This window comes from Melopsittacus undulatus, chromosome 1 (assembly GCF_012275295.1).
Source record: "Melopsittacus undulatus isolate bMelUnd1 chromosome 1, bMelUnd1.mat.Z, whole genome shotgun sequence".
NCBI lineage: Eukaryota > Metazoa > Chordata > Aves > Psittaciformes > Psittaculidae > Melopsittacus > Melopsittacus undulatus.
The window spans coordinates 131,971,362-133,124,794 of record NC_047527.1 but is presented as its reverse complement, the minus strand read 5'-3'; the positions used below and the strand labels follow the sequence as shown (position 1 = coordinate 133,124,794).

Genomic DNA, 1,153,433 nt, shown 5'->3' with positions numbered 1-1,153,433 from the left:
TGATTTGTTTCCCATTACACATTCTCTCCTTCCAAATAAGCAGGAGACTCTGCCAGAGACTTCTTATTTCTCTGCAGAGATGTGGACCCTAAACAGTGCTACTCAGCTGAAATTTGCCTCAGTCTATTGATTCATCTAGTAACAGGTCTATGTGAAAGACTTAATGCAAAGCCTGTCTTAAAAACCATCAGTAGTTTTCAACTAATACATGTAATACACTCCCAAAACATAACAATGAAAGGTACACTTAACTAGGAAGTATCTTCTATAAAACTGGAGGAGCTGCAGTAGCAATTACTTTTTTTTAAAGGAGGTTGCAGTTTCCATAGAAAATATTTAAAGGTCTGTGAATTAGAAAATGTGCCCACCTCCTGCTATAGAGAACCCCTGAAAGGCAGAGGTGGACAGTCTCCTAAGGAGAGGGGCACAGCAATGTCTATTAAATTTTGATTCAATACTTGACTTACCATAGCCTGTTAGTTTTGGAAATTCTAATTTTATAGAGCTTGGGAACAGTTATAAAAGAATGAGAGGTGGAAGTGATGTTTGTAACAAGAACCACTAAAAATCTTCTTAAAGCAATGCTGTTATAAAAAAGATTATGTACAAGCATTAGGCATAGACGAGCTGCTGTTGAGGCAATCTGCTTTAGAGCACACAGAGAGGCATTTGAACAGTGGCAGCTCAGGAAAAGTTTCATAATTACATCAACTTTGCAGGCTGGACAGTTACTGCCATTCACAGGAAAATAAACCAGTGACTAAACAAAAAAATTATGTCAAGGTTTCCCCCATCATATTTCTCAATACCAATGAGAACAGCCCTTCCCTAGTTGTGACTTCCATGAAGTCTGAGACAGAGATTCACTGGGGCTGAAATGTTTAGATCCTGTGTTTCCTCACAAAGCCTTTTCACTATGCCTCTGTCCCTCCACAGCCCTCAGGATCATATCTCCCAGTGTCCCAGCTACACCTTTCCTGCTTCTTATTTTTCAGTGTGGGCACGTCTGTGGTATAGGCATCCTTGCTATTGACTTGAGCAGTTCTGCACCAACATCAGTCCTTCCCATTACCCAGGCTCAAACCCACTTCCCACTTTCCTAGGGGTGCTCTGGATACGCATCCTGCAGCACCATGAGCTGCACCTTACACATGTCCCCCATTGCACAGTGACAGCCAGGGTGGCTGCATGCTGAAACAGATCCTAAGATCACCCCACAGATACTGGTACCCAGGAACTGCCCCATTAGGCTCTCAGTGCTCCATCTCCAGGGAGCTACTAGGTGCTGGTTTATCTAGCAGTGGTTTCCTGCAGGCAGCACTGGAGTACAGAGTATACAACAGCTTTTTATGGTCTCCACACTTTAAACTTCCACTGGAGGAAGAAGCAAAGCAGGTGGTGCCTGGGCTGGGAGCAACCCATCTCTGATATCTTCAGAAAGCACAGCCTGGCCAAAGTCCGCTACTGTGCTAAACCCGAGCACCCACATATCTGTCCTTTGCTGCTATTATTGTGTCTCTTCTTACACTGGTAATGTCAGGAGGGGTATACTACCAGTGCTGACACTCTGGAGCTGAATATGCGTAATATTAGAAAGTGATTATGTTACATCCTGGTGGATAAGCACAGAAATAGTCTTGAGTTTGTCTAAGTTAACCTGGCTTGGCTACCAAATATACCTTCTTATCAATGAAACAGGGATAGATCTTACTAAACATTCCATTTACAGCTACAGATGTTTTTCAGAAGTGATGCCAGTGATGGAAGTTAGAGTGCAGCATTTATTGTCTTAAACTTGATCGTGCAATTTACTTGCAAGGAAAAAAACCACAAGTTTTATTTTCCTACCTTCTTCTTAGCCCCTACAGGCTGTGATACTGTATGTGAAAATTCAAATTAACACTTCTCCCATCTGGAGTCCTGTATATTTAAATTGAAGGCTTGAAATAACGTTTTTCTTTTTAGAATAAATGCTTCTGGGAACCTACCATGTTTGCAGAGCAATGGCTTTAGCGGCTGACCACGGCAGTGCCTGACTAGGAAAACCACAGCCAGCTCTGAAACTACTTTGTCAAGTTTTTTCACATTCAGACTTCAGAGCCCCAGCAGAGATTGGTATCTTTGTAGGCAGGGCACGTGTAGTGTAGCTGATAAGGACGTAACAAAGCTGCAGAAAAACATTTATCTTTGCCATAGGCATGACCTAACTCTTACCTTTTCCCTTTTTTTGGCCAGTTCCCTGTGCAGCCAGGCACTGGCATCTTTCAGCAGCTTCACCTCCTGTCTCTGGAGCACTCCATCCCATGGGGGAGCATGGTGGCTGCTCCAGTTGCTCAATACTCAAATCTCCTCATGAGGCAGGAGGGCAGGGTGGGTACAAAGCCATGGCTGCCTCAGGGCTGAGGGGAAAAGCAAAACCCAAAGAAGAAACCTTCTAGAATGATCACTGCATCCGTAACCAGGGCAGAGCATCACCCAGGGCCTGGGCTGTATTGTTGAGCGGATGTCCTTGTGAGAACAGGCACTCCACTCTGCCTGCCCTCTTCACCCTGGCCAACAGGTCTGAGCCTATGTGAGAGTATGTGAGCTGCCTGCACACAGGCTATGGCTGTGAAATCCTCAAAACCAAAAGTGTCAGTAGGCAGTACCAGCCTGTTTCTCTCTGCCTGCTTTTGGTTTGCAGCTTCTGCCAGCTTATCCTCGCCCTGCAGCAGGGAAGGAATCCAAGAGCAAAATACCCCACCATTCCCAAGCAGATGCTCTCCCAAAAAATCAACAAACAGAATCAGCTGCTCTTCAGCCTCCTCCTAACTCTCACAGGTGTATTGGGGAGGCCCCTCTGCACAGGAAAATGGGGAGGAAGCATCCCCTGGGCTCCATCTCCTGTGTCCTCATCCTTCTCCCCACAGATACCAGCTAAAGGGTTAGGAGGCAGCAGTTACTGAGCTCACTTTGGCTGGCTCAGAGGAAGAAAAGCCTCAGAAATTAACTGGCATAGCTTGAAAGCAAATCCTATCCCCCTGCCCACCCCAGAAGCCCTCCAGATTAAAAATACCTGTCCCCAGACCCAAGAAGCCCCACAGCATTAAGCTGAGATTACTCTTCCTCCAGTTCAGCTGCTGGCAGCCCCACAGTGGAGCCCTGGCCTGCCCACCCAAGCCCAAGGGGAGAGCTGGGCTTCCTGCGACTGTCCTGAAACACAGACGTGAGGAGCTGGAGAAAATGCTGCTGCTTGTGCTGGGGTGGTCAGCATGGGCATGCTGCAGCTTCAGCAGGAGGCTAGGGGGAATGGGATGGCTGTGTTTGCTGACATGATCACAGTGTTCTAAAACAAGCACATGCTGCAAAACCCAAGATATCTCAGATGACACTTTTCAGCATGCTGCTGGCTGGTGCAGCAGCTCCCAACAAGCGCAGTTCAGAGCAGCTCCACAGGAAGCCACACAAGCACCAGAGAGCAGCTAGAAACCCAGGGCATGATGCTGCACCCCTCAGCCCCGAAGGCAAAGCTGTAAGTGATGGGGCAGTCAGCAGGATGAACCCACAGGTTTCCAAGGACTTTCCCTTCCTCCATTCCCCCCTACAGCAGCCCTGCACACTTCACTTCCATCTTGCAGTGGTAGCTTGCTATGAGCTAAAGCTCATCCCTGACCAGAACTGGTGCCAGGTACTAACCTAAAGCCGTGCCATCATGCCGTGCCATCATGCCATCATGCCAGTGTGAATCTAGTCTCACCTCCCCAGTGTAGACTAAATCAGATCCTGTGTCTATAGATGGCTGCTGTTCTTCTTACTCCCAGTACGTCTGGAGAGGCTCCCTCTCCTGTCTCTCATTGGCCAGGCTGTCACACATTTCACATGTCCCCTGGACAGCCATACGTACAGGGCAGTGGGCTATCACTGAGCAGAGCAAACCCTCCAGCAGCTCTTTCCTCATGCTGGGTCTCAACTGCAGCCACCCATCTGCAGGATGAAGACCCCAGGGTCTTGCCTACTTGTGTACAATTAGGAAACTAATATGGATGCCACATACGGCAGAAGAGGAAGGACCCTTTTCATACTAGTACTACCACCTGTACAATATAGGTTCCAATGGGTTTCTAGAAATTACACAAGTAGTGTTTTTCCCCCAAAACCAAGGTCCCCAAAGAAGCTGATCAGTTTCTGTCTCAAGTGGTGATCCCCATTCCTACCACCCCCTGCTGCTCCCTTTCCCTGCTCCTTTCCCCCACAAACTGACAGCTGGTCTTGGTGTTCACATGGCCCCTAATTCACTCAGCTGATGGGGAATCAGCCATGTTATTTTCCTGTGGCTGTTCACATAATCATGATTTAGTCTGTTAATATTCTACAGAGTTGAATCACAGTGGAGTCTGAGGGGCTGACTGGGCATGTGGAGAAAAGTAGGAATGAGGGCAAGGGAACAGGACATCTTCCTGTTGATGGCGGAGATTATTTGGTTCACCTTGTTTCCTCTAATAAAAGATATGTTATTTTAGAGAAGCAACTTTGTTACTCTTTTTTTCTTCCCTCTATAATTTCATGTTTTCAGATGAGAAGATCAGCTTACCAGACACTTTGCCACTCTTCCTTCAGATTTGATGCTTTCCTTTGAAAACATTCTTGCTCAACAAGAAAAGCTAGGCTTGATGATGGAGTGACTAAAGAAATCCTATTGCTTGTGCTGCACAGAAGCCAGGTTAGAGGCATTAGGTGGTTATTACAAGTTTAGCCAACCAAGGGCTCCACGCATAACTTTTTATGGCATAACTCTTCCAAATGTGTTAAATGCTTTGCCAAAGCCAGACCTTGGTGTCCTGCTCATGGCCCACTGCACACTCTTGGGGCCAGCAGAAGTGTTTGCCATTTTTCCTGGATTCAAATATCTTTCTCTAATTACTCAAGATATCATGGACCTCTTGAAGGATGTGCCATTACAAGCCCTCCAGAGGTGTATCTAATCTAGCAGGCTCCTGCCTCTGATTCAGGCTACCATTTTTGTCAAGGGGAGTTGAGACACCCAATATTGGGCACTGACATTGCTTATCATGCATGGTTACTGTGCTTTGTACTTTGGCAAGCCTGGGGTTAAAAACACCCAGCAGCACACTTAAAAAGACCCAAAACAATCAAGCCCATCAACAATTTATCTACCTGTTTGTTAACACAATTGAACTTGATCCAAAATAGGGTACAGTGAAAGGACCATATGTATTCAAAAGAGTTTCTTTGGACCACACACATAAATGTCAGATGATTCAATTATAGGAGTTGAGATTCTGCACTTAAATTTATTCCTGGCCTACTGCAGGTCACATCACATGCAAAGGTTCAGGTTTTTTCTGGGGACAAAGGGAAAGGTTTTTGCTGTGTCATTCTATCCCCTATGTCCTTAAGCAAGTTGAAGAATCCTGTAGCTTTGCTGGGGCTTTGAATCAGGTTGCGTGAATCTGCTGATCTGATTGGACAAATAGGGTGTTGCAACAATTTAAAATACCTAATAAAGTTGCCTCTTTTTGTCTTGCTGCCATCGAGTGCTGTTCATATGGTACATTATGACACATATAATGCTCATGTCTGACCTGACAGCTCTTGGCTGTAGATGTAGCATTGTTTGGCTCTAGGGAAGGCAACTGCAGTGCATTCAGGAGCAGGGAACCCATAGCAAAGGTAGCTGAAAAACAAGCACAGAGGTGGGGAGGATCAAGTTTATGGCATAAGTGAATACTCTACAAATCATCAAGAGACTAACTGGATGGCCACAAAGAGATTTTTTGTCAAGGGTTTTATACAGCTAAAATCAATTCATTCACTTCATCTGTTTTGAACATACTTGGGATGCAGCTAAAGATGTCACAAATGGTTAGAGTTGCCTGGAAACCTTCAAGGTGTCAATTGACCACATTTCTAGGCTCAGGAATGTTACATGGACACTCCACAATTTCACCAGTCATTTCTTTAAAAAACGAATGGAGTCAGAAATCTACAAGGGAATAAAAATACCAGGAGAGTGAAGCTGAGTTGAAGCAGGGTAACTCAAAATCAATATTTTGCTTTTAAACTCTTAAGGGGAGGCCCAGGAGGGCTGCACTCACTTTGTCCTCCTTCCTTATTGTCCTGGGAGGATTGGCTGAGAAGTGACAAGGCTGCTCTGTACTTACTGCAGGACATTCCTCACTAACAAGCCACTTGTTAGAGTATTCGGCTGCTGCCTCCCTGCCCAGCACCAGGCTTTCACTGAACAGCATCAGACAACGGTCAAGCCAAACTTTAAACCAGAAGTGGAGAAAGGGCTCCTTTCCTTTTGCCATACGTATGCATCAAATGCTCCTCTGCCTATAAGATCAGCTCTGTACATGAAAAGAGGTCATCGAATCCCCAGCATCCCCAGCACAACCCCTAGGATTTGTATCCAGGGAGAAATTCAAGCTGAGGTTGTTCTAAAGACCAAACCAGTGGTGAGGGAAAGAACTGGCCACATAACCATATCTTTTTATGTTTTAACCAAATAAGCCTTTTACTTGTGGTTATTCAGCTGTGGCTTTGCCTAATACAACTGGGAAAAAAAGAGCCAAAGCCTTGTGGGTGTTTTTCTAAGCAGAGGTGGGCAAAAGGCCAAGAAACTTCTGGGGTTCCATTTTCTGTAGTTGTTTACAGTGAAGAAGAATTTGGTCACAGAAGGTTATAAAGACCTCAGGGTCTTGATTCCCAAAATGGCTTCTTAGGGTCACATGCTTCCAGATAAAATTGAGCCACCCTGGGGTGTGGTTTCCCCCAGGATAGAGGTACAGACAGTTCTCAGTGGTCTAACACAGACTTTGGTCAAGCCAAAGATGCTGCACTGCAGCATCAGAATCCATGCCCTCATGTGGTTGTTTGCTGGACTCAACCAGCCAAGAGTGAGGTACCCATCCCTGCACAAGGGTGAATGAAACAGGAGCAGAGTTTTATTTTCTCTTTAAATAAGGAGTACTTTAGAGGCCAGGTGAAATTATAGATGGGTTGTTACAGGCTCCAGTGTGCCAGTATAAGCCTGTGCACTCCCCTCACCTCTGCAAGACACAAGTGGCTTGTGGTATTGCAAACTCTGATCTTGGCGCCGAAAAGGGGCTATATCACGTCTTTGCCTCTTCCCTGACTTGTGAAGCAGCAAACACACCATGAACAGCACTGCTGAGGATAACAGGAGGATGACAGCAGGATAACAGAGCACATAAATCCACAAAGTGACCCAGCATCAAACTTCAAAAAACATTTTGTCCAAATCCTAAGGTGATGAGAGCTAAGGGCCTCAGGACTTTCAAAGCTCTGAACCTAAATCCATATTAAAAAGTGGAGTAAGCCCTCAACCACTACTCTGGGCTCTTTGCAAGCCAATAAATCAGAATCAGCACAAGAGCAGGGTAGAAGAGTCATGGTCCTTGACCCTGCTTTGCTTGGTCCATAGGTATTCAGGTCAGTAGGAGCTCTGCTCTGGGTTCAAGATAACCTCTTGGGGAAATATCTCCAGATACATCTGTTGCAGAAGGTACAAGCATTTGTAGACCTTGGGCCTTGAGACCAACACCAGAGCAGGGTGTGGAGGCTGGGCAGCATCTTGGAGAAGCCAAGTTTCTCATTTCCTTGCCCTGCAGGACAAAGACAGTTACAGATTAAGCCACCAGATTGAGTTCCTACAGACCTTCAGGCAGTGTGTAAACTTCTTGGTACACCTGAAGCACAGAGCTATGCAGTCTTTGCCCATCCAAACCCTCCCCAGCTGTGTGTAGCTCAGTTGCCCTGCTGACAAGCCAGGCTGGGTTGCATAATGCAGCAGTCATTTCTCATTTGCCATGTCCTGGGGATGGAAGGATGCCATGGGAGCTAGATCCTGTTTGCAACAAAGAAAATTCAACTCAGAGTGAGGAATTATGCTTCTCTAAAATAAGTCCTCCCTCAGCAGTGCTGCCCACTGGAGATCTTCAAAGGGCCAGCCCTTTGAGGTCTGACCAGAGCTGCCAGCATCAGTGTCTGCAGGAGGACCTCACTGCTGCCTGGCAGAAAACTTGCACCAGCACCCTGCTCTGAGCAGCACAGTTTTCAGTCTTGCCCTGCTCTTTGTTCTCTTCCATGCACATTCCCACTCATTTCCTAAATGCTGCTTCTTCCCCTGGCTGCATACATTTGCAAAACACCAAATAACCAAGTGCTACATAAAGCTTTGTTTTATTCCAGTTTTATGCCTCTGCCAGAGACACTAAAATGGGCAATGCATTGGACTTCAGATATCCCAGAGAGGACAGATGGGTGCACCAGTGCCACCTCATTAAGTCGTTTGTTTAAGGCTCCCCAAACAATCCACATCCATGCAGATGGAAATCCCAGCCTCCCTGTTTTCACTTAGATGTGGATTCTCCCCCGGCAGATACGTGTTGATTTGCTCAGTTCAAAAACTTCAAACACCTAAAATCCTGGTCTTTGACCCTACCCTAAAAACTAATTTCAGCTATTGTCAGCTGATCTAGAGATGAAGGAGGTGTCTTTTAACTGGAAATACCTTATCTTTAGACAAGTAATCGCTGTTAATTAGACTAGTTAAGAGACATTAACCTTTGCTTACTCAAATTTTAGTCGCTGGATTAACAGGCAATCCACGATGTCCTTTTAAATGGGGATGTTCTCAGGGAACTGGACACTCCCAGCACCCATATCTTTTTCCTGTGAGATCTGAAAAATAAACCTTGCAGCATCGGCTGAGAATAAGCGCTCCTGCACAAAGCACACATTTCTAAAGCTTACTTTCTCTCTGCAAAACAGACGTACAGCTCCTACAATTAAAAAAAAAATTAATTAATAATTAACAGTAATGGAACAAAAATCTCTAAGCAGTTGCTAATACAGGAGTTACCATCTGGAAACAGAAAGGGGTTGTCTTTGTACATGGAGCCTTCCCGCACCGGCTCTCCTGATTCATAACAACGTGGAGATGCTGCAATAGTAACAGTGAGAGCTTGATAGAAAACAGAAAAGAAGCAGGCACAAAATTTAATAGCGCAAGAAAATCATATTTATGTTAAAATATTTTACACTGTCTAAAGCCCTCAGCTGCCCCACTGCTCACTTGTGGAAAGACAACGGTAAGTGTGATAATTGCAAAAATGGTGATAATGCTCTGAGATAAATTGCTGGGGAGGTGGGAAATGGCTTGGAACGGCCCAGGTGAAATACACCCAGATAGGGCTGCCAAACACATTCATGCTACATAGGGGGTCCTTGAAGCACTCCTTGCTTGCAGTGTGGTGGGTATGCCGCTGCCAAAGAGAGGATGGATGGACCTATGGACTGATCCAGCAAAGTGTACATACATGTACCCGTATAAAAAGTATTTAATGAGGTCTGAATCCACCAAATCATGGGTCTTTGTTAGTCCACCATAGCTTCTCTATATTTAAAATTGCCATCCCCATGTCAAATGGTTCATTTTTAAATTTTGTGAAACATGGAAAAAAAACCCCAATCTGTCTGCACAGAGAATTTTTCCTCCTCAACCACTTTTCCTTTGTAATGAAGAAACAATGCATCATAGGTCAAGTAAAGCTGAAAATTTACTACTTTATAGAAGTTAGCAAACTTGTTTGGAGCTCTTCCCATCAAGTTTTTTTTTCCCATCAAGCTATTTCACAAACAGTATCAGTCTTTTTTTCATTCTCCTCTCTCTCTCCTATGCACACACAATTCCTGTGATTAAATCAAGTCAGCAGAAGTACAGTATATTTTCTATGCCATAAATTAGATTTTAAAAGTGGGTTTTAAATTTCACATATAGCAAAAAACCTGAATGGTATGACTCCCCAGTTACGGTGTACTGTTCAAGAGCAGTCTGTGATTTGAGTTACTAAGGAAAAGCAAAGATTAAGAGCACATAAAAAGATAAAAGATTTTGTTTTCCTCTGACATTAAACCTCTTCTGTGTTCCTAGTAATGTTGCTACTGACTTTGAATGTCCCATCCTAGGTTCGCTAGAAGAAAGCTATCAAAGGTCTTTTTCTTCCCATTTACCACTGTGGCTACTTTGGGTGGTCATGCTTAGGGGATGTCTGGGGAGGGAAAATCAGAGGGGGGGAAATCAAAGCTTTAAAGTGCACAGACTGGCAGCTGCAGTCGAGACCTTGACCTGTCACATCACGCAGCTCCAGTCAGACAAGATGTGACAAGGAGATTGCACAGCACCCTTGAAGTGGGCACCTGCACCCAGGATCAGCCTTTCACTCTACTTAGTAGCCACTGCAGCATCAGGATGAGAGCTGGGGCACAATCTCAGCCCCCCAGATCCATCAGGTTCATACAGAAGAGAGGCATGTTGGCATTTAAAGGGGATCTGAAGCACATTTGTTGGTTTTACATGTTTGGCTCCAATTATGATATCCTCACTTATAACAAGCAATACATTACTCCAGGGGAAACCTCTTTGATTTTTAATTTCACTTAAGTTGTCACATAGGTGTAAGACACCAACAGGCAGAAGTTCCTGGAGAGTTAGTACTGGCATTTGCAATTGAATCTCAGCTGCTGGCTCCAAGTATGACAGAAGAGGGAGGGAGCACAGTCTCCCCTCTTCTTCCTACTTACACTTCGTGTGTATTTCATTTTAGCAAGAAAACTAATTCTGGAAGAAGAACAAATGCTGGGGTAGGTCCCAATGTTGTAAAGGCTGTTACATTAAAAAATAGCTTCAAATGTTTTCAGATTTTCTTTTTTTAATTCACGAATTTACTTCTTCCACTGAAAGACTTTAAAGAAGTGTAGTTATGATTTGTCATGAGTTACAGAACAGAATCCAGATAGTTTCTGTGTCTATCAGCCAAAGTTCCTGCAGAGCCATTCAGTTTTACCATTTTAGCAAGTACAACTTCATATTACAGATAGGAACTGAGGGCATATACAAAGTCTCACATCAGTCTGTATCAGTCAGCACCAACATCCAGAAGTCTGCCCTCACTCTGCTTCCTGCTCCACCCAACAGAGCCTTGGATGAAGAGAGAAGTTTTTGCTTTTTAAGTTCAGCACAAACCCTCAATTTTCTGTTTTAGTTCCAGCACTATGTGCTTTTGCTCTATCTTGCTGCATGTCCTGCATTCACCCCTTCCCTACCTGGGTGTCCCTGCACATGCACTGTTCATACTTCCTGCTATCCAGACGCCCAGCCAGTGACCTGGCTGCAGTGGAGCTGTACATGGCTGGGGTGGGTGCCTGTCCTGCTGCCACTGCTGCTTTGTGTCCCCCACATTCGCTGTGGTGGCTCTGCAGACTGAATACAAAGCAGAGAACAAGGAAATTAGTGCAAATACTGGAGACGAGCATGATTGCACAAATGTTTAACAGAGTGTGCTTGAATTTGGTGGTGGCCAAGTGGCCACCAAAGGAAGAGGGAGAACAGGTAAACTCTAACCACACTGCATCACAGGCTGTAATAGCTACAGATAAGAGTGATTTATATTCCAGTTTTTTCAGAAGGTAGTAAGGATTCACCTGTTTGAAAAGAGATAAGCAGGCTGGACCTTTAACTTTCCCATTTGAGAGCATTACTGTTTAAAGTGAGATGTTTATTGGCCTTAATGAGGTTAATGCAAAAGGGTGTTGCGTATTTCCATACCAATTTCTGAATCTCCAAAAAAAAGGTACTGGTGTCTGAAAGCACAGAATGACACCCAGCAGCAGGTCTCTGGTTTTATCAGATGCTTTTTTTAAATTAAAGAGCAAGGAAACTGTCAAAGAAATTAAGAAGGAAATAACTTTAAAAGCTTTTAAGTGTTAAAATATTTTTCTAGGGTTCTCTCCTACAACCTACCATTAAAAAAGAATTAGACCTTTACATGGTGGCAGGCAGTGTGAGTGCTTTCTTTCTTAGACAGTAAGATATACCAGGACAAAAACACTTTGACATTACAGCATAAACAACTCTGTAAATGATTAGCCAAAAAAACAAATCTGATCAATTGTTTGACTGTTCCTTAACCATCTACTGCAAAGTATACACAGCTATTGTCTCCTGCTACCAGAGCAGGGTGGTACAATAACAATAATAAAGCTAACAGACACAAGATGCACTGTGCTATGTGGATTGTGCACTTGGTCTTGCAAATCAATTTATGCATACCTTGAGTCGTTTGCAAGTGATATAAGGAAGGTGAAGACACAAAATAACACACATCTAAAATAAATGGAATTAATCCAGAAAATAGGCTCAATTCCATTTTCTGATCCAGTGCTTGCCTAAGAAAAAAATGGCTTGGGGTCACAGTACAAATCTTAATGTATTACATTTGTCTTCACACACATGCAAATGACTTGGGTTCAGTTAAGCACATGGCCAGCTTTAGACCTGCACTTAGGTCCCATTTATCACAACTAAACACCACTTACAATACTTTGCTGAATCAGGGGCTGGGTTCAGTGTTCCCATGGATAGGCAGCCATATGCCATGAGTGCTCTGGTATACAATGCTTAATATCCCAGGGGAAAACAAATCTTGCAGAAATAGTTCTTCATCAAGCCTTTTATTAGACACTGCTAGATCTGAGCCCCAGGAGAGCACGATTTTCTTGGCTGCAATGGCATGTACACTCCTAGAAAATACAGAAACTGGCCAGGCACACTAAGTACCAGAACTGGTACCAATCCCAACAGCCAGCTAGACCCTTGCTTGCATGTTTATTAACAAACAATGAGGAAAAATACAAATACAAACAGCACGGGTCAACCTTGCTGTGCCACAAACTCGCTCTTCCTAACTGCCCACCAGCCCCTTCCTTTCCTGGCCATAGTTGTCTCCATGTGTTGGGATGTTGCATAAGAAGCATCAGCTTGCTGCCCAAGTGGGTCTAGCTCCAGTGCCATACTGAGAACAGACTCATGCCACCACCTTTCCCTCCCCTGCACACCCCAACCTCTCAGCACATATACTGATCACTCGTGAATGTCTCCATGAGCTGAAGGCAAACTGGCATGGCCCTGAGGTGGAGAAAGTGGAGCCCACACCATACTGCTGCCAGAGCAGGTAAGCAGCAGAGCACATGAAGGGGATATGCTGCCAGCATCGTTGGAGCAGGCTCAAAAAGATGCTTCTGGGTGGGTCACCAGGTAATTAGTGGGAGGAATAACAGCTTTGGCTGATCAGGGAACCCACCCAAGCAACCCAGAAGGAAGGCTCCTGGGAAGGAAAACTGCTGCACTTTGATGTTTCCTCTCTTGCCAGATTTGCTTCCCTCCCTCTTTCACCTCTTTCAGATATGTTCTTAATGTTTTGGTGTCTGAAGAAACCAAGGACAAATTAAAATACATCTAATTGATATACCAACTAATTTTCTGAACAACTTCCTTACTCTCCACCCTGGGAACAGTATAATCCTGTCTAGGCATTACTATTACTATTTTACACAAGGAACAACCAAGCTTACTCTTAAAAGATGTTGTCCATAGTCTGCTTTCCTTGAAATGCCACACACTTCCAAAAGCACTGTTTGCTTACCACTGGTAAACAAGCAGCTGCTGCTAATGTAGGAAATACTGGACAGAAAATTTGCTGACTGCTGAGACCCAGGTGCTTGTTCCCCCTCAGCATCACCTTTTTCTTTTTTTCCCACCTTCTGTAATACATATGCAGCAAGAGTTTTTGATCCAAGATTTTTCTTGTCATATTCCTCTGTATCAGCTGTGCTGGGTCCTGATGACACACGTGCACCGGTGCCCTGTGTTCCCAGAGACAAAATAGAAACTAGTTTAGTCCATGATGGTTTATTTCTTATCCTAATGTTTAAGAAATTATTTGTTTTCCTGCTTTACACCTTCCCTTGACTTATCTTTTGCTCCACACAACAGAGTCCCTCTCGCACATCGCGAAGGAGGTCAATGTATTGGACACAATAGTTTTCTTGCCCCGATATCTAAATGTTTCTAAACTAAGACATTATAAAATATGAGACTGCTTTATCTCTATAAAACCAGTTTCCTTCAAAATGGCAGAAAAGACTTTGCAAAAGAGTAACACAAATACTGCAGGAATTTATCAATCTGCATCACTAAGGGCGAAGACTAAGACAAGCTGTCTATGTCTAACATGCTATAGTGAGAGAATTGTTGTTGTCTTTGGGTTCTTTTATAAATAAAAAAATATAAAAAGACAAGCAATTTTCTCACCTAATTTTCTCGTAGAACTGATAATTAAGTGTTGTTGGATGCATCACCAGCACACATTTGCAATAGTTGATATAGTGTCTCTGCATATTTAGAAGCTAAAAATCTTCTTTCACTGAGTAAAGATACCTTTTTCATGGCCTTTCCTCTCCTTCAACAAAGAGGCCAGCTTTTACTTTTGAAAACTTGTCATCAATCAAAGGTCTTCCTTTTTTGAATCTTTCATGTACCTAGGACCTTACTGAAAAGCAATTATTGTGTATATTGTAGAATGAGCCTAAATATATTAACAGAGCTGTACAATGCTACTGCATGTACTTTTAAAATATACATTACAAAAACTGGTTCTAATACAGGGTCAAAGTTTGGAAGGAAAAAACTTCTTGGGGCAGAAGTCCTTATTTCAGCTGTTGGCTTTACCTTCACTGTGTGATGTTTTACACATCCATTAATTTATCTTCTTACATGCAACATGATGAAAATACAGCTAAGACTAAACTGGACATGGAAAAAAATCATCACACATGAGGGAAGTATTTGTGGCTTTCCTCACAAGTATCTACACCCTCTAAGTGCAGTACATTCTTCACACAGAGGCTCGGCAATATAGTATCACAGAGCCAGAATTTCATGGCCAAGAACTATGCAAAAGGAAAATGAACAGATTAGATACAGAAATGAGGAGACCTCATTTAAGATGCTCAAGTTGGAGATAAATAGTTGGAATCTTTGACTAAAAGCTTTTGAAAACCTTAGAAGTTCAGTGTAGCTAAGTGAACTCTTCTGCTCTTGGCTCTTCCTCTCTCACTGGCCACAGCACTGGTTCCTGAGAACAAATCCCTCACACTGTGATGTTATGGTGTGTCTGGGACTCATCTCTGATCACACTGACTGACAGGCATAAACAAAAAAACCCCACATCTCTGGAAATCAAGGGCCCCAGTACCTGTGTCAGGGTGTCAAGTGCACTGCTTGCAGGCCCACACCTTTCACTTTGTTTCTCTTATTTTGGTAAAAAAACCCAAAACCCAACCCTCCCAAGAGGTGACATTAAAATAAACAGTGCTTAAAGTGAAACCACATAATTGTACAATTTTCTCCAGTATGAAACTTGTTTTAAGTTAAACCATTGAAAGTTCCCTGAGTACACGAGACTTTGAAGAGTGAGCATTTACTACCCCTGACACTGCGAATTTCCCATGATGGTAACTCCCACTTCAGCTTCCATATCATGTGCACAGTGGCACAGCATTAGCAGAATTGCTGTTGTTTACCACAGTCATCATGTCTAATCAAAACCTGCACACACATACAAAGCTGTGGCTGATGCTGATGTCATGCCACAAAGTGGTTTTTGCCACCCTGAGTTAGCAAGAGACATTAGAAAAGACATTAGAAGAGGCTCCCTTGAAATTGCCATGTGAAAATAGGGTTTTCTTAGTAAAATGAACAACAAGGTGGGATCGAATTCCTATGTTAACTCTTCTAACAGGATCAATGCTGCTTCTGCAAACTCTGGTGTCTGCCTACTGCACCATAAATCCTTGAGAACCTGTTAGCTCCTGCAAGTCCCTCTTGGGTGATTTAGAAGCTTTGTTGTTGTCTGCCTTTGTATGGAAGCATTAGAAGAGGTGGGAACAGTGGGCAAAACTTTGTCACCACAATCTGAAGTCTGGAAAATTAAATTGCTATTGAGCCTGCCTTACTTTAATATTCCTGCCTATAGTCAATGATATTTTGAGTAATCCAGCAATAACATACACATATATATGGTTTTCATTTTGGCAATTAAATGTCAGGGACTGTGAATGGAAGCCCACATCTTCCAACAAGGACAGAATCTATTTTGCCAGCAGTGACCTGCATGGGCTGAGCGTGGGAGCACCTTCCTGTTTGCCCAGCCTTTACCTGTCTCTTGCCTGTTTTCCACACAGCCTGAGCGTCACTGTGTGCAAAGCCCTGGTAGCAAACCGATACACACCAGCAATGCATCAAACCCCAGTATTTTCAGGACCAACCATGCCTTCTTTTAAATTCCAGATAACATTTTAAAAGCCATATCTAATGAAAGGCTCGTTATTTTCCCAAGCACTGACAGGCAGCCCCAGCTTTCCCCTTTCTGCATTTTCCCTTTTTCCTCATCACTGTTGTGTAACAACCCACAAGATAGATGACATTTATCACAACAGTTCTCATCCATTCACCTGACAATTAGAAATGCCCAGTGGTTGGGCTGTAGGCCATATATTTGTGTTTGTATTTTTGAGTTTCATCATTTCTGTAACCCTTCGTTACCACTGGTATAGCCAAAAGTCAGATGTTACTCTCACACAAGACACATCCATGTCAATAAAATACATGATCTTCTCAACAGATTGAAAAAGGAGCTTGGGCATGGAGTGTCCTTTGTGTGAGGAAGTGCCTCCACCAGTGTTTTGAGCTCAACTGTTTCATTACAACCAGTAGCACTTACCACCAGGAAAGGTTTATCAACATCTGCTTCCTCTTGGAAGACAGACATCAGTTGTGGGACAGTGATGAAACCTACTGGTTTTTTTGCCTATGGACACCTAAGGCCAGACCTTGCTTGTAGCAACACCAGATTGAACTACTGTTTACGAAAACACATACTGACTCCACTTCTAAACAAATTATAATGCTCTAGCTTTATTCATACATGCATAATCTTACTGATTACAACACCATCCATTGGTATTTGCACATTACCATCACATCTTCTGAGTTACATTGCACGGGCACACCATGCTCAGCTAAATCAGGATAACCAGAATTTAATTAAAAAGTTATTTAAGGCAGAATAAAAATGAAATTACATAAATGATGATGGGTTTGTGTCCAGACCTAGTGCCAGCAGAACTACCTGAATTTATTTGCAGAATAAATAATTAAAAGAAAAGCAAGTTCTGACTTGCTTAGACATTTCTGCAAATAAAGAAACATCATTAATAGTGCAGGAAACTTGTTATTTTTCAGTGCATTTAATTTTTGAATACCAAGCTTTGTTTCTTGCTTCAGTCTCCATAGCTCTGCCATCACCACTAGTTGCAAGAGAGGAGGTTTCGCAGGCAGTGGCATTCCCCTGCAGAGGCTGTAACACCATGCTGCCTGGAGACATGGCATGTTGATTGAAGCATGGTCTCTATGTGTCATGTGTCAAGGATGATATGTCACCAAATCATTCTTGCATCTCTACACAAGGTGTTGAGATAACACTATCAAATCATGGTCTCATGATTGTTTTTTAGTATCTAATATAATAAATCACTGTAAACTCACTCTGGATTAACATCTGTGTCATGAATGTGTTTACTAATGCATAACAAAGCTGGGATCAATGCAAGGAAAGCATTTCAAGCATAAATTTACAATGAAGTTGAAACAGAGCTGACTTTCCCCCTCCAGCACAAATTACAAGCGAGTTTACACTGCATTGTGTAGAGGCAGAGAGCAATATTTATGATACATTATTAAGAAAGCAGAACTTCTCTTTCTTTTTTCTATTAAGGAACAACTTAATGTTGACTATATTGGTTTGTTACTTAAAACTGTTGGATAAATCACACTGTGAGCAAATGTGACTTCTGGCTTGTCAGTGGACTGGTTACCACATGTACTTACAACTCACACTGGCTGAGCTGGTATCATCCAATTGGACATCTTAAGTTATCACTCCTCATGTTCCATGATTGAGCATTCTCAGACTCTTTGAGATGTCCATGACAGTGCCCAGTGCTAGTGCAGCAGATAGAGCAGTGTGTCACCATCCGTGCTCACAGTAATTCCTACCCTTTCCCACCAGCTTCACGCAGCTGGTGTTTCACGGGGGCCCATGGTTCAGAAAGTCAATAGCAAATGATGCAATCTGAGGGCAGCATGCTGTTACTTTCAGTTTTGATGCTTTTTGCCATTGCTGCTTTGAGTAGCTTTGTGAGCTTAATAAAATGCTTTTCTTCATCAAATAGCGATATTTACTTTTAAAAACGGGTTTGGGGTAGATAGGTTAAAGGGTGATTCCCCCCAGTTTTAATTCCTGCTTCCTGGAGAGAAGGATATGACACTTACTTCTGCAATGGTACCTTACATCTGCATGGGTCATTCCTGATCTGCTGGACATCACAACCCACTGCACAGGGTCTTCATCCCACTCCTCAACAGGCAGTATCATTGTGGGGTGTTTCGTGGGACCAAGGCATACAAGAGACAAAAGCCTGACGCAATCTCCTTCCTTCTTCATGCACCCTCTCTGCAGTTGGACAGTACATGCTTTTGTACTGCCATGTGCTGGAACTGACCCGAAGTCCCTGGTATCCTCCTGTCCAGGAGCATTTGTTGGCAAGATGGCCATACACCATGTCAGGCTGCACACACGTGAGCCAGTGCCTAAGCCTCACACATGTGTTTAAGAAGGTGAGCATTTACGTCTCACTTCAGCCTCATCACGGATATGTGTTTGTGCACATGTGCCTTTTCACAGCCTCACACACAAACAAAAAGTATGGTTATTTCAAGCAGTGATAGTCTCACAAGAAAGTGATAGACCTGGGACATCAACACTGCAGCTTCAGTTCAACAATTGGCCTGGGACATCCCCCTCCCTTTGCATCCATCTGATCTTGGCAAGCACATCCCGCTCTCCTCTTTGGTCCTGACAGTTGCAGCAAGGTCAGGACAACATACGTAAGCTGGACTGCTGGGAATTATGGCATGCTGGAGGTTGAAGGTGTTATGCCTCTGCCTTTCTGCCCTGACCCCAAAAGCAGGCAGCAGGATGCTGGTGTGCACCTCATCAGCTCCCTGGTTACAGCCACCAAGGGCAGAGAAAACCAGCCTGCAGAAAAGGAGTGTGAGCTGTGGGTGCAGATGCTGGTCTCCACCTAGAGCTGCTGTGGCCAAGGAGCTACCCAGAGCAGCAGAGCAGGGCAGCAGCAGCCTGGGAGATTTCGCACATGGCTGCAGGCAGCTCTCCAAGCCGCTGTCTCTCAGCCAAGTGCCGTAGCTGGGTTTGGAGCAAGCTTCAGACTGGTTTAAAGCAAGACAATGCAGCAACAACTGAAGGTCCTAGCTAGCAGGGCAGCTACACATTACTCTAAGCTGTTGCCCATCTTGACCAGGTTTCCTCACCTGTTGCTGAATGATACGTGGTTGCTCCTACCACAGCCCACCACCTTGACATCCCCATCTGCAACCCAGAGACCACAAGACTTCCCTTCCCTCACAAGGCACTGCAAAATGTTTGGACACAAAACTCTAAGACCCAGCATTGTTGCTGTTCAGCCGACAAGGCTGAAAGAAAAATGGCAACAGCTTGGGATTTGCAGGAAGGACAGAAGAAAAAGAAGAAAATGTTTTCATGTGATCCCACAGAAGAGCAGCACAGACGAATGCATAAATGAAAAAGATCTTCATTTGGGAAGGGTGGGTGCACAGAGGCCAGCAGAGGCAAAGCAGAGGAACTGAGCTGTGACCAGCACTGGCAGCCACAACTTCCCCACTGACAGCAAAGCATTGATTATTGAGAGAAGCCAGCTGCTAAATGGTCTCTGAAGAATCCAAGAAACAACTGAGTTTCTACCCAACTGCCTTTGCCACCAGCCTGTGCCACAGGAGCAGCCAATGGCTGATGGGCCCTGGTGTTGGATGCTTTTGCACTGAGCAAAGGGGATGCAGTGCAGAGCCCTGGTCTGTGGGAATCTCCATGATTAGGAATGGCTGCTTGTCCCAGGGACTAAGATAACCACTTTAGCTGCTCCTCTCTGATATATCATGGGAGCAAACCAAGCACAGAGAGCACCAGAGGCTGTGTGATGTTTTTATCTGTTAATCTGTCTCTGGATAAATCAGAGAGAGCAACTAACCTTTTGATTTCCAACATAACCAGCAGCTTGTGAACCAAGACTGCCTGAATTGGAAGAGTACAAAACTTTAGCTTCAATTCCCCCCCCCTTTAATTTCCTTCAGCAATTTATCACCTCTTTGCAGCTCACACATACAGAACAAGCAGGAAAATTTCTTAACACCCCTTTGGCAAGCCACATGGAAGCAACTGCCACAGTATTTTTTATTAGTGTTTTCAGGGCCCACGGCAAAGCAGATCTAAAAAAACCACCATCACCCAAAACCAAACTAAACAAGGGAAAAAAATAAAGTACCTACCTTCCACAGGCAAGACACATGCAAAGAGCGTGAGAATCCACATGAAAGGGCAAATTAGTTTTTCTTCCAAATAGAATTACGCTGGAAAACATATTGAGAACAGTGTAATATCCAGATATCTATTTACACTACCTACGTACCCACCCGTGTTTGTACAGGTATATATTATATATTTATGCAAATTATTTTAAACACATTAGAGCACAGTGTTGCCCGAAGTTTCACATAGGGGCAGGAAAATGGGAAGTAAAATTCACTCCCTGCTCCAAATCCACTGGCATTGCATATATATTTAATAATTTTTCTATTCTATTGCTCTCCTTTTCCATTAAACTGACAGCCAACCTGTATAATTCTAGCAAAGATGGATTTACCCTTGTTATTTCCCATTCCTACAGCAACTGATTCTCTAGTAAGTGAATACTTGGGGCTAGGCATTTTGTTGCTCCATTCTTCACTTTACAGTGGTGCGAAGTGGTGGTAAAATGTTGCCTTACTAATTGCTAGTATTTTACACCCGCTAACCAAACTCTTGGAAGGCGTGTTGATGACTGCACAGAGTGCAAAAGCAGAAGAATCAGAGCTTAGGGGTTTCACGACCAGGAGAGGTAAAAGCAAGCATAGCTTGCTAGCCTTGCAGTGCTGCAGCCTTACATTGCAGGAGTTTGTGCAGCTCATTTAGTGCTCTATGTGACCTGCTTGCAACCACGTGGACATACAGCTTTCTTCATAATTGGGCTGTAGCTATAACTTCTCTAATTTGCAATTTCATTGGCAGATTCCATGGCCAGAGTTTTATATAAGGCAATGGCTGTTATTCAAGTATCATCTTCCCTCCCCATGCCCAGCACAAGGGCACATTAAATACCAGAGACACATCCAGACCAGATGTGAGACCACCACACGACAAGCATGTTATTGCCTGCCCTGGGTCTTGTAACCCTTTCACTGCTGAGATTCATGCCTTTCATTCCACATGAGTGTGACCAGGCTAATTAAACCCCCAGAATTCACCCTTACCATTCTTAACTTTGTGCTTTGATGAGATGCATTTCCACAAAGCTACAGCAAAGTGCAACGATTTCATTTCCAACCCATAGGTGAGTAGGCAGCTGAGCACTGAGCAGAAATGCCCTACCGTTTCTGACTGATTGGTGCACCCAGGTCTCCATTCAGAGCTTCTTGTGCTGCTGTAAGACTGAATTCTCCAAGGTGACGAGTGTCTTTCTGTGAGCTGGACATAGATGAATTGTTATCTTCAGACAGAGAGCATGTAGAAAAAGAGAATTCTGGCCAAATCCTTCCAATTGGTCTTCTCTGAAGTGTTTTATTACACTACATTTCACATGGGGCAGGTAACTGTCTCTTTTTTTTTCATGCAACATGTCTGCTGCAGAGGAGAAAAGCATTTTGTGTAGCTGCATTTGCTCTCTCGGTAGGAGGCAAAATCCTCTCACTTCTTATCTCTGTCCTTGATGGACTTGCAAAGCCCACTGAGAAGAGGCTGACATGCAACCCACTAAGTGCCAGCATTGCAGTTCCCTGCTGTGCCCTGTCTTCTGCATGTGCAATAGATATTTGCCTACTTACAGGCAGCAGTGTATTGACACTGGGGTATCAGCTTGCCCTTTTGGAAACAGGAAATATAATGGTCTGGTTATATTTCTTCCTGGGACTGACTACCTATTGGTAGTCCTACAGCATCATTAGTGCAGGATCTAAACACTGACAAATTTGCTTACAGAAGAGTTTTATGCCCCATATGCTTCACACCAGATATGTTTGAGTTTCTATTGCTAATACCAGAGATAGTTACATAAATAGAATCATGATGCTTGCATAGTAAACCCTATGTAACCAATAACCGAATATGGTATCAGTCATCATGTCTCTCTTGATTTTTCTTTTTCTTATACTACCTAACAGTATACTTCCAGAAGGAGTTCTTCTATTACACACAGGATTTCCATGGAGAAGGAGGAGGATTCATCTATTTGATGTTAGGTATCTTAATGAGACTTCTAATCTTTCTTCACAGCCATGGGAGAAAGGTGAGGTTTCACCCCATCATGAGAAACATGATTGCTCTCCACTGACTGCAGAGACACTCTGAGGTACTTGTCTTTCACTTATCTCTAAACGTCTAAGACGCAGCTTGATGCTGGAAGCTGAGCTGATACAGGAGATGCCAAAACTCCTGCCCCATTCACCCTGTGCAAGGCACCTACCAATCCTGTGGCTGCTGGGGACCCCATCCAGTGCATTCATGTGGGACAGGTTGCAGAAAAGAGGCCTTACCTTTCAGCAGTACCCCACAAATAGAGGTAAGGACAAACTGTGTCCTAGCACTTAGACAGAAGTAATTTTACCTTTACTTCTACTTTCCTACTCTATGTAATTATTCTGAAATATCCTTAAGAACTGCTTCTTCTCTCCGTTCTCTTCTCCTGTCTCTAGCCTATTCCTTTATTTCCCCCTTCTCTTCCTATTTTTCTGCAGTTTTATTTCCCTCAACTTACAGCAGTGTATTAGGAAGACAGACACATAAACATTCTTACATGTGGGATAGGGCATAGCTCTTAATCACACATCTCCTTGGAAATGGTCTCACAGCAAACTTTTACCTATACTGAACTCTAAAGTCCAACTAGAATTTAAATGAATCAGAAAGCAGTTGGCTATGCTATGGCTGAAAGCAGAGAACTGCCTTACTGGGATAAACAAAAAATGTTTAAACTTTCAAAAGTGTTTTTAATTTGAATATTATAAAAGGAGACTCTGATCCAATTTTTGGACCATTTCTGAGCAACACTATGCCCATTCCAAAACAAATACCAAGGCCCTGCACTGGGCTTAGGGAGGGGGCTGAAACACAGTTTGTTGAGATTGAGGAAGTCCTTTGGGAAAGGATCAATACTGGCTTTCCCTGGTCTCATATCCTTTCCCTAGGCATCTGCTGCTGGGAAGAAGGGAAAGTGGCCTGGATGGAGCTTTGGTCTGATGCAGAGGGTGTAGCATGTTAGCAGCACTTCCAAGAAACACCTACACCAGAATCCCCATCAGCATCTACCGTGAGTGAAAAAGTTGTTCTTTGATGAAATAAAATAATGGAAAATTCAGCATAATGAGTATTTTTTTGCAGCTAAGACTATGTGGAAAATGCTAAATGAAATGATTTAACCAAGTCAGTAATCCGCACCATTATTCTAATTCAAATAATCATGTAACTCAGAAATCAGGTCATAGGCCCTTATTTATTTAATAAAGAACTCTTGATTTTGTTTACTTTGGTCTTCACTCCAGCCTGATCTCAGAATAACTGTTACACCTGAGTTTAGAGTGAAAAATTAAGCAATGAAATTTGCTGCAAGGCAAACTGAGAGTAAATAACCCCTTCCTAGTGAGGGATTTGTTCCTATCTGCCCAGGGAAGATGGATGCTGCCGTGTGGCCAAGTGGCAGTGATCATAAGCCGAGGTATGGGGAGCCAGGCAGCAGTCCTCAACACCTCCCTGCGCTGAAACCATACGCATCCCTTGTACTGGCAGGGAGGGCCACGGGGACTGACACCACTTTGGGAACAGACAACTCCTTACAGCCACCCATGGAGATTCATGCAAAAATGCCTTATAATGGAAAATTCAGTAGTCCTGTAAAGAGTGGATAAATCCATGCTGGAAGAAGCAACCCAGGCAACACTGGCCAGAGTACCTGTGTCCCCCATGTGAAGAGCTGCGCTGCCTACAGTACTAGGCTTTTGACAGTGCAGTTTACACACATACCCCATACTAATCAAGCTATGCTGGTCAAAGCTTTTACTTTTCCCTCAGTGTAACTGCATACACGAAGGATTTTTGGTAGTATAGAAATGCTCTTAAAAAAAAAATCACACTTCTAATCAAGAGTATTTTTCTGGTAAGAGTTACTGAAGTGTGATCTTAAAGCACTTTACACTTGTGATTCTCCTCTGTCATGCTCTTACCACACCACAGCACTGCAGGAATCAGGAGCACTCACACAACATCAGTAGGCAATCTTCTCTGGTCACAGCATGTGCCCAAAGTGTATATTAAATACCCATCAGTATTTGGCACGGGAAACTATTCACCATCCCACTGTCAACCCAAGACGTTTCAGCCTTAAAGCTGTACCTGTACAGCTTTAAATTAAACCTGCACCTGTACAACTTTAAGTTAAACCTGCCAGGGACTGCTCTTGGCCACTGAGGCCAGCCAGCACAGTACAGCCTCCATCTATGCTACCGGCCACTCTTCCAAAACCATGTGGCTGCCTCCGGTCTGGTCACTGGGAACAGCCCACGCTGGTTCCCAGGCACTGCCTGCAACCCACTGGGAGGGCTGCTTCCTGCTTGGACCAGGTACCAGCACAAATGACTAAGTTCCCGTCCCAGGGATTTTCCCTGCCGCTGTGTTTTGACTCAGATGGACACAGACAAGGCGTCTGCACAGAGTGCGACATGCACTGAAGATCTTTGCTTAGCTTATTGCACAGAAGGATTCAGAGTTTATAGGCTTGGCTGAATGACAGCTGTCTTTGCAAAGAACATTTTGTAAAAGCAATTGCACATATTCTTAGCTATAAATCAGCTGAAAAGGTGATAAGCAAGCCGTTTCTGTCCTTCACCATAGCAGAGTGTAAGGCCAGTAGAAAATGCAGGTCTTCAGGATGCCTCCAGCAGCCTTGCACCACGTGAGTGGTACATGTCATGGTGTCCACATGGCATATAAACAAAACCTGCTCCACTTTGACAATGAAGATGGTGGCCCTGCAGGTTTGTCATACTCCTCCACTGACTTGACATATCTCCCAGTGACTTGGTAACTGGGAATGGAGAATGAGAAAATGGAGGAACCACTGAAGAATAGAACAACAGCAGCTTCTGTGATCAAGGATGGTTATGCATAGCTGAGTTGTGATTTTTACTAGACCAATTATGACAGCTGTCAATAACAGACTTAAAAATAATTAAAAATAAAAGACATATCCAAAAGTTTATCTGCTGTTTTTTTTTCTGAGTACCTTTTAAGCCTAGTAACAGGTATTGCCTCCTCCTTTCTGTTTTCCTTACACCAGTCTAGCCACTACTGTTAAAATTACTTTTGCTTTCTGCAGAGTGAATCACCTAAAAGAACCAAACCTGCTGCTTCTAGACATGATGTAAACTTCTTCATAGCACTGTTAGAGCAATCTGCCTACCTTTCCATGGTGTAATCCCTGAAACCAGAAACTGAGGACTAACCAGCACAAAAAGCTATCAAAAGACACATGGCTAAAGTAAGGAGTAACTTCCTAAGCCATTGTGTGAGCATCATGTCTGTGGTTAGCATAACAAAGTCCTACTGGTTGGAAAGACACAAGATTACATTAGATCAGATCAAATCAGATTTGATTAGATCACAATTAATTCAAAATGGGTGCCTTATCTCTTGACAGGGGTCTTGCTCTCATACTGGGATTTTAGGAAGCCCTGAAACATCTTGAATGGTTGGAAAATATAAATACATTTGTGTTTTGTCCACAGTTTGTGATTTTGTTATTGTTAAAGACTTAAGGGGTAACTGAAGTGTGAAATCAAATTACAATCCTGTTCAGGACAGATGTACTGTGTTACCAACACTATTGGAAGTGCTAAATGACAATGTCACATGGACAATTTTTAGCTAAGAAGGAGAGATGAAGCTTTAAAGGATAAATAAACACTGCATGTTTAAAGATTCTCACAGTAAAAAAAAATAAATGCCGTCTGTACAATTCCTTTCTCAGGATATGGATACCTGTTTGCACCACACAAAACCAACAGCAGCATCATGTTCCCAACCCAAAATAGCTGCTACGCTTCTGTTCTGAAGGCTGTTAGACATGATTTTTGCACACCCTAGAAGTCTGAATGCACCAGTGAATGCACAGCTGACTTCCCCTGCGTTTAGCATTGTGCAGGGTAAGAGCTGAGTTCTTACTTACTCAGTAATGGTATTGCTCACCCTCCTTTTGCCATTGTCTTCTGCTGAAATAAGGTCTTCAGTACAGTCACCTGAGGTTCTTAGGAGGCCTGAAGGCTCTCACACCCCTCTGTGCATGTGAGGGGAAATATCACCCTTCTGGTTTTTGCATGGGAACATTCAATGGAATATTGAGGGAAATGGCAAACTGAACACGTTTCTTCTCATTAGGGGAAGTAGGAATACTGAGGTTTCTCAAGAAAGTTTGCTTTACATACTTACATAACTGGAAAGTTTGAATTGCTATATATGCACATGTAATAGCTTCATTCTTGAGTTCTCCGTATCTCCTAATCCTTCTAAAGTTTTTCCAGAGTTAAAAAGGAATGATTTCAAGGCTCATTCACAAACCATGTCTTGTACCAGGGGAGGTGAAGTGGCCATCAGATGCCTCTACAGAAAAGTGGAACGAAGGACAGGGCTGGAAGGTCTCTCAAAGTTTTTCAGGATCCCCACGGTCCACACTGTGAAAGGATATCACAAAATCAGCTTAGGCGTGACTCAAAAGGTAAAGCAAAATATATTGTCCAAACGTCACTGATGTACAGTGATGGAGCTACTTAATCAAGTCATCAGTGGCCTCAGGTTTATCCTGAAGGCACATCAGATTCAATCAGCTTCCTAACTGCTTTGCTTTTTACAGATTTCTTATAGGAATCAGAGGAATTAGGCCATGATGATGCTGAGACTTTTCTTTAGGGAGGTGCCTCTCCCATTGTTTGAAAAGTTAACTGCATGGAACACAATGTTTCTCTGTGTTCTTGGAAACCCATGGTCACAACCACAGATTTAACTGAGTTTTATATGCAAAGGCACATTGCATTTTTGTGCTAAGAATAATCAGATTTAATAACAGAAAAAAAATGAGCCAAATTTAAGGTATTTCTGGGTTTGTTTCTGTACTTTGTTTTACTGTTTGCAGTGATCTATCATTTATTAATATTGGAGTGGATAAGGCAGACTGCATCATTACTCAGCAACATTTGAGAGGAGAAACCACTACTGGGTTGGCACACCTGAAAACATCCATCCTTGCCTTTTCAAGCCCAGTGCAGAACCACAGTGGTGGCTTTTGTACCATCCATGAAAAAGATATGGAAGAGGTATGTGAAGGCTAACACTATTCAGGACACTCCCTTATTGGGCTAGTAAGTGATGTCAAGAAGCTTCATTTGGACTCCCTCCCCATAACCTCCTGGCCTGCACATCTTCATTCACGTCCATCAGACACCTAAATAGAGCTCTGTCATCCATGCCTCATCTTTACTGATGCTAGTAATTTTGAGGAATTGTGTATTTAATACCATTTCCATGGACTTAGCTTTGTTTGCAACTCTCACATTGTCTTGGATAACAAGATAAATATCTCTTGAGATGCATTTGGCTGTTTCTGCATGTCCTGGTGAAATACTGTTGTCACATTCTCCCCTCTATCTCTCCTGTGTACAATCCCAGGAGCACTGAAGAACAGCAGCAATGACAGAAGTACAGATACTGGCAAAGGCTCTGACCGCAGCACCCGAGTCTTGGAAGGCGGACGCAGGGACTGTGAAAACCTAGACCTTGGGCCCACTGTACATGAGGATCTGGTTCGAGACCATCTTAAGAACCTGAATGTACACAAGTCCATGGGACCTGATGAAATCCATCCGCGGGTCCTGAAGGAGCTGGCGAATGAAGCTGTTAAGCCACTGGCCATCATATTTGAAAAATCATGGCAGTCAGGTGAAGTTCCTCATGACTGGAAAAAGGGAAATATAACCCTCATTTTCAAGAAGGGGAAAACGGATGACCTGGGGAATTACAGACTAGTCAGTGTCACCTCTGTGCCTGGCAAAATCGGGGAGCAGATTCTCTTGGAAGGCATGCTAGGGCACATGAAAAACAACAAGGTGCTTGGTGACAGCCAGCATGGCTTTACTAGGGGAAAATCCTGCCTGACCAATTTGGTGGCCTTCTATGATGGGGGTACAAAAGTGATGGACAGGGTTGGAGGAGTTGACGTCATCTACCTGGACTTGTGCAAAGCGTTCGACACTGTCCCACACAACAGCCTTGTCTCTAAATTGGAGTGTCATCAATTTGATAGGTGGACCAGTCGGTGGATAAAGAACTGGCTGGATGGTCACACTCAAAGAGTTGTGGTCAATGGTTCAATGTCCGGTTGGAGATCAGTAACGAGTGGTGTCCCTCAGGGATCGGTGTTGGGACCGGTCTTGTTTAACATCTTTGTTGCTGACATGGACAATGGAATTGAGTGTCCCCTCAGCAAGTCTGCTGATGACACCAAGCTGTGTGGTTCTGTTGATATGCTAGAGGGAAGGAATGCCATTCAGAGGGACCTTGACACACTTGTGAGGTGGGCTGATGCCAACCTCATGAAGTTTAACCATGACAAGTGCAAGGTCCTACACCTGGGCCAGAGGAATCCTAGGCACAGCTACAGGTTGGGCAAAAAGGAAATTCATGGTAGTCCTGTGGAGAAGGACTTGGGGGTGTTGGTCAATGAGAAAATGAACATGAGCCAGCAGTGTGTACTCACAGCCCAGAAAGCCAACCGTATCCTAGTCTGCATCAAAAGGAGTGTGACCAGCAGGTCAAAGGAGGTGATCCTGCCCCTCTACTCTGCTCTCCTGAGACCTCACTTGGAGTATTGTGTGCAGTTCTGGTGTCCTCAACATAAAAAGGACATGGAACTGTTAGAACAAGTCCAGAGGAGGGCCACGAGGATGATCAGGGGACTGGAGCACCTCCCGTATGAAAACAGGCTGAGAAAGTTGGGGCTGTTCAGCCTGGGGAAGAGAAGGCTGCATGGAGACCTCATAGCAGCCTTCCAGTATCTGAAGGGGGCCTACAGGGATGCTGGGGAGGGACTCTTCATTAGGGACTGTAGTGATAGGACAAGGAGTAATGGGTTGAAACTTAAACAGGGGAAGTTTAGATTGGATATAAGAAAGAAACTCTTTACTGTTAGGGTGGTGAGGTACTGGAATGTGTTGCCCAGGGAGGCTGTGAATGCTCCATCCCTGGCAGTGTTCAAGACCAGGTTGGATGAAGCCTTGAGTGATATGGTTTAGTGTGAGGTGTCCCTGCCCATGGCAGGGGGGTTGGAACTAGATGATCTTGAGGTCCTTTCCAATCCTAACTATTCTATGATTCTATGAAAGAAAGATACAGAGATGAAATATGGTCATCTCAAAATCTGGCATAACTATTGTCTATTGAAACCACAGAGGTTGCTTCCAATGAGTGTGCAGAGGATTTCAGATATGACATTTTAAAAGCACAAGTGAGAAGCTTTAAACTATAATGTGTTACTAACACAGCTAAAGCAGTCTGACAGCCCCCAGCAGACATGAGGCAGCCTAGGTGCTCCAGCTCAGGTGCTTTCCTTGGTCTCTGCCCTGACAGCTGCAGCCCATGAGCCTCGATAGATACAGACAGCTTCTCTGGGGAGATGTTACTGGTAATGTTTTTCTTACTTTTATCTCTGCTTTAAGATAAAAGCTTTGCTTTAAGCATTTATGTTGGTAGAAGGCAGGTTTCCCTTTATTTTGCCTTAGGTGAGGATACCAACTGCTACATTTCAGAGGCAGAGGATCGATGACCTGGGTCACCACAACAGCGCTGGTTTAAGGCTATTTTGTCATGCCTGTGCTTCTAAACTCCAGTGGCATAGCTGAAGCCCAAGATGCACAGAAGCCTGGCCTTAAGTAAATGAAGAGACTATGAAAGGCAAATTCATTGCCCACTGGCACTGGCAAGCTGGAATAAGGCCACAGCAAAGCTAAACTCTAAATTGATAGTGTTACTTTAGGTGGTTCATGTTTAAGAAATTACATCCTGAAACTGATGCTGTGCTGTGCTCTATTTACTTTTAATAGAAGTTATTTCACATCTCTTTCAAGCCTTTCTGTTACAAGGATGCACCTAGGAAAAAGGAAAGCAAAATCCAACAGAAAAATGGCCAGGATCTAGAGACAGATGTGACATGTAAATTAGCAGTTGGTTCCAACACACCAGGTCTTCTCTCAATTGCTCTGAACCTTGGTCTAAACCTGGAAGTGGTAAACATGCGAGAGAGGAGCCTTGTTTTTTATAGGTGAATATATCAGGAAGATCTAATTTGCAAATGATATAAATTCACCTTACACCGCAAATATTATTTCCTCTCCTCAAATGTAGTCACTAAAAACTTTTAAAGCCTGTATTCTGACCTGAGTCTCAGCAAGGAGGCATATTACTTTAGCTATGCAAATTGACCTTATTATACTCGATACATTCCAGCAGCTTGATCACCTTGTCAACTAGATTTTTAGCAGCAGAGGGCTCTTTAATTTAGTTTGCAAATGCGTGACATGATGCTACAGCTGAGGGAAGGTGCTTTTGGAAAATACCCACTGAACAAGACTGGATTAGCAATGTCCACTTTCACAGTATGCTTCATTTCCAAATGTATCACAGTTTTAGAGCCCTTTGGCCATGTGCTCCCCTCTATCCACTGCCTGGAGTTGGAGGTGGAGCATGAGGTCTAAATCAGATCTATCCATGAAGGAGGTTTCCACGCCAGGCTCAGCTGGGCTAGGGGAGACAAATCCCACTGCTGCAGCAGAAGTTTCTGCTCCCTTGGTTGTGTCAAATCCTGCTTCAACCCATGTGCTAACTGAGGAGGTAGAAACCATTAGTGAAAGACTGGGAGAAGGGATACTTAAGTCAGATTTTGGTTTTGCTTTTTTTTTCCAAGCAATAGGCAAAATTGGTGGCTTTAATTCAGTCTAGGCACACAATCTTTACAATAGGGAAGGTAATGAACTGAAAACATACTCAGTTTTTCTTCTCAAAGCTTTAAATCAAGAACATACCTGAAAGATGCGCACAAGTTCAAACAGATATTAGGAGCTTCTGCAAATTAATATTGTTCTGAGGTACCATTTTAATGTAAGGGGAACTTGTGGGTATGGGGAAACCTTACTTCTCTCTCTGATGCTAAACCAGTTTCTGCAACATTGAAGATGTGTGTTGATGAAGCATTGAGAAAAACAACTGTGAATTTCCATCCTAAATCCCTGGTACTGAACATGAAGTGCGATGAGCCTAATGCTGCTGTAACTTGCTCCTTCAGAAGAAACCAGACAGCTGAACTTGTCCCACTTTAGATGCCTCTCAGCCACTCTGAACTAATTTCTGAATTTGATCTCTAACCCCAAGCTGAAGTGTTTGAAGACTGGATAAGATTACCTGCAGAGAGTTCAGAAACTGAACTACCCCAGCAGTGTGTGTGGGGTGGCATGGAGAGGTGTTCATACAGCAGGATGTTTCACAGGTTATGTTACTGGTTTCAGTTAAAAGGTTATGAGTGGGTGTAGAACTTAGATTTGAGAAAGCTTGTCTTGTTCCTTTTCTTTCGTTATTCAGCAATAACCAGTAGGAATATATTGCTTTATAGAAGATTCTGAAACTTGTAAGAACTTTACATCTGTAAAGGAGTAGTGATGGAAAAAGACCAGTAATGGAGGGGAAAAAAAGGACATATTTCTGCCCTCCTTTCTCTTTAAGATAATTCTCATTGGGCTCTACTCTGGCTCACACTTCCCTGGGTAGGTCCCAGCCATTCTCCTTGGTTCATTCCCACTTTCCCCTCTCAACCTCTGAGCTCTCTTACAAAATAAAGCACTTTCTGATGACATCAAGCACAGTGATGGGTTTCCACAATAGTAAGCATTTAGTTATTTCAGACCCAAATTTCCAGGTCCCATGACTTCTCCACATTGAGCTGCTTAGTAGATGTTTCCTCAGTTATGTTTCAAAAGGTTGCTTTTGTGTCAAAGTGATGCTTTCAAAAGAAAACAAAGCTTTAATGGCATTGCAAAGGCTCGTCAGAGTTATGGATATCTTCAATCACCAGTCCCTCATCAAAGATACAAAGATGCTCAGAAAGCATATCCAGGCAAAATGAATCATGATGACAGACTGAAAGGACAGCAGGACTAGCATTAAACTAGAATCTGGATTATTCAAAACTCTGGGTTAGAAACTAGCTGTTCACAGAAGCTTTCAGAGTCAAACGGCAGTGAAACCAGTAAAGGACTTGCCTTGGAAAACAGAAACACAACATCAAAATTATTGCAGTCTATTGAAGCCCACATATTGAGGAAAATTCGCAAAATTTGGGGTTTGGTGTCTTTTTTTTTGTTTTTCGATCCACGCTTAAACCAGAATCAAAACCACAGAGAAAAAAAATCAGTTTGAAAGTGATTTCAGCTTCCAGAAGCTTCAGAACATGACCCAAACAAATGTGGAAGCAGAATTAAACCAGTAAAAAAACCCCATTGTCAGTCTTTTTAACTTAAATTTATCCCTTGCCTAAAGGAGTCTAAACCAAAGTAGATATTTAATACTCCTAAAATTTGAAAGTTTCCAAACCAGTTTGCCACTTTCTCATAGAGACAATGAGGTTCAGAGCACTGCTTCTTTTTTGTCTCTGACCAGTTAAAAGACAGACCTTGCCAGAAATTTGACTTTTTCCACAAAATTAGCAACAAAAATCTCCGCAGATTTTTAAAGTAGATTTAAAGCAATTACATTTTGTTGTTATCACCTAAAACAGAAGATTATCAGTAATAGCATCACATGTTTTTTCCCCTAAATCTATTCCACTTTATTACCATTTATATATATTTTGGCTTTCTGTATGTAAAGAAAGGAAAGAAAAAAGGGCTATTTGGCCTCACATCTCAGATTCTTTCAAACTACAGGATCACTGAGAAATGAATGGAAGCAGATACCCACACAAGCCAAAGGGCTTTATGGTTCTTTTGTGAATAAGAATTGACATGAGAACATTATAAAGCCTGTCCTGGGTTAGACTGTATTTAGCCAATATCACAGACAGTTAGGAAAGTGCATAAGAAGAGGAAAAGCATGCAGTAATATTTCCTAAGACTATTCTCCCAGCGATCTGAAGTTCAGGGAATTTGTAAGCCAGAAGATGGGGCTTTCTCTTTAACAGAGATGTGCATTTGCTGGTTTCCCTTTCAAACTCATGTGAAAAAGAACATGTCCCCAGGATTGCATGCAACGAAGTCTGATCAGTAATATGAACACACACTTACTATGTTCACACAACAGTCTCATCACTGAGTTATGACAAAATAGAATGCAATATGGGAGTGCAGGTTAACAGCATTCAAAACACATTTCTCTAAACCCTGAGACTAGAAAATTTTTATTCATCACAGGAGGCACAGGTGAAGGGAGACACCCAATTCCTGCAAAACAAGACCTTAATTAGAAAGTCTACAGTCTACCATGTTTTTACTTTTAATACTTATATATGTTTAATGCTAGATTAACACTTTGGAGAAGGGATATCTTCCTTAGAAATGCACCAGCCTTAACACTTTAAAGTGACAGAGATCACCATAAAACATGCTTTTAAGTAATGTAATGTGAAGTAAAGTAATGTACTTAATTAAGTAAAGTAATAACAGAGCATTCTCAGCCTTTCTCCAGAGAAAGAGGCAATGAGAAAATAGGGAAAACTGAAAGTCATCTTAATGTGTCCTACAGCAGTGACACAGAAAGTTCAAGTAGCTCAGATCTTCACAGCAAATTTTAATAGGCTGGAGATTAGCACAAAGACAAAACAAGAAGTATTGAACTCTACAGCAGGAAAACGAAGTTCAAAAGAAATTTCTAAGTGCTGCAGATGATGGGTATCCAGTTTAAATGTGGTCTTTGCAACCAGGTGACCTGAACAGCACCACTCAGATTAAGAGAGTGGTACCTAAGAGCCCCTTTGACTGGTTGTTCAGCAATGCTCCTCATGCTTTTCATAGAGGGGAAAAGCCACAGCAGCTGGGTGCATGGCAGAGCTGTACTGTTCTGTGCCATACAGGCAAGGCAAAACCAAGGTGAAAGAGGAGGGAGGGAGGAAAATCATTAACCCAAAATATAAACCATTTACACAATAATATGTTCAAAATCCTGGTGTTAAAAAAAGCTGACAGAAACCACATCTCTTTCGACTGGCAGCATATCAAAATGTTTTTAAAACTAATCGGAGAAGTGCAAACCACAAAGGAGACCCTGCTGCTTGCAAACTGGAAAGGAGCTCATACTTCTCAGGATGTGACTGATTTCAACCTTCTTGCATGTGAGCACACTTCCCACGATAGGAATCTGCCAACTAATACAGCCAGGACCAGTCCCTACAATTGCCTGATTGCAAATGCAAAGTGAGCTTTCAACCATGTGGTGCCCAGTGGCTCTCCTCCTAGTCAGTGATGAGGTGATGTTCAGAAGATGTAGGTTTTAGGCCATCAGTGGTGACCTCATCACTGCTCACACTTCAGGCAGGGCTGGAGCTCCCCATGGACACACAACAGGATGATGTGGTCCCACAGCAGGCCCAGTGCACACCATTTCAGCTATATGGAAGTGTTGGCTTTTTCCATGGCTTTTTGCTTCCTTAAAGTTGCTCCCAGCAGGAGTATGTAAACCCAGGGATGTGCAGTCTGCTGTAAAGGCTCAGCACTGACAGGTGACCCAGAGCTGGGTCTCAGCTTCACATAGCACAGCTATGATTTCATGGTATAGAATCACAGAATGGTTAGGGCTGGAATGAACCATAAGGTCATCTAGTTCCACCCCCTCTGCCATGTGCAGGTCTGATGTGTTTGGTGGCAATGCTGGGGTGGTGAGCTGCAGCCTCCCTGGTCTGCTGCTCCTCTGCCACCCTCGCAGCTCCTGGGGCAACTGGAACTCGTCTGCAGGGCTGGCAGCGTCCTCCCCTGCCCTTCCCTAGTGACCACACAGCAAGGTGGTTGGGGGGAAGGAGCAAGCCGCAGCTGCAGAGCCGCATTTTGGCAGACAGTGTGGCCAAGGCTGGCCATCACCACAACTCCCATCAGTCCAGACTTTAACTGCTGATCTTTGGATGTGCTCATCAAAGGGACCCATGGCCAGATCGACCTTCCTCTGCAGGTTCCCACGCACACTAGCAAAGCTGATGAACAACAGAGGATGCTCTGCTAGGGCTGTCAGAAACAAACAGCACAATTATCCTCTGCCAGATTGCTTCAAATTGCAAACAAAAGACGACAAACAAAACACACAACAGATCCCCCTCCAGGCCCGCAGGGCAATCAAGAGGAGGCTGACAATGGCAGGGCCCCTCCAACTCTGTACCAAGGACACTCACCCCTAAGGACAAGCACACTCTGCTGCTTCGAAGAGCCTCTGGCTACCGGCCAGCCCTTTTGTCTAGCACGTATGGAGCCCATCCATGCCTGCAGACCACGATGGCTATGCCAAAACTGCATCTACCACCAGCCTTCTTGCCAAGAGTTCAGGGCCTCTTCCCACTGCAGTCTAAACCCTCCAGTACCAGCTCCTGCCTGTGTACCTCCTCCTTCCCCGGGAATAGAAACGCCTGAGCTGGATGTGACACCACGTTAGCACCTGGCACCCAGAAATGAGTCAGCAAGTCCCTTGCCCCCTGCTGTCACCGCCTGGTTGCCAGAAATGCTGAGCGTTTCCAGATCACCCAGCAAAAATGTGACTCTGATCCTCAAGAGTGGAAAAGCACACAGCTAAAGGCAGCACTGCGCTCCCCAGGGCAAGGCTTCACAGGGAGAGGATGGAACCTGAGATCACTTTCTATCCAACACCAATTTGACCACCAAAGCTCTTCAGTGGGATGCTGTATGTCCATGCAATTACTGACAGTCATTCACTGTAAGCTATTGCCATAAACTGCCCTGCAGCACCTCTTTTTCCTAAAAAAACCCACACAAAGCAGAAGCACAAGTTTTTGACTTAATAGCAAAAGCACTGCTCTTCTCACACCTAAATATGAAGATGTGGTGGCCAGGGCTGATAGGATTAGGAGATTAAGGTTGGTCTGGCTGAGTACTGGGGCACTTGAGGACTTCTCCAAATGGATAACCTAATCCCTCAAAGCTTCTAAGCAGCACATGAAGACCAAAGAAGAGAACACAATTTCTGTAAGATACTGCTGTGAGAGAGGCAGGAAACTACAGAAGAACAGGCTTTCTCTGCATACATCAACATGTCCACTTCCATACCATGAGGAAGTCCTCCACAGAAAGGCTTTAAGTTGAAATGTTCCATCAGTACACAACAGTTCATCAACATTTATAGGACTTCAAGGAACACAGCTAATGGCCCCTGTAATATGGGTTTACCAAAGGAGCGACACTTTTTCACTTCATTATGAGGAGATAGAAACAAATGTTCACCTTACTATAATTTCCCAGGAATCTAAGCACTGTTTTAGAGACAAATGCAAATATAAGTACTCTGATAAAGAACCTAAAGTTTGAAATGAGCATTTTGGTCCATTAGCATCTACATATTATAATCAATGCGTGCTGACTTGAAGCACTGTCAGCCTGCACAGATTATCATAAGTCTCACAAATGTGGCACTTCTGAAGCTCTACATCCTAAAATCATGTCACTTGATAACAAGCTCAGGGTTTTGGGAAAAAAAAAGCAAATCAAGCAGATCCACATTCACCCATGCTAATTAAACAGCCCACCCAGAATGTCTGTAGCATAGCAAAAAGCACTGTATTTCTCTGTGTAATTTCTTTACTGATTTTTTAAATTATTTTCTTTTGGTTGATGAATTCTTTTCTTCACCATTTCTCCCAGCTTCCTCTCATTCCAAGAACTAGTCACCCACATTGCAACTGGTCCTTCATCTAACTTAACCTGTTTTACAGCCATTTAGATTTAAATTCTGCTTATTAAAACTGATTCCAAATGATAATTTTCATTTTGGCTCACACATTCACATAAATTTAATTTCTGCAACATTAATTTCAAGCAGTCCCTGTTTGTAGCTTATGAGTAATTCTTAATTTACTTTTACAACCAGTAGAAAAAAAAAAGCCCTCTAGTTTATTCAACTAAGTCTCCATTAGTCATCATGAGCCATGTAAGTAACCAACATGGTTTTCATTTCACATACTCATTGGCTGCCACAGTGAGGGTGGAGGTATGTGAGCTACAAGTGGGAGAAAAGAGGTTACTGAGGTTAAAAAGAGGAACCTATGACTGTGTACGCCCCTGGTACCTCTGCAGCTTATTCCCTCTTTGCTTTGCATCTTACACTGGTAGGCACACAGCCAGCACTCTCACTCAAAGATCAGTTGCTTAAGTAGCATGTTTTAGCTAATGGATGTGGTTGTACATGTGGTTTTGTTCCAATATGTGCAAGTCCAATGCAACAAAATTTGGCATATGCCTGTATTTTACCCACAATATTTACCTAACACACTTAGCTGTATTATATGGGATGTGTGTTACCAGAGGTTTCAATTTGTGTTGAATTCATTTATGCCTAACATACATGCGCAAAGGCAAACACATCCAAACACATGCATATAATATATAAAATATATTAAAGATGTGGATCTCCTCCCCATGTTCTCCCCTGAGCACTATCTGTATGGAGAGCTCCGCATGGCTGAGAAGTCACACTGACACCAGAGGCTTAACGCCCTGGCCTGTCTGAGCTCTGCACAGTCTGAGAACCAGCAAACAAAAGCAAGGCAATTCAGGGCATGCTCAAAGTCATCCTGCCAGTTCTGTCATCTTCCTACAATAAGTTGGTCACAGTTTTCAATATGCTGTGTGTCTCTGCTGCTGTCCCAAAGCATGGGTCTCGCTTCTGCAGAATATCTCTGGGCAAGTTACTCATTGCCCTCCTGCAACCTCAGTGTCACCCTCCGGAGATTCTCCAGTTGTCACTGGGGATACTATAATTTGAATTCATTGCTTTCTTCAGAGCCTTGCATGGTGTGGCTCCATGTGATGGTGACCTGCTCCTTTTTGATAGGCAGATCAGATGGTGGCTGCAACTGCATCAGCCAAGAGAGGTGCCAGTCAAGGCTGTCAACCAACTTGTGTAGGTTGGAAGGACGGTTTTATTCCAAGATCAGCTGACATATTCACCCAGTACTAGCTCTAACAGCACTGACAGCTGCCTTCAAGCCCCGTCCCACCCCAAAATACACAAACAGCAATGCCTACACAAAGTCAGCCCAGAGACTAGTCAGCACTCCCACAGAAACCTGTGGGAGGCACTCAGCTGGAAGGGCTGCCCCCATGGAAATCTCCACCTACACTGGAAAGAAGGGGAAGAGGCTGTCTTTTCCTTTTTTTCCCCCTTCCTCATAGTTTTTCAGCTCAGCTCTGGTGACCTTTGTTCTTTCCCTATTTATAATTAGGGAGTGGAAAGCACTTAGTGCCTTCCTGGTTATTCATACTCTAAAGCAACACTTCAAGAACAGAGCTGAAATGCAGGCCATTTCAAAACCAAATTAACCAGCAGCCCTTTTTACTGCACCTGTCCCTGAATCCCCCCTAATAATGTTTGTGGTTTTGCATCACTTTTTCCTATGTTAAAAAAGATAATATTAAAATTATATCTTTTGTTGCCAGTTGAACAACCGCAAACAAATGGGCAAATCTGACTAAGTGGTTAAGCAGAGAAAACAATGGAAATGTGTATGCACCAAAGACTGTCAACAGGCAGACAGAAAGAATTGGAAAGACAGAAAAAAATTCTTTAAGCTCTTGTAACAACAAAATGTCAAAAAACAAACAAATAACAGAAATGGGAGCTAAGTGTTGAACATTCCTCGTTAAGAGTTTAGCAAACAAAGAACTCGGACTATCCTGTGGCTTCCAGAGAGTTTGCCCCTACAAGCCCCCCAGCATCAAAACTGTGATGGATTTCAGAGATCTCCTGAAAGAGTTGCTGCTCTTCATAAAAGCAAATAGTGACAGGACAAGGGGGTAATGGCTTTAAAAAAAGAGGGGAGGTTTAGATTAGATCTTAAGTAGAAATTCTTCCCCTTGAGGGTGCTGAGGAGCTGGCACAGGGTGCCCAGAGAAGCTGTGGCTGCCCCATCCCTGGCAGTGTTCAAGGACATGCTGGATGGGGCTCGGAGCAACCTGCTCTAGTGGAAGGTGTCCCTGCCCACGGCAGAGGAGTTGGAACTGGATGAGCTTTAAGGTCCTTTCCAACCCAAACCATTCCATGATTTTGGGATGGCTATCAGGTACCATTCCTCCTGCCCTTCTTCTCCAACCATTGTTAATACCTCCTCCAATTACTTTTAATACAATTTGACTGAAATTCTGTCCTGACATTCACATGCTGGTATATGTAGTGCCTTTTTTTTTTTTTTTAATCCCCTTTTTTATGTTTTTATGATCTAACCTAGAATAAGTTATGAACTTCCTGGCTTCTGTGCGTTAGATAGGAAACTCAATGTTTCTATTTTGGTGTAGAATGCAGTCATTTTTGTGGTCATACTTATCATAGCTGAGCTAAACTCAACAGGAAATGGCATTTCTATTTGCCAAGTGGCTCAGAATACATATTCCACAACTACAGTGTAGAAATAACTGGTCGACTGATGGGAAACTCGTGGAGGCCAATTTAAACAGAAAGAATTGGCAGGTAATATGTCAGTGGTACAGGTACAAACCATACCAAGAAAATACACTGCTGCCTTGTATTCAGACATTTGTACAACGTCAGGACCAGCTACAAAGTCCTGGTTACCAAACTGTTTTATGCCTAGGGAGGGAGGCTTCAGAAGGGAGACCTCCGTAAGGAAGCTTAGAGCTTGCCCTCTCATTTATTTCTTCTCAAGCAGCTGTCACAGATGACACTTATTTGTCATGGTCATTCTAAGATTAAGATATAGTTACTGAAAATCCAACCTAAGGAGTCAGAAAATGCCTGTTTATACATTCACTTATTTTCTAGGAAAACTCACATGTCCACATGCAGCAAGGGTACTGTGGGACTGCTGCAGCTTGGAACTTGGAAAGAACAGAAGACTGCAGGTAGCACAATAGGTGCCTTCTGTCCCTCAGTCCAGGAAACTGTGGCAAGGATACTAGAAATTAGATATGGTTTGGGTGGGTACAGAGCCGGGTCTTGAGCTGCAACATTTTGAGGGGAATGTGTGGGAAATGGTTCTGCCCACCTTGCACTGCCCCCAGTGAGGTACTGGCCTCACCTTGCCGCTTTTAAAAGGGAACAATTCTCTGAGCTTGTCGTCTATGGTCTCTAGCATTATGATTAAACTCAAATATAATCTGATAATGACTATACCACTGGAGGTTTATCTCATTCTTCGTCTGTTCAACCACACTCATTCTTTCTCGGATATGCTACAGTTCTGGAACCTCAGGAACTGCCTGTGCCTCCTTGCTTTAGTAGGCAGGGAATGCAAGGGGCACCTGGGGCTGTAGTAGAATAATGCTCCTCATTTGTCCCTTTCTGAGCTAAAACTCCCTTTTCTGAACTTGGAAATCTTGTTCAGTATGAGGATCTTGGGAAGCTCTGTGCAGGTTTTCAGGTTTTATCTGGGTTGATACCTTGCATTAAGGTCAAAGGACTTGACAGGCTTGAAAGTTGAACCCCACTTTCTACCAGGCAAGTCTTTATTCATAGCAATAAAAGGTAACACTGAATATTAGCCTCAGCAGGGGAGACTGTTAGAAGAAAGGTTTCCATTTGTGTGTGCCGTGCATCTGGCAGCACTTCATGTACCGTCAATTTCAAGTTCCCCCACCCCAGCCGCTCTGTCAGCTTTGCCCACCATTCATGTGGCTTCACACAGCAACAGGGGAGAGAAAAATGTATTAAAAACAGGAAAATGTGACTGCTAACATCCCAACCTTGAAAGGAGAAAATCAGAGGGTAACATATCTCCAGTACTACATAACTTAATTTTGCAATGACAGTCTTCTAAATCTTCCTTTTCCCCCATACAATCCCTCTGTTAAAGGAAACCTGCGGTCTCCCAGGGGTGTTTCATGTCCTAACCAATTAGTGCAATTTGATTGCCACACCATAACCACAGTTAAGAGGACCCCCAGGGAACAGATTCCTCTCCAAGAATGATGACAGGCACTGGGCAGCAAATTTAACTTGCATAGCCAGGGCCAGTTTTGTTTGCAATAGCACACTCTACATTAGTGTTTGCTGATCTCAAAATACAGCCATCTGATTCACTTATGAACTAGCTTCTGAAGGACCATTTTGGCCTATCAGAGCACATCAGCTTTTTTCAGCCTTAATGTACTGGTGGCACTGCAGCTAGCTGATGAAAAGCAGATATTCCTGGGTAGACGATTAAACAGAGAGCCATAGAATACTTTGGGTTGCAAGAAAACTTTAAAGGTCATCTCACCCACCCTCCCTGCAATGAGCAGGGACATCTTCAATTAGACAGGTTGCTCATCTGAACTGACCTTGAACATCTCCAGGGATGGGCATCTACCATCTCTGTGGGCAATCTGTGCCAGTGTTTTGCCACCCTCATGTAAAAAAATTTCATCCTTACATCCAGAACAAATCTCCCTTCTTTTAGTTTAAAACCATTACCCCTTGTCCTATTGCAACAGGCTCTGCTAAAGTGTTTTTCCCCATTTTTCTTATAAGCCCCTACTGAGAGGTTGCAGTAAGGTCTCCCTAAAGCCCTCAAGTCCAGAGAAAGGCCATGAGGATGATCAGGGGGCTGCAGCATCTCCCAGACAAAGACAGGCTGAGGAAAGTGAGGCTGTTCAGCCTGGAGAAGGCTGCATGGAGACCTCATAGCAGCCTTCCAGTATCTGAAGGGGGCATTCGCTGGTGAGGGACTATTCATTAGGGACTGTAGTGATAGGACAAGGGGCAATGGGTTCAGACTTAAACAGGGGAAGTTCAGGTTAGATACAAGGAAGAAGTTCCTTACTGTGAGGGTAGTAAGGCACTGGAACAGGCTGCCCAAGAAGTGGTAAATGCTCCATCCCTGGCAGTGTTCAAGGCCAGATTGGACAGAGCCTTGGGCAACATGGTCTAGGGTAAGGTGTCCCTGTCCATGGCAGGAGGTTGAAAGTAGATGATCTTAAGGTCTTTTCCAGCTCTTAACTATTCTATGATTCTCTTCTCCAGGATGAACAGCCCCAGCTCTCTCAGCCTTTCCTTGTAGAAGAGATGTTCCACCCCTCTGTTCATTTTTGTGGCCCTCATCTGGACCCTCTCCAGCAGGTCCTTGTCTTTCCCATGTGGAGGGCTCCAGAGCTGGATGCAGTACCACAGGTTGGGTCTCACCAGAACAAAGCAAAGAGGCAGAATTGCCTCCCTCAACCTGCTGGCCATGCTTATTTTAACATAGCCCCAAGATACAGTTGGCTTCCTGGGCTGCAATTGCACACTTCTGGGTCATATCCAGCTTTTTATCTACCAGTACCCTCCAGTCCTCCTTGGCAGGCTGCTCTCAATCCTTTCGTTCCCCCAGCCTGTATTAATACCAGGCATTGCTCCAACTCAGGCACACTTGCCATATTAAGCCTCATGATGTTCTCACAGGCCCACTTCCTGAGCTGATGCAAATCTCTCTGGATTGCGTCCCTCAGGTGTGTCAACTGCATCACTCAGCTTGGTGCTATCTTCAGACTTACTGGGGTACACTCAATCCCACTGTCCATGTCATTGATGAAGGTACTTAACAGTACTGGTCCCAGTACGGACTCCTGAGGGACTCCACTTGTCGCTGATCTCCACCTAGACACTGAGCCACTGACCACTACCTTCTGGATGCGACCATCCAACCAGTTCTTCAACAGTCCAGCCATCAAACATGTGTGTGATCAGTTTAGAGAAAAGGATGCTGTAGGGGACTGTACAAAAGGCGCTACAACAAATATCCACTAGAAATGCAAATACGTGTCTACAAGAAGTAATTGCTTTAGGCAAAGTCTAGAAGCTCAGAAATATAACTCCATAACTCTCCTCAACCACCTGACCTGACATACTGTTTGTATGGCAACGTGATAAACCAGATGGGAAAACTGACCCCTCGGGACAAAAAACAACAAACTATATTGACTGTACTGGGACTTTGTTCCAGGTAATTGTGTTCCTGTGCTCAAAACCATACCAGGACAATCCCAAGAACAGCATGGGAGTAGCAATGAGGTGTTGGAAGTAGGGACAGCTTTGATGTCCCTGTTGCTGAAGGTGCAGGCTGCCCTTGGTTACACTATTAGACACTGCAGCAGCTTCACTGCGACTTGAAGCAGTGTAAATGGATCAGAAAATACATAATCATTTTAAAATCCAGAAAACAGCTGGTCAGGAATTATTTTAGGCAATGCCTCATATCACAGGCTGCCAATTTGTGGACACTAAACTTTTCATGGAGATATGGGTTGGTGAAACTACTTACTCTTCCATTGCTCAAAAGTCTTCACCATTTTCTATTACAAGCAGCTATATATCCATTAGCTGTAGATTAAATTAAGCAGATTCTGCTTGACTTGTTGAGAGAATCAATATTATTACCATTATTGTAACTTCTCTTTTCCATTTGACCTTAGTGGTGGCCACTGTGGAAAAGTTATTGTTACGTTGGTGATTTTAAGTCTTTGATATCTTTTTTTGTATGAAGAAAGAAATCCATCTGCCCTTTTTGATCCTGAGCTTACCTTTGTTTCTCACATTTCCTGTCTTGGTAAATCTGCTTATTACACTTTCATTATATTGCTTTATATTCAACACTGTCTCAGTCGCACTTCTGCTGAAAGTCTTATTCACACTTTTGCCTTCTCCAGACTTGATTATTGTAATTTTCCATCTCCATGGCCTCTGCCAGGAGTTTGCTTTCTTTAGAAAGCACAAAGAAGATAATAAAATAAGACCAACTCACACTTTGTGTTGTAGAGAACAGGAAGAATAAGATGATAAAGAAGTTACAAATGCAAGTTCTCAGCTTGCTTTAAGGGCCTGTACCATAAGCTCCTCAAAGCACAGCAGTGGGCAGTGCTGCAGCGAAAATAAACAGAGTACTTTCACTTTTACTTTGAGCTATTCCCTGGAAACAAAGTTTGCCTGTTTCTCACTGCCCAGCTCAAGCACCCAACCCTTATTCATCATTACACACCATTTGTGTTGAAGACCATAGTGCAGATGAAACTGAAGTATTTTGATCTGCAAAGTTTCTGTCTCAGAGACAGACTAGAGTTCCAAATCTGCCAATAGGATGTCAGAAGCCAGATACCAGATACATAGCATCCTGAGAAATACAGTGCCTATGGGGATGTGGGTCCACATATAGCTGTGTATACTGTGATGCCCCAGGTTATAGGCATGTTCCTGTTGAAGTACAAGGTAATTCCCACGCATCATTATGAGCAAAACAACCAAGAATAGGTCTGTACACTGTCACAGCAAATTGTAATACACTTGACAAACAGATTAAATGTGGATTTCCACGTCTACCGTAATATTAATAGGGTCTTCAAATAGTCACAGCCACACAAACAGGATCATAATAAATCTCATTCTTTTGCCAGCCAGAGTTGTTCCAGCATTTCAAGTCTCAATGCAGTAGATTAGACTTAGCTGTGGCAGAGCTGCAAAGGGGCATGGGCCAAATCCCATGCTGAAGTAAACGTATTCATGAGATCTTTTAACACAGATGTAACCAAAATGGTTTCCATCTGTCTACACATAGTCCTATACTTTGCAAAGGATGGTATGAGGCTATTCGTCTAGCTGACAAGTATTTGAAATAGATTATTTATTGATTTTAAGGCTATCATATCACACAAATTTACTTTTTGTATAACATTGCTCAGAGTCTCACAGTGTTACACCTAAATTAACTCCAGGAACATTCATTTGACTAAACAAATCTTCTAAAGAGACATTTGCACTTGGTATGAAGACACGAAGAAAATGGAAGTCCACAGCTGCTGCTGGTGGGTTCCACTAATCTTTTATTCTCTTCACAATCCAACCAAACAATGCATTTTATTTCTAGAGTAAATGTACTTGGCTTTCCTTTTCAGTCACTGCACCTTTGTACTTGTCCCCATCAATGCAGGGATACCCCTGATATGAGCTTAACTATGTTTTGGTGTTTCCAGCTAGCCATGACACTCAAGAGCTTAAAGCTTGCTTTTGCTTTCCCCACTTGAGTTAGCAACCTGCTCACTTTGCAGCAAAGCTGCCTGGTAGCCCACTGGAATGCTAACAGTCCTCAGCATGTTCCTAGGATTTTTCCCTGTGAGTCAACACCAGACATGTTTTCCAGCAGTTTGCTAGCAAAGTCTCCCAAAGCAGAGCAAACCAGGTTCCTGCAGGGCCAGGGAGCCTGGGACAGGCCCCACAGGACCAAACAGGTGTCTTGTAATACCAAGGAGAACTGAATTGTTTGTCTGGCCTTTGTAGTGGGATTGCTCATATATGAACAAAGTTGAGCCCACTGCCCAGATTAAGGTCACAGCAGCCCATGGTTAGTGCCACTAGGAACTCCCACACTTGGGAAAATTGGGAGATTGCACATACATAAATGAAAAGCTTATTGTTTATAGATATTACCTAGAATCTGGAAAAGGGTTCTCAGTTACTATTACTAGTAAATTACATCTGCTAAGGATGCTCTTAAAGATGTAGTATCAAAGAGGCATTCAAAGAGCTAGTTCTTTTTAGCCTCTATTGAAATAAAATTATAGGCTGCATGAAGTGCTGTTGCCTGAAAGGATTAAGAACAGTAAAAAAGTCATTGAAGCTAACATTTTTTAGCCCACCTCTTGTTCTGTAGTATTAACATAGAAATGATATGCTGTCTTATTGGATACTGTTCTGATCATCAGTATTTGTTAGAAATCTTAATAAAAGAGAAATTTCTGTGTATTAAACATGAAAATGGAACTGTGTTGGAATTGTGCTATTTCACTAGCACAATTGTACTCTCGTCTTAGGTAACAGCTACTCTTGTTAAAAACATATGGCAAGTATACTGGGTACTGCCCAATGTTCACTCTTCTGCTTTTCCTTACACAGTTCACCTTTCCAATAAACAAACTTACAATGTTTTATGTCTTCCTCATCATGATTTTTCTCCATTTACAAAGAGATTCCCTAATTAATGTAATTATTTCCTTAGAGAGCTAATGCCTTATTTTATTTTGCATAGGGATCTTACACAACAATGGAACCAGTCTGGTGGAAGATCAACACTACATCAAGGGCTACACTAAGATAAAATATTCTAAGACCTGGGGTTTTTTCTTTCTTTTCCTGTAGTGGTCACATGCCACTGAAAGCAATTCATGTGTACCCACAGTGATTCAAGAACCATCTTTAACACTTAGTTCAAAAATGCTACAGAGTGAAAATGAAACGAAATGTTTTTAATAGCAGGTAGACTGTAGTTTAGTTAAAACTATCGTAAGAAAAACAAACAAGAAATGAGAGTTATCAACACTAGGCTACCTTGAAACCAGGAGAGCTCTACAGAATACTGCGGAGGTGTGAGACAGTGCACAGAACACAGCTTCACTTCTTTTTTCCCCCCCCTCCCCATATTGGTAATGTCAGGTAAAATCCTCTCTTTCTCACTGTTACATTTTCCCTGCCACACTATTTTTGTTAATGTTTAATGAATTTTAAAGCAGCTTCACACAATCAACAACACGTTTATAATTCCTAGCCTGTAACAGAATATTTTAGGATTCATGGTGGAGGGGAGTGTGAAAAAAAAATTTTTAGGTCTTTTCCTTCAGTTGTCCAGACAGCTGAGTTCAGAATGTCTTTTAGTTGGGATTTAACAAATAACAGTGATTTAAACTATCAAAAAGGAAATAATACCATCAATGTCTAAGGCAAGATTATGACATTTAATATCACTACTGTATGGCAAAGAATGTTTCTGAGGAAGAAAGAATCATACAATGAAAGATTAAATGGTACAGCAAAGTACTCACACAATTTCAGGCATCAAACTGAGGTTCTTTTTATGTTCAATGGAGAGATACATGTTCCTCCAGTGCTGGTGATTTAGACGTTACAAGAAATGATTCCTTCTATCATCCACAGGGGGTCCTTACTGCAACTAAGCTTTTTAATCTTTTGTCTAAAGTTAAGTAAGCCAAATGTAAAACAAGCCAAAAAAAAAGTGAGCAAGCAAGTAATGCTTTGAAAGGGAAGGTGGGGAAAGCTAGGCTCTGGTTTTATGTCAATTTCCCAGATAATCTGAGTTTGAATGCAAGCTGCGCTTCACTTCCACCTGTTCATTAAGGAAGGGTGTTGCTTTTCCTTTTTACACCTTAACAGGTGTTGTATGGCTAAGCTGCAGCTATTACAATGATAAGGCTTGTATTTGTCTAGAAATAACTGATCCCAGGAGTGAATAAGCATAAATGAGCTATCCATTGCAAAAACTGTATATATTTACTGACCAGTTTGTAATTACATTGCCTCCTATGTTTCCCCATCTGTTTCAGGACAGATCCCTTTCTGTGGAAGTTCTCCATTTTCATGAGAGACTTTGTACTGAGAGCTTGGGAGAATCAAACCATCAAGCTATTACTGGATAATCAAAAGCAGATCTATTGCCAGAATTCTACAAAAGCATGTACAAATTGATAAAATCTCTCTAAAGATGTTAGGATGTATTATTTATAAAGTAATTTTGTTATGTGTAACTAGTACACATAGGTAAAGAGACTTCAGTCCAGATGAAGTCTTCCACTCTTTTGTATAAGGAGACAACTGAAGTACAAAGATGTGACTTGCCCAAAGACAAGAAACCTCTGAGATATCAAGAAAGCGAACCCAGATCTTCTGAGCTGGTCTTTGTTGAGTGTTATAACCACTTCACATCTTGTTGCTCCCCACCTTGTTGCTCAGTTTAGTTTCTCTTTTATTTCTTTGCTAATTTAGTCATTCCCTCTCTTTTACAAGAAATAATCATTTTAAAAATAAGGTGCAAAGATGTTTCTCCTGCCCAGATTGTACCTCTGCCCTCAATAAACCATATGACCATGATCACCTACTTCTTGATTATATTCTATACCATAAAAGATGCATCTTAAATTCCTTTTCTCTGCTTTATACTTTTATGCTTTTCCTGCTTTGTTATTAGATTATAAGCTAACATGATAGTCTGAATGTTCCTGAAACAGCTTTTCTTACCAAATTAGTTTAAGAATGGGGAATGGCAATTCCCCAAGAGAGAAGCAATTCCTTAAAGATCACTTACACAGTGGAAACTTTTTTCATAGCGATTTTAATCTTTAATTCAATGAAGGTTGTGCACACAACTGAAATCTAAAGAATACTAGAGCCTTTCCTCAGTGTTTAGGGACCTGACTGTAACTCTTAGTCATACCGATGAATACTGAATCACCCAAAGGACCCCTTCTAGTCAAACAAGATATTACTCACACAGATGCTCCCCAGCATGAGTAAGGACTGGAAAGTTATACCTTAAGTGTTAATGGCTAGGAACTAGTCTAAGCATGGTTTTACCATACTTCAGTCCTAAAATCCCTCATATATGAAACTCTTATTTCAAAGTGCTTGTTCTTTTTAACTTACTTTCTTTCAAAGTCAGTGGTTTTAAGTGAAAAATGTATGCAAGTAATAAGAAAAATCCTTCTTGATTATTCCTTAACAACTGCTGTTGTAGGTGAATTCCAACTTATATGACAGCAACTAACCAAAGAAAACAAGTTTCTTGGCTTGTCTGGGCCTTTTTCTGTTTGCTTTATGCTTGCTATAAACTGCTGTCACTGAACTGCTTTACTTTTTATGTCCAGCAGGTAAAAATACACCTTACAGTGCAAAGAAAACTGCACTGTGTATGGAGGTGAGCCTGAAGGAACATTTTCAAGTAGGAAAATAAAAGAATGCACTTCAGCTAAGCTCATTTCAGCAATGCAGTTACCCCACTGCTCAGTTCAAAGGAGAGTTATGTCAGTGGCACATGTTAAAAGCTTTCACAGCTGTGCCTGTGGATGCCTGTGTGCTTGATTGCTTAAAGCTCCAGCCCATGGTCAGTCACTGTGAGCTGGAAAAATGGAAGATATGACTATAACACCACAATAATAGCTAGCCTATTAGCAGATTTTCTTTTGGGTTTGTTTGACATTTTCCTTATGGGAAGAGAAAAATGGGATAACCCAGTCAAGAGGCAATTTTCCACTGTAAGAAACCAGCTACATACAAGATAATTTGTATTTGAAACTTGGTCTGTGTACAGTGTCAGAGGGATTAGTGGTCCCTGTATATAATCTCATATATCTGCTTCACTCTTCCTTTTTCTACTTCTCTCCCCTAAAAATATTCTTAGTAACTGATGCTATTTGGTTTCTGTGTTAGCACAGCCAAGAGACAAGCTGACAATTAGATTGAATAGAATTACTTTCTGTTTACGCTAGATAAACTAGCCAGTGCTAACAACAGGTGGCCACAGTACCTGTAGATGGGGAAAAACTCGTGCTGGAGCACAGCCCCAGAAAGCTGTGCTACACACCATTGTTTCAAACATGCAGGAGCTGGCATGGTCGAATTTGCCTTAGCCAAATGTAACAAACCTCAGTGGCTGCAGGGTTTGACTGTTCACCTGGGATAGTCACCCTGACACAAAATGTAAGAATGGTCTTACCAGCTCAGACCCAAGTCCACTGAGCCCACTGTCGCAGCTCCAGTGGTGGTTACCTAAGGCAGAGTATAAACATCACAAAACAACCATCCTTTCCCCAGCAATGTGAAGTGAAGGGACTCTCTGAGCCAGAGGGCCTATGTTTGAATTTAAGCAAAGTGCCATTTGCAGGTAGAGGTAATGCAGTACACCTATTTGAATGCAAACTAAACAGTTTGGAGATGCAAGCAGTGAAAAGAGCAAGCTGTTTTTTTAAAAAGCTAGTATTATCATATTCAGCTTCTTTCAGACAGCATCCAGATGCTAGCTTAGATGTGTTGTTCTGTAGAAATGCAGATAGGCTATCCAGAAAGAGAGCACTTCTGGGACAAGCAAAGTAAGTGGGGATTGTAAGAGATCTTATCTGTCCATCTGGTTATTTAAAGGCAACTAATGAATTTCAGTCTCCTAAACTGTCTACCTAGGCATTTGTTACACACTGACATTGATGGTATCTGACTGCAATTCAGGGAATTCACAGTGCAGCTACAGTACAGGTGTTAAGGGCCTGGCACTTTCCTTGCTCAACACATCTTTTTCCCTCTCCACCTTAGGTCCCAGGACTGCTTGGCACAGTTCAGTACTCACAGGGAACTGCTTCAGACTGCTCCTACAAATCCCCATAGCTGGGGACTGACTAGGGCTGAGCTCCCCAACTTTGTGCTGCTTGCTATCGGTTCATGCTCAGAGTAGCAGGATTATTTTCTCCCTCACACTTTGGTGACACTTGGGTAGCTTGTGTGCCAATAAAGCCTCATTTTAACTGAGCCAAAATCACAAGATGCAAAAAAAATCACAAGATGCAAAAAAAAAAAAAAAAACCACAAGATGCAGAGGAAGAGGTTAAAAGTACCTATAGAAACGAGTCTTCAGAAGGAAAGACAGAAGAAGAAATTCACTCGTCAAAATTATACATCACTCTTAATTGCATGAAAATGTTAACTAATATTTCTTACAGGGGTACTGCTGTGATCCCAATGACAAGCATTATGTGGGTATGAATCAACATGGGATAAAACAAAACTAGATCTATATAACAAGTATGAAAAAAACCCAACCCAGTAGAAAAGAGATAAAGACTACAAGCATGGCTAAATCCAGCTGTGGACCACCACATTTGACCTGTGATTCCAGTATTTAGACAGCTTGCGTTTGAAACCTGCTCCTCCATGAAGACATGCCAGGGCTTGTAGCCTGATTAAATATGTTAGGTACAGGTTTCTGATATGATAATCAACAACAAAACAGCATTTAAACTGTCTTAATGAGGTGTTAGAACCGAAGCTCTTTGAGGTGAATGGGGAAAGTTTATACACCCTGCTATTGTTCCAGCCCAGTCTGGCTCTCCTCCCGAAACAAAAGTGCATTTTACCGGTGATTACCTTAACAGCCAGGTGGATAAGTAGTTGAATTCCTGAGCTGGTGTTTTTTCTTTACACCCGCCTAGTTTTCAAATGCTAGGAAATAAATAGACAACGAGAAAAAAATTTCTGACATTGGAGGTACGGAGAGAGGGAAAAAACACTCCTTCAATCACCATTTTATGAACCTTTGGGTTTGGCTACAGGTTATTTGAAGCTCCAGTCTATTCAGATGGGCGAGTAAATGGATAGCGTGTTTTTAATAGTTCTTCATTACCGTTGTTTTGGGGGTTTTGTAGAGAACAAAACGCTTTCCTTTCGAAACGATGGCCTATCAGGCACTCATCAGTGTGATTAATCGGCTCGTATTTGCACGAGACTTTGAAGACAGAGGAGGCTGTAGAAGTGCTGCGGGTTATTAGTGCCAAGGTAAAACTCCCTGAATTCCACTTCCTCACTAAGCCAGTCTTGCAAACAACCGGCTCCAAACAAACAATTGAAGACGTGAGTACATCACTTCATTCCCCTCAGAGAAATATTAACTTCAAAGCCAAGTTAGGACGATTTAAATGCAAGTAACTCTAAAAGGAGCAGGAGGCTGAGCGGGAAACAATGGTGTAGTCCCACCCGAAGGGACTGCTGTACACAAGCATCAGCCTAAGCTGTTTTTCCACCAGCAGCACAGAAAGCAGACTTATCTTGTCATGCAATTGCACAGTGCTATACATGAGGAAGGTTTCAGAGAGATAAAGACTCCCCTTTTTTTTCCCATGAGACCATCTCATGCTACTCTGAGAGGCAGATGTCCAACCCCCTTTAAGGTGAAGCGCACTGTTCTCCAGCTGTTCTCATGCATCACTTCTCTTGTAGCCAAGGACCAACATCTCCAACCAAAGACTTTTAACTGTCTAGCAAATTTGGGGCCCCACCTGTAGTCCATAGAAGGTTCTGAACAGCTTTATTTGCAGTCTAAGTAGAACAGACCTTCTTTCTGTTGTGCAATCAGTTTAATTGTGCTGTTAATCTCTTTGTGGGACAATTTGCCCTTAATAAAAACACAAAGGACAATTCTGGTGTACGGCTAGCCCTCCCAGAGAAACGAATGCTTTGATGTTAGGCATATATTTTGTTGAGCATTAGTAAAAAATATTTACTGGTGTCCTTTGCCCAGACACTGTGTAGGTGGAAAATGTTAAGGGTATCTCCCAGAATAATTTTTCCCTTTGGTGTGCTGTTGTTTGGGTTTTCGTTTCGATTAAAATTGACTGACTTGAAGCAAGCAGGTGAGTACCATAAAAGGTCTTAAATGCTGTCCTTAGAAAGGAAGAAAAGGAGCTTATATTGATTAATTAGATCACAGAAGGCCTCAATAAAAGACTCCCTGTTTTGTGCAAGCAAGAGACCAGGTGATTCAGAAGCTTACCTGTATTCTTTGAAATTGCTCCTGGAGGAAGTTTTGCTGAAGCCTTTTGTCCTTATCTTATGTTTAATATTATGAAAACAGATCTCTGTATGCATATGTGGTCTAATTGAAGTAATCAAGATTGTACTTTTGTCAGATACAGACAACTCTGATACAATTTCAGTGCAAAGATTTCCTCTGTCATCTAACCCTAATGTTATTTCTCTCTACAGTCACCCATCCTGCAAGACTCAAATGAAGACAATAGTACTGGGACTAAATCCTTCAGAAAGGTCTCCAGGGGAGTTGGAGTACTGGTTAATTCCTGAAAATACAGATTTAATTTTCAGGCCCTGGTGAAAATACTGAGAACCAGCACTGCACAATTACTTGAGCAGGTTTGGTACTAATATAATTGTACTGTGCCTGACTTGCCAGACAGAAAGTGGGAGAGATTAGGCTCATTTTTGTAAGCAGATGTATTTCATATGACAAGTGTGGGGGAAAAAAAGAAGGAAGAAACAAGAATAATTGAGGTAATGTAGACAGTGAATAGTTTTACAATTGCTAATGACAGTTATATATCTTTGATTGAGAAGGTATTTCAAAAGCATTTTCCTCTCTGATTTTCCTACCAGATAGGAATTCAATTTATTGGGCTGGAGCCACAGCCCTACCAAGAAACAGAAGCTGAATGCTTCCCAAAGTAAAACTACCAGTGAGACCCCATGAAGGCACCTGAGTGAGTACCTCCTCAAGTAACTTGATGTGATTGACTGGAAGGAGAGGGGAAATGCTTGCTCATGCCTCCTGGGGCAGAGGTGCTGTGCCTCTGTGGCAGTTCTGCACCACAGTTTCTTCTGCTGCCTGGCAGGACAATGAGGTGCCAGTCCCAGTTGCTGCTAACAACAGTTGTTCCATAGGAAGGGTTTCCTGAAGCTAAGAACATGTGCACAGCTAAGAACATGTTGCAAGCCAGCTATGAGGTTTGACAGGCCTTTGAAAGGACAACATCCATGTCTTTGCACCTTCACCATGTCCTCCCTCCTTGTCATTTTCCATTTTGACCTCTAAGGCAAAGAAAAATCTGTCATGAAGTCAACTAGACGGCCATCTGTCTAGCCCAAGCAATCATAGAAGACTCCAGAAGCTGAGAATGAGGAAAATTAAAACAAGAGAAAGGGAAGAAAAGCTATTTTCTTCAACTTCGCAGAATTTTTTTTTTCCTTTGGCTAATTTTGAAGACTGTGGAAGGAAGACGATGGACGTTTTGCTTGTTTGTTTCAATGTGATGAAGTATTCCCTCGTTTTTTTACCTATTACTAGGAGAAAATGAGTGGTTAGCTCATTACTCTGACACCAGAGACAATATTTTTGGTCTAATGATTTATAGCTTCCATCTTTTCTTATTTACAGTCCCTTGCTTCTAAAATGTTCTGGCTGAGGATGTAGCTATGGCCCTTTACATCACCTGATGTAAAGCTTTAGACACAAAGTGTTTGCAGCTAGCAAGCACAGGACCTGAAGCAAAAGTGTACTTGCTTGTATTCCCACTCACCTGTATATCCATCCACTGGTTGAGGATGTTCAGTTAAGAGAAGCATGCTTACCTAAGGAAAACATGTATTTTAACACCATTATGGAAGCCAGTGTTGATGCTGTCAGAAGTGATAGGAGCAGTGAGTAATTTTCATGCTGTCAAAAATACCCCAAATCCAGGTGTCAACCACCTTCAGCTACCACTGAAGGGAGCTGCCGAGGAGTGCTGCTGAGACAAAGAGGGAGAATGTGGGAGTTTGTTCAGTTTTGACAAAGGTGGGCTTGAATTACCCTGGAAATCGTGACTCAGATGTTTTTGTGGCCCCAGCTTGCATTACTCTGAGGAAACTCTCTGATGCTGAAGTCACAGTTTAGTTACATCAGTGACTCAGAAGTGTGAAGATTCATATTTTAGCACTTGGCAATCAGAGGCAGCATTAAACCATTTAAACATGAATGCTGATGAAATGAAGAACTTACAGGTGCTGCTGATCATGGGTGTGCATTAGGATCCTAAACTGAGATGAATGACTTTATTGTTCCCTGTCACTTATTTTGGTTAGTAGTTCAGGGATAAAATGAGTCTAGTGCTGTTAGAAAGGTACTTGTTTAATCCTGTCTGGAGAACCTACATTAATTTTCACTTTGCCTTATGTGCTAGTGTACAACTGAAAGAAAAATCTTGTCTGTACCCTGGGCTGCCTTTAGCTAATAGAGAACTTCCACTTTTCTTTAAATGATGCCAAAGATAGCATTTTCTATCTCTTGTAGGAGAATCTTTTAAAGCAGCAACAGCCCTCTTCTATAATTGATAGCATCCAGCACAAATGAGGTCTGTCCTGATTGCCTTTCAAAATGAAAATGTAAAAATTATTTGTATTACCAGATTTGCCAAACCTTACAGTTTTATCATAGCTCTAGTATTATTGGTTATTTGTTACGTAGTGATTTCTCAGGTCTTGTGATTGAATGGAGATTGTGGTCCTATTTTACTCTTTTCAGTGAAATAATTTTTCTAACTTTTGCAAGGATATCTAGAAAAGGTGAATGTGAAAAGCTTAAAAAGGCCAAGGGAAACCTCCTCCTAGGTTTGTAAATATGTGTCTGTATTTATGTGTGTGGGTGGGAATATGTCTGCTTATGTATTTTCAAAATGTTGTAATTTTTAACTGAATATCCTCCTTTGTTGATTATTTGTAACTGATTGAAATCATCAAATGGCAATCAAGAATATTTTAACAGTTTCTTCAGTTGCTCATTAGTGTGAACGAGGTTAAAGCAAACGTATTTATGCAGAAATACCCATTTACCTGGTGCCTTGAAGTGGATAAAGCATGATCCATAAGGTTCATCTTTTTTGGCCTGAGGTATTAAGGTTAATGCATTTTATTAACTGAGAGAATGTAGCACAGAGTGGTGAAAGGCTTTTTAACCAGGATGATTTATGGTGACACACTCCAAAGGAGTGCAGAAAACTTCAGGTTTCTCTGTGACTGTTGTAGCTTTTTAAAATTAGGAAGCTGAATGGAATAAACCCCTCTCTAATTTACAGTGACAGAAGCAAGATAAATTCTTAGTAAAGATGGTGATATTAAACAAGAACAACGAACCCAGTTGTTCCACTGATGGCTGTGCTGGAGTGAGACATGAAAGAAGAACCAAGCTTTCCTTTCTCTAAAATGGGGACAGTTTCCATTATTCCCTCCTAATTCTACAGGTCCTATTAGAGATTAAAATCTCTGTACAAGCAAAACACTGGCAGCTTGTTCAGAACTGCTCAGCATTGTGTTTTGATTTAGTTTTGGCAAGACAAAATACACTAAGATCAATGAGGAAGCAAGTGCAATGTGCAAGATCCTGCTTTACCGTCTTCACTTACTGCACTCAGCCTGCTCTCTAGTTTTTATTGTGCTATGTGGCACCACAAGTGATGAGACAATCCATGAGCATAAACTAAGCTGCAGTCTCACTGGCAAGGATGTATTTTGCCATTTCCTTCAAGAGCTGCCTGCATGAGGCATGGGGAGATGTGGGTGACCTTTGCCTAGGGAGCAGGCCAGAGGAACCATGCCTGCTTCTGGGTACTTGGGTACCAGGGCAGTGAAAGCCACTAAGTGAGCATCCAAGTGTCAGAGAGGGTGAGCAAACAAAGCTCCCCTCATCAGAGGTTGTGGTGGGGGCCAAGGGCTGAAGCCTGGCAAGGCCATAACATGCATGTTTGCCTAATGGTGCTGATGGAGCTGCCTGACCCTGCTCCTGCCTTCCTGCTTCCCTACACTGGCTGGGGCATCTGGGGAGCCATGTGGGGTGAATGGCTGGGGTCAGAATGACTAGAAGTGTCCCTGCTTCTGGTATTGCACTGTGCCAGAGAGATACCCCTCTGTCTCCTATGAAAATCTCCCTGGAGCATGGGAAGATGCCGAGCGACATGCATCAGTGGCTGGGGCAGTGATGTTTTTCCTGGTCCCTTACTTTCCACCAGTCACTACAAGAGATAGAAGTCCCAGCCATGGGCTCATCTGTGTCTACATGCATGAGTAACTGTTTCAGATCCCACATTTTTCAGTGTGAGGATTTGTGCAGTAACTTCGACATAGGCAATACCTGAAGCTGGGCTGCAACCCTGTGAGACAGCAGTGACCCTGCTGTGGCCATAGCAGAAGCACCATTGTTTCTACTGGAAGTGATGCTGTGAGCTTGGCAAAAGGTCTAGCAGCCTGTGAGTCCTTGAATTCACAAAAAGAGCATAAAGGAGCAAGAGATCCAAGGTCCAGTTTCTCTGATTGAGTAAAATGGGTTTGCAGATGGGGATGGCTAAGCAAGGCACTCCTGTGCAGTAGTTTCCAGAGCCAGGATTGCAAGCCCATGTCAAGAAGATCATGGCAGGGTTTGCAGTGACAGGCTTTCCCCAGTACCGAGCACTTTCACAAGACTCTGCCTCCAACGCAGAGCTGGTGGAAGATGATCCCACTCACATCCAACCCCACTCCTAATGACACATTGCCACCTTAGTGCCCCAGTTCACCACCTATCACACATGTCTTACCACTGTTTAGGAGGCTGTGATGCAAAATAGATCAGTAAAAATCATCCCGACTAAAAATAAAAGTGTTTGGTTTGTTTTTCACCTGGATCCTAAAGAAGTGTGGATAACTGAAGTACAAAGACAGGAACAGGCTATGGCAACCAGAAGGAACTGGAACTTCTAAAACTGGTTGTGCCACCAAAAATAGCATCTTGTGAAACCACACCAGAATCTACACAAAGGTTCTGTATTTGCATCTTTACAAATTTCCACAACATAGGAAAGCCCTTGATGTCAGCTCTGTTATCAGCAATAATGAGTGCTGTGTGCCAGACCTGCATGTGCCACTTCAGAAATGTATGCGTAAGAAGGCAAGTTCTTAATTTGATTATTCAAGTAGGCTTGAGACTGGTTTGCAGTCTCTTGCATCAAAATCCAAAACATCTCCTGTCAGAAAAGATTTCTTCACTTATGCCCCATAGCTACTGCCAACAGGATCAGAAATGCTGGTTTTAATTAAAAATGTTATTTCTAAATACAGTTTGCAGTGTATACGCTTGGTGGGAAGTGCTCCTCACCTTGTGAACTTTCAGACTGCTGTACTACTTATCAAAAGATTGCAAGCCTTTCTCTGATGTTTCTTCTATGCAGGATAAGAAAATGCATTTGGGTTCCACTGAAAGACTTTGCTGGTGTAGTTGTGCTGGATCAGTGTTGAAAAACCCATATTGGTAAAAAGCTGGAAAACAAAAGAGCAGAACTCCCAACCTTTTGCCATCATAGCTTATTTAATTTAATGTGGGCAGCTACAATCACAAAACAACTCTCCTGCAAACATTATCTAGGCTTTATCTATCTTCTGTGTTAGAAAACTGCCAGTCACACCCCACATTCCCAACATCTAGTGTTCTTATAGGAGAAAACAAGTAGCATATAAATGAATGACCTCAGATGATTTGAATTGATCAGGATGGGTCATCACTCAGGCCCCTGGACCAAAATAATTTTTACCGTTCCATGTGTAAGACTGAACTCTTGAAAAAAGGCTGTTTTGTACAAGAACTCTTGCTAATACAGGCTGAGTATCCACTGTGGGTTTTAGTCAAGACTTCTGTCAATTAATGTTTTCCAAGGGTAGACAAGCTCAATGTCTTGTCAAAAGTTGTGGCTTGGACTTTATAAGAGCCAGCCTGGCTTTTCCTTGTCCTGCATCTTGTACAGTCACACCCATGGATTTGAAATGCTACCACATGACAGCAGTCTGGTCTTACACCTTCCTTCATTTACTTGTGATAGATGTAAATAACCATATTTGTTTCAGAACAATAGAGGTTGAGACCCAACATGTTCTGGACTAAACCACATAGATGAGGGTAATTCATTGTACAGTCAGGTTCAAAGTGCTCTTCCCAGTCCAATCAACCAAGGCTTTTCTCTATGAATCTCCCACCATCCTGCAGCTTAAACAGTAACCCACCAACAGAGAAAGTGCATAAATAAAATGCACCTATTTTTTGTCAGGCACACAGCTGCAGAACTAATTCACGCTAATATGGCATATCCCCACCCTCACCTAGAAAGCTACTACCACATTACACCTGGGGTAGTTCAGTCCAGCCTCCTTGGCCTGCATTGGGGTGTGCACTCCACAGTGAAACCCTCAGTGATGGGTTTCTTAACCCCCTCATGTGCAGTGACTGTGAATATGAAACCACTCAATGTGGCCACCAGCCCTCAGACATCTTCTGAGATAGGAAGGAAAGATAAATTCCTTCACAACAGACTAGAATAGGATCACAGAGCACTTCAGTTTACCACATCATAAATTTCAGGGGACAAGTCCTCAGAAGCCCTTGCTATGCACACAGTGCCTGTGCGTGGTTTTGCACTGTGACTGCTCACCCCCTAGAACAGCTTAAGCTCAGATGTTCATCCACATTAATGCTGCAGCAAATCCATTCCCATACTGACAGGCAGTAAGTCAAGAGAGGCAACACTAGTTACACCATCCCTAGCGAGTCTATCTGCCTTCGCTGGGATCAGAGAAGAGCTGCTATGACAGAGGAAAGAAAGGTTTATATACAGAAGGTCTTAGAAAGCAAGCAAAACAAAAATGCAATAGAATCTTATCCACAAGCAGTCAAAATGCCATAATAAAAATGGTTTCAGTGTTTGTGACTTTGCTGCAACACTTGTCACATTTGATCATTTTCTTAAAGGCCACACTCTCAATTTTCTTCTCGAAGAAGCTGAAGGAACAGCTTTCATGTAAAAAGTACAAAAAGTATCCCTGTGGTTGCAGGGCAAACCGTGAGAAAACAACCCACAGCAGTTAGAAAAAACAGAAAGCAAATCACAACAGTACATCGGTGCCCAAAAAAGCCACCCACTATTATAATAGCCTCATGACTTTGAGAGGCAAAACTGAGTGTGTTTTTAGTGCTTGATATGGGTGCTACACTGGTTCCACTTCAACTTTGCTTGACAATGTGAACTTGCCTATGGTCCTTAGTCTGAGCGTGTGTGCCACCAGCACACTTAATACCTGACATTGCCAAACACCTCTTCCTTTTTACACAGTGCTGTTTTCCCTGCCAGCTGGTAACTTCAAGCAGACACTAAGATGCTTAGAAGCACACTGTAGACCTTTCCCAAGAGCAGGCTATCAATTTGCATGAAAACAAAAAAAGCAGCAGGACTCATCAAATTGTCATTGCATCTATACAGAGCTTTAAAAAAATACTGACTTTTTTGTTTGCCTTTTATTTTTCATAAAGGTTTTCCCTGAAGCCTCAGCTCTCATGCACTGTTCAGCTGTTGTTGTGTTTCTGACAGAGGCCCTGTGGATTACAGGGGTCCCTTTCTTGCTGAGCCTCTCTGATACTGCTAAAAAGAAAGCTTCCAAATGTTACTACATGTTGCATTATTTCTCTTTTTCTCATCTCTCATGTGTTTTTGTTTATGTGTGTATGTTGTTGGGTTTTTGAGACTCTTCTGAAAGCTTTCAACTTCTCAAGCTCTTAGTCAAGCGCAGAGCCAAACACTGAACATTGTACAGACTCCCGTTCTGACAGATCCCGGAGAAAAGGGACTCAGCCATTTGTAGCAACTGGGAGCCCACGTATGTGGGCATGCACACAGACACAGGGCTCCAGGAAGCTTTGCAGGAAGAAAGGCTGCAGGATGGACCCACGGAGACTCAACATTTTTGCAAGCGTACAATGCCTTTCCTGCAACTCTGGTTTCACAGTTTGTCACTTCTAATATTAGTAAGTGACCAGAAGAAAACAGAATGGCAACCACCATGCCTGAGAAGAGAATATTTGCATTCCTATGTGCATTTCACAAGGAACTCATCCACATAAATCCCCGTCCTTTCCTATGGGAGAAGGCACTGCTGTCCATCAAATGAACTGCAGTGTACATCTATTGTAGTATCATTGTATTTTTCTGCCAGCAGCCTGTCATTCCTTTGTTTCCTACTTTGCAGATGGCTAGTACAGAAATATGCAATTCAGAGACTGTCCTAGATCCATTCACTGCTGCACTGTTAAATCACACATTTGATGGAAAAAGACAGTCTAAACGTTCAGTTATGAAGACTCAAACATGACATCCAGCTGTTTCCATGCAGCATGTTTTGATAGATGATACAGGCTTCAAATAATAATAATAAAACCGCCTCCAGCTCCCAGTGCTGTGCTGCATTTGACTAGAAACAGTTTTAAAAGCGTAACTTTTTAAGTAGAGACCCAGAACTTTAAAATATGAAACTTGCCTTGTAAGATCTGGGATGTGTCTGCCTCTCTTCTGCAGCCCAAGGAGGAACCACATGTCCCCATCTTCTTTTGTTGCTAGCAGTAGTGTAAGATCTCATCGGAACAGCAGCTTTCATGGAGCGGCTTACACTCCTTAGGGCTACACTGTGTATCTCTAAGGACTATTCTGAAATAAACACTGTGAAAATTACCAGCTCTGTAATCTTTTCTAGAGCTTATTTTCCCAAGTCATAAATGCTTGTTTACCTTTTTCTTCTATCTCAGCCAGCCACAGGAATATTGCAGGTGCAAAGGAAAGTGTTTATACAGGCCTTGCCACTAAACTCTGAGTTTCATCAGGATAAAGCATGGTAAAACAGAATTCCAAATTAGAGCCTTAGTTAACCTTATACATGTTTGATTGGGAATGATTTGCAGGGAGTGTCCAGTTATCAGTTTAGAAATGGCAAAATCTTTACTAGCATTGTTTTCCCCCATTGAGCCAGTTTGGGAAGCCCCTCAAGAGAAAAATTACTGAAACCCTTTTATGAGCAGCATTCCGGAACCTGGCAAGAAAAGCCCAAATGGACGACATGATTTGATCAACTCAGTCATTAAGGGTGTTACTGCCAGCAGGGATATTGCACCCTTGCCTGCCCTGAAAGAATCAATAGCCAAAACAAGCTCTAAGGGAGTGGTCAATGAAACTCCTTATCTTCCTGAGGAGTCAGAAGCCTCAGGTCCTCATTGCTGCTTTGACTCCTAGTTTCCTCTGAGCTTCTCCATTGGGTGGCTTTTAAGCTTCCATTTGCAGCAGCAGCTGCAGGACCAACATGCTCAATAAACTGGCTGGTGAAGCAGCACTCCAACACTGCTGCAGCAGAGGTGAGTCCAAAGAAGCCTGACCCTGCCTGACAGTGAACCCCAGGAGCACTCAGTGCCATAATAAATAATGCAGGGCAAGTATAGAGAAGGCATGAGAAGTGGGAAATGTGATATCTCAGTTCTGAAACCCAGGTGGACCAAGTTGGCAGTCTTGGATAGAAACAGAGTAAGTGTGAGAAATCACTCATCCTTAATAAATACTAGTTTCATAGGCCTTGCTTGTTGTGAGAAGCATTCAGCTTCAGCAAGTCATTGAAAACAAAATGTGCATTTTTTCAGTTCAGAGGATTTAGGATTTGATTAACAGCAAAAGGAGGGGAGCTCAGTGAGTAAAAGGACTAGACTCTCACTTCAGGGAATTCAGGTCGAGCCCTCTGTGAAATGAGTTCATGTCTCAGCTCAGCATCTCCAGCACATACTAGCTCACATCACAAAACCACTGAAAAGGATCTGGCACAGCATGGCACGTCTGAGGATCTCTGCTCAGAAAGGGTGGAGAGAGGAGGCTTAGCCTCTGTTATTACAGGACCATATTGTACCTTAGCTGCAGAAAGCAAGCCTGGGGAGGTCTGGACAGGAAAGGCTTGATCATCTGTAGCCTGGAATCATATCTGCCAAGTGGAGAATATTTGAGTTTTATTTTAAACTTGAAATCAAACCCTTTCGTTTCTCTCTGGAGATGGCAGCACTGAAGAGGAAGATTAGGGTGCCCTGTGCAGGACCCACTCTCAGAGAGGAGGAGAGAAGGTCTACACACAAGGGAAAACAATTCAGCTTGGGTAAATCTGTAGCCACACTGATGTGTTGTGTCCAACTAACCTCCTGCCAATTGTGTCCAGGTTCTCCTGCTGCAGTGTGGCTCAGAGACAGCTCCGCAGCTACCAAATGAGCTCAGGGTGCATAAAACCTAGCCACAGCTGCATGCAGTACTTGGAAAAGGAAAGGCAAATCAACAAAGCCTATATTAAAATACGTAAATAATGTAATTCTGAAGTTCTCAGGAAGAACTAAAGCATAACAGAAAAAAAGCCACTGTATTAGAGTGAGAATGTTTCTTGACTTCTCTCAGCGTCTCTATATAGATGAATCCTAGGTGTATTCATGGGGGACCTGGGCAAGCCGAGCTCCTCCGTTTCTGTCTCAACGGCCATTTTCTCTCTCTCAACCCATTTGCTCCACAGTGAAAATAAGCAAACATCAATTTTTTAATGCAATATGGTTTTCCCCAGACCGTATACCTTGGTCACGTTCAGGTTTTGATATACCATCTGAAGCTTTGCTCATTAATACGTCTCAGCGTGTTCTTCTTTTGAGGACATGAAGCAGAGGGTTGTGTTTAGTAAGAAAAAAATATATTATATACATCAGGCTCTGTACCTTCTAACTTTAGCCGTAAATGCTCCACTCTTGCAGTTGTGAACGGGTTTACATTAGAGCCGTGAGAGTGTGTAGATGCCCTCTAGTGGTATATTTCTTTTCATTTTCTACTGCTGTGCCCTAAAAATGGGAGGCTGTCCCCTCATCTGCAGTGCCCTGCATAAGGGAGCCAAATCACAGTGCAGTCAGAAAAGAGAGAGGATAGCATATAGAACTTCAGCTTCATAAAGCTACACCGAGGCGTGACACTGAATCAGATAGCACTGTTTCAGGCTTGCTGACCTTTCAAATCAGGCCTCATGATATTAAAGGCAACTCCAGCTCAACCGGATGCGATATCATCTCCACATCTCAGAAAAGGATGCATTTTCCTGCCAGTCTCAAGTCTTCCTTGCAAACGTTCACCCTCTTCACCTACCCATTCCATTCCAGTATTGGCCTCTTTCCTCAGACTGGTTCGCCTACAATCTCCAACAGTTAGCTGACAGTGTGTTGACTTTGCCAAGAACAGGGAACAAGGCATTCTGCCCTGTAGAAAAGACAGGTTTTGAGAGATCTTCATACAATACAAACTAGCCTAAACACCATCAGTGAAAAGATGGGATCTTGATGGAAAATTCTCAAGAGGTCCTTGTTACAGGTCAGCCCCTGGGTGGTATTACTGTCTGGCCCTGTTTTTCTATAGCACAGCTGGAAAATGGTATAACCATAGGCAATGTGTTTATCTGCTCCAAGCAGTATTGAACACACTGTAGTGTACTGTATTTACAGTTCCAGCTATACAGGCATTATACCAATCTGATGTGTTCATCCAGAGTTTAACCTATTACCACTTCATGAGAGTGGATAAAAGGCCTAAAATCCCACCTTCTTCATTTCCACTATTTCAGGCAGGTGCCACTCACCAGTGCATGTTCAGGAAGCAGTTTTTCCTCCTTTCACAGGTGAACTACTTCAGGTGCTTGGAACACATTAATTACTAGTTGTAGCAACTGCAGCCAAAAACCAAAGACAAAACCACCTGTCTTTCTGTGGCTGTTTTTGATCCTGTCTTGTCTATCCCCAGTGATGGTGACATGCTCTCTTGCAACTATAGCTGTAGCAGTTTCAGAAGTTACTGTGGATGGAGGTTCCTCTAATGAACCTGGCTTTGCTGGCACTGTGAAACAGAAAAGGAGTGTTAGTGCAACTGCTCATTTAAATTCGGCACAGGGTTTGAATGAAGACATGGGTTGGTGATGCCCTATACTACATGATATTATAAGGTAGCCTTTCAAGAGGACCCTTAACTGTGGCCTTAGACTTTAAACCTTATCAGTTCTTGGAAGATAGAGTCAGATTGGCGGATTAGATTACATTTTTAGCTAAGATTGGTTGTTCCCAATATATTTGAAATAGTTAGACACTGCAATTTTTTTCTCCCAGAACACAATCATTTCTGGAGCACTTACAGTAAAGAGAGCCAATAACACTCCAATCCTGGAATGAAGATCAGTGGTTTGTCCAGCCTAGCATATTGTTACATTATCAGTCAATCAGCCAAGCCATTTAAACTAGGAATGTAAAATCTTTTCTAGATAAGTCCTAAAGGTTTGTGCAGTACCTAGCACAATGACTGGGGCCACTAGAGTTATCAAACTATGAATAAGAATTATAGAAGAGGGGAGTCATGAGACTGTGTGACAAGCAGAGTGCATCTCTGAGGCATTTTTTGGAAGAGTGGTGCTGTAGGATCAAAAAAAAACCCCAATAGAAATATGTTGCAAACGTTTCCATTGAAAACAGCATCCAAGTCCTAATGAGATCTGAAGAAATGCTGTCCTCCAGATATCCTCTAGTCTTAAATGCCACATCCTTGGCGATTTGGTTAGAGCATACCAAAAGAAGATGGATGAAATGAGGAGGGAGTGAAACCTATATGGATTTTAGAGTTGCACTATGTTGCACCAAGGAATGAATCATTACTGATGACCAACACACGGAGGAGGGTGGCCAAGGGCCCCCGAGGTCGTCTGACACTCAAGGAACAGTGTTAAGAAAGCAGACATCTTATAAATAATTATAAAAAATATCTGTTCCATTCTTTCCCATTGATCCCAGATGAGCAAGCCAGCCCCTGAAAGATGCTTTTTCTCTGCTCAGTCAAAAATAGTATGAAAATGAAACATTTTACAAAGAATCTGTGTACATCTGCAAAATACATTTTTCAAGTCCAGCCCAAAGTAGCTGCTTGATAAAGTCTTCGTGTATCTAAGCTTCAAGCCACTTGCCAGAAGATATTACTGTACAGAAAGGTCATTAGTTCTTCTTCTATATTTTGCCTTTTATAACTATTTCTGAAGAATCAGTTTTTGAGAAAGGAGCAGAAGAGAAAACCCTATAGTGCTCATTACAGCAGGGCAAGAAACTTTGCTATTAACACTTTTAACATTAGTTGTGATTTCTGCCAAACAGGCTGTGCCTGTTTGGCACATTGGAGTCTACATTGGAGGATCCAACTTTCAGTGTTTGGGTATAATTAAAAAAAAAAACAACATTTCCTACATCTCTGTCTTACTGCCAAAAAGAGACATCAAGGCTGCACATTATGCAAAGGGATGCACATTCCTTTGGGGAAAATGAGTGTCCCAGTCATTTATTTTCTTGGTGTTAAAAACACCTAATACAAAATTTTATTTTGGTCTTTTGCCTAAAAAAAACCCTTTTCTAAACCTTTTTTTTTTTTCTTCTGCATCTCTAACCTGTCTTCTTCTCGCTACCTCTGCACACCTCTTGTGCTCTTTCCGCATGTATCAGCCTTACTGAATGGAACTGCATCAAGGCTAAGAAATTCTTGTTTCTTCCTGGGTCCCATGCCACTACTTATGGGGCAGTGCTGCATAGCATCTAACAAATAAAAATACAGGATTTGCAACAACAGTGTGCCCTATCTTGAAGTACAAATGAAGCACTGCTCGGCTCTAGCTCCAAGAGGGCAGTCTTCAAATGGTGGCCTCAAGGACACAAGTCATGGCTGGTTAATAGCAAGTAGGATTTTCCCCTGCTTCAGAATAAGCTCTCAGGCCTTGAGAGAAGACACTAAACTTGCAGAAATGCAGTCAAGTTATTTTAAGCAGTTCCTATTCTTTGGTCTCCCACTGGACTTAACTACAAGCAAAATGCAGGGTTATGTAGAGATAACTCAGGCATCAGTAGCTGTGTAAGCACAGCAGCACACAACTCAGTGCAGGGCTAATTTGCCCTCTGCTTGTTTAATGCCAGCTTGTATAATTCCACAGTGGTTTGCAGTAGCCATACCCAATTTCCACATCAGTTACAGCTGGGTATAGCCTTCTCTCCAGTAATTGAGTTACATACCTTCCTTGTGCACTTGAAGCTTTAATGGCTCTGACCTATGGTAATAGCTCAGGCTGGATGGGGAAGGGGATTAAAATTTGTGTTCTTGGGGCAGTCTAGGGACTGCCAATAAGGGAGAGATAAATTGTCAACATTAATTTAATTAGCAGATAAAACTGTTTTATGTCAGTTACTAAAGGGAAGGCCTGTGGTCAATTCTGTGCCAGTATAGATCTATCGCAGTATCCAATCCTGAGAAAAGAGGGGTTTAGACCTGCACTGTGTTGTGTACCACTTCCACACTGGATCAGCAGAAGTCAGGGCATGCAGCAGTCACAGAGCATTTTCTTCCTCTGGCCTTGCTAGCGATTAAATCCTCATCAGGAGACAAATCCTTAAATCTTTCTTGCTTTACTTTCACAGAAAATCCCCAAACAATGCCTTCAACATCCATATCTTTGTCCTGTGTGCAATTTCTCAGAGTTCCTCAGTTAAGAAGGAGCCATAAGAATTGTGCTTTAAGTTACACAGTGAAGGAAAATCCAAAGCAATTCTATCAGACAAGCTCAGGAACACAGCACTGGGAAAAAGCTGTGCCCCTCAGCAGGCTGAGTCTGCTGTTTACAGTATTGCTCTTGCTGCATCCATCTGTAGGAACAGAAAAGGCTGGGAGGGAAGGACAGTATGTCCTAAAGGGAACGGTCACTACAAAAACAATTAAGTGCAAACTTACTGAAAAGTCAAAACAAAGCAGCATTCAGAAGGACAGAGCTACCACAGAGCCACATCAAGCAACTAACACAACCACATGTCAGAGCCAGAGGCAACTCCATGGCCACCAACACAACTGACTGCCTCAGGACTCATACAAGGAGACAGATGCTCTGTCTGGAAATCACTCTTCCACAGCTCGACATCAAGATTCCAGGACTGTCATCTTGAGAAGAGGAAGAGCAAGTACAACATGGTGACATAAAACAAAGGCTGGACTGGACTATATTAGGTTTTGGTTGGTTGATTTTTAATGCGTTGAGTTATAAATAAAACACCTATTTCTGGCATACTTTTGCTTTGCTGCATGACTGGCTTTGCTTATAAAAAGAAAAAATCTATGTCTTCTTTATGAATACCAAGAATGGACCCCAATTACATGTTTCCCAGCACCATTGCCTTAGGCTTGGAAATCCAAGGAAACCATATACTCCTTTGCAAAACAAACACTTGGATCACAAGCTGATTAGGCAAACAAACCCCTCCCTGTCCTGCACAAGATAGGCCAAGGGAAGAAACATTTACCTCACTCTCCACCCTGCACTTCATAGATAAGAGTCTAAGCCATTCTTGATCTCCACAATCAAGAACTCAGCCAATGACAACTGCAAAATCTAACTCAAAGGCAATAGCCATCCTTGGAGGCATATCCATCTGGGAAAAACAAACTTTGAAGTCAAGTAAAAAATGACAACATCTTTACCACCAAACAAAAACACAACAGAATGACCAAAACCAATTCCCCTGCCCTGATATTTTAACAGAATTACAATTGGAATGAGAAAGCTTGGAAATCTGCTTTTGCAAATGACTTGCTTTTTAATTGGCATGTCCCCACAACCTTTTCTGTCTGCCATTGGAAAGTGCACAACACCAGATGCACTCCCCAGGGTGAAGTCTGCATCAAAAGTTAGGAAATTTAAGCCACTGACAATTTAATCTATAGATATCTAAGGTGAGATATTGGGAAGCAGCTGCAGTGTGTTAGCTTCATCTCTGTTGGGTCGTTTTTGCCATGGGAGCTGTGTGCTGCTGTTGATGTGGCTCAGCATTCCAGCACAAGTGAGAAGAAATGCAGGATATTTGCAAGAATGCAGAAGACATCACGTGCCTGGCATTTGGGCAAAATTTTTTCATGTTCCACACCTGTGTTAAAAAGAGTGCTTCCTCAGTAACGGAATGACCTGGCCAACCTTCTTTGTATGAAGTAAAATGTTGCTTTTCCATAATTACACCAAGTATTTTGTTGTTTTGTGGGAAGACATCTGGTGTATATATATATATTATACCAGACTGTAAGCAGAGTTGCACAAAAAGGGATTTGGGGAGATGATACCCTCCAGCATCTCCATCCAGCAGGCGGTACAGCTGGCAGTGGTCTTTGCTCCAAATCCCACAAGAGGAAAAGAGAGATCCTTTCTGTCCAAACCAGAAATATTCATCCTAGAAGCAAAAAGTGCTTTTGCTTTGGTAACCCCACAAGGATCCCCTCAAGTGACTCTGTAGCAGCAGGCTGAATCAGACTAGATCAGAGCTGATGTGGCAGAAGCGACAGCACTACCTGCTCAGTGACTCCCAGAGCTGACCTCCCAGGGCCAGCTGTGGCAGGATGCGTGCTGCCAAGCTGGACTGGTGGCTGCATATTGAAATGGGGGCTGGCATGGTTCAATGTTTTGCACCTGAGCAGACAGACAGAAGGGAAACCTCCCTGACCACTGGATCTGTGGGTGCACCTGAAGGGAGTGCGGATTGACAGATTTTCTAAACTATGACGATGACTAGATGCACAGACTGGTGTCTATGGGAGAGCTCGTATTCCTAATAGACTGACTGGGTTTTGCTCAGATTGTTTTTTGGTCATGTTTATCAATGTTGGTCTACTTTTCCCCCATATCCCTGAGGCTCCTGGCATTCCACATTCTGAAGCCCACCAGGGTACGTCGGGGGTGCGATTCTCCTGAAGAAGAGGCTAAAACTCTTAGCTTTGAATTTCACCAAACCACAGAGCATAGCTTTACATGTAATCTCAAGACATTGTGCCACTTCACATTATGAGAACTTACTTAGGGAAGGTTACACTCACCCACTCCCAATCCTGTATATCTATCTGCCTTTATAGAGAAATAAAGGCTCTTATGTAGAAATGCCTACAACCACTTGGCCCTCTGCACAGACAAAGAAACAGAGACCTTTGCCTGCATTTCTAGTGACAATAATTAATTATACAACATAGTACTTTATAATGCTAATATATAGTATTAATAATAACCTATATTATTAAATATTAGACAAAACTGACTATGTCATTGTCCCTGCTGTTATAATCAAAGTTACTGAAGAGAAGGTAAGCAGCAAGTGAACCTGGGATCAGCAAAAAAATAGGGAAGCTGAATGAAGAGAAAAATCCAGGTGAAAGTTTAGAATAGAAAATTAAGAGGGAATTCCCTGATAGATGATTATTTTGTTGTCATCAGAAAGTGTACAATGATGGAAACACAATGAGTTGAGGCAGGATGTGTGATCCATATTTCTGTATGCTGTATTATTTACAGTAATTGTCAGTGGAGTTAATTCTTGAAACATTTATTCTGTGTGAATGCAGCTACTTTATACTCTTCAGCTACAATTACAAAATAATTCTATTTTCTATAGGTTCAAAAATATTAATTAAATTCTGTACCTAAAGATACAGGAAACTAAGAGATGATAGAAATGCTTTCTGTACTACAGAAAAAAGAACATCATTTGATGTGGTAAGAATAACAAAATAAAAATAACAAGAGTTTTAAAATCCAAAACCAAGAAAACTCAAAAACAATTACAACAGCCAAGTTGAAAAATGTTGAAAAAGAAGCAGTTACTGGCAAATGCTGTGTGCCAATGTATCTCAACGTGGAATCATTTTTATGACTGTAATCACAATAAGAATCACACAGTTAATTATTATCTTTTTTGTTGATATTCCTTGTAATGTCCTTCAAACTAATAGATGCTACAGAGCTCTTGGCATTGCAAACCCACACAATTTACCTCTCCACATCTTAATATGAACCTTTAATGAACCACCCACACAACTCCTTCTGACACACTGAAACTCCACCACCAAATCTGGTTTAAATGTCAAATACAGCTTCGAAAACTCTAGGCAGGTGTTCTGACATTTAGTTTTTTTTTTCTTGTTTCACTCATGACTTTACCCACAGTAAATTCCTATGAAAACAATGGCATCTTTCACTGCGTTCACATCCCTTCATTAATGTGATGCCTTCAGAATATCCATACATGCTATCCATCGTGTAGGAAACACCATAGGTCCTAGGTACATATTCTACATATGCTTCTTCTGTGTGCATTTAAAGAAATTTTAAGAAGGTTTCTCATCCTGAGTTAACCTATCATGTATAGATGAGAACAAATGTGTGTGCATTTCAAACTTATGATACTTTCAATACTGTTTTATGCAGCACCAATCAGGTTTAAAAGGGTCATTTTAGAACAGCAAGGCCAAGAAATCACAGTAATAAACTCTCAATCCTGGAGTGTGGGAAGTATCAAAACACACCCAGTAGAGGGCTGAGAGTAGCAAAGTTAACTGCTTTAACTGTGCTACATTCATTATGTTAAGTACTCATACCTAATGACTCAAATCAGCTTGAATTTTTTTGTATAGGTATCACACAGGGGACTGCATGGATACACCAATCCATAGGTGTAGATTTTGCCTACAACAGCATCCTTTTTCCCCATTATAGATGTGTTGAATGACCTGTGTTTGCAGAGCACTGGGGGAGGAAGAGTGCTCCATCTAAAGGGCAGAGGACCAAACAGTTTTGTCCCCATTTCCAGTGGGTCAGCTATTGCACCCCATTGGCTACCTGCCTCTCCTGTCAGTGGTCACAGCCCACCTTGAAATTTGCACTGCCACTTAAAATAGTGCTGTAATATTTGTGTAATGCACCACTGGTTTTGCTTTAGGTTAACACACCAGGGTGCAAATTAGGCTGAGGAGCAAGGCCTGTTGTGCTCTGGGTCATAATTTCCAGTGGACAGATAGGAAGGCAAAGCTAACAACACTTTTACCCATGACAACTGATTCACCTTGGGGGTATCAATCTCATCCTTTAGCACTATATGAGGAGCCATTTACACCACAGAAGTTTTACTGATAATGACAGTCCATTCAGTTAAGTACCTATGTCAGGTGGGGCAGCAGTTTATAAACTGCTTATCCGGGCCTTGCTTATATTGCTGTATACAAAGATTGACTAACTGGAGTTCTTGTAGCCTTAACACAGTCCAAGTGAGTGTCCACAAAGCAATACCTAGGGTCCGGGGTACCCCTTATTAACTAAGTCCTGCACTCTCAGTTTATTGCTCAATGCTGATGAACACAGAAATATATCCCTTGTACCAAGGCTGCTAAAACATGGTTATATACCTATGCTAGAAATAACTGCACCATGAGCAGACATAGCTCCACTAAACAGCAGAGTATTCAGCAGCAGTGAAGCTGACAATATGCACTGAAGCAGGCATGTTTTCTTTGAGCTTTTCTGTGCAAGTGAGACTGAAGCTAGCATAATGCATACACTAACTCATTCTGCAGTCACATTTCTATTTTCTTTGTAAGCATTTTTCTCAGTAAGCAAGAAGAACCTAAATTATTCCTTCAGATTTTAATCACAGCTCTCCACTTTCAAGAGGTAAATGCTTCTGAGATGTTCTGGTAGTTGGGCAGCTTTCATTAAGATATTTGAAGACCACAACTTGCAGCTCTGAACCCTTCCTTTAATGATCAAGACTCTCAGATTCCCTCAAATACTTTCATATTGAATCAGTCACAAGATATATTTGAAATGTCAATGTAGAGTTCGGTTTAAGACTCCATCATCAGAAGGAATGTGCTTAGCTGAACAGCACAGCAAATACTTACTGAAATACTAAAAATTGCATCTCAACTAGAAGGAAGTGCAACAGGAGGGTCAGGAGATCCCCTTGGATGGATAAGGAGCTGCTGAGAAAAAATCAAGGGAAAAAAGACCTTATAAAAGGTGGAAGCAAGGACAGGCAGCCTGGGATGAATACAGGGATGTTGTCCGGGAAGCTAGGGACCAGGTTAGGAAAGCTAAGGCCCAGTTAGAATTAAACTTGGCTAGGGATGTTAAGGATAACAGGAAGGGATTCTATAGGTATGCAGCAGATAAAAAACAGTGTAGGGACAGACTAGGGACAATGTAGCTCCCCTCCAGAAGCTTTCGGGAGAACTGGCTACACAGGATTTGGAGAAGGCTGAGGTTCTGAATGGCTTCTTTGCTACGGTCTTCACTGGCAAAGGCTCTGACCGCGCCACCCAAGTCTTGGAAGGCAGACGCAGGGACTGTGAAAACCTAGACCTTGGGCCAACGGTACATGAGGATCTGGTTCCAGACCATCTTAAGAACCTGAACATACACAAGTCCATGGGCCCTGATGAAATCCATCCACGGGTCCTGAAGGAGCTGGCGAATGAAGCTGTTAAGCCACTGGCCATCATATTTGAAAAATCATGGCAGTCAGGTGAAGTTCCCAATGACTGGAAAAAGGGAAATATAACCCCCATTTTCAAGAAGGGGAAAATGGATGACCTGGGGAATTACAGACCAGTCAGTCTCACCTCTGTGCCTGGCAAAATCTGGGAGCAGTTTCTCTTGGAAGGCATGCTAGGGCACATGAAAAACAACAAGGTGCTTGGTGACAGCCAGCATGGCTTTACTACGGGGAAATCCTGCCTGACCAATTTGGTGGCCTTCTATGATGGGGCTACAGAACTGATGGACAGGGGTAGAGCAGCTGATGTCATCTACCTGGACTTGTGCAAAGCGTTCGACACTGTCCCACACAACAGCCTTGTCTCTAAATTGTAGAGACATTGATTTGATAGGTGGACCAGTCGGTGGATAAAGAACTGTCTGGATGGCTGCATGCAAAGAGTTGTGGTCAATGGCTCAGTGTCCGGCTGGAGATCAGTAACGAGTGGTGTCCCTCAGGGATCAGTGTTGGGACTGGTCTTGTTCACCATCTTTGTTGGTGACATGGACAATGGAATTGAGTGTGCCCTCAGCAAGTTTGCTGATGACATCAAGCTGTGTGGCTCGGTTGATACGTTGGAGGGAAGGAATGCCATCCAGAGGGACCTTGACATGCTTGTGAGGTGGGCTGATGCCAACCTCATGAAGTTTAACCATGAAAAGTGCAAGGTCCTACACCTGGGTGGGAGCAATCCCAGGCACACCTACAGGTTGGGTAGAGAAGAAATTCAGAGCAGCCCTGCAGGGAAGGACTTGGGGGTGTTGGTCAATGAGAAAATGAACATGAGCCGGCTTCAGTGTGCGCTTGCAGCCCAGAAAGCCAACCGTATTCTGGGCTGCATCAAAAGGAGCGTGACCAGCAGGTCAAAGGAGGTGATCCTGCCCCTCTACTCTGCTCTTGTGAGAACTCACTTGGAGTATTGTGTGCAGTACTGGTGTCCTCAACATAAAAAGGACATGGAACTGTTAGAACATGTCCAGAGGAGGGCCACGAGGATGATCAGGGGACTGCAGCACCTCCCATATGAAGACAGGCTGAGAAAGTTGGGGATGCTCAGCCTGGAGCAGAGAAGGCTGCATGGAGACCTCATAGCAGCCTTCCAGTATCTGAAGAGGGCCTACAGGGATGCTGGGGAGGGACTATTCATTAGGGACTGTAGTGACAGAACAAGGGGTAATGGGTTGAAACTTAAACAGGGGAAGTTTAGATTGGATATAAGAAATAAACTCTTTACTGTAAGGGTGGTGAGGCACTGGAATGTGTTGCCCAGGGAGGTTGTGAATGCTCCATCCCTGTTCAAGGGCAGGTTGGATGAAGCCTTGGGTGATATGGTTTAGTGTGAGGTGTCCCTGCCCATGGCAGGGGGGTTGGAACTAGATGATCTTAAGGTCCTTTCCAACCCTAACTATTCTATGATTCTATGATTCCTTGATTAACAGGACTGGGAACATAAAATTTGCTGCCAATTCATAAATGGTAAAAGGGCTAAATTTAGGACAGTAAATTATTAGGAGTGATAAGTTACAAATTATTTTCGGAAAGCCATTTCTATGAAGTACAAACCATTCAATAATTTTAAGCATCATTGTCAATTTAAAGATACATTTGAATCTTCTCTTTACCCCCTGCTTTGTGTTCCCTTGGTACTTTACCAAAGGTAATTCTACTGTTTTAACAAAGTTCATTTGTACTACCTGTTATGGATTTAATACAAATCCCACTGTACCTGATGTTCCATCTATATATCTAATTCCCATCTATATATTGAATCCCCAATTCCATCTATATATTGAATTCAGCCTGGAGAATTTCACATCTTGACTATTCTTAACTCCTAACAGTCAAAGCTAGAAAATTTTCCTGCTATCACTGGGCTTAATTATGTTACTCATAGGCTGCATCCCTGACTTGTTCCAGAATGTAACATAGCTCTCAAACTCAGCCAAAGGTATTAGATTACATGTTTGAGGTGAGCAGAGGAGAGTTTAGAAAACAAACTTCAGGGAACAGAAGATAGAATAAAGGACAAAAATGAGACAAGTATTTTGTGCAGGAGATGAACTGCCTCTAAACCATGGATTGGTGTTAAATCCTGAACTTTAGTGAGCAGGCGATGAGCTGGGTTCATCTAACACCAACAAACATGATATAGCTACAGGGCATTTCACCCTGGTTAAATACCAGATGAATTAAAGGTTGTTGCCAGCAGCTGTGATGAATGTCACTGGGATGCCATCTGATTGCTCCCTGAGTTTTATGAGTGAAGAATGTTGGCTCTTTCTTTGTTAAGGTCAGCATGTATTTCTAATGGTTCATGTGCAGGGCTTTGCTGAAGGCACCAGTGAGAACACAGGTGCTGGAAAATGTCTCTTCAATGCAGCACAGACTGGAACAAACAGGACTGAGTAGTGTCAGGAGAAACTTTTGCATCAACATGTTTGCAGTGTGGAAACAGGACTCGCAGATCAGGACACAAATTGTCAGGCATTTGTGGACGGGACTACTGGCATTGTAGGTGGAGCAAACTTACTGCCAGACTGGCATTTTTATTTAACTTGCATAGAGAAATAATTTTCCTTATTTACTTCTGAAATTTAGAGAGATTTGCACAATTTTTATGTAAAGATGCTTAAAAAATATTCTCAGCCTGGAAAGGGCCAAAGTTTGCTTGTTTTCACAGTTTGCAAGGTTTTAGCTATTGGGTTTTGAGATAGTAATTCAGAGAAGGGGTTATGAGCTTTGTAACCCTCCTCCACCATTCTGGATGCTCATTTTCCTCTGTTCTTTGTACAGGATAAAGTGAAGCCTGGCTTTCACAGCAATGTGAAATTCCAGGTCACTACTTTCCCATCCATTCTCAGCTCTTCCTCCTTCAGTTTGTCTCTACAGACTACTGGCAGAGGAATAATTCCTAAATTTTTGTTGTGGTCAACAGCTGTATAACAAAATAGGCACCCTATTGTGTCTTATTGTTCCTCAGTGAATAGCTAGATGTGCTCCTCCCCTGGGAACTTTCATTCACTTTTTAAAGAATGATTTCTTAAAGAACATTTGATCATTTTACCAACAAGCCACATCATCTACCTGTCCCAATGCCAGAAAAACATGTTCCATTTAATTTCTCCAACCTCCTCACTAGCTGCATCCTAAACATCTCTTGAGGTAAGAAGATAACTAACATTTTGCCTATACCAAAGGGTAAACTTAATCCTGGATGCTGATAACAAGTACTGAAGCTTGCATTGACTGAATGAACTCACACATACGTGCCAACACCTATCATGACCAGAGTGATAGGAATCTCACCACATCCAGCAGAGACCTACTATGCAAGCTCTGTTCGTTAGCTCATTAAGACTAACACTTTTCCAGATTCACTTGGCTTTCCATGAATCAGTCTTGTTTCATGCATGCATGGACTCTGACACTCTCACTCATACTCTTCATGCTCAGGTCACTCTATTCCACATGTGCTGTGAATCTCCAGTGTCTGAGACATGTTGAAAAGCCACAGATGCTTCTCTGCATGTATGCAGTGATAACTTCTCTGTCCAAGTGATCTAGCAACTGGTTACTGCCGGAAGTGGGCACTAACCTCTTACAGGATGGTTAATGTTGACATTTTAACATTAGAAACATCAACACAAGTCCCTTCACCTTCCTTTCATTTTGGCACTAAGTTTCTCTTATGTCAGGAGATCAAAGGAGGACAGAATGGATGCTCATTTGGAGCCTCTTAAGGCATAGCAAGGTTAACAAAACGCCATTAACTCTTCCTGAGATGAAAGGAAGGTTGACTGTCAGACACTTGGACAATCTCGCCCCCTTTAAAATAATCCAGAGAATTTCAGTGATATCTATTTGAGGACACACTCTTAGGGATTGGTTTTATGAGGCAGGTATGTCTCTGTACCACCTATTCTGCACATCACACCGAGTCTGATGTGAGCCAGTCTAAATCACTAACATGGAAAAAAAAAAAGATAGGGAAAAATCCCAGGACAGTTTTCTATTATTTCAGTGAATTAAATTGGCTCATGTGAGAGCTGATGACTGCTACACCTAGAATAAGAGAAAGAACATGGACTAAGAGAAGTAGTGAGGAAAGAGCAAGGGAGGTCTAGCTACTTTATTGTGGCAGTTTTCTGTGGCTCCAGCATCACAATGAAAAGTACTATAATGAATATGTGGCAGGAGATGACCAGTTCCAACAAAATCAGCACAGTCTGAAGTAACAACACAGAAGGTTGTTGCAAAACCTGTCTAGTCATCTTTCTACCAAACATTTACTCACTAAAAAGAAAAGAAAAGAAAAGAAGAAAAGAAAAAGCTCCAATTATGAACACATTTTGTAAGCTCAAACAAATGAAAAAAATGTGCAATGGAAGATATTCCACCCTAAGCAAATACCTAACTACGGAAACCTTACCACAAGTAGTTTCTCCTACACAATGTCTCTGTAGGTCCCCTTCTTTGTCTCCTTTGTCCCCTTCTCTGTTCTACTTGTCCACCATGAAATACAGGTGAAATATTCACAGCCCTGGCACTTCATCATGCCTTGCATTGCAGTGAAAACAGAACTCAAGGTAAAGACAGACAAGTCTTAATAAAAAAATTACTGACCTTAACCTGCAAGATTCCCAAGTGGCAAATACCACCAGAGTCAATCAAAGTATACTAGGATTTTTGCAGTGATATGAAGCTTGGTGTGCTCCCCAAACAGGACTGTGCTCAAGAAGTTAGTTCCCACCTTCCTAACTCCAGTAAAACTTCCACCAAAACTTAGTGACCAGATAATGGACTATATGTTTCAGGAGGAGATAAAACTCCTACCACTTGACTTGGTTTTGGATGCCCTCTTACAGAACTGTTTCTGTGACAGTTTACAGTCCTGGTGAGATTCTTGCCATGCTTCTACAGCCATAAGGGCCAGAACCAGGGCTGATAGTAACTGCAACAACTGCTCTGCTTCCCAATCACACCACTTGCTCCTTTCTATAATGTTGGCAGTTATGGAATGCAACAGAAACCATCACTGACTTGTTTCCTTACCAGTATAGGCTGATAACACTCCAGCGGATCTGTGTGGGACTGACTCACCTATCTTTAAACCATATTGTGCTGAAGTGAAAGAATAACACTCTGTTGTATGACTTGGCCTTTCATTTAATTCTCTCTGTTAAACTGCTCATTTACACTTTGAAGAATATTGACACTGAATGCCGAGAGAAAATTACTAAGCACACATTTTTCTTCATGTTCACAGCACAAAATTGTTCTATTTCTTTTCTGAGAGAAGTAGGACAGTAATTTAAATTACTTTCCTTCACACCTCTTGCCTGTCTCTCAATCTTCCCCTTTTCTTTCCCATTTGCTCTCTTACAAGAAGATGTGGGCTGGCACTCATCTGCTGAACTGAGGCCCAAGAGAGCTGATGTACAAGCAAGAACTCCTTTCTGTTACCTACAAACTCACCCAAAGAGCAGAATTGGTGTTTGGGTCTATAGCATCTTAAATCACATTAAATAAATCCATTACAGCCCACCTCTCAAAAGGTCTCAATCTTTCCCCCATATCCTCTCTTCCTAACAGCTTCACTGCTTTCAAGTTGTGCTACTTTCAATTTTTGTTCCTTAGTAAAGGCCATCACTAACAGAAAATGCAACCAATTTTTATCTTAAATGCTCATCTAGTTACGATAAGTGAATCTTTTTAGTAGCTTCTGTGACTTGGTAAAGGTTTAATTTCTTTTTCAGTATTTAAAATGTGTTTTTCCAGTTGTCTCTGAAAGCTCACTGAAAAACACGGCATTGTCAAGGTTCACGTTTTCATAAGTGATCTCTAATTTTTGATGCCTACATTTGTGCATGTCCAGATGTGGAAACTGAGACTGGTTTCTCAAAGCTGCTCATGCACTGTAGCTCTGAGAAGAACCATGAGCTACAGAAATCCTGTAATCTGGCATGTCCCACATTCAGTCCTGACATTCACCCAAAACGAAGGTGTAGGTGTAGGCCCCCAGCCTACACATGGATAATATGTTATTAATACACAAATTGATTCTACAAAACAACAACGCGTGCTTCTGATCCAAGAAGCCCTGTCCTTCAAACTCGTGCTGTGGCAAGCTGAGCAGATGCATGCATATTTTGCAATGCAGTACATTCTCAAAGCAGTGCTGTTAAGTGTCTGTTCTTCCTGTCCTTAAGCTGGAGGGACCCCCTAACTGTGAGGTGCACAAACAAAAGGACAGCTCATGGGGCTAACTACAGAGGTAATATGAAGAATCTGAGATTATTTGGGAAGAGGGTATATGTGGTTTGTGAGCTACCAGCCATTTCTTTTAAAATGATCCAGTATAAGAAACTCCAGGCTTGTCTTCCTCCTGTGAGCTCTGTTTTCTACAGAAGTATCCTTGCATTAAAAGCAAACCAATGCTGCAGTGTAAAACTTGTGATCAACGTCCATCATCCTAGCTTTTTATCTATCTTTATTCCTTTGCCTTCAATGTGCAAAAGAGATGAAAAGGAATTACAGAGGGAAAAAAAAAACCAAAACAAAAAGGGAAATGAGACAATGAACTACTACGCAAATATCTGCAAGTACCAAAGTTTTGAATTAGGTGACACCACAGTAAAGTCTAAAGTTAAAACACGTCAAAAACTCTTGAGAAAGCAACAGAGCATTTTGCTTTCCTACAAGATGCCTCACTAGATTCTCTGTAATCAGATGGAAGATTAAGCTTCTCTGAGTCAGGAATCTACATAAGTTAATTTACCAAGCATTATGTCATGCCATAAAAGGGGGCTAAAGCACAAACATGTAATGCAAAAACAGTGGCACTGCAAAGCAGTACAGTGCTGGTGCAAGAGGGGCTGGAAAAGCAAAATACATTCGGAGTGGTGAAAGCAAAGAGGGATATTTCTTTCTGAGCTGAACACTCTCCCCACACTATAACAAGACTTCACTGGTTTTCTCTTCCTGCAAGCAGTCTGCAGCAATGGGGGTGGGAGGAGAGACATGGGAAAACAACAGTGAAAGTACAAAAAGATTGAGTCTTGCAGCATTCCCATTGTTGGTTCAATTTTGTCCCACTGAAGCTAATTACAAATCTTTAGTAATGCGGAAGAGCAAAGCTGTAACCAGACTGCATACTTGTGAAAATTTGATTCTTAAAAGAAATTCAGCTGCAGTAGCAATTCTGCAGGGCAGTAGGAATACTCAACTGAACAGCAAGGAAAACCACCCTCTATTCTTATTGCCAGTGAGGAACTTCTGTTTTCTTACTTCTGAAGAGGAAGTAATGCTCTGAAGTAAGTAATGGCAGTGAATCAGCACATTTGCTAGACAAGGCAAAAAAGAGGTCCTTCACCTTTGCTGTCTGATTTTCTGAGCTCTTGAGACAATTACTGCAGTTTGCTGTTTGTATAGAGAAAGTGTGGCTAGGAAGAAAAAGACTTCCTCTCCTGTTCTGAGAAGCTCTGATAAATTGAATATGCATATTCAAGAAGAGTCACTTGCAAAGTGTTAAGTAAATCACCTAACAAGTAATAAGGGAGGTGGGAAGAGGAAGGATACAAGACAGACAGACTATAGGGTAAATTAACGCATACACAGAATGCCGTAATGAATAGATACAGCAATATTTAAGCTATTTGATTTTTTCCACGTTAAATGTTTTTTGTTCACATTTTCCACAGGAAAGTGGTGATTTTGATTATTTTCCATCCTTTCCTTTGAAATGAGAAAATGCTCTGTCAGCCTAAAACTTAGTTTCTATTTTAACATCAGATCATTTAATTTCCAATCCAAAATGTAAATTTCCCACTTTTTCACATTTGTGACTTTTCAGAATTTGTTCCTTAAATTTCAGCATCTCGTTCTGATTACCTTACATCCATTGCAGGAGTCATTCTAAAATGGCAAGCTTTTCAGTTAAATAAAAATCCAAGTTGTTGAACAGTTCAAATGTTTTTCCAGTGACAACTGCATTTGGTGCCCAAGACCCATGGAGAAGTAGGAATACCCAGAATACAGCCCAGGTTTATTGTATTATCGTAAAAAAACGATGCATACATCTGTGGCTTTGTGACTGATAAGATCATGTGTTGCAATGGAATTTGAGCAGAATTAAAATTAAAAAAAGATTGCTGAAAATATGGCCAAAACTCACTTCTGAGATGCTCTAGTAACTTGGCATCACCTAAAGGGGGACATCTGCTTCCCCCTTGCTCTACCACAACCAGTACATACCTACCCTTTATCACCTTTTCCAGCCTTACTCTCCCACTCTGTGGCAGCAGCTCTGGAGCTAATTTGATTCACAAATTTAGCAGTAAAATATCAATTCATTTGCTGCACAATGTTCTGTTGTTTCAGCACGTTGGTCCACTGCAGCATGGGATCAGAAGACCACCATTGCTGGTGCAGGGTGGAAATGGTGCTAATGGGTTAACTTAAGTGGTGTTATATAACTTAAAAAAGTAGGTGCTATCTTTAACATGGAACCTTAACCTACAATTTTTTACTGTCTTTTATTGTTAGGAGATAACTCAGCCCTAGATGTACTTTTTTTTTGTTCAGTGTACTCCACACCTTCATTTCCCACTAGTCTCAATGGGAGCAGAGGAGAGTCTGTCCTGGCAAGGCTGGGCTCTCCATCATCACACACACACAAAATGTCTGTTCTGACAGCTAATAAGCAAGCTACTAATGGAAGTACACTGCTCCATACCTTCTAAGCTCATCTATGTGTTATTTGTCCCACAATTTTATGTGTCACATTTGCTTATGGTTTAAATAGATAATATCTGTGCTCATCTCAAGCATAGATGTGATTTGTTTTTGTTGGTAACAAGTTTGCACTTTGCTAGGGGAACCTTAGCCCAACTGAGGCTTATTACTGACTACCCTTAAGCATGGCAGGTAGGCCAAACTTTTCACACATAACACCTATATTTAGCACAGATTTGACATGGAGGACTACATGACAGCAGGACTGCACTAGAAACTTTTGCTGGTAAAACAGTATGTAGCACAGAGTTGGTTAGAGGTGTGATTTTACTGCAGCATTGCTAATGTCAGCAAGAGTGCTAGTGCACAGTTAAAAAATACTACTTGCCTGTAAAAGCTTATTTCATCTTGGGAACTGATGCAAAATGTAGCAAAAAAAATGTTTTTTTCTGATAGAAGTTAAGGTGGACATCAATAGTGACCTAAACCAAGGGTGTGCATGGCTGTGATCACAACGTATCACACAGGCAGAAGTCTTGGGCTGATTCTTAGCAGAGGAGAAGGGACTGGAGGGACGAAGCATTGTTAGGCTTGCTGGCAAAGCTACTCCTGGTAAAAGCTGCATTTCCCAGGGGTAGGGCAGATGTAGGACTACAGCAGAACCAGCTTTACATAGGACATGGGCCTCTGGTTGATGTATTGCCATCACCAGAGCTCCACAGAACTCAAGCAGTGGAGCATCTGAGAGAATTTTACACAATTAAATTTGAATATTTTGTGGTAAGTTTTAGGCACCCAAGCCTGATAGATATGTCCTGAATAGCAGGAGTCCTAAGTGTGTCCACAGAGACAGTCTGAGACACTTAAAGATCTTCATGAGATCTCAATAAATAAATATGATGAAGGCAGAACCCTACTTTCTGTGTGTGCAAGACAGAGAGAAAGGAGAAACAGATCCTTTTCCTCATAAGTGTGAAAGAAAGCTACCAACGTACCACTTCACATAAACATCATGTTAAGCCCTACTGCTGTCAGGACTAATTGAAATTTACAGGGTTGGTACTTGCAGTATTAACTCAGGAACTGTCAAGCTTCATTATTTCCAGTGGAGTCTGACAGTCTTGTCTTAACATTACGAAGTGTCAGTCTCCTTTTCCCTTGATGACAAAGAAAGAACATCTGCATTTCCCCACCCTATAAGGCTAAAAGAGTTTGAAAACTACAGTTGTGGCCAGTATTTCAGTGTTTTCAGAATCATGATGATCCAGTCACTGCTATTGTCACAAACACAAAAAGAAAAAAAGTAACTTGTTTACTGTATAATTGCTATTTTTCCCAGATGAGCTAAAGGAATACTACAATTTCTCCTTAGTAGAAATGGTGCTACAGTTAACACTTCTGATTATAGCAGTCTAGGAAATTTATCTAAAATTACAGAAGTAGCAGCTGTATTTTTTCAGTTCAAAATGATGTGTTAAGATTTTGCTCATAAAACCCCTTCACAGATCTGACCCATAGGACAGCCTTTTGAAAGAAGCAAAATTCCACTTCTCACAGGTGAGGCTTGTTACATAGAAAACAAGAGAGTGCAGCAATGTACAGAGTAATAGTCCAAACCTGTTAAGCCGAAATAAATGAAAACCTGCCAAATCTGAACAAGTTGCCATCTACAAACAGTCTGAGACTTGCAGTTTCATCACAGATGTTTCATTCTCTCATTTTTAGTCATCGCAGCTCCTTTCCCCCTAATGTCAATTTGCAGTTGAGTTGGTGAAACTAAAAGCACTTTAGGACTTTGATTCAGACTAATGGAGTCAGGATTGGTTTCAGCAAGCAAGGCTTACCTGTAACTGTGCCACGACAAGGCAGTGCCAGATCCTCACATGAGAAAAGGGGGCCAAGGGACTCAGGCCTATTGTGCTGCTCTGTGCAATAACTATTACAGAATGAACATCATTACCACCTGTGGACTTAAAAACCAGAGATGTGTACCTGCCTATACAGAGAGGGTGGTAAAATACTGGCACAGGTTGCCGAGAGAGGTGGTCATGCACCATCCCTGGAGACATTCAAGGCCAGGCTGGATGTGGTTCTGGGCAACCTGATCTAATTGAAGATGTCTCTGCTCATTGCAGGGCGGTTGGACCAGATGACCTTTGAAGATCCCTTCCAACCCAAACTATTCTATGATTCTGTGATACATGTGTGGAAAACATTATAAACCAGTGCATCAATTTACCATTGTTCCATCAGATCACCTGAGATAGTTGTTAGCAGCTAGATATTCATTTTTATTGTTACTATGCTCAACATTCCAAAGCCTAATTAAAGCATTAATTTGAACGTACACAGACTAGCATCTATTCTCACATTCAATAGATGAGTGGCTAAAAGAATTAAAATCACTTATGTGATCATAAGTACAAGAGACCTCACATCTCTCTTTATAAACACTCAGAACTGGCATGTTTTCAAACACTCAAAACTTTCTGAACAAAAAACGGATAGAGGCTCAATGAGGACAAAAGATTGTAAATAGTTTAATCAGGCTGAGAGGAAAAACATATTTCTTGTTCCTCTCCCATCTCAGTTCTTTTAATTCAGATAAAAGCACAAAAGCAAAGGTCACTGATCACCATTCTCACTGCTATTTACCTAAACTCTCTGTGACTACTAGGCTAATTAATAAAATCCTAAGTCTCTGTTCAAATCACAGATGCAACCATGACACACTCAGCTAATCTATTCATCCTTCTTACCTGCAGAGAGACAATATTCAGAAGTACAGGTGATCAATTTACATTATCTATTTGACATTCAGGTCCTTGTGACTGGAGATATCAGGAAATTATAAAAATGAAAGTGGAAATATAATTAAAAAATGCACATTTCAGGAAAGTTCCGCTCTGCAGGGAAAAGAAGAACACTCATTTACATAGGGAGATAATAAAAATTAAGAACACTCAAGGGAATTTATTTTCCAAACAAGGTCTAGATGGACCTTGTCACAGGAAGCCCAAGAAGCAAGAAGATAAGGAGGTGCAATAGGGGACTTTATTATACGGGTATAAAAAAATACAGATGTATAATTTCAAAATTTCAAAAATCTTGAAGGGATGTTAAACTTTGTCTCCCAAAATTTTAAATGATTTTTAAATTATTTAAATGAGGGTAAGAGACCTTAGTGTCATCCAGTGTCAGGCACAGGATGTTGTGCTCTAACTGTAGGTCTGTTCCAGTAAAGCAATTTTGTATTTCGTATTTGGCGGAAAGATTCAAGCTCATTCACACATTTTCTCATATGTGTATCCTTTCAATAGTCATAAAGTCATTTACAGCACTTGAAAACCATCCGTTAGTCAGGCTTTACTGGCACACACCTAATACCACGTTTGGCATTTGTTGCAAGTATTTTTCAGGATATGAATGATTAATGGTATAATTACAGATTTCATGTTGGCTAATAACTTTAATTCTGGACAGACATTAACATTGTAGATTTAGCAACATTTAGCACTATTTAGCCTTGAAACAGACTGCAGTGTTCTAAGTGTTAGCTAATACTTAATAGTTGTTATGTTCATTGTAAACTGCAGCATTTAATAAACAGGAAAAAAAGAGAAGCAAAACCCATGGTCAAACAGTATTTCCTGAGTATCTTAGAGAATCTCTGTAATGCTTACCTATCAGTTTTGTCTCCTATTTACATGACTTATACGAAGTTATGTATCACAGTAAATGCTGAAATATCAGGAGTTTATAGAAAAAAACCCACATGTTTAAGCTGGCAATTTCATTTTGTGAAAAACAAGAAGTCCAGGCAGAGGATGAAGACTATTTACACTTGAAACAACAGAACAATTGATTTGGAAAACAGAGCTTAATGTGTGAGCTGGCAGCTGTCCAAGCATCCCAGAAAGATGTTCATTTTCTTTGCTCAGATGCTTTCCAATCTCTTCCTGAACTCCTGGTTTAGTGTGACAGCCGAAACCTGCACAATCTAACCTCTCACCAGGTTTGGTGATCCTTTGTAGGAAACAATTTTCACCTGAAGGGCCAGGAATAAGGGAATGTTGTTTTGATTCCACAAAATATAATTCTTGATTTTGGGAATAATTTGGCTGTGAGATATAACTTCACAGACTGTTTTTTGTGTACTCCCTTTCAAATACCGTTCTCCATTTTGCTTTCTTCCTGGTTTTTCCCCTCATTCCAATGCCCACACTCCAATGTGTCCTTGTTCTCTGACGCCTGGTAAGAATTTAAGCCAAACACTGTTTATAGTTTTCCTTAGCAGTGAATCTGATGGATTTCCTAGTGACTGTTCCTATGATTTAGACTTTATTCAATTTGCATGTTATTGACATCCTGAAATACAACCGTTTGTTATACACAAACTCAGGCACTGTCTGTTCACACATCAACCTGCAATACCACACTGGTTTTTGTCCTCTCGTGAAAGCCATGTATTAAACTGAAAAATTAAGAGACAGCTTCATTCTTGTGCAGTTCAGCTCACAGGGAATCAGTTGCCAATAAAAGTAGAGAAAATAACTGCTTGAAAGTGTTAACAATGCTAATTGAGTTCTAGTTAACTTAGCCTGGCTGCAAGCCAGCAAATCTAGTATGGCACTGACAGGGATCAAAGACATATGAGCTATTTATGTACTGCATATGTTTTTCCTACTGACAAAAAAATTACTAGCAGTAGCAATATGCAGTAAGCATTATTTTTCCTGTTAAATCACTTTGCCTAAATTGGTTTTATCCTTCAATGACTATGATTTAAAAGGCAAGAATTAGGTAGAAAAGGATGCATGGTAGGCAAGACTTTGTTGTAGCAGTGGAACTTAAGTACTACTTGCAGTTCCACATCTATAAAAGAGCAAATTTAGAGAAAATATGGAGAATAGCAAAATGTTTAAACTTTAAAACAATTAAACTTTGTGAGATACTGAATGGACTGTGACACCTGAGGTTGGGCAGCAGGTGGGTAAGGACTGAATGTCAAGTTTAAAAGCTCATGATGGCAATGGAAAAGGTGAGTGTTTTTTCAGCAAGTCCCAGGCTATTTGAACTAGGGAACACATAACAAAAAGAGACTCAAGTAAGAAGGATATTTTAAGCACTTACTTTGTTTTTAAACAACAGGAATGAACTCCTGGAATCTATTGACACGGGAGGTTTCAGAGGCAGAATGTATCAACAGGTTCAGAATGTATCAACAGAGATAAACTCATGGACAACAGGTCCTTAAGCAGACATTACAATAAATAGGCAGGGATGGACTTGCTAACATCCCTTAACCAGCAGCTGTGGTTGGTGAGGAAATACAAGAGGAAAGGACCACAGAGAATAGCTAGGGTTGCATCCTATTCCCAAATAGTGTCTGCTGTCACTGAGGACAATACATTTGACAGGGAAAGGAGATCAAAAACTTCCATGTTGGATTAGACCATCACTAACACCATCATCACATCCTATACGCTCCTATATGCTCATCCTATATCCTGATTTCTATATGCTTGTATGATTCCCAGCACAACAGGGATCTCTCTGCACCAAAGACTCAAGGAATCAAAACAAACAATAAGAAGGTAGACACAAATCTGCAGAAGCTACATAACATGATGAAAGCATGATGTAATTCCTCATTATTTGACAACATATTTTTTTTCAATTTCCTCCCCTCTTCACAAAAAAAAGAACATTACATCTAGAACTTCTAATAATTTATGTATTCTACCAATAAGGAATGCCTAGTTAGATGTGATTAGAGGTGATAATGCCCTATTAACCTCAGATTAGACTTAAAAAAGTAAAGCAAATGCATCCCAACAGAAAATCAGTGTTCGTTTAATAACTTCCCCTTATTTTTCTCTGCTGGAAATCAATACATTGCTATGGTAATTCACCTATTTTATCTGCAAACTGTAATAGCATATGGTTACAGATCCAAGGAAAGAAAATTACCCTCTATGTAAAAGTATAAAATTAGCAGCACATGTCCTTACTATGATAATCAGAAGTACTTAAAGTTGACCTCAAAGCAAAAGTAATTGGGTCTGTGCTCTTTTGTGTCTCTTAATTATCTCTGGAGGGGATACAAAAAGTACAAAAATTGTCTTTTGCTTGTTTTCTGCATTAGAAATGCAGATGCCTTCTGCCTTGGAAGACTTGAGACCTGAGAATTCACAAGAGTCAAAAACCTGGAAATGACTTGCAGAAAAAGGAAGGATTCTTGTGTTTCTTTGGCCTTGAATCTCACATAAAACTAAATATACAGAGCACCGAATAAATGGTCATGGGAAAAAGCAGTATGCATGCTTACCACTATATATATGACATGCTTGATATCCATAAGCAACAGATGCATTTCGGGTTGTTCAACCTAGAAATGGGTGAGTTACATTTGTATACATTTATCCTCAGGCAAGCCATGGACTTACCTGCATTCTACAGAGCCCATAGAATTGTTCCAACTCATTTTTGTAGACCTGTCTCCTTAACTAATTCTGCTAATAATGTAAGTATTTTTATTGGCCTTTGTCACCAGATTATGGAATGCGCCACTAGAAGACTTGCTGCTTGATGTACATTCATGTGCACGTGTATTTCTAATGAGCACTCAGCATTCCTCAATGGAAGGAAGAAATGAAAGAAAACCATCTCATACTTTGGAGCAGAGTTGTGCTATAGGAGTGCTACAGGTTAAAAAAGAAAAAGGGATGTGTGTTTTCTGATAGAATTTACATTTAACTCAGGAAGAAATGGATGTCCCCTCTTTTTTTTTCCTCTAGCATAGTCTGCAGTAGTAACAAGCTTGTTGTATTTTTGGTTGGTTGTTAGCTAGAAATTGCTATTATTTTCTGTTTTTTTCTAATAGAAAAATGTAATTTTCTATTATTTTCAATTTTCTTGCAAATAATCGCAACATGGCCACTACATGCTTACACCAGGGCACCATAATACCTTAATGTCATTCTTTCATTAGTGAACATTTCTTCATAACACCTGTGGTTTGTAACAAAATCTATTGAGAAACCTAAAGCTAGACTTATCGAATAAAATAATAGCCAGTATTCAGAAACCAGCTAATTTTTGCAGATAGTTCTTCCCAGGAAAAGCAAAATCCTTTCTTCTCATCCCAAAACCAGGGTAAGAATTAGATCTTTACCCAGCAAAGCATTTCCAGCACAAGTTTAACCTTAAGCATGAATAGCACCTTCTAAAACATACTCTTGAAATTTAACCAAGGAGTTGGTGAGAAACGTAGGCATATTGCTCCTGTACAATTCACATTTTAAAACAATCCTGCTCCTTTCCCACCCTGCTTACATGCCATTTTTCAGTTCCTGTATTAACCTCCAATGAAACATCAGATTACACTAAAACCAGTAACACCTCCAGGCCCAATCCCTTGTCAGCAGAAGATTGTTAAAACATTCCCTGAAAGATCTACTGACACGATGTTCCCTGTCTGCCCAAACATAACACCATGCCGGCACTGCAGCCTTGAGCTAGCAAAAGCTCCCACCAACCAACCTCAGAACAATACTTCTGTCCTATCAGGCAGGAGGCTCTGGGGTGACCGTTGAGTGCACTCTGATTTTACAAACTGTCATATGGCGAGATAGTGGTGGGTTTCAATGCCGTCACCTATTCAGTCAGCCCAGATGAACTAGAATCACCATTTCAGTTATATCATAGCTCAGGGGGAGAACATGTCACCCTCTTTATTTCCAGCTCAGAACAAGCTGCTTAGGCAGATGCTAACTGTGGTCCTCCCTGCCATGTTCTGTAGAGTGGCCTTTGTCTGGGTTAATTGAGCCCCCACTCCATTTAATAGGCTGTTGAAGTCTTATTGAAACAGAGCTAGTGCCGCAGGTTAAATACATTGCAGTGCTCTTGTTAATCCCCTCATTAATGGAGCTGTAAAGCTTGTTGAGAGCTGTGAGTTTGCATATATTATCAGAGAGTTCTCCACTCAAGTGCTATCAATAAAATGACAAAGCCAGTTTGCAAATAGTGAAATCAACAGTGACAGAAAGCTAGATACATTAAAAAAATAAACAAGTTAATAACTGATAAATCTAATTTTCACACTTGAAGCACAAAAAAAAAATCCCAGTTGAAGAATCTCATTTTTATTGGATAAACTTAAATCATGAATTATACAAACATGATTGCTTGCCTTGAGCAGAGAGAACAAGAAAAATACCACTTCTTCAATGGGGGCTTCTGTCTGAGGTTTGGCTGTAGCTGTTTAGAAGTAACTTAATGAGCCATGCACAGACTAAGCACTTAGCAAACCCAAAGAAAACAAATTAATTCATAATACAAAATAAGAAGTGAACTTAGATATAAAATACAATGGAGCATGTTGAGAAAGCCTCATATGGTCTCCAAAGGAAAAGAAAGCAGAGTAGGCCTTGGAAAAAAAGAAGTGGGTGGTTAAGAGGAACATTTAGTAAACCAAGGCTCTCTCACACCTGCCAGGAACAGGGAGCAGGAGAAAGGCCTCCCCCAACACATGCATAGTGAGGTATGGCTGACTGTCAAACAGCAAAGAAATAGGAAGACAGGACTGCTGAATGACGTTCACCAGGACACAAAGAAGGAGTCTGAGCAGGAGAGGCAGCCACCAAAAGCAGATGAGAGCAGAGCTGTCTGAAGGCCCAAGTATCTAGTGCTGATGTCAAAGATGTCAAAGGGCATTTTGCAATGACCTGCTCAGACTAACCAGCAGCCTCTTGAATGCATGTGTTTCCTAAAGCAGATCTGGAGCAAGAATCTCCCTTGTAACAGGGAAGATAGAACTACAAGAAAATCTCTTTTTGTTCATATTTATCTTTATCTTTTATCTGCATTGTAGGTATGATCCTTGGCAGATCAGATTGCTGTAAAGCAGCACATAAGTAAAACTAATGGCTAACACCATCAAAACAGAGCTGTTGTAGCTATGATGCTGACTTAGTGCTGATTTCAACTTCCCCCACTCTATCTGACCAATGAATGCATACGGTTTAGAAAATCCTAGCAGGTAAGTTCAGAAACATGACAGCCACAGTCAATCACTTTACAGTGATTTACTCAGGAGTTCTTTTTCTAAAATGTAACATGAATGTTTCTGTCTGCTCCTTATTTTCCACCTCTCTCTCAGTTCCTGGCCTGTAAGAAAATCTGCTTCCCATTCTTTTCCTAACACCTCTACCTATATAAGTAGTTATAATTCTGATCATGACCCTTTTTTAAACCCTGGGATAAGCATACGCAAAGTTTGCCCATCTATGCTAGACAGTGAGACAATTTTTACCAAGACCTGTAGTGGTAGGAAAAGAGGCAACAGTTTAAACTTAAAGAGGGCACGGTAAGATTGGACATAAGAAAGAAGTGTTTTATGAGGGTGGCGAGGCCCTGGCACAGGCTGCCCAGAGAAGCTGTGGCTGCCTCATCCCTGGCAGTGTTCAAGGCCGTGTTAGACAGGGCTTTGAGCAACCTGGTCTAGTGGAAGGTGTCCCTGCCTATGGCAGGGGATTGGATTAGATGAATTTTAAATGTCCCTTCCAACCCAAACCATTCTATGATTCTGGGGAAATCATACAATATTAGCAAAGGTTGGTCTCTTTGTTTTACCTCAGATCTTATAAAAAGTAATTTTATTTGGTAATATTTTTACTTTAATTATAGTAGTGATAGAAATGGTAATTTTGTCCACCACAATTGGCTTTTTGTTGAAGTTTAACTGCTATCATAAAGGGTTTTTTTAATCTTAAATTTTAGCCTGTAAGTTTTGAGGGACAACCTGAAGCAATTATTACACTTCTGAGAGCAATAATAGATACTATAAATATCTTGTTATGTGTCCCCTGTTCAGCAAGGCCTGGCACCTGACCAAGGTGTCATCAGGCACTTTTTAACATCAAACATATAATGCTTAGATCTTTCACTCCTTTTTTTCATGTAGGTTAAAAGTAGTGGTTGGAGAAAAGGTATCAGCTATGGTCAGGAAGCTCAGTAACAATGCTTGAGAGTTGGCAGGTCTGCAAGTGTATCTTGCAACAAATGATGTTAGGTTTGTGAGTCTATACAATGCTTAAATTCAAGGAAGCTTAAGGTCCTTTCCAACCCTAACTATTCTATGATTCTATTTAACATGTAAACAACAAGTGTGAAATTACTATTCACCTGACTGCGGGTTCAGGTTCAGCACTTCAGCTGTCTCACTCCAAGAATGTGCTGCCTGCCTTGTCGTATTGGAGACTTACTGTCATTTACATGGAGATGCCTTTACTAAGCTTAAGGAGAGTAGAATATATGCACGCCCATGTTCCTGCATAGACTATGGAAAAATCAGCAAACTGCTACTGCAAACTACATTAGTCACTTAGTAATTTCTGTGAGCCTGCAGACAAGAGGATCACTTCAGTACATGGACAGCATACCCACAGTAACTCACAGAGTTTCTGCTATGTTTTCCACAACAAAAGACATTCTGCTTCTCTTCTTCTCTATCAAGTCAGCCTGGCTGACTGTTTTTCACCAGACCTAGCAAAGCACCTTTTGAAATGCTATGATCTTTCACATAAATTTTGATTATTTATCTAAATTAAAAATTTCATATAACCTCCTCCCTGTTCTCTGTCATCTGTAAAGCAAAAAATAAAGGAAGTGATGACCAAAGTGGAGAAAAAGGACCTTCACTGCCTGGCATAGTAGATGGGAGTTGTCAGTTTCCATTCCAACTTATACAACTGCTGTCAGCAGAAGGAACTCCTCTCCTTCCTATGAAATGTACACAATTTAATAGTTTTTCTCTTAGCAATTAAAACCTTTGGGTAGCAACAAGTCACTCCCCAGAACACTCGCCAGAACCTGCAGTTCTTGATCAAAACTGGACTGTTAGTGGATGTAAGCCAACAATTTTTAACAGAATTTCCTCTGCTTCCTCTTCCTATTTGCTTCTCATGAAAATATTCCACCAGAAACATTTTTTACTGGCTCTTTCAAATATTGAACCTGTAGGCAGTCAGTGGCTGAATAAATATTCTACTGCTAGCAAGGGTCCAATGAATGATCGTCCATCTGTACAAAGCTTGCTTTTCTCCCTGTGGATCTAAAATGGCACCTGTTAAGCAACACACAGATGGGTTTTATGTTTGCCAGTTGATCTAAATAGGGATAGTTGTCTTATTGATGGTGATCCTTGGCTGGCCATAATGTTAAAAAAAGGGAAAATCTTGGCATAGAAACTCTGTTAATTTAGTTTTAAAAATATTTATTTAGCTAAATTTGAGTAAAATTAATTTTTGTTAATTTTTTGTTTACTACCAGGCAAGAAAAAATGGGAGTTTATCTGAAGAGGCAAATATATAGCATTAATCAATAACTTAGCTTGTCAGTATTTCAGAAAAATCTCTTCTACCAGCAACCTCCCTCTGAGGCTACAACAATCAAAGAACATTTTCTGTTTGACTTTATCTAACCTATCATGTCTTTCTGTCTAGAGAAGCCCATGTGATATGACACCACTTCAGTGTTATGTTTTCTATTGTCATACACCCGTGTTCAGAATCTACTCTCTCACCCAGTTAACATCCAGTTTTCCATTGCACCCGGTTTCCATAATCTTGCAACATGCAAACATTGTTCTCTCAACTCAGTGCTATGCTTTAGCTAAGCAACAGGGATTTGAAGGCAAAGGTATCATGATCTCTTTTCCTTTCAGCCAGTAAAAAGGAGCCTGTACTAGGAAGAATTTGACTGTCAGAAGTATAAATTATTGATTTCACAGCTTTTTAGTGTGAATTTTTCTAAGTCTTTATTTCACTTACTGTGTAGCATCCCAACTGCTGGCAGCACATTTTCATGGTTATAATGCAGGACATAAGTTTTATGAAGTATCCCTGCTTCATAGTACTAACCCTTATCTCTCATTGCCAAAATCTCTAGTAAATGCTAATGTCCTTGCTTGCTTACAACCGTGTAAATTGCCTTCCACACTTGGGATGAAGCATATGCTGAAGTGTGCTAACTAAAGAATAATCTTTGCAAAAGATAGATATTTTTGGTAAGTTTTTCTTTTTGTTTTGAGATTGTTATAGCTAGGACTCTTTTTATTTCTACACAGTTGAAAGAAAGAGCCACATTAAAACATTTAATCCAGGTAAGGATTATACAGTAATATTAAAGGTAATAAACATTACCTTTCTGTGTAGCCTGGAGTTCCATCTGTGGATGTTCTCCTTCATAGCTCAAGGGGGAGTTGGCCATTTTTGAAGATCATGTGGTCAGAAAAGTGCTCCATATTCTTTTTGTGTGTTCTCCAGGAATACTGAAAAAGCTGAGGTCATGTAAATGAGCTTCAAACAGCTGCTTTTGTACATTAGAAAGATAAGAATTTGCAGTTAATACTGAATTTACATCTATCACACATTCCAAAACCCCCCCAAAACATAGACCAGAAAAAAGAAAGAGCAGGCAAACAGCAATATTTATAGAAAATCACCATGGAATAATGTTCAAATGAACTAGGAAACACTAAAATAAAGCTATTTCAGCATCTTTGTCCATACAGAGGGAAAATAACTCAGTGAACTTTTCAGAACATTGGAACACCACAGTCTCCCTTCTCTTTCCCTGAAGGAAAAAATGTTCTGATGACATTAGCTGCATGTAGACTGCAGTTTTTAAGAAAGTCTTACAAATGATTTAAACAGCTACTTCCCAGTACTTGGGCATTGAATACCTTATGGGCACTTTGAAATTCCCATGCATGATGATGGATAAATTTGCCTAGACAGTCCTCAGGATTAAACGTTTTGCTTCCAAAAGCATTTGAGTTATCTCAGATAACTGAGAAATGAACCACTGCCTCCTATAAGATATGAAAAGCATATGCTTCTAAAAATGTGATTTTCTTATAAAGTCTTTTTCCTCAAAAGCTTAAAGAAGGAAACCTATAAGATAGGTTAGGAAAGCCTTTTTGGCATAAACTCCTCAAGATCTTTCAGAAATGGAGAGAGGAAGCTTACAAGTAGAGTCATTCACTAAGACACTACACTTAGATGAAGGTGAGCCATCTGCTAATATACTGTGCATGCAGATCAAGAATCCTTTGCCAGTCAAAGTCAGCAATGAGATTTCTTTGACTAAATATTTGACTAAATACTGAAAAAAGTACAGCTGGAAAAAGCATGAAGGAAAGTGAATTAATGAAGTACCAGGTCTTCACTTCTGATATACCAGTTGCTGGCTCTGTAATGAAATGTGTGTTGACCACTTGTACAAGAGAAGCTCACTGCAAGTAATTTGTCTTGTCATATACTGTGGGAGGCACAAAATGATCCATATTAGCTGCAGTGCATAAAAGTAGGGGGAATAAAGTTTTAACTGCTCCTAGCCAAGTACTGCTCCAGATCTCAGGGCCCCAGCAGAGCTTGTTGCATCAGCTCAACACAGAACATGACAAGGCCTTGACTCCTCATCTCTCCATTTCACTTGAGCTAATGTGTTAATAGGTCTAATGCCATCTTGTTTTCTCACTTTGGTTCGACAGAAGGTGACCAGATGAGTGTGAGGTCATTTTGGAAAAAGGACTGCTGAGGTAAGGGTCATTGAAGAGGCAAGGTGCAAGAGTTCAGGATCTTGCCTCCTGGGAAAACTAAAGTTTGCAGTCTGATTTCTACATTTTTACAAATTCCTTGTTATGACTTGTATCTCCACTTTTTTAGCCCACTTATCTCCCTTGTTGGAGATCCTCTCTCCCTAGTGTGGGGGACAGGGGGAAATGTCAAGAATTTGCAACAGAACATCTTGTTGTGCTTAGAGAGATGTAGGTGGAACATGCCATCATTACTGCCTGTAATTATTATATATAATTGCAGTGTCTTCTTCAGAGCCAAGTTCACTTTTTTTCTTTGGAATAGGGAGGCTTAAAGTGGCTGTAACTTGTGGTAACTGCTTACAGCAAAGGTAACCAATCCCCAGCTGTCTGCAACAAAGTCTTCCCAGTTTTACTACCTTGTTTTGCTTACTGCACGTTCCTGACGTCTTTGCTCATTCTGAGCTCCAGTATATCAAAGGGTGTGCCCAGAATAGCAAGCATCACAACATCATTTCCAGATGCAGTAGAAAAGTCAAGTTAGATTCTTTCACTGCAGTACTGATGGATACTTGCTTGATCTGAAAAAGGCAGATTGGGTCAGTGTGTGCTACCTGAGCATCCAGGACACTGTTCTAAATGCAAACTGACCTTGCAGAAAAGGAAAGGCTTCTGAGTGCTGTCATCATCCTCCATGTGCAAATACCATCCCAGGAGCAGCAGAATAAGACTGGCCATTTTGTGAGTGTGCCAAAAAGACAGAAGGCCATCTGGTGCTATAGACTAATCTAACAGCACTGAAGTCAGTACAGCCTGGTTGGTATACAGTACACCAAGCTCTCTTAGAGCCAGATCAGTCCCTGTAACTTAAGATAGACTGGACATTACATTATCAGTGCTAGAGAATGTAACACTAACAAGCTGAAAGAGACAAGCAGGAAATGTGGACCTCAGAAAGAGAATAGGAAACTGGTCAGATAGATTTGTCTGGGATTAAGAATTTTGGAAAAGAAAGTGTATGTAAGTATTGGACTCAGCTGCAAATTGGTATGTGTAAATTCCTAGCTGGAATAACTTAAGACTTGTTATCATTTGTACAGGTAGTTTGCAAGAGTGTAAAGTTGTTATGAAGATAATATGGAAGGAAAGGGAGGAAACTGTGAGATTCAAATGGAAAGAGTAAAAGTTTAGTGCCAACACATGCAATCACACCATCATAACCTTATGTCTCAGTGGTTCATTGCATTAAATGTGGTAGTACCGTGTGCTTATATGAGCATACAGTACTGAAAGACAGTACATTTATACACACAATCTATCAGTTTCCTGAATGGGAGAGCAGGATCACTGTCATACTTGAGGGCTGAAGGATGGTCAGTATTTGCACAAGCAGTTATGTAAAAGTATGCGCAGTCATCCTGTGAATTGCAGACCAATAGTTTCCTTTCAATAGCAGGTAAATTATTTGCACTGGTGACTATAAAATACTTAGAATATAATGGGATCTATATACTATAAATTCTGAAAGGAGCTCATCTGTTAAAATTCTTCTAGACAGTCAGTAGTATAGTAGATAAAAGTGAAGGCTGATGCAATTTAGGGAGGTCTCAAAATTCCTTTGTCCAAACCCTTTATAAAGAGTAATTAAAGAAGTTAAGTAAGCAAAGAGGAGGAGACAAAGCAGTTGCACAGATAAAAAATGGTGAAGTAATAAGAAACAAAACGAAAGAAAAATGGTTGCTATGGCATGAGGCTATTCATGGTGTGCCACAAGGTTCCATCCTTGGGCATCTGCTATTTATCAACTATCTGGAAAGTGTTCTGCTGACATTCCAAAATTATTTAAGTTGATCAAGACCAGAGAAACTGTGAAAAACTTTGGAGGCCTTAAGCAAGTTGAGTGAATAGAAAATATGATGGCAGATGAAACCAAATGCTGGCAAATTTCTTTAGCACACTTTAAAGGAAATCACTGGAACTGCTCACTCTCCTGGGCCCTAAACTGACTGTATTGCAGACAAAGACTCAACAAACATGGTACATAGATCAAAAAGACTATTACTCATGAGGAGGTGGTGGTAGAAAGAGCAAGCAGTTACTGGGCTATGCACAAAACATAATGGTAATAGAACAGAAATATAATAATGTATGTCTATGTATTGTAATTCGGTTAATTTAATAGACTACCTGTCATCTGCAACACTGCACAATTTTAAATGCCACTATCAAAAACGGGATAGAAGAATAAACTGAAATAAAAATTAGTAGAAACACACTGAAAGAATCTCCTGTGTTTGCCTTAGACAGAAAGCAAACAAATGGGGGCACAAGAGAAAAATTACAGTAATAAATAACATGTTCACAGTACAAGAATAAGGGAGCATTCACTGAAATGGAAAATTAGTGGCAGTTTCAAAGTGGCAATTGGAAACATTTTTTTATACAAAGCAAAATTATATATAATTATAATGTCAAATATTAAGGATGGAGATTTCATAATTGGTCTAAGCCCCTGTTCCACTGTTTCCCACCCTCCCTATGATCTTATTGTTAGCCTTCTAGAACATACACTTCTTTAATCATCTTTCTGGTTCTTTACTGGATTTGCTCCTTCATGTCACAGAATCACAGCATGGCTGAGGTTGCAAGTGACCTCTGAAGATCACCTGATTCAACAATTCTGCTCAAGCAGGGTGTCCTGGGTTCAGCAGGAGCAGTCATTTTTTCTCCTTCTTAGTAGCTGGTGCAGTGCTGATTTTTTGACTTTCAGCCTGGGAACAGCACTGATAACACCAATGTTTTTAGTTGATGCTCAGTAATGTTTACTCTGACCAAGGACTTTTTGAGTCTCATGCTCTGCCAGGGAGGAGGGGAAGCCAGGAGGAAGCAGAGACAGGACACCTGACCCAAACTAGCCAAAAGGATATTCCATACCACAGCATGTCATGCCCACTATATAAACTGGGGGCAGTTACCTGGAAGGGCTAAATCACTGCTCGGGTTGGGCTGGGTATTGGTCGGCTGGTGGTGAGAGGTTATATTTTCTGCCCTTGTTATTTCCCTTATCATTATTATTATTGGTGGTAGCAGCAGTGGTTTTGTGTTATACCTTAGTTACTGGACTGTTCTTATCTCAACCCGTTGGAGTTACATTCTTTCAATTCTCCTCCCCATCCCTCTGGGAGCGTGGCAGAGAAAGGGGCTGGGAGTGAGCAAGCAGCTGCATGGTTCTGGGTTGCTGGCTGGGCTTAAGCCATTACACAGGGCCACCTAGAGCTGGTTGCCCAGCACTACCTGTTGAATATCTGCAAGAATGGAGACACCACAACCCCTCTGAGTATCCTGTATCAGTGCTCAGCCACACTCACAGCAAAAAAAAAAAAAAGATTGTTAATGTTCAGAGGGACCCTCATGTGTTTCCATGGGTGCCCATTGCCACTTATCCTGTCACTGGCTAGTATTGAAAAGAGCCTAGTTCCATTCTTTTTGCACCTTCCCTTCAGGTACTTGTATACATTGGTAAGATTCCCCATATACATTGGCAAGATGCAAATCATACCAAAATATAGCCCCGCCATATGTCAATATTTTTCTTGTACCACAGTGCCTCAAATAGGACATTGATTTCCAGAAACTATCTCACAGAACTAAATAGTAAGGAACAGTCATTTTCCTCAACCTGCTACCCACAGTTTTGCTAATGCAGTATGTGGTTAGCCTTCATAGCATACCATTGACTCGTGGTTAATGACCAGAATGTCATATGAACACACATATATATAGCCACTAAAGACACTCATAAGATGGTGATGACACCAAAATCTTCCTGTTAGTCCACATACACCTACTGAGAAATTCCCTGGAGCTGTCAGAAAGAGCTAGTACATACGCAGAACACACACATCACACATGCCAATGAATGCCAAATACAATACCTGCATTTTTTCTCTTCTTATCATTGCAGTGGGTGACCTGCGAAAGTGACAATTGTGACTCATGACAAATTCTGGAAAAAGAGCTTGAAAACAGTAGTGCTTTACAATGTGCTACGATGCATTTGAGAAAAACAAAACAAATCCTAACAACAACAAAACCCACAACCACAAATTGGCTGTGGATTAACAGACTAACCAGTGGTATCTTATTTCAGCACTGTGTGGTGTTCCATGTGCTTCCATGAGTGAGATCCAAGCAGTATCAGTCCTTGAGTGACATGCAGGGAGTTAGTTTAGAATGTATTTTGGTCCATAAAGAAGGAAGAAGACAGCTCTGTTGATGGTGCCTTTTAGGAAATCCTCTACAGGTTGAGTGGAGAATCAGGCCTGTAAATCTGCAAGCTGAAGAAGGATAAGCTTGCTGAAGTCACAGAAACAGAGAGACTGAAGCTAAGCCTGCAAGGGAAACAGGTGGTTCCTGTGTGGTCATGCAGAAGGAGAAGGTGGCAAGACTTGTTGATGCTGCAGGAGGAGAGTAAAGGTTCATAATATTTGGGTTTCAGAGCGGAGACTACCAAAAAACTGATGTTCTTCCTGTGACATGTTCATTAAATTGGCTTTATATGTAAATCTGCGCCATGGCAGGAAGGGGGAATGGTGTGACAAAAAAGAAGACACCGCTAAAGCAAATATATAGTGAGCAAATATATCCTATGCTTTGTGCAAGTTTGAAGAGGTATACAAATGAGGCAAGAAGACAAGTTTTTGTTTAGGACATTCCAAATGGTGTGTCATTTTTTGTGCAAACATAAGCCCACAGATGTACACAAAAAATAGGGAATTTAATCTCTGATGTTCTGCTATATTGTTATAGCTATAAAGTCAACAGATACATAACATTTCCTTCCAGTATGAGTTATAAACACTGGCTCTCAGTTCTTTTAATTCTTACCCATAAACAGAAGTGCATACTTCATTATACCTGTGGTAACATCAAGCAATGTATATCACTCTATACCAAACACAAGTAATAGGAACAGATAAAAAAGAACAGCAGAAAACTCAGCAACCTAGTCAAAATGCTTATCTGCATTATTAAGAATAAAACTTCTTCTGTAACTGCTAGCAAACAATGGTCATCAAAATGGGATCCACAAGTGATTAATGTTTTAATTTAAAATAATCTAATTTTAATTTCTTTTTTAATATGTTTTTAACAATATTAGAAAATAAAAACAGAGGTATCCATGTGTTTCCTTCACAGATTTAATACAGTCCAGTGCAGGTCACTTCAAATATGGGCAAAATTCAAGAAGTGAAAAAATGACACATTTAATTAGGACATCAGTGGTGAGGTACACTCCTCTGAAGCTGTTGAGACAAAATCATATGCATTCCATACTTATTTTAAAAGGCTATATTCTGAGCTGGACTGATACAAACCCTGAGCACTCCACTGGTGTTATGCTGGTGTAAACCTGGAGAGGCTGAAATCCACGTCCGTCCCAAAGCATGCCTTTCATTCTGTAATTTTCTGGATGGTAGGTTTCTGAGCATTATACACCGGGATAAAAAGAAAATAACTCCAAACCCATCAGTAGAGTTATTTGCGATATATTTCTACAGGACTGAAACCAGAATCCTGTCCTCAGAATTACAAACAGTCCTGCTGAGTCTCTTTTCTTGGGATGGAAACAGATGGTTGATGCATCAAGGCCAGATTTTAATCTCAGCTGCAATCATGTAAATCTGAAGCTGTTTTGCTCAAGTCTTTGCAGGGGCTTGTTTTCACAATAGAAAGTGCTCAGTAGTTGAAGATATTCCCTGTCCCTGTCTTGTTTTTACTGGTGTGCTGTCCCCTCAAGGATTTGGATTAAAAAAGACAATTAATAAAACATGACTTTTTCAAACTGGATCAATTCCCTGATTTAATCCACAAAACTGACTCCCAGCCACTTGTACCAGCACAACTTGGAAGGTGATGTCCCATGACAAACACCAGAGCAACTGGGACTAGAATACTGTTTTGTCAACAAACACGAAACTGCAGCCTCAGGAGGTTACCAGTGATCATGTGAGAACTAACACAGTGAGGTAAAGTTCTTAGTCAAGCTAGGAAAGGGAAAGAACAAGTTAGAGGTTACTTTGGTAAGTTAGTGGTTTCTAAATTGACGAAACTTGGGTTTCTAACCTGATGAAATTTACTATGGCCTAGAGCTCATAGGAAACTGGATAAAGTAATTTGAAGGCGTTAGCAAGTACATTTTACATCCTCAAGTATACAACAGGTTCTAAGAGACTGGAAACAGGTAATCACCATATTGGCTTGGTCAGGGAGAAAGAGAAGCTGATAATAATTTTAACCCCACTTATGTGTAGGTAGTCAGTGGGCAGGACTGTCATACTTTGTCCCACACATTTGGTCATCTCCCTGCTGTTAGCACTGGCACTTTGCAGCTGTGCAATAAGCCAGATCAAGGAACCAAAATCTCTCCCAGCTGGGTTAATTCTGCTGGATCAAATCCTCAGTTTTACTTGTGTGGCTGTATGGACAACAATGCCACACAAGAAAAAGGAGCAAACAAATTATGTGCAAGGAGGAAAACAGCTCAGTCCAAGCTTATTTTGGTAACATAACCACACAACCAAACCCTGCAGCTGGCCAGCCTAACTCAGCCCAACAAATAATCACTTAAGATATTTTTAAGCCCAGATTTAATAAAGAGAAAAGCAACAGCAAGAATATATTTATTAAGATTAAATCAGGTCAGGTCAACCTAATTTCCACTTATGACAAGTAACAGATCTCTTAGCAAGGATAGAAGTAGCATCTGTGAAATAATTAAACATCACTTAGATTCTGCCACTATTTTCTGTGACAGTTTTGTACATCAGGTAGGGTAACATGGCCTGGACAACTAAGTGCTAGACAGACATGCTTAGATGTAAGTTCCCTGTGATCAAAGCTGGAACACAAAATGATGAATCTAATATGAAATATGAACAAAATCAAATGAAAATGCCACCATACATAGCAGAGAGAACCATTTCAACATTATCATACGGGAGCAATATTTCAATATAGGCAGGAGCTAGAAACAACAGAACTTTTTTTACACTCCTTTCATTTGTGACAGAGACATAGTGACTAACAAACTGATAAAGTTATAATTACTGTGTTTGGCCAATTAGTGTTTCTTTTTTTCTTGGCTTATAATTCAACTGTCTTAGAACAGTGCCATTCCTAGTACTGGTTCCCTGTGACCGGTATTGTATCAATCACATCCCGAAGGAATCCAGCAGGAAAGAACCAAAAAGAGCCAAAGGAGAAACAGGACCTCTGTTTCTTGAACTTAACAACAAACTTAATTAACACATGAACTTAAACTTCAGGTTTTAAGCAGTAACTAAACTGACATATGGGCTGTAGTCTACTTTTAAAGCACCTAGGTAACCTAGGTACTTTATTGTATAGAATAGTACCTACAGTTCATGGTTTAAATAAGACTTTTAAACTATTTTGGTACTTTTAATTATTTCAACACATTTTGGGATTTATACAAATAGGTCTTTTTTTTCTATTTTAATTTAAAAGAGTAATTTTGTGTTTGCTATATTGGTATGGCTGATGGACTTCTCCAAATGGAGATTTGTTTATTTTCATCACATTTCTAAAATATCTGAGGAAATTTGATATGAATTATAATATCATCCACTTAAGCCTAGAATGAGCTTTAAGATTTTTCTAATTACTACATTAGAAAACTTTGTCTCCAGAAATGCAGAATATCTTCCAGAGTTGACATGTATATTCCAACTCTGTGATATGAATTTGATTACTACTGCATTTTATATTTCTCAAAGGAATATCAAAGAATGCCTGTTCTTGTAGCACTTAATTTTCTTTCTCTCATATAATTCCCAGAGTGTTTCCATATCACATAGTTAAAGCACAGTTTATTTTTGTTTGTTTTCTTGTTAAATCTTCACTTAAATTTCAATTTCTTTAACTTGGGATTGGTCAATCAGTCATTTTTGTTCTATATCTTCTTATCTATCTTGAGTATTAGGTTGCATACAGGTCACATTTATCCTACATGTAACCTCAGCACTACTTAAAGCTGTACAGCTATTTGATCTGAATAATTTGTGACTTCACATACATTTAAGCATTTTGCATATGAAATATAGCTACATTTAAAATTGGGGGTTTTAAACATAAATATCCCTAGAGTAACAGTTGAATATTCTGAGCCGCACCATTCATTAAAAACAAGAGAAGATTATCTAAAACTCCCCTATCACACCTAGTTAAATCTGTCAGAAATTCAGTGTTCTAGCTACTTTCCTCTTTGGTTCCTCCAGTAAATGCAGTAACCTGCAAGGCTACTACCATGACACAGAACAGATGTAAGTAGCTATAATTACTGAAGCTAAGAAAAAGATCCCCACAAAGCTTCCTCAAATGGTATAAGGATGAGCAGATCTAATGTAAACTTACATATTAACATCTGAACACATGTATCCCTGTACCATTGTGTTGGATTTGTGTCAGTCTTTCAAGTGGGTCAAGCTACAAGATAACAAATGCAATCTAGCTGAAGAGATTTCCACCAGCTTTGTAAATGTGCTGTTAAATATCTCCCAGATGCATAAAAGCTTTGCAAAATAACATGGGTTTACATTGCACACATGCTATACTGAATGATAGTGTATCCCATTACTCACATGAGATGTATCCAAACTGTTTTCTTTCTAAAACCAGTATGTCTCTGCCAGTTCAACATTTACCAAGCAGCCTTCCCACTGGGGTTGCTTTCTTAGGTCTGAGTCATTTGTTGTGGGTGAAGTTTTGCATATGAAAGTACCTCCAATTTCAGAAAAAACGTCTCCAACGTGAATCCCACAAGAAAGCAACGTGTACCATTGCTTTCAAAATACTCAGTTTTCACTTTTTACTGTGCACACTTCTCTGTGTGATATAAACCACATTAATACAAGGCCTGGCAATTCCACTGTGATTTTGTACTGTGAAATCGTACTCTTTTTCAGTTATACCAGTTATATGAAAATAGCTTTTCTTTACTATTTGATTTTATGCTTGTGTGCAAAAAACCTTTTCTGAGTATTATTTCATATCACTTCTTTCTGTCCTGCACGTACTCATGAGCTGAAACCTAAAAGAAACCGTTTGGAGACCAGAGCAATAGCAGTAACTCTGTGTTTATGTCCACAATACACAGAGCCTGCAACTCCTTCCCATGGCACAGTTGTGAGTATGGTCTGCAAACCCATTCCATTACCAAACCACACAGGAGACCTACAGGGGAGCAAGCTGTGACTTTCTCACAGTACATGAACTCTGTCACAGACACATAGCAGGGAAACTGAAAGACTATGTGTGGAGCTGACACAAGGTGTATGTAGTTTCCAGGTAAAAAGCACAGTTCTGCATTGATTGAATGCTCCCCAGCCAAAGCCACAACAAACCACGATTCTCACAAAGATGCCTAAATGCACTCCCAGTGCATACTTTTAGAAGGGCAAACCTGGTAAAATCTAGCTCCTGCTGAAGTCAGCTGGAGCTTTGGCACCAACTTTAGAGAATCAGCATTTTACCCTAGGACATCACTGTTGCAGGTCACCAAGGATGATCAGGAGATTTAAGCTTTTGTCATCTCTCCAGACTTCATTCAGCAAGAAGTTAGACCCAACCTCATGAAGAACTGCAGCATGCAGCTGGCACTCACACACTGCAATTTCTCACCCCCTTCCACTGACACTCTAAAGAGACCAATTCAGTGAAACATTACTCACCAATTATACTGGTTTCTGAGGAATTTACCTGGGAAACGCACAAACTGCACCACCACTCAGGCAAGCCACTGGCTCTTTTGCTCACAAAGCTCTTTTTCCTTTTACCAGTGTTGCCTCATTTTGTGTTGCATTAGTAAAATAAAAACAATCTTCTGAATAATTTTCTAACCATGAACGTGCCTTGCATCCTTTTGCTTTAACTAATGCTTGCAGAACTGTTTTTTTCCATTTGCCAGGTAATATGAAGTTTACTGATAAACATTTTACTTTAATGTATCACACATCTCCCCTGAAATGGGTGGTTTAGCAGAGCTGTGTTTAAGAATGCCAAGATTTCTTCCCCGCACAGTTTTTTGCCTTTTCACAATGGAGTATTTTTGTTTAATCCTGTGATTTTTGGTGTCTCCTGCAGATGCAGAGTGTGAGCACACTGCTGGTTTTATGTTGCCCAAAGCCACATCAAAATAATTAACAATTATGTTGCACTCAGCAATTATACTACACAGCATACTTTTCAAGGGCTGTGCAAACATTAATTCAGGTTTCATGAATCTCAGTTTTCACAACTTGAATAAGGTCATGCCTGGTTAGTACTCTGAATGGAGACATTCCTTCCTGCCCTCCTTCTGAAGGGAATTATTTGAGAGATCCAATGGATGGTGTGATCCAGAAGGAGAAAAGAGTTTCAGAATGCGAACTTTCAGAAGATTAAAAAGAGTCTCAATTTTATGGAGTTATACTGAGCTTGTTTTTGTCAATATAATTTTTAAAAGCTTCCTGAAACTGTAAGAAAACCATGCTTTTGTGTGGAAAACCAATGACAAACATTAACAAACAAAACACAATTTTGATGAAAACATATGGAAAAGAACCACCCCCCCAAAAAATACCAACCTGGAGAGGAGGGAAGACAATATCCTTAACTGATTATTTTGGTTTTCAATCTATAGTTATTCTTGTAACAGTTCATGATGGCATCACTTCTTGAGTGCCATGATCAAGTTGGAGATACCCGGATACCAGCACCACCAGGTGGTCTCCTTCATGTGAAGTACAAACCCAGCATCTGACCCACTACTGATTTCTCTCTACATATTGAATGGTGGTATCGATGGAAATAGTAACCTTAATTATTAGTGAGTTTTGTTTTCCACCTGAATTCTGCAATTCAAAATGATGCAAACACAAGATGGGAGAAATGAAACACTGCTCCTAAAAATCTACCTACAAACCCAACCCAATGGATATAAAATAATCATCTTTTAAAAGCTACCACAGGAATTCTCAGATTTTGTCTTAATTAGCAACTCAGATTGATGATAATTTATCTCTCCAGTTGCTCAAGTGTACTACATAGAACAACCTGTGCCAATCTTCATACACTTCATGTCATACACTTTGATTAAAAATGAAATGGTTAATGAAGTTGATAGTCAAGTTATTGGCGTTATCTCTCCAATCTGATACTGCATTGAGATTAATGGGATACTTCAGACCTCTCAAAGATGCAATTGCAAGCTTGCAGAGAGGTAAAGGATCTTCATTACAACACTTGGTATTTGGTTTCTGTTTGTGCCTCCATATGACTCTACACATCTCTAGAACTGCACCAGTTTTAAACTGATGAGGACTACATACAAGCTGGAAGAGAAGGGGGTGGAATTTCAGGTTTTTTCTTTGTAACTATACAATCAGGTTCTCAGTTATTCCAAGGAGTTTTAATGTGAATGAGGCTGAAATCCTTACAGCTGATTTTTGCTTTAATGAAAACCTGAATTCTGGAGCACAGATGGCAGCTGAAAAAAAAAAGAAGAAAAAGAAACAGCATGACAACCTACTGTAAGGCAACTCACTCCAGTCCTCGGATACTGTCATTTTCAGTCATTTTACAGTCATACAGTATTTTCCAATGCCACCATATATTACTAACAGTTTCATTGTACCAGGAAATGTGATGAGACTAATAAACAGCTTTTATGTGAAGTGAATACTTTTCAAACTGCCCCTTAGAATGAAGATTTCTATGCAGATGCTATCTGTTATAGTTTCTGGGGTATATTGTATAGCTCATTTAATTCCATCCATATAGTTTTATATTGTCATATATTTTATTTTTTTAAAAACAAAGCTGAGTTAAAATACCAGGCACATTATTTTGCCTCTTTTGAAAATCTGAAGTAAGAGGTGTGAAATTCTGCCATTCTGACTCAGTTGTTACACTTTAAAACTTTCAGAATCCAGCTTTTGCTTTGCTTCAAAAGCCAGACTTGTCTGAATCACTTGCAATCACAAAGTTTTCCAGACACACAGGTTGGAAAACTAAAGTGCTTTTAACAGCTGTGTCCCAAGTTCAGAATGTAGGTCTCTGCGTGCTTTGTTAGCCCTGAGGAGGGAAGCAGGGACTTCAACATTTTGGCTACGTCTTCCACTGTTTGCCTTTTACTGTCACAGCGGCTGCTGCTGCTGCTGTGAAAGATGACATCTGATGTTGACATCAGACATTTGGGAGATAGAAAGGACTTTCAATATCTGCACTCAGTCACTGGGAGAAAAAGTGCTCACAAGAGCCATCACAAAAGGATATAATCTCTTCTTCCTCCACCTTCCATCACCCTCTCCTGCAAATGCCAGAAAGTTTCAGAGGAAGGCAACCTAATGAGTCACCACTGAGCCCCACTTCCAATTCATTTATGCTCTGTCTTAGGGGAGTCTCTTTGAAAACACAACTGATAATGTAAATAAATGATTTCTATTTTGAAAAAAAAGTCATATTTTTTGAAGTAATTCTAAATATTGTAAACAAGCAACCACATGCTGACATTTCTTGTTTGGTGACCAGGGACCACCTTGTGGGTGATGCGATGGGTGGGGGCTGTCTTGGGCATAGCCATCAAGAAATGGTAAGAGTTTTCAATTCTCAGAGCAGTAAGGAGAGGGTTTATCAGAACTGCTCCTTTGGACTTCCAGAGAGCACACTTCAGCCTGTTTAGGAGACTGGTTGTATTTAAAAGACATGTAGATGTAACACTTATGGATGTGGTTTAGTGGTGGACTTGTCAGCGTTAGGTTAATGGTTGGACTCAGTGATCTTAAAGGTCTTTTCCAACATAAACAGTCCAATGATTCTGAGCTACTTTCCAACATTTATCAGTACTCTTGGCTAATTTGGGAGGTCCCAGTAGACTGGAAGTCAGCAAATGTGATGCCCATCTACAGGAGGGGCTAAAAGAAGTATCCAGGGAACTACTAGCCTGTCAGCCTGTGCTGGGGAAGCTTATGGAGCAGATAATCTTGAGTGTCATTACATGGCACGTACAGGACAACCAGATCTAGTCAGTATGGTTTTACGAAAGGCAGGTCCTGCTTGACTAATCTGATCTCCTTCTGTGAGAAAGTGAATCGCTTATTGTATGAGAGGAAAGTCTGCAAACATTGTTTACCTGGAGTGTAATAAAGCCTTTTGACATTGCTTCCCACATCATTCTCCTGGAGAAAATGGCTGCTCATGGCTTGGATGGGCATAATCTTCACTGGGTAAAAAAATATGACTGGATGGCTGGGCCCAAATGGTGTTAAATCCAGTGGGCAGCCAGATAGAAGTCATGTACAGGGCCAGTTCTGTTTAATACCTTTATCAGTGATCTGGATGAGGGGATCAAGTGCACCCTCGGTAAGTTTGCAGATGACACTAAGTTGGGTGACAGTGTAGACCTGTTGGAGGATAGGAAGTCTCTAAGAGTGATCTGGACAGGCTGGATCGATGGGTCAAGGTCAGTGGGATGAGGTTCAATAAGGGTAAGTGTCAGGTTCTGCACTTAGGTCACAACAACCCTGTGCAACACTACAGGCTTGGGGAAGAGTGGCTGGAAAGCTGCTTGGTGGAAAAGGACCTGGGAGTGTTGGTAGACATCTGGCTGAACATGAATCAGCTTTTGCTCATGTGGCCAAGAGGGTCAATAGCATTATAGCCTGTGTCAGGAATAGTGTGGGAAGGACTATGGAAGTAGTAATCCCCCTTTATTTGTGGAGATAAAGTATTTGAGGCCACACCTCAAATCCTGTGTTCAGTTCTGGGCCCTTCACTACAGGAAAGACAGAGGTGTTGGAGCATGCCCAGAGAAGTGCAACGAAGCTGGCGAAGGGTCTAGAGAGCAAGTCTTATGAAAAACAGCTGAGGGAAGTGGTATCATTTAGCCTGGAGAGAAGGAGGCTCAGGGGAGACCTTGTTGCTTTCTACAACTACCTGAAAGGAAGCCATAGTGAGGTGGGTGATGGACAGAACAAGAGGAAATGGCCTCAAGTTGTGCCAGGGGAGGTTTAGATTGGATATTAGGAAATATTTCTTCATCAGAAGGGTTGTCAAGTGTTGTAACAGGCTGCTTAGGAAAGTGGTTGAGTCACCATTCCTGAAGGTATTTGAAAGACGTGTAGATGTGGCACTTACGGATGTGGTTTAGCGGTGAACTTGTCAGTGTTAGGTCAATGGTTGGACTCAGTGATCTTAAAGGCCTTTTCCAACATAAATAATTCAATGATTCTGTGATTCTCATTTTTTTTTGACTGCAAAGTTGCCTACAGCAAAGAAAGAAAACATGAACAGAAAGAGATAATGGTAGGACAGCAACCCACTTCAAGTTTAACAAGTTAAAGGGAGAACTACCATATGATTATGTTTACTGCCTTACACTTGGTATGTGAAAATGCATTGAATACAGGACTTCCTGAGGCACAGAAGTTTTCAGACAGCTTGAGATGCTGCAATCCTTAGGTCTGTAATACAGAATCTACATACATGAGTTACCTACTTGCAATGGGTCAAGTAATTTGTGTCTGTGAGCATCGTCAAACATAGGAGTTGCTAGAGTCTGATAAAGCTTTAATTTCCTAATTATTAAAATTAATCTCTAAAAAAGCAACGACTGTAAAATGGCTGAATTTCCTAATGTTAATTCTTGTTTCAACACCATTCAGTGTTAATATGAGTTGGAAGGCTTCTTAATCCTTCTGTAAAATATGAAACATTAAACACTTCAGCAACATAAAAATGCTTCTTCTAGTAAGAATGAACCAAGTTAGCCACATGAAGGAGTAAGAAAAAGGAGGTTTTGCAGTAGTACATATGATCCATCTTCTCCAAAAAGCCATTGTGCAATCTATGCGGTGGGGCAGGCTGCTGGATTTGGTGTTAATGGCTGTAACAGATTTATTGTCATTCAAATGTCAGCTGCAGCAAAACAAAGAAGTATGTCAGTATTTAAAATTACCCACCTTTTTCCCATTCTCAAAAATTGTTTCTGCACTAGTCTAAGTTGAGTCTTCTGAGGATTTCTAAACCTCTGAATTTATCTATCCCTCTTCAGTACTATACAGGTATTTCCAGTCAGGACAAGTATACAGTTCTGCTGTACATCATTCAGTCTAAAAATTCAACATTTGGTCATAAGCCAAAGAGACTTTTTCTTTCAGAGAGAACTCTGTAGTTTTCTTTTGAGAATAGGAATGAAAGGGGAATCCCAGAAATTCCCCTCCCATTAGCTCTGTGCTTGAAGTATTATTAACACTTTCACTTTCTCACTCCTACTCTCACCATTTGAATCTGGGTCATAACAGCATGCCTACCCCTCAGTACCTTGAGTGGGTGGCTGTTTTGGCTGGCACTAAGGCATACTTGCTTTGTGACACAGAGTGCCCTTATGGTGACACATACTTGTCCTTTTCAGTTGCTTTTTATACTTTCTTTTATCAACCCGTTTATTTCAAAAGATAGCCTACAGAGTGGAATTTGTGTTATTCTGTATTCACATTGTTTTAACAATGTGTGAAAAGAAAACCTACACAATATTTTAGCCTGCTCTTTTCACAACACTGGATTATTCCCTATAGCCTCTTTTCTTCTCCCTTTACAAATACATTTTCCTGATTAAAATACTGTAAAACATGACCTACTGTCAAATAGTACAATGCATGCCTGAAGTCTCAGGTTGGGCTTCTAGTACCACAGTCTTCAAATCCCAAATGAAGAATTTGAAGAGCTAGTACTAAATTATAGTAGAAATTAATTCAGTGCCAGGCTGCCTATCTAAAGAAAGTGTCAAACCTAGAAGAACCCCTGTAGGAAAATAAAGAAGGGATCAAGTGAACATGTAAAAGAAGTCTGATCTTCAAATTTGCCAATTAGCAGAACAACAAAATCAAGAGGCTGGTGCAAAAAAGGTTTATATGATGTGCAGCAGAATAGGAATAACACCTGTAGATTTATGTCTTTCCAAACAAGTGAAATCTCTTACTGACTTTTGTATATCCAGTTGTGATGCTTCTTTCTATCTTCTTTGAGGGGTGGAAAGGGTCTGCAAGGAAATAATTATGGACTTTTAGCAAAGGAGCAGAAAGATGAGGTGCTACCCACAATAAAGCATTCTAAACATCCTTTCCACGCTAAAATTACCTTTCTGAGTATGATTCTAACCAAGATAAATAAGAGACATTACTCTACATGGTTATTATGAAATGGTCATTTACTAATTGACAAATCTCCTAAACAGCTACTATTTCTCTAAAATCAGCTAAAATTTCTCTATAATCAGTACCAATAACCTGTTCAAAGCAGTTCATGCCTGTTTTTTTAACTAACGAACCAAGCAGAGATAAATTATTGCTTGTGCAGTTATTATATACAATATTAAAACATTATACTAAAATTATATAAATATATGTATACAGTTTGATTTTACCACTGTCATCACAAAGTGAATGTAACATTTGCTACCTGGGTAATTAGCACCAGGGCTGTTCTTTCTAAATTGCAAGTGAGTACCTCTATGCCATCCTTTTTCTTTGCATCCAATTAAGGCTAATGCATACTGCCCTACAAGAATTTGCAAGCTGTACCGAGAAATAATGCAGTGTTAGCTTTGTAATTTAGTGCACAGGGCACATTTGTGCTAAAGCGCTGTAAACTGGGCCTGTGGTCAAAAGGAGCAATTAGCACTTTGTTAGTATGCAATGATGTACTAATCTACACAGTCCCCCAAAGCAATTGTCTATTCCTCTTGCTCTCATGTACAAATTTTCTACAGTATGCACCACTCTGCCCCTAAAATAGCCCACCACAGCTCTGTTGCTATAAAACAGGTTTCCTATTATTAGAATCTAAGTACCAATTAGAATTCATTTATTGGCAAAAAAAATCATGTAATACCATCAATTCTTTTTCCTATGCTGAGATAGCCACATTGTTCTCTGAAAGTGTTAAACAACTGTAACTGTTCCATTAAAGAGTAAAAAGGGGGCAAATTTAGGTGACAGAATATTTCTGTCTGAGGCACCTAAAGGTTGCCTCTGTCTAAAAATAGACTGTTGCAAGCCATGATCTCCAGGAAAAAAAGCCTGGTGCTAAAAGTGGCCGGATGGTAAAAATCACAGAAGCTATCAATAACACTGGCAACTATCAGGAACAGTGGACTAAAACCTGTTATTCAGTGAGTATTCCACATCTCCCTCTTGTGGCTGCTATGTAAAGGATTTGAACCTATCACAGGTACCAGATAGATAATTTTTTAATATAGACAGGCTTTGTGATAGTCACTGGAGATGGTCCACAGTAGGTGCTGCAAAAATCAAGAAGGAAAACAAGGCAGCATACTGCCAAGCATCTGGGAGTAACTAGTGCTTCTTGTTGAAGGCCTGGTTTCAAAGGCTATTTTCCAAAAATCAGGCTCATTATAAGGCCTCTCAGCTGGGGCACCAGTCAGCCAAAACACCTTCAGCCACTAACCAGTTTGGAAAACCTTGGAGTGCAATATGTACCTACCCGTTAAAGGTGTATACACTAAGCATACACTAAGCATCCTCTTCCCTGTACCAGCTGCCTAGAAGCAAGCTAGGACTACAGTTTCATATCTACCCAGCAGAACTTAAAAGGCTGATTGTCTAACACAGTGTTACAGTTTCCAAAAGGAGTATGGAAAAGTAGGATGTTAGCTTCCTCAGAAGAAAGCTAAGGCATATCAAGGAGGCATAGCACTTCTGTAATAGCAGAATGCTACAGAATTAGGAAGAATTCAACTTGACTATCCAGCTAGGTAATGTGGAAGTTCCATCCTCAAGTTAAAGGAAAAAATGAAAAAGAAAGCTCTATGAACTAACAGCATAGTCAGTAACTTTATCAGAATGTGGGGACCTCTAAATATTCTTCATAGTCAGTGCCCACATATCTGCCTCTGATCTTGTGCAAAAGAGCTCTTTGGCTTTTCAGACTAGGAGGACAAGAGGCACACTGGGATATGATGGAAAAAAGGGAAAAACAATTGAAAAGGAGGTTTATGTAGTTGTAGGAAACTGACAGTGCTTTTCGCTTTTCTCATTTCTTTGAGCTTCTGGTTTCCAGTTTCCTTTACTTCCTTCCTTCTCTTTGTTTCCAGTGGGAGAGAAAGGAGGAAAAGAGGAATATGAATAAGGAAATGATAAATCAAAAATCTCACTGCAAAAAGAATTTCTATGTTTATTTTTCTGAGAGTAAAAAATAAAAATATTTACATTTTGTGAGAAATTTCTACTGATTCCCTCCTCAAATTCTTTGACCAGTTTAGATTGTCTATTCTCTCAATAAATGTTATAGTCACTTAATGGGGACACAATCAACCATTCTATTTTTTCTGACAAGAGAACTTCACCTCCACAGAACCGGCTCCATGACATTCCTGATAAACCTGTCAATACCACCAAGTCACCAAGTCACAGTCATCTTTAGAATCGTAGGGCACTAGGACAGTATTTCAGGACACCTGGAAGTGTGCTTGTTTCTCCAAATCTGAATGAAACTACTGTACACAAGAACAATGTCTGTGAGAACTATATTTTTCTCTTAATTAGGGGACCTAAATGATAGCTTCTCATTATTTGTCATTTTGGTATCAAAGTAACTTGAAGAAGCATTAAAATATTACATACACTACTACACTGTATAAACTAACATATTCATTCCAATCTTCACTCTCTTTAACAAGTTAGGAGTCACAGTACCCCTCGAGATGTGAGAAAGAAATCAGAGATCATGGTTAAGGAGATCGAGTCTCTTGTGACTTGGGATGAGACTATTTAGATCAACTGTTAATGTATAGAATACTCTATCATATAATTTATTAATGGGTCTGTTATACAGCAATACAGATCTCAGGTTATATCAACTACTTATCCTCCTCATTCACTTCCTTCTGCAAGCAGCAGTACCTGATTCATTTAATTTCCTCCATCTGTCTTTCTGTTTCCCCAGTTCATCTCTCCAGGCTATCACCTTTTGCAAAGAATGCTTTAAATTTGCTCTGGAAAGAAAATATAGTTGCTTGGACGATATCCAATGTGACTAGGCATAGAGAAGATTTCAGAGGTTCTTTGCTTGGTTTGCATTTAAACCTGTATGCAGCTGTCTGAAATATTTGTAACAGTACTGAATTAGTTTTCAGTTAGTTCATTTAGCTTTCATTGTCAATGAGTTTTGTAACAGACCAGTGGTAGGTGAGGAGTAGATAATATGTTAACAAGAAGTCTGTTCCTGTCTCTACTTAGTGTCAGCACCTGCCATATGGGATTCTCTCCAAAATTTGTGTTCTGTTTCTGAGAATATTGAAAAACAGTGAAGAGAGTTACTGGGAGTTCTAGTTTTGCTGGTCTACGCTTGCATTGCTGGACTTAGCAAATTCAGAAAGAAAGCAAAATGAGCATACAGAACTGTAAGTTTCCAGACAGGTTATCCACAGTAGACAGAAAGAAGGCCCTGCCAAAGATTTAGCATTTGAATAGACTGTTTAATATTCATGCAGGAAAATTTAAACTGATTGTATTCCAAAATAATTTTTTAAAAATATGACTTTGCTGAAAATTGTGAATTGCTCAGCTGCCTTTTTTTTTTTAAGACTAAAATAACATGTTTTAATATATGTTGCTATCACGCTGTTATAAATATTGGAAATGATTATCACTGGAGGAGTATTAAAAATTAAACTGTTTCACCATCTGTGCTGTTTGTTTATTTTTCACATTTCATTCAACTTGTTCAGTGAAAATAGATCTGTTTGGTTTTCTCTTTCACTCTCACAGGCTACCATAATGATTCAGTGTTTCTGCTATGAACCATGCAAGGGCATATTTATCTCCAGACTATCATATTCCAAAAATGCTGGTTTCATATAGTTAGAAAAACATACATATAAAACCAAACACAAACATCTTGACTTTATTAAAATACCTACATGTTTGGTCCATTGTTTCAGTTTTTTAATGTTGACTCCTTTTGCCAGCATACCACAGGCATACCTGGGCTCATACAGCTTATGTATCTTTCTGTTATTCTTGACAAAAGCCTTTTGCAAAAAGAGGCTGTCAGCTAACCAGGACAAAGAATGCCTGAAGTGTGATAGTAGGGTACACTTGTCTTTGGTAATGCATTCTGTTATTCTTATGCGATGAATGGAAGACAAGTGTGAATACATTTCTATAGGACCACCTTCATTCAGAATATCTTGATCATTCGACTGTTGCAATATAAAAGCGCTAGACTCTTCAGCTGCAAAATCACTGAAGATGGAACTAAGTTTCAAGATCCAGATTTGCCATGGAACAGAGTGGTTCCAGCTTTGCTATCTTGCTATAATTTTGCTCCTCAGCTGGAATATCTCAGGGGCATATTTTTTCCATGTTGAAATGAAGGAAAATCTGAAACATCCTGAGTTGATGCTCCCCCTCACAAAGAAAGGTCACATCCCACGGCCATTTAATCCCTCAGAATTTGACCAATGAGAAATTCCCTATTGAATCACTTAAATTACAGTATGAAAACCAAGTATGTCTGTTTGATTAGCATGAACAGACACACTTAAGGATGACAAGGAAAAAGAAAGCAAGAAAAAAGTGTGTCTTTGAAGGAACATTTAAAACATTTACAAATGACAACTTTATGAATGTGATAAAGAAGTGAAGAACAAGTATAAACAAATTGGACTTGCCTAAACCAGAAACTTTACCAAATAGACTTGTTTTATCCTTTCACTTGCCCTTGAATTTTGACAGTAATTCCCTTGCATGCCAATTGCCTGGGATTTGAAAGGGCTGACACACAATATTCATGGTAGTCAGCTTCACTAATAGTTCTCCACTCTTGTTTCTCAAGAAAAAAAAATCACACTTTTTGCAGACATCATTTCTTTATTCATTTTCTCAGAGGGGATTAAAATGTTAAGTCCTTTTCTCCTTATCTTTGATGAGTCTGGAATGGATTGTGAATGTGATATTGCAAATTGGCAGAAAGATCTTATTTTGACTGAACTTCTGAATCAGCCTGTCTCTAAGAATCTAATCAAACCTGTCACTCTTATGAAGACTGATGTGGCCAACAAGTGTGCTGCTTGCCAGACTTAGCAACTCCTGCCATAAATGCATTTGAAAATCTGGTTTTTCTATTGATCCCAATTTGGTTTTGCTATACAATGTCTTCTGTAGCTGGACCACATCAATATTTCTTTCAGAAAGGTTACACTGCATGTGTTGATCGTGTCCAATTTACAGAACACTGAAGTGACAATAATGCGGTTACTTGAACATTTACTGTTGAACAGTGAGAAACAATTTATTTGCTGATGTCAAGGAAGGCTCCACACATGCTCAGACACCAGCAAGTGTAGAAACAATACATCTATCCTTCACAAGCCCTTTCTTTCAGAAACTGATATTCAGAAGTAAGCCATACTTTATTACTGTGGAAATTCATACCACAAAATGAGTGAGTTTATTTAATTCCTCTCCATAAGGATGGCTTCCAAACACACCCCTCCTGTTCACTCCTTCCTCTCTGTAAATGTTGCACTTTTCCTGCTGTATTCAGCAGTATAGCTTCCACTCAAACAATAGCTGATGATTTTAGGGCTCTTGGAAGGTTTTGGATCCTTCACCTAAAACTGAAAGTTAGACTTCATAAAGAAAGATGAGAATTAGTTAAGCAGGTGCACTGAGTTCAGGGGCACTTGAACAGCCAACTGGCTTCACAGTACAAACACAAGATTGGAATTTGGGAGATTCTCATTGGGCACCACCCAGTAGGGAGTTTTGCCTCAATGCGTGTGTCAGGACTGGACCTTTACAATATCATCCTTTACCAAATCTGGATGGTATCAGACCTGTTCCAAGGCTTGTTTGCTGCATTATATTTCCTAAATGTAAGTAAGAAAGAACAAAGGAGGCTACATCAAGTGGACAGAATAAACGTGTTCAAAAAGAAGAGTGGCTTAGCAAGTGTCTGTGGATATGAGAGTTATAATAATATTAAATATTTTCAAATCAATCCAGTCACATGCCTATTAAAAAAAATAAAGAAAAAAGAAAAGAAAAAAGAAAAGAGAAAAGAAAGAAAAAATTCATCCCTCTTTTTTTCCTCAGCTGTGGTGGTGCAGCACCTGCCATTAGCTGTGGTGGTTCCTATTTTCATATTGTCTGACAGTAGCAGTTGGACTGAGCCAGAGCCAGTGAGGCTGAGAGGCAGACTCCCTGCTTCCACAAAGCTGAATTTAATAAGATGAGAACAGTATGCCAAGATGGTGAACTCCCTCCCTAGCACTTATCATGACACTAGTCACTCAGCAGGGCCCTTATTGCAGCAGTAATCTGGGTGAGCCTGGCAGAGCGTCCTGCTTACAAGTTCAATATAATAGAACAGCAGGGCACTGGAGGCCTGGCAGAAAAGCTTAGCAAAGTTAAAGCCTATTACGCTATGCTTGAAAAAAATGGCTCTCCAAATATTATATGCCGAGCAAAAACCTGGACATCCCAAGTGCAGTGACTTACTAAGCCTCTTCCATAATGGTGCACTCATTAGTCTATAGACACAAGCAACATGATTTAAAAGTCCATAACTTGAATGGAAATGGTTATGCAAATTTGTCCTTTTCTTCTGCTCAGCTTCTAATTAATAGGCAACATTACATCATGATATATACAGGTACTGAAAACAAAACTTGAATCTGCTCTGAGCTGCATTAAGATGCTGAAGTTAGAATATCACTTCTTTGCATTTTATTTACCTTATATTTTCATAAATAACAAAAATCAGTTGGAAGTAATAACCCATCTCACTGGTATATATTGGTATGTGAACATGAAATCTCAACCTTGACAAGACCTGTGGCAGGGCAGCTGTATCAGACACATCCTTAATACAGCAACATACAACACAAGCACATCAGCATTTAAATTAAAGCAGAATAAAGATTTTGTTGTGAGCTGTCCACAATAATTTCATCAATCAGACTGGTTTTCAATGGATTATTACTTATTTGATTGGACATTTTAAAGTCTATTTTACTCCTGTTCCTATTTTTAGCCTCAGTGGTATCTGTTATAGCATGGACTTGAAATTCATCAAGAATGTGCTGATCCAACCTTGAAACATGGTCCCTAGTTTGAATGCCATTTTGGAAAGAGAATCTTGCTTGTTAGGAGTTACCAGAAAAGTGTTTCTATCTGGTCAAAAGACCATAATGATAAACTCCCCTGAAATTAATTTTAAATGATTAAACAGCTAAAAAGAGATGGGAAAAGAAAAGGTAGGCATATACCCTTCTGCATATACTTCACTTGTGACAGAAGGATCAGTGTGTCCCCTGGCCACTTTGCAAAGTCAAGCAGGCTTTCATTTGCATAAACACAAGCTCTTAAAACCATATGACATACTCTTGTGTTTTCCTTGCAGTCCATATCCATCATTCCAGAAGAACTAGAGCCTCTTTTGGTTTCCACGCCACGTATGTCCCACATGCAATAGAATTGCATATCATTCCAGCTGGAAGTAATCTCAAGAGGCTTCCAGTCCAACACCCTGCTCAAAGGAGGGTCAACATCACAATCAGTTGAGGTTGCTCTAGGCTTTGTCCAACTGAGTTATGAAAACCTTCAAAGATAGATTCTGTATTTTCTTCGGACCCCGGTTCTCATGTTTAATTATCCTTACAGTGAAACATTTTTCCCCTTATTTCCATCTATAATCTACCCTGTTTCTGTTTATGGCTCTTGTTCTTCCACTGTGCTCCTTAGTAAAGAAACTGTCTCTGTCTTCCTAGAAACCTCCTCTTAGGCATCCGAAAGCTGCTACTTGGTTCCCTACACTTCCTCTAAATAACTTTGCTCTCTAAAGAAGCACAGTTCCTTCAGGTTCTCGTGATGGGGCATGTGTTCAAGCTTTCTGACCATCCTGGTAGCTCCCTACCAGCATCTTCCTTGTACTGAGGAGCTCAAAACTGAAGGCAGTATTCTGAATGCAGTCTCACAAGTGGCAAATGCAGGGGAATTATCAGCATTTGATCTATGAGCTGCACTCCTGTTTATACCTCCAGTATGCTTAGTCTACTTCCCACCAAGATCTCCAGAAACCTTTCAGCAAAATCTTCCAGTGCTAGGGTGGTAATCCATAAGAACCAGAGTCAGTGATCTGGTGACTTCCTTGAGTTGCTTAAAGAAGACTTCATCCATTTCCTAATACTGACCACAGGATTTGTAGTACATTCCCACCACAGCACTGCTCTTACCAGCCTCTTCTCTGATTGTGACCCACAAGCCCTCAGTCACCCTATCTTCTGTTCCAAACCAGTTCCATATGTTGAGGATGCTCCCTCACATAGATTCCTTGAATCCCCTTCCTGTTCTTCTTAAAGAGCCTTTACACTCTTTATAACACAGAGCTCCTGCCACACCTCAGTTGTTCTTACGATGTCTTAGCTCTGCACCCATGCATGATGCTCCTTTTTGTTTCCCAGACTCTGTGTATTTATGGCAAACCTTCTTTTAACCTGTCTTATCCTTCCTGAGGGCTCTCATGCTCCTGTCACCCTGTGCTATGTATTTACTGCCCCTATTTCTGTTCCCTCACTTATCTGCAAGCTGTCATCACCACAGGCTGATGTACCTGGTTTAAAGCCTGTTGGCAAAGATCATATGTGTGGATATCTTGGATACTCTAGGGCACCTCAAATGGAAAGTACCTGCATTTAGACAGTTAAATCCTGCCTTTACCATCTGAATCCAAGGCTTAAAACTGTGTCTGTCTGGTCATGTCTATTTCTCATCCCATCCTTTCAATCTGTACCCTTTTACTGATCATGAATGCTCCATCCCTGGCAGTGTTCAAGGCCAGGTTGGACAGTGCCTTGGGTGACATGGTTTAACATGAGGTCTCCCTGTCCATGGCAGGGGGGGCTGGAAATAGATGATCTTAAGGTCCTTTCCAGTCCTAACTATTCTACAATTCTATGATTCAGACAAAGAACTAGACCATTATATTCCTAGGTGTTCTGTATAAGTGCAAAGAAACAAAGTATTTTAGATGTAGATTTTAGGTTTTTTTGAGGAAAAGCTTTCCTGTGTGAAAGAAACTAACTTCTTTAAATTATCATCCAACAGAATCTAAGAAGCACTCAAGCTACAGCACAAACATAACAAAGCCAGCTAAAATATTCCTACCCTAACACAAGGGTCAGCAGTATTGCAGATGTGAAAAAAACAGCAGGTAGTAAATTTAGGTAGCACACAGCACCTAGTCAGGGTGCACTAATAGGCCTTATGGCCCAACCTGCCTCAGCTGGGGTCTCCACCCATACCCAGAGGTGGAGCTTTACTTAAGCTCAGCCCTGCACCTTCCCTTCTTTCCTAAATTATTCTGGAGAAGTAGTGGCTTGCAGCTCAGCTGTGGTGTGGTTTAAACCCAGTCAGCCACACAGTCTCTCTCTCACACCCCCCCCTTATTGCCTCTTCCCCACCCCAGACGGTTTGAGAGGAGAATCTAAAGAATGTAACTCCCATGGGTTGAGATAGGAACAGTCCAGTAACTAAGGTATAACACAAACCACTACTGCTACCACCAATAAGAATAAGGGAAATAACAAGGGAAGAGAATATAACACCTGCCAACCGAGCCCAACCAAGCAGTGAATGCCCTTCCCGGTAATTCCTAGTTACATCCCAGGCATGACAAGATGTGGTATGGAATACCTCTTTGGTTAGTTTGGATCAGGTGTCCTGTCTCTGCTTCCTCCTGGCTTCCCCTCCTCCCTGGCAGAGCATGAGACTCACAAAGTCCTTGGCCAGACTAAATATGAGCAGTAACTAGAAACATCGGTGTTATCAGTGCTGTTCCCAGGCTGAAAGTCAAAAACACAGCACTGCACCAGTTACTAAGAAGGAGAAAAAAAATGACCGCTACTGCGAAACCCAGGACACGTGGTTATGCATTTGTCTGGCAATGTGTCCAGTTGACCCTGGTCTCTATGGATTGCCTTCCCAGCTTGACCTGTGGTCTGCCTTGTAATTGCTGGAGCTGGCTCTGACCTGCAGACTGACTTTCTGGCTTGACCCCAGACCTACTTCATCACCATGAACTTGCAAAGTGATTTTAGCTCCTGGTTGGATGGGGCTACTATCTCTGAACCTGCCCTGCTCAAGGAAGTGTGGGGTGGCCCCTTGCCAATGAAGCCCTCTGGTTATACCCCTTGGCTTCATGTGCCTTAGGGGATCCTCTAGCCCTTGCTACTCCCTGATGAAAACTGTAAAAATAGTTAATTCATGGTACTAGGAGTTAAACATGTTCTTAAAGTACTATGAATACAGCAGAGGCAGCACTTTAAATTTCGCTGCTAAACAGATACTTTAAAGAACATCACCTGTTTCCTGTTCAAGTTTTTCCCTACTGTTCTAGACTGCTGACTAACTTCAATGTGTGCTGATCTATTACTTTAGAAAGCTCCAATTTAAGAGCTAGCTTTCTTGCCTTACACCCTCCCTGCAGTCCCCTGTTCTATTCTGCAATGTTGTTGTGTTAAGCGGTACTCTTCTAATTGAAGAACTTTGATATTGGCAAACTTGATGGGTTTCCCCCTTGGAAAGGGATGCATAGTAGTTTTTGTGGAAAATGTCAATAGCTCACTTAACCTGGAAAATGTATTTTGTAGAGTAAATTACAATCCATCATCATTCCTGTTTTGTGGCACTTCTGTGCTGGCAATGTCCTGTCTCCCCAGTGAGCACAATGGGGAGCTGAGAACATGCATAGTGTCTTATAACCTCTGAACAGCAAAGACCAAACATGATGCATGCCTCTTCCATACCTGCAGTTCATTTGAAAGAACTCCAGGTTTAGCACAAAGTAAAAAGCCAAAACCAAACCAAACAGCTTATGCAACCAACAATCTCAACACTGCCCTGCAGTATGTTTTGGGATAACTATTAGATCAAATTTTTGGGAGTCTGCAGCTATAAATTACATGGAGCTTATTTGTAAAAATATGGAGTTTGGATTTACTCTTTGGATTCCTCACTTTGACATTTGGGAAGATACACAGTTCTGTTGCTCACTAGTAAGTAAGCTTAAACTCCTATATTCTTCTTCTGCATCAGTAAAATCCATGGGAAGTTTTTATTGATTGATAATCCACATTAGCAGAAAATTTCCTGGCTAGGATTGGATAACTTCACGCAAATAAGCACAAGAGCCTTAGAGAACAGCAGTGTCTCTGAACACTTTTCAGGGTCTGTGGGCATAATGTGCATGGACCTGAGCATCTAAGGCTTTAACTTCAAAAATCTCTGAAAAGGCACCGTAAGAAGCCCTTGTTTTGCTTTGTGGTAATGCCTTTGGTGTTAGAAAGCAAGGCTAGCACTGATGTCCTTCTGTGCATACCCAACACTCTGAGCAAGATGCATGAAACAGAGTACAGCTAAATCTTACGAGAGAAGAATTTGTTGCTGGTCTAAGTCTCACTTTAGGTGATTTGATTTAGCTTTATCACTTATCATCTAGTGGTGAAATATTCTGAGGCAAATGGTGTGTTCAGGACAGAGAAATATTAAATGCTCTTGGTAGATTTCAGGTATCTTGTCAATATTAGGTTGGTATTCAACCATTTCAGTGTCATGTGAAGGATAGATAGAGCAGTACTATCTTCAAACCATTTTGTTGCTGAAGCCAAAATTGACAACAGTAAACTTTCTAAATCTTTTATTACAAGACATCAGGGGTACTGCAGAAACCATCAGCAATGCAGTTTTGTGGGAAAAAAGAGATTCCTGTGGGTATTCTAACTGATGGAGCCAATGTACTTGTAGAGAAGGGAGTGAAAGGAACCCTGTAACAGAAAGCACAGTGTAGGCAGTGTTATACAAAGGTGAGTGTGCTGCTTGGCTTGTGCTACAGCAGCTGTTATCTGAAACCATATGGGAATTTCTGAAGACAACTTTTATTCTGAACTTCTGTCTCAGCAGAGACAAATACATAAGAATGAGCATGTGTACTCTTCATGAAATTCCAAGGGAAAGATGTCCCAACATTCTGAAAGCAAAATCTTAATGCTTTCATGTCTTGGTAAACTCTTAACTTAGATTCTTAAGACAAAGCAAATAAATGTTTTATTTCGTGGGACCAGATGGCTAACGCCTCACAGGCTAAAATGCCAGCTGCCAATTTGTTTGTTGGTGTTTGGCTTGAAGTTACTGCATGCACTGGGAGGTAAAGAATAAACTTTTAATTTCCGTCACATTATTTCACAATATGAATTCTAGTTAAACTCACATTCAGCGGAGCAACAACCTGAGGCAAATCCTTGCCTTTTTTCTCTTGGGAGAAATTTTCCTACATGTACTTATGCCACCATTTTGATGTGAAAGATGGGCGGTTATACTGAAAAGATGCAGTTCCCCTTGAGTTTCAAAAACCAACGTCAGATGAGAGCTGATTGTGATTTACTTTTGGAGATGGCTTCTGCTTTTCTTCTGTGGATGTCTATTTAAAGCATCTATTCCAGTCATGTATGCAATACATTGTAATTATCTTCCATATTCCATCAGATAGCTTGGATGACATAAAAGGCCAAAATTCATTATTATTGATTTGTATTTCAATAGTCCAAAGATACTAGGATATAGCCTATGCAAACATCATGCTTAAAGAAATCTCAATGATTTTCTTGTCCTAGAGGAAGTTATGTATATTCTGCTTGAAAAGAATGTTGAAGTATTATGTAATGGACAGACTGGATGTAGTCCAGCTGAGTCCAAACCCCATTTTTCCAGATCTTGTCATTGACAGTTTAAGATATCATCATCTGTACTTGGAGATAATTTGGATATGGGGAATTAATTCATCCTGATGTAATAAATAATTGAAGTGCTTTTTGCATGGCTTGTATAAAAATTAGCTTTTTGGGATACCATATAATTAAAAGCTATTCCAAAGAAATTTTCATATTTTATAGTGTCAGATTAAAATAACTACAGAACTGGTTGCACAAAAAGAATAATCTATACTAAAATAATAGTGTATAATACAATTCTATTAGGTCACCAATAGCGAAATCAGGATAGTCAAAGTCTAATATTATATACCCACAAACCAGATCCTGTTAATCAGGAATAAACTGGTGTGCTGAACCGCAGTGTTAGATAAACAATATGACACAGAAATCCAGTTGTTTGAACCGAGTTTCAAATTTAGAAAACAAGGTGCGTATATATACCCCAAAAGGGATTTTTTTTAAAAATTGTGATCATAGTATCTCTAAATTCCTTTTAAAAATGACAATTCAGAAAAGAAATGACTTCACGATTGGAACATTAACAAACACAGGTTTTTTGGTTTTGATTTTAAAGGAATTAATGAGATATTTACAGACAAAGGGGGTACTTCATTCCTTTGTGGACAGGACTGGTTGTGAACTGTAACTGAGGCCTTTGTAGGACAAATCCAAATTGTAAAGTAGCTACACATCAGAAGTTCTATATTAAATTCTTTTTTTTTTAGGTTCAGTCACTATATTTACTTCAGTAATTGAGAGTTAAGTCGTTAGTGTTAACTCTTCTTCTTCTCTGGGAGACATCATAGAATCGCTTCCATGGCCAGGGACACCTCACACTAAACCATGTCACCCAAGGCTCTGTCCAACCTGGCCTTGAACACTGCCAGGGATGGAGCATTCACAACCTCTCCGGGCAACCCATTCCAGTGCCTCACCACCCTTACAGTAAAGAACTTCCTCCTTATGTCCAATCTAAACTTCCCCTGTGTAAGTTTTAACCCGTTACCCCTTGTCCCGTCACTACAGTCCCTAATGAAGAGTCCCTGACCAACATTCTTATAGCCCCCCTTTAGGTACTGGAAGGCTGCTATGAGGTCTCCACGCAGCCTTCTCTTCTCCAGGCTGAACAGCCCCAACTTTCTCAGCCTGTCTTCATATGGGAGGTGCTCCAGTCCCCTGATCATCCTCGTGGCCCTCCTCTGGACTTGTTCTAACAGTTCCATGTCCTTTTTATGTTGAGGACACCAGAACTGCACACATTACTCCAAGTGAGGTCTCATGAGAGCAGAGTAGAGGGGCAGGATCACCTCCTTCTCCCTGCTGGTCACTCTCCTTTTGATGCAGCCCAGGACACGGTTGGCTTTCTGGGCTGCGAGTGCACACTGAAGCCGGCTCATGTTCATTTTCTCATCGACCAACACCCCCAAGTCCTCCGCAGGGCTGCTCTGAATCTGTTCTCTGCCCAGCCTGTAGTTGTTGTCAATCAATCATCAATCCTATGACTCATAAACATTAAAATAGTTAACAGTAGCCCTATACTATTATATTCCTGTAAACTAAGACATATAAATCTAGCTTTGCCAGTTGTAATCAGACCTGGTAATTTGATTCAAGGGAATTCAATTAGCAGTTTTAAGGTTTTCATTATCCCAAATTATAATATTCAGAACAACACTGAGTATCATTTCTCATAGTAGACTACAAGCAATGCTTATTTTTCAGAATTTAGAATGTACTGAATGCCATTACACGTTTTACCTCTAGCAGGGCTCTCAACAAGAAGCTAGACCACTTCTAGTTCCATCTCCTGTTCTTCCTTTGGTTAGTTGGCTATTTTAAAGTCTTAATTCTGTCTTAGGACTTAAACTAGTCCCTCCAAGTAGGGAAAAGTTTTTCACTGAAAGAGCTACTTAATGTTTGTTTATTCTGTAAATAAAAGGATGACACTAATTGTAAGTGTGCATGTATATTGATTCTAGTGTTTCACAAAGCAGATGGGAAGCAAGAGAAGCGAGCAGTGCTCAAGCATACATATTCTGCTGTCAGGGGGTAGTGAGATGGATCTGGATGGACTTACACAGTTAGTATAAATTACAGCTGATCTGGCCTGCAGTCACTTCCATGCTTGTCTGTGCTTTGTGGTACTGATAAGAAGCTACTTTACTGTTGTAAGCCCTTGACCTTTCACTTGTCTAAAGTGGTAAGTGTGAAATTTGTAACCAGTTATACTCTGATGCAGTTTCAGAGCACATCAAGATCATGGCAGGAGATGGACAAATTGAAGTAGATAGCGTAAGAGCCAATACTACAGACTGAAATTCTAATGTAATATCCTTGGAGAGAGAGGTTCATCTTCATTTTATACAGTATTGATATTGGTTGCTACTATAATAAAATTATACCCATAAAGAGTATTCCACTTCCAAATGTTGCTACTTTACTTTACAAGGAGAACTTAGCAAAAAGCCATTCACCAAATAAAAACAACATACCAATTGATTCTCTCTACAACTTTATGGTCAGGAAGTTAAAATGAGTATGAACTTGTCAGTGAGGGTTTGGCTTTATATATTTACAAAGACATTAAAGTCTGTTTATCTTCATTATTATTATTATTGAAACATCACATGGGGTTGCATCTGTATGCCAGTGTTTTTAGTAAGCAGCACTGCTTTCCCATTTGTTATGATCTAAGGGTAATTCCCTGCCCTTAGTCTACTTCAGTCTCTTGTAACAGCGCTATAAATTTCCTGCTTAGGCTGATGTTTGATCAGAAACATCTATTTTCATTTGCTGTATCCTGAAGCTTACCCATTTACTGGGCATCATACCTGTCCTTTACAGATTCCAGATTCCAATAATGCAACACTCACCCCTGCTCACTTCAGGCCTCCAGTGTTGCTCTCCAGCTATCTTCAAAACCATATGGTCTTCACCAGCCACTGCTGCCTAATAAATCTCCAGGTTTGTAAGCAGCAGCAACGAGACAGGACAAGTACTACTCTACTCTGATGGTGTAGTTATCAGGGTAGATACAACAAGATAAATAGGTGAAAGGGCTGAGTAGCAAATGCAGTCTTGCTCAAGAGAAAGATGTGGCTGACTAAAGGCTTAGGGGAACTTGCCTCCTTTATCTAGTTAGATTTCAGCTCATCTGAAACTGGGAGCTTCATAGTTACATGTGTGTATAGGTGCACTTCATCATGTCAGGGCACTAGTAGGACTTAATGGACCTGACTTCCCTCAGGTGGGACCTCCATTCTCACCTGTGGCCCAGGAGCTCTCTTTAAGCTCATCTTGCAGCCTTCACTTATTGCTTGAGCTTGACTTCAGACCTGCTTTCTCAACATGAGCTTGTCTAGGAGTCTCAGCTCCTAGTTGGACCTGGATATCATTTATGGGTCTGCCATGCTCCATTGCAGAGAGCTCTAAGTAGGCTCTTGGTCTGCAGTGCCCTGGCCACAGCTGTAACCTGACAACTGGAACTTGATATCATCAGAGTTGTAAATCCACAATCAGATTAATGAGTATTTAGTTATTCTAATAGAATTTTTGATTCATTGGATCAGTGGCAGGATTTCTTAATAAATTCTAAGAAGGGAAAACAGGTAGCTATTCCAGTGTTAAAGCTTCATTGAAGACTACTTCTATTCATACTCTTTGAATTTAGGAAATGAAATTTGGCAATGAGGCAATTTGGGAGTTAACTGGGAACTTTATGCTGTATCCTTAAATTACTCTGATAAACATTAAACCTTCAAAATAAATTGCCTATATCCTGCAAAAGGTAGTTTCCCATTCTAACTGGATAGTGTATATGAGTTCTGCAACAAATATAAGTGGAATTATGACCAAGTTATAGCCTTGTTTAGGAGTCTTTTGTTTCAAAGATAATTGGCATGCTCCTAAAAGTGCCTCTAGTATGATAGCTGAGAGATAATCAGGGGTAATCAGAAAGAAAATTTTCAACCTGATGAGTAATATCCTCACTGAAACTGGCAACTATGCACATAAATAAAGGCAAAATATGACTCAAAATTAGGAATCAATACTGTGTTGTCTCTGTAGTGTCTTAGTGTTATGATTCTGACTCAAACAGCCAGTGCCTTAGAATAATGAATGTTCAGAAGTATAATGGACTAATGCAACTGCTTGGACTAACATACTCATTTATTCACTCATCTATATCATGTAAAAAGAACATTTGCATGTAAGCTCAATATAGATGGAAAAGGTTACTTAATTTTCTTCTATATCAGCTCAGTTGTTTCATATACCAACAAGACTGATGAGTATGAAAAGCTTAGCTTTGACAACCTGGAAAAAAACAAGGTTAAATGCAACCCCAAATACAATTTAGCATGGGAATTTATTACAATTGTAAATAATATGCTTTTAAAAGGAAAAATACTGAATATTTAATACTGTAAATAAGTAATATGTAGAATTATGCTCGAGGGCTCTTTTGCTATGTTGAGTGGACTTAATTTAATTTGGAAGGGCTGAAGAAATAGTATACAGTCCACAGTTTTCAGATCTACCAACTTTTTGTTATGGTTGCAGAAGGTGGAAAAAAATCTGTGTAACTAATTTAAAAAACCCTCTCAAATAATTGAAATAGGAGCAGAGTTATACAATGTCAACTTGCGAACAGCATAGCAGATAAAACTGCTATACTGATTATAAAAGGTAATTCACTCACACATCTCTTATGCAAGCAAAAAAAAACATTATCATCAAGCCTGCTCTTAGAATCACAGATTCATAGAATATTTTGGGTTGGAAGACACCTTAAAGAGTGCGACCATCGAGCCAATTCCTTATCCACTGAGCTGTCCATCCTTCAAATCCATGTCTCTGGTTTAGAGACAAGGATGTCGTACAAGACAGTGTCAAATACCTTGCACAAGTCCCAATATACAGTGTCAGTTACTCTTCCCTGACCCACCAATTGGGCTGTAACCCTACCACAGACAGCCACAGAATTTGTCAGGCAAAATTTGCCCTTACTGAAGCCATGCTGGTGTCACCAATCACCCCCTTATTTTCCATGTGCATTAGCATAGTTTCCAGGAGGATCTGCTCCATGAACATGCTGGGCACTTGTCACGGTTTAAGTCCAGCCAGTAATTCAGTACCACACAGTCACTCTCTCACTCCCTACCTTTCCTTCCCCCACAGCTCCCTCAGGGATGGGGAGGAGAATTGAAAGAATATAATTTCCACAGGTTGAGATAAGGACAGTCCAGTAACTAAGGTATAACACAAATCACTGCTGCTACCACCAATAAGAATAATGGTAAGGGAAATAACAAGGAGAGAGAATACAAATGCTCACCACCTGCCAACCGATATTCAGCCCAACCCAAGCAGTTATCAAGCCCCTCTGGGTAACTGCCCCCAGTTCTACATCCTGGGCATTCCATGGTATGGAATACCTCTTTGGTTAGTTTGGGTCAGGTGTCCTGTCTCTGCTTCCTCCTGGCTTCCCCTCCTCCCTGGCAGAGCATAAGGCTCAGAAAGTCCTTGGTCAGAGTAAACATTATGGAGCATCAACTAAAAACATCGGTGTTATCAGTGCTGTTTCCAGGCTGAAAATCAAAAACACAGCACTGCACCAGCAGTGAGAAAAATGACTGCTACTGCTGAACCCAGGACAGCACTGAAATGAGACTATAGTTCCCTTGGTCTTCCCTTTTTTTTGTCATCACAACCAGAAAAAGAAGGGTATTGATTGCTTTCTCTTTTATTTTTTATCCCAGAATTCTTATCAAGGTAATAGAAGCATTTTTTTCCCCCAGCATGCTTTGAAAATTAATTTTTTTAACACTTCAGAAGTTCTAAAATACCTATTATTACAAAAGTATTAATTAGTTAATTTCTTCATCACATCTAACTAGCTATTTGTACTATTACAAAGAAACACCTAAGTCTTGATTCATAAATAAAAGGATTAACACATGCATTAAAGCAGCGAAATGCTGTGTGTATCCTCCTGTTGTGTAGTGTAACCCTTTGGGCATTTTCCCTTATATTCACAGTCAGGTTTTGCTGTAGGAGTGAACTGCATATATGATTCAAATGGGCTCCAGGCAGCTGCTCAGACTTCTCCTGAAAACATATAAAGGCTTCAGGGAAACATCTTCCATTGCTGATCGTAAAAGCACCACTTGCATGTTTTTATATGGAATATCCTTAGAACCTTGTTCAGAAACACAGAGAGAACTGAGAAGCAAAGCTGAGTGGTTCTGGCACCCTAAGGATTTCTGAGATGATAACCATGAGGACAAGGTTGTTGTGTACATAGCAGTGCATTACAAATAATGGGAGACATCTTACTATTCTTGATTGCTTGGCAGTGCTTTGCTCTGGGGTTTTACTCTGCTCTGTTATAAAACCAGGTATTAATTTTGGACTTGTTTTACATTTCCACAATTCAGAATCATCTGTAATTATAAGTTATAAATGTTTTGGGCTAAAAGCTTTTGTTTAGAAACAAAATACTTCATATTTATTTATAAACTAATAGTAATAGTAGGTGTAATGGATGGTAACAATTCTTAATTTGAAACAGTTTGTGGTTTCATAGATGCTTTATGGAAGAAATGCTGTACTTGGTGAAATTATACTAACAAGTTGATCTTATCACATCATAATCACTTATAAATAAAAAACTGGTTTATGTTTTCATTTAGATAATAGTGATGGTAGGCTAAGAGTGGGAGAAAGTCCTTTTAAAATTAGTATCTAAACCCATTAGTAAACGGAGACGCATTCAAGTATTTTCCATCTAGATCCAGGTTCACTGTAACTGGAAGTGATACATTTCTTTGTTTTGCTGAAGTTCAATTGTATTTTATTTATTTGTAACTTTGCAGGGTGTCTCCTATGTAATTTGGTTATACTCAGTCATCTCTTTCTGTCCATCCCCTGGCTTGTTATTTCTTCCAGATTTTGTGATGGGATGTTATTTTGGTTTCCTTATGTTTGTTTTTTCTCCCTCACTGCTTCTATTCTCTTCAGAGGCAGAAACACCAGCCTACTTTCATGTATTCATGTACAAGGTGCTTTACCTGTCAAATACTAGTTTAGAGCCCTAATTCAAGTCTTCATTGAGCTTTCTATCATGTTTGTCCCTGTGTAGTGAAGCAATTTCCATGCCTGTAAATACATTCTAGTACCTGCATCCACCACGATGCACAGGACAGCCATACTCTTGGAATATTACTACTTTTAAAAATGGACTTTCTTTCTCAGATCCCTTGCCTGTGTTGATTATCATGCTTTTTCTATGACTCCTAACTGGATTGCGACACAAGTTCTGTCTTCTGACTTTTTTCTCTTAACCTTTTCTGTAGGTGTGTTACATATCCAATCCTTAATATTATTTCCCCTTGTCTACCCATCTGCTTATTTTAGCTGCTTCTTCCTCTCTGCTGGATTCTGTGCAGACTTCCCATCCCCCGTCCGCTCCTTTAAACTCTCCCCCATAGCTCTGTCTATCCTCTCAGTCGGTGCATTTGTGACCCTTCTGTTCAGATGGAACCCGTCCCACCTATATAGGCTCCATCTGTTCAAAAATGTCCCACAAACCTAAAAGGGGACAGAGGAAGTTCTCCTCTACAGAATTGACGTCACTAGGTGGAATTCTCCTGGGGTTCTGGCCCCGGAGTATCAGGAGCATTTACAAACAATAAAAAAGCTTCTTGCTGAAAGGAATTCCTGAGAAACAATATTACCACAATACCTACCTATTTGTGTGTATACTTCTCAGGATCTGATCCAAAGCCTAAGTCACTGGGGATTTTCCACTGATCTCAGTGGATTTTGGATCAAGCCTTCATTTCACAAATAAGTGCGTTCAAAGAACAGCTTTAAAAAAATAGCAACTTCTGCCCAGACAAGGGTGTTTAATAACTCCAAAGTAATTCTCTTTACTAAAAGAAAAAATCTGGCAACTGAGAAAATAAAATATTACAGAGATATTTCTTTGGGAAACCATTCCTAACAATATCTCTGTATATACTGGGACTTAGTGAAATTAAATCTTGTAGATATGATGCAACCTCCTGTCACTGAAGTGATTTTTTTGGTCATTCTCCAAACGTTGCTCAGTATCTGCAGTATGCAAAGCATTAAAATCTTGTTGAGATCTGCTTCAAGGGACAAGAAAAGCTGGAAGCAGATAAAAGCAAAAAAAAAAAAAAACAACTCACTAAAATGTAACCTGCTTTCAGCGCTGGTAAAATCTTTAGTGATTTTTTTTCTTTATAGCCTAAGGAGAAAAGTTATATTAGTCTATTGCAGGAAGCAAATCTTTTGCTGATCAAAATAAATAAGGACTGAAATCTGAAATTTACGTTTAAACATCCCACCGAATAAATGTAAAAATGGGGAGGCTGAGAGTCATTCTTAGCAATTATTACTCAGTTGCTGAGATGCACTTTAAGACTGCTAAAAGACAAGAACCAGGGCTGCTCTATACTTTATTTTTGAGTAAGGTTCCTTGCAGTGATGGTCTCCCCACTTTTTGCAAGGTACAGTAGCTGCAGCTTTGTTTATCTGGCCCCTACACAATATTGTCAGGATGCATTTCCATTTTCCAAGTGACTGCTGCCACTGTGCCACAATCTGTGCTCATTTCTCGAGCAGCTAAACCCTTTGACACTGTGGTTTTTAATTAAAATTACATTAAACTTAATCAGCCAGAAAGAGGCTGCTGTAGAAGGCAGGTTTGATTGCAACCTGCAAAGGGCGCTGGGGCTGCCAACTTGCTAAAGATGTGCCGGCAGATGCCAAGCTGCTTGTGTGAGCCCCATGGTCACAAAAATGCTATGACAGGTCAGTTCTGTCTTCACTTTTTTCTAGCACTGTCACCAAACTATAATGCGTGACAACTCTTGATAAAGCTCAAGGAAGAGAAAGAAATGCATTGCTAATACAGCTGATGTACTTTTATTCATTTCGCAGATAATTGAGGGTCATGGCAAAGATGTTATTAGACAAATGCTGTTATTTGTTGAATCCTGCAAATGATAGTCCTTTAGGTGTACTTGCGTGGTCAAGAAGCAAAACATGTGAAAGGGGTTGAGAGACTGGGCCTTGTGATATAAATAATTCTTCATCTCCTCAAGATTTTCCCCGGAGTTTATTTTTTGTTCTTGTTTGGCTTTGAATGGAGTAATGAATGAATGAGCAGGCCTAAGAGTGGTAGATTGTCAGAACTTCCTTGTAGAGCTAAGGCCAATTCCACTGCACAAATTAATAGTATTTATCTGAAAATTAAAGTTTGAAGTGGAGTTTTGGAATAGCATTCATAACCTTTTAAAATATTCTTTAATAGCAGTCCAAAGCAACTGTAGAGTTCCTCAGCTTGGTAGGATATTGCTATCTTCTGAACACTTCCCCACATGGTGGGGGAATCACATATATATATATGAGTAGTATTGTTTGTATTATTTTAATACTTAAGAAACTTAAACCATCTCTCTCTGTGATCTTCCCCCCATTCTGTTGTTTAGATCTGAACAAACTCACAATGAACTGGACAGGTACCAGTGAACTAAATGTCTCTCTGAAACCTATTCCCACCTTCAGTTCTGGATTTCGTACTCATAATCTAGAAGGGCATGGTGGTTACAACAATCACATTTCATGCTTGAAACTGTCTAATCTTCAGAGTTCATATTTTTTTGAAATCCCTTCTGCATTCTGTACAGATCAAGGGGGGAAAAATCCCCCACAGGTTTCTTTTGGTTTCTATTATGTTATGAAACCCACTAACAAGCATTTGAAAGCTTTTAGGCAAGATTTTGGTGTTTCACTCTGTTTTATACATTCTCATGTGGGCTATTTTATCTTTCTACCTACAACTAGTGATTCTGGATTCACTTTAATTTTTGTTGTGACAATTTGATTTACTTTGTGTTCTAGGGAACAGATAACTACTGCAATCTCTTAACTATGCAAGCTAACCAGAGTGTAATGCTTCACATCTTTCAGTTGTGTATGCCTGGAAATGTGCTTACTGAAACCTGGAAAATGATGAAAAATTGGTCAAAAAAATCAGAGAAATGGAGAACAGACAGATGGGAGAGGTAATGAAATCAAAGATTCTAACAGATTTATAGTTACCAATGGGTGACATCTGAAAAGAGAAAAATAACAGTAAGAAAGCTTTCCCAGTGACTGAAGTAGTAGAGTAGCAAAGGTATCTTCTTACTACATGATCAGACATATTAATTACAGTGGGTGGAAATTACTGAGTTAAGGTCTATTATAAACTATATCAGAAAATAAATACATTAACACTCATAAATTAGGAATAACTCTAAGTCAACAAACTCAGCCTGTTCTAAGAGAAACAGGATTTTTTTTCTTCAACTCAATGAGAAAACAAAAGAAGGAAGCACTTCCTGCTTGCTAATTACATTTGGTGTGGGAAGCAATAAATATATCAGAAAAATTAAACGTATCTTGTGAGGCACAAGCATAAAGCAGATGGAAGTAAGAAATAGTTGGAAAAACTTGGACTTCTGATAATGGATATAGGGATTTAGGAACAAGTAAACAAGGTAGTTTGATCATACATTTTCAGCGACTGTGAATATTTTCCTCCCTCCCTTCTTCTTGCAGTCTCCACTGTATTTTCAATCTTTCCATGTTATCTTTATGTATACAGTTCTTAGTTTTTTTGCCATGGAAGTATTCCTGTAACTCCAGCTTTGCTAATAATTTCATGTAGTCACAATTCAGTTTTAGCCCTGAAATGAAGAAATGAAATGTGGAAAGCATTACACAGCAAACTTCCCTTTTAATTGTTTGGGTAAAGCAGGTATTAGCAGTAAATATGAATCAGTTTCATGCCTTCCTAAAGGGTGTTTGTTTCACTGCACCAGCTAGACCTTGTAATTCACCAAGTGTGCCCAGAGCAGAGCAAGAAACAGTTATTTTGTATGTGGAGCTTGGCCAGTTACTTAAAAGGATTACACAGTGTGATCTCCATGGTTAGCAGGGTCTGGACTCAGTAGTCAAATATTTCCTTCTAATACAATGTTCTTGACAAGGAAAGATAAAAAAAAGATGAAATAAAATACTCTTTCACATTTTAGGTCATCTTTAAGCTACTTTTTGTAATGAAGTCTACAGTAAAGCTGGAGATAACACTCTACTCATCACCCACACAGCTTTATTTAGAATAGCAAGATATGTTACTTGTACAAAAAAAGTAATGGGTAATTCGTGAGAAGTAGAACTGATGTCTCCTGGTTTGTCTTTGGTTTGTGTTTTATCAGTAACTAAAGCTCCTTCTCTGACAGGTCTTACTAAATACTTCCCCTGTGTGTATTCTCTAGGATCTAATCTTTGTTGAATTTATGCTGCAATCTTTGTCTTGTGGATCATGGTCTATCACACTGCTCTCATGCTTTGTTTCAGGCAACTCGATGAACTTTACAGTTTTGAGACATCTCTGTCAGATTTGGTTGAAGCTGTTCTATAGGTTCAGGGTTCCTGTATATATGTGTATACATATATATATATATATATATATGTACACATATTCCCTGTGAAATTGTGAAAGTCTTGTTTCCTCAGAAAATGAGGCTAAAAGTTATGTAAAATTCAGATCTGAATATTTATCAATTTTATGTTTACCGCATTTCTTCTTGTACAGTTGTGAGTTTGTGTTTTTAGATTTCAAAGGAGTGATGGACAAAGAGCTCTATAGTCAGAGCAAGGTACAGTACATGGGCACAAATTCTTCTGGCCCATGGAATGGCACAAACCTCACTACCAGCAGGAGAAATGAGGGAGTTCAGAATAATGTGTACTATGCGATGGGGCAAAGATGGCATGCATAGCAAAGGGCAATTAGATGTAGGGAATTTCTATCTCTTGTATAACTGAGAAACTTTAAAGGTGTGATTGAATGAAGGCAAGGGTGATGAACACAAAAATGATAGCTTCTTAAACTAATGTGTAGAGAACCCTGCCAGGAATGGTTCATGTCTAGATCTAGTAACCAATGATCAGGCATTAGGAGCAAATTAGAGTTGATCCCCTGGGGGTCAAGTGGCCACAATCTGATTAAATTTATTATAATGCAGAAACCAAAACAAATTAAAACCAGTATAAAAAGTATGACTTCCGACTAGCCTGCTCTGATGCCTTATAGAAGAAAGAAACCTTGGTCGTACATGTACACTGGGGAAGGCATAATCCAGCTCTGGAGCTCAGAGTATGGGAGACAAATCTAGGACTGCTTCTGTTTAAAGCTTGCGATTTCAAAAGGAGAATATTTTCTTTCCTCCTATAAAATACCCACACTACCAGTTACATTTAAAATGGTGTCACCTTCCTAATCAGAAAAAATAAATTTAAATGCAGCACTAATATGCATATTATTAGCAGTCTAAAGACAAGATGCACATGTTTGAGGTTACATTTAATATGAATATTAATATTACAGTATCGTTCATTTGCATTGTCAGTATGTCTCCAAGCCAATGACTACAAACAGCCATATGGCAGGGAACTATGTATCTCATCAACTTGCACTTGTAAAGCAGGATCTTGTAAGCAAAACAGACAGCGAAACACAAGCACAATTATTCACGTGTAGGTGGGATACTGGAATACCCAGTTTTTATTTGCTACCTGTGCTGCATTTTGATGGGCACACATATGCACAGTGTAGCAACTAACCCGCAGCTGGCAAGTACTCAAGCATGGATTCCTCAGTTGTTTCTAGGCTGGCTAAAACCTCTTATGGAGCTATAAGACACCAAAGACATCACAGGCAGGAAACTGGGCAGTATAGCTCCTCCAGGGTTTGGGTAAGTGCAAATTTTCCAACACAGAAAGAATTTCAAGTTCATGCTACTGTTTAGTTTGTGTCCAAGCATATATAAGTCTGAAGTGTACACAGGTGGCACAAGACAGAGAGACCTCTTCTAGAATATCACCTGCCAGATTGACAGCTAATACTTGTAGGAAGCTTCAGCTCAGGTTGCAGGAAACAATGTGGGTGCACAGAATCAGGCTGAGAAGCAGCCTGGTCTAACCTTGGTTAATACAGTGCCATGTGGTCAAATAAGAACTGAATGGTGCTTTGAAAGGATTTTTTAAACGAGAAATTAAAACCCCTCCCATACTATAGAACTGCTGGTGTGCACTGCTGTTTAACACACAGCTCGAGTATCTCTCTTTTCTTCCCTACAATTTTCACTGTTCCTCTTTGAATGCCAATTTACATCTATTATTATACCAGCTCATGCTTAAAGGCCACATGCAAAGCCTACAATATCTAATGACTGCATACCTAAGGAGAACTTTCGCCTTCTAGCTCTGCTTTCTGGCATGACCTGAAGAACCAGCACTTGGCTGTGTTAATAGTTCCAATGGGGAATGCTGGTTTTGATTAAGCCTGTGTGACACATCTCATATCCAAGAGCCAACAGCATAGCTGATGAGTTACTGCTAAGTTTATCAGACTCGATGCCAAACTAAGGAAAAACCTGAAGCAAATTATGAAATGGCAGATGTAATTTTTCATCCATTAAAGCAACAATGTGAGGTGCCTCAAGGCAACTGAGATGGTTTCTGGTGGACAAATAGATGTTATTTGTAGGATACTCATCAAAAACAACACTAGTAGCCATTACACTGTAAAATGTAGATAAATACCTCTATGTCAGTGAAGACAAAACCTTTGTTAAATAACTACAGCTTCCACATGGCTGAGTCTGACACTTACATATCTTCTGACTTGTACCATAATACATGAGTAACCAACCCCAGTAATTTCAGTGAAATTAGACAAGAGGCAAAGTCCTGTGCAATGTAAGAACAAAGAAGATTCAAGTCTTAACTGGGAGGGCAGTACTTACCTCCCAGTACAGACAATTTTGACTTTAAACTTTTAAGACAACAAGAGTGAAGTCTTAAATGACTTCTTCCACACACATAAATTGATACAGATCTTTGTATCTTTTTACCACAGAAAAAAAACATTGATTTAGAAGACAATATCTTGGTGACAGAAATATTCTGCCTCTGCCTGGAAATTAAATGAAAGATGCCATGGAAAAATAGAGAATATTTCTTACAGAACTAAGTTTTTTATGAATTCTAACTTATTATTCATAAATTTACTTGACATAATAGCTTTGATATTTTTCAGTGAAATTTAGCAATATCCATGATGTGAGAATAACTCTGGGAAGGAATTGATCTAGTTATAACTCAGCAAATTTACTCTTCAGGAAACCATCTGGAGAAAACAGTAAAAATCCAATAAAATAAAACCAAAACAAAGCAAAACCAAACAAAGAATAAGCATCAAGTAAATTCCAAAGCAAAATTCCTGAGGTTTTTGTTTTTTTTTTTTTACTTTATATATTGTTCTTATTTTTTTCCTGACTGCTCTTTTTCTTTGTATTTTTCATGTGTTTTTAAGCCACTATAAATGTACTTTTAAAATTTGGTGTTTAACCTGTTAAATCCCTGGAGACATCTTTTCATCCAACAAAGGAGCAGACCTTTAACTCATCTGGACCTATGGCTGTACATTATACATCACCACTGATTAGAAAGCCTGAGGGTCTGTCATACCAGGCATGCCCCTGGCAGCACTGGATCATGGCACTCAATGGGTTAACTGATAGCATTTAATATACTTATCTGGGGGTGAAGAGGTCCAAGGCTGGAAAATACTTCCCCTCATATTACCGCTTGGTCAATTAGCAACCTTTAGGCCAGAGCTATGTGTTCATATTCACTTGTAATCCTGTCAGGACTCTTTACTCATTCACCAGTAATACAGTCCTGTGACTAAAAACCCTTTTTGGCCAGGGTTGCTGAAAGACCAGCTTCTGATTCCTCACAGAAACTCTCCTATAGGCAATAAAACAGCAGTTATATCACAACTGCTCAAATGGCAAATGTGAAGTGACTGCTCGAGTATAAGATGCTGCCTGAAAAAAAAGGAGATGGGGTAGCTCATTTGACAGAGCTGTTCACACTTTTTCTGCACAGCTGAGAGACATTAGCTTGATTTCCCAAAGTTGGTATGTTTTCCAGCACAGCGAGTCAGAAAACACAGCATAAGCTGGGGCTGGTCATACATGTTTCAAAGCTTAGGCACCAAAAGCCACTCCAAAGAAACCTCAAAACTCACAGAAAGCTGAGTATTTTTGCAAGGTCAATAGCTCAAAGAAAGTAAACAGGAAAAGAAGGCTTTAGCAATTGTCTCTAGACAATCTTTCTCTCTCAAATCTCTAGATTGTCTCTAGGCAATCTTTCCCACAATGGTACCTTATCTAGCTCAGGATTCCATACTTTCTTTTGTAGATACTTGGGCAAAATTCATGTCTTTTTGTCAAAAAAGAAGCACTTGTCTGTGTTTACACAGTTCTGAGATGACTGGTAAAAGCTATCCAGTTCAGTGAATTTGGGAAATATGGCAAAGCAGGACACAGTTGACAATGAAGGAGGAAATGCAAAACCTTCTATTTTTAGGTTTGATTCATGTCTAAAGTTATAGACCTGTATTTTATACTGAACCACTCAGTCTGGCAGGCTCATAATCAATACTGCTCATTACAAAGCAGCTTCCATTCACCTTGCATACAATAATCATTACTTCTACAACGCCAAATAATTTATGGATGCCTAAATATGATTGAGAATTTTACCTTGGGTAGCCTTTTTTTTAAATTTGCAGAAAAAGAAGGTATTTTCCCAACCTCATTCTATTGCAGCCATTGATAACCAACATTCCTGTAGAAAAGTATATTTAAAACATTATTTTTAATAGTATCAGAATTATTTTAAAAAGTGTTTTTTATACAGTGCACTTATTGAGTGTATTATATGGAGTTATAGTAGCTCATCCTCAATCAAAGAAAATAGAAGCAGCAGAGGCTTTTTGTCTAGAAAAGATGGAAATCTGCTGATCTTGAGAGTTTGATTTTTGAGATGTGAAAATTTGGGGGTGATTTTTTTTTTCATTCTTCCTGGTAAGCTTCCTCTTTTAATTCATGGTGTGTACCTGGAATGAACTGAGATTTGAACCTAGTATGAACTAATTATTCATTTAGAGTTTAAATTGTTTTCAAGCTTTTATCTCTTTGACCTGAAGCTCTCGTAGAGGAGCAGTTCAATATGTAATAAAGGTAATGTGATTGAAGATGAAAAGGCTTTCCAGAAGTAATTTGAGTTGTTGTCTGTGTATCTGATTGTGGATCTCACTTTTGGTTTCATTTAGGCATGCAGTCTTTGTTATGATATGCCACTCTCCACACTTAGAGGTAGAGGGGTTATGGGTTTTGTTTTGCTTTTTCCAGTACAGACATCTTTACCACTGCTGTTGTAGAAATATGGATGCATTGGAGGCTTGAGGATATTTTGAAATGATCTGTAGGAGCCTAATTATGTTTCATTTGTTTAAAATTCAGATTTATCAAGAGAATCTCATGAACCATAGCAGCACCTTCACCTTCCTTCTTGGATCAAATCTATGTGTGGACTAGAAAGTTATTTTTTAAATTCTCTGAATAAGGAAAGGCTCTGATGATTTCGTAGATATTGTAATCTGAACTCAAAGTTACATGTTGCAGTGAGCTTCGCATTTTTTGCTACTATTTTTCTTATGAACAACAACAAAAGATGTAACCCTTTAAACATACATATATAACCCATTAAGCTATGCAGCATCTGCAAGGAGATACTTGTAGTCTTTGCTTTAACGTTAGAGGAACTGTGTCACAGCGCAAGAATACTCATCTGTCATGGTTTAAACCAAGTCCCCCAACTCCTGGAGAGTTAGGAAGGAGAATCCAAGGAATGTAGCCCCCACGGATTGAGATAAGAACGGTTTAATAGCTAAGGCATAACACAATAATAATGATACAGCCAATAACAAGCGAAAAGAATACAACACCTCACCAGCCACCAACCCATAACTCACTCCACCCTGCCTGGCCAAGCACCGCGTGCTCCCTCCTCCATTTTCCTCTCCAGCTCCACCCTTCCAGCTCTCTCTCTCCCAGTATGCATCCTGGGCGTCACGTGCTATGGTATGGAATACCTCTTTGGCTAGCCTGGGTCAGGTGCCCTGTCTCTCCTTCCTCCCGGCCTCCCCTCCTCCACCTGGCTGAAAAAAAACCCTTGAACAAAAACACCCTCAAAACATGCTCAAACCATGACATCATCATACATAATTCCAAAGATTGATTGTACAAAAACACATGCAACTGAGAACAGGAAGCCGATTTTCATAAAGTTTCTATATCTAAAATAAACTTCTGACCCCACTAAAATTAATGATGGTAGGGCATGGATTTCATCATTAGAGACTCATTATTACATGGATAAAAATAGAGCAACAATATAAATAAATGTTTTTACCTACCTTAGGTAGCTTTGATACCAGTATATTCCAGTTACAGGGGAGCTTGTAATCTCATTTATCTCAGAGCAGAAGAATGGAGAAAGGAGAACTGAAAGGAAAGAGAACAAAGCAACAGTAGTTCCCACCTAAGTAGTACATTCTAATTGCAGACAAACCTCTTCATGTCCATTGAGACACCAGCTGGAGCTGCTTCCAGTTTTGTGTTGCTTTAACAATAGCACTATCTCATTTTCCAACCTCAAACTTTACAATAATATAAAGCTGTATTTGCTTTGAACTACTTCTCCTACTTCTCATTTTAGTTACAATGACAAGCCAGAAATTATACAAGAAAGAAATATCAAGTTAATACAAGATGAGGTAGATCACAACCAAACAGATTTATGTTTCAACATGCCAAATAAAATTAAAGAGATTATGGAGGTATAATTTCCCTCTTTCCTATAAAATCAAAGGCAAAGCAACCAACAGAAGATATTTTTCCTTAACTCTTAAAGTTGTAGATAGCAATGGAGGAAAAAAATACACACCATATTTTTCAGAAAAGCCTTTTCCCTTTTTTCTGCAGAGAGATGCTTGATCCCAAATCCTCAGTATATTTGTACAATGATTCGTTGCATTCATCAAAATGCTAAGGTAGGTTCTTTCTAATTTAGGATGTCTCACAGTTTTACTTACCTTTGTTTCCATCTTCATTAAATACTACCAATAATAATTAATCCCTGATTATTTCAATTTTGGCTTTGACATCCTGACACTTTAATTAATATACATTACCCGTTGTGTTCTATATTAGCTTACAAGATGTATTTTTGTGTCAGACTTGCGACAGAAGTCCTCACCAACAAGTCCTCCAAACTTTTTCACAAGAAAACAGAAGCTGATTAGATACAAAAATGTTCTAAAAGATACGTATGCGAGATATGCAGTGAAAATGTATAAGGAGTCAATATGAGACCTATACTTTGATACATTTCAAGTGCTTGTTTAAAATCTGTGTCTGTGATGGTGAGAAATTCTTTGCCGAATATCAAGACAAAAATCAGAATAACAGTGGTAATCACAGTTGGAAGTAACTTTGAAAAAGAAACAATGAAAAGCTCACTCTCTAAATCAATACAACTGATAATGTAGACCTATACTTTTTCCATATTGACTGAAAGCTTGGAGTAGGCTGACCTAGGTCTGAACCCATTGCCATGCCATCTATATGTATCGTGCTCTGAGAACTAATTGGTTGATGGACTTGCGCATGGAGGCGTGAAAAACTTTGCAATGCTCAGTCACAGCAGGATAAGACCAGAAGGAGACATTAACAGGGACTGAAGAGGAAGATGACAAGAGTGAAATAATTCATGTCCTTATAGACATAAAGAACTAGGAAGATTAGGTAAGCAAGAGCCATTTGACCTTTTTCACTGTCAAGAAACAATCCACATAGATAGTTATCTAGCTTTTGTCAAAACTGGAATCCATTTTTTTATTACATGTAATAGAGAACACAGTAACAGTTCCATGTGATAGAGATTAATGTAGTATAAATACCTGAAGTGTAACCACTTTTCTGTCCACATTTTCTTCAAATTTGCTTGTTTTATATTGGCTAAAGATGGGAGAGAGATTTTTGCTGTTGTTTTAAAGAACCACCAGCATGTTTTACCATGATTTTCACCTTTAAGAACAATAACTTAACTAAATTCTGTTTGCTGTCAGTTAATTTCAGCATGTGCCTGAATTATCTCAAAAAAAATATATCCTTTTATTAAGGTTTTATAGCCATTGCAGCATTTGCTGGTCTTACTACTACTTTGTCCATTACCACAGTTCCTCTCATGCAACTGGGGCATTCAGTTAAGGATGAAGTGGAATGCTTTTGTAGTACATTGATTTTTAGAGACATATTTTTGTAAGTTTTTCTATCATAAAGAAACCACTATCTGTACAACCATATAATTAATGACTTGCATTCTACAGCTGATAAACTTGGTATGTAGTTTAGCAAGCTAACACTGACTTTTCCCATAGCAGTGTTTTGAGCAGTATCTTCAGTTGGCTAGGTGACTTCTTCATTCCGCTAAACCATGATCTGCCCTCCAAAACTGCACTTGCCATGTGGTTGTTTGATTGCTACAGTAATACTATAAACCATGACATAACTGATACAAAACACTGCCATGCATCCTCTTAGGAACTGCATCCCAGGTGCATCAAACCTGTCTTCCACCACTTGTTCTGGTTTGCAATTGAATACCAAATTTGAGGCACTCAGCTGCTGATACAGAGTATCAATATGAAAGATGGCCTAATGCACACAGATAAGATGATTGACAACAATTTTATGCTTGGCTCAGTAGAGCTTTCAACAATCAGGAAAATCTTGTCTGCAAGGAAGATGCAGATTTCGGAGTATTTGTTCACATTGGCACTTATTGAGAAACTACAGGTGATCAGAAACCTCATGTCTGCCTATTCAAGTTAAAAGTAAATACTTTAGAGCTTCCTGATACAACCTTTTCAAAATAAAGCCTATTTACCAAACACAGTGTTGCCTCTCTGAAGCCCAAGAACAAACATGACAGACATTAGTTGTCTGTACAATGCTTTACACAGTGATGGAAGGCACATGGATACAATGGTAAAAGCTATGAAGGAGAGAAAAGAGGAAGAACAGAGAAAGCTCTCTCTGCAAAGGTTAGCTGTGTGTAAAGTACTATTGGTCACTGATATTAAAAGCACTCATTGTTTATGTAAAGCATGTAGTCTCAGTAGTGAACCATTATAAATACTACAGTATAATATACACTACTTTTGCAAAACAAATGTGAATTACTTTGGAAACTGTTAAAATAATAAAAAATTGCAGAAAACACTTTTTTTTAAGTTACATTAAAAAAAGAGAACTATGAGCTAGAATATAGTACAAAATCTAAAAAAATAAGTCAGTAAGACATTATTTGTTAGTGCTTTCCTACAAGTTTTAAACCCTCCCATAAAAACAGTCAATATGGAAGCTCTGGTGGTAATAAATATGGATAGCAGAAACCAGAGAACTTGAACAGTGGCAGCACTGTAAGTCAAGCAGATGGACACTGACGTTCTAGCTGATAGCAATGGTTTGCACATACTGTAGGAACTGCTATTCCCACCTTACATTTTTGCCTGTTAAGGTTGTTTCTTTCACATTTTGATAAACTGTAATGTTAAGTGCACCGCACCACGTGTACTAACTGATGTAATCTTGAGATGGGCTGCAGGACTGCAAATCCTTAGCAACAATGCATATCAGCACAGATGTGGAGGTTTACACAGGCTTAGGGTGGGTCATAGAATCATAGAATAGTTAGGGTTGGAAAGGACCTTAAGATCATCTAGTTCCAACCCCCATGCCATGGGCAGGAACACCTCACAATAAACCATGTCACCCAAGGCTCTGTCCAACCTGGCCTTGAACACTGCCAGGGATGGAGCATTCACAACTTCCCTGGGCAACACATTCCAGTACCTCACCACCCTCACAGTGAAGAACTTCCTCCTTATAGCTAACCTGAACTTCCCCCATTTAAGCTGTAACTCATTATCCCTTGTCCTGTCACTACAGCCCCTAATGAAGAGTACCTCCCCAGCAACACTATAGCCCCCCTTTAGGTACTGGAAGGCTGCTATGAGGTCTCCACGCAGCCTTCTCTTCTCCAGGCTGAACAGCCCCAGCTTTCTCAGCCTGTCTTCATACGGGAGGTGTTCCAGTCCCCTGATCATCCTCGTGGCCCTCCTCTGGACTTGTTCCAACAGTTCTATGTCCTTTTTATGCTGAGGACACCAGAACTGTACACAGTACTCCAGGTGAGGTCTCACGAGAGCAGAGTAGAGGGGCAGGATCACCTCCTTCGACCTCCTGGTCACGCTCCTCTTGATGCAGCCCAGAATACGGTTGGCTTTCTGGGCTGTGAGTGCACACTGAAGCTGGCTCATGTTCATTTTCTCATCGACCAACACCCCCAAGTCCTCCGCAGGGCTGCACTGAATTTCTTCTCTGCCCAACCTGTAGCTGTGCCTGGGATTGCTCTGATCCAGGTGTAGGACCTTGCACTTGTCATGGTTAAACTTCATGAGGTTGGCATCAGCCCACCTCACAAGTGTGTCAAGGTCCCTCTGGATGGCATTCCTTCCCTCCAGCATATCAACCGAACCACACAGCTTGGTGTCATCGGCAAACTTGCTGAGGGCACACTCAATTCCATTTTCCATGTCAGTGACAAAAATATTAAACAAGACCAGTCCCAACACCGATCCCTGAGGGACACCACTCGTTACTGGTCTCCAGCTGGACACTGAACCATTGACCACAACTCTTCCGACATGCTGGTCACTCTCCTTTTGATGCAGGCCAGGATACTGTGCAGCAGTTCCTGAGACTGAGACATTCCTGTCCAAATTCCCTTACACTAAAGAAGACAATGGAGATCATAACAAATAAAGGACGGGAAATATTATGTCCTTAAAATAGCAGAGGTGCTAGAAGGAAATCTTCAGATACTGTTGGTAATGTGGCTGCTTCAATGCTCACAAAGCTCACACTTGAGGGGGAGGGAGATAGGTACCCAAGTGGGAAGGGTAAGAGGCATGCTAAAGGATTTCCCACTGGATATACTATTTCCAGTTTGCAAGATGGTTGTTGGTTTGGGTTTATTTTGGGTTTGGTTTTTATCTGGGGGAGGGAGTTGTGTGTGTGTGTTTGGGTGGGTTTTTTAACACCACAGTTCTGCTGGCAGCCATTTCAACAGCTTGTCTTTGGCTGTGAGCAAGACAGCTTCTTTTTCCACGAGATCAAAAGATATAGAAAGAACAGCCAAACATACTGTAAAAATACAGCTAATACAGTATGTAACCACCAACTAAAATAGAGTGTTGTTAAATCAAAACAGTAACTGATCCCAAGAAAGTTGGGAACCTTTCCTTCCCCTATGTGAAGGATGAATTTCCTTTTGAATTTTGTATCTAGATGCACTACTAGAGAAAGATATTCTCCCAAAGAAGGGGAAAAACCAAATATTTATAGACAGCATATAAATCCTCAATAAGCTTTTTCCTTATTTTGTTGAATGAGAAGGAGGTTGCTAAACATTTTCCTAGTTTTGAAATGCACTTCAGTAGTTCTATCATTATCTTTATTAGCTGCAGAATAGGTTAAGAGAAGATACTTTATTTATTGTTTCTCTTTGTAGTGATGCTGCAAGTTGAGAATTCCATATTTTTTTCACCTAACTACTTCAATATTGTTATTTTTAAAGAGATGTGGTACTGCTATCTAAAACCAGCATGCAGAGCTTTAATTTCACAATATCAAACATAGCTTTCCAAACTAGCAAATACACCTAGCATACCGATATCCATGTAATTTGATATGCTGACATATTTTTATTTCCTGTTTCAGTGATGTCTCATTTCACTAACTCATTGCCACAGGCTACAGACAGCTCTCACTCCCTGAAATGTCATACATAATTAATACATGGTAAATTTTAAAAGAGAAAGTCCTTCAGACCCACTGAACAGGGCATTTCTTTCACTTTCTGTCCTACAATATTGCGTAACTGATGCAAATTATTCTGTTTTCAAAGTAGCCATATTTGGATGGTCAGTGAAAATCTCTATAATTCTATATTTTGAAGCAGTATTTATTGCATTCCTTCAACACCAACTAAAATGCAAAACTCATGTCTAAAAATTCTGCTTTTGTTAGATAAGGATGGTCATCAAACCTGCAGGTGTCTGTAAAATTTATATCATTTTAGTAAGAAAAAGTAGAATGAAGCAGACTAATCTCTGAATACAATTTTATTGTAACACACAAGATACTTAGATATTCTTTATGGCTGGAAAAATTACTCTGTTCCAGTGTACCATTGTAAATCACCAGAAAGAAAAAGGTGGCTAACTAATCTCACACTTTTTGGAGCATTTTATGGGCATGCCCATGTGCTCTTGGTTGCTAGGTTCAAGCTCCCAAAGCCAGTTGTGTTCACAATGTCATCCCACATTCATTCACAACTGATAACTGTTGCATTTGACGCACTTTAACAGGCTTGTTGGGTTCCTCTGCTTTTGCACCCTGCAATGTGAGGCCTTTCCAGCAGTGATTCTTGTGCACTTCAAGTGTCTTATGGTCTCCCAGAACACTGTGTGAGAATCTCTCTGGCTGTCAGTTCTTGATTGGCTCAGTCAGGACTGAATCCCCTGCACAAACAAACTACGTGACAGAGTTGATGAAGAACCAGTTTCCAGAAGTGAAGTATTTTTGGAAGTCATTCATTTCCTTTGACCAATTTCTTCATTGCATACACACATCTGACAATATTTGCTATGTGTTTAGGAGTCCATTTCCAATTACAGAACAAATTATTTGGCATTTTAATTAAAAAAGAAAGCCATTTTTCTGCTTTTAAATTGATAAACGCATTCTGGTTTTGACCTGGGTAAAGATGATGATATAAAATTTCAGTTTGCTTATATGAATGGTTAATAGAAATGAAAATTTTCCCTTCCTTTCTCATAATAAGATTTTTACTCTCTAATAATTCATCTTCGGTCTGGATTGTCTAATAACAGAAGGCCGCTTTGTGCCACATAATCAGTATAAAGCACAAAATTCCCTCTGTAGTAGGGAACATCCCCTGCTGCCTCCTGAAGCAGCTGCCCCATATTTAGTGTAAGTAGAGAAAGATATCAGAGAGGGTCCAGCAATCCTGACAGGGGCAGGTGTGATAATAAGGCAGCACAGTAACCGGGCTCCTTTATGGGACAGGAGCTTTTACAGACCATGCTTTTCCTCCTGGTGGAAACTTGAACAAAAGGCTGTGTATGCTAGGCACTAGCATTCTGTACCAACTCCAACTGCCATTGAGATATAGTGGAGAATGGAGGTCTGTATCACAAGCTTGAAAGTTCTCTGTGTGACAAGCATACAGATGCACTCATTGGTGCCACCACGTTCTATCTATATATTTATTACTGCATCTAGCCAAATATTTCTTTAAAGCCAGTTCAATGTATCTTTTTATTAAGCTTTCTGGTCTTCACCTTTTCAATAGTAAATGTGTGAAAACAAGAATTAACAGAAAGCTTTGTAGTCATCACTGGAGTGTTTGTCTTCAGCAAGCAGGAAGATACAGAAAAGTGCATATTATGGCAAAATAATGGACTTTGGACACACTAACCAGCAAAATCTCTTTTCTAAACATCATGTGCAATGGGTAAGACCATGTTGTCACTAAGATGCATTCCAGTAATCCAACTCAAAACACAAGCAGATCTTTTAACTTAGAAAAAGTTCAGAACTGAGAATAATTATTTTAATATTTGAATGTTAGTTATTGAACAGACTATGTTAGTGGCTGGTTTTTTTCCTCAGATCTCCCTTATGCACCCTTTAGCTCACTATATTGTGATATTCAGTGCATTCACTGTGCACATATCTCCCAGATTCTGTTTCCAGTTAAGTGATGTATTTTACTGAGCTGGCCTTTATCTGGAAAAAAGTCATAAAATGAATAAGCTTGACAGTATTTTCTGCTGAAATTGTTCCTACTAATTTTAGAGTCTGAGGTGATTTGGCACTGGTTTTCCTCAACTAGAGACTGAAAGACCAGCTCACCTGAGCATACAAAAAAATAAGTTTAAGAGACTATTTGAGTCTATGAAGTCTGTGATTTGTAGGAACTGTGGTTATTTAGGTAAATGAACTCAAAGATAAATGAGAAAAATGTGCAATGAGAGCATTTACACAAATTTCCTCTCCTACAGTCAGTAAATATTTGTCTTAAAATGTGATAAAGAAAATTCAAGTGTCCTCTGAAGAGTTACTACATTATTCAGGCACTGAACTCAATCTTTCATGCGTGAAACAAAAGGATTATGATTTTGCTTTCTAAGCAAGTATCAACAGAATTTAATTATGGAATTACTTCTGAGGTTTCACTGATACTGAGAGTGCCATATAAAGTAAAACAAAAGACTGTCTCACAAGTAAAGATTATTAATCTCTCTAGCTTGAATCCAGCACAAAACTACTCATACTGTCTCTTCTGCAGTTGTACCAGTTTGTTAATCTTTATGCAGAAGATACTATCATAATATCTGTGCTATCAAAAACTCAAAACCTGTCAGTTTTATGAGTGATGGTTCAGGACAAAACCTGATACAAGGAAATCATAGATACAAAGAAACACACTCAACATTCTTATTAATTCAGCTTCACAATTCAGTAAATCAAAGTGTAAACTATAATAAATAAACCTGAATCATTGCAGGAGAGATATCAAATTATTTGGGCGTTATCCTGCTATATTTGTTCAGCATTGACACAGAATTTGGGGAATGCTGCACCAAATGACATAAAAGGTCCAATGCCTATCAGCCACACAGGTAGCCTGCTGTGAAAAGTTAGTGCCAAAAGATTACTCTCCTGTGTGTAGGACACTGTGGGTGAATCCTCTATGGCACCAAAAGCTGCTAGCTGGCAATCAAGTTCAAACACCTGATCACTAGATACATGCGTATTTTGCTAGCCCATCTGTGGCACAGAACATGTGCCAGAAGTTTCACTAAAAGCGAGTAAGAAAGAAGCAGTGTAAAGTGTGTTGTATGTTTAAGAAACAGTTCATAAATTGGCACTGTTTTATTATTCACAATCAAAATGCACCATGGGCAGTAAGAGCATCACATCTTCAGTTATGGCCTGAGGGATTTACAGGAAATTATTATTGTATATTGGGGACTACTGCTGTTGTACTGCAATCTTTTCTCCAAGCCCTTAAAATTTCTTATGACAAAAACCTTCTGAAAAAAAAACCCAAAATAAATAATTACCAGATTCATAAACCTGTCAGAACATGTTAAAAAAATCAGATCACTGGTACTAAATACAAACTTCCTGGTACACCTGGGTAAAAGGAGATCTAATGCATGATGGGATGAAGAGTTGCCAGTCTTGTTAAAAAGAGAAATTAGTCTAAACCTCACTGAATTTAATGGAACTTTCCATTAACTTCTACAGTCTTTGGAGCAGGTCCTATAGTTTATTTTTCTCTGTCCTTTTATCTCCTCTCCCTTTCAGATTTGTTTTTCTCCTTTGTGTGTTACAAGAGCAGTACTGGGAGCTGAAATGGACAATGCTTAGCTGGCAGTCATTCTCTGGTAATTAGACTGAGTCTCAAACACCTGACCTGCACATCTATGGATACCAAGCACGTCTGAGTGTCCAATTACTCGGGAGTATTAAGAAATAGGTTTGGAGGATGGGCAAATGATCTGCTTCTTAAACTCTAGTTGACGCTGTACATGCTGCTTCTTTAGCACAGCCTAGAAGACCCAAAGAGAGACTGGAGGTCAAATCCTGTCTGAACCATCACATATTGCGAACAATTTCTTCATACTGTTTAAGATCTTTGACCTTTAGAAAGTCTACAGCGTTCATAATTATATCTAAAGCAGCTCTGATGGTGTCTTCCTCTATAATGGATTCACAGACATGAATAATACTCCTTAAATTTCAAGTATTTCTTTTTCAAATTAATATTTCAAAGAGAAAAACCCTTATCTTGTTAAGAAGAACAGTTTTTAGGGTTGTAGCTCTTGCATAGGATGATACAGTTTGGTGGCCTCTCTTGTTAAAAATGTTCTAGTACCCACCTAATGCCCACTTATTTATGGATTTTAGACTAAAAGCCCTTTTTTGCCAGTTTTCTTCACAAGCACTTATCTCAACATCCTCATTAGATGGTTTTTCTCTTTTCTTTTTATCAAGGCCTATCCATGCCCTTGGTACTTTCTTTTGTTCCATTCTGCAAAAGGAATGGCTTTAAAGGATCTCTCTCCACCAGTTTCAACTTTTTTCCTTTGTAATTAGCCTTATTTGAGGAGCAGAAAAGTAGAAGACCAGAGAGAAATAATAATAATAAAAACCCCTGGTGAACAAAGCAGGTGATGTTCTTTACTTCAATCATATGCTGTATAGCCTGAGTCAAAGAACTTGCACATCCATTTTTTTCTGTTAAATCTGACTCATATGGTACATGTAAGCCAGCTGAGAGAAAATGTTGCAGCTAAAGAAGAGGAATGTTTTATTCAGCTGGTTATTGCTATTCCCTAAAGCTTATTTAAAAGTTATAATTAAAAAAAAAAACACCTGATTTTTGCTTAGGCTGAGAGCAAATTAAGTGATCTATAGAAGGGATTTATATCTTCTCCTTCTCTTAATAATCTCTACTTTGTGTACTGAGAAGAACATAATATGGGTGAAGTTAATTTATTCGTATACTGACAGAATAAGCCCAATTGGATGCAACAAATTTTTTCAAAATCTTATCAGCTACATTGCACAATTAAATTTCATTTAGCATTATGTTGCATAGATTATATATGTTGAATACAAAGCAATTTTAATTTTCTCCTTTTCATTGGTAGGTAATTTACCTATTAGTAGTAACTTATGTTTTAAGGCCAAGTGACCATTTTCACACAGAAAATTCTCCTTCATACTTTTTAAAGCAATCAGATAGAAACAAAAAGCCTAAGAGGATGTTTTCTCAGTCTTAACTTGTACTTATGCATGTGTTATTTAAAATGTTAATGGCAGATCTTGGGAAAGACTTTATTATCAGGGCAGTGTAGCTCTGGAGCAGGCTACTGAGAGGAGCTGCACATCTCAGTCCTTGAATGTTTTCAAGACTTCACAACACTACAGCTGACCTGCTTTAGCATTGAAAATCTTCCCACTTGAACCAAGAGGCTGGACTAGGTGACCTCCGTAGCTTCCTTTCAAACAGCATTTATATCATCCTGTGGTTAAACTGAATGAATCCATACTTCAATTAGGCAGAATCAACTTCTGACTTCATTATTCATTCAGAGAGATCAGTATTAAACTGTTACTTAAACCCCGTAATTTTTATAAAACCTTTCTTCAAATTCCAGAAGCAAAAGCATCACTGACAGTTCTGAATGCCATTTAAACAAAATTACTATGTTTTGTTGCCTGGCCAAATCATTCTTAAACTGCATCTTACCGCCTTTGTTATGGGCTTTCATATTAAGCAGAGAAAGAAACCTGCTCTGTGCTGACAGACCTGAGGAAATTGCCTCAATCCTGCTGTGCAGAACTTGTTCATTTGTGCAAATGTATGTGGTAGGGATCACAAATGTTATGAGTGAACCATTTAGTTAGCTCAGCTGAACTGGGATCCCCAAAACAGAAGATTTGGAAAAAAACAGCCGAGGCAGAATTAGAACTATAATAACTGGTAACATAGGAATCTCAAAAGTGTCTCCCTATGTTACTCACAACTCATGTCCGACTCCTGCTGCTGAAGGCAGCTGGGGCCTGTAATCCTGTTCATGAACTGATGAAATGTTCTCTTCAAACCAACCCAGTTTGCTCTCTCCATTAATATTTTAAAGAGGTTGCTCTGGAACACACTCTTCTTAAAAACCTTTTCATTTCCAGTGGTACACACACCCAGATTCAATCCCATTTCTTGTGCAATCTCAGGTAGCTCTTTTCACACGCTCTTCCTCAGAGATCTACCTGCTACCAAGGGTTGGATGCTCATAAGAAAATTTACTTCTTGACATAAAATGAAAGCAAGTTTACTTTTGTTTGCAAATGAACAAAAAAGTGCTTTGCCATAAGCTCCGTTTATCACATCAAATATCAAAAACACAAAAAAAAAATTGATGGCACCTCTTCAAACCAGTACCAGCACAGTAAGGCTTTGCCCAGCACATCTTTCTTTGGACTTAGTATGTAAACCACAATTGTTGGGAACCATAGAGCAGCAAGAAAGAAAGAAAGAAAGAAACTTCTGAGGTTTGGGTGGATCAGCATCCACAGGATTGAGCCTCAGCCATGCATACTACCTCCCCTGTCATCAACACTAATGTTACAATGGCACTCATAATGCTCAAAGTATTGCAAGTAGCCTGAAACCATACACAGTAAACCTTTTGCAGTGAAGTCTGAGATGAAAGCATCCACTGCCAATCTGTTCTTACCATACGTTGTAAACCTTGCAGTCACCTAAAAGGGTTATCTCAAGTCCTCACAGTAAATAAAATATTCTTTAAAAGGCTTTTGGGGATCCTCAGGGCATTCCAGTATTGCCAGGAAAATGTTTTACCCTACCTAGTAGAAAAATACATAACAATGTGCTTTAAAAATTAAAAATTTAGAAGAATCTGAATAATTGCTTCCTGCCAATTTTCTAGGTTGGCGTCATGCAATTTAAGGGTGAACCATCTCAAAAAACTCATTTGAAAATGTCTATCTAGCCTGTGGAAAAACTACAAAAAACTGTGTACAGAGCACAATACATAATGAAGTTTATACTTGCTTTGGGTTTGTCCTGAGGAACATACAGCAGTTCTGACATGGTATCTGTCAGTGTTACTAGTTACAACATGTAGCCTAGTAGAGGAGTCTATCTGCTGTTCAAAGATGAAAAGGTAAACTGAAATAACAGTTTACAAGTCAATTGCCTCAAAATACTAGCATTTGGTTCTGCTTATAAAGAAACAGGTTTTCTAGTCTGCATTATCAGAATAAATGAAAAACAAAGTTATTACTTAGATATTCAAACTACAGGTCAGGCCAAAAAAAAACCCACAGCTGAATGATGCAGCTGTTTCAATCTGCTTTTTTAGGTGTGCATATACTATAGTCTCAGACCACTCCCTTCTGACCTGATCAGAAGACTCAGTCAAAGACATATTGTTTAAATTCTACATTCCCTACACATATGCACCAACTAAAACATCACCAATCTTGAACAGATTCACACAGAGTAAAACCTCTGAAAATTGCAAAATGCCGTTTGAAAACATTAAGGCAACAGGATTTCTCAGCAAAGCAGCAGTTAAGCAAACAAATATGCAGTGAAAACAACATACTTTTCCTTTTTTTTTCCAGAAAACAGATGGATTTAGTTTTGCAGCTTTTTTAAAAAGCGTTAGCCTCAAAGCAGACTCCAATCAGGAATAATTTCAAACTGTTATGGCTTCCTATATCTGAAAGCTAAAGGATATAAGGCCATCCTAACTGTAGTGGTATTTACACTGTGGCAAGAACAGTGTTCTCAGCACAATAGAACTTAGGCTATGATTGTAATATAAATAACTTTTGTATTAACCTGGATAAATGCTAAATACTAAAGAAGTAATACTGTGCCTAAATACAGTGTAGAAAAGTGAAAAATTACATATTTGAGGAGTACAATTACACATTCCCAAGAGCCAGGCATTCTTGCAGATTCACTTGCTGTTTCCACCAGTGTTGCCAAGGTCTCCTAACTTAGATGGGTAATTAATCTATTATAGATTATACACATATTCCACTAGTTCCATATATTTACATATATATTTTGAAGGATTCATTCTGAATACTGTGGCTGACTTTCTAAGCTTGAAGACAACTATGGTTCCTGTTTGAGCTACAGGATATACAGCAAGAAAAATAAACATTTTGATTGGAAAAGTGACTGATACTGAATTCAGTACTTGGCTTGTTAAACACTGGATCATGCTGCTCATTTTCATTTATCTTGCTTTTGCTTCTAGCCTCTGAATCTTGTAATGTATTTCTCTAATGGGTGCTTACAGCATGAATCATCATGTATTTTCTCCCAACATTCTACTGCATGCTTAGTGAGGACCAATCCTTCTTTTTTCTGATAAGCTAAATATATCAAGGTATTTACTGCTATAAAACAGGCATTGTCAAAGTCAAATATGCATATTACTTTTAAAACACTTTTTCAATTCTTAATATTAAAAAATACTGACACAAACTGTTTTGATTCTCCATCACAATTCTTCTTTGCTCACTTCCTATCTTTGACCCAGCTTCCTGGGTTTTTTTTTCAGCAACGCCATGAACAGCAATGATGCTAACTCTGTACTCAGTATTCCTCTGTGCATGTGCATTATTCAGCTACTAGAATAGCCAACAGTGTTGCACTGAATGGCTGTAGCGAAGAACTGTGGTAGATATCCAGTTAATACATTTCAAAATTATAAAATATATAGAGGATTTAACCAAACACATGTAAGACTTGGAAGATCTTTGCCTTAGCTATTATCCTATTTTCAGTGAAACCAGGAAAATACAACTAAAGGAAATCTTTCCATCCTAGATCTCCAATGTGTTAATGTATTAAATCTCTTGATTTCAAACTTTTATTCTATTTAGCTTCTGCCTGTCAATCCTTCTACCAGAGAATGTGCAGGAGATTCCCCAGAAGTCAGCTGATATCTTACTAGAGGTCAAAACTTCCCCAGAGATATTTATGCTTAATCTGGTTGTGCAATGTATACCTCATTCAGAAGCAATTTTTTTTAGAAGATATTCTACCTTTTAATAAGATTTGACCTAATTTTTCAGAAACAATACTTGTGAATCAGTATGAATATTATGAAGGGGCTATAAACATCCTTAAAATTGTAAGGGTAAAAGGTTTTGGATAAACTGTATTTTTAAACCAATACTCAACTCTTAACTTTGGTATCTTGGATATCACTATCTACATGACACAGATCAGTTTCAGGTAAAGAAAAACTGAAATGAAAAGAAAGAAAACAAAGAGGAAGAGAGAACTTCTTCTCACTGACCAAACCACTTCCCCTTTATCTGCAGGAAGTATGAGAGTACTGTCTTTAGGGGACCAGAGAGGCAAAACATCCTTTTCATCTTTTCCCATTGCTCTCCCAGGGCACAGTGCTCCTGGCTTCAAGGCAACAGCTGCATCACTCAGTTGCAAACCTAGCAAGAACACCCATTAGCTATGACCAAAGCAGTATAATTGAGTCCTTTCTCTAAGTTCCGTGCATTATCGCAATTCGACGTTATAGTTCTGATTATTGATCAAACAAAATATTTCCACTTAAACAGTCCATACAGGAAAGCCAGGAGATTTCCTGCACAGAAGCATGGTCTTTCCATATGGGTAGCCCATATATTGAGGCTCCCTCTGTAGTTTTGTATCCTGACAGCTATGTCACCAGGGCACCTTGTAGTGTGCCTGAAGTACTTCTCTACTATCTATCTACTATTTATCAGCTCTTTACCTCAACACTAGACAACAGCCCCACACTGATCCTCTTCAGCTTGCCAGAGCATTCCCCAGCTGCAAGGTGCCATGAACATGTCTTGGGATAATGGGCTATCTTTAAACATTTCAGAAAAAGCTTCAGAGAAATCATGAACCCTAAATGTACGATTTTCCCCTGGTTTACCTGAATGCTAACTTTAGCCAAGTTTAATGAAAAAAAAAACAAACAAAGAATTACTAAGCAAGTATTAAATTTAGACTTTCAGTTCATTAACAGAAACTCTGAACTCCTACTTATATTCTAAGCCTGACCGCTTAGTTAGTAAGACTCCAGTTGTTGTATCTGTAACCTCTACTTTTTATATTTTGTTGTTAGTTTGGGTACACAAAAGCAAATACCAGCAGTTCTCCAGCACAGTACAGATAATTGTATCAAAGAACTATGGTCCTGCTTATATAGAGAAGACCATCTCTTACAAGGGACGCCTTTTAACCTGGAAACTACATGCATCACCAGCAATGCCAGAAACTGATTAACTGAAATAAAGTAAAAAGTAAATTTATACCAAATGTACTTTTATGGAATACACTATGAAACATAGTCTTAAGTATTCTCTTTGAACAACCTGAAACCTGTTATTTTAATTTGTTTGACATTTGAAATTGCACACAGGGGAAAAAAAGGGGAAAAAAAATGAAGTGATGCTTCTTCCTGAGCTAACATAAAGTGAAGTTGTTCACATCTGATTTTGAACTCTACATTTGTGCTTCAGCAGATCTGAAGGCAGAGCTTCACAAACTGGAGTATTTATCCAGACAAAAATAGCCACTCAGCTGTGCTTTAGTGCCATTTTCTGTCACACCAGCATGACAGCACTAAGTGTTTAGTTCAAATAAGTGGTTCCATGTCCTCTGATAATACAACATGGTTCCAGCATTCTGTTCACTACAATTTCAGCTCCATCAGGGGTGGCACAAGACAGCTCAGTATTCCCAGAGATTTTCAAACTGTGGTGCATGTGTTCTATTATGCACTCAGCCTGTCTGGTCCATTTGGACTGGATTCACCAAGGAATACAATTAGTTGGCCATTTTTATTTACACAACCCAGCCTGCCAATTTGTCTGAAGCTTCAGCTCTTTTTATTTTCCTCTTTCTTGCAGTTTCAAATTATTTCTGATGTGGTAACTATCTGTAGCACAGGTTCTTCTTACACTGGGCTTTAGTGTGCAAGGCAACCAACTGCTGGGGACAGTCAGGATCTTCAAATTTTAAGTACTAGTTATTTCCTCAACAAACTCAAGTACATTGTTATTTTAAGTGAACCACTAAGTAAGACTTCTTCCTAATGTGCTGCCAAACATATCATGGAGAATATGAAGGAACAGCAACAGGAGAGCAAACACACAGCAACAAATTCTGCTGCTTACTGTATGACTGGTCCTGGTTCCAAAGCTGGGTGATATTGTTGCACTGAAGACCAGAATTTGACACAAGCTATTCAATATTTTAGGAAAACAGGCAAATATTCAGAAAATCAGGTGAGAAATGATCTTATCCGAAGGTCACAGAGTTTATATGGTTTCAGCAAGCCTCACAGAACCACCATTGTCCCTGTATTTTGGGCACACTTTCCAAAGTTCAGTTATATATATAACAAGTACTAAACATAAAAAGTCACTCTCATTCAAATGCAGACATCTGAAATGGTAAACCTTAGAAAATATTGTGTGCTTATTCAAACTGGGAGGTTCAGATATTGCTGATTTTATGATGCCAAACATTATTTTCTGCCAATGCCTTCACAAGCTCATAAAATCTGTCCTAAACTGCCCTCTTGCCAAAGTTTTTTCCACAAGCTTTGCTAATTGGCTTCATGTAACTGATTCATTTCTGTAACAATTTGTAACTAAAACTGAATAGGAAGCCCAGCTACTTTGGCCATTAAAGTAAAAAGAATTCAAATTACTAAAAATTCAAGTTATAGCTTACACTGTAAACACAAAATGACTGATGAGATCACATAACACCTCTCATAACAGAAGGCTTCCATCACTTTAAATCTTTCAGTGAGTAGGAACCAGTAAAACTGAAATTATCACCAAATTAAGGTTAAAGGAGCAAAAATTATCAGTGCATTTATGCTGACAGAGAGCCACTGCCTAAATTCACTCATGGAGTGCATGAAATGTTCACTCTCCTTACCAACACAGCATGTTCTTGTTTAAATTAAGAGGTTTGAAAGCAAAACCTAAAATTTTTATCTAAGTATTTATCTCAGGCAACCCTTATTCCTTAGGCTATCCCACTGCCTCCTGCCATGTCTTCCCAAAGCACTGTCGCTTACTACCTTTCTCCACAGGGAAGCAGAAAGTCCGGAAAGCACTTCTCTCCATTTCGCCTATCTGTTTAGTGGACTGACACAGCAGTTAAGAACAAACATTCCTGTTCTCCTTGATGTATATTGGGTTATTTGAACAACTGCGAAGCTACAAGAGAAGAGGGGGACACATTGTCAGGACAAATGGAGCTGTTGCCTGGTCATTCTGGCAAAGCACACTGAGGTGCTGAACTGTGAAGAGGAGGTCTTAAAAGCACTGACAACACCATAATAAAGTCACACATCATTACTTAATACTAGTTTTTGCAACTTCATCAATACACTGGCCTTGGCATGTTCCCGAGTTTCAATTAACTGCTGGTAAACTTTATATATCTAGTGGGGATACTGGATTTCAGGGTTTAGAGGGTTTTTTTTTTTTAAAAAAAAACAAACCTCTAAACATACCATTGCTTTCAGAGAATAAGATATTTCAGCAATAAACAGGAACAGTTCAGCCTACAGAAAAAAAATTAATGCCAATACTCAGATCAGGTATGCAATTATCTGTGTTCTTCCCTCCAGCTGAGTAGGACTAATACACTGCCTTGCTGGAGTGGAATGGGTGGAAAAATCTGTGCTCCCATACCAAAACTGAGAGCAGTGTGGCCACTGTAATTAAACTTGGGGTACAGACTCCACGTTATTTCTTCAGATTGGTAGTGGCCCTTTAACTTACCTCAAGAGTTGTGTGATATCCTGATGAACTTGTAAGTCATTTACTGCACTTTTCATTCCTTGCTGAGCATGCCTCCTGTTTTTCTCTTTCTTATCCTCCAGACTCACAATGTTAAGAATACAGATTTGTATTTTCTGCTGAAGATGGACAATCCCTTGGTGTCATGGTTTAAATCCAGGACCCTTCTCAAGTATAGAACATGTGCATCAGAAAGATAACATTTAAAAAAAAAAAGGGCAGCTATTGTTAAAAGATAACATAGCACAAAAGCAAAATATCTTAAAAACCTGTCTGGAATGTTCCAATCCAGATTTTCAGAAAACTCTGAAATAACAGTTATTTGCCTTTAAGTAACTTGCCCTAGAACAGCTTCATGGATCAAGAACAGTGAGGATTTAAGAACACTTTTCAAAGCCTGTGACTGTGAAGAACAGACCACTGGGTACTGTAGGTCACAGGCATGAGACAAATAAGCCTGACCCTGCTTAAGAACAAAAGAAAGAATATAAAGAAGACAGCTACTAAAAGTGGGCACAGTTTACCCTGCTGTTGGACTTCTTAAGGCAACGATGTTGTCAGAGGTCCTTCCTGAGTAGTATAGAAAGGCAATCAGATTTGAACATAGATTCATACATTTCTAAGCTAAAAGGTTGGCAAGATTCTTCAAAGCTTTCTATTTTTCAGAGAGATTATACAAATCTTAAATAAAACACCATTTAATTCCTACACACCTTAATGCTTTTAGGTATTTCCCCTTGGATGCTTTGGTGATCATTTATCATCATTTTTGCAAGAAAATAACTCAACCTTTCTTAATCTCATTTTTTTTTGCTAAAATAGTCAACACTAAGATTAACATTCCAGGAATGAGACTAATTGTTATAAGATAGTAAAAGAAAAAAAGAAATCCTTTATTGAGTTTTCTGGAAATGCCAAAAGAATAAACCACAACAAACAAAAACCAGACCAAACAATTATAAAAATGAGATTTCTAAACATATTTGAACAATGCTGAGATTTGTTAATTGAAAACAGGACAGCACTTCTGGTTCTCTTGTAATTTTAGTGGTAAAATTACCTAGGTGTGCCCCCATATGACCCTAATACTGCATTCTTTATCACCAATACTAATCTAGATGAGACCTAAACCTCGACATTGACACATAGAATATCTGGTAGTCCAGAAATCAGTAAGAGCAGTGACCTGCTTTCAAATGAAAAGCAGGAAGTATCTCTCCCAAAGGCCCAAATGTCTATATGGCCTTCCAATTAACCTCCAAAATACAAGAAAAACATAGAAGTTGCATACATAACTATGGAATGGACAGAAGTAAAAACCCCAATTGGTTTAAGCATGTATCATTCACGTTTACATACACTACAAGTTTGGTTGGTGTATTGTTTTGGGGCTTTTTGTTTTAATTAGGTTTTTGTGATTTGGGGTTGTGTTTGTTTTATTTACTGCAGAAGTCAGAAGTGGTCTGAAGGGAATGACAGAAACTGAATGAAAAAGTGCTAAGAAAAGTCAATGGCAAAACCACCTTTCCAGAACAGCAGAGCACTTACAGAATTACAGTAATGTGAGATGAGCTAGGAGGGTATTTCTGGTGTACACCAAACACAGTAAAAACTGAACTGAGTCCACAAAGCTCCTTCTCTCTTCTGAAACAGGATATGAATTCAAGTCCATAGAAATGGAACTGGGGTGTGCACATCTTCTTCTAAGCATGGTCTTGAAGATGCTTCGTGTATATATTTTTAATAGTAGCACAATTTCTAACTCCAGTGAGTTAGCAATATGTTAGTGCTTGCTGCTCTGCCTTCACTGCAGACTCTAGCTCCTCCCTGAGTCAAACTGAACACACCTATTTAAAAAAAACTTCTGACAATATGTTCATCCTTTCTAAGGGTTTATTTCCAGAGACCAATTGCTGTTGTGAACTGAGGGATATACCCAAACTGTGCCTAGAATGAAAAACTATCTTTTCTCTCCCTCTCTTCTCTCCCTATTTCAGTAGCAGGTTTTCTCCGTTTTGAATACAAGTTGAGAAGAATTTTTCCTTCACAATAAACCCAAAAGCATCTCATTTTCCAGCATGATTGTTACAAATCAACACTGATTATGACTTCATATTTTACATTAGCATTGTTCTTTAAAGCAAACTTGATAGTTTCTCAGCAGTAGCATCACATTTCTTTAATGCTTATTGACAGGTAGGTCAGCAGCCAGTGACTTTTTTTTAATGACTGTAATCTTTTGTTCTATTTGCAGTACCCACAAGGACTTGAATGACAGAAAGTTCATTTTTCTCCGAATGAACATCTGATTAGAGTAGCCCATGCTTTACCCCCCTTTGGGAGACATGCTGTCAGCCAGCAAAGCCATGGTGGTCGCAGTAACTGTCACTGCATATCCAACAGCTGCTCCGTTACACATTCCCTAACCTGGCAAGAACCAAGCTGCTGAGATTCTGCAGCTTTCCCCCAGCCTGGCTCTGTGCTGCTATAGCCCCGTACCTCCAGCAGGCAGGCTGGCGAGCATCGCTCACTGCAGCTGCTTCCCACCCTCCTACTGCTGGTTCCCCACCAGCAGGAGTCCCTAAGGCACCTTCTGTGGCCTGGACCCTGGAAACTTAGTGTCACCCCTGTCAAGAAACTAGACCTCCTCAGCTAGAACCCTGCAGAAGCTTAACCTCGTATTCAGAATTTGATAGTTGGAATTTGCAGATGGTGATTAGTGCACCACTGGGTTTTTGCTATACCGATGGAATGAAATTAGAAGGAAAAAACTTTCCTGAAACGGACATCTTGAATTTTTCAGGATCAAAGCAGAACATGGTTTGGTGAACAGAAAGACAATAAATTGGGCAAGATATGTCCCCCTGATATCAAAAGACTTATATTTGTGCAGTTGACATGTTCTAGATGAGTGTTAGCTCAGGCAGAACTTGGGCTATGCACGACAGAATTCAATGTAAACTGCATTCAATAGATGGATGTCCTCATCATCACCCAGACAGTCATTTTTCATGTAATGTCAGATTTTTCAAAATGATCTTTTAATTATACAAAGCTAGATATCATAGTATTTTTTTTTTTTTGGAACAAGCCTTTACAGTTCTATCTTTGTTGAAGATGCGATAAGACCATGGATGGAGCTTAAACTACCACCACAACCAATTACACCATCCTAGAGGTGCTTTGCTTGCACTTATGCCAGATGGTCCTGGTTAGGATTATATACTAAGTCTCTAACACATGAGTAGCTCTGTTTTCCACAATGAAAAATACAACTGAAATCAATGTGAGACATTCTTAAACATCATACCATTCTAGAAAATAAAAGATATAGCAAACTGCTTTGATTTTTTTAAACTAATATAAATTCCTGCTTGTGTAATTCATACACAAGCTTAAAAAATACCAAAATTTCCCAATTTTTTTACTAACAATTAGACAAAACTAACAAGGCTTAGTTTCAAGTCAATTCAAAGAAATGAGAGCTGAATTAAAAAGGCATTTATGTACTTTCAGTTACAGTATTCATAGCTACCATAATTTTTAATGGCTTGACATTCCAGGTTATAGATTGCTTTTCATGGTAAAAAGCAAGTTCATACGTAAAGTGCTAAGCAAGAAGCAAACAATTATGAAGGGACTGTAAAAGTACATCTGCAAAAACTCCAGTTCAGCACAAACCTCATATGCATTAGAACATCTGTCAATACTGGTATAGATCAGGTGCCGCTCACCAACAAGATCTGTATACTTAAAAAAGTAAATGAAAACTTTCATGGACAATAAGGAATGGCAAGAAAGACAATTCATATGACAAATGTGGAGATGAACTCTGGTAATAATGGAATGATATCCTCCAGTTCCTGAATACTGGATGACAGCCTAACTGGCATACCAGTGGATTTGGAATTGGAACCATAGCAAGAATACCATTTACCAGAGATAGAAGATAAAGATTTGCAACAGACTGCTTCTTGTCCTGATAAAATTGACAAAAATTTTTGATCCTTCTGCCTTACAAAGGGACAAACTGTCCAACTTGCAATAAAAAGCTAATGAATAATATACGATTTTCTATGCATGAAATAGCAGTGGATCAAAAGATGTAACATTAAGATAATATAATTACAGTATGTATGTCTGGAATGAAAAATCAAGAGGTATAACAAGAAGGTGTATGCTTGTTAAGAACCCAACAAAACATACTGAAAAACAATAAAACAAAATTGTGATTCTCTGAAGGTGTATTTCTCCAACTAACTTGGCTCTCTCATTTTGCTAAGATTTCCTAGCTAAGGAAATAAATACCGAGCTATGAAAATTTCCCCATTTTAAAAACTTCTTTTCTAAACAAGGAGAAAGAACCCTCAGAACTAACAGAACTTTTATTTCTATAGATGCCAGCAACAGTGCAGAGAATAGCCAAGTGAAAAAGACATTCAAATGCAATGTTTTTTAGAACACAGGGGTTAAAATCTTGCTGTTGCCCATAATCTGCTCTTCTATATCAGACAGTGATGAAATTCAGACTTCAGCTTCTCTTTCCACAGCTTATCCCAGCATGAGAATTGATTCATCACACTCTGCAATCAAAATTTGGTACTTAACTGAATACAAATTAAGATACTGAGGGAGATTTACATGTTTGTGTCATAAAACACGATGCTCAGGAAAAAAGATTTGATTTATCCTCTGCAGTGGATTTAGTTAGAAATTCCCATTCAAAGTAAAGCACAGAAAGATTGTGAGGATGGGCATTTTAATTTTTTTCTACTTGTCTATACTAATGTATGCACTTGTTTATTTTAAGAGAATAATTTTCTGTTTGTTTCTAGCTTTTGCCTTACCAGAAATATCAAATTTGTTCTCCCATAATTTTGTAGTAGAAGTTCTGGGAAATCCCAGAGATGTTATAAACCTTACTGAAAGTTGAGAGAACTGACTGTCCTTTCTCTAAAATGTGAATTAGTCACTGAAATTACATAAGAGGTGTTATAAAAAGTGGGGTAAACCAAAACCCAATGAATTTGAAATAGCCTGATCAAAAATCCCTGCTTTTCAGAGCTGATTAACACTTAGCTCAAGCTATGTAAAAACATTACAGAAAGTTAAACCTAAACTTTCTTTTACGGATCACTGTTCAATCTTTGTCTTCTTTGCTGCTACACTCCTTCCCAAATCTATAGGATAAAGAGGAAAGAGAATTAAATACCTATATACATACATATACTACATTCAACATATATTACATACATATAATGATAACAGATATGCAGCAAATATGTTCATAACAAATATGACATTTGTCTTCCTGCTCCTTTTGCTCTTACTCAATTCTGCCTGTTGTGTCAGTGCAATTGCGTATACTATGAGATATATGGAACAGATACAGAGATAATGCCAGAAGAAACAGACCCCAATCCCTGATACTGACAATACACAATGATCAGACTAATGCTGGAGACAGGTAAATAATATAAACATTTTTGTAAAATTTATAATCCCAAATTGCAGCTTGTTAGGAAATGACAAAAAATATAGGACCCACCTTAAACATTTAATTGGAGAGCAAAGAGGTTAACTGTGAAACACTGAACCATAGTACCTGTATTCAACACCCAGTTTCAGTTTCCCCTAACTTCAAATTGGTATCATTGTCACTGAAGTTTCAGAACTGTCTAGCACTCCCTATAGATCTAACAATCAAATACAGTTTGCTTTAGTAACTTTGCCAGGGTTTTCCACTGACTATCCACCTTTGTATCCAGTTTCATTACATTATCTTTAATACATTCATTATCTTCCTACACTTTTCAGTTGTGAATAAAGGTTAAACATTGGTTGCAAAGCAAAGAAGATGGTTAATTAAATGCCCTACAGCAAAAAAAAAAATGAACATAGAAGTCATCAGGTTCTTATGACCTTCTAAACACAACTGGAATCAATGGAATAAAACTTGTGCGTTTTCATTTGGATTGTCTGTATTACATCATGTCACGTTAATCAGTCCAAAATATATCTCTGGATTCTGCAGATGTTTTATGGTTTACCATGTCAACAGCAACTCACCTTTGCCGTACTCCCACCAGAACTGGAATTGCACAAAACCTATATTACTTAAGGATGTAAATATCCCAGTAAGGTAGATAATTAGGAACGTACCAGGAACACACCAGACTGTATTGCAGGAAACTACATGTTGAGAACTGAGTTTTCAAATCAGATCTCCCTTCCCTGCATTCAGTACTCCCTTAACCCTGAAATGAATGCCAGTAGATTAAAGTACATCAGATATAAAACCATACCCAGCAGATGAGAAAGAGAGACAGGAAGAGAAATCAGATTTGCTTGCAGATACAAGGAGAATTTACTTCACAGCTCAAAAATATGTGACATGCTAATTACATTGCCTTCAACAATAACATTCCTGTACTTAGACAAATGCTTAACTGCACAACATAGGTAAGATACTAGTGACTAAGAAGTTGATTTCCAAAACAATAGATGAACAGAAAGAAGCATGTGAGACTTTTTTCCCTTACTGATCTTCAGGTTATAGAGTTTTATGACTGGCAATGCTACCTCTTGATAACATCTGTGTCTCAGTAAGTAAAACCACAGAATCAGTGCTGGTCAGTTGAGGCTCCTTAGCAGAGCAGTGTTAAATTTAAAGTCAGATTTAATTTTCCAGACTGGTGGATATGGAGAAGCTAAGTGTTCAGCATTATTATTGTTGCATCAACTCTCATGCACCTAAAAACTAAAGGGATGGGAGAAGTTTTTACAAAAAAAAAACCCAACATGTTTTGATCATATTTGCTGTGGTAGGAAAAGCATCTTCCTCCTGACATCCTGTTTATCAGTCTTTAAGTGTCAAGTTTGAATTTGAAGCAAGCGAAAGTGTAAGTGAATATATTTAACTATTGTAAGTTTTAAAGAACATAAATCCCAGCAGCTCAGATTGTTTTTTATATTTTATGGAGAAGGAGACAACCAACCACAGACTTCTCAAAAACATAGACTAAAGAGATATGCAAATATCGTAGATAACTATATAACATTATCCTACCATAAGCATGGATAATGATAGCTATGAGGATTTACTGTAAGCTAAACATTGAGAGTTTGATGTACACAAAAAGATGCCATATCCTGACAGGAAGATTTTTTTAGATGGTATCAGGATCAGATTCAGCAATGACATTTTTTTCTCATTCATTTCTGAATCCTTCTCTACATACATCAACGAGTAGCTTTCACTTCATCACCTTTGTCTTCTGCCTGATGACTCAGATTTTATCTTTCCAATTACACAAACCCAAATGTAAAATCATGGATTGTACTTAGCCCTAATTTCTTGAACTATGAGTTACAATCTCATGTCATCTCAATGGACTACAAACTGAGAAGCTTTACCTTCGGATTTCTACCACCAGCATTCCTCCACAACTTCAGGCAAACTGCTTGAGCTCTTTGTGCTGTTGCTTCCCATGTAAAAGGCTTTCCGAGGTTTAGAGCTGAAAGAAGAGAGTTGAACTTCAAGGCAGAATGGTGATCCTGCATTACAGGGTGGCAAGTCCTATAAGAAGCAAACCTTTCCACAACTAAAGAAACAGACAATGATTTTTAAGGAATCAACCAGCAGTTAAGAGAGTTAGCAACTCTAAGCAGGGATTTATTACACAAAAAGACTATGTACAAACAAAACTGGCACTTGACTACAAACAGGACTGACTACAGTAGCATCTTGCAGTTATTAAAAGCATACTCTGTTTCTTTTCCTATACTGGTAATAACTCTTGATACAAAGGATGGAGCTGTAACACCTGTCTTCGTTAAGGAACGTATTAGAACGTACCTTAGAACTTCAGAGCTTGCCTTCACAGAGATGTTCCCTACTGCGCACGAAAAACCCAAACAAATTAAAGCTAGACCAGGCAGTGGTCAAGGAATGTTCAGACTAGTACTAATGGAAAGACAGCAGGAGGCCTGTAGTGCCAACTCACACCCCTGGAGTACAGCACTACACAGTGGTTATTGTGGCCTAGAAGCCACATTGAACAATTTCCTTTTAAACATCTACCTTCAGGGACTTACCCTTCTCTCTATTGCATTAAAAAAATGGAAAAGGATAAAGCAAGAAAATGGCTCAGCAGCTTTTTAAAGAAAATAATGAATGGAAAGAAAATTTATGACTGCACACAGAGCAGCAGAGAGGGAAAACGAAAATCCAAAGTCTGATAATGACTGAAATAAATTTCTAAATAAAACCTTCAGTGCAAGTGAAAGTCACCCTGTATTTGTGAATGGATTCAGCCAAGAAAGCATTCTGATCATAGTGTGAAGGTAATTATCCTCATGAGCAGGGTAAATCAAATGATGAGAGTTTACAGACTGATTTGTTTTGGTGGTAGACCTTCCCTTCTTTGTACATTACTGAACTACTACTATTTGAAAACCTTGACACTTGAAGTCATCTACATCTGGTATACAGTCTGTAACTTTGGAGTACATCTGAATACATTGAGATAAAAGAGGAATTTGTAAGTACACAAAAGCCAGTGAAAGATTGTGCTTCTGTGTGCGAACTTTAGAAAAAGAGGGGAACTGAATTATTTCTCACTCTGCCAATCAGATCTAGTAGTGACTGGCAAACAATTATTATTTGATGCAATTTTTCTACTTGAGCAGATGGCCAGCTCCCCAGATGACATCATTCAATGATGTCTTGCTAGAAAGACAACAAATTATGGTAGCCACCCTGATTAAATGTTTCCAACTCCCCTGACACGAGTGGAAAGGCCAGGCCCACAATGGGAAAGGTTTCATTCTTGGTGAAGCATTAAGAGACAGACCACTGGCCACGTGTCACTTAGTGACTGACACACCAGCTGCAGTTCTTCCAGAGCAAGAAAGAGGCCAAAGCAACAGCAGTAGTGCTTCCATTGTGAAGATACTGCAGAAGACTTATGTTAGCTATGCGAGACTTGACAGGCTGCAGGTTCAGAGTTCTGCATGTTACTAATATTCACTTGTTAGAACAAGCAGAATTACAGATTAACAAAAGAGCACAGAATTATTTCAACATGCCTATTGCTTCCTCTTCCTACAAGAGCAGATTCTGCTGTGAAGACCGTGGATCCTCGAACCTTTAGAAAACAAACATATGGATGGGTTTAATTTTATATGAGGGAATAAGCATAAAATATTGCCACTTGCACAACAAAAAGACACTACAAACTCTGCCATTTTTTCCTTTCTTCTGGAAGACATGTCTTCAGTCATGTGAAAGTCTCAGCTGGAAATTGAAATAAGGCTGTGAACAACTTTGCAGTGGCTTCAGTAAAAGTATGCCCCTGAAGAGTAGAAGGAAATGTTTCTTTGATTCTAAATGTTAATGCTCATTTAAAGCTCTCCCACATCTCTCACCTACGGGTGGCTGACTGTATTTCAGTGGGTAAGCTTAGCAAAGAATCACTGCCTTTTACTGGAAGCAAGGTCAAAAATGTCAACAGCACACATGCTGGAGAGGTGCCATTTGAAAATATCCCTTTGAACTCATGTGACAAAGGCTATTGTTTGGAGAGAAAAAAAACCCAAATCACACCTGTGTGCAGAGGGGTAGGCTCTCTTTATCCGGTAAGAACAAGGTGTGGAATCTCTACTGCTATCTATAGTTTCGTTGTTAACACTGTCTTGGTTGAAGTGTGAAAGTATGTTCACACTTTTGCAAATGGGCAATTAACTAATCAAATGACAATATGAATTTTAGAAACACAGAAATGACTGCAATCCAACACCAGTTATGACTACATTTTTAATTTCATAAAAAAATCATTATCTCAAGCATCCTTCAAGACTATAAGGGAAGTTACCAGAACTTCCCCACTGTAATAATCAGTGCAGAAATTGTGTCTAGAGCACGAGAGTTCACTAGAGCACCCAGTATTTTAAACTTAGGGAGAACCTTTCCTTCAATAGACAAGTTCCAGAAGACTGTGACAAGATGACACAAGCAGCTTCATATAACCAGAAACAGATACTAGTAAGCAGTGGTCACTGTCCCATTAAGGCTTTGTTAAATAGCAATTATGTATATTATTAAGCACTACTGGTCTTACATCGGTACTCCAGGAGATGTCCCAGTGAAACAAGTTTCTTGCATAAGTATGCCAGTTAGATGAAGCACATGGTACTAACTTGTATCAAACTGCTACCCAGAAAAAGCCCCACACCTTTCAGCATAACTTCACAGGGCTACAGAACTTGTGCAAGATTCATAATAAAACCTATCTGACTAAACACAAATTACATACTCCAGATGTCATTCCAAAACTCCCTCCTGGGATAAGATGCAAGCCAGACCTCATGTTTAAGGAAGACCCACTTTGCACTTTTTTACTTCTTATAATGAAACCATACTTTTAAGCTCCTACAGGACAAAGTTCATTAATGTGGAAGGGCATCTTATGTGAAGTAAGTAAATTTATCTTTTCTCTCTGCATAGATTGATGATATTAATAACACCTAGACTGCATATAAAAGCATGCAGAACTTGCATTTACAAAGCATTTAGCTTTTTTATCTATGCTACTAAAATTCTTAATACACCTCAACGCTTCACGTCTCTGACACAGTAACCTGTTTTCTGGTTGTGAAAATTGTTCTGCTTATATTCATTCAAACTGCTGTAAAAAAATAGTTCTCTTGTGTCACTGAGTCAGCCACTGTACAATCTCCTGCAATCACAGCACTGACTCCCAAGTCAGATATGGGCTATTTGTCTTCATTTAAAGCCCTCTGTGGACAGTTTCTGCACTCCTGTCACATGCCATTCCTGCTCTGCATAATGACAGTTTCATTTACTTATCTGTCAAGATAACACTTTCTCTGGTACTTTACAATTTTTAATAATTTCTAATAGCCTCAAATAGCATGAGAGTATTATCAAACCCTCATCTGCACATGCCCTCACTCAAAAACTATTTCTGCCCCTTAAATCTCCAGAGCAAAGTTGCTCTTTTTTTGTTCCTTTGTATTTATTTCCCCAAGATGTGCCTTACTCCCTTGCAGTTCATTGTAGTCTTCATTCTTGCTTGCCAGACCTGCAAATAAGACCTGCAGAAAAATTCCATTTCTGTTTTCTCTGTTATCCTGTTTTCAGTTCTGTTACTGGAGAAGAAGCAGCAGACTACAACTTCAATTACTTACTTACAAAGTTGTTGGACTTTTCTTTTTGCATTTATTGTCTCCATCAAAGGACAGAAATACTGCTTCAAAGCTAAGTACTGTCTAGGCTAGTATCAGGTCCCTGAAAATGATCAAATTAACACAATAATACATAAAGCTGACATGTAAGTTCAAAGGGCTCCATCTTCACAGTTCTGATTCTGCAGGGCATATATAAACACAAGTAGCCAAGAGCTTAAGAACAGCAAAAATTATTAACTTAAATTATTTCCTTAAAAAAAATTAACTTACTGTTGTAAATGCACATTACGTTCTCCTTTTTGGTTCTCATGCTGAAACCTGCTTTTTGTGTCGTTTTCTTTTATTTTCTCACTCAATAGATATAATAGCTCTTCATAGATTGTCTGGTGTATATATATATATATATATATATATATGGTTTTTTTTTAAACACTCTCTTACATTCATCACAGAAATGGCACAGTCCAAAACCCCCTAATGAAACAAATACGAATAAACTGATATGTTGCATTTTCATAGCCCTGTTCAATTAAAATCCTCAAATCAGTGTATAAACATTAACAGAATTGCTATAGGTTAAGGTTACAGAAACAGTGGTGGCATCCACATTTTAACCTAAGGAATGAGATAAAATTTGTGGATTAAGAAACAATAAACAAAAGCATAAAGACACTTAATTGTTTATAACAGAAGTGCTCTAGATCAGTAAGGCCAAAAGCATTCGTGTGGAAGATTTTGCCGACATCACGCTCTACTAATTTCTGTGAACGTATCAGCACGAAGAAGTCGGTGCTTTGTGTGGCCTCCAGTTGAAACAATCCATTTTCAGATAAAGAGACTGAATTTTCATACTGGGAAAATAATGTAAATCTGAGGGGTAACAGTGAACTTGAAACTTTAATGAAAATTCATTTTAAGAATAAATAACATGGTAATTGTGATCAAAATTCCTCATAGAGATTTTTTTTTTCTAGACTGCTTATTGTTATCTTTCAGAGGCTTACAAGGTGTTTGGGGAAGACTCCTGGACTTGCCAGTTCCCTGAGAATGTAATGTTTAAAGCTTATCTTTCCCCTGAACAGGAAGTAACAATGCAAGATAACAGATGAAATGCTATATTTAGAAGATCTTTCCATATTTAGACTTATTTTCCATACCAACTCTCAGTCTAAAATGTTGACGACAGGAAAAAAAGGGTAGGCTCTTTGAAAATTCCATACTGCATTGGTTAAAATAAGTTCTGAGTTTCAGCTATGTCTCCTTGTTTTTCATTTCTCTTAATTTCTGGGGTATCAGGTTCTCATGTTTTTAAATGTATGGTAATTTTTCACAGGTTTTATATTCCATGTTTTGTTTCTGGAATTGGGCAGCCCTGCCTCAAGCCACTAGTAGCTAAAGAAAGACCAGCCATATACTTAAATATACTACAGGCTCATAAATGAAAGATACCACCAGAATTACTCCTTTGCCATTAAACTATACTTCACATATGTCTCAATGCTTACTCACACAGGCAGACCAAAAGCACAGTTAAATTGGCCATTTTTAACAGCATCAAACTTTCAGTCACACTGTCCAAAAAAGTGTATCTTTCTACAGACCCCCTTATTTGTATGTTTTTCAACAGCAACTACACTGTCCTTCAAATTTTGCCTTAGAACTTGTGTCTTTTTAATAACCAAGGAGCTAGTAGCCCTTATTCATACCTCTATAGCACCTTAAAAGCATCTGTTTGACCTTTTGATTGCTATCATTTATTATGCAAAAAGGGACCTACAAAAAAATCTGGAGAGGGACTTTTACAAGAGCATTTAGTGTCAGGACAAGGAGGAATGGCTTTAAGATGACAGAGGGGAGATTTAGACAAGACATTAGGAAGAAAATCTTTCCTGTGAGGGTGCTGAGGCACTGGCACAGGGTGCCCAGAGAAGCTGTGGCTGCCCCATCCCTGGCAGTGCTCAAGGTCAGGTTGGATAGGGTTTGGAGCAATTCAGTCTAGTGTAAGGTGTTCCTGCCTGTGGCAGGGGGCTGGAACTGGATGAGCTTTAAGGTCCCTTCCAACACAAACCATTCTAGGATTCCATAATCATTCTATGTTTTACATGGCAGGATCCTTCTTTTACATATAAAATCATGGGAAAAATCACAGGACACTGATACAGTATCAAATGGAGACACTTGAAACCCCTGATGCTGAGCTGCACAGAGATAAAAAAATGTAAGCTGTAAGTAACTGAGGTTTGTAGTAACCTACCACAAGTTTCTGTAGTAGTATTTTTCCTTAGTTTCCGTTGGGACACAAAATTTCCTGATTCCTCCATTACACCTGTCACAGTAATGTAGTCCTCCTTCCCAGCCACTACACTGGAAAGCTCTTTTTAAAGGACACAAACTAACTAACTCATTGACAAAAATACCCACCAATGTAACTCTCACCTTCCACCCCAAAGGTTCCCTCAGCGACTGTAAGGCTACTGAAGCACTGGCACAGGGTGCCCTGAGAAGCTGTGGCTGCCCCATCCCCGGCAGTGTTCAAGGCCGGGTTGGACGGCGCTCGGAGCAACTTGCTCTAGTGGAAGGTATCCCTACCGATGGCGGGGGGTTAAAACTGGAAGAGCTTAAAGACTCCTAATACAAACTATCCCACCACATGGCTGCCTCCACTCCTATTAAGCCCCACGCCCACTCCCCCAGCACCACTGGCGCATGCGCTTTTCCTCCTCCTTGCCAGCCCAGAGAGGGAAGAAGAGGTGGTGCTCGGTTGTGCCACGCCTGCGCAGTGGTGACCGGGGGGTGGGGTGGGGGGACAGGGCCGTGCGCAGCCGTTTCCGTAGTACGGAGCTGCAGATGGAGCCTCCCCCTGGCGCTGCAGGTAGGGGCGGCTGCCGCACGTGCAGCTGGGCAGGCCGGCGGCAGTCAGCGTCGCGCCCCCTCTTTTTTTCCTCCCTCCTTTCCCCCTTTATCCTCAGCCCGCCTTGCCAGGGCTCTCTGTGGGTAACCCCCATCGCTTTCCGCTGTCCCCTTCACACTAACCAGCGAGGAGAGCCGGCTGGGCTGCGGCGCCAGGAAAGGGCCACTCCGAGGGACTTGGCCCATCCTGTGAGCAGCGCATTCATCTCCGCGTCCTCCCTCCCGCTCTCCCCGCGGCCGCGGCCGTGATCTCCAGTGGCAAGACATGGGTCGCGGCGCCCAGCCTTGCCCGAGCGCCGGGGCGTTGAGGGGTCCGCGGAGCCCGGCCTGCTGAGGCCTTCTGCGCTGTGTAACAAGTAGAGAGGCAAATCACCAAGGTTATCGTAGAAGCAAGGAATACCGTGTTGCAAGGGACCTCAGGGATCTAGGCAAAGCACGACCTAGAGTAGTTGCCCCAGCACTTTGTCCAGGCAAACCTTAAAAGTTGGGGAGTCTACCGGTTCACTGGGGGAGATTATTCCAATGGCTGATTGTTGTCTTTGTGAGCAGTTTTCCTCATGTGTCCAACCGGAATCTCCCTAGGAGTAACCTGTCTTTTAGGTATAGCCTGACAAGCGCAGAGCAGAGTGGAATAAGGACTTACTTATCTCTGCGGGTGATGTGCTTTTCAATGTAGCCCAGCATCTTCTTGTCTTCGTTGCAGCAGATGCACACTCCACTCATGCCGAGTTTCTTGTTCAGCAGGACCCCCAGGGCCCTTTCCACAGAGCTGCTCCCCAGCCTGGTAGACGCCAGCTTATGCTTCATTCTCGGGTTCTGTTTACCCAGGTGTAACACCTTGCACATGTTTTTGTTGAACTTCATGGGGTCTTGTTAGCTCACTCTTGCAGCCTACCTTGGTGTGCCTGCAGGGTCGCTCTCCCTTCCAAAGTGCCCATTTCCCCACTCCATTCAATATCATTAGTTTAATATGTTGCAGCTTAATAGGTTATGAGGTCCTCCTAAGTTTGTGCTATCAAGCTCTTGTCCAGAGGGTTACAGCCATGTATCCCTGTAGTGAATTTAAGCCTGTGCACTTACACCTGCGTGATACTCATGTGCCCTGTTCCTGAGTCAGGTGCATTCAGCTGGGTACATTATAGTTAAAAGGCCAGTCCCCTAGCAGAATGAACCCAGCAAGGTGCTGGTGTGTTTCAGCTAACACAAGGTGTTAAGACACTTGTAGCTAGGAATGAACTGCCGTGGTGCCAACTGTGCATCTTGGTCCATGTGGCTGCTTCTTCAAAAGTCAAAGGGTGCTGGCCAAGTTGAAGCTTTTAATTTGTAATGGTAACCTGTCTTGGATCCAGCTCTGCAGGCCCTGCAGATAAGCCATTTGTCGAGTAATCAAGTTCTGATTTTGTTGATTGTATCATCTCAGCTTTGATCTGTTTAAATTAAGAAAAATGTCATAAAACTTACCACTGCATTTCAAGTGGTGGTTGTTCATCTGTAGTGTAATTTTGCTTCCCAGTTGTCTTTTGGAAAAAGATGTATTTGAATAGTGTTTTATTACATTATTCAAACTATTTAGCACAAAGAAGGGCTCCAAACACTGAAGTTCATAAGAGTTGCCTATTTATGTCTATAATGACATTATATGTCTCTCCTAATCCATGTTGTATGAGAGCTGTGGTAGAAGTACTAACTGTAATACTGTGGTTTAGGTTAGCTGTGGTTTGGGTATGATATGTGACACCAATAGTGAGGTTTATCCACTGAGCAGTGGTATTGCTTACTGGCTCTACCTTGTTATCCAGTATCTTTTGCTTATACCCCCTTTGCTCCCCTTCCCCTCCATCAGTCACTGGCTGTTACAGCTCTGTTAAAAAACTCAGAATGTGACTTAAAAGTGGAGATGTCTAAGTGAGGTTGTAGAGAAATTGGAACAATGTCTCTAAGAGGTGTGAGCTGCCCTAGTCATATCACCAAGGTGTTAACTCGGATACACAGGGTGCGGTAGTTCTTCACATCATCATTGTTAACTGCTTCTTGGTTCACATACGAGAAAAAAGGAGAATCACAGTTTAGTAAATTGATACTGTGACGGTGCTTTGATTTATGGTCACAAAAACTAAAAATATTCTCATGGCTTTCCAACAGGATAGGGTGCAAATATCAGTGAGTCCTCTGAACCTCAGAATTTGGAATCTGTGAATTGTGTAATGATTTATATGGGAGGAGTTTTTTGATAGCCATAGTTTGAAAGAGAACTGTGGCTGTGTCAGTAGGTGATTGCATCCAGAAAATAGGTAGACAAATCCCTTGACAGAATTTCATATTACACTGGCTTGTGTTATCCTTCAGAAGAATGTGCTGCAGCCCAGCACTGAAGTTTGTTTTTTGTATGCAGCACTTCCAAAAGTCTTGTAGGATGCGGTTTTCAGTAGTAGAAGTTACAGGTTACTAGAAAACTCATTTTATTTTTACTGTGCACTTAGTTATAGCTGTCATTTTCAGATGGTGATGTTTGGATTCCTAGTCAAAGATTCACAAATGTATAAAGAAGTAGGGTTATTGACAGTAGCTTGAATACGCAGTACTGGCTTTGGTACACATCCTGGACATTTTTGGGGGTTTTAAAAACAGAGGGGTAGAAGACTGATTTCATAATTTTCCTAAGCTACTTAACATGTTTGTTTCTTAAATCATGTTGCAGCCTAGGCTGTTAGATACAGCAGTAGGATATCAGTGGAAGGAGGATATACTAAAATGGATGAAAATAGGGCTTCAAAAGATAGGAAGAAGTAGTGGGAGATAAAGCAATGTTGAATTTATGGGGCAAAAATATATAAGTAAAAGGAAGAACAGTTTCAGCTTTTAGTTAAACTTTTAGGTAATACGTTTGCCTTTTTATTAAAATTGTATTTGTTATTTACATTGTGTTGCTTTATGTCTTACCACACAGTCCTGAAAATCAGAGAAATATGCAGTGCTGGAGTGACCTATTAGTGGTGTTGGGTGTGGTGGGAAATCGGAGGTGAATAGCATCTCCTCTCATAGTTGTTTGGGGGTTTCACTTGTTCTTAGATTTTCCTGCACCCCTTCTTCATCTGAGTATTTTGCTCTTTCCATGCAGATTTTACCTGTTACTCATCTCTTATTTCTGATGCAAATTGCTGCACAGTTCTTGAGGTCACTGTAGAACTCTATGTAGTCTGTTTGGTTTATATGCTCCAGGTAGATTGTGATTTTTGCAGGGCCTTTCTGTTTCTTACTTCAGGTAGAAGTAAGAAGTGAATTCTTGGGCAACATCCATTGTCAGTTAGAAAGACACAGGAGGAATAGGGTTTGTACATTTGGGACTGATTTGAGACAAGAAGTGCTCAAAAGTTAGGGCTTTGCTTAGAAATGTGGAACTCTGTGTACAGGACTCTGTACTGTTAATATATTTTTGCTGTCCCAGAAAAAAATGCAAAATGTCTATGTGATTGCTGAAATATTGCTTCATGGTGTCTTTGTTTAAATGACAGAAAGTTGTGTTGAGGATTTTACATCAGTTACCAAGTGAAGTATTCAGAATCTTTAAAATGGCGAAATTAAGGCTGTCTGCTATTTTAGTGCTTGGCCAGTCCATGGTACTATTTGTTACTGACTTTGTGTTCTGTGCATTTTGCTGGAATCCTCATCTATAACTGTAAGAAGGGATTTAAGGTGGGTTGGGGTGTTCCCTTAGAGGTAGTGCACACCCCTAACTTTTCCTAACTCGCAGGTTTGTCATACTTGAACAACAGTTCAGGCTAGTTGTTAATGAACATGCATTATTATCAATAGTAAATATTAAGCCCCAATCTGTAATTAATTTTCAGGGCCTGTAACTGACTTTGCTGTGTGATCAAGAGTGTAAAAAAGTCTCCTTGTGTCAAAAATCTTCACAAGCAACTTCAGGCTTGGCCTTAGCTATTACTCACTAGTTGTATGAGCATTTGCAATCCTCATATAATTACTAAGAAGTGTGCTGCTTTTGGTATGCTTTTCCTTTCCTTTCTAGATATTACAGACTTGCTGTAGCATAGCCATTGTTCATTTTTGGCAAACAGGCTTGTCAGTATTCTTGTAATCCAGTACTGCCATACTGCAAGAACATAAGCCCCAAAGCAAAATGTAAGATAACAAATTCAGCCAGTGAAAAAGGTGAAAATTGACTTTGAGGTGACGATAGAATGGTGAGAAGTTAAAGCTTTGGAAATTTTCCCTGGTGTTGTCATCTCTGTGCTCCATCTTAATTTAAAATTATGTCAGTATTAGATAGAAAGATCTCAAAATCTGTAACTTTTTATATCAAAGTTTATTCATATACATTTAAAGAAGAAAAAATGGCTGTGTAGAGAAGCTGCTCTGATCAGCCTCTTTTGCTTTTAAATCAGGGTTCAGGGTAGCATGAATGTTGTTTCTCTTGAATTATAACACTTCTGTCACTTTATGGTGTCCTTCAGTACCTTAAAACCTTACACTATAGCACATATGCAAACACTTGTGTGCAAGTGAAATTACCATTTTCCTTAGCATTTCACATATGCATAAAGGTGTTTGGTCCTGGTCCATCAGGCCGGTTCACATTGGGTGTTTCTAATTGGTGAAATCCTTTAGCAGGATCCTGTATGTTTTTTGTAGGACCTAGGTTACAAAGCAGTATGCTGAAATTATTTGTTACTTTGGCCCCATGAATCTCTTGGCAATAAGAGCACAGGAGCCCCCTCACAGGCTACAGGATTGGGTACTAAAATTACTCATTGCAATACAGAAAATTAATGTTGTAGGAACCCCCCCCACATTTTAGAAACAAGTGTTTTTTTTCCTCCCAAGATTTTAATGGGTCTGTCTCTAAATTATTTTGTTCCAATACATGACTTAGTGTACTCAAGTAGAAGTTTTAAGTAATTGCCAGTATATTCAGTGATACATTTATTTGATAACTGTTTTTATACTACACATACATGCAGATGATTTCACATGACTTAGCATAAGATTGGTAACTTTTATTTAATATAAAGTGGCTAAACTGGGCAGAATAAAGGAGATAAGATTTTTGAGTTGAATGCATTATCTTCCTGGAGGAATAGTAAGTTATAATTATCTTTGCTTATCCAAAACACTGTTCCAGGTACACTAAAATAAATCTGAAATGGGTTTTGAAAAACTTTAGCTTCTAGAGCCAATAGTGTGATTGATGAAAGAAATGTTTGCCAATAACCACGAAATTAACACTGTGCTGCTGCTTCTGTTACTAATGAAAGTGTACTTTTTCAGTGTAGTTTTACAAGTAGCTCACATGTAAGTGTTTTAAACAAAAACTTTGGGATGAAACAAGAGTATTTACAGCATAGAATTTTTTTTTTATCAAGTGATACAAGAAATAACTGGATCCCTCAAATTAATGTACTTACATAGCTTACCTATAAACTTGTTATTCATTCTCCAGCCCAACTTCAAGTGTTGTTTGTACCAGAGGTCAGCATGAGAGAATGGCTGGTGAACTCAAGTTTAGTGGGCTCATCACAGACGAATGCAAGACCTTCCTTCCCTTCCAGGGGAACAGCTGTCTTACACTTCTTTAGGATGGGGATTTAATTTAAACATGGTATGAGTTAACAAATGGGAATTCTGGGCTTATCTTCCTGTTTCTCTTCCCTTTCACTGTAATAACTCTTACTATTTCTGCTGCTGAAGTTTTCATTAATACTTTCTCAAGTTCTAGTTCTTAGCTTAAAAAGCCAAAGTATCTTAGAAATCTGTCCACTGGCGGTTGTTTATCTTTGACCTGGAGTAACGGTTGGACTTGCTGATCTTTTCCAACCTAGTTGATTCTATGATGGCAGCTGATGAAAACATGCAGGAAAAAAAAATAGCAAGGAGGACTAAAAAAAAAAAGTTCCAAAATAATTAAAGTTATTAAAAAAAGTTTACAGTTTGAAGAGTATTAATTTTTTAAATTTGTATTCTTCAAACAAGTGAACTTTCTACAGCATTTTTGCTAGTAAGGTGATACCTAGAAGCTTGTATAACTGGGACTTTAAGAGAAACATAGTTGCTAGTGAAAATGTTGAAACTTGCTAAAACTTTCTCTGTTTATGCTGTGATTCTTACTGAAATAGCTATAGTATTTAAAGTACACATTAGAGCTTTAAATGTGCATAATAAACTGAACCAAGAAAATCCAAATCACAGGTTGGATAACAAGAAATGCATGTTTCAAAAACTGTTGCTGGACTCGACTTGCTTCTTTGCACAAGGTTTGAGGCTTCTGTAAATCTCTGGATAGACAAGTCTTCAGCTTTTTTCCAACTTTTCTGTGTAATTTGTGTCCCTGCTACCTGAAGTCATTAGTGAGATGGAAGCGATAAATTGCTTACGTCCTGCTGTGAACTACCAGCAGAAGTGAGGAAAGGGTAAGTCAGTTACCAACTGTGTTGTATGAAGAAAAGTGATAAGATCTCTAGGACACTCTTCTAGGAGAGCTTTTGTTTTAGTAACCCCTTTTTGTAATAGTCTTCTTATTACTATGACAAGCCACTACAGTCCCTTTCATTATTAGAACTGTAAAGAAGCTTTGTGTTGCATTCTCATCTTCTTAGAGGTCTGCTGCCTACAGCACAGGTAGCACCCTGGTCTCAAGGCCTTCCTCAATCCTGCAGTCAGAGTCTAGGAAGCCAGGAGCATATTCATCATCTGCTTTCCCAGTTTCCATATGGAGTGAAATTGATATATATTCTGGGCTGTTCTGGCTGTGTTCTGCTGTAGCTACTGTGATGCTCTTGTTCATATTGGTATATTTATTTCCTGATTTATTTATTTTTTTTTATTTTTACAGAAATCATGAGAACCATTAAAGCAGATTGCTCTGGTCCTTGGCCTTCCATGGCAATAAACAGCTTTTGCAGCTTGGGGTTTTGATCAATCACAAAAAACTATTACTATTGTAGTCTTTTGCGCTACATATTGTATGCAACCAGAGAACTGCTGCAAGCATTGAGATTTGCCAAACCCCACAGGTTTTATTTGTAGGGAAAAGAAAAAAAAGGAGCGGGTCTTAAATGTGTTCTTAGTATTTTGATGAATAGGGGTATCTCCCAGTTCTGTAATCTCTCTCTCCTTCCTTGAATTCTTTACACTGGGCTTAAGATGTGTGGAAAACAATTTCTCTTTCACAGAGGTATTCCCTTTTCTGTAGTTTTCTCCCCTTCAGTCTTTTTTTCTAGCAACTGCAAGCTTATAAGCTGGATACCTGTTCCTTATCCTCTCCTCTGTTCCTTGTCCCCACAAGGAGCAGCAGCATTTTGTTATGTGCTAATCTCTAAGGAAATAGTAGTTTCACCACACAAATTCCTTTGCTGTGGCATCGTTCACGTTTTCAAGGAGCTGCTGACTTAGATGCTGTAATGCCTGCAAGCACGCATTTGGTTTTAATTCTGGCTTAAATTCTGAATGTATTTTTACAAAATACTTAGTTTTTACTGTTAATTGTATTTAGTCTGCTTTTGTAACATTTACTCAATTAGCTTGTGTTCATCCATCTGTCCCTTGTAAGTGGTATTAGCAAATGTCAATAGAATGTAAGGTAAAGGTAGTATCTCAGAGTATTAAGTTAGTCTAACAAACATGCCAGAGTTTTGGCTGGTAGCGTGAGAAGGAAAAGCTGCTGTTGACATTTGTCTGGCTCTCTGGAAGCTGAGAGGTAACATGTTCTTGTTGGTTCACTTTGTGGTCGGAGGCTGTGATAATCTAAACCAGCCTACTGAGAAGACCAGGCAAAGTGCATGGAGGATGTTGGTGGCAAGGCAGACTGTGGGAAAACATTGTTTCTTGCATGTTGGGGGGCAATTTTATTGATGATTTGAAGATACAATAGTAGTAGTCTATTGTAATGTCTGTTATTCTGTAGGGATTAGTCTGCAGCAAATCTGGTGTTCGAATAAGAATTATCTTAGTGCAGGATAGTGAACTTTCAAAGGAAGAAAAGTATTTATTCTGGAAACTGTAATATAGTTGAAAAAAGGCAAAAGGAATTGGTGGTTTCACATCATGGCTGTCTCATGTTTTTTGATGAAGCCTTGTGTCTGAGGTGTTGTTTCTTTGAAAGTTCTTACCATATATGTTACTGCAGAACTGATTAGATTGGACTGATGATGATGTTGCAAGTGCTTATACATGGATATCAAAAATGCAGCTAGTCTGCACATAAACTAGGTGGCATCTGGTATTGTTTATATTTGTACCTTTTTTTTCTTTACTATTTTGTATAAATGCTAGGGATACCAACTTCACTCAAGTGTTTTACTACCCTTGAAGGAAAATCACTGTAATTTTAATGTAATATATAGTTTGGAGTAAAGGAAGAATATTAAAATACTCAAGATGTTAGAATTGAAACCCATGAGCAGATACAGTACTGCCCAAGCTGAACATCTGTATTTGAGCTATTTGGAGAGACTGTTGCACCCAAACACCTAAACTATGTCCTAGACACTATAAATGATTGAATTACAGGTGCTTTTCATGGCTTAAAAATTGATACTACCAAACTTCCTTTTAAAAACTGTAGTGGTCTTTATTCCTGTTTCCTTTATATAACTGAATAATAACCTTTGGATTACTGTTGTAGCTCTCTTCTGATTCTTTATACTGGACACTGTCCATATTCTGGGTGTGCCCTCTCCTTCCTGCATTCTCAGCCTGTGCAGGTTTGACAACTTGGGACTAAAAAGAGGGAGTTTGCCTGGAGTACCCCTTGGGTTCTGGTTGAGCTGGTGTTAACAGTACAGCTACTTCTTGCTATCAGTCTAATGCCCCTTTCCTTTTGAATAATCAAACAAAAAATTGAGTACTTAAGCTAAGATAAAACATGAAAATCCTTTTTGACTGTTCTAACAGTGAAGCCTTCTCTCTTTCTTGTTTTTTAATTTCTGAGGATGCTCTTGTCCTGTTTCCTTGCTAGCCTTCAATTGCATTACTGTCTGCTTCTCCTCTTTGCCAGTAGTGGCTGGCTGATCTATTCCTTGGAGCCCTGTGCTTTGTTGCGGGAACCTTGGAGGCTTCTCACCACCTCTCCACTGGGGGAAGCCCACCTGCCCTTCCAGAGACCTAGAGACTTCTGTGCTATCTGCTACACTTCCATGTATGCTGGGGTATAAAAGTTAAAAGAAGTAACTATTAGAACCCTGATAAGTACATCTAGTTACTCCAAAGTGTAAGCTAGCTGAGAAGTACTTTTTTTGCATGTATTTGAGTTAGTTTTCTGTCTTGAACTGGTCACTCACTGTGTGCTTAATTGTGTAATAGTGATGATATGGTGACGGTGAATGGGGAACTGTTAAAACTTCCTTTTTGGTGACAGCTAGCAAACCACTTGCTTATCTGTATTCACTTTCATAGATCAGCTTAGTTTCTGCCTACTCTGAGTACTAGTATAACCAATTCAAATTAAAAGCAAAAATAAAAGGGAGTGGGACACTTAGCCTGTAATTTATCCATTTGTGCTTTTGACAGTTTAGTCTTCTTTCTTGTCCTAGCCCCATGCAGTTCCTTCTCATGGGCAATTTACGCAGTTGTATAGTGAAATGGATTGTTTATCTACCTGAAAAATTGCCTGACAATAAATGTATTTCCCACTAAACCAAATTAACTTCCTTTTTCAGTTTAGCACAGGGCTACAGAGCACATCTGAATAGGCAGAGGAGAAAGAGCATCATAGGGATTGGGAGAGGGCAGGATTATTGCAGTACCATCTTGCTGTGACAGGAGTTAGTAGAGCTGAGGCATATACATATCTTGGTACTGCTGTTCCCTGCCATGCCGTTCAGCTGAACTCATTTGTCCTTTTTAAAAAACATGGTTAAAAGTTTTATGACAACTTTGTGTTGTCTGTAACATAAACACTCAGCACAGTAATTGCACTGATACTCTGCAGCAAGTTAAAATGAAGGATATTTAATTGCAATTATCTCAGTCATGAAAATCTGAGCATAAAACCAAATCTAAGTCATGAACTATTTGTGTTTGGTATTTTTGTTGTATTTATAGAAGACACTTTGTTTTCTTTCTTTTGCTGTAGAAATTCCAAGTAAGAAATTTTTGAGGAGAAATGTTTTAGTTCAGATTGTGTATATTGCTCATTGTAATCCTTTGTTTTGTTGCCAGATTCTCCTAATAATAGCACATACTCAATACTGTGTAAGCTCGTAATATAACCTCATAGCATTAGTAAACTTTAAATGATGATGACTTAAAAAAAACTAGAGAAATGTCTGTCTCTGCTTTTTGATTTAGAAGTAACTGCAGATGCTCTGAAGGATAGTATTTGAAATCTGTAGGTAACTAAAATTTTATTTATTTCATAAATTTCAGTACCTTGCACTTCTACTTTCTTAAATAAGCAATTTTAAAATTAAATGATTGTCACTCAAAATAATAGTGTATCTGGCACTATAGTTCTTATAATGTGAGCATCACAGTTGATGCTATTCTGAAGCATAATATCAACATCAAAGGATGAATAAATTGTGTTTAAGGATGAAAACCACATACTTGGTTATAACTGTGTTGGACTATACAAACTTCTGAACAAATGTCCTTCAAATGGTTTTTAACTCAGAAGCTAGGAAGTAAAAAGCCTTGCTTGATAAATTCTCATCCCTTTGTTTTGAAGAAAGTGGATTTGGAAATGCAGTATTTTTTATGTATTATTTAGCTGTTCAAAATCACCAGCTGTACCCAGAGTACCGAATTCTGTTTTGAGACAACTGAAAGTAAACTGCATCTATGCTTTTAAGAGCAGAATACAGGCAGCAGCATATATTCTTTTAAAAGTTGAATTTCTTAATGAAAAACCTCCTAGATCCTTCATTGAAGTGGCTTCTTAAGTGTTTTTTTAAGAGCTGAAGTCTTCCATAGAGCAATACAAATTTCAGGCTGTGCTCTCAATATTCTTAGCGTTGACAGTGAGTAAAAAACCAGTTTGTACAGGTAACATACATAGAAAGATACTAGTAACAGGAAATAAAAGTAATTCTCAAAGTCTATGCAGTCTGTATGCAGACCCTGTGTTTAATAAGGCAGAAATTAGAATGTGTTGCCAGAATGTTCTTTTTTATTTTTGGTTCATTGTGCATGTGAAGCAGAACAGAAGTATTCAGAATAATGCTCATATTTTTGTCTGAGCAATTTTAAATCTTGAACTTTCTTGCCTTTTGATCTGTGTTGTGTTTCCATGGTATTTTCTGCTGCCTGTTTTAGTATACTAGTGTATGTTATGTAAGCAATGCTGTGCTGTTGCTGTAGGTTGACTTTCTCTGATGTGTAGATAGGAAAAAAAAAAACCTTTTTTTGTTTCCACTCTTGCAGAAAATTCTAAGCTGAGACATGTAGAAAAAGATGTTTTGATTCCACAAATAATGAGGGACCGCGCCAAGGAGCGGTGTTCAGATCAAGTGCAAGGTAAGAGTCAGATATTCATTGGGAAATCACATGTATTCACTTTTGTGCCCTGAATATAGTCCTTGCTTTTGGAGTCAAGTAGTCAAAGAATTAATATGGGTGATCTGTATCTTACCTGTTCACTGCAAAACCAGTAGTAAAACATACAAATCTGTCATGTTGGCTTTGGCTGCATATTTTCCACAATGACTTGTTCATGAAGAGTACTGTACAATAACTCTTTAAAGTTGGGTATCATCACTTTTGACACCCAAATATTCATGTATTCCTGGAAGAAAACTTTATGAAGTGCCAGAAAGAGCTACTTACACACATGTTAGCTGAGAATGCTGGTATAAGAGGAATGTAAGAATGGGGAGGGAGAGGGAGGAGAGAAATCAGGCCACAGAATTATTCTATACAAGTGTCATGCCTTCAGTCAAGGGCACTTGCCTCTTGTCATCTGGATCTGTGCTCTCTAAACTTTTTTAATTGCATAACCAATCAGTAAAAAATATCTGAGCATGCAATTCTAATATATGTATATTTATTTATAAATTATATGTGCATACTAGTATGGTATGTACACTATAAGAAATTAAGATGAGATAAAGATGAAATAAAGAGTACTTAAAATAATTTTTGTTCTTTATCAATGGCACAAAAACCTTTTTTGCTCTGAAAGTATGAGTAAAACTCTTTTTATTTAGTGCTATATTATTGAACATACTTAATTGTTTAACACGTAATGGTACAGCAATTCAAAGGCCTGGTTCTAAGTTCAGTTTATTTCTGTACTTTTTTTTAATGGTTGTCAGAGCTAAAAAAAGATACCTTACAAAGATGGGTGGATCCCAGTGGAAGCAGTGCATCATTCCCTGCACTTCCTAAATGATGATACTCATTTTTCAATCCCATCCACAAATTTTGCAAAGTTTTTGCTTGAAACTGAGCTGGTAAATGTCCATCTTCCCTGGTGTCAGTCTCTTGTTCTTCCAAACTGATCGGGAGGTGTTGCATGTGTATGTTTTTTACAAATATGTTGAAAGCCTACTGGAGTTCTCATTTGGAAATTTTTAAAATAGGATAGAAAACTCTGCTACTGTCCTTTGAAAGTGTACAGATACGAGAGGTGTTTGTAGGTGACACACTCACATTGTGCTCAGCAACAAAAAAACAGATACAAACCGACATCAACAGAGGAATAATTCCAAACATCTGTTTCCAATGTGCTCTCTCCATACTTGCATTTCTTTGCAAAGCACTTACTTTCTCAATCACTGTTAAAATGTCACCTTCACCTTGAAGGGACACATTAAGTGTGTTTAATTTTTGGAAATACCTGCTAGGTATCAAGCTGCTCCCAGCCTCCTGTCATCATGTAAAGGTCAGCACGTTTGGTACATTTGTCTCCTTGCAAAGGAGAAATGTGTAAAGTTTGACAACTCTTTTAAACACTTTGCCACAAGGTAACCTGGGAAGTGTTGTGTAATGCAAGAGACTTTCATGCTGCCTCCCCATCTATTTCAGAGTCTGGTAAAGCTACTACTATTTGAAGGGTTTGTTCTTATAATGTTACCTGCATTGATGTCATCCTGTAGGACTTTGTGCACTCCTGGCTCTGATTACTCTGCTGCTATAGCTGACCTGCAAGTGACAGAGTGAAGGAATTTCATGTGAGGGCTGTTTGTAACTTTAGCCTGGATTCCCTTTCTTATTCTAGTTATAGAACAGTTCCATCAGTGGCTACACTTGCACAATTTTTCCATAAAACATTGTTTTTTATTAAAGAAGCCATTTCCTGTGGAAAATATATCTTCTCTGGTACAGCTCTGTTGGTGGCTCACAAAAAGATAAGTTCATCATGCATTTGATTACTGAAATGCAAATGCCGCAAACAGAGAAAAGTTAGAAACTTCTTTACTTTCATACAGCTATGTAGCAAACCTCCCACATTGTGTAACTTGTTCTAATATTTGTATCTTCAAATGCTCATCAGGGTCTGCTATGCATCTTCCAACAGTATTTACTGACAAAGGTGTGCATTTTAGTTTGTTGACATACTGTTTTGCTGGCACTACTTCAGCAGTTTTTGCCACGGAGAAAGAATAATTGTTTCCCTAATGGTATGTGGCTTTCTGTCTTTTGCTGTTACCTAAGAAACTTCAAAGGGGGCTTCTAGATAATTGTCACTAGGTTTAGAGTCAAATCTAGTTAAAGATGACCAGTGTATTTTCAAGCAGGTGCCTTTAGGGGTTCTCCAAAAGACATAAAGCGTAGTGTTGTAATAATTTTGAGATTGAGTGAGTGGGAAAAGAGTTGGGAATATGTATCTGCCAAAGGGAAGTGGCATCACATGACAGATAACTTCCAGTGCTGCCGAACGTATTTAAAATACATTTTTTCTTTCATCTGAACGATAGTTCTGTAATTTTACTTTGAGCTCTGTATATGTTGGGGAGTAGGAAATGAAGAAGAAAAGCAATTAATGTGAGCCATTGAAAGAGGATGTAGTTAAAAATATTTTGAGAGCATGCTAGTTGTGTAATTTCATTTGGGGATAGACTAAAGGATTTGTGTGTGTGTTTTTTTTCTCTGAATTTTCTGTATGTAAGATAAGGACTTGTTTTCAGCATCTTAATTTTCAGTGGCAGCAGCCAATATTGGAGATTCTTGAGCTATAAGTTGTGAACCATTACCTCACAGATTCTCTGTGGTTTTCCCTCCATAAATCTTAAAGCAAAATGCTATCTTTTTGTTGTTGTCTTCCTTCTCCTGAATAGGGTTTACTTGAGTATCTTTAGGAGAATGAGGCTTGTAGATGCATCTGTCTCCCCCTTATCCCTCTGTTACCTACCTGTAAGCCAGCCTTGATCAAATTGTGTGGAAGTTAGAGGTGGAAACTGAATATTTCTGATGCAGTTTTTATGATCAAATAGACAAGCAAAATCCACATTCATATCCCTAATAAAAAAAAAAAAGGTGGTAGTATAAGTTTAGCACTTTTGTACAGCTTTTAAATCTGGATACAGGGGAGAGACCAAACCACAGGAGAATGAGCTTGAGCAGTTTTATGAACAGGAGAGTTTATAATCTCTTAAATCCATTGTGAAAATTTTCTTGTTATGCACACAGATAAGTGTTAATCATAATAAATAGGCTGCAGGTTTTGTGCCGTAAACAATTACAAGCTATGAACGTAAGCTGTGTATTTAGAATTTAAAAGCTGTGTAATTAAGTAATCAAAACTCCTGCAGTCCGGTTGGTGTGCTACAAAATGTACACATGTGCATGAAATTGTGCTGTTTACACGGAGTGACACAGCTACTCATTTAACTTGCTCTCAGTGCTTTAATTTTGGTTGAACAGCTCTTTGTTGATACACTTCTGTTTCATTTCGTCTTTAGGAAATTGTGGTAAATGCATTGGCAGTATAGGAAATGAAGCTTTACAATTTACTTGATCACACTATGTTCATATGTGTCCCTATGGGGAGCCCCTATACTTTCAGTAGTGCTCTGCATGAGCACAGAGGTCCATCTGTATGCAGTTGGTTACCTTAGCCTGCAGCTATACTACCTAGAGCTGTGTGCTTATCAGAGCTAATAATGCAAGTAGTGACAGCCTGTCCAGCACGTGTTCAAGAGCCATCCAGGGAAAAGAAACCCCAAGGGTTAAAAAATAAATAAGAAATAAAGGTTTTGTTAACTCAAGAGGTGATCCTGCTACCCTAGAGCAGTTAAATGGGTGACCCATTGCTGTGCTTGGTTGTTAGCATATCAGAGTAGCTTAGGGATGAAATAACTGTGAAAATGTGTTCATCTAATAATTTTTAAGATCAACTAAGTATTTTATTTAGATTATTTGATTTTACTTTGAACTGTTTTCAGGTTGTTTCAGTATAGTTCTTGTATGTGCTGCGTGTTTCTCAAGACTAGTGCATCTCAGTCGAAGACTGATTTATTTCTAACATTTTCAAGCACTTTTTCAGTGAAAATGGGTATATTAGTAATTTTAAGATGAGAAAGATGCTTTCTGTGAAATACTAGTCAATTTTCCATGACCATTGTGTAAATATGCTTTATTGTGTTAATATCCATGCACATTATGTATGTGAAATTGTGGGCTATTACAGGAGTATCAAAAAACTGAGTTATTACAAAGAGCTATTACAGGAGTATCATAAAAGCCAAACAAACAAAAAAATTGCCAACAACATTGTCATGCAAGGGCTTTTCACTGTATTTTATAGGCTGTAGCAGGAGTTTGTGTGAAATAATATTAAATCCATGTATTTCTTTATTGGTGTGTCCTTGGTGTATGGAAATACTTGCCTTCAAACTGAAGTAGCTAAAAGAATCATTTATTTGCCATTGGCTGATCCATTGCTTTTATGAAACAATTTCTTCAGGAAGCTCCTTTTCCTTCAAAATTGTTAAGGTTTTGGCTGTAATTTACAGTTACAAAAATTAAATTTGAGTAAATTTCTTTAAAGCAAAATTATAGCGAATTTCAGGAACCTGAAGTTAGCATTTTTCATCAGAAAGGTTTTTTTCTTAGCTTATCAGAACTGTGATTTCATCTAGCTGCACCGTGCTGTTCATGACTCCTTTCTCTTCTGAAACTATGGATACTCACTAAAAAAAAGCCCTGCCAGAGCTTGGTTGATCTTGATCATAGCTACAGAACAGTTTATTTAATTTCTTTAGAGCACATGCTCTGCTGTTCAGAGTTACTGAATCTGAAACTTAATTTGATGGGTTTAGGTAGAGAAGAAGTTTTGAGAACAGAAATACCAAGCTTTAAGGTTTGTACATTCAGTTCAGTTTGATTTTGTGTTACTTGGCTTGGAAATAAAAAAAACAGGAACAGGTATCTGAGAGGTTATGGGTCAGTCATGAGATCATAGGTTTGTGTTATATTTGTTGTATTTGTTTTGTGTATTTGTTGTTGTATTTGTAAGGCTCAGGGACTCAAGTAGGAAACTGATCTTTTCACACACTTTTCAGGGTTAATATAGGGATAGATCACATCAGCCTGGTTGTGCCTTTAGGAAGGCAGTGAACTAAGGGAAACAATTTGGATGATCGAAGACCTGATCCAGTTTGTGGCTCCGCACATAAGAATGTGTCCATTTCTTATTTGAAGCTTGTTGCAGGAGACACCCATTTGGCCAAGATGACAGTTCTTCCATCCTTTTTATTTTCGTTTTCCTATGAGAGGGAGGCAAATGGTGCTGAGGTGGGGACCTTCTCTGGGAAAAAAATGTTATGTTGGTTCTGTTGTCCGTAGAAACTGTGTAATTAAGGCAACTGCATTGACATTGCTGAAAAAAACTCTTGATACTTGGCAGGGCTTTAAAAAATGGTTTGGAAAGTGTGGCTGGAAAAGGACATTTCCAAGCAGCCACCCTCCTCCCATTCTCCAGTTTCCCCATTAGCCCTCTCCTCCTCAGGGCTCATGTTGATACTTAGTGAAAATGATGGGATGCAACACTACTGCAGGCTTCTGTACACTTGAGCATGACCAGTGTCAGCGAGAGTTTTGATAATGTGCAGTTACTCCACAGTCCTGTCACTGACATTATCTCTGTCCCCGTAAGGGCCACCTGCTCTAGACCATGACCCTTACACCTGACACATCAAGGCCCATAAAACCAAAGAAATTTCTGATTGAACTGCATGGGATGCTGCACATTTAAATGCCCAAGCACACCTTTAGGTATTCCTTCTTAAAAAAAGAACTCTTACTATGTATGCTTTCCCATCAGAAATGCAGATAATGAAATGTGTGAAACACTTAGCAAATTCCAGCTTGATGTTACTCAGTGGCGTTGCTCACTTCCCTTTGTATTGCAGGCCAAGTTCTGTTAATTGGTGCAAGCCCTTGCTGAATGCTGTGGAGGGGAAGATTAACCTATTGGTACCTGCAGTCATGACTCTGGCATGAAGCTGGCACTGGAAGATGCTAAGACAGTAGTGGGACATTACATGACAGCTCTCACTTAAAAATTTTGATGAGTCTTTTTTTTTCTTGAAGCCAATTAAAATCACTGTTTATACCTGAACTTTGCTTGTCTGCCTCAGTGTGAAAATACAGTCCTTAAATTATTTTTTTTTTAATGCATGTATTGTAGGAGTATCTGGGAATGCAGTGATCTTCTAATTCACCAGAGCAAAAAGATCAAGGAACTGATAAAAAATCACAGAATCATAGAATCAGTGAGTTAACATGACAGCTTCTGGTAATGTTTTTAACTGAGCTGCTGTGACCAGGTATTGATTATATGTGCTTGTGTACATATTGTTTAGTTTGATGGAAAGCTTGAGAGGTTACATGGGAGGAATCATTGATTTTATGACTGGAATAGACTTCTCTTATGAGGATGGAAAAAAAAATGCTGCCTTATTACCCATAACTTCATCTTCATGAGAGGAAGGTGTCTGTAATCAGACAGATGGACCACTCGGTGGATAAGGAGTTGTCTGGGTGGTCTCACTCAGAGTTGTGGTCAATGGCTCGATGTCCAAGGGGAGACCAGCGATGAGTGGCATTCCTCAGGGGTCGGTGTTGGGACTAATCCTGTTCAACATCTTTGTCGGTGACATGGACAGTGGGATTGAGTGCACTCTCAACAAGCTTGCCAATGACACCAAGCTGTGTGATTCGGTTGATACGCTTGAGGGAAGGAATGCCATCCAGAAGGACCTTGACGTACTGGAGAGGTGGCCAGTGCCAACCTCATGAAATACAAAAAGGCCAAAAGCAAGGTCCTACACCTGGGTCGGGGCAATCCCAAGCGCAACTACAGGCTGAAGGAGACTGGATTGTGTGAGAGCAGCCCTGCGGAGAAGGATTTGGGGGTGTTGGTTGATGAGGAACTCAACATGAGCCAGCAGTGTACTTGCAATGAAGTCACCTGTATTCTAGGCTGTATCATGGGTTAGAACTAGATGATCTTTAAGGTCCCTTTTAACCAAAACCATAACCAACGATATTTTGAGAATAGAGTTTCAATCCAGCAACAAAATTTCAGGAGGAGAAGGCGAGAAAAATACTACCTTCTGTTGCTGTGCTTATTATCTGAATATTAAAGTACATTATAGTCATGTTGTGTGTGACCCTATATGACCCTGTATGAAGCTAATGAGATTATTGTTGTACATGTTGGGCAGTTGTCATTTGTTTAAATTATTTTAGATGTTTTGGTAGTGTACAGCTGTATTTATTACTAGTAATAAGGTACTGTGTGTTTTCCCCTGTCTAGTATTTCTCAAGAGTAAGGTGCTGATTTTCTATATGATGTTCTTGTTTGTGCACAACAGCTTTTATTATACATTTTCAGTGAACATGTACTCTCATCGCATCTAACTATGTGAATTAATACAATCTCTAGAGGGATTATGGTATATTGAGCTTTGCTCCAACAAACTGGGCAGAGAGAACAGCTATAGGTAAATTACAGTTTGAAGAAATGAGATCTTAGATCTCATGGTTTTTATTTTTTTGGTGATACTTACAACATTAACTGCTAGTTTAGGAGGTTTTATAAAGGATAAATATAACAAATTGTGTTTCTTGGTAATGACAATTTAAGTATTCTCTCTGGTGTTAGGACTCTGAAGAAAATGTTCAGGAAGGGAACTCAGCCTATTTGATTTTTCTTTTTTTCTTCCCCCCTCAATGTCATTTCAACCCAGCTGATGACAAGAAATGGGTCAGACTGCTAGCTTTACCACTGTAACTTAGTTGTGTGGGGGTTTTATGTTTTTTTATTAGGGAATGGAACAGCTTTTAGAGGGACAAAGAGAAATGAAATCACTTTCAATGAAAGAAAGAGGCCTCATTATAGCCACCAACAGCAGTTATTGACAGCTACACTTCCTATTAACAAGGAGCATTTAAGAGTTTGGCTGTTGGATCTTTGGTCTTGATCTAATTTGCTAGCATTAATTAGTTTCTTTTGAGCACAGACACTTGGTGCTCACAGCTATAGATTTGGAGGACTAATTAGGACAGAAAATTGAACAGAATGGGGTAAGGCATTAACCTTCAACCATTACCAGCTGGGGCTCTGATAAAGACCACAGAGTCCAAATGCTCCTATTCATGCAAAGAGTACTCTAATGAATATCAATTTCAGCCAGGTTGCCATATCCTACAAGCACTGTCTTAATTTTGATTCTCTTACCTGGTATAGATTTTCATGTATGGATATTAAAGTGATATTGGTAGTTTAGACACATAGGTGACAACCTCAGGCGGTTACCTGTGTTTTGTCCAGTCTTTCAATTTGGTTTTCTCAAGTTAAGAGACTTCATTGGTTTCTGCTTAAGATCCTGAATTTCAAGTTGTGTTCCCTGTCCAGCATAATTATATTAACATAGCACGGATAAATTGCATGATGTGAGCAAATGCTGGTTTAAATAGGGGATGCTTGCATGTTTTTGGATTATTGTAGCACATGGTAGTAATATCCATGACCAAGTGCTGACCAAGCTAACTGCTGAAGGTTGAACAACAAGATTGCTTCTTTTACAACTTTTATGATGAGATACAATTATTTTATTGAGGTGTTAACTTGGTGATTCAGTTTTAGGAAGAAAACTGTTCTTTCAGACTGTGGATTGATAGTGTTTTAACATCTTTAGAATGGAAGTACTTTATGTACTGTTGCAGTCTCTCACTAATACCAGGTTTGTATCTTTTCCTAGATGTATATACACTATTTGCTGATTTTCATAGTTTTCCAGTTGACACATGTTGATTTTTCTGTGTCAGTCATTCTTACTGCTAGCAAGTGGGGGCACACTTAGGTGTCTGTAGGGTTTTTTTTTATCCATTGGTGGTGGTGATACCTGCAGGTACTGTAGCTTATGTATTAGAGTATTACAGTATCCTGGTTTTGTCTGGAATAGAGTTAATTCTCTTCCTAGTAGCCGGTGCAGAGCTGTGTTTTGTTTTCAGTCTGAGAACAATGCTGGTAACACACCAATGTTTTAGTTTTTGCTCAGTAGCACTTACCCTGATCAAGGACTTTTCAGTCTCTCATGCTCTGCCAGTGAGGAGGTGCACAACAAGCCAGAACGGAACAGAAACAGGACACCTGATCCAAACTAGGCAAAGAGGTATTCCATACCACAGCACATCATGTCCAGTATATAAATTCGGGGAGTCACCTGGCAGGCCCAGATTGCTGCTGGGGTCAGGCTGGGTATCAGTCAGCAGGTGGTGAACAATTTACTGTGCATCACTGCTGTTTATTTTTTTTTTCTTTCCCCCTTTTAGCTTTACACTCTTTCCCCTTGTAATTTCCCTTATCATTATTCATAGTATTAATGTTATGTTGTACTTTAGTTATTAAACTGTTCTTTTCTCAACCCACGGGTTTTACATTCTTTTGGTGAGCAAGTGCCTGTGTGGTACTTAGTTACCAGCTAGGTTTAAACCATGACAGTATTTTATTACTGTGGCATAGTAGCACATAGCAATGCATTGCTAATGGCAGCATATGTGACTTATGGTAACTTATGTTATTTCAACTGCATGTCCTTAATGATGTATTAAGTAGCTGCTTTGCAATTTTGGATTATAAACCCCTCTTAGATACTACATTCAGCAGTAACACAGTTAGCACTTTGTGTAAATATATCTATTACTTTTAAGAGGTTGTGCTATATTCCCATTGCATGTGTATAAATATTTATACTGCATATGAATTATGAATATTACCCTGGGGTTGCTTTCACACAGAAAATAGGTTATTTTTCAGATGTTGGAGTCAGAATGAGTTGTGCAGATACCATTAGGTTCAGCAGTAGAAAACAGAGCTTAGTTTGGCCAAGAAGCAGCTACTGTGTATTCAGACATACAAAAAATAGTGAACTTTGAAGTAGCCTACAAGCAGTGTATTGACCTTGTAAAGAATGTAGGATATTGAGGGTGAGGTAATAGGGGAAAACTTCTGTCCACCATTCTTTAGAAAACACATGAAGTTGGCAAGTGTATTTGCCAAGAAAAGTGCTCATCCAGAACACAGCAACTGGAAGTATTAATTCCAGTCGAGCTAAGTGGGAATCAGAATAGTGTTGCAGTTTTATCTAATATCCTTTGATTTTATGAGGCAGTGCATTATGAGAGTTGTAGTTTTGATCTATGTTATTTCCTGTAGACTGGAGGCTATACTGTTGTACATATCTGTGTGTGGAATATTACGATTCAGCAGAGCCAGTCACAAAAAATACACAGGAATCACAGGCCTTACTAGGCAATAGGAGAATGCAAGTTAAAGTTGAAATACAGCCTGGCAAATAAGCAGTCTTTCAGCAAGATGTGATGGACTAAGTGTTCTTCGTGCTTGTTGGTGTTCCAGAAACATCAGGGTGTGTTTAACGAAATATCAAATTTTCAGCCTCTTTGAAAACCTTTCAAACAACTTTTTCCATGTGGAACAGTAACTCTAAAGATTGCTTTGCTTAAATTGAGTAGTCCCTCCCACACTTATTCCTTGATATGGAAGTCAATGGATCCTGTGGTAACAATGCTGGCAGTGCACAACTTTTAAAAGTAGAAACAGTGTTGCCTGTTGCTGAATAAAACCACGTTCTTGTATGTTATTGTTCAGGTCCTTTTAATAATGGCAACAGAAAATAATCCTCCCCTTTCCCACCCTCAAATTTTTTTAGTTGCTATTCTAATTGTTTTTCAATAGTTGTCTTTGTGGTGTTGCAGAGGGAAAGAGTAGGTAAATCTGTCCTCTGAAGAATGTTCTACTTACAGGTCTGATGCCTAAATTGGGAATTGAGGCTACAGTAATAAAAGGTCATAAAAAACATTTGTGCTCTGTTTTCATCCCTCTGAATTTTAACAGACTTGCAGAAAGAGCACCCATAATGTTTGCTATGTATGATCAGTGTAGGTGCCCTCGTTTGAAGTGTAAGCATGTGACAGAAGGTGAGAAGTGTTTTGATTGAGGCATCAAGAGCTACAGAGCTGGTCAGAGGATGTGAAGGGGGATGGACTCGGAATACTAGAGCTGTATAGAGCTTTGGAGGTATGGATGAGGCTTTTAAATTGATGATCAGGGAACAAGAAAAACAATTTAGCTGCTGCATGCTTGATTTGAGAGGGATGATAGTAAAGGATTTGAAAGGAATCATATAAGGGCTGAAAGGTAATCATCCTGATGGGATAATGAGTAGGAAAGGAATTTACATTAGGAATTTTGAAGACGATACTGTAGAAGAATAGTGCATTAAAGTTTCCCTTGGATGGAGCAAGCAGATTCTTCTCTTGCTATCCATTGTAGTGGGAAGGAGTTGAAATAGTTGTAGGGAATTTTGGACTTCAATTATGGTATTAAAGGATCTGCCTTCATACCTTTTTCCTAAAATGAATTTAATGAAAGGTTTCTTATAAGTCCTAAATGCCTTTTTTTTTTGTTATTTCTAATACCAAGTTCAGTATTTCCTTGTATGTATTTTATCCCATACAATGTTTTGCACTTTATATACTTCTTTCTTCCTGTGTGTGATCAAGAATCTTTCAAGGAAGTATCTAGTAATTTTTCTATTCCTTTCTCTAAAAATAGAAACTAAATAGACCTTCCAAGCCTCCAGACCAGCAACATATTGTAAGGATATTTAAGCAGTTCTTTTTGAAACACTACATCATACAGTCTGCTTATGTGTATAAACTCATTGTTCCACTTGCATACCTGGCTTGATACAGGTCTTGCTTTGTTTCTTGGTGACAGAAATACGATATACACTTGCTATAATGGGATACTTGTGAAGTTGGTGAAAAAGCACTGCAAAGGTGTGGCTTGAGATGTAATACCACCTGTGGCTGTTGACTGTCAGACCTTCTAAAAGTAAAATTTCATGGAGACACAGCTTCTGAATGTGGGAAATGTATAGGAAGTGCAAGCACATAAGAGAGAGTTGGAAGCAGAACTTCTTGATGCAATCTAGCTGTTCGAACTGTGCTTTAATAGTATTAGCTTCAATTCCATAAAAAGACTGCCAAACGTGAGTGCTCTAGAAAATCACTTCCATCAATCAAGCATAAGAGAAATGAAGGGCTGGAAAGGACTTTTAGAAGACCCTGCACCATCATCTTGTCTTGTGGCCATATCTAGCATGCCTGTCTTTGTCCTGTAGCCCGAATTATGTTGCAGCTTCTATAGACAGGCTGTTCCTATGCTTAGTTATTTTTTACTGTTGAAAGCATGGTGAGTTATTTTTTTCTTGTTTTCTAAGTTTTGGGGTTTTTTTTTTTAATATCTAAACTAACTTTTCTTTGTGTATGAAGTTATTTATATTCTCAGACATCCAGGAGATTCTGAGTAGTGGTCTGACCAAAAGTGGCACTTTGAATGGAAGAAGTACGACAATCTGTTTTATCTAAAAAAGGCAAAAATGGGCAAAAGCAAAGGGAAAATAAAACCCTTGTTCACTAACCATCTTAGAAAGCTGTTTATACCACTGGGTTTCTGAGGTGGCTTAGGGAAGGTGTTGGACCCTGACATTCTAGTGTTGTTTTCAGGAGAATGGAAAATTGAAAATAAAGAAAGAAATAAAACCAGACAGAAACTTAATGTCACAATGTAAAAAATTATGTTTAGAGAGGAACTAACTAGGGAGAAGTAGTGCTTTCAGGTTGAAAAAATGGTCTCTAGTAAAGAAGAATGACTTCAAATACTGTACTTTGTTGCCCATTACTTCTTTTTTTCTCTGCCTTTGGGGTGGTAATAATTTCCTACAGTGAATCTGACAGACCAGTCAAAATAATTCATAAGGCCAATGATGAAAAGTACTCTTTATTTTTTCCAGTGTAAATAATCTTTGTCACTCCTCATCTGTCCTGATTTCCACTGCTTATTTCTTTGTATTTTGAGTGTTCTTTTTTAATCCTCCTTCCTAATGTACATGAACTCTCCAACCTACAGTATCCTTTCTGTTCATTGTTTAAGAAGCATAACAAAAGTAACATTGCTGAAGAATCTGAGCTCCCAAATACAGAAAAAAAAGCATGTATTACAGAATTTGCACAAGTATTAATTTGTCTGTGATACCCACCTTGGTTATGGCTATACAATAGTAACCAGGAGAAGATGGTGCCTGTCTTGTGTACCATCCCATTTCCTACCCCAACAGTGCAGCTTGCATGAAGTTTGGTTGTGTTTCTTTCTTGATTGCAGAGCACATCAGTGAGGGAGATATTTGAAAGCAAAAGTCAGCATGGTTAAAGAAACGTGGCATGCTGAGTGAGACCCAGTGCAGCAGGGCAAGCATGTCAGGATTCAGATGGGAATATTCCTTCTGGCTATGCCCATCTTCATGGTAAAACTCTGAAGTTCAGGGTAAAATTCTGCCAGGCCATAATTTTTACAGGCAGTGCACTGTGTTATGTTAGTGTAGGCTTCAACATATGTCTAGTGAATAAATAGAAACTTACCATTGCCTTCCATAGAATATAGAAAAGAAGAAAATAAACTGTATCCTGCTTATGGTTACATAACCAACAATTTACTTACTAATTAATTAGTAATTAATTAATTAATCTTTAAGAGGATACTAACAGAGCTCAGAGTTTCTGTGGTGTCTTCAGTGACTTCTATCCAGTGTCCTGTATTTAAAATATGTTATCTACATCCAATAATGCTTCATTACCATCAAGTAATAGTGATAATAGTTCAGCTTTCTTTGAGGTGTCTTCATCTTACACTTAGCTGGAAAATTAAAAGCGTATGCATGTATATGTGATGGCTTGGGCTTTTTTCATTGTGTACATTTAAAACAGCTTAAGGAAGTTAAGTCCATTGTGGGGTATAAGAATGGTGTGGAAAAGAATCCTCTTGCTTCAGCAAGGCTATTGAGTAAGTTCATTTTGGTACGCTTCATCCGTTAAGCAACTGAAACTTCAGCAGTTGTTTTAAAACAGAATACTGCTTGGGGAATCTGTCCTCTTCCCTCCTCAATCATATTGATGTAAATAATGGTTACTGACTGACCATAAACTTTTGAGAAACATTTATTGTTGGGCAGAGAACACTTAGTAAATTTCAAGCCCCATAAGTAGATGTTTGCAATTCTGTAGAAGGAAGATGTTTAACAGAGCTGACAACTTTTGCTTTAGCTGGTTTATGCCAGCAGTCCAGTAATTCAGGTGAACTGTTCTGGTTGTCTTGCTGTTTAAGCACCAGTGCAGGAATTTGTTTTTATTTTTTTCTGAAGTTAAATATGCTGGTTCCATTCCGTTGTAGATAACAACTTACATATTCCAGCATGCATTTATGTACCTGAATTTAATTAGTATCCCATTACTGCTGCTGTTAATGAAAGGTAAGATTCCATGTTGGATTTTTAAATGCAAAAATACATTCTTGTCTCTGTGGAAAACTGATGGATAGCCATGACCAGAGAATGAAGTTCTCTTCTAGATGATAACTAGTTGAGCTTAGGAAACAATGCAACATTCCACAGGCAGCAGTTCTATTACTGCAGCCTAGCTCGGATTCCTGGTCTTACCCAAGACTTGTAGTTAACAAAAGTTTATTCATTCTGAGGCATAAGCAGCAGTCTTAGTGCAGAGCTGTTTGTTCCAGAGCTGATACTACTGACCAGCCTTGCCCTAGTGCTTGAGTTGCAATGACCTGACTTGCCTGCAAGCTAATTCAGCTGCTGTAAGGTGGAGGAGGAGATCACCTCTATGAGTGTTAAAAGCACTTGAAGGTAATTTAGTGTTTACATGACCATATTTCAGGTCTGCCTAGGTACGTTTCACATAAAGGCTAAATTGAACCAGTGTCTACAATGGCTTTATGTGAAGCAGGTGAAATTGCCTAGTTTCTAATGTAATACAGTCAGTATCTTAAATTTGATTACAAAGTTTGTGTACTGAAATTCAGGTTCTACCATGTGTTGTAGGCATTCATAAAAGGAGATGCGATAGTAACAAGTGGTTTATGTGTCCAGACTAACAACTGATTGCAACTCTTTAACTTGGACAAGTTTTGTACTAATGGTTCTCCAGTGCTCGAGTCTCTAAGCCTTAGCTAAACTTGTGGCAAAAAGTCAGAATGATCACTTTATTCCAAGCAATCAGTGGGGTTGAATCTGAATAAGAAACAGAGTCTAGTCCTCCTCTTTTTCCTTCTGCAGTCTTTCAAAGCTCCAGTGGGGCAGCAGTTATTTCATACTGTTCTGCAGTGTTCAGAGAGGGGACCCCTGTAAGTGGAGCACTAGCTTTGGAGACGTAGGTAGGTTCCTTGAACTCCTCCTTTATGATTTTTTCTTAAGTCATGTAGGAGGGGGGAGACATTTCATCCCAGTTCTAGTCATCTGAAACTTGTGTCTAGTCTACACCAGTCATCCTATGTAAATCTCTTAGGTGAGCCCTAACTGCATTCTGGAAGTAGCTTGCACTCTGTCTCTCAGTTTTGTGTCAAGGACAACAACGTACTCCCAGAATCAGCTTTAGGTGAGACATGTAAATTTTGGGTAGCTAAAATTAGGTAAAGTGAATTCCACTGGCAGTCATTTTTAGTCTGTTCACACATGTAAATGAGGATAAGATCATATCTGGAAGAGAGCTATCATGGTCACTATATAAGTGGCATCACATTAGTGTGCATAAAGAGAGGAGGACTATGTTATGAATTTTTGTTAGGGCATTTGAGTTCCTGTAGAAGCCATGTAGAAACCCTTGGGCTTTGTGAGCATTTGTGAAGGATTTCCTTGAGCTGTTTTCTTCCTGCCTATCTCAGGTTGCTTCCACATCACTTGAGAGTCCTGTGATTTGTTAGTGCCTCCTCTAATGTTAAACATCAGTGTGTCTGCGGGTCCTATGAGCATGTGGACTGGCAGGTTACAAAGTGCCTTTCAACCCCCACCAAGATTGGGTGGAAAGCAGGGGCAAGGTAGTTGATGCCTGCTGCTTCATTACAAATAGGCTCAGTCGGGTATTGGAGTTAGCAATTTTAAAATCTGGGGGGAACATTTGGAATTAAATGAGGGTTTTTCATTTTCATGGCACAAATTACTTCCTGGTTGTCTGTTGTTTTCTTTGCACCACTAGCAGCAGAGCTGGGCTTCAGTTGAAGACTGAAGCATAAATGAAACTCTCTTCCATGGCTAATTTGACATCTTTTTTCCTGTTTCATCACTTTTTGTTTCTTGTCCTCAAATACTTACATAAGGCTTAAATCATACTTTGTAGAGGAAAACAGGCAAATAATCCCAACAGTATAAATTTAAGTCTGTAAATCTGAGACTTGCAACCAGCCTGCTGTATAAGAAAACAGATGCCATGCAATAAATTAATACTAAGCTGAATAATAAACAAGATGTATTGTTAAAGGTCTTTAATGCAAAGAGAGTGATTTCAGACATTCATATGCTTGTTTTCTGTCTTTGTTTAAATGAGGCCCTTGCATATGTTTTCTTTATTGTTCTCTTTTGCACACATTTGAGCTTTGTTGGGTTGAGAACTCTGTCTCTGGTTGGGCAGTGGTGATTAACTTACACTAAATAGGCAGCAGTAGTGTGATTTGAGAATGAAAAGGATTCATTTCTTTTAAATGAGGGAAAAAAAAACCCAAGGTTGAAGGAAATAGTTTACATAATCTGTAAACTAGTTAAAGAGCTGAATATTTATGCAGGTTGAAATTGAAGCTGAGTTGCCCTCTAGGGGTTTTACATTAATACAGCATATGCTAGCTTTTGGGTGGATTGGGTTTTGGTTTTTTTTTTCAGAATAAAGGTGAGAGAAGTCTTTGGGAAAACTTCCATACTGACAGATCTGTGGTGGTGGAGGCATGTGTACATCTGCATTCAGTGGGTAAAGCTCATTTGGTTCAGAACCCAGAAAAGGGAGGGAAGATTTTTAGCCAGGTTGTGTTCTTGTAATTAAAGTGTACCGGTGTACTTGCTGTCATGCAGTCACAGCACTGAGAGGTCACAAGCTGGAAAGATCCTTATGTAGAAGTCAGGATGCACTCCAAAGAGCTTTCAGTCCTAATCAGACATGAGGCACCAAAAGTTAGACAGGGATGTATGTACTGGTGCTACTGAGGAGGCCACAGTAATTGCAGCATTAAGACCCTCAGTTTCTGCTGGTATCTTTGCCACTGGATGATACTTTGAATTCTTAGCATCCTCAGCTGCCACTGGGTCTTCTGTCACATCTTGCCTTACAGCAGCTTGAGCCCTGTGGCTGAACGTGTTAGAAGCGATCTTTATTTCCTTCTTTAGAAAGCAGTTGACAATACCAGAGCAGTTCTTGTGTGTTTGTGTAGCATACAATATTTTGTATGAAGTATCATATACATGTATATTTTTTCCTCATCTAAACTTTTAATGTCTCCGTTTCCAATAGTTTTTTAGCAGATGCATGCTAATACTTGTTCATATATGTATTTTATATATATAAACACCCTTGTTTGAAGAATCGCTAAATATTTTTTAAAGAGTGGGTTTTTTTTCTAAATATGGAAACCACATATATGTGTTTACTTTTGCTGTTTCTTTTATAACAGTGTTGAGACTGTATTACTCTCAAATCTTCTTGTATCAGAAACAAGATACTTGGAGCAGAGTAGATGCACTTAAACAAGCACCTGCTGCCAAGCTTGAGTACATGTGTACATGTACTCAGTGCATGTACAAGTGCAGCTTGAGGAACACAGTGTAGTCAGCTGTCAGAAGCTAGAACGCTGTCGCCAAGGCTTCGTTACACCAAACTAGGTCTGGATTTGTGCCAGTGAAGTCTTTGGCATTACAGAGATTTTTATGCCATTTGTCCATTAAGCTTTACACTGAAGAACAGTTCTTCCTCTTTGAGAGGCTTTCATAGCTGACAGTTCCTGGTGGATTTTGGTTTGCTTTGTGGATTTGTCAGAAGCTTGTTTGTAAACCCTCTGTCCACAAGTATTTGATTGAACTGTCATCAAAATTAGAACCTTTGCTTTGGATAAATGGCCTCATTTCTTCATTACTCTATTGAATCAGATCTATTATTACACCCCCTTATACAGGTATAATGCTTTGGCCTGGTACTGTTTGGTTCCAACAGGTAGCAGCATAACAGAAGCATTGGCTTGGTTGTATCTGCTGTATGCTTGGGCATGACATCAGGGCTTCAGCCTGGTGTTTCCTTGTCAAAATCAGTGACGTTTATCAGCAGAGGTGTTATGTCCTCAGTTCTGCCTTCTCCCTTCTCTGATAATTGATGTCCATGCCCAAAGTGCTGGTCAGAGAATGATTCATGGGAGCAGTGCATCAGAACAGAAGACGTGGCAGGTTAGAGGAAAGGGGGTTGATCACTTTTAGGACTCCCTTCTAGAAGCAACAGCTGATTGCTGTCTTAGGCAAGCTTTTGGTCCACAACAGAACTGCTCCAAGTAAGGTTGTATGTAATAAGCTGCCAGTCTTGGATTGTTCTGAATAGCCTTGTCATCATCTCCTCAGTTTAATGTCTATGAGAAGGTCTGAAATTTTGATCCTATTCTGTGTGCCCCATCCCACTGCCACTCCCCATCTGGATCCATGAAGACAGTTTCACTTTTACTTAGAGGATGTTCAGAGGAGGGTGAAATACTACTACTACTACTACGTCCAGCTTCGGTATTGGAACTTGGAGTTAAAATCATCCTTTTGGAAATACGGTAAATTGAACTGAGGGGGGAAGAGCTATCCTTGCAGCAAAGAGCTGGTGTGGTGGAATATTCGTGTAATTGCCTCTTCACGAGGTCCGTAAATGACCTGCTCTATCTCCACCGTGTGGCAGAAGGAGGTTACTGCGATTTCTGCCATTCTGTCTCCTGTAAATTGATTTTTTTCTCTTCAGCTTTGGAGTTCAGCTGAGGAGTCAGTCACTGTGGGACACAGGGAGGGGGATGTTGTTTCTTTTGATCATCTGTTATGCTAACTTCTCACTGTCCTTGAGTGGCTCGGCAGGTCCCAGAGGAGGAGAGAGGATGTGCAGCGGTGAGGGTTCTCTGTGCAGCTCAAGTTGGATGCACTTGTTTATATAAAAGCAGGCAGTGACAGACAGTAGCCATGGGGGAACTTGCATTTGTTCCAGTTCTGCCTCTTCCAGTGCCCAGTACAATAACGCTTGATGTCAAGGATACTTACTGCAGGGTGGGAGGAAAATGAAATAAAGGCAGCTATAAAGGAAGCAGTTGTTTAGGAACACTGCAGTTCAAGTAGGTGGCTGTTCTCACTGGGCATGCTTTACCTGAAACCTTACATAGAAGGCAGTACTTGTACTTGACTAGAACATTCCTAAAGCAAGTATCTTCAGTAGACAAATCATGATCTTCCCAAGGAAACTTTCACAGCAATGCACTTACTTTGCTTAAAAGGATATTATTTTTTCTTTGTAATTTCAGTGGGAAGAAAAGGAGCTCTGCTTTTCTTAACAAATCTACTTGACTAACCCAGCACATCTTCATCTCTGAGCACCTAAACCTCCCCTGCCTGACAAAGTACAGTCACTGTAAAGCCTTATACATAATAATTATGCCTTTGCTATTTCTATTCTAGCTTCTGAAGATATAACCCTCCTTGTACTGCTGTGCTTGGAGTGTTGTGCTTAGTCAGAGGCAGGCAGTCTTGTCTCTTAGCCCTGAAAGAGCTGGAACTTGCTTCATAAATGTGACAGTGTACTGTATTTCTGTGTGTTTGGGGCAAAAAAATGCAACTGTGTGTATATGCATATATTTGCAGAGAGGTGTTTATACACACACATACAAAAAAACACTGACAAGTCTGGAAATTCAGGATGGGAGATCAGATCAGGTCAAGCTTGTGCCCTCCAGACTAAAGCTAACAGATATTCCTGTGCATCATCTGTGCCAAAGCTCTGTTTGCTGTTAAAGTCCAAGTTCTGTCAAAATTCTGTGACTAAATGCATATTACTACAAATAATGCCTACCATAGCATTTCATCAGGAAAGGACTATCTGATATTTTGAGATGTACATTTTTTAAGACTCATCTTTCCCAGCTCTGGATTACTTGGGAAAACACTTCCCCAGTCAAAGAGGATTGTGTGCCTTCGAATCTTTATCAGACTGAAAACAAAGATTCATCTTTCTAAGCCTCACCCCCAAAAAGACACTTGCCTCAGATCTCATGTGTGCAGCATGGATACAGAAGCAGAGAATGGGGAAAGGTGACCGGCCCTGCCCAAGCAGCATAACTAAGAGCTGAGAAGCACCTTGAGGTTGCATGTGTGTGTATGTTTTTTTAGAACTCTCTTTTTTAACTCTTAATTACTTTACTCTGCTCCATGATCCTGCTGGGCACTGCAATGAGACTGACTGGCCTGTAGTTCCCTCGGTCTTCCTTTGTTTCCCTTTTTAAAAATGGAGGTTACATTTCCCCCTTTCCACTCAGCAGGAACTTTTCTGCATTTCTCAAATATGGTAATGACTTGGCAACTACATCCACCAGTTCTCTCAAGACCTGCAGATAAACCTTGGCACGTCCCATGGACTTGTGCACTTTCGGATTCCTTAAATGATCTCAAACGTGATGTTTTCCTGCAGTGGATAGTTCTGCATTCTTCCAGTCACTGCCTTTGCCTTCTGTGGCTTGGGCAGTGTGGCTGGAGCTCTTGTTGGTGAAGACTGAGGCAAAGAAAGTCATTGAGTACCTCGGCCTTCTCTATGTCTATGAGCAGCTGAGCAGCAAGTTCTGTTTTGAACTGACTGCTGCTGGAGAATCCCTACATGCCTTACAGGAATGTTCAGAACTGGTATGATACTGTGGTTTCTTAAAAAACCCAACAAACACCACAAATAAATTTAAAAAAAAAAACCAACATTTTTTTCCTATTGCTTTTGAAACCAAGTTTAAGTAAGCAATTGATTTCCTATATTCATTTGAAAAGCCCCTTCTAAGCTGTAATATCAGAAAACAAATGCTCTTGCCAGGTGTGAGCAGTTGACCAAACCCAGAGACATGTAATATCTATGCGGTTTAGATTTGAAAACTTTGAAGACTTGCTTCCAAGTGGCATTTACAGAGCCAGTACCTGGATAGTTCTGAAACCAAAAACCAGCCCCCAAACATTTTTGACCTGTGTGGTGCCTTTCCTCCCCGCTGCTTTGGCCTGTTCCACATCCAGCCGAGGGATATTTGGAGGCCAATTAATTTTTGCAGCAGGATTTTTGAAAACTTGCTAATGAAAAAGGCATCCATGGTATGACACAGATAACCACAGTTGCAGTAGATGGGACTTCAGCAGGACTTAAACTGAAGGGGCTGACAGATGCTGGGGAGATTCGTGTGCCTTTTTGGTACTGGGCTGGTTTTTATCTCTTTCTTCCTCTTCTTCTCTTGGAGGCTTATCAGATAAGACCCATTGTGCAAGGGTTTTGATAGGCAGGTGAGAATTTTATGCTTCAAGGTATAAGCCAAGCTTATAGTTTTTAGGGGTTAGGAAGAAAATGTTCTTCCATAATGTAGACTTTCTGACCCCTCTTTCTGAAGCAGCTATTACTTGCTTCTGAGAAAGATGGTACACAGGACAAACGGGCCCTTGGTCCACTTCAGTGTGTTAATCATCTGTATATGTCCTCTAAAGCAAAGTGTTCAGATTTTTTTCTAGGATATAACTCGTATTCTTTACTCCAAGGAAATGTGTATATAGAAACAGTTCTTGGCTTTTGTGGATACATTCTTCCTCTGCAGATCACAGTTGTGCTATCTGGGCAAGGGGTAATGGCTTGAAACTTAAAAAGGGTAGATGCAGATTAGATATAAGGAAGAAATTCTTCACTGTAAGGGTCTACTGTCCTGGTTTTCAGTGCTGAGTGCACCCTGGAAAAGGTTGCATAGGAAGAGAGATCTTTAACACAGTGAATATCCCTTTCCTAAAATTCCTGGAATTGTCTCTCCTTGTCAGTCCTGTGTTGTGTGCGCCTGCATATTGATCATCTGCCCCAGGACAGATACGGATGCCCCCAGTAGTATGTTGGAGCTACAGAAGCTGAAATGTAGCTGCTTTTTGGGGGTGATGATGGGCAGGAAAAGGGAAAGTATATGATTATTTTTATGTTATAGCAAGTGAATACTTGTGGAGACAAAGTGTTTGATCTGATAACAGAGGTTCACTTCAAAGAATCAAGGTTATTTTATGTCAATTTTCTCTTTGCCCTATATAAGATGCATTTAATTATTTCATGCTATCTCCCTCTGTTCAAATTAATCTTTCTTATATATATTGTTGCTCAAATTAGAATAATTCTTTAATCAGCTGTTATGCATGCCATAGTAGACTAGAATAGGAAAGCTATTCCTGGCTTACTGACTATGCATGTATTTTATTTGTTATTGTAATTTAAAAGTAAAATCAGAAATATTGATTTCTACTTGACTGGAGAGATGATTTAGTTTGAATATCAGACTGATCTTAATCAGGTGAAAATTAATTGAGTTGGAGGTATTAGATATTCAGTGATGTTAACTGAACCATGAGCAATCTACAGAGAAGCTTTCTTTTGTACTGTGTTAGAAATATCAAATAGCTCGCACTCTACAATGTAAAACAAGCTTTTCATGTGCACCCTACTACTTCCTCTGGCTCATTAAATGCACCAGTGATCTGTTCTGTGCATGCTGAGTAACTGCGAAGTAACAAGCTAATAAATCACAACTTAAAATCAAAATTAAAAGTAGAACAACTTCACCATCAAATGTTGCTCATAATGTTCTGTATCACTTTAATATTTATATACATCAACACATGTAGATCTAAAAATCTTGTCCTTGCTTACATTTTAAGGAGAACTATTTCCTCCTCCTTCCACCATCACTCCCCCAAGTCCCCAGTGTTACTGGGGCATCTTTTCTCCAACAAATGGCAGAACTCAAGGAATTACCTAAATGTTGGACAGAACTATTTCCCTTTTTGTTTAAAGGCAAAAAGCCACCTCAGGAATAGAGCACAAGCCTGGTCCGGATCATGATACAAGGGGTTTTTTTATTTTAAGAGTGTGATAGCAGTATCATAAGTGTTGAGAAAATATAAATGGTGAGATAACACCTCTGTAGGACTTTTGTCTTAAGTAGTAAAATTGTAAAGTCTTTAAATAAACTGGAGCCAGACCTGAGAGGATCAATTTATCTTGATAATGGGGAATATTTCATTTGTTTTGTGTACCAGAACGTCTGCAAAATAGATACATAAAGCTACAGTTCTAATATTATAATTGCACAGCACTTTGCAACAGGAATCAATATGAAAGTGCCAAGTATTGTTGTAATCTGAACCTGTAAAAATGAACTTTCAGAAATAGTCTTTGGACTGTCTACAGTTTATACACTGAAAAGAATAACAAGGACCCCTTGGCACTGTTCTATCAACACAGTTCCTGTGCAGCTGGTTATCGGTACCAAACGCTTTTGTTCTTTTCTTGCTTTGCACATGGAGAGACCTTTCTGTTTGCACAAAGAAGTAGTGAAGTATCTAATATTTTTTAAGTATTTAAAGTAAAAAAGAATTAGTTTTAAAAATCCGCTACAAACACAATCTGAGACCAGCCTACCTCTGCTTGGGGTGGAGGGAGGTTGTAGGCTGTGTAGTGTTTTAAATATGGTGCCTTGGTTTTGTTGTCCACTGTTCGTAGGTTTCAGATACTGAGGTTAGGAGTGTTAAATTTAATCTTCTGTAGTGGCTTGAAAGAAAGTCATTACGCAGCAGAGCTATGACTGTGTGTCGTGGTTTAAAACCAAGTCTACACAGCTCATTCACTCACTCCCCCCCTTGCTCCCCCAACTCCTAGAGAGTTAGGAAGGAGAATCCAAAGAATGCAGCCCCCATGGGTTGAGATAAGAACAGTTTAATGGCTAAGGTATAACACAAATCATTACTGCCACTACTACTACAAATAATAATGATAAAGCCAATAACAAGTGAAGAGAATACAACACCTCACCAGCCGCCGACCCATAACTCACCCCACCCTGCCTGACCAAACACCGACCGATACCTCCTCCATCCCCCCAGAGCTTCAGCCCTTCCGGGTCTCTCTCGGTTACATCCTGGGTATGATGTGCTATGGTATGGAATACCTCTTTGGCTAGCCTGGGTCAGGTGTCCTGTCTCTCCTTCCTCCCGGCCTGCCCTCCTCCCTGGCAGAGCATGAGCTCAGAAAGTCCTTGAACAAACCAAACATTTGAGCAGTAACTCAAAACGTACTTACTGTCAGCAACTGTTCTCAGCCCGAAAGTTAAAACACAGCACTGCACCAGCTACCAAGAAGGAGAAAAATGACTGCTACTGCTCAAACCAGGACACTGTGTTATGCTAACTGTTGGTTTGTCCCTTTGAGTCAAAGCCCTACAAGTTTTTATTTTCATCATATAAGAACAAATACTTCTTGAACCTATGACTATGTTCTGAGATGAAAATAAGTAGTATCGTAGCTTTTTATATTCTTGCTTTAAATTAAGAAGTGTATGTACCAGGACATCTGTTGGTGGATACCCTCTATACCATGCAACCTTGTTGTAACTAACTTTCTGGTAGTGTATTTGATCTTTTAAAAACTGATAACCAACACTTTAGTGTGCTGATTACTGCATGTATCTCTGACTGCTTGCATAGGCAAGGGGAATCATCTGTCCAGTCTTCATTCTGAGATAAATGAACTGCTGCCCAGTTTCACTTCAGTTTCCATCTGCTTCTCATGTTGTTCTGTAGTAAAGTCATAAAACAGAGTTGAGGGAAAAGGCTATTAAAAACCCTAAAGAAAAAAATCCTTCTTAGGTACTGATTATTTTTCAGCAGAGATTTATGTAAAGATCTTGGTGAACAGTTCTTTACTGTGTCAACCTTCTAGCTAATTATCAAAGAAGCTCTAAGAAAGCAATTCTTAATCAACCATCAAATACACTAATTAATAATCTGACATTCCAAAATAATTCTTGATGCCTCCAACATGATTTCTATAATTCTGTGTCTGAACAAAGTTATACAAAATCTCTGAATAGGATTTTAATACAAAATAATGATGCATTTCCAGACAGCATCAGAAATAATTTTAGAAGTTTTTTAAAAGCTCTTTCTTCCCTTTTAAAAGCTCTTTCTGTGACCCTGCACATGCCAGGATCTACAAAAGCAGCTGAGTTTCTCTGTGTTCTCCATGTCCTGCTTTCTCAAGTATGTAAGTTGAGATGGAGAGACACAGTGAAATACAGCTTTTGAATCCTGGGCCATTGGGGATCTGGAGGTGCCAAGGACCAAAGTGAGCTGCTCAGGGCCTGAGGTGCTCCCTGCTGAAGAGTCAGTCTGTAGAGGGGTCACTTGTCACTAACCTCAGCTACAAAACTGTCACTGTCCCTGAAAATCATAGGAGCAAAACGGTCTTCCCTCTGTAGAAAGATCACTTACATATGCTTTATATGTGAGAACTGGCAAAGCTGAACTGCTCTGTATTGAAATACGGTTGTTCAGCTTCTGTTCAGTTGAAAACAGACCTTGGTCTTGGCAAAGATACTGTCTGGCTGTATGTACTTCATTGATTTAGAGAAGGTACTAAATAGCTAGCTTGCTTCAGCAGGTAGAATCTCTCTATGTGGCTGTAATGCCATGAAAGTAAGGAGACTTAAAATGCTCAGCAACTGTGCCCAGAACTTTTGGAATTGCCTTGCAACAGAAGCACAAAGCTTTATTTGAGAGAGAGAGGAATAACATGAAACCTGCCCTCAAATCAGCAATGAACTGCTCAGTGAGCTATTTCTGAGCTGCAGCCTTGAGAAGAGCCCTTTGCTCAGTGTGCATCCCCTTAGACACAGCCTGTGGCGTGGCAAGGAGCCTGTGGGGCTAACCTGTGTCAGATAGGATGTCACGAGAGAGGGGTCCGTGGCCAGTTTCCGTGGTAACTGGTAGGCACCTGCAGCTTGCTGACGCAGTACTGGATCTGGCCCTGTCTGTGCACAGAGCACTCAGTGATGGACATATGTGGCTGTCCTGGCAAAGCCTCATCAGGGTTCGTTTTGTGAAGGATGAGCTTTTTCTTATTTTCCCTTTCTAACAAGGTGTTTTCAGTGGTGTTGAGCTCTGTCCCTCCTTTTATTCAGCTTGTATTTGTAAATAGTGGGGATAACTTTGATTGTTTGAAACATTTCTTTCTGTTCTGTTAGTCTGCAGTGAGTTTGCAGACTGGCCTAAATTTACATCTGATTTCACTGATGCCTAAGGTTTTGTTTCAGTAGCTTGCTGCTTGCAAGGAGAAAGAAGACAGTACATTAGTCACAGTCTTGTAAAGTCATGGAAGGCCATTTGCTAAAGATTGGAGGATGCACAAGATTTCTGAAAGATGCAGTCTGCTCTGAAAGAGTAGCTGCTCTCTGTATCATGTGTGGTGCATCATGAAGGAGGTTGGTTTGAGGGTTCCCGAGTGTTCCAATCACTGCTCAGAGCTGCTGAATTGTTAAACTACAGTGGGGTAGTATCAGATCGTCTGTATCTGCTCCTTCTGTGGTGTCTTGCTGTGCACCCTGAAGCTTTGTGCAGGTTTTGCTTGAGTGAGAAATGAGTGGTGATTGTAAAGATTACAGAGATGGAGATTAATTCTTGGTTTGAGATTATACCTGGAACTATTGTGCACTTTTTGTGAGATTGTTCTCCAAACCAGTAGTTCTAACACCCTTTGTGCTGCTCAGCAGTGAGATGTTTTTCATGAAAGGGTTGTGACAGAGCCGAATTAAAAACAAACCAATATTCTCTAGAATGTTTCTGGTAAACGTTTATAGCAAAACCTGTCTTGAACCACACTCCTTACATGGCTGCCAGAGGGATTTTAAAGTGCTGGAAGAGAGAGGAGAGCAGGATAATCAGGCTTTTTGTGCTCATACGAGGATGCCCAGTATCCTTTAACCTGCTCCTATTCTTCCTCTCTGTTGTTAAGAGTCAGTAAGGTTAAAGCTAGAGAGCTGGAAGCAGTTTTATCACTTCAGGGCAGTGCTTGGCTGCATACTGCAGGCAGGGCCACCTGAAGCCATGGGATGTTTGCAATTGCAGTTCGGGTTTTGTTCTGGGGAAATCGCACCTTCAACCAGTCAGACTGGTGAGCTAACGAGTGAGAGGGACCTCCTGCTGGCGTTTCTGACTTCACAGCTTCCCGAAGGGATGGTTAGTACAAACCAGCACAGCACCTAAACAAGTGTCTGTAGAGAACAGAAATCAAACTGGTCATTATGCAAACCATGAGTGTTCAAAGGCTTCCGAGGTTTTCCCCAGGAAAAACAAAGGGCATTGTGAGAAATGTGATCAGAGGTATGATGTTTTCAAAGATGCTGATGTAGGGACGTTCAATGTCAACAGTCCAGGAAAGAACAGAAGAAATGTCAGATTCACCCTTTAAAAGCCAAAGAAATATTTTCATAACCTGATAACACATTTCTTGTATTGTTCAGAGTAAACTTCAGGTAGCCAGAAGTATCCTTGAAGTGTGCATGTGGATTTGGATGACTTGAGGTCTAAAGCTAAAACACATACCAAACAAGATCCTGGAAATTAAAGTGGGGTTGTTAATGCATACCTGTGAGCGCAGGTCACTGGGTCTTCCCAACTGGTAATCGGCTGGTTAATTTAAACCCATTTTTTGCATACTTCAGTCATACATTTTCAGGTAGCATGTGGTTGTGTTAGGTGAGGTGCTGTGTCAAAGCATGTTTTAAGTGTGCCTGAGTAATGTTTGAGGTAGATAAGACATCAGTTCTTTGCAGAGTTTTGCACGTATGTAACTTTGACTGCAGAAGGACACTTAACTGTCATCAACATTTTTAGACAATGCTACTTCTAATTGTAAACTGCTTTAGCAAAATCCCAATACAGCCAAGGATAAGCAGGTGACCCTCACCTAGGGGTTGTATGAAGCTTCCTCCTTAGTGTGAGGAAGCGTGTGGCTCACTTCCTCCTTAGTGTCTTGCCGGTAGTGTCCAGGATACAAGAAGGTGGATTTTTATATGAAAGAGTATACACACAGGTGGAGTTCTTTACCAATGTCATTTTCTAACTTGGTGGGGTTTGGTTTTCTTTTTTTTTCCCTAGCATTTACTAAGTGCTGTCAAGAAACTGGTTTTCTGATGGTGGTGAAGTGTCGGCGGGAGAACACGGCACTGAAAGACTGTCTGGTTGGCTAGTAAGTACCTCATGAGGTTGTGTTCTCTTTTGTTGTTGTTGCCTGGCCTATACTGATCTAGAAATGAGTAGAAATCTTAAATCCTCTCTGAAGGGTTATGTGGGATTAGTGACTTCAGTGTATTTTCTGAAGATTGTATCTTTGCTTCATTATAAACTGTGCAGGTCAGGGCCCTAACTGATGGAGTTATATTGCCTTAGTAAAGCTGCCCTATGGCTATAAAGAGTCCTCTTGATTTAAATGGTGATGGGTGTGGATTTCCTTGATTTAAATGCTGACAGACAGATTTTGAGCCCCGATGACACACAGCACTGTGCTGACTGTGCTGCGTTACCTGTGTGGGATAAGTTTGTTTGGATTTTGCTTCTTGAACTCTTCTAAGGTTTAGTCAGTGCCCTGAAAACGCCCTGCTGTTGTGAACAGCACTGGCAGCAGCAGCAGGGAAATTGTTACATACTAGAGAGAGCAACTTGATGCTGTGATGGATTGAAATGTCTCTTTCCAGAGCCCTAATTTATCCCCAGTGTCGGCAGGCTGGCATGTGGGATTCTTGAATTTCCCAGGGAGAGGGTTGGGGATTCTATGATTTTGACAGGGAGGGGGGAAAGAAAGGTCTTGGTCTGGGGTTTGGTGGAATGTGTGTCCTGCCCTGTTAAAGCAGAGGTTAAGATTAAATGTCTGTGAACTAGTGACAGGTATCCTCAAGTGTTTGGGAATTGATGAAGCAACTCAGGCAGCCAGGCAAGAGTTCAGGCCTGACTGCAGTGAGAACTTAAAGAGTTCATTCAGGTTTTAAAAACTGAAACAACAGCATCCAACCAAAATACTACTGAAAAAAATGCTTAGTGCTTGGATAACTCTACTTGAAATCAAAGCTGCGAGAAAAAAATGGATTGAGTTTAATGTTCAAGGAGCTACATGTCTACTGTTCAAGACATATATTTGAACCTGTTCCCACTAGTTGCTCGGGTGCATAACAAATGTCAGTGGTCTGCATCAGATTAATGTGCTGCAGAAGGTAAATGCAAGTAATAAATTACTTCCCTGAACTGAAATGCCAACTGTCTTCCCCTTTTTCTACCTTTTCTCTTCATGGCTTCACTGTAGAAGCTTAAAAAAGATTATGCCTCGAGAGAGAATGCAGTATCTCAGTATTTAGAGTTTACAAAGGTAACCTTAATGCCTAGGTGCATAATAAAAAAGGTATTTTATCACTGAAGTCAGGACAGTTTCCTTTGGGTGTGAGAAGAAGATCAGTTCCAAGTGTTATTCATACAGTATCTGTTCCATATTCCAAGATGAAAACCCAGCATTATGTATTTGTTTTGTAGCTATGATGATCCATTATTCTATGAAGAATGCAAAACAGAGTATTTGAAGCAGAGAGAAGAATACAGAAGAACTGGAATTAAGAAAAAAAAGCAGAAGGTCACTTCAAATGTATAGTTAAAACTAAAAAATTAACTTTTCAAATTTCATATCCAACTTTGATTTAAAAGGGACTTAAGTCATCTGTACCCTCTGTGTGGAATTTAACTGAAATACACAAAATGGGATGAATGGAGAATAAAGTGAACTTTGACCTTAAAAGTCAATATTTTAATTCCCTGTAGTGAAATCCTTAAGGCAAGCTGTCACAGCTTGCAGGGGAACTTGCAGCACTCTGTTCGTCTGCCTGACTCGAGGCTTTGTTACTCATTCACAAATGGCTGTTGGGAATTTGAAGTGTGTTTAGTTCTGTGTGGCCAGCTATGCGACAGCAAAACCTCAGGGTGAATAACTGAAGTTGTATTAACTGATCACTAATTGGGTATGCATTGAAATTGGTCTGTTTGTCATCTGAAGCTGAGGGTGTTATGAGAGTGCTCTTACTTAGAAGAGAATGGTGGCAAATGCAGAAAAGCCTCTTGTACCAGTTTGATTCATCTTTTTATGAAAATTGTGAATCATACAAGAACCTGACAGCACTTTTGCCTACACTGTGACTCATTTTTAAGAGCGCTGTGTCAGAAGAGCTGCCTGTCCTGTGCCCATGTGCAGCCCAGAATGACTGTTGTGACACTAGAGGGAAAAGTCTTCCTGACCTAAACCTTCCCCAGGAAGGAGAAGGCAAATGACCGAGAGCAGCATCTTCCCCTGCCTTCCTCTTTCACAATGAAGAACTGTTTAAGCTACCACACTTCAGGAGTGGGCAAGTGACCACATTTGCAAAATAATTACGAGTTGAGGTGAGTAGGCAATCAACCCAAGTGTGTAAGATGCAGGTTGCTTCTTGCAGAAACTAAATAGGGACTTGAAAGTCCCTATAAATAGGGACTTGCATAACAAAGGATCTTCTTTATATTGGTATTTGAAGCTGCTGAACTGTAGAACTCTCAAATGCACAAATGGCTTCACTAGAAATAGTCTCCCAAACTTATTATTTATATTATCAGCACTGATAAGCTCTGAAGTTGCATGTGCTGAATTACGGTATCAGCCCTTCATTTCTCTTTACCTACACTGTGTGAAGAAGAACTGGGTTGTTGCAGCTTCTCCTGTGTGGACTGTGGCACACACAGAGCTGGACTTTGCTCCTGGCTCGGGGATCAGCTTCTCTGTAACAAACTCATGGCCTTAATGCAATGTTTCCTTGTTTCAAATTCCTCACTTCACACCTTTCACTTCCCTAATGTCTTGTGCCATATCCTGTATTTTAATTGCATTTACATCTTCTATTTAAAGTTCAAATGAAAGAATGAGTACTGTGAGGTGACAAACTCATACTAGTAAATTGCTTTCAGTTTTGGTTTTGTCGTAGCTGAAACCTCTGCTTCCTACTGGGGTAAACAGGAACCAGCCCTAGATTCTAGTCAATGTAAGAAACATCAGTAGTAAGGTCTTACTACTGTAAGAGTGATTTGACTCCCAGCAGTCTTGCAGGGTGGTGTCTCAGATTGTGCAGCACAGGAGCCCCTTTGCAGGGAGAACTGGGCAAGCACCCCAGACACCCGTGGATTTCACTGCTGTACTCTTCCAGCATATTAAAGCTCTCCTCAAACTCCTGAGACAAGCCCCCTACAAATGCAAGACCTGAAAGGCAGGAGGAAAAAGGTGCCGTATACTTATTTAAAAGGTTTGCCCAAATGAAAACTCAAGAGGAAAAGTGAGTGGCAGTTTGTAATGCACAGGGGTTTCAAAGCAGGGTGGAACTCCCTACAACTGTGGTCTGAGATACCGCTGACAATTAATGGCAGCCAGAAACCCACTCTGCCTCATATTTAGTACAGCCATACTCCTCCAGTAATCCCTGTGATGTCTGTTTACTTTGCTGGTCCAAAAATGGGTTTAGCTTTAGTGCCAGTAATAGAACAGAATATTTTTTTCCATTGTCCTATGTTCATACAATCGCAGGTAGCTCAGTGCTCCACCTAAAGAAAGGGGCAAAAGCCCAACCCCTAAAAAATAACCTCAACAATACCAAAAATCAACCAAAGAAACCCAAATCTCACATGCCCTTTGTATTCAAACTACACAAAGCGAGAGGGAAACACCTTACCACTCTGTGCCCAGTGTTCCTCGCAGGGCTGGGCTGAAGACAGAAGAGAATGCAGGCAAGTCAATCAGGTACTTGCACTTTTCATTCTTCCTTCACCAGGTCATAACATCAGTACTAACACCAGTGTCTGAGCACTGGAGTTTCAAAGTCTGCTGCAAGTTGACTTTGAAATAACATTAAATCTGCTTCACATCACTAGTGTAGTTCATATTGTACTGACGTGGACCTGTGTTACATCACTTGGTGTTGTCTTACTGTATCTCCAACCGTGTGTATCACACTGCTTTCCTCTTTTTCCAGCTGTAAAAATTTGATGGCACATTACAGCTATTTTGGAGTTTGCTGGTCTCAGTACACTTAGTTCACAGAAACTCATCAGTTGTAAACCTGCAAAACCAGCAGGGACACTGAAAATGATGAGATTTTTAAAATATTTTAAATGAACCAAACAGTGGAAGTTTACGTACAAGTCATTAGGTTAGTCCAACTCACCAAATATGTATTCATCAGCTCACTATATGCTCACTTAAACATGTAAAGCAGCAATTCTCTCTTGCCCCAGAAAAGTTGGATTCTGTTTCTGTTAAATGGAATTTAACTGATGGTGCTTTCCCAAATTAAGAACTGTTGGATCAGTGCAGGGGGAAGTTTTAAACTGTTCTGCATTCAAGTTAATGGATTGTGGGTATCATTTAATGTATCTATTTGAGGAGTGTGGTCTGTCCTTTACGCAATTTCATGGGTTTATATTAAGAAATGCACATGTGCACACAAACCACCAGAACTCCTTTACTACAGCTACTTCTGCATGTAATCTGCTGTCATTGTGATGAAAAGATTTCACTTCTGAAAATGAAAAGAGCCGTGTAAGCCACTAGTGGCATGGATTTTAATGACTTTTCCATCTTGAGTCAGAATTTGATTGTATGCTTCGGCCCAACAGATGCTTCAGCAGCCAGCTAGCTCCCAAGTGACCTCAAACCTGGGGACTTCCTTTTCAAATGTTACAGCTTGGGCACAGCAATGAGTGATTGGATTGGAAATGCTGCCTACAGCAAGCTCACCATCAGCCTGCCCTCCTCTCTCCCGCAGCAGCACTTCTGAAGTCCCTTCTCAGCAAACATTGCTGCTCCCTCCTCCATCACAGGAAGCAGCACAGAAGATAAACTGAGTCAAAGGCAAAACAAATTCTCAGACACTGCGCAAAGAAGCTTAAAATTGAGTTCCCTTATCACACAGGCTGATCAGGAACCTTTAGACACAAGGAGTCAGACCATAGGCACACGCTGTAGCTCAAGGTAACTGAAGTCCTTCAGCTTTCAGCATCCAGCTTTTCCCAGAATAGACTGAAGCAGTCCACAAGGATGTTTGGGTTTTTGTTTTTTTTTTCCGAAATAGAAGAGGATGTAGTTGCTTGTATTTGGAATGACATTTATACACAATCAGGAAACTAAAACTGAGTAACTGTTGGGTCCGGTATGGAAAGGAGATTTGTAGTGAAACCAATTTCAAACAAAAATAAATTTATTTCAAATCTTACACAGTAGAATTCCTTCATTGCACAAATCAAAGTATTAATCAGTCATGTTGATGGCTGTTGGATAATACATAATAAAACTCTGTAATGTTGAGGTGGGGAACCTCAAAAGTAAGCTACATGAGAACTAGATACCTTATAGCTTTATGCAGCCACACAAGAAATGGTTTCTGCTGCTTTGTTATTACACAGGTAGTTGGTTCTATCAGCTCAAGCCTAGTGACTTCGATTTGTTTTATGCATATTGGGTTTTGTTCTATTACTTTCCAAGAGATTGTACTCCCCTGAGTCAGCTGTGTTCATTGGTCAGAATAAATTCCAGCATGACACCATTTCCATTAATCACAGACAAGCCAGTAGACATGAGCAAGATAATAGAAAGATAAAAACAATATCTGGTGAGTGGGAAACATGATTTATGTATCCTGCACACTAATATAGTAGAAGGTACCTGGAAGGCATTTTTCAACTTTGAGAGACAAACTGAAAGAGAAGATGATGGGCTTCATATGAAGTACTTACTTCACAGGGAAGAAAGCATCTGGAACCACACAGGTCATGTAGCACCTCAGTGACACTTTTACAGCCCATCATTACTATCGCTGTGCTGCAGTTGTAGCTTCCCTGTGCATCTGCAAGCGATTTAAAGATAATTTGCTACTAAACAGCTGTGACATTAATTTTTATTACGCTGATCTTAAGCTGGACCTCTGAGGTGGAATACTTCACCCAGCCAACCACACATCTGTAAATAACACACTGAGCATGAAGTATCTTCCCGCCCAGTACAAGCTCTGCATCATGGATCTAATACAAACGCATTGAGCAGTCAAGACATTTCACTTAACCATGCTGTAATAAGCCACATATGAAGCAGAACAGGTTTCTTTTTTAAAAAAGGCATAAATTCTATTTGCCTAATAATAGCTCTTGGGCTCAGGAGGAGAAAAAGAACACCAGTACTTAGACATCCATAGTTCTCAGTGTCATACTAAAGATGATACCACAAAAATACTTACTGTGTATTTCAACACTGCAACACCTACTCCTGTTAAATTAAGGCTTTGTTTCTTTAATAAAAAGCAACTTAGTAGCCTTCACCACCACACAAAGTCCTGGTTCCAGTGCTGTGTAAAGGAGGCACAATAAGGATGACTGCACTACGAACAAGGTGGTTCTGTGGCAGGCACTGGGTGTGCAGAATTAGTCACCTTCCTACAGCCCAAACGGAGGAATACGGGCTGAACAGCAGGAGTCAGTCTGCAGCAGCACTACTTACAATCCTTTGTAATTCACAATAAAGCCCCAAACAGTGCCGTCTAAACAGAACAGCCTAGGAGTGGTTTTAGTCTTGTCACTGATATAAATCAAGATGTTGAAGAATAAAATCTCACCTTTCTTGGTTAAAAATTACACAAAAATGCATTTCTAAACCAGAGAAAACAGGAAGTGAATTGAAAGGAAGGAGGGAGAGAAAATCCAATTCTCATTTTGTATCTTACTCTGGAAAATAAACCACTGTCAAAAAAATCAGCTCAGAGCTGCCACAAGATTAACACAGGATACCAAATATTTTCTTGATGACATACAAATAGCAAACAAATACGGAACTGGATTGTTCTGTTTTATTCCAAGAACTCACTTCTCAGCATCATCTTTTGCAAATATATGCCATTTGCAGTACAAGGCTATCCAAGCCCCACGCTCATTCTATTTACATTACGCCAGCACAGCTTTAACTTCAAGGAACTTGTTTCTGATTTACAGCAGAGGAAGACAAGGCTTTCTGTTTCGGAACTAGAACTAAAAAAAAGAAAAGAAGACCATTTCAGGCAGTTTGTTTTCCCCCTTTAAAAGTTCAAGTGTTAAGGTGCCTGTTCAGAACCATTCTAAAAATGCCTTGGTTCATTCTAGAACTTCTTTAACTCTTGTGCAGACAGTTTTGATTACACTGATCTAGGTAATCTGCTGGAGAGTTTAGCAAAGTTGATCTATTTTTCATTTCCCAAAACACATTCTCATTAGGCTTTGGAGGACTTGGGAATACCCAGGAATTATCTTCCAGAGAGCTCTTTCCATACGAATGCTGTTCCTGAAATGTTTTGCCATCCATTGGAATGGGTCTCTCATCTGTCCATGCTTGTAGAATCACCCTTTCAGGTGGGATTTGTCCATCTCTTGGAAGAGGGGGAGACACAGCATTGCAGAGTACTTGATCATTCAGTGAGAGTTTTCTATGGACAACCCCAGATGTCAAATTCAGCTTTGAAATGTTCAAGTCAACACATTGCACTGGTGCAGTAGAGGCAGCTGAACAGAAAAAGATAAAATAGTATTTTAAAATGATATTATCTAATGCATTTTTCATCCTCTCTAAATGTGCTGCAGTACACCAGAGATGTCAGGGTTTTCAAGCTATGTTTCAGACTGTATTCAGTAACTACTTAAAGCATAACCCTTTAGAAGTTCAAGAAAAATAGTATTAACTGAAAATGGACAGAAAATGTAAAAAAATGGCAGAGGCACATTTGTTGAAAATGCCTCCATACATAAAAGACAGCTAAGCAGAATCTGCATGTTAATTGTACTGTTAACAGCACACACACACAGAGCAATTCACACATCTGCTCTGCAGACTTAATGCACCTCTGACAGTGGCAACTATTTGCGTATGGCAAGATAGTACTACAGATATAAGAAGTGCACTTTTAAAGTCAATTCTACCCATATTTTGCATAAGCCAAGTTTTTTCTATAAGCACAGATATGTCTGCATTGCATTCATTAAGTGTGGCTGATGAGCAAGGTAAACAGAAAAACTAAATCCTGGTTTCATTTCTGCCAGACCTGCCCAGTCTTACATACTTGCAAAAAATCACAAAGCCTACAGAGCAAAAAGCCAAACTCCACTGTTTCCCAATCAATCAATAATGCCTTTTATAGCTGTGGATGTAACTGCATTAACAACTGCAGAAAATCAGACTGTTGACCAAGCAGGACAAGAGAAAAATCAGTACTTGGCAGTGGCAAGACAGACAACTCCCAATTAAAAATAAAGACAGAAAGATACTGTGTGATCACATCAAACCTTGACAGGCTTAAGGATTAAAGCCTCATTCAGTTCCCGGTTTCTCTGCTGAAGTTACTTGACAAATGTGTCTTGGAACTGCAGGGCCACACACTCACCTGGGGACAACACGACCGAGTCTACAAAATGTGTTGATAGTTTATCAGCCAAGTACCAGGGAGTGATCATTAGTCACTGCTGGCCACAAAGGCAGTGATTCACCTGGAGGTGAATCCCATCATTACCTCACCTGGTCAAAGCTGGTTAGAAACAAAATGTCTTGATCTTGCAATGGACAGGGGCATCAGAGACTGTCACTAATGTACTGTAACCAAGTTCACCATCTTTCTGCAGTGAGCATAAAACAAAGGAAATAAACACTGCAATAAACAGTGAGACTGACAGTCTGGCCCCACCACAGTAAGAACACACTCTCATAAAGCATTTGGCTTGAGAGGAACATAGGTATGAAAAAGAAGAACTGTCTGATGAACTGCTTACAGCAATTATACATACTTTATGTGGAAATTATTTTCCCCTTAATTATTTGCAGTGTAGCAGCAGAAATAAGGCAGGTTTGTAGCCTCAGTATTTTGACACTAGAAAATGTCATTTTTCATAGCATATTGCTAGAAAAGGGAGCTTCTGTGAACACCAACATAAAAAAATACCCAACCATAAGGGAATTTCAGTCTGTTAAAGCCTGATTTTAAAATACTGCCAAATTAATACTTTATATATTCTATACTAGGAAAATAAGACTGTATTTGCAAAAAAGATTTTTTTCCACCTTAATATGAAGTAGTTGTGGTAAAAGGTCAAATACAAGTAAACTTAACACCTCAGCCTTGTGCACATAAGCAACACTTGACTGAGAAAAAAGCCACAAGGGGAACAGAATACAGTACTGAAGAAAAAACACATCAGCAACACCTTTATGTGTGAAGTTGACCAGTATGAGACAGAAGCAAAAGCAGAAAATGGATAGGCTGGAACCATAATAGTCTAGCTTATCAACTTCAATTGATCAAAGTCTGATAAGATATGATAGCTAGTTTCTTTTAAAAATGGTACAGCCTGAATCAATGGTCTGTAAGGTCTGCGACCGCAAACACTAACTTGCCTTTCTTGGTCGCTGCTGGGTTTGTTTTCAGTGTTCGTAGGACCTCAGCTTGCACATCAGCCACTAGGCGCAAATTGGACATTTCTCTCTTCAGTTCCCAATACGCTTGTTGCACGCTTTCAAAACAAACATTTGTAAGAAGTTAAGTAACTGCCACCTCTAAAATGCTCTCATGCCTATTAACAGCATGTTAATAATGCTTATCCAGCATTAGCTGTTAATGATTTTGCCAGACATACACTACAGATTTTGCTAGAGTACCATAATTCAAAGTTAACTGAGCAGTACTGATGATCATCACAAATGAAGGGATGACTGTTGAACATCACAATATATAATGTATTAACATACTAGATTATAATCATAATTTCCAGTTCCCAAATATGATGCAAATTTGCCAACTGCACTATTGGAAACTACTAGTTTTATCAGAAGATAGTTAATCTCAAAGGAACACTTTAAAAAAATACATTAAATGGACACTAACCAAGGTAGAGTATTAACTCTGAATGGCTTCTGACAAATGACTGCACATGCCATCGTATGGTATGTTCCTGGGAATGTTAATTGATCACAGTTGTAAGTACTGAATCAAAATCAGTGTTTGGGACTTTACAACACTTTTTGTTCAGTGAATTCAGACAAGATACCCAAGATCCAAACTGAGCACCCATACACAGACCAAACTAAAATACAGAACATACTGTTTCAGATTTGAGTCTTCTAATTTATATCAATACACCACCCTGGCAGACAGGATGAAAAATAAGGACCCAAATCATTCTCCGATAAGACACCATAATGTGAGAAATATTTAGCAGCACTGTTCCAACACAGAAGTCTCAGATTAATAGCTGGTAAAAAATAATCATGAACAAAAACAAAATGATCCAAGAGCCATCACCACATGCTTCTTGGTAAAACTTCAGGCAGAGGCTCAGCAAAAGCCACATTTATTTTGACTAATAATTAACTTAGTGTTCAAAGACATAAATATGCAGTTACTGAAACATGAAATGAATGATTTAATTTTTTTTAATGCTTAACATTCTATCAAAACACCTTTATTGAGGACAAGTGCCATGGGTGAGAGCTTTCAGAGCATTTCTTTCTTCCTCACTATATTCACCTAAAAGACATTTATTTGAAAGCAGTTCAGGATCACAAGCTAGTGTTGAGATGACAAAGAACTATTTCAGGTCATACATCAACTTTATTTTCAAACATGCCTATATACAGATTTCTGTCCCTCTAAAACAGCAATCTAGGATCACTCCTACATGAGATTCATCAGACCTGGATGTGTTCAAAAGCAGTCTGAGAAACAGCTGTGATTCTTTTCTGCAAATCAACACTAGAAGAGTTCTCTTAAACCAAAGAAATTAAACTGTCTTCTATGCACTGATGTACTTCCCCAGAATGCAAACATTCAGATTCAAGAACTGTTAAAGAACAGAGGAAATTGACAGGAATCAGCAATTCTGAGAGACAAAGTTAAAACTTTCAGAACCAATACTTCCAGAAGTTCGGCCAACCTTGTGGCTTTTTTACTGCAGAATACATGAGACAATGATTAAATTAAGTTGATGTGGCTATCCTGCTTCATTTATTCATGTGGTTTGGTCTCCAAAATAAGATCAAACAAACTTCAGTTGCATCAAAACAGGTCTGATATTTAATCCAGTAGCGTTAAATTGAAGGACAGCTCAGTATCTGCCACCAACCAGAAGGAAAGTGTTAAGTTTTGTAATGTGTCTTTAATGCTTTTAAAAGCATCTTGTGAAGGGATGCGGGTACCAGAATTCCACTTAAATCACACATAACATTTTAATTGGTTTTATGGATACTGATGTAGAACCCCATTGCAAAGCCTAATTTTCCAGGAATTTGCAACTGAAAACCAAGGACTTCACATGCCTGGAAGTTTCTCCTGTACTGCCTTCTAGCATACAGTATAAACCTGGAATATGATAGCCTATCTACAGCAAAGTAGATTTTAAGAATTTAAAGTCAGATTTGCAGGCTGCTAACAAATGGGAAATAGTATCTTTCCAGAAAGTTAACTAACTGCAAATGCCTCCATCTCCCATGAACAGCAGGACTGCTTGCTACAACAAATGTCTTGCATAGGCGGTTTTTCAAGTATTTTCCTACAGATTTTGGATGTGCTTACATGTTCAGTACATGTTAGACAATCATTATTTATGTCTTATTACAAAAAATACTGTACTGTACGTATGTGAATTCAGATGGTTGCCACCTGAATGTCACTTCGTGGAATAAATCTGCTCTGGAAGATTAAAGAGGTAATTTCTATATACCTTGAGGTAACACCTTTTTCTAGGCGTGTAAGACTGCCTATGAAGCTGCAGCAGAAACCACAAGTGTTTGTGAGCTCGCTATCTACTCACAGTGAAATGTGAAAGTGTAATTTGGCTATAGTGGATACAATATTATCATCATTACACCAGAAAACATATGTAAAAAAATATCTCTACTGTTCTCTTGTCAGTGACTTATTTCCAATCTAATACCTAAGTAAGCAACAAGGTATTGTGCTGAACAATCTGTCATTATGAAGGACTACTCTTCCCTCTTGTGGAAACTCTTGTAAGTACACGAACAGGCATAGCTGGGTGTAGGAAATGCAGTCAGTATTTAATTTCTGCAGGACAGAATATTTGGGAACTTTTGTGCATCCAGGAATTGTTCTTTTGCATCCAAAATTAACGGACATACCTGCTTTTAATGCAGCACACATACTCAAGAAAAGATAATACAGGAGATCATATCTTAAGCACAATTATTACTTGAATGGCTGCAAAATGAGAACAAATGTTTTCTAGTATTTTTCTGGAAACTGCTATTTCTTTTTGCATAGGCCACATAATGGCTGCTCAATATATATGTATATAAAATCCTTTAAAATGTTGTGTAGTAGAAATATTATTGCACTGCTCTAAGTAAGACTGTACTTTCCAATTCCTGAGTAAGAGATTTGAAGCCATCACCTACACAAACACAGAAACTGCCCCGTATGCAGAATGAAGATTTTTTACAGCTGGGATGAGACTTGGAAGTTTATCTACCATGTCCTCAAGTCAACTAATTATTAAAAGGCTGGGGTTTAAATCCAAGATAATTTAACTTTCATTTCTGTACAAGCTGAAGATGTTTTCTTATCATCATCATCTGCCAAACTACCAACATAACAAACAAAAGAAATTTTCAGTGAGCTTGCTAGATCAGTATGCCTAGACTTGAAATTACATTATGTAATTTGAAATAACACATTTGAACAGGCTGCAAGAATATTTATCTATTCAAATAACTGTCCCTCAGTAAACTAAAACATGAAAGCCACTTGATTTTTATACCTTTGGATGTCTTGCCTTCGAAGGACATCTCCATTTAAGGGACTTTCACTTTGGGCCTGGTCCTGTATAACAGAGTGCCCGGAAGACAGAGACAGAACAAATATGTGATTTTAGATCTTCTATCAACAAATACTGCAGTGAAACAACAAGTTTGCTGATACTGAAATTCAAAGTAGGCTTCATTGTAGTGGTTTTCAAAATGGACATCAAGACTTCTAAGAATTTAGCTTAAAAATGCTTAAAACTACCTACTTAAATAGAAGTATTGCACAGCCACTATACTCACCATACTCAACCATACTCCTTTTTAAACAGCTGAGCTCTTGGAATTTGCGATTCTTTGAAAAGTAAGAATCGAGAAAGGCTTTTGACTTCCATTGAAAGAGAGTAATCAATCTTCTCTTGCTCTTTCCCTGCCCATTAATTTGATCATTAAATTAAACCGAACTGTTTCAGTATAGATTTGCTTCTACAAGTTACTTTTATGACAGAACATAATTTATCCCCTGAGTCTGAAAAGCTACTTTAAAATGGTGCATACAAGCAGCTTCACTGAGGTTAACAGGACAGTTTAACAGATCAAACATTGGGCTCGCTTCATTAGTCATGTTTCTGTTACTCTCACCTGTGATAAGTTCCCATTCATTTCCCTTTTCATTCTCACTTCCTGCTACTGTTCCATTCAGCCAAAGCTGTTATGAATTTGAGACTTTTTACTGTGACTTCATGATAGCCTATATGCATTTCAAGCAACTTGTCAATACAACATACATACTTCATCAACTGTAACGCAAAACCTGAATATCTAACAACAGGAAATATGCTTGCCTAAGGTAGAAAATATCTGAAAATGCTAACTGATGCAATTAAAGCCAATAGTAATAAAAATATGAACTGGGTTTGAAACAATGCTGACTTGTCATTCCCATGGATCACATATCCCTGTATTGCACCTGACTGTTTTTTCCCATCCTGAAGCCTTTCCCACCACCAGCCATGAAGGATTCAATTTCATAGCTAAAAAGGCACTATATACTTTTGAATTTCCTATATTAAACAGTTACCAGGATCAAAAAGAAATGGTATTAACAAAAAAAAACCCAAAAAGCTATTCCTTGTTTGTTCTTTGTAACAAAAGCTGCTGGCATAAACATTATTTAAACAGCATCAAAGTCTAGTATTCCTTACAACAGCTATGTTAGTCTGTTCTTCACAGAAACATTCACTCTCACAATGCAATCTTTGATTATTTATATAGCTGTTACTCTATAGAGCTACTGAAGACCCCATAACTGCATACAAGTTATAGTATGCCTTCAGAATTTACAAGTTACCGAAAACACCTAAAAGAATTCTTGATACAAGTGAAAACAAAGCCAACAGTAACAGAAGATTGCAGAACACCTGACATGCCTTTCTGGTCATGTGCTTTATCTCCTCCTAGTGGAAAAAACATAGACTAAACCTTGCATTAGGCAATCAATGCACATAAACCTGTCCACATAAGCTAGGAGAGTGGCTTCACAGCAGCACATCAGTGCAGATGCATCCAGTGCTGACACCCCAACAACACAACTGTATATGCTGCCAGGGAAGCAGGGGAGAAGGATTTGAGGCTAGGTCTAGTCTGATCCCTGAAAGCCCAGGAGAGGTTCAGGTGCATCTTGGTCTCATCCTAAAGGGATCCAGTTTCCCGTATTTTAGACTGCCCCGTGATGCAAGGCACAGGAGGCAGCAGTGATTAGGACACTTCTGAAGTACATTTCTGTAATAATGTAAACGTGCCCAAAAGAAAATGTGCCAAAGAAATATTCTGAAATGAAAACAAATCCTGATTGCAGGCAGATAATGGCCATGAATGATGGATTCTATCTGTGAGTCTTACATACCCTAAAAATTGACTCACTCAAACACTATGTGAATCAAGATCAGAAAATCACGATTGTATAATGACCAAAAGGAGCCTTTTTTGAAGTCTGCCACTTCAAACAGTAACAGTTAGATCTTTCAAATTTATTGCGTAACTTCAATGTGACTGCAGACTCCTAAAGACTGTCACTGCATCTTTCATCAAAGTAAGATGTAAAGTAGTAAGCATGCAGCAGACTTTAACTTATAACTTAATACATTTTATTACTGGTAAGCTATCTTAATTTTACTTTTGAGATCCTAGTAACATCTGCATTACACAACGAGTCCCTCAAAACATACGCCTGCCCCAGAAATGGCAGGGAAGTGCACCAAAAGTGGTACTTTCCTGACAAGTTTCATGCTACTATTCTAAAATTAAGTGCTACAGCTGCTTAAACAAATTTCATGACATCTCTTAATATAAGCACGGTGTTGATTCTGTTGTCTGGTTTTGCCCAGACTTTCTGAGTAGTCCAGCTCAAGACAAATGCTAACACAGAATAACTTTGATGTGAACAGCTGCTTACAAGAAATCATAAAGCTTTATTTTCTATTGTTACATGGGAATAGCTGGCAAATCTCACTGATGTAGAATTACAGGATATTTTGAGTAGGAAAGGACCCATAAGGGTCATTGAGTTCAACCCCTTGCAGGACTATCTAAACCTAACGATTAAGAGCATTGTCTGGATACTCCCTAAATCCTGACAGACTTGGTGCCATGCCCACTTTCCTGGGCAACCTGTTACTATTTCCAAGAAACAAGACAGCCTATGAAGATATTTAAGGTTAATTTTACTAAGATGTTTACCTTTCATTAATATATATACTTTATTCTCTGTTTGCCCTTTATTTTGCTTGAGCGTGAGGTTTAAAATAATCTACTAATACAAAATTCCTTAAAAAATAAGGTACCTTCTGCTTGGAGTTTTGCAACTCCTTTCTGAGACTGTTGTACTCTTGCTTGAGCTTTTCTAGATCCTGTTCCAGACTATGCACTTTCAGGTCACTGTTCAGCTTCTCTATTTCCCAGTTGGAGTGAGTACAATTCAGATTTTTCATCACTGTAAAGAAGACAAACCAGACAATCAGATTTCATGCTCAGTTCAAGGAATGTAACTCACTATATATGAACCAACCAGCCCCTGCCCTACAAAAACATCATCCTGTACATTCTGAAGAATTTGCAGTCTATTCAACAGGGCAACTGGTAAAGTTGTCGGCACAGAAGTGTCTATTTTCTGAGTTTAAAGTATGAAGCCCAGCTTTACAGGAATGTGCTGGAGATTTTACATAAAGAAAAAGGAAGTAACAGCATAAAAAGGCACTAGAAATACAAAAATCAGTTAATGGCAAGCACACGATATAGACACCAACTTAAATACTTCTTACATGATTTGAAAATTCATGCCTATTCCTCTTCAGATTTATATTGTAACATAATTTACTGTAAGTTTTCTGCAAGTTTAGTATTAAGAAGTTTCAAAGACAGCAACTAAAGATAAGCCAAAACAAAAGAAGTTACATACATCTTATTAGTCAGAAGAAATTCACATGTTCACTTATAAGAAGAGACCCAAGAGAATCCTAGCATCAAATCAGTAGTAGGGCATTAGATGGTGAGAAAAGGAAGCATGTGACAGGAAGAAAATCCCCGAGTCTTCAACCACATGGTACTGTCCCACATTTAACAGTTTAAACAAGCTTAAACTTCGCTGACTTTTTTTAATGAGTTACTTGGAGCCCACTTAGGAATAAGACCTCTCCTTATGAACTCTGCACTTCTCACCTCCTTAAACAGTCAAGTCCTCCCCAGTGACACTACTACTACACCCAGTTTGTTCTTCAAGATTTAAAAACTTGTGCGATTGAAATAGTGCAATACATACTTGAGGTCCTCTTGGAAAGAAATCCAAGCACAGAATACTTACAAGTGCCTTTCAAATTACTACATTTGTACAGAATCTGAAGTAGAGTCCGTATCTCTATACTATAGATGTCTTTCTTGTTCTCTTTTCTTGAACTATATTAATATTGATTTTTTTTCTCCCATAGTGTTTTATTTTACATGCCTAACATCTACACAGCACCCTGCAACAGGGGTAACAGAAGCTGGATACGGACTTTTGGAATGGCAAGGGCACATTGTTTCTCCTTCTTTCCACCAGGCTCACTACAACCACCCTTCCTCATCTACCAGCCCTTTAAGTAACTGTGGTTCACTGCAGCTATTGCTATACAACAGCCACTTTTATCTCTCATATCTTAACAGTGGGACAAAGCAATATAGCAGATCATCTGCAGCTACCAGAGGAAGTAGTACTGACTGGATGGTGTTTGATACTTGAACAAGTATGCCCCTGCCCCACTCCGAGGAAAGGGTGGTGGGACTAGCCTATGAACTGTCAGGTTGTGCATATTTCAAGTAACGGAAGAACAGAACAGCCTCAGATCTTCACTGTGGAGCTCCTTGCCTATGATAATCTAACATGCATGTCACATTTACTAGAAAAAAAACCCCATGTGTTCTCGAGTACCTCACTGCAATATATGCCTCTCTTACCTAAGCCACTATATAGGTGAAGCCTCTTCATGCCCCAAGATTGTAACATCACCATTAAGACTAGTCAGTATAGATTAAGATGAAGTAACCAAATGCATACCTTGTTGAGTTTCCACTTCAGTTCTTAGCTGTAACAGCTCTACTTCTTTAGACTGCAACTGTTCATTCAAGGTTTTCAAGGATTCTGAACATTCTTTCGCCTGTTTTCAGGGAAAAGGGACAAAACCATTTGTAAAGCTTTTTAGTATCCTGACAATTCAACTTTTTAAGAAAAAAAAATTCTTTGGAGTATTTAGCATTAACCTAGCCCAGCAATAAAACTGAGATACTTACAACTGTTATCCCTACATAAAATACAGTCATGTACTTTAAAAACCTAAAGGAGTGATAAAACAAACAGCACAGACTTTCAGCAAATAATACTCATTCTACAGTAAACATCTATTAACTCTACAGTACTTTTATATCATGCATGCACGTCACTCCTTAAACAGGTGTACCATTTTATCCAGCTTGCTTTTCAGATTATCTCTGTCAATGCAGGCCTCTCGATAGGCTTGGTATGCCTTATTTACTTGTTCACGTCCAACTGAACTGCATTCCTCTTCCAGTCGGGAACCAAGCAGCTAAAAGTTTAACAGACATGAGAAGTAAGTAGTTTTGTATGTTATACTGAGAAGTGCAGGAGCACAGCCTGCAACATTAAGCTAAGAGCGTTTTAATTTTTGTACAGTAATGCAACACAGGCTGTCTACAAATTCTGCAGTCTCTTAACTGTACTTAATGCTCACTAGGTCACTGCTGTATTTAAAAACCATCAGAAGTCACACTGTCAATCCCTAAATCCCATTTTTCTAGACATATACAAACTGCCTTTTGGAAGAAGAGTTTTGAGCATACTAGGACACCACATACAGAAAATTCAGAGGATACTGAAGATTTTTTAGTGACTCATAACTTATAGATTTTTTTCAGATTACTTATGTGAGAAAAACCAAAGCAGAACTATTTTATGAGTAACTATTAACTTCCAAGTCAGCACCATTCTTAACAATCTTTTTTCCTTATAATTTCAGCATGTTGAACCCAAGAGATTCCTGAATTCTGTCAAATTTGTATATTTGGAACCTCTATAAACACCACAAAGAGGTAGATGAAACACAGTAACAATCCAATGCACTCTAGGTGTCTTTCCAAATCAAAGCTAATGTCTTTGCAGGGCACTACTGCACTGCATCACAGACATGCCCAGTAAGAACCAAAAGTCCCAGCACAATGTAACTAGAGTACCAGAGGAACAAACTATGTTCCAGTCAAGCAAATGAAACAATTTACCAGAACTTAACTTGGAAAAAGTACCTACTTTAAGTACTTAACCATCTGCTCCAGCCAGGAACAAAAAAAACCACACCAGCAGCTGCTAGCAGAAGCTGGTAAACAGGCTTTTTTCTTACCTTCTCTTCTAGAATTCTCACTCTTCTTTTTAAGGAGGAGTTCTCCTTCTCTGTCTCCTTTAGTCTTTTCTTGATATCTTCATATGCAGTGACAAGTGCAAAGTGTGAGGCAACAGATTCGTCTCCGCTATAAGATGAAACAGGAATCTCCCCATCTCTCTTATGAGTGTTGTCTGCTTTTTCATGGTTCAAAATACAGATGTCATCCTCCACCAACTCCTCCATGACAGCTGTTAAAAAGAGAAAGTGCAAAATTTTCAGAGACAAATCCATCAAGAGCCCCAGGTCTGAAAACCTCCCAAATAATACTGCAGGGTGTTTCTGTCTGAGTGTGACACGACTGAAGAATTAGGAAATACTTTAATCTTGCAGAAAATTCCTGAATCCTCTTATACAGTGAAAATACACTGGTTAGAAAAGCAGCATCTTTCACTGTTACAAGATAAAAATATTCCGAGTATGCATCAGATTTATGAACCCCTAAATTCACATTTATTAACATGTAACACCACCCTACAATTTGGCTGGTATCAAACACTTGAACTCCAAAGGAATATCTTATTAAAGTTTTTGCAAGCCAGCACTGAGCAGTAAAAGAGATTATAGTTGCAAGAAACTAAGTGCTGTGGTTCCTGAGCACAAGTGCCAGATTTCCTTCATCCTTGAATGCAATTATTTATACTTTTCCCAAGCTTCAAAATGGAATCTTAAGGTATATTTGCATTAGCCCTCAAGGAGGCTGCATGCGTAGCTATTCTTTACTTGGTCACAGTAGAAAATATCCTGATGAACATGCTTGAGGCATGTTGAGGCAGTAATTCCCAACTGCCTCAACATGCATGGAGAACACTGACAATAATCTGACAATAAGTATTATTCTAAAATACTAGGCAAATCCACCTGACTGACAAATGTACATTAACCATTAAACTGAGTTTTTGTTACAACTCGTGTCATTTAAGCACAGCAAAACATTTGGTAAGAAAATAGCATCTTTAAAAAACTCCATATACATTCCTGAACTCCAGGTCTTAAGGGAAAAGCCCCAACAGCATTTTCCTTAATGTTACTAGTTGTCAGGAGCAAGTACAGGGGTTTGATTTAAAACAAACCATCCCAAAAAAACCCAAACCAATCAAACTAAAAAAGACACAGCTCATTCTTACTTAGGGTCATTTATGTGCAATATTAACCAATGCTATACAGTACCTGATAACATTTCCCCCCCCTCCTTAAACAAACTGCTGATGCTACTTCTACCAAAAGCAGATTTTTATTTTTTTCACACTGAAAAAATCCTTAGGTTCCTGATGAACCAATAGAAATTCTGTAATGAACGTAATTAGTATAGTGTTGGAGAGGGTCTCTTCATCAGGGACTGTAGCAATAGGACAAGGGGTAATGGGTTTAGACTTAAACAGGAAGTTCAGGTTAAGATATAAGGAAGAAATTCTTTACTGTGAGGGTGGTGAGGTACTGGAATGGGTTGCTCAGGGAGGTAGTGAATGCTCCATCCCTGGCAGTGTTCAAGGCCAGGTTGGACAGAGCCCTGGGAGACATGGTGTAATGGAAGGCACCCCTGTCCACAGCAGGGGGGTTGGAACTAGATGATCTTAAGGTCCTTTCCAACCCTAACTATTCTATGATTCTATGAAGACAGTTTGTATTGTAGGAAAGGGTTATTTCAACAGGAAATTGCCCTGATCACAATTTCACAGGAAAGACAGGCATCAGTAGGGCTGCAACCCCACAAACACAACTCCTATCTCTATTGTGTATTTGTTATTTAAATTCTAAAGACAGTCATTTGTTTAGCAACACTAAGAGGTAAAGGGATCAAACTACCCTGGAGCTTATCCATGTGGTCAAACTTCCCTCACCGATAGCACTGGAAAAACCACATGGGCTGCAGCACTATGAAGAGCTGTAGTACAGCTATAGGTGAACAATGGTGTGGTTACCACATTTGTCTCCATTTGCTCCAAGCCAGTTAAGACAACTTGATAAAAAACAATGACAGCTCATTTATACTAAACAGATGGCAATGGAGTTGCAACAGTGAAGAGACAAGAGAAACTACAAACCAAAACTGAAGTCCTTTTAATGGTTGTCTTCAGAAGGCAAACAGATGCTTTGTACACTGATGTATTCTAACAAAACAGGAGGTAGCCTACGCTTCCCTTGCCTGTTGCTCTGCCTCATACTTCAGTAGAAAGCCTTGCAAAAAAAGGTTTGTTTCCTTTTCAGTGCAAGAATATCACTGCTCCATGAACAAAATGACCTTGACCAAAAGCACTAAATCATCATCCAAACTGCATTAACTGAAAGAATTGCCAATTTCATCTTTTAAGATGAGCATAACAGCTTTTCCTCCTACGTTGTACCAAGGGCCCTATGAGTCGTCACACATCTCATCAAATTCCAAGAGCCTGCCTTCTCAAGGCAGCACATCTCCTTTTCTCTGAACTAGACTCAAATGTCATTAAAGAATTGTCAGAGCTTATCATTATCTCTTGAAGAAAGCTGCAGATTGTGTGACATTGTACATAAAATACATCTTCATCCCCACACTTCCCTATAGCTCCTAAACTTCAGCGTCATACGTTCCCCATTTCTTGCACACATCAGTTTCACCAGAAGATGGCAATAAGGGAAAACAGGAGACAACATCGGGACAAGAGCATATTTTTTTCTGTATTTTGTTGAATAAACCTTAACACCTTTATAAGTTTCCAAGACCTTTCAAGTAAGATGCAGCATACACAAGTACTATTAATTCTGGTACACACTTAACCTGCACCTACCAAGAGGGCTTGTTACACTAGCTTTTCTTCACTTGAAAGAACTCGGTTTACAGGATTTGGTTTTCTGATGCTACTCTCTAAACCAGCACTGGATGTTATTTAGAAGATAAGAATATAATTTCACATAATCAAAGGGGCTTGTAACACACATTTTTCAAAATGCAGTGGGTTATTCAGAAGAAGTCATGCTATTTTTAAACTCTCCACTTCAATTATAAAAAAGAAACAAAAAAAAAGTAATGAAACATGCTTGTTTGTAGTGGAAGCTCAACAGCCCATCAAGAAGGGGAAAAAAATAAATCACTTTATCTTTCATTATCTCTATTAACATAAAGTATTGATATTACCCATACACCATACTACAGTGCCACAACCACAAAAAGTGCAGTCGTTTCAGCTTTACAAGAAACACAATTCAAATCACCACTGTCATCCTGCCCAGCAACACAGAAACAAAACTGAGACATCAGACAGACATCACTTCCTAATAAATGGACAGATTTACATAAATTGAAATTTAAATGCCACTGAACACTAACTTACTCGGAATTTTAGAGCATCACATGAAAGGCACATAGAATATTTACATGACTAAGATTAGCATAAAATCACTTCAAAAAGCTATAGCAGAGACAGCAAACAAAAAGCTGTGGGTACTTTGAGATTTACCACTACCTCCTAAAGGACATTTCTGCTTTGGAAAAGAGCACTACTCTTGAAACCAAAAGTACCTTTTCTTTACAAAATAAGCAAGCCACTATGATTTCTAAGAGATTTCCTGATGCTCTTGTCAGTCAATCTGAAAGGAAAAGTCTTCATATATTTCATTCTAAATAGCTCCCCATCTTTGCCATAAGTTATTCTACAAACCCACACAGGTAAATTAAAACAAAAAAACCAAACAAACAATCAAAAAAGCCACACCAAAACTCAAAGCTCTGCAAAATTTTAACAGATTTACAGAAGAGGAAAATAACTACAGAAAAAAATGCATTTAACAAATCTCAGGTATGAGTTGATAAAACTTCAACAGTTATCTCTATTAGTAAACATTCTGTTGCTTGTGCTTACTTTTCGTTTTATTGTATATTTCAAGAAGTTTCCAATCTCTGTCTACAGAACTATAAAACATTTCCTAAGAAAAAAAGAGCTAAGACTTCTGTATTGGATAGGTATACAATGACTCAAAAATAAGTTATATGCACCACTAACTGCAGTATAGATTAGATGAGCATGAAGAAACAGTCACATTAGGTAAATCATAGCATCTTTGCTAAATATACCTAACTGTATATATTATGTTGATATATACTATATCAACACAACCTAAAAACCAAACAAACAAGACCCAAACAGTTTATGCTGCAAAAGATTTTCTGAACTATTTCTGAAGAAAAAGATTAACGCAAAGTTACTTTTCCTGTACCTGCTAAGCCAGTATTAAAAGGCCAATAAAAGATACAAGCTCATACAAGAATAAAACCTGACCATTAAACAGTGTAAGATCAGCAGTTCTATAAAGGTCATAGTGAAATGCACAGTTCACCCAGCTCTTTGTTTTGCTGTCAGGAAAAGGAAAAAGTCAAAACTAGAAAGTATGCTCACAAATACTTCTTTCTCCACAAGAAGCTCTCTCATGATATCAAAGCAATAAACAAACCCTTAGAAGACAAACCCTTACAAAATGGGGCTACATCAGTAAGAAATCCCTGACTGCAGCTGTAGCCTTAGATTTTACTCTTTAAGGACAGGAATTAAAATGTAGTTTCTCCAGTATTAAATTGCATCATTTAACAAATATGAACTGCAAGCAACAACTCAAGAAATGCTTTCTGACACACAAATGAACAGATTATTTAAAAAATTACAGCTTTTCAGATCTGGCAGTCCCAGGCGGTCTGGCAGGATGGCTCACAGAGCCCAAGCACAGACGACTGCCCATGCTCTATTTTGTTTAGCTTGTCCCATTCAAAGCCACACATACGCACTGCTGCAAATGCCCCTGAGCTGTTACTCTGAAGCACTGAAATTTGATCACTCTGGAGTTGTAATTAATGAAACACTGAAATTCATGAAATTCTGTACAAGAATAACCAGTGAAAGATTTCCCACTAAAATGTTAAAAGTAATATACAGACAAGCTAATGGTCTATGAATACAACTGATGTCCACCTTGGCCTACTTAAAGCAAGATTTGCAAGCCCACTTATTACACATTCCATCCCCAAAAAAATGTCTCCTTAACTTTTCCCCATGACAAAGGAACATGTTACATCTGTAGTTTTTATTAGACTGCTCTGCATATGAAAGAGCCTATTTAAAAGGACTTTAACCTTCTAAAAATAAAATAATTAAATTACTATCAGTGTTTGCATTAAATAATTTCTGCTTTTGAAGAAAAAATACAAACAAGGAAATATGCTGTTGACAGGATATAGCATTAAGTTCTGACAGGAGTAATTATCTCCACTGTTTATAAGCATTAGTTTGAAGATATAGTATCATTTACATTTTCTTTAACATACTACAGAAGTATTTCCAGAAACCACTTTCATTGCTCATCAATGTTTAATGTAGGTTACAAACCAGCTTTGATTTAATGTATTAAATATCTTGAGAATGTTTCCCCATTTCTTACTAATGGGAAAACAGATATAGAGCCTTTCTCTTCAGAAACCTTTACAAATATTAGTCATTAACACCATGGGTGGTAGTTAAATATAAAACACATTGTATACAAGAGGAACACAGGATGCAGAGGCTCTAACAGCAATCAGACCCACTGCACAGATTCCTGTAGTTTGAAATGCTAATCTTAGGAGGAGAAACAGTAAAAGCAGGATTACATTACATTTTTCCCACTATTGAGCAGATCCCCATTTTCCCCATCTTTTGACTTGGAAGAGACTAGAATTGTTTTCAGAATATTTCCAAATGAAAATACTGTCTTGAAATCATTGGCATGTGTCCTGATTTTTATTAAGGCTCTGAGAGTGAACCATTTTACTTTGTTTACCTTCCAGATTTAAGGGGTTTGACTTCATGGTGGTAGTATGAACAATCTCCAGTGCTAATAACAAGCGTATCATTTCTGTACTGTTTACACTGCCTTACATAGAAGATTGTATATATGCATGTAGAGATAAAAATTAAGCATTAAAGAAATTCTTTTGAACCACAGGAATCCTGAATGAGTGCACTGAAGTCCTCACCTTCCTTTCAGAAAAGTTTTACTTTTGTAAGACACTCCAGCACAGCAACGAAAAATACAGAATTCCTGCAGCCAGCATCAAAAACTCCACAGTGTATGGAGTATATGACACATAAACCAAGCAAGTCTTCCAGTCTATCTTCACATCTCTCCCTCAAAAATCTCAGTTTCTTTGATTCCAGTTGTGAACAGTCTGTTCTACAGAGAGAAACATGACTTTTTACAGATACCTGATCCATTTCTAGAGCAAAAAAAAAAAAGTCAGCACAAACACATTTCAGTAGCTGCTAGCTTTGGCCACTCCTTATTCTTCCCTATGGACAAAGTCCACAGCTCCAAAGCACTCCCTGAAAGTTCATGCATATAAGGGCACATCCCTACAGCTTCAGTATACTCGATGCTCTTTCAGAAACACGTCAACATATCAGCTAAATCAGACCTCCAAATTGCATTCATTTTGCTGCCTCCAGGAAGTGAAATAACTTGCCTCTAAGCTCAGATGAACTACAGTGAGTAGTTTCTAGTTTGTATTGTGAACATCTGGATAAGCCAGAGCCAAACAAAACCTATTTAGGTATAATAGGCAATTTTTTAAGTCTCAAGCTTTTTACAATAAATAATCTACTCTCACAAGAAATACATTTTATGACAACAGTGCTTGATAAATTTTACTGAACAGTTTCATACTCTAGTACTTCCACTGCGTACTTGCAAACCCTATGCATCCTCAACATAATGTAGTCCATCTGCCTGTCTGTGGATGCTGTCACAACAACCGATTTCCCTCATAACTAGCAGAAAAGGAAAGGAAGGGCTTGGGGGGGAGAAGAGAAAAGCTGGAGTCAAATATTGCCCTCTCAGCACCATACAATCCTGATTATTAAACTACTAAATTTAATCTTGATACTAATTAGAAGCAATATTGCCAAAGACACACAAGTAGGAGCAAGACGGCTCCTGGCTGTTCAACCTTTATAGCACCAAATGTAAGTATTTTCAAAGGCTGCTGAAAACCCCATATGTTCTCATATATGCTAACACTGAATATTATTTTAATAGACACTTTTTTGGTGTTAATTCCTTCCCATTTAAAAATGTTTGTAAAGGACTGCCATTTACAAAAACTAAAGGGAGTTTGGTTTGGGTTATTTTTAAATCTCCTTTTGTAAAACAAACAGTAGGTCTTACCTCAGTCATAAGTTTCCTCCCCTTAAATCCAACTGTCAGATTAATTAATATTCAATAAGCTTACAAGGTTGGTGATATTATTACAGCTCTTAAAAGGCAAGTTGAACTGATTCACACTGATGGCCCCTGGTCATCCTACCAGGACATCTGAATGTTTTCAAGACACAACTGTACAGGGTGCTAGATAATCTCATGCAGGCTCCCTTTCCCACAAAAGACTGGACCAGATGATCTTTTCACGTCCTTCCTAACCTAAGCTGTTCTACAATTCAGGTCTACATCTCATTATTTCAGACAAACCTGGACATTTGAACACAAGTTCTAGTCTAAGTGGATGACTGAAAGTCCAAGTTACTTATGCCTCACTTCCCTTCTCAAACTTCGCTTCTTCTTCCCACATGACCCGTCAACTTTTGGAAGCATTTATGATTTTATACACCAAGAACTCCAGATAAAAATATTACATAATCATGTAAATAATAGTTAATGCAATTAAAGTATAAATATATAATGAAAACATGACAGTGATTGCAAAGCTGACTGTGAATAAATCACGAACATACAGAATCTCTGCAAGTTCCCCTCAGCAGAACCCACCATTGACTTACACCAAGCTAGTTACTACACCAACTCTCGTATTAATCCCATCATCACCATTGTAACAAAATTTGTTAAAATTGGACCCATTTCCACTGCAACTGTTTTACTGAATATTGCCCATCTAGACTTCCTCTGTTTAGAAAATACCTGTGAAAGAATTAAAATGGATATCAAAAAGTACGTCCACACTGCATTTTATCCCACACTTCCTTCTACCTTTTCACTTATTTCCTTCAAAATCTCTTCTTTAGAAGTCAGACACTGATAGCATATGCAGTGACAGGTCTGCACTTTTTTCAGGGTAACTTTCACTTTCATAAGTAGACATCCCACATTTAACATTTTCCAGTCATATACACCACAATCTTCAATTCAAGGTATCTAGTGATATCATGAGAACAAACATTACTGGATTTGCAACTTCATGTACAGTTTTTTTCAACACTGTGAGCTGCAATTATTCTTTCTCCACCCTGACTATACTAAATACAGTCTGCTTTACACTCTCCCCACCTTTTTACTGCCATATATAAAAGGAGACATACTGAAAACCAAATCGGAATATTTGCTGAAATTTAGACAATCTTAAAATTATCTCTATTTTATCACCCATTTCTGCTGCACAAAAATGTCACTTCATCCCCTTTGCTGTGTCAAAGGCCTTTTCACTATTTAACCTTCATTGTAAAACATAACCAAACCAGTATTCCACCAATGCTCACTTCATACTTTTCTGAACTGTAATCTGAGAAAACTCTTGTGTCAGAAGAGCACCTAACCTTTGGCACCCAGTACAGACATGTTACAAAAATAATCTGCCCCTCACTTTGCTTCTTCCAGACCTGGCTTCCACCATGCTGATGTTACTGCACTACACACAGTGCAGGACAGCAGGGAACCTAAAGGATTACCCAAGAAATGCAAAAGCTCCTAAAATCACTCACTGGAACAGTTTATAGCCCAACCCACACTCTCTTGTAAATTGGTGGAGAGCAGGCTTATTTAAGGAGACCAGATTGACTTCCTTACCAGGTGAAACACCAGGATTTATAGCTGTAAATTCTGGAAAGTTGAAGCATTACTAGCACCTAAGACTACATCAACACTCACCTGTACTCCCTACACCTGTACTTCTATGCAACCCAACACAGCCTGCAACACCTGTATTCCTATCCACTCCAGTATTTCATATTTCTGTTTCCACATCTTGTGCCAATAATCCTACTTCGTTCATTTCCTTTGCCAGATTTCCCTGTTCTAACACATAAATTGCTGCTCTAAAAATTCAACCGGTTTTTCAGCTTAATGGGGTGTAGCTTTTTAATTAGTTTTATTTCCTGAGACCCACTCCCAGCTCACTAGCAATACCTTTAAATTATGCTCACCGTCTCTCAACGGGATGCCTCTCTTTAACCTATCCACGCTGCGCCTGCAGAGCACCGGCAGGCAGGGACATCACACCCTACTACCAACTTGCTCCCTCTATTTTAAGAAAAGAATCTAAAGATCGGCCAGAACCGCCCCTGTCCCTAGGGGAACCGCTCCTATTCCACAGGGCAACAGAGCACGAATCTCCCCAGCATCCCTCAGGAGAGGGGCCGGCCGGAGGGCCGCGGCCACACGCCGGCCACCGATGTGTCCCCATCAGCCCCCGTGCCCCAACCGCGGCCCGTTCCCTGCGTCAGGACAAACCTGTCCAGGCCCTGCTCGGGCCGGGCGAGTCAGTGGTGTGCGGTCACCCCGGCGGACAGACACCGCCGGCCGTCGCCGTCTCCGCCCGGGCCCCCTCGGGATCCCATGGCCGCCGAGCCCCACCACACAATCACCCTCCGCCGCCGCCGGGAACTCCCGAAGCCCCGCCTCTGGCCTGTCGAGGAAGTCAACACGTGCCCCACGTGACCCGAGCCCCGGTCCGTCCGGTCCTGCTCCGCTTCCAACGGCCGCTAGCTGCTCCCGGAAGCAGAGAGGCGGCTCTGACATGGCGGACTACGGCTCCCAGCATGCCAGGGGGAGGCAGCCAAGGGGGAGCCACGGGAAGGCCGGTTCCCTCTGCTGCTGCCCGGAAGCGGCCTGGGCCTGCCTGCTTCCCGGGGGGGAGTCCCACGGGGGTGGTGGCTCCGCGAGAGCTGATAGGGAGCCGGCATTTCTGCCTCTAGAATGCTGCCCCGTAAGGTACGAATACCTTCCCGTCAGGTGCTTCACAGAGGGGCATTGCGGTGTAAGAGCCCTTCTGCTCACCTTTCAGAGGTGCACCGAATTCTCCTCACCGATCACATGAAGACATTAGTAAAGCAGTTACTACCCCTGCCTTTTCTTAGGGCCTGCCCCAGCCAAGAGGCGCTTCTCAGCAGCGGGAGCTGCCGCAGCTCCGGGACAGAACGGCCAGCTTTTGATATTTTAATGCTCCAAAGTATCCAGCTGCTTGAGAAGTTCATACACGCTCACAGCTGAAGAGCTGGTGAGCCAGAGTGTAACACTTGACATTCATACTCCTTTTTAATTGCAAAAAGCACAGGTAAGTGGAATGGCAGAGCTGAAAGGCACAAGTGGTCTGTTGTTGCATTGGCGTGACAACGTTACCTGAAGAAAACGGCTTCCCCCCGCCCCCTTACCACCTCAAAAGTGAATCAAGAATAAATCTAAGTCACAGTTCAGGTCTTCTGTTTTAGGGGTAAAACCGAGATGATTCAACAAGCCAAATGCAGATCTACAGGGCACAGCAGCTGTACTGTTCAAGACTGATTTAAAACTAACAGGAGTTTTCAGCTAAAAAAACAAAAACCAGACAAACCCAAAGCAGTTTGCTTTTATTTTTATGGGGCTCCCCAGCTGAGTCCCAAAGGGCCTCTTGCAGCTGTGGCACAAAGTCAGCTGGAGCAATGGAAATGAATTAGCATGCCAAATTGATCTATATATGGAAGAATATTGCAGCATTGTGTACTCCTTAAATGCTTAAAGGCCAAATGGAAACAGGACCTCACCATCTGCTGTGGGTAGGGCATTGTTATTTGGACAAGAACCTCATTTAGAAATGAAACCCACAAGTTCTCCATTAATGATGTTCATAGACCTCAAACCAGCTTTTTAAAGTTTTCATCATTAACAAGTTTAGGTTAGATTAAAAATTGTGGGGTTTTTTTTGGTTGTTTTTTTTTTTTTTTTTTGTGAGCCAAAGTAGCTCAGTGCTCTGTTTTCAGGTGTATTTAAAATCCTTATCAAAAGCAGTGTCCTTCTTTTAAAGTCCAAAAACACAATTTCCAAGTTAACACCTCTTTGTGACAACAAATATGACATAGATGCAAAAGTATTTGCATGTTGTTAAGTTACAGAATAGAGGGTTTATTACAGAAAATAGCATTGATTTGAAATAATGCTAATATGAAATCCAGAAGAAAAGTGTGTAAGCATTTGGGCTATCAAATATGTCCACCATTTTTGTGAATAGCATTCATACACTAATTATCACTTTTTTTAATCCATGTATTTAATTTGTTGTCTTTTTTTCCATTAAAAATCACAATTTGGGTCAGATCTTTAGAGCAATTAGGAAAACCCCAAAACAAACCAACAGCCCCAAACAATGGTCAATATTATAAAACTGGGTGATTTTACATCATACATCTAAAACCAGCTTAAAAAGAGTAATATTAGAATTAATGTCAGAATTTGTTCCCATAGTAGAGAGCTCAATTTTTATCTTGAAACATTTAAGTGGATAACAGTTAATGGTGTCAGCTATTTTTTGTGGGAAAAAAAAAACCCAAACAACCCATACTTTAATTTCTAAAGAGAGAAAAACTAATTTATTATCACTCCTTTTATACAGAAAATACTAGATCAGGGTATACATTAAAATCTAAAGTGTAAAAACTTATATAGTACAGCTGCACATGGGTATACATTTCTGTTGAACAACTACAGAAATAAAAAGAGCTAAGTAAATATAACATTAGACTGGTTGAGTTTTTTTTAAAACACCATCATTCATAGCTCTTTGCAAGCTGTCCAGCCTAGATCTTGTCAGCTACTGAGCATTATTATCTAACTAGGAAGACATTTCTCTCTACTTCAGCTTGACATCCTAGTTCCAGCACACATTAGGCACATACAGTGAAATACATTGCCAGGCACAAGTACAGGCCTGTAGAACCAGAATTCTGGACTTTTAAAACAAAACAAGAAAACCCCACCAAAACCAAACCCCAAATATTTTCCATGTCTTACAAATAATTCAACACAACAAATGTTCACAAGGGTGTGGGGTAGAACATCCCTTGTAAAAAGATGTATCCTTCACTGAGACTAGTAACTTGTCAGTATTAAATGCATTCCAGTTTGATAACCCATCAAAAAAAGTATGACCCTTGAAGAAACTGATTCTACAGCTTGTTTTTCAGATGTACAGAAAGATTTGTGTTTTACTACAAAACAGAAAAGCTAAAAGTGCTACAATGGAAAAAACACATCAGCAATTAAATATGGTTTAGTATCAGCTATATTAAACAAAACCACATCACATTTTTATCTAGAAAACTGTAAATGTAAGATAAAACATTCAGAAATGTTAAGGCCCAGAAGACAGTTAAGTAACTCTGATGCATTAGAAGTATGTGCCTAGAACAGCTTACTCCCTATAGTCTGTTGAATTCTCTTGACTATTTCTATTATGCATGATTTAAATAATGTATAATTAGAATGAGGCAAGAAGTTTATTATGTATTAGAATAAAATAAACTTGATACAAAAATCAGCATGCTATAAAACGATGTTAGATTCACTTTGGCAGATGCAAAAGCTGTTTAAAACATCCCCATCTATTCATTAAATTGTTACTCAACTTCAAATAAATGTGAGTAATCATAGGTATTATTGTCTTCTCATACAGTGCATATCCTTGCAAATGCAAAAATAAGGCATAGTTGTTCTCTTCAGAGCTTTCTTGTACTTGCCATTGTACAGAAGCAGCACAAAGATCATAAAACCTGACTTGCCCAAAGGTAATGCCTTGGCAGTCTTTACACTCTTTGTAATCCCCCTGTACCAGTCAAGGTAGGACACAAAGCTGAGTTACAGTAAAAACTTGGAAGTACTAGATACTAAAACATGCAATTAAAATCCTTGGCCATGTATTTCTCTGGACTGCTGATGAAGCACAAATAACATTTACATACAAAGGGCATTTGCTGAGTTTTACTTATAGGTTAACCCTTCTGTATTACATTAAGCATAAATTCTTCTACAAGAGTCACTAATTTCTTTTTGAGGTTACTTGACTCAAACTGAAGTACTGAATGTAGTTTTCAAAGTTATATCATACTTTTTCTTCAAACATGCATCAGACTGAAGGTATTTCTACAACATTGTTTCATCAACTCATCAAGGCTCCTCACAACAGGATTTGTCACAAATGAAGTAAAGTCTTTCAGAGAGAAATAGCATATACACAGACCTAGGGAAAACAGAATGCCACCCCATTAATCCTTTAAACACCCTTCGAGTAGGAAAGCAGAATCTTCCTATCTTAAGACCATGTCTTACAGAGAGATAGATGAGAACAAAGCTCTATGCTCATTAAGCATGATAAACAGTAAACAGAAACCAGTTTGTGTTTCCGCAAGGATGGTAAGTAGCTGTAGAGATAAAAAACAGGCAGAAAAACCCACTAACACCCAAACCACTTTACAGTGTGATTTCTGCAGTCAATTGTTCTGGATTTCCAATAAAACCAAGGCCTTTGTTATATGTGGGGGAAAAAAAAAAAGAGTTCATGCAGTAATAAAGCCTGGAAAAATCTGGGCTATGCAAAAACACACCCCTTGTCAAAACTGCTAAACTTTATAAGTTGACTAGGCTGGTATTTTTACCTGGCTATCTTGACAGACAGCAGAACATGCTGGAAAATCTCCATGATTTTGATGAGTCAATCAGGCAGGTATAGCTCAGTTTGTCCCAGCTGTTGTTACAGGGCCTCTTCACGAAGGATGTGGAAGAAAGGATTTGATAACACACACACAAAATACAGGTCCCTTTTAGGGAAAAAAAAATGGGATGTGTTTCTACTTTACTACTTTGTTACAGGTTTTGTTAATAACTAAATGCAAAGAGTGAGTGAAGACTAAGAATTTATTAAAAAAACCCCACATTTATTTTCTCATCCAAAGTGGTACATTTCCCACTGTTTATCCAGAAAAAAAAAAAAAAAAAACAAAACAAAACACAAAAACATTCAAGCTCAGTACTGCATGAGGGACAGATATAGGTCACAAAATGACCAAAGCTGTGAATAAAGATGAATAAACACCATAACACTATGGCAAACGTTAACATCACAGTATGTATTAGTGGTTTTATTGCTATTGCAGTAGCAAATAAACTGGGAGAATGATTTCAAAAGGCTTGGGAAGGAAGGACTTGAGGAAGAGGTGTAAAACTGGGTTTTGCTAGGCAGGCCTTGCTGACTCGGGGGCCAGTGGGAGAGGGTCTGAAGACATGTTTCTATATAACAACTGCTTTACCCAGCTGGCAGCGAAGGTGAAGCTCCAGACGTTCGAGAGCTGACAAGCTCCGGGACTGCCACCGGTCCGGACACGTCCCTGCCGCCGCTTGTTCCCCTCACAAGCCGGCAGCGCAGCCCGGCTCCTTCAGCCGCCAGCACCGACGGACGAGCGCAGCCTTGCAGGGGCGGCATTTGGGGGGAAAGCCCGTTAGGGGAGCGAGGCCCCGGGCGGGAGTCACCTCCCCCCCTCAGGCGGGGGTGCCCTGGCTGAGGTGGCAGCGGTGGGACCGGCATCCTCGCTGGCTCCGATGTGGAGAGCTGGAGGCGCAGTTTAGCGGTGCCCGGAGCCGAGCGGGGATTAGCGGTAGGAGGTTACCCCCCTTCTGCTTGAAAAGCCCTGCCGCAAATGTACAAGCCGTGACAGCAAGCTCCTCAGGGGCTCTCCGGGCTGAAGGGTGCTTTTAATCACCAGATACATGTGTCTTGCTTAGTTCTAATGCCGCAGAACCCGTGTGAGTTCAAACAAGGCAGAGAACAGGTGCTTTGGAAAACGAAAAATAAAAGCCTTAGGAAGAAAGTACTTAAAAAAGGCTAAGAGTGTAAAACATTGATGTTTGAACTTTCATCATCATCTATAGCTTAAGTAGTTGGGTGTTTTTGGTTGTAAAAATCAATTACAAACCTACTGAATTCAGCTAAATTTCTTTTATTGTCCCCTTAATGCCTATAGATTTAGAGATATATATTTATATTATAAACATATATGCAAAAATATATAAATAATATATATTTATAGAAATACTACATTGGTTTGTATTTTTTATTGTTTGCATTAAAATTGGAACATTAGTTGTTTGTGCTTAGATGAATATATTTTGCAGACATTTCTAGTTTGTCCCTTCTCTGGTTTTGCGATTTAAAACAAAAGTTAGCCTCTTTGCGTTTGGGAAACTTCATTAACTTTTCCTTTTGTGTAGTTGAAATATATCTGTAGGGCTTATTCTGTGTCTCAAAAGAAAGTGCCACCTGTTTGAAGCTTTGTTCAGTTTTACAGATGACTTGAAAAGATTCTTAGAAGTCATATTTTTATTTTGTTTGATGTTGCAAGGAGGTTAAATATGCAGGTGAATGAGAAAAGAAAGGGAGCAAAAGGAGGTCTGGCCAGAGCTAATTTGGTGGCAAACTCTATGCTTCAGAATAGCCAGTCATTTTTATGAATGCAACACTGTTCTGAAAGAGAATGTAGTCAACAAAATGCATAAACTTCAAGGCACTACAGCATTTCCATTCCATAGATGGAATTTTTACAACCTTTTTTTACAGTTTTTAGGGAAATAGGGTTTGGATTAGAAAGGAATCAGGGATGGGGAGAGAAAGCTCAGAGTATTACCTGAGTTTTGACACATGGAATCAAATAAATTACACATTTATTTATTTATTGAGCTATTTTTACTTTTTTTCTTACCTGTTTCATGTATGCATTCAGTTTTCTTCTGCAGTACCATTAGAGCATGACACAAATTGGCTATGGGAAACACAGATCTTTTCAGTATGATAAACACATGTAATTATTAGTATGATGAAATACATAAGTTGAGTAAGCAATATTTTTATTATCAAGGTAGTAGTTAGCTCTGGCTTGATTTATCTGTCAGATGTCTCCTAAATTGAAGTCATGATTTGTTTACAGTTACCTTCAAGGATTACAGCAGTAGAAGGTGGTAGGAACTGATTGGTACTCTCAGAAAACTCCAGTGTGCTATGACAGCTTCCCATAGCAACTTGTTCTTCTTGTTCATTTGATTCAATGGTTAAAATTTTAATGGCTAATTATGTTTCTTTTCTTTCAGAAATACTTTTACTGTATTCTTCATTTAAATTCCCATATAGGTTAATGATTTACAGGTAAATAGCCTAGCATCTTGCATCATCTTATTCATAAGCTTTCTTATAGTAAGTCTTTACATTGTATGAGTATTATTGTTATTCCCAGTAACAAACTGTTATGCTGCTAAAATGTAAAAATACAAGGTAGAAATATTCAGAACTCATAGCTCTCTAAAAATGTTAAATTGTCTGAATTAGAAAACTACTGTATCTTGAGCCATAAGTGCTGTCTTCACTTGTGGAATGCTCTGAACTAGCTGGTGTGTAATATTTTGTTACTCTTTAGCAGTATAATATAAACAAGGTACCTGAGCCAGAGGCATCTGTTGTCTGTCAGGGCAGTATATGCTGGTACCATTTGAGCTAAGCAAAGAGAGCAGGGTCTGGGGCTGAGCTCACTAATGCATTCTCATTTGTTGCAACAAGTTTGAACTTCCATATGCTCATGTGATAAAAGCAGTTAAAATTCTATTACCCTTTTCTGACTAAGCTTTTACATTTTATATCATTGTTAATCCCAAACTGCTCATCTTTCACTTATGAGTATTTAGTTGGAAATTTAGCCACTATTGTAGATGAAAGTCTTAACAATTTGCTTAAATACAGACTTTCCCACTATTTGGGACTTTCTTACTTGATTTCTTGTACAAATTTTAGTGAAATACATTTAAAAAACACAGGGAAAGTAGAATTTCTGCTTTGTTTAGGGGTGGTTTCCTTTCGTTGGTTGGGGCTTTGTGGAGTTGGTTTGTTTGTTTCTTGTGGTTTCTTTTTGTGCTTGTTTTTTGGTGGATGAAAGAGGTCTTTTGTGCAAGGAAGACTATATGAAGGAAATGTTTGTACTCCTTATTCTCAGAAGTTATTAAGTGATAATGTGATAAATAGCTGATTTGGTACTATAAGAAGAATTAATCCTTTTCTGCTGAGATAGTTATGCTAATTAGAGACTGGCTTAATAAGATTTGAGGTCAGTGATAAGCATACACACTGTAAATGCTTTATATTCTCAAGTCTCCTTTGACCAATGGAACTCTTTTTCAGTGGCTTCAATATTTTAAATACCTTAGCTGATTCAACAAAATTGTGACTTCTCAGCCCAGAAAAATGGAAGGACTTTCTCAGGGCCTTCTGTTGATAACATAAACATCATCCCCTTAGCAGTAGCTAAGGGATAGATATCTTTTGTGAACTAGGAAGGTCACTTGGCATAATTTTCCACTTTTGTTTTATACCATTAAATACTGCTGAACAACTCAAGATCTAAGACAGTTTCAAAACTGTAAGTTGGTTAAGTGTGAAAAGAAATTTATAGAGATGTCCCAGTCTGCTCCTTGATGGACGGATCTGCAGCATGCTCCAGAAGGCCAAGAAGGAGATTTAATTTTGTTAATTCTGGAAGAGTGATCACAGTTCAGGATAGACTGATGTATTCTGAAGAAAAGCAGTGTTTTCCTGTAGGCTTGCTCTTCATCTTTTTTGAACCATGGGAAGAGAGAGAGGTATAATTAGGTATTCTGTCTCATCTTTTTCTTCTCTTTTCTTCAACTGCACTTTTGTATGAGAATGCATTTCTGGATGTCTTTCTTGATAAACTTGAATGCATCTGGTAGAAAAAAAAAATAGAGTCTGGACCAGGCACGTCATCCTGATGTTAGTATACATTGCTGATTTATACTTAACTTTTTTCATGGCATATGTGTACCAACAATATCATATTCTGCACTTAAACCCCTTAAAACAGTCCTGAGTTTAAGATCTGCCCTAATATGCTCTCTAATCAATGCAGTGACCTGGTAATGTGGGCTGCCATACTTGAGATCTCATTTTCAAGCATCAAAGTAAGTAATTTTTAAGAGGTCTTCCTTCCTCTCTTTGTGCAATATTGCTGTTTAACAAAATAAAAAGCAAAAAAATATGTTAAGGTATAGTCATGCTTCTGTGACAAAAGAAAACAGCTGGTTTTGTACATTAAAAAATTAGTGAAAATAGGTGGTTACATTATGATTTCATGGTTGAAATGTAATTAATGTGCATATAATTAATTATGCATGTTAAGCAGCTGATATTCTTTTGGATGTAAGAAGTATGGAGAAATGGAGACCTCAAGAGACTGTATTGACATATACTTTACACAATCTGACTGTTTCTCCATGACATTTCTCTGCCTTTTTTTCCTTCTGTCTTCTTCAGTAGTTTATAGAGAAGTAAGTAGCTGAAGTAGTCTATTACGTGTCCACTGCTGACAGTTTGTTGGTATCCTTGGTGAGTGTTAAGATAAAATGATTTTGTTACAAGATATTGCTTTTAGATCATGAACAGACTTGAATATAACTTTACTGATAAGTAAATCTTCCTTGAAAAACAAAATCTGTTGTACAAGTTTTTATAACTTTGTGAATTTTTCCAATTTAGAATAAATAGTTTGACACTTCTTTTTTTATTAACAAGAATAAATTACTTTCTTATGGCTGAAAGAAATCAAAATTTTATCTAGTTAAAGTGTGGGTTCAGAGCAAAAATTAAAAATTTAAACAGAGACTGTTTTCAAGTGATTATGCAATATAAGTGTATACAAATTAGCTATGGTATTGCAGTGTGGATACTCATCAATGATTCAATAGGTATTTGACTTCTGACAAGCTCTGTAGAAGTGAAAGCACATACCCATTTCCAGAGCTTCCTCCAGGAAGTAGTTCTAGGAAAAGCATGCAGATAGTCAAGATAAGATTGCAGGTGTTATAATCTTAACTTTTTGGTTCTCCTTTCTTGAAACATAGAATCGTAGAATAGTTAAGGTTGGAAAGGACTTTAAGATCATCTAGTTCCAATCCCCCTGTCATGGGCAGAGACACCTTCCACTAAACTGTGTCACCCAAGGCCCTCTCCAACCTGGCCTTGAACACTGCCAGGGATGGAGCATTCACAACTTCCCTGGGCAACCCATTCCAGTGCCTCACCACTGAAAGTGTAAAATACTTCCTTTGTATTATATTCAGAAATAGTTCAGGTGTGCTCTTTTTATTGAGTGTGCTTTAGTATAAAAAAATAGAAAGGAGTTCTAAAAAACCCACTTAAACACTGTTGAATTTGTGCTTGGTTACTGGGATAAAATGATTTATATCTAATTTTCAGCACCAGTGATATTTTTAATTAGATTATACTTCATATTCCCTTTGATACCTATTTTACTGACTGATGTTTTGTAATTAGTCTTTGTTAGGGATTTTAAGATTCCCTTACCAGTTGCTTTTGAGCAAAGATTACTTTTATCATGATCTAAGACTTGGTTTTAGGTCTACAGACACAACAGAAACATGCAAGCCAATCTTATCCATCCAAACAGACCAAAATCTGACCTGACTTCCCCACCCCTGCATTTTCAAATGCTTTCTATTCCTTGGGGCTTTCTATTGATTTTACTTTTTTGGAAACCATACCATTATCTTTCCCACAAATGAATATGTCCGACTCTTACAAACCTTAGTCTGATGCTAACAGATGAGCTGTTCATTTCTCTGGAGAGCCTCATACCAAGCACCACCCTCTCTTATACAGCACCTACAGCACTACTTTTTATAGGGCTCACACTCATATGCCCTGCCTTACAGCTTCCAAGCCTGTTTACATTCATTATAAACAGCTGTGGCACTTCTTGGAGCAAAGGTGAGCTTTTGCTTATCAACTGTAGCACTGACAGAATGCATAGACCTTTGTTGTGGGACAGGAAAGCTTTCTAATTCCCATGGTGAATTTTGCTTTTATAAGAATTTTAAGAATGTAGAAATGACAAAATATGCATCTTGCTTGCTCTTCCAGTGGAAGATCTTTTCATTGGAGTTTTACAACCAGTATTTATTTTGGGGTCAGATGATATGAAGATGATACCTAATTGAGTGAAATTGCACAACTGTGATATTTGTGTTGTAGTACTATTAGATTTTAGTATTGCTTGGTATTTTAAATCCATGGTAAAAGCTTCTGAACATCTATATCTATAAGGACAATCACAATTGGAAACTTGATTTTTGAAGGATCTTCTAAATTTTATGTCTGTATTTTTAAAATTATAATAAGCAAATCTATAAAGTCAAAAAATGAACAGCTACTGTGTCCTGCTACTACAGGATTATAATTTGTTAAATGTGTCAGATTGGACTTGCTCTGTTGATACAAAGGTTTGTCACAGAGTTCAGATGAAGCCAATATGGGTGTTAATGGTTGTTCATCTTTAGAGAACTTTCAAAGTCAGATAAGTACTTGATTTCTTCTTCCTAATGCATTCCATGCAGTAACTGATGGTAACAGAGATATGGAATCATCTCCCAAATAGTCTACCAGAGAAAGCATATTTTCTTTCAGTTACTTTTTAGGGTGGACTTGTATTCTTTTTTTCCAAAGCTGTTAACAAGCAGTGCATGATGTATAATTTAGATGGCTTTGTTTAAAGCTATCATGTTGAATTCCTGGTTAGTTGTGGTTGCACCAAAACATATTAATGGTTATCCCAACTCCTTTAAGGTTGGGAAAATAATTACATTATACACAAATTACTTATATTTTCAGATATGAGTTACTGTATATATTCATGCTTAAAGGCAGTTGGAAATTGATTTTGCATATTACAGAGTGATTAACAGATGAGCAATGTGCTAATAAAGAATTTTGAGATGTTTTGACTGTCGAATCAAAAGTTGAGAAGTTAACCTGTATTTTATAAGTGGATTAAAAGTTTCTATTCAAAAGTAAAATTTAAATATAAAGTAGATTTAAAAATGAAAGTTGCATATACTTTCAGATAGACCATGTGTGTATCTACAGCAGTTCTGTGCCGAACAAGTAGTGTAAGCAAACCTGTAGGTTCCATTTTAAAAAAAGAAGGTGCAGAAATACAATTGAAGTTTCTATGATTGTGAAGGCAGGGAGTAACAGGAAAGGGGAGCTCTTACTTGCCAAATCTTTTTTTGGCCATCTAGTACTGAGACTAGATGGCACTAAGCTAAGGTAGTAGGAGATGAATTTCTAACAGATAAAGCAAGGTGCTGGTTTATGCAGTGGGCATGGAACTTTTGGGATTTACTGGAGACTGTAGAGTCACAGAGTGGAAGTAGGTTCAAAAATGAACTGTTGTAAACAAAATCATGACTTATTAAGAAAAAGAGTGGGCAAGTAAGTGCTTTCTAGCATCCCTAACCCAACATTTGTAGGTGCTATGGGAGTGTGGAGGGAGAAATGGGCTGAACATGTTTGTCCTCCCTAAATAGTATTTGCTTTTGCTGCTCTGAGGTACTGTACTACATGACCCTTTCATCTGATTTAGCAGTTCTTACATAAAAAACTTTCCATTTCCCATCCCCCCCCCAATATTTTTCCACTAGCACTTGCTGGCAACTTCATAGGAGCTTACAACTAATATGAAAAAGGAAGAGCACTTTCTAAGTTACTTGTAATTTTTGGGGGGTATGTGTGTTCATTTTTGCTTTTTATAGACTTGGGCACATCAGTATGCATTTCTTGCTAGCGTATACTAATGAAAATGTCAGATACTTACCATAAACTAAAGCTATCTCATAACTGTTGCTTTGGCTGCTTTTGAGTGCTTGCCAGAGACTAGACTGTGGGTATACTTTTTCTTTAATAACTTCATGTTGAGTAGCCCTGCACTCTAGTTTATCCAGATTTGTGCCAAAACAAATCAAATATGAAATCTGTCTTATTTATTTTGGAATTCTGAATGCAAAATAGCTTGTAGATATTTTAAGAGAGTATGTTCTGTGTGCTGTCATCAACTATAATCCTCTTTTCCTTCTGCTATCGAGTGCATCAGCACTTGCTCCTCAGCAGCATATGTGTTTTTCTGGAAGATACTACTTACATCCCACTTACAGCAATACAAAACAGATAGCTCAGAAGTGCCATCTTTTTCGTTTGACATTATATGAACCATTTTTTCAGGTATTCTTAATATTCAATAAAACAATAATGCATTGCATGCTACTTGCTGTGTTACCCATAGCCAGTGCTTATTTTTTACTGATAGTGTATTTACACAGGAGTCTGTAACTCTCAATATTTACTTATTTGGGCCAGAAACTGTAGAAGTACTGTAATTTTTGAGCATTCAGGCATAGCACAGCTTCATATCTGTAAATATATACCTGTGCATACAAGCATACCAATAAATAGGAATACTGAATGTTGAAATTAAAAGGAAATTGCTTTTAAATAAATAAAAATAATTCTTACAAATGTAATACTTTTGTGCAGAAAGGAGTCTTGGTTCTCTGCAAACTTATTTGTAAATTTACTGACCTAAGTATGAATGTCTTTGTTGGTTTTGATTAGTTTTTAGACTATCATTCTAAGAGGAAAAGTCACAAAAGGGGTATTGGGTTTGTGTGGTAGGGTTTGGGAGGTGGGGGGTACAGGATTGGCTACTGTGAGAAGCTGCTGGAAGTGCTGGAAGCTTCCCTGATGTCTGGTAGAGCCAATGCCACCTGGCTTCAAGATGAACCTCCCACTGACCAAGGCCAAACCTTTCATCAACTGTGATAGTGCCTCTGGGATAACTTATCCTCTGCAGACTGTAGTGCAGATTACAGTGAGGCAGGCTGTGCCTCTGCGGCCCATGTAGGTCCATGGTAAAGCAGATATCCACCTGCAGCCCATGGAGGACCCTATACCAGAGCAGGGGGATATCTAAAGGAGGCTGTGAACCTGTGGAGAGCCCACTCTGGAGAAGGCTTCTGGCAGGACTTGTGGCCCTGTGGAGAGTGGAGCCCAAGGTGGAGCAGGTTTGCTGGCAGGATCTGTGCTGCCAATCCATGCTGGAGCAGTCTGTTCCAGAAGGACTGCACCCTGTGGAAGGAAGCTGCACTGGAGCCGTTCATGAAGAACTGCAGCCTGTAGGAAGGACTCACACTGGAGAAACTTGTGGAGAACTTTCTCCCATAGGCAGGACCCCACACTGGAGCAGGGGAACAGTGTGAGGAGGAAGGAGAGACAGGGATGTGTGATGTCAGTGCCCCCAGTGCTGTTCAGTGCAGGGAGGAAGCAGAGAAAATTTGGAACAAAGTTAATCAGGAAGAAGGGAGGGGTGAGGGAAAGGTGTTTTTTAAGATTTGGTTTTGTTTCTCATTGCCCTACTCTAATTTAATTGTAATAATTTCATTTCCCCAAGTCAAGTCCGTTTTGCCCATGATGTTAATTGGTGGCTGACCTCCCTGCCCATATCTTGACCATTTCACCATATTTCTCTCTCCCTGTCCAGCTGAGCAAGGAAACAAGCAAGGGTTTGGTGGGCACCTGGCACCCAGCTTTGGTCAGCCCACCACAAAAAGCCATCTGTCGTCTCATGTCTCCGAGGAGTGTTTGAATGGTTTCTTTAGGAGAGATAACATGTTGTCATTGATTTTTAGAACCTCCAAGAGATCATTAAAAAGTTAAGGTGTAGAAAGCAAACAGAATTGTCAAGCAGTAATGACAACAGAAACCGTTGGCTGAAATGGCTGAAATAACTTTTTTTTAAGTGTGTGAAGACAAGCTGAACCTTTGGGCTTTATGCTTGACCAAAAGTATTTGTCAGGTGCCTGGTGCTACTTCTGCTTAATTCACCCAACACATTCATATATTTCTTAATACATCCATTCCTGTTATTTTCAGACACTTCCATTCTTTTTTTTCAATCAAGAATTTTTGTCATCAAGAATGGACATTCTTGTAAAGGAAAAAAAATCTTTCTGAAAATTACTGTGCTCTTTCCTTTGGCTGAAGCATATCTCACAGTTAAGATTGCCGGGAAGCTTGCTAAGCCAATCTGCAAGAGAAGCAAGATTGCACCTGAGATAATAGTCCCGTTGACTTCTTTCTTAGACTTTTTCCTAATATCTGTCTGAGAAGGTGATTACCTACAGCACTAACTGGCAGCAAAATTAACTTCGAATGGGTACTGTACATGAGGTCCAAGGAGCATTCCTCCAGAATTCCTCAGAACCATCTGCTAGTGAGAATTCCAAGATAATGTATACTTCAGGACTTTAATTTGTATCTCCATCTGTTCTGATCATCAGACACATGTGATTGCCCTGTTGGAGAGGCTGTCTCTGACTGAGAGGGGTGGGGTGGATGATACTGCTTTATATAGGTGTTCCAGGACTCTGTCCCTTCTCCTTCTTTCCTCCCCTCAAAACTGAGCAAGAGCTGCATCTTTGCAGCTGACACTGATTAGAAATCTGTATTTTAATGAACATAAAGGAGATATTTATTTGCATTCTAGTAGCTCTTTGAGATTGGTATCTAGATTTTCAAGCACATCTGATGCTAGCTTTGCCAAGTGGATGTAAAACTACCAGCAGGACTCAAGTGCAAGTCTCAAGACTGTGCAAGCATTGGTTAGGTCATGGCCTTGCACTAGGCTTGCTATTTAGGAAGTGCAATGGTTTACCTGTAGATAATTTATGACCTAGTGGATAGGAAGTATTCTCAGTTTTTGTTGTCAAATATAAGTCCAAGGAAATTTGACCATAAATAATTTTGTGCTGGATTTGTTTTTGCAAATTTCTGTCAATTCCACTAGTAGTCAGACAGATAACACTGAATTGCATTGTATCATAATGGCTTCTTCTAGTCAAATGTGACAGTAGTGGTATAAATATTTTCTCTCTCTCTCACCAATATCTCCTTTCCATATATCTAATTCAGAAAAGCTTTATGTCATGGTTTAATTCATGCAACACTGAGTATAACTGTACATAAGTAAAGATGCTGTCTGGAAGTTATTATGCTGTACAGCATTATGCTTTGGAGAAAATACTTTTAAGCAAATCACAGAATCATTGGGGTTGGAAGGCACCTCTGGAGATCATCCAGTCCAACCCCTCTACCAAGACAGGGCCATCCAGAGCAGGAGCGCAACCAGGCTGGTTTTGGTCTCAAGAGAGGGAGACTCCACAAACCCCTGGGCAGCCTGTTCCAGGGCTCTGCCACCCTCAGTGTAAAGAATTTCTTCCTCATGTTGAGCTGAGAGTACTCGTGTTTTAGTTTAAGACTATTGCTCTTTGTTCTGTCACTGGGCACCACTGAAAAGAGCCTGTCACCATCCTCCTGGCACCTGCCTTTGAGATATTTACATGCATTAATGAGATCCCCTCAGTCTGCTCTTCTCCAGACCAAACAGGCCCAGCTCCTGCAATCTGGCCTCATGAGAGGGATGCTCCAGACCCCCATTCATCCTTGTGGCCCTCCACTGAACAATGTAGTCTCCCTCGTTCTGTATCTAGTCACATTGTTTATCTATTGTGCTAGATATTTCTCATTTTTCTGAGCCTCTTATGTGAGTACTTCTGTCTTCCCTCTGAGCTTACCTTGTGCCTTTATTAGGAATCTTCTGAAAGGTCTTAGTAATATTTCAGTTCCTGTAATAAAAGTCATTCTGTTACATGACCTCTTCTTATTGCTGAAAATTAGCAGAATCAGAACACACTTTGCCTATGTTGCTGAAAACAGCATTATTGTTCCTTTTTCTTAAAAAAAAGGAATAGGAAGCTTTAATCCTCACATTGCCATATTCCACAAGAAAATATTTCATTCTTGAATAGGAAAGCAGACTTGCAGCTTAAATACCAAAGGAGCATTGTACATGCACCTTTTATTTAGTTAATATTACATTCTTGTAAGTCACTTAAAAAAGAAAAGGTTGACTAATGTAATTTGCAACACTATTGACCTCTTGACATATATGAACATTTTTAAAGCTGTCATGAGCAAAGCTAGTATAATATTGGCTGATCCTAAAAGGCAAGATTCTGCTCTTCTCAGAGGATTATTCACCACTTAAAATAGACTAGACAGCAAATTAGTGTAATTGCAAAAGTCCAGTAGTTCTTCCACTTGCTTGTTTCATTAAGTTCCTCATTTTGCAAATAAATCTTCGGATAAAGACATATGCCTTTCTTCTGAAATCTTTAGGCAGAGACATCTCAGGTATGAGTATGCACTAGATACATTTATGTACTTCATTTATTCCTAAGACTATGAAAAATGAATTTATGCTATTAGTCCCGTTAATATGCTTTACTTATTTTAAATATACTGTATTAACCTGGAAGGAAAGATAATCAGTTTATTTTTAACTAGAAGTGTTGGAAATGCAGAGAATTAAGATTCCATGGGTCCTTGTGTTTGCTAGAACCATACCATATAGATATGCGTTGTAACTCAAATCCAATTCCATTCACAGCTGAGATGGGCTGTGATTTTTTGGTTCAGATTAAGCTCAACATTTAGTCTCTTTTCCTCAGTTATTGCAGTTATATTTAACAGTGCTAATGAAAGCACATCAACTTTAATAATAGAAGAGCATGTGAGTCAACTATTTTTTCTTTCATTGTCAGAACTTGACACTTTAAAACCTGAGGTCTACCTCACCCTCTTAATAAGCCCTCTCCTTAAGGTTTAGGAAAATAACTATGTATATAGTGAGAGTATAAGTAGTGTATACTGATTTTGTTCCACCTGCTTCCCAGCACTGATCATGACCTCAGGGTTTCTGCTTCTAATACTCAAAGCAAAACTGAAGATGCTCTACAGTATTTTTTAAATGCACTTACATAGTGTGATCGCTAGATGTCACACACATATCTGTGAATGTGTAACATGGCTTAACACCACGGATTGCTTTCTTTATCTCTTGTACGGATTGCACACACCACACCCCACACCCCCGCCACCACCACCCGGACTCTAAAACTGTCTTTGGAAAAGCGCTAGTTTCTTAATGGCAAATAATTATGCCTTCAGCTGCCTTTATCGTTTGCTCTCCAATTGCTAACTTGGTAGTCAAAATACTTCTGTTTTGTTATAAACATTTATTTGGGCTGTCTTCACAGCTTTACTATTTTACTTTCTCTTTTAAGTAATAGCTTTTCTATTTTGCTGTTGTTGCAGATGTTTGTTTTTGTAAAGACATAGTTAAACAGGAAATGTAATTAAATAAGAATTTAAAAACACCAAAGCAAACAAAACCAAGACAAAACAAGAAAACCCAAACAAACTCCCAGGAATTCCAGTAGCCGCTGAATTCTTTCTTGGTAGTGGCAAATATCTGAAAGTGCTGTCACCTTGCTAATACTCCTGTTAATATGTTAGCTGTTCAGAGGCCTTTCATTAGTCTGCAGGCTAGGATTAATTTTCTGAACACAGAATTCTATTTCTAAACCATTACTTCTGGAAAAAAAAATCTGATCCACCTCTCCTGGTGGGTCTTTTCTACTGTTATTTTGTCACTTCTGGAACACTTAGCCTGTTTCATACTTGATACTCCATTATAGCGCTCTCCTGTGATTTGTTGTTGGGTTTTTCGTTTGTTTTGGTTTTCCTTTCTTAATCTTGCCTAATATATGAACTTTTGATTTCCTTATTCCAAAATATTCATTTTTCCTGTTTTCATATTCTTCCTCCTAATAACTTGATAGGTTTTCTTTCTGAAAGAGGGTTTGGTGAAACAATAAAGTATATATAACATGAAATTATAACATAAGAATAGTTCTAGTAAAGTCAGACTGTTGGTTAACTTCTTTGATCAGTCATCACAGAATGCCCAGCAAAAAATATATAAACAATGCCAGCTTCTCAAGGATGCTTCCCCAGCCTCCAACAGTTTGTAGGTGTCAGAGCCTTGCTTTACAAGCAAAAGGCTTGGTGGTTTGTGCTTTTCCTTTCCACAAATTGTTCAGTTACTTTTGGACCCATATAAACTTGTACGTAATGTAGCAAGGAGTTCTTCTGTGTAACTACATATTCTATAAAGTATCTTCTGTTATTTTAGAGCCTACAGTGCACCAAAGGTGAACTGAACATGGACTTCTCATGCTAGGAAAGAGAATGGAAATCATTCCTTATTTGCTGCCAATCAAGATTTAGTGGTTCTCAATTTTACCACTTCGTTAGCCATCCGCTTTCTAAACTAAAATATTTTACCTTACATAGTGATACTCAAAAGTCACCCTATACTATGATTCCTTGTTACTTCTTTTTGTCTTTAGGGTTTTTGGGTTTTTTTTTTGTTCTATGTTCTTGTGATTGTGGAACTAAAATGCATGTAGCCTGTAAGAATCACAGTGGCATGGCAATATTTTCCTCTGTTCTGTCTTAAGCCTAATGCTTGATTTATTTTTTTGATTGCTACTGAACATTGAACCAGTGTTTTCACAGAGCTGTCATAACTTCAAGGTCACATTTACATGTCAATTTTCTATTTGGAACCTGTCATATTTGTAAAGTTAAGATTTCTTTCACACATATTCATCATTTCTTGGGTTTAATTTGTGCTGGATTTCCTCTGCCATTTTATTGCCCAGTCAGGACTAGTGAGCTGGATGGGTGGTGGCTTTGGGTTTTTTGGTTGGTTGAGTTTTTTTTCATTTCCTTGTCCTTGTGCCTTTCATCTTTCTGGAACAAGTTAGTATCATCATTGGAGGGTACTTAGAGATTCATCTCAGTGTTTACTTCCTTTTCCAGATAATTTATGAGCATGTTGCACAGCACAGGCCAAGCAGAGACCATTTTGGGATTCCATTAGTGAAATGCCATTACTGAGAAAACAGATCAGATATCCCTTTTTTTTTTTTCATTGGCTTAGCCATATTCCATGGCATTCTTACTTCTCTTCAGAGATTATGGTAAGGAACTAAGTGACTTTTGGAAATCCAAGAATATTATACTAACCTGATTTCTTTGTCCAGATACTTGCAGACTTCTTCAGGGAGTTCGAGTGGAAGTAATAGTCTTTCCGTCTACATTAATTCTCTGCAGTAAGCTGTGATTTAGTATTCACATCAGCTGAAGGATCTCTGAAGGATGGGGGTTCTTCAAAGCAGTGATTCAGCAGCCCTGCACAGCTCCATTTTCTCTGTACTAAACCGTACATTCTAGCACTGCATCCTGAAAGTCATCTGGTGCAATTTTTTGCACTATTACTATGCATGTTTCCTCAGCCTTGACATCTGCCCCAGTTACACAACTCAGTGATAAGAAAAAGCAAGAGAATAGGAAAATTATTCTAAGAAGCTGCAAGTTCTTTGGAAAGGAAAAATGGCACCACTTACCCCATGATGTTATACTGCTGTGGTCTTAGAACTTCAGTCTTCTGCATACAGTGGAAAACTGTCAACCAGCAAATAATCTGAGTAAAAAAGGAAGTTTTTTGTAGATAGATAGTTAGGTGGGAATTTTGTTGGGTTTATTGTTTGCATTTTTTTTGGGTTTTTTTTTTGTGTGTGTAGAATTCCTGAAGGCTCATTTAGCATCAACCCATGTGTACTATTTAATTTCTCCAAAGCTTTCAAAATATCAAACTTCAAGAAATGCATATTCATTACTATGAACACTACTCTCTCTGAATGCAGTGATAATAGAATTAAGGTGTCAGTTTGACTATACTTCAGATGATATGTGGGACTCTTATAGGGTAAAGTTCTAGCCTATTTCCCTGAAAAACTTGGTGGGTAATCTGAAGTCTTTCTACACACTTAACTGGTGCATTGTCATTTGTAATTCTAACTCAGGTTCCTATCTTTGATTGGAATTATTCCAGGTACTATTGCCTTAATTGCAGCTGCACAAATTAAAATATGTAGAGTAGCCATGACAGAGTTAACGTCTCCTCTTTAGCAGTCAGCACCTTAATCAGTAATTCTGCTTAAATATTATGCTTTGTCTTTTCCTTGATACTTTTCTCTGTTTAACTAGAGAATAACGCACATCTTATATTCTGTGCAGCATTTCTGACTGTTACTGTAAAAATGCACAGAGGTCAAAGTTCACTTTGCTCAAGGTAACATTATAGTTGAAGAGATTTACACAGTATGTGGCCACTTCACTCTCAGATATTCTGAAGTAATTGTTTACGAATGCTTTCAAGAACAGTGCCACTGGAGGAGGAATCCCCATCCGCTCCTTTGACTGCTTGTCCTTGCTCTAGCATTTGATAAATGATCAAACAAAACCAAGACTAAAATTAAGCTGGCAAAAAGTGACTTTCCAGTTGGTTATGCCAGTTTACAATAGTTATATTTGGAAACAGGATTTAAGATAAACACCAGTTTCAAATATTTATTTCAGTGGACCTGAGAATGTTAAGGATTTTGTAAGCTCATCATCAGAGGCTGCTGATTCCACAAACAAGAATTCACAGGGGCAACTCTTAACAGTAAATTTTCTTCAACAATATATGCTCAATAATCTCAATTTTCCCATTGACTTGGACTCTTAAGATTGAAAACTCTCTTAATTCACTGTGGCAGGATGTATTGTGTTAAGCACTCCACCCTAGAGTGGCACCTAGATTTTGTTCAGGACCTGAGGGGACAGGTTTTGGGTGATAGCAAACTGTCACAGTTTAGTCTGATAATGCTCTCAGATGGCTTCAATGCAACCTGAATTAGATCCCAACAACTGTGGATCTGGTGCAGTGTGATTAAATTACATTCCACTCAAGGTGAATGTCATGTTGAATAGGAGCTGTCAAGTTATAATGTCATCTAAACATTTTCAAAGTATAAGGGTCGATAGTCTTGAAGTAGTCTTTTCATTAAATTTGAGCAGTGCTTGGTGTCTTCAGATGCAAGTCCTGGTACTGGGTATAGTAAAATCCAAGTGGCTGTGAATGTGCTGAAGATTATCTCTGTTTTCAGGTGTGAAAGTTTGCTTAAGTTTAGAAGCCAAAAGCTTGCTGGCATTCACTTTCTTTTCCTGTCAGAAGGTGGAAAGCGTGATCCCAAACCCCATCTCCTCTGATCCTTCATGGAAGATTTTTTGATCAAGTTACTAGGATTCAGTTCAGTGCTCTTCTGTCATTGCAGAGGCTTTCAGATAAGCTCATTTACAGCTGTGAAACAAGAAATCAAAAAAGGACATGAGATTTGAATGGAAGCCATAACATAGATTTTGAGCCTGTAGATCTTTTATATTTTGTATGTCTGTTCAAGCAGATTACAGGAATAGATCTTATAACTTTTATTAATGCATTGTATTGAAGACATAATGCTTGATAAATGATAGTACTAGGACTTGTGTCCATTTTAGAAATAGTTATTAAAAAGGTTGATTTTAAATTATATTCCATTTTGCACTTAAAATTTTTCAGGTTCATAATCACCAGTTTCAGAAATTGTAGGAAAACAATCAGTGCTCTAGCTTAGGTAATGTCATAGCAAGCAAGTCACCCTACCTGCTAAAGCTTTGTGATTAGTCAGAGGTGTAATGCTGCCCAAATGATTACATTATGTGAGTTGAACAGCATTTGTAGTGGTAGAGAACTACACTGGATTTCCTACAGATGCCCAGAGCATTCACATTTCAGCAACGATATAGAAAACTACAGGAGTGTTCAATTCAATTTGTTTTGATATTTTCAAGTAACAGCTTCTAATCATGTTCAGTATCTGTGAAAGTTTCACTTCTTGATTCATATTATCAACTTTCACACAATATCAAACAACTGTCATCTGGAGGTAGATACTACAAATAGGCAGCTGGGCTCAGTGGTTGCTGCTAGGCTGAAAAAAAGTGAAGGTGAGCCAAAGTTAAAAGTGAAATTAAGAGTAGAATCAAAATGTATACTAAATTGAAGGACAGGGTAAGAGTTTATTTCAAGAAGCAGCAAGCTGGCAGGCAGTCTTGTCAGGAGTGGGAAACAGCATTAAACAAGTATTAACTGGATCTGAGGAACAAGCCATAGGAATTAGTTGCAACCAATCACAAATAACTTGAGAGCTCACTTGAGTGGCATCTCAGGGTTAGGCAATGCCCTCATTCAGGCACACAAGTCAGTCTTTAACTGTTCACACTTACTAGGCCTTGCTGGGAGGTTTAGTATGTTTTCGGTAGATTAAACGGTGTCACCAGAAATAAATATATAACAATACCCTCTTGACTGCTCCTGATAGCTTTGTGAGGAAACTGGTACTACAAGAGAACTCTGCAGGATAATGATAAAAATGTTTTCATTTGTAACAGTAGCGGTAAGAAAACAATGTGAAGAATTTGAATTTTATATTGATATAATAATTTAGTTAGTGATTATCAGCAGTGGTCTCCAGAGTGTGGTATACGCACACCAGAATGCACACAAGATGATCCACATATTAGCAATTCCAGTTATTTTCTATTTAAAAAATAATTAAGTTTTACTAATATTTAATACACAAATTGCTGCTGGTGCCCTCACTCTTACATGCTCTTGCTTAAAGTAGATTTACAGGTTATATTATTTAGTTTTAACTACATTAAGCTCCACAAAATGGACAAGTGGCTTAAAATGATAGCTGCAAAGAAACCATGATTGAAGATATTATTGAGCACAAGCAAGCAACAAGAAAATGGCAGAGCTTACGCTTTTCCTATTCCTTGTATGAGCTGTCAGCCACATGAGATCAAAACCAATGGTGATCTGATTGGATCTGACAATAAGTGGATCAAAACCATTAAAAATTGTCAAGACTGTTTGACATATGGATTGACATTTGCTGTTGTAGAAGCTGAACTTAGCTCTAAGTATATTGTGTCTTGGGATATTAGCTTGTGGGAGTATGAAGCCATTAGAATTATCAGGATGTTTAGAAAGTAAGCATTCAGAACATAAAGACAACCCTTCACAGTTTTTTACAGCAATATTTCAAGTCATGATGATCAGTCCAGTACTTTGCAAAACTTGATGCTAAATATCTAGAAGTTTTTTAGGTAACGGCAAAAGACGACATACCATTGGAAAAACACTTGTTCTTCCTGCCATAATACAAATAGCTGAAACGATAGTGCAAAACAATACAGCAACAAAAATGCACACCTTTTTCAGAAAATACTGTTGGAAGCTGCATAGAAAACACTATGCAAATTTGAAGATACAAGTGTTAGAACAAGTTAAATAGTGTGGGAGGTTTGCTACACAGTTGGATGAAAATACAGAAGCTTCTAACTTTTCTCAGCTTACAGCATTTGTATTTCAATGACCACAGTTCTGAGTCTCCAGTCAATTCCTTATGTACCAAGTCATCAATTAAATCCATGTTTCTCCAGTTCAGAGACAAGGATGTTGTGTGGGACAGTGTCAAATGCCTTGCACAAGTCCAGGTAAATTACTTAAGTTGCTCTTCCCTTATCCACCAGTGCTGTGGCTCCACTGTAGAAGGCAACCAAATTTGTCAGGTGTGATTTGTCCTTAGTGAAGCCGTGTTGGCTGTCACCAATCACTCTCTTATTGCTCTTGTGCCTTAGCATAGTTTCCAGGAGAATCTGCTTCATGATCCTGCCAGGCACCAAGATGCGACAGACTAACATGGGTATTCCTTGTTTCCCTTTTTAAAAATGGGGCTTGTATTTCCCCTTTTCCAGTCAGCAGGAACTTCCCTGCACTGCCATGAGTTCTCAAATATCATATATATTGGTTTGGCGACTACATCCAGTTCCCTCAGGACCTGTGGATGCATCTCATCAGGTCCCATAGTCAGAGCCAGGAGTGCACAAAGTCCTACAGGATGACATCAATGCTGCTAACATTATAAGAACAAACCCTTCAAATAGTAGCAGTTTTACCAGACTTTGAAATAAGTAGGGAGGGACCATGAAAATCTTGCATCACACAGCACTTCGCTGGTTATCTTGTGGCAAAGTGCTTAAAAGAGTTGTCAAACTTTACACATTTCTCCTTTGCAAGGAGACAAATGTACCAAACGTGCTGACCTTTACATGATGACAGGAGGCTGGGAGCAGCTTGGTGCCTAGGAGGTATTTCCAAAAATTAAACACACTTAATGTGTCCCTTCAAGTTGAAGGTGACATTTTAACAGTGATTGAGAAAGTGCTTTGTAAGAGGAATGCATGTATGGAGGGAGCACATTGGAAACAGATGTTTGGGTATGTTCCTTTCATTATATGGGTTTTGTTTTGGTTTTTTTGGTGAACACAATGTGAGTGTGTCACCTATAAACACCTCTCAAAGTCCCTACTCTTTCAAAGAACAGAAACAGAATTTTCTAACCTGTGTAAAAATATTCCAAACAAGAGCTCCAGTAGACTTTGAACCTATTTGTAAACAATATAATAATATTTCAAATTGCTGTATCATAAAGTGTTAAAGATTAAATTAACAATGAAGCATATGAAATGACAGCTCTCACTAGAAATGTTATTTATATGTATAAATGTATAAATATGTATGTGTGCTACAGGACTAATATGTACATTTTAAAGCACACACCAAAGGATGACATAAAGAAAAGCACACAAAAAGATTTGTTATGTTATTTATTAACTGTATGTTATTATTTATTAAAATAATATTAATTGTAACAAAGAACTGATCTGTCCATCTATAAAGGCAGTAATTTGAAGAGCTGACTGAAACTTTATATTGTTTTTTAATGTGACTTAATAAATCAATTGCAACAGCTGTATTAATATTTAAACCAGTAATGAGTACATTTATATCATAAATACTCAATATAACATAATTTTTTTTTTGTCAAAAACATGTGGCTTCTCATTGGTTTTGAAATGTTTTTGGCAGTATGAGAGGATCAAGCAGGTGATAATGATGCTGAAGAGAAGAGTGAGACATCTCATAAAATGTGTTGTAAAATGTACATTTCTAATGTTCTGATTTAAACGGATGATAAGGATGGTGTTAGGTTCATTGTTTTTAATTGCCATACCCATGTTTGTTTGCTGTCAGCACCTTTTAGACTTTGAGCTCTTCAGGTGCTTTGCACAAGCAACTGCAAAAAACCAAGCAACCCAATCTTTATGCCAGAATAGACTAACTTTTTTTTGTCAAAGCATGGCTAGAAGTCTGTAATAATGTGGTTTAAGAGAAGATAAAAACAGTTGTATTTGTAGATATTATTGTAGTTTTGCATTTTTTAAATCTTTTTATTTTTGCATATGTTTTTCAAATTTTTCATATGCCCTTTTGTGTGTATTTATTTGCTGCATTTTAAAGTCACTATTTCAGGTGTACCACTGTAGAACTGTGAGGCACCAGGGGGGCATCTTTGAGGCGGAAGAAAGAAATATTAAGTCTAAAACTTCGCTAGTGTTTTTTGATGTGTTAGAAATAATTCAGGCTTGTTTGGTCACGCATGAATGTGATTTAACAAGTGATATGTAAAATATTTTGTGTGGTTATGCCCAAAGCAAAACTCAACCAACCCTTAAACTATATGTTGCAACCTAATTAAGTTTGTTAGAATTTCTTTAAAATGTTAACAAAACATTTTTTTCTGGTGTCTAATAATCAATCTCCACCAAGTTGTTAGAAAACTAAATCCTTAAGTCACTATTTCATTGCAAAGAATGTGAAAACAAACAGACAAAGTGACACACACTCATTGGTCTCAGAATGGACCTTCAAAGGAGCTGCTCCAGGTGATCAGTATTAGAAGTAAGAGTTTACCATGTACAGCTAAATAGAAATGATATGCTGCAGGATGGTATGTTTCAAGACTCCACAGTTTGTCCAGTTGCTCATGCAAAATGGTGATCTCTAGCCATATTCAAAACTTGAATCAAAGAATTTTGTGTCTACATTGTTGGGTGGGATGGTTTATTTATTTTCTTTTTTAGTGATTTTTTATTTTTTTATTTTAACTAGCTATTTATTTGGAATACTTTTCCTTCTGGAATCAAATCAATGGGTTTACACTCATAATCAGTTGGGCAGCTCTTCAAAACAAGATACTGAGACCCATGCTCTCTTAAAAATCAGGTTACAATTTTTGTCATAGATGCAAGGTGCACAACACATGCTTGGAAGTTTCATCCCACATACAGGAGATTAATTTTTGGACAAAAGCTGGCTGAGTAGTTATGGAATTTTAGACAAATGAGAGTCTGAAGATTCTGTTACTATTAGTAGTGTTTCCAGATATCATAACATTAGTTTGTACAAGTGATACCATTTTAAAATTTATTTATTTACTAATCTGGACTTCCTGGGACATATATTTAAAAAAATATATATCCAAACACAATAAAATATATAACTATTATAAAAATATGGAATAATTTTTAAATACAATATTGAAAAGAACTTTGAAAGTGCTAGTAGATACCCAGTTGTTATGCTGTATGTTATCCTTTTGTCCCTTTACCTGTAACTGCAACTGTACTTTTGTCATAGTTAAAAGCCTTCTGATTTCCAACCTGGAGTGATTGCTGGCAGATTTATAACCATTTTCTTGAAGCATGTGTTATCTTTATGTTTAAACAGCTATATTCATTCTCGGTGTTGCGATTCAACATGTATTTATTCATGAACAATGATCTCCAGTTGCACCATAAATTGGCATTGCTACTCTTACCTCTGCTTCAGGCCCTATTTTCTGTGTGCCAATGCAGGTTTACATGCTAAAAAAAAAAAAGACACATCATCAGGAAACTGATGATTAAATGATTTTTAATGACTGATTGGTTCCTTGGCATAGTTCACTGTACAGCTACATGACTGTTTAGATTTGTAGAAAGGTGCAGGTGATGTTGGAGCAGAAACAAACAATGGTGGAACGGGGGTAAAGGGAAAACAGTAGTGAGACATCACTTTATGCAGGCATAAGTTCATATAAAGCAGGAGATTTTTTCCATTCTCTGATCATCCTAGTAACATTTCCCTGCACTTATCCCAGTTTAAATCCATTTTTTTTTAAATATAACTTGCTAGATTTCTGTATAGCTATATACACAGGGGGTCATTAATGCAATGTAAAATAGCATAAAGACTTTTCTTACTCTAATGATAATTTCTAATTTAAGGTCATGTTTTCCTCATAGACTTGCATCACAGTGGTGGCTCAGTTGTCCTGAGATTGACTAATATGTTATGATCTTAATTTCCCTAATAGGTTTTCAGTGTATTAGTTTCTAAGGAACTGTCACAGAACTAGATTTAGGCACAAATAGCTGTGTATGGTGACAGACCAATGTGTCTGTGAAATTGTCATGGTACGGAATTGCTCCCATAGCTCATCCTTTCTTAGCAACTCAGGGTGCCAACATCACACAAGGATTAACTTCATGTGGCTGCTGCTGTGATGGCTGTGTACTCAGCCCCTTCAGCATACACCTCTACCCCAACTCTGTCAACTCAGCTGCTAGAGGGGATAGCAAAATAGAAAGAAGTCCATTTCAGAATGGACGAGATGAAGATGCATTTAAGGGCTTAAATCTGGCCTCTACTAGCAGGGCTGTGTGAGTTTAGGTTTCATAGCCACGTATTACTGGGACTAGCAAGTTTTGCTTAGTTGTGGCTTTTCTCCTCTTCTCTTCACTTCTCCAGGTTGGAGACAACATTGTCTTCTAGGACAATTTGGCCACTGACAGAGGTTAGTACAGAGCTAACTGTGGGATCTTGGCTATCTGGAAGTTCTTTTGACATGGGATGTGACTGTTTGTCATGGTTTAAGCCCAAACCACACGGCTCTTTCACTCACTCCCCCACCTTTGCTCCCCCAACTCCCGGAGACTTAGGAAGGAGAATCCAAAGAATGTAGCCCCCACGGGTTGAGATAAGAACAATTTAATAGCTAAAGTATAACACAAATCGCTACTGGTACTACTACTAATAATGATAATGATAAAGCAAATAACAAGTAAAGAGAATACAACACCTCACCAGCCGCCGACCCATAACTCACCCCACCCTGCCTGACTGAGCACCGACTGATACCTCCTCCAACGCCCAGAGTCCCAGCCCTTCCGGGTAACTCTCTGTTACATCCTGGGTATGATGTGCTATGGTATGGAATACCTCTTTGGCTAGCCTGGGTCAGGTGTCCTGTCTCTCCTTCCTCCTGACCTCCCTCCTCCCTGACAGAGCATGAGCTCAGAAAGTCCTTGGACAAACCAAACATTTGAGCAGTAACTCAAAACATACTTGCTATCAGCAACTGTTCTCAGCCCAAAAGTCAAAACACAGCACTGCACCAGCTACCAAGAAGGAGAAAAATGACTGCTACTGCTGAAATCAGGACAGTTTCACCTCTCAGGCTCTACCAGCAGTGTTCCATTGTCCTCCTTGGGCAGGGTGCATGGACCCAGCCCTGAGTCAGAGTGGGCAGTGGTTCTGCAGCCATCTGTTATTGGTGGTAGGGATGTTGCTTAGCTTAGCAACACACAGACTTCTCAGGAAAGATGTTCCTGTCCTGGTTCCTCTGTCATCACCATGAAATATAGTTTTGATGCCTCTTCATGCTGAGAAAGTAAGTAATTTTATCCTCTCCTCAAGGGCATCAAAATCCAATTTGGTATACACTGCTAAGAAGCCTTAAGCTCTGAGCCTGTGTCCCAACCTTATACTTTGTATTATTGAATGTCATGACACTTCTATTACTCCAGTCCCCAAGTCACCCAGTTTTTCCTTTATCATAGCTCAGTTCTGTGTACTGACACATTGTTAGGAGGCATTGACATCACTCCTACTTTTTATGCCAGGCTGTTTTAAAAATACTTAATAAGATTGTTCCCAAGGACAATCTTTGAGGAACTTTAGTGCTAACTTCACTCTAGGGCAGAGGTCTAGCACACAGGAGTTGAAATCTCAACAGCCACTATTTCTTCTTACCATTACAGCATTAATCCTGTTTTTATGTAAAACTTCTTTGTAGTGTATTACAGACGTCAAAATAAATCCTATGCTGCTTTTTCCTTGTCCATAAAATTTGTTCTTTTATCAAAGATGTCCAGTCATTCTAACAGGATTGCTTTGGTGGTCATGTCATTATATCTCATTTTCCATTTACCCTCATAGAATCACAGAATAACTTGGGTTGGAAAGGACCTTCAAAGGTCATCTAGTCCAACCCCCTGCAATGAGCAGGACATGTTCAACTAAATCAGGTTGCTCTCATATATTTAATAGTTTATTTTCTTCAGAAGGTGTTTTAGATCTTTTGTACTCTCAGATCAGAGCAATGTGTTTAGATGCATAGATCATTTTTTTTTCTGTTATCGTTTGCTGATAGGGAAATGGTTTAGCAATAGGTAAGTAAGATAACATTAGCTAATGGCATAAGTTAGTCTATTTGTGTAATATTATTTTCAGTTATTGTTGTTTTATTTCAAAAAGAAAACATTATTGAAAATTATCAGAAATAGCTGTAAGAATGCTTGTTGTCTTCTTGTAATATGAGTTATAATGAGAGGCTTATAAAGCTCAATCTGTTCAATATGTTTGCATGAGGATTCAGATGTAATTTGATCAGAGTCCATGAATAGGTGCATGAAAATGAGATTTCTAGTATTTGACAGCCTAAAACCATTAAAGAATTATAATAAGGTCCAGAAGCTTGAAGCTGAATGAAGACAAATTCAGACTAATAAATAAAGTGCCTATATTTTAACAGTAAGAATACCTAACCTTTGGAAGACATGATTTAGGTTGTCATAACTTTTTTAGGCTGTTATGGCTTTTTGAATCTTTACAAAGACATTTAGATTTGATTTAATAGGTGGAGATTCCCTGGCCCATGTAGGAAATGTGGTCATGCTAATTTAGTTACAGTCCCTTTTCTCCTTGAAATTTTTTTACTTTGTTAAAATTCTGAAATATAAAACAAGTCACACCAAAAAGCAAAAGAAAGAAAACAACATTAACCTCTATTTTCAGTTTGCCACATAAAATGCATGTATCTTTATTTCCTCTACTTAGGAGGAAAAGGATTTACAGAATGAAATCTGCTTGCCCTCCTGCTTTGATAATCTGCACATGATGACATTTTAATCATAACTGTTGGAAAGTCATCTTATTTTTATAGTACAACAAAGTTTGTTAATTTAGTCAAGATTATTTGAGCTTGAAATAATTCCTTGGCAGTCAGTTTTCAAAAGAGCATTGCTTTCTTTGTGCTGTGAGAAAAGCAAAAATAAAACAGCATTCATAAAGATATCAGAAGCTACTTAAAAATGCAAAATGTTGCACTTCTGTTGTATGAGTGAATCCAGTTGTAGACTATACAGGGGAGCCAAGTTTTATGAAGACACAAAAATTCACTGAGAAGTACTGGCAGACATAGAGAACAGCAATGCTGCTGTTTTTATCAGCTGTACAAAGTGTGGGAGTAGATGGGCCAGTGCTTGAAGAGACTCCGGTGTGAGGATCTCTATGGGTTTTTAAATTATAAAAAAGTTACATTCTATCCTTTATACTTACTATTCAATGTAAAAAAAGGAAAAATAACATCTTAAAATATCTCATTCTGACTTTTTTTATTCTGTTTTGCCATGCCATCTCACATCACTTGTTTGTGTGAAATTTGAACTATTTAAAAGTTACCATCACTTGAGGAAAAAGAATTATAAAGATTCCTTGACATTGTGCAAAATGTAGAAGTTAGAAGACTGAAATAAATGTGACCTTTTAAGAGAAATCTTAACCTAGATGTGTGAATTAAAGAGGGATAAGCAGCCTTTGGCAGATGGATACATAGATTTGCATCTAGTACACTTAATATCAAAATCGTTTAATTAACACTTTCTTTTGAGAGAAATAGTGACAGTGCCACTAGCAAAAAGGTGAAGCTGATGCAGTGTCATGAATCTGATAAAAAAACTTGAGGATCTAAGAACAGGAAATCAACTGTCTTACAGAATTGCGTAAGGACAACACAGCATTCTTAGTTGATCAGTAACAATTACACTTATTTTTTGCTTGATACCTGATTCAAGAACTTAAAAAAAATAATTATAGAATCTTCCTAGAAAAGCCTTCTTTTGCCTCCTAAGTAATGAAGGTCTATGAATTCTGTGATTTATTTATCTGGGCTCTTTTTGATCCAGAATTCTCGTGATCATTTATTTGAACATAAATGGCATTTAGAAAACCCTAATTTTAGAAATGGGGTGAGGCTAAACATAATAGTATGCCATTACATTATTTCATTCTGTGAGGGCAACATCTGAAGTAGAAAGTACAAAGTTCATCTGGATTTGTCAATTAGAGCAGATGTCCAGACAAATGCTGAAATGATTTCAGTCTTTAAACAGGAGATTTAGAAAGCATAATGTTTTGAGTTGCACTGGAAAGGGCTATAAGAAAGAAATTGATTTTAATGCTGAAGATATGTAAGTGAGCTCTTCTGTATAATTTTCATCATATAACCTTATTTTAAAACTAATACTGTTGCTATTCCCTTCACAGAGGTTTTTATGTGTCATGTTTGATCATGCCAAATTGGTGTTTTTCACAATGATCCACTAGAGGATATACTATGTATTCCATTTTTAAATGTTGAACTTGCTAAATAGTAGCATATTGCTTCAGCGGGTTTTCAGTGTACCTTTTTTGCCTTTTGGAAAAAAGTTTAGGGGCAATTTACAGTAGCAAGGACTAAGGCATCTTATTAACTTAGCATGTAAATTGATCTGTAGTATATTCTCAGTAGAGAAGGTTTAAAAATAACTGGCATATTAGTATCATACTTCTTAGATAAGCTGTTTTTGTGAGAAAAGACAAAATTTCTTCAAACAAACCTTAACCCAAACATAAAATTTTCTGTAGCATTTTCTGCTGCTCTTAAATTAAAAAATGCTCGTCCATCACAGAGAATCATTTTATAAAAATTACTTATTAAACAGAAGTGCAGGACTTACATACTACTGTTTAGGCAGTCAGTCCTCTTTTGCTGGGACTTAGAGTTCAAATCTACTGTGAAAAAAAAGTGTTAAAAAGGCATAAAATTAGTATCATCTTAAGTTAAAATGTTGAAAACATTTAAGTTGTTATTTCTTCAAACTACATGTGAGTTTAAGGTCATTGAATACACTATTACTGGTAAATAAGTGGTTTGCAGGTAGGCTACACTCACGACAGAATCTAATAAGGCAATATTGTAGGACTGAGAATATGGAGAATCGGATAAATGATAATGAGATATAAAGCACACTCTTCTAACTATAAAACTGTTAGTGTTATAAGGAAGGAAAATAATAATTACTGTTCTATCCAGTAATAGCGGTGTGACTGAAGACTTACAATAAACAGACCTGGAGGATAGTAATGCATTTTCATTTGATTGCATTTGTAAATAAAAACTTCAGGAATTCCTGTCCTTCTAGGCGTGTGGAAAACAAGGAAAGACGACTGCTGAATTTCTCTTGTGGGTGACTACAAGTGCGCAAACACATTTTTTACAAGTTAGATAGGATCTGAAATCCATAAGATTTGAGGAATGAGAGAAAAAGTCCTGAGGAAGAAAAAGGAACATTTACTGCTTTATGTACAAGAAAAATGGATGAAACACAATTAAATTAGAAGTTTTCTTAAAACAGAGACTTTCTGAAGATGGGTTAGAGTCAGACCCAATAGGTTTTTATTTGTTTGCACAGAAGTACTCACTCCTAGAAACAGTTACAAAGACAAATCTTAGCTGTGCAGACTGGTTCAAGTTTTGATGTGGGCAGGAACAACTTAAGTTGGCTTCCGTGCACAGACTGACAAATCAAAAAGTAGCTTTATAATTTGCATGTTAGCACAAGCAGCACTTGAAAAGAAAAGCTGTTTATTATTTGGTTGATTTATGCATCTGAACTGATTTTGGATCATAAGTATTTTTTAATGATTACTTATTTACCATGTATTAGAAATGTCACAATAAATGTACCTGGTTTTCCTTAGTGCATACTAATTTAGAATATCGTCATAAATAATAGCATATTTTTATTACATGTATTAAGTGCATCAAAAAACCTACACCATGGGACTCTGAATGAAATGCTTTCCAAATATTTCAAATTCTATATAAATAGAGCTGACAGATAATCAGAAGGAAGATGGAGCCCTAAAGAAATTAAATACATTACCCAATATTTCAGAACAGATCAGTGACAGGGTCAGAGGTGAGACCCACTTCACCAGCGTGGTTAGCCAAATGACCAGAATTTACTGTCCTTACGATATAATGAAACTTCAATAAGCAATTCAAAGGAAAACTGGTGATGAGGAGCAGTTTATTATTTTAGAATCATAGAATATTAATATTAGAAAAGTTTTGTTTCCTTTGGTAATAAGTATAATCTTTTGGTCAGGATTCCATTAATGTGTTTTTCTCTACCTTCCCTTCTGACACCCCTGCCTCCCCGCTATATTTTAGGCAATGTATCAAGTCTAGCATCTTAACTGTTCTAGAAAAACTCTCAAATCTCAACATTTTACACATACATGGTTGGAGTAGCATTTACTTTACTTTTTAATAGGAAAAACTTCTATAATGACAAATTTAAACATAGATTGAAGTTAATTTTCTAGCCAAATTTATTAACATACAATAGAAATTAATAAAGCGTTAAAGCTAATTGTTACTCAAATACCAGAATTTATTTTTACTCTCATAGGGAGAACAAACTCATGAAAGCAGATATGGACTTGGATAAAAGAACACATTGGAGTAGGCTTTTTAAATTGCTTTTATGTAGTCTACTAAACTGTATAAACTAATAACTTTTCATTACTTGATAACACTGTGACTGACATGCAGTATAATTTACAAAGTTATTTCTTCATTCTCAGCTAGTCACTATGTATCCATGTGGATACAGGTATGGTTTTAGTGTATTTCAGTGAGGAGTAAGTAAGGATGAATAGAAATCCTGTTCTGTGATATAACCACTATTTCTTAATAGTAAATTCACAAGGAGGAAGATCCCTTTTGTTACAAGATCCCTATAACAAAGAATTTTGAATGAGAAGACACAGATGTGGTAATAGTTAAAAATTTTAAGGATCCCTAAAATTAAATATCTCTAAAATAAAATAATTTTGTTCAGAAGTTAGAAACACTCTTATGTAAGGATTCCTTTTCCAAATTCACATCTGCTCACCTTGCTAAATAACTTATTGCTACTTCTAATGAGTTAGATTTTCATTGTGATTTTTATCAGGCTTTAATTTTGGTCCAAATTATGCTAAAGAAAACAACAGCAGATGCAGTTCTTGTTGGGTAACAGTATAAACCATTTATACCCTGAAATGTCTCATTTATCAGCGAAATTAGCGAACTTAGGTTAGTTTGTGAGATATTTAGGCAGCAGAGTTTTGTCTCATTGCTCATAGATAGAAAGGCTGTTTTTCAGAATATGGAACTGTGGAAATATTGCCCTGCTAATAAATTGCAGCAGAAATAGCTGAATATGATAATTATTGCTAAATGGTGAAAAGAAAGTCTTTTTTTCACAGTTGATGTCCAGCCACTAACTCTTTTATGAGATGGTACGACTGGAGATCATACTTAAGCTTTTTGAAATCATGGATATTTAATGGCAGTCTTATGGATATTTAATGACATTTCCTAATTGATGCAGTTTTTTTAGAGGAAAGATGTGTGAAAATGCTCTGTTGAAACAGTTGTGGGTATGTAAGATACATAGAAATCTTTTGTTTCTGATGGTTGGTTTATCAGAAATTACTTATATACAAATAGAATACAATACATGTGAAATATTTAACAATTGCTCTAGAAGGAGGAAAAAAGTATTTCAGATAGAGTAACATTTTAGCAGGCAAGTCAAATGTATACTTCAGGCTCAAGAAAAAAGTTTGTATGCTGGTACTTTTTTCTCTCAGCTGTATCATTTGGTCTAAGAAAAGATTTTCTTCTTATAAATATTTTATTTTTAAAAATATCCTCAGATGATCACAACTGTAATGGTACTAGTATTACTATAATACAGGTCGGAGCAATCCCAGGCACAGCTGCAGGTTGGGCAAAAAGGAAATTCAGTGCAGCCCTGCCAAGAAGGACTTGGGGGTGTTGGTCAATGAGAAAATGAACATGAGCCAGCTTCAGTGTGCGCTTGCAGCCCAGAAAGCCAACCGTATCCTGGGCTGCATCAAAAGGAGCGTGACCAGCAGGTCAAAGGAGGTGATCCTGCCCCTCTACTCTGCTCTCGTGAGACCTCACCTGGAGTATTGTGTGCAGTTCTGGTGTCCTCAACATAAGAAGGACATGGAACTGTCAGAACAAGTCCAGAGGAGGCCACGAGGATGATCAGGGGACTGGAGCACCTCCCATATGAAGACAGGCTGAGAAAGTTGGGGCTGTTCAGCCTGGAGAAGAGAAGGCTGCGTGGAGACCTCATAGCAGCCTTCCAGTATCTGAAGGGGGCCTACAGGGATGCTGGTGAGGGACTATTCATTAGGGACTGTAGTGACAGGACAAGGGGTTATGGGTTCAAACTTAAACAGGGGAAGTTTAGATTGGATATAAGGAAGAAATTCTTTATTGTTAGGGTGGTGAGGTACTGGAATGGGTTGCCCAGGGAGGTTGTGAATGCTCCATCCCTGGCAGTGTTCAAGGCCAGGTTTGATGGAGCCTTGGGTGATATGGTTTAGTGTGAGGCGTCCCTGCCCATGGCAGGGGGGTTGGAACTAGATGATCTTAAGGTCCTTTCCAACCCTAACTATTCTATGATTCTATGATTCCATGATTCTATGATATATAAATAGTATAAGAAAAAACCCTCAAAATCCAAGATATCTGTTATTGCCATATCACATTTAACTTCTAATAATTTCAAGATAATGTAAATTACAGAAGCAAATAAACCCCTGATTTTCATCAACCATGTCCTTAGTCTTTCAGTGTAAATAATGTTTTCAGTTTGGCACTGGAGGCAGTGGCAGAACACAGGATGTCTTGCTAGTCTGCTGGCCCACCTCATTGGCTTAATAAGCATGGTGTAATAAAGGATTACAGAATTTATTTGGTTTCAGATTGGATTCAGATTTGTTTAGTTGATATACTTCTGTAGGACTAGTTTCAGTTTAAAACCGGTTGAACCAACCTGACATATAACTAAATTGCATGATTTGGATGTTCCGTAGTAGAGGGCTAGGTTCTGTGGTATTCCTATGCCACGGATTGTTTTGTGCAGCATCTTACAGGATCAGTTAATTTGTTTATAAAATATGTGGAGTGAAAAGGAGCTATGAAATTACAGAGTTTATAATGTAAGTCTGTCGAAAAATTGAGATTGAAATGGCCATGCCATAGTTCCCAGCCAAACTCATCTTCGTATAAACCACAGAGCATTTGCAAAGGATGCAAGAAGGTGAGTAGGATTGAAGGAAGAGAAGCAGGACTTGCTTTGCTTTTAGCAGTAGATATTGTTCTGTATGTTCCCTATGTAGAAGTTAATATAAGTGAGACTTAGGAAACTTGAACCTCATCTATGTTGTTAATAATAACAGCATTTTTGAAATAAACAATAATCATGGAAGTAATGTCAGTATCAGTAAGCAGTTTTCTTTCCCCCTATTTTGAGAAGACGTTCACAAGTTATTTTGCCATAGTGATTCTAAGCGGATTTTCAGCTGTTTATGTGTAAACCTTTTCAATCTCTTATATAATTTTCTTTGGCCAGTTTTGGTTTTGCTAGATATGCCTGTGCTTTCCAGGGAAATAGTCGGCAGACAAAAACAGGAAATTAAAACAGCTGCTTTGACCAAACTCCATTCTCAAAACCACTAAAAATTACTTAAAAGCACTAGACTTCATAACCAGTTTTAGAGCATGTATTTTTGAGGTCAAAAACCTTTTTAGATAAACCTATGAAGTGACTTTGAATTACAGTATGTGAAAGTGTAAGAAAATAAGATTAAGTGAAATAACCCTGCAGTGTAATATTTCCAATATACTAGAGGCTAAATGGCAACTAGTAGTTTTATTTCACTGTTTTCTTGTCTGGCATTCCAAACAGGCCCAGCGCAGTCCAGTTTGAAAAGCCCTTGAAAATACGGACTGCAGTAAATCAGACAAAAAGAAAATGAATTCAGGTCCCCTAAAAGAACACAAGACAAAACATCCTAAAATAATAGAAGAATTCAAAAATCCTTCCCCTTTTGCTTTTCAGATTTCTTGCTGAGCACTCTCAGTAATGACATTGAAAGTGATTAATAGTGCTAAATTTTAGGATATGTAATTGTTGTGTACAACTGTGTTTCCTTAGATACAGCTTTGAGTGACACAGTTTCACAAATATTCATAATACTCTGAACAGCCTGAGTATAGGCAATAATACATGCAAAACAATGAACTTTGGACATTTAATGTATTTTAAAACTATTTCTCTCTGTTACTTCCATGCAACTGTTCTTCTAAACGGGGAATTTTTATCAACAAGAAAGAAATAAATCATACCTAAAATAACTGTTCGGTATTCTGACATCTGAATTTTGCATAAACAGCAAAAAGCTGCTGTAAATTAAATGGCTCCTGCTGATCCACTTCCTTTTAAAACACAGTAATGGGAGCACTAGTTAATGTTAAGGCAAACACAATTATCTGCTGACTACACTGTATTAAGAATAGCAGTAATAATTCTTTGGCTTCTTCCATCATTGCAGGTACATTATAAAATTAGTTAATGTAAATATGTTGGACAGCAGTAAAATACTTCTTACTCATTTCCCATATGGCAATGTGATTCTTGGCCACAGAAGTAATTTCTAGTTGTGAAGAAACTTATCAGCCATGTTTAGTGTAACATGTTTAAAATTACTTCATTTTCAGTGGGCACAGTGGTAAACATGAAATACACCTTTTTTTTTTTTTTTTTTTACATATACACTTACGTTATAAATATTATGTTTTCCTTTATATTTGTCTTGTACCCATGTATGGAAATATGGAAGATGGACATGTACGGTCCTTTGTCCCCAGAATCCTGTTGTCTCCAAGTAGAATTCCTGCAGCTGCCTAATAATATATCTGAGAGAAAGATGGAGGAAAAGTCAAACAAACAAATAATCTAGATCCCTTTCCAGAGAGTTCATCCTCAGGAACTTTATTTTGTGTAGTGGTTTGTAATAATTTTTCCAGAGTGTTCTGTCCAAAAAGGGGAAGACGCCTGTTCTGATTTTGTGCATAAATAAAATGTTTGTGTTAAGTATTTGTTTTTAGTGACATTTCTACTAATGTCTGTTATATTGTTTACCCAATAATTTCATATTCAGACACAATTATTTGAATATTATTAATCTTTTTCAAGTAAGTGAAAACTCTGGCATAAATTATGCCTGAACATAAAGCAAACATAGTTAATCTATGCTCACATCGGTATCAGTGAGATACTGATATTTCTATATGCTTTGATAATGAGAAACCCATTTTGGTAAATGATTTTCTCATTGTTAAAATAATTATATTTTTTACAAATAGTGTCATTCTGAGCCACTATTTAAAATGATAAAATTATATAAATAATACTGCATAAAATAATGTATATTTGAGCTAAATTTTGCTTTCATGTTATCTCTGAGACGGCAATTCTTTTAAAAGATCTGGAACTAATTCTGAAGCGCGTTGCAGAGCTGTTTTAAAACAGGTTGTGAGTCACGTAGAGAGAGAAGGAAGAGATACAGGGAAAAAAGGTACAAAGTTTTTGTACAATTACTTTTATACAATTATTTTTGTACAATTACTTTTGTACACTTTTTTTTTGCTGATAGCTCATGACTAGAGACATTTTTGCTTTTTGGAAGTATATTTATGTATAAATAGAAAATGCAATTTTAAAATCCCTTTGCAATTAATAAAAATTGTTTCTAAAGCCAAGTTATGTTGCCAAGAACTCCAAGCACAACTTTATGATAAATAATTCCTCCTATGAGGAACTCCACATATTTGCAGTGCTAAAATCTGAATCTCTTCTTGTTAGCCTACAGAAATCCTAGGGGTTAGTTCTTCTCATTCTGTAGTAACTTACTTGATCTATCTGTAAAAAAAGAAGACAACTTTTGGCCTGGATTGGTTATTATATATAAACTATATTAGCCAGAACTACTACTCTGTCCACATGTCATTTAAGTAGTTACATTTTATTGTTAGCTCGTTTGATCAGTGAGAATGGATTGACTTTGATCACCGATCAAGTGCAGCATGTTGCAGTTCAGAGTGTTGCAGACCTCTGTTCTTTTTTGAGAAAAACCTTTTCTATTTTTTTGCATCCAATGTATCAAGGAGAGTCAGGTGTGGAAACTCATTTTCACATTTTATTGACGTTTCTGATACTTTTCTCAGACAAGATAGGACGCACATATTGGAATGCTGGTGTGTTTGTTTTCTGTAGCCTTCAAGTGGATCATCACATTTATAATGAAAGCCTTCAGTGTGCTTCTAAGCTCAGATCTTTAGAGAAAAAGTTGGAGTTACTCCTTCTGCCTCATTATGTGCCCAAAAACTGTACCCAAGATCTGCCTTTCTAAGTCTCAACTGGATTCAATACAAGTTATGTGAATATAAAATCAGAACTTGTATCAAATGTTTTCCTATTCACAACAAAACAATTATAACTTATATGTTCTTACTATATATGGTGGATATGGAAATTATGAACTGTAAGAGTCACATGAGAATGACAATCTCACAGGAAACATTTATTTATCAGGCCTGGTGTTCCAATGATAGCTACAAACTTAATGATGAGTAGCAACACACTGGAATTTGAACACAAATACGTTTGAACTGGAAAAGATAAAGACCAAATAGAGTATAACTTCGCGTGTGTGCTTCAACCCTTAGATTGTCATGGAAATTTGCTATTTAATGTTAGGAATCTGTAGGGATGCATATATGTATATATATGCATTGCCTTTCTAAATGCAATTTATTTTTAATTTATTTTAAAGAAAGAAGTTTCCATGCCCTATGAAGATGTCTCAGCCTGTTGAAGCGTATTTTAAAACACAACACTACAACTCAGTATTTGTTATTATTTTTTATTCCACATATGTGGAGACAGTGTTCTCACAGGAAAATGGATAATTGGTACATGAGCTCTGAATAACTCTGAAAGATACAGCAAGGCCATGAGAGGCCCGAGGAAGCTTAAGCAAGCAAGATAAGAAGAAGCTGTAATTCACTGAGTTATGAGAACTGCGGGCTGTTGGCAAGCATTTGAGGTCAAGTTCTCACACCTGTGCTTAATCAATTATATGTTAGTCACTAAGGGTCTTCAAGACAAGTATCCAAACATGATATGTCAAATTGCTGTAGGTGCGTGTAAGCAATAGTATATAAGGAGTTAATACTTTGCACTAAATGGCTTTTTGTCTGATCATATTGATCTCTGACCGAGTCCCTTCTGCAGCACACATATTTCCTTTTATTTGAAAATGGAGTATTTTGGATATTATCAATGGGAAATCAGCTTTTCTTCAGAAGAATTATGCTTGTAATTTGGGACACTTTTTAGACTGTCCTATGCTCTATTTCATTCACAGCCCTTGAAACATTAGTGGTCTGCATTGCCTTTGAACATGAGAGTACATTTCTTTTGCTGTTTCCTCTTGGGAGCACTGTCCCAGGGCTGGTTATATCTTATATTAGGCTGTTTGGTCCCCATTATGCTATTTATTATAGGAAGGCCTTAGAATGCTTTTGACATACTTTAGCTCACTCACTCTTTCTGTTTCTTGTCTTTATTTTCTCATCATGACTCTTTAGGTCACACACAGTAAGGCTATGCTTATATAATCTACATGTATTAGCATTGAAACACATCCTCATGCACACTGCATGTAGAGCCTCTTGAGCATGGTTGGGAAGTTACTTGTTTCACTTGGTTTTGTAGGGGCCATTTTTGAGGCAAAGTATACTACTGTGTGAAAGGGATAGATGCTTCCCAGCCCCCCTGCAAGTGCTATGTTTTCTGCAGATCTACATCTATTTAAAAGATGACTGCGGAGGGCTGTACAATGTTTAAGTATTCTGAATCATCTGAAAGCTATCTTGATTCTTTTGACAAGGTGTTTTTATACATATGGTCAGAGGGAGATCAGGTTGAAATCATTAACTTTTGTATGGCAACGGATCTTAATATTTGCTTTAAGAGAAACATTAGGCTTGTGCATTTTCTACTAGTGCAGTGTACTTTGAGGACAATCATATTGGCCTAAGACATTCCTTTAAATGAAATTTATTATAAATAATTTTCAAAATGCACAAACCAAAAAGTTCTCTTTTGAGATGTCAAATAGTGCATATTTGACTAGTGCATTCTCACATAGTTGAATTAAGTTGTCCTAAAGGCATTTGATCCAAGGCATTATCCAGCACATTGGGATGGAACTCAGGAAAGAAAATCCAGACATGCTTGTCTTTTAGGCTTTACCTATTCATATGGTAGGAGCCAAGTTTATGTTAAGATTCTGAATTTGTGACAGAGGAAAACTAAGAGTGACTGAGTTGTAATAAGCAAAAATCATTGTAGTGGTTTATCCTATGTTAGTAAGGAAGAAGTTTATGTTTCTTCATTATTTCTCAGTATAAATTATTTGTCTCCAAATGTTAAAAGCAAAATGGAGTAAAAAATAACTGTGGTATTTATTAATTATCTTATCCTCTGTGAAAAAAGTTGGTTTCTTCCATTCCAGAAAGGCCTGCTAACAATTAGATTTTCATCAAATTATCTTTGTCTTTTTGGATGCTTTTGCTCTGGTGTTACATTCTTCAGAACATAATCTCCTGATTATTTTCACTCTCAGTTTTTAAAAATAATTCTGGCAAGAATATTTGTACTGTAACTTGTTATTCAAAGATTCTTCACCAGACCTTGACCATTTTTCTTGAAATTAGGGGTAAAATATCTGAAATTTGTTTAGAAAATTGACCTCTCCCAAAAACCCTTCTAAAGAAAGTAGGAAGAGCAACAGTACCTGAAGGGACTGTACTTTTATATTTGGTACCACTTGACCACAGTCCTAATATAATCTTCAGCTAAAAAAGATCTATGTATATATCAGTATATTTTGGGGACCCTCATAAAGCACAGAATGTTGTTCAGTTTCCTGAGTGTGCTGTATTCACAGGGTGTTACCTCTATTATTTCTATGCAGTTTTCAATCTCCCATTCAGGAATATTTTATTTCAACATATGTTTTCTACAGCTCTGCAGTATCAGATCTTTATACATTCAAATGCTTTGAAAGGCTTCTATATTTCAGGAGAGATGCAGGAAAATCTAGCGAAAACTTTGTGCTTTTGTACCATTGTATCATTTTAGCCTTTCCTAGTAGCAACATGATAGGACTATCACAGAATCACAGAACGGTTGAAATTAAAAGGGACCTCTGGAGATCATGTTGTCTAACGTCCCTGCTCAAGCAAGGCCACCTAGAGCCATTTGCCCAGGACAATGTTCAGACAGATTACAAATATCTTCAAAAATGGAGACTCCATAGCCTCCTTGGGCAGCCCATACCAGTGCTCTCTCACCCTCATGATGAAGAAGTGTTTCCTGATGTTCAGAGCAAACCACCAGTATTTCAGTTTGTGCCAACTGCCTCTGGACACCACCAAGGAGAGCCTGGATCTGTCATCTTTGCACCCTCCGTTCAGGTATTTATAAACATTGATGAGATCCCACTTTCAGCCTTCTCTGCTCTAGCATGAACAGTCCCAGCTGTCTTAGCCTTTCCTCATAGGAGAGGTGCTTCAGTTCCTAATCTTCTTTGTGGCCCTTCATTGCACTCTCTCCAGTACTTCTCTCTTGTACTGGGGAGCCTACAACTGGACACAGTACTCCAGTGCTGAGCAGAGGTGAAGGATCACCTCCCTTGACATTCTGGCAGTGCTTTGCCTAATGCACTTCAGGGTACTATTAGCCTAAGTAGTGCTAAAGGCACATTGCTGGCTTATTATCACTAATGAGAAAACATTTTGAAGATGGAGGTGCACCAAATACTGTCTCCTACCAGAGTTCTCTTTGGAAGCATATGCTGTATAAGCAGCTGGTGTTTTACCATCTTCAGAACCATGATACCTTAACTTCAAAGAGTACTCTGTAATCAGGTAATGGAAAAAATACTGTGGAGACAGCCAGTTATATCAGATATAATTAGCCATGTTTGGAAAAACAGTTATTGTGCACAGTCCAGAATAACACCGTAGCCTTTCATGAGATACTTTTCACAAGATTCTTGGTAAATGTGTGTGTTTGTGGGGAGTGTTCCATATAATTTTTTGCATGCTAAGATGGTACCAAAATAGTGACAGAATATAAGAAATGTTGCTTTATTATGCTTATTTTTTTCATAGAATTGTAGAATGGTTTGGGTTGGAAGGAACTTTTAAAGATTATCTGTTCTCCCTCTTCACACAAATACAAAATGATCAATGCAAAAGAATCCTCTAGTCCAGCCCCCTGCCATGGTCAGGGGCACCAAGTTTCTCAAAGCTGGATCTTTTGCATTTACAAGATATCTTGGTACTCAGCCATCAAAGAACCTGTTAAACAATCTGTATCACTGCACTATCACTATTTCCCTGCTACTACTCCCACTACTACCCTCACATATTGTCCACTTTCTCCCAGACTCACTGCTTCTTGGTGAAGTAGAATTGTCTGAACTATTCAAGGGAATAATTATTTTAAGTAACATGACATGATATAATAACTGACAAGGTTGCTTTATGTACAAGGCTGGAAACTGAAGTTCTATTATTTTTCACAGAGAATATTTTATTGAGATTTTACAAAATTTTAGGTAAATGACTGCTCAGATAACTGTTAAAATAAATTCAGACAAGCTTCTCTGATTCTAAACACATCTTCAGTTCTTCGTGCATTCTAGCTAAATGCTGGATGTTTACATTTGGAGCTGATTTGCTCAAATCTTCCAGCAGTTAGAAACTGAATTTCAACTTTACAAGCTTGACTACATTCCTTTTTTCAGTACTAAATAATAATACATTTTCATTGTCCTTTGATCCCTCTACATAATCCCTTTTGGTAAACATTATGTTTAAGTTCAATACCAAAAAAATCAGCTTTGCAAACTCGAAGTTGTCTGTAAGAGTTTTTTCACTTCAAAAAAAAGTATGTTTGTCCAGAGAAGTATTAGCTGCTATACAGCTTTTAGATATGTTAGAGAACACCCAAAGTACGCTCATTTCAAAAAATGATACTTAAAAAAGAAACCCTACACAATATAATAAAGATCAAAGCACATCTCTTTTCTCCCACCCCCAGGAGTAGGAAAGTAAGAGAAAAACATGACAAAGGGGATGAAAATGAAATTAAAAAAGAGGCAGAGAGACAGATAAAACAATAATCAGTGTGAAGGCTTTCACTTTGCTATTCTACAGGATACATGGTCATGACCCCACATGAATTTTTCAATGAAAAGCTTTTTTAAATTATTTGATAGAATTTTTGCAATAATCTAATTCTTGTTGAGACTTTTTAAAAATAGAAGCATTACTGAATTGATTATCAAAAGACTTCTACTTCTGACAACTGTTGTTACTGGGGTTTTCTGAAGTTTCAGATAATTACATATTAATGTTAAGAAATATTATAAGCAAGACATCACCTCATTTAGGCCAGTCATAGCAATTATGGCCTCTAGCGAACATAAGTTATCTTTGAAAATACTTCTTCTTTCCTACATTTTACTTGCAACTAGGAGACAAAAGAACTCAAAGAGGAAAGCAGTAATATAAAATGAGAAAATGAAGTTGCAAATTCTACACATTATTTAAAGTATAAAAATCCTATACATTTGAAAATTATCTAGCACTGTTCCCACATTTTAAAAAGGATTGGAGGATGACTACACATAGCACAGTCTGGAAAACTTCAGTATCAGAAAAACTGACAGAGGATAGTTAAGGACAAAGCAGTGAAACACTTGGATAAATATATGCTGATAAGATCAAACCAACCTGATTGCCACAAGAGTAAATCACGCGTTCTTGACCTGCTAAGTTCCTTGAGTCAACAGTACAACGTATAAAGGGCATCATGAAGAAGTAATTTACTTTGATTTTTCAAAAGGACTTCTGATAAAATCTCTCACAAGAAACTAGTAAGAAAAATAAATTAGGCACAAGGCAAGGCCAAAATTCTAAGAGGGATTAAAAGCGAGTAAGCCAAAATAAACTGTTTTAATAAATAGCTTCTTCACAGACTGGGGAGAAATTTTTAGGAGGCAATACAAAACACTTAAGGTTTTATGGTTTTACCCAATAGCTAATACTTTACTCTGATTTAGTAATTATGCTACCTGGACTGGTGATTTCCAGGAAATCTCTTGTGATTGCCTTTTCATCACAGTTCACTGGTAGAACCACTGATGTGTTTTGGGTATCATTTGATTTTAACCACACAGTTTTCTATTATTGTAGCTTCACAGAATCAAATTGACATTGCTGCGGTTCACTCCTGACTTTGGCGCTTTTTTTTTTGCCAGTGTCACTTGATGCAGCTCAAGTATTTGAGTGGGTGTTTAGTAAATTAGATCAGAAAACCAATCTGGATTGAAGTTAATCCCTTATCCCCTCCAGCAAAGAGTTAGTGCTTTGCCAGGTTACTTTGCTGATTCAGTTACCGTGTAGCCACATAAATACATCTGATGACATAAGAGAAGGGAATAGAGCAAGGGCAGGAATGTGACTGCAGGGGATTCCTTCTTCTGTTAACAGTTCCTGTTTACGCTTGTTTCACGTTATTTTTGAAGTTGTGGCTAACTCTGAATAGAACAGGTAGTGATATCAGTTATATCCAGTTCAAACTTGAACTCCTGTAATTGGTAGTGCAGATGTAAATGGTGAGAGATTTGTGATATATGCAGTGAAGAAAGGTATCTTAAAAGGGCAATAGTAAAGTATGATACCTCTTTGAGCTATACGTTGATTTTCACCAGGCAGCTATACTGGGATCCACTTCACTTTACCTGAGCTTAGCAAACAGTCCAATTTGTAATCATTAAGAAAATTATTAAGAATTATTTGAGCTAGCCAAGTTTTGTCTGCATTGTGATTAAGAATACATAAAAATGTAACCAAAGTTTATAGAATGTTTGAAAGCTTACAAAACAAAATATAAGCATGCATGATGTACTGCATCAAACATGCATATTAATATAACATTTCATGTGTATTAAAACAGATCAATCTTCAGTCTTTAATTTCAACTGGTTAGTAGTAATAGAGACAGAAAAAGCTGATTAATTAGGTTAAATGCCAGCCTGAGTGCTGTCTGTCACACAGAGATCCCACAAAGCAGTAAATCTTTCACCATTCAAAAAAATTAATTTAATAAATAGCTTAAGTAATTTATTTAAATTTTGCTGAAAGAAATGTAGAGGTGAGAAAGATGTGACAGAAAGTTCCTGGTTGTTTGGTATCTTGATTACACCAGAACATTTTGACCAAAGATAGTGAGTAATGGATATTGAAGAGAGCTTTTTGCTATTTAGGTACTCATAACAAGTGAGTGACAGCCAAAGCATTATGAGCAGTCTGGGTGTAGTACCCTTTCTGGGCAGAAGATATATAAAAAGACATACAAGAAGAAGATACACAGCATATCATCTTGTTTCAGCTGGTCCTCAGTGCTGGACAACAGCAGCATGCATAGCAGTATCTTAGCATGCATGGAAGTGGTTTAGGTTGCAGTTAATAGATTGATTATGGCTGGGTAGGGCACAGTTTCTTCAGAGCAGTGGATTTATAAGAAGTCTCTGGCTACATCTACAATCTTCTACTTAAATTTACTAAAACCTGAGTTTGTGAACTTTCTGAGAAAAAGGTAGGAATGATTTTTGTTGATGGGAGAGAGATGCCCATTCCTCAGAATACAATACGCTCCATAAGTAAACAGTGTGATCAGATCAATCTTTAGGGAAAGAGATTTTTTCAGATTGCATGTGGCAGAGAGTCATTGAGAATGCAAGGAAGGAAGCTGCAAAATCTCATAGAAATTGTCTCATTTAACACTATTATTAATAATCTGAAAGAGGGGGTATTTAAAAAAAAACAACTATCAGAGCTGCTGCTAAATCAGGAGGGGCTGCAAATATTAGTGAAAATAAGTAATACAGAAGAGAGAAAGCAGGTTACAAATACAGGAAGGAAATAACTAAAACAAGGAAAGTTTTTCTTAGAAAGTTAAAAGCTAATTATATAGAGGAAAATAAGATGGAAAAAGTTCAGTATTAGAAATATGGAAAGTAGTAACACTAAGGAATCTGCAGGAACAATAATTGAACTGCAAATTGTATAGGAATGTGAACTGGAACATGGAAGAAAACAAGTAATTTGATTTGGGAGGCAAACTCTTTTCTCCAGCTCTCTCATCTGCAGAACACATAAATAAAGTGTATCATCTTTGAGGATAGCGCATCTTGTTCTCTCAGGTTTACACTGCCAATTTTGTGAGCTAGTTGCAAGAGAGGATGTATCACCACACAATGCAGTATTTTTATCATGCACAAAGCTAATGCATGATGCGGCTGCATTGCTATATGCAATGATAATCCCTTGCTGTATCTTTGAGGCCAGAGGTAGATGCAGTACAACTGTTAATGGAAGAGAGGGGGACTGCATCCCATTTTCATTGTTCCAGGTCATTCCCTGCAGACTGGGTCATACAGTGCGGCATGCTGCCAAACAAAGAACTGCAAAGTATATTTTTTGCACTCATATTTTCAGGTGCTGCTCAGCACTGCAGTTTCTCTCCTGCATTGGAGAGCTGCAAAGAAAGTGCAGTGCTCCACTCAAGTCAAGACCGGATAAGTGAGTTGCTGGTGCAATAGTGAAAAATTAGAGGGGAACACTGGAATAATCATACTGTCAGTACTTAATATCATTATTACTTATGAACATATCAGAGTTTTCTTTTCTCTGCAAGGAAGAATTGAAATGAAAAAGCTTTCTGCTACTGGAAAGGTTGGCTTACAGAAAACAGTAAAAAATCTAGGCATATGTTCATGAATATGAGTATGTCTACATTGCACCTTGGGGGCTGGACCACAGAGCTCACTAAAGATGCTGTGAGCCTTGATGTGTCTCAGTGCTTTGCATGGTTAAACACAGGACACTTGTAGCATACCCTACAGGCTTAGAAAGACTTCTGGAGCTCAACCAACCTGTAAGTCCATCTGCCTTTGCATTTCACAACACTGACACCCTCCTAGGAGGATGCACATAGCTGACTTGTCACTGGCCCTGTTATGTCGCTGTAAGACCACTAATGCTTGGCCAATGTACAATTCAAACAGAAGCATATGCTGACTTGCTAGGATTTGGTCTAAGTTTTCAGTCTGCAGTGTGCCCAAAATCTATCTCACTTCAAGTTCAAAATAAACCTATCATCATTAATGTCCAAACAATGTGGGCCTTTAAATACGGGCTTTAAACATACACTCCACAAAAAAAGAGATGAACCCTATGAGCATGTCTAACAGGTAACTGAAAATAACTTAATAAGCATGCTCTAACAAAATACATACTATACAATAAAATGGAAATTGGCCTATGAAAGAGTACCTGTACAGTTTAACATGAGAAGTAGTAAATGAGAAGATGATGTTAAGATGTGCTTAAGAGACCTTGGATATGTACCCTGCCTGCCAAAGCATCCTGAACGTACTGGAAATCTCCATTGCTATTGTCACTAGAATATTCTACAGTTGTGTGTCATTTTGTTGTGCACGTATACCCAAACATAGAAAGTCTACACAGCTACCATCTTCCAAGGGCGCTGCCAGGTTTGAACAGGTTTTCTTATGCTTTGGTTACATTCATCTTTTCTGGCTGCAGGTATCTTAGGAATTGGTGGTTCAGTCTGTCTCCTTAGGCACAGTGTGTCCTTCATACCTTCTTCAGAATTGCACTTGGCATTTCAGTATCCAAAACTTAGTATATATATGTGATATGTCATCTTGATTTCCACACTTGAGTTGCACATCAGGAGAGTTCAATGTTCTTGACCCAAAGAAACAAAATATTTCAAAGGACTGAGTCTTAGAACAATTTTGAAAACAGCAGATATGAGACAGAACAAATAGTTTTAAAACCAGTGCAATATAAATATTTTGTAAAAGGAATACATATGCAGTGCACTATTGATAAGCTTGTCAGACAGACAGCAAGCCTATCACAAACTGAAGTTCTAAAAGAGTAGAAAAATGTTACCAGTTGGACAGCTGTTAGGAAAAAGCCTTATCCAAGTTCTAAACACTAAGCTGCAAAGAAGCAAGGATCTTAATGTATCTGCAGCTGGGAAGCTGAGCATGAACATGAAATTGATGCCAGTGGAATATTCTCTCGGGGCAGGGCCCATTTTATCATTTAAGCACTAACCTGAAGCAGTGTTAGTACAAACGTGGCAAGTGCATGCACCTATTTTTGTCAGCCATTCTCCAGCTAGACTAAGTCAAACTTCTGTTACTCTGAGATTGATTCTGGCAGAAGTGGAAGCTCAGTGCTACTGGCCTCTGACTATTTCCAATGGCACTTCCTTAGACATTTCTTTTTGTCCTACCTGGATGAAAAGCCTTAACTCACACAAAATGGTCTCTAATGTCAAAATTTTTCTTCTTATAAAGCATTAATGCCTACTAATGCTTATACTAATGCCTGACTGCCTGTTAATATCTGATAGTGTTATTACACACACCCCTCCATCTTATATTTTTATGTTTCTTCTTTGGAGTAGGAGTCATCTTTGTTCTCTCTTTTCGTACATCTCCTAGCACTATGGGGCCCTTGTATGAGACTGATTTTCTGGAAGCTGTAGAGGAGATGAATTGGGAGTAGAAGTTTCAGAATAGATCTATTCCACATGAGCTTCTGCGCTTCACTGTGCAACTCTAATATTAAAGACAGGGGCTGATTCAGGAGTAAAATAGTCAGCAAGAAAAAGGGGGCTACATGAGACTTCTGCCAAAAATAAGATCCTCCATCCATAGTCCCGCAGTCTCTGAGACTACCCTGTCATGTTGTGAAATCATGTACCTTGTGCCAGCCTTGATCTGTGTGATGAGAAAACCCAAGGACAGAAGGTTACAACTGTTTTCACCAAAAGAAGCTTCATGCTACAAACATGGAAGTGTCATGCAAAACTCTGATAATCTCTTAAATTATTATTTGATTGACTGAGAAACTGTATCATGTACTCAACAACAGTTCAGTCAAAACCAATACATTTCAAAATATGTGAATCTTGGATTATTCAGTCAGACAATATAAACCGAAAATGAGTATGTGAGACTGAGAAACAATTAACAAGAAATGGAGTTTACCATGATTAACATACTTCTTACATTTAAGTTTTCTTGATTGTAAAAGGAATTTTAAAGCATCCTCTATTAAGGAACTGGGAAGTATTATGGAGTTGCGTACAGTATGTGCTGATAAAGTAGTCCTTTTAGTCTCTGAAAATCTCTTTTCTTTAGTAATTATACTAACTGCCATCCCCCACCACAAGGAAAGCTTAACTGGTCCAGTGACCTGAAAAATGCAGCATTTGTCTGCAGAGGCTAAGCAACATATTATTCTGCATTTATTTTAATGTCTATTTACATGCATATATAATTTGTAAATCCACATACTGTCATACATATAGGCAAATGAACAAAAAGACCTCAGTAAATGATACCGATGATTTAAGATTCCATAATCGCTTTTATCGCCCCTATTAAGTACTACATGCAGCAAAACCAAAAAGGTAAATTTACCATTTTAACCAGGCTTCTTAATCCTGAGAAGTATTTAGTCTTTTTGGAAATGCCTCAGTGGCACATTGCTGATGGCATGCAATAAGGGTAGTTGACCTCTCCCCTGTGGAACAAACCCATACTTGGAAACGCATCCAGTATCACTGCAACAGAAGAAATCTTACAGGTATTTTTTCAGATGCCTTGCAAATGCATACACAAAAAAAATCACAAAAAGCTTTGTTCAGTTCCCAATTTAGCCCTTTTGAAGTATCTCCCACGCCCTTGAAGAATATAAAAGTCAACTCTAGTTAAATCCTGATTTTAAGTTTGCTTTCAAAATTACTCTCATCTTCATCTCTCATTTTGAGAGGAAATAATGTGATCTCCACAATGCTGGCTTTTAGAGGAAATACTGGTATAGTCCAAAACTAAAATAAACATACATTATTGGCAGAAGAAATCTCTGTATTGAAGACATTGTCTTTCCCCACTATTGAGTGTCTTAAGATATAATACAATTCTGCCAAATTTTAAATACTCAAGTTGAAGTTTTCTATGGCAGGTGTCTGCCTCAGGCTGAAATGCATATAGTTCTGCACTTGTGTTGGAAGTCTTAAGCAAGCAGATCTCTGCTTCACAATAGGTTTCATAGGAAAACATTTTTGTCCTTATAAAAAATGTTTACAATTACCAAGGAAACTGTATTATCTTCATGTTCTGGAGCAGCAGCCTCAAATTTGGCATGAGCTATTCTGTGAAAATCTGCCTACATTTGGCTTGCATTTATAACCTGCTGGGAAAATAAAATTAAAATAAATTAAAATAAAATAAAATGTTTGCATGTTTTTAGCTATTAGAGTTTGGCAGGTATTTTCTCCAAAGCTTCATACTTGGGCCTGCTCCTTGCACGGACTGAAGGGGCTGAATGGAACTTTGTGTAATTCTTCCTCTTTGACAAGTATTGTGGTTTGGAGAACAGAGGCTGTAGCAAGAGATTATCTCTCTCTCACAAAGAACCCCTGCTGATGCCACAGCAATAAAAGGAAAATTGCCTAAGTAAGTGTGGCATTAGAAGCTGGATCTGAGTGTTACATGGATGGGGAAAACAAAGGAGCACAGGAGAAAAAAGGGTAACTGAAACTCTTAGCCAGAAGCTGTGAAGACAGAGAAAAGTGGAGTTGTAATGTAAAAATAATAGAGAGAAGTGGGAACAGACTAGATCTCAGAAAGGAATTATGTGACTGGGAAGGCCAGCAGGGAATCTATGACTGTAATATGGATGTACTGGAAATAGCACCACTGGAGGATTTATGTTTGGAAAATGATAGATAGATATTACCTTTGCCTGTCCCCTAGAACTAGTCTTTTGTTCCTGCTAGGAAATAATTCTGCAGGCCAGATGGAATGTTTGTCTCGCCTGCCTCTTGTGGCTGATTCTGAAGACAGACAGCTTTTCACTACTCAAATACTTCTTTAGATTGCATGTTTGAGGTCTGTGCTGCACCTAAAAACTCAAACTAGTTGACTACATGCATGTGATTTAACTTCTGTTATAATTTTTGCTTTTAAAAGCTAGAAAGTTGCACTGAGCTTCCAAATGGAGTCTTACTGTTCTTTAGGCCTTTATATGTAACATACACTTCATTGGAAATTTGTATTGGCAAGTTTTTCACTGAAACCCAGTATGAATTGGTCATTTTTAGAGTACCCTTAGGAGTCCATATGCATTGTGTTTCTGTCATCACATGTCTGAGGAGGGAATCTAAATCAAATTATCCAAGGAAAGAGAATATTTGAGAGATATTCAAGCTCATTGAGCTTTAAACACAGAGGTAAGTGCGTAAGCTCAAAATGAAGCTGCCTGGAAAATGTTCAGTGGTGAGAAATTTGCAAGGGCTAAGGATGGGAAATCAGTAAATTTCTCTCTGGTCATTCAGTAATGTTGGTCAATTTACTTGACTGTAAGCTCTGGAGACAGGCATGGACCCAGTGCGGTGGTCTGTATTTGCAAACTCTGCTTGTGTTGGTAAGCATTGAGGGATTCACTCTGCCTTTGGGCAGTAGCACCAACTGGGCTTTTATGCAACTTTAATGCTTTTATCTTTTTTACAATTTACTATTTGCCATTTCTTTCCAGCTGTCATTCTGAAAAGCACTGATATTTGCTTTGACAGAAAATTGCGAATGATGTTTTGTAATGAAACAGAAAAGCATATTTTAACTACAGTACTGCTAAGCATGCAATGCTTTGTCATGGTAAATGCTCCTCAGCAGTCTTCATCTCTTGGACGTTGTAAATAATGAATAGCCAGTTGTTTACAAATAGGCTATATCATCCTCTGGTAGCTGAAGTCTGTGAAGCTAGATTGTATTTACCTCTTTCTAAAGCCTTCCAATAAAGCTTCTAAAAGGTTTCTCTTTGACTATCTTTTGCCTATAAAAACTGAATCCACTTTAATCCCTTTGGATACTGTATTAGGTACAGTTTTTCTCAGACTGTGAAAAACTTGAAATATCACTGTGAGATTTTTGTTAAATATACTTTAATTGTAAGCCAGTTTAATGTAGCTGCTTTTCCTTTAGCCTTTAATTGTACTCAACAGCTTAATCATCTTTTGCACTTAGGATGAGTATATTTTTCCTAAAAACTTAGAACTATCAGACAACTGTCAAGTTTTCAAGATAGTAAATAATGTTGATTGTGTCCTGGTGATTGGAAACGTTAAATGATGAGAAGTAAATCCAAAGCTGATTACCAATGAGTACCTGAACATGAAGAAAGAACTGCTTTATCTGAATGACGGATTTTAAGAGAATTTTTAAAAACTTCTCTCCTCTTTAAATTTCTTTGTTTTGAAATCTCTATTTTTCTGTGCTGATATTTACTGAAATAAAATTACTTCTGAAGAAGAACAGGAATTTAATTCATTAAACCACCATCAGTTTTGAAGGGTGTGTCCTTTTTTCTGTTGTCCCTATATCAGGATCCTTTCAGTTGCCTCCTGAAGACAAAACATCTTTAGTCAAATACTAGCGAGATAGCACGGAGTTGTATTTTAAGTAGTACAGATAATTTGGTCGCTGTGACAAAAATTCAAGTTTTCATTTTTGAAAATCAAATTACTCCAGGGATTTTTTCCCCCACAGCTCTTAAAATATACACCAGCACTGATTCAGCACCCTTTCCTGCATTCACTTGAAGACCTGAGCTGTGAAATTTCAGCTCAAGAAATTAAGAATTCTTTGTACTATGACAAGTAACACATGGTAAACTTGTTACCCAGAATTGGCCGAGTGAGATCTTCCAATATAACAGCATCTTTTCATCTTTTGAGTGGAATCATTTTAGTGGAACGATTTTAGCTTTCCAGATTTTCTGAATTTCTACGTGTATGGCAAATATTGTCTTACATCCTTTCAATTTATATCTCTTCTGTCTGCTACTCATGAATCAGAAACTTGTTCTTCAGCCAGCCTGTTGTATCCATTTCATTTAAGCTTAGTCTTGGCTCTCTGAACAGGATGCTAACCAGGAAACTGCTTTCATTCCTCATTTGTGTTTGAAGGAAATTTTCCAATTTCCATTGATAAACACACTTTTATCTTCCTTGATAATATTATTTTTTCACAGTGCCATGGTGTTTCTTGCTTGTAAATACTTTTCTAGTTCATCCTGAAACATGGCAGATTGGACTGACTTTTTTTTGCCATCTACCCTCTATCCATCCCATATGGGGGTGTGTGTCTCTAGACTATGGAAATCTATGCTTCATATATGCTTGTGCTTTATATACTGATGTATACCAATACATATAATGCAAAAATGCAGTGCCACATAAATTGATTTTTTTAATAAAACATGGAGATTAGCTTTAATATTTTGTTGTCTTCTTTGTTTTTGTGTACACTGCAGGTATGCTTGAAATATATTAAGTATTTCCTGAACTGAGAATAAGAAAGTTCTCAACTTGGCATTCTTGAAGTTCATTTGTTGAGAAAGAATGGCTGAAAGGCAGTATTATCTGCTTGTACCAATTTAAAGCTTCCATCCCTCTGAATCATGTCCCAGAATACAAGTTGCTTTAGTAGGAGGCATATCTTAAATAAGAGCTCAAATGTTCCACTTAAATAGCTTGTTGTGTTGTTATGACAGGTAAAAAAGAAATAAATCAGCTATTAGATGTCACAGGACTGTAGAATCACCAGATTGTTTAGAACTTCAGTCTGACTGATAGCACTGCACTGGAAGATGCAGCTGTAGAAATCAAAATGCATATATAAACAACAGTGAGTCATTAGCCATGTTGTTTGAAAAAGTCATGTCGGCTGATTTGCGTTTGCTTTGCTGTACCTTATTTTGGATTTTTAAAAAGCTTTGTAAGATTCTTAATTAGACCTTTGTATATGTAAAGAGAACATCAACAGTTACAGGAATTACAGTAAGAAATGGGGTTTACATTGCAGAAAAATTGGTTATACTTTAAAATTAATGACAATGTGCTAGAAATTAAGAAGAAATGTCTAGTACAGAATAGCACTGCATATTTATCCAATGCTTTTACCTACTTATTTTCTTTTGAAGAGCATTTGACACTTGGCACTACCAGGGTATTGCAGCAGAAGGCCTGTTGGTCTTATCAAGGATGTCAATTCCTAATTTTCTTCTAATTTTCTTTAGGAAAACCAGAAGGGTATAATGTAGTAAACACAAAAATAGTTATTCCAGAGCACTTATTGTAGAGTTAGCAAAAGATAACTTGGTATTCTTATAAAATCTGTATAAATATAGCTAAGTGTATAATGTTTGTCATTAGAAAGTAATAGAAATGCAAATTGATTTTATCCAGGGCACACAAGATAGGTTTTGGTTTGGTTTTTTTATTTTGTTTTGTTTTGTTATTGTGAGACAACAGTGTGATAACGCCACAAGAAACAGCAGGCACCTTGCTGTTGCTCAGTTCTAAGAAGACAGGGTTTTTTCCAGTACCAGACCTGCTCAGGTTAATGTACAGCACTATTAGTTCTAATAATAGCTCTTTAGTTCTTTGACTATCTGCAAGACAAAGCTCTTGCATTAAACCAGGAAACATTCACTAGATCTGCTTCACATAGGCTCTGTCTTCATGGACATACCCTCCAGCTCTCAAACTTCAATTCCATTTTTAAGTATACTAAATTCTGCTTTGGTGGACTACCATTCATCTTTTGTTCAGCTGTGAACTGACTTTCATGAGAATACAAAGTAATTTAAGAGCTATTACTGCTCAGGGCTTAAATCCTGACTGCTTTTACATGTCCAGAGAATGACATGAGGACTCAGATTTCACATGTTGGCACAGGGTTCCCAGAGGGCCAGAGCCTAAACTCTGGACCAAACTTCAAACAAGGTGGGTACATGTAGATCAAAAGAAAGTACCTTCTGGAGCTTGAGAATAGATTAAATGACTGATGAAGTAAAAATATAATCTCTCAGGTTGCTATTTTACTCTGATGTCAATTGTTTTCTGCAGCTGAGAGTACTTCTGGTGCTCATATGAAATGAGACAAATAGCTGAATGGATAAGCTCACAGAGTATGAATGAATATGGCTTATTGTATGAAGGATAGCAGTGTCTCTTCGTGTCTCTGAGAGGCAAGTGCAAGATTTAAACTGGACAGTGAACAGCTTGGCAGTCCAGTTCTTCTCCCTAGCAGTTAAATCCCGTGTTTCAGAATCAATGTTCGCGCTAGATAAGTTTTCTCTAGCTCTTGCTGCAATATCCTGTCAAACAGAAATATATAATGAAATGATACATTTTAAAGGCAAATAGGCAGAGCCCAGTGGATCCCAGTGCATTGGGATCCATTGGTCTGGGATAGCTGGGATTGTGCTTATGCAGAATTCAGTGAAGAACCTTGTCTTGGTGATGGGGATGGCACAGGGAGATGTTCACTGCCTAACTTGAGCAACAAACCTGCCCTGATCCAGGAATTTTACCTCTGGTTACATGACTGGCACCACTGTGAAGTTACAGGCATGCCACAAGTACTAGAAGCTATGAACTGTGCTTTCTGGTAGCAAAGGAGTAGTAACATCTCTGAAGTTAACTGACCCCTAACGACTGTTAAAACTATGAACTACTTAATTGTCAATTAAAGGGCACAAGAAAGGAAATAGACAAACAGTCTAACATCTACATGATGTCTGGCATCTTGTTTGTTTGATCTTAAATTGTGTTATCTTTGCTGACATTGTTAGAAATAGATTTGATTGTATCTGCAGCAGTGTATTGGTTTGGTTTTTTTTTTTGCTGAGCACCACTTAGAACCAGATTTTTGAAATATGATGTCTTTTTCAGGTACAATTTTGAGCTCTGCTTTTTCTGCAAGCAAATGATAAAATATACAGATGTGCATACAACAACTGTATTTGCTAACTGAATACAAACTAAGCACAAATGGGCTTTTACAGATGTAAATTGTATTTATCACTCTCACAAGTGACAGTGATAAATAACCACACACCCCAGTGATTTGCATGCACAAAGTGGAAGTTTAGCCTTGAGTGCTTTTTGAGACCTTACATGTCACATCCTGTTGACAGCATATTTGACCTGAGAATATCAGCTTTTTAATCAAAACATTTCCTTACAACTTCAGTTTATTTTCTTTATAGCCATTACCATGTCTATTTATTTTTCATCTGTCATCAAAGCATCTATCTTTGAATGGCTAGGCTGACTGTTGTCTTTTGCTGAGCTATTGCTAATATGCTGGCAGGCATTGCAATTCAAGTACATTTCCCTAATTTTGGGCCTAATCTTACCATTTTGAAATTGCTGGACATCATTCTATTGGCTTTTTGATTGTACACTCCTTGGGGCAGGGATGTGTGTTCCATTGTTTCTTGGGAGTGCAGAACCACTGATGGTGTCCAAGAAATACTAGTAGACAATAACCTATTCTTTCAAGAAACAAAAGGATGGGGGTTTTTTTGAAGCATTCATCTTTCATCTCTCTTGAGTTTGCCATTCAAAGTCAGAAAACTGCTTGCAGGGCTTTTCACTTTCATCAGTTTCCTGGTTTTTTTTTGCATCTTATAGTCTTTTCATGCAGCCTCATTATTTTGCTTCATACTCAGTTGTGCAAATCTCTGGTTTTAAGTCTACAATTGTGGGGGGAAAAATTAAACAAAAATAAATTTCTTCTGTTGTTTTTGGAAAATGTGCCATACCCTACTCTGCAAATGTTTATTTTTTTTTTCTATTTTTATCCCTGTATCATCCTGCAAAAGCAAAACTAGTGAAAATGTAGCCTCTACAACTAAGGGGACATTCCTTCAAAGTATGCATTTGTTACAATTATTTGTTGAATTTAAATTTTTTTTGGAAAAGGGAAGTTCAGGATTTTGTGTTTCTCTTTCATTCCACCTTGTAGTTGTAGCATTGACCTCAAAACAGGTTTATCCTAGACAAAGACAGCAACGTCAGACTCTTTCCCAATGATTAATTGGAGTGGTGAAGACTATACTGTTTAAATACATACCCTGACTCTCTGAATTCAGACAGTAGCAGATTAAGACCTGAACATAGTGGACAAAAGTGTAAAACCCTAAACCCAAATCCCAGCAGTTGAAGAGTAATTGACAATGCACATACTTGTTATCATGTTAGTTTAGTTTTAAGATGTAATGAATTATGTTTATGCTTACACATACTTTGTTACTTTAATTTATGCTTAACATACTTTTTTTTTTACTCTAACAAATTTGGTGAATTTCAGTGGATTTCCAATCTGCAGGAGGAACAAGGAGAGAATGGGGCACATCCCAGCAGGGCCAGCAAGTGAACAGAACTTGGAAGAAGTAGTCAAATTGAGCAGTATGCTTTAATTTCAAGATGAAAAGCAGGAGCATTTTAAGAAAGTGGTTGTGTGCGTATTGTTTACACAGATACTACCAAAGGGATTAGTCATCTATTTTCATCATCAAGAAAATTCTCCAGACTGCAGTTGTGACAGTTTTAAACAAAACCCATCACCCCAGCTCAAATCTCTATTTGCATATGTATATATACCGCCTGCTACAAAAAAAGAAGATGCTGTTAGCACACTGAGCCCTTATGCTTCTCTCTACTATAAGGGACAGAAACAGTGAGAAGAGACTGGGGGAAAAAAAAAAAAGAAAAAAAAAAGCAATGAAGAAATGTTCAGAGCTAAACACCCAACTGTTGTGGGCATTCTCCTTACCCCATGGCATGTTTCAGCTCCCGGGATGTTTCTCTAGGATCCCACTGGGCATATCAGAAATAAAGGCATGTAGGAACACTCCTCAGCATGGAAAATCAGACAGGAGTTAGTGCTCCTAAGACCTGCACTAGCTCCTACACAAATCTCCCCTGCACTTTATACACCAGGTCAGCTGGTAAAGCAAAAGTGCCCAAGGGCTAAACCCATATATATCTTTCTTGTCTCTGTCTCTCCCTCTTTATGGGACTGCGAACCTCAGTGGACCAGTCCTTGCACACTGACCTTTGGCTGCTGCTGGAGATATTCTATCCCTTTTACAGAGCATTTTCATGCCTTTGCTCTTGAAGGTTTTATCTCTCTGGCAATGAAGACTTGGCATCCATTAAGAAATTATATAGGCCAATTATTTTTCCCTTGTTTTAATGCATCTGCCTTTTGTTTATCTGTTTCCAAGAAATTATTACTAAGACAAATTACTTTGTTCCCCATTTTCTAAGTTAAGTGAACTCAGTGGAGTTTTTTCTTTCCAAAAAAGATGAAAACTAGGTCAAATTTTTCAATGTGGCACAGACCCAGGCTTACCCCAGGAACCGAGAAGACTGCAGCATCACCCAGTGAAATACAGATGTTTTCAGACTGTGTGAAACAAACATCTATGTAGCTGAGCTGTCCACCCATTTGCCTCAGAGCTGCATTTCCTTTCTTTGAGTCTGCTAGTTTGGGCCTTCTGTCCACCCAGTGATGTTTTGACTATCCATGAGCCCAGACCAACTCTGAGAAAAGTCAGGAGAAATAGCTGCTTTTTCTGCCTCACAAGTAGAGGAAAATAAAGCCTTTCATACATCCGCAATACAAACACGTAACATGCTCAAACCATGATACTGCTTTGGAAGGTGAGTGCAGGGTCTGCATGGCCATTGCAAGGAAAAATGAAGCTCTGGCTATGGCCAGAATAGATTTTCTTGTTAGTCATGTAGAATATAAGGTACAATGAGCAATGCTCATGTTTAAAAGTCATCAGCCTAACAAATCTATTTCAATGACTTTCTAGAAAAGGAGCTGTAGGAGCTCAGGAGACCTTCCAAGGGTTACAGGATTTTTTTTGTTCCAAAAAAAGGAACGGAGATAAGTCTTTAAAAGGCATAGAAATTATCACTCAAGTCTTGAGTTGTGCAGCCATTTTTTGTGGTTTCAGTACTTGTGAGCAAAAATGTTAGAATGCAGGGGAGAACTGATACCAAATTGTGGGTGGAAAGCTAGAAATCAAGATGCTTTTGAAAATGCAGCTTGTCATGTATCCATTTTCATGTTGGACTGTGTAGAAAATGGTGGAATGCAGACAGTATTTTCAGCTTTTACTATCTAAGAATATCTGCAGCCTGTCTTCATGTCCCTGTGCAACATAATTCTTGTAGGATAGCGTTTACTAAGCATATACAATTATAGACTTCCTGAGACAGAAAATACCTGCATAGAAAGGTCTCGAAAGTTAGAGGAGCCCCCAGGTTACCAAATGTTTGTATACTCACAGTAAAGCACCTTATAGAACCAAAGCAGAGATCGATGGGTGGAAAAATGACTCAATGAACATCAGCATTAGCCACTTTGAAATGTATAGTACAGAATTATCAATAAGCTCATGGTCTTCATGAGAAAGCAACTCTGTTTGCAAGTCTCAAGCAAGAATTGAAATAGACTAAAATGCAAGTTGACAGATGCGGTTTTAAGTGAGCCTCAAGGAACTTGCATTGACAACAAGAAACCTTTGATTTGAATTGTCTAAGGGTGGCAAAAGGTCAAAATTATTCAAATGTTGAGTGCAGCGGGTAAGTGAATCCTGAACCAACAGGTATGTGAGGCAGCAGAAAGCCAAATGCTTAATCTCTTGCTCCATTACAGCTGTGTTTTTATAAAGGTTGTATATATCCCGCTAACTGCTAAAAGCTGGTTTTGAACATTTGACATGCAACATCTTCAGTTTATTGACATTAACATAAACATAAACATACTTGAGAAGGACCTAAAAATATCTTTGAGCAAGAATTGTTGCGTAAGTAAATATCAATACATGATGTAGTTAATCTCTGAGCAGTTATCTTAACGATTCATAAGAAAGTGACAAATTGCTAAATGAAACAAATGACTGAGACTATGAAAAGGGCATAAATGTTCTGTTTAATCTGCCACTGAACTACTTTATGATCTTAAGCAAATAATTTAATTTGTGTATGTCTTCTCACCATTTTTAGCCTTACTAATTAGGAGTACAGAGGATTCCTCTGCCATGTGGCTTGCACAGTATGTTGTGCTATTGTCTGATCATAACCAAGGGTGAGAATGCGAAAATTATACTGGATTCTAGAAGCAATCTTTGACCCCTTCCATCGAATTGTTCCAATTCTCAGCCTTTAATTAAATTCATAGTGTCATCACTCCCTAATTTTTATTTATTTGGGACATGAAGAATGTCATTGGTCTTGGAAGATTTTCCTTTTCATTTTAGAAAGCTGATGTCTCTGGAATCTATTTAGTCACGTACACCTCTTCTACAGTACAACCAATGACTGAAAAATATGAGGGAGCATGGAGCGTGTGTTAATGAGTTGTATAGTATTGATTTCACCAGCAACATGTTAATGCTGTTTCTCTTGAAAAATGAACAATAGATCTAGGCTCAGAAACTCTTAATGCATGTTGTGTATCGTAATAGACAGTCCATATTCAGTAATGTACTTTATTAGTCTATATAGAAGCTATATGCTTTTATATAGACTATATATATATATACACTGTTTTACCATAGTGAACATGAGTGAAGGATCCACACTCATTTTTCTTCAATCTGTCAGCACTTCTGGAAAGCATCCAACACAAAAATGTTGTTTTCTTATGAAAAAGGCCTTCCCCGTGTGGATTGACTTGCCCTTCAGTGAGGCTCCCTGGCTTCTGCTTCTCAACGGGTTGTCTTTGAAGACAGTTGTCATATGATACAGGAGTCTGGGTCACCATTCTTCCACCTCACCTCCAGATACTATTCAGTGGACTTACAATTTGAGTTCCATATATGTTAGTACTGTTAGTTGAGGGTACTGAAATCTTTTCACTGCGCAATCCCCATCAACTGTTCAGCTCTGTGGTCTGTTGCATTATTGTGGTCTGTAGTTCCACTCTTCTCTAAGTGCCTACCAAAAATAATTCAGGGTAAAAGCTCATGTGCTTCTGCGTGGATGTGAGGAACCTGATACTTGTCAGAAGGACCACTCAGGAGACTGGAAGGAGGTCATATTTCTTATCTCCTCAGCCTGCTGGTTCAGATTTCGTTTTCCTGTACAATTTGCTAGTTCTCCTAGATTTGTAGTTCCTGTGCGTATCTTAAAGTATGCTTGGCATGAAGACCATTATTTCTCTCACACAAATTTGTGATGTTTATTCAGATCTGTACCTTAGCCTGACAAAACATGTTCGACTTAGGACTCTTTTGAAATCCATTGAAAACAGCAGCTGGGCAGAAACCTGGTTTGTGCAGAGGACAACTGGGAGCACACTGTTGTGCTGAATTATTTGTAATCATTTTATTGTTGCAATACTATTGTAAATCTTCTGCAGCACAAAAAAAAAAAAAGATGAGGAAAAGAAGGAAAGGGAATTTGGAAATTCAGCAGCCAAATGCAAATCTTTCTACTGACTTTCATATAAACATTCTACAGACTTTCATATAGCCTGCCCTTTTCTTCGTATGTATAATCATGTTCACTCAAGCTATCTAAGAAGTTTCTATTAGTTTGGGAGGTTAAACTCTCTAGGATTAGGAGAGCTTTCCGAGTCAAGGCCCCCACCTCTGGAATTATTTTTCCTTGGTTCTCTGCCAGTGTCCAGCTCCAGTAAGCTTCACAGCACATGGTGAAATATTCGTATTTGGGTTAGCTTTAGTCTATTTTTAGATAGTTTGGGTTTGCTTTGAATTTTACTTTACATATCTGGAGACAGTAGATTAGGAATTATTTTCTAACAGGATTATTTAGTGTTACCCATCACAGGAAGGTTTCTATGTCATTTATCAGTAATTTTCTAAGTAAGTGTGCACTGCAGTGAATGAACATGAATATCAGCAGTATTTTTATTTGCACCTTTATCTTGCCATTTTCCAAACTATAATACTGGAAGTGCTTTGACCCAAACTGGAAAAGCTCTCGAGCACAGAATTCTGTTCCTTGTGTGTTTTGCTGTGTGTATAGGGAGGTGGTGACTGTGCAAGGGGACTGACAGAGGGGCGGCTTGTTGTCTCTCTGGGTTCATTGCTTTTCTGCAGCAAAGTCCATCTTTGATCATGTTCCACAGCACCTGGAATGCAAACAGATCCCTCCAAAAGTGACTATCTGCAATCAGGGCTGTTTTTCACTAGTAAAGCTAGAACTATAAAAGTATCCAGGCTGTTTATATCCTTCCACCCCAAAAAGTAGACTACATTTAAATGATTGTAAATAAATGATTGTGAGTAGTCTAAAGTATCTGTATCTGATTATAAACTTTAATATTCAGGGCTTGATTTTCTTTTTATTTATCTCAATTTTGAGCATGGATGCTGGTAGTTTCAGTAAAAATGCTTCTTATTAGTAGCAAACTGAGAAGACAGCAGGGCCCACAAGTACGTGACATGCTTTGAGAATATTAATAAAGGATCTTTTGAGAGGTGTATTTTAAAAATTGGTGTGTGACAAAGACCTCTTTTTCTCTCTATTGTGAGATTAGTCCTTGCCCTTTGCCCAAATACATTGTTGCAATAAGATCTGTTCAGGTTCCCACAGTAACAATCCTGCTGGGGAGAAGTGGAACCCAAGGTGAGGAATAAAAGGGCATCATGTAATACCTGATAGTCACCAGCTTCCTGAAATACCCCCCCTGAGACAGGCTCTTTCCTGGCATAACATAGACAAGCTCCTGAGGATGTGGCCCAGTATTCCTGTGGAGCAGGTATTTGCTATCAGAGAAGTCAGCACATATATTAAATAAATCAGGTATAGAACAGATATGTATCTTGACACTGTAGGCTCTAGGTAGATGTTTCCAGCTAACTTTCAAAGCAGCTGCTCCTCAGGACAATGTGGTGTTATATTTAGAAGTGTAGACTGGTCACCTGATGGTGTCCTGATTTGAGAGCGATCAAGTCTATACTCTCACCATTCATCTTTTCAAAAGGAAAAGGGGAATAGCTGAAGAGTTGGCTGGGCTCCGATGCCACGGAGGAAATTCTTGTTTTGTTGTAGAACACTCTTAATGAGATTGCATTTTTCCCTACCATGTCCAACTTCAGTCTGACGAGGAAGCTAATGCAAGGCATAAAACAATCGTGTGCCACGACTGATTTAGCAGCTTACACACGATTTCTTTTTTCCCCTTTCTCTTCTTCCATTTGTGTTGATAAAATCGCAGAGCCGGCGGCTGGTACTGATGTAGATTTTCAGCCTGGATTTGCTTTTGTTTTTCTCCTTACTCCAGTTCTCCTTGTGCAGTGCTGCGTGGCGCTGGCAGCCTGAGAGAGAGGGAGCTCCAGTCACACACATGCCCTCAGCCCGCGGAGAGGAGATTAACATCGCGGAGCCCACGTTTGCAATAGCGGGTGGTGCTGGGGGGAGGCGAGGGGAAAATAAAATAAAAGCAGCAATCGGGTAAATGCTCGTCTCTTCTCGCCACCAGCACCTTGCACAGGTCTGAAATCGCTTGTTTTGCTTTGCTGTATTGCGCTTGCCTGGGATGTGGAGAGGGGAGGGGGAGGGGAGGAAGGGGGAGGTTTAACTTTTACTTGACATTACCGGGTTATTGTCACTTCCCCCGTATAAAAACCCGGGGGTTCCCCATCGCCCCCACCCCTGCCCGGGCTCGGCTCCCTCCGGTGAACTTTGTTCACAGAGCCGCAGCCACCACGGCTCGTCCGGGCCTGGGACATCGATAGCGCAAAGTAAATAACCCCCACGGTTAGACCGGGGCCGGGAGTTGATCTTCGGTGGCGAGAGATCTGCTTAGTTAGCGTTTGCCGTTGCGGGGCGATTGAAGGCCGCCGTGCCAAGGGCACGCGCGCACACGCACACACACGCGCGCACACGCACACACACAGGCACACACAGACACACTCTTACACACGCACGCTGGATACAAAAGTCTGGAGGATCTAGGGTAGAATTGCAGCCGCCGGATCGGTGCAGCGGCGGCGGCCAGAGCCATGCGTGTCACGGCCTCCTGAGGGGAAAGGGAAGGAAGGAAAGAAGGAAAGAAGGAAGGAAGGGCGGAAAAAGAATAAAAAAAAAAAAAAAAAAGAAGGACGGAAAAAAAAAGAGGGAGAAAGGAAAGCACAAGGAGGACGCGGGGTGGTGGAAAGTGTTCGCCTGCTTTTGTCTCGCAATACAGTGAACTGGAAGATGGAGATGGATGTTAAGGGAGTTTCTCCGTGCCAGGAGCCCATCCCCCCGGCGGCGGGGTCTGGCGGCTGCCCGCACCAGCGCCCGCACCACCGCGATGGGCAGCCCGCGGAGCCGGCCCCCGCCACCGACAGCGGCCACCCGGAGCGGAGGCACGGCAGCGAGAAAGAGGACAAAAAGGTAGGTCCGCTCCGCCGCCGGCCGGCGCCGCGCCCGCCGGAGGGGCCGGCTGCCCGGGGCCGCGCTCGGCGGGGCGGAGGGTACGGAGGGGGCGGCGGGCCCGCTGCCTCCCGACCGCGGCCACGCCGCCGCGGGCAGCCCCGCGCCGCCCTTTGTCAGCGCGGCGGTGGGAGGCGGGGGGCCGGCGGCGGAGGTTGTCTGAGGACACGGGGTAAGGGGGGAAGAGCGGGGCTGCTGCCGCAGGGCCCGGGACTAGGGGCGGTTTTGTGCCCGCCCTGCGAGAGCGGAGCCGCGGGCGGCGGCCCAGGTGCGGTCACGAAAGTTTACCTCACTTCGAGGGGCCGGCGCCGGCAGGGCCACGGGTCCCCTCCCCTCAGCTCGGCTTTCGCCCAGCGGCCCGTCCCCCCGGGCGCCGTGTCCCTCCGGCCCTGCTGTGTCATTGTGGACCGGGGACGGCTGGCCGCCGCCGAGTGGAAGGAAACCTGTGGGTGAGGGAGTTCAGCGAGAAATGGGTCAGATCGCATCCCTTTGGTGCGGATGTGTCTGCTGCTGGGAGTATCGGAAAGTAGGGAGGATGGGATGGAAAAAGGTTGCCATTAAGATAATGTCAGGGGAGAGCATTGAGCAGTGCTTTTGTCTGTGGGCACTGTCTTTATTTCCATTCATTTTTCTCGGCATGGGTTTACCGAACCGAAGCCGAGGAATTCTGCTGTGTCTGTAGGTCCGTAATAGACAGAGACTGGTAAATGTGCAAGTTTCATCGTAATTGTTGCAAGGAGGGAACAGTGTGTGCCAGCCTGTGAACCCAGTCCGTTTATATTGTATTGAAATCCCAATAATTCACCGGACGGACAGATACCCCAAACCTAGCGTAGATGAAAAAAAGAAATGTTGCCATGTACTGGGTTTGAGCTGTGTTTCTTCAACTAGTTTTACTATAGTTTGGTTTTGTGACAAATGTGTAAGAGAACAGCAACACAATGAAGGAATGCAAGCTAGCAATGGAATAATTTAACCGAAGACCTATGTCACACCACATACTTGCATGACCACAGTTGCAATTATCATGAGAAATACAAGGTATTTTGAAAATGATGGTTCTCGCTAACCGGAGAGCCTATGTTTGTAGTATTTACCTCCCACGCTTGAAGATTTGTTACTGCTTGGTAAAATCTGTGCTATTGTTTAAATTAAAATCAAGCATCAGTGACTGATCATTTGAACAGGGCCTGTGCAGTTTAAAAAGGTGGATGCAAGGGCTTTATTTTTGAACTGATAACTGTTGATTTACATATTGTGACAGATGAACAGAGAATTGCATCTTCCTTGAGTTTATGAATATTTCATTCTGTCGTGACTGCATGTGACTTTACAGCTCCAAATGATTCCTGTGTGTGATTGTTTCTAGGATCCCTTTTCTTGCTTCGTTACTAAAAATGCTATTATTTCAAAATAACTCAAAAGTAGAGTCAAGGTTGCCTTTTACACATGAGCTGCTTGTGCCAGTGCCTTGAGCATTTCAAAACCCTGCCATCAGCAGAAATCCATGCTCAGTAGTTACTTTCTGATGTGCCACACAGTCTATCTAATGCTTTACGAATCATGGACGTGAGGAAGGCAAATAAGGTACAGCTGAAGGTGAATGAACACTAGAGAAGGCCCGATTCTCTGTGGTGTGGCTGATTAACTTGTTTTGATAATTCAGTATTGCACTAGTTTATTCTTTATCTGCCAGCATTTTCTGGACATAGAAACAAAAGTACTACCTTTTTTTTTGTCCTAGTTATAGCCATGCTAAAGTACTGTGATATATTCCTTTATTTTCAAATCCATTATCAGCTTCTCCAGGATTGCCATTGCCAAGGTGGTTGCAATGACTAGCCTGTATTTTTGGGAAGTGCTGCGATATATCAAACCTCCCTAAATGTATGTATCTTTTCTGGATGTTGTCCCAGGATGACCAGTACTACTTATTAATGCAGAAGCGTTTCAGATATCTGGTAAAACAGTGGCACCAGAAATGTGATGAGAAGGGGAAAACCCATTAAAACCACAGCAATCACACTACTGTGGAAAAAAACCCCAACATTCCAACCAGAAAACAAAACCCAAGTATTGCTGGAAACATCATTAAAGAACTTTCTAAAGGGATTGAAATAACAGTACCGTTGTTTATTTGACCCTTACACAAATGTCAGGGGTGCACTGATGCATCCTAGAGGTGTAAGCGCTCTACATAGAAATTGTGAAGGACATTAGAACCTGATTTCCTGACAAGTGCATACTTACAAGTAACTAAAGGTTAAGATTTTACATCTCACAATTCCACTGTCAGGACTTACTTTTTGGGATCATGCTTCAATTACAAAGTCTTATATTGTATCACTGAGCTCCATTTCCTGTGGAGGTAAAAAGTTTTGCTTCCATCTGAATGGAGCGAGGTCAAACTTATGCTCTAATAAAGCTTTTTTTCTTGTCACTGCCTCCAAAAAGAACTTTGCTGAATTAACCAAATAAAGAATTTCCTGAATTCCCTGAAATTTCAGTAGAAGATACTGGTACTGCCGTAGTGTCAATTATGTGGATATCAGAGGGTATTTTTCTGCTGTATGTTCATTTTTTATTTGCCTTTGGACTTCAATAAAATCATGAAATGTGTGCAGAACTTGAAATATATCCCAGTGCCTTCAGCTGGGCTGCTGACATGCTGGAGTGTATGCTTAAGTGCTTTGTTGGAGGAAGACCTAGGTTACCTCCCATATATCTTTCTGTGTTGAAACCATCTCTGAACAATGTATGAGAAGAGAAATTATGAAGATTGACTTTATAATTTATTAAGGATATAGCACTTGGTGCTTTAAAGCATAGCTTCCATTTAGGTGGGAGAAAACTAAGCAGAAATAGCAGAATGTAATATTGAGAAAACAGTTGATACTGTTTTTTCCTCTTAAAGCAAAACACATTAGAAAATGTTTTTCAACACTCCTATAATGTTTGCTGTTATTTTAGTTGAAAGCATGTAGGTCTGACCTTATAGAAAGTAGCGTGTTGACATTCTTGAGCATGGCAAAGTGGGTGATGGGAGGAGAGAACAACATGCAGTATTGGGCATCACAATTTTTTACCAGTTGGAGGTGCAGCGGATGCCCGTGACATGTTGTGCAAGGGGATTATCACACCTTTTTGCCACTCCATGACTTGGTGTAAAGGGACACAGACCCACAGATTTTTACGAGGATTCTTTCCTGTTTATATTGGAATGTTAGCATCTCTGCAAGGATTGGTGTAGGGAGCACTTTGAGAGCTGAAGGCAGCTCTGCAATTCCTTTGCAGGTTGGGAACTGTGGGTGACATTAGTCACAGCTGACATAATGACCGTAATTTTCCCAGGGGTGGTACACCGGCTTAGGACTTCCAAGCCCTTGGCTACAGCCAGTGTGTTACGGTGTTTCCATCTCTGAAGTACTGTGAAGCTCCGAGTCCTCCAAAACTTGGTCCTCGGTGTGGATTTGGTAACATAACATTGCTACCCAAATATTTTGTTTTCTTTCTTTTGTTTTCTGCTGAGGAAAGCCTCTGTATATCTGGGGTTTGCACAAATGATTTAGCACAAATGATTTACAAGCACACCCAGAGCTTTTACTTCAGGCCTACATTCCAGATACAACCCCCTGTATAACAGTTCCAAGGTGAAGAACTTTCTGTGTATTTACATGGAAATGAGCACACCAAGGTTACAGCAAAAACAAGCCTATCTATCTGGGCTGGGTACACCGTATTCTGGTTCAAAATCTACTTGCAAGTGTTTGATGTAAGAGTTCTGAAGTACTTTGTGGGCTTATTTGTGTGTTATTTCCCACAATGCTCACTTGTGATATTGCCATCTGAGAGTGGTAACCAGGTGTGAACTTCTAGGTGGAATTCTGTTCTGCTGTACATGTGATCTGATCTAACTGGTTGTCTCTGAAAGCCTTCTGCTAGTGTATTTACAGGACTACTGCTATCAGCGGTGTGGTGGTTGTTCACTTATCCACCACAAGCAGTAGGTCAGGAAGAGTAAACGACTCCTCAGGGGCAACTGTTTTTAACACTTTCTCTTTTGTAATTAGTTTTGTTTGGTTTGAAAAGCCCTGTGTTACTGTGTGTTTACATTGAGAGGAGGCTTAAGAAATGCAGTTTATGCTTGAAGCAGATTGTGGGAAGTTTCTTTTTGGGGGTGGATCTTACGCAGAACCGTAGGGGGTTCCATTGTGTACAGGAGAGTAGTTGTCAATCAGTATCTTCTTCCTGGAGGTTTAGGTGCGTTTTCAGATAACCTGGATCTAGCCCATTGAGCAACTTGAAACTAAGAACCAAAAGCTTAAACCAAAATCAGGAATGGATGTAAAGAACCAGTCTGGGGTGTGTGGAACAAAGAAAGCAGACACAGGCAATGCCACCAGTTGCTGATGGTAGTAACTTATGCTGATAACCATATAATATGCAACGCCTTGTGTTACCTGGAGTTTCCAAGTAGTGAAGGCTTTGTGCCAGGTGTACTGTGGCCTATGGTCCTGCCAAGATGTAATGCAGGCATGAATAGTCAAGGTCAGGCCATTGTCTGCCTGGATGGACAAATCTGTAGCCACCCAGAGATGGCAGAAGATTTTACTTGTGGCTGTTGCTATTCTGAGTTTGATGTCAGACATAAATTCTAGTATCTCTTTAAAGTGCGTAAAGAATTGGAGGATAATGGGTATTTATCTTGCTGCTAAGAATGTTTCTGGAATCATTCCTCAGCCCAGCAACTCTGTCTTTTTCAGGTCCACCTATTGTTCATTCTTAAGCTGCTCCCTTACTGTGTGGTGGGCTGTCATGGTATTGGTATTGATATGCATAGATCAGTGTCTTCCTGATGAAATGGCCTGAAAAATAAAAGCTTATTCTGTTCAAGGAACCTGTTCTTCCTGAGTTCCCAGGCCTGGTGGCTGCCTGGGTGCTGAGTCTGTCCCAGAGCCACAGACCCAGGACATGCTGGATCCCTCGTATTCAGATGTTTGTCCTGCAGACTCTCAGGTTGCAGCTCCAGGGCAAGCATTAATTTATGCCAGTTTGGAGAGTCTCCCGTACACATCTACCTGGAATGGCTGCCTGGGGACACAGTGGCAGGTGCCTCTGGAAGGAAGATTTTGGTCCTTTGGATTGCTGCTGTGGGCAGCAGAGCTATTAACCATGCCATTAACCCATTCCACTGAGCAAGGCCCAAGGGCCATCTGCTTTGAGGAGAATAAATAAAAAACTCAGGTGAAAAAAAAAATAAAATCAAAAAGAGGAAATTCACTGTGAACTGAAACCCTTGCTTTGCAGGCAGGTCTGATTCTGCATTTCCATGCATTTAATGTACTCTGCCTCTCACAGTTCTCTTGCCTTCTTATGAGAGAATCCTTAGATGAACCCAGGGTTGTGCCTTCATTACAAAAACAAGCAGATGAGAAAAATAGAAAGAAAGAAACTGTGTACCTCAACTGAAGGCAAGGCTAATAAACTCATATTTTATTAGACATCAGAAAATCCATAAGGAGAAGAGATACTGGAATTAGGCCTCATAGTTTTCACAGCTCCGAAATTACTTTTTATCTCATACTCGGAGAATTTCTTTTACTGATATGGGAAAAAAATCTTACCTTGAGTAAAGTAAATACACATTTGAAACGTATTTATTTACATAATTGCATAATGGCATGTTGAGAATATGGAATGTGGAGAATGAGATCCAGCACTGGTTTTGTATTAAAGCATAAAGTTGGAGAGGAAGGAATTGACTTCTGTTCTCTGCCTGTGTCTGTACTAAAACAACATACATGACAGTGCACATGAATGATTCTTTAAAATCTTATCTGATACTGAGACTTCTGAAAGAAGAATATGCCACTTAAAATAGTTCTCCCCTTAAATAAATTGCATGAGAAATGTTTGGGCAAAGAGCAAACAGCTGTTTAAGTTTTTCAACCAAATGATCAATAAGTGGATGAAGCTTGAAAAGCGATCACAGTCTGACTGGTTCCTGGGTTAAACATAGAAAAATTCATTGTAATGCAGAGATTTCATGAAAAGTAAGCGCTACTTAGAGCTATTACAGAGTGAAATCGTGTGCATATGTAGTTGATTAGGTAAAAAATCCAGGGACATAAACAATGAACATCATGGGTGGGAGCTAAACAACACTTGAGTCATCGGAAACACAACCACAAATTTTGTATGCAGAAGACACAGAACTGGCTCTCTGGCTAAAGGCAAATTCATCTTGGCTGCAGAAGGGTTGTGAGGATTCCTACTTGGAGGAAGATGCAGCACTGAAAAGGGCTTTGTTATCTCCTCTTGAGCAGTTGGGACATTGCCTTGACTCAGATGTAGTGGTATGTGCTGAGACTGGAAAGCAGTTTTATTCGGGACTGCACATGACAGCCCAGAGCTTGGCCAATGCATGGCATATCCTTCCCACTTATGTAGAGCTTGTTCCCAAAAGCCCAGTATTCACAGGAATTCCTGTCCAAGGCTTGAGTGCCAGCTTGTAACCAATCTGAGGTTTCAAACAATGGATAATCAATGAAGCTAAAAAAGAACAATACCCGTGTTGTTGCATGCTATTCCCAGTGTTTTGCTAGATGTTCACAGTGTTTTTAGACCATCTCTGTGTGTGGTAAAAGCTTACTGTGCCATACTGCATCTTTAGGGCACAGTAATTCTTACTATACCAAGGTTGAGGTTTATTTAATTGCTCAGGGAAGTATAGTTACTGATGTGTGAAGAGGTTCAGCTTTAGTTTGGTTCCATATTTGGTTGTTCTCTGCCGATCTGTGGCAGTGCTGCTCACACAGTGCCTGGGATTATTTCCCAGCAGCTTGTGCTAGGTGGATTTCTGTACTGACTAGCTGCCAGTATGGGTATAAAAAGTTGCATGCTCTCAGTAAGGTTATTGCTTTCTAACAACCTGTCTCTGAAAATGCCCCAATAGTAAAGAAAATGAGACTGCAGCTGTAAATAGGAAAATATGAAAACAGGAGCCCTGGTAATAATTTCCATAAAAGTAGTGCCCAGATGAGGTTCTAATGTGATGTTTAAACATGTATAAGAAGAAAAGACAGATCTGAAAGTTATTACAGATATTAAGTACTCTACAGGAGCTTATTTCCTTCCTCACTCCTCATCCTTTCTTCATGGTTCTGGAATTCTCCTCCGTCTATGAGGAAAACTTCTGTTTAGTTTCATTTCACCACATTGCATTCTGAGCTGTAAGGGGAATACGAATTATTCCAGGAACTATAGTAACCAGTGCATCTTAACGGGGGTAAAACAAGACACAATTTGACTCATAATATGGACAAGGACAGTCATGTATAAAATTTGTTAGACAGCCTTGATTTACTAGAAATAGAGTAATTCTTCCATGCCTAATGGCTTCTGCCATGTGTTTAAATACAGCTGTTATTTTCATTATACATTCTATTAAGTGAAGACCAATCTTGTTATAGAAGCAGAATGGAAATAGTTTCCTTGACTGAAAAACAGGTGTTGGGTAAATAAAATCACAGACTCAAGACACAAAGGTTGGTTAATATACTTACTGCTCCCAGGCTTCTGAGTTCATTCCATTGAACACCTTAGCATGTAGTTTCAGAGTTTATTCTTTCCAACAAAGACATGCTACACAGGTGTTCAAACTAATAATGTGATCAACAACTGAAAATACTGCAGGGAGATAAAAAGAGTATTTCCTGGTTTAGTTCTAGACTTGCAGAGGGTTGTTATCATTGACTGGAGAATGAGAATAAAATGGTGTGGAACCTCTGCCTGTTCTGTTAGTATAGGTCTGTGTTAATTGATTTCAACAAGTGCCTCAAGCACCATTGACAACTCTTCTTCGCTATTAACTAATGATGCTTGTCTCACTGGGATTAGGTCTGGATGGACACCAGCAACAAGTGGTGTACCTCAGGGGTCTGTAATTGGGACCAGTACTCTCTAATATCTCCATCAGCGAGTTAGACAGTGGGATTGAGTACACCCTCACCAAGTCTGTAGATGACGTGAAGCTGAGTGGTGCAGCTGACACACCCAAGGGATGCCATCAAGACGGACTTAGGCTCAAGAGGTGGGCCCATGTGAAGCTCATGAGGTTCAATGGGGTCAAGTGTAAGGTTCTGTATCTGGGCTGGGGCAACCTCCAGTATCAATACAGGCTGGGGGATGAAGGGATTGGGAGTACACCAGACAAGAAGGACGTGGGGATACTGGTGGATGAAAGATTGGACATGAGCTGGCAATGTAGGCTTGCAGCCCAGAAGGCCATTTGTATCTTGAGCTTCATCCAGAGGAGCTTGGCCAGGAAGTCAAGGGAAATGATTCTGCCCCCCTCTACACTGCTGTGGTGAGACTGTGCCTGGAGTCCTCAGTACAGGGAAGGCATGGACCTGTTGGAGAGAGTCCAGAGGAGGGCCACAAAAGTGGTCAGAGGGATGGAACACCTTTCCTATGAGGAAAGGCTGAGAGAGTTGAAAAGCCTGGAGAAGAGAAGGCTCTGGGGAGGCCTTATTGCAGTGTTTTAGTTCTTGAAAGGGGCCTATAAGAAAGATGGGGAGAGACTTTTTATCAGGACCTGTTGCGATAGGATGAGGGGTTGTGGTTTTAAACTAAAAGAGGAGAGATTCAGGCTGAATGTAGGAAAAAATTCTTTACAATGAGGGTGGTAATATACTGGAATAGGTACCCAGGGAAGTGGTGGATGCGCCATTCCTGGAGACATTCAAGGCCAGGCTGGATGTGGTTCTGGGCAACCTGACCTATTTGAAGACGTCCCTGCTCATTGCAGGGGGGTTGGACCAGATGAACACTGAAGGTCCCTTGCAAGCCATACTATTCTGTGATTCAGTTACTGCATCTATACTCATTTCCAGGAGCCCATGGCAGAGAATCTCTTTTTGGACCCAAACTAACATGCTCAAGATAAGTCTCTGTGGAAAAGGAATCAAAGGACTAGTATCTACCGAATATAATTCTTGCAGTTGTAATATTTAGTAGTAATTTGATATTAGCTATAGTGTAATAAATATGCCTCGTGCTTAGCTGAGAATTCAAAAAGAGTGTGTTATTGTCTTGAGGTAGGTACCATGTGAATCAGACATAACACAGGAATGATATTTGCAAGTTCTCACAGATGGGCAGGTGAGTATGTTATGTACGGGTGGGATGTAAACTTCTGCTCTGAGGCTGAATTAAGAGTGAAAGGCAGTGGCATGGAGGGCAGAGAGGGAGTCCTTCCTGCAAAGGTAATTGAAAGCAGCAACTTCTGAGCAGGACTGTAAGGAAGGAGTTGGTAAGGTTTGCGTTTTGAAATGAAAGAAGTTTATGAAGTGTGTGTTGGGTCCATGTGGAGTTGAGGAAGCACACAACAGAATTTCGCAGAGTTCACGAAATGCTTATCTAGGCTTCACAGACATTATACAGTGCCCTGGTTAGCCTTGTTAACTTTATTGAGTGTGCTTCGGGGATAGGCAGACTTTCAAAGTATGTGAAAGCCACTTCTAATAATTAATTGGCTCACTCCCTCCCACCTATTGCTTCATATCTAATAAAAGGCAACAGCAGGTCCTTGCCAAAGCCAACAGATACAAAATATTTAAGTCAGTTGGATTTGGGATATGACAGGTTAGAAAGGATATCCCCAGAGATCTTAGAAGTGAAACACTCCCCATTTTTTGTCCTGTCTGATTTTTCCCACGACTCTCATATGATGTGCTCTTAGACTAAATGTTCACTGATCTCGTAAGTGATTTCAGGAACATCAGTCCACTTTTTAGAGAACAAGAAGAGTGTGGGTGTGTGTCTGTCTTGAAATGATTTATAACTGGAAGCCTGTTTCGATTTTACTGTGTCAGGGAGACATGCTGAAATGTCCAAGGGCTAAACTGACTTTTGCCTTAAGAGGAGCAGCCACCATCCACACTATCATCTACATCCATGCACATGCAGTGTGACACAGGAAATGACACACCATTATCAGATGGCTGTTAAGATGGATGCAGGGAAATGGTGAGCTTGCTGGCATGACCTCAAAGACATCCACAGATGTTCTGTAGTCACATAAGTGTGTGCAGTTAAAGTGTGTCTCTTGTGCATTTGAGGAAATTTTAGTGTAAACAGAACACCTAAGTTTGGAGGAGACCATTAAGATATTTCTAGAGGGAGAAGAGAGGAAACCAGCAATCTTAAAGGTAAGGAAAGCCATATAGGTTTTCAAGAGATCAAGAGGGGTAAGGCAGTAACAAAGGGTTGAATGTTCATCCCGAACCTGACTTTATCTGTCTCCCACAGCAGGGAGGTGGCTAATGCAGTGGAAGCCTATTGTCACTATAGTGGTTTTATGCAAAGCATAGCCATGTTTAGGCCTTAAAATGGGGACCAAATGTGCCAATTCTTGAACTTGTCAAGAGCACACACCCTGTGCAGAGGATAAATCAGTTCTAAGAGAAGCCGTGTGGAGGCTGAAGAGTCACAGACGTTCAAGGTCAATGTGGCTCAGGGGATGTTTACAAGAAGGGTCATATCACAGGACTGTCATGAGGTAATCAGCCAGACCTATATCAGAACTGGAAACACCCAGTGCTGGGGAATGTTGCTCAGGGCAAGAACAAGGCTCTAGCTTCTCTGTCTGGTCTGTTCTCTGTGGTGCATATTCTGCCTGTTGGTAAGACTCACCAGCTTCCTCTCTTTAGGCAGTGTTCCATGGTCATGTTCTTTAGCATGATGTTGCATGCAGAAGGTTACAAAGGTCTTTCTTACTAGCTGATCAGGAGATGCAGTCACAGTTATACCCAACTGCTATTGTTTTAGAGCTAGAGTTACCTCCTCACAACGGGCTATCTGTTAGATCATGTTATCCCATGGACTGTGGCTTTATTCCTGGTAGCTTGTAACTACCAGGAATAATCTGTAATGTAATGCTATTGTAACATAATGTAATCTGTAATGCCCATGTTGTCTTCACATACAAGCAAAACCCATGAAAAGTTGTCATTCTGCAGCGCCAGTCGGCATTTCTCTAATGCATGTTATCTATGATTATATCATGATACCTCTTAGTCATACATCCACATCTGATGTTAATAACGGGAAGAGAGCAGAAGCCATTAAAATTACATAATCATAGATAACAGATGCTACTGTATGTTATTAAGAACTAGCAGTAGGAAGACACAGTGATATAACAGTTACCAAGTGCCTAAAGAATTACTCTCTTTGCTGATACAGGTGACTTATTTCTCACCTATGCAAAGAAAAATTATAGATGAATCTGTCAAAGGTAGAACTTTCACCATTTTTAAGATGCAGGTCAGAGCACTTGCACATGTTGACACACAGTTTTGTGGTATCAATAGTCTCAGCATGCATTGTGGTCCTCCTTTTGTTTTACATCTACATGTACATTAGTTCCTCACAATGCTGTGGCAGACTGTCACAGCTACCCACAAGACAGTGAGGAGGAGTACAGGACTTCAACAAGCAGGGTCAGGACCTCTGAAAGGTGGTGTGGAGATTGCTGCAGAGAATTTAAAAGGTGGGGTACCAAATGATAAGTACAGAAATGAACTGTGCACCAAGCTGCTCTGTGCACAAAGAGAAGGCCAGGTTGGATGGGGCTTTGTTCAGCCTGGTCTAGTAGAGGTGTCCTACCCATGGCAGGGGGGTTGGAACTAGATAATCTTTAAATTCTCTTCCAACCAGAGACGTTTTATGATTATATGATTCTGTGCAGAGTAAAGACAGTAAATACAAAGCTCTCCTTCAACCCAAGATTTGTTGTGTTGGTGTGTAAAATGATGAGGAAAAAGCATATGTGTAACAGTTAGGTAAGAATCATAAACCTCACATTTAAAAGCCAAAGCAATAGAAAATACATAAATGCCGCAATAAGATCTAGTGATAAATTTTAAGTGCAAAGTTTAGGAAAAGAAGAACGAGGCATTTGTCATCTTCTGCTGTTGTTAGGAAGTGTGAAGGAATGGAATCTGCTTGTATGGCTTTAACTGAAGTATCTGGGAGCACTTTCACCATTATTCTGTCTGTCCAGGTCGTACTGGATGCCAGTACCATCACAAGGGACAAAGTGCCACCTGTAGTCAGTTGCTGTCACTTCTCTTGATATCCTTCCAAACCAGTGCCAGTGTGTGCTGGCAATGCCGCTGTGAACTGGGGAAATGAGGACAGATACCTCACCCTTGACAGGAGTATTACTGTACTTCTCTGACAGCAGCTTTAGTGCTGCAACATCAGTGCAGATGTGCAAGGGTCAAAAGGATTAGTAAGTTAAGAAATGTAAAAAACCCACATCGTTTGGAAAAGTGCTTCAATATGCTAACAACATCTTTTGATGACATCTAATTTTTCAGTTTGTACTAGGTTAAGGACAAATTTTATATCCTACTGGCAAAGGAAGTTCACAGCTTTTTCACAGGCACATTATATTCTATGTTCTTTGATTTATGACCAAGTAAAACTTGTTATGAGTAGAAGCTGTGCAGGAGGCAGTGGGGAGGTACGGACTGTTAAAAATAATCCAGAGGAAGGTGGATTAGTAGGCTCAGATGAGGTAGTCAGATGTGCAGTGTCAGTGCTTTAGCAGTTTAAAGAAATCTAATATTTACATACCTAGGAGAAGGACATGCTATAGCATGAATGGGAAACTGAAACTCACCTCTGTGCATTAAGCTCTTCAAGGTTGTAAGAGAACTGATTTTCCCAGTATAATTCTGGGAGTAAAAGAATAATTTTGGAGAAAAAAGAAGTAACATTGACAGATTGCAATCTGAAATAAATATGGGAGTTTAAACTTTGCTAAAATAACAATTTTACTGAGCATGCATAGTCCAAAGCTTTCTCTATTCCATACAAAAGACAGAAACTCCCTTGATGAGATTTTGTTTGGGATTAGGAATTATCCTGCCTTGGAGCAGGAGAATGCTGCAGATTTTGCACTTTGTTCTTGTATGATTCTGTACTGGAAAATGCTTTGATGTTTTTTAAAACAAAACAGCATCTAGACAGAGTTTTCAGATTCACCCGAACTCTAACAGTTGTTATAAATTACCTGGCAATTGCATAAAACAAATGCAACTGGAAATAAAATTGCTGTCTGCAGTCTCACAATCTGGTGTGTGCACACTTGCAGGATCAGATCTTGCAATGTCCAGCTTTTCAGGGGGAAGTTCCATCTCTCTCTATGTATTTAAACGCTGCTGCTACAATGAAACTTACATCTTTATATATTCATGTGACAGTAAGTATAATATTTTAACAGTGTAAAATTGTATTTCCTACTTTATCAAACCCAGTCTTAGGGCTCAGTACAAGTGTGCTGGGGATGTGATATCTAACCTGAACCTAGTTTTGGTAGTAGATAGTTCATATAAAGTGGTAGCTGAATAACTGAACTATGGTTTGAAGCACCTTAAAAAGAAAATATATTTTACAGTTGAAACCATGACTAGTATTTCATTAGAACATAGTATTTCAGATTCCAAGTAGTGTCTTTTTTCCATGTGGAAGGAATGCATAACAATGTGAGATGTTGCTGTTCATGTGGAGCCATAGCCTGCACAACAGATTTATAAGAGCAGAATGCTTTGTCCTCTCACTTCTGCAGGAGCATCAGTTTGAAGAGTAACACATCTGTAATAGATTCAGGTTGCTTTTATATCAGCATCTGATGGTGACACTCTTACGAAAGGGCTGAATCCTCATACCTACAAATACATTTGTCAACAAAATACGAGCATGTGAGACAACAGTTCAGTCACATCTTGCTTTCATTTTTTCTCTTTTGTGCTAGGGTGTAACTTCCAACTGTCAGCTCTTTCAGCTGAGTGTCAGCCTTTTTGTAATTGCTGCAGTGTGTCAACCCCTTTTAAATTACCATATGTTAGCTGTTTACTATATCGGCTGGAGGCATGCGTGTTTGCTTCTTCCCCTTTGCCTTACCTGGGTTGCTCTTGGTGACGGCCAGGTGACTATTTTAGCTGATAATTCAGCCACTGGCAGGAATGCCCGAGGTGGATTCTATGTGGCTATGCTGAGTCCAAGAAAGTCACTCCGTTGTAGAACCTGACAGTGGGAAGAATGGGGCTGGGTAGTGGATGTGCTTGGCAGGCTGGCTAGTTAGCAAACAGACTTACGGACTTAATCCCTTCCTTCCTTGCCTGAATTTAGACAACCAGGAGACAATTACACTATAGATTGTATATATCTGTGGGAATTTGCTCCTGAGGATACCTGGCTAACAGAAGCAGAAGAATCTGTTTGCCCTAGTGTCTGCCTGAGTTTTTGACTATCACTATAGGATGGTAGCACTTTGCAGATGTTTAAAAATATTGCAATGACTCTGCTTTTCCCCATCCTCATCAATAAAAAGGTGAATGGCAAAGGGCTTGTGGCAAACCTTGTGTTAATGGTAATGTGCCAGTGTGTGTCTGATTTTGGACTGTGTCTGGTGACCGGCTCCTGATTGTGAACCAGAGCTTTTGCTGGAATTTTTCTGTTTCTGACATCCAATTTGGACCTGTACTGTAGAGGGAAACAGTAGTAAGCTAGTAACAGAGTGCCAGATAGTAAGAGGATGACAAGTCTTTTCCAGTTTTGTGTGAATGTTATTGAATGAGCAGTCAGTGTGCTAGGGGCCAGTGAGCCAACAAATATGTTCAGCGTTCCCAGAAAATAGTCTTCAGAATAGTAGGAGGTGTGATTGCGAAGGGGAGGCATTTGAAAGCTATAGATAGTGAAGTTAGGCAGGGAAAGGGAGCTGTCAGGAAGGAGTTTTGAAGCTAAATGGGGGTCTGTGTAAGCCTTTCCCACAGCAGCTCTTCCCATCCAGTTAGTACGCCCCATTGGTGTGGAGCAGCCAAGGGCAGGAGGCTGCTGGCATGTTTCCATATGAGAAAAGAGGAATGAAGGTTATAGAAAGTGTCAAGGGAACATACACCTGGGGTGGATGCAAAGAAGCCTGACAAGGGGCATCTCTGCCAGGAGTGCAGCTTTAGCGGAGACCAGGACTGGCTGTGTGTGTTTGAGCGGCTTTCACTAAGCCTTCGCATAGGGTGAAAGTGAGGTCTCTGAGGCTGAGCTGTCTGCCTTCTCTCCTTTTATATTAGCTGTATTATTTACCAATTTTGAAAATGATTCAGTAGGGGGTAACGAGTGTTCTGAGATCATGATGGCTCTAGTCAGCTTTCCAGAGAGTACAGCAATTACCGTGTGAATAGAGGTGAATGTGACGGACAGGCTGGGTGTCTGCTCTCTCTAGCCTAAGCATTCGTTTCCTTGTGTTTATGTTCACACTGCTTCTCTGTGATTAGCCTCAGTGGAAACACCATCATGAGGGTCCTGTTGGCAGCAACAACTTAATAGGCAAAATGGATGGGGGTAGGTGTTCTGTCTTTTTCATTTTTAATTAAATAAGGCAAAATACACAATAGGTGAAGTCAGATTTGCATGAAAATTTATATGCATGCATAATAGATCTTAATGTTAATGCGGGAAATTACTTTCTTTCAACTCGGTGGCCTGTATGTTTGATTTCTAGAATTATTTGCTTCTTTGTAACTTTCAGTAAGTTTCTATTGCAAAATAGTGCCTCTAAATTCCTTGTGAAATACTCAAGCACTTTGTATTCTCGTAGATAAGGACATTGCATTCTATTGGAAAGTACTTTTTATTAAAATCCATTGGCAGCTTTTCGATAAATTCTGCTTTTTTCCCCCTCTGTGAAATGCACTATTATGAGTACAACAATGAATGCTATCATTAAGAAATACCATGCATTTAATAGCCATAATTTAAAACTCCTATTCCATGAGTAAATGTGTATATATATGTGTGTAAAAGCCAGTTTCCATTGGATTTTTGAATGCAGCCACATCTTGAAATGAGCTAGCAAATATCCTTTGTTTAATCTTAACAATGCTTGCATTAGATATTTTCAGAATTAATTTTTATAGCAGATTTCATTATATCTCTGTTGTGTTCTGGGTACAATAGGGCACCTCACTTGCAGCTGAATTAAAATCCATGGTTTAATAGCAGTTTGACTTGCCTAGGCAATAAACTATCTCCAGTAAATGGAGGTGCTATCAAGATAAAACATGTTAAGTTAATTCTGTAACAAATCCCTGTGTTGCTGATGGAAAATATTCCAGAAGAATTACTCCTGCTACACATGGGGCTTCATGAATTTCAGGATAATGGAGATTACTATCTCTGAGCGCTCTGCTGAAATATACCCTTTTCCAAAGCACTGTCTGAATTCTTCTTAGAAGTCCTTGTGGATCAGAAACTGGCTCTGGCCTAAGTATGCTTTTATTTGCTCTGCTATAACAAAAGGTATGATTTTAACCTGACTTTAGGAATTTGGTGAAAAATCCTGTGTGGATACACTTAATTCAGTTAAACCTAGCTAATACAAATTTAATATGCATGGGTAATTTATAGTTATAAGCTAAGCTAACAGAGTACATTTTTAACTGTTTACCTAAATCAGTTTTTAAACAGAGAAGGAAAAACTTTCATATAGTACAAGATTGAGAAGATTGGGACTGTTTACCTTGGAGAGGAAATGAATCAGATGAATCAGAAGTGAGATGATGAAAGGTTACAGACAATAAAGGCGTAGGCTTTACAGAGCAAGAAATACTATTCTACCATCAGGGAAGAACAAGGAGCATTCACAGAAGCTTAAAAGTGGCAAAGTCAAAAGTAAGCACAAAGAAATGCTCTGCCATGCAGTGAACTAATTCCAGATGGAGCTCATTGTTGCTGGATATCTCTGAGGGCAAGAGTCTAACAGGACTCCAGAGGAATAGAGCTACATGCAGGGTGGGTTTAGGCTTGACTTAACTGAAAGGGGAGGCTTAAGTGAAGGAGAAGGAAAGACCTCTGCAGCTCAGTGGTGCAAGAGCGTGCTGATGCTCTGAAAGATCAGCACTCATGTGGGTACTCTACCTGTTTAAGTAGATAACAGAGGTATCCAATTGCAATGGCAGGGATTAAAAAGCAGAAAAGAATGGCTGAAAAGGTAAATGCCTGCTTGGTTCAAGCTGCTCTGCTGTTAATGACATCAAAAGGACTCTTTTCCCATATCTTTCCTATACAAAGATGGTTATGAAGTCTTTTGGTTGCAGGATTCTGGCTGTGTAGATCTCCAGTAGCAATTTCATGTTCCTATACAGATTACCACGGTTCTTGTTTCCTTCCAAAAGCTCATATGTGTTGTTATGCTTTAAAAGGTACAGCAAGCTCTGCTGCAGTCTCATTAGGAGTTTGAATCACTTATTTCCAGTACTTCTAAGGTGCAAATGCCACAGATTTGTCTGTAAAGGTGATTGTCTCTCCCACACACTTGGATGATAGAAAGTTCCTTTGTGTGGTTACCAGAATATTAAATACAACAGGCCTGGAAAACTTTCAGTGTTGCTTAATGCTTGGTCCTGGGGAAAGGAAGTACATCATAGGACAAAGTGGTTTGTTAATGTCTGTAACTGCTAATCAAGTGAACTGGCCATTTCCCTTTGTAAATAGCCATAGAGAAGCAATGCAGACATAGCAGGAAAATGAAGATGACCTGTTCTCATCCTGCTGTCTCACCCTGGTGACTCTATCTCTTAGTCATACAAAGACACCTCTTGGACACAGTTTTGAGAGTTTAAATGGGGCTATATTTTGATGACCACGGCAGGAGAGCCTGGAATAGGACTCCTGAGTTGGATTTGTAGAGGCAATGGGAATGATTGCAGCGTGGAGTTAGCCAGCACTTCTGGACTGGTCTCAGTTCTGCCTGGAGAGCTATGTGCTGCACAGAAGAGAGGTCTGGAAAGTGACTTCTTTTTCATTTGAGTTCTTGCCTTTTTATTGCTTACTGCTCTGCAGCAGACACTGAGGGTGTCTGTACTGTCTCTTGGCTCTCCTTAGTCAGCAGCTGCTGCTTTGTTATCTGTGGGAGAAGCCTAATCATCTCCCCAGGTAGGCAGCTAGGTTGATCTTGGACCCAGCTGCTACCTGGATCTTCTGTGTTGCTGCTGCAGACTGCACATTGTGGCAGCCCAAGATAGCCACTTTCGCTATTTCCTTTGCCTCACTTGCTCAGCTAACCCCAGCAGGTTGTTTGATCCACACACAGGTTCTCACAGTTTGCTGTTTATGATGGAATGAGGTTATAAGTTGTCTCAGGCCATTTAATCATTCATTTTGTCCCTATCATCTACCTGCACATCCCACTGTCCTTAGTCATGCCTATAGTATCAGTAGACTAGTTGTACTGTATTGCAAAGACCTGACATGCAAATCTGCCATTGCTCATTATCGTGATCTGGTTTGTGTACCAGGTATGCAAACTGTCTCTCATGAACTGTGTACTCCCAGTGTCAGAGGCTGTTTACAATGAGCCAGTCACATTCAAAGGCTGAGAAGTATCATCAGTGTACAGAGGATATGTTTGTGTTTTTTCCCCAGTTTTGTTATTATTCCATTGCTCTTCATTAACATAAATGAGAGTCAGGCATTGGACAAGAGAGAGTCAAAAGTCTGCATTTTCCCTACTACTTTCTTCTCCTCCCTTTCATTTCTTCTAGTCCTTTGTGGATCTCTGAGGACAGAGCTTCATCAGACCTGTCAAAGTGGAGATAGGGTTGATGGGTCGATGGGAAAGGAGAGCTGGTCAAAAGATTTGTTAAAAATATTTCATTGGAAACACTTCAGGTTTGATCTGATTTCAGGAAATCAAAGACAGTTTCTCACATTTGCTTCTGGGCTCACAGCAGTCTGAAGGGGAGCCTACTGTTTGAAGATATTCTTTGCAGAAAAGCCTTGCACTTCCACACTTGGTGGTGGGGAGCCAAGGCTTTGAAAAGTGTGGAAGTCCCAGCACTAAATGGTGCTCACCTCTTAAGTCCTCAGCAAACAGCCTAGATACTTCAGAAAGTATCTAGCTCTGGACTAAAGGGCTGGAAGCTCTGGTTTCCCAGCCCACAGCAGTATGGCTGCTGGGAAGGTGCATGGATCTTCTCCAGCAGCTGCTTGGAAGAAATGAGATTCCGCAGGCGCATGGCTACTGCTAGCACAAATACCAGGTTTCCTCAGCCTCAGAGGAGCAGCCTGCAGAGTGTCTAGCTATATGGTGATGGCAGCTTTAAAAAGTTGATTCTATTTGTTAAAATATTGCTTCAGTCTAAAGGAAAATGAAGGCAAATAGAAAGTAATTCCTAGTGAACATGAACTGCTGTCTTGCAGCTGCCTTCAGAGGGGAGTCTGAGAACAGCTTGCCAGCTGCACTGGGGAGCTACTTCTTTCATTGAAGAGTTTCGCCAATGCAATTCTCTTACATGCTGGCATCCACTGCGGCTCATGTTTATGGCTCTTCCCGCTGGAAGCAGAGCTCTCCAGAGGACTCCTGGCTGATAGCGCAGTCTAATGGAAGAGCCCCTGTGCTGGGTGATTCTGAGAATGGAAGCATGAGCCTTACAGCTTGCGTTAAAAAGGCTTTGTATCTAAAAGCTGTAATGATTCATTTCTTTCATGGACGGACTGTAGACAGGTCTAAGTAACAAGCAGTGATGAGTGCTAGGACGCTAGTAAAACCAATATAAAACAAAACCGTGCCAGTAAAAGGAACACTAAAAAAATGTCAGCAAACAGATAAAACAAATGTGATACATGGCTCATTCTGCAGCCAAGAAGTTTCTGTCAGTCTTTCTTATGGGAATATCAATCCTAATTCTGGGATAAGTAACATTAATACTGAAATAAGGCTTTTGTGCATGTATTACAGGTTTCAGAGGTGGTAGTTTTAGAAACCCTTTTCTGATGCATGCATGTTGCAGCTTTTGACATATTGTTTGTGTGCTGAAATATATTGTAAATATGAGTGTATGTCTTGTGTTTAGATCTAACGTTATGATGGCTATAAAATCACCCATTTAGAATAATATGCAATTGGACTCCATTAATTTTATGTGTTAGCCTAAAATTTCTGCTCTAGCAAGGTTATTTTTATGTAAATAGAGAAGTCTGGATTGTAAAGTAAATAATTTCCATTCCTTGTTCAGCGGCTGAGCTGTATTTCTTTTTGACACTTGCAAAATGAGTTACACAGGATTAGTAAAAAAAAATCACTCACTACACCTTTTATATATGCAATTTCATAGGGCTGTGCTAACTTAAGGAGGCAATACTATGCTAGAAATGCTACATTTTCTTTGTTTGGAGAGGAGGATGTTACCTATGATTTGCTTACTCATGGTTATTGGTTATTGAAAATGCTAACATTTTGGAGCTGAAATTAATAAAGTTGACATCCATTAAGCAGAAAAAAACATGCAAAAGAGGAAAATGTGTGTTCCTGTGAAAAATCCCCTTGCAGGTAATAGTATAGATCTGTGTAATTTTTTAGCTACTGAAATGTAAAATAGGTAATTGGAAAATGCCTACATTTCCCATCTCCCTAGGATACTAACAAGCATACTTCAGGTACAACCACTGCACGTAATGGTTTTACCAACTCAGCCTGCTGCTGATGTGATACCAGTACCATCAAATCGCAGGCCATACCAAACGTAGTTAGGTGCTGTCACAGTAAATTTAACCCTCATCTGTTAGGGAAAAAGTCTAGTTGAAAGGTCATTTCTAGCTTCAAAGTAGGCATTTAATGCTTTTATTTCCTCTAATTGGAAATGATAATCAATGAGAATAATTTATAAATCTTGTCCAGAGCAGTGATTCTCTACTTAAAATGACATCTTCTGCCTAAGGCACTGTAATTGCAATCAGGTTTATCCATATGATCATAATAGTATTCAGAACTTAATGATGTATATGGTTACCTTGTTTGCAGTACATGGCAAATAGACCTGAGTAGGTTATTTCTCTGATAGGAACTTCCTTGTATTTGACCATTTGTTATCCAAGGATTTGAGTAAAGTCTTACCTTTTCTGGAATTAAGTGCTTGAGTAAAACACTTAGTGGGCCTGCTTAACAGTTCTATGCTATGATAGCAATTAATTTTTGTATCAGTAAACTCTCTCTTTTAAAGGTCATTAATTTTCTTTACATGATACAACTTGGAAAGCCTGCTACTAAAATAATTGGGAGCTTCAGGTATTGATTTATGAAGGAGGATTAAAAAGACTAAAATGCTAAAGATTAGCTAAAGTGATGACTAAGAGAGGATGTGATGTAAAATTTCCTCTTAGTGTTTTTATTAGTATCGTGTATCTGTGTGAAGTACTTTACCTTTTGTTTCAGTAGAGTTAAACTACATGTTCTAGTCAACTTTCTTGCTCTCAGAGCTGTACACCCTACTTACCCAGTTCTTTAAAACTTCGGAAGGAACATGGTTCTTTACATGGAGAAATATTTTACCCTACGGATAAACCGACAAGGCCAGTTCTGCTGTAAGACTTGGGGGCATAAAGGATTTTTGGGTGTTGATGCAGCTCCACTAACAGAGTCGTGCCCCTACATTGTTTTACTAGGTCAGAGTGGAGTCTGTGTCAGGAAGTTCTTGTTCTATGCAGAGGCCGCTTTGCAGTGGTGTCACATCACTGTGTTAGGAGATCTCTTTTTGTGCTGATGGAAAATATTCTTAATCCTGGCTCTCGTTTACATCAGTTCTGACTCAGATTGATTTGGGTCTCCTGTGTGGGAGTTACTTTGGTTTTACAGCTGTATTAGGGCAGACTACATTTCATTAATTTTATGAAGATTATGCTAATGTGAAGGCTGTGCTATGTTTGTAGGACTGAAACATTTCTCAGTGATGAGTTTGATTCAAAAGTAATTCCTCTTACGAATCTGTTTTGGATTTGGCTCCTTCAGTTGGCAGCACAATTAGTTCTGTAGCATCTGGAAAATGGTTGTGCATCATACATTACCATCATAAGAATCCTTATTATAGTATATTATTTATCTGTAGCAGTGCCCACTATTTAGTGGGGCTTTCCAAAATGTAAGAAGATCTTTACTCTGAGGTAATCACAAACTAAATAATCAGAAGCTTACCAAAATTTAGAAACTACACCACTGTTGCCAACTAGATCTGTAGAGAATATCTGATGGCAGAGCTCATCGTACGACAATTTAGAATTGCTGATGAGAATCCAACACAGTAAGTAACAAAATTAATGGAAGGGCAAGCAGTGGAGCTTCTTGCAGTATTTCAGTGTTCTAAAGCTCCATTTCTAAATTGGGAAAGTGCTCCTTACCAGACTTTCAGTTTGTTACTGATCCAAAACTGAATGTTGCCCGTTAAACACTATGGGACAGTGTCATCTTTGTGAGGAAACCACACGATGAACTGTGCAGGAGAAAGCAACGTTTTCTTTGGCAATTAAAAAATAGGTATCTGTTTGAACCTGCGCAGAAGCTGAAGTGTGAGAAAGGCAGAGGGAAACTGTGAAAAGTAAAGGAGAATAAATGGAGCTGAGCCTCTGTGAAAATGGGGTGAGGACTCTAATGTCTGCATTTACCTTTGGTAGTCTTGTGGGGCTGAAGCTACTTGTGTGTGTATGTAGACATACTCTGTGCAGTGACTGAGACACTTAATCTGGCATTCTCAAGCAGCAACAATACCTAATAACTTTGCATCATATTTTTGTAGAAGCTGATTAGTACCCTGAATTGTAAGAAAGAAATTCACCAAGGAAAAGGAGCTGCAGAATTCTATTGCTTAACCAATATTTTGCATTATACAGGTTTTCTTTTTTAACTTCTCAGGCAAAGAAGGGTTTAAAGCATCATGTGAGGTGCACCTTCTCTTGGATTTGTTTTAGTTTTGCATAAGATATTTCTGTGAATGAATGTGAATTCTCTTTCCCTTAAGACTTCTGTTGACTGGCAGAAACCATCTGTTTCAATGGTTTTATGTCTGTTTAATTGATAATCAAGACTGAATCCTGTTGTTTAGCAAATCTGATTTGCCTTTTAGTAAACTCTATTTCCACATTAAACTCTGAAGTATAGAGCACACAGAGAAACACATTCGTGACCTGTAATAAAAGTGACAACCTGTACCTTCTGCTAGTAAGTACAGCCTCTTTAATCATGGTCTAATTGAGGCTTTGGTATTAGAAGGGAAGAGGAAACTGTTAGAGCCCGACGTGATGGTTTATCTTAAAATGCCAAGAAAACTTCCAGGGCTCCCTAGCACTCAGAGTAAAGTGAGTTATGTTCACCTGTCGGGGAGGGAAATTCAGCACTTCTGCTAGACTTCCCAGTTCAAATCATGAATCAGGATCCAAATAATGAGTATGGCTTAGGACTGATGAATGATTTATGAATGACTTCTTTTTAGCTTCTGGAGGAATCTTCTTTTCATGCTTTTTCTTATGCTCTGCCCGTCACCTTTCTTTAAAGGAAATTTGCAAGTGTAACAGTATACCTTCATTATTAGAACTGAAGGATTAGGGGGAAAAAACTAAATACTTTAAAAGTAGGAATTTGATCATGAGAGTTAGCAGGAATGTGCCTCAGGCTTTTTTTCTCCTAAGCCTGTGTCTCTAAAGGCTGTGTATAGTGGAAAACTCGCTGTGCTCTCATATATGCCCTCTGTTCTTGTCATGTTCTCAGCCTGCTCCAGGTCTAACTGTATATACTGCTAACTGCATAACTGATGATAACTGCAGTATTGCTTTCTACTGGAAGAAACTGCCAGTCTCCAAATCTTGTGCTTAGTATGCTGGGCAGTAATCAAATTCAGAATTGAAAGTAGGGGAAACACATGTTTTCTTTCTGCAATGGACATGCCCCAGGAGTTGTAGATTGTGAGGCTTCGGGAATTTGAACACACCAGTTTTTTCAGCCTGTCTTTGTATGGGAGGTGCTTCAGCCTGCTTTTCAGCCTCGTGGCTGTCCTCTGGACTTGCTTGCTTCTCGGCCTTTTGGCTAAGATCAAGTGTAGTATCTGTTCTTATCAGTTTAAAGTGATTAGAAAAAGAGATCTATGATCTACTCCACAGTCAGAGCAGTTGTCCTGGAAATGCATCTGTACATAGAACTATGTATGAGAAATTCCTTGCAACTGTAAGCAAAGCTCAAATGATTCCTTGAATTATTTGTTTGAGGTAAGGGGCTCCTTATACTTGCATGCCAACTTACGTGGCAGGTTTCACTCTCTCAGGCTAGGAGCTGTGATAAGTAATCACACAGCTTCTTCTAGTTGTTCTGTTGCAATCACCAAGGTTTAGATTGCAGCTAAATATTATTCTTTCAAGGCTTCATGTTGAAAGACAGGTATTTCCAACCACTCAGCTTAAGTACCAACATTCCTGTTTGAAATGGATTATGTTTGTGCATGTAAGGATTTTATTTATAGCTGTTGTCTGAAGTGTTGCATCTTATGCTGTCTTTACAAACCTGGTTCATGTGCTTTGGGGCTGAAGTGTATACTTGCAAGGGTGAGAATGGTTTTAGTTGCCCGTGAGCACACTGTGTGTCCCTTGGTTATATGAAAGGAGTTTCTGTAAAACACAGCTAGAATTTGAATTTAAGAGTATAGGAGCGCTGTGCCAAATGGGTGGTTCTATCCCTGAAGTGCTTCTGTAGTTCAAATTAGGTGGAAAAAGGGGGCTTTAGTGCAGTGGAAGAGGGCCCAGGTGAGAGTTAATATTGAATAGCTGTAACTTGCTCCTTTCCTGAGCAGATAAACCCTAGCAAAATTTACCGTGTAGCCATCAGGCCAACAGCAACTTTCTTTCTTTGGATTCCTCCTTATATTACAAACCCTTTGTAAATATTTCCTTTGGCTTTAAACACAACATTTCGTAGCATTAGATTTTTTATTTTGTCCCCATAATGTAAATGGAAGCTTTCTTGTAGCTTAAATGGAGCCAGTCATGATGCTGGCTTGTTTGCTTGCTTTGTATAGGTAATCTGGTTTGAGACCTTTTCTTCATTGTGGTGTGTCACTTTTCTAGTATCATTCTGATTTTAGATCTATTTTATTTTTAAGTCAGTGAGCATGAAACCCTGGTAGACCTGATGTGCATTTTTAATACTTAACCCTCAAAGCTCTAGTGTCACTTTTCCCCTGCCTTCATGATTTCAGTCTCAGTTTGGCCCACTGCATAACAAAAAGAAGCTCAAAGGATGCCCTAAGTTATATCGGCATGTGTGCTTCCTTGAGAGATAACGTGCTGCTTCATCCAAGTCGCAGGGTACCCTGACACCCATCTGCCAGGGAACTCCTCATCTGCCTAATGTGGGATTAGATGCTGTATGAAGCACTTGCTTTTTCTTCCTTTTTAATACATTTTATGAATACTAAATATCGCTTTCTACACCCACATAGCTTACCTCTTTCATGTTGTTTTATAATAAGTATCCGCTATTAGCATAATAACTGCTCAAAGTGACATCTTACATTGTACTGTCAAAGATCCATGTATTAATATTTCCACAGTTCTGATGCTATGATACACTATAGTACTGTAATTTTACCAGAGATTATTATTTTTATGTCAAAGATCTGCCTATTCCATTTACATACCGTACAGTGACACCAAAGCTGCTGATAGTGGGCTGTTATGAAGCTTCTGTAAAGGAATGTGTCAAAAAAGCATACCAAACCTCAGAGTGCTTTGATTGTGTCTTGAACTGTTTGAAAAAGGAGAATGAGGAAATTCATTCATGCAGCATTTCTGTCTTGTGTATATATTTGTTTATCTTAAAATTGTTCAGGCCTGTCTTATATCCTGTCTTCTAAGCAATGTGAGTTGGCAAAGGCCAGCATGCCAGTCAGCACTCTATTTTATTATTTATCAAGAAGCCTTTGTATGAAGATTAACTGTGTTTGCTCTCTATTTCTTATTATTTCCCCCCACTGTTCACTAAGTACTCCAAGCAGTTTGATAAGATGAGGGAAAGGTTGTCTGGTTTCATTGTTGCTCCTCTCAGAATCTGTTGTATCCTCTGGCGAAATGTTATCTTGTACTTTGTTACAGTAATAGTCGTCAGTGATTCAAAACAGGTATTCTTTTGTCTCCAACCCTAACAATGCACATAGGGGAGACTGCTCTTTTTCTCCAGCGCTGCTGCTGTTAACAAAAGCAACACTGGATCAGAAGAAAGCTGCCTTTACACCCAGTATCAATAGATCACCCTCCTCCTGCATAATGATAAGCAGAGGGGGGGCCATGAATGAGTGAAATCATTTTGACTCTTTCCTTGCTCTGGAGGCTACAGACTTCCTTTTCCCTCTCTGCTACAAGGCGTGTTTCAGTGTATGGTTAGAGAAGATAACAGCGGTACTCGTGCATACACATGTGGATATGAGGTCTCCTTCTGGAGGTGCCCCAGCTCTTACCATGGTCTGTAAAATCATGTTAAAAATACTTACTTCAGGTCATGATTTCCTCTGACAATAGCATACTTACAAGATTTGCTTGGGTAAAGCTGCCAAATCCATACTCTCTGTTTACACATAACACTTTGAGTCTAGGAAAATATTTCATCAAGCTTTTTCACCATTCTCTGCTTCTTGCAAGTGGTCAGACTGCCATCATGTTTTTCAATGTATAATCAGTGCTGAATCAGTGGATAATCCTGGTTTAGCCCTCTGATTCTTTTTGGGTGGTGGGGAGAAGGGGTTTGGGAGAGGAGTTTGTTTTGGTTTTGTCTGGGAAACTTGGAAGAAAACATTTAAGAAATCACTTGTGTGTAACAAATAGTCTCAGCCCTAAGGTAACTCACTTCATCTTGAGTGTTTCTAAGGAAAACCAAAGGATTGGAGTCACAGATGAGAAGGGGATTGAAGAAAGAAGGTAGCAGTTCTTGTTGCAAGCCACCTCTGGAGATCCAAGAGATGTGATCTGGATTGTGCTTGGCCTTGGCTTAGATCTTCATGTTGTGCAAAACTATCTCCCACCCTGTTTTGGGAATGCTGTCACTACAGAGCTATAGGTTCTCCTGGGATGCTCTTCCATTATGAGAACAATCATGCCAATGGTCACAGAGCCAGAAAGAGAGTGAGAGTGATGTAGAAGTTTCCTGATTTTGTCTTCCATGATTGTTTCTATGTAAAGTGATAGAAGCCCAGGTAGACATAGTGAAGAAAATCTACCTCAGAATAACTTTCAACTTAGTAATTAGGCCTAACTCCTCAGAAATGAAAGCCCTGGGTTAATGTTCCTTTCCTACCTAAAAGCAGCCAACTTAAAATCAGCACACTGTCTTTCAGTTTCTTGTAAACACTACCAACCCATAAGCATGTGATTGTTGCTGTAGAAATCATCTCTTATAAAGACTGTATTCCAAAGTCTTTCAATGTTTGAGGGGTTTGAGTTGTTTTACTGAGCTGTGATTGTTTGCCAAATGTTACCTGTCTTTCTCATGAGCAATATTAAGATCACAGTGAATCTAAAAGGCATGGAGTAAAACTGATGTCCTCATCCTCTAAACAGACTTTGATCTGGTGCTGATTGCAGTCTTGTGAAGAGAGAAAGAAAAAGCATTGAAATGGTGTTTTGGTGCACTGCAGCACCTACACAGTGGAGTTTGCCTTCCCATCCTCTGTTCTAGTCAGGGATGGCAGGTTCTTAGTTTAAGGACTACACAATTCATAGAAAAGAAAACCTAAATAATAGAGAGGAGAGCCAGTGCATTCTGTACTTACTGTAGTGGGCTTTTTTTTTTTTTTTAAGCTTGTTCAGTTAAATTATTTATGGCTTTAAATATTTTGGCGTGATTTCCATCTGTATGGTATTAAATCATTTCAAAGGGTCAATGAAAAGTACATTATCTTCTGTACTTAGTTCCATTCTAACTAATGAGATTTCTTGTGGTATTTAGCTATGCAACAACATACTGCAAGATAGGAAGAGACTGTGTTCATGAAGATCTGGAGGGACCTCCCAGACAGGCAGTTTCTCTAATCTGCCTATTGGTTCCCTGGTTACTCTGATGAGATTTTTGTTGTAATGTGCATTTATGATGAAAATTATAACTTCTGTACATCTGCAGTAACTCTAGCAAACTGCCCTGTTGAGAGTGGCTTGTTCCACAGAATTAAAATGTAAATGAGCTCATTTATTGCTAATAGAATAGGTGTTGTACTCTGCAATTCCCGCAGTACCTGACTGAACTCTTTCTTATACAGAAACAACTCTTATTGATTTCTGCAGAAAGTTTGCTGGAACATCATGGGCTAGGACCATGCATAGAAGTGCTCTTGTACTGACTCACCTGCTGGTGAATACTGACTCACCAATTAACTTCAACAGCAAACAAACACCTTCACATTTTGTTTCTCTGCTCAATAATAAATTCAAAGGGGTGGGCAGGACCAGTGGTAGGTAGGAAAGGACTGTGATACTGATGCTGGCTGTATTTATTAAGACTGTGTTATGGTGTAACATGGTCAATTTATGCTTTGCTTTTAATGTTCTTAAAGTGGTTGGAAACAGTAGGTTCCTGTGTTCTGTTGATGTAAATCTCAGTGGCTTTGGGGAAAACTGCTTCCTTCTCCCTCATCTGTGAAGGTAACTGTTTTGTTTATTTGGGATTCTGGACTTGGAATTGATTTTATGTGCTTTAAGTCCTGTGAAGCACTGACAAACATGTTGATGTCTCGGTAACTGCAGATCTGATTGTCTGAAGTCATTACATTATGTGACCTCTCACTCTCCAAATCCTGAATATTGGTACCTGTTCAAAGAAGGTCTCTACGAGCAGCTCCAAAAGGAATCTAAACTGTCCCCAAACTGAAGTTTTGTGAGAATTTGGGAAAGGCGAAGAATATTAGTTCACTTTTTCCCTAAATGTGTAAATTTAACATTCTTCATTGTACTAGCTAAAATAAAAAGGAGGTTAAAAGGCTCTGTATGCTCTTTCCAACCAGCATTGGGAAACACTGTATTCACTGTGCTGCTTAAGACTTTAACAGAACAAGCTAAAAAGCCATGGAGATCAGCTTGTCTCAGGTTTACTGAAAAATACAATTTAATGAGTATTTTTACTTTAATAATAAATAAGGCTTTTCTCCTTGAGTCACAGTCTAATCAAGTGGCATTTCCAACAATACTGCTCCATTGGGCTTCTGATTAGTAGGAGTCTTAGTTAATGTGAAAGGATACACTGCATCTTCAGATGCTCCACTGCTGTGAAGTACAGGAGAAGTACGTCGGCTTTCGGGCAGTGTTAATCACCTATGCTTTAAGGCCATTTGTGCATGGATTAATGCAGTAAGAGCCAGGGTAGAGCTGGATCATGAAAATACTTAGGCCCAAGTATCTATTTATTAATTCATGCTTATATTGACTGTCGGGGGACTTGATTACACATAGAGGAAGTACCTAAACATGCTGGGGGACCACATTTAGTGTACAGGTGAGAGAGCCCTTAAGGAGCAGTAAAAGAGGAATGGAGCTAAGTTTTCTTCCTGAAATTGTACCTTAGGAAAAATGAGATGTTGAAAGCCACTGCAAGTGAGTTACTGCATTTGCCCCCCTCCTGTCCCCTCTGCAAGTGTCACAATCAGCTCCTGGCTGTCCCTGGGGTGCATCTCTGGAAGGATGCTGTTACAGAGCTTTTTGCAAATGTTTAACACCTTGTTTTTTCAATAGCTTATATAGCTAAAATTTAATATTTTATATAGCTAATATTTAATATTTTTAAAGCCAATTTTATTTAAAGAAAAAAGTACTATGAAGACAGGCTGTAAAGCCAGATCATTTCAGCTGTTCTTCCAGAATTTTCTCTATCTTGTTAGCTCCTTATGATTCTTACGCAAACCTTTAGGTACAAATGCCTCATTAAGTTAGCTCACTGCCTCTCCCCTTGTAGTTTAAATCTACTGAGAATGATCATGTCTCTTCCCTGCTTTAGTTCAGGCTGAAGGAAACCTGAGCAGGATGACTATCAATACTTTTGCAAATGTTTGCTCACACCTGAACATCCTCTTTGCTGGGAGGTGTAGGTTAAAAACCGGGAACGACTGAGCTGAAAAGGGGAAAGCACTCGACTCGCCCTTGAAGTTCCTATGCCCTTCTCTGCAAAGCTGTGAGGACTAAAGCCCAGCCCCTTCTAATACTGTTTGCTTTGGAACGTGGCTGTGGTGGCTTTCAGTCTCAGATGACAGCTCACAGCAGCAGGCAGCTCTTTGCTCTAGCCATGCACCAAGCTCCTTTTCTTTCTGTCTACTCCTTACTAGTCAGCACATCTGCCATATGTGCCCCACATCACAACACTTGGTTTCAAGTTTTCACAATCCTTTTACTTGACCTGCTCTATATTCTGAACCTGGTTCCTCCTCTGGTAAATATTAGTTATATTGAATCTGGAGCAAACCTGTTGTCTCAATGCTGTCTGTATCTCAGGCTGAAATCCTGAGCTTGCTGCTTTAAAATGGAGCCTGTAAACCAGCCATTCTAAAGGTAAAGGAAGTGTTCTGCTTTGGGATTTAATTTTTTTTTCATTTTCTTTTTTATTTCTCAGTTCCTTGAAGTGTTGGTGATGTTGAGTAATCTGTAGCTGCGTAAAACTGCCTTTACATCAGGGTAATTTGCTGCAATAGCCTCAGCTGCTGGCCAATAGATGTGAAGGTGGTACTTTTTAAACCCAGTGGAAATCTTTGGAGTGGTTGTGGCAGCCAACAGATACAACCCAAACACAAATTCCTGTAATCTCAACAGACAGCAGCACTGAATCACTTCCAGCAGTCTCTTGCCAGAGTAGTGCTGTGTTTCAGAGGCGGGGTATCTGCAGCCCCACCAATCCTCATAGTGCTGGGCACTGCTGAATAGCCTGTCATCATGTAAGCCAGGGTCCTGGCCCTTTGGTCCTGATGGAGCAGAAGAAGGAGGTGAATCTCGTCTGCTGCTGCGCAGTGCACTCTTAACAGAAAGCGAGAGGAAACAGAGAGACCTGAGACTGAAAGAAGTAATCCCACTATCAGTGTCGTGAGTGGCAGTTTAGACAAGGAGCCTGATCTTTGTTGACCTGGGCTTTTGTAATGATCTGTGAGAGCAGAGTGAGCCTGTTTCATGCCTGTGCTGCCATAAAATAGCACAGAATAAAGGGCACTGACCAGAAATTCTCGGTGTCCTTCCACTGGCAGCATTTTTCTGTCCGTTTTAGAGACATGCGTGACTGCAAAGCAATGGAAAAAAATTGATTTTACCACACATCATTGTCAATGTCACCTACCTCTGCCCAGGTCTTAGAAAGGAGGAGATGGAGATTTTAAATTTACTTTGGTTTGCTTTGGTTTGTTTTTTTTCCCATAGAGCCTGAAAGATCAATATTTTGTACTGTATATGTTTAGCCACACTCATATTAGTTATTTTGAAAACCTTTCTGAGCTGCAAAGTTTTGCATAAGGTCATGAACTATGACAGTGGTCATCGAGTAGAGAACTTGCAACTACTTTAAATAGTTGCTTTACTGTAGCCTCTGTTTGAAAACTGAAAATCATGTGTTTCAAGGTGATTTCTGTATGAACTTCTGGCTATCATGGACACAGGTTCAGGTGTTAAGCTAACATTCAGTATATTGAAAACATTCAGTTTGTACCTTCTTAACGAATGTCTTGATATGTATCCAACATTTACATATTCTGTTATTTGTTATAGGGAGGTGTCGTGAGTTTCAAGGCAACCAGACTAATGGTAGGATTCATGTATTTAAGACCTGATGGGGTGGAAGTCTTGGTGGTTTCCGCATGATGATTTAGTAGTACTGAATAGAATTGTAATGAGATTTTCTCTTTGTGAGTTATGAACTTTCATTTCAAAGGCAGGAATTGGCAAGTAATACCTTCTAGTCCTGTCTTCAGTGGGCTTTTGCATGCTGAAGGAATACCTTTAGATGTTACTGTGTTTGAGCTGGGGTTGCTGGGCACTTCTGAGAAGTAGGCTACTTTTCCTTCGTTATTTAAAAATAATGGTAGAAAATAAAATGTGTATAATGGTGATTTCAGGAAAAGATGGATTTCAAATGTCTTCACCATGGTTTATATTGCTTAAACCCCAGGAGAGAATTAGTGGTGGGAGGCAGGCACTGCTTGGCTCTCCTTCTGCAAAGGGTCAGGTGCTGGCTGGCTGAACATCTCTGCCCTGACTTTCCAGGGACATTCCTGGGCATCAGTTTTGTGCTTTGTGGGCATCAGTACCAATCCAAGGAAAACAGTTTGTCCTTGTGGAAGAAAGCATTCTTGAGAGGCTCTTTGCTCCATAGGCCTTCATGCTTTTGTTTTGACAGTATCTCTTCTCACACTGTCATGTTCTCAAGTCTTTCTCAGCTTCAAGACTCTTATGTAAGGAGTGTGGAACTGAAATAAATGCAGAGGACCAAACTAATCTCAATTTACCAGTCACAGAAACACATCTTGCAAGGAAGGTTTGTCTCAGAATGACCTTTTTTTGTTTCCCTGGGTAAAGAAATGCATCTCTCTTCAGCAGGGATACAAGGCTGAGTAAGTCCACACCCCCTTTTGTAAACATACTGTCTAGCAGTGCTGGCTGGGAGCAAGAGAAGGCCCCCGGCATATCATCTCCTATGATGAAGTGTCCTGGATACAGAGAAGCAGGAAGACGGATTATTTTGCAAAGGTACGAGCTATTCCGACCCTCTTGGGGCTGGTTGACTTCCCACTGCACTTTCCTTGGGGCTGTGGTGAAATGCCATAGTCTAGCCCACATGCTTTTGCTTGGAAATCTGAACCTCCAGGCGTGAATAACTTACTGGAATTAATCTTCAACTGTTGCCATCCAGTATTCAAGTATTAACGTGGTTGATCAGAGTGAGGCAGTGCAACCGTGGTGGTCTTGCAAAATAGCGCATCGCACAAGTGACATTTCCTAACATAGAATCAATGTTTGCTCTTCTGTAAAAGGCATTCTAACATTTTTCTTCAAACTGCCAGGCTAAAAGGCTTGTGCTGGCCCAACCCCTGTGCAACAAACAGCACGTCTGTGCTGAACAGCAAATATCAAGAAGAAGCTACTGAAGGGGGAAGGAGTAGTAATGGAAATGCAAGAAGATCCCCCTGGAGGTGATCCAACTTCTGAGATATTCCTGGTTTAGCAAGAACTTTCTTTCCCTTTGTCAGCCACGCAACCAGCATAGCAATGGGAAGGAAATAGTGCCGGGGTTTGAATGAAATGATTCTTCCATGAAACAAATGACCTCGTAGTTCTCAGCATGGCAAGTGAGGCCAGGCCATGCTTCTAGATATGTCAGAATTACTTTGTGCTTTGGGCTGGAAAGTTTTGTACAAGGTCATGAACTGCAACAGTGGTCAAGATGTTTTTCAACCCTCTTCCTGAACAGGAAGTGTCACCACAAACTAAACAATCTCGGATCTGGGTTTTTTTTGTTCCCATACAGGTGGCTTGTGCAGCAGGAGCTTATGCCTTCTCTTCTGACTTACCACCCAGGTTGCATGGGGATATGGAGCAAATACATTTCCTTCCTGGGGCTCTGTTTTTCTCATCTGTTATGATGCTTACAGACCTTATTTAGCATACTTTTTAAGTGACTGACAGAAAGTGCCATGCAAGACTTGAAACCGCTGTTTTAAATAAATCCCTGAATGAATCCCAGAACAATGCTGTCTGTGCTTGTTCATGGGAAGGAATGCTGTCCTAAGTCAATGAGGCTTCTTAGATCAGCTTTTACCTCCGTGTTCAAGCGATCATTTTGTATGCTATTAGGATTAAAAATCTCTTTGAGGGGAAGGAGGCTATACTGTTAAATATGGCCATAACTATTTCTCAAGCATGTAAAATATCCCTTTTCTCATCTCCTCCACAGTACAAGGACTTTATGCAAGGACAACATGCATATTTCCCAGCAAGTGAAAGGCAACAGAACTTCCTGACTCTCTCGGAGCTTGCGGGTAGATGGGTACAGGGTGAGGTATCAAGGAGATAGGTTCAGCTGTAGGTAACCAAATCTAATCTCTTCTACATGACTGGAGCAGGGGATGTAAGAGGCACAAGGAAAGAAGTAGCTCCCTGCCAGCTCACTTTTCACAGAAACAAAATTAATGATAAAGTATGAACTGTGTACCACTGTGAGTTTTTGGATGGACTGCAGCTCTTCCTGTCCACCACATCAAGCAGGACCACTTGGGTTAGTGCAGTAACTGGTGACCACCAAGCATCTTTCCCACAGGATGGCATGCAGGAGCATCAGTCTGCTTTACAATTAATTTCACAGGTACTTGGCAGAAGTCTCAATTTTTGGCTCAGCCACACAAAGTCCTCTGATTAAAGATTGTCTTCTGATCCGTCTCTGCTTGGACTTTGGTATTTGCTGCCATGTTTGTTTCCACTGAACCTCAGGCCTGAGCTCCTTTCCTGTTATACCTTGGCCAATTGGTACCCCTTGAACATAGTTTCAGAATTTCTTCTGCATCCAAGATCATCAGAGCTCTCTCTCTGTGGCTCTCACCCACTTTCCCACACCATATTGACTCCTTGCCATGATTTTCTTTGCCAAATTTCAGTGCCAGACTTGTGCATGATCGCTGTCTTCCTATCTCTCACATCCTATTTCTCACCCATTCCTATTTCAGCCTCTCCAGGCCAGTCATTAGGAGCTTAGGGAGACATTTCCCCAGCTACATACTTTGTCCCCCTCTATTACTCACTAAAATTTGCAAGCCCAACACTTTTGTCCTGACTACATTTGGTTCTGAAAACTTTCTTTTTCGTGTTCCCAGGACCAAACAGTGGATGTTGGCTGGGAAAAAGCTGGTGGGGGAAGAGGGTGTCCCCAGTTTTGTTTTAGAGGTCTGGATCTGTCAGCATTTAACACACTGGGACTGCAGTTCCAAGGAAAGTCCCGCAGGAGCAAACCTGCTAGGCTGGGACCTTTGAGGGAATAGCTGAAATTGCCCAAGCAAATTATTGGCTAAAACACCCCAAAATTGAATACATCCTTATGGACTGTTTTTGAACCTGAATTTTTCTTTTCTATTTGAGAACTTACACTTTGTCCAAACTCTGGTGGGCTTTTATTTAGCCACATTCCTTACTCAAAGGGCAAATTTTTGATGTGTCATATTATTATCAGACCCAAACTAGGGAGGAAGTGGGGAGACTTTCTTGAAAAAGAGTGTCCCCCCTCCACACCTTTCCCTGTAATCTCCTTCTGAGAAATGCCTACAATATTATGTCTGGAAACCTTTTCCTCCACCCCAAAATCAGGCTGCAGCACATACTCAGTGCATTTCCACCCCGGTTCCTGCTCAAGGGGGTCAAAGTTTTGCAGAGTTATTGGCAACTGAAAATGAAATTTTACGTGGGGAAGTATCAAGTAATCTTGGTAACAAGCAGAGCTGTGTCCCATGGTGCTCCGAGCTGACGCCCCCCACCTCTGCCTGTGCCTTTTCTTGCTGCTTCATTTAGCTACGTGTTTCTTACCATTGAGCTAGTTCCTGTTCCCATTTGAAGTCAGTGACAAACATTGTGCTGGCTTTGGGGCTGGAGAGTTCATTGCTTGATGAAATGGGAGCACACTCAAGGGATCACTCAGAGGGTCACAGAGCCCAGCTGGCTGAGGCCACTGCAGGATGCTGTGCTGCTGGAAAATACAGAAGAGAGCTGGGTGTGCTCTTCTGTTTTGTTTTAACTTCATAAACATCAGCCCTATTTAAACAGTCTGCCTTTTTATTTTATTTTCTTTTTACTTGGAAAAGAAAACTATTGCTGGAGGTGTTGTAAGCAGGAAGAAGATAAGTTGTTCGATGCCGCAAATGGCACAAAGCTTGGGGTAATGAAGGAATGGGTATGTTTCAGGTCAACGTGAGTTCAGGCAGTGAGGTCTAAATAGCTGCTGGAATGGCACAATTTATCATTGTGTGAGAGGGTTTTTGGTTGCTAAACCAGTTTGTCTATGATCTATGTAGCTTTTGAAATCACAGTGTTTTATTTACCTTTGCAGAATATAGGTTTAGATATAAGCTTAAATATATATTTTATTAGCACCCTAAGAATTTAGGAGTGTCCAGATATTGTGATAATACTATCTTAGAGTGTGAAGTTGTGGAAACACTGTAAAACAAGGTAAAATATCTGAGACTAAACTAAACTATACTAAACTAATACCTTTGTGTAATCCCTGTTACTATTTCCTTGTGATGTTGGATTGGGATTGAACCATATGGCTTTTTTCCTCAAGGCAAGACTTTTTTTAAGCTACTCTGAATTTTTCTGCATTTGCCATGGGGCAGGAAAAATATACATGTGGCTGGTTGATGTGAATCGATAGATGTGGAGCATTTGATTTTAAGTCTATGCCCTTACTACAGTCACATGTTGTCACTGCTGCTGGCAGTGGGCTAATATGTAGGGTTTGGATTAAAACAGTTAAAGACTATAATTCATTGAATGTACAAAAATATGGTGAATTCGAATACTTAAGGATACAGACCAAGTGAACTTTTTGACAGATTTAACTATCTATGTAACTGCAAAGAAAAAGTATAGATATCGACATGAGATACTAGGCTTCTTTTTGACAATGGTTTGTGACATGTGAAGTCATCACAAGGTAGAATTGAAGCACTTTCCTTCTCACATTTACTAGCAGAGAAATTAAAGATGGAGGTGTGTGTGTGATTAACGTAGCAGAATAAAGGAGGATTTAAACATACAGAATAGCTAACAGAAGAGAATATACTTGCATGAAGAGTAAGGAAATAGGGGTGGTGCAGGAAAGTAGGAGTTAGAGTTGAATAGCTGCAGAGACAGTTGATCATGAAGAAAAGCTATAAAAGAATGCCATTGGCAGTGTTTCTGGGGCTTCGTCTTGTTTTTAAAATGTGCTTTCAAAACAAGTTTTTATCAGTGGCACACGATTATCTTACTGCTGTCACTCGTATGCACTATTTGTATGCGCTATTCAGCTGCAGCTTTCCTTATGTGCTGGAACTGTGCGAGCTGGGATTAGGGATGGCACACAGGAGGGTTCTGCAGCATTCAAGAGAAGAGGAGGCTAGAGGCCTGAATGACTACTATGGCTCAGAAAAAGGAAAATGTATCAGCATGTTTGGGAAGTATTACAGATGGGCAGAAAAACTCTTCCCTCTGTATCTGATCTATAGCAAACCAGATCTGATTCAAAGGCTTGAGGCTGAAGAGAGGAGGAGATATGCTGATATAAACTGTGGGTGCTTCTCTGAGAAATTGCTGGAAACCTTATGGGATATTCCAGATGTATTTAGTAAAAATTACATGAGTAAGGAGGGAGGAGCCCTGCAACACACAGGGTTTTTCAGAGTCCATAATTTTGATTGCTGAATGCTGCCCTGAAATCCTACCAGGAGCAATATTTTGTATTGGATAATGAAGTGTGTCAAAGTTTTTAGGGGAGAAAAGATATTCTTATGCTGCTGTAAAAGGTAAATCAGTAAAACTACCCTATATAGCAGAATTTCTAAGTTAAATCAATAACCCTACACACTAAAGTAGTGCTTTGTAAGCTAAAACTGCTCTACACATCATACTAATCCTTTGAGAGTGTAGAGAGTTTAGGAAATTGGTTATACCATCTGCAATATCAGTAAAATACAGTATTAGGTTACCTATGCCTACTAAGGCAGGTGTCAGTAAATAAGTATGTGATATCAAAAATTTGACACTTTCAAGTCATTCTTCGACAGTGGAGAGCGGGTATTGGTATGTTGCATTTACCTTTCTGTGTATGTGATCTGCGTGAAAATCAGCTCTTTGGTAGAGCTAACAGGCCACTTTAAGCATTTACTGGTGTGCGGAGGAACCTCGAAGATTAACGCTGTAATAGGAACAGGAGTTGGAGGGCTGACATTAGCTTCCAGAGGTCTCTGGGGTGAGTTATCTGCAGCTAGAGAGGCTGCATTTGCCATTAATTTTTAAACGGTGAATGAGCTGGGATGAATCCACTCTCCGCTTCCTGCTGCACTACATTGCAGGGAAGTAACCTGTGCTGCAAGAGGTACGGTGATGGCCGGGCTGGCAGGGGGTTCACTGCTCTCTTCCCACACTATTTCTGTCCATGGAAAGAGTAGACTGCAATTTCCATTGGGTGCCCTGGGGAAATCCAAGGGTGTATGTAATGAATAAGTGTATCCTTTACCTCTGGTTTTGACCAGTAGTCTCCCAGGAAAAGTACCAGCTGCTGCTGTGCCATAAGGTTGCAATGGGCAGAGCTCTGGTGAAAATCTTAAAATCAGAATCTTACCAATATTTTCTTTTGTCAAGTTTTACTTTTTTTGCCTCCTTATTGCTAGGAGCAATTATTTACTGCTTCTGGTGCAATACTTTGGTAAAGGGCCATGCAGGGTCTGAGTGGACACCTTTCTATCCACAGCTCTTCACTGCAAGGACCCTCCAGCTGTGTTGGGGCTGGTGTGTGCCATGGCCCAAACTTACATAGTGGAGGTCATGCTCCTAAAGAAGCTCGTGTTGTAGCATAGTCATCACCCCATGTATCCTAACCATCGTGTTGTGCTTGGCTGAGGTGGACTGCTGTCTGAAACTTGCAGTTCTTTTTAGGTTTTGTTCTTTGCCATACCTGTGCATTTTGTTTGCTGATTCAGGGTGGCCAGCTGTATCCAAATTATTGGCATTAAAATTCTCATACTGTCTTTCTGTAGTTAAAGTGCATGCATGCAGTAAGAATTGCCTCCTTTATTATTCTCAATGGTACTCAGCAGCTCTAACCCCTGAAGGGTTATTGACATTATATTTAAGTTAATTATTTTTATTTAGAAGATTGTACTTATCCATCTACTGCACTATTAAGAAACCAGGGTTGATATTTTTATTTTCCTCTGGCCTACATTTGCTGAGCTAGATCTGGGAACATATGCATCACATTCCTTTCTATTTGGTGGGCCTCAGAGTCTAAATTGGGACTTTTGAGCTGCTCTTGAACACTGGGAAACCATATGTGGCATTGCGTTGTTTGAATGACGTTCAAAACCAGAGGGTTTGTGTAAACATGTCATTGAGAATATAACTCAGTCAGTGTAAGAACATGCACCATTGTTAAACCTATGTATGTGTACAAGAAGTCTGAGAATGGGAGAGAAAAGCTGCAACTTTTCTAAAATAAGAAAGAACAGGAAAAAAGTCTTTCCAGATGGACTCTACAGAAAACATCTGCAGAGCTGGAGTCTCCTACTACATACCTGGGCTTAATGGTCCTGGAAGGAATGGCATTTGCAGCCCATAATTGCTTAGTCCCAAGGGACTGGAATGGGCCCTCCTGTTTAGCAGTTCACTGCAATTAAAGAAATGTTGGTGAGAAAAGCTCTCTTCAAACTGAGTGATATGTTCCCCGCAGAGGGGGTAGTGCCTGTGGGTGGGGAGAGGTTAAGGTTGTTCCAGGGTATATATAATGTGTGCAGTTATTTTAAGTAGAAGCTAAAAGGATGTGAAGGGTAAGAGTTGCTTTAAAGAAGGACTGGACAGTAGCAGAGTTTTTGAGCTTCAGAATGTTTATGCTTTTGTTATAATCAAATAAACAAACTTTTTATTTTCGTTTTTCGCATATGCCCCTTCAAAAGCTTTATGAAATCAAACTGCCAGGGGGTAAGGGCCAAGGTCCTTGCATGGATTAATAATAATTTCAGATTGGGAAATTAAGGTTAGGGAAAAAGTGACCAACTTTTAGAAAAGGGAAAGAGTAACCAGTGAGGTCTTTCTATTGAGTCTGGTGCTGTTCAGCACTGTCCTGAAAGAGATGGAGGATGAGACAAAGAAGCCTCCTGATGACAGCAAATCAGGCAGGACATCTGAGGTGAAGATGTACTAGGGGACCACAGAAATGCCTCACAATAGAGAGTGACTGAAGGGCAATCTGGCAGTTGAAAGTCAGTGTTGATCAATATAGAATAGTGCAGAGGAGGAGAAACAATCCAAAATTGAAATACATAGCAATGGGATCTAAATTATCTCTTGGGAAGAAACCTTGGATTAGAATAATTGTATAAAAATGTCTGCTGAATGTGCAGTAGGAATAAGAAAAGAAAAAAAAAAGAATTATTGGTAAAGAAACTGTGAACACACTCTTGAATATTTTATCCTTGCTTTCTCATTTTAGAAAGGATGAGGGAGAAGGGGAGAAGATACAGGAAATGTTGATAAAAGATGTGGAGTGACTCCCATAAGGAAAACAACTTAAAACTTGGGGATTTTCAACCTGCTGTCTGAGCAGGAAGAAAACAGAAAGGTCTGCTAACTCTCAAGTGGCATGGAGAAAGCAAATAGAAAATGACTGTTCCATCTCCCATATCGTGGGAGCCAAGCAGCCTTGAGTGAAGGGTTAGGTGACAATTTTTGAACAAGCAAAAAGGATTTCCTGTAGCTGTGGAATTGCCTTGGGATGTTGTGGATGCCAAAAGTTCCTATGCTGGCAGTGGTGTCTGGACAATGCAGTTCTGGTTCAGGGAATCACCTCATTCGAGATTGCTGGGAGCTGGGGGAGGCCCACAGGTGGAGAGGCTGGGACCACGAATCTGGGCAGATTGCACTTGCTCAAAGAAGAAGTGTAAGTTGTGAGTGTGAAAAGGTGCTTGACCAGAGCTGATCTGGTCTGGCTATTCCTGCATAGTTACACCCACCTCATGCCAGGGTATTGTTTAAACACATGACAAAAGCAGCTCCTGCTCTTAAAAACCAATTTGAGCTTTTGTGGAAGGATTTCATTGAGTGTCCCTGCAGAAAAGAGAGAAGAATTTAAACAAAGAAAAGGCTGAGATGAACAAAAATGTGTACTGGGTGAAGACTGAATTTGCAATGATATTTTCATACTTTTGGAGGGTCTTTTTGTCTTCATAGTTACATATGGTATGTAGGTATGTCACCCACATGTGAATAACAGTGATGCTGACGTCTGGCTATAATCTCCAAATTGTGAATTGTATCCAGGCACTTGCTGTAGCTTTTCAGAGACACTGAAATGCAGCTGACCTGAATAAAACCTGCCTGTTGAAACACCTGATCTTCTTTTCTTTGAGGGTATTGTGATGTGTGCAGTGTATGTGCTAAATGCGTTGCTTTCTAGTTGGCTCTCCACGTAATGTTGGATTGCAACAGACTGCTCTCTGTCACACCTGATGACTAAACCTGTCTCACCCACGCCATGGGAAAGTACTGGTGCATTGAGCCTTCTTAGAACCAAGCTTTAGGTTGTCCTCAGATTTCAAATCTCCTGTGCACTTTTTTTAATATGGCCTCTATCTCAAGAGATACAAGCACAGATGGATTCCAGGCAACAATTAATCAGATAAGTATTTATTTATTTAACTCAACCTATAGAATTACGCTGGCAATAGTTCTTTTCCAGAGTTAGACTTTCACTGAGCAAAAGACTGCCTTTTAAAGACTCGTTTCTCTTTCTTTCAGGCATCTGCACTGAAACAGTCTGGATTTCATTGGGCATGGTAAGAAATTCCCTCTCAATTACAGAAGTCAGTTAAGAGCTGGCTGTTTTGTTTACCTCCAGATATGTTCAAAGTGGAAGCGTGGCTGTGGAAACTAGGTTCATTTGATTTATGTTGTGCATATTAAAACAGGAGTGAAAACCAGAACTGAAGTAAATATACATTGCAGCCATGTGGGAGAGTGTTTATTCCTGCAATACCAAGAAGTGAGTTAAAGCTGGCTGTAAGCTGGGGCTAAGGGCCATCAGGTATTGTAAAATATCTGTCTGAATAATGGAGAGAATTTGGTTTTAAAGCTATATTTAAAACACCTTTTAAGTGGTCTTAGTGAGCCTACAATTGCATACTTGATACTGTAAAGGTTGCCTAGCAGACCCATGGTTACCAGAGTATGGGCAGGAAGCAAGACAAAGCCAGGCAACTGGGGAGGATGCACTGTGCTGCAATGGGAAAAGCTTGTAATATAAATGTTGCTGAAATATAAAGTAGCTCAGTCTCATTGAGATGAGACTGGCACAGCTGTGTCAGGAAGGATTTGATTTATTATACTTTTGCCATCATTGCTATGCCGGCAAAAGCTCCAGTATATATGAAGTTACACTGGGGGAAGAAGAAAGGATTTTTTTTTTTGGACAACTTAATTTGCTTATGGAAATGTTCAAAACCTGTACCTGCTAAGGCTTTTTGCCAGTGTAAATTGTCTATACTTGTGTAACTATATCAATAAATAGTTACAAGAGACTACAAGGACTTGCTGAAAAGAAATTATCTATCTAAAGCTAAAGAAAAAAATAATCCTCAGTATAAATTGACTAATTCATATGACTGGACATGGGTTTGGGTTTGGTTGGGTTTTCTTTACCCCCTCTCAACATACAGTCACCTTTTACCTAAAGTTCAAGCTGAATAAAATTCAAGACAGCATCATGCAGCTGGTTTTTGCCTCCTTGAGCATTTATTGTCTCTGAGGGACTAGGTAGTACTCCTGGGGTTGAGACTGTGAGTCCCAGAAAGCCTGTCTTCTGGACCGTGAGAAGTACCACTTTAGTGGTAAAAGACTCCCTTCCACATCTGTATACTGGGCTTGAAGCCAAACCTTTCTTCTGTAAAGAAACCTTGCTAAAATTTCTCATTTCATGCCCCTTTATGGGGAGAGAGAGACAGAAAGTGCACGAGGGGAGAGAGAAGGAGGTATGTGCCAAGTGTATTGAGAGAGCATAGAGTAGGCTCTTGATTTTGTGTGCCTGGGGACAAGGGAGCAGCAAGGAAGGAGAAGGGTTTATATTAATTAGCACCATAGTTGCCATCCCTTCCTCCCACCTCAGAAATGATAAATTTTCCTTCTCCTCTCCAAAACACATCTTTATTTTTTTTAGACAACTGTTTATGTTTGAATTCTTTGAACTAGCAGAAGCACTTGAAATAAATGCTCTTATAAATGTGCCTCCTGCCAGCCTCTGTCTAGTCTGCATATGGACACTTAAAAGAGTGGAAGAATATGTCTTACATATCTCAGAAATATGCTAAATTAACAGTGGTGGCACCTGATACAGCTTTATTCTTTGTCCCCATTAGAGTACAGTGGAATTGCTAGTGTACTATTTGATAAACAATCACCAATTAGTCATTCCAATCCTTGCTAATTCAGCAATTGCTCCCCAGGGCCTCCAGGCAGCTTGTATGCCAGTTCATGTGCTCGCCCCAGGTAGCTCTGAACTGAAGGAGTTGGCTTAATTGTTTTTGCTGTTGTGTCTGTTTAAAAGGTTTTACTGCTCCTTTTGGTGATCTAGCTAGTGTATTACAAATACATGTTCACTGCCTTACCTTTCCCCAGTGTGCTGTTAACAACATGAGTAACAGAATCCCCAAATGTAGTGCCACATCCTTTTGGTTCCCGAGCATGGGTGGGTAGAAACACTCACTTTGTGCACCAAATGGAGGGTGGCCTTGCTGAATGTGAGCAGCAGGTGGGATGCTGCTTAACTTCCTTAATCTTTTATAGGTTTGGGTTCTGTCTTCATGAATAGGCCTGCTGCCCCTGCTATACACTTAGACCACAGATAATTCAGTTCTCATTCATCTGCTGATCACAGAGTAGTGCAGAACAGGAAGACAAATTAGTCATCCTTTACAGATGTTAAGGATTCTTGTAAACTGTGTTGAGCAACAAGCTGTGGATGGGAGAAGTGTCTCTTTGCTAACATCAGTTCCCAATTCTTTTGTCTTACAGGTGCCTGTTGATGACTAGGAGTCTGCTGCTCAAGCAAATTCTAGAGGAGGTGGCAGACCTATGGTTGTGGCACCTTTGAACCGTTATTGTGTGTGTCCGTTTGACCATGGCAGGGTATTTAATGTGTTGTAGAAACCAGTTTTGTACCTCTGGACTCAGTGTCACTCTCATCATAAATCCTTCCTATCAAACATATTTTTCCTCATTTGAAGCTTTAAAAAATAGAAAAAAAAATGTAATATTCCATGGAAAAAGGGCACTTCACTGTATCTGCTGTTGTTATAAGTGAAATACGGTGTACAGCATGCTAAGGAACTGCTCAGTCAAGTGTCAGTGTGAACCCAGGAATCCTCAGTAGAGGAAAAGAATAAATATTTTTATTTTCTCTAAAAGCTTCCCTGTAAAATTCTTCCAAAGGTTTTCTTCCTGAGACAACACAAGCAGATGGGTGCCTCTTCACTTCTCAGCCTGGTGGTAGGGTTGGTGGGACTTTTGGCCAAGTGTTCTGAAAATACTGTAAGTCTCCCCAAAGATGAAGCCCACATTGTTAACCAGGGATATGCCTCATCTGTGGTGAGAAGGAGATTTGAGTATTCAGTGTTTCTATATTAAGTCACACTTCCCACTTTATCAGTACCTCAGAAGAAAGTGCAAAGACAACGGATGTGAACCTTCTCTGCTCAGAAGGTCTGGGCAGAAAGTTAGGCAAAGCTGTTCAGCTAAAGCAATTACGTTTTTTTCTTTCCTTTCATGTGCAGTGACATCCTTCCTGCCTTTTGAAGTATATGTCATTTTTTTTTTCCACATTACACTGTCTGTGCTTCAGCTTTTTCATTCTGATTTGTATAATTTTATTTATTTCTTTACAAACCTCTGAATTTTCAAACATTTTTTCTTTCTTTTGGTCCTTCAAATGGGTTATTTGGTCTCCACATAGTTGATGTTCTACACTTGTATTGAAGTTTGTAGAGAAAAGGTGATACCACAGTACAGTATTTGCAGTATGGTGCATCATCTTGTAACTAAGTAGCAAAGCATTATTCACAAGGAGGTGAGGTTATATTTGTTGCTTCTAGGTTCTTAGCTGCTCAGTTTTAACACTGGATGCCTAGGTTTCTTTTTATGGAGTGTCTGTTTACTCTTGTATATTTTTATAGAGTAAGAGTGGTGGGGAGAATGAGGGTGTTATGTGCAGTAATGTTATAAATAATGCTGGCTTTCAGGTTATTTACATTACATGCACTTGCCTGAATGCATAAAATGTAACAAAAAAAGTCTTAAAGGCAAAACAGTGGCATGGATAACACATCTAAAGGAGATGCTGCAGAATATATTTGGTGGGGAGTGTTCCCTACCTCGCTAATAACCAGACAGAAAATTGCTTACTCCTCCCACAGCCTCAAGCAGATCAAACTGAATTTTAAAGCCTTAAAGATGTTGGTGTGAGGAAGAAAGAGGGTTACTCAGCACCCATCATGCTGAACTGACAGGCAAATGGGGAGCATGCTGAGAGCAGAGCTGCATTCCAAACCCAGAAATGGTGACCCTAGGGTGGATGACATGATGAAATGCAACTGTGATGGAGAAAGGAAAGCACACAAATAGGGTTTGTTGTTGTTTTTCTTGTCCTTTTCCTCTGTGAACTGTATACTTTAGGGTAAATTAAAAAAAAAGTGCTTACTTTTGAGCTGCATTTCAATCAGTGTGGTGGCATTTGCTTCAATAAACACACATTCAGTAACATTTAAAACTCCTGAATAAACAAGATGCAGGACAGGGATCCAGGGGAGAGCAGCTGCAGTTGCTCCCACTGACTGTGTGTGAGCACTCACATGGGACAAGGACACTGTGGCTGCTGCAACTGGGAAGGAGGAGGACTCCAGTTTCAGGCAAGGAAGGGCTGAGGCCCAAGGAAGCAATGCTGTTATTTGTGGGGGCTGTTGGAGAGATCTCAGAGTATGTCTATGCCTGTGAATTCTTCAGTGCTGGAATTTAATTTCTGAAGTGTAATAACACCAGTGCATCCTTGTAATTTTATTGCATTTTTTTATTATGACTATCATTTACAATAACCCTGCTGTCATATTGGCATCTGGTGTGGTTTCAGTAGTCTCCAGCTCTCCATCTGAGATGATAGAAGTGAAGCTGGACCATTTCACACACCCTAGCTTTTCGTTCTCCACCTCTTTCCTTCTTCTGAAATGCCAGCTGAGTCAGTGGGATTCTTCTGGCTTTTTCTTTCCTAGCATTCATCCTCAAACATACACAGCACCCAGGTGACCTTTCCCAAGAGTGGGAGGATTACATGAAAGTCCTTGACAAAGCTGCCTCCTTGATGCAGCAGAGATCATAGAAGAAACTGTTCTGCTCGTTTTCCCTGTCCTTCTTGGATTGCCAGTTTTCATCCTGTATCAAAGTCTTGAATTCTTTCATGGCCACTGGGCCTTTGAAACTGGGAATTTGAGTTCTGTAGGGCTTTGAAGCAAGAGGAGCCCTTGAAGGACATCTAAAATAGCAGGGCACTTTCTTGTTCCCAGAAGTAATACAGAAACACCAGTGGATTTGCATGGCTACAGGGCAAATCTGAAAAGAAGAGCAGGGCAATACTGAAGCAAACAAAAGTCCTGTGAGAAGAAATGGTTTGGCTCACGCTGTGACTCAAGCACGCACTGCAGAGCAAACTTCTGCTAGACCAATTGGTCCCATATGCCAGAGAACTTTGATTTGTGGCTGGGTTTAGTAGTGATCTGAGGCTTGTGTCTCTTCTATAAATTCTGCTGAAAACAGAGCTATGACTGTGAATCAGTTACAGGCATAGTTAGTTAATTCAGTGATATATTGAAGTAACACTTAACATCTGGACGTGGAAACCGACTTGAAATTTTCATTTAAAAACAATAACAAAGTACCAGAGAGATTGTGTCATGATGTAGTCCACCAGCATTTTATTCCCTTTACAATGAGAGCCAATGTTTGCGTGATCTCCTAGTATGGAGAACATGATGGAGAAGTCATGAGTAATAGGAAACAAAATACTGTGAGTGACAGGTCTTTGACAAAGCTCTGGACAAAGGATTACAGAAACTCCACTGTTGTGGAGTGACAGGCAAAATGTTGTTGCAGCTGAAAGCTGGGGACAAAAAGCAGAGGATTAGGCTAATCTGCTGTGCTAGAAAGAGACAAAAATTGGGCTTTGGGCATCTGCAGAGTATCTAAGATTCCTGTTGTTGACCTGTTTATTGTTGGTATTGAAAGAGGGCTGGAAACATGAAGTTGCAAAATCTGTAATGGAAATACATGGTCTATTTGGGAGTAGTAAGAAGTATGAGTTGAAAAGTTTTCCACCAAGTGGGCAGAACAGTGCTGGAGGAAGATCAGTGGTGAATAAAGAAAGTAAGACTGAATCAACAATCAGTCCTGCTGGATCCAGAAGAGCCCAGAGATCAGTGGGGACACATGCTCAAATTACAACCACAGTCAAAACCAAACTGTGACATTAGCTTGCATATCAGTCAAGACTGCTAAGAAATTGAGTAACTGGGAGGGTGTTACCCATCCTTTTGAATGCAGCTGTGCCTGTAATCTCAGCTAGAACACAGTGTGTAATTTTGGTCTCCTGAGCTCAAGAAGTACGCAGCTGAAATAGAGGGATTGGGAAAATGGGTGACAAGAACATTCAAGAACCTGGGAAAACTTGTGCCAGAAGAGGGACCAAAACTTTAGCCTTAGAAGATAAAGAGGAGGAATGATACAAGTATGGAGGGTACTGATTATGTTGGAGATGAGAGGTCAGAAACTTCCTCTCTTCTCATCCCATAGTGTAGGCCCACAACAGAAGAAACTTCACAGTTGGTCCAAAAGATAGTAATTATGGGGAGGTGATATTAAGAGTTCAGGCTTCATGGTGTAAAATCGACTTTAAGGCTTTGAGAGGGGGAAAGGATGGGTGACAGCCACAGCCTTATGAAAGCCTAATTCCTGACAAATGTGCCTCTTCAGATGGATTGTTACTTAGTTACTTCATGCTCCAGTTTCCAAACTATTGAATTTTTCCTGATTCATCTCTCTTCTGAAATTCTGTTTACATTCTGTAAGAGGAGTTAATAATACAGAGCACTGTGCTAATTAAAAAAAAAGAAGCCTTTGATAGAGATGTCTAATGCTTGTGCTGTTACAGTGTCATCCAGCTACTGTGCAACTTTAAAATGTCTTTTCTGTTATGTAGTATCTCATGATTCTGGTTTGGGCTTTGGAATAAAAGGTGCATTCAATGGCTTCGTTAGCTGGCCTGGAGCTGTATACTTGGGTGTATACAAAACAAATGTGTATGTGTATGGGTGTTAATGTGCATGCAGACAGGAATTTGTAGTAAAATGTGATAGGGGATTGCTCAGTAGGATGCAAATAACAGTTGTTTTTTAGTGGCTTTCATGACCTCCTTCTTTCAGGGTTGACCACAGATTGCTCTTTCCTCTGCAGGCTCTGGTTCCCTTCACAGTGTCAGAAGGATGGCTGCTGCTTTGAGAGATTATTCCTTAAAGCAGAGTCATCATTTTCCTCTTCCTTTCCCTTTCCCAGATACTCTGCTGCTGCTCTGGGTCCACACATTCGTTGTGCCACGGCAGTGCATGAGTTAAATTTTCCTAGAGGCATGATGCAGCTCTGAAGTAACGCGTCTGTTGATGATAAACTTGTTGGCGAGCATAGAAGCTAATGCACGGCCTTAGATATTTTTGCACTTCTTGGAACACAGATATTCATCTAAACATCCATGTGCCCTTTGTATTGATTAGAAGTATATGGAGACATTGAACAGCAGATCCCAGAAAATATCTGTCATACTGAGCCTTCCCTCTCGTTAGCTTTCTCTGAGCGGCTCTCAAGAAATTGAAAGAAGAGGAATGAAAATTCTGAAGCTGAGTCTTCCCTCTGACAAAGATTTTTTTTTTCCTTAAAGAACCATTAATTAATTATTTTTTAAAAAATACAAATATTATTCAAGACTCTCTGCGGCTTGGAAAGAGAGAAGTGTTTATTTTAGAATGGTGCATTTTTCCAGATACAAATCAATTACTAAATTATTCATTTTCCCCCTTTCTCCATTTGATTGCAGCTTTCATTTCTAGGTGGCTGGAATGATTAATGGGATGTGCTGGGCTAATTCCTTGTGTTTGGGTACTCAAATGATAGAAGCAGCTTTGTGCAAAGCTTTTAGTGTGGGTGCAAGATTGGAAGATATTTTGAAGGTGGGGGATTGGCCATGGCACTTACACATCCCTCCATTTAGCCATAAATCAATAGTGAATGTTTTTTCCACGGTAATTTTTCATACAGTTTGAACATGGGGAATGAACATCCCTGTTCTGGAGTGAAACTGTGATTTTTCTAGATCTTGCTGTGGACATGATCAAGATTTATCTTGGTGATGATGTAATCCCATTATATTTTCTTTGCTCTTCTTTGCCCCACACCTAGCACTTTCCTTCCTTCCTTCCTTCCTTCCTTCCTTCCTTCCTTCCTTCCTTCCTTCCTTCCTTCCTTCCTTCCTTCCTTCCTTCCTTCCTTCCTTCCTTCCTTCCTTCCTTCCTTCCTTCCTTCCTTCCTTCCTTCCTTCCTTCCTTCCTTCCTTCCTTCCTTCCTTCCTTCCTTCCTTCCTTCCTTCCTTCCTTCCTTCCTTCCTTCCTTTCTTCCTTCCTTCCTTCCTTCCTTCCTCCCTCCCTCCCTCCCTCCCTCCCTCCCTCCCTCCCTCCCTCCCTCCCTCCCTCCCTCCCTTCCTTCCTTCCTTCCTTCCTTCTCTCTTTTCCCTCCCTCCTTTTTTGTCTCCCTTCTCTCTCTCCCCTCCACCTTCCAACCTAAGGCACTTTAAAATGCCCACTAGAGTATGCACTAAAGTATGACAGTGGTTCTTATTCTATGAACAGTCATTTATCAGTGACAGATAGCAGGAAAGAGCAATAACCTAGATGGATATGAGATGGTTCAGATCAAGTAACAGTAGGGTGTGAGCAACTTCCTACAGTTCTGAACATTTTTTTTCCCTTTTAATCTACTGCATTCGCCTTTAACATTGCTTGATATCAAAGTACAGTTCTGCTTAAAAAAGAACTTTGTAGAGACGACATTGTGGAGTCTTCCATTCATTTTGTCTCCTCCTCAGTTTCAGCATCAAATGCTCAGTTTGAAAGCAAAAGGATTCTTGTTTGTTTGTTTGTTTGTTTCTCTGTCAGTCTCCAGATCTGCTCTGGACTCAGAAGCTAAGGTTGAGTCATTTCTTCCCTCTCTCTCCCTCCCTTCCTATCTTTGCTGTTGACTAAAGTGAACCTGCCAGCTCTGAGTAACCTCTCTGTCTGCTAACAGTGCACTTTGTACCAGCATGGCAAACCTGCTGGACTATCAGAGTGGAAAACTGCATTTATGTATTGTGTAATATTCTGCAATATTGTATTTCTGTCTTGTTGGCTGGTAGCTGTAATGTTGAGTTGCAGTTTATTAGCCCCGGAGCAGAGAGCCTTTCCTGCAGAAGGACTTAGCTATGTCTCAAGGCATTTGACAAGTCATATGTTAATAAGCGCTTATATTTTTTGTCCAAGAATAAACACATATACATGCAAACTCATTTGACTGCAGTCTGCCTGAAATTAAGTTGCAGATTGTATCTGGCCCTTGGGCCAGGAATTCCTTGTTCCTGTATTGGACAGTGTCTAACAGTAGTTGAAAGAGGAAATTTTTAGAAGTCATTTTGTGAGTGACTCTGGAGAGACGATGAATGTAAATCCTTGCAGATTTACAAAGGCTGCAGTCAGAATACTGAGTGAAACTCAAAGCAGAACGTAGCGGTTCCTTCCTACATCACAGGCTTCAAAGATTTAGTATTCAAAAGAATGTGGGAAATTGGGTCATTCCTGTGCAGTTTAGAAAAGATCTGAGGTTACCAACTTTCTTGCTTTAGCCACGCAGAAACTCCGAGTCTGGATTAGCAGGAAATCTGAACAGGATTTTCCTCTGCATTTAACATCAAAATCTAATAAATTTCATTTAACTCAGTGAGTGAAATTCTGCCCCCATTGAAATAGATGTCAAAATTTCCATTGGCTTTTGTGGGGATAGGGTATCACCCTATAAGTATAAAAACAAAGTAGAATCTCTAGGTCTTAAATGCAGTTATTTCTGTCAGGATATACTTATTGTAAGACTTTTTGAATATCTTATTGAAGATATTCAAAGAATAGGAAAGCAAGAAGCAATTTAGCTTTCTTACTGGGATGTAATTCTTCTGTCTTTAAAAAATGGCTAAAATTGACTTTTCAGTAATTATCACTTCAAGTGACACCTTAAATATACAAAGGTATCAAGGAGGAGGAGTTGATCACCATCGAATAAATACTTATTCTCTATCCTTTTTGCAAGAAGTTTGAATTTCTATTACTTTTTGCCCCCTTTATTTTTGGTGAATAATAGAAAAGAGAGCTACTGTAATGATTTTATAGTCCCTGAATAGTTTTCAGAGTTCATGGGATAGTATTTTATAACTGCATTCTGTAAGCAGTAGTGTCTTTTGGAATGGCCATGAAACGTTATAATAGAGATTTCAAAAAGACAATGTCTTGGCATAGGTTTCCGCAGGGAGAAAAAATGACTTTGGACTGGTTTTGAGCATGTCTTATGCCAGGGGTGTCCTCAGCCAAACCTGCCTGGTTTTGTAGGCTGATGGGTCTGTTTCATCTGATGAGAATTAGTAGATGTGAAAACTGTCAAAGTGAAAGTTTAGGTAGCCCATGCCTGTCTCCAGCCCTAGGGAATGGATGTCTTGGTGAGATTATATATCTAAAAAATGTATTATATATATAAGAACAAGGTATCAGCCTTGGTTGATACCTTGTTCTTTTACTTTCCTAGACTTGGGAACTTCCTAAGCCGGAGGGTACAATAATAGAGTAGCAGTGGAAAAAATAATAAATGCAACATCTGGTTTCTCTTCCTCCGTGACAAGGCTCTGAAAGAAGTCTTCCGTTATCCATTTTTTCACAACACCTGTGTCTCAGCAAGTACCCTGCTAGTAAATCTGACATTATTTTTACATGAAGCACGAAAGTAGTTAATATGTAAGTTATATGCAAGAAAATCTGACTATGAGGAAGCAGACAGTGAAAGAGGGTGTAAGAAAGGTATGTATTTGTATGTGAAGGAAAAAGATGCAAGTTACATGCAAGAAAATCTGACTGGGAAGGAAAAGCAGACAGTGAAAGAGTGTGTAAAAAAGGGATGTATGACTTTTTGCTGTATTTTATTCTTAATTACTTTTTCAGATACTTCCCTCTTCCAGCATCTCAACATGTAAGGTGAATCAATTTTACCCTGCGTGAATGCTTACTAAGTTTCGTGTTCATTTCTTTCTGTATACACCTGTTTCTTCAAACAACCCCAGGCCAACATTTTTTGTTAGTATAGAATTTGCCCAAGAAAATAAAGTAAGCTTTGGCAAGGGGATAAAAACAAATAATCTACTTGTATAATAACAGTGTAGGTTTAAAGGCATAAATTGATGGTTCACATAAAGATTATAAGACATTTTGGTTGCAGGCTGTTAACCATGCTACCAGTATATTACAGCAGTCTAGTTTGCAGTTGTCAGCATTCCAGAGTTTCACCCACTAAGTCATTAATTTGTTCTCATGTCTGGAAGATTTAGCATGCCATTATAGTTTTTTGCATACTAATTCTTAGTATGTTTAAAAAAATTGTAGCTGAAATTCTTTTTGTTAATAGAGCCCCAAATACCTGAGATTCCATTTTCTCTGTTGAATGCTAGAATCAATTATAATATTGTTTGTATGTTCAGCTGGCTGGAAAAGAAAAATTGCATCCAGATTTGAAAGCCTGATGAAAAATCAGGCTGAAAAATAGCACACATTGAAAAACAGGCACCTCATTTTCTATGCATGTCTGAAACTGAACATGAAACAAAGTGTTGCTGATTGTCATGTGGAAAGATGGACTCTGCTATATTATCTCACGAAGTATATTTTCCAGTTTCTAAGAAGAACAGATTAAGACATTTGAACACCTCAGCTAGACTTCTTAGAGGTTGTCTTGAAGTTACCAAACATACGGTATTTCGGGTAAACAGAGAGCCACTAAGAAGCTGTTTGAAATCTTTTGGAATATATATGCCAATCAAATTCCCACTGGGATCTGACGCTATGGCATGGAGCTCAGATTGTGTAACAGCCACTTAACCAAATCTAAAAAAAAAAAGAAGCAACTAGCCCTAGCTAATTCTCTGTGTTCTGTCTACAGTCAAGGAATTAAAGAAGTAAATTCATTGCACTTACTATAGAAGCCTGTGTTGGAATTAAATGAGTCTTCAGCTGTCTATATCCTCACTAGTTTCAATGGGAATTAGCTGGCTAGCCTAGGATACATGCCCTAACTCTGAAATAAAGTAAGTTAGGTGATATAAATCCTGTCCCAAACATATTACTTTCCTGTAGTGTGGTCTGGTTGGAGTTGTAGTCGAACAGACCAGTATTTGTTTTGAATGGCAATTGTTACGCACTGTAAACTGCACAGAAAAATGTTGAGGACAAGGGAATGTCCAAAATACAGGACAGGGAATGGATTCTGATGTTTTTTCAGGGAGCTAAGGGATTGCAGCAACTGAAAACTGCTGGAGAAGTTTGCATGGTTACAGCTGCCAGATAGCTATTAAGCCTAGCAACATGGGCTGTTTGCTGTTGAGACTGAAGCATATGAGTTGAGTACACCCTGTTCTAGAGGGAAGTTCATGGGCTGGCTGCTTTGCTTTTGTTTAAAAAAAAAATTCCCAAGATGAAGGAAATACCCAGAGTTTGCACTTTCTCCTTGGCGGCTGTCACTAAGACAAGGGTTTGGGGGGACAGGGATTTCAGTTGGAACAGTGTAAGAGCAGGCTGATCTTTTGCTATAAGACTGTGTTGGCAGCAGTGACCAGTGCTAGTCCTATTGAAGTGGTGGTCTCATTAACTTCTGTAGCAGCAGGTTTAGGCCTGTATTGAAGTTTGCAGTTGGCAAAAATCAAGATGACAGTGATGGATGTTCTGATTGCCCAAATGTTCAGAAAGACAGAACTGGGGAGGAGCAAAACTGAAATATGCTGAGCAAAGAGAAATCAGCAATATTGAGCATACTTTGCTCTTCCCTCCCTTCAAAACTAGCTGTTTCTAACAGTGATCTACAGGCAGGGGTCTTTCAGATAAAGGGATGAATGCTTGTGGGGTTTTAAAATCCTTTGCTATCAGTAGCCTTACAGTAAAAGGAAGTTCTCATTCAAAACAATTGCTGCGCACTGCATCCATACAGGCACAAAGGCAATGTATCAAATGAAATTACTTTTCTATGCCACTCTTTCTGTCATTTTAGACCTGTTTTAAAGGTCTGCCATGTCATATTGTGAGAAAATATTGTCATATTGTGCTAGGTTAAAGGTTGGACTGAATGATCTTAAAAGCATTTTCCAACCAAAATGATTCTATGACTCTATGAAAAGAAATAGGACTTTGGCTAGCTGCTTTCCTTCCCTCCAGTTTATCAAATGCTGGAGTATCTTCAATGAAATGGCAATTCCATGCAAGAAGATGCCACCACTCAGGCACAAGTTGCTGCTCAGAGATGAGTTAGGTATCAATGGCCTCTGGTCAAAGGTTGCTGTATGCAAGTCACCTAATTTCTGCAACTAATATGAAGGTCTGCAGTGTATCCATAGAATGCTTACCTGTGATCATGATGCATGATGGATCATCAAAAGCTTATAGTATGCCATTTTAGGGTTTTTATGCGTTTTTTTCCTGTATCTGCCACCAAACTTGTCCTTTAACCTGAGAGGAAGGTAAGATGTTAATAAGTTCATAAGGACTTTCTAGTCTTCAGGTTTAGACGCATATCACCTCTTCAGAAAGGATTTATGAGAGAGGAAGAATCTGGGAAAAAAAATAGCTGATATGCCTCAGATTATGGAGAGTATCTAACAAGTCTTTCCATTACATATGAAATGTAAAATATTTTTTGTCCTTTTTATTTATGATCTTCCTGAAAACACAATAATCCAATCAGCACTAAAAGATTTTTGATGTCATAGGTTTGGCAAGCTAAGACACTGTCTAATTTCTTGTTTCTATCTGGGATGACTTAGAAAATGGCAAAGAGCCAACCTCAGAAGTAACTGATCTTGGCCAGTATGTTAGGCCCTCTCAATTGGACTTTGGACTAGAATATAGCAGAGATTACTTTAGTGTTGCTGATGGATGATTTCTTAGTCATAGCTCATAGACAGATTTATTTCTGGCCTGTCTAGAATATTTGACATTGTGAATAACGCATTGCAGCTGATACGCCTTGAAAATCTTGCAGAGATGTAAGCGAATGATATGGATTCAATCCAGCTTCAGTAACTGAACTGTAATGCATAGCTGCAACTCTTCCCCCACTATTCTTTGTAAAAAAGCCTACAATATGCTATCCTCTCTCCTGTCTTGGTATAAGCACTATGAGAAAATTAACTGTATCTTAGCATGCATAAGCATCTGTCCTTTGCATCCAACTCAGAAAATACAAAGCTCCTGACTATTCCTGTAATTAAGTTGAAAATGAAAATACTTCACTGAAAAATTTCAGGCTAAAACCAGACTCCAGCAAAAGAAAAGGAACAGAGTGGAAAAGCTAACATTTTGAAGACTAGATAATACAGAACATCATCAGTTGCCCATGAAACTGTTCCAGATATCACATCCTCTTCAAGTAGGATCTTCACTTTTTTTTTCCCCCTTAGATCATGGATAATCATTTGGTGATGACACAGAATTTTTCCTCACTCTTCTTTTACAGATAATATTTTGGTAGCATTCCAACAGATGTTTAGCTCAGGTTATATTCTGTTTTCAAATTGAAAACATGAATTCCAGGATGCCAAACTACCTGTTAAGTTTCTGCATAAAGGTTGGCCATCAGTATTATGCTCTGCTCACCTTCTTGGTTTCTATTAAATATGGCATTAGGTGGTGAATCAAGCTTAGTAGTGCTGATGGTGAAGAATCTGACTTTCTTTTTGTTACCAAGCCTACCATGGCATCAAGCATTCATCCATGGGGAAAAACCAATTTGGAGACAAAATATTCTGATGTCCAGTTCTGAGTTTTGGCTATTAGAGATAAGGTTTATTGTAAATTATCTTGAAGCTGATTTGAATAATCCACCTATTCTTAACGATAATTCCCCTACTAAGAAGCCATAGTTGTTATTAGCTGAGAAGCAGAGGAAAAACGATACTTGTGGAACTGCAATTGTAGGCTGATACGCAGATTTCTGGGACACTTGATAAACATTACTCCTGCAAATATATTGCACAGACTCTAGGTGGTATCACTTTGTTACCTGATGCGGGCTGTAAAGGTTTTTGCCCTGTTCTCATCTTCCTCTTTCAGAAGTAGCTGCTTAGCAGTGTTACATATTGGCTTCAGAAAAGATGTATGTTACAGTATCTGGATAGATCAGAAAAAATGTAGGTAACAGTATCTGGATGGGGTAAAATCCCCCAAACAGAGGCAAAATTTCTGTCGACTTTGCCCCAACTAAGACTGCACATGAAATCACAGCTTTACTCTATAGATCACTGCTTTTCCATTCCTTCATAATATTTCAGAAGATGGTATACTCCAAGGAATTTTGTTTTACCTGTTGCCTAAATGCATTTTACACAGTAAAGGTCAAAAGAGCATTGAAAGGTGTGTTGGTAATTTAGAATGATCATTTCTTATTGCTACCATTCGTCTCATATTTCCTTGCAGTACCCTTATGGCATAGAGTGATGCTATAAAATAACAGAGTCAACTAAGCAAACATTTGAAATGTGTTTGTGTGGTTTTAGAAGCTGACTGCATGATTATACTCTGATTCCTAAGTAAGACTAAGACTGAAACCCTTGACTGAGATTAATCAAGGTGCTTTACCTGTCTGCTTCACTCCCATAGTTATGTGCCCTGTAGTTAAATGTTGGGTTTAGTATAAAAAGGCAAATGTTCAAGAGTGTGAAAAACCAAAATGCTAGATTATGCTAATTTTCAGCTAAAATGGAACACAAGCATACAAGTGATGGTTCAAAATCATGTTATTTTTTGAATGAGTTTAACTTGAAGGTAGTTAGGTGTTGTGGTTTAAACCAAGTCCACACACAGCTCGTTCGCTCACTCCCCCCTTTTGCTCCCCCAACTCCCGGAGAGTTAGGAAGGAGAATCCAAAGAATGTAGCCCCCACGGGTTGAGATAAGAACGGTTTAATAGCTAAGGCACAACACAAATCACTACTGCCATTACTACTACAAATAATAATGATAAAGCCAATAACAAGTGAAGAGAATACAACACCTCACCAGCCACCGACCCATAACTCACCCCACCCTGCCCGACTGAGCACCGACCGATACTTCCTCCATTCCCCCAGAGTTCCAGCCCTTCCAGGTCTCTCCCGGTTACCTCCTGGGTATGACGTGCTATGGTATGGAATACCTCTTTGGCTAGCCTTGGTCAGGTGTCCTGTTTCTCCTTCCTCCCAGCCTCCCTCCTCCCTGGCAGAGCATGAGCTCAGAAAGTCCTTGGACAAACCAAACATTTGAGCAGTAACTCAAATATACTTGCTATCAGCAACCGTTCCCAGCCCGAAAGTCAAAACACAGCACTGCACCAGCTACCAAGAAGGAGAAAAATGACTGCTACTCCTCAAACCAGGACATTAGGTTTTTTTTGCCCTCTTCTGTCATGAATTCTCTGTAAACAAAGAATTTACTAGGCAACTAAAATGAGATGTCTCTCATGTAGCTTTGTGCAGTTATATTTCTTTTTCACTCTTACATGATCTTTTCACTGTGTTGCTCCTCTTGTTGCAACGTACATTTTGCAGGAGCAATGTGTGAGGTTTCCCTCTTCTTGTGAAAAAGCATTTTTTCAATAATCTTGAGTTATTATCCAGTGATATGTAAGGAATGATTTCCATTACCACTGAATCCTGGAAGAGATCCGTTGTGAAAAACTGTTCAAAGCCAGGGTGAGCTTTTCAAAGATACGTGCTTTTACAGGGAGTTGGATTCCTATCATCCCATGATGCATCTTTGAAACTCTCCTGTATGTGACTAAGACCATGTGTGCCACTGTGTGCCTAATTTGTGAGTAGTCATAATGATGGTACAGTAATAGGCATGCAACTGAGTCTGCATTTTGTTCATGACTCCAAGTGCCTTTAGCTGAACTTCCAAAGAGGTTGAATTCTTACATTTCCTACTACTTCAGAGGAGCTGTAGGTGCCCTGGGACTGAAAATCAAGCTACTGACAAACTGAAAAATTAAAGCTGAGGTATGAATGAGTCAATCACATATCTACTGTTCATTCATAAGTCAGGCTTAGGAACTGGGTCGTTTTGAGTTTAATGGAGGCTGCTGGCAGTGTTTCAGGAGATTTTAAATTCAAGAATTTACTTCATTTGTCACTTCATCACCCAAACTTTAGACTTATTTTCTATTCACAGGCTGCTGCCCCTATTTTATTTATTGATTTAGGCATCTGGTAAGTACAGAGCTCCACAAATATTCTATTTTGGCTTTTGTTTTTTTTTTCTTTCATACTACATGTTTACACGTCACACTTCTGATCTAGGCTTTGGATGATGTGTTGGCTAAGCTGTAGTTACATCCTCAAGGCTGATACTCACTTTAAATACCTAGGAACAAAAATGAATAAAATGTGCTGTCCAGCCCAAGTCAGCAAAAAGTGCTCTTTCACTAATGTTTGTCACAAATTGTGAATATTCATGCATGTTTACTCTTAGGTATGTGAATAACTTTGTTAAATTGTTGGGCATACAGGTATGTACAACTAAACAGGTATCTTCATGCTTGCAGGAACAGGTATTTTCTTTGTCTTTTCTTCTCCAGTTCCAACCTTTATAAATCATGTTATACTTCAAAAACATCATGATGTTGGCTGAAAAAAAAAATTATGGGGCTTTAAAACAAAATGTGCATTCTTTTTATTTCCCTTCTGATTTTTGATCTTTTATCTTCAGCTTAGTGATGTTGTCAAAACTCGTCTCTTTTCAATAACATAGGCTAAGAGCATCTAGGGTTTTATTTTAAAGCGAAAAAATGGAATTCTTACATAAACATATAATTGAAGGAGCTGGGTGTTAAGAAAAATACCAAATCAAAAGACACAAAACAAAATTATGAGCTAAAGGTAGAGGAGCCTTAGAGAGCAAACTAAAAGCATAAAAGATAGAGAATCTTTCTAGCAGTTCAAAGCTTAGAGGCACTGAAGTAAAGACCCTTGAAACCATGTGACTTTTTAAGACAATGCAGTTTCAGGAATCTCTAAGCCTTGCAATGCTTAATTTAGACCCACTATTGAATAGGTCTGAACTTCACTTGAACAGGAACTTAATGCTTGGATTCGTGCAGGCACCAGAGGATTATTGATGAGAAGGTGGAGGAATTTTGTCTGGTTTCGTTATATATGTTGTCATTTTTCCCTGCAATAGCTGTAGCTGTTTGCAGTGCTGTCTGCAACCACCTTGCTTGAAGATGAATTTTCCTGTCCTGCCTTTGCCTTTGGTTCTCACAGAGCACCCATCGCCTGTGAAGAAAACGGCAGTGCTTAAGCACAGTTATTCAAGTATATTCAAAATACGTTATTTTTAGCATTATTGTTAATATGAAATGTTCCACCAACCAGCTGGAATTATGCAAATCCTAGCACATGCGTTCCTCACTAATCTGCACTCTTGGATGTACTCTTTACATTCATTTCATTTTATGAATGTCTTTCCAGCATACTTCCCTACAATAGGAGATTGAAAAGCCTGCAATTTTCTTCTTGCCTGATTCCCCCATTGGGTTTTGTTAGTGTCTGAAAAAAAAATTTGATGTCTTCTTTTTGGGTTTTTTTTCCTTTCTTTCTTTTTTTTTTTAGCAGAATATCAACCTGCCAGCACAGATGAGTGGGGAAAAAAGGGCAGGCTCACAACTGCAAGAGCTGAGTTCTTTAGGTGGTTCTTTGGTGACTCACTGTTTGCAGTAGAGATAATTAAGGTGGTCTTGTAAGGAGCTTTGAAGGTCTGAGCTTTTCATTAGCTTGATCTCCAGCCATACGTTAGTAAGCTGTCACCTTCACCAGTATCACCAAAATATCATGTGTTTTGGAACAATTTCTAGATGACACAGAAAGGAAGAAGTGATAGGCCTGTTTTATGTATGTCTGTGGATCAAAGAGAACATAGACATGGCCTTTGTCATCTTTGTCATACCGGTGTTCTTGCTATGGAGATAATGCACAACCTCTCTTATTTCTCTTTCCTGCCTGCGGCGCTTGCTGTGTTTTAGGGAGCTCATGTGTGTGCCCTGGTCCTTGTGTGGTTTTGTGTCCCTGTTGATCTATGGGAACTGGCTTTCAGTGCTTTCTGGCATCTTCATAGGCATGACTGTGGGAGGGGTTTCTGTGTGGCCAGGGTCCACTTGCTGCTGAACAGTTCTCTGTTTCTTGCTCTCTAGCATTTTCCCTGGCAGCTGGGAAAATCCCTGAAGGATTTGTCCCTGACATGGGCAGCCTCATTCCCTGGTTTGAATTCCCTATGGTTAAATGACATTCTAAGTCTTTGTTTTATCCTCACCTTGTAAGTTGTCTGTTTTAAAGCTTTCTTAGAAAACTCATTCAATTTTAAAAACTTATTTACACCTCTGGTTCACCTTGTCTCTCTATAAAGGTCTTTTCAAACCTGGTAACTTCAATAATTTGTTGTGTCTCTTCATTTTTGCTGAACTTGTGATTTCCAAATTGAATTGGTACAAGGTTTATTTGCTGCTGCTGTTTTAGTTTTCCACAGTGGAAGATAAAACAGAGAGCAAGATAGGATTTTTCAGGCCTTTTCACACTAAAATAATAAGTCAGCTCCAGTTGCTGCTAATCAAAAGCTGGCTATACATTTCACATTAACCCTCCTGGGGCAGAAGTGATCCATTCTGTGTGTACTCGTATACTGCCTAGCGCCTTCAGGTCCTACCCACAAAGTCTGATGGATACCAGGATTTTTCATTGCAAGATTCTTGCCTAAAGGAAGATGGTCTGAGGCCATTTTTTTCCTTAAGGAAGAATGTACATTCAGAGTTGTTATCACTGGGCACAAGTGGTTTCTCACTTCTCTCACAAATACAGACTTGCAGCTCTGGTGGCCTAGATACACAGTCTTTGTTATTGACCAAGGAGTGATAGGGGTTTATTTCTTAATTACTTCAGTCAGTCCTGCCTCCTAATTACTCTAGTTCCTGCTATTTTTTCGTATCCACTTATGATCGGAGTCTGATCTATGTCTACTAACACTGTTTTCTTAAATAAATGGAACTTTAATTGAGCTACTGTTTGAAGAAGGCAAAAAGCAAGAGAAGATCATTCTGTTACTAGTTGGAAAACTTTCCTGAAAACTGACCTTTATTTTGCTAGTTTAAGATTTATCAGTCTTTTGTAAACATTCAGTGTTTGCTAATTCAAAGGAGATTGTTCGATTAAGACATACTGATAAGTTGTATCTCTACCAGAGCACATTTGAATGCTGATTTTAAGTATTTGGCACTGGAAGTATTTTTTCCTCTGGTGTAATGGTTAACCATAGCAGTTAACCCCATATGCTAATACTATAATACCAGGATTGTTTTACAGCCATGACTAATTTTTCCTGTTCATTACTTCTACCAGTGAGTTTGCATTCTAAAACAATCTGTCCTGTTTCATTTGATATGGTGTCTGGCTTCCTAATGTTTTTTGAGAGTTGCAAAATGTTCTTGTATAGAATTATTGAAATAGAGGTCCACATGACCTCTATTTCATGCCAAATATCTAAGTGATGCTGTTCTGAATAACTTTCAGACTTTCCTAGACCAAGAGTTTAACTAATTATACCTTAAATTTGCAAAGGGGGAGGGGGAAGTGCATAATTAGGTCTATCAAACTTTGTATGACTTACGTGAAACAAAAAGATTTATCAGATGATTTTTGGACTGTAGGAACTTAAGCATTCAGAACAGAGTAAAGCGAATGAAAGAATGACAACTTACATTTTGAAGAATATAAATTTGTGTTTAAATAGATTTCTATACCACTTATTTCTCCCTTAGGTCAATCTTCTGCTTTGGATCCCTTCACCAAATTCTGTAGGGAAGAAATAATCTTTTACCTGTATCCATTTAATTGCTGATACAGTGGAGTCCAGATCACTGGTTAGAGCTTCTGTGTGGCATTGCTACGCAAATGATAAATACCTCCCACAAGCCATGGACAAGATGTATTTGGAATAGTGTAAGACTGGCAACAGAACGTCTTTGCTGGCAATGATGCAATATTATTAATCCTGTTTTCACAAGGACACCTCCTGATTGCTGTTTTGAGTAATTTTAACAGGCAGCTAAATAAATCTGCAAGATTAATACTTTAGCATTTACTAATCAGGGCTTTAACTTCCCACTCAGCTGGTATGGAACTTCTGGTTTTGCTGGGTGTGTTCCAGTGTTAGTGATTTCCTTCATGAAGTTTCTATCCTCCTTGTGGTTAATGCTGTGGCTCCAAAAGGATATGCTTTTCAAAATGGGAATACAGCATGTTTAACATAAGGCAAGATTCCTACCTTGTATAATTTCCCCACGTGGAGAAAATTCCTCCATACAGGAAAAAATTACCTCATAAGAATCTTTTCTACAACGTATCTTTCTTTTTTCTTATTATCATTCAATGGGTGAAATAAGTGCATAGTTCTTTTAGGAAACTTCCTATATCAAGGAGCGGAGTTGCCACAGGCTAATTATATATGATACAAAAAATGTTTCCTATTGTCTTGTTCCATCTATAAAATGTGAGCAGAGTCTTAACAAGAATCAGAAGCACATGGTACCCTTTAGAAGTCAAAACAGTTCCAGTAAATCTGACAAAAGGACTGGAGAGATGAAATACATTTCTAAAACATATTTTTCTGCTGGTGAAGAGAGTGTCAGAAAGTGTGGAGAGGTGAGTTGGAGTAAAATGGTGAGAAGAAGTATTAAAGAGAGGAGGAAAGAAGGAGGCTGTGGAGGTATCCCCTTTGAAATGTCCCACATTTCACTTTGAATAGTAACGCACAGATCTTTTCCTGATTCCCTTTGCTATGTCTGGGCTCTGAAGCAGCGGAGACTTATGGCTTTACACTTACACACAACTGCAGTTTAGCGAACTAAGGGGTGGATTAACTTCACTCCTCTGGCACATGGATCTGGTACATGCTCCAGGCCCAGGTCTCTGACAGGGAGCTGGAGGGCACTGGGGCGGATGCAGGGCTCCACACCTCTGCAGAGCATCCACACCTTTCTGGGGGACTCACTCTCTTACTACACCATTTTTACATAGCACAGCTTCCAAAGGCTTTAGGTGCCTTTAAAATGCAATTCAGGCACTCTTTAGAAGAAGAGTACAATCTGGTACAATCTTGGACTAGAACAGAAATCCGTTTCATTGGACAAGATTCCTGGCAACTACCAATTCGGTTTCAATATGAAGCAAAGGGATGCTGAGAAGGAATTTAAAGGCAGTGAGGAAAAGCAATACAGTGTTGCCACAGGGTCAAGTAGAAATAAAACTGTTTGCCTCTGTCTTAAGAAATGTTGACAGATTTCAACACCCTGAGGGAAGGAGTGGTAGACGATGGATATAGCACAGACAAACTTGTCTTAAGCAATAAGTTGGAGCCCACCAAAAAGTGGTTGCCTAGGGATGGAGCTTTGTGAGATCCAATAATATTGCGCCAGGAACTTTAGAAGTGGATTAATGTGGTCTCCAAAGAGAGGAGGTATTCAGTTGCAGATAGACTTTTACCATATGTCTGCTTGTGAATGGACTAATGTTTGGAGTTGGAGGGACAACTTTGCACCATCAGATACTCATCCAAATCCACACAGCACCTGAAGATGTGAATAACTTTTGTTTCTAAATGGCTCTACTTTTCTGTAGAAGGTTGTTTTGACACTCATGTTTCTGATGGATCCCTGGTCCCTGGCATTTGTTATTGTCTTTTACCTGTGCAAATTCTATCTTTTCACTGCCACAGCTGTGCTGGTTGGCACGGGATTTTATTTAGAAAGTGGGAAAATGCCCGGGTGCATGGCTCAACCCGCTCCTTCTGTTCCCTTAGTCCCCCAAGTAGAAGCAGAAGCAAAGTTAAATTGCAGAGCATCAGAACTGCTGTAGAGCAAAGTGCTAAGGAAAGTTTATAATTGATACAGAGCAAAGTTACCGTATGGTGGAGTGATGTTATGCCAAATATTTTTGCAGCATTTCTAAAAGTGGGAGAGTAACTTTTCAAACATCTAGGAAGTGCTTACAAATCGCCTGATCTTGCTTGTCTTCATTTAGCAGTATTTAGGAGAATGGAATGGTTTTGCTCAATTATAGCAGTTAATCAGATCTAATGCAATCGATGTAAATCATGTAGTTACCCTGATTTATGGCAATTCTACCAGCAAAAATTTGTTTATAAACCAAGCCCAGAGTGTCTTTCTTAGCACCAAAAGTATTTTTGTGACAACTGCTGCTGTGAAATAGGATACGTATTGCCAGGCAAAATACACTTCAATTGTATTTTTGATTTCTTTATGGGTTTGGGTAGGGAAAAGACTGAATTATTAATTACAAATGTGACATTTTGTGATAATTTCTTTGCAGATTTCAGAATTTCATTTTCAGAAAAAAAGCGCTATTATGTTCAAGAGATTTGGAGACATAGAATGGTGCTTTCTCACTAATGCATTTCCAGTAAACATGGAGATTTAATGATTTTCAGTGATCTATAATTGTACGCTGACAGTTCCTCCACTGAGGGAAGACCACTCTACTGAGGAACAATTGTCCCACAAGTGGATGATTCAGAATTCCTTTTGCAAGGAATTTTGTGGCTTCTCTGGGCATTTATAATGGCATTTTAAAATATCATGTACTAGTCTTAAGGCAGTGACGTTCGCCAGATGGTTCTTCTCTATCAGGATTTTCTTCCATCGAATCTAACAATTTCTCAGAGATCAATGAAGTTACACTGGTATAAAACTGCTGTGAGAGGAAAACCAAGTTAGATACATGCAGATTTTAAATTTATGTGTCTCTATTATCATCAGTAGAGGCACTCTATATGTTTAAATGTTTTAAGTATTTAAAAAGAATGCTGGGTTTTTAATCTGTAATGCTTTGAATAATACATTTAAATAAGTGTTAGTTTAAGAATCTTTGAAAACCATTATAGGACCAAACATCTTGGGTTTCCTTTTACCTACTGCATGTATATAGGTCTTTTGAGGGGCTCCAATAGCAACAACACACAGCATGCTCCCAGTCACACCTCTCCTTTCCGTATGCCCAGAACTGCCATATGTTTCTTCAGTTTCTCTGTCAGCTTCACTGTTCTCATTCCTGTTAAATGCAGAGCCTGGAAGGTAGATGTAAATTGCATCTGGAGCAGGGCAGCAGTAGGAAATGTCACCCTCTGGGAGGGAAATTCATTATGTGCAAATGCTACCCAGTGGCATAAATCAGTCCCTGTGGGCTTTGGGAGGAGCATTTCACCCTCTCAAATCTCTGCCAACACTAGTTAAGCCCAGAGTCAGTTACAAGCATGTAATCGTATACGCGCTTTTCCTAAAGAAATGTGTTGGGCTTTTTTTCCCCCAAGTTGGCTGTGTCCCTTTCTATTGAATAGACCAAATCCCAGTTCGCTGTATGGACAAACTGAGTAATTTGGTTTCATGCATTTTTGAGACACCGTCTTCTTGCTGTGCTGTCTCAGTGCCATTCTCTGGGGAACTGTCACAAACCTCCAGCTCATTCAAGTTAGGAAAGCAAACTTGCTGGCAGGGCTAGTTCCTAGGATTGTTGCTATCCCCAAAATCTGACTCCGACCAAAATCCTGATGATGCAGTTCATCTGGCTCAGAGCAAATACACACTTTGTTATACATAACACAGACATGATTACATTTTCCATTTGGTAAAGTCATAGCGTAGCTCCAAGTCCTCTAAAAATAGAGACATGATTCAAGTTGCAAACAAGATGGAAAGATTTCAAACGGCTTCATTACACATAGAGCAAGCAAAGTGAAATTAATAGGAAAAAGCTGTTTTGGGAACTAGGGCTGTCTTTTCCTAAGATGTGCTCTCTTTTTCAAAGCAAATTCATAACCGTGGAGCTGTGTAAATCAACGGTTCCACTGTTGCAAGTAGAAAAACTCTGGTTTACTTAAAATGCAGAATGTTGGAAGCTTTACACTCCTGAAATGATAGAGCAAAGAAACAATTTTTCTCAACTCACTGACCCATTTGTTTACCTGTTGAGTTGCCAAATATGCATTTACAAAAGATATTTACACTGGCTAGAAAATCAGGAAGTATATACAGTATCCTTCTGCACCTTTTATTAGGAGAAACTGAGGCCAATTTGGTTGCTAGTTTTGCACTTTCTGTCCCCTGCTGCCAACAGCATCCTCACTGACCTCTGCAAAAGCCAATTTAAAATGTAATTGCAGTTATTGTTGTTTAGGTAGGAGCAGGTTAATAGAGTGTTCTAGGCTCTGGGTGCAAGGGGCCACTCTGCCAAATAGCATTTAATGAATAAATAAGAAGTGCGTCTTTTGGGCCAGTATATCAAAACCTATAAAAAGTATGGCAACATTAATTTTACAGGGAGAATTATGGGTGAGAGATGTGGCAGTTTTGTCTAACACTGCAAAACATACCCAAAGCAGAACCAATGAGAAGAACCAGGCTTATTAAAGGATAAGAGATGCTCCTTAAAAACGCTCCTGGTTTGTGTGTTCAGGAGTTAGGGCAGTAGACTCTAAGAGCTGTGACTTCCAAATCCTGTTCAGGGATCTTGTGTGATCTCAGATGAGTCATTCTGGGACTCACATCTCTAAAACAGGCATATTAGCAATTCCCTAGTCTAGAGGTCTGAGGAGATTAAATTCAGTTAGGAAAGAGAACAGAAATGTTTAGGTGTTGTTATGGAGATGAAGCCAGAATACAGAACACAGGTTTGGTGGACTGTTCTCACTAGAAGCTTCCTTACTTTATAAGGGTTTGGAGGTTTTAGACTGAACTGGGCAGACAGCTGGCACTTCCCAAGGACTGAGAAAGAGAAGGCTCTCTCCTCTTCCTTTCTCAGGTCTGTTGGTCTGCATCTTTGTTGCCATCTCCCTTGCAGATCCTCCAGAGGGAAATGAAGCACTTAAAGTGAAATCCACCTGATCTAAAGATTAATTTGTAAACTAGAATATCTCATATAAAGGTAATTAATGTATCCTATAAGTAACAGCAAACATTTTGCTCTCTGCATAGTAAATATTTTAAAATACGAAATGTATTTCTTTAGTACTGAATATTCAATTTTTCAGAAAAGTAAAATCTGATGCAAAGATTTGTAGCTTACTTCAAAATGATATTAATACACTATACCCTATGTAAGCATTCAAATATCATAAATATGCTTTTTGCAAGTGTTTCGTATTCTTTAGATTTCCTCATTCTGTTTTTCGGTGTTAAAACAAAACAATAAGAAAAACAAAAATGCAAATATTCCAATTAAGATATCTCCTGTTTATTTTCTTACTGATGCACATGAATAAACCCCATATGAACAGAAAAAATGATGACAGAAAAGGAGAAAGAAAATCCTGAAAACATAGGGCAGGCAATGCACTACAGCACACTCAGGGTTTCTCACTGTAACTTTAACAAGTGGTATTAGGTTTCTGGTTTGTGCTGAGGCTGATGTTATGATCAAACCTGGCTCCTTGGTGTTCCCGTGGATTGGTACTGCTCAGTTTGTCCAACTCATCCTTGTGTCAACTCAGCTCCTGGAACTTCCTGAGCTACCTGGAGTACGATGCCTTTCTCTTTTGCCTCACTTACTTGCACAGAGGACTTCCTAGGCATGGTCGACATGGCACAGACCAACAGGCATCCTAACATGCTTGTAGCACAAGCAGTCAGGACTAAACTCATCAATCTGTTCAAGGTTAGACCTGGGTACTATTGGGTCCTGAGCCCAAAGACAACAACTGGAGCCTGCTAAATGTTCAGAGACCCCCAAGTTTGAAACTGGACATGTACAGATGGGTGCTGAGAGTTTGGTGGTTTTTAGTGCTACACTTCATTCTCAAAGAGCCTTCAGGAAAGCATCGTCTGTCTGCTGCCACAGAGTCTTCGTCTTACTGTGTTCTGGCTTTGGAGTCTGAATTGCTCATTGACTTACAGGGACATTGGAAATACAGATTAAAAAGACCCACCAAGTGTCAGTCTATTTTATCTTGTCATTTCCTGTCTCTAAGAACAGATAATGATGGAATAATTGGTTACTATGTTAGAACTCTGGAGTATTGTAAATTCTCCTAATCTAGCTCAGCCGGTATGTAATTCATGGGAAAAGACCAAGAAATTTTCCAATAACTCTCTCTTGTCTTTCGTAAAGAGCGTTGAATCTGGTTTTGTGCTTGAAAGCAACTAGTTTTGAGGCCATTAAGAATAAATTGCTGATATGCCAAAATCCTCTTAATTGGTATCCTGATCAATGACATTCTTGCTTAATTGGGATGATTGGCAGGCAACTAATCCTGTGTGATGCATTTCAATCACTCTAAACAATATATTAATGGCCTACCTGCATTTAAATGGCACATCTCCTGTTGTCTTGTGCCACTACAAGCTTCTCATAAGAGCTATAAAGAGAGAGCTGAAAGCTTGAGAGGAGACATATTCATCTCCCTGCTTTCTTCCCATTCTTTTGCTTCTACACCACTCAACTTTATCCCAGATATTTAATACAAAATTACTGCATGCACATTTAAAGACAATTCATGGACTACACTGGAATATTTTCCAGTACTATTCCCTTCCCTGGCCCCCAGTACCTGGAAGAATCTCTTAATTGTTTGGTTTCTGCTTTCACTGGGTTTGTTGTGTTAACTGGAGTGTGCCATTACCTGTAGCCTATTCCTATGGTAGCTTCACACTTCCAGTGGTATAGAAATGTGAAATCGAACAAGCCTGTGGTGTTGTTAGTAGAAAAGAATACTAATAAGGAATGTTCTCTTGCTATTAGGAGAGATCATTTAAAAAATGTCAGTGTTTTAATAATGAAAGAGATAGTTGTCTAGGAAAAAAAAAAGTAAAAATGCATTTCATTTTTATTACCCCTAATTAGAAGATTAATATATTTTAAGGACAGAAGTTGTGATTCTTAGGGCTAGCTCCACAGATCATAGTCTTATAAAACAAAACAGATCCAGCCTCTGATGGTACACGGTGTGCATGCTACAGATAATCTACTGCTTGCTGCTCACAGAGTCATAAAATAGTTTGGGTTGGAAGGCACCTTCAAAGGTCATGTGGTCCAAACCCTGCAATGAGCAAGGACACCTTCAATTAAATCAGGTTGCCCAGAGCCACATCCAGCCTGGCCTTGAATGTCTCCAGGGATGGGACACCCACCACCTCTCTGGGTAACCTGTGCCAGTGTTTTACCACTCTCAGTGTAAAGAATTCTTTCTTATATTTAGTTCTTCAGGAGACAGATATGGTTGTTGTCTTTTTTAACTCAACCAGAGAAAGAAAGGGAGCTGCTTTCCATACAAATGCATATCCATCAGGAACAAACATTTTTTTTTCAGCAGTCAGTTGGTGTTTCATTCTGGGTTCATTCAGACCCCCCTGTCCTGCATTCGAGAAGACTGCCCTAACCCCAAGTAAACACTGTCGCTGTGCAACTGTGTTTGAAAATTCTTCCCTGTGTTTCTTATTCTCTGTTACTATAAATTCTGAACCACACAGTAGTTGTGTTTGTGTGAGAGAGGAAAAATGCCCTGTTGCTTCCCCTGACATCCATCCAGCTCAGCAGGGGTGTCCGTCTCTGGCTTTCCCAGTGTTTATGCACTCACAAGAAGGACAGCATCAGTATTTGCATCCTTCTTTTTAGTGTTGCCCCGTTGCTTACTCTAGATATATACCAGGGTACAGATTTTTTAGACTTTCTCTTTGAAGTATGTGTTTCTTCCCATGAACAGGGATGCTGTATGCTAATCTGCTGTTTGGGTTCAGCCTGGCAGAAGGAAGGACATCAGGTTAAGGATTTACAGATCCTAATGGGGAATTCCTCACCTCGTCCTTTTATTTTTTGGTCTCATCCTTAATCTAATATTCCATCAGGATTCTTGATCAACTTGTAGCTAAATTATCTGTGCTGTGCTTTCAGGTTTTGCTTACCTAACATTGTTTTTGCTGTACAGCAATGAATTTGACTTAGAGCATTTTGACTTGGTTAAATTCTGCTTTTAGAAATCTTTATCCTGTGTGAGTATCTACTGATGTACCATGTAAGTACATGAAACAATGATCAGTTGAGTGCTTAGGTTGTCTTTGATAAGTAAGAGCCCACATCCCTTAGATTTTAAGCTTTATAGTAACAGATAATAACTTCGGTATATATTGTTAATAAATACAATTAGAAAAATTTGCAAGTAGTAAAAACCCAGGTTGATCCTTTATTGGAGATGTTAATTTCCGTGCATCTATTTCATGCATATTTGTTTCTGTTTATCCTCCTACTGATGCATTTCTTGAGACATGTTATAAAATGCGAGATGAACAGGCAAATTAATTGTTTTCACAGCATTTACATGCATGTAAAATAGGCTCCTTCCTGCTGTATGGTAAACCTCTGGAGAATTGTTAAAATGGACTTTAAGATTTCTACCTTTGCTACACAGCTTTGCAACCTACAGTCTTATTATTGTCTTTATATGTATAATAACTACCCCAGGGACAACTTTCCTTCCAAGTAACAGTGTGTAATTGCTGAATCCATATTTTTTAAGAAATCTTTATTTTCCTGACAGTTATTCCAGACAGCAAAGAGAAAAGGACAAATGTTTTCTCAGATGTTCATTTGGTGACAAGGGCAGGAGATTGAGCAGGTTGGAGAACTAATGTGCTTTTTTTAGGGGAGGAGGGGAGGAAAGGGAATAGTGGTATGTAAGAGGAGTAACAAATACAGGATATTGTGTAGATGTGTAGAAGACAGGACAAAAGAATAAGGGATGAAGACGTATTTGCAGTGATCTGCAGCCAGGGCCCTGGTCAAGAGCAGGGCAGACAGGGAGCATGCCAGAGGCAGACCCTGCCCTGGGCATTGGGCTACTCCCTGGAGGCAGTGACAGGACAATGCTTTGACAGGGTGGGCCATTTCCTGGGGTGTACATGCTATATCCAAAGGAGTGGTAGGGGAGTAAAGCAGAACGTGTGTGAAAATGAGTTTGTCTTTGCCTGTCCATCCTGATGAGCATAAAAGCAGGAGAGGTGCAGGATGGCCACTGGCCAAAATCAGTGCTATCCTGGTGGATGCATTGGGGCTGCTTGCTCCTGAGGTGGCCACTGGCCACTGCTGGGACAGAAGGGAACCAAGGCAAACTTCCATGTGTGATCAGGCACAAGATTTTGGATTCACCTTTTCCCTTGTAGTGTTACAGCCACAAAAGCAGGCATTTCTTTAGCTTGAACTGCTTCTCTATATGAATAGCATCAGAATGTGTGGGCTGGGCTTGTAAGGTAAATGTAAGCTGCCAGGTTTGTAATTTACGTGCAACAAAAGATGCTGCTACTAAGAAAGACAAGTAAAGGTGTGTGGTGAGGGCAAATGGGGGCCTGTGGAGTCCTTGTGTATAGATGTGGCATGTCTACCAAGGGAGGGCAATCTTCAGCTGTATCTTTCAGTATTCTTCCCTTTGAGGAATGGGACAGAGCTGCAAGTAGACTTTTGATGGCTGTCTTCATGAATAATGCTAATTTCATCATAACAAAAAAAGTTTAAAACTTTAGCTTTTGTACAGTATGAAATGAATGAACAGTGGATCAGAAACATCTGTCAGGTTATAGAATAAAGGCTTAATTAGCATTTTTGTGTGGTGTGGAATAATTCATGCTGGGACATCAAAATTTGTATTCTCAAATGTATAGGAAAAACACATTTTCTGGTCTTTCTTGTTGCTCTCAATAGACTGGTTCAGGCTGGGGGGAAAAACACGGTTGTACCCTGTTAGCACCAATGAAGTTCTGCAGGATTCAATGCAGTAGTGTGAGCATCTTCAAAGCACTCTACAAATAGGAATTAATACATTGATGTTACGCAGGGATTCTGTGTCCAGGGTAATGCTGTAGTCCTATCGAGAGCTCAAGGGTGTGATCTTCAGAAGCACTTAAATGACTTTGTAGCACAAATTCAATTCAGTGCACTTAGCAATTCTGCTGCATAAACCCTGTTTGAGTTGCAGTGTAGGTTGGCACTGAAATAAAGATCACAGCAAAAGGGCAAATGGTGAGGAAAGACTTGTATGAATGATTTGAGATCTGGTAAGACTGTCTTGCTATCACTTTGCAAATTCCATGTATTTTAATTTTTATGAAGTTGTATGAATAGCTATGGAGAAAGGAACTGCCTATTCAGTCTAGCAAATGAAGCATATTGCCAAAGACAATAGCTGGAAGGAACAGCTATCAGTAGGAGGAGGATCTTGAGCAGTTCAGAACAGCCAGGGTAGGTATCTATTCTCCTAGTCTGCTTTTAGCTCGTTCAGGGATCTTGTTTAGATGCTCTGACTCAATATGCTGGAGCTGACTGACTGCCTCTGTGCATTGATTGGGCAGGGAACTCAAGTCCTTCACTTTGATCTGTTGAATCATTCCTAAGATAGATACGTAACATGGGCATGGTGTGAAAACCTGGCAGGATTCTTATTTTTAGCAATGAGGCTATGTTACAAAATTGGAACACATAGCTGGAAATCCCTAAATGGAGGTTGAATACTTAAAAAAAATCTCCCATAAACTCTTAGCTTTATAAAGGAATCCCTGAATATGGAAGTCATTGTAAGGTACTCTTAAGTCTCTTATGTTCCCTTGACAATACATCATGGGCTATAGGGTCTAAGAAGCAGAGTGCAGCATATTCATGCTGCATCTTGGCTCCATTCTGGCAGATAAGTGCAAGAAAATATAAACAATCAAGTTATTTATTAACCCCTTGGTCTCAGTTTTATCCTCCTTCCCTGCCATATATTCTAGATGCACAGAACATTTTAATTGACTCAATTATAAGTATGATGGGCTGAGTTAATAGGATTTATATGCTTTGTATATACTTCATAAATTCTGAAGCACTATAGATAAATTATATGAAGAAGCTGGTGAATTGAATAATAGAAGGAATAATAGGAAAACAGTAATTGAAAAACCTATAAACTCTATTAATGCATGCCCTTCCTTTATTAATTTGTAATAATAATGCAGTAGATAAATCAGTCGAGGATATTACAACAATAGGTGACTTGAATTGTTCTCTTCTAACAAGATTTCTTGCAATTTTATTCTCATTCCACACACTGAGTGAATTGATGAAGTCAGTCAGATACCCTTCTGTGTTACACCGAACTGATGCAGCGTGGATCTGTATTAGTGTAATTGGGAGCAGAATTTGGCCCTGAGCTCTCACTTTACCACACGAGGGAGAAAGACACTACCCAGATTTGCCTGTAGTTTTCTAATCTGAGACTTGCGCAGAATGAAACCCTGAACTCAAGCTCTTCTCTATCAACGGCTGCATACATAATGTATAAGCTATTAAGTGTTATGAAGAGTGCTCTGCTTGTTGGGTAGCTGCAGAATAACATGGCTAACAGATGTTGTGCTTCTAAAGCAGTTGAACTCCTGAGTGTGCTTTTATCTTCTGATCTGCAGCGGACTGTGGCTCCCTCACTAGTGCATACACAAGGCAGATAGATTAGTGTTAATTAGAGAGAGGCTTTGCTCATTTTTCAGTGCCAGTTTCAATTTTGGGGAAAGTAAATGTTTCTCTCCTTTACAATTTCAAATAAGGGCATTTTAGTGTATGCATGTGTGGGGAGTATTAGGCATTAATTAGCAATGCTTATGCTTAAATTGGCTGGTGCAGGTCTGGAAGTCAAGTATCACAATCCCAGGGTGGACAAAGGCTGGTGAGGAGGGCAGGGAGGGTAAGGCTGGGCTTGGTGCTGGCTGTAGAACAGGGGTCCTGAGAGGAAAGCCAGAGGAACCAAGAAGGCATGCCATTTGCGGCATGGGTTCGTGAGGAGGAACATAAGCTGATTATTCCTTCCAGGACATTACTGAGCTTTATTAAAACATTTTGCATTGCTGCTTATAATGAGAAAGGAAAAGGAGCTCTCTCCACCTTCTGACCCCCCTCCCTCAAGCACAAATGCAAGAGAGGATTTATTGCTTCATTAGCAGCGTGATCAAGCTTCACAATGAGTATTAAAGTATTGGCTTACTGGGTTATTTAGGGAATGACTCTTCCCCCCAGTTATCCCCCACTCCCACCACCACCACACCCACACTTTATTTCATATTTTTGCCATTTACCCATCACCATCAGAATATCAGTTTCCCATTCCATAGCGATAGGACACTGGCAACAGAACAAATATTTTTAGGTTGACAGTATTGTACAAAATTGTAATGTGGGCACAGTAAATTGAAATCAAAGCAAAGCCAAATTCCACTCATTCTTCAGATTCTCAGGCAGACTGAGACATCGTTTGCAGCTCATTGATCTTTTAACGGGGGCTTAGAGATGATTCCCAGACATGGGGAGTAGGTTCCCATATGGTGAAATTTCTGCTTGCTGTTCCAGTTGTACTTATTTCGGATTCCTCCCCCCCCCAACTCTGCATTTCCTTTTGTGATTATGTGGCAGGGCCTCTGCAGTGCCTGCATTTACCTACCCCCCTTCTTAATTGCCCCTATACAATAGTATTTTATCAAATGGCATAGGTTCACTTTATCTGATGTCTTTGTGAATATATCAGGGATAGGATTCTTGCTTTTGGAAAGCAGTAATTGTGGTAGGCTTGTGAGTGTTGCTTTCTTCTATCATTAATTTCAGTTATGTCGTGTTGGATTTCCACAGCAGCTGTCCAGCGGTGAGACTCTGTAGGCCACCATGCCTTGGCACTTCAAATTGTGGTTATGTTTAGAAAAGGGAATTCTTATTCAGCCTGTCTACTGCCTGTATGCTTTGAGTCATATTTGCTTACTTTACTAACACAAATACATTTTTATTACTCCTACTATCACAGTGCCAACATACCTCCAAGCTGCAGGGTGACCTGTAATCTGCTCTGTCTCATCTAGCCTCAACAACATTGTCAGCAATGCTTTAATTGTATATGATATTTTGTTCCTGATGCTTGGAATAGACTCAGCTTGGCCTCCATCCACAAAAGAAATTGTGACAGTGTATTTTTACTTTATTTGTTAGGAGGCAATTCACTACTTCGTACTTGTTGGTTTTGTCACAAGTGAACAGTCTTTGATACTACCCAAGCAGTAAGAGGATTTAGGGCTCAAGGTGAACCCCAGGGGTGTTCAGCAAATGCCTGTGCTCACTCTCCAAAATGCCTTCAGATGCAACATCTGTGTTGAACTTGCTGTGTTTATATGAAGTGAATACTCTGAAATGCCTACCTGTTTCCCTGTTTTTTCTCTTGGACTCGTAAGACTGCTATGCACACAGAATTTTACTATCAAAAGGTATGATGCTTGTTTTGGCTCTGTAGTTGATACTTGGTTTGGCTCTGTAGTAATGAATGGAATTATTTTTAGCATTAAGCCAGGCTAATTTGACAGTGCTATTGCAGTTTAACAAATTAACACTTCAAATTGCCACTGCTACCATCTCTTAGGGGAGGGGTTGTTCTGAAGGGTACTACAGTTAGCAGTGGCAGCAGGCACCAGCAGCAGCAGCAGCAGCAACAGTTTATGGCTCCTTGCTATTTTGAAATGGTGCGAGCATCAGTACCAGCGTATTTTTCATGGCACGGGAATCTGCATTATGAGCACTCATGCCAGGATGCCTTCTTGCTATGGAGGAAGGAATAACCAGGGCAATGCAGAACTTTTCTTTTACTAATATTCATTCTGAGTAATAGTCTTGTCTGTATTTCACCACTGGTAACACTATGGCTGCCTTTCCCTTTGATTTTTAGGACTCCTTGTATGCATGCAGGTCTCTCCACTAAGAAATAAGTTGTGCCAAAGATTCTTTGCTGGCCCTGAAGCCAAGGTATGTGGCAAAGTGTATGTGCACACTGCTAAACTCTCTTACCCCTCAAAACTTCCTAGAATCATAAAATAGTTTGGATTGGAAGGGACCTTCAAAGGTCATCTAGTCCAACCCCCATACTTGGTGACCAGATTCAAACATGCTATGGGGAAAATATAGCCAGGGACTAAGGTAACATCCAGAATGGCCAATAGCAAGCAAGTGCTGGAGCCCATGACCTGGCCTTGTTTTTTTAGCAGCACAGATGTAGTCCTTGGGAGCAAACAACTTGCTTGTCTTTAGTGTCTTGGACTGTATCCAGCATATATCGAGACAGCCCTTGCTGTGAACAACAAGGAGTAATGTGGCTGTTGCAGTGATCTTTATTGTGTTCTTTTACTGAATCTTGATGATGACTCTCCAACGTGTGTCTCCATTTCTTGTCCACAGTATGGTTTCTCTTGGTTCTGTGCTTTTGGGAAGGTGCAAAATGTCCCCCAAAACCTGTGTACACAAATTGAAAATCCAAGAGTTTTTACCTTCTTTTCCCCTTTTCTCACACCAAGGCTCTCTTCAAGGGGAGGGCATCCAAATCCCTCTGTATCCTTTGGGAAATGGTGAAAGGATCCCATGGGGCATGCTGGAGAGTCCTGGCCTGACCATCATGGCATAGGGTGCTGAGTCCTGTTCCATATAGTTACACATATGATTGAGCCTATAGGGGCTGCCTGCTGCCTTGCCTGCTTCGGGGGGCAGGTGTAGGCAGGGCGCTGGCAAAATGGTGGTCCTCAGGCTATGTTTGCCCACCTCCTCCCCAGTTCCTTACTTACAAAATGATGGAAGTTGGGGTTGGTGTGTTTGGCCATGGGACAGCAAATGATCTGGGCCTGGGTTACACTAGGAGAATGCATATAATCAAATGACATTTAATCATTATTTTCTTTGTTGCTGTGGTTGAGAACAGTTGGCTTTCATTTAGCCAGATCCTGAGCACAAGCTTATAATTAATAATCAGGGAACTCTTTTACGCTTTGTGTTTAGTTAAAAGGAAATTTTTCCACTATTTACCACATACCACATCCTTTACTGTCACGGTTTTATTTTCTGACAATCCAAAATTTAGAGAGTTGAACACCTCTGAGCCCAGGTACTGGATAGAATAAATACCCCGTTTTTAAGATACTCATAGTTAATATTTAGTTAAAGACATACTAGATCAGGCCTCAGAACAACTTGAACATAAAGGATGTGGTCAGATTTTGGCAAACCAGAAAGTATGTACCTGTTGTAGGAATGAAAACGAATCAATATCAGCACATTGTTGGTCATCGTGTTTATTTTGTTCTTCTTTTTCCATAACCTTGTTTCATGGATTTTCAGTTTCTGACATTATTTTCTCACAGTGTGAATGATATGTTGGGATTAAGGCATTAACTCCTAAGACAAGGCTTTCCGGTTTCCAAGTTACCTCGGTTGATGATGACTATACATTAAGTTTCATATTACAGCTCTTCAATTTACAGAGTCTGCTAACTTGATCCTCTTACAGAAGAGGGCTTTCCATGGGGTTACAGCTGCATCCAGCTCTGCTTTAGTTTCTGCCTTTAATAAACATTTGAAAAACTAAGGCATGAATCTCACAGGGGAAACCAGTTGTTAAAGGAAATCCAATCATGCCCTTGTAACACATCCTCTCAAATATCAGTTTATTTTTTACATTGCTAGTTAATCTGTCAAGTTGAAAAATATTCTTAAAATATTTTAGAATACTGATCTGTTGGCATGTGGTAGATTTTGTCTGACCTTTGTTGAATTACAATTTTGGGTACATACATTTCATTGGAACTTTATGGTAAGGAACATGATCGCTTTACATTGAGGCAGAAGAACTGAGAAGGACTCATGGAGTGCTCACAGGGTCTTTTAATGGCTTGTCAAATTTACCATTGGACAGAGCTCAATGGCAAACCTCCATTTTGATGTAAGGTGAGCCTCAGCTGTTTTCCTTTTTCTTTCTTCCTTTTTGGTAGACTGAAGGGCATGGATTTTTTTATGTAGAAACAATCCACAGTAATCAGCTGGTTCTTGTAATCTTTGTGCCCTTTCCTCAGCCATTCCCTGATTACTACAATGTAATTTCATCTGCTTTTATTAATTACTTCTTTTTGCTTGTACTGTCAGATTAGTTCTGAAATATTTCCATTATAGGAACTATTTTAACTTTCATCCTTTAGATCCATACCAGATAATGAGGATAATTTGATTAAAAGGGGAAGCTGACTTTTAATTAATGTTTCTTTTTCTGAGGTGAGAGAAGAAGTTTCAGGTTGTCTTTGAACCACACATTATACTAGTCAAAAACAATATGATAATACTGACTCCAGTGTTCCTAATCTCAGTAGGAATTTAGTTCTATTTATGCATGTGTAATTTCTAGTCAAATATGAATCGAAACAGTGCAATGAAAATTACCACTGTTCACACAAAATGCAGAGACAATCATGCTGGAGAATCTGTAGAAACATAAATCTTCTGCCAGTACAGCAAAAATAAAATGTGTCCATAGTTCTAATTAAGAGGAGAACAGTGAGACAGCAGAACATGCAGAGGACACAGCACTGTTTAGATGGGAGAATTTCAGAGGATACTTACAAATTTTACTTGGGTGATCAGCACAGTAACCAAGACATTTTTGCCCTGAACAATGCAGATTAAGGCATGGTCACAGGCAGGTTGCTTCTTTCTAACAGTAAGCAGTCAGGAATGAGAGCTGAACATCACTGCTGGAGTTCTGAGTGCAGAAATGATCAAAATGCAAACAGAATACTTGCTTTGGTAGCTTTCTTCCTGTCCCTTGAACTTGGACATTCTTCTCAAACTGCATTGAAGCTTTTGGTGTTTATGTTTTCATTAAACTGTAGTTATTTTAAAGGATAATCAGTTCCTGCAGGTAGTAACTGGACGAATTTCTTTACTTTTAATTTCTTTCCAACACATTACCAAAGAAACTGATAGACGTCTGAAGAGGTGACTGACTTCTCTCTCTGAATATTTGTGCATTTGTAAAATAGATTTCTTTGTTATTATTTTCAATTGTGTATGGTCCTATGTAATCAAGACAAATGGTAGTAATAATAAGTACAAGTCATCTTTTCCAAATTATGTTTATACATTCATTTTAGTTATTGTATAATTAAGAAGAGGGCTGCTGTGATGCTATTTCTCTTTCTATTCAGGAGAGATCTGCTAGCTCACTGATATATGTTGAGTATCTGCCTTCACGGGAAAGGTTACAGGATTGTTGGGGTTGTACTGTAACATCAGATGGTGTCAGAGACTGTAGAAGGAACCTTTTCCTTATTGCAATCTCTTGACACTGGAGCAGTTACCAGATAAATAGTATTTCTTGTATTTCCCATTTTCCGGAGTTTTTGAGAAGCTTTCAGTGCTCTGAGAATGACTGACCCTATATCCCCAGAACAGCACAGGATGTGGCTGTGCCTGTCTCTGTTCAGCAAAGCAGTTAAGTACATTCTTATGTTTAAATATATGAGTAAAGTTAAGCATGTGCTTCACTGCTTTGTAGAATGTTATATCTGTCTCAGTCTTGGCTAGTAAAGGCTAGTTTACTGACATCTGGGCAAGTTGCAGAGGCCTGTCCAGCCAGGAGCTGCCATCTCCTGTCTGCTCTGATTCAGAGGCATCTTCAAGAGTTCATTTGGTTGAGGGACTGTCTCAGAGCACTGCAGATTGCAGATTTTCCTTGCAATGCCTGTATTTTCTCCATTATACCTGGCACAAACAATCAAATAAATGCAAACCAGAGAAGGAAAATAAATCAGACAGAAGCCTCAGAGGTAAATGGAGAACCTTTGTTTTCCATTTAAACCTGCTGGATGCAGTAGTCTGTATGCCAGACCTTGGATCTCTTGAAAATGACTTATTCTCAGCATAATTTGCCACCTACATTAGACTGAATGAAAATCCATCAGCGAATGGCTTCCAGGTAGAGACTCTGCAACATTTGAATGTAGTTCCAAATTTCAAAGGTCGTTTAGAAAATCCAGGTCAGGATTCAGAGCTGAATTTTAAATGTCCCTGAAGTTCATGTTTGCTCAGACCTAAGACTACAGATCTGAACCAACATGATAACAGAGATTTAAAACAAGAACTTGTAAGTTTATACAGAATCATTTATTCAAACCCTTGGTTACTTTATTTCTCTGTGGTATTATTTACCAGTCACAAGGGCATGTAAATAAGTACTTAATAATTATGAACTGCTAAAGCTACTCGTTATGCATTGAAAATGTGTGAGTGCAAATTCTGTAAATGATGTGGAAGTTGGACTGTTGGGAACATTCAGATTGTACATTATCAAAGTGTAGGCTACTCTCTAGTACATTTGTCTGATATACAAGACAATTTCGTTTCAACTTGGATGAGATACAGAAGCGTAGGCTCTGTGGAATATGAAGTGGGCTTGGTGGAGCAAAGGGAAATTCATATTATGTTCAGTGTGCCTGGTAAATAATGAGATATTAAATTATAATGGGTTCCAGGAGTTTTCAACTGTATTTTCTCTTTAATCATTTCATCACTCAGAGTCCTTTGTTTCTGACTTAGAATTTTAGGACTCGAGTATGTGTGGGGAGCTCTGTGAATGTCCCTGTGGCACCTTCGCTGCATTAATTCCTTCAAATAAGAAGATTTGACAGCGGTACACTTTTTGTTTTGTGAGCTACAGATTTTTGCCATGGGCATGAGCTCCTGGGCAAGCTTGTGAAGACAGGCTTCATCTGCAGCAACCACCATGTATAGCTGGAGCTCCCTTGGACTGTATCTCACTTCCATGGCAGATACTTTGAATGAGCAGATGTGAACCCTTTTTCAGCAAGACTTGTAGAACAGGTGACATAGCATGATTGTGGGTGTGAAAGCTAAGGAAAGGACTCTTGTAGCCTTATCTAAGCAAGCATTATCCTGCTCAGTGTTACCATCCCTTGGTTTCGTTGTGTGAGCATTGGGCCAGCAAGCAGGATTGGTGCTTTCAAACAGATGGGCCTGAGCACAAGCTGAGCCAAGGGAAACATGTATCTGAATCACTTGTGGGTGTTAAGGGCAGGATTCCCATTTCTCAGCATTACAGCAGGTATAAGGGTCCAAACATTTCAATAGTGTAGAGCACTTGAGCCTCTTGGAAATAAATGATAGATAGCTAAATTCCCGTTATTGGGAAGGGGAAGGAAGCTTCTTCAGGTAGCCTCTCGAAGAAGCAGAGGATTTAGGTGTGTATAGTTTAATTTGTTACCAGTGAGTCAAAGAAGCCCTGGCATGTGAATTTGGGACCTTGAAGGCAAATAGGCTTCTAAAAGCGTGGTCTTACTGAAACTTGAGAACAGACTTTTCAGGTGTTTTCCTTTGATTACCAGGTGCTGAAGTGTCTATTACAGGAAAGCAAGGAAAGTGCTTTAATTATGTTCCCATAAACAAGACCCTGATTTCCTGGACTGAAGCCTCAGGAAGCATTATAATGTGGCAGTTGGTATGGACCAGTGTACTGGTTGTTTTGGTTTACTTTGGGCTATTTAGAGGACCCTAGAAGTGTTTGATCCCTCATTGCTCATGACTTTCTTACGTTTCTTTGAAAATCTCCTCTTTAATGTTCACTGTAAAATAAACCCTGTTGACGCTGGCTATGTTTATGGTACCCGACTGCAGGAGCTGTCCTTTCCATGCTTCCCAGTCTGGGCATACAAACTAGCCATGCTTTATTTACATATAGGAAGAGACTTGGCCATGCAAGTATGTTGTTCTCCCAGGTGCACAGTTATTTCACTTGCATTCATGTGCCTTTTTCTTTATTTTAATGTGAGTGAATAGAGTGACATAAATGTATGTTTGTCAAGGCCACAACTAGAACAGTTTAACCTAGTGTAAATAAAAAGCCAGAAAATCTTTGCATAGGATCTTGGATAAGGTCGCACTTTCAGTGTGGGCCTAGGGGTGATGTTGATTAAACTTATGTAATGGCAATAAGAGAACATTAAGGTTGCAGAGATCGCACTCTAGCATTGGAAATTCTGGAGCATGTGTTGGCTGCATAGTGGTATTGCCTTTAACAACAATACATAGGCACACATACACTCCCATTATCAGATGATGGTAAATGTGCCCATAGATGGCACTCAGAAAAATGCAACAGTGTTTATAGCTTTTGCAGGATCAATAAAGTTCATTGTTGTGCACTCCAAATAGCTCCCTTTGGTGCATCTCTCTTTACAGCAGCTTTGAACAGCAAAGCCCTTGTTGGAGACTTCTGAGAAATGGTAATGTAGTTTCAAAGATGCTCATACAATATAAGTATATATATTACTAAATTGAAGCATTTGATACATAATACAAAGCCAACACAGGAAATATTAAATGCAGTTTAATTTGGCTGCTGCTATAGTGCAGGGTGCTCTCAAATAAATATGCACTTTTATTTCAGAAGATCAGTGTTGCTTTGCTCTGCTGGTAAGAAAATAGGCAGTGCTGATCTGAAATGTGACTTGACACTTGAAAACAGCAAAAGAGTAAAAGAAAACATGCTGGCCTGCCAACCTGTTAGCTAGCACCTGACTTACAGATGCCCTACTTTCAAAACATTTTTTTAAATGCAGACTCATAGATGTATTTATTTCATTATTATCTCCATGCCTTCCTCCACATGCACTTCCTTTTGTGAACAAATGCTAACTGTGCTCTTGCATACTATTAAGTGGCTTGAATCTCTCATAATAAGTGTTTTCAAAACCTAATAGTATGAAGTTACCTGAGCACTGAAACCTTCAGAGAGGCAGTGGTATCGAAGTACTGGGGATAAAGATTTCTCTGCTTGGCAGAGGTTCTTTAGTGCATTGGTTACCCTACATCCACACCAAATCTGCAAGCGGGTGTTAGACATGGTGTGCTGAGAACAACCTGTATAGATGGGCTATATTTTCCAGATTCAGTACCCTGTTTGTATTACCCGGAATCTTTTGCAGAGGATGCGGAGGGAGTTTCCCAAGAAGTGATGTTGATGAATGGACTGGGCAAGTGTTAGTACCTTTTCCTTGGCATATCAAATGCATCATGTGCTGGAGGAGATGTTATGTCCCCCTTGCCTGCATTTTGAGATGGATGACAAATTCTCTCTGAATGGCTCATTCTGTAATATTCCATCCTGTTTCAATATAGAATCATAGAATAGTTAGGGTTGGAAAGGACAACCTCCCTGGGCAACCCATTCCACTGCCTCACCAACCTAACAGTAAAGAATTTCTTCCTTATATCCAATCTAAACTTTCCCTGTGTAAGTTTTAACCCATTACCCCTTGTACTGTCACTACAGTCCCTAATGAAGAATCCCTCCCCAGCATCCTTATACACCCCCTTCAGATACTGGAAGGCTACTATGAGGTCTCCACATAGCCTTCTCTTCTCCAGACTGAACAACCCCAACTTTCTCAGCCTGCCTTCATATGGGAGGTGCTTCAGTCCCCTGATCATCCTCGTGGCCCTCCTCTGGACTTGTTCCAAATATGGCAAGGAGTCAGCTTTGTAGATGCTTGTATCTAAATACAAATGTGTATAAATAATAGGTGAGTATTTTCACTTGATATTCCATTCAGTGAAAGAATCAGTCAATTGATCAGCCTATTATTCAGTCCATTATTCAGGGCTGTATCAAAATGAAGTCACAATTATTTATGAAACTTTGATTAATTTAAAATCTGTTCTTGGCTCTAGGCCATCAATTAAACTATATAAAAATAAGCAATTAGTCACTTTACCTTTTAAGAATTTTTTATTTAAGTTTCTGCGAAGATTTATTTCTACCTTGAATAGAGTATAGCCATATGCCACTATGTTTGTCTCTCATAGGTCTGTTATTTCACCTACTGTTTTCACTTCATGCCAAAAAGCTGCTGAAAGCTGTGAGTACTCAGCACCTTCCCAAATTGGGCTACTTTAGTTTCATCACCTAAGTATGCATTCGAGCATTAGCTTTAGATAGAAGTGTTTTGAAATGCTGGGCAGTGGTTTCTAGCAGGAATGTTAATTTTTACGAGCGCTGCCACTGAGATTTCAGTCTTTGAGGGCTACCCCTTGCAGTAATGAAAGAGTCTGTGTTTCAGTGATCCTATAATCTCAGCTGGTTGGAGTTTTAACTCCTGATAGGGCCACTTACGTCTAACAGATCAAAGAGGCCAGATGAAATGAAGTTCACTGTTTTGCTAGACTTTGGCAGATGATTGGTAGTTCTATAACTTATTAGAAAATAAAGTCAAGCATCAAAAATGCACTGTTAGTCACACAAGCAAGGTAACAGACTCAGCAATTTTCGCAAGTCCTGATGTGAGTCATTGGTAAAGCCAGGGCTCTACAACAATCTTTTCTGAAGTTAGATACGTAAGTGAATTTCTAAAGCATTAAAACAATAGTTACAATAATAAAAGTTGATAGCTGAATGAAATAAATGGACAAACACAAACCCTAAATCGTTGGAGTGTGCAAACATCAGTGCTGGCAAAAAGCAATTAAAAATGAGAAAATCTGTAATATATCCAAGGATGCAAGGTAGTTACTATTCAGTGAGCATAATGTTAATTCAGAAACAGCAACATCACTCATAGGCTAAGAGCCAGTTATGACTGTGGAGTTACTCATCAGCATGCTCTGACTGACAACACTGCTAGCCTGGTATCTTTGCAATAATGGGAATAACAAAATTTAAGGCAGTCAAAATATATTGGAGAAAGCAATGAGCGAGCACAATCCCTGTATTTCAGATGAGTATGAGCCAAAAATGGTAATCAGCTCGCAGTGTCAGAGTTCAGAGTGAGTGGAAACCATTGTTAAACGTAGCTGTCTGCAAGTCTTAGGAGTCACCCAAATGGAGTCACAGGGAATTGGTTTAATTGGTTTAGCTTCTCCTAAACGAAAATTTAGGTCAGTCCTTGAAGCCATCAGATGGTATAGATGAGCTGATATTGGAAGTTGACAGATATTTTTGACTGAAGAACAAATTAATTTAAAAAGTGCACCCCCTTTATGATGATGCTGCAAAAAAACATCAGAGTGACTTTTTTGTCAGTGGCAGGAAAAGTGCTCCACTTCTCTTGGAAACAGTATAGCAGCCATTGAAATATGGTTTTGGGAGCCAGGTTTAAGAGTAGACAGACCAGATAGATCCCAGAGGAGGGTAACAGGAAAGGAGGATTAGAAAATGTGCTTATGGAAACAAGGTGAAGGAACTGATTTGTCTAATTTAGCAAAAAGAGGCCTGAGGGGAAACTTCATGTCCCAAAACATACACAAACGAATAATGGGAAGGAAAAGTGAGCAATTGTTCCAACACTGGGACGGTTGTTCAGGGCTCCTCATTAGAAGCTTTTAAGCAGTGGTTAAAGAATACTCTGCCAGGGATAGTCTACAGTAGCTTGATCCCAACTTAATGCAGACAGTGAGGCAAAACCAGCCTTGGAATTATTTTCCAACTCTTCCTTTTATGATCCTAAAAAAAAACCAACAAAACATAAGGAAAAGGCTAATAAAGAAACAGCAGAAGAAATTTACAGTTGTAGCGATGGAAGGAGTCTACATGTGTCAAGGTTCAGATCATGTACAAGTCAGCCCTGATGTGCCATTGTCTTTTCTGAACTCTCATATCATGGGTGGTGCAACAGTTGTTACGAATTTTAAGATAAGTGTCTCTGAAGTCTGCATAATTGAGGGACAGAAAAGAAAGAAGCCAAAAAAGAGCATTAATTCCTCAGAAATACCTCTGAAAAAAGGCAGCAAAAGCTTGTAAAACAAAGGACAGTGCGTTACAAGGCAACATGAGCAGAAATGAAGGATACAACAAGGACAATTTCATCAAGCTGAACACATGTTTAAGGGGATTTTAGTAAAGTGTTCTACCAGATCAACTGCTGGACTTAATTAGAACTTTGACCATTCTGAAATAGCTACTATGGTACTTGCTTTACTGATACATTGGAATGATCAGATAAACATTCATAAATTTGAGAAAACTTCAGGTGAAGCTCAAACCACCAGGAAAATCCTTGTGAGAATGAGATGGCTGATAAATTACTGAATTCTTCAGCAAAGCAAGGAACTAGGAAAATGTCACAGAATAATGAGGAATGCAGCAGTGTAGCAAAAACACCAAAGAACAGAGATGTAAGGAACCAGAGCAGTTAGCAAGCTAAGCAACTGTGACTGTTATACTTCTTCCAGTGACAAGCAAACTCTTCCACATCGTCATATAAAACAAAATGGAAGAAGTGGTTGTGCCAAAGCCTGGATTTTGACCTGGAAAATTAACCTGTCAAGTGATTTTTCAAATGGCTCAAAAACCCCTCCATACTTTACTAAAATCATGTGACAGATTTCTTTATGAATTACCCTAAAACGTCTTGATGTGTCACGGTATGCCAATAAAAATAATTCTATCAAGGTGCAGCATGCACAGCTCAGTCAATGCAAACTTGAGTGGATGATTTGATAATAGATAAATGTCAAGCATAGTTGCATTATCTCACCTCTGGTATTTGACTGGCCATTATGCTGACAAATGTAGGCGGATAAAGCAAAGCACTGTATGATTCAGAAGCCGTACAAATGGCATTAGTTAGATTTTGCTGGTTGCGGAAGTCTTCCAGATAGCAAAAAAATTTCCCCCATGTACTTCAAGAGTGTTCAGCATCATAAAACATATGCTGGTTATCAGTCAGGTGTGAATAAATAACAGATACTGCAGTAAGAACCCCACAGGTCCCAGCTCACACACTATTTTAGGAGGCAGAACACACAAGTGGTAGTGCACATCCTTTGCAGTAGATTATGGCTCAGTATAGATATATAAAAGGAAATGCTGTCAAATAGCTAAAATGTGCTTCCACTCAAAAGAGACTTGATTTTCAAGGGTCTGCTTCTGGAAGGCTAACCAAGAAATCTTCCACTCAGAAGTTACTTTGATAGAGAAAGAAAATGGCATTAAAAGGCTAGGCATTAAGTGGAATTAATTTATAACAAATACAAGAATTCAGCAGAGGTTTCAGTTAATTATGCTTTATCATTAAAGCTATTCAGAAAAGAAAATGTGAAATATTTGCTGTGAGTTGTGAATCAAGGCAGGACATTGGCTATGACAGCTCTACTGTGGGGCAGTTGAGGAGCAAAAGAAAAAGGCCCAGAAAAAGAATATCTCTAATTGATCTTTATGCAGTGTGGGAAATACAGTGCAATATTTAACATTTCTGGGAATATGCAGAAAGCTGTCCAAATAAAAAAATAATTTTAAAATGGCAAGGCCTTATTCTGCTCCGAAGCTACTTCAGATGGGAAAGAATCATCCTGGAGTTCAAGGATTTCTTGTGTTTCTACAGTCCTTGCAGCTATAAAAGGTTTGTGTATGGCATATAACTATTTCATCACTGAGTAATAAATTACAGGGGGCAACTAGCTATTACCAGTTCATTTAAGAAAATACTTTCAAAAGGTGCTGTTGTGCCAAAATTGCAAGGCTAAATGTATTGTATTGTAAAAAAAGGCATTAGTGATTGCGTCCTGGAGATGAGCATTATAGGTTTCAATTTGTAGCTACAAAGCAATGAAATTTTCAGTACACTCAGAAAATTGTACATTGTCTGTTAAGTGAATTGAAGACTTTGAAAGTGGATATAGGTGTTCAATTTTTATATCCACAGCCGTGGAAGAACTAAGGAAAAACACCTGCTTTGACATGACTCCTGAAGGAAAATGTTGATGCAAAACTGTTGATCAAATGCAAAGCAAACAAACAAACAAAATCATATATATACCCTTCAACTCACTCAAATTCGTTCAGCACAATCTTCCTGTAAGATAGCAGAATGGCTCAAGTACTTGTAAAAATGAATAGAAAACTTAACTAGCTTTAAATCAGTGAAGGCTGGGCAATCACAGGCTCCCTTACCATTTCCAAAAATGACCTGCTTAGAGTAAATTGAAGCGCTTTGATAGTTCAGATAGCTACACAATTCACATGCTCAGAGTGGTGATCACCTTCAAATTTAAGCACTTAATTTGAGAGCTTCAGTAATTTTAAATTGCTATGTGCATCCGAGTGGCAGACAGAGACTTGAGTGCTACAGTATTTTAAAAACACTTCAGTGTTCTGCTTAATATTTTTATTTCAGGGACTTCAGAGGTTTTATAGTCACATAAAATGGAAAATGGAACAGATTTCAAGATGAATGTAGAAAAGTAAGAGACTTTACGGATTTTAAAAGTCAGAGCAGAGGAGGTCTCTGGGGAACATAGAGCTCCTAAGCCCATGCTTGGCCTTGTTTGGCCTTTTCTCTGAACTGTTTGACCAATGTCCTTGTGTGGGCTGTGGCAGAAGGCAGAAACAGAGGTAATAGAGTTTACATGGGCATCAAGAGACTTTTCTGTCTATTTGCTCTCCTGAAAGAGGCTGCCCAGGTTAGATTTGTTTCGATGAGGCATTCGATGCTTAACACCTACTTCCTCAGAAGCAGCTAGGAATGAGAGCTTTACTGTTGTTTGAACACTTCCCCAGTTGTGGGTTCAGATGTTTTTACCTGGCTGCAGGCTTGTTTATTTGTTATTTTGGTTTTATTAAGCTTCACTTTGATGTCAGGGTAAATCCTTCTCATGTGCTTTCAACTATCCCTGTACAACATTTGTCAATGAAATGCTTTGTTGAAGACTGAGCTGAACTGTAAGTGGCTACCATGGACTTCATATCAGCAGGTAGGAGAGGTGCAGGGCATACTGCAAAGACCCTCACAGACCCATAGCTCTGTCAGGATATGGATATGGGGAGCAGACTTTTGAGTGTAATAGGAAATTCAGACTTCAAAGATGATTTGCCATGCCCACTTGGGAGGAGGTCCAAGCCTTTGAACTAGGAAGATAACACAGCAGCCTCCTGCAGCCCTGCTGACAACAGGTACTGCTCTTGGAAGGGAATGGAGCAGGGAGCAGCAAACTGCAGCATCCAGAAAGCTTGTAAATGAAACACCTGGAATTACATCTTGCTTGATCTAGGAGCAATTCACTGGAGCTGATACCTTGTGACCTTTTGTTGAGCAGTATAAGACCAAAATTAGGTTCCTAAAAGGTAAATGTGGATAGTGTCTTTCGCTTCCACAAAACTAGAATGTGGTGTACAAAGATCTTATTATTGAGGGTGCCACTTTAAATGCTAATCACTATTTGCAGGTTCGTTACAGCTTCATACTGGCCTCTTCAAAGGAATGAAGGGGTATTATGTGTTCATCTACCAGGGAAATCCAAACTCCTTTGAAAATCCCAGCTTGATTGTACAAGGATACAGGCCAAATGTGAGTTCAGTGAGTGTTTTGCCAAGGCCTCTTTCACTGTTTCTGTGAGTACAGTCCCAGCCTATATTATGATCTTGTGTTGGTGTTCCTAATTTGGACCTAAGGGGTGTTATAAAATTTGACATCAGAACAACATTACACAACTGGAAGAGAAGTGGCTGTTTCTCTGAGGGAGCTGCAATAAGCTGGACTGGCTGAGCACAGAATCATTCTCCAGTACAGTGTGCTGCTGAAACACCCACTGATTGAGACGGGAATTTAAAAGTCCTGATGTTAAGCCTATTAATGCAACCAATGTATAGCCATCATACTGGAAACAACTTTTATGTTATGAGGAAAGCTGGCCTGCTCCAACTGCAGGTGATATTTTTACTAGCCAAGTATTTTGTCACAAGATAAGGTTTAACACTCCTTGTATTACACAACTGAAACTCTTCTGAACGCCTGGTGAAGGAGTCATTGGGGCTCCGCTGCATCCTGCCCCTGTTTGATGATTTTTTTGTTTAAACTTAAGCATGTTGGGTAGGTTGAATTGCGGCTTTTCTGCCTGCAAGCTGAACAGCCAGATTAACTTTTAAACTAACCTCTCCCTGCCCCACTCTCAACTGTAAGAATGGATTTATACCATGTTTAAGTATGATGAAAGTGTGTTGAGTGATTTCTCTGAATTTTAATGGTTGTCAGATCACTTTCCTTCTTGGTCTTTTTTATTCCAGATAACTTATAGTTTGGGTCTATGAGTGTGAATTTTCCTCTTCCACATGCCTGACTTCCTGAAATCCAGCGCTAAGATGTTTAGATCTAATTGTTTTACTCAAGAGTTGTATCTGATGGCTGTAGCTTACATTTAAGGTTGCAAAAAGTTTCACACTCTGCCTTCCAAAGAGCTCAGGTGTTGAAAGCAAGCCCTGAGCATTTTGTGAATGGCCATGCTGATGTTTGCAGCGAGGTCGAGTGATGCAAAAATTGACTTGGCTTTTTACATGTGGGTGAACCTCGTGGTCAGCCTTGGTTTGTCACTTGTCTTTGACACGACAAGGTGTTAGAAATCACCTATCGCACACCTAGGGAGTTTCTGCCCAGAATAACTGCACAGAACTGGAGATATTCTACAGCAAGATTTACATATTTGTATTTTTGGGGGGTTATATATGAAGTAATTCTGAACACAGATAATGAGGCTACCTCAACATGTTATTTGAGAGGTTTGGGTGTTTAAGGAGGGGTGGGGTTTTTTCTCCATTTTCTGGTTAGAAATCTGAAGGTGAGTAACTGAGAGGACCATAAAGCTTGCAGGTTTCGGAATAATGGTGTTGCTATGTTCTTAATGGCTTTTGCCTAGAAAAAGAAGAAAGGCAAAATCAATGTGTATTTCTTTGAGTGAATTTATCAACCAGTGCTTGGGACTCTGTTAGGTTGTTTTCTTGTTTTTATTTAAGGAAAACACAGAAAATTTTGTCTCATCCCTGAATTCACACTTTCTCTAATCTTTCAATAGGAATTTTTATTTTATGCCATCACAAACTTCCATTTCTTGTGCTCTTTCTCTACTAATAAATTTCCATGTGTTCATTTACCTGTTCAAATTCTTTTTACTGAAAATTGCTGTCCATAGAAGAGTTCTTACTGCTCAAGTTATTTACTTTATGAAGTCCTAACTGAACTCTTAAGGATGAATAAATTGTGTAAGAATATGATATTAACTTTTATAAGTGATATCAGACAGTTACTTCACAGCTCACTTTTGGTGCCGCATTTGTAACGCTGAAAGACATACCTGACTAACGCTCTTCACTAGCTGGGCCTGAAAGAAGTGGAAAGACTTGCATGTGATGGGATTAAATGCATTCCAAGAAAACTATTTTCCTCTATTATTTTTCTGTTACCTTGTCTTCTACAGGAATTAAGCTGCAGCTGTCTTGTAGAGCAGCCTTTTAATTTTAGGATCCTTGTTTGAGTTTCTCAATAACTCTCAACAGGTGCACTGCTGTCAGGACAGAATTATACCTCTGCACACCCACAGCTCTGTTCCCTATGTCTGGAAAAAGTACTTGGGGTTTTCTCAGGGATGTGACTTTGTCATGGAAACTGCACTCCTCACCAGTGAAACTGTTCACATTTTTAATTTCCTCATGGGAAGAAGGCGAATAAAATTAATTCCAAAGCTGCAAATGTTGAATGGCATTCCCAGACTCACCAGTGGTTTATATAACAGAATCTGTCACTTCAGAAAATTCATAACCCAATCTCTCTTCATAATACAAGCAGTCTTATAATTTAACAACATAAGAAGATTCAGGAATGCCAATGTGGTCACCCCTGTGTTTCACTGCAGGGAAGAATTACAGCACAGTGCTCAGGAATTCTATTGTGCAAGAACTAGCAATAGCATATAAAATGCTGGTATTCAACTAATTTGCCTCTCTCTCTTACACTATGTCTCAGCTGAATGAAGGAAAAATACCCAAATGAAAATGTACTGTTTTTTGATTATTACAAAATCATGGTTACGTTTTCCATCGAAATCATGTTAGTAAGCATGTACCTTAAAATCACAGAAATATTGCTCCTATGAATAAAGACGAGAGGTGGCTGCATCAGTGTGAAGAATAATAGAATTTTACTGGCAAAAGGGCAATATTTTGAATACTCATAATTTATTTACTCTATCTATCTTAAAATTTCAGCCCATCAATTATACATGAAACTGAATATCATAGTACAAGGGGGGATTAAAAGGCAAATATTCATTTTCAGCTCTAACATCTCAGTCTTTAAATGAGACCTACTCCTTAGCATACTGGTAAGACAGATGGTTAAGTGTTGGTAGATATGAAACTTATAGTTTGGCATTATTTAAATTCTCCATAATTTGCTTGCACTAGTGCCCTTGAGACACATTTTTTTCAGAAAGTCTGATTTTTCTACATTTATTCTAGTAATGGTATATTGAGAGTTATTAAGGAAATTAAATTCTCGTTTCAGGCCCCAGTTCAACACAGCATTTAAGTAATGCTTTAACTTAAAGTGCATCTTAAGCCGAATTCTATTTAACAGAGTGGAAAGAAAAAAAATAAAGAGAAGCCTTCAGAGGGACTTCCCCACATGGCTGAAGTTAAGATTGTGGGGTTTTTGTTAAAGTGAGCTCAGAAATGCTGCCTGTATCACAAGCTCAAGAGACTTTGTGTGGAAAGGGGTGTTTGAAGAATATATTACCTGTTGTCCAGGTAGCCTGTATGATGTGGTGAAGGAGACAGGAAACTTGATTCAAATTCTGGAGCAGAATATAGAATGAACTGGATTTATCATGCTTAGGGTAAGTGCTTTGAGACCAAATAGGTAGGTGTTTTGCAATGAAAAAGAGCCGTATCTCAGCTCACAAACTCATTGGGCAGTTAAGCGAAACATGATGACATTGAAGGCTTTGCTGAAAAGCTAGAAAAAAAAGACCTTTTCTAAGGATGAGTGGAGAGATTTCAATCAAGCTGGCAGTTAAATCCCTTGTATCTTTCTATCACTAGTAATACTTTCTCTTTGAGTAGCATCATCTCTGCTTCCTGCTCTGGAGCAACTTTAGGGGGCTATGTTGACAATGACTGTTTTGAAAAGTGTACCTATTACAGCCCCAGGTCCTGTCAAAGAACTTGAAAAATGTTGATAGATGTAGATAGGTCTGGTATTGTGGTTCTCCTTGGCAGATTCCATGGTAGAACTTTTTGTTTTCAAGGTAAAACATCGCTAAAAATATTTATATCCACCTCATAAATACATTGGAAGCTATTATTTACAGGACTAAACCCAGATACAGTTATTTTCCTCATACAGGTTGTCTTCCTTAGGAACATTCATTGATATTCACTAGTAAGTTACCTGGTAGCCTTGTGTTTTGCCACCTGGTGTGTTGCAAGATAAAAATCCACTATTCACCTGTGAAGACACTTGACAAATAGTGAGGAAAAGAAAAGTATCTTTCTGGCTAAGTAAGCTTCATTTCCTAGTTGTTCAGGAAAGATTTAAGGAAAAGAGGTTAAAAATAGACATCAAGTATAAAACATCAGTCATGCTGACAGAATCATTTTTCCACTCACTATTTTTGATTGCTAGGGAGTTCAAAATATATCTAAACCCCAAATTTTGTTAAAGAAAAGAAGCAAGTTTATCATTTTTAATGAAAATTTAATGAAATAATGAAATTCAGCACTGCCAAATGGGTTATTTTTCCATATGACAGCATAGGGAAAGCTCAGACTCAATAGCTTTCTTACTTAATTATGTCGCTGTATTCCAGAATATGAATGAAAGTTTTAACAGCCGTACAGAAAATGTGTAAATGGATCTGTAGTGAGTGAAAGCAAACAGACATTAATATGCAGATAATGACAAGCATTGCTTTTCTTTATGCAGCAGCAAATTTTTATTAAGGAGAAGAAAGCTGATACTAAGCTGATATTGCAATGCAGAGTAAATTTCACCACATTCTTATTTTAACTTGAAGACCCTTAGAACTTCTTCTGGGTACTTTTTATTAAGTTTGTCTGAAGAGGGCAGCCTTTCCTAATGCACTTGGAATATTCTTAATTTGGCGAGGTTACTGTAAAATGAACAAATTGACAAAGGACACACTCATGATCCCAAGTCTGCCCCTTGTTATTGCCTATGTTTTCCTTGAAATCTCTTTCCACATATATTTATCACCTAATTCCAAAGAAGATTATTATTATTTTAAATATTTGACCTCTCTACTAAGATACAGTCCAATTTCATTCACTCTGTACACTAAATGAATGAAGATTTGCTGGAGAGTTCTAGAAAGAAATTTAAATAGAAGATTGTTAGGGAATTTCTGAAAATATGGCTGTTGATTATTTAATCTGCAGCCTAGAAATAAGTGTCTAAAGTGCTAAGAATGCATGTGAAGGGAGCAGGGAAATATCCATCCCTTTTTGTTGACAGTTCTCTGTATCTTTCATTTCTTCCATCCTAGATGCCTCTCCAGGCTTCAAAAAGAAGCATTAGCCTGAAAGTAGACAGTGATGTTACTTTTTCTTTTATTTCATGCTTTAATCATAAGGAAACATTAAAAAAAATAATTTTACAGCTAATTCATGTGTCGCAGTGTTACCAGGAAAGATGAATGGCTACTCCACATTAAGCAATTAGTGTGATAGATTTAAGGGCTCTTAGAAGAATTTATTGCCATGATGTGCCTTGATCGTGGTACAGGGAGGAACATTTGAAGGAGCTGGAATGATATATTTTCACAGTCGTTGCTGCTATAGCCACTATGTCGCATCTTTCCTCTTGCAGTGACAGTAAATTTGAATGCCTGTCTCACCTTCTGTGGTGTTGGGATTTAGATTGTGTGATAGGTCTGGGGAAGAAGGAGTGAAAGCTGAATGCAGGGAGCAAGCACAGCGGTTTTGAACAAGAAGAACATACAAGTCTCGTACTGGTAGAAGGGGAAGATTGGTGGAGGCAGTACCTGTAGGATTTCACAGACTTTGGATAAACAAGCATACTGTTTACAAAAGAGTATTAGCTGGATTACTAGAATCTCTCTATAAAAATCACAACACATTGCTTGGGCACTAATAGTGGTGATGGGGATCCTGTGCAAAGCAGTCACTTAACGATATTCTCAGTAACTCTCTATGGAAATACCTGCAGCAGAATGAGAGTACTTTACATACCCAGGAGCTCAGCAAGTTTACTGTGGTGGTTGTCAGCTAGTAAAACTTGTACCATTTCACAGTCGCAGCAGCTGTCACCCATGCTAGTTGCATTATGTGAGCACTGACTACAGTCAAAATGCAGTACAATGTCACCCCTGCAGTTTGTCAGCTCCTTGTCTCAGCTGATGTAATATCAGTGCTAATCTATTCAAATCCCTTTTTTTACTTTGGTGACTTTTTAGGGTTTTTTTAGGAAAATAAGAGTATAAAGACAAAGTTCCCCCTGCTATGAGGGTCAGAGCAGTAAATAACTGAATTTCTTCCTCCCACGCACTTGTACTTAAACTGTAACTTAACTGTGCTTAAAATTAAAGCTGACAGGTTTTTAAGCAGTGAAACTCATTGCAACATGTCATTGACAAAAGGCTTGGTCAAAATCTTATCATTAAAAGAATACTTGGCTTTATATTCCCTGATATTTTCTTCCTATGTGCAGTGATCTGATAACACGCTTTTTAATTCCTACCTTGTCCTTCCTAGAGCAGCCACTTGCTTAGAAGTTGAGGCAGATTGCTTCAGTTGCTTTCAACCCTAGATTCTCTCAGTGACTCTGAAAAATATGGAGCCTTTCCTTTTCCCTACTTAGCATTGGATTGCTCATGAAACAAAGCAGAAATCTCACAGTCTCCCTTCTTAAAAATCTCTCAACTTTCTACATATCAGCCAGTTTCATGCTTGTGCTACAGCCTTCTAAGATGTCAGATCCTCTCCCTGCAGGCAAAACACCCACTAACGTATTCTTCCTAAATCCTCTAAGAAGTTACACCTTATTCATGTTTATATCAGCGTTTTCTCCTGAGACAACATCTAACTGCAACTGCTTGTTTTCATTTTTTGTGACTAATCTTGGGTGGGAATATCATGCTCTTTGCCAGACACCAATACTTGCTGTCTCTCGTAGTTTCCTCCGTTTAATGAGTATGTGTCTATAAGAGGTATGGAGGATGGATTTTTGAGCTTGTAATGAGAAGAAATATACAAATTATTGTTCCATTTCAAATACATCTCTATTTTGAAATTGGAAATGTGATTTTCTCTTTCCACTCTATGGGAATGTTTTCAAAGTTAGGTTGTAAAAAATCTGACTAAGCTTATTGCATCCTTGTCTTAATAATTCAGCAGGAATTGCCAGCATTTTTCCTGAATGTCTAATTACCTTTCGAATACTTTAAAGATCTGATTCTTCTGAGAATGACTCATTTATCTAGAAAATAACCTTTTGTTGTTTGCTTTTCTCTCTCACCGTTACAGAGAGCATTACAGAGCCTCCTCCACCTTTCTCTGATTGCACTGTTTGCAAATAAAAAGTTTTTTTTTTGCACTTTCCTGGGCCTTCGTGATTCACATCCTTGCCTCCCAATACTGAAAGACATGAAAATACTCTGAGTAATACATCTACTGTATACCATCTTTTACTTCAATGTCTGCATTATTGACTTTTGCATTGTCTTATCAAGGCCTTTTTTCTGTTCTGGCTTTATTATAGTCTTCAATGTAAGCATAATCCTGAATCTTATTATCTTTGGTGGACATTAATAAAAGAAGGAAAGATCCCCCCACACCTTTATGAAAGCATCCATTGTTTTTTTTATACTTGCATCTGTTCCCATAATGCTTTTTGATACTCTGTATCGTGTATCTCTGGAGATTGCTTACCAAGTGGTCACTTAGTTATCTTTGAACACCCTAGACATGGTATTTCTCAAAGATTCTGTATCACTTTTCATGTTTCTTGCCTGATTTTTCAATGGGACAGATATTGTTCTCAGAATAGCTGTCGGAAGATAATAGCTCTCATGAACAACGATTTTTTTTCACATTCCTACTGTTATTCCTTTGTTTCAAATCAACATATACCTGATAATTCAATTTTTGCAGACCTATGCAAACTTCTGAAGAAAGCCACATCTTTCAGTTTCCCAAAAGTAATCCTATTCCACTGTCTGCCAGAAACAAGACTGTCTTTCTTATAGTCAGTTCCCTGCACCTCCTTTTGCCACAGTGTTTCATTTACTTAGGAAAATGGTGAGAGTCCAAAGGGCACAAAAGATGTCGTATATTCCAAGTTCTTCTGATAATGTATCTTATATTTCATTGTGCATTCTCTGAATGGGAGTAGATGTCCAGGTATTATCAATACTGTTGTGCTCCCTGAAAAGTTAAGCAACTTTTCCTGGTTGCATATGTTTATTGATTGATGACAATATAACATCGCTCAACATAATACTATACTTACTTCCTACCTGGTAGTCTTTTTTAGCAGCTGCTAACATATAAAAATCCACTTTCTGATTATATTAACTCTTATGTGGCTGTGACATGCTCCCCTACCTTCTCTGTGCTGCTTGGGAGAGTTCCTGACCTCAAAGCCTCAAATTTTTCCATATTCTCATTTTTTTTTCACTCAAGCTGAGAGGATTTATCCTTCTTATTACATGTGTCTGAGTCTTGTGACTTTCTTACAATTTCTTAACTGTACATTTATAGGATAAGGATGCCAATTTTGTATGAACTCCACCTGAAAGGCTTGAAGGTTGCTCCTTGACCTCTTTGCAGCTTATCTTCAAAATCTCTGGCTTTGGGAGAAAGTGCTGACTACACAGTAACATCTCCACAGACATGAGAAATTCTTTCACCATATTAGAATTCCTAAGAAATAAGTTGTTGCTTGTCATCAACAGTAACAGTTGCTCAGCTTGGTTGTGATTCAAGTATGATGTTCTTTTGCTGACCAGTACAAATGGGAATGAGGAAGGAATTAATGGCTACAGTAGTGTTGGCTCCAGCTTGACCAGCCAGTTCTACTAAGGTATGTGTGGTTTAAGATGGGTAGTGCAATCTGCAATAACAGTTCTTATTTGGTTTGTGAGATATGAAATGCTTGTGGACTTCATCACAATTTAAAAATATACTTTGAAGTTTCAAATATATTCATTATTAATTTTAACAATTAAATAGGATATGGCAGGTCATGAGGTGAAGTGTTTTTCACACAAAACTCATGGTTGGTAAGTGTAAGGGAGTTTCAAAGACAGCATATTTTCATCTCTGTCTTTGTTCAGAAGCTTTTCAAAATATGTATATTTAAATGGTGAAGAGGAGTGGACAAAAAGAGAGGGGAATCAGAGTGTCACAACAAGCCCCACACCATGGTTCAGAGCCCAGTTATGAAATTGCTAAACCATCAAGAATTCATTGTTGGGTTGATACTACTCTTGGCAATTTCACCTCAAAAATTACAAGTCATTATGTTGATGACCAAGAGTAGACAGTGGATATAAAATGCAAGTACTTTGAGTGAGTGCCTGACTTCCTATAAAAACACCTACTGAATGCATTTGCTTCATCAAAGCCCAAACTCACAGGTTCAGAGAGATGCACTCTTATGGTTGACAGCTCAGTCAATATATCTCCTGCTCCATCTCTTCCTGTCATAACACTGATTTCTGTAAGCTAGAGGAAGTAATCCCTGATGACATTGTGTAACAATCATAAGTTTGTTTTCCCACTGTGTACTTTTTCATAGACAACTTACAAATGTATTTGTATTACTTACAAACTTTCCCTGTGTAAGTCTGTTGAATGTTACACCCTGACCACCATATGGAGATAAGATGCTTTATTAATGCTTTGTTCTTGATTTTGCACTTTTATGGGACATCATACTTGATGATTCTCCTGCATCATCTCATAGCTGAAAAACAACGATGTCATTTTGACATATGCTGTTCACTCATCTGCCAAGCTAGCTGAAGAATGCATCATGTGTCCTTTGCACAGAAGAGAAGACCATACTGTCATGCCATGTACTGTCATTCCACTGCTGTCAATGCCACTACATTTCATTTTGTGTCCTGACCCCATGATCAGCAATGTTTGCCATCGAATGGTAAAAACTGCTGCACAGCTGTAATCAAATGATGTTCCTGTTATTAATCTAATGATCAACCTTTTCTGACATCGTTTTTCTGACAAAACAAAAATAGTTACATAAAAACTCTCTGGAATATCATACTGCTGGCCTCACTAGAAAGCAGGTAGTTTTCCAGGCAGTTCTGGAGGGTTTTTAACTGTGAGGAATAAGAACTTGAAAATTCATTTTACTTGTATGCTATTGAAGCAACTATGGATCTTTAAAGTACTAGCTATTTGTTTTGTCGTATGTCCAGAGCAGCACTAGCTATGAATTTGCAGTATAATATTGGCATTGCTGAAAAGTAGGCTGAGGATTTGAAGGAAGCAAAGAATCATATATATGGCACAGGAGTTAAAACGGCTTCATGAGTGAGCATCTGTAACGAACAGGCTTCTGTATGGTTTGTCTCCCCATGGAGCCAGGTGTAATACCACATTGGAAGCACAGGGAGACCCTTTCCACTGAGCTGACTTCTCTGATGATGTTTGTGAGGAAGAGGCTGTGAAGGATTTAATATCATTAAGTGTGCAGATCTTATCCCATACACAGTATCAGCAAGGCTTATGGCTGTCTGGAGCCAAGCCAAAGGTAGTTATAGGTTGACATGCAGGTATGGAGTTTATGTTGTTTAAGAGGTATTTCTGGTTCAAATTTCAGACTCTGTAATTCCTCTAAGCACTGGTTTTGGTCAGATAGAATCAGCGAAGTTGCACTTCCTGTATTTAACTTGTATATAGAAATAAAGAACTTGATATTTTCTGTACTGCATTGTTGTGGTATAAGCTCAAGAAGTAAAGAGAAATAAAATTCAGTGCTTTAACACTTTTCCTCCCCCACCCCCCCCCCCCACCCCTTCCAACCTGCTAATGCAAAAGGACTTCACCTGCTGTTTGTTTCTGAAGAGACATAAAGGACATTATAGCCCTTTATAGTATGAGAGGTTAAAATTTTATTTTTCATAAACTCCTGCTGTGAAAGAAAATAAAATAAACTAGTGAACCCCAAAGCTTGTATCTGCCAACAAGCAGCCGTTAGATATTGTTTTTTTTCAACATAACATTACTAGTTCCTCTTTGCAAAAGTCACAGATAAGCAAAACTCCATGAAAAAAGAAAGCAAACTTCAAAGAAAGAACTATCTTACAGTGTTGTCAGATGTCATTATTTGTTCAGTAAATGAATTTTTGAATCTAACAGAAAATCAGGGAAATTCCATAGCAAATTATAGAAAAAAGTAATCTAGATATTAGACAGTGCATAATATATTCTGAGTTTGATGTCAGCTCTCACATCACCAGCTGCACGCTACATTCTTTTAACAAACAACTTCTCCAGTAAAACTGATGAGCAAGATACCTGCTGAATGTCAGCAAGATTTTAGACCAGGAAATTGAAGAGCAGGAATTGCAGGCATAGGTTAACTCAAAGAACTACATGTATAAGTAGTTTTTTCTTGGGGGGGGGGGGGGGGGGGGGGGAAGAAGACTTTGATTAAATGGTTAGCATTATCTTTTCTCTATTATATTTTCCCTGTTTTTAAATAAAAATCTTTTGCCCCCTTCTTGCTTAGCCAAAAAAGTCCAAGTCCTAAAAGTCAAGACAGTATTTCACATCTCTACCAGTGAGCTGTATGTGAAAGATTAACAGTTTGTAGGAGGTTACATGGTAGTTCAGAAGTACCCTGATTACACAGCAAATTGCAACCATAATAGCTCTTTAAACCCTAGAAGAAGATAAATTGTCTATGTCCCTTGGTAGGAGTAAGAACAGGAAGTGTGGGTAGATTTAATTTCACCAAACATTAGCCATCCAAAGTTAGATGTCTCAATTAAACTGGCTGCTTAGCCTCTCTCTCCAGTGAGTGGATGGAAAGAGACAGGTACTGCCAGACAGTAATTCATCCTATCTTCAGATACTTTTTCAGGCTAATCGGATGAATTGTCATGCCCATCAGAAGGCTTTGTAAGCTTATCTAGCTGTAGAACAAGTTCTAAACATTGGCTTTGTTATCACAATATATATTCTTTTTTTGCTTTTAGAATCATAGAATAGTTTGGGTTGGAAAGGACCTTAAGATCATCTAATTCCAATCCCCCTGCCATGGGTAGGGGTGCCTCGCACTAGACCATGTTGCCAGGTTGGGCAACAACCAGGCTAGGTCCAGCCCAGCCTTGAGCACTGCCAGAGACAGAGCATTTACCACTTCTTTGTGTAATGAAGCATTATCAAGTAATGGCAGTTGTAACTCTTACTCCATGCTCTGCTTTTCTTCTCTAATTTTGCAGTGTGGCCTTACACTTTGACTGAATGAGAAATTATTTATGGATTGTATATGATCTTTGCTTGTATTGTATGCAGTCATTAATAGCCTTAGCCCAAGAGTGAAGTAATAACTTATCTTTTTATGAGCTCTCCTTTTAAGCTGTACTCAAATTTTCATGTATCCTTCTAAAGGTTTTTTTGTGTGGCTTCTAGCTCTCTTACCTACTGTGCTCAACAGTAGTATCTTCTGAGAATAGTTTTCCTGCAATCTATGTATGGAACAGCAGCTTTACACATACACTACCTCATTTGCTCTTCTTTTATCTTTACCACAGCTGCTATGAAAAGTACTTTTTCTTACTCTCACTAGGATTTGGAGGTGATCTGATGTTTCATCAGCATTCCTCACATTCAGGCTTGGTGCTTGAAGCACACCTTGCACCTGAAACTACAGATTTCATCATCTCCTACCAACCGTTGCCTGAGCAGCAGTGTGCAGGCCACCAGTTTGCTTCTCTCTCTTCTTTTCTTCCGTAGCTTCCATCCCAGATACCAAACCTCACATGTCCAGTTAGCAGTTTTATCACCTTCAGAAGTACACTTTGCTAGGAAAATTGTTGCATCTTTATAAAGTTTTTTTGTAGAAGTTTGCTAGTCTTTTAAAATGACTGGTGATCAGCTGCAGCTGTGTGAGTTCAGTCTCTCTTCACAGGTAAAGGGAATGAGAATGAGGGGCAAAGACATAAAGAACAGCTTGAGAAAGCATGTAATTAGAGCTGTCAGTCCTAATTAGTTATTAGTAGTTGGGAGGGGGTTTTTGTACATGAAAGGCAGTTTTCAAGGAGTAGAAATAGGTTGGAAGGTATAAGTGTTGGATATAAGATTAGCTAAGAGCTAATTTAGGGGGCTTGCTGTGTGGACCCTGGCAGAGTTGGGGATGGCTTGGTGTAGATGTTTGAAATTGTGTTGTCAAGAGCTCTATGAGACCAGAGGGGGACTTTGTGATCAGAACTTGTGTTAGTTGTGTCAGAGGGTGAGTCCTTAGGTGTTTTGTGCATATGTTCCTTCTTTTTCAAAGGAAGAGTGATAATGAAGATGATTTTAGGTGAAGGCAAGGATGTGGTTTAAGGGGCTGAATTCAGCCCATGTTCTTCTTGGTAAAATACCTAGTGAAAATGCCACACCTTGAGGTCCTGTTTGTTGTACAAGCTGCATGCAGAAGTTATTCATCCAGTAGAATGTGGTCTAGCTTGTGATCTTGGCTGTAATATGAAGGGTCATACCCATAGAGGTAGGTGGTTGTCCAATTTCTACTGATTGAAGGGAAGTAGGAGGGAGAATGTACATGTATGTGTGTGTTTGGAGTTTGACCATGCATATTTTTCTAAATCACCTGCCTTAAATCTTTTAACTGCTGAGACAAGTAGGGAATGTGATCTGGCCTTCAGGTTTTTTCCTCTTGCCCCTTAGAACCTGAAAAGAAGCTCAGATAGCATTTTTTAGATCTTTCAAAATCTACTTCAAATTATCTGATAAAGAAGCCCGTGTATGTGAGCAGTGTAAGCTTTTGCTCTATAACCTTGGAACATGAAAGTGACCTTACTCATTGATTTATCAATAGAGGGGAAAAAAAACTGGGAGGATGGAGAAAATACTGATCTAAAACTTCTTATATTACTGTTTCTAGTTATTTTCTTAAAGTGCTTATCTCTTAATCAAATTGGAAGATGGAGGTCAGCTTGGAAATACTTCTGAGGCTCTGGTCCTTTCTTGTTTGTAAAGTTAGACAAATGATCCTCTGCCTTTTTCCTTGGAGGTACTTGTCTGCTGGCTCTCTGACCTGGAAAAGGTTCTCTTGTTTATCTCTAATTTTGCAATATTGTTTCCCTATGGGATGTCTTTATTTGGGATGTCCTTGAAATTGAGGTGGAAGAGTTCAAGAGTGATTGCTGTAAAGGAAATGTACTTACTAGAGGCAGTGGGTGTTGTAGTAGGTAATAAAACCAAAGATTCTTTCTCTGTTTAGACAGGAGGAATATTTAGTTTTTTTTTTAATGGGAAAATACCAAAGACAGATATACATCATATATATATATATTTCATTATTTTTATATGTATGTGTAAAAAGAAAGGAGTGGTGCTTGTGGAAAGGCATCTTGCTGGAGAACAGCTTCCAAATGCTTCCAGGAAAACTCCAGCTATTGTTATTCAACTTGTTATTTACACATTGGCCAGTCTTTTTTCTGAAGCAGATGAACATAGTTTTGATAAGTTTTTATAAAGCTGAAATCAACATTGTGTGGGATTTTTTTTTTTAGTGAGGATTCTATCAAAAAAAAAGTTTTATTCTGTTGTGTGGCATATCTCTTTATTAAAAAGTGCTTATTCTTCTAAGGGTGTCTAATAGAAGCTAAATGCACTATACAAGAATGCTAATAACTACATTTGTAAAATAACTGGGTTTTGATTAAACAAACACAAAAGCACAGTTACTGTAGTGGCTGTTTCCCATTAGTGGGAATGATATGCTAGCTTTAGAATACGTAATGATGTGTAAGCCCTAGTGGTTATGATTGGCATAGAAATGTACTACATCCTTGGGTGTTAAAAGCCATAAGCTATTTATTTTCATACTTACAAAGAATATACTAGACTGTGGTATAAATCTCACATGGATTGTCTTACTTACATTTTTTAGTATAATTTATGCCCATATGGTTCAAATATGAATCTGTCCCTCTGTTAGCATGCTGCTGGTGACACAATATACTGATAAATTAGTATCTCATGAGGCTGCATCTGGAATATTGCATCCAGTTCTGGGCCCCTCAGTTCAAGAAGGACAGGGAATTGCTTGAGAGTCCAGTGCAGAGCCACAAAGATGATGAAGGGAGTGGAACATCTCCCTTATGAGGAGAGGCTGAGGGAGCTGGGTCTTTTTAGCTTGGAGAAGAGGAGACTGAGGGGTGACCTCATCAGTGTTTACAAGTATGTAAAGGGTGGGTGTCAGGATGATGGAGCTAGGCTTTTTTTCAGTGATATCCAGTGATAGGACAAGGGGCAATGGGTGTAAACTGGAGCATAGGAGGTTCCATGTTAACATCAGGAAGAGCTTCTTTACTGTAAGAGTGACAGAGCACTGGAACAGGTTGCCCAGGGAGGTTGTGGAGTCTCCTACGTTGGAGATATTCAAGGCCCGCCTGGACAAGTTCCTGTGTGATGTACTCTAGGTTACCCTGCTCTTGCAGGGGGGTTGGACTAGATGATCTTTTGAGGTCCCTTCCAACCCTTGGGATTCTGTGAATCTCATGTCTAGAAAAACTGTTTGGCTGTAGATGTTATGAATAGGTAACTCAAAACTGCTTGATCTTCCTGATACACATAGGCTTGTCACAAGTTTTCTTTAATACCCGAGTTTACACAATATAACAGTGATATACATACAAGATTTTTGGCTACTGAATGTGCAGTGTGGTGTTTTGATACTTCTGTAATATCAAAGGCAGTTTGATTATGAGATTGCTCAAAGCTCTATTCAGCCTGGCCTTGAACATGTCTATGAATGGGACATCCACACCTTCTCTGGTCAACCTGTGCCAGTGCATCAGCACCCTCATAATGATGAATTGCTTCCTTATATCTAAACGTTAAGGCACATACAGGACAGGGAGGTGATTTGGGACGGCCAGCACAGCTTCACCAAGGGCAAGTGTATCGTATTTATTGTCTTGAGTTTTTTGTTTAGGTTTTTTTGTTTACTGTATGAGTTTGGATGATTGAGATTGGTGAAGCTGACTGTGTGTGTGACAGATGTTGGTGAATACTTAACATGTCTGTCTTTTACTTTACAGAGAACTACAGCCAACAAGACTTCTGGTGCTCCTTCCTACAGCAGATGGTCCAGTTCACAGCCCCATCAGGTAATATGCCCTTGTCAAAAAGTATATGAAGTGCATGTTGATACATGCTTTCTTTTAAAATGAATCTATGAGAAGATCTGAGTGTTTATCTACCTGCATTTGGTCAAGTGGTTCATGCTGATCTCTGAGGTTGTTCTGACAGGATATCTTGTGGCAAATTTAGGTGCAGTTGCTGCTGGTGGAGGAGCTTGTACAGCTGTGACTCCTCTAATACCATGGTGCCTCTCTGGGTTGTCAGGTTGATGGTTATTATGGCTAGATCCCCCTATGCTTTGCGTCTTGTCACTTAAGCTAGAAGTGTTTGCTGTTTGGCATACACACTGTGTGTCCCATCTCCACAGTATATGTTGCACTACTTAAAATGACTGAATTGTCAAGTAGTTAAACTGGACAAAACTTTTAAAATGGACAAAAATGTTTTAGAACTTTTGTTCTAAATCTGGACTGAATCTGGAAAGCTGATCAGTGATAGCCAGGAAGCAATGTTATTGTTAATGATATTTTTAATAAGAGTTTGAATGATATTCAGGGTTTCTGTTACTTTACCAAAAGCAAGACGCTTTTGAGGCTTTTCTTAACTGCAGACAAAGACATGATTTGCTTTGTAATCAAAACACAATGTGTTTCAACTGAAGCAACTTCCTGTTTAAAAACTCTTCAAGTGTTTGGTCAGTATTGATCATATTAACATTGTTTTCCCCCCCAGCTTCTACTTTTTGCTTCTTTCTGACCTCTTCCTACCTTCACTTCCTCTTAAGAAAACCCAAAACCAAAAAACAACACTTCCCCACTCCCCACAACTCACCACACAAAGTAAAAATGCAAGTTCTTTTTAGCGGCTTCTTGCCCCATCCTAGAGGGTCAGATGGTGAGAAAGAAAGTTCTTGGAGTATCGCTAATATGTACTAGGCTGAAACAGCAATGAGTGTTCCCCTCTTCCTCTGTGTCTGCAGTTGCCCTTTTGATGTAAGTCTGTTAATGGGAGATTCATTCGTAAGTCAGAAGGAGGTCATCCTAACAAATCATACGAAATGTACCTTATGCTCTACACACTTGATTTCCCTTTTGAGGAGGGAAGGGAAGATAAGTACATAATAAAGATTGTTTGTGGTGTTACAACCCTGTCAAATCTCTAACAGAGCTGAGGGATTAACTACCAGGAATATCTGAAATTGTCTAGACCATCCAGTGTCTGCAGGAAAAAATTGTTGCACTGTATTAAAGGATGCCTGTGGTAATTTTTCTCTACCTATGTTGCACCCCACACATCTTAATCTCATCTCCCTTTGTCATTTGCACTCTTATCTCTTGTTTTTCATCTTTGTTTACTGTAAGATTTCTGTTTTCTGTGTTTTGGGTTTAAAAAGCTTAAAAAGTTACCGCACTGATATTACAAATGCCAGTACCAACTGTGAGAACGTATAGCCATGCCATGCTTCAGTTTGGGAGACCTGAGTACTGCTGTGCACAGTCATGAGCTGAGTGGCAAAATATTTGTATTGGATCAGAGATTTGTATTCAGCCTTACAACTTGCTGTCATCTTTATATAGTTTATTTAAGCATTTCTTTTAAGATGGCTTTTCAGGAAAGAAAAAGAATAAAGTTCAAATTTATATTGTCTTCAGTCTCATGCAGTGAAACCAGTGACTTTTCCACATCTTGTGGGGATCCATAGAGAAACCTAAGAGAACTACATGACTGAGACCTTTGTGTGTAAGAAATGTTGAAAGTTAAACTGATTTCCTCCTTCCCCAAGTTTTCTTTTTTAATTTCCTTTATCTGTGGGAAGTTTGAAGGTCCATTGGGTGAGAGATTTGGAAGGGGTTCTACAGGTGGGGTAAATGAGTTCCTGAATGCAACACATTTTTCACTAGCTTGTTTTGGTTTGTGCTGCCCAGACATGCTTATATTTTGTACTGGATAAGCTGAAGCATGTTTATCCCAAATACTCTGTGTGGGAAAGGTTTTTATTAAGTTCCTACTAATATTGCATTCGTGGATATGTGGAATTTGCATGCTCAGGGTGTTTTTGAGATGAAACTGTTCCCCTGTCCCTTGAGCCGGGGGAAGTGTTTTGTTGCAGGGGAGGCATCCTTAGAACTTGATTAAGAAGTTCCTTCTGACTGCGCTGGGAAAGAGGCATTGCTACCTGCTTCAAGCTGGCTTTTTTTCAAGTACTCCCTCAATGTCAGAATAAGAAGCCAGTAGTCTAAAAGGCTGATCTTTTTTTTGCAGCCAAAGAATTAATCTATTAAATGAAAGGATTGGAGGGTAGGCAAATCTCAGCTTCTGAACTGGCATCCATGGAGCTGTTTTGGACCTTACTGCCTTCAGATGCACTTAACTGGTGGGAGCGATGGAATCAAGAATACACAAACTGATGCTAATGAGCTGAAATTGCCTATGCTGCTGTTGTTGGCCAGTGGCATCACTTGGTATGTGAAGTCTGCAGCAATTTTGTGGAAAGCTCTTGGTCCTTCTGTGGTAGTCTGAAGACTGTGTACTTCCTGAAGTGCAACTTGCTCTTACTGCTGATGAAAGTGAAGGAGGAAGTGGCACTTTTTCAGGCGCAATGATATAGCTGATTTCTAACATGATGCTGCTTTAGCTCAGTGGGATGGCAGCCAAGTCAGAGTGTCTTACAGTGATGGCATATGCAGTGTGTCTCATTAGGAATCCTAGGAACACAGGCAGAATGAGACACAAAGCACTCAGTATTGCAGTGCAGCTGTCCCTAAAAGTGGTTTTAATTTTAACAATTCACTCATTACCAACACGGACTTAAGAATTAGGTTCTAGAGAATATTGGTGTGGTATAGCCAAAGTAGGTATAAAAATGAAGAAGAAAAGAGAATTAATTTGTTCCTTAGAAAAAGAGAAGGATTGCAACCTTTCATTTGCCACCTTGAAGTTGAGGGGTTGGAAGAAACCATAGGTGAAGGATCCTAAAAGAAAAAACAGGACAACAATCCTCCTAACTTGCCTATGTCCCTACTGTTGACAAGAGACAAAAAGTGGTCAGTGGCTAAGCAGGTGTTACAAATAGGGTTTCTGTGCAAGCAGAAGACTGATACCTTCCCTCTGGATGACTGAGAGAGGCTTTGTTTTCATACTCATGGGCACACTAGTGAGCTGATCAAGTCCAACAGTTCATTTGGTCCCTGCTATTTTCTGGCATCTCTGTGACAATATTCCAGGTCTCTCATACAAGAGTTGTTTCAGGGGTGTCTTTAGAGATGTGCAGATTGTATTAGTATCTTGAGTATTAGGTGCTAAATGAGCCTACAGAGTAATTGGTGTTTCTTAAATGGCATAAAAAAACATAGAACAATATCTTTCCTTTCCCCTTTCTATTAACAAGACATTAGCTTCTGAGCTAATGAAGTAAAAATGCAGAAAGTGAACATGTCCAAAGGGATGCCGGACAGCAGGACTCTCACCTAAACTTCAATGTTCCTCTGTCTGGCTCCATTGCTGCTTTGTTACAGAACTATTGCTCTGGTGTTGACAACACAAGTTTGTTGCTTTCTTGGCAGATAGTCAGAGCTTTGTACATTGCTGAACTTGGCATCAGTGACTTAATTAAGGTTGGAATGTGGGTTTGTTTTCTTCAGTATCTTGTTCTTTAAACACAGAGATAAGTACTATATTTTAGTATGCAGTGGATAACAGTTTTCTTAGGGCAATCAGAACACACAGTGGATGTTGGTAGACGTTTGTTGTAGGATCTAAAATTTAAATAGACCAACTCTTCTACTATTCTACATAGTAGTTTATAATACAGCTTCTTCATGATTGAGATAATGGAAGATCAACCAGTCAAGATGGAAGCTAGGATGTGTGATATTCCAGCTTTACTGTGGCTACTGTTTCATAGAATTGTCGAATGGTTTGGGTTGGAAAAGATCTTAAAGCTCATCTAGTTCCAACCCCCTGCCATGGGCAGGAACACCATCCACTAGACAAGGTTTCTCCAATCCATTTCCAACCTGGTCTTGAACACTGCCAGGGATGGGGGAGCCACAGTTTCTCTGGTCACCCTGTGCCAGTGCCTCAGCACCCTCACAGGGAAGAGTTTCTTCCTAATGTCTCATCTAAATGGCCCCAGAGTAGAAGACAAAGTGTGTGGTATTGTGGAAGTCTTCTGTGTTCATCCAGTTGATCTGGGTTTCCACATCTCTAGCACTAGGGAGGCTGGAAACCTCATTCTGAAGCACGACATCCTCCTCAATCCAATGGTTGCAAACCTTTTTGAGGTGAGCAATACCTGCTCAGTTCCCCATGGATTTATTTTCTTGTACTAATTTTTAGAAATGCCTGAGCTGTTTCCTGTGGGAAAACATACTGAGACACAAGAGCCTAAGAACAGTACGGCATCAGAGAGAAGGTCCATATGCCCAGTACTTGGCCTCCAAAGAGGCCAAGCATCAGTGTGTAAAGGAGAGCCTATGAGCATGACAGGTCTGCTTCTGCCAGTGTCCTGGGGTGCTCAAAGGCCTCAGTGCATGGGATCTATCTCCACTGGTACCCCCACCCCACTGCCTCCTGCCAAGGGCCCAGGGGATGTGTCTCAGCTCAGCCTAGGGCCTTTGGTCCCTGCCTGAGCCACACTGTAGATGAGCCTGCCCCCGTCTCCTGGATGGGTCTGGGACCTGCACTGCAGAAAGCTGATCCTTTGGGTGGACCCCTTAGATCTAGGGCATCACTTGCCATGCAGACTTGTAGGGGTCATGTAACATAACCCACTTAATTTCTATTCTAGTTTAGTGTAGTCCCTTCCATGCCATCCCATTCCATGCCCTATGCTCACCCTGAGCCGAATAACAGTGGCACTGTTACTCTCTTGCAGTGGCCAGGGGTTTTCAGCTCCAAAAACACTTTCATGGATACAAATCACAAAACTTACAAGTGGAAACAGGGTTTTATTTTATGATTCCATTTTTTTTGGTTTCTTATATTTTATCTTATATTACCTTATTTTTTTGTTATGTTATGGGGTTTAATTATGGATTGGTTGTTATTTTCACTCTGTTTCAGAGCTGATGCTCACAAGCATCAACACCTTCTAAGTACAAGCTGCTGTGCACAAGCCAGAGCCTCCAGAGAAATGGAGCCAAGGGAAGAGCAGAGCTTGCTCCCAGTCCAAGCTTGTGCTGGGAAATGGAGCCAGAGAGTGCCAGGGCACAAGTACTGAGCCCAAAGGGGAGCCCTGACAAGGGGCTGTGCTCAGTGTGAGAGAGGACAAGCAGTAACCCCCAGGGGCCACCGTGGGAGTCATGAAAGCTTCCTCCCTACTGGATGGGGGCACAGGGGGTCACCTGCATGAAGCAGAACCAGCAGCCTTTGGACCACAGTAGCCCAAAGGAGCCCTGTCAAAGGGCTTGCTCACTGCTACAGAGGAAGGTGAAAATCCCCAAGGACACTCACAAACCTCTGCTGGGGATAAAACGCCTTCCCCCCCCCTCCCAGCTGCAGGACACAAGGGGCCACCTTTGTGGTGCCTGAGCAGCAGGCAGCAACACAGTGAGAACAAACAAGAGGAGCCCTGACAAGTGGTCACGCTCAGTGCTCAGAGGAAGGCAAAAGAAAAAACCCAGGACCAATACCAATTCACCACTTCTTAGAGCAGAAAGATTGGTAATAGTGAGTTTCCTCTATGGAATCTGATATGTTACCTGAACACAAAGATTATTGGAGCACTTACTAGCAATGGCTCAGAAGATCCATTCCACTGAGGTGACTTTTCTTTTAAACTAGTGGAAGATACCTGGCTCTAAGTACTATAAATATTCCTGTATTTGTCTATTTTGAATCTCAGTTTTTTTCCATTCAATCTCACTTGGAAAAAGTCAGTATTGAGAAAGTCACTGTGTCCCTAATGACTTGGCTGTTTGTCTTTCTGATGAGCACTGCAAACAGTGGCAGTAAACCTTAGGTTAAGTGCCTGTCCACTAGAAAATGTCCCGAGAACACCAGTAGTTTTCCCAGAAACCACTGAACAGCTGTGAAATGGCAACAACATTTCTTCACTGTTGACCTAGGCTTGAGCTGCACCAGTCTGCTCATCTAAATGAGTGACTTAGTCCAACTACTAGGATTAAACCTTATTATAAAGGTCAAATGAGATCTGGCAACTTTCCAAAAGCAGCCCAGACAAACCAAGCCACAGAAATATGTTTCTGCCTCCTGGCACTTGGCATATCACCAAAAAGCTGTAGAAAATTCAGTGGGCTTAATCAGAGTTAATGAGGGAAATTTGTCAGTTCTGCCATAAATTGAGTATAAAATCCCTAAATACCTCCTTTCCATCGTTTCAGACCTATATGTATTTCTAACCATGCATCACCATAACTTTGCAACATTTGAACTTGGGTCTCATTGTGCTTTGATCTTAGCTACATTTGGTTTTAAATCATCTTTGCATAAGCGCATGGAATAAAATCAAATATGGAATGAAAAAAAAACAATTCTTTTTTTGACATGTTATCAAATGGGCTCTCGGAATTTCAGCAAGGCTTACCTTAGATAAGTCAAACTTGAATTTGGGGTGGAGGCAAGTTTAACTAGTTAAATACTCGTTGCAAGGCATATGTATAAAAGAATTATTATTTTTGTAAGTTCAATGAGGGATTGGAAAAATCAAATGTCTATGGTCAGTACTCCCAAGTTCACTGGTTTTATTACATCCACAGTATATTCCATGCTACTAAAATTATAGCTTTTTAGGATTTGTCTGCTATTAATAAAGTAGGTAGCCAAGTCAAGTATGAACTTGACTAATAGACATGGTTTTTCTTGTGTGTCTCACCTATTGTAGCACTTGCTCATTTCTTCTGCTAGATGTTGCTGGTTTCTTCCAGCAAACTGGAAACCCAGTATTAAAGTCTCTGCTTGACTCCAAAGTTTGATGCTTCCTCAGTAAAATTTGTGTGCCACAGCTGCTAGCATGATGTTTTTGATAAGTCATCATAAGAAGAGACTGAACCTGGCATTTGTTTTAAAGCAATGTGAATCTGTAGCCTGTGCCAGCAAAGCCAACTTCACCAAGGTCATTGACAGAGGCAGAGCAGATCTGTTAATCTCCGCGACTGCTATGCAAGTAACAAGAGTGTGGCACACCGGGTCGGCTACTCAGCTAAATGCACAGGTACAGCAAGATGTCTAAGCTATTTTTATTGTATGAAGAGAGCTCAGCCAAATGAGACTTAGGAGCTGTTTTATCTGTTGCCAAGCCAAGTACAACGTAAACTTAACTCTGAATAGCTAAGGCATTCTTAAGCAGAATAAGGAGGGAACTAAAAAAGGAAACTTCTTCAGGTCAGTGGCAGAATATGAGTTAATATACGTAGTGTTATTCAGAGGTTCTTCATCCAAGTGTGTTATCTGTTAATGTGGGCAAAATTACGAAGCAGCCTACTGAATTGAATGTAAAACTGTTTCATAAGTTGCAAGCAGGATGAGACCTTGTGCCTGGAGGGAATCAGTAGCAGTAGGTGAGATCTAACCCTATTCTTTTTCTCACTGCTTGTGGAAAAACACTTTACCTGATAGCTTCAGTAGTCTGTATCCTTCTATGTTAGCAGCTATCTTTTGACAGAAACTCAAACTTGCATTAAAAAAAAAGTTTTTTAAAAGCAGGGCTTATGCTGTATGGATTAGTGTAAATGGCAAAATGCGGGTTAACTGTCCTCTGCAATCTATATAGCTGGTCCCTCTAGACTACTCTGTGGGCTGGAGATAAATATCCTTCACCAAACATGGGATTTGGCCATTAGTTCCTATGACACAACAAGTATGTGATTCTAGTGTCGCACTACTTGAAAGTCTGGAGAGCGCATGCTTTGCAAAAGTTTTGATGACCTGAGTCTTGGTAACTAGTTATGTTAAATATTTCCTGATTATGGTACATAAACCTGAAACTTTAGGTGTAATGGTTATGGGAACATAAGAGGACTCTTCTAAGATGCAATATTGTGTTTTTTCCTCTTAGAGTGTGAGAGGGAAATATAACAGGTTTTCTTTTTCATCATTAGTCAGAAATAGCATTGTTTTTTTTGTGTTCCAAGCTGAGGTTCAGAAGATTCCATCTATAGCCCACCTAATCTTAAAATCAGCATGCAGGGGGAAAGCATTTTGTTCAAAATGCTTCTGAACAGCTGCCCTAATACATTTTTTTCTAGACCTGCTAACTTTTTTACTCTATTCACTTGTTATGTAATCATTTTTGATGACAAATACCAAATGAGTGTACTATGCTAAGTCTGCTCAGTGTACTTAGCTTTGCCTAGAGAAGTGTGTGTGCTGGGAACGAGGGAAAGTAATAGCATTTGTTATGACTTCCATAGAAATGAAACATTTCCAAGAAGTATCTGTCAGCTGCAGTTATTTTGACACTCAGAACTATTTTCTTCCTAGAAGAAGACTTCTATATTATTTTAAAAGACTGAAATAAATAGGGTTCTACTAATTTTAAACCAATAAACTCAAAATTCTCCCAATGTCACATACTGTATTGTGACTGAAAGCTGCCTTCCCTCTTTTGGAAGCCCTACTTCAAAACTGCAGAGTTAATTTGAGAACTGCCTGGAATGTTCCTCCCATAACTCCTTTGTCTGCTTTTTCTTAGTAGGATATCAATAAGCTTAACTTATCTGTGAATGCTGACTGCTCCCTATAACATGGCCTACTTTGACTGAGTTTGGTTTCTCAAACCTTCCTGACATTTCTATGTGAACTGTAAGAGTGCAGCAGAGAAGAGGTAGTACCACACCAAAGCAAAGTATGAGGTCACCCTTCACTAACAGCAGGCAATTCGTGGGGGAGAATGTTGTTATGGATTTCCTAACAATGGGGAAAAAGTTGTTGATTTCTTTTTTCCAAGAAAGAGGCTAAACTTTCTCCTGTGCAGATTTTCTGCTTAAGGGATGAGCTCACTCCAGCGCTTAAGGAATAATTAGATTAAAGTCAATCAGCTGCAAGACATGTGAGCATTCACTATCAGGCTTAGTTTTGTTGTTAGAACAGCTACACAGTTGAATTCTAAAAAAATTCTATATTGGATTGATTGAGTTCAGAACTCTTTAAATCTCTGAGTCTCTTATGGAAGCTGTCTGCTTGCTGCATCTAGCAGCATTACTTCTCACTCTTCTCAAGTTTCAGTTCTTGTCAGATAAGGTTCAGATAAAATTGTTTGAAATGGCACGTAATCCTACAGTGGGGTCTTTCCGTTACACTGTCTGTAGTATCCCTAATGTGTGCGTGCTGACTAATGGCAAGGATTGACAAAGGATTTTACACATGAGCATCTTGCCTCATGCTCTGTTAAATGTCATTTGATATCTTCTATTATAGACTTCTTCATTTTGACTTTGCTATGACATCTTCTTAAAAGAAAAAAGCTGCCAGCAGATGATGTTTTAACACTTGTCAGCAATTTGTCGTGATTCTTCTTACTTTAGATTTAATTGTTCTTGGAATGAACAGTTCAGAGAGATTTCTCAAAAATTCTGCTTTCTAGTTAATGCAATCAATTTGATGCAAAAGATAATCAGTATGACAAGTTGCAGCCTACATACATAGTACTGTGTTCCCCTCCACTTTATTCAGTATTCCAGTGTTTTTAGAGATTGGAAGATACATGGGAGCAGAAGAGTTGAAGTTATTTATAGGAGATTTTTCCTCCCTCTCCCCCGCCCCATCCCAGTTAAAAGTAACAGATGGACTCTGCTCTTTGTGCTTCTCATCTTTCATACTCAGGAAGCCTTAAACCTGGAAAGGAAATACAACCAAAAGACCGTGGCTGAATCTACCATCAGCTGCACTAACAAAGGGGTTGATGATTTTCCAGAGCAAACATTAGCTGAGGGGTAAAGCTGACCTTCAGAGGAGAAACAGCTGTCATTGAGCCTTGCTCAAGGGAAGTCTGGGGTTGGGGACATGTCTAGGGAAGATGGTCAGATCAGGTCTGATGGCATAGTACTGTGTCTCTGCTTTTTTAAACAAGGGACTGACAAAAAGTTCTCTAAACTCTTTCACCTTTCCTATTTTTCACATGAAAGAGAACAAAGCTGGCAGATGGATTGTTTTAATAATCTAAATGATGATCATTCCATTTGATAATGAACCATGCAAATCTGAAACAATAGGTGGATCAACAAAAATAGATCTGCAGGCTACATTTGGAGGAATAGCTGAAAAACCTAATTTGGTTGGGAAGATAGGTTGTGCTTTGTAATGAGAAACGACAAGGCATTTTGCTGCAACTGTCATGGCAACTTTAGAGCTTCTTTATATAGTCTAATTTAAAATGTATTTACCCTGTAGCAATGGAATTGCAATCTATGAATGAATCATAAAAGCTGGAGATGGAAAATACCCCTTGAGCATATGGACCGGCTCCTCAACAGGTACAGTTCATTTTAACTCAAAGTTAAAGAGCAGATATTCTTTGTCTTCAAAGTCAGTCTATTTGTCCTGGGTTGTTTTCCGAATGTGGACTCTATCATGGGTCTCTTTGCTAATCTTGGAGCTGGTCTTGGCTAAGAATTTTTCACTAAAGATCTCTGTACTTCAGCAGTTTGTGAGCTCTGCTGTATACTACTTGGCTCTACATAAGCTTGAATAGTCATTAAACACTGGGGGAAAACTCAGTTATATCAGGATGCTTACTACTACTACTACTACTACTACCCATGTTTTGGGGTACAGATTAGTTACCTAGTGAGTTAAGATCTTGATTGTATGAGTGCTCCTGTTTTATTTAATCGAACCACGTTGATATTTGAAATCAAGCTGTACTTATTGGGAAATGATGGAGGGGTTTTTTTGCCATTCTGTATGAAGTCATTCTATATTAAGATATTTACTGGTTTATGCTAAGAATTGGTGGAAGCTGAAACACATGATTGTGGTTCCAGAAAGAAAATAAGACTTTTATATTGTCAGTTGAATTGAATGTGAGGTTGAATGATGGTTCCCCCAGGACATTTGGAGATCCTGTGTCATCCTGAACAGCTTTTAGACTAGAGAGTGATTCTTTGAAACTTTCTTGATGGGTTCCTAGCTGAAACTATTTAGCTTCCCCAAATTCACCAAAGCTTACATTACTCTGTCCATGGTTTGGTATCCTACTGAAGGATCCTACTGTTTCCAAGGTCTATGATGATATATCTTTAGTATCCTGCAGTTCTGCCAGTGTCTGAGAACATTCTGTAGAGTGACCATCACCCTGTCTCTGAAGTGTGCTATTAACTTTGACTGGGATAATTTTAATAAGCATTCAACCTTTCCCTCATCAATTGGGTGGGTCACCTTGTCATAGAAGAAGATCAGATTGGTAAACAGGATCTGGCCTTCAGGAACCCATGCTGACTAGGCCTGATCCCCTGGTTTTCCTGCACATGCTGTGTGATCGTACAGTAATACCTCAGAATTCACTTACGTTGGAGGCCAGGATCCTAATTACAGTCTAAATGAAATTCTGCTCTTCTAAGAATCTGAAATAGGGATAATGTAGACAAAGAACTGAATAATACAATTCTGTATAAGCTTGGCTTAGATATTGTCATAAATCCACTGTATTTCTTGTTTCAGCTATAGTAGCTGTGAAAGATAATTATTAATGTGGCAGGGAAAATTTTGCACAGGAGTGCAAACTTAAATTAAACCTTCAAAAATGGAGGAAAAGCCACTAATAAGCTATTGAAAAGGCTGAAATAGTGAAACCAAATCCTATAGACTTAATGGAAACAAAGTTGTAGTCAATGATGTAAGAAGGACTTGAACAAAATGAGCCATTTTGTTGGTTTCTTTTGCTATTGTGAATGGTGATCAATGGGGAAAGCATCTGAACTGCAATTAGTGAATGGGAGTACCTCGATGGCTGAGACTGGTTTGAATCCTTCTTCACGCACTTGTTAAAATACAGACATTAACTTTATAGCTGCAAAATTAAGGAAGGAAAATTAGAATATTGTGTGCAGGTTTCTAACTGAGCCATCCAAAACTTCAGGAGGAAACTAATAATCTGTTAGAGTATTGTAGCATTACAGAATAGTTTGGTTTGGAAGGGATCTTAAACATTTAGTTCCAGCCCCCTGCCATAGGCAGGGTCACCAGGTTGTTCAAAGCCCCATCCAACCTGGCTTTGAACACTTCCAGGGACGGGGCAGCCACAGCTTCTTTGGGCAACCTGTTCCCGTGTCTCACCACCCTCACAGTGAAGAATTTCTTCCTAACATCCCTAACCTAAATCTTCTCTTTTTCAGTTTAAAGCCGTTACCCCTTGCCTTAGCCCTATGTGACCTTGTAAAAAGTCCCTTTCCAATTTCTTGTAGGCCTCTTTTAGGCACTGAAAGGCTGCTCTAAGGTTTCTCCTAAGCCTTCTCTTCTGCTGGCTGAACAAGCATAGCTCTCTCAGCCTGTCTCCATAGCAGAAATGCTCCAGCCCTCTGATCACCTTCACGGCTCTCCTTTGGACTTCCTTGAGCATATCCACATCCCTCTTGTGTTGGGGGCTGCAGAGCTGAATGTACTATTGCAGGTGGGGTCTCACAAGAAGACTGTCTTCTTGTGAGAATCATCTCCCTCAGCTTTCTGGAGATGTTCCTTTTGATGCAGCCCAGGATGCAGTTGGCTTTGTGAGCTGCAAGCACCCATTGCCAGCTCATGTTGAGCTTCTCGTCAACCACCACCCCCAAGTCCTTCCACTCAGGACTGCTCTCAGTCCATTATTTCACAGCCCATAATTGTGTTTGGGATTGCCTTTATACCCAGGTGCAGGACCTTGCACTTGGGGTTGTTGATCTTTATGAGGTTCGCACTGGTCCATCTCAGCTTTGGGTCCTTCTGAATGGCATCCTTTCCTTCAGTGTGTTGACCACACAGACATTCTTTTCATGGTTTACATTTGTGGGCAATGAAAATAGGAAGATAAATTGTGCTGTGTGTCTCCATACGCATGGCTGGCTGTAAGAATGGGTGTAGGGGGAAAGTGTTTTTCATCTTCCCTCTGACTTTTAGATGGGTCTCCAAAGACTAGACAAAACTTTAAGCCCCTTAGAACTACTGAGTTCTATCATCTCCTGCAGTAGAGTGCTTGCTTATCCTGCTGAAGATACAAGCTCTGCTTGTATCCATCTAATAGGAATATATTGAGTCTTGCATGGAGTGGAAGCAGGACTTTGATCAATACTACACGCACTTTATTTGAGGACCTACAGCAGAGGCCCTGCACTTAGAAAAACAATTGAAGTAGGTCTTGGGAACACTTGACAGAATGCGTAAACAGATGATGTTATGGTCTCAGTGGAAATCTAGCTGTATTGAACTGAGAATAGACCATACAAGGAGAAAATTGAAGAATACTTAGCCCTTGTAGTAGGACACCCTATGCAGTAGGCAGTAAGCACTGGTTTCCTATGGAAAATAAAACTGTAAGAAAACTATTTCCCTTGAAGAATGTTGTACACCTCTCCATGCTACCCAGTGAACTTCTGAAGGAGAAGCTTTTCTGTCTTACTGAGTGAAGCATACAATTAGTATCTGATAGTAAAAGTTAAAAGCATGAGTTGGACACAAGAGGATATGGGTGGAATTTTTTGTGAGATCTTGCGTTTCTTTAGGGGGAAGCATATACAGTTTGGAAAATAAATATATTACCCCCAAGCTTCAATCACTTGTGTTCCCTGTTTTTCTGTACAAACTAAACCAAAACCATAAGTTTCCAAATCCAGTTTGTGCTTTGTCACTTGTCTTGGAGTTGTTGAATACAATGCCAGTCTCCTACAGAGGTGCTGGAATCATCTATATCAAACTTTCAACCAGCAAGGATGCTCATTAAAAACTCTTATGTAACTTATAAGTGACATAAGGGCATCTTCTGAGGGAAGGTGACCATCTGCCTGAACTCTGTCAAGAAACTGGCAGACTCCTAGGTAAAAGTGGCATGGATCCTGCAATGTACTTGGATTTTGACATTAAAATAGCCTGGCTAGAGTCCTTCACTGAAGATACCTAAAACAAACTGAAAAACTCACTAAGGTGAGGAAAGGTTATTCTGTGTAATAATAAGGTGTTGAAAGGGTAGGAAAAAAATAATTATTTTCCACAGCAGGGAAAAATTATCATTGGGGTGCAATTTAGGCTGGTTTTTGTGCCCATGATCAGTAATTCCTGAATGATCTGAAAAAGTGGAATAATAAGATGGTACAGTTCTAGCAAATAAAGTGCTTGGGCAAAGTAGGCTGAAATCTCAACCGCCCTGAGAAGTTTTAAGTGGTATATAGAATAACAGTTTCATGTAAAAAAACTAAGAAGGAATCCATCTCCTGTTCTCTGACTTCTTGGGAGCCTGCAAGGTAGCTGTCAGGCAGTCTGTTCCAGAGCAAAACAATTATCCTCATGGAAGGAATAAATAGAGGGGGCTTAACTGCTGTGTAATACTGTAAATGCAGAAAGCATGAGTAGGTTCAACATGATTAAACAAGACTTGACAAAGCCTGCTGAGGTGTATTCAGCATAGTGATGCATATGTAACTCTTGGCTCTGAAAGCTGTCAATTTATTAGGGGTCAAAAGACAGGAATACCTACTCAGGAGTAGTACCACTCCAAGTTTGCACTGTTACTTGTACCTTTTCCTGAAGCAGTTTCTACTGTTGGGATTGGAGGGCTACAAGACCCACTTAGACCTTTACTCTGAATTGTCACAGCTGTCCTGCTGATACTTGTGTGTGTGTTGTATACCAAAAGTGAAGGATATGTTAGGTTGAGAAGAATAATTTTGACATGTGGGGCAGGCCAGATCTTCCAACTTCTGCTGGAGTGTAGCAATAATCCATCACCACGGCATATTGTGTTTGAGTTGATACAGCAAAAAGAGAAGTAAGTACCGCGTGGATGCAAGTATCGGGCAACTTAAGGCTTTCCACATCAAAGCCACCAATTCCCACGCAATATTTATGAAGGAAAAGTGAGGTGAAGTCAGCATTCAGAAAGTGCTGGAGAACTTTGGGTTCAGCTTGCTGAGGTCTCTGGATGAATACTGAGATGCTGCTCAACTTTGCTTTTGCTCAAGCTGATGACTGTGGAGATTTGCTAAGCAGCCACAAACTTTAGGGAAGGGATTAGAAAGGTGGGGGACAACACTACAAACAGTGAGGCTTTTTTCCTGCTTCTTTTTGTCTTTCAACTTCTTGTGGTTTCTCACTCGGTTAAAAAAGTTAACTGAGCTGCTTTCTGATGATATTATAAGAGAGCCAACACTCCTTTTCAGAGCTGGTCCGCATTTCTTGAGGGAGGCTCATTCCAGTGTCTGCCACAAGGAGGCAGAAGTATTAAATCTTAGAATACTTTTACAGCAGGCCCTTGGTATGTATCTCAGTTTATTAAAACCATGCTTTGGAGTATCTGTAGCTGCTTCGGATGTATACGGGTATTTGGGGAGAGGGTTATTTTGCAGGGTAGAATCCAAAGCATTAAACAAGTTTGTGCTTAGTGGGGTTTTGCTTTATGTTTTGAAAAGGTGCAAGGAGTTATAAAAATATATCAGCATCAATTCAAAAAAAGATCTCCTGTGACAGTTTCCCACCCTTTGCCTTTCATAGTGATCGCTTTTGGTCACTTCCCCTTGGTAAAGGCAACTCTGAAGTCCAGATCAGTGACAGTGGCAAATTAACATTGCAGTAATTGTATTTTCAAATATGCCTGGCTTCCTGTTCAGCTAATATGTTGCTTACTCAGCTGCTTGTGGTAATTTAGAAACACAGCATGGCATATTCTAGTTTCTGGACTACTTTCTTGGTGGGGATGTGGTCTGATTGCACTGTGATAATTCTCTTAGAGGAAAGCTGTAGAGGATTCTAAAAAGCATGAGTGGTTTAATTGAGTGTGATCCCTGCACAGCACTACTGAATGCAAATGAAATCTCACTTGCATCCTAGTGAACAGAGTATTGAAAGCTTCATGGTGTCTTATTGTATATGCTTTTTATACTTGGTAATGCACATGAAAGAAATTGAGAAGGGGAGGTAAAATTCAAAGTGAAAGATGGTATTTTCTCCTTAATTTGGCTTGCTTTGCTTAAGTATCAAAGTACCTGTGGCAGAAAGGTCACTCAGTTATCTGAAACTACTGCAACTCAATACATACCTGGGCATAAGGGAACTTGTTTAAGGACATGGTACCATTCATAATGTCAGTTGTCCAACCTGTTACCATCTGTGTCAGACTTCATTGAGCTGACTGGAAATACAGATTCTGTGCTGCATGCTTTAGACCACTACATCTATTAATGTAAGTTAGTTCATGTGTTGAAATCCAATTAAAAGAAAAATTTCTTCCTAACTAAAAATGTATGTGGAAGGAAAGCCTCCTCTGCCTGTAAAAGCATGTTGCAGTCTATTGTATAAAGATATATTGCAGGTTAAATTACAAATTATGACACATCAAAGGTGCTTTCTGATACTCTAGCAGCAATCAGACATACAGGCACGATGTTTCTGTGGTGTGGTGACTTACAACTAAAAAGGAAGGAAAAAGGCATTTGATAGCAGATCTGCAGTTCTGTAAAACAGTGTATTGCTTTGCTATAATCCTGTATGCAATTGCATATTATTGCACTTGTGCTGCAGCACACGAGCAGAGTAGTGGAGATCATGGATGCAGTGTGCTGTGCTATGTGAGGCTTGTGACCTTGTGTGATACAATCACTGTTCTTATATTTGGGTGGCGTATTGAGGGCATGCTTTTACACAGCCCAAGGCTTGAATTTGGGATCACATAATCTAGGTTCTCCTCTAATTAGTTAAGTATACTGGACAGTTTCGTGTGTTAATTAATAGCCAGTGAGGCTGTGTAAAAGGTGGTGAGTAAATAAAGCATCAATATCTTTACATCCTTTCTTACTGTATGTATCAAGAGTTGGTTATGCCTACTTTTAAATGGAGAGCTCTTTGATTTTGTTTCAAGCCTTATGGAAGCTTTGGCTTGAAAATAATCATATGCTCCTAGGGAAATAACTTCAATAAAGTCTAGTTTCTGACCTAAAATTATCTTCCTTTTCTCACCTTTTTAGATTAAATGCAGCTCTCTTTTTTAATTATTATTTTCATTTTATTCATTGTTAAATGTTACAAGGGAGATAACCAAAATAGTAACATCCAGTCTCTGTCCTTTGCTTCGTACTTTCTCATGCTTTCATCAAGTGCTTCCAGAAAAAAATAATCTATGTTATGTTGTTCTGCCATAGGCTTTATATATTGGTAAACTTACCTCCTGTGAGAGGTCTCTGTCAAAACCACTACGAGGAGCGTAAGATTAATGCTTTATATACAGAAGCTGTTTAATGCTGTGTTACAACCAATAAGATCTACGTTGCCTTATTAATGCAAGTAATCACTTAACCTTTTTGACAACTGACCTTTCTTCTGCTGTGTTTAGGATGATCTTGTGCATCTCAGTGCCGTGAAAGCTGTCATGCATGTTTGGCAGATGGCAGAGTATGTGTCTTACTGTCATACTGGAGCTGCCTTACACTTGCTTCTTCTGGTGTTGCAGTATTTTGTCAGTTTCTTCAGTTAAGAATGGCCTGTCACACATTTTCTTTCTCCTCTTGACTAGCCACAACAGTTTTAACTGCTATTGAGCTTTGCCATTTGACTGACTTCTGTGTTATGGAAATGATGTGCTGTATGCCTGACTTCCCATTTCCAGGTAAATCACACAAAGACAAGGGAGACCAGCTTACTGTAATGATACTTCACATTTTCAGATATCACAGCTGAGCAAATGGCCCATTGCTTTGATTACAGTGGTCACTGAGGTAATGTCTGACAGGATTTTTTTCTAGTTCCCAGGTGTCTGGATAATAGTCTGTGATAATGATGTTATTGTGTGCTTTTTGTAGTGAAATGGGTGATTCCTACCATGCTTGAAAATCTGCTGCATGTTTCAGCACAGCTCTATACCCTGTTTCTTAGTCTGGATATTCCAGTGCACATCACAGTTCTGTGCTGGGTCATGGCCCTGCTGAGGAATGAACTGTATCTTTAGAGCCTTCAGAGAAATGTTTCTATTTCAGAGTGACTCCTAGATACTAAGAAACTTTGAAGAAGTATTTTGTAGTACACAGAGTGTTTTGTCTTGCTGTGCATAACACTGAAGTATTTTTCAAATCACCTTTGAGAGCTTAAAATGTTCTTGAGTCTCACTTTTTTCTGCAGTGTCTGACTCTGTGAGTGGAATTGGTATAAACTTTGCATTTTTTCTTTTAATTTTTAATAAAACCTTTTTTTAACCACCTTGAAGTGGTCTGAAACTGGTTTAGTTTAACACTTCATGTTCTCATTCAGATGCCATGCTTTTCTAAGTCTGTCTTAAAGAAGTCAGCAATATATCTGTTAATTTTTTCCTTGTAGTTGTGCTAGCAGTGACCCTCCTTTAAAGTCTTCTGTTTGTCAGTGATACTTCCTATGCACAACTTTCCATTCCTGAGAAGTATTACAGTGGTATGATGTGAGTTTGACTACTTGTCAGTCTTTCCTCCCCTCCTAACCCTTCACTTGAGTGATTGTTCCCCCAGCAGGAGTAACCCTGGCATGAAAGCTCTGGGCACTGGGAGCTGCCAAAATGCATGCTAAGAGGTCCCTTCCTTGCTAAGGAATTTCAGGAATGGGGTTGTTTTTAGCACAGTTTTAGTGAGACCCAACTCGTTCTGACTGCTAGATCTCAGTTTGCAGAGCTGAAAACTTCAGAAGATGCTTTTACAGTTAATGAAGCTAAATAACCTTTGATTTTACTGAATCTCTTCAGGGAAAGATGTGTGCTGTAATGCTTATACCTCTTCAGGTAACAGTATAATCTCCTGGTGGACAGCAAGCATATAGTCCTGTATGTAGTTCTAATCTCAATCAGAGATTCATATCGTTTTTCTTTTATCTTGTGTTTTACTTCTCTGGCTCTTTCTAACAAAGAGATGAAAATGTAATTCCAATCTCCCTTGCTGTCTCTGGAGCCATTTACTTGTGTTATCTGTTTTGTGCCAGCTACACACAAGCATGTCCTTGGTGTTGATACTAGCCTGTGATTTAAAACTGCTCTTGCTCTTTTTAGTTTTGTCATATGCACAAAATATTTCATCTTTGCACTGTGTGCTCTCTTGCTGCTGCGTGCTTTTACTTGGTTTGCATGGATAGGTATGGTTTTTCTTTTGTAGTTGTTAGCTTTGATTCCATATGCAAAATCTCTCCTATGAACTTTCTCATGGCTCTCCTCTACTGTACTTATTTATTGCATTTCTGTTTAACTTTTTGACCTTGTATAAAGTACCTATAAACCACAGGGTAAGGTGAGGCCTTGTAAGCAAAGGGAACATCAGTTGTCTCTTTCTGGAGATGACTTCTACTATAACAAAGTGGAATTACACAAAAAAAAACCTGCACTGCTCCTTCACAACAGTTTGCTGCTTGTGGCTCCTGGTAATCAAAAAGGCTCACAAAATGAAGCTTGAGTGGGCTACACTCTTAACAGTCTTTTTGTTCTTCTTTACCAACACTCCACTAGCAGTGGGTGTGAGTGTTCCTGCCCTCCTTGCTGTTCTCACAGGGAATTACCCGTTGATAATTTCTCAGCATGCACAAGGTTTCAGTGCATATAAACACTTGTTTTACTTTCTCATACCTCAGTTGCCTGTTAGGCCCCTGCTACTGCTGACATTGCAAAATGGCTTGAGGCTTCCCCTCTCCCTCTTCCATCTTTGCCCACTACCAGTGAATTCAGCTCATTGGATGAGCTGCTCCTGAAACCTGCCAGGAACAAGCTGTGCAAAATCATGTCTGACCTGAAGAGAGGCTGAGTCTTCAGTAGAGACAACAACTGAACTCTTATCTGTGCTCAGATGTACTTTCTTCTGCCTCAACTTCAATAAGGCACTGCTGCTAAGCTGTGTTCCTGCCATTTGGTGGAATCAGGCTCCAGCAGCACATCTGTGAGGAGCAATTGAGAAATGTGAGATTCTTTGAGGTAATACTGTTTCTCTTGTGATCTCTTGGGCCTTTCTGATGTAATGGCAGTTTGAGTAGTAGAGTGGAGGAATCAGCCCCAAAATGGTTTTGCTGGGGAACTGTGAGCATATGGATATCCTCTGATGACAAGTTCAACACTCTTCTGTTCGTACAACTTCCTGTCCCAAGTTGTGTGACCTTATAGTAGTGTTTGTCTCATAATACACCTACCCACTTGAGAAGGGAGAAGAGAAGGGGTCTTCCAGTCCAACTGCAATAAGTACTAGCAGGTATCGACACTTATCTTTCACGCTTCCTTGTGTGATATTGTGTATTTGTATGCAATACTGGTTATAGTCCTTCACTTTCCCTAAGAAGTTTTAGTCCAAAATAAAAAATTTTGTTTTGAGAAGAAATGCAAAGAATACATGGGCAGAGCTTGTTCTAATTGCAGGTGAAGAAGTACCTAGAGAGGAAAAGCAGCTCTTAGCCTTGTTGCTATGCTGGCAAGGACTGTGTTTGAGTTGAGTATGGGGAGATTACTTTTTTTGGGAGCTAATATTCAGATGTGATTCTGCCACCATATGTACTTTGGGAACATGATTCTTCTGAATATCTAAAAAGGCATGTAAGTTGACTGGTGTACATGCACAGGGTTTCTAGGAACTACAGGTTCCCCTCTCTGCTGTTAAAAAGTGCAGATTACTTTGACAAGCTCCTGTGATGACTAAGAGTAAGGCTACTCTTATTGTCCACTTCATTCATCTCTTTAACGATTCAAGATAGGATGGGATTTTTTTTCCTTTTCTGATTGAAAGATATTCCACTGATGAACATACCTAGATATACATAAATCTGCTCTAACACAGATTTTGTGTGACATCAGTTGTTGTCTTCTGTTGAATGATTGCAGCTTTTTCAGAACTCTAACTTCTAGGATGCCTGTAGGAGATACCTTGGCTTTCTCGCCCATTTTATGTTTAACATGTGTTACAGGCAAGACAGTGAAATGCTCTTTTTTTTTTATCTCTTCTTGTATGTGATTTGTGGTACCTTTACATATACCCTTTGAAAGCAAAGTTCCTGGAAAACTGCAGTTTCCCTGTTAAGTATCTGTTTTATCTTCATGCATGTGATTCTGGTGATTGTAAATACAGGTCTTGACTTTATTCCTTTTGTGTTCCTTTTTTCTTTTTCCTACTTTTTTGGTAATCTTTAAATACAAGGTAGTGGGCTGCGTGCATGAAAGAGTGGAAGTATCTGTCACATGGCCTATTTCTAATGCATAACTTGTTTTGACTTTTTAATATGCAAGATATCAGTGTAGCACCCCAACAATATATGAGTAAATGCTGAGCTACAAAGGTCTGATCTTGCAAGTATGTACTTAACCTCAGGATCCTGAGCAAACTTACAGACTTAACGACATTAGTGGCAAACAGTAAAGCTGGGGCTCTTCCCTGTATATACTCCCATTGAACACAACCTTTTCTGTTTTGTGTGTGTGTGTGGTTTTGCCTCCATACTGACTCGATTGCTATTTCTGAGAAGATACAGACCACTCACTAGTTAGTCTAGCTTTTTAAAGTAGACCAACTTAACTTGAGAACTGAAATCAGTGCTCTTCTTGTATGATCTAAATAATAGTTTGCTGATTTGGAAGACAATATTTGCCACATAATTTGCTGTTTGTCATACAGTAACCTTAAAGTTAGTGAGGTTATGTTTATAGCTGTGGCAACAAGAAGTAAGCAATCACAGTACTCAGTGCTGTTCTTTTGATATGGTAGTGAGCTGCATTAGTCATAAATGCTGATACTTAAAAATTAGTATTTATTCACAAGCATCTCAGTTGCTCTTAAGTATTTATATTTTGGGTATCATTGGCTCAAGAAGCATTAACGAAATGATGATTATGTGTTGGTTTAAAGGGTATGAATGTTTAGTACTTCAAGCAGAAAGACTTTGATTTATACTTGAAATCACTGGTAGTAAATGGAAACATGGCACTTAAAGATACACTCTTACAGATATTTCCCTTGGCAGCTCAGTTTGAGGCAGATTTTTTCCTATGGTTGTGCATTTCTAGGGGTCTTGAGTGTGAACTAGTTGCAAGGATCCACCCAAGCTTTGTATGCACACATCAGCCATACAGTGTTTTACCAGGTGTTTTTTTCTTTGTTGAAGATAGGTGATAATATGAATTGCCATGGTTGTTTTGAGTTTGGACTATTATGCAAAGAACAGAGCAGTGCAAGTACCTTTAATAGTGCCTTTACTTCTGTTAGCACCTGATGACCTAATCTATTGGACTACTATTATGAGCATTGAATTGATACAATAAAAGAAAAAGCCATATGTATATTTCTACATCTATTTTATAATTTTATAATTTTATAATTTTATAATTTTATAATTTAATTACACATTTCTGGGTAGATTAAAGAATAAAGGGTGGGCTAACAGCATTGATTTACTAAAAGTAAAGCATGCCTAACCAACTTTCTGTGGTAAAATGACTAGGTCTGTGGACAAGGGAGGAGCAGTGGGTATCATTCACCTTGACTTTAGTAATGCTTCTGCTGTGGTTTCCTGCAATATTCTTATGTCCAACGTAGGGATGGGCAGTTATCTCGATGCATTAAAAAAATAATAATCAGTTTGGATGATCAGGCTTAGGAGCTAGATCCAGGTAGGGCTGCATGCTACTTAAGCTGACTGAGTGGAGTAGTACAGGGGTCTGTACTGGGACCTGTTCTGTTTAACATATTTATTAGTGACTTGGAGAAAATAACGGAGGACACTTTCATGTTCACACATCATGCCAAATTGGAGAGAGTGTGTCAATATGCTTGAGAGCAGGATTGCCATCTAGGAGGTCCTAGACTGGTGGGAGGAATGGCCTGGGAGAAACCTTATGAAAGTCAATGAAGGGAAATGCCAAGACCTGCACCTGAAAGAGAATGAGTCTTGCAGTGACACTGGCTAGGGCTGCCTGGCTGGGAAGCAGCTCTGGGACAAAGGTGCTGATGAACATGACAGCAGTCAGGCAGCAAAGCAGGATAACCAGAGAGGTTGTTCAGTCAGTGTTCTCCCATGCACCAATGGATATTTTCAAGATCCTACTGGATAAAACCTTGCAACCTCATCTGAGATCACAGTTGGCCCTTTGAGCAGGAGTTGGACTGAAAAGGAATCAGGGGTGGTCATACTGAATTGAGTTTTCCTACAATTCTTGTGACTTTCCGCAAGGAAATCAATGTCCACATGAAATATTATTTGCTTTCCTGTGGAATATTTTGGAAAAAACTCTTGTTTTTTTCTAGGAACCTGCCATATTTTTATTTAAGATTCAGGAAGAGTTGTCTAATCTCCCCAGAGTAGTTATAGATATAAATTTCAAATTCAGCAAGCCTGAAGCTTAGTATATTGATGAGTACAATAAACAGAAAAGGAAATTTAATAACCTGATAGTAATCTGGCCAGTAAGACAGCAAGATGTGCGTTATGATTCATTCAGGTTCTTGCACAACAGTCACCATGACTGCAAACTGTACTTAGAGTGTGCACATCAGCCCCAAATGCGTCCAAGGTTATATAATTTCTTATGAGCTTAGAAGCTGACACATGCTTTTGCAACTTCCATTGCATCTGCCATTTATCATGTTTTCCAAAATGGTCCTGGCTGTTAGGGTTAGGTTGCTGATGGGATGTCTTAACTGTTAACCAGGAGCATGCATTATCTTGCTCAGCGCACTTACCTTGTCATAGGTCTAGACTTTTGTGTTTTAGATCAATCCTCTTGCACCTTTCACTTAAACTACTGAAAATTAGAGATGTCTTGATGAATATCATGTGAAATTAATCAAACTTGCCATTTTTTAATAGAAAGCTTCTAATATTCCATATTGGGCAATGAAATAACAGCCTCATTCCTGAAAAGTCTATGACAAGCTGCTTTTTAAAGTGCAAATTTACCGATACTGCAGTGACAAAAGCTTTAACCCCAGTATCCTCTTACAGCTTCCTTGGGAAGTGTTAACACTTGCTATCTTAGCAGAAGGTCAGCTGTTAATTTTAGCAGCCTTGCAGTGGGCTAGTCTATTAGCCTAGTTCTGATGGCTAAATCTGAGATTGCTCTCAATGACAAGCATATTTTCAGGACATTGGTCATTATCCAGCTTGAGCTAATTGGATCTTGAGGGCATAAATGCAGTGAAGATGATGTTTATCAGAAGGGAGTAATTCAGTTGCTCATAGCTGGTTTCTGTCTCTGTGGGTGATCATACAAGTCTTATATTGTCAATTTCTCTAGGAAATTTTCTACAAGTCTCAGTCCTGACCTGAACATATTTACAAGGGGGCTCTGCCCCCAACATTTCTGCCTGTCTCTTCTGGGTTAGAAGTTCTACATCTCCACTGGGAAGATGCTTGCTTCTTACCCCTAAACAACATCCATGCACCCCAGAAGTTACAGTACAGTATAGGAATGACAACTTGCTAGAGCATCAACCTGAGTTCTTAGGGGAAATAGCATGAAAATATCCTAATGTTGACAGAGAGTTGATTATCTCTTTTAGCCACTTAGATACATTTGTGCAAAAACTTGACAGCCTGTAGCATTAACTCATAAATTTAGAAGCAGGATTTTTTTTTATTTTGATTTGCTTACTGCATAAAACAAATGGAGCCTTTAAGGAAGTATAACAAATAGTGATGCTTCCACTGTTATAGATTTTCTGCTGCTGAATAAAAGGAGAAGAAACTCAGTATGAAACCTGTGAAAATACAAAATTATAAAATTGAGTATTTGGCTCTAGAAGTTGTTCCCAGTTTTTCCCACCACTGGGGATATATTCTTAGGTTATATTTTACCCTTAAATGTGTGGCTGGTGTTTTTCTTGAAACTGAGATCTGCCCACTGTCATCTGAGGGCTGATTTTGTCCCTCTTGGATTTTAGTAAGTATATGATGGTCTTGTAGCTGAATTCTACATGGTTTCCTTTGATGAGCATTACAGGCTCCTGTGAGAAGAGATATCATGAATGAGTCTTGAGCAGCTGAAGCTTGGCAAGCCCCAGTGGATTCTGCTAGAGATCAGAGAAGTAACCCACAAGCAAGCACATGGAGTAAACAGTGATACATCTGTCAGCAGACAGTAGATGAAATCCAGGGTCTCAGTGTGGTTGGGGATGAAAGAAAATAGTCGCATTAGCTATTTCACCTACCTTGTACCTCACAACCTCTACTAAGATAATGGCCACACTACCGAATATAGACTGCTCTGTTGATGAGTGGTCATGCTATGAGCAAATGCATGGTATGGATATTAGCACACAGGGTTGCAGTGTGTCTACTTTGGCAGTCTCTGGAAGAAATGGGACCAATGCTGTCTTCATTCTATTAGGTTTTCTGGACTAGAATACAACCAAAGTAAAGAAATAGAATTGTTCAGTGAAGAGTTCAGTTTTCACTACTAATACAGGGAAATTTTTGTTTTAAAAATGTCAAGTATATAAATTGTTCTGACAGGATGGAAGACCACCTGATTAACATTTATTTTCCTAACTAGTCTCACTCATTTTTTTATTTCACAAATTGAAATTATCTGCTTTTCTAATGATGAGCAGTGAAAATAAGAAAAGAGACCTGAGAGACTTTATGCATATATAATTATTTTTTACAGTAATATTTAGTCAAGCACCGTATTAATGAAACTTCAGAATTGTCATTTCATTCTAGGAATTGCATTATGTGTGAATGTAATATCTTTTAGTGTCAGTTTCTTTACACTAGCCTAACTTAAAGTGCTCCAAAGAGAACAGAACTTAACATGGAAAACAAGTAACTGGCCCTGCGGGTGGTCCTGCCAGCTCGAGGAAGGGAGTGGAGATCCTGGCATGTGGATACCCCTTAGTAGGCTGTACTGCTGAAAGAGAGTAGGATGCTGATCAGTTATGGTCCTATAGTCAGGTGTACTTTTTCCTGCTGAGCTGAGCAGACATCAAGTGGTTGCTGATTGGGTGCTTGATACACAGGTTGTTTCAGGCTAGTTTTAACCTTCTTTGTTAATGGGGAAATTCATAAGACTGGCCCTAAAAGCATTTCTCATGGAAACTGATTTCTTCCTGACGCTAGTCTTAAGTCTAAGCTGCTTGGAAAAAGATTTATTCCAACTGCAGCTGAATGCAGCGTGTATCCCAGTTTTTTCTATGTTAACATTTTTTGTTCAGAGTGTTAGTGCAGCTCTGACAGGAGTCTACCAAACCTCCCTGCTTACAAGGCATGGGCTTGATTCACGGTGTGACTGGAGCACATGGATTAGATCCTGTTGAGGGCAAAATAAACTGGAATGTCCATGCTAAGTGTTCAGGCATGCTTGCTAAAAACCAAACAGGGAGATAAACGTCTAAATTGAGGGAGTTGAAGTTCATGCAGCTTGAAAAACAATTTGAATCCCACAATTCAGGCCTCTTAATAGCTTTCTTTGATAGCAGACCTGGAGGCCAAGCAGATGAAGTTATGACACTGATATTGCCACACCAGAAGGTGGGACAAAGCAAGACCCTAGCAACCCACTGTTTGTCTTCTGTGGTATACTGAAGTGTAACTCAATAGCTGGCTGCCTGTTCCACATAGAGAATGGTATACCATTGCAGCTTTTGACTGTATAGTTGTGAAAGTGGTAGTTGCTGCATAAAAATGCGTACACAAAGCATGCATCATAGCACAGATGGATGAATGGCACTGTTTAAGTTTTCCCATTTAGTGTCTGTCTATTTAGATAATTTTACAGATAATCCACTCCTTTAGCAGGAGTTCCTAAGGGTGTTGAAGAATCAGAAGGATAAGGGAAAGCCCTTGATTGTATGACTGCTGCAGGAGGCTCAGGATAGCTTTGCAGAGATGTGCAATGGGCTGTGGATAGAAATGGTACAAAGATTCAATATGATCATCTTCCCCTTGGCCCAGCAGGGTTTTGGTCAGCTACTTCGGTGGTGGTGTAGAAAATCCCACTTTGGCTGTGCATGCTTTGTATAGTTGATGTCATTTGGTAGCTTTTCGCTGTGTGAAGAAAGGTGTTCACTTCTGAAACAGGGGCTGGGTTCATGTGGTGCCATTGAGAACTGCAGGTGCCAATTAGTTCTGCATGTAGGTATGGGGAGTGCTTAAACCTGAGCCCTGGCTAATCTTTTTGTAGAAAGTGAAAGTCATTAGAGTTGGGTTTTAGTGTGGCTCTTCATTCACATCCTTCTGGGTCTTCAGAACATGCTGAATTTAGCTTAGTTACTCTCACCAGGGCAATGTGGTTGGGTTAGAATAATGTTTAAAAAGGAATAAGTAAATTGAAACCTCAATCTGTGTGAGATAAGCTTTCAAACATAAATAAGAAATGTCTTGTAGTTAGGGCTGTAAACAAGATGCTATTGTTTTTAATCCCAAATATTAATGTCTGAAAAATTTCTGCAGAGACTAATGTTCTGCTGGATGTTATGCATGAGTTCTAAACGTAATAACAATGAAAACATTACTGATTTTTTTTTTTTCTGTAATGGGAAACAAAGCTATAAAGGTGTTATTTTTAGGCTGAGTAACATCTGCATAGCTTCTGCCTCTAAACGGAGAGGTAGCTTGTGCCAGAGCTTAAATGCAGTGTGTGGTCTTGTAAATAATGTGTAAGCACATAACTTCATTCTAGCTGCTTATGCACTGGCAAATAAAATACTTAACCTTCTTTTAAACATAAATGTATTTTGAATTTCGTGGTTTGGCCTAAATTGTCCATTAGATCTTCCATTTGAGGTTTTGATTTTCTCTGCTCCCTGTTTTTCTCAGTTTAATCAAGAGCAGCAATTGGTCTGTATTGTTTCATTGAGATACCATGGAATCCAGAATATGATGTGGATAAGGAAACCTGCATTTCTTGAATGATACTTTCCTGCCATCCATATTCAAAAGACCTGACCACGCACTTCAATTTTCCATACATTCAGTGACATTAAAGCATGAAGGGTGGAGTCTGAGAGATATCTTAATGAGGCTTTCATCCATCAGTAGCCTGCTGGTGTCCAGCTCCATGCACTTTTAAAATGGATGTCTGTCTCCTAGGAAAAAAAGAACCACAGCTGGCATTAAATGAGCTTCCATTTTGGAACTTTCATTGGAGAAAGTGCCAAATCAGCCCAGATGCTAAAAAAACCTACATGAGACAAAATGCTGATAGGTCAGGGTGATGCAGTTAGTGGTACTGCTGTCTGTGGGATGTGCTTTATTCTCCAGGAGTGTGAATAAAGATTGCTGAATTGTTAAAGGAATTTTGTAAGCATTTAGTGAAGAGTAAAGTTGTTGCTGGTAATGCTGATATGAGTAAGGAGTTGGCTGGCCAGGTGGCCATCTGATACTGAAAGAGAGCTGACTCTCTTTTAGAGTCCCTGTGCACCTGTGAAATAGGTACAAAGGAGGACTGAAGGCTTTGCCTTTTATACACCTACCTGAAACCACCTGAGAATGTCAGTGAGATGGATTTACTGATGATGTTGTTCAGATACAAAGAAACTTCTTTGGTTTTCATAGTTTCTTTTATTTATTACCCCCCCCCCCCCCAACCTTCTAGTATGTGCATAGCAATTAGCTTGTAAAGCTGGTGTAATTAGTGTGGAAAGCTGCCAGACTATGTTCAGTTAACAAATCTTAATATTTTGATGCAAGTGCAGAGTGTCCAAATGTGGGTCTGATAGACCAGCAGGGACAGTGAGACTAGAGATGAATTCTCTTGCCATGGGTGCCCTCTGTCTGGAGTACTTTTGGGAAAGAAACAGTCTTTAAGTAGCAAAGATTTAAAATTAAACGGGATTTATGGGCTAAACCCTATGCTTTGAGTTACCCTTGAAAAAACAAATTGATAGCCAGTGCATTTTAAGACCATGTTTTCCTCTCTGCAAAGGGTTGTTCAATGCTGACAGAACACATCCTGAAACAATTAGCTATATCTGTGCTCATTGCATTTTTGTACTATGAGGGAACACAGTACAGGAATGCAATTCTGTAAATTGTGCCCTACAATTTAAAAATTATGTTAAGGTATTTGGAAACCTCCAGTGTGGAAATGGCTCAAAGCTGCATCTGTCAAGGGAAGTTCAGTCTTGACATGAAGAAGCATTTCTTTACTGAGAGTGGTTAAATCCTGCAACAGGCTTCCTGGAGAGGCAGTTGATGCCCCAAGCCTGTCAGTGTTTAAGAGGCATTTAGATAGTGCCCTCAATACCATGCTTGAATTTGTCAGCCCCGAAGTGGTCAGGCAATTGGATTAGATTATCATAGGAGGTCCCTTTCAGCGGAATTGCTCTCTTCTGTTTGTCTTCCTTCCTCCTTCTTGCCCTAGCATTACATACTGAGGAAACCTCTGACGACATTTCTTCCCAGGCCTGCATTAACAGAATGCACTAAATGGGAAATAATGCTCCGGCTTAGGAAATGGCTCTGTCGCTTTGTGGGAAGGAGACATGTACCTTCCCATGTGGGAACTGGGTTTTTTAATTTCATACAAAGCTTTGGGACAAATAAAATGTCTTACAAGAACAACTAAACTTCAAAATCTCATATGAAATATTTGCTTCTTTCTCTCACCCCTTCAGAAAAAAAAATGTAAACCATTTGGTTTTGAATGTATTTTTTTTGCTTCATTTAAGATGATATAAAACCTACAAATCACATTCTGAAAAGGTCAAAGTTGTTCAGCTTTACAGGAATGGTTTGTTTTGATTTTTCCTGAATGAAATCTTATTTTCATTAGTACCATTTTTAGCAAAATAGAGCTTTCCCCTGGAAATCTTATTGTAAAATGCTGGATTTATTATCAGTTTATTGCTCCCTGCCTTAAATAGTTGGACTTTTCCCCAAGTTGTGTTACAAAAGTCCTCTATAATCTCTAAGTTTTACTCATTAGCAAGCTTTGCTTGCCAAAAATTAAATGCAAATCACAAGAGAAAGCTAATCCGTTATCTTTATTTTGACCAAAAATATCCTTTCAACTAGGTCTAACAGGTTGATTTGTTGTTATGCTCTTGGGAATGATAATTTCTTGCTGTTGTTTCTTTTTATGCAGTGGATTTAGATAAAATCAGCATAATGTACCATGTAAATCAAGGAAATAATCTTAATCTTCTGTCTGGAATATGACAAGTGTTTCTAATTGTAATTAATAACTCCTATATTAAATACTCAAATTAACTTTGTTTAAGCTAGAAATTGGTTTCATACCAATGGCATGAAATTGTTCAGCAGTCATTATGAGGATCAGATCATCAGATCTGCCATTAGGCTTTCATTTCTTTGGTCAGATTATGTCAGAAAACTTTCCCCTGTGTGCATGATTAAATCCCACTGAATTTCTTGTCATCTTGAACTGGGTTTGTTGGGTGACATTAGAATTTTAACAAGGCTTTAACATCTAGCTGAAATGTTTTTAAGTAGTGTTTTAATACATTATTTCATAATACTACCTATCACATAGTGCCAACTACGTGCATTGCAGTTCCAAATATATGTCTGGCCAAGAATCTTGCATGCAAAGATGTAAGTTTATGCTAGCTGAGAAACTTCAGACAATTGCAAACCAAAGGCATTCAAGTTATGTGGTTTAAGAGCAAGCAAACCTCCTTTGCCTTGCATCGTGCTCCTCTTGGGGCTGTATCATGCAGCCGAGGTACAGGCTGTGTCTGCAGGTAGTGCAAGTTAAATGAAGCTCAGCAGCATCTCGCCTTTCTTTTTTGGGGTGGTTTAGCACAGGACTTGCTCTTGAGCAGAAGTCTGTTCTTTTCTAAAAGGCTTCACTCATGTCTGCGTCTTTTATGTGAAAACAGTTACTGACTGGCACCCACCCTTCCAGGGAGATGCTGTCAAGATTAAATTATGGAGCAGACTAGCAGCCCCATCTACTTTTCATTTCCTTTGTTTTGGAATGGGTGTTAGCAGCAATTCTTGTAGAAATATTTCCTTTTCTTTCTCCAATTGCAAAATCTTGATTTTTTTTTTTCCTTTTCTTTTAAAAATGTATTTATAGGTCCCTTCTGACCAGCTGTAGGGATGTTACTAGGACATTCTGAGCAGCAGCTTAGTAAATTTCCAGTTGTATTCCACATAATGAAAGCTCCTTTAGCCCCAGACTGTGCCACACTACATGGCAGTGATGCTTCTGGTTCAGTCTTCTGTGGTTGTCTGCGGGTGGGCTTGCTGGATTGCCACAGAACTATATTTATAAATGGAGATGTTCCTCTGTATGCTATGACAGACTCTGCTAATGAAGGGCTTGGGTGAAGTGCCTTCTCCTCTGTAGCTTGAGGCAAGTGCTGTATGAGATAGGGAAGCAGGAGAAAATGAGAAAAAGCTTGCTGCAACTAATGTTTTGCTGTGAGCATATTTGAAGTATTAAAGCAAATTTGTTTTTATAGCCTTGTTAGTTTTAACTTTATCGCCTCCAATTCAATTCATAAACTTAGAATGTCTTATGTAAATGCAAAGCTAAAAATGCCTGTAGTGAAGAATTGGCAAAATAGTTATCCCTATAATTTAGTGAAAGAATGTAAACAAAGATGAATGGACAGACTGCTGTCATCGGGACAAGGGGAAAGCAATGTCAAAAAATGTGTTCTACAGGAAGCCATGAAAAGTTAATACAGCATAATGCAACAAGGTCTGCAGAATATTGTGTGAAGCCAATTACTGCTTTTAGTCCAGCATCTTTAATAGACTCAGTGTTCTCCCCTGTCCTCTCAACTAATTCACTTGGGACAACACAGACAGTTTTAAAGTAGCTACAAGATGTGACTTAACTCAAACAATTCCTCCATGCTGTTATCAGTTAAAATGCTTGCATTAAGATCTTTGAAACTTGGAACTGATGATTAAAAAATTTCACAGAACAGATTTACTGGAGGTTGTAACTAAAGTGGGGAGAGCCTCATGCTTCAGTAGATGCCTTGGCCAAGTTTGTGTGTTTCACTTAACACTTGTTTGATCCTTAGAAGTTGTGTCTGCAAAAGCTATGGGGTGGAGGGATTTTTTTCAGTAATTATTAATCTAATACCTGTCACATTCCCAGCTTGTTTTGAACCTATTCCTTCCCCTTGACTTACTGAAGCGACACTGCTTTTGCTCTTCTTTATCTCCTATGCTGTTAGTCCTAACATGACTGTAGTTCATGATGGAAATCCCTGCTCAGAACTGAGCAGGTATAGAGTCAGTGCTGGTGTTTAGAAAGCACAAGTTCATGTGACAGTAACTAGAGGAGGCTGAGCTTGTTGGGTCCCTCACTAGTCACAGATAAATCAGTTTGGGGTGGAAGTAGTTTAGCTGCGTAAATGTAGTGCTCGGCTAGAAAATTTTTGTCTTGCTTCTGTGGGGGTTCTGCCAAGCTCTTTACAGCTTTGTGTGGTGGGCATGCAGTATGAGTAGCAGGAAGAGATAGAAAACTAAGGCTTTTATACAAGTCTTTCAATGCCAAGCTCTTCACGGAATACGTTTCACACATTCTTTAATCCATCTCATATATTTTGGCTGTAATTTTCATGGCTACCTAGATAAGATAGCGTGGTGATAGCAAGGTAGGAAGGAATAGCTCCTGTTTTCCCAGAAAAATCATTAGAAGTTGGAGGAAAATAACTCTGTCCCAGATGTTAAAGAAAGAATATATCCAGTCTGCAGCTTTTGTTCCAGCTTACAGGCTTTATCCACTGGACTGATATAAAGATCACCTCCTTACCACCCTTTGGTTGCCTTTGTCTATAATATTGCTATAGGGTATAACAATGCAGCTGTCTCCTGAGCTGATTTGAAAATGAGCTTGGAAATAGTCTGCATAGGGCTAGATATATGCTTCAGGTTGTGTGGGTTTAAAGTGTTTTGCTGGAATGACTCAAGTGCTTAGTGGTTTATAATGCTGGGGGCATTTATGGCTAAGTGCAGGACATCTCCAATATTCATGAGAGGACAGCAACCCCATCATGGGACAGTGTAGCTATAAAATGGCTTTTATTACAGCTTTACAGCTCTCTTGAGAGAAAGATCTGGTTACAGAATTTGTGACTGCTCCTCCAGCCTATGCATGAGGACATTTTGTTTCTGCTGTTTAATTTCAAGCACCCCTGTGAATCCTCATGTTAGAGTATGTAAAGTTTTTCACAGACACGAGTAAATAAACAGACACCTCTGTGTTCAGTAAAACGGGCAGTAAGTCCTACGCTTAACACAGATGTGTTAGAGCTTTCATGACTGCTGGAAGCCTGAGGACAAAATTCCCACTGACTTCAGCATAAACTGGTTCCATAGATGCTTTCCCTAAGAGAAATTCCACTCTGAAAGGGGATCTTTTACTACTACATCCACAGATGCAGTGAGGTGTATATGAACAGGATGTGTTGTAGCAAGGTGAAGGAAAGCGTATCTGCATTTTACATTCTCATATGTTCTCTGTATATGCATTATATATAGCTCTGAACCTATACTTTGGTCACCATAAAGCCATATCTTTGTAAAGGTAGAACCTCACCTATTAAAATGTGGAACTTACCTTTAATGGTATCCAAATGAGCAAAACAGCACAAGAGCCTTTTCTGTAACTCAAGCAAACTTCTACTAAGAACAGAAAAGTAAAAAAATAAACTCAACCTCTTGGCCAAATTTCTGAAAGGATATTTTTAAAACAATGCAGATTAAAAAAAGGGGGAAAATGGGGTAGGGGAGGAACTTGAATTTTGAAAGCAGCAGAGGAAGTAGTTTTGAAGTGTCAGTGGAATTGTGCCAAGGATACACACTACACGTCCTGGTTGACATAGATATTGCCTACTAGCAAAATTTTGGGAGGTAGCAGCAGAAAAATGGACAAGAAGGACATGCAGCTAAATGCTCAGACGTGTGGTGTTACTGCCTGCTTCTCTGAAAACCAAAGAAAAATACTGGAGCCACCAGACTGCTTATGCTTATGCAGTTTTATGCACATATGCTTATGCAGTTTTACTTTTTTAATATGCACAGATGCAGTGGTGGGATTCTTGCAAGGTAGCATGTTCTGTATTATTCCCAGCAGTTGCTTAGCATGGCAATTAAGAGCATCTATGCAGTCAGCAAACCTGCCACAGTGGTGCAAAATGGAGATCTTGATCCTTGTGTTTTTCTTGGATGGAGAAATAACTCTTTCAGCAGCCTGAGTAAGTGCTGCTTGTACTGTCACTATAATGCGGATGAACAGGTGAGAAAGTTGTGTTCTGTGTAGCACATTACAGATATAATATAGAAAGTATACTGTGGCAAGTAGCAGATGACTTATGATTTTGCAAAAAAACACAATAAATAAAAAGATGCTGCTGTATAGTTTATTGCAATTTTCTCAAACAAGAAAAGATATTGAATTTCTTTCAAGAAGGATCTCAAGAGCCTTCCTTAGTGTACAACTAAGGCCAAGCTCTTGAAAGCCCCATGTATTGTATAATGTGGCTAGCAAAAGAAAAACTGTGCAACAAAGCAGGGGAGGGGCTCATATTGACTGAATGTGGACAGACTGTGATTGATAGTGTTGCCTTTTTTCCCCTTTGTGTGCTGTGCACAATAATTACTGTAGGCAGAACCTCATGTTTTAATATATTGTACAATAGCCTCTGTTTTGATTGAAATTCATGTTCATTTGATCTTGACAGCAATGCAAAGTTAGTTTTTTCCAGTAACATTTTTAATAATTAAACATGCTATTTAAAGCTTGGCATTTTCATTATGTTTTCACCAGTGCTATCCATTATTCTGATGATCCAGTGATTCTTTATTAAAACAAAAAATATTACATTCAAATATTAAATGTCAGGCATAATTCATAAATGTAATGAAAGTCATATCTGGCTTGGAGACGCGGTCACCTCTGCATCTTGATGGCCAGAGACTGCAGCATCTTTTTATGCTGGGTCACCTAGGTGACAATGGACACATATGATTGAAATCCAAAACCTGGTGTCTGTTAACTCTGGCGTTCTCTTTCTGGAGAAGATTCTCTATCACTTCTGAAAGTAATATTTCTGTGGATGGAAATTTATCAGACATGCTGCACCATGGTATTGTTGAAGTTGTAAATATCTCAGTTGTGATTTCCAGAGGTCCCTTCCGACCTTAATGATTTTGTGATTCTATGAAATAGGAGCTATCTAAAATTCCAGAGTGTAACTTAGTAGGTACTTATAGATGATGTAGGCCAATTTTAAGTGTAGATTATTTAATTATTCTTGAGAACTTACAGCTTTAATTCAGCAGCAATTTGTGGTTCTCCTTTCCAGCCTGTTTTTCTGCTTTTGACCAGATATCTCCAAAGAGAAATCTGAACTGTGTCTAGATGCTTCATACTGGGATTACACTGGTGAAACAATTTTACACTCTCAAAGCATTGCCCACAGTGTCAGCCTTCCCTTTAGTATCTGTCATGCTGGCTTGGACACTCTGAATGTTCACGCCTGTGGATCAGACCATGTGTGCTTCTTTGGAGTCCCAGGAAAGCTGAACTCGGGAGTATTTCCAGAGGGGGGTTAAAAAGAGAGCAAGACTTTCTTTAGTACATGGCTCTTTTTCTTGCTTTTTATTATCATTCTGTTATTTCATTTAAAAGGACCCCCAAAGTTTTGTTATGTTTTTGTTTAATAACGGTAAAGCCATTAAGACAGTATTCTGGGATATTATTTCAGTATCGATGTTGTTGAAGCACATTTTTCAATTTAGTCTGACTTTGAAGCCATGGGAGCAACTTTGCATTTGAATCCAATCAAGGAACTCTTGATGTAATACATGAAACACCAGGGAAAAATCAAGGGTAACAATTGTATTTTCCCCTTTTGACTTTGGATTTTTAATGGGAAGAATCATTTCTGAACGTTTTGAGAAATATTAAGTCTTTCCAGGCGAGCATGCTTTTGCCTATTTATTTTTTATGTATTCTTGCCACATAGCAGTGGGAGATTTTTAACATACAACTGAGACTGAAATATAAGCTCCCCTAATGAGTAAGATATATTGTCAGTGTCAAGTCAAATACAATAAGAAATGAGTGAATAATATGTGTACAAAAATGTACCATATGCCATTTCATGATGATTTTTATAATCATATTTATTCTTCAACTGATGCCACAGGCAGGAAAGAACTTAGTACCTTGTGAGATTTTTGGTTTTAATCTGAATGTGTATTTTTATTTAGCTGATGCTAATCTGCTTCTAGTTGAATAATGTGCATATGGCTGTGGATATCTGTAATGGTATGTACATACATATGTGCCTGTGTTGTGAAATTCATATGACAAGATAATAGAGCTTGGTGCAAAGGCTCAGTATCCTACTGGGTGGCTATGCAAGGCTCTGAGCTTGCTTACTATGGATGCTTCATGCCAGGAACCAAGAATTAGAAAAATCAGCATCTGAGCCCTTGGTTTTACTGGCAAAGCTGTTATTGTCATAGGTGGGAACTGCATCATGTGTTTAAGAAAAAAATACATTCTGATTTTGGCCTAGTTTTGTAACTTCATTAAACTTGCTGGTGCTCAGAATGTCATTTCAATCATATGTAGCTTTTAGGCTCACTTTTCTTCAGCTAAAATCTACTGATCTTTGCTGGTTGAGTAGGGCTGTGATTTATTATCCATTTTTCCCACCCCACCTACTTCTTCCCTCCGCTCTTCTACCCTTCCCACATATGCTTCTTCTCTTCAGGTCTTTATTTTTTCCCCCAGTTTATTTTCTTTCCATCATGCTTACAGGCTTCACTGGTTGTTTTAGACATTTAGAAATATAACTGGGGGGCCTTATTTGAGTGCCAAATGCAAGATGCTTGAATAAGTTTTAGTTTGGGGAAGATACCTTGATCTTTGGAAAGGAGCTCTATAAAGACATTATAAACAGGGCACCCCAAGCTTCAAGTCATTTTAACACCACTTTTCCAATTTAGTCTGTTTTGAATTAAGTACATTAAGATACCATGTCAAAATAATTTCAAGTGATTTTATGTTGAGTTCAAAATATCGAAGAACCTTGCTCTAATAATTCCTATATTCACAACTACTTTGTGAGGTTCAGTTAGGAAAAACTTCTACCCAATGAGAACTTTAAGTTCAAGAATGTGTGAAAATGTGATGAGGGGAGTGGGGGAAATGCAGATTTAACCAGATATTTCTGAAATGCTTTAAAATTACTGTTGAGTGGAGTGAGGCACTTGGGGGTAGCATTCAGTGCATGTAACTAAACATAAACCTCAGGAGAAATCAGCAAATTATGTAATATAGACTTGAATAAAGTAGTAAGAAGTCATATGATGTACATCCTTCTACATATAAATAAATAATGGGTCCTATTATCAGGCTGTGAGGCTTCATTGTGCTGCAGTTATGGACTTTTCATGGCCTGGGGAGGGGAAGGGGGACATAAAGAGGATGCAGCTATAGAAAAAATAATGGCAACATATGTTAATTATGCATGGCGGTTTCTAAGAGTTCTGCACCATCCTGCATTAGTGTAGCTGTTCCTTCCCTTCTTGTAGAAAGAAACAGTTCATGCAGGGCTGCAAGCTGAGAAACGAAATAATTTTAATTCATGGAATATTTGCAACAATTGTGAAATACAGGAGGAAGGGTGCAAGAATGGAACAACTAATAAAATCATTAAATGCAAGTGTAAAAATATGTAATGACCTGCCCCTTTTACAGCATTCCCAGGGATTCTGCTCAATTCACTTACTGTGAGAGATCGACTGTTTTGACCTTAGGGCCTGATTCTGTAAGTGTTATGTTGCTGGCATAATACCACTGACAGCACTGACATCCCTTTGTGGAAATTTTTCCAACACCTGCTGCTTAGTATCCAACTTCTGAAATGTTAAAGTAATATTAAAAAAGGACTGTAAATGCTATTTAGAGTGTGCTTATGTGCATATGTGCATATATATGAAATAAGAGACAGAACAAGCAAAAACTGTTTTAAATCCTAGGTGAGCAAGTATTTGCTCTACCATCTCTCCCTCCATTACTCTTTACATTTATCACAAAAATCTTGTGCTGTGCATCTGCAGTTGTACAAAACCTACTTATGTAGTGAAAGACTTGTGAGATAGCATGCTGTCTGCTCGGGTCCTTGTTTCCTTCCTCAGCATTTTCCTCATGTTCACATTCAAGAAAGCAGCTCCAACTCCCAAGAGATGAGAATTGAATCAAAACTCCTGGAAAATGTAAAGCAAGAAGTTTTTGGTCCTCCTTCTTACCTTTTGAATTTCAAACCATTAGGATCACAATTTTACATGGTTCTTTGCAACCTTGAGGTTTAGAAACAAACCTGCTTATATGGTGTTCCTGTCAAATACCAAGAGACTTGCTGGAGTTAAAAACAACAAACAAAAACATGAATCCACCATAGATTTACAAGTTCATACTGTTAGAAAAGAACTAGTTCATAAACAGAATGTCCTTAGAAATGTTGACAATTGAACTATTTCATTCCAAACTGGAAATATCTTGGGCTTTTGGTTTATCAATTCCAGCACTGCAGTTTTGTTTCAGTGTTTAATACAGTATCTGCTCCATCTTTTCCTTAACGAAATTTTGGAGAATTAGTGTTTTTGCAGAAAAATCTTGATATTTTATTTTTGGACAGTAGCATTTCTAAAAAGGAGAAATGTTCAGTAAGATTATGTAGAAATGAAATTAGTCAGCCGTGGTGCTGGGGCTTTGAAAGGGGTTTGGTCAGGCAGTTGTTTGGCAGCTCTCAAGAAGGTGAAACTGTGAATTTATATTAGCAAACAAAACCAAGATTCACTAGCCTTCAAAAAACCAACCATCTAACTGGGGAAGGCTGAAAATGGCTGCTTAAAGGAATAACATTGGTGTAGTGTAATTTTGCATACTAATGCAGCCTTTATCATTTAACCTGCTGTTGCAATATGTCACATATCATTTCAGCAACAATGAAAATTTCACTATATGCTTCCTGAGATACAGAGGATAAACTGCCCTTTATATCATATATGAAGTTTGTGCATACCTGTGACCTTTTAAGTCTTGCTTATCAATTCTTATCCATCAGGGTATCCCCAATGACTTGCCAGAGAGGGGAAATTCTCCTCTCATACACACTACAGAAGGTTTGTCTGCCCCTGAAGCATGAAGGTACTGCTGAAGCCGGGTTACTGAACTAGATATATAAGTGGACTTGACCTGTTTTTGCACATCCTGTAAGGCCAATATGAAGACACTGAAAGACTCTTTGAGTTCCAGCGTCAAGTTAGGTCACAACAATGGATAGTGCCTAATTTGATAATTCTGTAACTATTGCTGTCAGAGTGGTTGTGTGCTGGGAAAATTTGTGGAAGTCAGGGGAGCTATACTAATAAAAAGCTAGAAAAAGCCAACAGTGAATTATACCCATTGAAGAGTATTTTATTTGGCAGGGGATGAATGCCTGTCTCTAAGTGCAAGATACCTCTTGGCACCCATGGGAGTGGTGGAAATCCAGGAAATGCAATAATCCAGTTGTGGGAATCTGATTCTGTTGTATGTCCCTGTAGGGTGAAGGGCACCTTCGTAATAGTAATTGGATGTGATGTTAGGAGAAATTCAGGATCTTACAGGAGTCTGCTTTTATATGATGTCCATTGTGTGATACTCAGGCATTTGACTTCAAGGGCCTCTGTTGCTCTCGTCTGACATGCTTTGTTTGGGAGGAAAACCCCTCATCCCTAAAACAAAATAGCCCTCTAATCCTAGAAGATCCAACTGCATAATCAATCTGGATCCATGTAAAAATCAGCTTTTTCTCGAAGAAGAATTCCTAGATGTTTGTTCACAATTTTTGCAGATGTTTGAGTGCAAGCAACACAGTGTAATGAAACAAATGAGTTGGAAGTGTAAGAATGCCCAATTATACAACTCACTGCCTGTCTATGAGGCTGAACAATGGAAACTACTAGGCATGCTTTACTCATTTAACTTCGTTTAAGCTATTCTTGGCATCCGAGTTGCATTAATGCTATAACTCCTGTGTGGCAATTAACAAACTATAGCAATCGGAGACATTCATACAGCGTGCTGGGGGATGATTGCAGGGTGGGCAGTTAGCTGTTTGGCTCATTTCCTGGTGGACCTGAAAGAAGGGAGGAAAAGATTCAATTCTGTTTTTCTTCTCTCAAATCTGAGAATCTGGGGGTGGGAGGGAAGTGACTGTCTGTGTGGTGCTCAGTTGCTGGCTGGGGTTAAGCCATGACAGGAAGGAAGAAAACATGGCTGTAAAACTCAATAGGGTTGCTGTTGTTTCTCCCAAAAGGATCTGAATTCTTCTCTTTGCCAGTTCATTCCTTTAGCCACCGTTGTAATTTCCTCTCCTTACTTGCTTTCAAGTTCTGTGTCATAAACAGATGGACAAGGGGAGGAGGATGCCATTGTCAGAAAGCAGGTTGGAAATGAACAGGGTGCAGGTGAGAATCAAGTAAAGAAAGGCAGAGAAACTCATTATATTCAGGAAAATGACAGCTGGAGTAATAACTGCAGCTGGACCATCAAGGGAGTGGAGAACCTGAAGATTGAAAGAACCAGTCCTGAGTTGCACACTGAGGAATTTTTGAAAGAATAAACTTGCTGTTATGCTCTGAAGGCAGCCAGGCAGGGCCTATTTTCACAGACATTGTTCTCATTGACTTATATTTAAGTTTCCTTTGAACAGAGACCACGATTTGAACCCATCTTGTTCAAATAGATGTATCTTTTATATATGCAAAATGTCCCTTGACTGTAAATTATTCCAGTCTGTGCTTTCTCTGCTGTCTGAATGGTAGAATATAAAGTGGACTGAGGCACATATTATGCAGAATTCTGTATGATTGTTAATAATAGCTGCCCAGCCACTCTCCTACAATTTTATAGCTTAAAAATAACATTCAGCTGTTCTGGAACAACAGGCCATTGGAAAGGGGTGAGGGCAGAATCTTTCATAACCTCCAAGTGGAAACAGTAGCCGCTGATCTGTTGGCACAGGAATTACCCAAGCGTATTATTATTCTATAAAAAGTAAATTGTTATTATCATATGTATAGACCTCTGTTTGGCGGTACAGAATCAGAACGGCTATTTCCTGAAAGTCCATGCTTGTAGCTGTATTCCATGTGTCATACAGAGGAGCTTCTTGGGAATGGAGGGTAACCAAAACCACTCACGAAAGTATGACCACCTACCGTTCATAACTGCGATAGCCCTTCTGTGAGGGGTGACCTCCAAAATGCCTATCAGTAGTAAACTGATACAACATCTTTCTTACTGTTCTGTAGTGGCAAGCAATACATAACCATGCTTGGTTAAACCTTGGTTTTAGTGGCCAAGCCCACAGTCCTCACTCCTGTTTAGTAACATGTATTCACAGGGAAAGCTAGAGCAAATGAAGGAGTAGAGAGCTGAGCTCCCTCTAGACTGCTGGGATATTTGACTTTCCTAGTTTCAGGAGAATGTTAAATGTCTCTTTCATAATAGAACTTTGTAAGTGTGTGGTTTTGTTTAACTTGAGGCTGAAAACCCAGACCTGGGTCTGTGCTAAAGCAATAGGAGTTGTCTTCCTGTGGACTAACAGTGTGAGTTGGCAATTACTGACATCCAGAGACCAGTTTGCAGGTGCAAGTACTAGTATCAAATAAGGCTTGTTGCAAAATTAGATCTAAAGTCACCCCATGAATTCAGACTGTTTCCTGTTTGTAAACTATGCTCACATTTTCTAGAGGTATTTCTGGAAGCTGTGAAGTGCAATAAATGCTTGACAAGTCGAAGGTAAAAGCATGCAGTGCCTACAGTCTGCTGTGGAATCGCATTGCAGGAATGTTGGTTTGTGTAGGGTGTCACAGCTTTCCTGCAGAATTTGTATGTCGCAGTAAAACACGGATGCAGAAGAGTAATTACCTAATTTTGCAACTTGTCCTTATACTGGCATGGGGTGGGTTTGCTCCACTGGGTTCTCAAATCAAATACATTTTAAGTGTGAGGAAATGGCTCTTTATGCTCACATACTGTATGAAGTACTTAATCATTCATAGCTGAAAATTAGCTGAGTGTGATTATTCACCAAGGTACATTAACAGCAGCTGGTGTTTTACTGCACTCCCACAAGAGAACAAAATACTGGTCCAAAATGTACACGGAGCTTTTATAATCCTCTGGGTAAATATGTAGTGGAAAATGGACCAAGTCTTCCTGCTTGTGCTATTTACTGACAAAGTCTTATTTTCAAAGCTATTGTACTAAAATGAAGGCTCAAGGCCAGTTGGACAGGGCTTTGAGCAACTTGGTCTAGTGGAAGGTGTCCCTGCCCATGGCAGGGGATTGGAACTAGATGAGCTTCGAACTCAAAGTGTTCTATGATTCTACAATGAAAATATTTCTTGGGCAGTGTGGCACAGTGACAAGCTCTACTCCTGCCACGATCTCCCTGCCTCTGGTTCTGGGCTGGGGTGGTGGACAGCAAACACTGTATACCTGTTCCTTGGGGAGGAAGAGAGATTGAGGTTGTCACTTTATCTCCTTTTTATTCCAGAATAGAAGCCAATTACTGTTGGAAACTGTACTGGGGTCTGCCTGTGAATTCTGCTGCACTCCCCTCTGCTGCCTTGGTCCGTGTACCAAAGCTCAGAGGTGATGCTGTGAAGGCACTGAGCACTGGTGTAGTGAGCACTCATACATTTTCAAAGAGAGATGGTCTGCCAGGAACTCAAACATGTTAATATTTCAATCACACGTATTTTTCATAGTTACAGTGAAAGTTGAAAGGGAAGAAGGCTGTAAAGGAGAGGTCATTCAGTCCACCTGCCTGCCCCAAGACAATACAGATATAACTGACATTTCAGAAAAATGTCTATGTAGCTGTCCTTAAAAAGCTTAAACAATAATGATCACAGGATCTCTGCAGGCCAACTCTTCCAGGGCTTAACTATCCTTACCATTAGGAAGGGCTTCATAAAGCCTAACCTCAGTCTCCCTTGTTGCCATTTCAGCCTATTCCTATGTGTCCTACCCTTAGAAAACATGGAAAAGGGCTTATTTCCTTTCTCTTTCTAGCAGCCTTTTTTCTATACTTGAAGATTGCTATCGTGTCTCCCTTCAGACGTCTTTATTTTTAGACTAAACAACTCTGCTTCTCCCCAACTTTCCTCCAAGGATAGGTTTCAAGACCTCTGGTGATAATTCTTTTCATCTGAACTCCTTCCAGTTGGCCTGCATTGTTCTTATATTAGATACTGCACCTAAATCCAGCTGCAGTTCTCCAGCTGTGGGAGCCTTAGCACTTCTCAGCAAAGCAGAAGGTTTACTTCAGCTGTCTTATAAGCAGCACTCCTGTTTATATATACCCCTTTGATATTTGCTTTTTCACAAAAGCAAAATATTCTTTACTTGCATTGTTTGTGATCCATTGTGATTCCCAAATCCTATTCTGAAGACCCTCTCCAGTTGTTTCCTGTCTTATGTCTTCTGACAGCTGCTTAGATGTATATATGTATATGTGGTTGGCACATTTCATCATCTCTACTACTTTATATTTGTTGAAGTGCATCCTCGTTTTCTCAGGCAAACTTTCCTCTCTCTCAAGATTGCTTTGCATCCTAAATTTCTCCTCTAAAGAATCTGTTGTACCTTCCCAGATTTATATTTTCTTCAGACCTGGTGTTTTATCTTTTACCATACCAAACTATTAATGAAAATACTGAAAAATCTCAGAATGAAAGCAGGTGCTTGCACTTAATTCAGCTTTCCTTTTTGACAGTGAAGCACTGCTTGTGTGAGGTTTTTTTTTTCAGATATTCATAAACTAAACTGAACAGTTTCAAACCTTGGTTGATAGTCCTATAATAAATTTCCATACGAGTATTAAAACACTTACTAAAGGCAAAACCGAGTAAAGCTGCTACTTCGTTATTCTCCATAGTTCCCATCCTGTGGTTAAAATTGTTTTTTTTGGGTATGTTGTATGAGTCATGTTTGCTTATAACTTTTGTTGTCTGCTTAAGTACTTCTTGCAATTCATTTTATTTGATATCTTTCTGGGATTTGAAGTTACATTGATTAATCTGTAAGTCTGCTCAAGGTATCTGGAAAAGTGAAACACGTTTTATCAAGGTTTCCTTCATGATACATACATGAATTTGTCTGCCTATCTGCTTGCGTTTTGCTGTGGTGATGCTTGTTGGCAGCAGGATCTGTGCTTAAAATGTACTTGATTTCCAGTCCGAAATGTCAAGGTACTTGTCAGCTAGCTACAAAATTTGTACTGGTTGAACCTTTTTCATTCAGGCCAAAGGGAATGTCTTGGATTTTCAGTGCTTTGAGATAATAGGCTTCTCCTTGTCAGTTAAGCAAGAGAACTTATGCTCAGGATGAGAAACAGTCCATAGTTCCAGCAAGCAGGTTTATGCTTAGGCTTGTGCATCTGTGATACTTATTCTGCCTTGGTCTTGCACATTAAAATGTAGGGGAGTGACTGAATGACTGAAGCTTTTACATCTCCCTTGTTTTGTTTTTTTTTTTTTTTTTTTTCAAGGTCCCTAATGTGTCAGGATCTAGCTATGGCAGAGATTTGTTCCTGTGGCTTTGTTCTCATGGCAATATAGCTGTCACTTCAACACTTCAACTTTAGAGTTTTTTCACCATCTTCCTCAGGTGTCCTTAGCTGTACTAGGTGATTACATTCTGTCTTTAATGATGAGCTGAGTTTAGATGTAATTCCTATTAAAATTCAGCCTCTGCCTCTCTGCACTTCACACCTCTTCAGCATCACAAGAAAACAACACAGTAACAAAGTCTTCTCTCCCGTTCTAATCAGGAGCAGTGTGTTTGAGAGGTCAGTGGCTCTTGGTCAGAAGCTTTCCCTATCTTTGTTGAGTATGTATTTTTCCCAGATTAACTGATTTATCATCTATGTCTTATAGGAGGAGCAGTTCCTAGCAGTGCCTACTTTTAAGCTCTTTAAAGGTTTCCATTACAGAAGATGCTTGCAGCCCTTCCTTTGAGAAACTTCTGGAACCGGAAGAACTACCACCACTATCTCACTGCATAGCCCATCAAGGCTTTACACTTGTGCAATTTTAGGAAAAAAAGGGCTTTGAAAATGTTAATGACATTCTTTAAAATGCTTTTACTATGGAAAACTTCAGAGCACCTGTTATTTGTAAATTTCAATGGTGGGAATATCCTACAGAAGAAAAATCTGAGTGTTAACCTGATGTATTGGTTAAATATGGATATTCTGGCTCAAGCAACTGCTTTTCAGTGTTTGCACTGTCCTGCTGTCGGCTAAGAAATACAACAGCAATTAACATAAATGCACTCTGATAACTTGCTGGTGCATCAGTGCTATTAATATCCATTTATCTTTCTGTCTACTTTCGAAGAAGAGACCAGAATAATACCTCACAGAATGCTGAGGCAATACCTTGCATAGTGAACTGCTGCAATTGTAATGAAATCACACTTCCACCACTTTATTTTATGAAATGTGTTTTGTCAAGCTCTTGACAATGCTCCTCTGTTACTGGGGACCAGGGGGGTGAGGAGGCATACCATGTGTCTTACAGTGTAACACAGTCGTTGCCATGTGTGTCTCAACTTGTCCAGTGTTCCCATGGCTTTGAATTTCCTGGCACTTTAACTTACATGATAAATGTAGCTTTCTTTTCTCCTTGAATCAGCTATTTCCCAACAATGATAAACCTGAAGAAACATCCTAAAAGCTAGATATATACATGTCTCTTTCATATTTATTATGGATGTAAAATACTCTGCAAAGAATATAAGCTGCTGCCAGGCATGTAGCCACAAGATGGGTGTTTTTCTCACATATGTGTCCATTTCTTTTAATAATGAATAATGAACTTTATATTTAAAAGTGACGTTTCTATGAATGTGCTAGATTGTGCTATATTTCTTTCACATGAGTATATTCCCATAGTGGCAAACTTCTCACAGAGCTTGCCTTGGGGGATGTTGTTTCAAGTAATGTACTTTAATGAAAAAGAGCTGCTGAAATTTGTCAGCTTCTTCCAGCATGATTGCACTTTGGTGGTGCTTTAAAAAAATCTTTACCCACTTTATGATCTTCATGCTTATTCTGAAATCTCTCTTCATTTTTAAAAGTAAAAAGGTATATATACACACATATTAACAAAAGCCCTAAACCTGCCATGGACTTTTTGTATGAATAGCCTTATTGAAGGCAATGACTAATAGAGGCAGACTTCAACTGTGTGCAATTTTCAGACTCAGGCTGTAGGGCAGGTTTCGAATATTACAAACAATTTGCAGATATACACTTTGTATGGAGTTTTCAAAGCCAGCAATACGTTTTAAGGGCATAGTATCTAACAAGAAATGCATGACTTTGACACTGTTTTCAGGAGGTGGGTTTGGAAATTATCAGCCTTCAGAGGTCTGTACTCAATGAAGTACAGGCATCTTTGTAAGACTAAGAGCAAATGAACGACGTACCCTGTTACTTATATGAGTAATGTCAAGTGAGTGCACAAGTTCTTGTATGTTTTGTTTCTGGTGTTTTCCCTGGGAGAAGTTAAAGTCCAGTGGCACCTGGGCAGATGGCATCATAAACTGTATGGCTGTGATGCTCCATGACACATAGGTTTTTGGTTATTTGTTTTCTCTTCTCCAGGGGGCTGTAGGGGCAACTAACTAAAAATTCCTGTAAGGTCAGAGGCAACAAGGGGCTGGGCAACTGCAGTGCTAAAAAGTGCGGAAATAAGTATTTATCTTTTAAGAGTGCAGCTCAGGCCTGGCGGGGCTGCCTCCAAGGCAGACATAGTAAGCCCTTCTGGAGGCAGGATGGCCTCTCAAATGCTGCTAAGGTGTGCTGGAGCTGCCCTGGGGGAGGATTTACCATCCTGTAGGGCATCAGCTATGCTCCTGCAGCCCAGGCTGCAGAACTGCACTTATATGAAGCATTGATGAAATGAGCAGTCTGCTTGGGCAGGAGCCCAGCTCTGCACAGAGCCAGCACTGGTGGTAAGGCTGACCTGCAGCACAGGGATCTGGGAGCAGCTGGTACATAACTTACAGGTGACAAGTGCAGGGTGTGACACACTTTGTCCTGGGAAAAGCTTCCTAGCTGCCAGCAATGTGCTGGATTTACAGGCAATTGACTCCTGTGGTTTGGAGAAGCTAGTAGACACTACCAAGTATTCAGGTCATTTTCAAGTCATCCTGGCTGCTCCTGTCTTCTAAGTGTCTTGATGGATCCTGACAGATATAAGGTCAGTAAAGTCATTAGGAAAGGTAATTTTTGGAAGTGTATGTTCATTATGAACACTGATGGAAATCTGAAGCTAGGAAGATGTACACACACCTGAGAAATAGAAAAGTGAAGTGGAAATATTCCCTGAGGGACTTACTAAGCCAAACAGCTCAGGCCACATCAGACTGGCCTGTGTGAGAGGGTTGCTGTTTGAGCTTTGCCAGGAAGGACATGCAGATCAAATGTCCCTTCCTGGCATAGAAGCAATAAAAATGAAGATTACCGATCCTCAGCATGGCCTGACCATCTGATCACACACTTCTCCATACCAAAGACCAGCCAGCATCTGTTTTCCAGTGGCAGGCCTTCAGTTATTGCTCAACAGCTGTCTCAGTTATTTGGCAGCATGACAATGTGTCCCTAATAGTTGGCTGCAAAACTGACATTTGGCTTACCACTCTTACTCCATACTGTTCTAGACAAGCAAGTATTTCCTCTGGAGCCTGGACTCATTTCTCTGTAGAGATGCCCAAAATTTCAACAAACAGCCCTATACAGTCTCGATTAAATGATTCAGCAAGGAAACACATTTTAAAGATTATTAGGTAAAGATGAAACATGTAGAAACACTGTAATCTATGTAACTCCTCTTTAATAGGAGGAAAATTCTTTCTATGTGAGAGCAGGATTTCTCCAAATTAATACTCCCCTCTTCCCAAAAAATTGTTAAGAAGTTCAAGAAAAATAAATATTAAAATCTCAAAATAAAATTTCAGAACATGCCCTGAAAAGGTGAATGAAGAAAAGAGCCGATGTTTTTTTGTTCTTTACTTGTATCAGATACTACAGTGATGGACAGCAGTAAATTAAGTGGTACATGATCTTCAGTGGCATCTGTGTCTCTTTCTGGTTGCTTTATGTTGTTCAATGCTGGTATTAGCTCTTCAGAAACATTCTCAGCTTGTTGGGAAGCTACTTCATCCGAGAGTGATTTCTTTGTTTCCTCCTGCAGTGTGATGTTCATAACCTTATTCCCTCTTATCCCACAACACATTTTGGAGTGATTTAAGGTGGCCAAAATTGCTGCTGTTGCTCGATATGAGGATCATTCAGGCAAATGCTTCCCAATTTCCTGGATTTTTTTTAATTGCAAGTGATATACAAGCTGAGTTATTTGGTAGCTGAAGTGTAACTAATACTTGTTTCATATAGTTTAAATTGATGATTACAAACTCTGAAGCTTGGATGAATAAATTTACTACCCAATACTCTGCAGACCTTGTTTTCATTTTACATTTAATCAATTGATTTTTCTTTTAATGGATTCTCTTTGAAACTTTATGGTTGTACCAATGCGTAGACACTATTCCTGTGTTGCTTTACCAAGGGCGATATGAGTTTAAATCACTTAATGATAAAACTTTGCATAATCTGCTCATACAAACTAATTAACTGTCGGGTCATTGTAGTACAGAGCTCATATTATCACCATGGGTCACTAGAAACAGCAATTAGTAATTCATGTGTAATCCAGTTAAATTCAAATTAAGAAGAAGAATATCAAGTCAGGGTTTTGTTGTAATTCCTAGTTTTATAATTTTGTCCAGGTTTATGGGGGTACCATTTAAAAAAACACAGCTTCAGAATTGGTTTTTAATTTAATTTAATTTGATTTATACTGCTCAAGCATGGCTTTTAGGTTGTTCTAACCAATGGTCCTATGAGTGACTTGTACTTAGAAATTAATTAATTTTAGAACATATACATATTTTGAATATGTTAATCCTTCACTAACAACTTATTTTACTGATGGATATTTAATGGTATGAAGGACCTCTATATTCAGTTTGCACAAGCAGAAACAAAATAAGTGGCTGGTTGTTAGGTGAACTATGCAATCCATACTGTAGTAAGCCATAAAAAAATGAAAGAATACAACAGTAGAAGGACAAGGGGGTTGCTGTACCCTGCCTTGTGCTAAGTAAAGGCAGGTGAGAAGGCAGGAGACTGTACTATTCCACAGTTAGTTCTGCCCCAGTGGGTCAAGGGCTCTTGTGCTTGGGAAGCTGGTGCTCTGTCATGTAGGATAGCCAGCTCATCACCTGGTTTGTATCACCTGGCACCAGAGGGAGAATGTACCACAGGACATGTTGTCTTACCCTGCCATGTGTGATCCTGTTTCTGCAGCTAAGGGTTTAGCAGCTGTGGTCAGTGTGCCCTTCCCATAGTATTCAGTCTTGCTGTAAATGTACTGCAGCCAGAGCAGAATCTCTACTGCTACAGTCCTCCTGCTATTGCTTCTCTCATTAGAGCTCCAGATAAGAAGGGTGTGTTCAGCTTTAGTTATCATCAACTTGCTCTCTATAGAGACTTTATAGGCTTTTTCCTTTAATTTTACTAGATATATTTGGATTTAGGCTTCTTTGCATTTGCCTTTCTTTGGTTAAAACCTCATTAGGCTCCTGTCATATTTCAAACTAAACAGAGTATCTTGACTAAAATGTCAGTGACATTCTTATAATGGCCACATCTGAAAGAAGGTGAAATACTGGTTGCAATTCATTTATATAGCATGCAAAGGTCGTAGGTGATCTAGAGAGAAGTCTAAAGACAAACAAGAATTTTGGTCATGTAATAGTGTATCTCAGGTTATCTCAGCTTCATCAGAAGTTGGTGCGAGCAGTGTCAGAGCTGGATTAAAAGTCAAAGCATGAAGATACCACCACTCCTAGCCCAGTAGTTGCTCAAAAATGGTCACTGCATCATATGAGACCATTGTGCCTTGCTTTCTCAGTAAGACAGTCTGTTGAAATCACTTTGAAATCCACTAAAGATGAAAGGAGTGGCATATTCCAGGGCTCTTTTACTTTTGTAAGACTCAAATTTATGTAATCTTACTTCAACTTCCAGGTTTAAAAGAGTTGGCCCTCCTTTGTCCCTTAACAAAGTGAACATTTGAATTCTAAATCACAATCAACCAAGCCCATAGCTGCCAAATTAGGGATGACAAGTATACCCTGCTGTGGATAGTTCTGGAAAGATATTTTCAGATATGAATTTAACTTTCAACAAAGGCATGATTTCTTTGTAACTTTCCTGTCACATTCCCTTGGTAATACAGTAACCACTGAGCATTCACAGATCAGTGATTACCCTATGATATTGCTTGCCTTACTTTATTGGTCTGTTCAATACAGTTGTGTGTTGGTAACTTGTATTGCAAGGTGCTAAAAATTTGAACTGTAGAATCAAATAAACATAGAGATTAATCAAGTGCTGTGCTAATAAATTTTTCATATTTAATTAAAGAAAGTATTTTGCTTTAGAAAGTTGCCATGAGAACTGCAGAATTTCTTGATATGAAACCCAGTGAATCTCACTGCATGATATATGGGGCTGGTGGGTGTTGGAGGGAGCTGGACAGCTGCAACAACTGAGCGTGGACCATGGAGAAGGCTGTGATACACTTATGTCCCTTTGGGACTGATGACTTAGTAAGTATCACAGAATCCCAAGAATGACAGAATCCCAAGGGTTGGAAGGGACCTCAAAAGATCATCTAGTCCAACCCCCAACACGAGTCTGCACCATTTTACATCAGCTGAGATCCTGGCTTTGTATCTTGTAGGAAAATAAGTGTTTTGAAAAAGGGAGAGACAGATTCATGAAGGACCTGGAGGAGATAGGAAGCTGGCACACTACCAGAGCAGTCCTTGCTTTAGTGAAGCAGTATTTAAGTACTGCTGTGCTCTTTGCCATTGTTTCACAAAGACAATTATGCTGAGTTCATTAAGGTGACATAAAATGCAGAGAGCTCCCACCATCTATTGTATAACCCTTTACAGCAAATATGCAAGTGTGTTGTTCATATGCATAGAGAAATGGTACTCGGTATTTAGTTTTTCTACCTCAGAGTGTAAATTCAACATAATTTATAAACAATGAAGTCAATGAGGAATTTTAAGAATGTCTCTGACAATAAGCCTGCTTTAATTATCTCTCAGTGTTGTTAAAGGTTAATTTGGACAATGCAGAGTTTAGAGAATCCCAAACAGGAGAGTTTACTGTCTTTATATACATTACAGATCATGCACCAAATCCCTTTCTACTGATGCTGGCAGAAAACTATCTGGTTTTGAATGCTCCGGGTTTGGTCTCTAAGCACAGTCTTGAAACACACCTGCCCTGCATCTGACAGCAGGAGTTCCTGTTTCCCTCAGCTTGTTAGCCTAAGGAACTGTGAGGGTGGTGAGACATTGGAAAAGTTGCCTGAGGAAGCTGTGAATGCTCCATCCCTGGCGGTGTTCCAGGCCAGGCTGGGCAGAGCCTTAGGCAATATGGTCTAGTGGGAGGTGTCTCTGCCCATGGGTGGGTTGTTGGAATTAGATGATCTTAAGGTCTTTTCCTACCCTAACCATTCTTATGATTGTATGATGCTAAGATTTTCACTAATTTGATTTTCTACACATACAGGCTTAAATTTTAGCTTAAAGTTTTTTTTGTTTTTTGTTTAATGTAATTTCATGCTGCTGGAGCATGTAGGGTTTTTAAGAAGAGACCTCAAACGGTTAAATTAGTACATAGAAGTTGTCACAGTCTAAAGTGGACATCATCTGCAAGAAGGCATGTTTTCTTATCGGCATTTAAATGTTTGGAGATCTTCAGTCATGAAGACAATCATGTCAAGCAAAGCGTACTGGAGTGAATTGGCCTACATGGGAATGGGAATGAAGATAAATTTAAAATTGGATTAGCTGTGAAACTAGGATGCTTTCATCAGTGGTAGTGGATGAGTCAAAATAAAGTACAAGTATACTTAAGTTCTGATAGGTCAGGTTTGGCTTGACGTGTGAGCATTAACAGTGCAGAAGCAGCCTGGTGTCACTTGTGTTGCATAAGCTAATGAAAATGCTAGGATTAATTGCATTTGTACCCATATGATGATATGATGTTTGTATGCACTTTGCACACAAAAGCGACACAGATGTTTCTTCTACAAAAGCAGTAAATGTCATTGTATGATCTTACACAGTGAAAAGAAGAAGGATGCCACTGATCTTGGTTTCTGGAGATGTTACAACAGCTGCACCCCCAGTGAACTCCCTCAGTGTTCCCTCACAGTGTGATACTTGCAAAAGCTGTATGCCATATGTTGTGGTCTATATGAGTGCATTTAGAAAGCAAGCACTCACAACCATGCAAAAATAAAGCAAAAAATTAGCCTTTTCTGGGCATGTGTCTATATGAATTTATTGCTACTGACAGAACTAGCGTGCTGACTTTTCAAAATGTTTTTTGGGGGAAGGTCTGTAGCTGCACATGGAGACATTAGTGAATACTAGTGTAATAATACTGATTAATAAAAATACCTGTTGCCTTCTGTGGGCAGCCAGAGGAGTTGCCTTTGTGCAGACCAGTATTACCTCTGTGCCCATGGAAACAGCAGCCATTGAAAAGCAAAACTGCAAAATTTTTTTGTCTGCATTAGCAGCAACATAGAGGGAATGAGCCTATGGTTGAAATAAATCCCTTACCTTTTTACGTTCCTCCCATTCACTTCAGTGACTGTGGAACTGAGAACTCTGTGTTCAACTTAATTCTACATCTGTTCCCTTCTTTCTGCCCCTGTAGCTCTGAGGCATAGGGATTAAATGTTTCCCAGAGCTCCTGCCAGGGTACTTCATTTCCAAACATGCTTTATGCAAGCTTTCTTTATAACCACAAAATGCTACATGTTTGCTGGTGGGCTCTGGGAGTGTAGACTGCCCCAGCATAGGAAATTTCAGGTTGCTTAGGTCTGAAAAGTGAAGCCATGTCACATGCAAAAAAGATACAGAAAATGCTTCCTTTCAAGGCAAGAAGTGTTGGTGCTTGTGTTTGCTCCTAGAAGAGCAGTTCATTTAGACTGCCCTGCTTTGTTTTTATAAATGTAATCTACAGAAGTAGTGATAAACCAAGCAAGCTCTAAGGGTCCTGGCACCATCAGGCTCTTTAGAATTCATTGTAGCAAGGGAGAACATCTGCGGTCTGAAAACTGGGGAGTTTGGAACAGAAGACTATTCTGTGTGTTTAAGTGGCAATGAACTATTTTTAAGTCCCTCTTTTTTTTTTGTTAACATTGAATAACAACTAAAAAAAGGGAAATGTGGTCTCATATAGCTTCAGAAGAGACTAGACCATTACTCAAAATTCTTGTTTCTTCATCTGTGGCTTCTTCCTTCATCCTTGAGTGAGTCTTGTTGGTGACTATGACATTTCTAGCAGTTTGGATATATTCTTGCACCAAGGTCCAAAGTGTTGAATGTGTGCCAAAATTGTTTGAGATCCAGAAAAGCTCATCATCATGCTGTCTCCTTCACATGTGTGGTGGTGGGCAACCTTTCACTACATGTTCCACTAGAGAAAAGTCATGTATCCTCTTCCAGTGACTGACAAGAGGCAGTGAAATCTCATTGCTTTCTGCTCTCCATCACCCTGCCTCAGTCCATCAACTAGCTGACAGATAGTACATGGTCCTGATATATAGGTACTGTGAGATTAAAGAACAGCTCTACAGCAAAACAAACCCATAGGACACAAGTAGCTTTTAAAATGACCTCAGGAGATGTGTCAGTCAGTGCACAGTATGGGTTTTTCTCAGGTAGGAATTGCATTTATGGATTGTGTGTGTTCTTTAAACTATACAATGCTCTCCTGCCAACTGTTTGCCCAGCTGAGATGGAGTAGGGAGCTGGATCTAGGGCTTCTTTTGTCCATAAACAGAGATTAGAAAGCTATAGCTACAGCTATCTATCTATATCTACCTATAGATGCCAAACATTTCTTATTAAAATGACATAGGCTAAGTTCTGTGTAAAGTGGAACAAAATTCTCCTGTGATATTGATTACAACACACACTGTGCACATTTCTTATTTCCAGGGTACAGTGACTTCAAAAGTCATTGAAGCAGAGAAAAGAACGTGGGCCTTGGTATAGTTTAATGGCAAACCACATTTGTCAAAAGTGCAGATGAGGGGGCCTTGCTCTAAGCAATTTCTGTAACAAAAAATGGAACAAAACATTGACCCTGGACTCTGTGCATGCTGATCTCAGTGTGGGAATTGTGCTTGCAGGGGTATGGTGGGATCAGTCCTTTAGTATGAAGGGCTTTGCCATGGTTTGCCTTTTATGCCCTTCCCTACCACCCAAGAGGGAGAATTTAAACCTAGGATTTTGGGTTGTTTGGTTTTTTTTGTTGCTTTTATTTTTTTGGTGTGTTTTTTTTGGTTTGGTTTTTGATTTTGTTTCCTGTGGAGATGAGCAGTTTGGGTTTTGAGAGCTAAAAACCTGAAGCAGAAACCCTCAGCAGCTTAGTAGTGAACTGTGCCATGGCATGGCACCAAACTGGTGTATATGCAGTTGCTGGTGTTCAGGAAACCAGCAAGGTATTTCATGTGGACAGCTTCTGTAACTGGAGTCAAAGTAAGTAACTTCTAATTTAATGATGGCTGATTTGTTGTACCCCTCTAGCACATAGATATTTTGGGGGAATGGGTCTTTCATGGGATGGTTGTTTCTTTGTTCCTTACACCTAAAATTGTGAGAGCATGGCTCTGTATCTGTGTGAGATAAAGGTCTCAAGCAAGAAATGTCTGACTGCATCCAGTGCAGGCGAGGGGGAGTCAAAATTCGAACTCAGTGTGTTCACAGGTGAAATCTCAGGTTTTCACAGGATATTGCACCAAGCTTATCTGTGTGCTTGGCTTAAAACCAAATAAGCACTTTGACTGCTCTGGAGTGATTTACTTCCAAGAAAACCTGACTAGTTTTTTGAAGACCTGACTTAATAAAGACTCATTTAGAATTTCCCATTTTAAATTTGGAAATATTTTTTGTCTCTTTAATTACTTATATACTCACAGACTGTCTAGCACAAGACAGTTGTGAATGGTGAGGGAAAAAGTTTTTGCAGTGGCTGGAGCCTCTGAAGAAGTGGAGACAGGCTTCTCTTTAGTTACAACAGGAAAAGCTGGAGAAGGAAATTAAAACTTGGCAAACCCCATGTTTTCTTGATCCTTCAGTCAAAACAGCCAGACTGCTGTTGTCAGATCTATAAAGAACCACTGAAGGACCTTCAGGGGAACTCCACCTTCCCTGTTGTGAGACAATTGGTTGCCCCTCAGACCAGTTAATGACAAGGGCAGTGCCTTGTCTGAGCAATGCTTGCTTGCTGCCTCTGGGCCCTTGTGGAGGAGACGAAGTGTCAGTACAGCAAATGTGTAGGAACCACAGCCTTGACTTTGGTCTAAGCAAAACTGGCAAATTTATAAGCAACTAAAAGCACTCTGGAAAGGAAATATATGTGATACCATCTACCATGATATGCTGTAGAGAGTTGAGTTATTAAAATGCATGAGAGTTTCTCTTTTGAGCCAAATCAGGAGCTGCAACTCTGATCTGAAGCCTGGTCAGATTTTTGCTTTCTGTGTACACTAAGTACAAGATGTTGCTCCACCTACTTTCCTTTGGTTCTTTGAGATGATTTGCCAAGTGCCTGCTCTTTCTGTCTGCCTCTGAGTGCTGTGGTCATGCAGGCTGTGGCCTGAGATGAGTCTACCTGGCTCAGCAGGGTTTTTGCCCAGGGCCACTCCTGCTGGAAAAGTGGTTGGAAAGTGAGCTTGGGCAATTTTCATTGCAGTTCTTGGGTACAGGAAACCAGACTGAAACATTTACTCTTTCCCAGGCTTTGCTGGCTACTAATAAAGAGCAAATAATGTAGATGATTGGTGAAGCTCCCATGATTCCTACCATAAAGCAGTACCTTTACGGTACCTTTCAGGCTTTACTACTGTGTAAAAAACGCAGTTCTGACTTAGGCTAAATCAAGACCAAATCTCATCCCTTAGGAAAAGATTCAGAGAAGCTGCTCAGCGATTAAGCTGTATTGTCTGGGGTTTTCATCAGGTTCCTCTTATGAAGCAAGTGCTCTCTTGCTGAACAGGTGTGTGTTGGGTTCCAACAGCGCCATGAGGAAATGAACAAAAACCATAGGAGGACCAAGACCACTGGCACAAAGGACTTGTGCTTGTGGAAGGCTCAGAGATGATTTTTCCCTTATGTAAACGCTCTGTTCCCCCTGGTACTTCTCATCCCATTTTCCTGGCAGTAAAATGCCCATAAAGTTGTGCTGGTATACAAGACATCCTCAAGAACTGCCTTGGTGGCCATGTGTGACCATGAGACTTCATGGGTGGTCACCACGTGAAAACATACCATTTCAAAGAACTTCATGTATAATACTTTAACTGTAGCTGATGGTTGGTAATTTAATGGAGAGCCTCGCATGCAGCTCCTATGAGCTTGTTTGAGAAATGCCACCCCACCTTCATCTGGCTCTTCATTTCCTCCTTGGGAGACAAAGTGTGTGTGTGCATGAGAGGAGATGTCAGGACAGCCTATTTAAAACTTCAGGTTCCTGCAGAGTGCAGGGAAGGAGCACGAAGAACAAACAGGCACATGCATATCCTTGGTGGGCAGAGCAGCCTCTTGAGACCCAAGGGACCAGCAGAGCTTCTGGAGACAGGAGGAGCCAACCTATCCCTTGGCACTGCAGCGTGCATCCTGCTTAGGTTGTTTGGGAAGCTGATGCATATCATAACTGTGTGCATAACTTACGCTGCATATGAGAAGAGCCCCTGCCTCCAAAATTAGATGTGTGCTCTCGACACAGTGTGGGGTATCAGCAGGGCTTCTGTCTTTGTGTTTTATTTGTGAGACAGAAAAATAATTGGAAAGAGGAAGTTTTAAAAATCCTTAAAGCTGCTTTTTTGTCATTTTGAATTGAGGATTTTGGAAGAAAAGGGAAGCCTTTCCTGTCGCATTGTTGTGTTCCCAGAAGTGGTGATTAGCAACCAAGATAAGTAGCTAAGGTTTTTCTTTAGAGATAGTGTTCTTGGATGGAAGGCACAGTGATTCCCATGGCAGCACTGCCTGCTGAGTCCCTGCTGCCCGGCACTGGAGCTGGAGCGTTTTCATTGCATCATTCCTAGCAAATCAGAAATAGGAAGCTGCATGCTTTTATTCATAACCTGAATATAAGGAGTGACTTCTTCCTTCTGGCACTGAGGTATTTGCCTTTATTCAGCATAAAGCACTTCAGTGGGTTGCTGAATTACTATTAGCTCCCACTGGAGAGTGCATGAAGTATTCCTTGTGAAGCAAAGTTGTAACACACTGTAAGCTCCAAATCACTGATGCAATATTTATGTTGTTCCCCGTTCTACTGGCAGATTTAAGCATAATATTGTAGACTGGCAGGAGGCTCTTATGATCTAAACTCCTCAATTATGGCAGTGTTATTTTTAAGTTCTGTTGCACACGGCAGTGTATGTAGTTATGTTGCTGTGTATGAGTCTCCTTCTAGGAAGCATAGCTATCAGTGGTAGTGACCTAGACTGAAAGGCACAGAGTTTTCTTCTCACTCAGAGTAAACTATGCATGGCTTGGGCTCTGTCAGCTCAGGTTTTTTATCCAAAAGACATGTTTTTCAGTGCAATGGCAAGTGGCATGTTTCTCACTGGTGCTGTTATCTGTATGTGTCCCACAGTGAGGTCCCATTATCCCATTTAATTTGGAAGCATGTGTAAGTACTGTAAGGAGAATGCAAATGTAAAGACTTTTCCTCAAAATGCCTTCAGTTTTATGCCAGATTTTTGATTTGCATTATGCTGGCAGAACAGAGTAGCTGCTTCTCCCTAGTTCCCCTGTCTTTCCCCTGAGAAAGGTCCACCAGAACTAATGTGCCAGTCCTCTCTCCTAATAATTAATTCTTTCATTTTTGCCTTTAATGCAGAGTGAGCTCCACTTGGCTTCCTCAGCCCACAGACTTGGGAGTACTGTAAGCTTCATGAGTGATAAGCACCTATGAAACCATTAATCTTTGTGAAGCACTCAGCTTTTATTTATTGGTAAATTTACTTATTGGTAAATTGGTGATTTGAAAAGTCACATACCCACCATGCTTATCAGTTAGAAGGAATTTCATGGGTAGTTTTGTTTTCAAAACTGAGTTTCTGGGAAACTGTGAGGTTCGCTGATCTGAGTGTTTAGTTGCCACTGAGAATCTGGGTGTGAGCAGTTCCCTGTTCCTGCTGATGATAGCTGTGAGACTGATGGCTGCTTTGCATGCCTGAAGGTTATTTGTCTGGTATCTAAAAGTAGGTTGTCCCAAATGCTTGTCTTCATCCTGTAAACTGATTAATTCCTGCAGGAGACTGTTTATCTTGATTCTGTCAGTAGAGATTGCATGTAGGAGAATTTGGGTTGTGCACCTTTTTCCATTGTGCGTGATGCTCATCTAAGTAGTGCAGCCACATGCCTCAGTCAGAAAGTCCACTTAAGCTTTTAATTTTAAGGACAAGTAGAAATTTCTGCTTCAGTCCTTAATTCTAAGAACATCCTTGAAAACTTAATTGCATTTATGGTAATGAAAGCCCACTCCATAGAAGGCATTTTAGTTCACTATAAACACAAATCTAATTCTTGGCTGAAATTTATCCCACCAAGTTGAGGAACATTAGCTTCTCTGTGTGGCTGAGGAAGAGAGGTCTGCCTAATCGTGTCTCAAGTGGGCTGTAGCATCTTCGCAAGCATCTCTCTCCACTGATTGCATCTTCCACTCTTCTAACTTATGTACTTAAGTCCTTAAAGTTAAGGATATATGTAGGCCTGGGGAAGGCTCCGTATTTTTTTTTGATGAACAGTGTTAGAATGCTTACAGTCCAACCAAATGCTTTTCATTCCTTTATTTGTTGCTGTGGCTGTCTGTGAATATCTCCCTTTCTATTAATGAATACATATGTGCAACTGCCTGCACCCACCTGTCTTTGTTCAATAAATGAGCAGGCACAGACATTTAACTCAAGTATTGAGTTTATCAAATATTGACATATACAGCCTTTAATATGTAAATTTGTCTTGTGAACAAAACTATGTCTGCCTGGGTTTTTTTTTTCATGGAGAGGCATTTCTGCCATGGTGATGCTCTTTTTTTCTGATTGCCATTGTATTATTTCTACGGCACCGCATTGAGGCTTGAGAGCCAGAGCAGTAGGAACAGTTCTGGAAATACATTTGGGGAGAGGAATAAAAGTGATAGAAGGAATTTTTTAGACATCATAATTCTCCTTCCTTTTCAATAGCAACTTCTTTCTGATCCAAATGTCTTTTCAGCACTCAGAGACTTTACGTGCAAGGTGCATTAGAGAATTCCTAAATGATCCCAAATAACATCTGTGAGAGTGAGTGCCAGACAAGAGAATGTTTAAAGGTGTACCTGTGTGTGTACATACAAAAATAAAACTGAGTAATAATAGTCCCTAGCATTCAAAATTTGTTAATGCTTTGAAAGCAGTGAACTAAGACCCTGCTCATATGCTTGACAAGTGCTTAATGGGGTTATAAAAGACCTTAAGTTGAGTTGCAGCAGGGGAGAGTGTAGCCAAAGACTGTGAGCAGTCATTTCTCTCATGGGTTGGGATCAGTTATCATGCTTGCTGTTAATTCTCTGATCTTCAGGACCTGTGATTTCAAGGTATTCCCTCTCCCTCCCATACCCCTTTCTTTTGACAAGAAGTTGTTAATCAGAAAAAACCTACTGGAAAAGCAGGAAGGAGGCAGCTTTGATATTTTCACAGGAGAAAGTTGCAACTAAGTATGCCTTTAGAAGAGACAACACAGTTGTGTGGATGTTCCAGGAGCATGTAGTAAGCTAACTATATGGCTGTGCATGCCTTTCTCCCATTATGTCTGCTCCAAACATATTCTAGTTAGGCCTTTTCAGGTATGAAATGCATCTTACCTCAGAGAAGTGTGATAATAAAAGCCCATAATTTATTTATTCATTTATTCATTCACAAGTTCATAAACATACTTTTAATAGTATATTTTGTTTGCTTCAGTTTGGAAAAGTTTGTCCTGATTTGGACTGTTTAGGATGGAAAGAACTCTTTGTTATCTTGAAATATGGGATATTTACATTCCCCCTCCCCACTTTCCTTGTTTGTTTTTGTTTTTTTTTTGTTTTGTTTTGGAAGCTAATGTAATGAGTTATCATGTCTGCAGCTTGCTTCCAGATTTTTTGATACCTTTTCCTACATAGGAAAGGCATAGAATCATAGAATAGTTAGGATTGGAAAGGACCTCAGGATCATCTAGTTCCAATCCCCCTGCCATGGGCAGGGACACCTCACACTAAACCATATCACCCAACGCTTCATCCAACCTGGCCTTGAACACTGCCAGGGATGGAGCATTCACAACCTTGCTGGGCAACCCATTCCAGCACCTCACCACCCTAACAGGAAAGAATTTCTTCCTTATATCCAATCTAAACCTCTGCTGTTTAAGTTTTAACCAGTTACCCCTTGTCCTATCACTACAGTCCCTAATGAAGAGTCCATCTCCAGCATCCCCGTAGGCCCCCTTCAGATACTGGAAGGCTGCTATGAGGTCTCCACGCAGACTTCTCTTCCCCAGGCTGAACAGCCCCAACTTTCTCAGCCTCTCTTCATATGGGAGGTGCTCCAGTCCCCTGATCATCCTCGCGGCCCTCCTCTGGACTTGTTCCTACAGTTCCATGTCCTTTTTATGTTGAGGACACCAGAACTGCACACAATACTCCAAGTGAGGTCACACGAGAGCAGAGTAGAGGAGCATGATCACCTCCATCTAGTCTTCTTTACTGGACAATCAGTTGAAATTACAGATTTTGTGGTACATCAAGTTGAAGATCTTAAGCTTGGGAAAAGAACAAGGAGCGAGGCATTTTTTTAACTTAAATATGTCTATGCCATTGCCCACAGCACAGGCAACAAACATTAGGAGACATTGTCCTGGAGGGAAATCATGACAAAGTTGCCATCACAGAAATGTGATGGGATGATTCACATGATTGGGGTGCTGCAGTGGATGGCTATGGGCTCTTCAGAAGGGATAGGCAAGGAAACAGAGGTAGTGGGGGTGCATTGTATGTCAGAGAGTGCATTGACTGCTTTGAACTCTGTTGTGAGTGAGAAGGTTGAATGTTTGTAGGTGAAGATCAGGGGGAAGGCCAACCAAGCAGATATCCTGGTAGGTGTCCGTTACAGACCACCCAACCAGGATGAAGCTACAGAAGAAGTGTTCTTCAAACAGCTGGGACAAGTTTAACAATCATGAGCCCTTGTTCTCATGAGGAACTTCAACCTACCAGATGTCTCCTGGAAGTACAATATAGCAGAGAGGAAAAACAATCCAGGAGGTTCTTGGAGGGAGTAGAAGGTAACTTCTTAGCCCAGCTGATGAGTGAGCCAGCTAGGGAAGGTGTCTGGCTAGATTTGCTGTTCACAGAGAAAGACTGGTGGGTGATGTGATGGCTGGAGCCTGTCTTGGGCATAGTGATAATGAAAAGCACTGCTGTATTATTACTGTCATCTGTGAAGTTGCCCTCTAAAAAGGAAGAGATGTACCTGTGACTGATGGGTTTCTGTCAGGGCTCTCAGGACCAGCCCTGCCACTGTAGACATACAGCATTTATTATGCTGCTAAGGAGAGTTTTAAGAGGAATTAAGGCAGATGTAAAACTGTAGGGCATGTATGGTTACTCAGTGTCATAAAATCCAAACTTAAGCTATTTAGTCTGTTAAAATACTTTGGTTTCCTTATCTGACCTCAGAACTTTCTATAGAGAATACTTGCATGTTACTTATGGTTTTTTTAGTATCTCCAGAAATGTCAGAAATTCTATTAGTTTTTCCAGAAATACATATGCAGAAATAGATGGCATCATTTCAGTGGTTTATAGAAAGATTACTGGATTAAACTACCTTTTTGTCTAGACAGACTCCAGCAGTTGCAGTGCAATACAAAAGCAAAATTGGAACTGTATTAAACCCCAGCATTTTATTTAATGCTGTAAATTGTACGTCAAAACAATTTAAATGACATTGCCATTATGTAGGCAAACATAAGGAGCAATGTCAATAAGTTGGAAGCTCTGTGGGTTGTATTTTATGCTTTGTACTTTGGTAAAGGAATATATCAAAGAAACCTCTCAAATACACACATGTTGTAAAAAGTAACACTGTAAAACATCAGGTTTTGAAATGCTTGCAGTAAGTGCTCTGTGGGATTATGCTGCCTTCATAAAAAGGTTGTCAGCACAAAGAGACTAATTCCAGCCTTAAATTAACTAGCTCAGGGGAGCATGTTTTGGTACCCAGTGGCAGGTCTTGTGAATCACTCCTGGAACATTTGCCCTGCGGATGGAGGAGGAACATGGTCCATAAAGTTCACAATGGGTCTGAAAAGCAGAAATGTGTGTTGGAATCCTATTGCGTTCCTTGGCTAAACTCGGCGGCAGGGAGCCTGCGGTTCATCAGCTATGCCTTCGGTTAGAAAAAAAAAGGGAAAAGCACACAGGAAAGGAAAAAAGCACACATGGGGGAAGTTTCTCTCATCCTGAGCCCTTTTCTCTTCCATTTTCTCACAGGTTTTATTGTTGTCATGGGCAGAGTCTTACGCTTGAATTTTACATAAATGTTTCCTAAAGAGCAGTGCCCAGATAGGAGAAGGAATGGGGAGCATGTTTCAGCCCTCAGGTTCAATGCATTCCAGATGCTGGAGCCGGCACCCAGCATTTTGCAGGCTCCCAGTATCTCCAGGTGGGAATGGCATCTCCTCCCTTCCTCCTCCTCCCCATCCTACACATACTATGGCTTGGTTAAACTTTTCCTGAGTCTTTCAGGTCCTTCCCTCAGAAAGCACAGCTCTTGTGAAGACCTGCCTCTCCCACCAGCACTTCCAAAAATGCACCATAGGAACCAGAAATGTGAAACTTCCTCCCATAATACATCAGAGCTTTTTCCTAATTCCCTTAAAAAGTTGGATCACTCTTGCATGTAGGGAATCGGAGAACAGTATTTGATCAATGTTATTTTCTTTAAAAATAAAAAAGGAAGAAAAGAGACTCTCCTGGCAACCTGTTTGCATTCTACTCTTTGTCTTGGGAAATAAACACCTACCTTTACTGTGTAGTTTTAACACTGCTTTTAACAACTTCTGCACATGCAAATACATATTAAGCAATACCATGCCTGTTAACTAGGTGTTCATGAGCTGTGATAGATTACTTTTAATGGCTGGCATTTACCCACTCCAGCAAACCCTCTTTGATAGGTTGCTGCTACAGGAGAGTCTGAACAGAACTTTTCGAGTGGGGAAAGCCCAGCACTCAGCCTGAGGAGTTGGAGAACTCTTGGCCAGATTATTAAGAGCACTGGGCTCTGTGCCTCCCTTGCTTTGTGTCTCTATCTGCCTGGCCTATTGTCATTTTCATGCCAGTATCCATGGTAACTTCTTTGGGGATAAAATAACAGAAACGTGAGTTAGCTGCCTGCCCACAGGAAAGCTGCCACGGTCCCAGTGCCAGAGCCCCAGCGAGCCGCAGCCCCAGCACGTGCATTCCGGCAGGGTTAGGCAGGTTACAACAGCTGGTTCCAGTTAAAGGTGAAAGCTCTCCTTCCCCACTAGCCTTGCTGGGCAATATAACCTCAGTCTTTCACATTTGTTGAAACATCCCCGCGTAATTCTTCCATGGATTACTCTTCCCCTCCTGTTTGCAGGTTTGCGTGATTCATTTTACATTTTAAATGGCTTTGTCAATAAAAGCTTCAGTTTTCAAATGAAACATTAGCTGGTAACTGGGGAAATGTTACAGGAAAATGTTTACTAACAGTCGTTAGTAAATTAATGAGTTTGCTGTGCCACAGTGTACATAGGAAGTGGCAACATAAAAAATTATTTAGAGAGCCAGGGAGTTTATTAGTAGTAAAGCACCTGATTCTGCCATTCCGTTGGCTGTTTGAGTTGCTTTGTGACCTTGTGCAAAGTTGCTGTCAAGTCCTGTGCCTCTCCTTCCCTAAATGGGAAAAAAGAAAATGGTTATCTGCACTTTTAAATGATTCTGAAGATTGTAGGTGTACTGATGTCTAAATGGGGGCCATGATGGCACCACTTGGGGTCCTCAAAAACAGATGTTCATTTTCTTCCTGCATATTAGGAAGTGACCTGTAGGTGAGTCCCCACATACTCAGATGAGGCAGGTAGCAGGAGAAATAGATGATCTAGATGTTTAAAATACTTCTTTTTCTTCAAAATCTTGTAGATTTCCTGGAAGCATATTGCTTGCATTACCCTCTCTTCACAAGAAGTGTCAGTAGAAATCACAGCTTTGTTGCTCCACGTTCCCTAAAACCTCAAGCGAGGCTTCCATGAACTACTCAGTCTAATTAGATGAAACAGAGGCATGTTAGGAAATGGCATTATCCCACTCTGGAATGGCTTGTATGAAATGTGATAGGCCTCGAAGGTGAGCATTAGGGTTCTGAGACCCTTCAACTGAAAAATAACCCTCCTTTATGGGGGTGTTGGGAGTTTGGGAGCTGCTGGGGACAACAAAGTTTTTTGTCTTGTTTCGCATGAAATCTGTATCTTTAAAATGCCCATTTTCCTTTTTGCATTTAGGGCTCCTTCCCCCAACATGAATTGAAGTTACACAGATCCTCCAGCAAAGTCAATGAATTAGGTAGTAGGTTCAAAAATGTTTCTGTCAACTTTTTGTTGTGGTATGTGCAAACAATTCTCAAGTGGAGGAATCGAGGCACCTTTTGTCCTACTTTCTTGAAGTGTCACATGGAAGAGAAGAAAGCAGTGCTTGAAGGTTGCATGTCCTTGGCCAGGTACCATAACCCTTGCACAGCCTGGGTGCACAGCCTCAGCAGGCCCTGCATCTGGGGTTAGACAAATGGGTGCATAACAGATCATCATAATTCCACTCATCATCCCCAGTGCCCTTCATAGCAGCTATTAGTGAAATGAGAAAGAGAGGCTGTGAAGTGGTCCTTCACACTCCCTCTCGCATGCCTTCTTTCCCACAAGAAAGGTGGCAAAGCCTTTGAACTGACCCTGACAAATGGGAGCATGCACAAACTGCTGCAGGGAGCTTAGGGAGCCTTTCTCTCAGCTGCTATCCTCTTTTTTTTTCTTGGGATGCTTTCTGCTAAATCTCATCAGCACTGGAAAGTATTTCCAGTAGGGATGGTGTAATAAATTTGATGATTTAGCAGATGCTGGCTTTACACACTCTTCCTCCTTGTCCTGAGCGGTGGGCATTTACTTAAAATGTTGGTGAGGTGTATGGTATTATTGCATCTCAGTGAAATAATACACGGTATCATTAATTGTGGGTTGTTGACAGGATTTTTGTGGAAGCAGCAGAGAGCTGCATTCTGCTGTGTGGAAAAATTTAATGTATAAATAGAAAACAAAGTGGAGGCACTCACGCAAGCAGGTGAAAACAGATTTTGAATGCAAATATGTATAAAAATAAGGTGTTCTGAATGAATAGTTTAGCTTTCTGTGGGAGTGCATGAAATTGATCAGTTGTTCATCACCCCCAGTTTGGAAATTGAAGCTGTGTGTTGCATCAGCCACTGCATGGTCTTCTTACATTGGTGTCAAGAGGCAGTTGTTGGTCAGAGATCACTAATATTCACATATGCAGACCAAAATATAACATTTGCTTTTTGAATAGGCGTCTTCATGGTGACTCTGGGCAGATTATCTCTGCTCTGTGTGAACCGCGTGGAAGGGAGTTGTGTCACTGGAAATATCTCCATTCTTCATGTTGTTCTTTAGAGAAGTCAGGTTCATTCTGCAGCTCCCAAAGCTGATGCTCTACAGTGAAGAGATTCAGAGCAGCCCTGCAGAGAAGGACTTGGGGGTGTTGGTCAATGAGAAAATGAACATGAGCCAGCAGTGTGCGCTTACAGCCCAGAAAGCCAACCGTATTCTGGGCTGCATCAAAAGGAGCGCGGCCAGCAGGTCGAAGGAGGTGATCCTGCCCCTCTACTCTGCTCTCGTGAGACCTCACTTGGAGTATTGTGTGCAGTTCTGGTGTCCTCAGCATAAAAAGGACATGGAACTGTTGGAACAAGTCCAGAGGAGGCCACGAGGATGATCAGGGGACTGGAGCACCTCCCGTATGAAGAGACGCTGAGAAAGTTGGGGCTGTTCAGCCTGGGGAAGAGAAGGCTGCGTGGAGACCTCATAGCAGCCTTCCAGTATCTGAAGGGGGCCTACAGGGATGCTGGGGATGGACTCTTCATTAGGGACTGTAGTGATAGGACAAGGGGTAACGGGTTGAAACTTACACAGAGGAAGTTTAGACTGGATATAAGGAAGAAATTCTTTCCTGTTAGGGTGGTGAGGTGCTGGAATGGGTTGCCCAGGAAGGTTGTGAATGCTCCATCCCTGGCAGTGTTCAAGGCCAGGCTGGATGAAACCTTGGGTGATATGGTTTAGTGTGAGGTGTCCCTGTCCATGGCAGGGGGGTTGGAACTAGATGATCTTGAGGTCCTTTCCAACCCTAACTATTCTATGATTCTATTCTATTCTAGGGCAGTCTCCCTACTGTCACACTGGTTCCCTGCTATGATAGATTAATTTTTCTTCTAAGACAGCCCTTCCCTATGAACTGTACAGTGGAAATGTGCATGGCTCTATTCTGGCAGGTCTCTACAGAGCTCAGGCAGATGAATAACATCTCTGGGCTTGGCCTTTTCATGGCTTAGTTCTCGCCACAGTTTGTCTGGACCACCACACCACTGAGTCTTGAAGAAATCTGTTAGTTACTGGCAGTAAAGTACTAATGACATTGTTGTAAACACAGCTGTGTCCCTGTGCTCCCTTTCTTGCAGATTTCTGAACTATGGTAATTATTTGTTAATTTAAAAATAGAAACAAATCTGATACTGCTATCAACAAGGGTAATAAAAAAATAAATAACAAAAAAATCTGTAAAAGCAAAAACCTATGCTATTGTTCTTCATACTGAAGTCAGATGGCCTCTTACAAACACAGAACAGGGGTTTTTCATTGTGCTGAAAGTAGGAAGGTGCTCTGTTCCTCAGAATATTTTCTTTTGATCAAGTGTGCATGTTAGGCAGACAAATTTATTGATGAGCTAAGTGTTTCAGGCAGTATTAAGGTTCCTCTCTGAGCATTTTGTAATTCCCTCCTGCGCATCCTCCTTTTGCTGGAGACAAGTGTTCCGGTGCTGTCTTGTTGTGCTTCTCCAGGTATCCTCCTTGGAGGTACACTCTTATTTTGACTTGCCCATAGTTAATGGCACACAATACTGTTCACAAAATAAAAGGCCTCTGAGTTCACCTTAGCAGTTATTTGCTGTCATACACTTTCTTTACTTCCTTATCCATTTTGCCAAGTAATGTCTGTGGATGTGATCATGTGGAAAAACTTACTTGTCACATTTTTAAGGTTGGCGTGTGAAGCCCTGTGCATAATGGTCACTTGTCCTTGTTCTGCAGCTTATAAATATGCCACTGAACACAGGAGAATAATGGGTGCACCCTGTTGGGATGTCATACCTCAGAGAAGATCCAGTTGGTGACTGCTGCTGAGACTTTCTGCTGAACACTGCTAGTTCAACTTCTCCTTCTGCTTTCCTGCTGCTGCTGCTTCTGGTGCTCTGGGAGATGTTGCAAGGGGGTCCCTGCCCATGGGAGGTGGGCTGGAACTAGATGATTTTAAGGTCCTTTCCAACCCTAACCATTCTATTATTCATTCTGCTTAAGGGTCTGCCTTACTGCCTTGGGACCATTCAAGGATACTCAGCAGCTTCCCTGCAGGCAAATAATAAAATAAAAGGAAGAAAACCACTTCCCTTCTATCTATCACATAGAACTGTCTAGTTAAAATAGGAGCATATGTCTCCATTGTCCTCTACCATCTCCAGATTGAGGGATCTGCTGAGAAGATACTGGTGTAGAGCATGAACTTATTTGGCTACTGTGAGAGCAGAGGAGATGTTCAACAAAGAGACCTACGAGGCACACTTTAACACCACGGCATCCTATATGCAACTGGCCAACGTTTGCCTCGTTTGTGTGTTTGTTCGTATGCCAGCTGCATAAAGAGTAAGGCACTGGGAAGCACTGTAGTCTGAGTTTAGATTTAGGGCCTTGAAGGTTGAGGATTAGGTCTCTGTTCACACACAGCTCCAGAACAAGTTGATCAAACTTGCTCTGACCACTGTAAAGCGAGGATGGTAAGGCAAAATATAGCTAATGATTATCAGATCTTGTAAATCTGCAAGGTATCTTTGCTGAAGGTATTTCCATTTGCATTCATAGTATCATTTTTCTTAATGCATATTCAGTACTTACTTAATCTTTTGAAAATAATTTCAAATAGGTAGCCGCTCTACACAAAAAAACAATTTGCAGACAACTCTCATGAAATCTTTATTCCAAATGATAGATTATAGGATTTTAGAAATTAAAGATAGTGGGGATTTCATACCTGATTCAGTACAATTCCTGGCAATGAGGAATATTTTCCTGCAAAACAATTTTGCAGGGGAGCGTATGTTTTGCCTAGACTGTGGTAATTCAGTTTGCCAGTATTGTTCAGTGCTTCCACACAATCTCAACTTTGATTTTAACCAAGGTGCCTTTTGTTGAGAAGAGTCTGTAAGGCACTGTTTGCATCCAGCAGAACTTGAACACTTTTGTAAGATTTCACAATGGCATTTGACATATGTGACACTGAAATTCAAATCTGTTATGTATGATGAGTTCCCATCATCCCATTTTGGAGGCGGGGGGAAGAAGATCTGTTGAATGTAACAGTAATTGTGCTGGATGTGTTGAATATAATAGTCATTATGGCTTCTTCCTCCATGATGCAGCTGCCTGGAGCTGTTAGTTATTTTCATTTGTAATTTTAGGGTGGTTTTCTTCCCCTTCTCTGACTGTTCTCTGCATTGTTTTATAACAAAATTACTTTAGACTTGAAAGTGTGTGTTTCATAAATATAATCTGATTAATTGTCATTAGCTTTACTTTGTTCCTTTGGCATATCCTCATGACTTTTTAACCTGAGTAATCTCTGATGCCTGCACTAAACTCATTCTCTCCAGTTGACTTAAATATAAGTAGATGTTTTAAAGGCTTTGCTGCAACAAGATCTCAGTCACCAATAGCTTGAGAGATTCATCAATTAAGTTATTTAAATACCATAAAAATGCATGTCAGAGAGCCTATCCACAATGTGTTCTTTGGCTAGGAGGTTTTTTCTTTCATTTTGGGGGGATTTTTATTTTTCTTTCTCCTCTTCTTTGAAAATGCTTGGTATTTTTAAATGGAGCATGGTCCTAAAAATTCCACTGTCCTTGAAAGGAATTTTCTGAATTCCCCTGTGTTTCCATGGCAAAGATGCCCCCTTTATTGCCAGTTAGGTGGCACTTCAAAGCTCTGGTTTGTGAAATTGCTGGTTGGAAATCACACAAGAATTTTTGTTTTAAGTTAATGGGAATCAGAATCGTATTTGGTTTTTGTCATATTTTAATATTAAAGAATCCCACACCAGCAAGACCACAAGCACTTGTTTCATGCCAGCATGTTTTATGATGGTGTTTTTTCTTTTAGGTAGGAGTGGGGTTATGATTTGCTACCCTATAAGCAACTATGCAGTAAAGTCCAAGAATCTTGTATTTCCTCTTCAGTGCTTTGCTCTTACTTACATCCCTGCTCCCAGCAATAACTTCAGCAGGAGTTTTAATGGGACAAAATATTCATGACTCACTGACTTTTAGGAGTATTGTTTGAAAGAGAAGTATTGAATTCTCACATCGCTAGGATTGTCTTGTAGTTTTTATGATGAAGAATAAATATTTTGGAACAATCTGTGTAAAAACCATGTTGCAGTAGTTTTACTCATCTTAAGCATATCTACCTTTCTCCAAAGAAAACTGTGAACTTGAATGGCTTTGTGGTCAATGGCATTAGAAAAACAGGTTGTCTTGGAAAAAATACCAGTGTTACGCATTGGAAAGTGATTTTTCCATCCTACCACTCATATTCCAGTACTGATGAAAATTACAACTATTAAGTTAGCCTGGTTTGTCTCAGCCCAACTAGCATTTTACTGCTAATTTGTCACTGGATTGGGAAGAATACATCTGCTTGTCTTTTTTTTCAAGAAAAAATACAAGTAGAATCCACTGACATTTTGCTGTAGCAAGAGGCAAGAATGCTCTTCCTTTAAAAGTGATCTTTGCATGTTGCTATGCAGTCAACCCTAATTTCCTCAAAAATGAACTTATTTGGGAAGCCAAATATGGGTTTCCCTCTTCCTCCTTGCATTGTCTGGAGAAATCATTGTTGCTGCGAGTGGGATAGAGAAACCACTGTAGTCAGGAAACCTGTCTTTATCTGGGGGGGGAAAGTCTTAAGAAATGTTAGATTTCCCAGGTTTGCATAATGTAACCAAGACAAAGCATGTGAAAGCAAAAGAACTGTAAGAATGTTAATATGGCTTCAATTTCTGAAACATATGGAGCCAATCACTGGCACTGCCTCAACACAACTGGGAATGGAAATTAACATTTTTCTCTGAAAAATATGGGATATTTTTTCTGACAGTTTGTCTAATTTTTGTGGCATTTTCTTGTATAAAAGCAGGGATAGTTTCAATAGCGAGGTAAGGTACTTTGTCTTCAGGATTGATTTCTGATGTTGTTTTTAGTGCCTTAAAAGTGGGAGTGTTATGTGCAAAGAAAGACAAATATGAAGATGTCTTGGTATGCAGTTAAGTATGTTCTCTAACATTGACACATTCATGCTGATCCTACCATGGTGCACACCGAGGGAGGAAGTGTAAGGGTTTTGCTGATATCTGTAAAGTGGTACCCCAGTCCAAACTGCAAGCTGAAATTACATTTGGGTTGCAACACATCTTCTTTGATCTTTACCATAGATCTGTACTTCAGTAGAGTGAGGTGATGAGTCACTTCTAAAAATAAGACTTTTAAAAAAATAAGATTTAAAAGCTTTTAAAGTCTTAGATTTTGATTTTAGGAATGCTTTAATATTAACAAAAATGATACAGTAACTTCAAAAATAACTGTGCTCCAAAGAAGTGATTGCTTGATTTGTGCTCTCAAGTGAACTTTCCTCATTCTATCTCCTTCTTTCCTTCTCCTCTGATTTTAGAATTGCTCTAAGTGGAGAGAGGAGGGCTTTTACCCCTGCAGCCTCTGTAATTTTTAAGACTTCTTTGTTTTCTTTTCCCTTTGCAAAAACACTTTTTCTAATATTTTGCTTTGTTTTTATTGCTATTATTATTACTCCCTAGTGGATCAAATACATATTCAAATTTATGCAAAGGGACTTAAACATAAATACAGCTGTTTACCGGAATATCACCACGTTGAAGCACCAGCAATTTAAGGACCGTTTTCTTTTTTTTTTTAGCTATATAGTTAGTATTTTTTGAACCCTTTGCTTTCTGTTGGCAAGCTCCCTGTGATTCCAATAAAGCAGGTCATCCCCATCATGACTGACAACAACACTGGAAATAGTACTTAAACTAGTTTGTGTAAAGTGATGAAAGAGAATTTGTATGTGGTATGTTTTCTTTCTCTTGTTGTTTGTTTTGCCATTGTGTCAGAGGAGAAAAGTAAGGCAAAGAAAGAGGATGGCTTCCAGTTTTCAGTAACTGAGATTCAGTTTAAGTTAAAAATCTTTTTAAATAAAGACTGCACATACTTCTTGTTGTTTAAAATTATCAACTCAAAATATAATGTGTTTTGGTATGCAGCAGACAGTTGACTGCTTACCTTATATGCAGTCTCTGTACACAGTGACTCAGTGGGCAGCTTCTTTTATGACCTCTGCAGTATCTTCATTGATTTGACTGAAACATTTTAAGGTTTGAAGCAGCTCAGAAGAAAATTGTCACTGGGTGTAAGGACTGGTCGGATGTTCTTATTTATTTATTTTCCCTAGGTGGAAAAAGCCAGTTTTGTCAAAACCAAAGTTTTTATGGGAACATAATATTTTTTTGATGAAATTTTGCTGGGAAGGAGCTAGGTAGAATTTCTCATGGAAATACAGTGCTATTGCATGTATAAGCTTGAATATGTATTGGATATGAAAAGCACCAGTTGAGAGCAGTCCTGTTGTGCCACTTACTTCCTCAGTTCCTGGCAATAAATGGCTTAATGGCTCTAAGATCAAGGTTGCATCCAAGCCATTAGCCTTCATAGTGACCTCTCGGTCTGTCCTTCATAACACATTCTGAAGCTGTTTATACTTCTGGCTACCAGAGCATCTTGTAGCTTAGCTGGGCATTTCATAGAATCATAGAATAGTTAGGGTTAAAAAGGACCTTAAGATCAACCAGTTCCAACCCCCCTTCCATGGGCAGGGACACCTCAACACTAAATCATGTCACCCAAGGCTCTGTCCAATTTCCTGAAAAAACTCTTTCTTCTGTTTGCTTTAAGTCTGAAAAGTAGCTTCTTTGGGTGAGCTCTCATCCTTGTATTCCTTGCCACTTCTTCACATCACTCATGTTTTCTTTAATAGACCTTTATTACCCTGTTCTGCAGGTGTTGTCTCTTTCCCAAAGTGGAAGCTGTTTCATACCACCAATAGCTTTTGTTGCCTCCTCCTATAATTTCTCTAGTTTGTGTATGTGGTTATCATGTGCCCAGACAACCACAGACTGTTTCAGGTGCAGTTGCAGCAGAGCTTAACAGGGCCTTTCTGTTTGTTTAATATCCTTTCTAAATAATTTATAAAGTTTTGTCATTCTGGAGGTCATCTCTCATGCTAGCCCAGGGCTCATCTCCTCCACCCTGGGGACCCTTGTGTCACTGAGCTCTGAAAGGGCAGTCCCAAGGTACCACTGTCTGCCAGTGATAGAATTCTGTATTGGCATGAGTCACCCCCTTTCCTGTAGTGGAGCATGGTAGAATCTGTAGGTTTGCAGTCTCACATTCCTTGCTTTTCTATGTTTCCCTTACTCTAATAACCCTGATGATAATCTGAGCCCTTCTGAATAGTGAAGTGTTGCTGATAGTGATTTGTGTATTTCTGCCCTGAAGCCACATGCTTCTCAACAGTACCTGGCTTTTAATGAAAGGAAACAATTTCCATTTAATGACACACAAAAAAAAAGTAGATTTTGAATAGCAAAATAGGCTTGGGGTTTGGTTTTGTTTTATTTAAACATGGGTGACCCTGACTACTGAGGTATGAGGAGAATGGCTGTGTCTGGTCTCTACCTCTACACAATGCCTCTTACCAACAAATTGTCTGATTTTCCTGTGGGGAGATAACAGCTCTACTTATCCAAATCATTGTATCAGTCAGAATGAAAATGAGAGAGTCAAACTTGTTGGGTTCTTCAGCATGTCTCTGCATTTTATAGCACATTAACATAAATTAAAGCAATGTTTTTGTTACTCGAAGAGTCCTCTAATGATTCTATGAGATTTAGGTTTGGATAATTATAATTTCAGACTATTTTTCTGCCCTTCACAGAAGCGTTTCCTCCAATCTGGTTCTGTTGTTGCATTTGGTCCCTTAACAGAGTACAATTCTGAACAAGTGTTTTCTTTTTATAAAATGATTACTAAATGTGAAACATTTCTTCCCTCTCCACCCCCCAAATTGGCACTAAGTATAGGCAATTTTATTGAAGGAAACCCCAGAAATTAATTTGAAAATACAACCCTTTAATATTAGTAGGTTGTTCCACAAATAATGGCAGAGAAATAAGTAGAAGTAGCAAAAATGAAGAAAACTAACCTCTAAATTACTGTTTAAATTCAAATTCTCAGCATGAGTAAATCAAAACTGCTGTGCTGAAGTGATAGGATCTATTTTCATTTAAAACTATTTTATCTACATCAGTGGAAATATGCTGTTTTCACAAGCTGGCTACCAGGCTATTATGGAGATTGTCCTAAGAAAAACAGCTACCTTTTTGATTCAATAGTGGGGCTTAAATACTTGAAAACTAAAATTAGCTGAATAGTTGATGTTGTAGTTGCCCAATTTATTCCTGCTTGCACTGAAGAATGACAAATAGGAGAAGTCCTGGCAAAATCTGGATCCAGAGTTCTAAATTCCAGTATTTTGTCTGCAGAGCTCTGGGTTGGAATGATGAGTAGTTTTCTTTCTGTTGAAAGCATGTTGAAGCTATTTCCTGCAAAGGAGGAGAAGGACGATGGAACCCTCTGAAGTTCTCTTGCAAGTGGCATCTGACCTTCACATGGGGACTTCAGTGGGCTGGTTGTCAGCTCAAATGAAGAGGAGCTTTCCAATCTGCTGTAAATAAACAGCAAAGCACCAAAGGACTCAAGCTATGGCAATACAAACCACATGCCCTTATACCTCTTGTATTGATTAAACCGTTCTCTAAACCTGTGGACATTTGACACCTCAATCAGCTTTCCCAAGTTGTACATCAATTTTCTTTTTTTTCATAACAACTCAACTTCCAGCATTGATATGGTACAAATATAGGAAGATGCTTCAGCAAAAATACTCGAAAGGCTTTACAATTTACTTTTGGAGCAGAGGTCACTAACTCCTTTGATATTTTCTTTTCCTCTTTCTGCATGGTTCATTAAATTCCCTGAAAGGATGTTGTACGTTGTGCACATAAATGAGGTAGAGATAACAAGGTCCCATCACTTAGGTCTAGTAACTAGTTTGAAAAGAAAAGCCAAAACCAACAAACCCTTCTGCTATTAAATGGGGCTGTTTCCACACAGGTAGTGTCACAAATGCTTTTAAGTCTTTGTAAGATAAGCCTTTAAGAATATATTGCACTTGTGAGTTGAAAAGAACTTTGTTAGATAAGTATATTTTTTTATCAATCAGTTGAATAATAACTGATAGGTAACGTAGGTGACATTGGTAGGTATTAATATATCTGGTGTTTAGTCTCATTGTGTTCATGGTAAAAAGTGTAAACAAGTTTTTCTGCTCTCGAAGGACAGTTGCTGCAGCTGGCAAGAAGTGTTGAGGAATAACCACATCAGTTCTGCATCTGTGAGCCGGAGTTTTTACCAAAACTACTAGTTACTGTACAGATTATAGGAAAGAAGTTATAAATTCACATTATGAAGTCTACATCTCTATTCATGTAATTTAATGCAAATTAAATGTAAAAATGCCACTTTGCTAAAGATTACAGTAATTCCTTTTTTATAGTTTTTAACCTATCTTTTCCCCTGTTTTGCAGGATTTGTCATGTTTTTTACTCTAAGGACTCTTTTGATGACATTATTTTTACTACTATTATTTTTTACTACTATAAAAATATGAAAAAAGAAATATCTCCATAAATACTTAATGAAGAAATGATTTTTTTTCTTTATTGACGCTTCATGAAAAAATACATTTTTAGAAAGAAGGCTGGTTTGTAAGTAAATTTCTTTCATGAAAATTTTCACATTGAGCTACTATTGATGTGATTAGCAGTATACAGTTGTTTTTATATCAGCTCACAGTTAAAATGTTATACTTTTTCAAAGTCGTATTGCATTTGCCTGAAACGAACATTTGCTGTCCCTCCTTTCCTTGCTTCTCAGGCCTTGAAGGAAGTAGGGCTAGCCCTAGAAGATTAGCCAAGTCACTAAATCTGAACTTGGGAAAGATCAGAGCCAGTGCAGTCTGTTTATTCCTTCCCTTTAGGATTACAGATGCTCCTTTTGCAGCTAGTGTTCACAGGACAGGGGAACTGATAAAGATGGGAAAAACAGAACAAGTGAGCAATTTTTTTTCTGCAGTAACATAATCCCTAGTAAAATCCTTAATGATATCAATAGGCTTTAAAAACAACTTGTTTTCTCGCTGAGTGATGAGGTCCTTATGTAATATTACCTCACTGAGCTCCAGTCACTTGCTACCTGGAAAACATAGGATGAGACAGTGCAAACACCAGGAAAAATCATCAAGTCTTGCTCTCCTTGCTAGTCTTACATGGTGATCTCTAAAATATGACTTGGGATTTGCCTGTGTGTAAATAAATTAAACTGGGCTAATAATGAAAATCTATTTTAGCTCAATTTTCTGCAGTAAAAAAAGACTTTGAGGTCTGCTGCCTTGAAAAACAGTTCAAGGTGAAGCAGATTATCTAGTGAAAATGTTTGACTCAAGGAAATAGCAAGGAAGGGGAGGAGCTATCTAATTCAGAAGGGAAAACATTTTATATGTTTCCCATTCCTGCAATCACATTTATTTTCATTCTGTTCCTCTTGTGGTTTCTTCCAACTAAATTTCTTCTTCCACGTTTTGTTGTTTTTTTTTTTTTTTAATTCTCTCCCTCTCTGATAGTCCTTGTGTTTTCTTTATTTGATAGTTCATAGCTAGAACATGAGGTGAGTCCAGCTGGCAAGGAGTGAAAAAAATAAGTGTATGTAAGAGAGTTGAAGGAGGAATGGCCTTCAAGTAAGTTTACTAATAAGTATTAGTTTTTCTTTGTATTTCGTTCAAGATAAAGTAAAAGGAGAACCAAAGATTCTGCATTTGGTGTTTGCCAAGGAAAAAAGTGTATTCTAAGTCATCATTTGCTACTAATGAGTGCTTAGTTTTATCTGCCTTTTTGCATATTATAATATTCATTAAAATAATAACCTTTTTCTCATCTCTCCCACTCCAACTAGTATTTTGTCCAAATGGTTAGTGCCAGCGTTGATCTGGTAGCTCTATAAATCAAGTAAGTTATCTGCTCATTTATTTATTTGATATTTATAGATGAATCTCTTAGTTCATGCTAAAAGGATTTCATTCTGGTAATGATAAATTAGTCTGGTTTTCAGCTGCCTTGCTGTCCACATAGTACTCTGGTTGTTTTCAGTGGTGTCTGTAGGATTGAGGCTTTCTGTGCACAGAGGATGTCTTCTGTCATCTGACGTGACTCCATGGCAGGGAATTGCTCTCACAAGTAACTTCCCTCAAGTGTGTTTCCCTTAAATGACCTTTAATGATTCTTCTTGGAATCTAATGAAATATAGAATAGGTAGACAGGATTGATGTATGTAATGCTGGATTTGTATATCTATTGAGCTGATTAATTAGCACTTTTTGAGTGTCTCTACTGTTGAGGTAAATTGAAATGGATAAATTCTCTGAAAAAAGGGGCACCAGCCTCACTCCCATGAAGTTTTCTTCATAGCAATTTTCAGATTTGAATTTTAGGCTGTATAGAACTTGTAATGATCACTCACAAGAGACAGACACAGGGATACGAGTTTGTTTGGTTTACTCCATTAGATGTTTCAATTACTCATTTCTTCCTGAATCATGGAGCTTCTTGTTCAGTAGCCATATCTGGCAGGCTGTTTCTGATATGTCTGCTGGCCAGACATTGAAGACTGGAAGTAATAACATCCAAGCATGCAGCCCTAGGATTTGGCAGAGTGAAGTCAGCAGGAGGATACTGAGACCAGAAGTTTTAGTAACCCTGGTAAACGTCAATTAAGGGAAACCCTATTTCAGCAATGTTACCTGGAATATCTAGCTTAGATCACAACTAATCAGATTACATGTTTTCTTTTGTTGCCTTGGCTACTAGTTCTTTGTTATGGTTGGTGTATGGTCTTGGGACTTGAGCAAGCAAACAAGATTGTTTCCTGTTATAACTGCATGAATTCTGCAATGGATCAAGCAGGTGAGAAGGCCTGTGATTATATGTTGTAGAGGAGTCATACAGAGAAGGTCCTTTTAATTTTTATTCAGTCAGCCAATCTTAATTTAAGAGATTAAGCAGCAGGGATAGGCAGTTCTGTTGTTCAGGGTTTTGGATAGAAAATGCAGCATAGAAAATTGCCAAATTTGGCTGCTTGAGAACAGGGACTCTGGTCACATTTACATGAAAACCAGGTACTTTGGGTTTTTTTGAAGACACTGAATAGAAGCTTGCATTTGATTATAAGAATGAAGAACGTTAATATGGAAGGATTTTTCTTCATATAAGTATTGATAGTGATGCTCTGAGGTTCAAAATGAACTTTTTGAAGAGAGCTGAATGTGTAGAATGAAGAGATGAAGTGACTAAAGGTATACTTGCTTTATAAAGCTTCTTCAAGGTAGGATCTCTAATCAAGAGCTGTTTGAATTGAGGAAGGCATAGTAAGAATTGTAGACTTTCTTGCTAGAGATTGTAAGACTAACTGAAACTGAATTTTCCCTGCATTGAAAATAAAAAAAAGTATATAGGAACAGTTATGGGCCATTTCCTCTACATCTAATATAAAATAAAGAATATATTAATACTTTTAAAGCAAAGAATAATGTGTAGTGCTCACCAAATATTTGGAATTTCATCTGCTTGTCAAATGAAGACAAGTTAGGCCAAGCAATCTGGTGGCAGTGGTAACAGTCGAGTCAGTTTGCCAGGACTTTTTCCAATATTTGAGTATCTAAAATAATATTAGTCTGTATGATTGACAGACTTTTGGATTTTTTTTTTCTTAGAAGTATATTAATATTATTTTTCAGAAGGAATAAGGTGATTTTCTCTATTTTGAGAACTGATGGATTGTATGAATTGTTCAAGACCCTGGCAGCCTTCAGAAGACAGTCTTTTGATAAAACTGTCCAGTGCTTGACATGGGCTATTTGCATGTTAATAACAGCATTTTGATGCTTTTTTTTTAATTGCATATTTTCCAGTAATCTTTAGAATACCTAGGAAGTCTAAACCAAGTGGGCTTATTGTAGCAGGAGCCTCTGAGATGAGTGATATTTTTTATAGTACCTCAGTATTTATGTGCTTACTTGTATATTCACACATTGTAACATGATGTAAGATGCGTCCAAAACAAATCTGGCCTTACTTGAAGATGGTCTTGATCATCCAAGGTCCCCAGTGTTTGTTTTCTTTCTTTGCACCTCCACTAGCTTCTGTTAATCTGTTTTGGTCAGGAGGCTTGCAGGTCTTTTCTGCTTAGAAAACTCACTTTTAACTGTGGTTTCTGGTACTTTGTTCATGTTTGCTTTCTGCAAATTAGCTGGTGGAAAGAACCTTTCACAGCTGACCTCTATCGTATTCATTACTCTAAGTAGTTGGAATCATTCTCTGTTAATTGTTGAGATTATCATATAAGTGCTTCCAAAACGGGTGCTTGATACATGAAATGGTCCACGTCAGGAAACGGTTTTTCAGTGTGTGGTGGGAAACAGTGGAACATTGCACAAAGATGATCTTTAGCGTGACTTCATTCTCTACATTGCCCAGGGCAAGCCTATGTCTATTCATTGGCTCTGGCAGGAACACAGTCTCACTAGATTAAACTCTGCTTTTGTAAATACCCCCTTAGCAGTACAGACCACTTTCATTATTAATCAGAGTCAGTCGGTTGTGCATTGACAAGTTTCTGAAACATTTGCAAGTCAGCTTTCTCCTGTGTCTCTTAGGGGGGACCTTACGCTTCTATTTCAAGAGGAACCATTTAGCCATCTCCTATAAAGTCATTGTGTGATTTTGGCACCATGCAGCACTGTATGAAGCTCACTTGTTAGGAGGCTTTTTGGGGATGGAGTGGGAAATACCTCTATGACAACATGAACCCACCCTTGCGCTTGGATATGCAGGCAGAATTCTATGCCTGCAAGCAGGGGTTTTGGGAAAGTATCTGAAAATTCATCATCAGCCCAGTTGTGGCACTTTTAGTTGCTGCTTTTTCTAAATATTTTTTATCATCAATTCTCTTATTAGAATCATTCAGCAGCAGTTTTTCTCCTCCCCCTGCTTCCCACTGCTCTGTGAAGAAATGTGTGGCTCTTAAGGATTGCAGGGAGCAGCTAACAGAGCAGTCAAGGAAATTCTGCGTATTACTAAGGAATGGGATGATGGCTCTTTTGCCTCAAGGTAAAAGTAAATTTGAGCAGCAGGGGAGAAAGGAGAGTGTTTGTGAGCATAACTGCAGGCTGAAAAGCTAATGTCTTCTCCCTTCTGCACTGTGTTCAGGAGGGCCAGAGGGGGGTTTGAAAGTCAGTTTCAAGTGTGCTGGATTGCTCTTTTCTAAATCTCTCATCTCTTGGGGGTTTGATTTTCAATGAGAGTTGGGCATTGCTAGGATGAAATACCCATTTGCTACCTTTCTGAGTCACAGTGTCATGTGCTTTAGAAGAACAATTACTATAATTATACCCATATTGAGATGTTACTCAGACCCTTTAGCTTAGTAGCCTAGAGCTGTGCACACAGCTCAGCCTGTGGTCTTGGTGGAGGCTGGTGCCCTTAGAAGGACTTTGCACCATCTCTTACCTTCCTGCTCTCCTCTCCAGCATCCTATTTTACCCCTGGTATTCTTGAATTGCTGTTGCCCAAAGGGAGGCTTGTGGAAAGGAGTTTAGCTCAAAAGTCTTCCAGCAGATTATTTCCACTTTTGTCCCTGACAAAGGATGGCATCCCTTACTCTCCTGACTCATTTGGAGGCAGCCTTCCTGCTGCTGAAGGAGAGAGATAAGAAGCTTGACACCATCTCTTTCAGACACACTGCTGAAAGTGCCACCAATCATGAGGAAGAATTTCCTCTTCCTGCTGGCTGTTTCTTGATGCTCCTTGATTTGCCATAGGTTGTGCTTCTGGCTGGTATTACTGGGGCCTTTGATATGAAGCTGTCTTAATTTCCTTGTGTCCAGAGACAATTTTGGAAATAACCCTGTTATGAGATGCCTCTGCTACTTCAGCAAACCACATGACACAGCCTGTAGTCTGACACCAATTTGCATCCAGAGCTCCTGGCTCTTCCTTTGCTTCTACAAACACCTGAACCATAGGTTCAAAATCGGGAATCTCTGGAAGGTCTCGTACCTTCCTCTGCTTCACAGTTTGACTGAAATGTAGATTTGTCATCTGTGGGTTGGTGATGATATGAATCCTTGACCCCATTACAGTATTTTTTGTATTTGTTCTCAATTCCTTTTTCTAGCCGGGTTCTGAGTCCGTAAGTTTACTTCTGAGCTCTAGGAATGCAGCGAAGCACAGTAGTGTTACAGGCATGCCGCTTCTGTCACAAATATGCTGTATTGCCCTTCAGGCTTGCATCATTAACATAAGAGGAAAAACAACTCAAGATTTCTTCTCAAGGGCTAATATGCTGTAATCAGGTCTCTGAGGCACAGTCATAGCTGATTCTTACCCATTTGTGCCATCATCTTTGCAAATGGCATCTTCTGTCTCTGACATCAGGTCCCAGGAAGCCTAGCTTGGGACTGTAAGCAATTTTCTTCAAGTTCGATGTGGTGAACAAAACAAAGTGCCCAGGTCAGTTTAAGGATATATTTTTTAAGATACAAATTAATCTGTTACATGCTTGAAATGTAGTTTTGCCAACTCTATGTACTACCCTGTAACATAACGCAGGCATGAATGATGGTCTGGGGTGCTGGCAGATAGTCTCACCCTTTCTCCATTGGACCTAATCCGCTTGAGGAGAAACTCCATCAAAGTATCTGGTCAGTCTGTGTTTTTTTTTAGCCATAAGGCTGCTAGGGGTTGTTGCAAATATGTTCTGAGCAATTTCAGAATTGCTGCAGTGGTATAATTGATTTTTGTCTGAATAAGTCCTTCTGTTTGTAATGTTGCAATATTATTAGGTAAGCAAGTACTTGAAAATGAGTCAAGTTCAAATTTAGCAGTCTTCTCAAACATACCCTGTTCAGTGTTCTGGTCAGGTGAGAAGATTGTGTATTTAAATTGAACGGCGACATCACAGCTTTTCACAGCACCAGAGGACCAATATTCTCAGTATGATGATGAATTTTCAGTTACTCCTTGTTGCTTAGAAATGGTGAAACAAAACAGTAATCCAAGGCTTTTCTTCTTTCCTCTGTACTGTATTTCCAGGAATAGGATAATTTTAGTAGCTGTGGAATTTGCTTATTTTAAGTAGTAACAAATGCAACTAACAGATAATCTACTCCATGCTGTGCAAACTTTTTGATGTAGTTTTATTACTGCCTCATAATCAGTAAGATTTGCTACTTACTAGAGTGTGGGAACTAGTGTTTCCTTCTATTTGGCAGACTTTATTAAAATCTCAGGACTATTAGGACCATAATAAATTAAAGGTGTATACAGGGAATTTGTACAAAGATGCATAAACATACCTGTTATTAGCTATTAATATAACTTAATTAGTTACTTAAATGACTATTAATATAATTTGGGGATCTCCAAACTGTGATATGTCAGTGGTGGTCAGTTTGCACAAGGCTTCGGGGTTCAGCTGTAGTGAGCACTTTCAATGAGGGGTGTGAAGACATGGCACATTATGGAAGGCCCTGAAGTTGTCTTGCCTCTTTTGAGCTGACCAGAGGTTTCATGGCAGCCTTCAGTGAAACACAGGTTATTTATTATACATCCTTGCTGAGAAATAGAATTCAGGATAACACATCTGCTTATAGCATTGTATAGGTGTGGCGACATTTCAATTAAATGTTTGGTATAATTTCATGGTGGCCAGTGATCAGTGATTGTTCTGGTTTGAGCAGTAGCAGTCATTTTTTTCTCCTTGGTAGCTGGTGCAGTGCTGTGTTTTGACTTTCAAGCTGAGAATGGTTGCTGATAGCACGTATGTTTTGAGTTACTGCTCAAATGTTTGGTTTGTCCAAGGCCTGTTCTGAGCTCATGCTCTGCCAGGGAAGGAGGGAGGCTGGGAGGAAGGAGAGACAGGACACCTGACCCAGGCTAGCCAAAGAGGTATTCCATACCATAGCAGGTCATACCCAGGATGTAACCGGGAGACCCGGAAGGGCTGGAGCTCTGGGGGGATGGAGGAGGTGTCGGTTGGTGCTCGGTCAGGCAGGGTGGGGTGAGTTATGGGTTGGTGGCTGGTGAGGTGTTGTATTCTCTTCACTTGTTATTGGCTTTATCATTATTATTTGTAGTAGTAGTAGCAGGAGTGATTTGTGTTATACCTTAGCCATTAAACTGTGCTTATCTCAATCCGTGGGGGTACATTCTTTGGATTCTCCTTCCTAATTCTCCAGGAGTTGGGGGAGCAAGGGGGGGAGTGAGTTGATGAGCTGTGCGGACTTGGTTTTAAACCATGACAGTGATGAAAGACCATCAGTGGACCACTGGGCCAAAAAATTGGGACCTAGTAATCCAAAAAGCTGTTGTGCAAAACACAGACTTATTCTGAACAAGGGAACAGAAGATGTTGCCTAGAAGCCAATTAAATATCATGTAACTCTTCAGATTTTTTTTTATTTACATATTTATCCCATGAATTCCTGTCCACTGCTTTGAATAAAAAAATTACTTGAGGCTACTCTTGAGTGAAATTTAATTTCTCAGCTTTGGCATTTCTGGGGCCTGTATGTTTAAATAAGAAACAGTATTTTATAAAGTTATATGGTTACTATAAATAGGCAAATTATGTATGATTTCCTGTCCTGTACTCGGCTTAATTTTTGTGTGTTATACCTGCAAATTTTCCTATTTTAAGATCCATTCTGAAAGAAAACTCTGAATTGAGAATTTCCAGTCTTTCAGGGTGGACCCAAGAGACTTAGGTAAAACTGGTGTCTTTGTTGATGACGTTGTTTTCCAGAATTTACAGACAGAAGTCTGTTATTTAACCTTACTCAAATTTAAACAAGTGCTTCCTGGCAGATTTCTAGCAGGGGCTGATAGACCACTATATCACAACAACAGTCAGATGCTCTGTAAAGATAATTACCCCCACGTACTCGATTGACCCTGTGAATTAAATTTGGATACACCTTTGAAATATAATTGGCCACACTATAGTTAACTTTTTATGCTAAAATGTCATGTTTTTGCCAGGTGTAGGGCAGTGGAGGAAGCAGTAAGGGGGGGTGGGGGGGAATGGGGAAGAATGGAATTGATTATAACTGGTATAAATTTCAGATGATGTAAAGCATCAGCTCTTAGCACAGGGAAACTAGTGATTAAAGACCTGGATAGTTCCACACAATTGACTTACACTCTAGAGTAGTGTTCTCCAAATTACAAAACCAATCAAGCACCCTAATTGCCTTCATTCAAAACCAGTCACCAGTTTGATTCTTTGACCAGTCAAATAAGACAGCATAAATCAAGTGGTATGAGTGTTGAGGAATGCACATTTGGGACCTGGCCTGATCATATCTAAATCTAACCATAATGCATGAAATCCACAGCCAGGAGAGACTTGCAATACTCATTTTGGTGCAGCATCTTCTTTCAGCTTTCTATGGCGTGGTGAGTGTAGGACTAAAATGCTCCAGGACTGGATTCCAGCTACGATGGTGTGATTTTACAACGGTTATGGTGTAAGCAACGGCTGAATGGGGCCTTTACTTTGTAGTGTCTGCTTTTATTAGGATTTTTCTATAAAAGGCTCTAATAGGATTTACTTTGCTCCCATTGAATCAAACTGTTACTGACATTAGTGAGAGGAAGTTCAGGCCTTAGTCAGCTTTTCACTGTTGTTTTAAAAGCATTGGCTTCTTTTAGTGGAGTGAAGCTAATTCACTTCTGTTTTCAGCAGCATCCTCTCCATCTGCTTTTTGTGTGCATGTTCTATTTTTAGGGGAAAAGATAATTTCCTTATTTTAAAATCTGACCCTTTTTCAGCACACTTGTCACCCACTAGTATAAATGGGAGATGAATTTGTAGGGCAGCTTCTGGATCTTGGACAAAATTGAATGACTATGGAAACAAAGACTGCACTGAGGAGCCTTTCCTTGGAAAGAGGATTGAATTGCTCTCTGGCTATCAGTAGGACTGAATGTCCATTAAAAATTCTCCAAGCTCAATTTGACTGTCAGTTTAGGAGGTGCAGTCACAGACAGGCGGTGAAAGATCTTGCTGGGCAAACAGCAGTAGTTAAAAGCAAATAGATTAACTAGATGCTTGAAATGGAAGAATAGAGAGTATGTCTGACACTGATGGGGCCTTGTAAGAAGTCTTGTAAATGTTTTTTACTACTATACACATGAAACCTAATGGGAAGAGTCACAGTTGAATTGTCTAATATTAAAAAGGGGGTAAATTTCAAGAATTTAGAGAACTTCAATTATTTGAATGTGATAAGAGAACAGTATAGATAACTGACAAAATGACAGAATAAACCCGGAAAGGAGGTACAGAACACTTCACTGATACATGCAAAATTATGAATGTCATGCTAAAGACTCAACCTGTTACCCATTCTAATTATGCCAATAATAAAAGAATATGGACCTCTGATTTCTGATAGAATATAATGGCATTCCATAAAAAATAAAGCAATACCTTATGCAAAAAATATTGAACCTGTGATGCTTCTATGGGAAAATACTAACTGTGGCCACATTGTCATTATTATGACCAGTACATTATGCTTTTGCAAAGATTTTAATATAAAAATATTTCATTCTTAGTTTTCAAGGTATAAATATATCTATAAAAATATAAAAATAATATATATAAATATTTATTGGAGGAATAAGGCACAGAGGGTAGTGCACTGGTATATTTAACAAAATAATTTAGATATATTTCCAAACTCAGTGCAAAAGACAATATACGTATATAAATATATAATATATATAAAATACATAATATGTAAAAAATAGAAATAAAGGTATATATAAAATATAAAACCAATATAAATAATAATATAATAATAAATAATATAAAAATATATCTATAAAAGTATCATCTAACTGTGGCCATATTGTCATTATTATGACCAGAACATTATGCTTTTACAAAGATTTTAATATAAAAATATTTCATTCTTAGTTTTCAAGGTATGAATATATCTATAAAAGTATCATCTGCTGATGAATAACATTACCTAGCTTTCCAGGTTTCTAATACAGATTATTTTCAAAGTTCTCAAATAAATGGTCACTAAACTGCTGAACAGGATGCCAGATTATAAAACAATCTCAAAGATTTACTATCAGTGTCTAAAAAAATATAGTTCCTGTTGCTGTATGTTTCTGGAAAAAAAAAAGGAAAATAGAAAAGGGAGATGCACTCTTTAACTTCCTTTGGCTGTTACGTGGAGTCAAAATGCACTGTTCTCAAGCAGTAAAAAACTGAAGACACAAAGACACTTTGCAACCAGTTTCAAGTAAGAGGACATTGTCATAATTTGTGATTTCTGGTTAATTTTGTGAAATTGTTGTATCATTCCTGGCTTCCTGTCCAGGTGTATGTCATTTCTCAGCTTGGACAGGGAAGAGAAAGAGAGAGGCATCCCTGTATTGGACATGATCACATATGCAGGACCTGATCCAGGAGGAAGCAAGCTGGCAACAAAGCAGAGGTTATGCATGATTTGGTAGAGAAGTCAAAGGAAGGGCAATGAGACTTTTTAAGGAAGGTCTGACCTAAGCATAGACAAGACTTGAGACTGCTTAGAAAACTAAAAAAAATTCTTGGCTGTCTGTACAGTCCCTTCTCAAGCTTGTGGTCCTGTCTGCCAGCCACAAGAGGTGAACTGCAAATAGAATAGCTGAAACTTAGAGGAGGAGAGATCCTCTGCAAATCCTATATGCTATTAGAGGGTGAGCAGGATGGAAGTTGGCCCATTGGAAGCTGGTGATGGCTAGAGAATGTAAAGACAGTGAGGTGCTACTTCTGTAATGAAACATAGAGCTGCTGGGCTGAAAGTGAGCTGAGGAAGCCAAAGAAGGAAACTTTTCTCCCAGTGGAAACATGAGTGCCTGCACAGAAATCCCCTAGGGCTGGGGTTGGCTCTGTTCAAGTACAAGTATCCCATTCACTCCAAGTTTCTCATCCAAAATCCAAAATGTAATGAACTAATGGAAGAACCTGGAAAAGAGCAGTTGAGCCTGATGGGGATGAAGAAGCCCTTCCCCCACTCGCCCTCCCCCGTCATATGCTGAGGGGAGTGTGGAGAATTTCTTCTGAAAAGTGGTATTGTAAGCTGTACAGAGGAAGGAATTGAGTGCTTTCCCGCATGAAATCTAATTGCATAGTAAATACTTTTTCCTTCTCTTTTCACTTGTCCTCTTTCTGTTATTTTCTCTTCCCATCTCCTGATTTTCATTCCCTTATAGTCTCTAACTTCTTTTCCATTCTGATTTCATCTATCATTTCTTAATTTTGTCTTTTGCTCTGAGTTTGGAAACATATCTAAATTATTTTGCTAAATATACCAGTGCACTAGCCTCTGTGCCTTATTCCTCCAAATGACTGTAGTTTGTGCTTCACTTCCTGGCCCACATATCCCATCTAGCCATGCAGAGGTGACTCCTTTCTTCTCCACACCCCCAGAAATGGAAGGCACTGAAGTCTGATATGTGGTGTTTAAAGGAAAAAAGCCATAGGTTCATATGTTCGTTTCCTTCCTGCAGTAGGCAACTGATTTGATGGAAGAATCATTAACAACGGATAAGACTATGTTCTGCCAAACCTTAAGACGGTTTCAGGTGCTTCTCTTTTTTAGAGGGAGGAACATATGCAAATTATTGATCTTCCTTACCCCTCAGAAAAATCCCTGTATTTTTACGGTGACTGGTCTGAAAGATCTGGTTTTGCAGGATGCGAACAAAGAATTCCAGATTTCAGTCTGCAGGCAGATGGACCTTTAAACAAAACTCCCAGCACAGCAGGGACATCTGTTACAATTTGTGATCCGCAAACTTTAAGGGTACTCAAAATTCAGCTATGGGGCTCAATCCTTAGCTAGACCCAGCAGGAGATGAAAAAGGCAAAGTCTGTGTGCTCTGAGATACACCAAGAGCTGAAATAGTTCCTGCAACACACTGGAACTATGTGAATTTAACCTCATGTTAGCCAGAGAATGGCTTGGACATTTCTTTTCCACTTCACCCCAGAAGACCTGACTTAATGAGGCAGGGACAGGGACAAGCAGCTTGGTGGAGCCGTTACAAGGGTATTGACATTGGAATGATGTTTTTAAAAATAAATTATTCCTGAAACTGTGCCAACAGCAATTTTTCATTCACCCTGTAGAAGCAGGAGCCATCCCTGGTGTTTGCATTTACATTTAATACCTTCTGCATCTTCTGTTGGGAATTAAAGGGCACTAAAGACTTTTTGTCAGTGGAGTCCAGTGCTGGGCACTGTAGAACTGTTTCAGCCCTACTTTAAACAGGCTCATTATCTGGTAAATTATATGTATTTAGGACAAACATAGTTTTCTGTTAAGTACCAGGAGCTCATTTATTCAATATATATTTTCCTTAACAGTTTTCAAGGATTTCTGGAAAAAATATATGACATCCTTCATTGCAGTGGCCGCTTCTGATGGTGCTGCTAGAATTTGTGCAGATATTACATTATTAGTTTGAATTATTTTTTACATGAATGGTTAGTACTAATATGGGGATAAGGGTCATTTAAGACAGAACTGAAGTACTTTGCCTTATTTGCCACTCATTAAATGTGTATGCTTTCTTTTCATCAACTTAATTCTTTCAGCAAATACTACTTCATCTGCATTCCTTGCAAATGTTATGTGAGGGATTCAGCGAGCTTTGGTTAGATGCTCACAATGTGTTTTGCTTGGACAGATAGGACAAACATAAAATTCACAGGACTGTGCTGCTGGCACGTCACATTCTATATTTTGAAAGAATTCTATCTTTAGCCTCCCTGTTACTGATGCTTTTAGACATGAATTAATATGATGTTTATAGAAGTTCTGAACTAATGTCTGTGAATATTTTCCAAAAAAGATCCAGAAGGTGCAAACTTAAAGGCAAGCAGAGCCAAAGCTATTTCTATTTTTTTTTCTTTCTACAAGTATTTAAGAGAAATATTTAGATATTTTAAGTTCTGCTTGACAAGTTTCCCTTAATATCTCAGACTCTGCTATCCCTAATTGCTGTTGTCACAGCTTTTCTGAAGTAGTGCTCATGCCAGCAAAGGCTTGGAAAAGCCGTCTGTAATTTAAACTTTATTTTAAATTCATTTCACAGGGTATATACCTGGCAAAAAGTCAAAGTGCTTCATTGTGTGATCTTTCCACTCTCTCTGCATTGCACAACATAGCTTAAGCTCTCCTAGCCGTACTTGCAGTGGCTGGCTTCCCCACCCAGATCTGTGTCCACATGATCTGACCTTTTTCGTTCTGGGGTAGAAATGTGGAAATGCATTGTGAATATTAATGTATCAGTTGAACTCTGTTTTCCAGCTACAACCTTCTCGCTCAGGTACAGCAGGCAAAAAGGATTGATTTAACCTCTGCTTGCATCAGGCTGATGCTTCATAAGACTCCCTTGGAAGATAAAGTGGAATAGATCTTCTACTTAGCTCCTCCTATTTCTCCCTAGTTCAGGATAGCATTAAAAGGAAGAAACTTGTGTATTGTTGATAACACACCCAGAGTGATTTGACCATTTTATGACCTTCAGGGAATGTTCAGTAGATGAAACTTTTGTTTTTCACAGTGACCTACAGTGGTTTTTATCTGTTGAATAGTTAATGTTAGGTGGAATGTTCATGATACTGTGGCTCTCAGTAAAGCTTAATATTGTTTGTAGGTATCATTAAGCAAGAATAGTGCTTCTGTCTTTATAATCCTTGGATGACAAAAGTCCCTATGGACATGATCCCAGCTGTTTTCCTGTCATTTTCAAAATTTCACCTGTCTTTAGTATTCTGTGGATTTTTTTCAGATTTTCACATCTTTCTCTCTGATACTTGAAAAAACGGTGACAAGCATGTTGCTCTTTGTAGACTCTAAATTGTACTGGGAAGAAGGAAAATCCTAGCTTGTGGATGCATTGGGAAAGTTGTCTGTCATTTGGTCTTGGGGATTTTTTTAAATATTATTAAAATGCAAAGTAAACCTTAGGGAAACTACTCTGCAATCTGTATGTTCAAGTTTGGTAGTAAACAAATCAAATCTACAATCTCTCTTCTCAAGAATGTTGTAAATTTATGGGTATCTGTCTCTGCATAACTCAGCCCTGAAGAATAAAAAAAAATTGAAGTTTTTGTCAGCTCTTAGAATCAATGGATATGTTTGTGCTCCTTATTGGAGGCTATTGATAGAAGTAGATTTCTTCATGGGAGGAAGTACTGGGTATTGAAGCTTTGTTGGTCATTATAAACCTCAAACTCTTTTATTACCCATGTAACCTTGTACTGTTTGTTAACAATATCTAAATAAAAATAAGTGAAAAAGGTTTCACAAAAAGTGAATACAAATAAGTAAGTGAAGAATGGAAGTCATGGGCACACTGAGATAGATGCCCAAGATTTTAAGTAGCAGTAGCCTGAAGCTGGTCATAATTTCAAATTTTGATGCAAATTGCCTAATTACAGCTACTTTGCCTGAAAATTCTTGAAGTTTTAAAGACAAATGTAAATATTCAAGTACAAATTACACAACCATTTATTTTCTCTTTGGTCATCCTTTTTCATGCAAGAATGTGGATTTTTTTTTTTAAAGATACTGTAGGTATCAACTTTTGAACAATTTAGCCGTGATGGAAATTAAGTAGAAATAAGAAGAATGTTTGCATAGAAGAATATTGAATGAAAAAGCAAGACAGTGTAATACTTTGATTGTTTGTTCCCATTGTTGAGCCTTCTTTCTCTACACCTTAGCTGCACCAATATTCCTCCATGAAGCAGGAGACATAATGAATGTGTGCATTTTTTCCCAACACTTAGTTTATTAAAAATAAGGTCAGTAGGGCTCCTTACACTTTGCAACCCCGATATGCACAGGGGCAGTGTTCTGCCAAGCACTTACAAACACTATTGACTTCCCTTTAGTTCAGAAATTTTGCATCATGGCTGTATTGATTGATTTATTTATTTTCAGGTAAAGAAAAACACAAGGGAGAAGAATGAATAATCTGGCAGTATGTTTTAGAGATTAGCATAGTAGAATTCTCTCGTAAAGATCAAATAGGGCCATACATACCCTCTGGTTTTGATTGCTGTATCACAGTGATCGATGCAGCAAGGCTATATCAGACCATTAAACATCTCTTGTTCCATGTGCCATTGCTAAATGCTGCAGAACAAGGTGCAAGATACCCTGTAGATAATAAGAGTTGGAATATGCTGCCCCGAAAGTATTAATCTTTCCAGTCTTTTTCTATAGCTTGCATCAGGAAGATTTATATCCTTTTAAAACAAACAGAATCCCCCCTTTCCTATCTAAGTCACCATCTTTTTGTTCTTGCAAAGAAACAAAATTTTTATCTTCAGAACACTATCAATTCTGTTAGATGTTTTAGATGTTTAAGCCCTTCAACTGAAAATCTGTGTATGATACTAATACCGTAACAAATCCTCTGGGCTTCAGTAAGCTTCCTCCTATGCTCACAGCTATGCATATGTGTAAGGATCTTGATGCACTGTGACCTTAGCATCTGGAACAAAATTGGCATCCAGCACCTGAATGGTATTTCCTAAGTTATCAAAGTTTTGCAGAATCTTGTCAAACTGTATGATTCTGATGTTAAAGAAACAGCTAAACAGTATATCTGTTGCTTCATCTAACAAGTTTGCTATACTTTGATCAGCTAGATGCAATCCATGATATCAAATGATTACTTAAAATTTGTCTTACCCTAACAGAATTCTACTGCATTTATAGCAACTATATTTCTCTGTATTTTTTCTTCATTTTGTGGATACAGTATTTGGTTTTTTTTTTTTTAGAGTAAAATGTTCTGCTTCTTAAAAATAAGTTTTTAAAATAAACAGGTTTGCATAAAATAAATAGTTTTGTATTAACTAATAATAGCTCTAGAAAGTTTATTATAAATTAAAATGCTTCTGACTCAAATAGGAATTTTAAGCAATGGCAAGAAAAATCTATTCATGGTCTATCAATTTGATCTAGCTATAGAAGGTAACAGTTCTTACTAGGAAAGGATACTTAGGAGTTACGCATTTTTCTGTATCACGGCCAAAGTAGGAGACAGCTGTAAAATTAGTTGGTAACTTCAGATCTTGGTGTTAGTATCATTTGTTCAGTATCCATTTAATAATTTTCATTTTGTTAACAAGTTGACAATGTCATCAAATAGTTCAATAGTTTATCTCTGACTCTTCCATTGTGCAGCAGCATCATCTGCAAACAATTTGGGTATAATAGTCTACAACAGATATTTCTAAAGGTAGAGGAGTTAGAGGCATAAATATATTTAGTTTTTAGAACACAAGATAATTTTTTTCTTCCATATTTAAAATTTAGAACATAATATTTTTTCCTGTGCCTTTTCTCATCCATGTTACATAAAATCTTAGTAGCAGTCAGTTAAAAAGAAAAAAAATAAAATTATGTTTTCCTCAGAAATAATTTTTTCTGTATTTTAAAATAGAACATTAAAAAAGAATATTGAAAAAGTTGTAGCAAGGTCTGCTTTAAATCTCTGTGAATTAAAGAGTAGCTTCACAAATGAGATGGATCAAAGCTCTATTATGATTCAGCTCCTCAAATCAGTTTTCTTTGCTTTTGTATGTGGTTTAGCTTTCTTATATCATCCTAATTCATAGTTTCTGCTATTAGCTTCCTTAAAAAATTACTCTGCCAATAGATTTAAATGTCATTAGAAATATACTCTGTATTCTGCCTGTGCTCTTTATTTCACTTCATTATGCTTATTTGTGCATGTAGATTACTGGGAGCCCCTCTGTGTCTTTTGTTGTGTTTATTCCCAGATATAATGACTTTCAAACTGATTATACAACTGAAATTGACCCAAAAAGTGATTGATTTGGTGATTTGGGACATTACTGTTCAATACAAATTGACAAAAGATGTCATGCCATCTCACAAAAGGTGCAAAAGAAGAAGCACTAAAATCTCTATTACAGAGACCAGGAAAGAACTGTGGGCAGTTTGTCACATAAGAAGCCTGATGCAGATCTAATGATGATTTTTGATCTTCCAAATAATAGTGCTCCTCTTTAGTTAAAAGACCATCCTTTTTTTTTTCTAATAGGTGAGTTTCTTTCCCTTTACATCTACCCATCAGCTTTCTATCTTAGTGTCTAACAGTTCACTAGACACTAAAAGTTGCACTTAGTAATGAAGATACATATAAGTTATTAGAGTTTTTTAAATATTTTTTAAACTGAACAAATAATGTATCTCTAAGACCAGCTTTTTTGCAAACTTCAAAGATTTTCCCACCAGTCATTCTGAACTATTTTGATATTTAATAGGGTAACTAATGCTATAACCTTCTGTACAACCTGATAATATTACTGTTTTTTCCTGTTTCTAATGTAAGGTTATGACACCCACATGTGTCAGGAAATAGTGTATGATTGAATATGCTGTATGGCAAATTTTCCTGAAATGTGTATTCTAAGCACAGAACTGCAGATACTATCTACTGACATGGAAACATGAATTTCAAAATATACCTTTTAAAAGAATTTCTGTGATAACTGTATTAGTTTAATTTGCTGCTAATCCTCCTGTGTTTTTAGACCAGTGTCATTTTAAAGTGGTAAGAAATTCTACCGCTCCTCAGGCTTTGAAAATGCACTCATCAACTCTAGAAAGGATTTGACTTGAGGAGCAGAGGTTTAAAGCAACTGGGAACAATGTGATAGAAGTCTCTATCTGAATTCATTCCATGTCTAGTGTCTTGAGAAACAGTAGGCTCAGAAACACAAAGCAGAAAACACAGATGAGACAGGGTAGCATCTGTTTATCCTCAGAGCCTCCTGCTGTGTTTTCTGGTCATCTTCTTGCTTGTCTTCAGTCTCTGTTCCTCATCTCTCATCTAGGTCTTTCAGCCTGGACATGACTGGTGTACTTATATTTTAAAATCTAGATTTTAACTTCTTAACACACATTTGGGGATAGGAAAGGGGCCCCTGGATACAGAAGGAAGAAGCACAAAAGCAGAATGTTCCTTCATTTTTACTTTCATTTTGCCTGTCAAGATTATGATGTTGAAGTTCAATAGGAAGGGTCTGAATCTTCTTCATACCGTTGGGCACTAGGGCAGAAAAATCCCTTAGGCTAAGAGGAACTGAGTTATTCCCCTAGCTGTCAGTATTTCCTAAGTGAAGAAGTGCAGCTCCACATGCCAGGCTTCAAGGAGCCTCAGCTGGATTTCCTCTCTCAGGGGTCGATGAATTCTCTTATTTGAGCACCCTTCAGCAAGATTCAAAAGGTCTCTGCTTTCCACTTTCAGCCCCTCAATGTGTAATATATTGGGGTTGTTTTTTTCTCAGTCACATAATTCCATAAAAGCTGAAGCTACTTTTTAGTAACCTTACTAAAATGTAAGTTATTGGAGTTTTATTGTTGTTTTGGTTTGTTTTTCAATTCATGGAGCATAAAATGATCTGAAACACATGTCATGGCCAAATTACAAGTCAACCCATAAAGCTCTTGATTGTTTGCTGATAAGAATAAAAGGAGTGGTTTATATTTATGTATCTCCTTGAAGGAAAGGTACTATGAAGGAAATATTGCTTTTTTTGCATTCACTTTGATACTTGAAAGTAAAAGTGCTTTTTATATATTTAGAAATATTTGACGTTATCTAGAGTGAAGTTTTTTTCACAATCTGGCCACATGATAGAGCTTTAATGTGCAGTAGACAATTATGAAGGAGAAAACTGTATTTAACTTCAGTAGTTTCTCCAAAGCTTTATCAGGGATCTCTTTGTTTATATTCATGGTTTACCTTAATGTCACAAGTAGTTCCATCGTTTAAATACTGTGCTGACCAAGGCCAGAGAAGTTTTGCATGGTCAAACCTTCCACATGTGTTATCTCATGCTGCTTTATTCCTTGACTTGAGATATATGTAGAATTATAAAGTCGTTAGGGCTGGAAGGTACATTAAAGATCATCTAGTTCCAACCCCCCTCCCATGGACAGGGACAGCTTACACTCTGCCAGGCTGCTCAAAGACTCATCCAACCTGGCCTTGAACACTGCCAGGGATGGGGCACCCACAACTTCTCTGGGCAACCTATTCCAGTGTTGTACCATCCTCATAGTAAAGAATTTCTTCCTAATGTCTAACCTAAATCTACCTTCTGTCAGTTTAAAGTCATTCCCCCTTGTCCTGTCACTAGATGTCTTTGTTAAAAAGTCCCTCTACAGATTTCTTGTAGGCTCTTTTTAGGTATTGGAAGACTGTTACAAGGTCTCCCCTGAGCCTTCTCTAGATTGAACAAGCCCAGTTCTCTTGGCCTGTCTTCAAAGGAGAGGTGCTCCAGCCCTCTGATCATCTTCGTGGTCCTCCTCTGGATTTGCTTCAACAGGTCCACACCCTTTTTGTACTGGGGGCCCTAGAGCTGAACACAGTACTGCAGGTGCAGCCTCACGAGAGTGGAGTAGAGGGACCTCAACCTGCTGGCCACACTCCTTTTGAGGCAGCACAGCATAAGGTTAGCTTTCTGATCTGTAAGCAAATGCTGCTGGCTGATGTTGAACTTTTTATCAACCAACACCCCCAAGTCCTTCTCCTCAGGGCTGCTCTCAGTCAATCCATTCTCTCCCAGCCTATGTTTGTGCTTGCAATTGCCCTGACCCAGATGCAGGACCTTGTGCTTTGCCTTGTTGACCTTCATGAGGTTTGCCTTGCACGAGTCCAAGTAGTTGACATCAGTTGCTTACCCTTATTTGCTAACACTTTGGCCCCATCATAGAAGAGCATGAAATATGTCAGGCATGATTTGTGTCTAGTGAAGCCATGTTGGCTGTCACAAATCACTCCCTTATTGTCCATGTGGCTTAGCATAGTTCCCAGGAGGATCTGCTCCATGGTCTTGCTGGGTACCATGGTGAGACTGACTGACTTGTAGTTCCTTGGATCTTTCTTTTTCCCCTTTTTTAAAAAGGGGGTTATATTTCTCCTTGTCTAGGCAGCAGGAACTTTACTGGACTGCCACAGTTTCACAACTTCATCCACCAGTTCCCTCAGGACCCTCAGTGCAACTCATCAGGTCCCATGGACTTGTGCACCTTCAGGTTCCTTAGGTGATCTCAAATAGTCACTAAGTTTTCCACTGACTTAACAGTATTTTTCTGTGTTGATGCCCATGTCTCCTTCCCTGTAGTTTAATCTACAGGACTGTTAATGATCTGCAGAATTATTTGGATTTTAATACCTTTCCATTGCTCCCTCTCCCTTGTGTAATAAAAGCAAATCAAAACAAAATCCCGTAAGCTCTTGAGCCTTAACGCACTATCGCGTATATATTTCTGTTGTCTTTTACATGGGGAATTTTAATGTCGCTTTTCACTGAGATTTACTTATTTTTCAATGAAATCTGTAACCTTGTGTTGATGTATCCTGGAAAACCAGTCTTTGCTATGCTGAATTCAAATGGCTTGTAGTCAGCTTCCCACTTATAATTTGCTCATGCCTTTTAATAAATCAATGATATCTCTCTCTTTTCTCCAATGTAAGTGCCCAAAGCTTAAGGGAAGTAAAAGCAGTTTTTCAAGGCAACTTTATAGTTCTGTGTGCATGTTCTTCTGCTCTGTATTTGATACTCAACAGATATCTGGGGCAGTTGAAATTGATTTTGAGTATCCTGAGAGCTAGTCTTGGATATATCTTCGTATTTTCCTCTTCTCTCTGTGGTTCTCTGCTTTCTCTTTTATTTTTCATACATCCTGCTGAAGCCGTGGAATGGTTAGACAATTACATTTCTAATGGATTACTTGGGTACTGGAAGAGCCAGAGGATATTAGCCTTTTCACATTCAACTCTGTCATATACAATATATGTGGTTCTATGAATATTTAATTTGAGTGAAAGGCTTGAGTATGATTTCACTGATTAAGAAATCACTTCTAGTTTCTGAGTTTCCTGGATAGCCATTTTCCTTCCTTGCTTTTTAAAATGTTCATTGAACATTTTCAGGCACACTGAAACCGTTGACAAATCCTGACTCCAGTAACAAAATTCATATTGAATTTTTCTTCTCACTTTAAAAGAGAATTTTATCTGTTTGATTTATTTGACATTTTCTTCCTCTTCCCACATGGTTAGATCTTTAGGGGCTGTGTTGTCTGTAGTATCCCTCAAGTGATCAGACTTGCTGGCACAGGTAATTAGAGTTCAGGTGTGATACTGAAAAAAAGTAATCAGTAATATTTCCTATATTAATTAATTCCATAAGAACTGGTGTTGAGCTTCAGATTGTTATGCTGGAAATTAAAACTCCAAGGTCAGAAAAGCAAGATGTTTTATTGTCAAGGGAGCAGGAGCCTGTTCCCCAATCAGCAGTAAAACAATTTATGGGAAGAGTATTTGTTTCTCCAGAAGAAAATAAAAACTGTTTGCAGGGTTTTGTAGCTAATGACAGGATGGATAAATCATGCACCTGCAGAATTCCTGGTGTACAATAGATATAACATTGTGGGAAAGAAATCATGGCTTTGATAAATGTCCTAATCCCATAGTGAGGTTTACAAAAGCATGCAGGCCCATCCACAGGAGTTAGCTGCAGAGTGTTATATTGGGTAGCTTTGCAGGATTTATAGAATTCTTCCCAGTGGCCCAACACATTTCATAACCGCATTGCATTCAGTAAAGTAAGCATTTTGTGGATGTCAAGGCTTGTAATATGCATGTGGTGCTGCAATCACAGTTTGCCTACTGCAGCTGTGGGAAGAGATCTGACTTTTTCTCATTTGATGGAATTGTAGGAATGATGCTGTGCCGTTGGACATTTTTTAGTTGTTCATAAGCATCTCCTCTGGTATGTGAGTCTGGATTGCACACACTGGTTAATGTTGCAGATTTGCTTAGATTGTCAGCCAGCTTTTACTCTTGGGATTGTCTAAAAGAAGTTGTATATTGCAGTTCTAGTGTGAGGAAACTAATATGTATCCAAGACAGTGGTTGATTTATTGTGCAGAGAGTAATTCAATATACATGTAGTAAACAGATATATCAGAAAATAACATTAAGATACTGCTGAACATAAGTGGAACATACCTTTGGGTATCGTAAAAGGGAAAAGAATTCAAGTGTTAATTAAATAATTACTTTTCTCCCCAAACTATCAAAAAGAATGAGTTTCACAAAAGATGTTGTCTGTCTGTAAAAAGTCCCAGTTTAGCAAGCAGGTAAATGCTAAAATCAGTCATTAATCAGTAAAGGTCTTAAACTTGCATTTCGGTCAGCAGTACATAGGTCCATATAAAAATAAATAATGTGTAGGTAAAAGTGGTTTGTTGACTTACACAAAAACTAGTACAGGAGCATGCTGTACCTGGGAGTGTGATCCTAGGAAATGTACTTATCACAGTAATTAGTATTATTATTTTGCATCATCCCATTGTGTTTTCTGTTTTACCAAGGGAATGTTGCGAGACCCAAAAACTGCCATGTAGTTTGTAGAAAAGACTTCAAGAGTGCCAACTGTCATATATGAGAGAGGAATTTTTAGACCTGGTGAAATACTGCTCTGGAGATCTGCCAAGATCAGAGACTTAGTATGATGTGTTTTATATGTAATCAACAACTTATGGTAAGATTAATCTGACATGAAGTATAGAATCATATCAAAGAGGCATAGAAGGGTTTGAGTTGGAAGAGACCTTAAAGCTCATCCAGTTCCAACATTTTACTATGGTCAGTGGCACCTCCCACTAGACCATGTTGCTCGAAGTCCTGTCCAACCTGGCCTTGAGCACTGATTTGGGATGGGGCAGCCACAGCTTCTCTAGGCAAGCTATTCCAGTGTCTCACAGCCCTCATAATAAAGTTTTTCCTAATATGTAATAAAAATTTATCCTCTATCAGTTTAAAGCCGTTCCCCCTTGTCCTGTTATTACATGCCCTTGTAAAAAATCCCTCTACAGGTTTCTTGTAGGCCCGTTTTAGGTACAGGAAGTCTGTTGTAAGATTTCCCCTGAGCTTTCTCCAGGCTGAACAACCCCAGTTCTCTCAGCCTGTCCTTATAGGAAGCCTCTTCTTCAAGTTCTTTGCTTCTCTGAGTTGTGTGCTCAGCAGCTCCTGGTGGAAGAACTGCGTTTTTTCCAGTCACTTTGTATGGATGAGCAGTGTGTGCATTCGTAGGAGTATTGGATTGAATGATTATTTTATACAAGTGGCTTATTTAGAAATCAGAACTATGCAGGTCATCTTGTAGTGGGCTCTTAACCAGTGCTATTTTGCCAGATTTTGCTGGGAACACTCAAATCATGCTCATCTTGGGTTCACATAATTCTTCACTACTTTAAATTGTAACCTTGGTGTTGTAAAAGGCTGGAGTAAATTTAGCAGATTAGAGTGAATTTTATTTTCAGAAAATAGTTATTTCATGACCTACCATTACAAGGTCATTGTCAATGCCCTTCTGAGGTTGGTCTGATTTAAATTTCTCACAATAGATTGAATAAATGATATTCTGAACAGAAGAAACTTTGATGTGCCCTCACCTTTTTCAAAGTGAAGGAGATGAAGCTGGAGGGAGAAGGAGGAGACTTGGAGTCAAAATATTCACTGTGTTCAAACCTAGATTAAAGGTTTAAACTAGACCACTAAGAATCCCATCTAACAACAAATATTTTAATCCCATTTTCATTTTTTTCAGATAACCTAACAAAGGTAAACAAAATAATATCCTTTGGAAAAATCGCCTTTCACTTTTACATCTGTGGAAGGAACACATACAAATAAGCCCTCCAGGAGCATGTGTGTCCCAGTTACCTAATGCTGGGTACAACATGGGTAAACAAAACCAATACAGGTTTCTCTCATGCATGCAATTTTACTTTTCTTATTCTAGAGGAATTAGTTCGAAGCATAGGAGTATTTCTTAAGACTTTTATTTGGTCTTTGACTGAGCTTGCATGCTGAGGTATTGGTGGTGGTAATGCTTTTTGGGAGGTTTGTGTTTGCAGAAATTGACAGACATACAGCGATCTCTTGCCTAGACACCCATCAGTTAACCGCAACTTTTGATTACACCCAGGTCTTCCACACCAGTTGCCAAGAGACTTGAAAGCTTTAGGCTGAATTGTCACTGACCTGTCTCTTGTTAGTAGTTCTTTGCCCCATGGCACTGATGTGGATGATAAGATGGCAGAAAAACAGGCTCTTCATGGCCTCTTCCTCAAACCATGAAGGTCTGCATTTTTTCAGCTCCCCTGTTCATTCTCTGTAAATACAAGAGCAATATTTCTTACTTTGCCCATGAAAAAAAATGCTCTTAGGATTCAAGTAACAGTTAAAAGTACAGCATGAATTATAGTGTTGAGTCACTGGAAATGACAGCAATTCTAACTAGAAAAGTGTGAAAACCATATATATTTTGTTTTCAAGTCATAACTCCAGGGAAAAATAACAATGAGTGGCAGACACATTTTCTAGAATACATCCCTCAATTTATTTAGCTAATTTGGGGCCTATTCTAAAAAGTCTCTCAGGTTATGAACAGCATTCCTGTTGGGCACCAGCTCTGGTGTAACTCCACTCTGCTGGTTGCGTCCTGCAGACCTGGGTGCCCTTCAGTCTGCTGTCGAGAAGCCTGCTGAACAAGCTGGACTACAGAGACCATTCCTTTCCACCTACTGGGAGAGGGCAGATGGGCTACACAACCTGGGTTTTGGCATGATGTGGACAAGCACTCAGCACTCCTGAGACTACTGGATGAGCTATAGCCTTAAATGTATGCCGAGATATGAAATACAGCCTCATCATTTCTCTGTGGTTTCAGTGGAATGTTGTTTCTCTCAGTTGATCCTATTTTTCCAGGTACAGTGTATTGAGTTTCAATCCCATGTCTGGAAAAACAGTGTTTCTCTTAAATTTGGTCATGTCTCTGAGGTTTTTTCATAAAGGTTATGAGACAACTGATAAACTTGAAATCTGCAGCGGCCAAATATTAAGAGCTCAGCTCTTACTGGAACAGATGGAATCTGGTTCTAGACTGTAAAAGATTTGCGAGCCTTAGTGAAAGATTATTTTGGGAAAAATAGCAGCATAAAATTCCTCTTTCCTGCTAGTAAAATAAAATACAAACCTACAATATATTCTATGTTTAGTTTTCATAACAATCCAAAAGGAAGAAAACACCCTCACTCCTCAATTTCACAATTATCACAGTCTTTGAGGAGTCTCAGGTGGATTTTGTGATGAACTAACATCAGACTTGGTTTGCCAGTTTATTTTATCTGGGCAAGAAAACAAATGCATCATTTTAGTTCATGGGATAATGTTCCAGGGCAGCTATTTTAATTTCTGACTTTTTCAGGTTATAGGAAAACTTTGATTTCTATGGGAACAGTAGTATTTTGTAAAGCATCCAAACTTTTAAGAGCATAGGACTCTGCTTTGCATCATGATCTGATTCAAATACAGGCATATAGATTTCCTGAAAACAATATGTCCATAATATCAGTTTCTCTAATTGGCCTTTCCCAACTTCTCTCATCATTTTGACATCCAAAATAAGGGATGCCAGATCCCTTGAATGGTTGCAGGGAAGAAGGTGGGCAGCCTTTCAAACACAATTCCTTTCACAACACAACCCAGAAGATGCAGCTGAAGACAGAACCATTATGTAATCAAAATCCAAGAGACTGAAAGCAGCTTAAACTGTGTGGGCTAAGAAAATGACATCGTAGCTCTAGGAAGTGGCTTTTAAAAGTTGAGGAAGTAGGAGGCTGAATTCAGATGTTATTTACACCTCTTTAATCCCACTTGTTGTCTTTTATTGTTATTTTTTAAAGCCAGTGTACGTAGAGTGGTAACATAGAGCAGCATATTTGGAGTCTCTCTCTTCTATTGGTGTGCCAAAGCCAATAATAATCACAGCACTTTGGGATACTTGGCAGAAGGGTGTCTGATAGATGTAGTCAGTCTTGCAGTTGATATGATGCAGCATTTCAGAATTACCACATTTTTCCTGTTAGCTTACTGCATGATGACTCTGTATGGCAAGAGTAGAGAGCATGGGTGTGATGACAGGAAGACTAAGGCTACAGCACAACTATTTATGTTTATTAATGTCCTAGTCAGAGTGTGGCTTATTCACATAAAATTAGGAAGGAGTGGCTGTTAGCTCTTACCTCTACTATTAAACTGCTTTAAAAGTTGGAAATGTTGCAATAGTCAAAAATCTAACATTTGCACAGTGCTTTGAAGATAGAAAGTGCTCCATAATGTTCTATTTTTGTCACTAACGGACTTCACACGTCGGCTATTAAAAGAACTGTCCTGGGTTCAGCAGTAGCAGTCATGAGCTGAAAGCAGTTAAGCTCAAGAAACAGTAATAATACTAATTGTATTTTGCACTCACTCATGGTTATGTCCAAAAATGTTCAAAACTTTTACAAACATGAGGAAAAGGTTAGCCTAGAAGTTTTAAAGTAAGATTATCCATGCTTACAAGCCAGACAAATTAAGGCACAGGGGGGAAAAGGGTTGTACTTTAAAATATGCTTAGACATTTAAATTTTACTGTTGTCAATTTCAGATTGAATCAGACCTTTAGGATATAAAGGTACTGGAGTGACTTATTCAAGGAAAAGAAATTTTTCTCCTAGCTTTTGTAATATTTGTTGTTTCTGGCAAAACACAGCGAGAAGGGCAACAGTTCATTTTTATTGTAATCTGAGAATTTTCTGCAGAAGTTATCTGAGAAGAGCTGATCAGGTTGTCTGGGGAGTGGTAGCCATGGTCTACCATTGACAGCCTGAGAGACGTAAAGAAGACAAGGTTATGGGGAGAAATGGTACCTTTTATTGGAAAAATCAAGAGGTTTAGGGGGAAAGAGATGCACTTTCAAATCCTAAATAAAAGCTTGTTTGCCACAAGGCCTGCCACTTCGTAGTGGTTACCTTTGCTGGCTGGCAGACAGCCACCTGGTCGGTCTTTCACCCCTCCTTGTCAACAAAATGGGAACAGAAAACAAGGCGGAAAAGCTCAAGATAAAGAGAGAAGGATCACTTAGCAATTAGTCACAGGCAAAAAAAGATGCAAGTTGCAGGAAATGAATTTATTGACAGTTAAAGTAAGTTTGGATAGTGAGAAGCAAGGGCAAATTATGACAATGCCTCCCCCTACCACCTTTTCCCAGGCTCAGCTTCATTTTGCCTTGAGCTCAATGTGTTGACTTTTGGGGTCCCTGATCTGATGCCTCAACTGTTCAGAGCAGAGGGCTCTCCTTTCAGAGACCTCCCATCTGCCCTGAGGGTGAGTGGGGTCTTGCTTACTACCTCTGCATCCCCACTGGCCTTCACAGGCAGGACATCCACTGCATTCTTGGTAGTCTGAATGGCTCACAGCCTCTCATGTGGCTCTCTGTGAAGTGGGAGCTGAGTGGAAGGAGTAGAAAGGAGGCAGAGGGGCTCATCTCTGTGCTGGGATTCAGCACTGGGGCTGAACCATGCCTCCAGCATGGTGGCAGAGACAGGAAGGTGTTTTGTGTAATACAGAAGCAAGACATACAACTCAGAGGGCAGAAGGCTATTCAGCATCTGAGGCAGGCTGTTTAAAACCAAGGCCTGTTCTTGTTCCTGTTCTCTAATAGAGGAGCAAACATTGGGCACATCTGCATAGTGCTAACAGCACATCCCTCCTTACTGTAGTGGAGTTCACTGCCACAGTGAAAAATAATCAGTTAACAATTATCACAGCTGACAATTCATCTTCACATCCTATCAGCCACAGATATTTTCCACTGGTCCATATGATGCAGACCCATCAGAAATAATAGGAAGGAGTGAAGCTATTGTTTGGATACAGAAGCTATTATACAGAATATTTGGCTGGGGATGAGCGTCTCAAGAGGAGTCAATAAGCAGGCATGCTGATGTTTATAAAGGGGAGAAATTTACATGGAGAAGTAGATTATGGCTAAACCCCTACTTGGTCTGTGCAAAACAAAATCTAGCCTTCATCTCTCATGTATAAGCAAGTCTCCCAGGGTCCAGAAAGAGAGATTTGCCTTTGAAGAGTGATCTGAAAGATAAGTAATACGTCAAAGGAAAGAAAATGCAGTTTCTGGTCCTTGGGGAAAGAGGGTAAAAGGGGAAGAGGAAAAAAAGAAAAAAAGAAAGAAAAAAAAAAACCCAAAACATTAAAACATGAATTTTTTATTTTTTTTCCTCTATCTGTAGCCATAGTCTCTTTCCTTTGATTTGCCATGATTTAAATTCATACAGAAAAAAGATTTGTTTCAAATAAGCTCCTTTAACTATAGGGGCAGATTTTTTTTTCCCCCTAAAGCCTTTTGTAAGAACAAAGTAACCACTTGTCACACACAGTGACTAATGAGAGTTCAGTGTGGGTTTTAGTGTTCATTCATACTCTTTGTGTTCAGCTAGTCATAAGTTAAATCTTTAGAAATTGCACCACAGGAATTCTTCTCTTAGGGGTGGGGGCGGGAGGCGAATCTGTTGAGATATTGAGAACTGGTGAGGGGAACTGCTCTTTTCAGGCTTCCTAATCGGTGGCACAGGAAATAAACACATGCAGGAAGTTGTTTGGCCTTTCCTTGAACTTAAGTTTATACAGCAGTCGATAACCGAGGAAAACTTTGTGTACTTCTGAAAATTAAACGAAATAACAAAGGCATATTCAGCATGGCCTGTAGTTTATATCAACCAGCTAAATACAATATTAAAAATTTGAAAGATCATACAGCGTATGTATTTTAAGGCTGGAATGTGTCCTTGAAATCTTTTTGTATGTCTTCTCTCTATCCCATCTTCCTTCCATTTCACTAATAGTCTCCCAGTGAAACTGAGCTGAAGCTTTGAAATCAAAGTCATGTTTACGAAGCTGTTTTCTCTGCTTCTGCATCAGGCTGTGCTCTTTCATCCTTTCCTTGACCTTCTCATTTATCTTGTAAGTACTTCGGGGTAAGGATGGTCTTGGATTGTGTGAAACGCATGTTCAGTGGTGGCCCATATTGATATTTGGTTAATGGTACATACATCATGTATAAAAGTTGTCTTTGAAATAAGGGTAAAAATAAATGAAATGTCATTCTTGAGTATAGCTTTTGAAATTGATAGCATCAATTTACTAACAGGGACATTTGTAAGCATTTCTAAGAAATATTATTTATGTTCATATTTCTCAAGCTTTCACTGTGTTACTGAGGTCACCGTCAATTTAATGCTTTAAAAAGAACAATTTCAGGTTTATAATAATTACAATTAATTGGTGTAAATTTGCATAGGATATTGAGGTCACCTTTGCCAACAAAAACAAAGTGAGCAAAACCCACATGCAGAACACAGTATGGAGAAAAAAGTACATTTGTGTATCTTTGAAGGCCAACCTAAATAGCTGCAAAAACCGCATTCACCTCTGACGCATCTTTTACTCTTTTAGAAAAAATATTTGGTTTTTTTTCCTGCCCTGATTAATTACCCCTATCAGTGCAAGCTCGTATTAGGAATATGTCTTATATAAGAAGGACTTGAAGCAGAAGAATGCAGTTTAAAATAAAGTAAAATGAGAGTAAGCCAGAAAGAATGAAAGTGAATTACACATCTGTAGTCTGGGTTACTTTCAGGTGAAGTTATTGAATTGACTTTTTTTTTTAAAGAGTTTTATCCTGCATTTTAAGTAATTAAAAGAAAGCATGACATTTCATAGTCTGTTTAGGATTTTACATGTGTGAAATGTAGGGGCATCTTTGTGATGGCCTGACCTACCCTAACCACTAGATGGGATTTCAAGACTTCAAGAAACATATCGAAACATTGGCCCCAAACTGCCATTTACTGTAAAATGGGCATAGCTGATCTGGAGTTCAATAAATGCCAATATTCAGTTCATTATAATAAATAAATACATATGGAAGTTTCAACTACTAATCTTGCAGGATTGTACCCTCTACAGGTTTTCAGAACATCCCTTTATCTCTGTCACCCTTTGCCTATTTGATTTACATCCGAGCCTGAAGTCTCTCATCTGCCTTTCTTCTGTGCAGTACAGTGATACCGGTTTCACTGATATCTTTGAAGGAATTAATTTTTTTTGCTTTTCCCTGTTTCTTACAGGAAATATTCAGGTTTGTTCCAGTCCATGTGGCAGTATATATATGCACAATGATGATATGTAGCTGCATTGTTTATATTTTATCCTAAAAGCTATTTTTACGTTGCATTTCTTTCTTTTTTGATAGTCCAGCTCCACAGTGAGAACGTACCAAAACAGTAAATCAAGAGTGACCATGAGCCCTGGCTTTAGCTCCCAGTGGAATAGCAGCCAACCTGCTTGGAATACATACACCTTTCCAAGAGCAAGCTTGCACTACCAGTCTCATGCTAGCTACACCTACTGTGCTGGACATCCTGCTGTAAGTAATTATAACCTTTTCTGAAGTTACCTGAATGAGCCGTATGATTCCCTGGGAGGTGGAGGTGAACAGGGGCTGACAGTTCAGCACACTTTGCCAGCACTTTCTGTGTCACATGGCAGTCAGGACAGCTCGTGTGTACTAACCCTAACTCTAGAAAATGTTGGAATGAGTCAAAGACAAAAGAAAATGTGAAAGATTCATGGCTCAGTAGAAAACCACATATTTTTGTATATTTAGCAAGCCTTCTCCTCACATGGAATTAGCGTAGTGTGCCTAGGTTTCAGTGTCAGGAATGTAGGCTGGAAGGTGGTATTAGTGATGGCTTCTTTTCTGTTTCTGGTGAGTCTGTTGGATGAATGAATTATTCTTTCTATTTCAGAGATTTTAAATTGTATGGATGAATTAGTGAAGGAGGACATCTCTTATCGTTAGATTTGTTGATGTTCACTCCTTTATCATTACTATAATCAGTAGTGAAGATGCAATCTTGTTGCTAAGCAAAGATTACTGGTCTTATGTAATTTGCATGAACTGGTGGCCAAAAAGAAAGGGACGGTGGCTCACTGTTTTTGTGTTTTAATTTGACAGCCAACTGATGGCTGATGGTGGTTTTTGCCATACTGGTGTAGCAGACTGCTTACAGCAGAGCCCTTTCATTCTTTAAGTTTCTGATTTTGAAAGACTGAGGGAGTTAACTGGGGAAAATCTCACTCTACACTTTGTTGTTTTAATATTTAGATTTGAACTTAGCTTCGGATATTGTTAGAATGTCTTAAAGGATGTACTATTTTAACATGGTGTCATGTGTACGTAATGAAGTCTTGCCATCCTATAGTGAATTACAGTAGGAAAATAGGGGAAAGTGCAGCTTTTACTACAGAGGGGAAATTGTGCTTTGCAATCTTATTGCAAAATCTTTGTGATTTGATTTAGATCTGCTGTCTTACCTGCCAACAGACTTTTGGCCAGTAGTTTGGGTTAGGAATTGTCTCAAGCATTAACATGGTAATTGAAATAAAGGAAGGGAATAAATTTGTAAAATCTTATCTCTTTTCTGAGGTGGTGAGATTTCAGAAGGTATTAAACATCTCTATGGATTCTGCTGTTTGCTCAATTCCATTACAGTGTCACTGAAAATGATAAAAGCTGTTGTGAAGGAAAAAAAGGGTATTTGGCATCTGAAGTGCACAGATATTCTCCTTGTTTAGAATGGTGGCTCAAAGAGTCCATGTACAGCTCAATTTAGCTTAAACTATGGGTGTTCAAATCATTAATTGCTCCTTAACTTTGGTAATTTAGAATAAACACTGCTCTGTCTGTGAGTCAAGCTTTGACTCTACTAAGCAAAACAGCACACAAGAAGAATAGCAGACTTCCTGTAAGATGTTTTAAAAATGGGGACATCTTTCTGCCCATATGAATTAAAATGTCAGTCAAGGCACAGGAGTCTTTTTTAGGCTAATTCCACAGTTCCCCTTTCCTTTGTTAAGACTAAAGTTGATGCTACCTCAACTAGAATTGCTTTATCTGTACAATATTTGTTTTCCTTGAGCACCTTAGCATGTAGTCATTGGAAATTACACTTCAGTCTGGAAGTTGATTTAGCTGAATGCTGGAAAGTAGAGATTTAAGAATAGCTGGAGCTGCATTAACCTTTGTGCAGATTGTTTGATTAGTCCTGTCCTCAAGTGTCCTTGTGTTCAACTGATTAGGAAACTTGGTAGATTTCTTAGCTCCTGTTTGTCTGAGAAGCTCTGCTGCAGAGCTACTCAGCAGGTGACTGGACTGATTTCCTGTACTGGTGGTAAGAAGCTGTAACAGGTTAGCTACCATTCCAGTGCCTATCACTGTGATTACACACATCTTCTATACCTTCACTACTTCTGCACGCTCTGAGCATAAGGCCATAAGCATTTGCAGTCCAGCAAACTCAGCTCCTCCCTCCTCAGCATCAGATGAAGGTCAAGTTTCGAAGAGAAAACAGTGTCTTAATATTTGCTTGAATATCTGTTGCAGTGTCTATGATAAAGTTAGATTTAGTCAGGTTCCTGTTTCTTACTTAGGTTTGTTTAATCTGGGCTCAAACCAACACTTCTGTGGCAAATGACAACAATAAAAGCTGGGTACAGAGGAGCTCCTTTGTTCATGAATCTTCCCAGTGTAACATGCTCAACTGGATATGTACTATATACTTCAGAGGGTTTCATTTGCCCTCATCTGACACAGGTTCACCAGAACAAGCTGTAGGTTTTATTGCTGTATGAAGCTGTTCTGCAAAACCGCCCACATGGAATATGTCTAAAGATCATTGTAGTTTCTTGATGCTTTGGAGGCTAACAAACTTACTAGTGCTTAGCAAGTTCAAGGCAGACAAATGTCAGGGAGTTGGGTCTACCCTTGGAGTACTTAAAGATATTAGTCCCTGGAGACAGAGCCAAGAGAAAAGCTTTGGATTTCTCTACTGTGTGGAGAAAAGCTGAAGGAGACAAAAAAGATTAATGTTAATTGGGTCAAATGTAACTCAAAGAAAAAAAATTCCTCTGGTTCATCTTTTTTTTTTTTCTTAATGAAAGAAAAAAATACCATATGAAGTGCAGCGCTAATAGACCCTTGTGACTCTGGCTGAGAAATATGTCTAAGGCAAAGGTGGTGGGGGGATTATTTTACTTTATCTGAGAGGGCACTGCATCTCTCTTTCACAGTGCCACAATCATTGATTAAAAGCACTCTTTCCACCCTAGGAAAGAAAAGGACAGGGCATTTGTTTAAACAAAGTAATTTGTTTTCTTCGAAAAAAGGAAAAAAGGGAAAAAAAGATTGCGTATCTTCCCAGTCAACAGTTCAATGTAGTTTTTGAACAAACAAGAAGATGCTAACTTCTAGCTACACTGGGAGGCAGGATACCCTGTAGGATCTGTATATATTGACATGAGTGATAATGTGGGTAGCCTTTACAAAGTATATGACAACTTGGTTTTGATATTAGGGGATAGAAATTTCCCTGGCATTCACATGCAGGGCCTTGCAGCCAGAAAAGTACAGCATGTAGTGCTCAGAATAGGAAGAAACACCTAGCTGTCTAACATGCTTTTCTCTTGAACTTTCTTCACACAAGGAAGATAAAAAGCAATGTAAAGAAATAGTCAAAATAGTTTGGATTATCCCCACTGGGCAAGATTTAACAGTCCTTTGAGCACTTTCACATCTGTGCAGGTTTCCTACCCATGCTCAAAATGCTCATACCCAGTCTCAAAGACTCGCTTAATTTCCCTTTTCCACATTTTGCTGGAAGGATGATAGAATTTCAGCAGATCTTAGGAAATCTTGTCCAATGAATTATGTCTAACAAATGACTACCTAGATTGTGCTCTAATTTTAAAGAAGTACACGTGTGAAGTAGGCAAACAGACCTCATCTGCTTTTGACTATTTCAGTTGAAATTGTAAGGGACTTGTAAGTCAGTCCTTACTTATGGGGGAATCTGGCAATGTGATACTCTTTGATGAAGCACATAGTATTGTTGCAGACTGAGTTACCCTGCAGGATTTGTAATCTTTGTTGTAGGCCCATGGGATGATGAATTTAGTTGCATGTATTAATCTTTTCATGCGCATACATCTCTGTAGCATGTAGGGATGTCTTTGCATTCCTTATGTAGATATGCAACTCAGCATATGTAAGACTTTCCACTAGTATCTATTCTGCACTCTAATGGGATTTGGTCATGCTCCACTAGATCAGTGACAGCCTTCAAAGCATGATTGGTTAAATCTGTAAAGTTATTATTTGGAGCTCTACAGATAATGTTTACAAGCTGTTACATCTGAGATGTCATATGTGGATCAGACAACCCATTTGCTTAGCAGTACTTCTGTCCCCATTCCAACAGTCCCAGACTTTTTTCTGCTAACTTCTGTAAATGCTTCATTGCTTCTGAAATTACACAGTGAGAATGTGCAAAGCAGAATTCAGAAGACACAGAGCTCTATGAGACACTAGTGGCCTTCTTTCACTCACTTCTCTGAGCCCTATTGGGATCTGAGATCTTTAATCTTAAGAATCTTAAGACCCAGTAGAAGGAGCTATAGCTCCTTTTACAGTTTCCTGCTGACAGTCGTTGGACAGAAGAGCAGAAAAGGAACACGGCTGTTACTGTGGGCAACACTAATGGAAGGTCTTACTGTCAGCATGGCTATGCAGAGGCCACCAGAAAAATTTCCAGGGGCAGGTAGGTAACCCTCATTGCTGATGACAGAACTGCAGGATTGCAATATTGTGCTGCTGTAAGGCTTTATGTAAACTGACTGGTTTGATCATTACCACACAAATTGGGTTAACATCTGTACTGAGCTCTCGATGATTGACTTTTTCGACAACTTATTTTGTATACATTTATAAAATTAGACAACTTGTCACTTTCATGTGATTAGATACAATGTTTAAGGGCCACCTAGGAATGTGAGATGCATTAATAATTTATATGCTTACATTTATATCATGGCTAAATTATTAGACGTGCTTGTGAGGTGGGCTGATGCCAGCCTCATGAAGTTTAACCATGACAAGTGCAAGGTCCTACACCTGGGTTGGAGCAATCCCAGGCACAGCTACAGGTTGGGCAAAAAGGAAATTCAGTGCAGCCCTGTGGAGAAGGACTTGGGGGTGTTGGTCAATGAGAAAATGAACATGAGCCGGCTTCAGTGTGCGCTTACAGCCCAGAAAGCCAACCGTATCCTGGGCTGCATCAAAAGGAGCGTGACCAGCAGGTCAAAGGAGGTGATCCTGCCCCTCTGCTCTGCTCTTGTAAGACCTCACTTGGAGTATTGTGTGCAGTTCTGGTGTCCTCAACATAAAAAGGACATGGAACTGTTGAAACAAGTCCAGAGGAGGGCCACGAGGATGATCAGGGGACTGGAGCACCTCCCATATGAAGACAGGCTGAGAAAGTTGGGGCTGTTCAGCCTGGAGAAGAGAAGGCTGCGTGGAGACCTCATAGCAGCCTTCCAGTATCTGAGGGAGGCCTATAAGGATGCTGGAGATGGACTCTTCATTAGGGACTGTAGTGATAGGACAAGGGGTAACTGGTTAAAACTTAAACAGGGGCAGTTTAGATTGGATATAAGGAGGAAGTTCTTTACTGTGGGGGTGTTGAGGCACTGGAATGGGTTGGCCAGGGAGGTTGTGAATGCTCCATCCCTGGCAGCGTTCAAGGCCAGGTTGGATGAAGCCTTGGGTGATATGGTTTAGTGTGAGGTGCCCCTGCCCATGGTTGAACTGGTTGATCTTAAGGTCCTTTCCAACCCTAACTATTCTATGACTCTATATTTATTTATATATGCAGATAAAGTTTTTTTTTGCTAAACTCCTTTCAGAATAACACAGGAAGGTTCTTAGTACAAGCCTGGTCTTGGGTTTCAATCTCTAGTCTTCTGATGTGATCCTATCATCTGACCTAGTTAGGGAACACATTCTGGTAAGTGCAGTATCCTACTCAAAGTCAGTTCTATAGCATAGAAATAAGGCTGACAGAAGCAATATACTGATACATGCCAAATTCTTAAGATAGACCATAAATTATGTGACCATACAATATAATGCAAAGATAATGTTTACAAAGCAACTTTCCATAAATCCAGAGAGTGTTCAATATGTACAGTGTGGGTGTTCTATTCAAAATAGACCTTTATTTCTCTAGAAATAAAAGCAGAACAGATCAGCACTCTGGTTTATTATTTTTTTATACCAAGATCTTTCCAGTTAGTAATTCTGCTCCACCTCTTTTTCAAGAATGAGGCAGTGCTATGAGTTAAATGCTTACTTAGTATAATACTGTCTTCTATCATTGCTAATTTCCAAGATACCTATTTAAACAGAAACTGTCACTTTCTGATCTGGCTTGAGCCTCCTGCCTGATTCATTCTGTAATGTCACGAACAGTGGATTGTAGATTCATGGAATAGAGCTGGTCTGATTAGAGATGGATAAAATTCCTTCTACACATGCACGTCCTTATAATCAACAATGATGGGATAGGAAATAAGCAGTACAGTAGGCATGAACTAGAAATGTCTCTCAAAGAACCTCTTAATTTCACTTGAATTTCTGAAATCACTTTTCTCTGTCTTTAGCAATAACCCTTTCTTACCTTCAAGGGCCTTTCATGTGAGATTGATTCCTACCATTCTGCCACCAGTATTTCTTTGGTGCTACTAGCGATTGCCATTGTAATAGTCACAGGTTAAAAAAAATTGGAAATGAATCTAAAGAATTGTACACTATTGAAGGACCACTGAGCAAAATACTACATGACATTGTGGCCAGAGTCTTACAGTATATAAGATGTAAGGGATTTACTTTGATCCTTTAAAGATGGTGATCACTCTACAGAGCATTGTCATAGCCCCAGCTTCAGAAGCCCATTAGTTAATCTTGGGAAAGCTCAAGTGTGGGCTGGAAAGAGGCGGGAAAGAGAGCTCCTAACCAGTAGAAGATAAAAAAGGTTTATCACCAAAAGCTATTTTTTGTAATTGCTGGTATATTCTTTATGGAATCCTGCAAGAAAAAGTGACAGAGCAAAGGAAAGAGGCAGTCATTAAAGTGAGAATGAAAAGGATGACATCTCCGTTGCTGGGTGTCAGTTGTGGTATAAGACAAAAGCTGTGCTGGGTAGGAGGACAGTAAATGAAGAGTTGTGGAGAAAGGAATATTTTTAATTGGCAAGATGTTGCAGCTATCAGGTGCAATGAGTAACTTAGTGATCAAGTGCAAATCCATATGCTAACTGCTGACATAAATTATTTATTCTGTTTATCTGTTACCTCCATCTACAGGAACAGAGCCTCAAACCCATGAACTTATTAGGGTGCAAACCTAAAACACATTTTCACTGTGGCTTAGCTTCTTTGGAGAAGAGAGGGTGGAAATTTCAAACCTCCAAACAAATATGTCTCTTAATTAACTTTTCTCACCATCTGTGCTTACTTATAGCTGAGGCAAGTGGTACCAGTGACTTGTGAGATTGCTTTCAGTGCTGCCTCTTTAGGCCAGCTTTTTCAAAGCAGCAATCACATGCAGTTAATTCCTATCAGATCAGCTTATCAGCTCAGTTCATTGTAGTGCTTTCATGATCATTCATGTGTGACAGCCCATTAAAACTTGGCCAGGCCTTAAAAAAAACAACACAAAAATCACCAAATCCATGAATGTGTTTTACATTCAGCCTTTGAGGTAGCCAGCATATTTGTTTTGTGTATTAAGCTTTGAAAATGAACTTCTGTGAAGAGCTGTAGGGAAGTCACCAGGACTTTAGCCAGTGGAATTTACCGTATTTTACCTCACAGTGTAGTTTTATATATATATATATATATATATATATATATATATATATATATATATATATATATATGTGATGCTGTGATAATTGTGTGCTTGGCTTCTGCAAAGGTACAGTGCTGTGGATGCAGACTACCAGACCTAGGAGGGCTAATGTGGAGTGTATGAAAGGCCACTGCCTATGGGTGGTTCAGGTTGACCCAACAAGGTTTTCCTTTCTGGAGGAATTTTGGTGGATGGCAATTACAGGTTGTAGTTGATTGCCCTGGTCAGAAACGGCAGGGCCTGTCAGAATGGAGAGCACTGATAATACAAAGTGTTTCAACTGATTTGCAACAGATGTTTTTCAAAACGTTCTGGGAAATGGAAAAGTTCCACCTAAATTTGAGGTTGGAGATGTTTGGTTTCAGAGTTCTGATCTTTATGTGTGAATATTGTTTTAATGGTATTTTTTCTTGTGTACACTCCACATTTACATGACACATATATTATGTCCTGTTACTGTTTCTCAACAGATGAATTAAAGAAATTTGTGAATTGCTGTTTGTTATCGTCGTTCATATTTTTGTCTCTAGATTGTATTTTAAGAGAAAATCATTGAATTTTCCACAAAAACCACAAGACAATATATTTTTTTAATGAACTATTAATATTAACAAGACTGGAAAAAATCCGCTGTATGTAACTCTTGTGCACTCATTTTCAATTAGAAAGATTTCTTTGTGGAAAACATAAGTGAAATCTTTGAAATGATCAAAAAATACATATAGATCTATAGCCACAGTGTTGGTGAAATACGTACTGCTGAAAAGATTCTCACCACCTTCTAGTGCTGAGAAGGTCAACTGTTTTGGAGATGGGAACTTTTTTGTTTACAGTCAGACTCTATAGGAATTTTCTTGCTGATCCTATGTTTTTATTCTCCCGTATATACATGCAGAAAGAAGCTGTCTTTGAATACACTTGAGCAATACAAACATACAAAGTAGATGCTGCCTTTTTTTTCTTTTTCATTTTGAAAGAAAGGTAGAAAATTCGCTAAATTTAGACTATAAAAATAGACTTGGAGGAGGCAATAAATACAGATCTCAGTAAAAGCCTATAATTTACAGGTATATATCTCTACATGTATTTGTGTCTGAGTTCATATATGTGTGTGTTTATGTGCTTCTAATGTTTATTTTGGTTTTGGTTTAATTTAGCAAACAGGAGTTCTGTGGTTCTAACTTAGCTTCACCATCTTATTTTCAGTGAGCTAGTCAGATTGTCTTTAGGATTTGTTAGTAAAGGTGATGAATTCTTCCAGGCTCCAGAGAAAATCCTGGTATTAGGGCTTGAGAGTAGAAGCTACAAACTGCCAACCTGTCACATGTGTTGGAGATACCTGACACTTTTTGAAAGATTGATTATTTCAAAAGGCCAGCAACTGTGTTGCTTTCATTTTAAATAATTAACACACTCAGGAGACTTCCTTCTTGTATTGCATCCCCCAAGGGTGAAGAGGTTTGGACTAGTCTGAACAAATACTGCTTCAAACAGTTTTGCTGATGGAGTCTTTCTCTTTTCTCTTCACTTTAATTGAGGGTATTGATTTAATATAAACCCACCCAACTTAGTGAATTCATAGGGGATGAAAATATTCCTTTTGCCCTTAGATCTACCTCCTTGCCTTGAAACTTTGTTTACACTAGTCTTGCAAATGGGATGATATTCAACAGCACTGTCAACAGTGACTTCTGTTTATGAGGGGAGATGGAAGAAATGCATGTCTGTGGTAAATACTGATTTGTCAAAATTGAAATATCCTTTTGATGAAATTTCAGGGGTTTTACCCTTAACAGATTTCAAATGTTGCTTTACTGGAAGCCCAAATGCCAACCAAAGATAATTTGTCCCTTGCTGTTTTCTGGCATACATTCCACAAATGATTCAGACACTGTTGAGAGCACATGATCTAAAAAGATCAAAATACTAGAGTTCCTTCCATGGCCATGCTTAATCTCCTAAACCATCCAAATTTTGATCTGTGTCACCTTTGTTGAAATGTTTGCTGTTTTTTTATTAGCTGTGTTTCCTTTCAAAGAAATACCTTGGGAGAGAATGTGATCTGTGTGTCTGTCTTGGGCCAGTTTTCCAGTCATTCCTCTGCTTCTGGCAAGTTTCAAGATGAAGGTTACTGTGGGAGGATTTACTCTGTGTTGGGGAGACTGGAAGCATTGTGTGGAAGGTGTTTCCCTAGGACGCATGAAGGAACTAGCTGAAGATTTTGAGGAAGAAAACAGATATCTACTGAAACCAGGCTTTATTTTTTTTTTCTGCTACTCAGGGAACAATTCATCACAGTGCTCTGTTGACTTTTTATCTGCCCGGATAAGGACTCTATTGACCTCAGAACTGTACTAGCATACTCTAGAAGAAGGTCCTTGTTCCAAAGCATGTAACTAGGTGGGACAGAAAGGAGGAGGGGAAGCAGGAATGCTGAGAGAAGGGATCCTAACCAAGGTCATGTAGCTTTTGAAAGAAAAGAACGGCACTAAGCTTTGGTTTTAATTCCAAGTCAGTGCCTTATCTGTCAAAACCAGGCCAATTTTCTGGTATTTTTCCAAATATATAACTAGGTAGTGTTTAATTCTGCTCTAAAACCTGTAACTGTAAGATGACAGAGGTGTTTCCTGAAGGCCAAAACTTGTAGCTGAAAGCAGGTAAGGTTACTTACGTTCTTTGCTTTTAACCAGTGTCTCTTTTCTGTGTAGTATCAGGTTCTTATTAAAGATCTTAACGACAAACATTTGTGCTTTGGGAAAAAGAGTCATGCTTCCTGCAAGGGCACCTCCCCCCAAGGCATCACTCGTTATTTGTTTCCTTATGTTTTATTTGGGGGCTGTCAATATTTTAGTATAGTTTTTCATGGTCTTCCTCTTCGTAGATGCAAGATGGACTGCCTGGATTTTGTCAACTGACTACCTTTAGGTTCCACAAGGAGCAGAATATTTTCTATTTGATCCATTCGTGTGCAAATACGTACGTTCCCTGGCTATACAGGCAGCTTCCATGCAAGAGGAATAGTTTGAAAGGGTCTGGAAATATCACAAAGATCTTTGTGGATATTTCTACCTTTTTGTGCTTTTTTTCTCATCTTTTAAAGTACTAGACCTTTAGGCCTGGTCAGGTGCTAGGAATCTCCTGGCACAAAAGGCAAAAACTCTGTTGAGGCTCTGTCCTTCTGCCCTGTAACCTTTCCTTGAGCATCTGCCAGCTTCCTTCTGATAAAACCAGAGCAGCTGCAGATCAGTCTGCAGTCTGTAAGAGCAAAATTCAGCCTTTATGTTCAGCATGGTCACAAACATTTTATGGTTGGATTTAATGATATTAAAGTTATTTTCCAACCTAAACAATTCTACAGTTCTATGAAATAGTGTGAAGGTTGTCAGGAGAGCTAGGCTGTGGTCTGTTCCAGCATATTTACTTCTGCTCTATGTTAGATCCTACTACTGTGTCCCTGTGTGGTCTTGGAAAAGCCATGCGGTTTTATTTGTCCCCCCATCTTAGTTTATTTCTTCATTTGTATCATGTAAACGAAACAGTTTATCCACAAATACTTACATGTGTAGCTGATTTTTTGTACTGACAGTGATTTATTTTAAAAATAGGCTCTTTTAAGCTTCTCAGAAGTACCTCAGCTTCTGCTTCGTTATCAGAGTAGGCGGCCATCAGCGGACATTGTTAGTCACTTGCTGAGGGGGGTAGCTTGAGAAAGAACGTCTGTGGCACCGGAGCGGAGCCGGGGGAGATCAGCGTCCAGAAACCTCACCACAGAGTGACAAGAGCCACTGAGGAGGGAGCCCCAAGTCCTCGACAGGACTTGCAAAGAGCTCAGCTACCGCGAGGAGCTGACTCACCGAGGGCAGAGACAGGAGGAGGGGCACCAACTGTGGGTGGTTAAAAATCTACCCAGGGAGCGCGGCGAACAGAGGGGGCAAACAGAGCGGGTCGAGGCAGTTCGCGTGGGCAGGCAAGCGGGATGGTGAGCGCTCGCCATATGACCAGGGTCCGGTCTGGGAGCTCTGCCCCGGCCGCCCCAGTAGCGGTCAGCGTAGGCACCCAGACAGAGCCGGTAAGTGGGGAGGTTGCGGTGCAGAGCTTGGAGTGTAGAGAGTGCCTGCACTGGTCTGGTGAGGGAAAGGTGCAGAATGGGCAGAGCTGTTCTCGCTGCTCCCTGATGGAGGCCCTCCTCCAGCAGGTGGCTGAGCTACGGGATGCTGTCAGTAAGCTGCAAGATGTCAGGGAAGCTGAAAGGAAGCAGGACTGCTTGCTCCAGGACCAAACAGCACAGGGGCCTCAAGATTCCCCTCTAACTCATGGAGGAGAGAAGGAGGCTGTTGATCAGGGAAGCTGGGAATTAGTAACAAAAAAAAACAACAAAAGGAGGAAGAGAGCAATTAAAAGCAAGGGGCTTCCTCCTAAATCTGCTGTACCCACCCAGAACTGCTTTGCTGTCCTGCTGATGAGGAAATGCACTTGCACCAGAAACAGTCGGCTGGTGCACTGGTACAGAAGATCTCTACTGGTGCCGCCAGGAAAAAGCGGCAGGTTGTAGTAGTAGGGGACTCTGCCTTGAAAGGGACAGAAGAGCTCATCTGTCGGCCTGACCCGGTTGCAAGGGAGATGTGTTGCCTACCTGGGGCACGGATCAGGGATGTTGCGGAGAGGCTGCCTGCTCTAGTAAGTCCCACGGACTATTATCCGCTTCTTGTGATACATGTGGGTGCTAGGGATATAGATAGTAGTAGCCTGAGGAGTATAAAGAAGGACTACAGAGCCCTGGGAGAGGTGGTCAGGGGTTCTGGAGCTCAGATAGTCTTTTCGACAATTCTCCAAGGCACAGGGGAGGACCTTCCGAAGGCAAGGAGGATTGGACAGGTTAATAAATGATTAAAAGTGTGGTGTCATAGTCAAGGGTTTGGGTGTCTTGGACATGGGGCCCACTTTTGTAGGCCAGACCTACTGGGGGCTGGTGGAGCTGCTCTGATAAAGAAAGGGAAGAGTGGCTTTGCTGGGAGGCTTGCCAGACTTGTCAAGGATGCTTTAAACTAGTTGTGTTGGGGGAGGGGAGCATCATTCCATCCCAACACATCCAGTCAGCTGCCAGCACCTATAATAAATACTCTGAGCAATGTAGTAATATTCTAGCCGCTCCAGCCACTGAGCTGGCTTCATTTGGAGCTCGGATCAGATGCCTCTATACAAATGCCCGTAGCATTGGAGAAAAAACAAGAGGAATTAGAGATACGGGCACATCTACAGGGCTATGATATAATAGGCATCACCAAAACATGGTGGGATGGCTCCTTTGACTGGAGTGTTGGAATGGAAGGTTATAGGCTTTTTAGAAAAGACAGGCCCGGTAGGAGGGGAGGGGGAGTTGCCCTTTTTGTTAGGGATAGGCTGGAGAGTATGGAACTCTGTCTGGGGACAGGTGATCAGTTAACAGAAAGTTTGTGGGTCAGGGTTAAGGGGAAATCGGTGACGGGACACATTACTGTGGGGATATGTTACAGACTGCCTGATCAAGAGGAACATGTGGATGAAGAGTTCTACAGACAAATAGGAAAAGCCTCAGGCTCACAGGCACTTGTTCTCATGGGGGACTTCAACCACCCTGACATATGTTGGAGCGGCGGTACGGCCTGGCACAAGCAATCCAGGAGGTTTCTCGATTGTGTGGAAGACAACTTCCTTCTGCAAGCAATAGAGGAGCCGATGAAGAGAGGTGCCCTGCTTGACCTTGTGCTCACCAACAGGGAAGGGCTCGTTGGAAATGTGACTCTCCAGGGAAGTCTTGGATGCAGTGATCACGAGATGGTCGAATTTGAGGTCCTCAAGACAGTGAGAAGAGCGTGCAGTAAGCTCACTGCCCTGGACTTCAAGAGAGCAGACTCTGGGCTCTTCAGGAACCTGCTTAGCAAGGTTCCATGGGATATAGCCCTAGAGGGCAAGGGGGCCCAAGACTCTTGGTTAATATTCAAGGAGCACCTGCTACAAGCTCAGGAGTGTTGCATCCTGACCAGAAGGAAGTGCAGCAGGAGGGCCAGGAGACCTCCTTGGATAGATAAGGAGCTGCTGAGAAAAAAATCACAGGAAAAAAGAGGCTTATAAAAGGTGGAAAAAAGGACAGGTGGCCTGGGATGAATACAGGGATGTTGTCAGGGTAGTTAGGGACCAGGTTAGGAAAGCTAAGGCCCAATTGGAGCTAAACTTGGCAAGGGATGTTAAAGGTAATAGGAAGGGATTTTATAGGTATGTAGTGGCTAAAAAACAGACTAGGGACAACGTAGCTCCCCTCCGGAAGCTTTCAGGAGAACTGGCTACACAGGACTTGGAGAAGGCTGAGGTTCTGAATGACTTCTTTGCCTCGGTCTTCACTGGCAAAGGCTCTGACCGCAGCACCCAAGTCTTGGAGGGCGGATGCAGGGACTGTGAAAACTTAGACCTTGGGCCCACTGTACATGAGGATCTGCTTCGAGACCATCTTAAGAACCCGAATGTACACAAGTCCATGGGACCTGATGAAATCCATCCGCTGGTCCTGAAGGAGCTGGCGAATGAAGTTGCAAAGCCACTGGCCATTATATTTGAAAAATCATGGCAGTCAGGTGAAGTTCCTGATGACTGGAAAAAGGGAAATATAACCCCCATTTTCAAGAAGGGGAAAATGGATGACCCGGGGAATTACAGACCAGTCAGTCTCACCTCTGTGCCTGGCAAAATCTGGGAGCAGATTCTCCTGGAAGGCATGCTAGGGCACATGAAAAACAACAAGGTGCTTGGTGACAGCCAGCATGGCTTTACTAGGGGAAAATCCTGCCGGACCAATTTGGTGGCCTTCTGTGATGGGGCTACAAAAGTGATGGACAGGGATGGAGCAGTTGACGTCATCTACCTGGACTTGTGCAAAGCGTTCGACACTGTCCCACATGACATCCTTGTCTCTAAATTGGAGTGTCATCAATTTGATAGGTGGACCTCTCGGTGGATAAAGAACTGGCTGGATGGTCACACTCAAAGAGTTGTGGTCAACGGTTCAATGTCCAGCTGGAGACCAGTAATGAGTGGTGTCCCTCAGGGATTGGTGTTGGGACCAGTCTTGTTTAATATCTTTGTCGCTGACATGGACAATGGAATTGAGTGTGCCCTCAGCAAGTTTGCTGATGACACCAAGCTGTGTGTTTCGGTTGATACTCTGGAGGGAAGGAATTCCATCCAGAGGGACCTTGACACGCTTGTGAGGTGGGCTGATGCCAACCTCATGAAGTTTAACCATGCCAAGTGCAAGGTCCTACACCTGGGTGGGAGCAATCCCAGGCACAGCTACAGGTTGGGCAAAAAGGAAATTCATCGTAGTCCTGTGGAGAAGGATTTGGGGGTGTTAGTCAATGAGAAAATGAACATGAGCTGGCTGCAGTGTGCACTCACAGCCCAGAAAGCCAACTGTATCCTGGGCTGCATCAAGAAGAGCGTGACCAGCAGGTCAAAGGAGGTGATCCTGCTCCTCTGCTCTGCTCTTGTGAGACCTCATTTGGAGTATTGTGTTCATTTCTGGTGTCCTCAGCATAAAAAGGACATGGAACTGTTGGAACAAGTCCAGAGGAGGGCCATGAGGATGATCATGGGACTGGAGCACCTCCCGTATGAAGAGAGGCTGAGAAAGTTGGGACTGTTCAGGCTGGGGAAGAGAAGGCTGCGTGGAGACCTCATAGCAGCCTTCCAGTATCTGAAGGGGGCCTACAGGGATGCTGGTGAGGGACTATTCATTAGGGACTGTAGGGATAGGGCAAGGGGTAATGGGTTGAAACTTAAACAGCAGAGGTTTAGACTGGATATAAGGAAGAAATTCTTTACTGTTAGGGTGTTGAGGCACTGGAATGGGTTGCCCAGGGAGGTTGTGAATGCTCCATCCCTGGCAGTGTTCAAGGCCAGGTTGGATGAATCCTTGGGTGATATGGTTTAGTGTGAGGTGTCCCTGCCCATGGCAGGGGGGTTGGAACTAGATGATCTTGAGGTCCTTTCCAATCCTAACTATTCTATGATTCCTTTGAAAACTTCCCTTTCCTTGGAAGCTGTACTAGTAAAAATCCTCATATTGTATACGGCTGGATGAAAGATTGGATTGTGTTGTTTTCCTGCCAAAATGTAAAGCAATGTTCTTTTTAAATCTTTCTTTCTATTTGGCTGCTACTTAATGTCTTTTGTCTGCTTAAGGAGGACAGGTGCAATTATTCATCTCTGAGTCCTGGGAAAGAAGTTGTAATTCAGGAAAGGTCTCTTAAAAAGGAATGTATTTCACTGCCCCATATACAATATATTGTGCAGGTCATACAGAATTGTGAAAGCTGTAGCATCATCAAGGAGAGAATGTGATGAAGAATGCTTGGTACCAAATAAGGCTGTTTATTTTAATTCTTTATTTGGGAATAGAAAAGTAAAAGAATTAATTATAGATTGAAGCTGGATAGAATTGTCTTTTCAGTCTTTTAAGGACAAAATCCCTTGGCACTGCTACATGAGGAAAAGGAAGTGGGAAGCTTCTCCAACTAGTTCATTGGGATGTAGATTTTAAGGCAGTGGTAGTAGATTCATCATTACTTAGATCATTTAATTTTATTTGTTTTTCCCTTTTACCATGATGAAAATGGGGGCCAAGACTTCAAAAGTATAGCACAGAATTTGTGTTGAATGAGGAAGTTCTCACCCTTTCCTTAAAGAGCAATCCTGCCTACCACTGTGGCCATACTCTGTCTCACTACGTAGAGGTTTCAGCCCAGAGTCAATATATTCAATGCATATTTAATAGATTAATGATGAAAGAGATCTGTTTACAGAACAAAATTCTGCACTGGGAAAACTAACAGGCTTTCAAACTGTGGTCACTTACAACTGCAGAGGAGCTGTGTCCCAGTGTACTTTTTGCTTGAGAATTACACAAAATAAACAGATTTAATTTAAAGATATTTGGTTCAAGGCATTTTTTTCATCTGTGGGGAAAATGTCAGGTTTGTGTGTATCATGGTTAAGTCTTTTCATTGCAGTCCCTATTTTTACTTGCTGATAAGTTTATGACACTTGTACTTTTGTGGGAGAAATCTATCAGGTCTGGTCTAATCCTAAAGGCAAGCTGTCACAGAATTTTGAATAGAGTCCTTTTTGCTGCTTCATAGTCAAAGAAGTCAGGTGCATGTTTCTCACCTTTGTTGAAATAAATAAATTAACCATCAAATCTTTTCCTCTCTTTAAATGCAAGACAATGATTTATAGAACAGATACCAGTCTTTTCAAGCAGTTAAATGTTCATGCTGTCCCCTGCCTCTGAGCAATTCATTCAGAAGCAGAGAGATAAAATTGATGCTTTCCAGCAGAGGGTGTCTGAAGCAGATATTTGGTCATTTAGATTTTTCTGAAATGCAAAATGGAGTAATTTGGTGATTCTCTGCCATGGCTGGTTTTGGTCCTCTTTTCCTGCACCAGAGGAATCAATTTGAGGTTAAAAAAGGCAATAGAAAGAGGACAAAGCATTTGATTCATTGTTCTTACAGCCAAGTATTGTGCAATAGGCAAACTGCATATGGAGACTGTAACTGCTTATGGTAAAATGTGTAATTCCCTTCAGAGAAAATACCGGCTGCTGTGTAGATCAAAACTAAGAGTCTGGGAACAAACAGCTGTGCTGATGTTCCAGGACTGAGTGTACCACATGACAGTCACTTTGTTCCTCTTGAAATGTTAGTGAAGTTACAAAAAAAATAAATCACACAACATTAGTAAAAGAAAGCCAAGCATGTTAGCGCTTTTGTGATGCCTAAGTTGCATGGCTTCATGAATAACTGCTTTTAAAAAGGCAACCAGCACTGAAATCTTGTTAAGTGACTAAGAAGAAATAAACTGATTTGAAGGGCTACATCTAATGTTGGTATTTTATTCTAAGATGTTCCCTGTGAACAAACCCTTTTTTCTAGTCTGGCTGACATCATTAGGGGTGTTTGTGTTGGTGATGGTCTTTCTGGGTAGAGTAACTTGCATGATTAAAAATATTTTTCCTTATTTAAGAAAAAAAAAGAGAAGAGGAGAGGAATGATTTTTTTTCCTCTGAAAAAGAACTGATAGAAGCACACAGAAGAAAAGGCAGCAATCAAATTATAATTTTTTGGGAAACAGCCAAACTGTCTATAAACAACTTGCCTAATATAAAGGGGGGAAGGGAACCAAAATCTTTCAGTAAACATGAACTGAGATTGTTACCTGTAACATTCTTAAGGAATTTTGTTTTCACCATATTTAAGTTAGTCCTAAAACACCAAACACTCTCCTCCCCACCCCCAGAAAAACCCCAACAAAAAAACAGACCCAAGAGATGTGTCATTCCCACTCAAAGAATGCTTTTTAAACTGACCTTACACAGTTTGGAAAGTCATATGTCTGGAGAAATAAAAACATCTAATTTCTAACATACAAAGTGAAAATACTTCATTCTGATTTAAACTGAAGTTCATCAAATCTAATTCAAAATCAAACGTAAATAAGGCTAGCAATCACAAAGGGATGTGTTGCTGGACCAAACAGGGCACTGGGGGAGAAACTTGACAGTTATCCTGCACAAATTACATAGTTGGAAGAAGAAGCCTTTTTCTGGGTTTGCACAGTACTTGAGTTTTGTGACAAAGAGAAGGTTTCTTCAACAAAGTGCTTGCTACAATGATGTCCTGTGGTGGCTGTGGTATCACAGCACATCTGCAGCTTCATATAAGACCACCTGACGATATATTGAACATTCATAATGCAGCTTCCAGTCTAAAGAGGTGGTGGTCTCTATCGCTCCTCAGAATGTCTCTCACAGATATTTCCCTCTTGCTTCAACCAGGACAATCTGTTTGTATTCCGTGATGGTCTGATGAGCAAAAGTAGCTGAAGGGTGTGTATGACTCCAGTGTGGACTTCTTTGTCACATACTTAAGTCTTTATTATCTACTGTATCAATACACTGAAACAAGCCTTGTTCCTGTTGTTCTAAAAAAGAGGCAAGTTGGGCCTCTAGTTTTTCCCTGACCCTGTTGCTTTAATCACATATATATGCTGTTTTGTTATGTCCCCTTCTGGCTTTTTCTGAGGTTATGAAAGAAAGGAAAATAGCTTTTTCACATAAAGCAAAAAGGGTTTTTTTTCCACTATTTTCTTTCCTATGTTTTGTTCTTTCACAAGTGAAGTGAATTCCCCGCCTACCTGTGGGGATTTTAAGAAAATAATCTTTTAATGTTGAAGTGTTTATGTTCTCATTAAGGGAAGAACATAACATTGCTATCCTCCACCCTCACCTCACCCAGTCTAATTGCAAATTGTAGTGGCTGGAGATAACTCTTCTTACCAGGTTTAATGGTGTTTCACTAGTTTAATTAGGCTTTGGATTTGAGATAAGAAGACGACTTTTCAATAGTTGGGTTAAAAAGGCAGGGAGAGACAACAGCTGTAAAGATACTTTCCCATGTACTCAAGCATAATTAAATGTAGCAGGAGTGTCTTCCTTCACTGAGTAAATTACCTTTGTCCCATGTTTATATTGATATAAACTTTAAACATTTGGCTTTGCAATGTATCTCGTGCTGGTTCTGCTGCTGCTGAGGGTCAAGAGAGAGATTTATGAAAGCTGACAGGAAATCTCCTTTTACGTATAAGGAATAGGTGTCCAGTTTCTCAGATAAACATGAGATTAAAACTGTCAAATTCTTTGTGTATTTACTTTCAGACAGCACACATGGTAAAGGAAGGAACCCTTTCACCAGATGTATATTAGTGATTCAGATGCCACATAGTTTCTCTAGTGTCATACACACAAAATCCCATGAAAAATCTGCCTCCCTGTGCCAATTGTTTAAGCCTGGGATGGTGATTCAGAAAAATGTTGTTTTGGGTTATTTGTTGCTATTTTAGAAGCCAAAAAGGATCTGAGCCTTCAAGAAACTCTGCCTGACATCGGCAGGTTCTATGGAAGTGATAGTCGCATCAGAGTTCCACAGGGTTTTAATAGGAAAATTGTGTATTTCTCTTACAGTATAGGAAATGGAGAGCAGTTCATAAACTTTTTCATTTTCTCTCCAACTGTCTCATCCTTATCCATCTTAAAGTATTTTTCTTCTTGGTAGCATTATGTTTAGGACCAAAGCTGAAACATAAGGCATAAATAAATGAATACATGATCTTTTTAATCCAAATGTAATTCATTGAAATCTGCTCAGAATCTTGTCTAATAGGGTAATCTGTATTTTAAAACTCTTCAAATTCTATCCCTTGTATCTGGAATTACTTTTAACTATTTGGGACTGCTAAATATTGGATATTTATTAGGTGGAGTCTCAGTACATTTATATTTTTACATTTTAATTTGCTAATATTGAAGCAAATGCAAAGTTTCCTTAAAGTTTAATATCAAAACAACAAAAATTTGTGATACGTTTTTCAGCCAAGCTGAAGACATTTTCTTAGATCCTGTTTTTATTACAACATGACTAACAGTTGAAAAGAAAATAAAATGGTTCAAACCAAGGTGTGTAAATTTTTAGGAACTAAAATGTGACCAAACAAACTCTAACAAAACGCTTCTGGATGTACTCACTTCCTGTGGTCTTGGTCCTTCTGAATTTGGGGTATATAGCCTTCTCCATGGAGGCAAGAGCAAGGTGAGATTTAGGCCAATAAGGTTGTGGCATCTAGTGATAATTCACTCCACAGCAGTCACTGACTATCAGGGACTCTTACCATGGCTTTAATATACCACTAGCAGTCTACCCTGGCTCATGAATTATCTTAAATGACATATGCTCAACAGCAAGTTTTTAATCTGTTTCTGACTGAAAAGTACTTCAGTCCTTGTTCACAAACTGCATGAGTTTTAAACATTTGTTTCAGTTTAGCCACTCTAAGCATGGTATTCTAGCTATTGCTCTGAATACACTATTTAATAATGATTGTGGACAGAATGACTTTAGTCATATCATTAATGATAATCTTAACCAATCTATTGTGCAGCTGAACAGATCAAGTTAATGCAGAAAGTGGAGGGGTTTGGAAGCACTTTCCCTATGGTAAAAATATAAGACCATTCATTTGTACAATTTTTCAAATTTGAAAAAAGTTAATTGCTGATATGAGCAGCAATACATGCCAGTCAGAATAAATATTGGCCTCAATGAGAGTTATTTTGTTGCAGAACAGGATTTGATACTCAGGAGATTCTTTAGCTGTGCTAGTTTTTGAGTATTGCTTATTCAGGCAGTAGAATTGTTGGACTGAAGCAGGGAGAGTTTATTAGCCCTGCCTTAGGCATAAAACTATTAGATTTCATGTAATTTAAGGAGGTTTATAGAAAATATTTTACACCTTCGTGAGTAAATGTGAAAATTTGGGCATTGGGAAACTATATGAACATTGTACCATTTTCCAAATCGTTCTTGGTTCTTTGAGACCATATCATTTTTATTGCAATAAGCATTACTTGTACCTCTGTACTTTTGGTGTTCATTTTCTCTTTTTAAGGAGAATATAAGAACAAATGCTGATATAAGGTACTGAATAACTTTAAAAAGCAGGGGAGTGGGTGTTGGAGAGCTGCCTCACGCAGATGAAAAATGCCCAGTATGTCAAGGAAAATGTATTCCCCAGTGTCATTTCATGCTCTGCAGGGGTCTATTTTCTTGAGTCCAGTGCAAATGCATACTCTTGAGAAAGCCATTTTCTGTTTAATGTGGAAAAGAAGAATAAAGCAATATTTTGTCCTGCTTTTATACAATGTTGTCAGGAAAGAGAGGCAAATGAAGAATTACAATCTTCAGAGATGCCATCAAGACTCCCTAAACACAAACCTATCAACCTCAGTCTGTAATCATCTGAAATTTCACAGATTGAGCAAGACTGGATTCTGGTTTGGACACCTCCAAGGAAAACCCATGATACAATAAGAACTAGCATGCACGATTCCTTAAGCAGATCTCTTTTTCCTCTGAGTGAACAGTGATGATATAAATATGAAGCAAGTATGCAAGCCCTCTCTTCCATTCCACAGATGAGGTTCTCCATCACCCCTCTCTATCCCCCAGAATTAAAGCTTGCTGTGACCTATTTTTATATTTTGTATTCCCTGTGCTGCGTGCCAGAGAACAAGCACAGAGCAGTGATGAGAGTTCATGGACCTGTCTGCAAAAAGAGGGAATGCGATGCAAGAATGTGTTAAGAGAGGAGAATTGGTCTCTAAATATCCTGGTGGCAAACACATAGTGTTCAGTTCCTAAATGAGTCTAACCAAAAGTTCCCTGTGCCATTTGAAATGGCATAGGGATTATCCTTCCTTGTCTACAGCTCCTGTTTTGGAGGACCACAGGCCTCCCGTAGGTTTTGTGTGATACCTGCCAGGCCTCTGTGGTTGCCGGGGGTACTCTAGGGCATCTCAAATGGCACTAGGCAGCTATAATTAGGCAACTTAATCAAGCCCTTAGTTCCTAGGACTGCTTTGCCAAATATCTAATTTTAGCTGTCAGTGATGCAATGAGTGGACGTTTCAGATGCTGCAGAAAATGAGAATTGTCACCATATGACCCACTAGACCTGCCAACCCAAATGAAATGCTCAGCAAACCATGAAAAATTCAAAGAGCAGCACCTATAAATGGAAGTGTACCCCCAGAAATGAACTTCTTTTTGGCTAGTCATTTTGTTTCCATTGGATTTTATGCATCAGAAGGGGAAGAGTGCTGTGCAGTAGTAATAGCAGATAAACTCAAGGAGAAAAATAAAGTATGCCTTTCTGGGATTAATTGCTGGAGATATTAACACCATTGAATATTTTGTGGAATCCTTAAAAGACTCCAAATTTCATAAAATTAAATCCTACAAAGGATTTATTTTCATTGTAGGTCAATTTAAACCCAAAAATTTGGAGGAAAAATATTCTTTATCTAGGTAGTATTTTGTTTATAAAGAATATAAATAAAATTGTAGCATAGCAATAATTTTCCTGGAGTACTGTATAATAATAAAGTAGCTTTTTAGGATGGGTGGGGAGAGAGTTAGGAACACTATTCATTTTAACAAGTTGCCTTGATAATACTTGGCTGCATCACTTCCAGAATACATAAGTAGTAACGTTTGGAATATTTCTTAAAGCCATTAGGAAATTCACCTTTCATTTCTGTATCTGCCCTTAAATAATATGTATATAAAAACAACAGTACTCCTGCAGTTGGTAAAGGAGACGAATGCATAATCTCTAGGGAATGGCATCTATGAGAATGCTCCCACGGAAAATCCTATCAATGGAACAGTTAAAATATTTTCATGTTATATTCTGTCCACATATGGTTTTCTTCAGTGTTGTTTTCTCAGTTGATGGAGGGAAATCCCAGGACACATTTTACATAATTGCTTGTATGGTAACTGTTGCTTACATTTGTTCTGTCAATTGTGGATAGTTCTTGTTTCCAACAACTATTTTGTTAGAAGTGTTCAGAATGCTTAGATATGCTGGAATAAAGTATATTTAATACAGCCACCCACTTGCAGAGCTCTACAAAGCTGGAATTAATCTCCCAATTCTTTAAGCGCTCAGGTCTGTCTCACAGAAATACCTTTCCTGTTTTCTTTTGCTTACTTTAACACTTTTTGAATTTATATTTGTTAATTTTTGGAAATTAGTTTGGTAGCCATGGAAGATACTTTTTCACCACTGTTGTTATTTGCAAGTTGGTTTTGCCCCCTTTGAGGCAATGCAGGCTGTTGAAAGAAGCCTGGGCTCTAGAGCCTGGAATTGTGAGGTTCCTCAATGTTTTAGTTTGATGATGTTTTTCAGATTAATAAAAGGATTTGGTAGCATCCCACAAGTATTGGCAGTTATCCTCAGTATTTCAATGAGGGAACATTTCCTTTATAGCTTAGGAGAACTGATGTACAGTGAAATTAGATGAGGAGCATTATTGAGATTACCATTCATGTTTCTTATTACCTACCACCTCGCTAAATGTAACAGAAGGTATTACTTGCCTGTTTTTTTCTGTAGCCTTTTCTTCCATAGCAAAATGATGAGGTAATACTTGCCATTAGCCATCCTGATGTTTGAAAACTAATATCAGTTCTGAGACAGCATTAAACCCGTGTGCATAGAGGCGGTTGCCTGAGATAGCGATAAAGGTGGTCTTCCCACATGGATCTCCCTGAATTTGGGGTATTTTTTTCCCAGCATGTTTGATCTCTCACTTTGGAAGTTGAAGTACAAAGTCAAATAAAATCTGACCTGGTCAAGTAATCTATTTATTCAATAGACTTGCAGAAGCAGCCACAACATGGATCTGTGATTTAGAGAAGTTACACAGGGTTCTGGTTATGCTTGTTTGGTTACTTGTCTTTTAATTCCAAAAGAGTATGCTATTGGACATATTAGAGATGACATGACGGTGAACAATTCTGAAGCATATGCTCTGCAAAGACCTATTCAATACATTAATCCTTAAAAACTCAAATATCCCATCTTGAAATGAAATAAGATGACAAATCTCATAAGACAAGTTGTTGTATTTGGGCTTTCCTCATTTACTGAAAAATGACTTTGGAAAAACTATCTGAAAGTCAAACCAAAAGCAATAGGTTGTGCCTGTAAGAAATCATAAAGTTCATTATGTACACAACAATGTGGTAAAGGAGGAGAGCTGAATTTTTAGTAGCACTGGATGAAAATTAAAATAATCCTGGGTAAGTAATATGTTGCAAAGTGATAGTTCAGTATATTTGAAACTCATTTGAATTCAGCACTGATGATAAGTGAGATCTTAACAGAATATTTTAAAGCGGCTATTCAAGTCTGTAATCTGTAGGACAGAAACATTTTTATTTGATACCTGCATAAAACAAAAAAAAAGTTTTTCTGCTTTCTTTTTATATGTTTTATGTTTTATATGTTCCCATAATAACCCTTCACTGGGGAAATAGTCAGTCAATTATTCCTGGGTTTCATTTCAGATTTTTACATTCTGCTTTAAACACAAGGAAGGTGAGAATAAAACTAATTTCCCAAGTGATTTTGTTTTTCTTTTTAATGAGAACTGTTGTTTGTAATGTTTCAGATGATGTAGAATTCAGCTACAGATTTAAATCACAGACGTCCACTCTCTATTAATATTTATTCCAGCTGAAGAGCTATATGTGGGCATCCTGCCATCAGTCACATATGCAGGAGGTGCTGTACTTTGGAGGGTTGTGGGTTCTTTTGGTTTTGATTTTTAAGCTACTTACAATGAGCCATAGTCATCATAGGATTAATTTTAAGGTAAGAAGGGAGAAGCACTTTCCATTTGAGCTCTATTTGCTGTAAATAAATAGCAAGATGAGCGAATTACATAAGCCAACCACCAGCATAACTGTAGTTTCAAAACTAAATAGGGAATAGCCCTGAAAATCTGATGATGAGTCCTGATCTTATGCCACAGGAAGTTTAGGGTATTTCTAAATGTTTCTGAGAATACTTTACCATCCTAAAAAATCAACTTACCTGCCTGAATATCTGTTAGACAAAGGACACTTTGAAAAAATGAAGTATATTTCTTTGGTGAAGGGAGTTCAGCAAAGTAAAGTTAGTTTTGCCTGCTGTTCACTGGGAATGTCATGCCAGAATTACAATTTTAACCAGTTTGTTAAATACTGTTCTGTAATAGAACTTCCCAAATACATACATTAGAATCTTTTTTCTAGCCTTTATTTTTATGCAAGTAGTATGGATCTGCCTGTTTATGCTTCGGATTTTGAGTCATTTTCCCATCATGTTCTTCAAAGGGCAGAGCTAAGGGCATGTGTGTTTGGCTTGGGTAATCTGGACAAATTGGGTGTTTCTGCCTCACATTTGCTTGTGAGGTGGTTTTGCTTGTTATTTCTTGCTTGGAATCCCCAGTTCTCTTGAAAAGTTTGAGGGTTGAGAAGATTGTGGCTGTCTGTCATGGTTTAAACCTAGTCAGCCATAAATCACGCAGTCGCTTTCTCACTCTCCCCACTTTCTTTCCCCCGCTCCCAGGGGGATGGGGAGGAGAATTGAAAGTATGTGACTCCCACAGGTTGGGATAGGAACAGTCCAGTAACTAAGGTATAACACAAATCACTACTGCTACCACCACTAATAATAATGATAAGGGAAATAACAAGGGAAGAGAATACAACACCTCACCGCCCACCAACCGATAACTTCCAGCCCGACTGAGCACCGACCTAGTCCAACCTGCAGTGAACTTGCCCTTCAGGGCAACTCCCAGTTACATCCTGGGCATGACATGCTATGGTATGGAATACTTTGATCAGTTTGAGTCAAGTGTCCTGTCTCTGCTTCCTCCCGGCTTCCCCTCCTCCCTGGCAGAGCATGAGAGTCAGAAAGTCCTTGGTCAGACTAAACATTATTGAGCAGTAACTAAAAACATTGGTGTTATCAGCGCTGTTCCCAGGCTGAAAGTCAAAACCACAGCACTGCACCAGCTACTAAGAAGGAGAAAAAATGACTGCTACTGCTGAACCCAGGACACTGTCTCTCAAAATACTGCCTCAAAGGTAGCCTGATTACCTGGTGAACAGTTACCCTATAGCTGCTGCTATGTTTTGTTTTCGTAAATTCAAGGGCCCCACTGCATGCAGCAAGCCCCTGCCAGGCTGCCTCTGAACTGGAAAACAGCAAAAAATGCCATGCTTGTCACAAGCTAAGTATGGGCTGACATGGAAAACAGCAAGCAGATAGAAAAAGATGGAGTAGTGTAAAGAAGCCATGCAGTGGCATTGATTGAAGTTACAGGCAACTGGTGGTGTCGGAATGTAAGATGAGTAGAACAAAGGTCCTTCTAATCTAGTTACCTCTATTCATGAGTGGCAACACAGATAACTTAAGACATGGTATGGGAGCAGGACAAACTTGCAGTGCTAGTCACTGCTGCTCCCCCAGCCTCTGAGAGCTTACACCTGAGGTGCTTCCTGAGCAAGAAGCCATGTTTTTTTTTAACTACTAACATTTTTGGAGGCATCACAGCAGTTGTAAGGAAAGATGGAAAAAACAATTGTTCTCAGAGATGTTCATGGAGAGCTCCTCCCTTAGGCAGTTCCTGTGAGGGACAGCCTGAGGGAAACGTACTTTTAATACATGGTTAATAGGGACCAAGATTAAAATTGCAAGTAGGAGCTGACTTACTGGTACAAAATGAGAAAGAATATGTAACTGTTGCATATGAGAGGGTCTCCTTAGAAAGATAGGTTTGTTTCTAGTGAAGATGAAATTATTCACTTGCCATTATTGAGATGCCTCATTCCTGTAGTGTTTGAAGCAGAAGAGGCACTTTCCCAAGTAGTAAGGGCTAAAGGCTCTCTGGTTGTACCCAAACTGAAGTCAAACTACCCATGGGCTGAAGGGTTAGGAATTGAATAGCTAAGATGGTAGAAGGACTAAAGTGCCCTCTGAGGTTTGCTTTAAGTTGTTGCTAACTGACTTGATGTCCCTCATCTGTACAAATATTTAAACTGAATATATTTCTTTTCTCAGTGAAGTGTTTAATTAGTCATCAGTACCTCCTGGGTATATGTACAAGCACCTTCACAGACAAGTTTAACAAATACCTATTTGAGGAGATTTTTTTAAAATTGTAGAATTTAATATTTATTTTAAAGAAACCTGCTTATTCCCATGAACTTTTTCTGAATAAAATTGAAATATAGCAGATTCTTTGTTTTTAGGACAAAAAGTTAGGTTCAATGTTAATTATGGCATCTGAACCCCTGGACTGCATTATCAAAGTATGAAGACTATCAATATGTATAGAACACTGTGACATTTAAACATTTCCCAGTACATTCTCTTACTTCTCTTTCTATTTGGAGTAATAGAATAATCAGTGAGGTAGATACCTGTCCGTGCTGGTAAGTGAAAGGAAACAATTCACTTTTTATTTAAATTTGAGGTAAAATAAGTAAATAAATAAACAATTAAAATGAGATATAAAATAAATAATACACAAAGTGTATATTAATTGTAGACAACAGTTACTCTGTGTGGACCAAATTTTGGCTAAATCACTTTGCAAAGCAGGCCCTATATTCTGATCACGATTTTTGTCCTTGGGACATAGTAATCTTTCCTTCCTAGCAGGTCACTGACAAATCCCATATTTTCATCCATTTGAAAATTTTTACTGTTTCCTGCTCTATCAGATAGCTCTCTTCTCAGTTTGAAATGCATATAGACAGACATCCTGGAGCTTCAGGAGAGAGCAAGCTTGACTCAACCATGTCCCAATCCAGGTGCCTTGGAGAGTGGTGGAGAAAATTTCTGTCATGCCTGTGGATGTGCAGGACCACTCAGACAAGCTTAGGCCAGCCCAGATGTCAAAGAATGGGTTGTTATTAGCATCTATGTAGTGATACAATTTTTAACCTTTGGCAGTGTGTGACTTATCCCAGTTACACGTAAATCATTGTATTTTATAATTGCTGATGGCTCTAAGATTTTTCAGTCTTCCCATGCTTTTGGTCTGTTCACTATAGAATAGAGAAGCACTCATCTTCTAACAATGCGTTCCACAGTTTATTTATGCTTACTGGGAAGAAACATTTAATTCGCATTTTGGTGGGTTTAACATTACCTGAACTGGAAATGATGTATTTTGGGTATCTTGCAGTCGTCTCATTATCATTAAAATGGGAAAAGTGTATGTTATCACACAGCAGAGATAACTCTTTTATCCTTTTACATGAGTAAAACTTAGTATTTCTTGTGGTAACTATGCAGTTGTGAGCGATATCTACTCTCTTTCTAACCAGCTTTACTGACTGGGGGTGAATCCCAGGGCCTTGGATCAGACTTCAGAAGATTAAAAAAAAAAAATCACTAGAATAACAGCAGGATGATTTATTTGTAGCACAGAGCGTAGGTAGTGTGTATTATTTTGAGATGTTATTTACAGGTGGTTTAAGTTTTTTTTCTGTGAGACCCAGCTTGAATTTACTCTTATTGCTCTTTAACAATAATTAAAATTTGTTTTGTGTAATCTTAGCTATATAATCAGCAAAAGAAGCAGTGAATTTCTGTGGCTTCTGAAGCTTGCAGATTATTTTTTGGCTAGTTGCTGTCTGCTATTAAATCACTTCAGAGCTTTGGAAGGGCAAATATAGGGCTTTTAGATAGGGCAAATACAGGATTTTTTTTTAAAAGAATGTTGACTACAGAAATATAGCTTGAGTGAAAATTATGCTGAAGCTGAGCAAGGTTCTGTGAATCCATTGGATTAGATTTTGGAATGCCGAGATGGGGATTTACCTCATGGAGCTTCCCCAAAATGGAAGTTAAAGTTTTTGAATCCGAAAGACACGTGGGTCCTCAATTCTACCATACTAAGAGAATTCTTTGACAAGGAAAATTTTCTACAACATATATGGCCTTACATTTGAACAATGTTTTTATCTATGCATTAGGCAGGAGCCAGTCACTGTCAATCAGCTGGTTTGCACTTTCTTGCTGCTGTGCAAGGCAGCCAGCAGGAATTCAGCAAGATCTGTCTTGCCTTTGTGTGAGGTGGGCTTTCAGTTCAGGCTCCAGCTCCTGCTATCTTGCTCAGCACTTAAAAGCGGGTTGAGAGGGAGAGGGTTTGGGGAGCAATGACCGTGGGTTGTGAAATCAGGCAGGGATCTGATGGGAGAGTGGAGGAGGATGCAGGGAGGCTGACTTTCTCTTTTTCAGGATATAAGCATGTTGAAGTCTCCTTGTATTCAAGGTCATACTTGCTCTCTTAAAAAAAAAGACACATACACATGCAAATAAGGAAAAATCATGGTCTCCTTATATTTGGGTACAACCAGTAATTTTACTTTTATATACTGATTTAAAGCAGCTCTTCTGCTCTCAATGAAGTAGCTTTATATTAATACATCTGAATTTAGAATTTGACCCTATCAGTATAATGAAATGATCTTCCTGCTGAAGCATGGCAATCAGTCATCATCAACCTCGAGATTCCTGACTTTCAGTGAGAAAGAAATTGGGCTAGCACTGTGCCTGCAGTGAGAGGGATGCTGCTCTGACTGACCCAATGCTGATTCAGTCTTTTCAACTTTAGCTTCTGTGGTACCTGGAAATCTTTGCAGTTTTCATTCTTTGTTTCCTGTTAGTGATCCTTAGCACAGCTGTTTTATATGCCAACTTAAGGGATAAGAAACCAAATCTAACTTCCTGAGTCTTATCTTTGCCTGTGTTCCTCAGAAACTGCTGTCATTGTCCTGCAGAAAGCCATGCAGGCAGAGTCATTACTTCCTCACTTGAAAGATGAACTACATATTACTGGTTTTTTTTCCTTCTTCTTCTTCTTCCTTTTCAGTTCACATGCACAAATTTGGGTTTAGTCAATTTGACAATTGGAATTCAGCCTGCATGGTAATGTTTACTGCAGATTTGAGTAGAACAGAGTACATATGACTGGCAATATTCTCATATTACATACATATTCAAACTTTTTACCTGACTCAGATGCTTAATGCTTTTATAGCCTTTCTGACCAGCCATCACAAGCACCTGGTAATTTCTTATATTCCTTTTCTACATAATTCAGGTAATCCTCCATTGCTGCACAAATGTCAACACTTATTGATGAAGGAGTCTTAGGGGAAAGTGTCTTAAAATGCCATCAGAAAGGGGCTTTCTGTGGAAACACTTGTGGTTGTTAGCATTTTGCCTACCCAGTGGTCCAATTACCTTGTCAATGAGTGAAATACACTGTGAGAAAAGAAGTGGAGACTAATATACACAGCCAATGCCTGAAGATCAATATAGTCTTGGATGCATCTCAGATTTATTAGAAGTGTGGATAGCACTGTGGATGTAAAAGGAATTTTATAGATAGATTAATAGATGCATCCATATTTTCAAAACTGATAACCAAATTTGATCCTAAATGCTTAACAAGAGGCAGTTGAAAATAGGTTGATTTTCTAAAGGTGTCACGATACCAAGCATTAAAGATTTGGTCTCTTTGGGGGATTTCTAATTGAACATTTCTCCATAATAGAGGAAGAACAAAAAAAGAAAAAGTCAATTTTTATGCTCTAGTAAAGTTCTTAGTTTCAGGAGCTTCCACATTATATATACTATGATGTCAAGAAATAAATGGGAACAATTAGCTGAGAGTAAAAAAAAGCAGACCACAGAATTGCACAACAGGATCGTGTATTTCTGCTGGACGTGTATTGGCAGTATGAAAAAGAGTCAGCTAGTAACAGTGACCACCCTGAGATAAATGAACATGAAAATATTTCAGATGCTGATGTTAATAATATAGTATTGTTATGCTCTGCCTTTCACACTGCCCCTTGTTTTTTGTATAGTTCAGCATAATGAAAACACTGGCAAAACAGTATGTTTTGGCTATCCAGTGTGAAAACACAGTTGACACCTTAGTCAGACAACTTCCTGAGGAAAATCGGCCCTGCAGGTTTAGCAAGAATCTCAGAAGATGTTGCTGCTAATTTACACATGGTAAAACAGCAACAAAATGTCTTCCTTGGGGAAGATGTCCCAATGTAGTCCCAAGACAACAGTGGAGAATCTGCTGTCTTTAAAAAACAGGTGTTATACGGGGAAGATGAAAGACAAGTGGGAAAGCTGACCAGACTGAAATATTATGCAAACATACATTGCTGCAAGATGGAAGTCAAATGCATTTGCTTTTTCTCACTAATAGAAAAAGCTTCTACATTAAGCAGGAAAGTTATGGAAATGGGTAAGAAGCGCAGTTTTCTTCAGTAATTCTGTGTATTAGGCAGAGCAGACTATTCCACTGCTTGCACTGGAAAAAAGGACAGCAAGGGCAGTTCAGTCACACAAGATTGCTGATTTGTGCAGGGTTGCAAAAATAAAGGCAAGCCTGAAACTGAGTTGGAATTTGCATGACTTGAATTCATCTCTAGTTTCACTCAATAGGGACTGTGCCCTTCTCAGGATCTTTCAGTGGCCACGCCTGCAGTGATTCCAAGTCAGTGTTGTTTTCCTCTCCCTGTCATTTTAGGATTTTGCAGCCACAGTTTTGTTTTGTGCTAATGTTCATTAACCCCCCTCTTGGATAATATGAATTCTTAAAAGGTGAAGCTGGTTATACATTTAGACACATCCTATTGATTAACACACTTATGTACTCTAGGAAGTCTCTCACATTGCAAAAGTACTACAGGCTATATAATCTACTTTCTGACTGAGAGAAGTAGTGGCTCTCTCCTCCACCCCTCCATCCTCTGCCTTTGTTATTTAGCAGACATCTTAAATTTTAATTAAGGTAAGAATGATGATTACCCTTAGACCTGGAAAAGTGCAGGATACTGGAAAAAGGCTATCATGAAGAAACAGGAAAATTTGGTACATTTTCACTCTCCAGCACTTTGGGCTTTCAGTTCAACACAGACTATAATTGAGTCAAACCCACTGCAGATCTGTCTCTTTCCAAAACAGCTCCTTGCCAACATCTCCATTTGAACCATTAAGCATTGGCTCTGTATTTCTTCCTGATCACTATCATGCTAGCTAGGAGAATTAAACACCCTTCTCCACTCAATTTGACAAACTGCTTCTTCAAACTACCTCTGGAAATGTTTGCCTAAGACTGTTCTCTCTTGCCCTAGTAGGAAAGTAACTGTCTTATGTTTTTGTCCTTCAACATGCAACCTCTGCAATTTCTCTACAAAACTAGAATCCCTACCCATAGGATTTTTATGGAATTATATCACAAAGTTATTCACAGTATGCAAAAAAAAAAAAAAAAAGAAAACCCAAGGTAAAGTATGAAAACCTGGCATGTTTGGAAATACTCAGTTTTTCTGAATCATTAGAAAGTATTGGGTTTGGTTTGGTTTTGTTTTTGTCCACAAGCCCTAGCAGGAAAGTGTCCAGTGTATTAGCTACTACATGTTGCCATTGGGTAGGTGGTAGATGCATTTCAAATCCACTTAAATGCTTAAGGTGGTTGTCTTCCTGTCTGCCCCACCCTCCCTGATAATTTTCACACTAAAAGCAGCAGGGTACTATATTGTTACTGTCCTAAAGGCTGCTCATCCCTGTGTGTAACGTTACCTGGTGCTATTAAAGGCGCTATAGAACATACAGAAGTGCTTGCCACTGTGTCATCCTCTCTCAAATGCTGCTTATTGCAGCAATGACAGAAAGTTTTAACCATTCATTGAGAAGAGAGAAAACCACCCCCAAATTTGAGGGTTGCTCCTACTGTTGCTCGTGGCAGCTGCAGTGACAGCAGAGTTAACTCTGTGGGTATCTTGGAAGTGTTCTGCACTGTACCTGTGCTCTTTCAAAGGAAACATTGAAGGAATTTCGCTGATCTCCAAACAGTTGCACAACACATTTTTGACATTGCTATACTTACCAGAAATGTGTTAGGAAGTTAGGCAGGCTTTGCCATCTGTAAGTGTGAAAAGGGTTAAATCAGCCAAATTAGATGCCCGTGATTGAAGACATGCGGTTGCCCCAAATCTACACAGATGTACCATGTAGTGGGTGTCCAGATGCTTTTTGAAAATCTTACTGAATCATCATGGATCTCTTTAGGAACTGGAAGACCCTTATGATTCTGGTACCAGATATACACAATTTCCCTTAGCTAGCTTAAAGTGAAGTTAGTTTACAGATGAAGTATAATCTTTCCATTCAGGTAAACTAAAAAAATTTTGATAAGTTTACCAAAGCTAAGTTACTAAAGTATCCAAATGTAGTTACCAGTTTTAATAATTGTAGTGCCTCAATTTTTTTATTTCAAGGCTACTTTGATTACCTGGTCTTGATTTTGTGTATGGTGGAGACTATGAGCACTCTGCAAGGAATCCTATTTAATGCTAAACCAAAGGATTACTGCAGCTGTAACTGCATGTGGATGAAGCCTTGCCCGATACAAGATGGTCAGCACCATTGTCTGTGCTGATGTTGATCGTTGTGGTATGTATTCCAGCAGTGACATCCCAGCTCATCTCACTGAAACGTTAAGCTTAGCTTTCCCTAATTTATGCACAAAGAAGTCACTTAAACCAAAAGGAAATTTAAGTCTCTTCTGTCTGATCAGTGTCCAGAACTGTGATAAATGCAAAGAACATGCATAGCTTGTTCTTTCAGACAGACAGGATTTCTGGAGCTCTTTTCTAATCAGCCTTGCTATCTTTCTGGTATAATGTGGCCTCAAAATGCAAGGTAAAAAGTGGGCCTCGGGCTTCTGATGTCTGAATACAAGTGTTTCTTCTTAATAGCATACAATACATGAAAGGAAGCATCAGGAAGGAAATATACCCTGTAGCATCATTCTCAAGGGAAGGTACACTTCCACAAAATGAAAATAAATGAGTTGGTATTATGATAGTCTAATACTGTGATGTTATGCGCAACAGATGCATTTTTCTGCTAAGGGTTTAATCCCTTCAGGCCCATTAAGCAAGAGGAAAAATTTAGAAGGGATGCTGTTAAAAGAAGACATTAATGCACCTTTAAAAGAAAGTAGTGGTGCACAAATCACAGGAGAAATACAGTACAAAATAGTGAATGAAATATTTATACTTTCCACTGATGCTGAGTTTATGTACTTGAGGGAGAAGCTGTAATAAGACGGGTCTTTCCCTTTGTTCTATATCTATTTTTCCAATTGCTTAGACACCGCTGTTGGTTTCACAATCACTCTGAGGTTGATTAGATTAGAAATCATAGGCCTGCCTGCTCAGCATGGCCTGTGACACAGAGAGTTTGGACATATTCTGAACATAGACCAGAAAAGGGCAACAAAGCTGGTGAAGGGTCTGGAGTATAAATCTGGTGATGAACCGCTGAGGGAATTGGGGTTGTTTAGCTGCAGAAGAGAAGGTTCAGTGGGGACCTTATCACTCTCCAAGCTGCCTAAAAGGAGGTTGTAGTGAGTTGGGTGTTGGTCTCTTCTCCCAAGTAAGAAGAGATAGGACAAGAGATAACGTCCTCAAGCTGCACCAGGGGAGGTTTAGATTGGATATTAGGAAAAGTTTCTTCTCTGAGAGGGTCTTCAGGCATTGGAACAGGCTGCTCAGGGCAGTGGTGCAATCACCATCCCTGGAAGTGTTAAAAAACTGTGTAGATGAGGCCTTCAAGTGACATGGTTTAGTGGTGGTCTTGGCAGTCCTGGGATAATGATTGGACTTGATCTTAAAACTCTTTTCCAACCTAGCTGATCCTGTGATTCTATGATTCATGTAGTTTAGGTGAAGGAGGTTTCTTTTTTTGTGTGCTTCAAGACATATATAGGTTCTTCAGAATTAAGTAAGATTTGATCAACTTTCCTGTCTTACTCTAAACAGAGGGAGTTAATACACCACATAATACTTATATATGTTCATGTGAAATCTCACTTAAGGGCCAAATATGTAGGTAGAATAACTTGCCATAGGTTCACTGACCCAGATCCCATGACTTTCACATTTATGTACTTTTTTTACTTTTAATTATATTTATTCAACATGAAGAAAAACTGCATACTAAAAAAGCTATGACAGCTTTTTGGGGAAGATTTTCCTAAGTAGCTAGGAAGTGCCTGCCTTGAGAGCAGACTGGACTTTGTGCCTTTTAGAACCCTCTCTTTCTGTTTGGACTTTGACACTGAGATTGCTTATACAGGACCGTTCTCCTTTTAAAACAATTATTGTTGGTTATTAGAAGAACATTATTTATTTTCGAATAGCATCTAAAAGAAGAGCAGAATTCAAAAGCCATTTTGTGCCTTGTATTCTGTAAATTCTCATGTTTTTTCTGCGTGGCTCATTTCTTTCTAGAGGGTCTCTTTCAAACGCCTCCCTCTTTCAGTCTCATTTGTATTAGCTACTGGCATTCAGCTACCTACATCCCTTGCCTTTAGACAACTACAGGAGTTGTCGGAATGGAAAAAAGTGAAGAAAAGGTTTTATTTAGTGTTTGGTGGTGTTTTTTTAACCTTAATTTACTTCAGTTTGTAAGTTTGATACTTGATATAAAGGGTAAAATTATCTTGGCAAGGTTTCTCTTGTGTTTTTAAGCTCACAGTTTTACAATCTGATACAATGCCTTCACCTGCCTAAAAAGGTACAGCTTTTCACTTAACCACACAGATCTCTTGGGCATTCACATTAGCTCTTTTGTACAGAATTTTAATAATTTTGGGTGGGTTTGTTTTTTTTTTTTTTGCTTAGAATTGGCTCTTTTTATTTTTTTTAGATTTATTTTAAAGAATAGATTGAGGGTTTTTTTGATAATTAGATAAACTGGAAGGTGCAGAGGTGCAAGGCATATTTCACAATCCCTGAAATGAGTAAGCTTCTAAACTAACTGTACTCAAACAATTTTACAAGGAGCAGCAGTAACATGGTTTGTGCATGCTTGTTTTTTAGGTATATATGAGTGTATAAGACTAAGCTAGACTGGACATTAGAGAGGACAATTTGCACAGAAAGTCTTAAAATTGGAGCCCTTAGGAATGGTTTGGGAACATGATCAGGGGTTCACTGAATAATGTTGTTATTTGTAGTGTCAAATCAAGAGCACATGTAACAGTGAAACGATTCCTTGTGAACTGTCACATCTAACCTTTCTTTGTTTTGCTGCATTAATGAGTAATTGATATACAAAAAAATGAAATGTAGTACCCCCTTGAAAAGGATTTTTGCTTACTATTTCAGTAACATTTAATGCTTATAGAGCATTTTTGTTTCTCAAAATGTGTTAAAGATGTGAACTTATTTAATCCATCCATGTTAAATTTATTTAATTCACCCAACACTTCACTTGAGACTGGTATTTATATACTACTATTTATGTCTGAGAGGCAGCACAGGGTGAGTGAGTTAGGTTGCTTCATTAACTTTTTTGTGGACAGGAAAAAGGTGTACAGTTGGATCCCATTTTAGAACTAAGAATTTTGTGATTTTCATTCTTCTGTATACACAACTGTATTGTGCTGCTCTGACTTGAACTAAGTATGCCCTGACTTAGCGGACAGAGGTGTTGTAGATGTAATCAAGATGCCCAAGTCTGCGTATCTCCAGTAGGCACACTGATACTTTGCTAGATGTTACATGAAGCTTCCTAAAAAGTATTTGGTGTTGTCCAAGCGTATCTCATTGTCATGGATCCATTGCCTATTGGTTACTTTAGGGCACTGTATTTTCTCCGTAAGTGTAGATCAAAGTGTTGTAAGATATTGAGCTTCCTTTTCTTTTACTGTATTGAACTAAAATGTGCTTTGAGATATTTGCAAATAATGCATTGTAAGGACAGGGTAACATTTTCTTGTTTACTTCTTCTTAAAACTTTTTCTTTCCTGATATTAAGGATGCTTTTTCAGGGTGGAACACAGGGAATTTATTGTGTAACACCTGTTAACAAAAGAGGGACTTGATTAATTTCCCACTCATGATGCTGAGAATGTTCCCCTTTGTTGTCATTTTCTCAGGGTTATTACTCATTACCCTTATTCATTCTGCTTTGATAGAGGTAAATAGCTTTTAATTCCCCTGCCCCCAAACTTTCTTAAAGTTTCCTTTGACAGCTTGTTGTAATTATGCCCCTCATTGAAGACACTGTCATTATTCTCTGTTGCCCTGAACAAGATTATTAAAGGCTCATTTTGGATTTACTCTGTGCATGTATTTTAAATGTATTTCCCTGAAAAATAGAAAATAGCAGTATAGGGGCAGTGTAAGACAGTGGTAAATGTGACACTGATCACAGCTTGTATGTAGTTGGAGGTATTTCAGTGAACATGAGCAATGCCTTTGTCATTACACTACAAAACACAAAGGGGGGGGGGGGGGGGGGAGTGGAGGGGAAATGAATGCCAAAAGGATATAAGGAAAAAACTATCCAAGCTTGCTGTAAACCCTATTTTTGAGTAATTGTTACATACAGTTTACTGTTGAACTGTCACTGCATCCACAGATTTCATAAAATATGAGCTAATTTTTATGTTGCTGTTGTTTTGCTGTATCTGTAGTCTTCTTTTGGAAGGTATCCGATGGTATTATGAATGTTATTCATAATGTTATAATATTGCAATACAACATTATTACATTATCATTTTCTCCACTTTAGCTCCCCAGACATAACTTTCTTGCCAAAATTAACAAGTTCTTGGGAGTGTCAGGATTCTTGCTTTGCTGCCACAGGCTTTATTGTTACTGAGAAACCCCGGTGCCGAGGCATTTAACAAATAGCTCAAACCATTTCTGAGAGGCAAGGAAAGAGGGCAGTGGTTGTTTATTTCATGTCTTCTCTCCTTTCCCTCACAAAAGGGTACTGCTTAGGAAGGTTCTGTTCCTAATTGCTGAAGTTGTTAATTCTCCGACAGACCAGGAAGCGGGATAGAGTCAGGAACATACCTTTCCCCTTAAATGAACTTGAATTCACTGGAGTTAACTGTAATACACTGTGGCTCCCATCCACAAAAAACAAACAACAACAAAAAAACCCAAACAAAACCTAATACAGTAGTTATGTACTTGCTTTTTAAAGTATATGGTAGTGATCACATTTGAAATCATATATTGTAGGTGCAGACAATAAACACAGACTCATAAAACATACTTGAATAATTTATTTACTCCTGATACTTTTTGCCTCATCCAAGCCACAGAGGGTCAACAACTGTGTAAAGATATATGTTGGAAGAAATCATTCTTGTAAAGGAAGAGGCTGAATAAGTCTTGACAAACAAAACTGAGAGTACTCAGGTGGTCTAACCTTAACCACAGTTTGTTTTTGCTGGCTAGTACCAGGGTCCATGAAGTATTGCACTTGCTGCCCACCTGATGTAGACCTGCTGAGAGCATCAGTTGTTTACATGGGATTTCTGAGTGTCTGCAGCAGAGGCTTCCAGAGCACCAACAACCCCCCCTGAAGCAGCAAAGGAATAGCTTGAGCCACACATGGTGAAATACCACCCTAGCTAGCAGATTTGGCAGATTTGCATTTGCTCCAGAACCACCCTTCCTCTAGAAGGTTACTTGTGAACTGGATAGCTACATGCATTGTGTGTGTGTTGAGATGTGTAACTTCCAGATGTACATAGTCTGTGATTTACAGTATGGTCTATGTGAATAATTACAATTGTTGTGCATGTACACAGATTTCTGCAGGACATTTCCAAGTATTTTGAACAAAAAGGACACAGTCAGTGAATATTTCAATGATATCATCATCTGTACTTGTGTTTCTTCTTGCTTCCTACAGTCTGAGTTCCTATAACTGGGAACAATTGCAGTCTGAGAAAGAAAATGAGAAATAGTGCAAATAATGAAGACTCTTTTTTATTGTAATGGTGCATGTATGCCAGATGTAAATGTGCACACAAATGCCACTGAAACTGAGATAGATCCAAACCCATCTCATGCTTTTAGCCTAGCAAACACTTTCTCATTTCCCAAGAGAACATGAAATCCCTCACTGAATATGAGAGATTGTGCCTTAAAAATTACTTCAAATGATTATATTTATAGGCTGTTTATGAGGCTCATTACTATGTACATGAGCACATAAATAAAATTAGCCTCACAAGAGGCGTTTATCCAAGGACACACAGGATGTCTGCAGCAGAGCCAGGAACCAGAAGATATCTTCCAAGTTTGGTCCAATATCTTAACCACAATGCTATTTTTGCTTGCTGGAGTCCCACTGTACTCCATTAGTGACCAGAAATCTTCTAGCAGAGAACTTTGCTCTATCTTTCTGAACAAGATCACGTGTGGCTTGTGTGTTCCTCTCCATTATATTAAGACATCTCAACAAGAATATGTGCCTGTGTCATCAGTCAAGATCACCACTTCTAAACGACTGTAGCAAATACCAAAAGAAAACAAAAGGCGTATGTAAAGTAAGATATTACAGATCTGTTTAAAAAGAAGTATCTCATGCTTCTGTTATAAAGAAAAAGCTTATTCAGAGAAATCCATTACCCAATTTAATGTGGAGGGGATAATCTACTGCGGATGTTAATCCTTTGGAGTCTATTTTAGCTCCCTATTTCACAAAATTATTGCTTCATTCTTTGATAATTTTACAATTCAGTATCATTAATTTTATATACAGAAAAGGATTGACGGAACTGCTTATTGATAAGGTTTCCCATCCTTTCCCATTAAAACTCCTTCTTTTCAGTTGCTGTAAGAGTGGATTAAGTTTACTGAGCAGGAGGATTGAGATCAGCATGGGGGTCTGAGGCTTGGAGCATTACTCACCTGCCAAGGCTCAGCAAGTCTTTCTGCTGCCAGGATATCCATGGGGCTTGCTGCTGCACTTCAGTGGTCTAACCCCATAGGGGAGTCACAGGAAGGTCTGTTTGCTACTGATCACTCTGTCAGCTTTGTAGCTGAAGCCTATTTGAGAAGGAGCTGCAGGCTTTAATGTTGTGGAGGAGCCATGGCAGAGATGTCATACCTGAAGCCCCTAGTTTACATGCAAGCTGGGACCAATAAGCATATGTCTTCTAATGGAAGCCTGGGCTTTGAGCAGGACTGTGTTACATGATGCACAGTATTCTGAAAATGTAAGCCCTTTCTTAAAACATGCACCAGATCCCAGTGCTGACTTCTCAGTTAATTTTGTACGGGCCGCAGTTGCCTACCTGTTAACTAGAGATGAACATAGTTTTCTATCTCCTCAGGTGTTAGGGAGATAAATTTAGATGTGTTATAAAGCATGCTGTCACTGTAGTGAAAAAAACCTGCTTGAAAGTCTGTGCAAACATTAATAATTCTGTCTTCAGAGCAGAGTTGGAATGCTGTACGGTAAATATAGTATGGCATTAAAAAGTGATGAGAAAATAAAATAGGAAATATTTTGTCATTTGGTTAGCAATGACCATACAACACTGAGAACAAGGCAGGGGGCCCTCACATTAGAATTAGATGTAATTCTGCAGACTTTATTCTAATGATGATCCTCAAGGGGGTATTTAAGGTGTCTGAATAATAATAATAATAATAATAATAAGTCTGAATTCTGGTACTCCAAAAATTTTAGCTCTTTACTTTGCAATTTGTCTTTTAATATACTTTCTGTTGTGTTATATAAAGCAACTAAGGTAGAAATTTACAAGCTCTGTCAGGCTAATGTAGAAATCCTAGTATCATATTCCAGAAAGCCCAGGCTTGGTATGACACCTCTTCCCTCTCTAAAAGGCACTGGTATTCATGCTGGCAGATGTGCAGCAACCGCCAGCAATAAGGAGGAGGCCAGCACTGGGGACTGAGCACTGAAGGTATGTGGAGCCATATATGATCAGGGCCACAGGAGCTGTGGCTCCTGGGGGAGCTGTAGAAAGTGGCAGGGTGTGCAGCTTTTGAAATCCACTGCTAGAACTGGTTTTTAATAGCTGGTTCAGGAAATGGTTGCGATCTTTGAGAGAGTTCTGCTGAAGCAGGTCAAACTTCTTCCAGACAGTCCTGTGGGAACCAAAGCATGCAGTGACACTGTGTCATATACCAGCCTACTTGGATCATGGGTTGCATGTGTGTAAGTGTTTGTATATAGAAAGTCATCCATCATTTCAGTTCAGGTCTTTTTCAAAGCAGCATGTTGGAATTTAGAGTCTGTTTTCATTCATCTTTATAGGATACACAAGTATCCATATATCACCTTGATTTTTCTTTTTGCCCTTCAGGTTAGTGCTGTTATAAGGCTAGCTATTGAATTAGGTGTTACTGTGTTTCCTTTATGCAAGGAGGTGGCAACTACATTACTGTGTAAAATTAGAGATATAAATACTATGAAGTTCATATACAGCTCTTTGTATTGCTGAAGAACAAGTGAAGGACTTGCTGTGACAGTGAGAGCATGGGATCTCTGTCACCTTTCCCGTACAGCCATGAACTTAATAATAGAAAAGACCAATTCAGAGAGGCATGCAGGGTCTTTCATTTGCCCTATCGTTCTTCACAACTGTTTCCTCCTACTTGATCTCTCACTTTACACCTAAGACATGTTTCTCTTGCTGTTTGAAGAGTGCTGAGAAGATATTGGCTCTTATCTAATATTATTTAGTGTTAACTCCCCTTTCCACTCAGACTGCAATGACTGCTTCAGGGTCATTCGGCTGGAAATGAGACCGTGTGCTCCACAGGTAATTGACTAACTGAGCTGGTCCCCCAAAGTGTCTGCTCTTAACTGCAAACAGTTTTTTTCCTTCATTGCAAACAGAAGTCTCAGCTGCCACAAGAACCACCTACATATAAGCACGCAGGTAAGTGTAGTGGCAGTTGCTACACGGTACACATTAGAATTCCAGTGTGAATGATGTAGACCTTTAGGGACTTGCAGTGGCTTTAAGGTGACCCAGAGTTGCAGGAGTGACATGAACTGGGACAGTCCTATGGGTCATTTATTAATATTATGATACTTTGGGAACAAGAGATAAGAACTTGCTAAGAGCTGACATTTGCAACTAAAATATGGAATGCCTGAAGAAATGCAAAAGTAACCCTTACAGATGTTGGCTTTCCCTAGCAGTAACTTGAAATATGATGATAGTCTGTAAGCATCAATGCCTCTTTCCAATTTAAAAAATGTGCCTAGTATCATGTCTAAGCAGGGGTCCAGGAGTGAAGGACAGCATGTACAACTAAAGTAATTGGCACGGTGTCAAATGAAAAGGAATCAAGATAATGGTTGATGCTATGCCACAAATACAATCATTAACTATTTAATTTCATTCTGAAGCCTCATTGGCTTGGGTTTTGTTGTTAGACCACTGGGAGAAACAAAATACAGAATCAAGAAATTTTGACAGAACTGTCATAAACACAGAGGCTTTAAAGCAGACAAACCAAGCCTGAGAGCTTGTAGCATGATCCCAGCTGTGGAGGTACCAGTTATGAATGCAAAAGAGGAAACAACTAAATGCATCCCTCACTGTCTGCTGGATGTTGCTCAGTGTGGTCATCACTCATCTTCTCATACCCAGTGCTAAAATTAATTTGAAAGAGATAAAGGAAATATGAAGACTGCATATGGTGTCTGGAGATTGTTACATATCATTACAAAGGTAAAAACAATGTTAAAAAGGCATTAAGGTTGCAAAGTCAAGTGTTCAAAAGGTGTAAAATTACTGAGTAATGGTTGTCTTTGCAGTTGTAATGGGCTTCTTTGTGAGCATTCATTATCTTTTTATTATTTGTTATAATTATCCCATTATTCATTAGCGTTAAATGTGGGATCACATGGAATTTTCCCTATTGTTCTTTTAATTTAATTTATGTGGGAAAAAGGTTTTAGCTTTTTAAAAAAATAACCTGAAAATACCATCCCATGGCATATTGACAAATGCACTGTCAGCAAGGTTGAAATCTTTCTATTCATCACAGAGGTGGAGAGTCTGGCAGTATTAGATTTTAATCGTCTATGTGGACTAGTGCTAGAAGGGGCTGGATTGCTTTGCAGATGGGCATAGAGGATTTTTGTTGACAACAGAGGACTGTTTAACGTCAGGAATTTGGGGTTTACAGCCAGGAGGCAGATGGGAACGACTATTCTCTTTTTTCCTCATACATGTCTCTGCCCTCTTCCATTCTTACCCATTTTGGTTCCTCTCTTGTCCCATCTAGCCCCCTGAATCAATTTGCTTCTTAAATATCTGGTTGCCATCACTGCTGCTTTTTCATTTTTAATTTTAGTAATTTCTTAATCTCACATCCCATTCTGCATAGGTATTTCCAGCTCCCTATTTGATTCTTCTCCACTCTGTACTGTAATGCTCACTCGCCTTGGGCTACTTTTAGAACACCAGTGCTTTGACATATTGTTTTCATCTCCCCCTATAACCTAGGAATATCTCACTTTTACTTTTCAGTCTACTTTTGTTCTCCCTCCTCCATGGCTTCTCATCTCAGAGAGTGATGGGAAATACTCCAATGGCACAGCAGTATTGTAATTGCAAAAAATAATGCAATTTAACCCATGTTACTACTAGAGTTAGATGCCAGCAACTATCATATCTACAAACTTGCCTTCTGTTGTGCTGCTTAGGTGAGACCAGCTTGGCTTTGTGCACCTCCTGTGTCTGTGTGCACAATTCCCCACAGGTAAGAGGGAGGTTGGTGCCCTTCCCTACCCATCTGCAGAAGTCTATGGGAGCTGAGAGGGAAAAGGGAAGTATTTATTGAGCATGCAGGGACTGTGTTTTCAAATGTTTCTTACATGGCCAAATCTGGAAAGTTTTCACAAGAAAGGCAAAAGGCATATCCTTAGCAGTAGGAGTCACCCCTTTGGCCAAATTTCAGGTCCCTCTTCCACATGTAGTAAGACACCTCTCCTGACTTTGGGCTCCTTCCAGCCACTATCCAAGGAGAAGAAGCTGAGTGAGCTTGGGCATTTTTGCCTGTGTTTGGAACCACTTTAACACAGAAAAATAACCTTTTAGCTTTCTTGAGAAACAAGAAAAAGGTAAACACTTTGACTGAAACTTCTCACCATGAATTCGAGGGGAAGATGTGATATGCAGCATGGAAATACTAAGCTGAAATGGCAGAGATCTGAGAAACCCGTAGTTCACCCAAATGGAGGTCTGATATAATGGAAAATGTCAAACTCCTGTAGAACAAGAATGCTACTGGCCCTTCTCATAAAACATTCAAATAAGATGACTAGCACAAAGAAATACCTATTGCTAAAGTACAACTCCCACATTAAATGAAATTATGGTTTTGTGCTTTTTTCTCCTACAACCCCTTCACAGTACAGAAACATCTACCTTTTCTTGGTGGGAATGTACCAAATTGCAGAACTTTAAATTATTGGCAAGCTGGTTTTGTGTCGGTATTTCAGATGGAAAACTGTATCAAAGAATTCATCTTTCACTCCTCCTCATTTGTAGTGTTTTCTCCTTGTCATTCTTACCCTCTTGGATGTGAGGTGAGAAATCTTTGGCAAAGACTGTTTCTGTGTTTCTAAGCTGACACATTTTGCTGCCATAGGATCCTGAAAAGATGAACGTGTTGATGTCAGGGGTGTGCAACTTGCAATTGTGAGGAGAAGGATGGCTGTGTGCATCTACACCAAGTAGAAACTTCTTTGAATCCCCTTATTAAAAATAAGCCAGTACTAGGTGAGATTGATTGGATCCTCAGTTTGTGAGACACAGTTCTTCCCCTATTAATGAACTTAATATCCTTACCTTCTGCTATGTTTTAAGCTGTCTAACTGCCCACGACCCTGCTGAGACATCTTGGCTGACAGGAATTTAGGTGTTTATGGCATGCAGTGCTTTCTCTTCAAATCTAACAGAATGGATTTCCAAGTTAAAAAGAATAGCTTACTGGTGCCTTCTCCCCCTTTTCCCTCTTGAATATTTTGGTTCTACAGTGAAAGAAATGTAACATGAGTAAGAAAATATCAGCAGAGCCTAAAGCATCTGTGACTGAGGAATCAGGGCAACAAAAAAAGAGAATGGATAAAAGGTTAAGGAAAGGAAGGTACCTGTGCTGGCAAGACAGGGGTTAGGTGGGGACAGGAACGAAGAAGAGACAAAATGGATGAAGGATTACAGAGTAAAAATGATTTGGGAATAGAATGTTGGGAGAGGTGAATAGGGTAGAACAATAGAGAAGAGCCTTTGCTGAATGTGAATAGAAATCATTATAAAGTTTCCACCATCTCCTAATAAAAATACAGTAGCCTTGAGTCCCTGTGCTTTATTAAAAACTCCAGCTGGAATATATAAAAGATGACAGGCAAATTATTCTCAAAACAGATAACTTCTAGATGAAGGAGAATGTAGAGATTTGATGAGATTTTTTTTTAAGGCAAAAGATATTTGATGAACAAGACTGAAGAAAAGGTGCAGCGGGGAGGGGAGTAAGAAGAAGAAAAACAGTGGTGGAAGAAAAAAAGGAGGGAAGATTTGAGCTATAATTAGCCATCGCCTGTTTGCAGGAAACAAATTATCTCTTACCCAAAGAATTTCTGTGGTGCAGGAAAGTGGCAGTCCTAACTCTGTTTTTGTTAGATGTCAGGTATCACCCTCCCTTTTGCTCTGGGAAGTTGACAAGTATAGGATTGGGAGTTTAAACATTTCTACAGAGTGCTCTGTTCAGAATGGGCTTGGTACTGTTTAATGGACAATGAGCTACACTGCAGCTGACAAATACAGATTTTCTGAACCAAATATATTCAGTTCAAGACATTTCCTTTGGTTATGATGGACAGTAATCTGGCATGACATAAGGTTTGATTTTGCACGGCAGGTTGCATTGGTGCTGTAGTAAATTGAAACTGTCCATTACAAAAAATGCTATTATTCCTATAAAAGACTGAACTGATTTGAAAAAAGGAGAACTGGTTTGAGTCTCCAGCTTACCTGCATGTGGAACTTTTTACCCAGTTCTCAGTACTGTACTTCTCCATTTGCTATGCATTTTCTCCCTATCTGTCTGAGACAGAATTTGAGAACTGGAAATGCACCCTCTGTTGGGAATCATTATGCACAATCTTTTGATTCCATATTTAGTGGACACTTATAATTTTTCTTGTAATATCACAGGGAAGCTTTACATGCTCATAACAAGGCACTAGAGGTCTTACTAAGCATTTTTACGAGCTTTTAACTTCATTTTCTGATTGGTTTTAGGTGAGAAGGAGAAGAATAACATTTTGTTATGGCCAAAGATTGCAGTTTCTCATAAGCTGTATTTTTTCTTTATTTATGAAATACTTTGGTCTGGATAGACTCTGAGTTACTGTTGGGCTTACTGGGGTAAGTTAAAGTTCAGATGGCTTTTCCCAGGCATGAATTTCAATTAAAACCAAACAACTGATGAGCACATTTCCCTAGAGACTGATTTAAATAGTGGTATTTCATCTGTGTAATTCCTAAATAATATTTTCCTACATGTGTAGAGAAAAAAGAGAAGTTTTGCTTAAGATATTTTGGAAAACATGTTAGAGACTTCTTTAGACTTCAGTTTGTCCTTCTTGAAGGGGACCACATGGAGAAATTTTTATTGCAGTTGGGTCAAGGCAAAATTTATATGAAAAAAATAAAAAATAAAAATCTGAACTAAATTGAAAAAATGGTCATACTTCATCAAAACCATAAAATTTTCAATAGTCATAATGTCAAAATATTTTTACAAACACTTTTGAATTAAGTTTTGGACTAAATTGCAAGGGTAGACCTGTAATTATGCTGCATTTTAGAAGGAGGTTTACTAGCAGATATAATAGAAATTATTAGCGAAGGCTCCTTCAGGCCTTATTTACAGCCAGCATTAGCTCAAGAGTTTAGTGGGCAAACAAGCTTGCCAGATATGAAAGAGACAAGAAGAAGTATGTCTTGGCATGCTGAGGAGGATAAGTATGGAGAAAGCAGCAAGTATTACATTTGATAGCGATGGAATTTAGCCTGAAATGACCCTCTATTCTTGCCTATTGTTAACTTTTTCCCATGCAAAAAAAAGGCACAGCTTGCGAGTTAAGTTCTTAACAGCAGCTGTCTGGACAGTGGAAGAACAAGCTGCTTACATACGTTGTTACAGATTTTTGATGATGTGCTGTTTTGGTGCCCTACCAAAATGGTGGCTCCCCTGTGGTACTGTAAAAACATAGAGATTGGTCTCACTACAGACATTCCAGTTGAAGCTTGTAAGAGAGAAGGGAGGGAGAAAAAGTGATCTGTCCAAGGTCATGGTATAGGTCAGGGGCAGTGCCAGCAGGAAAACGGGACTAAAACCCTACGTATTTCTGGGTTGAGGTAAATAGGGGCATTTGCCAGTGTAATTGCTTCCCTGGGTAAGAGTGCCCACACGAAGCATTATGCAGCACAACTCCAGCTGTCGAGGATGCTGGTGCAGTTTCGTTAGTAAACTTTCCCAGGCAGAAGAGGGTCTGCTCCTGGCCTTTAACCATGATAACCCCATTGCAAAGAGACCTTCTGCCAAGGAGTGTTGCTGGAAATTTAGCTAGAGGAAGGAAAGAAAAAACAAAACAAAACAAAACAGCCCTCACTTCAATTAGAGGAAAAGATAATTCCTTTCAAGTTGAGAGGCTCGACTCCTGCTGGCCTTTGTTCTTAAGCTTACCCTTGCTGTAATTTCATAGAGCAACTGGAATAATGCCAGTTTGTTCTGTGATTACCCTCAGCTGGAGCACAAAATTAATATCTCACTAAGTAATTCAGTACATGATGGGTGAACATTTAGTTAAACATGCCCTAAAAAGCTAGGATTTTCCGTGTTCACTGGTTCAGTGACAATTAATTGCCTGTGCTCATATGTGTTTATGAGTCTCAGTAAACAGGCAGCATATTTACGTCTCCCCACTACCTTCAGAAATAAACTTCCTTAAGAAAAAAATCTCATGTTCCCTGATTACAATCTGATTTTAAGTAAACAGAGGGGTGGGGAAGGTGGCTAGTAAGAAGGACTTTAGAGGGAAGGAAGGTATGAAGGAGAGAATTTTGTCCCTCTGAAATCATACCACATCTAATACTGGTAGTATTAAATTAATATGCTGGGAGAGTGAAATGGCCTTGGTTAGTCCTCTTACTGTTTGGGGGTTTGTTTGACATATTCATCCTAAGAGTTTACACTCAAGACCAGAAGCAATATCTACTAACTTGTGATATAGAGCTGCAATAGAAAATACCACTTTTGAAAGGGATGTGTTCTAGCCTGTGTACAATCCTGGTGTTTTCTAAAAGCCCTAGATTATTGTTATGTGATCCTGTTTGAGGATACACTGTGATATGCTACAGTCAGTGTTGCTCTCCATTTATTCATGTTGCATTTCTCTGATATCCCTTTACTTTATCTCCCCATGAATCTCCTCCAGATCTGAAAGGAAGTACCAGTCCCTTTCTCTTAGTTGTATTTGCTTTGGCTTTTACCATGTAATGAAGGTTTGTGGAGAGGAACCCACCATTCTTTGTGACATTTGGGGCCTTGCTGTTTACTGGTCTTGTTACTTAATTCTTTTACACCTCACAGAATGAATTAACACTTGCAAGGGTTCTGAAATGCATAGGAAACAGACTGTAGACAAAAGATTAAGATAAGATAATTTACTTTGGTTGTATCCATTAGCATCTGCAGAAAGAGGACTTTAACACAGAGGTGGCTGCTAGTTTCTTTTGCTTATGCAAGAGATTATATTAGATGGAAAACACAAACAATTTGGTATCAGTGAATGTTCACTGTTGTTTGCTTTCCCCCAGAATTTTTCACTCTGCTGCTGTTTGAAGATTTCCTTTAAGATTGGGCCTTTATGTAAAAGTAGACCAATGGAAATACCTGAACCACAGTATTAAGACAGAAGATGATAAAGTGAAAAATAATAAACTGTAATGGCAGATAAATGCCAAGCCTTTGCTGTTGTCCCAAATCACATACATTAACTCTTCCAGAATTATTCTAGGCCACCTGCAGCTGTGCCTAATTCTGGACTTTGTGGTGCTCTGATGGTTAGTGCTGAAGAGTGGAGACCAAACCTGGCTCTCCAGGCAGGGGAAGTGTGTGTGTGGGGAAAGCCATCCCCAGTGGTGTTTGCCCTCTTGTGAGAGGGCAGCTGAAAATGGTGGCATCTCCCACTTCAGAGAGATTTCATTGATCTTAGATACTTAACGCTGTCGTTGTTAAGGTGTTTGATCGGCGTTTTTTTTTGTGTATGTCTTTTTTTCCCCACATCCTCCACTGTTATTACATATTGTACTGATGGTTGCATCAGGATATATCACTTGTTAGAAATTCAGTTAGCTATCCTTAGGCAAATCAGCTTGATAAATGAACTATTAAATAACAAGATTCAGTGTTCATCAATATAGTTTTAAGGTACCTGGACTGAAGGAGCTGACAGATCTAGAAATAAAATCAGTATTCTTCTTGTAACCCATTGTAAACAAGCTGTCAAGCATCACTACAGTCTCCTTTGAAATAGCTTTAATGAGTAAATAGAGAGAATAAAAGCAGAGAGACAGTGTCAAAAACATAAGCCTGAGATAACTGTTGTTCTTTTTTTTCTTTAACCTATTCTATTGCTTTAGGTGGTGGCAGCTGTATTTCTGCTCTCAACAAGCCAATTTTCCCTAGTCCTGACTTAGACAGTTTTGACATAATTTTGTCTCAAAAGTTAATATTTCTAGAATATGTATTGTTGCTTTTCAAGAGCAAGGAGCTTGAAAATGTTCGAATTGCTCCCTGATGCTGATACCCATGACTTTAGAAGGTCTTCATAGGACAGGCAGAAAGAAAGAAGTGTAACTAGAAGTGTATTTTAGCAAATAACAGCCTCTGCATTATGTTCTTCTTCTCGGTGTCCACTTTTTTCTTTTAACTCACTTTTTATGAATGAAGAAATCTGCATTTTATGGGAAGTAAAAATACATCCAAACATACGTAATTTCTGTGCTTCAGGCTGCCAGGAGAAGCATTCTCTTTTTTTTTCCCTGTCAGTTAACTCTAGGTTTTGTGTCCGTGGCTTTGGTTTTCGCTGCTTCATTTCTAAATTTCCCGTTCAAGAGATCCTTATTGCTTGCCTGTCTTGTGAGTTTCCCACCAGGTTGCCATCACAAGAGGCAGCAGTATCCTTGCAGGTGTGCTGTGACTTGGCTTGCTCGCTGGATTCCCGGGAGTGGGCCTGGCTTGGGATTGATAACAAGCCTCCAATAAGATGGAAAAAAGTTGTGAAGTTTTTTTTGCTGTTGCTCACTGGGATCGAACAGCTTGTCTTTTCTTTTGAGGAACATTTATACTTAACACTCGGTAGGCAAACTGCTATTTCAGTTTGCAAGTGGATTCGGTTATTCAAATGCACAGGCCAGAAAATGAAGGGGATTCTATTTAAACAGTGTGCTCCCAAGTCACAGATGATCTTTTTGATGTCTGTATTTTGCAAATGGAAATTTTCCATTTTCCAGCACTAGCATTTGTTCAGAGGCTGTGTGCTATCTAAATCTGCTTTTGTGGCTGTTCATTTGCATTTTTGCTATGCTATATTGCCTCCCGTCTTCTCCCCTTGGCCCCCTACTCTTTTATATTGAATTTCTATTTTTGCTGTCTCCACTCTATCTTGCATCTCTCCAAAGGCTGAGTCATGCAAGGTGCTGAGCACTCAGAACAAACGGTAGAGGCTTCTCAGCACCTTGTCAGGATTACAGGTGAAAAGGGAAAAGCAAACCATCTGTGCATATAAGACTTTTGCTGTGAGAGAGCAGGAGGGAAGTAGAGCTGTTACCTACACAAGGAACAGTCTGGCTTCTCCTGCAGCTCCTGACCTTTTTCTAGTTGTGAGAACTGCTGGTGCTCCTGGCCACTGCGTCTGATGGGGGGTGTGTTGAAATCTTGTGTTGAAATTTTATGGCATGATGTGAAATACTCTCAGTAGTCAGGTGACATAGCCAAAACAGCTGTTCCTGGGCTTAAAATAATGGCCACAACAAGCCTTTCATGTTCAGATAGATCTCTTGGTCAGAATGCATGGTTTTCTACTTTTGTCAGTATTGTTTTTTTATTTCACCCTGTACACATAGGTTCTTTCTTCCCCCAAATCTGGTTACATGCACTTCTACAAGCAAACCACTTAACAAGAAAAACTGCGCTAATATCCTGAGGGAAAAGTGAGAAGGTGGGGAGAGAAGCACAACAACTTAATTCTGGCAGTTGAAAGAACAGCCTGAAAGTTGTCAGCCTCCAAGTATCTCTGTACCGTCAAGTAATCACTATTCACTTCTGTAGATACCAACCCTCAAACAGTCTATTTCACCCCTGGGAAAAGCAGAGGGAGGGGAGAAAAAAAAGAGCATAAGCAGGAGTATCACTGGAGTATCACTCATGTCACTACCATGAGATACAATGTGTTTAAAGCTGAGCAGCAACATATACCATAGGGCTGGGAAATGGGAACTGTGGGCTTCTTCTCCCATTCCTATCTTCCTTCTTCATTCACCTCTGCTCTGAGCTTTCAAGCGACCACACAGTCCTGGCCAGCTTGGATTTAAGTAGGAATTGGAAACACTAAATTAGTTTACTCAACCAGTCCTTTCTTCTGAATCTATTTCAGCAGGTTTGGAAGCTGGAACGATGTGCTCCACTGTGCTCCTCTGGATGGGCAAGAGCTCCCAGCTAATGCCTGTGCAGAGCCCTGGGAACAGAGTACTCTGCAGAAGTTTTTCTCCTGAAATAGGAGGGGCAAATACCTGTGTATGCATGGCATGTTGTTCCACTGTATAATGCAGGAGTGGTACCTAAATAGTAGTAATTAATAATTATCGATGCTTGATTTCACACAGATGCATGGGCAGTGTTTTGAGCACGTGTGTATGGCTTCCTGTGAACTCATTGGCTATGGGGCAGTTATAGTAATCCATAACGAAACCCTCTGCTTACGAAAACAGCAAACTGCCAGAGTAAAGCGTGATATTTCCATGTTCCTGTCATGTGCAAGCACGTGCCCACTAACCAAAACACAGCTGGCAAGTCTAATTTTAGCTCTACCAGCCTTGAGAAGTGTCCCTTTAAAGAAATTCTTTTTATATTTTTTTTTTTCTGGAGCAATTTGGTTGATAATACAGCAGCTGACAATCCTGCTGCAATACTACTGAGGATTTCAATCACAACAAAAAGAAACTGCTGCCCCACATTATTCCCCCTCCCATAATAATAATAAGAAAAGTATAACTAGGCAAAGCCACTGTAGAAAGGCCCAAGAATCTGATGACATGTTAAAGGAATAAGTGATTTCAAAAAAAGAGGGAGATAAACGCTGTGATTTGTGCACAAGAGGAAACATTTTGTTATTCCCGCACTTTCTCACTGGTAATTTATAGTCCTGTCGCAAGACAAACTCTTCCTCCGAAATCTGTCGGAGGACAAATTGTGGCCGCGGGGCTGACACAGGTCCGGGGTGTTTCGGCAGGTGTGCGGCTCCGGGCTGGGTGCGGGTCTCACACCTGGGCCTGGGCTGCGGGGCTGCTCCTGCAGTCCGGGGAGCCCGGCCGTGCCGGGGGGTCAGCCAGAGCAGCGGGTAACTTTGGTAGGCAGTGTGGAATGTTCATACGTCTGCCCGAAGGCCCCCCGTAAGTCAGGCCGGGTGAGCTGCCTTTTTACCCTCTTCCTCCATTTTGTTCCAACTTTAAATAAACCGAGTCTTGTATAAGCGGGCTGACAAAGTATGTATTTAATATGTCTGGCCCCGGGTCGCCCCTCCGCGAAGTGCCGAATGACGGTGTGGAGTAGTTATGAAGGGGGGGAAAAGGGAGGACGACAACGACTTTCCCGCTCGGCTCCCGTGCTCCGTGACCTTCCCCTTCTTGCTGCTTAAAACCCCAAACAACATAATACAGCAAATCAAACCCGAGGCGCCGTGGGGCTCTCTTCCCCCCGCCCGCAGGCTCTCCCGAGTCCCACAGCCGCTTTCCGGCGCTCCCCGCTCCCGCGGGGCCGCAGCCCGCAGCGCTGAGGGGAGGCCGGCATCGGGGCGCTGGGAACCGCGGGCGCGGCGGGGGCGCGGAGGCGGCCGCGTGGCCTGCGCCGACCTCCCGGGGGAGCGGCGCGCCGAGGTCCCTCCCACCGGTGGCGCGGCGCGGAGGGGGTTTGAATGAAAGACAGGACAAACCCTGAGCACCATGTCACTCCGTGAGGGAGGCAGCGGCAACTAGGCTGGGGAAGGCTCTTCCCTCCCCCCCCCCTTTTTTTTTTTCTTTTCTTTTTTTTTTTCTTTTTCTTTTTTTTTTTTTTAATTTTTCCTTTTTTTTTTTTTTTTTTTTTTTTTTTTTCCCTGTTGGAAAGGGGGCGGGTGGGGAGCGAGAGGGGAGGGCTCGAGCGCGGGGCGAGCCGAGGAGAGAACGAGGAGAGCGAGCGGCTGTGCGGAGGCTTAGGAGTTGGACTGTGCTCCCGGCTCCTCTCGCAGGACGTTTCCCTCACGAGACGGGCAGCGGGCACCGCCGCCGGAGGCACGCTGCTTGCTATCGCCAGCGGGGAAGGCGGGCTGCTCCGCCGCGGGCAGCCGGGCAGGGGCTTCCACCCGCCCCGCTCACCCACCCCCTTCTCTTCACGTATATGTGCGTGCGGGCGCGTTTTTGGCTGCTCTGGAAGTAACGCGCGGTAGACGGCGAGGAAGTCTCGGCAGCCTCCCCCGTCGCCCGCGCTGTCAGGAATAGCGGCGTGAGAGGAAGAAAGGCCCTGGGGCACTACACCCTGCCAACGAGTTCCCTGCACCAGCCAGAAGGACTCCAGCTACATGGGCAAACGCTTGGACCAGCAGCCAATGTACCCCCAGTACACCTACTACTACCCCCACTATCTCCAAACCAAGGTAGGGGCCGGCGAGGCCGGGCGCTCGGCGGGTGATGGGAAGGGAGCGGCGTGAATTGAGGGCTCGCCTCGCCTCTCCGGCGATTTTTCAGCGCTTCCTCGGGTTCGGTGTCACGCAGAGCCGATCTGCTAGGCAGAAGGCAGGCATGAGAGAGGCAGAAAGGTTACTGTCTGCCCTGCGCTTCGTGTCTTTCTTTATTTTGTGTTATTTATTTATTTTTCCCCAAGGGCTGCTGGCGTCGGCTAATTCCTTTTATTGTTTGGGGAGACCGCTGCGGTTAACGCTATCGTAACACCGGGCAGGTAGTGTGTTTACTATGGCATGGGGTAAAGATTGCTGTGGTCAGTATCAGGCACAAAACACTGGTTTTGGTGGCTCTTCCAGTGATCTCTGCAGTCTGTTCGGAGCTTAAAAGCATTTTGCTGTTAGAAAAGCTGTCTGTGGCAACTCAAACTTTTAATCAGCTGAGGAGGAGATGCTGTGTAGCTCGGAGGAGAGCTTAGGGCTAACCGAGTGTAAATCTGATAGAGTTTGTTTCAGTGTTCTGCACTGCTTTTAATGTTTAGTTAAATATTGAGGACGATACGGCTGTATTCGGTTGTATTTAAAAGGTTTCGGAATAGATGGTAGCTACTTTTGGAGAGCGTATCCAAGCGCGGACTCTTCCTTTATTTTTTACCTTAATAATTTTTTAAATGCTAGCAGACTGGGAAGCAGGCCTGCGTCGCCTAAAGAGACGGAGGGAAGTTGGTGCTACCTGGCCATGAGTTAGTTAATTAAAGCTTTATTTTTCTAATGCCATTGTATAATAGTCTGCTCTCTGAAAAGATTTCCTGTGTGACCAAGGGACAGTAACAAAAGAAAGCACTAAACTGAAAGCTTGCAAACCCTGTTAGAACACTGCATTTAAAAATCCCTAAGTATATAGGAAAAGAAAAAAAGGGGGGGAAATACTGTTCTGAAGTGTGACCTCACCCTCACAGATTAACAGTTTCAGTCAATAAATGAACGTCCTTTGGGGGGGGAGGGGGGAATAGGCAGGGTGCACACATATGTGTGGCATATCATACACATACACACATTGTGCTTCTGTAGCAAATCTAGCACATGGGACATTTGACATGTGTGTCTGTGTGTGGTGAAGTGCCACAGGGGAGGCTGACTTCTCCAGACTTTTGGTTTTAAGCATGTTGATCTGGCTGCAATCCTGAAGGGATAAGTTGTATTTCCTTGTCAATAAAAATTACTTTCCCGTTAATGTTTATAGCCCTACTGCATTATATAAATTAACTAATTGTAAAAATGGCAATTCAGGCTGGTTGGAGTTGCAATGACACCAGAACCACTCAGTATGATTACAGCCTTGTAATTCATGGCACGGTTGTCTCTCACTTCTTTGCTCTACTGTTTCTTGTGTCGTGCAGATTGGTTTTTGTTTTTTTTTGTCTAAAGTTTAGACTTTTTAAATTTTGTATTTTGGCCCGATTTATATCGGGTAGTGCATTGTTTTGTTTGATTTGGGTATTTTTCCCCCCTCTTTTCCTTTCAAGGTCGATCCAAATTGCATTTTACCTTTGTGACCATTTAGTGTGTATTGTTGCTGTTGCAGCAGCAGCCCGTCACTAGCTTGACTGCAATACTGCCTATAGCTTTAACTGTTTGGGGGATTGGGGGATGCAGACTGATGCTATTCCTCAAAACCTGGCAAGCCAAGGACATGAAACAATTGATGGTGGTTTTCTGAAAGAACAATAGCCTCGAGTATTGGAGGAGAAATATTGGACATTCCATGCCTTTTACTCACGTAGCTTACATTTTGCCAGTCTTTTTTTATTATTTTTTATTTCCCTTTTCCTTTTTTTGCTCATTTTTAAACTTTGTAAAATAAGCTTTTTGAGAAAACTAACCTTGTATTTGGGCTTAAAATAGTAACAATAGCTTTTTGGTACCATAGCTTTTTTTAACTCGGTGCTTTAAAAAATAAATTAAACCACTTTATAGCTGGTATATAAAATTATCAACCCTGCGAAAAGTCATGTGCGTCTGTCTTTGCACACATGCACTGTTACTGGAAGAACAGGTAAAATTTCAAATTGGTGATGCATTTTTTTATGGCAGTTTTTCTTATTTTCCTTGCTCCACAGTTAAGTGCATACGTAAACCCTAAATAATAAACATAAATACATGTATGGATACACATGTGTACAAGTATTTCTTCTCTATAGACCTTAAGAGTTTAGAATAGTGCAGACAGGCAGCATCTGGATTTTGTTACTTTAAAGCTAGACATCAGCTTCTGGGACATTTTAAAGCAGTTAGATGCATTGTATTTCTAAAGCTAATAGTCAGGTAATCAAATAGTGTGGTGGTGGAGAACTGTATCTTTTATCATACCTACTGGATTAGCACATATTAATAAACCCTTGTACGATTCTAGCCATCCTATGAACTCCAGCTTTTTGTTTTCCAAAAGCTGCATGGTAGAATTCAGCTCTACAGAAAGAATGTTGTCTTATGCTCATAGTCATGCATGCTGAGGGGGGAGTGCCATTCATTTATAATTAAGAAAGAAATTCTAGGCTTTCTTATGGCATTTGTGTACCACTTGTGAAATGCAGCGGGGCAGCACATTCAACAAGCAAAGTTTGGAAATCCATATTCCCCAGCATATTTGGGTGAAGTGCTGTTTTTGCTTTGCTTGTTTGGTGAAGTTGTCTCCCTTCTTCTTCGCGAACTACCGTGTTACTGTACATCATGTCCTCATGGGGAACACAGGGCTGCTCAAGATCTCAGGGTACAGTCTGTGTTTGTGTCTTCTAACATAGCTAGCTCGTTGTTGCACAGAGATGGTGTAAATGAATAGCTATATGGGTAATGGGATTATAAATAGAAAAAATGGATTCCATATGTTTGTCTGATTGCTGTAAGTTTTTAGTGTTTCGTGGCCTTTTGTGGAACATGGAGCAATGCACTCTTATTATCCAGTTTACTCATGTTCCTTCATTACCAGATGCCACCATGAAGCTTAAACTTTAATTGCAGGTTTAAGCAAAACTGTTGTTATCCAAAAATTAAATGGGGGGGAAGTAGGATAATTTTTAAGATACAAGTGCAAGGAATTTAATATGTTTCTTAAGGAAAGGCACTGAGTTTGAAGAAAGACATAATGTTACTTTTCTTGTTTTGGCATGAAGCTCTCTGACAATTGCAGCTTCAAAGTACGCTGTTGGAACCTCTTTAGGCAGATCCTAAGAGCAAAGTCCAGTTGTCATAGGAGTTTATTTTAGAATAAACATTTTAATTACTGTTGTAAGTGAAGGGCAGTCTTGTGGCCTTTCTGCAAAGAATATTGAATGGAGGTGGTTCGGCTCATGTAGATCTGATGAGAATTTGTAGCAGTTTTTAATTTTATTTTGGGATGTTAAGTGAATTTCCTTAGTTGCATCCTTGCTGATGGTATAACGCCTCAAAAAACTGGTTTACAGGAGTACGTCGTAAGTTGTTGCATATGAGATGATAATGATGTCAAATCTTGCATTGTGGTCTGAATTTCTTTCCTTAATTTCTTGCTTGCCAAAGCAAATTCTTTTGTCTTTGCCATTTTGCACAGAGGAAAAGAAAACTACGTACCATGAAAGATCATGTAAGGATGTGAAAAGTATTATCTACTTGAATGTATTTGAAAGAGTCTCTAATTTGGTCAGTGCTGTGTTTTCTCTTTATTCTCTGCAGCTTATGGCTAGACCTAGCACTGGGGTAAGCTTTTTCTGCAAACAGGCTACTGAAAAATTCTGAATCACTTGTGTAGAAAGGAAGAGGTGCCACAGTTAAGTGCTGGTGGGCATTGTTTGGTTTGCTGTACCTGTTTTTGGGGTAAAAATATGCCAGTTTAGGAGCTATTTCTGTGTGGTTTGCTTTCATGCATTCTCCAAGTATTTCTTACCTATTAGTCATGGTTTGGGTTTGATAGTTTAACTTTCATCATGTTGACTTTGCTACCCAGAAGGCTGAAATACTCCAGAGAGGTAATGTTTACTGTACTCTCAATACCTCTTCATCTCTATGCCTGATGCACATGTGAACACATGCAAAAGGAAGAAATGTGATTTCCCAACACCTACATGAATAAAATCCTGTCTCTGTGGATGTGGAAAGTCTGAAGACTGGCCTGAAGGCAAGAATGGCTTAATGAGCATGTTTGTGAAGCGACAGATATGTGCCCCAGCTGAGTCAAAAAACAATTGGGAAATTTAAACTCAGAAGAGTTTAAGCTCCATTAAGTAATTTTACAGGTACACATATGGGGGGGTGTTGTCCTGTTTGTTATGTTTCTTTTTTTGCCATTTTTAGGGCATCCTTTGGCATGAAGGAATTGGGGACCTCTCTCAGTTGCATGTCACGAGCATGCATTCCTCCTTACTCTATCAACCTCTTTCAGGAAGCATGTTTTGGGAATTGGTGCAAAGCTCTTGCTTCTCTTCACCTTGTACCTATGAATCCTGTGCTCTTTTGTCACTCACGTTTCTGTTTAGTGAGTTTACGGCATTCCCCACTTTTTGCCATCTGGCCATACAGAAGGCCTTGAAGAAATTTTTCCAGATACGGAGATGCCTGACAGGGCTTCTCTGGCTGGTAGTGTTCAGATTGTGTTTGGTGCCTGGTGTGAAGCAGGGGTCAGGTGTAAGGAGTAATTCATCAACCACACACTGATTTCAGGCTGCATTTCCAACCATCTGCAGCTTGGATTGCTGCCAGAGCTCAAAAGTCTAGCTGGAGCCCATGTGATCATGCCAAAGTAAAGGCAAACACTTGCAAATAGAGAAATGCATTTCTAGGAATGAAGTTCGTTCACACTTAGCCTCTGTTTGATTCAGTATGTCACAGTGTGTTTTGAATGTCTCTGAGAACTGTCCGAAAGAAATATGAATTTGTTTAAATGCCATTTAAAAATATTTAAGCCTGGCTGTAATTTTGACAGTAATATTAATATCTAACTCTCATATTTTGCTAGTTGCTTTAAACAGTAAGTAAGATAAAAGTTATGTTCCTCTGAAAAATGCAGAAATATACGAACTCATTTGTTTTCCATTACCATTTGCCATTTACCCTTACATGCTTGGTTTAACATACTTTTGTTGCTATAAGGGACACCATGATATATATAAAAATAATGTTGAATCACTTGGTCATTTTCTTTTTTTCCCATTCATCTGTTGCTTCAATGCAAGCTTGTTTAAATAAAAATAATAATAATAAAAAAAACAACAAAAAACACCCCAAAACACACAACCCTCCCCAACCAACCTGTGGGAAAGTTTAGATTTTCACTCTATCAAACATTTGTGTGTTACTGTATTCTACAGATACTTATTTTGCAGGCAGATATTTTACTTTCTTAGCAAAAGATGGGAGTTATGAGCACTTGCCAGATTAGGCTATATAGATCTTGCTGCTGCAAATACTGTGTGTTAGTAGGATTGTTAGTGTTAGAACACTTTATACAAGGTGCCCCTTCAAAATAAAGCACAATGCAAACTGAACTTTTTCATTCATGGGGATCTTTCAAAATAAGCATGATGGTATATTTGCATTTGAATTCAAGTATCTTGGTTAAAATTATTGGAATGTCAGTTCTTGAATTTTTGTGAATTAAAAAACAGGTAAGAAAAGATGTATTCCAAGTAGGATGCTGGAGTTCATTTCAGGTCTTGCTGCAAGTAGCCTGGATAGCATTCCCTTCACATATAATTGCAAGCAGGGGGTTTTAATTATTATTTTTGGTGTGGGGGAAGTGGGTTTGTCACAATCTACACTCCAGGCAGGCGCTCTGAGTTCACTTGCAAACAAGCCCATTCTGGAGTGTCCAAGAAGAGAAGCAGATTTAAAAACAAAGCCAAAAAGCCAACAAGTGAGCTGTTTTTATTATTTTCTTCTTACTGAAGAGAAGTCTTTTAATGTTAGAAATTTAATGTAGAGGAAAATGGTTTATGTGTCTCCAGAACTTTCTTCCAGTGCTGCATTAAAATTGTGTTTTGTAACAGTCTCATCAGCTACAGCTGTATGTGATTAAATAGTGTAATATCAAAAGCATGTGTGAATAAGAGCTTTTATGATATAGTTGTTTCATACCAAAGACTGCAGATGGGCAGAGAAGGGAGACTGAGAACAGTGATTTACTTGGATATTGTCAAGCCTATATTGTGAGTGTTTGTGTAGTGATGTTTTACAATTACTTTCCCACTCATGGGCAAGATGGAGTGATGGAGGGAAGTTTAGAAGTAAACATTTTTACACAGAAAGCTACTCTCAGTGTGCATGGTATCTGCCTGAGAATGGTGTCTACTGATGTAGAATGACATGCCGGTATTTGAGGTAGCTGATTAACAATAATATTCTTAAATAGAAGTTATAATGAGAGGGATCTGTTCTGCTTCCTTTCAAAAAATATCAATGAAAGAGCTTCAGTTGCCTTCAGGAAGGCAGAATCAGGCCCACAAAGCACATACTGTTCTCTGTGGTGAAACCAGGGCAGCTGGACAATATGTAGGTTTTTATATTAAAGAAAAAAAAATACAAAGCAAAAAGGAACTGTCTGTCAAAAAGATTCTGCAATTGTATGAGTGGATGAGGACTTGCTTCACCTGATGTTTAACAGCACTTTGAGTTTTCTGTGGCTACAATTTCTTTTTAACATTATTCTGGTTTATGGTTTTAGAGACTGAACAGCAAGAAGCAGATGTTCTGTCTGTCTGTCTCTCTGCCACAGTGGAGAGATGATTTATACATAGTGGAAATCTTAATTGCCATAGGAGATGTCTCACATGAAGCCCTGTGCCTATAATGAAGATTAGCAATTTATGTGAGAAAGTAAGCATGGTTAATCCACTAAAACTGAAGGATAAGTGGAGAGCTGGGTTTGATTGTATTTGTATAATTAGTAAGATAAAATACTATGTAGCCTCTTCGAAATTTGAAGGAAGTCAGTTTTCTGTGTAGGTCTCTGAGATACAATGTTTCTAAATGGGCAAGTGTAGTAAGGGTTGCTTGTCCTATCAGTAGTTGCAGATTGGAGGCTCCTGTTGAATCCTGCAGCGGTACTGCCTGCTTGTTTTTGTTGGTTTACAGTAAAGTCTAACATCTTCTCCTAGAACTTTTTATTAGCTGAAAGGCTTTTCAGGCCTGACATTGTCAAATAAGAGAAAAAAGATTATTTGTCCTACTTTTGGATGCAAAGGCTTTTTTTCCCCCTTTCATTCTTTCTTCTTGTCTTCCTTGTTTGTTTCCATGCTTGCACAGTCAGGAATAAATTCCCTCTCTGATTATTTGGTGTAAAGTCAACTACAGTATCAAATGTGGTTGTTTATTTTAAAAGTAAATATTTACATTTTAAGTGTTTCATTTGTGGTGGTAAAATTATGCAGCTGAAATTATTTGGACAGATTTTCTATAAGGGTTCCTCTGTTAATTGTATTGACTTCATTCAGATGCAAACGAATGAAACAAACCACCTGACCTGTATCGATCATAGCAGAAACCAGAAGATGCATAAGATCACATGTTTACAATGTAAAGCTCTGATATTCTGTTCCTCATTGGTGTCTCCATGACACATGCTTTATGGATGGTACCATGTGGTTGATGATGATTTATGGGCTGTCATGCAGTGGAAGTGATGTTACTTCGTGTGATTCAAATTTATTCAAGAAGAAAAGTTGTTCAACAGATTCATATCTCCCCTCCCCAGGTATAAATCAAACAACAGTTTGTTCTTATTCTGTGAGTTTGCATTAATATACTAAATCCTGAAGCTGCACTTAAATACTCCACTGCAGAGTGTGGCAGAGAAGAGCAGGAGAGTCCTATGGATGGACCAACATGATGTTGTTTCATTTAACTGATTGCTCATTTGGCTTCTGTCCCACTCCCTTCCCCAGCCCCTTTCACAGCTTTTCCTGTGCCCAGCTATATTTAGAGACCAGCCAGGCTGAGCCATTCAAAGTTGAGTATCGATGCTGTGCGGGAGCCTGACCTTTCCTCATGCAGCCTCACGCCGACGGGAAGCAGCAGGACTGGATCAGCTATAGGGTCCTGTTTGACTTGCATGCAAGAAACTCTGGTTATTTGAAACAGCATGAGGTGCAACCGAGTTGCCTTCCTGGGTGAGAAGCTGGCAGCCTTTGCCCCAGGGTTACCGGAGGGTAAGAGGCAGACTGAAGATGCAGTAGGTAGGGCAGAGGGCTTTTTTTCTTTGGATGCACAGTGCCAGAGTTGGCAAAACTTTGAGGTGGTTTGTTGGTGACCTGTGAGATAAAAGGAGATTAGGGAGCTTCAGGTGGAGGTGTTTTGCCAGAGGAGGAGATAAGGAAGCCTGGTGTACTGCTACCTCACAAAAGGTTTTTAAAGCTAGGTATCCATAGCTACAGCAGGAGAGTTAAAATCTAGATTTCAGGGACTCACCTGGTGTAATGTCCTCCTTCCCTTTAAAGAGGACAGTATTTGGCAGTTCTTAAAGCTGGAATGATGTGCCTGTGTGCTCAGAGAACTGCCCGTTTAAAGTTTGCTCTATTTTCCCCTCTTGCTCTAATTTTTCCAGCTGTGGGGGAAAAAAAATAAAAGGGGCATTGCAATTCTTAGCCATATAAGGGGGACTTGTTAGTTTCTTTATGTGGTTGGGAATTGTTTCTCCTTTTGGTGTTCAAAGGCTGTTGCTGCTCAGTTTGCTTTAGAGGGAGGGAACTACTTCTTGCTCAGACAAAGGCTGCAATCCTTATTTCTTCTTTCTCACATTTCTCTGACCTTTTATTGGGGGACAGGCATATGAATAAATTTTGCTTGTTGGTATCGTACAAGTTGATGGATGCTCTTACGAAAAGAGAAGCATAATGGGAAATGCAGTCTTCGTTTCTGTTCTCTCATTTTAGAGTGATGGATTTGGTTTAGTGCCAGTTAGTAAGTACATGACCTTTTCCCTACATCTTTTGATTCATGACAGGGGGTGTCAGAGCTGTGTTAGTGATCTCTCATTTCAGCTTTTAGCAAACTATGAAATATTAAAAATGAATTAGGTCACTTGAAGCTCGGCTAATGTGTCTGTGGTGCAGGATGGTGATTTCATATTAATGAAGCATAACACACAGCTTAAAAAAAAGTAAAAATCCAGATTATTGTGAACACACAAACAGCAGGGATGCATTTCTTGTAAGAATATTTTATCTTGAAAATGTTGTCTTTTTAAGACAAACTGAACAAGATATTTTGCAGAGATGGTGTTATCGGCAGCATTCACTCCGTGTTCATTCCAGAAAATTGTATCTGCTTTTCAGCCTAATTAAAGCTAAGTTTTTTAGTGTATTTACTTTAAGATCAGAACTGCTGACAAGACTTCCTTTAGTATCAGCTGGGATGTGTCTACACAGCTGTTGATGTTCAGCTTAGCTGACACACACAAACTTACAATCTACTGCTTGTAACTGAATAGTATAATATATACTTGTTTTGTGTGCAAATGACTCTTCTGCATTGATAGTGGAAGGGAGACCAGTGATGAAGAGAGTTGCGACCAATACAATGAGTAAGGTAAAGAATGAGACCGACAGCTCTTATACAAGTCACTGCCTGGTTTTGCATTCAAGAAAACTACCACTCTGTACCAGAAAGACATGAGAAAAAAGTTGGAGGCACTGCAGTCCTTCAGATGTTTGACAAAGCCTGTGGTAGGACTTGGTAAGCCAAATACGTTACTTAGGCTGTATTAAGATGACATTTACTGTGTCAAGGTAGAGCTTCACTAAGTACTGTTAAACAGCCTTTCATGGAAAGAAGCTCAAAGGAGACATATTGCTGTGGCCTTTAGCAAAGCAGCTGGGAACTTTCTGCCTGGGAGAGCATTGCACTTGTTGGATTTCATGTTTGTGCTCTTTGTATCTCTTTGGAGCTTTTGCATGCTAAAGAAACACAGGGGCTGATCCAAATATTTCCAGTAAGTGTCCTTTTCGTGGCGCTTTTACTGTGGGTGCCAGCTGGTGGTGCAAGAGGGGATAATAATAAATCTGGCTGATGTATGGTGGCTCCAGGATGGCAGTAATGGTACATGCTGATCCCACCTGTCTGTTGTTGCCTCACAGATACAGATGTGCAATGCACTGAGTCATCCTGTATTTTGAGATTATGGGTATAACTCCTTTGTCTAGAAACAGCCATGAGAACAGCTGTAGACTGCTGGCCTGCCAGGACATACTTGTTATCTGTGTGACTTAGAAGCCTTGCTGGCCACTCAGTTTCTGCTTTATATCTCTGCTGTTTTACAAAATCGCTGTAATTATATACAGTTGTCCCTGCACAACATGCAATTTCCTGTAGTTTGAAAAGCTTTCAGTATAAGATTGTCTCAACTTAATAGCATAAACATTAATAGATGGTGTTAGATGGGTTATTGGGTGTTTTTAGCATGCATAAATCTCACAATAATTGTGCTGGACAGAAGAAGTAAGTTTTGTTTCCTTCAATTTCTGCCATGCATTTACTTAAATGGATCCCTGGTGATGGTAATACTTAATATGTAGCAGTCGTCTCAATTTTCAGCAGGCTGTATAAACATTAACTGATCTTCTGAGAGGTGTCTTAAACACCTTATTTGCTCCTGTAATGGCTGCATCCAAATAATGGCCTCAGCCTTCAGAAGCCTATACTAGATTACTGAGGGTGTAGCATCCACACGTTCTCTTTTCGGACAGAACCTGGAGGTGGAGAATGTTGTTTCTGCTTTATTAGCAAATTCAGTGTGTGAGTGGTGCAAGAGTGAAGGCAAAGCTGGGAAAATAAAGGGAAAACATTTGCAGAAGTTGGCATGTTAATCTCTGGTTATCCAGAAATGCTGAGTACCCACAACTCCAACAGATGGAGGTCTTGAAAACATTTGAAGCCATGCCCAATACAGCTTCTAGATGGAGCATCCAGAGTTACAGAGCACTTTGAGAACATTTGCCTGAACCAGCCTAGCTGGTTCAGCATTGCACCTGGAAGGCCTTGGGTCTTTTAGTTGGGGAAGTGGAGAAATGGAGCAGCGTGAAAGGATGTGCTTCCTGGAGGAGAGGAATTCACTGTTTCAGTGCTGGTGAAGTTGATTGTCTGCAGTCCTAAGATGCCTGGGTGAAAAAGGTGTTTGTGGTGTGTGACCACCTGCAGGAGGGGCAGATCAGGGCCCAGTTTTCACTGTTGTAGAGATTCCAGTAGTGCTTCTTTTCCAGAAGACGTTAAAAACTTAGCGGACACCTGGGAAAGTATGCAAAAAACTACTTCATCCTTCCAAGTAACAGGGAGTGGGGGGGGGGAACTTCTTTCAGACTTAGCCTCACTGGCCCTTGTGGAGCCTCCTGTCAGGCACTGATGAGAAGGGTGCTTTGAAACAATTGTCATGATTTGATCAACATCATGCAAGAGCTGGTGTGTGTTTGAGTCCTTCAGAATAATTTTTACAACCCACAGCACCTTGTTAAGCAATGAGGGAATAGCAAGGAAGGTATTTACGGGTAGGTGCTAGCTAAATAGCAGTTGATAGATACAGCTTCATCGGAGTCAACTGGCTTTGGTTTTCTCGTGTATGACGCTGTGTGTCTTGCCAGGGCTTGTTTAAAATATTTTTGTTGTCATTGCTTTTTTTACTCCTCTCATCTTGGCTTGTGACATTATCATATGTGCTTCCCTTACTGTTGCGGTGGAAGTAGCGCCATTTTTAAAAATCACGCTTTGCTTGTCTCAGAGGTACATTGTGAATGACAGAGAAATGGATGATCTTCCTGATGTTGATAATATGTTGTTCCAAGGCTTTTGTTTTAAATATGTGAAAAACACTGTGAATAGTGGTGGATGATTGTCGTTTTGAAAGCTGAACAGGAAACTATGCCAATGGCCACACAGATGTAGATTGTGATTTTTACAACGTGTGTTGAGGAATGAAGTATGGCTGCCATGCTCCCAACAACAGCCGATGACGTGGGCATTTATGCTTCATCTCTCTTTGTCTTTTAGCAAGAGAGTAAAATATTAGCTGTTTATTAATTCTCAGCCTTCACTGGGCAACTTCCTTTCTATGCTAGTCAGCTATTCTGGAGCAGAGAGAAATGAATTTTATTTCCTTCCTCCTCTTTAATTCTCATTTCCAAATTCTTATTTGCTTTCAGTGGAGACAGGTAAGTTCATGCTTTCTTTTTAACCAGTCTGAGTGACAGAGAGGTGATCCAGTGCTTAGGTGAGAAGGACAGACCTTGAAAAGGCTGAGGCATGAGGTGTGGGCTCTGTTAACATGAAATGAATGAAGGAAAGCTAGAAGCCTTATTTTTATACTATGCTTTGTCCATCTTCTGTGTTTTAGTAAATCTATCCCTTTACCATTTCTCTCAGTTTTGGATTTCCCCCCACTTTGTTTTGTTTTTTCTCATCCTTTTAAGAGCTCTTCTGGTTGTCATTTTTCTTTCACTTAGTGCTTACATATAAGTCATGGTGCTTGTTCTGCCATTTGACCAGCGAAACTTTGCATATAGATATTGCAGTTGTATTTCCTAAGCCAGTCATACTCTTCCTCCTTATTTTCTTTTGTGGCATTTTACTGCTTGCAGACGTCCTCTGACTGTGCAGTTCTGTTGTGCTGAGCTGCATACAAAACCAGGGTAAGAGACAGTCCTTGCCTGCAAGAGTTTATGAGCAATGTAAATAAGGCAGGCTCACAAAGGTGGGTAGGAACAGAAGTGGAGAAAAGTGCCTGGTGCGAGGTTGCAGTACAGGATGGTGCCATGACCTGGATGGTGGATGGTAACTAGTGTCTATTGTTTACCCATATACTGTGTGCTACTCTGTCACCTTGAGAAGGAGACACTCTGCCTTCCCAGTTCATGCATTGCTAATTTCTTCATCTTCTTTACTAGTATTTAGGGTTGCAGTTGCACACATTCAGTTCACAACTACATTTATGTTTCCCTGGGCTTTGGTTTGTCCATATTTGCTGTTTGGTGGCCAGTCTCCCATGTGTTGTTGTGAGAAGGTTTTGGGTTTTGGCAGCAAAGAGAGGGAAGCTGCGGTGTGGCTCTCTGGAGGTGCCAATGTCAGTGTGCTGCCACTTCAAAAATAAAATCTTAGCTGATGTTGCTGGCTGGCTTCATGGGGAACGAAATAGAACTGGACAAAAGAGCAAAGCAGCTGAGGTTAGTGTGAGACGGCAAGTCTATTCCCAGCAGATGAGAGCTCTGGAAATATCATCGTGTGCAATGGCTGGGGGCTTGTGCTCAGTGAGGATTAGAGCTGGTGTTTTTTCATGCTTGCTTCCCATTTTGCTGGGGCTGTAACACTGCAGGAGAGCTGTGTTTGTGACAACTGTTTGGTGCTTTCAGAAAGTAAATACTGTGGGGGAAAGGGATGCATATGTATTTCAAGTTGGCTGCTGATAAATGTTAGGCTGAAATTTCAAAGGGACAGTGCTTGTACAGTAGCTTGGGGCCTCAGAGTCAGAAGTGCTGGTCACCTGCAGCTCCTATTAACTTCAACTAGAACTGTATGTACTTTGCACTTTTGAAGACCAGGAGTTCCTTAGGGCTTAAATGTTACATCTTTTTTATTTTTTTTTAATAGCAGTTACAAGCTGACAGGGAAATCTTCTTTCACTTCTACTGTATTTTTTGTAGTGGGTGGGAAAAGAGGGTTGAGAGACCAAGGAAAGAACTCTTACAGCAGTGCTAGAATGTATTTCCAAAAGCAAATACCTCTGCGTCTCTTAACCCGTAACACTGCATATTGTTAGCGGCATAATGTTAATGATTTAAATAGCTACATTGTTCAGTTGCCTTTGGAACTTATATTAGATAATGAGGATGGACATGATTTCTTTCCTTATATCTTTTTAATTTTTATAAATCTTGTAGTGTTTGGGATTCAAGGGCTGTCAGGGGATGGTTATTTGCTTAGATGAGGGAAAATGTGACAGAAGCTTCTCTAGCAGTTAAGTGGAGTTTAGTTTTATGAAACATGCATTTTGAAAAATACTCCCTGCGTTGGTCTGTTACCAGCTCTCATGGTTATATTAAGTGGCAGAAATTTATTATTCCGTATAAAGTACTTTAGTTCAAAAGGATCTAAAGTTTCAGTATGTGTGTTTGGATGCGTACCAGTTTTAATCTCCCACTAGACTGCAGGGAAAAACTTGAGTGTCTAACCCAGATATACCTAAAGGGCTCCAAAGTCACACACACAAAGCAGAATAAAGTCTTCTAGAAAGCCTGGGATGGATGTAACACCCAGCTTCACCACGGCTTCATAGGCTTAGGTGCAGGTTGCAGTCTTGAGTATTTCTGGAGTTTATAGATTGAAGTTTTGGGGTTAGCACTCAACTGATGATCATTGACTTTTTTAATTAGACATGTATTAGGTATTTCTGGGTTTGTGTTTCACATTGCTGCCAAGTGCTGCTGTGTCTGTTGCTTACTCAGCATTAGCAGTGGGAATATCCAAAGCAGACATCTAGGGGGTAAAAAACCTGTTCCCGATTTGTTTAGTTGCTTGTTTTTCCTTGGTTGTTGTTTATTTTTTCTTAAGTTGTTTAATTTTCTCTAGTTGTTGTTTGCTTTTCTTTAGATGTTTAATTGTCCAGTTTTCTTCCCCTTGTTGGTAGAAGCGGGTCAGATGGCTGCCTGTGTTGGGATACTGATGATCTGTGAGGTGCTCTCCCTTTGGACACTACCCTGCAAGTATGGGTGTGCTCACAGCTGAATGTCACCTTGTGGGCAGCTCTGCTTGAAACTGCAGCACTGCATATCTGATGAGGAATAATTCCATGGCAAGAGGACTGGCAGAATTTAGCCTTTAGAAAAGAAATTTCATTTTGTGAGTGTATCACAAACAATAGATAGTTAAAAGATGAAAAACTGTCACTACATAGAAAAATAATATTGTTTCAATTTAAACCTTAGTTTAGTAAGTTTTCCTGGAAAGAAACTTGTTCCTGAGGGCATTTTATCAATTTGTCTCTCTCCAGGGTTTTATACTGTTGCCCATCACTGCAGTATCTGAATGCTTTCTATGTAGAGATTGATAGCAACTTTCAAGTCCCCAGTGAATTCAGCGGTCTTTGGCACATCTTTCTTTAGGGGGTGAAAAAAAAGTTGAGTGGAATTTTTCAAATAAAATATTAGTTGCATTTAATTTTACTTTATAACAGTAAAGAAGGGTTTTTAAATTATTCCTGTGGGAGAATTTATCAAGTCTTTTTCATTTTTCTCCTTTTTTAATGATTTTACTGAGGTTTTTTGGGTACAAGAAACACAAATATTAAAGTAGGAATACATTACTGACTTTTCAAAATGTGGTTTCCTAAATGTGACATCAAGCAGATAAGAGACAAGTTATAAAATATCTAATGTTAGAGGTTTTCTTTTTTGTTCAATGTTATCTAGATTGTTTAAAAAACATTCAAATAATATTTACATTGTTACAGATGATGTGTACCAGCTCTGTATTAACTCATGAGAATCATTAGATGCAGTCTTTTATCTTTTAAAAACGATTCAAGGAAAAGTAGATGTTTAAATTAGTAGATAGGAATAAATTCTTAAAACCAGGAAGATTACAGTGAGAGGATTTACTAACTGGTTTGGATATTCAGTTCTGAACGCTTTCAGTATTAAACTTGTGTGGCTAATCTATCTATCCAGCCATGTAGTCTGTTTAAACAAGGTACTTACCTCTTCCCAAACAATTTCAAAGAGAAATGAAAACATCATAATTGTTTTTTTCTTTCTATCCAGTCTGTTGGAGAAATACCTTGATTAGTTTATACCTAGTTTATACGTGTGTGTGTCTTTCTTGGATGTGAACAGTAAGAAGTTTTTGAAGGAACTCAAGCTGTAGCAATGAGTCCTGTGGCTAATTCAGGAGATGACTGCTCCTGTCATCATTTCTTTGTTGTTGTGGATTTTTTTTTAATCTCATGTGATTGTGAGCTCCAGATATTAGAGCAAGCTCTTAGATCTGTCCTGCTGCCAGCGTTTATGAGTGCCTCTAATAGTGTCCTATTGAAGATAGATGTCTCTGGTAACTTTTGACTGAGAAATGGTGCTGGTGGTAGCTAGAGAGAGTTGAAGGTAAACCACTCAGAATTAAGGCATGGATCTGAGCTGGGCTGTGCATTTAGTAGGCAGGTTTTGGAGGAGCATTTCTGGTGGAGTTCAGAAGTAGGGAGAGGAGGAAGGATAATCTCACAGTGAGAAGTTTCTTTTATTTCCTTGATGGACTGATAGTATTTTCGTAAAAGGTACGTAATATCAGAAGAGACCCCAAGAAGTCATCCAGACCATCTTCCCTTCTTCAGAGGTGAAATCAAGTGGATTTACAGTATCTCTACCAGATGTTTCTCAGTGGCTCATATTATGAGACACAAGATAGTGAGAGGTGTGGCTGAGGAAGCTGCTGAAGCCCTTATCCTCTGGTTAAAGAGGTCCTGCTACCTACCCAGGTACCTCATCCAGTGTGCAAATAATTTTATAGGGGTGGAAGGGAGAGAAGACGAATTTGTCTGGTTCTTTCATTTTTTTCCTTCAAAAAGGGCCTTTTGTCCCTCCCTTGTAAAGACATTAGTTTCTCAATAGAATATATATGTAGGTGAAGGAGCTTGGTCAGTTTGAGAGTGACAGCTCCATCTGAAATGTACGTAACTATTATTTTTTACAATACCACATGTATTATCACATGCATAAGTCACAGTTTTTACCAGTAGGTTCAAGAAGTCAGCCTGTATATTCTTGTTTCAAGAGCTAACTGTGTAGCCTTATGTTATTTTTCACTGTGAAGTGCCCTTTAGCTTTGGTGGGAGCTGTGGGGTGTGTAATAGTTTTGGAAATCAGGCCATTGAAGTATACTTTGGTTATAAATAACTTTACCTAATTAGGTTATAAACCAATAAAGAGTCACAAACGACGTGCATCTTTCTTGCCTTTCACCAGTAAAGAGACCGGGTCAACTTGGATGAATTCCTCTCAGGCGTGGATGGTGTACCCGCATCTCCATGGGTTCTTTGAGCAAGTTGCTTTTTTGAGGACTGTGAATCAGCAGGGTTTTGAAGTGGATGACTCATAGACAAACTAGCTGAATGATGGTTACCAAGTGGGTGGGGGAAGCAAGGACTTTATTCTGGGAAGGTGTAAATGCAGACAGAGGCCAAGTCTGGAGGTGAAGGAGGCCGCGGGATGAAAGGCATTAACAGATAGGAAGCACTGAAACAGTGTTTGTCAGTCTGCTTTTTGTGGTTCGCTGCAATGATGCACTTCCTCGTGGCTCAGTTTGTTTCTGTGAGAAGGCTGTGCCTCTCTTAGGGAGCAGATATCCCAATTGAACAGCCGCTAATCCTGACAGATAATAAAGAAACATTAATTCTGAGAGCCAGCTAGCTGCTATCCAGGGGTTAGCTTTCTGACCAACTGAGAAATCAGGCTGGTCATTCAGCCCTTTCATTCATGCAGAGTGTAAACTTTTAACATCTCTGTCTGGGACAGGCAGCATCAAGAACTCCTGTGTGGAATGGGTTAGCATGCCAACCTCTGAAACTGGAAGCAACAGTGGTGTACTGTATTGGCTGATGAATCTTATTGCAGGGTTTAGAAACAAGAATGTGAAACACATGAAAACATCCCATTCTGGATAATCCCCTTTACTGATTGGTAGAAGAGTAGAACACCACTCCAGAGAATCCCTTTGTGTGTTTCTCACGCATTCCTGCAACTCTTCAAGTTGTAATGGAATTTGAAAGGAGATTTCCCTTGAGGTGTGAGGATCTTTTATTACACAGTATTTTGTAGTCCAACAGGAAACCAGAAAATATGACCATATATCATTGCCACCAGAGTTACTCCTGACCACATACCTCTGTGTATTAGCAGATGGTGGCAAAATCTGTATTTTTGGGGTACGTGCAACATTTTTTTGTGTGTGATGGAGTGTTCACTTTGAGTGGAATAGCAGAAAAGCTGTCAGTCAGAGACCTTTGAAAGGACCTGAAGAGCAGTGGCTTCACAATCAAGCTGCTTGCAATCCTGGCTCTCTGTCCCGTCTTCCCAGTATGTTCAGATAGCCCAGTAGAGAGTAAACACTTAAAGTGATAGCATTCTTGAGTGCTCAGAAACTAAAAGAGGGAGCTGTGGTCACCAGATTCCAACTGTCCTGTTTCCTCTTCCAAGTGAAAATGCTTTTATCAGGATAGCATACAGAAATATTTTCAAGCGCAAGCTCAACTCATTCGAAAACTATTTTAATTACAATATTCTCTTGAATTCAGATCTAGAAAATGTGAGATACTGAGCTGAAGGCTAAGAGGCAGTCTGATATATACCCTCTATAAGAATACAGAAACAAATTTATCTAGCTTAGTAGAACAAAGAGCGAGCCAATGGCTGAGAGTTGAAGATAGTAAAATTCAAGAGATGACATGGTGCATGTTTTAAAAGGTTAATGGTAATTTACTGCTGGAACATATTGCTGAGGGATGCAGCAGATTCCTCTATCACTTGAAGTCTTTAAATCAACATTGTGTGTCTTTCTCATTCACTGAGCATATTACTGTGTTCAGTGTAGGGGGTGCTGGGTGATATTTGATGGCTTCTGTTATGCAGGAGGTCAAACTGGATCATCATAATGTCCCTTCTGGCCCTAAAATGTAGGTTTGTAAGCTGTGGCTGCTTGTATCTTTTCAGTAACAAATTCAGATGCTAGTGGTAATGGAGGTCATGCAGAGCCAAATCTCAAATCGAGTCTAACTGATGGGCAGAGTAGATGTGCATGTGATAGACACCTGGCTTCCTTAGCTTCTGTGTTGCATCAACTTAGATTTCCTTAGAGTCATACTTACTTACCTAAACCCAGCCTCTCACTTGGCCCACTGTATCTCAGGCTTTCTTGGTGGTATAAATCACAGGCTGAAATCGTAAAAGGAGGGGGGATTCAGGACAGATTAACAAAGAGAACAATATGTAGGAAAGCATGACTTTTAAGTGCCCTCGACTTTGGGGCCTTATAGCATTTCTGACTCTTTGGCATATAAATTACATCAATTTAGAGTCCCTCATGCATCAGTAGATTGGGTAGAACAAGTTCTGAGGGAATCTGAGTTGAGCATAAGTGGGTATAAATTACGTTACCTTACAGATTGCCTGTGAATTTGGCCCAGATTCTTTCCTTTATTTTCATTATGTCAACTTTGTGCATTGGCATTATGGTCTTTTCAACAACTGGCCTGACAGCTAATGAGTTCTTTCTACCAACAGTAAATCAACCAAGTCAGACAATGTTGTTCCACATAAATACTTCTCTTTATGTTCAGAGCATTCAGAATCCTATTAAATTTAGAACAGTGTGCTACTAGAAATGCATGTAGAGAAGTACTGTAAGAAGTTGTAATTATTCATAAGCCACCTGGTTTCTCTTTGCTCCCCAGCTCACCATTTTCTGAGTGCTGGGAAAGAATTAGAAGGGGGCTAGCCAACATGATAATGCTGAAATATGAATGGCTCTGCTGGAAACAATTAAGTCCAAATGGCTTTAGGAAGTTTTTTTGATTTATGCTACTCCCCAAAATCCCTGCAACAAATAAGGATAAGGGAAAAAGTCAAGAAATAAACAATAACACTTCCATTTTTGAAGAGCTGAAACAAAGGGAACTTTAACTGGAGTGCATTAGGAAATAGAATAGATTTTTCCTTTTCTTATTGAATGGAAGAAAAACTGTATTTGTATGTTAATTAAGTGACAGCAGAATTTGTGTTAGGAATAAATTACAATGTGATACAACTTACTTCAGCTCTTGGTTCAGGGTATATTGCTAAAAGGCTAAACTCTATCCCAGACTGCAATGTTGATAGATATTTCTGTGCCACTTCATTATGTTTTAGAGATTTTTTTCTTTCTGATATTGGCACTTCAGCATTTAAGCAGCTATGTAGTAAGTAGAGCAAGAATTCCTGACTGGTTTCTTCTTCTGCCTTTTACCTTGCTGTATGAACTGAAATAAAAGTTGCTGTTTTGTGTCTTCTTTTTGTGATCTGGGATAGGTAAGAGGCCATAGAATCTGATGAAAAATATTCAGAGATACAGTTGATATATTTTTTCTTTTTTTTTTCTTTTTTAAGAATTTTAAATATTCTCAGGTGGTGGGAGCTATATAAATGCAAACTACCCATATTATTTCCTATCATGTAAGATTTTCTATTGTGCTTCTCTTACAGAATCCCTGTGTTCTCTTGAATGATGAAATTGCAAATGTTCCATGAATGTCAGTGCAATTTATTATCATTTTTCATTCAGAGCATTACAAAATGGTTTGCAGATGCAGGTGTTGCTAATGATTTTTAAACAGTCCTCCTTAAAGATTAGAAAACATAACCCTCCCTGTTTCTATAACAAGGATGGAACTCCTTAACTAAAAGGAAAAGGCCAGTTTTGAAGGTGAATTGGGTTGCTACTACATCTTCTTGTGGCTCTTTTTATACCTCTGCTTTTTCAGTTATTTCTGATTAGTGGAATCCATTGCCATGAAAGGAGGTAGAAAGTTGTTTTATTCGCAGAAGGATGCTTTAGATTAAAAGGAGGGGATAAAGGACAAAAAAAAAACTGCTTTGCAGGCCTAAAAAAGTATGCTACAGTATTTAACTGTGGACATTGTGGCTTTTTTGTTGTCATCTAAAGTCTCTTAAACCTTTGTTTACTCCTGAAATCTACTTCAGCAGCTTCACTTGCAGTATCTTATAGATTGCCTTTGGCCTTGGTTCTAAAAAGTCCTTAGTTAATACGAGGCATTAAATATGACTTTTATCGTGGTAGGTGTGAAGGGGATGTTTGGGGGAACATTACTGGCCATATTTCAGACACTTCTGTGTTAAGCTTCCTGGTGGAGAAGTTGCTGTCAAAGCTGGAAATAGAGGTGTACTAAAGGTACTAAATGAGAATACAGACGTCTGTAGACTTGTTCCCTCATTTTTAAGGACTTTGGATCAGTGATCCTAATGATAGGAATGGTTGTTTCAGTAGGAAAAAGACATGATTCCTTCTATCTGCAGGACTGAGCAGTGTAGTTGTCCTGGTTGCATAGCGATACCCAGGTTTAACATTTTTGCCCCTGCAGCATCTAATGGTGAAAGTATTGTAGAGCACTAGATGCAAATTAAAGCTTTCTTTCATTGGGAAAGAGCCTTGAAGGAAGGTTGGTGCAGTCATGTCAGGTGTCTCTTGAGGCAAACACTCTTAGGTGTTACTGTATAAGGTGATGAAATTTGCAGCCATGTGCCACTGGGAATTAGTCGAGTGGGATGGCTAACATGGCCGATGTCAAATGCATTTTAGTACAGATGTGGCTGTGAGATTTTTTTATTGCTGTTGTCTTTTAAAGTGAAGCTGTACGTGTTTTGCTTGTGGCAGCTCTCTGAAGGTTCACTGGCTCACTTTTTATTTGATTTTGATTAAAATCGATGTTTCTGCCAGCCTTAGTGATCTCATGAGTGAGATATCTGAGTTTGATTCCTGGATTTGATCTTTTACTGTGTTGTATGGTGCAGGGGATCCCTGCCTCCCTTTAGGAAGAAAGGCAGAGCTTTAGATCTCTGTGCAGCAGCCCTGTTAAGGGAGGGGTGGCTTTGATGGGCTCCGCAGGAGGTGCCTTTTACCACTAATTGACTGCAGATATGCACCAGGTAGGCATGCCCAGCAACTTAAGCTTCCCAAACACAGAACAGGCATAGTCAGTGCAAGTGTCCTCTCCCTCCCTCCCTGATAATCCTATTTAGAGTTCATATGCGGAGAATGTTCACACAGATTTTTGTTTCTCCAGCAGGTGAGGTCAAGGGGTACCTGGCAGTCATTTTTCCACCCAGTAGAGATGGAGATGGCAGGTTGCTGTTATGAAATTAGTCTGGGTTCTGAACAGCACATTGTTACTAATGTATGTTTTCTATTGAGAAAGCTGAAGCAAGCTTAATGGCTTAGACCAACTATCCAAAGACTGGTGAAGTAATTGGTAAATGCGCACTGTCAAACCAACTTTAATCTTGAACTGGCGATGTTTACAGATGTTTGAATCATTTTAAGAAGGGGCTGTCCAGAGTCGTGGCAGGATCATGATCTACCCAGACAGTTTTGTTGCAGACAAACCAAACTGTTCCCTTCCTTCACTGCAACACAGCTGAGTTCAGTAGAACGTGAGCACAGTCCTACCATGCTGCTGTCCCATGGTTATTTAATTCAGTCCTAAATCTAGAGAGAATCCTGTCCTTGCAGGCAGCTCCTCCTTCTCTGGTGCAGGCGTTCACTTTTGTGTGGCTACTGGGTGAATCAGGCTAGGGAGCAGATCTGAAAGACAGCTAAGGCATTCTGTGGTGGGGTAATTTTTCCTGTTGTGGTGGTTTTTGTGGGTTATTTTTCCTTTTTTTCCTTTTTTTTTCCTCCTTATTTTCCCTTTGTCCTTGGGCTTCCTGAGCCAGCTCAGCGCATGGCCAAACAAGCACTACTGCTGGCATCTGAGAGGGAGTGGGAACAGCCAACTACGGGAGGTAGCAAGGGTGGAAACAACTTGCACTTTGGGCAGTTTAAATTGGTAACAAAACTACAACCTGAGCTTACATGCCTGTTTGTGTAAATTGAATAGTTTATGGGTTTCTGACATGAGTTGTGTTTAGGCTCTCTGAGGTCCAGGGACAAAAATGTCAGAAGCTTCACTACAGTGACTGAGTCTTTCAGCTTCCTGTGTGGTTCTTTGCCAAATTAAACAGAGCCAGAAATCCAGCACCAGCAGCTGTAGGAAGTTAATCCCACCCAGTTCCAGATTAGCCATGGCACATTCTTGTAACCATAGGCACGACAGCTTAATGCAGACAGCTGTTCTGATGAACTGAGCTGGGAATCCTGCCCTCATAGGAATGTTTGATGTGTGTTGGTCACAGAAGTTGTTTGCAGAGTTATGGTGAGACAAACTGGTAGCCTTGATAGAAGTTCATGTTATCATTGCTCTTGTGATGGTAATGCCACATGGTACCAAAAATTACATGAATGGTTTTACTTTAGAAGCTTAATGGATTTATATCTCTACCTGAGTTATGTAGATTCAGTGCTAGTACTCATCTCTGAGTCTTGTGAAGGTGATGCCTATTTGCTCATACACTACAGGCTTGACACAGAGAAACAACAGGTGTAGAGATGGACAGCTTGCTTGATGCCTCAAGCAGCATCCTTTTTGCAAAGAGAATTTTCTTCCCTGCCAGTTTCACTCTTCTGGCCTTTCTTGGCATCATTCTTCATGGTTCAGGCCAAATATTTGGTGGAAGGGGAGGGCAGGGATAATTGAAAATTAGGGGAATGTGGTAACTGTAACAAAGCCAACTTTTGACTGGGTAAATAGGGGTAAAACTCAAGTTGTTGGGTTAGCTTGGTAATGGCATGGCTTGAGCACCTGACTTTGAATCTTAAGAGTGGGGGATTTGGGAACCATTTAAGCAAAAAGTATCGTTTGCCACAGGGTATTGGAGGTGATAAAAGTTCACTTGAGGTCAGAATGGGAATGGATCATTTCATTGCATAGAAATCCCCTGTGGATCCTAAATATTTAGGAATTGCCTCCAAAAGACAGTCCATGAAGTGCCAAACCCTGAGTTGTTGAAGTTTGGGAGTGTGCTCAAGGGTAGTATATGTATGTTTGCTGTGTTCCAGTGCTCCTCTCTTGGCATCTCCTTCTGGTTATTGTTGAAGACAGGATTTGGGGCTAGATGGATTTCTGTTCTGAGCCAGCACAGCCATTTTTGAGACTTGAAGGGAGAATATTGTTAAAGTAGCAGAGTCCAGTAAGTACAGTATTGTAACCACAGGCATGACAGCTTAAGTGTAGACAGCTGTTCTGATAAACTGATCTGGGAATCCAGTAGGAGTATTTAATGTGTATTGGTCACAGAAGTTGTTTGCTAAGTATGGTAAGGCAAACTTGTAGCTTTGATATCTACCTTGATAGAATAGGTGGTCTGGAAAGATATCCATTATTTTCAGAGCTCTGCCTTGCATGCTGTTCAACTTTGGACAAGTTATTTCATGTTTGACTTGACTCTCCCATTCTCCTGGCATGCACCCTTTATCCATGTTGCTCTTTTAGCTGTCAGGTCTGTCAGTTGAGGACTTTCTTAGGCCATCATTGCGCAATTGCAAGCAAGGCTGCGCTGCTGGAAATTCTGCCTCTCGGCTGAAATTTGGTAGCTGACTATGAATGCTTTAATTTCATTGTGGATGTAAATTAAAGCAGGTTAAATTAAGCTGTCCTGAAGCATTGTCATGAAAATGGTTTACACTGACTTTGAAGTTCTAATAGGTCAGAAGGACATATATATTGAGTAAGATGGGGTAGTGTCCCATGGTGTATTAACTCACTGGCTTCCCATTGTGCCAGTGTGTCCTCTGTGTTCTGCACAGTGCTTTGCTCTAAGGAGCTCTCAGTCCATTTTATGTCATAGCTCACTCTTCTAGTAATAATAATGATAAATCTGAACCGCAAAATGATTCACCTCAGATGTTCAACCTCTGCTGCTCCTTTGATTAAGGAAAGATTTAACACTTTAATTTGAGAAATGTTTTGTTAAAGAATAGAGGGCTTTGGTTTGTGTGTTTATAATGGAGTGCACTTCCTGAGTAGAATGGAAAACATTCTTTGCTGGTAAAGGATGTTGAAAGTACAGGCACTCCCTGCAGCTGATGGATTTGTTCTGGACTCTTATTTATCAGTATATGTTAACAGTAAAGAACAATGTTGAGGGATTGTTCCACAAACCAGGTAAATTATATTCCTTCCCATCCTTTTGCAGAGATGGATGCAAAACCTGAAACTCCACCTGACTTAATTCTTGGTCATGGGACACCTTAGTGGCAGGATTTCTTTCTTGGTGTTTCTGATGTTGGGGTTCTTTTGTTTGTTTCTTAACTTGATGTTCATGCCTTTCCTTCATATTTTTGTCAAGTGACTGTATCCAACTTCAGCAAGTATTTTAGAATGATATATATATGGGAAATATCTTAACTGAAATTAAATTTTACTCTATTAGATTATAACTAGAATTGCAAATAGAAACATCCCAGAACAAACATCAACAATCTACCCTAATGACTTTACTTCCTGGTCTTTCTTGGGACTGGTGATTAATTCTGATAGCAGAGACAGATTTTTCTCCCTTTTTTTTTTTTTCTGAGGGGGTACAACTCAAGTGGTGGTTATATAGTAGAAGAATATTTATTACGTAAACTATTGGTCTTCTGGCTACAGGTTGGCATTATGATTTTATCAGCACTAGAGAGTATCACTAATGTGACCCAAAGCTTAAACTTGCTACTGTCATTGTAACGTGTTTCTTCTAAAGTTGTTTTTGTCAGCCAGCTACTGCAAGTCCAATTCCACATCCTAACATCCTCTCTGAGAACAGCCAGGCTTAGGTTATCATCATCTTGGCAAATGAAGGGATGTGGTTTTGAGCTCTGTAGGGTGCAGTCGGATCTGAGGAGTCCATTCTCTGGGAGCAGCACATAAGTACCGAGTTTCATTTTGCTTTCTCTTCAAAACCAACATGAGCATCCCTGGCTTGGCCAAAATTCAAAGATAAGAATTTTAAGGGTTCTTAAAAGTAGGGGTGAGATTACTGCAGTGTGAAAGATCTGGATACCATTATGGCTTGGGCAGAAGGAAAGCTTTCAGTTGTTCCATAAAATACTGGCCATTATTGCCCCTTTTGAGAAGGTGCATCATGCCTGTCCGTTTCCTTTGTGCAAGGCAAGTTGACTGCTACAGGAGTAAGAAGTCGCAACCATCCTCAACTGCTTCTGAGAGTCCACTGGTCAACACACATAAACTGGAAGGCTGTGAATCCTGTCTGGCCTGATAGAAAATATATTTAGTATTTTAGGCTCTCTGTGATCTTTTCCCCTTTGTGCACCTTCACAGAGCCAGGCACAATCCAGCCCATTATCCGTATGAGAAAATTTTCACTATTATAGACTTGTAAAAAATTTCTATTAGCAATTCTGATTTGGAAAGGACAATTGGAGGCTGAAAGAATGGCAAATGCAACCCGGATATAACTTTTTGATCCCAGAACCCAATTAAATTTGTGGATTTAAGGTGCATGTGACTCCTGAGTTCAGCTCTAATACTAGATTTATATTATTTCCTGGAATGAAAAGTCACTGCAGACAATTTCCAGAGGAGCATAATAATGATCCAGTAAAAAATGAATCCAGCTTGTGATTTTTATTTTTTCCCCCAACAGAAATAAGATAGAGAACCAATTTCAGTTTATATTGGCTATTCTTTTAATGCTCAGTAACTTTCCTACCATCAGTGACTTTTTTTTTCACAGATATTTTCATTATTGCTGCTGTTGCTGCACAATGTTAGCATGCATTTATCTTGAAATAACTAACGCTATAGTGCTGCTATGTATTTGGGGAGAAGAAAAAAGCCACAAGAATGTTGGCTGAAGGGAAACATTTCTTATCAATTATCCTATTCATAAGTTCACTTTTAATTAATAATTAGTATTCTGTAAGCTGTGTGTTTGCTTTTTTGATCATGTCAAAGTCCTCTACCTAAATAATGCTTCAGCCTAATCAGTTAAGGTAAAGGAGAACTTTAGACAACCCTGAATGCTCTCTGCTGAGCTGCTGTCTGACTCAAAAAAGCTTTTTATGATTTTGAATTGTTATTAGAGACACTGAAGTTTTGGACTATCATTATTGTATGTGTGTCTCATTCCTAGTTACATCACAGGACAGCTTACAAGAATGTTATCTTAATTCTGCTGCTTCTTGGATTTTGGGCACCTTCTGCTTCTGCTCTTACAGACATTTAGGAAAGAGAGCTGAGATGCCAACGATGAAAGTAAGTGTCCTTGCTCTCCTCTTCACTTGCCTTACTGAGTTCTTTGCTGTGGAGCTTGGCAGGTTCTGTGGGTAGGATGAGGTTTCTGGTCTGTGAAGTGACATACTTGAGAGCTTTAGGGAAAACTGTGAGGGAGAAAGTGACCATTAATTCTGTTTCTCTTGGAAAGAAATGAATGTGCTGTGAGAAGTCTTGTTTCTGTGAAGTTGAGCTCTTTTTTTTCCCCCATCTTTGCCTGGTTCTTAATTCTGGGGGCACTGGCTTCCTGTGACATTTATCATAATGAAATTTTTGTCAGCAAGGCCGTGCTCTCAAAATGAGTGAGAATTGGAAGTGCAGATGTGCTCCCCTGCTGTTAATGGTGGATTTTCATGGACAGCAGTGAAGCTGTTTTTTTTCACCTACCTGAGGTTGGAACAGTGCAAAACATTTAGTATTCTCCTTTTAACAACACGTGACTGGGGAACAAACTGAGTAAAGCTCTGTCTCTTATGTATCTAAGCAAGTTCCAAAACTAGGTGCATCTTTGTATTCTCTCTTTAGTTTGAATATGAATTGCAGCTTTGTTTTGAGCTTTTGGTTGCTACCATTTGAATGTTTTCCCAGATAATGCTGATGTAGTTCTGAAGTAGATACTCACTTTTACTTGTTCCTGGACTTCTATTCCCCATCAGTTTGAGCTCTCCCCAGAGACAGAGCTGAGGGAAACATACAGGGTAATGGAGTTCCTGGATTTGCAATAATGATGGATGTGGGGAGAAGAATGATGTTAAGAGTAAGTTTCAGCTCAAGTGAATGCTAACTGAAAATGAAAATTGCTATGAAAAGAAACCATGCTTGTTGCCACAAAATCAAAGCAAGACAGCCTTTTTGAAGCCTTTGTGAAAGTCCTTGCACAAAAGATCATCTGTGAATCAAAGCTATGTATACTAGTGCCTATTATCCCTTCCCTGTTTCGCATTAGAGGATACCTTGGTGATCATCATCGTTCTTTCTGTGCTTTCTTGACTGAATATGGAGTATGACTCTGACATAGTCAGTTTGACCCTCATTTCGGATGCTGAAAGGAGAGGTGCTTGTCTGTGTCCAGAATAAAGAAGCGAAACATCCATCCACCTGAACTTGATCTTAAAGCAGTACTTTTCCTGTGAGTAGCTGAGTTACTTGTTGATGCTGATTTACTGAGTAAACCTGTCCTGGATGATACAAAGCTTATTGTGTATTGCCAAAGAGAAGGAAAACTCAGCAGAAAGACTTGACCCCTAAATTTACCTTCCTTTTTTCTGTTTCCCTTTTCTTCTTCTTTTCACTCTTGGCACATGTGGTAGTTGATCACTTTGCACCTTGAAAGACCAGTAATGTACTTCGTGGCCTCTTCACTCAGAGTGAAGCACAAATCACAGAACTGGGCTGTATCTCTTCATCTACTTTTTTTTTTCCTTTTTTTTTAGACTTTGTGAGCACCATTATGCTATTGGTGCTGGTTTTGAGCTGAAGTTCCTATCTGGATAACATATCTCTGGATATGGTATGTTGAGCTTTCAGCTTGGTCTGCTGCAATGAAATCTGGGACCAGATGAGTTGAAATAGATACTTGAATGAAATCATTATTGGTCTCACAGATGCAGAAAAGTAGACATACAGTAATGGCTTAGACAAAATGTATTGTTTAAAGAGCACGTTAAATGAATTCCTCCAGGAGGACTTGTGTTTTTACGGGAAATGCTGTCCAAGGAAGAAGGATCTGTTCTTTCTTAGTCCTGCAGAGGAATTGAATATGATTTTGGAACTTCAATCTGCTTAATGTGTTATTTTCCAAGTCAAATACTTGCAAAAATGAATATTTCACTACTTTTTCTATGAAGGTAGATATGTTTAGAGACCCTGTTTCTGATCAGAGAGTTTTTGAAGCCTACTATTATACTCAGAAATCAGAGTAGTTGCCTTCAACTGATTCATATTTTTTTCCAAAGTATATTTAAGATATTTCCTTTCTTCTGTTAAACTACAAAATGTTGTCCCACAGAACTTTTAGGCTCTTAAGGCAGAGCATTCACTTTCCTTGGAATGACACAGGCCAAATGGCCCAAGGGTTACTGGTATAGAAATTCACCCATTGTGCTGCTTTGTCATCGATCTGCTACCAGTTCTGTAAGTGTGTGTCCAAGTGTCCCCTGCATTGATGCTTACTTGATAGAAAACCATATGCAACTTGTCTCATTCTGGATATGTATATTCTAAGGAATGCATCTGGGAGGAAAAGGTGGAAATTCTCTTTACAAAGGATCTTTGATCCCTAGGATCATGATTGATAGGAAAAAAAGAGTCTGTGTTTACTTTAAAATCCTCTTTCTTTGAACAAGAAGATCCACAAGCACAACTTTGCCAGAGATAAATGATCAGGGAGAGTCAGAAAGTGTCCTGGTCTCTGTTACTGGGATTGCAACATCTGCATTTCATGTATTCAGAATATATAATATGTTGGAAATTGGCAGGTATTTCTGTATGTAGGAAATGACCAAGAAATAAAGTATCCTATTTAAGTGTTTTGCAAGTAAATAGTGAACATCCTTTAATTCTGGTTTCATATAAGATGCTGAATGTTTCTTTAATTTTCACATGCACAGACACACAGGCACACACTCATGAATTACTTGTCAGGTTAGCCATTTGTAGAGAAAAAAGCTGTCTTTACAGTCTCTGATGTGCCTTTATCCTCTTTAATACCAAGATGTAGTTATAAATAAAGTATCAAATTTCCTGTTTTCCATTTTATTTTCTCAATATGCATGCAAGTCTGTACATTAGTTCTGATTTGGAGGCTTTCTTACATGTAGAAGTGATTTTTGGCATGACTGTTTATTTCCAGGGTTCTAATAATACAGTGTATTGCATTAGGCAGAACTGTTTATTTTTAATCCTTGTTTTTTGTTTTTTGTTTTTTTTTTTTTTCTCAGAATGTGGTATTTGGTGAATTGTTTGTGTGTGAGAAGGGCATGCTCAACACACCTTTTAAAGGTGTAGTTACATTTTGAGGGGTTGCACTGTGATGCTGAAGTTACGCCTGGTGTGAACTTTAGTTTTCCTCTAAGAGTTTGATGCTCTTGCATAAGTAGTGTAGCACAGCTACCTTTTGCCATGCTAGAGTAATATTCCAATTTTAGCTTAGCCTTAACTGATCTGCAGTCCTTATTCTGTGTTGAGTGCAAAGACGCTATATAAATAGGTACAGCTGAATGGTGTGAGAAAGGTTGAGTCGTGGTCCCCTGCATGGCTGAATCTCATTATGATGGCTAAGAATCACCACATGAGTAAAAACCTGAAGTTCAAAAGGCAATATGTTCGTAGGCCTGGTAAAACACGATGCGTCATCAGTGACCTGACATCTTGTTTCCTAGTGCCTCATTGTGCTGCAGAGGAAAGCCTTCATATCCCATTAGGCATCTCCTGAACACTGTTCTCTTCCTTCCCCTCACCCATTGCCAGTGATCCTTATGAAAAGATACAAGGATAGGTTGTGGAGTTTGGGATTTTGGGGGTTATTTTGGGCTGCTTTTTTTTTTCTTTTTCCATATGTTATCCTAAAAGAGTGTGGTATCCAGCTCCTATTTGAGCCTCAGTGGAAATTGGCTGTCTGATTTCCATTCCAACACAATATATAATGAATATTAAAACTCCCAAAATATGCAGCTGTGTGTGCATTTCTGCAAGTACTACAACTCTTACAAAAGCAAAGCGGAAATTTGCTGAGCTCAAAGCAAAATGCCTTCTTCCTTAGGAGGTATATCAGAACACAGGTATTATGAGCAAATGGCAACCCTGCTCATGCCGGCACTGGGAGCAGCATTCGGACATGCTGAAGAAGAGATATTTGGGCAGCAGTTGCATGCTGCTCTGCAGAACCAGTGCAACAGTTCAGAAACAAAATTTAATTCCTTTTAGAGTAAAGTGGTTATAAATGCCCAACCATTTGTTAAGGGCCTCTGTGCTCATTTTGGGTGGTAAGTAGCATTTGAGCCAAACATAGAAACCCAGCAGTTTCTTTAGGACTGCTTGTGGAACGGGATGCCACACAAGTAGCCCCAGCAAAATCTGGCCTTCATTGCTAAGAAGTAGGAGCAAATGTTAAATTCTTAGTTTTCTACATTCATCTTCATCTATTAGTAAACAAAAATATAGCCATGGAAATTTGTATGTCTTCCATGTCAAATCTCTGCTTTTATAACTGTTCCCTCATTTTGTAGAGCAAAGCTAACCAAAAAAGTGGTTTTATAAGGCAAAAAGTGTTTTCCCTATTCAGCTTTCTGAAAGCAAACCTGAAATAAATAGTTGTGCAGCCAGAGAATGATTTGCAAGCAATATTAGAATCGAGATAATAAAGAATGATATTTCGGTGTAAGAACTCAATTTAGTTTCATCAATCTTAATGTAATGTTACCTTTTCTGCATTTATAAAAGTAAGAGAATAAAGTGATATTGGCCTTAAAACCTAGATTGCAATGCAGACAGCTGCCAGAAGAATCCAGTCTTCATTAAAAGAACAACTTTTAGTATTGCAATAAATTATTTTTTAATTAGAACTTTCCTGTATCTTTATCTTTCTTAGTCCCAAGGAACTGCTAAGTTAGTGGTTCTGAAATGCAGGGCATGAATAATGCAACTTTACAACTAAGAAATATGTGCAAAAAAAATCATTAGATTCCAGTATCAGTCTGTTACTGAATGTTGATTTAAACAAGTGGACAGGGTTCCATCCATTTGTTTTAAACTCCTGTTTTTCAGTTTGTAAACTTTTCAGAGTAGAGACATCTTATTTAGAGCTTGTGCAGGGAGCAGGGTCTTAGCATGGATGTGTTAGTACTGCTAGGAAAAATCCCAGCCACAAAAAAAGATTTTGAACAGAAGGGGAATTGCCAGAAATGTGAGAAGTAATGCAAATTAAAATTGAAACTTGAACATACCACACTTGAAATTCTGTTTGGACTTTGGTCCATCCAGCTCAAATAGCAGGTGGAAACCATAGTGAAAAACAGCTAAGAAGAAATTTTATGAACTTTTCATAAGCACATTAAAGGTACAAATGCAATGGATGTACTGAAGCAAGAGAGCATTAGACTATATTTGTAAGAAGTAATCAAATGAAATTACTCGATGCCTAGTATCAAACAACTATTAATATCATTCTTAACTGCCTACCAGTAAAATTTGATCAAGAGGGTTTTATTTACTGTGTGAACTCATTTGGTTTAATTGCAGTTGTGATAGAATACTTGTAATTTAAGGAGAGGATTGTTCTTTTTATTGGTGAAAAAAAGAAAATATTAGTGATTTGATAAGTAAACTTTGCTATTTTTCAGTCAATGCCTTTTAAAGAAACTTGTAATCAATATTTGTGGAACCTAGAAATTCAGTAATACATATTATTTCTTGTAGCTTAGGGCCAAATTTTCTTTTCCTGATACTTCCTTGTAGAAGAAAAAAGTTAGCAGAGGATGATCTCTCTTCCATGGGTTTCCACAGCAGGAACAGAATTCCTGCCTTACCTTGTTGTGGGCTTTCCACTGATCTCACAAGGATTTGGATAAGACCCATAAATCTCTCTTCACTTCTGTAGACTGTTTGAAGGCGTTGCTATAGAATCAGTTTTTTTTCTATTCCTATTCAATTTGTAGGTTTCATGGTATTTGACTGAAAAAAATGTTCAGTCTCACCTTGTAGTAAACCCACTCACCAGGGGGTCATTGTTTACTACTCGCTACTAAGCAGGGCAGGGGAAGAATGCGCTGTTGATCCCAGACACCCTGCCCCAAATCAGGAGCCCATGTGCCTGTAAAAGGCAGGATTACTTCTTTCCATCACTTCTGCATGCATGAAACTTCATCTCTGCCAGAGCTCCCATCTCCATATTAGGCATGACTAAGCTCATCAGGTCAAAGTGCAGGATTGTATGTTAGTACCGAGGTCCACTTTCCAAATTTTGGAAGTTCTTTCTTTATCAGTGTCTCAATTTTCCTTCATGTGTTCACACAATAATAGAGAAGTCATGTTCTGAAAGTGGGAAGAGTCTGACCCTGTTCATACCAGGTTGCTTTTTCTGTCTCTTTTTGCTAATGTAGCATTTTTCAAGGCAAGTGAGAGAAGAAAGATTGTGCACATGGTTTTAAAATGGTTCAATAAAATATACTGCCGATTCCTTACATAATACACTGTCTTTAACTGTGATTCTTATCCAGGCCTCAAAGTATGAAAGGCTTTCAAAATCAGAGGTAGTGCCTGACTGTGACATTCCACTCACTGTAGGAGTGCAAGTAATGCCTTGTGCAACAGGTGTGTTAGAGTTGCCCAGAGATACCATGGAGGTTGGAGGTATAGATGTTTGGGATTTAACAAATGCATTAGTTTGGCCCATTTGTCAGCATCTGGCTTTAATTCTCCCGTAGGAACTGTTCTGCTGTCCTAATAAAGAGGAACTAGAGAGAGGACAGAGGTAATATTTAAAAACTGACTTCAGGCTGGCTGCTGAGTGGAAGAATATCCAAATGTTTTTAATAAAATTTAAGGGGAAATATCAAAGGTTTTAAATATGGCTGTACATCTTCCTCCCTCTAGCCCCATCAAACAATAATTAGGAAGGATTCTGTTTGGAGTGAATGGGAATTACTTCGTGAGAATCGGGGTGGATAGAGGGGTATTTTTGCTTCCTGTAACAGTTCTCCTCCCTTACCACCTTTAATGATTCTTTTCGTATCTGTACAGCAGTGGGAAAGGATTTTTCTTATGTTAAAGTAGGGCTCTTTAACACTTCACTCCCACTGGTACTTTATCCTGTGAGTCTTTATTTCTTACCGTCAGTGGAGATGTTGTGCAGTTCTTGGAGAGTATTTTGTGAGGGCTTCCTGACAACACAGGTTTGTGCTGATTGGAAATGTTGTGAGCACATGGTTTTGGTTATATATCTCATAACTGAAGTTATAATGAGGTTTGACCATGGATGAATGAAGACTTCTGTGGTCTCTTGTAATTTGTGATTTTCTCAGTGTTGCAAACATCTTACTTGTGATGGGTCTACAGCACAGTTTAGTGAAATATTAATGGCCCTGGAAAAGAAATATGTCATAATTCCTTCTTCCAAATGACAGAAAAATTTGTATGTCTCCTGATTAGGGTCTTTTTTTTTTTTTTTTTGTCTAATTTGGTTTGTGCTTTTTAAACCAAAAGACTACCCAGGTGCAGGGACCTGTGTTCTTATAGCCTGATTGTAAAAGCACTTTTATTGGAAAGGAACACTACATTCTCCAAGGTAGTCAGTTTAGGGAAAAGTTTCAAGGCAGTGTGTGGGTGCTAAGTGTGCAAATAGCACTGTTTGTTTACAGGATTATAAAAGCTGAATGAAAACTCAGTTTGGTATGGCAATTATGTTTTTGTTTGTGACTCTTAAAGCATTGGTCTATACCATCAGAAAGCACTAAATAGTCATTCTTGAACTAATTCTGGAATTGTTTAGAATGGAATAGGCATAGAAAATGTAAATATAGTGACTCACTGGAAAGGGGTAGGAGCTTTTGTCCTCTGGATTTGAATTTAATTTTTGCAGTTGTGGATAACACATAAGCTGGACAGACCTAAAGCATTGGTTTTGCTTGCCTTTTTTTTCCCCTTTAACACCTTTTGATTGAGAAGGTGAGGTGCCACAATACCTGTTAGCTCCTTTTACATGTCTAACAAATATGTTCCATCAGATTTGATTTTTTTTTTTATTTACATACTGTGTTCTCTCTTTGAGATTAGAATTATAGAGTCAGCTAGGCTGGAAAAGACCTTTAAGATCAAGTCCAACCATTACCCCAGGATTAGGAATGTTACCGGGAATGCACCAGGGTAAATGTGAGGAGGGCAAAGTGCAAAGTCTCACCGATTGATAAAACTGACCTGAAATCACTTGCCTGGGGTGAATTCTGTCTTTCCTGGAAAACTTTTCAGTTCTTTGAGGGGCTGTTTTTATTAGTATCCCTTGATGCGCTTCAGTTCAGCATCCAGGAATTCATCAAGTTTCCCTTGGTGATGTTTTTCTTCCTGGATGATCTGTTAACAAAATCTTCAGTGAAGTGTGTTTCTGCAAGTTGCTTGTCTTGCAGAATCAAGCAGTGTCTAGATGTGAGATGTTGGCATATGAACAGCAGTGCTAGTAAGCCAGTGCCACACAAATAATCAGGGACTGACTTTGTCCCAACATCCAGCCCAGCCAGAAGTTCTCCTCGCCTTCCTCAGATCTCTGTCAGGATGATGAGGGCTTTCTAACTTTTACTGGGTCCAAGCCTATCACACCTTTAAGCAAATGAGGTGGAGGTAGGTGGTAGCTTTGTATTGCCTCATCTCAGGCATCAGACTAATTGCAAAGGGGTTACTAAAGTGCACTGGATAAAATTAACTAGGTCCTCACCACGAGAGTTCGGCTTGAAATTCTACAGTAATACAGGATTGTCCTTAAATAGCACTGTGGAGCCTTATAAATTAAGGATTTGTTTAGTCTTTCATTGTTCTAAGGAATCTGCAATTAAAGCATCACTTTGTGCTTGAGTGTATATTATTAAACCAGTTTTAAAAAAATGAGTAGTTCTTGGAGAGCAGTGTTTTGCAGAGTTGAAACCTCACATTATAAATTAATTCTTCAGCATGAAGAAAGAGTGCAAGTCTTAAGAAATAAACTCCTTGTGGTCCTTTTTCTGGCTAAGCACTGGGGTGCTGTCTTTCAGTGTTAATTTACCTTCCTGCTTTAAAGATTTTGTTATAACTATCAGAACATTCCTTCCAACCAACTGGTCCATCCCCAAGTCCCTGCACAGCATCATGTACAAACTCCTAACAGATATACTTTAAGTTGAAGTTTGCAGGCACCTCATAAATGGTAAGTCAGAGGCAATACGAAGTCCTCCATCTCTTGGGATTAATGGGCACTCTTCAAGAGAGAGGGAAGAAAGAGAGAAAATGAAGCGCAAACTACTTTTTGTTCAACTTATCTGATACACATTTGCCTTTTGAACAGTTCTTTTAGCAAAGTTTTCAGCTAAGTTCAAGGTAAGTTTTCAATTTAGTCATGTTGATTTTAGAAAAAAACATCATAATAGAAGTGGAAAGCATGATGATCCCCTAAAATGAGGATATATAAAGTACATACTGGGTTCTTTAATTTTGATTTGTTTTTTTTTTTTTTTTTAGATGTTGAGGTATATTTGGTTCCTTTTCCCAGGCTTTTACGTTCAATGTGAGGGCTAGAAGTATGCTTTAGGAAATGAAAGCTAGCATTCTTAGATGATCATTTGTTTGGAGGAGTTAGGGTTTTAAATAAAACATCAAATAGGAGAAAATCAGGAGTGTTGATGTTGTCATTACCTGAATGCAGTGCAGATCAGCAGTGTTGAGAACTTGTCATCTGATGGTTACAATATGGCCTGTGACATAGAGCAGTTTTCTCAGAGACAGGTGTGTATTAGGTTGATGTGACAAAATTGCTACCTGCAGAAAGATGGGCAGAACTGTACTTTTATTCCTCATATTAACCTCACCAGTGGTAAGGCTAGGAGACCATGCTAATTGTGAGGGTAAGAAATACTGAGCTATTACTCTGTGGAGAAAAGTGTCTGCATGTACTGAGAACAAGCCAAGCTAATAATTGCCATGGAGTTTAGCATAGTTATAAACTCAAAACACATACAAGTGTGTTTTTGCTAGAGTCCTTCGAAGGCTTCAGTTCTCTTTCAGCCCATTATATCTGTTGCATCAGAGAATTTAATGTAACTCCAGCTGTTGTTATTATTATTGTATTATTATTGTTGCTATTATCATTATTATTATGATTACTACTATAATTATTATTAATTAATATATTTATTTTTTTGGGGGGGGGAGGTATGTGTGCATGTGCATTGGTTGGAAAAAACCAAATTTGTCCTGCCAGTATATTTAGGCAGAAGGGTGTCTAGCACTACGCTGAGGCTGATCTGATAAAAGAGTGCTGTGCAGGTATGTGGAGACCTGGCACCCACTTCCGAGGGCAGCTGGGGTCAGTGTTACCACACACATGTTCACAGATTGTTCCTCTCCTGTAGCACAGGAATGCTAGCAATCTGTTCAAAACTGACTGATTTCTGCTTTTAATTGGAGGATACACTCGGGGATGTGTGTGCTCCTAATCACTGTTCCTGCTGTTGGTGAGTACCTCATAAAAGCATCGGGAACACAACTAATCCCCATTGGAAATGACAGGGAGAGTGGGCAAAGCATCTCGGATCCTGCAGTCAGCCTGGCAGAAGGCTGAATTTGAACTCAAAACTCGTGCGATTCAGTCCAGAGCTTAAATCAAAGAATACTTCATCTCTTGCAGCCCTTCATTTTCAAAGATGTTCCTGTTTAAATGTGTCATGATGACCATGTACAGATGACCTGTGAGGAGCAGGAAATAATCAGAAAGCCTTGGGATGCTCTGTTATGCTTTATTTCAAAGGCCTGAGCCTTGCAAGATGCCTTCTGAATGTCTCTGACTGTCTTCTCTCATTTCTGAGCCCTCTGTGACAGATCTGTTCTTGAGGGTTTCCACCAGTCAGAACAGGAAGACTGCTGGCAAATCTTACGCCTTTTCAATATTTGCTTGAATGCATCTAAAGCCAGTCAGGGAAATAATGTTTATGGAGCATGGTCATGAAATCATTAGCACGCTGGCTGGAAATTAGATTTTTTTTTAAAAAGGGAAATTTTAATTAAGTAATGGCATAGTTCTAGTGCATTTTCTTATCCTGCTCCTGCACAAGCACTCATGATGAGCTTGAATAAATATTAGGTATTTATCACATTAGGTATTTATCACCAAATTTTTCCTGAAACAGACACATTCCTACCTGGTAGGCTGCTGCTCAATATTGAATTAGAAGGGCAAGTTTCTTGTCAATTGTTTTCTTGCTTGGGTGTCAGCTTGTAACATACAAGCATTAAACTTAACTGAATGTAAGCTTTTTGTTTATTGTAATTTTATAGTTAAGTGGCTATACCAGGCATTAAGACTTATTTCAAGAGAATCTTGTAACAACATGATCCTAAGGAGTCTGATCAGTGGCAACCAGCACCTGCAGCTGGCACTGTAGGGTAAAGGCACAGAAATTGTTCTGTTGGCTTTCATGTGCTATCTCATATATTGGCATTTGGCACAAGGGCTTTTCTGGAGTGGGATGTTAATCAAGCATGCTGTGAGCTCTCTTTGGCCACACCAGCCATAATCTTTCTCACGAATATCCGTACATCCCAGCTGCCACAGCATTACATGGCAAGCTTACACAGTGAGTACTTGGGTGACGGCTGCAAGCCCAGCTCCGGTCTGGGGGTAAATTTTGCTTGGATAAATTTTCTAAGGCTCCAGATGTTTTGTCTTTCCCTCTGTTTATGTTACATTATTGCTCTCATCATTTTCTGGTCTCTAGGGAATAAGCTGCAGGTGGTTCCTACAGTTCTTAGGCACAAAGCAGTTGGTCCAGGGGAGCTGGAGTCATTGCATTGCTCCTTGATTAGCAGATCTTGGTAGAAACTTAGATCTAGAGTCTTGTGTGGCTACAAGTGTGCTTGGGAGTGCAAAAGACCGTGGAGCCAGAAGCAAATGTACTTGTCTCTGGTTTGTGACTGTGCCACCAGCTGAAAGGGAGTTTGAGGCATGAAACGTAAAGAATGGCTTATGCTGAAACTAGACAGGTAAAGTAGAATCAATTGGTTACATGTAATGTCTTCATCAAAGGTGTTCTGATGTTGTTGTCTCCCTGTTACCTTCATATATTTTTAATTTCAGAAGACACATGCCAGCTATTTGTAATTTTGAATATATTAGGAAGCAGTCAAAACAGCGACAGCTAGGTCAGAAAAACGGAGGTGTTCCTCCGTTGTAATTGTGTATGAAAATCCTCTCCACTGTTATTGTTTTAAAGGAAATTATACTGATCTTAAAGTGGTCTTCGATTTGTCTTCTGTGTGAGAACCACAACTGAGTTACCTTTGCCTTAGAACTCACAGAACTGCCTGTTTGTCATTTAGTCATTTAGTAAATTAAACGCGTGTTAAGACTATGTCATGAATATAGACATATTCTTGTGAGACCTCACTTGGAGTACTGTGTGCAGTTCTGGTGTCCTCAAAATAAGGACATGGAACTGTGGGAGCAAATTCAGAGGAGGGCCATGGGGATGATCAGGGGACTGGAGCACCTTCCTTATGAAGACAGGCTGAGAAAGTTGGGGCTGTTCAGCCTGGAGAAGACTGCGTGGAGACCTCATAGCAGCCTTCCAGTATCTGAAGGGGGCCTACAGGGATGCTGGGGAGGGACTATTCATTAGGGACTGTAGTGATAAGACAAGGGGTAACGGGTTGAAACTTAAACAGGGGAAGTTTAGATTGGATATAAGGAGGAAGTTCTTTCCTGTGGGGGTGGTGAGGCACTGGAATGGGTTGCCCAGGGAAGTTGCGAATGCTCCATCCCTGGCAGTGTTCAAGGCCACGTTGGACAGAGCCTTGGGTAACACAGGGGTTGGAACTAGATGATCTAAAGGTCCTTTCAAACCCTAACCGTTCTACGAGTCTATGAGTAGCAGCCCAGCAAATGCAGTGCTGTTCTGCAGCATAAATATATAAATCCTTCTGCCTGGCTGATGAGGTAGACGCTGTAGACTGTCTATTTGGACTAAACTAATGCATTTAACATGGTCTCCACAGCATTCTCCTGGAGAAACTGTCTGACCATGGCCTGGATAGGTGTATTCTTTGCTGGGTTGGAAACTGGCTGGATAGCTGAGCCCAAAGAGTTGATGGTAAATGGCGTCACATCTAGATAGCAACCAGTCACTAGTGGTGTCCCTCAGGGCTCTGTGTTAGGGCCAGTGTTGTTTAATAACTTTATTGATGATCTGCATGAAGGGATAGAGTGCACCCTCAGTAAGTTTGCAGGTGACACCAAGCTCGGCAGGAGTGTTGATCTGCTGGAGGGTAGGAAGGCTCTGCAGAGGGATCTGGACAGGCTGGATTGATGGGCTGTGGCCAGTGGTGTGAGGTTCAGCAAGGCTCAGGGCTGGGTCCTGCACTAACAATTCCATGCAATGTTCCAAGCTTGGGGAAGAGTGTCTGGAAAGCTGCTCAGTGGAAAAGGACCTGAGGGTGCTGATTGACAGAGCTGAACATGAGCAGCTTGTGCCCAGGCAGCCAAGAAGGCCAACAGCATCCTGGCCTGTATCAGCAGTAGTGTGGCCAGCAGGACCAGGACAGTGACCATCCCCCTGTACTGAGCACTGGTGAGGTTGCACCTTGAATCCTGTGTTCAGTTCTGGGCCCCTCACTACAAGAAACACATTGAGGTGCTTGAGTGGGTCCAGAGGAGAACAATGAAGCTGGAGTGTGATGAGGAATGGCTGAGGGAACTGGGGGGGTTTAGCCTGGAGAAGACTCAGGGGAGACCTTATCACTCTCTACAACTACCTGAAAGGAGGATGGAGAGAGGAGTGGCTGGTCTCTTTTCCCAAGTAGCAAGTGATAGGACAAGAGGGAATGGCCTCAAGTTGCACCAGGGGAGGTTTAGATTGGATAATTAGGAAACATTTCTTCACAGAGAGGGTGATCAGGCATTGTAATAGGGTTCCCAGGGAAGTTGGGGAAATGCAAGTCCCTGCAAGTGTTCAAAAATTCTGTAGATGAGGCCCTAGGTGACATGGTTTAGTTGTGGACTTGGCAATGATGATAGGACTTGATGATCTTAAAGGTCTTTTCCAACCTAGTTGATTCTATGATTCTATGAAATCAAAACCTAGTATTTGCTATTGCCTCTTAAAAAAATTGCTGACATGCTAAATGAGCCTTATTGATGTTTCATTCTAATTTCATTAAAATGTGAATATGTGATTTGCAAGCTTCTCAGTACTACCTTTAAAAAATCATCTGAAAATATTTTGATCTGGTGGCATTAAGTCTCTACAGCTTGGCATATTGGTAAATTAAGAAGCTGCTGGCATTTATTTTGGAGGAATTGTCCTTGGTGTGCAAATCTGTTGGACTGCTTGATTATACAATTCTTCTTCATGTGAAATAAAACCATGAGGTTCTTGGTATCAAATTGAATGCTTTACCATGACCTGTGCTTGGTATATTTGTGTGTGGATAAAATTGCTTCACAGCAGAAGTATCATTTGGTGACAAACAGTGATTTCTTTACATCCATCTCATTTGCAAGGTTGACCACCTAATTTCTGCTGTGCACTTATGGCTGAGCAGTTCCATGTTGCAAAATGGAGCTGGCACCCTGGTTATTTTTGATGCTGGCGAGATGAATAAGGGCTGAACTTGTGCTATCAATGCTGCAGGTGTGTTTATGCCTCCTACGATAGCCCGACACATGCTGTTCTGCAAGAGGAGAAGATAGGGAAAATCTACATTCTTGCCTGCTTTAAATTAGGATCTGTATTAATGATTTAGACTATTGTGTTATGAGAGCATCGATTTCATCTGTTCCAATGATTCCTTTTAATGAAATTGTTCAAGGCTCAGTTCACCGCAGAGGAGAGACTGTTCTCTGCATTATTGGAGCCAAGTTAAGGTCATAGATCTTGGCTCTTCCATCATGAGAATTGTTCAATAGAAAACATGGACAGGCCAGAGAACAATTTTCAACTAATTCTGTGATTGCTTTAAAAGCAGTGGTAAAAAGCCCAGGAGTTAATGAGTACGTCCATTACTTACCCATTCCACCTAACTCAGCAAGCCAAGTAAAATCCTCCCTCATTTTCAACTGAAGATATTTTTTTAACTGGCCCCAAAACATCCCTATTTCAGCTGAGGAAGATGCCTGCCTTTAGTGAAAGGAAAGATCAAATGGTTGAAAGACAGACTTTCCTGCTTTCTCTTCTGTCAGTGGCCTTGAAGTCACTTCATTTTTATTTCTGTCTTCTCATTTGAAAAGTTAATATTTTCTCACTTTGTGAAGTTTCTGACTTTCCAGTGTTTGAGCTGCCTGAGAAAACACAAGTGCAATTAACTGTGAAGTATTCCTGTTGGCTAGCACAATTAAAATACAGCAGTTCCTGTTCCTTAATGTTTGTTTTTTTTTTTTTTGTGGTGGGTTTTAGTTTTTTAAAGTATGTAAGACCATCCCCAAAACCCACCAAAAAACAAGCAACCAACCAAAGCCAAAAGCCAGTCCAGATCATCTTGTTTGGCCTGGGGTCCTTTATAAAGAAAGCCGAGCAGTCAGAAAACTACACAAGTACATGAGTTAAACTGGTTAAAATCAGTATCTAAAATGTTAAGGAAATAATTTTCATCCCATTATGCATATCTCTGTATTGAACTGGAAATGTGTTGGTATATACAATATGACATGTAACATTTTGCTATCTCTATGGATATAAATATTTAATGTAGTATAATCAGTATCTATAACAACTAAAAAGATTATGTAAGCATGGTGTGCTGTATTCTAATGTATAGATAAAATTTAGGAGACACAATAATAATTGGGAGGTACAATATCATATTTCATGCTTAGGATGCCCTTGAGCAACTCCCCACTTTAAAGACATTTTCATAGGTTACTCCCCCATAAGGATCTTTATGGTGGCAAACTCAGAAAGCCTGTCTTAGAGGGCATCCTCTGTGCATTCCCTAGATATCACTGATAGCTAATTTCCTTGTTTTCATGTAAACAGGGAAAGCTGCAATTCAGAGTGTTTTGTCTGCCACAGAAGAGACAAATAATGGTAGTAATACCTACCTCTTGTATAGCACATCTTAAAGCATTTGGTTCAACTATGAGTTGGCTGCTATGAGGAAATACCAGTTCCTTAGGTGTAATCATGGCCTGAGTCCTGAATGCTCCCTGGGTCTTGGAGTACTGCTATATTGTGTCCAAGAGTGAAAAGAGAGGCTCACAAATTTTGAGGCTTTCATAAAGCTGGAAAACCAAGAAAATAATCCAGGATTATATGCTTTGAGAAATATGCTTTCAGCAGATGCTATTCATTCTTGAATGCACCTGAGTTCTGGTCTCACTTCATTATATGCTACAGACATGGATAGAGTTTAAAGATTCCTTTCTGCATAGCACAGCTAGGCTGTAACCCTGACTCACATCTCCAGTCACAGGCAGGAAAAGGGGCAGCAATAGGGTTTCTGGCTCTGTGGTTGGAGCTGGGGCATGGGAGCAGAGGTGAGCTCATACAGTGGTCCTGTCTTCCCTTCTTTGAATGTTTCTTCACTATCTTACTGCTTCCTTATGATTTGTCTGTCTCTTGATCTGTTCTTCTGAGAAAAGGGTTTCTGCAAAAATTCCTCTGGGGATTATACTAAAAAGAAACTTGCATTTTTAAACTGTGACTTGTGCTCAGCTCTAAGTATCTGAAGTGATTGTCTTACCTGTTTGTGCACTTCAGTTTCAGGAATGTGCAGCTTTAACAGTTTTGCAGGAATGACTGAAGGGAAATAATGTCAGAAAGGTGGGAGAGAACTCCTGGACTTGTGTTTGTATCTTAACAACTGCAGCGTCATTGATGTGAATGTGATTTCTAGTCACCTCGTCTGGTCTTTGTAAGTGATGTATGACTTCTGTTTAAGCTGCTCTGCATTTTTCCTTATGCTTCCAGACTCTGAGGTGCAAAGATACAGATGTGATGAGATGCAAGTCCTGAAAATCCATTTTAATGGTAGTGGGCAGGAAAGAAAACAACCCAAACCCAAAAAGACTAGAGTATATGGAGGCTCATGATTATTGGGTGTTCCTTAGAAATAACTCAAGTGCAGTGAGGGGAAAATGAAGCTTTGTCAGTCTGGATTTGCCATTCACCTCCCTACGTTAAACTCGGCTTGTTGAAATAGGGCAAAAACACTTAAACTTTTTTTTTTTGATGATTATGCATTGCCTGGCTTTGGAGTCTTGTATGTTTGAGTCAGCCTAAAATGTAGTGAATGAACCCAGCAAATATATGGAATAACACGTTTTGCGGAATTTATAGGTAATGAAGCTTTCAGTTCCTGATGCATGGCCATAAAGAAAAGCTGAATGCTGTATACTTGTTTTAATTAGATCTGCTGAACTGCAAGAAGTGATTTACTCTTCAGTTTTTGAAGAAAGTTACCCTACATAATAAAAGTTGTTTTATCACAGTTTGTCAAGCAACACTATGCACACATCAAAACATTCTCAAGATAACAGTGCAGCTAGAGATAACAATAAAGGTCTGTGCATGTCTGCATATTAATTTCTGTAATAAATATAAAGATTTTGCTTAGCACTGCTTGAAAATTAAGATAAATATGACCGCAGGATTCATATGTACCCTCACTGTTGGTAATTGAGTGTTAAATAGTGGTAATGAGACTCATGCTAATTTGCACCCTGGTTTTTGGAAGTGGCTCTTTTCAGCAGTGCTGAATTCCTATAGCTCCCCCTAATCTAAGAGATGCTCAGTTTGGCTAATGTGGGTTCCAGGGGTACTATGGACTTACTGCTGATAGAATATACTGTAAATAAGTTGACTCTCAGTAACCTAGATATCTACCTTAGAGGTCAATACTTTTTCCTTTTTCTTCTTTAATTTGTGATTTATATGGCATCAATCCAGCAAGTTTCATAAGGATAAATTCTCTGAGCAGAAAAATAAAAGTGACAAGTGATACGGGAAAGAAGGGGACACACACATACCCTCTAACAATGAAGCAAGTGAAGTGTGCCTGATAATTGAGGTTTAATCTATGTCAGTAGAACTTTGCACTGTGGAAATGCATCAGTAGTTGCTTTGTTAAAAGTTAGTAACTGTAACACATTCAATTAAGCTTTTACGTATACATTTATGTATGCACGTTGTGGATGCAGTGACAAGCACAAAATGCAGCAGTGGGAAACTGCACATGTGCAGGTCTAAGACAGGACAATCGTGGCTGGGCAGAAACCAGTTCCCAAAAGTTTTTTCCAGTGAATTATTTTTTTTTTTTATCTGAATTCTTGGGCCCTATTGTTAGTTAAAAGCTATTTTCAAGTGCTAATATGTGGCCATTTGGGTTTTGTGGGTTTTTTTTTTCTTATTTACATGAAGATTGTGGCATGCAAAGAGACTTGGAGAAAGATTTTGGAGGTAGGAATGCATTTCTAATGGAATTGGTTCTATTTTCATTTCTTTGGCCATATGAAGTTTTTCAAGTTGCTCTCTGTATCGTCCTTCTCAAGCAGGAAGGGAAATACCTTTATATGAGCGTATGGTTCTTTGTTACATTGCCTTGCTGAGAACCGAATTTTAACTAGAAATATATTTTTTAAAACTACTACAGCTTCCTACAATAGTCAATTATTTTAGTTTTCTCTTAGTAGGCAAATATTTAATTCTTCCTGAATACATGAAGAGGTAATGTACAGGGAATAAACTCATGTGAACATGATTTACCACCAAAGACAACCTTTTTTTATTAAAATCCTGATTTATTGATACTGTCTTGCATTGAATAAACTGTTTAATGATGCATACATTTAATTCCCTTTTCCCATCTTGTATTTATTGGCTTTGCTGTGCTAGCTTGTTATGCTCTCAGCAATGCTGCTTGCTCATTGTACTTTTTTGGTGTTCTTCCACCAGCTCTAAAAATCATATAGTCCATCCAAAACAGTAATTAGGAAAGAAAAGGCTGTGATCAGCATTACTTGAACACGAGATGTTAAAATTAGGAGCAGCACAAAAGTCTTCTGATTCATCATATCAGGTGGCCTTTTTTTCTCCTGTTAAGGGGAGAGATATATTCCCTCTTTATTTCAGTGCCCAGCCTGGCTAGCTCCAGCATGTGCACGTGAAAGACATTTCAAAGAAGAAACTGATCCTGGCAATTAGTACAGAGGTAGAGGAAAAGAAACAGAAGACAATGGAACTTGGAGTAAAGGAAGGCACAATGGAAATGGAAGGATTATGTAGGCTGTTGCTGGAGTTTATGTTCCATAAAAGAAAGATGCAATGGAAATCCATGATGGAAAAATTGGCTTGGTGACATAAAAAGCAAGAGTCGTTTCCTTTGAGGGTGATCGTTAGCTGAGTGAAATAGATTTACCCAGAACTGTCTGATTTAAGCCAGGACAGGACCTGCCCGTTAAACTTTGAATCCCTAGTCTTAAGGGAAAAATTATTTTCCATCACTAAAAAAAAACCCCAACAAACCAGAAATCTTAACTATATTATGGGCAAAATCAAAAGACTAATATTTTGCTGGCAAACATTTCAGCAATGTTTATAAACTAAGTATAGATTCTTGAGTCATATTTCTTAAATAATTGCTAGGCACAATTTCAGTCTACAAGAACTTATATTATGAATTTGGAGTAGGGATGAATTTCTTACAGATGAAGTTGCCAAAATAATGCTTAGACCATTTTACTGTACGCATTTAAATTAAAATTTTACCTTAGAACCTTGCTGTAAAGCACAACATAACATCATACATAAAATAATGTTGTTTGATAACAAGCTTTTAAGAATCCATCCTATAAATCAGTAATGTTTATGTAGAAAATATGTTCCAATACAGCCTAGAGTTTTAGGAAACAGAATTTGCGTGCACATTATTTTTCATGGGTAATGCTCTGACTTCACTATTAGCTGGCTGATGCTGGTGATGTTCTCAAACTGGTAACAGATTCAGTGCATTATAAAATGCTTTCATGTGGGATATTCAAAGGACTTAGATCCAGTCTTGATTATTGTTTACACTGCATACTCTAGGGATGAAAATAGACATTGCAGAACTGTGTAAAATTTGTCTGTGTAAAAGAAATCCCTAGAGTTTGATCTTTATGTAATTTTTTTTCCTCCCCTTAAGTTTCCCAGTGCCATTCAGGTGTTAGCTGATTTTATATACCAGCATTGTCGAGCATCAGATGTTACTGTTAAGTAAGTCATCAGAAATTTGATGGCAAAAATGAGCTGACTCTTGCTTTACAAACCCCAAATGCTTGATATCTTGGCAAGAGAACTGTGTTCTGTATGGCAGGCTCTCCTTTCCCGTGCATGTTATTTTTAATTCTTAAGCAGCTGTAATACGGAGCAAAATACTGCATAATAGCAACTGGGGGCTGTTTTTTAAGCTCAAATGAGGTGGAGCTGCTTTTGTGGCTGTAAATGCCATGTTTGGTATAGATAGCTTTCCCAGTGCTTTGGGAGCCTCTGACTCAGCTGCCCCCTGGCAGGACAGGACAAATCCATACCTAGCTACATCAGGGATGCTAGCATGATGTACTAGCTGTTATTGATAGCTGATGAGCAGGAATTACCTTGAGGAATGTTCTGCCAGGGTAGTACTGCATACTGACACCAGGAGAACAGTTTGGGCATTTAGGAAGCAGCATTTTCATAACACACCTTTCTTAAGATAAAGTATATTCACCTCCACAATTCTAGTATATGGTGCTTGTTGCAGGGAAGGGCTTCAAGGGTTTGATGTATTTCTATCAGCTTACTGGGTTACTCATGGCCACTCCATAAGAAAGCTGAAATGCCCTCTTTTGCTAGCCAGGGCCCCCACAAGCTCAGTATGCCACCTTTGATGGTATCATGAACATGAGTCTTACTCATTCCTCCTCTGTTGTCCCAGCATCCACAACTGTTGGATTTGGCATGAGAGAGCGAACATCTCTGCCTGCTGCTTTTTAGTGTCTGCTTACAGATTTGTCCTCCTGTAGTTTCTTATCCCTTGTACAACCTCCTCATGCCACCTGCCACCCTGGCCTCTGGGGGCAGCAGATTCCAGGAGCTTGCCACTATAGCATAAAGTTCTCTCTTGGACATGTGTTACACTGATTATTTGCTAATTTTGGCTGTTGTCTCCTGGTTTATAGCATGACAGGATTTGGGCAATAGCAGTTATGCATTCATCTCTTCCATTACCCACACAGTTTCTGAAAACCTCGCTCTTACTATTGCCCACCCATCCCCTCTCCAGATTCAGATGTGTCAGCCTTCTTAGCCTCTCATCACAAGGGGCAAGTTGCTTGGCCAAACTTTAAGCAAAAAATCTGACTTAAGGCTGTTTTGTTTTAAAATGGCTGTGTAAAATTAGGCATCCTAGGCTCTGGTCCTAAGGGACTCAGTAAGAGGGATGTTTTTCTGCTAACAGCCCAGTAGTTCCTCTGCAATGGTTAGACATTGCTGAATCTTCAGCAATTTTGGAAATCAGGCCAAGGGTTCAGTTGCCCGAGGGTGGTATTTTCAGAGGAGCAGGGGTTAGGCCAACACAAAGTGCTTGCAAGCACCTTGCTTCAGTGGCTGATTTGAGTGTGTGACTTTACAAAAGCTAATTCTTTTCTTAAAAGGATAGTTACTTAGCTGTGTAGAGGGAAGGGTGGGATTTGTGGATGCTGAAGTGGGAAAGAAAATGCGATGTATGCATACTTTCAGGTCCTGTACTGTTGGAAATGTTAGCTTGTGAGAAGTATTTCTGAGAAGACATAGAGAGTGGCTAGTCTGGGAGTTTAGTAACATAGTTTTGATCTGTAAATGTTATTATGCTGTGGTTAAAAGGTAACTATATTTTCCTTGTCCAGTAATCACTACTGGCTTAACTGCAGAGTATTTCCTGTCAGGACTGTGTGGTTGGTTATAGCAGAAACAAGCTATTGAGTGTAATCTTATCATTTATCTAGACTTCTTTTGGTTATTTGAAATGTGCCTGAGAGGTAATAGGTGGCAATTTGCATTCTTTTGTTCTGTGAATTTTACCTGACAGTCTTGTCTACAGGCTCTTTTGTAAAGTTTAAAGGAACACCAGGGACAGCAAGAAAAAAGCTGAGCAAAATCCTGACCTTCCTCATACATACTTTTTGCTGCATGAAAGTTCTGCCAATTTAGAAAGGTTTTGCTGAAGCAAATGCAGATACAAGGAGGCACAGCTCATCACAAAGATGAAAAAGGAAAGCGGTAAATTCTCATGGCGAGTTTTATTGGTTGTCTTCTTTTCTTGTCTCCTATACTTGCATTTAAAACAATTGTCCCATGTTACTTTTATGAAAATTTGAAGGAAACACAAAAATTCCTATCTTAGACATGATTTCCAGTTCTTTTGTTTTTCTTTGTGCATATGAAAATTCAGAGTGTGTTCTTTAAATTATTTAAAGTGTCTATATGAAGACTCACCGAAGGTAATGGAATTACCTAACGTGCAGTTTAGCTATTTAAAAGGGTATTGGGTAAAAAATGTACGGCAACAGGATCTCGTTAACGAAACAGATTTGATTTGAAGCCCTGATGCAGCTGTTGACAGCATAATTAAAATGATTAATTTGAGGCAGTAGAAGTACTTTGAACTAATTGGAAAAAATGGCTATGATCTTGACCATACATCTGACCAGTGTTAGACAGATACATAGAAATACTAAAAGGAGAAAAAAACCCAAACCAAACCCATGAGAACCCCTGAAGACGTGTTTTAGCTGAAGAAGGGAAGGCTTTGTCGGAGATTCCTGTTTCTTCAGACATCATGTATTTCCTAACAAAAAGTGAAGGTAAAAAAGAAACAAAACCTGACCTAAACATATGAACAAAAGCAATTACATATGATTTCTTTCCTGACCCTCTAGGGATTTCTGCATGTGCCCTTTTGTCACAAAGAATTATATTTAAGATTGTAATTAAGGCACTAAATATTCTTTGCATTTAATTCTGTTTTCTTAATCTGAAATGCTATTGACTAGATGTTGTTTGAATATATATGTATTTTTATACACATGCACACACACATATCTGTGTAATTTTTTAAAGAATCTGTTTCTTTTCCTTTTCCCCCCTGTTGGAATCAAGGTGGGAATTTCAGTTAATGCCTGGGGCAAAGTGCCCTACAAGGATGCTTAGAATTCCTTTGCTCCCCATAAAGGAGATCTTTGGAATCTGTAAGAGGGGTTGGAAAATACATGATTATTCTGTAACAATTGGCTTAACTTCTGTTTCTTTTCTTTTCCTGTTACAATAGTTAAATATATTTTATATGCTTTAATTGTACCCTAAAATAAGAGCTGGTCTGCATTTTCTAGTTCTTGAACAGGGTGAATTAGTCTGCCCCCTGTTAATGTCAATGATGTTATATGCTGTACTTTCATGGATGCTGTTACACATGTGCACTTAAGCTTATATATGGAAGCTTTCTGTTTGATTGGAAGTTTTATATCTGAGCATTTAATTGCTGAAAACTTTAACATGGGTAATATTAATTGCTTATACAACTCGGGTTTTGCAGTTTATGTGGTATTAACCCAGCCAAACATCTATTTTTATACTGCTTCACATCTTTGTGTAAGCACGGTTTATAGGGCTGTAAGGTGCAGAGAGAAAATTAAAACTGAGCAGAAATTTAGCTAGAGAAATTGCTCAATTCTATAGTCTCTCAGTGTTTGTATATTAAAAGTCCATGTATATTTAGAGTAGATGCTTAATGTTAGAATTATAGTTTTGTTTGAAATTTGGAGCTTGAGGACTAGATTGTTGTTTTTATTTCTCTCTTCTGGGCTTCTAGCTTCATAATTGCTTTTTCTTCATATTATGGTAAAGATAAAACATTTATATTGTAGGGGAAGCAAATGGTTTGCTTTGTAAACATAAAACCACACACACACTCTTCCTGCAAAAGTATTCTCGGCACCAGCACTCGTCCCATCTGTATGGGTGTCAAGGCATGACTGGTCCATATGTGTAACATCCTTTTCTTCTAAAATGTGCAAAGAAGTTGCCAAATCAAGTTTGTGAATGCTGTGTTGCGTGCTCCCAGTTTCCCTAGTCCTTTTGCCTGAAACGGAGGTCCGATGTATGATGTGTGCAAGCATTTTGCTGAGGATTCTTCATCCTAGATCTGCTGTGTGATACCACTTTAGCAATGGTAACCCCATGTATTTTCTGACAGGCTAAATGCCTGCTTAAAGCATGTTAGTTTTCCTTTACACAATTAAGGGAAAAATAAAATTAAAGAAACCAACAAAAAGCAAAACTCCAACAAACACAAAAAACCCAGCCCCAAACCACCCAGATTTCTTGAACAAATGGTCTGCTTTTTTTAATCTTGGACTGACCTTTGGAGTTAAGCCTCTCCGTGGTGTATAAATAAGTGGTGACCAATTACTCTTGGGAAGAAGGAAGTTTGATGAATCACAGGAAATAGTAAATTATGTGGATTCCACATTATTCCCAAGGTTGAAACAACTTTTTTTTCCTCTTCCCTCCCTTGCACAGGGGCCCTAAAATGTCACCAGTTTGATGGGATGGTATGCTCCGGTTACTTCTGGAGGGCACGGTGGGGGGAGTGAGGAACGGAAAGCAGATTTCACAGTTGTTATCGTACTGTGGAGGTTAAATTTGCTCTCTTTGTTTCCTCCCTGGAGGGTGGAGAAAAAACAGTCGTGTTGTGCTAAAATTGTTCAAAAGCATACCAGCTATGTGGGGACAGCAAGTGGTGGAAGTGGGGTCTTTAAAGGGAAAAAAATTGTACGAGGCATGGCTGTGGTGCTGATAACCTATGGAGTTTTACACTGCTGGTCTCCCATGATTTAAAGTTTCAACATATCCATGAACTGATGGTAATATAAATAGTTAGGGTGGGGAAGGCTGCAAATACTAACAGCAAATAAACTCCAGGATGTGAGAGCAAATGTGGAAATGGAGCCTTTCCTGGTCTACTCTGTCTCTGTCTCCTCGCTGTTATTCTCTTGGCTTCCTTGTCAATTAAACTAATTGGTGCTGAAGATATTTCCCTAAAGGAGATCTCATACTAGGGCATTTCAGGCAAAATCATTTGCAAGACCTTTAATCTAGTCAGGACATATTAATAGTATGCAGGTTTTTTTATGCGTGAAGGGAATGCTCTAAAATTACTACTTTGTTCATGGTCCATATAGCTAGACAAAACACTCGGCACTTACTGTCTCCAGAAAATGAAAGTTAATTTATACAGCATAGCAACATACTTTTTTATGGAGCCACACTAATGTAATATAGTTTGAATCAGAGGAATTTTTACTATTTGGTTTGGTCTTTTTCATAGCAAACGTAACTTTCTAATGTAAAGGAAATGGATTTTTTTTTTCCAGTTTACTCTTTGTATGTTATACATCAGGAGGTATATATCTCCTTTATTTTACCTGAATGTCTGACATCTGCATTATGCCACTAAAGGTTTTCATTGTGCGTTTGCTCTACAACAGAATTCATTTGTGGTGTATGGAAAGAAAGTTGTGTATATAGTTGGATTTCAGCACACCTTTGGGGAGTTCATTTTAAAAACAACAAAAACCAACCAACTCTAGGTTACAAGAAATTAATATTTTTAGATGAACCTTTGTGAATTCTGATTTACTCACAGAATTTCATTGTTTGTGTATCTTCAAAGGCTGTTTTCTAATAATAGCATTAGCTTACAAGTATGTCTGTGCTTGCCAGAGGTGAACTGTGCTTGGAAAGGTCTCTATGCTTAAGAGGGTGCCTCACTGTGATCAAAGACATCTGTAGGGCGAATGCCATTTCTTAATTTGAAATGTTTCTTGCTATTGGTGTACTATTCCTTAGTCTCAAGGATGTATCTGCTGCTTTATAAAACAGTGGCATGGAGTCCGTACTCCACAGATCATACTATGGCTGTGCTTATGCAAAGCTGTTGCATGTTTGCTGTCAGGCTTACCCATGTGAAGAGTTGTAGTAGTGGCTTTCAGTATTGGACACATGGTTGGAAGCTGGATAAGTGGGTTTTAGTCACAGCAAGAACAGTGTTGTGAGTGCATTGCAGCTTTCCACAGGGTGACTACTGCAACAAAAGTGGTACTTGAGGTAGCCTTAAAACTGTTCTCAGTTCGGGCATCTTTGGAACATCTCATGGCTGGAGGGCTTTCAGGCTACCTCATGCAGCAGAAAGGCTGATTGATGTTTTGGTTTAAAATGTGAAAAAAACCTATAGCTTTAACTTGCTTACAGGACCTGGATTTCAGAATGTTTGAGTATGGCTCGTGGGGAAAGACTGCAGTTCTCAGCTGGGTGACTTCCAGAGAGCACTGGAGTGCTGACCTGACAACACAGCACTTGCTGTGTTCAGTAAGGTACTTTGGTTAGGTGCTTCCTGGTTGAGGCACACTGAAAACTACTCTGTCCCAGACACTTACCCGTTGCAAGTTACCTGTTGAAAACCTGAGCAGTTGAAGTCCAGGAAATGACAGTTATGTAGGATTGCCCTAAATACCCACCAGCTTTATAGTAGCTCATTTGTACTTGAGTGCTGCCATTACCTGGGGACATCCACCCCACACCACGTAGAAAGTGACCCAAAGGAGAGCTGGAGAAGGCCTGGGCAAGGAGCAAGGTGCATTACCTGCAGAGCTGGATGTATAACATCTGTTGATGAATTGAAAAATTGTCTAAAAAAAAATTGATTTGCTTTGAACCAAATCTATAACTCTCCATCTTAGTTAATGATTCTTTGTCCTTCAATGTAAGGGTGCTTAGATGAAAGAACCCCCACCTTTTCTGCTTGGAACATCATGTATGTTGCTCAAGTCTGGATTTTTTTTTGTTTGCTTTTAATACTTAAACAATGTCAGCTTAAAGTGAACTGTTGAAAACTTTTGTGAAAAATGTGGAGGAAAAACCTTATAATTTTATACATTAAATATTTCACTCAATATAGCGGCTGAAACCTTTCTTTCACTGAAACTATTATCTGAGTTTGAACCATGGGAGGTTTCTGTTTGTATTTCAAAATACAAAATATATTTTCCAGTGTATTTAATATTGATTTCCTTCCCCTTCCCTGATCTAGCCGAAAGTGTTATGTGCTTATTTTTATTTGGACTTGCAGGTACATGATTAGCTTTCTGCAAACTGTGACTCAACTTAATCCAAGGTCAGTTCAGTTGTCAGGCTTGCTGGGGCTCTCAGCAGGCATTTAAACCAATTTCCACTGTGACTGACCACTTGGAGAGAGTTGCAGGCAAAGCTGGGCAGGAAGTTACAGAATACCTCTTCCAAATGTAAACTTTTCCAACCCGAGTACCTACCAATTTCAACATAATTCTTTCTATAAACATTTCCAAGGTTCATGGTGAGTTTTCAGTTGAGGGAGAGGAAGACTGTCCTCAGTGTAGTGACTAACAACTTTCTTGGGGGTAGTCACCTTTGAGAGGACAATCAATTTCCAGATACTTTCAAAGCTGGCAATGGGGCCTGGTTTCTGCATTTCCTTGCACGCAAACCAATGTGTTTTCTATCCCTTAGGTTCTGTTTTGTAGAATTAAATAGAAATTCATTCAAGAGGGACTGGCTGTCTGACTGCGTGGGTCAGGCATTTGCCATGGCACATGTAGCAGAATGACCTGTTTTGAATCTTTCTATTTGTTTGAGGAGTTTGGAAAAGAACTTTATTCCACAGTGGAACATCTGGTTGGTGACTGAGAGGGAAAGTATCTAGTGGAGGAAGGGCATGAATTTTCATGATAAATCCCTCCAAAATACGTGTGTGTGTATTACCTGTGCCCCTTTCTTTCTTTCTTTCTTTTTTTCTCTCTTAAACTTGAATAGAAAGGATATCTGTAAAATGGTGGTAAGAGAAAGAATCGCTGGAGGCAGAAAGACAGAGAGGTGAGGATATGCTTCCCGGTCACTGCCCTGTGATAGGGCTGTCACTCAGGTCCAGACCTGGCAGTGCTTGCAGAGAGCTCTGAGCTGGGCTTTGCTCCAGTTCTGAGTGCTGTTGGAGTACCAGTAGCTCACAAATGCTCTCCATATGGCCATCTTCTGCTCCTTGTGAAGGTCTGCTGTGCTGGCCATGTGTGAACAGTTCTCATTGGTAATATTGATGAACTCTCTCAGGCTGGGGGCCAGGCAGCATGTTCAAACTAAAAAGTGTTCTTGGTAGGCTCTTTGATTTGAAATGCAAGATTTACCATATAAAGAAAGATCAGTTGTAAGAAGGGGAATGCATGTAAATGCAAGTAAGGAAACATCTCTTTTTGTTCCTGTCATGGTTTAAACCAATCCACACAGCTCGTGCACTCACACCACCCCCCTTGCTCCCCCAGCTCCCGGAGAGTTAGGAAGGAGAATCCAAATAATGTAGCTCCCACATGTTGAGATATGAACAGTTTAATAACTATGGTATAGAACAAATCACTACTGCTGCTACTACTACTAATAATAATGATAAAGGAAATAACAAGTGAAGAGAATACAACACGTCACCAGCCGCCTGCCCATAACTCACCCCACCCTGCCTGACCGAGCACCGATCGATACCTCCTCCAACCCCCAGAGCTCCAGCCCTTCCGGGTAACTCCCAGTTACATCCTGGGCATGATGTGCTATGGTATGGAATACCTCATTGGCTAGCCTGGGTCAGGTGTCCTGTTTCTCCTTCCTCCTGGCCTCCCCTCCTCCCTAACAGAGCATGAGACTCAGAAAGTCCTTGGCCAGAGTAAACATTTGAGCAGTAACTGAAAACATCGGTGTTATCAGCACCGTTCCCAGCCCGAAAGTCAAAACGCAGCACTGCACCAGCTACCAAGAAGGAGAAAAAATGACTGTTACTGCTGAACCAAGAAAAATATTTGCTGAAAATGCTTTGTCCTGTTTCTTCATTTCTAGAGGCTGTTGTCTCATGAAACTTGAGGTTTCAGAAATCTCCCAGTAGAGTGAAAGTTGGAAAAGAAATTCCCTCTTATTGTATCATTCTGTTGTAACGGGAAAAAGTGTGGTTGCCAGCAGACAATTTCTTGGTGTCATCTAATCAAAATGTTCTATCATTGGGCTGCTTTCACGAGGAATCTTATTTGGCTCTCCTTCTTCTCTTGGAGTAATGACAGCATCCTTTCATTTCCAAATGACACCCAGAAGTCCCCTGCTATTGGGAGTCAGACAGCAGTGTGATATGTGTGACTTTCACAAAATCTGATAAGTATTCATAAGTCTCAGGTTGTTTCTGCTTAGCTGGCGTGTATGAAAAGTGGCCACTTACAGTGGTGAACTGACAAAATGTCTTTGTAACTGGAATCTCACAGTCAGTTTTGAGGGGGGGGAATAGTGAATGTTCTTGTCAAATGGTTTAACATGATCCCTGCTTCTGGGCATACCTCGTAAAACAGAAGTCATGTGGTGAAGGGGAAGATAGCACTTTTGATGTATATATTATCTAGACTTCTGCCATGGTGCAAGAAATGCTTTAGCCAGCTTGTCTGTTTACCCAGCTAAAAAGCAAGTCAAGGTTATCCATAATTAGAGATGGTTGAAGAAGAAGATGTTCCGATCTGAGTCTGGATTACACGCAAGCTGCAGTTCGTGTTTGAGACTAAATGATCTTGTCTGGCTTCAAGGGCACTGAAACTGGAGATACACTGTTCTCGGGAGTATTTTGGCCTCAAATGGCTGGAAAGCATGGTGGTCGTTTTTGTAACTTCCTTGTGAGGAGAAATTTTTGACTCTAAGTTAGCCCCTGGGAATTTCACATTCATGCCTACCCTATGAAGCCCTTATTTAATATTCATTGCCATCATATGTGAACCCCGAGGAGGCAGTGAAGTGCCCTTTATGAAAAGGAGCAGAGAGCTGTCGCACCAACCCATATCCTTTGTTATTTATGGGGAGATCCTGTGGAAAAAAAAAAGAAAAAAATCATATTGGCTTAGTTGGAACTGTGTTTTTCTTACACTGGTTCTCTTCATTCTCTTCTACTGGTTGATTTATGTGGATTATTGGAATGTTTCTACTCTGTTCTTGCCTCTCCAAAGAACTAGCAAAGAGAGCATATGGAATCTTCCATGTACTAGGTGACTGCATCAGATCTCTTTACTAGACTGCAGAAAAGCTAATGCTGGGATTATTAGTTATGTTTGTGAGTTACCAACAGCCCAGTAATAGGACGGAAGACTTGTCATGAATGTGCTGTTTTGGTCTTGAGAATGAAGTAGAAGAGCATGAAGACTTCCTGCCTTTCCCTGTGCCCCCCACTGCCACAGCTATTTAAATGATTACATCTTCACATCTAAATATGTGAGAATGGTCTTAGAATGCTAAAAGTGGATTATTTTCAGGTTTATAGATTAATCTAACAAAGAGGGGTTAACAGTCAAATAGATTTGATGGTATCTATCTAATTGCCTTTTTACATAATTTATACTTTGCTAGCTATAAAAAGATGCTTTGGAAATGATTCAGAAAGTCCTTCAGGAATAGTCCCAATCTCTGCAGCCTTATTAAATGCATACAGGCATGTCTCCCAGTGAGAATCTCAAGCTGTGAAAGTCATTAGAATAATAAATTAAACTTCTATGTATACAGGCATTTTAAACTTCAGGTGAAAATTCCTTATATGCCATGTTCTAATTTTCAATTCAAGGGCTAAAGAAACAGGACTTTAGAACTGATCGGTGATCTTCTGCAAAGTTTTACGCACATAATGAGTCACTGGGCTGCGCTGGCTCCTGAAACATGTTGCAGAGCTCAAGATGTTAGCACGTTGAAATATTCTTGACTCCTAGTTTGGCAACAGCTAAAATCTAATTCAGGGGAATAGGCTAATGGTGGAAACCACACAGTTAATAGCAAAGTGCATGTTGCTGCTTTCAATTGGTTCCTGTCACCATGTTCTGTTAATATTTTAGTCAATATTATATTGTAAAATGGACTCTTTGCATACATTATGTAATCAGGATGACAAATGGAAATAATCAGGTTTTGCAACTAGGGAAACGTTGCTTTAGAAGAATAACTCAAAGAATCCTGAAGTCAAGGAGTCAATGGAAAAAATTCTTTCATGGAAAAATCTGGCTAGTGCCTGCACGAATCTGCAGTTGACTCTGGATGAAAGGCTAACTTCATCTTTTAGTATCCATTTTCCAAAAGCATCTTACTTGGGTTAAATTGCTTCATTTGAGGAGTGTATTTGCTTAGATCTTTCAAGGTACTTATCAGCTAGTTTTATGAAGTGGGAAGAAGCAAAATATATGCTTCATGTTCTGTCAAAAATTGATGTTTCTAAAACCACTAGAATTAACTACTTGACCTGGAAAAAAAAAATCTGGAATGCTCCCTCATAAATTTCACTTAAAGTTACTTTGGCTTCACTAGAGTGAAAAATGTATTTGTATTTATACAAAAGTTGCAATTTCTTCTGGTTTCCATATTCTGATTTTTATTGCAATGGGATAATTCAGTTTACAAAATCACTCATTGTGAGTTGAGGGATGCTGCCTAAAAGCTAGGGATTGGAAACATTAGAATTTCTTGCTTGATTTTGGGTGGGTTTTTTTTGTTTCTGTTTTTGTAAATGTTTGGAGGTTAGGACTGTGGAGGATGCTGGAAATTAGAAATTTCTTTCTTAGTTGATACCTTAGGTTGTGATTGCCAAATGAAGTAGTTTAATCAAGAAGTGTGGCAAATAGAAGTTAGGAAGGAATACAACTTTAAGTGGAATCAAATGTGCTTTATTATCTTTAACCACAGCCAGAATAATATCTTCACAATTGAGTGTGGCCTCATTATGCTTGGGCTGAGGAACCTATTCAAGAACATTTTGATTCTTTCTCATAGAAATTATTAGAAAAATCTTTTTTTTTTTTTTTGCGTGGGGGAGGGGAAGAGAAGGGAGGAGGAATTTAAATATTTGCCAATTATTAAGTAATAATAATCCAATGTTATTGAATTGAGACCAACTCTTGCTCATGCATGTGGCAACAGCTGCTGCTCAAACAGCTAAAAAAACTGAAGCATCTATTTCAACACAAATAAAAATAGACCTAAAAATGCTTAGTCTGAACCCAATTCAGAAAGTAATCCAAAACAAGTGTATTCTGGGAATCGGCTGTGTTCAACAACTGGTCATTTTTAGCACTTTGTCAGGCTATAATGTGAAAGAAATATCTACTATGAAAGTACTGAAGAATCTAGTCAATCACAGGGAAGAAGTGCATAGAACAATTGATAACAAGTTGTAACATTTTCATTGATTTTGGTGGACTCTCAGTTCATTTTGTGGTGTCTATTTGTCCAGATTCACGGGCTCATTTTGACCTGGATGAACAATAGCAAGAAGGATCTTAATGTGCCTTTTTTTGCCTGATGTAGTTCTTCACAATTAATGTATATACCCTTTTTTTTTTTTTACACCTTCCTCAGTTCTGATGAAAACCTGCCTCAGTGGAACTCTTTTTATTTTTTTTTCCTCAATGTCTTTGGGAAACATACCTCTTTTAGGATACCTTCCAAGGTAATAGGGGCCATTTTGCACATTGATTAATTGCACCATTAGCAATTGACCAAAAAGGCATACCTTGCTTTCAGCAGGTTTCAGGATATGTGCACATCCAGTTCCTCAGGCTTTTGAAGGTGTAAGGGAAAATTCTTTCTTTTTTCCTCCAGCTCCTTCTTCGTTTTTCCTCCTCCTAGGAAGAGGACTTGACATATTTCTTGAAGAATGCTTATGGAGTATCCAATTAAAAAAATATATATAGAAGTCTCCCATAATGGAAGTGAATGCCTGTAATTGTAATGGCAGAAAAAAAAAAAAACCAACCAACCCACATCCCATCTCAAATTGCTCTTCTGATTGTATTGTAGGCTTCTGACATGAAGAGGCAGGGAGAATGTTTTTCCCAGGCATAAATTTCTTCAAAGATCTGCCTTGGTTATCCTCATCTGAGCCTGCAGAACAACACAGATTGCTAGCCCTGAGACTGCCCATTCAGTTTGAAATTCAAATTCTAAAGGACAATTGCAAAGCCAAGAGGTGGTCCCAACACCTTCAAATGCCATTAGCCTTGGCAAAATTGGAGAAGGAATGAACATAGTGTCTAATTTCTATTGCCTAGTTTCCTAGAACTCTTCTTGCTTGCATGTGGTTCCCTTGTTTTTTTGTATGTCATAGTGCAATGTCCTGTTGACATTATCCTTTACAGAAAGGGAAATAGAAATTCTGGATCACATTCATTGTCTCTTTTACACCTTCTATGCCAGGGGAGAATTAGGATTTAGGACACACAGGCTGTCTGATTCATGCTCTTTTACTATGCTTGCTAGAGCACATTCCTTTGGCTGCCGGTTTGGAGGCAGGGATGGAAGTCAGGAGAAGAGCACAGAAGACTTAACCTTGATCTTTATCAGTGAGGCATTCAAAACCCAGAGGGAACGTTCTTCTGTGAAGCAACACACTGAAGCCACGAAACAAGTGTCTGCCCAGCATGGCCTCACATGTCTTCAGAATGCCATTCCACAGCTAATTAGGCAAAGCCACAGGGTGGCTCACATGGATGCTTGGTCCAAACCTGTGGGCAGAAGTTTACAGGAGGGGAGGGTGTTAGAAACACTATGGTTTCTTTGAGGGCTGCACTCAGATGCTGTGCTAAGCCCTACTCCTTTCTCAAGTGAATGTCATCTCTACCTGCCTGTCAGCTGCTCTGTTGCTCTGTTCATGAGAAAGACAGGGGGAGGAGATTTTTTCTAAAGCTGTTTACCAGCATGAAATAATGTTTTCCTTAAAGGACTGGAACTGCTCCTTAAGACAGAACCTGTAAGTGAAGGAAGTGCCTCTGCATTCTTTCTCTGTTTCAACAAGAGGACAGAGACAGGCTTTTGACAGGTAGTAAGCAAAGTTTGATTAATTGTCTTATCTGTGGGAGACAGAAAGAACTGTAGCAGTCAGCAGTCTGCTGGCTTATACGTCCCTAATATAGTCCCTCGCAGAACAGAGCAGTCAAGCAATGACCACATTCCCCCCATCTCTTGCACATGTACACTTTCTAGCAAGTTTTTGCTGAGCTTGTGGATCTACTGGAGACATACTCCTGGTTTGATAATTGATACACAGAGTCTAACCTTCCCTGAGACAGATTTGCACAACAAAATTTACAAGCAGATGTAGCATTTCATCATATGTAGCATCCCTTTTTAATTGTGGACTCGTTGTTACTATTACAGTTGAGAGATTTTCCCTTATTTCTGTCCTTTGGTTACCTTTATTGCACAATACATGAATTTTAGAATTCACATTTAACATGCGAGTGGCCTGAAAACTTAACTGCTGCTTAATCATAAGTACAGTTCCTTTTCCCATCTGGCTAAGAGATGGATGCATCCACTATGTCATGTTAAAGGAATAATTAAAAGCCTCATTCACATGCGGTACAAAATGACCAGAAATGACTACACCCTGCTTTGAGATGTGCTGCAATTTGTACTGTTACTTTGGATTGTTTTGGTTTTCTAAAAATAATAAATGACCCTCCAAATACTGGTTGGCCAGAGGCATACAAGAAGCAATCTATAGTATATGGATTTGTTCAATGGCATTTAAAGGACCTTGATTAAAATTCAGCCTAGGCTGGAGTGATGAGAAGACTGTTTACTGAGCACTGTTTGAAGTTGTGTGTTGCACTGCAGACAGACCAGAGGGATGCACAGATTGAAACGTTTTACCTTGCCTGTCTGAATCCGGCTGTCAGGAGCTGATGGTACTTTGAGAGAGGTATCAAGATTCTTGAGCAGTTTGACTGCTGCTGCTTATGAGTTTTAATTTTCATTGTTTTCAAGTCATCATCTTCATGAGCTGAGTATCGAAGATGATGGCAATAACAACAGTCTTGTTAGCTGGATCTGTGTTTTTGTCAACTACTACAGATGTTGCATTTAGATACTTCAATTTAAAGTAGTATGCATTTGAAAGTTAGTGCTGTAAAACAGACATCACTTTTATTCCTCTTTTCCCTTAGCCCCATTCAAGTACCTCTCCATGTGTCTCTGAAGAAAGATGAAAGTATTATTCTCTCTTACTGCTCTATCTCACTCTCTGACTAGAGTATGTAAGTATCGTGCACGAAAAAAAACCCACCATACCAAACCCCTACCCTACAAGCACTGTGTCCAACTTCTGTATTGTTTCATATTGTGTTTTTTGTTTGCTTTCAAATGGAGAGCTTGACTTTTTTTTTAAGTAAAAATTTGAGTTCAACATGTTTTTTATTTTTTTAAAAGATTAAATAGATTATTTAATTTTGTTTTTTCTTGACTCTGACTTTTGATAAGGTTTCAGGGCAACAACTGTGAAAGGACTTTTCTATTTCTGTATGTATGCTTTGCCACAAGCTGTGTAACCTTGGAAAAGAGTGATGCAAGTGTTACAAAAAGGTTTAAAAAACACCCAACAAGTGACTTGAAAATATTTGAAGAGTAAGATTTCTTTTACAGAGTAAATCCTAAATAGAAGGAATATAAGCAGGGTACATCCCTCACTGTTAACACAGACAAAATTTGCACTGTCTTCAAAATAACTTGAGTCCATGGAAATGTCTACTAACCAAATGGCACTGGTTAATGGAAATGATGAGAGTCAAACTGTCATTAGTAAATGAATAATGTAGAATGCAAAGTACTGTGCTGTTCAGGGAGAGAGAAAAGAGAATGAAATATTCTAGACATAAAGGAAATATTGTTAAAGGGCATTGATGAAGACTTTGAAGCACCTGACTTTCTATTTTATCACTCAGGATAATTCTGCTGGCCTGTGGTACCAAGAGCATGGCTACTTCTGCACCTACTTGCTGTGGTGTGACCTGTCAGTTTTGCTGTTGTCACCAGCTCAGATGCCTCTGCTGGAAGTTGTCCTTTTTGTGGGTTGTCAGACATTTAGAGGTTTGGTCAACATCCCAAGTGTGTTATCAGGCTGTAGTTTGGCTAAGCAGTTTCTGAGTGTGCTGGGACAAGTCATGTTTGATTTGGAGTAGTTTTGTTGTTTTCCTGTCTGGAAAGGGTTTGTGCAGTTAACAGATGAGTGTAGGAGTGGGGATGCCACACAAATGTGATCATGTGTATGGGCAACGGACAATTAATACATACTCGATAAGTTATTATTTGATACTGATTTCTTCCAGTATTTGCTGGAATTATGTTTGGCCGACTAAGCTCAATTATTAAAAATGGGTAGGAGTTGCTTATGGAAAAGATGGGGCTATGAGAGCTTGTTCATCCTGGTTTGTGCATTGTACTTGAATATAAGCAGGTATTCTGAACTAACAAGGTCTCATCCATCATTAATCACCATTCCTGGATCTAGGCTATGGAGGAAAATTTATCTGATGTATCAATATTCCTCTCTCAGCTTCAGATTATATCCTTGTTAGAGGTTAGGCATTTTCAGTAAAATTCTAGCTGTGTGTATGTTGTAAATAATAGTGATTTAGTAAAGTAAATTATGTAGGAAATGGAACACACTGAGATAATTGTCTATGAAGTTGAGAAAATAAATAAAGCTTGGTCCCAGTTTTGAGAGAAGTCATTGGTATTAGTTTAAAACTCTTAATTGCTGCTTGTAAATGGTTATCGGTAGTTATTACCCATTTAGAAAGAACAGGACTGCTAGCATCTGAAATGGAGGAAAAAGTGGCAGTAATTGAGCCTTGAGGGACTCCTTGTCACTTAAGGAAGCATAGTTGATGTTCATATTGCAGTTTATGGGTGCCTGCCTGTAATGAGTGCACTTATGGTTAATTATTTTTTGTCTAACATTTGCTGAGCTATAATCAAAACTCATCCAGAAGTATAAATGATCACAAAATGCGAGAAGCTGATGAACTAAAAGGGTTCCTGATGCTGCTCAATTAGTGGTGAGCATTTGAGTTGCATTTTTGTGAGTTCTGGTCCCTCTTTGAACTTGGGGTGGGGAGGATGGACCAACAGAGAGTGAGATGTGAAGGAAATGGAGGTAGATGGTAAACAAGAGCAGAAGAAGTAGTTCAGGTGAAAACCAAAGCAAATTCATCCTGTGGTGATAACTGCATTTGGCCTTCCATGGGTTATGTTACCTAACATACAGAGGAGCTATTTCCCACAGCGCTGTTACGGACAATAAGGAGCACTGTGTTGCTTGACAGCTAATTAGGAAGCAGAAAAATCTTCTCTTTCTAATGCTCTGTCTGTTAAGCTCTCAGCTGTGCAATTATCCTGGGTTCAGCAGTAGCAGTCATTTTTCTCCTTCTTAGTAGCTGGTGCAGTGCTGTGTTTTTCACTTTCGGCCTGGGAACAGCACTGATAACACCAATGTTTTTAGTTGGTGCTAAGTAATGTTTACTCTGACCAAGGACTTTGTGAGTCTCATGCTCTGCTAGGGAGGAGGGGAAGCTGGGAGGAAGCAGAGACAGGACACCTGACCCAAACTAGCCAAAGAGGTATTGCATACCATAGCACGTCATGGCCAGGATGTAGAACTTGGGGCAGTTACCCAGAAGGGCTAGATGACTGCTGGGGTTGGGCTGGGTATCAGTCAGTTGGTGGTGAACAGTTGTATTCTCTTCCCTTGTTATTTCCTTTACCATTATTCTTACTGCTGGTAGCAGCAGTGGTTTGTGTTATACCTCAGTTACTGGACTGTTCGTATCTCAACCTGTGGGAGTTACATCTTTTGATTCTCCTCCCCATCCCTCTGGGAGTGGGGGGGACCGTGTGACTGACTGGGTTTACACCATGACAGCAGTTTAAACACTTCTGAATGGTATAAATTCGTGATACTTTGGCATTGCAGCTTTCATGTTAATTTCAGCTGCTTGCTGCTAGTAAGATAAATATGGATAACATGTCTTCAGACTCTTACAAATGTGAATTAGTTTTCTCTAAGATGTTTGTTAGTTCTTAGGCAAGACCTTTCCTCATACACTATGTCATAGAAATCTTTTAGAGAAATCTATGCTTTGTTTCTAAGTTTTGTGCTGTCTATAAAACCAAAAGATGTTTCCAAAAATTTGCATGTCATTAGCACCTTTACATTCTTAATCTTGAGTGCCTCAAATGTGAAGACCAGTAGAGATTTACTACAAATTCTTCCTTGTCCAGTTTGCCTCATGCACCAGATTCCTTTGACACCTTTTTTTTTTTTTTGTGGCAGCTCCTTTCCCTTTGCATTCCTTTGACACCCAGTTTTGTCACTATGGTCTTATCTGCATCTCTTCTATAAGAATCAATGGCAACATGACTCTCTAGATAGTTAACACAGCATACCTTTGGACAAGTGTCTTTATTCCTTGTTGCTATAATGAATCCTTGCTAAGGCCATTGTGTGGTTTGATCATATTGAAGGCATGTTGATTGCACAGCAATGCATAACTCCCAACAGAGCTCCAGAACAGGGACTTGTAGGGTACCTCCAGCTCCTTGTGCACTGGTACTGCCTTCCTTGCTCTGGATCAGTCTGTGCAAAAGTAGTGTCAATGGGACATTGCACCTATAATTTAATTGAAATGTAGTGTATCTCTGTTTTACAAGGTAAAAAAATAGTTTTACAGAGGCAGCCTGAGTGCGTGTGTGTGTGTGTGTATATACACACTGAGTAGAGTATACATGTATGCTTATTGTATTCCCACTGAAGGTTGATAGTTAATCATGCATGCAGCATTTGGCGTGCAAAGAAACAATCTACATGTTGGATGTGGCCTCTCTAATTTCATTTCATATTGTCTAATGCAACATGACTTGTATCTCCATGTGGATCTAGCTTAGTCTGTGGCTTCCAGTAACAAGAGCATGCAGCAAACTCACTGCCCTGGACTTCAAGAGAGCAGACTTTGGCCTTCTCAGGAACCTGCTTAGTAAGGTTCCATGGGATACAGCCCTAGAGGGTAGGGGGGCCCAAGACTGTTGGTTGATATTCAAGGATCATCTGCTACAAGCTCAGGAGTGTTGCATCCTGACCAGAAGGAAGTGCAGCAGGAGGGCCAGGAGACCTCCTTGGATGGATAAGGAGCTGCTGAGGAAAATTCAAAGGAAAAAAGAGGCTTATAAAAGGTGGAAGCAAGGACAAGCAGCCTGAGTAGAATACAGGGTTGTTGTCCAGGAAGCTAGGGACCAGGTTAGGAAAGCTAAGGCCCAGTTAGAATTAAACTTGGCTACGGATGTGAAAGAAAGCAGGAAGGGTTTCTATAGGTGCATTGTGAATAAAAGACAGACTAGGGACAATGCAGCCCCCCTCTGGAAGCTATCAGGAGAACTGGCTACCCTGGATTTGGAGAAAGCTGAGGTTCTGAATGACTTCTTTTCCTCAGTCTTCACTGACAAAGGCTCTGACTGCACCACCGAAGTCGTGGAAGGCAGACACAGAGACTGTGAGAAGGAAGACCACTGTAGGAGAGGATCTGGTTCGAGACCATCTTAAGAACTTGAATGTGCACAAGTCCATGGGACCCAATGAAATCCATCCACAGGTCCTGAAGGAGCTGGTGAATGAAGTTGCAAAGCCACTGGCCATCATATTTGAAAAATCATGGCAGTCAGGTGAAGTTCCTGATGACTGGAAAAAGGGAAATATAACCCCCATTTTCAAGAAGGGGAAAATGGATGACCCGGGGAATTACAGACCAGTCAGTCTCACCTCTGTGCCTGGCAAAATCTGGGAGCAGATTCTCCTGGAAGGCATGCTAGGGCACATGAAATACAACAAGGTGCTTGGTGACAGCCAGCATGGCTTTACTAGGGGAAAATCCTGCCTGACCAATTTGGTGGCCTTCTGTGATGGGGCTGGGGGAACTGATGGACAGGGGTGGAGCAGTTGATGTCATCTCCCTGGACTTGTGCAAAGCGTTCGACACTGTCCCACATGACATCCTTGTCTCTAAATTGGAGAGACATCAATTTGATAGGTGGACCACTTGGTGGATAAAGAACTGGCTGGATGGTCGCACTCAAAGAGTTGTGGTCAATGGCTCAGTGTCCGGCTGGAGACCAGTAACGAGTGGTATCCCTCAGGGATCGGTGATGGGACCGATCTTGTTGAACATCTTTGTCGCTGACATGGACAGTGGGATTGAGTGTGCCCTCAGCAAGTTTGCCCATGACACCAAGCTGTGTGTTTCCGTTGATATGCTGGAGGAAGGAATGCCATCCAGAGGGACCTTGACACACTTGTGAGGTGGGCTGATGCCAACCTCATGCAGTTTAACCATGCCAAGTGCAAGGTCCTACACCTGGGTCGGAGCAATCCCAGGCACAGCTACAGGTTGGGCAAAAAGGAAATTCAGAGCAGCCCTGCAGAGAAGGACTTGGGGGTGTTGATTGATGAGAAAATAAACATGAGCCAGCTTCAGTGTGCACTCACAGCCCAGAAAGCCAACCGTATCCTGGGCTGCATCAAAAGAAGTGTGACTAGCAGGTCAAAGGAGGTGATCCTGCCCCTCTACTCTGCTCTCGTGAGACCTCACTTGGAGTATTGTGTGCAGTTCTGGTGTCCTCAACATAAAAAGGACATGGAACTGTTAGAACAAGTCCAGAGGAGGCCACGAGGATGATCAGGGGACTGGAGCACCTCCCATATGAAGACAGGCTGAGAAAGTTGGGGCTGTTCAGCCTGGAGAAAAGAAGGCTGTGTGGAGACCTCATAGCAGCCTCCCGGTATCTGAAGGGGGCCTATAGGGTTGCTGGGGAGGGACTATTCATTAGGGACTGTAGTGGCAGGGCATGGTTTAAATGGGTTAAAGCATAAACAGGGGAAGTTTAGATTGCATGTAAGGATGAAGTTCTTTCCTGTGGGGGTGGTGAGGCACTGGAGTGGGTTGCCCGGGGAAGTTGTGAATGCTCCATTGCTAATGGTGTTGAAGTCCAGGTTAGACAGAGCCTTGGGTGACATGGTTTAGTGTGAGGTGTCCCTGTCCATGGCAGGGGGTTGGAAACTGGATGATCTTAATGTCCTTTCCAATTCTAACCATTCTATGATTCTATAAACCTTTGAGTGTGTTCCTCTTCCGTGTGTGATTTTTGAAATGTAGTTTTAGAGTCTCAGTTCACCCTAACCTGGGTCCTGTATGTTCTCAATGACAAAGGTGATTTCACTGTGAGGTCCAGATCCGGTCCTACAGGGTAACAGGGTGGCAGAAGGTTGTTCCTGTGTGTGTGACCTTACTGCCGTGCCGGTCTTGTAAATTGATCTGTAAAGGAGGATTTGTCTTTCTCTATGGGCAGATTTAAAAAATCAATGCAGGTTGCAACTTAAATGCTCTCAGGTTCAGCACTTCAAATGAGATGTAGAGAGTGGGGACAGAGACTGACAGAGGCAGGAATGGGTAAAACACTTGTAGAAAATGTGTTGCAGTCCTTCAGTGAGCCTGCTGGTAAATGTAAGAGTGATGGGGAAGAGAAAAGCAGCTGTGCTGCTTCTTTGTAAAAAGCAATAGCCTTTCACACCAGTCAGATTTACCAAAGGTAGTTTGTTCAGGCACAGTTTGATCTGGCAGGTTTTGGGGCAGGTACTAAAACCTACGCCCTTTGGTTGTACTCTCACCTTGCCCAGAATTACTCACCTAATAGCCAGTGTTGGTTTTTATTCTGGAGTAGCCACGTCCCATTCCAATCATGATAGGGTCACTGCAGTGAGCAGCTGTATTGGTGCCCTGAGGGGTATTCTGGGTCTGTACTGGTGGCTGGAAGGAGGACTTGTGAAGGGCTGCTCCTGCTCCAGCCACTCTGAGCTCTGAAACTGATATCAAGTACTTCTTGGTTCTCCTAAGGCCACTATGAGTGAAGCTTATGCTGCTCGTGTTGTCAGGAGTTGTCAGTGCTTTTAGGAAAAAAAAAGGTATTAAAAGGAGGAGGGAATGGCTTTCCAGTTAGCTCAGATTACCTTGTTCTGAGTAAATGGAGATTAAAAGAAAAAAATGAAAGAACAAGGAAGAAAAAATGCTGTGTCCTTGTTACAACAGGTCTGGCTGTCAAAGCTGTTCTGTTGCTGTGCTGCCCTGCAAGGCAGCTGCAAAGTCACCCTGGTTGGTTAGCTGTTTTGCTAACAAAATGAGTGTTGTGAGAGCCTTGCAACACTTATTCAGGTAAATACTGTTTCAAACAGGCCACTAGTGAGAGCAAGGACAGCAGCCTCAAATACTACACAAAAACCCCACTTGTGTGATATCCTTTTATATGTGTGTATATATATATAAATATTTGTTCACTATTTATATATTGTTATATTTTTATTATTTTTATTCTTTACTGTGGGGATGCTGAGGCGCTGGCACAGGGTGCCCAGAAAAGCTGTGGCTGCCCCATCCCTGGCAATGTTGAAGGTCAGGTTGGACAGGGCTTGGAGCAACCTGGTCTAGTGAAAGGTGTTCCTGCCTGTGGCAGGGGGTTGGAACTGGATGAGCTTTAAGGTCCCTTCCAACACAAACCATTCTGTGATTGTGTGATTTTGTTCCAGCTGTAGCACTGGAAGGGTCCAGAGAAGAGGGAGAAATAATGGCTTTTTGGGCTCTAGAAGGCAGCATATATAAGTTTATATCATGCATAGTTGCACTTGCTTTTAACTCTTGGGGTGTTACGGGGGTAACAGGCAGAGCAGGGCATCTTCCCAGGTGAGGCCCTGATTGTTTTGGCCCTGAGAGCTGTGTTAAAGGTGGTGAGGGCTGAGGGATGGTGTGTGCTTGCAGAAAGTGAGTGGATCAGTAAGTGGAAGCACATGGTGCTGGTTGGCATTGCAGCTCCCTGTGTTTGTAGTAGGATAGAGTTTCTAAAGGATTAGATAACATGCCTGAGCTCCATGGCTGCTGTTTTTAAACTGTGTTTACAGTTCAGGAGGTACTGTGAGTAGAGATGATTGTCCTTTAAGTGCTGTTTTTGTTGCAGCTTCTGTGATAAAAAGGAGGCTCTGGTGAAGACATTTTCGATGGCAGGAACATGTATTCTTTGAGCTGTGGTTGTGCAGACTTCTGGGGGATGGGATCAATCTACAGAGATACCTCAGTACTTCCCTTTAATAAAGGCACATCATTAAGCCATTTCCTGCACATCTAAAAAGGGTTGTTGGAAGAGCAAGATGGTATTGAAATGAAATTAAAGACCTGCTTGGTTTTTTTAAAGTATTACTTAATTTAATCTTTTTAGACTATTACTGTTTCTGGGGAAAAATAATGTAATGAAGACAGCAGAATTGCATTGGTTCTATGGTCTCAGTAACTAGATTCCAGTCTCTTCTTTGCTTTCCTCTTCTGAAAATATTAAGTATGGAAGGCAGTACAAATTGCAAAATTGTTTTACAATGGAAGCTATTAATGAGACTGATGCAATCCTTATGTTATTACGAAGAGACCTTTTGCTGACATGTGTTCCTTACTGTGTGCATATATGCATGTTGTATGCATTATGTAGGCAGAAATATACGTCTGTATCTATATATGTATACAATATATTTTTTATATAATGTGCTATAACATAGCACAATGGGAATAACAGAGGAGAGGAAAACCAAGAAGCCTGTTCAGGTCAAGTAAACTTCCTTGGGTCCCAGACTAGGGATGGGTGCTGGGCAGCAGCATGTGAACAGGGTGGGTGCTGTGTGGCTGGTAGGACTGGTCTGATGGGCAGGGTGGGTGTCCCAGCATGCTGCTTTCTGTATGGCCGGCAGTCACTGCAGACTGCGATGGGGATGGGTTGGGACATCTCTGATATGCTCCCTGGAGAAGAGCTCTTGGTGGTATCCTAGCGTCTCTCCTTGAGGCAAGAACAACCCCTCTGTCTCTCCACTCTGTAGCTGGGATTATGGAGAGCTTTTCTGGCTATTTTAAGCAGGAAAAACTCATATGGTTTTGATGGTGAAGATGAAACAAATTTTAATGTAGATTTTTTGGTAATGTTTGGAATTGGAAGATTTTATTGAACACCACAACATTTCTGTTGATATGTGATGAACCCAGAACTTGTGGTGTAAAGATGTAAAAAACAAACAAAACCCCCCTCTAAATACAAAATCAAAAAGCTCGCAACAGACCTCAGTAGATGCAGACTTAGCCATACAGCTTAGAGTATTCAACAGAGTCCTTACATGACCTTTATTCAGCAAGGAGGTGGTCTTGCATCACTTTACTGCAATAGCTCTTTGCAGCATATTGCTCAATGTCATAATGGCTGCAGAAGAGCCAAAACATCATACTCTTTGTCGCCTTTAATATTTTTTTTTTTCCAGAGTTCTGAGCCAGCTGCATCTAGCTGGCTCTCTTTCTGTGAAGTAGCTGACAATCCCACTGACTTCCGTAACAATGAGTTATCCTCAGTTCGTTTGTATATGAAAACTAGACAGCAAAGGCAAGTCATGTCTTTGTAAGTCAATACTGAGACATGGATGAAATGATTATTTGGCATCCTAAGGATATGAGAGGGTTGTTTTGGTTTTTTTTTAGTTGTTGCTGGTCTTTGAATTGAAATGTTGAAAATGTCTTTTTAGATGTGAATGTGGACATGGTATGTGCTGGATTTTTTATCTGTCACACTGCATTTTACTGCTTTCCCCAGAGAAGATGAACCTTTAAAAAATCTTTCAGCTAAGAAAAGTTATTATTTTCTCACATAAAAGCCTTACACTTTGGTCAAATATTAACCCTTCATGTTTAAAACTCTGTGTTAGTATATGCTGTGTTCTGTTTACAATTTATGTATGTTTAACCTTCAAAATCTGGGTGTTTTTAGACTAATTGGTGAAATGCATGGCTAAGTCAAATTGCCTAAAGTATAAAATCAGAAGAAATTAGTCTGGGCTTAGTCCTGCAGTACTTTGTCTCCCATATACTTGTCTGGATTACAAATCAGAGTGAGCAGCTTTTTAAGTTATTGATCCCAAAGCAGCTCTGCTTTTGCTGGTGTTGAGCTGAAAGGGTGGGTCAGAATTTGCTTGACATCATGACAGCTTTCCATCAGAGGACTGGTTTGGTTCCAGGTGCCAGATGGAGCAGGCTAAAAGTTGTTGCAGTTTATACTTCACTGGTGTTACCCTGCTGCTGACGGTCAGGGTTTGCTATAAGGTATCTGTGCTGTCTGTCTATGGGGAATCATAACCAAGGGGTAGTTATGTATTCTAGTAATAAATGCTACTTGGGAAAAGTGAAAGAATTCTCAAACCCAGTAAGAACCACCAGAATACATACAGTATCAAGAGGGTTTGTCTTAACTCCATATGTAGAATTACTGACATCTCCATGTATTCTGAAACCCTAGCTCTTGCATGAGAAAAATGTCCCAGTGCATAATGATGTCAGATTAAGTGTCTCTGTGCCTTTAGGGGAAAGACTTTCATAACAGCACGGCGCCGTATCCCATACAAAATGTAAAGAACTCAGGAAAACCAAATCCATGTTTTTACTGGTGTCTGAATTAATCCATAGAATCAAAAGATGTGTATGTTTTCCCTTAAAACAAGTTCCTTTTCAAACACCAACTTGCTGTTAGGAATCTTCTAAAGGAGGTTTTCAGAAGTCAATGTGTCTTATAGCATAATGATTTAGTGTATCAGGACAACCATGAAGTGAAAGGGCAAAGTAAGTTTTGAAAGGTTTCCCATATCTGTAGTCTTTCTGGGTCAAAGAAAGCTTTACTTCTTTTTCTCTCCACTTTAAAGAACAACAGCCAGATTTGACAAGTGGCACTGGTAAAACTCTGGGCTGAAAACCAAACATGAAAGATACTGTGGGAATCCTCTATGTTTTTTCAATGGTTTTTAATTATTACTGATTTTAATTATTTTTTTCCTAGCTTGCCTTCAGTCACATAAGTAATATTATTGTTAACATACATGGTGAAAAAAGCCTTGCTGCTTTGCTGGTTTCAAGAGTGGGAGAAAATGATGTTTTCTTAGCTTGCAGTGAAACATCAGTGAGTCTACAAAAGCAAAATGAACAGACAGCTGATGAAGCAAGTGCCGTTTTTATCCATTCCCTGTATAATGGGAACTGTATAATTTTGGTCAAAATGTTTTATAAGTGGTTGTAACCAGGTATGTAATAGCGGAAATAAAAATAACTGCTAAAAAGCATTACCTGCTTGTATGTACAAGATGACACCTATAAAGGATGACTTAGGAGGGGAATCTCAAGAAACAAGAGCAGTTAAACAAAACCAGCAAAAATGCCTGTTACTGGGAGCTGGTCCAGAGGTGCCTGTTTCTGTGTGTTAGTGGAATCTATATTATACTTTTCCTATGTTTTGTGTATTCTTTATTTGCCCCATCCAAAATGGATATAATGGGATACATTTTTGTAATGATACTTAGCATGTAGTTTGGATCCCCTAATATATAATTCCTTTTTATTTTTTAAATTTTATTTTTCTAATTAAGCGAATTATAAAGACATTGAAAAAGTGATACAGAAACTTCATAAGACAAGACTGGTCTTGCATACCCCGTTAGCTGCCATGTTGTGTATGGCTGATAAAACAAAAATGATGAGACCAAAACTGGAAGCATGTGAATCTTCAATTTTAATGAAACTTAAGGATTTAGATCTGGTTTAATGTGATTTCAAGTTTTTTTTTTTTTAATAGTGTTTATTGCCTCTGTCTCAAAGAAAATCCCAGCACCTGAACTTCAGCCCCCTTTCTTCCTTGCTGAAAGTATGTTCTCTTTTCCTTTCCCGCTTCTCCCTTTCTTTGCTTAAGGCTATGGTTACAGTAGTTAATTTTTAAAACAGGAAAATAGTGAATTAATTAGAATTAGAGAAAGACGCTTTTGTACTAAGGTACTATACAGTATAGTGTTTAAAAAGTCAGAGAATATGTTAGCAGAAAATGCCTAGACTGTAATTTAGATAACAACCCAGACAATGAGCTAGCTTGTTAATTGTAAAGGCTGGTGGAGACCTGCCAGTTAGAAAACTTGTCTTTTATATCCCACTGATCCTCTCAGCTCTCCTAGATGGTGAATGACAGGACGTGAACTTCTTCAGTTTAGGGTGACTTTATTTTTAACATTACTCTCTTTCTTACCTTTATTTCTACCAATAAAAATAGTCCATGTGTCAGAATAGTCATTAGCTGAACTTTTATAAGAGTAAGTAATAATACTTATATGTATTGGAAATAGTGGAAGCAGGCAGGGTGCATGGGCTGGAAAGCAGGTTCAGTCCTATGGCCTGGACATTAGTGCTGTAGACATCCCTGTAAGTGCTCTTTAGACTAAGGATGCACTTTGCAGACAGTGAATCCTGCCAAACTGCTTGTCTGAAAACAGTTCCTGAGATAGCAGCCATGAAGTATGCAAGATTACAAGCCAACAGCCATCAGATCCAATTCTTCAGCCACCTCAGAGTGAGTGCAGTGATGGAGAGGCAAAATGGGAGTGCCTCTTTGGTCAGGCTGTGCAGTGGGTTTGTGTGTTGCCTCTGGAAGCTCCTGGTGTGAGGTTTTTTTAGGGGAGATAAGCTCTGCAGCACCCCAGCCCTCCCTGTTGTATTTTTCAGTGGGTGCTGGAAAGGAAGATGACGTGACAGGCTAGTCCCCAACCCATCAATCCTCAGCCTCCCTTGGTGCTTTTAGATGGCATATATGATGTGCAGAGGTACTAAACCTGGTGCAGAGGTACACAAACCACTAATTTCTGTGATCCCAGCAAAGTTCATGAGTATGCATAACTTACCCATAACTACCTGAATAACCCTAGTGCTCTTCTGCAAAATATTAAGGATATGGTTAAAGTATTCTGCTAAATGAGGGGCACTTAGAAAGCAGCAGCAGCTGTGGTAGAGATGTGAGCTACTCAGCTCATCTCTGAGGGGTTTTGGTGTGACTGCTTCCTGCTCATGGTTTAAACTAGGATTTCCTAAGGAGTTTTAAGGAATTAAGCACAGGTCTATCACTGCACTTCAGTGGGGTTTGGGTGTCTGATGCTGCATGTGCTAAGCTTATGTAGAATGACACTAGCCTGACTAATGGTGCGATTTCAAACTGATGTAGTTTAGCTGATGCAAAAGACTATGTATATAAGCTTAAGTCAATATTCTTTTGGCTTTGTAGCAGTTCAGTTTAAATTAATTAGGACAAAGGTTTAAACTAAGGAAAAGTAAGTCACTCTTATACTGAGCTGTCAGTATATTTGGTAAAATTTAATGCAGGTGGACATACTGTAGGTGCATAGGATCAGGTCTGTATTTCCTGGTCAGACTAGCCTAAATTGCATGTGTTTTCCTTGCCAGAACAGAGTTAGTTCCATAGAAAATCCTCTATTTGGATGCTTCCACAAGCTGATTTATATATTTTGTAGTTTCCTTTAAAAACTGATGGACGTATATTTTGTCTTTCCTTTACCATTTGACTTTAGGAGTACAAACATTAGGTCTAGACACACATTAAGGTAACAGCACAGCCACTTTTGTAATTAAAGAAAACTGAATCATCCGGAAGGCTGGACTTTAGTGGTTGATTCTCTTCTTGACTCTGTATTAACTCAAAGTTTGATAACACTTTTTACAATTTACAGTTGTGGAAGCTAGTTGGAAAAGTCAAGATTTGTATACCCCCACTGCAGCACAGATACTTGTGGAGAGTGTGCCAGGCTGGCTACTTGTGGAATGAATTTATTTGGAAGGGGATCTCTTCAGCAGCTGGTGGTTTCCTCTTTTGACCTGTTCTGCTTCCAAAGAGAGCTTGAGATGGTTTAGTGGTGATGAATTGGCAGACTTGTCACTAAGCTGTAAATCTTGAACCTTCCTTGCTGTGTTAAGGTGTGAACCCAAGATCTAAAGGAGGTCAGCATTTTAAACTGCTGCTGTGTATATAAAACTCTTAAACCTTCTTTAGTGTAGGAAGTACAGTTAATAATTTTCCCACTTTTACAGTCCCTTTGCTATTCCAAAATTATCTAATTGACATATGTATCATCAAGTAAATGCAATTGAGTTAAAAAACTGACACAAACCCCAGAAAAAAAAGAAAGCAACACCACAACAGCAACAGAAATCCCACAACAAACAAAAAAAAAACCCCAAACCCCAATCCTAAACCTACCAAAGTCGATCCCTGAATAATTTTGTACTTGTATGACTTTAATTTCTTCTAGTTTCAGGGCAAAAATAGAAGAAATGGGAAATCTCCCTTGTTTAAATGTCACTTATAAAATAATGCTGACATTGTTGAGTGTTATTCTGGTGTTTCCATTAGGAAGATAGATAGATTTCTGCATGGGCTTCAGATTGGATATTGTTGGGCTGTATATTCTTGCTACATATAAAAAGCTTTATTAATACTCTGTATACTTTTTCAAATTGTCTGAGGAACTGTTGCCTTGGCATAATGCAACCTTAAATTAAATTACTTTGCCTCACTCTGAATGAGCTGCTGGATGTGTGCTTGCTACTGCAGAGCAGCCAAAAGGGCAAAAAGCAGTTTAAGTCTACTATGAAGCTTAGCCTTACTACTGGCTCTCCTATCCTGGCTTTTTTTGCTGCTGGCTATCCATTCTGCATCTAGAAGAGATGTAATGAGGCAGGGCTGAAATGCTGTATCGGATTGGTTAACACATTTTTTGAAAAACAAGTTGTTGAGTGTATTTATTATAATGTGACCACAAGATTTTGACCTGATTTGTAGAAATATATTATCTGCTTAAGGTGTAAATCACTTAGTTTCTAATATCCTTGAAATTCTTAAAATCAAATTATGTGAGAGTATTTAGAAACGCTGTCATTAGCTCCTGATGATACATGCATACCCCTATGTAATTAATTGAACTGAAAGAGAAATTTTAAATTAAAATGCTTATTTGTCACGCTGAATGTGAAACCTCTTTTCACAATAAAAGTCCAGCAGATTAAAATCGACTGGCAGAAAGGGTGACTCTTGGCAAGTGAGAAGATCTGACAGAGCATCAGAAGAGGTTTCGCCACAGAAGGTTTTGCTCACGTGATTTCAAGTACAATCTACTCCAGCTAAAATTAGCATATATAATTGAAGAGTGCCAAAGGCTGAAATAATTTACACTTAAGCTCGGCACATTTTTTGTAACACTAAATAAACAGAGAGGTATACACATAACCCAAGTGAAAACACCCTCTGGGCTTTATCCCTCTTCACCCCCTGTAAGTAAACAGACTTCAGAATTGGGCCTGTGATATTGTGATGACTTGCGAATGCTCATCTGGAAGTCCTGCAGCTTTTTGACACTAAAGTGTTGACCTCTGTCTTTGACCTAGATTTGCAGAGAGCTATTTTATATAGCTCTTCTGTGCACTACTCTTGGGTCTGATTTTGAATAACGATATAAGTGGTAGAACAGTATCAGTGACAAAAATACTGTTCATTTATAGAGCTCTTCTAGTGAAAGATTTCAGAAGTGCCTTAACCCAAGTTATTCTTCTAATTTTTCTTAGAAGAAATGGAAATCCTTAGTGACAGCTTAGTTGAAATCATTAAACCAACTAACAACAAAATCAGAAATAGCACCTCCATAGCTGCACTTCACACCAGGACCTACCTTCTTGGTCCTCTCTGTATTCTCATGGTAGATGTTCACTCAAAATGAGCAAGAGGATCATGAGCAGTTCACGGATCTGCATACACTTCTTTGCAAAGCTCTCTAGTATCTAGCAGCATCACGTATGAATACACTCATTCAGTGTTGAAGTAGTATGGCTCAGCTGAGTTATATTCTGAGGCTTTTAGGCATGGTTTTCTTTGTTGTACCCTGGAAATTGTCAAGCAATATCTTTGACATTTTATACTGCTGGGTGCAGAGTTTGGTTGCCAGAGCTGAAGCTTTCCTTAGAGAAGCCTCTTTTCATATGCTTAAATTTTAATCTGATCTCTAGTAAATGTTAAAAAATGAGTTTAAACAACAGCAGACCCTCCAACATGCATTACAAGCAAGCTGAAAGAAACAGCTTTCTTCTGGAGAAGAAGGCATGACAATAAAATTCCAAGTGATTTAAAGGAGCTGGTTTTGTACAAGTCGCTGTTAACCCGTTTTCAGTCACAGCTCCTTGTCTGATAGCTGAATTATTCTGATGTTACTGAGAGCAGAATCTAGCCACTGGGTTGCAGTGATTGCTAGGCAAATGTGAAGTACATGTGTTGTTTCCCTGGAGCAATTGAGAGTTGCAGTAACTCCGCAGGTAATTCAGCCACCCTGAGGGCTTGACCTTATATTTCAGATCAGGCTGTAGGTTTCTATTGCAAGTCCAGTTTGAATTTTTTGTTGTTCTTATTAATTTATGAAGAGACAGCCATGTATGAGGTGCTAGGAGATATGAAAGAAAATCTGGACTCAGGCCTGAGAAAGGCTTAGCTCTTGTACAGAGTGAGAGCAGCTGGGTTCTTGTACCTGTGTGGGACTTTAGTGGTGTTACTTTGGACTACATTCAGGCACAGGAAGTGGCTCCACATGCTTCTGTTTGAGGAACTGGGACCAAGAGAGATCACTAATATAGGGAGGCTTTGGGAGACTCCAATAATGGTTTGATTTAAAAAAAGAAAATAAACTGGCTAGTAATTACCTGGGCAGTGGTTTTGTTCTTCCGTTTTGCAAGAAAACTGCCTTGCTGCTTCAGCCCATTCCCAACAGCAGGAACTTGCTGCCTCAGAACCAGCTTCCAGGGAGGCTATTTTGTTTTTTTTTTTCTATTCTTTTTTTCTTTTATTCCCCCTGGGGATGGAAAAATAGCAAGCAGTAAGAAGTGATATTGTATACAAGGCTATTACACTTTTGTCTTGGCCTGTTTAATGTCCTTGACACATACCCATTTCACCCAGTGACAGCCAGTATGCAAATTGGCTGAAAGCTCCATTAGGTTGTTCAAGGCTGGGGAAACCCATCTGTTAGTGTCTGTGACACAGCCGGGCTGGAGTCTCACGTGGGAATCTGTCCTTGAGATACCCAGGCAGCTGAGTTCCTTCTTGCCTCTAGTGTTCCCAGAATCAAAGCAAATTGTTGTACACTATTCTTCTTGCTGCAGCTTGTATTTTTATTGTTCCTTTTCTCCACTGATTCTTTCTTGGAAAAGCACACACATAAACTGAGATATAACAGGGAAAAATGTGGTTTACTTTTTTTTTTTTCAGTTGCTTTTCCAGAAGTGAACAATTATGCATATTACTTGTGGGGAAATAGGAACAGTAGCTATTTGTTGTCCTAAAAGAAGAACAGCTTTATAACTCATTTCTGTATTTGCCTGTGTGATCTGCTGATGACAGGCATGAGGTGGGTATTTAAAAAAGACTTGTTGGGATCAGCTGTGCTTGATAGGTTCTCTGTGAGTGGACCAGAAGTGCGTGATAACCTAACAAAATACCAAAGAATCCTCCCATAAAAGGCTTTCATTGAGAGGATTTGAATGTGCAGCCTGGGACTGAGATTTGCCCCTGCAGAAGCAGAGAAGCAGAGCTCTCCCTGCGCATAGGTTGGGACCAAGCTTGAGCCTTCTTAGCTTGGCATCCCCAGAGAAAAGTTCCTGCAGCAGCACTTACTGTATATCCACTGAGGGAAGCCACTTAACCTGCTTTTTCTGCTGGATGGAGGTAAGGCTAAAGAGTGGCAATTTTGCTGTTTCCTGCTTTCTCTCTGAAATCTCCAGGACCCCCATTAAAATGCTTAGCCAGCAGAGCACGCCAGGATGGATAGCACAGAAGTAGTTGTTAGCCTGTGAGCACTACAGTTAGCAATGTTACAGCATTTTGTAATACGAGACAGTGACAGCAAAATAGTTCAGATTTTCATCGCATTAGAGCAAGAAGACCAGGCATATGCCATCAAAAGTAGAGCCTTTTGAAGTGTGTAAGTTGTGTATTGACAGGCCTTACAAACTCTTGCTTATTTCCTGCTGGTGTCAAGTAAAAGCCCTGAACATAGAGTATCTGGCAAAATAGCTAGTGTAGCTTCAATGCCCAGTGGTGTTCAGATGCGTGAGATAATTATAGCCTTTTCCATAGCAGATGTTCTGTTCTCCAGTTTGGCACTTTCCTCCTTCAACGTGCAAATAATTTACCTAAGCTGATGTCTGTTTTGATGATACAGATATAAGTCTCTCACCAAAAAGTCAGCAATTTGTGTTTTATGGAAATACTTCTATAGCTAAGAAAGTGGTATTTTTCTTTATCATCCCACTGAAGAAGAAGAAAAGCCCTTTTGATGCTACTGTCTGGAAACTGGTAACAGTAATAGTTAATGTGTTGGTATAGCTGGGATCAGAATAAACTTTATCTTTCCAAAAATAAAGTCAGCAATTCAGCAGTTATTCTCATATTGCTAAGTGCAACTTACTCAAATCATGATATATTCTGCTTTTTTTTTTTGCTCCAAACCCAGCCACGTAATATGGAGGCTTTTAGATTAGCTTATTAGTTTAAATTTCAGACGTACCATTTTAGTTCTGTCTTATGTTCCCAATACTTCTTTTTTCTCTTTGTCTCCTGAGGTAACATAAACACTGCTTTAGCATGTAACACCAACTAAAATGTTTAACATCAAGGTAAGAAATGGTGTATGCATTTTTCTAGAGCTTAGTTGTGTCTGGATCTACACAAACTTTGCTCACACAGATGAGTATATTTTCACACTGCCCCAATTATTTCAGTGCATGTGTGAGTAGCTCAGATTTGCCAAGGGCAGCAGGCGGCTTATAATCTTGCTCAGAGCCCTTTCTGCATTTATGTTTTTCTGTCTGTCTGATCAGACTGCAACATCCTAATGGGAGAAAAAAAAGGAATTAAATGTTGGTGAGTTGAACGTCTTGCCTCACAAAGAGGTGGACTCTGCTTCATATGACAGTGAATCAGCTCTTTAAAAAACACCTAAAAATTACAGCGTATAAACATTTGGCCTTGCCTGTGCAGGGGGTATCTGTGCATTGGTAGAGCAGAAGATAAACTGGGGTTTCCGCATGCACCCAAGGAAATTGGATGCCAAAGCCATTGGGAGCAAAGAGCCTGCTTTGTCCTTACAAAAAATTTGGGTTTAAAACTAAAGTCTAGTTCGAAGAGTGAATAGTCCCTCAGGACAAGCTCTTCCTGAGAATGGCCCTATATGCAATAGGGGTGAGGACGTGCCATAAGGAATGGTGAAAAAGTGCAGAGCCTTTCTCATAGCAGGTCCAGAGCACAAGGGGCACTGCAAAACATAGGCTGTAACATATTCTAAATTGATGGAGAAAATAATGGGACCACAAAAAACCCCAAAACACCTTAGACTTGCTAAGTTTTTGTGGCCTATTTACGAATGCCTGAGAAATGGATTTTAATTTTAGTCAATACACACAAGCCTCTCAGTGAAGCAGCACAGGGGGACACTGTTCTAAAATAGCTCTAGCAGATGCCACAATAATACAAGTTTTCCCTGCATCTCTCATTTATTTCTTGCTGTGTGCAGTTTCTTACTAAATCTGTTCCCTTGATAAACACAAAGATGTTCTTGCCATTGGATAGAATAGCTAAGTGCAATTGTTGCAAACACTAACTAGTTTAACCTCTCGTTGCATAGCTACTGCTGCTGTTAAATATTTCCTTGACTAATAGAGGTGTTTGAAATGTGTTTTAAAGGGTTTTCTTTTTATATACACAGGCCATGGCTATCAAACAATGGCAGCTTGAAATGAAGCAATTTTAATAACAACTGGATAAACTGTCAGCTTAGAGAGGGAGACCAGCCATCAGTGATAACTGCAAGGGAGCTTAGAAAACAGAGAAAATTAACCTGCTAACATAAGCAGTGCCACCATATCTTCAGGAAGGATAACGATCTTGCTGCCTCACTTCGCGTGCAACTGTTAACATTGGTACTAGATACCAAGAGACCTCCTATCCTGCCACCTTTACTTTCCCTGAAGAAAGCTTTTCCTTTCATATCCTTAATTGCATTAAACTCAAAATATGGCAAGTCGATACCAATTTATGAGGCATCATGGTAATCACTTACTAGCCTTGTCACAAGACTGGTATTATTTATTTTACAATGTAGTAATTGGTACAAAGTGCCAGGCCTACCATCCAGATTAATTTCTGAGAGTTTCCACTCCAGTGCAAAGTGGTGAATGTGAAAAAGGGATCGGGTGATGCTGCAAGGCACTGGGCTTCAGCTGAGTGATGCCATACTGAGATGATGGTTTGTCTGTGTTTTTCTTGACTGGGCACTTCTGTGCATCTCTGCCTTGCATCTCACTGCTGCTTACTGGCCTTGCCTGCCCTGGGTGAGTGTGTTGGTCTTTGTGTGTTAGTGCTGTCATTCCTTGGTGATGGCAAAAGCATGACCAAGGCCATGGACCATAACACTGTGGGAGGGGGTGTCTGTCCTTAGAGTGCATGGGATGGAGAACAGAGCTGATCTTGTGTGTTCTTCCCAACTGATGCCACCATATAGCTAATAAATACAGCTAGGGCATTTTCTTGGCTGCTGAAGGCAAATATTGTGGGCTTAGGTTGGAGAAAGTGTTGAGAGTTTTTTTTTGTGGTGGCGGATTTGTCATTTGTAGTGTTGTTTGGTTTTTTTTGTTTTTTTGGGGTTTTTTTTTGCTTTTGTTTGTTAAGGAAGCTGACTTCATTTGAAAAATCTTTAAATAGGAATGGTAGGCTGGGTTGACAGGCAGCAAAAGTAATCTATCTTGGATATTCGAATATGATCAGCTCCTGCTTATGAAGATGAAAGTGTTTTTTTCCTGTCCTGATTTCATTCATGAATGTTGTATATATTTTTAAAAGCTCTGATAAATAATATTTCAAGAACCACTCGAAATTTGAAGTCATGGAACTAATCGGAAACAGCCACATAATTTTGTTAGTACTCATGTTAGTAATTTTCAGCACAGCAAAAAAAACCCTGGTGCCTGGATTGTTGACAGGAAAAAAAAAAAGAAGAAAAATCTTAAATCCATCTATTGTCTGTGAGCATTTCTTTCTAAATTTTCAACCTCCTTTTTCTTTATTGTTCTGTTTGTAATGAAGCTGGGCCTTATTTTTGTTGCCAGTAGTTTGATGAATGGCTTGAAAGGAATCAATGGCAATGGCCTTGTTTGCTCTTTAGATGTTGTGGCAGGGGAGGGGGTTTTGTGTTTGTTTGGTTTTAATTCTCTTTTGTTGGCATAAACAGTTCTTATTAAACATCAAGGTCAGTTCACAAACTTGGGATGCTGGGTGAGAACTGCTAATCCAGAGGCTTTTTTCTCTTGCTTTTTTTTTTAAGATTTCTTTTAAGTGGGGCTCAACTTTAAACTGTCAGAAATGTTGTTGTGATCAAGTGAGTAGCTGATAAACGTTATTTTCACAAGTAGGCTGCTAGCCTGTGGAGCTGCCCGCTGCCAGGATGTCTTCGAGTGAAATGCTGTGGCTAATTTTATAGAAGCTCTGACGGTTTTAAGACCAAAAATAGCGATGTTTGTAATTAGGGATACTAAAATAGAAGCAGTCAGATCCCTGGGGATTTGCAGAAAAATCTCTGCCTCTCCCTGCCTCAGGTCTGCTGAAATGCAGTGGCTTCAGCGCATCCAAGGTGCTGCTTTGGGAATCTGTGGCCAAGCCAGAGCCTTGCTTCAGGGAGACATTATCCCTTTTCCTCAGCCACAGGCATGCCACTGCATCAAGAAGAGTAGATGATAGTCGAGCTGAGCTAGAACTGAGCCAGTGAGGTGATGATAAGCTTAAAAGCAGGTTGTCAGAGCATTGTGTAAGTTGAATCACATTAGCTATATGCACTCCTGTTGTATGCTATGTAGTGTTATGCAACACTGTGACATATGTCTGTGGTTTTGTGTGAAGGACTGCGCCTGCTTCCCTTAAGCAGGAGAAATAAAGGTCCTAAATGAGTTGACAATTTGTCTGCGCTTGGGCTGTGATGCGATGTTAGTTGATCTGTTCTACCATTTGTTGTGTTTGAATTAGCAAATTGGTTTAAATACTCCAGGTCTTATGTATCCTCTGGACAAAGTTTTGAAGAAGATGGGATTGTGGCTGTTTTATGTGGAGCACTTTTAGGGGGGAAAGAAGAGAAATATGACCTGGTGTTCTGTCTTCCAAGTCTGCCATCCAGCCTGCAATCAGCTGCACCTCAGTGGTGCAGGAGGGAGGAATATGGCCCATGAAGGAGTTTTTGATACTCCTGGGTGAAATATAGAATAACAGTTATCAGAGAGATGGATTCACTGAAAGGTTTGTTACCTGTGCAGAAGGGTGCTAGAATAAATAGATATCTGGTAACATACTGGTGCCTAATAAAACAATTTGTCTGTAGCATAGACATAAAATAATTTGATGAAGGCCAGACTGAGTTTTGAAGGAGCATATTTAGAGGTGGCCATCTTTTTAGGTATGCTGAAAGTGACTTATAACACTAGTAACAGATGATGTATCATGAGGAATTGCTTGTGTAAGTGTCCTTTAATTCTAAACTGTTATGGAGATTAAAGTATTCCGACTTTGCCTTTAGGAACATATTGTATTTCCCTATTTATGTTTGTTTCCTATCATGTGATGAGGTGCAAGGGAAGGTGTTGCTTGCTAATTTTAGCCTTGCAGACTGTCACTGCAGAAATCTGGCAGTTAACGCTTATGGAGGGTAGTGCTTTAAGGAAAACTGTTCTGTGTGCCATCGTACGTGGTAGTATTGGGAGAGAGGATATTTCAAAGTCTTGATTTCCTGGCTTGTGCTGATGTAGTAGTTAGTTTACTGCAGACTAATTACCAAAGACTGTAAAAAGCATGACTGAAAAAAAGAAAAAATGTTTCTTTGCTGAATAAATGTATGATATTTAGACTGAGAAATGTAATAAATGCACGTGTGACTTCATAGCTGTGGCTGTATTTTTTGGAGCTGTGGTATTAAATGCAGGAATCACTCTGCATATTGACCCTTACCTATACTTGCCTGATTTGCTATCAGAGCCTGAACAATTCCTGTTCTTCCAGATGCTCTGAGGCATCTTTATGTAGCTGTTGCTGTTTAGAAGTGGGGAGGGATGGAAAGAGAGAAGGATGCCAGGAGGCCACTTGTGGCTCAGAAACCCTCAGTATACAGCCTGCAAAGGAACTTTTAAACTGTGGTCATCCCTGGCAGACCAGTGGATTGTCAAAGGTCTGCTGGTAACAAAGGCTCTTCCAGAGGTCTTGAGTGTGGGGAGCCAGAGATAGGGCAGAGAGAGCCAGGCTCTGTTTGGCAGCAGAAAGCTATGGCAGGGTCTCTTGAAGCAAAGCCACATTGCTGCATAGATTCCCTCCTCTGCAGCAGAGTTTTGTCTATTTGGGCCAGTAGGATGAGGGAATTGTAATGATAAATGGACCTCAGTGAAATATATGATAGCCTGATAACAGGTTGTTTACTGTATGGAAAGACTTTTTGCCCTGTAGAACTATGTTAGCCCTAGGTTCAAGAAAGGAAATTTAGTGACAAGCTATTACAAACAAAATATTAGGCATGTGAGAGATGATTTGGGTATTTAACACCACTAGAGTTAAAAGAGTTCTGACTGGGTGGCTGCCCTTCCTCGTGTTTTGGAGGATTGTCTATGTTAAGACATGGGATATGGTATGACAGTTTCAGGTAAAATGGTCTGAATGGGAGAATGGTGAAAAAAGAACCACTGCAAAATTTTCCTTGTAAAACAGGAATGGGAGGAAGCAACACAACTTACTTCTTTTGTGCCATATTTAGAAGAAATTATTTTTTAATGTTTTCTTTAATATAATATTAAATTCTAAAACTGATTCCCACAAAGAGGTTTTTAGAGGGCTAAAATCTAAACTGGTCATATCATAGAAGAGGTAGAACATTTGGTATGTGTTAGGTTGATGGTTCCTGTACAGCTTCTGGTTGGGAAGTCTCAAAGTTAAAGGTGTACTGGGAATAATTACTCTCTGCTTGCATTTCTTACGCCATTTCCCAAAAGACCTGTTATTAGCAACTCCCAAATGTAAAGCACTCTGCTAGGTGGGCTTTTTGTTTTCCCAAATGTGGTGTTTCTTACAAAAGTAACTGTCAGCTTCTGTTATTAGAGTCTGTTATTTATTTTAAGGTTATGCAGTCATGAAGTTAGGAAATGTTGGACTTCTTCATGAGCCCATGCAACCTGGATTTAGATCCCATGTGAGTATTTGTTGCCACATGGTCATTTAAATACCTTATTAGATGTGTTCTGCTTTTCACAAGACCCCAGCATTTGCAAAGGTATTTAATGGTAGTTTTGTGCCTTGGTTGTAAGTAGGATTCAGTCCTGCAGTGCCCTCAAACACACCTTGGAAACTGGCAATATTGATGCTCTGAGTGTACTGTTGCAGTTTTAAGATCACTGAAGAAGTTATTTTTCAAGCTTTCTTGGGCCAAAGTCCCCAAAGTTGAAGTTTAAGTTGTAGTTACCACTTTAGATCTACTGTGTGTGACATTTTATATCTGAGATTGAGCCTAGATACTGTGACTACCTGGTCTGAGTACACTGCCCTTTGGGAGCTATGCCTTTATATTACTGGGGGAGTCAGACTGCCTTCCCTATTTTAAGAAGAAGGTATTTGTTATAACGAGGGATGCACTTAATTTTAAATCTTACCAAAATTGTACTTTGACTATCTGATGGCAGCTGGCAGTGGCATTAATCGTGTAACTTTATCATAGAATCACAGAATAGTTAGGGTTGAAAAGCACCTTAAGATCATCTAGTTCCAACCCACCTGCCATTTGCAGGGACACCGCACACTAAACCAGTCTCAGAGATTTGTAAAGATCTGCCAGTTGATTTTATTTAAAATAATTGAAAACCATACTGCCTTTAAAATAGTACTGTTTTCTCTTAGACAGTGTTTCCTTAGACTACATCTTCTTAGAAGCTGAAGAATAGGATTCTCAGCATTTCTAATTCCTTTAACCCAAGGATATTGCATTAATGTAAATATTACTGCTCCTGAAATCTGCATAGAACATTGTTGTTTAATAATGACTTTAGCAAATGAACTAAACTTGAGGTCAAAGCATAGCGAAGGAATAAAGTTCAGATGTGTCAGTTTTACTAAATCCTTTCTGTGCAGTTGAATTTGATTATAGGATGTATCTGCACCTGCAGAAATCACTTAGTAGTCATTTGTTCTGTAAGTAAACTTTGAGGGTTTTTAACATACATAATGTGTGAGGTGAAGGAGTTTTGTGTTGAGTAATTCTTTCTTGTATAGCATTGGATATCCTGAATACTAATATTTTGAAACAGGAGAAAATTAACTCTACACCAGGCAAGACCAGCACACCCTTTTCCCTAGTCAGTCAGCTGTTCACCCCAAGTTCACCTGCAATCTCAGTGAGGGTGTACTTCCTCCTGTTGTTGTAAAGGTGCAGGACTTGCTAAAGTCATGATAAACAGCTTCTTGTCCTCTCCCCCAGTTTGTAGAGCTGGTTGTCTCAACACAGAATACAAGCAAGTGGCCAAGTGTTATTTGCCCTAGATCATCCATGGTGGCTGTTCTAAGTGCTTGGCCCTCATGTGCTTATGCACAGCTTCTGTGAGGCTTTTCTATTCAGTTTTGGCAGGCTGTGGCCAGCCTGCTGTACCCCATATCCTTCCTCTTTTGAAGACAAGTGTAATGTTTGCCTTTATCCAATCATGAGGTACATCCTGATGGCCTCCAGTTGCCATGGCCTTTCAGAGGTGGGACAAAGCAACCTTTTGGTAGCATTGGCTCCTTTGCAGTCATTATTGAGTAGCATGTAACTGGTTTCCTGGAGTACTTTCTAACTTAATACTTCTCTTCTGGGGCAGCACCTCTCACCTCAGGCCCTACTACTAGCAGAGAGACCTGAGAAGACCTTGCTGGTGGATACTGAGGTAAAGAAAGTGCCAAGTGCCTCCATCTGTTCCATACCCTTTGCCACTAGTCCTCTGCCCTATCCAGCAGTGAGCAAGTGTTTTCTTTAGTCTTCCTTTTACTGCCAACATGCCCATGGACAACCTTATTGCCCTGGTATTTGTAACCAATATCTGCTCCAGCTGGTAACACGGTGTGTATTTGTTACAATTTGATTAGTGTTTTGTTAGAAGTATTTTTGTCACTCTCCCATTATAGTTTTGTATGTAAATTATTTTTCATTTTAGACTTGAATTCCTTGTTTTGCTCAACACCTTGTGCATATGAGTCTATGACAGTGGTATTACATGATTTTAAGACTTTTAGAATATTTTTATGTGTCCAGTTTGAGATCTAAATCTTATGGTTACATGCTGACATTCTTTAAGCTTTTATTCTAAAGCTTGGCACAACATTTATTAAGGAAATATATTAAGAAGGTTTTCTTATTTTACTGATCCTGATTTAACATTTGAAATTACTTCAAATACATATTATTTGCAGAGAAAAAATGCAGACTTAAAAAGTAAATCGTGAATGAAGAATATTAAAACGTCAAAAAGCCAGAAACTCAACCAAAGAGACTGGAGGCAATGTTGAAGTGCAGAAAGGAAGTTAAGCTCTTGTTTATCAAGAAATGTGTAATTTGGATGAAAAAACATAATAAATACAGATGAATGTGCTAGAATCTTGTATTTTTTAGAACCTTTTCTGGTTTGTTTCAGGAATTTTAACACATGCATCTTATTTCTCTGAATTCTTATAGCTTGCAGCAGGAGTACCTCATTATACAAATTAGTGTTCTCTTGGATTTTACACAGGTGCATAACAAAGCAGCTGAGTCCCCAGGTTGCAAGGCTCTTCACTTCTGAGCATAGTTCAGGTTCTTCGTATTGTTACGCACAGTATGGAAAAAGTCTGTGGCACTTTTAGGGGAAGCAACTTCTGCTAAATCTGTGTGTGGTAGCAAGATACTTGGCTCATCATCTCAACAATTAGCAGAAAATAATGATGATTTTAGGGAAATGAGAAAAGAAAGTTGTCATGATGAAATTAAGTTTTTGCTCTTGTTGTGAGCCATTCTGTGCATATTGGGGGGGGGGAGGGAAAGAGGGTAGGTTACTTTTGCTGAGCTGTAAGTTAGTTTTGTATGGATATTTTGAGTCAACGTTTTTGAATGTGTGAGTCAAATGACATTTGAAACTTTGGACAACCATAGAAGCACAATATGTTGCTGAAGAAGAGACCAAGAACTTCTACCTTAGTAAATTTAGACCTCTTCTCCTCCCTTTTCCCTACCATTTCCTGCTAAAGTGCTAAAAACCAGAGATGGTGGAAACATTGAAAGAAGAAGAAGGTATTAGAAGGGAAGGGACTTACTGAATAATACAGGATTACAGTGTAAGAAATTATGAGTCTTTTGTCTAACTAGCACAGCAGATTTATGCATATTCAGATTGACTGATTTTGAAGCAAAATGGACATTCTAAACTTATTTTTACTTTTCGAAGAAGTTCAAGATCTTTATTTATCTTCTAGCAAAAACCGATGTCAGAATCTCAGTAGCTGCTAAGTAAGAGTTGTCATCTTCTAGTGGCTTCAAGTATTACAAAATTTAGGAGGAGACTTCCATCATTTGTGGGCATTTCCAGGACCTCTAGTCACAACAGCAAAGTTCACAGTGGGCAGTAGCTGCCGTGGCATTTAGTTACACACATGGTCCAATAATCTCAGTCTGCATTCAGTATGAATATGGGATATATCTTGAGGGTTTATTGCTCAGGCTTAAACTCATCCTAAGGTAGAGATGATTTTTCTAATAAGAGTATGAATGGAAACAAAAATAGGGTGTTATGGCATATATACAAAAAGACAGGAGTGTTGGGGTTTTTGCACACTCACAGCATGCTTAAATTAATCCTCAAAACCAACACCATTTACAGAAATTGAGCTTTAAGGAAATAAAATAGAATTGCCTGTAAATAAAGTGAGTGTAATTCTGCAAATTCAAAAAATAAACAGGTTCTCTATTTTTGCATTGATTATTTAGTTTTAGTAAGTTTTGCCTCAAGTGAATTTGATTGATGTCTGAAAGAAAATTTAAACATAAATTATAGTAGATGCTTGTTAAATCAAAGGAAATTAAATAGCATTTCCCACACTGCCTCCCATTTCTGCCACATGAAATCTGGAGGAAATGGAGATTTCATAAGGGCCCAGAGTCTACTGTGACAAAGTAGAGCATGTTTATCTGTATTCAGCTTCCTTAGCATGTGAGTTCGAGTACATAGTGACACTAACTGAAAATGTAAGTGCTTAAATCATAGAATCATCCCAAAATGTATCATGGCAAATCTTGCTCACCTTCTCAGATACTTAATGTTTTGTGTGTTCCATGGTTGTTGGTAATGTCATGCTCAAAGCTGCCTTTGGCCTGACGAAGGTCTGTAATTGACCTCATTACCAAAGTTCCTTCAGGGTCTAGCAGAGACCCATTCCTTCCCCTCACTCTTTGTGTGGGACCAAACAGTGGTTTAGCTCATTTATAATGGTGACTTTGATTGTAACATTCACTCACACAGACAACTTGTTTGGAGAATGTAGAGAAGTACCTGGAATGGGATAGAGAGGTTCTTAACATGGGTTTCAGACCCAGCTGCCTGTTATGACCCCTACATGTGGCCACCCCAGCTTCCCTGTGTCCCTTAGCTTTTCATGGTACAATGCTCAGGACTGTCAGAAATGTGAATGTGCCCAGCACTACCTTGGCCAGCTACGTCTATAAGCTGATTTCTAAGTCCTAGCTGCTACCATTAGATTCTTATCCCTTCTGTATCAGCTTGCTATTGACAGGGTTTCTAGCTGTCCTTTAAATGACATTACAAGCATTGGTCTTAAGAGGCTGATTGCCTCCTTCCTAGTTCAGTATGATCTGTAATGATGGATGTCTTTTTAAAAAACGTATTTGCTGTCATGTATTTGTTAGAGGAGTTTGCACCAGAAACAAGAATGTAGAGAGGTTTGCGGTGGCATATATCTTCTGTGGGCATCCTCTGGCCCCCAGCCTGCGAGCAGTGCATTGCTGTAGCCCAAGGAGTCTCAAAGAAAACATGAACTCCTGCTATTGTGGAATGCCCCAAATTCTGTCCTGATGGTGTCACACTGTTATCTTTGGGACAGGCCTTTCCCATACTCTGTGTTCTGTGGATTCCTTTGGCTGCAGGACAGGAGGCACAATTCATCTTTATATAGAACTGGGTGGAGGGGGCAGAGATTCCCCATACACATCTGCAATAGTTTGCGGTAACACTGGATGATGATGGGGGAGCTGTTCCTGGGGAGCTCTGCCACCCTTGAGCCTCCATCCTGTCAAATGCTTATGGAGACTTCCTGCTTCATTCTTCCATAAGAAAGACAAACTGAGGAAACTTGGGCTGGATTTTGAAAAACCTTTTTGGTTGGTCTTTATTTTTGCAAAATGAAAACACATCTGGTTTTGATCTGTGCTTGTCAGATCCTCACATAGAAAGAGATGATACTGATGTTTTGGCTTTTTTTTCCTGTGCTTTAAGTTCAGTTTTATGTGATGGGCTTTTACTCTAAGGTCCTTGCACCAGTGTTGATGCTGTGGTACGTGCGGACTGTGTGAGGAAAAGATACACAATAAAGCATTTGCCTCCTGCATCTCATTTCCAAGATACTTTTAGTCTGCCACATGTAAACAAATACCCAAGAAGTACATGTACTTTCTCAAAGGCAGAAACGTTTGTTTTCGTAAATGTTTGAAAAGTATCAAAAGGTAAGTATGCCTTTTAAACTGCATTTTTATTCTTAACCTTCACATGGACTGAGAACTCATCCTTGTAGCCCCAAAACTGGCTATATGGAAATGTAAACACAAACAATAATTTCTGCTTAAATTTGTAGTTTCTCCCTGTTTTTTTACCACAAAGTCATTGTATCACAGGCAATAATTGCTGTTGTATTTCGATCTGTGCTCTAAAATATTCTTATTAGGGAATTGCAATGTGTTATCATCCTGATTGCCCAGATTTAAGTGTTTTTAAGGTCTAGATTCTGTTCATATTTAGTCTCAGTGCATCAATAAAATATGCTGGACTGGGATAATGAAGCAATAACACTAATTTATGTCAAATAATATAGGGTATTGTTCACAAGTTTGCCAAACTGCCAAAATACTTTATAGAAAAAATTCTTCTCCCTTTCTGAGAAACAATGCTACAGGAATAATCTGTCATGGGAACCTCCTGCCATCAAGTAAATGGGAAGACACAAGACTGAAGGTTATTTTCTGCTATGGAAAATATTTATTTGGTGACACAGCTCTCATTCCTACTCTTTGGCTTTTTAGTGCTAAGTCTAAACTGTTAGCCTCCTGTCTGGATGTGAGAAGCCCTAAATTCAGGGAAGCTACGGTAGTTTAGTCCAGAATGGCAGGCAGTCCACAGATAAATGGAATATTGCTTATGAGGGATAAGTAGTTTTATCTTTGGTTTAGCAACATGTAGGGGTGGGGGGGGAGAGGGTGAAGGGCTGAAGTTGGCGGCTTGTATTTATTTAGTGACCTAAACCCAGTGGGATGGCAGTGGCCAGGACATTCTCAGTCTGCAGACAATGTTCTCTACCCTGTTCCCTTGTCTTGGATTGGGTTTTGCTGGGGCCTGTTCATCTTCAGGCAAGATGTTCATGAGTCTCCCCTGTTGATATGTACTCTAATCTACTTCATTATTTAAGCTTAATTATACTTCACAATAAGCCACTTTCCACCTGACCAATTTGCTTTTTGAGTTTCCTATTAGTAATGGTGGGAGATGGAGTGATGTATAAGTTTGATGTATTTCAGTCTGTCTTAGAAGATACTGTGATCAGTGAGAAAATTTTCAGGCTTCTTGTGTATGTCACCCTGGGTAATGTTTGCTAAACTCTGTGCTCTTAAAGATAGCCAAGAAGAGTGAATTGCTTTTGTTTGGTTGTTGCTTTGGTTTTAATGCAAAAAACTGTATAAAATGAGACCTACTTTGCAGGTACTGTCCAATAAAGGACTTCATCCTCTTCCTGTGGATGCCTTGCTTCCTGTATATTGTCTACTTGTAAGTGTTTCTAAAATGCTAAAAGCTGGGCAGTCATGATTTGGAAGAGAAGTCTTTTAGAACAAAGAAAATTGAGACAAATTTTGCCTGAGCTTCTGCTTTATGGACCTATAGTGCTTTGTGCCAGCTTCAAGGGAACTGTAAGCCCCAGGAGCATTTAGTCTACTAATTCCAACAGCCTTGTCTGTGAAACAAAGACCTCAAAGTATCTACTAACCTATCTGACTGTTGGATAACTGATGTGCCTACTGAAAGACTAATTTTTTTATGTTTTTTTTTTTCTTTTTTATAATTGCGATTTTTCACAAGTGATTTTTAAGCAAAACACAATGACAACTCTTTCCTGTGGACTACGGATATTGTTTGGAATACGATGAAAAAAAACACTATAAATTCAATGTATAGAAGAAGCATGAGCAAGATAGCACAGTGACTGAATAATTCTAAGTTTTTTTCTAAATAAAATAAAAGTAATTATTTTTATTTAGAAACCTAATTGGATTGGAATTTTAGTTAAGCTTTAAATGGTTTCATTTATTCAGTTTGGCTACAGGGTAGTTAATAATTTTATGCAGAAAAAAGAATTATCTGCAAAAGAACTAGGGATAACTTTAGTTAAGTTACATTTTAATAATATTTTCCTCATCTTATAATAATGTAATATTGCAGTCCTCAGTAACATCTTTCATCCAGTAATCACATAGCATCTTACAAGCTTTGAAAAGATAAGGAAGAATCATGACAGACTGGTAAACTGGGACATAAGGAATCGGTGATGTAGTGGCAGTACAGAGAGCTTAACCCAGCAGCTCTGACTCACCAACCTTGTATCCAGCAAATCACATTTAAAGGCCTTACAAGGGATTCAGAGAAATCAAAATCCTCTTGAGGTGTGTTCTGGTTTCTTTGATTGAAGGAACTGTGATAGAACAGACTTTGAAGCTTACTGTCTGTCTTCCTCTTCTGAATTTACTTGCATTTTCACATGCCATTCTTTTCCAAATGGAAAACATTGCCAAGTGGTGGGATGTATGTACTTCTATGGAAACAGTTCAGTAAGCTTTGTCACTGTGCAGAGGGGTTAGAAAATGTGCACTATGATATCTGTGTGTTTTCTGTTGGGTGTCTAAGGAAGGATTTGACTACATGGGGAAGTGTCCAAGAAGGGCCCTGTCTTTCAGGCCTTCATTGGCTAGATGGGACCTAGACAACAGTCATGGGTCGATTCCACAAGAACAATGAATGCTCTACAAACTCAGAAAGAAAATTATGCCTTGAGCTCCCTTGATCACAGCATTTCTAAAATACAGGAGGTTTGCGTGTGGCACGTTTCAGTGCTCATCTTTCATCCGCTTTTCCGTTCAACCTGGCTATGGACGAGACATATAGCTTGCCTTTTGGTGCTACTTCTCACTGAGGGAGCCAGCCAAAGGCAGTAGAGTTGCTTCTGTCTAACTCTTCTTATTATATTTGCCCTAACTCTCTGTGTTCTCTTCAACTGTGATTGCCTTTTGCTTAGTATGAGGTTTTCTGTTCAGTCAGCTCCAAATTCCCATCAACGGGCTGTTAAGTTGGTGGCATCCTCTCATCATTACTATAATTGGCCAGTAAAAGCCCTCCAGCTCAAAAATTACTCCTTTCTACAGTAGGGTGTAAAGAGAGCTGTGCTTTGCTAGTGTGAGAGGTAAACCGATATTTGCACAATTTATTTATATTTACTTTGCCTTATTTTATTCTCTCAATCAGGAGCTAAGGGAATTTTGTGGCAATTGGGCTCTAAGTGAGATGAATCTAGCAGCTGGAAAACACTCCATTCAGAATGAAATGGATAGTGTATGTTCACAATTGCTTAAATAACACATGTTTTAATGCAGGTTTGTGTGTTATGCTCATTTTTTTAAAATACAAATTATGTACTATGATAGGAAAAGTCAGTGCATCAGTATTAATGGGGAATCTTTCCAAGATCTTTATTTCAAGTGGATTAAAGAGTACAAATTTGGGATAGTCAAAGGTGAATACAAACAAATTGGCTAGTCTGCTAGCATAGCTGTCCAGCTGCATGCTAGGCTCTGAGGCCACTCCAAAACCACAAACCCGACTGCCTCAGAAGCCTGCCAAGGAGCCAGCTGCTGCTAATAAAGCAGACTCTACAACTTGGCATCTGGGGCCTGTGACTCCTATCCAAAAGGAATTGTACGTGAAAAATAGTTGAAATTTGTCTTTTTTAAGTAGTGTTTTGCTTTGGAAGAGAAATGCATTAGATTAAACTTGCAACAAGTGAAAAACTACATAAGAGTACTGTGGTTGCCATGGGAAGATAAATACCATTCTTGTGAAAGGAGGTTGGATGTTGGAAAGGAGGAGGGATGTTAGTTTAGTAACCAAGAGGCTTCTGGTTCAGCTTTTCTGGCTTATTTAGTAAGAAAGACCAAGGTATCTCATTATTCATGCTTAGCTGTGTGCACTTGCATGAGACACTGCTTCAGAGAGCTCAGTGGTAGGGTTTAAGCACAAGAGTGTGTTCATGAGGCTGGATAAGAATTAAGCACATTAATTTCTTGATTTTTAAATAATAAAGGAGGAGAAATTTCATTCATTTTTTGCAGATGAAAACAAATCCTATTAGCCAGCCATGCTAAATTAATAAGCTGCTTGGAATGATCTACTAAACATTTCATTCCCCACATACTCCCCTCTGAATAATGAAGCATGAGAACTGGAAAATGAGTTGGTTGCATTGGGTATTTGAAAAATTAATGGCAAAGCCAGCTCTGAATTCCAGCTTCCTTTTGAAGTAAAGGTTGTAGATTTCGCCTAACACTCTTTTTCTAACACTGCAGGTCCTGTGCTTGGCGGTGTTGGCAAAATGTCTTTCCCATATTTCTACAGCTGGTGTCAGGGTGTTTTAAGCCACTCTGGAAAGTAGTGTTCCTCATAGCTCTTGTGGCAGAGAAGTTAAGCACTTTGGCCCCAGACATGAAGGGTTCAACACCATAACAAGGCACAAATTCCCCACTGTAAGGTGCGCACACAGCTTCCCAGACAATGCCCCCCTTTGGCATCATCCAGGATCCTGTAGCAAGTGGTCCGTATCTGGGATCATCATCAGGTTGCCATTCATTTCTTTCACTCCAGTTACTACGTGGAGATTAATGAACCAGACCCTTTGCTCATTTGGAAACAAATCGCATACTTCTGCCATCAGTCATACACTCATCAGCTCAGGAAACAAGAATTCAAAGCTTTCTTCTGACCCAAAGCTTTTGGTCTGGCAACTGACCAGAAGATGTCATCAGCCCTAGTACAGGCAATTTGGTAGTCTTTCTGGGGTATTAGATATGCATTACTGTGGGCTGCAGTGGCTGAGATTTAATAGTGAAGAGGGTTTGGAGTACAGCGGTGCTTTCCAGTCTAAGGAGATAAGCATCCTCCAAAGTGGAATGTGTCTGCCTTTGTACCCACCCTGAAAGCATCTCCCAGGATGCTGTCATGAACCTGGGCATCTGTGTGTGTGTATAGTCTTCGCAGGTCTTGCTTGAGAGACCACTTATCCGATGGCCTAATTCTCCGGCTGTACCGAGGACTGTCTTTTTATAGCTGTGGCCTTAAAATCAGTGTAAATGTAATTCGTGTTCGTTTCTAGGTCCCCTTTCGGCTGGCCAAGAGGGATAAAATGTCTTAAGCTTAAATTAGAATTAGGCCCCCAATGCTTTTCTCTGTGTGAGGATAAAGATCTTATAATAGAATGAAAATTGCTTTTTGTGTTTCAAAGGTATATTTCCACTCTTTTTTTTCCTTGCTTAGTAGGTTGGTGTGACAGTAGGCCGTTTACTCATTCTCCCTTCCTAAGACATATCTAGTTATAACAATTAATAGTTAAGGCACATAGCACTTTGTTGGCTTACAGAAAATTCTGGCTTTGCTCTACATCATTTGTGTGCATTCGGTGTGTATGGTAAACATGGAGTTGTGGGGTAAAGCAGTAAGAATGTCATATTGACATTATTTACATTTTACCTTACCGATAATCAAAATGGGTGAGATTACCACAGGATATTTCCTGAGTTCTCATTATACTAAAGCCAAACATGTGCTATATGCAGTCACATCTACCTTTACCATGGCCGTGGAGTGCCCGGAGATTTAAATATGCTTTCAGCCAGGATGTTTTAAGAAGCCCATGTCTATGTATTTGTTGGAGGTTACCGTTGCCTGCAGTTTTGCGTATGCCATGGCCGTAGCATGGAGCTGATTTCCAGGACAGGCCCACAGCATTGGAGCTCAGTCAAGATGGTTCCCTGTGCCTGGTACCTGGGACTGCTGCTTCAGCAGTCTATTTCTGGGAATGACATTGAAGCTTGGCTGGGTGAGGACTACCCAGTGATAAAATGTGTGTGCAGAGAAATATGATCCGTATACATTCAGTGCTTTTGATTGTCAGCAAAAGTATCTACACAGATACTTGGGGAAGGAAGCTTGTTACCCTGACTCTTTTACTCTAGGTGAGGAGTAATGTCATCACTTACTAGTGTTGCCATTGCACTGTCTGTGAAACGATTTTTTTTTCCTTTTAATGGCTTCTATTTGAGTCACATTACAAGCAGGCAGAGAAATTCTGATGTCCTGACATCTGATTGTGTGTTCCAGCTCTCCTGGTTTAAACAGGAGAAACTAGGAAGCAGGACAGAGAAGGCAGCAGGAAAGGCATCAGTGCAAGTGTGGTACTTTATGTATTTAATCAAAGCCTCTCAGCTTCAATTATCACTGATGCTCCCCTTATGTTCTCCAACTTTTTTTTGATTCTTCTAAGTGAAGGGACTTGTTTGAAAGAGGTAAAAATGTCCATCTACTGAGGCTCTGATTTTGTGTGGGCATAATTATAAGCACTAAAGTAGAGCCACTGAAAGTAAAGGGGCAGTTGATTAGTGTGCTCAAAATTGCTCACAGACTTAAATATTTTTCTCTCTTCAAGGTTTAAATGCAGAACAAGCCTATTAGAAGTTACTGAAGTGCATTGCTACTACTATAATGAAAATTGCAGGCGTTTTGCTTTTATTAGTCCATTAGCACATCGTGGTTAACTTAGCATTGGCCCAATATTTACCTGCTGTTGTAGCCATGCATACTGCTAGCAGAATACACTGATCAGCTTGTGAAAATAGGATTTCCACGTCTCGGCAGGCGGCTGTGAACTGGAGGCAGAGCTCCAGTTCCCACACTGCCAGCCGGAACCTTGGCCCACAGCAATCCTTAGCTTCCCCAACTTCTCTCTTAAGAGCTCAGCTTTCCTGCACAGGTCACAGTGGTGGCAGGACATGGTCTTCTCCTTCCAACCACTCCTCCGTTCTCCTGACAGGCACTCTGTGCTGCGAGTAAATACTTTGATGGTCAGAGAGCCAGGGATGGTTGCAGCAGCTTAAATTCCCTGTTGTGCCAGATCAGAGGCACTTAAGTAATTTATATAGCATGTGTGTGTCTCCTTTCACAGCATGTGTTTACCAGGGAGTTAGGAGAGAGTGGTGTTTTCCCTGTGAGAATTCCTCCCTTTTTAAGCAGTGTTTCTCAGTTGTGTGTGCTTTGTAGTTGTTCAGAAGTGGTAAGGTTTTGAGGGCAGGAGGTCTTAGCTGGATCATCTTTTCCAACCCCTTTTTCTCTATTGTGAAAGTCACCTGTAAAGACAGAGTCATTTCAGGCTGTTTGAATGGGTTTTTTTCCCCTCACTCAGGCTAGTCAAGACTGCCACCTGACTGTGCATGTACTGGATGCTCCTCATGTTTAGAAAAGACTAACTAGGCTTCTGGCATTGGCTTCTATACTTTTGGCTAGATATTCTTATTTGTGTCTTGGAGTATTCTTAAAGCAGATTAAGTTCTTCCTTTAATACTTGTCACTCCTGAGTATCTGTTATTTCTGAGCTTTATTTTATGATCTAGATAAAATAGGCTCATAAATGAGCTACTTTGATTCAAGATTTTTTTTATAAAAGGTAGCATAATTCACTTCATAGTCATGGCTAAACTCCAAACCCCTGTTTGGCATTTTGAAAGGCGTTCTGGGTTCGGGTGGGTACACACGCTATAAGAGTGGGCAGCCTGAGGTGATCAGGACAAGCATGCCCTCAGTACACAACTCTGGAATTACCTGGGTAAAGCACATGAGTCCACCCCATGCTTTTGTTTTCCAGTAACAGCCGCTTTGTTTTGTTCTGTTTCCAGCAGTCCTATGCACCAGCTCCCCATCCCATGGCTCCTCCCAGCCCCAGCACAAACAGCAGCAACAACAGCAGCAACAACAGCAGTGGAGAGCAGTTGAGTAAAACCAACCTGTACATTCGAGGCCTTCCGCCCGGCACCACTGATCAGGACCTTATCAAGCTGTGCCAGCCGTAAGTGCACTTAATATACTCTGTGTCTTTGGGTAGGAAATTGTCAAAGCTGGCCTTTCAGTTTACACTTATGATGTCCTCAAAAAGACATCAGAAGCCTTCTGCACTTGAAGGCCAAGTGTTATTCCTTAGTTTGAACAGCTAATTAATGTCTGTTGGAAAATTATCTGGTAATGGAATTTAGGGGATAGAGACATGAGGGCCTTCACATTGACTTCTGTTTATTTTAATGTGTGGGGCTTATTTCTTATGTTAAAAGAAGAATTTGCATGGCAAGTAAACCTTCCTAATGGCAGATTTTAGTTATGGTGATCTGTGAATCACGGCCTGGTGTACAACAAAACATGGGTGGTCCCACTTTGGTTATTTATCATATCTTGTGATTGCTGTGTCACACATTTCTGGGCTCAAAGACTGAGAAGTATGAAACCCACTGAGGGTGGCCTGGTAACCATCTAATTAACATATAATCATCTGCAGTTTCACTGAAAATGGTGGTGTGGAAAGTGGCACTGTTTGAGTCACGTTTGCACATTGTGCTGAAAAATGTCAGTTTTATTGTGGTTTATTCCTGTTGAAACTGGAGAGGCAACAGAAAGGAGCTCTTTGCTCCTCACGCATCATCAAAAGAACTGTTTCTTAAAATGTTGCATCCTCTTACCCCTCCTCACTTGACTGAATGTGGTGGGTAATGAGAGTAGAAGTGGGAACCTGAGTGGATTTCCAAAGTCTATATTCTTATTCGTGTGGTTTTTGGTGGACTTGCAGTCGTGGGGTAATGATTAGACTTGATGATGTTAAGGGTCTTTTCCAACCTAGCTGGTTCTATGATATGGGAGGGGAATAATCCAGTTTGAGATTCCAAAGTAAGTTCACCTGGGTGGAATTTAGGATAGCACATCATTTTTTTGTGTTGAAATAAGAACATGAAGAGATATGAAAAATAAAAATCCATTCTTATTATGATGCAGAACTATAATGCTTTGCCACAGAATTGTCTATTGCAAAAGTCAACAGTACCTCTGGTATCTGTCATCACAAATCAGCCTTTCAAATAGATTGCAAATAAGTTAAACAAATAAATGAAATTTGGTAAAGTAAGGAGCAGTCTGGGGTTGATCTAATGGCTTGAATCTAAATATTGCTTTGAATCTTGCTGTAGGAGTAACAATTTAAAGATATGCTACAATTTTATGTGATTCTGTCTTTCCTGATTTTGACCAAACATTCTGAAAGACTTAAGTATGCTTTATGTGGACATGGCTGGCTAGGATTGGAACTAGCTGTCTTACTGCAGTTGATATCTGAACTTTAACAGAATTATGTGAGCTTGAATCTCTTCCCTGTGACTTTCTCCTATTAAAGCTGCTACAGGTAAATGGGCAAACTGCTCATAGGAGTATAGCATGCTGGTGATTTTTCATACTTCATGGAAGCTGAATTGTGAGTGTACCTGTCTGACATTTGTACAAGCTATATTCATTGACACTTCCTGCTTGTGACAGCCACAGATAATCTCTGTTTAAGGGCCAGATCCTCAGTAGGTATAAATTGACTCTAGTCTGCTGATGTTCAGAAAGCTATTTTGCCATACGTCTTGTTACAGTCTGACCCTGTCCAAATTCAGACAAATGCTTTCAACCAATAGGGAATGAACTAACTGTTCCTAGAAGAGCCTCATGGCTTTGGTGCTTAGTGCTGCCGTCATGATGTGAGGTGCTGGTATGAACAGTGCTACTTGAATCACAAAGTTCAGACCCCTTACGTATACCCCTGTGTATGGGAAGTGCATGCTGAGTATGATATGAGAGCTTCGTGTCAGCACTGTGGCAAAATTTTTAATGCACTCTACTAAACTTAATCTGCTCTGTGATTAGAGGCCTTTGTCTAGGTATCATGGCGTTCCTGTGTGAACAGATGCTCTTTAGGAAAAATGCTGACATTCATTTTGCAGATTTTTCTATCCTTTGTCTGTATGGAAGTGAGGAAAAACCAGATCGTTGTTCTGTCTTTTTTTCCAGAATATTAGAGGTATTTGTGAAAGCAAAAGAAAGTGGTATAGGAAAACTTAAATATCTGAAAAGACAAAAATTTATCATGGCAGCATGTAGATTTTAGAAGTAATATATTGAAAGACATTTTTTTTAACTTTGCAGATGGTTACATAGTAGAGGTGGATAAAGGTCCAAATCCCTTCTCCCCCACCACTGCAGTATGTATAGCAGCAATCTGCTGCTATATGAGCAAGACTTAGATTTGTTCAGAAATGGTTGTCTTCTGTAGAGCTCTCTTAGCTTACATGACTGGGGTCTCACTATGTGTGAAAGACTTTATGTAATGGGTTTTCACAAAACAGCAGAAGGTGCTGGCTCCTAGGCTTCCTGCATCAAAGTGTTAGTCTAATTTGCTGCAAGATGTGAGGTGAAAACCTAAATTCTAGTCCATAAAACTTATGATTATTTTGCAGCGCAAGATTTTTGGAGAGTTGCATTTAAGAGAGCTATTCACCAAAGCTAGCTTATATCCAGGACACTGGTTCCCCTAAGCTAGCTGCCAGTGCCTAAGATGAGCCCTTCTGAACCCATTTCCTCTGTTCTAGCATGTGACAAGGCTGCCAGCAGTACAGCTGTCACTTATAACGTCTGACATTTGGCAGGTCTGGGGAATAATGTTCTAAACCCACAATATTTCTCTCTGTCATGGTTTAAGCTCAGCCGGCAACCAAGAACCACGCAGCTGCTCCCTCACTCCACTGCCCCCCAGCTCCCGGAGGCATGGGGAGGAGAATTGAAAGAATGTAACTCCCATGGGCTGAGATAGGAACAGTCCAGTAACTAAGGTGTAAGACAAATCACTGCTGCTACCACCGATAATAGTAATGATAAGGGAAATAACAAGGGAAGAGAATACAACCACTCACCACCCGCCAACTGACACCCAGCCCAACCCCTGCAGTGATCTAGACCTGCTGGGTAACTGTCCCCAGTTCTATATCCTGGGCATGATGTGCTGTGGTATGGAATACCTCTTTGGTTAGTTTGGGTCAGGTGTCCTGTCTCTGCTTCCTCCTGGCTTCCCCTCCTCCCTGGCAGAGCATGAGACTCAAAGTCCTTGGTCAGACTAAGCGTTGCTGAGTGTCGACTAAAACCATTGGTGTTATCAGTGCTGTTCCCAGGCTGGAAGTCAAAAACACAGCACTGCACCAGCTGCTAAGAAGGAGAAAAATGACTGCTACTGCTGAACCCAGGACACTCTGGCAGAAGTACAGGAAATGCTTAAGATGCTTCTGGTTGTGTACATTTATCATAATCCATCCCATTTCCAGATTTACTCCAGCAGAGAAGCTACTCTTTAAGTGATGCGTAACATTTCTTGTTTTATTGCCTATTGCCGAGTGGGTTATGGAAGAGAAACCCTTTAATGAGAATTGTTTGTTAAAGCATGAGGCTGTTCTGGTGAGTCCTGCCTGCTTTTCTGTATTTCAGCTGTGTGGTTTTGGGTGGTGTGTTTCACACACTAAGCAGGAAACAGCAGACTGGAGTACCATTGATTCTAGAAGTGCAGAGTCCATTACATGTGATGTCAGACATTTCTGACAAATGTTCTGACACTATCAAACCTTTCATCAATTTAAGAATAACCTTGTCACAGTAATCTGTCAAACTGTTCAAACAGCTAAAGGAAAACAAGTCATCATAAGCTGTACAGTAGCTGAGTAAATAAAATACAAAAAATACTATTGGAGAAATTTATTTTGGTGTGTTTCTGGTCCTCAGCATTTGGTTTAAACGGTGTCCAGCATCAAACTCTTTTTTGCAGCAGGAAGCTGTTAGCTTGCACTGCCTCATTTGGGACCCTATAGACTCTGTCAAAGGTTACATCGAAAAAGAGTGAATAGGAATGTTTAGCAAGCAAGAATCTGTTGTTCTTTTATGTGTGTATCATTTCCTGGATTTTTAAAAACAGTAAAGGAACTTATAAAAATGGACCTTGTCCTTTTTTAACCTGTCTTGAGGTTTTCTATTTATTCTGTTTATTGATCACTGGAACTTACAGATCTAAAATTGTGATTATTAAATGTGACAAGGTTGTGTTATTAAATATTTCATGAAAAGATTAGTTAATATCACAATATTAGCATTTATTTTACTGACATACACAGTGTGCTGGTGCAGTGGTACACATTATTATACATGTATCTTCCCAGTCAAAATATGATTTTTATCAAAAGGAAAGATAATCAACCTTAAAATGTAAAATTACAGATTATATACAGGAAAATGTACATGATCTGTCACTATACAAGCAAAATATAAATTATTATCTTTGAAATATTCACAGCCTGTCACTCTAATTTTCATGCGTGATTTTATATTTCATCCAGAAAAATTCCAAAATTCTTTTACAGACATACACAGATGGTGATGTTCCCTACTGGTATACTGAACAGGTCCCATTCTTAATAACTACATTCCGGTGCAGATAGATTGAAGGAAATCTCACGCATATATTAAGCATTTGAGTTTTCATTTTCATTTCAAAAACTCATAGTATGTCTCTCAAGATTTTGGTCCTTCTGTCTGTCTGTTTCTCTACATGTTTGCACTGAAGATGACTTTGGCCCAATGTTTTTTAGAGGATAAAGTTTTGAAGAAGAGAACGGGAATTTGGGAAAAGTGTCTTAAACCCCGCAGCATTTGACTAAAAAGCCTTGTTCATTGCCTTGTTCATCTCGATTCAGTCATGAATTTTTTATGATTGAAATTTTCAGTCTGTAGTCTGGAAGATAGCTACTTCGAACATCTGATAGTTTAAACTTACTTATATGTTTGTCTTGACTTGGTTGTCTCCCCTTGCATCTGTCATGTACCTTCAGAAATCTATTTCCATGTACTTCATTCCTGTTTGGATTAGTTAACTTGTCACCCTTCAAGTTTTGTCTTCTTTGTGGTCCAGGGTAAAATTAAAGGATGAATTAGAACAACAAACAGTAAAGACATCTAAACCTAAAAAGCAGTAAGTATGCTGCTTTAGGCTGATTCGTGAAGAAGATGAGACAGAATCTTCCAGACAAATAGTTTTCCAAGCATGGGAAATACCTACTGAATCATACTTGTCATGAGTGTTGCTTTCTCTAAATAGCTTCTAGATCTATATTTTGTGCAGATTATTTAATGTTTTGGGCTTGTTTTTTGGGGGGTGTGTTTTGTTTTTTAGTTGTTTTTTGGCTTTTTTTTTTCTCTTGATGGTATCCTGACTGTGTCTTTGACAGGTCATCTAGTGTGAGATTTTAGCCTGTCATTTAATTCTGAATGACCTTGGTTTTGTCCCATGGAACATCTGAATAAATATTCAGGCTGCTACTATTTGGATTCTACGGAAGGGCTAGCCTCAAGGATAATGTAACTGAGGTTATTAATTGAAAATACACACATTACTTAAATACTAGACTAATTTTGAAATGAACTGTGAGCCCCCATAGAGAACTGCTGAGTTCATTGAGGTTTCAGAGGTATTCAAGGTGCCTTTCAGGACAGGGTCTGCAACAAGTACAACATTTTCAGTTTGACTGAGCTTTATAGAAAGTTTGTGATGGCTGGTTTTGCCACATGTTAAGGCAGCAAGAGTTTCATGTTCCTAGCTATTTTTATTTTCTTTTCGTGAAAATAACAAGAGTCCGTATTATGTGAGAACTGAAGAAATGAAGGTATGGGGAAAGTAAATTCCCTTCCTTTCTTTTTTTTCTGCATTATAATGCTAATAAAAATAATCAGTGTGAATTATAAATAAATCTTTATAAATAAATTAAAGGTTAACAAAAATAAGATCCCCATAGCAAGCTCAAAACAAAAAGACCAAAAGAATCCCTGGAGTAAATCCTTTGTTCAAAAATAAAGTCAGACCAAATTTGTACCCAGTGTAAACCTGGCCCTAGTGAGCACAAACCCCAAATTATCTGAGATGCCCATAGCAGTGGCATGTTAAGCCTGTGTCTGCTTCTGTATTTTTAAGGAGTAATCTCTCAAGACTTAAAGGAATTTACTGTGTTCTGTAATCTTGTGTATGTTAAAACAAGGTGCACTGTGGCTTCAGTAATCATTCAAACAGAACCACATAATCTGTGTCTCTCTTGCAATTAATACCAGGTGACACTGTTCTGTGATATAGCAAAGACTGAAAGGGCATGAAGGTGAGAGTGCTCATTCAGTGGGATTAGCTCATATAACAATCTTTGTGGGTGTTTTGGTTCCGTGTATCCTGGTAATATGAGAACTGCAAATGGCTCTGAAATCTGCTGAAGATATCAGTCTTCATGGGAATCAAAGAAATGTCCACACTTGAGGGCAAAGAAGAAAAACTCCAACAGCCCCAGATTTCAAGAAAAATTGGGAAAGCAAAATCCCGAGAAGGATGTACTGTTGGGCCAAGCACAGCAAAAGTGTCCTGCTGGAATAAATCTGCTGATTCAAAGCAATGAGGGAACTACTTCTTCTCACTTGTTAATGCCTGTGTTCATGCCTAGGTGTTGGCATTGGCCCACCTCTTGAGTCTGTCCAGGTCCCTCTGGATGCCATCCTTTCCTTCCAGTGTGTTGACCACACCACACAGTTTGGTGTTTTTGGCAAATTTACTGAGGGTGCCTCAGTCCCACAAAGATGCTAAACAGCACCGGTCCCAATACTGACCCCTGAGGAACACTCATTTGTCTAGTTTCCATTTGGACATCAAGTGGTTGAACAACTCTTGGAGCGCAACCATCCAGCCAATTTCTTTATCTACTGAGTGGTCCATCCACCATATCCATGTCTCTCTACTATAGAGACCAGGATGTTGTTCAGAGCAGTGTAAAATGGCTTTCACAAGTCCAGGTACATGATGTCAGTTATTCTTCCCTTATCCACCAATGCTGTGGCCCCATCATAGAAAGCCACCAAAAGCCGTGTTGGCCCTGTGGACATGTCTCGTGAAGTCCCATGGACTTATGCACCTTCACACTCCTTAGGTGGTCTTCATCTTAGGTGGTTTTTCATTCTTGCAGTCCCTGCGACTTAGGCAGAGTGTCTGTAGCTCTTGCTGGTGAAGACCGAGGCGAAAAAGTTCTTTGTATTATAAACTATTCCTAAAAGTTTATTGAGAGGGGTAAGAAAGGGAAAAGAAAGAAATTTCAAGTTAATACTTTAAAGTCAAAATGCCTTTGATCAGGGACTAAACAGTGAGCATTGAGGACATGGGAAGTAGACATAAAAGCAGAGGAACGTAATGCTGTGGGGCATGATTTGTTAATTCTTGCACTGAAGACATCTTCACAGTGATGGTGCTTATTAATGCTGTTAGAAACGTTATGAGGTTGCTCTTTGGGTCTGAAATGGTACAAAGAACTTGTATTTATTCTGAGCAACATCTTGGTTTCTGAAATCAGATGATTTGCAGTTTTGTACTCAGATATATACAAATTACGTCTTTGCAGTGTGTAAATATGGGCATGCACAGGTTTTTTTCTCCTTTACCTGATAGCATTAAAAAAATATTTGTATATGCATTCTCCATTAAAATAATCTCAGAATTATCTTTCATTGTTAAAAAGAAGCATTAAAGTTGCTCAATAGGCAAGAAACTGGTCTTATTGTCTAGCCTTTTTGTCAGGGAAAACAAAACTAGGTCAGCAAATGCCCACAGCACTAGAGAGAGCTCCAACTGGGATGTGAATATGCCCATTGTTAGAAAGAAAAACAGAAAAATAATCTGTGTAAAGTAATAAATGATCACCTGCACGCTTCTGTTTTGAGTGTGCCTATCTTTCCACTGGAGTGTGACAGAGTGCCAGTGAGAGTTTCTCATCTCCTTTCAAGCTGGATGAACCTGCTTTAATGGAAGATAGGGGAGGAGGCAGCATTCTCAGACACTGCTGTTGAAAACATTTCATCTGATGGTGGAGGGCGGGGAAAGAAACCAGCATCACCAGAAAAACCCCAAACCCACACCAAAGCACAACAAATCAGAGAGCTCGTAACAAGAATATTGAGTCTTCTGTATAGTGGTGTGAAGGGCATGACCATTAACAGCTTCTTGGTTTGCTTACTGTGCAGGAGGGGTGTTGAGATAGAAGGAGAGGGCAAACACACTTAATGGACTGCTTCTGACCTGTTCTGACGTGTGTGCTTCTAGTTTTTTCTGTATCTCCTTTCCTCACTTCTTCAGCATGTTTTGTATGCAGCCAGCCAACCATGGCATCACCATCCATCCATAAGGCTATTTTCTTATTGATGGAAGCATTTAAGAGTCTGCAAATGCTCATGGCCAAAAAACTGTCCAAAGGACAGAAAGGTCCTGCCTATGCATGTCTGTCACAAATGCCTGGTTTTGTAATGTAAGTGTTGCTCTGTAGAAGAGCATTCAAGACCATGGGAGTGTTGAGAGTCTATATTTTCCAGACCCTCAAGGCATTCTGTAAAACTCCGATGCTCAGTTTCTGCTTTCCAGTGCTATGTGCTGGTGGTTTCACAAAGAATCTTTCAGTGCTGTCCTTTTGAGTCCTTCTGGTGCTTTTGGTTTGGTTTTGTTTTTTTTTTTTGGTTTTTTTTTTAGTTTGTGTTTTTTTTTTGTTGTGATTTTTTTTTGTTGGGTTGTTGGTTGTTTTTTTTTTTTTATTTTGGGTGGGTTTTTTATTTTTCAAATGGAAATAGTGGCAATGAAAGTTCAGGTCACTCAGTTCTTCTGTTTCGAATTTCATCCATGACTTTTAGACATGACTGCATTTGTGGTATTTCTTCTCCTAAATTCTGCAGTGTCAAGTTCAGTGAGTCTTTCTGATCTGTTGTCCTTTGAGAACTGATAGCTGTATTACATATGCAGAATGTGAAGAAGAAAGTAGGAAGTTCTCTGACTGGAATGTGGTTTATGTTCCTTAGGAGTCACAAACTTTTGGGTGAGGATGTAGACACACTGTTCATGTTCTGACATTTGTGTAGCAGAATTGTTTCTGTAACCTTTATCTAGAAAGTATGACACAGATAATTTTAAGATCTGTTTAAGAAATACATTGTCCTAAAGCTTTGCTGAAAGGAAACAATACAAGCTTAATAATATACACCCTCCTATGGCCCCAAACAGGAATAACCTGGGCCCTGCTTCCAGCTAATAGCAAGAACCTCAGAGCATGCTTGTATTTCTGTGTAAGGGGAAGTGGCAGGCCAGCTTTGGTGACAAAGCTATTGAATATTATCAGCACAAAAACAAAAATGTCATTGTGTTCAGCTGCTAGACTTTTCCATACCATTCCAAACAAGCATCAACAAGAGCTCTGTACTATGCAGCATGCAATGTCCTTCATTCCAAGTATGTGGTAACTTCCTGGAATGGTTTACTGTGAGAAGCACTGCATTAGATTTGTGTTAAACACTGAAAAGTCTTTAATTCTTTTAAAAAATGATCACTAGAGAAGGAATTGCTTAGAATTTTTGCAGCTACGTCAGAGGTTTTATGTCTGTCTCGTTATAAAATGGAAACAGGCAAGAGGGAATGTTTTCAGCCTAATTTTTAAAAGATGTTGATTGGACAGAGATCTGAAGAGGCCTTTTACTTTCTTTGGGTGGGTATTTTCTGTGTCCCTATCACAAACTCTGGGGAAAGTGAAAACCTCTGGGTTCTGGTTGTCTTGGAAAGTACCCAGCCACAGCTCTGGGGGTGACCCCTCATAAACTAATGAAGGTAACAGCTGTGTGGAAATGTAGGCTGTATTCTGAAATGTTTGCTGCCAACAGATACCCAGCATCATATAAGCTTCATGGAAACATTGAAGTCTGTTTAAGTAGCAGTTATTGCAGGATCACAGCCATGTTATTGTTTCAGTGTAATACATGTAATAAGTACAGCATTTATGATTATTACTGCCTGGTGATCACATAAAAAACTCCCAACCAGACACACTTTCCTTACTTCAGCTTCCCAGTTGAGCATTTCCATATACTCCTGGGGTTATAATCCAATTATAAAACTTCAATTATTTCCTGTAATTCATAGATTCAAGAAGAATATTAACTTTTTAGCTTCTTTATAGTGGGGAACTAGTAATTAAAAGGGATAAAATAATCCACAGATTCATAGAATTTAAGATCCGGAAGAGACCAAGGGGTGGTCTACTATTATTTCCTGCTCCATTCAGATCCTTAAATTTCCCTTATTTTCTCCTGGAATGAATATAGAAATTTATTTTGATGTAAAGAAAATCTGCCAGAAAGACATCCACTCTGACTCTGAAGATATGAAAGCAACAGCAAATCTGCTGTTGCTAACAGTTTGTTCCTGTTAACCATGTTACCTGGTCAGAATTTCAGATCTACTTCCAAATCAACTTTCTGGTGTTTTTACCTGTTGGTTCTGGTGCAATCAGATTAAAGACCTTTCAGGTCCTTTCCCTCTTCCTTTGTCCTCCTCTCAGAAATAATGTAATCAAGTCACTTTCAGGCTTTTTCCTTTAATAATAAAAATAGATGGAGCTGTTTAGCTCTGATTATAAGACAGCCTTTAGATAATTTCATCAAGGACTGAGAGGGTCATCTAAATGTTTTTAAAACTTATTATCTGAGATGATTATTATCTGAAAATAATTTCCCTTTTCATATTTATAGAGATTTGTTATTATGTGTAGTTTATGTAGCCATATCTGTTTGTATACATCCTTAAGTGGGTGAAACACATCACTGGAACATGTATGTTCCTAAGCAGAAGAAATGATGCTCAAAAGCTGTTGTGGTATCCCAGCAGGAGTGTAAGGTGCAACATGCACTCTGTTGAGATCACAGTACACTGGTATTGCCATTATGTCAGAAGCAGAAGCTCATTTTTTCACCCCCAAGGTTTTGATTACCTTTAATTGTAAATCATGTGTCTGTCCATTGTCAGCTTTGAGTAACAAAAACCACAGAAAGGGGAAACTGCAGCACTGTTGAAGGTTTATTTTAAAAAGTAAGGATTTTGGATCTAAGATATAGTTAATTTTGTAGACCTTAATTTCTCTACTAATCTTTAATGTTTCTTAATTTCTCTACTAATCTTTAATGTTTCTTGGCCTATCTGCTTTACCTAAATCAACACCAAATTTAGGATTTTCAGTTGGATGGATTATGGCTATGATATTTTTAATTACTCTGCAATAATTTAGCACAAATATTTTGATTTTAAGTTTATTAAGTGTCTTATGAACTGCATAACAAATGAATTCCTACCACACATACAAACGTACAGCCCGTTGGAGAATTCATATGGGGCAGTCTCTTGATTCTTAGAATAAAATGAACATAAAGCAATTGCTTCTAAATGGAAAGAAAAACTAGTGGCTGTGGTGAAGCATAATGGACTATGAACAAGTCATTGGTGGGGTTTAAATCAAAGCATGGCAGTATGTTCATACCATGATTTTGCTCATTTCCTAACATAAGAATTAGACTAAAGACGTGATTGATTGCAGGTCTTAGAGATATGGGAGGCAGTCTATAATGATACAGCTATTAAATACTGTCAGAACTTTTAGGACTTCTGATTGTTTCATCTCTATTTTCAGAAAGTTGTAAGAAAAAAATGGCTTTGTTGTAGCATGGATTTGCACTTTTTAGTTCTTCTTAGGTTCCTGTATTTGTTGGTTCTTACTACACTTCCATATGGAGAGACAAGAAATTTCTCTTAATTACAAAACCACATCACTTGTCCCTCCTGTACTGTTCTCTTGGTGTTGGGGACATGAGACTGCTCTTAGGTGAGCACTAGCAGCTGAATTTCCCACTGCTACTGGGTAAGTAGAGCTTTACTAGCCAGCATAAGAGGTGTTTTGTGGTGAGGAACAGGTGGGTCAGAGTGGCAAGAGTGACTAGAATACATTGCAACTCCTTATATGATGATGCCTGTCAGGAGAGTTTAGTGTGTACTGAGCTGGCTACGTGGAACAGACTTAAATTCCTTGTCCTCCCTCGTTATTTATTTCCATGATTTGCCCTCACTTCCTCCTGTAATGCAGTCTTCCTCTTAAAAGGGATATTTCTGCACATAGTTGTAGTCAGGCTCATCATTTGCTAGGTAGGTGCTGGTTAGCAGTGCAAGGGTATTGATGAGAAAGCACATGTTAAGTCTCCCTTTAGAGGCTGCCCTAGAATTGTTACAGCTCACGTACATGTGGCATTTTAATCTCTCTGCAAAGACTTCTGAAAGGGATTTTTAAAGCACTGTGCCACTAGTTAGTAGCTGTCACCAGTGTGTGAGGCACGCTCTCGGTGGAGAATTTAGCAGCCCTCTGTTGCACCTGGAATTGAAATGTTGCCAAGTAAATACATCTCTATTTTTTCAGACTGCCAAGTCACGGCAGCACTGTGTAGGTCTTGGGATGTTGAGCCTGGGAGAAGGATCCCTGTGCTCTCAGCAGAGTCCCGGGGCTGGGCTGCAGCAGGCTGTCTGGTGGGGACGTGCTGGCGAGTTCGACACGCTGAGGGTTCATGGGATTTAGGCTGTGTGCCAGCACTAAAGTGCTCATCACCTCCTAACGAGGTAGCCCTCCAGTCCTGCTATCAGGAGGTCTGCAGCTGGTCTGCTTAATAGTATTTAGTAACAGTATGTGCAGTAAAGCATGCTCTCCTGTTACGCAGAAATCCACTAATGCTGGCATCAAGAGTGGCTGGTAATTCAATCACACCCACAAAAATGATATTAACATAACATTAAAAAGCTGTGTAGACTAGCAAAAGACAGGAAATTATGGAGTTCAGGATTGAAACTTTATCCTTAACTCACCCATGTTGTGCTGAGGTATTTGGAAATTTCCATAGAGTGTGTGATTTTATGGAACCTATGGTGGGGTGGATTGTCCTGTTTGTCTGCAGAGGATTTCCTCAGCTAATATCAGCCAGCGTTAGTGAGAATTATATAAAGAAATCCTGGCACAATTTAGAGTGTAGCTGGACAATGTGAGCTCTAAATATGAGTTTCTTGGCTTGGGCAGTTTACCCACCCCAGCACTTCTGAAGTGCTGAATTAGGCATTAGCTGTGTAGACTTTTTTCAGACTAAGTTGCAGTTCAGTAGCTAAGCCCTTTTCCCAATTTCAGAACTAATTTTTAGGTCTGGCTTATTTTGTTTGTTTGTTTGTTTGTTGTTTTTTTGGGTGGGGGGTTTGTTTGTTTGCTTTTGCTTTGTTTTGTTTTGTTCAACAGTCACTAAAAAGATTTTGTTTTGGTTTAAATTTACCTTTGGATTTAAAGACACTGCACCTGTTTATTCGGGGCAAATTCACTGGAACTAAGCTGAATTATACTTTAAAAAAATAGAAGAAAGAAAAAGAAAGCTCTATACCCATCTTCAGGCCTTATTCATATTTTTCCTCATTTTTGGTGCTGCAAGCTAGCAATGCAACTCAGTAAGCAAGATTAACTTCATCACATAAAATGTTTTGCTAGAAATGGAAGAAAGGGTGTAACTACCCCATCTTCTTCCTTGTGGCTTCCAGTTCTCCTTTGTACACTCCTGTACCAGCAGGGACAAGGGGAAGTTATTTCATGGGTCAAGGAGGAGGCAGGATGGTCAGTTTACAGTCTATACACATGATGTTTATAGAGAAGGTTTAAGCTCTTTTGTGAGTACAGTCGTTTTATTTTACATTGCCAACAGAGTCACCAAGAGCTAAGGGGAAAACTGTTTGTCACTCCAAGGATGGAGTGACACTGGAATCAAACATGGGACTGTGGATCTCCTAGAGATAGTGAAGCCAGCAAGTACACTGCTTGCAAGGCAGCTAAACCTGCAAACAGTACAGCACCCAGGTATTTTCTCACCTTCTCGAGCAGGTTTTGCAAGCTAGGCTAAAATGCATTCTGCCTTTGGATACCCTCAGATCAGGGCTCAAGTAAAACCAACATGATTTCAAGTCACATCTGATTTAAGGTTCATTCCCACATGGCTCTGGCAGAGAGGGAACTACATGATGGTTATTATTTGGGGGAGATATAAAAAAATTTAATCTGGTGAAGTGGAAGTAGAGAGTTACAGAAACCTGCAAGAATTATTTTGCTCCCATAATAATTTGTTCAGAGATTTTATTTGGTATTTTCTGGAGAAGATGAACTCTTGGTATGGTAAAGCTCTGAGGTTGTTCTTATTTTCCCCATGTGCTTCCTATGCTAAGGAGCTGGGGAGGAATGCTGCCATGTCTGTCTCCGTGGTGAACAGGGTGATCATTAATGGCCATGCATAGAATAGTAGGATTGCTGTATCCTAGGGGAAATCAATTTTTTGCAGAGGTCTGGGCTTGTAAAAAGTAGAAAATTTCCACTGAAGGGGGAAGGGGAGACAATATTGGCAGAGCAGGGATTAAAATTTGCAAAGGCTTCAACATTGAGGGAAGACTTGAAAGGGTTTCTGTTCAAGGTAGATTTGGTTGTTTGCTTTTTTTCCCCCTTGTCAGAATTGAGCAGGTCTCAGAGATGAAAGAAAGACTGGCCTTCTGAAGAAGCTCTGGGATGGGGAACATCGGGAGGTTGGAGAGGGGGTTAGACATTTAGTGATTTTTTTTTTTAAAGCATGTTTTCCTTTTAGATGTAGGACAAACATGGAGAACTAAATCAGTGCTTTCTGAAGGAGCATCTGTATTACAGATGCTCTTGGGATTTAGAGCCATGCAGGGAAACCTGGGATTAGGTTAAAGCCATCTCAAATAGCTCCTTGTTTTCCTGCAGGGCCAGCATGGCTCTGGGATGGAGGGGTCCTTGTATTCCTCGCCATGTATAGGTGTAGTTAGGAACTCAGAACAGGGTAATATTCTTCTGCCATTCTCCACTCTTGCATGTTTGTGTCTCTCAATCACAGTTTCACTGCAGCACCAAGTGTGTCTTTCAACTTTGGGTGACCTAGTGGCTATGGAAGTCTTCCTGCAAACTAATGATTTGCTTCACTCTCTTGTTTTCTGCAGGTTTCCTGCTGCTTAAACTTTGCTGCTCCAACCTTGCTTCTCCCTTGCAGAGAGGCTGTAGGAAACTTGTTTTTTCTAGGATGCTGTCATTTTACTCTTATAACCGATCTTGCAAAAATATTTTACAGGGGAGATAAAGGAACTAAATTGTGACTGGTGTTAAATATCATTCAGATAACAGCACAAATAAAGTAAATTTGCTTAGACTTTGTAAGTATGTTTGTATGTTTATGTGTCTTAAAAAAGTAGACAGACATAAATCTTTACATCTCAAACAAGAGGATGATTATGTTCTGACTCTGCTCAATATTAAAGGCTAAACCAGAGATAAGATAAAATTCTCATAAACATGAAGCTTGAACAAAGAAGCGGTTGTCTTGTCAATGTGGGAATCAAAAAGAAACTGAATTCTGAACTTAGGAAATTGTCTTAGCAAATGGAATGTTGCATGCAGAGTAACCTTTAATGGCTCTCAGAAACTAGAGAACAGGATGAATCCGTAAGCCTTCCTCTTGATCTCAGTGGTCTGAGGAGCAAGCCCAAAAAAATGAAGAGCTGAGGCATATAGGAAATGAATAGCTGGAACAGACCTTTTCTTTTGCTTTGGCTTCTTATTCAAGATATTGGTCTTCTGAGAGCTTCTTTCCCTTAAGCAAAAAGGGGAATAGAAACTCCCGTAGTCTGAGTAACTGGGAGCAAAGGGTGCAAATGCTGTTGATGAATAAGATGTTTCAGGAATGTGTAAATACATGGCCTGATATTGCAAGTGCTTGATTTATGAGAGTTGGCTATTGGCTGTATTCAGGACTGTGCAGAGTATGAATTCAGTTGTTCATAGTTGTAAATATTTGCAGGCTGCAAGTCTGTTTTGTTTGGAATGTGTCTTTGACTCCATGAAGACAGACTTATGTCCTTTTTACATTGTTTTTTGTGCTTTCACTATTTCTGATGGGGTATTCAACAGTCAGCGTGCCACTAGAGGTGATCACTGTAAACTTTGTGCTATTAGTTTTTAAACCCAGCACATTTGGTAGATTATATTTTGACTGCTGGAACATGATTTATCTGTATAGGATATATTTACCATTTATGTGTGTGATAGCAGTAGTAAAGTGACAGGTATCAACACTGGGGTTTTCATAAATCTTTAAATCCAGCTCTTTTTATAAAGCAGGGAATAGAACACAGGGTGGATTTGTGCATTGTTGTTATTATTTTTTTCATTTGGAAGTGTGTTTTCTGGGACCCAAACCATGCAACTGCCAAGCAGTGTTTTTTCCTTAGCTGAGGATGTTCACTAATATTTGATGAAGACGTTGCCCTTGGTGTTGCCAACTCTCAGAAGTTTATTGTGAGGTTTGCATTATTTGTTTCTTAAAGCCTTAGATCCTGAGGCATGTGATAAGATGGGAATCTCAGCTTTCAGTGTTTGAAAAAAGTAGGTTTCTTTCCTTTATGGCTGTAAAGACAGGCATGAAACACAACCCAAGTCTATCACAAAGGCTTGAAATACATAACCAAAATAAAACATCTCAAATATGTTTATTTCTTAGTTATTTTTTGATACTGAAAGATAACTTCATAACTTTGTGTGTCTGAAAACAACAGGAATTATCAGTACTATACTACTTGGCCACTTACAAAAAGAATTGTGGGTTTATTCCAGTGAATCACAGTTCTCTCTCATTTTTTCCATGTGTATCTTTATATGTTTGAGGATTGTAGCTGATTTAATTAGTTTATTTGAAGGCACCTGAAGTCAGTAATATACAAAAGTCATATCTTGAGGGCTCACAAGCAACTGAAGCAGATTTGCTTCCAAATCCAGTGTTACTGGTTGATTTCAAGACGTGCTCACTGCGGTTTTCAGTGAATCTTCTGTTCCTGGGATAAAATTTCTCAGCAGAAACGTAAAATATTTAAATTCTTGCTCCTTCCTCCAGATCTGCTCATGTATCTTTCAGAATGGATGGGCTACATAGCATGTATTTTTTTCATAGATCTCTATCCGGGGTTCTGCCTGGCAGAACCAAACAAGTTTCCTTTTAAGGGCAGAAGATATCGAGTATATAAAGAGTGTATTTATTTAGTGAATACCATGGCTTATCTAACCCCTTCCTGGTCCATGCTGGCTGTTTCTGAGTGCAAACCGAACCACAGCAGAGCACAGCAGTTGCCAGTGCTGGTTTTTCTTCTGTAGGAGACTCATGGCTGAGGTGTCCAGTGAGAGCATCTGGCACAAAGCCTGAGAGAGGTTTTGGTTGACTAAGACTTTGTCTTAGGCTCAGAAGTGCTGACTGATGAGCAGAGAGCTACAAGATGTGCTAATTATGCCCTATTCCCTGCCCTTGATGTTACCTGAAAGTGTAACTTCAGCACTCAGAGACAGTAAATAAGGAGGCAGTAGCTCCATTGGTGTAAACTGTGGCAGCCCATTGGAGACAGAAGGAGAGCACTATATTTCTGGAAACCAAAAGCTTGATCCAAAGCACCATTTTTAATAAGTTTTTCCTCTCCAAAGATATTTACCAGCCTGACACAGTAAGGCTAATACATTCAGTTATGCCCATCTCTCTTCGGATAGTAACAATAAAGAATGATGTATTATTTATGTACAGACAAGGGCTCTAAACCAAATATCTTTTCAAACCTGTAAATATTTTTGTTTGTTTTTTTGTTTGTTTGTTTTTTTTAATAAATGAGTCAGAATTTAATGCTGTATTTACTTGCAAGTTTTTAAAGCATTTTGAAGACAAAATAAATTAATATATGATTGATAAATTATGTACCTATATTTCATGATTGGGTGACTTCACCTAATCTGAATTTTGCTGTTTGAAAAGCTTTTGAGAATGCCTGCCTTGGAACCGTGGCCTGAGAGTTGTGTTGACTTACCAGCAAGAACAGATTTGTCCCGTTAAAACTAATTACTGTAGCAGTTATAGGCATTGCACTGAGGAAAACAAAACACGCGCTGACTGGAAACATGCACTTGCATGTCCTGTGTAAGTCTGTTTACTGTACTGGAGCTGCAGGGAGGACTTTCCACACCAAGCAAGCACATTAATTTATGAGCTTACAAACATACTTTAAACTTGGGAAATGTGGATTGTTGTGTTTAAGTTCAACTGTGCTTCTTACATGTCTGAAGTTGTAGATATGCATAAGTGTTTAAAAATATTGTGGACAAATAGCTTATTGAATCCATTTTCACACCCTCTCTTGAGGCTGTCTTTACGCTACAGAGTTGTCCAAATAAACGGACTAAAAAAACTTTGCTTTCAAAAATATTCTTCTTGGAGCTACATAAAAATCAAAGAAACTCAAAACCAGAGTTATTCCATTTCAGTCCTGGGCAAGCAGTGTGAACTTCTGTCCATGTAATTATAAAAATTGAAATCCAGATTCTTCTTGTTACCCCTTGAAAATTTCTGGCAGAGAAAAATGTGCTTCTCTGAACCACTTTTGTCAAAGTCTGGCCTTTGGAAAAGGAATACAACTGTGACATTCCAGCTCTGGAAATAAAAAGATTAAAAAACATATATTGAAAAAAAAAAGAAGATGTAGTTCTGTGGTCTAATTCCTGAAATATGTATTTTGCAAAGTAGAAATCCTAAACAACAGTTCCTCTCAAAACTACACTGTTTCCAAAGACATCCCAGGTACCTGGATTTTTCTAATTTGCAAATAATGAAATTGGAGCTCTGTGAACTCAAGAAGTCTCACTCACACACTTGATTCAAATGGCCTCTGTGTGAACTCTATAAAATGCTTTAGCTTTAAATTATCAGTTTGGGTTCATGGTGGTAGCTGGAGTTCTTGCTTTTTTCTTTAATTCCTTTTTAATTCTTTTTCTTTTCTTGGCTATTATTGGAAAGGAACCATCTGATTGAGACATATGTATTTATATATATATTTTACAATATGTTGCAGTCATTGAATTATTTTAAGAGTAAATTGTTTTAGTGAAATGTCGGAAAATCTGTGCAAACTGAATGCTCAGAGTTCCTTTGAATAATGAGGCTATTGTTAAATGATTGAATACTTCAGAGATTAATATCATGGTATGCTGACATGCTGGTTCATACCAACTGTAATTTCACAATGAATCCTCCATAAGTAAGCAAGACTGTGAATGAGAAGCTGGATAGAAGACAGCACAGCATGCAAGAACATACAAAGTAAATAAATTCTGCATTACAGGAATGATATGTGTGTGTGGGGGGGTATTTCCACAATAACCAAAATAACTGAATTCTTGTATAGATGCCAATGAGCAATGTCTTTATAGCAGAAAAGATAAGGTTTTGATTTGTAATTTTTTTCCTCCTATTCTTTGAAAATCAGGGTATGCCTGCCATTATCATTTGTGACAGGCTACAGTAAAACACACCTCATTCTCTGAAGGGTTTCAGATCTTTAAGCTGTCTTCCCAGTAATGCATCCTATCATTATACAGAAAATTTAGCAGCACTGTTAAACGTCTGCAAACAAAAGTTGCATTTTTTTTAAAAAAACATTTGAATTCTTGCTAATACAGAGTAATTAGTAGTTGAAGATTTAATGATGGCCCAGAAGAAGGACTGAAGTGTTCTGCATGAAATCATAGTTATTAATTTGTGCATGGATTTCATTTTCCATACTTAGTTTAGCAACTGTAGAATATTTTGCTAATTAATTATTAACACTGGTTATTTGTCATGGCAGAAATGTGAGGGGAAAATATAGTTTTCTATCAAAGGAAAAATATTAATGTCGGAATTTTAATTTAAATATGATGTACAATAATGTAATCATATTTTACAAGTCTTAAATAGCATCAATATTCAAACATACCGATGTAATATGAATGTAATAGCACTAATTCAGAATAAACATTTTAGACAGAAACTGCAGTGAAGAGTTAAGTGCAACAAACTGTGGAAAAACACTGTAAAAATGTCAGGGTTTTATAGGTAGTGCCACCTTAGTGAGTGACATTTTATTCTGTCTTGGGTATCAAGAGTGTGATGATCTGTAGCCTTATTATAAGCCCTGTGAACAGGGTTTGAGCTACTGAAGGCAATGAAAAAACTGCCTTTGATTTCTGGAAGTGTTGCATCAGGCCACTTAATTTCATTTACATGCAGACAAAACATTTTTTTTATTATTTTATTTTAGCACGGAAAGGAACAAGGCTAAAGGAAAAGTTACCTTGGAACTACTAAAGGGATATACTTCTTAAAGCTCTGAAAGGTCAAATTCTTTCTATTCCCAGAAATTCAATATCTGTTTAAATTTCATTTACTTTAACTTCTGTTTTACCTGGCTTTCTTTCCTAAGTACTTAAAACACAGCAAGTCTCCAGAGCCTGTACACTTTCATTTGGGACCATTTTTCTAGAGGTGAATGTGCATATAATGTTTAAGTGTATGAATGCAGATTAGTTTGAACAGGAAGTATGTCATGCTCTCTCTTGGTCCAGGGGTGGTTTAGATGTACAACCAAAGGATTCAAGAGGTCCTTCTCCCTTTTTCTGTGATGTTTTGAAACTCTGTGACAAGTTGTTGCTCCGAATTGCTGTACTAACTTGTATTATATCTAGTAAAGGAATGCTTTTGTGAACTTGACAGCCTGACTGAAGTAAGTAGAAAAGACAGAGCAGATGAATGTTAAGCTCTTACAGAAGTACTGTCTTGTTAATCCAGTACACCATAAGTTCCCTGCACCTACCTGTTTCTGTTGATTCGCCAAGCCAGGCATTGGTGTGTGCAAATAAATGGTGCTCTGAACAGCATGAATTTTGTAGCTGTATTTTTTTGTGTGAATAAAAGAGCTTAAATTTTCATTATTTAAAATTATAATATACAGAAACAACAATGAAGCAGCTCAATCTCTGTTAATGGATTGAATAGTAATTTGTTGTATTTTTTGAGAAAGAAATACTAGCATTGAAAATGTTATGTAGCAGATGAAATGTCCAGATATTTTCTTTCTGAATGAATTTACCTTTTGTGGGTATATGAATGTCTTAAGTTCATATGGCAGCGTATTGTTGGAATAACATCCCTGAGAAACCCAGCAGTAGTTTCTTCTGTACTTTAGGCCTTATAATGTGGCTTTTTTTTTCTCTCCCCAAATCCATGATTTTCCTAATAGAGCTTGCTTTAAACAAAATAAACCCAGTTATGCTATTTATATATTAATACACAAGAATGAAAGCGCCTCAGTGTTGCTTATCTAAATCCAATTACTGCTGGTCAAATTCATCCCAGTGCAAAAGTTCCCAAGATAAAAGCAGATGTTACCTAAATGCCTAGAAATGTTGACTGTTTTCAGTTGGGTGAATTGTGCTCCGAGTGCAATGCGTTGAGGCCTTGAGTAAACCCTGATTCTGGAGACATAACTATTAAACTCTGAACTTGGAAATTACATGGTAATTCCACCGGTTTACCTAAGCAAGGAAGAATTCTTTATACTGGTTACTTGGGTTTAAATTCCAAGATTCACATTCATTTAAAACATACAAGCAGTAACCAGAATTGGGCAAAAGCTTTGTTTTGTACACACCTGTGCACCTACCATGTTGTAGATGAGGACAGCAGCGTATACAGCATCGAGTCTGGTGGTGGTGAGAGAAACAGCCTGTCTACTCCGAAGGCCATTTTGTATTGCAAGACTGGGAGACACCACTCCAAAAGGCTGGGCTTGGAGGACAGAGTAAGACTTACCTATCCCAGAGGCTTTTGTTTTCCATAACCACATGGAAAAGCTGAATTTCAGTGTGAATGGCCCCAACCAGTCTGGCCTCCTAGGCAATCCCTGTTTTGACCCAGCAGCTCCCGGTTGCGGCTGTCCCTTAGTAGGGGGATGAGTGGCACCCAGTTCCCCTGTCTTGAGCTAGTCCCCAGATGAATCTCACTTGCCTCCTGATCTTGGTTGCCCACTTGTCTTCCCTGCACCATTGGCTTTCTGCCAGCAGAAACAGAAATGGCTTGAAAACTGTGTCATTTGACAGAAAATTCCTATTGGTTTGGGATCAGCGTGGGCAGTGGGTAAGGTTCCCACATCTTGCAAGTGGTATTACTTGTGGTTGAAGTGCTTCTTTCAGGAATTATCTCTATTTTAACAGCAGTTATCAAGTAACTTCCCAGGAGCAACCGGGTTGAGCTTTGTCTTCAGTGTAAGTGCTGATTGACCACCTGCCTGCAAGCTCTTGAAATGATCTACTGAAACTGCAACTTTGATGTACATTAAGGGCTTATTCTGCATTGCTTGCATCTTTCCCATCTGTTGAGTAGTCAGAAAATGTGGGGTGCAATGGGATGGAGCTCTTGAGTGGTTTTTGACATAGTTCTGTAGCCAAGACCGAGTGTAGACGTTTCTTGTGGATTCTTCCCTTAGTTGTATCCTCTATGTGACATTGTGTGTTACTGCCATTTGTAAGTGAAGTAATTTTAGTAGTGGCTTTCAGGTGACTTGAGCTGTTTCACCCAAACTGATATATACAAGGAAAGATAAAAATGTTTGTGTTTGTATGAAGGTATTTCTGTCCCCAAATTAATGTTCTCTTGGAATGTTAGAACGGCTGAGCTGGGTCAGACAGGAATTTGTTTCAGCATCTGTGGAGGTGCCTGATGTTAAAACAGGGACAATGTGTGATGATACTTCTGTGCTATCCTCTCCTAGCTGTATGTGACTTCCAGGGCCACAGATGTGTCTTTGCTCTTAATTTCATGACAGATTTTCCTTCCTAGAAGCTGTCTGGTAGCTTTATGTAGAGATGAGCCTCTGTGGGGTATCAACACAGGCTGTGGCATTGAGTTCCACAAGCAACTTTCCATTCTGGGGAAGGACATCTTCTGAAGTTTTTAAACTTTATAATTTTCTTGGCAGTCCTTATGTATTATGAGAAGCAATGAAGACAACTAGTCATCATCTCACTGCATGGATGCTTCTTTAATGAGCTGAAGTCCTAGTCTGTGTAGTAGCTCGTGATGTGGAAGCTCTTTCAAATGTCTGACTACCTGATTTTAAATGAAAATTGTTACTTAGAAGAACATTAAAAGCATAATTGAGTATAAGGGTTTAAAATATGTTTTTCTTAAAAAAGCATGTAAACAGTTTTATTTGTGCTTACTATGCATTTAGAAAACATTTTGGGAACAATGTAATAAAAAACAACGCATGCTGTCTGTGTGGAAATCTGAATAGCAGTTTCAGTTCCAATGTTCAGTAGACATGTTCTTGGGGTAGCTATCTCACAGGTTCATTGCATCTATTTCCTTCAGTACTGTGATGCAGTAGGTTATCTTTAATGATGCAGTTGTTATGTTGAAGGGTTGTAATAAGGCATTGAGATTAACTCAGTTCCATAAGTGTCTTTTTCTGACCAGAATTTTTGATTCAAAATCTTTGAAACAATACCTTCATGCACCATAAGTCAGGAAGAAATTAAACAGTGCTCATGTTTTCTCATGACAAGAAAAGTATACGTGGTGTGTTTTACATTAGTGATATCAGTAGTTTGCAGAGATTTGCAGGCTGTTGAATATTACAGTACTTTCTGTTTAAATGTAAGAAACCAAGAAGCCAGCTCTTGAGATGTACTTTATCTTTGTTTCTTTGTGTGTTCCCATTGAGCTATATATTTTTGTTATTTCTGGGGAAATAAAATCACAATTAAAGGTCAAGCAAACAGAAAGCCAAACAACTTTGGAGGGAAGGCATAACTTAATACCACTCTCCACACATGCAAGAAAGAAGTATGACTACATTTGTAGGAACAAAATACCTTCCTGATTTCATGCAGCACACTAATGTTCTTCATCAGAACTGATGTTCTGATTACTGTAAAATAATTACTTAAAATATTTAGGCAAACAGTGTCCAAATTAATTCCAATTACTTTCTTGTGGTAGCACTCAAGATTTATAGCAGTAGATTAAATTGGCTGCATATGGCTAATTGCCTATAATAGTGTTTGTTACTGTGGTGCCTCTTACCACTGATGTCTGTTTCTGCGAACGTGAATGTGTGCATGTAACTTTACATGCGGGAGGAAACCTCTTCTGAACAGAACAGAATTAGTTCTGTGAGTAAAATCTCTATTGTAACTAAGTATTTGCAGAATCGCAGTATGTACCAAATAACTCTGGGAAATCTGTACTAAAAGCAGTGGAACCACAAATGCCTGCCTCTGCTGGCAAGATGAGTTAAGGTTTTGCTTTCACTTGACTTGGATGAAACAACATATCAATTCATTAGGAGTGGCTGAACTGAAAGGGAGGTTGGGTGTTAGTTTTTGTTGGCGGAGGTTTAGGTAGGGGTTGTGTTTTATTTGAGGTTGTTGTGGGTTAGCCGCTGATTTTTGTTGGATTCTTTTTCCATATGTCTGTCAGAGGCCATTTAATGCACAAGAAGACATGTTTTTTCATGTTTTTCATATATTTGATTTTAAACGTATATTAATCAAATAAATGAAGATGCACCACACAGGCCAAATTTCCTGCTGGGTAGGTTGGCCCGCTGAAAAACCATAAATCACTACGATGGAGAATTTGACTTTGCCTTCTTAAGATATGTGAAGACTCTGACATCTTTGGGGCCAAAGTCAGCTTTCAGGTATTACCATGAAGAATTATAAAATTAAGTGGAACATAAGTGAGTATAAAGACCAAATTCTGGAGACATTTGAGGTTAGAAAAGCATGTGATCTCATGGTTAACATTAAATGTGTTTGGAGTGGAGGCAGCTGTGGCAAAAATAGACCCACAGCTACCTGCATATATACCCATAATGCGGAGTATACAGTCGATTACGTCTGCTTTCAGAGCACAAAATCCTGCCTCTCTACAGACCCAGCAAAAAAAAGAAGAGGGTGTGAAGGAGAGGAAGGCTTGTATGATTGTTTTTGTTGTTGTTCCTGAATTAGGGCTCAACTTATATTGTACAAACTCTTAATCCCTTCACCCTCCTCTTGACTGGTTTCAGTCTGAAATAAAACAAAGCATGGTTTTCCTCCCCAAAATGAAAGTCAAATGGAAACAAATGCCTTGGTGGGTTCTTAGGGAAAAGAAAAACAGTGAAATGGAAAGTCTTACTTTGCATCAGTCACAAAAACAGAGTGAAAAGAGGTGGAGACACAGTCTTTTATCTAAAACTAAGTGGGTACGTGTCACTCGCAGTGTGGAAACTTCAGCTGAGAACTTTTTCAGGCACAAAATTGCTTTAAATCTTCGCTGGTACCAAAGAGTATGTGCAGGGAGGCTGTTCTCGATCTTTCCCATTGCTGCTGCTCACTGCTCACAAGAAAGTATAAACTGAAACTTTTCCCCTGTGAGTGATGGTACCATTCCCTCTTTGGCTCCCTTTTCCTTTCTTTTTGTGTGTGTTTTTCCTGGTTTACTGGATATGTTTGCAAACTGTTAGGACAGATAAGAGCATGACTTGAATATGTACAGTGCTCTGACTGCTCTGAGTCCTTTTCTCTATAGCAAGAGACATAGGTTTCCTCCTGAGGCAGAGAAGGGAACTGCAGCAAGATCTTCTACATCCTGGTTTCTGGATTTCAAATGGAAGTCACTAACACTAATTTTGTATTGCTGTTAATAAAGATTAACCAAATAAAAAAATTGGTCTGCTGTACATTTCAGGGTTTTATAATTGGTGAACTGTTGGTTATTTTCCATGAGTGTTGCTTTGCCGTTCAAAGGTTCAATTCTATTATAATCTTTTATAATAATATGTCTTTCATTCATGGCCAAAGTTGAGTTTCATGGACAAGTCTTCCAAATCAAAGCCCAATCCATCAGAGTACTGGTATTGCTCTTTAAAAAACAAACTGGGAAATGACATTTTAGAGGAAGTTCTGTTCAGTGAAAAAGGGACCAAGATATACCAGTGACTTGAGACATAAAATAATTTTCCTTATTCTTCTGAAGTCTTATATTCAGCCATAAATGCTGTCTTCTGTGACCTTTTACCAAGGTTTTGTGATACTAACTATTAAGTCTGTGGTTTTAGTCTTAAACTCTGTGAGGTAAAGACAGATATCTGTTTTATGGTCTAGTTGCTTCATGCAACAAGTTGTAGCTGCCCAAAATCCATATTAATCATGCTAAGTCTATCAAAAAGCAGTGCGGTGCCATGCTATCTATGGGAGGTAATATAAATTCAACTAAGTATTAACATTCATCTTGGAAAGAGCTAGATGCACATAAACCTTAAAACGTCTGTTTATCCAGACCAGAAATTTAGAGTGTGTATGTGCAGGCATGGATGCATGCATGAGCGCAAATAACCAAAATTCCTGCAGTTTTGTTAATCCTGTAGGAATCTGGTCCATCTCTGTTAAAACAAGCCTTGTTTGGCTGTTAAAAATAATAGTAAAAAGAAAAATTAAGGAAACCTAAGTAGTTTAACCAAAGAAATCTCTATCCTTGTGCTGATGCCCTGAATTCCTTGCTGTTACTGTAATTTATGCTGGCAGTGCAGTGTAGTGACCAGGGATGGACAGGGTGTGGTAAATAACCAGTGCTGCCTCTAAAGTGAACCCTAAAAGTGTTTGTTGAACTGCAGAGAAGGAATCTCTTCAGGAGTATCAGATAAACATGTTTTCAAGAGCACTAGATCTCTTCCTAGTGTGTGTTGCATGTGCACAAAAATAGCTATGTATGTTATTAAGATATAGTAACATGTGTTTCTGGTTTTTGTATTCTCCACAGGTATGGGAAAATTGTATCCACAAAGGCAATTCTTGACAAAAACACAAATCAGTGCAAAGGTAAGTGCAAAGCGTCCACCCTCTGAGTTCATTGTCTGTTTGAGTGATTGACTGGTAGCTTCCCTGCCAAGGCTTTTGCTCCAACTGTGCAATCAACATAATGTATGGTATATTACAAGCATATTTAATAATGCCACAGCTTTGAGTTGTGTTTCCAGTAACATTGCTCATTAATTTTTTTTCATTAACAAACAAAATGAAAATCACAAATCAGAACAAGTATCAAATTGCTTCGGCAGAAAAGTAAATTACCTTCTAACCACATAGTGTTGTCTGATTTGAATGATACTATCAGTGATGCAAATTGATTTCCCATATAAAACTGAGAAACCTTTGGGAAAAGTTTTCCAAGCAAAACCTGGTTTATTTTTTCCCTATTTTTGTGCAGTCTTGGTCTATGCTATTGCAAGAATATATTCTTTATGACACACACAGATCCACAGGTTGCAATACTGGGATATAAAAACGATTCCTCTTCCAGTTTTGTTCTTAATTTTCTTGCTAATGTATGAAAGCATTTTTTAGTGAAATATAGCATGTTTTGTGCATGTGTATAGCTATATTTACCTAGATAAATATTGACTAGCATGTCTAGTAGCATCTCAGAACTAGAGCTGTTGTTCATTTACCAGTCTGAAGAGCCATGAACCTTATGGGGGAGAAGCTGTGCTTTGAAAAGACTGTAACTTTATGCTAGTGGTATACAGTATCCTTTTGCAGTAGTAAGAACTACTGGACTGTGTTCTTCTGATAAGAAGCAGATTCTGGACAGCATTTCTATATGAATTAGTAAAAAAAACCCGAACAAACCACTGCAGTACAGGAATACATTTAATAAGTGAGCAGATAAGGCTGTGAAGAGAAGCAGAAAAGGCATTTGGGGAAATTATGAGATGGGTCAAAATCCTGCCATCTGTACCAGAGATGTTCTTGAAGTCTCTAGAAGTGTGTACCTTTATCTGTTGCCTGCCAGCAACACCATCCATTAGTGACTGAAGGGAAGAATAAGTTGGAAGACTGCAATTTTAGTCCTGGGAAATGTCAGCAGTCCCATCAGTCGTGGTCCATCATGTGGCACTACCATGCATTACTTTTGCCTGAACATGTGTTCTCCTTCCTGGGAGCACTTCCGATAACATTACTCTGTATTTCGTTGATTATCACACCAGGATGAAGACTTGGTTTGTTTTGTTGGGTATTTTTTTGTTTTGTTTGTTTTGTTTTGTTTCTGTGGTAGGGTGGGGTATTTTGCTTTGGTTTTGTTGGCATTTTTATTGTATTATGAAGGAATACCCTTCTGGGAAGACAGGCTAGGCCAAGTGCAGAAAGCCGTGGCAGGGTGGCCAGGTGGGCACAGAGGTGAGCCTTGCAGTTTTGGAGCTAGGAGGAGATAGACATGCCTGCTGCTGAGTGCTGCATGGCTGGAAGGTTTGTGTTGTGGAGGCAGGATGCAGCATGAAGTGCTGTAAGGAGAAGGGAACTTGGAGCATGATAGAACTGCAAAGGGCTGAGTGGATTGAGTGGATTCTTAACTGATTTAGCAAGGAGGAAGAGTTCTGTGGTGGGATAGGAAGGGTTTTGGGGTAGGAGTGCTTGAGGATGAGGTTCTGGGGTGGGAAGGTGTTAGACCATAGGCCTAGAAGATCTGAAGGGGTCTCATGGGGAATGAGAAATAGAAACTCCATAATCAGGTAGGTTGGGGTTATCCTGGGACCACACTTCACTGTCTTACACTCCAACTAAGAACTTCTCTTGGGGACAAAGATGTGTAGGTCCTTGTCTTCCTTCCCACTACCATACAAGACTTACATGTTCTCTGTTAACTCATATCAACTTTATCCTTCATCTTCTTTTCTGAAATTTGTCCCTCTGGAATGGCAACCTAAATCTAGCATATGGAGTTGAATTTGGCCTGGACTGTATGTTGAATAATGGGATGAAGTCCATGGGAGAGGGAAACGTATTTGTCTCCGCTTGGTTGTCTGAAATCACTGTGATGTTGGTGCAGATGCTTCAACTGGGTGCTTGAAGGGTGGAGGAGAAAATCTGGGGAAAGTGTGCTCAATGATTGTTCTAAACTTTTGGGTATGTTTTTAAATGTATGTTTGACTCCACAAATGCGGTTCCTTGTGATTAGAACGTCCTGTTCCCATTGCCGGCGGTAAACAAGGAAAGGAATGGATCCATTTGTGAAACACAAAATGTAAAGTGAAAAGACTGTAGAGAATATGAATGTTACGAGTTTCAAGAAAGAGAAGCATCTGGGTTTGGTGTTCTTCATATTGCAGTTAGATTTGAAATTATTGTAGTGTAGAGGTTATATAACAGTGAGTTGGAACTTTGTAAAAGTTTGCTTTCACACTGTTGTATTACACTGTAGGGCAGAGATATTTGTATTTTGAAAGATGGATCTTTATGTCTTAAGTGGTGCCATTAAAAGATCATAAGCATAATTGGATTTATTAACAGTATGCTTTGTGGCATAAAAAAAAAAAGTAGAGTAGATGTTTTGCTGTTTTAAATGCTAGCAACAATTTCCTTCTTCAGTAAGGCTACCAAAAAACCCCAAAAAGCAAGCTTCCCAGGAATCAGAAGTGGAAGGGACCTGAAGAGGTTGAAGAGGTCAGGACCTGCCTTGGGGCAGGATCAGCACTAACCCACTGCTGAGGGGTGCTTCTGTAACCTTAGCTCAAGTGCCTCCAGCAATGGAGATTCGAGTTCCTGATAGTATTCCCTCTCTTCACTGTAATGAAGTGTTTCCTAATGTCTAATCCTAATCTTCCTTGATGCAATTTAAGCCTGTTGCTTCATTGCTTTTCCTTTGTGGAGATGCAAAACAGCTTATTCTGTTCCTTTTTGCAGCAAACAAAGACTGCTATGTGTCTGCCTTATCTTTTCCTTAGATTTACCACTGGTCCTTACACTTTTTCCTCAAAACCAATTTGTTTCAAGTTTCCGGTTTATAGCACTATGCTGCTCTCTCTGCAGTTATCTCACTTCTTACTTGAAGACCTTAGAGCCAGGCATGGGATATCATCTTTGTAATCACATCGCTCTTCTCTTTGCTGATGCATCTATGTAAATAGCTCTATGTATTTAAGATATAGATACATTTCTAAGGCATGGTCTGTTGCATGAGAACAATAGTGCTGGTTTATGTGAAGAGATTCACTGCAGCCTCTGGTTCTGTTATTGTTTTCTCCAGTGCTGCTGCCAGCCAGGCATTCCTTATTGTGTTCTCTGCTCTGTGCTGTTGATTATTCCCTCTTAAAGCTAGTACTTTTCATTTGTCTGCACTGAATTTTATCCTATTTTTTCCTGGCTCCTCCTTAATCTACTAAAATTATTCTCTAATCTTAAATCTTCAGAGTGGTCGTAGCACTTACCTCTTTAGTATCCTCTTCACAGTTAATAAATGATTTCTCTAATCCATTGAACAAGATAATTTGGAAAAGACTGAATAATAACAGACCTGAGGATAACTTTTGAGGAAACCCTCTCAAGTACACTGGGTAGTACAACACTGAGCTGTTGGCAGCTTCTTTTTAGATTGTATTTTCTAATCAGTTTGGCACTTACATAACAGCAGGTTTAGCTAGATCATATTTCTCCCATTTGCTCAAGTTTTGAGTGACAACCAAGGATTAACTAAAACCTGCAGTATTTTCCTATCCATAAGGCTAGTTACCTACTAGACAGAAGCATGATGTGACATTTATTCATGCTAAATCCATGCTGCATGGTACTAATCATGTGTTACCTTTGAGGGTCTGTGAATGGATTTATATGACAATTTGCTCTAAGATGTTTCCAGAAGTTGAATGTGTTTCTAATACACTGGAGTCTACATCCATTCCTTAAAAATAAAACAGATACTAAAGAAAAATACCTTCAACAACAAAAGCCAAAACCCAGGTAACTTGTTTATTCCTCTTCAGTCTTCTGGGCCTTGCTCACCTTCTGCAAAGCGTATGTTCTTAAATGAACACATCATCCTGTGATGTGTATCCAAAGCAGTAGTGTGGACTAAATTCAAGGAGATGGTAGAAGAAGTTACCACATGATTAGAGATTTTGGATTCTATTTCAGGGTCATTTGTCTGTTGACCAAAGAACAGAGTAGAGCTCTATACTTTGCAGAAAGTGGAAAATAGTTAATATAGCAAAGAAATTACTTTAAATAGCCCATCTAACAGCAGATGTGTAACAATAAGTTATTGCTTAGCATGAAGTGTTAGGTTTCCTTTTGGAAAAATGAGGAAAACATTCTTCATTGGGCTTTAAGCCATTCACCAGTATTCCTCGAATTTTTAAAAGGATACCCACTACATTCCTTTCATGCTAAGGAATAGTGCTATCTGAGGATTTCTCTCTGGTATGAATTAAGCAGTCCAGTCTAAAGTAATCATATATACTGCAAGGGAACTCACTAGGGAAACCTTCTGACATAACCTCTCATTTTCAGATTGCTCTTTGCTGGTGGCATAACTGCTAAGTGAGGCAGAGGAGAAGCAACAATCACCCTGTAATAGAATAATATATAGAACAAAATAAGCACAGTCATGACAAAATGGCCAGAAACCACTGAACAAAGCAGGGAACAATCACATATGGAGAATAATGAAAAACAGACACATGATTCATTCAGATGTTCAAACACAAAACCCCTAATGAACAAGTCAGAGAGTTTTGGCTGCTTTTGCTTTTTCCCTTTCCCTCCCCTCTTTCCCTCTCCCCCTGTGCATTTCCCTTCTGGGTCTACCGTATTTGATAATTTAAAAAGTAAGGAAATGAAATAAAAGAAACCATTCAAGAGAAGCGTTAATCTGAAACGTGTAGACTCTTCTCTTTCCAGCCCTTGCCTCCCACCCTTTCCAGACTGGCTTGCCTTTGATAGGCCTGAGTGCTTAGAGCCAGGGGAATGAGTAATGGTTGTTTCACAGTACAGTTTCCATACCTCATAGCAATGGAATACAGAACAGTTAATCTGCCAAATACACAAGCCTATTTCTTAGCGTATGAATTACTGTCATCTGTATCTGCCCGTGCAGACACTTTAATTGCATGCATGCAGACTTACTTCCTGGTTTAATCAGGAACTCATATGATTTTGAGCATTTTGCTAGGACCTTAGAAGATGAGCACAGGAGAATGACCAAAAGTCTGAAATCCCACCTGTGGGAATTTTTTTAAATAGCTAAAACCTGTGAATCACAGTAATGTGTAGGAGACAAACACTTCAACTGCACATTCTTCATTTTATGTATGTTTTTTCAAACGTTGCATTGCTCTATTTGTTAAATAGAAGTGTTTGTCTTATGAGAGAAATGTGCCTAATGTGATGAGGGGAACTATAGAGACTCTATTTATGATTTTAATATTTCATTATGGCATTTTTTTCCTGTTGAGAAATGTTAGCAATGATCTATTAATTTTTAAAATACAAAAATTGGGGATGCAGATATGATTATTAGGATTGTGGTGGGTTTATGGTAAAAAAAAATGCCATGAGGTCATCAGTGTTAACCCGCCATATATCACATGCAATTTTATTTCTCCAGTTGCCTTACTATTTTTAGACCAGTACTTAAAATTTACCATGACCTATTTTATGAATTCAGAGTTTGTTTGTGTAACAAAAATGGGATAACTGGAGGTTTACTGTAAATGTTGGTTATAATTGGAACAGCATGGTAGTGTTTCATATCTCCCAAAAGGAGTCTGTGCTGCCTTGTATCAGTGGTGTTACTCATCTGCTTAAGTTCACAGCATCCATAAGTACGCTAATGCACTGGAGCTAATCAGCTGGTAGCTTCAACTTTAGTATTCTGATAAACGAAACTTATAAGCATATAGTAGATATACCTGGGTGTGTATGTTAGACAAAATATTTTGATAATTTTACATTTTAGAAAGTATTTTTTGCATGTAATCTATGAAGGTTGTTTGTGACCATATGAATTATGCATTTTCACATTATTAATTCCTATTTTTATTGTACTGGAGATGCTACAATTTGGTTGTGACTAGCAATATGAAGCAAGTTTATGTAAAATAATAAGCGAGTGAAGAAAGAGCTAAGCTGCATACAAAGCTATTTAGTTAATAAATTTTATTTATTGGGAATAATCTCAAATTGCAATAACTGTGCTGTGTTATTTATTATTCTCAGAATTGCCATTTTGAGGGAAAAAAATATCCAGAGAAGTAGGTCTGTGCCTGATCAGAGACTGTAAACTATTCACACTAGGAGGGCATACACAGCGTGCTTCAAGGGGAAATGGGTCTTGTAGAAAGTAAATAATTTGTGAAACAGACTTATTCATTTTTGAAACTCTAAACTTGTGTAACAAATCAATCCTATTTTTGATGCTGGGAGAGACAATAGGTGTGATTATTTTGTGCATTAGTTTTGTTTATTTGTTTGCATTTCTTTTTGTTTGTGCGTTTCTTTTTTTTTAATCTACTCTTGTTTTATATTATCATATGTGTATATATACACATACACACACACACATATATATGTAACTATCCCCTGGAACTTACAGTGGTGGAATCACCCTCCCTAGAAATGTAGATGGGGCCCTTAGTGACATGGTTTAGTGGTGGACTTGGCGGTCCTGAGGTAGCAGTTGGCCTTGATGATCTTTAAGGTCTTTTCCAACCTAGCTGATTCTGTGATTCTATAAAGAAGCAGTGGTACTCAGGTGGAGCAGGTGATGCTGTTGGGTGAGCTCTTTTTCTGGCACTTCTTGAGTTGGCCAGCAGGCATTACACGTCTTGGCAAACACGCAACTGTTGCAAACTCCCACTTCATCTTGAAGGTAGAGATTCTCCTGTTTGTATGTTTTTGTATGCTTTTCACATTTGCTGAAGTGAAATAAGAGAGGGTTTGATGAGTCGTACTGAGCAAGTCATCATAGCTGGAGCGTGCTAGCACTGGCCACTGCCCTGCCTTGGTGAGAACTCAGAGATGTACCCACCTTCATGTCTGCAAAGTGTGGCTGCACCTCAGCAAACATTCTTGACTGCATCTGAACAGTGCTCCATCTTAAGTCCTCTAAAAACTGCTTATTGAGTTTAAGGCCAGGTTCTCTACAGAGGAAACTCCTTTCTAATTAGTTCCCCAGACACTTTCTTAAACGGCTTCTTTGCAATTAAGGAAAATATTTCCTGGGTCATTATCTTTTCATAAATGAACTGATGGCCTAGCAAATATTTTCTGTAAGGAGAACCAAGATGCTCAAATATTCAGTGACATATCTAATCTGTACTTATTCTTAATTTACTGCTTCCAGAATTTGCAGGCCCATATCACTGATAAATAATTGGTTTAATTTTGTTTCCTTCCAGAGAAATAAAAAAAGTTAAATTTCCATTTATACACAGTGATTAATGTTTTGATTCATTGGTCTGTACAAAACTTTGCCAACAGCTTGGCATGCATTTTGAAGTGCATTTTGGGACTGGGTAACGTTAGTAGGCTCTTAATGGTCTCAGCAGACTTGGAAATATCTATTTCATATCTCTGAAGTGAGCAGAAGAGAAATTTTTCTCTTTGAACAGTGGCTCATAATCAGCTTTGAATGCCTATTTGCAGTGTATTGACTTTTTCAACTGTCTTGCAGAATCACTTTGCTTAAATTTTTTCTCTGATGCCATGATATAGCATCTCGTATGTAACAGTAAGTCTGCTTGGCCTCAGGTTGCTTGAAGGCAGTTCATCTCTACTAAAAGCAGGGGTACTCTTCTGAGAAGCTGGTTTCTCAAAAGTTTCAAGACCTTCAGTGCACAGCTGACCTGTGGAAACCCCCAGGCAGATGCAGAGCAGGACAATGCCCAGCTCCTAATTTTTGCTAGAGCCAACTTCACTGCATGCTCTCAGAACATATAGCATATGCAAAACAAATCCTTACTTGATATAGTGACAATCTGATAATGAATCTAATTGACAGACTGTCATTCAACAGGAACTGTTCTGAATCAGATCTGTTAATTATAGCCTGACTTCACTTTTGTGGTATGCCAGCAATTAGAGAAGTCACTATTCTCATTCTTCCCTAGTAGTGGGGAAAATTTTGTTTAGAAGAGTAGAACTCTGACCCAAGTGAATTAAGTAAACGTTCTCTTTCTTGGTAGATCATACACCATGGAAGTAAAACACGAATAGACCTTGCCATCATTTTTATTAAATCTGTATTTCTGGGTATTTGAGGGCTGCATGTCTCAAGATGGTGTAGAACCACTATATATGATATATATGCGACATAGGAGAAAAATCACAACCTCTGGCAATAAAGATGTAGCTCTGTCAGTGCTGACCAAAAAACCCACCCACACCTGTGCTGGGGAAGGAACTGGTGTGCATTATTAATACTACTCCATCTCTTTAGATTTTGGTAGCTGCACAGCAGCTCTGGGTGCTGACCAACAGTAGAGAAAACAATTGTACTCCATAAAAATGAATTAAAACCCCAACCTTGTCCTATGGACTTTGCAGCCCAGGGCTTTGAAAAAGAGCAGGATTAATTAATTTAGGTTCTGTGAGTTATGACTTTGAATGGAGTTAAATAACATTTTTGTGAAATACTAAATTCTCACAAAAAGAAAACCCCAAAAATGTCTTTCAGCTCTCCTGAGAATAGTCGTGCATTTGGATAACATTTAGTGAGATTTTTTAAACCCAGAATGTTTAGAGGAGAGCTAAATTTATATATGAGAAAAGGAGGAGGCCATGTTACGGGTGGTAGAAACCACTCTCTTACTTGGTGAAATAGATTTTGTCTGACTGGGTCCTCCTTGGGACCAGTGATCCGTTAGATGGCAGTGGTGTGATATGTGGTTCCTCTGGACCCCCAAACTAGAAGTTCAATTAAAAAAAAAAACCACTAAATGGTTTCATTTTTTCTTTTATTAAAAAAAAAACAACCCAAAACACCTCCCCACCCCCCCTTAGTTTGGTTTATATTTTCAAAGCCTCCAAGCTGTCATATTTTTATTTGCATGGAATTTTACAGATTCAAGAAAATATGTCAGAGAACTGTGATTTTCGTACAACCAAGTTGAATATTTTCAGAAAGCAGGCAGCTAATGTAGAATGGAAACTCAGTGCTCCCACTGCAGGAAACACGGGGTGGGTGTAGATTTACTCCACCTAAAGTAATCACAGTAAATCACCACTTGCTCATCTATGGTAGTGCCACGCATAAGCTGATTTTGTCCACTGCGGCATTTGGGAGGGAGGTACTGGTGTTGGAGGAGAGGGTGGAAGCAGTAAGGAGCACTTGGCATGGAGCACTGGAGGTCCTGTGGCAAGTTGTAGTGTCACACTTGGGATAGGACATGGGAAGAGACAAGAAAGATGGGGTTCAAATGTGTGTTATGTCAGGCTTTGTTTACTTCATTCTCACAGAATATTCTGTCTTATTCTTAACAGGAGAAACCCAGACATTTAATTATTTTGGTTTTTATTATGATCTCTATGAAGATCTTTCAGCCACATTCCTTTGTTGCTTATGGTATTAATCGTGGTGGTGTTGTTCATTAACCTGCTAAATATAGAGCAGTAAACACTATTTATTTTTAAATTAATTAAAATGGACTTGTTGCCATTCATGGCTTTTTATTAATTGAATATTTTTGCAAAGCTGTCTGCTTTCAGAGCAAAGGTTGCAGCCAGGAGATGGGGGTCAATGGGACCTCCATTTAAAGGCATGTTATCTCTGTGTTAATTGCCTGCATATTTAACCAACCAAGCATGACATTCTGTGGAAAGTGAAAGTTTGTGTGGTCAACCTTGAATCATGAAACAACAAGTTTGAGTGACCTGGCTTGCCTGAGGTATCTTGGTTGCTGTTGTCAGTCAGTTCAGCTTACAGTAAATTGCAGGGTAAATTCCACATAATTGATGGAACATATCTTTAAAAATGCCCCAAAACTGAGGGAAAATCTGTGTTCAACATTTTAGTGTGTAATTTTTGTTTGGGGTGTTGTACTTTTTCTTAGTACCTATTTATTTTTATAAAACCAGATTTTATTGCTAGATATATAGTGTAGGTAGTTACAGTTATTAGAGAAGTATAGATCGTTATAGAGAAGAAAGTATAGACAGTTATTAGAGAAGAAAGTCACAGAACAGACATTAAATATGCCTTTAGTTTTGGAGACAGATACATATCTATCAGGTTGGGTGAATTTCAGTTCTTAGATCAGAAAGAATTGCATAGCTACTGCTTGCCATATTCTGTTTTCTTGGGCTGCTACTGTAGGAGTGTTAAAATAGTTAAAAGAGAGGGGTGTATGCTGTGCATCAAATCCTTCTGAGGTTGCTGAGATTTATAAGTCTCTGTTTTCTATAGCATCTAGTAATAAGTTTGAGGTTTTAGAACTAAAGTATTTTAGATTGCTACCTCTGTTAAATTTGCTTGAATAGTGTCCGATGCTTCAGAAGTTGCGGGGAAGAAAAGGCTGACAGGAAAATATATGTAGATATTTTTGCAGTATATTCTTTGCCTTGCTTTTTTACTCCTTTTGTAATGTTTCCTAGAATTCAGTTTGCCTTTTTGAGCAAATATGGAGCTGACATTTCAATGGACATTTCAAAGGACTTAATTTTATAATGTGAAACTAGAATTTCCTCTCATGTGCATGACTGTATTTATCTGCATCCAATTTCTTGTACCGATTTATTACTCGGTTGCTTCATTTAATAAGGCCTTCTGCAGTTCTTCATAAATGCCCCTCCTGTTTTCTCTCCCAGAATAATTTTGTCACCTCACTGCTTAGCCTCTTCTTGTCGTTTAGAGACAGGTTGTAGAGTAAGGGTTCTGGCGAAGCTCTGTGGAAGTCCATCAGTGCCGTTTCCCCTCTTGTAAGAAAGATCATGCCCTTTACCCTCTGTTTTTATCTTTTAACCAGTTGTTTACCCAAGAACTTTCCCTCTTAAGCCACGGCTGCTTAGCTTCCTAAGAAATCTTTTGTGAGTACCTTGTGAAATGCCTTTTGGAGATCCAGGCAGACTATATTAGCCAGATCACCCTTATCCACAGGCTGGTTGACCTTTTCAAATAACTCCAATAGGTCTGTGAGAGAAACCTACAAAAGCCATATTAAATGTTTCCACATACTGTATTTCCATTGATTTTACTCTGTTTCTATAATTTCTGGGGATTTGACACCAGGTTTACAGACCTATAGGTACCCAGATCATACCTGAGATCTTTTCAGAACACCTTCTGGTCCTCAGGTATGGATTTGGTTTTAGAAAAGAAGCTTTACACCACTTATTAGCATGCATAGTCAGCTCTGTTCAAATGGAGAGGGTGAATACCATCTGTTGTTGTAATTTGTTAGTGTTCGCTTTTGTCAGTTTGTCCCATTACCTTATCCGTGTTCATTTCAAGTTAAGAGTTGTATGTGTTCTAAGCAGCTGCTTTCTGAGACAGCACTTACAAATGCGATATTTGCATTATATTCCATTTTGCCCCAGTCTGTATAAGGATACTTAAAGTCCTGTATGAGTATTCTGCTTTCTGCCTTTCCTGCTTTTCTGCATCTCCCTCTGCATGTTACAGTTGGTGTTGCCAGCCTGGCAGGGCAACCAGGAGTAAAGTTACCCAGTTTCCAGTAATGCAGAACCACTGTTTTGCATGTTTAGGGCTGGGATTTCAGTTCTTACAGGTTCCCTGTTGCTCAGTGCCATGCTTAGCTTGATCATTTCTCCATCGTCAGCACAGCCTACTCTGTGCTATGCATCTTAATGGCACAATGTCCCATTGACTTGCTCTCACACTAACATGAGTGTTTTCTTACTGTAGTATATATTCCCATTCACCCATCTTATTTCTTAGGGTTAAACCATTTAGGGAGCTGCTATTCTCTCAGTTTCATTGCCAGAACCGTATTTGAGTGATTCTGTGGTTACTTTCCATCCCAATATGTCCACTTACATTCTCTGGCCTGCTGTTTTTGCTTGCAAGAGGGACAGATGTAGTGATCACCCTCTGATTTTCTTCAGTTACCAATTCCCCATCTGTTTGCCTGGTGAGAGTAATTGCCATCGCTCCAACCTGCTCTTTCCTTCTGGTTAGCTCCCTGTTCTAGAGGGACACTTTTAGTAAAGTCAGCAGCTCTCAGCAGGGAAGATCTGGCCCTGGGTCACATCTTGCTTCACCACCTCAGTGCTGCCTGGAGCTGGCAGCTGCCCTACTGGACTTGGGCCTGCTGTATCATGCTGCTGAAATAACCTATGTGAATCTTTCTCTTCTCTCCTTTAGCAGTATTTGGCTCGATTGCTTAGAAATTATATCCCTGAAGGTGCAGCTGCTTGAATGTCTCTGTTTCCTCCACTCTCTCCCATTCCTCTGTTCTGCTTTCTGGAGCCAGAATCTCCTGCTGAAGACCATAAATTGTCTGCACAACACACTTGTGTACAGCTTTCCCATGGAGAAGATGTAGAAATGATAGTTGGCATAGTAAACGGATTAATTCCTACCCTTGATTTCTTCTCCCTGAGTATTTGATAGGGTTGGTTTTTCAACTTCTTTCTATCCAGGTAACCTGTTTGACCTCATCTCCAGTTGCTGTCCTAAGGACAAAACCCTGAGTTTTTTCCTCCTTCCATGCTCCTGTGGTTTCAGCTTAGTTCTTGGAAATGTTTGGGCTCTTACTCAAAAAAGTATAGAGGGATCGGTGAGGAATGCACAACATAGAATTTAAAGGAACATTCAGAATACCAGGAAAAAATAGGAAAGGCACCATCTGTGAAGAAATCAGTGACTGGTATTAGGCAAGGGAAAAAAATGTGTGCACAGAGTTGGCAGCAAGAATAAGTGAGGGTAAACTGCTATGATTAAATTTTGAGTGAAATATGGGTGAGAGTTTCTAACTATCAGAGCAGCAAAGTTTTGAGGTGGAGCAAGCCCAGGTTTTATAAGAGGATGTGTGGCATGAGGCGACTTGAGAGTGGAGAGAGTGTTCAGTTACCTACTTCTTGTCCAAATGCATGCACTCATTTCATAGAGTTCTTAAAATATTCTGAGTTTGGAGTCAGGCAAATATTGTAAGATGTGGGTTTTTTTAGGGCATCATTTCATTCAACTGCTACAATAATCTAAATAGCCACACCTCTGCAAGGAGCACTGGGGAGGGAGACAGGAAATGTGCTCTCTGTAGGGCTGCTTTCCTTGGGGCCACTACAGCCAATATGGGAGCTAGACTCAGAGCACGTGGGGCTATAGTGATGATGGGCTATCTTCCATGTTCTCCGCCACTTTTTTGACAAACCTGTCTCTGGAGGATATCTTCTAGGGCAGCTCCGGATCTTGGGCTAAAGTGGAGGGCAGCAGTCTTGCTTCCCCACAGCCAGGCTGACTGGCTGCCTTGTGATGTATTGCAGTGGACACAGGGAACTGCAATGGTTTGTTGAAGTGCTGGGGAGCAGGAGCTGGAGGAGTGAAGTATGGCTCTATTACGGTTCATCTCCTTGCAGATTATGTATGTGTTTGCTATTGTGAGACCTAGGAAATGTCGGTAGGTTTACACATTAAAGAAAATAATTTCAAAATGGGCTTTGTTTCAGAAACCCATCAAGGTGAGCTCACCATGTTTTAGTGAGGATAAGGCAGAGGGATGGCTATGAAATGCTCCACTATTATTTTAAGTGGAAGTTGAGACTATCACTCAGTCATTTTATATTAATAAGTCTCATAAGAAAATGGGATTTTCATATTATGAGTTTTAAAGCTCCATGTTCCCTACTGTGTTTTAGGGAAGAGTGGAAGCACATTTTGCCTATGGGACTAAGTGAAACCAGAAATTTCATTTCAGTTTAGACAGTCTTTACTGACACACTGCTCCTGAGTTTGGCATTCCTGGAAGAGAGAAGTGGAATGTAAAAAGGGAGAAACTTCCCAGTCAACATTTGGTTTGAATTTACATATAGTTTTAAAAAAGGAAGGGAGAAAGAAAAAAAGTACTATTATAATTTCGGTGTAGGTCCACTTTAACCTCAGAAACACTAGCTGTTCTGTAAACCTCCCATTTGCCTTTCATTGTATAAGCTGCATCAATGTCTCTGCAGTGTTATTTTATGCTGGGAAATAAATATTTCAACGGAGAAAACTGCAATATAGAAATGTTTGGATTGGCATATAGAAAATGTGCTTCTTTATTTTACTAATTTATTTTATAAATCAGATAGCTCCCCACATTCCTTCAGAAAACAAAAGTAAGATTGAATATTACACCTTATCTCCTCTCTAGTAGATGTCCACACTGTAGACTGTAGGTGCTTTCTGTGTTGTTCAAAGCATTGTAAGGAAATCTCTCACAGAGGGTAAAGGCTTTCAGTTTTAAGACCTCAGTTGCCCTATGCAGAGCAGTGCTGTCAAGCAGTGCTATCTACCTATGTACTTACCTACCTGCCTACAAACAGGTAGGTATGTATGTCTTGAAGTACTTCATTAGAATTTGGTCACAGTATCATTAGGGCTGGAAGAGACCTCTGGAGGTCATCTAGTCCGACACCCCTCTCAAGGCAGGGCCACCTAGAGCATGTTACACAGGAGAGCATGGCTTTTGAATGTTTCCAGAGAGGGAGACTCCATGACCTCCCTGAGCAGCCTGTTCCAGTGTTCTGTACCCCCAGTGTAAAGAAATTCTTCCTCATGTTAACGTAAAACTTCTTGTGTTTTAGTTTATGGCCGTTACTCCTCATCCTATTGCTGGGCACCACTGAAAAGAGCCCATGGGATGTATCAGTCCATCTTATATAATACGCTGCATTATTCAGATCAAGAATTGATAATCGTGAGCATGTCAATTATACAAGTCACAATCTATAAATAATAGCTAAACATATGATTTTGGTCTAGTGATAAACTTTCCTAGAAAGAGTAATGTAATTATCAATCACAAGGTTGGCATTGACATTTGAAATTGACAATCGGGTTCAACTCATTACTGTTTCCATTTTGCATGTGTCATTTGCACTGCTTTCTGAATTCTCTGAATATAAAAAGGGCTTCCTTACAATGTGTATGCTTAACATTAGATGCATGATGAAGCACAGTACTGAAGAAGGCCTTGAGTTTCACTAGAATCAATCTTCTTGATAAAACGTGTTAGCTCTAATGCATCCTGGTGCTTCAAAGTTCATTTTGGGACAAAGGATATATAAGCTTCCTGTTAGAGAACCCACAAATGCTACTATTTATGTCGAGCCTTACACCTTAGTAAGTATTTTGTTTTATAGTACTGTTAGAAATATCACAGGCCTGAGGATATATTTGAAAAGCTTCCTTTCTCTTTTCTGATGATGTAAAGCCAGTGTCCCCAAGTCCGACGTGCTCGGAATGAATTTGGTCATTACAGCTAGATTGTGTGTCAAAAATGTTATCTCCATTATTTCAGTGAAACCCCGACTACATGTTTAACATGGTAGCCTCAAGGACTATAGCACTCATTTGAAGAGAACATTACACTCCTGTCATTTCTGATATTTACATTGACTGGCCTGCATGCTTGTCTTAAATATAGCCTATTTGGATCTTTTAGGTTACTTTTCTTAATTGGGACTGTATCTTCAAATATTTCTCAACTGTGTATCTGTGATACACAGAAGTGTGCACTGTAGTGTGCTTAGATGCCCCCAAACCTGTGGTACTTTTAGGAAAACAATACATTGCTCTTCTTGATAAATGCTTACTTGTTCTGCTTGCACCTGAAGCTGGACAAAGATCACTTGGTGTGATTCAAGTACATTTGGTGAATTATTTTGATGTGCACTTCTGCGGACTCTTATGTCTATGTGCATGAGTGTAAATACCTCCTTTCATTATTAAATGAGACTCCAAGATGAGTAAGAACTTCTGAAAAACTCAGCATTAATGCATAAGAGAAGAGGACCTTTAAATTCTCAAGCTTATGGGAGGAAAGAAGGTATTTTACAGCAACTGGCAAAGAGCTTACAGGGCGCACTTCCAAACCTTCAGAAAAAGTTTCCCACAAAGAGTTTTTTTTTAAAGTCATGCTGCAGGAATTAAGTTGGAGATATCACTGACCAAAAGGACATTTTTTCTGAATGAGCCGAGAACCAAAGGAAATGACTCCGGGGTTTGAAATCCTTTTATTTCCTCTGTGGAAGATATCTGTGCAGCTGAAATGAACCATTCTGGCTGGCTCCAAGCCAGACTTTATGGGAACTGCGATTAGGAAGTTCTATGTTCAAAATAGCCATTGAACAAATTGCTTCCAGTTTAAAGCCTCATGTTTCCTGATAAAGCTACAGCTTTTAACCCTTCCTTCTTATTTTTTTTTCAGTTGGGTGAACGACCTGCCCATTATTAGGCACAAACTGTTTATCCAGTTGGGGTCCCTGCAGTGCTCTCAGAATTGCTTGCAAAGCGTTTGTTGATCTTTTAAGCGAGATAGGCAGGGCAAACCCCAGAAAAATGTTAGAACAGATTCAGGTAATATTTCCCACTTAAAATAGCAGGAAAACTGCTATAAACAAGAAACCAGCTTGCCAGCTATGCTGTGGCATTTTTGTCTTGCAGCCATTTTGAAGGAATGCTTTGTTTTGTTTTGCAGTGAGGTTAGCTGGCTTGCTTGGCTTTATGTGAACTAAATGAAGAGGCAACAGCAATTGCAGTCATGCCTCTGAACTGCCCTGTTTACTCAGAAAGCGTTAAAAGCAAGCATGCTGTAACTACAGCACCAAGCCTGGCCTCTGATGCTGTGGCATGGACTAGCTAATCTCCAAAGTAACAAAATACTTGACTTATCACAGAATCATAGAGTGCTTTTGGTTGGAAGGGACCTTGAAGATCATATTTAGGTTCCAACTTAAAGACTATCGTAGTTCCAACTGCCCTGCCATAGGCAGGGACACCTTCCACTAGAGCAGGCTGCTCAAAGCCCTGTCCAACCTCGTCTTGAATGCTTCCAGGTATAGGGCATCCACAATTTCCTTAGCCAACCTGTCTCACCTTCCTCACTGTGAACAACTAGAAAACTTAAATTCCATATTTTTGCTTGTGGATTTATTTCCTCTTTGCCTTTGAACTGTTTTGCTATGGGAGGTAAGAGCATGCTGAGGAAGGTCTGTAAGAGTGCTAGACAGAGTGGATGCTGGGAATGTGCAACAAAGTCCAGATATGCTGATGTGTACTCACTCTGCTGTGCTTGGGACTCTGTTGGGCCAGCCACTTCTGCCATCCACCCATATGCCCATTCCCTTGTGCACATGCCCATCTCTTTTTCCATGTGGGCAGTGCTTCAAAGCAGGGCTAGTCTGATGTGGCTGTAGGCTGTGTTTTGGGCATCTTGAAGAGGGTGTTAAGTGTATCTCATTCATAGAGGTGTGACAGGATGTGGTCTCATCTGCTCTTTCTGTCCCCACCAGCACTGTTTTATTCCCTAAAGAGTATATGCGTTTCTGTACCATGCATTAATGTCTTTGTGCAACCTAAATTTAAAAGTCCTGAATCTTAGAGAGGTGTTTCCATCATTTTACCTGAGAGACTAATTCCAGAAATAATAAAACTTATTATTAGTAAGGGTTTTTCTTTATACTCAGCCTAAATTTTGCTTTTCCTAATTTAATCCCACTACTCTTCATTATCCTTCCTCCCCTACCTCTAGGCACCACGCTAATTAGTTCATCTCCCTCTTTGGTTTTCGCTTTTTACCCTTCAATATTATAGTTCAATGTTAAAATGCATTCCTCTTTTCTTGTATTTACTCAGCAAAACAGATAAATTGTAGCTTCAACCCAACAGATAAATTTTAGCTCCAACAATATTTCCTTGTAAAACTGTTTCTGCCGACCTCTATTTAATGTTACTGTTCATCAGTGAACAAACTGTCTGGTTTGCTTACAAATTGATGGTATGAAAGTGGTCAGAACAAGATGCATTACCCCAGGTAAATGAGTGATACTTAATCTGGGAGTTTATATATCAGTGCCCTTAAACCATTTTTGTTTGCTTTCTATTTGGCCTTCTTTTTTTTCTAGAGGAAGATTTATTGTATTATTATGATTAGATTTGAAATCAAACCAGAGCCTGACACTTCTTAAATGTGCTTAGGAGATCCTATTTAATAAGTACTTAGGGCATGGGTGATTTTAGTAAGTTGCTGATTTTTGAAATGTGTTTTATATGTGGATGACCTTGCATGAACCTTTCAAAAGTCTTGGTTTGCACATCTCTGCTTTTTTAGGAATATATTCCCAGAGTGAATTCCAAGCATTGTGAAAGCCATTCTTTCCAATTCTACCCTTTGTTGGAAGTACCGACAATCAGCACCTCTGTTACTTAATAAAATGTTTTCATTTAATTGTAGACAGCTATCACATCTGCCTTCCTTTTCTCTTGAAGGTAAACGTCAACAAGTCAATGAAATAAATGCTTAATCTGTCATTAGTCATCTGAATCTTGGTCAAGTCATCATTTCTTCTCTTCCTTCTTCCAAAGGGTTGTCTAGGATAATTTTTCCATGTGAAAGCTTGCCCTCCAGTTACAAAGGGAGCATAGTACCATTTTATATTACCTGTCATCTTAAAAGTAAACAAAAAAAGCCAAACAATAAATTCAAGCCCAAGTCCCAGCTGATGAGAAAATAAAGGCTGGAAAGTGTACATCCTTGTCATCTGGCAAATATTCCTATAAAAAATAGGAATGATTTAAGCTTTGCCTGGTAAAAGCAAACCCCTTAGAGACTGTGTCTGTTAGGATTCATTGGCTAACTCCTGCAAAAAGTCCTACAAATTATCATTTGAAAGTTCCACAGGGCTTTATTTCTATGTTAATCATTCTATTAAAATATTACTGGTGGTTTTCTGTCACCTGACAAACTGGAAATCCTCTCTGGACCATGTTCCCATGGAAGGTTGAGTAGGAGGAAGGGCCAAGATGTGCGAAAACAGTGATGATACCACTTGGCCTGAGAAAAATTGCTTTAAGCCAATAGCAAACGCTAAGCAGGAAAGTTAAGAATAAGGAGTACTTCAAAAAGATACTCATGTGTTTTCAGTCCTTACCTCAAAGATGATGGAAGACTCCTAATTCATGCAGCAGGAGCAACTAGTAAGCTTAAACTGGAGAACTGTCACAAAAAATGGACAACTGTTAGCTCGAGAGGTTATAGTTAATAGACATGTGAAGCGATGTTGCAGTGTCTGTATTTAAATGGATCAGCAATAGGAGAAAATTTTTAATAGTCAGAACTTTCATTCCTTAAAATAGTTGAATGAATTTAAGATCTCTGCATAGGAGGCCTATTAGTCTATTTTGAGATCCTGTCATGGAAACTGAAAGTACAGGAGGAAGGGAGGAAAAGCTTGTATTTTATTCACAGGCACAGAGGGAAGTATTGGCAAAACTAGGATTAAACCACCTGAGTTTTCTTTGCTGTCCCATATGCGTCTCACAAAACTGTTTGTAAGTGTCTCCAGGGGGTAAAGAATTCATAAAAAACATTTAGATCAGAAAAAGACTGCAATGATTGGTGTAATTAAGAAAACTGAAACAGGGAGGTCTAACTAGTTAAATATAATCACTGAATAATAAAGACATAGTCTACGTTTAGAATCCCATGCAGTAAACCTGAGTTTAAAAATGGAGATGGCCTCTTTAATTCCATGGTTTTTGTGTTGCAAAATTGTAGGAAATGCACTGATTTCTTGCCATGGAAGCTACTAGAAACTACTATAAGAATTCCAAATTTGTCTACTAAACTATGCAGCAGTACCTTTCGTGCAGATAATAGCTGCAGTGACTCAGGGAAATAAAAATGTAGTAGTAGGGCTGGATAAACACTCAAAGTCATGTTTGCACCCATATCCTTTTAAATTGATAATGAGTTGGTTTTTTTTTGTAGCCATACATCTTTGTGATGATTCTCCATTAATAATGTCTACGCAGTGAGCTACATTGCTGTCAGTGTTCATGGAAAGTACCATTTAGGTTAGCGTGAGACACATGTTAGTCTTGGGGAGAGCAAAGTGCTCCATCAGCATTCGCCATCAGGAGCCTGGTCACGGTACTCTGCTGTTTTAAATTTAAACTTGATGAGCTCAGCATTTTGTTTTTTTTAGAGAGAATCAGATGAACTGCCCAGTGAAATGTTACATAATGACAGGTTTTTGACAGACGAAAACATTCAGGCAACTGTGTTTCCTTTTAAATGATTGACTGAAATGTGTATGTTTTCCCTATATGTATACATAATGTAAGAATGTGTATACAACTTGATATGTAAGTAGGCTGCTTTCTTACTGAATCATATCATTGAGCTTTGAAATAGTGTTGTCATAGCAAATTGCTATAAAATATTAATACCATAAATACATGATTTTTACTGCTTCCTTTTTTTAAGAAAAATTGTTGGTTTTAACTGGACATTTCTGGAGGGCTGAGCTTCAAGAAATCTGTAATAATCCTTCTAGTGAAATACTGTTGCTTATTCATTTGCAGGTGTGGTAATAATTTTTTCTGATTTGTAAACACTTTCAAATAATACTGAGTTTTCCTTTGAACATTTGGCATTAAAAACAATAATTCTTTAAAGTGTTGATTTTCTGGGTGATTTACATCAGCACACGTGGCTGTTTTGCACGTGAGAAATAGTGTATTTCAAAAGTGCAGTTTGCAGCAGTTCCCATCTGTCTAACTTTAGTTTCTCCCTCCTCCTTTTTTACTTTGTAACTTGTGATCTGATTTCCTAATCTATTGTTGCAAGCAAAGCTAACACACACAAATCCCGCAGGCATCTCTGTCCCCACTTTTACAGCTTCTAAATTGCTATTCCTTGACTGATAACTCTTTTCCTCAAACCACCCAGGCAGAGGTATTGCCAGTGGAAATCAAGAGTCATTCTTCCAATGTCATTAGTTACTACATTGCCATGAAACTTGTTTGGTAGTAGTGAGCCCCTTGGAGCTCGCAGGTGTAAGATCCTGTGGAAAGAGAAAAGTGGCAGCTGGTGCTGCCACCTTTCAGAGTAAAGGATTAGAAGTGACGTCCAGCTTTTCCCTTGACTGACTAGTTGCTATCAACTAGTTGCTATCAACTAGTTGCTATCAACTTCAGTTGCTATCAAAATTACTATAGTTGTGCTGCATTCAGACATTTTGTGTGGTAATATAGGCTAACACCAGTGATGGGATAGAGGAGATGGTGTTTTATATTCACTGGGCTGTGTAGTTGGGAATCTGCTAGTCACTTGTATCCCATGTTGTTATTTCCAGTAATATTCTTCATGTTGAAGCTTGTTCAAAATGTCTGAAGTACTGGGGAGGGGGGGATGAGATTCTCTTTGTAGCACTTTCCATGTTTTTTGGCTTTTTTTTGAGTGACAGGTTGCTTAACTTCTCTCTGCTTCAGTGTTTCCCCATCTGTCATAAAGTGGATTATCTGCCTATCTTGAATTCCTCCACGGCTGTACCACTGCAGTACCAGAGTGCCTCACAGTCTTGGAGGCATTTGATCTCCCAACACCCCAGGATGCGGGAGAAGTGCAATTAATCCCATTTTACAGAATTCCAAAGAAAGTGTGTGGTAGAACAAATTTTGCAGGTCAGTTTTTGCTATGAGGCATTTTTCCCTCTGGATGACCTTATACAGTATCCAGAAAAGGTGGAGAAATCTTGAAAGTAACATTTAATTTTTATTATCCTCTTAGGTCAACATGTCAGTTGAGTAGTTGAGATGGCTAACTGTGAACCTGTTACATATCTTAGCCAAGGCAGGCCCTGCTTACATTATGATCAGGACAGTCTTTCAAGAAATAGGCCATGACACTGATCACACCACTGGTATTTCATAGAATCATAGAATAGTTAGGGTTGGAAAGCACCTTAAGATCATCTAGTTCCAACCCCCCTGCCATGGGCAGGGACACCTCACACTAAACCATTTCTCAGTGAACTGTAGGTGTTCCAAATCTGGTTAGAGCTGTGTGGCCAATGGTACTGCTACACAATAGCCTAGCCACTGCATTTCCTGGACTAAAGACCACCAAGACCAGAGAATGGACTTAATCTTTTTTATCTGGGAGATAGTGCTAAGAGTAAGGTTGGGAATATGACCAGGTTTTGGTAAGGTTAAAAATATACTCAATTTTGTGTAAAAAATAAATTTAATAATAAGTAATATAAACCACATGTAGGATAAAGTAAATGTAAGTGTTGCATGCCAAATTCATGTTCTACAGCACCAGAAGGGTTCACGTATTGGTATTACAAATTTATAGGGAAGATTGCTGTCTTTGTGGTTGGAGTTGATGCCTTTCTTTCCCAAATTATCTTGGGGGATATGTACACAGGAATCATAGAAGCGTAGAATAGTTTGTGTTGGAAGGGGCCTTCAGTGTTCATCTGGTCCAACCCCCCTGCAATGAGCAGGGACATCTTCAACTAGATCAGGTTTCCCAGAGCCACATCCAGCCTGGCCTTGAATGTCTCCAGGGATGGCGCATCCACCACCTCCCTGGGCAACCTGTGCCAGTATTTTACAGCCCTCATTGTAAAGAATTTTTTTCTTCACATCCAGCTAGAATCTCCTCTCTTTTAGTGTAAAACCATCATCCCTCCTCCTGTCACAAAAGGCCATGATAAGAAGTCCAAGACAGGACAAATCCCAATGCAAGTTGTGATCAGATGGTTTCCCAAACTCTCTGTACAAAACTGTCATTAGGAAGCACAATATCAGCAGCGTTTTTTGTTTCCTATGCATGCGGATGGTTCAGGACATAGTATTCCACACTTGCTCTTCTTTTCTCCCCTCTTTCAGCTTTCTCAGCAGGCTGCAGGTACTATGGCTTACTCTTAGTCTTTCTTTTGAAGACCTTTGGGACTTACGTGTTTTTGAAGATAGCTACGCTTTCTTGGCATGCCTCAGATTTACCGAAAAAGATTGAAATTAGAGAGGTATATTTGGCTGCTTAGGTTATGCTTACATTTGTAGAGGCTATTTGCTCTGTTAGTGCAGAATATTCTGGTCTATGAATTTGTATAGACAGATTTATTTTAATTTTTATAAAGTGTAAGGGAGCTTTTGGAGTTGCCCAGGATATAGTACTGGGGCATATGCCTGTTCCTGTTACATTGCCCAAAATGTATCCAAAAAAAGGTGTTCCAGTTCAGGGGTTGCTATTTTTGTCCTTACTCAGAGTGATGCACACACACATTTGCATCTCCTATGGTGTCTGCACAAGAAGATCCCAGGGCATAGAAGGATGAGTGTTTTCAAGGTCCCAATTTACTTTTAAGGCTTTTCTGTATGGGTGCTGTGGGCTGGTGCTCAGCCTTCATTTCCTCCCTCCTGCTTGAGCCAAGGACAAACTCCTATCTCTCAATGCATTAAACCTGTCAATGTTTGACATAAGCAAGCAAAAGATTGATGGATGGAATGTGAAGCAGCTGGTTTCGGAGGTGTGTTATTTTGTTATTGATAGCCACCATTTTTTTAACAACAAAACCTGTTTCAAAGATGTCTTTTCAGTGAGTACTTAAGGTATTGTAAAAGGGAAATGTTCTGTCATGAATACCCATAGTGGCTTGTCTTGGGGGTCACCATTTCTGTGCAAATCTGTAGATCTCTATGATTAATGCCTTCTAATGAACATGCTAGAAGGGGATTTGATACAGGCATTTCCACTTGTTTTATATATATGTATGTATTAAAAAAGAATATTTAGGCAAAGATAGAGCATTTGGAGGTCAGGGATCCTGTGCTCTGCTCTGAAGCATAAGAAGACCATGCCGGTGGTTACCTAGGATGATAGCCAGAGTTCAGGGTATGGAAGGATCATGCTGAGATGCAGCAGACTTTCTCTATTGATCTGGATCCTACTCCTTGCTCTGCAGAAGTGAATACTTGGCCACCTTCTAGGGTGCAGAGTATACAACTAACTAGTGCTCCCTCACTAATTCACTCCTTCATTGTCCCTTCCTCTCAGCTTTGGTAAACCCTGCCTGCTTTTACAGAGAAGGCAACCCACTTCAGCTGAATTCTGCAACATGCCCTTTTCTTCAGAAAGGCCTTAAATCGTAACCTAGCATTTTATACCTGGAACAGTCTTTTCAGTCATCTGCCTCTGTATATGCCTTATGTTTTCTAATGATTTTGTTATATTTTTATCAGAAGTGGTGTGCAGGGCTGAAATTGTGGGATTGCTGTCAGAGAAGGCTGTTCTTAACTATCACATCTCTTTAAATGTCCTCTTTTACTAGTGGCGATAATAGTTGGGAAGGGGAAAATCTACTTTCTGATTGTTATTTGGCAGGAAGTTTCTTTTCTAGGAAGATAAGTAAATACCAAAGGAATGATGGGTTAAAAAATATTGTGCAAAGTTTATGTAAACAAATTATGCAAAGATAAACAGAAAAATCCAGAGTGTGGGCTTTTGGCTCTTGATTAATGAGCTCTTCCGGTGTTCTGCTGGACAGGATCACTGGGTTACACCATGCTGTGTGCAAAACCCTTCTAAGGCTTTGTTCATCTGTTTCTGGAACTCTCTCACCCAAGATATGTTTTTATTTAAAAGTCCTGATGTGTATCAGTAAGTGCAGTGGGCAACTAGGTCTTGGTGTAACTTTGAGGTCATTGGAATTATATCAGAGGAGACTTTGGTCCCAGTGTCTCTTCTCTCAGATGACCACCCAAGTGCAGTAGCAGTGTACTTATAAGCATGGATATTTGTTTTCTTCTACTTTCTTAGGGTAAGCTTAACACTTGTTGAATTCAAATTGCTGTCGCGTGACAGACTAGGGCCAGTGTTCCATATTCAGAGGTGGTATAAGCAAGGAAGAGTGATCACATCCCTTTGAGCCAGTTTTAAGAGAGAAGGAATTTATTAATTTATTTATACACTCCAGGACTACAATCTGAAGCTTACATGTTTTTGTAGCCCTTAAGATCATTGGAGGAAGGATTTCTATTTAGCTTTTGTTTCAAACCACAGGCTTTTATTTTGTCTCTAGATTCTAGTGTGCAATGAGAACCCACATTGTGTCACAAGTAAACAAGATTAAACCTAAGGGAAAGAAGAGATTCCAGTGACTAAATCAGGATGTTATAATTACATGCAGCAAATACATATGTTTAGTAGATTTTGGCTTTTGGAATCCAGAATCTGGTGTCAAGGATAATGTAGTGGTTATTTATCAGTGTTAGCCCTAAATGCTCTGTTACACTTACATCCCACATTAAAGTAACTTGTGGATTTGCATTTTCAGCATGTTCTGCATGGTTCGGTTCTTTAATAGTGCAGTGATTCAGCTATCCTGAAATAACACATGGCTAGCAGCTGTCGGAAATCGTGCAAAAAATTTATTAAGCACTAGACTCTGAAATTGCCTTTTTCCACTACAAATACACTGACATCTGGGTCATATCTCCTGGTTAATTCCAGTGTGCTGGACAGTATAACACATGAAAAAACAAGGGGGAAAACAACACAAAGCACACAGAAGAAAATAGAAAATCAGTGTTCCTAGTGTTTGAGACACTGTGCTTCAGAATATCTTTTGGATTTTCGCAGTAAATCTATCTGAAGGGTCTGAGTTCTAGAGGGGATGACTACAGCAAGTCAGTATGACAGACCTGGCTACCACTATAGTGAGGTTTGGAGGTTTATTATTTTCTGCCAGTCAAATTAAATTGCAGAAAGTTATTTCCAGAAGGTAGGAGCAGGTGTCCTCCATGGGTCTTGTTACTGGCATTGAAAATAAAAGGGATCAGGAACCATTCTCAAGGTTTTGAAAGCTTTTGCAGTGAGAAGGGAGAGTGATTTCAAATGGACTGTAACAGGCAAAGCAACAGAAGTGCCAGCTGTGTGATGACTGTCTGAATAGCCTGAAATTTATATCTAGGCAATTTTTTAAATACAATTGAGATCTGTATGTCCACTTCATATGTAAGCTTTCCATTCCTAATCTGTCTTTTAATTTACAGGGGTTAACATGAGAAATATGAGTGTGTCCTTAGACGTGAAAAAATACTGCAATGAAATATGTGGTCTTTCTTCATCTGATAGTTAGCTTAATGTGTAATGTTTTATTAGTTACAAAACATTTATTGCAGGGTTCAAATTATCAGTGACAGGTCATATAAACCTATTGTTGTGAGAGATAACTAGTAAAATATTAGCATAAATTCTTTAGTTTCAAGTAAGATTAATGTGGGATTGTATAAAAATAATACTTAAGAGAAGACAAAGCTAGTAAGAATTTATATAGTCCATCCACCTGATCAGGTAAGCTTCACAGTAGCTGATTCATTCCTACAGTTATTCCTGCATCCTATCCCAAAAAGTTCAATGATTGGGATTCCTGAACATTCCCAGGCAGTGCATGCTATGCTTACCCACAGTTTGGGTGTTTTTCTGACATCTGATCTATTTTCCTTGCTGTGTTTTAGGCTACTGTTCCAAATGAACATGGAAAAATAGCTTTATCTTTACATACTGTAGCAACTGATAATTTGCCGGAAGACTGTTACTCTGTCTCTTCTCTGTCTTCTCCAGTAACTGACCCTGATTATTTTAGTCTTTCTTCTTAATTCATACTATCTAAGCTTGTAATTATTTTTCTGTTTCACTCTGGGCTTGAAATGTAGTTGGTCACGAAATGTAGATCTCATGAATGGTCACAAACCTCCAAACTGAATAGAGGAAGGATTATTTTAGCTGAATTTTGCACCACTTTTCTGTTCATGCAGTGCAGTAAGATCTGCTCTTTGATGCTCCTATGGCATTGTTGAATTTGCTAGCACTATGAATGCCAGTATGTGTTTTTCAACGCTGTTGCCAGGCAGTCATTCCCCTTCTTAGTTTAAAGTGTGTCCCCAGTATGACCTAAACATCATATTAGATTACTTTTGTTGCAAAATCTCTTCTTACCCCTTTTTATTCTTACTATTTATACAATAAAGTCAACAAGGGAAGGAGGCAGGGAGCTGAAGGCTCATATCAGGAAGTTACCATAAGACGGCAAGTGCTTGCATGCTCCTCAGTGACTGTTCAGGTCCACGCACCACTCAGGGTATTGGGGTAAATGCAAGTTATTTATGAGAGAGGTTACATTCAACAAAGGGGCAGAAGCTGCTTTGTATTTTTCATGGAGTGAGAACTTGCAAAGGGGGTAGCCCAATAGATTATGGGTAGCAATGTGTTCCTGTATCGTTACTTCAGTTTCATCCTGAACTAGTAAGAAAAACTAGCTAACAATGTTTTAAATACTAAGGCCTTTATAAGTATAGTGTATAATGCAGTGGAAAAGTTTTCTCATCAAAATTAAAAATTATAATAAATTTTAAATTGTGAATTATTTTTATTCTTTCTGCTTATTGGTGATACTTTCTGACCCAACTGACTTCAGGGCGCTCAGAAATTTTCTGGCGGTAAGGAAAAAGAATCTTTCTATTTTTAATAATTCAGTTGAAATTTTTAGTCATCTAGCTAAAATTACTTGGAGAGGAATCCACAGTCCTGTTTTAGAAAGTTATATTTGAGCTCTGAGTCTCAAGGATATTTTTTCCTTATGTGCAAAAGAAATTTAGAAGCTTTTTTGAAAGGGGGGAAAAAAACCCAGACATCTGATTTAACCCCCCAAAGCTGCAAACAGTGAAGTTGCGGGGATGGCTATGGATAGATCTTCTCACACAGGAGACTTTTACATGTTTTCTGTATATGCAAAGGTCTGCTGCAAGTGAGGTAAGTGATTTGGTTTTGTGATTAAGCAGCTAATTTTAAATACCTGTTATGATATCTAACGAGCCTTCGTGTGTCTGCCCAAAGTCCCACTTCAGAGATATTTCAGTGAACAAACATCTTTTGGCAATGGCAATGCCACTTGGTTCAGCTGCCTGGAAGCATCTGCTTCTCAAAACAGTTAACTCAGAAGTGCTTAGAAGCTGGTTGGGTCTACATGTACTTAGTATTTGGTGTCACACACATTCTGGAAATGCATTTATTTTCTATCCATGTGTGGGTTTAATGGGATTTCCGAATAGTTCAAGAGCTCATTTTTTCCGAGATACTGAGAGAAACATGAACTCGTTCACACAGTGGCTCTGGATTGCTTTACATAAGCCTGTTGCATCTATTGATGTGAGGTATGAAGCAGTGGATGGTATCTAAGAAGAGAATAAGAATATCCTTTAATCGAGTAAAAAGTCAATAAAACACATTTTTAAAATGAGCCTGAAGGTACAAGCTGTTTTTCATGAGCTTGGCTATTTCTTTTTCAGTCCTCTTCTCTATCCAGTTAGGTTTTGTTATTAAGCTCTGTGGCTTTTTAATCAAAGCACGCAGTTACCCAGAGTACATTTTTATGCTGGCTGTGCCCCAAGCACAGGCTGCCGAGGCAGCACATAGACAGAGAGCCCAGAGAAGCGTTCCTCAACTTGGACCTTTTGTCCCAGCTCCCTTCCTGTTGACCGACAAATGGCCCTTTGCCTGGCTTCTTGTCAGGTTGTTCATACAGAAGAGAGTTCAGTGTTTCTAAGGGCAGCAAAATCTTGAAGCAGATTCAAAGTAGTATGTGATGTTCTTGTAGCAAGAATGCCAGCTTTTTGGTTTATTTTTTTTCTTTTCCTCTGTGGGATTGCTAAAGGACAAAGGTCACAAGGATGAGATAGAGCGGTTTGGTGTGCTGGGGTGTAATTGCATTCATGCTAAAGAAGAACAGCTCAAGATACTGGGTGACTGTTCTCTTTAATGGTAGGGTTGAATCCCTGACCATGTGTAAAGCCTCATGAAAATATACTATTGCTTGTCAGAATACAATTTTAATACAGTTGCTACAGGTCTGTTGCAATATGTCCAACCTAAGCACTGCGTTTAGTAGCTGGAAGAAAGAACTCATTTGGACATGCCCTTTAGTGCAAAGCCTGTATTATGATGTGTTGTTTGTTACAGTATCTGTAAAATCTCCTTGTCTGGCTCTTTTCCTGTGCTACATGTAATGCCTGTATCTCTATATGCCTATGCACATATGAATATGTATATTAATTTTTGTGTTACACAGTTGTACCTGCAGCAGTGCAATGCTGATACAGGGAGCCCTGAAAAAGTCATTTGTGCCCCCAAGTTTTCCTCTTCCAGCTGTGTGAACTGAAATAGGTAAAGTCACTGCTACTCCCTACTAAGATGAGGTTTTTCCTTGGTTTTATTAGTGCTTATGGCAGAGAGGAAAAGTATTGTAGTGAAAGCCTCAATTGTGGGTGCACCATTCTCCTGCCACACAGGTATTTTACTGCTGTCCTGAGCTACCAGGGGTTGATCTGAATAGGAGAATTCTGAACTACCCAGCCTGGAGAATGATTTAGGAGAGTAAGATTAGGTGAGGAAAAGGAAGATGAGGCTGATCATCCAAACCTCACTTTCTGAGAGGCTTGTGTCACAGCCTGCCGAGGACAGTGTGAGGGACCCTGCTGTTTGAGTCACCTCACTGAACTCCGTGGGGCATGAGATACAAATGCCTGTTTATACAGGCAGGGGTGGGAGGAATTAACCCAGCATTTTCCATGCCAAGAGCTCAGCCTGCTGGATAAAGATGGCTGTAAGCCCAAAAGCTGTTAAAGGGCTTTTTGTGTGTGTCTGTGCATGTGCGTGTGTGTGATTTCAGTGATTGAAAGCTTAGATTTTTCAAGAATTTCCTAAGATGCATGCAGGTAAAAAGCAGTAGGAAGCAGCATGCTTGTGTGACGTTTTCATAGGGAAGCAGCACACAGCAATACAGAAGTAGCTTATGAGTCCTAGTACCTGTGTCTGTCATTCCTCCTTTTTCTGTCTGCAATCCTAAGGGACTCCCTCATGTCATGAAACCCATTTGATTTATGACCTAAGGCAGACATTTTTTTCCAGCTTAGCAGAGGTGAAAGGCTAGGGCACCATCCCACAGCCAGCCTAGCTCCCACATTTTTTCCCAATCACTTGCAGATAATTTTCCACTGTCAAGATACCTGCTTCCAATGGCTGGATGATAAGGGGAAATTATGGGGTTAATTGAACATTTTCAGAAGGTCTGGGCAGGACATCACAAATGGTTCTTAATATTAAACTTCTTTTAAAAATTAGAGGGAAAAAGTGCTGGCCACTTTTCTAATTGGAGAATGCCATTATCTAAATGATAGAATGTTTCTATCATTTATCAATATAACTGAATTTACTGACAGCATTTTTTTCTGCTTTAAACACTTCCCCTTTAAGCATTTCATTGTATTTTGGATACCATGGCTATCAAATTATTGCAGAGGGGGAGAAGTAATGCTTTATGCTTATGGAAAAAAAAAATTAAATATGAAAAATTAAAATGTCTCTGATTTTTTTTTGCCCTTTTTGTTGGATCCAGGTTTTTTTTTTAGTTGGCATTTGTTCCATGCTACTTTTCCCTTTGTAAAATACTTTCATATTAATAAACAACTAAGCTTATTATAATGGGAACTAATTGCTCCTCCATGTTAGGGCTCAAGAATTGTCATCTTTAGAGCCAGACCACCTATCCATGAAGTTATTTCTCTGATTTTCATGTCATCTTTATGGTTTTGGTGAGGGCAGCCAGACAAATTAGCTCCCATTAGTCCATTTTTTTTCCTCATCTTCTGAGGTTTTAGGTGTTTGAGAAGCACTGTGAAACCTAAATCTTGGTCTGTAAAGTTATGCAGCTAATACATCGCATATAGTAAAAATGAAAGGGCAAAAATGAAAGAGGGGATTGGGTTGTGAATAGGAAGGTGAGAGAAGGCAATATACCCATTTGCTGGAAATATGTTTTTGGTCTTTGGGCAAGTCCAATGGGCACCAGTGGTGACTGCAAGCTGAGAACACAACAGGTCTTTCTAAAGTTTGAGTATTAGAAGACTTTTTCCATTTTGAAGGACTACAAACGAAACACAGTGATATCAGAAGTGAATGCAGTTAACAGAAAGCCTTCAGGATGGCCCTGGTGTTCACACTACTGGGAGGTTGGTATGAAATGGATGAAGAAACTGCATACATGCTAATGGCACAAGGAACACCAAGAGCACAAAGCCGCTGGCTCCCAAATGGCCGAGAGGATAAATGTTCAATTTGCACACTCAAAGAAAATGTTTCTTTGACAAGGTGTGCTGAATTACACCCAGGGAAAATTCCACACGCCCTTAAAAAAAAATCAATATACTGTTTTACAAATATATTTTTATTCCCTGGTTTCAGTGACTTCTGTAAACTGCATGTCTGAGTCCTGGCTTCCAGGTCCAAGCAGCAATGATGTATTAAATAGCTATGTTTTTTAAAAAGCAATCTGTTTTCTTTTTGACATGACTGAAATATTGAAGCATCTACTGGCAAGCTTGTTAAGCTACTTGTTTTTTATTGGATGTCATTGGTGAAAGAAGAAATGCGCAGTACAGATGTGTACTTGAATGCTCAGGGAAACAACTTTAAGGTGATAGGATGTTGATTACATTGTTTGGCCTTTTGGGCCAGTTCAAAACATCTGCACAGTTCAGCTGAGTTGTGTTTTTACTGAATAGATAGCAAAAGCTATGTGTCGATACTGAGTTTGAGCTAATGGAAGGATTGTTTTCTTGGCTCTCATTAAAAAGCCAGGAATGTGAACCATTCCCAAATGAACATAGTTGTTCTTGTCTGTAAATATTTCAATTATAAATAAGTTTACAGATACCCATCTTAAACAGAAGATCCTCAAACTTTTTTGAGGATTTCTTCACCTAATCAGTATTGGGGTGAGCCCAAGATTTTTGAAACAGGAGGGGAAACAGCATGCTGCTTTTTGAGGTCTGAAGAAAAGCTTGTGTGTGAAAATGTATCTTTTCAACCCTCTGTTGGTCTAAAAAAAAGGTATTTTCTCTGTACCAGCTTCTTGCCTGTCTTTAATGTAGCACTGTTAACAGTGTTGTAACCACCAGAAGGAAAAGCCCCATCCAGACAGCTGGCTGAGAGGTGAAAAACTCAGATTGGAGCTCTGGGTCTAAGTCAGTTTCCAGCCTGACCTCTTTCACCCCCACCGGAGGGTGTCCTGACCTTCAGACTGCTCTGCCACCCTTAGCCCTGTTGCAACTTTGGGTACAAATAAGAATGTGGAAGTGAATGGTCTGTGGAAACCGCTATATTGTTTTATATTAATTTGAGTGGATTGGAGTATTTTTCAGAGGAAAGATATTTGTCTGGCAACTTCCCAGTCCGTTCTGCTGTTGAGCCTGCAGTATTTGTGTTTGCCTTAGGAACAAGTTGCAGCATAATGAAGAATGCCCTGGAGAGCCAAAGCATTGAATTGTGTAGCCCAGGACAGTGAATGCTGCTCTCAGACTGCACTCACTCTGAGGAAAGCCCACAGCTGGCTGGTGTAGTCTTCACCAGCAGTAAGAATGTAAGACTAGAAGGAATTTGAGCAAACCAATAAGAATTTCATTAGTGTTGCTTAGAAATTTAATTTAATGAGAAGTAGTAAGCATCCAACTTACAGACATCAATTGAACACCATCATAGAGCAAGTTGTGACCCTGACGACTTGAAATTGTGGGGCATTAACGGGCAGATATCGACTCTACTGGGAAGTAGGAAGAAGTCAAAACCTCACAGCTAGGCGCATCGAGCGAGAGGTCATAGTAAGATGTGGAAAAACCTTTGATTAGAAATTAAATAGTTACAGTAACTAGTATAAACACTGTATGACATAAGGTTTGTTGCTGATAAGAGGATCAAAACATTGCTGTGCCATTAGGCATTGTGTACCTTTCGTTGCCCTCCTTCAGATTAAAGTCCCTTTTTAAGCCGAGTCATTTTTGTATTTACCAGATGAACATTAAAAGGAGCATGTCAAAAGTTAACTCTAAATTAAGATGTTTGTTGTATTAAATGATTTTATTTTTAGGCATGTGCACCCAAATGAGTATCTATAGAGAATCTTTTATAAATAATTCTTTCAGAAAATGGTAATGATAAAGAGACTTTTTAAGGAAGACAGGACAAGGACTCATTCCCTATGGAATGCCTTTTTTTAATTATTCTGAAGCACATAAAACAAATGCTGCAATAATTCCTTCTCTAGAATACAAAGGCTACCTTCAACATACAGGTTTGGCCAGGTTTTTCCTTATTTCCATTTTTGCTAAGCCTTTATAAAAAGTGTGCTAATTCTTTTTTCTTTTTTTTTTTTTGGTGGACAAATCAGCAGAATATCATAGTTAAAGCTATATGTGAAGTCATCATTAACTGGAGATTCCAGGGATTTGGTTTGGGTTTTTTTTTCCGTTTTATTCTAAGTTGTCTTTAACATTCTTCTATGCAAAGCAGAATGCTGTACTGTGATTGACCTGTCTCTATAAGCTACTGCATCTTATACTATACATCTGTTTTCTTTGGATCTAAGACATTAAGCTTTCTGAGAATATCTTGGGTGAAATGTTGAAGGGAAACCATACACTTAGCCACACATTCACTTCATGAATGCAATATATTTTCTTGGGATGAACATACAACAGGGTAGAAGTTGTTACCTGTTCCACCAGTCCTCAAAATTGGTCCAGTACTGCTTCAACATTGTGCCAGTGCTGCCAGAGACATCTTTCTGATCGAGAAGAGCTATCAGAGGTATCCTGTGTGATTTTAGCTTGGTGTATCATGGCCACAAGATCCTGTGATGTACCATTGTTCCGTTTTGTTTTCTTTCAGTGGGAAGAGAGTATCTCCTTAAGACTCAGTCCAGGCTAGTTTTTCTAACAATTTCTCATGTGCTTTACTGAAAATCCTGATTTTCTAAAACTGAAGATACAAACCCTCAGAATCCACTTTTATCTACATTGCTGTAAATTAGAATAATCTCATATCCTGAGTGTTCTCCAGGTATACATTAAGGCCAAAGTCTGGTCAGTAGATTTCAATTTCAAATCTTCAGTGTGGTGACAAATTAATTATAAGTAGATAAGCTCTGATTACCCATCCAGCTTCAAGTATAGCTCCATGGTTTCATCACTTTCATTAACATATATGCTTACACAGCATCTTGTTTTCTAGATTCAGTGAGCAGTTATAAAAAGAATGACAGGTTAATTAATGTTAGGAAAAAATGGACACACACATGCAAATTTACTCCCTCAAATTAAAATGATTTAAAGGGAGTAAGGGGGCAAAACTGTCATCAAACTCAAACAAAAATGTAACCACAACAGTTGTGTGTTTTGATAACTATAGTTAACAGAAGCTGCAAAGCTAATGCTGGCAAGGTGAACATGGTCTATTTAAATGGTAAAATAATGTAATATTTTACATGTGCAGCTGATGCTGATGTATGTTTTTCAGCAATTTGCAGAAGCTTTTTATGATCAGAAAATGTGTTTTGCCTGTCTTACTAGTTGCATAAGATGACTTTAAAATGCTTCTAGTGTAGTGCAATAACATTAGTCCTATGTGTAGCACAATGTCCTGCAGTGTGTGTAATGACAGTGTAGTTATCATAGCTGTTAACAAATGGGGCTTAATGGTTGCTTCAGTCTTTATGACTCAGGCGAGACCCTTTAAAAATTGTACTGTAAACTCATTAGATGTAATTTGAATTGGAAGTTCTAGAAATAGATATTAAGTGATAGGCTTTATTGATGGCCATAGAGCAAAACAATTAAACCCTAGTTTATCCTGGTGGGTTGGTTTTGTGTTTGTTGATACTACACTTGTTTCTTTCTCTGAAGACCTGTTAGGGCTTAATTTTTAAAGAAAAAAATCTGTTTTGTTTGTGTGGATTCATGTTTGAGGAGCTTAAAACTCCGGGTGTTAAGTTCTTCTTGGTGCCAGCCCTCAACTGTCCTGGTAAGCTGTGCTTTTTGTCGGACATGAGGCAGAATGCTATGAACAGCTTTCCTGCTAGTAAAAAATCGAAGTATTAGAGTCATATTTCTTTTATTTTTTTTTTAAATGAATGCTAGTAAATAGTGGCTGAAGTTCATGTGAACAGGGATGTTTAGAACAATATGTTTTGGCTGCCTGACTTTCAACATGAGGTTGAAAGTTTCTGGATCACATACCAAATGCAGGGCTGGCCTCAGCACAGAGACCCTGACTGAAGCCCAGCTTGCAGTTCCACACAGATTCATTTTTTCCAGGCTACAGCTCTTTCCAAGAGCACAGAGCACAAGTGAGTAGTTAGATTATGTTTGTTTGGCTCCTCAGCTCTTCAGCCTTGTGATAGAGAAATAGTTCGTTTCCAGTATTCGCTATTCTTCTGAATGGAGGTGCTCGGCAGATCTTTGGTAACAACCAAAAGCATCCCCATTAAAATGTTCTTTGTAAAGTATGCAGAGTATTGCCTGGATGAGCTGGGGACAGACACGAGGGCCAAAAGGTGGGTGTAAGCCACTAATTAGGTAAAACAAAGTCAACCTTGGATTTGAAACACTGTATGGGTCAAAGCCAGCAATGTCTCCTGTTCCAGCAGTGATTTATGGCACTTCTTCAAATATGAAACATCTGGGAAGAGAGATCAGTAAAGTCCCTTCAAGAAAATGAATGCAAGAGTGGCAGAGGAAGGCCACTCATGAAACCTGCCAAAATCTTGCATAAATCTTTTCAGTGTTAGAAAAGCAAACAAATAAATAAATGTTGCTTCTTCTCTCCCTAGCCAAACACAGTGTAATGCTCCTGATGGATAAGGCCATTCTATTATTTTTCCCAGATAATTAAGTCTTGTTTGGGTTAATCCTATGGCAAAGCAGTCTGCCAAATTGGAGCTCCAACTCTTATGTGGTCTCTGCAAACCCATTGTTTTACCACATACTACACTCTATTTGGTGTAGTGAGCCTTTCTGTTATGATACTTGCTGATATGGAACATATGATATTGTGACTAGTCCACGTTTTCTGTCATATTTCGCTAACATAACCTTGCAAGTGGTATGAAAGGCTTTTACACCTGTCAGAAAAGCTTACTTAACTCATATGTTAGAGCTACTGCAAAGCCAGCATACTGAAATTAGCTACAAATTCAAAGCAGCATATTGAATTTTGTAATTTATTTGTTCACAACACAGGTCAATTAATTTATTTCACAGTGATGTAATATTTAATATTTGAGGAAAAAAATAGATAAAATGTGGCTGAGAAGCTTTCTTTGTTCAGCTGAGCACAACAGCAAATGTTTCTCCTCTTTGCAGCAAATACAATGCATGCCATATGAATAATACTACCCGGTGAATAATAGGCATGCTTGCTGAAATGGTTTGGACTGTATTGTTTTTCCTGTCAACAGAAGATTCCTTAACATTCTTTATTAAAAGGCACAGTACAATTAAACAAACAAATAACTCTTCTCCAGACAGGAAAAATGAATAACCTTTCCAGGCCTCCCAAGCTTAAATTGTCGTGCATATTTTATCCATAGTTCTTTGAGACATGAAAAATTTGTCCCTTTTTGGTTTCTGTAAGGCTTTGCAATGTGGGGCTCAAACTTAGGGTAAGCTTTTCTTCTATATTATAACACAAGTAACCGATGATTATTGCAGCATCCTGTTTTTTTTAATCATCTTTTTAAATAACACTTGAATAGGTAGCATTATGTGTAAACCTGCTTAAGTCAGGTTTATTTATTCCAGTTCCTCAAGCTTCATCTCACCAAACCCAAATATAAAAGCCTCACACCAAAACAACAGTAAATCACAAATGATAAGGAAAACAAGCTCGAGTTTGACTTTTAGATGTCACCAATACTAAAAAATCAGAGATGAAAGAGCTGCCAACAGTAGAAACCCAGTATGTTTTTCATAGCAAGGAGAGAAAAAAACCCCAAACAAACCCACAACAGAAGTGCTTGTAGGTCCAATGGTATATCCTGTGGGGTGCAGGCAATAATAGAATAAGAACCATAAATGCATATAAATGATGTGCTACAACTAGAATACATTCAGTATCTCAAATAGTAGCTCGCTCTTGTACATTTGTTGACACCTCTGGCCTGGTCTTGGTGCATTCTCTCTATCAGGTCCCATGTATTATTCCCTTCTGAAGGACCAATGGAGAGATGCCCTTACATGTTCCCCAGCTGCCTGGTAGTACTCTTGCTAAGACAGATGGTAAGGCTTTGTTCTTAACAAATAAAATAAGTATTTTCATGCTATTTTTAAAATAAAGTTACAATAAAAACCAAATATGTATTTTAAGGGTATTTGTCTATACCTATTTATTATGATGAAGAGTACTTTCATTGCAGTGTTAAGTGTTGATTTTGGTAGGCAGATTTTGGTTTTATTTGAATGAGTAAATGCATTGCAGTTTGACAATAGGGCTTTATGAATATCCCTCCTAACATTCATGCCAGTGCCAACATATATGAATTCTGTCATGTTTTCTGCTTTTTTACTTTCCAAATTACTTCGTTGTTTTTGTTAATTTATCATTAACATAATGTTGTTTGTGTTATTACCATACGTGAAGTTTGGAGGCATGCCTGTGCGGTAGCTGAATGGTGACTGCTATTCTGACAATGAATGCCAAACTTAAGTCTCCTGTTAAAGGGCAAAGACAATGATTAGGTAGTATCCATTTATCCATTCTTCATATCAAAATCCATGGCAATATCCTGCAGGGGACAAACAGCATATTTTCTCCCATACCTTTATTTCATTGCTTCACTTTGATGACTCATCATTATTTTTAATAGGAACCCATAGCATATAAAGATGCAGAGTTGCTGCAAGTGGGCAAAACTAAACAGCAGCCTGGACCAAAATGGCAGTGGCCCAGTTGTATATGTTGCTTATGGCAGAGCCCTGGGAAACCACATATATTGGTGCTCTGGCCAACAAGGTGTTGAGATAAGCATGAGGGTGGCTACTACAGGTGCAGGGGGAAGTGTAATGGGGCTCTTTCTGCACTGTCTTTCAAGACAGTAAAAACAACAGTTCATGCTGTTCTCCCTCTACAAGAACAACCCAGGCATGGCCTCTTGTGTATGGGACAAAAAAGGTCTGTTTTGCTCCTGAGCAACCTTCAGATGTCCCTGTTAGAGTTTAAGTGAGCAGTGATGGAGGTTGTCGGATCTTATCAAAAACTAATAAAGTTAATAAGCTTGTTTCAGCACTTGTGTGATTCTCACTGTTCGGAAGGTGAAAATCTGGTAGGCATATGATCTAGACTCTGAAATCTGGTCTGCTGTTCCCTTACATATGCTAATATGAGACATCTATTTCGCCTGTCACCAATTATCACAGTCATTTAGATCACCTTTGATTTACACATGCTGTTTTCCTGCCTTTTTCTTCGAGGACATATATTTGAGGAATTAACATTTGGTTTGATTTTTTTTTCTCTTTCTAGTGCTGATATCCTGCCTCATGCAGGTTTTCACATGAGCCTCCCTGGAAACTATTTGCAGCTGTAGCTGCTTCACTGCCTTTCATTTATCATATAGACTAAATTGTGGTGTGTCAGTAGTTACTTCCTGAGATCTGAACTAAGAACACTGAAGCTTGCTATTTAGTTCAGCTTGGATTTCTCAAGTGATATCAAATCATCTGCTGGATCCTCCAGCCTTCTGCTATTGGTTTTCCTAATGCTGTGAGCAGTTGCTACCAGTGTATGACTTGCCCGGTTTTTTTTTCTCTACTCAGCTGTCAACTTCCTCAGCACTATACTGAAGTTTCCCATACTAATTTATGGCAATTTGCCAAGAAAAAAAATGTAGACTTAATCTTTGATCTCGTCGTCATGGTTGTCTCTTAGTTAGTAACATTATATAATTGTCACTTGAACATGTTTTGAAACCTGCCTTGGAGAAATCAGCTGCTAATAAGTTCCTACAAGATGAAAAATCTCCTTTTAGAAGTCCTAATTAATGCTGCTTCCTGTGAGTGGTAACCGTCTTGCTTCTTTGAGTAAACTGTGTTTAATTTTGGGTTTTTTCAGTGGCTTTCTGTCTGCTTTTCATTATTAACTGTTGCTTATTCCAGGAAGTTACTCGAGGATGAGATTCTGACTCCTTTTGTCATGTTTTTGATTTTTTGCTGATGCAGCCATGGTCCAAATGTGCCAAAAATCTCTTTCAGAAGTTGTTGTATATCCTCAGAGATTTTGTTACTTTTCAGCTTTCAACAAGAGTCTGTGCTTGCCAGTACAGAGCCTGTTTCTTTGATATGTTCTGTGCCACATATCTATCTTTCTGCATCATTGACTAGGGTAACTGTTCTTAGACAGTCAGAAAGCCCTTTTTAATTGGAATCTTTAAGGGAAACCCCTTAGCCCTGAGTAATACAGATGTCATGAGGAGGACTGAAAGCCTTGTACAGTCTGAGAATCTTTCTGCAACATCCAGGCACAAGTGCCAAGGAAAAGATTTATTTAAATGAAATATTAATGATATGTAAATTTATGTATGTATGTATGTATATATGTATATACTTAGCTGAAGCAAACTTTAGTAAATGTGGGGTTTACAGATGAGTTAAATCAAGAGGATTTTTGGCCTTGAATACTCTTAACATCTGTATTTTGGGGAGGGAAAAACCTTTTTATTTTCTTATGTTGAGTTTTATCATAAATCTGATTAACCAAAGCACCTAAGCGCTGCTTTTACTCTAAGCATGTGCTTAAAGACTTCTGCTTTTGGGAATCCTAGCTCCATGGAAGAAAGCTGATCAGACAGTATTTTGAGCCACAAGGAGCTTTCTGTGAAATAAGCTGACAACAGCTCCTTAACCAGTTGAAGACTGGAAGCACAAGACTGCATAGTCAGCAGTGGTCCTGCTTCTATTACAATGGAACTGCTGCCAGTGAGACTGGGTATTCAATCTGCCAGCTGGCATCTTCCCTTCCCTTCTGAATTTTGATAATTTTTACAATAATAACAATAAAACTTTGTGTTACTGTAGTGCTTTGCATCTGAGGAGCGTACAGTGCTTTACAAATGCACAATAACTGGTTAATTGGATTAGTCTAATTGCCAAAAGATGAATAAAAATGCATTATTCCTAATTTACAGAAGAAGAAATTGAGGCAGCAAGAGGTTAAGTTACAGGAAGGTCTGTAGACTGTGTAGCATTGGTGTAGTGACAGGAATAAAAACGATAAGCTCAAGTGATAAATAGAAAGGGAGATGAAATAAGGTAACATTCACTCTTTGGTGACCTAGGACAATCACTGAGAACTGTATCTTTTATTTCAGCCTTCGGTTTGTAGTCCTGTGAGCTGGACGACCTAGTCCTTCTTTTCTGAGAGGAAAAAGTAACTCCTCCAGAGGAGTAGCTGAGCCAGAAGTACTTTAGAGGTTTTTTAGCATTATTATTTTTTCTAGGAAGATGGATGTAGCTGGTAAAGTTATGACGTGAATGGAGCCAAAGGAAGAGAAAACAAAAAGTCCTACTTTGGCTGTACAAGGAGTGAAATTATTTGTGAGGCACTCACTGTGTTAACCTGGGCCTGCACTGACCAGTTTCCCTGGACCCTGCATCTATATTGCTTCCAGCACCCAGATTGGCTGTTCAGACCTCTTTCAGGCACCTCTGCATGTATCCTCCCTGTGACATGTATGTATGCTGTCAGGCTTGGTTGTACTGAGGGCACTAGTGATCTCCAGCATCGAGCCTGGTGCCGGTTTCCCTGTGACTGTCATGCAGTCAGTTGTTATTGATCCCTGCTAGGAAATAGGCTTTGCACATGTGAATTGAACTGTCATTGTCCTTTTCTCAATTTGCTGCCCTTCCCTAGTACAGAGAGATTTGGAAATCTGTGTGTTGTGTATGAAGCAGGTTATTGTATTTTCAATTAAAAACAGTGGACCTGTCCTTGAAAGGGTACAGCCTGAGGAAGTAACAATTAAAATAGGTTTAAATTATTTTAGTTAAGAAGAGATTAAGGAAAAGGCTTTGATCTCCTATGGTAATGATGAACTTCAGCAGGTATACCTGAAGTATGTAATTCTTTCTTCCACTTTCAATTAAGTAAAAGACCACCACAATCTATAACACTTTGGTTTCTGCACTTTTATTTCAAAGAAAATCTCATTGAGCAAAATGCTCATTAAATTCAGCCAGCTTGGTAGATAGTTGTTTCCACTAGTTTGCTAATCTGTTGGGCATCAGCCATAATCAGTGAATGATTTCATTTGCATCTATGCAGTGAATTATGTGTTCCTTGATATGTCTGTATCAGTCCACTTTGGATTTGAGTGATAGTATATCTGTATTACGCAAATTTAAGAGGGCACTTCAGGATTTAGTAGGGTGCTGCATACTGAGGGAGGGGGATATGTTGTCAATATGATGAATTATATCAAATGAAAATTTGACCTGTTTTTATTTAAAAGTTATGCATCCATAGAATAATGTGCATGCTTGTATACTTTGCCTACTTTGTAAGGAGAAAAAAAGCTAAGGAAGAAAGGGTTAATTGATTTTACTTCACTCAGCTTCTTAAAATATTCGCTTTAAAATGATTTAAGGGAGCAGAAGAATTTAGGAAAAAAGTTCATGCTTTGCAGCTAATACTTTCTTTTCATTATATCAGCTCACTGTGGTTTGCCTGCATGGCCCAGCTGCAATGAATGGAATTGTGTAAAAGCTGTTTGCCTGAATCTTTCCTATGTGCTAACAGGAAGAAGTAGTGATGACAGTTATACCCTTCATCATCGCTGGGAGAGAGTACAGAGGGGAGGGAAAAAAGACCGAGAGCAAATGAGAACAATATTTGGCCCAAATTAGTTTTCCTGACCAAACACTTGGTATTTTTGTTCCAAAGGCCCCTGGCTCACAATGAAAATGAGCTAATCCCTATTAGGAAGTCTTTCTGGATTTTGACTGAGAAGTGTTTGGTGTTGAATGAACGAGCTTTGAGAGAAGCTTTTGTCCATGTTGTGTTCTCATTAGCAGTGTTCTCATTAGCAGAGCCTTGTGATAGAAATGGCTGCATTGCCCGAGTTTTCCTTTCTTAAAACTAAAATCCGGTGTGCAAGTATCCCTGATTTTATTGCCTTTTTTTTTTCCTTATCCGCCTATGCCATGCTTTGCCTGAGTGCTTCACTGCCCTGTCCCTTCCTCTGTACAATCTCAGCGTGAGAGTCTCGTCTTCCTTTCCCTTCCTTTCTTCTCCCTTTGGCACATGCTATGAGCTGGCTCTTACACCACACTATAAGCTTGATAAAGGCTGAATAGTGATACAGAGGGGAATGTTCACCCTGCCCAGTTTTAGAAACAAAAAAAAATCTCTCAGTTTGAAAGCTGGATTCTTTGTACATAACCTGAAGAGAGATGCTCCTTCAGGAGGTGGTTCAGAAAATGAATAGCTTTGGTGCTCTGAAATGTCTTATGGAGGAGCTGCTCTCCATTTCTACTGACACATGAGGAGCCTGTGGTGCCTGTCTGTCCTGGGTTCGGCAGTAGCAGTCATTTTTTCTCCTTCTTAGTAGCTGGTGCAGTGCTGTGGTTTTGACTTTTGGCCTGGGAACAACACTGATAACACCAATGTTTTTAGTTACTGCTCAAATGTTTAGTCTGACCAAGGACTTTCTGACTCTCATGCTCTGCCAGGGAGGAGGGGAAGCCGGGAGGAAGCAGAGACAGGACACCTGATCCAAACTAACCAAAGAGGTGTTCCATACCATAGTACATCATGCCCAGGATGTAAACTGGTAGCTACCTGGAAGGGCTGGTGCACTGCTGGGGTCGGGCTGGGTACTGGTCGGTGGGTGTTGAGCGGTTGTATTCTCTTCCCTTGTTATTTCCCTTATCATTATTCTTATTGGTGGTAGCAGCAGTGGTTTGTGTTATACCTTTGTTACTGGACTGTTCCTATCTCAACCTGTGGGAATTAAATTCTTTCGATTCTCCTTCCCATCCCTCTGGGAGCAGGGGAAGGAAAGGGTGGGAGTGAGAGAGTGGCTGCATGATTTACGACTGAGCTTAAACCACGGCACTGTCCTAAATTAGTCAACATTATCTGAAGCTGGGCATAACTGAAGTGTGGAAGCTACCTTCAGCTGCTCTCTGCAAATTTTCTTCTGTATCAACAGTACTTTGAGAAGCAAAATAGTAATCTTCTAATAGGTGTTTCCTGGATTAAAATATAGTTATTTTACATTTGTTAAAAAATTGTCAAAGGGCCTGGTTCCATCTTTAGTATTTACAAGCTGTGTTTATGGGACTGAAACAAGTGCCTGTGAAGCAAGTAGCAGCAGGGAACCACGGACTAATAGTAGCAGAGTATTGGCTTTCTCTCACTGCCCTAGAAATGTGCTGCAATCCTGAACTGCAGCATCCATTAAGATAAGGTTTCAGTTTCTTTGTCCTGTGCCCTTGTCCCTTCAGATAGCTTTAAGCTGTCCTTTGTGTGGAGGGGTGTTGGTGGCAAAACCCCTCCTGATGCAGCTTGACTGAATCTTACAAAGTAAGTAAACATATTGGAGTGTTAAAAAGATAAGTGCAGCAGCAGTTCATGAGCCTGGTCTTGCCTGGGATAAAGTGCTGGACATTTTTGTGTATCTGGTACCTAGTACTTTCTATTTCTGATTTATGTAGGAATTCTGTCATTTTCTCTGTCAGAAAGTTTAATTAGCAGAGAAGATCTCACAGAATTTTCCAAGTCTGCTCCCAAGCTTGGATATAATCATTAAGTACAGAAGCATATTGGACAAGAAAAATAATGGATGTAGAATGCTAACTTTTTTTTTTTCCTGAAAAATATTTCAATTCCAAGCAAAGATTTGGGTTGGTATTCACTTTATTTCTTCCCTAGTTGGTTCCTTTGTTGCACCATCATTTCAAAACAGACCTTTCTGCTTATTTTTCAGCTCTTTTTCAAAACCCTTGTATTCTGTACTGGACTCCTCAAATATCTGTTGCCTCTGATTTTCCTGTTCCAGTTTTGGAAGCTGGGTTGGTTTGGTTGTTGGGTTTAGGGTTTTTTTTTTGTTGAGAACTGCTGTTTCCATCTTAACAGCTGAAATTAGCAGACAAGGAAAATAAGGGGCTGGAGAGGCTAGAAAAACAGACAGGGAAAGAGTTGATGATGGAAGAAAATTACAGAAATAGATAAAAAGCAGTAAAGGAAAGATCTGTTTAAAATATAGCAGGAAATATGGGAAAACCAGAAATTGTGGGGAGAAAAAACAAATAAATGAAAAAGAATTGGGTTGCAGATCATGAGGTCTGCACTCTCTCCTCGCCTCTGTTGGTATGATTATGTATTTGATGGAAGCATGCAGGGTTTTGTGGAAACATCTTCCCTGTTGTCATCTCTGGATAGAATTATTCCTTTGAAATGACTTACTGAAGTGGAAAAGTCATTGATCAAGTGTCTTGGGTTCAGCAGTAGCAGTCATTTTTTCTCCTTCTTGGTACCTGGTGCAGTGCTGTGTTTGACTTTCGGGCTGGGAACGGTTGCTGATAGCACCAATGTTTTGAGTTACTGCTCAAATGTTTGGTTTGTCCAAGGACTTTCTGAGCCTCATGCTCTGCCAGGGAGGAGGGGAGGCTGGGAGGAAGCAGAGACAGGACACGTGACCCAAACTAGCCAAAGAGGTATTCCATACTACAGCACGTCATGCCCAGGATGTAACAGAGAGTTACCCAGAAGGACTGACTCTGGGCATTGGAAGAGGTATTGGTCAGTGCTCAGTTGGGCAGTGTGGGGTGAGTTATGGGTTGGTGGCTGGTGAGGTGTTGCATTCTCTTCACTTGTTATTTCCTTTATAATTATTAGTATTATTGGTGGTAGCAGTAGTGATTTTGTTATACCTTAGTTATTAAACTGTTCTTATCTCAACCTGTGGGAGCTACATTCTTTGAATTCTCCTTCCCAACTCTCTGGGAGTTGGGGGAGCAAGGGGGGTAGTGAGTGAATGAGCTCTGTGCGGCTTGGTTTTAAACCACAACATCAAGCCATCTTCCTAGCCTATGCATGAGTCTTTCTCTTTTTAAGTCATGTTAGAGGAGCAGGGAGAGGAGGAGCTGGAAAGAATAGGAGTGACCATGGCAGGGCTGGAAGCAAAATGGACAAGGTTGTCTGGAAAAATAAGAACAAAAAGAGCAGCCTACCACAGAGCTTCCTAATACCAATATATCTATGAAAAAAGGGAGAATATGGTTGTATCTGATTTGCTAGAAAAAGTAGAAGGAGGTCATTTTATAAAAACTAAAGGCTACAAACGTTATTGTTTTCAACTTTATTTTATATATATGAAAATAAAGTGAAAACTTAGATGAAACACTCTTTTATTTATGCATCTTTGGATTGTATGATGGCCAGGAATTGTTTGTTTCAAGGGGCTGTGCTTCACCTCTTTGTTCCACTTTGGGAACAAGCCTCTCATACTGTTTGTGTCTCAAGAGCCATGCCAGAAGTCTGCAGTTCTTGTCTTCCTGCACAGAACCGTTTTGCTTGGCCATGAGCATAAAAGCTCCAGGGGGGCACTGTCTACTAAGGATAATTCTGTTTCAGCCTTATCCAGTGCTTTTTTTTTTTCCTTTCTGTGGCTCTCTTGCACCGTGTAGTTTGGCTGTAGTTATAACTCATGTACCTCTGGCTTATGAAACATTGTGCTGGTTCAGTTGCTTTCTAGTGGCCATGTTCCATATGCTCTTTGTCAGCAGTTCACAGAGTTTGAATGTATGCACCTATCTAATCTGAACTCCTGCACAGAACCAACTATGGAATTTTTGTGCAGCAATCTCAGTAAATTCAGGTTGCATCTGAGCATGGCTGGTACTAGGTCTAAACTGTAGCAGATAGGGACGGTGGAGATCTCAAAGCAGGTTGTGCAGGAACTGGAGTTTTCAAAAACCGCATAGCATCTAGGAACACATAGAACAATGCTGTGTTCAGTAAACCTTTCCAAACTGAAACTGGTGGCATAGTGGTGCTCTCCTACTTGATGAGAAACAGACCTAAGTGCCACGGAAGGAACATAGAGTTAATGCACTGCTCTGTGCCGCATAGGCATACTACCTTGTTCAGTGCTGCTGGGAAGGTTTCTAATGGATGCTGGTGTGATGTTCTGTGGATGTGCCTGTTGCATTTCAGGAACAGAAAATCCCATTGACTACCAGTGGCACTTCTAGAAGTGTTGCTGATTTGTTAGTGTTTCTGATAATCCCCCTCTAATTGGCTTCTTATGTGGTCTGTGGGGGTTGTTGCTGTTGCCACTGTTGCAGAGTGGGTAATTTGTATTATGGGAAATCATGGAGATCCTGAAGAAAACCAAAGCATTGTGGTTCTGCATGTTCTCCACATGTAGTAAAAACCCAGGCCTTGTCCCAAGATCTTACTGCAACAGGCACTATTTTGTGATGTTCTGCAGAGAAACAGCATATATCAGGGGAATGATTTTATTCAAAATCATAAGAGTATACAGTGATGAAGAGCTTTGGTGCTGCACACAGTATCTGGGATGATATCCAAAAATCCCAGATGTTTAGTCTTCAGTGGCTTCATTTTAAGCTATTAAATGTGGAGTTTATTTTTTGGTTAGAGGCTGATTTTTTTTTTCTCAATTTTTCTAGCATACACTAAAATGTTGTCTTTCCTGAGGGGAGCTTGATTCTGTTGGTCAGCCTGTTAAACAAGTGCAATGCACTTGTGCCACATGCATGCATTGATATTGGAATCACATGATTTATTGCTTTGTCTGTTTGGAGGTTCTTTTAAAGGATTTTCATTACCTGGGACAAAAATGCCTTAATGCAATAAATGCAATTTCCTCAGTGAAAAAATACCTGATAGGAAGTTGAAGAGGGCATGCCAAGTTAGATGTAGTTACAGTGTAGACTAAGGGAACAAAGGGCTGCCTAATACTGCAGCCTCTGTCCCGTCATGTCACACCATTGTGTTTTTCGTGAGGTCCTTCATTTGACCCATCTGCTTGTTTCTAGATAAAGGCAAAGAAAGGCTACTTCTTTTTCATGTGCACTGTTTGTCCCAACCATCCAGGGTGAAAACAAAAATACCCTAATAAAATGAGAGAACAGGACGGTATCATTTCTAGAAGACTAGAAGGTGTCCACTTTCCAAATGTCTTCTATGACTGTTGCTGGAACCTCATACTGTCTTCCAGTGCAGGAGGAGAGCACTAGGGCGGGTGAGTCTGTTGCACTCCTTGGCTAGAAATGATAGTGGCAATCCCTATTTTCTTCAAGGCTCCAAGCCTGATATATGAGGGAATCAGCACCTCTGGGGAATGATTACTTAAATTAGACACCTTCCACCCGTAGGGGTAAGAATACACTGACTGTTTTTCCTTCCGTAGCCAAATATAGTAAGCAGCTCCATGTCCTGCTCACCCCCACTCTTAAGCAGTGAAAAATACACGTGCTTTCAGGGCCATATTCATTAGGGACTATAGTGTAATAGACAAGGGGTAATGGGTTGAAACTTAAACAGCAGAGGCTTAGATTGGATATAAGGAAGAAATTCTTTACTGTTAGGGTGGTGAGGTACTGGAATGGGTTGGCCAGGGAGGTTTTGAATGCTCCATCCCTGGCAGTGTTCAAGGCATCAAGGTTGGATGAAGCCTTGGGTGATATGGTTTAGTGTGAGGTGTCCCTGCCCATAGCAGGAGGGTTGGAACTAGATGATCTTGAGGTCCTTTCCAACCCTAACTATTCTATGATTCTGTGATTCTGTATCACCCAAGGCTTTATCATCTCTATGTAACAGAAATATGCAGTACCTTCCAATGGTATTAAATACAGAAATACGTGGATATGTCATTTCCTGATTCATGCACCACCTGTCTGATGGAAACACTGGGAGAAAGAGTCCCAGGTCTGCCCCAGAAACAAGAATGGTGACTAGGAAGGTTTAAGAGCAGAGTAGCAAGCTGCTGCCAACTCTGCATAACAAAAATGAGATGGATTGCCTTTTGCAGGTACCCTTTTGGACATGGGCCCTGAATAACAATGTGTATTTCCTTAATTTTTTCAGCCAGGTAGTACCTCATTATTTTCTTCCCCACACACCTTACTGCTTCGAGGGTATGAGAGGTTGTTTTGCTTTGTACTTGGTCACAAAAATAGCTTTGAGAGCAACAGTGATAAAACAAGCAGCCTGCAAATTTTATAGTAAAATATTTATACTCCAGGAAAGCATAACCATGCCTGCCGGATATTTGTCTGGCTAATTCTTGCTGTTGACAGGAAGCAGACATTCAGTCTCAAAACATTTACATGTATCCATATTGACAACACTAACATGTATTTGGCATCTGTGTAAGAGATGTGCTACAGTCCTTTGGAATATTGGCTGTCTTGCCTGCTTTAACAACCGTAGGCCAAGTGACTGACCAGGAACCTGCGCACACAAATATGGAATATTCATCACTATTTCATAAAAGACTGAAAAACAGTTTTGGATTGATGGTTCTTTATTTCTTTGATACAAAGTATGAGGATGCTGCTGGGCATTTAGAATGTCTTTTTATAGTCATTTCAGCTTCCTAAACAAACCGTCCTAGGTTTGTGTGCCCTGGCAAAACTTCTCTCTGTTTTCTCTTTCATTTTGGTTTATTTGATGTACTAAGCTTGTATGGAACCATGCTCTTCAAACAAACTTTGATTCTACTACCGACTTGAGCATCTCTCAATCATTTCCTGTATAATTTCATAAAGAATTCTGGGATCTTTAGAAACAAAATATTTCTCATAGGTAAGAAAATAGTATTATGTCTGAATTGTCCTCACTTTCATTTTTAAAAAGAACAGCTTTGCAAATAAATTCCTTCTCCCTTTCATGTCTATTCTATTACTAAGGAGCTAAATGCATACCTTTCTCTGACTTCATGGGGTGAAAGCTGTTCTTCACAGTATATTTGGCCTTTCACTGCTGACATATATCAATGGGTTTGCTCTTTAGTTAAACCCTAAGGTTCACCAAAGACCCTAAACAAATAGTTTTATATTCAGAAGGTGCCTGAATATTTAGGAGCTACTGATGCAGCTTCTTGCTGTTGTTATGATCTGGATACAGGCTTAGATATATCAGTCAGCATCATTGGCAACACCCACCTACCTCTCTCTTTCCAAAGCATATACCAGATTTCCCATCTTATCTTAAATGGTATTGCTACCAAAACTCCCTTGATACCTCCTTGTTACACAAAGCATTAGGCAATTATACAAAAAAGTAATTAGATGATCCTGAAGATGATCTTGAATTGTGAGAAATGGAACAAATCCAATAGTAAATTAATTTACTTAGGAAGCAATAGGAGAAACATTGCATGGGAAGATGAAAGCTTATCTATAGGGAATAAAAAAAAAGGATGTCAGAAGCATTAGATTTTCTTGTAAGTTCCCAAGCTGAAAATGGGCATAGCTGTGAAAGCAACATGTTGCAAGGATGTACCAGGTGAGATCCATCCAGCAGGTAAAGGGTAATAAAAGGGTGAAATTATGTGAGTCACTGGTGTGAGCTCATCTAGTGTAGGGTTAGAGTCATCCACTTTACAGAAAAACCCAGGATGCATCTTCCAGCCCCATATTTGTGCCTCCTCTCCCTACAAGCTGTGCAAAGGGTTGTTGTGGACATGAATTTCAGTGTGCAAAGGGTTGTTGTGGACATGAATTTCAGTGTGCAAGAGGCTTCCTACATGTTGGTATTTGTGCAAAGGGGATTGTCCTTCTGCTGGTTTCACATCCTGATGCCTCACAGTCATCATCCAGGTGGCTTCAGTATGGCTTCCAGATAGCATCCTTCATCGTACCTTTCTGGTGTGTGACTGCCATGTGCTGCACCAGCAGGTGATTTTAAATACAAGATGACAGTCAAAATAGCACTAAATAGCTACCTTAAATCAGAGAAGGGAAAGAAGAAAGGAATATATTTGCTTAAGATTAAAACATATTATTCACTTAATTCTTTTTCATGTTTGAGGTATGTAATTTGTAATGATAAGAAAACTTCTACAGGTTCAGAAATTCAGATTAGATTAAAAGACAGCATTTCAACCATTTTATCAGCATCTTCAATTTACCTAGATTGTAGAACTATCTTGAATCTGAGAAAATAGATTGGAGATCTTGAAAACAGATTTTTTTATGGTATTTCTTCTCCGTTCTTTTTTTCTTTTTTTTTTTTTTTCCCTTAGCTGTCTCTTTCATGTCTGGTTACCCATAATAATAGCATTTTTGAACCTCAGGCTACAGGTAAATGTGGTTGATACATGATGGTGCAACTGGTATTTAACTGCAAAAGGATCTATTGGAAAAGGTCACGCTATAAACAGTCATAGCCAATATAGCTGTAACACTGTAGGGATACTTAAATTCTGATTGTCTGAAGTACCATGTAAGACCAGAATTGTAGAGCACTGAATCTACACAATAATTTTAACACGAGTTTTTTTCTCTGACCTATGTGTTGCGGCTTATCCTGTTTTGTGCTGCCCATCCCTGCTGTGCTTCCCCTCCACAGCACAGGTGTAATGTTGGTTGTGCTCACAGCACACTGCCCTCTTGCTCAAAAGGTTATTGGTATTTTAGCATTATGGTGATGGTGGTATCAGGATCCTTTTCTTAGTATCAGGATCATGAAATATTCAGCAAGTATTGCTCATCTCTGCCTAAAGCTCTAAGATACCATGAGTGTTGATGGGTTGGAATTGGAACTCTTTGCATGTTACCCATAATGTTTATCATAACAAAGGTTGATGTGCCAGAATTGGCCAACTGGCATAAAAAAACCCCACATTTCACTTTCTTGGGAAAGTGCTATCACTTTGCTGCCTTTTAGAAACTACAGTTGCTTTCTGAATTACAAGTGCTTTGCATAAAGAACATAAATTGCTGTGCTCTTTATCACTGCTTGCTGTATGACAAACATACCATCCAATTTTTCAAGTGTGGTGTCTTGAAAATGAATGTGTATTTGAAACGAAAACCATTTCAGTACTCGAGCATCTCCCTCTGGAATAGGCTGAATAATAACATGTTCATCACCTTGGGTTATTTTAATATTTCCTGAAACCTGCACAAGATGCTTTCTATTTTCTTGTCAAAACATACTGAAATGAAAATTATTTTTAATAAAGTACAGTAATCACAGTGTGATCACCAAGTGCATCGTCTCTTGTCAGATTGTTTCTTCCTGCTTGCGAGTATTTGCGGTTACTTAATGTTACGAATGCTGAGCAATCTAGTGTTGGGAGGAAGAGAATGGAATATTTTATTTCTCACAAAGAGCAGTGGGTGATACAGAACATCCTCCTTTGCCTCCTAGAATAGTATCATTGTTAAACCTAATGCTGGAAGATTTGACTGCTGAAGGATTAAATTTCTTCCTCAAGATTTCATTGCTTTCTTCCATAGGTACCATACAGTGGAAATAGAGCTCTCATTGATGCTCTTGTTTTGTTCATGTGTATCCATCAATGCCTGCTGGAGTGCCATGCCAGATATCAAGCCTGAGATGTGCATGGCAATATCAGCATTCATTTCTAACTAGTCCATGGGACTGCTGGAGTTAGTCTCATAGCTCCTTAAGTTATATGCTCTTTTGGTGAACAGCTGGTGGATAATTTGCTTAGCGTCAGGTAAATTGAGGCCCAGTATTTAGAAGAGAAAATTGCTTGTCTTATACAGGCACTGGGAGCTTACAGAGATAATGGTTGAATGATTTTATTTTTTTCCCTAAACTGTTTCTGTACACCAGGTTTTTTACTCAAGTCACTCAGCTCTAAAATAAGTGATGGATAAATCTCAAGAGATTTGGTTTTGTATCTTACCCAAACATTACCCAAGCTAAGTAAAGCTCTGGAGTCTGCATAACTGAGCATGAAACCTCAGAAGAACAGACTTTCTCATGAGAGTGTCAGTGTTTCCTGCTGGCTGGAAATACCAAGAAAATAGTCTTTCTTGTGGTATTTTGGAACTTCAGCATCTGGACATTGCTGTAATCAGAGAGGAAAACAAACATGAAAAATAGTTGTTGAAAAAGCAAACCCTTTTTCAGTTTTGGGTGTGAGGTTCCTGTCAGGTTTTTCAGTGGAGCTATTAGTTGGTACCATAACTCTGAAAGTAGGTCTTAATCTGAAACTGCAAATTCTGGCTATTTTGTTCTGTGTATTGCAAAACATTATCACTTGTGAGTCATGGAGTATTTCGTCAGTCAAGGGAAGAAACTGCTATTGTATTCTTCCCTCTCTTTTATGTTAATATGTAACTAGGCACTGTTCTTGGAGTGCTTGTTTTTTGGGAGAACATTCTGCTTGCTTCAGTCACTGCTTCAAGTGTGAAATTCATCTCAGCTACAGAGCCATAAGGGATGTCTCATGCTAAAAACTCTAGTAAAATTCAACCTAATGACTGCATTATGTAACTAATACATAATAACATAGTAAAGTTATGGTACTAAATAAATGTCATATAAAATCATATGTTGGTTTATATGGAAATTGTAGGCATGAGCTATCCCTGTATTTAAAAATAGAGTTAATCTTAATTCTGGATTTTTGACAGTGAATTGATGGGACTTGCAGAGAGAGTAACTTCAGAAGGTAAAGGTGGAAAATTGTGTTTACCTCTTTTTCCACTGCAAGATTTACTGTATGTTCTCTTCTTTATTCAGCCCATATTTAGAAACTCTAGCGATGAGTTTTCCATCACTGCATTTATGATTAATCCAAGTCCGTGCTGTTAGCAGAATACCAGGAAATGTTTCTGAACTTCCCTCTCAATGTATTTTCACCAACATTTGTGTTATTTGGCCGGTCCTCACAAAGCTTACGTCTCACTGTGTATGCTTGATCATGTGCTACATTTTGGTTACCCATAGGTCCTTATGTCTAGGTTTACTTTTAAGACCCCAAACACTTGCTATATTGTTAGGGATAATCAAGTGGAGTTCTGCTGTTTGCAAAATCTGGATTTTTATGGCTGTATTTGTGCTCTTTCCAGAATTTTCTCTAGTTTGCCAGTCTTTGTGGTTCTGAGTTGCCAGAAATGCAGTGTAAATGTTGAGAGAGGGTAGTCAAGTGCAGTACCATTTTCTTGATAGGTATATTTGCTACGTCGGTACTGCTCACCCCTTTTCCACTTGCTATTGTTATTGCAGTCATATTTCACAGAGAGCTCTTGTCAGTTTTGGGGTCTGCTTTTGTTCTTTCAGAAAACAGGGGTTTGGAAGAATCATATTCTAGAAAAATACACACATATATGCATTTACCTATAGTTATTTATTTATTGTATAAGTACTTCTTTCCCACATACCATAGTTTTACAGGTCTTTTTGTACTGTTACTTATTGGAGATTGCAAAAGTTGTTCAACTTAGTAACATTTTAAAATAAAAGAGAAGATCATCATGAGTTCCATATTTGGTTTTGCATGTAAATATTGTTATTAATCAGTTGCACAATTAATAATAACCTGCATCCTTATATACTTTATTTAAATCAAAGTAACTGAATGCTCAAATTAAGAATGTGTTTGCAAACGAATGTCCAAAATGTGTTTGGTTGTTACCTACAGTGCTGATTTTCTCTGGTTCTGTTATAAAGGGGATCACATAATGCAAGAAGCAAAAGAAATCACTGCGAGAACATAATCAAAGTGACAGTTTTGTGCCATATTTCCATATGAAGCTAAAGCAAACAAAAAAATTTGGCTCTATATGCATGCTTAACAATGTAGGTGTATCTCTGGGGAGTGATCTGAAATGAAGGGACTATCTTTCCCTTCTTGCATTTAAGCTCTCCGTTTCCAATTATTTTTCTAACTATATATATTAGCTGTTTTAATTAAAAGGTGATGATTCACCGCTTTCTAGCCACTGAGAACGTTTTTATAAAGTAGAGGTTTAAAAATAGTAATAATGTAGACTATTTGAGCATTTGGAGCTGCAGGAATCTTTTGGCACAATTGGAACAATGAAAGAAAAAGCTGCTTTCAGTAATTTTGTGTTCAGGGGTGATTCAGCCTCTTTGCTTGCTAACTCTAATTTTCCAGGGCTTATCAGAACTTAATTTGATTCTTTATCTGAACATAAAACAATGTCTGAAAACTGTATAGTAAATTACTGGATAATCACTTTTTTTGTGGGCTACTTGATTGTCAGAATGAATGCTGCCTTTTAAGAAACACTAAATAAGTACTGGGCAAAAGTGAACTTTACAACTTAAATTGACTTTGGCTCTCTTGAAATCCGAATGGTTTCATCTAAGCATGAAGGAGAAAGGATTGTATGTATGTGTTTAATGGTGTTTATCTATTAGTGTTTGTGTAAAAACTGTGCATATGTGTAATGCAGATATGTATGGAGGTGACATTATAAGTTAGAAAAAGACATTTTATTTCATGGTTTCTAAATTCAGTAAGTAATTTTTACTGCTGTCTCTTCCCTAGGCTGGTATTCCTCTCCCTCATCACAGCACCTTTTGGGAATGATTTTCAATTTCCAACCTCTAAGCAGCATTACCAAAAAATATTAATGAAAAAAAAGCAAACAGTCTTGTAAGAGGATTTTATCCTCTTTCTTGTTCAGACAGTCCCTACATCTCTTGAAGACCCAACATGTATGATATGCTCAGTGTTGTCTGTTCTGGTTTTCAAATCTGATATATTGAATTTGAGATGGCCAGAAACCATGGTTGGACTTGAGTGAAATACAAGTGATTTACAGCAGCACCCTGGTTAGAGGTCAGGTGTAATGTTTGGCCTTGTGGCAGGGTGAAGCCGACAGCTCACCAGCCCCAGTTTATCCTCCCTTGTTCATCATTGCTTTTCCTTCCCAGCCCCCATCAGAACTTACTCTCTTTGCTTGCTATGAGGTGCTTTTCTGAGTGGCATGCCAAGGCACTCTGCTCCTCACACTTTTCCTGCTCTTTTTCACCTGGATCATCAGGACAGAGCTGCCATGGGTGCAGAGCTGTGCCTGGCTGTGCATGGCCCTTTCACACTCCTCTTTGGCTGTGGCTGAGCTGGTTCAGTGCCAGCAGGAGGAGGGAGTCACTGTGGGGACCCAAGGGTGTGTGTTGAGGGCAGGAAGGGGAGCAGAGCCCGGCGGGTGTGGGTGCAGATTAGTTCAGCAACCATGACAGGTCCCTTTCCGATGGCATCAGCAGTGACGTCTGCTGATGGAGAGTCTGCCATGCGAAAAAGCACCATGATGTGCTAGCTGGAAATACTAATTGGAGCACCAAAGAAGTGATAAATGCTCCATCCCTGGCAATGTTCAGGGCCAAGCTGGAGAGAGCCTTGGGCTACACGGTCTAGTGTGAGGTGTCCCTGCCCGTGGCAGGGGGGGTTGGAACTAGGTGATCTTAAGGTCCATTCCAACCCTAACTATTCTATGATTCTATGACCAAACTTCCAGGATACCCTAAAACCTGTGTCCCCATTCACTTCCAGTACCTAATGCTGCTTTCAACAGTGGCAGAGAAGCTGCCTCAAATCTTCAAAAAGGCAGCCAAGCCCTCACTCCCATCACTATGCAAATGGAGCTCCTCTGAGGCAGTCTCTAGAACCCATATGGAGCAGCAGGACCTTGCCTTTGCTGTGTGCCACCACTCCAGCACTTTGCAGTAATTGTGGGAGCTGCAAGTGGCAGGCAGTCCCTTAAATTATTTGGCATTACCCTTAAGTGCACTATCAGTCAGGGCAATTCAGAGTTTGATGTCTAAGAGCTCTACACACCTGCAATTACTTAAACCCACGAAATTTCACCCGTAGGTATTTGCAGGCACAAAAATGTAGGTATAAAATTAGAGGCTATTTCCTAAAACCTGTGCCTAAATTTTGATGGTATACTATATGAGGGGTTGTTATTTTGAAATGGATTTGCAGAAAGGAATTGAAAATCTCCAGGCATCCCATCTGTGTTTAAAGTAACAACAATAACAAAACTTTAAATTAGCATAGGAGATTTAAGACATTTCAGGAAAACATTGATTAAATCTGCCAATGAAATGAACGTGTTTGGCAAGTGACCTAATTAGTGTATTCTTGGTTCTTTTTCACTGCACTGCTTACCACTAATTGCTGTTCTGCTGGTCTTCTCCTGACAAGTAAGAAAAAGCAAGGATGAGGGATTTGTTGAGGAAATAGTGACATTCAGTTTTAATTCATTTGAACCTGCTGCCAAGCTCAATTATGGAACTGTGAAACTGAGGCCGGGAAGCCCCCAGCCATTTAGGTTATAGGAGACAGAGATGTTTAGTGTCTGCCAGTGTATTTGGGTAGCACTTATTGCAGCTAGCTATAAACCTCTTGCTGATGCTTAGTTGTTTTCTTTCCCCCACAGGTACGAAAACACTGGGTTTATTTCTTAAATTGAATTGTTTAGCTCTAATGGCATCAGGGCAAAACAAAATTGCAGGCATTTTATTTCTTAGAGGAAAAGTTTAACAATTAATCTAGATAGTCCTGTCTTGAGTTTGTTTGTATGTGTGTTTGCATGTATAAACTAGTGATACGTCCTTCTGCAAAAAACCTCACCTTGGGATCCTGGAATACTTGTTGTAGCATTGGAGTGCCAAAGTCACCCTCAGTGTAAGTACACTTAAGCTGAGGGGCTCACATTCATGATAAATTCAATTCCCGTCTCTCGAAGCAACGGGGGATGACAAAGCTTTCCCTGTTTGCATTTGGAGCTCTTAAAGGAAAAGGGCAGATGCTTCATGAAAAAAATGGAAATAGTTTTGGTTTCCTGTGGTGGTGATGGATTCTTGTGAGCAGAGTCTGAAGGTCCTGGTTTAGAATCTGAGTGTGTTTGTCATGATGTTCTGCACAAAATGGGGGGGGTGTAAAAGTATAACACATTGACCAGAATGTTTATGAGGCAGTGCACATGCAAAAAAAAAAGAAAAAGAGGGGAAAAAAAAAAGCTGTGGAATTTTTGGGTAGTAGAGGGTGGGGCTGGTGGGGCTTGCACTTGTGTTTGGAACAGCAGAGAGATATGTAGATGTTTTCTTAGAGCAGCAGCATCCCATTGGCAGACCCTGGTCTGAATCCTTCCCGCGGGATGCTTCCAGCCAGCCTGCTGCCTTTTCCCAGAAGGAACCAAGGAACAGTTATCCAAGCCTGAGCAGCCAAACCCGCCCATGCTGCACCTGCCAGGGGCAGACAGAGCAGCCCAGCTCTGCTGGCGGCATGGAGGGGCGCCCAGCCTATACCTGCTCCAGCCACAGCCTGGGTGCCAGGGAAGAGCTCTTGGCACAGGGAGTTTGGGGATTCTATGGGAAGAGCTGGAAAGGGGTGCTCTGAAACCGAGCCTTAGCTTCTGTGGGGACCAAATCTACCCTGAGAAGTATATAAAATAAAACAACAAAACCCCACAAACAGTCAAAAACACAGACAAAAAAAGCCAGCACTACCATGTCAGTGCCTAAAACTCAAAAAATGAAGTGAGATTGTAAACAACTGAAATATGTTAGTGTAGGTCACCAGCGTAGGCTGTAAACTTCTACATGGAAGAACATAAACTGTACAAAAAGGCAGCATGCCTGGTTTTCTGCTATGTAGCATTGTAGGGTTCTTGTAAGGATACTTGAATGCTGAAACAGCCTGGGAACTTGGCTTCCCTTGCAGCAGATTGATGTTCTTTGGAAGGGTTTTCAGCCATGGAGTGATTTTGTCCTGATGTTCTGTGTGTGGCGGAGAGATGTGTTGGGAGGGGGGAGCGCCAGAAAAAAGAGTACGTGGAATGAAAATGAACTTGAGAGAAGGAAGAAGAACAGTTTTAAAGTGAGACTGGGAATAGTAGTACTAGAATGCATAATGGGTGGCTAAAGATGCAAGGTTTTTTGTCTCGAGACTCTCACTGGAGCTCTGATATGGTTATATAGCCTCTTGTGCCCATTGAATAAATGTTTAGAAGATATTAATGTTTTTAGATATTATAAACCCATGAATATCCAGTTTTAACAGATAAATGTTAAAACATGTTTTTTGATTAACATCTGGCCTGATGTTAACCTTCAGTAATTCACTGTGTTAGATATACCCAATCCCTATAATACAGCAATGGAATATTTGTACACATTCTGGTTTATATTTATAAGTGATACTAACTTAGATGTGAATACTTACTATGCTGTCTGGAAAGCTGTATTAAAAATAATTTCCCTTCTATTACTGCATACATGAATCCTGCACGGTACACTGATGATAAATATAAAAATCCAACTCCATTACCTGTTTTTGATGTTGATATTAAAACACTTTTCACTTTTACCACCCAGTGGGCATGAACATGGTGAGAAATAAAATGAAATTTAGTCCCCTGAGAAGAGCACCTTCCTAGCCTTAAAAATAATTTGCTCTCTGTTTGATCCATGCCATCCCATGGCTTCCAAAGGCATTTCAGGATTCCATCTTTGCATCTCTGGCTTCTTATCAGGGTCTCCCATCTAGGAAGATGGAAGCTGCACCTAATTGTGTCTCCTTCCTCCCAGAAGCTTCTCTCCCAAAGGGCAAAGGCATTAGAGAAATCGAGAGAGGACTCTTGGTCTCTTGTAGCATGTTTGTTTGTTTGTTTCAAAGTAGCATCAGCTTCACTGCCACTCTGCAGTGAACAGTAAGATTGGATAGCATGCTGCAAAGCAAAATGTGATGCAGAATAAGTTGATTTAAAAATACATGCATGGTAGCAATAAAAAGGGAAAATCAAGTGGTGGAATCTGAGCAGATAAAACATCCCGTGCCTCTCCAAACTGACCAAACTCTAGCACGCTTCTTCATGGTAGTTATTAGCTCTGCTGTCCCAGTATATGATTGTTTCAAGCTTTCCTTCAATATGTAGTAATGCCCTACTAAAAACTTTACCCCAAACAGAATGGAAACACCCAGCCACCCCTCCTCCCCCACCCAAAAAAAAACCCCAAAAAATCGAGAGAAGAATAGAAAGATTCAGCTCTTGACTTTATCTAATTAGTGCTTTTCATACTCTTTAATTAAGTCAGCAGTTTCTTTAATAGTTTTGGCTGTTTCCTACTATTTTCCATTTTCTTAGAACTTTGCAAGCAATATTTAAGACAAGAAAACAAAAAAGTGTATGTGCACAAAATTATTTCATCATTGGACTAACCCCTATTATCAAATCATGCATACACACCAAAATAATAATCAAGAGATGTTTATGACTTGAGGGGCAAGGTGACCAAAAGCACACACTCTTCTACCAGTTTTGGTGCAGAAAGGAGGGCAATAAGGCCTCCCAGGAGGAGGAAGAAAGTCTGGCAAAAGAAATAAAAATGGATACAGCAGAAAAGCATATCTGTGGTTACCTCCTGTATGATGTGTATTGACCTAGTAAATGGAGATGTCTGCGAAGGAGCTGCTATGCTATAAATATACTTGTGCTAATATTATTAAAGCTTTTAGGCAGTTCAGTTTTGTCCGTATGGCTTCCCAGGGAGATGCCAAAGAGGTGGCCTCTGACCATAACTTGTCTAAGCAGCACATGCCTACCTGTGCTGTAATTGCTTAATAAGATTTAGGCTGGTTTTTTTTCCTGGATGGAATGTGAAATACATGCAGCTGCCTAAATAGGTGCTTGGCAAGATTTTAAAACCTTTGTAACTCTATTGAAATCATTGTGTGGAAAGTGTCCCTGCTCATGGCAGGGGATTGGAACTAGATGATCTTTAAGGTCCCTTCCAACCCAAACCAGTCTTGATTCTAAGGCGTTTGAATGCTGCTTCAAGATCAGAAACAGCTGAGTGCTGAGAAGTTGTGAAAAGTCCATTCTGTCCCCTCTTCATCCTCATTTGTATCTTTAAGAAAATAAAAATACTTCCAGAGTTACTGATACCTAGGAAGGGCTTAACAGCACTGGTCTTGCTTGAACATATGTCTGGTTAAAGGATGGGAAAACTCTGAGGGAAGAAGAGAAGATAGGGAATGAGTGAATGATTAATAAACTAATCCAAATACTGGGGGTAGGAAAGCCACTTAAAAGCACATAATTGTGCCTTGCCAGTCCCTAATATCAAACCTTACTGAGCTGCTGTTCAGATGATACCCTGAAGCAGTTGCTGGTAGGGATGTGTCCCGAGTTACAGCAGGGAGGGCAATGAGATGAAAGGGATGTGGTTTAACCAGGCTGTGACTTTATTATGTTACCATCTTCTAGAACTCTCTGCAGTCACTTGTAGAGTTCAGGCTGTGATTTCTCCTTTAATTGCTTCCACCTGCTCTAAAATAGCACTCTGCTCGTACACAGATGGCCCCAGCCTGCTGCAGAGACCTGCTACCCTCTTCTTCCTAAGCTGAATCCTGGTATGGGTTCAAGGGACAGGGAAAGGGTGGTGTTTTCTCATGAAACCAGCCATTGCAGGCTGTAGCTTGGTATCGCAGGGAGGCCATACTGCTACCTCCTTGCATGGAGGAGATGGGGCAGGACTCCACAGCCCCATGAGAGTGTGCTCTTGGGCTGCCAAGGACCTTTTATATGCTAGGACAGACAAAGGGCTGCCTTCTGTCCCCCTCTTCTGTGTATCTGCATGCACTTTGAAGCTTCAGGTCATTGCACTTCCTTAAACACCATTAAGTTCAGGAAGAAAGGTATGAGAAATAGAGGTGTGATGTTTGCTGGTGGTCCAGTGCTACTGGAAGACTATGAGACAATGTGAGAGAATGGAAAGGTTTGCCTTCCTTATAAAAATAACATCTTTATGTATGCAAATGCACATGGATGATAATGAAAATGTCTGTTTATCTTTCAGGTTACGGTTTTGTAGATTTTGACAGTCCGGCAGCAGCACAGAAAGCAGTAGCATCTCTGAAAGCAAATGGCGTGCAGGCGCAGATGGCAAAGGTAAGAGAAACCATGTTATTGCAGGATTATCTGAATAAGAATTGGGTTTGATCCTATTTTTCTTACGTCTTAATCACTTTTTCCAATGCTATTTTTTCTGTCCTTTGGCTCCAGTGCCTTAGTCAGACTATGGCTTGCCTGTGTTCTTGAGAGCTGTGTCTTGTGTGATGGGTTCTGCCCTGCTATTCTTTGTCTGCCCCTCTTTCTGGAGAGGGTTGTAAAATGAAGAGCACTGGAGTTGCAGAGCAGTTGGAAATGCATTTGTGCTGACTGCAGTGTGAAAAAGTTGCCTTTTCTTCACCTCGGAGTTGTCTTCATTTAGTTCCTTTGCCTGGGAATAGTTATACTTTTCTGGCGTGCCTGGTGGGCTTCTCTGAAGGAGCGATTGACTGAGCATAAGGAAAGTTTTGTTTGGTCTGTGTCGGTTTGGCTTCTCCTGTCTTTTTATTTTGAGGATGTAAATGGTAGTAGGTTGCTGCATGAACAGTTGCTGCAGGTTGTCTGGAGGTGACTGGCATCTGTTGTCCAGAGAGGCTGCAGGAGCCATGCTGTACATCTTGTAGGAAGCACAGTGAGCACAGATACTCTGGTTCTGGAATTGTCCTTTGTCCCCAAACAAAGGGGGTGGATGAAGGGGATGGGGGTTATAGCAGTGGCCATCATGTGCTCCAGCTCTTGCCTTTCTGAAGGCATAATCAGGAGCCTTTTCTAGACGGTGTCAGTCAGCAAAAATAGCTGTTGTTTTGTATTTAAAAAATGCCTTGTCCTAGAATCACAAAAAGCCCTTAATATTGCTTGATTTAGTCTCTGCAAAGATGGTGCCGGCCTAGAATCTCAAGCAGTGAAAACAAACAGGTAATTACAAAAACAGAGGCAAATCAACTAATAAACCATCACCACATTTGAAGATTCCTATTTATAGTAACATTGGTGATTTAAAACCTTTGTTTCTCAACAGTAGCATACTAAATATATTTTTTGCTATTTTTTTTTGTTTGTTTTTAAAAATCCTTTGTGGTAAATGAGGTTCTTTTGCCTTCTACTGAATTCACTCCCTGTGCCTTAAAGTAACTGGATGTCATCCACATATTTCTGTTTAACCATACCCCACAAAGCAAACTATGCTGTTTTATTGGCTCTTAGTTTTTATTGACATATGGCAATAAAAATGTTTGCTTCAAATGGGTAAAAGATGGCAAACTGAAGAATGTGAACACCAACTAAGGACTATGATATTTCATTTCTCAGATATACTGCCTCTCCTTGTTAAAATAGAGGCAATTTGACACATTACTCAAGCTGTGAAAAAGAAACAAAAGACAGGAGATCTGTTTTGGCCTATTGGTTATTATCAGCCATTTTTGGGGAGGAATAAATCTTTAAGTACATTAATCTGTAAAGTTGTAGATTTAAAATTAGACATTTAAAGATAGGATTGAAAGATAAATCTGTATTTGGTATTCTCGTGATTCAGAACAAGGAACAATTTCGGCACTTGCAGGTGTGGAAATACCAAAACAATGTGACTTAGAATACTGTGTTTTGGACTGTCAAGTATTTTGGGGAGAAAAGCAAAGTCTGACACTGTCAGAGTGCGAAGAGCTGTACCAGCCGCTGAGGTTTGTTTTCTGGGGGATCTGTGATGGGAGAACTTTTTTTGCCCTGCATGATTTTGTGGCAGCTGGTGTGTACACATTTGTTTGCATAAGGCTGACTCTATTTTTGTTATTTAGCCATGGTGCCTGGAATCCCAGATAGGTTCTTTTTAGTGCACTTGATAGTTCAAGATAAATATACAACCGACTTTTCCTATCTCTAAAAAAAGTAAAAGTATTTAGAAAAATGGGGATTCAAAGGAAATTGAGACGACTCTACACAAAGTACTTCACATTGCTGAGAAGGCAGGAGCCTGGGAACACAAATCTATCTGGAGAAGCATGTTAGTTCCTGTGCATGGTGAAAGCCAAATTGCATAACAAGACTGAAAGACGGTGTTACCTGCCAGTGTCTGAGTTAACAGTGAGGGCTCAGAAGAGGTTTGAAGAAAGAGACAGAAGAAGAATTTAGCCTCCACTTTTGGAAATTTATCTGGAGCAGTTTTTAGTGGTTTATAGCAAGAATTGCTATAATTAGTGGTGACTAGCAAATGAAATCAAAGAAAAAAGACTTAAGTGTGGAAAAATTACCTAAACCTTTTTATGCCATACCTTTAAACAGTACAGTCAGTGTCCTGTATCTCTTGTTCTGCATTGGAAAGCAGTGGAGCTGCCTTGCGTAGAGGCCCAAGAGAAGACTGCAGCCTGTGTACAGCAAATGTCAAAAGCCTCACTCCAGTCATGGATGCTTTTCAAAAAAGGTGAAAAAGGCATCAGCCAGCTTTTGCTATGCTCTGGCCTTCTCCAATAGTGAGAGAAGCTATGCTGAAGTGTCACTATTGTCTGTGATTTCCTGGAGAGAACTCTTGCTCGGAAAAAGAAGTTCTTTGTAAGTTTTAACACAATATAATTTTTCTCATAGAAATCCAGGAATCTTCTTTGAAAAATGAAAAGCAGACCTGAACCCCCACCCATGTTGGCTAGCAGAAGTATCTTGTGGATACTTGAGTAAAATAAACTCATTTTCTCGATGCTTAAGTACAGCCACCTCCCTCATTTTTATAGCATTTGGACACCTTTTTGGCTGATTTTATCTGAGAGTGCTGCTTCTGGAAGAAGGTTAAACTCTGGTGGATTATGCTCCAAGTTCCATCACTGTTGGGAAACTTGTTCTGTCAAGGCTAATATACCCCATAATACTATGCAGGGAAAACCATCATTAAATGTATTTGAATCTCTCTTTTCATTCTGGTCTAAAGTAGTCAGGAGAGGATTCAGCTGAGGGAGGACAGCAGTATTATGCTTGCAGAGGTAGTGGTGGTGGCTGGAAAGTGAGGTTTCAAGCATCCGTGCACCGCTTGGTGTAACAAGTTGTTGGTGTCTTATCCATGTGAGAGCTGTGTGAGACTCCTGTACACACATATGTTGTCGCCTCTCTCATTTCTTTCTCATTTTGCCTCTCATTTCTTTCACATATGCACCCAAAGCAGTAGTTTTGACTGCTGCCACTTTCCTATGCCCAGTGAAGTTCACCTTAGTTGTCTGTAATTTTCAAAAGTGATTGTTAATAATTTCATTTGCTGACAAGAATTAATGCTATGGAGCTGCTGAAGTGATGGTTTCTCAGCTGGCTACCGTACTTTATTATGTGCTTCCTGCTTGCCTTTGGAAATAACTTGGACATGCAGATTCATTTGTATGTATGTTGTGCCTGCTTCTCCAGGGTTGTATGGTCCAGGTGGGGGGTTTTGTTTTGTTTTCCTACTGAAAATGGCAAAACTGATATGTCACTGAATAATCTCACAACTGATTTGTCTCTGTGCTAGGGACTACACAAACACAACACAGAAAAGACAATGCTTACGTGCATGGTTTACGTATCAGTTTTGTTTTTTCCATCTGCTCCTTTCCTGCATTTTCCAGAAGATGTTATAGACAGAACATGGAAAATTAATAAGGAGAGTTTTATTAATATGGGAGTTGGCTCGGAGAAGTGGGCAAAGAAGCTAGTACACGTGAAAAACCTATCAATGTTCTAATAAAACCTGTAGCCACATCTATTATTGGGATTTTCAATAGTCCTTCACCCAGAATTACATATTCAGGAGGAGACTTCTTAATCTGCTTTGTATGTAAGCTTTTAATGATGCCAATGAGTCTAAATCACCTGAAGAATCAAGTCTAGATAAATCAGATGTCTGAAGTTACCCCGAAGTTGGTGGACTGTGCAATCAGTTCATACCTTAATGGACATTTTGCGGTCCTCTTTCATTTTCAGTTCTAGTCTGCTGTAAAGATTGCATAATGTGGAGGTTCAGGCAATGACAGGTACTTGCAAAGAGTACTTTGTATCTTCTTTAGTATCTAGCAGCCCATCTAGAGCATTGAAACAAACACGTTCACAAAAGACGTATTTTCAATCCTGCTGTTTTTCCAAGTGCATTTATAAGTACTGAAAGATGTATTTGATGAAGGATGTCTTCTCTGGGTTTTTCTTTTGTATGTATAATGCATTTAGACATCCTCAGCAACTGTGTGGACACTGAAGAAATATTTTATTAGTGTTGACAGTTGTCTAAGACCAAGGAACATCTCTCAACTGCTCTGCTACAGTAATTGCCATCTAGAGGGTATACTAAAGAGCTGCTTCTGAAAAAGGACTGTGCTGATAGGTTCTGATGTGTTTTGTTTGACAAGGGAATTACAGAATGTGACTTTGTTTCTTGTGTCATAGTCTTCTTATCTCTCCATCATGCAGAAGCTTAAATACAGGCAGTAATCACCATCTAGGTGAAACATAAAAGGGAGCTGTTTCCTATGGAACAGAACCATGCGTAAGAACTTTTGAAGAGGAACAGAGTTGGTTGCTGTATAATTAAATCAACAGTTTTTTTTTTTTTTTTTCTCAAAGGACTAAGGAATAGGAAATCCCACAGAAGAATTTTATTTGTTTTCCAGGCTACTGTGTAGGTTTCAAGAATTGCTCTGGTATGAGTCAGCTGACCAACTAAAATCAGTCCATTCTGCCTGCTCATTTTTCAGCTTCATTTTCTCTTAAAATTCTATCCATTATTCTTATTATTTTATTCTTATTATGTCATATACCAATACTGTAAAGGGCTGTTCTTTAAAATGGGAACTGTAGAAAATAGAAAGACTTTCCAGTAAAGGCTCTTCTTCTGAATATTTTTTAATGGAAAGTTTTGATTCTCTGTGTTTTTCAGTTTTAAAATTCATGAAAATATTTAATAAAAGTGCTATCCTTACAAAAAGTGAAATATGGCCTATACACTGACCATCTGATATACTGAACCCCACAAGTGGTTTCTTAATTTATGATTGAAGTGTCTGCAGAATTTAGCTAACCAAACTGCAGGATACTCCTTGTTTGCATTTTTGGACAATACTTGTGCACTGCAGCCTACTGACTGAGTCAACTTTCCTTCTGATACCAAAGCAGGATGCTAGGACTTTTAAACATTGAAATTGTCAGGCTTTGGTTTAATTTCATTCTGTAATTATCAGGTATCATCCCCCTCCTCCTCATCCCCCTTCACACACATACATAAAGCAAACTGTTCAGTGAAGTCAAATATTTGTATAGGCTAGTTCTAAAAGATATTCTTGATTTGGTGTTAGAGCAGGAGCTGGTGGCTCTGGAAGTCCTGACATACTCAGTAGTGTAGGAGAAGATGAGAACTGTGCTGTGCTAATGCTGGCCACTTTCCATGTTGTTTCCAAATGAATTGCATAGCCAGGCGTGGGCTGCTGCTTTACCAGTTGCCAGAGATGTTTGGCACAACTGTGTGCATGTGTGTGGAGCACTCTTGCACTAAATGTTCTTCTTATCTTTCCAAAACGCTAAGTATCTCTCCCTGCATTTGTGCACAGTACATACTGACTGACCAGTACTGACCTGAATCAGTAAGAGTCCTGGGTTAAATTATAATGAAAAATTATAGCTGCAAAGAAGTGGAAGGTGGCTTGGTTTAGATTTGGAAATTACGGGTGCCAATATCTCTCTTCTTTGATTTCTTTTCCCAAGTTAACCATGCCAAAGGAGTCCTGCAGAAGCAATAACCACAAGACCCAAGTTTCATATAGTGCCACTTATCAAAGCCATGCTCTCTTCATCCTCTCTTATCTGCTTACTATGTTGCTGTTTGGCATAAACTATCTTTCACTCTTATAATATGGAATCATACTTTACCAGCTAGAGGTGGCCCTGAAGTGCAGATTTTGTAAGTATAGGATATTTTTCTATTCCGTAAAAGATAATGATTGATGAAGTAAAAGTGTTGAGGAGATGCTAAATCGTTTGTTTATGTCCGATTTTATCACAAAATTTCTTAGGAAGATGTGCCTTTCCAAACCTGGAAGTTTTTTCCAGATGAAACGCTGTCTAAATTTAGGATTTAAATCACAGATGTGCTGTAGCAAAGTGCTAACTTTACATTTCAGAAAATCTGCAGTAGCAGATGAGTGTGTCTTATGAGAGTCCTAGACAATCAAGACTAAAGCAAAGAGCAGCTTTCTAAAAACAGTGATGGATTGGGGTGATAGCAAAGATACATGACATTAATGGAAGGGCTTCATAGTATCATTTGGAAAGTTTCATGCTTCTACCTGAGAACTGTATGGTAGCCTGTGTGAATTGAGCTTAATGATCCTGTTCCTGCTTTTAGGCGTACATTCACAAGCTGGAAAAACGTCATGTGAACCTGGGGATAATAAAATGCAACTGCCTTTTTACACTTGCATGTAATGCTCCTAAAATCATTTATGTCAGTATGAAAGGGGGTGTGCGTTGGCAGTCCTTGTACCACACCTGCCAAACTTATACACAAACATTTCTTTGGGGGTTTTCAGAAGTGCTTAACTTAGCATAATTCTACTCTCTGGAAGTGAATGAGACTTTGCTGTTGGTTATTGGAGAGGAATTAGGTCAGTGCTGTGTTCCTTTGTTCCCAAAAATCTTAGCTCAGCACCTTTCTTAGCCACTAAGTTAGGTTAGAAAATCTTACAGCACATACAATCATGTTTATTCTCTAGCTATCACCTAAAATAGACCTTGCCGTGGTATTTTACTTCCCTTTTCAAGTGCTGTGTTAGTTTCTAGAATGACTTGGGTTTGTTCATACTGTAACTTCATCTAAGATTAAAACATTCCTCTGCCTTTGAAAATTGCAATGTAAATAATCAGTAAATACATCCACCTCCATGCTACTAATGCCCTGCACCACAGAACAGTTGCTGGTAAGTGAAAGATGTAGCCAACTTTTAGAGAATTTTTTGAGGATAGTGGAATTACTGGGTTCTTTTCAGGTTATGAATTTCAGCCAAACAAAAATTGGCCTTTTTTCGTAAATACACATTGTTCTTGACTTTCCTCTGACTTGGAACACATTTGAATTGGTAATAATACAGCTGAAATCCACAGAGCTTTGGCAATTTAAACCGAAGAGAAGAATGGGGCTCCCTATCTTTAGCACTCACATAGCTATACATCTTGGAAGCTCTTACGCACTCTTTGCAAATCCTTTATGTTTGCAGAAGAAGAAATCTGAGTCCTGCAAATGAGTTAAACACTGGAGTCAGATTAATTATTTTTTTCCTCCATACTCAGGAAACTCTAAACACCCCATGAAGGAGTTACTGACCACAACTATGCAGCTCGGGAATCTGCAGCTCAGACTGAGAGAAACTATGTTCTGAATTCAGTAAGCACATCTTTACTCACCAGGAAAAACCCAGGGCACTCTGAAATGATCAAAACCCTGTGGTTTTAGAAAATATTACTGTGGTAGAAAATGGACATAGCCTTTCTTTCAGTGACATATCATTTAATCATGTTCTCCTGTAGCTCAGCATGAGGATGATGCTCTTGTAAGGTGAGAAACAAAAAAATCACTGTATCTAGCATGCTTCCTCGGAAGGAGGAGGAGATGATTCACATGACCACCAGCAGGAGGATATGTGCATGCTTTAAGACGTAAACCCACTTAGTCTGGACTGAGACACACGTTCAACAAAGCAATACGATTTGTGTGAAAATCAGGCCACTTTCAGGTTATTCTGTTTGATTTGGAAAGCAGGTGTGCAAACTCCAGTCGCATTTCATGTGAGTAAATGCGAGTGCCAGAGTAACAGATCATCAGTCTGGAAATACACAGGTGCATAATCCGACAGTAAACACAAATCTACTAGCAATATACATAGATATTCCCTGTGCATATATGCATCCCTTTCTGAATATCTAAATGTTACTGTATTAGTAAATACTCTGCTTGTTGTTTCCTTATTAATGAATGTCTCCCATTTAACTGACGTGTCTGAGTGGTTTGTCTGTAATCTAAATAAATTTAGGTTTAGATGCAATCTTGTTCACTAATGAATGATAATGTTTGTTGCTGGAAAAAATACCCTTCTATTTTTCCATTGTATAAAATTATCAGATTAGGCTCTGCAACAAACTGGGTCATGAGGTCAGCTCATTGAATCTTTTAGTCTTTGGACTTTCCATGTATGTATTTGTGCTCAGAAAGGGAGGTAATAATGATATGAAGGGTACAATTCTATTTGCAATCATGTTAGACTAACTTTGATGTGATCAAAATAAATGCAAGTGATAGAAGAACATAAAACTGGCAGTATCGGGCTAGAGCAAAGGTCCCTTGACATCAGATTCTGTTTCTGATAGTGTGCTATAGCAGTTGCCTACACAGGACTGCAAGAACCAGATAATCACCTCAAGATACTTCCCCAGAGTACTCTCCTAGACTCCAGTAATTTGCAATTTGGGTGTTCCTGAGTTTGTATTGATTAGCCTTCTGCAGAACTGCCTCCCCACCCCCAAATAAAGAACTTACCTGCCTTTTCTGCATTTAAAATCTTGGCAGCACAACATCCAGTCCTAAGAAATTGTTCTTTTGGTTCTTCAAAAAACCTAAACAGAGATACGTCCTGGAGACCTGTGGGAGGTTTACATCTACCAAAAATAACCCCCCCTACAATGCAGTAATGAGAGGTACAGGTGCAACAGTTATTTCCTGTGCTACTTGCCGTCTTTAATACCATGGAGAACAATAAAGACTTTGATGATAGCAGCTGTAAATGCATTTTTGTAGTTGGAAAAGTCAGACCTCCCCTGAGTGAACACAGAATTAGAATATTTATAGCATCTGATAGAAGGTATATTTTCCCCATGTTAGAATGGACATAACTACGCTTATCTAGGTACCATTAAGGAACAAACCAGGGCGTGTTCAACAATTACCATTTCTCAGTATGCAATGTTGCTATTTTTATCAAAATGCCTAAAGAAAAATAAAAAGCTAAGAAAGGGAGTATAAGATACTTCATTTATAAAGTTAGAAAGTTGAAGTTGGGATAGTTAAGGCTTTGTGCTGGAAAACTTGACTTTAAATTCCTCAGAACAACTGGACATGTCTTTCTGATATCTGTCACTGAAGTCTGTCTTAGATGTCATTTCTTCAGGCAGTTAAATCATTCTTGGTTCTTAAATGCAGCTGATAAACAGGTAAAGAGAAGGTGCTTTGAAGAAATGCTTCGCTATCTTCAAAGGTATCTTTGCCACTTTACTATCCTTAGTTAATACAAGATGCTGTTTGCAGTATCACAGTTCTTTCTCTCTGTATATGAACATATGGGGTTTAGTATGTGCATGCATAGTTGCATGTAAGTATTTGTGACTGTATACAAACAAATATATGCATGCATTAATACATAATCATTTAGAAATATTATTGAGAAAATTCTGTAATATAACACAATTCTCTCTAATACTCTCCTGAGTAATAGAAAGTATTACAGTATTGGTTTTATAGTATGTACCGTTGGAGTGTGACTATTTACTAGTAATTCTTTAAGCACTGGAAATAAAATGCTGTGTGTTTTTTTTTTAGGAATGTGCTGTAGAAATAGAAAGGAAAATGGGGGTAAATTAAATCTTGGTCACATTCAGCCAGTATTTTTCCATCTGTCAGCAAAAACTGGCAAAAACCAAAACAACAAAATTGTAAAGCCTGAGATGAGATTTAGTGATTTACTGTCTGCTTTAGCTGTGCCTATGGCTTGAAGTAGAGCTACTCAGCCCCAGGGTTTCCCAGATATTTCCATAACTTATTTGTCCATTTTGCATAAAAGGTTATGATCCCACTGTTTATCTAAACATTTTCCTTGTCACCTACTCCAATTATAGCTTGTTATGGAAAACCAGGAATATCATTTATATGGCTATGTTGCTTTATTATAGTAACACAGCATAAAGCAGCATGTGGAGTCAGTGAAGGGAGGTTTTTGCATCGTCTTAGCTTCCAAAAAATCCTTTCTCTTGCTTAAAAACTGTTCACCAGTAAAAGGTCACCACTGCTAACAGCGTGACCTAATTTATGTCAGACTGCCTTATTACTGTACAGCACATTTCACGTAGTAAAATCATGAGTTTGGTAAAGGCGCTAGAACTGATCCAAATGAGGTGGAAATCTGGCTGTAATAGGGCCACAGGGGTCTTGCTGCCTTGCCCTCTCTCCTGGGGCTACTGGGCCTATGCGAATGGAAATATTTTCCTTTCAGAATAAAAATTTCATTAGCTGAAATATGCAATGGCTCTCTCTTGCATGATCAGTCTTCTAATTCTTCTTGAAGTCAGGCTTTCTATGTTAAAAAGGAGAGTTGGTTGCAGACTATGATTTGCTTTGCTTTGCTTGAAGTTCAAATAGTTTCATCTTGCATGATTGCACTATTGCTTGCTATTCATTTCTCTTGAGTATATACGTAATTTCCAGATTGGCTTACAGGAGTACATTGAAGAGGCTGGACATTTTATGTCAGTCAGCAATTAGATTAGTTACAGGGGTACTTCTCTCCTGGAAGTGACTATTGTACTGGCTCTCTTTGATCGCAAAACGTCTGGGAAGCCTGGTGCAGGCTTATCTAAAGGACATGGTCTGACAAAGTAGCAACTTAGGCACTTTCCTCCTGGGAGCATCATCTAGTACCTTATCCTTTATACAGGATTTTACTAAAGGTTTCTCCATTTCTTTGATGAGAGGTCTTTTAAATTTGTAATAGCTGAGACCTGGAACACTTTATACTGTGATGAAAACCTCTCACAGAACACAGCCCTCTGAAGTCACTTGGTCTTAACAGTCCATAGATCAGATCAGGCATTGAATGATACCTGTAAATACTATTTATTACCTGTTTACTGGTGTTTCTTTGACAACCCCTTATGTGTTAGCCTTTCACTTCATATTTTGGAAATTTTGCCTTCACAAATGTCTTCCCTCCTGTAACAACCAACTTTGTTCCCATGTGAGTGCAGTCTTTTCACTTCAGTCTTTCCACCTCTGTCAATCCACATGAAACATTTCTAAAGCAGAACGACACTGTATTTGCATCCTTCCTTTTGCTATTGTTAACATACCATGTTATTTTTCGTATGTTACTGCACACTCATCATCCATCTTTCTTGAACATGGTTGTACACTATTTTTCAGAGAGGGCCTTTGCAGTGTTGTAGTTCCATCTCTCAACTGGGCAGTGCCTTGCCTGATAAGTATATTTTACTACCTTTAAGTCAATTGATGAGCATTGTGATGTTTGCAGCAGAAACTTTTTATTTTTAGCAAGTGTCTAAGCAGCATTATTTTGCATGTTGAATGGAAAATTTCTTTTGGAGTCCTCAAGTTAAATCTGAATGCTTTACCAGGTCTAGAGGCAAACGCAGATGTTAGGTTTTAAAAATGCATGTTTTAAAGTGACCTTCCAAGTGTTCGCAAATGTTCACAGCTGAAAGTTCTGTTCTTCAGCTTGTCTTTAATGATTATATCAACTGGTTTGCTGTTGTTAAACACCATGAATATGACAGCTCAGTATCCTGAGTTGTACTAGGAAAGTCTTGTCTTGTGTCCTGGAGCTTAATTTCTTGCTGCTTATAATTCCACAAATATAGAAAGTTAGGCAGATTTAGAATGTAAGTTAAATATATGTGTTTCTAAGCTTTAAATGCTTTCTAAGATGCTGCATTTCAAAAAGGAAGGTAGAACGAGAAAATGCCAGTTAAGGGTGGATGAATTCATAACATTAAATCTTGGTATTTTTCCTGTGAGGAGTATCTACTTCAGTCACGATAAAAGCTCACATGCTTTAGGAAATGAGGATTAGGTTCCATGGATTGGCAGGGTTTTATTACCTTTAAGATTATTTTTTAAAAATAAAGAACACCAATGACTCTTTATTATCCATGCAGATATTTCACTGCTAAATGTTTTAACATGAAGATAGAACAATGTGAAATGCAGGCCTGAATTATAGATGGGTGTTTTACTACTTCTTTCATGGCTTTGTTTGATTTTTTTTTTGTTAGAATTGCTATTCACATAAATATTATGTAGAGAAAAACCTTGAGGCATACAGAACATATTTGCTAAGAGAATGATCTACCCTGTTCAAATTGGCACTCTTGGGAGATATTTGTGTCTAATATTTGTGTTAGATGACTATGAAATCTTGCCGTCCCAATACAAATATCCAGATGACAGATATACGTACAAATACGTTTCAGGGACTCAAGTTCAGTTGTTTTAAGACAAAACTCAGTTTTTGCCAGTAAGAACTCAAATACGGAAGTTTGGATGATTCAGATGACCCTCAGCCTTGGTACTGCCACTTCTAATCATGTTTAAAAGCAAAATTGCACAGAATTACCTAGCAGCGATTTGTAGTTCTGAAGTTTGACGGATTAGAACACAGGCCTATAGTTTGGATACAAAGTTAACAGGTGAATTCATTGTGCAATACAGGAATACAAAGAGTCTTCTGTTAGGAAGATGTAATGGATTATTTCAAGATTTTGTTATTCTACATCCTTAAGTGATGTTCCACCCATGTAAAATGCTTTGTTGCCTCATTTCATTGTCTTCTTTTGGAGCAGAAATGGAATATATTGGAGTTTTTTAATCAACAAGTGATCTCTGTTGATCTTCTAATTTTAATTAACCACCCTCACTTAACATATCGTTTAAAAGTAAAAGAAGAAACACAAACCTTAAACAACACCAACATTTTTTCTTTAAAAGCTAACAATGAACATTGGTTTTGTATAGACCTTGCTTTTGTTTTTCACCCTTAGTGGTGTGGTGCAAGATTTTAACCTGGAAGATTCAGGAGTGAGAAGTCAGATTTGCTTTTAAAACTCAAGTTGCAGCTAGAAGATATCTTTATTAAAGTCATTCCACAGTAGTCTTCTGTCCATCAGTGGGGGCCCTGCATACCTACTGTGTTTAGTTTTAAGCCCAAAGGCACAGCTGAGGTAACAGACTCATGCCCAGAGGTCAGCTTGGCCCATCAAGCTGGAACCAGGATCTAGAGTGTCCTTCTAGGCATCTTTCAAATTACCAGCCACAGCCCATGATGTGCACTTTGGCCTGCTGAATCCACAAACTGCCTTCTCCCTCACAGATCTGAAGAGCCGAAAGGAGGTGCAATTAAGGCATATTGGGACCTAAATCATAGGTAAGGTTCAGCAGTTTCTTCAAGAATCATGTTTGAAAGAGGATCCCATCTGATCTGTATAAGCAGTGTACATTTAGGCAAATATTTCACGTGTTTTAAGCCATCTGAAAGTCTACAAAACCAGTCTTAACAAAGTAGAACCTCCAATTAATCTTCTTGCTGCAATTTAGAGGCCAATAGCTTCTTACAGAAGCAGAATTTGAAAAAGAAGCATTGTTAACCGAAGCTGGCTGCCTAGGACCCCGTCAGGCCATTACAGCTCGCTAAGTCCTGTGTTTTTCAAACTGGAACAGTGGAGTCAAGAGTGTTGTTAACTTCTACCACTCACTTTAAGTGTAAAGATTTTGTTTCTAGATGGTAAACGACCTATCAGATCAGGGCCCAACTGTGAAAAACTAAAGATTCTGACATACCAACAAATTCTTTCAAAGTAATAAATTGGTGATTCATTCTTCCTTCGAGGAAGGATAAACTGCCTCAAATTGCTGCATGTGTTTTCGGAGAAAAATATGCATATAGATGGTTTCTGAAAAGTGGCTGTTGGCCAATAACCTGTTCTCAAGCTATAGTCCTGCAACATGCACAGGGTTAATTTTGCTAGCCTGTGACGAGTAGGCCACATCCTGGCTCAATGCTGTGAACTAGTAGATTAGTAATTTTAGTAAATAAGTTATTTAGATAAAAAGGGTTGCATTAATTTAATAAACTATTTTTCTATTCTCTTTCATTACTTGAGTATGAACTCTGTGCATAGCTCTGTAGATGGCACAAATTAAAATCCAGTTCTTGCAGTGAATGAAATACCATTGGAGGAAATACTGAGGGTCCTTGACCAGAAGCTGACTTCAGACATTATGTATTGCTTCTGCTTGTGTGTATGTGCACGTCTGCCTGCCTCACATATGTGCATTCAGGGAGAGAGAGATGAAAAGGTCAGATGGATATGATCTGCTATGGATATGATTTTTGTTCATCTTGCTGTGCTGATGAAGTTTGTTGATTGAATGTAAGTATGTGCTAACTCTTTCACAGCTTGTTCATCAAAGAGAACATTATTATAGAGAAGACAGGCATTTGTTGGTACAATGGAAGTAATACTGGATGTGCAGTACTGTTTAGAGGTGGTGCATAGTGGTGTCTGGATATATTTGCATCTAAATGAGCTGAGCATTTCTTTTCGTACAGCTTTGATTTAACCTCAATTGCTACAGGGTTTTATTCCTCCTGGGATCTGGGGAACCGTACTCCCATTATGCACTCATTTTCCCTTCATATACTATCTGCCACCTTCAGTCAGTGCCACCAGATAAGTATATATAATAACTAACAGAGCTGGTTACTGTGCTGTCAAGCCAGTTACTGTGTTCTGGGCCTCAGGATGAGCAATGGGTGATGCATTCAACATTCATTTAAGTACTGCTTCTTTTTTTATGTTAAGTATTGACAGTATCTGAACCTGTTTCAGCATTATTAATGTTTATGAGAATGACTGGATGATAATTCATACTTCCAAATTTTTTCTTTTAGAGTTGTTTTGAGAGCATGGATTTTCCTTTTATCTCTTTACCTCCAAAGATCCTCAGTAGCCCATTAACTGGCTTCCTAAAGATCACTCACTTCATTCTCTCTGTGAGTTTGTAGATGGCTTTTGGATGTTTTACATAGGTCAAGATGCTCCATTTGCTACGTGTCCCTTAGTGTGGTTCATCTTAGCAAAGGCATTTCTTGCTCCAGCTCTTCTCTTGGTTGCACCAAGTTGCACTTTAAATTGAAGTCACAGTAAATGAGTTTAAATCTTGGTATAGTGCTAAATCTTACAGTGTAGTCAGAGCTTTGACACTTTAGGAAAATAATGTAGAAAAGCATTTTGGAAGCAAAATTTATAAATCAAAATACACATTTATAAAACAAAATACAAATAAGTGAGAATCCTGTGCTGCATATTATAAGCTGTTGCTTTGAATTAGTGAAAGATCATTTTGAAATCCTCCTTTGCATCACATAATCATTCACTGAAGTTTTCTTCGTTATATTCTTCAAACTATATGAAACTCACTGAACTATTTCAGCACCGGACAAGAGGAAGCTATCATTTGTTGGTCATTGTTATTTAGATTGCAGTACCTTCTGAGAAGTGCTAGACACTTAGCAAAGACTGAGGAAGGGCCATGCCATTCCCTAGGTATTGTATGATTTATGAAGGCAAAGATAAATACACAACAAGGTAGGAAGAGAGTTGTGTGTATGCTCTTTTAATCAGAAGCAGAATTTCACCACTGTCTTCGCTTTTCCATTCCTTTTTCTCATTTCAGTGATGGAGTTCCTGTTTCAGTTCTTACCTATTTACCCAGATTTTTTTATGGCTGAGCTTATATTAAGTACATTTCCTTTCAGTGAAGCATCTCCAATATTTCCCTTTTTCTTTCCTCACCTATTCAGTGGGACAGTCTTGCCCTTCTGACATGCCTAATGGGATTTATCAAGTCCTTGGTATAACCATGTTTTATTTCCATGAGTAATGAGATAATATGGGAGGGCATCTTGTCCTGCCCTAAATGAGACATGCCAAACTAAACAGGAAATGGAATGCCAAATGTTATGTCCTATATGTTTGTCAAGTGTGTGATCTATTTTTTAGAGACCCAGCTCAGTATGCTGAAATATTTTACTACTTGTGAACTTTAGCTTCTGTTAATATGATTGAAGCAAGTGGAAATGGAAATTGTCAGGGCAATTTAACAAAGAGAGCCTGTAAAACTCATTACATCCCAGGTAGTAAAATCACTGTAGAAGGCACATTCTTCAAACTTGAGCTTTATTCAGTAAACTGCATTGGTGCCTGACCTTTTAAGAGCTTTCCCTTCCTCAGGAGGGAGGAGGGGGAAAGGCCCTGTTGTTCAGAGCTACCTGTCTTAAATTATAAACAGCAGCCAGGCTTGACTCTGTGCTTTAGATCACACAGGATGACAGAGTGTGCAACTGCTCCAAACAGACAGTTAAATGGCCAGCTATTTAGATGAGTTTGATGTTATTTCATGTAATTGTATACTCCATAACGCAGTAAAAAGCCAATGTTGTGTGCTGGCTGTATTTTAGCACAAGGTAAATCAAAGGACCAATCGCAAATTTGTAATCTAAGTTGATCTTTCCAAGACCTGGTGCTTTTAAGAAGCTTTAGATTGATTCTGCATAGTGCATGTATGAGGGTTAAAGTTACTTTGGGGAAAAATAATTCCTTTTGGGTCTATATCTAATTTGCTTAGCACGTTAAATTAGCTTGTGGAGAGCTCTCCAGGACCCTGGCTGGGTTCCTTCTGTACTGCAGTGTAATCATATGCCTAAGTGTGCCTTCCCTCTGCATTGTCTCCACAATGGTATAAATGAGTGGCTTTTTCTGCTAAGGTTGTGAATGAGCTGTCAATCCACTCTAGATAGCAAATTTAAGCACAGTTTTTTCTAGTTGTAAACCTTTTATTCTTCCAGTCATGTGTCACAAATTTTGATTAGTGGAAGACATGAAAAGCAAATGTGTTGTAGGCTGTGTCTCGACCAGTTCATTATTTTCTGTGGTTTTCCATTTTCCATGTCTAAACAATTATGAGCTATAGGGATTGCATTTTCTGGTAGCTATCCTCTGCCTGGCTCATGGGCTCAAGTCAGGCTGCTCATTAGTGAGCCCATACACTCAGGGTTTAGTCCAGCAACCTTTGAAGGAGAGCCTCCCACATATTTATTGGGTGTCAGATCAGACATTTAATGTGCATTATGGCATTACAAGATTTTGTCTAATTATATGATAAGGCTTTTGCCTTATCTATGCAGTTTGTGAGATAGTATTACTTATGGGAAGTATGTTGGAGCTGATTGTGGGAAACTTTGAAAAGAGAGAACATTTGCCTGCTCTGCAATTTTCATGTTGTTTCATGTATTTTTTTGCCTTTGGTGCTATGCATTTTTTATTTCTCCTGGATCTGTCACCATCTTATCTAGAGGTTTCCTGGGCATGTTTAATAGAAAGTTGATAAAAGACATAAGTTAAACTAAAAAAAGGTTAAGAAAAGATTGAGAGGGAGGAATAGGAACTTAAGAAAAGGAAACTTCTGAAAATAAGAACTGATATAAGACAGAAATAAATGCTTTTTCTTTTTGGTTTCCTGTAGGCAGAAGAATTTTCAAATGCATAAATGGTAGTGTGTGCTTCATACAGAGAGAGCAGTCAGGTCCTTAGCTGACAGATAAAAAGCTATGTAAATTCACAGCACTCCCAGTAATATTCATCCTTGTGTATGTAATACACAGAAAGTTTGCCAGCATAAAGAAATGATGGGAGATGGTTATACATATAGGCAATTGAACTCTGCAGTAAGATTTCTTTCCACAGAGAAGTAGTGATCTTTGTGTATAAATTGTTTCACATCATGTGGAAGATGGTAATAGCACAGATGCAGAGCCTAAGATGATCCGTCTTTGAAAATCTGGCCTTTTCTTATCCTGATAAAAAAGGCTTCTTGCTTTCCAACAGGTGATATTTATTCCATTATACCTGTATATCTGTAGCATTTCCTCTTCCTCATTTAAATTCCATTTTCCAATGTGTGGCAGCGCCTTAGGTTTGTAGCATAGAAAAAAGAGCAATTATAAAAGAAACATTAATCTTTCTTAACATTCTAGGATGTAAATGAGCCACTGTCCTGTGGAACAGGAATGTATATGAAATATTGATTGTAGATATATGTGGCATGTGCTATGCAGAAAACAGATGTAAGTATAGTTGAAAATATGCTTATTTCCACTAATCATTTGCAAACTGCTGTAACGATACTGCCTTAGTATCTTTCTTTAGTGCTTGGGTGTTTTGCCCAGCATTTAAAAAAATACGTAAAATACAAGACTGTGTGTTTAATATCCATAGGCATGTAACCTATTATTAGTGAGGTAGGAAGTAGTTTTGGGAGGTTACATTTCTGTAAGGAAGATTGATGTTCAGCCAAAGGATCTTATTTGATGATGAATAAAAAGTTTTTATTTAAATAGATGGCTTACCTTCATTTCTTAGAGTTATTTATTTCATATAAATCAGAGTTTTCCAAAAGTCTTACTCTAGAACCAGCTACAAACTACCTGTGGTTTCTGCAAACTCTACTCTGGTGCTCATAAAAATAATCATGAATTGGTTTAACTTATTCAAGCATTTTTAATCAGCAGTATTTGTCTTGTCATTTCTGAAATGTCAGATTTTAAGACTAATTATTTCATCTTTGAAAATAACAGTTAATGCTGTGTAAATACTCATTTCAGAAATCACTCCCACCCTGCATGCTCCTCTACTTGAAATGCAGGTCAGTTGTTAAAGAGAAGAGATAAAAGAAAAAAAGATTGCATTTTAGAAACAGCACTGTGATTGAATATTAAATCTCATCCTCTACTTATATAGTTTGTAATTATTTTCTCAGCTTTTGCAATACTATGGTTACATTTCAGTTTCTGGTCTTTCTTTTTGTCCATTTGCATTATTTTACATGTGCTGTCTTCAGTATCATCTTCTGTTTAAATGCTTTATTGTCGGTAGCAACTGAATTATGACTCATTTACAAGTTATGTCTGACTGGGCTTAGCAAATAAAGCTTTCATCTTTTTAACAGGTTCTTTGACAAATTGAAACTCAAACCCTAGTTCAGCAAAATATTTTTAGATATTCTGCATCTGATCATACTTTTGTTCACAAGTGGAGCTTAACCATGTTTAAAATGAAGTCTATGAACTGCTGCTCAGCAAGCTTTTCTGACTCGAGCTCAGTGCTCTTCTAACTGCAGCTCTCTGGTTTTCAGTTCACTCACAACATGGGCAGAATGAGTTCCTGGGGAAATCCCTACAAAATTAGCCCATAATCACAGCACCTTTGCTAACTAAAAGTACTGAATCCCTTGGAGCACGGAGTTACATGCAGTGAGCTTAGTCAGCGCACTGCTTATGAAGTTTCCAATTAACCGTGTCAGTTTTGGATGGTGACTTCTAGGTCTATGTGTAAGCAAGAACTGGTCACAGCCTTGCCTATGTATTTAGGCAGACTGTGGTTCCTCCACAGCTTAGGTGAAGGAATCCCAGAATCTCAAGGATTGGAAGGGACCTCGAAAGATCATCTAGTCCAACCCCCCTTCAAGAGCAGGGTAGCCTAGACTACATCACACAGGAACTTGTCCAGGCGGGCCTTGAATATCTAGTTTAACTACTTGAAATAACAGGAAGAGATATATTTTAGAAAGAGGGTAAGAATCTAGTACCAACCATAAGGTAAAATGGCACAAATTGCAATTCTTGGAATTTTTTTTTCAGTTACAAGGTAGGAATGTTTAAAGATATAACTCAGACATGTTTGTGTAGGCAAATGCAGGTGCTTAATATACACCCCATTTTTCAGGTGATCTGCAAATCAGTAACAAACTGAAATTATTATGCGTAGATTTATTGTGGAAATGTTAAGCAGTCACAAGGAGAATATCTGCAGTGATTCCCTGACGTGATTTTTTCCCCATAGATTTCACAAAAACACCCCAACGTGTTGGCAGGAAGCATGATCCCCTGTTAAGCTATTTGGTTTTATTAGCAAATCACTCATATCTTTATGTTAGTTGCTGCGTGTATTTCTTTTGTTCTAGTGGTTATTCTTCCAAGTCACAGAATAATTTTGGGATATGATTAATTGCCAGTGATTCTCACCAATTTTAGTAGGATCTGAAAGCTTTCAGTTCTTTATAGATACTGTGTAGATTGAAAATGTTTGTCCTCTTTCTATATATGTGTATATGGGAGGCTAGAGATGTGTTTGATAGAACTAAATATTTTTGAGCACATTATATATAATTCTATTGAATATAAATCTGTTTTCTGCACCATACTTCCTATTTTGAATAACTCTGCTTACTTTTTTCTTGGTATTGATCATTGAGAATATATAACAATTAGATATATTTTTGTAGACCTCTGTCTTGTTTTCATCCAGCCCTATGTAAAGGATTTGTTAAATTTTATGCTACAAAAAGGTGAAGAATTCAAGACAGAGAAAGAACATTCGGGACAGTGACACCTAGAAAGCATACTGGTGCTTTCTAGGGACCTGGAGAAAGGAAAATGTATTTTGCTTCAGTCAGTAGCAATCAGCATCACTCTTCTTATTTCCTACCAAAATTTCTAAATTTACCCCCAAATATTTTCATCGACAGAGAGAAGGTACTTAAAAAATAATGTTTGCTTGATTTTACAGTCACTTGGTCCAAGAACTATTTTTGTAGTGGTATTATTTTGAGTAAAATGCTGATCAGCATTAAGGCAGCTTAACTGGCTTCATGGTCTGTCTGCATCATGCTCACTACCTTCTGATGGAGGGTTTCCCTCTACAGCACTGTGGTGTTAAGATTTGAGTAGCTAGTGGAGTTTCTGCCTGGTAGGTTATACTTGATACAAACAGTGTGTAAAGCAGGGCATACCAGAGTGCTGGCTTAAACGATTCAGCCTGTAGTTTTCTGGAGAAAATAACCAAACTGGTAATTATGTTGTATTTTCTCTCAGAACCTTATTTGTTTTCTGTAAACAAAGAGCTGCCTTTTTTTATAGGTAGTTGAAAGTACAAAGGGGTTTATTGTCAAATCATTAATCTTGCTTATAAATGCTGGTCAGCACTGTAGTTCCTTCCCATAAATTAGAAGAGGAGAGTTAGCCAAACATGTTGTGTTTCCTGTGGCAGGGAGCAAGAACCCCATTTGATATTTGTATTAATGTATAATACTTTATTTATTACTCAGTAGTGGAGAAGGGAAGGGAAGAGACAGATGGTGAGGAAAAAATAAAGAATTTACTTGTTTGTTTACTCCATTAAAAAGGTGGAAACAGGCTTAACTCCTCCCAGCTTCCATAGGTTAATAATTATGGCTTTCCCTATACTCATCAGTAATGGTACAAAAGCATGAGTTTCCCTCACTTGCTCTGTGTTATAATGCAGCTTGTCAGCTCAGGGATTTTACACAGTGATATGTCAAATGCTTTCCTATGCATGTATCCCAGGACTATTACAAAGTATTTTAAATGTATTAAAAAAAAAAACAAACCAAAAAACCAACCAAACAAAACCCAGTCTACAAGGTAAAATGCTTGTTCAGAAGAGCTTGCATAATGCTGGTGTTTGTGGATTAAACAAGCTTGTGGATTAAACAATTAATGCAGTGATACTGCACTAGTGGCTTTTAATACTGAAGCATTCAGCATTCTCCTGTGATAATGGCCGAGATGTTGCCTGCTTCCTTATATGTTTCTGAATAGGTCATAATGGTACTGAGAATGTGACAAAGAAAGCATGCAGCTCCAAATCATCACACTGTTAGTCTGCATACCGGGCAATAAGGTCTTGTGGACGTGAGGCTTTTCCCTTTCCCAGCCTTGATCTGCTTGTCTAGAGTGAAACCTATTCTGGGAGTTTCCTTATGTTTTATTTTTAAACTGACAAAATCTAATGCTTAACTACCGTAATAGAACCCCCCCACCACCACCACCACCAGCACTTGCTCTCAATTTCCAGAGTTCCTCAGGCCTTTTAATACGCTATACAAAATTTCTCTTTAGCAAAATAGCAAAAAGTCTTTCTCATGTCACCTGCCTTCTGGACGGTAGCACTATGACACTTGTGTACAGTAAAATTTCCCAAGCTCTTCTCTGGCTGAAAGCCTGTGCAAAGTTGCATGCACTGTGGGTACTCCAAAACACTACCCCAAAATTCCTGAAAGTCTGGGAGGCACGTTTTGTGTGGGAGCAGAAATTCTAGTCATCTTGTCCCCTTCATAACCTTCTCAAGAGCCTCTAGAGTGGCAGTCCTCTATCCCTGTTTTGAAAACTGCTGTTCTCCAGGCTAGGGATTAGGTCCAGCTTCCTGGTATGCAAAATGCAAGTACTATTAATCTTTAGTGTCTATATATTACAGAAACCTGATTGCATGAAGTATAAAGGCAATGTTGGTTGACAGAGCAGTTAGTATTCTAAATGTTGTTAACAGAAATATAAAGAAGTAGAACACTAATACGGTATGGAAGGGAAGTCAGAACTTGGAAAATATTGTTTATACACAGCTTGGATCACTGGAGTTTTTTCTGCTCATGTAGTTTTGGAGTTCTCTTTCCCATTTTCTTCTGTTTAGTTCTTTGGTTAGTTTTCTGGTTAGTTTTCAAGATGAAGTATTTGAAGGAGTACCAGATGGTCACAGAATCGGGATTAGTGGTGGAGAGTGAATGAATGATTTATAACATGAACAAGCCTTAGGTTCTAGCTGTTTGATAGTAATATTTTTTTCCTAGATTGGAAAGCTCTCTATCAAATTTCTGTCTCCCATACGGGTACCCATAGGCTGAGAACAAGCCACCTCTAAATCATCTTTTTGATGAGTTAAATAAATTGATCATCTTGCTTCTCACACTGTGAAGCAAATGCTTTGATCCTTTCATCATCCTTCTTGCTTTTCCCCTGCAACCCCTATATTTTTTCCCAAGTCCTTAGTGTGGAAATGAGAACGTGGACCTCACAGTTTCTGTGTTGCAAGTGCTGGAACCAAAGGCAGAGTCAGCATTGTATTTGTCCACTATGTATCTCCCCTTTATCACATTAGCCTCTTGGAGCAGCGTGACAAGACTTGATGTTCGTCTTGTCATTTAGTGTCACCTTAAGACTTTGTCAGAGGCACAGCTCAGAGTCAAGCTCACCACCTAAAAAATGCTCTTTAAAATGTCTTACTCCTAGATGAAAGCCTATATGATTTTATATAGCACGTTTCTTGTTTATGTCAGTGCATGTGAGACAACACTGATATCAACTTTTAAATCAGTTTCATCTGAGGTACTAATGGGAATGAATAGTTTTGCTATTCCACTGAACCAAGGAGGGACAGTGTATCTGGAAAAAAGACTACTTTGAGCTGCAGGTGAAATGGGAAAAGGGTCATGTATAAGATTGGTTTGGTTTTGTGTGATTTATTTTTTTATTTATTTTTTAACTAACCCGTTAATTCTGACAGCCTAACTCGGAATATTAGTTTCAAAATTGGAGTTTTGGAGTTATTTAAGATGGTTGGTTTATGTTCCCCTGTTTATAAAACAGACCTTATGTAACTGAGTATAGACAGGGGGAAAGAAAACCCTTTGATCCTTCAGCAAAATGTTTTTATGTAAGTAGCCTTCTCATGGTGAGCTCTGGAAGTCTGGACAGATCATTGTCCATCTGTTTTTACAACTTTCTGTGATCACCGTCCAGCAAATGCTGTTTAATCTACAGAGAATAAACACTTCCAGAGTTGGCAATATGCTTCCCAGGTGCTGAGGGGAGGGTCATGCAGCTGGGCTGTTTGCTGAAATGTAGGAAAATAGTCATCCAGAGAAAACAAATATCCACAGAGACTTCAGGGGAGAATCCCATCACTTTAATTTTCTTTCTTTTTACAAACCAGAGACTTTTTCAGAAGGAAATATGGAGGCATTTGTAACTTGTGCTGAATAGGCTAGTGCAGAAGGGGGAGAGATGCCAAAGACCTTTAGAATTGGTAGCTCCTTTTTTAAGATTAAAGAAGTGTGAAGGAAACATATAATGTTTGTGCAGAAAGTTAATGAAACAAATTCCTCTAACTGTGCTTCCATTTGGAGCACTGTTGATCACTGCAGAAGGGAACAGAGGCCCAGAGCTGCAGTGTGGAAACACGACACTGGTGTCTGGATCCTGTCATTGCAAGGAGGCTTAGTAGCTCTGAGGTGCTGCTCTCACTCATGCTGTAACCTAACATCCCCTCCAAAGAGTTATGCAGCTAGCAGATAACTAACCCTCATTAGCTGTTACTCCCAAGTCCAGGCTACATCCAGCTTAGAAATTCTATGCTGGTTTTCTCACCCCAGGATAATCTTGCAGGGTTTAGGCTCCCTGATGCAGGATACAAGTATTGTACGTGTGTTTTTATGTTTTGGTAACAAAAAGACGTATGCCACTGTTGCTGGTGCTGCTCTAACTGCAGCATTGTTAGCTTCCTTGTTCTCACTCTCAGTTGTATGTTTTGTGTGCCTTTGTAAGTGTTTATATTTCTATTCACAGGATTTTTCTTCATGGAAATCCAAAAGCCATTGCAGCACCAATGCATCAAATTTCCTGTAGTGTAGTACCCTGCTTCAAATCCTCTGTGCTTCTGAAATACCCAGAATATCCAGGATTCTTTCTTTGTCTTTCTTAACAGTTCTTCACTCTGAAATCCACAGACTTTATATTCCTGGAGAGTTTATTCCCCAAAATGTTCAGGAGACCTCAGCTTCAGGCCTTTTCTGTGAATTATTTTGGGTCTCCCTATAAGTAAGTGGTTAGTAAAATAAATAATATGGGTATGGGTATGATCCTGCCTTTAGGGCCAAACCAAATTCCTTGACATCCTTTCGTCAAGCCTGTCACCTATGTGTGGCAGGGTTTCTGAAGCAGGAACAGGAGAGGGAATGAAGCAATCTGGCTTGTTGACTCCTTCCCTGTGAGCTGTTTGGAAGGAGTGTGACAGGGCTCTACTTTTGATCAGTCCCAAGGTATGTAAGAATAAATCTTGTCCAAATTCATGCCTTTCTCTGGCTGCAGTAGTTTCAAAATCAAGTTGCCCTCCGAGCTTGAAGGTTTTCTCATCCCGTATTTAAGGCTTGGCAGTTTTAGAATGTAAGTTAATGTTTTCTATCTTTGCCTCTAATCCATAAATATCACATATCATCTAAGCTGCTGAAATTAATCAGTGCAGCAGAGAAACCACATACATACCCAAACTGGCCTTCTTTTATGGCTGGACTAAGCCAACAGCACTGCCTGCCAGCAGTATCCATCACTGCCAGATGTGAGTCTACTGGATGAGCATCATGTTTGTGAAGTGTTTTGCTGCTATGTATTTGAATCCATGGAGTATTTTGCCACTACAGGTAGAGCAACGGAGTATGAATATGGGCAGGATTACATTGCAAGAGTGTTAATTGAGTAGAGCTGCTGCTGCTTAGAAAATTACTTTTAAAATGGACTGTGGAGCTAGCTCAGGACTGAGGAGTCTTGTGTATCTGACTAAAAGGCTGTACAAACTAAAAACAGCCAACAGGAGATGTACAAGCTGGGAAAACTTCATCCCCTGAACATGGCTCATTCAAATTCAGGGTCAGCATGCTTCTGTACTAGACAAGAAAAGTCATACTCATTCCTCTCCACCTATGAACACCAAATAACTGAGATTATTGGGGTTTGCTTTGGTTTGCTAATCTGTGTGGGAGATACAGCTCCTTTTTGTTTACCATGCCTTAAGCTACTTAGAACTGCATCAGCTGCTTCCATCTTGCAAATTTTCTGTAGTAAGGAAAGATGATGAAAATTAAAAAATGATTCCTCCTGTAATTTTTTTACCTATATGTTTTTTCTAGCCTGCCATGATTTTTTGTTAATCTAGAGGACAGTCCCTATTCACCAGTACAAAGCTGAAAAACAGTAATGAACACAGATAATTTGTGAATTATAGCACTTTGGAACAGACCTTTGAGGTTTAACTGCAAGGCCGAAGTCAGAAAGCACTGGTTTTGAAACAAAGTGCTTTATCGTCTGCAGAGTTTAAGTTTTATTTCTTCTTTGAAAGGCGGGAGATGCCTGCTGAGAACTGGTTTATGTCAGGTTGACCTTACCAGCAAGAAACACTATGAGCAAAGGTCTTTAAAATGGGTGCTGATGAAACATTTATTTGCCTCTCTGTTCCTGATAGTACTTTGAGATATAACCTCTTTACAGAACCTTATTAGGTTTATATAAATGTAAAGGAAAGAATAGGGGAAAACCACCGTGTCTTGTCAGTATATATTATTCAGATTTAATATTGAAATACATATATATATGTGTGTGTGTGTATATATATATTCACAGAGAGCTTTAGAAAGGAATAAATAACCCTTTTTTACTAAATAATTTAAAATTGTGAAATGCTTGCCAGGGTTCAGGGCTCTTCTGGTCAGGGCTCTGGTGTAGGATATATTGCTTCAGAAATACTCTGACACGTGGCATGTAATATTGATTATAGAAACTACATCTGCATCTGCTACTTCAGATTTTGATCTTTCTCTCTGGGCTACCACACTGTTCTCAGAGTGGATAGCACCCACCCCTAAGGTTGAGAGGCAACATATAGCCTACTGGATTCAAATTTGGGATAGCCTGGATGCTGTTCCACACTGTTGCTGATCTGCTGCATGACACTAGTCATCTTATTTCGTGTTTCCATCTTTGTTACTCCTTTTGGGTTTTTTCAGTATGATATTTTTTTGCTTTCGAACACTTTCTGACTTTCTATGTGGAACGGAACACAGAGCAGGGCCATTCCTGGCTTCAGTTACTGTATCATAAATATTAGTGAAGAGAAAGAGAGAAGCATTTCTGGTTGTTGCTTGGTGCCATTTCCGTTGCACTTTAGGGAATAGTGTAGTCAGGTTGACATGAAATTTGGAAATGCATAGAAAGAAAAAGAAAAAGGGCTTTTTTCCAAAGTGATCCCCCTGCTCCCTCGGCATGGTGTGGATCCTGCTGTTCGGAAGCTGGATGCTTCCTGTGTGTGATGGAGCTGGTGGCTTTGCTGGTAATACACCTGCTTAAGTGCTTTCTGCTGGATCACAGCCCAAACAAGTTGTGAACTCCTTATCCTGTAGTATCTATGTTAGTGCATGCTTCAGAGCTGCAGCAAGGCATTTTAGTGTCCAGGATAACACCTTGTACTTGGCAGCTCTCCTGCTTCCTCAGGATAGTCTCCAGAGTGTCAGCACCTGGGCTGGGGGAGGCTCAGAAAGCAAGTACCAGCCACAGGCAAGCTGCTGCAGCCCACCTGAGTGACTGCCTGGCTCCCAACCCTGCTGCCATTACTGCTGCACCATTCTCCCCTCTGTCTTCATTTGGAGATAAACACAAATTGTAAGGGAGAGAGGGCACTGCTTTTGCCATTTAAAAGGGACTACTCTTGCTCCCTGTGTGAAAAGGTTTGAGCAGCAGCCAGAGGCAGGCTGCCAGGATGCTTATACCATCCAGTTTGGATGCTCAATCCTGTCCCTGGCCCTGTCTTCCCCCCAGAGGTTTCCCTGCCCCAAGCCATGCTTCTGTCAGCATCAAAACCTTGCAATATCTGCTTGTGTGCAGTCCCTACTTCTGAAAAAGTCTTATGTGGTATGATCTTATTTATTTAGACTGGTCCCAAGTCCACCATTGCAGCTGATCCATTTATACAGCAGCCCTGTAACTCCTATAGTTTTGACAGTAAGCCCTTGTAGGTATGTCTACCTCCAGGAAAGCCTTTGAGATGAATGTAATTAAAAAGTGAAGACCAGATGTTTCGTCCCAGATTATGTTTTCAGGATCACAACAGTCCTTTCACAAGGAACAAGAGGGAAGAGAAACAAGAGGAAAGCTCTACTGCTCTGCTTTAACAAGGGAATTTCCTAAAGAATATGCAAGAAAAATCTGGATTTTGTTATTTTTTTATTTCAAATTAAAGTCTGTAAGCAGCTTGAAATGGTAATAAAATGAAGTGGACTTTTCTTTCCATTGTGCAAAGCCAGCAGATATGTTTTTCCCCCACTCACCTGCTTTGTTGCTCAGCCTTTCCAGAGAGGAAAAAAAAACCAACCAAAAAACCAAAAGGATTTTTTTGCTGGAATATTGCGTTACTAGTTTTTTTGGGGTTGTTTTTTTTTTATTTTTCTTTTTTTTTGTCTGTAATTTACTGCAATGAAAATGTTTTCCTGGATATACTTTTGAAAATCCTTCATTCTGTTCTATGAAGGCAAATAGAGGTGTGGAGGAGCTGGGGGAGAGAACTCACATAGATCAAAAACAAATGAGAATGTTTGAACAGGCGCAAATTCTTTATAGTAAAACTGCCAGGAAATACACAATGTTAATGTAATTATGGCACAAAACTGACACATTAGGCAAGATAGGGTCCCACCATCTTTAAACAAGCCTCTTCCTATAAAGGCAGAGGAATGATTTGACAGGTCAAGGTTTCTTCTAAGTATTTAATTTTATTCTGTGTTCTGTGTTTTACATTGTCCTTGTACAGTCTTTGACAAGAAAAAGCCTGTCAAAAGTATTTTATGTTTATTTTTTTTTGCCTCAGGAGGTTATGATGATGCTTTGTGTCTTGTAGACAGCAAGTATGTGGACAAGCTTTACAGGTATTTGCTTACTGTCATTAGAAAAGGTTAGGTACAGATGTCTTATTTATCTTACCAATTTAAACTGATTTAAGGTTCAAGTACTACTAAATGTCCTATAAACCAGTATGGGACATAGTAAGTCTACTCAATGTCCAATGGATATAGTTTTTGATACTCTAAGCAGCACGTGCATTTGCTATGACAATGAAAGAAGGAGATCTTGGTTAATGGTCACTGAGACCACGTTGCTGTAAGTTCTGTTTCAAAGTGGAACCTACAATAATGTATTTTTTTTATGGGTTTGATATTTTTCAGAACATGTTCCTTGTGAAACCTATTATGTCTTCAGGAGTAAAACCAGTTTTCTCTGGAAGTAGCACTAGTACCATCACGGAAATCGTGAGGGAACGTTTAGCAACTAGATTAGTGTGGTATTTTCTTAAATGCTCTGAAGCATTCAAAGTTTTTGACCAGACCTGGGGGCAGTAGTGAGCTGTCAACCTTTCTATCTTAATCTCAGTGAGGACTGAAAAGGTGGTGTATGTTACCTTCTTGGACATTGCTACTAAGAATGATACTTGAGTGAGGAAGGGGACCAAAATGATTTTTGATACCAAGTTCCTCATTCATTTGCTTTATCTTTAGATCAGCATAATCCTGTTTAATTAATTAACAGAGAGAAGAATGGGTCTGTTGTTTTCAGCCGGGCAATGTTTGTTGAGCTAAGCAAACTAGACTAGGCTGTAGGGCTTTGCCCAAGTCTAGAATTCAGGTTGTGTGTGCAGTAAGAAGCAGTATAGACTAATGGAAGCAGATATGGAGATAAAAATAATGCTGCAGATCTGAGTGGGGCTTTATTTCACACTAGTTCTTGTCAGGTCATGTAAGACTGCATGCTCAGTAGTGGTGGATATACATCAAGTGTAGTCCTGAACTGAACTTCTGGGTAAATTTAATCTGAAAAGACCTGAGTTCCTGTGCTCCACAGCCACTCTGTGATATGAACAGCAAATGGCAAGTGGGAATAATTAGGAAATTTGCATCAAAGACACATTCCTGATTCACACTGAAATGCAAATGTAGATGCAACCTTAGTGAGCTTTGTGCCTGTTTATGCTCAGGCTACTTTGCACATCTTGGAAAATGTGAAGGAAACAAGTGAGAGTAGATTAGGCTATGGGAATAATTGCACACTGGGTAAGTGAGAATCAAGGCTAGTAATTGCCTTAATTTATGTTGTAAATAACTTCATAGAGCCATTATCGGAAAAAGAGCTAATAGAGCAAGTAGATTGCTTTATAAGGTTAAAAGGAAATATGGGATTCTCTTTTGCCTGTATCATTATCCGTTCATTACAGTGCAGACTGTATTTTTTAGTTACGTGAGCCCTTGATGCTTGATGGCCCTTTGGAACAAAACTCCTCCTCAGTGCATCTGCGGAATATTGCAGCATGCACAGTCTGGAATAACAGTTATCTAAAAGCATGGAGAAGAAAAAAAATGTGTAATGCCTGATACTGTGTCCTTTCAAATAGGGTTTGGGCTGAGGACACACAGACTTCAAAGTGTAGTCTGGTGTGGTAGAGCCTAAGCTAAGGTGCTAAGCACTCATATTGAGTAGGGTTGCAGGTTCGTCAACTCAGGCTCACAGGGGGATTTGATATAACATTTACTGGAGGACTACTGTGGGTTTTAAGCATTTGGGGAGTTTCGTGAAGATGTGTATGTCCAGGTACTCAAAGGCTAAACTGTGAAGTGTAGTTAGGTGTCCTGCTGGTGCCAGACCTGGCCAGTGGCAGAGAAATAAGGAGAGTTAAGATGCTTTTTTCTGTGGCCTCCTTTCTCAAGTGGACTAAAATTCTTTTGCTATTTTTAAGAGATTCTCATCTGGGTTGTCTCTTTAGATTTGCTATCATGGCAGTCCCCTGGCTCCTAAAATCTGTGCTCTAATCAACCTCATTGACACCTTCATAATTAAATGGGGAGACAGGAGGCTAAAGAAGTGGAAAAGATGATAAAGTAACAAGGAGGCCTTCAAAACAGAGCTCAAAAATCTCTGGAGCTATTCCTGACAGAGGGTTGGCAAATCCTGAATTCTCAAGACTTTTTTTTTTAAAAAGGGAGAAATCAGGTGTTTGTTTGTTTTATAATGACTGGCTGCTACGTGTGTTCTTCCCCTGGTATTTTATATCAGTGCTGTAGATTACTGTGGTGGAGAGTATCAGCGTAGACCTCCGTGTCATCTGGAGCTTCGTAGTCCTATCTTAGAATGTAAAATATTTTGCAATGTACAAAGACAGCCTGAACCTCCTCCTCCCTCTCAACTCCAGTTGTTTCTGCTCCACCTGCTTATCTCTCTCAGCTTGTTCTTTCCTCCCCGGCCTCTTTGAGTCCCAGATGCTAAAATACCTGCTGAGCAAATTTTGATTATGGTTTGGAAAAGAAATGTTTTGCAAGGAGTTGAGGGAGAGAGGAGGAAGTGCCCTTTGTTAAGTTGCTAGCTGATTCGAGAAGTAGCCAGTCCCAGACACTTAATGGAAAAACCTGAGAGCTTCTAAATCTCAGAGCTACCAGTTTTACTGTACATACTAATGCTGGGTTGTGTGTGCATTTTCAGCCTACCAGATGTGTTAACTCTGGGGCAGCAAGAAAGCTAAAATAAATCAGAGTTGTAAGAAGATCACTATCTGTCTTGGTATTAATATCTTATTTATCTGTAGTAGATCGCTCAGAGGGAGGCTCTGAAGTCCTTTTTGTGCAGGTGGTAGAAGACAAAGGGCTTGTGGGAGGGCCAGTGAGTGCTAGTCCTCCCCTGGTGGTGCCAAAGGAGCCCATGGGAGGCATGTATTGCTGTGGGTTCTTGTCTTTTACTTCCCCTGAAGCTGTAGTGCTCTGTAGGAGCTGGGATCATTGCACAGAAAACATGCCTCCAGTGGGGCTGCTGTAGGACAGCAGCCCTGCTTTGTGGCAGTATATCATGGCTTCAAAATCCTTCAGTAGTGATATATGGAAAAAATCAGGACTGTGCCTGTCTGGCCTGTTTTGTTTGTTTTTCTTTCTGCCTGCCTTTCTGTCTTTCTATGCTTTTGCTGCAGATTGGAGGAGCCTGCAGTATCTCTCCTATGAGCATGCTGTCAGAGAAGGGCACAGGTGCATTCATATGGAGGATAATGCCATGACTGCCTGGCTTCCCATTTCTGTTCCTGAGGGGATTTATGTGCAACTTCAGCTATTTCTCCAGTGTAACCCTGTAGCCTGTCCTTCTAGGCCAGGAATGCTGACTTCAGCTGCCTTGGCTGGGCAGTGTTTTTTCCTGTCACCCAGTTTGCTGAAACTTCATTTGCATGGATATATGGACACTATCTTCCTATCCTTACCTGAGGGCTTACATAGGCATTTAGTACAAGAGGATTTGTTCCCTTATTTTTAAATCAGCGTTTTAATAGTCTGTGTCACAGGTTGACATCTGTTGCTTCCTGATTTTTCCAGTACCCTTTCCAGCCTTCAGCTTCCTGCTTACTGCCTATCTTGGGACAGGGTTGTGCAATTTTTTGATATTTGGATTTGAATACCCCGAGCAGGAACATGTGTTGGTGATTATCTCAGCAGGTCTCATTTGGACTCAGCACCTGCTCTCTGCCCTCTGGGAGCACCATAGACAGCGAGTGTCATAAATAGCAAAAACCTTGCTTAAACCCCAGTAATATTCTGTGAGTACCAGAACACTGAAGAAAGCGCAGATCTAAACAAAAATGTGTGGGCACATTCTTCTCCTTTAAGTTCTTGGAGAAGGCCAAATTCCTTCAGCCTTTCTATCATCTGTGCTGAGTATAGTCTTGAAGAGTGCCAGAAAATGGCTTCCTGCTTCCTCTCACTTTCCTGGTTTTTTAACTGCTATTGTCTAAACTTTCAGTACTTGCTCATGTGAACATGTGCATGTCCTGGAGATGAGATATGAGCTTCTCAAAACTGGTCACACTACCCCATGTACCTCAAAATGGGTGGTTTGAACCCTGGTTTGAGTTAAGATTAATAAAGGCAGTCAGGAAGTACCTTTGAGTCATTTACTGTGATTTTACAGTTGTCACTGCCCATGTTATGTGTGCTGTTCACAGAATTATTCTCCAGTATTGCTGTACCCACCATGGACCCAAGACTTTGCCTCTCAGAGCTGTGTGCTAGTTAGCAGGTGTTTTTCTGATGACACCAGCATCACGTCAGTGTGGGCTCAACTGGTGACAAGGCTGCGGATTGCCAGCCTTGAGAGCTGCCAAACGAACTCTGTGAAATGAGCATGGCCTAATGAATGTACAGCTCTTCTGCAGCCCATGGTAGCATTCTCAGTGTGCTGAAATAGAGAAGATAAGTTATTTATCTTCATGTACTGTGTTCATTACCTGTGTAAGATTGCTCATGAAGCACTTCCAAGAGCTTTAAGAGAAATTTTGCCAGAAGAATGACTCAAAGCTTTAGTCTGCTAAGAAGTTTTAATGAGTGTATATTTGTTTACTGTGTTAAATTATTATTCAGTAATGGAAGAAAATAGGAAATTACTCAGACTTCAATAAAAAGTAATTTTTTTCCAATTGCAGCAAATGCATTGCATAGCAGTTTGTGGTTTAGGAGTAAATAAATAATGAAAGATGCTATTGCAGATAAATCTGCTTTGTTTTGTGTTGTTTTCAAAATGTCAGTATAGGATATGTATTGATAGGTAGAAATAAAGGGAGAGACTTTACAGAGGTGAATCACAGGCAAGCTTTGATTGATTCAAATTATTTTTCTGGTTTTTGTTCTTTGTGGCTTGCTGCTTTCACAGTTCTTACCTGTTCTCCTTGCTTATGCGTGGATCTTTTGGGATTGATTCCTCTGTGTTTGCCTGCAAAACATTACTGGTAAGCAGAAACTAATTGTCTGCACTGTATGGCTCTCTTGGGACTTGGAGCTCTTTGAGGTTCACTTGGTTATATTTGCTTTTCCATTCTCAGAACATTTGACTGTGTAGTGGCCGTAGTGCATTTTGTATGACAACTAGAATATGAAGATCTCAAAGCAGTGGAAGTGACTAAATGCTTGCAAAGGACAATAAGTGGTTACTTTCTAAGATATGAGTATTACGGTTAATAAGATATGCCAATGTATTATCAATTATCTCTGACTTCAACATAACAGAAGATACTCAGCTTGCTTATTTTGTGGCATGTCATGTGAACAGATTATCTTTATCGTAATTGTATATATTAATCCACATCATCACCAGACTGGTTGCTGCATTATAGAATCATAGAATAGTTAGGCATTCTTTGTTGCAAAATGTTAGGTGAATTTATTTTCCTTTAAGAAGTTCTATTTATCAAGACCCTAAACATCCTAATGTTTCAATTCACTGCTCAAGTCCTTCCAAGAGCAATTTCCTGAATTACTTTAACTTACGCAGGCTGTTTATCAGTTTTCAATATTTCTACCTTCTTCCTCCTTGATTTAAAAACTTGGTTTACATCTTTTTTATTTCTGTGGAGGACCCTTCATCATGGATCTCACTGGACCACCTAAACTCACTTTTCTTTGCAGTTACAACAGTAGATAAATATGGGGGTGAAAACTGTGAAGGTTTTTTGACCTTCCCTCCCTCCCCCCAAAACAAACAAACCAAAACACAAAAAGCCCTTTAGAAATGTATTTAGACAAAAATCCCTGAAGCTTCCAGAATGAATTTTAATAGTGAAAGAACCCTTTTTCTTCCAAAGAGTTAATAATTCAGAACTTAAAGTTAGGTTTTGGTAGCTTGGCCTCAGTCCTGTGTCAGTCTGATTTGAAGCAGGGGCTCTAAGGAGGGTCTCTTACATGCCAGGAGATAGACCCTCCCTCAAATTATTAGCTGTCTTGCAAGAAGCCTCTCTCAGTTTTGCTTGCATAGACCTCTCCCACCTCATATGAATAATTGACTAATTGTAGGGGCACTGCAAAAGACAAAAGCTAGAGCCTGCTAGCTATCAGGGATGTAGGGCCTGAACCCTGAGCTCCTGCATCCTGCTTGGAGAAACCCTGAGTCCCTGTGGGACATCTTGCTGTCAGATTTTGCCCTAGACTTTAATGTTCTTTTCTGGTTTCAGCAGAAGCAGGATAATCTGCCAGTTATTCTTACTGACCTGCATTCTCATCACTCCCCCAAAGAGACAATACAATGAGCTGTGTAGCCATCTCTGTATAGGTTTTCTTACTAATATTTCATGTTCTATAAGACGTATTACTTAACCCGTAGAGATAGGCTGTTGCTCTCCTGACTCTCAGGTTTCCTCCTTTTGTACAAAACAAAAGACAGTTTATTCCCATCATAAGCAATGCCTGTTGTTTATCAGTAGCTTCGATTGTCTGAGGCTGTACAAAACCTACCATTAAGCCCATTTTGTTTATAATTAAACCTAAGCTCATTTGGTGGTCAGAGTCTGGGGTTTTAGATTTTTTTCATACTAACTCAGGGATAATGCTTATAATGGAAATAATGAGAATTAATCTGTGCCTTCTTCACTGAAATTCACTTAACCAGTGTAGAGTGCATATATGGAGGTTTCAGTAGATAAAAAGCAGAAATGCGAGAGAGAGGAAATCTGTGTTCCCATAATGAGAGGCAGGTGTCGGAGACCCACCAGACTTCTTGCTATTCAGCTTGCAATATGAGCTGTGGACCTTTTGGGTGAAGTGATAGCTTCACTGAGGATAATGGCAAAACTCCCGTACATTTGACCTCTGTTTTCATAAAAACTGGCTCTCTACCATGTTGTGTCGTTTGGGCACCGGGGAGACCTCATTATTTGTGTTAGAGTAGTAATGGGTTGGGCCCATGACTCCACGAAGTCCTGTACAGATCAAAAGAAAAGAATAGCTGTTTGCCCAAAATGGTTGAAGAAATTGAGGTGGGAGACAGCAGGTTATGTATGACAGATGTGGGATAACAGTTATCATGCGCCAGAGGTTCCTCCTACCTGAATGTTGTGATGTCTCCACTGCTGTCTCTGTGTGCAAAGAGAGAGGGCTGCACAAGATTGAGGCCAGGCAGGGTTTAGGTAGGATTTTTCCCACCCCTTGAGGAAACATTTTGCCTGGAGGTCAATGCATTCTAAGAAACGAAGCTGTTAGAATAGTTTAGTGGGAAGAGATAATCCTGGATTTCCAGGCTTTGTTAACTAATGTTTTCATATGACTGTGGCAAATTACACAGCAAGAAGTGAAAATGTCAGTACTTTGATGCTTGTTTACACAGCATGTTCCTGCCAGCTCTATTTCTTCCTATGCATCCATTAATAAATAAGTCCCCTCAAAGCTGAGGGCATGGCAGAGAACAAGTTTGTAAGACAAGACCTGCCGATCTCAGCCTGTTTGGCTTCCAGTCAGCCTGCTCTGTGCTGTAGGTGACAAGTATACAGTTGCAATCCACAGGACAAAATGTAAAATGACAAAGTAGAAGAGGTACTGTCAGGTCATACCTAGTGCCACACTCCAGCTTGAGCATACGCCCAAGTACATTGTAAATCAAAGCGCAGATTCAAGCTTCAGGTGGAGTTGCAGTGGAGGCCAGTCTGAGCACTGCTGGGTCAGGCTGCCCTACACTGTTTCCCTGCAACCAGCTTAGACCAGTCCTCCTGTTTTCACATCAGGTCAGCCTCTCTATACTCGTTTGTTCTTACCTTACGGAAAGGGCAATTTATTACTATCAGCTCAGGAAATGACCTAATGTGGCCTTGTAAGGCAGAATTAATTTGCAGTGACTCCAGCTGAAAGCTGGCCGTCTTTTAACTTAATAACTGAAGAACTGTCAGCTTCCTTTGAAGTTAATAGCACTTGTGATGTTGAAATAGAAATTTTCATAGAGGAAAGCAAACTTGACTTGATTTAGGGTTTTGCAGTATGTAGCATTTTTCTCCGTGGAATAAAGGGAGAGGAAGAGGGGTGTTTAGCTGTTAAACAAAAAGCATTCCTTTTGTGTTTAAAGAGAACTTTTACTGTGCCTTGTCTTTTGAATACAAACTTAGCAAATGATGTTTTGCAGTGAAAACTCAAGCTGGAAATATTTAAAATGAGAGTGACTGTTGTGTGTTTTTTCACATCAGGGACCACACACTGCAAATAAATGCGAGCCTGCTTTGGCTCTACCACATCTCACCCTGGGACGCAGTTTTCTGTAAAGGTGTATGAAGCCCTGTTTTAATTAGTTTTTCCTTAATGATCAGAGGAACAGCTCAGCTGTAAGATGAATAAAGGATTTATTGCTGTAGATACAGAGGTTGTTTATTGCTATTTTTCCTCTTTAAGTTATGTAAACTTTAATTCATTATTTTGGGTTATCAGTGAACAGATCATGTGTATGCGTGTGAATGTGCAAAATGTAGCTGTTTCTAATTTAAACTGGAGTTTATTGCTGCCACTGGATCTGTTTCACTGCTGCTAATGAGGTTTTAGGGATCCTCATAATGTAGCAGTGTGAATAACTTTTTGTTGAAATAAGGCCACACAAAGTATGTGAAATGGTGGATACTATTCACATTATTGGTTTAATGTGTTTAGTTCTCATGAAGGGACTGGATGATCACCTTTCAAATGAAGAATGCCTACTCCCCACTGCACGTAGAAAGCAGGATTCAAACCCTTCTCTTATGATACTTTATTTAATCACAATCCCACTCATTATTAGCCAAAATGTGTTAACATCTGACAGTTCTTAGGCACTGTTGAAAGGTGTTGGTGGTTTCCGTTCAGCTCATGTTGGACAGGTGTCCACATCAGAAACAACCTCCATCATGGTAAGCAAAAACACACGTGCTCCTGAATGAGCCTAAGAGTGAAAGCCCAGGGAAATGGAGTTTCCCTGCTGCCACTGCCAGGAAAGGTTTCCTTCAATTAAGGAAGTTAAGGAAAAACAGAGTATTTAAAATTTTAGTGAAGCTTTTGTGAGTGCTTATCTGCATGTATATGTATCTGTCCATCTGATAATAGCATAGACAGGTGAATAATATATTTTTACTTACGGCAGCATTAACTTTATATTAATTCATCTATCACAGGTAATTTCCTGCCATTCCAATTCGCAGGCGACCTTAAACAAGTGCCATTTGCTTCTGTCAAGTTAGCCAAAGGCATTTTTCCTTCCTTTCTTTAGACAAAGAATTGTTAAAAGATGATTCCAAACCAGTTTCTGTATTTATTTTAGTCCCAGCCCACTGAGTAGTGATCAGAATGTATTTATACCTAGTAGCCCCAAATTATGAACCCAGGGGAGTCTGGGAACTTGGCATATATTCACAAACAGAGTTAATATAAATATCTGATCATATATTCTTTTTTTATTGTACCTTGATAGAAAGGATCTCAGGGTACTTACCAGCTATCCCAACCTGTGAGATTGGAAAGAGTTAACTTGAACATTCTGGTTAAATTCTAACTCAAGAAATGTGTTATAATCCTTCATCCATTTTCCTTAGGTAAAGTGTCACTTACTTCCTATCCAAACTTGCTGTTTGATGTTGCTAGACACTGTAAATTGGCCAGTTCATATTCCCTCCAATGTGGTTCTGTTTCAGCCATAAAGACAAACGATTCTTACCTAGTTTTATAAAAAACAGAACCTGTGGGTAGAAAAACAGGTTTTCCTGATCATAAACTTCATTAAGTTTGTTGTTCTAGTTATTGTTGCAAGTCCTTGAACCTATTATTCCTATCAGATATGATAAATATACATGAGACAGGTTAGTTTTACCCTACTGATGCTGTGTTGTTGCAACAGTAATACTGCTCAGTACAAGAGGAGCCGCAGGTTCAGACCCCTGGTGCGTGTGCTTGGCTGAGGAGCCACTGGCGCAAGGCTCCCATCTGCGGGCTTACGACTGAACGCCTCTAAGTCAGAATCCCACCCAGACGTAGCGATACCGCAGCGCTGGCAGCACCTCGGTGGGCTTGTGATAGTGGTTGCTCGAGATTGACCCAGGAAATGAAAGTCTTGCTCAGAACATAGGAGAAGAAAAACTCCTATCTTCAAATGTGGGCTGATGGAGCTCATCCAGCCTTGTATGATCTGCCGTCTAAGAGAAGGACACTCTTACAAAGCCTACGACCTGAGGACTTTGCTGTCACCGTCCTATCTCGCCAGGCCTGGCAGTTAAACCTCAGGTGTAAAGGGTGGGGCCAGTTCTGCACAGGCTGCACCTCACCTAAGAACCCCCCTGCGCAGGCTGGAAGGGCTTGGCTCTCACCTGTCGGTATGGACAGGCCAGGATCGAATCGGTAGGGGACAAGGTGCATGGAAAGCTGCAGATCCAGCCTTGCATGCAGGTGGACCAGAGCATGGGCAGCTCAAGGTTACTCAGGAGAGGACAGTCCTGGTTGGACACTCCCTCACTGCCTAAGCACCTTTTTCCAAACAGATTTGCACATCCCACTCACCCTTGGTCATCGTGCTTGTAGTAAGTGTGGTTATAGCCCTTCCCAAAATCTTTGCTCGCGAAGCCAAGCCATCAATCAGTAAATACAAGGTATATAACAGTGGTTTGTTTCTTAGTATCAGCTTTTGCTCTCTATGCTTATAGTGTACTGTTTTAGCTGCTTATCTTTGTTGGCATTGTTGTTTATAATTCTACCCCTTTCCTGTTTCATTGGAAAATAATCTCATACAAGTGTAAGCTGCTTTAACAGTTTAAAATAAATTTAAAAAATAAGAAGTCACTAGAAGGCAAAAAAAAAAAGGAAAAAGCAAATCAGCTACAGCTTTACAGCTTCAAATGTTTTTGATATTCTGACATACGTTATCAGAGATGTTCCACCTTTTCTTTGGCTTCAATCTCCTCTTTCTTGTGCAAACTTCAAAAGATACATTTTTCATCACATTGCATAAATTTACCAGTGAGAACAGATTTACAGAAAACTTCACCTTTATTAACTACCTGTGGAAAGTCTCCAAATATGGCACTATTATATAATCTAAAGTAAGAAGGAAAAATACTGGATCCTTCCTGGATGTTTTTCTTGGATGCCCTATCCCTGGCAGTGTTCAAGGCCAGGTTGGATGAGGCTTTGAGCAACCTGGTCTAGTGGAAGGTGTCCCTGCCCATGGCAGGGGTTTGGAACTGGATGAGCTTTAAGGTCCCTTCCAACCCAAACCATTCCATGATTCTTGAAATCTGCAGGAAAAAGAAAAAAAAAACTAAACAGTGGTGCTGTGATAGCTAGAGGGTGCCTCAGCAGGGACAGCTGTTTTGCTGTTGGGACATGGTTACAATGGGGCAACAAAGCCCCCTGTGTTATGGCCACCAAGGGCTGTTCCCCTCTTCTGTTCAGGATGATGGGAAACTCACCACAGTTTTCTTCTGAATCCAGATACCGACCCAGGTTTTGCATGCACCCATTGCTATTTTTCAGAAGACTTTTGCCGTCCAACAGTCACTTTAGGGAGCAACGTAATCGTACAGATCTTCATGAGATTCTAGTGTACAGATTTGACAACAGTAGCTTTTTTTTTAATTATTTTGGGAATTAGTAATTCAGCTTTCCATTCTGGTTAGATAATGGAGTTCATGTCATGTCTTGTCCTGGGTTCAGCAGTAGCAGTCATTTTTTTTCTTTCTCAGCAGCTGGTGCAGTGCTGTGTTTTTGACTTTCAGCCTGGGAACAGCACTGATAACACCAATGTTTTTAATTGTTGCTCAGTAATGCTTACTCTGACCAAGGACTTTCTGAGCCTCATGCTCTGCCAGGGAGGAGGGGAAGCCGGAAGGAAGCAGAGACAGGACACCTGACCCAAACTAGCCAAAGAGGTATTCCATACCATAGCACGTTATGCCCAGTATATAAACTGGGTGCAGTTATCAGGAAGGGCTAAATCACTGCTCGGGTCAGGCTGGGTATCAGTCGGCGGGTGGTGAGCGGTTGTATTCTCTCACTTGTTATTTCCCTTATCATTATTATTATTGGTGGTAGCAGTAGTGGTTTGTGTTATACCTTAGTTACTAAACTGTTCTTATCTCAACCCCTGGGAGTTACATTCTTTTGATTCTCTTCCCCATCCCTCCAGAAGCAGGGGGGAGGAAGCTGGGGATAGTGAGAGAGCAGCTGTGTGGTTCTGAGTTACCGGCTGGGCTTAAACCACAACATGTCTTCAGGAGAGAAGAGAGGAACCAAATACCATAAATCTACCAGTTACCATTTTAACATGCAGTGCAGTACCAGTTATAAGAAATCAGAAATATATAAAGCTTTTAGTTCCTACATTAAGCAAAGTGGAAGATCCAGATGTACTTGCCAGCTCCTTTCTTGGAGTGAACAGACCCCAGAAAGAGCATGTGAATGAAAGACTTGTTTCTTTGTAAGCAGAACTTTGAAATGTTCTTTCTTTATGCACATTAAAGTGTAATTTGATTTCACCCTTCCATTAGGTAATCAGTCAAATAAGTATTCAAAGCACTGTGATTCCCATTTATCAAGTCAAATTAAATGTTTCTGACCAGGTTTATCAAGTAGGTATGTTTTAATCAAATTCAATGACATTTGCAATGAAATAGTAAGTGCACTGGGCATTTTTGTTATTGGTGCAGTAGAGGTAGAAGAGGCATTTACATCTTTCGAACATGAAAAGCATTTGGTGTCAGTCCCTGTTTGTTATTGTGGAACATAACAGCTATCTGAAGAAAACCAGCATGATTTAATCTGACAGCCCAGTAAGGGAAGAGTGCCACCAATCTAATTATCCAGTAATCTAGTCAGAATGGGAGTAATTCTAGGCCTTTCTCAGTTGGTTAATCATATTTCCCATGCATTAGCAACTGCACATGCAGAGCTTTTAGAAATGAGCTCTTAGCTCAATGTAGACCATGGTAGGCACATGAGAAGCAGCATGTTATTGGCTTTGTTTGCTGTCAGGTTAGTTTTTCTAAATAATGATAAAGTATTTCTGTTCAGGTTTGGTTTCACTATTTGAGATAACCCTCTGTGACAACTTCTCAGTTCACCATCAGTCATTAACTACAAAAGAAACTTCTTTATTTTACATTACCCAAGATGGAGGAAAAGGGATATCATTCTCTACTGTTGATAATATTGTCAGAAATTGTCCTTCATCCATCTTTTTTTTTTTTTCTACTTAATGCCCTATGGTAAACTAAGGGGCATAATGAATAAAAACAAACAACGAAGCAAACCTCTCAGTGTTTCGTGAGATTGTCGTGTTATTTTCAGGCCAGGTGTTAAGCAGTGTGACATATCTATGGTATAGAAGGTGGGGGAATTATTCAGGGAGAGAAATTAATATAGTTTATGACAAAAGTTCAGAGGTTTGGGTTTTCTGCTTTTTTTTTGCTTTTGTATTCAACTGTGCTTAAGGCTTGATTCTACTGTTTGCTTGTTGTGTGACAGGCACATTTATCCTGCCTGTCATTTCTCCCCCCTTCCAATGTGTTGTCAAGCCATGGGAGAAATTATTTCATAACTCTGTTCTCAGAGGTGTAACTCGCCAGCCTGAAATACCTACTTTGGATTGTAAGTACTTGGGGCTAAAACTGCTGATCCCTGAATGTTTTATCATTTTTTGCTAGGGCAGCAGACCTTCTGCTGTCATATATTTGTTTATTTCTGTGGTCCAACCCACTGTTCTTGCAAGTGGGCAAGATATGTCTTACTCTTATCTCAGTGGAAGAAGAAAGATATATTTTAAGTGTGTGCCTTTCCTACACTTGGCATTTGAAAGGGGATTCTCAGGGGCTGCCAGAAGATATTTAGGTGCTGGCTTCTCAGCTTTCCCTGTGACAGCAGAGGGTTTGAACTCCTGGAAAGCTTAGATATTGCCAAGCACCTTGTGGCTTGATTAAGTCCCTGTGGGACTGCAATGGTTTGTTTCTGGATAACATCAAGATACATGAACAACATACCTGTATGTAAAGCTGAAATGAATTTCAATTAGAAGAATAAAAAAGAAAGAAAAACAGTCAGATCCCTTCCCTAAGCCTTGCTTAACTAGAAGAGCGCTAGTGCACCTGACTTGCCAGAAAGGCTGCTCGTTCTCGAGCCAGGCCAGAACATCAGCTCTGTCTAGAAGGCCAGGAATGGGGTTTCTTCTATCTCTAGAAACAATCTGATTAGTAAAATAGTTGAAGTTTTGTGGTCTTCCCATTCAGTTGGCTTTGAATTGTGTCTCAGCTCTGTCCTGAAACTCCACGTCTCTCCCTCCAACAATGACATGAGAAGAATACTTTGGATCCACATGTTGCAGTTCAATTTGATTTCTGCTTTACCTGAATTCCTTTCATCTTTCTGACTTTGTTTGGATTAAAGAAGTTGAACCGAGTTTTTGCAGCAACACATACAGACTGGTCATGCATTTTTTCAGCTTTCTTGTTTCTTGTGTAACTCTGGGTGTTGCATGACAGCAGAAGCTGATTTAAATGGAAAAGCTGATTGTTTTCCATTCCAGTTTGACAGGGAGGTGGTGGAAGTCAGAAACAGAAGAGCTGGCATCAGTGATTTGGATTTTTCAGAAAGGCAAATGGCTCCAATTAAAAATAACAATAATTCCTTAAAAAGAGATACCAATGTCTCCTTTGAAACACCAGTGACTAAATAGAAGTCAACAAGGAGGCATTACATGCCAGAAGGGAGAATGGGAAGAAATGATGCTGTGAGAGAATCAAGCTAAACTTCGTGCCAAGTTTGGCGTTTCATTTGTGAATGAGTACCAGATCTGAACTGATCTTAAAAAATGCATTTGCAGAGCTTGAAAACAAAATATATAGGAATTTATGAACACGTTTTTGCTTTGCAAAAGCATTGGTCCTTTTTTAAGCTTAACTTAATGGACACAGCAGTTACACGTCACTTCTAGGAACTGAAGGAGCCGTTATTACCTACCAGGATCTTGTAGGGTCATGTAAGCAATTGTTAATATGCCCAAAGTAGTTAAGTTTTTATAACAAGTAGCGATGCGCAGCAATGTATTTAATATGTAGATGTGGTTGTAAGCACTATTTTATATTCAGGAGCCTCAGATCCTCCCTTTTGAGTTTATTTTTTTCCTGGTCAGAAATCATCTATAGCCTTTGGAAACACTAGTGAGATTCTCCTTTGGAAGTTCTTCAGGAATTCTTTTTCATTGTTATTCTTTAACAAAGTACAAATAAATCAAATTTCTACTCTTGGATATGCTACCTATGTGCACAATTTACTTATGTGATTGACTTTCTGAGACCATGAAACCAGCATATTGAAAGAGGCACAACTTGTTAGTGCTCTTAGAAATTTGTACTTTTTTTTTTGAGTATTCCCTACATGGATACATAAAATACACATGCTTTGCTCAGCTTTTTTCATTTAAGAACTTTTTTAAGTAAAATTACCTCAATCTGGAGATAGGGGCCTCCAGAACCAACTTCATTAAGTAGAAAAAAGCATCTTCAAACTTTAGGTCCAACAGAGAGAGGAGAAATGAAAGGCATCCTTGTCTTCTGAGGTCCAGTTCAATTGGTTATTTAAATTATGATTAATGAGTGAGATGTTGAGACTCAGAGCATCAGAGCATCAAAACACCTGCCTAGCAGTGCAGCAACAATGCATGGGTATGTACAAATCTGAAGGTTCTTTCACTGCTTTATACCTTGGCTCTTATGTTTCTTCAGTTATGTTGAGCTGCATGTCAGCAGACACTGTGATTTCGGTGTTCAAATTAATATCTGCTGAATGAGCAGTGCTTTGCAGAAGTTGAGCTTTGTGTCTTGTTCATTCTTAACAAGAGGGCCTGCTGCTGTCTAAGGAATTTCCCAGTGACAAGAACGGCTTTGTGGAAAGAGTAGAGGGAAATGAAGACCTTAACTGACGTAAGGGAATTATCAGTCTGCCTTTCTGTACAAGGAAATAACTGTATAACAAGGAAATAAGGACTTTGAACTCTGGAAAATGAGGATTGGGTTATCATTTCAAATCTTGATGTAATATGTAGGGACTTCCATTATTATACAATTTTTAACTCGTTTTGCTTTTTCACATAAACTACGGTCACATTCCAGACTGATTTTATCCATGTAGCCACTGTGGTCTTTCAATCTGTTTTCCCCCAATCAAGTGGAAATACTTTGGGTTGGAACTACAACATTTCTATTTAGCCAGGTCATGAATCCAGCCTCATTTAATAACTTAGTTTTTGTCAAACTTGCTCAACCCTACTGCCAGACCATAAATACCAATGCACTGATAGTGTTGTTCTATGTGAAAATGTTAACTTTTCCTTCTTTAAAGATCAGTTGTGGGACTGCTATTTGGCTGTCTGTGTGTACCCAAAGTCATACAAGCATGAGCTGGCAATGTTGAGATACAAAGTGTTTGTGGTCTGCACAGTATTTATAAGACCATAGGAGGAGAAAGAGGCCCAAAGAACTTAAATCACTTGGTTGAAGCCATTATGCCAGGGCTTGGCATTATGACCTGTCTTTTTGGCTCCCAGCGTGATACTCAGGTGTCAGACCAGTCACAGGCTTACACCTTCACTGCATCAACCGTCAAGCTTTTAGTGTCCTAAGAGATGCTATAAGTGTTTATTCCAGGCAGCTTTCCAACACAACACTGAAGCTACTGCAGTAACCCTCGAAGGTTAGCTCTGAGGAGGAGGTCTTACACCCATATCCAGAGCCAAAGCTGGAAATGTTCTGAAGGGTTATTTTTCTTGGTTTTTCTTTTTGTTCTGTGTGTGGGTTTATTTTTACTAGAGCTCTACCTAACAGGACATTAAATCATAGATTCAAAATGTTTAAAGAAAAATTTGAAGTAAAAGAAAATACTACAGTAGACAAACCTAAAAGGTCAGCACATACCACAGAAAATGCTGTGAGTATTGGAAATATGTGGCAAAGTCAAACTTATGCAATGGATGGAAAGAGTGACCTTTGAAGGGTGCTCTTCCTGTGCACTCCATGTTCTCCATATTGATACCTACAGCCTCGTCTTTAGGCTGTCCCCTGCCTATGGTTTCCTCTGATATTTACATTATTTTTTGTTATTTTAAAAGAACTTAAATTTATTTCCTTCCCGGTTTATATTATAGTTTTGTTAACAATTAGTCCATTAATTTTTGCTTTTTCTTCTTCCCCTTTTTCCAACTTTCAACAAATAGATTTTCTCCAGTCTAAGTTTTCCGTATCCATGATCAACTTTTCTCCTTCTGTTTGTCTCACTCTACTTCTTCCACCTGTAAGCATGCTTTTTTTCTTTTGTTATTCTCTTATCTTAATCCTTTCTGAATCTCAAATGAAGGTCGTGCTTGTATTAAAATGCAAATAATGAAAATTTATGAAGTAGAGATTGAGAAAATGAATTGGCAACTAAACCTTCCAAAGGTGAATGAATAAAGACCTAAGAATTTAGATATTCAGTACTCATAGATTGGTAGAAAATTACTTTGCTAAATGTACCTATCTGTGCAGTCTTCTTTTATAAACCTGTATTTCTTAGTCAGTTTTACATTGTTTGTTTACTATTATTGCATTATTTTTAATGTGTAAAATACACATAGTGCAAAGCTGCCATGTTGTGTTTGTGAGGCAAAATGTTTTATCCTGGTCAAAAACTCTGCAAAATAAGCTGTGAAGTCAGGTCAAAGAGCCTGAATCTGAGATGTGAAATCCTTGATTTCAAAACTCGACAAATGAACAGGCCTCAGTAAAAATTTAGTGACATAAAAATGTATATCTATTGGTCTTCAGTGAATGCTAGGTAGAAGAACAGTTTTGGAAGGGAGAAATAAGTTTTTTTTCCTTAAACATAATGCTTTATTTTCCTGATGTGAATAATTCAAATATGCAAAACATCTAGATAGTATAAACAGAATTATTAATACTGCTCATTATTACTCCAGGTTAGCTGTGTTACTTAAATGCCATTTTTAATGCAAATTGAGGTGGAGTAACAATATTGTGCCATTTGTATATTGGGGGAAATGCTGTTGATGTTTGCCAAGCTTTCTGTAACCTCCCTGTAAACTAGCAACCAAAGCTCATGTTGCACCTTTCTGGCAGACATGCTTAGGCTGGGGAAGAGTTCATGCCCATCCTAGAAAAATCCCTGACTTCCTCCTGCTCACTTGCCTCTCAGGAAGCTCCTTCACCCAATTGCAAGAAACTGATGTGATAAGCTGAAGCCTGATTTTCCCATGGGAGAGTAATAATAATGTAGCTTGTGAAGAAGAGTGATAGAAACCATGTTGACCCTTGAGACTGTCCTGAATACCTCAGTGGTCAAAATTAATGGAGCATTTCCTATTAAGGATTAAGTGTTGTAAATGTGATAAAAGACTAGATGTGGGTCATAAAGGCAAACAATTACTCTGATCTGACTTAGTCATCCTTATTTCACAAGACAATCAGTCACCCATTCTGCTCTTTGATCTCCCAGGGCATATGAAACTCCTGGTGAATCCAGGCAGGAGGGAAGGGTGGTTACTGTGACTCTTCAGCCATTTACTCACCTGGCAGTCCCCAGCAGTTTGCTGAAATGCCAGAGATCTTTGGACATCTGTGAATGAAAAGGGGAAAAAAAAGAAAAGACAGGAAGAAAGAAACATCCGGGGTTTGGGAGTCCATAAGAGACCTTTCTGCTCATTCGGCATCTTTCACATGGCAGCCTCAGGGATCTGCTTTGATCCTTCATTGCTCATCACAACAGAGCTGGTGCACTGTGACCCTAAATAGATTCGTGGGAGCAAGCGGTTCCCTTCATCTCTGATCAGACGGCCTGCCAGATGGGTAGAGATCCAGTGTGCATAATAATGCTTCCTCAAACCTTAACCTTGATTTCTCCTCTAACTCATCTGTGTTGCTTATCCAGCACTTGAAATCTATCTTCTGCTGTGTAAAGGACAGTGAATAACCATTCTTCAGCCTTGTGCTGGGTTGATAGGTGGGAGCCCTCTTGAAGAAATTTCTGTACCTCTGCACTCCTTCTTGCTGCTGTTTTCTTAGGCAGGCTCATTACTGGGCATCTCTGTGTTAGCTACAGAGGGAGGAGGTAAAAGGTGCCCTTCCACAGCATTCCTTGACTGTACTACTCAACAAAAACTACAAATACATATTACTGAGCTCTTTTAATTAAACGTATGTCTGGAATATTGAATTAAATATACTGGATCTCTCAGGATCGTTGTTTAAAACAGAAAGGAGCCATCATGTTTTTTGTTTGAAAGTTTTTATTGCTGCGTCAAAGAAAGTGTTATCAGTCTGTCAAACTCATTCAGTAACAACTTACTTGGATCAGGTATAAATGTTTATTTATTTCCAAATTCAGACCAGGCAAAGAGTGAGACATTTTGTGGGTTTTTTTTTCTGCCGTAATTAGCACAGCCTCCTTCAGGACAAATTTATTTAATATGCAGAGCACTAGGGTTGTACTTATTTTGGAGATATTTAACTGTCTTCAGAGAGCACAGGGCTATCTGAAAACAGGCACGATGGAGCAGTACATTCAAACTCATCTGTTCCCAGTGTACTGCAAGGCATGCCTTTCACAGACAAATTTTCCTTGTTTCTTGCATGGATTCCGGCTTTTCCCAGGGAGTTGTGTCTTGGAACACATTAGTGGAATGTGTTAGACTATACCATAAATAGAGTTAGCACACAGGCGCATCCAAATGATAGTTTTCTTAGAACTGAAGAGAGCGATCTCTATTTGCAGGCACAGCACATGAAAATATTTTTATTCCAAGCTTTGTCAACTCTCCCATCTAATTAAAAAGCACACCTCTGTAGGTATAGAAATTTAAATGCTTTTAGTTCTTTTTTTTGTGCCATCAGCATTCAAATAGTAATTTATAGCCCACTTCTTCAAGCAGATGTCTTTTTTTTCCTGCATATCTCATTTAAGAAGGTGTGCTGCTGGAGGAGATCTAGTGGGACCCAATTCTAATACTAGGATTTAATTGCTCTTGCTTTCAAAGTGATGAGTTGGCTGATTGACTTATGGAGGCTAGATGTGAGAAAATGGGACACTATTGCCCAGAATTTAAAATTTATTTTAGATGTCTAAGGTGCAAATAGGCTTTCAGGGACATTTTAAAAAGCAGATAGGTACCGAACATCTAAGCATGTAAATTCCATTGAAAACTGACCCAGAGTGCTTTTTTTGGAAAGTATTGGGCTAATGGTATGTGCTGAATTTCTCTCTTGGACAGTTCAGCCTCTTGTGGGAGGAAATAGGTGTCCGAAACTGCAAGTTTTAGTTGTCTGTCTGGGCTCTGTTCACTATAGCTGTGGGGGTTTTGTTAGGCTCTTAACACCCTTAAGAGCAATATCTAATCTTGTGCAAGATTTATGAGGTGCATATGTATGCTTCCAAGGCCTGTCCAGGCTATCTTTACTGTTGGGGCTTTATAGAGGAATTACTAGCCCTTAATCCAGCCCTGAACTATTGAAAACCATGTTTTTTATCTAAGCCTACTGTTACCTGCACCTGTGTTTAAAATAATTTTCCCAAGAGGAGTCTAAAAGCAAAATTGAAATCCACAGGAGGTATTTTTATACTAAGAGTTTAATATTCATTTTTACATGTGTTTCAAATACTTTGTCTCAAAGTAGTTGTTTAGTTAAGAGGTAAACAGGTTAATTTCAAAAATAGTTTTAATTCATTTTAATTCATTTTTTAATTAAAAAGTTTAAAGAACAGGTTTTTTCAAAGCTTAATTTGCAGCAAGGCTCAGAAGCGTGGTGACAGAGTGATGTTTGAGTTTTGTTCTCTGTGGGGCATTTGGGTGTTGTTTTTTTTCATCAGTAGTACTTCAGTAGCATTCTAGCTATCAGTTTCAGGAGAGGAATATCAGGCTAACAATTTACAAAGCCTTCTTAATATCAGGGGTGAAGGGGGGGGTGCATCCCAGAATGTAACTGCTGGCAAGGATGAGCCTCAGGCCATAAGATGTTTGGGCAAAATCCCTATCTGATGGATTTACTAGCAATGTCTAGTGATTCAGAGTAGAAAAGGGTAACCTGTGATTGATGATTTTATTTTAATTTAATATTTATTTTATTTTTTTGTTTAGCCCTAAGCCAAGGAAACTAGAGCTGCTTCAGCCATGCAGGAGAAAGACTGTTTGGCTCTGAGGACAGCTCTTGAAATTGGTCTGGGATGTTCAGCCTTGGAGGAGCACTGTGGAGTGAGAAACTAAAGGCTTATTGTTTGCTTTTCCTCCCTTTCAGCCCCAGTGGGCTACCACACTCTTGGCACAATCTAAGCATTGCATTATTTTTCCTGACATGAAGGCACATTGCTCAGCCTTTTTGCCTTTGGTCAGATACCAGCAACACAAAATGTCTTTGTGTAGCAGTTTTGTGAGGAGTAGCTCTGATCATTATATCATAGATTCATTTTATTAGTCAAGATCTAAAACCTTCCCTTTTTTCTCCTTGTATGAGGGAGGACACTGGTTCCACAAAAGATTGGCTCTCAAAAGACAGTGGGATATTTATTTAAAACCCAAATTTGGATCTTTGAGAACTTTTCTTCCTTCCTTGTTTTGACTGGGAATGGAAACAAAAGGAGCAAAAATCTGCCGCCTCCTTTCTTCCCTCCCCCTGAAACAAGTACAGACACTTTGTAGTGCTGGCCATACCACTCTTGAAATCTTTCCATTTCAAACTGCAACTCAGATTTTCCTTACATCCAAGGGAACTTTGCTGTCTTTATATTGATGCAGGAAGAATGGGCTTAGTGCTGATGGTACAGCGATCTTCCACGGGTAGTGCTTCTTCACCATTTCTACTTTTTTTGTGAGATTGTTTCACACCCTCCATATGATCTTTCTATCTGCAATGCTTCCAAATTATATTTAGGCAGGCTGCTGACCCACTCTCTTCAAACTAGGTATCAGTGTTTATCCAGTCCTCTTCCAAAAAGTGAATAACTGTTGTTGCATTTTAAATTCTCTTTCCAGACCTGTGTATCTGAATAAATTCCCACTCAGGCAGAATGGGTTGAAAACATGCAACTAAACCACATGTAATTGCAATAGATAGCGTTAGAATAGTTACTTGTAGCTAAAAGATGCCAGTAATGCTACATAAACATTTGCTGGTCTCTCTTTTAATTGGAAAGGAAAGCAATTGGTCTACAGTAGACCTTTCTCTGTGGTTTTGTTTTCATATTCCAAGTTAAAAGCAAGGTATTTTTTTGTGCTGGTCATGGTACATAGTCAATTTGTAGGAATTCTGTAAGTTTTGGTCCAAATCTGTGTATGAGCTTTCAGAGGAGGGTAAGCCTGGGGCTTTTTGAATTAAACTTATGGGATGAATTTCTGCCTTCATTGAAGCCAAGGGAAGTTTTGCTACTGATGTTGAAGGGGCTTGACACTTCCTCAAAATGGGCAAATTTATTCTGTATCAGGAAACTGTGTGGCTTCAGACTTTCTACCTTACAAGATACCAGATTGCTGTAGATGATACATGCAGAGGTGCTAGAATTATAAAAGAAGTTACTTGCTGTTAGATGAATTTGGTAAAGGAAGGTGTGTTAAACTTAAAGCTTTAAAGGCTAAGTGAGAGAAAAAGGTCGGTAATATGGTAAAGCTCTGAAAATATACTACAAACTTCCTCTAATGCTGCAGAGCCTCCGATCACTCCGCACACAGTTTTACATGAGTCTGCACTGAGGACATTCATCATGTTTGTACAGGTGTACCACAAGGTTTTCAAGGCACAGAAATATCACTCAGTGCTTTAGGCAGGTGGAAAAGTGGACTTAAGGTGTGCAGAGATCCAAACTATGAAAACTGGAATTTGTCCATGAGATCAGCTTAGACAGATGCCTGCTTCTCAGAAATTTATCCTTGGAACATCAGTGGCATGGTGTGAATTTTGCTTCCCAGGTCTCAACATTGCACTTGCATCTTCCAGCTCTGCTTAGATGGAAAGACAGGACAAGATCACAACATGGGGGATTCAAATCTATGGTTTTGTTTCGGTTTTGTTTTGTTTTCCAAGGCAGTCAAAGAGCTCAAATGCCTCGGAAGCAATAGAATAGTGATTATAGAACAAGAAAAACCCACAACAGAAAGAGTAAAGTCCTGTAGTGCATGAGCAGAAGAGAGGAGCAGGAGCATTCATATGCTACAGTGTGCTGGCAGCAGGCTTGTGGTACTAAGGGAGCACTTAAAGGCGAGCTGCCTTTCTTGTGGGGAAAGGTGCACAGGGACAGTGGGAGCTCTGGTTAAGTTTAACAAAGATGGAAATAGGGAGGAAATTCCTTTTTAGCACATTTAGCAATCTTAGCCACCAGGCAAGGTAGGACTGCTGGAGACAGTAGCTGGATATTAATAGGTGACATTAAATAATTGCCAAATGTAAATGCAATTGAATGCCTCTCTCTGCAGCTATCTAAGTGTTCATTATACTATAAAAAGTAGTTGTTTTTCTACCCCGTGTGGGTAGAAAGGGCTTACAGTACCAAAATCCAATTTACATGAAAGATGAGAAAAGATGAAATAATCTTTAAGTCATTTTTATTCTGTGTAATTTTATTATGAGCAGATAAACTGTGTATATCATTGGTTTTGTCCAGGTTTACACTAGATGTTAGATTATTTCAGAAGACAAATCTGGGACTTGTGGAAAATGTTTGACATTGTCCCACACAGCGTCCTTGTCTCTAAACTACAGAGACATCAATTTGATAGGTGGACTACTCAGTGGATAAAGAACTGGCTGGATGGTCGCACTCAAAGAGTTGTGGTCAATGGCTCAATGTCCAGCTGGAGACCAGTAATGAGTGGTGTCCCTCAGGGACTGGTACTGGGATAGATCCTGTTCAACATCTTTGTCGGTGACATGGACAGTGGGGTTGAGTGTGCCCTCAGCAAGTTTGTCGATGACACCAAGTTGTGTGGTTCTATTGATACACTAGAGGGAAGGAATGCCATTGAGAGGGACCTTGACACGCTTGTGAGGTGGGCTGATGCCAACCTCATGAAGTTTAAGCACGACAAGTGCAAGGTCCTACACCTGGTTTGGAGCAATCCCAGGCACAGCTACAGGCTGGGCAAAGAGATTCAGAGCAGCCCTGCGGAGGACTCAGGGTGTTATGCTGGGCTGCATCAAAAGGAGCATGATGAGCAGGTCAAAGGAGGTGATCCTACCCCTCTACTCTGCTCTTGTGAGACCTCACTTGGAGTTTTGTGTGCAGTTCTGGTGTCCTCAACATAAAAAGGACATGGTACTGTTAGAACAAGTCCAGAGGAGGCCACGAGGATGATCAGGGGACTGGAGCACCTCCCGTATGAAAACAGGCTGAGAAAGCTGGGGCTGTTCAGCCTGGAGAAGAGAAGGCTGCGTGGAGACCTCATAGCAGCCACCCAGTATCTGAAGGGGGCCTATAAGAACACTGGTGAGGGACTATTCATTAGTGACTGTAGCAATAGGACAAGGGGTAAGGGGTTTAGACTTCAACAGAGGAAGTTCAGGATAGATATGAGGAAGAAGTTCTTTGTCATGAGGGTGGTGAGGTACTGGAATGGGTTGCCCAAGGAAGCTGTGAATGCTCCATCCCTGACAGTGTTCAAGGCCAGGTTGGACAGAGCCTTGGGTGACATGGTTCAGTGTGAGGTGTCCCTGCCCATGGCAGGGGGGTTGGAACTGGATGATCTTAAGGTCCTTTCCAACCCAAACCATTCTATGATTCTGTGATTCTCTGAACAAGTCAAGGGTGATAATGGAAGTCCTTGTTTATAAATCTGTTTTGTTGAAGTCTCTGACATAAGTACATGAAAGTGAAAAATAGGAAAATGAAGAAAACGGCACAGACATTGTCGTGGTAATTGTGGTTCACAAAAAAAATAATAATTGAAGCATCTAGCTTGGTCACTGACTGCATTCAAAGTTAAATACAGCTTGTACCTTGTCTGTAAAAGTCAAATGTTCTTTTTCAGAGTGTCAATGGGAATCTGTTATGGCTGAAGGTGCACAAGTGATGCTTGTAAATAAGCTTTAGCTTTTTTTTTTCTTAGAGTTGCTTGGGATTTTGAGAAAGCAGAGCACTCATTCCTGTTTGATAATATTCTAGTTCGGTGAGAGGCATCCTTGGGGCTTTGGCAACAGATTTATTCTGAAAAGCGAAATTAGTGCATAAATTAGTCTGTTTAAATATCAAAAAAAAGTTTTGATTTTTTTACTCCCATCTGAGATGTGATTTCTGCCTTTACCCAATTCTCTCCCCATGGCAGATTTTTTTTTTTTCCCCTAACAGCCTATGTCATTAGCTCATCAAAAAAACCTGGGGGAAGGTTAGGTGTATTAACAAAGGATAATGGATAGGCCTTTGAGGTAACTTCTTATTTGTCTGACATAGTTTGGTGTGTCTGTTCTTAGAGTAATGTTGACTGCTCCTGGGTTTCCAGTGGAATAATTAATCTGGGTTACTGCTTTAGCAGCATTTTGCCTCTCCTGTGTCTGAATACCTGGAAATTTCTGTAGTCTTTGACATGTATTGTTTCATGTATACTGTGATATTACTTAGAACAATCTCATTTGTACTTGAAATCAAACTCCAAGGTTTTAATCTATGCCAAACTGAAGTATTCACACTTGTTTAAAGAGAATTTACGTCCAATCTGAAACAAGACAAGTGGTCTCAGATGCTTTTGTTGAGAGATTGATGTATGGAGAAGGATTCGTTGGAAGTGGCGGGATCTGCTTATTTTCCAACAGTGGGATAGCTCAGCTCTGCGTACTTTCGGCATGGTACCAGTTGTATTAGGACCCCATTCATTCTTGCTTATTTTTAATGTATTAAACTGAGTAAGAGTCTTGCACAGATTAGGGGAGTTTGTGTGGGGGATGATAGGGAAAATCAAAAGAAATCTCGACAAAATGAAGGGAAGTACTGAGTTAATCATCTCTGATGAGCAGCTTCAAGATACCAGGTGCATTTGAAAGTAGAATTCCCTGAGACCAAGTGAAATAGCTCTACTCTTTGTTACATTTGTTATGTGCAGCTCCATTTGCCAGCATAAATTGTTGTAATCTGTCTGCTAGCATAGAGCTGAAGAAGACCATTAGGAGGAAGCCAACAGTAAATGCAGCAGTGGAGGAGGTGGTTGGGCGTCCCAGGAGACATACCTTCTTAAGAGCAGGGGTGAAGCCCTGCTGCCCCACAGGGCTCTACAGCCCTCCTTGCCCGTGACAGAGCCTCCACGCAGAACATGACCAAATTCTTAAAAGACCCATATTTTGGCAAAGAAGGGGAAGCAGGCAGTGGTCACACAGAGAGATGGAGGCTGTGTGAGAGAGTCCAAGGGCTGCAGATATCTTCCCACCACCTCTGCAGGCAAAGCTGGGACTTAATGCTCAGGTTTACAGCCATTGGGTGACTTCGGGTTAACAGCTGTGTGTTTGATGTGAGCCGATCTTTGTGGAACACTGCTTTACTCTGATGCTGTTCAAACTGTCTTACAGGCACAGGGCTGTGGGAGGGTAAGAGACGGAGGAACTGCAGGCTTGTTCCGCTACTTGGATCTGGGCTACACTCAGGAACTGCATCATTTCCCTAGAGATAAAATTAATATAGCCAAGTTGGAGAGTCCAGCAATACAGAGTTTACATCCAACAGATGTTTAGTTTGTTGGGTCAGATGATTATCATGAAAACTTCCATAAATGTATTTAAATAATTTAAATTATTTAATATCTTAACCTCTGTAAGAAAGTTTCTCAAGGTTTCTCAGAAATTGCTGTGTGGTTCTCCAGGCGCTGACATCTTACTGTATTGCTGCTATTTGGCCTATTTTTAGAGATGACAAAGGACACACAGAAACCACATGGCCCATACATTTCCATCGAATTTGTAGCATTCTTCTTGACAAGTGAAGTCCAAAAATAAAATATCAGGGAAAGTCTGATCCTTTCCAAAGAAGCATTTTTCAAAGACAAGCTTGAAGGGCAGTGTAAAACCTATGGCTGATTTTGATCTGTATTATAGATGTTCTGCAGTGATATTAGTTTTGATCTGGAAGCCACTACCTGAGCTGATAGCCCTTGTATGTCACCCACCTCCATAAGCATTCACAGTGACACACAGGCCAAGTCTGGCCTTGTTTGCTGGAGGGGAATTGCTAGCCCTTCTCTGCTTTTCACTGAGGTTTTCTGTTTCCTTGGAAAAAGGCCTGAGCTTGATCAGTAGGTTAAATTTGAAACTCTTGATGGAGGTGCCCTAAGAAGTATCACACAGGTTTGGCCTGTAAAGCAGGATTTCGGGACCAGCATACCTTTGTGAGAAGAAAGCATATGCACATTGAAATTACAGTCAGGGAATCATCATTAAATCCTCTGCCCAGTGGCCTCAGAGCATGGTTCTCGGTCAAAACCAGCAAGTATTAGTTTCCCAAGATCTTGAGCTTCAGGCAGTCAGTTATCTCTACAATTATCAAAGATCCTGGGAGGAGCTCCCCATCTTTCCTTTGTGGAGGAGGAGTGTTGAAATTGCGCTGCAGAAGAAGGCAACACAGCCTTATAAAACCCACAGGGAGTCATTGCTGGGCCATGCTGGCCCCTGTGCCCAGGTGTATGGGGACATTGCCCGTGGGCACCTGCTGCAGAGCCTCCTCTGCTGCCCTGCGCTTCCTGCACCCTCAGTGCTGGCACACAGCAGGCAGCTGTTCCTCTACCTGCCTTTTCTCCCATCTTTCTTTGTATTATCCAGCTTTCTCTTATTTATGTCCCTTGTTAAAAGCCAATTTATTCATTTTAGAGTCACTGTCTCTTCTTTGTCCCAGCCTTCATTTATTAGCGAACCTCTTCTACCTTTTTTCTGCCTGACATCAAGTATTTGTAAAAGCCTTTCTTACTCCCCTTAATCCCTTTGGCTAATATAAACTCCACTTGCTTTTCTGGTACTTTTACTCTCCCTTCAAGTCTTAACTGATTCTCTGTAGTTTTGTGTGGATCCTCTTTATTTCCAATATACCTGCTTTTTTAAATCCTCAAGAGTAGTCCCTTGTGAAGCCCCACGGGCTGCTCCTTCTTTGTCCTTGAAATTTTCTGTATCACAGGGACTACTACAGGCTGCGTTTTCATTAGAGTGCCTGTCAGGATTTTACTGTTGCCTTCTTCACTTGCGGCTGCTCAGAAAGTGGTCTGGATTTTAAGCACCCCTTTGGGAGGAACAAGCTGCATCCCTTCTGCCCACAGCTTCCCCTTTCAATTTGCAAATGAAAACTAGTAATAAGGGACAGTTTAAACAGATCATGCATGGGTGCACTGATGGGGGAGGCTTTTGATGTGCTTTTGTCTTTCTTCTAGGCATGTATGGGCATGGTATGCAAATACAGACATACACATATCAGGGTCCCTGGGTTGGTTTGCTCCACACAAGTTAGCTTTTTTTCTCCATGCTTATTGCTTTGTGAGTGCACACATCTAAACTGTCTTGTGACAGTGAGTTCTACAGTTTAATTAATTCTGTGTAATTGTTTTAGATCTGTTGCCTGATAGTTTCATATGATGTACTTCACTTTAGAGAGAAACAGGGCATTATCCTTCTGTAGTCACCTTCTCTGTGCTTTTTAAGACTGAATTGGATTTTTTATGCTAGCAGGTTATTCAGTCTGACTAAAAACCCTAGAGTGGGGTAATTTGGTGTGCACACATTTTACCTTTAAGCACTTTGTAAGTCAGGCTAGCAACAGTCCTGTGTTTGATTGGTTGATTTTGAAAGTTGGATGTGTGGGGCATATATGGGAAGATACACAGAGATTTATTTTCCTTCTGGTAGCAACAGATACTTTAGAGAAGAAGGGCATCTTCTGCCTAATGCTGCAAGTGAAAAACATATGCAGCATAAACTTGGCTGATGTCCATAGGAACATCTACTGCAAATGAAGTAATAGGTGAATATTTCAGTGACCCATGAGTCAGTGATGAGTGATTCAGTATCCACCCAGTAATGTAGCAATATAAAGGTATGTGAATGAGGCATGAGGCTGTGTCCGGCGCTAGAGTGTCTGTAAGCCCTAGAGCAATGCAGAAGAGTTGGGAAACCAGAAATACCTTCCAAAAAGAACATGTGTCAGGCCCAGGGTCCTGGCCCCAGAGAAGGATTCCAGATGACTTTTAAAAATGAGATTATTGCATAACTGCCTAAAAGGATATGCCTGCAAATGGTCACCAGAGCCTTGCAACCGGTCAGTTTGTATCCATCTCCTGATAGAAGCAGAACACTACTTCTAAAAGCCTTTTACCTCACTGTATTTTTTAGGTGGCAAGTAGGCAGAGTCGAGTCATGTTCTGTAATAAGGAAGCAAAGTGTCATGACCTGTGTTCCCTTTTTATTCCTTCTTGTTCTGAAAACCCCATGAGTTTATTAGCAGTGCTGTTCTGAATGGAAATTGAATGCCAGGATCAAAACTGCCTTGTCATGTCCTTGTACATGGTGGGAGCCAAGCTCTAGTAAGGGCTTGACAGCGAGAGCTGCTGAGCTGCAGTGGTGCCTGTTAGGCTGAAAGTCTAAGATATTGGTAGCATCAAGTAGCTTATGAAATTCATCCTTTCCTCCACATGAGGTACTCGCTTTGCACATGACAGAATAATTCATGTGCAAGTCTTTTTGGCATAGATGTTACTGTCATGGTATTAAGTCAGAGAGAATATGTAGGTAGAGGCACTGGGGTAATAAGAGTTTCACAAAAAAGGAGGAAGAACAGGAATTCTTGTGCGGATGTAATTTGCCCAGAGATACTGTATGCAAGATAGGAATATTAGTGGCATGTAGGGGAGCTGGCTCAAGTGCAAGCAAGTGCAGCTACAGTCCTGGTACTATCTGGAAAGGAAAGAAAGCACTTTTGGCTGCAACAGAACTGAAAATGCTTAGTGAGTAAAAATTCAAAGCATAAATAAAAATGGGCTTACTTTCAGACTTTTAGTAATAATTATATTAAAATGACACAATTCATTAAATAATGCAATGCATTCACATCTCTAAATACACAGCAGCTGTTCACTTCTGTCAAACACGATTCCTTTAGGGACTGAATAGAGAAGAGTAACATGCTGGCTTGCATGGTAATGTCCTCATGAGTGCTGGGCTGCAGCCTGTCCCCCTGTTTATTAACAAAGGGTGTCTCTCTGTCAGCGCCAGATCCTGAAGGTGCCTCTCTGGCTGGGCAGGAGGTGCCAGCTGGGAAGTATATGGTAGGGAAGGAGTGAGTACAACACAGGAGTAGGAATTGTCCTTCTCAGATGTTGTAGAAAATGAGTATTAAAAGACGCTTCAGCCTAAGATTATAAACAGATGAATTTGGCAGGCTGTGATATGCTGGAGTTGAAGCTCAGAGGAAGATTTTTTTATAAAGTAATAAACAACCAAAAACATAGATGTGTGAAAAAAAGCTTGCCAGGTGATTGCTGGTTGGAGAGGGAATAGTCATCTTTCTCCAGTCTCTGGTTATGGAAGTTCCTTCTGCTGCCAGGCTTAATAACCAATAACTGATGTAAAAGAATTATTGATGCACCAGTTAATCGGCCAGTAGTTATATCTCCTGTTGATTTCTAAAGAGAGGACCTTTTCCTTCACACCAAAACTGATGTTCAGATGGTGTAGAAAATAAAAGTGTCTTGCCAGCAAATCATACACACCTGTAAAAAGCCCAGCTACAAGTAGAATCTGAATTGTTGTTGTTATCAACTGGCGACTTATGGAAGATGATGAGTCTCCCTGATACTACTGCATTTCTTTTAGAGACACCCATGTGCATCAAGAAGTGTAGTTTGGGCCTTAGTTTCTAAACATGGTGGGAAACTCTTTGCATCTTCCACCAGTCTTTATTAAATTAAACTGATTTGACAGAAATAAAAATCTATTTGCGATACAATACTGATCCTGAAGGTGTTATCTTTGACTTCTGCATTTTGCCCTTTCAGTCATCTAAACTTACATGAGGGGCCCAACATTTGGAAACCAGCATTTATACATGGCATTTTACTTGCGCCAAGTAGTTTTCAGACCGCTGTGGGGGTCTGGTCAGGTCAATATGTGGGGCCCTCTGTTCACTTGGTAAGGATTTTTCCTTCTTGTATTTCGCTTGGGATTTTTTTTTTCCTCTCTTCATTGTGATATTATTCAGGCACCAGCTTTTCCTTCAGGATCATAACATGGGTTTGATAAGAACACTTTAGAAAATGAAATTCTGACATAAATCTTTGAAAAAAATACCATGATTTTATTAACTTGTGAAATAAAAATTGCGGGGCCCAACACTTGAAGTTTAAAATGCCTCTATTGGGAAAATGAAATATTATTATGTCAATGCCACAAGTATTTGGCATTGATAGACTTCTCATTTAGGTAATATATCATTATTCTCTGCTGCTTTACGCAAACCAGGTAAATTTACCCACTCTTTATATCCCCTGCATGATAACTAACAAGTATTCAGAACCTTCACCTTTGAACTTATATCCCTAAGACTCAGTCTCATTGTCTTTAGAGACAAGGAGAGGCAGATACATTACTCCATCTTGCTGATAGTTAGCATCTCCCTCATTTTAAATCTCAGTATAATCTATTTATTATTTTATTGGTCTCTTATTTATCTGGCTACTTTGTGCCTTTACCTCACACTGAGCTCACAACATAAGTTGCAGATGAAATTGCACCTAAATAAATGTACAGCTTTTGAGTACTTCTCCTTTCTAAACTACATAAAGCCAGGCCTCTGAAATGTAGTAGGAAAAGGAAGCACATCCATCTACAGTTGTCTTCTGGCTTAAAGGTAAGAAATAAAAACCAGGGCATTTGCTAACCCTTTGTTTATCCTCTCAGGATTGCAAAGGTTGTCTTTTCTCTTTTGGTGAGATTAAACATTTCCAGAGGTTATAGGAGCAGGGACGCTGTAGGTTATATATTAGCATATTTCATGTGCAACAGGGAGCTGGCCTTGCAGTGAGACTTTAACTCTTTCTTTTCTAGAGCCACTAATAAACATTGTATGAATTTTTGAGCCTCTATATTTATCAATATTTTCTACATTTTATGCCAGCTGTAAATTGGTAGCACAATAATAAAAAAATAAATGGTTAATATCCATTCAGTTTTGCTTGTCTGGAAGGGGTTATTTTAATTTCTATTCTCTTCTGCCTCCTCCTGGTCATCCAGTTGCCACTGCTTTTCCCCACATCCTTTTTGCACAGAAAATGGTATGGTGCTGCTCTCCATGCTCAGAGGGCTCTGGACCTTCCTCTCTGTCTAAGGAGGTACTTTACTGCCTGCTATCTCATGTTTGTATTCAAAGATGGAAAAAATCCCCAAACAACCAAAACCCCCAGAGAATAGCTCAGGTTGTGGGATACTTTTTCAGTAGGTAATACAATAACGGGCAGTAAAGACTGAGTAGTTAAAGTCAAGCACCTTCACTGAGCATGTCCACCTTGTCTGCTAGAAGAGTGACAGCCCTACACATTTCCTTCTTAATTTGTACCCTTTAGTTGACTATAGTATCGATTTGTGCATTAAGGATGATTTAATCTTCCTTCCACCCTCTTATTAAGAGCATTTAAAACACTACCTGGAGTCTTTATTAGCTTTTGACATCACAAAGGGAAATGTCAACACATAATGAGACACATTTCGACATCATTGAAGAGTAGAATACAACTTTGACAAAGGATGGATATAGGCCACATTTATCAAAAGAAATAAGAAAAAAAAAAACAACAAAAAACACCAAAAAACCACAGAAACCAACACAAAAGACAGAATCCTTCCTTTTCACCGTCCATCCTTCTGTTTGTCTGTTGCTGCATTATAGTATTTATTAGAGTTTGTCTTGCTATACAATGGATTGCCAGAATCATGATTAAGAAGCTTATTCAAATGAATTAAAAATGTTTAAATGAAAAAGACCCGGAGAAGTAATTGCCAGAATTTAATCAAGGATTTAATTTGTAGCACAGACCAGCCAAATGGATTTTGCCATTTTTGCTGCACTGTTTGTACAAGGAAATTAAAAAGTATAAAGAGTCAAAGACTCAGCAGTGTAACCCTTTAAGAATATTGCAGTGTGCTCACTTATTCTCATTAGCTGTATTATATCAAACTTGCTCCTCAGGGCTTGTAGTTTGCAAAGCCAGACCACAGACGGTGGAAAAAAGATGATAGCATTTTTTCCAAAGTCATAAATTACTGCCAGCGCACATTAGATGATTTCTCCATGCATTGCTGTAAGCATTTCAATGGTAGGTTAAATATTCCCCTTCTTAATGCCACTTAGTAATGAATGCCCTCATTTTAGCATGTCATCTTTAGCTGAACTGAACTAACTGAGACTAAGGAGCTGTCGGGGTTAGAAACAGAAACATTTCACTTGCATTTACTGCCGAGAAATACATACATGGCACCATTATGCTGTCTCTGTTTCGCTGATGATAATAAGGTATCATCAAGCCTGGCATATCAGTTTGAACATGCTTTGCAAAAGTCTAATCATTAAGTAATATGTATCCCATTTCATCCATCATTTCCACACAAAAAGCAATACAATGCAATTGAGAGAACAATACTTTATGAGCCATGAATAGCTGGGGCAATGATAACTTCCAAATAGTGTATAACAGACCCAGAATTGTGCTCTAAATTACAGCGCTGAATGGGTAGGAGGAGAGATGAGAAGTCCCTGCTTGTGAGGAGGAGGCTGAGATCAAGCACACATTTCCTTCTGATTAGTTATAGTGGAATTAAACATTCAGCAGAGTACCAAATTCTCAGCCTCTTTTACAGGTAGAGAGAGAAAATGCTACTGCAGCTGCACGGTGCTTTGTGGAGCCTATGACAGCAGTCAGGATGGGGTGAAAGGGTTCTGGGAGGTTTGGTAACTGTGAACTCCCTTTCTTCTAAAACTGCTTACAAGGAGGTCAAAAGAAGCAAAATGAAGCAAAGATGTGAACCACAAATTTTGAACGGCTTCTAGCTGGCCCAGAAGAGCTACAGGTTCTCCTATAAGCCAAAAATTACATTGGTGATTTTAAAAATGGGAAGAAAGAAAGAAGCTTCATTTAGTGCAAACCTGAGGTGAATCATACCAGCTGTAATAGCAGAAAATGGCACATAAGTGTGTAACACTAAGGCAGGGTGCAGTGCTGCAAGACTGTTTCCTTACTGCAGAGGAAAGGATTTGGTGGTTGTTTACAAGTTTAAAGTAAATTGTGTGAAGCCAGTGAGGCTTTCAGAGACACAAAGGTGGTGTTTGCTGTTCCCCCCCCCCCTTTTTTCACTCCTGTAGCACCTAGTATTAGTTTTATAGCAGAAAAGTAGGCTCAGTCTCTCCCTATAACAGGATTAATATCTGACATGATTAAGATGGAAGGAGCCTTTCTGTGAGCAAGAAGCGATAACCAGCTGTGGTTTCTTCTGTTTCTGTGATCCTGCAGTCCGTGGGAAGCCTTGCTCCCTTCATTTCTGGTGTCCTGTATGTTGGAAATGTAGGAGGGTAGAGCATTTAGAGAATGAAAACATTCTCCTGTTGAGGTCCTTGAGCTCCTGAGCTTGCTTAGCTTGCTTCTGCTTTTTTGGTGTGTATGTTGCTTTTGCGCAGTTGTTATCACAGAGTGCTTTTAATTTAAGACATCTCTTGCCTGCTCAGTTACATGGTTATAATTTTATTTGCACAACAGAAGAATTGCTGATAAACAAAGTTAAGGCTTTGGACAATGAAGGAGTCCAAAATCCCGTGGTTGAGTTCCAAATGTTTGATTTTTTTTCTTTATCCAACCATTTGAGCCTTTTAAAGATTGTGGCAGTTGTAAATCGTGCAGCTGCTTTTCTATGTATTTTTGTTTAAGTGGAACTTAAAAAGGTCATTTTTGCTACAAGAAATTGGAGTTAAATTCATGCTTGTGTTTACTTCTCGTCTCTCTTTTAGTGACTTACATTTTTATGAAGCATGATTTCTATGCAGTGCAAAGTTTTTGCATTTAAAAGAACAAATAAATTCTTTTGGACAAATAAGAGCATAAACATTGAGATACCAGTGCATATTATCATTCTACATGTGCAACATTATATTCACAATTTATTCTAAAACCAGTTTTATTTGACATTTCATTTATATTATGTAATTGGCTGTATGTTGATACTGTTTCCAGTTGGTGGAGCCCGACTTGGTTTAGCTGCTTGCCTTGGTTATGAAGAAAAGCAACATGGGCCACTATTAAACTGTACCTAAACCTGAAGAATGGCCATGTTTTCCTTTAATGTTTTTACTGCTTGTTTGAGTTGTAAAACTGGAAAATGATAGTTTTGGCTTTTTGGAAATCTCTGCTTTACTAGGAAGTTTCAGGAATGCAGTTGTTTATCTTGGGTTATTCTGATTGCCTGGTTTTGAAAATGAGAATTAACAAATTTGTTCCATATTTCTTTACAGGATTTTCTGAGTAGAAATACCTGTACATGACCCATTCAGCCAATGTGTTGTAGGTTTGAAACATGAAAGAAGACCTTGGACAAATCACGGCCAAATGGCCTTTCTGGGTTGTTGGTTGGGTTTTGGTTGTTGGTTTTTTGGTTTTTTTTGTTTGCTTGTTTCTCTCTAAACAAGATTTCCAACAAAAAAAAAAAAAAATGAGAGTCCAGAGAAACAGAAATCCACAGTAGTCCCAGACATTCTATTCTTGGCGTGAGAATCATGCAAGAAGAGAATGCGGTAACTTTTGTGTGAGTTCTTTTTTCCCCAAATACGTGTATATTTGTTGGTTATTACAGAGGTAAGTAAAAACCCGGGGTTGTTTTTTTTTCTGATGACACTACAACAAAATAACATTGTGCAAAACCTCATCCATAGCATGGCATTAGCTTCTTAAGGGGCCCTGGTCAGGCCGCTGCTGGTTTCTTGTCCCTGCCAGTTCCCCAGCAGGAAATAAAACAGGGAGCTGCTGCCTTGATCCAAATAGACTCGCACAGTGTTTCATCAGGGAAACAGAGCTGAAGAGGAATGTTTAGACTGATAAGCTGTTATAAAATATTTCTGGGAGTGCACTTTTTGAACTGGTGAGCAGAGACAGTCTGTCTGTATCAGGCACTTCTCCTCTTACTCCTTATCATGGAGTTTGCTATTAAAAAAACCCCACCACCACTTCCTTGAGCGAGGAGGGAACCTTTCACAATGCAGTTTCTCAGCAGCTGACACTGGAGTCATGCTGGAGGTAGTAAATGAATAAAGCCATTTAAAAAAAAAAGCGAATAAAGCCATAGCATTTCAACTATGTTAGAGAATCAATCATAGACTTGAGCTCATTTGTTCCACTAGAGTGTAGTCTTATAAGAAGAGAACTGCTTGTTCCAGAAAAACGTGTGAATAATGTGATAAAACAAAATGAACTGCAGAATATATTCTAGCCAGCAGCCAAGAAATTATTCACACTGACAGATATTACAGGTACAGTACATTTTCTGTCTGGAATACCACCCTCTAGTTTCTCTTAGCATATGCACTATGGTTGCTGTTTTCCTACTTTCAATATAGAAATGCACCTGGCTGTGCATATGTGCTTGTGATACACTTCCTTTTTTTTATTTGTATATTATATGTGGTAGTCAAAACAATCATTATTTAGTTAAAGCAACTGATCTTGCTTATATAATTATTCAAAAATATTCATTTTGAAACTTCAAATATTCAGGATTTAAATAGGAGCATTGTTTTTCTTCTGGTTTTACTTTGAGCTGATGCGCATACGTGCACATTTATGTTCATAGATGAATAGACACTTAGGCCAAAAGGGTAGACTTGCTATACTCTGAAGCAATAATTATATGGGCTGCAGTTTTGCTTTAGCTGCACTAAGGAGCTCGTGGTTTTCTGCCCGATTACTTGGGGCAGTGTCTACTGTATCCCTGTATATAGCACACAGCATAATGTGGACCTAGGAAAATAAATCCCTCTATTTCTTTAATCCTCATATTGCATTTCTTTAATCATATGTCATCAGAGAGTTATGTATAATAGTTGTGCTGATGTCAGTTTAGGTATTGCAGCCCTTACTACCATGAGTAGTCATGAGTATTGGTATGTGCAAGACTAACATAAGTAGGTTGCATCAAATATTAGCAGTACAGCCCACAGAAATAGGCCAGAAAAATTACGTGGAAAGCGTGGGTGAAAGGAGAAGTTTGAAAGGAAGGAAAACAGTATGAAAATGGACAGACCAAAGGGAAGAAGTTAAAGGTGTGCAAAGGAAGATAATTAGTGATACACAATGTAACTATACTCTTCTGTGTACGGGTGCTGTGTTTGAAAAATATCTTTCTAATTCCCTCTCATATTTACAACCTGGAACTTCATTCATATGATTGTTTGATATGTGGTAGGTGTTTTAATATGAGTACCTTCTGGTTTTCCTCCTACTGAGTTTTTTTTGTGCTTATTATAGAATATGTGTATTACATGGAAACAGGTGCTAATCATTTATGAACATACATTTGAAGCCATACATTAAAAACTAGGGAGTTCATGTAAGCCTGAGTCAAACTGATTATATGAGTCTGTTAGAGAAACACTACAAATCCTTATATTTCTTGTTTTAAGTCATGGACATTATTGGTACCAGGACCCCCAACCAGTGGTCAGGTTTGAATGAATACGTTTTTCTTTGATTTTACCCAAAGTGTACTGTAATGGAAAAACCTTCAGGATGCTGGGTAAATGCCTTTATTCCTTTGCTAAATGAACAGAATCCTTATTACATTGATTACACATTTGTAATTTGCCTTTCACTCTTGGAAGTGAGCTAACAGACACTGGTTTCATGTTTCACTCCACAAAATGTTTTGTTTGGGTCTGTTTCCCTTTGAGTGCCTGACTGGGGAAAAATGAGGTCATGCATTTTGGAAGTACATCACTGTGTGGGGATTTTCTTTATGCATAGCGTCTTTCTGAGTCAGAAGCTTATTCTGGCATGAGTAGCTGCTTATGCCATGTCCTACATGCTGTGTCAACTGAGGACATACCTTTGAGTAGTGGAAAGCAAAGAGAGCGTAGTAACAAAGGACTACAGCAAGTTTAGCTTAACTAATGGGTAAACCTCTATTTAATCTCTCAAGCCTACAAAAAATGAACCACAGCCTTAACTTTATATGTGGTTCTTCAAAATTACCGATAGGCAGTATCTGTTGAACCATTGACTTTATACTGGCGAAGACAGGCGAATGCAGTGTTATCCACAGGGCTCTTACTTCAGCTCAATCTTCCTGATCAGACCTAAGCTGTACAGGAGTTCGCTTCTAAATGGCAAGGTAGTTGACATATTGTGTCTCAATTTAAGCCCCATTACCATTCATTAGACATGCTCCTAGTTAATTATTTAAAAAAATAAATGTAAATAACAAGTGTTAATTATACCCTCGAGGCCGTTGATGTGTACCATGTTGGCATTTCATGTTAGAAAGGCTGCCTGAAATTAGAATAAAGAGCTGTATAATGCAAGGAGGAGGTTTCAGGAAATATTATTGCTAAGATAATGTAATAGCAATTTCATCAATTATATGTCTTAATATTTAAATAATACTATATTGAGAATCTGTTATGAAAATCATTATTTTTTTGTTTCTCTCCGCATTTGAAATGCTTATTTCGTTAAAATCGTTTTCAACTAGCTATAACATCACACAGTGTTTCTCGGATAGTCTCCGTACACACTCACTTTGAGCACTGACAGCTTTCCAGAGGAAGGTTATAATAGTCTGTGCCTTCCCAGTGTCATTCCTTGTTGCTGTCTGCTATGTGACTTCACTAGATTCCCCAAGGAGTTTTTTTTAAACTGTTAGCCAAAAATTTCTTCTTAACTCACTGTGTATTCAAATAAAGTTTTATATGGTCAATCAGTTTGGATTCCTATCTTATCACCATTTTCTGACGTAGGATGTCTGAGCTGAAAAAGAAAATGAAGAGAAGCTACATAAGCTGTGCATTTCATTTATCTCTCTTAAGGCCATGTACTATGTGATGTGCATTGGATTAAATTATTTTTCCTTAGAAAAAAATATTTTCTGCATAGGGCCTGTAGGGATAATAAAAAATAATTTAGGGCCTGTTGTGAGGGTAAGCCAAGGCAGGCTTATCTTGAATGCAAAGATTTGTAACATGAAAGAATAAACCTTTGCACCTAGATCTGATTCCAGATCAAAGGAGTCGTCTGGAAGTCGCTCCAGACTTCTGGTGATAACTGCTGAATCCAAGCCCCTAACCTGTTGCTCCTTCCCGAGATTCCTCAGCCAGGATCTCTGGAAGGATCCAGCCAGGCAGTCTGGTTTGCACTGTGGTGACATAATTTACAAAGCCAAGACACCATTAGGTATTCATAACTGACTTCACCCAAGGAATCCCTCACAGCACTGGGCAGTTGCACTGTTTATACCCAGGAGTCTCTAGCATCAGGACTGTTTGTGGAAGCTTCTGCTCCTGCCTGCAAGCAAAGACAATGAATGACTGTTCTAGAAGACACAGTGATGAAAGAAAAAGAGAGAGAAAGAAAGAAAAAGAGAAAGAAAGAAAAAGAAAAGAGGGAGGAATGAAAGAAAGAAGGAAAAGGGGTTTTTTTGTATGCTTGAGGTGACTGTGCATAGGGGCTTTTTTTGCAGCTTCTGCATCCTCTCTTGATGGCACACAGAGTGCTGCAGCAATAGATTACTGTCTTCTTGTGATGTCCCTACCTCATATGGCTTCAATAGTGGCCTGTCTACATTCTAGCTCACACTAAGCCAAAAGTTGGGCAGACTGCAGCTCAAATCATATGCACTTTGTAGATCTGCATAGCCTGTGCTGAATATTGTCCCTGATGCTTTCAGGCTCTTGTGGATAAATATGATGTGTCACATCCCCTGCAGACTCTGCTAGCAGCAGTTTCTCTTCCTCTGGTTCCTGCCAGGTTCCCTGCACAAACTGCTGCCTCCCTCTGCCTCTTCCTCGGCCTTTCTTTTACATTCAGAGCTGGCAAAAAAAAAATCATAAGGAGTTGCAAAGCTGTCCTTTGTGACTGAGCTGGGGTCTAGCATCTTTTGATTCTTGGGGGGACTGTAAGGACACCCTTCTCCCAGTGACTGCAGATAATGCATCCTTTTATCTCCTGAAGCTATCCACATATCACAGGCTGTCTTGGCTCACTTGAGAGGGGAAAAATAAAATAATCTTCCCCTTCAAGTCACACTGTGACTTTCCATCACTTATTTCCGTCACGTAGGACTGCCATGATGCCAATGGATACTTCCATGATATACACAGAGTGTAAATCTTTGGTACCAAGTTTGGATGCTGCCAATAGTACTTTGCTCTCACTGGATATGCTGAAAGCAAGTCAGTGTGCAAGAGCATGGCATTATGCTACATATCCTGCAAGAAAGTAGACGTGAACTTTTCCACTTGGATTTTGCGACCAGGGTAGTGACATGATGAATTGTATGCAGAGGGCTTATGTGTGTAAACTATGTGGAAACCCATTTTTCTAATCAAATGGTCAGATTTTATATTGTCCTGTGATCTTTCCATGAAAAATAACCACAGGTCACCTTGTCTGACTCTTGAATAACATTGTTGTTTGTCCTATATTCAGTAATAATATAAGGAAATTCCAAGTAATTTTATCTTGTGTTTGTAAGGAAGGAGGGAATGTGGGCGCTGCTTTAGAAATTTGAAGTATTATATAAACTGCTTACAGCATTTACATTCCTTTCGCCCTGAAATACCCTAAAATTAACAACTTGAGGAGGGGGTTATTAAGATTTGCCCCCATCACTACTTCTGCTGGTTGTCTTCACAGTAAGGTTGAGATTAAAATTATTTAGTTTTTAAATCTGTTTTAAAACATGCACAAATGACTTATGAGAAAATGTTGCCTTAAGCATAGTTTCATGACCCATACATTCTGAATATTTAAAGCAGTACTAATAAAAATAAAGCGGTGAATATTCTCAGGGGTTTAATTTCATTGGTGTGTGTTGATCTGATGGTTTGTGAATTTTAGTACATTTCATTAGGGAAATTTTACCAGAGAAATGGAGTTGAATATACAAAATAGTTTATCCTAAATTGGCAGCATGAATTCTCAGTAGAGCTTGTTTACAAGTACTGATTCACTTGAACACTTACTTTATGAAGAAACATTGTGGAAGTAATTTTATCACTGTAGTACTTAAGCAAAAAATTTAGAAACAATCTTTTTTGGATGGAAGTCTTTCAGATCCTTACAAATGTTCTGTACATTTTTTACGTATTGGATGTTACTTTTCTATCCATCAGTGTAGGTCTAGATAAGTTCAATATGTCATTTCAGATGTCTTCTCTGATTTTTTATTAATATTGAAGTGTGAAATCAGATAAGTTCTGTGACATCAACAGCACTAAAATGTTACTAGATCTCAGCCTCAAAGGGGAAAACTCTCTCAAGATTAAAAACATTAAAGGCAAGCATTCTCTTTCCTGCAAAACTTGAAAGTTTGACTAGGCACACCTCTCTGAAACTGAACCTCCTTAGTATCCCGTAACTTTCTGTTCACAATGCCACAAGCTAGTCATCTAGCTACAGAAAAAACCCACACATACACTTTCAGAATGCTTGGAGACATATAATACAGTGGTTTTAAGAGATAATTGTCCTAATGCTAAAAACAGTAAGGAGGAAGGTGTCTTCTATTTCAAAACCAATTTACCTTATCACTGGGTTTGTAACCTATGCTTTTGTCAAAATTTTGGTTTCATTTTGTTTGGGGCTGGGTTTGGTGTTTACTGAATGCTCTCTCCCCCAGCCCCAGCCTAAAATTCAGCAGCAAGTCAGATGACTACTCCTCCTTGGAGAATACTTGCTTCGTATTTCCTGTTTAAGATAATGGAGGGAACTCTTTGAAGTGAAGCGCTTCAATGGAATTAAATATTCTGTGGGGTGACAGACTGATTTCAGCCAGTGAGAGGTGAAAAGGAAAAAAATTGTTATTTTTATTCAAACTTTTTTTTTGTTTTTGCTTTGTATCCTTAGTCTTTTTTTTCCTGGTATTTGGAACCTGACTGCAAACAGGTATTGGAGAAAAAATATTTCTATGTTCACACAAGACTTTTCTTCTTGATTCCAAGTCTAAAGAGATTTTGATAAATGTTTAAACAACTCCAGACATTTCAGGGCTGACTTAGCTTTAATACTTCTATCACGTTTCTCTACCTCTTCTATTGTGTTGACTAGTGTTTTAACTGTGTTATTAGAGGGTGTTATGCAGTGCACTCTATCAGTCATGTTTTACAAGTTTAATGAAGACCAGACAGGATAAATTTCTAACATGGTCTATTGGATTGAATGGAATCTTCAATTTCTCCCTAAGTCCCAACATGAGATAGCTTTACAGTGTGCTTAAACTAAGCGGTGCTTGCCAAGGTTGGACCTGCTCCTCACAGCACCCCAGTGAGCTACAAAGCAATGCCAGTTTGTCATTTATTACAATTTATTCCTTTTATTAGAGTTTAGTTGCATTGCATCTATAATATTACAGGGATAATAAAGAGAGTAATTTCCAGTTTCTTATTTGATAAGGGGTATGATAAGTAATAATAAAATAACATTTAGGTAAAAATCTGGATTAATAAGAACAGGAAAAGAGCAACAGAATTATTGAAAAAAGTATAATTTACACGAGTATACTTTAGACTATAATATTAGCTACCAGTGAAGGGATTATTGTGTCTATACATCTGTCTGTACATCTGACTGCAGAATATGACAGCAACTTCTGAAGATGCATTAACATGTAAGAGGAAATAAATGTGCAAAATTAAATTATTAAGTACATCAGCGTCTCTGCAAGACGAATTTTTGACATTTTGACCTGCATATTCCTCTGGTTTGGCTTTCCTGGGATTTTTTTGTTTGTTTGTTTGTTTGCTTGGTTGGTTTTGTTTTCATAGAATCATAGAATAGTTAGGGTTGGAAAGGACCTTTCAACAGCATAAACTGTTCACCACTTTTGTGATCTGAAAAGGAGAGAATATTCTCTCTGCTGTGATCTTATTTTCACTTTAAAAATGATGGAAGTTACAATTTTGGTCTGGAATGTCATCCACTACAAGGTAGAATGATAAAATAGTTAGGGTTGGAAAGGACCTTAAGATCATCCAGTTCCAACCCCCCTGCCATGGGCAGGGACACCTCACACTAAACCATGTCACCCAAGGCTTCATCCAACCTGGCCTTGAACACTGCCAGGAATGGAGCATTCACTACTTCCCAGGGCAACCTGTTCCATTCAGTGCCTGAGCACCCTCACGACAAAGAACTTCTTCCTCATATCTATCCTGAACTTCCTCTCTTTAAGTTTAAACCACTTACCCCTTGTCCTGTCACTGCAGTCCCTAATGAAAAGTCCCTTCCCAGCATCCCTGTAGGCCCCCTTCAGATACTGGAAGGCTGCTATGAGGTCTCCACACAGTCTTCTCTTCTCCAGGCTGAATAGCCCCAACTTTCTCAGCCTGTCTTCATATAGGAGGTGGTCCAGTCCTCAGGGCCCTCCTCTGGACTTGTTCCAACAGTTCCATGTCCTTTTTATGTTGAGGACACCAGAACTGCACACAATATTCCGAGTGAGGTCTCACAAGAGCAGAGGAGAGGGGCAGGATCACCTCCTTTGACCTGCTGGTCACGCTCCTTTTGATGCAGCCCAGGATATGTTTGTCTTTCTGGGCTGCAAGCGCACACTGCAGCCGGCTCATGTTCATTTTCTCATCAACCAACACCCCCAAGTCCTTCTCTGCAGGGCTGCTCTGAATCTCTTCTCTGCCCAACCTGTAGCTGTGCCTGGGATTGCTCTGACCCAGGTGTAGGACCTTGCACTTGTCATGGTTAAACTTCATGAGGTTGGCATCAGCCCACCTCACAAGCGTGTCAAGGTCCCTCTGGATGGCATTCCTTCCCTCCAGTGTATCAACCGAACCACACAGCTTGGTGTCATCAGCAAACTCACTAAGGGCGCACTCAACCTGTCCATGTCACCGACAAAGATGTTGAACAGGATCTATCCCAGTACCAATCCCTGAGGGACACCACTCATTACTGGTCTCCAGCTGGACATTGAGCCATTGATCACAACTAGTAGCGCGCAGCCATCCAGTCAGTTCTTTATCCACTGAGTGGTCCACCTATCAAATTGATGTCTCTCCAATTTAGAGACAAGGATGTTGTGTGGGACAGTATCGAACGCTTTGCACAAGTCCAGGGAGATGACATCAGCTGCTCTACCCCTGTCCATCAGTTCTGTAGCCCCATCACAGAAGGCCACAAAAATGGTCAGGCAGGATTTCCCCCTAGTGAAGCCATGCTGGCTGTCACCAAGCACCTTGTTGTTTTTCATGTGCCCTAGCATGCCTTCCAGGAGAATCTGCTCCAAGGTCTTGCCAGGCACAGAGGTGAGACTGACTGGTCTGTAATTCCCTGGGTCATCCATTTTCCCCTTCTTGAAATTGGGGGTTATATTTCCCTTTTTCCAGTCATCAGGAACTTCACCTGACTGCCATGATTTTTCAAATATGATGGACAGTGGTTTAGTAACCTCATTCACCAGCTTCTTCAGGACTGGTGGATGGATTTCATCAGGTCCCATGGACTTGTGTACATTCAAGTTCCTAAGATGGTCTCGAACCAGATCCTCTCCTACAGTGGTATTCCTTCTCACAGTCCCTGTGTCTACCTTCCAAGACTTCGGTAGTGCAGTCAGAGCCTTTGCCAGTGAAGACTGAGGCAAAGAAGTCATTCAGAACCTCAGCCTTCTCCAAATCCAGGGTAGCCAGTTCTCCTGATAGCTTCTGGAGGAGGCCTACATTGTCCCTAGTCTGTCTTTCATTCTCAATGTACCTATAGAATCCCTTCTTGTTATCTTTCACATCTGTAGCCAAGCTTAATTCTAACTGGGCCTTAGCTTTCCTAACCTGGTCCCTAGCTTCCTGGACAACAACCCTATATTCATCCCAGGCCACCTGTTCTTGCTTCCACCTTTTATAAGCCTCTTTTTTCCTGTGACTTTTTCCTCAGCAGCTCCTTATCGATCCAAGGAGGTCTCCTGGCCCTCCTGCTGCACTTCCTTCTGGTCAGGATGCAACACTCCTGAGCTTGTAGCAGGTGATCCTTGAATATCAACCAACAGTCTTGTTCCCCCCTGACCTCTAGGGCTATATCCCATGGAACCATGCTAAGCGGGTTCCTGAAGAGGCCAAAGTCTGCTCTCTTGAAGTCCAGGGAAGTGAGCTTACTGCACGCTCTTCTCACTGTCCTGAGGATCTCAAACTCAACCATCTTGTGATCGTTAAGATGCTCTTACACAAGGTAGGAAAGAGCAGTTGTGCTGAAGCTGGCCAAATGCAGTAGCTCATCAAGGTAGCTGTTAACAGATGCTTATAAGGAAGAGGGATAAGTAACTGTGAAACTGTGGTAGTATGTTTCTCTAAGCAGTAGAATCACCTTTTGGTAGCTCGGAGGGAGTTTTATTTACATAAAATGAGAACAGAAACACCCAACATTTTAATGATCTAAGATTTGGTTTTATCTCTGAATTTTCTGTAAAACTTTAAAACATCTTTATTTATTCTTCTTCTCTGCCCTCCTTTGGTAAACACTTTTTAACAAGGGAAGCTTATCCACACAGGAAACTGGTGAATAATAAAAAAAGCAGATAAGAAAGTTGTTGGAAACACTAACACATTCCTAAAAGACCTGTCCCCTATTTATTATGTCTACATCCTTGCATATACCTTAGATGTGAGGGAATGAGAAGGAGCCTATTAGTAAATGCAAAGGCTATGTGGATAAATGTCTGTCTCAGTGAGCAGCTACCTCTTCACATGTGGTCTTTCTAAAAGTAGTGGGCATCCATAGTGTTTGTAGACACTGATGCCACAGATGGCTTTTTGCACAGAACTGCCCTATCCGGTCTGCATTAATCCCGAAGCATCTGACTGAGCACAAGATTTGGCTTTACCTGTGGCAAGTGATGTACAAAGACAGGGAGTGCATCACCAGTGTGCAAAGAAGGACTGTTACTACTAGCAAATACATTCTGCAGCTCAGCAGTCTGTTTCAAAATTCACACAAAGTAAAATCATGCATTACATTTGAGTGTAATTATTTTGAGGACACGTCTGTTTTTCCTGAAGTTTTCATTTTGAACTCGAAATTATGATCATTAATGATAACGCCTACAGTGCGTCAGGCACTTTGAGATACAGTGCCCTGAAGTCGTCATGTGTGCAGTGCTGTTATGAAGTCTAGCGTTATCAATATTGCTGTTGTCTGAAATGGTGCTTCTTCATAACCAATTGCTATGGGAATTGAAGTGAAGAGATAATGTTTCATTAGGCTTTGTGCCATGGAAACAATGACTACCAATATTCTTTGTAGTGTTTCCCCTCTGTTAATAACAGTGGAAGGGAGGCTAAAGACAGTGCATTGGACTCTACAGGTCTCAGCACTCTTAAAATCACACCTTCCTCAGGCTATGACACACTCTATATATTTGCATCTGAAGGAGTGCTAGAAATAAATTGTTCAGCTAGTTTCCTGGTGGTGGGATGATCAGTTTGTGCCCACTTAAAAATGGGCAAATTTAAGGGAGATGCATTTTTTTGGAAGTACATTAAAAGCAACAGTGTTGAATCTCTGAAAGCAAAAAGTGTTGTGGCTTCTCAGAAGATAGTGGGGCAGCCTGGTGCCACTCTCTCTCAGCTGCTAGCTTTGTGGAAGGATTTATTCTTTATTTTATCTTTTTATTCTTTATTCTACTTTAAAGGAGGCAGTGCTCTTTTCCTTAGAAAAATGTACCGTGTCTACTTGCATTATTCTGTCTTTAATCTCAGAGGGAAAAATCCTCCTATAAAACATTGTTAGAGAGGAGATGACTAAGTAGCACTTAAGTTTTTTTAACAGTATAACACTGATTAACAGTCTCCTATTCCTCCCCAAAAGATGGATAAAGATGACTATAGTACTTGAGATAAAAAGAATATGGTTTAGCCATAAGAAACATTAATTTTTATATGCCTTGGTTGTATTTATTTTGCTGAAGCTTTGGTCTGTCCTTATTATATCTGGATAATGCAAGAGGCTGTTTAAGGTAAGAACTGCTCTTTTCTTGTTTTCATCAGCTAAAATAATACTGTGTTTCATTATGCTATATCCTTTTTATATGAAGTAGGGCTGCATTGCCCATTTCAGATAATATTAGAAATGTTCTGAACCCTCATTCATTCTTTTGGAACCCAACCAGCCACAGACATGCTAGAAATTTGGCTAGTAACCATTCAAATTAAAACTCCAATTTTGTACTTAGCTTTATTTTCTTGGGAAACAGCAGGGCCCTTGCTTCCTTTCTGATCAGTTCTGGGGATTTTGTCTGCTGTCCTGTCATGAGACTTGGAGGAGGCAGCTGTAAGCACCAGTAGTAATACGGGGGAGTTGGGAACACAGTTGGGATGATGCTCAAGAATGTCTACAGTCTTGAAAAGATTGTGGAGAGAGGGAGTTGCTAGATGAAGAATCATCAGAACTGGGGAATGGGTCAAACTGCCATAGACAGAGCTCAGCTGCAGTGGCCCATTTTGAGCATTGGTTGTGAGTTAGATAAATGTTAGTTTAATAGGCTATGCAAATGTAATTCATATATCTGTATCACATGTTTTCTGATGTGTGCCTGGCAGGCTTTCTATGCGCTAAGTGCCATGACCAGAACTGGAGTGAGGAGGTGGAGTGGTATGTGCTTTTACTGGAAGATCGTGAATAAAAGTAAATGATGTCTGAAGTGAGTGGTAGACATTAGTGATCTGTAGGAAACAGGAGGGAAGAGTGCATACTCTGTTTATTGAAAGCAATCAACCAGAATAGTTTAATGTGTAATGAAATCGATGCACTTGAATGTCATATTCCATCTGAGAACTGGGGTATTTGACTGTGTCAGAAAAGGGAGTACAAGTTTAGTGAACAGCAGCTGAAGGACTGTGAATCAAATGAGGTGGATCTATTAAAATATTCTGAGGTTTATGTAAATATTTTATGTATTCTGCATGTAAAGCATATTTTATAGCCAAAAGCACTGAGCAAGATGGATCTTTTTTCTTTTTATTTTTTTTTTTTCCCCTCCCCTAAGTCAAAATGAAGCACTGGGTTAATTAAAAGAACAAAAATGTTGCACATTGCAGCAAGTACAATGTTCTCTGTGATGTTATTTCTTAAATACATCATTCAGGCTACTAGACATGAATAATTTCTATTTTCTTGTTTAGATGAACATTCTCAATTCTAATTTTACTAGTATATCTCTCTTTGTACTTCCAGTTAGTGCAGCTGTTGTCATGGAAAAGACCCCCAAAAAAATTTTTTTTTTAAATTTTATTTTATTTTATTTTTCTGGTTTATTAATTTAATAGTTGGTATAATGTGTTAAGAGTATAGCCTTCCTCTGTTCCTAACTGGCTTTCTCTTAAATAAAATGTAAAGCATGACCAAATTTGTTGTAAATAGCACTGGATAAAAGAAGAGGGACCTGAGAGAGGTTTTGGCGGAGCACTCGGCAGCAGCCATTGCATGAATATCCTTTGAAACATTTCCTGTTGACCACCGTGTTGCTATGCAATTTAATAGAAATCCTTGTCGTTGTAACTATCTGGCTTCCTGAACTCACAGCATTATACTGGGAAACTTAAGTGCCACTGTTTTGTATACATGATGGGGTTCCTCTGCCACTGCCTTTTATTATTGTCACTTCGCCCTGCCTTGACATTAGTAAATGCAGTAGAGGAACCTCTCAAATAAGTTCTTGCTGCCATTTAGCACTTAATTTTTCAGAAGTGTATAGAGATGGTGTGAGTTTCCGAGGGCCTGAGTTTGTCTTTACATGACGGTGGTACGAGGAAGCAGAGGGAGAGATCAGCAGCTATGGCTGTACTCTCCCCCCAAAATAGGTATAACTTATGATGTAGGACTTTGGACTTTCCCCAGCCTTTTGTCTTAAACTCCAGTCCCACAAAATTGCCCCACATCTGTGCATGGGGAGGTGAGGTGGGGTTTTTAATTCCTTCTTTGGAGGATGCTTTAAGGCTGCCCTAAAAAAGAAGGTGATTGCAATAGCAGCCTTCCTGATGAAATCTTCATTAGGGAGTGGGTTGAGACCATCCATCATTTAATGGGAATAACTGAAATGGTATTTGGCAGCAACAGTGCTGGTTCTCTGGAGCTGTATTGGAACTACAACCTCAGGGAAAAAAACGTACGTTCATCCTTTTTACCCAACAGCTTCCCCAGCCCCCCAGTTTCCACATGCTAATGGCAGTAGCAGTTTATGTGTAGTTGAACAGCAAGTCTTCAAGAGCTCTTAAGGATTAAACTAATTTTTAATTTGGGAGGAAAGAAAGCTCCAGGTACTTTGAGATTACTTTTCTGGAACTGATGCATTCACACAGCACCTGTGCCTCCCTGGGAAAGGTAACCACCCAAGCAGTCCTTCCGCTCGTACAGTGGTCAACCCTTGATGACCAAGGTATGGAGTATTATGTACTTTTTCTCATTAATGTCTTTCTTTTCCAAACAAAATTGTCAGAGAGGAGATTTTAAAGGCTTTTTATTAGGGCAATATATGAAACCTTTGTTAAACTCAACACCCTTTCCACTGCCAGCTGTCTTAGGGATCCCTGGGGCAACTCTGTGCACTACAGCCATGTCCATAGTGTGCAGTTGTTGTGCAGTGTGGTTGGAGTCACTGCTCTTGCATGCTATACTGTGTCACAGTGCGTAGTAAATCCAAAGCATTGAGCCATGAATGTTTTACCCAGATGATTTGTGCAAAACAATAAGTCCAGATTTCCTGTGTTGGGATTTACATGTGGACATGTCAATTGTTCATAAAGAGCACATAAAGTATGATGTTCCTCAACTGAGATTACCAAAGTATATGCAATGGTTACAGGCAAAGATTTCTCTCAAAAAAAAAGTCCTGAATAAAACTTGCTGGAGTCCATAGAGATGAAGTTCCTAAGGCATGGGTAGGATAAGTAGCATTGATGTCATTGATGTCATGCATTGAGTCTCTATTTTGCTTGCAGTTTTATATTTTTAGGTTCCATTCATATTACTAATCTTTTCATCAACGACTCAAAGAACGTTGTCTTTCAAGAGTAAATGGTTGTGTCAGTGCCAGACTTTTTCTTGAGGTAAAACTGCTGCTTCATGGAAAGCATTTTCATTTGGAGTAGGCATTATTTTTCTGAGAAAGAAGTGACTTGCTGTTGTGCTTTCTTATGCATAGAGTCTAATTGCTTTCAGTTGCAGATAGTACACTTTCCAAAGCACGACATCATATTTGTGGAAGACATTTGAGGTGTTTTCCTTTAAATTAATAACTAATAAAATGACATAAGAAAAATCCCATGCCATTGGAGCTTGCTACATAGCCCTCAGGAAGGAAAGATACACTCTGGCTTTGCCTGAATTCCTGTGAAATTAAAGCTCTTTCATTGGACATAGCAATCACTTTAATTACAGCACTGGGGATTTGGATTGAAGCGGGTCTGCAGGGCTCTGCCTCACACTCAGCATAAAAATGTGTGCTGACTTCAACTGCAGCTGAGATGTTCACAGCCAGAGAGAAACTGCCTCTCTAAAGTGACCTTCCTAGTGATAAATGCTTGTCCTCTGGGAGAAGAGATTGGGTGGAGGAAGCAGAGAAGGCAAAGAAGACTGGAAAATGTTACTCTGTGTTTAGCCTAGACAAAGGGAGGAGGAGGCTCTGCCTGGTGCTGAGCCATCCCTGCATTTTCCTGTGCTTGGTGGCCAGGCAGCCATCCTTCGCTTCTCTTGAGCTCACCTTGCCATACGCTGGCAAGGTGGCAAGGGGAGCTGCAGGTACAGGAATGGAAGACTGCATGTGCAAAATGGCACTCTTGCCACTGGCATTGCATTCAACTGCCCTGTTTCACCATGGCAGGAATCTTGTTCCTGTTCATTTTGGCACAGAAAGGAGGAAAATGAACTCTTAATTTTCTGTCTGGTGCTTACACTAAATGGACACTGTCCATGTTCATCACTCATCTCTGTCTCTCTCTGGCATGGAGATAGAAAATGAGGATGTCAATACTAGTAAACTAGGAGTCCAGACAGTCCAAAATGAATAGCATGCATTCACTGTGAGCGCACACATTTCTGATGTATGAGCGACAGGAGCTCTACTTGTCTCTGAAGGCAGGGTCCTAATTTCTTAGAATGTAAGCTTCGGCCATCCTAGAGCAGATGCAACTGTGAGAGCATATAGTTGTGTTGTTAACTAGTGAATCACTACATTGTCCCACCACACCGAGTCCCTCCTTGTGGTGCAGGGAGAGGAAGGGAGAGTGCTTGTCCCTACAGCAAGTTCAGAGTAGATGTTGCCAACAATGGGAAATGAGGTAGAAGGTCTGGCATGATGGGCTGTATTTGGAAACTCTGGGATATAATGTGCCAGTGTTCCTGTGTTGTAGAGAAATCAGAAAATGGGACATTTGGAGAGGATATTGCTGTGTTACTGCTATTGGCTTCCTGAAGTAGCAGCAAGTGTGTTAGTGAGGGCTCTGCCTTCTTCCCTGTCATCTGATGTCTTTTTTGTCTGGCTGGACAAGTAGTACTGAGCTATGGATGTGCCCAGGATGTGGTGTCATGGGCACCAGGCTGCCAGGTTGTAGTGACAGCACGATTATGAGCATGTGCAACTGTGTCAAGTGCCGTGAATTCTGTGGGTTTCTGCTGCTGGAGGTCAGGAACAGAAAATTGCATGAAAACTTTAGGATGATTGAAATTGCCAGGAACATTTGAATTACAGAATCACTGTGCTCCCAGACTGTAAAATTAAATGTTACTACTCACTGGAGTAATTGAGTTGAAATGGCTTGCAAGAAAGCGCTCGAGTAATTGTCAACTGGAGAAAGTATTGTCTGTGTTCAAGTGTCCATGTTTACTTTCTGAATGGCAAAGCCAGTTCAGCGCTCTAGGATGTCCATCAGGAATGATGCATCAGCCAGGCTAGAGTGTGGAGCTGTACCTCATCTAAGACTCCTGCAGCTGGTAGGAGAGCAGGATATGAGATTGAACAATTTCCTGCACAGAGCCTTGGGTGTAAATGAAGTTCAGCATTTTGCAGTGTTGGTGCAGATCAATAGGGATGCAAATATAAAGGTAACTCAGGCAATCTGAATGTTCCTGTAACCCAGCCACCCATGGTGCAGGAATATCAGAGAGAGGAGCCTAGAAAGGATGCTGCACAGTTAGCTGCAACAATATTGTTAACACTTTGCTCCCTGAGCTCCAGAACTAGCAAAGCTTAGTTCCCTGCAAATTTTCCTGGGAAGTTGATTGATGGGGTTGTTTCAGAAGCTTGCAAGATCTGAATGAAACTTTTTCATTATGAAAGCTTTTATAAGGCATCTCTCCTACGTATATACTCTGCTGTCTAACTAAGTGTGAACACATACAAGTGTTTTTTTTTAGAGCCAAGGGAACTTGCTTGGTTTCTCATCTCCCTTAAAGATGTGTAGAACTCTAGTTTATCTATGAAACCTTTAACTGTCTTTTGGGTATGGCAATAAGCTGCCATTATGATAACTAATGTTGAACATAAGAAACAGCTTGTTTGCCTTATTTCCCTAGGAAATAAACCAGCCAGGGTTTACTGATAAGAGAGAGGGACAAAGTCTACTTTTGTTCTTTTATTCAACTTCCAAACACGGGCAAGGGTAAAAGAAGACAACCAAAAGTGAGTGAGTGTGTATATGTGCATGCACACATTGATGAGGGAGGCTATTCCCATGGAGCTATTCCCCATTCTGTCTGGCATTCAGGTAGAAGAAAATACTTGCTCTGAGCTGCAGGTTGTCTTCCACTAGAAAAAAAATCTGGGAAATTAGTAGTGTTTCCTAAGAGCTTAGGCAAACAGGAGCAACTGCTCCATCCAGTTGAGAAATGAAGCAATAATTAGGTGAAAAAAGAATAGCATAGGGCATAGTTAATTGCTCAGCTAATTGTGCCATAGTGCTATGGATGAACAGAGGGAGCCTTGAATGGACATGAGACTGAAAGCAAGTGAAGATCTTGTGGAAGATACTATACTTCCATTTACAACTGCATTAGCTAAACAGGAGGGTTATGAGAGTGGTGTTTTTTCTTCCTATTTTGTGTCTGCTGAAAGTGCTTATCTGTCTTTATATCTGTGTATTGGTTTCTCTGTGCTCCAAGCCGTAAGTAACAGTGAATCTGCCCTTCTAACTTGTGTTGAAGTGTTGTAATAGAAACTGTCTAAAATCAGGTTTGAAAATGAGACATATTAGTTTAAACACTTTTCTCGTATTAGTGATTCTGATGAGACTGAAATGTTCTTGCTAGCCAAAGGAGAGTGAGCAAATTCCACCTCAAAATTATTTGCAGAGATTTTATGGTGTCTTTTATTCATCTTAACTAGATATCTCTACTGTCTCAGTTAAGCAGTTAAGCACTTCTTTCCCTTTTGATAAAGTGCCTTGAAAGAATACTGGTTGAGGTTGAAATACGTGCTGCTCTGTGCTGCTCCAGTGATGTAAAGCAGCTGTTAACTCACTGTAACCATTCAGCTGAACTGGATATATAATGCGTTTCATTGCTGTGATGACACAAGGCAGCTGGAAAAGACCAGTGAATCTGCTCCTTTAAATGAAATAAAATATTTCGATAATTAAAAATTCAATACTACTTTTATCTCTGTTTGACATTTGTGGGGTTTTTTCAACTCCCTATTTATAAAGACCAGATTGTGCCTAGGACTTCTGTAATCTGAAATTAAAGGGAATGCTTACGAAACAGAGTACTCCTCAAACTGAAAAAGGGCAGCAGCCGTGGAAGAAACGTGAGGAATAACAGCCTTAAAGTGACAAACCTGTTTGAATTAGGATGAAAAACTGCTTAACTCTTGTTACAGGCTAAGTACAACCTTAATAGACATGTATTCTGTTCATACTGTCTCTTGGCCTGCAGCTGAACCCATTTGCTATTGTTACACCAAATCCATGCAACCCTATCAGTAGCCAGCATTGTAATTAAGGGCCTAATCCTACTGTATTTACTTGGAGTGTATTGCATCTCCTTTTTCCTCTGGAGCCTTCCTGTAGGATCCATCCCCACAGGACAGAAAGGCCTGTCTGGGTTGAACCCCAGCTTTCTAAGTCAGCATACATATGTGTTATTTCAAAGTAACTGTCACACCTTTTGTTGAGAAAATTAATCTCTTTTTTGATTTTTTTTTAGCTGTACATTCTTCTTAGCAAGATAAATGTGCTGCATTTTTTAAGGTTTTGTAGTTGAGATGGAGATAAACAGATTTCTTCCTCTTTATGCAGTCTATTTAGTTACTGTAAAAAGTTAGCAAACAAGTCAAGGCAGGCCATTGTAATACTTCATATGGCTATGAATGAGTGGAAACATAAACAGTTTTTTCTTTAAAAAAAGAAAACAACTAACAGTAATCCTGTTTGCTAGTGAGAATGGTGATGGTGGAACGCCCAGTGAGGATGTATTGGGAAACAGAGGCAGGAGCAAGTTGCCATTTAGTAGAAAAGTATGAAAAATGCTGAAAGGGGAAGCAGTTGTGTTATGTAGATGGACAAAGCGGGTTGTGTCGTGTTGTTTTGTTTTCCTGCTGGCATGTTTTTGCCCGTTGGTTTGTCTGAAAGCCAAGCTGGAATGTGCCGTGATGAGCTGCCCTCTGTGCAGGCAGCATGGCACAAGAGGGCCTAGCAGCAGGTCTGGCGTATGGTGATTGATCCCTCCATTTAGGAGGCACAATGCCTTCTGAAGCAAAGAGCAGATCAAAGACTTTAATGACTGACAGCGATTTATGCTGCTTTTGGTTTTAATTCCTTGACTCCTGACATTTTAAGATGGGACTTTATAAAAGAAGCATGTCGTATCCTAGGGTTACACCTCCTTCTATAACAGGGAAAGCTGAAGGAGCTGTGAAGACTGATACCCAGATTTCAGATGTATTAGTTTTTATTTAAATCTGAGGTTCAGAGGTCTGTGGGCATGCTGTTTCTGTTATTAAATCATTATGCACCTACCTGGGGGGAAAAAAAGCCAACAGTCTTACCAGGAGTGCCTCTATAAACATTTCTTACCCTCTGTAGTATAAGGCTGGTATATTAAAAATTCTTCAAATAGCTGACTTCAACAGGTGTTTTATTTGAGCAAACAAAACAATAAATACTAATATAATCCCTGTGGAGCTGGCATTAGGCTTTGTGGGAAATGCATAATTTCCTTTACTAAATGTAGGAAGCTGCACAGATTTAATTTCTTCAATTTTGTCATTAATACCAAGCCATCCTGGAGCAATTCGCTCCTTGAGGCTGAGGTCTGAAACCTGTTGCACACAGTTGGGCACAATTTGTTTTTCTGTGATTTGGTTTTCTCTCTTTCACTGGTGCAAATGCTCTCGGGGTATCTGCCAGCCAGGGTGCAGCATGGAGGAGAGGAGCCTGGCAGCCCTTTCACCCTGGGAGTGGGTGTTATGCCATTGTGCTCCAAGGAAAACAGCAAGCAGTCTCTTTTCTGAGTGGCGCCGGATATGCTGCAGCACGGCACTCGTGGCCGGCTCCACTATCAGTCCCTGCAGTACAGTATAAAGCAATTATTGTACTTTTGCCTCCTTGCTTCTGGAAGGCCTCATAATTTAAGTGGTAGTTTGTTTGTTTGTTCGTTTTAACCTAGACCATATGTAGGTTGCAGTGTCAGTGGCTGTATTTGACATATCCTGGAAGGATGATGTCAACTTAAAAGATGCACTTTGCTGAAAACATTTTGCTGTTCCCTATGGCAGAAGCCACAGTGTTATCCTGGGATATCCAAAGAGGGGGCTGGTGGATTTCCTACATTGCTGCTGTTGCTGTGCCAGGTGAGACAGGGGCCAGGCAGGACCCAATGTCATAATGTGCATACAGCCTTTGAAGTTCCTAACCCAGCCTTTTGTTTTAATGACAAACAAAAAGCAATCCTGAAAAAAAAATAGGTCTGAAATGTAAGTTTATCTAGGCTATTTTCTATGTACAACACCAAGCAGTGATGACTTGTATTTTTATTTTCCCTTATATATGAGTAAACTCCACTTATATTAGTATAAAGCTGATGTTGCTCTCACATTCTGATGACAAAACTGATAGTAAAGGGATGTGGCCTCCAGGTTAGGTAGACCAGGAACCGCACCCAGGATGTCAAATGCTGCCTTTTTATGCCTACTATAAAGCCTAAGGTCCTATCCATTAAGAGATGATGGCTGAACTGTGGAAGGTATTAGAAAAGCCCATCACTGTATTTTATTGTTCTCGTAAAGTTCATATATTAAGATCCGCATTTGAAGCATCATTTACTGTTAACTCCTCTATTAACTATTTATGTATCTTCAGAAAGAAAGTGGTGTTGTAGTGGTTCTCAGGGGGTGCGAACCATGCTCAATTTCTAACTTGCAAATTCTGTTCAGCTTGATAGGAACAGAAATCTTTCCTAGCTTTGAACGCATTTTCATAAGAATATTTCAACTAAATTAGGTCCTTTTTATGCTGGCAAACTAAAGAATGTCAATGTGGGAGTCCAGTAACCCAAGTATAGCTAGAAGTCTGACAGTGTTAGAAATCTGGGAAAATAATATAAATGTTTCATTATAATAAGACCCGGCACAAGCATAAAAAAGCCAAACCCCCGAAACAGAGGGCTTTATTTTCAAAAGTAATTCAAAGCAACATTTGATACATGGTTTCCCAACATTGGTTAAAAATGTTCCTTACTTTTCTTTAGGAGCATATGAGATCAGTGGTGTGCATTCTTTTATTGTTTCTTATAGCCTTTTATCTTGGGAGTTGCAAACGAGTATTATGCTTTAGCTTGTACATAACCAATCATCCCATTCAGCATAATTTGTGTTGAACCTGCGTGGTCAAGTTAATATTTATTCTTTGGGTTTTTTTGTTTTTTTTTTTTTTTTTTTTTATTGTCAGTTCAAACTTAAGTAATTGACAATTAGCTCTTCTTAATGCCAATGTACCAAAGCTTTGCTACTTTGTATCAAAGATGTAACCAAAGCTTACTGCTTTGCATCAAAAAAATGTAACCAAAGCTTTGCTAATTGTATCAAAAATGTAAGAAGTCTTTCCAGATTTACCTATGTATGCAGTATTTAGAGCAAAAGATTAGGAAAAGCATTCCTTTAGCACTTATTTTAGGTCCTGTTGGTGGCAGAGGTTTTCAGATAGCTAGTGTAATTTAGATCAGAAAAATGGTCAGCTGGTTAGGACATCATTGATTTACATACTTGAAGCAATAAAAACAGAAATGCATGTATACATTTACTTATTTTTTGGTTTGGTTTGTTTTTTTTTTTCTGGCCTCTTTTGCTGTTTTGGGGTTGGTTTGGTTTTTGGGGTTTTTTTCGTGCTTACTGTCTGGTTTGGAAATACAGCTCCTAGTGCTGCATATACTTTTCAAGCCATATCTGCACAGTAGGGGTTGCTCCTGAAAATGAGTTGTTCATTTGCCCCACTCTGAGCATTACACTCATCCCTTTAATGTCATCTGACAAGAAAAGGCCAGATGCTCAAAACCACAGGGGATTGCAGGGAATGATATTGAGACCTGTATGAAGATGAGGTCTGAAGGGATGGTACCACTTTTAGCTGGTGCAAGCAGATCAAGCTGTATTTCACTTAGCAAACATAACCCAAACTCTTAGCAAAAAGATCCTTGAGATGACTTTAGATAGCAAAGTTAAATTTAGTGTAGTTGTTTAGAATTACTTCCTCTCATTTCTATCTCTAAAAGGTTAAACATAGGCAGAGGAGGAAAGAAAAAAGCTTACAAAATCAGGCACAGTCCTCAGGCTCAGGTTTGCTATCCACACAGTCCTGCTTGCCTGTTCGCATGGTCTTTAGCATTAGGGGCAGATGCTAAAGCAGAGCAGTTTTGGATTATGATAATTGAGGTCTTTATGACAATAGCTTAAGTTTAAATGTCGCTCACATATGCTGGAGGGAAATCATATGTGATGAGGTACCTACTCCCAGCTCTTGCCTTTCTGCCACTGTGTACAACTAGGGAAGGTGAAGAGGCTGTCATTCCCTGCATGAGGGTCTTCATCCCCTGCCCGAGGGGCTTCCTCTCCTACGCTAGTATTCAGTTTAACCAGATACTCCACATGTTAATATTTCTGTTGTGAACCTGAAACTTCAGTAAATGTTTTTCTTTTCACTGTGTGCAGTCTGGACTAAACCTGGAAAATATTTAGGTTTTCTTTTTTCTTTTTGGAAAAGCACAGCCCACATTAATGGCAAAAGCGTAATTAATGAATAATGTGAATAATTCAAATTGTAATTGCAGATTAGTTTGAAAAATAAAAAATATTTTATGCTTGAAGGTACTGTGTTTGAAATCAGCTTTCTTCCTTAACTTGAAGAGCCAGATGGGGTTATACAAAGCTGGGTGCTTAGTGCACATCCAAACAGCCATGGTGTGGGGATGCAGATATTTGAACACATACCTCTGCCTTTGTGTACAGTTCAGTCATTAGCAAATAGCTTTAAGTGCAGCCATGTATCTTCAGCTCCAAATACCCCCTATTATTCAACTGCAGTGCTACCATTTTTAATGCAATGACTTGGGGTGCAAAAGAGAAGGCTTTAATTTGTATTTTTGCAAAGAATCCTGAAGAAAATTTCTGCAAGCCAAGTCTTCCCTCCAGAAGGATACTTGCTGTGCAAAAATACTGACTCATTCTCTAGAACAAATAAGATTACCGTACTTTTGAAGGTGTACTTGATCACACTGCAGGAGGGATGCTTAGTTTTACTGCTTGCACCTAAGCACGGCTGTATTATTTTCCAAGAGAATAAAAGCTTAGCCAAAATTAATTAAGATTGTTTTTAAGATTGTGATAGAAGGTTACTATTCTATTTTAAAGTGTCTGCAAAAGTTCAATCACTCTAAATTATAGGACAAGTAAAGCCCTGAGTTGAAGGTGGATGCTGTTGATCTCTGTTGGATCAGCAAGGGGGATGAATTCCACAGCAATCCCTTCCCTGAAAACCTCTTGCTGCATCCCTTCTTACTTAAAGCTGTCAGCTTGCACACCCCAGTTTCTTGAAACAAAATGATCTGATAGGAGTAAGATGATTTCAGGAGGGAAATTTCAAACACTAAAAGGGTGAAATGCTGTTGAAAATGCTGCCGTTTTCTTCTGAGTACTGCTTTCCTGATCTCATGACAAAATCTGTTAACAAAGTTACATGTTGAAAAGCTTAGGGGGCTCTCTTCCTTCTCTTTTTTGTAATCTCCATGTGAATATCAGTTAGTTCCAACCCCTAAGCAACTGCCAGTTGAAACTGGTATAGCCTGTTTCTTACTGGGCCTGTTTTCAGTGAAAAAGTTGAGATTTGCCACTGTGGTGTCACTTGCAATGTTTCTCACAGACGCAGACACCTCCTTTATCCACACTGCTGATGGCGGTCCCAAATCTCTATGCCTTGGAAGCAGTTGAGAAATGTGATCCCAGTTGGGGAGGTGTTGAGGTGCATATGTATGTGATCCTGTGCTGGTTAGCAAGCAGGGTTTCCTACTCTCCTCATTTAGCGTGTGTTGGGTATTCCAACTGAACATACAGAGTCAGAATCGTGTCAAACTAGCTGGACTTCAAGAGCAATCATACTGAGTTTTGCCAAGAGCCATGGGGCTTGAGTAGTACCCTTCACCTTAACAAAATTACCTCAGTTTGTACCCTATCAAAGCATCTTTTGCTTTAACTACATGCCTTGGTTTTGTCATATCCTAGTCTTCCCTTGTAATGTTGTATTCTTAGAGTTTGTTTGATGTTGACAGGAACACCCATGCAGAACCCCACCCCCTTTTTTCCTGTAATTAGTTCTCTAATCTTTAATGTGAATATCTCTTGGTGAATCTTTCAAACCCACTTCTGAAATACATAATCTTCACCAGTTTGGCACTGCACATTCATCCATTTCTTTTAAAAATGTTTAGAGGAGGAAAGGGAACAATTTCCCCCTCTCAGGGAGACAATCCACTCGTTGCTTTGGGGAATAGTTTGGAATAAACAGAATTTGCACATAGAATTTAACAAGCTAAATAATAGTCCCAAGACTGTTTCTTTCACATTTGCCCAGGACCAAGCTTATGATGAATCTTGTGAAATCTCTAGAGTAGTCTCTATTCCCATAGTTCTTACTCACACTTAATTTTTGGTCAGTTACTTTTTTTTTTTTCCTTCTGTTTTTCAAATACCAAAGGAAATATGGTAGGTGGCCGAATGGAAATTTACTTAGAAACAAATCCTTCAGCTGGAGAAATCAGACCAATGCACTCTAGCATTGATAAGACTTGGGTTTCTTTGCCTTGGAGTTGGTGAGACCTGTAGATAGTAGAGGCTCAGTTGTGACCCTCCTGACTGAGGAGGAGGCAGAACATGCTGCTACCAGATCAAAGAGAAGGATTGTTTTTAAGTGCCGTTTGCAATCTCTGTGTGTGCAAAGTGGCTGGCTTCTAGCTGTTGAGCTCTGTTTATCCTGTTGCAGTTGGAGGAAGATATAATTCTGATGAATCTTGGAAAGGTTCTGTCTTCTGGCTCTCAGGACTGACACCGTGAGCCTGCTGGAGAACGTGTAGGAAACATATATGGGGCATCCACAGGTTTGCTGAGAACTCAGGCTGTTTGTTCTGGTGCCACTTTGCAGGCACACAATCCAATCCTGCAGTGAACAGGGCAGGAGGACATTTTCGGCGTGCAGAGTGACAGCATGCAACTAGCATTAGTGAAAACACTCACCGAAATACTGAGACTTCTGTTTTAGGTCCAGAAAAATGATATCCAGGGAATGAAAGTCGATTTGGGTGTCGTTTGGTGGGTGGCTTGGGAATAAAACATGGATTGTTTTCTGCCTCTGAAGGTGTTTTGTTTGCTGTTGATGGAGAAAATTGAATTATACTCTAACAAAGTAGCAGCAGTAGCTGAGGGGTTTGTTTTGGAGGGGGGGTAGTACAGTATGCTCCTACATTTTGCTTTTCTGTTCAGAATACTAGTGGTGTTGTGGGTTTTTGTTTCTCCCTTTCAATGGAGGAGGTTGACGGGAGGTTAGATACCAGTTCTGCCTCAGTGATTTATTAAAGCGGAGCTGGAGGAACGGAAGTCACCCTGTTCAAAGGTGTGGGGAGTGTTTTATTGTTCTGCATGGTGCTTTGAATGCCAGCGATTTTGCAGCTGTGAAAAGGGCTCTTAATGAGTTTCAGCATTTTAATGTACTTCAAGTTCCCAATTGTACAAATTTAAGAAGCTTAGCAATTCAGTATCTCCTGAATAATAGCATGTATTTTATACTCTAAATACACTCGGGGAAGTCTCAACAATATTTCAGGAAGTCTTGGTAATATTGTGTCTCCTTCCCAATGTAATAGCTTTAGAGGACCTAATTGACTTGAACAGTGGAATTGGTCCTTTAAAAAACATGCACACACAATTTTTGATTAATGAGCCCCATAATAAATCATTAATCTTTTTTTTCGGCTCAAGAAATGATCTGAATAGTTTTTGAAGTAGAAGTTGTTGTGTACATTTTCCTAAATTGTCTTTGTGATACAGTGCTTGCGTCTCAGATCCATCATCTGAAATTCACAGAAAAAATCAGGTAACCTAATTTAATTTTTAGAAAAACAAGTCCAAACCCTGAACTGCTTGGTTACTAAAAAAGCATGTGAAAAAACATCTAGATAGGAGTACTTCCTCTTGGAATAATAAAAGCTCTGTAAAATGACCACGTAATAAGTGTCCTTCTTCCTGAAGGATCCCAAAGTGCTTTTACACATTTTCTATAGTCAATGTGGGTCATTCACCCATCACTTGGATGAAATCAGTCTTTACTGGCTACACTAAACAACACTTCTTATAGGAAGGAAATCATGAATAACTCTTGCATTTGAAACTCTGGGGAGAATTTGAGGTAGGCAAACTGTAATTGCCCAACTTGGAACCATGCCAGAAGACACTGATTAATATACCCAGGCTGCACTTTAATTGTCCCAGAGTAGTCAGGACCTTGGTTTCAAGTGTGCTTTGTCTTTGAATAGTATTTCTTTTTCTTCGTGTTAATTTTGGAGCTTATAGTATGTGCGGCAGGCTTAGCAGAATTGAAAAGTGGGGAAAATTTTTACTTACGTGGGGATCAGTGACACTGTGACAGTGCAACACAATTTTCTATGTGTATCTCAAGATGCACATCACATAGACAGAAGCTGGTTGTATATTTCATTTTTTCTTCCTATTCTACTTGATGACCTTCTGATTTAGTTGGATCCCTGAAAATGTTTTCCCCACACTTCACTATTTTGAACTCTTTAAGTGTTATTTTAGGTCTTAATATTAATAGCAGAGTAAGTACAAATAGCTCTACTCTTTAACTTTTCACTTTCTCTGCCAATTGCTTGGTCTTTTGAAACAGTGTAGTATCTCAAAAACCTGTGAAAGACAGCCTAACAGGTTAAGTCGATTGATCTCAAAAAACAGGATCACACAACTTGAAGTTACTTCACTTCAAAAGCAAACAAGCTGCAGAGGTTGTTGATCCTTTTCTCAGCGGAGCCAGCCTCATCCTATCCCTGGCAAGGGCAGATTGGGAAGCCTCTGAATGTCACATCCCATTGTGAGGCTGCTGGATGTGTGTCCATCTGGGCCAGTCACTGATCAGCAGATCTACGATGGAGTCAGACTCAGGCTGAGACACCATTCAGTGGAATCCAGTGGCTATTTATTGTTCTCTTGAGGAACCTGAGAGTTTTTAAGGGATTTTGTGTAGATATGACCAACTTCTGTATTTAGAACATAGGGGTGTTTTTTTGTGTTTTGATTTTTACTTTTTTCTTTAACCCAAGTGGCCCAAAGAATACACGTAACATTAGCTTGGTCTGTTGACAAAGTTGAACTGAGCACAAATTTCTCAGGACTGCAAACTATCAAGTTTGGTCCCTCGGGTTTAAAGTGTTTACATGGCTTGTAAAACACGCACACACGTCCACAGCTGTATGTGTTTTACCATGAGCCACCAGGAATTGGCACAGTCATGGTGGGAACTTCACAAGCAAACTATGGAATTCCATAGGCTTCCATGAAAAGGTGTTGCACATTGGTACCTTTCAGTCCTACTTCCTTTAGGAACAACTGAGTTTTACCTTGAGAAATGATTGAAGTTGTTTCCTGAGTACTGGCTGACTTTCTGGTTATGCCATCAACTGCTGGTATCAGGATCAGCAAGGATAAGCACTGGTGTAAGAAATGTACCTCTGATAAAACACTCCTAATTTACATGATAAAGCATCTCTCTCTTATTCTAGTTCTTTGCCCTAGTGGTACAATCATTAACTGAGAGGTTAAGATGTTTGGCTTGTAAGCCTTCAGCTCTTCACTAAAACTGGTTTGAAAACAAGTTGCAAATACAGCACCTGGGTGAGGTAATCGAGAAATGTTCAGAAATTCAAGTTCCTTTCTTTAACACTGTCTTTTTATTTATAATGTTCTAAAGCAGGAACAAAATGACTCAGATCACTTAAGGACCAACACAAGAGCCAGGTCCAGTGCACCCCACTGCAGATTCTTGTTTGTCTTTAATTCCCAAACATCAGCTGTGTCCAAAATACCTTCTTTGCAATTCCTTTCCAGTCTGGAACTCAAGAATGCCTGTGTATCTTGTCTCAGTTTTATTACTGCAGAAAGTTCTTAGAGTTACTTATGATTTACAAGTGAGAAAGAGGGTAGTAACAACCTTCACTTGATGCATTCATACAGCCATCAGTTTTTATATGAACAGTTTATACATGTATACACATAAATGTGAAATACGATTACATGCAGATGTATTTAATCACACACAAGCGTACCACCAGCGAAGCACATGAAGCGGCTATGGGGGAGCCTCCTTTGTGTACACTGTCACACATATGTATGCATAATTGCAAATGTGCCTCCTTTTTTGGAAATCTGTGCGCAGTCTTACGTATCTTTAAACATAGACATCTGTTTACCCAAATCTTCAAAACTGAAAGCATGCTTTAACTGGAATGCACTTTTATGTGTATAATGTATTTTGTTGTTACATGTGTACTTGAACACATCATTCCCATGCATAAACACACACACAGGCACAGAGATATACGTATATATACATTAGCCACAGCTGAAATACTGTATAGACATAATAAGAACAGATAAAGCATGAGCCACGGAGAGCTTACTATTGGAATGCTGGTGCATTTTCTTATAGGACAGCTTAGTACAAAATAGTAAATTCTTGACACACAAGCATTCGTAGCCAGTCATTGTGCTAGGCAAGGTGACCAAGTCCAGATTTCTGGAAACAAAAGGAAAGAGTACAGGGCTTGGAGCATTTTATTCTTCCTTTCCTCCTCCTCACAGAGACTGGTCATGTGTACTTGGGTTCAAGCTTTGTGCTGTCTTAATTTCAACTTGTAAACTCTTTGCTTTACCATTCTCTTTTATAATCTTGTGCCATTCCTGTATAGTTTACCTCCTAGTCTTTGGTAACAAAGGAGGTGAACTGCATTAGCTTTTGCAGGTAGGCAACCTTCATTCAGCAACACCTCTGAGGTGTCCTCGCTGCCCTGTGAAGAGCTCCTTCCCAGCCACACCAATTCTCACCAGCTGACTGCAGACAACTGACATTATTTCATTTCAAATGTCAAACATCTTTGCTTAATGGCCTTCTCAAAGCTCTTAATTTCTGCCACAAGAACAGCACATGTGCCCTTTCACGTCATTTTCTTGAGCAGACGGAAATGCTTTTTCTTGCCACAGTATGATCAGGTTATGGCTCCTTATAGCTAACAAAATTTGCTTTAGAGGTCTGCCTTGATTCTTAATAGGTGGATAGAACTGGCCACTTTCATAGAATCATAGAATCATAGAATAGTTAGGGTTAGAAAGGACCTTAAGATCATCCAGTTCCAATCCCCCTGCCATGGGCAGGGACACCTCACACTAAACCATGTCACCCAAGGCTTCATCCAACCTGGCCTTGAACACTGCCAGGGATGGAGCATTCACAACCACCCTGGGCAACCCATTCCAGCACCTCACCACCCTTACAGTAAAGAATTTCTTCCTTATATCCTTATAGTCTGCCTTACTATACCTATTATAATTTCAGAGTGTTTTTCTACTTCTTTCTGCAGAAAATTGTTGACTTTGTGTTTTATATGTGAATATGCAACTGGAAACATTCATTGGCTTGGAAAACTTGAGTCAGCATTCACTGCTCAGAAAACTGCACTCTTCTAGGTGGCATAAAAGGCAGAAGGAACTAATGAAAGGTTTGAAGGAAACCTCTCATGAAGAACTCATGCTTTCCTTGGTTTTGGGAAGTAAGACAGTTCATACCTTCCTGGTTCACTGCCCCACTGCTTGTGCAGAGGCAATGTTCTTTGTAGATGGAAAAGCACAATAAAATTCCCTCTTCTCTCTGCTTTCATTAACTGGCAAGAGAAGAACAATGTTCCTCTTTCTACTCTGTCTGTCTTTGATTTTTTCCCACCAGTACTGTAGAGTTGTAGGAGTGTCTACTACTCTTCCCTGGCTTTCCGAAAACCTCTAGTTAATGCGTTGTGCCACTGCAATCCCTATTTGCTGCCTACAAAAAGTATAATGCAACCTTCAATAATGCTTTCTTCCCCAGTGGTGCTGGGTTTTTTGTATCAGGACAGGGAAGCTTTGACACTTTGCTAACCTCCCTTTCCCAAACAGGAATGGATGACAGATGCCTGACCCCTCTTCTCTGTGTTGTCCAGATAGAGACTGATGTGGCATCTCCTCTTCTGCAGCTGGTCCAGTGGCCATCATGGGTTATTGATTTGTCTCATGTCACTGATATGCTTTTCTTCTTCGTGAGCTGTAGCCTGTACTGCTCCCCTGGAGCAGGTCACAGCCTCAGGTTAGCTGTGGGCAGAGCTGGGAGGGTGATGGTCCCATGCTATCCAGTAACCTCTTAAAGCTATTGCTGGCTATGCTTTATGACACTGACTGCAGCTGTGGGGCAGTGGACTTCTCTGCCAGCAAAAACATGGTGGGACAGTACTAGTACTGCTGAGACTGCAGCCTGGGCAGCATGGAACCATGCCTGCTTGATTTGGCAAAGGGGCAGGATTTTAGCCCCATCATTAACCCTTTGTCATTTTTTCCCTGTCATTGGCCCCTCATCTCAACTTCATTTACCAGGGCAATGTCATCAAATAAAGAAAGACTTCTGCTGATGGGTGCTGAGGAGAGCACAGAGGGCTCAGTTGCTTCTGTGCAAAGAGATTCAGCAGTGATAATCACAGAATTCAACCCTGCCATTTTGTTCTAATATTTTCTTAATAAAGCAAAGTTTCAATTTCTTCACTTACTAATAATATTTCTTCATTTTAATCTGTTGAGTGTGGAAAATAAATATTTCAAGGCCTTTTTGCTAACCCTCTGCTGGGACTTGCTGACTCAGCACTGGGAATTCCACACACAGGGAAAATGTGGTATTGCTGTGTCTGTCCTGCTTTTGAGAGAAAACCATCCCTTGTCACATTTGAAACACGTCTTGGTTGTCTTTTTATATCTGATACATTTAGGAGAAGTATAAGTATTTCTGCATTGCATGTTTTGTGAGTTGTGCTTGATCTTAAATGGGAACGGTATTTTTGTCTGTGTTAAATACAGATTTCTTGAAATAAAACTGTCAAGGCTGTGTTTTATGGTAGATTTTGTTTTCCTTAAGCAATATCTATGTAGATTTTTTCTCAAGTTTCTGTAGTAGTTAAAAGAATCCAGACTCCCTGAAAATTGATGCATCCTCAAGGACTAGTAGTTTTCCATTTCTGGCATGTGCATCAAGATGAATAACTGTTCTCCAGCAGTTTGTATGGACTCAGGCTAAGCAGACCTCAATCTTTATCCCAACAGGAATTCCCAGACAAGAAAGTTCTGACTTCATTTATGTTTTATAGGAAGTAACACAAAACATGACAAAAGAAAGCATTCCATTTTCTTCACAAGCAATCACATGGGATCTGTGTGCTGCTTGAATTCGCCTTTGGGTCAATAGGTCAAATATTAAAAAGCATTATACTGTCCCAAAAAGTCCTCTTAAAGCTTCTAATGCTTTCCCATGCTGATAATTTACTACCATTAATGCTTACAGTCTTTTTCCACTGCAAGTGTAGACAGTTAAATGCTAAGGCTTTGAATTTTCATGAAGAATTCTGAATTTCCTGACTTAGCCCCAACCAGAGAAGCTCCTGAAGAGAAATGCATAAGTTGCTATTGATCTGCACAGAGATGCAATATTGATAATAATTTAACCCTGTGTGCATATGTATCCTTTCAAATCTGTATTGTCTTAATTTTGAAAGCAGAGCAATAAATATATATATATAAAAAGAAGAAAGAGAAGAGATTCATCCACTTGTTTTTTTGCACCTTTATAAGTCTGAATATAGTTCTGCAAATATTTTCCAGTACAGATCCTGGTACTGCCAAGTAAGAATGATGGAAATTTTGCTGTAGAATTCAGTTAGAGAAGGATCAGGCCATGACAGAGCAAATACACTGTCCTTAGGGAGGACAGGTGCTGGAAATAGTGAATAGAAAATCCTAACATCACCCTGGCTAAGTACAGGTTACACATGCACAACATCTGTAATCTGTGCCTCTGCTGCTTCATTAACACATCCTATGGCCACTGGAACATCTGACAGCAAAGCCCTTCCCCTTGCCATAATCCTCTCATTTAGAAAATCCCATCACTTCCTTTTCTGATCATGAGGTGCAGCATGGAACCTCTTCTCTAATGTGTGGCACAGTCTCCACAAAGTACATAGGAGGGGTTAATCCATAGGTTGATCAAAAGGCTTTGTGGAATCCAGGTTTGTCCTCTACAATGCTAGATTCTGTCTGCACTGAGCAAGTGGTATTATGTCCTGAGGTACATCAGGGAGAAAACCATTATTTCCACTACCATTTGTAATCCTTTTTGTCCACTGTTACTGTCATGAGAACAGAGTCATTATGCTTGTAACTTTGAGGTAAGAAAGTAGCACAGCCTGGTCAGCTCCGGGAGTCACCGGACCATGGCTTGAGGGTTGCCACCTCGATAAATATAGACTAAAAATCTGAGACATAGAAATTCTGTCATAATTGTAACCATTTACTCTAGAATCTCCAGTGCTTTGTACACAAATCCAGCTTTTCAGGGTCTGTTATCATAACTTTCCAAGTCCCAGTTTCTGTAAAGGAGCTCTGTAGAATTCTTGAAGGATTTTTCTGTGTGAAAGACGGAGTTAAACTCTTCGTGTTTCTGTCAGGTGTTCGGGAGTATTATGATTTTAAGTAGAGCAAAAATAATTGTAATTTTCTGGTTTAGATAGTATTACAATTGGACATGCATGCACTGAACATTTTGTATATTGAAAAAATTCTATTTCAGCTAATTAGTGTCACTGGCACTGCAGATCTGTTTTAAAGAACTGAAATGCTACTCAGTACTTACTATTTGTGTGCATCATGTTTTTGAAATGCCAAGTAGTCACAAGAATCCATGATAATGGGATGGCTTTTGTGTATATTTCTAAGATTATTTTTTTAAGTACTCTAGTTTAAGCTGTTAATTTATTTGTATTGATTAGTGCATATGGCATATTAGCTTAGATTAGTTTTCTTCATTATTGATAACAGAAAGTTTATATTGTCGCCTGATTTCATGCTTTGTCCTCTGTAAAGGAAATAACCTCTTTTGTGACCTTTTCTTTGTGTAAGTATATATATGCACATGTAGAAATGTATGCCTTCTGTGGGACAGCATCATGTAAAACACAGTTCGGTGAGAATGCAAATATTAGGAGTTAAATCACAAGATTTGCTGTGCAGGGGCAAAGAACTTGACTCCTGTCTAAATATTGATAAGAAAGTCCTGGAAAATATGCATCAGTCAGCTTGTCATCAATGCAGTATAGCATAGAGCAAATAAACATACATGATGGGATATTGTTTAACGTGCATTAGGACACAGTGTCTTAGGTTCACTAAGGACACAGTGACAGATCAAAATAAATAGGCAAGATGTTCAATTTAGATTGCAGCTCATCAGGCAAATCACCTTTTGGCTTCCTAGGGCCATTAGTGAGATTCTCGTTTAGGGTTCATGTAGCATTTTCAGAAACTGTTATAGACAGACTTCAGATAATCTGAAGTTATTAATTGATTCTTACTTAACAGCAAATTGGTCATTAAAACAAGTGTCAGAATATGGAGACAACTGAACACCTTCAGACCTAGAGTTGACACAGTGATTTTTTCTGAGGTTGAGCTGCCTTTTTGGCTGCAGTGCACTGTGCACTGTGGAAATTGTGGAAATTTGTTTCTAGGAAAGCTAAGAAGTAAGAATTTCTAAAAAATCTCATCTTGTAATGACAGAAGTATGAAAAATAGGGTTTTATATCAGTCTGATAGTTCTGGTTATGATTGTATTTGGTGGACATAAAAGGACATACCATGTATCTTATGCAGCAACCTGAAGCAGTGACCATAGTGACTCAAGTCCGTATTTGCCATATGAGATGAAGGGCAAATCAAATCACCATGGGCAGATGAAAGGCATAATGGAACGTTCTGCAGCAGCTCTGTGCTGGACAGACCAGTAACAATTTGGTTCCAGCAATATTTAGTTTTAGCAAATGCTGTGCTGTCCATGAGCAAACTTAATTAAAAGAAAGCTGAGTCCAGCTTACACAGCATGGCACAGCACTCTCATAGTTTGCACAGTGAGAAGAAATCTCAGGCGTATATAAACTGTGAACTCTTTTTAAAGTACATGGTTTTAATTAAAACAATAGTTATAAATAATACTCTGCTATGGAGCTGATACAGGTATTTGTGACAGATAATTTCCTATGATACTTTTGTTCCTTTTCTCTCAATAGGTCATGGTTTTTAGGAATTTGCTTGTTTGCAATTTTTTGACAAAACTTGGTAAAGCAAATTTTAGCCTATGTCTTGTTTAAGAAGTAACTACAAAGAGAGCTTCAGTTATGGCACAGTAAGGTTGGGTGCCTGAGTCACATCTCATTCCTGATTAGGTGGTCCCAGGCAAAGGATTTCTAGTGGCAGGAGTTCAATTCTTGGGACATTATAAAGCTCAGAAGTACTTAAATTTGCTCATGCAAATAACAATAAGGTACTTCTTAAAATAATTAGGAAAATGCTTTTTTTTCATAATAGCAGTTATGTTCTCTGTGTTCAAGTGCAGAACCACTGTGTCTTTTAAGAAAGTGTCCTTGTCATTATTAACAGGCTTTTGACCTGACTTGTTGACAGTGAAGCTGACATAGAAAATGCATGCTGCAGGATTAGTTTTAGCTATATTTATGTTTGATGGATTTGGCTTAATTATTTCTGTACAATAGTTGCATAATTATGCTAAGACCAAATATCCTGCACTGCTGTGCAAAAAAAAGCACATTGCTAATAAATTTTAAACTGTTATGTAGAAGTTGGGTAGGGTTGGAAATGGAAGAAAGATCATTTATGAAACATGTAGTCAGCAATTGGTCTAAAAAAGGCACAATGACTGCCATGAAGTAGATGTATCAGGGTGAAAGAGAGACTTAATATCTCAGGATGTTAAACTCTTACATACTAGAGCCTTTGGAAGGCCATCAAATAACACAAAAAATCTTCTGAAGGTACCTAAGGCAAAATAAGCTTCTTTGAATACCCCAATGCCCTCTGCTCTTCAGTGCTTTTTCTGCACACCCTTTAGTGTTTAGACATGGTCTTGGTTGAGGAGATAGGTAGTGCCTCTAGCAGTACCTGCTGCAAAAAAAACTGAAGGAGGAAAGGAAGAAAACCATGTTTGCTAAAGATAAGCCTGGGGGTGGCAACCTTTGACACTGTTTCCCATAGCATTCTCCAGGAGAAACTGTCTGTCATGGCTTGTATGGGTATACCCTTTGCTGGGTAAAAAACTGTCTGGATGTCCAGGCCCAAGGAGTAGTGGTGAGTGGAGTTCAGTCCAGTTGGTGGCTTGTCACAAATGGTGTTCCTCAGGGCTCAGTACTGGGACCAGTTCTGTTTGATGTCTTAATCAGTGGACACCAAGTTGGCTGGGAGTGTTGATCTACTGAAGGGTAGGGAGGTTCTGCAGAGGCATCTGGACAGGCTGGATCAATGGGCCAAGACCAATAGTATGAGTTTTGATGATTCTAAGTGCCAGGTGTCTGCACTTAGCCCACAACAAACCCATGCAATGCTCCAGGCTTGGGGAAGAGTGGCTGGAAAGCTGCTCGGTGGAAAAGGACCTGGGGGTGCTGATTAACAGAGCTGAACATGAGCAGCTTCTGCCCAGGCAGCCAAGATGGCAAATAGCATCTTTGCCTGTATCAGCAATAGTGTGGCTGGCAGGACCAGAGCAGTGACCATCCCCCTGTACTTGGCACTGATGAGGCTGCACCTTGAATCCTGTGTTCAGTTTTGCACCCCTCACTAAAAGGAAGGCACAGAGGTACTTAAGCACGTCAAAGCAACACAGCTGGTCAAGGGTCTTGAGCATAAGTCTTTTGAAGAGTGGCTGAGGGAAGTAGGGTTTTTTAGCCTGAAGAAAAGGAGGCTCAGGGGAAAACTTATAGCCCTCTACAACTACGTGAAAGGAGGTTGTAGTGAGGTGGGTGTTGGTTTCCCCCAAGTAACAAACAGTAGAACAAGAGGAAATGGCCTTAAGTTGCACTGGGGAAGTTTTGACTGGATATTAGGGAAAACTTCTTCATCCAAAGAACTGTCAGGCATTGGAACAGGTTGCCCAGGGATGTGGTTGAGTCACCATCCCTGGACATATTTAAAAGATTACATGGTTTAGTGGTAAACTTCACAGTGCTAGGTTAATGGCTGGACTCAAAGACCTTAAAGGTCTTTTCCATCCTAAACAATTCTATGATTCTGTGGAAGAACTTCGGAAGGACTCTTGACAAAGTGGTCCCCATCACTTTTACCGGTTTCCTCCTTCTGTATCTGTTGCATTATCGGTGCTTAGTGCACTAATAACATCCATGCAAAGTTTACGCTTTCTGTAGAGTCTTGTAACCCTTTTGGTGTGCTGCTCAACAAAAGAGTGAAACCAGCCAGGGATCAATAGTTAACTGGCCATTGATTTAGCTGTCTACTCTGCTAAAAATGTGCCCACACAAAGGGAAGTAAAAAGTCAAAGGGAACCCTAGCAGCTGCACTCGATTCATTCTGTTCATTTCGTGTTACTGCAATGATGGCTCAAAATTTGTCATTAACAATTCTGAAAGGCTGCATGGTCTGGACCATTGCTATAGCAAGTGTTTCATGTGGGTTTCTTGATTTGTTTGTTCCTTCTTTTTATAAAAGAAACAATAATGAGAAAAATCTTTAAAGGCAGGGTTACTCTTGCTGAATTCAAATCGGTGTATCCTCATTGGTTTGAAAGGCCCCACACAGACGTACACAGGCAAGATCCCACTCCTCAGCCACTGCACAGAACTCCTCCCTCCCACTGCCACTGAGAAGAAGGAAAAGGGTTTCCTGCCATCACTTCTGTAATACTGAAAGGTGATGGATTTTGGAGTGACTTTCTTTTATTTTCATGCCACCATCTCCTCTTCATCCTGTCTAACTGTGATAATGAACTTAGGAGCATCCTGCTATGCTTGGATAGGTCAGTGAAGAGAGAACCTCTACAAATGTTACTTGCAGATATTAAGCATTAGATCTGAAGTTAAACACCTGAATTACAAATTCAGTAACTTACCTCTTTGAGAATCAAGCATCTTTTACATATGTGCAAAAATAGGACACATTAATATGAAAAAGCAGCAGGAATAAATGGAGAAACAATAGAAAACTGGGGAAAAAAGTCTTTTAATTTGGATTTTTGGTGTGTGAATCCAATCAAATGCATGTCAAATCAATTTTCAAATTAATGTCTATTTCAGATATCCTGGAAAGTTCTCCTGATCTGCAGTACTAAAAAAGTAAATATTAAATAATAAAACAACAAGAAGAGATATTGAATGTGAATCTGCTGAGAGAAAGTATTACATGCTTCCTCTAAATTTCATTTAAGCTCAGTGGCTTGTATCAAATCCAGTTTAGAAATAATCTAATAAACTGAAGATGAGACTGATGCTACTGTACAGCTACAGTTTTCAAAATACCAAGTGATCACTGGAAAATTTATGAAATGGCATATAAATGTTTCCATATATATGATCTGGTTTCATATAACTGGTTCCACATAAATGGCTTTTTCCATAAAAAGCCTAAGTATTTTTATGTTGAGGGGAGACAGAAGTTCAACCAAGATCTTTAAAGGAGATAAATTACATACATAGCCTGAAGACCTGGTGTCGTGGTTTAAGCTCAGACATAAATCACTCTCACTCCCCCACTTTTCTTCCCTTCCCTCCACCCCACTCCCAGAGGGATGGGGAGGAGCATCAAAAGAATGTAACTCCCACAGGTTGAGATAAGAACAGCCCAGTAACTAAGGTATAACACAAATCACTGCCGCTACCACCAATAATAATAATGATAAGAGAAATAACGAGGGAAGAGAATGTGATACCACCCACCAAAACGAGCCCGACCAAGCAGTGAGTGCCCTTCCAGGTAACTCCCAGTTACATCCTGGGCATGGTGTGCTGTGGTATGGAATACCTCTTTGGCTAGTTTGGGTCAGGTGCCCTGTCTCTGCTTCCTCCTGGCTTCCCCTCCTCCCTGGCAGAGCATGAGACTCACAAAGTCCTTGGTCAGAGTAACCATTACTGAGCAACAACTAAAACCATTGGTGTTATCAGTGCTGTTCCCAGGCTGCAAGTCAAAACCACATCACTGCACCAGCTACTAAGAAAGAGAAAAAATGACTGCTGCTGCTGAACCCAGGACACCTGGGCAGTGACCATTAGGCAGAGACGAACTACTTTGGGGAAAGTACTAATTGAGTGTGATTTGAATGTGGATCTAAAATGTTCATAAAGGCAGGACCATGCTTTTAACGGTGAGCTGTAATATTGACCTGTGTCAATGTTGGTATGATCAAGTCTCAATTTATTAAGGACAAGCATATGATCTATTAATATAAATATTGATTATATCTTTAAAAGGAGGAATTCAGAATCTCATATTGATCTACAAACAAAGTTATATTCCCAGAGTAAGTTTAGAAGATGGAAAAATAATTGTTTGAACTAATAATCAGCACTTAGCTTCCCAGAGCAGGCATCTCTAAGGAGAAATAATTTAGGTTGGATAAAAAGAATTGGTACATAGGGTTCCCACATTAACCAAACACACTCTGTTTCCAGCCCTCCGAGATTACAGGAGGTTTGAGTCCCTTCTGGGGAAAAATTTCATAGCCAAAAACTGCCCGCCCCTCCCAGCATATGTCTTTAAAGAATGCATTACTAAATGTACTACGTAAAGAGGCTCAGCCTCTTCTCACACCAGCAGGAATTGTTCTTTCAGCTTTTCATGCGTTGCTTCCAAAGATTATCTCAGGATGGGAGGGAAAATCCCATCTGAGTGTTGTCCTTTATTTCAAAGGTGCCTGAGAGGGTCCAGCATAGCAAAGAGCAGGCTGAGTTGCAGCACACCCTCAGCTGGGTTTTGTCCATTTCAGATGCTATTAGTGTAGTGCATTTCAAATCCTCTGCATTATAAATTTCTTTTGCTTGGCACAGGCCTTGGGAGCTGAGTGACTGGCCCAGTTCTCACTAAAAGACAGTGACATTTCTGGCTGTTTCCCCGGAACAACTGCTCCTGACTGCTGAACTCCAGAGCCTTGCAGCAGGATGCCTGCTGCTGAATACTGGAAACACTCTAAACTAATTAAAAACTCGGGGTTTGACCTACTGTTAGTTGGCAACATTCAAAAGTTTAAGCCTTCCTACCTGTGATTTTGACCAGTTTGGACTGTCTGTCATCGCCCCAGCCAGAATAGCCTAACTACAACGTATGCATGCAGCTAATGCCTCTGGAGCCCACAGGCCAGAACAGCTAAGGTATGTGGGCTACAACAATGGTGAAACAGGCTGGGGTGCGAGCAAAGGGAGTTGCAAAGGTCCCTGCACTGGTCTATCATGTCTGGTTTTTGCCCTTTCTTTGGCAGTCTGTGTACCCACTCAGGCTGGCATGCACCAGGAAACCAGAATGAGCTTAGTCTGGGGTGTGAGGCTCTGTCAGGATTTCAGAGCATTGGGCCTGACTGTATGAGTTCACCCCTGTTTCTCTGGGGCTGCAGTGCGCGTGGGAAATGTGACCCTTCCTGGGCAGTCAAATGGGAGATCATGGGTAAAATGCATCTCAGTAAGGACAGCCAGGAGCAGGCTTTTGACAGTGCCTTGAGACTGCACTTGCAAGTTTGCATCCCTTGAGCCATGATGCTTTTACAGGTGGCACACACGGCAGGCTCCACAACTACCTTCCTGTTCCCTTCAAGAAGCAGCAACTTGGCCTGGCCATGTGCCCATTAATCAGCTGAATTTGGCACACAGGGTCTGGGAAAAGCAGAGGAGCCATGTCACTGTATTTCAGCAAGTCTCCCACCACTCGGGGCAGCGCCCTCCTCCACTTTGCCCCCGGGGTGGCAGCCAGATGCAATGGCTGGCCCTCATCCCCCTGGGGGGCCCTTCTCACATGGGGGGGTTAAACCTTCGAGGCTGCTGTGCTTTGGGAAGCTGTGTCAAGAGGTGTGTCTTTGCCCTGTGGTGCCGGGTGAGCCTAGTGTCCCTGCTGTGGTCTGGAGAGGGAAAGCAGGACAGGGAATGCAAAGCACAGGCAGTGGTGTGGCACTGTTTGGCTGTTGACCCTGCTTGGGTGGGATCTAAGTTAGCAGCTTCAGGGCATGTGAGACACAGTGTTGTTAGAGGTGTTTCTGGAGAGCCTGTGGTTTTCTGCCTCTCCTCCCCTTCTGGTCATATCCAGAATATTGGGGACATAAAAGGAAAATGTGGTTCTGAAATGACTATATCACATGAATGACTTTCAGCTCTCTCACTGATGATTGGTCAGTCCCGTTTGGGACCAAACACAACAATAAATAGGATTTTAGCATCCCAAGGTGGAAAGTAGCATTTTTTTTAATGCTTAGTGAAAAGCCAAAGAAAGTATGACATGAGATAGAGGGAACCTCGTCTACACCGTATGGATCCACACGCCATCAGTCCTGCAACCTTGTGATGGCAGAAACCTGACCATGAACTAGTTAGGATTATGAAAGGCTAGCAGTTCATGGAGTGCTTGGGCTTATGGTTCTGGTTGGGCACATCTTGACAACAAATAGGCACATTCTGAACAGGAGGACACCTGTTCACATTGGAAAGCTCAGCAGTTACACTGGGTTGGGGAAGCAAGTATCATGCAGGAGCTTGAGGAATCTACAATGAGAATACTTGGGCTAAACAATGAGCATATGTCAACACCTCCGTGCTGCAGAGGGGACTCTGTGTAACTGAAAAGGGTCACAAGGAGCCCTGGTGCCAGAGGCTGAGAGGGGGAGCTGAACCTGAGAAACTGGGGTTTATGAGGGTAGGTGGCAATGGGGTCTGGCTGCATGGTGATAGGACAGCCAGGCTGCTCACCGCTCCTGCACAGCCTGCTCAGCTCCAGGCTTCATCGTTGGGAAGGATTTAATCATTTTCAGTTTGTGTTTGAGATATGGCTTCTGTGGGGTGATATTACTCTGTAAAGGAAAGAGGTATTTCTCTAAATGTTATATTTGTATAGTACGGAAAAATTATTGTGTTTTTTTCCTTTCTTAGAAAACACTGTTGTGCTGTGGAGGTAGCATGAGTGGCCTCATCTGTCTCTTTCTGCTTGCAGCTCTTGTTTATCATGTTGATAAAAGATAGGCTGGATAAATTCTTATGAGAGAATTACTATGGCTTGCTAGTCTTTCATTCATCCTCAGAGTGTAGCTAAACTTTCCACAGATGTGGAAATGGCTCATGTGTTCCTGCTCCAGAAGTGAGACATATTGATAGCAGTTCTTACTTATTTTATTTGCTTCCCCAACTTGAAAACTGAGTAGTCAAAATAAAAGTTCTCATTTTAATATTCTGTGGGACTGAATTGCTTCAGTAAAAGCAATGGCTCTTGTGCAGCTACTGGTGTATAACTCTGCTTTCTTCGTACTAGTCTTTCCTTTGGTTATGACAATGTCATCCGCATGTTCTTTCTAAATATTGACAAGGGATGTCCATCACTGAGCACTGATTGGTTAATGAATCGAAACCCTTAGCCAATCAATGAGTAGAGGTTTGCATAACAATGTGATTATTTAGAATTACAAACCTTTCCACTTGCTTCTGTGTTGCCTCTGCTTTAACTGTCTCTGTTGCTCACATTTTCAAAGTACTTGGAAATCATGAAAATGCTTCCTAAGTCTTGTATCTTTCCTTTTTTCTTGGGCATGTGTGGGGGGATGTGTGAAGGGGAGTAACAAACAATGAAATTTAAATAGTTTGCACACAGAAAAGGTGAACAATGTGGAAAAAAAGTAAAGGAGAAAGAAAATGTTTCAGATTTTTGCTTGTTAGTTTTTCCCCAGGCTGAAAGTGTGATCTGAAGCTCATATTCCTCTCTTTTCTTACCTACCTTCCCTCCAGGACTGTTTGCATGATTTTCCTCGTGTTGTCAATACTGTACCGGTTCTGACACCTCACTAATATCTTTGGGTTATTGGAGAGGAACTAGCTTTCAGAGCTGTATGAATGTAAATTGATGTGAGTGAAAGGAAGATAACTGCAGGGAAAGTTGATTGGAAAGGGAAAGAATGTTTTTCTAGTTCTGGAGTTTGTAACCTCAGTTCAATTTGCAGTAAGTTCACTCTTCATGTGTGTGTGTGGTTTTTGTCTCCTCTGTCCCTTACTACAAAGCGTGGTAATAACTGGATATATTTGTATAGAGAGCAGCTTGAAAATGTGCATACTTTGTTCTTTTATTTCTGTTTTGTGAAATAGTGGAGCATTTGACCTACATAGTAATGTGGTGTTTCATGGGGTAAATGGATCTGGAGACGCAAAACTAGAATGCAGTGAGCATTAAGCAGCATGTCCAAAAGCAAGTGTTTGCAGTTGTTCGGTCAGAATCCAAATTATGCAATAAAACAGCATTACATGCCTTCTCATTTCTGACCCTATGAGTATCCATTTGCAGCTTTTCTTCTCATCCAAAGGGTCTAAAGTTTCCCTTGAGCCTGGGGTAAGGAAAGCTGAAAACTGACTTCTGATTCCAGTCTAACTACGCTAGAGTTTGCTTAGTCATTCTTGTCCTTGCAAAGACGGGGCACATGAATCACAACTTGAAATGATTTCTTTCCATTTTCAAGGCCTTGAATGTGCAGGGAAGTGATGGAGCAGACATCTTGGTTCTGTGCCATCTTCATACGTAGAAACAGAATGTGTGATTCTTTGTGTTTGACAAGACACATCTGCACTGATTTTAATGGACTGTAATTTGCTCTAGTTAAACCAGGGCAGATGGCTGCAGGACATTGCGTAATTTCTTCAATGTAAGATTGTGGTGCTGCTGTAAGGTTATTAATCTGGTTTTAGGACACCTCATAGCAAAAAAAAAAGCACTTTTTGTGTTGAACAAGTAAAAATTAATTCTGCCCATTAAAATGTGTGACAAATAAGAATCCAAGAATCTATCTCAGAGGCCTTTGACAGGTAAGGTATTGTCTGGCTTACTGCACAGCATAAAAATTGCATCTTGTGTTTTCAGTTATCAAGCATTAGCTAAAATTATATAGTCATGTCTGGTCCCAGTCAGGCTTGTACTGACAGGTGATCAGATACTATGTAAAGCTCATATCAGTGAAAATGGAAACAGAGCCATGAAAATTTGCAAGGGCTTAACTAAATTGATTTAATGTAATCAAGACCTGGTTGTCTTTAGACAAGGTTTTTATTTACTGCTTTAATACATTTATTAGACATATAGTATCTATGCGTCTTTTGTGTTTCAGTAGCAGTAGCTCGGCAAGCAAGAGTTGGAAGAATTGCCAAAAATGAAAGTTTAGCCTAAAAATACAAATTAGAATGAGAAAAATGTCTTCAAGTTTGTTTTCTCAATTATTTATACTAAAGGCTATCTTTTGTAAGATATTTTAATTCAGTCTGAGAATAAACATATGACCTGTTTCAGCAGGACCTTAGATTGAACTGTAGAGCTCCCCCCAGTCCAGTTAGGTCTTGTTCCACATTACCAACCAAGACATTTCTGATGGGGGAAAAAAACCCAAAAAGTACTATGGAAAGTGTTGTGTGTTTTCAGTGAAGCTTGCTCATGCTGAACAGGTTGAATGGGAAGTCTGCAGGCTGGAAAGCACATCTGCTTAAAACGTGTTGAGTTTTCTTTCTTTGTTTATGTTACCAATGAGCACATTTGTGGAAATCATGTTTTCTTCACAATCTGTTCGCTAAATCAAGGCACAAACACGAGAATACTTGTGCATGAGTAATTTTCTATAAATGAGTGGCATCATTGAATTCAGTAAGAATCACGCACAGAATTAAACACATGCATGAAAGTTTGCAGAAATTTGGCAAATACGTTGTTGTCATGAACAGATAGCCCAGCTTTGTTTCTAATGCAACTATAAATTCTTGGCTTGGTCTTGTTTTGAGTAGCCATCATTGTATGAGCCATAAGTTATTCTATTGTGCTCAGTCTAACGGAGAATATTTCTCTCATTTTGTCATAGCAACAAGAGCAAGATCCCACAAATCTATACATCTCAAATTTACCCGTTTCCATGGATGAACAGGAACTGGAGAATATGCTGAAACCCTTTGGACATGTCATTTCCACCAGAATATTAAGAGATGCTAATGGAGTCAGCAGAGGAGTCGGCTTTGCCAGGTGAAACCTTTACACTTTCTTGGTTCATTCACATTTTTCAGCTTTGGTCCTTCTTAAATGCTGTCTATTTCGTAAATCAGAAGTCTCACAGCTGTTGAGAATGCAGAGCAGCATCTTTATCAGATCATGTATCTGTTCTTTCCACCAAACTGAAGAATACCAGTGCAGAGGGATGTTAATTTCATTGTTCTAAATATGGTTCATTACATGTATGTGTATGTAAATAAAAATCTCTTGAAACAGTGATCTACCCATGCATTATTAAGCTTGGATAATAATAAAAGTTCTACAGCCAGAAACACACACTTGGTGAAGAAACTGTTTAAATGTTTAGCACAGATTTTGTAACAGGAAAAAGTAAATTTATCAGTTGGAAGAGCAAAGGAGAGGAACTGTGACTGAAAAAAACATTACTTCCTTGAAAGCTGCAGGGAACTCAAGGCTGTGAGAAGAGTTTAAGAAGAAATATTTGCATATGATAAACCCTGTCAGAGTAGTTAGATATTTTTGACAGAATGAACAACATATTATCACAGTGTACTTCATTGTCAGTACAGATAGACAAGTTTTCATGTTTACTCTCAGGAAATAATTATATAGATTCCCTTCAGCTTGAAATATTCTTAAATCAAATAGTTTTCTTTTGAAAAGCCAAGGAATAGAGCTATATATATATAGAAAAGTATTGAAAAAGGAAGTAAGTAGAGAAATTTGCAATTGTGCTGAATTTTGAAGCAGAAAACTGAATCAGAATTCAGTTTGCTGCTTCAAAATAAAAGGAAATGTAAAAAATTATTTTATTAGCAGAATATTCATAACATTGTGCTTTGTAGAGAACACAAAATGACTTAGTCATCTTGAGAATTTGTTTGAAATGCACCATGTCTTGCCGTGTCATGGCACTTCTGTTTAGTGTCATAACACCACTGAGTGAAATGGGGTACTGTATGATAAAAGTGGCTTACAAGATAAGTGGCATTACAGTGTTATCTTTGTCCTTGATGTGAAAGATCATCGTGCATGAAGAACGTTAAGATAATGTTGTCTGAATTCAAATGGGAAAAGGCAAAACATTTATGCTGAAAGATGACACACTGTTCCTTATGCATTCTTGCAGATAATAACGTGATTTTTTTCTAGCTCACTAAGTAGAGATTAGTGTAACTCAGGGATAAACTTTCATTTTAAAAAATTGACTTTGTGTGTGGAAATGTAATTATGTAACAAATTTCAAGAAACCTTTAGTGATCTAACATGAAGATTGTGTAATTCCCCATGCAAACGGTAGAGGGGTTAAGCCTTTGCTCCAAGTATACAGCAGGTCTCCCATTGACTTGAACAAAGCCAGGAATTCAGAACCATGATTGAATGCTGACTCTTGTCTTTGCAGGATTATCAGTACAAGATTTAATTACTTGGCAACCTGACCTTTTTGTAATACAGTGCTATTTAGTATCTTTTCTCCTCCACATCAATCCAAATAGATTAATCTGTTTAGTTTTGCTTGTAGTCAGGAAGCTTTTGTTCTAGTCTGTCTACAGTGTGAGCACATGCTGAGTGGGTATAAATGTAATACAGGTAGGAGATGGTAGCTGTATTTCAGTCCAGATAAAATTTTAGAAGTTCAAATCAGCAACCCGTGTGGCAATCCTGGCAATTATCCACTGCCTTCTGACCCAGGGACTTCTGTCACAGTATATCTTGCCTGCTTGTGGATTGTGCCATGCTGCTTAGCACAGCTCTTAACTGAACTACAGAAGCACAGGAGAAAAAGTTAACTTTACACACACTAAAATGGTGCAGCATCCAGCAATTTTGAGATTTGGTGTTTCAGAGTTATTAATTGCTATGATGATTAAACATTACATTTTGATTCTGTCCAATTATGTGACTAGTCAATCTCAAAATAAGTATATTCAGAAAGCAAATGGAAGTAAAGACTTACAGTAGACAGCTATTGTCAGATTTTTTTGCTAAATGTAAATGATTAGTAGTTTCATAGTACTGCAGGTGCCTACTTAATCATTTGTAAGCAAGGTAACTTCAAATGATCTTGGCTGAAAATTATCTGAGCAATGTCTGGCCACATGAGAGTTCAGCCTCCTTTATGCATGTACAAAACTAGCTCCGTTTCTTAAGCTGTGATAGTATCTCTTTTGCATCCCTCAAAAGCAACTGGACATATTTTCCTGAAACTTTCTAGAGCATTTCACTGTGGCTTGAACCCAACTGTGCCTAGGTCTGCTCCAGGGGAGAATCTGGGGAGGACAGTTATGAGCAAGGGGCCAGAGAAGGGAAGCTATAGACTCCTACTGTGGCTCCACAGTTTTTCCAGTTGAAAGGGAATTGCCAGAAACTCTGGACACCTGCCTCTGCCTCACCCCAGCCCATGCTTTGTACTTCAAATCCATGCTAACTGGGTCCAGGCTGTCTGTGGGACCTGGCATTCTGCAGGGCTCGTGCTGCTGTTGTCATTTGGCAGCGTGGGTTTCTGCTGACACAGGCAAGCAGAAAGTGGGACTAAACACAGCCTATCATATAGCAGAGAGAGAAATTAGAAGGAGGGGGAGGCAGAAGAAATACTTACTAGAAATAAGGAATTGGAAAAGGAGGTGGTACAGACGAAAAGCTTTTGAGTTCAATCTGTCTTAAGATACCAAATGAGGGAATAGCATAGTGGTTCCCTACACACAGGGATTTTATCACAAGACTTAAAACTGTAGGTGTTTCTCCTAAATCCCCATTGCTGGAAGTCATCTAATGAGTTCAGCATCTGATCTTTCATTTAAAACATGCAAGTGGATTCCTCAGACCTTAGAACAAAATCATAGTCCTTCATCCACAAAAAAAAAGCAGAGGAAAAAAAGCCACAGGAACTGGATTTGGAGACCTTTTTTTTAAGATGCAGTCTTAAAGCTGATCTCTTATGACTTGATTTTTGCAAACAGGACATTAGCAATATTGCTGATGGTGTTTTAGGTAAAAAGCATATCAGAGGTAGTAAGAAAGAAAGTCTTTGAGGGAGGCTGGAATTACTGGACACGAAAAGGTGCTGAGTGCATGTAGCGAAATATATAACTTTATCCTGAAGATGTGTTGTCTCTTTTAAAGAGGTAACTGTATTTGCTGGAAGACCTGGCTTTCCACAGGCCCATAAAGGGTGGTTCCAGATTTTGAGGTAGGAGAAGATAAAGAAGTAACAGAACCAGATTGGAGCCAAAGCAGCAGTGCCATCTCGCTAAAAGAAAGGGGGAATATTTAGAGGAAGATTTCTGAGGATCAGTGATGATGCTACTTTGGAGGCAGAGAAGCATTAGCAGCAACGGGGGATAAAGAACTTCAGGAAGTTTAAGGCTGTATTTGTGAAGAGGGAAAATGCTTTGTTCTTCTTTATTCAGGGGTTTAATTGAAGGCATTTGAAAAGGTGCTATAAATTTAGCTTGAACAAATCCATCATCTGGGATGGTAGTGCAGGCTTAGATATTACGAGGATCATTCCTACTTTCAGTCAGAATAATGATCTGTCACATCCTACATCTTATCCAGGAAATTGCTCTGTAATTGATATCTCAGATGAAACTAGAAATCCCGAATATGCCCCAAAGACTGTGTGTTATCTCTAAAATATTCCAATGCCTGTGGTGGTAAATTTCCATTGAAGAACTCACCTTGGAAGGGGCACACAGCATCACTGCAAGGTGCTGGGGAGGTCTGTAAAAGAATGTATCTTCAAGACCCTCACCTCTCCATCTCACATATCAACCTGGACCAAGTTTTTGTAGACTTAGTACATCCCTAAGAAAATGGCAAGCATGGAGCTGTGCTTTCAGGGAGAAGCAAACTCCCAAGAGGGACAAGAGGGGCAGGATTCAGGGACAAATATCAATGGGACTCTGTAGGATGAAAGTGGATATGAAGCCCTTCAAGGTGAAGAAGAAGGAATAAGAAAGTTGGGTGCCATCAGATAATTTAGCTGAGCAATTCTCATAATCAAAGCCTGAGGTACTGTGAGTTTAATTGAACTCCTTGGGACATGGAAACAGGAGCAAGGAGGCATTGGGATATACATCAGGGAGGGACTTACTGATACCACTGAATCAATGAAATAAAAATTGTACTTTATAGCCCCACAGTAAAATACCATTCAGTATTATGTAAGTAACCTACCATAGAGATACTAATATTAATTATACCATACATATGTGTACCACACTCAGATGAGTAGTGGAGCAAGCATTTTTTAGGTCCTTCTAATGTTAAAATGCAAAGAAAGAGTTAGAAAGCACTAACTTTTTAATTTTGTTTTCTGTCTTGCAACTTAAAACGACCTTGCAGGATTCACCCCCAAGCGACATTTTACAATGAAGTCATAAGCCTCTGAAACCAGAAATTTATGATGGAAATGCCGACAGTCAGACAGTCAAGTATTGCACTGCTGGCGGGCACCAGTATAATACTTAACCTGAGACTGTGAAGACAGTAGCATAAATCAGCCTGGGTCTAGGTGGAAATGACCGTGTATTCATATAATTCTTTTCCAGTAACATGAGAAAATTTACCCAACACAAACTGTCAAAAAAGAGTGTTATCATGCTGTTCCCAGCAGACGACCAAAGTCAGAAGATTCTCAATTAGCTGTCTGTATCATCTCAAAGCAAAATGAAGTATAAAGGTTATGCTTCTGTTCCTTTGTGACAGAGCTGGGGATGAGGGTGGAGGTCTGTAGTGAGGCTTTTACCCACTTTGTTGTTGGGACTTTGGGCTTCATCCTTGTCTTTTCCGTACTTTTTTCTTCTGGAAGAGTTTCTAATGAGATGCTTTCCTCCCTGCGTATGTTTTTTGTTAAACTTACCTCCTGCTTGTCTGCATTTTACATGTCTTAAAATTATTCTTTGGAAGCAGTACTCAACTTAGCTACTGAAATGGAGCAACAGAAAATGGGAAACAAGATTTTGAACCCACAGAGGATCATTTTTCTATTTATAGAAGTTTTGCATGGATTTCAACAGAAATGGACGTGCTTCAGTTTCCACTGGAACAAAACAGGAGAGCCAAAGCTTTAATTTGTATATTCTTTTTCTCAAAAGAAGCTGTACATCTTTCAGGGGGTTCAGGGTAGCGTAGGTGTCATTTAATTATATTGGATTTCTTCTGTAACAAGGAGGTTTTTCTATGGAGAGCAACGTAGCTCTCCGCAGAGGTACTCCCTCAGGCAGCTCAAAATGGTCACCTTGGCATAATGGGCCATGCTGCATGGACCATACCCTTGGAGAAGTAGAACCTGTCCTGTCCTCATAAGAGAGGTTTCTGCAGATTTTGTATATTCATCTGAGATAATAAACAAACTCCTGTTGTTCATGGAAACAGGACTGAACATGAAGAATATGCATGCAAGACGTGTTGGGAAAAGACATTATTTATGAGCAATAAGAGAACTTGTCAAAATTAATATCTCTTCCTAGGCTGTAAGTGACAAAGGGAACAGTTTTTCCAGCATAAAATGTATTCAACCCAAAAATCACAAACATCTGGAAGCAGTCTCCTACCAGCTGAAAAGTTGGGGACACAGCATAGCTAAGTTGGTTACAGGAGAGAAGAAAATCACAAGTTGCAGCCATATCAGGCTCTTAGAATGCCTGGAATTAAATTAGCAGAATAAATTAAAGAAATAAGTGAACATGTTGACATAGAAGGATGAAGAATTGAACATAAGGAGGTGCTAAGAAACCTCGTACTAATCAAACCTGTCTTGTAGCTTTGCAGTATTTAAAACTGGAGATAATTTTCTCTGACCTCTTTTATATCTCGTGAAGTTGAGTGCTCCCACTTACCTACAATTGAGATAATGCATGTCTTTTACTAAAATATGACTTTCAGAAGTGATTTCAGCACATCAACCAAGAAAAAAAAAGAAAAAAAAGCCACCTCTTTTCTGTCTAATGTGTGCCAGTGGCTCATCTTCCTTGTAGTCAAAGGTTTCTGCCTAATTTCTTTTTCAAATTTATCTATTTCTTGTCACAACTTTCTCAGCAAGATTAAAGAACTGCTTAGTACCTAGTTTATTCTCCACACAGAGGTACTTATGCACTGCTATTAGCCTGCCCCCCCCAGTCATCTTTTTGATATGCTAAAGAAATTGAGTATTTCAAGTGTGTATTCTAACTATAGCCTCAGTTCTTTGGAGTCCTCCACTGTATAATATTGCTACTACCAACCTACTTCCATCTTTGCAAAATGCCTTAAAAAGTTGTCCTGGATTCAGCAGAAGTAATTTTTCTCCTTCTCAGTAGCTGGTGCAGTGCTGTGTTTTTGACTTCCAGCCTGGGGACAGCACTGATAACACCAATGTTTTTAGTTGCTGCTTAGTAATGTTTAGTCTGACCAAGGACTTTCTGAGCCTCATACTTTGCCAGGAAGGAGGGGAAGCCGGGAGAAAGCAGAGAGAGGACACCTGATCCAAACTAACCAAAGAGGTATTCCATACCACAGCATCTGATGCCCAGTATATAAACAGGGGGCAGTTACCCAGAAAGGTTAGATCACTGCTGGGGTAAGGCTGGATATCAGTCAGTGGGTGGTGAGTGGTTGTATTCTCTTCCCTTGTTACTTCCCTGATCATTATTATTGGTGGTGGTAGCAGTAGTGGTTTTGTGTTATAACTTAGTTACTGGACTGTTCTAATCTCAACCTATGGGAGTTACATTCTTTTTATTCTCCTCCCCATATCTCTGGGAGGTGGGGGGAGGAAGGGGAGGGGAGTGAGCGAATGGCTGTGTGTTACTGAATTACCATCTGGGCTTAAACCATGACAGAAGTAAAGAAACATTACCCCCAGGCTTTATTATCCATGCCTTTATAAATATAAGAAAACAACAATCATAGAATCATAGAATAGTTAGGGTTGGAAAGGACCTTAAGATCATCTAGTTCCATCTCCCGTGCCATGGGTGTATTGCGGTCATAACAGTAATGTTGTAGTAACAATTTAATCTTTAAATATTTACTCAGGATACAAAAAAAATTACAGACTTGATTCTCATTTACATTATTATTATTATTAGGTAGTGTGACTATAGGGTATATGTAAACCAAGCTCGTGTTTTACCACTAACTGGTAATTACATGGTACTGAATATTTCTTGTGTAATAATTATGTAGTCAGCATGTTAATCCTTGTATATAAATTTATGAAGTTATTTCTTGACACTGCATCGATCTTTAGAATAAGCATGTGTAAGAGCTTTTGGTTTAAAAAAATAATTCCTTTTCCTTTTTATTTTTCTATTTTTTTTACTGTAAAGTTTCTCTTTTGTTGTATTACAACAGCATGTAATGACTACATTGGAGCCACTATGGTCTGTAAAGAGAGTAATATGCTTTTATTTTTAAGTAATAGCAAGACATTAACATCAAATTAATTTGGTTGCAATACTTGCTTAAGCCCCCCCCCCACCCTTTTTGTTTGTTTGTTTGATCTTTTACTAATCTTATTGAGATAACTCAAATTTGCAAACTACGGCTAGAAAACAGTCAAAAACAGACTTCCTTTTCAGATTTTTTGAAAATCATTCCCTTTCCAATTGCATAGTTTATGGTCAATCTAGTTACACTTTATTTGGGAACATTGCAATTCAGTTTCTGAAAGCTGGAATTACATAGACACAGGTGAAAATAAATTATAATTTTGGTTGGTTTAGATGATTATCTGTACCTCTAAATATCATAAAAATCTGGTCTATGGCTTTGAGAATTTTTTTTATTTTCTGCAGTGCATTTCCTGATTCAAAATAATACTCAGGTGCATTATAGTTAAGTCCAAATTGTATTTAAACATGAATTATTACCTAAGATCCTATTAGGATGAGCACCAAAATCATTCTGTTGAAGGGATTTTGAAAATGATACTTCTGAAACTATTTTTGTGAATTTTTTGTGACTTATCAGCTAAAATTTATATTGCCATGTAAAGCCAATGTCCTTCCCTTTCCAGCAAGAGTTGAATATGTGTATCTTTCTATAGAAGGTTATGAAGCTTTTAAGGTCTTTGTCTGTTCTCTAGAATATTGTCATCTGTCACATTTTTTGATCTATCAGTTATGAAAGAATACTCAACACTAAGAAAAATAGATTTAAGTGTACGCTTCCCCCAAGTTTACCCATGCTCAAGTGACTTTCTTTTGTAGAAAACCTGTCTCCTGAAAGCTAACTTTTGACATGTAATAATCCTTTTAATGATAATTCTATTAAATACCAGTTTCAACCATCATTTTGAAACATTTCTATCTCAGACAAGAAGAATAAATTCATGACAAAAAGCATATTTTGTCCATTTCCCCTGTGTTTCCAATCACACTCTAGAATAGGCAAGTACCACAGCTTTTTGAAGAACTAGGTAGAATTTATTGGTGTGGACCTAACAAAAGTATATTTTTATTGGGCCTCTTCCCATATATGGCTAGTGTTTATGGCTAAAACAAGTGAGAAAAGAAAAAGGAATGTCTGAATTGATGTGTACAGACAGGTTCAGCTCATGGATAGGCACCTGCCATAGACACTGCTACCTAGGTTGCTGATGTTGATCGGAATTTTAACAAAAGTAAGATCAGGGTCTTGTGATGGCAAATATCAGACAATTTTAGTAATATGTCTGGTTGTTCTATACCCCACATTCTTCCCAGTCAGTAAGCTAATCATCCTGAAGAACACAGTTTGAAAGGGTTATTTCTTAAAAGCAGGTATTGTGGACTAGTGTAAATTGTGATTCATACTGAGGTGGCCCTGGAATAGATGCCATCTACCCCACAGGCACAGGTAGCAGAAAGCACATGGGGACTCGGGTAGGGGAGGGTTGGATGCAGTTGTTACTCAGCAGCACATCTGAAGGGAACGTGTATAGGCAGCTCTGTCTTTTGTGCTGCCTTTTCAAACTGAGTCGATAATGCCAGTGTCGGTTTCAAGTGAAGCATGTGCCAGAGTATAGATAGCTAGCAATGGCATTTGAGAGCCGTTAATTGTGAAACTTGAGAGGAAAATGTGCACATTCTTTTTCAGAGTGGTATTCGAATGATGGCCTTTTTATCCCAGAACACTGTGGGTTTTACTTTTATTCTCTTCCCACATAAAATGCATGAAGTGCATTGAGTCTCTTTCACTTGGCAGCTTATATATTGCATTCTTTGCAGGGACTGCTTTGGCTTGTTAAAATGTACCCCATGTATTAAAACGAAATTGTCACTGCTGTGTGGTGCAACATAACATGGTTTGACATCAAGTGCCTGCAGCTACAGAAAACAGACTTTTATTGCATTTATTCTTTCAGAGACAAGAGTCTCTAAAGGCTCAGTGCAGACAGTCGCTTAGTTAAATCTGAATGAAGCCAAAGTGAACAATCTAAGTTTCTGTCTTTTTGTGCTTGTAGAAATGGCCCAGCCCACAGAATATGCAGTGATATCACCTGGAAGGGACAATTTTTAATGATTCAAATCAGGATTTGTTTTTTAATTTGTTGTTTTCTTGGTGGTAGTGGGGGTAATTCCTTTGAACTCTGGCAAACTTGAACCCTGGAGGACAAACTACTGCTCTATGTGAGCCACCCTTTCCTAAAACCATGTAACAAGAAGGGTGGTGGATAAATTAATTTTAAAAATATCTAGACTAGTGAGAAGTAAGCAATATTTATGTCACTGGAGTTATTTTGCAGAAAGTACCTGTTAGCACTGGTGTATTGAAGGAACATTGAACATGGTTTTTAAATGCAATTTTTTTAAGAAAAACAAAACCAGTGATTTTCCTTTTCTTTTTGCTTGCTTATTGGCTTTTCATTTCTTTCTTTCCTCTCTTTGAATTTTCTATACCACTCTGTAGCAAACTGTATCAATTGTTCTATGACCTAGCATGTGGGCAGTTTACAGTACCTGAATGATGAATTCCCAGATGTGGTATAAACATGGGTTGGGATTTGACTAGCAGCTTTGTATTCTTTGCAGTTCCATCAAAAATATGTGTAGCTGTTCACTGTTAATGCTTTAATTTCTGAAAGTTATCTTGAAGTAATACGAGATAAACAGTAAGGCATTTCACCTACCAGTATTATGTGTAAATTAGTCTTCACGCAAAATTTAGCTTTATGTTGTAATAGGCATATATGCATTGTCTTTGCTATACAGTCTGTCTTTGCAGATTATTTTTTTAACATTGTACACATTAATAATTGTTGCTTAATCCTATGGGTTCTTCTAAAAATCGTGGTGTGTTTTTTGTTGTTTTTTTTTCATGCTATTTGAAGTTATTTTTGGTGCACAAGGCATCTAGAAACACATCCTTTGCCTTTCGAAGCAGCACGTGAGAGCATAAAGAATGTCCTTGTTCAGGGTGATCCCCCAGAGCCAAAAGGGGACTGTTCATTGACACTGCTGTGGCTCACACACAGCCGGGAGCACAGCTGCAAGCTTAGAGGGTGGCAGGTCTTTCTCCCAAGCCACACCATACAGTAATGAGCTCAAACAGTTTCTCCACAAGAACAGCTTTGAAGATGTCTCTCAGCATCTGTGCTTGTGCTTTTTTTCTCCCTTTCCTTTTTGTTGTTGCTGACTGAGCACTTTTATAGCAGCCTAGTAACATGAATTGCATCTACCCCCATCCCGCTTTCTTCTCTTTTCCAGAATGGAGTCTACAGAAAAATGTGAAGTAGTAATTCAGCATTTTAATGGGAAATATCTGAAAACCCCACCCGGTCTACCAGGTAAGTCCAGCTATCATTATTACAATGTTTAAAATTCACTGAAGAGTTTAGAATACAGAAATGCTGGTATTTCTGTATCCTATGTGAGCATGACTTATATTACCAGCCCTGCTAAGAGGGTGAACCTCCTTTTTAGAAGCCTATCCTTAATGACCTGTAGCAACTTCCTCCTTGACCAAGTTTGAATTATTCAGACATTTATGCCTGACAGCAGTGAATTTAAGTACATATAAGAATTGTGTTGTCCTGCCGGATTTTTTCTTTAAAATGCTTATATTATATGTGATTTTTTTTTCAAATTAGAGCAAAGGCCACATAAGTAAATGCTGGTGCTTTTCAAACCAACTAGATCAGCAACTGCATTATAGTTATAAAATCGCCAGGATTTCAGGTTATAGTAACTTTGTGTTCTTTACAGTTACTAATTGCAGTTACTTAACTGTGGATATTTCAGATATGAAGTGATTTTATACCATTTGTAATTGCCATAACTTAATGAAATGCAGCTGTTTTCTGATACTACCTGCAGAACACATTCATTGGTGTGTCCATGCCACATTGAAAGACAATTTCCAGCCAGTAGGTTGCTTTAGAAATCCTCAGCTGTCATCTGTATGGCCATCAGCTGGGCAAAGTTTAGTGATCAGTTGCCTCATTCTTAACGTTTGACAAGGCCTCCCCAGGGCCACTGTTTTGCAAAAATTTCTCCCTCATATTTTCTGAAAAGCTATGTTAAGTGAGCAGGAAATCTTTGCAAGAATCACATCCTAAGTTATTACCTTTTTTTTTTTTTCTTTTTGACTTCCAGTAAACTATTTCCTCTTTTTAGTTACTTTCATTAAATTCCTCCTTATTCATTGCCTGTTTTTTTACGCAGAAGATGTACTAAATAATTAAAAGAAAGCCATCTGCACAGCTACTGTGTACAGTAATTGAATGCTGCAATGTACATATAAATTTTAGTCAAATCACCTTCATGAAAGAATATAACACTTGTGGTACAAGCTGCAAGACTCCATTCAGTAGATTTCTTTTGAAAAAGTAGTCACAATTTTTCTCGACACTAATGCACTACAGCACCAGGTTGGTGAAGTCCAACAGACTTGGGCTGCTTAGGACAATAGGCAAAGCAACATAAGCAGAGACCCTTAAACCTTTCTGTACGCATACACTGAGTCCCAGTAGTAATCTGTTTAATATCATAGCAACACCCAATGGAAAGAGTGTGAATAGCAAGAAGTTAGTAAGTGCAGCTTTGCCATTAAAACCCTGCATGCTCCATGGTCACATTCCTGGTTGTCTCAGAAAGGACACATCATTTGAGCCAGAAATAAAGCAGAATGTTCTTACAGTGCCTGCTTGAGATAAAAAGGGTACGTAGTAAAGAATGAAAACTAGAAGTTGAAAATCTTATATTTTTTATTACATTTTTAAATTAATCAGGAATATGTTGGGTATTCAACATCAGCAATGTGGGACATCAAAATAGGATCTTGATAAGACAGCATGATTACTTACTTTTGTTCCCAGGGATACACTGAAATTAGATTTCAATGGTTATAACTTTTGCTGCTTTCTCAGTTAAAGGACATGAATCAACTTTTAGTTTCCTGAAGAAGGTGTCCATGTGGGAAAATTTTCTACCATGTTTCTCATGATTGTTGTGGTAAGATGGTGTTTAGTTGCAAGGATGAGCTGGAAAGTAACTGTTTTGAGTTTTCATTTACCGAAGTATAATTCAGATGCAGATCAAGCATAATGCTTGGGGCAAAGCCACTGAACCAGCAACTGCACTTACTCAACTATGCATTAGATATCTGTAAGATCCCATTTTATCCTCTGTTTTTGGAGGGCAGATTTTGTAGCTCCCAACACAGATAATTAGAAATTATCATAGGGTATTTGATCCATATGAAAGAGAATATTTATACCTTATTATTAGAGTAAGACCCTTTTCAAATCCATGTTTAAAAGACTTTTTGAATTCCTTCCTCCTCTTCTTCAGAAGCTGGAGGGCAAACATTATCACTTGAGCAGTTGTGTCAATTCAGGTGATACTGACCACTCACACTTACTTAACTTTCATCCAGTGCAAAACCACTCAGTTGTAGTTTCTTCCTCTTGATGTAGATTCCTGATAGAGCTTCTACTGAGTTTACTGATGTGTGCTATGAACCTGTATTTAAGCCTCTGTCCTGGATTCAGCAGTAGCAGTCATTTTTCTCTTTCTTAGTAGCTTGTGCAGTGCTGTGTTTTTGACCTTCGGCCTGCAAACAGCGCTGATAACACAGATGTTTTTAGTTACTGCTCAAATGTTTAGTCTGACCAAGGACTTTGTGAGTCTCATGCTCTGTCAGGGAGGAGGGGAAGCCAGGAGGAAGCAGAGACAGGACACCTGACCCAAACTAGCCAAAGAGGTATTCCATACCACAGCACGTCATGCCCAGGATGTAACGGACAGTTATCCGCAAGGGCTGACGCAGTGCTCAGTTAGGCTGGGTGTCAACGGGTGGTATTATATTCTCTTTGTTATTTCCCTTATCGTTATTATTATTGGTGGTATCAGTAGTGGTTTGTGTTATACCTTAGTTACTGGACTGTTCTTATCTCAACCTGTGGGAGTTACATTCTTTCAATTCTCCTCCCTGTCCCTCCAGGAGTGGGGGGAAGAAAGGGAGGGAGTGGGCAAGAGGGCTGCTTGTCTGACTTATGGCCTCGGCTGAAACCACGGCAGCCTCTCAGCAAATATAGCAGCATTTGTCTTTATCCCCTTCCTGGCAATTGCTTATCTTCCTGTATGAAGAAGGAAGGAAAATCAGGTCTCCTAGTTTACTTGGAAAATCACAATCACTCTGAAAATAACCCTACCAACATCCCAGTAATTGGCATAGAAAGAAAATCATCTCTAGTTATTGTTGTGACCTCTTTATGGATTTCAGTAAAAAAATGAGGAACCAGGGAACATTAGTAGAAGTATGCAACACTAGCTGTTATTAACCTCTACTGCTCAAAGACATGATCTTACTGTGAGAGAAAATTAAGCAAGCTTTTTAGGGTTAAATTAAATTGATTTAGGATTTTCAGCTGTACATATTTTAGGCATAGCATTGAACTGGGAGGGCTTTACATGTTTGTCCAGATCTCTCACCCAAACTCTGATGTTCTGGTTCAGGCTTGCCACCTAGTAAGAGGTTGTATGAAGCTAATCAAGAAAAAAAAAAATCAGCCTGACTATAGGCTGTTTTGTACAACCTACCCTTGTTCCTGAGGCAGTGAGACTATGGACCAGACAAACTGTTTTGGCAGCTATCTTCCATTCATCCCTAGTGCCCTGAGATGTGATCCTGGTGACATAGCGTATGTGTGTAGGTACACCATGTCCGTAGGGTAAAGTGTTCATGTTGTGGAGCTGGTTTTGCCTGATTTTCAAGTCATGATGGGGGAAGGACTGAAGTAGGTAGCTTTAATGTTATGTTGAACAGCCCATCAGAAAGGCTGGGCGCCATCAGAGTGACTTTCATTATGAATCAGCCATGGACCATGACTTAGTTCCTCCCAAACCTTCCCAAATAGTTATCTCAAACATTCATTTTGAATACAAAGCTATTTTCCAACTAATGTTTCCTTGGCAAATTAAATGTAAGTTTAACTGGATGTGGGGTTTAGTGTGGGTTTTTTTGTTTTGCAGTTGGGTTTTTTTCTTGGTGTTTTTGCTTGTTTGGTTGGTTTTCAGGGGGTTGGTTTGAATTTGGATTTATGTTTATTTGGTTTGGGTTTGTTGTGGTTTTGAGGTTTTTTGTTTTGTTTCCTTGTTTGGTTGGATTTTGTGGATTTATTTTTGGGGGGAGGTTTCGCTGTTTGTTGGTTTTTTTTTCTAATTTTGTTTTGTTTTGCTACTTCGGAGGGTTTTTTAAAAAATAAAATTGAAATTACAGGAGAATCACTGCTGTGTACCTGGATGTTTGAGCTTATCCAGGAGTCACACATCTAAGCTGACCCAGGCCAACAGTAAGTCAGGAAAGAGTAAAGCAGTGTTGTACCTGCAAGGAAAGAAAGAGCACAGAGAGTACTCTGGAGATTCTGCATTCTGTGTGTTCTCAAGGCAAAAATATGTCATTACTTGTTTGATTTTCTAACTTCAACTGCTGTCTGTTGTCTCTTAAAAGTTGTGGAGCTGAACACTGGCAGCTCCAGACCACCAGTGACAATGTAAAGGTTATTTTCTGCCACTTGAAACATTTTGCTGGTCAGATGTAAATTGAGCAGTACTGTGTCTATGTTAGTGAATTATTCTCCTTAAAGGTGCTTCTCTATCTAACTACTTGGCTTCATTCCATTCCGAAGGGAATTGCTCCACTGTCCTCCTTGATCAACTAATAAGAATTTCATCATGTTCAGTCTTAGACATGCCGTACAAAATAATTGGTTGTCGCATAAATAATTAGTTAATATCTGCATTTCTTCCATACTGAGGAAGTACATTTCTCCAGAAATCTGGAAACTCTCAGTGAATTTCATAAATATTCTGATTAGCTTTGAATGATTATTTTTTTAGCAGGTTTTTGTGTTTGTTTTTGTTTTCCCTTTGTAGCACTGCTTTTCTGAGTTAAATAGACCAGGGCCTACTGGGTATATTTTCTTCCTATAGAGAGTGCAGCTCCACACAAAACTAATTGTACAGGCCCTGCATCGCCACTCTGAAAGAGAAGTCAGCAAATGTATTCATCAGACTATAGCACTGTACATCTCCATCAAGACGTGAAGGGCACTGCTAATGATGAAGGTAGCTCACTGTCAGTCTTTCAGTGCTGCATCTCTGTAGGTGAATAGGAGACTTTTTAGGTGAATAGGAGACTTTAAAGGAAATCCTGCAAATCTATCACATTTTGCAATCACTGAATATAATTAATAATAATAATTTCCTACCAATTCTATCAGTAACAAATTGATTTCTCTTTGGATGGGCAAGCTTAGGGTACATCTTTGCATAGAGTTTTTGTTCATCTCCTAGTATCTTTTGGATGCCTTTAAAAAAATTCCTTTTTCCTTTTTTATAAATGCAAAGACTTAATGAGTTCTTACATTTCTCTTTGGAATTTCATAGGAACATGCCTCAGTTGTGGTAATTATCCTCTGCTGATACGTCCATTATGCTCTCTTACAGAATTTTCTAGTCATTATAGTACTTCCTAAATTCTGTTGGCTTTGTAAATACTTTTGGTTGTCATAGGACATTGGGCGAATTCCTGTCTCAGGGAAAATAAGTGGGATACAATGCTACAATGTGTGATCAAGAATCTTACTCTTTCATAGCAGGTTTGTGTGGCTTTTATTGCTGATTTTAATGACAAGTTACAAATATCTGACAAAAAGAAAGAAGAGGGAAGTACTAATCTTGTAAAGATTAAGAACCCTGCAAGTAACAGGTGTCTGGCATTTTGGACTGAATGTAACTTGAGCAGAAACTCTTAAACAGAAAAAAAGTCTTCAGCTGTACAGATGTATTTGCACATACCTCATATCTTGGTTTAATCATTATTGCCATACATTTTTCTCTTTAGAAGGTCCCAAGCACTGCATTTTTACACATTCATTTCAGGAGAATGTATGTGTATTTTCTGCCTTTCTCCTTAGTTTAAATATTTCTCTTAGGTCATCTCTTAGGTTCTTCAACCATTGAGAGTATATTTAAATATTTAATCTTTGCTTCAGAGAAATAGCCTTAGAATATGGAATAACATATCTAGAGCAATATGTCTTCTAGGAGATTGTGGCTGAAATGGTAATGAGAAAACAGTACTCCAGTTGTGAATTAATTCTGCAATGGAAAATGTAGCAACATGTTTTACTGGTTTTCTCTTATGAATGAACAAATGATATCTTGTTTGTTATCAGTGATGGTGTAAGATGTTTTTCTGAATGAATGAACCTAAAATGTTTTGTTTGATAACTTTTTAGGCTCTTTATCTTAGTTTGGTGCTTTATCGTTTTATTTAATTTTCTCTTCATTTATATGCATAAAACCCTGAAAACTCTTCAAAAACTATATTTTTGGGGAGTTTACATTGCTTTATCAAGGTAAGTAATACATTACTATAAATATCAATGTCTTTCTGTCTTGCTTCCTGTATATATGTATATGTAATTGACATTTTAAACAAGACAAAACAGCAGCCAAAGGTGGAAACTATGTACAGGTTTGTAGTTAGATTAAAACATTTGCTGAGTTCTGCTGGGAACTTAAACAGAAGGGCATTCTGGTAGGTTTCGTACTGTTAGTACTCAGCAGAGCTAGTTTTAAAAGGAGGTTATCTTTCACATATTGTTATGTTCAGAAATTATCTTTGTTCAAAATACCTGAATTCCCTCACTTGTATCCTCAGTTCCTTTACCGTACATGATGTTAATGTTATCTGAATGTTTTATACCACCTACTTCCTAAGAATTCAGTTTTGTAAATATTTTCATTGTTATCTGCCAACTGCAGTATATAAATCCTTCCCCACTGTATCAGAAAATATGATCCGTGTAAAGACCTTTGTAAAAAATCACTGTTTAATACATTTTCTATTTCTTTATCCTGTTTCCAATTCCTGCATGTCATTTTTTATTCTATCACTGTTATCTTTTGCTTCCTCTGCTCCATGAATGCACATGCTCAGCTTGTTGTTAACAGAAATTTCTTTTACATCTTGAACCCTCTAAACGTCAGTTCCCAGTCTTAATCTTTGACAGACATAAAATCTTTAATTCCTTCTGTTATTGTCCTACCTCAGCCCTGGTGATGACCATGAGGCCACTGTAACACTTCCTGCTTTGCACCCCAGGTCCTTCCCACATCCTCAGCAATATGCAGGCGGCAGTCTTCAACTCAGGAGTCTACACAGTCTCTAACAAACTGTCTCTAACAAACAGTCTCTAACAAACTGTTCAGTGCAGAATGGGTTCTGTTGACCTGTTGCCTGGGTCATGATAGATGTTAAGAAGTGACTGAGTGCCATACACAGCTGTCAGAAGAGAGTTTCCCTACGGAAACAGAATTTCATTTTTCAGACATCCATGGTTAAGATCATGTAGCCTTTGAAAGAGGTGGTCATAAAGATGGACTTTCTAATCAGGAAACTACAGGATAGGTACTGAATTAGGAGAACATACAAAACCTCTTGCTTAGTAAGCAGCTCCCCTGTTAGGTCTTTGTCACTTTGTTTTGTGGCTCATGCAGGCTTCTGTGGTGTGGCCAACCTCCTCAGTGCTGCTTTTCCTTTTAGAGCTATGGCTCTCACACAGCACCAGCAGCAGCTTCTGGCTTTGCCCTCCTTCTGGGTACCCAGTGAAATACTGCTTGTAGGTAATCCAGCCTGAGCTGGCTCTTCAGCAATAGGTCGCCAATAGGTTACGACTTCAGCTGAGATCAAGTGTTTCTTGGACTATCTCCATCCTTTCAAAGAGAGCCTTTAAAAGTTAGCCAATATTTATGTTGCTTCATGGCATTCTTTGGAGTTTAAAAGGTGAAATGTGTCATTTTGTATCACTGAACAAGACAGGGTTCTTTAGCTCTTTTTTTTTTTTATTTCTCCAGAATTATGTTTATGTAACCTTCAGTTTTTCTTGCTGTGCTGACATTTGTGCAGATGCTTCTGGTTTCATAGCACACATTTCCATGTTTTGATGCAAAACTCCATTCCAGATTTTCTAAATCTTGTTTTTTCTTGGGGGAGGAGGGGGGGGTGTATTTATTTGTTTATGTGTTTATTTTTAAAATTGTATTTTCCTTCAAGGCAAAGAGATACTATCTGAAAAATCGCAACAACCCAACTCCTATCTACTAATTTTCATTTAGCTTTGGCTAGGAGGATACAGAATTAGGTATTTACCCAGTAAACCACACTAGCTGATATGTATTTATTTCTTGGAGGAACATGAGTTGAACTAGTTTGTATTTCTGATATTAGGAGGTGTGTATCAGTGTTAAATCACATAGTCTGGGACCACCAGGGAATTTGTTTGACAGAAGACTGTGTGCTGACATTGTCTAAGGCCTGCTTTTCCAGAAATACATAAAGATGTTGATGATGGGGGCATTCTCAAATTATCTGATGTGCTACATATATATGTCTTGGTTTATTTGCTCTTATACTTTAATGTAAGTTCCTAGGAAAAGAACCATAAATAACATTATTGTGAAATACTGACTTTTGTAATCTGGCTATGTAATTAATGACAAATTATTTCACAGGGTTTGTTTATTACTTTGTAACTAGACCTAATAAAAACCATGTAAGATCAGTTTATTTTTGGTATTGCAGTAATTCAGGTCATGACGTAAAATATCATTACTGCACTTTGGATTAAGATCTTTCACTTGGTTTATAAGATTGAAGTTGGAGAACAATAAGGCATATAAATGAGAAAAGATCATTCCTTGTTTCTTTCTGTCACAGTATCGCCTGTCATATCTTTCATAAGGTTTCCAGAAGTCTGCAAGATAAATGGAGAGTTGCATTCCTTTGTCATTCATAATATCTAGTGGTAATGAAGTGTGTCATAGTTTATCTAAACTAATTCTAATATATACATTTTTTCTTTTAAATTGAAGAGCATTTTTTGCTTTGAAAAGTGACTATATAAATCTTATAATTTAGCAATCCATTCCCTTTATATGCATTGGCAGGTATACTTGCTTATGAGCAAAAAACTCTCTTCTATATTTTATTGCTGCGTAGCCAGCACAGCTGAGAGTATGTGCACTGAATTCTGACTTGCCTCATATATCAGCAAGTGTCGACAAGTTTCTGGTCCAGGGACAATGCTGTTCCTTGGATGCACTTGTAAAATCCAAGATGAGACAGATGAGTTGCACAGGTGTTACGGCAGGCAAAATTTATGAGCCAGAAAGATTCACAGCTTGAATTTCAGATTGTTTAGGTCTAAAGGGCTGGCAATTTAAACCAAAGCAAAACAAACAAACAAAACCATACAAATCAGAGCATGAAACAATGTGGAACATTGTTAAGTCGCTTGTACATGATTCAGATTTCAGGGAGGAATTCTGCTTTTGCATCAACTGTGGCCAGCAGTAGCATATCCTCCTGTTTCTTCCTCTCCTGCATTACTTTATTAGTCCCTTCAGGACACTTTAAATGACGGAGTACTTCTGCTTTGCAGGCCTTACTGCTGCAGTATAGTGTTGTCACACCTGAGCCAGCTAGTTTAAAACTCATTTAAAAAGCTAACTTGAGCAAGGATATCAATCTAGCTGAGCACAGACTGACCACTCAAGCTCATAGTGTGCTATGCTTAATAATACTCGGCAAGTGGTTTACATGGTCCTTTGGGGTTTTTTATTAACCAAGGGAAATTATTTAGTCCTTTTAGTCCTCTCATAGCAAAATTCTTCCTTTGCTCCTCATTCCTCCCTCCCTCTCTTAAACTTTGCTACTTGCTTTCACATTGAACATTTTAAAATTTGAAGTGTAGAGGTTTTAAGTCAGAAGTTTCAGTCAGAGTCTTTGCTCTGTAAATTCCAGTTAACCTGAACAAAAGTTTTCCTGAAGCTTAACAGCGTACAAATAGGTATTTTTTGGCAGATTCCTTTGGGCATCCATATTTCAACCAGAAGCAGAAGCTTCTGGGACTGGACTTTTCAGATGTCCCAATAAAACTGGAGCATTGGTTTTTCACACATTTTGGTACATCAGTAAGCATCCAGGTGATGTGTGCCTCGTCTGTACTGCCTTCAGGGCTCCACAGAGACATAGTGGCTGCTGCCTTCAAGCATACAGCCTCACATAGTCTTTCAGGTGGATTTGCTCCATCAGGACTGGCATGGACGGTTTTCTCCAAATATATTTCTACTGGCAGAGCTGGTGAAGAATTTGGTGGCTTAAAAGAGAAGGTATGTATCCAAACTTCTGAGTGCTTTTGTGAACAGACATAAGTAGCAGGTGTTTAGTGTAAGCTTAAATGTTTATGGGAGAAATTTAACACTGATGCCTTTAGGAAGGACTGTGTATCAAGAAAGGAAGTTTAATGAGAGATTGAAGGCAGGTATATTGAGAAAAGAGTATACAGAACCTGTCCTTCCCTCCTGGTCTTGCCTTTCTGCCGCTTTCTTTCCCTCCCTGCCACCTCCCAAAGTAAACATTTCCCTATCACCAGAGAAACGTTGAGGACTCTTCTGTGCCCCCTCACAACCCCCCACCTGGAGACCCCAAGAATGATGTGTCTGAAGGAGCCTGTGAAGATCTTTTCCTTTGTGAATCATCGTGTAAGATGAGCAGTATGACAACAGCAGTTTCCATATGTTTTGAATACAAGGAGCCTCTTTTGTAAATTAAGTCTCCCTCTTCCCCTTCTACTCCTCACTGCACAATAGAGAAAAGCAATTCAGTCTGAAAGCAATGAGAAAGTGGGAGGCTAATGTTTTACTTGATATTCTTTTGGTCACAACAACAATGTCATTATGCTGCAGGTCAACAGTCCTCAGCAGCTGTAAAAGACCCATTTTTTGGCCATTTCTGTTAGTCTTTCTTGATTGAATGGCAGCATTTGATCACAAGATCATAGAAAGTTTTTTTCCATGTTCAGTCACAAGACCTTGGAAGAGGGGCAAAGCAGCCTACATTTTACTAGAGCTGCCTTTGTGTCTATGATGTAGCTGCAATTTACCTTCTACAATGTATGAGACATCAAAAGGGAGGGGAAAGGTGATGCATGTCTGATTCTACATTTATAGTTTTTGTTAAAGCTCATTAAAATAGCATTTTATATGTAGCTTTCCCACTACCACCCTGTATATAATCCTCAAATACATAGCACTTCAAGAATTGCTGCTGTTCAGCAAAGAAAAAGAAACTGAAAAATGAGAGAGGAGGGGAAAAGGATTAATTTAACCTTTTGAGGATATGACAAAATACTTTTCAAGAGCCAAGTTTACAAGCCTTACCTTGCATAAGACTTCCATTTCAAAACTGCAAATTTTAACAAAAACAGAACACAACAACCAACCACCCTAACAAAATAATGTCCCAGTTCAATGGTGGCTCTTCAGTTAGAGTATTACATTACCGTATACAGTCCGGTTCTTCCTCAATTAGAATGCTGATTACACTCTGAATTCACTGATTCTAAATCTTTTTTTTTCCCCTCTTTTTCTTTCACTTTTCCCTTTCCCTTTGCCTTTCCTTTTTTACTTTCAATTTCCTGCTTTTCCTTCTTTTTTTCCATTTTCTCTTTCTTTTTCATTTTTTCTTTTCCTTTCTTCCTTTCCACTCTTCCCCTCCCTTTCTCCTCCTTCTCTCCCCCACCTTTAGTAAATACCATAACTTTGTGATCAACTGTGAAGTTTTAGAGCTGACTTAAATTTTGAAGCATGGATTCAAATTAAGAAAATATGCCCAGCAGCCTACTTAATCTGGGCTTCCCCCTCCAAGCTCACCCACTATAACAGAACCATGAGTGAGCACCTGCCACCCAAAGCACTCTCCTTCAAGAAATTCTCCGTCAGCTGAGTATTACGTTACAGTCTAATGAAGGTCTTAGCATCTGGGAGTTTCAAAAAGATCCTGTTAGCATAGGAATAAATATGTTGTGTAAGTCTGTCTTTCACTGATGCAGGAGTTAATGTTGTTTTAGTTTCTAATTTATCTTATTTCAGACTAGCCCCAAGGGTACCTGTAACAGAAACTGGGGGGAAATAAGCTGGATTCTCTAAAAGCAGAGAGTAATCTCTTTGCATGTGAGTGACAGGACCGAGAGGCTGTGATTCCAACAGGCATGGTGTGTGGTGAAAGCAAGTTCAGGTTGAGCAGTTTTTCCTTTTCTGTATGAATTATCTGTGTTTCAGAATACCATATATAATGTAAGAAAGAATAGTCATTAAAAATCTTAAATACCATTTTTTGTGATTGAGAGGTTGGGAGGCAGTTTCTCATTTATGTAAGCATATGTTTTGCCTCCTTGTAGTTTCAACCAAACACAGTCCTTTTGTGCATCTCATGACCCAGACGGCTGGTTTTAGCACTGTGTACTAGGCGTGTTGTCCAAAGTGGGATTTAATTTCAGAGCTAAGAAGATAGAAGATGTAGATGGGACAGCAGTAGTTCAGGTTGGAAAATATTGTAGATACTGGAGCACATCTGAAGTGTAAGTTAATTTTAGAAATTTTTTTTTCCAAGCATTTTGTTGCTGGCTTTGAAAAAGTAAAAAATATACTGCACCCCTAAAAATGCACATCATGAGAGGACTGACTCAGTATTCTACTGTTCTGATCATTTTTTGTGATCTTTGATTCTAGAGGATTTTTCCTGGACATCAGAGTGGTGATGTGCAGGAGACTTATTTTGTAGGTGGGCTCCATACTGCTCCCCCAGTAATCTGCTTCTAGTTTAACACTGTTGGCATTTTTTAAAGTAGTTGGAGTGAGAGGTACATCAGTCCTATTAGACTGCATGGGTACCTAGGTACTGAAGTTTTTTGGGCTTACTTGAAACTATTTATCATTAATCAACATTAATATAACCAAATGTAGGAAAATATAATAGATGAAGCTGAACTGTCAGACTTGGGAAATAAAACTGTTTCTTTATCCAGCAGAAACAATTTGGAAGCTGAAAGCTTTTATTTGTCACACAAGAAAGATCAACTCAAGATCAGGAAAAAGACACACCCTTCCCTTAAGCTGAGAGTTTCAAAAAGGTGATAATTATATTGATTTTGATAGTGTTTTTTGTTCAGCAGATGTTTTTGTCCTAGGAAATACATGAGGACCACCAACATACTTCAAACAGACCCCCAGAAAAGAGCAGTCACCACATAATGGTTTTCAGTCACCACTGGTGGGTCTGGATCAATGGCTAACTTGTTATCTCATTACCATTTCTCATGCATCATATCCTGTACCTCGCAGTGAACATGAAAACCTTTCCACCTGATTGCTGCATGCCTTCTAACAAAAACAGACTGAATTCTATTATTTTCATGTTTCTACCCTTCTGCAGGAGAAGAGCAATACAGGCAGAGACTAGTGGTAACTGCTGTGCAAAAATACTGTTGTAATTAGCCCCTTTTCCAGGAACACAATGGATCCCAAGCAGTCGTCTCAATCTGAAACCTATAATAGAGCCCTAAGGAGGCATCACGAAAGACTTCAGCCAGCACAAGTGCATTTAGTAAAATTAATTGTGGCTGTCTGAAGTCACAAACACTAGTTAGGAAATCAGAATAACTCAGTTATTTAACACAGCTGATGGATTCCAGCTATGGGTCTATTGACACTTTATGTATACCCTGTAAGTGGGATGTGGCAGAGAAAGATCAGTCAGGGGAAGAGACAATGCCAGGTTAGTTAGGATGTCAATCCTTCCACCAGACCTATGAGCAGAGAAATCTTTGTTAGCTACCGCAGTGGAAACTCTGCAGTACATGCTTTCTGTGGGAGAGCTGCAGCTGTTAGAAATACTGTAGTTTACTCTTTTAAACCCAATTTTGTTACGTATTTTAGCATTTCTTAACCCGCTACTTTCTTGGTAAGAACAAGCTTAACCTGCACAAGCAACTGCTCAAAGAACAGATGATTACATCTCGCTTTCCTTGCTGCTGAGGACCTTGGCGAGAGTATCTTGGTTAATAAAATAGTTGTCCATCACTCTTTCCTGTTCCCAACAGGCTTAATGCAGTGTGCGTTCCCTGCAGCTGGCGTTGCCTTGCTGTCACCATCTCTTTTATGCCAGCATTTTAAAAATCTCCTCCATGTTTTTTGAGCAGCCTCAGCTGCACTGAACTTCTTGTAAATACAATCCTGTGTTTACATGTCCTGTGACCTGCAGCACTAGATCAGACACTGTTTGCATCCTGTCATTTATCCATTCCTGAAGGAAGGATTTTGCCAGCTGATGACACAGCATGGATTCCTTCACTCTTGGTAGGCAGACTGGGCACCAATGGCTTGGACCTAGAGCCTGTCTGTTGCTGCTCTTTTCTCAATGCAGAGTCAGAATGCTTAATGTTTTATACTGTGACCGATTAGACAGGAGAAACCTTCTGTTGTTTGATACCCTCTTTTGATAACAACTTTGTATCCTTGAAGCTAAATCTGCATGATAGCTACTCATCTTGCTTTGTATTGCTTGGGATTTTTGAGCTCTGATACATGTGAAAGATGTTGACTTGAATGTGTCTTGCATTGTTGATTTTTGTAGATGAAGATACAGCCTAACAGTATGGAAAAATTTGAGTTGTGATCCCACCTGTCATGCCAGAATTGTTGGCAAGCCCATTTTTCATCAAAGCTGATTCTCATGATTGTGGGCCTGTTTATAAATATATATATATATATATATATATTTCCCCACCCCAAAATGTCATTGATGACTTTGGTTGAGAAAAGTTTCTTAACAGATACTTAAATAATCCTTACTCAAATTTTAAGAACGTGCTTGATTCTTGTCCTGGAAAGCCATGGTCTCCCATGGCTGAACATTCTTAAAGAGTAAAAGAGCAGCTGGGTGAGAGAGTTCACATTCTAACATCTGCTGAGGTTTTGAAGGATGGTTTTGTATCTCTATCTTAAAGACAAATGAAATTTAATAATTTTAGACAGAAAAAATCAGTTTACTTGGATTGTTAGAACAAGCTAAAAACTCTGAATCACCACATTCATAGAGGCATATTGACATCCAGTTATGGTAAACAGTTTTGTTATTTTTATACTTTGAATGCTTTGGACAGTTTTGTTTGTTTAATGTGCATATCTATATGCATTCTATTCACTGTCCCTAATACTGAGGCATTTTACAAATTAATTAACTCAAAGGGTAGTATACCAAATATTTTTTGGCTGATCTTTATGACAGGGAAGGTGCGACCAAAGAAGGGAAAGATTTGCTTAATGTCACGTAGGGAGTTTGGAGTGCTAAGAATAATAACAGTAATTAATGCATAGCTTTTCCGTATATCTTTTCACTACTGGATCTCAGAGAACTCTGGTTTCTAATCCTGTGTCTTAGTTCAAGTTCATTAACTCTTCTTAAAGTCAGATTTCATTGGTTTTAATGCATTTTATTTTGGTTTCAGAGATTCTAAATCTATTTTTCTAGGTAATCCTTTTTAAGGAATTAAGTTTTCTGATATTTTACCATTGTGTGCTGATTTTTGAGACCCTTGCTGCCTGCATCTTCCATCTGCTTACTGCTTTTAATTTGTTGGCATGTGCTTTTGTGCTGACATACCCGTCTCTTGGAATTAGATCTCAGCTGAGCTGGATGGGGAATTGAGCCATGAATGTTAACATTCACATGCATCAGTTTGTTTTTACGGGCTTCTGCAGTTGAGCTTAGCTCTTAGAAAAGGACTCATGTTCCTTTCAAAGAGGATATCCTTTTGCTCTTATGGCACTTTAAAGGTCTGTCCCTAATATCTGCCAAAAACAAAATAACAATTCTTTAGGTATTTCCTGTTTTCTCTTGTTAAGAACTCTAAAGAATCTGTCAACTTAAAACAGTTCCTCCTCTTCCGTGCTAACTTTTAAAAGTAGCGTCAGTCTTAAAAACAGACAGTTCTCAGCACATTACCTTGCATTGTTTGACATCTTGATAGATTTTTATTCTGTTATTTTGTCTTCAGTTTCATTCCTTTTAATGTGTGCTGAAATTTTTTTCACTGCTTGTTGCCTGTTTGGAAATATAAAAGCTCTATTCCAGACAAAAAGACGGTCTTTAAGATGGCGAGTCTTTTCCTTTGCCAAAATTAGAAACATGCTTAAGGCTTTTGTTAGATTCTGGTTTTAATTTCCTGGTTAAAAGACTTCCCCTCCTTTTTTTTTTTTTTAATGCCTCTCCCCACCCCTTATTTGCCTTAAAAAATGGTTGTTCATTTCCATGCACAGTGAGGTGACAGTTATGGGAATGTTCTGGGGCTTGTAAGCAAACAGGAAGAGGATGCTGGGGAACAGACACTTAAAAGCATCATCATGGCTTTCCCATGGATGTTACTGTCTCATTGAGAGAGAAGATTCTCATCTACTCTATTTATATTCTTTGTTATGATTCTTGTTTATTTCATTGTATAAAAATAAAAAGGGTGAAGTTTGGAATCTCTGAGCTCTAGACTGTAAGTAGTATCATTTTAATAGCCTATAGAAACCATTTTTGCTCCTGAGACTCTTTCTGATTGTCTGTCTGACCAGGTTCTCTCAGATACTTCACTCGTGAAGAGTTTAATGTTTTAATAGCAGTTTTACTTATTTAAAGCTATTTGACATTATGTGGGATTATGGTTTAGAAAAGCAATGGAGCAATATGCTGAAGCAATATAGCACTTACTAAATACAGTGGAATCACAATAAAAATGTGATTCCCAGGCCAGTCTCTATGTGCCTCACTATCATGAAGGTGGTTGGAAAGGAATACATGGCTTGAAGCCAGCTCAAACGTTTTGCTTTTTTCCAAGTTTGTTGTATTAGTTGTCCATATTTTATACTTTATGTGGGCCCAAGACAGGTAGATCCTTCCTCCATGCTGGTCTGGCTGTTTCAGGAGGACATTCACACCTTTTGAATTAACTCAGAGAAGTCTACTTACACAAACAGGTGAACCACCCAGCTGATAGTGCTGTTTATCTAAAACAAAAGCCACTTTTCTGTTCCCTTTATGTTGAGCTCAGTTCAGCTTTATTTACAAGGCTGTGGTCACCCCCTGTATTCTTCCCTGAGCTTTAAGAGCACATACCTCACCCATGCCCATGTCCTCTGAACCTTCTTCCAAGGAAGAGGAGGTGTTGGCTGGTGATTTTCTACCCCCATCTCAGATCAGCACTAGAGATCACTGGTGCAGCACAGTGAACTTAATACATTCATCACATGGATGACCAATCCTGTTTCCTGGGCATAATGAGGGTGATAACACATGCCTATAGGGAATACCAGTGACCCCACCTCCATAGGTTCCACTTTGCTCCATGGGCCCCACCTCATCATCAAGCACTGGTGATGAATCACATTCCAAAGATCTCCTCCCACATGGCCCCCTTCTTAATCCATTGCCTTTCCTTGCCAAATGGAATGATCCAACCCATGGCTCAGTGAAGTGCCTCTCCAGCACACCAGCCAAGGGACAGCAGTCTCTACTTGTCTGGATCCTGCTTGCTCCAGGTCTTCTTTGAGACATGGATTGGAAGACTGCTCTGATGGCTGTTGTGATGGTAGCCTATGCATGTGGCCATCAAAGCAGCCTCTTCGTATTGTGAGCTACCTCACTGCCTCGCTTCCTGAATCCCATAGAAACATAGACCCTGCTGCTGGTCCAATCTCTGACCTGCTTGCCCGTGTAGCACCAAGAAGATTTGGCAGTTGCCAGTCCTAACCTACAGGCTGTGGTCTATCCAACACATGTGAGGCAGCAGGAGGGTTTAATGTTTTAATGCCAGATTTAGGTATTTTAAGATATCTGATGTTACATGGGCTTTTGATTCAGAAGAGTAATATACCAGTTTGTGGAACAGCTCAGAATGATACAGCAATTATAATACACAATTAGAATACTGAGGCACAATACAAACCTGATTCTAGATACCAGTGTCTGTATGCTCCACTATCACAAAGAAAGGGGTTTGTCCCAATTAGAGAAGTCCCAAACATGGAATGAATAAAAAGCAACCTGGAAATCTTTAGGCAGCCTGCATAATGAGGCATTCTTAGTATTTGTTTCCTAACAGTTTGCATTCTGCTGCTTAATTTTTAAGAAGAAAGGTTGTATTTTTTTTTCTTAGTAAGTCATGTGTCTCATTTTAGCTAATACTTATGAGGGGTATATCTTGTACTTCACTAAAATCAAGTCCTGATAGTTGCTGGGGGAAGAGAATAGCCTGCATAATGCTGGGAGTTATTTGGAGATTCAGAGTCAAGGACTCTAGGGTAATTGTGCGTGACATTTCAGATCTGAGATCTGTCTGCTTCAGAAAGGGGGACAGCTCACTTGAAACATTTCCCAGGATCAAGGCTTTTTCTGGCTTCATCAGAAGTTTTGGGTTTAAATGGCAATTCAATCAGATCTATGTTGTGCCATCAGTATCTGGATGCCAGCTCAGCCGGGCAAGGGCAGGGTACTTTCGTTTGCGCTGGTTGGAAGTTACACTAGGATGTGAGGCTATGTGTGTGTGGTTAATAGTTTAAAACACCATTGCTGTTGATTTTTTTAGGCATTATTACTGAAATGAGGTGAAAGCAAAGCCACTACAGTTAATTTTCGATTTTCCATGTTAAAGAAAGGGAGAGAAAGAGCAACCTAGGTAAGATGTGGATAATACAAATTATATATACATGAAGCTATCCTAACCTTTAATAACTATAAACAGTTTCCGTAGAGAACAAGGGTAGCTTTTAAAAAGCAGCAACCAAAATGTGGAGATCAATGGGCACTGTGTATCCTGTTTTCTGTGCCATGGTGCTGGAGCCAGGGGTGTCTGATTGAAATCTCATAATGAAACATTTGACTGCTTTGAGCAGTTGAACACAGTTCAGCAGAGCAGAGCTGAACTAATGTGGACTGCCTGATTGCTAGTAAACAGATAATTGTTCAGTTCAATTTTCATGAAACTAAGATACACTGTGGTAAAGTCCACCATGAAAATGTGTTCTTGTGGATCCTGTATAGAGGGGATCAAAATAATGGGGGGAGGAAAGGTGTCTATTGGATACACAGATAAGGCTTAAGGTTCAATTGTTATAAAAATAATACAATTTCCATGTATTATGTCATTTAGATGTTTTTTACCCATAAGGTTTTTCTTTGCTGCTGCTGTTACTGGTAGAGATCTCTTCATAGATGGATTAGAGTCAGGGAACATTATTAAGCCACAAAAAGTTCTTTTGTTTTTGCAGAACAACCTTGCAGCTGCATCATTCCTAGGTGGTTAGTTTGCATTTCTTGGCTACCAGCCATCCTAAATGGTACAGAGCATAGTACTGGACAATGAGAGGGGTTTGTGTTGTGATTATTTTTTTTATTTTTTTTTTTAAGGAAAAACCAAAGAATCCTTCTGATTCATGTTCTTTCTCACGAGGTTATCATTTCAAAGGCTCAGCATGCAAGTTATGTCATCAGAACCTCCTCTGTTCTTCTTTACTTGCTTCATGAACAATTTTCTCATGGAGGAGTGGCTGGATATTCTCAAGAACACTCTTACTCTTTGCAAATAATAAAAATGTTCCGATTCCCTGAGGTGCTGTGGGCAAGGTTGATAATTTGTTTGCTGCTTATTCACAATCGCTTTGCATTGGGCATTAGAACATCACTTTTATTTACAGTTCTTGGGTTTGACTTCAGGCTGGAAAATCAGAGGCTTAGTACTTGTTTTTTCTCTATGTGCTGTACAGGCTGCAGTGGAGAATCAAGCACATGTATGTGACTTCTTCATAGCTCTTGCCAATAAAAACTAGAGAGCCTGGGCAGAGAATCTCCTGTTTAGTTTTCAGATGCCCCTTTGGTTTTGATGCCCAAATTTACATACCTGAAGGTAGTTTTCAAAGGTAAACCCCACCCAAAGTTCTGCTGCTTAAAAGAAACCTCAGAAAATAATGCTCTAGATAAGAAAACAGACACTTTCAAGAACAGAATTATGAGATGGATGGATTCTTGTATTTTTCTAATTCCTTCATTTGGTGAAGTACCTGGAAGGAAGATGATTAAATGTTAATTGTGTTTCAAGAATTATTAGTCTTTATGTAGTATAGGCAAAAGCAGTGGTCCAGATTTTTTTTGGACCAAAGGACAGCCATGGTCTTCTGTCAGCCTTCAGAAGTTCTTGAAGATTATCATATCATCATCTTTTTAATTAGAAGCACCATCCTGTAAGCTTGCTGGGAAGACTTTGGCTTCATGGTCTGTAAGAGGTGTTATACCATTGTTTGGAAACATGCTGTCTGTAAGACATTCCTAAAATGTCTTACAGAGTCCTAGAGTAGTGTAATGGTTGGTCACAGAGTCCTGATTCAGATGCCAGCAGCCTTTTTTTTTAATTAATAAACCCCTGTCCTTGTAAGGAAGTAATCCTTTCCCCAAGTCAATTTTAAAGTTTCTTGTTCACTTTAAATATTTCATTACATTAATTTTTCAGAACAACAAAACAAACATTCATCAAGTGAAACTAAGCATGTCACCCTTGAATCTGTACATCTGTTGCTCTCCTGCTGCTTTCCTGCATAATTCATTTTAATACATTTAAAGTGTACATCTCATTAAGATTCCTTACACGCTTTTATGTATACAGTTTGCATTAAAAAGGAGGAAAAGCAGGAAAGGATTTTATGGCAAGGAGGTTCATTAACATGGCTCCTTCTCTTTTTTTACCTTATTTTTTTATGTATTGAATGTATACCTGTGGTCTGCCTTCAACCACCTACCTCAGCATACAGTGTCATCTGTCTCTTTGAGTCTGAGTCATCTCTTTAGTGCCATTAGACATTTCCTCCAGCGTATTTTCTTTTACTCCTGATGTCTTTGTACCTCTTTAAGTGCATGCATCCTCTTCTCTTCATCCTCTTTTCATCACGTCACATAATTTATATATACAATATGTTCTGTGCATCAGTCCTGTTATCAGCCAAGAGAATATCCATCATTTGCTCAGATGTTCTAGAGCTCTTGTGAGCTAGCTACAGTGCTGTAAAGGGGTTTTCAAATTTTATTCAGTTTGTGGTTTCTTTTTCTCTATCAGTACTTTCCATAACTGCAATGTTTGATTTGATTTATTTTAGCATTGTGGAGTTGTTTGTATTTCTTAAATCAGCTCTAGAAAACAAGTCAGTCAGGTAGCTTGAGGTGGCAACCTTTTAAAATCATTGAATTCTCATTTCAGTGACTGCTAAAATTTGTTCTCTGAAATGCCTCATAGGTGTTTAGGATTATGTGTGCTTGTTACAAACAATCGTAAAGTATTATCATAACTCTTGACAAATCATAAGAAAAGTTTATAACTGCAGAAGAAAATTCAATGCTTGAGAGAAAAAGGAGGTCCATATTTGATAAGAAAAAAAATGTAATTTAAGGGATTATCTTCAAAAATCATTCTTTGAGGAATAAATGACATTTTATGTAAGATAGTATATGTTTGTGTCTACCTGGTTTCTTTGGACTTTCACATTTAGCTATTGACATCTGTCACTTAGAAACTTCATGAGAATTATATGCTAAATGAAATTTAAAAGTGAAACAGATAGTGATTGTCTACCGGACTAACCTTTTCTCCTTAGAAATAGGAGTTGAAATACACTTTCTGGAAAAGTTTATTCAGAGTTTACATGGCAAGTTCCTCATTGCTTCCTGGATATAATACAGTGTCAGTCAGTGGGGAAGAGATTGAAATCCATATATGAGCCTCTTAAATAAATTAGGTCAGGTGCCTTCAGTCACATTGGCTTCCTTGAAATTGAATAACAGAAAATTCAGCCATGAAGGAAAAATTGAGAGTTCCCTTCCGAGCAAAAGTTATTTCATTTTATTCAGATTACCTCGTTCCAAATAAGTGGCATAGGTTTGGATTCAGCAGCAGCGCTTTCAAATCTAGGTTATGAACTATGGGAAACAAGCTCAACCCTGGAAGGCTGTGGGTCTGGAGGCAGATAAGCTTGTGTACACTGGAAGAGCTTGGTCTCCTCAGGAGCCAATTTTCAGGCACAGACTGTTGCAGGATTAGTTCATCCATGTTCACTGTTGAGAGAAAAATAGATTCATATGGACTCAGTCTGTTGTCTGGGTTGCCCCTGTGCAGGTGCATGTTGCTGGGTTTTAGAATAATGCATCTGTATTATTATGGTGGTTTGTCTGTGTCGTGGTTTAAACCAAGTCCCCCAACTCCCAGAGAGTTAGGAAGGAGAATCCAAGGAATGTAGCCCCCACAGATTGAGATAAGAACGGTTTAATAGCTAAGGCATAACACAATAATAATGATACAGCCAATAACAAGCGAAAAGAATACAACACCCCACCAGCCACTGACCCATAACTCACTCCACCCTGCCTGGCCGAGCACCGTGTGCTCCCTCCTCCATTTTCCTCTAGAGCTCTACCCCTCCAGCTCTCTCTCTCCCAGTATGCATCCTGGGCATCACGTGCTATGCTATGGAATACCTCATTGGCTAGCCTGGGTCAGGTGTCCTGTCGCTCCTTCCTCCCGGACTCCCCTCCTCCCCGGCAGAACACGTGCCTTGAACAAAAGGCACTTGAACAAAAACAAAGGCCTTGAACAAAAACACCCTCAAAACATGCTCACTATCAAGCAACTATTCCCAGCCCAAAAGTCAAAACACAGCACTGCACCAGCTACAAGAAGGCTGAACCCATGACAGTCTGTTACATTATCTAGTCCAAGCTTTTTGTAGATACAACAAACATTGCATGTTACAGCAACAGAAAAAGTGGAGGTTGGGAGCTGACTTTGAGGACAGTGGACTGCAAAACTTCATCTATTTTCAAAAGTGCTAGGAATGACTGATGTGAAATTCCTTCTTTGTGCTTTGCCTTTGCAGTCAAATGTGCAGCAGGGTTTTGTGTGAGGGGTTGGAACCATTTGTTTCGAGTCCTTTCAGCTGCTGGAAGCATGTAGAATATAAAAGAGCAGAGTTAGGTTCACAGGTTGATTTTCCCCAAGTAGTGCTAGGTTATTTCATATGTATTCCAGTGAGATTAATGTGTGAGAATCCTGCAATATATCTTGAGAGACTCAGAATGACAAGGCAAATAATGTTTTCTTACAGGCTGTTTATTTCACAGATGTCTACTGTTTGCTTTCTTGAACTTTCTTTTTATGTCTCAGATGCAGAGCTCTGTCTGGGGCAGACTGGGCATTGGTCTGGTCGAGTGGTTTCTGGTTTGCTGCAATAAGCACCAACTTATCTTTGGCTGCTGTGTTCCCCTTTGCTGTTCCCTTTTTGGCTTGCATGGCACTGCATAAAATGAAATTGAGAACAAAGCTAGAAAAACTCTTTCTTACTATTTTTATAAGCTAAAAATAAAACAGAAATGTTTCTTATTCAGAACTATTAATTGAACACTAAATTACTCTATGAACTCAAGTGTTTTTATGCTTTTTACCTTCTCACTACTCATAGTACCATTTGTTCCATCACACAATCTTTATTTAATTTCATCTTAAATTATCTAATATTTTAATCTCTTCATGTCAGAGTCTGGATTTGTCTATGACTTGGAAAGCTCCCAGAAAAATGAGGCTGGGAGCCATAAAGTGCTATTGCACTACAAGAAATGGTTGATCAGGCTACAGTCAGGTCAGTGCCTTGTTCCTGATCAAGAGAGAATTTTATGTCCACTTGTATAAGACTTCAATGATGTGTAGCATACTTTAGTCTATAAATAGCATTTTGCTATTCAGTCCCGCTGGACACAACACACGATGCTGCAAGTATTGATCAAAAAGCTCTACTCTGTTAATCCCTCTGCCTGTAGCAATGTTAAATATTTACGGATTCTACCCTAGTATCCCGAAGAATGTTTTAGCCCTGCAAAAGATGCTCAAAGTTTCTGCTTTATACCTGTTTTACAAGTATTTTCTTCTTTTTCACTTTCTTTCAAGCACATAAAGTGTGACATAAAGGATTATACTATGCTTGCATCGTTTTGAAGCTTTATTGAATTAGCATGTTATGAATGTATACATTGATTGGGATGATGTAGTAGTTCAGTATTAAAGAGAAGAATGCCTCAGAGATAAAATCCATCAGTGTCTCATCCCTACATGGCTGACTTACAATAAGGACAAAGAGAGGTTAACACTGCACAGTGCATTGCAGTAGTGTGAGATGGCAGTAACGAAGAAGACATATTCATATCAGGTTTATCCAAATATTCATGAAATTATCTGAAAATTATCAAAGTACTAAAAAATTACTTATTTCCTCTGTTGGAACAAGTCCAGAGGAGGGCCACGAGGATGATCAGGGGACTGGAGCACCTCCCATATGAAGACAGGCTGAGAAAGTTGGGGCTGTTCTGGCTGGAGAAGAGAAGGCTGCGTGGAGACCTCATAGCAGCCTTCCAGTATCTGAAGGGGGCCTACAGGGATGCTGGTGAGGGACTGTTCATTAGGGACTGTAGTGATAGGACAAGGGGTAACAGGTTGAAGCTTAAACAGGGGAAGTTTAGATTGGATATAAGGAAGAAATTCTTTACTGTAAGGGTGGTGAGGTACTGGAATGGGTTGCCCAGGGAGGTTGTGAATGCTCCATCCCTGGCCGTGTTCAGGGCCAGGTTGGATGAAGCCCTGGGAAACATGGTCTGGTGTGAGGTGTCCCTACCTGTGGCAGGGGGGTTGGAACTAGATGATCTTAAGGTGCTTTCCAACCCTAACTATTCTATGATTCTAAAAAATTAGTTATTTCCCTGCTAACTGCTTACTTATTTGTATGCTCATCAAGATGTTTCAAAGGTTTGTAGCAGAAGGCACAGTGAAACATGTAGGCTTTCTGTCTCCTCTACTTGTTCATTGACCTCAAGTAAGTGTAGTCATTTATTCTCAATTTTTTATACTAATATATCGAAGACAGACTTGATATTGTCAGACAGGCACTGGAATACGCTCCAGGAAATCTTCCTTCCAGTGGTGAGGTGACAAATGAAAAAGAAAATAAAAATGGATTTTGCAATTTAAAACATGGTGTGCTCAGGGAAGAATGCATAGACAGCTGTAATGTGATATGATTCATTTCTATATATGCAGAGAATTTTATACAAAAGCTTTATGGGAGGTGTACAGGATAGTTAAAGTAACATGAAGACTATCATACATAATGGTGCTTGCTTTATCTATCACAATCTAGAAGAAAGATGTAAATACTTGTATTTCCCCTCTTATCTTTCAGTAAGATGTCACATTATGCCTCATTCCATTGCCTATGTAATTATCCTTTAGACCTGATTATGTGTTTAGAGGGAAGGGTTGGCAGAGAGTAAAACAGAATGCATACATGCTTCTTTCGCTAAATCCCTGAAGATCCTGTCCATACTATGTAAAGAAATTGCATTTGAGATGTCTGCAAAGCTGGTGCAAAAACAGTCAGTGCTGTAAGTTTAAAATTTACAGGACTTTGAAGAATTTACTCTTCCTCTAGGTGATCAATGGCAATTGGCAGGTTTTAATGGCTTGAACTGCCATGATGCTTGCTAAGGATTAGAGGTATGTTTTGTTCAGAGTTCAGGCTTCACGTGAGCACAAACATAAATATCCAAATTTCATATCCTTGAAGCGTACAGTCTTAAATGTCATCCTGAGTGTTTTCAAAGGAGAGCATTTTAAAATAGCTAATCTTTATCTACATGATTTTGTGGAGCGGAATTATATGAAAATCTGACCATTACTGGGAGCAGGGCTTGGGCGAGTTCAGTGGCTGATGGTGACACAGATTGGCAAACAATGACTGCAGCGTCTTCTTTCTTCTCTTGTGCCTGAAGATACAAAGGCTATGTTTAGGGCTGGCATAGGGATGCGATCTTCTTTTCTCTGTCAAGTCCTCTAATCTTGTTTCTTTCAGTATTTAAAGTAATGTTTTTCTAAATACTAATTATTTCTGCTTCCTTCAGTTCCTGTATTATGAGGAAAATATCCAATTTTCTCTAGTAAAGAGATACAGTGAGGTGATGGGTCGGGCTGCTTGATACATTTGTACTCAGCATCCTTCTCAGATGAGTTGATTTTGCCTTCCAAAGACTTCTGCTCTGTCTGTGAAATGCGTAAGCACCTGAAGCTCCTAAATTTTGATCAGTGCATATGTTGCATAGACAGTTGCTCTGTAGTCAGTGTGAAAACCTCCCAGTGTGAGTCTGTAAGGCCTAGATGGAAACAAAACCCAGATCTCCAGGTTTGTAAACCTTTGCCTTAATTAAAATTAATTAAAATTAATTTAAAAAAAAAACCTGAGACCAGAACAAGTGTTTGTAATCTTCCTAATCTCTCCCCAAATTAAGTATAAACCTTGTTGTTAGTGAGAACTGATCTTAGTATGTCTGGGTCCTATGCTTTTTGGAGCATTTCTGTTTAAAATGTATTTCACTTATTTTTATTGGGATGTTTTTATTCATGGCAGACAGCTATATCTGGATGTGTGATTTATTGCTTTGTATTGCTTTTTTGAGCTGATTTTTCATCATCTATATGTAAATAAATTGCACTGCCAAAGTTGGGAATGGAACTCCCAAGGTTTGCCTAGCAGTAATGACCAGATGTATCCTCAGGTGAGTTGACTGAATCATTAAGATTAATGACTCCACACTTTCTGTGCAGGATGGAAAGTTCACATTTATGGGAGATACAACCACCTCTTGTATCCTCCATAACCGGTTATGGGCATACGTCAGCCAAGGTGGGCATCTATGAGCGAGGAAAGCTGTCTCTGCTCTGCTCAGAATAATGCACTTTGCTATGCAAATGATTGACAAAAAGTTTGAAGCTTGATTCTTTTCCTGAATTATCTCCTAATATTCCAGTTTATAATATGAGGAGTTGGCCCCTGCCATTCCCTGCTGCAAGTTCCAGGGTTCCACGTTTCATGCATTATATACTCAGATGACAAAGTGCTGGTTGCTGTGCTAGTGACGTGGGTGGGGTAGAATTATAGCACAAGCCTTATGCTCAGCTAAACAAGTTCTTGAAAGTACCTGTATAAATGCATTTCTTTTCATTGTTTGGTTGTCTCAGCACTTTAGCAGTAACATACGATTATTCTTAGGGTTTAGTGGGCTGCTGAAACAGCTGCAAACTGGTGCCCTGTGACAAGACTGAACTGGTAACAGAGAAGGCCCAGTAGTGGATAGCAGCTGGCATACTTCATCAGGAACAAAACAGGCTGTGATTCCTCATTCTGGAGGGAGAAATTTATGTTAAAAATATTTTATTAACTTAAAAATGTAAGGGGTGTGCTAAATCATAAAATTATGGAATGGACTAACTATGTGGGAGCATTCTGCAAAATGTAAAATACAAAGATATATTCTTTTTTAGTTTGGGAATACTTATATAATCAGAGCTGTGTGATGAAGAGCTTTTTTGTAGGTGGATGTTTAGCTGAATGTATTTGCTAGAATATTTGTCCTTCACAGTAAAAAGCTCTTTTGTACCTTGTAAGCCCATGTGGCCTGATAGAGGTAGTTTTGTGCTGATGCTGAGTGATTGCATGCTTTCTGGGTCATTCATGTTAACATTTTGATTACAGTGGTGAGTTACAGGGGATGAGCTGCAGGGACTATGATGTTACACTGGAATGCAATAACTCAGATGAAGAAAAAAGGTGTTTATCTAACTGCAAAGCTTTGAGACAAAGTGAATCACATGAATAGATAATTTTTAAAGCAAACTCTTCATTCTGGTGATGTTGTCAGCCAGTGGCCTAATCACAGAATCATAGTAGTGGTTTGGGTTGGAAACAACATTAAGATCATCCAGTTCCAACCCGCCTGCCACGGGTAGGGACACCTCACACTAGACCATGCTGCCCAGGGCTCTGTTCAACCTGGCCTCAAACACTGCTAGGGTGGAGCACTCACAATATTTTTGGCCAACATATTCCAGTGCCTCACCACCCTCGCTTATATCCAACCTAAATCTGCCCTGTCTAAGCTTGAACACATTCCCCTTTGTCCTGTCACTCCAGTTCCTGATGAAGAGTCCCTCCCCAGCATCCTTCAGATACTGGAAGGCTGCTATGAGGTCTCCACGCAGCCTTCTCTTCTCCAGCCAGAACAGCCCCAACTTTCTCAGCCTGTCTTCATACGAGAGGTGCTCCAGTTCCCTGATCATCCTCGGCCTCCTCTGGACTTGTTCCAACAGTTCCATGTCCTTCTTATGTTGAGGACACCAGAACTGCACACAATACTCCAAGTGGGGTCTCACAAGAGCAGAGTAGAGGGGCAGGATCACCTCCTTTGACCTGCTGGTCACGCTTCTTTTGATGCAGCCCAGAATACGGTTGGCTCTCTGGGCTGCAAGTGCACACTGCTGACTCATGTTCAGGTTCTCTTACTTCAGAGTTTCATAGCAGCTGTGATCCAGGAAAGTCTGTATGAAATACTAGGATGGGCTCAGTGATGATAAGGAATGAACCCTTATGAGAGCTCAGTTTCCCTATTCATTCATGTTCATGTACTGGGAAAATACACTCGATTATGGAGAGCACACAAATGGAAATCAGGAGGAAGAGAGGCGTAATCCTGCATGGATGAAAGCACTTTGCATTATAACCAGCTCTGTTCTGCCACTTAACCACCACTAGGAGACAAGAGTAAGTACTCTGTTGTTAAGCCTAAGTGTTGTCTTGGTTCTTTTCTGCCAACAGCACTTCAGACTAAGTGCACAGCTATACATTAGGCTTGAGACTCCAGCTCAGTTTGGAATTTTATACCTCATTGCATGTATATGCTGACTCTATATCTAGTTGTTGCTCTTTGTTGGACAGTGTACAAAGCTGCATGATCTGCCTCTAAATACAATTAATTCAGTGTTCCTTCAAAAAGCAGTGACAACAAGAGAAGCCCCAGAGCTCTCTTTGGCTTCCAATGAATTGTATAAAGCCTGAAATAAATCTTCTACCTGTCACACAAGGCAAACTCACCTTCCTTGAACTTGATTTTTAAGACTTATCTTCCTCAGGGATCTCTGTTGCTCATTCTCTGCCCCTTCTATGCATAAATTTCATTGATCTCAACAGGATGTCTGTGCAGTAGGCACGGTTAGGATATACAGCAGAGACCCGTGATGCAGATAAGAGATGCACAACACTGACTGGAAAGAAAATATGCATCAGAAGAGTGCCCACCAAGAACATGTAGTTAGCTTTTCACATGGATAGTGACACTGAGCTGAATTTATCTCCAGTTTAATTTATGTTTCATGCCATTTCAAAGCTTTATTCATCTATGCTTCTCTGCATGTTCCAGGTACCCTTCTTCTGCCTTCAGATGTAGGCTCCCTGTTCAACATGTACTGAGATAGGTATCTGTTGCCATGAAGCATACATGTATATAGTACAGTGCGTAAAATTCTATGTGGAAGAGGAAAGCTGAATTCTCTGTGTGTTTTAATAGTTATGAGATATTTTTGGGAGGAGACTATATTCTGAAGGTAGTATCAGGTACTGGATTGACCTGCAGCTACTGCATGGTGTTGCGTTGTTCCAGTAGTGCTGTGTGGAAGCTTGGAGGATTAGCTTTGCAGCAGTGCAAGGAGGGAGACATGATTATAAACATAAAGAAATAAGAATAAGGCTGTCTAGTTGGTAAACTACAGAAGAATAAATAGTTCTCTCCTATTATTGCAGCCAAATAGTTCCTCTCATACTCTGCAATACCTGAAATGTTTTGACCTGAATATCTTACCTTGGTAAGTCAAATTCAGGGAAGAAGCCATTCTCCTTCCATTCTCCTTATCTGTGTACACAAAACATTAATAAAGCAATGTTAGAAGAGCTGTTCCTTGTTTTGGTGTTAGTCTCCCACTCTTCTTTCACATGGACTTTATCTCTCATCAGGCTTTTTTTTTAATTTAAATTGTTTTTATCTCATGTTGCCAACAAATCAATCAGAGAAGCTGCTCCTGTAAATACAGAACATTCATGAAAGCCCATACTGATTTCTCCTCAGCTGCTCCTTATTATAAAGTTCCCTGGTGTGAGGAAGACGCTAAATAGAAGCTAATAGACATTACATCTTTCATGTATTTTCACATTCTGACAAAAAAAGTTTGGGGATTTTTTTTTCTTTTTTTTTCCCATTAAGAATTTAGCCATTCTTTCTTAAAAAAAATAAAATAAAAGGTTAAAAAGTACATTTCTCCTATTCTCTTTTCCAATGCTGAGGAGTAGAAACTTGCATAGATTTGGATGATTTTTCACCCTGATCAACAGAGTGTTGTTACCTTGCAATGATCACTTGCTTGGTAGAACTATTTATATTTCCTGCTGTATTAATTGCTGTTACTAGTAAAGTCTGGAAGGCAGGATTTCTCAGCTACCCAGAAGTCACTTCCTAGCCAGTCTCATTACAATAAGAGAGTGAAAGCCAGCCAAATTATTTTAATAGGATTTTTAGCTTTTCCAGAAAAAAGAAAAAAAAGAAAAGATTTCAGAAGCAAAAGCCGATCACTTAGAACATTGCCATTTTTTCCTATTAAAACCTTGCTGTCTGTTGTGCATAAATTTGTGAATTACCAGGAGGTCAATGACTGGTGTTGTGAAGGGCAGCTGCACAAAGATAAGTAGACTTCAGATTCCCTTGTTGACAGCAAAGGTGGGCTAGTTCTCTGATGTCATTGTAAAAAAGCATCCCAAGTCACAATTCAAAAAGCCAGCTTACCCTTTTCCCCAAGGAGTGCTCCCTGGTTGAGTGTACTGCATAGTGATTGTTGTACATGCAGCAGTTGTAGCAGTGAAGCATTGCCTTACACTTCCACAGTTATACTTTCCCCTTGCCTCTTCTGACAGCTTGATGACAGTACTCCCCATCATGACAGAAGAGTCTCAATGGGTGCTGCTATCTATGCTAGGTCAAATTTCATGGAAAATTTAATTAAAAAAAAACAAAACAAAATCTTTAATTGAAAGTAGGGTCAGAGTAAGCTCCTGAGTGCATCAGGAACATGTAAATACAGCTTTCAAATAGGTCACTTCACTTCTGTTCGTGTCTCAGCTCTCATGCTGAAGGTAATTGGTTGTGTTGGTTAGACACCAGGATCAGGCTTGCTGGGTCTAAAAACCTGTTTGGAGCTTATAAAAGAATTTTTTTGTTATCTTTGTCCCACCTTAATGCTGTCAAGTGGTACTTCTCTAGATGGACCATATGTAGGTTGTTGGCTTCTTTTAATCCCTGTGTATACATACACACTCTCAGATGCACACATACGCACTCAAACACAAACATCTGGTGTATAAGATCAAGGTTAATTTTCCTTTTGGCTTTGGAAAATGAATTCTGTTTACAGTAGGGCCACTTGACATAATGCTTGCAGCAAAAGGTTCCCTTTGCATTGATATAAATCAATGACATCAACTCCTGCCATGTCATCAGCAAGGTTCCATATCTAAAGCATTATTACCAACTTTCATAGCTAATTTTATGATTTAACCACCCTTTTTTTAAATCTTCTACCTATTTTTAACATAATCAGTATATCACGTACGTTTCTGTCTTTAGATTGTTGACAGTCAGAAAGATTAGAAAAGAAAATCCCACTGCATTTAGGTAAGCATCTCTAGGACTAGAAATTCTAATCTTCAGGCTCAAGAGACTGACTATTCACCAGAAGCTGAATGTGAGAGCTTATATCCCACTACATCACCTGGTCTCTTCTCACAGTTAACAAAAAAGAAATAGGCATTTTCAGTTTGAGTTTCATCTTGTCCTAAAGTTAGTTATCCCAAGTCACATGTCTGTTCTTTTATCTCTTAATCCATTATAGAGGAATGTCAAGAGGACCAGCTTGTGGCTGTATTTGTTTTAAGGAGAAACAGATCCCCCACAAAAGTAGAAGTTCAGTACCATGAGGGGATCTTTCTTTGTAACCATAGAGCTAATGTCAAAGGGCATCTTTACTCCCAGTGTGGTTCCACTGTTTTCTCTGTGTATGCTTAATTCCTTCTGCTGCATTTTCCCTGCCTCTAGAGAGACAACATGTACCCTAAGCAGAGCTTTCACCCAGCTAATGTGTATATAAATATTATAGAAAACATAATACTACTAGGCATAAAATATAATGGTTCTCCCTAGGGAAACCTGCCTAGTTTATTTTTAGGCAAACTCTGGCAGAAGAAGTTAGCATTCATCTCTGTAGCATTAGGTGTTACTTAAAGATATCATCCTGAGAAGCTTTCCCCATAATAGAAAACTGTTTCATTGTACCTACAGTAAGAACCCTCACAATGGGCTGGTAGTCTAAGTATGTTTCTTTTCACCAAAATTTTGGTTGTGATTGCACAGAGCAAGGGGAGCAGCAACATTAGTTTTTCCAAGTCTCTTGAAAAGGTGGTTTGGATAGTGCTAACCTGTCAGCAAGAGAGAAAAGTAACTTCTTCAGTGTTATGGCTAAATCCTGAAGGCAGTAGAATATGAGAAATTACTTGAACTGTGGATAGCACAGCATAATCTTTTGTTATGGACTTAGCTATAATGACTCCTCTCTTTTACAGTTCATATTGGCAGAGAGATGAGTCTCCCTCATGTCCTCCCTCAAAAAGACAGTGTACACATGAGCATGCCATACGTAGTCTAGTATCACAAGTTATAATAAAATATGTCATAATGCAACATGCTTGGCTTGAGATTGGTAGTTTTTCAGCAATAAACATTATTTACTTTGTGCAGTGAACAAAAAAACCTTGGGCTGAGCCGTAATGCACTGCAATGTTAATACTGATTGATTCACAGCTGTCATACTGTTACCAGTGTCAAATTAGTAAGTACTGAGTTAACACACTTATGAAAGATGGAGTAAAAGGTAAGAAATATCCATGGTTATCATTAAAAACGCAAGTTTTCTTCATTTCGACCAGCAGTTTGAAGGAGGTCACTACTTCTACTCTGCTTTTGTGAGATCGCACCTGGAGTAGTGTTTACATTCTCATGTCCTCAGCATAAGAAGGACATGAGCTGTTGGAACAAGTCCAGAGGAGGCCACAAGGATGATCAGGGAACTGGAGCACCTCCTGTATGAAGACAGGCTGAGAAAGCTGGGGCTGTTCTGGCTGGAGAAGAGAAGGCTGCGTGGAGACCTCATAGCAGCCTTCCAGTATCTGAAGGATGCTGGTGAGGAACTCTTCATCAGGGAATGTAGTGATAGGAAAAGGGGGCATGCGTTCAAACTTAGACAGGGGAGATTTAGGTTAGACATAAGTAAGAAATTCTGCACTGTGATGGTGGTGAGGCGCTGGCACAGGTTGCCTAGAAAAGTTGTGGATGCCCCATCCCTGATAGTGTTCAAGGCCAACTACCCGTGGCAGGAGAGTTGGAACTGGATGATCTTAAGGTCCTTTCCAACCCAAATCGTTCTATGATTCTGTGATTTAAGAGGAAAATTGAAAACGTATTTAGCAGCTTTGCTTAAAATGCAAAAGACAAGAGTGCATATCAGCCTCATTTGTAAAGAAAATTATTTTTAACTAATTATATTGAACAGATAAAACAATACATTAATTGTACAGTCCCCAGAGAAATCTGGATCTAGCTTAGCCTCATCATTCTCTCTCAGTTACAAAATGCATGCTACAAGCAGATATAAACATGTAGATAGAATTTCTTGGTGTTAATATCCTTGCAAATTTAGCAGTCTTGCTGCAGTGTCGTAAGGTGTCAATTTAAAGAAGTCAACAAAGACGAGCAAGAAATGTTCATATGGAATATGTGTTATTTTTGATTCATTTATGCGCAAATGTGCTATTTGAAGGCTGCATGCATTTTTCATTGTATTGTCTTCTTAATTTAGATTGTGTACTCTTCATGGCATAGATATTATGTTGATATTTTCCAAGGCAGTACACACACATTGCTACCACCACTTTCAGTGATAATTGTATAATCACCTCCTGAGTCTTTTACCATTTCTGTGATTCTTACTACACAGATGTGACACAAGTAGTAGTTGACCATTGAATCATTCTAAATGTTGGTGGTGTGGGATATATTGATGTGAAATTTAAGTCCTTGCATGAGTATGCAATACTTCGCCTTTGTTGTTTCCAGAGAAACGAGGGAAATAGCAGGTATTCTTTTTCCAAGTTTAAAGTTAAAGTGAGTTTCAAAGTTCCCAAAAATGGTAAAAACATTTTGTGAAATGCTCTATAACTTGAGATTTTTTTTGTTTCATATGGTGGGTTAAAAAACAATTTCAGTGTTTTGTATCCAGGAAACTCTTAAAGCACAATATGTGTCAGATACATAAAAATGAAATGTTTTAATGAAAACACTGGGAATAGCTAAAAGGAATATCTTAGGTAAAAATGGTGAGAAACAGGATTCACAAAGAAAGTGTCAACATCAGCAGTTCTGAACTTCAGCTTCTTTGATCTAATTTTCATTTTGTCACTCAAAGGAGGAGAAACTGGAGTCAAAGTTAGATGTCTCTAGACAAGGGCACACATTACATAACTCTGAAAGTATTCACAGACTCTAAAAGAAGTGCTTACTTTTTCCCATTTAAAATTGAGAAGGAAACTTATAAGTTGAAGCAACAAAGAAAACTGAGAACAAGGATAAAAAAATTGAAAACAACCAGAAAACTTGGAACCTGACAAAAGTACAGTATGTTATTCCAAAGTATTTGTTTTCTGTTCAGAGGGATGTAATTTCATAGCATTTCTGTCCTGAATGAAAATCACGAAAAGTTCCTGCATTATGATCAAGCAATGAAATCTCATTGGTATTCAATGGTCCTGAAAGTGAGTTTGCACTAACTTCCATTTGGGCTGTAGCATCTATTTCTTGGTCCATCTCGTCTCTAAAATGTGAATTATTTTCCTTTTTTCTGGGTTCTATGTACCTAGAATGTGGAGGCATCTGTAGGTCTCCATCACAGTTCTCCTGTGCCATCCGTAAACTCTATTTGTGAAGTCTCTATCTACTACTAGAAAATTGACGAGTTGCAATTTTTGTATGTAAAGAAGAGATGATGTTTCTGTTGTTTTTAGTTTTGCACTTCAGTAGTAGATGATTTGTTCATTGCCTGTAGGAAACCTGGTATAATAGACTCACTTGCATTCCAGCAATTCAAACCCATAATAATGGCGAGGGTGATGATTGGATGTTCAAGCCAGTATGCCACAGTATTGTAGGAATGAAAAGGTCCATTTATTCCTTTAGGGTTTGAGGGGTTTTCTGTACTTTTTTTTTTTGCATTATTCTGTGAATGGAATCATAGAGTTATTGAAAAATTAAGACATTTTTAGTCAAGATTTTTACTTTTGATTTCTTGAGTGCTAGAACACAATGTTATAAGGATAGCATAGCCTTTTGTTAATTTTGCTATGTTATAAAGTACTGAAGAGCCCAGAGTCTTCAAATACCTCATTCAGGAGAGCTGGAGGAGTCAGCAGAGAGTTTTGAGCTGAATATTTTTGGTTTTATGCTTTGCATTTTGTAAAACATATGCACTTTCACGGTACTCCAAAAATGGGAAGCTCTGCAGAAGTAGTGCTAGCTCAAATGCTAGCTCTGCATATATGTTTTGGCTATATCTAAAATGAAGTATGCACATTTCAGAAAGCATATGCTTTGGAAATTAGACCAGTACTAACAAAATATTCTGAACTGTATTTTTGATTTCTTGCTTATTCTCAGTCCTGTATTTGCATGCTTACTCAGCAAGGAGTTAAAAATTGAGATGCCAACTATTTGAGATGAGGAATAGTAAAACTTTTGTACAAGTTACCTTATACACTCATTATTGCTGAAATATAAATCGTAAGTGGAGTAGCAGATGCCATTATGTAAATTCATTCTTTTAACAATTATTTCAACCAAGTAAATAAAATATAGTCAGAATTGTGCTTGGTGGATTTGCATAATTGCATGTCTGAAAGACTTAAGTGGTAATAACCATTGTTAAATTACTTTGTAATTTTTTTTTTTTAATCCTAACTAAGGTTTCAACAATTGCTAATTGCAAGGAATTAGCCAGGCATGACTATTAAAAACAAGTACCACACGTTGTCAATCCGATTTTAAAACTGATATCGGATGATTTTCCATGTTTAACTTTGCTGACTTCTTGCTTGTCACCCTTATGTTATTTAGTTTCTGGGGCCAATGTTTGCATGCTCATATTGATCTCCAGAAAAGCCACATAAACTCTTATATGAAGATCTGATGAGATCCAGCTTTCAGAAAATAATTTTTAGCCATTGTGATTCCAGTCCATGTGATGGAATTCAAAATGAAGATTACATTGTGGTGATTTTGCAGCATAGTTGCTATTAGCAAACTGAATAAACTCATGGGACTCTCTCATAGTCTGAGTGGCAGCACTTTGCATCATGTACTATTCCTGTACATCTGAGTATATATTTTTTTCAGTATACCTCCTTAATGTTGAAGTAACTGGAAAGACTGCAGAAAACCAGCAAGTTGATTTAGAGGAAGGAGTGAGCCATGCATGGTGACACCATGCCTGAATCATCTGTCAGACGCCTGCGCAGTAAATTGGAACATCCTTAATTTTTCCTCTTTATTGCAATAATGCAAGAGAGGCAAATGCCAAGAATGTTTCTACTAGTGGGTCATTGATATCCTTTTCATGAAAATCCATTTATATAAATGAATGCAGTCCACTGTGAATGGTAGTGTTTAGATAGGTCAGAAGCCCTAACAGTCGCACCAGGTAGGGAGAGATCTTATGGACAAATAAATCTCCTATTCTGTGCTAACAAAGATAGCGGATGGTGGATTTGGAAAAGAGAGGACCAAGATTAATAATGGAAAAAAAAAAACAGCTGGATAAACTTTAAGCTACTTACAAATCACATTTGCATCAAAATTCTCTTTTCTTTCTCAAAATTTGTTCATGCAAAAGCTTTAGGTTTTTTTCTGATGGATGGTTTCCTTTTCTGAGTATAGTCTGCAGCAGTACAGAACATACCCCACAGACGGTAGGCAAGGAGAACTGTATCCATCCCAGCACATGGCAAAAATTCATTTTCTGAGAGCTGGATTCCCTCAGAAGCTGAAATTGCAGGAACTGCGTGAGTGCATGGAAAAGTGGGGGAAATCATTCCATATCCTCTTACCAGCATTTATTATTTTTAAAAGATGAGTGGCTAAAGGTAAAGCAGAGGTGGCAAAAATTGTAGAACAAAAGTGCCATGTTGAGATGAGTGCTCTGCGTGGTTCTAAGTAATTATTCTGAACACATAGTGTAGGTTATGTATTTATGAAATATCTCGGGCAGACATGCCAATTGAGTTAAACCCATTAAAGATGAATCTTGCAAGAATCCCTGCAGCTTCCCATCATTCAATATCAGACATTAAGATTGAATATAGGCATCAATATAGGAGATTACAGTCTCTGTAGAACCGATGCTGGAGAACAGAGACAGGCAAGTCATCATCAGGCACAGAATTCTTCTGCTCAAAATAATTGCCTATTTGCTCTGCATTCGAGCTCTATTCCTTAGACTTAGATCTCCCGCACATCTAGTTAGAACTTGCAGAATTAATATCAAGTTTTCTGTCACCTCACTCATTACTTTTGTCAGTGGAATTCAAGAAGGAAAGTAAACCCCATGTTTTTTTAGAGGCTGTTTCTGAAGGACTTCTCTTTTTACATTTTTTTGTTTAAATAGAAACCTGTTAGCATGTCAGGTTATTTCTTTAAGCCTCACTGGAAAGGACATCTGAATAAATGGCAATTTTACAATACAGGCATTGTTGCTTGAAGATTATTATTGTGTTATCCTTTTTACATATAGCCACACCTTCAAAAAAGAGAGACTTTAGAACAGAAAAATAGGTTGAATGCAGATTTGATGTGTTCTCATTAGATTTCTCTTTCAGAGACAATTTCTGTTCTGAGCCATAGAGCATGGGAGCAATGCTATGAATAATGTAGCAATACAAAAACCATGCTTAATTTGTTTGAAGTAGTGCTAACAAATCACAGTGGGCCTTTATGTAAAGAGTGATGATACACAGATTACATACTGAGGGTCTTCACTGAAAAAAAAAAAAAAAATTATGTCCTATTCCTAATCATGTAGGATTCTGTTAAAAAAATAAAAAAAAAATAAAAAGCATTTGTCTTTTAAACTTCTAAGTAGTTTTTCTTTAGAAAGCTGACCTGCATTTTCATGCATTTATGAATGGAGTGGTGGATGGATGTAGAGTACTATAAGACCAGTAATCACATGGTCTCACCGACTTCAACATTATTTCCTTTCTCTGTGTTATAAAAATGTAAAGGATGTAATTTTTCTTTATAGTCATCTCCATGATCTAACTAATCATTCATTAACTAATAAATTCTTGCAATATAGTAACAACACCAACCAACATTTTGACAGAATAATATATGTATTCTTACGCTGACTTGTTTTGCTCTGTCAACTGCTTTCATGTGTCAGATTTTTCTTAAAGGTTCACATACATAAAATAATTATTAGTTTCCTACCTAATTTTGGAACCATTGTGGAGAGAGTGGGTGTGAAGCAGTTCAACATGAAAAAGTTCAAAAAAAATTGCTTCTCTGCTATCACTGATCTTGCCTTTGTTGTTGTTTTAAAATACCATTCTGTACATTATTAAAGTGAGGGAGCTTCAGATCATGCAAAAACTTTCTGGAAAATAGATTTTATATCAGGATTGGAAATGAAATGAAAAGTAATGAGAAAATAAATTAGGTTAAAAGGCCAGAAAACTCATTAGAAACTGTATGTTTATGTATTATCTAGCAAATCAAATGTCAGGGGAAGACATTTGTGAAATAATTATCAATCATTTAAAACAAAAAGGAAGCAAACAACAGAAGCCTCTTTATATTTCAGGGGCTAAAACCATGCTACTGAATCTATCAATAAAGCAATTACATGACATTATTATGATTTTAAAAGATGTTGAACAGTCACAACTTCCCTTGCAGTCACTCTTTTCGCAGCTTTACTGAGAAACTTCACTTGCCAAATACCATCTTCTGTTCAGAGGTAGCACTTTGTTGTTGAAATTAGAGGAGGAGGACAGAGGAAAGGAGACCATTGAGATCAGATTCACCGGAGTTTTCAGAGCCAGAATATGCAAACTGAATAATGTTGAAAGTACATGTGGACTGAGACCAGGGGATGGACATGGGCCTTGCCAACAGGAAATTAGGCTTTACAGAAAAGAATATTGCTTACAAAGCAGCAAGGCAATAAATTCAGGGAAGAAAATGGCCCCTCTCTTTTCTCTTAAAGTTGATCTTGTGCAGACATTCAGATTTTTGCATGCTATTCTCTAAGACTTGTGTCTTCAACTCTTTAATTGTTCCTAAGACTGTTCAACGTAGGAGCTTGGTAAGAAAATCACAGAGGTTTGCGAAGGTATTTTGTATAATCAACTGTACTTTGCTGTTCTTAAAATCAGACTGCAAAACTTTTTGAAAGTAAACAGGGAAACATTTATATTTAGCTAAATTAAATTTTATTAAATACAGGCTTATTTCTGCTTTTCTTTGAAATAGCATCATGTTTAGCTGTAAATGACGATGATAGGGGCATAAGCACAGCCTATTAGGTGACATTGCCCTCTAGGGATATAGTACTGTGAGCCTGGAATAGATAAATACTGCAGTAAATAGTATGGGTTTGTCTGAAGCTTTAGATAACTGCACTTTGACTGTTCTGATGTTTTGTATTGGATAATTCTCCACAGATATGTGGTAACATGCACATACAGAAATATGTATATGTAAATACGTATGTGGAGAGACACAAACACACAGAGAAATGTATGTATGTACACCTATAATGGCATCCGGTCTTTATTACAATTACAACCTCACCTTTCATGAGCACTGTAGGTCAAGCTGTCTTCTAATGATGCGTTTTAGTGAGTTGATGGTGGCATTGCAAACTGAGTGGTAAAAGAGATCTTCCCTAAAATAAAGTGGGAAAAGAGGGTGAGAAAATAGGGCCCCTAGTCAGAGCTCTTTGAGAAGGGTTATCTTGTGAATAAATACTGCACAGAACCACAGGAGATCTGTATTCTGTGACTATGTGACACTGAATGCCTTGCATTATTGCCGTACTGCAGCTCATCTCTTTGTGAAACAAAAGAAAATACTGCATTACCTACTGAGACAATGAATTCATTAGTGCTTATGAGGTGTTTGCAAACGTTTGTGATAAGCACCATAAAGCCCCCACCTTATTAAGTATACAAAACATAACAGCAGAAGTTACCTAGAAGGAGTATGCCATGACAAAGCTTGAGAACTACATAAGCTTGCTCATACCCTAATCTTGCAACACATGTTGCATTATGTAAATACGAATAGTTCAGTTAGTATGAGAAGACACTCCTACAATGGAATGATAAAGCAGAAATAAGAGATACAGGGTTAACTCTGTGTTCATTTTATATGCTACATAAACATAGTAAAGGCAGATAATAAAGCAAGCTAGTTTGGTCCAAGCTGACCATTTCAAATAACTATTTTTCTTCTAATATTGTAAAGAAATTCTTCTTGGAGCAATGTTATTCTGGCTTGGCTCAAAGGCACCCTAAAAGCAAAAGCTTTTGCCCCATTGCACTTTCATCTTTGCTTATCGAGGGGCAAAAGCAGTCTGGTGCAAACAGGCTGGGCTGAGCCCTGGGTCACCATGATTGCATCCAAAATCACAGAATCCTAAGGGTTGGAAGGGACCTTGAAAGATCATCTAGTCCAACCCCCCTGCAAGAGCAGGGTAACCTAGAGTACATCACACAGGAACTTGTCCAGGTGGGCCTTGAATATAATTCCCTGTCCTCCTTGAACTGAGGGGCCCAGAACTGGATGCAATATTCCAGATGCGGCCTCACCAAGGCAGAGTAGAGGGGGACGAGAACCTCTCTTGCCCTACTAACCACACCCTTTCTAATGCACCCTAGGATGCCATTTGCCTTCTTGGCCACAAGGGCACATTGCTGGCTCATGGTCATCCACCTATCCACCAGGACCCCCGGGTCCCTTTCCCCTTCACTACTTTCCAGCAGGTCAACCCCCAACCTGTACTGGTACATGGGGTTGTTCTTCCCCAGATGCAAGACTCTACACTTGCTCTTGTTGAATTTCATCAAGTTTCTCCCTGCCCAACTCTCCAGCCTGTCCAGGTCTCGCTGAATGGCAACACAGCCTTCTGGTGTGTCAGCCACTCTTCCCAGTTTAGTGTCATCAGCGAACTTGCTGAGGGTACACTCAGTTCCCTCATCCAGGTCATTGACAGCACTGGTCCCAGCACCGACCCCTGAGGGACTCCACTAGTCACAGACCTCCAGCTAGATCCTGCCCCATTGACCACAACTCTCTGCCTTCTTCCTTTCAACCAGTTCTTGAGCCACCTCACTACCTGATCGTCAAGCCCACACTCCCTTAGCTTATCTATGAGAATGCTGTGGGAGACAGTATCAAATGCCTTACTGAAATCAAGAAAAACCACATCTACCACTCTACCATCATCCCTCCACCTAGTTACTTCCTCATAGAAGGCTATAAGGTTGGTCAAACACGACTTCCCCGTGGTAAAACCATGTTGGCTGTTCTTAATAACCCCCTCATCCTTGATATGCCTAGAGATGGAGTCAAGAATAAGTTGTTCCATCACCTTTCCAGGGACAGAGGTAAGGCTGACTGGTCTATAATTACCCGGGTCCTCCTTCTTGCCTTTCTTATAGACTGGTGTGATATTTGCCATCTTCCAATCCTCGGGCACCTCTCCTGTTTCCCACGATTTACCAAAGATGATGGAGAGTGGCCTAGCAATGACCTCCACCAGCTCCCTCAGCACCCGTGGGTGCATTCCATCTGGACCACGTATTTGTAGTTCTGTGCAGGAAACATATTCTGTCCAAGGTAGTTAAAAATCTTGTGCACATACCGTGTAGCTGACAAGTATGTTTCCAAGAAACCTCGTATGACTCTGTCCTACTGAATGCACAGTTTCATAGCTGAACATTAAATATATGGCACATGACCAAGTACTTCAGTTATCTGGGCACCTCAGACAGAGGCAGAGACAAAGAAATCTTACATGTTTCACCTCTTGCTTCACCAGCAAGTCCATGCTGGCCTGTTCAATAAAGCTTCCTCCATGCTTGGCATGGAGTCTTAGTGTCACTGATTATTTTATCTCCAGTATTAGAAGTTCATCCTTCTCAATTCAAAGCTGGTTTAGAGCCTGAGGCTCTTTCCTCCCTTCTGGTAACAGCCCTAGAAGAGAAACTGTACTACATAGCAATAACAAATGTGGCTTAATGGCAGCAATTTAACTGTTTGTTGTTCATTATGTGGACATTTTATTTGTATGTAGATCCTAGCTGAAGTATCACAGAATATTTAAATATTTGGGTAGTACTCATGCTTTTGTTACTTAGTCTGTACTTTCATTTAAACTTAATTGTTCCTCTTCTGACCATCCTTACGACTGCAGGATTTTTCTTCCATCTCTGAATCTACCAGAAAACATTCTAAAAAAGGTTTTCCCCCTCTTCCTTCAATCTGTCCCAACAGGTTGCAAAGTTGAGTACTGAGCTGGCCTTCTCATGTCAGGAGAGAGCCATGATGTCTCACTAGGTTTGCCACATTCCTCAAAGTAGGGAAGTTGGTGCCCTTTAGTTCTTACTCTACTGTGTTGTCAAGTTTTATTAACAACATGGAGTAGACACCCGTTGTCTGTCTCTAGGGAAATGCTACATTGTAAGCAATAAAGCTGGCAAAATGAAATTACAAAAAACAAACCAAACCAAAAAACCCCTGAGAGCCAGATTAGCATCTCTGTTAATAGCAGAGTGAAAAATATGATCATGTTTGCAATGGACTCCTATTAAGCTGGTGGAAATTACAACCCAAAGGTCATACACTTAGTCACTGGCAGCAGAATGCTGTCACTCCCTGCTGGCTGATTCATGAAATCATTTGCTGTGAAGAAAATTACTGCTTCACATCAGCTGGAGACGGCTTTTGTCAGGCCAGACTCTGATGCTGCTGTTTGGTTATAATCATGCTTTGAAGGGAGCTGCACGAAGACCCATCACACAGCATGGCTGTGTCCCCATGCCTGTAAAACAAGGAAGAATCCCATCCAAATGGGGACAAAACCTTAAAGAATGGTTGGATTTGGTGTTGGAGACTGTTTCTAATAATGTAACTTATCTGGAAGAGAGGTCCTTGTTTTTTCATCTTTCATGTAGTCATCTGTAATTTTATCTCCCATGGCACATAAGTATTGGATCATGTAAAACCTTAAGGTTTTACACTGACTTAGATAATAAAACCTTGATATTTTTGTGTAGAGGAGACTACAGTCTCCTCAGTTTCATTCATGTTTTGATGCCATACAATTGCTCTGAGATCATCCAAAGTCTAAGTGGGTTCCTCACAGTGCAATAGCACACATCTTCAGTCTCTCTTTTCAGATACAACCACAGTTTTTTATAAACTTCTGTCATTCTGTTTGCTATAGGCAGTGACATTTAGCTCAGCAATTTGCTTTTCACTTGGAATATTTTCTTCTTGAAGTCTTTGAGCTTGTGAAGGCCCCTGTTGTCATCTGTAAATAGAGAAGGACATGAGTTGCATTTTATCTTCCGTGAAGCTAAAACATTTTCAAGGGCAATTCTGAAGCATGTTCTTCCTTCTCTTCCTGGTTTTCCCTTCACTTTCTTAAGGTGTTTTTCTTTGTCTCTGTGCCTTGTTTTCTTTTTTACCTGTTCTTCCTTGTAATGCTTGGCTCACTTCCATTATTACTGTTACAGTATTTGTAACTGATAGAGGACAGGTTCTTACTTTGTCCTGCTGTAATTTTTGACCCCTGGCAAAGCAGGATCTAGCATGACCTTCATACAACCTCTGAGACATTGTATTAAGCAGAGTTGGAAGATTAGGATATCACTCAGTCTTTAATATGTAAGTTTGCTTTCTTGTCTACTCTCAGCTGAGAGCTTTGCAAATGAAAATTTCAGAAGGCTTTAGTGTTATCTGTTTAATATTCTAGGATATTGTCTCAGATGTTAATAAAGGATTTTTAAGCTGCAAGGGTTAGAATTTTCCTTATGTCATAGCACATTAGATTTAGTGTTCGTATCAACAGCACATTTTGAAAAGAGCTAAGTATAAGGTCGGTCTTCCATTGTCTTGGCTAAAGTTTATAATTCCATTTTTTGTCTTTCCCTTGGATATAGTATCATCATAAATAGCTGGAAAATTCCTAGCCAAACCAGTGTGCAGTTGTCTGTCTTGAAAGCCACAGGTACAATTGAGCCTTGAAGGCAGAGACTTACTCTGTACCAGAGACAAGCTAGTGCAAAGCCTGCATGTCCTGGCAGGAACTCCAGGTGGTGGCATGCTTCACAGACTCGCTGTCTTCTTGCACTTCAAAGAAATGGGAGCCACTGGACAATTTTTTGTTCTAAGGCACTTCTTTCCTTTCTTGGCACATACATACCAGTGCCACATTTGCTCTCTACTTGCAGGCACTGGTGAGGGGAGCAGTGACATTCAGTTCAGAAGCAGCCACAGAAGCATGTCTTACAGACTCAGGGCTTAGAGAAAGTGCTGGGCAAGAGGTTTTGGTGTGTCCTGTGGGTGTTGCATAGCCAGTGGTGCATGTTCTGAGCTGCTGCTCTCCCCTTCTGCTGGGGAGAAAAAGAGAAGGGGATATCAGCATCCATATTTATATGTTGTTTCTGAAGCATTCCCTTCCTCCCTTTGGTCCTGTTTACAGGAGAATATGGTAGAGTACTCAAGTGAGGTTTCTTGGTACACTAATTATAGTGTCCAAGGTGTTTAACATGATTTGGATATTCTCTACCACAGAGAAATGAACTCCTGCCTGTAAAAATCAGTCAGTCTCTACCTTGTAAACACTTTCTGCTGTGTAACCCAGCTATGGGTCTGACACAGTCAGGGTCAAATCCACTTAAAGGTTCTCCTGCATTTAAGGGGGAAGTTGATGATGCTGTGTGTTAGTTTCTAGCAAACTTGCTCATTTAGGGCATATACATTATGTCTTTCAGTAAATGCAAACGAATAGATTGAAAGAAGGGCAATAACAATAAAAGACTTTTCCCCTTCAGCTTTTGCTTCTTTCTCACAGTGGTAGCAAAATTATATTGCTCAGCTATGTTTTAAATTAGAAGTGGTTGGAGGTTTTGCTGTTGCACCCCGTAGTTGTAATTGGAATGTGTGTTAATTAGAACTGATTTAAATAAGAGAATTTTTATTCGACGGTCTGAGAAAAAGACAAAAAAAATCTTAATATTTCTGAATATTTTTAAACTGTTGAACAGTTTGATGGCTGGTGAAAAACTAGGTTTTTTTTTTTTTTCATTTACACTGGAATATTTCATGCATCCACAGGAATCAGCATTTTTAGGAATATGCTGTTTCAGCTCTGATATCAAGAAGGTCATGTTACTCCTTTGGCACAGGCATTTTTACCCAAGCCAAATCTTTTTTCCTGTTGCAAGAATTTTTTATTGCTACTCTTTAACAAGCTATAGGTAGAACTGCAGATAATGTTAGCATTATATATATGGACACTCTTTAATAGCAGTGACCATTCACAAAGACACAACAGATGTGTCTTTCACAACAACTAGTAAAAAAAAAATGTAGTCTTTAAACATGTATGTCTGAATTAAATAAGCTAATGGTCATAACTAAAGCATTTTTTCCTCATTCAGTGTAACAGTGGATTGCTTAAGCTCTTCTTGACATTAATGGCATACATATGTTGGAGTGTGAGCAGGGAATGCCAAAACTCAACCTTAATTAGTCAAAAATAAATGTCTGTGTACAGCAATTATTATGCTGGTGGAAATAAATCACTGTACTGACATCGGACATTTGGCCAGGTTTCCTTGTTTATGTTGAAAACATATGTTTGAAAACAAATCTTTTCTAGTGTTAGTCTGGCAGTGTCACACAGAGAAGGAGTGATGTAATGGTAATGTTCTGGTTTACCTAAATATATACTAAATAAAAAATAATGAGAAAATTAATAAAACTAAATTTAAAATAAAAAAATAAATACTAAATAGTAAAGAGCTACTTAAACAGCTACATGAAATAACCTTCTATTAGCAGGGCCAGGATTAATTATTTTTGCTGCATAAATTCCAATAATTTTGTCTTTGGACTGTCAGTGCAAGTTTTTCTTTGTGGGATAATAGCAAGGTCTTTGTAATCAATAATATTTGTTTATGAGAATAATAAAAATAGATTTTATAGCAGAAGCACAGACCTATTGTTTTGAGAAGCAGCTTCAGATAAAAGCTTTACATTTGCTCTTTTCTCTTGAGACTACTAAAGAGAACACTAAAAAGTAAAATGGGTGACCACAAAAGCAAGTAGGGTCACACATTACCAGGGATTAATTTTATTTCCATTAGAGGAGAACTAGAAAGCACCTCATGCTATTTGTACCTGATTTTCCATTATGAATTACGATACATGAGATCATTTAAAAATTGCTGAGCCTTTCAGATGCATCTGACTCTCGCTGTTCCTTAATAATTGAACAGTAAGAAATACAAGATCTCAATTTTCATCCAAACAAGATAACTTCTGAGATTATGGGAGAGGGCAAGAAGGTATTTGAACTACAGTCCTCTTAAAAGCTCATAGGGCACTCTCAGAGAGGGATTTAAAAGTGGGTTTGGGTTCACATTTAGAAGGTAAGTTTCTTTCAGTCAACTCCTACCTGCAAACTGAAGTCCTGGGACCACACACTCAGCTGGTGTACCTTGGTACAGGAGCATTTAAGTGGTACACCAGTATGAAGGAGAAGCACTAAAGTAAGGATGCTGCTTGTTTAAAAACATGATGCAGCTCACACCTCTCCTGTAATTCACTGCTGCAGTACATGAACTTTCAACTTCAATGTTCATCTGTGATGCGGGGCAACACAGTAGAACAGCAGAAAGTTGCAGTGCAATTTTTTTACTGAAAACTAGTTCCTGGTGACAAGTTAGAGGTTGTCTTGACTTTTTTATGTTGTTACTAATATGAAGGGATTGCAGGTTTAAGTTTAAAGACCCAATAAAACACTAGTGCCTGTCATTTTTGGAGTGGTGGCGCTGAGAAAGAAATTCTGGGCAAGAAAACAAGAGACTCCAGTGTAACTGCTGTCGTATTTACTTCCAGCTCAGGTCATAGGGTAGAAGCCTGTACCACAACCCACTGAAGATATTGAAAGTGTTCCTGTCAGCTTCACTGGATCTTGGACTCATGGCTTGGAAATTATGGACCTGATCCCCCTCAGCTGTATGTCACACGTGGCAGAAATGTGTGCCTGTGTGGCAAGTTATGATCTAGGAATTCACAATGAAAAACAGTCAAATATCTTAAAATGCTTTCAGGAATATTTTTCGATTTTTTTTCATTTCACTTGGAGGAATCAGCTCCTGTCTAAACACATGTAGTCTAATAAGCCTCTGAAACAGTAAGCCAACAGCACAAAAAAATGGTAAAAGCAAGTCCTTTTTTATTTTCTTTATTTTCTTTTTTTTTTTAATCACAGTACTCAGAATCCCAGGCAGTAATTAGCATTTCCAAAATCTATACAGTAGCATAAAAAATACTTTTTTGTTGTTCTTTGGAAAATAATCACACTTGTCAGCCATTGTCAAATGGGGAGAAACTTGATGGGGACCTTTGCATTATCTTATCTTTATTCTGCTAATTATTTGCATAGTTCCCAGAAGAGCTATGTAGGCGCTGCTTTCTTCAGTGTCTTGCTTGGTTACTCTGGCATGAGAGAAATACAGTGAAGCTGTGGCACAGAAGTTCCACACAAAAATTTTTCAGACATGGAAGAGTGGGTTGGTTTTTTAACACTTGTTTAACAGTGCTGATTGACCAAGTGTGAAGCTCTGCTTATTTATCAAAAAAAAGCCATTATATACCTACTTATTTCAATATTTATTTATTATCTATGTCACATAATATATGAAGTGCTTTCAATGACTTCTAACCAATACTTGTCTTCAAAATATTATACTGTCTCAATTTTTTGGTACATGGCTTTTCCAGTAAGGCAGGAATCCAAAGGAGTCTATCAAAGTGGTTTTTGGAGGAGGTATTAACCCAGCCAAATTCTGTGTTTTAGAATCATTTTGTAATTAGAATTGGCACATTAAAACAATATGCCCCAAATTTCAATTGGTTGTGAGTCCTGTCCAAAAGCCATGGAAAATTCAGGTCTAAGCATAGGTATGTGAAGTGATTTCCGCAAGCTGATGCATACAGTTCATTTGCTTACACACTTGTTCAATGAAAGGATCTTCTCTTTTGCTGTAAGGGCTATTGGAAAAAATTAAAAATTGCAAAACAAAAATCACTCCTTGAAGACTTCGCTTCCTTTTCATCCAGTGGTTAAGGACTGAGCTGTTTTAGCAGTGGATGCAAAGGATGAACTACAATTGAGACTTTTCAGCATTATGGCAGGGCCTCCAGTAGGGCAGAACTTTGCTGTATCATCAGGTCTGAGGAAGCTGCTTCCTCTGGCAAAACTCATGGGTCTAACTCTGCTCTTGCTCTCAGTTACCTCACATTTAAATTTAGCTTCATTAGAGTGGCTTTGGATTCACTGAGAATTTCTTTATAATTTCTGCAAGCTCTGATTCAGGCCTTGTGTTTAAAATAAAGGCAGAATCCAACATTCACGTGCAGTGTTAATTAGTTATTAGTTGATAAAGTTAATTAATAAACTCTGTAATTCTGTTTTGGATTTGCTCCTCTCCAATGCAGACCAGCACTAGAGGTGTTTGAGGAAATGGAATTTGTTAAAATAAAAATATGCCATCGTACTATTGCATTTCAGCTTTGCTGTTTTGATTGATTTTATTTTAGTTTCAATACCATATTGAAGCATCTGCTATATGTTATCTCTATAAAAACATGTAACAGTTTCTCTTCATCAGGAACACTGGAATGGAGCAGTTTAATAGGCCTGAATCAGGCACTCTGAATCTGTTTTGTGTTGAAAATTGAAAAACAGAAATGTTCTTTTAAACAAAAACAAAGTGTAAAAAGGAATGTTGTGTTTTCTCATAGGAGGGAGACTCTAGTTTCTGATCCACTCTGACAAATGTTTATGTGGCTTCTGGAACAATATGATTAAGTATAACTGTTCAATGTAGTAGCTGGAGTGTTTTCATTGATTGCAGCAAGATATGGACAACCCTTCACAGTTGGCATGCTGTTTCTCCAGCCTAAGCATACAGTTATCTGTTGTACCTGCTCCAAGTAATTTCTGTTTCACAGAACAGAAGCATTAACTTTATGCTTGACATACTATTTCTCCTGTGGGATTTATTTTTCTTTTTTAATATATTCCTTCTCTTTAGAAATAATTAGTATACAAAAAAGATGAAAGGAATGCTTCCAATTTCTTCGAACAAAAAGGTGAACTAGAGATAATTACGTAAGCTATAATATCCAAAGTAAGTCAGTTGTTTGGTTTTTTTTTTCTTTTCTAGTCAAACAGATGTTTGCTTTTTAATTGTTGCTGTGGGGTACTTTTCTGTTATGTAAGGCTATTTCCCCAATTTCTACAATTATATTGTGAAAGTGGTGTGTTGTAGAAACTAAAATGTGATGTTAACCCTTTGTTTGACTTTCATGGTTAGCTGTACAAGTCTATCGAATATCACATAGTTGAATTTAAATGGAAACCTATTGGATAAATATGTTGTATATTCCTTTACTTGTGTAAAAGCACTGGCTCTTGCAAAAACACTGAGCAAAAGGAATCATATGAACGTGTACCAATATGCTTTCATTATACATGCACTCAAAGAGTTGTGGTCAACGGTTCAACGTCCGGCTGGAGACCAGTAACGAGTGGTATCCCTCAGGGATTGGTGTTGGGACCGGTCTCGTTTAACATCTTTGTCAGTGACATGGACAGTGGGATTGAGTGTGCCCTCAGCAAGTTTGCTGATGACACCAAACTGTGTGGTTCGGTTGATACTCTGGAGGGAAGGAATGCCATTCAGATGGACCTTGACACATTTGTGAGATGGGCTGATGCCAACCTCATGAAGTTCAACCATGCCAAGTGCAAGGTCCTACACCTTGGTCAGAGCAATCCCAGACACAGCTACAGATTGGGCAGAGAAGAGATTCAGAGCAGCCCTGCGGAGAAAGACTTGGGGGTGTTGGTTGATGAGAAAATGAACATCAGCCAGCTGCAGTGTGCACTCACAGCCCAGAAAGCCAACTGTATCCTGGGCTGCATCAGAAGGAGCGTGACCAGCAGGTCAAAGGAGGTGATCCTACCCCTCTACTCTGCTCTTGTGAGACGTCACTTGGAGTATTGTGTTCAGTTCTGGTGTCCTCATCATAGAAAGGACATGGAACTGTTAGAACAAGTCCAGAGGAGGCCACGAGGATGATCAGGGGACTGGAGCACCTCCTGTATAAAGACAGGCTGAGAAAATTGGGGCTATTCAGCCTGGAGAAGAGAAGGCTGCATGGAGACCTCATAGCAGCCTTCCAGTATCTGAAGGGGGCCTACAGGGATGCTGGTGAGGGACTCTTCATTAGGGACTGTAGTGACAGGACAAGGGGTAACGGGTTGAAACTTAAACAGCAGAGGTTTAGACTGGATATCAGGAAGAAATTCTTTCCTGTTAGAGTGGTGAGGTACTGGAATGGGTTGCCCAGGGAGGTAGTGAATGCTCCATCCCTGGCAGTGTTCAAGACCAGGTTGGATGAAGCCTTGAGTGATATGGTTTAGTGTGATGTGTCCCTACCCATGGCAGGGGGGTTGAAACTAGATGATCTTGAGGTCCTTTCCAACCCTAACTATTCTATGATTCTATATATGTTAGGGTATGTTCTGTGACATCACGTTCAGTATTGTGGGCTTCTCAGACAAAATATATTACTCTGTCCTTCAACAAGTCAAGCACTCCATGTGGGATAGGATGATGTGTTTATTTGCTTCATTACTTATGGTTTCTTTACTCAGTTAACACTTTGTCCTTACATGTCTTTTTGTGTCACATACCATCTTGTGTAATTCTTCATCTTCATTTCCCAAGAGCAGAATATTTATATTCTCTAATATTCCTTGAAGTTCAAAGTTTGTTTAGTTGTGACTTCAGGAAGGATAAGATTGTGTGACAGAACTTTCCTAGAAGCTAGTGGATTCACTAGAGCAGAGAATTGCTCTATTGATGGGATCCTGAAGCTTTACAGCAAAATTCATTTTGTAAATAAACTTCTGTGCTTTCTGTCCTGCTAGGTCCATCTGAGCCCATGTATAGAATCAGAACCTTAACTTGCTCTCTCCTGCCTTGCTTCTAGAGCTCTTGTGCGTTTCATGTCTCCCTCTGAAATACTATATGAGAAATAGGTCTGCTTACAAAGTGACTTAGATGTTACCATAGGATGAAGTTTTTCCAAAGACTAAAAACGATTGACCTCTGGGGCAAAGGGGTTGGTTCTGGCGTGGATGTTTCAATCAGATAGTCTGTAATTTGTACATGAAAATATTATCAAAATATTTAAAATTGGGAACAGAGTTAAGAAAAGTAGTTGTCAAAGCTTGATCAGTTTAGATGCTTATTGTAATTGTAAACTCAGTTATTGCTCTGCTCCATTTTTTATCGTGGAGGAGAATTTGCCAAGGCTGAAAAATAAATTAATCCAAGTTTCTCATAAAAACATACTTTGAAAAAGATCATTGACTATGCACTGGCCATTCATTAATATACTAGTGACTTTCTCATAATTTTTCTTCACACTAACCCAATGAAAGTGTTTAAGGACCCACAATGTGCATGTTGCCAGGCTGTCTGCTGAAAATGGTACTTTCATTCCTGTACAAGATGGGAGAAAGAGATTAAACTCTTCCTGACATGCTGAAAAATGTTCCATCTTCAAAAATATTCATACTGAAAGCATAATAAATACATAAATAGATTCTTGTTATTGCTTTTTTATGTATGTAATTCTTGCCATTGCTGGACAGATGATGCTAGATTATTGAATCGGAAGTTGTGGAGCACAAGTTTTTCTCAATAACTCTTAAGATAGAAGAAGTTTCAGAGCACCTGAAATAATGAAAAAGATTCACTGAATGCAAATGACAGCTTTCATCTTCCTTTATGAAGCACATGCTCATGAATATATACATTTTTGCATATGTAGAAGCTAAAGTGTGTCTGCCTTCCGATGAATGAAAGAATAAGGAAATTATGTATTCAGAACTAGTTAGAATTTTGCTTTTTTTGTTGAACTCACCAATTTAATTGAAGTTGCTTTCCTGAGATGGAACATTTCTAAGAGGCTGCCAGATTTGAGAAGGGGGCAGTTATCCCCATCTCATTCTATCTAAAGGTTTTGTCCTATTTTAAATACCAGTGTTGCTTTTGGTGATATTAACAGCCTTTTGGCAGTTCAGTGCTGTCTGTCTGCACAGTCTGGCCATTTAAAGTAGCAAAGCATGAGAAGCTGATCTCCTAAGGGAACTCCAACAATATCGACAGGCTTGATTGACACAAAACCAGTCTTTCACCTTCACTGAACTCTCAGAGTAAATTCAAGGCCTGACTGCAGAGAGATAGGACTTTAGCCACTGACTTCCATGGGAACAGAATTTGAACACTAGCAACTACTGCCCTCTCCTAAAGCAAACCTGAATAACTTGGCAAATACAGTTTAGAAGCACTATCAATTTGATCCCACTTCCTTCTCTGGACTGAAAGCCAAGTTCAGTGCTATTTATGTCTCATTAACTAGAGCAGGCTTTGAATGGGAACTACAGCAAGCATTTAAATCTTGAAAAATGGGTAATGGCTTAATGAACCTTGTTCAGGTTAAAGCTGTTATTTATTCTTGATACTTGTATTTGTTACTGTCAGGTAGAAGCCAAAGAAAGAGCAGTGCCTTCTATTTTGAAGAGTTTATCAGAATGGAATAGCCTGAAATTTGTCTCAAGTGAATCAGTTCTCTTTTCTGACAGGAAAACAGCAACAGGAGATTTTCCAGATAGGCTTCAAAATACCACACATGCTTAAAACTTTGAGGATGTCATGAACCATACAAAAAGATGTGTTTATCTCTTCAAATTATGAACATCTATGGATATCTAAATTACATTTTCTATTAAGTCAGTAGTATAAAAGGTGAGGGAAGAGGCAGGGACACAGGCATTTATTTTCAGACAGTGTGTTTACATAGAGGAAAAGGAGAAAAGTGAAAATTCAGTCCAGAAATTGAAGAGTGTCTGTCTGGAATGGAAGAGAGCAACAACAGAAAAAAAAATTTAAAATATTCCCTTTTTCCTTCTTCCTCTTCTAAAGTATTTGGAGGTAAAATATTCAACTTCTGTTGCAATCCTTTGATATTATTGTAGTGATGTTGACATTGCTTGAATAGTTCCTAGATACTTTCTTTTTAAATTGATAACCATAGTACCTAATAGTGATGGGTTTTTTTTCTTGTCTAGAGTAAATTAATTACTTTTAAGGCACTTCTGACATTTCATGAAACCATTAAGAAAGAATTCTACTTAGAAATAGTTTTGCTGATATAGTGGACTATGATATGCTTTTTCCTGTGTCTTTTGTTGTTGCACATGTAATTAGTAAGACTGATGGTGTTAATATCAAATAGTCATGTGAATCTCATGTTGCAAAGCCTAGGGAACCTTTCTTAGAGGGGATTTCAAGAATGCTAAGTAAACCGGAGATTTGAGGTTTTCTGTGTACTTAGAACAACATGCTCAAACTCATGAGACTCTGTTACACTCTACTGTATGTCCTGAACAAAGAAAGATTATTAATTGGATTTGTTTGTATTTTGAGTTTGGTTACTGTAGTTATTTCCAGGTGTAAACTGTTAAGATCTTACACCACTTCAGAGATATTAAGATAATTTTCTGTCTTGCCGGATGTAATATGGTAAATGGCTGTGTTGGTTTTGGGAGGTTTTTTGTTGGTAAAAATTAGTAACTAACTAAATAAATGAAAGATACCAAAGCCCAGAATCATCTAGACTCTTGTCTTCCTGTCAGAACATGCTCTTTTGATCTTTTGCTTATGTCAATGTTGATCGAGAGAGACTGACTTTTCCCCCAGGATTCCTCTCAGTTTGCTGTAGATTAATATAGTCTCCTGTGTAGAAACTTGCCTGGGAAGAGTATGGTATTCTTGTCCTTTTCTGTCATCTTCTCTACCTGCTGAAAAGTCTGTACAATATTTTTTGCATTTTACTAGATGGGAGTGGTTAAGTTAAGAAAAAAGAGTTTGTCAGATGGTAATGCCGGATATTGGGAATTTCAGAAATCGCAACAGCTTCCTATTTGTGGTCGGATAATATATAGAGAGGATATGTAGTAAACCATATGATTTCCTAGCTTGTTCACTCACATCATAGTACATGGGCTAATATCGCATGTGTACATTAGCAGATGATCATGGCATGTGTAAGTATCCTATGTGCAGACTGTATTTACACGCTTCTCCTAATGGTATCGTATGTTGCTTGATAGTTGGTCAGTGCTTAAAACAAAAAGATTTTGAAGGTTCAGATGTGATGTTTAATAGGTCTTTCTCTAATGCTGGCTTAGCACCTGCTTCTCCTGCACAGTCACATGAAAGTGAATTGTAGGTAACCACTCTGAAATCATGCAGCATCGCACTGTGGAGTAAAACTGGTGAAAGTGCAGGGAAGTCAGCCCTGTAAAATCTCTCCATCTGCAGGAAAAATCTCCACAGACACCTGGATGCTTTTAAACCTTCATTATTTTAAATTTAAGATAGTTAGCTGAGCATTCCTTCTACCAAAATCTGATACAATAATCGAACTCAGAGGTGGGGAAGGACCTCTGGGGTCCCACAGTTGATCTTTCTGCCAATAATGGATTGTTCCCTGCAGTTCAGTTTCTAGTGACCTTGGAAATTACTAGCCTGGTTAAATGGTAATGAAAAAAACAAAGTTGTTAAAGCTTCAGAAGTGGCCAAAGTGATGCTGTCCCAGTGAGAAATTGTGGTTTTGATGTGAGATTCTCTATACACATTGTTCTTCTGTGGCAGTTTTCAAGTGATGACCATTTTAACTTATGCATTCTGGCCCATTTTGAATTTGCTGTAATGAAGAAGTTGGGGTAATGAGCTTGTTTTAATATTATATGAACTTCTCCTTTAACCAAATCATAGCTTTTATTTTAAATAAATAAGTCAGCAGCGTGGCTAATTCCCCTACAGCAACATTTTCCTTCACATCCCTGCACTTTAATTCTTTCAACATTTCTGTCCTCACACACATAGGAACTGAGGAAGAAAAAACAGATTTCTTGCTTTTTTTCTATCAAAACACCTGGTTAATTAATTAGAGCCTGTACTTGCTCTGCCTGGGAACCCAAAAATTCCTGAAAAGTTTCAGAAGCAGCACATCATTTTCAGATTTCTTTCAACCAAGCCAATATTAGTTTAATTCTCTGTTGATGTAGACAGTAAAGGACAATCCTGACGTGTAACAATTGAAGTATGTAGAATTTGGCCCCTCTTTTAAGGAGACAGCAAAGGCAAGCTCCCACACGCAAGCTAATTACGGTTTTGGCTGAAAAATATTTTAGGAGGCTGTTAAAAGCTGGGTAGATGGAAAAAGATTCCAGGACACAGAGTTCCCTTCCTGTTGTACTCATTTCATGTGTGGCAATTTCTTCACCAGGGGCCCCTGTTGTTGGCTGCCTTTTGGTGTGTGCATCTCTGAATATTCTTTCTTCCTGGACCTTCGTGCCCCCTGACTATTGTATTCAAACACCAGATCTCAGTTGTAGAAGAAAGGGGTTTTCTTAGCTGCCAACTTGCTTAAAAGAGGAGTTAAGAGGAAAAGAAAGCTAATGGGACTGTGCTTGGCAAAAGTCTCTATTTTATTCTGTTTTTTTAAAGGATTGAGTGTTGAGAAACACAGAAATAGTGAGAACAGTTATTCTTTAAACAGATTCTTGCAAAGTTTTTACAATAAAAGCAGAAAGCTGCTTTAGTAAAGCAGCGTTTATCCTTGCACTAATGCTGGTCATGAATACGTGTCTAACTTAGCTGGAACTAATGTCTGACCCTACTATTCCACTACAGCAACTTAACATTCTGCGTAGGCTGATTATTTTTTCAACAATATTTTCTAAATTCTTTTAAGGGCTGCCAGTATATATTTTTTGAAGCTTAGTTAATAAGAACAGCTGCCAGTGGAGTCAAGGCTAAAAGAGGCAGAAAATATCTGCAGAAGGCAAGACTTTACTTCAAAAGATCAGTATTACAAAGCACTACTGTTGCTGGTATAATCACTTTCTTTGGGGGGGATGCTAATACAGACTGGGTTTCTTGTCTTCACAGCCCCCACTGAGCCTTTGCTGTGCAAATTTGCTGATGGAGGGCAAAAGAAGCGCCAGAATCAAAGCAAATATACACAGAATGGAAGGCCGTGGCCCAGAGAAGGAGAGGTAAGTGCCACGCGGCAATTATTTTCCTGGGGTTTGGCAGAAGTCAGCTGCAGACCTGGAGATCTACCTTTCAGGCTATGAAGAAATCAGATTACACACAAAATACAATAGTTTCACACAGAGAAAGGTATATGCGCAGAGGGGAGAGTGAAGCTTATAATAATGTATGGAGTGTAAAGTTACAGGAAAAGACAGTTTCAGAGCTTGGGGTGGATCTGTGTGCAGTCTTGTCCCACCGCAAGCACTTTGCAGCCAGACCTGAGTCCAGTATTATCTTACTGGTGTGCCATCAGCACCTGTGGTGCAACTCTTATAAACCCCAAATCAATTTACACTTAAGCAACTCAATATTGTTATTTCCTCCATATCCTTCCTGGTGATAGAGCATCATCGGGGAGTAGGTGAGTTGTTACAAGAGGGAGAGTTGCAGTTGCACATCCAAATAAATGGTCCACATAAAAGTTCCAAAAGCTTATCTCAGCTGGACTCTTCATTCTGCCCAAGACAAAACAGTTTACAGTAGCCTCAGCTCCATTATGTGTACAAAGTTAAAAAAAGAAATCTAATGGTTGCTTTCTGCTCTGCTGCAAATAGTTCTGTTACTGGAGTTTCCCTTCTGTGTACTTTTACATGAAATGACTCAAAATGTGGGTGAAATAAGAAAGGAATTCCTTTGACTCTTCAAGAGGCTGTTTACTCTTCTTGAATGTTATTATAGGATAAAGACACTTGTATAAATTAGGTAGATTTGGCCATAGTACCTTTTTATGCATGATCATAGCTATGAACGCTGAAGGACTTACGAGTATTTCTATCTTAAACACCTATTATTTGAATTTATAATATATTTTCCTTTCAAGGAAAATAAATGTTGCTCAGTTGTGATACATTAGAATACAAATTGGTGGTTTGTGTTTTGGTTTGGTTTTAATTCTTTTGGGGGTATTTTTTGTGGGTTTTGCTGCATTTACTTCAGTTTTACAAAGCAAATAAACAAGAAAACTATTTGGTATTTCTAAGTTATGTGTTTCTAGAGGGTTTTTGCTTTTTTAGAGCTAGGGTTGTTTATTATCTTCATTGATGATCTGGATGAGGGGATCAAGTGCAGATGACACCAAGTTGGGAAAGAGTGTTGATCTGCTGGAGGGTAGGAAGGCTCTGTGGAGGGATCTGGAGAGGCTGGATCAATAGCCAGTGGTATGGGGTTCAGTGAGGCAAAGTGCTGGGTCCTGCATTTGTGCCACAACATGCAATGCTGCATGCTTATGGAAGAGTGGCTGGAAAGCTGCTCAGTGGAAAAGGACCTGAGGGTGCTGACTGACAGAGCTGAACATGAGCAGCTTGTGCCCAGACAGCCAAGAAGGCCAACAGCATCTTGGCCTGTATCAGAAATAATGTGGCAGCAGGGCCAGGTGTACTGGGCACTGGTGAGGTCTCACCTCAAATCCTGTGTTCAGTTCTCAGCCCCTCACTGCAAGAGAGACATTGAGGTGGTGGTGAAGGGTCATGAGCACAAGTGTGATGAGGAATGGCTGAGGGAACTGGGGGTGTTTAGTCTGGAGAAGGCTCCGTGGGACCTTATCACTCTCTACAACTACCTGAAAGGAGGATGGAAAGAGGAGGTGGATGGTCTCTTCTCCCAGGTAACAAGTAATAGGGCAAGAGCTAATGACATAAAGCTGCACCAGGGGACGTTTAGACTGATACTAGGAAAAATTTCTTCACATAGAGGGTGCTCAGGCATTGGAACAGGCTGCCCAGGGAAGTGGTGGAGTCACCGTCCTTGGAAGTGCTCAGAAATTGTGTAGATGAAGCCATTAGTGACATGGTTTAGCAGTGGACTTGGCAGTCTTGGAGTAAAGGTTGGACTTGGTGATCTTAAAGGTGTTTTCCAACCTAAGTGATTCTGTGATTCTATGATTTTTTGTAACTACTTGATTTCACTAGCTGATACCTTTTGGACCATTCGCTTATGACATATATACACTGGCACGATTGGTGAGGTCCTTAAACAAACAGAAGGGCCTCTTGAAAGCATAGACATTTCTCCCTGCAGCAAGGTGGGTTTTGTACACTATTCGAACAGCAATGCTCCAAATTATTTTTAACTCTGTGGGCTGAAAGTGCCAGTGTGACAGCCACATTTGCCACAAGAGATTGCAGAAGACTCCAGAGGTTCATTTTGCAGGCTCTTATGTCATATGTCTCAAATAATTGAGATGTTTCCTTAGGAGTCATTATGGTTTGTCATGTTGTTGATCTATCGAGGTGTAAGTGCCCAGGAAGTACTTCAAGTGGTAGACTCAGGTCATTGTATAGAGAGCTTGAAAATGAAAGGCCTATGTATAGGAGACAATAATAAACTCTCAATAAAGTCAATAATCCATATTTTAAATACCTCTGAATCCCTGTTTAAATAGTAAACACCATCATATCTATTATCCCCTCTGTTCTATACTTCCTTCAGTTCAGATCAATAAACAAGAGAATATAAAGTTAAAGCCAGCAAGCCACCATTATGCCTGTGGCCTCAGGCCACATCAGTTTATTACATCATATATAGTTCATTTGCTTCTAGTGTAGTGGCTCATATTAAGTACAGTGATACCATTGTGACCTACAGGCAGGATGTGCTTGGTGTGCTTATAGTATCAACATCTAAAAAATAGTTTTTAGTGGTGTTTGCACTCAACTACAGAGCTGTTGTCATGGTATAATCTACAAATGTGGAAAGATTGTAAAGGTACAAACTCAGAAATATTTCAGAGTAGAAATTATCTGTTTTCTTAGATTTTCTTAGATTTTTTGTTTATTAACCTCTGGTTAATACCTTGCTGCACACTGGATATTTGCTACTCAAAGCATCAAAGACAAGAATGCATGTTCTCTTTTAGGGTCACTCCTGTGTTGAATTTCTTCCCCACCATTGTTCATTTTCTTATTTCGAGTGTAAAATCCTTCTATTTTATATGCAATAGTTTTTTTCTATCTCTTTGTCATTTCATGATCTTACTCTAAGCACAATGTACCATTCAGTTGTTCTCTGCGTAGCAGCACTTGGGTAACCTTCGTACAATTACTCCTGTCAAATTTAATCTCTTTAATAAAGGACAGGTAGTAAGTCGTGAGAAATAATTGATACATGACAGGTGTCATAGTTCTGATTACAAATGGGACCTGGAAATATTCCATGAACCTCTGCTTTTTCTTGGTTTCTTCCCTAAAGAAAAGCATTGAAATAGTGTCCAGGAGATTGCTCCCTCAGTATTTCGACCCTGTCCAGATTCTGTGGTATCTGGACCAAGATGTATTTTGGCTAGTGTTCAGATAAGCCTTTGCATTCTTGCTTACATGAAGGGCATTTCTAAAACTTCTGAGGTTTAACCAGCATTAACACTGAGCATGCAAGAGGATTATTGCTCAGAAGGACAGATCCCAGAGAAATGCACAAGCAGTTCTGTCACTGGCCTCAAACTTGAGAATGTGAGGTAGGGACAGACAGTTGTGCCCAGTACTGTGCTGTAGGGGGGAAACAGCAGGAGATTTAGCAGGGAGCAGATTTGCTTTGGTGTTACCTCTCTGGCCACACTGGTCTCAGAGGTTTTGCTCTCTTTTATGGGGAGCTTCTAGGGAATTTTATAAGAGAGGATTACTTTTTGGGGGGGGTAAGTTTTCAGGCCATACTGTAGAATGTAATAGAAAATCTTATTCCGAGCATATATTTTTGTATATTGCTCCTCATAACCATGTAGAAATACTTTGGTTAGTTGCTAAATTGACTTACCTTTTAAAGTCAAGTGCTTAGGAAAAAATTCTCTAGGGCTTTTGGGGGGTTTTTTTGGTACTTGGTTACTTGGCCAGTTGTAACCAGGGAAGAATGCCTGACCTTGGATAACACTTTCTAGTCCTTACACTTCCACTCTTGTCTGAAGCCTCAGGAAATACTCAGCAGATTTACTGAGTCATTTGACTGAGGATTTGTGATGGCTGACCAGTTCTGCACTAAGGAGCTGAGAGCTTAGATTATTGATGGCTTTGTAAAAGGCTGTCAAATTAGGCATCTAACGTATAGGTGCAAGAAATATACAGAGGAACCTGCAAATGTTGGAAATACTTGCAGTGAAATTCTCATCTAATAACTGACATAACTTCTGCACAAAAGTAAATTATTTTTTTTCAGGCTAGTTTTTCCTGAGTCACAGTGGTTTAATTCAGCAATCTGTATTGAAACTTTCCCTGACTACATCATGTTGAGGTGGTGATAGAGGGTAATCATATTCAAATTCTGTCAGTAAAATATTTGATTTAATTTCTTTCTAAATTGCAGTTGACAGGTTTAGAGGAGGGTGACATATCTCAAAAAATATTCATTAGTTGAAAATGCATCTGGGGAATGAAGGGTAGTTACAAATTGAGATCAGATTGAATTAAAACCTGCAACTTAAATAATCTTTTATTGCAGATTTACTGAAACTTTGGTTTGGTTGTTCAGAAATAAAATCTTTTGATATGTGTATTTAAGATTTATCCGGGAGAAAAGGAGAAACCTTTGGTACTTCATTTGCAAGTTTCTATAAAATCTAGAGCATTTAAGTATTTGCATTGTTTTTTTCTCAAGGAAATACCACCATTTCAGTATTGGTTCATATATCACAACAGTGAATGCACCACCAAATGCAACCCCCTTGTCATTCAATTTGATCTGATGTTTATAAATATATTTAATAATTGCCACTAATAATTCTTCTGTTGATTGCTTTCTTGCTTCTGTAATCTGGATTAGACTTTTTTTCTAAATAGCCAAGAGATTAACCTCTCTTCCTACTTTCCCCCTTTATCATTTATCATTGGTGAAATGTCTAAACCATTAAACATAGTTTTAATTATTCTTTAAAAATTAAGATGACCTACTAGTTTGGGAAGGTTGCTTTGTTAACAGTTTCTCTTTTTATCTGCTATTCATTGCAATTTTATCTAATGTAAACTAATTTAGAAAGAAAAACATAAAATAGGTAATTTGAGAGACCTCCTGTTTTTTTGTGTGAAGTCAGTACTAGTGAAGGGCTGAAACAGTTGATACTGGTGCCAGTTTTCCCTTCTTTATCAGCAGCAGACATATAGAAATGATCTATGCCTGGCCCATTTATAACTTAGGCATAGATTTCTATTTATACTTCCAAGGAGACGGGTACTACTTAGTTGTCCTCCATAAGCCTCAGTGTTTAGGGCTGATGCATTTACACATAGACAAATGATTTTTTCTTTTCTGTAGGACACAATTTCTAGGCCTGTCCAGATATGCAATAATACCCAGATATTCAGTAGTAGCCTCACATGCAGACCATACACATTTACTATACTAGTATGCAAGTTAGACGTTGGTCAGTATTTTGCATGCTCATTTTCAGCCAAGCCTTAGTTTAGCAGAGAATTGAACCTGAAGAGAAGCTAACACAGTGGGAGAAAGTAGAAAGGCAAAAGGTAACTGACAAATAAATTGAAAAGATACAGTGCGATGAGTTTAAAACTTTTCGTTGTCGCGAGATGCTCTCATTGCAAGCAATGCTTTGAAAATGTGCCTGAGAGGCACAAATACCAAAAAGCAGTTTAAATTGTTAGATTTTGAGCTCATACAGCACATACAAGTATTTTAAAACAATGGCCTATATGAAATTGATGTCCCTGCAATTAGGATTTTTAAATGGGCCATTTTTACTAGTAATAAGGGCTATGTCTTGGTTAAAGTAGAATGAGGATGGCACCTGCTGTCTGAGATTAGCTTTCTTAGTTTTCATTTCGGCTTTGGGTTTCATCCTGTGGTGAAAAATGTCATGCCATTTGCCCCGAAGATTTTCTTGCAGTAGGATTTTCCTCAAAATTCTGCTGCCACAACAGTGTTTTCTATTCAGAATAAACAGAGGCTGGAGATAGGGGAAAAGGGAGAAGACATATCTTTTTCTGCACTCTTCTGTATCCTTGATGAATACTTGATGGTCTGACACTTTCAGTAGTGCTACAAACCATTCCTGGAAGTCTTCAGCTCACTGTAGCACACACATCTAGTGTGCAGATGTGACTGTAATCCACAGCTGATTTAACACTGGAACAGACTGATGGCAAAATGGGTGTGCCAGATCCCCAAAAGCAGATGGTTCATAGACCTAAAGGTGGCAAGGTTAAACAGATGAGTTGGCAGTGCAAACAGACTAACTATATTGCAGTATATATGTCTCCGTGAGGAGAATATGATTCTCTTTGGAACAAAGAGACTCAACCCTCAAACCAGAAGCTGGTAGATCAGACTTCCAGTCCAGTTCTGTAGGACAAAAAGGGTTTCTTGTCATTCACTTGGGTATCTGAACTTGTCATTGTGTTTGTCGGCTCAACTTCTGACCTGAGGTTCATAAATCACTTCCCAAGTTCAACCTCACTATTATGTATTTTCATCTCCACAACCACTTTTTTTTTTTTTTTTCAGAACTTGAGAGCTGCTTAAGGAGCACATATCACTGGGAAATGCTCCATTTCTTTCATATGCATCTATATATTTAAGAGGTGTCACATTCGTATTCTCAATTTCTCTTCTAAAAAGGAAAGATTTTTTCAGAATTAAATTGAGAAATATGTCTAATAATGTGGAATATTTCTGACAGAACTGTTTAAATAATCAAAGGAAGAAACTCTGCCAAGGTAACTTTACTGGTGACTGAGCTTTTTCTATGAAATCAATATTTTAAACAAGTCTCATTTGGGTTGTTGGTTTCTTCCACCATCTGTCTTTTCCTTCTTCAAAGTGTTTCAGTCAGAGTATCTGCTGTCGGAGCAGAAGAGATCCTTGTGCCGTGATGCCTGGCAGATATTAGCAGTGGTAGCAAACAAGTCCAGGAATTTCACTGTTGAAATTTCAACTGATTCCACTGTAGTAGCCAAGAAAACACCCATTCCCCTGGGATGGCAGCCCCTCCAGTGTGAAAGGATGAGGGCATGAATCAGAGTGGATGGGGAAGAGGGACTTATCTTCTGGTATAAATCCCACATAATGATATGTTGGTGAAGTTGATCAAGAAAGCCGCTTTCCAGCAATACAGAAGCTAAAACGCAACCTAAAATTTGGTCGTTTATAGCTATGTGTTTGCTGGAAGCCAGATACTTGGTTCTTGTGAGAATTTACAGAGGTTCAGAAGAGAAATAATAAACCCACCTTATTTCACATGATATTGAAGATGTGATCATGTTTTCAATAATCACTCCACAACTTAATAATTTCTTTGAGAGACTTACAAATCTAATTTACATAAGCAATGCAAATGCGATCGTCTAAGAGTCTTTTTAATGAGGAAAATGTGCTCATTTATGTTCAACTCATAACAAAGAGATGGGGAAAAAACCCAGAAACAGAACTCCTTATTTTTGCCTATGGAAAATTTTTCACAGTGAAGTGTTAAGTACAGGCCTTCAGACTTCCTGGGGGAGCCCTTGCCTTGCAGAAGCTTTTTGTTATTTGCTGTATTTTATTGAAGGAAAGAGCTTAAATTTAAAGAAAGATTCAGACTGGGTCTCTTGTATTTAGAATGTTTCTTTATTGATGTCATTAATTAGAAAACTGCAGCAACAAAATAGCAAGAATCTTAATTCCTTTGTCTTGGGTTCAGACACTGATAAAAATCAGTGATAAGTAGACATATGGTTTAAATAGTCTTTTTAAAAAATCAGTATTTTAAGTGAGCTGGTTTTTATTTCTGTGTCAGGTGACCTTCTGAACTGGTCAAGTAACCATTGAGAATGGTCTTTATTATTATGTGTGGGACTGATAGCAGATATTCATTTTTAATTATTGCTTTAAGAGATTGCATGTTGAAGTGCTGAGGTGCAGGGGCTCATTCAGTAGCTGAGCATATGCCCATTATCTGGCTGAGCGGCATAAAAATTCTGTGGTTCAGCTGTTCCTTCATAGAAGATTTATCTGACAAATATTTTCCTAAAGCAGCATTCCATCATCCATGCCACTCTGAGGTGGCTTTTTATCAGGAAGTGTCACTATTAGAAGAAGGAATAAGACCCTGTCCTTGTACTGAAACATGTGCATAACAGGAGATGAAAAGACCTGGAAGAAAATACTCTTCAGCACAACTGCTGTAGAGGCACCACCCAGTGCCTCAGTGTAGTTAATACTGCATTAAGCAGAGTGACAGCTGTATTCAGTTCTGGTTTTGACAGAATAAGCTGTACCTCTATCATGTGAAAGTCTGAGGCCAATCAATATTTTTTATTTGGCATTTTGGAAATCCTGTTTGTGTGCTATGGAGGAAAGTGCAGATAATTTTCCAGTAAGTTGTTATTACACATCAGTTTTTATTCCTGATGACTAAGGATGCTTCAGACCATAAATCTTTCACTGGTCCAGGCTAACTGTTGCCTCTCCTGGGCTTCCAGCCAGCTTAATTTTGTAGGGAGGAATTGCACAACTTGATGAGAAAGAAGTAAGTAGTCCTCTGTTAGCAACTATTTGAAATAGCAGCTGTTTAAGGCTATTCAACAATGGGAGGATATTAGCAATATTACTGGGCAAACCGTAGGTGGTGTGCCATATGCACGTATTGCCACACACTGTCATATTTGTCTGATGTGAAACTTTCCATTTACAGGCAAATGTGGTAGCGTTATTTATAGTTGTCACTGCTGAAGTTCTTGAACAGATTCTGGTAATCTGTCATCTTGCAGTATGGATATGGAGCATGGATAAAATGATGAATGCCTAGACTTTCATATTTTGTACTTGCCAAACCCACAGTGGTGTGCCTTATTCCTAGTACCAGTACTATGAAATGGACATGATGCTAATATAGGTGTCCATGCCCATGGCATAGGGGTTGGAACTAGATGATCTTAAGGTCGTTTCCAACCCTAACTATTCTATTCTATATATATCATGGAGTATATGCAGATTGTCTGCAGGCATCCACATGCAGATCTGGGGCATGAGGGCACACTGAAGGTCTGTTTATGAGCATGTGCTCAAATATCCATGAGACAAGTGACTGAAAGTTGCATAAACATGTGTTTGCAGGTCTCAGGTGCACACTGAGCATTGTTAGAGTGCCAGTAAAGAGCTGCTGCAATTTATCCTTTCTGCACCCTCATTCTTATTAGGATTTTTTTGTCTAAAATATATTGCAGACAAACTTTTTTATTTTATTAAAGTTTTATTGGCTCTTGTGCTGGTTTTGGCTGTGATAGACTTAATTTTCTTCCTAGTACCTGGTGCTATGCTGTTTTGGCTTTAGTCTGAGAACAGTGCTGATAACACACTGATGCTTTGGTTGTTTCTCAGTAGCGCTTACCCTGGTCAAGGACTTTTCAAAGCCAGGAGGAAGCAGAGACAGGACACCTGACCCAAACTAGCCAAAGACATACCACAGCATGTCATGCCCCGTATATAAACTGGGGGAGTTACCCAGAAGGGACCAATCACTGCTTGGGTCAGGCTGGGTATCAGTTGGTGGGTGGTGAGCAATTGCATTGTACATCACTTGCATTTATTGTTTTTTAATTCCCTTTCCCCTTTTAGTTTTTTATTCTCTCCCCTTGTTATTTTTCTTACCATTATACTTAGCAGTAGTAGTATTATCCTGTACTTTAGTTATTATACTCTTCTTATCTCAACTTGTGGGGTTTACATTCTTTCAGTTCTGCTCCCCATCCCACCCTGGGGGGAAGTGGTGGGAAGTGAGTGAGTGGCTGTGTGGTACTGAATTACCACCTGGGTTTAAACCATGACAGCTCTCTTTTTGGATGAATTGTATACATTGCCATTAGTAATTAATGCAACCTTACAAAAAATATAATACACTGGGAATATATAAGACATAAAAATTATAAAAACAAGTTGATCATCCCTTATAATTTTCTATGCTACTTTATTTTTACATCAACATTAGCAGTGGTTGGGGTCACCCTAAATTTGACTCTGACATTTTAAACTTCCAGAAATAGTAATTTTCATTTTTCTTTGTATGAAACGAATGCAGTTTAAAAAAAAAAAAAAGGGCATGTGTCCATGGCCTTATTCTCATTAATTATCCTTTGCTTGGGGAGATAGTATGTATTTTATTAAAATTATGGCATTTTCAATAAGCAAAGTGTTTGCCCTATCATCTGCTTAAAAGAATGAGAAAAATATACAAATATAATAATGACATGAACATTTTTTGTCTTGGCTACATAAGGCAGTTTGAAGCCTACCACTTTCAGACCAGAAATTACTTTTGGCCTCTGGAATCTTGGCCAATCTCCTCTTAGACCAGTGTGCAGCTGCTGGGCTAACCTTCCTCTTTTAGGAGTGCTGCCCATTCTCTGCCTGCTCATCACCAGAGCACTTACCCTGGCTGCTCACCTGCCTGCATGGGAGCTGGCCAAGCCCATATGCTTCCTGACCTGTCTGAGTAGCCATCTGGAAGGGGGCAGATGCTGGTATTCAAAAGTACTTTGGTAGATGGGTCCAGGGGCATTAAGAACTCCCACCAGGAGCACAGGCTCTGCTGTGTGGCTGGTAAAGCACCTGTCCTTGTAGCAAATGCTGCTGTCTTCTGTCTCAGGGAGTCAGCATATGGTCTGTATGTCAAGTGGAGAGAAATACAGTGCTTTGGGGTGGGATGGTGCTGTGGCCATTTTTCATCTGCTCCCAAAGGAGAGCAGCATCTTGAATAATAGTGTCCTCTCCTCTCTGCTTCTAGCCCTACACAGAAAGAGGTGTCTTCCCATCTCCTGGTAGTGTAACATTGGCAAGTATTTTACAAAGGGAGGGGGTGGTGGAAGGAAGACAAAAAATTAAAGCAAATGCAGTGTGTGGGAGAGAAATTGTCACTTCCATGTCTTTAAGTACTGGGGAAGAAGCTAGTCCTTCCTACATGACCCTGACTGCTGTCTTAGGGCACAAGGTAAAGTGGGAAATTCAGTCCCCAGCCCTGCTCTCTCCCCACCCTTCCTGCAGTACCTGTGGATGTCTGCTCATGGTGATAGTGTTGATGGTTGTTAACTGGATGCTGCCAAATCCTTTCGCACAGGTCACCATCTGCTTGGTGGTGAATGGCAGTTGAAAGGCTCTGTGTAGCCCATTAACAAATTCTTTCACTATCCAGACATCTGAAGTATTTTAAAAGCCTTGTTTAAAATCTCAAGCACTTTTTTTTTTTTTACTTTTTTTTCTGGTTTTGGTTGGTCTTTTCTGCTTCACAGCCCACATTTTGTTTCTTGACTTGTGGTATTGAATTAACTGTAAGTACAAATGACAGCTAGGGAAATGGTAGTCTGGGGTCATGCAGGGCTTTACTTTTGTAAGAAAGATGAGATTTCTTCCCTGAGAAGCTCTTGTGAAGTTGGTTTTAGAATATTTACTAACTACCTATCTTACAGGCAACAGCAGGATTTGGCCCTGTCTTGTTACAGTGGGCAATCAGATGTAAATGCCTTGATCTCAGTGGAGTTATTAACTGATACTGGTGTAACAAAACCACCAGTTGCCCTAAATGCTACGGAGAGATGACAATCAACATACTGAACAGATCTGTTTCTCGGGGATCTCACAGGCAGGGGACATAGCCAATCTGTCTGTGCTGCTTTGGGCCATCTGAGCTTCCCTGGAGAATTTAGATTTCCGTCTAAGCTCCAGTCAGCTTTTATTCATATTGGCTTAGAATATGCTTAATGGGTTTTTTTCTTTGTTTAGGTTGTTTTTTTCTTTTCCCCTGCAGTAATAGTAAAAATCTGTTTTTCTTCCCTAACTATATGCAGGCTGGCATGGCTTTGACTTATGACCCAACAGCTGCTATACAGAATGGGTAAGGAATGCATGTTTTCTTACACCTTTATAAAAATTATTTTGAATGCCATCTTCTGTTTTCTCTTTCTGTGGTGAAACTTATTCAGAAGTTAATTCACTCAGTCATATTTTGTCTGAAGCATGTAATGCTATATTGTCAAGTTCTTTTAGTTTCCCTTTTGTTTTTATGCCCTCTTGTTTGTAATAGCCATTTGAATGGGAAGTTGTTTTTCCTAATAGTTTCCATCTCTATTTGGCAAATGCTAGTGGATGGCTTTTTTTAATCTGTCTCTGTCATGAAGTGGAAACCAGTAAAGTTTCCCTTTACTGACTTCACTTTTGTTAAACTAATCATTGAAGATTCCAGCATATTTTGGATAATAGATCTGTTACTTCATCTAGGGTTCTCTCTACAGGCTGGCTGGCTTCCATGCCATTGTCTGAACAGAAATGCCAAATAGGGAGAAAGCCTTAAATCAGTGTGTAAGCAGATGGGATTTAGGGGTAAAATTCTCAGCAACACTCTTCATTTCTCAGCTACTGTTTGCTGACACGAAGAATTGTGCATCTTTTCAAATTTAACAGATATGTTACATTGTCGTGTCATTTACCTGAACGATTATATTTCCTATTATTTCATGAGCTAGAAAAACTGAACCTTGAAATCTAGCTATCCTTTAGGTTAACAGCAATATGTAGAGAATCAGGAGATTTGGCCCTTAACTCTTGGACAATCAGTCTTTGATCAGAGAGGTGTTTGATATGATTATCAAATTCCATGTATACTCCTGTCTGCGTTCTCCAGCTGAAGGGAGAAATATATTGATATAGATTAGAATGGGTTTATTTGTTAAATATTTATTAGGGCACTGCTAGTCAAAGCATTTATGAAAATAATAACATTCCCAGTAGCTAAAAAAAAATAAGTCAATGGTAATGGTTAGTGTATTTTGCTTAAGTGCCCTTTACAAGCAGTAGCTTTGTAGGACTTACGATAATGCCATGCTTTGGGGGAAATGGCTAAAAAAGAGAAGCTCAGAGAAAGAGGGTTTTTTCAGAGTTGTAATTTCAGGATCCTCTGGTTGTTTCCCTGTTCTGACCTTCCAAACACTTTCAAAGTCTTTCTTCTCTACCATCATTTTTTTCAGCTGATAACAGGTTATAGGCTATAAGTAAAACCCTCACTTGTACATAGTCCACCAGTGTTTCATTCGGACAACTGGCTTTTATTTCTAATGAAGTCCAGCATGTCAGTGGCATGAATGTTTTGGAAACTGTAATTTGTATGATGCTTTGAGATTAATACCATCTTACTTCAAGAATCATGTTTCTGGAAGTTGTGAAAGTTATCTCAGGATTAGACATTATTTGTATCACAGGATACCCAAAGTGCTCAGGTATTCAGGGTGTGCAGCTGGTTTGGTCACCCAGTGGTTTGGTCACCCAGTTGTTTGAACACACTATCACTGATAATTGGGAAAAGAAGTAGTATTCAATGGAGTATTTCAGCTCTGCAGTTTTTTAAATAACTTTTATTTGTAAAGTGTGAAATAAACTACAGCACTGGATATCTCTGTAAGAGTGACAATTAATTATGACTTTGACATATCTCTTCTTTTAGAATGTCAAAATATTTTCAGTTTCATCAGGACAGAACCATCTCAGAAACACCTCCCACTAGAAGAAACTCTTACTATTCAGAAAAATTGATTTTTCCACCAAAAGTTACACAACAGTTGTTCCACTCTTTGGCTGCATCTTTAAAATGCTGTCACCCGAGCATCACCAGAATCCTTTGGTTACCCAGTTTCTTTTTAGCTTCCCAGGCATTCACTTTATAGTCTCTACATGTCCTGTAGTCATGAATTTTTAGTGGTTTTCATAAGCCTCTTTAATGGCAAGTACAATAAAAATCTACCTCATGGGTTTTATTTTATCTAAGTCCAGGAACACCTCAGTGCTTTGCTTGTAAAATGTGCAAATGCAATTTGTTGCTTACTGACATAAGACACAGGTGTCATAGCAGGTGTGTGGCCATGCTGAAAGAGAGTTAAAGGCTCTTAAAAACTAAGAAGTAAACCAGGCTAACTTAATCATCAGTGAAGGGGTTTTAGGCAGACCTGCTGGCCTTCCTCACAGCCAGCGAGCAATCTAGAAGTGAGCACAAAACTGCTGCTTGCGCCCTCTTCTTTTGATGGTGTGCCCACACCCACCCTGTAGTTAAAATGCTGCATAATACTTTGGTAGTAAGGTAGACCAAGCCATTCAGGTTTGCATGGAGCAATGTTACTCAAAGATCTGTAAAACAAAGACCACTTCCTTGTAGCAAGCTTGTTCAGTGCAGCAATCAGATTAAGCAGGTGTTGACCTTACACACAGCTCGAGACGTGCTGTGGTAAGCATGAGTCACACAGTCCAGTCCTTTGGGTGCCCGTCAGGGTGGAGCTTAGTGACCTGAGACTGGAGATGGGAAATGTAAAGATCCCCAAGCCAAGGTGAAGATTCAGGTGAGGTATGAATTACCAATAAAACTTGAAAAGAAAGATTGACCACACATGCTGATGTCTAGTAGAGTCCTTTGTGGCATTGATAGTAGCTTTTTGATGCATGTAAATTGCTAATTCCACACAGGATTATATGGAGGATGAGATCCTACTAGAGAGACATGTCTCTGCAGGTGTCACAGTTCCTTGAGACACATGGATTATATTAGGTTTTGGGTTAGGGCATAACCAAGCCTTGGGGAAGGGTTTGCACTCTTGTATGTTGTCCACGTGAAAAGGTTGATTCTCATTGCTCGTGGTGTAGTACTATTCACTTTTATTACTGTATAACTGCATATTTGCCTTGAAAATCTATAGCAAGAATAAAACAAAAGAGTGAGAGGCTAAGATTTTTTCCTCACAAAGAAATAGACAATTTTCCTCTGAGTCTGTTACACTGTAAAAGCTTGATTCTCCATTTCATTATATTGGTTTAATACCCATGTAACTCTGTTTAAGCATCCAGTGGAGTTACATTAGTGTAAAACTGATATAATGGAGTGGAGAATCCAGCTCGTGTACCATAGCATAGCAGTATGAGATACTGAAGACATGGTAACTACACACTTCAATAGATAAGCCCTTTTCATCTGCCAGTCTCTGTGCCTTTTTTGTTTTACAATCAGCCTTTTCTGAATTGCATTTACAAAGGTTTGCAGGTTTTATTTGGGGAGTAGTGTGCTTGTTGTAATATGCTATTGATTTTTCAATTTGTTGTATTAATATTGTTTTGGTGATTTAATGCACTCATACAAAGAACGAAATAGAGCTGTAGTATTTGCACTGTAAGGATGCTCTTTTAAAACGTTCCTGAGGCTTGAGTCCTCTTGGCCATTTGGCTAAGATTGCAGTGTACTGCAACAGTTTAATATCTGATGTCTAGGGGACTATACTGTGCATTTGCTGACCAGTGGGCTCAATATTCAGATAGGTCTTTTCCATCTCAAACATTTGACTATGATATGGCTTATTGCAACAGAAAATTGCTGCCTTGATAATGCTTGGTAATACTCTTACATTATGTGAGCCCCAGGATACTATTTATGAATCTGACTTTTTCAGTACTGCCCGCAGGCACGAGGCATGAGCAAATGGTGTTTATTGCAGTGCAAATAGGATCTTGCTCTTGTACAGATTCTGTGTGGAAGTTTGCACATTCCCCCGTAGGATGAGAACCATATGGACTTTTTTCTTTTTTTTTTTTTTGCCTTTTTGGCAGGGAAATAGCGACCAGACCAGACTACAGATAATGCAGTCCCCAAATGTGGATGGAGGGTTGATGCAGGAGGGGGAGTATGTGCTTTGTCTGTTAAGCAACATCTTAACTCATTGCCTCTATGTTCCTGATGATGTACAGAAAATATGGCTCTTTTATAAACTTCTCTTAAAAACGTTTTTTTTTGAGCCCTTTTGTGGACCACTCTTCAGGAGCATCTGGGAACAGCTTTTTGCCTCCTAGGAACGAGTTTTCCCTGTGCTTATGTAATCTGGGCATGCTGATAAGGTCTGTTTTTAATACAAGGACAAGGTCAGTTTTTGCCTCACCCCTGCCACCTGCCTTTCTGTACTTTTGCTTCTAGCATTGCAATTGCACATGAGGAGCAGGGATACTGGATTGCATGTACAAAAACTGCATGGATGAAACTACATTTGTGGAAAATGCAGCTGAGATTTTGGAGAGCTCTCCCTAGAGCCCATGGGTCAACTACCACAAAGCCTACAGCTCTCAAAGTGCTATAATAGTTACTGTATATTTTAAGGCTAGGGAACCTGGGGGTGTAGTTGAACATATCTAAGATGAGTCAAAGCCAGTATAACATGTATCTCTTTCTACTCCTTTTTCTGGTGTACATAGTCTGATGACTGAGAATCTTGTATTCCATTGGACTTACTTATAACATGCATCTTCCACTTCATCCCTCCCTAAGCCTAAAGAAAAAAAAAACCACAGAGAAAGCCTAAGATCAAATACATCAAGGTCAGCAGGGGAAGTTCTTGTTGGGATGCTTGTTGGAGTAGCCTCAGAACAGGCTACTCTTACATTTTTGGTCCTCCCCTTACATTTTAGGTCCCCCGCATGTCACTTATGCCAATTATGTATTAGGACCTTAACCTGTTTTTATGTAAAGGGAGTTTGAGGAGATGCCTCTGTGTCCCATGGGTGACAGCATGTTGAGCCCTCCTTGTGAGCAGGCGTGTGAGCAGAGCAGTGTGTGGCTCCGATAGGTTGAGTATTCCACATCTGCTTCAGACTGTCACTGTTGACAGTCTTATCCTCATCATACCACTGTACTTCATGTGTGGCAGAGATATCTACCCCCTTTTTTTAGATCCCTTTGGGCACAAGTGATGCTGTGGCAGGAAGACAAGCCTTTGTCTCTGAATATAAGGGATTTCTGGTTGCAAAATATTTGACATACAGGCTGTCACAGTGACTCAGGTTGTTAAACTTAATTTGCTATTATTAATATTGGAATATATTAACTGGATTTTCTCACATAGTCATTTACTGTGTCAGATTTCCTTCCTTTCTCTTCTTTGATGCTCTGGTGCATGAATTTTCACACTCTAAGCTGAGTGTCCTGATAGTGCATTTTATTTGATGCTTATTTGAGAGCATTCCAAACTGCGACAGATAAATGGTATTGGCAGGGGCGTTGGAAGGGTTGTATTTTTCACATTACCAGAGTATATATTCTACAAGCTTATGTACTATTCAGATAACTGCATCTCTAAGCTGAAACTGAAATGTTTAGCTGTCTGTCAAGTTCTTGGCTTAGAACACGTTTTCTGTAAATCTCGTAGTATTTGCTGGGAGATGCTGGAGAGTTTATTTCAAAGAGTCAGCACTACTTCCAAATGGAAAGTTATTTCTTCCCTGTACTCATCTTTGTCCAAGCAGTTCATACATGGTCTGAGCACAGTATTAGTGCCAGGCTGGTGGACAGAATGAGAACAGAATGAACAAAAATGTGGCTTTCTTTTTTTCTCAAAAGATTTTTGGTTTTACACTATCCTTCAGTTTAAGAGGTTTATATGTATTTCTATACATAAGAAATTTTGCTCATCGAGTAAATTCTCTCAGTCTGCCATTGACTGTTCTCATTTGCTGCACACAGCATTTTTTAGTCCATCTGCTTAGCAACAGCATAGCCAAAATGATTTCTGGTTAACCTCATCTGGGAAAAGACCCCTGTAATAGGATGTAGATAACATATGCATCATGCTAATGCCATAGATGAACATGGCTAATGGTTTAAAAATCCTTTCCCCTGCCCAGTGTTCTGTGAACTTAATGTTTGATACAATCAGTGGGATAAAAATGCCTCTGAGTTCTCATAATAGAATATATATAAAATTGGACAAAGGCACAGTTTTAAAATAGTCTCTGTGCAAGCATTGTAAGGGCAGATAAATGTTCCTAAAATAGCAATATATTTCTATTAAACAATCACTCAGACACCACCTGCTGCTTTTGGCATTTTAAAACCTCATTTGGAACAGAGAGAACAAATGATTGCTTCTCTGTCTCCCTCTCCCCTCCTAACTTTGAAGGTTTCTGCCCAAGCTACAGAGACAGCAGCCTGTTTTTTGGAGGCTATTGGTTGGATGAAGTCAGTGGTTCTTTGAGCCTGCATCCAGAATGAATGTATCCAGTCTGAACTAGACTGATTAGTACTAAATCCAGGATGCCAGGGCGATCAGGAAATAGAGCACTTGTTTAAACACCAGTAATGATATTTTTGTTGCATGGCTCTCATGGAAAGCTACTGTTGATTGCCTCAGTGTGGGGAGAAAAAAAACACACAACATCAAAAAACCCTATAAAAAGGCAGGAAGTGTAATCCACTGTTACAGAGAAGGCATGTGTGCAAAATCTGTTACACCTAAGACTGGTGAACACTGTATGAGAACTATCTGCATGGGATTTTAATTTTAAAAGAGAACACTGCACAAGAGTGTTTCTTGGAGTCCGAAACAGCAACATTCTGACAGCTGCAAGACCACAAACATTGTTTTTCTAAGCAATTTTATTTTTCTGGTTTACAGTTAAAACTGAAAAAAGGGCAAATGCAGAGATCTTTACAAGCACACACATATTAAGTACTTACACAATCCATCAGTAGCGATATTTTCCAAGTGATTATTTTATCAATAATCATTAACCCACAGGGGACAAGAAGAAATATAACATTTATTGCCATCAAACAGGAGATAGTGCAACTTCAGTTCATAACATGCAACAGTGGAAACAAAAACAAGTAAATCTGAGATTTTCAATGCTGCCTGGGGTATTTAGACTCATAATTCCTGATACATTTCACTAGAAGGTGTTTTTTTTTCTCTCTGCTTAGATGAATATGAAAATTTTAGCCAGAGCTTTTGTAGCCATCCCTTAATAAAATAAGTCAGGCATGTATATGGAATGTGTTATTCTCAGCACTGAAGCATTAAGATCTGAAAAGAAAACAGTACAGCCTGTAGAATTGAAATCAGTAATATTGTCTTCAATATCGCATAAGAAATTTCTTTCACTAGCTGGCACTCTGGAAAATCAGCTGTCTTTGCATTTCAGATAATTACTTCTTGTATCCTGAGCTTCTATATTTGTGCTAGTTGAAGTGAAAAAATATGGTTAGTGTAAATATTCCTCCTCCTTTCCATTTCCAAGATCTGTTCAGTGGAGCCATCACATCTTCTTTATTGTACTTTTGGAAATAGAAGGACATAATTACTTGTGTAGATTCTGTTTGTCTTTGCCTCAGAAGCAGTGAATTAGTTAGTCAAAGCCTACCAGGCAAAAGGTTTAAAAAATCTTGCTTTTGTTCTTTGTTTGCAGATTTTATTCCTCACCGTACAGTATTCCAACAAATCGCATGATTCCACAGACATCAATCACGCCATTCATTGCTGCTTCCCCTGTCTCTACATATCAGGTACGTCAGATTTGCGCTTGTCTGCTATGTTTCCCAGTTAATTATGTTTTGGATGTGGATGAAGACAGCTTATACCACAGAAAATTCTTTTAGTGCTAGTGCTCTTGAGTCACACTTTAAACAAAAGTCTTTCTAGTAGTATTCGGGTATCATCTGGTGTAGGGTTTTAAGTGCTTTCTGAATTCGTTACACTAGCAATGAAAGCCAAAGTTGTTTGTTTGTTTGTTTGTTTTATTTCAAGCAGCTTCTCTAGTGAACAGTATTTTGCTTCATTTCCAGTTGAAGCTTATCATTCTTACTGAAATGTTTTGTCATTTTGACTGCCCTTCATTAGCCAACAGTTTTAAATGCGGGGTTTTATATTTATGTTAACTGCATCATATTTTGACCTTTTGACTTCAGCTGTATTTACTCCAGTAACAGCATCATTTAAAAGTGCTCATTTTTATCCACTAGTCCCTGACAACGCAAGTTACTTGAGGATAACTGTCCTCATAGACTTCTTCAGTCTCACACACACTTTGTTGTTCAGAATTTCTTTTCAGCATATCCCTCACATATCTCCACTGGAAAATTACTGCCATGCTCTGGCTTTCTAAGATGGAAGTCAAAACCAGGTTGTATAGTTTTATTACTAGCTGCTCTCTGGAAAATATCACTTTACTCTGAAGTTGGTCATCAGCTATACATTTTCCCATTTCAGTTATTTCTATCCTATAGCATCAGTGTTCTTCCTGAGTCCTGCCTGAGATAAGCTACCTAAACTCACAAAGCTGCATGGTGGGTTGTTATTAATGTTAGGGTTGATTTCTTGGGGGTTAAGTTTGAGATGGTACGCTACTGCTTACAGGTAATTCTGGGAGGTTGTGCTTACACTTCCTGTGTTTTAAACTTGATCTTCAAAGAAGAATGATTCTTGTATGACTACGCAACATTTGCTAAACAGGATGTTCTGGTGAGATAAATTCAGTAAATTTCAGTAAATGGCAGCAGCAAATAAATGTCAGTGCCAGAAACATACAGTTGCAGCTCACATGCAAGTTATTCAGTAGCAAAGCTGGCTTTAAGAGTCATACCTCCTCCCTCTTCTAGTCACTGAATTCAGGCCACCCAGCCACTTACTCCCATCACTGTGCCACAGTTCACAGTTGGTCCCTTCTCCCATCCTGACTTGAACTAAAGCATCAGTTCATGGTTTGGTGCATTTGCACCAAAACTATTGATGTATTTTTCTTTTATTCCATATGATTCTCCGAAGATAGCTTGCAGTGTAAACACAAAGGCTTTTGCCCTGGCACAGAGGAGGAGCTGCAGTGCTGCAAAAGTGGGAGCAATGAACAGCAGCAAGCTGTGGCAACTCTAACATACGTTAACTAGTAGGAGTCACAATAGAAAATTTTGTAGTAGAGGTGTGTTTGAATGTGTGTGCTCTGGGTTTGGTTCTAAAGATGTTTCACTGAACTTGCTTTTCCACAGAAAATCTACTTTGACAAACTTCAACAAGTGTAGAAGCACACGATTCTGCAATTAATTGTCACCACTTCCTTCATGAACAAAATCACAGCGCATCTGGAGAATTGGGACCTTGTAGCTCTCTCCTGGTCATCTCTGCTCATGCTCAGTCTGAGATGCCATGTGCCCATCTCTATGATCTTGGGGATGGCTAGAGAGGTGCCCACTGTGTAAATCCTATGTTTCATGGTGCCCAGACTCATGCAAAAGGAAACTAGGATGCACAGTTCTTGGGGCTGAGTCTGAGTAATGATAGCATGTTCATGCTTAGCACAAGTTGTGGCTCAGAGATGCCACCACAAATACACAAACAGTCACTAATGCATTTAATTGTTGGTAAAATTGATATGTCTATGAAATCTGGTACTTGTCAGTTATAAGATAGAACAACAGGAAAGACATTGGTAAAGCATATAGAGTTATGTTAGAAATGAACCCTACAATGCCCTAGGAAAGAGCTAATCCTGGAGGGCAGGGACACCTTAAGCCAGCTTTGCCATTGAGGCTTTCAATTAGAATAAGCTTCAAAACCTCTTCATTAGATCTGCAGTTCTTCCTGGAAACAAATCTTTCTGGGGTCTCTGAATATGTTACACCTTTTAAAGTTCATACAGATACTTTTGAAAATAAACTTTGAACATTTTATGTCTCCTTGCACTGTCAGTTGGATGACATGTTAATGACTATTGATGGATGAAAGCAAACAATACAAATGAAAAGTAGGACAAAGTGGAACATTGAAGACTGCATTATGAGATAAAACGGTGTGGATCATAGAAGGGGCACAGTGGTTCAGACTTCTGACTTTGGTAGAAAACATCATCAAATTGAACACTTTTTCCTTTGTCAGTAACTTTATGAAGCATAAATGAATTTTGCATTGAATTACATGACTTAAGTCCTTTAGCAAAATTAGCTCCATAGTTGTAATAGAAGGAATATTTTCAAGTAAATATTTGAGCTTTGTTTTAAACTTTTTGTGCTAATTTAAAGTATTTGATATGCAGGTCCAGAGTACTTCATGGATGCCTCATCCGCCATATGTTATGCAACCAACAGTAAGTACATACTTGCTTATATCCAGCTAAAAGTGCTTACGCTGTAGTCTTGCTCTGCTTGTCAGCCACATTAAAGTCCAAGGTCATGTAAGAGCAACCAGCTTTTTGGCAAGAGCCTTCTGCTGTAAAGATTCTGCTTCTTTAAGGAGCACCATTTGATTAGTGAAAATGGGAGGATGGGTGATTTGTTATCTAATTGCATTGATATAAGAGAATAACAAGCTCTAAAGTGTTGCTACTGAAGCTTTGCTTCAGGGATGGCAAGATAACTGCATTCCTCCATACTTTGAATTGCCAGGTTCAACATATTACCTCTCCCTTATATGCTTATCCATCAAAAAAATCCTTTGTAGTTGTACATACTTTAAAGGTTCCTCAATGCTTCGGAAATGCATTTCAAGTACTGGAAAAGGGTAAAGCACAGCTGTCTGACAGAGGCTCTGCCAAATCTGAATCTGTTTTATGATTTGACCAGTCAACTTTTTTTTTTTCCTCTGAGTAAATTGTCATCTTTCATCAATTTATAACTGCTACCTAAAGCTGCATTGCGCTTCTACCAGCATTCATTAGAAGTGCAAGTGATTTTTTGTTTACCTCACAAAAAAGTTTTGATACACTTTGCCTCAATATTAGCTATATACCAGAAGGAAACAACATACTGAATTCTACTATGTGCAGATCACATTAGTTTCATTTGATCAGTTCCTTAGGTACAGATCCATTTAAGAGTTGTCATTAATCAGAATTGTGTACTCCATATAAACATCAATACATTGATTTACATGAGAAGGGTAATATTAAAATAAAGATGAATTGCTGAGGATTTTTTCAGATATTTTGATTTTATAATAGAATAACATCTGGTTGGGATTAGCTATACAACAACATGGATATAATTACATTACATATCTGTTTAGTAGCACAGGACTCTGTCCCAGTTTGAAGCCTTCTTCCACATCCGTCAGTTCTTTGGAGACAAGTTCTTCAGTTTGGAGAGAAGCTGTATTGAACAAAACCACAGCTAAACTCACTCCTGTATTCTAATATTTGGATTTAATTGCAGATCACAAGAAATCTTAGATGTGTGTACATGATGAGTTATCAGACTTGTGAAAGCCAAAGGATCTCTGATCCTTGCTTAAAGACTCCCTTTCTAAAAAGAAAACCTAAGTACTTTACCAATCCCAGTTTTTGTGTATATGTGTGTTTGAGTTTTAATTGACGGCTTTCAGCCAAGCATTTTTCTGCAGTACTAGAAGAGGTATTTTACTGTGGTTATTGAATCTATTTGCTCCTTGGTAAAAGGCTGTGAAGAGAAAAATAACTTTTATAGTGAGTGGTGCCCTCAGTATCCCAAGTTAAATTTGCATTCATTGTCATCCAGAATTGTCAGTGAAAGGATTTGTGCTTGTAGGTGGAGAAGTAGAAGGACAGTGGATAAGTGGAGTAACGTTTCAGTTCCAGTGTCGTTGCCATTATGTGTTACCTCCTTGTGTTGTCTGTAGTAATCCCAGTCTCTTCACTGAAATATTTTACCCATGTTCCCCAAGATTATGTTCTTAAATAAATGGACATGAGGCATTTAGTACTGAAGAAATATAAAAGCAAAAGGAAGAACTACCATTCCCCAGGCTTCATACAGAGATGAACTCCTTATTAGAAATGTCTGAAAAGTTGTCAGAGAATTACTATACAGAGGCTTCAAGAGGCATCAGAATTAATGGTCCGTTTTGAAAGAAAATAAAGAACCTGAGTCCATTGTAAGCTTGCTGTAGTTTTATGCCTTACTATAGACTCTATTCTAGGCACCTCCATAGCTAAAAAAAAAAGAAATGAAGAAAAGTTTACAATAAAGTTGGCAGAGTTTAGCACACACAAGTTTTGGTAACGCTGTGAGCTGATGAATCTGGAAACTTTCTAGTATGGTTAGCTTTTTGTGTCTCCTTGTAACTTAGTTTGCCATGTTATTATCTCAATTGTCACTACTTTACTTCATAATATTTTATGAGAAGTCCACTGGAAAACAGCGCACATAAATATTACATCCCCCTTGCCCCAGGAATGAGAATGTTTTGTTAAGCTTTTATTATTCAGGAGTAGAGATGAACTCATAAAGAAAGCACGGTTTGAATTGCTCAAATGCTGGTGGATAATTCTTTGGTTTGATTATAAGTTTCTACTGTATCATGTCACTGGATGATTAGCTTTTCATTTCCGACAGAGAGTCCTACTTGATATTTATGTATAATTTAATACCACACAGTGTTCCTCATGACAGAAAAAATAGGCAGGACCATGCTGTAGAGGAGACAAAGGAGGTTTTTAATTCAGTGTGCTGCTCACAGACAGGACAGTTTTCTCCCCATCTGGCAAGCTTGACGACAGGAGGGAAATGCTGTGCCACACAGTTCTACTGCCCTGTGTCTGCCTCCTTCTTCTCTGCCTGCCCATCTCATCTCCTTTGCCACCTGCCTGCCCACTCATTTAAATACCATTCTTTTTCTTCAGTAGGTCGGCCTCCCAGACGTCCTACTCATTTATTTTCCCTTATATATAGATTTGAGATACATTTTCCTGATGTGTGACTGCATGTATTCTGTATCCATTTACTTGGTGGATTAAAATACAAAACACTGTAGTAAAAGACTGTATCTCCAATTCCTTCTGTAGCTTTTTAACTACAACCACATAAGCCTCTGACCCTAACAAATAACTTATATTAACTGGAAATTATTTACATGTACTCCTTTCCATTCCCCAAGCATGTTTACCTTCTTACTTTTGTGATCTCCTGAAAAGCAGACAACAACCAAGATGTCATTCTGTGAGAAAAAAGGAGCGTTTTTTGTTTCCCTAATGGACAGTCAATGGGCAGTCAAGGACTCTAAGTGCCTCATAATTTACTCATGATTTTTCCTCTAACTTCACCTTGATATTGTAGGTTGATGCCAATGAGAAACTGCGAATAAAATTTTAAAAGGGTTTTCTATTTTCTGTTATCACTGATTTTTGCTAGCCTTATACTAAGAGCTATGGAAAATTAATGTCAAATAGGTTGAGGTAGCATTGCTATTTCAGAATAAATTTTATTAAAAATATTCTTCTAATGGCATAGTAGGGTCACGTGAAAACCTCTCATATATTTGTGCTTGCACAACCTTCAGGGTTTTGGAAAAACAGGATTCTGAATCATGTGAGCATGATGAAAAATTTACCTTGAGGCTTATGTGTGACTCAGATAGTTCTGAAAAATGTACCCTTTTTAAATTGAACCTTCACCACTTTTTGACCGTATTGACTGCACTGTGTCCAAGTAAGAATGCCTCAGATTTGCCAGATTTGTTCCTTTGCCACATCCCCTGGTCCCATTCTCTAGCTGTAATGGAAGACAAGCTCCAGAAGAGTTACGGCAGTGTGGGTTTGGATTTATATTGGCATAACATTTAATGCACTGATGGCAGTCTGGGCTCCGTGTACTTAACTATAACTTTCGAAGTACAGTGCTCATTCATCCCTATTTGAAACAAGTCTTGTATTTCATTACTGCCTGAGGATAACAGTAGATGGATAGTGATGACAGAATCAAAACATAAATGGGATAAGAGTTATTCTGGGGATTTATAACATTTGCTATATTAGTGTATTTTTTCTTTAGTCCCTAAAGGCTGTCTGACTGCTCAGGGAAAACTTTGAAAAACATGTTGTTTGAAGACAATTCACATATAGATAATCATCATCTTTATTAAAGATGACATTTGTGTAAAACTTTCCTGATTCAAATCTTTGTTACAAATAATACATATACTCTTCCTGTCTAAAGGCAAATTATTTTAGTGAACCAACAGAAATGCTCTAACCTAATACTGGATGTGCACACTTCTTTTACACTTATTCTCTTTTATTTGCAAGTAAAACTGTGGGACTATAAGTAATCACTGTGTAGGCGTAAATAGACATTCTTGTCAGCCTGGAGTATTTTCTGCACAATAGCTGCAGAAGGACCATGACAATGGCATGAAGGGTGCAAGCAGAGCAGCATATGGAAAAACCTGCTATTGATAACAATGAAGTCTGTTGGGGAGAACCTCTCTTCTGGATGATTCTCAAGCCCTTACAGCCTTTTTAGAAAGGTCAATGTCTTAACAAGTACCCTTATTATTTTTTTTTTGTCTTCCTTCCTCTGGACCATGGCTGAATGTAATCTGTCTGTCTTTATAGGCAACAACAAAACCATTTCTTATTTCATAAGCAGTGTAAAACCCCTACTTTGGTGAGAAGTGAGGCTGAGTAAGGACTCCAGATTCTTGCCTTTTGATTGTTGTGCATGAATGCAGCATGAAAAGTACAAACTGTCCAACTGAAATATATCAGTTTTCATTTTCTCACTAGCGACTCTGTTGTTTTGGATAATACCCAAAATACCACAGCAGTTTCAGTGTTTTGATTCCTGTGCTCTTTAACAAAGAAGTTCCTTGTGCTCAGTTATGTGTCGTTCTCACAGGACAGCTTTTTCTACCTCCCATTTGTTGCTCTACGTTTTTAGCAAGTAGAGCCAGGAGTCCATCTTGCCTTTGCCTGTCTAAGTGTAAGGGAACAAAGTATGTCCTCTGCAGACAGTTGTGTCCTGTCTCCAAGACGAAATGTGAGAGTTCAGATAGTTGGTATGAAAAGTAAACAGGAAATAATCCTTAGAAATTGGAATCTCCCGCTAGTCTTTTAAGTTTTAGCTGTGTATTTTTAAGAGATGCTTTGAAAAAGAACTTACTTGAACTTTTAAGACTAAAGAGTTTAGAGGTTGAAATAACTAACCAAATACTAATGCCAAAGTTTTGCTGAACAATTTTAATTCCAGTGTTTCCCAAGGCAGAAAATCAAGGACTGCCAATTCTATAACTCTGATAATCAACACAGTAATTGGCAATATTCATTTGGGACAGGCAGGCTCCCATGAGGTCATTCCTGCGTGCCTCTCACCCATCACCCACCATGTATAGGTGTTGTCACAGTGCTACTAAGTGAGTAATTTCAGACTCAGCTGAGCACACACTTACTGACCCTCTTTAATGCCAGGGGCTATTGTGTTGAGGAGAGCACCCAGGACAGAAAAGTAGTGCCCAAGCTCAACCAACTCATTCCTCTAAAAGGAAAAAGGTGTAAACGATTCACCCAGTTACATCTCATACTCAAGTGTAGGGGTTTTACGCTTGTTCAGCTCTTCTGGAATCATACCAAAGTGTTGCTGCAGTCATTTGTTCTGCTGTTGTAGAAAATAATATGAATTACTCTAAATAACAAAAAAAAAAGATATATCCAAGTTAAATTTTTCAGCCCCTTTTGACACTCTGCTAGAGCTCCCTAGTGAAACTGGACATTTTTTGTGAAGGCAGCAAGACACACCACATATGGATCTACTTATAAACACGAATGAAAGAACCACAAGTATTTCCAATAGATAAGCCTTTGCATTTGAGGAACTTGTGCTTTGCTGTTTTGTCCTAAAAAGGCTTGAGAGTTCTAGTAAAATTTTCTCTTCTCTCATATATTCTGCATATAGTGTGTAGAACTAAATGTATAAACCATCAGTCTAAGATTTTTTAAAAGACATTTACATTAGTGGAAAAACACATACAGGTATATTTCATGCAAACCTATAAACGTAAATGGAAAAGATATTTGGAAAAGGAGGCAGCTGACACTAAATTTGAAAAGTACCCCAGAGATTGTGAAGCCAGGAAATTATGTTTGAGTTTATGGAATATTGATTGCTTTTTAACAGAAAAGATGCAACCTTAACCATCAACTTTCATTGTCAGAAAAATCTTAACACAACAGCTGTTTAAAAGCAGTAAGTTGTAGCAAAGGGGGCTATTTTTAAAAAAGATAGTTATTAATCAATAGACATTAGAGTACCTTCTGTGGAAAGATTTAGTGCATTTAAAAAAAAAATCAATCTCTAATTTTGTACAAAGCCTGCAGTCTGTTTTATCTTTTCCAACTTCATGTACATCAACAAAGACTGAAAATCACTAATACTTTATTTGCTTTACGTAATATACGTAACATCTTTGGTTGCATGTAGATTTGCATTTATGTCAAGTTTTAAATTTGCACTATTCCAAAACCTGAACATAAACTGTGAGGTTCATATGTCATGTTTGCTGTTCTGAGGAAAAGAAATCCTTACTTGTTGAGCACTGGTCAAATTAGTTATTGTCCAGATGGTAGATTAATAAGTAGGCAGAATACGATAGGATCAGGAGAGAGCGATGGACTGCGTAAGCACATGGTATTAATTATAGGTGAAGAGTTAGATTAATGAGTGTGCAGAAAGTAATGGGCTCAGCAGAGTGGTGAATTAGGTAAGCATGTGATTTGTCAGATGATTTCTCAGTTCAGCTCACCATCAAATATTTTGCCATGTGTATTGTATTATGGCTACACAGGCATGTGTGTGCTCTGAACTAGAGAGGCATGTGATACAACCCCCAGATTTATACTTCATCATGGACCATCTCTTATTTTTTGTCTGTTAATACACAATATCTTGCAGTCAATGCTGATATTATCCCACCTCTGCAGTGAGAGCTCTACTAGGCTGGCTTAAGTAAATCAGACAACATGCATGCAGTAAACAGGACACAAGCCCAGTTACACCACAGACGGTCATATAGTGCAGTTGCCAAATGTGCAAGTTACGTGAGGGTGGAAAAGAAAGGCAACAATTTTGATCCACCACAGGCAACAAATTGCTTTGAGTAAGCTCTGGGAGTACAGAAATTTCACACTATCTGGTTACAAGGCTGGGTATGATCTACTGTGGGTGTCTTCAGCACACAGGGATGGGTCCCTTTCTCATAATGGAGATGTGCAGTTAAAGATAGAGGATGCTGCTGTAGGACAGTTCTTCAGCAGAAAGGTTCCTGGATCTCCCTTTGGCTTCCCAAACCTGTCCTTGCTCTGCAGAAATTAGTGTTTTCATTACAGATGATAAGGTACTGGGCAGCTTTGGAGAAGGAAACATCCTTGTGAACCCTGAAGAGCATTACTGATGAGAAGCTGTGTCACAGAACTAGACTAATGCCAGGGCAGTACCATTACTATGATGATTCAAATATAAGAATTATAAAGACTAGCACAACCTATGAGGGTTGTAAATGTGAATTCCTGCTAGTGAAGGAACAAGTCAGGCTCTACACTATTGACAAGATGTCCTTTTATATACAACTGAGTTGAGTAGCAAGGGGCTTATGTAAGAATCAAGGTGTAAACTGCAAAGTTTGGTTTTGTTTTTTGTTTGTTTCATTGTTGTTTTTTTTAATATAGTATTTATATGGAATTTTGTCCCAAAGGATTCAACTGTTATTGGAAGCAAATTCCAAATGAAAATCATCTATACTTGTTCAGCTATAAATGTAATGTATAGCTGTAATTCATCCTTCCCAGAGCTCCTTTTTTGACCTGAGCCTGCCTTTCCTCACACTGTTTTCAAAGTATATGCGTAAGGCTTAGAGCATGTGGTGACAAGAGACTTTTTCTTCTGTCACTGATCTGTTGTGTGACCTTGGAGAAAACATCTTTCTTCTCAGCTTCAGTTTCTCATTTGTCTTGTTTTTTTAATCCCAATCTATTTAGATTATAAAACTGCCATACCTCTAAATAGCTTTTACTACATGTTTTTGAAAACTCTGGTGGGACAACAGCCTATCTTGACTGTTGCCTCTAAACAGAGCCTCACGATGATTAAGGTTTAGGGTGTTCCTGTTAAATATTATAATAAGCCTGTCCTAGCTACTGTAGTGGTTTAAACCCAGCCTGTAACTCAGTACCATGCAGCAACTTGCTCATCCCCACTCCCTGGGTGGGATGAGGGGGAGGATCAAAAGAATGTAAAACCCATGGGCTGAGATAAGAGCATCTTAATAACTAAAGTACAATATACTACTACTAATAATAATAATAGTGATAAGGAAAATAACTGACCCAACTCGCCTTCTCCTTCAACAGTTTCTGCAACTTGTTGGGGAAGTTGAATCTGAATTTTACCAGTTTAAATCAAGAGTTAACTTTGCTCAAGAAAACTGAATTGCATAGGTGTGAAACAGTGAGAGTGAAAAGACAGTCATGCCTGCAGCAATAAGTTGATGAAGGCGACTCTGACACTTTCCTCATCCTTAGAACAAAAGCACTTCCATAAATTACCACTATGTTATGTAAGTGTATTCAAGGACCCTTTTACATAAGAAGGGAAAACTAGCTAATCTATATATTACTTATAATTACATCATAATTTATCTAGTTCAGGAGTTGTATAAAAATTAGTTAGTGATGTACTCTAAGGACTTAGTGACCAGTTTGTAAGACTCAGACTTTCTGCTGTATCCAAGAACCATGATATATAATCCCTTCCAAAAACTGCTTAGTTTGATTTTTTTTCCTCATGATAATCTTAGGGGGAGGTTTGTTTCAGAGTCTTTGCACTACATTTTTCGTTTAAAACCTAAAGGTTCCCCTGTTCTTTTTACATACATCAAACATTTCCCCCTACCTTCAGTAATTCTTCTCCCTTCTGGATGTTCACCATAATAGTTTATAGATAAAAATCTTAGATACACCTTCATTTTCTAGACTCACAATGTCAACATCAATATGCATTTGCAGTAACTTAGGGATTTTGTACCTCTGTCTGCAACAATGATGCTTCTTTGTATCTATTCTATTTTGAGTTCATTTTTCTAGGACAGCCAATGCTCACAGTATTCCAACCTTTTGTACAATAGCATTAATATTTCCTTCTCTTTACTGGGATTACTTTGCTGCATTGTGAAATAGCATCTTTTTTCCCTTGCACCCATGACCTTGGTAATGCAGTCATCTTCTAATTCACTGATATACCTAGGTTTTCTCTTTCTTCCAGGTTTCCAATAAATGCTACTATGATTTTATATATGTTTGTATATATATATATATATAGTGTCCATATATATACCACAATGTGGTCATAAAGGCAATCACATATTAGCCTAATTGTCTTCATGAATCTGTGCCTTGGCCTGTTTAAACCAGTCCTTCCTTTGTACTAGTTCAATCTGCCTCTTTACTGAAGGTACTTTACATCATAATTTCCCCAAATCTTATTATTCAAGGGCATTATTAAAAATACTAGATGAGAACAATTCTTATGGATATTTTAGTGATCCTCCCACTGAAGCAGTATATTCTTTATCATTCCCAAAGTTAAGTAATTTCTGGTATAGCATTGCCTGAAATACTTTATTGACCTTCAGAGAGCTCACAGCTGCTGCATGTCCTTTGTATAGAAAATAGGTCATTTTATTTAAAAAAAAATTAGGTTATCTAGCTCTATCTTTGGTTTACCTATGTTTTATCTTCATTAATATACTTCAGTGCTAGCCACTGGACCTGTACTTCTGTGTGCCAGCTTTTCCATTGCTCTGTAATAGAGATGATCCAGTCCTGGTTCCTCATTTCACATGAACTCATTGAGTTGAAAGACTACTGATTTTTTCATCTTCTTTGACTGTATTTATTCCTCTGCCTAAACTCTCATTCTCAGAAAGCTGCCTCTGCTGTCTGATAGCTCATGTGGGAAACTGAAGCCATCTCCTTATCCTGTTTAGGCTATTTCTGAAGTATCTTTAATGTGTACCCAATCCTCACTGCATGGGGAGTCCATCTCTGGGTTCTGCCCTTATTTTTCGTTTATCTGTGTGATAAACCTTTTGTTTCATGTTTGAATATCATTTGCAAAGTCTCAGACAGACTTTTAGCATATCTTCTGGCCTCTAGGTGTAGCTAGGTTTGTCGTCTTTTGGTTTTTTCCTTCTGTATTAGTTCCTGATATGCTTTTTGAGGTGTATAAGTGGTGACTAATTAACACCTTCTTGACTGCAACTGGTAAAGCATTTTAATAATATAATTATTTTTAAATGATTTTTGAAGAGACAGTGCTAACAGATTTTTTATGTTGATATGCAAATGTACACTGTGATTTGACATCCTGAAAGTTAGAAACATCCAAGATATCACAAGTAATAGCTTATTATTGAATATAGTAAGGTCTAACAGTATTTGCCATTCATTTTTTACTCTATTAGATAAAATGCTTTCTTTTCAGTTCAAATGTCTTTATAAAGAATGTAATATTGACCTAAGCCTTAGAGTACAGAGGTAGATCTAGATCAAACCATGTGTATCTTTTCTAACCTGATTTCAGCTCCACTGAAGTGGAGTGATTGCTTAATTACCATTCTCAGGTTGTAACCTTGTGGCCTTGTTTTCATCTCAAACTGGTGTAAGTTGGGAATAAATCCATTCAAAGTCAATGCCTTCAACAGCATGTGCCAAAAAGCTTCTTGTTATAAATCAGCTATCTACAACATTGTTGACAGCATGTTTTCAACCTTTTTCTTCCATGACTGTGAAAACAAATAGTGAAATAAAATAGTATAAACACTGAGCATTCTTTGAGTGTTTCATAGTGAGTTGATGAAGAATGAGTTGTGTAACAGTGACAGATCAACAGAATCTGAGGAATTTTGAAGGAGTGCCAAGTTGTTATTTATTGAAACCACTGAATACTTATTTTTTGGACTACCTGTCAAATAGGTAGGTTTGCCTCCCCATCAAGGTAGGTTTTCTTATCAAATGGCCTATTAAAAGGAAGGTGAAAATCAGGGGTTGAAATTTCACTTCTAACTGTGGTTTAAATGCTATTTGTTATTTCTTATTACTGACTATGGTCTTGAGCGTAACTAGGTACAGGAGGACCACTGTGGAGCCTTCCCACTCCATCACTCCATGACTTTTAAATAAATTCCCTTGGAAGTTTTGTAATGTTGCTTCAGACCTTGTTGCCCAGGAGAGTCCCTGTATCTTACATCCATCCCAAATCCCATGTGCAGACCTTCACCATTGTGCTTTTCAGAGCGAGCAATCGAGTGGAAATTACCTTTTCTCTACATGCTGCAAGCCACACACACCCCAGTGCAGAAAACAATTGGGTTCCTCATTATCAGATGTCTATTCCCGCCTCCTAAAAAGCTACATAATTCTCAGAGAAAAGACATGTGCATCCAGGGCACAGTCCAGGATAACTTGGATGATTTCTTCTGCTCCAAGCTGAGAGTCACAGGGCTGATACCCTGCTACTGATTTCCATGGTGGGACAAGAGGGTTGCATATGATTCACACAGCAAACAGCCTGCTTTCAAACAGCCTTTGTACTTTTCCAGTATGACAATCTGTAAATCATTATGCACCCCCTCTTTGCCCAATCCACACAGGATGTAAGTCTGTGTCAGCTCGCAGCTTGATAGCCTTCCTCTTTAGTGCAATCAATTAAAAACTCCTGCTTGCAGCTTTGGAAGTTGCTAGCCTGTCGCCTGCCTCTAGCCAAGAGGGTGGGTGTCACACTCACAGATGTCCGACATCTGACAGGGTTGAGGCTAGAGACATATTTTCTATTGGCAGGTAGGGAGAGAGACCTGCAATTGTAAAGCTGGTCCATCCACATTGCCACAACTACTCCTGGCTAACCCTGCCTTCTACTGGGCCAGGAGCACTAGCAGTGTTTTGGGAAAAGCATGATTGTATGCACTCCACTACTGACATTACCCCTTGCTTGCAGGCCATGTAATAGGAAAGAGAGGATGCTGTAGGTGTGCTTACTTTAAACGTGAATGAAGTGTTTGATGCAATCAGTGTTTGCTGGTGCTTGTCAAAGGTATTACTTCAGGGAGAGGAGGGGCTGGACATTTGTCAGGAACATTCTGTCTGCTTCTGATAGACAGGCAGATGCCGTGCTCTTTCTTCCCAATTTGTGTCTGTGGAAGTAGCAATGCTGTATTAGCTCCCTTGCTATCTCCTACTCCAAGTTCAGCAAGCAAAGCTGACCGTTGTGACAGCTAAAGCTGTGACAGGCCACGTCTTCCCCCAAGAACAGCAGAGAATAACAAAAATGTGAAAGGAAAGACCTGTGCAATTCCCTTGGTTTCATGCTGCCTTCAACAGGCAGTAACACCAAGTTCACATCTTCAACCTCCACTTAGTATCCAATCTTTTAACATTTCAGCCTAATCTTCACTGGTGTTCAATACAATGGACAAATTGGCTTTAATGGGGAGGCGTCTATACAGCCAGTTTTAGACAGTTGCTTAGGGCAGGGTAATGAGGGGAAAATGGTCTTTGAAAGCTAGTCTTGGTGCTGTTGCTGCTGCCTAGAGAGACTTTGGGTTCAGTGCTTATATTTGGACTCACAACAGCAAACGTACTTTCAATCTATGCCAGTGTTCATGGTAAAGGTAGGTGTGACTTTCCTGGAGTAGCTTCCAGGACTGCCATACTAGTATTGCCCTTTTCTTTGTTTTGTCTCCACTTTCCAAGGTAGCAAAACCAGACCATTTATCCTTGGGTGACAAAATTCAGTTTTGGCTTAATACTGAGAAACCTTTTGCTGGGACTGCACAGGTGATGTGAACATTTTTGAGGCTTTGCACTTCAGTGGATAGTAACCACAGATGCTTCCACAGGTATAATATAAATAGGTTAATATGTGAAGCTGCCATCCATTCAGAAAAAAACAACACTGGAGGTGTTTGTGCTGTAAAAAAGGGGTGAGCTCATTGTAAAGATATTGGAATAGAGCTTGGGTTGTCTATAGCACCATAATCTAAAAGAACTTCCTCTCATGGGGACTGGATGTTCAGCTGTGTTCTTTTGTCATTCTTCATGAAGTTTTACATGTCATTCAAATCTGTCTTCCAAATAAAAATCAGTGATACAGGTCATGGCTTTGAGCGTGTGGGCTATGATGATTAGCCATTATCTGTTTGTGATGATTTCTGCTTGCCTCCCCAATATGTAATGTATTTGAATCCTCTCTGAGCTTCTTTTCATAACACTGTTCAACAGATAAGTAAAAGAGTAAGTAGGAGCATGCTGTGAGTGTCAAGTTAAGTATGAGACTGTTCCTTGTTCTTACCTTTCATCTTCTCAGCCAAGCAGGGACAATATCTCATTGGGTATTATGCTATATTTATTCTTCTTCTCACAGACAAAAAGGCTATATTAACTCTTTTATGCTGGTAAAATTCTTGTGGATAAATACAAGTGATGGAACTCTTTGAAACTGATAATTCCAGTATCCAGTATAAGTCATAGACTCATCACAGGCATTGCTTTTTTATGTTATATGTTCTAAAGGACAATAGTTTTGCTCGAATGTGGTGGTTTCCCTCTGAGAAGTATTTTCTCTATTTCAAAGAATGCTATCTATCTCTATGATATACTCCAAAGTGGAAGCCTAAGCCAAGCAACAGCACAATCAGCAGAAGGTTAGAATGTGTGGCAGACAAAGACTTAAAATCCCAAAAGTCTTCTCTCAGGCACCCGTTTTTGCCATACACATTGTTGGTTAATTAGTTGCTGTGAAGTCAATGCATGCTAATGTGAAATTCTTTAGCTTCACCAAGTCAGGGACTGCAGCAAGCTATTCAGGCCTTGAAACAGCTGACCCATAAGTATATCTGAATAACAAGTTTATAGCAAAGACACCTGATCAGAAGTGAAAAGATGAATCATTATCTTTAAAATATAGGACAGTTGCCAGCAAGTTTTAAGATTTTCCCTGCAAAGTTAAGGAAAAAAAGTAATGAATCAGTTCTGATGATTGATATAAGTTTCTTATTTTCTTGAAGGTTTTCAAAGGCTTCTGAAATGTTTCTGAAATATTCCAGTAATTGGTGTTGTACAATATTAAATATCCTGCCAACCTGTCCAATTAAATACAGCCATAGCTGCTGTTAACCCAAAATTAACTGCTTGTCTTGACATAGTGTGAGCCCTCTTACACAGGTGGATAATTCAAGCTCCATGAGGAGTTTTGGTCACCTAGTTTCTCAGTTCAGTGGATCTCCAATTGAATCATTTCCTCTTAATGGGTGACTTGACTAAGTGGGTTGAAATTAATTAACTAACACAGTGGACCTGATATTGAAGTGTGTGATCAGCATCTTGTCAGGTACTACTTATTTCCTGTGTGAAACTGCAGTGGACTTCTCAACAAATTCAGAAAGTTGCTCCTTCTTCTAAAGCTAATCAAGGAATGGTTGCACCATCCCAGGTGTGTTTTGACTTGTGATTTTTTTTCCCATCTGATTTTAAAGGCATTTTCATAAAGTCTGTTCTTTAATAGTATTAGATGTTTTATTTAGTCACTTTTAATAAAGTAGTACTTGATTTCTTACAGACACAGATTTTTTATCTGCTAATACATTTTAATCCTGATACACAGCTATTAATGGGATATGCTTCCACTCCAGAGCAATTCAGATTGATTTTGTTTCCACTTCAGAAATATATTACAGTAGAGCCACAGTATATAAAAGTGCTCAGTGTGTTGAGATGAACTAGCTTCATGGTATTTGCAGCTTCTAATGGGAGCTCAGTACATTTAGAGAAGAAGTGGTGATTGATTGCCTGATGCTGGGGCTAATTGATATGGCACTGAGTTAGTCAGAAGCTCTCAGCTCCATCAAAATCACACATGCCACTGCTCCAGTGCCCCTTAATATTGACTGGGTAGTTCATACGATAAAAGGAGACTTCCAGAACTGAGTGAATCTTCCTTCAGCATCAGTTACATTCTTTCCAGAAAGGCTTCCTGCCTGGAGTAGCATTACTCCTCCGCTGGAAATTTTTTTAAAGGATGTTCTCAGGTCTGTTTGTTTTTTATGGGCTTGGATGCGGTCACTGAGATCCTGTGAGATCAGAAGAATGGAATGAAAGTGGCCACAGATGACTCTTGAGCTATTTCCACAGCTGGATGCACAACAGCCAGAGTAGGCGGTCCTCTGCAGATGAATTAGTTCGTTGAAGTGCATGATACAAAACATCTGTTACAATGAGAACAAACAAAAACAATATGCCTTTGAAGACTGAGATGTGCTGGGAGCTGCTTGCAAGGGTGCTGAATGAAGCGGTTGTCAGCAAAGAAATGTTTTCAGGCTTGCCCTTGTCTGAACTAAAGCAAAAACTACACGGTAAAAATATCTAAATTCAATCAAGCAAAAGACCTGCTTTTCTCAAATTTTTTTACTCTGATTCCTGGTATGGCTATGGGGAGGGAGAGAGCCCTTCTGTATCTAATTTTTTTTATATCCTAAACCACTTTTAATATAATGGTATAATTCCAGCTGAGTGGCTGTAAAAACTTAGAAGCTACACTGGTACAGTAACTGTTATTCTGTCAGTCATTCCCTTCACTGCTTTATTACCAGCTGTCTTGAAGTGCAATAGGCATTTTTCATTGTCACTGCCACCTGACGACAAATAAAACCTTCAAAATGGTTTTGCTCTGAGGAGTAGCTCGTGGCTCCTAGCCAGAAGTAGACCTTTCACGTCACCTTAATGAGCAGAAGCAATACAAACATTCTCACCCCGTTTCACTCTTACAAGGCAGTTACTTTTAGCTGCCTTTGATTTTTTTTCTCGCAGTTGAGCTGATGAGGAAGTAGGAATACTAGATATTACTTCAGTAAACAAACATGCTGCGTTCATGAAGGCTAAAGACAAATCAATCCTATATGCATAACAGGAAAAGCTGCACTGCCAAAGCATACTTCCAGAGAAGGCTGGTGCACAGTCTGTGTGTGCACATAAGGTAGACAATAGTAGTAAAAGAAACAAATAAAAGTTAATCCTAGTATTAGGGGTGTGCGATTTTAGACCTGGAGATTCTTTAGTTCTTCCCTTGCTGATGGCCCTCTGTGTCTGCACAAGGCAGCTACATTGGTTTTCTTAAAGATACAACTGAAACAGGAGCTCCCATGGGTCTCAGGGTGTCAGATCAGCCACTGGAGAGGACATCTTTCCTGGCTTTGCATCTGTGATCCAGTGGTAGGTGTCAGGAGAGGTGAGAAGCTGCTAAGCAAGCAAAGTTAAACAAGATTCTTGTTTAGTTCAATTGATACTAGTTTCTGCTTTCCTGTTGAGCAGGGTGTCTGATTGTATACGTAGTCACAGTTTATTATAGCAGTACAAGACAATTATGTTAATCTTACTTTTATTTCCTAATATTCTTTGATCTCATACACATCAAAGATGTAAAATTTTAGTCTTGCTGGTAATTAGGTATAAAGAAAATATGCTGTCTGTCAGTACAGAGGATACAAAGCACAAGAAATTGTCCTGAGGGAGTCTAGATTCTAGTCTAATTTTTTTTCTTCTCATCAGATTTCTAATTTCCTTTCATCAGTTGCCTCAGCCATTAAATAAATGTACTGGAAGTAAACTTCGCCATTGTGAAATTCATTCATCTTATTAAACCACCTAGTCACTCAGTATGGATCCTCAGTTGAGGAAAAGCCGTTTGATACATCAAACAAAAATGTACATCAGTGTTTCCCAAACTTGCAGTAAGCCCTCACAGTCTGTATTGACAAAGGTTTCACACTTGCTTGCCGTTAGTTTTAAGCAGACTAGGGCTAATGCTGTGCACAGTTCTGATTTGATTCATCCGTTATAGTCCAAAGGCTTTGATTTCTAACTTGTGCTGTGGTCAAGAACAGCAAATGAGTATATGCTAAATTATTTGGCTCTGCAGTTGCTCTTCAAAGCTGTCTTTCTGGAAAGAGAACGTTCAGGGCTTATTTTACAATTTCTGCAGTGAATCTCTGCATCAGTACTTTATGCCTACAGCTGGTAGATTTATACGTTGCAATTTATTCTGGGCATTGACCCCTTCCCCCACTTTTGTTCATGAATTGCAAAGAGATCATTATCTTCATAAATTTGTTTACTGTCCAGAACTTTTTTATGAATAATTTATAGCAACATTTCAGCCTAAGGATTGTTCTCAGTGCACATAACAAGTATTTATTAGATGGTTTCATACTGGCAGTTATTAGCCTTGCTGCCTTCCTGTTCTGAGGTTGGTTGTCTTGATCTTTGTTAATTATTTCAGCTTCTAGACAAGATCAGTGTCTTGTGATAAAATGAGAAGTTTTCTTGATTAAACAACTCTGCAGGCAGCCATAGGCTCATGTGTGCAAGTACTGCAGAAAATAAAAATAACACAAAATTTAAAATTGGGTTGCTGAAAAAAAAATAGATCCCTCAATTACAGTCTGAATCTGAAAACAAGAGCAAGATTATTTCTGCTTGCAGTAATTAATAACAATCTGTCTGTGGTATAAACATCTATCGGGTACCTGAATAATAATGTACAGTTTGGCATCTTTCTCTGAGGATTAAAACAATGTGAAATCCTGGTAGCATTCAGGTCAATGACAAAACTAATTGATTTCAGCGTGGCTAGGATTTCAGGCCAAATTTGTCAAATTCAGTAAATTGAGATCTGTATGTTACTGTGATTGTTGGGTTATGGAGATTTTAACCACTGAGATTACCAACAGCTTCTGCTAAAAGTTTGTCCTCATCTACTTCTGATCTTATCCTTCAGGCTTGTGCATTTCTGCATTACTTCCCTGCATTTACAATCATTTGCAGTGACACACTGAACTGAAGCACCACAAAACAGGGTCTTTCATTATTATTATCATTATTATCATTAGTGTGAGGTGTCCCTGCCCATGGCAGGGGGGTTGGAACTAGATGATCTTAAGGTCCTTTCCAACCCTAACTAGTCTATGATTCTATGATCCTATGATACTGCAGTTCCTTGATATCAGAAATAGTACCAGAAAATATCACAAGAAACACTACCAGAAAACCATTTCTTGTGCTTTATACTTTTCAGTCCCACAGATGGATTTTCTGTGTGCCTGGAAAAGCGACTGCAGATCAGAAATATGGTTGCCAAGAGGTTGTGCTCTATTGGAGTTTATCAGAACATCTGCTGTTAGTTATGTTGCGTCTTTTGATGTCAAAGACAGAACAAGCGTTTGTTTGTTTTTGTGGAGGAAGGAGGTTCACACAGACTGAATATTCACAGGCATGCAGTGCACAGAATCCAGCCTTTGAGTCCCCATCACTCTGGAATTATTTAGAGCACTCTGTTTTTTTCTGTACACACAGCTCTCAAGAAAAGATGGGGGTATTACCCTTTTGCCTATCATATCGTTCCCATTTATCTTCCTTTGGATGTTTTGTGTTTCCTTTTCCTCTGAGGTTACCTTTTGCTCTGGCTATGACTGGTGAGACTATTACATATGTAGTACTCTGTGAATAATAATAAATTTGGCTTTGTGGGCAAAATCAAACCATAACTCTAAAACTTGTCTTGAAGTAAAAATGTGCAAAGGGAGAGGGTAGTGACATGGAAAAGTTGTGAAAATTTTGTTAGATTCCACTTCAGGAAAGAACTTAGGGAGTGGGGAGACAGTGAGGGGAAGAACAGACAAAATATCAATAATCTTTCTGTTTTTATTTCTGGGTTACTGAACTAATTTTAAGTGGGATTTTTTTCCTTCAAATTTAGGTAAATTCTGAAATGAGATGTCATTTTGAAATATGGTGGGAGCATTGCATTTTGACAGCTCCAATTATTTCATTCTTTTGGTCACAGTTATGTGACCTGAGTTCATGTGTTGTTTTATTCTCCCTAAAAGTGTTTTGTCCAAATTATTTACTGTTCGTCTCAGCAATACGTGTATACCATTCAGCTGGCCATTTTTTTCTGTAGCTTGTACTGTGATATATTCCTCCAAAGCATAGAGGTCTTCTTACCTTCATCTAAAAGGCATCGTCCTGAACTCATGGCAGACCCATCTGCCCAGTCTGTGCTGTCCAGGTGGCTGATCATCCAGTTAGTCAAAGACTCACTCTGATACATTTGTCACAGTACTGGACCACCAACTTATCCTCTGGCAGCCAATCAAGGTGCTGTAAATTGTCTGAGGCATTTTCACAGCGGTATTTGGTAATAGGCAGTTCCTTGTCAGCTGTTTTTCACCTCTACAATATTCAAATACCTGAAAGATATTCAGGAAAACAGCCCAGAGAAACATTTTTTACTTCAACCTAAAATTCTGCAAATCACACTGTGTGTGGCAACGTGAAGCCATAAAGGAATAGAGAACATCTTCATCGTATGTCAGGATCTGACTGCTCTGCATTCACATGGGCTTGTGCACAATGACTGGTAGGAAATGGTGGTGCACCAAAAAGCTATGATAAATCAAAGATTTTATAGAGAATAGTGCAGCATGTATGGATAAATGTGAACCAGAGACACCTAATTTATTCCAAGTAAGCAAACAAGTACTAGCAGCAAGCTTGGACTTCATTTGGTGATGTTGCTTTGACTATTTTTTTTTTGCTACTTTGGTTTATGACAAAAGGCTGCAGTCAATCAAGCAGCCCAATTCTGAGAAATGCAGACCTCCACATTCATCTGCTTATGCAAAAACTGACTGCTGTTTTAGGGTAGGTTGAAATGGATTATAATTTGTTGTAAATAGCAAGAGGTTGCCATCTATCAATGAAGAGAGAGATAGTAATAAAATATTTGGTCATTCTAGGCACTACTGTAGCTGGGGAGATGAAAAAGTACTTTTTCATCTGTTTTCTGCCTTTATTTACTGGTATCACCAGAATTCCTGTGAAACTGGTAGTGTGATGGGATGGATGTTGTCCATTCACTAGTGTGGAAAATGGACTCTTTCAGGATCAGTCTTCATTGGCTAACAACTTTCTGACAGAGTGCCCTGAGAAGACATAGTAGTGATTGGTTATGAGCACCCTCTGTAAATGGGGCAGCGTGTGGGGAAGTGACAATGCAAGCCTCTCCCCTCTGTTCCATCACTGCCCTTCATGGTGGAGTTAACCTGCAGGGATGCAGCTGTGGGGATTCATCCCTGAATTTCTCACAATCCTTGGGAGGGCTGTTGGACATCACCAGTTGTGGTAATGTATTTTTTTTATGGAGTTTCTCTGTGGGTAGCTGATGCCTGGATATAACTGAACACCTGTAGCTTGATAATGACTTTCAGTTCCCAGCAATCACCAAACCTGGTGACCCAGCATTGAGACTCCCTATTCTACTACCACTCCTCTGAGCCTCTCTGTTTTCTCCATGTACTTTCAACATATTTAACATGTTACAGCTGTGCTCACTGCTGTACAATAGTTAAGAGGGCTGCCAGCATTTCCAGTATGAACTCGTATTTTAAGGATAATAACTCAGCTGTAAAAATGTGCTCCAGGCTGAAACTTTATAAAGATCTCAGCCCAAAAGTGACTTTATCTGGACAAAAGATAAGGGAAAATAATATCAATTTATATTTACAGATATATTAAAAACAGAGTAAGTAATCCTTGCTAGATCAGTTATTTCCTTTTACTTCTTTTTAGCTTAATGATAACCAAAATCTACACCTTTTTTAATTTTTCACATCTACATTTTAGATTAGCTGGTTCACTTGCACAATGAAGTTTTACTCACAAGGGTCAGTTTTGAAGTGCTTTTCCTCAATATTTTTTTCTTCTTTTAAAAGACAATAAAGTGTGGAGCAAAGTAGACTTAAAATAGCCATTTTCTGTTATTGACTTCGATCTGCACAGCATGAACAAGAGGTAAAATGTTTCCTTTTCTTGATTCATTTGGACCAGAGTGTGTAATCAAAACCACCTTTTTCTCTTTGGCCTTGCAATGGTGACAACCTGGGGTACACCCGCATCTTGCGGTCTTGGGAAAGTTCAGATGTAAATCCAGACCCATCCAAGAACTGGTAACAGACTAGGTCCTGAGTCTTCTATATATCAAGCAGATTGTAAAGTAGTTAGAGGTCTTTGGTAGAAGGGGTACTTATAAATTTCAAGCATTTATTTTAACAAATGAGCTGGTTTCACTGGAAGTACTTTGAAGTAAACAAGAACTTAAAATATTACATTCTTAGTTATAAAATGTGTTCATCACCTGTAGTCTTATTTTCTGACTATGAACAAAAGCTTAAGAGTTTGAATTTGATTTCCTTTACATCAGTTGTACCTTCATTGATTTAAATGTGGTTAGCTTTGATGTGAATGCTCTGTGTGCTTGCTCCCATCAGCTTTACTGGCTTCTTGTAGTCTCATGCATAAGGGACAGAACTTTTAGGTAAGGACATTTTTGCAGCCACAGTTTCTTCAGACTGTGTCTATATTATCAGTTGTTCAAAACAATGGAAAACTGGACAGGGGTCACTGAAGACATCATCCAAGGATGATGAAGCTGTTCAGGTGCAACAGAAACCATGTGTTAATGGCAGTTGGCTTGTACAGAGTCAAATCCAACCAGCAATTGGTCAGACAAAGCATAGTTAAATTTTATAAAGGCACATATAAGGCATAGGCTCACATTACTTTTAATGATGAAATATAAGGTAAGAAGGTACTACTGCAAGTCTGTGCCTCAGTCTTGTTTTTGAGGTCTGTCTAATCTTGGAGTGGCAAGAAGCATCCTGATACCTACCATTCTCTTGACCATTCTTCCCATAGTCCCCTCAAGGATTAGGGATCTCACAAAGGAGAGCCCCACTGTCTGCCACCCTGGCACCTCAGTCTCTCCTTGGTATTTAATTCAGTGATGCCACCTCACTTTTATGAAAGCTGAAGACATTTCAGGTTTTTCCGTGTAATTCTGGTTGTGGTTGGGTCCTTCGGCTGTTTGGAGTGAACACCATGCAGTCATACTGTTTTCTTCTGGCTGCGGTTGTGTAGGATGTCATTTTGTCATCATACTTCTGGTGAATACGTTTTCCTGGTTTTTTTGGCTTTTAGGGTTTTTTTTTGTCTTTTGTTGATGACCAGTTCCTCAGCATTTCTAATGTCTTCCAGTGTCAGTGTTTGTCCTTCTAATGAGTGAACCTTTTCTTCCAGCACAGCCACTATGTTGCAGCTCACACAGCAGGAGTCCCTGCTGGTTTCAGGCAGGAAATGAAACACAGCACATCTGTTACAGACCACAGCTGCTGTCCTGTCACTGGCCATTGCAGTGTTGAGGCTAAAAGTGCATATAGAAGAAATGCTGGACATTTCCTCCCCAAACCTAATTAGCCAGTCTCTGTGCCTGGCAAATGACCTGTGTACTAAATCTCACCAGAAAAGCAGAGATCAACAGTGCGATCTTTCAGACATTTGGTCTCATCAGATGTCTGTAGTCATGACTTCATGGAGACACACAGGGAAAAATGGCTAACTTTGCCCAGAAGGCTCAACACTCAGGAACAGCCAAGGTTCTACCACATTAAAAATGCCATACATGCATCTCATGCCACCAACCTGCTCTGCTCCCCCACATCCAAGTACAAGCTCTTGAGGCAAATCTTGCTGTTAGGCATTTTTCTTGTATTTTGAGCATATTTTCCTGCGTAAAATCAAGTAGGTGTTTTCAGCCAATAACAGAAGCTCTTACTCAACATTTATTGCTCATAAATAATAAGCTTTAAAACCTGTCACTGCTGCTTTTATTTGCTTTTCTAAAAATAAATCCTGGACTGAGACTTTCAAACATCAAGCAAATTATCCATGTGTTTAAAAAAACAATGTGGACTGAGTGGATATAATAGAACTGGCAAAGTCATTTGTCTTCCCATAAGCAGTTATAAGTGTGTATATATAAGTCTATATATGTAAGATCAGACTGTTGAGGATGCAAATACGGCATCCTTTTTTTAAAGTTTCTTTTGAACCCAGTGAGACAGGGAAGTGAAAATTTAGACTAAACACTGATGCTGACTCATATTTTAATTGTGCTGTTTAATAATTTCCATTTTGCACCTTGTTAGAACTAGGATGTGCCATCAAGTCAATTTTCATGCCTGCTTATAGGCATGAAAGGAGGGAACACAGCAAAACTGTTTGGAGAGGAAATGTTTGGATTTAGCTTTAATAGATTAAACTCCATTCTAATGCTAAGAAAATCCAGTCCACAAGAAAGAGACTCCTGATTCCCAGGCACTGAGTGACATGGGCAACTTTTTGTTTGCCACAGAAATGCAATCTCTTTCTTTTTTTAATTTCTTTTACATTAACAGACAGTGGTACACTATGAAACTTACTTTTCTTTCAACTCTGGTGGGAGCATAAACTACTGACATAATATCACAGTGGCATTCTGTGATGTAATGTATTTCTTAACCAGTACCAATATAGTTGCAGTTATTGCTTTATTTGTGCACACAGCTACTGATACAAAACTCTTTCTATTGCATCAACTGTATTTTCTTTATCTCTTGATGTTCTCATTTCTATGTTCTTTTAATCTGCATTTATATGTGGAGACTAGTATCTGTGTATTATCAAAAGCTGTATTTTAAACTAGGAGACAGGACATACAGCTAAAGACAAGAAAGACAATGGGAAACAAACCATCCAAAACCTTGGCTGTTGCTATAGGAAACATGGTACATATACAAAGCTCACCTTATTCTTTATTTACCACACTATATTTGCATTCTTAATCCTTTAAGACCATTTATTTCTGTGTAGTAACTGTCTTGGACCTCTGACATACTTAAAACTGAGGAAAAAAGTTCACAAAGTTACTGGGAAAAAAAAAAAAAGAGAAAAAGAAACACTGTCCATTGGTCCAAGGAAATTCAACTAAGGTATGAAGGTGATTTCAGGTAAGAGTTTGAATTTATGATTAGAAATACTACAGTTCTGGTTTAATATTTGCCACAGAAACAGGACTCGAAGTTGCTGAAGGTCTGTATCAGAGTTTGCCCAGTCCAAAGTTAGTTTCTTTAATTTAGTGCAGTTTTGGGGCTTCTTGCTCACTTTACCCCATTTTCAGTGAGCTTTGAAATTCAGCAAAGTTATGAAATGAAAACAAATCCTAAGGTTTGCAAAATATACATTATTAGTTGATGTCTGCAGATCTTCTTCACCACACTGAAATCATGATTTTATTTTTGATCAGCTAGTAAATGCCAAGGTAATTGGTAACTTTTCATTGAGAAAAAAAGAATAGGTTTTTATTCGGTTTTTATGGAATATGAACAAGCATTCGAAGCAGAGTTGATGACAGAGAGCAGAGAAGATTTCACAGCTACCTTTAATCGTGCTACTATAGTTATGGAAGTTTGGTCACTTAATAGCTGGCTCATTGCTCTGACAAGGGAATCCTATTTTTCCTGCTGTCTGTAAGAGGCAACCCAAGAAGATGAGACAAGTCTATCTAGACAGAAGAGTAAATCAATATAAATATGGTCCTAATTTATTCAGTATGCAGAGGGAGTACATTTATCTGCAAAAGAAGTATGCATGTTGGGGTTTTTTCATATTAATTCTTGACAAACATGTCTGCCTGATAAGTATAAAGAAAGTAATCCTTTCACTCCGTTTAATAACGCCTCAAGAAACAACATGTTCTCGATAACATAAAGACATTTGTTTGGTAGTATGGTAATAACTTTTCAGATGGAATGACCTAGTGCTTATATAACAGCACAATGTGTCTATAAACAAATCTGGAAGGTAACTTTGCTGCTGTAATGTTTGTTGGCTTTACGTGTTTACAAACTAGAATTTGTAAGAGTGCTTAACTTGTTAAAACTTCCTAAATAAAGAAGTAAACTGTCAAAGAAACAGATGCTTACTGGGAGCTTTAAAAACTATTTATTCAGCTGGTATTTGTGCCTTAAGCCCAATATCAGTATTAGAACACTGTAATAAAACAGAAGCCTTTACTACGGTTCATTATTGTAGAAAGCTGGGACTAATCTTCTGCCCACTGGCCCCCAAGTGCATCTCTCAACTGGTGAACTCTGTTCCTAAAGCCTCCTAATACACTTCTTATTTCTGATGTCACTTTCCCACCCTTCAAAGCACGTAAGTTGGCATGTGTCATTGTACCAACATAAACTTAATTTCTGCTGCTGCCTTTTGGCATTTGGTATTGGCAAGTATTTAAAGAAATTTACTTAATGCAATAAACAGGCTGTATTTAGTGTCCTTCCTGTGATTCCAGTGTGTTGCCGTATAGGGAGTGGGCATAGTTGATGAAGTCAGGCTTCTTGTTTGCAAATAATGGACTACAAAATATTCTGAAATAAATATATTCACTTTCTTACATGAAAAATATGTCCATAGGGCTTAGAGCATTTTAGAACAGCAAGGTCTTTCAAATAAGGTGAAGGAAAATTAAAGTCTGTATATCAATGAATATATCTTGGGTTTATCAGAGTGTTGCTAAAATCGTGCTTTTTCTTCTGTTATTGATTCCTTACTGTTTGCCCTGTTAATCTTAATTTCTTTTAAAGCCACTATAGCATTGACAGAATAGTATGACAAGTGTATATGCCAAGAATAGCTTGCCAAATTTAAAAGTCATATAGTAAACAGTTTCTTGCAGGAAGTATAAAAATATATTAATCATACTGAGACAACAGGGCATATTTAATAATTGGCAGGCCAAACACTTTTGTCAAAGGCAGTGGCAAAAACCTCATCATTATTTCTTCTATAGGTTTTATCAACTAAGCTGGGCCTTCAGTAGTATTATGCCATGCTAAGATGTCTCTTGATATAATTTATAAACTCAGTAAAATCAGATCCAAACAGAAAAAGATGAAGATGAAAAATGTTTGCAGTAGCCTTTGTGAGTCACCAAGTGGATGATTATCAGCAAATACCTATTATAGGCTGAAAAGAATCAAATTACTTTTAATATGATGTCAACATCTGATGGAAGACATTGTCTTCTACAGCTAAATAAGTTGAATATGAATGTACTTGACAGTATGGATTATGAAATGCATTATGGTCCAGAGACTACATGTTGCCCTAACAACCAGATGATATTTCCTTAATTAAGTGTAATTTTTTTTTCACTGCATGATCACAAGAGGATTCTGCAAACTCTGGTGAATTAATGGTCTGGCAAATGCATGTAATTCTCTGCTCTAGATAGCTGTCAACTTCAAATATGTTAAGCTGTCTTAGGAAAGCTGCAAATACTTGATTTGTTTTCCCAACTTCTTTTCCTAATTTATTAAATGGTATGTGTTTAAGGACTGGAATATATGTATTTTCTATTTAAAAATAATATGTTTACTGTCTTCAAGCATTTTTTTTGTCCTTGATATATTTCAAGTCCATATTTTTTTAAATAGTTTATTTGCAAAACCTCTATGTCTTCTTATTTACTGAAAGACATTTGCTATCAGGTTTTTCCACTGAGTGTCTGGTACATGTGTTTGCTATACTAAATCATTAGTTTTCCTTCACCACTGCCCCATCTTCATTTCCAAGTTTCTGAATTTATACACAGGAATAGCTATCAGTCTGTCATGTCTGTAATCACAGCAAGTTCCTCCAGCCATACCTTTGCAATAAACATCTTTGCAATGAAAGCTTGGTGTTTTAAGGCTCTTGGACATTCTAAATTAATTGCAGCCACTACTGCTGGCAGTGCAAGGCTGCATGAAGCTGTGGTGCGGGTGTGACTTTCTGCTTACCCCCATCACACATCACAAGTGGAAGCTCACCTTGTCTGTCACAGAAAGCCCTGAGGCAGTTCCCCATCTCTAAGCCAAAGGAGAAAACTGCTTCTAGAGGGAATTGAGAACTGTTTATCAGTTTACAGATTTGGTTTGCACAAAGCTTACAATTTCTTACCTTAACCAAAAAGTGCAGGTGGGTGTCCAAACACCAAGAACTCTTCTGACTGTGTGGTATCCCAGGCCACTGATTTTGAACATACAAGAACATTGTTTTCCTTGGGTATGGTGCTACGTCAGACTCTTGCACTGAATCTACTATGCAGAGACTGCCAAATGGGTTGAATGAGTATATGCCCCCTAGATTTGCATTCAGACTTTCAGCAGAAGGGTAGATTTTCAGGGAAAATGGGGAAGCATGAAAGAGAAATGTCATGTAAGGAAGAATCATAGAATCATAGAATCATAGAATATTTAGGATCTGAAAGGACCTCAAGATCATCTAGTTCCAACCCCCCTGCCAAGGGCAGGGACACCTCACACTAAACCATATCACCCAAGGCTTCATCCAACCTGGCCTTGAACACTGCCAGGGATGGAGCACTCACTACCTCCCTGGGCAACCCATTCCAGTGCCTCACCACACTAACAGTAAAGAATTTCTTCCTTATATCCAGTCTAAACCTCTGCTGTTTTAAGTTTCAACCCGTTACCTCTTGTCCTATCACTACAGTCCCTAATGAAGAGTCCCTCACCAGCATCCCTGTAGGCTCCCTTCAGATACTGGAAGGCTGCTATGAGGTCTCCACGCAGCCTTCTCTTCCCCAGGCTGAACAGCCCCAACTTTCTCAGCCTTTCTTCATATGGGAGGTGCTCCAGTCCCCTGATCATCCTCGTGGCCCTCCTCTGCACTTGTTCTAACAGTTCCATGTCCTTTTTATGCTGAGGACACCAGAACTGCACACAATACTCCAAGTGAGGTCTCACGAGAGCAGAGGGGCAGGATCACCTCCTTTGACCTGCTGGTCACGCTCCTCTTGATGCAGCGCAGGATACGGTTGGCTTTCTGGGCTGTGAGTGCACACTGCTGGCTCATGTTCATTTTCTCATTGACCAACACCCCCAAGTCCTTCTCCACAGGACTACCATGTATTTCCTTTTTGCCCAACCTGTAGCTGTGCCTGGGATTGCTCCAACCCAGGTGTAGGACCTTGCACTTGGCATGGTTAAACTTCATGAGGTTGGCCAGAAGGGCTTTTTGAATAAAATATTAATTTTGCTATGCTGTAAGAAATCTTGTGGTGAAAGTTTATGACTATCTTGATTTGTAAGGACCCATGCCAACAAGAAGAAGGGTAGCCTTGTGACAGTTAATTAGAATTACTTAATCAGTGGGTTAATCAATGTAAACCAGTGCAATTTAATATAGCTGAGAAAGAGGCCAAAGTGTTCACAAGTACTGCAGGTTTGGTACTTGCACACTGTTTTTTTAATAAGCATTTATTTGGAGTCATGACAGATATTTTATAGAGGCTAGTTTCTATAATTTGCAGACTTTCTCTGGGGACTCTTGTCAGTGCAAGGAATGTAATGCTCTGTATGACATAAAACAAGCATGTATGTATTTCATATGCTAAGGGTATTTCAAAAAGGACTGACCAAGCTGAGCCTACTTCCTTTTTACCATTGCATACAAATAATGAGTTCCCAGAGAATGAAGAATCTACTTCGCAGATAGGATGTGCATAGACAAAATATTGCTGGAAGGTGAGAAAAAATAAATTGGTCCTTCCCCAGCATTTTTTATTTTTGGTAATTTTTTATTTGTGACTGAAATTTGAAATCTTTTGCTTCTTATCAGATCCTCGGCAATGCAGTCACATATCTGTGAAAAAAAAGGGGAGAAAGACACATAAGGTGTGCTGAGGTTTTTGGAACTAGTTTATTTAAAATTCCTGATCAGAGGTGGATTTTGTCAGTAATGTTAATGGAAAAAAATGTAATTTCTCCTTTTTTATTAAGCAAATATGTTCAGCTGTGCTTTCCATACTTTGTAGTAGATGTGTTGTGATTGTGCAAATTTTTAATGTGTGTACACAAACATACATATGCACAAAGTAGAGCTATTATTTGGTAGGCAGAAATGGCTGAAATGCCTCCTTATTTCACTATCTACAAGAAAAAGAGTAGACTACTGTTTCTGACTTTCTCTAACAATGCGGGAAATAGTATTTTACACCATAAAACTGAAGAGAATCAACACTTTACTAAGGCATGGAGTTACCAACGTGGTACCTTGGGGAGTGGGAGAGCAAAACCCCAGGGAATATGAATGGCAAAGAAGCTTTCTCCAAAGCTCCTCTGGTGTGTCTTTTGTTTCATTTCTGTTCAAAGTCTTGCATTAGCTTTAGTTCATATGCTGCTAGTTATTAACATCTTTTTTTTTTCATGTGGAGAAGAAAAATGCTTTTAGACACTGTGTGTGTGTTTTAAGTGGGTGTCACTCACTACCAAACTTACTGTCAATAGCTGGTCTTACTTAATGGGCTATAAAGTGTCATGAGTGAGGGTTCTTAATTGAGACTGGAAAAATCCAAGATAATTACCGTAATAGGATGAAGATCTCAGAGACTAAAGATTTTAGAAGGCTGAGGAAATTGGGGACATATGTCTTTTGTCTGTTAGATTGTTCTGTATATGATATGAAAAAATAGAAATGACAGGCATTTTGAAATGGACAGTAGCCTTCATCATAGAAAGAATATATATGCATTTGTTTGTCAGAAGCACCGAAGTAAAAATTGACATTTAATTGGAACCAACATAAAATGGCCTCATTAGTAGTACAAATAATACATGCGGGTAGCTTGGTTGTCAATGGGAACAAAACATATTTCCTCTGACAGGTATATTAGTCTCTCTTAAGATTCCTGTCAAGTTTTCAGTCAGATTCACTCATTTAGAGAATGCTGCCTTTTTCCCTTTTTTTTTAAATGAAATGTTGAAGTGTAAACGATGTGTGTTTCTAGGGTGCTGTGATAACGCCTACAATGGACCACACTATGTCAATGCAGCCAGCAAGCATGATGGGCCCTCTGACCCAACAGATGAACCACCTTTCCTTGGGCACAACGGGAACGGTAAGAACATATATTATACTATTTACTTACTGCATTGCAAAATATTCATTGCTTGCTGAGTTTCTCAAGGTAATTTATTGCTCTTGGGTTTTCAGTGCTTCACCTTTTTGCCGTTTTAATAATGCAATGGTTTACTTTGATTTTTCTCCATATCCAGATATTTCTGGCCCTGTCTGAGCAAATATATCAAAGTGCTTTTCATTATGATGGAAACATAATGTATGACACAAACAATATACTCATATTGCTATGTCATGCAAACATGTGCTTACAGATATGTTTCTAAAACAGTCATACAGTCAGCATTGGGTATTATAGGACAAAAATGATAAAGTAGTATGAGTAGTAAGAGAGAGAAGGTCAACAAAATTCTACTCTCTACTTAGCAGGAATCATCTATACAAATTATCATGTAAATATTAGGTTTTTAATCAGAAATTTCTTTGATGTCAATCTAGAAAGTTTTATGGCTTCATGGCAGGATCCACTACTCCCTTGTAAACCGTAGTAGCCAGCTACGCTCCAGGCATCACATAGCAGCCATCATTTGCTCCAGGCTCAGAAATGTAATTTTGGGTCAAGGTCAGCTGAGTTTCCTGTATACTATATTTAAACATGCATATTTCAACAATTATTTTCTCTTCAAGCTGTGTAAGTCAGATTCAGATAACAACCCCAGAGTCAGAGAAAGGTAAAAAATGCTCTCAATAAAAATTATTACAACTCTTTGAAAAGTACAAAAGCCTTCACGTTTGATACGTGATATCACGTTTGATACATGAATGTGTGCACCCTGCATGCATATGTATATTTTTAAGAAAATGCAGGCATAAGCATTACATTTTTATGACTTTTTCACACATGCTCTTTACATAATAATTACTTGAAAGATCTATTATGTATTTAGAATTTTTTTCTTTTTCTCCAGTCTACTACTTGATACTAATCGATAGAGCATCTTTTTCCAACCTTTTTTAAAAACTGGATAGGTACTGCGTAAAGTTGCATCTGTTCAAGCTTACTTAGCCCCCTGTGTCCACTTAACCACTTACCTCCAGTTTCTTTCCCCATTACTTAAAAAAAAAACTCTGTTAAGATCTGAGACTTGTGGTTTCGTTTCTGACAGACTTAAAGATGATGGTTTATTGTTTATTCTTGTTATTTTAAACATTTAATTCAATAGTCAAAAGATGTAGGAATTGCTTCTCAAATCTATTATCAGCATTTTTCCTCTCTGAAGACGTGAAATCACAGCAAACACAAGGACTTGTGAGAATTTCTGCATGTGTAATTACTGCCTCTCCAAAGTGTGTTTAGAAATTAAGGAAATGGAAAATGGTTGTGCTGCTGGGCAGCTCCTGTGAATTTTTCCTTCTGTCTGTCATTTTAATTTCTACAACTCTTATGCACATTGTCTTCTGTGATCGTTTTCTTGCAGTCTTAATGCTATGAAAGTCCCAGGTAATGTTCTCTTGTGACACTATTACAATGGTTGTCGTAACAAATCATTTGGGGAGACAAGGGACGGACTCTGAAAGGCAGTGGGTGATCTAAGAGGGCAATAATAAGATCCTTAATTTATTTTACTGCAACTTAAAGAAGATATTTCCTTCCTTTTCCTAGCTCTTTACACAGTCTTATCTTTCAAGATCATAGCATTCCCTGATAACTTATGAAATACATTCAGAATATATATACCATATAGCTTTAGGTTTAGTATCTTTAAAACTCCTAACTCATTTACACAAAACTTAAAGGGCAAGAAAGAGTAAATGATTGATGACTGTTACAATATCCACAGGTTTTTCATAAATCTCAGATGACACCCTGTTTTATCACATATAGGATTTCTTTTTGGCAAATACACCACTAGCACCGTATTCAGTTAAATTCCTCATGCAAGCAGGATAATCACAGAGGTCATCAGGAATTCCTCCTGTCAGGAATTAAAGCGAGAGTGTCAGGATTTGGGCTGCCAGATAGCAGTTTTGTTGGATGTATCCATCCTGACTTGAAACTGTATCTTCCTAATGTGTTCTGTTACTGAAAAACAATGTGAAGGGAAGGGACAACCTATTTAGGCATATGATTTATTTAGACATAATTTTACTTCATTTATTCTGAAATCTGAAATTCAGTTCAGAGAGAAGCATTGAGCATAAAGCCTTGACAAATTGAAGAGAGTCCAAACCATGTTCTTGTGAATACCTCAGCAGGACTAAGTTTTATGTGAGTTACAAGACAAAAACTGTATGTTCTGAATATGTTTTTTAATTTTATCCTTAAAACTGTGCAAGAGGGTGTCAAAAAGAGCCACTAGTTGTCATTCAAGTGACCAGGCAGATTTTTTGAAGCAAACAAACCAGAAAGTCACAAACAGTTCTGCTCAGTGCTGGCTGTAACTGTCCCGATTTCATTTAAAACCTTGCAGTATGTAAAGCAGTTTGTTTTAAAAGGCTTTCATACGTTCACTTCCTTAGACAAACCATTTTGCTAATTAACATAACATATTTTTCAGCCAAAGCAGACCTCTGTGGTCACTTAAGTGCGAGTTGACTTCAAACCCACTTCCAAACCTGCCCAATTCAGGATGAATGCTGAGCTTCTAAAATATTGATTCAACAGAAAATCTATTCTCTAGTGAGTAAGCTAGAGAAATAGCATATGGGCCTATGCATGCCTCATATCATGTGGGAATTACTCTGCCTTCAGATGCTCTCTGAATGATTAAAATACTATGCCCAGGCTGGAGCCATTCCACAGGAGTGGCCTTTCATGGAGGAGCACTCTTTAGCCCTTCAGTGAGGCAAATTACCTGTGTAAGAGTGGCCTCTGCCAATTCCTGTCTCAACACTAGAAACTGAACTTGAGTTTTGATCTCTTAGCCCTGAAGCACACTTTAAAACCCATAGGATTTTGGGGGGCAGCTGCCTGCATCCCTGCCTGCACTCGAGATTTTAGTCACCAGCCCCGGGAGGGCATTTCTCACTAAATGCTGGCAGTGCTGCTTGCTTCCAGCTGGGACCATCCAATTCAGCAGCCAAAACAAAGCAGTTTTCCTACAGACACATTCACAGCCAGCTGCCTTTCCCTTGTGCTATGGGAAGCCTTCAGTAACTGGCTGCAGTAAGCACAGACCAGAAAGAACAAAAAATTTTGTTAAGGAAAGTTTTCTTTCTCTCCAGAACTCCCAAAGAATGTGTATTTTATTTTGGTCTCTTTTTTCAATATTCTCATTTCTTATCTATTATTGAATTGTCTTCATAAAATCAGACATCTCTGCTATACTAAACACTCCTTAATCAGGAGGATGCACTAAGGCTATCAAGATGCCAGGGCACGTGAAGACTGCAAATCCATCTTTACCTGATTTCACTGCCCACATCATGAAAGCATACAGCTGCAGCAAATATTCCAGGCCAAATGATAGTATAGAACACCGAGGAAGAGAGGAGTAATGATCCTCAGTTTGTGGCAAGTCAACCCTGTGAGAGATTTTTGTACAGCATTTGCATCTCCCATTTACTGTGCCTTGTGCTTCATCCACCAAGAACACAATTCTTCTCTGCCCTTATGAAAATCAAATTCATTTTTGCTAGTGAAAATACAATTTATATTACTGATGAATTGAGAGGCAGGTGTGCTGCTCTGATCACCTCTTCAATCTGCCTGAAATCTGGAGTTAAGCAGAGGGGTGGAATCTGGAATCTGCCAGACAAATTCTTTGTGCCACATATATTTATATGTACTTTTCATATTACCTCTTCACTCAAAAAGAGCAGAAAGCATTTATACTTGTGCACTGGCTTTGGGCAAGTATGTAAAGAAAACCTAAGCATAAATTTTGTTGAGATTACAGCAAAAAAGCAATAATTCTGAATATTCTTGAGTGAGGTGACAACCCACCCTCAGCTCCTACAATTGTATTAAAATAAAATTTTAATGCCAGGAAATATAATGCGAAGACAGACAACCAGTTTTAACGTGGAAATTTTTCTTTTGTTTACTAGTTTAGTATCATTATATACTACAGCAAGTCTTGTTTTTCCTATGTAATATTCATCTGCAATTAGGTCTGCTGTTAGAAAAGGTACCATAGAGGGAGAATAGAGTGATTGAGCCTGTAAAGGGAGCACTGAAAGAGCAACATTAGTATGTGTTTAATAATATATGGAGGCTGGAATTGTTCCATCATCAGCCTGTCATTCAAAATGTTTCCGATACAGCCATTGAGCTGACATCTGTTTTGTGGTTTAATAAAGTTGTGATTGATGCCTGAGTGGATATAATACAAAAACCTTTAGAAATATAAAAAATGAGCAGTCAGATCGTTGTTTTCACTCCCTGTTGCTTGGCTGCCTTTTACTGCAGCACTTCCACGTTTGGCCGTCAGCAGCAATAATCTGCCTCTTCAGTGGGAAGAAGATTTGCTCTATTCTTTCTCCTCTGCTGCTCATTCCTGAAGGAAATTTTCTGTTCTGCACTTTCTGGATTTGGGTTTCTCTTCCCTCCCTCCTGTTAACATCCATTTCCGATACCACTTGGGTTCCAGTGTCATCTAACAGATTGAGGCAGCTTTTGTTACTCCTTGTTGGCAGAGGGGTAATTCCAGCTTCTTTTTTTCCTCTCTTTTGGAGCTGCCTTACTATAGTCTTGTTTCATCTTAACCCTTTGAGGCTCACACCAATAGGAAAGTAAGTAGAAGCCAGATTTTTACTAAAACTGCTAGCTCAACTGTGCTGCTTAATTGTTCTTCACGCCTGCAGACAGTTCACTCAGCTTTCAGCTTCTAATGTAAAAACATAATAGGCAGCTCTGCCTTGCACTTTTTAAACAAACAAGCAAAAAACCTACTAAAAAAATTAATTGTTCTGGATACCTCTGTATTAAAAATGCAGTAACATGGAAGAACTGCATTTATGTAATGTGGGATTCTATTGAAACTGCAAACCACTCTAATTCAGCTTTCCTGGTTTATAGTATCACCAGTTATCTCTCACTGGAATAACAGGCTTGTTACGCAGGTACATCAGTCTTATCTTTCACTTTGTTGGTTCTTTTTGTTGCCAGTGGAGCTCGATGATATCTTCAGAACCCTTCAATGGAACAACAAGCTTTTTATAAGTTTTTTATCTTTTATTTCTTTTAGATACTCTATGGTCACTAGTGGTTTAAAATGTCACCTAAAGGCCTCAGCAGAATAACTGCTTTGTTAGATAGGGTAGGTTTTTTTCATGTTTAATCTGCAATTCTATTTGCACATACTACAGCTACACGGAGCTGAAACATCATTGCATTCCCCTGATGTTCAGATCCTTGTTCAGAAAGCACTCTGTTATTCTAATTGGATGTCAGAAGGTCCCTGGAGAGTTACGGGAGCAAAGTTCCTTTGCAGTCTTGTGCCTTTCATGTTATCAGGTGTTAATCTTAAAGCTCTTTTATTTTATTTATTGACTGACTGTTTCAGTTACTGTTTGTGTGGAAAATATGTGACTGAACCCACTGCAAGTGGAATTACCTTAGTTGATGCTGCAACTAAAATCATCCTTGTCCATTTATTCAGCCAAGGTCCCTGGCAAATGCAAGTGATTAACAGCATGAGGTTGTCTGGGGCAGGAGGTCCCCTTAAGGAGAAACTATTCTTGTTGCAAAGAAGAACAGCATAAGCTCCCTTGAGATTTATAAAAAAACAAATAACTCTTCCTGCACCTTTCTTCCCAAACAGCCTCTTGAAAGGCAGCTCCAATCTGTCTGATGCATAATTTGAGATAACAAAGGGGCACTCAGTTCAACGGAAAAGCACCAGATTCCATGCAGTTAACAAGGAACAAATAATTTTTTTATGCATTTAATCAATTTGCAGAATCCACTGCCACTAAGTATTATTGAGACAAATAGATTAGCAATCTTCAAAAATGGATTTGACGTTTCTATAAGAAAATATCTGCAGGTGCAGCAGTAGGGTGGAAAAAATCTTAACTTGACAATATAGGCCAAATACCTGCCAGGATGAACAAGGAAGGCTTAGATCTTTTCCCTTTTTGGGCCATCCTGAAATCCCACAGATTCTTGCAGGAATTGGGCTGATCATCAGCCCTTGTATAGAGGAGGGTCTTTATATCAGCTGTCTCAGTAGCAGTTTCAGTCTATATTTGACCGTAGCTGTCGTTAGATCGTATTTTTTAATTAATAAGAGTTTATAGATTTCAGTTTCTGTAATGTTCCTCTTCTGAATTCAGTTTTACATTCCCACCAGTTGTTGGCAGTGGCTTATTGTTTGCCTTTACGTGTAAATTGTGCCTACCTTTGAAGCCACTGCCTGACATAGGCAGAGAAAGGGGAATGTAAAAGGAGGATGAACACCGATGGAAGGAAATAATTTTTTGGTTCAAGCAGCCCTTCGTACGAGCCCAGAGTGTCAGTAGCTTTTATTGTGTGTTGAATTTTACTTTCACATGACACTTCCACAAATGGAAAGTGCTTTTGTTGAGGACTCCTTGCCTCTCTTTGAGGTATCAGCTACCAACTCAAAGTGACAATAGCCTAGATTCCCTTTCAGAGAAGCACTCAACTCCCTGTTGTGGTGATAATATGTTAAATTAACACAAAGCAACAGTGATGGATCAGCAAAGCAAAAAGTATCAGCCAGAAAAGCCATAGCTATATAACTTCATTTTCATCATCAGACAAATGTCATTCATATAATTAATTTGCAGCTTGCATCATGTATCTGTGAACTGGAATATTTAGAGTCTTGTTTCTCATATATTTTCTTACATATGACTGCTGTAGTTCTATTTTGTGGTTTTCTGGAAGTGCTACCTGAAGGACATTGAAGGACAATAGTAGTGTAGTTCAAAGCCACTTCTTCCAAAGAATGTTTGCTATTTAATGATAGCCATGCACTTCATGTAAAATGAACTTCTGTATTTTGGAATAATGAATAGAAACCAAAAGCCATAAAATTAATAGTATCTGACATATACTTTGTCTACAGCAAAACCTGCCCCAAAAGGCTTACCTTTATTTATATGCCCAGAAATCTGTTCATATGTCTGATAGAGATGAATCAAGATTTCAAACTCATTTTTCTAGCTACTCATTTTTCTAGATCACTCACCTAAAAACTTTGAATGTTAAGAGGGAAAAAGTGTATGTTCACACATGTTCATGTTAAATTGTGCAAATAACAAGGCAGGTTTCGGGGAGACAAGGTTCATTTAGTTTGATTTGGCTTTGCTTTAGTGATTTGTATAAGATTTAGCTGAAAGAGGCTCTTTATTTAGCAGACAGGGAGGTAGAAAAGAGGAACAAATAATAGGTTAAAAAAATCTGTAAATAATTCTAGGTTAGAAACATCCTGCCACACCTACATCTGACAAACTCAATAAAAGGTGGAAACCAAAAGTACTCTAAATTTTAGGTCTGTCATCTGTATTTTCTTGGTGTCTTTCTTTTCTGTAAATGTTTTTCATTCTGTAATCAAGAACATATCTCTTTGCCTTATTAGAATGAAACTTTTTTTAATTATCCTGCCTGTGTTTATAGTAGATCACTCCAGTGATTCAGACATAAATTATGAATATGGCTTTCCATAGAAGTAATGAATCCAAATCATAATGGTGCAGACAAACTCTTGGGTTCTGTAACCTAGACAAGCTTGAGGATCTCAGAGAGGTGAGGGTTTTTTTTTTTCAAAACTGTGAAAAAGCAACAAATGTCTCCCAGAGTTGGTGCTTCCACAGCTCTTCTCTGCCAAGAGCTGGGAAACAAGTCCTGTGATATGCCTTTACATGTTACAAGTGCATGTAAGCACAGCAAGAAGTCATGAAATCCTTGAAGGGACTGTATCCTTAATGGAAAAGAACAACATGATATATTATACGGAAGAATGACCACTCTCTCCTAAGCACTCTTGCAGTCCTTCACACAATACCAGTTCTGTGTAAGGTGAAGTACTTGAATTGTATCAACTTCAATCACAAATGCCATAAACTTTAGCTGAAAGAAAAGGGAGCAAAGGTGATAAACAACAGTAGCTTCTAATACAGTGTAGGTATATGAAGGACATCAATGGAAAGGAGGAAATGGTTGTAATGGTGCCAACAATATAAATTAGGATACGAAGGTGAAATAGTGAAAGCATAACGTATCTTGCAGAAATTGCTAATATATTGAGAGCTAGTGTTTGAAATTAACCATGAAAGGTAACTGTTTGGGACATCTAGAACTCAACTGGGCCAAACAGCTTAAAATCTGTAGTAGGGACTTTCAGATGTTGATGCAAAAACAGACCAATGGTCCAACAGCCTTTTTTCATCTTCAACCTCTGTTTTTCATTGCAAAGAAATATCGTTATTTCAGTTCAAAACAGGTAATATAATTTAATCTTTACTTTCTATTAATTTAAGTAATGAGGATTTAGGAAATTGTAAAAACTTCTGAAAATGATTGCTGAGCATGCTGCAGCAAGACTCAAAAAAGTGCTGTACATGCAAATAGTATTTATGATGTCTGCATTTTGCACAGTCAGAGAGTAAACATATGTTGCAAGTGACCATTCACAGTATTCACTTACAAAAAAAAAAGTTAGGTTCAAGAGTTAAGATTGACTTATTTCAGTATGTGTGGATTAGTAACTATAATGCTTGCTTTTGCCTTTATTTTTTTTCAGTGGGATGGCTACATTTTGTTAAGCAAAATTTTTCTACTCAGAACAGCAACCTTTGAATTACATTCCCAGTGTTTTCTTACAGGGAAAACTACACTTTCAGGGGCACTGGGATTTTGAAGACACACTACATTATAGATGCTGCACTGTTTCTGGGGCTGACATGTTGCTGCGTTATTGAAACTGCACACAATGGAGTTGAAAGTTAATTTCATTTTAAGGATGTTCAGTATGTTTCATACTGTAATCACAGTGACAAAAATAACATAGCCTATGTGTTGGGCAAGGGCCTGGGCCTGCAGATGCTTGCAAAAATTATATTCCATTGAATTTCATCTCCTTTTCCTACAGTGTATCCCACTGAACTTCAGTGCACAGTGCCTTTCACAGTTAATCCTCATGCCTTATCAGATGTTTGGCAAGCTGATAGCCCAAAGGTTTAAGCTTCCTCTAAGATATGTTGCCAGTACTTTTGAAGTATCTTTCTTATTCTCATCCAGAAAGAGCAGTCTGTTCAGGGTTAACTCATTTGTAAAGCAAGGTTAAATGGAGGAACTAAAGGGTGAGTCTTCATACACTGTAAGACACTGGGATCCTGGGTATACAGTCATTTCAGCCTGAAGTTCTCAAAAGAAGGGCAAGCTTTGTTCAAATGATTTACAATTCCATAGGGAGCTGCTGATGGCAATAACCTCTGTGCCCTCAGATGGTATTTTATTATTGTTTGTGAGTTATGGGTGGTTCTGTGTCAGTGCTACGGATCTGTAGAATCCTCTTGCTCCTAAATGACTCAATTTGGGAGAAGAGTTCTGCTATAACTAATGTTTACTATGAAACAGCTCAGTCAGCACATTTCATTGAACTGTAACAAGGGGTTTGAGAGCAGCTGCACTGAGTGAATTTGGGAGTTTGCTGAACTGAGTTGTTTTTCTAGCAAGGTAAATGAACTGTTGAATACGGCAGATTTCTACTGTGTGGCAGGCAAGAGCTGCACCACATCTGGATGGGTCCAGGGAGCAATTGTATGTCAAAAAGGCAAATCTTTTTCCAGTCCCGTGGAGGACTGCTCTACCCTTTGGGATTCATTATTGCTTTCAAATGTGATGGGCACACCTGTATGCTACTGATTTTGCCCTTTTAATTTTAGCATTGTAATAGAGCAGCAGCCAGTTTCTTAAGAGTTTAGTATCTAAATGTACAAATTATTGTGCATTTGCCTCAGCTCCCTGTTTTCCTGTGCTGAGTGTTTCCCTTGAGTGTTTCCCTCAAACTAGTACAGTATTTCTGTGGTGTAAAATGATTTCACTGATAAACTTCATGCTTTTCATTTTCTCTGGCCTGCCATCCACAGTTGTAAGGGGGGTTTGCAGTATAGACCAAAAGATGCTATGACTGACTTTTGGTTTCAACCATTGTCACTTGACTATTCATTTCCTAAACTACAGATATAACCTTCATTCTGCTCTGCTGCCAGCCCTTCCTACCTAGAATATCAGCACTGAGCTAAAAAATGGGTTGTATTTGTTCTCTTTACAATGACAATTTTTGCCAGTGCTAATCAAAATGACAAAAAAATCATAGTTACAAAAATATAATAACAAGGCAAAGTGAGTATTTGGCAGTAATGGTATTCCCACCCATGACCTTGCCTATATCCACAGAATCCAAATTGATGCTCAAAATTTTAGTAGCCAAATGTAATTTTCTAGCAAAAACTATTTTGCTGCCTTTCTTTGAATATGCAGGTTTTCCTAACTAGCTATTAGTAAGGCTGATTATCTTCCTGTGAAGATAATGGACTTTTATCAGAAATCTTAGTTTTCTGGTAATAAATGGTTGCTTCATCAAGGTGGCCATAATTTGATTAATTGTGTTTTATTTTAATCGTGGTTTTCTTTTTTCCTTTACACCTTCTAGACAAATTGTCATATTACACAATGTTTATTTATAACTTAAAAACATAAGTAACAACAACTTTGAATCTCCCTGATGTGTTATGGGAAATATGAAAATAGTAGACACAAATTCCATTCAGTGTATGGACAGTGGCTGAATAAAGAGGTTTCCTTATTTTATTTGTATAGCTTGTGCCTGAACTATTGAGAGCAAAAGACCACTGACCTTCCTGAAATTTCTATCATTTGTTTAAAACTGAGTGTAAAAGAATTGGAAATCAAAATGATTGATGAAAAAATTTAAAGTAATTAACCTGCAACAGAAGGCAAAGAAAAGAGCAATACATTTCAAGGCTTATAAATCCATTTTTCCTTTTCATTAATTTCTGTAAAATGTCATGATCAGCATTATATTTTCTTGGCTTTACTCGTTACCTCTTCAGGGTGCCTAGCACTGAAACTTGCTTGCTTCTCTCAGAATAATCTGTAACAACTAGTCCTGTATAATAATGACAAAAAAGATTTTAAACTGGAAGTCTGCAAACAACTCAGTGTTCTGAACTGCCATGCCAAAATACATGATGAATGTCAAACACATTTTGGTATTTATATTTCTTTAAGTTCACTAGCAGTATGGACAACTGTGTCTTGGTGGTTGTATTTAATGTTTTTAATCTCACTCTGTTTTCAACTTCATGCTCTGTGTAGTCTTTCTTACAATCCTTCACAACAAGCAAAAAGTTCCAATCCTGAGGCTAGGATGAGAGTTAAGCAGATGCTGTTTCAGTTCACAATTACAATTCCTTCAAGGCTATTAGGGAATATTATGGCTGGGCAGGCCAGCAGCCCTCCCACCTCCTCCATCCTAAAATTAAATTCATTGTCCCTGACATCAGCCATTAAGTGAGAGGAATCTGCAAATGCCCTTATTCAGTTTCAGGAATAACCAGTTTTGCACTTTCTAAATGTGAGCTCTGCTAATTTGTATTTTAGGAGTGCAGCTTGGGAATTCAGTATAACACTCATATGTCAGCAGCAATCCTTCTTTGTAAGGTGAATCATGCAAAGTCCGATGGTTTTAAAGGTGTTGATATAAATTTATTTGATAGAAAAATGGCCATTTTGTCGTTTCTGTCATATTCTTGGACAAGAAAATGTGTTGTGGAGTTAAGACTTCTCCATTGCAAATATTTGCCCAGCACTTAATCTTTTTTCTTTTTTTTTTTGCTGATCCATGAGCACCAAATGAAAATGTCTGAGCTTTCCAGTCAGTCCATGCGCCAAAGCCAGAAGTGCATCAAAAAAAACAGAAAGGACAGTCTGGCCTAGAAATAGATACTCTGCAAGATCCTCCTGAGATAAACAATTTGCTGACTAGGCTGCAGCATTTGAAGAGGCCAGGCTGTTTCTCCTCATCCTGCTTACTTGCCTGTACAGGCTGAGGTGCATTCGTGCAGCATTTATTCCTTTTCACGTCAGTGGAGCACAGGGATCACAAAAGTTCACTAAAAACTCCTGTTAGGGCCTGTGGAGAGGTTTTTTTAAATACATGCCTTTAAGGAAAGCTAAAGATGATTGAATTTTAGTTTGATAGCTTGTAAATGGGCTTTGTCAACCATGATTCTTATTTTTTTTCCAACACTGTATGTGACATCCCTTGTCATCAATGCCGTTTAAGAGAATACATCTCCCAGCATTGCCTTCTGATGAAAAGAAGGGTCAAAGATATTTTCCAGATTGACAGTCCCAGTGTTTCTTGTGACTATTATTTTAAGGCAGATGGGGAAAAATGTTCAAGCCTTTTCTTCTATTCCCAGGTGGATCTACCTGAAACATTCCCAGGTATCTATAAAGAAGCAGTGGTGTTCCATGGAGGAAGCCTAGATACCCTAGTACAGACTTGGAAGAGTGCATGAGACAGTTTATCCTACTGGCCTTATCACTTGTTACAGTTTTGCAGTCATTGACAGTAATATTTCGTTACTCTGGAATACTGTTTGAGAGGATGTAGTATGTTCAAATTTTTGTCAGTTTTAATGCTCAGCAGTGATTTATAATATTCTGTGAAAATAATATATTATTAAAAATATGTCTACAGCTCTGACTATGCATCATGACACATTTGAAGGATCTTGTCTGCTCCTAGAACACCCATCTCCAAGTTCTATTAATTTAATTTGCCATTTGGAACATGGATTTCGTAGTGTTTTCAAGCTGTAACTATACAGACATAGAACAAAGAATCAAAAAGTGTCTCTGGACTTTGTATTTCAATCAGGTGTAATTTTAAAAAAGTTTTATGCCATCAGGATTAAACATGTAGAAATTGCATATAGAAACATCCAGAGTATCCTTCTGCAAACTGAACATTGGTATATTTTTTGTTAGATCTCATTTACGATGAATAGCTCACTATATGGATGTCTTAAACATTTCCTTTCTTTTAAATGTGCCCCAATGTGGAACATTGCTGAAGGCCGATCATGACTGGGGCTTTTCTCTTTTCCATTTTCCCTTTTCTCCACCTTGTCTTCCCTTATCTTCAGTTTGCCTTTGGACCAAGACTTACCCACGTTTTTGAGCTGGACGCAAAGTTCCACAACCCCTTGTTCTCTGTGTCTGCTACCACCCCAGGGAAGTGTGTAACTTGTCAACCTGGTTGTATGGTAATGCTTGTAAGGGACACAGTAATACATTGCCTGGATGAGAGCTGACAGTGCTCTGAGAAATAGGACAGTACCTCTGCCCTTGATCAGGCTTTCCATTTGAAAGTTTTCATTTTGGTAATTACATCCTTCCCAGATAGTAGCTGTAGTCATTGATCATCCTAATATCATTATAACTGATTCCCATAAGTCACCTTTTAAAGACACTTTCTGTGGATTTTTTCCCCCCTATATCTTCTTCCTCTGCAGTCACAGGATAAGACTTTTTCTTTCTACCTTTCATCTGATTGATTAGAAATGCCACATGCTTCCTTTATGTATGGCCTGGTAATATACACATCACATTTCTTCCCTCGGGATCTTAATCAGAACAAGTAATGGCCTTTCGCTTTTCTCATTAGCAAAATGGGAAAACACCATATCCCATCCATTAGAAATACAGCATTGTAATATGAATTTATAGAAAAGTGGCTGCATGCCAGCAGTCATGGAGCAAATTTACCTTAAAGGAGTTTTGGAGACAAAAAAGAAAAAATCACTCTTTCAGTCTGGCAAGCAAACATTTTGAGCTGTAACTTATCATGCCTGTCTGTCAGGCATTTTGCAGTTGCTCCTTAAGTACTGTTTGGACAGGTCTGTCATATAAAGGGCATTCATAAGGAGGAAATACCTGTGTTTGTATATGTATTAATGTCTTCCCCAGTGTTGATTTCCTTCCTGGATTATCCTCCTCGTTCTGTCATCTCCTATCAGAATGGGAGGGAGGAAGTTTGGAATATCTTGTTATGTTTTGCTTTGCTTTTAATTTTTCACTGAACATGCTAACCTGAAAAAATGTAACAAGAACAACTATTGCACCATACTCATCTATCAAGCTTTTACCTGAGACTGCTGCTATGCTTTTTCTTAGCCCTGTCTATTCATAATCAGTACACTGAGATGAAGGACAAGACTGATTAAGAGGGGGTCTTAAGAGGGGGTCTTCCCCACTGAAGTGAATTGTTTTCACTCAGTTTGGACCTAACTATTATTAAAATTCTTAAAAGTGCTTATACTGTCCAGGACTGTAAGAGGGTGTTTTTTAATTGCATATAATTTGAATGTATATGAGCCGACTCTGCCTCCTCTGGAACTAGTGAAGGAATACGAAGGACAGCCTTGGAATGCTGCTATTCCACTAGCAATAAAACATCTCAGTGAAATAATGTGAAAGACCTGAAGTAGTCAGAAATGGGAGACACTCTAAAGGAACCTGTTTAAAACAGTTTAGGAGGGGAATTAGCGATTAGTTGACAAAACAGGAGGACATAAGGCAAGGAGGGAAAACTGGTTTTTGTATTGGACATTTTTTTTTCATTCTTTCATTTTATGTTTTGCTCTTCTATTTTTTATTTTTTTTTTTTTTTACTTTTTGGTATCTTTCCTCCTCCACTAGGCTCCCCCTTTGTAATTCAGATGAAACGATGCCAAACTGGGGCAGATTCTGTGTAGCTGTTACCACAAAGTAAGTTTAGGAGTTCCGCCCTGCAAGCAGATCACTACATGGTAGACAAGCTCATGACACAGCAATATGATTCAGCCCACTTATTATTATTAGCAAGCACCATGCTAAAAGGTAAAGATTCTCCTTTGGTTATGCAGCCCTGGAGGTGATACAGTCTGATGTGTCTCAGAGATCCTGCCTCATCTGATAATTAACATACTTAGAGGCAGACTCTTACTCAGTTGCACTGTCAGTAGGGCCTTGGCATTGATTTAAGAGGACTTTTTCCCTGTAAGAATTTCAAGGTTTGTGGAAATGGGTAAAAAAGAAGGCCTCATAATAATGCTTACTATTGTCGTCTTTGCTGCCATGTAAGCAAAACTAATGATCACGTAAATATATTTAAAGATTTTAACAGACCAATTTATATGCTAATGAGAAGCAATATTTTGTACTGCATTATTTTAAACCATAGTACTTTAAATGTCTTGAAGTTGCCACCAGCCATTAAAGGTTAGTATTGTCTATTATCCACATCCTTTCCAAATATAAACATGGCTGATCCTTTTGCTCAGGTTAGTTACTGATAGAAAGAAGGGCTCACTGAACAACATCCATGGTTTCCAGTTTGTGGGAAATTTATCTTACAAAATTTGGTTTCATTCTGATTCATCTTTTAAAACTCAAAACAAAACAGAAAAATTCTCCCATGAGCCAGAAATTCCAAACAAAAAATATTTTTCTGAAACAATGGCCCACAGTATTTCCAATACAGAATATACTCCAAAAGATCTTGACAGCTGCCGGCTGTTTAAACATTCCTCTCGGTTGCTGTGCTGCTCCATGTCAGCTTTCAGGCGGTAGCTGCAAAGCACTCCCAGGATTTCATGTTCCAGAGCAGCCTCCCCATGTCCAATGCTTTGGGAAGGCTTCCAGGTCTCCTTACAGGTCTGTTTGTTGAGGACTGGATTAGCCCAGGGAGTCAAGTCAGGAAATCCCAGGAATGTTGCTTTGGGCAAGCAACTTGGTGGGATTATCCTGGAAGAAAATCAGCGCACCAACTCAAAGGCTGAACAGGGACTGCTGGTTCTTGCATGTGCATGAAGAGGCAAGGATGTCCCAGAGCTTCACTCAAGACCCCGATGGAAATGGGGCTCTGTGTTGAGCAGCCTGGAAGCCCCAGGTACATATCTTGCAGGGTATATGGCCATGCACTCCTGGCAGCAGTCTGATTTTCCTTGTATCCTTAAGCATAAGGGTCCAGCATTTCTCACAGGGAATGTGTTTGTCCCTACCTAAGCCTGGACTTGCATGCTCATATGACATCAGTACAGGAAAGTCAGGCATCCTGGTGCCACAGTTAGCTTTCAGTATAAACTCCAACAGGAAACAGGTGATGTCTGCAAGGTATTTTGTGCTCACTGAATTGGCAAGTTTTCCATCTCTGGATGCAGGGTACTTGTGGACAGCTGGGTTTTATGAAGTTTTGGGGTGGTATCCTTTGGTTTCCTTCATCCATACAGTATGGACTTTTGCATACAGTAGTCTGCTTCTCTTTAGACTCTTCAAATTCATGGAGATTTAGTAGCCTCTGGAAGACACGTTTACCTCTAGAAAGCAATTATTTGGTCACATAAATGGATATATTATTAATAGCTGTTTAATTACTTATTACATTATTTACTTACGTTGAAAATATTAAAATTTATGTATCAGTCTCACTAGCAGCCATTCATCAGGGACTAATTGAAAAAATTGTATTCAGACAGAAATTCCTAAGAATTTCCAACAGAGCAGGTGCATAGGGAATTTTTATGTCAGTAGAAGCAGTTATAATTCTGCTGCATCATCCCTCTATTCTTCAGTATACAGGGCCTGAAAGAAGAATATAAATGTGACAATCTCAGTGATTACTGACCCTGGCTGACCAAGACAGTGCAGTATATTCTTTTGTGATGATACAGTCGCTATACCCTGGCTTTATATAGGGTGCTGCAGATGGGATATATATTATGTAATAAATCATCCACTAACCCATGCTCAAAAGCTTGCCCCAGAGATCTAATAATGTACATTCACAGAACAGGTATAGAGAGAGTATTAGAACAAAATAAAAAATGCCCCTTTTGTAGAGAAATGTGTAAGAGCTGAAGAATTAAGAATTGAAAGTACAACAAATCACCCGTCTTGGTCTTTGTTTTAAGCACAGAAGTCTTGCTTACTTGCAGATGTATCCATCAGCCACATGGTATTTGAATTATGCAAAAAAGTAGTTTTCACGTCTTGAGGCTATTCATTTATGTGAATGCATAAATTTCTGTGCAGCCTCCATGAATCCCAGCCTACAGTGGAGGCTTTGTCACACGGAAGACAAGAGAGAAAATATCATGGGCTTAGGTATGCTGACATGGACTACAAGGATTATTGGCATCCTGAGATCAAGTTCCATAGCTGTCTATAAACTGATAAATATAATATAGAATCATAGAATCAACTAGAACAATTTTTTTATAAAGAAGTATTCCTATAAGGAGTTTGTCTTGACATTAATGAAAGATACAATCAAAATGGGAACTTAATTTTCATATCCTGATGGATTTTCCTCCATTTTTTCTTTTCAGACACTGTTGACGTATCTGAAAGTGATTTGAGACTTTTATCAAGCTCATTTGTAATATCAGGCTTTAGACTTTAAAACATGGGTAAAATCAAAAAGCAAGATTTTTATTCATCTGTTTCTATAGACATTTCTGTAGTGCTGTTTGCATTTACTACAGTTTATACAAACCTGAGATTTTGTATGCTAGCGAGAGCGTGGTGCACAGCTGTATGTGGTGATCTGACGGTTCTCACATTTGTTTAGTCTAAATACTCTTTATCTGATTAGTCCTGATCACATTAGCTCCTCTTCACTGTTATACCTTTGTATTACTCTGATTTCCAAGGGTAGGGATTTCTGAAGGATGCTTAGAACTCCTGAAGAGAAAAAGGAGATTAGTTTGTAAATATAGTTCTTGAAGTTATTATTCTCTCTGCCTTCATTTAACTTGCTCAGAGAATTAGGTAACATCTCATTAGGAAGGTTGAAAGGGAAGTGGTAGCCAGTGTTCCTAAATACATTTGTATTACTGAGCAGCAGGGAAGGAAGGTTAAATCTTGTAAAGATTTCTATTCTATGCCTGAACAATGAGTGCAGTGGCCCAGTGATGGGATTCTGTTGAATGATAGTGCTGTTCTTGATAGGGCTGTGGTAATTGTGCAGTAAAATTGCATTATATCATTATATTTTAGGCCAGGATGATAATTATTAGCAAAAAGATTGTAATATATGCAAAAAAAATCCGTATCTTTTATTCTCACATTCTTTAATTGGGAAAAACTAAGATTAATAACAACCATTGAATAATTACAGGATTGAGCTGGAAAATGAAAATGTGTCTGGGTAGCAAAAGATATTTGAAGTTTAAAGTGAAAAATGTGGTGGCTGGATATTGTATTTTATTGAACCGCCACTGGTGCTGATGAACTAGATGGTCTTTTTCTCTTCCTGAGTTCCTGCCTCTCCATGCCAGACTATGGGATAAGAGGACACAGCAAGACAATGTTCTTTTCTATTGGAGAACAGGATATTTTCAAATGAGAAGGTGGAACCAGGGACAAAAAAACAGCTATTTTGTTCTATATTTCGTTAAAGTTATAACCACTTCACAATGGTCAAAGAGAGATGCAATTTTTTTTTTCTTTGCAGGGAAAGAGATTTGAAAGTGGTAGGGCAGGTTTCCTTGGGGCGGGGGGGTTGGGGAAAGGTGATAAAAATAAATCCAACCAACAGTCTCATTTCCTTCAGTTTTCCAGCAATGCAAATGTTTTCACATAATTCTGTTAGTGATGCAGTGTCTAGACTTCTCAGATGGTTTATAAAAACCCCCACAGACAAACCCTGGCATTAATTCTGAGAATCCTAAAGGCTAAGTCATTATCATTGTGCTATAACTCATGCAGTGATAGGAAACCACAAATAGTCACCGAAGACCAGACTCTGGAATCCTTGCTCTTTTGAGACACTTGAGTTGGCATTTACCCACTTAAGACATCCCATTTAATCTCCCTTCAGCAGGCTGCTGTGCTTACCAGTTTATGCTGGTACAAGGCTTCTGCAGTTTGGCTCTCACCTTGACTGAAAAGTCTCTGTGCCTTCTCAGGAACATGGAGGCTAATGAAATACGGAAAGTGATCTTCAGTTCTTGCAACAGATATATAAAAACAAAGTGTAACACCAGAAGGCAGCATTTGCACATTGATTTTATTAAAGGCCTTTTCTTTAACATTTCTTCCTTGCTCATTGCCCCTTTTAAGCCTGCTAAGTGTTGTTCAAGGTTTCCAAGCAAGCTTACATGTTAATGTCTCATTTTGTAAATTCTTTCTGATTTTCTTTATACCAGGAAACTTATTCACACTGATCATGTTATGAGCTGTTACCACTGTATAATCTCACAGTACTCGTAGTGACCAAGAGAGTTAAAGTATATCCAGTAGCTGCCTTCTATTCACAGCTGTATTATTTTGTGTGCAACTAAGCTTATAAATAGAACTGTACTTCAGTGTGTTTTCTTTAACTTTCTGTTAATTAAGACCTTCAGAATTTAAACAAAGTGTGTGGACGAAGTCTTCTGGTGGTGTAAATATAATTGTTTAGTCTTGCAAGAGCCATTTCCTCTTTCAGGCACTGTTTTGGTTAAAATTCAGTGACTAAGATCTGGTGTTCTAAGAAGAGGTTTTTGCAGTGTACCTCAGCTGTTAGACACTTGCCTGCTTCTGTATTAACCTGGGCACAAGAAAGGCAGGCCAGAGGCTTAGTAGGGCAAATGAATAAATGGATATTACTTGTGCTATTGTCTCAATATAAAAGTTCCCGTGAAATCCCTGCAGGTCACTCCGCTCTACCTTTGACGGGTAAAACATGTTATCCTGCTGCAATATGCTCACTTACTCTGCCTGGTGCAGGCAGCCGCCTTCCCCCTATTTTCAACTTCCCAATGTCTGCCACTTTTATGGGTTTAGTGTTTGCTGCAGGCTTAAGATGAAACTTGCTGGAGCCAATCTGGCATACCCCACTGTCTGATCCTTCTTGAAGTGTCATTTTATTCCCTCAACCCACCTCCTCGTTCATTTGTTACCTCCTTTCATTTAAGTGTTTGTAGTCAGAGAGGGTAGTACCTGAAGGAAGAGCAGAGCTGTAAGTGTATATTACTACTCTCTCATTTTCTAGCTATATATTTTTTTCCACGTATTTAAACAGTTTCAGAAAGGTAAAAACAAAAATCCCACTGGACAAGGTATAAGTAGAATTGTAGTATATAGTCTATATTGATGCCCTGGTAAGTTCAGTCTGAATTAAGCAGGCATTGTAAGACATGCATTATATTATAATACTGCACATCCTCAGTGCTTAGAACACCCATTCTATATACTGTATGAAGAAATTAACAGTTTACAAATAAATCAAGAAAGCCACCAGCAATGTCTCTTTTTTCTTTCTGTAGTAGAAATTATCAGCTTTTAAAGGATTGAAGAGCCAAAAAACCCTCCCTTATGCCCTCCAGATCCATCATCTGTGTGTGCAGAGTCACTATTCATTTTACTGTCAGAAATAAGCAGCTTCTACTTTTACACCCACAAAGCCTGTACAGTTGTGGAACAATGAGCAGGTTTTTTTCTGCTTTGCACATATTTTGTTCAATGACATTACAGCTCTAGAATTTTTTTATCCTGAGGAAAATAAATGACAAAGAAATAATGGATTTGAATTTTTCAGATTCTCTCATTTCAGTTCTTCTAATACTAATATTTATTGGCATTTGCCGGGTACTGTTAAGCTGAGCATGTGAGTCATGCTGTCTTCTCTTTAACACGTACATGTGGATAAAGAACTTCAGTGAGTGTGGTTCATGGAGAAAAATCTCAGTGATGGTCTTCTAACATAGATGTCTTCTTTGTTGCCATTTGCCTATTTCCAATTTATGTTAGTTTCTTAAGGTAAATGGGAAGCCACCTGTAGACTATGTACATCTGCACGACCTTGGTCTCTATTGAGCTGCAGAGTCCCTCAGCTAAGGGATGATCCTAGAGCAGAATCTTCATCCTGGGTGGTTCTGAGCAGGATAGATATAAAATGTTTAACTTCTGAATCTCACAATTCTTTCTGAAGCTCTTTTTCACCTCCCAGCATGGTCAGACCTCATTCCAACACATCTGGAACATGCTGTTTTACAGAATAGCTGGGTGAAGTGTCTGTGGGAGCTGGGGAGGGACACAGAGTCCAATGGGCTCAGTGCGTGCTGAATATGGAAGCTACTGAAAAGCAGTGTTCAGGAAGCTTTCTGCTAAAAGAAAAACACAACTGTTAATATTCATGACAAGAAATCCAACTCCTGCAATACTCAAAGCCATTGATGTATTGACACTGATGTTGTGTCTTAGCACTATGTAATCTTTAATGTATTTATCCTGTGGGATCAGAGAATTAGGATTATGTCGTGAATAAAGGAAATAGATGCAAACTTGATGAGCTAATGTCAGTTATAACAAAAATTAATCTGTCCTCCTTTTTCATTAGTAAACAAACTAAACTAAAGCAGCTTCTGAATGCTAGGCTTCCCATGGTGAAAATAGATCCAGCTCAGCAGACACTCCTGAATTCATGTGGTCTCAGCTGGGACTCCCTGTGTCTGTGAGGAGACTTTAGATACTTAAGACCAATTATGTCTCTGAGAACTAAACCATAGTTGTCCTTCATAGTTTTGTAAAGTTTTTTACAGAGCCTCAATGGATCTTTAAGTAGGAGTCTGGAGACTGAGAATCAGTTCCAAGTTCCTAAAATGTGTTTAATAGTTGACCTGGCTACTCTTTCCTGAAATGATGAGAGTATCTGTACATTCATAAAGATAAATACATCAATATGTTTGGATATTTCATTGAAGGGCACAATGTATGTACCTGTAATATAGACCAGTTTGCTTCAGTGTTTTCAAAGGCCAGCTGTTAGGCAGCAGTACTCTGTAGGATTAAGCCTTGGGTAACTTTTACTAACACCAAATTCTTTGCCACAAAAACTGCAATTTCATTTATGCCATTGGTGGAACTGATGGGCTGATGCCAACCTCATGAAGTTTAACCATGCCAAGTGCAAGGTCCTGCACCTGGGTCGGAGCAATCCCAGGCACAGCTACAGGTTGGGCAAAAAGGAAATACATGGTAGTCCTGTGGAGAAGGACTTGGGGGTGTTGGTCAATGAGAAAATGAACATGAGCCAGCGTATCCTGCGCTGCATCAAGAGGAGCGTGACCAGCAGGTCGAAGGAGGTGATCCTGACCCTCTACTCTGCTCTCGTGAGACCTCACTTGGAGTATTGTGTGCAGTTCTGGCGTCCTCAACATAAAAAGGACATGGAACTGTTGGAACAAGTCCAGAGGAGGACCACGAGGATGATCAGGGGACTGGAGCACCTCCCATATGAAGACAGGCTGAGAAAGTTGGGGCTGTTCAGCCTGGGGAAGAAAAGGCTGCATGGAGACCTCATAGCAGCCTTCCAGTATCTGAAGGGGGCCTATAGGGATGCTGGTGAGGGTATTCATTAGGGACTGTAGTGATAGGACAAGGGGTAACGGGTTGAAACTTAAACAGCTGAGGTTTAGACTGGGTATAAGGAGAAAATTCTTTACTGTTAGTGTGGTGAGGTACTGGAATGGGTTGCCCAGGGAGGTAGTGAATGCTCCATCCCTGGCAGTGTTCAAGACCAGGTTGGATGAAGCCTTGGGTGATATGGTTTAGTGTGAGGTGTCCCTGCCCATGGCAGGGGGGTTGGAACTAGATGATCTTAAGGTCCTTTCCAACCCTAACTATTCTATGATTCTGTGATTTGGGCCACATCATTTGTTTTAATTGTAGAGGTCTAGATGGTTTAACCAAAACGTTGAACCACTATTACAGTGGAAGTGACATGCAGAGTTGTGTATGTATGGAAGAAGTCACATTCCTACAGTTCTTCAGGGAATCCGGCAAGTAACTAGGTGGCTTTGGTCTCCAGCACTGTAAAACACCTGCTATTTGGCTGAATTCAGTTAAAATTCATGCAAAATATAAAAAAAAAAATAAACCTGGAGAGTATGGGGAGGTCGGTGTGTCTGGAAAGACCAGGGCAAGCAGTTTTCCCTAGAGATTGAGTAGCAATGAAGGAAGCAATACAAACTAGTCTGGCAAGTAAGATCGTAATCTGCCTCAAGAGGAAAACAGTAACACCAGAAGTAAGAAACTGCATGGCTACCGGGAACAGTGCTTGCAGAGTCAGCAAAGGCAACAATTAATTCCAGGACAATTTCAATTGTACTACTGCAGACCTCAGTGCCAAAGCATTTTTTGAAGAAATGGGGTGGTCTGAATTAAAAAGCAGTTGAATCATTTTATATTTGTGCATTTAAACTTATGCATTTGTGTGTAAGATAAGAGATTGGCAGACAAGTGCATGTTGTGAGAGTCTGAACGCTGATCTTCTGTGGGATTCAAGGAAGAACTTGGAGCAAGGCCAAGTTGAGTGAGGCTGCTTTATTCTTTAAATTACCACTTTTAACTAAAATCTATATATATTTGTCCAAGTGAAGCTAGCCTGTGTAGGTGTTTAAAAACCCCGTACATCTTTGCAGGACTATAAGAATGAGTACTTCAGGTTAATGTTAAATATTGACACATTTAGAACAATGCTACACAGCAGATGTCGTCCCAACATGTGACGGCAACATTACAAAGCAGAACGAATGGAGCGGAAGCAGCTCTGGAACACCCTGCTGTAACATTCTCATTAACTCCTAATCTGTAAGGCTGGAGAATAGCCCAACTGTACTGAGTACAATAGGGGTTGGTTGGCCTAATGTCTTTGGTGGGTTAGCATTCATAAAAAAAGCTATTGAATTCAATTCTCTTTCTGAAGAACAAGGAAAAGGAGCTGCAGAAAAACATGGCCTGATGCAGGCACACAGGCACTGGGGACACTCCCATCTCTGCTCCAGTTAAGGAAAACACTGTGAATTTTTGCTAAAATATTGTAACAGATTTCAACACAATATGTTACTCCTATTGCAAGTGTACACGCTATGCCATCTATGTGCCTACTGATTTTTATTCTTTTTTTTCTATGGGAAACAATTTAACTCAAGTAATTTTTTATTTTATTCTACTTGAATGAAGACTTCAGAATTTAGCTGTGGGATTCTTAAATATGCTGTTCTCATTCCCTTAGGCCTTTCTACAGCATTGCTGCAGAGTCTGCACCCCACTATGCAATTTCATAATGCGTGTTTGTGACAGGCATATCAAACCATCCAGTTAGTTTAGAATTGAGGTGAGAGAGTGCTTTAAATGTAAATTTTACTGTAAACAGTGGAATAATATCTTGCAAGCACTTCCTAGCTCTGCCAGGAAGCAAGGCTATATTTAACTCATTTTAAAATTCATCAAATACATTCTGGGCTGATTCAGATCTTTGGTGTGTCTTTGAAGATAACGTGTAGTGGAAGTGTTATACAGTCCGTTGTGGAACTGGGCACATTCTGAGATTCTTGTCAGTGAAGGCATGCAGTTAGGACTGGATTGTAGAAAGAAAAGTGCACATAGATCTGATGGGTTAGTATTGATACCTTATTAGAAGGTTTTAACAATATCTGTGCTTTCAGTTCAGAAGCTTTATAAGGAATGGTGTATGTAAAGAGATTAGTGCCATACCAATGGCAAAATTCACATGCACTCACCTCTTTTAAAGAAGATTGTCTTGTAGTGTTTGGGTTAGGCAGTGTTTTAGAGAAGCTAATACAAAGTGTCGCTATAATAGTAATTTGCAGAAGTTTCAAAATGCATAGAAAAGATTGCTAGATATTAAGAATAGGCCATTCTGTGTACAAAAGGAAAAACTCCCAGATGTATCTTCCTCTTCCTTTGTTTTTCCTGTCTGACTGCACCTCCCTGCAGCTTTGTATCCCTGTAAACTCAACTGCTGTTATCGATAGGGTTAAATATAGATTGGAATAAACCTGTCAAATTTCATGCTCCATTTTTCGTAGGTGTCATCAGATGTGATCAGTAAGACTCCAAAAGATTGTATAGGTGTTTTTTGTATATGTAACCACTATATGCTGCTATTGTGTCTGCACTGGTTGGGGTTTACTTGTAAGTCTATTTTAGAAGCCCTGTGAACAATCTAAATCTATTAGCAAGATGTTTGCTATTGACTATATCCTACCACTGCCTAAAATCCTCAATTAAAAGAAATAATAGGCTATACGCTAAGAAAAAAACTCTGAACTTGAGACAGTGTCATGCTTCTAATATGGTTTTATGCATCTTGCTTGTGGTTTTCTAATGTTTTGTTGCCTTTAATTTTGTTCTAGTACATGACTGCTGCTGCACCTATGCAAGGGACCTACATTCCCCAGTACACTCCTGTGCCTCCAACAGCTGTCCCTATTGAAGTAAGTTTGCCTCCATCAATGATGGTAGAGTGAAGGGCTAGCAGAACTTGCTTGCACCTGTTGTTTGAAAGGGGCCTAAGGTTACTTAATGGAATATTGCCTGTAAGCTTCCAGCTTTTAAAATGAGGTCTGCAGATTTCTTTCCTTTATCTTTTCTTTTTTTCTTTTCCTTCTTTCCCTTCCCAGCCTTCCCCTTTTTTTTTTTTTGTTTTTGTTTTTTAATTATTTGCAAGGGCTCTTGTTTTGCGTTTGTTTTGTTGTACAGCAGGACATGGAATAAAACATCAGTGATTATGACTGTTTTTTCCCCATGTACTTGGGAGGGAGATGGGAAGAGACAGGAAAACAAACCCAGCAGGCAGACCACGAGCACAAAAGTGATTCCAGGAAGAGAAGATTGCAAGAGGGTTTGATGCGGTCCTTAGCAAGTATAGGTAATTGCTGAAACATTTAGCCACCAGAAAAAGTGATTGAGCAATGGAAACCTTCCTCTTGTATATACAGACGTGGAGGATGCTGCACTGACTGAGTGCTTTTCATCCTTGAGGAAGGATTCGCTCCCTCCCTCGTTGGGGCTGAGTCATGCTGATGACAGTCTAATGAGTAAGTATTTACTCAACCCTGTAGACCACAAGCTGCTGGGAGAGTGTCAGCTTGGCCTCCACTTCTGTGAAGCTTCATAAGGGCCACTGAGCACAGTGAGAGGAGGGACCCTTGGCATCCTCTTCCCTTTGTGCTTCTCTTTGGTGCTACCCTCTTTTATTAATAACTTCTCTCTTATTCTGGGGTGATGCAAGGAGTGCCAGGGTCTCTGTACTTCTTTCTCTGGCTGTGAAGACTTTGGAGTTTGTGCTATTACTACTCTGTGCTTTGAGGCTAGTGGTACAGTTGGCATGGCCCCACCAACAATCAAGTGGACTTGTCTTGGTTTCTTTCTTCTTTCTTACTCAATTTACAAGCACTGAGATTCCTAAACAGGAAAGGCTGCTACTGTTCAGTCATACTGAGCTGGTCATGGTTTAGGGTTTTTTTGCCTCAGGATAATTTTGCCCCAAACCTTGCTTGCTTCCAAACAGGCCATGCGTGCCTCTTTTCAATTGCCATTCTTAGGTATTAAACTGGACAGATACAAATCCAAATTAAAAAGAGGTAGTGGAATGGAGAGTGTTTCACAGCAGTGGCTGCATATGGTGCTGACCAGTGCTAATGAGAAATTGAGTTAATTCTTCCTCAGTCCTCTTCCCCATTGCTCACTGGTATATTCACGCCTGCTAAAGTAACATGATGTCATCATTTTCTTCTATAATAAACAAAATATTATCTAAATATATAGCCTGTCTTGCTGTGATCCAGTGATGATAATTAATGTTTATCTGTATTCATGTAGCATCATGAACAAGGACTCTATTACGGTAGATGTTCCACAAGCAGAGAGCAAAAAAATATACCATCTGCCCCAGAGAGCTTAGAGTCTCAGAATGAGATGGACAAAAGCAGAAGGATAAAGGAAGTAGACAGAAAAAGATAATACTGATAGTCTGTTAAGCAATAGATATGAAGAATTTCTGAAAAATGAAATTTATAGCTTTAACAGATAATTTAAAACAAACTACCTGTTGTTTACACAGGACTCTAATAAAATCAAAGCAAGTGCTTTGTGCTCCCTCTTCTGGCTCTGTTGTGTGCAATACAGTAATAAGGCATATTCCCTGAAGAGACCTGCTAGTGTTATTCATGTGATCAACGCACCAAACATGAGAGTAAAGAAAATATACCTTACTTTGAAAATGTAAATATACTTAAAAATAGTATCATTCAGACTGTCTAAATAGGAAAAGATATGCGTGATTTTAAATTCATACATATATTTTGTGTTTAATTTTTTTAAGCATAAATAAAACTTTATTGGAGCTCTGACTTAACAGATAGAAGTCTTTAGTGTGAAGTAAATTTATTTTTGAAGGGACCATATATAAAAGCAGTATGTAGAGGAGTGCAGTATTTTTCCAATGCAGCTAAAATTCTGTTGGAGATACAGTAAATTAGAGAGCAGTGAGCCTATATTTGGCCTTTATCACATTGAAAATCAGGCAAAATAAATGTGAACTCCCTGTGAAGTTGGGGTAAGTAAGTGAAAATCAGAAGAGCCATGCATATGTTGAAAAAAAGACAAGAGGTAAAATCCAGAATGCACTGAAGTCAGAGGTTTTACCTCTGTCTTTGAAGGCAGGGAACTGCCCTCAAAGGTGTTTTCCACTGCAGCCTGTGAGAGCAAAATACTACAGGGGCTGGTATGCTAAGAAAGCTCTTTTTTGCCAGATTAGCTCTAAAACTGATGGAGTTTGTTGGATTAGCATGTGGTTTTGTTATCTCAAATTCTCTCAGCCTCTAGAGAAATACAGGAATGGTGAGCTTGTGCTGAGCTGTTTTATGTAGTTCACTGCAGTAAGCAAAATCAGTAAGTTTTTCATGTTATCATTTGATTCCCTAGGGTGTTGTTGCTGATACTTCTCCACAGACAGTAGCATCTTCATCACAGGAAGCCAGTGGTCAACAGCAACAGATGACAGTGGAAACATCCAGTGAACATGCGCCTGCATATTCTTACCAACAATCTAAGTGAGTAGGCATGCACTTTCTAACCAGAAGGTTTTGATTCTTGATTAGAGTGGGCCATATTTTGCTCCCCACTTCAGCAGTGTAAATTCTGAGTAGCTTTGTTAAGTCTGGATATATAGCAGTGTAGTTAGCAAAAGATTTTGGCTGATGGCCTCACCTTGGCAAAATGTCCTTGCCTGCAATGATATGCTCTCTAACTGTCTGCTGCTTTTCTGGACTCAGAAGGATCTCAACAACTGCATTGATGATTATCATGCTGGGCTAAAGCAGCATCTGGCTTCAGAGGTTAAAGAGAGCTTAAATTTTACAATGGTGAAAATATTGGCACAATACACATATAAAGATTTCTTTCTGGAAGTGTAGCTAATGAAGCAGTATAAATTGCCCCAACTTGGTATTTGTGATTATGCAAAATCGATGCCTTGCAGGCATTGCTCCTGAGAGCAGTGTTTGCTCCTGAGAGCACAGGAAATGGAGATAGAAGAAGGGTTAAGAAAGGGATGGGGAGAAGCACTGTTCTGTCTTTCTTCTGTCCTCTTCACCCTTTGTTTTCTTCCCGTGGAGTACATTGGAAAATTCAAAATTTATACACTGACAATGGGATCTAGAATGCCTAAAGAGTCGCTTAATCTTCAGCATAATCCTCAAAAGTTCCTTCTCTTTGGCACATTAAAACCATATTTTCACAATGGGAAAGTTACATAGTGACAGGGTACTCACCAGGGATGATCAGTGTTGGACAGATTCTAGGAAGGAGCTTAAACCCAGTCCTTTATTAATACATGTATATTTAACACTGCCATCCCTGTGAAAAGGAAATGACACATTTTTTATGTTGGGGTCCTGGGGAAGAAAGTAGACAAATAGCCAGAAAAGAAATGTGTCAGATATGTCAGTCAGTGCATCATGACATAGTACTTAGAGAGGCATAAGGTAGGAGCTGGTATAAGAATGATTAGAGTTATACCAGTCTGTCAGTTTCTTTACTTCATTTTTGACCTCTGGAAATGGAAGATGCTTTTATTTGTCTAACATATGAGTAACAAGTTGCTTCCAATCAATGTTCCTTTTTGACAATAATAAAACATAAGACCTCACTATTTCTTGTGTCATGCCCATATTTGTCTATACTTGCATATTACAAAAGCAGTTCACCACAAGCTTTTTGTTGATGCACCCAATTGGAGATGCTGTCTATGTATGTGAATCCCTTCTAGTCATCAGTCTCTCTGGCACCTGTAAATAAATGATGGAAAAATACATTTAGAGTATAATGACCAAAGAGAAAAATATCCTGTTGGCTTATTTTGATGGCTGTGTTCTATAGGAGTTTGGATCTGACCATTTCTTTGTTTCAGCTACATTTTTCTAAGTCTTAAAGGAGAAGGACTTTGTTCAGAACTCCTCGTAAGGTATCTGTAAGCAGCAGATTCTGGCATTTTTCCCACATAGGAAACTGCACTGCAGTTCTTTCTTGAAACGGGTGCTGTGTTTCTTGCCAGTGTGGTGAATTCCCACATTCTCTGAGAATGAGGTCCCTCATCTTTCCTTGTCAGCTACTGACTTTTTGCAATGATGGATAAAATTCTAATGGCACCAGCAGTTATAGTCAGAGGAATTTCTTTTGTAATCACGCAGGCAGATCCACTAGAGATTTTTTATTATGATTATTTCAGTATTTTTGTCTGAAACATGCACTGTATTTATATCTGCCAGTTGGAGGCGGAAATGCAATGTGAGGGAAACTGTAGAAGCAAATCAAAATACATGAAATCTCTGTCTTAAAGAAACAAATTCTGCCAGAATATTTCAGTAACCTTTAATGTAAGACCAAGTGAAGTTGTTTCTAATTAAAATATAGTTTTATTAATCTGCTCTTTGAAGGGCAAATTTGTTGATAGCAAGCATTGTGGCCAATATACAGCAGCTGTTTTCAAAGCAGGTTGAGAGGAAGTAATTAACATGACCAGACAATGATTTTGTCAGATATAAGCAAAGGAAAAGGCAGACACTATAAAATCATTTCATAAGAGCTGATCAGTCAGGAGAAAAGTTATAACAGTGTATTTCATTATATTTATTTTCTTTGCAACAATGACGAAATTGCAGGCAACGAAGGAGAGGCAATGTACTCAGAATGAACTGGGTGGTATAAGGACTCTGTACTCTCTTTGTAAGTAAAAATAAATCACTAGACTTGAAATATAAATTCTACTTTTTTAATCAGCATACACATTCTTTTATTTAATATGCTGGCTGCTGTACTTGAGGATCCCACCCATAGATGTTCAGGAATTATATCTTCATGTCAAAAATCTGGCTACCTATTGTGTAGCAATATACGAGAAACTACCCTTGTTTTTTTGAGCAGAGGACTCTGCTTTATGAGGAAATCACCTTGTTCTATTTTAAATACATACCCCCTTTTATCCTTGTAAATCTTTAATTTTGCACAGAAAAGTAAGAAATCTATGAAGTGGAGATGGTGAACCTTTCCCCCTGAAAAGCATCCTGTCTTCCCTCTAAACAAAACTCTGCTGGACAACAAACTGTGATTTTAAAGGTGGAAAGAATTACATTTTCTGGAGCCTTTGGTGGGCAAACTCAGTGCCAGGTTAGATTAGAGAGTGTGTGCTGTGACCCTTCAGTGGATATGGTCTCTCACATATATGGTGGCCACTTGACCTAGAGGGGAAGTGGAACCTCAGGAGGTGACCATCAAACTTGAGTGCTCCTACCATTTGTTAGGCATAGAAAACCCAAATAAAATAAGTAACTCTTGCTTTCCACATAAATCTGTTGTTAACATTCAAAATATCAACTTTCAGACTTCACGCAATGAAAAAGTCCTTTGGTAAAGTTAGAATTTAAAATTAAAGTTACTTTTATGTTTACCATCTCAGAAAAACAGTTTTGTGGCAAATGTTATGTCATCAACATTCTTCACAATTTAACTCCTAGTATTAAAATTAGTTTAAAACTAAGCAAGGCAAATGCATTAATGCTTGCAAATGGAAAGGTGCTGGATTTTCTTGTGTTGAACTTCGGTTGGAAAAGGATTTTTTACATGCATGTTTTGAGAACTGTAGGAAAAGCATTAGTTAACCCTTACTGGTAACAGCATTTATTACATAGGTTCTGTGTCTCCCCAAAGATCTTATATAGTCTCGCTAAGTTTGATGTGAGATATCTTTAATTGACATGAAACCTCAGAAACACAAATGTAGAGTTATCTTCCATAAGAAAAAGGTTGACAGTTTTGCTTATTCTGTATGCTAAATTTAGAAAGATTGGACACTATATGATAAAAAGAATGCTAATTTTTCTAATTAATATTATATTGAATGTTTCTACTAAGTTAGCCATGACCGGCTCATTAAGCAGACTGCTCCACAGTCTAACTGTTTCTGCCATCAGAAAATGTGTTCTTTTCAGCAAATTGGATGTATCCTTTTATTGTAATTTTATCCTTTGTTTTATTAGTAGTATCCAAAATAAATAGTGCCACTTATTATTACAAAAGTATTCACTCTCTTATTGAATTACTCTTGAAATATTTATACAGTGTTAAGCCACGTATTCAGATAATGTTGGTGTAGTTAGACTGCCCATTAAGCATAGCATTAACAAGAGCAAATTCATCTGCTTAGGATGTGTTAACGTCCCCAAAGCAGGAGTTCCCACTTTCTGCCTGGCTGCTTTCAGCTTAGTGGTGGTATCATATTTAAACAGCTGGAAAGTTAGTTTAGCTTGGATAACTTTTAAAGAGAATTGGGTGGAAGAAAAGGAGAGCAGCCTATTTCAAAGTTGTTTTGACTTAATGACCACTTTAATTCAATTGTTTTTACAGACAATAAACAGGACTGAAGAATGTCGGTCTGAAATCTTTGCCTTGAATGGAGAGACTTCGCTGAACAAGAAGTTGGCTTCCAGTTTGCACAGGCGTCAAATGAATGCTTTTTTTTTCTACCTTTCCCAACGAAAACAAAACAGTGTTTTTATGTGCTGTGCAAATGGTTCCGTCATGTAGTCTGACATTTTTATTTTTGCTATTTTTTTTTTTTTTTACTAAAGAAAGTACCCAGAGGAAAACCTCTGGTTGACATTTCACCTGGACAAACATTTGAATTCAGAATTTACCTGGAAGTGTAGCTAGATTTATTTTTGTTTTGTTTTGTTTTTTTAAACAGAAAAACTGATGATGTCAAGAGGGAGCAAGTTGTGATGAAAACCAATTGTCTTCCTCAAAAATTAAGCTACTCTTTTTCTCTTGTTTTCTTTTTCTTCTTGTTTTAAATCTAGAGTGGGTTTTTTTGTTTGTTTTTGATTTTTTTTTTTGTTTTTTTTTAAAGAAATGTTTAGGTAAGGTTTATCTTGAATCTTAATTGCCTTAATTTTAAGGACGTCAAAGGCTCTCAAGGCAAGCTGTCAACGTCTTGTTAGAAAAACTGAGAAGGAATTGAAACTGCTCACACCGGTGCTGGTGCAGAAGTTTAATAGACTGAGTTTTTGGAGTGAACAAAAAATAAACTGTACAGTTTAAAAGAAAATGATTTTCTTCTTTTGAAGAAAAGTTGATGATAAAGGAACTGTGGCAACTGAAAGGATTGGAAAAATGCTGGGACTTTTATGAACTTTGTCTTAAGTGTTGACAGAAAAAGAATTCTAGAAGGCTAAGGCATTTTACAGTAAAGTTATTGAATTGAGAAAAAAACTTACTGCATTATAGAGAATGCAGGGTTTTTTTCTTGCAGAATGCAGATTTTTTTATTTACAAAGCGTGATCGCTAGCAAAAGCATTAGTGCTTTTTATCTGCAGTCTTTTTTATGAGCTTTAAGAAGTTTTTAGTCTGCTTTGCTTGTCACATTGCAAAAACCTAGCTTAAGAGCATTAAAAAAACTTAAGTAGATAGGAGCTTATGGTCAAAAAAAGTGCAAAAAAAGCAATAGATAGAAGAAATTGTTGACAATTTCTGTAGTCTTTCCTAGTTGTGAACAAATGCAGCCTATGGATGGCCTATTTTATACCAAAGATGAAGTGACACCCTAACGCAGTCCAGAAGATAGAGATTTTTTTTTCTTTTTTTATCTTTATTTGACCTACATGGCCGGACCAGTTCTTACTTTCTTGTTTGTTTAAACTATCTTCCACTGGTGTTTTTACATACTGCATATGTTTATAGTGGAAATTTCAGAATAGTTGGGGTTAGAATCTCGTTGATGGTGTGCTTTGAAGAACATCCCAAAGCAAGGGGGAGTGGGTTGCCAACTAATCTGTCCAGGTGGGCTTTAATTTTGATGAGTTTTTCTGTTACATTGCCTGATCTTTGGTATTTCTACTGAAACAACAGTCTTCCTTCTGAATTCCAACATACTGCAGACTCATTTCTTCACCTCAGTCTTTGTCATCGTCCAGCATGCATAGCCACCTTAATTCTGTGTTTGTTTTTCAGTGGTGCATTTGAGTTGCCAGATAGAGGCAAGCAAAAGCAAACCTGATCCTTGATCTCATTTTAGCTCTCCCTTACAAGCAGAAATGTTGAAAATGATGTAGAATTGTCATGCAGACAGGAAGTTAAAAATTATTCTTCTCTGCTATTATTTCTGTTGTCTTAATATGTTGGCTGACAATCACTAATGTATGATTAGGCAAAAAAAGACACTAAATTGAATCCACTGAAACCTGGTTTAGGAATGACAGTTATTTTCCATAGAGATATCTGGGTTATGGCCCTCACTTTTTCCAAACAGATGAACGAAAAAGTTGAGAAGCAAGTCAAAAGATGATTTTTTTTCCTTAAAGAGCCAGAAGAGAAGCAGCATTCAAATGTATGCATACATACACATATATCTATATGTAAAAATTAAACCAATCTGTTTTGAATCTTCCTCCTACCAGAAGAGAGGGGAAGCTTCATCACATTTATTGTGGTGCATTAGAGACAGGGTATCCATTAAAAATAATAAAATCAAAACAGATATATTGGATCAATGTGATTCAGCTACCCAATTCTAAAAAGAGATCTGTGTTGCCCTAACCTGACTTTTTTTGGGAAAAAGAACACAATATTTTTTTAAATTGATAAAACAAGATCATATTTTTTAAACATGGGGGGAGGGAAGGGGTTTCCCAAGTAAATGGCTGCTAGTTATGCAACATAAAAAAGAGAGAAATGGGGGTTCACGTGGTTCTCCACCGGAGGAAGAGGGCCTGATTTTCAGAAGTGGTAAAACTTTTGCTTTCTCCAGAGTAGTTGTTGATATTCAACACTTCTGAAAACCAGATGATGCCAAAGTAAAAGAATAACAAAATCCGCAACATGTTTTCAATTCAGAAAAGAAAAAATCCTTCTGTTTCACATGCTGTCTCATTACTCTTGTTTCGTTTTGAGAGTGGCACTTGAATTTTGTCTTTGGATAAAGGTTCCCTCTTTCTTTGGAGGGCATATGAGGAAAAAAAAATCGATCTAGCCTTATTTTCTTCCTTCCTACATGTATTCTTTTTCTGTCTATCTCTGAATTCTTTGTACAAAGATATAACCCCAGTCACAAATCGGTTAAATATGTAATAAATACATTTGTTTCTGTGTTAGTTCTAATGTGACACACAAAGTCTCATTTACTATCAACAATGAGGCTACAAGGTAGCTACCATGTGGCTGATGAATATGCTGAGGTACCTTCTTGTTTCTATTCAGAACTCTGCTGCTTTATTTATACATTCAGAAACTTTTTTCTTATTTTTTCAGCAAAGTTAAACAATCTCAGTGTTTTTTATTAAGCCCGACAGGCATCACAGTAACATGATGCCTGCCACTTTAACGTGTTTCAAGTGCATTCTGTATTAGAACTGTTCCCTTATTTTTCCATGCTATAACGTTCAATAGTGTTTGAAATAAAAAGAAACAAAGCAAAGAAGTAGAGGAAGAAGAGAAGGAAAGAAAATGGATCCCTTAAATACAGCTGATCATGTTACTGATCCCAAAAAAAAACAGTGAGCTGGTACTTGAAATTCCTTGAATTGTAAATAATGTGGACCTTGAATATAAACAGACATAGATTATAAGGTAAGAAAAAAGCTTATTTGGAACATACAAAATGATCTGAAAGTGGTAACTTATTTGTAAAATAAGATGAGGTAAAAGAGAACAGTGGAAAAGCAACACATTTGCTGCATGGATGTTGTAGGGCAGGAATACTTGGTGGCCTCTGAAATCTGAAACTGGTTTTCTTTGTGTTCTGGCTAATAAGATTTTTTGGAAGATTTTATTATTATTATTATTATTAACTGTTTGAATTTCTGTTTTCCTTTCTTGTTTTCCTTTTTTTTTGGGGGGGAGACCTGAATTTGTAAAGTCAATATCTGTCTGTCTTACCAATTTAGCTTTAATATCAGGAGGGTTCCTGAAAGGTTGCAGAAACAACTGTAGAAGTCTAAGGCAATGGTGCCTGGCCCAGAGGTCTAGAAGTAACATTAAATCCATAAGCTGAACTGCGTATGTACTTTCCATCACACCTGAATACTTGTAAATAGTAAAATCTGGATGTTCAGGTTTGGTATTTTTGGTTTTACCTGAAAAGATGAATACAGAAGGGGTGTCATAAAATGATGAATTATGGCTAGAAAATTCTGTATACCTGGGCTCGTCACTTAACATTGAGGGAAAAAAAAGATATAGTGGAACTGAAGAGAGTGTTGTATTTGCAGATGCTGACTCGAGTGTAGATCAGGGCACTGAGAAGTCTGTTCCCAGTGAGGTTGCTGAGGGACTCTCCTTCCTATCTGGCTCTACTGCTGGTTTTTTAAGCACTTTTCACCTGTGACAGTCAGGCCTCAAATTGTGAATGTCCTCTTACTGCCTTCCAGTGAAACAGCCTCTTGAAATGTCCTTAGCTTGTGCTTACTTGTATAGTTCTTTTTACCAAGAGACTGCCTTGGTTGTGTTGGTCAAGAAATGCACTGTAATGCAGAATGAGGCATATCTGAGAGCAATTGCATCACATTGTATCATCTGCTATGAATGCATGCCCAACTGTGGAAGATAAAGGCTGGTGATTAGAGAAGTGAGGGCTTAAACTTTCAATGGGCAATGGGCTGAAGCATTCAAATGGATTTTTACTCAAGTAAAAATCAAACGAAGGGGTTTATTTATGTATGTATGTGTACCAAAACTCAGCAAATTTGAGGAAGCCTGCATTGTAATAAAGTTTATTTTTAATATGTCATAGTATTTGGATCTATATTATGTTGTTTATGGTACTGAAGGATAAGACTGATACTAAGTGTTTAACAAATTGTCATGCTTCATGACTTTAAGCTTGATGGTGCTCCTCATGCCACTTCATTTTAATGCTGAGGTTGACATGAGCAAAACAGGTTTAGGCTGAACTCCACCTATAGCAAGAGTCATGCTAAAAAGTGATAATGTGCTTAAAGTAATGAATCAATCCATTTGTAGTGATGAGACCAAATGTGGTAGTTGAAGATAGTAATGTTTGATACACACATGGTCAACATTTCCTTTCAAAACTTTATTTGACATGAAATTGGTCCGGATAGAAAAGAAGTGCCGGAGGGTAAGGGATTTTCCTGGTCATTCTCAGTAGCCCACATGAACTAAGAAAATGGTCATGGTGTGATGGAAATGCAAAATAGAAAACAACAAAGATGCTGACATTTGGTGTTTTAATCTTTTCTGTTTAATGACAGTTGACTCTAGTAACAAAGGTACCTTTCATTTCTAATACGCATACACACAAACATGCACGCACACTTTCTCAGGAGGGCTGAGTGAGCAGCAGACTTCTCTCCCTCTGTTGAGCAGATTTCTAGGATCTCAGCAAGCAGCAAAGATGCAGTGTAAGGAGAGTTATTTTTCCCTCAGAAAGAGCAACAACTTTTTCTAAATTGCTTCCATCACCTAAATAGACTAGAGTGCTGTTTGTACCCAGAGTTTTATTCACCTTTGTGCCTCGAAGCAGGCAGAAGAGACCTTGTCTTCTCTCCTTCATTTACATGCTCTTTTTTAAAATTAAACAGAAAAATATGAGAGAAAAGTTAAAAAAGAAAAAAAAAATCCCAGCGTTGGTTTAGCTTTCCATGATGAGAGAAATTATTGTGTTTATGTCAGTTGTTCAATTCAGCTGTTAATTCCCCAACAGTGACAGCTGAGTTCTTTCACCTTAATAAAAATGTGTAATGAAATGAAAAATGTCAGCCTTTGACAGGTTCACAAATCCATTTTTCCTTGTAGGGCCAAAGCCTGCAGGGTATAAGCACCTTCCAAGATCTGGATCTGTTGTCCTTAAGAAAGTGTCTGGCCAACATTAATTTTATGCCTTTAAGTGTCTTTCTCTTGGATAATAATTTTATGAATTTGGTGAAATTTACAGTCAGTTATATTTTTAAAAGCCCAAAAAATACAGCCTAGAGAAGAGAACATGATCTTTATGTAACTGAAGTGTTATTAAATATGCTGTATTCCAGAGTGGAAGAAAATTCTGCTATCTTATGGAGGCAAAATAATTTGATGTAAAGCCAGGAAGCGTACAGAATTCATACAGGAATTTTTAATTGTTTTCCTTTTTAAAGGAGAATGAACAGATAAGAACAATCAAAGCAACTTTGAAAGCAGATGAACTTCCTATCAAGAAAACATGCATCACACAAATGGGTCAGAGGTTCTTTAAAACCCTTACAGACCTCACTGTAGCCAAAATGTAGAATGCAGAACCTCTGTGGTACATTAAATTATGAATCTTATTTATATGGGCATCTGTGTGCTGATGTCTCAGAATGTCTTTGAAAGATCTGTACTGCTATGATTTTTTTTTTGATGTTTTCCATTTGTACCACAATCCTAAATAGCTGCCATTTTCCCACTCCTGGGGCTTTCTGTAGATCAGTGGATGTTAGGTTTAAACTTCTGTTTTCTTTGATGAAGCTTTCAATAAAAAAATAAAGAAAAGAGCTGGGTGACTCTGTTCTTGTGGCACCTTCCTACAGAGGCTTCCCAAGGCCGTGGTTCTTGTGCTGAGCACAGAGGAAGTAGAAAGGCTTTGCAGCGAAGTGTGCCTCCTCTGCATCTTCACCAAGTAGAAGGAAAGCATTGGAGAGACAGGACAGCTCTCTGGCCCTATCAGCAGCACAACCACCCACACTGTAGGAGGTGAAATACAGGAGAAGGCTTTTCCTCACTCCAGAACTGAGTGTTTAATAGTAAGAGATATCTGCTGTCCAGGCTCTCAGCTGTGCACGTGCTAGAACAATATTGCCTCTGTTTCTGAGGCTTATTTTAAAGAGTGACTTCAGGGCAAAAGTTGCTACATGGAAGACAGAAAATCTTTATTTATGGAACAAGAACAGCCTAAGCAGTGGTAGTGTGAACTGTACCTCATCTTGAAAGTGAACTGGAAGGTAAATTGCCTCCTTGGCCACATCTCCCTGGGAACAAGAAAGCTATTTGGCACACTTCCCCATGGCTGCTTCAGTCATTTCTGTTGCCATGTGCATTTCTTCCCATGAGGGCTGTTTCTGTGATGAGGGCAAGGGTGTGCTGAAAGTGTCCAGAAACTCTCTTTCCCAGCCAAGGAGCTTTATTCACATGCTGGAACTCACTGACTCCTTGCTTTTACTTATCAGTAATATGGCAGTCCCCTTCAGCACTAAACATGTTTTGTGGGATTGCTTGCACCACTTCCCTTTTCATTCTTTCTGCCTAGTGAAATGTCTATTGGTGAGCTTCTCACTCCATCAATCTAATCAGGAAAGTCCAAGAAATCTTTAGAAGATGGAGGAATGGGAGGAGGAAGTGGGTATGAGGGTTTTTATCAACTGCACATTGCTGAAATGTCCGTTGCTGCTGGCTGTGATGATGGTGAGAGAAGGAGGATGGCAGGAGGCTGAAGCTGCAGCCTGCCTGGCACTTTGAGTAGTAGCTGAGTGGGAGAGCAGCAAAAAGTTGGATGCTTTGTCCAACCAACACAGGCAGTAGCAAGGTAGTTTATAGCTGATGCTCTGGCATCAGGTTCAGCTTTGTCACTTCCAGGATTGCTCTATTTCCAAGATAATCCCACTTCAAATTCTACTAACAATATCACTAACAACTGTGGTTTTATCGTCTGTCAGTTTGGCTGGCTGGCTGCAATATGGAACCAGCCTAAGGGGGGGTTGCATCATCTTCCACAGAAGTGCAGGTAAGAAGGCTTTCTCCTCTCCTCCTCTTGGTCCAGAGTCGTGCTTATCAGTACTATGCATCTGGATTTAGATTAGATATAAGGGAAAAATATTCTTTAATGTGAGGCTGGTGAGGTGCTGGCACAGGGTTGGACAGGGATTGGAGCAACCTTGTCTAGTGGAAGGTGGCCCTGCTTGTGGCAGAAGTGTTGGAACTGAGTGAGCCTTAAGATCGTTTCCAACACAAACCAGTCTATGACTTCAACTGGAGAAAGCTATGTGCTCTGATTGTCACTTCCTGAGATTTTGGGGTTGTGGGGGTGGTTGGGAGGGAAACAACAACAAAACAGCTGCTGTAGAATGAGGATAATTCCACACTTAGCAAGTTTAAATACATTTTATTTGTATCATTTTAGGTGAGTGGTGACTGCAGATGAAAAGCAAGGTCTCAATGTGCCAGTAATGATCAGCAAACATAGAAGCAACGGGTGGGGGACAGGACTGCAGCAGAAGCTACTGAAAGTGGCAAACAAACCAAGACACAAATGTGTGTGCCTGGTTGCTGGCAAACTTGTTGCAGCCCTTCTCTATGCCATGGGGTCTTGTCAGTCTGGTTCTCAGGAGAACACTGTATGCTATGCAAAAATCTCCATTTAACTTAGCAGAGCACAAGCTATAGTAGTAATTAATGAGTAACAGAAGTGGTCCTGAGGATGCACGCAACAGGGGGTGATTTTATCTGGCAACTGGCAAGCCTGCCTAGCAGGGAGCGTGCTGCCACTGCTGCATGCAAGGCAGTCATGTTGATGGGAGACAGGCAGCTCTCCATGGGAGCCCTCCCAGAGCCTCTCAGTTCGGAGAAACACAGACATGGTCAGCAAGGTTTGTTTACCAGTGTTACAAAGTTCCTGAAATAAAATTCCACTTCGGGGGAAAGATGCTGGGACCAAACCACATCCTTTGCAAATGTGTACGTATAAACATCTGCCTAAGGCATGCTCACTTCGATCAGCTTGCTTTGCACTAGTATATCACTGAACTTATTTAAAGGGACGTAAGTAATGACTAAATAAGCTACTGGGTACGTGCACCAGTTTAAATGGAGAAGTTGAAAGATTATCTAGTTAAAATGATGTAGCTGATTTTTTAAAGTTGAAGAGGCTTATGTTTATAGTGTGGCAAGCTGAGGCCCTAAGCTCTGCTGCATTGAAGTACTGATGAAAAATAGAAGTACTTTGAAATACTGCTGAAAAAAGATAGAAGGCATGACTTACACCTCTTATTTGACTTATGTCACCATTTGTTACCGGTCAATATATTCTCTATCTTGTGTGAAATTCAGCTGTTGATACACAGCCAACTGAAAATTGTGTAAGCTCCTTGAACATCATTTGTGTGGGATCTAATCCTTTGGTTTTCACTCACAGATCATTTCTTTCTTACTAACAGTTGTGCTATACCACACAGCAGCCCACTAGGATGCTCTCTTCCTCAGAGCAACTTCTCACTGCCAATCTCCTGTGAAATACTCTCTAGTGGAACACAGCTCTGAGTTTCCACATGTGATATGATTATTTTCTAGTTAATCTTGGTGATATATAAAGGTGGTAGTTGGCCACCACTGAATTCCTTCTTAGAATAGAGTAGGAGGCTGAAACAGGACCAGACAGATCTCATCAGCTGACATCAGGGCACAGAAATCATTAGCCAGAGAAAAGAAAGAAATAAAAGTAAAGCAACACAGCCAACACAGTCAGAATTGTGTATGTGTGTTCTCAGGTGCAGTATGTGGCCTTTGGCATAGGTGAACGTATGCGTATCTTCCTGTTCAGAGTCACTCAAACACTCAAAAAGCCTTAATGTCCACTGCACAGTGAACAGATCTGAATAAGCTATCAGGAGAAGCAGGGATTTGATCCAGTGCTTCGTTTCTCCGTTTGTGCTGTAAGTTCCAGCAGGGAACAGTTTTCTTAACAATCACCCTGACAGTGGCTTTCTTGCTGTAGAGATGAGTCTTGGAAAAGGACAGAAAGTTACCACATACTTCAAAAAAAAAAAGGAAAAGAAAGAATGATTCATTTTTGCAGTCTCCTCTGTTTCTCAACTGTGTCTCCTCACTCTTACAGAATCACAGAATGGTTTGGGTTGGAAAGGACCTTAAGATCATCCAGTTCTAATGCCCCCCTCCCATAGGCAGGGACACCTCACACTACAAGACCATGTCTCTCAAGGCTCTGTCCAGCCTGGCCTTGAACACTGCCAGGGATGTCCCATGCATGCTTCCAAATCAAGAAATAAATGTTTTTTCAAGTAATACACAGAGGCCCCAGTCTCACCTGGGTATCCTACAGACATGTTCTGCTAGGCTTATGAGGCAAAACAGAAAATGATCCGCTTAATCCATTAAGTGATTTGTATTTCTGCTAGACCCTCAGAAAAAGCTGACTACAGTGGGCTTCAGTGTTGCTGGTTACTTTTCACAGTAATAGCTGGCTATAGCACAAAGTTTGAAGACTGCTGTCCAAAATCCATTTCCCTTTTCACATGTTGATTGTACTGAGGGCTTAGGGATGTAAACAGCTGTTTGCAGATGACAGTTCTTGGAGAATAGCCAGTTCTCTTTTTTTCCAGAAGAAAATATGCTCAGAAGAAACATCTACTGCTGTTTAGCAAAAGTTACCCACTAGTTTCAGGTGATGAAGGTTCTGCCACCAAAATCATCTTGAGATGTAGGATTCACCCTTGAGCAGCCCCATAAACCTTGGATGAGATATTTCTTCAATCCAAAATGCCATATGTTTGAGTCCTGACGGACTTTTAAATGCTGCTAAAGCTTTGAGCTTGCTCTGACTGGTGAGGAATGTTGTCTATAGCAATGACTGAGACACGGCTGGCAGTCTACTACCCAAGACAACTGAATTGTCTTCGCAGAAGAAGCTTTCACCTAAACATAACCTAGATGGGAACCTTTTATCTTTATGGACTTGTCCAGTGAGCTAGCCATAAATCTGCCTCTTCTTTTGTCTTACTTCTGCATTACAGGTGGGGGTTATGTTGGAGGTGTTTTCTGCAAATGATATTTTCTCCTTGCTTTTCCTTGGAATGACCCTTTTGTTGCTCACTGCACACCAGCAACAGTGCCTGTGATCCTAATGAGGAACCTGCCCCCGCGCAGAGGTGCAAGGGGCCCCTAGACAAAGAATGCATCATTCTGCATCAAGGACTTCCCTGGGTTGCAGCAATAGTTCTTCCATTTGCCAGCCCAGCCCTGGCTGCATGAAACATGTTAATTGCTGTAATATGTTTCAGCGTTCATAGCCAGCTCCTGGTGACAGAAAGTATGAGAGAACAAGTCCTCACTTTTCACCAAAAAAACAACAAAAAGGTGTCAGAAACTTCCTCCAGCTGTGGTGACCCAGGATCATGTAATTGCAAAAGCAACATCTCTGCTTTTCAGCTAAATTCTAGTTTATTTTAACTTCCTTCTTCTACCAATCTACTTCCAGCTCATTTATCTGTCATCCACACATCGTGCCCAGTCCAGCATGCAGTGTGAACTTTCTGAGGTGATTTCCATTACTTGTCTACACAGCACCTAGGAGAAACCTTCAAATAGTACCCAAAGCATGAACACCAAGCTATAACCACACTGGGTTCTCTACTGGGACTTCTTTACTTATTTATTCCCAAAGCATATTATTATTTATTCAACTTGGAAAAAATCTCTTTAAAAATAGGGATTTGTGCATTATATTTCACTCTGGTAAGATAAACTGCTTAGCTGAGATTAGCAGTTCATCTGCTGAGTAGGAGTATTAAAGGCTATAGGTAATTGCACAAAACGGGGCAAAAATCAACAAACTTCCCCAGAAGAAGAGGCAAGAAATTACCTTCCCTATCCTGGAAGAGACTTCACAGCCTGGTGAGGCTCTGCCCTTTTTTGCCTTTCCTTGGAGATAGCTACAGTTTAAGAAGGTAGAGATAATGCAAGCATGAGCTGCTCTGGTGAATGAATTAACAAACAACTTTGATTAATTCTATGCACAGATAAAAGGGAAAGAACCAAAGCAGGACAGGTGACTGAGGTGCACAAAGGCTGTGAGGGAACAAGGAAACTTGAATGTCAGATAGCGTAACACCTGGCACAGAAAATTGTCTCCTCACTGTGGCACAGACAAGCGTTCACTTTATCAGCATGAGGTGTTATGTGAAAACATAATTTTATAGCAGGATTGCTTTTCCCAGTAGTGATATCTAGAATGATCCAAAAGAAATTATTTACAAAATAAAGTCCCTGTTCTTTTCCTCCCTGAACTACTCATTACGTGCTCCCCCACCCCAACACACGCAGCCGTTTCATCAGCACAGCTACACCTGACTATAGACATTAGTAGAACTGCAATGAGAGAGACTACCGTAGTCCTGAGTATTTCAGACTTGTTTCTCTTGACTTCCTCGGTATCATTCATATTCTAGGCTGTTGATTTACTTTTCCAAGAAAGACAACATAGAGGTAACTGAATTTAAAATAATAAGGCTTTAAAAAAACCCAACCAAACAAACAAAACCAAACTATAAACTGAATGACTGAAACTAATTACTTCTTAAATTAAAAAATAAGAACTAAAAAAGAATTATACACTTCAAGATTCACACTTGTGTAATAAGTTTGTCAGACTAAAGTACTGACTACAGGTGAGAAAGATGGGTGCCTTCAATCCTCTGCAAAGTTCCGCTTGCCTCTGCCTGTTTATAGAATGCCATTTAAGAAAGGCAGTGTGTTGTGGATATCAATGTATATTCATGTATATAAACAGACCCATGGTAATTTTATGTGATAGGAATATGTAACATTGTCTTCAATCTTCTTTAAACCATAAGCCATCCTCAGAACTTGAATGTTTTAAAAGCAAACTGCACAGCCAACAACCTGTTTCTTTCTTCCTGCAAGACTTTTCAGTGTAAAATGTGCTTGTACATTTGATCTGCCTCACTGCATGCCAGTGTAAATTTGTGCCTTTCTTTCCCTCGTTTTTAATAATTGCAGGTGCCATTTGGTGCAATAGATACAGCAGAGAGATGTGGTCTATGGAGAAGTATGCAAGTTCAAGTCTCTAGACTTGAAAAATTATCTCTGTGCTGAGGTCAGAGAAAGACCTAAGCAAGGGAGTCTTTTCACCATAATGAGCAACTATAAACTTCTTGGTCCTCTCTCATAGCTTTACTTAAGAAGCATCCGATCCCCCTTTCCTTGCAATAGACTTCATTACTCCTTTTATCTGCACAGTAGTGCCCTGCAGCAATGTCTCCACTTCCCACCAAATGCAGACCTATTCAAAGTACTTGGTGTTACTATATGTACTGAGCACTCAAAACACAGAATGCTAGTAACAGCTGAGTGTGTGCTAGCAGAGCTTGGTCCAACAAGGCACAATTCCATCCATGGCAGCTGGCTGCTGTGGTAAACCTCTCCTGGGCTTATGAAATAACTGACATGAAAGTGATGTTTGGAGCAAGAAACGGAACTAATTTTTCAATTGACATTAAAGAGGAAATCATTTTAGTGTCAGTTGATACTGCCCAGGCACATTTTCAGTAATTAAGGCTCAGAAAAAGCAATGGAAATACCTATGAGGTGTGTTAAGAACGAAGCCAGAAGCAATGGGTGAGAGGTGCCAGCTGAAGGAGTTCCTGTGCTGATTGCTACACGTAATAGGAAACCTGACAGAATTCAGCCATAGAGGGAGCAAAAGCAGTCCAGAAGAATCAAGCATGGAGGAGTCTAGATTATGTCTTCAAATATAGTACAAGGACACAGGAAAGGCAGAGGTGATTTCAGAAGTGTGATGCATATAGTCATGAAAGGTATTGTGATTTTGAGGTACTGTGGGAAAAAGCTACCATATATCCCCTCTTGCCTCATCTTTGAAACACTTCTGATCCCATTCCTTCCTTCCCTGTTGTCTAAACCAGTACCCATATGTGACTTGGTTTGCATTTTGTACTTTTTCACTTCTACATCCAGTTACAGGGGTTTTTATGGTTCTGCATCAATTATAAGAGTCATTAATCATAGTAACAATGGACATCACAGGGTCTTCCGGGCATTCACTACTGGACTTGCTGAACTGTCCTATAAATTAATCCCTTCAGGTCTCTCAGTAATTATTTTTTGTCTTACAGAAAACAAGGAGTTTGGCTAGGAAAAACTGGGAGAAAAGAATATAATTTTCTCCCAATGGATTTGATGGCTGATGGGGTGAGGGGAGAATTTCAGTTACAGGAACGCAGAAAGAGGGAACTTCAATTATTGGAAAAGGCTTCACTTGTGTGGTAAATGAAAGTTTGTTTTTTAACAACTCCAGTCAGTCAAAACTATGGATGATTTTGTTATAGATGTACAAAAATTGTTCCCCAAAATAGTTACTGCTTTTGTTTAGTTTCCATTCTACTAACAGCTACATTAGCCAATAAGCACAACTTCCCTATATTCATTGTTTATTTACATAAAGGAAAGAAATAGCAGGAGGAAAGTAATCTAACAGATTGGAGCAATGGACAGTAAATCCAATTCTATACCCAGGAAAGTCAATAAGAATTCTTCTGCTGAGTTCACTGGATACAAGTAGCAGCTTGTGATTCAGACAACATAATATAAACAATGAGAAACAAAGGGACAGAAGAGCTAAAAGCAAGAATTGCAGAAATAAGGCAATGGCAGAAACAGCAGTCATACATGTTAACTCCTTTTTTACAATGCTGAGTTTTGGGGGGCAAGCAATAAATTTAATTTGCCAGCTATAAAGATTGCTTAACAGCAATTCAAGTCCTAAAATCTTATCAAGAAAAACTCCATTGGCTAGGATGTTACCTTAGCAGGGATGAGATTATTATTTAGTCATAGCACATTTCTTCCCCACTGTCTTTCCATCTCCTTTTTGAGAGGGTATGATGACTGTCAGGTAGGTTAAGGGAGCCTTGTGAGAACCTGAGAAAGAAGTGGGGAAGTGATAGACAACGGTTGAATGGGCAAAGGGTCAAGAGAGCCTGGGAAGGGAATAAGAAGGAAGGAGTAGCAGACACATTTGTCTCCACTTCAGAAACTAATTATCAGATGGTATATGGACATGTATATGGACATGTATCTGTGCTTGTTCACCTATGTACTTACAGTCTCTGCTTTCCAGAGTATTTTCTTTGTGAAACACAGAACCTTTGACAACCTTTCCAGCCTTTTTTGGAGCATCCCTGATCAATATTTAATTAATTGGTTCATTTCAGAATCTTAATCTGAAAATAAGAAAGCTGAAATAGGTCAAACTACCTTTAAAAGAATACAAACAAGATATGGTGTCACCACTCTTATTGATGAACATTTCAGCTTTATTTTTGTTTCTTTACAGTGCTCTGGCTGTGCTGCCTTTATTTCTGCCACAGAAGCCTTAGCTATGTTATGCCTGACCCTTAGACCTCAATGTAACAGTAAATACACAGTTACAGGTATATAATAACTCTGTATAAAAGAATACTCCCAAATGACTGAATTTTGTATAGTCCAGTGAAGAATTAGACCTTACTTTTATTGGGCAGACTCCCTCAGAACTCAGTCTGTTCTGATGCAAGTGCCGTCTTTGAAGATAAAAGCTTTCTCTTAGAAAATAACCAGTCCATTTATGCTTATATTTTTCTTTAAAAACTAAAGAGAATTCTGAGAAATCCAACCCAAATCGTTCAAATAAGACATGAAGACTGCATTTGTGTGCCCATATGGCAAACATTATTCCCAAGTAATCTTTAAAATAAATGATTCCTTATTATTGTTCGAAAGCCCATTTCTATCCCGAGTGCATCTACTAAGAGGAATTGAGACAGCTCCTGCCAGATGAAGTTGATGGGGCATCAGAGAAAAAAAAAAACCAGTTGAGCTTGGATTCATGTAAATACTTGCCCACTGTTAAAAGGTTCACTATGAGCTGCAGACATTGAAGACACTGAAGATGTTTGCTGTTCCAGTAAATCTACAAGACTCCAGCCCTCAGACAGAATCAGGGATGGGGAACAGTTAGAAATGTCAGGGAGTCGTTACATATTTCCACAACCCATTTAAGCTTCTTGTGGTTTTAAAAGCTCATCAGCGACAGCTGATCCATATGAATGAGCATGGCAGTCTTGGGGACAGTCAAAGTAAGAAGCTTCAGGTTTTGAGACAGACTGGAACGGATCAGTTTTTGATGAACACTGCCACTTCTATAAATCATACGGGTCAGACCTCCCTTCTTTGGGGGTTTCCTTCCTTCCTTCCTTCCTTCCTTCCTTCCTTCCTTCCTTCCTTCCTTCCTTCCTTCCTTCCTTCCTTCCTTCCTTCCTTCCTTCCTTCCTTCCTTCCTTCCTTCCTTCCTTCCTTCCTTCCTTCCTTCCTTCCTTCCTTCCTTCCTTCCTTCCTTCCTTCCTTCCTTCCTTCCTTCCTTCCTTCCTTCCTTCCTTCCTTCCTTCCTTCCTTCCTTCCTTCCTTCCTTCCTTCCTTCCTTCCTTCCTTCCTTCCTTCCTTCCTTCCATCCTTCCTTCCTTCCTTCCTTCCTTCCTTCCTTCCTTCCTTCCTTCCTTCCTTCCTTCCTTCCTTCCTTCCTTCCTTCCTTCCTTCCTTCCTTCCTTCTTTTTTTTTTTTTAGGGGTACCTGCACTTGTATTTTTTAACTCACAGTGAAACTGCTGCTGACTTCTTTCCACCAGATGGCACCACAGACTGTAAGCCATAGCCACTAGCTATATGTGTGTGTGTATATATATTTGTATAAATGTATGTGCACATGAGCATAGGCATATATGTCTTGGTGAAAATATATGAATGCTAGACATCCACAGACCTAAGCAACTTGCTTGTCTCTTATCCTAGCACAGAAGGAGGAGAAAGACCAACCAACACCTTACACTGAGATAGCACCAGAAATAACACTTCCGTATTTGACACATTTATGGTACTGCCACTCTGTGTTATTTAAAATTAAGATGATTAAAGAGACAATGCACATCATGAATATTTACTTCTAGCACAATTTCTAATTTGCAGTATCTGCTGCATGGTCCTTCTTAAATTCAGTTCAGTCATTAAAGGATTATTCCTTGGAATGTAAATTTGAAATCTTCTCATTCCAGCTGTTCCACTGCAATATGGAGTGTCTACCCAATGCTTTAGTAGGAAATAAGAAAGGAATTTTTTTTCTATTCTAACTGGTTACCCTCTTTATCTTAATTTGACTTCAATAGCTTGATCAAATGCCTTAGCTGTAAGAATACTACAGAATACTACAGAAAGATGAGCAGAAATGAGTGATGCACACAGAAAAAAAAAGAATTTTAAAGAAATTGGCAAAAAAAAAACGATAAACTGTTCATTATATTGTGGGTTACATATTTAAAACACACTTGACAAAGTTGATTGTTAGTGTTCCCATTTTTTTTCTTAATTCTCAGTTGTTTCAGTTTCTTTTAGAAACAAAACCTCTCTTTGATCTGGAGAGTCTTCAGTGGGATTTGTCAGACTGATTAATGCCTTAGGTCTTATGTTCACATACATTTGGAATAATATTATTGTTTTTTGAGGACAACCATATTTAATTGTTTCTTTGAAACCCTTGCTAGAAATGCATTACCAGAGCTCTTGCCAGTGAAGACCAAGGCAAGAAGAAGTCTTTTGGACCTTGGCCTTCTCCATGTCCTAGGTGATCATGTCTCCCATTTCCTTTCCATTTTTTCCCTTGTCTCCCTTTATCCCCAATGTACCTATAAAAGTTTTTCTTGATGACCTTAATATCTTTGCCCAGATTGAATTCTAGCAGGGCTTCAAGTTTCCTAATCTGATCCCTGGCTGCTCTTACTATTTCTCTATATTCCTCCCAGGCTACATGCTCTTGTTTCCACCCTCTGTAGGACTCCTTTTTATGCTGGAGTTTGTCTGGGAACTCCTTGTTCATCCATTCAGGCCTTCTGGTCTTCTTGCCTGAATTCCTCTTTGCTGGGATTCATCACTCCTGAGCTTGGAGGAGGTTATCCTTGAATATTAACCAGCTTTCTTGGGCTCCTCTTCCCTCCAGGGCTTTATTAAATATCAATTTTGTCTGTACTTTGTGGCAATTCCTGTAACCTATCACAACAATAAGAGGCCCAACATAAATGATACAGTCTTAGGCATTGTATATGGAAGGGGAAAAAAAGTTGCATTTTTTACTTCACCTGTCTGTTCCCAGCTGTTCCTTCCCTCCTTTCTGATTACGCATCACAATGGTGATCTGCCCCCTTCTCACCCTATGTATGCCTTTGAAGCACTGATTTGCATCCCTTTCTGAAATGGGCAGGCATCTTCTGCCTCCAGTTCCTACCAAGGATACCTTCAGCCTGTCTTAAGTCTCCAGTCTTAGTGGGAGCCTAAACAATCCTGAGTGGATTGAAATCTTGCCTGGGAGTCATCATGGGAAAAAAAAAATCCATTGTTGATTTATGATGGGTGTTCAAGACCCAGCAACAAAGGAAAGGAATAGTGTTTGAGTTACTAGCAAACTCACAGTGCCAAGAAGCAAGCTGAGAGTCTCCATTTAGCTACCCTCAGTGGTAGCTGAGAGAGAGGGAGGAGAAATGTAATTCCTGGGATCATTAAACCTGGATGAGGCTTTTATGTGACAGGAAAGCTGCTCTGCATTCAGAAGGCTGTGATTTTGGCTCATGATGTAACAGTGTCTCTGGTCCACATGATACCTTGCAAAACAGGCTCTGAGTGTGAGATACTGAGCTTGGTATCCACACTGTAGCTGTAAGCTTCATCACATGACAGACATGCTATATAAGCTGCAGCATATGTGGAAGACAATAAAGAATGCTCTACTGCAATAATCAATGACCAGGGAAGATGGATCGTTGACCAGGGAGAGGTATAGAAATAAGTCTTAGCTTGGTACAAGGGATGGACTGAGCTCTTTGTTAATTATTTTCTTCAGTCATTAATGTAATTTCTTAAGAGCATACTATAAAGTACATTTTAATGCCTCATCCTTTAATTCTTTTCTTTTTCCCCTTCTTCACTCCCTGTAAATGCATTGGCTTGTGGGCTTGATGATACTTAATTCGTACATTTTTGCTTAATTTGATGAGCTGTAAGTGCTCTTTTAGCCTACTGTGAGCATTCAATAATGCAAAGTGGCTGTGAAGTGTATAAGTCCTGTTGCTGCTTTATAGTGCCTGATTAAAACAAATAATGTATTATGAAATCCCACTCAAATGTCTTTATTGGATCACAGCTATCCATCATAACTCAGAGGTAAAACCTACCTTGTCTCGATGGTCTGGTTTTTCCCCTTGTTATCAGTATACACTCACACAAAAAGAAAAGCGCACTTGCAAACTGCTGAGCTGAGCATGATATAATAATGCTACACACGACACTTCAGGAAGGCTTTCTATGTGCATTATCTGCAAGGGCATTTCCTAGATGAGGCCTCCCTACTCCTCCTCTGTCCAACCCTCCTTCTCTCCCTGCTTCTCTTTCTTTTCCTTTTTTTACCTTTTTTTTCCCACACAGTCCTTAATATCAGGATGCTCTAACCTACTTTTATTAAGAGGTTAAATGAAGCTAGAATGCTCCAGAACAGTGTTCTGCCTCATCGACCTCCCCTCCAGGCTGTGTTCTGTAATTTCTCCCATTGTGCTGAATTGATGCTACTCTCTGTGTGTGAAATAAGCAGTCTCTTCCTGAAAGGAGACACGCTGCCTTCTGAAGTGTCCATTCAGCACTGCAGAGAACAAACTGTCTGGCAACAGGGGTGTGATTCAAGGGCTGCAATAGATGGAAAAGAACAAGAGGAGGGAGGTGCAAGGGAAAGAGGCTGGAAAACAGAATGAGGAGATAAACAGAAATAATGGGGGGGGGGAGACTTAGGTTAGGGAGCAAAGCTAGCAAGCTATGAATATTAAAATCGGTGTAGTGATGTAGAACCCAAAACATAGCAGGTACTTTCAGATATAAGATAAAACATGCCAGGCAGGCTTACTCATGCCATGTAGCACTCTGCTGTAAAAATAGGCCCCCCAAAAGCAGTACGACATTGCAGTAGTACGTACCTTTTATTTTAAGTGAAGATTGATTCTACTGAATTATAGAATACCAAAAAAAAATAAAGAAACCAAAACACAAACACCATGGTGACCTTCCCTCCCCAATGTATACTGGATCTGAAACTTTCCCCAAACTGATTGTTTTGATTTGTGTACTTTTTTTATAATATTACAACAAACTCAATATAATATTACAACATATAAAGTCATACTCCTATTTAAAAATATAGTTTTCAGGTTTTCCTGGCCATTAAGTCTAACACCCCTTTGCAAACTCAGCTTTCTCACTCTATGAAGTCCGATCAGGAAAGTAGTTTTGAAAGTTGTATTGCACCAATTATGCAGATGGAACATGTATCAGGGGACTGTACTTAAAGTGCTCATTGGAGTGCTTCATAGAAGTTGAAACAGAAAGTCTGGAGAGACAGAAGAAGTTTGGTGTTATTACAAGTCACCACTTTCACATCAGAGTGACTGAGAAGCATGTTTCTGAGCACAAAAGCCAGCACAGGCAGTCCATGCCACCCATGATCTGTGTACACATGTCCATTTAACTGCTGTAGTCATGTAGTCACGGTGTGACCCCTCTTGGCCAGAGAGACCTACATCTCTTGTCCATCACAGCTTCAGTAGCCTCAGCCTTTCACAACATAAATACCGCTGCCTTCTCTCCTCATCAAGGTTAGTTTCCTTGGGCAGGAGCAGCTCTGGTCCTTGCTGCTTCTACATTAACCTGCAGCAGCCATCCTGTCTCGGCCCACTGATCTCTGATCCTAAGGTAAATCGTTTGCCAAGACAATCAGTTTCAGGTATGGAACTGCTTTAAAAAGGGACATGTTATGAATTAATCTGGGATTTTGGTGGGTAGGGGTTTAGGGGTGAAAAAAGAAAACCAAAGCCTTGGTCTTGTATCTCTTTTATGCATCTTTTGACATTGTGTCATTTGCTATAATTCATAGAAAGGAAATCCGGGTTGTTAGTAAGAAGGTTAACCTCTGAAAAATCCACCTCTAAATTATTAAAAACACACACTGTGGTATTGGAAGCACAGTAACATCTGCCTGACTTTGAGATTTACTACCAAAACTAACACCTGGATTCCCTACAAGCTATGCCATACTGTAGGTAACAGGCAGTGTCACTGGCTGCTCATGGACTCATGTATCATATTTCACGGGCAGCAGGTATCACCTTAGCAGCTCCAGGAGCTCAGCTTGAAAATAGTACAGAGTCGACCACAGAGAGCATCTATATGCTGTCCCTCATAGTGGGCCTATGCTTTGCATGGACACAGCCGTGGGCAGGGAGGTGGGAAAGGGCATGCAGCTCCTACCCTCAGGGCTGTGTAGAAATGGGTGGCCATACCTTGAAGTGTGGCTTTATGTTTGCTGTTGCTGCAACTTTACCAGTCCTCTGGGCTCTGTATGTGCTCTTTGTTTTGTTATGAAATTCCTGCTTTTAGCTTCTTTTATTTTAAACTTTGTCAGCATGGAGACTTTGGGCTGTAAGGTGCAATTATGCAATGGCTGTAGCCCATAGGTATACATAGTTGATGGTGTGTGATATTTTCCCTTCATCTCCCAATAGCTGCAGAGCAGCTTTGCTGTTCTTGCCCTTCCTTCTTCATTGTTCCTGAGCTCTGGAGTATCTCTGTAAGGGGCATATTTACTGATGATGTGTGTGGATTTCAGTATGAACTAAAATCATGGCTAAAATGATCAAGAGACATCTGGGAAATCACTGCATATCTCTGCATGCTAGGCTGCTTTGTGAATGCTAATGCCTGTAAGCAAGTTAGCTCAATAACTAGGTAATTTCTGTTAATTTCTATTAAAATTCAGCATTCTTCTGTGCAAGGGTAGGAAAGTTAGAACAGGAAGGACATGTTCTGTCTCTGTTGTTAACTATTTGAGGGTCTTGTTATGGTGTTGTGCCTTTCTGTGACTTAGATTTCCCATTTCTAAGTAGTTACATCTGTTGGTCTCCCCAGAATGTGCATTCAATAAAAACCTCTTGACTTTGCATATGCGTTAAGAGCCTAGCAGACCTGCAAGCTGGCTGATCTATGCTATTTGCACTGTGTGTTTCGTTGGTGAGATTGCAGCCCTGGCCTTTTGCGTACAACTACTCATACCACGTTAAGCACCCACTAGACATGAGATGTTCAGAGCTTTTGCACAGCCCCTTTGAAAATGTAGCCCACTGTGTGTTCCTTGAACAATTCAAGACTTCTTTTGTTATTTTCTAAATGATGTGATGTTGTTTAGGCATTTGAAGTGGCAAAGTGCTTTCAAGCACAAAAGATTTTTTGTTGATTTTTCTGTTGTTTTAACTAAATTCTTTGAGAAGAACAGGAAGGAGGCAGCTTTGTGAGGTGAGTAAATGATAGCTAGCCCAGTTGTGGGTATGAGGAAATAAGACTCTATGCACAAACACATGCAGGGTAATAGTTTACTTCAACAGTAGGTTCCCCTGCTAATTTAGAAAGTCATTCCAGCTGTGGTTTGATTCCATTTCAACCTCAAGCTGTGAATAAGGAGGGTTTTTAAGTTGTCATTTTGTTAAACCCAGGCTTTAACACAAGAGGAAGGGCCATCAGTTACAAAAGCAAACAAACCTATGGAATGAAAACTCTTCTCCTTGGTATGGAATTCAACACTGACAGTCAGTGCCACAACATTTTAATCTGTTGTTGTTAGTTGGTTTGTGGGGAGTTTTTTGTTTGGTTTGAGGGGGCAGGTTGTTGATTTTGTTTATTGCGGTTTTGAGGAAAGGCTTAATGACCAGAACATATTAAAACATGAGAATGTAGCAGCTGATTTGATTTCAGGCAAAGCCAAAATGGAGACTGTGATTTAGCTAACTGTAAAGTGTAGTATTACTACACTTTGTAGTTACATTTTTCAGTACCTGAGGGAATATTTTCTGGGCTAAAATAAAGTGTCATTTTGTCTTTTTAATCATGGTAGTTTCTCCAGTTAGCAAATGATATCATATTAAAGCAGTGTATTTCAATCCAATGAATGAAACTTCAGAATTGTGACCTGATTCTTTAGTATTTTTCCCCTAAGATCCAGAAGACACAATCTGGAATGTAACATTCTCAGAAATAACTGATAATTAATTATTCCATAAGTGTATAGGGCAGGGCCAATAATTATACCATGATACTTTGACTGCTATAAACTACCACCATTTCATTAATGATGAAATTATTATAATATTTATTTATAAATAGCAGAAGGATGCCAGATCATCAGTTAAGATTCTTAATTTATAATTAGCTAAACTGGTAGTTGTATAATTAAGTATTTCTTACAAGTGAACTGACAACTCATCACATACAGTAGAAGTATATCCTAGCCTTTCCTTCCTGTTTAAGGCAGAACAGTGTCATTTTTCTATCTGCTTTCCCGTTTGTAAACTTTTAATATTTCATTTGAACTTACGCTGAAAACAGGGGTCTAGGTCTACCCTTGTGTAGTCACTGAAGTGACTGGAAGCTGTGCACCTGTGTCTGAGGAAAAGTAATTTCCCATGTTTACTTAATATATGTGTATTACATTGCAGTGTCAACATGCTCAGTAGGATATGCTTCCTAGAAATAAAACACATAATAAAACATGGTCAGTATGCATTCTGAGATGAAGTTATGATATATGACTGCCTTTGTATTCCAAGGATGCTGCAATATTTTTATAGGACTGTCATTTTAATATAAAAACTATTTTTATACAAAATAAATGATACACAATTGCCTGCCTACTTGAGAGCTATTAAGGAAGAGGAACATATTAATAAATTCATCTGCTTAACCAATATCTTAACCATCTCCCACCAGGATTAATTTTCAGATTTTTTTTCTTATGAGTGCAGCCATACAAATACTGTGTTGCATCACAATTTGAAGGCATATATAGATATCTCATTTTCAGACACCAATGTGAAGTAATAAGCATTAGTTCTCTGCCTATCCCTTCTTCATAGTATGTGTTTCTGAGGCTGTATGGGAAATTAGGAGAGGGTTGTTCAGTTTATGTGTATGATTGTGAAAAGCTTAATTTGTTGGTGTTACACTTACTTTAATTGAGGTCTGTCCTGTAGAAATAACAAGTAAACTGGGAAGAATAAATAAAGCTATGTTTTTGGTGGGTTGTTCTTTTTTTTTTTTTTATTTGTGATTCTGAACAGGAATACTGAGAACAGTAAATCAGTTGTGGCTGAGTTAATGAAGCCTGAGGTCCTGTGGATTTGGATCTGGCACCCTCTTCACTTCCCTACTTCCCCATTGTTCTCTTGTTGTAACACTTACATGTCTTTCTGTTTCCCCAATTGCACTCTTATTATCCCCTTATAAAACCTCTCTCCACTGAAGCCCTTCATGTCTGGAAGTTTATTATACTATGGTTGGGTCAGAGCTGCATGTTTGACTGGCTGCCTGGTAGATGGGTGCCAAATGACACGCTTGGCTAGGCTAAATAACCTTTCAGTGCTACATCACCTGTGTCCATCTTCCTGTCTGAACTTCCCTTCTGCCCTTTAGTGGGGAAAAGAAGTGTATTAAAAAATATATACTGTTACTATGAGACCTCTGTCTCACACTCAAATTTGGTAAAATTAACCAACTAGCTTAGAAATTATTAGCTGTGGTCTGTTAAACAACAGAAATGCCTTGTTTCCCTAGGGAAAAAAAAAATAAAAAATCTAGAAAATGGGCAGAAAACAACAGAAAAATGTAAAAAGCCCCAAACTACTGTCCTTGTTTCAGTGGCACAATTAATAAGGGAATGTGTGGAATGCCTGTTATGAATCTGGCACATCCTTTTAATTTTGGGCAACTATGTTTATAGTGTAAGACACAGGAGCATGTCCTGGATGTTCCTGAGTGCATGGGCTGAACAGGACTGTAATAGATGTTCCTCTGCTCCCTCAGCTGTGTTGCTGCTGAGTAGGACTGCTGAGCACCGACAATATACTTTAGGAGTCACTTAGGCGTAACCTGTGCACACTTTAACTTTATGTATTGGGTATCTACTGGGGTAGGAAGGAAATGAGAAAGGAACTCATGGAGTTTGAAGTAATCTTTCTGTGAAAGTAGATCATGAGAGATGCTTTGGTGCTATACCTGAAGTAGGAAATGTGAACACTGAAACAGGCTGAAAAAATACCAAGATACCAGACTAAAGTGAGGAATGAGTGATATTTACAAAAAAAAAAACAAAAACATGTTACAATGCTCATTACAACACTGGTCAATTACAGATAACCTAACTATGTGGGGCATCTGATTTAAAAACAAACAGAAAAGAGCAGAAAAAACCTACCCACAAACAAGTTCCTCATTCAGATCGGTGTCCATTATGACACTAAGCTGCTCTTCAGGGCAGTTTGTAGATGAGAGTTAGGCATGTATCACAGGCTGCATAGCTGCAGGCTTTCAGCTACCAGTTTGTCTGAGATTCGTCTGGAAATTACAGCTGGCATCACACCATGCGGGAATTGAAAGATAGTTTCTACAGGCAAAATGTTACTGGTTCAAACAACCCCATTGCTGCAGAAAAGGTGCTGTGCTGGAGATGATCTGTCTGGGCAACATTAAGAAACAGTGCATTTATGCACTTATAATGTGTCAAACTTTAAGTCTTATGTATAGTGAAGCAATCTGAAATGGACTTGTAAGATTGTATCCAAACTGAAATATGGCTTCAGTCTTACATACCCTAACCCTAAATCGAAAAACTGAGACATGTATTTTGGGGATAAAACCAGGTTTGGATACACTGTTTCTTTTTTCTCAAGGTCCTGATTTTACATAATCTTCTTTATTTGAAGTAGCTCTTCTTTGAAGCAGATCTTTCATCTGGATTTCCTTCTAGAAGCTGGTAGAATATAAGTTTAATGTGGTACCATTTTAATTGTCTGCTCAAGCAGACAATTAAAGTAAGGCATTGTACAATGAAATTGAACTGCAGCAGAAATACAAGGTGTGTGGTGATGGGGAATCAGGCTCTGAAGTCTCAATCACTTCGATGTAAAATTGCTTCAGCAAAGTGAAATAGCTTGGGACAATGTGGAAGGAGCAGAGCCAGTGAGGCTCAGAGTCTCTGGTAGTGAGTCTCATCTCTTTCCTTTACCCTCACTCAAGTAACTAGCTGATTATAGCCAGGGCTTTTTTCTGATTTCTCATTTGTGCTTGTTGACCTGCAATTACCTTTTACAAAGATGTTGTTGCCAACAGCTTTGATTTCAGTCCCCTAATCATGGAAGTATTCTGGTGCATACTATTAACAAACTTTCCAGGTCTGAAGACTAAGCAGTGCAAGTAGCTTTCATTTATATCACTAACATACTGTCTTTCTGGTGGAAATGTGGTATATGAATGATCACCTTTGCCTGCTGGCTGTAGCATATACACACAAATAACTTGTGTTTCTAAGTAGAATATTAAGCATTTCTTGCAAAAACCAAAATGAAACCAGAATGCCTCTTCTCCTTTAAGTAGCTCAGAGAATATTAACAGCATGTTCAAAGAGTGAAGGCAAAAACCTCTCATGTTTGTAACACTAACATTAATTTTTACTGATTCAATGACAAGTTGTACTACCCTTCCATCTCACCTTTAGGATAGCAGTAAATCTTGCTTGACTGGTGAGCCAGTATCATCTAAAAATAGCATGTGTCTGAATGGGAAATGCATACAGCTCTTTCTTGCAGCCTGCCTGTGAGACTTCTGCCAACCCGTATTAGGTTCCAAATATTTGGGTAATTACTTAGGTGAAAAAGGGAACATCCTTACTGATACCTGGGGTGTCTTTTCTTGTGGGGGCAGAAGTAGCACAAGATTTAATAAAATAGACCTGGCCCAAAGCACAAGTGTTCTGAGACCCAGAACAAAGAATCCATTCTGTGCTTAGATGATGCCGTTAAGACAATTCACAAAGCAGACACGGTGCACAAGAATTTCTAGGTCCTCCTTGAAATGTAATTGCAAAATTTTACTGTAAAGATATGGATTTCATGAGTCACCCTGCTCTGTCTGTATGTACTATTGATCTGTGTGCTTCTACCCCTTTGGTCAGATAGAGGAAACTTAAATTGGAGATTGCTAGTAAGGGATTTAAGAAAAGAGCTACTTCAAGGTTTCCACCATGGGTCTTGATAGTATAGAAAATGAGATTTAACCTAGCAATGTCAGCTATTATACATCATTGGGTTGCTGTTATCCTTCAGTGGAAAGGCAGATACTAAACTAGATTTTAGTGAGAAGGCAGTGAGACTAGCAATTTCATCGTGTTTAACAGGTTACAGTAATCTTGCCCACACTGTAGAAAAGTATTGTCAGTAATGCACTGTTTGAACTTCCGGGTTAGCTTTTAACTATAGTATATCAACAGACATTTTTGGCTGTTTTGCAGTAAAGATTCTGAGGTAACTTCTGTGCAACAGCTGTTTGTACATTATACCATGTTCTTTTACTAAATTGCAGCACTACTTTTTCATCAGCTTTGTTAAAAGAAAAGTTGGATTAACTTGGGTATAGTACTACACAGACACAGCCAGATTATTCCTGTTATCTCTGCATCAAATATCAGCAAACCGATGGATTTGTATGACAGTGTGCTGTGCCATGTAAGTCCACTGGGACTCTTGTTCTGCGGTCTACGGCTTGGAGCTGCACTGCCCAGTAGATATGACTCATATAAGACCTGAAATAATAATAACCTCTTTGGGTTGAAGAGAATGTTGTGACCCTGTACTAGTTTGTAGAAAACTGCAGGTTATTTTATTCCTGCTTCAGTTTGGAGAGGGAAAATCCAAAATAAAACAGTGAATGAAGTAGGTAGGTTGAAGTACTTCTTTATTTTTTTATTTTTTTTTTCCCCTAGGCTGTGTTGTCTCTGAGTGCAGAAGGCATATAACCAATATGTACTACAATATCATACATGACTACGGGCTTGGTCCTGAGCTTGGAGGAGGTGATCCTTGAATACTAACCAGCTCTCTTGGTCCCCTCTTCCCTTCAGGGCTGTATTCCATGGCACTTCACCAAGCAGACCATTCAAGAGGCTCTTCTGAAGTCCAGGGTAGCAAGCTTTGTCTGCACTCTCCTTGTCACCCTAAGGATCTCAAACTCTGCAATTTCATGGTCACTGCAGCCAAGGCTGCCTTCCAGCCTCATATTCTGCACCAGCCTCTCCCAGTTGGTGAAGCCATAGCCCCTCTTCTCTTTAGTTCCTTTATCATATATTAAGAATGAAAGAAGTTTTTTCTACTGTTTCTCATTAGCAGAGAGATGATAGTGATGATTTTTGCAGAGCCATGCCTGTTATGATGTAGTGAGTGAGGGGTCTGTGGTCTCCAACCAGACCTGCATATGTCACTAAACAGTGGATACCTGCTGAGCCAGGCTACTTCTATGAAACCTCAAAATTCATTAAACTAGGCCATTAGAAAGTGGAAACACTTATCTTGGCATTTCCTGTCTCTTGTTTGTCTTAATTTTATGAAACTTGGAACCAAATAGATGATTAGCTGATGGAGTGGGAAATATGAACAGAAAACTTTCTTCTTCCTGTCTTCCTCTCCTTTCCTGAAATAGAGAAAAATACTCTGACTAGACTTTTGATCTTGAAAATAAAACACCCGCTCTGAGCCTTTCTCACTCTGAGAGGCTAGTTGTTCTTTAAGTTAAGAAGCAAAGCATGTAGCATTTAAAAATTCCAGTCATACTATGCTAGGATGCAAATAATTTACTCTAGCACCCAATATTAGAGATGGCTTGATTCTCAGCTAGTCTTCCTTATGTCTCTTGTAGGGAGATGGACCTTATAGAAGCCAATGCATCTCATCCTGAACCAAGCTCTGAGAAAGGCCTCATAAGTCACTCTCTGGAGGCACCTATTTATCTCATCTCATTTGATTACAAAGAGAGCCTTGGGAGACTACACTGCCTTTGGAAGTCCAACTTGAGGTACCCAGATTTAGGTGAAATCCTACCTTAAGGTAATCAGAAGAGGGGATATTTCCTTTTTGTGTCTTGGAGTAAATGATACCATATAGAACTACAAATGGGTTTGTATTCTATTTGTATTTTAACTTCCAGAGCTTGTTTTCTGTAAGCTGTTCCCAGCAGTGATACTGGTATTCACTGCTACTTAGAGTTGGAGAAGGAAGGCGACTAGTAAAAGCAACTTTGCAGGGCAGCAACTTGGTCCCTCTTCCTGATTGCTTTATGTTCTAGATAGGGAGCCATCAGCATTCTTGTTTTCTTACATTGATTTCATTTGGGCTTAAAAGATATTTGAAGCAAATATCTTTTAAGTGTGAAGCAAACTTTGCCTACAATCATGAAATAACCAGTGTGTCGCCTATGGACTAGATCAAGCACATAGTGCTCCTGCAAAGCCAGTATAAGGAGGAGGGTCACCCAGATGAAGGGCAATCCTGTTGGAGGTATTCACTGAGTGCAGCTTGAGAGCTTGTTCCTATTGCTGTAAAATTACAAGATGTAATCAAAATTGTGTGGCTGTGGTTTTCCTATAAAGAAAGGCCTCATAATCTCCAGCCTTCTCTTCCGGGGCAAGAGAGCTCTTACCAACCTGACTGTGAGTTTTGGGTTGCTCTACTTTATGGCAGTCACAAAAACTTAATCACAATGAGCTTAAAAGCACAAATGTAAGAAAAATAGCACCTTTATATTTCTTCTCATATTGCTCAGAATGCATCTAGGCAGATCTAAGTGTCATAATAGTGAGCTGATTTGTTTGCCCTGTGCCTCTTCCATGAGAAAACAGATGATTTCAACCTCCAGGGATCTCAGGCTAACAGCTTTCACTGAGGGAAAAAATGCATGCAGCTTGATCCACTTTAAAAGGCAAAATTTCTCTTGTTGAGAGGAAGGGGTAAGGAAAACCTTGTCAGTTTTTCAGATAAAATGCAGCCCCAAAAGTATTAAGGAGTTGGGGGATTTATCTTCTATCCTTTTTCATTATTATTTTTTATTTTGCTTTTTTACCTTAGGACACTGGTACAGAATATTAGCTTTGAATTTTAGCCACTAGGTGGAGAAAGCAAGCCTTCTGTAATTTAATAGCATTTGTAGGGTAATGCTATTCTGACCTAAATTCTGTAGATATTTTGGATTATAAAAGTTCCTTCTTTCCTGCAGTACTTTGAAAGGTAACATAACAACAAGTCAAGAATGGCTAGGTGAAACCTTGCTGGAATTAATTCTAAGAAAATATGGTAGAAGATCATACCTAAATATAAAAGGAAGTATACCACAACCAACCTCAGGTAGCCTTCTGAACTGGAATTCCGATCATCGTTGCTTCTAATGCCTGTGTTACCAGGAGTAAGGTGTTGGGCTGCCATTACAAAAGGTTGTATGCAGAGAGCAGGTGTCTTCTCTAAGATTGCTCATCACATCTTCATCAGGATAGAGAGTAGATGTCTACACATAGCTTGTGATGGCACCCTCCTGTTTAAGGATGAGATAGGAGTCATTGTTTCAACATGTATGAGAGCATACCTAAGTTTAACAGTCTCAACTAGGAAGGTTGGAAGACATTAATTTTGGCAAAGTTCAGTCAGCAGGGGCCCTTGAGTGAGGCCATACCCAAGCTGACATAGGTAGAAGTTGACCCTGATTCTCTTGTTCTCCAAAGCAGTGTCTTGTGTCTTGACTATGGATACACTCACTGTGTATTCATAGAACATCCTATTGCACAAATGGCTTTGTTTTATATTTGTTAAAAGGGATCACTGCAGCATTCTCTCCTCTGTATATATGTACGTATGTGCTGAATTTTATCCAAGAAAGCAAATAATTCCCCCAACCTGTCCTGCAGTCTCCATCTACTAAAACTGTTTTGTCTGTATTATGTTGACTTCTCTTGGTCTAATTATTAAAGGATTTCAAGTGTTTGTGGGACAGCATGTACACCTTTCTAGTCAGCATAAATTCCCATTAAAGAAAGAGTTTCTACCACTAAACTTCCTGAAATCCCTCTCTGGGCAGCAGTGTTTTTCTGTGCTTGAGGATTGACAGAATTCTTGTCCGGTCAAAGCCTATGTGAAAACATGATAAATCTGCCTTCCCTGTCTATCCCAATCATATCCTGGTCATGCTGACCAATTTGAGGAGTGAGTTGACTGCCTGCAGCACCATCTCCTCCAGAGGAAGGGATTCTTTAGATGTTTTATATGCTTAAAATCTCTTTTATCTTATTTTTTTTATTTTCTATATTTTTATTTTATTATTATTTTATTTATTATTATTTTATTTTGTCATAACAAGCTAGTATTGCTGTTTGTGTTGCCTTCTGCAGGTAGTAACTGAACAACTAGCTTCCCAAACTGTAGTCATAGCTGCAGCATCTTGCACCTTGAATCACAAAGATATACCCGAGTTTGATCCTAGACTAGACAATTTTCTAATGAAAAGCACTGTCCCCTGTAGGAAAATGCTGCATAGAAGTGCTCTGAAAGAGAATGAATGAATAATGCATCTTGACCAGTGAAATAGCAGTCAAAGCTGGTTTTCCAAGTTGTTTACAGTCTTTTCACCTATTTTAATCTTGCACTCCAATTAAAATGGGAATTTTTCTAAGATGCAGCTTGGGTAACTCATTTTGCAGCACGCAGTGTGTGATGAATTCTTGTGGTGAAAGCCAACATTAAGATAATTTATTTTAGTCTCTATATATTTCATTAACTGGTGCTGTGTTTATAAACACCTTTCAAGCTAAGAAAAGGTCCTCTTTAGGTGCTGTCAGCTTCATTGATCATTGCACTTATTTGCTGGTTTCTATTCCAATTAAATTCTTCCACTACAGAGTTGGTTAAAAACATTTAAAGATCTTGTTCTAAGATCTTCATGTAACTCATCAAATGATGTCCGCAAACAGTTTATCTTCAGTTTTCCTTTACGGTCACTATCAAAAGACACTTTTATTAAGTTTGGTGTTTTACTTGGCCTCTGTTCATTTAAAGGGCTGGCTTTGGTTTTTATGTGTATAATGATAGTTAGCTAAGTTCCACATGGTTTTGTTTGGTTTTGGTGGGTTTTGTTGTTTTGGTTTTTTTTAGATATCCTGCCCATGTCTGTCCTTTCTGGCTTCCATGTATCTTCTTATGAAGCAGGGGAAAAAATATCATAGGCCACTGGCATTTTAATGAGTGCAAACTCTTTAAATCAACTGAATTAGCTTTTTCTTCAATTATTTTTCATTCTCAGCCATAGGAAAATACTGCTCTGCTAGATGTTAAGGCTCCTCAATATATTACAATTGTAGCAATAAGTGCTTTTCTTGACTTCATGATTGAGAAAATGCATGGATTCTATAAATCAGGTTTTCCATCATCTAAAGAGTTGGTATATGTACTGCTAGACCAACTGCCAACCAGATCCCTAAGGAAGTCTGATTTGTGAGTTGATGACTTGCTCTGGACCTCACTGATAGAGGGATTGTAGTACTTATGAAACACTATGCAGAAAGAAAATGAATGATGAAGGGTAACACAAAGAGCAAAGCCAGTATGTATCTGAGCCGATGTTACTGCTTTGTCCTATTAATTAGGTTTATTGTCTTAAAAGCCTGTAAAATTAATGTATATTCATATTAAGTTTCCCACAGCAGCTACTATGTTACACAGGCAAACATGTATGTTACAAAAGGACATGGAGAAATCAGGAGTCTCGAGGTAGTGATTGAGCACATAGGAAAAATAATCTAGGAAGATTAAGGCTGTTTGATCAGAAGAGTGGGAGGATACAGTGTATCAGCCTTCAGATATATAACAAGGTTCTGTAGAAAGGAAGAAGTCTGCTTTGCTTTCCATTTCAGTGACAGATGAGACAGTAAGTGTTGGGCTGAGGTTTCTGAGAGCTTTCTTTTTCAACAGGGAAGAACATGAACTTTAACAGTTGGTGAGCACTGGGACAGGCTAGGAGGAATATGTTTCTCAGTACAGGCTAAAGAAGGATCTCATGGGAATGATTTTGAGTAAATATTAAGTGTTCTGTCAATTTGTCTGTGGTCTCCTCAACAGTAGAAACTTGGAATAAATATCTAAAGAATCATAGAATAGTTAGGGGTGGAAAAGACCTTAAGATCATCTACTTCTAACCCCCTGCCATGGTCAGGAAAGAATACCTAGAAAGAAGAATACTTAGATCTATTAGATGTAATTCAGTTGATAATAGCACACTAAACCTTGTATGTCTTGGAAGACTTCTGCAAAACCCCAATTCAACTACATTCTACTCACAACTATTCAGATTCTGGAGGACAAGCTATATATGTTTAGCTATATAGATATATACATTTTTATACATGGACATACTGGATTTTGGGGAGCAGGAGAGAGTCAAAACACATACGTTTTTTGTGTGCTTCTTCAAAAAAGAGACAAAGAGCACTTCATAGAATCAAAGAATCAATCGGGTTGGAAAAGACCTTTCAGATCATCAAGTCCAACTATTCCCCAGCACTGACAAAGCCACCACTAACCCATGTCACTGAGGACCTCATCTACACAGTTTGTGAACATTTCCAGGGATGGTGACTCTACAACTGCCCTGGGCAGCCTGTTTCAATGCCTGAGCACCCTTTGGGGAAGACCTTCACTCTTACACCATTATGCCTCTCAGTGATATGGTAAGAATCTTAGCTACAAAATCTCATTTTTCAAAAAAGTAATTCATTAGAGAATATATGGCAGTCCTTAAAGTTGCAGATGAAGACTTAATCTTAAGTATAATCAAGAACTATTTGTTTTCATAGAATCATAGAATAGCTAGGGTTGGAAAGGCCCTTAAGATCATCTAGTTCCAACCCCCCTGCCATGGGCAGGGACACCTCACACTAAACCATATCATCCAAGGCTTCATCCTCAATTATAACTATTATAAAATGCTAACCAGCTTTTCCAGAAATATGTTTTAGCCAGGCTTATGTCCTAAAATGACTAAATAAATGCCAATGGTGAGGTTAGCTGAGAAGAACTGAAGTGGCTGAAAATGATAAATATATTACTGAGTTTAGTAAACTCAGTTATATTTATTTAGTAACTAACACATTAAACCAGTGGCCAGTAGAAGACTGTTGGAGTTTGGGGTTAGTGTGTTAAGAGTAGTGCTTTCTCTGACAATTTATGACTAGTGCCTGAAAGTGTTTGTTATGGAGTAAACATCATACTTCCAGCTGCCAAAAGCTGGTTTCTGCATCAATTTATTTAGTATTGCATCTTAGATAACCAATGTCAAATGCAAATGAAGGCAAGGATGACAAGTATGGACAATGAGGTAAAAGTCAGCATTTCCGATGTGAGTGATAGGTTAAGTTCAAGTTAGGCTGTGATGCATGTAGAAAGTGAAGAGAAGCAGCTTGGATTGTATTCAATGGAGTAAGAAAAGCAGAAGAATTAAAGGAGTTATGGAACATAAGATGAACAGAAAGATGAGCTAAGAAAATGATCTTTGAATACATAGACTTAGTGCAAGGTTGTATTTATCTAAGTCTGAGGAAGACCTGTTGCAGAGTGTGTGGTGGGAGATAGGAGAAACTTGGCTAGCATTTTAAATAGGTGATCAGAATAGGGACTCCTACATTTTAGGTTCTGCAGAGAATTGGTCATCCCTTTCAAAATGAGGTGCACACGGATGTACTTTGAATATTAATAGGCACGTGCCCAATTTTAGATGTCTGTATTTTCAGTTCTGTCTTTTGGTGCTTTTCCACCAAAAAGGAGAAGAAAAACAAAATCCAGGCTGTTGGCTGATAGTGTTAAAGGTTTCTACCTCAGTTCTGTTTGCAGTGGAGAGCATTCCAGCTAAATCTGTATCATTGTGTGGGAAATAGCAGCCAATTTGCTTGTCTAGATTACAAGTGTAGCTTTGTATTCCCACACAATTGCAGGCTACCCTGGATACAATCGGGCAGTGTTTCAGATTGGCTGGCAGTAGGCAGTCAGAATTCAGATTTTGAAGCTTGCTTTCTTCCTTTATCCAGACTGGCTACTTTTCCAAGCCCTTTTGGGGGCTCTTTCCCAACAGGGCAATGTTATGCAAGATTGCACAGAAATAAACTTTGACACTGACCATGCTGTCATCACCTGGATTCAGCAAAACCTCAGGGGAATTGCCTGGTAATGGAAGTCTGTGCACCAAAATTGGTTTCAATTAAAAAAACAGAGGCATACTTCTCATTTATTCAGAGACATGGCATGGCATCTGGGATAGTCAAGAAAGCTTTACACAGGCCAGATAGATTAAATTACCCTTGCAAGCATTTCCTATTCTGCATGCATTGTCAGGGTGAACTAGGGTAGAGGGCTGTCTATTTTGTCTTGCTACAGTAACTGGGGCAGTGCCACCGCAGAGCTGGCCTGACTTTGTTCCTGACAGGTGGGTGTAAAATTCCAGCTGTGGTGAATTTGTTCCAGATTTTGTTTCTATCTCCACTGGGAGTAAAGCTTACCTTTAAGGAGATATAAATATCCCAGATGAAATATTTTCTTTTCACACAAACAGCTGCTACAGAGCTTGCCGTGCAGCAGCTGATTGCAATTTATTGTTCTGTTCACAAGACTCTTCTTTCCAAGGGCTTGTTTTAAGCACTTATCTACTTTGGGCCTATTATAATAACATATTTTATTATAATATCAAGGCTGTCATCAGTAATGGAATTGTTTAAGGACAGCATGTAAATGAATTAAAAACCCTATGCCAGAAGATTTTGTCCCACTTTTTCTTCCATAATTAGCCTAATTTAAGAAGGATAACTGGATGAGTATACTTCTCATTCATTCAATTGACTAGTCAGAAGACTGTCTTGACTGGGTGACAGATTAAGTCAGTGCAAACTGTGCATGCTTGGTTTAGCCTTAGGCAAAAAGAGATCTGGAAGTGAGCTTTACAAAACAAGTATTGAAGGTTATTTTCTAGGATATCATGCTTGTGGTATGCAGTTCATAGCTATGCACCAAAGAATGGTGTCTGTCTAGTTCAAGAAAAGCTGAAGGCACATCACAGATATCATTTTCATTTCTCCCTTTGGATACCTCTTCATTTCAGTATTGAACATATTTCCTAGAATTAGAGCAAGTAGAGAGTTGACCAGTCACACATCAGTCGTCCAGAGTACTTTATGCATGTGTCTTATGACACATAGATATGTCAGTAGCAGTTTTTTTTAGAAGTAACTGAATGTACAGGAATTGCTTAACCTGTCTTAAGAAAAAGAATACAAGTCAATAAAAAATGAGGCATTGGTTCCTTAAACAATGTATGTTATTAAATTGCGTTTTGACCTTTGCTGGTGTTTGCACTGGAGTATCAAAGCACTTGGTGGTGCAGTGAAATCCCATCACCTGCCAAAAGTGTAAAGCTGTGCCTTATATGCTGTTTCCAAGATAAGCAAAACCAGTATGCAAACCAGAAACACAATTGTTATAAACAACATAGTTAAAGATTCCTTCTTTCTGGTAAACATAATTAGAAGTATAGAAGCATTTGTCTGTGGAGTCTAAAAGACACTGAAGAGAATCAATGTAGAGCTGTTCAGCTTTGAGCATGTTTGTATAAGAGCACTGTACCAAAACTTCCTTTGTCAATGTACAAATAATTTTTAGTGTAGGTTTAGGAGTATAAGGCTAGGAGGGACTTCAGAGTGTGTGTATGAGAAATTCCTCTGCCCTGATGCAGGTAGAATATGCCTGCCAGACCTTGTTGGAGCTACCTAAATAAAGTAAGTTGTAATGGAAAAGATTTCTTAATCAACTGCTTTCCCTAAATAGTGTGTTGTAATCCTTGATTACAGTCAGAAGCCCAGAATTTATCTTTGGTTACCCACAGCAGTGATTTTTCTACCTTCTGATTTTTCTACCTTTTAAATACTGGAAGTCTATTGTAATGCATGTCTTCAACTATATATCCTCTTATTCTCTTCTTTCCGGAGAAGACTTCTAAGGAAGTGTGGGCTTGATGATCAGGTAGTGAGGTGGATCAAGAACTGGTTGAAAGGAAGAAGGCAGAGAGTTGTGGTCAATGGGGCAGGATCTAGCTGGAGGTCTGTGACTAGTGGAGTCCCTCAGGGGTCGGTGCTGGGACCAGTGCTGTTTAATATTTTCATCAACGACCTGGATGAGGGAACTGAGTGTATCCTCAGCAAGTTTGCTGATGACACTAAACTGGGAGGAGTGGCTGACACACCAGAAGTCTGTGTTGCCATTCAGCGAGACCTGGACAGGCTGGAGAGTTGGGCGGGGAGTAACTTGATGAAATTCAACAAGGGCAAGTGTAGAGTCTTGCATCTGGGGAAGAACAACCCCATGTACCAGTACAGGTTGGGGGTTGACTTGCTGTTACATTTGATCTGTCCTTCCACAATGTAGTACTTTACACTTGGTTTTTATGTATTTGTGTTATTTCAACTGTATTCAGTTTTCAACAGTATGATAAATCCTACCTTTTGCAGTCCCATTTTTTCGAGACCATCTTAAGAACCTGAATGCACATAAGTCCATGGGCCCTGATGAAATCCATCCACGGGTCCTGAAGGAGCTGGCGAATGAAGTTGCAAAGCCACTGGCCATCATATTTGAAAAATCATGGCAGTCAGGTGAAGTTCCTGACGACTGGAAAAAGGGAAATATAATCCCCGTTTTCAAGAAGGGGAAAATGGATGACCCGGGGAATTAAAGACCAGTCAGTCTCACCTCTGTGCCTGGCAAAATCTGGGAGCAGATTCTCCTGGAAGGCATGCTAGGGCACATGAAAAACAACAAGGTGCTTGGTGACAGCCAACATGGCTTCACTAGGGGGAAATCCTGCCTGACCAATTTGGTGGCCTTCTGTGACGGGGCTACAGAAATGATGGACAGGGGTAGAGCAGCTGATGTCATCTACCTGGACTTGTGCAAAACATTCAACACTGTCCCACATGACATCCTTGTCTCTAAATTGGAGAGACATAAGTTTGATAGGTGGACCACTCGGTGGATAAAGAACTGTCTGGATGGTCGCACTCAAAGAGTTGTAGTCAATGGCTCAATGTCCGGCTGGAGACCAGTAATGAGTGTTGTCCCTCAGGGATCTGTGTTGGGACCAGTCTTGTTGCACATCTTTGTCGGTGACAGGGACAATGGGATTGAGTGCGCCCTCAGCAAGTTTGCCGATGACACCAAGCTGTGTGGTTCTGTTGATATGCTGGAGGGAAGGAATTCCATCCAGAGGGACCTTGACACACTTGTGAGGTGGGCTGATGCCAACCTCATGAAGTTTAACCATGCCAAGTGCAAGGTCCTACACCTGGTTTGGAGCAATCCCAGGCACAGCTACAGGTTGGGCAAAAAGGAAATTCAGTGCAGCCCTGTGAAGAGGGACTTGGGGGTGTTGGTCAATGAGAAAATGAACATGAGCACTCACAGCTCAGAAAGCCAACCGTATTCTGAGCTGCATCAAAAGGAGCGTGACCAGCAGGTCAAAGGAGGTGATCTTGCCCCTCTACTCTGCTCTTGTGAGACCTCACTTGGAGTATTGTGTGCAGTTCTGGTGCCCTCAACATAAAAAGGACATGGAACTGTTAGAAAAAGTCCAGAGGAGGGCCACGAGGATGATCAGGGGACTGGAGCACCTCCCATATGAAGACAGGCTGAGAAAGTTGGGGCTGTTCAGCCTGGAGAAGAGAAGGCTGCATGGAGACCTCATAGCAGCCTTCCAGTATCTGAAGGGGACCTACAGGGATGGTGGGGAGGGACTATTCATTAGGGACTGTAGTGATAGGACAAGAGGTAACGGGTTGAAACTTAAACAGCAGAGGTTTAGACTGGATATAAGGAAGAAATTCTTTACTGTTAGGGTGGTGAGGTACTGGAATGGGTTGCCCGGAGAGGTTGTGAATGCTCCATCCCTGACAGTGTTCAAGACCAGGTTGGATGAAGCCTTGGGTGATATGGTTTAGTGTGAGGTGCCCCTGCCCATGGCAGGGGGGTTGGAACTAGATGATCTTGAGGTCCTTTCCAACCCTAACTATTCTATGATTCTGTGATTTATGATTCCTGACTATATAAGCATATTCTCTCAGACCTCATCCAAGTCATCAAGAAATCATTGAGTGGAATCAGGCCTAGAATAGATCCCTTTAATAACCAATTTGGAAGCTAAAGCAATTGCTTTTTCACCCACTGTATGATAATTTAGCCTACACTTTATTTCATAGATTGCTGATGGAAACGCTATGGTAAAATCAAGATGCATTACATCTACTGGTTTTTAACCCTCACTCTCCACCCCAACCTCAAGGCACTTTCTCTATAGCATAGGAGAAAATTTGGGTGATGGGATGTATTTTAATTGGACAAGTCTGGGTCCTCTAAATAGTTCTACAACATTTAAGATTTCTTCCTATAATAAAGATAATTCTACAATATCAAGATCAAGCCTTGGTTTCTTTTAATGAGAACTTGTCTTGATTCAGAAAATTGTCTATAGTGATATTTTTTTATTTATATTTCTTTCATGAGTATGTTTCCCTAGAGAGGTTGTGGATGCATCATCCTTGGAAACATTCAAGGCCAGGCTGGATGTGGTTTGGGGCAACCTGATTTAGATGTTGTCTCTGCTTATTGCAGGGGGGTTGAACTAGATGACCTTTGAAGGTCTTTTCCAACCCAAACTATTCTATGATTCTAACTTGAGGAGCTTGTAACCCATGGTTGAAATAACACATGAGGTTTCCATCCTAGTTCATGATAATTTGTTTTCTACAACCCAGATTTAGCAAAGTATTACAATGGAAATGCCTTATTGTAAGCGTTTGGGAATATTAAGTTGTTTAGGGAGGGGCAAGCAAATAGTTAAACTGTCTTCAAATCCTTTAATGGTAGCTACTTGGCTGCACCATTAGATCTGCTGTACATTTGAATTCCAGGAGCACTTCAAAGTGCTTTTCCAAAATGAATTTATGTTTAGTCATGTTGTCTTAAGCAGCTGGTATTGAAAAACCCAAAACACCACCAGAGGAAGTGTTAGAATACAGAAGATTCACACTGTTATTGATGAACTAGCATAATCCACAAGCTGTTGTGTACAGTATGACTCCATGGAGTAGGAAAAGTGACATGTTACTATGGGTATTGGAGCAAACCATTGTGACAAAATAATTCCAGCCATTACCAGTACCCTCTGCCAACCTCCCACCCCCACACCCCCAGGCCCTATTACTAGGCATGTCTACGCCATATTTTTGCTGCAGCTGTTTCTACCCCTCGTTTTAGTGTTTCATTGGGCTTAAGAATATGAGATGGATCTCAGACTTCTTAGAATGTGTCGATGTAGCTAATTCTGCCCTCATCTGGGAATTACAGAGAGCTAGCTGAGATTATTGTAGTCTTTTATTTTATTACCCATGCATTCCTGCTGTAGTTGTGTTTAATGAAATGAAAGTTCATGAATGTAGAGGAAAATGTCAGACTTTCGATGAGAGGGCAAGCAGGATATTTCAAGTTGGTGCCACATTTTGATTTCTGCCCTGCTACCCATGCATACAGAATGCTTTTGAATTTCCTTTTCCTTTGTTATCTTTATTAGCACAGTTTCTTTTTGATGCAAATAATAAACTCACAAGACAGTAATGGAATTTTCAAACTCATTTGATAATAATTTGATAATAATTAGGAGGAAGAAAAAGTGATTGCTCTCATTTTCAGTTGTTGTGCTGTACAAACTCATTGTGTGTGTCAAATACAATGGGATCTGTTGTCACAATACAATGTTGGACATATTTCCTTTTTTCAACAATGTTCATATGCATTTTCTGATTTCCCCTGGCCCTCACCTCCTCCAGATTATTTTCCTCACCATCAAATGTTGTGGCTTGCTTTGATAATTGGGGCAAGGGGCAGAGAAGAAGAAATATATATGTCTATATCTACCTTTATATATCCTTTCCTAGTACAGTTCTCTCAGCATTAAGCACACTCCTAGGATGGGAAATAAAATCAACTTTAGCAGGCTTTTCAATGAAAAGTTATTTTGTTTACATGGAAAAGAAATACATCCGGAGTAGACAGTATGCAAAAGTTCTGTCCCTCATCACTCCTGGAACACATGAATACCTTCTAAATATGAATAACTCCTTTTGAAACCAGTTAAATTTGGGAATATCAAATGCATGAACAGCAGGGGACCAGATGATGCTCAAGCACTGCATTGTCATTATTAGGTCCCTCTCTGCACCCTTCCTCATGCTGGCTCTGTTCTGTGTCACACAGCTCAGCTGTGTAAGCCACTGTATGGATATAACTCTGTGAAAGAACACACCCAAAGAACTGCCCCCAGAAAGCTCAGTAGATAAAGCTGCCACAGGTCTGGTTGTTTTCCCACATGATCTGTCAGCAGGGTCCCAGCAGACTTTACCCCCTTAAGCCTCCTCATCATGTGCTCATACAACATACAACATCAGCTTTCAGCTTACAGCAGAGTCAGTAATCACATCAGTCAGTCTGAAGCGTCTGAAATAAAATCACTAACTGGTTATTATGTCTTGGGGCAATGGAGGCACTAGAGGGGACTTTGAAAGAAATGTTATATAGCTTGCAAATAAGCAGTTTGCTACAGGTGGACTACCTATAAGCAGGGTGGCTGTGCTCTTCTTATCAGATGTAAAGAATAATCCCTGGCTGTTCTTCTAATTTTAAATACATTTTTATTTTTTATTTAACAACCTAGGCAGTCATAAACTTCTTTGGTTAATTTTATGATGTATTAACAAATCTGGGTTGAGCAGCCATTTATCTACTGGTCTGCTGCTGAAAATATACCCCTTTCTGATAAGGGGAAACACACTATTTCTTGTAGGCAGAAGATTGAGATGCAGGAGGTGTAGGTAGAGCCCTTGGCTCTACCACATTTTCTGTGCAATTCTGAGCTCTGTGCAGTCGATATTCAGTTATCTGTGGGTGCTTTAACCAGTTTGAGGTTTAATCATAGCATGGAAGCAGAGATACTTGAGCTTTCACCTTATCGAGCTAGCATTGGGCTGCCCAGACTTAGTTTAGGCCCAGTGCCAGAAAGAGACAGCTGTACCACCTTCCCAACCAGTTTGGGTCTGTGAGTAGTTTAGCCACACCGTGTCTGCAGAAAGCAAACTAATAGCCCTAAAGACCCAGGCTCATTCTGTGGAGTCATCAGGAAGGCTTCAGTACTGGATGCCTATTTCCCACAAGGACTGGGACTGCACAGAGGCAGTTAAAAGTCAGACAAGCTTATTAAGTGCCACCTGAACATTTCTATACCATGCAGGAGGCTCCAAGATTTATTACCTCGAGTTCAATGGCAGGCTAATAAATTCACTCATCATCTTGTCAGCATGTCTGCTTGTATTACGGCTAGAGCAAGCACCTTATTCAGCAAGACCTTTTAGAACTCAGCCTGAAGTTTCTGGTGAAAAAGGTATCACAATTTAGACTATGGTGCCTTTGTGCTTCACATCCCAGTTTTCTGTTTTCTTATTATGTGTGTGTGCTGCAACAGGGCACAGTAGCTTTTAAAAGGCATTTATCCCACCAAGTTACTCCTAGGGATTGAGAAATTACCCAAGTGGTATGGTGAAGTACAGCAAGTTACCAAGAGGCTGCATTACCTCTTGTTTGCTTGGTGTGAGGTCAGGAAATTCACACAGCATTAGTTAATCTATGACAACCACTTTAGAGGATACTGATAACCTCTGAGATAGCTTATTGCTGTCATGTTAAAGGAAAAGCCACCACAGATTGCCTTCCCTTCACTGTAGATCATACAGAGGAGCATTTATCAGTAACTCATAAGCTGTAAACTCACATCCTAGGTTCTTAGGTCATGGCTAAAAACCAAAGTATAAACTTCTTATATATGAAATAAAGGGCAAATGGCACTATTTTATATGATTGTTGATAAAACACCTTCGGAATTTTGTGAGGAAATTGTTACAGCTATCTGAATTTTTTTGAACACTTAGAAGAGAAAGAACATAACGAGTGACTTCTTTCAAATGCTTATTTGTTTTTCTGCTGCTTCCTAATTACATTTACATCAATAAAATTCTGCAAGGAATCTCTCAGAAAAATTAAAGGCAAAACTGCATGAACACTGCTATTGTACACTGTTAGTGATATTATATTAAAGGATTCCCAAATGTGACATGAGACCAGCAAAATAATATTCCATTTGTGTTTTCAGGAATTAGTCGTAACGAGCAGACTTGTTACTCTACCTCAAAACATTTATATATTTGTATTTGTAGGAGGAGAGAAAATGTGCCAGGTTGGACAGAGACTTGGGTGACTTGGTTCAGTGTGAAGTGTCCCTGCCCATGGCAGGGGGTTTGGAACTAGGTGATCCTTTCCAACCCAAACTATTCTATGATTCTAAGAATAAATGCCAGTTACAACCTATGCAGCTGATCCAAAACCTTGTAGAAAGCAGTGAAATGTGGAAATTTTGGCTCAAGCTCTTGAAGCTTGAAAGCTTCACACACTGACCCTGTAATACAAGCAAATACATACACTATTACATTCCATAGATTGTCATGCCTTATTCAGCCAGCTACAGATACATTATAATAACCATATTTAATATAGCATGAGCAAATGTTGAAGAGAAAGTAACTTCTTCAGATCTATGGGCAGGTCAGATTTATTTTGTAGAAGATATTTACTTTACTTCCAGGTGGATCCATATGAGGAATTATAGCTCCATGTTGACAGACATGTCCTGAAAATATTGTAAACATACTAGAACAGCTCTAAATCCACAGTAATTATCTCTGTCTTTCAGCAAGCTGCATTGGTGTCATGACACTGCTTCCAATTCCTGTTTATCTGATTAGCTCTATGGCAGTTCATTTAGCAATGTACACAATGTCCTAAGAGGACCATCTGCTCTGTTGCTCCATGGTGCTTGTTTGGATTCTGCAGTAGGCAAAATAATTGTGACATGAAACCTACACTTACATTTAATTTTTTTTTTACACTTAATGTTTTGGTTTTTGTTTGTTTTTTTTTTTTATTTTGGTTTGGTTTTTTTTTTTAAGTTTCTAAATATAGTTAGAGGGTTTAGAATGGGATTTGTGCTCTTAGCTGAGGCAGGTCCTTTTGAAAATCCACACCTAGAGAAGTAATTGCATGCCTTGAAATACTGGACGCTCAGTAAAGCAGGCCCTGTTAAGCAAGACAGTGTCTACTTGTCTTGCCAGGAAAAAAAAAAAAGAGAAATTTGTCTGTCCTTTTGACTTGTTGGATTTAATTTAAGAAGAAATATTTGATTGAGAAACCTGAAGTAATCAGTCTTGTTATCATTCGTTTATCAGATAAATGAATGCAAATCAGAACTTATATAGGCTGTTGTAAGAATTAATTTTTTTTTGGTTTACATGGATTTCATTTATCTGTGTTTAATCACAAATGATGGGTTCAAATATCACAGGCAAAGTGCTGGGAAGAAAAAAAATTGGTGAGAAAGCAGCAGGAATTGAAGTCAAAAGAGATTAGGAGAAGAGAAAGGAAATAAGTGAAGATATCTCTCAGATATACATAGGGGTAAGCATGAATGCAATGGACAATTGTGGAGTGTTGAGCCAGTGCCTCTTGTCACCTACGGAAGTCTTTCCATTCACTTAGATACGTAGCAAGGCCCTACAAGAATGAATTTGGGCCTCTGTACAAATGTCTGAAGCCAAACCAAAAATAATTACAGTACTGAATGGATTGAATTGGCTGACTTCATTGGTGTCTGATGTTCTTTGGCAATGCTTCATCCCAATTATTCCATCTGGAGATAATTGTGTGATATCATCCATAAAATTAAAACATAAATCAGTCCAGATAGTTATCAGCCCCATGAGCTGCTGTTTAAAAATACACATGGAAATCTGATGCTCCCTGCCTTTTTAGTAGGATGTGCGAAAAAACAGTGAAGTGTCAAGACAAAATAAAAACATGAGCTAGTAGTTAAAAACTACAAATCTTCCATGAGCTGTAACAGTGCTGCAAACACAATACATGGAAAATGATAGAGGAACCCTTTACTTTTCCCTTATGCTTTAAATAGGCTTTTAACAACAGGTAATAGTAGAACTTTAAAGACTTCCTGTATTTGCTGGAATAATGGCTACTACTTTGTATGGCTGCAGTGCAGCAGTAAACTGCAAGTAATCAATTATTAGCAGCTGAGAAAAGACATTCCTAATGGAAGAATAATTTTCTTCTGTAGGGCTGCTAAAGTAATACCTTTATATCAATGGAGTCCTTATGTCCCCTTTCTGCCAGGAAGGCTATTATTATGACTTTATGTGATACTAGCTTCTCCACATGGTCTTTGAACCATGAAGAACAAATTCAAGCTTTATCTTGCTTTGTCTTAAAAAATTATTATTAGGAACAAAGATTAAGACCTATTCGTTTTGGCTGTTAGCAACTGACTTTTGTTAGAAGAGATTGAAGGTGTTAACCTAGGTCATATTGAAAAAGGCCTTTTAAGAGATTAATTTGTTTTATTTATCTTGTCTCATTTTGAAAGTTTTAGGAAGTGTTACAAATGGAATCACTCCAACAGTCTTACCAGCTCAAAAATAACTGTAGTATTTTGAACATTATATGAGTTGATGCAAATTTTAGTATCTTTACATTATGCACACAAATGCTTATGGAAAGCACACTTAGCTCTCTTTTGGGGAATATTTTATTAGCTTTCTCTATGGTAACAATTCTCAATCATATGAAATTGAAGAAAACAGAAAACAAACTGAAGAACATTATGAATGAAGTTGTTATCCTCAAATATTCAACCAAATCTTTCATAGTAAGTTGTACATGCGGTGCTCAATCGCTTTTGCTACAAGCCCAGACACAAATACCTTGATTCATTCTGAGTATAAACCTATTGTGAGAGAAAAATTTTACTCAAAGCTAGACAATACATAAGCTATTACTAACTCTGAATAAGAATTGCAAAATTTCACGTTTTATCCACAGAAATGATTTATTATAAATAAAAAACATACAACATAAGTATTTAACTTCATTATATGTTATTTTGAGTTTAACTTTTAATGCTTTACACCTTGTTTTTAGTCTGAGTCAAACTCACACCAGTGGTTTGCCAGTGGACATCAGTTTACAGAGCTTCTAGGAAAGCTAGAATGAAATGGGTTACAGTGTTTCCTCAGAAAATGTTTGCCATATCTGGAATGTGCTGTTCTTGACATTTTCCTTATGAAGAAACTGAATTAGGCATCATGTTTAATACACTTAATATTACACATATTTTGATATATGTATCTATTTTTGTTGATACAGACTTTATATTTCTTTATATACAGGTGTATTCAGTGTATTTACATATTGCCTTTATACTTTATATATATGCACTTTATTTTATGAATAATTTGCTAAGATACTTATCTAAAGAGAAATTGCAGAGAAGTTCATTTCATCTGGAAAAGAGAAGAAAGAATAGAACTTGATTCTTAAGTGATCCTGAAAGTCTTATTAGACATGTCAAATGTAGTAGAGTTAAAAATAGAATGTGTCCTACTGCTTCTAGTGAAAGGCTGGCTTCTTTACCAATCTTCTTTGACTACCTTATGGTTGGAATTAAAAGATTGATCTTTCTTTCACTTTTCTTCACTTTTCCTTTAAAAGAAAGTGAAAAGATGGGAGGGAGATTGAATCTGTCAATCCCAGAATTGATTACCATAAAAACAGATAAGAGACCAGAAGAATTGGTACCTGGAGAAACAGCACCATCAGCTCAAGATTGTTTGAAATTCATTTGATGTTTGTGGTTTTGATTAGAAGTCAGTATCTAATTGTCAGTATTTCCACCACTGCCATCACTCCGGTAGCATATTGTCTACATTGGGCATTTATTAATACAGAATTGAGAATATACATGGCATTCAGCTCAATGGGTAACTCCAAAAGAAAAACTTGTGCTCTCTTAATATTTAAATAGTGACTCAAGATTTGAAGATACTACAGTTTCTTTGAAATTAGAACTGGCAAAATCCATTATTACAGCAAGTGAGAAAGAAGAGCATTTGACATGAGATGACATCTGCTTTTAGAGTTATCAGACCATACCCTGAGGAAAGAAAACAAAATAGGAGGGACACTCTTCATTATTTTGCCATGTGTCTTCATCATGTTGCTCAGTTTTCATTTCAAACTAGGCTCGGGTAGATTCTGAAATACAGAGGCAAATCAAATTGCTACATGCAATAATGCAGTTAAAATCTCTGGGGGCTGTAATACCACCTGAGTAACTAACTAGCTGCACTGCAGATTTATTGAACTATATCTTTGAGACCTGGGAGGAGGAAGCTGATATATATAACTTCACTTCATTATGTCTCCAGGTTGATGAGTCATTTAGAAACTTAGGAAAATGAAGAAGGAAAAGCAGCTCTGTGCCATCCACCTCTTCCTTCTGTGAATGCCAGCTTTCCCATATAGAATATTTCTTGGAGTTTTGACCGTTTTCAATGCCCTGGCTACTAAACCACCATAATTTCCTACAGGGAACTTTGACACAGTTTTCTTTAGAAATATTGCCTCATACTGAGCCAGAACATCACTTTTTTTAGTTTCATTCCTAGTTGTTTGCTAGCTATAACCCCCTTTTGCTACTTAATTATGCTTTCTCTGATGCTTCTAGCTCCAAAATATTTATAGACTATCATCTCTCAGTCTATCCAGGCAGGTAGGTGGTAAGGTAGGTAGGTAGTAAGGTAGGATATAGCTCAGCACATGTTTAAAGGGATTCACTCAGCCCTGTATTTTGGCAGTGGTTTCACTGTAGTTATAAAGAGCTTGATTCTAGCCTATTACAACAAGTTGATTTTAATGTGCATTAAGTAAGATTCATGCAAAGGAATTTTTACCATCTTATTTATTGCTTTCTGCAACTCATTGTTTGGCCTTTTATGTTGCTCACTTGAATTAAAGTGAAGAGATATGGTCAAAAAAATACAGCTTTGTTCTCTCATATTGTATCATACAATTATACTCTGCTAGTTGGACACAAGTTTATGCTTTACATTTATCTATGTGATTTGTGTTACAGTAGCTGAAAGCACCCCATTAAAATTGAAAGGCACTCTATTTGGGACTGTATGAGCATCTCTGAAGGGATCATGCTCACTTTAAACATGTCTCTGACATAAATGCAGAGATGGAAAAGGGTAGGAAGTAAAGAGGGAAATAAAAGCCGGTGAGGAAACAAGACTGATGTGCATGGTATTTTTAGTTAAATTTTGCTAAAAAAATATCTTGTCTCGTGTATATGCCTTATACTGAAGTCATGCATGTAACTCTTATGGAAATAGAAAATTAGTTTTGTAATAAACCAACTACAAAAAAAAAAACAAGCAGGAAGGATAAGTTCCTAGTGAATTTAACTGTGCTATGTAATTCAACGAACTCTACCCATCCCTCTCATGGATAAACCCTCTTGTGGGGTGAGTAGAATCTATTTCTCTGCCAAAATCTTGAAACTGAGCCTGCTTTGAGAGAATGGATACAGCAGAAGTGCTGACACCACAGCTTCCTCTTTGCATTCCCTATGTTCAGATGGAAATAACATTCTGTATTCTTAATAGCCCCATTTTTACTGTGAAGTGTAACTAAGTAAGCTGGACAATTTGTTTACTGAATTTCAGTGTGTACATTTATAAAAGTCTGAATAATCAGCAGGATCCTAGCCTAAAACCATCTGATTTTCTCAGTGGTTCAACACTGCCCCTTCTTCCCTTGTTTTACAAATATGCTTTAATTGAAACAGGCCACACCAGGGTGTGCATTAATGGGCTGTTGTTGTACTGTTTGGGTGGCAGAAGGTAATTGGTCTCTGGTCCAGTGCTTCACAATGCTAAAAAGGCATGTGCCAATGGTCTGTTAATGCACACCCTGTTGTGACACTGCTTAATTAAAATCTTAAGATATCAAAGGCAGAAAGGTCTAATGAAGAAATTTCTTTCAAGCTGGTAAATACAACCGTATGACATATTAACCAGTACAATGCAGGTTGGCTGGTTCTCGCCTGTAGAATTCATAGTCAAATCAATGAATACAAAAGGAGTGCATACTGGTGGATGTACCCACCATTACTGAAGTGTGCAGTGTAATAATCATACATGTGTTATCAGGTCCAAATTATTTTTTGCTGCTTCTATGGATCTTTTTCTTGTCTGAATGAATTTTAGCTTTATGTTATCAAATGTTAATCAACTGAGTTATAAATTACGTTCTACTGTTTTACAGTAGATGGATTTTGAATCAAAAGACTAATTCAAGTTTGGTTATGTAAGGATATCCTTTTCCTCCTCATTTTTACTGGGTAAAGTGAGATAAAATACTCGATAAGCCAATTATTTTTCCATTTTTTAATTGGAAATGTTGATTTGAGCACACTGTTCTTGCCACTGTGCATGTTATACAGCTTAAGTAGTCTAAGTAATCTGACTGTCAGCTTATGTTCACAGCCGTTGTGACAGGCCTGCATGGATGCTTCACTGTAGGGTAGGCCAGCCTGTCCTGAGGTTTATGCTGATATGATTATATTATGCCTCGTATTTGGTAAATTAGTTTAAATGCAAGAGAAATATCTTTAGCTTAGTATGCTTCAGCACAGACCTAGCTTAACTAGCTCTTCAGGAAAAAAAAATCTTTTACTCAGATGACTGTTTATAACATTTGTAAACAGATAACCATGTCATTTCTGGATGAGTTATTAGCTATTATGGTGGGGTTTTTTTAATAAGGAACTAATTTGTTTGGCCTTAAAGAACCAAAAATTGTTGAAACCTGAATACCTGAGTAAATCCAGAGGATAATGCAATGGAGACTTCCTTTCAATCAGAGAAAAAGGGACTCGGAACTTGTCGTCTACTTTTTTACTTGGGAGCATTATATCCAGACTCTGCTGATACCTATTTTCTTCCCTGTGTAATTCAGTAACATGTAATGTGGCTTTAATCTCCTGGTCCCTTCTGTCTGTGTGCTGTGAGGCAAGAGAGACAGATGATCTCGGAAGTCAGGGGCCAGTGGAGCTGCAGCACACAGCTGTGTACCTGTCAAGTCTCCTCAGTCATCCATTTGATCATGCTGCTTTCAAGGCCTGTAGAGATCAAAAAGAAAGAACCCTGTACACACTGCAGGTCCCAAGGGAGACAGCAGTTAAACCTAGTGAGAGATGTACAATGGAAGACAGGAAGTCTTCCAAGAAAAACAATTTCAGGCCTTCTGCTGGTGCAATAAGGTCTTGTCTAATTTAAAGGGGTTTGCTGGTACAGTTTTACTGGAGGACTGCAACAGCAAATCCTGCTACAGGCATTATGGCTGTTACTAGAAAGATTCTGAAAGCAGCTCTTAAATAGAGTGATCTGACCTCCCGTGTTCTTGTAACTGTGTTTACTCAGAAGAATTTGCTGAGCCATACAGGTGCTCTGGCACATAAAATTAGATGTGGCTTAAGCCTAAATGAGTAGGGAAATGGATGCGCCATGTGTAAATGCAGAATTTCTAAGGCAGAACTTTTCTTCCTGCTGTCTCTTGCAGGCCCAGGCAGCATGGAGACTTTGGGCAGGTATACACTCTAAAGAAGGAAAGGGAAATTTCCTGGCCAGCTGAAGTATAAAGATTTACTTTTCCAGCCATAGTCTTACCCTGCAGCTAGATTGTTACCTAAACATATGTTTTTCCCATCCTGTTTTCATCCACAGCAGCAAAGTAAAGGCACGATCTTTGCCTTTAGGAAAATGTATACTCCTACTCCAGCCACTGCAGCTCTGCAGGATGCTATGTAAAGTGTGTGCCATGTCTCCTTCTGGTGCCATTTGAAATCTGCTGATATGGAAATGTACCACGTCATAGCTCAGCCTAGGCCTTTTATTCCTCTCCTTTTTTCTCAGAGGAATTTTTTGTTCTGTAAAGTCATATTATACATGTGCTTTGGACACATGGCTTCCTTCTTTGTGGCTTTTAGTGTTGTGAGGTGATTTCTGTTACATTGTACTGTGTTAAAAATCTGAGACAAGATTAAAATTTTATACATTTAGGGTTTGTGTGTGCTTGGATGTGTGCATGCATACAGGCTGAGACATTAACACAACTGTTCCTTCATTCTTTATAACATTTCTTTTAAAACTGTCTCACAAAGCTGCAGCTTGCATGTAATGTATTCTGAGGTTTTGTATTAGTTTTTACAAGCTAACAAGGAGTATGATCCTTTAACGGAAGCATCCTTACAACAGCGTCAAGGACCGTATCCTCTGGTGATTCTATAAGTTCCTCATCCAGTTAAGAGCCACTTGTCCTAAAATAATCACTGGTTGTAGCATGCCATACCAAACAATTATCACCTGCTCCCAAAGAAGTAGTCTGGATTAGTACTTGGACAGAGGACACCTAAAGATGATGTTGCAGTCACCTACCTAAAGTAGTGCTGAATTAATAAACATTTTTTTGAGAGCCCACTGTTTCTTAAACTATTCATGGTGAGGAAAATAATAGATAATATATTACTAATGGCAACTGAAGACCCACAGGGTACTTCATGTCAGTCATATGCCAAAATTCTTGACTATATTCCGACTACTTACAGTCATTCTGCAATTTCAGTTAGATTCAGAAGACTGTTGGAGTTCTTCACTGTCATGGTTTAAAACCCAACCAACATCTCCCTCTCACCACCACCCCCCCCCCCCCCGCACCCAGAGGGATGGGGAGGAGAAATGAAGGAGTGCAACTCCCACGGGTTGCGACAAGAGTAGTCCAGTAACTAAGATATAACACAAATCACTACTGCTACCACCAATAAAAACAATGATAGAGGAAATAAACAAGGAGAGGGAATACAATACCACCCGCCAAAATGAGCCCGACCTGGAAGAAAGCCAGCCCGAGCCCTTCCAGCCAACTCCCAGTTACCTCCGTGGGCATGAGGTGCTGTGGTATGGAATAACTCTTTGGCTAGTTTGGATCGGGTGTCCTGTCTCTGCTTCCTCCCGGCCTCCCCTCCTTCTCTGGCAGAGCATGAGACTCACAAATTCCTTGATCAGAGTAAACATTTGAGCAGTAACTACTAACATAAGTACTATCAACACTGTTCCCAGGCTGAAAGTCAAAAACACAGCACTGCACCAGCTACCAAGAAGGAGAAAAAATGACTGCTACTGCTGAACCCAGGACATTCACAGACTGTTTTGTGTATTCCAGATGTGACTGTTTCAGGGACAGCATATGAAATATCATCTCTACCTCACTAAGTTGATGCAAAGCAAAGGCATGTTTGCTCCCAGTCGGAAAGGCTGTTGAACATCAGTTCCTCAAAATATGCGCATTAGATGATTTGTCATGTTGCTTTTGTTACTTAGACATCTGCTTTGCTACGTTCAGTGATAACTTCAGTTGTATCCACATCATGTAACTGCAGCAGGTTAAATTTTCTGATGGTCATCAGTCCAACAGAAGCATACCCGGAACATACCTGGGGTGTCATTAACCCTACTGTATTAATGGAAAAAAAATTTTGGGAATGGCTGAAATGCTCTGCTTTCCTTTAAGTGATAGATTGTCTTTTGTAGCTGTATTTTGGAAAGATAAAGGTAGGATATCAGTGCTGTTTAAGGCCCAGTGCTTTTGACACAGAGATTTGGTTTGGAGGAGAAAAGCCATCCTGGGGCAGGGCTGTAGCCAGAGAAGAATCTCTTAAAGCTGCTTTGCTTTGTATACCTGGATGTCACTAAAGTAACATGTAGCTGTTGTTTCAATCTCTCTACAGGGCCTCTTCTTTGTAGTCTTCTGTAAATGAGAAGGACAAAGTTATTTTGTTCTTAATAACTAACATAACACTGTTGCTAGGGGTAGATGTGTGGAACTTGGTGAAATAAATATTGTCTGGTTTGAGGTTAGTGCTTTTTATTCACTTCACTGTGGAAGAGCTCTTGCTTCCGTGTGTTTCCTCTTCCCATGGTGCTTACCAGTCCTTCCTACAAATATGAAACCAAGAAGGAATCTGTTTTCACTGCTTCTTTATGCTTCTCTTTTTTCATCTGTTCCATGTTTCTTCATGTTGGTGACCTCATAATATCAGATTAGGCTTCTTGGCTGCCTCAAGGAACAGTTCCTTCAGGCCCCGATCCTGTATCAGAGAAATGGTTGCAGGAAACCACAGGGTATGTCAGTGTCTCCAAGGCTGAGAGTTGGAGTTGTGGAGAGGAATTGCTCATTCGTGTACCTGCAGGGCCAAGACTCTGGGTCTGAGCAGTTGTTATTTTGCCTTCTGGCAAGTTCAGGAAGAGACAGGCATGAAAGAAGAATGGAGAACACTTTTACAGTCCAAAGGTTTAGGTGAAACCACTGACACCAGTTTCTTCCTCCCCTGGCCTTTTGCCTCCCAGATGCTGTGAAATGCTGAGGCTGGGCAAGGTGGTACAGTACTGGTAGGTTGAGTCCAGTGTGTATACATGAGCTAAATAAATCATAGGCAGAAAGAAAGCTAAAGGCATACCCAGGGTGTTCAAGACCCAAAGACAGTCTCCAGTGTCCTGGAAAAGTTCAAAAATCCTGTGGAATAGGTGAGGATAGGATGTTTTTGCCTGGGCACTTCCTCTAGAGCAGTTTTCAAGCATGATATAGTAAATCAATAAAATATTAGAATTCTAACTGGGAATATGAGGGTCAGTATGCAAAACTTGGCAAGAAGAATAAAAACACATGGATTTTGGAGTAGGCCAAGTGCACTACAGTTCCGTGTTTGTTTTGTGGTATTACGTAGCCTTTCTAGTTGCATGTAAAAAATATTTGGGGAGTTTTTGTAGTATTATCAGGAATTTTGACAGATGCCCTTATTCTACTTCATGCTCCCTTCCCCCATGTTCTGAATGTCACTGTCACTTGAACACTGGGTTTTCTTTTGATAACATTTTTCTCTTGTTGCTGAAACACACAGTAGCCATCTAGATAGTGAAGGAACATAATGGGTTACACTTTCAGCATGGGCAATTAGATGTGCAATTCTCATTAACAATAACAGGACTTGCACTGAAAATTTTCCTCTATAAATCTACCAGCACAAAGCCTTTCCCCTTATAAGCAACAGATGGGTTTTCCATAATGGCTCATTACCTCCTTGCTTTGTCATGCTGCCAGAAACGAAATATAAAGTTATTTACGGTTATAGAAAGATGCACAAGTCACTGTAGATCATTCCTTGCCATCTTTTATAGTTTATCTAGTTAGTACTTTAAATCTCTCAGGCCTAGGAAGTTTCAGAAGATGACAGAGCACTGCCTGAGAATTAAGATGAGTGTCCTTCTGTCTGGTTATTTATTCTTATGGTCATGCATCTCCAAGGTGATGCTATGGTCTCCACTGGGACTGGTAATTTGGGTGTTCCAGTAGAAAAGAGGCAATTTCTCATAAGAAATTTTGTCAGCTGTGACAACCCCTTTCTGTGAAATTTGACTACTAGGGGCAGAAGGCAGCACTGTTTTACTGTGCATCATAAATTTATAAAGGTAAACAAGTTACTTGATAGTGTTTCTTATCTGAAATGGGTAGGGGGTAGGGTGTCATTCCTTGACATGTCAATAAGAAGTGTCATTCTTGTGACAACTGATGGTGGAGACCAGGAAAGAAAATAACTCTGATGTGGACAGTGCTTTTACTTATACGTATTGCACATTATTAAACTCTGTCTATTGGAGTTTATAGCTTGGGGATACCCACAGATTCACTATTGTCTCCACAAATCCTTGCTGAAGACCTGCTCCTACTATAAATGTGTTTATCAATCAGTCATCTTTTGTAAGTAATATATTTAAAGTGATTAATGTGGTATCAGGATTATTACTTTATACAGAAGAGAAGCTGATGGCAAAATGGAAGATACTGTTATTATACTATTTATGTTCAGAGGTTTTCCCAAAAGGATTATCAACTGTGTTGACATCTGTAAGTCGTCTCTGAAGTGCATAAATCTCCCAACAGGTTGAGGGACATGTTTAGTTAGAGTTTCCTCTTGCTTCCACTTAAGAGGGCATTTTAAATGTATTTAAGTCTAATTGAGATCAACTGGACTTCAGTATGTGCTTGAGTGTTTTCCTGAATATGGGTAGAGCTAGCCACATAGAATCAATAGAATCAACTAGGTTGGAAAAGACCTTTAAGATAATAAAGTCCAACCATTACCCCAGGACTGCCAAGACCACCACTAAACCATACAGCTGAGGGCCTCATCTACATGGTTTTGAACACTTACAGGGACTGTGATTCCATCCCAGTGGAACCTTTCATGCTCATGAGGTAATAAAAGTATATTGGAGTAGGATGTGTGGCCTGGCAATACTATGGTGGATCCCAAATGTTTATATTTTCTAAAATAGGCCTTGCCTATTTCCTAGGTGGGCAGATTCAGTGAGCTTTATGCACATTACTTTGGAATCTTGTAATACTTCTGGGTCTCAATCAGTGGAAAATGCCTTGTGCAGCTCATAATGTGTAATACACAGATAATCACAGGACAGTCTGTGTTCCCTTAGTTCTGATTAACAAGCAACATAAAAAATTGATGGGCAGTTGGTAATAGAAGTACACTGTGGCTGAATACACTGAAATAGTCTCTCTCCTGTTATTTATATGAATGATCTCTTGAGGTTCATGCTCTGCCAAAGGGTCTGACCTAGGGACAAAAAGAGGGCAGTAGAACTAGATGCCTAAAGAGAGTGCTGTCTCTTCTCAGAATGACCCATCAAGAGCTGGTCTGTGCCAACATGTTTACCACCTAATATTAGAAACAATGCAAGGTACTACTAAAATAAGTTGAATGAAAGAAATGAAAAAGTGATGTTTATAAAAACGAATTCTCTTGTTCCTTTATTGCAAGTATTCCATATTAAATCCATGAATCATATAAATTCAGTAAGTGTATCTATCTAACAAAGGACTGATGGAAGTCTGCCAGATTTAAACTCCACTGAATTTTCAGGAATTTTCCAATTTTTTTCCCCCTTAGTTTGATTAAAAGCTGGATGTAGGATTTTAAATGAAGTACTGTGAGAAACTTTGTTTTAGAGGTACTGAAGTGTCAGTCAGAGAGGAGTAAATGCTCAGCATCTCAGATGGTTGGCTTAATCTATCTCCCTAAAATGCAGATTCACAACCCTATGGCTGGCAACTTTTTAGCAGAATTGTAAGCATTTGTATGCCACTTCTGTGTGAGTGGACAAGTTAAGCTTTCGTTACTTTTTAGTTTTAGTCTGGTTTACTGTAGGTAGGCAAGTATTTTTTTAGATGAAAATCAGTATCCCAAAATAGTAGAAAGTCTTTAGTGTGGTTTTGTACAACAAAAAAGAGTTGCTGGAGAGGGTTCAGAGGAGGGCCATAAAAATGGTTGGAGAGTTGGAGCACCTCTCCTATGAGGATCCCTCAGGCTGGGGGAGTTCGGGTTGTTCAGACTGGAGAAGACACTGGGGAGAACTTATCATGGCCTTTCAGTACTTAAGGGGCCTATAAGAAAGATGGGGAGAGACTTTTTAGAGAGGTCTTTTGCAACAGGATGAAGGGTGATGTTTTTAAATAGGGAAGATTCAGGCTGAATGTGAGGAAAAAATTCTTTACAATGAGGGTGGTAAAATACTGGCACAGGTTCCCCAGGGAGGTGGTGGATGTGCCATCTGTGGAGACATCCACATCCAGCCAGGCCTTCATTCTGAGCAACTTGATCTAAGTGAAGATGTCCCTGCTCATTGCAGGGAGATTGGACTAGGTGACCTTTGAAAGTCCCTTCCAACCCAAAATACTTATAATTCTAGGTAATTATATTTCTGGAATCAAAACTTGTTTTGGTTTTAAATATCTATTATTGTTTTATTATCAGTCTGTTCTTTTTCTTTATTAGCTTTTTAATTTACTTTACTATGCCTTTAATCAATGTACTTTTTAATTGGAAATTTGGGGTTGGGTTTTTTTTTCCCCTCCAGTTTGTAGCTGCTGAGAAACATGAACGAGAGGTTAATGCAGAATTTCTTGTTTTGTTGTTCTGGAAAAATTTGAGTTCCATATAAAATTTTTTGAACATCAAAATTCAAACATTTGGGATCTGCCATTATCTTGCCAAGCTAACAAGTGTACCTTTTCTGAGCTTTTTATATGCCCAAGATAGATGACCTGTCTGAAAAGGCCATTTTCGTACTGTTGAAATATGTATTTTGTTCACTTCAGGGCACGCTTTCTCATCTTTCCTCCTATACCACAGTTTTACAGATTCTGGAAATGTTCTTGTGGCAGCTTCCACTATGTTTAAAAAAGGGGAAAAAAAGAAAAAAAAAAGGCATATCTTTGTTTCAACTTCTCCAGTGTACTGGCTGCAACATTATTCAGCCTCACAGTTACCTTGTGTCACCACAGCTTGGGAAGCACATTGAAGCATGATCAAAGCCCACTTTGGCCTTTGGATTATACTTGCAATTCACTATATAAGACCATTTCACTGTGAGCTTTGAATGCTGTCCCATGCAGAAGGGAGACTCTTTCTACATTAATATATTCCCCCTCCCTCACTGTGCACTTATACAACTTAGAAAATGCCAAGTTTGTGTCTGTTTAACATTCAAAGCACATGTCAAACTGTTAGGGAAAAAAAAAAAAGTGTGCCTGCTCTGGTGCATATTTAAAGTTTTTGAAACTCTCCCAAGGAAAGATCACTGATATTTCATCCCCCCTGTTAGTTTTATTTCACAAAGCCTATTTATTAGCCACCTGGTGAGCATTACTGCACCTACAGCTTGTTTTAATAAATCATTGACCATTTAGTGCTGCTGAGGTTACTCTGCCTCAGGTTTGCAAGGCCTGCTTGCCTCAGCAAAATAAATGAAGGAAATGGCCAGGGGAGGCAGTTAGTAATTGTACATTGTATTTTAAAATCCAGATACAGCAAAGTAATGCAGCCTGTAATGCTGCCCCCATCCTTGCTGCTGTAGTTACTATAGCAGCAGCAGATGTTGACTTTGGATGACTTAAAGTATTGAGCATAAGGCAAAAAATAAATGCCTAAGGAGGATTTTCTTGTAGAGAAATACATGATATCTCAGTATTGGTAGACCTGGTAAAATGACAAGGTTTTCTAGGCTCTCAGACATATCATGATCACTGTGTGATCCTGACGCAGAACTGAACCCAAGATTTTATTACACAGACAAGAGTGGGCTCAAACAAAATGTTTGTCTGTTAAGTAAAGAACAAGGATATCAAGAAGATGAGATTCAGTATGACATTGCGAATGGACGTGAATTCTGTTAAGAATTGACTGTGCGACTGTACCCACCACATGATTCTGATTCAGCAAGGGGTTCAGTGAAGTCTTCTCCTGCCCCACACTCTCTGCAGAACAGAGACAAGCCATCACAGAGCTCATTGCATCTTTTACCCATCCCTCTACTGCTTTATGGTTTTGGCTGGAGGAATCAAGGTAGTTTACTTACAGAACAGTGGCATTTTTATGTAAGCTGAAGCCACTGCCCTGCCTATGTTTGAGTGGTGAAGTCAGCTAGAACTTCATTAGCTTAGCTCAGGGAGGTGGGAACCAGGGCTGGATTAGTCTCAGAACAATTCCTTTAGGGTAAAATCCCTGGGGGATTGATCTTGAGAGCTAAAAGTCTGGCTGCAGATCATCTGCTTTCACATAGGTAAATTCATGTGAATAAGACAGACTAATATGACTATGTTTTCTAATATTGATAGCAGATGTCTTGGGGGGGGGGGGGGGGGGTGAGGAAGGACTGGTTTCATAAGAAATATTGTGGTTGAATACTGCAAGGGGACTTTCTGGCCAAGCAAGTCCATCTGTAAGGCTAAAGTTTAAATCTGACAATATTTTTGTTTTTGGATTTGATGTGGCTAATGTCAAGTATCTGTTCTATGGATTATCATGTTTTTTCTACAGACCAAGACAAGACATCATGCTTACAAAAAAAAACTCTTTGACTTTGTCATAGTTAGTACTAAATATGATAACAGTGTAGATATCTACTTGTTGGGAATTGTGACAAAGCAGGTCCTAAGTAGAGCTTGTAGAAGAAAAAGGGCCATTAGAACTGTCTGTGCAGAGCCACCATGCTCTGTGTTTTCCTGCATGCACTGCTCTAATCTCACTGTTTCAACCTCTATTGACCCTTCCTCATTGCTCAACCATGCGAGTCCCATACTCCTTACAAATGCAGCCAGGTCCCAGGAGATGAATTCAGCATGAGATGAAGGTAGCCAGCACTTCTTAAAATTTGACGGTTGGGTAACTCATGCTGTGCCTCAGGTTGTAATAATTGTTGCTTATGTCTTTCTTCTTCCTTACTTCTACAAGGCACAACACTTCCAGACTGCGATACATTCATAATAATGATGACACTGCCATACCAATTGATCATTCCTCTAGGGATCTCAGATGGCTTTATGAATTTTTAATGAGTCTTCTGACCCTTTCAATGACCCCATGCATTTAAGATTCAGGAGGCTGAAGACGCTTGGGCTCATGTAACTGGTACAAAACTATGTGGATATGTCTTCCTTCCAGCCCAATGGGAAATGGTATTAGTGTGTAATGACTTATTGGCCAAGATCAGAACAACCACAGGCTAAACTGCCTCAGCCCTCATAACTTAGCCAGTTTTACTCTTGACATTACCATTCAGCTGTGAAGCTAATTCAGCAGCATTAATTTAAGGCACAGAGTGAATTTGAGGGAGAAGGTGGTAGAAAGGCTTTTGTAGTATTTGTTGAATAGTTTGGGATAAAAATGGCCATACAGCTGGAGCAAGCTAGAAGGATAAGACCTAAACTAATTTTTCATCAGCTACTGAGGGAAGGAGATGGAGAGTTCAGCTTTGACATTCTACTAATTGCATCTGTCAAGTCTTACCTTCAATATGAGGGTATGTTTAGTTGTATGGACCTATTTCAGTCATATCTTTATATCCAAAAAGTAGAAAGTCTGCTACTTTATGCGAAGGGTTAGTTATAACAGTGAAGCTGGAAGAAGAAAATAGAGCAGGAATGGGCTAAGTTTCTTTCTTTTTTTCCTTTTCCATTTCTATTTTTAAACACTGAATTTGCCATGGACTTTATACCATACCCAGGAATTGTAACTAGGAAAGTTAGCACAGAGACTACAGTCCCTTTTATTTCTCTAGAAAATCAGCATGTGCCTGTGAAAGAGCATATCCAGTGTTCTTTAATGCAGCGTATTGCAGCTTTTGAAATATTTGAATCATATGTTTGTTTATGGTTTACAAAACAATTCAAGGGTTGTTACTTATCTTGTTTACAAAGCACAAAATAACCCCTCAATCAGTCTATGCTGTGTATGTGTAAAGCTATAAAACCCTCTGAGCTCTCCCAAATATACAAATGTGCCAGGAACTTATATATAAATATATACCCTTATATAAATTCCTTGCACACATGGCTTCAATCCAAAGGTAATTTTTCTGCATTGTGTGAAGTAGATATCATGGCTATATTTTCGTGTGTCATAGTTCCTTTTGTAACCCTTTGAGAGCAATATTCTTAAACTCTTTTACAAAGAGTAAATTCTCTGAAACTATTTGCCTGGGATTGGTTGGTTAGTTGTAGTGTAGGTGCCAAGAGTAAAACTACCACGTTAAGTTGCACAAACCTGAGGCTCGTATCTGGTATTTTATTGTAATAATACATAGCATGTGAAGTTACTTTAGTCTGTAGGCCTCAGTATTATTAAAGTGGTTAAATTATTTTAGCCGCAGAGGTTAAATGGAATGCTACAGTAGCATGGTTAAGAAGTTGTGCTATTTGGGTTAGAATCCATATCCCTAACTCTAGTATTCATCTGCAGGATTTTGGTGACTTTACTACAGTCATTCCTCAATTTAGGATTGCTTGAGTCAGCAGACCTCTTTCTGTTGTTGGTTCCATTACTTTTCTTGTCAACTTCTCTTGGGTGCTTTAAAATATGTGAATTTTTGTAACCCATGTAACATTCTACTTTTGAAGGGAATGAAAAACTGACTGTGTGCCTTGGGAAGCAGACCAAAAAGTAACATGATGGACACTGAGCTGTCTTTCCATAACCTCATATAGTCTTCCCAGTTGAGGGCTGATTTGCTCAAAATCAGGAAGGAGTTAAAAAAAAGGAAGCAAACTCTGCATTTCTTTCAAACTGTTTTCTAATGAAAGGAGGTCCGCTTTCAGGACAGTCCCCTTGACTCCTTGCAGGTGTGCTAAATTTGTTTAAATAAAACTTAAAGGGGAAAAAAATGCCCTTTTAAATGTGTTGCCTCTTAAAGAGTGTAGAATGTATTTCATTTCCTCAGTTTCAGTCAAAAACTATACACCACCACTCAACTCCAGAGGTCTCAAAGTAGAGTTAATAATTTTTCTAACACTTTTTTGTTTGTTTTCTGTTTGGAAAAAGCAACTTTGTCAGATTACAACCTTCTGCCAAATCTTTCAATGACACTTCATTTTGGAAAATCTCTACATAGCACTTTCAGTGGCGTTGACATTGCTGGGAATTAAATAATTTAATATTTTAATATTTCATTTCAAGTTGGTATTTCAGTTTTTAATATAAATATTTCATAGTTCATGCCAAAATGAAACTTTTAAAATAAGGAAACATCATTAAATCGGCACCCCATTTTTCCAAGAAAATTCTATTCTGTTAGAAAAATTCTCTTTTTTTTTTGTTCTTTTGTGTTTTTCTTTTTGTTGGTTGGTGTTTGGTGTTTTGTTTGTTTGTTTGGTTTTGTTTTCAAATAGAAATACAAAAAAACATTTAACTGCTAAAAATGTTTCCATAGTAGAATTTCCAGGGTTCTATATAGCTTTAGCAGAAAGCTGGATGTTAATCATATGGGTGTGTACTGATCATTGACCTCCTTACACATTTGTGTGATACTTGGTTACTTCAACACAACACTTAATTGCAGCCACAGTGAGTAGGGGCTCTCTTTAAGTCTCCAAAGTATGGTTGTGACAGCAAATGAGCACTGCATATACCCTTCAATAATCATGTGGTTTTATTACGATAGTATAAACAGTTTTCCAATATGGGAAGTGAGCAGTGCGTCCATTTTAAAGTCCTGAGGCAGTTTAATCCAGTGCTTTCCATTGTCCCAGACTTTCTGGTGGAGCTGGAGCACATAACTTAAACCGCATCTCAACTTAAAAGATGGCACGTAGTTGAGAATGTACTGTGTTAAATAAGAATATCTTATTTATTGTCAGTACTAAACCGTGTGTGGTACTCCCAACATAAATAGTCTGGCCTCAATTTTCACCCTTAGGATTTTGTGTGTCTTCATTATGAGAAATATTTTGCGCACATAGTATAAACCAAGAACAAACAAATCCCTTTGTTCTGAAAAGCAGTTGTGTTCTTTCATTGTACAGTTTATTATCTGTTCTGTGTGGCTGTTTTCTGGACCATTTCCAATTTGTTAAGAGACACTTGCAAGCAGAGGGCAAAATTTGGTATTCACATGTTTAGTTAGTGCTATAGCATCCCATTACGGTAACATTAGGAGGTCAGTGGATCTCTCTTGATTGCAACTGAAATATAATGTACTGCACCATGAAAAGGATTTGGCCTTTTCCTTCTCTTCCTTACTTTTACACCTCGATCCCTTCTCTGAGGTAAGTGTTTCTATGAATTTTGGCCAGATAGACTGAACATCTGTGCTGAACCTTTCTGAAAAGCATCTAAGTCCTTGGTTAACCAGGTGCTGAGCAGAGAAGTTCTTCCTTGTGCTATTACATAGAAAATGTCATGTAATAATAATAATCTACTTCCTCCACAACAAACCAAGTGCCTGAGTCAGAGAAACTAAGACTTTCCTTAATTCTGAGTTGTGCTCAGGGCACATCCTGCAGGCCCTTTCATAGCCAGCTGTGAATTGTTTGGGCAGAAATTGGACAGAAACATCTGTTGAAACACCTGCTGCAAGGCCTTTGATCTCTCTGACTACAACAATAACTTCTGAGGCTTGAAAAGTTTCTTCATCTGGAGGAGAAGCTACAGTGGAAACTTCATAGCTATGAGGGCTGTTGCAAGGTGAACATGTTGGAGTGGGGCCACAGTTTATAGACAATTCTCTTACAAATTAAGTTTCAGATGGTTTAGGGTCGTGTCAAAATAAATATCCCTGGATGACTTCCTGCAGTGGAATGCAGTTTTGTGTGTAGTTGTCATATTCTGAGAATTATAAATTCTTCTGGCCTGGCTAGTATCACATTTCCAATCTTCTTTTTTTAAGGACACAGCTGGATGATTGTTTTGCTCCTCTCCATAGTTAAACTATGCTTATCACAGAGCTAGAGATTTGGAGGCACATAGGATTTTTGCTCTTCATGTTCTGCTGCTCAGGATTGGTGATTGGATGGTTGCTTTTACTTTAGAAAAGTGTTCGGTGCTGATTAAGTGATGCTGATTGGTAAGAATTCTTAGTGTCTGTGTGCCATCTGAACTTGTGTTTGCTCTCTCTTGAACAACCTCTTCCATAAAATTGAGAAAAGGATGGTTATGAACATTGGCAGGGAAGTTTAACAGCTGCTTTAACTCTCTTGGCGCCTTACAAGTTGAATAGCTGATCTAAATAGTCCGATATAAACTGAAGAGCTGTAGTGAGACACTAGATCCTGTGTGCAATTATTATTTCATAGAATCATAGAATCGTTAGGATTGGAAAGGACCTCAAGATCATCTAGTTCCAACCCCCCTGCCATGGGTAGGGACACCTCACACTAAACCATATCACCCAAGGCTTCATCCAACCTGGTCTTGAACACTGCCAGGGATGGAGCATTCACTACCTCCCTGGGCAACCCATTCCAGTACCTCACCACCCTAACAGTAAAGAATTTCTTCCTTATATCCAGTCTAAACCTCTGCTGTTTAAGTTTCAACCCGTTACCCCTTGTCCTGTCACTACAGTTCCTAATGAATAGTCCCTCCCCAGCATCCCTATAGGTCCCCTTCAGATTTCTATTGTGTATGGCAGTAATCTCCTGTTTGATTTCTCCTAGTCTGGAACTAATGAAATATTGATGAGAACATTTGCTGTGTACTGCAAAACCTCACGCCATTCTTTTATATACGTTTCTGCAACACTGATACCTTGAATTCTCTAAATTGCATTGTTACAATGCAATGAGGAGAATTTTAACTTTTGTCATGATTTTAGTTCTAAAGGTAGGAAAAAGGTTAAAGTGGAGGAATACTTCTAGATCAATAAACAAAAACTGGAATGAGCTGTGTTTTTATCTGTTCCTAAATAGCTTAGTATCAGAGATGGCAAAACCAAGGTAAGAATGACTCTGTAGTTTCTAAAACTGAAATCACCTATGGCTTTGTCCTTCTACTTATATTACTGGATGGTAATACCTCATTCCAACAGTAAATAACTTTTTAACATAGCAGTTAAGTGTTATGAATAACTGAGATTACAATTATATGAGTCACAAATTTGTTTTATAACATGCAGCTGGGAGAAAGCAATTTTGGGGATACAAATAAAATTTCTCTATTAGTGACTTTGGAATTCCAAGAATGCTGGAGCTTTTTCTTCCCCATCTCTAGTCATTCAATGAAATTCAGGTCTAACTTGGACTAGAGCTCTGTTCATGGAGAAACGTATTTATCTTTGAAACCTACATGATAAAGTTCAGCAACTTCTCCAGCATTTGAACCTATACAACTTGCTTAGATAAATATTTCTAATTATTTGCATAAATATTTAATTTTATTACATGGAATTCAATAACTTAGTTGCTTTGGAAGAGTGGTTTTATTACAACTTGTCTTTTAAATTTATTTGAAACTGACAGAAAATTATATCAGCTATTGTTACCTACTCTGTTTCTCCTTTAATGCCAAAGTTGATCATTCTCAGAGCCTGTCAGCAGTACAGGGAAAATTGACCTTTTTGCCTTAGAGATGAAGAGCAAAGGTCTTCCAGTCATAGCCAGGGACAGGGGAGAAGATAAACTTTGAGATACAGATAGGAAAATGCAGGTTTCTCATTCCAGCTGTTAGGGAAATAGAGTAAGAAGACTTACAAGTGACAGTTGCTGCTCTTGGGGTGGGACATCATCATCTCCCTGAAGTAACTGCTATCCCACATATCCTTTGGTAAAAGCAACAGCCTTATTTTTGCTTTTTGTGACCTGTCTGGGCAAAGCAGAGAATGAGGCTTATGCCATGGTGCTGTTTCTGCACTCAGGCACTTCTTTCAACCCTTCACTAGCTTTACTGTGTAGCAGGCTACCTGCCTATTGCTTAGTTATTTATTCTGTCTGTGCCTGGAACAGTCTTTGCCAGGAGCTGGCAAAGTAGGGCTTTCATCGAGGAGGAAAAACAGTTGTCCTAGCAAGCAGCTTCTACAACTTGGCTAAGACACTAAGTCCACTATTAAAAGTTGGTTGTAACATAAAAGTATGGTCTCATGCCATCCTATCACACTGATGTTTTCCATTGGTGTCATTTATCAGAAGGAAGTCTGTTACTATCAACAACATCTATTTGGCCTATTCAATTTTATAAATTGTGCTAAAACAATGCATAACCTGTTCTGGCAGATATTGTGTGGCTCTGGGAGCTTTCAGATATTACAAGGTTTTAGTAATCTGACATGAATTCTCAGGCTTTCTCAGCTTTTCTAAGGCTAATTTTTAAGGTCAAGGTTTGGCAAAGTTAAAGGGTTCTGCTGATAGCTATGTCTAGAGCTGGAGACCTTTCAAGATTGGAAGGGAGTCACTGGGGACCCTGGAGAACTGCCACCCATCAAGAGTTCTTAGGAGTGGGGTAGGAAACACTTCCCAGGCCTAGGTAATCATGCTTGATCTAGACTTTAGGATGTGATAAGATGCCTCTGAGAAAGCTTCCAGTTCTAGCTGGAGTATCACAAGAGTCTGAGCTCTTGGCTCGGTGTCTGTAGAAAATTTTTCTAATCATCTTGTTAAAGTTTTTCCTGTCTGATGCTTTTATTATAAACCGAACAATGTCTGCATAACACTGTCACAGTATTTTCTGGTGATCACAGGAAGGTGTTCTGTGCTGCAGCACTTGCCTCACTCCTGTCAAGCTAACCTCTCCCAACAGTGTTTTTACTAAACTTTTAATTGAGGCATATATTAGTTTCAAGTCTAAGAGTAATTTTGGCAAAAGAAATAAATTATTTCCTTTTGAAAATGTCAAAAAAGAAAAGATAATTTTGCATGACCTATTTAGCTCTTGTAGTATTTCCCACTAAAAAAAAGAAAATCATGGGAAATTCCCAACCAACTCTAACAGTAGTATAAACTCCTGGAAGACTGTATGCTAGTGTCTGGTAACGCCTAACACTAAGGAAAAAGGAATGTAAGGGAAATGAAAATACTGTTGTGTAGGGGAAGATGACAATGCAATTGTTATGTCAGATTGGTCTATGGCAAAAGAATATATAAGAGTTTCTTAAATTGGTATTCAGCATGTCTGTGTTAGATCAAAATAGTATAAATGCTAGATATTCTTTGTGGCACTGATAACTTGCATTGGCAGCTTGTTGAAAGAGAGAAAAGGAGGAACCTTTTCTTGTAAATCAGCAAGTGTATTTTCTGCTGATGTTGCTTGTGGAATTTGATGACCCATTATGTTCTACCTTTATGCACACCAGTCTGGTCATAATAACAAAACTTTCCTTGCCAGACTCCTTTTCTTCAACATTGATTCACATTAGCTCAACATCTGGCACTTCATATTGTTCACTAAAAATTGTCTTTTCCCAAATGCTTAAAGTATTAGTACCTGTAAGGAAATACTGATGGGTCACAACCAGAAGCAGGCAAACCTTTTAATAAAATGCAGTATAAGCAAGTTTGTGACCGTAGCAAGCAATGTGAGCAAATATGTTTATATATAGCATGAAGACCATGCAAATCTTTTACTATACCTGTAATTCAGATACTCCCAAATGAGTTAATTTAGGTAGATAGTAAGGTAGATACCTGTTAAAACTCATTATTGCCTTATGACAAATATTTTGGAGGACCAACATTTAAAAGCTTATTGCAACTTAGCCACCTCTGTTATGTGATAAGGTAAACTAAGTATGCCCATCATTATGTGATTTACTATGATACTGTCAGAAAAGGTAAGCTTTATGTTGTTTTTCTTACCCACAGAGTTTAAAAATATTAATTTTATTCTTCATACACAGTAGCACCTACAGGTCTCAAATAGCTTTTGAAGTCAAAGTGGGTCTTTGTTTTGAAAATAATAGGTCAAATAGGTTCTGGACAAACATTTGTGTGTTAGAATTGTCTGTGATTAACCATATCATGTTAACTAGCACCTTTTGATGTCTAGTTGTTGTAAACAACAGCTGTCATAAAATGTCCATGAGTTACAGGTGGCAACTGACAGTGCATATGTCTTTTTATTTAGTTGGTTCACTTTGTAGTAGAGAAAATGTTTTTTTCTCAAGTCAGTGGAACAATTCTGTGGTTCAGACAGGAATGGCCAGGTCTTCCTGCTAGCCCTATAACCTCTCAGCCATGAATTTCTACATAGAGTTAACTTTTATACTACCTTGCCAACTTTCCTTATTAAAGCTTCATAACAAAGCTCACTTAACAAGGCAACTATGCTGGATGTCCATCTTTTCTCTGGGCTTCAAGATCTGTTTTTGAATAACCTAAAGAGTTAAAGGAAGCTTTGTGTATCATGTATTCTGTATGCCTACTCAAATGCTATTAAGACAAACTTCACAAAGACAAGAAAACTTCCCCAGCTTACTGATGGAATAAGCTGCAAAATTTATTGTATTTCCCATCCAATACTTTTTTAAAACAGACACATGCAAATGAACTAATCAAGTTTTTAATTTCATCTGACTCCCACCTCACTTAACAAATGCAAGCTCCTTGATATGCCTCACTTATTGCATAGTAACCAACCCACTTTGAGAAATGCAGCTATGCAAGCTGAGAATTAGGACTCATTATGCCTTTCCTGAGGGCTCATTAGGATTGCATGCTGAGGGTGCCATCTTAATTAGGGATAAACCTGACCACCTGGAAGTAATTCACACTGGCAGCCAACTGCAGTATTTTCCAATTTCTGATGTGTCTGACTTCTGTCTGCCAGCTTTATTTTAGCAGTGACTTTTTTTGTTGACATCAACAATGATGTTCTTCGTATCATGAATTGCATTCTGTCTCTTGGGTGCAATTAAGTTCAATGGTTCCTTTTCACGGTATGACTGATGAGAGGGGCTGCTAGCTATGGGAGATTTATGATCAACATGACGAAATGCAAGACATCAAGTATATGACAAGACATGAAGTAAACGACCTTGAAATGTAAAAATCCAACCCAAAAACTCCTGCTTCTCCTAAAAAATGTAATGAATAGAGCATGCCATTACACTTTCTGACATCACTGCAAGTACATTGGACTGGTATATGAATGACATGCAATGTTATATTTCACTATGCTTCCTAGGATCTACTGGCACTATTTCAATGATATCTTGAAGAATCTGTGTTGATGTAATCCACCAACCAAGCAAGCAACTGGAGCTTTAACTGGAGCTTGATTTTTATGCTAGCTGTATATCAGTGCAGTCTCAGGACAAAACAACATGGATGGGTGCAGGTGCTACCCATCAATACCCTGTATGATATAAACAAGTATGCATAAGAAAACCTACAGAGGCTTTCTTTCATACAGAGTACGAGCAAAAAATTAGTTAAATTCTGATGAGATGCAAAAAGTCAAAATGGATGGAATTCCCTCTTTTATTTTCAGTGTAACATAGGACTATAGGCATGCTGCTAGTCTGGTAAGTATAGGCCAAAATTAATGATTATTTAAAACACAGTAAAATGCTTCTGGTTGTCAGACTGTACTGCAGGCAGATGCATCCTCCTCACCAGCCAGGCTAATAAGAGGTGGAAATTGCAAAATCTTGAACTCCACTGAGATCTGGTTAATTTTAGCTCTGACACAGTCATTTACTGCTTTCACGCAGCCACGTTTTTTAGGGATTAAAAATTGAGACAGCTTTTGCCATGTTTCATAAGGTTAATGGAATGGTTTCCTCAGGAGATCTTTTTTCTTCAATTGTTTCTGAAACTCCAATTAATAGAAGAATTCAGTATGTTCTGTTTCTTGGCATGTTGATTTTTCCTGTTGGATAATAATGCTTTGTCAGGTATTTAATGTCTTACCTTTCACCTGGGGACTTCCAGCATGGTTCGCCTACTTTCTGCATCTGGTGTGGAGCACAATGGTGATTTACAGTACAAAGATGAGAGTGCTTGTAGGAAACACCTCCGCCAGCTGAAGGAATGGAGCGAGATTAAGTGGAAGAATTACTATAGACAAACTTTGGTTAGACTGCAGATCTGCAGAGTGTTTTTACAGCATTTATATGGAAATGCACAGTTTCTTGAATTGAAGTCTAAGTCCTGAATAGAACAAAACAACACAAAAAAATCAGTGATGTTTAACCATCATTGGGTATGTTTGCTTTACTAACATTCTGAGGTTGGAGCCAGAAGGAGCAGAAACAAAAAATATTTATCACATCTTTGTGCACTGTGTCCCTCTCCAGCTGACTCCCAAACAGTGTCCAGCTCATTTTGTGTTGTGTTTATGGGGATGACTTATGGAAAGTAGGGGCACACTCTGTTTAATGGCCACTGCAGTGACAAATTCTTGCAGGCTCTGTACTCCTAGGAGTTCCCATATGATGTTCACTTCTCCACAGCAACAGCAGCCACAGCACCACAGACCTGGACAGGTATCTTTAGAGCTCCATCTCTTCCCCATTGGTTCCCCACCATACTCTGGGTTGAGATAAAACACAAATATTTCTCACTGCAGCTGCTAGGCTTATGAACTGTTCCATGCAAAGGTATCACACATACGAAATTCTGTTTTTCAAAGCTAAAATAGCTGTGTGACTTCTTACAGAATGTGACACCCAGACATTTTCTTCGCTATTCTCATATCAATTGGTTAGTGAACTGAAGAAAAGACAAACAATTTAGGGGAACTGTGTTCCCTAGCATGTGTATTTCATACTGGTAAAAGACAAACCCCAAGGCTAAAGAATTCAGGACAGAGTTCTGTGGTTTAAGGCTGACTGCGCCTGTAGTTAGTGTTCCTTTATCTGTGTTTGTTTTGAATTTGGTTATGGCTGGATTTCTAGTGCTGTGATTGTGTATACCAATAGATTGACTGTGTTTTTAATTGTTGATTTACTTAAAACAAGAGCACCCAGGTAATTTAAGTTTAAGCTATTCGCTTTGTATGCCTTTTTGAATGCCTTTGAGAAGTGCTCACTTGACCATCACCCTCTCTATGATCCACTCCTGTCTACTGTGATTAATTAACTTACATGCAATAGTCTATGCTGCTATTTATATCCACCCTGCTTATTGCACCTCATCTCTCTTTGAGTGGGATAAACAACAGAACACTGCAGACAAATGTTTATATAGAGATATTGAATTTGGCTGGGATTCCTGACTCTCACAAAGAAAAATTCTTGCACATTAGATACTAGTGGAACAAAGCACACAAATACTGAATTTTGTCAAAAGAAAGCCAATTATGGACAAGCATGAACAGTAATAATATGAAGGATCACCTCACATAAGCTTTGAAAGGAATACCATCTGCAAAACTGCTCATAAGCTGGAGAAGAAAACCACAAGTGACAAAAAAAAAAAATCTCAAAAGAATATTCAATAGTTTAACATGACTGTTTCTGGTAAAAAAAAATTAGAAAATGGCTGAGCAGCTTTTTAACATTTAAAAAAGAACTGAAAATGTAAAGAACTGAAAGAGTTCCTATCTATTTCTAGTAAACTGGAGCATTCCACGATTAACATACACAAGTACCAAGGTGCAAGGGATGAAGCGATTGCAGTTTGCTGTTAGGAAAATAAACATAGGCAATCCTTTAAAATGTAGAATTTAATAAGAACCACAGGAAAATCTTAGGAGAATCCTCCATAGTGGGTTATTACTCTTCCTTGAGGAGGATAAAATCAGTCAACATGTAATTATAAGGTTAATCCTGATGCACAAATTTTGTTATTTGTTGTCGAGTATAAGCCTTGAAAAGAATGTAGATTATGGTTAGATCTCTTTCTTGCACAGATCTTCAGGTTGCTATTCTTCTCTGGTAAAAGATCACTTTTTGTCTTTCACTAAAGCACTTCAGTTCATTCTGGATAAGGTTAGTCAAAAATTCCCTTTTGTTTCACCAAGATCATCTGAATGTGCCTGTTGAAAAGCTTTTCAATAGTTGTGCATTAATGTCTATTTAGGGTTAACTTTGGAAAACTCCAGCAGTCAGCCAACACTTCATTATAACCTTTGTAAGGTGGGAAATAGGGAAGACAATGCTTACATAAAAAGTGAGAAATAATAATTGGTAGAATGGTAGGTTATCCTTTTTTCTTCTCATTTATTGTTCTTAGAAAGCAATGTGAAATTTCTTTCTGTTTCTTTAACTTTTGTTTTCATGAGTCTCCAGTGAGGTATACACAATGCAATGGTTTTGCTAGGCAGTATAGAAACCTTCTAAAAGAAGGACTAAATGTTTGATGTTTCTCTTTGGAAAAATTAAAGCCATTATTATCCAGTATTACAAAACCAGAAAGCAAGAGTATTTGATAGTCTGCCTTAGGCTCTGGACTAAAACCATCCCTCACTGGCTTGGTACTTGTTTAGTGCCCTTTAAAATATACCTTGTTTTTCTTACTAAACCCAACAATTTATTTAAGTGTCCCAAAAATGCTGCTTTTGTGACAACTGCAGAGAAAAAACAGCATGATAACACTGAAATGGATTAGCAGCTGGTTTCTACAGAGAAAGCAACAATCAATGCAATAGGGATTTGTGAAATACTCTCCTTGACATTCAGGTTTTAGATCTGAGAATGGACCAATGTAAAGACTCAAATGTTTTGGGGTTTTTTTGTAATTTTTACCTGCTCTGCAGAAGTAATAAAAAAGCAAACTCACCATCCCCCCTTGCAATTTTGCCTGTGAATACCTGTGCACAGCTTACATTGAAGTTTATGCGAACTATTTAAATTCACATCTAATGGCAGACCATGCCTTTTATGATCACATTTTGTAAGTAATTCAAATATACAGGCTTTTTAGCATACAAAATTATGAATTGTTTGATGTAATTCTCTTCTACCCCCAAATATTTGGGTAAGCATAGGTTATTTCATCAAGCTCTCTTTGAAGTGATAATTTGAGGGTGGGGGGTGGGATTTGGAGTATTTCAAAGCAAATTCTCCCTATCTCATTTCTGAGTCAGGACTTGATAAAGTATAGAATTGTCTTTGCCAAATATGAAGTGACATGCAGATGCATCATTCCAAAGAGCTAAAGGATCTATAAACTAATGAAATATTGTAAATCATGTTTTTCCAGTTTTATAAGCTCAAACATTCTTTAAAAATTCGAAACAAGCAAACAACCCAAACAAAACAAAAAACAAACAAAAAAATGCCCAAACAAAAAGTAGCTTTTGAACAGGAGACAGTATTTTGATCATATGTTTTAGACACGTGATGCACCAAATTTGTCCAAATCCAGCTGACTTCATTGGAGTTGCAGAAGGTTTTGGAACTAAATTTTAGTTATAGAGCCATACCTTAAACTGTTGCAGCTGGTTTAAGTATTCATTGATCATAGTTTTTTAACACTTGAAAACCACTTCAGTTTTTCTGTCCTATTTATTTAAAAAACAAATAAAATTGGCTTAGTTAATTTGTTTCTGCTTCCATAATATCAGAAAAGGTGGTGAGGGGGTTGTTAAGGGAAGAGGTGATTATTCATAGTTTTGCAAGTATGGGGAAAGAAGAGTTTGGCAGCACTCTGTTAGGACCTCCCTGTCAGAGCACATATTGTAAAAGTAGTCTGAAATGTATCCGAAGAAGACAAACACAGAAACTGAAATTTTAACTCTTATTGGCAGTGACGTTAGTAGACTCAACACAGACTTTAGGATTTGGATATATTTTTCTTGTTTTTAACTGCAGGGATAAAGCAACTTATACCGCTTCAATTCCTTCATTATTGTTCTTTAATTATTGTTCTTTAATAGTGGAATATTTTGCTTTTGCCTCATAATTGAAAGACCTCTCTGTTGTAAACTGGAACTTGTACTTTAAGGGTACTGTAAGTCCACAGCACTGCACACATATGCATCTATATGTCTTCCAGAATGCAATCTCTACATTCAATTACTAGAAACTCAAGAAACCTGTGTGAGTTTATACCATACCACCTTTTGGAGGGTGCTTAAGTAAACCAGTAAATTTCTAATTCAAAATTACTGTCTCAAGATCTCTTAAAATTGCTTACTTTGGTTGACCTTCCAGATGGAATTGGCCATTTATTCTGTGTAGTGAGTTTGTAAACAAGCAGGGGAAAAGCAAGCAGTAAAATCTGTGAAAGTCATAATTATGCTACATATAGTTTCAGTTTATGTTTCTGTGGCTTTCTGTCTCATTCTGTCACAGAGATTGTATAGCTGAGAATTAAAATCTGGCCTTTTAATTTATTCCCAAACCTGATGATCCTGATATTGCCATGTTTTCTTTCTGGGCAGTGGGAAGTAGCAACAGGAGGAGGCCAGGGGAAGGAAGGGACTGGGACACACTAGTTAGTGGGCAGCAGGAGACGACTAAACAGCTGTAGTGGGTGGATGGTGGCAGCAGTTAATGGAAGCAGGGGGAAAAAAAAGAAGGGCCAGGCTGCCAAGAAGGTTTCAGCATGACAGAAGGGATTTGCATAGATCAGTGGTTCTTGTCTTTTCTGTGGCTGAGATGTACTTGAGAAATTTGGCATTGTGTTTCACTTTACTGAGCTCAGCTATTCTTCTCTCCTCCACTTGGAAACTCCTGCTGTCTTCATGTCCCCAGCCCACCCTGTGCCTGCCATTATTATCTTCTAAAAGGCACAGAGGCACTAGGCATGGCTCTGCATTGAGATAGTGCAGTTCTGGCAAACTTCATTCCCTTGAGTTATATTGCTTATCAGTTCTAATGTTGTTGCCTTATTAGAGAGAACCACATATTTCATTGGGAGCTGCTAGGAGAGACCATTCTTTGTGGTTTTATCTTTCTTATTAGTAGATCCCTTGGTACTGGATGATGATGATGCTGGCTTCCTTTACCAAGGACATGACCTCTCCAAAAACAGAGTTGTCTCTCTTCACATCTCAGACGCCAGACTGTTATAGAGAAGGCACTGCTACTAAAACTAGGTGTCTTGCCACAGGCAAGTAATGACAGGCATGGAATATATCACAGCAACCAATGCTGGAAAATTGAGCAACATACATGTAAACCATGGATGACAATGGCAAGCAGAGAGATAATGTTAACACTGCTGCTCCTAATGGCAGAGACATTGGCAACAAAATTCACTAGGCTCAGCCTACCTTTCCTTCTCCACAGCTGTAGTTTCTAATTTCCCCATATCAGCTTTTTGTTCTTTTCTCAAGAAACGTAAATAGCTTCAGTGCGTGAGTTGAAACACTGGATTGCACTATAATGGCATTTCCCTTGATCTACAAGCACTATGAGGACTCTACTTACCACTAGATCAAGCTAGAGGGTCTGCAGCTTCTTGGAATTTGATTTGATTTATTTCGATGGGTCACATTGCCTCCTCTTTAGTCCACCTGCACCTCTTGTCCCTTGTTGTTTCACTCTAAATCCCTCTCTAATATTTCACAAAGATTGTTTGTAGAGTTTTATCACTATTCACTCATAGTTTATTCCTTCAACATCCAGCAGTGTACAGCCTGGAGTTCCACATATTCTGGAGACATATGTCTGTCTCCCATAGCTGCAGCTGAAACTCAGTTAATAATAAAGCTGTAATGACTTTTGTTTGGTCTCATAGAAATACTGTCATTTCTCTTTTGTCTCTTTTGATCTGACGTAAATTAGAACACTATTTCTTGGGAAATGTCATACTCTTTGGTGTCTGGATTTTCACCCAGACTGCCATTCTCACTTGTAATACATGATATAGTCTCTGTCAATCAGTCCCAACAATCCAAACTGAGCTAGGCAAAATGATGGACAATTTCTATTCTCTGATATCTGACATTTAATCTTCCTTTATCTCCATTTGAAAAAGCACACAAACCTACTGACAGAAGAAGAGAAAGGGAAAGAAGAGTACAAAAATTTTTTGCCTCAGAGTTTTTCTATTTCTCATTCAAGCATCAAAAGCTGTTGTCCAAAGTATGTTGAGAATTAGGGAACGGCAAATTTGCGCAATTGAAAACAGTTATGTAAATTGAATTGCCAAATTTCCTGAGCCAGATGCAATATGAATTCACTGTAGAGCAAGAACTATCATTAGAGCTCCCTAGGAAGGGAACCAGAATAGCAAAGTAATGATTTTAGGGTAATATGCTGATGTTATTTGAAAGCTGGGATTGGCATGCAAACATTTGTGCAGCATTTTGTTTTACACAGTCCCTTGTTAATGCATCTGGTATTCATTTTAATACCACTAATCCTAATGGATTCACTTAGCACTCATGTGGATGTCATACACACTTCCTGTAGGTATTGTGCAGTGATGGACACTGGTTACTGGACACTTTGTGTTACCACATTTCCTTTGATTATTTTTTTCAGAAGTTGTCAAAATAAAATTCTTCCTGGTATGTGTTAGCAGAATCAGCTTTACATGGAGACCATTGTATCAGCACTATTTGAATAATGTCACGGCCATGGGGATTCAAGCCTAATAGATAAAACATTCAGTTACGCTGGCAGTAAGTGGAATTTGAAAGTGTTTCAGAAAAGCAATCTTGGTTGCATATAGGGATAGAGGAAATGGGCAAGTTTTGTCAAGGTGGCAATTTTTATTATTTTTCTTTCTAAAAAGCAATCAGTCAGTGTTCACTTTATCCAGAAGAAATGTGTTTTCTGGCTTTTGTGTGGGGCAGTGGGGTTTGTTCAGCTGGGTGTTTGCTCATTCTCTCTTCAGAAATTGGTTTGCCTGTCCTATACATTTGTGAAGTTTGTAATGGTATTTATTCAAGAATAAGCATTGTCTTGAAAGCTTTCAAAAAGCTTTAATTTGCAACAAAATAAATAAGGCATGCAAAGTGGTTACCTTCAGGTTTCTTCATGGTGTTTGGGGGGGATTAGTTTTGTGAGTTTTGTTGGTTTGGATTTATATTTTTTTTTTCAATATAGCTTAGGAATATCTGACAGAACTAGATCAGAATGGACTGGAACATTTAGTTATATGGTTTTAATTTTACTAGACTTAGAAAATTACTTGCTTGTAGAGCTACATCTTTTAATATGTGGGTTTGTCTTACAAATCACTGCATGTGATACATTACAGAGTACTTCAAAGGCAATCGTATTGAAATTCTGCTACTCCTTATCCTCAATGCAACAATAAACCTCCTCAAAAGAATGTTTCAAACCCTGTCCTTGCCCAATCTGTCATTACTGTAATATCTAGTCTGACAAAAATTCTCACCAAGATCTACCACCAAATGGGAAGAGTAAGGCTTCAGGTCAACATTGGTATAACATGGATTCAGAATACTGCATGTGGAGCTGGGTTTCAAACATTTTAATCTGATTCAGCTTCATTCAGTTTTTCAAACTTATTCTTTGCATCTGTCTTTTTGGTAGAAATGTAAGTGAGACTGTTAACATTGGTAGTTATCATGATTTAGACCCAGCTGGTAACTCAGCACTACTCAGCCATTCAACTCACCCATCCCTTTCCCCTGCACGAGGTGGGATGGAGAGGAGAATTGTTATAATGTAAATCCCACAGATTGATGTAAGAATAGTTTAATAACTAAAAGTAAAATATAGTGATAGTAAAAAATATTATTCTTAATAATAATAATAGGAAACAACAAGAAAAAAAATGAAAGCTCAGAAAACATAAGTGATGCACAATACAATTGCTCACCACCTGCTGACTGATACCCAGTCTGCCCCAAGCAGCTATCTACACTTCTGAGTAACTCCCCCAGTTTATATACTTAGCATGATGTCCTGTGGTATGGAATACCCCTTCCATTAGTTTGGGTCAGGTGTTCTGTCTCTGCTTCCTCTCACCTTCTTGTGCCCCAACTCACTGGCAGAGTATGGGAGACTGAGAAGCACTTGATCACAGTAAGTGCTACTTAACAACAACTGAAACATTGGTTCATTGAGCACTGCTCTCAGACTAAAGCTGAAACACAGCATTGCATCAGCCACTAGGAAGGAGAAAAATAACTGATACGGCTGAAACCATGACAGTAGTGTATAAAAGCCTATTGAATGCTCACTGTAAGACAAAGTCCTCTGAAAGGGTCAAGAGAAGATAAAGCCTGTTGTTCCTGCTCTCTGTCTTCCAACGATTGCATTAACTTGTAGGCAAGACTGGGGCAGTTTTCATGAAAGGCTGGTATAAAGCTATTCTGGCATTGTATCCTTAGCCAGGATTGGGGTAAAATCATGTACGTCCAATGGCAGGTAAAATCATGGATGCACCTTTGGCTACAGGGGGTATTATTTTTAGTGGCTTAGTTTGTCATGTAGGAGGTAGTATAGCTTTGCAGATAGCAAAACCATCTCAGCAACTGCCATGTGCCCAGCAGGAGCCTCAGAGGTAGCTGCATTAGTGTACCTAGAGCTGCGGAATATTTCGTAGCAAGATTGTAGGTGCCAGCAATGGAAATACCCTTAAATGCAGCACTTAAACACCAATATACTGACAGGGGCAATCTGCAGCTTCCTAAGGCACAATGGGTGTCAGCAGATCAAATTACTGTCAAAGACTTATTCCCTTTAAATGTCCATGATCTTCTATAATTCTAAATGTGAATTCTACTGTTTTTGTCAGTGTGACTGCTAAGAGGTGAACTAAGTTATTATTTATGCAGTCACTCATTTATCTGTCCAGAAAGGGGAGTTAAGAACTGAAATGAGTGCTTTATGTTTTCTCTGCTTATGCCAGTCTTCTGTGCTTGTGTTCTTCCACAAACTCATAGAAAGGTGTTCCTTCTGAAATTAGGTCTCATCCTTGCATTTCTGAAGTCATAAAACTCAGACTGCCTTCTGTTGTGTCTTTTTTACTAAAGTAAATCATGCCGTGAATAACATGCATAATAGTGCAGATACATCAGCTGATGACCAAACCAACCATATAATCCACAGCTAATTGATTCCTGTTGGTTTAGGAATAATGATTTTTCTTAATATGATATGCCTCTCTTTACACAATTCCCCTTCAAGGTAAAGGATAAGTTTCACTCATTATTTCCTATTTATCTTTTTCTCCAACTCCAGTCTTTCTGTTAGTCTATGTTAAAATATCAGGAAGCAAAACCAATGTAAACAAATACCCTTGGAGACACATATGGTTTTGTATAACTGTTTTATGACTGTGAGCCCTGTCACCTGCCTCTTCCTAAATAACTCCTCGAATGAAGACTGCGTGTATAGTTATGTTTTCACATGAAGGAATATGTTATATCCTTTGACAATGTACATTATTATAGCATTAAGATAATGAGATATTATTGCCTGTTAAAAATAACTTTTTACCTCTAGGCTACTTGTCACCTTCTTGGCCCCTTGGAAAATAGCTGAGGTTGCAGAGGGAATTTATCATAGCTCATGTGGATTATACTGTCAGAAAGGAAATGCTGGAATGTACTTTTTTCTTTTTTACCCCTCTTTTTTTTTTCCCCTCTGTGTTACAGCTCAGGTCACCTGTTAATGGGCTTTTTCCAAAATTACTTTTGACTTCAAATATGTGAAGTTAGTACAGTAATTTCTCACCACTGAGTATTCTCAAAGCGATTTTTGAGATAAGAGGCCTGTCTGTGCTCTTTACATCTTTCTTTCTGTTCCACTCCATCTGTGAAAGTGATAACAATTAAAGGATATTCACCATCTTCACTTGAGAGCCCCTGAACAAAACATTACTTCTATAGAGAAATTTCCACAACCCAACATGGATTAGTTTCTATGTGTAAATTGCCTTTGATGTTTTCGTCACCTTCAAGATTTTTCATGTTGTAAGAATGCAGGGCACTGACTGATGGGTTTTCTTTACAGGGCTGTGTTTCAGCATTTTGTCCCAAATTATGCAGATGATAGATGCAAAATCAGCACAGTCAGTAAATTCTTTTCATTATAGAGTACTGCTTCCAGCTTGAGGGGTATTACCCTTCCTTGGAAAGCACATTACCAGCTCTCACAGAGCTGAACAAAACCATGCTATGTTATATATTAGAAAGTGTTATTAGCCATTATTCAGAACCACACAGTATCACTTCTATTTATTTTACCTCTAATGCTACCAATAAATTTCCATTTATGGGGAAGTCAAAAATCTATTACTTTTAAGCACAGTACATACTATAAGAATTCTTGGTGTTATCACATCTTCTTGAAATCTCAAAAGACCTCTTTGGATGCTTGGTTCAAAGCTAGTTGTCCTTGCTTCCATCACAAGTTACCCAAGTAAAATGGACAAAGTACATTATTATCTGTTTGTAGTACAGATTCATTACATGTTGTGATCTGGACCTGCAGTGTGGATCAAGTCTGATAGCTTTTTATTGAGTATCGTTTTCCTGAGTATCTTTTTCACTTATCTGGTGTTCATATCATTAAACACAAGGCTGACAAGTATCCAGCCTTTGTCAGGAGAGGGAATGTCAGAGAAATTCTGGCTTCTTCAAAGCAGTAATATTTACAACTTGAAGCATGTGATTCATGGAGCTTCTTTAAATGAGATACTATGTAGTTCTTTAAGAAATATGATCAGTCATTGATTATCAAAAGGAAACCACAGGCAAAACGTCAGGCAAAGACTGGGCAACTCCTTTGTTCTAGCCTTACTGTGAAGATCGTACCACATACGTGTGTCTTCTGGCTGATTACATTTTTTAGTACTACAAACAGAAAGCAGTATCTGCATATCAGTTTCATAAAATTGTGTGTCTATTTGAACTGTTATAATCTGTGCCATGTATTTCATATGGCCTTAGAAAAGTTGCTTTTAATCACAAGAAAAATATCAGTATTCTTCTGAAAATGTTACTGTTGCTAAATCCTCTCAGGAGTATTGACCTTTGGCTTTATCTGTTAAATACAGCAGAAGTAATTTCACTCCTCAAGGCAGAAAAACCTGTTAGAGTAGTGATCTACAACTGAATGCTACTATCAGCGTACCAATGGTCTGTACTAAATCAGCCAAGAAAGGTAAAACTGAGACTAATCTTGCATATTCTTCTTTTCTGCTGCTCAGATTTGCAGTTCCTCTGATCATTGTCATAGGCTTAGGAAGATATCAAATAGCTATGACCTATCCAAGAAGTTTTCTCCCAAATGACATCATGACCTTGCTGCTATACCTAACAATGTCATCAGAAGTTTCCTGGTTGTCTTCACTGGGAAATAAGTTGAAAACTTTTTGAGCAGCAAAACTATTGACTGTAACTTTCAAAAAGCACTTAAATCCCTAGGATCTGAACGTTGCCTGACTTTGGTGTGGACAGCATAACATAATGACAAGTTCATCATCCTACTAACTAGACAGCTGTGTGGCCAAGGAAGGACCTCACTCTTTGAGGAGAAAATTTTCATGTATTTTCCAGTCACTTCAAATGACATTTTGTATTTCTTTTTCTCTGTAGAAAGAATATACATGTGTGTATGCACACATGCATTTCCAGTTTCACCTTCACAAAATACACTTATTGCAAAGGTAGTCTCACAGACCTGGATTAAGAAAGGATATTAACAACTGGTGATTTAAAGCTGGCTGCTTTCCTTCATTATGGGTCAGTTGGGAAATTATAAAAACTGATTCATTGCAAACAGCTGTTTAATTTAAAAAAGGCAAGTTATGTTGGCGTATATCCATTGTGTGCCAGTAGAAGTATAAGCACATGTTAGTTGCCACCTCTGTAAGTAAAAAATGTAGTACTTTAATTAGTTTTGAGTCACATCTACATTCCTAATTTTAGATTGCTAGTGTTTCCTAAAGCTTAGATACTTCAAAATTAGGAAGAAAGGTCTCAGCCCAATGAATCAATACAGAATTTTAAAACAGATACTAATCTTATAAATGTCGTCAATAATAGCTATTGCTGTTGTTAAAGCAGTTGATAGTCATAACTTTTTTGTAGAACCAAAAAACTTACATTGATGATTTTTAGACCCTTAGTTGAGAAGATACAGATAATTAATATTTCTCAAAGAAAACTTTCCTTTCAGGATTTGACAGGAATTTGAATTAATCAGGGCTTAATTTAAAACATAAATGTAAGGCATGAAAGAAAACAAGGATATGACCATAACATGAGATAGATCATCTTATGGAGGTTATTATAGTCAGCACTGATACTGAGAACAAGTAGGTATTTCAGTCTTACTCTGAACCCAGCCAGATTGGATATTTTTAACCAGTTAATTTGAATAGAAAATAAACCAGAAATAGCTGTACTATTTCGACTCGTAGTAAGATTTGGGTTCTAAGTATCTCTGAAGATGGCACAGTCAAAAATCTTCCTCAAAGCAGGTCTAACTTTGGGTTGCCTATGGTCTTGTTCAGTCAAATTTTGAAGAATTCATTAAATTAGTTCAGAGAAAAAAAAAAGTCATGGAAACAACAATATTCAGTACAACTTTTTATTCCTTCTGAAATTGTCTGGTTTCTTTGATAATAAAAAAGAAGTTAAAAGCATTAGCTCATCAGAAAAACAATTGCCTTTATTTTCTTCATGTTTTTATTTAAAAAGTAAAAACTGAAAACCTCAGCCAAAAGCCATATTATGTATGAAAACCTATTTGTATTTTACCATCTTAATGCAAACAGAACTACATTTCTTGTTTTCCAGTTAGTTTTCCTGCCATCTTAAAATTGTCAAGTAAAACCACTACCAGAAAAAAATGAAGAAAGCTTTTATTTCAAAACCAACAGTAAACACAGTAAAGATGCACCAAATAACTGCACACATTCTTTCTTTGCTTTCATTTGTAAAGAATGATAAGTTAAGTATAATGAAAACATGAATGCTTTTCAGTAGCAGGAGTACGGGTTTTGAACCTAGGTGCATAATTCTGTTTTTGGGTAGACCTCTACAGAGCAGTCTGTGGTTTAAGTATTAATTTTTATCTTTGTATTGAAAATAATGTTTTCAGGAAAATTATCCTGGCAGATTAATATTAATCACAGGAGGAGGATATGGTTGAGGGGAAACAAACACATGGAAACATTTTTAGAAGCCTGCAATTCTTTGCTGCTTGAAGTTGTGGGAGTGGTAAAATGGTGAAATTCAGGCATGCTAAATGGATCATGGAAAATAAAAAAATCCCCATCTTCCACAACATGTAGTAGGCTAACATGTATTTGCTAATACTAATTCATAGCACTGGAGACAGAATTAGGAGCCTGACAGACGTAGAGGTCTAACTTCCAGGTCAAAACCCTTTCCTGGTACTCTGGAAGTCTCAAGCTGGAATCCTTCTTGATTCTCTGGGATGGGAGTAGGGGTGGAAAGCATACCCTATTCTTCACCACCTCAGTTCACTTGTACAAGGGAAGACCATGTTTTGTTCTGTCTGATTTCAAAACATCCAAGAGCAATTTTAAATCTCTGTGTTTGGGCATGTGTCTCTGCACAATAGCATGTGTGTCGAATTTATTGCTCTATATTTATGACATGTCCAGCTGCATCCTGTATTCTCATTGCACAGGTCACTGGTGACTGCCAATTAAAACACATCTCTTGTGTTTACATACTGCACTGAAATGTGCTTGGATGGGATACTGAAATTCCTTCAGCCTGAACTGCAAACTGTAAGGAATTGGTATGCAGAAAAGCATGCAGAGTACAATTCTGAATGCTCAGGTATATCCAGTTCTTTTCATAAGCCATGGTGTTGCTGCAGCTCCCTGTCACATCTTTCCTAAAGCACAGGGTCCCTTGTTGAACTGTAAAGAAAGAATTTTCTCCAATTCTTTCCCTGGAGTCACCACTGGTTTTTTTACTCAATATTTCTCCTTTCCCATGTAATACAAACATACCTTGAACACACAGGCTCCCACTGCAGATAGAGTCTGGAAGGTCTGTCACACATTCTTCTGGTTTTGAGGAAACTGCTCTGCTTTGAGTTTTATGACCTGGTATTCAGGGTTCAAGAACTTGCTTATTATTTCTCCTTGTTGTTTGATGTAAGCTAGTAGAGTCTGATTTTTGGAAAAGTGTTTTGTCTTGGATGTGTTCCCTTGGAAAATAAACTTAAGGTAGCTTTTGGCAAAGTTGAAAATAGGATGGCTTTCTTTCCGAGAATTTTTCATCCTCTGATATCAGTAAAGTATTTCCTTATTGGTTACCATTTGCTAGAAGCCAGTGGTTATTCTTCAACGTATACTGTAATTTCTTAGAAACGTAAAATGCTCTGTAAATTAAGTTGTTGCAAAACCTATTTGTAGTTTGGTTTTGGATTTTTCTTGTGGCTGGAGAAACTTATTCCTTCTTACTGTGTTTTGAACATAGTTAGCTGGATTTATCTCTAGTATCTTTCCATCGAGACCAAACTCCTTCTTCCACCCATTCCTTCTAGCAGGTTGTACAAAATTATATCAGATAGTAAGCTTATGGTGTTATTTTTCCCAGTTCTGGACATTTTGGGTTTACTTAAAATATTGCTTTTCCTTGTTTAGCCAACCAGTACAAGAAAGATAATATACTGCCCTAGTTTGCAGGGCACTGGCTTCCTCACAGGTTCTATGATGGCATGATGGAGTTGGGAAGTATTCCTCTCTGGGAATCCATTACTATCCAAACGTATCTCCTACTGCCAAGGACATTAGCTATCCTTTCCTTTTAGATCACAGTAAATAGTAGGGACAAAATGGAAAGGTGGGGAGAGAAGCAAAATAGCCAAATGATTTTATTAATTTATTTTTTTTTAGTACATCAGGTCTACTTGCACTTGTACCATTTCACTTATCAATAGTTGGGGGGGTGGGGGTGTGTTTGCGGTTCTTTTGTTGTTATTGTTGTTGCCAGTTTTAGTAAATATAAGATACATAGTGATGATTTTGACCCCTTTAAAATAAAAACAGAGGTTTTGGGCATCTGTGTTCATGTTTTAGTCCTACTGGATGGCTTTGGAAATTTGTGAATCAAAGTGGACATGAAGCCCTCTTATTTTGTTATCTTGGGAAGAGGCACAATTAGATTATTAGCCATTAACAAAGTAATTACTATTGCCACAATGTCATTTTATTTTTGTCGTGGTTTAATTCCAGTCAGTAACTCAGAACCTTGTAGTTTCTTTCTCACTCCCCTCACTTCCCCTCCCCCCAGCTCCCGGAGGCATGGGAAAGAGAATCGAAAGAATGCAACTCCCAGGGGTTGAGATAAGAACAGTCCAGTAACTAAGGTATGACGCAAAACCACTACTGCTACCACCAATAATGATAAGTAAAATAACAAGGGAAGAGAATACAACCACTCACCACCCACTGACCGATACCCAGCCTGACCAAGCAGTAATCTAACCCTTGCTGGTACCCCCAGTTCTACATCATGGGCATGATGTGCTATGGTATGGAATACCTCTTTCGTTAGTTTGGGTCAGGTGTTCTGCTTCTGCTTCCTCCTGGCTTCTCCTCCCTGACAGAGCAAGACTCACAAAGTCCTTGGTCAGACTAAACATTACTGAGGAGCAACTAAAAACATCAGTGTTATCAGTGCTGTTCCCAGGCCGAAAGTCAAAAACACAGCACTGCATCTACTAAGAAGGAGAAAAATGACTGCTACTGCTGAACCCAGAACAAATTTAAACTCTTCCTATTCAAATTCTGTGTGAGTCAGACTTGTTTCTAATCCATTGCTCCAGCAAGCATATAAGAGGAAGACATGAAGGAAGCCAGCCAAGAAATATCGGGCTTGAATACTATCATACAAATCTAATTATTATTTAAGGGGGGCCAAAAAGTAAGATTGCATATCTCTGCGTGCTAGCTCTAATGTTTTTGTCCTAGCTAGTAGGCATTGCATGTGGATGTTTAAGTTTTTCACTACCTCAGGGAGGTAGGACATCACTTTTTTATATACATAGACACATACATACCTCAGCATTTGTGACATATCTGATAACACTGGACGAGAAAATACCTGCTCTATGAAGAATTACAGGCTTCTTCATGTAAACAGAAGAGCTATGTAAGATTTTTTTTGCCTGATGATAATTAATTTTGATAATTTAGCACTCATTTCATAGCCTTTTTATTAAGAGAGTGTCATTACTGGCTTTTTAAAAAAATTTCACAAAATTCTGTCCGTTTTTCTCATGTCATGTAGATCAAGTCCCCTGTAACTTCTGTGTGCCAGCACAATTCTCTCAGTTTTCAATTTATATAGTGAAAGTTCATGTCTTTGTTCATGCTCTCACACTACACTGGATTTAATAATTGGACAGATTTCATTGATCCATGTTTACTCTTGATAATAATTAGCTCTTTTATCATCTCAGTGGCTGTGTACATTAGTGTGTTTTCTCTCTACTTAGAATATCCTCCCCTTTTCAAACTGTTGCTTTTGACTGTTAGCCAACCCTTCTTTTTCAAAACTAGACTAATTAGCTTGCATCTAATGAACATTTTCAAGGCACTGAATAATAGTTTTCTTTGATTCCTTTGGTATTACTTCTTCATTAAAATGGAAATTTGATTACTACCAGAGCCTGACAAAACATCAGAGCTTTAAGTAAATTGTTATTAACTTTTCTCTGTTCTTCAAAGCTGCTGTCTTGCAAAGCAACAATTACTGGTACAGAAATGGACCAAAAGTACCTTTGAACAGATTACAAGGGAAAATAACTAAACTGCTGTATCTCTCATTTTCCATGATGGAAACCATGGAGAGTCTGCAGCAGACAACAGTATGAAGGATATAGCTTTATCTTTGCCTGAAGTAGGAAGAGTGAGATATAACCACTGATTAAAAGCTTTAGTTATAATTTCGTCTTACAGTGTTTACATGCATCTCTTCTTTTCTCAAAATCAGAAGATCAGAGGATTTGGCTTGTAAATATGTAATGCTATGAGCAATGCAATCTGCACCCCCTCCATAACTCACACAAGGGAAGCCCTTCCATATGTCTGAATCAGTATATATGAAGCTAAGGAAAAAGATTTGATTCCTTTTGGAGAAGTGTTATAAAATAGCAAGACAAAATATAACACAAGCAGAAGCTGAAATAATATTTAAAAAATACTTATGTATTTAGTCCAGTCTTTTACTCTGCAGCCAAAGTATCTCAGTTCATGCCAAAAGTTGAAACTTGAAGTGCTATTTATCTGTATCCGTTATTTATTTGTTGAATAGACAAAAAAAAAATAAAATAAGTAGAACTCCAAAGAAACACAGTTTTTCTTTGTTTTATTCTTTTTTTTTTTAAATGCTGGCAGGTAAAGGGAATTCTTTTACAGATGTTGGCAATTCAGTAAGAAATGGGTGATAAAACTAAATGTGGAAATTTGCTGCATAGCACAGAAAAAGTGAAATTGGAAGTTGTTTCTATGACATTATGCTTCCAGTAGAGTAATATTTTATATAAGCTTATTTGAAAGCTTTATTTTCATTGTGCAGCTCTTTAAAATGAATTACACATACACATAAAAATCCTGTTTTGGTGTTTGTTGTTGTGAACAAACAAATGTATGAACTTATTTTAAATTGCTTCACACTGGATGAAATGACGATCAGGATAAAAAGTGTAAAAGAATGATAGGGGAAAAAAGCTGTTAGTAAAATGGTTCATATAAGGCTTTATTTTTTCTACTAGATAATGTAAAACATCTTATTGTTCTGACATCTTTTAAGTAGGGTTAAGTTTGATGTGCATTTTGACATTGATGTCTCTAAGAGGCCATCAGCTCTGCACAGCTCTCAAAGGGACACAGTGAAATGGTGCTTCATGCAACAACAATAGTTTTGTCTACTAAGTTTTCACTCAAGTGACGGCTAATGTGGTACCAAGGAATTCTAGAAAAAACTTTGTCTTATGACGTAAGATACACAAACTCATTCTGAGCTTGTGTACCACATACTTGAATGCACCGTGGTAGGCCTGGCACTCAATTTTCCCTATTGGAAATGCCATAAAAACAATCTCAGGTAGATAACATGTCCAAAAGCCTTCCTAAATGAGCCCAGACACCATCTGCTGAAAGGCCTGATGGGACATAAAGGCATTCATAGCTCAGACTGACAAGAGATGCACAGGCATGAGAAGCATAGACATGGCTTGTGCTAGCCTTTAGTCTCTATGCAGCCCCGGCAACTGATGCATGCTATAACTATGGAGCAGCCTCTCTCTATGTGGGCAAGAGCCCTGTACTAATCTGGTGAATTTTTAGGACAGCCTCTACTGCATGCTTTGTCTCACCAGACTCAGACTTTTAATGATGAGCCTAATTCCTGAGAATGCCTGGAAGTACTGATCCTGACATGAATCCACGAATTTCATTTAATTTTTCCAAGAATCTTACACACAGTGGTACATTGCACCACAATTCCTTTGTATGATGCATTGCTGGCCTTGATAGTTAAGAATTTTCTGCTTTGATGGGAAGAAGTTAGTATCTGGATTCTATTACATAATTAATATGTACATACACTAGTAGTATTTATTGTGTGCTGTGAGTTGGGGAGTGCACACCTGTAAATAGGTATGGGTCAGGTGAACGTAGAAGTCAAGAGAAGGTTTTATCAAGAATCCTAGGATCAGACTGAGCCAAGGCTCAAAACTGGGAGAGAGACATTGGATTAAAGAGCTGAGGTAAGCAGGCAGGAGTATGCAAGTGGCATATAGGGTGATAAAGAGCATGCAGAAGAATTACCTTCTAAATGTTGCTAGTTGGATATATACTGGCTTGTCTCTCTCTGTCTTGTTAAGCCTACTGATCGCTAAAGAGCACTTGGCCATTAGGGGACTTTGAGAGGTAGTGGATTTTTCTCCACTTGCATACGTGCTTTGCTCAGTTACAACAGTAAAGGAGAGCAATTCCTGTGATGAGTACAAACACTGGTGCTGACTGAAGTGCTTTCACAGCCATACCTAGCTTACAACACACCACTGTACTTCAGCTTGCAAAGTGTGCCCTTCTCTACCTGTCTCAGAATGAGCTCTGTACATGCTGTGTATAGAAAGAGCTCATAGACCCTACTTGCTGTCACATTTCCTGACTTCTGAGCAGTGCATAGTGCTCTTCTGAGCCATGCTATAGTTTTGTTTATTGTTTTTAATGTTCACTGTGTCATTTTTTGCAATAAACTCAGAAATCTTCAAACTCCCCACGCATGAATGCAACTTTCTCATCACTCAGTCCTGATGCTGATAGTAAGAAGTGACAGCACAAGTACTTGACTTAGAAACATAGTCAGAGGATGCTGGAATGATTAATGTGGGATTGTAGTGGCAGTTCCTAAGTGTGTGCATGAAAGAGTGTTTGCAAGAGATATATGCGCCTTTCATTTCACCCTTCGTGCTTTATATGAGTTGTTGAGGATGTTAGAGAATGTGAGGAAGCACAACTAGACTCTGCTGGGCTTTTTTATATGCCAGTCTCCCATGCATCTGTCTGCCAGTGGCACCTCTTCAGTATGTTTTAGTTTCACTATCCATTGGCAGTGTTGCACCCACAGATATCTTTTGTTCTGATGTTTTGTGGAATCAGAATGGCTTGGATTGGCACTATCAAATCCTACAAGCAAATTAGATAGATACTATGTAACACTGAGAAAATTAAGAGTGTTGATACAGTGAGAACAAGACATTGTACTAAGACACCTGTAGCCATCACTTTACACTAGATTACACTAATTTCTCACCAGAGGAGCTCTAAAACCTGAAACTTCGCACATTGGCTTTATGGGAGACTCTGTCACACAGTGGAAGTAATGATGTTTTTCCAAGGGAGTTTGTACTCTATCAATTAGACTGTTACTGGAACACTAAGAATATGTGTCTTGAGGCAGCAATTATCCTTTATAGTTGAAGAGTGAATAGATGTGGAGTTTTTTTACAATTACTGTGAATAGCAGAAGTGGTACCTTCTATGTATTTGAATTGAACAAGGCCTGTGGGACTATGAGCAGATCATGCACTCTCTGCTTAATTTAGTTATTGTAACTGCTTCTCCCATGACTCTGGAAAGTGTCTATCTTTGACTGGGAGGCCTGAATCACTCAAAATTTTCTTAATACTAAATTTAGATTAGCCCTCTAGTAGGCAGCAGTGGTAGAAATATGGTATGGATCTAGAAAGGTAATGCAGAAAACTGGTATTATTACAGCTGGATAAGTAACAGAAAGATAATCAGTATTTTTAATATTTGAAAACCTGGAGACTTTTTGAGATCATTCTAGAAGTACTGCAATGGCAGTTAGGGTCATTGCAAAGACCACAGTAGCACTGCCGTAATAATATAATCTTGGGTTTTTTCTCCTTAAATAAGATTGATGATGGACTGAAGACAAGAGATGAAAATTTTTCCACAGAGCAGCAGAAACAGGGCTGGAAGCATCACTTGCTTCTCAGTGTTCCACCAGTAAAAACCAGCTCTGTGTTAAGGTTTTGTAATCCCGTTCAGGATACAAACAGTTTTGGAGCATGTTTTCAGCGTGCATCAGTGTCTACTGATTCTAATATTGTTGATGTCACTGTTAACAGTTAAAAATAAGTGAGTGCTAACACAGCTCCTAGGGATTATGGGAGTAGGAAATTTCAAAAAATGTATATTTGGGTGAATTATTGAGGCAAACTCAAAACCAGATAGGCTTTTCCAGTGCTTATCTGAGCTGTTTTAAATATTCAGAGCTGATATATTTGGTAAACTTTTGAGGACCTCCATTTAGAGAAGGTGCTGTAGAAACACAAGTAGATACCACATATTATAGTTGTTTCCAGCTCTGCTGGTCCTTGCTGTAACAAATAGTCCTTTGAACACTTAAAAATATGGAAAAACTGATAGGCTGCATTGAAATAACAACTGAAGTCTTTAAAAAGGACCTTTCTGATTTGAAGTGATGGGGTTTTTTGTTCAGCTACCTAGAACAGAACCTGGACAGAACTGACCATATACTAACAGCCACTTTTAACTACAGTAAGGTACTCAAAAATATAAAATTGAGCATTTTACTCAAATTTTAATTATTTTTGTTTTACCTCTATGATGTCACTCAGGTCCCCAGGGTTACGATTCTTACTAATGTGATAGTGTAAAAACAAACTTGGTAATGTACAAGGATGGAGAATTTAATAGTCCATCCTGGAAAAAGGGACAGAAATAACTCTAGCTTTGTAGCATCCATTCCCCTTGAGGAGCAACCTTTTATGTGGCTCATAAAAAGAAATAAGTACCATCCAAAGAGTGCTTCTGCTCTTATGGAGATTTAAGGGGTTTCTGCAGTAAAGACAGAAAAGCAGGGAGCATTTAGAACACAGAATGGACAATTTTGAAGCAGCAACTGTTAGACATAGCCAAGTTGGAGGAGGAGGCTTGGGCTGAACTTGATCTCATTCTAAAAGTCTTTGTTATGCATCCAATCTTCAGAAAGAAGTACTGAGGCCTGACTTAGCTTAGCATGTTGACTGCATTTTGAAGAGGAAGTGAAAAGTAATTGTTCACAGATGACATGGTGAGCTGTGATAATTGGAACTGTAGTACCAGCATCAGGGAAGAAATTCTCAGCTTTCTATAAATCCTAGGGTTCCGATAACTCACAGGACACATAATGTTTTCCAGAAGCAATCTATAACTGTTTCAGAGGCTAGAATGTAAGTTGTATTCTATACATCAACATCACAATTCTTGTGATTGTTGATTTTTGTTAAACATCTTGAATAAGCCCTCGAAAACAATCACAGATAACACTGCATGCTAATGCAATTCCAAGTTCACTATAGTAGGTCATTTCAGGGTGCAAGGGGAAAGGAAATATGGCAATTCTCCTCTGGGAAGTAAGGCTTCCTTGATACTTTTTTCCTGAAGAGAAATACAGCTATTTTTAACTCAGGGACTCAATATGACCTTATCTGTACAGCATAAAACACATAGTTTGAAGTGATCAGATTTTGAGGGATAGTTTAAGTGAGTCTTTAGCATGCTGTTTTGAGCAGTGTAGAGAATTATGATCCATGGTCATGAAAGAATACATTCAGGTGTTACACCTCATTGGTACTTTCACCTTGCTGCCTTCCTGGCCAGTCACCTCTCAGTTTTAGGCCATGATATCCAACTCTGGTGACTTTCAAAGCAACAGCTATTGCACAAAATGTAGATGGTGTTGTCTGCCTGTCCTATGGTATATGAAGAGCCTTGATATAAAATTGTTACAGAAGTAGTGATTTATAGCTGTAAACATATAATAATGACAAAATCATTTTGTGAAATAGATGGAATGAATAAACCAAAACCTCCCATTTTGCAGAGTGAGCAAAATTGCTTTCACAACAAATTTTTAAAAGGGAAAACTTCAATGAAATTTAAGGCAGGCAAGTTGAGTCAGAGTGAGTGGGAAATAATGTCTCTGCTTATCTTTAAGCAAAACAGTAAATAAGTAAAATGCCATGAGAAGGGTCAGAATTTTCCTAACACCTACAAGTCGTATGACAGAGCTCTCTTCTGCATATTTGAATTCATTAATAAAATGTCCTAATTCAGAAATGTCAAGTTAAAAAAACAAATAAACCATAGTTAAAAAATCCTTCTCCTTAATCCAGTGATCTTGTGTGAGAAGCATATCATTCTGATTTTTTATACGCTTTTTCTTGTTTTCTTCAGCTCAACCTATGATCACAGACCCAGAATACACATGCTGAGCTTTTAAAAAACACATCCTTTGATGGAACACATACTTGTGTTGCATCAAGTTAACATGTCTTAACAGCAAAAATGCTTTCTATTAGGGCTAAATTATTCTAAGCCAGAGAGCCTACCTAAACGTTTAATCTGGTTTCTGTTGGGCAAGACCTCTCACAGATAATTTTTTTAGCTGTTTTGTTGCTTTTGTTTTGGTTTTATGTTTTGGGGTTTTTTTGTTGTTTTTGTATTTGAGTATCACCACTTCAGTAGTTATAGGCCTGTGAACATGGACATTATTGATGTTTTCAGGGCTTAGTAGTTCATCTACGTGAGGAATCACATCCTTCCAAAACTTGACTCTACAGGTCTGAACCTTTGGCTTTGCACTATGCTGTTGCTGATCTCATTTATTCACAGATCCTCCTAAGTTCACTTGGTGCTGGGGAGTTACAGTCTATATTCAGCCTAGGTAGAAAAGGAAATTTTGTCAAAAACAGATGTTTGTTTTAATAAACTCCTTTAGTGTTTTGTTAGATGCAGTCCCTTTTTAAGTTAGTGAGCTTGTAAGAATTTTTTATTCTAGGATAATTGTATTTAAGACTTCCTTGTTTTTCTGAAGTTTTGAAAACTCTCTGCTTTCCTGAACTGTTAAAGATATTTTATAGAATAATCATTGTCCTGGGTTCAGTAGTAGCAGTCATTTTTCTCCTTCTCAGTAGCTGGTGCAGTGACGTGGTTTTGACTTTCAGCCTGTGAACAGCACTGATAACACCGATGTTTTTAGTTGCTGCTCAGTAATGTTTAGTCTGACCAAAGACTTTCTGGGTCTCATGCTCTGCCAGGGAGGAGGGGAAGCCGGGAGGAAGCAGAGACAGGACACTTGACCCAAACTAACCAAAGAGGTATTCCATACTACAGCATGTCATGGCCACTGTGTAAACTGGGGGTAATTACCTGGAAGGGTTAGATTACTGCTTGGTCAGGCTGGGTATCTGTCAGCGTGTGGTGAGTGGTTGTATTCTCTTCCCTTGTTATTTCCCTTATCATTACTATTATCAGTGGTAGCAGCAGTGATTTGTGTTGTACCTTAGTTACTGGACTGTTCTTAACCCATGGGAGTTACATTCTTTTGATCCTCCTCCCCATGCCTCCAGAAGCTGGAGGGGAGGAAGTGGGGGAGTGAGAGAGAGACTGCGTGGCTGACTGAGTTTAAGCTATGACAACTGTAGAATAGTTTAGGTTGGAAGGGACCTTCAAAGGTCATCCAGTCAACCCCCCTGCAACTTGTCAGTTTGTTCAGGCCATTTCTACTTCAATGCACAGACCACTGTTGAAATTACAGATTTAGAGTTTTTTTATATATAAAGACTTTGGGTACATTCCACGTACAATGATGCTGTGATATATGTTTTCAGCATGTAAATTGATGTCCAGGACCTCCTTACTAATCATTGTTAATTTGGTCAGTATTTGCACTAGGAGAAACTCTATTTTAAAAAGTGATTTGACATACAAGTTTGAAAGAAATAAGACTGATAAATGAGCTAAATTCTTCACTTTTTGAAAGACCTGACATTTAACACTGCAAAATTTGAGGCAACTGTCGTGTTTCATTCCCTACTATTTTTAGATTTTTCAGTTATTTGGACCTGGTTATCATGTGCCACTGGATCCAGCAGGGTGGTGGGCCCAGTAAAAAACCATCACCAATAAGTGGAGACAATGCCTGTCTCAGGGCAGTGAATGCACACCCTCAGCTCTTTAGACCATGGGCTACAAAACAAGAAAGTGTTTTAAGATAAAGTACAAACAATGTAGTAAATCACAATGAAAGCTGCTTAGAGTGGTATTCCTCACCATCTCATACATGCTTTCTAGTTATCTGGAACCATCTCCTTCTATCATTGAGAAGGAATTTTACCAGTTTCATCAATAGGAGACATTTTGCTTACTTTGTGGTGTGGAAATCAGTTGAACTGTTTCTCACATTCTATATAATGCTTTGTCCTGAAAGAAGCCTTGAGCATTTCACAAAGTACAAGTTCAGTCATGGTTTTTCCACAGGCCATGGGCAAAATACAGCCCATTGTGAGTTTTTTTATTTCAGTGCAGGGCAGGCTGAGAGTTACCAGCTGGTGTTTAGGTTCCTTCTTTCACCTAGTAAACACTACTTGAGGAAGGCTGGATACCTCAAGAGAGGTTTAGGAATCAGAATGCCCAACAGGGAGTTACTTAGTTGGTATAATAGCAGAATACAAAGCGCTACCTTCTTTTTAAGGTAGCTTGCTTTCAACCTATCTGCCAAAAAAAGTCTTTGTTTTCATTCAGGTATTGGAAGACAACTCTTGCAGTAGGACAATCTCAGTGGCTAGAACACTGATCCAAGGCAGAGGAGACAACAGGTGATTTTTGTCTTCACCTGACTAGTGAAGACATAGACATCTTCCAATACTGAATACTCCTTGTGGCTATTGGCTGTACTCTTGTCCCTTTTGCTGAAGATGTTCATATAATGGCAATTTGTTGCAAATTCACTGGCCCAATGAGGGGAAACTTAATACTTAGTGTACTTTTTGGACATTTGTCAGGGAAAAGGACTGGGTTTAATTTACTGCTTTGGAGAGGGTTTCTGTTTTACATAAAACAGCTACTGGATGAAGTACCTGTGCTGACTTGCTGAGCAAGACCTGGAACTTGGAACGTTGTTCTACCTCATTTTTTGTAGTCATTAACTAAAGAAAAAAACTACAAAAAAAATCTATTTTTCCTTCCCAGGCAGCATCAAAATCAGTGTTCTCTAAAGTGCTTCATGTATTTGGGTCTTCTGAGAATTAGACGTTCCAGGAAGCCTGGCAGATGGGCCTGATGGAGATCATGGGTTTAGGGATTACAGTTTTGATGTGGCTCATGTTCAGGCACAAAATGCCTCCTTTGAATGAGTATCCAAGGAACCAATCTAACTTCACCAAAGAATTTTGATCTTCTCACTTCAGATCAAATCTAGATCTTTCAAGCCTCTGATTAATATTGAAGCACAAGGTTACTATTCCTCTCCTGTTGAAATATGCTGTGTCCCCAGTATGATATGGAGCTGTTTAGCAGTTAAGGCAACACTATACAGAAGGTAGGATATCGTATCTGTTTGAAATGGCCTTAGGAATGCAGCTATCATGGATAATTGAATGAAAAGCACATTGGGGTGTTTCATCTTTAAAATGGTTGTATCTTAAATTTATGCCTATATTCAAAACATGCCAGCAATTAAGAAACAGCAAAACAAAACCCACACCCACTCCTGCCCCTTCACATCATGTTGGGCAGCAATTCAACACTGACTCAGACCTTTCTACTGAGACAGCCATGTTGTTTCCTGCAGCAGGAAAGAGAATTTCAGGAAATTGGAACCCTAGAATTCCAGGCACAAAGTAGTGGCCTTGGGTCCCCTTTGTGCTTTCACAGAAGGTCCCATTGATACTAATCAGCATTTTAGGGACACAGCAGCTAAGAACAGTTCAACAGAGAATGCTAATTTACTGCTTAAGATTCTTTGTTGGGTTTGATTATGCTGTTGGGTTTTTTTTAAGTAGAAGAAACTACAAGCTATTCCCAATGGAAAGGGAAAGTAGTGCTTATAGATTGGTCTGAAACATAAGCACTCATAAAACAGTCACTGAGATGCACAAGGGGTGTGAGGTTATTAAATGTAGTCTTGGGAGGCAGAACAGCAACCTGTCAGATTTCTATGCTTTTCTCCTGGCCCTAGGATTGCGATAAACTGTGCACATGGACGTGGTAGTCATCAAAAGGGTGAAGTATGCTTTCCTATCTCACATGAACTTTGTCTGGTGAGGTGCTTTTCTAGGAGCCCAGAAGTTTTGTCTGAATGTTATTATTTCTAAATAGGTTATAATTTTAAATGAGAGCTGATACTGATTATTTCCTTCAATAGCTGCATCCTCAAAAATGAGCCTTGCTTATCTGCTTGAATAAAAGCCTTGTAAGTGTCCATTCCTGGGGAAGGGTTTAATCCTGAGAGAGTTCAGGGATCTGCCTGAGTTCTATTTTAAAGCTTTAAGACTCAAGGAGGTGCAAAATTTCAAATGGATCCTGGCTTCAGCGCTTCCTGACATCTCTCTCTAGAACTCTCTAGAAAGCTCCCCTTCCATCTTGATGCCACTAGGTCATCATTCTGACTGCTGGTCATTTATAAGGCTCTCAAGCAAGAACTTGGTATATGTTTTGAAGGGGCAGGCATCTAAGCATGAGATCAGTAGATTTCTTTACTTGCATGCCACTGTGTCCGTTATTTGATCTACCATAGGAAACTAATATGTATGTGTGTATACACATATATTTATATGTGTGTGTGTGTTTAGAGCAATTAAGTAGAAGATGAGACTCTTGCCCAATGATTTTTTTTCATGACTTTCAAAATGTGTGACTTTACTCCTTTCAGTATCTCAGCCTCCTGTCTTTCTTTTTGAAACCCTGCTGTTTATCATGCATGGCTCCCATTTCAGATATTTCAGTCTGGATTGCAAGCTGGTTTAGACCGAGACCATCTCTTTTACGCCTTCTGCTTTATATACAGTTAATTCCTAGTCTTGAATCATAACTAGTATCAGTGCTAATTCTCTATAGGCAGATGCTGAGGCAACAAAGGTTGCTAGGATTCAGGTCATTTGCCTCTAAAATTTTTTTAATAGGAATGGAGAGCATTATCCTTTTTGGAGTAACAAATTCATCTTCTAGGATAGTGAGCAGTGTTAAAAACTGTGTTGGCTGAGAAGTAGCTGGAATTCCTTGCAGCCAACAATTTCATTAATTCATTGGCCCCTGCTCCAGTTAGTATATACAAATGCAGCATAGCACACTGCAGTTTCAGTGCCTTTCCTTGATTGCTTGTCATTTTATTTAGCAAGTCAGTGTGGCTATTGCACTTTCTCTGCAGTCACAGCTTTAAAGAGCTGGTGATGTGTCACCAATAACAACCTCAGCACCATTCCCAGGCAAAGGTGTCATGGCTTTGTTTTCACCTTTTTCTGACTAACTGAAACTTTGGGGCATTTTACAGAAGTATCGTTTTTATTCTTCTGATTAGCATCAGGGTTTAGAGTGAAGAGTAAGTAAGTAATTCACTACTGGAACCACCTAATAAGCTTTTCCAGGGTCTGTCTTACTATGAGTCAGAAAAATATGAGTACAGTGAACCCTGCACCTGAGAACTAGTCACCTTATCTGAGAAGTAATCACCTTATTCTTTCAGAAAAGGAATAGTTTCAATTTGTCTGTGGAAAACCAACATCTGCAGTACACATTCCATGGAATTTGTGAGGTGGTTCAGCTGAAATTTGTCAACTTTCTTTCTGATTAGCTTGCTTTTTAAAAAAAAAAAGTAAGAAGGATACCTTAAATTGAATACTTTAAATGTTCTGCTGTGCTGTCTTCGTAGTAAAGATAGTAACTGTTTTGTTTTTCCTATTATGCAGTGCCTTCTAGACTTAACAACTTGCTGCAGCTTTGCTTTATTTCCCCACTGTGTTCCAAATACCTCTGTTGAAAGCGTGTTGTGGGATTAATTCTTCATGCTTCTCAGATACTCTAATTTTGTCTAGAATATGTCCATTTTTTTGGTCTAGTGAAACTCTTTTCCATTGATGTCTTAATTCTTTCCCTAATTTCTGCTGTCTATACTGTGAAAACATGGGTTTCTCTGAACAAAATTTAATTCACGAAGTTGGGACAATGAGTGTCAATCTTACTGTCAAAGATTCTACTCTCTTTAACCCAGATTTTGTTTGCATAAGAACAGTAGATTAAAACACAACATTCTGCCTAATCTGCACCAGTGTCATGTAAACTGACCTGCAGATGTCATGTAAGGTTTTGACATAGGCTTGACTGGTTTTCTTTGCATTTATAAATAATGCAATTAAGTGCCAGTTAAGGCAAAACTGAATAGTTGCACAGAAAAGCAAAATAGTGTAGTGTAGTGCAGTGCAAACACACTGAGAAAATAGGAAAAGAAAGACTATAAGGCTGTTAAAATGTGAATTGAACAGGTACTCAGACACCAAAGTAATTTATGTAAATGTTTGTGTTTGCATGCTATGTAAATAGTAGTGGCTATAAATGTTTGCTCATCAGAGAGGCTGTTAGTAGACAATTATTTCTGAAAATAGAAGTTTCAATTAAATAGACTAGGAAAGACCCAGCTCTTTTAGTCCTGTAAGCAAACAAAATGGTAGCTTGTGGTTTTACTGCTGAAGCATGAAGCATTCTGCTGATGACATAAATTTATTTCAGAAACCTTAGTTTACAGTTCTGATTTCTTAAAAGGTAAACCTTAAGTTAAATATCAGTTAGTATAAAATACTAATGAAAGAAAGCGAGTACATAAGTGAACAATCAGCAGCTTGCTTAAGTGGAAAGTAATCTTTGAGTTACTGTGAAAATGAGAACAATGTTATGTGTTCTGTGCAGTTGGGCTTATCCTGTAGTTTGTCTCTTTTTACCTAGACTGAATCTTAATAATGTTAGATATAATTTGCCATAAAATAATAAACTTGGAATTGGAACCTGTGGTGTTTTTATCAATGCCTTTTTCTCTCTGTTAATATTTCCCAGACTCTCCCCCATGTCCATCCTCATTAGTCATTACTGCAAGAAAACAAAAGGAATTTGCATTTTGTGAATTTAGAGTTCCACACACTTTCCACAACTCACTTCAGAATCATCAAATGACCAGTCCAAGTGAATCTGCCATTTCTGTACTTATTTAACATTGGGTTTACTGAGTTGTGGGTGAAATCAAAATGTTTAGCTTCTGGTGGTTGGAGGCATTTTCATTGTATTTTCCTGCTGTTATGATCCTCTTGTCTGTTTATTTATTTATTTTTGTTTTGTTTTGCTTGCAGCAAGTGTGCATGGTCCTAAACTTCTGAGTTGCTTGTGAATTAAAGAGTTGTTTCATTTTAAATATGTGTAAGAATAATTTAGAAGCTTTTAAAAGTTTTAATTATGTTTCAGGATTTGCATGCTTGGACTGAAATTAAGGACAGATTGAGGAAAAGGCTGCTTTACAGTTTCAGTTAATCTCTCTTAGTATGCAAATTTTTCCTCTTTGGTTCGTATTAGGGGAGGGCCAGTGTGCAACCTAAGCTGCAAAAGTACAAGGCCAATTGCTTCATGCTGTGCAACAGTGAATTTCTTACCAAGCTATTCTTCATGATGGCATAGCTGGAAATAACTAACAAAATAGCCAGACCTAAATGGATGGCAATTCTACTTGTGAATTAACTGCTGAGGCAGCATCAGCTCCCCACACAAGATCTTAAGACAGATCAGTGCACAGGGGTTTCTGCTTTGATGTGGCAGCATGAGGAAGATTGAACAGTTTTGGTAGCCTCAGTAGCTGTCTCAAAACAATGCTGTTCGTGAACCAGTACTGTTAGAAGCATTTGTATTCTGGTAATGTACTAGGGAAACTAGAAATTAAGCCCTGTTCTCCAAGAGGCCAGCCATTTGACTGGGACTGACCTTTTAAATCAGCATTCCTATTATTGATTAGGCCTTAAAATTCTGATCAACTATACTTATGAGGAAGAAAAGTGAGGAAAAGGAAATATGTTCAGAATGGATAGGATCTGTATTCTTACTATCCTAATCAAGTGCATCAAGGCAGTACATCAAGAGTTTAGAAATGGAGGAAAAAAAGTGTGAGCATGCAGACAGAACATTCTGATATTTCTTTTTTCTTCAAAATGTAGGTTTTAAACTGACAAATTTCAGCCAGTTCTGCCTAATTGGCAGGTGGCCAGAGAATAACATGGTGAAGAACTAGAGTAGGAACTGAAGAAAGGGAGCAGTCTCAAGAGGAGAAAATGGGAAGAACCTTCCATTAGACACCAGAAATGAGTTTTTCATCAGCAGGGGAGTGGAGAGAAGTGGCTTTTAGTCATGCAAATAACGAGGTAGGAGGACTGTACTGCAAGGCAGATCTGAAAGGCATGCCCATTTGAAGGCATGTATGTCAGTGTTCAGTTAAGAACTCTTTGATTATTAGAAAGGGTGCAGACTGTGTCTGGAGTTTCCACTCCAAGCTTCAAAGGACATTCTTCTTGGCACAGAGGAAAAGGAGGTTTATTTTCAAATCAAACCAAAACAGACACAATTTGCTTATTTACTAAGAAGGCACACACAAATCTATTTACTTTGAAAATGGAGAAAGCCTCTTGACTACACTGTTAAAGCCTACTAATTGCTGTCTTACATGCTACCAGTTAGCTTAATAAGGAAATCAAATGTTGATTTACACAGTTAATATTCTAAATACATTTGCATACATAAACTCTTCAGAGAGAAAATTACCCTCTGTAAACAAAAACTGGACTTGGACTAACTCTTTAAAGAAAGCTACTTCAGACTGTAAAGTACCAACAAACACAGGAAGTACTCATACTTTCATAGTTTACCTAAACTGCCTTGTCACTGAATACCCACTTCTGTTTTCAGGCTTATCTTGTATACTGCCTCCATGGCCCTCATTTGTTTCCTCCAGGTCAGGAATTCCACTACTTGAACAGTTTGACCATGTTCATGAAAAGTCCAGTAATATTTCCTTCCAGATGTTGCTTCTTATCATCATTTTTTCTATAAAATCAGGCTTGGCATTCATAAATGGGTTTTATTTCTTACCAGTAATTCCTAAATTGTTGGAGTATTGCTGCAGGCTTGGAAGAACCTGGACAGTACCTTGTTTAGTCATTTAAAGTACAAATACACAGGATCCGTTCCAGGCCTGTGTGCAAAAATTGCATGTTCATGGTGGGGAGAAGGAAGGAGTAGAAGGCAAACCAAAAAAGACTGCTGAGAATGAAGGCTATAGTATTTCCAGAGCCTGCATTTGAACTAGTTGCAGTGCAAATCAAAGTTCTGGATCAGGGATACAAGACACGCTTTAGAACTTGTCATGTGTAGCAGTCTGGGTGAGTTGTTTAGAAGACTGAAGTCTAGGTCAGAAGCTCAGTTAGAGGATTGCCATGCTGGTACAAAAGGGGCAGTGTTGCCTGCTGTACTCTCAATGCTGAAAGAACAAACTGGTTGGTGAATTTACCTGACAGTTGTGAACATGGTCAAATGTGGGAAGTTTGAGAATTGCTGGCTGGCTTGAAGTGTATGTTAAAAGGAAAACACTGGCCTTGGAAGCCTAGCTCTCAGCTACTCAATTAAAGCTCTCAGGTTTAGTTGCACACAAGTATATAACTTTTATGGAGGGTTTGACTGTAGTTATAAATACATTAGATTACTACATAATACAACTGGATTATATGTTTCCACAGTAGGAACCTTGCTGCTGGGACCAGTTTTTGTTCAAGTCCATCATTATTCAATTAAAGAGCTTGATGCTGCTGAAGAGAGTTTTTCTCTTTGAAGAGCTGTGCTGGCAATGAGGAAAATACCAATGATACTGCTGGCTAATTATTTTCAAGTCAATGGTAGGGTTATGTTATTACTGCAGAGACTGAAATGCGATGTTGAAGATGTACTTATTGATGAGAAACTCTTCATTCTGACAAAGCACTGTCTTTCTGGCATGAAAACTTGTCTTCCTGCTAAAGGGAAATTGCTAGTGCCAAAAGATTGGTTTTGAGACCTTCAAGTGGGATAGAAAGAGGTTTAGAGAGTTCCTCTAAGGCAAACTTGAAAAATAAAACTGCAAGAAAAAGATTGTGCTCCAATAAATAATAAACCAACCCTATTAAAGCCTATTCTTGCAGGTTTTTTTTGAAAGGCAGAGACCCTTTAACACAAGTGGAAGTTTTGTATGTTTTTAGGGTTTAAACTTCAACCTTAAATTTGAATTCGATTTATTTTCAGGATTGGTCATTCTATAAGAGGACTGCAATATAATATTTTGTCTTACAGTGAGAAGGGAGGACAAAAAGAGGAGAATACTGAGAAAATAATATTGCAGATAATGTTTTAAGGGGGATGCTGACAAGGGAGAAATAGGAAGGAGAATGAAGAACAAGAAGGATTAAAATGTTATATGATGACTGGTTTGCAGGTTGAAAAAAATTAAGGTAAAAGGAGGGGAAGTAACAGCTCTGCAGAGCACTAGCAAAAAGAACAGTCAGGCTTGTAGAGGATCTGTGACATGTTGTGTATTGTCTTTGAACTGATTCATTTTCTCTTAATGCACATTGAAACTCTTTTTCCTCTGTAATTTTAAGCATACAGCTGTGGCTGCTTGCATTTTTCTGCTGAGCTTTCTCAGTTTACTGAAGCATACACTAAAGAAATATTCAAGGACATCTACACAAAGATTGGTATTTATTACTATAACTCATGAAAACTGAAGTATGTAAATAAGGCAGATGTGAAAGTGATTGTTCTGCCCCACAAATTACTTGCCAACTATCACACTTCATCAAGAGTGGGATACTTTGATTAAAACATCTTATTAGAAGTGCCTTTATTGAAAATGTTCAGTGTGTGACAATACCCTCCAAGGGCATCCAGAGGAACAGTTTGCCAATACAAAACCTCCAGAAGTGCCCTTTGTGAATTTCCGGTATTTTCTCCATTCTTTAAGCTTCACAGAATTTGAGCTGGCTTTAGTGTTTAAAGATACCTCTCTAAATATAATCAAACAGCCTGGCATAAAACTGCCAGAGCTATAAATAATTATGGTTTTCTCAGATAATTCAGTTCAGTCTGCCTTTTTGTTTTGAGCAATAGCATGTAGAGTGGTACTCCTCCTTGAGGTAGGAGATAAAAAAAATGTTTTCTCTGTGCTGGTGTAGGCAGGTTGAGTATCTTTTGGTATTTATCTAGGACCTGTATATTCAGTAGATAATTTATTCCTGGATTAGATTGCTTTAATTGTACCAACCCATATCCGAGGATATCTTCTAGTGAGCCAAAAAGCCCCTGTTTTCCTTATTTGATTATTTAGACTAGGAAGGCTACTTATGACCTAAAATGAAAAATGTATTTTCATGTATTATTGCCACTTTTTCCCTGCCTTAAAAGTTGAATTTAAACTTGTGCCAAGTTCCTACTTTTCTGCTTAAAATTTGTATTCATTTTATCAAGCTATGTTTGGTTTAATACTTACGTGTATTGTACTGTATGGTTCTCCAATAGCAATAGCTAGGCTTCTAGATTAATAAACCTATAAATTGATTGAAGAAATAGTACTTTTCAGTGAATAAGTTACTCTGTGGCTTAGTTACATTCAAGAGTTCAAAATTTGAACTGGCTCAAAGAACACAATTTTTACAATACATTTTCTAGACTGAGTGATTAAATGGAAACTTTGCCTACTGTTAACACTATGACATTAATTCTCTATCATTATTTTATTAAAGTAGCCAAAATTACTCCTATATTTTATTGCATTCTTTTTGATTGTCACTATTTTTTATTTCTTGCAGATCTTGGTCCTAAAATGAACCAAATAATAAACATATGTGGTTTTCTGTCACCTTACCATTTATCTTCTACTTGACATGAGTTGATGGTTTCTACCCTATAGTTTGCAAGCAGGATACTGCCTGTGAGGTCTTCCAGTGCTGGTCGCAACAACAAGGAAATCAAAAGTTAAAATGATGACATTTGATGCCCACAGCAGATCACGTCTATGTTACTGCTTGTTCTGGGTCCATCCAGTACCCACGGTTGCTGTAGTGAGCCATAATTGACTGCGAGCTTCAGTCACTAGAGGGCACTTGAACGGTTTTCTCTCACTACATCAGTAAATGACAAGCATACACAGCAAGCTGGGTGGGAGTGCAGCCTGGGCTTGATACAAAATGGAAAATATACGGGGAAAAAGGAAGAATTGCTTGCATAATAGAAATTAGCAGAAAGATGCATTAACAGTGTAACATTACATTACGAATGTAAAAGGAAGGCACTGATTTCATAGATAATTATGGAGAGAATTTTTTTATTGAAACCATGAGACAGATTCATCTGTTACTACAAAGAAGAATGTAGACAGGCTTTGTTTTGTCTGCACTTGAGGATTTTTAATTTCTTGAAAGTCTACCTGTAAAGGTCATACTGTGTTTTATTTCCAAATTACCTTTAGTAGTTTATGACCAACAGACTCTGTGTTATGGAAGAAGTCTTCTTGGGTGGATTTAGGTTGATTTCTTTTTTGATCTAATTCCTGTTGAGAAATTTAATTAATATCTTGCAGATGATGTATACTTTGTTTACAGTTGAAAGATGTGTTTACATCTTTTTTCCTACTGATTACTTCTCCATCTCACAGAGAATTCCAGTCACATACTTTCATGGCAAAAGACCCAGCCAAAATTATGGTTCACTCAGCTCTAATGTTTATTCCTTTATTAGAAGTGGGATTTTAGTTTCAAATTTATTTTTGTTTGTGGGATCAAGGGAAAGTGTCCCTTGTAACATATGTGAGCTTACAGATGTCATTAACAAACTGAAAAGAAAGGATCAAATTGTAGTCTTTAAGGTCAGTTCTGAGCAAAAGGAGCTCTGAACTGCACTAAGTCTCAGTAATACCTATTCCTGTCTATTTCTTGATTCAGATTTTTTCTGGATTGGTCTGTAATAGCAGTTAGCCATAATGAAGACTTCAGACCACCTGAAACATGATAGTCAGCTAGTAAGGTTTCCTGCCTTTCTTGCCCATATGCTGCATGGTACAGGAGGCAAACACAACCACACTGCCTATGCAGGGTAGATCTATAGAAAGCTTCAAGAAATCTTACTTCATCCTGTATGCAAGCAGTCTAACTCATCATCTAATAATCCAAAGATTCTTTGTGAATGTCCCAGGATCAGAAACTGGCCCTCTGAATAGTAGCCTAAAGCAATCTGTCTAAGAACAAAATCTTGCAGAATCATAGAATCCTTTAGGTTAGAATAGACCTATAAGATCATCAAGTCTAACCGTAGATATTCTTAGATAGTACAAATTTTGGAGGTGCTACCTTATTGCAACTCATGGAAAGCTGGGACCCTCCTAACCAGCAGGAACTTGTATTCCTTCTGGCTAGAATTAATATAAGCAGACTTATCAGTTTTGCTAACAGAGACACTGTGTTGCTTTAATTCCCTTTCTAAAATAATTTGCTCTCTATTGTCTGAGTCCTAAAATAGTCCCAGACAATTATACAAGTGAAACAGGTAAAGGAAAATAGGAATGCCATTTTCCCAGATTTTTGTGTTAAATAAAAAATGGCTGCAAAACAATTTTCAAAATCAAAGTATCTATTTAGAGAAGTGTCTCCACATAACTTGTTGTTATTTGAGAGACCCCTGAAAAAATAACCAACACTTTCCTGCTAAAGAACTTAAAAATGAAATAACAGTTGAATATATTTGAAGTTATGTTGTATATAAATCAGTCACATGGCTTCAAGTCTTGTTGTATTTTTCCAATTATGCTCACCATCTAACATTCACTTTTTCCATTAGTGAAATAGCAGATATTCCCTTTGGCAGCTCTGCTTAAATCATTTGGGATTCACATTTCTATTTTCCTAGGGTGACACATTCTACTTCTAAGATTGGTACTGAAACTTGTTTTGCATCTGTGATTGTTGCTTTCTTTATGTTGTAACCCCATGATAAAAAAGTATAAGGCTGATAGCCCTAGCTGGAGATGAGTTGGAATAACTCCACTGAATTATGAACTTCTCCTCTCAGTGAAGTATATAGGAAATTTGTCCTTGACTTTAGAAATATCAGGATGCTACCCAGCGAATTTATTCAGACTGACAGCAGAGTAAGTGAAATTAAAATATGGCTGGTTTGGGACTGTGGAATAATAAGGAATGCAGTGGGGTCACTAGTTTTATAAATCTTAACAGCTAGATTGTGCAGGCAGGCAAACCATATTGAGCAATAAAAGTACATCACAGTTTGATGCCTCAGATTTTTCCAAATAATTATTTGATTTCTTTGGGGTTTTTTTTAAACATATCTTTTTCCAGTGGAAGCTAGGATGTTAATGATGCTTCCCAAATGAGCTGATTAACTGCATTTGTATTCATTAAACAAATTAAAAATACATACATACTTATATATATATATATACATTTAGGGTAGTACTAAGGCTGGACTTTCTGCTTTCTGTGTTTGCAAGTTGCTGTTTCCAGAATGCTGCATAGGTAACTCATGGAAGCTTTACCTGATTAAAATCCCATCCTATTGATTTGCTTCCACCATGGGATTAATTCCAAGTCTTGAGTTCTAGCCACAGTTTGAGAAATTCAGTATTGTGAGTCTTTCTTGTTAAACTCGTTTAGCCTTTATCACTGGAAGATCATCATATGCCAAGTAAAATGTAGGGGGAGACCTCCGGTTACATTTCTAGTCTTTGGATCTGAAATTTGTTAGCAGAATTTTCTCAAGTACTTAAAACTTCAACAGAAAACTATGTTTTATATTTTTACCACACGCCTCCATTTAATTTGGCTTGCTCATTATGGATTTTAATCAGTGAAGTTAGTGAACTGGCTAATCTATCATTATTTTACTTTTCATTACCCTCCAAGATCATTCCTGTGCAGCTCCAGTATATTTAACTAAGATGAGGATTTAGCATTCTAAGGCATCAGCTTATAATGATTCATTATTTCTAATATATTCAGTTCATGCCAGATAATTTCAAAGAGAATCCTTTTAACTAGTTCCCTCCAGTGGTCTTTATTTGAGCATTGTGCTTAGAAGGACACTGCAAATAGCTACCCATTACAAAACAACATCTCAGGGAACTGGAATTTTGCCTTAAAAAGAAAAATCATTTTAGTGCTGTTTAATGAAGTCTGCTCTGAGTTCGTTGACTCACTGAGTTCTGAACAATATATAAGATGTCCTGGGTTCATTGGTAAGTCCCTATATTTACTACATATTTGTCCATGAAATGTCCTGTTTTTTATTGCATAATGAGGAATTGTACCTCTGGATTGCCTTTATTCAAATATAAAATAAACTGCTAGAAAATAGATGCATACATCAGATAATTTAGTTTCATAGATGACGAGTGATTTCTTCTGGCGAGAGCGCAGGTATCCATTCCCTCCTACTGAAGTCACTGACAAGCCTGCCTTAGTATTCTTTGGTGTAAGGCTGGGTCCACAGCTGGGATGGCTATATGCACCTTACTCAAGTGAACTGAGTTCCAAGGAAATCAGCTGTTAGACTAGTCTGAAGTGTGAAGGGTTTATAGATGGATAAAATACAGCAAGTTTTCAGTGTGCAAATGACTAACCTATATTTAAACAATCAAGATGATGTAAACTTTGTTATTTTATTTTCCTCATTCGTATTATACAGCATGTTACTAAAGTTGGCTGGGAAACAAAAGTGCAATTTTGTGCATATTTCTCACTAAAACCATAGGATTTTTTTTTTCCCCTGTAGAAAAAAACCACCCAGTATCTAGATGGCTATAACAACTAGGTCAGATATGGGAACCACACCTTCAAGCCTTTGTTCCATGTTAGACAGAAAATGAACAACAACCTAGATCTTCTACATGTTGACTGGATGACCTAATCACTAATCTCTAGTGTACAGCCCCATTTAAATCTCTCTTGTGGGCACTCTTCAGGTCCGTATAGCTAAGGACTCACTGGGTCCAATTAAAGAGTTTTCTAACATACAGAATAGACTACTCCCTTGACCGACAGCAGGTCGTTTTTCAAAATACAGACCTTGAACCACATCTCATGTCAGTATCAAGTAATTAATTACACCTATCTGTGCATTATTTGATTATAAATTTGTTTCTGAATTTTGCTGTAGCCAGCAAAGCTTCACTAAGTACATTACTTAGCATTGGTCAGAGGTTTTGCTTAATGAGCATTTTCCAAATTAGAAGTCTTTTGCTGTAAATAATTTCTGAGCACCTCCACTTAAAAAATGGAAAGGTAAGCTGCTAAAGCCATTCTGTTAGCTCTTTAAAAACTTTTAGAAGAAAATTTAGAACTTGCTTTTGGACCACAAGCTGTGAAGTACAACAAAATGTAAATATTAATTAAAGGAAAGAGAATATCTTTTAATTACCTGTAATTTTAAATGTTTAATGCAAAAAAGCATTTTATCAGAGCAGCTTCTTTTCTGATGCTTTTTAATTGTTACCTCTGGCCCTTTAAACTTCTCAGTAATACAAATTAAATCTTTCCCAAAAGAGCTAATTAGGCCTTTCCCAAAAAACACATAGCACAGAAATGTCAAGAATAACTTCTGCAATATGCTGGTTAAAGGACAAACACCCTGTCAAAACAGGATACCTGGTTAGAACCACAGATCACTCAGCACTCCCCCTTCACACATATTGCTGCCCAGATTAGGGATATCCAGGAAGTGCATGTTGTTTACTTGGAAGCTGGCATGAGAACTGTACTGATGTTCCAGCTAGCCAGGATGGAGAGAGGACATAATAAAGAATGCAGCAATCATCCACAACTTCCCTCCCTCATCCTCCATGACTTTTTGACCATTAGTTTAGTTTACATTTAACAATGAGGGGAAAAAATAGTCGTGTCATCCTAAATCACTTCTTTTTTAATGAGTTTCAGTTTAGCTATGCTTGCTTGGGTGGGTTTTTGTTGTTCTGTTGGGGTTTTTTTTTCCCCTCATGTTAAATTCAGTAGACTACTCTCTGTCCTGTAAAATGTTGTTAGTTAGTGTTGCATGCTCAGGGGTCCAGCATCCTGTGTTTGGAGTTAGTCACAATGGAAGTGACAATGTGTGTCCTCTGTGACATTATGGTGAAATTCCATATGAATTGTTTCATATGTTCTCACACATGGGTTATAAGTTTTCTCCACAGAAACTGCTGCAGGCAGAGAAAAAACACAGCCTTAAATGGTTGTGAAAATAATGTAGCTTATAGGGCTGAATATCAAAGGTTTTAAAAGGAAAGAATGCCCTTGATGGTCACTTCTGTGTGGTCAATGTTCTGGGTTTCTCGAAGCTCAAGGAGAGCACAATGTCCTGGGCAAGTGACCTTCATGTAAGTTTTTCAACAACAAGGAACTGGACGTAATAATACTGTGCCTTATCCAAAGTGAGGCCTTTGTGGTATTTACATGATTTGAACTTGTACATTAAAAGGCATAAACAACAATTATCTATAATTTAGATTTATTAACTACTCTGCAAAAAGTTTGAGTGAAACTGAAGATAGAATTCCAGCACCAACTCAAACCTATATAAAGGAATCTATACAAGAGATTAGTGTGCCTTAAAACAAAATTCAGATTAACTGTAGGAACAGAATCTGATTCCTAAACTGGTGATATAACTATATACACTTTGTACAGGAAACATGTAGTTACTTTCGTCAGTCTGTGATTAATGTGATTCAGTCAACCTGCCATACTAAAAATTGTTTCTACAACTGCTGACTTTACCAGCAGACTTTTAGACAAAATTCTGAATGTTTTGCTAGATTTTTTTTCTATTTTATTTTTGAAGAAGTTAAATTAAGCATGTTTAACGTCCCCTTCATTTGAAATGTATATGTTGTTGACTTTATTACCAAGTATAACATACTCAGGTGGTTCTTTGTACTTGAAGAGCTGCAAGGCATTATAACAGGTGGACAAAAGTTGGTTTTGCAGAACCCAAAGTAGAAAACATTAATGTGCTGCTTTGTCTCCTCCCGATGAGATGATGGGAAAACATGTAACTCACTGCACTTGTGAGGCTGTAGGCATCAAGCATCAGAATCAGAAAGTTATGAAGACATCTTAAAGCCACATTCACTCATCAAGTAGATGATACTTTGAATAGTTTCCACTCAGATTCTGAAGCTTTCCTGAGACAAGAAATCATCCAACTCATGTGTTTCAGGCCAAGGCAAACCCACTCGTGGGATTGCTTTTGCTCAAGGACCCGGATATACTTGGTGGGTAATGCAGGAAGATGGGGAAGTCCGATGCATACCTCAAGGGGATTTGATTTTAGGGGAAAACAGCCAATGAACTTAATTATACGTTGTTGCTTGCTGTGTAATTTTTTTTTTTATATAGTCCATCAACTAGATGTCTTCAGGTCACCAGCAACTGGCCCTGACTTCCCTCTAACCATCGTCCCAACAGAGAATGAACTTTGATAGAACCAGATGACTTCTGCAGTAAAGGGATGATCAATATCGGCAGGCAACCATCCAGCACTGCACACAGACTTCCCTGCTATAAAGGACTATTACAAACTTAATGTCATGGACCAAATGGACTCAATTGCATTGTAGGGATTGGTCCATGTATTAAGAAATGATTTCTTTTTGTTTGTCTGGGTGTGCGCAGATGTATATATATGTGTGTGTATATCTATGTGATGATGTATTGAAAAATGTAAATGTCGTGGTTTAAACCAAGTCCCCCAACTCCCTGAGAGTTAGGAAGGAGAATCCAAAGAATGTAGCCCCCACGGATTGAGATAAGAACAGTTTAATTGCTAAGGCATAACACAAAACCCCTACTGCCATTTACTACTACAAATAATAATGATACAGCAAACAGCAAGTGAAAAGAATACAACACCCCACCAGCCACCGACCCATAACTCACTCCACCCTGCCCGGCCGAGCACCATGTGCTCCCTCCTCCATTTTTCTCCAGAGCTCTCCCCTCCAGCTTTCTCTTTCCCAGTATGCATCCTGGGCATCACGTGCTATGGTATGGAATACCTCATTGACTAGCCTGGGTCAGGTGTCCTGTCTCTCCTTCCTCCCGGACTCCCCTCCCACCTGGCTGGAAAAAAAAACCTTGAACAAAAAACACCCTCAAAACATGCTCAAACCATGACATTATCCACCCCTTATTCCATACCATTCACGTCATGCCCAGATCCCACATTTTCAATACACCATCACTCTTAAGTCCACCCCTCGATCATGAGACATCTCTAAGTTGCATCTCTGGACTGATAGCCTGAAGTATCTGGGCCCACCAAAATCATTCACCGTCCCCTTCAGCAGTTCTACAGCTTGCTGCTGGGGACTCCATACAGCTGCCTTCCACCTCCAATGCTTCCAAAGCACTGGAGGGGCCCAGTGGATCAGATACCCGGCTATACTGTCCCACATGCCCTGCCACTCATGACTGTCCAGCCTTGGGAACAGTCTACTGGTGCTCCTATGTACTTGTCTAAACTTAGACAAGACCCAGACCTGACTCTGCTTAACTTTTGGGATCAGACAAAATGGTTGTGGATGGAACACACTCTGTGTGTGTGCCACCATGCCGAAAACCATCACAATCAGCAGGCAGGTCCCAAGGGCACGCAAAAGCCATTCATAACCGTCAGAACTCTCAGATGATGCTGCTGCACTTGTCACTGGGGCTGATGTAGCTGCCCTGCTTGCCAGCTCTCCCACTATCAGCTTCTCTTCTCCCGAGTCCGGATCTTCCTCCTCTGCCTTGCTGGGAAGTGCTGCGTAGTCTCCTGCATCCTGCTGGGGGTCGGCGGGCGACTTCCGGGGGACACTCTCGGCCGTTGGAGGGTTGGGAACGGCCGCAGGACTCACCCTCCCCACAGCCTGATCCCCCTGCTCAGCTACCGCCCTGCTCCGCTCCTCCCCCGCCTGCTCCCGCTGCTCTGCCACAGCCGTTTGGCTCCCCGTGCCGCTCTCCCTGGCAGCCTCAGCTGCCGGCAGCTCCCGGGGCCGCTCCTTCCTGGCTTCACGCAGCTCCACACAGACGACGACGAGGATAAGGACAAGGACGGCGAAGAGCAGCGGGACGGCCTGGTACAAGTTCAAGTCCACGGCCACGTCCATCCCCCCCTGCTGCCGGAGCCCCACCGTATTACAAGCCTCTGACACAAACACAAACACATCCAATCCATACACCAAGTACCCGGTAAAATCCCGAAACAGCGAGATCCAGAGAAAAACCTCTAAGAGCCAATAAATCAGCATTGTGACAAAAGACCATAAATCCGCTCAGATCTGTTCTTATCTCAATCCCTCGGGCCCCACGTTGGGCGCCAAAAATGTCGTGGTTTAAACCAAGTCCCCCAACTCCCTGAGAGTTAGGAAGGAGAATCCAAAGAATGTAGCCCCCACGGATTGAGATAAGAACAGTTTAATTGCTAAGGCATAACACAAAACCCCTACTGCCATTTACTACTACAAATAATAATGATACAGCAAACAGCAAGTGAAAAGAATACAACACCCCACCAGCCACCGACCCATAACTCACTCCACCCTGCCCGGCCGAGCACCATGTGCTCCCTCCTCCATTTTTCTCCAGAGCTCTCCCCTCCAGCTTTCTCTTTCCCAGTATGCATCCTGGGCATCACGTGCTATGGTATGGAATACCTCATTGACTAGCCTGGGTCAGGTGTCCTGTCTCTCCTTCCTCCCGGACTCCCCTCCCACCTGGCTGGAAAAAAAAACCTTGAACAAAAAACACCCTCAAAACATGCTCAAACCATGACATTTGGGTTTTCATTGTTGGCTTTTTCATTTGTTTTTTTGGTTTTTGTTTCTTTTGTTTTAAAAGCAAAAAATAATTAAATACTACAGTAGTTTCCTTGCAAGTAGTACTTTTAATTTTATTTTATTCTGATCACAAAGGTTTATTTTTCTGTGAGAGCACTTTAAAGCTTCTTTTTTAAAAGCATGTGTGTGGTTTTCCTCCAAATCAGATATTTTTTGTATATTAACTTTAATAACATGTAGGAAGAGGGTTACTGTTGATAAATAAACTCAAGAATTCTTCTAACAAAAAATGTCTGTATACTAACTATCAATATGTTCTGCTGCAATACCAAATAACAATTCCCGGGACAAGGAACACTGATTCTCTTCTTATTTAATTAGAAGACTTGTTTCTCATGGGTACTGATGCTGATTTATGAATACCTATTGTTCTTAAGTTAACTACACATTCAGTTTTGCACAATGGAAGACATACACACTCTGGCTTTGGTTTATTCAGCATACAGATGAGATCCAAGCTTTTATATGTTCTACCGTTAAGCACCTAACTCTAAAAAAACCTTAGGCTACAATAAATACAATTTTATCAAGCAATTAACCCAGGAATTCTGTGAAGAATGCAGTGGGAGGTCTTCTGTTCTCTAAGTTGGTGAATGCCACAAAGTCTAATAAAAAGAACTTTTTACTTTAAGTGTTTTAATGAAAGGAAACTTAAATATGTATCTAACCCCCTTCTTCATTAACAGTGAAACAGACTTACTTAATTCATTGCAAATAGAATTATGGAACAGAATATTTTCAAGTATGACTTGAGTTTATTGGTACCTCCTAAATCTGTGAAAGTAAATGCAAAGTCTCCTGAAGATAAAGATGAGGTACTGGGATTAGGAGTGTTCTTCACCCCTTCCCTTCCTTCTTCTTCTCCCATACTGTCCTTTTCCTCTCTTTCTCTCCTCACTGTTACTCTGCCTCTGGTCCATACAGGTGGAGGTATACAAAAATAAGAAGTAATTCTGAAGTAGCAAGTACATTTTGAATATTAAAGGTGTTTGTTTGCAGTTGAGGATGTCTTTCCAGAAGTCTTTTATAATTCTGCATAGTTGTTGTCAGGATCACCTAATGCATGCCTACTTCTTCAGGGTCAGTATAGATACTTTTAAGCTATCAAATGGGAGAAGAATAGCTGAAAGATGGTTTTAAAATCTCAACTTCGTTTAGACCTTTGGTGTAAAGGCTTTTCTCAGCTCAAGTTCTAAGGAGCAAAACGAAAATAATTTTGAAGGAGTATAGGTTTGGGTGCATCATGTATGTCCACCCAGCTCTTTCCAATCACAATGTTTTTGATACATCATATACATGATCAAAACCAGGCATGATTTTCCTGTTAAAAAAATCTTTGACTCTTCATTATGATGTTTCTGTCAACACAACTTACTATGTTAGATCTACCTGTGCATGAAAAGTCTCAAGGTTACTGTTTTCTCTTTACCACCCTAGTTAGCTTCTAAGTGTCATCTTGATGAAGTTCAAACTTATTTTTACTGGTTCTGATTGTAACATCCACAACAGAAACTCACAGCCCTTTTGAGGGCAATGTCTGCTTTAGATTTCTCATAGTGTGTTAGCATTGTGGTAGCTGCAAATTGACTTGTGGATTGGGCAAGTGATAGAGCCATTTGGTTCAGACAGATTCTCCCCACCTTTGCCTGAGTGAAAAGTTAGATCAAACAATGTATTTAAGTAGTTTTCATACTACATCATGAAAAATGAATGCTGCAGATATTTGTGAAATATTGAAGGAATGTAACTTACTTAAACAGAATAGAATGAGAGAATCCTGTGGATATCATCTAACCATCTTCTTGTGCAGTGTCATTCCAGATGCAGTCTCATCAGTGATGGGAAGACCACTGAGCTTTCTGCAACTTACTGCAGGGTTTTACCTTTTTGCTGTTAGAAATCTCCTCCCAGAGTTCATTCTTAATCTTCCTTACTGCACTTTAGGCTGTACTAGTAACAAGGAATGGATTTTCCCACTTCTTCAGCAGCAGCCTTTTCTCTGTTTGAAAACTTAACAACTCCCCCCCAACCCACCACAGCTGACTTGAGGATGTGTTTCCAAAAACTGTGTTACTTTTTCCCTCATCTCGTTCATGGTTCCTGAGTTCCAATTTGGACACAGGGCTACCAATTCACTTAGCACTGTCACATCAGCTGAAGGAAATTGAAGGACGGCTTCCTATATCTTGAAAATTGGTTTATATATGTATCCCACTATTATATATACCTTTTTCCTCCAAACAGTGTGACACTGTTAACGTGGCTTATGAGCCCCTGTAAATCCCAAATCATTGCTAAAGAATCTCCATCTAATGAGCTGCCCTTCCTATCACTATTATACAGTTATGCAGATAATTATTCTTGCCTGACTCCAGATCCTCAAGCTTATTCTTACACATCCAATATTTTTAGGTCATTTCTCCAATTTGGCAGGATCATTTTCAATTCAAATCCTACCCTCCAAGGTATTCACAATTCTTCCTAGCTCCATGACACTTGCAAATTTAATAAGCACATTCCTACAATACATACTGGTTACAAAAAACCCTGAAGATTTTACATAATTGTAAATTATTGCTGACTTATCTATTCTTATGAATGCTGCTTGTTTTTATTTTAATTTCTGAAGGTTTACTAATTATGAAAATGCTACTAAACAGGATTTAATGTGGGTTGTGTATTGGTCTAGAACTACATAAGTCATGAAATGTAAAGTCTGAAGTCCAGATCTTACATTAACTTTTTCTGAAAGTCCTGTATAAGAGATTGTCAAACGGGGTAGCATTTTAGTTCCATTTTCTTTCTGATTTCATTACTTGAGGCATTCAAGATTTAAACTGGTTTGAACTGAATCATGTTCTTTTCCAGTTTGCATATGGAGATCAGTTTCTTTGCATGGAAACTAAATGCAATTATTCCTATCCTCCACAAAGAAGCATTTTAAAGATCTGTGATATTACAGGGACTTTGCTATTAAATGTAATACTGAACAGGAGTGATAACTGTTATTAGACAACACCGTAAAAATTCTTCTTGCATTTTGCTGATTATTTTTTCCAAAACAAGTCTATCCATGAGTTATCACCTACTTTTGCCAGTGAATGCTGTTATTTGTTTTAGAAATCTACATCTATTTAAAATAAGCCTTAGCTCAGTTTGATTTACTGAGCATTTAAGCCCAAAATATGGATAGTCTATGCACTCCATTAAAGAATAGATACACAAATCTAATGACAATGGCCAGAATTTGTTTACTGCTTGTTACAGCACAGGTCTGGGCAATTGGGGTTTTCATTTCTGCTACTAACTGTGTGTGACTGTCAGTAAATTATTTAACCTTTCTGTACTCAAGTTCCCTTAGCTGGGCATTTTATGGACCTCAGAGGGGTATTACAGGATTGAGCTAAGAACTGGCTTTTTGAGTTCCTCTGATAAAGAGTGTTGCCTAAGTGCCAAGCAGTCCTGCAAATATAGAGGGACTGTGCTGACATTTAGGATGTGGTTCTTATTTTCCTTTCTGTAATAACTTCAGCATTTCTGTTGTTTCTGCTATTCACTTGTGGACAGAAGAATCACACCCTTTTTATTTAAGAGGGCAAGGAAGAACCATTGTTCAGGCTCATTCTACCAGTGGTTTAAAACGGGGCAAGCATTTTCTAGTTGGCTTCCCAGTGCAGAGGAAGCAGTTGTAACAAAGTATATGTGTATTCAAAACATATTCTTGTTTAATTTAAGAAATAATATCCGTCTTGGAGCTGAGATAGGTCAGCAAGGTCAAGGGCAGGCCCTTCATTTTGTATACAAGTGCCTTTACTCCCCTGCATTACTCTAGTATCTGTTAAGAAACAGACACTGAGGTCAAATTTAGCTAGTTTCATATGACTCTTCTTGCTTTCTGCAGGACCTTGTGTAGAAGTGAATGGCATCACAAGATGTTTTCATTCAAAGCTCTATGCTCTGATGGCTCTTTGGGGAATGTACTCAGAGGGACAGTAAAATCACCCCTTGGCAACACTTACAGCATTACCAGTTATAACAAGTCAAAGCCTCATTTGAAATAAAATTACGAATATAATCATGCTATTTCTATACCCCTCCATGTACAGTTTATCTCTTCCAAGTTCATACACTTAATAAATTTGAATTTCTAATAAGGTTTCACTTATCTTCCACATCACACTGTAGATATTTTTTCTTCTAAGCTGTTTGTGATTCTTCTTTTAGAGCTTCTCCCTTCTTTTAGCTGTATACAAGAACCTTGTAACTTTCCCCTGGAGTACTGACCACATTCTAGAAGAATCCAGTCAAGCACTTGGAACAATAAGATTCACCAAAAGATTGCAAGGGTGTCTGGGTTTTTATAGTTTGTTTAAACAATGTTTGGAAAGCAGTGTCTTGCCTTCAGCCCTTGGAACCTTTTGGATAAATTTTAATTATTGCTATTTTTTTATTAGTCCATTGTTCTTATGGCTCTGCAATTAAAAAAAAAAAAAAGATAAAATAAAAAAATAAAAAACAAACAAAACCATGAAACTCAAGATCATATTTTGGACTTCAGATTCCAGCAAATGGAAGAACAGCAAATATTTGGATATTAACATTATAATCAGTTGCTCTTCTCAAACACTTCTGCAGTCAGCTCAAGACAAACCCTTTCTCTCCTTACTGTACATCAAATCAGTTAAAATTTTTTAGCATTCTTTCAGTAATGCTTCCTAAAGCTGTTATATTCCTACTTCACACATCATCACACAAATTTTGTTGTCTATACTGAAACTAGATCATAAACTACTTAACTTCTTTACAAATCTATGAAATCTTGAACATGTTATTGGAATTTGGAAACAAGAATAGCAACAGCATGCCTTCTTATGTATCAGCTATGAAAGAAGCTGGGGTGGGGAAGCAGACAAATACTTCCAGCAATTAGAGAGGAATTTTCAATAATGTTTAGTATACATGTAGAGATTTGTGTGTGCTATTTGATCCATCAAATGCTGGTGTGATTTTCTGTAGCTATTTAAATGCGTGATTTATTGGATCAAGGCTAGTAATATGTTCATTTATATAAACATATACACAAAACTCTGGTGATCCATTTTTAAATGGTTCTGAGTTAAACCAGGAGGTTTTTAGAGGCAATGAAATATATGACTTACCTAAAGTTTGCAGTCCTTCCAAAAATTTGACCAAAAATTCATTAATTTTGCTGTTTACAATTAATTCTAAATAAAAATATCAACTCAATCACCTGACAGTCACAGACTTAGAGTTATTATCATTGAACAGCTAAACCTTTGAAGTCTGAAGTGTAAAACAGAGAAGATTTTCTGTCCTTCTATACACCTCCAACTAGACCAATCACAATCTAATTTTTTTTTCCAGGCAGATGTCATGTACTGTTTAACAATCCATTAAATAACTGCAGTCTTTTTAAGGAATGCCAATATTATACACAACAGATAATAATAGTGAATGTTACCACTGACAGGATTATCTACATAAACACTTTATTACTGGGGCAGAATCTGTGAATTGTTTAAACTGGTGTTGTGGTTTAAGCCCAGCCAGCAACCCAGAACCATGCAGCCGCTCTGTCACTCTCCCCCCCTTGCCCCACCAGCTCCTGGAGGTGTGGGGAGGAGAATCAGAAAATGTAACTCCCAGGGTTTGAGATAAAAACAGCCCAGTAACTAAGGTATAACACAAATCACTACTGCTACCACCAATAATAATAATAATGATAAGTAAAATAACAAGGGAAGAGAATACAACCACTCACCACCCACCGACAGATACCCAGCCTGATCCGAGCAGTGATCTAGCCCTTCCAGGTAACTGCCCCCGGTTCTGCATCCTGAGCATGATGTTCTGTGGTGTGGAATACCTCTTTGGTTAGTTTGGGCCAGGTGTCCTGTCTCTGCTTCCTCCCGGCTTCCCCTCCTCTCTGGCAAAGCATGAGACTCAGAAAGTCCTTGGTCAGAGTAAGCATTAATTAGCAGCAACTAAAAACATTGGTGTGATCAGCATTGTTCTCAGGCTGAGAGTCAAAACCACAGCACTGCACCAGCTACTGAGAAGGAGAAAAATGACTGCTACTGCTGAACCCAGGACAACTGGTTGTATTTTCTGTTTCTTGTGTACCTCTGTGGTGTTCTGTATTAAATTGCAATAGCATCTAGTTTTTCTTGAAAACACAATACTTGTCACAAAGAAAACAAAATATTCTTTCTTCATGTGGAAAATCTTCTTATTTCATGTGAATACACACCAGTAAATTGAGCTAATACAAGTAATCTTAGTGTCCCTACAGATTGCAAGATTACCAGACAGAAAAAAAAGTTATTGACTCAACTCAGCCTGATATTGTGACATGCTCAAAAGCATCTCTCTTCTCAAAAAATGTTAATAAATGCAGGTAATGACCTTGCTTCAAATTAAAGGGGAGCTCTGGTTGGAGAGTCTAGCTCATTTTTATCATATAGAGACACCATCAGTGATTTGATTAGTCTTTGATAAACCTTTCTAGGATTTACAAAAGATGAGCAGAGTGACACAAAAGGAAAGCAGTTGTGTTAAACAGCAGCTCAAATGGGGGAACTGTAACAGCCAGTATTAGAAGAGGCTAACTTTGAAGGCTTTGAGAAGGGCTTATGAAACTTCATCCACTGCACATATTCTCCTGTCCACTGAGCTGTGATTAACACAGTTCCATATGAAGCTTTGGAAAAAACAGAATTTAGTAATATCTGCAAAATGTATTGTTCTGAAGGAAAAATAGTTTAGTTTGGCTGGTGGGTCTGGGGTGAGTGCCAAGATAACTAAATCATAAGCACTCCTGGGAAAGAGTGTGAAAAGTATCCTGATTTTATACAGTGTGTAAAAATAATTCTTTTGTTTGCATCATGTTAAGGTTGAATAAGATACCATCTGTGCTGAGTTTTGCATTTTATGACAAGAATAATGACTATAATTGGTCTGTTATCAGCTCCTGCTACTCCTAAAAGAGATGTGAAGATGGGTACCACAGCAAAGCAGGCCTGGATGGGTGCCCAGTCAAGCCTCTTGCCTGCAAAGGTTCAAAAAATGCAGTAGGCAACTGCATAGGTTGGTGGCAAGAAGGAATTCTCTAAGAATTAACTCAAAATCAAAAGAACTAGGACGACTTTGAGGATAGTAACACATTTAGGGGGTTGATTCCCATGGTAAGTAGGCATAAACAGTCACAGATTATGTGCATAAGAGTCAATTAAATGTGCCCAGGATTGGCTTTGGGGCCAAACACCATAGAAGAGCCTGTCTGTATATGTTAGTCTCTGACCCTCTAAGTCAGGGTAACTGCATACAAATTGCCATTAGGAATCAGCCCTGGCCAGTGTCAACTTCTGAACTGGGCCCAGGATATGTTTGCAAGATGGGCTGTCAGCTTTGGGACAAAACTGTGCCTGGAAACATTATAATGAATTAACAAGGTTGATGAGTGATAGTATCTAGGACTCTTCCTGGCATGGCTTCATTTACCTCTTTAGATGTAATCTCCATGTTCAGGTATATCTCTGCTTGCGTGTTCCCTGCATGTAACATTTGAACCCCATCAATTTAAAATATGACATGGAGGTAGAAATACTGACCTTACCAGGTGCAATAAGGGTAATGGAAACAGGTACAATAAAGAGTGTTTAAGTGAGGCAAAACCCACAGTGGGAGTTACACTGTATATACATTCTAATACACTCTTCCTCCCTCTGTCTGTGCCTTTCTAATTTGGGGTTTTCTATTATTACTGACTTAACGGCTAAGGCTGCTCTTGAGCATGTATTTGTGGTTCAGAATGTGCTTTCACAAATTACAGAAAAAAAAGAAGTGAAACTTGTACTCTCAGTGTACACCTTCATCCCACAAATATTTGCTACTACAAGCAACTTGCTCTGATCCTGATTTTGAGTTCACCAAGTACTTGGAACTAAGTTCACCAAGCTCTAGCTTAGCCCACATATTAGTATGTAGAAATCATTACGAGACAGCAGTATTAACCTCCACTGTTCCTTTTCCTGTTATTAATTTGTTTGGGTTTTCTGTTAGCTTAATTTCAGCAAACATCTGGCAAATGGCAAAAAAGGGGAAGGTGACATTAGTCAGAGCCTGTAGAAAGCTACATTCACACGTCTGAGAGCTCAGGGCCTTCCAGGGGGATGGTCCCAATGTTTGAGCCACCTGTGTTGTGGTAAGTGTGTGAGAAGGCAAAATGCAGTAGCCTAGGCGGAGTAGGAACAAGTAAAGGTGCCTGAAGGCTGTTGAAAAAACTAGATTACATGCTGGTTTCAATCATGTAATAAACAGAAAAACTGTGAGGGACAGAATACATTGCTTACTGCTCTGTGCAAAAAGGGCTGTGACAGTAAACTTGAGTAGCTATAGGGAAGAAACAAGTCAAACTGTGGGAGGGGGATCAGGTGCTCTCGCAGCAGGACATTACTGCCTTACATAAAGCAATAGGAATATAAGCTTTTATTGGTACTGGTCAGCTTTGCTTAAAATGAGCTCTTCCTTGAAAAGTTACCTCATGTTAATGTTTCAAAACCATATGAAAACATTAACAGAGAGTTATATCAGTAAGCACATTCCCAAATATTTTTTGTGCTTGCTGGTGTGTGATGCTAGAACTTTGAATGCTGCAGAGAAAAGGAGGACTGCCACTTTTAAGAATACTAGTAACCTGAACAGCAAAAGAGGAGTGTGTTTTTCAGGTGGCAAACATATGCTTCCTGCCAATGCAAACAGGAACCTTTCTTTTGAAGGTAATTTGGTGTAATTCCCAGACTACAGCAGTATATGACCCACCACACTTCTAAATCCTTATAACTCTCTTGGCGGTCTTCTGCAGATGGGAGACTGAGAAACAGGAAGCCCAACATTTGCCTAAGCAGTACAGACTATCTGTACCTAAGTAGGAAATGAACTGGGTCTCCAGAGCTCCAGAACAAAGCTGGCATCATAGGGTCATCTATTTTCCCTGTGTCATAATGCTGCTTGTGAAATAAAATGTCTTCCTCTGCTCCCCTAGGAATCTAAGTCTATGTACTGAATAAATAAAACAGTTAAAGCAGGAACAAGAATAATTTTCTTTCCCTTCTGAGAGTCTGCAGGCTAAATTATTCTGTGTTCGTATTTCACTTTTCCCTATCTACGTTCCACATTTTCTGTATTTTCTTCCATGTTTAAAATATGTTGTCTCTTTCACATGTCATTCTTTCTTAACAACATAATACTTGACATAATCTGCCCTCTGGATCCTTTCTGTGCTGTAATTACGTTATCTTTGTTGTTATTGATTTCTGTTGCTAGGGGATGAGGTCGTGTCACTTCTGGCCACTTCTTCTTTGCAATTCAACTATATTCTTTTAACTCTTCAAGATTTTCCTCCTGAGAACACTGAACGCCAAGTTTTGAAATAATAAAAAAGAATGCTAGCAATCCCAGAGGAGGATTTTCTCTGAGGAAAGATTGAAAGATTTAATTACAAAATAGGAGAAGAGATAAAAATAGTGAGAGATTCTGGTCTTGGCCGTTCATTTCTGGGAGTAGAATTTGGTCAATGAATTTTGTTTTTTTCTTCAGCTCTGCTATGTTATTGTTCAACAGTTTGAATATTTCCAAGACATAAAGGATTTATCAGTTGCACACTTCCAATTGAATACCTTTTTGGTTTTTTTTTTAAAGGGGTATGTTCTTTTAAAATTCATAAGCTATTTTTGCTCTTCACTGAGTTCCTCTTATTTTATTGCATTTACATTCTACTTTCTCTGCAGAAGAGAAATTTGGTTCCACAAAATGAAGGGGCTGATGCAGAACTTTTAAGATTTGAATAACAGTTGAAATCAAAGGGAAGGGTAAAAGAGCTGAGAGAGGCTTTTTAAAAGAAAATTACTTCTTTCAACATAAAATGGGATTTGTTTTCATCTGTTTCGTTGTTTTTTTAAGGGAACTTGAGGCTCTTATGTTCTGTCCTCCTGGGTGAGATTTTCATATGCTCTTGGGGAAAAATCCATAGCTTCAGACCCCCTAATTAAACTCTCATGATCTTAATGCAGTATTTTATTATTTGACTTCTGCCTGCCTCTCTTAAGAGACCACAGCATTGCTCAGAGATCATGGGAGTTGGCAGCTCAGCTACTGGAGCCCACAAATGGTCACTTGCTTATCTATGAGGTGCCAAGTGGGAGCAAACTGGCTATGCCAGACCCTTGCCTGTGATCTGCTTCAGCCTGCTCAGGGCTTTGCTGCTGCCTGAGCTGCTGAGCTCCATTTGATATACTTTATGGTTGGAAAAGGCTGCCATGAAGTCATAGCAGACTTTGCAGAGCACTACAGTGGTTCATCTGGTAGTCTCAGAGAACAGCAAGATATAATAACAGACTATTTTAAAGGGATTTTAACATGTTATTTTATTGTATCCTGAGTCTCATTTGCTTTCCTTGTATGCGTCTGTCAGAATCCACTCAGTATGCAGTAACTTTAATGCTTGAAGTTTTGTAATTAACTACAACTAATGAGATATGTGGCAGAAGGTAGATCATTTTTCAAATAGTTTTCTCTGTTTGTCCTTGGAATTTGGATGTTACAGAGGTGTCTCTGAGAGAGATTCTCAGGATTACATTCCCTTGTATACAATAAATATTCTAGTGATTCTGATATCAGAATCCGCAGGTATATTTAGGTCTATATCCGAGAGCTTGGCTTAAGCAGGGAGACATCTATCTCTTCTCCCTACCTAAGACCACTTTTCCTGCAAGAAATACATTTGTGCTTCCTGTATTAGTATGCCTTAATGCCTGTTCTTCTCACTTTGATAATGAATATACAGGTGAAAACAGCAAATGTATGTGCCATTAAATTGCATACAGGTAAGGAGTAGTAGCCTTAGAAAGCAGCTTTTGAACTTTTAAACCTGAAGTGTTTGTACCAGATGCTTGCTTTTTTATTCTCATCTAGCATGAAATATGTCTTCAGCTGAATGCACTTGTGCTGAGGCAAAATGCACTACTTACAGCTTGCATATTTCTCAAATGAATCATAAACTTTATTTACAGTACAGAGTTGTGCTCTGGACATACATGCACACATATACACACACTGCTTTCCTGTAGAGACACTGATTTCTGCATCAAGTCACAGTATGGCCCAGGTTTGAAAGCTGGATAACCATGCCATGGCTGCGTGCATAAAGGATAAGTGTATGAATACTATCATTTCGTTGCTGGCAACCAATAAACAGCAAGAAGTTAAATAAGCATACTTTTCTTGCCTTTGAGAGTTTTGCATTTCCCAAAACCTTTCTGTCAGTTTGCCTTACAAAGTGTAGACCTCATATTTAATTAGCTAGCCAGCAAGGGAGGTCACACGCTCTAGATGTGTGTCCTTTTCCAGGATATATAAAAATGTATATATATACACTAGATGTAGTAGAAGCAAACTACTACTGAGAAAATAATTCATTAATCTGTCTCCAAAGAGTATGGCATAAGAGAATTGGTGGGCAATTTTCTATGTGAGCAAGAAGATGATGTTGTTAAATGCTCGTGAGGGTAGCAGAGGAAAGCAGAAATGTCTGCAGAGGGCTCTGCCTGTTTCAAATGCAAACAGTTGCACAGCAAACTGCATTTAGTTTAAAACCTTACATGGCTAAAGTCTCACTTTCTGCTAGAAGATCCCTGTGGTAATGCCAGCCGTCCTTTACAAGCCCTGTAGGAACATCTTTAGTTACAGCTATCAGAGACAGGCTCTCCTCTCCCCCCTCCTCCTGCTGGCAGAGTTCCCAGATTGGACCCATTTGGCTTGACTTGGCTCACCTGCGTCAGCTGACAGTGCGCAAAAGCATCCCGGAACATTTTGCTCCAATCTTCCTCAAGGTGAGAACAGCTCCGTGACAGACACCCTCAGCACGCAAAGTCTCTCAGCACCAGAGGGTGTAGGTGTGAGATTCCCCTTCATGCTAAGTGGAGTCACACAGCAGCTCCTGACACAGCCAGCAACGAGGATGCACTCCAGCTGCCTGATTAGTACCGAAGCCAGCCAAACCATTGATTACCTACCTGAACACTTTCTGTTCCTTAAGAGTTTAATCCTACACAACTATTTTTTACTACATTTTATATAATAAATAAATCATGCTATCAAGTGATGTGCAGGAGAGAAAATGGGGTGAACTAGAACTATTTGCTTATTTGTACAAAGCTCATTTAATCTCCCTAAATTGATCCCTTGTTTAGAAAGATCTTGTTTGTTTCAGATTGACCTGACAGTATAAATATAAATCTACGCTCTGATGCTATAATCTGAGTCTTTAATCAAGCCCTCTGAAGCAGAACTTATACCCTGAGCACTCTTAGTTATATATCCATTACCTCTTATACCTTAATTTACACTCATAGTTTATACCACAGTAAGGAAGTTTTAAAATATAAAATCTACATTCTTGGGTAATCCACTAAAAATACTTATTTACAGTGAGAGCATCACAGAAGGGGATTACTAATAGCTTTCCTTTCCCAACTACTGCTACAGGCAGCAAAACAATGGAATTAAATTTGGCTTTATGTGCAGTCTAATCAAATGATTCCAGGATTATTGACTCTCTGGCTCCTATGGTAATGAATACATAAAACTAGTCAGTTCTGCAGTCTTGCATTTGCACTCTTGCCAGTGAATTAGCTCAAGGCATGCTTGATGAGGTGAGAAAAAAAAGACTGGAAGCGAAGAAATTAAGAATCAAGGGAAGTTTAAGAAGTAGGGTTGATTTGGATTGGTACAATTTCATTGGAGTCAATAAGACCATCTGGGTGATGATTCAATACAAAATTTGGCCATAATATTTGGATGCAGGAAAAAAGTTCTTCTCAGTTCTGTGGAAGCTGAGCAGGGTCACTTATTAGATACTTTTTTGAGTATTATAATTTTATTTTTGAGTGGGGAGAACTTCTGGTATGATATTATATGTTAGTAGAGTTAGTTTGCCTTGTACAGGTCCCATACCTGTAGGTAAAAACAATTACTTCTTTTATTGTAATTGCATAGCTTGCATGGTGTGCAGTAGTTTCAGTGAAAACTTTGCAAACCCAATCTTGGACTTCACTAAACTGGACAAAGAATTCACTGAAGGAGGTAGCATAGACATATGAATTATATCTTTGGGCAATTGTTTTGCAGAGTATATCCAGTCTGATCTGAAATCCTGTGATGTGCTAAGCCTTGTAGAGCAGATGCATGGATACAGCCTCATGCTTCACAGTGATTTTAAAGAGAGGAGAATCTGTTAAAACTGTAAATGGTTTTATTATAACTTTCTCAGCAACCTGGCTGCAACAGCCCAGCCCAGTCTTGCTCCCCTTTCAATGGGGTTTTATCAGTTCTGCTGCAGAATCCTGCCTGATTCTGCATGGAGTACTGAAGTCCTCCTGCCTGAGCTGGCAGTGGGAATTGCTAGAGTTTTCTTTTTTTCTCTGTGGTGTTTGGAGCAGTTGGGATTACATAGAAGGCATTCACCTAATCATCAAAGACCCAGTTCTTCAAGCCCTTCCTTAATTTCTGCTCAGTACTTACTCAGATGAGGATCCAGTTGACTTCCTTGAATTCAGTTTCAGCAAAAAAAAAAAAAAAAAAAACAAACTGCAAGAAAAACAGATTAATGACTTGGCCTCAGGTCTGATGTCATACTCCATTTCCTTTCACTTTGACTCTTCATTTTACCAGGTAGTGAAACCCCTAGAGAAGGTGGAGAGGGCTTGTTTAGAGCACATTTTTTTTTTCCCCTGTGACATAAAGTAGATGTGGGGTCTCCAGAGAGCTCTGAAGAAATGCAGGCAGTGTGACTAGCATGTAAGAGCCAAGTAGAGAAAATGGCACTAGCTTCTCTAAATATGCAGAATATAAGCAATTATTTGAACAACTCATTTCCCATAGACTCTGCAGCCCTCTTTAGAGCTCTTTATCTTATCTGCTGCAGGTCATGAGGGCATTTCCTGGCTCAAAGAAGACCCCAAAATGCCACAGGATAAGTGCTGTTTCCTGCCTTGGCACACCCAACACTGCCTGCCATGCCCCCAAGGGCAAGCAGACTTTTGTCTGCCTGCTTTTTGGAGATATATGTGTATATTTTTTTGCAATGGACAAGAGATCACTTCATTATCACTGTTTGTTGATTCAGTTTATTCCCCCTTTGAGAATGAAATTATAATCCAAATAAATGAATAATGTGGAGTGCCAGTTCCATTTTCCCATTCCACTATTGTGAGGGGGACTTAGCTGACTCCAAGCTCCCCATTTTGAGGTCAGAGGCTCAAGCATGAACAAAGCCTCACTCAGGCAATGCTCCATTCTTGCATATGTAGGCTCCAAAGAACAAGATGGAAAAAAACTTAGCCTTCTAGATCTCCTACACCCAACTGCTTCATGAACGCTCTGAAAGGGCCTTGCCCTTTCCAATTCAAGTTAGCATCTCTGATTCAAAAGACCAGACAAATGCACGATTGTTCCATAGATATGTCTGCCTTAGTTGAATGTCATTACTAATACTGGAATGCTGTCAGAATAGATATCCTGTAGTTTCCTAGAGCCAGATGCATTCTGTCTTTGCCAAAAGTATTGGCAAACACACACACACAAGTATATGCTCAGGCAAATACATTTGCAAAGGGTTCCCAAGCAGTACAACTGCTTGCAAATATGAAAGATAGCAGGACATACAATAACCCTGGGCAACCCCAATTTATGATGTGGCTGTGGACAGCAATGAAGTTCTCTGGGTCCCTCTACGGATGTGACACTTAACTGTGAGAAAATAATTTGCAGTCCTACAGCTCAGTGAGGTTTGGAGAAATGTGAAACTTGCACCTCCCCTTCAGCTAACAGGTTTCTGAGTGGTTTGAAGCCAACTAAAATATTCACAGTCACAGACCTTTCAAGTTTCTTTCATGCAAAAAGTACTTTAGTAATTTCCAGTAGTCATAAACCAGTATGAATAAACAACAACCATGTGCTTGCTCCATAAGAGATTGCTGCAGTTTTGGTTTTGTATGTGTTTGGATTTTGAGAGGAAATGTACTAAATGGCCTTAGTTACCTCACTGTATTTACCACATGTTGCTTTTCCATCCTGTTTCACATTTTTCACCTGTTAATTAACCTTGCCGAGGTACCAAACATGATGGGCTTCCCCCAGCCCCAAATGCCCCTTTTTGATTTCATTATGACTCCATTTTTCACAGTTCTTTCTTCCTTCAACACCGTCATCATGATTTGGTTTCTGTTCTTCCCTTCATTCCTTCTTTCCTTTTAGTACCCACACATGCCCTGGATAGTAAAGAAAAGGTAACAGAAAGATTCTAAGGCCGTTCTTTGGCTTATGGGCTCTGCCTGTCCTTCCAGGAGTCCTCTGAAGAAATGTTTCCTCTGGAGAGCTTCAACTAGTGTGAATTGCTGAAACCCTGTTGCCCTTCAGTGGAACTGCAGTGGTGTACACCAGCAACAGATCTAGTGGCCTTCAGCTTCTACTTACTTCTTCAGCTACTAAATCTACATAAGGCCTGTACTGGGACATTGATGAAATGAAGAGCAGCAGCTCTGTGGTTGTAATTTCAGGATCCATTTTAATGAAACAGACTGGAGCACCACTGTGATATTAACATCAATCACACTGTCAAACTGGGGCTCCATCCTCCTCCTGTAAAACAGAATCAGGCCCTAGCTAAGAATGAGCATAACTACCAGTCCATTCCTTCAGTCAGTCCCCAGACCATGACTATTCAAGTAGCTTCACTGATGTCAGTGATAATGATTGTACAGTCAAGAATCCCATCTGTCATGAACCCATCTCCTAAGTATGGCAGATTCATTAAAAAGCAATTAATCTTCCTCACTAGAATTTTGTCCTCAATCAGGTGACATAAATTACTCTTATTATTATACTTGTCTGAGGATAGGTCCATTATATGATCAGATACCTAGACCAGTCCAAAGAAAGAGGAGTTGGATGGCTCATAGAAAAGGAAGATATAATTCCCATCAGCAATAAAACGAGGGTAGATGTTAAATTCATGGAATTCAGTGTGCTTCAGGAAAAGAAGTAAAGGCTAGAAGTTTCTTGAGTTTTCTGTTTGGAGAAATCTTAAAATTGTTATTTATTTTGTGAAAACTGTCAATTATTGCAGATACTTCACAGCTACTGAGGAAATTCTATATATTTCTTTGACTTCAACAAAGGCAAGAACAGTACAACCTAACTCCAGAGAAGAGAAACAGTTTATTAAACCATCTTCTTTTTCTGAAGTGTCAAACCTTTGACTGTTATATGCTTTGAACAATATTTATAGACCAGATCTTTCTTGCTGTTACCCATATGAAAGGCTTTGTTGCTTCTACCAATGCTTGGGCATAGATATTAGAACATGATTGTGGATAAGGCGGTTCTGTGTAACATGCTGATCATCACAGTATCTGAAAGTTCACCTCCACTGTTTAGCAAGATCATTAACACCTTGCACTGCAACGCTAAAGGTTGCAATACCAACATAGTCAAAAAACACAGGTTCCGTTACCTTACCACAGGCAGAAAGACAGAAAGCAATGTGTATTAACATAACCTCAGGAATGCACAACTTTATGATTTTTCTTTCTTTCTTTTCTGTACAAGAAAGAAAATTTCTTAATTACTTGCCCCTAATTGAAAATCAACTTTTCTGTTACCTTTTTTTGCAACAGAGGTCTCACTAATGACATGAGCAGTGGCATAGCATAGTATACAGGGACTATCAGGTGTTCTGATCTGTTATATCTCAGAATACTTTCTGGCACAAGTAAGAACAAAGGTTTTGTGGGTTCTTCAGTTTGCAAGCAGCATCCTGAATAGCTATATTGCTCCACCTGTTTTGCAGTGAACAGTAAAGCTCTAAAAACTCTGAGAGAAGTTTTCAGTTTCTCAAATATCAGTGTTGATTTTACTAAGCCGAGGCAAGACTCATTTCATTGGTTTTGTGTTGGTGTTTGTCTTTTATTGATTTACATTTAGCATAAGCATTATAGCCACATTACAAAGGGAATTATATACCACACAAAAGTTATTGGACTTACTTAAAGCAGCTGTAAGGCTGTTCACTGCCTGCTTTCACACTCTTGCTTCATTTGTAAATGAACATCCACACCTCAACTTCTAGAGGTCTCATTCAGTGGGGAAAGTAACTACAGAGGCTTCATGTTCTTCATTACAGAGCTGTCTGAGAAAGACTACTCAGATTTTTCTTCTCAGCTTTACTTGTTCTCTGTCTGGCAATCAGCACTTGCTAAATTGCAAGTGTTTCACAATATTGTTTAATTTCAGTGTAATAGAGGGAAAAAAAATATTTTGCAGTCTGAGAATTTGGAGAGTACAGAGACTGGTAGCCAACAGCTGCCAACAGCCCAGACCACTTATTATGTATGTTTTAGATCAAAAAATGAAACTCCAATGAGGAAAACAAGGCTTGAATTTTCCAAGTTAGTCTAAATAACCAAAAGAACTAGAATGCTCAGCCTCATTGAATATACTACTTTCCACAGTCCTCTACTTTTACAGACAGCCCTGGTTACTACATCCAAACCCACAAGATCTTGGTTACTTAAATCATAACTATCAAATTGTATTTCATTTTTTTTGATGAAACCACAATAAAGTACATGATCCTAACTGAAAGAAAAGCAGGTGAAGAATGATGATACAGCTAATTTTTACCACCTGGAATCAGAGAACTCTTTCCTTATGAAATTTTTATGTGATTTGAAACAACTGAAGAAATAATGGTCTGTAAAATCGAATCAATACATTAAAATCAGTCAGTGAAGGTAGTCTACATGCAAAATAAACTAAAAAATAAAACAACCTATACAGCTTCTGTGTGGATGCTTGTATTAAATTGCTTTCAGGATTAGGAGGAAAATTCTCTCTGCATAAATCTATATAATTCCCTAGAAGCTAACTGAACTACTAAAAGACTGAAATCGATCTTCTATGTTTTGAATATGGGATTCAAGTTTTAGTCTGGAAAGTATTGGTAGCTACCACAAAGATTTTCCATTTGCATATAGCTGCCATATCTCCTAGCCTGTAGCAGTAGTAAGAATAGCATCTGATAGGGCCCAGCTGTGACTCTGAGGTCTGAACCTGCTGAGGACCTGTACTGTAGGAAAAGCCCCAGGGAGAGTTCTGTCTGACTCAGACAGGAAACTTCAGCAGCATGTGCTGCAATGATGGCTCTGCAGCCAGCACGTTCACTACAGGCACCATACATCCCACTTGCAGCCCAGGAGCCTACACCCACTCAACAGTCAGGTGGGGAAATCCCAAAGCTGTTCTGAGTTGGAGGACTAAGAAGGTCCTCACGATCTGCAGAGGATATTCAACAGTTCAACCTTTAAGTTCCACAGGGAAAGTATTTGTAAATTCAGTGGGTGAAACGGGTTGTTATGCAATAGTAAGGCACACTAATAGTTTTTAGAATATCAAGCATGCATACTGCCACTTTCCAGATGTGGACTGTAGAAGAAATAGAATATTAAACTGATTATGTGAAAGCTTTTTCATTGCTGCAGTGAGATCTCTTCCTTTACATTCTGTCCACTGTGTAAATTCATGAGTTTCCAAATACTTTCAATGCCTCCTTCTCCTTCAACTCTCAAACCTAATCTCCTTAAACAATCCAGAAGGTATCCAGGTGATAGCCTCTAGTGATGTGCAGTGATAAGGAGGTATATATATTTGTAACTTCATGATCTCCTCCTAAAGCAGAAATTACTACTAACTGCTTTGTGCCAGCAATTTAGACATCAGTACCAAAGGATGTGAGGCAAATTCCTCTTCACCTGTCAATGGGAGGATCATCTATAAAGAAAAAAGCTCTTTGAAATAAGCAAAATCAGCAGCACTGATGAATATAGAGTGGTCAAACACATTCACTCATGAAAATTCATTTTAAACGATGAAATACCCAACACACATCAAAGTCGATGTCCATTAATCTAATCACAGAGTACAAATCATGTCAGTTGTTAAGTGTATTGGCATACAGTGGTTATTTTCTGGGGCTTCAGCACTGTAGCATAGTTTTTATGCCTCCAGCCTGAACTTGCTTCTTTTGTTCTTGCTACTTACAAATTCTGTTTTAAGCTATATATTTAATCAGCTACATCCCCTCCAAAGGAATTAATGTGCAGCTGGAGCAGCTGAGATAGTAGGACAAGCAGTAGAGCTAGAGGAAGGGAGTACATTGCAATCAACAAGAAGCCTGTATTGACACACAGATTGCTTGCGGCTTTATCCCACTAGGTCTGCCCCCGCTCTACTGCTTAATTATCCTCACAGTAAAATGAGTTTCATTATATCAAGAAAAAAAAAACAAAACAAAAAAAACCCAAACCTTGCTCCAATTTATGATCACTGTCTCTCATTCTGCCACTATTCACCTCTGCAAAGAGCCTGACTCTGTAACCTCTATAAGTACTGGGGGCAGCAGGTGCCCTGAAGCCTTCCCTTCTCCAGGTTGAACCATCCCCACTCCCTCAGCCTCTCCTCACTGGGCAAGCCATGGCTGTCTTGGGAGTCCTCTGCTGAAATCACTGCACTTTATTGACAACCTTCACACACTGGGGGCCTAGAACTGAACCCAGCATCCCAGTTATGGCCAGGCGAATGCTGAGCAAGGAGGAATAACTTCCTTTCATCTCCTGGCTGTGCTCCTGCTTACACAACCCTGTGCTGTTAGCCGTCATTGCTGCCAGGAGCCTGCTGGCTCAGGCTTACCCAGCTGTCCCCAGGACTTCCAGGCCCTTCTCTGCATAGCTGCTGCCCAAACAGGCATTCCCAGTCTATTTCTTGTTGGGTGTTAGTCTGTCCCAAACACAGGACACGGCTTTTGTCTTGGCTGATTTTCGTGAGTTTCATGTCAGCTCGTTTCTCCCATCTAGGTCCTTGTGAATGGCAGCCCTGCCCCCGAGTGTATCAGCTGTACTCACTCGCATCTCCTTCCATTTCAGATCATTGAAAACTTGATGATGTCTCCTTCTCCAGACCTGGGACAGGCCCCTGAGCAACTCCACTTGTAATCATTTACAAATATTTGTGTGTAACTTTTTCCATCCATTCTTTATTAAAAGCTAAAATTGTTGCAAGTTGTGCACTAGAAAAAAAAAAAAAAAAAAAAAACAAAAAACAGCACGACAGTAAATCTGTCTAAACATGATGTTTCCAGCAAACTTGTTGCAAGATGGTCTAAAGAAAATGAAATTAGGCTGCCAAATATTTTGTAAGGCAGCAGGAATTGATAGAGTAATTTTTCACATTATTTTAACATTTCCCTATCTAACAAATTTATGGGGCTGGTAAGAAGTGACTTAGACTTCAATTACGGCTTAGCTCCAAAGTAACTCCAGAAACAAATATATAGGAGTGCCAGTATGGCCAAAACTGAATTGGAGACCTATATAATAAAAGGGTAACCTTTGTGTATGGCAGGACACTGTTCAGGAAGTTAACATTCACTCTGGTCTAATTTTGTTATTGCTTATCTTTGAGCCCAACTCTCTGATGTTCATGTGGCCCTGACCTCAGAGTTTGCTAGCAGGGTATTGTACTAGTAAAAGCAAAATAAAACATTTTTTAAAGGTAGGATTTCTTTTCACTACTAAGACATACACACACAATGAGGCAAAATGCCAAAAATGTCATATTTAAAGCAAAAAAGATTCAGAGCCAGAAATTCCCTGGCTTCATTAGAGGTGTGAATATTACTATGTAGTTTCTACTCTGAGTTTTGGCTCTGTTCTCACTCAGTTGTCATCTTTATTCATAAACTCAATAAATTCTGCTGAGTGTGTCAACCTCCTCTTTTGCTGCTGTGGCTGAATGTGCTTTCTTCCGTTTTAGGAATATTCTTTGCAGATATTCTCTCTGGCAATAAGTTCTTGTACATTTGTTGGCTTGATTTTGCTGAAAAGATGGAACAGGTAAGCTTGCAAGGAAAATAATCCTTCCTCTTAACTCTTCCATAGTTTTGCTTTTACTATCTTACCTGAATGATTAACAGATTAGCTGATATGATAGTTTTTCCTATTTTTAACAGCTTCAGGCAGAATTTTGTGACTGTGTCCTGTTATTCCCATCTGAGTGTCTGTCAGCTTCAGTGCAGTTCTCTGGACTTCTAAACCATGGAATAAAGTGCTGTGTTAGAAACACCTGCCTACCATGAATGCCTTGGTCTGTACACATTACACAGCCCATCTCTGAGCAAACATTAACTTCAGAAATGGAAGCAGCAGAGCTGCATCAGCCCAGCACTAAGCCCAGGTAAATTAGTCACCCGTGCCCCCCCAAGAAGCTTACCTAAAGCTTTTCAACATCTTAGGTTACACCTTGTTCTTACTTCTCTAAATATGTGTTATGGCGGCATGATGTCTGAGTAGCACTCTTGAGCATCACTCCATTGTGTTCCCATTAATCGTAAAGTATGGTACATCTTCCTGAACTTTGCAATATAAAACCTCTCACTCTTGAAGCCCCTTTGCTTTTGGCACATGGGTTGTTATTATAGTCAGTGTACTTAGGAAGAGAGAGACAAACTGAAGCCATTATCAAAAGCATAACAAGAACAGACCTGTTGTCTGTAGATCTGAATGGGAAAAGTATGACACCTTTAACAGTGAGCTACTGCACACAGACTACCAAAACTACCTTTCCCAAGGAGACTTGATATAATACCATGTGATGATGACACAGGATTTATTTGAAGATATCACCAGCATCACAAGTTTTCAGCTTGTACACTCTGTCTACAAGCATAATAATGTTTAATCATTCAGGATCTGACAGGTCCAGGTATTATCCACAGTGATGTCAAAAGCAGGATAGGAGGAGGGCAAAACTGGAGTGTCCACTATGCTTATGGAAAGAGAAAGTATTACTGTGAAGAGGACTCAGACAAAGTGTAGAATTGAGAGCATAGGAATAGTATTAAAGGCTTGTGTCCATTGATGTGAGAGAGATCTTTGAAACAAGGCATTTAGCTCACTTACATAGCACAATGTTACAGTGTCAGATGCACACAGCCTCCAGTTTTAACAGATTACCTCTTTTTAAAAAATATTTACGGTGAGCAGACACGCTACTTATTTAAATACTGCAGAAGAAATCATTTATCAAAAAGAAATAGGTGCCATTTGGCACCTGCTGTAATTGCTATGATGGAAATAGCAGTACATAACTATCAGAAGAAAGGGTGCCACACTTTTAAAAAGCTTAGAGCTATTTTATGTATTTCTAATGGCCAATGAATAAATAATGTGGCATATATTTTACATGTCTGTGAAGTAATGAATTTGAGATTAAATCATACATAATGATTTTAAGGTGCTAGACACATTTAATATACTGAGGGAAAAATTGCTTTGATGTGAAATATGAATATAATTACAAGTATGTTGAATAGTTTCTGGAGGTACCTTCTATACCTGAAGAAAATTATTTGGCTCCAGCAGTGGACCCACCATAATACATGAAAGACAGACCTATAGCCCTCATCCCAGATGTTTAGCTCACCTTGCAGATGTCCAGTTATTAAAAACAAGTTCTAAATATACTTGATTTCACCTGATCCTGCCACTGCTTGCTACTGAAGTCTTCAACATGAGCCATTACAAGGTACACATGAACACAGCTGAAAATGTCCATAGATGGGTGGGGAGGAATTAAAAAATAAATAAATAATTATAATGAACCAATTATATTACCTTGTTCCTGCAAAAGAAAAACCCTCTGTTCATCAGTTACAAGTATAGTTCAAATAGTAATAAAAAAGTATTTTTTTTTCTTCCAAACAAAATAATGTCTGTCTTTTCTGGTTTTTCGTCACTGGTAGGAATTAATACTTTAATCATGGATTTTGTTAATAATTTGTTTTAACTGTTAAGGAGAAAGTGCATTGTTTGCCAGGCAGATGACTCTTCCATTACAGAATTTCAGATGTGATTTTTTTTTTCTTAGTGTAATAAGACACTATGCATTTTGTCCTGTTCTCTGGAAGGGATCTCAAAGAAGCAATTAATATCAAACTGAATGACTGACCAACCATCTGCCAATTCCAGCACATTCAATACAACTGATGCTTTATTCAAACACAGAGTACGGACTCTGCCACTAGAAGAATTGATTTAGCTCAGATAGGAAGGCAAGAATGATATGTAATTATACACACAGTGAAACCTGCTCATATAAAACTTTGATGCAGTAAAAGTCTTTTTCTGCTACAGTAAAGGAGAAGAGATAACAGGAAATATTCAGTAACTTGCAATACGTAAGATTCAAGGCAAGTCATACCAAATCTGTACTTGTCAAGAAGTCTGGGGAAGGGGAAGAGTTACCTCATTACAGGAGGTTTTGCTGTTTAAACTCAGATATTCAGAGATGCTGAAAGGATTAAACACTCAAATCTGATTTATTTTGGTGGAGTTGGGCAACACAACTCATGTTTTGACATCACAGAAGGCAGCTGCAGGGACAGGAAGCTATCCAACAAAGGGAGAGGAAATCCTGGGTTTGGTTCAATAGAATATAAATGAAGAAGACATGATAATGAATAAGGAATCAAAACTTGCAGAAGACATTTTGTGTTAGCTTCTGCTCACTGCTTTTGATGACAGCCTATAAATCAACTGCAAAGTCAGATGGAAAAGCCATGTGAGTTTTTCTACAACCTTGGGAGAACCTGTAGGTCTGCACTATTTTTTTTCTCAATTAGATTGCTTAGCTGCAGGGGACAGGTTAGAATCTTGTCTGGAAAAAAGGGCATAAAATCCTCACATGGGTTACCATTTCTGTGTTTACACAGAAAGTGTCCTCACGTCACTGCACAGGATGTGTAACGAATTTAGAAACGGGATTTCTCAAAGTAGGACTTTCATAGCTAGTTTTAGAGATTGCAGAGAAAAATATCATAATAGTGATAAAAATAAAAATGATAGTTCAGAGAATACCTATTTTTCCTTTTTCTTTTCTTTTTTTTTTTT

General features: G+C 39.3%; 3 protein-coding genes and 1 pseudogene across 3 annotated transcripts; 3 read left to right on the top strand and 1 right to left on the bottom strand.

Annotated features, from left to right (window-relative positions):
- The first annotated feature begins 173,710 nt into the window (after positions 1–173,710).
- On the top strand, positions 173,711–215,022 carry CMC1 (C-X9-C motif containing 1). Its single transcript, XM_034068752.1, has 4 exons — positions 173,711–173,777; positions 185,195–185,287; positions 213,337–213,427; positions 214,759–215,022. Exons 1-4 carry the CDS (start codon positions 173,753–173,755, stop codon positions 214,871–214,873), a joined length of 324 nt encoding a protein of 107 aa, XP_033924643.1. The 5' UTR covers positions 173,711–173,752; the 3' UTR covers positions 214,874–215,022.
- A 3,490-nt stretch (positions 215,023–218,512) lies between these two features.
- Positions 218,513–241,719, bottom strand: AZI2 (5-azacytidine induced 2). The gene is made up of 8 exons (XM_005152841.3): positions 241,492–241,719; positions 231,997–232,226; positions 231,043–231,168; positions 230,643–230,742; positions 228,895–229,043; positions 226,069–226,130; positions 222,692–222,807; positions 218,513–220,812 (listed from the first exon to the last, which is right to left on the bottom strand). The coding sequence occupies exons 2-8, from the start codon at positions 232,219–232,221 to the stop codon at positions 220,424–220,426; spliced, it is 1,167 nt and encodes a 388-aa protein (XP_005152898.1). The 5' UTR covers positions 232,222–232,226; positions 241,492–241,719; the 3' UTR covers positions 218,513–220,423.
- A 64,824-nt stretch (positions 241,720–306,543) lies between these two features.
- Positions 306,544–1,013,641, top strand: RBMS3 (RNA binding motif single stranded interacting protein 3). The gene is made up of 18 exons (XM_034063359.1): positions 306,544–306,596; positions 307,293–307,483; positions 412,499–412,567; positions 518,795–518,968; positions 671,478–671,647; positions 698,299–698,357; positions 758,993–759,084; positions 867,269–867,426; positions 878,088–878,167; positions 885,747–885,780; positions 924,925–924,944; positions 934,224–934,330; positions 946,121–946,167; positions 953,532–953,628; positions 956,148–956,198; positions 985,630–985,740; positions 1,010,892–1,010,972; positions 1,013,464–1,013,641. The coding sequence occupies exons 2-18, from the start codon at positions 307,304–307,306 to the stop codon at positions 1,013,593–1,013,595; spliced, it is 1,662 nt and encodes a 553-aa protein (XP_033919250.1). The 5' UTR covers positions 306,544–306,596; positions 307,293–307,303; the 3' UTR covers positions 1,013,596–1,013,641.
- On the top strand, positions 331,420–331,571 carry LOC115947168 (uncharacterized; annotated as a pseudogene).
- Positions 1,013,642–1,153,433: the final 139,792 nt, after the last annotated feature.

What these genes read in the sequence shown, in the direction of transcription:
- RBMS3 (XM_034063359.1), top strand. Translation starts at nt 307,304, where the DNA reads ATGGAGATGGATGTTAAGGGAGTTTCTCCGTGCCAGGAGCCCATCCCC. An exon ending in CGTGGCCCAGAGAAGGAGAG is followed by an intron (nt 934,331 to 946,120) that starts GTAAGTGCCACG and finishes AACTATATGCAG; the next exon opens with GCTGGCATGGCTTTGACTTA. An exon ending in CATATGTTATGCAACCAACA is followed by an intron (nt 956,199 to 985,629) that starts GTAAGTACATAC and finishes GTGTGTTTCTAG; the next exon opens with GGTGCTGTGATAACGCCTAC.
- AZI2 (XM_005152841.3), bottom strand. Translation starts at nt 232,221, where the DNA reads ATGGAGGAGTTGGTGGAGGATGACATCTGTATTTTGAACCATGAAAAA. An exon ending in TGAGAATTCTAGAAGAGAAG is followed by an intron (nt 231,169 to 231,996) that starts GTAAGAAAAAAG and finishes TTAAACTTTTAG; the next exon opens with CTGCTTGGTTCCCGACTGGA. An exon ending in TGCAAAACTCCAAGCAGAAG is followed by an intron (nt 226,131 to 228,894) that starts GTACCTTATTTT and finishes TCTGTTATACAG; the next exon opens with GACCAGGCCCAAAGTGAAAG.
- CMC1 (XM_034068752.1), top strand. Translation starts at nt 173,753, where the DNA reads ATGGAGCCTCCCCCTGGCGCTGCAG. An exon ending in GTGTTCAGATCAAGTGCAAG is followed by an intron (nt 185,288 to 213,336) that starts GTAAGAGTCAGA and finishes TTTTTTCCCTAG; the next exon opens with CATTTACTAAGTGCTGTCAA. An exon ending in AAAGACTGTCTGGTTGGCTA is followed by an intron (nt 213,428 to 214,758) that starts GTAAGTACCTCA and finishes TTTGTTTTGTAG; the next exon opens with CTATGATGATCCATTATTCT.